The sequence below is a fragment of the Poecile atricapillus genome, chromosome 1 (genome assembly GCF_030490865.1).
Source record: "Poecile atricapillus isolate bPoeAtr1 chromosome 1, bPoeAtr1.hap1, whole genome shotgun sequence".
Classification (NCBI taxonomy): Eukaryota; Metazoa; Chordata; class Aves; order Passeriformes; family Paridae; genus Poecile; species Poecile atricapillus.
Genome location: NC_081249.1, coordinates 66,193,083 through 67,346,515, shown reverse-complemented (window position 1 = coordinate 67,346,515; position 1,153,433 = coordinate 66,193,083). Strand labels below are relative to the sequence as shown.

Below are 1,153,433 nucleotides of genomic sequence, written 5' to 3'. Positions count from 1 at the left end.
AAAAAAAACAAACACAGGAGAGTCATGCACAAAAATTATTAATTTTCTTCTTTGTTGCTATTTAATCTTGCCTTTTTTTCTTTTTTTTTTTTTTTTTTTTTCCCATTGATCTTTCAGATCCTTCACTCATTCTCTGTGAGGACCATTAAACAACCAGGGTATGTTTTAAAATCTTGCATACTCAGCTATGCCAGCTAATTCACAGGCTGCAGAAAAAAAGCTCTTACATCTGTAACTTATCCTATTATCATGGAGAGGCATGCAGCAGGGCTTGTACTCACACTCAAGCTAGTTTATCTCAACCTCTGATTATTTTTGCCTGGTTTATAAAAATGTAATGGATACTCATTTCCATTTAGTTGAGCCAACCCACATCATACAGCACTGCCCGTGTCTGCTTTGCTTTGCATTTCTTAGTGTCACCTCCTTTGGAGGACTTTATTAACCCCATGCCCTGCCTCAACACACTCCATTTTCCTCTTTGAAACCCTGTCTTGAGGACTCATTGCTGTTGTAAAAACTGTGAGAAATGAGATGGTGTAGAACAATCGAAAATATTTTATATTATACAAAGAAAAGCTGTTGTTGCATTCTTCTCCTACCATTTGGGTGGTGCTGCATTTATTTCTCAGAGAAAGCGTTTCTGAGAAGCAGAGAGTTTCTGGGCATGTGTGTGGCACCTGGGCTGGAGGAAGAGTGCTGGAGACCAGCAGGCTCCCACTGCAAATGTGGCTGCCCCTCCCTCCAGCATCACCATCCCTGGGGAGGACAGCCCCTGCTCATCTATAAAATCCAGCAAGGACTTGACAGTGACTACAGCAGTGTGGGTGAGCCAACCTGCTCGGATGTTGCTGAGAAATGCCCACACAGATTTCACATCCACACATAGTAAAATACACATAAAGATGATGGATTTGAGTTCTAACCCTCTAGGAAGACCTGCCAGGATCAAAGAGGACTGCTGGTGGGCTCTATCATGCTGATGAGCTGCAAAAATATCAAAACCATAAGCAGGACTGCCTTTATCTATCCCTTATGCACAGGAAGATCAGTCTCACAAGCTAACTGTAAATAAAGGATGCCAGCAGCACTCATGGGCAGAGGGGGTTGTTGCACCAAGGATGCAGGCACAGGGTGTACTACACATCACTGAAAGATGTAGAATTTGCTGCAGACTGGTGCAAATACTTGTGTGTGCAGGATCCAACAGGTTTTGGAGCCCACTACAGTGCAATATTAAACAGCATATTCTTCTACGTATAAATGTGGTTTCCAGGTAAATTAAGAAGAAGGTTCAAGCCAGAAATTTGTATCAAAATGCCAATTTATACAACAAAGTTCAAGGAGACATGTTTTTTTTTGGTTTTTATTTCTTTTTTTTTTAATTACTAGCTATGGAAGGAGATGCTAGCTGCTAAATGATTACTTAAATTTTCAAGGCACTTTTACTTCATGCTGTGCTTGTATCCAGGGTTTTGTTCCTATTTCTAGCAAAATTTGAGCCTAATAAAGAGTATTCTAACTTCCATTTATTGCAGTGGCCATCAGCTAGCTAGATCGTTTATTTCTATTGTCAGTGGCCATAAGAAATTGGTGACAAAAATTACTATTGTGGCTGTAACTGCAGTGTTATTTATAAACAGCTAGATGCAGTAGAAATGCAATTTAAATTTCATTGTGAGCAATATTCAGTTCTTGAGCTCTCTAATGCACAATTCATAGCTGCCTAAATTGTAGTCATTACTCTCATACTACAATACTCTTTGTCATGACAAAGGGAAATTACTTTTCTGTCAATTACTTCTGCAAGATTAGTTAATTTACACTTGCACAATGTATGGAGCAGCATCTCAGATCCACAAAGATATTTCTAAGAAGCATTTGGCATTAAAGTTTGGGGGAAAAGGTAAATGGAAGTCACCTTCAAAATGCAAAGAAAAGGGACAGTGCGTTCATCGCAAGGTGTCATACACCAGTGAAGAGCAGCAATGAAGAACAGATCTATCACTGACACACTTTCAACCTCAGTGCTGCAGAAACCTGTACTGAGGACCTGCAACAGGAATGCTCCTCTCTGATTCAGTACTGAAGCAGCCACTGAAATCACTGGCAGCATTTGAAATCACTGCCCCCACTACACGTGAGCTGCGCGTACAATTATCTATATAAAACATCCTTCTCTTTGGCATCTCCTTCTGCTGCTATCTGTGTGTTGCTTAATCCATGTCAGAATAGAGATAGCAAGAGCCAAAAACATAAGGAGGAATGTTATTTTTACTTACGTGCTTGGAAATTCTGTGTGAGCTTTAGCATGGCTGGCTTGGATACCTGCCTGAGGCACCACAGCTCCTGACCCCAGCAGCATAATTTAAGGTGTTGAAGTTTTAATGCCTGAATTCCTTGGAGGGGTGATGGAGTAACTGTGTGCAACGCTCCCTGAGAGACAACACAGTGCTCTTCCACCACGCTAGAAAAACTGCTTCAGGAAGGTTCCCCCTTCTTTTTCCTTCGTGTGTCTCTGCACGAGGGTGTGGCACTTAGGGACGTGGTTTAGTGGTGGCTTTGACATTGTTGGGTTAATGGCTGGACTCAATGACCTTAGAGACCTTGTCCAAACTTTTTCACTAGTTCTATGATTCTGTGAATGAGTGCTGGAGCATCACCTGGGACCCCTCTTGCTGAGATCAGGGGTATTGTGGGCAGGAGGTGCAGCTGTGCCTTCTGCAGCCTGTGAGATGCTCTCATGGCTGTGGGTGCTGGCTGTGGGCCTGGCACGATGCGGTACTGTCGCTCCCCAGCCTGCAGGGATTCACATCCACATAGAGAGAGCAAACAGGACTGAACAGAGACAGCACATCTTCTCTTCCCTCCATGAAAATAGTAGAAAGGCCTTTGGAAAATGGGGTGTTCAAGAGAGGCCTCAGATTTAGCATGAAGAGTGGGTGGGGTTTTATACCCTACCTCTGCCCTGCAGCCAGGCAAGGTTGCTTAAATCACCTCAAAGTTGAGGTCACAGGTATTTTTTTGTAAGTGGAGCAGAACAAGTGGAGTGCAGACACACCATGTAGCTGTATTGTCATGCACTGCGTGCAGCTGGCACAGCACAGCTTCACCTCTAGGTATTATTGCAATTAAAATGATGAAATAGCAACAGCACAGGCATCCTCAACAATAATGTTTGTGTTTAGGCATGTCAGACTATGCTGATACTGATATCCCGATCCTATATTGGCATCACAACTCTCACGGAGTTTTGCAATATTTTAAATCTTAACCCCTACCAAATTCCAACAAATACAGTCACAGTCCTCCTTCCTGATACTGCTCTCTTGATACAACAAGGGGCAGAGCATCCTTATCTTTCCTCTCCAGCCTGAGTTGCCTGTGGGTGCTGTTGCTGTGCTTTGGTGCAGAACATTTCAAAGGCAAAAATTACACAGGAGGGAGTTCTCAGCAGAGTTTACAGAATGTTTCAGGGCACCTTAATCATATGTTATTTCTGTTCCCATTAGGTTAATGGATTTTTTGCAGCACTGCTCAGCCCAAAAGTAGACTCTGCTCCAGCCAGCCATAAAAATTTTAGAAAGTGTTTAAAAATAATGAGTGTTTATGTTACCTTTAATTATTTTCCATTTCAGCTGCCTGGATTTTCTTTTGAGACACATGTTCTCGGTTTACATCAAGGCTACGATCCTACCTTGTACAAAAGATAAATCCACACTTGTTTCCAAGAGTTAGAATTAGGTGGGACTAAGTTCTGCAGGTTAACAAAGATAGGTATGAAGGCATGAACACAGGTGTAAGGATATAAGAGTGTAAAGATATACATCAGGGTATAAAGATACAGATTGGAATTTTCAAAGTTTCAGCTTGAGACAATGCCAAATATCCAAAATTATTTTCTTTTTTTTATTTGGTTAAACTCCAAAATATTAGAGTCAGTCCCACTCGTTTTTTCACAACCAGTCTTTAAATGCTCCCTGTTTAAAATATACTTAATTCACCTATGTGTGTCCTTACAATAACATGCCAGGAAAAGAGCTCTTTGCTCTTTATTCACAGAGTGACAGAGAGAAACCACATCAATTTCTGGTTCTTTAAGATACAAAAATTGTTGAAAAAGGTAGGGGTTTTTAGGATGTCTAGATATGCCACTCAGACTGCTGTAATTTCTGGAGATATATATATATATACACATGTATGTGTGTGTGTCTGTGTGTCTGTGTGTGTGTGTGTATGCATAATATATGTATATGTATATATATATGTATGTGTATATATATATATGTATGTATATATATATATATATTTATGTAGCACAGGCACTAAAGCATCTGGGGTTCAAATATTGAAAAAGTCAGTTGTGGTTGTAAAGGTTTTGGGATCAACAGTGTTTGGGATCCCTCTGATTTTTCTGGATAGAGCCAGAGAGCTCGTGGTCTGGGTTGCTCAGTGGTGCACCTCCCTCCAGCCCTGCATGTTCCTCTTACATGTGTGATCCCAAATGCTGCTCCTACCTTTGACATATGAATACAGTTGAGTTTTTTTTTTTCCTGAGAACCCACAACCAGCAATTTAATTACGGTAATTTAATTTGTCTTCAAAACAATGCGTTATACGTTAATTAAAGTAACTTAATTTGTCTTCAAAACAGAGTATTATTCATTTGCCCTAAGGCATGAGACACATAGCACAAAGGGCAAAAAACATCAGAGGTACATGACTCTTACTCATACCCTCATCTTTCCCCTTGACAGCTTTTGTGCTTTCTCATTTTCAGCTTCAAGGAGCATTTGTGTTGTATTAGCCCCAGTCTGTTTTTACAGCGCTTTCCTTTGCCCTTAACTCCCTTCCTCTCACACATTGCTTCTGGACAGCTTCTCTCAGGTGACTCAAAGGCCCCAGTTTTGCAAAGCCTTTGTGAGAGTATAGCGTGATACTTCTCAGTCCTGAAAAAACAGAGATATTAGCAGTGTTGTGACCAATGTGTTATCTTTTAGGTCCACAGACCTCCTTAATTTTGTGGACTTTTCTGTACATGCTCAGCTTCTCTTCACCTGCTTGATCATTTTCATAACCCCTGTTGACTAACTGCACAACAAACATCCTCATCTCACAAATGCACATGTGGAAGCAGAATATTAATTTTAAAAATAAAAATATCAAGCACATTTTCCTAGTTTCCTAGTGGAGCTACTTGCTCCAAAATAACAGCCTGTGATACATACCTATTATCAGTAACAAAATTCTACAGAATACTAAAGGTTATAAAAGGTAAGGTTTTATAAAACTTTAAAGTTTTGGTAATTTAAAAAAAATATAAAAATTTTGTAATTAGGCTGCATACACCATATGAGTATTTTGTAAGGTAAACCTTGTGTGCATACAGACAGAATTTACTAAATTATTTTTGATAAATAGAGTGCTGTTGTTGAGAACATGCCCACATAGCACAAAAATGTCTGATATGTAAGGATAAAAAGTATTTCAAAATAAACTTTTTTAGCTACAGTTCAGCTGAGTCTTAGCTTCATCTAATCCCCACTTCAGTGGTAGATGTGAACATGCTTCATTCTAGGAACTTGGGAAACACCAAAGAAGAGCAGGCCCGTTGGCTTCGCTGGTGTGTTTATTTCTTGGCAATACTGAATGCTTAGAGATGTGTGTGTTCCTGGAAGTCCTCACAGCAGGTAGCATTTGTAATGAACTCCTTAAAATCTGAACATACCATGTTCTTGTTTGCCTTTTGGAGTAACTAGGAAACCAGCCTCAGCCCCAGAGCCTATGCAGAGTCATCTCCTTCAGACCCTTTTGTCGCTCTGGCATTTCCAAGTAGCTGAGAAGAATTGCTGTGGTAAAAATATCACAGAATTCAGTTCTTTAGATGCAGTAAGAGAGGTATGACTGGGTATTTCTGACCAGCAGTATCAGTCAGAGCTGGCTCCCCCATTTGAAACAAGGCCAGCTAATGTCTTTGGGATGAATCTCAGGAGAGAGGACAGAGCCTGCAGAGAGCCACACTAAACCTCTCCTCTCTGTAGTGCAGGAGCTCTGGTCTGTCCAACCGTGCAGAACAGGGAAATCAAAACGGTCGCAAGGAAGCCCCACCTATAATACAAAATAATCCCATTAGTCTCCACACCAAAGACCTGGGAGTTATTTTGCTGGGTAGGTGGCCATGGGAACAGTGTGGTTATCATCACACAACAGAGACGGAAACCAGAACTTTCTCCAGGAATGGGGAAGCAGTTTCCAGGAGTATCACAGGGAGCAGCACTTTCACAGCAAGAAGCCAAGCTTCCTAAAACAACATCACCACTACAGAACACTACATAAAAATTATCAAGGAAAACCTGAAATCTTTCTGAGCAGGACTGAATAAAATAAAGAATAATGTGTACATTTGCTTTCTTGAGACAGATGTCAAAGAGTTAGACAAGGTAGGAAGGCACATAGCTGGATTTAGCTTCAACTTTGTATAGACTAGAGACACAAAGCTGAAGTTCATGGAATATAATTGAGATTGTTCATTTTTAATCTTTGCTTTTGGAAGAAGCTGGAGGTGAGAGCTGGCAGGACCATCCTTCTGCTAGCAACACACACTACTGCAGTAACTCTTAGTTTATCTCCTAGGCCAGCCTGGCACGGATGGCAGCTGCCTGTATTGAACCACATTCCAACTCTGGTCACACTGGAATGAATCCAGGGTCATGTCATTGACTTCAATGAAGTTATTCTCTATTCATGCTTGCTAACTGAGAATCTGGCCCATTCTATCTCAGCAGCAATATCTATATAGAGAAAATACAGCCAAATTAAGGGAACAAGAAGAATCAAGCCATGTGACATGAAGAGGAAACATTTTACATTATAAGGATTATAGAGGCCCTTTAGTTTAAGGACTTTATCAGCATTTAAAGGACAGTTGGCTGAAATGCATTTCTATATATGCCTAGATTTTCTTTCAAGCCTCATTTGCTATTTTAAAAAGTGGAAAGAAAATGTACTGATTTTAACATTATTGAAATAAAAATGCTGCAGTTTGTTCAACACAGAACACTAATTAATTATACATCTATGAGCAAGCCTCTTCTGTTCAGGATTTCCTCCACATCAATTAAGAAGGCCTCTCTGGCCAAAATATGTCCAGTTTCATTGATCTTCTTTGTGGGAGCGCTTTTCTATTGGTGCCAAATTCAGTTTTGGGAAAAACACTGTGTTTTGCTCTGCTGGGTAAACCCAGGTTGTCCCTACTGTAGTGACCAACAAAAGATAGAGAAAAAAGTAAGGAAATCTATCATCACTGTATTATTTCCAACAATTTCAGATTAATTCTCTGTAGGGCTTGATGATACAGTATATCTGACTTTAGAGAAGCCAGTGGTGTAACAAAACCTCTGCAGCCAATGACAGAAAAGTAGCAAAAAGTTATAAGTTTACTCCAGCAGTTTGTTTGTTAAAGAAATACTGACATTTAGTTTTCAGCAGGCGATGGACTGAATTGCCTCACTGCCTGTTGTACTAAGTTGGTATCATCCCATGTTATGTGCTCTGACTAATGCAGCAGAAATGCACTTGTATGCCCACACCTCATCTGGATGCTGTTTGTGTTGCTGTATGATCTGGAGGCACCCAGACAGAGAATGAGTGGTGATGGATCCACCAGGGATGGGCTTTCTGCTATACCCAGTTAGCAGTAATATGCCACTTACCCACAATTTTCACTTAACCTTTGGATTTCACCTGGACTCGCCAGAATATGAATTTATAAACTGTTGCAACACCCTTGCCAAGAAAGAGAAACATGAAGAAGAGTAGAGAAACATGCCTGCTTACTAAGGAAAATGTATGTTAAATTGAGAAAGGTGTTGGATTGTTTTGGGTAGCTAGAAAGAGCTGTGGAACAATCCAGACAGGATTTAAGACAACATTTTTAATTTTGCTTTTTAGAGTATGTATCTCAGCTTGCACTAGCATCAAAGTGAATCAAGAAAAGTTGTAGCAAATACCTCTTTTCACACAAGATTGTATATAAAATAACACCTTAGGTTGACAGGGGTCATTTTATACCATCCTGGACAGTTCCCATAAGGAAGTGAAAATATCACAAGCCTGGAGTGGCAAACTCTCTGCTCAGGTTTGGATTCCTGGTCTGGGTATCAACCCCTAGAGCTTTCCCACAGAAATTAATTTCATTATTCCTATGCAAGAAAGAGCAGGTTATTAATGTTTCAGCTACAGAAATGATCCTCCTGTGCTAGTGCAATGTGTCTGTTAGAATTAGTTCTGTAAATCTGCATAATAATGGACAATATTCTCTTAAACTAATTTACTGCAATCATCATTAATTGGCCAGCTTTCTTACACCTGGTACCAACAGATTTTTCATCCAGCAAGTGCAGTGCCACACAATGGTAACAGCAGGTTTTTACCTAATCCCTCTCCATACACAAGCAAACATCAAATGTGCCTGTAACAAAGACACACAGACCAGCCTGACATTTGCTGATAACTCCCAGGAGATTTTCCCTCAGTACAACTAGTCCTGCTCAAACAGAGTGGAAAAGATGATTTGAAATAATTTCCAACTAGACTAATTGCACTCACTTGAAAAGAACATCCTTCTCTTCCTCAGTGTACACATATATTAGTCCAGATGTAAATGCAGCTAACACTTTGTGAAGTTTTCCAAAACAATAATTATTTCATCTTCGGAGAATTCACAACAGCTTGCTCAGTAATGAAGTTATGCAGATATATATACTTCATGCAAAGTTGCACACACACATACACACACACACAAAATAAAAATTAAAAAAAAGGGAAGCATTTAAAACTGCTTTTAAATTCCACTCACAGTTTTGAAGTTCAAGCATAAAACTTCTTGCCTTGCATCTGTAGCTCCAAGCTGTCTGTAAAGATAACACAGTCCATCAGATATCCTGGTTTTGTTTTCTTGCATAAAAATATCATCTGTCACAGGCACAGGAGCTGACTTCAAGGGCCAGCCCCTTCAGCGGAGCACACCAATCGGGAGACCCCGGGAGCACATGTGGAATGCTGCTTGCCTGCACGCCGGTCACGGCCACGGGCAGCATCTGCTCTGCGGGGCACGGCTGCCAGATGAGCTGGGCTGTCCCCGGGACACGGCGCTGGAGGTGCCCGGGTGTCCCCAGCCCAGCCGCAGGAGGCTTTCGGAGAGCGCCTCGGTGCCGCTGCTCCTGCTGCACCAGCCATAGGGACACCGCAGCCTGGGGCCGGGCGCTGTGCCTTGCCCCTTCTGGCGTTAATGTTTTCATAAAAATAATCTCATTTACCATTATATTTAATGCTTCTCCGCTTTTTCTCTTAGTTGCTATTCTAACCCCATTTAGAGCTTTATATTCCAAACTTTATCCCTGGAAAACCATGCCTGTGGAAAAGTCCTGGGTATTGAAAGCCCCTGATGTCAGGGGGGCTGGCAGTGCTCCTAGCCTTTTGGGTCAACCTCACCTGGGATTTTCTCCCTTTCCTGATGCAGCAGGGCTGTCTGCCCACAGGCTCCCAGCTCCTGCTGCCCCTGCCACATCTGCCCGGCCGTTCTGTGCGAGCTCCCCACAGGCAGCTTTGCCCTGTGCCTGTCAGGCAGAGAGGTCATCTTCTTCTTGCATCTCTTTAACTCGGTGACACTTCAGTGCAAACCGCTTAGGAATGGTATTTAGGGACACCGAGCCCCAGCTCCCCTGCTCCCTGCGCGCTCAGCCCTCGCACAGACCCGGGCTGAGAGGAGCGCTGATGCGGGTTGGGAGCGCAGCAGGAACGCGGTGCTCGAAGCTAAAACTCAGACCCTACATAGGTGAGCTAACATCTGTAGATCTGCTTTCACTCCTGGAAAGGGCAAGTCACAACATGATGGGAAGGGAACCAGTAAGCACAGTGCAAAAGCCGTGCCTTTTCCAGCTGAAGTAAGAGACCTAAAGGCCTTCCCCCCTCGCACCTCTCATAACCCCAGTGCTGGCTTTATTAACTCCGAGCAGCAGCCAGATACCCTGATGTGCATTCAGGGTGCAGGTTAGAATGGACCGGCTGTTATAAATACTGCTGTCTCTAGTCTGTGAATGACTTGCTGGTTTAATTAAATTAATTTTGCTTCTAATTTCTAGTTTAGTAGATTTACTAAAGGGTCATTTTACAACGATTTTTTTTTTTTTTTCCCCGATGGTGGATTAAAAACCTAGACAAAGCTCCATTTTCCACCCTCGGAAGCCAGAGGAAAAATTCCCACAGAATGTCACTGAGACAGGACGGACTTCGGTCAGTGAAATAAGTTCCCGCCGGATTCAGGGTGGAATTTCCCATTTCCAGAGGCTAAGGCCAGCACACCCCAAGCAGGAAATAGCTCCCCGTTAGCAAGAGCCAAGAACCTTGGTGGAAGTGCTTTCTTTCATCGGCCGCCGGTGGGGCGGGGAGGAGCCAGAAGGGACCGTCTTTGGCGTGTGGAAGGTCTTTTGCAAATCTGCAACAAGGAGCAAACTCGTTTCCAGTTCCCAGCCGGGAACATTTTGTTCAGAGGTTTCCGTGCTGGGAGCAGCTGGGGCAAGGCTGGCCGGAGGTTTTCCTGCCTGATCCTGATCCCGGTTCCGCACCCAGGGCTGGGCAGAGGGGTGGAGTTGGGTCAGCCTGCCTGGCTCTACCGGGGCTGGGTAAAACCTTCACCCTCTTTTGCTGCTGAAGAAGATGCGCTGTCTGACAGCAATTTGGAGGGAGAGGCGGAGGAAAAAATGTTGAGCCTTGTAAAACGGGTGTTTCCACTGTGTCTGAGACCTTGCTGGGGTGATGCAGGGGAACCTGAGCAGAAACCCTCTTGTACAGCCAGGGCAGAGACCTGTTCAGAGGCTCACTGGCTTCCCACAGGCTTCCAAAGGGTCTTGCTTCAGTTTTCATTTTTTGGTCCTACACGAGGTCAGACCTCCCAAAGAGACAGTTTTGCCCCATGCAGACCCACACCCACGTGGCGGTGACAAGTGGGACTGTGAATCTGCACTGGCACATGGGAGAGCTGCCCGAGCCCTCTGCCTGTGGGTACTGCTGTGGCTGCAGGGGGCTGGCACGGGTGCCCAAATTTGCATTGGGCCTGGGAAACTCAATCTGATAGATGGTGTTTAACGTGCAGCCAAGCCAGCTAAGCATGTTCACACATAAATGGCTAAGATTTAACAAGTCATTTTACCACAGCAGTGAGAGATGGACAGTCCTGACATCTCTCTCAGCCTATTTACTTATTGGCACTTCCCTGCAGGATAGGTGTGCCATCTATTAATTCCCAGCTGTATTGCATCTTAATGAACTGTCCTTTTCTTTTACTCCCAGCATGTCTTTTTTTTCCTCTCCTTTTAGTCCTGATTATGTCTGACTGTGTCCTGTCAAATTTCTGTCCTCTGTATTTACAGCCTGCAAATATTTGTCGGTTTATCACATTGCCTCTGAGACACCATTTCACCAAGGTCTATTCATATTTTTCCTCATGAATCAGTTCCTCCAGACTCCCTAATTTTTTTGCTGCTCTCTCCTGTAGAGTTTGCAGACTTTGTTTGGTTTTAAAAGACAGTGGAGGGAAATTTAATTCTCTTTTCTCTAAAGAAGGGCACTAGCTGGATGAAATTAAACACACATTAAGGAGAGTTTCAGGCAAACTTCCATTTGAGATGGCCAGTTCTAAACTTCATACTTTTTCCCTCTTATTTGTCACATTTGTTTGGATCACTAGCGTTTCTAGCTGCAAACCTTGGCATCCCCTGTTGTCAAACCCACTAATCCATAATTCACTGTCCTGGGGAAAGTCATTGACTCACATGAAGCCTCCTGGACAGGCAGGTATGTGTGTGAGCAAACAGTTGTGTGATTGCAGTCTCAGGGTGAGACCTTCAGTGGTACCTAGGAATCCAGCTTTCACCATTGCCAGAAAGGTGGGGTCTTCTGGAGCCGAAATGCAGAGCCCAGGAGGAGCTTCAGCCCTACCTTAAATACCAGTCACAGGCAGCTGCTGGGCCAGTGGTCACTGAGAAGGTCACATTGGTACCTGTCTCTGTCTCTATATCTCCCCTGCATTACCCCAAGGCCAAAGTGCAAACAAGCATCTGAGTAAAGAGAATTCTGTTGCAACATCGTGTGAATACAACAAGTCTCTCCAACCTTTGCCACCAGACACTGCGTGGTTGCCTTCGGCACAAATTGTACTTTACTCTGCTAAGGATCCCACTGGAATCTCACTATGCTTACTAAGACTTAGTGGGAGCTGGAGGAGAAAAAAATAATCTCCAGAGAGTTTAAATAAGGTTTGATTATTCATGGGAGCAGCAGGGGAATGGTAAAATTCTCCTGGATTTGTTGTGAGCCTCTGGCATTGCACCAGACTGCTGTTTTCCAACCACTCTCTTTTCTTGGATGCCTTTAAATCCAGGCTGTAACTTTAGATAAGTGAAATTCTGCATAGATGATGAAGAATCAGAGGACAATTCAGTGCTGCCCTCCATCTGGTGTCTTTTGGGTACTTTAAGGAATTTTGACTCCTTACAGATCCTGGGAAAGAAGTTAAATCACGCTCCTTTTGTATAACTCTCTCCACAAGGGGCTATTCCCTGTGGACTCTGTCTGCAATGCAGCAGCCAGAAAGAACAAGGTTTGTCATTTTAGTTCAGGTATATTTGGGTTTATTTTTATTCACACAAGCTACAGCAAGCTATAGCAGGGCTACAGATGCTGCTTCAGCTGTAGTGTTTCTATCACGGCTGATTTACTACTCAAAAGCAAACAAAAGCAACCTAAAAACTGACAAGAGAAAGGCAACTGTATTAAATATTAAAGTATTTAACAATGATATCTACTTGTCTTTGCAATAGTTTTCACAGTCTTGTGGTTTAGGCCTTTTTTATGGTCCTTTTAATTTCATGAAATGTGTGGCATGCTGTCAGTAGTTTTTTCAGCTCTTGAAATAACTGATAAGCAATGTTTTATCAAAAATCTCATAGCAAGGATTTTTAAATAATACCTGAATTGAATTCAATCCTATCATGTTGCTGTAGAATGATTAAGAGTGTGAAAATGGGGAAAAACAAATTCCTATCTAAAATTCTTCATAACTTACACCAGGAAAAGGCAAGAATGCCTTCCAGCTGGTCTGATTAACAGCTAATATGTCATATAATGATTTCAGCATAACGATTGTGTTTCAATTTTCCCTAGATAATTTTAGTTAGTAGCTAGAACTATCACTCAGGTCAGAAATTAATTTAAAAAAAATAAATATAATTAACTGCTGGGCTGCGTTTCCCTCCCAGAAAGTAAGGTCAAAGTTCTGGTTTAAAAGACTTCTTTTCCAGTAAATTTAGCAGTTTTCAGCTGCATAAAAACAGCACTTTGAGGACAAATCCAAATATTCTAGACTGAACTTCTGAGGGAAACTGTTTATATGAGCCAGCTCAACCAGATTCCCTCAACAATAAAGCACTTGTAACTGCGATAGCACCGTCCACTTTTCATTGATATGCAGTTATCAGTGTGGTGAGTCACATTATAAAGCATTTAAAAACTGTTCTCATAAATACCATACACCATCTGGTAACTGAATCAAAAGACCACGTGCCAGTTTTACTTTGGGATAGAAAGGTCTATTTTAAATTTACACCAATAGTCTCAGGGTGCACAGATATTACAAAAAATTAGTATAGAAACATGTTATCCCGCCCAATTCCCCAAAAGTCCAGCTGAGAATGAAAAAAACTTATTCAGTGGGATATTTTGACATTATACTGTTTGTTCTCATTGCAAGTCAGTATAACAGGACTAGATATTTTCATTATTCATATCGAAAAACACAATTTCTTTTTTTTATTTTATATTCTTAGGGAAGATGTCTACATTAGGTTTCCTACTAAATTATTTTGAAATGAAGTGTTCTGACATGCCCAAAATACAAAAAAGTTTTCTTCTGAATTTGCTGGAGTGACATAAAATATTTTGCTTCATAGCAATTCAGTTTGAGATTTCCACTTGGTGATAACAGCACCTCATCTTGCAGGAATGCTGGCTCCTGCCATCATCCCTCCCATCACCCAGGCTGGACACTGATTAGGTCACACAAGAAGGCCTGGAAGTCCCCTGATGCAGCTCACTCGATGACAAAGCATGGGAGACTTAACAAGAGGAAGCTTTGGACATTATCACTGCATTGGCAAACACTGCACAGTTGGAATTCAATTTCTATAAAACTCAGATAAGTCAGACTGCTAAGGTTTATTGTCCTGACATAGAAGTTAAGGGCATTTTGGTTGGAAAGAGTTTGAATGCTTATAAGATGTGTTAATTAGTCTAATGAAGTGTACTTGTCAGAACACACTGCTCCCCTGCTACCCATACATTTTTCAGTTTCCATTTCTCAGAAATAAACCAATTATTATCTAACCCCTTTCACTGAAGCTGCCTCCAGTCAATTATAGAGTGTGAACTTAAACTGGCTGCACTCCAAAGGTTATAGTGGGAGGGAAGGAACTGTGAAGGTGATGGAGGGACTGAACGTGACTCGAATATCCCATGGGGAGCTGGAGGTGAAGATGTATTACAGTGTATGGGCCCAAAGGAGTAGACATGCAAGAGGTAAGTAGGAACAAATCAATATTTAGAGTATAAAAATAAAATACTGCCAAATGATGTGTACCTCCTTTTCTTCAGTGAATGTTAGAAAAAAAACTATTCAGAGGTTTCAAGGGATACAAACTCCCAGAGGAGGGAAACTTATGTGCAATTTACACCTGTCCTGCTCTGTGGTAACTGTGGCCCCCAAAGACCAAGTGTTGTCTTCTAAATGCAAGCAGGAAACTCTACTTTCTAAATGCTCCAGTTTCTCCGCCCCCACCCTGTCAGCTGGCTACAGCAGTGTCCCGTTTCTGAACACCAGCTTCAAAGTACTTCACAGACATATCTAAAAGCCTTCCACATTCCCCATACAGAAATGTTTGCCTTCAGAGGCTGACACCATCAGCTTTGACCAATTTTGCAAGGCACTGGCAAAAGTTTTAAAAAGGCATACTGAAGTAGTGAAAACTGTCAATGAACCCTGCAAAGAAATACAAAATTGAAACAACTTCCCTCCAATTGTGACAAATGCTCCATTTCTGCTGATAAGATCTTTCTTTAATTATAAAACTGCAGGCAGCAACACTCGTGTTTATTTTCTGCACAGTTTTAGATGGTTGTGCTTTTCTGATTCACCAAAGCAGCTGTATACATTCTGGCTTATTTGAGACTGAGGGCTATAGTAGTAAGAATTCATACAATGCCTAAGAGACCATTGTGTACAACTATGAGCAAGAAGGACATCCCTTTCATTCTTATATAATTTGTGCATCGGGTAAAGCTCTCAGAAATGAAGTGGGAGAAGAATCAGAAGAGAAAGATATCCTGTTTCTCCCCAGTCTAATCACAATAGTTATATTGAAAACAGAGGTAGATAAAGTGACTGGCATGAGATCTACCACAACAGGGCCCCAGCCTGTGTGGGATACATACTTCAACACTTCTGGAAGGCTTATTCCATTATTCTTTATATGCTATGATAAACTATTATTCCTTATCCCATTTAATGGAGTGTTCCTGCTTCTTAGAGCACCAGCTTCTTTATCTAGCATAAATACCCTGGAAATGAGTTGTATTTAAAAAAATGACTTGAACCAATTTGGTTTATGAAATTGTGTTTCCATTTATCTCCTCCTTGGTCATCTTGATCATCTCTGTCATAAAGCAAATGAGTCACAGCAAGTGAGACAGTTTCCTGTCATGCCTCCACACACCAGGACAGCTCTGACCCTTCAAACTCCCACCTAAACCTTCCCAGGGATAGACTTTTGTCTTGGTGCTCACTCAGGTTTCATGAACTCACAGGGCAAGAGTAGGGCTCTGATCTGGAGTTTCATCACTGAGTCCTGGGTTGCAGCCTGTGTGCTCCCTGAGAAGTAAAGCCCCCAGACACGTCTTTGTTCTTAGAGCTGAAATTTAAAGCTGTCAGAATCAAACAGAATTCAGAATTCTTGAATCTGTCTGTAACAATGAGATCTCCTTGTTCTAGGAATATATTAAAAACACTGAATGTGCCAGATCAGGCTCAGTCTCACCATTAGTGTGCATATTGTGAGAAACACGTGTCCTTGCCATGCTCTGGGCAGAGCTGAACTACTTCTGCCTTTGATTCAAGCAAAAAAAAGTGGATGCCTTAGGAGCATGCCAGCCATAGGTTCATGCATTATGCTTGCCAAGATTGTATGGCTTTCTGCTTTTGGCACAAAATTGTGGTATGCTTTTCTCTTTTTGGCAAGTGGACACAACTCAGACTTGTGTGTGCTTGCAATATGCATGGCAAATGTACTGTCCCAACACCCCACATGACTCCTGCAGGAATAATAATCCTAATCTTTTTGCCAGAGGAGCATTCTCAAGAATATAGCATAAACTCACAGAAACGTTGGCTGGGAGGGACCTCTGGGGCTCACCCTGCAGCTTTACAGCCAGCACTTGTTCAGATCAGCCATGCTTTTTCTAATTGAGTTTTCAGGACTTATTCCAAGGATAAAGATTCCACTGCCACTCTCATTAGGCTCTCAAACTGTTTCCCGAACTCTGTTCCTGAACCTCTCAGAACACAATCTGTGGCCATTACCTCTTCTGCAACTGGGCATATTCCAATCCCAAGAAATCCTTGATCCTGTAGTCTTTGTAATATCCACTGGCATAGCTGTGGGCTGCTATTTCATCACCTCCTGATGTCCTTTTCACCCTAGACACCTCAGGATCTCCTTCAGGTAATGGGCTTTAGGCCATTCCAGATGGGCCAGTGCCAAGCAGAGGAGATAGTAACAGTCCTTGCTCTGCTGACTTTGGTCCTGGCAATGGAGCTGAGGAAGCAGTCTTCTTCCTCTGTGAGGGAAGCTCAGGCTGGATCAGATTTAACCTAGCACCTGGGTCCTTAGGTTCTTTTAAGTGGGGCCAGCCTGACTCAGGTGACTCCATTCTCATGCAGGGGTTGTTCTGCCACACACACAGGGCTTTGCCTTTTTCCTTGCTGAAAGGAAAGTGGAATGACCCCTTAAGGCTCTCAAGGTTCTCAAGATCATGTTGAACTGAAGCACAGGAGTTGAATACCAGCGTTTTTACTTCACCTCCAGCTAATGTGAAGTTTTCTGTTAGTCAGTTCAGAGACACTGCAGAGTTTTTAATCTGTAGTGCTAACCACAGACCTCCACTAGAATTATGGAGGCTTAATGCCTCTGTAAAAGTGGCAAAATTGAGCTATTTTATCTTAGAAACATAGAATAGTTCAGGTTGGAAGGGACCTTTAAAGGTTATCTAGTCCAACCACCCTGCAATGAGCAGGGACATCTTTAACTAGATTGGGTTGCTCAGAGCTTGATCCAACCTGACCTTGAATGTTTCCAGGAATCTGAAGGATTTGCATTCAAGAAGAGAAACAGAAGAAAGTACATAGAGAAGCAAATGAGGGACCCTGAGGTAGGTTTTTTTGATATTACACATTCAGGGACAGTCAAGGTCATAGAATCATAGAATGGCTTGGGTTACAAAGGACCTTAAAGATCACCTATTTCTGCCATAGGCAGAGTCACTAGACCAAGTTGCTCAAAGTCCCATCCAACATGGCCCTGAACACTGCATCCACAACTTCTCTAGGCAACCTGTTCCAGTTGTCCTGTTCTTCACCACCCTCACAGTGAAGAATTTCTTCCTACCATCTAATCTAAACCTAGTCTCAGTTTGAAGCCATTCTGCATCATCCTGTAAGAAATTTCTCTCCATCTTTCTTGTAAGCTCCCTTCAGATGCTGGAAAGTCACAATTAAGTCACTCTAAAACCTTTTCTTTTCCAGGCTGAACAATCCCAATTCTCTCAACCTTTCCTCGAGGAGAGGTGCTCCACTTCTATAATTATCTTTGTGGCCTCCTCTGGTCTTGCTCCAACAGGTCAATCCTTCCTGTGATGGGGAACCCAGAGCTGGATGCAGCACCGCAAAGTGGAGTAGAGGGGCAGAATCCCCTTCCTCAACCTGCTGGCCAGGCTTCTTTTGGTGCAGCCTGGGACATGACTGGCATTCTGGGATGCAATCACACACTTTGCTGGTTCATGCCCAGCCCCTCATTCCCCAGCACCCCCAAGTCCTTGACAGAGCTGTTCATCCCCATCCTGTGTTGGTACCAGTGGTTGCCCCAACCCAGGTGCAGCACCTTGTAGTTGGTCTTGTTGAGTCTCATGAGGTCCCCATGGGCCGCTTCTCCAGCTTATCCAGATCCCTCTAGATGGCATTCCATCCCTCAGGTGTGTCAACTGCACAACTCAGCTTGGTACCATCTGCAAATTGGCTGAAGATACATTCAGGTCATTTGAGTGTTCTTGTGCATGTTTATATGCTTGAATGCTGTACCCTTTTTTATGAATTATTACCCTAGCCTGAAGTATGGCAGGATGCATTAAAATTCCTGATTTGAACTTAACACCCACATTGAACCACTTCCTTGCCAACATACACTCAAATTTTGTTTCAACTCTATTTTCAATATTATTACTGCAGGCTGCTTTAGTCAATATAGTAGCATATATGGAATCCAATAAACTGTAAAATAGAATTCACCTTGTCATTAACATTGTCTGTCCTAGCAAGTAAGGAACATATTGTTCTGCTCTTTCCAGTGTCCTCACATAATAAAACCACAGAAAATACAAGCAATTTTTCCTTTAGCTAGAGAGAACATTTCAAGAGAAAATGGCAAATTCTGTCACATTGGTGTTAAAATCAGACTGTGGTGGTCATAAGAATAAGACATTTTGTTGGGTGAAAAAGAGAAAAGCTGCTTTGTTCTTAACATATCGCTTTCTATTTTCCACAATGCTGCAGCAAGCTCAAACTCTCTTTGTATTTCTTTGCAGCAAAGTTGTCAGTAATGGCTTCTGCAGAAAATTTTAACTGTAGAAGACCTTGTACCAAACTTGTACAAGTCAGTACTATTTTTATTTTCCATGCATGCGAATTACTGGTGCATGCAGTGGTGACAATAGCATTTCAACATGTGCCTCACCTCAGCAAAGTGACACCGAAATACTCAACAAATATCTAAAAGCTGGGCACACAGAATTTGTTATAAAATACAGAGCACTAAGAGGATCAATCAACATGAAAAAGAGCAAAAAATTTCAAAGAAAACCAGAATTAACAAGCATGGGGTTTCTATATTCCAGTATGTAGTTTGAAACTGAAGATCAGTGGCCTTACTACAGTAGAGTTCAGACCTCTCAGCAAAGTGTTTTCTCTTGTATTCTGAGAATAACACCTTTCAGACACAGCCTATTACTAGTAGTAAGAAGCATGTACAAAGAGGAGGTACTCAGAGAAATATGGAGTGAGAGATGTTCAGTTCTGACTCAGATACAAAATGATCAGAAATCACAGCAGCCTGCTCTGTAATCCAATTGCTTTTGTTAACTACAAGATTGCTGCATCCTCCAGTCTCCTGAAATAGCCTCTTACTAACTCATTATAATATGACCCATCTGCTAGATTTGGAGAAAAATGAGATATGCCATAATCTTTAAACATAGTCCTAGAGCCACTGTCCATATTTAATTCCTCTCTTGTTCTCTGAGATATTACCTTTGTGTGGTTTTTAGAGTCCTGGTACTAGGTCTGTATATACAGTAGCAAAGGACCTTTGAGATACCACAAATTCTTTAATGTGTCATCTTTATAGCCAGGAAGTCCTTGGAGAAAAGACAATGAATAAGTGAGAAACACATGAAGTAAAATACAGAGTCCAGCTTGGGCAAAAAATGTGAATATTCTGTTTTAAATGGGATGTATCACACCAGTATATGACAAGGCCGAAGTATTTAATTTAGGCGAGGAGTGGTGACAGTGGTGAGCTCAGCTTTAAAAGAGGATGGAAAGAGATAGGTCTAATAAGGTCTATAGACCCTTAGTCTATAGAAAATATCTTCTGGGCCTACTTCTTCTCCCACTGGAGAATTACAAACATGAAGGAAGCACTCAGCACAGATTTTATGACATCTGCTTCAGAGAATACCAAGAAGAGATCTCACTGTATCTCAACACATTCCCATCCTGCAAGTGTGCAGCATTTAACCTTTTCTTACACAGGGAAGCACATCCCTGGAGACGCTGTTCTCACCAGAAATCTCTTCTGGTATAAGCAGGTGTGCAACCACAGCAATGCTGCTTAGCTCAGCTTGTCCTTAGCAGAAGGTTGAGAGACAGCCTCAGGCACCTCAAGTGTTGGCTATTAAATAATTTGCCTTAAGTACAAGAGCACCACCTTGTGATCCCTGAATGCCAGCATGCCAGCTGGAGGAGCAGGATGGCAGCAGTGGGCTCCTGCCACCCCCAAAAGACTCCTCTGTCCGTGGGACAGCCATCACCATGCAAACCTGGATGCGCTCCTGCTTCACTGCTTACTGCCTTAGCAATGTGAAAGACCACAGAGAAAAATGTGGAGCAGCTTACCACTGATATTTGATCTGAGAGAAGATGTAGTCCTGCTAACATTCCCTGGTGTGCGTGTCTGGGAGAAGAACAACTTCCAGTGCAAGCAATGTTATGCATTCACCCAAGAGGATATGTCTGTAGCAGTAATAAATCACCTGGCTGCAGCTACAGCCACCAACCAAATGCCCATACAGCACAACCAGGATGCAAGATTTATTAAACTGGACTGCTGTAAACCAGGTAAAATCCTAGGCTATGGCAACAGATTTATTTTTCTGAATTTTGTAGTGCTAATGCTGGTTAGACAGCTCAGTCTTGCTCTGCATAGATCAGCCTTTGTTTTTTGCTCTGTCTTCAGTAGGACCATTAAAATGGCCAGCCACAAGTTACAGTTCCAGCTCTTAATGAAAAGACTTCACTTCAGACAAAAAAGAAAGCTATTTTCCAATTTTTAGAAATCAGCACATTCACTCAGAGATGCCTTTCATGTTATAGCTGAATTTCCATTGCTGTGGGGAATTTTAAAAAAGTTTGTACAAATTGAGGGTGTTTGCCTGGCAAATAAGGTGTAAAGGCCATATATAAAATGCAAAACAGTACCTAGGTGTTTTCTGAAACCATATTCTGGGACAACAAAAACGTGGCCTCAGAATCATGATAGCAAAAAAAAAGTTGGCAAAGCAAATCAAGAAGTCCTGAAATACTCTCCAGAATTTTTTTTTTTTTTTTTAATATAGCTGTGGTCAAATCAGCTGGATTAATTTAAGTCCTACTCTGGTAATTATGTTAGGAAAATTAAGGAATCTAGAAAATCCAAAACATCACCTCCTACTCATTTGCATAGAAAAATTGGAAGCCATTTGAATCCTTGCCATATTATTGAAACAAGGTTTTTTTATAAATTCAAATAGTTAGGAAAGGATTACAAAAGCCTTAAGGTGCCTATGGCATAGCTCAAGCAGAATTTAGATGCCTGCATTCAAGGGAGTGAGTCACAACAATTCTGCCTGTGGCAAGCATACCTGAAAGGCACCTAAGCTGTCATCAGTAAAGTTATTTAGGCACCTAAAGAACTTCAAATGTGTATTCCCAGAGGCCTTCTTATCTTGGATGAGATGAGTGTCTTAGCAGATATTTTGTTTCACGGTGGGTTTAGACATTCTCTAACTATTTGGTGGGCTGCCTAGAATCCTTTGTTTATTAGGGATGGTTGCACAACACCCAGCCTGTGCCAACACCACTGAGCTCAACACAAAGCAGGGAGTTTATGTGCCTGCTGCAATTCCAAAGTCATCCAAATGAACACCCCTGTGGAATGGTGTCCATTATCTGCTCTATGTGTAAGGTGAGGAACAGCACCATTGCTGTAGACATTGTCCTTTAGCACAATTATTCATACACAAGCAGCAACTGAGGTAGCTGCAGGTTTTCAGAGCCATAAGCCCCTCTCTCTCAGCTGTCAAAAGGCATGGGATAGGGAGCTTCAGACGTATCTCTTGTTTCAGCATTTTCTCTGCATCCCTTTGCTTGGCACCCTGACATCCCACAGTCTGGTGCCTCTTTTCCTCATCTGTGTAAGATAACCAAGGTGAATAACTCAGAACTGCAAATTTCTGCCTGAGGTGGCACTGGAAAGTCAGGTTGGATGTCATCATGCTGGGGACCCTGCGTATCTGGGCTTTTGATGACTTTTCATCCTAACATATGTGAGTACAAATCCAGATTCTGGCATCCACTTTTCCAGAAATGCTAAATAAAGACAACACTGTCCTTGCACATTCATTCCCTGAGATAATTCTGGAGGCCTTATAGTGCATCTGTATGCATGGCATTTAGTGATCAAAGGAATAATCTGAAACTTTGAGTTATTACTATTTAAAAAAAAAAAAAAACCCAAACAAAAACTGCTTTTGAAGGATACCCCCCTAAATGGAGCACCCTAGATCACAGCAATCTTACCAAGTATTCCTTCTGCTATACTGAAAAATGCCCTCATGAGTCTGAAATCATTACTGGGATGTTTTTAGGCACCAGACAGCATGGCAATACTCTCTGTAAATGAGAAATGTTCTAATTATAGAGCAGCAATACAGGAACTGTAATGATGAGGACCAAACCTCGTATGTCAGTATCTCAGCACTGTGGCTGGGAAGGACCAGGGGGACTTGTCACTCTGCAGACCCACAGTGAGTGTTATAAGCAGCTGAAGGAGGGAAAGAATGCCCAGTTTGCACCTGTCATCTGATCACCTTAGGACTGATATTTTTTCCCTTTCAGAATTAAAATAACAACCTCTAAAAGAATATGACCAGAAATGTGATTAAAAATAGCACATCCATTACAGACATATTCAGAAATGTGATTAAAAATAGCATATCCATAAAAAGCAGCTCTTAATGTTGTGAATAAATATGTTCACATCAGTTGGCAGAATTTTTTCTTTATATGAAACCTCTTGAAAATTATTGTGCCCCAAAACATAAGCTATGGAAAATGCTCCTTTGTTTAGGGCAAGAAGAGAGACACAGTAAAATGAAGGTCATTATTTCATTAGTTATCTGTTATAATGGTACTGTTCCCTCTTCACAATTTTTCCCATTTGTTTTGGGGTATTTCCCTACAATGGGCCACCTCTGTACTATCAAAACCACCCCAATGGCAGACGTCCAGCAGCCTATTCCACCTTCTCACAGAACCCACAGTCCTGACCACTGGCTGCTTGGGACAATCAGGCACCACCCCATCCTCCTGAGAAGAGACTGTCACAGGCCCAGGGATAGAGGTGGAAATTAAAGTTACAGCTAACAGAGCTTCCACAGGTGCCTGAAATGCTGCCTCATTGTGGCTCTGTGTGTATCTACCTCCCCGTGGCAGCTCTTCGAGCTCTGAAGGTCACAAACAGTGAGCATTTAGTTGTAACAACCCACCAGAAATGTCAAAGCCAGGAAGTGAAATGCTACACCCACAATTCTCTATGCATTGTATTTCACTTTCACTAAAGCATAACAAAGCAAAGCAAATAGCCTCAGAAAAGTTCATTTAGCCAGTTAGAGAAAGATTTATTTTTTTTTAGTATGATTCTGGCTTATGTATGTATCCATTTTCTCTGCCTGACCTTTTCCAGATCAGCTTCTGCTGCTCGGAAAATAGGCTGTCTTTTATTCATGCTGAGTTTCCACCCAACATCAAAGGGGTTTGCATGTGTGGATCAAGAGATCAAAGGTGCTGATAATCTCCCGAAATCTGCTTGGTTGTGCCATTCAAATTAATACACTGGTAAGAGTTAGCTTTGCTAGTTACTGTATTAAAGAGAACGCTGAGTTTGGGAAGTTTTGCTTGCAGGGTTTGTTGCCATTCACAGGTTTGAGACAAAGTCGGCTGCTAAGTATCCCTAATTAGCCTCTCCCGTTGATTTCTCTTTAGCAATTGGTGGTACATTTAATTTCTTTTTTAAAAAGTGAAATTGAGAACTAGGAAAAGTTTGCAGCCTGTAAACAGGCACTCTCAGTCTGTTGAGGCTTGAACAGATGCACAATTCATGAACCGAAACTACATGATATAACAACTCAACCATTTATTGACTTGATGAAGCAAAGCTTGTTACTAACAATAGGCTATTCAGACCATCTCTCTATTCTGATAAACACACTAGGACAAGAAATGATTTGAAATTCTGGTTTTTGAAATACAGATGAATGCAGTTTAACTCTTGTCATAGATGGAAAACATTTTCTGGTTTATTCTTCAGATAATTTTGAACTTAAAGTTATTTTTAAAATACTTCTGCAGCTTTTCCTAGAGAAAGATATTCCAATGATATGGAAAAAACTTTATATTGGTTCATATTCTCCATCAGCTTGCTCATTTCAAGGTTATAACAAAGTTCATCCCAAAATGATCTCAATAATTAATGGCAGTAAACATCTGTGTTCCTAATACATGGAATAGTTCATAATGTACATGACTCATATTTAATTCATTCAATCCAAGTCTTTGAATTATCAAATGGAAAACAAGGAGCTTGGAACAAAATTGCTGCAATGCTTTATGAGAAAATCAGCTTTGAAAAGCCGCAACATTCTGAATAATCTCACAATAATTTAAGATGGTCTGCAGCAACAACAAAAAACCAGTAAATGGAGATCTTGTTGCAAATTGTGTTGCAATCCATGTTAGATTCTCAGTAGTGCTGGAAAAGCATGTATCTTTATATCTGAGAAACATGCATATTGAAAAGCAAACAGCTGGATGAAAACAAGTCCCAGTCAATAGTGATACAAAGTTTAACCTCCTGGTTTCACTAGCAAAACTGGAAAACATGCTGCAATCACTGCATCACAGTAGAACAATGCACTGAATGTACAGCAGTTTAAGACCTGCTATGGATGTAGTTTTTTAATGCAAAGCAGACACTAATTTTTTTTTGCATGATTAAGAGGCGTTTGGGGAAAGACACAGCTGCATAAATGAATAATATTCAGCCAAATGACTCAGGAGGTCACTGCTGCAGAAACATGTTTTTATTTGGGTGGGAAGCCATTATATATGGAAGCCATTATAAAAAAGCATTGAGACTCTTGATTTCCATTTAATTTGACTATATAGACACTTAAAGTATCTCCAACAGGAAGGATTGGCGCATACCCATAGGAACCGTGATGTACTCCAGAGTGGAGAAAATTCTCTTGGGAAATCCCAGCACAAATTTGCTTGAATAAATAAGTTTTTCCGGAGAATTATATCAAAGTTTTAAATTTGTTGGTAGTCCAACTTAATTACAAGCCTCTAGATTATCCTTAAGTGGAAACTGCTTTTGTCCTTCATGTGGTACTTTGTTGATTTTTATGACACATCCAAACAGACATGGAAACATGAGCATGAGTGTCAGGATGCATCTCTAATCCGGTGGGTTGGATATCCTCTTGGAAATCTGCTGCCTTGGGTTCTCAGTAATGTTTCCATGTGAAATCATGTCATCAGGAGAGGAAGACTACTTTCTACTTTCCTCTTGCCACATTCAGTGGCTGAGATACTAGTCCAGGGTATGGAAAGCTTTAACTTGGCCCTCACATCCAACATGAGCTATATGTCAAGATCCTGGAAAACAAGTCCTGAAACCTTTGGGTTAATTCAGCCCAGCTGAGGTGATATGAGCAGTTCCCATCCAATGAGGCTGGTTTCTTAGATTGCCCTGTAAAGGCAGGGCTGTGGGTCCCTAAGGCAACCCCTGGCTGCCAGAGTGGCACTGGAGACCAGTGGCAGCATGTGGATGGCCCGTGGGCTACATTGCCCCTGTCACTGCCTCTGCCAGGCACTGAGGGTGCCTTGGGATCTCTGTTGTGGACAAAGCCTTGGCACTGAGTCCCTAGGAAGGTATGGTTCCAAGGGCACAGGACTACAGTGCCAGGCTTGCTGCACACTTCCAGTGGTATGGCTTTGGTAGAATATTTCCCTGCCTGCCTGGATACTGTGCTTGGGCAAGGGGCATCTGCTGGGAAACAAAAAGCCATGTGCAGCTCAAGGGTTTTGGAAGTAGTCACCAAGAGCAGAAAAGCCATAGGTGCCTTGCTGTGCCTGCTGCTCTCACATCAAGGTCAGGCAGGAAGATTCCACTATCAGTCCTTAGGCAGGAACATGAAGAACGTAGAAGCTCATCTCCTAGCAGAATGCTGGGGTTAGTTCTCTTACTTCCCAAGAGATCAACTCTGGTGATTATCTTCTCTACTGCTCTGGCTTTTTGATGTGGGATTGCAAAGATACCTCACATTAGCACTTGTGATGTACACATTGCTTTAAACACAGCATATTGTTTGTGAGATCTTGTAGTCAGACATATTTTATTAGACAAAGAATGTAGCAATGCCATTATTTGTAACTAGGTATTGCAAAGAGTATGTGTGTACCAAGGAGAACACATTTCTAATGCAGATCCTGTGCCAAATCTTATAAGGTCATAAAATTCCCGAGAAGTATATTTTCAAATCATTATTGTTTTCTGCCTTCAACAGTTCATGAAAGCTCAAAAGAGCCAACTAAATTTCTTTTGAAAGGAATTACAAATTCTGAAAAATCAATAAATACAACTGTATTCCCAGCAGAACATTTTTATACTGTGCTAGACAAGGATGAAGATGCATTTCCTATAAACTTAGCTATGAAAAAGACAGCTCAGAGACTACAATTTAATTACTGTGATATAACAAGACATCTGGGAAAATTGCTAGATTGGCAGATTTTGAAAGTGTGTATAAAGTGATTTTACAGAAAAAAAAAAGAAGGAAAGGATTAATTTTTGTGTAGGGTATTTCTTTTTTACTATGGAAGTTTAGATGTTTATGTGGAATGGAAAGTTTGTTAATATTTTATAACAGGAAACAAAAAATATTTTAACCTAAATGACAGATACAACTCAGTAGAAGTATGCTACTTCAGAAAAGCAGGCATTCTTTCATAGCTAAATATTTGTTCTTCCTTTATTGTATGGATGACATTTATAGCAGATTCTATAGCACAGTGTTTGTTAACATGAAGAACCAGCGGTTGAAATTATCACTCTCTTATCCTTTGAAAATTTACTGAGGAGTGAATTTATCATCAATGACATTTCTGTATAAATAGCATTGCTAATTTTTCTAACCTAATCATATGTTCCATGTTCTCACAGCATTTATTTTATTATCAAAATAAGCAAAGTAATCATTGATCTTGTTTTCTCCTTGATTTCAGAACATCTTTTTTCTTTTCCATTGTGTTTCTAATGCTGGTGAAATTCCATCAAATTTATGGGCAGCTACTCTGCTATAAAACTGATATAGTAAAGTATTAAGCTTTTCTAATCTGCTTTTCTTTTATCACTCAGATAAATAAGACTCTTTATAGAAATACACTGGTTTTTTTTTTAATGAAAACTCCCCCTTGTCCAGTTTGTTTTTCAGAAGCTTTAGTAGATGTTTATCCAAAATTGAACATAATGGTTGTTCTCTGCACTCAGATAAATAAAATGTCACCAATTTCCTTTATCCTCCAAATTCACTTCTATTCCTCAAAATATGCAGATACTTCTTGTCTTTACATCACACCCAAAAGTAACTTTGGAAGATGTGTGTAATTGGTCAGTGTCACCAGCTCACCGTTAAAGGGCTGCCCAGGTCTTTGCAACACCGAAATCACAGACTTTAGTTATGAGAGGCCTCGTTAGAGGCACCAGTATGAAACCAATTTAGATTTATTGCTCTAGGTACCAACAGGTCTTCAGCACTTCAATTCATGAATGAAGTAGCAATAAAATCTGGCATTCAGAAGTACTCCAAGTTTGTTGATTTCCGCATAATGATGCCACGAGCGGAGAGGAGGAGGGCACAGACCTGAGGCCCATCAGTCCATGAGACAGTAAACTCCCATTCTCCATTCTATGCAGCATGATTTCTGGTGTCTGATGATCCAGAGAGATCCACAGCCATCACCTGGACCACATCAACAAGGGAAGCAGGAATGATTTTGCTTCTGCATTAAAGTGAATATTATGTAATCTGGCAAAATCCCTCTATTGGTGTAATCAGTAGCTGTGGAGAAATAAGAAATTGTGACCTTTTGAACACAGTTGCAGCCAACAGACCTCAGTTAAAAATGTGATGCATGAGGGGCAACAGTAGCTTGTCAAAACCCCTGCAGATTCTTGACTCAGGGACAATCAAGATTGTGTGTGACATTGGCACACTAGGACCAAATCATGCTGGATTTCCTGTCCATCAGTGGCTTTTGTCCTCACACAAGCAGCATTCCTAAGCAGCCAGTCATGAAAACCTCCTAGCAGCATTGTGCCACCAAGGCAGCACAAAGTAGCTTGAGTGTCCTGCTGAGTGAGGCAGCCAAGCCCCTTGCCTGCCCAGACACAGTTTTGGAAAGATCTGATACATTCCGTACTCACATGATATTCATTACTGATTCTGAGCACAATATAGCAAGTGTTACTCCGTGCTAGGGTGACTACATGTCCTGTACTGAACATTGTAATAAACAGAGGGTTATAATAGCCCTTTGGCAAGAGCTTGTGTCTCTCTCAGTGACAGTATCACCATTAAAGCTACTCCTGTAGGCCTAATCTCTCTGGCTGCTCTTTTTAAGCCGGCAGTCTTTTCTGAAGTCAATTTCCCTTCCTTGCAATGTTATCATTTATTACTGACAAAGGGTGAAAAGCTCAAACATTTGCAAACAAACGTGGTAAGGCAGTCCCTACCCTGAAGATAGCACCATTTACTTTGGATATAGATAAATTAATCGCTTATTCTGAACTTTTGGCTCCTTTATCAAAACTTTACCCGCCCTGGTGCTCAGTCATCAGTGCCAGACCTGTGCCATGGGAGCAGAACAAACCCCAGGCTGACCTGGGGCAGGGGAGGAGATCAGAGCGGCCCCAGCCCTGGTCAGGGTCTGATACACTGAAACTGCTTCTCACTCATCATCAGCCACAAGGAACTGCTCTATATACAAAATACTTGTTTTCTCAAAATCTGGCCATGCTGAACTGTTGATATGACCTTCTCTAAAGTAAAAGACATCTCTAAATAATTCAGTCTTTGTAAGGAGCTGAGAGGGAAAAACAGGTGAATCCTATTTTTTTAAACTTCCATATTAGTAAAGAAAGGCACTTTCAGAGAAAAATAAAATAAACCTCCTTACAACCTTGTCATTCAAATGCTTCTTTAGACAGCTGGCTTCCCTTTCAAACATGTTTTATAACAAAAGCAAATAAGCTCAAAAAATTTGATGGTAACCCATCCAAAGTGCTTGGAGTTTTTGACATGCTTTCACATGTACTTTTGGCTGCTATAAACAGCAGGTTAGTGTCAACGTGAGTTCCTTCTGTCTGTTGCCCTTCTGAGTCCCCAGGAGGCAAAAGCACTTCATGTTGGTCTTCCTGAAGGTCACATTTGCTCCTGCTCACACGTTCTGCAAACACAGAGCTCGGTTTCATATCGGTCAGGGAGGGGGCACTGGTAAATCATCAGAGGAGCTGTTATTACTCCAGCACTGTATTGAGATTCACTCTCTCTGTGTCCTGGCTAATCAAACTACGCACAAATTCTTTTCTGCTTTCAGCAACTGTGATCCCGTTTGGACTTCCCATATACTTGAAGGAGAATAAAATCAAATGTTATTTACGAGAAAGTTTGAATCCTTCTCCTGGACCCTGTGCGCTTGTGTAAAGGTTTTTTCATGCTTTTTTCCTTCATGCCTTTGCCCTTTAATAATGTTCTGCTTGTGACTACACAAATATGATGCTTTCACTGGGACTACACTGCTTGTCCAGAAGTTCAGAAGTTCAACCTTTCAAATGGTACATACAAAAGCAAGAAGTGGTGCAACCCACAGGTGCAGGTAGGAGCAGCTGAAATTTTAGGCATGCATAAACTGGGGCCAGTGTTGGAGAGAACAGGTCCCACTCCTCACGGTAGCTGTACATTTACATATTCTGACAGGCTTCTGGCACTAGGCAGCTGAAAATGATGAGCTGTCTCAACAGATTAAAATTAAATTCTATTGAAGAAAACAACATACAAAAGTTATGTTTCTGTATAATCTGTGTGATTAAATGTTACTTGTTTCAAAGCTAATGTTTCTGTCACTTTCAATTACAGCTTTTGGAAGCTTTATTCTGCATCATTTAATCTCTTTAAATAACTCTCCTGTTCAGCTTTGTTATAGGGATTGCCACACTTAGTATGAATGTTGCACTGCTACTAACTCCTACAATAACATCTCTGACTCTGATTTAGAATTACGTTAATCATATCTGCTCTCCCTATCATGTCTAGAAGTTGAAAAAAGGAACAAAAATAAAATGGAGTCACATGCTGGATCTTTTTACTGGTCAAATTATATTGAGCAGGCTCATGTCAAATATCTGTGATCCTCAGATGAAAATGTTACAATTTATAAACAGTGACAGACATTTCTTGTTAGGGAATGACTTTCAAAGCTTTTTTTTTTTTTAAAAAAAAAAAGAAATTTGTTATTCTAAGCTGAAGGGTTGAACAATTTTCACTTGGTGTTGCCATTTCCAAATTTTGAGGCAAACACTGAAACTGAGTTCAATTTTAGTGAGGTTAAACAAATGAAAACTTGTTCATCTAGTTTGAAACTCCTGGCGTAAATGAAGTTAGACAAAAATTCCTATATTTGTTGACAGAAGAACTTTTGAATTAAAATCAATACAAAAACTCATCTCCGTGTCTACATTTGGCTGAATATTTTCTTTTATTTGTCTAAGGAAATTACGATTTATGTGCAAAAAGGAAGCTACATTTGCAATTAATGAGCAAATAGAAGAAAGCGGGGGAGGGATCTTTGCTAGCAAAAAAAAAAAAAAAAGTTTTTCACCAAAGGCTGCTCTCCAAGGCGAGCTCTGCCACCTCGTGGGCTGCAGCCCTCTTACAGGGTAGCGCCCAGAGTTGGGGGCAGGAGAGCACAGTCGTATCGGAAGACGCGGGTCTGTAAAAAAAAAACCCAAACCACCGGGTATCTAAAATAAATTGTAGAAAGCATTTAAATAACATCAGGGGTTCGAATCATAGTTATTAAATCAGTCTCTCACTGAAAAGGAAATTACGTCAACAGGATAGCAAGGTATATTGGTGTATCTGATTTTTCCAACCGTAATTACTGTATTGTAGCTTTTAAAGCAGCATTACATCTAGTGCAGATACTCAGTGTCAGTATTACTGGATCTATGCAAATCCCGACTCCCTGCTGCTGTGCTCGAGGCACGGGCCCTGGCACACTGACTCACATGTACATCAATGCATGCAGACCCCAAAGCATCACAGGTTGCACCCTAGACCCAGATATACCTCTTTTGTAGATGTTTGTTATTTTTTTCTAACAGAAAGTCACAGAACCATGCAAATCACTGGGGTTTTTTTTCAGTTTGCTGACCTAAACAGAAACCTGAATCAATCTACAAACAAACAAGGAAAATCGATTTTCTCTTGTGAAATGAGGAGCTGGAAAAATAGTTTGGATCAAACCATGAAACTTCTTTGACTGGAAAGAATAATCACTAAGGAGTTGAAAATATAAGCTGAGAACATTATTTAGCGGATGTTCTGTTTTAGAATGGCTGTGCTGCTCTGACTTTTCTTGCATTTTTCAGGAAGCCATAAAAGCAAGACAAAATAAGCAAATACTTTCAGTGGCCCCCAGTTTTAGCATGTTCCTTAATCAACAGCTGTAGTCAGGGAACACAGACAACTTTGGTCTACAACTTGAGATCCTAATTGTGACCTTCCTAGCTAGCAGCACCAAATGGGAAGGACTGGAGAAGTGTGGGGAGATCCCTTGATTTACAGGGGTTTCATCAGTGTTACCTCAAACAATGATCTCATCTGGTGACATAAATATAGCTGTCACACTCACATATATGCTATTTTATATTATATTTTAGCCACATGGACCCACCAACAGTTTGCAGGTAACCTATCACTAGAGGAACAAACAGATTTTTAACATTTAGTTTAACTATTTAAACTGAAAAGCCATGAGAAATAAGGAAGCGGAGAATGTCCATGAAAATCCCACATTTACAGGGACTAATCTTTTTATTACAGAGTTTGACTATTACTGCCTACACGAACATGCTCAGCTCTCAAAGGAAGTGGTTCCTTTGTCATTTCTCTGTGACAAAACTAAAAAAAGAATGAACTGGAAGAAAATTCTTAGATATATCCATACAGCTTTGATTATTTAGGGGTCATTTCCAAAGTATGTTGAGAACTTCAAACATCAGGTGCTTTTTGGAATTGTAACAACTTCTCATAAGACAAATCTCTGAATTTTGAGCACTTGACAAATGGCTAATGAAAACAAGGAACTAAAGGAGATGCATACATAATGTATTGCTTGATTTTGTTTCTCAAGTGACCAAGCATATAGACAATTGTGCTGGAATTACTGGATGCCACTGAAATAGAGTTAAAAAAATAAGAGGGGAGGGGGGTGGGGAAGTGTATTTCAACAGATGTTAAGCAATATACTTGGAATGACATTTATCTATTATATATTTTAAATGATGAATTAAATATACTGAGGCATCAGAGATTCTAGGTGACTTTGCTATTATAGCTGCTTTAGTATTGAAGGCAGATAAAATAGTTAAAGGGTAGCAGTACATAAGGAAGATGTGATTCTGCTTCATTTATTGATGAATCATAGTTCCTTGATGGGGGCTAGAAATTAACCACACTTCTGTGATGATACAAAAGTAGGAAACTCTATTTCTACTAAATATTTTTCAATGAGCAGTGCATTTTTAAATAAAATAGTTATATAAATTCTTGAGGTAATACAGATTTTCCTGTTAACTGTAGAGAGTTTACATGACAGTTGCATATTTTTTTATTTTTATTTTTATTTTTTATTTTATTTCTATTTTTATTTTTATTTATATTTTTATTTTTATAATGTTAATTTAATGGTGTGATTGATGAGATGGTTTTGAGGGTGAACAAGTCATGTAGGTAGCTTGGATAAGGAATGCAGATAATTGTTTACCATTAACCAGTTGGCAGCAAGAACAAATCTCTAAATGATGGAGCAGAAAGTTAAAGATCTCCTGTAGGAGCTGACAAAACCTCAGAATTTGATTTCAAGTGAAGAAAAAAAAAATCCTGAAGAAAGCCCTTTTCTTTCCTAGCACCACTAGCAGAGCATTTATTACATATAGGGCAGTTATATTTTTAATAGGCACTACACATTGCATCTGTAGTCACAGAGAGTTAAACAAGGGACCTGCTGGCTCCTCAGATAGATGGAAACAGCAGTCAATGGACTCCAGCTCTCCCTCTGTATTCTGTCAGCAGCTGTGTAACTCCTACCTTTCTCACTTCAGAAGTGGCTGCTCTAGGAAATATGAGGTGTCACTGAACCCTTTAAAACATGGCCAGTATTCACCATCATAACATTCATATTGCAATGGGAGTATTTTAATCTTGGAAGCAGAAGCACAGCAAGGCGGATTATTTGCATCTTTTCAGGCTGGCTAGGACTGGGAGCAACCAAGATCAACATTACTCAAATTCAACATCTCTGTGGTGGTTTTAAAAAGAACTTGATGGACTGCTTCCCTTGTTGACAAAAATCGACATCATAGAACTGTTCCTGAATTCATGATCCATGATTCATATAGTGAGTCTGATACCTTAGTCCAGAGAGAGGACAGCAGAGAAATACAGATAAAGGCCTCAGAGAACCCACAACATGCTGCCTTTTCTGACTGTAGAGAGGGTAGATTCTGTTTGGCTTGGGGATGTGAGGCAATGCTTGCAAGAGGTAAAGTTAGGACCAGAGAAACACGCACAGCTGCAGCCAGATTTGTATCACTTTACCTATGGGGAAATGACCTGATCATTTCGGGCAATGCAATAAAATGTCTTGTTCTGTACTATAGACAAGTACTTAAATTTTTGTTAACATTTGAATTCTGCCACAGTAGGAAGCTTCCATGCTGCACATTATTCTTGTGTCAGCCATGATAATAAAACATCCACCTCCTGAAATTTTTTTATGAGCAATAATTTATTTTTACATTAAAAAAGCACTTTAGATTATTTTTAAACAAAAACAAACACGTGAGTATGAGTAACAGCAGCTATAGCAGAAGGATCTAATTTGTTTTTCTCATCCAGAACCCCATGAAGTGTCATTTTTCTTTTTCACATCCCTGTGCTGTTCAAAACACCAGTTTATAGAGCTTACAAATGCACTTTCCTTTGGAGTCTGGTATGTATTCTCCTGAGGGTCTCAGACAATTACAGTAAAAAATAGAAGCATCAATTGCAATATTTTTGCACAGCATGGTATTACTCCTGCTGAGGTTTTAATTTGCCTTGAGACTGCATACATCAGCAGATTTTCAAAATTACATTATGAACTGATATTTCATTCGACCTAAAATTCTGCTAAGTTTCTTGTTGTACCAAGGTTTCCCAGACACCAAAATCGGTGGGATTCCCAAGCTCACAGGCGAAGGAACTTTGGATTTGGGATTCAAGGGTAATTATGGAACCTTGCTAGACTGGGGAAGCAGCAAGGGGCTAAAAATCTTCCTCTTCACACCACACTACCACTACCAGCAGAAAGTGTTAGATACAAGACAATATTATATCCTGGCACAGAGGGGAAGAGAACAGGGATGGAAACTATTTGAAGAAAGGGAAGAAAAAAATCTTCAACCTGTGTTTCTGTACATTGCCTTTGCTATCTCGTATAAGCCAGATTTTTCAAAGCCATCTCCTGTTCTCTGCAAAATCTGTGGGATTTTTACTCTACTTGCAGTGACATGAAGACTGTTTGAAATATCCTCCATTCTAATCAGTGGGAACACTTGAATTTACATAGATTTGAATTAGATTGCATCTTTGCATTTGCTTTTAATATAATAAAGAATCCCCAGCTGAGAGAGCCGGGTTTGTTTAGTCTCGAGAAGAGGAGGCTCAGGAGGGACCTCATTGCTCTCTACAACTCCCTGAAAGGAGATTGTAGTGAGGTGGGGGCTGGTCTCTTGTGCCACATCTGCAGTGAGAGAACCAGAGGAAATGACCTCAAACTGAGACAGGGGAGATTCAGACTAGATATTAGAAAAAAATTTTCCTGTTAAGGTCGTCAGGCATTGGAATAGTTTGCCCAAGGATGTGGTGGAGTCATTATCCCTGGATGGCTTAGAGGGGCATTTGGATCTGGCACTGGGTGATTTGGTTTAGTGGCTTAGGGGTTACAGTCATACTGCTGGCTAGACTGGATGATCTTATAGGTCTTGATGATTCTATGATTCTATAGTTCTATGTTATTAACTAAGACATTAAATAACACTGGTCCCAGAACAGAACCCTGAGGGACAACCCTGACATCCATCAGGACTCTGAGCCATTGATCACTACCCTCTGGATGCGACCTTTCAACCCATTCCTTATCCACTCAATAGCCCACCTACCAAATCCATGTCTTTACAATTTAGAGAGAAGGATGCTGTGGGTGGTGGTGTCATAAGCTTAACAGAAGTTCAGATAGATAATAGCTCTCTCCTTGTGCACTGAGGTAGTCACTCCATTGGAGAAGGCCACTAGGTTGGTTAAGCAGAACTTGCCCTTGGTGAAGGCATGCTGGCTGTCTCAAATAACCTCCCTGTCCTCTGTGTACAGTTTGTGGAAGGATCTGTTCCATGACCTTCCCAGGCACAGAGGGGAGGCTGACATGTTGCTGGTTTACAGGGCCCTCCTTTCTAAACTTTTTAAAGATGGGTAAAATCTTTCCTGTTTTCCTGTCACTGAGAATTTCATCTGACTGCCATGATTTCTCAGTTATGATGGGGAGTGGCTTGGCAATTGCATCAACCAATTCCCTCACGATTCTGGGATGCAACTCAGCAGAACCATCTGTTGACTTATGAACCATCCTCAGGTGGCCATGAACATGATCTTCTCTTGCAGTCAGAAGCACTTTGCTCCCCCAAAACAGTGTTTACACCTTTCATGATAGGCAAACATGATAACCATGACACTACAGAAACTCCTGCTCCAAATGAAATTCTGTCCAAATGAACCACTATGTAACAGAAGTTATTTTAAAATCCAGGATTTCCTCATATGACATATCAACATCATAGATGACATTCAGCCAGATCAAGAATAAAGCAACATTTAAATGGAACACTCTTTGGAAGAGAACAAATACTCAGTCCAAAAAGTAGGTCTACATTAATTTAAAATGAAAAAAAAAAAGAAAAAAAAAATCATCTTATTACTTCCTTAACTCTTATGTCCTGCTCAATATCTTAAAAATATTTCTATAGAAACTTGTAACTTTTACAATGATGACAAAGTTTAAATTTTGCTAATTACATCTGCTCTCCTCCTTGACCTAATCCTAATAAAGATGACTTAATTGCAGAATAACTTATTCTATCATGGCTGTGTATTTCTTACACAATACAAAATATTCTACAATATAATTCCAAGGTTTAAAAAACCCTAAGATTCTAAATTAGAAAGACAGCAGATCAACAGATAAAAATCTTGTTTCAATCTCTGATCACTATCGGATATTGCAAGATGAAGATAAAGCCTTGTTCTTAACCACCCACCTATTTATCAGTTACTGCATGGGAAGAATGATTCTTTCAGATCTTTTTGGGCAATCTGCTTATTTGTTGATGTATTAGATCTAAATAGCTTTATTTTTAGCTTTTTAATAAATTTAATGGGAAATAATTAAGTTTACATAAATAGTTAATCAAAAGTGTTTGACTGTTGGAAACAAAAAACCTTTGGACAATCCCTTTCTTCTGAAGCCAAGATGACTGACAGCAGCATGTACAACAGGGGAACAGAATGCATGATGCTATATTGATGAATGATGTCAAGAACCTGCACCATATGGCATTCAGTGATAAACACAAGTTGCAAAACCAAAAGGGAGAAGAAAGCAATGACTCTTTACCTGAGGGTGCTTCTGTAACATTTAGCAGAACAGCTGGATTGCCCAAGAATGAATATTCCACTATATTAGTAAACATATTGCAAAGTTAGTAAGATTTTAAATCTAGTAAATCAAAGTTCCTTTGTGCATTATAGATAAAATCCTGAACCCATGGAAATCAACAGCAAAATAACTATTCCCTTCACTGGAATAAAAATCTTTCCCATTTCTAGATTGATTTAGTAATTAAAACTTTTAATAGTACCAGAAACTTTAATGGCATCATCTTTTAAATTTGCATATCTGACTTTTCTCAGGGGTTCTCTGACTACAGGTACAGGATGGACTTCACATGATCAGTGAAGCTGATCAGCTGCCTTCTGAAGTCAGTGGAAGGTCTCAGTCAGTGGAAGAATTGTTTTGACAATCACCAATTTGATAAAAATTAGTTTCCTGAAATAATAGTATGCCTCCTAGAAAAATATTAAAAATACATGAAAATCTCGATTAGAAACAGAAGCAGATTTTTTTGTATATTTAGTACAAGATTTAGATAAGGCACAGCATGCAAGATAAGCCCTTGATATGGTCCTGAATGTTTTTCATGTCTACATCTTTGTCTTTTTACACAAAAACATCTAGTGCCTATATAAGCTTGTGAGTTCACACTTGTGTCTATGTGCAAATAAATTTTCCTGTGCTACTGCTATAACTCATTTACTCTTATTATGTTCTCTCCTTGTTGTTTATTAGCACCATTTGTTATGTCGCATTTAAAATTAGATTGGGAGATATTTGGGGGAGGAATCATTAGCAGGTTGCAATCAGAACTCTAATTATGCTGCTACTGGAGGGTGTTGAGGAACCTATAGCTGAGTGAACAGATGTACTCATTTTTAATAGGGGAAGTCATGTCATAGTAAATTACAGCTCCATTTTCTAGAATATGGGCCTATTGAAGGATTTGCAGGTAAAAAGTGGTAGCAGAGCTGAAATTGAAAAGTGGTGACATATCTGACACGCTAAGTGCAGACACTTCATGCTGCTGCTCAGACACTGCACACTGATGCAGAATGCAAATAGGTCCACGACTTCTTCCACCAGCTACCAACAAAGCTTTAGAAAGGCAGACCCTCTGGAAGAGATAAAGCAAGTGCTGACAGGAAAAGTTACAAGAGAAAGGAAGGGTTTATTGCCTGGCAGTGTTAAAGAATTAAAGCAGCTTTTTCTGGGGGCAAGACAATTTACTAGCAGAGGCACTAATGGCCTAAAAAGCCAAATTTCTGCTTCCTAGAAAAATAGTCTGCTCTGGCTGAGTGGAAGAATGACAGAAAAGTTATAGAAGAGCCTACTAAGCTAAGCAGGAAGCTTATGATGACAAAAGGCCCTAGGTCTGCAGGTGCTGAAAAAATACATGACTTGATCCTTTCTGGACTAAATCCCCACAGAAAGCAATGGAAAAATAATGAGCAGTCCGAGCAGCAGACTCTGTATTTCTTGAGCTCACTGGATGCATGCACAGTGACAGAGATGAGACTGAGGATAAATATGGGAGAGCACTGCAGCTGGACCAGACAACTCCAGCTGAGCATCCTATCTCTGACAGCAGCCACAGAAGGTACACAGGACAGAGCATATAAGTGGGGCAAATACAGAGGGATAATTTCCCTGAACATTCTCCTAAACTTCAACAATGCTGCTAAGGGGCTCTCTGGGCCAGGTGTAGCTTCCACAAAGCCAGTAAACACTGCAGCTTTTTCTTCTGTGCGTTTATGTGGCCCTAAACTTCTGTAAACTTTTAGCCTCCCCAGTATCCTGTGTCAAGGACATCTAAAGCATAACTATGACTTGTGTGGACAACCACAGTCCTCTTGTTTTAAACCTTTGAAAGTGCTACTTTGAGTTTGTGCCCCTTAGTTCCCAGAAACAACATAAGCAGCCTGCTTGCTATGCCGATGGTTTTCCAGGAGTCCATCAGCAGGCTGGACAGTGAGTGCTGCTGTCTGCTAGAACCAGCAAGTCATACAAGGCTCATTTTCTTTTATTTTGGTAAATGATAAAGGCCAAAGAAAGTGTGTAATTCACACTCACCAAGACTAAGCATGTTCCTTGGCATCATTTTGTCCCATTCTGATACTTCCTAAGCCAATGCCAAGGCACAGTCTAGAGCACGTGCTGCTTCTAACAGGCAGTATAGAAAGACTGCAGCCAGTTCAACTTCCTTCATGCTATCCCCTCCTCCAGCTCCATCCTAGCAGGCATTTCATGCCCCAAAAAGCCATATGCATTTATGTTATACCCCAGGATATACATATGTTCACCTCATACTATGAAAACTTTGATGGGATGCAAGATGTAAAATATCACTCTGTTCATTCATTCAATTCATCATGGCCCATGGATGGGAACAAACATTTTGGTGTCTTCCTCCATAACCTTTGGTGACAGCTCATCTAATTTCCTGAGAGTGGCCATTCTCTGCTTTCATTTACTACTACAGGTTTTTGTTGTGATTAGCAAGGAAGGGCCACTTGCACAAGTAGAACTGTACAAGTTTATGTAGCCTTCCAGGCATGGTCTGCAGGTGGTATGTCTAGAGCATTCCAGGGGAACCCATTGGCCAGAAATGGATACAAAAAGATGTAGTGGCAGCCAAAAAGGCAAGACACACAGATCTTGCTCTTTACTCTTTCCTATCAAGCTTATTAAATTATTCTAAAGGTACAGAGAATTTATCACAGTTTTGACCTCTGATACAGATGCGTAATTACCCATCACACAAGGATATTACAAATTGGTAAAAGAAATGACACCTAAGTGCAGAGGACATAGAAAAAAAAAAATGGGTTCCAGAAAGGAAAAATTTGTAAGAGGCAGAAAAAGTGACAGTCTGTGCTTTGAATACTACTCACAGCCACAGCAATCCCTATAAACAACTGACTTAAAGAACTGTTTATAAGCTGGAAGGTTCCTCATTAGATAATTTAAAAAATGTATAAATTGTTAGCCTATGCACTTTATTTCTCTGTCACAAACAGTGCAGTCACATATGTGCAGCTAGAAAATAATCCATAAATTTTAACAACTGCATCTCCAAAGGATGGACTTAATGGTTCTTCCAGGCCTGCATCATTGGTTTAAGCTGGTTCTTCCAGATGAGAGACATCTGAGGCAAAACAAAGTAAGAGCACAGCTTTGTCATGAATACAGCAAGTCATTCATATGAACTCAATTCTACTTGCACTAAAGCTTGAAAAGAGGCTCTTCACACAGTTGAAAATGAGTTCACTGAAAGGAAGTGTAAATTCAGACTGATACCTGAAGAAGTGGAAGGACAAAATAGATTAAGAGAATGAAAGTAAAATATTTAATCTACTATGTCTTGTTTTCCTTAAATTCAACAACGTAATAGACTGTTCCTCAAGGTGTGCTTAACATTTACAGCTGGGTTCTGCATTGCCAACTTTAAAAAAAACCCACTAATTTTAAAGTGTCCGTGTGTAAGAAACGTAAGGACCAGAGAAATGATCAGGAGACCTTACGATACTGTCCTTGTTTTTGTTTGACAAAAAGAAAAGCAGTAGTTTTGTCACTTTGTAGTGTTGTAATGCTGAAGAACAGAAAGTCAATCACTTAATCTCCGCTGGTAAAACCTTCCAGCACCAGGAGCTCTGGGACTGTGTTTCATTCCTATTCACATCAATAGCAATACAGCTGTATGAAGACCTATCAATACTAATAGCTTTTCATAGTGGGTATTGTTCTGTGGTACTTTTCCAAGACCTCAGACTGTTATGTGCACAAGTCTCCTGTTACCAAAGGTGGATAAATCTGTGGTAAATGTTTTTCAAACTAAATTTCTACTCCAGATTTCCTCTGTCATTGTGGATTGGACATTTTAATGTATAAAATCAGGAAGTGTAGCATGATGTAGCTTGTTATGTTGTTATAGATGTGTTTATAACAGAAGCACATTTACAGTGAGGATGTGAGAATACACTGCTTTTAAGATTCCACCTACTGACACATGAACAGGGCTGGCCTCAGAAATAGCTAGTAAATCTGAATAAATCTCTGATGACTGACTGACATCAAAACAAAACTTGAAAGATTAGCAAAAATTTATGGAAACTGACATTGAACATAAGATGAAAACTCTTCTGAAAACAGAGAGTCCCTGGAGAAAACTAGGAAATTCAAAAGCTTTGGTATGTCCATTGATTCAATAAAAATGTAATTACTCTACAAGGGAAAAGACAAATTAGGAGACATGAGCAAGACTGCTGTGGCTTGAATAAAAGTTGTTGATTTTATAGGAGATGAAATTATGATGGTCAAGATGTGAAATATTACTGTGTTCATAAAACAGAGGATGTACTATAGAACCTTTGAGTTTCAATAAATGTATGAAAACCGTGATTAGGACAAACAATTTAGTCTGCCAGTGGCAGAGGATAGACACAGGTTTGGATAACATTGTTTTCTAGTAACTTACTTTATAGGAATTGAACAGAAATCTGATTTTTACCTGCCACATTTACTGCCATCTCTGGAAATACACCAAGATGTGTTCAGAGGTGCCTGGATTTAATTTATTAGCATTCTATGAATTCAAAGGAGTGGAGACATTTATCATCAAGAGAAAAACTTAAATTAAAAAACAAGTTGTGAAAAGTTAGAAATCTAGAAGAAACTTATTTCCATGCTGCATTAGTAAGGATATAACAAGCAAAGGTATGTAGGATGCAAATTATTTCCTCTGTACTCATCCAATATTTTGCAAAAGTGCATTATCTGTCATTATTTTTTTCATTGTAAAAGTAACTCAGGTCAATAAAAAAAATTCTAGCTCAAGTCCTGATGAGAATGGAAGCAAAACAAATAATCCTTAAATAATCCTTAGTCCACTGTCAGTGACATTTACCCTTATCTAGAAAAAGACAAAAAAATCGTATGTCAACATTGTCACAAAACTGATTTCTAATTGTAAGACATTTATTTATAGAATTAAATATCTGACAGCATGTCACTCTTTAAAGATCTTATGGACTAGTTTCCATTAGGTACTTCTGTGTCTTATGTAGAATGCACTCAGAAAAGAATGCTGAATATTTCTTAACTTACTGAGTCGGGTTCAGAAAACTTTGATAGGACTTAAGTTCAAATCTGCAATCCTTAGTGGAGAAGAGCTTCCTTTCTGTTCCAGTTCTGTTATTGCAAAATGCAGGCTGGTGGAAATTGAAGAACATAAGCATGTATTTTAGTCAGTGACCTTATAAATCTCTGGGGGAAAGACCCAAAATACATATGAAAATAGACAGTGTTTTTTAACAACACCCTCAGTAGAAATATGGGCATGTATTCAACATAGCTGAAGTTCATCTGAAAAATGGATCTGTAACTCTACATGTCCCCAGACACGTTTGAATTTATGTTCAGACTATTTAAACAATGTCAACAGCCTCCTAATGTTTTTCTATTATGATTAACTATGCTGCTGTAAATCTTGCTTTAAACATGTAGCTGGATAATTACTGCTGTTGGGAAAAAAAACAGTCTTAGGTTTGCACAGCTATGCACAATTGAGGCCACAGAGGGCATAAGAACAGCAAGACATACCTCACCTTTTTTCTTGGCTTCTCTGGGTACATTAGAGACTAGGGGAGCTGAGCAGGGTCTGGTTCTTAGCGGAAGGATTTGGAACACAAAGCAGCACCAATTATATCAGAACAAGTGCCTTGATTTTCTGCTTCATTAATTTTTTGACTTCTTTTTAACTTCATTAATTTTTTAACTTTTTTAACACACTAGGTGTGTTAAAAAAAACACACCTAACTATTTTTTTTAACACACCTAACTATTTTCACCTTTCCACATACTTATGAAAGGGCTTTTTTAAATTTTTTCCAGATGGACAACTGTACTAAAGACTTTATGGCAGGATGTATCCTCTAATTAAATATTAACTCCATAGCCTTTTCCAGAATACAGTTTTAATGGTTGCAAACAAGTATCTTACACCTTTTTTTTTTTTTGCTTCATCCTTGCATGAAAAACTTCTATATGGTTTTTATTACTTTCATTTTCAAGATTAAATAAAGGATTGTAAGATAAACCATCAGATTTCTGAAGAAAAAGGATTTCTTGGTTTTACTTCTCCTATAATGAAGCAGCTCCTTTGGTGCTGCCAATCTATATGACATAGGCTTACTTCAGATTTGTATTTGGCTATCATTAATCAACCATTAGTTGTTTTTTCCACTGTCAAATTCAATCTGCATGACATCAGCATGTCACCAGTAGAACAGATGTCACTTTATTATGGTCTTTTTTTAAATTAGTGATCTAGTCCTCCTTGACAAATTACAATTTACTTGCAGCAATATAGGTGCTCTGATGAGGACGGGGACATAACCTAGAGTGACAGCCAACAGAGTGGCAGTGATCTGTTGAAATATTTGAAACTGAAAAGAAAAATCTATTTCAGTCACATAAGCAGCCAGAAGGATCAAAGGATGCCAAAAAGTCTTCTGTTTGAAAAATACAAGCCATTGTACAGCAAAATGGTTCTTGGACCTTTTAATGGCTTACTTGGATTGCTAGCACAAATTATTCTGTAAATATATTTAGGAGGTCAGTGTAACAACTCCCTAATTTGTTCTAATGCTTAAATAATTGGTTTAAAGCTGGTTTAAATATATATATATATATATATATATACACACACACATACACATATATATATTTAGACACAGGTCTTCTAGTTTTGCTTCAATTTAGGTATAAGATGGAGCTTCTCTTACAGTACCTGACATTGTGTCACTTTCTGATAATATAGCTGCTGGTAGTAAAAGACTCAAAGTGCCATTTGTAGTTAAAATCTTTATTTTCAGATATATTGTCTAGTTTATTCATGCAGAGAAGTCATTTTACCTTTTGACCTTTCTGCTGGACTGAGCAAAATGAATGAAGACATATTCTAAAAGTCTTTGTGTTTGAGTGAATTGTGACTGCAACTGAAATTGCCAGAGTCTCCTGTATTATTCACATTAATTTATTTGTAATACAGTTGGCCAAACTATTCCATTTTCGATAGTTATTTCATTTTGTTTAGATTTATAGTGAAGTTAAAAAATTAATGAAGCAGAAAATCAAAGCATTGTAGAGCATTTTAATCAGATATAAAGTACCAGAACTGCCATGCTTCATGCAGGCACAGGTTTTAAAATGATAAGATTTTTACTTAACAAATTAATTTTGTTCATTTGCCTAATTACTTTCTATAGCACAAAATAACTGAAAGTTTAGGGTATAAGCCCATGCTTAAACACATTGCTGAGGTAGAGCACATTTTTCAAGATTTTCTTTGCAGGATAAGAAGAAATCTTATGGAATTTTAATAATAAATAGAGCTAATAATAAAAAGAGCCTAGGGCTCTTCAGACATGCTATGTCTTCTCTCCTTGATCTCTTCAGGAGCTTAAAGTATCTAAGACTACTGGATTCAATCCTATCTGTTTATGTCTCACCTCATGCAAAAAGGATTTGTTTCCACTGGTACTTTGAAAACGTGAAATACCTGTCAGAGCACTTGCTTGGAGCTGGTATGAGTTAGCAAAAGCTCTCTGGGGGCTGGAAAAACTGTGTAGGTTATTAGGAGTTATCAAGAAGTTGCAATTAAGTGACATTGATAGACACAAGAAGAGCAGCAAATCATTCAGAAATTATTAAAAAGTCAGGCAAATGACCTAAGGATCTGGAAAAGCATAAGAAGGCAAGTGATAAATACAGCTAACCAAAGAGAATACCAAATTAATTAATGGCCAAATTCAGAGATTGCTCTGAAGGTACAGAGCAGAGAGAGCAGACACGGATGAGAAACACTGTAGACCCAAAAACGTAAATGTAGCAAATGGCAGAGGAGAAGAACATCCTGTGGTGCTTGGTAGAAGGTAAGCATTGCGTAGGATATTGCTGCCACAGCTTTCACAAACTCAGTCATGCACCAGGGCAGTGCTGACAAAGAAGTACCAAGAGAATCACAGAATCAACTACATTGGAAAAGACCTCTGACATCATTGAGTCCAACCTATGACTAAACAACCCCTTGTCCACCAGACCATGGCACTGAGTGCTACATCCAGTCTTTCCCTACTACCTCCAGGGCTGGTGACTCCACCACTTATTTGGGTAGGCCATTTCAGTATCTAATCACCCCTTCAGTGAAGAATTTCTTTGTAATGTCCAACCTAAACCTCCCCTGGTGCAGTTTAAAACTGTGTCCTATTGTCCTGCTGCTGGATACCTGGGAGAAGAGGCCGACTCCCACTTGGCTACACTGTCCTGTCAGGTAGTTGTAGAATTTGCTAATTCATGGTAATCTGCAAATAAAACTGATTAAAGCATGTCCATGAGATCAAGTAATGTAACCATTTCAGACAAACAGGTAACATGGTATTGATGAAAAGTGCTCTACTACCTCGTGCCTCCAGCAGGTTTTTGTGATCTTCATGAGTAACTCGAATGTCTATGTTAGAGCAGCCATTGCTTGCATTATGCTTCCTGACTGTGTGAATAAATGAGCACAGAGACCTAATAAAATATGAACAGCTACATGAACATTTCATCTCCTTTTCATCTCCTTTTTTTTTTTTCACAAAAATCATATAAGCAAAAAAAAAAACCTAAAAATTGGCTGACATTTCAGACTATTCATGCGTATAGATATCCATGTCTCATTACTTCAAGGAATTCTACTTTCAAATAATATCACTTGTGCAGATGTTTCATTTATTTGGGCTACAAGACAAAGAGCTAAATGAGATGGTCTATTAGATACATACTTTTTGTGTAATTCTCTGCATAGATATTCTGTATATACACAAAGCCACACACACAGATGGAATTTGAAAATTCAGTGTGCAATACATATATTATTGGTAACTCATTAATTTATAGCGAAGCTGCAGAAAAACCTTTTGAGAAAGGGTAGAAAATAATACAAATCCTTCTGAAAGCTGATTCTTGTAATAAAACAAACTAAAGTGAAAGAACTGGCGTAGGAAATACAGTTTTAAGGATAAGATGGCAAGATGAACATCATCAAATCGCAGTGGACATTATCAATAAAATAACAGTGTTGACTCCACCAAATAACAAGAAATAAAACAAGCCTTTTTAAGTGTTATGGGCTTTTGGAGAATGCACATTCCAAATTACCGTCTGATTGTAAACTCCCTCGACCAAGTCTTTATAGTCTTAAATTGCTCCAGGGGAGGTTTACCTTGGACATTAGCAGGTATTTCTTCACAGAAAGTGTGATTAGACATTGGAATGGGCTGCCCAGGGAGGTGGTGGAGTCACTGTCCCTGCAGGTGTTTAAGGAAAGACTGGATGTGGCATTCGGTGCCACAGTCTGGCTGAGTTGATGGTGCGGGTCATAGGCTGGATCTCAGAGGTTTTTTCCACCCTAACTGATTCTATGTTTCCTTGAAATGAGCCGCAAGAGGAACGATTTCAGATGGGGCTCGGAGGGCTCGCTCTCCCGCCGGGGAGCCGGCCTGTTGGTTTGGGCCGGCGGGCAGCCTTAATCTCCTGCGCAGTGCTTGGCAAGGGGCTCCTTTGTTAAAGCCTTCAGGGAGCCCAGCGGCTGCGGCTGCCAAGGCTCAGGGGGTGTCTCTGTCCCTCCGGCAGGCGAAACCCCGCAGCTCCAGCGCGGCCTGGGCGGGATCCCCGCCTGGGCTTCTCTGAGGGAGCCGCGGGGGCGGGGCCGCCGTCGGAGTTTGTCCCTCGGCGGCCGCCGTACGGAGCGCGCTTCCCGCTGCCGGCCCGCGGGTTTTTGGAGCACCATGAGCCTGTGGGCGGACAAACACCGGCCCGGCGCCCTCGCCCGCCTCGACTTCCACCGCGAGCAGGCGGCACGGCTCCGCAACCTGGTCAGTGAGGCACCGGCTCTGCTGTGCCCGGCGCCGCCGCGCTCCGGCGGCCTCCCCGCCGGACTCTGCCTGGGGCCCCAGCGGCCTCCAGGCCCCTCTCGGTCCCCTCCTCCCCGCAGCGAGAATCCCCCCGCAGTCGGCATTGCGCCTGAATAAGGGTGAAAGCTTTACTGTGCGGGTGACCGAGCACTGGAACAGTTTGCTCAGGGTGGCTGTGAAGTCTCCATCACTGGAGATAGTCGGGAACCGTCTGGATGCAATCCTGTACCCTGTGTTCGGGGAGGTTGGACACTGTGGTCCGTTCCAACCTGTCCCATGCTATAATTGGGATTCCTTCCGGGCCCCTGGCGCTGCTCCTGTCGGGAACTTTCCCTCCGTGCGGGCCCTGGCTTTCCGATGAGCGCGAAGGTGTCCCGGCATCGCGCCCTGCTTGGGAGCGCGGCCTTAATGCCGAGGGAAAGGTTGCGAGGGAATCAGCGGCTCGACTCTTTCAGAAGTGGTGTGCACATTTTCTTCCTGCTGGTTTCAGTGTCCCTGAGAATAGGGCTTGGCTTGGTGGCCTAATGTTAGCAGAAGGTTTTGAGGCGAGCAGCTGGGAATGAAAAGTCAGGACTGCTTCCCCTGCCAGATGTGCCGAGTGGCACATTCACTTCCTCAGGGATGAGTGATACCGCACTAATGTAAGTGCTTTCTCTGGGGTGTGGCCAGATATGCTCCAAGTCATGCTTTTTTAGCTCTTCAGGAAATAAACTGAACATGTATACACACACACACACACACGCTCACACACATATATATATATGTACACACATATACCTATACACACACACATACATACATACATATGTGTATATCTGTCGCCCTGAAAACTCAGCTTCTGAGCTTGCTAACATAGTTTTCTAAAGACCTTCCCAGGACAGTAACTGTAAACATAGATATGTGTACATTCTTTCTGTTACACGTCTTGTGATGGACATCTCTCATGGCCAGTGCTGTGAGAAAGTGTTATCCTGACCATCCAATCTCTGGCCGTGGTCAGAAACCTATAAATCCTGGAGGGAAAAATAAACTCTCTCTTCTCTTCACCACACCTCGACCTGTGTCCATGTGATCTATTCATCTTCAGCGGTAACATATATCATAACTGTATATATAAACATTTGCTTTAAACTTTGTTTCAAGCCTTTTTTCTATATGTTTCTCACAGCTGTCACTCTAGTAACCATGGGAAGCATATAAATGTTGGAGTGGGGTTTTGGGGGTTTGTTTTGTTGTTGGTTCGCTTGGGGTATTTTTTGAGTGCTGAGGTGTTTGAAGTTAAACGAGTTGTGCATGGCCTTCAGACAAATATGATGTTCTCTAGGAAATGTTGCTGCAGGGAAGGATTTCAGCAGTTTTAATACTATGTGCTGTGTTGTGATGGAGCTGTAAAAGTCATTTAATGTAAACTTGAATGAAAATGGAAGGATAAAAGATCTTATAAGGAAAATACTGTGATAGCTAACTGATCTTGTTTCTTTTTGTTCAGGTTCAGTGTGGTGACTTTCCTCATCTGTTGGTGTATGGACCATCAGGAGCTGGAAAAAAAACAAGAATAATGTGTTTGTTAAGGGAATTATATGGTGCAGGAGTGGAGAAACTGAGGATTGAGCATCAGAGTATAACGGTAAAAAAATAACTCTCCCAACTGCTGTGAAGTAAAGTGAAAATACATATTTCTGTTGTGAAGTCTTTCTATTTATTTGAGTTTTAAAAATTAATTTTTTATTTTGCACTCAGTATCTTCAACCTTTTTTATGTAATTAATTATACCAGTTGGGTTATATGAGCAAATTATTTTCCAGATGTTCTTTAGGCCTTCAAGATATGAGATTCTCTCTTGTTTTCTGTGCTTGGTTGGCTGTTCTTGTGGTGTAGGCTTTTTGTTCAGAGTGGGTTTTTTTATGTATTGTTTGCAGTTCAGTTTGGACAGTAACATCTCCCCTGTTGCTATTTTACAGGCTAGATGATTTGTCAGTATTCTTTTTTTTTTTTCTATGGAGGGGGGGCTGGGACCATAGGACATAAACAAGTCTGTGTCTCGGGGGTTCTTTGATCTCTGAGACTCTTGGTATACCTATGACTTAGCCAAGTATGAGCTGTAAGAGATTTTTAGAACACTTTCTGAAACTTAATGTGCTTATTTTCTATATAGGCACCTTCTAAGAAGAAGATTGAAATTAGCACCATTGCAAGTAATTATCACCTTGAAGTTAACCCAAGGTAAGTATGCAGTAAAAATGCCTCACTTTAAAGGTAAGCCACTGGCTGTGTTGTGAGTGCCTTTAGCCTGAGTGTATGAGGGACTGGTTGCCTGATTTGTTGCCTGAGCAAGTTTGGGAATGGTCTGTGGGTTTGGTCTGCAAATGAGAACAGGGAGAGGATTTTTAATTGAACTGCTCTAAATGAACAAAATTTGGATTGCTGCAAATTAAAGACAGAAATGTTCTGTTTAACTGGCTACATAAGCTGGCTACATCGTGCTGATGTTGAAGACTGGGTAACAGAAACAATTCTGAATTGACAAATTTCATCATTTCAGTTGAAATTGAGAACTTCTACTGGACCTAATACCTCCATATTGTTAGTTCTCTCACAAATACAAAAATTAAGAATTTGGAAGAAAGAAAGGTTTACCCTATAACTCTCCAAATAAAATGTTTAGAGCATGGGAAAGACCACCACAAAATAATGTGGACCCTGTCTTGAATGGGGTCATATATTGATTTAAACAACAGAAGCTCTAATGGGAGCTATCTACATCTTCTTTGGCAGTTATGAAATTGCTGGCAATAGTTCCGAGACCCGAAGCAAATATTTGTATTTATCTGTAACCCCGAAATGTTGCTTTGATCACAATGGGTGAATGTCATTGTGTACTGGGAGGTGTTGGTTCCGTAATGCATAGCTCACGCTGCCTTGGGTTTTAAAAGTTATTCTACTGTGCCAGATCTCCTTTAAAAACTCATTCTTCAGCTAATCTGTTTCTTGATTAGTGAGTATCAGCTGGTGTTCTAATACTGGCACAATTAATTATCAGTTGATTACCAATGAAAGCTGAGGCTTTTTGGTAATCACTGTTTTGAATATATCATTTTGGTGATATCAGATGTATGACCATTCAATCCAGCTCTGATAACTTGATACTAGTAACACTTTTCCTGTTACTCTGTATAGAGTACTTAGAGCTTGAAACATGTAATAATTATATTTGAATTTAAATACAAAAGTGCTGAGTTTTGATTAAGCAACAATATCCTGATTCATAGGCTTTCAGTGAATGAGCAATTGTCATGTTCATGTATGACCAGACAGTAAACCTTTGTGCTGTGCAATGGCCTGTGAAGTTTGACTGAATTATAACAATGGTGAAGTCATGTGCATCTTGAGTAAAATGGAATGGGGTGAATGGCTAACAGAGAGAGGAAGTGAATTTCTGGGAAGGACTCTGCAGAATAAAACCCTGCATTTATATCATTCCTTTGAGTCAGGCATCCTATTATGTGGTTAGGTTTAATTGTTCTTCCCATAATGAGTAAAAAGGTTCACATTGTGTGTCCTTGTTCAAACTGTAGGTAAAAAAAGCTTTGATTTCTCATCTGGAGAAGATAAGTTCTATTTTAATGTGTTAATTAACAGTGGTTTTACTACACTGGGATGCAGTGCTAGTAATCCAGTTGTGCCTGCATAAGATTTGAGATGTTTTTATTATAGAGGAGGTAACTTTCAACAAAGTATATGGGTATTGGTTTAATTCTAACTCAGCAGCTTCTGAATTCTTTTGGCTTTCTTGCTCATTTAGTTGACTTTAGAAGGATGTATTTTATATGCTGTATAAGATGGTTTTAAAACAAGATTTATTCAAACTCCTGGTACAGTGATGCGGGAAACAATGACCGTGTGGTAATTCAGGAGCTCTTGAAGACAGTGGCACAGTCCCAACAGCTTGAGACAAGTACTCAGCGAGATTTTAAAGGTGAGTAAAACAGTTAAAACCAGTCAAAATATGTTTTAAACATGGGGAGATTTCAGTTCACTCTTTTGTTTATACATGTATATTGCATGAAGACTGTACAGTCAAAAAGGCACACAAGTAATCTTAATCTTTATTTTCCTTCCTGTGGAGCCATGCTGATTTTTTCTGTGTGATATCACTTACTTTGGTATTATTGCTTGTATGTCAAAACTATTTTTTTCTTAGAAAGATTTGATATTAATACAGAACCCCACTATGTTTAATCCTTTTTTCAGTGGTGCTGTTAACAGAAGTTGACAAACTTACTAAAGATGCTCAGCATGCTTTGCGAAGAACAATGGAGAAGTACATGGCAACCTGCAGGTTGATCCTGTGCTGCAACTCGATGTCAAAAATTATCGGACCCATTCAAAGCAGATGCCTGGCTGTACGAGTGCCTGCTCCCAGCATTGAAGATGTACGTTGAAACAGAAGTGAAAATAAGTTACTTTAAAATTGTGATTAGATAAGTTCTTGCTGTGGACTTAAATTTTATTTTCACATAGTTACCTAATTTTCCTTTGTGTTGGATGGTTTGCCAAGCATGGCTTATGAAAGACTGGTCCACCTCTGGTCCAGAAATCTTTCTCACAGGAGAATCTGTAGGTGCTGAACAGTTTGCTAAGTGTTGCACTCCATGCTTTTTTCTGTCTAGATCTGCCATGTCTTGTCCAGTGTGTGTAAGAAAGAAGGCCTGACTCTGCCTCAGGAATTGGCTCAAAGGATTGCTGAGAAATCTGGCAGGAATCTTCGGAAAGCATTACTTATGTGTGAGTCCTGCAGAGTACAACAGTAAGTCATTGCAAAAATTATTGTAAATGGTACTGTCAGAAATGATCTTGCTTCTAAGGTCTTGTTAAAATTGGCAACAATTTTCTTTGATTGTAATTTCTAAAAATATATTATGTTGTAGGTATCCTTTTACTGCTGATCAAGACATTCCTGAGATGGACTGGGAAGTTTATTTGCGAGAAACTGCAAATGCTATTGTTGGTCAACAGACACCACAAAGGTAGGTGAATGCACTTGTTAAGAGCTGTAAATGATGTTTTCCGTGTGCTGTGGAACCTAAAAAAAAGAGTTGAATTAAAAAATGTGGCATCTCCAGTTATGTGTAATTTTCTATATTTCTACTGGAGGTTTGCAGGCAGAGGAGTTGAGCTTTACAATTGCGAGAGAAGGCTGAATGAGTATCAGGAAATGAAGAGCTGTTGCGTTTCCCTGTCAAAGCTTAATAGTCTAAAGTGACCATAGACTCAGTTGTTTCCTGGTTGGTTTGTTTGTTTGTTTTTTTGAGTGAGTGTGGTGGGTGGGTGTGGTTTTCTGGTTTGTTTGTTTTACTTAAAGCTCCTCTTTGACCATCTTTAGCATAAAGCACCTGTGTAAGAGAGCTGGAAATGAGAAATTGTATCTTTTTTTGAGCACATCAGGAGATGACCCCTGTATCAATCTCATTGTCATATCCAAAACCTGATCCTTTTAGTCTGTTTTATGTATTACTTGCATGAGATGTCGCTTAGTTTAAATGCTTGTAGCATCTGCCCTCCTGTTATCAAAAGCTGAGCATTGGCTAATTGTGTCAGTTCTGCCACCTAATTGTCTTACCCCTTTATATAAACAATGAAGACAGAAGAACAGCATAAAGGAACTCTCTGGCTCTAGTAAATTGTGTCTTCTCACTAGTCTTAAGCATGAATAACTTAGATATGAAGAAGAATTAAAGGGAAACAATCCTGACACAAATTACAATAGCCTTGTAGCTTCTAGATTAACTGAGACCATTGTAACTAGACTATGTGTCATTTATCTTTTGAATAAAAGGTGATATGCAGCCTTTGAATTGAAATTGACTCATGCAGTGCTTATTTTAAAATAACACCCAAAACCAAAAGCAGAAAAGAAGCTTTGCTTGGATTGCCTCTTTTCCTGCATTGTATTTCACTAGTTGTGAAGGACATTAGTATGCTTTGGGATCATAATTCTCATATTCTGTGTTGTCTGTCCAATAGGCTTTTAGAAGTCCGTGGACGGCTTTATGAACTCCTGACACACTGCATCCCTCCTGAGATTATAATGAAGGTAATTCAACTATCTAGCTCTTACTGTGTTATAAGTTTTAATACTGTGACAGTCTCAACTAAAGCCTTTTTAAAAAAATACACCAAAACACCATAAATCATCCAAATATTGATGAAAAGTTGTGTCCTTTCCAAACAGACTAAAACTTGTTCAGTAGTCAAAGAAAAATGGCATCATAGCTGAGTAAAAATAAAGGAGGACATTCTTAGTTGCCTTGACTTCTCAGGCCAGTTGCTATATTAAAGCAAGTTGATCATGGTTGTCTTTCACAGCCTTAATGATTATATGACTATGGGCTAATCTTGATATGATTGGTTTTCTTTTATAAAATTTTGTTGCTGTAAGTTCAATATTTGTTATGTCTTCGTGGAGAGGTGTGCTGAAGGATGCTGGAACAGCAGGACTGTTCAAAGGCAGATGTCACCTTGGAAGGAAAAAAGCAAGTGGGATATGCATGATTTTATCTCAAGCAGGATGAAAGGATGCTGAAGGCAGCTAGAGTAGAGCAAAGATCAAGAATAATGTTTGCAACCTAGTAATGCTTGACATAATTTCTTTTCACATTAACAAATTTCTGCTTTCTGATGGTTTTGGTACTTAGATGTTTCTTTAACTGTCCTTTCTTGCAGTAGGTTAGTGGATCCTACATTGCTGTGTTTGATAGGAAAAAGGTGCACGTTCTCTACCCGCTCCCTCTTCATAAACTTGAAATGGTCTAGAGATACTTCTCAGTTAATCCTGGCTGTTCAAATTGAGATGGATTTGCGATGTTTTTGTTCCTGTGTCTAAAATAATGCATTTTGGGGTTTTGTAGTGACTGAAGTATTGCAGTCAAGTTGTCTTGTGTGTCTGCACATAAATATGTTCATAAATACAGACAGAGACACTTAAATTCTAAATAACCCTTTCCTTTTTTTTTTATTAATGTTGTTTCTCTTTGTGCTTGATGCTGTCAAGATAAAAGTAAGTAGTTTTAATGCGCTTGCTGTCTCAGTAAGAATTCTCCTTTGGCCATGTACCTACATGCAGTAGAGGTTATAGTATTTGGAGATGAGGTTAATTAATTTTCTTTTAGTAAGGCATAAATTATTCCAGTAAAGGAATATCTTTTCCATTGGATTAATGAGTAAACTGTTGGTTAATGCATGGCTATTTTCAGAGAACCAAGGTTATCCTCTTAACAAAAAATATCTAATTTTTCAAATACTGCTCTGTTTTTTTCCATTTTAGGGTCTCCTGACAGAACTTCTAAATAATTGTGATGGACAGCTGAAGGGAGAAGTTGCACAGATGGCGGCCTTCTATGAACACCGCTTGCAACTGGGCAGCAAAGCCATTTATCATCTAGAAGCATTTGTTGCAAAGTTTATGGCAATTTACAAGAAGTTCATGGAGGATGGGCTGGATGACATGATGTTCTAACTGATACCCAAAGTCATATACAGAATGTTGCGCCAAGATACCAATGATGTTGCAAATGTCTACTTGTCAATGCTTGATTACTTGAGCCTAGTTCCAAGTCAAATATTTTTATTTTGCTATTTAATAGAACAATATTTGTTCAGCTTTAGAAACCAGATGGATTGTTTGACAGCCACAAATCCATCTTTAGATCCATACAAAATGCATTGGCCTTTCAGAAAGATGACACATGGCCTTGGAAGATGTGTAAGATCAGAGCTGCTTTGTGATATTTGTAAGCTGACATTAAGAAGAGCGAACGCAGGTGCTGTGCGCTTGGTTTTTGTTTTTTAATCACAGATGGGCAAGGCTGAAGGAAAAAGATGTTTTTTCCATGTTCTGCCAAGTTCCACCTTGGACATGTATGTTCTGCCTGCTGATCTATACATCTTAGTGTTTGGCTTCTTTTTTTAGCCTCAGTGTTTTCTGTAGTGTGCTCACACCAAATGTTTTCTTTCTTTTTCCTTTGTAAGCAGTTGCATTGAAATTGTGGAGGCGCAGTACTTTGGTGTTGTTTGTAAATCACATGGAACACCTTATTTAGAAGGATTATACCTTCATAAAGCAAGTCCACTTGCTGTCTGACACTCTGGGGTTTACCTACATAATGCTGCTCAGGTAAACGTTATTTCTATTTTTTAAATGAAAGGCAAAGATTCAGCTTTCAACAAATATCTTTCACTTCTTACACTGATATGTGACATTTTTAAAATGGCTTAATAAATTGTAGAAAATATGAGCAAAATGCTGAATTGGTGTTTTACACTGTCTGTGACTGTCTAGGTGCATTCATCTGCTTTGATGTAGACATCTTTCAGAAAGGTGTGACATCCCACACACACTGTAAGACTGAAGGGAGCCACTGAAGTGTAAAAAAATCCATATAAATACAAGCAACAAGACAAAGTGAAAAAACAACCTCCCAAAACAATAATAATGATAATAATAGAAAACAAACAATACATGTGCTGCAAGTCTTTCACATGTTATGTCTGTGTACCATGATACTCTAAGAATCACAGAATTCATGTGCTTTATTACTTCACCATGCTAATTTAGGCTATTAATAGACAATATTTAAAGCTTAATTAAATAATGCTGCTTTTCTCAAGGATTTAAGGGTTCCATGTGGGGTGTTAATGCACAGCTTGCATTCAGATTCATTCTCAGTAAGATGGTGCTGACCTGTTTCCTGCTCAACTGGGCTCCTGAAGAAGTAGAAGATAAGTTTTTTCCTTCCATATGCTTGTCACCCAAATCCACAGCACTGGCAACTTGTCATATTGTGAATGTCTTCAATGTCAAATGATCCTGGAGCAACATTAAATTAGTCAGTGATAGTGGAAAGGAATACTTAAATTCATTACAAAGTAGGGCACAACTTTGTGATAGAGGGGGAATAATTACTGAACATAAAAACTGCCCTGCTCTGTCCGTAGCGTTACCTACTGATTTTTAAAAGCTGAACATTTTTTATGATTTCCCTACTACTCAAGTATAATGTGTGATAAAGTAAAAGTGTTAGCTGAAAGGACGATGAAACACTTCACCCTCCCAAAAAAAAACAGCCCCAAAACCTTATGTGGGAGAAGAGGAATGTATGTAGGGGGTTGCAAAATGCACAGGGGCACTGTTTCTGTGGAGGGCAGTGTTTCTGTGGAGGGTAGGGAGGCAGGAGCTGCACTGGAGGTTTGTTGGGGCAGAGGAATAACTCTTTCAAAAGGCCCCAGCAGCTTTGTCTGAGTCAGAAACCCCAATGTGAATCTCTGAGATATTCTTGCTGCTTCTTATTGAAGTTTCACTTTTATCCTTTCCTACCTAGGATGATTCAAGTGTAGTCAAGGATGGAAAAGTTATAATGGCAGGATTCCTGTGAGAGAAAATGGCTATCGCTCTTCATGGGAGCCAGCATTCCCCCCTGCTGCTCCTACTGCTTCTTGTCTTCCACAGTCTAGAACACAAATTTAAACACATGGGCACAGTATCTTGTAAGTCTCTGCCCATGTCTTTCCTTGCTAGTAGTTTTGACTTAGTATCCATAAAAGGCTTCAGGGGAAGTTGTCATGCCACCAAGCCTGTCAAAGTTCAAGTTCTGGATATTGCTCTGTCATGTGGTTTACTTATAGTTCATCCTGTGAGGAGCACAGAGTTGGACTTGATGATCCTTAGGGGTGACTTCTACCCTGAGAGATTCTGTGATGATGACCAGTAAGTGTTGTGCTTTCTGGGAATGTTTTAGATGTTCACTGCCTTAGATATTGCTTCCTTTCCTTTAGGGATAGTTGCAGCTCTTGCTTAAAGGCAGTTTGATGCAGAACTGAAGTGCTGGGCTCTGTTGCAGGGAGCAGGGACCCTTGAGCTCATGCAGGTGGCTGTCAGAAATAAAACGGAGTTTTCTGCCAGTTTTTTCCCCTCATGGGGCTCCCATTCAGATCCTTTCACCAAAAATACATAATGTTAGCCTGGCAAGCGAGTGTCTCCTGGGGTGGGCACAGCTGCCTCTCCAGCCTGGAACAGAATCACAGAATGATTTAGGTTGGAAAAGACCTCTAAGATGGAGTCCAACTGAGCCTGCACACATACGGCCCAGCAACAGTGCTATGCTGGACCTACACTGGGCACGGCACACCTGCCTTGCAGATCAAGGGGAAGAGGAAGTGCAGATAGACTCCTGAACATGGACTAGCACAGGACCAACCTCTAGATGATCCATTTCTTCAGCTGATTTCATCTTTTGAGACCTGCTTAGAATTGCTGCTGAATTGCATGCTGAGAGGATTACCCTTGCTTTCATCCAGCGACACCTCCTGCTAGGTGGAAATGAAAACTCCAAGCTGCTCCCTCCCACGTGGGACTTAAGCACTGAAGGTGTCTGAGGGGTTGCAGAGGAGTCAGCTTCATGCTAGCACAGAAAGTCAGAGGGGAAACTGGTTTAAAAAAAAGGATCAAGAAATTAAAGGAAGCAACTACTTTTTTTGGAACTTTCTCTGCTCTGCAGAGATCAGCTGTGCAAAGGGTGAATGGTACATTCATACTTTATTCCCCATCTCTGAAGTCCAAGTGTTAACTCCTGTGAGGAATGTTATTGAAAGAATTTGACCTCTATTGTTGAATGTACACTGAAGGCTAATCAACAGTCCGTCATGCAAGGTGGATGTCAGGAATAAGTTACATTTCACAAAATGGGTACAATTAAAAATAATTTGCCATTAACTCAAAGACGTTGAGAAAGTGACTCAGAATTTTCTGTCATCAAAACGGAAATTATTCTCTTTCCAAATTAATCAGGATCCCTGGTTCCTACTCTAGGTTTTCGCTTTTATTTCCCCTTTTTAAAGTCATGGATGCTTTGCTTGTTTGCAAATTGACCCCGGTAACAGTTAAACATCCTTATAATAAGTTGTCTTCTACGGTTGCATACAGTGTGTGTGCTGAACTTCTGGAAGAAATTGTATGCTCTGTTTCTGTAATCCTGGTGTTAGTAAATTGTGTCCTAATCATTTGAGCCTTACCTGGTGTTTTGGTGGAGGTGGGTTTGGCACCTCCTAAACAGGAGTGAGGCACCAGCTATTACAAGAATGTGGTTTCACCACAGACACCACTGGTCCATCTGTGTTTCTCCTGGCAGCCACCACCTCTGTCCTGGCACTTTCTTGGAGCTATCTCCAATTCTGTCCCAAGACATGGAGTAAGTGTAGCTCTTTTTTGAAAGTTTTAACCTCTTTGCAAGCCACTGTGTACAGTTATAAAGAATAAAGTTTGGGCATGGGGAAGTTGAAGACTGAGAGCTGGAGACCTACTGTGCTGCTCTCTCTCAGCTGACTTCATGTCCCCAAATATTTTTTCTTGGTTTTCCCTGGGACAATCTACTTTGCTGTATGAAATATGATGCTTTTAGTCGGCAGTCTGTGACAGCTAGTGAATGGCACCATTTCAGTATAGCTAAATGTTGCCAGTGTGGGCTTTCATTGCAAGCAAGCTGGTGTTCTTTTTTTAAAACTTGTGATAGTATGTTCATGTCAAATGATTTTTGTGCCAAAGTATAAAGGCACTACTTAGCTCACTTCTGGTCACAACAAGATATGAAAGGCATGCTAGTAAAGCACTTGTTTTGAGAAATCCATGGAATATTTCCTGTGCTTTTTACCACTCAGAATCCTTCTGCAAAATGTTATTTCAGTCTTGAGTGAGAAGGAAGGAAAGAAAATCTGGAGCCCCATCAAAGAGAAGAAAGAAAGAATCAGAATGACAAAGCAGGCAAGGACAGATCCTGAGGGAAGACAGGTTCACTCATTAATTGTATTTACATTTCAAAGACGAGTCACCTGCAGTGTTCTCAATCATGCCCTACACTTATATTCCTTGCCACACACCATGAATAATAAATGCACTTTTGAAGATAGAGTAAGTGACCAAATAGGCTTCTTCCAGTTTTAATTTTGTGGATGATCTTAATTTGGGAGGTCAGTACAAATGCCTATGGTAAGTGACAATTTTAGGCCAGTAATTGCTAATTAAGACAGGAAGCAAGATGCTGGCTAAGGCACTTTCAGATAGATCACAGATAACCTTGCAGGAGCTGATTAACTCAAACATAAGACCTCCTTAGATGATAGCTACCAAATGATACTTGGAACAATTTTTAAAATTCAAAAGGATGGGGGAAAAGGATTTATGAAACTCTTGACTACATTTTCTCTGGAGAAAGAATTTTGATAATAAGTGGGGTTAGCTGTTTTCCAATTAGCAAACAATTAGAAGAAAGACATTTACCCAGCGGGCAAACATCTTTTATGATAGACTCATACCCATCAAACCTGTTGATGCTGAAGGAGGATAAACATTGCTGTACTCACAGTGTCTCGGTGAAGTGAGCAGCACTTCCTGCTGTTCCTGTGCCACTTTTGTATGGACTGGGTGGGACTCAGTGTGACAGTGCTTAATGTGGCAAGCACAGAACAGAGGACCCCACACTGTGCCTGTGATCCTGGGATAGCTGTGGACAATTTTCCAGAGCTACCCAAAAGAAATTAGGAACAGCACAGCAACCATCTGTGGAAAAAACACAAATCTCCAACGTCAGGGAATTTTTTGGGACCTCCAAATCAGAAAAAGTGAGAAGACATTAGTGTCTGTAAAGGAGATCCTCATTGACAGATCAGAGTTAGTGTCAGACATTGGAAGCTTTTCTGAAAGTGTCCCTTGGACAGGTGAGGCCTCAAATGACCATAAATTCAGAGTGGTAGATGCTGTAAAACAAAGCAGAGATAAGACAAAAAGCAGCAACCTTTCTATTAATTGGGGTTGTGTTGTCAGCACTGCCTGGTGAAAAGGTGGAGGAGATGCTGAATCTGAGTGTTTAAGGCTGAACTCCTCTCCATACCCCTCCCACAAGCAACGGAAAGAGATGAGCAGGTGCTGAACATGAGTTTACTAGTCCAAACAAATCTTCAAGGTGTATTCCATTGTTCATCCTCTAAAGGAACTATTCCTTGCCATTAACTCCACGGGCAATAAAGGAGTACAAAACCCCTTTGGCACAGGGTAGTGCTTACCCTGCAGACTGCGGATGCAGACTGTTGAAGAAATCTAATGCGCTCAGTCCTGATTTTGCCACTGGCATCCTAATTGAAACAAGCATTTAGAGTAGAGCTTATGGCTTTATAGCATTTCTGACATGCATAAATGTGAGGCTTTATTAATGCATGAGCTTTTCAAACAAATACATATTTTTACTTTTTTTCCACTTTGAGGTCTGTGTCTGGGAGCAGTTTCTTTTGCAGGAGTCTGAATGAAGTTTGATCCCAAGAAGCCCAGAGGCAGTCACTGTGAGTGCAAGGCATCCCACGTTGAAGCAGGTCTAACCCATCCCTTAGGCAGAGCTTCCCTACAGAGGAAGTGGCCCTCTTTGCAGTTCATTTTATTCAAAACAAAGACATTAACTCCTTGTTTGAGGTGAAAATCGCTTTTAGAGCCTCTAACGGTTTGGAGAGATTAAAAATCCTTCCAGCTAGGCTAGTATTGTCCCTTGTGATGTGGATCTTGTTTGGAAACAGCTTGCATGGATCAGGTAGACATGGGTATCAGCATTAGGAGAATTGCACCTGAGGGAGGAACTGGAGATGATGAGCACCTTTCACTAAGGGAATGCTGGAAGAAGCTAAAACCTTCCAACAGGACTAGTCAGGGTCAGTTAAAATACCTGTGTTGTTCCAGGAAAAAACTAAGTATCAGGTGTGACTGAGGACAAGGACTGGCAGCCACTATTTTTCTTTTGCACTGTGCTGGTAAACAGCCTGTTGAACCAGGGGAGCAGATGTGATGGAGGGGCTCAGAGCTGCTTTGGGCAACCTGAAGATGCACTGAAAAATATAGAGATGCTGTCAGGGAAGGGTGTTAATAATGCTGAGGTTCAATCCCTCTATGGACCACTAATTTAACAGTTGGACTGGGTTATCCTTGTATGAAATGAAAGGAATGGTGTCATCAGAGCTGAATGACAGCAACATTTTGTGGCTGAAAATTATTTTCTCCATTTGCACAATGATGCTAACATTTAGGGGGAACAAAGGAACACTGCAGAGGCAATCATTACTGATGGAGCACACTGATTAGCCTATCTAGCTCTTGCACCTGAGAATACATGATGTACTATGATTGTACCACCGTGGAAGGAAGTAAAGGAAATGTGATTACAGACATTATATCCAAATTGAATTAGAGCTGCATTAAAAACCAGAGATTACTGAACTTTTTCATGCTAGGTCTGAAAACATGATATACATCTGCTACTGACAGGCACGTAAAGAACATGCAGGGGCTTATTTCTCAGAAAACAAGTTTGATCTCTCACTTGCTGCTTCACAAATAAATGGAAACCAAAGCAGGAAGTAAAATTATGGACAGAGAAGAATAAATAAATGTCAGCAAAGCAGCTGTGTTGTTTGGTATTTTTGTTTGTTTTGCTTCCAAATATTTACTTTACATTGCAACCTTTAACAGTAAATTGTTACAGTTTCTTTATCTATTAAAATCAGGTAATAAATCTGATCTTCTTTGCAAAAGGTGAATCTGCAGATAAAAGCATTATGTTAATAAATATTTTCTCAGTTGACTAGCAGTCGCTGGAACACATTTCTGTGCTGTGCTCATTCACTGTAGAGATTTAAATGAGTACTAAATCCTTCTGACTTCTAATTTTATTGGTGGAGCAAAAGAGAAATCCTTAAAATATGAAGCCACTTTTTAAAACTGTGTTTTTGAAGGGGCATACAGGGAGGCAAATATCGCTTTGCTTCCTTGGCTGTGGCTGCTACGAGGCTGTGAAAATATCTCTGGAATGTGACAGTGTCATGAATTACTGCCTCTGCCACGAGGGCTCTGTACATCCAGTAATTCCCATAAAAGCCAGTCTGTCTCATATGACTGGAAACATCATATGAGGTGACAAAGTGGAACTGCAATAAAATGGTGTATCTTTCAATTACTTCCCACGTTATGTTACATCAAGTGGCAGAGTACAATAAATTTTAAAATAAAAAGTTGACATGAATGATTATATAGTAATAAATGAACAACAAAGACTTTTAATGCACACATAAAAAATAATCCAGCAATCACCTTCCAACTGTATTTTATCTATTTTCAAGCAACAAAACACAGCTGGCAGCTGTTTATGAAAAGGGATCAGTGTGCTAAAGTGTGCTCAGTATAAAATAATAACTCTAGGAAAAATTTCAATAAAGATTTATTTTAAGAACAAAATCAAAGAAAATGAAGTCACGGAACCTGAGAGTTTCAAAGCAGTTTCTTCCTCATACATGCTCTCCTCACCAAAACAAACCTAAGGCTATAAAAATTTCAGGAATGGTTTTCAAAGGCACTGAGCTTTCAAAAGAAAGAAAACCTCTAAGTATTCCCTGTGCATTTCAGTAAGGGAATTTTTCCTAGAACTTCCACACTTTAGTGTTTTCTGTGATCATGCACCAGCTGGTGTGGTCAAAGTACAAATGAGTAATGCATAGGTCAGGAATATGTTGCTCTATCAGCTTGGCCAGTTTCTTGTCTTTGAAAATGTGTCAGTACGTCAGTCAGGCCCCAGCAGGACCTGTTTGCTGTTGGCTATGCATGGTCAGGGCACTCTCAGTGCCCACTCTGCTTTTGCTCTGAGGTTAGCCAGAAAGCCCCTTAGTTTGGGTGATGGTCTATTTTAAGTTGTTGTCTGACAGCTAATTCTTTCTGACATGAAATCAGGTCAGGTAAATACACTCTGCTGCAACCACAATGGCTACCTGCAGCCATTAGGGAGCTGTACAGATGCTTGCCCTAATTCTGAATAGCAGCCTCTGAAAGCCTTTGAGCAGCGTGGTGGCATGGGCAGCACAGGTTTAACAGCCACTTCAAAAGTTGTTGTATTTTAAAAATCAGTTTGCAACATAAAAAAACTGAGAAGCACTTTTCAGAAAGCCATGCTCTCTGTTGTTTTTTTTTTTAAACTTTTTCTCCCCTTTTTAATTCATTCAGCTCAACACTGTAATTGCCACAACTAACGAGCTCTTCTTGGTGCCATTGATTGCCCAAATCTAATACTGAGTCAAGTGATCTTGAGAACAGAGACCATCTCAGAGATTTCTCTGACACTGTGCACAGTGCTTTTTTCTCCCCTCTGCAGGATGAGCTCCTTGCTGTCCTGCCTAGCTCTGAAGTCCCATCCAACTTATGACAGGGCTGTTTCAAAGCCAGCTCTTTGTCCCTGTGAAGAATTGATTTCTGTACTCCACGTGAGCAAGGCTCACCTGAGGAGCAGGAAGGAGGTGAAGGTTTCTAAGGAACAAAGTTGTCTTGCTTTTCAAATCTTCCCCATTTTTGCTCCATTGCCCACACATATATCATTATCTGGCCTCCTACTCTCAAGATGTGAGCCATCTCTTTTATCACTTGCATGCACCTCTCTCCAAGTTGAAAAATGGTGCATCACTAGAACAGAACAGATAAGGTGAATAAGTATCCCTTGAGGTGCTAATGAATACAGAGTGCAGGGACAGGGACTGGCTCTGACACACTGGAAGCCGATGGTTTGTACCACAGGAATACATAATTTATCTTCTGTTGTGCTACCTGTGGTTGTACTACCTTTATCATCTCTGGCATTGTGCTAACTTTAACTCTAAAGATTCCCTGCCACACTGATGTATTTTAAAAATACAGCAGAATTTAGAAATGTCGAAACAATGTCTGTCAGGCTGGCAATAGCAAAATGATCTTTCTTCAATGAATGGCTACCACCTGGTCAGCAGCAAAGCAACCTGGAATGTTGAATCAACATATTGCTGAAAGGCACTTGGTCTACTTTTTCCTAGTAACAAATATATATAATTAGCACAAATAATTAGATAATCTCACTGCTGTGTGATACCCACTTCCAGGCAAACAAACATGCAAGATGTGGAGAATACCTCATCAGTAGGATGGTGAAATTGAAGCAATACAATTCCCCCTAAGCCAGAACCCAGTTTAAATTTCACTTTCATTTCAATATAAGTTTTTGCATCAGAAAGGACAACTGATTTCAGACTTTGTCAGGAACGTGGAGAATGGCAGTGCTGCAGGTTAGCTCCTGCTCTCAGGCTGAGCAGCTTTGGAGCAATTCACAACAAACATCGAGGTTGATTAGGTCTTGGTGCACAGCAGGGACTCCAGCAAAGGTTCTGCTACATCAAGAGAATGTTAAATCCTGTAATAGTGCTGGAAAGGAAAGGGCACACATTAAAGAGACTGAAAACAAAAAGCAATGGCATTAATGATAATTATCCAACTTTCTATTTCTCTCAGTGAAAATGCCCTGTGCTAGATCAAGCAGACATTTCTACACATAGCACTTCAGGTTAAAATGGCAAGCCACCTTTTGGTTAAGCTTTCCAAATGATGGCTTCCACAGAGAAATAATGTGTCTTTCAAGAAAAAATAAATAAAGTGCAGGATTGATTCTTTCTAGAAACATAAGTGCAGAAAATGCTAGCAGAAGTTCTGTATGTGTAGCCTTTAAGTGCCTGTCAGGGTAGCCATTCACCATAGATCCATTTTGCCTCAGAAAAAGACACTTTACAATTAAAAGAATAACAGCATGGTGTCCAGCTGTCATAGGAAAACACTGCAATGAATGATGCATTCAGAGTCTCAGTGGCAATGTGAGGATCAAAAGGCAAGCTTTGAAGAAATAGGATGTTTTAACATTCAGTTATTCCACTGCTCTGCCTGTAGGTTTCCCTTTCCTGAGATCAACAGAAATAAATTCTGAAAGCTTAGATCTTCTAGAAGTAGTTGATATGTTGATACTGAAATATTATGGCCTTTGTAATTAAAAATGCATCAAGTATCTTTAAGGGGATTACAATTTATTAATACAGTCTCACACTGAACACAGTTTTAGTGTTTTCAAGATAAGTTTGTCAGATAACTTTAAAAGGTGTGGATGTTGTATTCCATTTAAAAAATGCACAAAGCTAGGAAACAGAGCATTTGCATAGGGCAACATCACCCTATCCAGAAATCACAGATTATCACGTGAATTACTGCACGTGACTATTTTTAATCAAAGCCAAGCCTATGAGACGCCAAGACCACCATGAAGTCACATCTGCTTAAAGCAAGCAGCTCACAAAAAAAGAAAAAAGCTTTTTCTTTTCCTTGACATCAAAGTCATTGTCTATTGAAATTGTTTAAACTGAATAAGTTGCACTGTGCAGTATAGGTGCTGCTTCAGAGATGGAGCTGAGCTGTCAGTGAGGCACAAACACCGAGGCCTGACTGCAGCCCAGCTTCCCTGAGCCTGAGCCTGCTTCCCTTCCCTCCAGTGAAAACAGTTCCGTCTGCTTCACCTACAACTCCTCTCATACTGATGAGTCAATGGCACTAGTGAGAATATTTCATGGAATCATAGGATAGTTTGGGTTGGAAGGAACCTGAAGATCACCTACTTCCAGTCCCCCCACCAAGAACAGGGACACCCTCCACTAGACCAGGTTGCTCAGAGCCCCACCTGACCTGGCCTTGAGCACTTCCAGGGAGAGGACATACAAAACTTCTCTGGACAGCCTTTTCCTGTGCCTCACCACCCTCATCATAAAACATTTGTTCCTATTATCTACTATAAATAAATTTTAGAAGTCTTTCTCCATCTTTTTAACAAGTCCCCTTTAATTGCTGAAAGACTATAAGGTCTTGCTGATTCTTCAGTCCTACCCCTAACAATCTTTCACCATCAGTTCAGCATATTTCAAGGTGATTTTCCACCATCCAAGCACTATAAAACAAGGGTCCAGATGCTTGAAGGTGCATTTATTATAGTGGATGGTACTTTAAATCAAAAGTAGCTTTGTCCTAGATTGCAATAAACATATAAACTTGCAGGTGGTGAAAACAATATCAGGACAGAGGAAACTTATTCTGGCTCAGAGCAAATATCCCTCCAGCATGGTGCTATGGCAGCAGCCAGCACCAGAGGTACAGGAAAAAAAGAAAGGAAGAAGAGTGATGCTCTGTCGCCTTGCCTCCTGTGGCTGGCAGCCTAAGAGCTGTATCTGATAGCCAGGGATGGATCTGCCCTCCATGGATACTTTCTTGAACTCACTTGTACTTCTGATTACACAAATTCACACGTCAAACTAAGTTGCAATTTAATTACATTTTTTTTTCTGTTTTAAATATCTCCATGTGGTTCTTCTGTTGCAGTAAAGCACAGAAATTTACTCCTTATTCACTAATTTAATATAGTTTGTGGATCCCAGGATGCTATCTCCCCCAGGAGCAGTATGAATGATATACTTCCTTTAAGACTCTTCTGTGATGACATTCTATATAATTAGGTAAAGAGCCATAGCCCATTAATCTGTCCTCACACATAATCAGTTTGCACCTTTGATCATTATAAAGACTTCTGCTGGTTCACATGTATCCTTCTAGAGATGAAGAAAACCTGAATTTCATGAAGTATTCAAGATATGGATGCATCAAGTATTTATCTTCTACCACTCCTCTGCATTTTAATTTTTGTTCTTAATATTTGAATAGCTTTTTGACCAGGTTTGAACACTCATCTAATATTTTCAAGGCAATGAAAATGTGTCTTATGATGATTTCAATAGCTTTCCTGAACAAGAACAGAGAGTACCTGTGTGCCGGTACCCTTAGTTATTTTTTCTATGAGCATAACCTGTCAGTTATCCACAAATACTTTTCTGAGATTTTGCACCCAGTCATTAGCTTCATGTAAGAATTTTTCTTGCAACTCCTTGCAGCCAGTAATCCTGAATAAGTCTGTGTCACCAGCAAGCTTTATCACTGGCCTAGGAATTTCCTTTGTAATTATAAATTGGTATCTTTTGAAGAGCAGCCTTCACAAGGTGCCGTACACATACGCTGAGCATTCAGCATTGAGTCTTCCACCCCTTTCACACTCCTCTACCAGAATTTTGCCCTCTGGGTTTTCCTTCTTCCTTAAGAGTTTCTTCTTTTCTGGTAGTAAACTTTTATGCTGTGAATTTTTTTCAAGCATTTTCTAGCAGGTGGTTTGATTTTAGTCCCATTAAATTTAGTGAGAGCATGTGGTTCTTGCACAATTACTTATTGATGCACTATTTCAGACTAATAAGAGTTTTTCCCCTTTGGGGGGTTCTCAGATTAATCTTTTCAAGAGTCTTTGTGCCCCTGTTGTACCATTTACACAACCTACATATGGAAAATTGTGGTTTCTCAATATTGTGTTTTCTGCCCCCACTGCCCCTGTAGTCTCTTTTAATAATCTGTGGTCATTTTCTCTAAGTTTATCAAAGAGTTGGTGATACATCCTTATTATTACACTGTTTCTACCTACTGTTTTTTCTTCCATAGATTTATCCTCATGCTACTTTTTCCACAGAGCACTATTTAGATCTTCTAGATGTTAGGCCAGCCTCATAACCAAAAGGTAGGAAAGCCCCTTAAGGGCTTTGATGAACATTGTATCATTACCATACTAAGCAAAATCATGGTGATGAGGAGAAGTAGGACCACTTTAAATTTTTCAAACATACAAACTAACCACTGAAAAAAAATTTTTGCTTGGGTTGAGCACAAGTGATGGACCAAAACTACTGACAGCCCTGCAGCAGCACAGCCTTGCTTCATGGATTATTGGTTGTTTTAAATCAAGCATCCTTTTCATTTGGCAATACATTCCTCTACCCTACCAAAAAATCAATCCAAATTAATTTGATGTCATGTACTGCTCATTCCCACCATTTTTTTTTTTTAAATTCAGGACTGAAAATCTTTCCATAGCTGAAAAATACATAATGCAATTTTATATTTTAAATGGAGAAGGTGAGGAGGAAGGAACATTTCAAAGAGTCTTCTCTTCTTCATTTCACAATAATATAATTAATTGCTCCTTCTCTTAATTGAATACTGTGACTAATCCTACTAAAAGGGATTATTTAGAACAAGCAGACAATGCTAGATACATTTTTGAGTCATTCAGCTGTCTTCAGAGAACAAATCTGAAAGCACAAACAACTTTTCTGAATTTTTTACAAGTCACTTTCAAAATTAATATTTTAGGTCAGTGATTCAATTTAAGCCTTGTTAAATGGCAAAAAAGAGATCTGTGTAATCAGAAATTGCTTTTCTCTGTTAAATTTCTTTATTGAAGTTAAATCCCTTAGGAGACATTTGGAAAGTAAAGATCACAGAATTTTTATCTCAGAGACTCTTTTGTATATACTATATATACTCTTCAGATGCCACTTTATCTCTGTCAGCTGTAATAATGGGAACAATTGGAACATATATAAAGACATGGTTCTAAGCTAAACATTATTTTAGTCTCTCCATTATGATGACATCAAAAATAAAAAAGGGGAGGAAAAATACTAATATACCAAAGAATTATTTAAAAACACTATAGAATAAACTTCAAACAGTGTTTCCATAAAAAACCTTTCCTTTTGAAAACAGGACTCAATTACTTAGGGTGGAAATTTTTTTCATTCTTTTATTTTTTGCACATTTATGGTTAATATGAGGAAAGAAGGCTGCTGCTTTTATAAAAACCACCATAATCATGAAATTTAATTAACTAATTAAAGTCTTGATTCAGGAATCATATACTTTATTTTAAGCATTTGAATAGCTATGCTGTTTCAGCTGGATTACTTCTGTGTGTATTAAAGATGATTCTGATATGTTTGTCACAGCAGCATAAAAGTGGGGACACTAAAATCAGCAAAAGAAAATAATAAAATGTGGAGCAGTCTTTATCGAGCCTTCCCTCTCCCCTGCTTTGTGTCGTCCTCGGGGTGCCTACCCTGGATTACTCCTTCCCTCTTCCCCACACGGGGTAGTGTGGCCTTTCCTGGAGCTGCTGGCCCGGTCCCACCAGCTGCAGCACCTGGCTTCACCCGGCTGGGCTCTCAGGGATGGCTCTGTCTGCCTTCAAGCACCATTTAATCTTGCTTATGTACTTTATTTTAGTTGTCATTGTGAAGAGAGAAAATAATGCAGGCAGCTGCTGTCTCTCCTTCCCTCACAGGTGTGCTGGTGTGTGCTGGTCTACAGGGTTAGGCTCTTTTTCCACCTCCTTTGGATTATTTGGCTGCACATTTCAAGGGTTGATGATGGTGGTTTCCCCACCAGTGCAGAGGAGTGTTGAAGGACTGCTGCCCATCCCCGAGGAGTGGAAATGTGGGTTTGAAACCCCTCCAACTGTGGAAGGAGGTGAATCAAACTCTTCTGTTTTCTGGGTCTTCTGCTTCCTGAGGACTTGGCTGTATTAAAAAAGAAAAAAAAAAGCAAAGTCTCTGTAACAGTCTGTTAGACACCAACCCCAAAGATACCTTGGTGCTAAGGATCTTTATTTAGTGAAGAAGGTATGAATGTGCACCCAAGTCAGGTGCCTGAACACTGTTCTGGATCCATTCTGGATCACAATGTCTTCTTCAGTAGGACAACAAGCTTTTGGCAGTACAGTGTGAAAAGCCAGTGCTAGGGAACCCTGCTCTTAGGTGACAGCACAATCCTGACAAAACTGTGATGTGGAAGCTGCTCAGCCATCCCTTCTTCCACAACCACAGCCGTGGTGCTCTGCACCCCAAGAGAGCAGAGGAAAACAGCTTTACACAGGCAGCTTGTGCAGCTGCTGAGAAGTTGTCACCTCTTTTATTGACACCCAGCAGCTGGCCAAGACCTTGCAGCCAGGTAACGCTGTTAAGAACACGTAGGTGAGATTTAACACAGATATACTGTCAACATGGTGACAGTGATAAGGCCACAGATTGTGTTCTAAAATAAATTAGTCCATTTAAAAGTGATAAACAGGCTGCTGGCTGTTACTGTGAAAATTAAACTAAATATAAGGGTGTGTTTGGAGCTTGCACCAGTTCTGCACTCCAGTAACTTGGAGCAACAGACGTGAACCATCAGAAAAAGAGTTCCTTCTCCTGCAATGTTTGTTTTTCTAAGTAAAAAAAGCAAACAAACAAAAAAAACCCCAAAACCAAGAGAGTCTAGTTTTTTGAACTGGACCTGAACACATCCTGAGATAACTGTATCATACACTGGAAATTAACTTAGGATATTTTTTGTAAATCAGTTATAACCAGCATGAAAATATCAATGCAAGAAACACAGAGCTCCTGATTTAGTTGAGATAGAAATCCTTGCTGTGGGTGATAATTGCCTAAACAGGCAACACTGTCAGCTGAATGAGTCCAGAGACAAAAACCTGTGGAAATGACAGAAAAGCCTGCAGCTCCTATGGAGCTTCTTTGCATCTCTAAGAATTTGTGATTACTAGCTTGAAAATACTGCATTATTCACTTTAAATAAAAAACTGACATTGGTGAAGCCAAAGCTGAAATCAGTGCTGGCAGATGTCTCAGAAACAGCAGAGGTACTCTGTGGGTTACCTCATCAAAACCAGAAAATCCCACAATGGGTGGTATTTCTCTTGTGTCTCTGAGACCTCTTGTGATATTCAGATTTTGTTAATATTTTGCACATCTGACTTCCACCAGGGAGGAGAGCTCACTGCTGTGAGAGGAGCTGTATTAACATTAGGCAGCAACTGGTTATAGGAGAGTCAATGGATTTTTCTCAAAAAGCTCAGATGGGCTTTACAATAGATGCAGAAAAATAGAGGTTATTAATTTTCTGTCTCCATGGAAGACTTAAACACTTGGCCCAAATGTGACCCAATTTCCTCCAACCTGCTCTTAAAATCCTCTTAATATCTGAGGTAAATAACCTTTGCTGCAGGGTAAGATGATTATATTTTTTTCTTCCTATTTCAAACAAAGAACAGCTTTCTCTAAAGGTCATTTAAGTATTTGAAGACTATTATGTTTCCTTCAGTCTTTTATTTTTTCTCTTTCTTGACTAACCAAATCCAATTCCTTCAACTTCTTCTAATAATTTAGATTTTTCTAAACATCATTATTTGAAATGTCTTAATACAGATTGCAAACTTTCTAAGGAATGCTCCCCAAAAGCAGATAGGATATTCCACCTAAGATCTCAAACACACCAAACATAAGAGAGTGACTTAGTTTTCTGCCTTCCATGAAGCTGTTCTGTCACCATCCCAATGCAGGTGTTTATGTGACTCTGTAGCAGCATGACAGTATTTGCACATTTTTGGCCTGTGGTCCGCCTTGCCTGGTCATTATTTCTCATTTTGTTCGTTGAATGTTTCCTTGCTGAGCATAGTATGTTTCTTTCAATGGTTTCTGTGTGACTTCTTGATTCCAGAGATCCCTCCATTATTTGCCTTTGTCAAATCCCACCTTGCAAAAGAATCCCAGCTCCTCCTATATAGGAACTGTTCACAAATTGTGCAATATGCTCTCTAGCAGCCATCAAAGTTATTAATTAAAATTTTGCGTAGAAATAGACGTAGGGTGCTCCGAAGAGCATGCCCTTTTTCAAATGCCTACTGTGTGGAGAGTGAACCACTGATTCATTTTGAGAATGATTTTTCCCCCCATATTCTTAGCTCCATTTACTTATTTTACTTGTGTTGACACAAGAGTCAAGATGTATCATGTCTTTTCCTGCTCCCCTGTCTATTGGGATGATTACCCTGTCAAAAACAGAAAACAGATTGACTTGCTCTTGACAAACCCATATTGGCTGTTTCTCCTTACATTAGTATTCTGTATGTTTAAACAATGTAGGCTTAAATAATTTATTCTATTTAAATTAGATTATTTAAATTATTTATTCTACTATCCTTGCATAAATCAGAGTTAACTTGGCTTCCCCTTAATCCTTTCTCTCTCTTTTAGAAACAAGTATTGTATTTCATTTTCTTCCCTTGCTGGAGATCTTAAATATGATCTGCTAGCTCACAGTAGTTTAAGATTAATTTCATGATTTCCTAGCAATTTGCGTAACCAAGTTTATATAAATATTCTTTAAGATGTTCTTTCCCTTTATATAGTCCAAACGCTTGTTCTCTCATTAAAAGTCTCCTAACTTGTTGGTAACTGTTACTAGTTTTTTGTAAAGGCCAAATAAAAATGCAGGTTTCCCTCTCATCTCTTATTTGGTTTTCTTTCTTTTTATGTTTTCCTCTTGCTATGTATACATTCATAAACTCTTCAGATCCCCTCACTTTTTCTGTTAAATTACCATGAGACTAAAAGTTCACAGATTAAAGGAAAATTAGTTTTCATAGTTTGGTATTAACACTGAGGAAAGCCACTTGATGCTCTTCACTCCAGGAACCCTTTTTCCCACTGAGCTAAGAGTCTGATCAGATCTTTCAGTAATATAAAATAACTTTACTGACTTGAGTATCTGGCACTTAATTGGAGGGGAAAATATGATGTCTTCACCTTTGCATTTGCAGGAAAGAAGTTTCATATCTATATTACCAGAAAAAGCTGCTTCTTATCCCTTGCCCATCTCTGACTACAAGAACTCAGTATATACAAGACTTTATTAAGTCAGACCATGATTTTTCCATATAAAGGAAAAAAAAAAACCCACATTAACAGAGGTAATGCCATGATAAAACAAGTCAGTCCTGTATTATGATCCGGAAAAATTCCTTGGCCAAAGGGAAAACAAGAGTGCTAGTCCTCTTTCCATTACTGAAAGTGGCAAAAATCCTACTAATTTCAATAATTCAGCAATGGCTTCATCATGATAACAATAAAAAAAAATCTATCAGTATATGGCAAAGGGGATGATTTCTGTTGTTTGGTGATATTAATTCTCAAATAAAATGAATACTCACTGGGAAAGTGAGTATGGTTTCTCTCTTAAGGCAGTGAAAACATTGTGGAATGAATTGCATATACTCAGAGTGCAAACTGTCTCTTGAAAACAAGTTAAGCATTTCAAAGCAGCATATTTTAAACTTTTTCTGATATATCATGTCTATATTTGTTTCTTGTGAGGTTACTCCATGGAGCTGGCAAAAAACAATTCATTACATATGCATATGCAATAGGTGAAAAGTACAGGTTAAAATCATCAAGTTAGGCCAAATCCTCTGCTTGCCTTTAGACTGTTCAGAAATATTCCTGGGGCACAGACTTTACACCTTTTGAACACTGCTGCATACCCTTATCAACAAATCTGGCTTGTCCTTCACTTGCTTACCCTAGATTTCCAGAAAATGCCAAATCACCTTTGGACACAAGATGATCCCTCTGGGCAAAGGATGTGAAAAACCAGTAATAAGGACTATTAGCTATTGGTCATGTTTCTTAAATCATGACTGAAGAATTTTCAGGTGGTGTAACTGAGCCTGGTTCCCAGCCCCATGACGATGACACAAAGCCAGATTTCCAGATGGATTTGAACTTGAAATATAAAGTCTTTCAGGGCTTAAAGGAAGATCACCTGAGACGTGGAGAATAGGATGTGCCAAGATATTCACTAACTTCGAGAGAAGAGAGACATTAACATTTAGCTTTGATGTAACAGAGCTTGGAGACCTTCACATTCCTTTGGTTAAGAAAAGGAAAATCAAGTTTGCTGAGTGCTGTAATTTGTTTTATTTGCAGTAGTGTCTAACTTTTAATCAATATAAGCTTAATACCAAACTTTTAAAAGGTGGTAGAGTAATTCCAAGACTCCTAAACCAAAAGAACTCTCAAAATCTAAAAGAGAAAAAAGCAGAGGTTAATGCTACCATTCAGTGTTTTCTTTAAATGTGGCCAAAGGCAGGTAGCATCTACACTGTTAAATTTAGATGAAAAGGACAACTTATGAAAAGGAGAAAAATCTGACAAGAAAGGAAATCGGAGGTTACTCAATGAACATTTTGATGTGGCAGTGCTGAAGTGAGAACTTCGGCTTGATTTTTTGTCAGCTCCTTGTTCTTTCTCTACATTATGCCCTGTTTTGCTGAAACAGGTCTCTGCAGAGAAGGAACAGGTAACTGATTTGGCCAAAAACAACCTTTCTTTTTGCTGGGTTACTTTCCAGCCATATCAGTGTCATGATCATCCTTCTTCATAAACACAAAAATGATTGTGCTGGCTGACAAACCATGGAGCATGGGAGTTAAATCCAGTTTTTGGGAAGGTTCAGAAGGATATAATATTGAGCTTTGAATATGTTCGGTGTTCCTAAACAAGCTTCTTTGTTATATCTTCTTCCTGACAGAGACAACATTTCAAATTTCTGCCATGTGATAAGGCACAAACAAATCTTGCCTCTTCTATTTTTCACATTGTAGTTTAGTTGTGCTTGGGCTAGAAAAAAACTTCACAGCTGTGTGACTTATGCATTTTGTAGTTCTTTACTGCGCTTGCAATAATACACATTTCTTCTGCTAATACAGATTTACCTGGTCTACACAACCCAGAATAGTCTGCTGGTCACTGAAAAAATCCCAAACCTAGAAGAGACAGAACTGCCAGCCTATACAGTTTAGACTCTTTACAAATCTGTCCTGTAGCCACCGGCAGCACATAGAACTTGCCAGCAATGGACAGGACAGTGTTGAAGCTCTCAATACCACAAGGCAGACGTGAACTGTGGCAAACCACTGCTTCATGGCCTCCAGTTTGAGCCAATTCCACTGATGGGGAACAGCAGTCACAACCCAGTTTATCAACTTGAGAGCTGATGTGAAGTTATTTTCCATTTCTCCAGCCTGAAGGGGTAATGAGGAGGAGAAAGGAAGGGCATTCGGTGTCTGTACAAAAGAAAATGTATTCCTGACATATGCCATGATGTATGCTCTTGACTGGCCTAGCTTGAAATTCTCCACCCATTTTAAAGGAGAGACAATTGCAAAGTGGAATCCAGGTTATTTTTTACCCTCACAGTACAATGAGCACAGACTGCTGTCTCCCGCCTAGCAGGCTCTCTGCTGTGTGACGGGAGGTGCTCAAGTGAGATCGCTACAGAAGGCCATTTACCTTGGCCTGCCCAGCACGTATGAAATCAAAAATATTTATGGTAATGACACTACTGCAGTTTTTCTTGTAATGGACTCAAAATGCTAAGTGAAGGCATCATGTAGTGGGAGCACAGCACTGAATTATTCCTGTGTATTGAAATGCTGATAGAGAAACTAGGCTGCTAAGTAATTAAGTCACTATTAGACCAAACCATTAAATCCATTGTCTGCTATTCTAACTGCTGCTAATTGCTGTCACCATGACAACAGGGGAGTTTCTTTATCTGGTATCTCCATGTATTTTCCTTTTCATAATGGAGCCTGCCACATGGAAATTGACATCTTCCCAACTTGAAATACTTGTGTTGAAATAAAGGCAGACATCTTTAGATAAGAACAACTTTAATGTCAGCAGTAAAGTGGATGTTATCTAAATTTTTCATAATTTCTTTGCAGAATTATCTGGATCTTTACACAAAGTGCATTTTAGAATAGATTATTAATTTAAAAAGCTTTCCTTCTTACTTGCATGATAAAATTTATGGTTCATCTTAAAATCAGGAAAGTAAATACATCAGGTTAATAGAATACTCCGTACCTTGTGCAGATTGTAGTTCACATCTTGTTTATGGTTACACTTGCACCAATATTAACCTTGGTCAGAGTCCAGATTTTATCTCTAAATTTTTTTTTAAAAGAGGAAAATAGTTATTTAGTAGCCTTTCAAATATTTAAATCCTATATTTAGGTGACAGCAATCCCATAGCACCTGCTGTGAAATCCTGTGTCTTTCCCTCCCAGTCCCATCAATTTGTTATTCCATTTGAATGGGGAAGGAACCACTGCTGAGCTGCAAATAGAAGTCTGCTCTGAGCTGCTTGTAATATTAACTGCTGATGCCACCTCCTAAGAATGAAGGAAGGATATCCAGAGAAAAGCTGGAGCTCTCTCAGTCCTTCCCATGTCTTGCTTCAGCACCAGCTGAGAAGAGGTGCTGTGAAACAGTGCCAACACTTGGCTAAAATTAGACTCTGTTTTCCAAGGAGAAAGGATAGAAAGAGGACTACCTGGGAGCTCTGTCTGGAAAAAGAACTTCAGGACTTTTTCTGTGTTTGACTTTTGAAGGGATAGGCTCTTGTATTAACTGAGCAAGAGCTACGAAAAGGATTCCCTCTAATCTGACGCCAGAGGCTGCTTCCCAGGGCTGGAGGGCAGAGGATCCCTGTCCAGTGCCATGGCACCACTCTTGGCAATTGTGTTTCATCTGAAAACTGTCTCTGTCCATGGACACCACAAAAATTTGGCAACAGCCTGAGCTTAAATTACAGCAATTAAGAAGTTGAAAGCCTGTGACATTGGTAAAAATTCAGTGTGATGGTTCTCTGTGTTTTATTTGTGCATATGGTAAACATTGTGAAATCTGCCAAGATCTAGTACAAATATGCTTCCCAACACTGGGGCTGTGATAAGCTGGGAAAAGTGTATGGTAAAGTTTGAGTGACACCCAAAAAGTGTCCTAGAGAAAGGGAAGGGAGAGAAACATGCACTGTATCTCTTGTTACCAAAGTACATTTCCTTAACTTATGCAGTATGCCATTGTTTATTTAGGAGATAGTATTTCCAAATATTATGCTGCCATTAAAGGGAAATTGCTAAGGCTTTTAAAGGAAGAAGGGCCATCTGTTCTACATTTTTATACAATGTGTTGTTTTCTCATATATATCTGAAAGGAATCTTATGACTTTTAACACAGTATTTATTAACTTATTGTACTTAGAAGCTGTTAGCTTTTGCTTCATGAAGTCTTTCAAAACTTTTAAGTCCACTCTTGAAAAAGATATTTTCTGACAAGTCCATTGTTTACAGACAAGTCTTTAAAAATGGCAGCTGAAAATGATGATAAATACCAAAAGAATCTCACAGTCTGAAACAAAAGCTCCAAGACATGTCATTTGTCCCCTGTTTCATTCATCATCCAGGAATATCCATCTCTACAGACTTTCTACTGCAAATTCATTGACACCGTGTGTTACGAGGGACAAAAATCTTTCCATGTTTCCAAGCATCCATTTTTTTCAGCTGTTCTGGGTTGGCATGGTGCACAGGTATTGGCAATGTCCCCAGGAAAACCCAGTGATACTGAGCATAGCTGATTGCATCCTAAGCCATTTTCAGTTCAGTGTAAAGTTTTGTACAGACAAGCTGTAAAATTGTGATCCTTATTGAACATATACTGGCCATGACAGGATTTAATTAAATTATCAAAGATTTGGGCCACTGAGACAAACTCTCCCCACTCCACTAGCATGATTCTAACAATTCTATGCAGAATAAATACTCTGAGGCAAAAGTATTGATGGCAGAGCCTCACCCAAGATCCCTGCACTGTACACTGGCCATTAATCTGACTCCTGATACAGTCTTTATCTGGTCCTTGTTTTCAAACCCATGCACATTTTTAATCTCATCAACTCAAAAGACTACTGTTCTGCATTTCCCTAGGCAATTACATCACAGAGAAACACTGGAGCAAACTAAGCCCAAATTCAATCTTGCAGCAACAGCAAGAAACTTAAGTCTAGAGGAGGTTTGGTTATGTCATTTATTTATCTGAAAAGCCATGCTAGGATTAAATCTTGTAGCCCTTGGTGTCTTCTGTCACATTAGATATTCAGTCAGCATCACTGGGAAATTGCCTAGATCAAAGTGATGACAAGTATTGGAGTGGGATGAAGAAATTCTTTGGAAGTTCATCACTGTTCTCTTCGTTATATGTGTTCCTAAATAGCAGCCACTCTAGAAACACAGATAATTGAAAAAAAAAAGACAGTGTAGATGAGTTGCCCTGGTTTAGTCTCTCCTGCAGAGTAATGCATATATTTTTAGCTTCTAGTGAGGTTTAAAGCCATCACCTTGCAAGCACTTACACAGGTGCTTAACTCTGTGTGTGCAAACAATACCGCCGACCGACTCCAGTGGGGATATTCCAGGCACAGAGTTCACGACATGCATCAGTGAGTACAAAACTGGCTCTCTGAGGCAGAAGGATTTTTTTTTTATTGTTCTTCATTATAACCCAGCTCTGCTGTAGAAGCAGGTTTTTTAAAAATGCCTTCAGAAAGACCCTGGTTGAAATAGCTGAAGTGCACTACTGGGGATTGTTTCAAGAGGAAGCTGATGTACTATCAAATATACAGGGAAAGGCAGAAGGAGGCTAGAGAAGGAAAAGGAAATTGCTCTTTGGAAAAGCTGCAGCATAATTTCAAAGCTCTGCTATTGCTTCATTTGACAAGGGGAAATAATAACCGGTGAATTGATGTAAGATCACAGGAGTGAAGAGCACAGAGCTGTTTAACTCTAGCACACACTCAGGGTAGCTCACTTGGGCTGAAGGACAGCCTGGGATTTGCTATTACCTTGATACTTAACTACCAGGAAAAGAAAGAAGGTGCAGATCAAAGCACCTAGCAAGAGACACCACACAGCAAGACACCCTTTCAAATTAAGGCACAAAAATGTTTAAATGTAAGAAAACCATCATAAGCTGTGCATAATGCAGTGTCTTCTCTGCAAAGGGAGAGAAACATGTTGTAGCAGCTATGATTCCCACCTAGAATTACAAAAAATACCATCTCATTTGTTTCAAAAGGATAGCTCCAAGAGTGGGGTAAGTGCTCTAGACTCTCTGAAATCTAGAAGTCCAGTTCTGAAAGGCACTATTAAAATAATTTTTCCATAACTTTCTTTTAAGAAAATAACCCTTCTGGGAGAGGCTGGAGGGAAAGAGCCATCAGGTTGATTCCCAGCAGCCACCAGAAGTCCTGCTATGGACATTTCTGTCTGGAGAGTTTCAGTGGATGTCTACCTCCCACGCTTACCACACTATAAACCACAAAATGCTCAACAGCTTTCCAATCAATGCTTTTAATACCACAGGAAACCTATATAAAATATAGTGCACCAGAGGAAGACAGGAGAGAGATGTTTGAGGGCAAAGACACTGAGATTAGTAAGTAAAAAATGTTCTGACAATCTTAGGAAGCCGGTTACGACCCACATCACAGAAGGAAGGAAAAAAAACAAAACCAACATTGAAAAGCAAACAGGGATGTCCACCAATCTCTCCTGGGGGAAAGTAATTTCTAGGGGATTGACTCAGGTTCAAACACATGATTTATACATACCAGTCTGAACCTCAAAGGCTTCCAGTTTCTCTATCATCCCCAACATTCTTTCTCTAGTCACAGGAAAAGCCATAAAATAATCTGTAAATCAAGCTCTGCTTCAGGACAAAGGACGTTTCCTGCCCAACAAAAAATCAGATATTTGCTGCTGCAAATGTCACACAATGGCATTTTACATTGATGTTGTTTGCTTACTTGCATAACCAAGGCTTTGGGGAATGCAGATATTTTTTTTGAGCACACTCACCCCTACCTTTATGTGAATTTAAAAAGAAAAGCAAATCTGTTCATCCAGGGCTGACTGGAAAGCAAAGAGGTACAGAGCAGCAGTTCAGTCTTACTGCCTGTCACCTAATCTTCTGCTAAATTCGACACAACTTGATTGAAATTAAATTAGAGTTTAAAAGCCATTGAAAACTTCTGAGTTCATAAATGATTATTAACCTCCTGAGCACTGTGAAGGCTATGACTGTTCAAGTGGGATGTGAGGCTGTGCCTGATGCTTCTGAGAGCCCTTACATCTCACAGCATTGCTCCCCAGGGGGAACCACAGGCTGGTGTGGAGGGAACTCTGGCTCCCACATCCAGAACAGGAGCTCATCCTATGGCTGTGGCATGGTAGCTTCTGCTGTGTTCTTAATGCCTTAAATTTATCTTTGAATTTTGAAATAAATTATTTGTAACTGTTCTGGTTTTGGCTGGTAGGGTTAATTTTCTTGCTAGTAGCTGATATCTTGTTGTGTTTTGGATTTAGTATGACAGTAACATTGATAACACAGTGATGTGTTACTTGTTCCTGAGCAGTGCTCACTCTGCCTTAAAGAATTCTCAGTTTCCCATGCTCTGCCGGAGAGCAGGTACACAAGAAGCTGGGAGGAAACATGGCCAGGGCAGCTGACCTGAACTGGCCAAAGGGATATTCCATACTGTGGAATGTCATGTCCAGTGTGTAAACTGTGGGGAGCTGATTGCTGCCTGGGGACAGGCTGGCATCAGGTATCAAGTGATGCCTTACTTGTGTTTCTTGGGTTTGAGTCCTTCCTCTACTACCACTACTATTAATACTATTAATATTATTAGTATAAAAATATCCATCATTAAACTGTTCCTTTATCAATCTATGAGTTTTCTTTTTTTTACCCTTCCAGTTCTCTTCCCCCCATCCTGCTGGTGGAGAGGAATGAGGGACTGGCTGTGTGGTATTTAGTTGCTGCCTGGGATTAAACCATAACAGGGAGAAGAATAGGCTTTCTAATTCTAAATAATGTCATTCTTTGGGTAACACCCAATGATGTCAATTTAACTCAGCAGCTTTGTGGTTCAACCTAATAGGAGAGAATAAACTGAATTGGTAATAAGCTTGCTTTTGACATCCATCTTCTAGAAGGATGTGTCATCAGAAAGCTCCCAGCTGGAATGAGTAATTCCTGATTTAAAAGAAAAGCCTATTCTTCCCCTCTGCCCCTGAGCACTTGCAGCTGTGGGGGCAGCCACAGGACCAGACTGCCTGGAGCAGCACAGTGGCTCTTGCCAAACTCTCACCAAATCTGCCAAGGCCCCTCTGACCCCTCCAGAGCTCCATGCACACGGGGTATGCCGTGGAAAAGCTGGCAGGAACACAGGGAAAATGATTCAGAGTTGTGTCCCAGCACCACTGAGTCTTCCCTGATGCCAGCCAGAGAGATGAAACTGGAGCCGCCAAGCTGAGCTGGACTTCTCCAGAGACATGATTAGCTGAAGTCTTACAGCAATTAGTGCCAGCAAATGACATAACAGCTGCCCTATTATAGCAGAGACTCCAAAACAGTGACTCCAGGAGCACACTATTTCCAACGCCTGTGACAGAGATGATGATGTGTTACTCTCCTCAGTTAAATGTGTATTTTTCTGATTATACATTTGGAAAACCTGCTTAATCCTTCTCCCTCTCCGTGCCCCCTGCACCATCAGCATTCCCATCTTATACACAGACATCGCATTACAGCTGCACTGAAATAGCTTGCCTGTGAAGCACTAAACCTTTGTGTGAAACACAGCAAATATTCATCTGGACCTTGTTAGAGTCCCTTCAGAGACCTTCACCAAGTTTGTTCTTCCACCAGCAGCTGCAGCCACCACAGGAATGCTCTGCCAGTCAGACTATCAGCCTTTACCCCTGCCAAGCAGATAAGAGGAGAACAAGAGAGGAAAAAACAGCCTTAAAGCCCTTGAAGGACAGTTCCCCTGAGGTGTCAGAATCTGGGGAAGGACTTAACAGAAAGGGAACTGCAATATGGGGCACAGAATTGCTATGAGAAAAAGAGAAACGATAGTACTAGATCGGAAAAAAGTGATAAAAGGGAATTTTATAAATAATAAAGATGGAAAATGAAGGACAAGGATGTAAATGAAAAAGAGAAGAGCAAAACTGAGAAAAAGAAAAGGGGATAAAAAAGCAATGATAGGTAGAATAACTTCAGGTTAGTATTTCAATTAATTTGCTTTGGTGCATTCTGTGCACAGGCACAGCACCACAATTTGACAGTAAATCAGCTATTTTTGGATTCCTCATAATGCCCTATTAATATTCGTACAGGCTGGTGAAACCTTCCTACAGCCTCCCAGTTTCTGCAGCATGTCACACTGGCGTTATCCTCACCCTTTTAAACAGCTGAGAGGCAGCAGATTTGCATCTTTTCCATATTCCTAAAGCCACCATTTGGTGCATGCCCTTCCAAATCCCCCACATGCTGCAAGTGCAGCTGGGGAGGTGGCTACATGCAGAAGAGAAGCAGGAAAGAGGAACTAGAAGGGGAGGATGGGATCTGTGAAACTGAACCAGTGCTCACTCAGAAAAACTACAACTTTTGGAAGACCTGACACAGGGACATGTTCACTTAATTCAGATAATTAACCCTGAAGGGCAACCTCACTCATTGCCAATATTCATTACAGCTTCCAATACTGCGGGAGTGGGCAAGGAGAGAAGCTGACCTGAACAGCCCCAATGTATTTTGAAAGGAAAATGAGGGCAAAGTTAACTCCAGAGGGAAGATGGTGGTGCTTAATGGGTATTGTCATAGAAAGCTGGACTGTGAAGGCTGATCCATAGTCCTGCATTCTGAAATGCAACCTGGAAGCAAGGTTGGAAGCTATGGGAAAACTTTTTGGCCCTTCAGACTAGAGAAAGTGCTGAATTTTGAAGACCTGAGCTACACACTGATGCCCTTTGTGACTCTCAAAATGTGAAATTTGGTCATGATGTAGAAACTAATTTTACCAATATTTCTGTAATGAAGGTAAAACCTGTTGAGGGAATTTGGGACACTGGATACCTGAGTATTTAGTTAAATATTAACTTATGCTGTTAAAACCAATGCAATCTGGGGGAGTCACCATCCCTGGTGGTATTTAAAAGACATGTAGATGTGGCACTTGGGGACATGGTTTGCTGGTGGACTTAGCAGTGTTGGGTTAATGGTTGAAGTCAATGACCTTAGAGGTATTTTCCAATCTAAAAAGTGAAAGATTCTATAAATTTCAGTGCTAGGTTCTTGGACTTCTGCTTTGTTTCCATGCTGTCTGCTCTATCCTGACCTCAGGCATTGCCAGTCATAAGATTTCCCTCTATGCTCTTGATGCCTTCATGGACAGACAGATGTCTTCCTGCTCACTTGTCCATACCACAGTGGTCCAGTTTGCTGATCTCAGCCCTTTGGAGGTGTAGCAGTACAACAGATCTTTTCTTAGGAACCCCTTGGAAGTATCTAAATAAACACAATGCATGAAAGAACGGCATCCACTTCAGAGTAAAGGAGGAAAGAAGCAAATCCAGACCCTGAAAAATAAAAAAAGCAGGCAGATTTTCTTAGTCCTAATATGGAAAGAAAATTGATTCCACAGTATTTGAACACCTGCTGATGGAGTGGAGGCGTCACCTCCAGAAGCTTGGCTGCTGTGCCAGTCACAGCTTACTCTCCTCAGCTGCATTTGTGACACAAAATTCACATCTTGCCCAATTCATTGGACATCTGAGGAGAATTTTTATAAACACATGTTGGCAACAGCTATGGGTAATAAACTAAGTTTGCATCACCATCACAGCTCCCTCTTCCTTACATGAAGCTGTCACTGGAAGGGGGCCTTAATCAGCAAAACTTCCCTTGGAGATGCATCTGTGCATCCCTTAGAGTGCTGATGCTTCCCAGGCAGCATCACCCAAAAGGGGCTGAAGAAAATTCCCCCAGATAAAATTGACTCTGTGAACTCTGCAGTGTCTAAAATCAGATACATGTGAAAACAAAGGCAATTACAGTTATACAGCTTACTTATGGCGCCAAGTGTATATGTGAATCCATAAAATCATCGCACTTGATGGTTTTCTCCTATCTAAGAGTAAAGCATGCCTGAGAGAGTGAAACAGTAATTGGATTAAACTGGATTGAATGTCTTAGTGCTACTTTATGCCATTACAAAACTGACATGATTATACAAATGGGAAGCATAAAATTGGAAGTATTAACCTGAAGTTCTTGTACATTTAGTACTCGATTCTTCCTGCTCCAGAGACCTTGAAAAAAATACATATTTCTGTAAGTTTCATTATGGCTGAACCTTCCCCAGCAAGCCTGAGATACTAAGAAGGGGCTGTACCTAGGAACAAAGAGGAGGAAAGATTTCTAGCACTCTGCTTAAGGTTTTATGAATTCAAGTTCTATTAATAAAGCTACTATTTACTCTTAGAATTCCAACTTTGAAGAAGTGAATTATGTTCAGGAAAATAACAGTTTATAAAAAAAGTCCATGACCGATGAACTGTGCTTTAATTTTCAATGTTTTATTTAAGGAGATATTTAAGGGGAAGAATATAATAAGAGAAGCCTCTGGCCACTGAAGATCTGAATCATTTTATAGATGTAGATGCAAGTAGTCAGCGGAACAAAACAGTACATGACACCATTTCACAGTTCAGGGACTGCTAGAAACAAAGACATCATGTGAAATAATTTTCAATATATATCTTTCTGTGTAATAACAAAGCAACAAAGAAACAAAGCAACAAAGAAACAAAGCAACAAAAAAACAAACAAAAAAACTAAAGGCAAAAATCAGATAGTCGAGAAATCACACATTGACCACAGCTCAGTGAGCTGGTTGTTGCAATGAGAATTCCTAGAGAAAACTTGATTATCTATGGTATTTTCAGAGAAAAATGTGATTTCAACACTTCTTTTTGAAAAAAACTCAGATAATTTCCTGTATACAAACCAGTACTAGGCTTCCTGAGTGCAAAGACAGCGGCATGCAAAGGAAAGAGATGAAACAACATGAACAGGCAGCTAAACACACAGAAATTAACCAGACACCAGGTATTTTTCCATAGCAGAATATCAGTCATGTAGTCTTGATATAAACAAGTCAGAATAAATTGCTTACATGTTGTAAATCTGAAAGTCTGATAGTCTGTTCAAAGTGGCTAATTATGTGCTTGAAAATACACGTGTTTGTACTACCCAAATTCCAACACTTTCCAGTCTGGGTTAACAGGCAAGGAAAGTTCTTACCCTGTTCTTTTCCATCCTGACAGACCCTTCAGTTACAGTAAGGATCTCAAATAAATATGGATTTTATAGAAGATCTGATGAGGGTATCAATAGACTTGCTTAAATTTTAATGGGATTTATATTCCTTGGCGGCTTTAGGCTAATGGTTGGACTTGATGATCTTGGAGGTCTTTTCCAACCCAAATGATTCTGAATCTGATCTAGAATCCAACATGGATACATATTCCATGGGAAAGTTTTGCCAAGACATTACTGAAGTATCACATCTCCAAACTTTCACCTCTTGCTTTGGAGTAGGAAGATGATGCTGTGGAAGAGTGGGACTGGTAGCCTGTCCAGCTCCTAGAAATCCCTGTGAGACACATGGTCCTTCATACAGATCCTGGTGCACAAGGTTATGGTAGAATATGGGCAGTACAGCTATATCAGTGAGATTCCCTAGTTACACAGCATTATACTCTTTAACTCTTCCTTCTCCTCCCCATCTTGGGATCAAGACAGTGCAAAAGTTGGATTAAAAGGCTAAATCATATGAGAAGAGCTCAAGCATTTTCACTAACATAGTTTACCATGAGCTAGGCAAGAAAATACTGCCAGTTGCCCGTGGGGGTGACTTTTCCAGATCTCCCTGTGACAGGTTTTACTTCCTTCATGTGCAGAATCACAGCCTTCCCTTCTTAATATTACTACATCCTTGCTCTCCAGCTATAAATGAGCACTGCCATCTGTGCCTGGTAATCCCTTCTTGCATGCATCCGGTATCCCCTTACAAATCTGTGTTTTTCACATTGAAGCAATCTATAGTAGCACTGGTCATCTGCACTCCAACACACATGTCATCTGATCCCTGTTTATTTAATGAAGAGCTTGTATTGGAAACCACTGGCAGTAATTCAACAGTGAAGGACTGTGGATTTAAGCATTATGGATTTACGTAAGTGGAGAGAAAACCAATCTAGTTGGTGCTTAAATGATTGTGTTGAGTCCTGCCAATTGAACTGGGGGGAAGCTCCCTCCTTGCAACTCCCCTGCTTAGCTTGTGGGATATTTGCCATGAGGGAAAATGGGAGCTCTTTGTATTGTATTCCCTTCTGAAGACAAAAGAGCAGAGGAAATGAAACAGAAATAAGCTTATCTTCATTAAAACTTTAGTATTGTAAACAAAGCATCTTATAATAAACTGGATGAAGTTGCACAATTTTAGCTGAATTGAATTGTGTACTTAATTTTGTTACTGATAGTTGCAGTTTTGTCACTGTAATAGTTAATTTAACTTTTGATTTACAATCAGTTAACAGGCTTCTCCTTTCCTCACCTCTATTCCTACTTTTTTTTTAATTGCAGAGCCCCCAAAAAAAGAGAAAAAGAAACATCAAAGCAGGTATGGAGGCATCATCAGGTCCTGAAGCAAAAACACAATCACCTGATTTTGCATTAATTTGGACCATCATTAAAACATCATATCCATTTAGAAATGGTACAGCTTCCCAGCTTAGAGGAACCATTCTGAATTTCCTGAAACATCTCTCCCGAACCTTGTATCTTCTGCACTACTTCATGTGCTTGTACAGTGCATGCCAAAAACAGACCTCTGAGAAGGCAGCCAAAAACCCCAAAATGACAGGATGGCTATGAGGTGACAGGTGAGACAGTGAGAGAAAAGAAAATTGCATGCATAAATACAGCAACAACATTCACAGATGACAGATTCACAGATGTTTTGGAAGAGATGGGTAATCTAATCCATGTAGGGTTAAAGAAGCAGTTGTCCAACATATTAGGGCCCCTGTGAAAAAAAAAAAAAAAAAAAAAAAAAAAAAAAAAAGTGGTGTTAAAATTTGGATTCTACAGATATCCTGAAGAAGATACATTTGTGTGAGTGGATGCAGTGTGGCGAGAGCTGTGCATCAACCCAGAACTGTAGTCAGGCAGGTTTTGAATGTCATCTAAAGATGGAGACTCCACAATTTCTCTGGGCAACTTCTAGTATTCATCACTTTTACAGTAAAAAGATGTTTCTTGTGGTCAAGTAGATTTTTAAAGAAGTGTCTGACTCCAATTTTTATTTAAATACACTAATAAAATCTCTCTCTGAACTGAAAGGATACACAGAAGCATCGTGTGTGGCACAGTGTGTGGTCACAGAAGCATCACCCAGGAGTCGGAAAAGTTCTAAAGCCATGGGCATGTGGGCAACCTGCTCCAAGAGAAGCTTAGCCCAAAGTAGCAGGGACACAAGCCAGACTGCCACTGGACCTATGGGTCAGGAACTACTCCCATGACCTCTTTCTTTTGGCATGACAAACATAAACCTCAGGTTTATGTCTGTTTACCCACACTGTGTAGCTGTTTGCTCAGCCCTGTGCCCTGACTGGTTTTCTCTAAGTCTTACTGCTATAAAGAGGAGGCCCATAATGAAGGGAGTAAAGAGTAGTGTTGGCCTAGGGGCTAGGGGTCAGTACCTCACCTTTTAATTAGCAGTATGGATGCAATTGAATTTTCAAAAGGCCTGGTGCTTTCACACAGGATATCCTACTAACCTAATACTAGACACTGTAGAGCAGAGAGGCTGAGTGGAACCGTCATCTCTTTAATGAAGTGTTCTGGGCAGTGCTGTAATTGCTGTGCTGAAGTTGGGAACTGACATATCATATTGTCCTGAGGTCTGCTCGGGAGGAGAGTCTGCAGTGTGGATCCCTGGGTGATGGAGACTCAGATTTCCTTCTGGCTACACTTTCTTTCCACTCAGACAGACAAATATTGGATTTAAGCAGAATGGAGGTGTCCATTACAGAAGTGTATCAAGCTATGCAATATTAATGGAATTAATTAATTAATTAATGGAAGGAATCCACAGACTCTCTACAGTCAGAAAGACAAAGGCACTGAATTTAAATAGGAAAAACCAGTTTTCTCCAGTAACGCTGAACTGTGCAGTTCCTGATCCACTCCCCCTTCCTCCTTGCTCTCTCCAGCTCTGAGCAGTAATGTGGAAGTCTGGTTGGTGTACCAGTGTCCCAGCTAAGCGGGAAGGATTTCATCATAAACAACTGCAGCCCACTGAATTATGTACATCCAACCTCACTGAAGCTGGTGAGGGTTTCCACAATGAATTCCAGCTGCAGTCTCCCTTTGCTGGTTTTACAATGCTCAGTTCATCAAATTTACAGGGGCAATATATACAACCTGTTCTGCTCTCAGAGGTAGCTGTGGGATTGCAGTGAGGCCTCCAATAATGCTAATTTTTTTTCCTGGATTTAATACTTGAGGGAAGAATAAGGAAAGAAAAAAGCAGGAGACAGTGCAAAATAGCTTCCTGCCTCACAGAAGGGATCATGAGAATTTAAACTAAAGTATCCCAAGTAGGATTTACTAAACAGCCCCTGGCTACAGAACTTCCTCTCCTGCAGCTGCTTTCAATAATAAAGCTTCAATGCCTATTGTTTTTTTTCCTTACTTACAAACAATTCCAAATGGTTGATTTAATTATGCTGAATACAAAGCTGCGATGTCTCTGGCCAGAATTGCTTCTGACAGTACAGCAGTTGCAAGGCCCCAGTCTCACAGACCTCCAGAATTTAACCTGCCTGCAAAGAGTAGTTTTCACAGCCCCCAGTTCTTTCTGGGATGAAACCAGACAAAATAATGTTCACCTTTCTTTCCAAAGAAGATAAAGTTTTAAAAACCTTTTGGAAATTGAAAGCACGGGAGCTCTTGTCTGCTACCTCGTGTAACAGAAAGAATGGCAGCTTGTTTGCTATTTCCTTTTAATTTCAGAACAAAAATAAATCCCACTACAACTGACTTAAGACCAAAAAAAGGAAGAGTTGTGCATAAATCCTGAATTATTATCTTAAGCCAAACCAAACCAACATGATATAGAGAGAAGAGGCAAGATGAAAGGGAATCCATAAAATTTTCAAAGCAGTTTGGAGCCACTTGTGAGCTAAGGTTTGATCTGTGTTGTGATAATGTAGTGCCTAAGTAACTCCTCCAATGACATCAACAGAATTACTCTGGCTTTATACCAGCATGGCCGGATTCACAACCTGGCACTGAATGCATTTGTAATTAAACCAATACACTTGCCATAACTCCACAGGTTTATAGATGTTCTAAAATTGTTCATTGAGTGCCAGTTATATCCAGGATATGGATATAGTAAAAGATATTAGCCAAAATGGTCTAGGCTAAATCTTAAACTGGTGGAACACAGACTAATTACTGACTGATGCAACCTGTGCATCCGTGTGTGTTGTTGCATATCAGTCAGGGCAAGATGGATCTGAACAGTGATCTCAGCTTGCCAAAGTATTAAAAAAAACATAGTGAGAGCAGTGAAAATTAAATGTGAGGTCAGCACAGACTCAGACCTGGGACTGTGAATATCCCAGCAAATCCTATCCTCTGGCATGCAATTCAGGCTAAGCCGAACGTAAAGACCATGCTTTTCTCAGTGAGCTTATGGGATTGTTTTCAGCAGAAGCCAGGGCTTGATTCAGGGTGTCCCTTCTCTTCTGGTGAGGGCTCTGTAATTCTCAGCCAAGAAATTGACTGAAATCCAGTCCATGAAAGCCTCAATGTGTGAGAGATTTGGAACTCATGCAATATAAAGGAGCCCTGGCCCTGGCTGCTGTTGCGGAGAAATGGTGGAAGTGAAATGAGATATCAAGGCAAATGAAACACAGGATAAAATGGGGGAGAGGGAACTATGAGAAATCAGAGCTCTGTTTTCTGCATCACAATAGGAAGAAATAAATCCACTATTTGTATTTCTTAAAGGACCTGGCCTATCAATAGTATGTCAGCTTTCCAAAATCTCTAGGCAGCCCAGAAAGAGTCAGACTCTCCAGCTATTGCCTGAAGAGTACTCCATGTCTTTATCTCATTATTTTTCACCCAAAAACATTCCAACAGGTACATTCCATATCATCACCTGGTGACTCTTCACTCTATATCGTCCCATTTGGCTGAGTTCAACCAGACGTGGTCGTTCATTCCATAAGGACTCACTTTGGGAGCAGCTGCATTGTTCTTGTGGTTCCAATGTCACCTAATTACCTCCTCATTTTCTATGGTAGATAATACCATAATTTGGTTTGACATTTTACTTTTCTTCTAAGTTCATAATTTTTTTTCCGATACTGTTTCAATTGACACTTGCAGACTTTGGAAAACTTTTTATCTCTGCTGTCCCAAGCAGCTTCAGCCAAAAGCAAGAAGAACCAGGGATGGATGGCTGATACCTGCCACTAGCAGAGGATAAAGGTTGTCATGGTTTAGAAATGGTACAGGACAATATGCTCCTGTTACAGAGAACAGCCAAAATCTCTCAGCAACATTAGCAGAACATGAAGTAATTTTATACTGGCATAAAACCTAGAGAGTGGTCATTCCTTTCTGCCCAATTCAGTGATGTCGGCACAATTTAGCCTGAAAAACAAACAAACAAAGTCACAAAGAAGCCCTCACAAACAGATGAAAGTGCTGTGATCTGTAAAAAATATATTTGTTGATAAATGAAGGTAAAATGTTACAAGTCATCTTGCACTATAGAATCCTGAACATTAAGTTTAAAGTCAAATGAATTTTCTAAAACAGTTTTGATATACAAATCACTAAACAAAACAAGCTTCACAACAATAAAGAGAAAAAAAAATGATAGGAATTATTAGCAATTCATTTCTCATGAATGAACTTGCTGCCAATTCCCCAGCCCCTTTACATAAAACAATATAAAGAGATGAGAAAAGCACAGTCTGTTGTAGGAAATTAATTCTGAAATAAATATGGTTTTAAAAGTCAAAATAAAGAAGGTCATTCTGAAGCTGAAGGAAAATTTCAATGTCCCCAACAGAACTATAGCTGGTGACAATGAATAGTAATTCTCCTGCTTGTGCAATCTGTCCTAGTCAGTGTCCTTGGCCTAAGGAATGATAAAGGATCTAGGGTGCCAAAAATTCTGCATTATATTCTGAAATTAAAAGAAAAAATAGCAAAAGAAAATATCTCATAAAATTTTATCCACATTTTTGTCTTCATTGGAACAAGAAAAGACAGAAGAATAATGACCAGCTGGTGAGTAAAGTGGCCTATAGCTTCTTGAATGGCAAAATCACCAGAGAAGTTCAATGTCAAAGCATCTGCTCCATGCATCAATCCAAATTTCCAAGGGAAGGGAAAAACCTTTGCTGCTTAGATAGATATTAAACCTGCCCAGAATCTGATATATATTTCCCATATTAGAACAGTCATTCATGCTCTTCAGAAGAATTGTTTCCTACTGCAGCTCTTAGATGAAACCAGGAGAAATGAAAATATTTATAAAAGATGGGTATGTTTGATATCATGACCTGTAAGAGCTTGATAAATCGATAAAACTTTCAGCGTCCACTCAGGAGATGAAATTTCCTGGTGAACTATGGTAAGACATTGAAAAGATATTTTTGTAATAACAGGATGCAGATGTTTCAGATAATTTTAGGGGTTCTCATTTCTCTTTGAAGGACTCCAAAGAAAAGGGAGCTTGGCCTTGTTGCAGAAGAGTTTCCAGTAAGGTGCTTGGTCCCACCTCATGGCTTGGGAAAATGCAACATGCATTGTCTCTTACTGCACAAGTGAACTTCCATGGCAAGAATGACCTTGGCAGGGTCAAGGTTGCACCATTCACAATGCTGAATGAAACAGCTGCAGAAACAACTCATGACAGAGACAGGCAAATTTGAGGGAAGTGAAAGTGAAAAAAAAGGAACAAAGATACCTTTGTCACCCCTCCCTTTTTGCTATATTTTGGAAAAACCTCAAAGATCTCCTACTCTTAGTAGTAAAGATTCTGAGACACATGGATGAATGGATTTGATTTCACTAGCACAGAGCACTACTATGCATGTAAATTGGTGCTAATTATAAGATAGTCTGTCTTGCTGTATAATTCATATTTTGGGAGGCCCAAAAAATTATTTCATAGAAAGTAAAGGTGCCTTTCTTTTAATTACAAGCTATAAGTTATGCATTTGGAAAACCGAGAATTCTTAGAAGTGTAGTTATTCTCTACTGACTACCAAATTTTAAAGCACCATTAACTCGAACAGATAAAATAAGATTAATTTAGATCATATTATGTCAGAATGGCTCATAAACATTTCTGCAGTCCCCAGTTCTATCCTAAAAACAGAGCAAGTGCTGCACTGGCAGAAGGCAAAGGTGCCTCCTGCCCCGAGGTCTGGTTCTGACGGTATCATAAACCCAAAACCTGTGAGGAAACCTGTAGGTGACGCCACGGCGGCCCCACAGGAGAAAGGGGAAGAATGTCACTGGTCTCCTGAGTTTCTGGAAGTGAAAATCCATATAATCACCCTACTTAGAATCAAATTGGGATTGTCCCATGTCCTTTCCCCCAGTTTGAAAGAAATCATGAAAAACTACAAAAGTCAGCCATATATTAATTGCTTATTGATATATATTATAAGCTTATTGATATATATATTAGTATGTATTTATTAGGTTTGCTTTAAAAAATAGAGTTTTATTTGTTTAAAATTAGTATTACTAATTTTATATGAAACTTTTTTTTTCACCCTACATGGTGTTTTTCCTGTTTAAAAAAATATTCACTGCCTTTCTACAAAAATGGGCTACTTCTATTTTATGACATACTTTTTGTTCTTGTTTCTACCTGTTCTATATGACTTTTTACTGTATAGCATCCTCTGTATCTTGCTGTTCTATTCTTCCTAGAAATAGAAATGCCAGCTTTATTAAATCTGCTGTGACACCAACCCTACACAGAAGTATTTGGGGCCCTAGTCACATCTCATTGATGCCTATGAAAAAATAATTGTCCTCCAAATCAATCAATGTTGGCCAGGCAATAGGCTTGTCACGTCAATAAGGAGAAAGCTGTTGCCCCGCTGCTAAATTTAGAATATTTATAAAGAAAGAAATCTAACCATTTTCCAGATGATTTGTTCTTCCCCCACTCCCATCTCCTGCCCTGTGCTCCTGCAGTTTGCTGCTTCCCATCACTTGTGTGATTCTGGAGAGGACTAAAGCAGGTTGTCTGCATGTGGTCAGACCCATACCCTTGCAAAATAAACCAGCCAGACAAATCTTGCTGTTTTGGCAAGTTATAGGAAGACCAGGTACATGCTGACTCTGTCTTAGCAGCCAAAAAACCCACCAGCCCCTTGACTTTTGTGTCCTGAGGGCTTGGCTGATGTACAAGCATGAACTAAAGAGGAAATTCTCCAAACTGCTCAACTATTTAAAATCTAAGTTAAAATTTTAATGGAAATGCTTAGTTTGGCTTGTCATCCAATAACTTATCTGACAGGTTACATTTCAGTCTATAAATGTCACTAGCATATTTTCCTATTAGCTATTTAACCTGTGAATAAATATACACTTTTTTCAGCTCACAGGACAACACGCCATGAGCTCATCTGCAGCATAGGGTGGTCAGTTTATTACTGCACACATTTTTTTTCTATCAGCTAGTCTGTTTTTAGTATATGACAAGACTTCATCACTCTGTGGCTTCTAAGTTTACTCAAACTCTTCTAAAACACTTCTATGAAACCTTTTGAGAAGGGTAGAACTATGTCCCTTTGCTCTTCTTTCCACATTAAAGTGCTTTCAAAGAACACTAAGACAATAGAGAAACACAGTCTTTCACAGCTGGATGTATTCTAGTTTTCATTTTACCACCCCCTACTACTTGGCAAAGTTTTTGTGAACCGTGCCTCCCCCAGAAGCAAATTAGATGCTGTGAATTCCAGGTGGATGGTGGTGCAGGAGGACCTGGGTGCACACATCACAGTGATCACACCTGTTGATCAGAGGAGGTTATTTTTTACTGCCTCCCTAAGCTTAATAGAATCCCTCCACACAGCAAAAGCAAAATGAAAACTCCTGGGCTTCAGCTCAGATATTTTGTTTAAATCATTGAAACAATTTTTTTTTTTTTTTTTTTATTTTTTTTTGAGAAATTTCCCATCTTCCTACTGTAGAACAGAGCCATTGCTATGAAGGAATCCTTTCTGTGCAGATGTAAGCCCATCTTTTTTCACACCCTGCTCCCTTCGAAGCTTGCCTGGGGCTCGTCTGCTTGAGCAGGCTGATGTACAAAGACACTGAATCAAAGGGAGGCAGCAGGGGACTGCAGAGAGTATGAAGTGACTTCCCAGCCTTATCCCTGTTTCCCTGACATGCAATATGCCCAAGGAAGGCTGGGAAATAAGTACAGAATCCATCCTGACACCACAAAATACTAGGCAGTGTTTAGGCCACTGCCTGAGACTGCTGCTGACCCAGAATTTTCTCCCCATTTCCTTTGCTACCCTGCCTGCCAGAAATCCTGTGCTGTTTCTTGAATCACCACCCAGGACACTTTCATGGTAGACATGAGTACACTGTTCTCTGCTGATGTGAGTTATAAAATATTCGTTCTGATGCAGTTACACAAGGGTAATCCAATTGTGCTGGAAATTGAATAACTGAATTAGCTGAGCTAGTACAGTTTTCCTTCTTTGGCCACAGCACTGTGCCAAGGAAAAACACAGTTCCTGGAGCATGGCCATTCACATTGGCTTGCAAAAGACTACAGAGGTGAATTGTAAGCTCTTCTGTTCATAGCTTACCACTGCTCTGCACAATGGGGAGCCGTTCTATGGCCCAGCATCTTAGCACCCCAAAAGTGCTGCTGTAACTATGCAACAATAACTACTAATGCTAGCAGATCAAATAAAATTCATTTTAGCCCCTGATTTTATATAGTGTTCTGATACATCTTTTTTAAAAAGGATTTAAAATGAAAAAAAAAAAAAAAAGATTTACCCAAGATCAGTTAAACAGTGCCCTCTTATCTTTGGACTACACAGGCAGGAGTCTGTGTAGACAGGGACCAATGATCTAAAACTATTCTGCTAGAGGTCACCCCATATCAAGGATGAACACCGCTGATGCTCCAAAAAGCAATGGTACTTCGCCTCTGAAATGCTGCAGAACCACTCACAGTGTGCACGAACACAGTGAGGTTTTATCTCGACAAACTGTATGACAGCCTCTTCACTGAAAACCACATTTCTTCTGAATACTAATGCTGGCATTGTGTTGACTTTACAATGCAGAGTTCTCTCACTCCCACTATCAGCTCAACCACGACACAAATTTCCTTCATTACTGCTGTGACCTCACATTCCAAAATTCTCCCTTGCAAGAAATTACATGCATTTCAATACTGGCAACAAGCAAGGTCTGACAAATATTCTGCTGCAATGGGATTTGAAATCTAGACTTTAAATGCTTTCATCTCCAGATGATATCCTATCATAGGCTTTTTCACTGGAAGCTTTAAAGTCATGTGTCTCACTTTGCAAAGACACAAAAAGAATCACTGAAGGGTGTGAAATTGCAATTAATGTTGGGTCCCTAAAGTTAAGCCAATTGGAGAAAGAAATTCAGTTCATATGCACCTTTGCAATAGGATGAGGATAGAAAAAAAATGTCATAAAAAAAGTTTTTTGAAAGAGAAAAACTTCCTGTCTTGTCAATTATATGAATGAAAACCCAAGAGTGTTAGAGTTCGTACTTAAAATTGTACAGGTAGTATGGAAAAAAAAAATCATACAGAATCAATATGGGTACTGGTCTCGTTATACAATGATAAGAATTTATCCCACACAACCAAATCCAAATTCTAATTTAAGAAATAATCCCTCCTGTTACAGATAATCTTGGTCAGTACTTTAACAATACCAAAAGCCCTTGTAGGGGGAACTGTTATCTACCAAAGTAGGGAAGGATTGTGGATGGAATGTGCTTTGTTTTGCCAATCCCAGGCTGAGAAAAATTCCTTTTAGGGTCAAAGGGCAGGTTTCAGTGGTTTTCAGGCTGTGAAATACTGCAAAACTTCTAGAGCTAGCAGAAATGCAGCTTACTCTGTCGTTGCCCTCTCCTCTGCTGTTCCTGAAATTGAGCACCAATTCTAGACAGCAGAATAAAATTCAGCTTTATGGTATAAGCAGGAATGATTTCCATCCTTTGGACTCTTTCTGCCATGACTGTGCCATTATGCCTATAAAGACCCAAGGTCATTTCAGCAGGCTGTAAGCTGCAACTGAACTGTACCACAGGCACCAGTAGTGCATCACACTTGCCTTACACTCCCCTTTTATGTTTCAGCTATTATCTGTGTGGGTAAAAAGCAGCTTTCCATTTTCTGTTTCATATGAACGTCATAACTTCAGCATTCTATTTGTCTCACTGCACCACACACACCTATAGCCAGGCCATGGCGGGCAGAAAACACATGAAGGTGCCAAATAATAAGAGGCTTAATTACAATGCCAGTCTTGTGGTGGGCCTGGATTTCTTTCCTCTAACTTCACTGAGCTCAACATGCATGTTGGAACATGGTACCTGGGAACCTGGTACCTGTCTGCCCCTTTGGTTAAACTCAGACAGCACTTTAAGAAATTGCTGGGGAAAGGAGTCTGTGCAACACAGTTTCATGAGCCATGTGTCCTTTGGAAATTAGGAAATGAAATAAGTAATTGGATTCTGTAATAATTGACTTTGTGTAAGTGGGTCTGAATTGATCCAAGGGATTAACATTTGTGAAAACTCGGAAGGAAAAATTCATGACCCCATATATTTTTCCCTCACCAACTCTTCTCTCTTTGTTTGCTGCAGTTAATTTGATCTTCAGGCAGATATATATATAGATATATATATATATATAAAAATCTGAGTTGTTCCAGGAAATTCTGTAGATATTTTGGAGCTGCTGTATATTTTCACCAAGGTAACTAAACTCAAAAGATATATAAATACATATTTTGTCTCACAATTTTGCTTGTTTTTCACTTCTGTACCCAGCCCTTCAGTTCTTTACATTGCATTCCTGCATCAAGTCTCCACTTCAGAGGCATATTCCCATAAGTCCCAGTTCCTTGAAACACAGTATTTTTTTAAAAGGCAGAAATGACTTTGTGGTCTGACACTTGAATACCTGAGGGATTTCTACTGAACTTACTGTTTGAATGTTGACAGAATCAGCAGGAGACAAATAGAAGCTTTACTCTTCTAAACAGGGTCATGGAAATGCCACTGTATTTATAACAGAAGGTATAAATCCCCAAACCCCTTTGTTCATTGTTCTGCAAGAACTTGCTTAAGCAAAACTCAACAAAAACCATTTGTGCAGCAGTTCTGTTACATTACACCAACAACAGAGGGAAAAATGACTGTGGAAGACAGAGTCTTTTTCTAGAATTTCCTTGTTTTCCACCATACTGATTTATGCCTACTGAAGAGGAAGAATTATCACGCAGAGGTGTATTGTTAATGTTATGTTAGAGGTAATATATGGCAAGGTCTGCAATAATCAGTCACTGGACTTTTGTTGACCTAATAGGAAAAAATCATTGCCTTTGAATACCTCCTGTGTTTGACTTGTTTGACTGATCTGGCAGAGCTCCCAGCAGTGAGAAAGTCCCTGTACAACCTTTCTCCAGTTTACTAAAATACTCTAGTCTCATCTTCATTTGGAGGGTATATGGACAGAAGAGGTAAAACAGCCACATCCAAATCTATCCAACCCTAAGTAAAGCTCAACACCAAGCAGAAGATGAACAACTCCAAAGAACTATGCAGTAAGCATGGTGAGAGAATAAGAGACAGGAACAGGAGAATAAACAACTATGATTAGATTAGGATAGATTTTTACCTCATTCTGACCCACTTCTCCTTGCAAAACAGCATGAATTACCTCAGACAGATTTTATGTGTGCATTCTCTGTCCCACTGCATGCTTTCTGCCATCTTCATAGGAAGAAAAGAGAAACACAAATTGAAAAGATGCAGTGCAATTCCTCATCAGAAGAAGACTATGGGGCATGATGAGATATGCAAGACCTTTGCCATGTATTCAAAACTGATGACCAAATTTGCATTTGGCATGTATGAGAACAACAAAACCCAGGGTACAGAGAGCAAAAATTCAGCTGCACACACATACACACACAAAAATAAAATAGAGGTAATATGTGGGAGCCTTACAGTTCTGAGGACCATATTAAGGAAGGATACCATGATGTCTCTCCCATCTCTTCTGGGTTGCATGCATAAAAGCATGACTAGCCCACTTCTGCTCCTTTGATGCAGAGAAGCTTGCAGCAGTGAAATTGAGGGTATGTCAACAGAGTATTCACGGGCATAATTTTGGACTGTATGGGTATACCCAACTTATAAAATGTGTAGTTCATATACTCAAAGCACTGTAACTGTGGATAGAGTCCAACACATTTTCTGACAATGTTGGCAGAAAACATAACTACTGAAATTCTGTCCACACTGGGTCTCATTTTGGAATGCATTCAACTTCATTTTCTCTCCAAACCCAGGATAAACTAGCCACAGATTTATTTATTTATTTTTTTTTTTTAATAGGATACAACTCTCTATTTGGGCTATTCTAACCGTAGTACTGTGACACCACATCTAGCAGCATTACTTCTGCAGCCAACAGCAAAAAATTGAATGTCCTTAAGCCCATGCTGGCACTGAAGTCAACAGATAGCCAATACATGATAGCCAACAGAGACAGAGCAGCAATGCAAACCCTCTTACTCCCCTCTAGTAGGTGGCAGGACCCATACTTCCACTGAGACAGCTCCTGGTGCATGCCAGGATTTGTGTACGATCACAAACACGCTCACAATTGTGCCAGCACAGCTCTGATGTGAGCCAGAGACCAAGCTAAAGACTGGACCTCTGCTCACTTCTGTTACTTAACTCTTAGAGCTTGTTTTGGGTGACTCAGGAGTGCTCAGTGACATATAGGGACAGCTAAGAGGAGAGCTCACTCCAGGGTCTGTCTGCAGCAGGCAGCAGAAGTGTAACTACGTGGGGTGACTGACAGCAATCCCAGTTTCAGCTCCTCAAACTGTCCTGACATATCTTGGGATATGTCATGCACCATGTGTCACACTGTGCACACAGGACTGCAGAAAGCTGCAACAGAGATATCACATTATTTCAGGCAATCCAAGCTGAAAAGAAAGAGATTCACAAAATAGCAATTGTGTCTTTGGGCCTCAAAAGCATCACTTGAGAAGTCAATCTACTAGATAAAGAACAAGTAATCTTAATGTGAGCCAGCTTGCCTCAAATTTCTCTGTAGAACCCTCCTAATAAGCACTACAGGAACAGCTTTTGAGGTGTTGCAGAGATTCAGAATAACCAACTGATTCTTCCATTTCCTTTTCTACATCCATTACATCTTGAGCCTTCCCTTCCTCATCCTAAAATGTCATCTCTGAAACTTTCATAGCAGGGACAATATGAGCTTCAGTGTAGCGGTCCTCTGAAATACTTTACAGACACTCTTTTGCGCTGGACATTAACAGAAGGGATGTGAGGGCCTTTGAATTGTTTGGTACTTTGGGTTAAATTTAAAGTGATTCTCACATCTAGGCCAGCAAATCTATCTATACTACAAACATCTATATTTGCCCTAAAATATCCAGTTTAAAACTACCATGCTGCTAACTCACCCTCCTTCATCCTTCAGTTTGTTCTGCTTAGGCTAAGGATTTGAGAATGAGAGGCCAGTAAGTGACTGAACCACAATCTCCCTCATATTCCTCATTTCTGACCTTCAACACATTTTTCTCCTCTCCCTATGAAGAGAGAAGCTGCAAAAAGAGCCAAAAAATTCACACACCACTTGTGAGGAGCCCTCTATTTTGCAGCTAAGGAGCGCAAAATGTGGGCTGCTCTGCTGTGCATTATGAAGAGAGATACAGATGGTGTAAGACAGCTCACGTGGTTCAGAATAATTGAGAGGGAACCTCAGGATAGACCTGACATATCAATGCAGACATATTATAGTTGTCTGCAGATGGTGCGCACCATGGCATATAGATGTACCAGAAGCTCTTCACTACACAAAAGTAAAAGCTACATTCCTTCTAAATAAAAAAACCCAAACACAGCCACACAGCTAAAATGAAGCAATCAGTAATCTTGCCATGAGGTCTATTTCCTGAGCTTGACAAGGTGCCTGACTAAAGTAAAATAAAAAAAAATTGTCTCTTAAGTTATGGACACAAAGTGACTTGTGTTTCCCAGGTACATGCAGAAGGGAGAGGATTCTCTTCTCCCTCCTATTTAAATGGCATGGGGAATATTTTGTTTAATCAATTAGTCTGATGATGTTACACTTCAATTAGAAGTTCTGATTGTATTACGTTTTTCTTCCCTTTTTTAAACTGTTCCTACTTTTTCACTGCAAAATTGTTCAAGCTGCAAATTATTTCTGCATTTCAGATTTATACAGAAATATGTATAAACCAAAAGAAGAAAAATGAAAATATATTCATGCAGCTGTTTCTGCCTATCACCTTTAATCTTTCATGCACTTTAAAATATGTGCTTCCCACAAAGGGAGAGAGAGATCTATTTTTGCTTTATGCGAATATAAAAGTAATTTGTTGCCATAGCAATATTTTTCCATCCAAATGCTCTGAACACCACAGTTGCTTCAGGTTTTGGGCAAACTGTAACTATCCCAAAAAAACATGTAAAGTATTATGCTTCAATAACCTTTTCAGTTCCATTATAATCACATCTTTCTGCTAGACATTATTAACAAAAAAAAATTCAATAAGGATGTTTATGTCTATACAAGCTTAGTCCCAAAGATCACTTTCAATGTCATTTGCTCTCATCTTGTTTAATTCATTTTGCACTAAATTTCTGCAGAATGGACTGAAAAAAATCTCTATCCAGTGGGCCAAATTCTGAAGCCCACAGGAATAGTGAACAGCTTTAGAGCAAGATGTTAATCCCCTACATGGTCTACTTTCTTAAATTCCCAACCTCGCGTAGTGCTCTTGGTAGGGTTCTCAGAGATGTTAGCCCTGTTCATTTCCATAGCAACCCTCTCCACAGAGTGGAACAATTTGTTAAAATTGTTGCAGTTCAGCCTTTGAAAACAGCAATACCACAAAGACTTGTAGGAGAACCCTCTCAAAGCTTCAGCTATGAATCACCACCAGAACACCATTTTTTTGACCTTAATTTTGATCCTTTCCTGGAAACAACAATTTCCATGGCTCTGGGAGGACATTTCCTGCAAGTTGGAACTATGGATTATGTTGTGCAAATAGCAGTGCCTGGTTGAAGCTTACTATGCATTCTTATTGCAGTATTACGTCATTTTTAAACAAAAATAAAACAGAAACTGGATGAAATATGTAATCTTCAAGATCTTAATAAAACCCCCAATCCCAGAACACAGACATGTTGGCAGCTTTCTACTCTCTTCCACCTACGCCTTAAGAGCAATTTCTCAACATGGGGGATTTATATAACTTGAGGTTGACTGCTCCAGCCCACTGATGCTCCCAGGCATGACGACACATTAAACTCCATCAAAACCTCCACATTGGCCACCTGGTGCCCATAGGTCTGGTGAAGTTGTCCTGATGTGAGCACAGGTAAATTCCTGTGCAGTTCATTTGTAAAGAAGCCACTGCTGGGGTGTGTGTGTCCATTTTAAAGTGTTTCTGACTGGATGAGAGTTGTGCCTGCCTGTCTTTGCTACCTTGCACACATACTTCACCAGCCCTTGAATGCCTGCTTGTCTGTTTTGCTGCACATTCTTGAACTTGTAAACCCTTTGGGGTTATTTATGGTTTATCCCACAGGGCCCCAGCCTGGCAAGCTTTTCTATAAAACTACAATATAAACACTAAATAAACATGCTTGTTACAGCCCAGACACACTAACACAGTATCTTATTTCTTAAAAAATCTATCGTGCACTTTCTTAATCTGGATGTAAGTCATGATTTACTGTTGTACTTAAATTATCACCACCTGTTTAAACCAGACATGAAAAGCAAAACGGTCTCTTTTTCCATGGTCTCACAGCCAGCCTGAAATGTGAAATGCATTTTGTACTCCTGAATATGCTGAATCTGCTGTGGATGGCTGTTCTGTGCAGTCATCTGCACTGGTAGTGCTGCATGTATGTTTTATACAGTGGCACAGAGATGGGAAGGAGACAGCAGAAGACAGCCATGTAATAGCAAGGGTGAGAAAAGCGATCAGGAAGTCTTCAACCCACAAGATATTTGCAATACATAAACTGCTGTAACATACTTGCCTCAAAGTGAAGTTCCATGGTTGGCTTAAAACAGACTAAATCCACGCACTACTGCAGAAACCTGAGCACTCTTGCCTTCCCTTCTGTCCCAGTCTGCAAGTTTCTGTATACTCCCTTCTGCCAGCATTAACACAAGACTGGGAAAGTGATGTAGACAAAAGCGTTTTTCTGTTTTTGTGTTTGGCCAGGTTAATTCCGGATTTGATCATGCAGCCAGCCATGTAAGCCCCAGTACAGGAGTGAAATTACCCCTTTCAAGGGCATCCCACCTAGTGCAAGGAAGTGCAAGGGAGGTCAGTGAATCTCTGCTGTGAAAGAACACTCTTAGCTGGCTAAGTTTCATATGGATAGTGTTCTCTGTAAGGGGGAATGCACAAAACAACTACCCATCAGTATGTGTCAGGCAGTTTACTGCCAGAGGAAACAACTTTCCGTAAACAAGGTTTCTGTAAGACAGCAGCATATTTAAATCACTATTTTACAGATAAGGAAAGAAACTGAAGCACGTCAACGTTTATCCCTAAGGTCAAAGAGAAAATACAGAAAGCATGAGAGATCTCCTGCCTTTGTACAAGGCTCCGTTTCTTTGCATATGCACCTTGCTTCATGTGTGAGTGCATACACACACACATAGGGATTTATATTACATAAAGAAATGTGTCTAATACTGTCAAAAATTGATTTCTGTAGTAAAAACCAAAATAACAACTGATTTTAGTAGCAAAATTGTAAACTGGCTTTTACACCTCATATTAAGCAATAAAGACCCATTCCATAATTTACGGCTGACTCCCAAATGTGTTTTGAGGTTTCTTTTTTAATGTGTAATTTAAGTAATTCAGCTTTACCAAGGAACAACAGGTGTCAAAATTATTGCAACAAGTGCTTATTAATATTACTTTCTGGTTAAGTTCAACTAAATACCACTTGATATGCAGTGAACATTAACTATTTTAAACACAATGGCAGATGAGTTCCAGTTGTACTTGCATCCATGTCACAGTTTCAGAAACAACGGCTAACAATGAGCTTTATTGTACTAAATGATGCACCAAACCATTTTCTTTTTGGCTGTCTACTTTCTCTCCACAGTCAGGCAACTGGAAAATCTCCAATTGGCAAAGCTCCAAAAAGCATGGAGATTCATAAATGCAAATATGTATCAAATATGCAAACATTATGGATCTGTGTGCCCTGAAATATGCATGCTCTTAAAACACAGCAACTTAGTTTCCTGATAATACCTAATGACATCTGACAGCTCATATTATAAACAGATTTCCTTCTGGAAGAAGAATTAGTGAGGAATACAAATGGAGTGATGCAAGAAAGTAAAATAAGTATGTTTACAGGAAGGAAAATAATGCAAAGATATGTACAAAACTCCCCAGGGTTGATTGTGCTGCAGAAACTCCTGGCCATATTGCAATGCATGGGGTAGAAGGTCTGTGTCCCCAGATCGCACTGCAGAGGGTTTGGGAAACTCTGGGAAAGGAGAAATGTGAACCTGGGAGCAGAGGTAGGTCAATGAATCTGCAAGCATGCAGGCTTCCCAGCCAGACTCCTCTGGAAAGAAGGATGAAGCCACTGTGAAGGTGCTTGAAGGGAGATACCCAACCCTGACAGACCTCTCCAACCCACTGCTCATTATCATGTGTTAGGTCAGGGCTTTACTCTCCATGGGGTCAGGGATTTGGTCCTCCTTTCACACAGTGAAGCATCCATCAAAGTTGTGCAGTAAGCAGCTTCACCAGCTGGAAGTAATGGGCTAGAGGATGATTTTATTTAAACAGGCAAAATACTGGGAGGGCCGCTCTGAGTTGCCTAAAGGCCCTTCATGCCACCCTGACAGGCCAAGCCAGGCATGCGGAATTGAGATCCCACACAGCAAAGGCAGCTTGGTGTCAGAATGGCATAAAAATCCACAGTTGTCTGTGTCCTTGGGAGGTCCAAGGAAATGGAGCCATGGGCAGGGCAGTGTGGGGCTGGCTGGCTGCTGGCCTGAGGAACCTCTCTCAGGAGGATGAGGAAGGAGCAAACGCTGGTTCTACACCAAGGAAACCCACTCAGCACTCCCTCTTGGGGGCCTGGTTTATGCTGGGATCCAGAAGATTGGCCATGGGCCCTGGGGAGTCACAGCACTGCTTCAGGGGAGAGGCCAGTGGTGTCAGAGCTTCCCTACTCCACAGGAGCCACTGCCCAACCCAGCTCTGGAGCATCCAGTGAGTATAAGAAAGGATTCAGGTTACTGAGGTGGATATGGAAGAGAAAATCTTGGGGCAGGGGGAATACTGCAGTAAAAGATAAAGCCTACAGATCTGATACATCTTATGAGCTAAAAGAAATGGAGGATCACACACGGCTCAATCCAGCTCTAGCTGTAGTCACAGACTCACCACTGACCTGCTGCAAAAATTGCTCAGATTCATTGACTATCCACATAGATTTATCTCTATCTCACTAACAGAGATAACGTGTTTGGCCTTCCTGTGAAGTGCTTCATCTTCAACGGAGAAAAAGCAGAATGAATGAATATATATGAATCTTCTTAATTAATACATGAAATCTGCCAGGCAAATTTCATTATTTTACTTCGCATTTGTACAGCACCTCATGCATTATGGGTTCTTTCTTTGTTTTAACTAGGGCTTGCAGGCACTCACAGGTCAGCAACAGTACACAGAGTTAATTATTCCCTTGCATGGATGCATAAGGAAAAATATTTTTTAGAAATAAAAGTAAAAAAAAAATAATTCTGGAAGACTGTCTCCTGAGGCAGCCTATTTGCACAAACCCCTTCAAAACTAACTGAAAGAAAAAGCAGAGCAAACACAGTATATGAATAAAAAAAACCAACCCCCCACCCCCCCAGCCGTAGCAAATATAATGTCTATATAAAATATTTAAAATCCTGGCCTTCCTTAGAAAACTAAACAAACATACATATTTTAATTTCACCATTTGTTCAATTAATTATTTGATATCATGCAAAAAAAAAAAACCCAAAACAAAAAACCTCAAACCCTTAAAAGGTACCCAGTTAAGATCCAAATACTAGAATTTTTTGCATGTGTAGGTTTTCTGATTTAGTAAAGTCAGGTGATCCATTTGTAGTTGAAGAAATTAGAAATAAAACTTAAGTTCCTGAACATGCTGATTGTGCAAATACTTGCTTAGATGAGTAATACTCAACTAAAATGGGGGTTTAGTCCATGGTTCCCTCCCTCCCTCCCTCCCTCCCTCCCTCCCTCCCTCCCTCCCTCCCTCCCTCCCTCCCTCCCTCCCTCCCTCCCTCCCTCCCTCCCTCCCTCCCTCCCTCCCTCCCTCCCTCCCTCCCTCCCTCCCTCCCTCCCTCCCTCCCTCTTTGTTGTTTTTGCCAGAACTTTCCTCTGATTACAGCTCTTTGAGGTGTCATCAGTATGTACTCTAGGCAGTAGTTTTGTTCAGACAGATAGAGAAGGCTAACCTACATGAAAGGAACAGGCTTTTCATGCCAGATTTCAATAGAACTGGACTTCTGTTCTTGATCTGATGTTTGTAAGCAATTAAAAAAAAAAAATTATATTGACTTGATACTGGTCAATGGGTGAGGTCAGTGGGAACCAGTGTTTGTCACCAGACTACAGTGACTAATGTTTAAGAGAGGCAATTTAGTTCTAGGCATCCCAGTTCTATTTTGAGTCAACTGCACCTTGGAGAACCTCCAAAGTTGTCCCAGTCCAGCTAAGTTAGCAAAGAACAGGAATTATCTCCTGGATCTGTCCTGGTGCTTTTAAAGTTTTAAATCTTTCCTTTAAAGGCCTGTATTTTTTTTTTTTTTTACCCTTACACTGCTGTCCTCCACTGTGCTCTTTTTTCTCTTCCTCACCAATAAATAAACTTCTCTGCCAGTACCACAGTTGCTTACAGATTTTCAAAAGCAGAATTCTTTGTTCAGCCTCCAAAGGTCTTTAAGAAGTGGCTGCTCATTTATATGCCAACCCCACTGAAAGCATGAGGGCAAACCCTCTGGGTACAAGAGCAGAGCTCATTAAATTCAGTGGAATCATGGCTCCAAGTCACCCAGAAGTCTGCTGTACACAGCTGTCAAAGTCAGGAATTCACAAATAAATCAATTTGGTAAGAAAATTATTTGGTAGAAAAATAAAAGTATCTAAGGATGTGTCATCACACATCTTGCTAACACTTTCATATACATTGTTTGAATTCAAAGGTGTCAGGAGGGGAAAGTCCTGCAACATTAGAATATGAAATTAAGTAAAGGATCCTTTTATTTCTCTAAAATGTAGTCTTTTATTTTTCATTATAAACACTGCCTGGTCTGTGATTATGCTGACCCTTTGCTTCCTCCGGCTGTGCACTTCTGCCTTTATTCTACAAGGCAACCAATTTACCTAAATTGGATTTTAATTCAATAAATTTATAATATATTTGTAACCTAAAACACAGTTGAAGTGCAGTTCAATCACACAACTTTCTTGGCTGGTAAAGCTGTTTTCAGTGGTGCATTTTTGTGCTATAGAAGTGACTGAAAAATTGTAAGGGACTTACTAGAACGTTTCTGACATTTTTTTCTTGATCTGGGACTTTTTTCTACTGAAAAAAACAGTGAAGGAAGACATTGGAAATTTCAGAAAGATGGTTGCAAGAATTTTAATTGGTTAAGAACCCAACTCAAAGACCATTTCTGTCAGTCAGGAAACTCATATTACATTCAGATGTATTGCTGAGAATGTCATATAAAACATTATTGTGAATGTGTAGTACTCATAAAGCATAAGCAATAATGTTTCTTAGCATTGTTGATGTTAGAAGCTAAAAGGATTTGAATAGAGATGCTGAGCTTGGGAATCAAATGGCTCAGAAAACATATCTTGACATGTGTTACAAACTGGAGTTATGCACAGATGCAGCATTCTATTTTGGCATGCTAGCATTTAGGTAATTTAAGACAATATTTAACAAATAACAATGGATGTGCCATTGTATTCTGGTGAATTGTGCTTAGGTTTTATCCAAAAGCTTCTGTAATGAGCTAAGAAATTGAAGTTACTTTCCAACTCCTGTTAATTAAACAGCTGAGATTAATTTTGAAACCTTGTCTATAGAATAAATAGGATGATAAGATTTCCTCATGTCGTTTTTGCCATAACAGGAGGAAATCTCATGTTTTTTATACAACAATATTTTGTTTCCAATAAACCCTATGAATCTGGAATACATTAGTGACTTAGTGTTCTGGTGATATTAGCGATTGTTAAGGTTTGGGAAAGTCAGCAGTAGTACCATGCATAAACAGAATACAAGCAAATTCTGAGCCCTAAAATACATAGAGGATTTCCTCTGATTTCAAAGAAGTTGTGGAGCATCAGAAAAGCAGAAATTTTTACCCACTACTATAAATTCTAACAGATATTTTGGCAGTTATCCCCCTAAGCCCATTCATATTATCAGATACCTAATAATGGATACTATAATTACATTTTATGCTAAAGGATTAGTTGGCCATAAAATTTGCTGATAATGTGACTGGTGATCGTAGGATAGATGAAAGGTGAAAGATATGCTAACATTTGCTAAAATGCTATGCTAGAATTATTTTTTAGTCATGTTAAGGATGATAGTTGTTTATCAGATGTTGTTTTTCTAAGTTTTACTTTTTCAGCTGAAGTATAATATACTTATTCTCAAATATGAGATAGTATTTTTAAAGAAAAACTTGTTAACATATTTTCTAGATGGAAAGAAGATGAGAAGGTGAAAAAGTCCTTCTATTCAACCTTCATCTGAACAACACTCACATTGCAATGAAAACTGCTGAAAAATTGAAATTGTCAGAGACATAGCTCTGGAATGCAGATATGCCTTTCATTGGTCTGCTGAATAATCAGATTTAAGATTATGGTGCTTTAATAACATACATTATACACAGATAGTAAATTATATTAAATGGATAAAAGCAAAAATCTTCCATTTTTATGGCACTCTGCTCCTGTGAATATATTAAATAAGTGAATATTGATTAGATGATGTCTCAGGATTCCATTAGCTATGAAGATGCAAGCACAAAAAGGTGGATAGAATTTAGTACTTATTTGAGGATTGGAAATAAGATCTGTGAAAGATTATATGAATGAACTCTAGGTTCCAGAAAATGCATGATACAGAAATGCAGAGAGATTTCTGCCATGATGAGGAATATGTTGCATGTAATGTTGTGCATTGATTCATTATCTAAGAAATTGCAACATGTGACATTTTTTTCTTAGATTTAAATGGGAAAAATCCCACATTCCTCAATAAAGCACTCAGAAATTAGGAGCTTTGAGGCAAACTTTGTCTCTCTGGGCTAAACCTTCCACATTTTGCATCCTACAAGATCCTCACCATGCTCTGGCTTTCATTGTAGAAAGCCCTGTGCGTTGGCATGGAGAAAAGTGGGAGTATTGGGGATGCTGCAGGTGATTCAGGGATTGATACAGTCAGCATGGGAGCCATGGGCTGCAGGGCACACCAGAGGAGACATCATCAAAGGCTTAAGAGAACCCTGTTCCATGGTGTCAGACTGGCTTTTCAAGGAAAAGCTGTGACAGCTGTTTTTGCAGTATGGGTACAGTGTTTCTAGGAGGGTAAATTACTGCACAGAACTCTCTGCACACAGAGCTCTGCACCGAGCTCACCACGGTGACTTCTGAGTCATTGAGAAAAAAAACAAAATGCAAAGACATGGCCCCATATGCACCCAGGTAGAAGGCTGGAGCAATTCCTGATGCAGTTTGGGCATCCAGGGTTTAGCTAACTCCCAAGTTGGAGACGTTGCCCAAGAGGGAGGTTGGGTATGGCTCTGCAGCCTTGCAGTTAAAACAGCCAAATAGTACGGCCCTGGCTAGAACATGGAAATTCATGTCAAAGAACAGACTGGCACAACGTTGCTAGGAGAAAGTTAAAAATTTTGGATTTCAGGGGCCTTTGCTGACTTCTGAGGCTTCTTCTTTCCTAAGACAAGCTCCTTAGGGAGCCCAGTATAAACACAGACATATGCTATGGGCTGTTGTGTCTGGTTTAAAAGCTTGTTTGTCCTTCCTTGTGTAGATATAAAACACCTCTCTTCTGGTATTACCCATAATAGAATAAACCCCCTTCTCCAGAGGCATCTGTAAACACTTTTTCAGGTTATTTGCTTTCCAAGTACACCTCTCAGTTCCATGCAACTTATTGTTTTCTTCTGAGCTTTTGGAGCTTGAACTTAGTTTTCTTAAAATATATGTTTAATGTTCCACCTTATAAATGTCTTACATGACTTCCCTTTGCTTATTACTGTTTTTTCAACATGTAGAATAGTCGGCTATTTCCTAATACTCACATCCGAGAGGTTTCTTTTGAAATGCTCTTATTAGTTTATGTTTTTTTTATTGATCACTGCCTTTTGAAATCTGTCAAGTAGTTTCCAACTCTTGTTGATTAGGATTTTTCAATGTTCATGGTACTCTTAATCTCATGGAAGCAAGGTGCTTATTTTTGCTTTCACCCTCCTGCAATATTTTTTGAGGTTGTTTGTCATTTCCAAGGACATTTGCTGAAAGATAAATATCCTAGTGATAAATATGTTTCATAAAAATGGATATATGTAGGAAAATATTACTAGAGTTCAAATATCACTCTCAATTATTTCTGAATCCATTGGGTAGTTTCTGTAGTTACAGATGACAGAATGTTTGTCATTTTGAAATAGCCTGCAGCAAGAAATAATAGCCCTGTGTTGATATATGCAAAGTAAACAGAAAATCTAAGTGTAATACTGTTGAACAGTCAATTAACCAAGAAAGACACAATTCCCCAGAAAGCCAGGTTTTGTTAGCTCTCAGAACTACTTGTTTAATCAGACTGTCATGTGATTCTACGGCAAATACCTTACAAACGTCTGCCACACATCCTTTATCAAACAAATTTGTAGTACAAAAAAAATGAGATTAGTTTGACCAGACTGTTTTAACATCCTAAAATTATTTTCCTCTCTCTTGCTATAGATTCAATCTTTCACTAGTTTTTCTTCTATTGGGCCCAGGCTGGCTCCATGCTGAAAGCCTTAGCAGCCAAAGCACTATCCTTTCTTGAGCATTGACTTAACATTAGCACTGTTTGGTCTTCCCAAATTTCCTTAGTAATTTGATATTTATTAAAAATTAACCTAACCCATTTGTTCTCTAATGTTCACACCTCAGAGGCACTAAGTTAAACATCCTTCTTTACTAGGGATGGGCTGGGAAGTGCTTCTTTGACTTCTTATGAAATTAGATATTTATTGAGTTCTTCTGCCTTTTCTACATCATTATTTAAACATCTTCTTGATTATATCTCTTATTAATGAGACCTGTGTCAAACTGCTCCCTGAATTATTCATGGTAGTTTGTGGTGATGAAGCCATGGAATATAGCAGAAGATGAATGATTTTGTGGTTATGATATCCTCATACCATTAAGAGATTTAAGTTTTATTCCTACAAGCTTCCAATGTGACCTTTTCAAACTAAAACCTTTTTGTGTCATATGACCACCTCCTTGTGGAGTTGCTAGTGAAGAACTTAAAACATTGCCTGTTTTCCTTGTTCTGTTCCCTCTGCTTCCTTCATAGAAGTCTTAATTCAGTAAGACTTTCTATTCTCAGTTCTCAACCTCCCTCCTTCCTAAAGGTGATCATAATCCACTGTTCTCTCCTATCAAAAGACAATGAAAGATAGTCTCAGACATGCCCCGAGATCTCGTTCACCTCTGACCTTACTTTTTCTCCTTGCTTCTCTGCATGTCTCAGTTAATCAAACACGTGGTGTACAACCCTTAAACTGAACTACCATTTATCAGCTTTCATGCATGCAGGCCTGACCTCCCTGTGCTTTGGCCTCTCTACCCTTTCCTGCGCTGAAACTTTTCTTACATGGTCTTCCGTGATCTCTTTTTGTGCTGTGGACGTTTCCTACATCACCACATTCTATTTCCCTTGGCAACCATGTCTATCTAACATTGGAAACACCCCTTCATTTTTCAAGTTTTTACTTTCAGGTTTTATCTGTAGGTTCTCTTGCTAATTTTTTCTCTTTTTGCAAATAATTTATTAGTTAAAGTTAAGCAAATCAGGAACTTTTAAGAGCTTAACCACTTCAGCTACTATTTTATTCTGTTTTCCCGATAATCTTCATTGTACTCCATTTACCTGTAACTTCAATGTTTGTATCTTTCTTGCATTGCAAATGGTCTTGATGACCATTAAAATTTCAATGACCAGCTTCATGCAAGAAATAAAAAGGTTCACTGATAATCCAGCAGGTCAGATTTGATGGTAATGGGAGCTGGTGAGGATATTTCTGAGCAAGACTGGGCCCATCAGTAGCAGTGTGTGAGCGTTATCTCTGGATGAGTGGCTTTGGATGACAGCAAAAATGGGCTATCCCTGTGTTCAGGTTCATACAGATGCCCTTCCTCTCCTCCTTTCTGGACATGATTGCAAATAGGTACATCCACAATCGGCTACTTTATCCATGTGTTACTACTAAAGATCATCAACAAGTTTTTACTCTTCATGGCCAGCATGCACCTGGCTGTGGTGCAAACAGGTCACCACTGCTGTTTTTGAGACTTCCTGAATTTACATTCTGTTCCTTTTCTGTTCTATCCACCAGTGTTCTCTGATTCTTTGATTTCAGGAGGGTTTCAGAGAGATAACTCCATTCACCATTTGAACCGTGAACTAGAGACAGCTTATCCCTGCTATGACATTTTAAAGATAACTTAGTTACACGTGAAGAATTTATCCAGGAAAGTACACCAGAACTGCAGTTTAGCACTGTGTGTAGTTCAGTCCTGTGGAATACAAATGCTCTTTTGTGGGCATAGAATTCACAGTTTGGGTTTTTGCAGCGTGCCCCACTCAGCACTCACAGCACATAGGCTTTTTCTCCCCACACTCCACTTTTCAAAAGTGTAATTTAACACAGACAAGGAGATGATCTCAAGGAGGAATCCCAGATTCTGAGTAGAGCTATCATGTATCAGCTGCAATCAGTGAGACTCAGACATAATAAAAATGCTGTTATAATAGAGGACTTTAAATAAATGAAAGGCTTACATAGGGACAGATCTGGGAATGACACTAGGGCCCAGGCAAGGGAATGCATGGACTTGAAATACATCCACAATTCATTAAGAACATCTATCCTATTTATTACTACCTTTAAGCCCGTACAATGTAAATACAAATGTATTTGGGAATAATTTTCTGGGTTTTGTCCAATACATTTACTGCTACAAGAAGTGGAATACGTCTGGAGTGTGCTTAGTTTCAGTTAAGAGCAGAGAATATGAAGAGATTTTTCAAAATTAATTTGCTGTATCCCAGCTACATTTTTCTGATCTCATATGTTCAAAATGATGGGCAGAAGGAGAAAAAAAACCCCTCAGCATTCAATCCTGCCTGTTTCCTAAGCAGACTTTTGCAACTTTTACCATGATTACAGAATTATTTTCATAGCTTGAGTAGGATTTTTTATATATCTGATTTCAGAGAGTGGGTACATGAGTCATTGCCGGGGTTTATGCCTTTGTTGTAAAAGCACTGACCAGGTTTTAAGAGCATGTCAGCTAAAATAATGTGCAATGGTGATAAGTGCCAAATTGTTCAGGCAGTAGCTATAGCCAGTCTTCCTCATTTTGACTGCTTCCTGGGAAGGGGTTCCAGAGGTTTCTTGCTTGGCTAATATTAGGCTTAAAAGGTTCTGATTTAAAAATTCTGGGAACAGTCAAGATCTTAAAGAAAAAATGAGGCATAAGTCATTATGCATTCACTAAGAAAAATCTGTGCCAGCAGAAAAACTTAGAAGTCTGGAAAAGGTGGAGAGTGTAAGGGAAATTCTGCCACTATCAGTTCCCCCATTATTCATTTAGGACTAGTCTTCTTTTTTCTGATCACAGAAGGTAATTCCTGAAATAATGCTTCAGTCATCAGCTCTGGACACTCTGTTGAGCTCAGTGCAAACAGATTCATCTGAATATCTTAAAACAAGAAATCCTTTCCCTTCTCCACAATAATTTTCCACAGGCAGTAACAGAGAGGAAAGAGAGTATAATATCTATCACTAGGATATGAATATTTTTCAGATCCTTATGTTTCCTTACTTATAGGGCTCATCCACACTCAATTATGTGTTTTCCTCTCTACAGAAATGATTTTGAAGCTATCATTAAATAAATAAATAAATAAGATAATGAGTATGAGAATGTAAAAACTAAGTGTCAAAACAAAAATCATCAGGACTTTTATATGGGATGCCTTATACAACTCTCAGAGACAGATGTTGACTAAAATTATGATAGTCCTCTCTACATCTAAAGATCAAGACAAAAAGCAAGGCTGAGACCTGAAATTCAGAAAATATACTTTATTCCTGAAATACTAATAGCAGCCCTCCCTACCCATCTTATTATCACAAGATGGGTGTAACATAACAGCTCTTTCACTGTGCTTTCATAGCATTCATGCAGTACAGGTATATTTACAAAATGTTTACAAAACAACTCACCGATACATTATATAACAGAACATATGGAATACCTTTTTTCTCCCATTCCACTTTACCAATAATATATTGCATACTTTTCTGAGTTTCTCTCCCCATTATCAAGCTGTTGGAATATTGGTTTTGGAGGAAGATGTGATCTCCTCTGTGCTAGCTCTGAACCTATCTCAGTATTGAACGCCAGTTTTCTGGGTGTGTGACCAGCTGAAAAACCCTGTGATTCTCCCTAGATACTTTCTTATAAAAGTACTAAAATTTACCCCTGCAGTTCTATTTCAGAGTACCACAGTCTGGATGATATTTGTCACAGTGGTATCCAAATGCTCTTTTAGTTAATGTCTGTTATGTAAATGCATACCCCATTTAACCCACTAAATGTGCTCACCACTGTGTTATGGAAACTGCTTTGTATTTAACATAAACTTCTTTATATGTTTATATGTTAAACTTCTTTTATATGTTCTAAGACATATAAAACCAGTCACTCCTCCAGAATAGCTGCTGACACTAATACCTCGTTGATAACAACAGCATCAAGATGAAAATTAGTTCCTATTTGTCCCATCCTATAAAGGCCAGGCTTCCTCAATATCCTGTCATTGCTTCCCACTCGGGTATCAGTGAAGACCTTGCAGACACAAGGTGAAATATCTTTTGCCTCTGACATTTTTGGCTCCTCCTTCCTCAGGAAAAATCCTAGCCATACTCATGACAATAAAAAAAGTTTAATTTCAGTGACTGTAAGTTATATACCTTATTCCATCCAGCATGATCCCCCATAGTAAGATCTTATTGCAAGCTTCCAGCAGTTCACTGGCCAGTACCAAACTGATTATACCCTTACTTGTGCTCCTGTGGTTTATCCGGTTCCAGCAGCGCACAGACATCAACTTGTGCACCAGAGCAAACATGATTTGCTTGGAACTGGGACAAGGTTTAGATAGTAGTTTCAGGATAGTCTGATTCTTCAGTTGAGATATCTGCTTCCACTCCTGATATCCAAAATGGGATGGCCCTAGTCTCTAACTTACAGCTGGGACAATTCTGTGAATCACAAACTATAGCCAGTCTGGCCTCTTAGGAAGTACACCTTCTCATATGCCATGTGAAATGAAGAGTTTTTCTCTCAAGAACACACTCATTCACTGTCTCCACTATCCTTTAGGCAGTGCTTTCTATATTACAAAATCATTATCAAACAACACAGCGACCTGATCCCAAGACATAGCCTAGCTGCCAATTTTGAAGCACCATGTGCAATAACACAGCACAGTATAATAACTTTTACTGAAGTTTATTTTTAAAAATGTTCTTTGCTTTCCACAGTTCACTCTCTTGTAAAAAAACCCCAAAACAACAAAAGCAAACTTAGAAGTGATCACAATGTCAGTGGGAATGAAAAGCCCAGATTAGTTATTGCTATTGTCAGGGGTAAGCTATTGTTGAACAACAACCACGACTGTACTTTCCAAGCCTCTTGACTCATTCTTGAAATAGTATCCCAAAGGAGTGTAACAGAGAGCAAGTCTGACTGCAGAGTGTGCAAACATGCAGTTGTGGAAACAGAATCCAGAGCTCAGCACAGCCCCTGAAATTGAAGTGGTTGCACCAGAGTAGCTGAGAGCAGAATGTACTATATGCTACACATTGGAAGTCCTGTCATGAGTTAGGCAAAGAAAGATACACAGGGCACACAAAATGTAACACAACTATTTGGAACTGGCCATTTTATGTGAGAAAATCTTCTGTATTCTTGAAAAAAAATAAAGCTTGATTTTAAGATACTGAGATTGTTGTACAAGGCATCTGTGAAACAGTTTGTTAAAAGCTATTTTTACTTTATTGTAATTGGTTTGCTTTTATAATAGCAGGAGCCAGAAGCTGCAGCAAAGACTGAACAAAATGTGGAATTTCCATCCACTTCGGGACAAGAAGTGAAAATATCCACATGCACCATGAAGAAAACGTCCAGAGAAACATAGATTCAGAAAAAATTTAACATTTGATTTTTCATAGCTGAGCACAAAATCTGCAGGTTTCTGCAATGTTAGGCTGCCTGGAGGGTGAATCACCTGTAGTGCCATCCTGTTCTGGGCAGGTAAGACAGAAGGCTCCTTGCAGTGGTGGGGCTGGCGGTGAGAGGAGACCCAGTGCTGTATCCATGCAGGAACAGTCCATCCCAGGAGCTCACCACAGGGACAGATGAGGCTAAGGCTACAAACCCTACTGAAAAACACAGTGTTGTTACGAAACCAAGTTTCTACTGAACTGAGTTACAACACAATATCTTGGCTCAAAGAAAAGTCTCAGAGCCATTTGGCAGATGTGGCAGAATGTTTTACTTTTTGGTGGCTGTTTTACTTTTTTGTCCAGTGGTGCCCTGATGGTATTAGAGGCTGCACAAAGCTAATTGGACAAGACAGCATATTTTTAGATGAATTAGGTATTCCTGTCTCCATTTCATGAACCCAGCACTGATGCATCACTATGAGATATTTGTCCCTCTCTCATGGTGCTCTGTCTATGCTAACAAACAGAAGAGGCTCAGGCTAGGCTACCCCAGCTAGCTTTTGGAAGCATCATCTAACACAAGATGCCAAGGCTCACGAAACTCATCCCAGTAAGCAGTGTGGTTGAGATCTCCCTGTTTTGGGTGAGAAGAAAAGCATGGGGGGTCCATAAACATGCAGACCTCACCACACCCCTCATCCTCTCTGTCCTGTCTGTGACCTGATCCATGCACCTGTATGAGAAGACAAATACATGCCCGTGGGGTGGGTAGGATGGACAGACCGTCTGAGGGGTAGGAATCCTTGTTTTTTGCAACGTCAATTTTAGTCTATAGTTCTCTTCATCAGGCAAATCCTGACTGTTTGTGCAGGGACAGGAGAAGGGGGGGAGTGAGTGCTGATGAGTGCCAGGAGGCAGGGAAGGAGTGGGAACGCAGTATTGGCTTGAAATATTTGTGAATACTAATAGCCACACTTAACTTTTGGTATTTAACCAACATTGCTGGGGTTCCACACTGCCTTTCATGAGCAGAAGGAGATATCTCATGTGAGCACAGAGCACATTGGAGACCTTCAATGTTCTCAGTTTTAGACTTTGCTAAGTGCTCATGGTCAGGCTGGAGGAACAATTTCTAGGTGGCTTGTCTCAAGAACATACAAAAGGCCTGTGAGAGAGCAGGAAAGTGGTCCAAAATGCCTGATGCCAGCACAAAAGATTTAGCTATAAGAATATGTTTCTCTACTCATAGAGGTTTTCTTTATTAATGCAGTCATTTCTGTGAACATTTTATAATTGGACCAGGTACCTGGAAATGAATATGAAGTATTGAAGTTATAGAGCAGATTATGCATGTACTTATGAATTGAAAGGAGAAACTCTAGCTGAAAAATGCTTTACGGAATGTTAAACCTTTCTCCAGTGAAAATTAAAGGGTTGCTTAGGACTGCCTACTTTTGCTATCAAAAGGTACATCAGACGCTGAAGTGCAATTAAAATCCAGTGGGGCCAATTTTGCAGCTAATAAAAATTTGTATGACTCGAGTTCATTGGAGTAATTTTGATTTTCAGCACCTGAGGATCTGCTTCTTAGTTTTAATTATTTTTTCAAGTGTTCCTCTGCTGTGGCAGAAAGGGAGAGGAGGCAGAAAGAAGTCACTATGAAAGAGGAAAGATGTATGTCTTTATTACCTTACAAAAGCAAAGGTAGCTATAGGGAAGATGGAAGCTTTAATCCAGACAAATAATAATAGATGTAGGAATGTGTGTTTTCTGTTTTGTTTTGCTTGGTTGTTATTTTGGTTTGTGTTTTATGTAAAAAAGGATGAAAATACCCTTCAGAACTTAGCCTTGAACAGTCTGCTAAACAGGCACTTTTATCTGCGTAGAAATAGATATTTGTGAGACAGGCTTATTGAGAAAATTTCAAAAGGCTTACTTCTCACTAAATGAAAGGATGGCTCTTCCATCAGTTATCATTATTGTGGTTTGGTGCCTTCCATTTAAAAGGTAAATACAGCTCTCAGTAAATTGACCTGCCCTTTTACATAAAGGTCCTCCTTGGGGTCACATAACACGGTAAACTGTGTAAGAACATGTACCCGGGGGACAGGGAGGGTATATAAAGTACTTATTACATGTGGTCCTTAATTTTTACTCACCCATTTACAATAAATTTCTGTAGAGGGAATGCAGTCTTTAAATCTTTAGTCATCAAGCACTTGCTAAATGATGCTTTTGTGTTGCTTTATCAGTAGCCAAGGATAATATTTGATATGATCAAATGACAGCTGCACTGATTGTATTTTCTCTCCTCTCTAATATGGTTGTGCAAAACAGCTTTGATGCAGAACACACTGATGAACTCTTAGAGAGGGTTTGGCACAGCTTGCACTAATTTAAGACAATGTTTTAATAATTGTTGGCTGCATCTGCCGAGCAAAAACGTGTCCTATATAAAAATCAAAACAGATGATTTGGAGTCATGGGGAAGTAACTCCCATTTTCCCTATTTTCCAAGGCTGACAATGTCAGGAAACGCAGCTGCCCCCTTGCCTGGCTCTGTCCTTGTCCCAGCCAGATGGCAGGCAATCCCTCTGCAGAGCTGCCAGGGCTGGGGATGCTTCTTCCGCCCAAGCCCGGCAAGCGGGGAAAGAAAGGCAAGGCACGCTAAAGGAGAGCACGGGGCTGCTCTGGAGTCCGCAGAACAGCTGCTCGGGCCCCTTACTAGCCATAAAGAAGCAATTACTGAAAACGCTGAGTGTAATTAATAGTACATAGGAAAGTCTTCAGGGGGATTTTGTAGGCAAGTGAGGCTTGTTTCTGACCATAATGGATCTGCACCCCACACTGGATTCAGCAACACTGGATGTGTGGGAAGCAGGGGTTTAGAAAAGGAAGAGAGTGGTTATTTTGAAAACATTTCAAATCTTTAATAGATGCATGATCGTTTGGTCATTCAGAGAAAACAATAAACCTTTTACTAGAACCGGAGTCCTAAAACTAATCTACAGAGAGTAAACAAAGGGGAGTGAGAAAGAAAGGGGAAAAAAATTTAAGAAGCAAGTCTCTACCTATTACTACCATCTAGTGGTAAAAAAAGAAATAAAGGACATTTTTGCAGGAGCACTGTGGGAGGGAGGAGGCTGGTGAATAGAATTAAAAAATCAGAGGATTTTTATCTGTCAGCCACTCGCTTCCCCCAAAAGCAAACACATGAATAATCTGCTGCACCCTCCTCTTGCTCCTGTCATGGAAAGTAAGCACAAAGCCAGAGCCGTGAATAGAAAGGATCAGTCAGGGAAACATATTTATCTTGCCTTCAGAATTCACATCTTTGCTTTCATCGTACAGATATGGTTTAAGATCTTCCACCCACGGCCATCTTTGCGCTCGCATATACGTGCAGTAACTAGCAAAATAGAACCCGGGTTTTCTCAGTTAACTACAGGAAAATCCAAGGCCACGTACATAACCTGAGAGTTGCTCCTCTCCTGGTGGCTGTGCGTGGTGAAGGTGGTGAGTGTAGTGTGATGGCCTCAGCTGTCCTCATGCTCCCTGCTGGCCCCATGGCCCTGTGAGCTGGCACCTGAGGGCATCAGAGCAGCTGCTCTCATGGTGCTCCTAGCTGGGGACCAGGGGCTGCCTCATGGGAGACAGCTGGGACTCCACCAGCTCCTGACCTTCAGCAGCACCTCTGAAGGATCTCCTTTGAAGCTGCCAGTCTGCCAGGCAAACTTCTGCCTCGCAGGAAAGCAAGTTCACCAATGAAACTCGGGGCTAAGAAACAATGTACTCTATTTGGGACAAGAACAGTGAGAGGAAATTACAGCAGACTTTACAGCTGCCTTGCACACCTTTTTGGCCTAGAGCTGTGTTCCCTTCAGCTCACAGACGGGCTGCTTCTCAAGGTGATGCACATCTCTTCACAAGACAGTGGGAAAGTCTTTCAGTTCTTCCAAGCTGCTTCTGTCCCTACCACAACCTGCTATCTCTCTATCATTGATAACCCTAATCCATTTTGGTTTGGTTGGGAATCTCAACAGAAAATTCAGTAGTAGACTTGTGTCTACATACGTGTAATGCAAAGGGATTTTAGAAGTAAGGTATACAAAACAAGAACACTATACCTATTCATTTTTAAGACAATGGTTAGTAGGCTAGAGGATTAATTATTTTTTTTTAAACATGGAAGGAAGACAGAAAAAAATTGTCATTGTCACCCGATGACTTGGACTGATGTCAGCTGTCGCTCTCCCGTATTTCTGTAGGGTTCCTGATGCATATGTATGAACCTTGGCAGCTTCCTGCAACCTTCAGTAGTTATTCCATCAAGGCATCAGCTTCAGTGTCAGGTGTAATTGGAATCATGCATACCATACCTGCAGCTGATGGCATGTTCTGTGACCTCAGATCGCCTCTTCCTTCTGCCTGGACCAGGACAGCTCCCGCACTAGTGTAGCTCACTGCAATAAATACATCTATAAAATGTGCTTTTTCCTTCTAGATATCTCTGAGTGCAATCAAAAGTTTATGTACCTCAGTTCAGAGCACACTGGTACTGTTGGAGCAAAAGTGATTTCAACCTTAAATTCAGTCCCTAAAATTAGAGTAACCAAGCTCTGTAAGTACAGCCTGTACCCTCTCCAAGGGGAAAAAAAAAGACCAAGCAAGAAACAACCAACCCTGAGAGACATATTTATTTTAAACTTTTTGTTTCAAACACTAAGCTGATGCCTAAAATAGATCAAGAAACCACCAAAGTACTTCTCTCCATTGAATGTAGCAGAAAGTGAGAGTGTACAACTCCAGTGCAAGATATAAAACTAAAGCTGCTGAAGTTCAGCATTAGGTGGATGGTGTTGGATGGGTGTCCTGTTGGGAGAACTGGACAGGTAAAAAGTTCCCTATTAACAATTTCCCTATGAAGAAAGCAGCAGTTACTCAAAGATTGATTCTAGAAAAAAACCTTAAGATATAAAATACTGCTCTGAAAACAGCTCCATGGGCAGGTTGGATGTCCTTTTACACCCAGATAGGAGATCGCTGGAAGGTTTGTCAATGGTTTATCACTGAGATAGGTCCTGGTCCTTCTAGACTACTTCTGCCAGTAGTCACATTCCCCCAGATTTGGGGGACAAACTCTGTCCCATGTCCCAGGTGGCACTCAAGAATTATTTTTTTGCACACAAGCTGTAGCAGTGACAATGATAAATAATTCATGATCTGTCTCCTTTACATCTCTCTGGCTGCATGTCCTACAGTCATTTATTTGAATGATGCTGTCTCACATTTATTCAAGTATCTATTGCTGAGAGATCCAAGAAAATAGAAAAATAATTATTCTTCATCAGGATGCAGTTGCATTTATAGAAACATTTGTAATATTTATAGAAGTGTTATTTACCTAAACACTTACTCATGTAAGTGTGTATGCTAAGAGATTCTGTGGTATTTATAGTTATAGGAAATAAGGAACTTGAAATAAAAATTACATGCATATTTGTCTAATAATCATTTAGTTATGGTAGAAGTTGCTTTTGCCATTGCATGTATTTAATTAATCTATTTATACATTTATTAATCTCAAGCCTTAACTTAGATATTCACTTGCTAGATGGGTACATTTTGTATCATCCTTTGTACTGGTAATTGTATATTTTTCTTCTCATGAAACACCTAGAAATATGTTCCTCCTTCATGAGACAGCCACAAAGACCTTTCTGATCAAAATGTGTAGATTTGATTTTCAACCTCAAAATTGAATTAAAGCAAAAATAATGAATACTACTGAGATCCCCTAATCATTCTGATTAGATGTTTGACATCCTGATGACTCAGTTAAAAGACACTTTTTTACTTTATTTACACAAATATTAAGCCTGCATGTCAGGATTTAGTCCTATAATGGTGGCATGTTTTTTTTCTCTGTTTTTCCCTAATGAATGCACTACACATTAAAATTTTTTTTAGTCTGATTTCATGAGAAATAAAATCAATAAAATTGTTTTATCTCACTGTTCTTCTCCACCTCTTCTCCCTCTTCATCCCTTTTTAATCAATTTAGGTGGAGGCCTCAAAGACTATGAAGTCTTAAAAATCTTTTAATAATCAGGGGCTGATTAGAGAACACTGACTCCATTGATTCTGCTTCTAAGTGAAAAGAACAGAGGATTTGCCTCAGTTCTGGTTATCAGCATCTCCCCCAGTGGGCCAGTTGATGTGACTGTGGTCCTGTCTCTTGTTCTTGTCTCTTGCCCAGGCAGTGAGCCCCTTGGAAGGCAGATGGGGAAGGGATGTATTGGCAGGTGAGGGTACTGTGCTGTGGGAATGTGGAGAACAAAGCAGTCCTGGGACCACTGTGGGGCAGCTCTGGGGCCCTGGAGAGGCTGTGTGTAAAATGGTGGGCATTGCAGGCTATGGAGAAGCTCATGTTCTAGAGGTGAGCAGGTGTGAGGTGTCACTTGGCTACTTGCAAGACAAATCCATGTGAAGAAGGATTTCCTTAGCTCTCCTGTTTATGTACTGACTTCCTTTCTTTTATGCTCAACTTCTGCTGTTATTTTGTCCACTGTCCCTGCTCTGGCATAGGTCACACTGCCTGCCCAGCCTGTAATTTTTTCTGCAAAGGATGTGATTTTGTTGCTTTCCATAACTTCCTTTCAGAAGGAAACACCATGTATCCTAGGTTAGTGTTATAGTTTTGTTTCATGATCATCATTTTCTAATGTGCAAAGCTACTGAAAGCAAATCTGTGCTGCAGCTTTGCTATTACATTCTATTTACCAAGAGTATTTTCTCTTGTGCGTAAATGCTTTGTGTTGCCTTTAGTTTTCTTTCTGTTTATTTTAGCTCCCCATTTCTTGTTTGCTGCATAAAAATAATTTATTACCCTCTTCTGTGTAGTTTCTAGATACTCAAGAAGTGCAATGTCATGTGCAAACTGCATAGGTATTTCTAATTTATTCTCTGTAATCTCACTGCAGTACAGCTTTCCAAAAATTTCTACCAGGCATGGCATGTAGAGAAAATGGGGGGTGGATAGAATTGCACTAGAAAATTTCCTTCTCTTCTTTCTCTTGCTCTTAAAAAGGAGTTAACTCATGCTGTATGATAATTGTGACTATGAGGAGATAAGTGCTACTTTAGCCCCAAATTGATGAGCTTCACGTGGAAATTACTTGGTGGAATTTCATTGCCTATGGTATGCAGGTCAGATTAGATTATTCTTCTGGCATTAAAATTTATGAACCTATAAATTTCTGTTTCTCACTTGTTCTCGTAATGCCTCCTAACATTTCCAGTGAGTAACAGCCCTCTCATCTATCAAATACTCAAAGCTTAGGTAAATTATCCTGCATGACCTTCAAAGCTTTTCTGTCATTTTAAGTCTGGTCTTCCAGATGCTGTGCCCCTAAAGCTCTAAGTAGGTTAGGAGTTATGAGTGCCTAGGGATGCTGGATGAGTGTTTGATATACTGCTTTAGTGTGAAAAATCAGCTGGCTCGTCCTAGCCATAGGTTGCTTGCCTTGTAAAATCCTTGTTAACTAGCTAGTTTACAGGAGTAAGACATTTATAACTCAGAGGGAACTTTATTTTTGGTGTGTGTGTGTGTGGATACATTATGATGATAGAAACTCCTTGCAGTCCCAGTTACAAGCTCTCTCCTGCCACCCAGGGTCTCTCTGACCATGTGTTTGGACCCAAGACTAAGGTCTGATGCAGCACAGCTACATAACCTCCACACAGACAAGTCTGAAAGAGATGTGAAAAAGTCTGTATGGAGATAAGAAAGACAAAATTACTGAAGTAGTAGAATCCTACAGAAGTAGGATTGTTGAGATAAGATCAGAAGTAGCTGATGTATTTAAGAGGAAAAATATCAGCGTGGAAAGATATGAAAAGGTAAAGGAAAAAACTTAGGACACTGACTGTGCTAGTTGGGGCTGCTGGTTGGGAATGATCAGCTCCCCAGGTAAGAATGGTCAGGTAAGAATGCCATCAGGAGCAGGTGGACACGAATAACCCAGTGACAAAGAAGATCTGCTTTGTGTAGCTGCAGAGGCCAGCCCTGCCCCTCCCTGCTTGAGCCTGCTGGGCCAGTTAAAGCACTCGGGGAGCTTTGTTAGGGGTGGGGAGCACATCTGTTCTCAGATTTACAGCTGGTTAAATACTGCCTACCTATTTCTCTCTGTTTGCCATGTTTGCTCTGTGCTTTAGGTTGCTTTCTAATTTTTTTTTGCATAATCCCTTTTACCACAGCACCAGGATGCTGGAACAAATGAACTCTGGAGAGGATCACTAATAAGTTCCTTAAACACCAAGTTCAAAACCCCCAAGTATGTTGCAAAATTTACATTTTTCTAAAAGTTAATTAGCATTTTTAAAGTTTTCTTTCTAATTTTCCTTTTTTTTGTCACGGTCTTAATAATGTTTGTGTCCCTGCTTTCTGCTGCTTCTCTCGTGTGTGTTGTATCACTCAGTAATTTGAAACTGCTTGTAATGATTCATCTTTTTTCTTCAGGAAAAGACTTCTCCTGTGGTGAAAGCTTTAAGTTAGAAGCAGGTTTAACATATCGATTTGCAACATCCTGATGCAGCATTAGCTTAATTCTTCAAAGAAAAGCTTTGCATTGTCACTGGGAAAGGTGTTTGGACTACAAGGCTAGATCCTGTCAGATGACTGACGTGTTTCTAAGTTTGTGCCAAGCACAAGTTCAAGTTTCCCTGATTAGGCAGCTGAAGATTCCTCAAAAGGGAAGAAGGAGAGTGTCTGGTGCTGAGAGAAAATTTTCAGAAATCAGATGTGTGCCCTTTGCAGCCTGCCCGACAATTTTAAGTGCTCTTAAAGACCCCTTCATTATGGGCTAGAGGAAATTAAAGCTTCAAAATCACTGAGAAAGCCTGTGTGAGAGGGCTGAAGGAGGAAGTTTTGGGTGCACTTGGAGAGACCAACTTATAGCTGCCATTAGGTGTGACAGTCTGGAACTGGCTGCTTGGCAGGGCAGGCAACCTCAGCATCAGAACTGTCTTATCTAAAGGTATTTTCTAATGAATGATCTGCATAGAAATTTCCAAGAGTGGAAATACACTGAGAGAAACAAAGAAACATAAGAGCAACATCTTGAAATAGGCTTGTAAGTTAGAAAACACTTTTCTTCCAAATTTGTGGGAGAAGAGATTGGAAAATGCCTTTAGAGCATATTTAATACTACTAGGATAAGTCAGCTTTGTTAAATGAAAATTGTATAGTGACTGATGGATGAGGGCTGTTATAATCATTTATAAAGACAGATCCACACAACTGTCAGCATAAAGACATGAAAGCAATGAGAGCTAAGATTTTCTCATGGAAGGAAAATTGAAGCCAGAGAAATAAGATATTTGTGTGGGCACATGGGTTATTAGTTTTCCATTAAATTTCATTGTTGAATCAGTAGCTCTATTGTTTGCTAATGAAGGATCATTTTTAGCAAACATTTTTATTATCATTTATGTTTAGTATTGTAGCATTTTTTATAATAGTGAGCACTAAGAAGTTGTGAGAGGATTTAAAATCTTACTGTTTTAGAAGTATTGGGTTCTCTAAATCTGAGTGTTCAAGTTTTACAAAATTTCTTCCTCTAAGCATAAGAGCTAAGAACATGGCTTCCTTAAACTCTTATTTAATTGCCTGAGACAAAGAGTTTAGGAACTTCAGGAAAATACACAAATTATCTGTAAGCCAAATAAAAATGGGACAGCTGACAACAGTGATTATCTCCTTAAACCTTACACAAGGAAAGATCTCAATGTACATTTGAAGAACAAAATACCCAGAAGGAGCTAGGCTTTAAATAAGTGAAATAATCAAATGGTTGAAGAAAGAAAGATATTTTCCCAGTGTCTCAGCTGTAGATTACTGACAGACTCCTCCAGGGAGACTTTATCAAATAAAATGCAGATCTCAGTTGTTTTGCAGTTTGGAGGAAGAGAGTTTGAAGAACATATCATTTGAGACATAAACCAAATATCTCTCGGATAAACTTTGCTTTCTGGACAAAACTAAATCTGTTTCTGAATGTAGTAAGCAGGAAAACATTTGGCATCTCCTCCAGAGTAAGAATGGAATTCTTAGGTTATTGAAGCTACGAGGAAGATGGTTGCAAGATATTTTTAAAATTAACTAATTTCTGTGGGTATTCTAAAGAAGATTATGTCTTATATTAGCCACAGCTTTTATCAGTGTATTCACTTATTTTTCTAATGTCTTCTTAAACAAGGTAATAAATACTATGTGAGAATCTCATAGTCCAGGTCATAACCCAAACAGAACGTGAGAAGAGAAAAAAAAAAGATTAAAAACATTCATTTCTGGTTTGCTTTTTTTTTTTTAAATAATTATTAATTATTATTAAATAATATTTTAAAATTATTAATTAAATAAATTTAATTTTAATACATAAATCTATACTTCAGCTATGGCATTCTTTTACTTGGAAAGCAAAAGGATCATTAACAGGTTTTGAGGACTGCTTTACTTGAACCAGTCAAATGAAAATACTACCCCTTATGTAAGGCTGACTTGGTATTTACCTGATGAGCTAAAATGTTCCATTTCATTTTGTCCCTCAGGGAACTTCTGTCCCGACAGATTCCTTTTTTTATTTTTTTTTTTGACTTTGTATCTATTCTTTTATCAGTTGGTAAAAATGGAACAGATAAATCAGTGTTGCTGGAAAATAAAAAGAAGGTAATTAGATTTGTATATGTATAAAAACTAATCTGCAGGAGAAATATAACTGTTACTTTAAAACCCAATCATTTTAACATATTTTTCATCTACTTCCTACAAAATTACAGATACAAAGAAAAGCCTTTAGGAGAAGCTTCTAATTGTATTTTCAGAACGTTTTCTTCACACATAATCTTTCTGCTTGTTCTTACAAATCTGTGTTCAGCATTACCTGTCTAACACATGATAATGAATCCCTGCTTCCTTCCTATACCTATGAAGGTAGGACCTTTCCCTGTGCTATACTAAGTCAGTAAGGGACATTGCATAACATTCTTATTTGTTGTCTTTTTCTATATGTGCTTTAAAGCAGAATAAAAACATAGCAATAATAAAATTATTATTTTCCCCAAAGATGATCTGTGGAAATCTTCTTTGTGACTTTGTGATCTAGTAAGTTTTTGTTATCTCCTGAGTTTATAATAATTTCTAGTCCCATCTCTCCTGAGTTTTTTGTTAGTTTGATTTGGATTTCACTTTTATCAATATCCTTATGGCAGAGAACCCTACATGGATCAAATCCCATTTTTAGAGGATATTCAACTGATTAAAATAAGTGCAATTTGAAAGCACTGCTCATTGGTCTTTACCAGAGCTTGATTTTACGTTTTACTTCTTGACCACATTGTTGCTTTGGGGCCTCAAAACAATCTGTGCCAAGAGTTAAAACTATATTTTCCCATCTATTCTTCATTCTGCTAAAAATTACTAGTCTTTCAGTTGTAAACAAAGGGTGATTTATCTTCATGGCTAGAAGGAATGGAATTAGCCCATCGTAAATTCAGGGTAATCTGTTTTTCTATTACTAGCTTTATTTCAACAGCTAATGAAGGCAGAAGCCAGTACATTAGAGAATTATTGTAAGGTGACATTTTAATGAGAACATAACTTTTGGGGAGCTGAAAAAGGATATGCAGCCACAAACCCCACTAAGACATTGAGGGCTGGCCTGACTTTCTTTCATCCGAGGCAAATAACTGCTGGAATGGTTTTACTTAAATGTGCCTCAGACTGGCTGTACTTGCTCTGCATAAAGAGCAGGGCAGCCCAATTCATTAAACAGAAAGAAAAGGATGCTTCTGTTCAGGCCAGGCATGGCTGCCACACAGCATTTCAAGTCTCTAGAAAAACACTCTTCACTTGAGGCTGGACCTCAAGTATGATGTTTCTTATGACCAATTTGCTATAAATGATTCATTAAGAGCATTTCAGAACTATGCCCATGGGTGAAAAAAAAAATTAAACATTTCTCTTATGCATGCATCCAGATTCAAATGCACATGGATACATCTTTCCTACTTATAAGTGTGCTATATACATAAACCTATGTCCTTAATCCACTTGCTGTATCTTATTTATTCTGCAGTTCTATTTCCCTTCAGTTTGTGACATTAAATACTATACTACTCAAGTAGAATGTCTGTGTTTATTTCCAGCCATTGAATTGGCAGTGTCCTTCCTCATTTTGTGTGTTTTTGAAAGTCTTCTATAATTTATACTTTTTCCTTTTATGGTTACCTTTTGCCATCAAAGCTTGCCACATTTCTGTAATTAATCTCTATTATAAAAGCAAACACATATGTTTGTGTGGATAGAAAAATAGTAAATAAGGCTCAAAGAGAGGAGCTTTTGTTCTTCCAGAGCAATGTAAAACAGATTGTGCACCAGTACCCATGGAGAAGGTGTGTCTGTGTCCCTTGGGCACTGGGGAATATCACTGTGAGCCTGAGGGACTGTGCTCTCTGCTCTCCTATTTCTCCAGCCAGCAGTGGCCTTGGTCAGAAATGCCTTGCTGGAGCTGGAAACAATCACCATGTCCATTCTAATTCCAAGGGTAGAAATATACAACCTCAAGGGCTACAAAGCAAATTCTAAACATTGGTCAAAACCTTTACCTTGCGATACTTATATGTATGAAGCTTCCTGGCTGGAGAAATCTGGAAACCCATCACAGGCTGGCCCTGGAGCCTGGTCAGGTCCTTCCTCATGGCCAACTCTGGCACAGCCAGCCTTGGTGCAGATGTGAGGGTGGAGCTGCAAGCAGAAGCCTCAAGGAGAATAGTTATGCTTGCGTGGTGGTGGGCTAGAGACCCAGCTTGGTGACCCTGCATGTAATGGGGAGATTTCTGCTGAGTTTAGTGAAAAAACATGTCCCTTTGAAGGATGTTTTCAATAGCTGTAGTGTTTTAACAGCAGTAATTAGGCCAGGACCTCTGTGATAAATTGGACCTAAATCAGACAGAACATTTTAAAATGTCTGAATGAAAGCTAGAACAAACAAAAAGAACAGCCTTCAGTGAAGAAAATTAAGTTTAGACAAACTTGTTGACTCAAATGTATCTTACTTTGAACAGCAGTGCTAATCTTATAGTTTAAAATTATAAGAAAGAAAGACAAGTACAAATGTCTTTGTAAGCATTATATTCAAATGTAACTGAAGAAAAGAGAACATTTTGTCCCTCTGAGGAACTGCATGAGCTTTATAATATTTGCTCAGATTTAGATAACATAGCAAACTGAATGCAGCTCACATTGCAGTCAGTGAGAAGCATTATTTTCAAAATCAAAAGGGCAATTATGAATGAAGAAAAGAGTAAAATTACACAGTGCCATTTTATTGTACTAGCAAAATAGAATCAATGAAGCAAAGTCAGAATTTAAGATATCTGGATAGCTGTTATTTAGCTGGTTACTTCTAAGGATGGGTGACAGAATGGAATTCCATAAATGCTCTTGAAATGCTGAGGATGAGAAAGCTTGTGCTGCTCTACAGCTGGTGGGGCAAGAGAAAGAAAATCCATTTGAATATTGATTAATAATGTGCCAGTATAACTGGAAAAATCCTCGTGTAGTTTTGAAATTCCTGTTACTTTTTGGAGAATGTTGGGACTCCTTTAAGTGAAATTATATCCTTTAGGTGAAATTTCACACTCTGTAAGAAGCTACAGAACAAAATAAGTTGTGATTGTGAAAGCCAGTCTTTGACATAGATGAAGGAAGGAAAATCAAATCAGGAAAGCCAAACTGACAGATCTGACCTTGTGGAACCCTTCCAACAAGGAGCTTTTTCAAGGAGGCTACTGTCACTAGTTCACCTGAACTGAAAGGGTTTAAAAATGCAGCTAATATTTGGAACAAAGGAAAGAAATGAGAGTGTAGGTTTTTTTAGGTACTGGAGATTTCTCAGCTAAGGTAAAAGAAAGTGGTTGTGAGCATAAAACCTACAGCAGCCTGACTGTTTATAGTCTCTGAGCAGAATAAAGATCAGTCTCCAACAGAAGATTGTAGCTGCACTCAGAAGGGTTTAACAACCTGCTGCCCCTGGGACTGGGAGGTCCAGGAGATATCAAACCTTGGTCCAAAGATCAAATCCATTAAAAGCACATAAAACCCAAAATGCACACATTTCTACATATGCAAATAAGTGAAAATGTGGAAAAAATAGAATCAATATGGATGTGGAAAAATAGAATTAATAGATGACTATTCAAAGTTTAGCTCAAATTCTATTTGTCTGTTAATGAAAAGGAGTGATGTGTTACAAAGACGTAGTGATTTTCAGTGTAAAAAAGTTGAGAAATAGTATCTGAAGCAGCACTTCTCCTTGGTCTGTCTTATCATTCAATTTTCAAGAAAAATTGATGAAGCTTGAAGTTTCTTTGACTTTCCTCTTTGTTGCACTTTCTATGAGCAACATAACTCAGCAGCTATAGGGAATCATGAGAAAAGTTCTTCATGGATTGCTGTGAAGCACTGGCTATAATGAAACTGAGGAACTTCTCGACCAAGGAGCATTCAAGAATGGCCAGAAAAATTAGGCAAGGAAGAACAACCAACTCCATTACTCTTTTCACTTCCATCTGCATGTCTCACACTATTGTGGCTGGTGCAACTGTGCTGGGATGTCCATGCAGACTAGATGTTGCTTCGAGGTGAGGGAAAGAAGCAGCTTTGCACTGCTGCTGCTCTGCCCATGGGAGATACAGGAAGTCGGGGCCCAAGGGATGATTGCCCTGGACAGAAGGGATGCTTTGTGGCTGTGTGACAGTCATTTCAATAAAGGTCACAAATTTCAAAGTTGAAAATTCAAAGCTAAAAAAGAAATGCTGAGAGGAAGGGTTCTTTACCTTTAGCTTTGTCCCATTTCCAGCTGCAAGTACTGTATTTTTACCCCATCTCTGCATGCTTCAGGCATCTGGTATTGGGAGGGGCTCTTTCAAGACCAGCTCCTATATCTTTTTCTCAGGAAGTCTCATGTGCTGATTCAAGCACTTTGCTCTGTTTTCATTATCTAAAGGGTGAGCTAACTGAGCTCAAAGTACATTTGTTCCTCATGAAAAAGGAGAAAATGAAGACTTTAAAAGAGTAAATGTTGTTACTACTTACATCTTGGGCTAAAGCAACTTTGCAAAATTTTCCCAAACAAAATGTAGTGTCATTTCATATCAGTGCTTACATCTCCTTGTGCCTTTAGGGGAGATATAAAAAACCTTGGACTATTTGCTTCATTCTCAGCCTTTCAGCTGATGCATAGCACTGTAAAACTATCTGACAAGACAAGTTATCGTGTCACTCAGTTTATGGCAAGGATGTGATAACTTTATACCTGTGCAGAATTGCATTTCTTACTTGAATACAAGGATGAAAAGGTGGGAGGAGGTAATGAAACCAAAGATATCAATAAAATTCACCTGAAAAATTACTCCATGCAAGAAAGTCTTTTCAAGCAAAGATCTGTAGCAGAACCTGTATATGTATATATATAAGTAAATGGTGCAACCCAAGAGGAATGGATCTGAAAGGACAAGGAGCTGAGGCTGTGGACTGGGTGTTTATCTGCATTTCAAGAGGCCTTCCCTGGCCTAGCTCTAACCTTCCTGCTTGGACTGAGCACCTAAGAGTGGCTGGTGTGCCTTGGATGCTTCCCTGAAAGGCATCTGACAGTTTAGCTCCACTGGCAGGGGTACAGCTTTCACACAGTGACTCCACTCATCTCCATGATGTCACCCAAGGTACTGCAGGTGGGGACAGCTGGGAGACTTTCAAAACTGCACACCTGCTACAGACTACAATTCTGCTATAGATGCAGCCCACACAGAGTGATCTGAAAAAAGTTTTGCAGTTCTATTGTTTTGAGTCACTGGATGAAAGTGAACTTTAAATTGTATTTGCGCTGTTGATGAGTGGTTTGCTGTTGTTTTTTCCTTCCTTCCTTCTGCCCCCTCTTTCTTCCCTTTTTTTCTTCTTTCCTTCAAAATCTTCTAGAATTAATAAGTAAAGCAAGATAATTCACTGAGACCAATTACCATGCTATGAGCAGGGAATTATTCTTCAGGCAAGAGATGTATTACTGTTTGCATACTTCCAATGGAATGAGAAGAGATTTGTTTCACTGCATCTATTGATGATTGAGTGGTTTGGTTCAGAGCATCTCTTCATGCAAAAATGATTTCCAATGAACTACAAGATGAGACTGGCTAAGGACTAAGTGCCTATATTTTCTACTTCATCTTCTTCCTTTATTGTTTAGAAAAAAGAGGACAGGGTACCAGAGTTTACAAGTACATACATATCTTATCTTTATTGGGCCAACCTTCTGACATATTTTTATAAAATCAGAAATGAATCTAAGATAATTTTCAATTTGAAAGTGTTGGTGTTTGTTATGCTGCTGCCCATTCTGATATTTTTGGCCGTCTGAATCGTATAAACATAAATAGGATAGAAGGATCCAGACTGAAATTACCATCATAGAGGCAACAGATGGCTATGGGAACATTGAGTAAAGTCTGATTTGCTGCTGATTACTAAAAGGAAAACTGTCAACAACAGCAGATTCTGATCATCTCTCCAAGTTTGAAGACCAATTGGAGACTACTTTTATCCTGGACAGGTTAATCTGAACAGGTGAAATGCCCCTCAGTATGAGTCTGCACAAAACCGGTAACTCTTCAGGGTGCAGGATCCAAATCATACATATTTTAAAGATTCAGGATGTTAAAATGATGTTACCTAACTGAGGCTGCATAACCCTTATATATTTGTTTTCTAGTCCAGCTCTGCGGGCACTGACCCTGGCTGCCTGTAAGTTGCTTCTAAAGAAAGACTAATCACAAACCAGGCGGCTGTTGCATGCTGCAGATGAATTGTTCCCGATGAACGTTTCTTCTGCAAAGTCTGGACCAGGATTTGGAGGTGAGTGAGTGTATGTTGCTACACTGCAAAGGCTGGGGAGCAGTGGGGTTTTCACCTCCTCCTGCTCCATCTGGGCTGTGTAGCTCTACACAAAGATTTGTATTCTGCATGGTCACTCAGTTACATTAATGTAAAACCTGCCACCTTGAAAATGAAAACACTTAAAAATTTCTAACCACCACCACCACCACATAGATATATAAAGTTAAATACACACTTGCATATAAGCATATGCCTCAGGTCATTTGTAATTGCTGAAAAAACGAATTGGATTTTAAAAAATCATTTGGAATCCACCTCCAAAATGACAGCTACTCTCCCTATCATAACAGCTATTGGCTGAATTGGCTCAATGTAACAGTCTCAACAAATAGGCAGGATATTTTTTGAGCACGGATTGAGCAATACAGTCAGCCTTAAGGTGGTCTTGTCAGGTCATGGATGAGACAGTGTACGTAAATAAGGAGCTGAAAGTTCATAGACTTTTGATCTTGAAGTTAAGAAAGAAATCATGGTATGATGGCAAAATGCAGTTTTGACTCAAGCTTTGCTGTAACAAAATATATGCATATGTTGTTTGAAAATGGAGTTACTATGGTAATTTGTTATTTACCAGAGAGAAGTAATTGAACAATTTTTTTTCCTAACTGGTTTATGAACAAGTCACACCTGTTCCTGAGTGGGTTTAAATTACTCACCCTTCTTTTCTATGCCAAACTTTTCATGTTCAATTGCTTTGCTGTTTCAGATTCTATACACTCCTTCCTCTGATGACTGATGCCACTTCTCATTTGCAGAAGTAATTGTTTTTCTTTCTGACATATTAAAGGATAAAAAAAATATTTTTTTTTTATTTAGAACATCTGTCTATAAATTAACAAAAACCCTGTGCATCGATCATGTGTTCATGTGTATATAAAACATATATATCTAGGTAGATGTATATACACATCTGTATTTCACTAAAACTTGGGTAAGCACTACTCTCTTTAAGACTGCAGAGATTTAATATTCATCAGTTTTACCTCTGTACATGCCAAAAGAATTCCCTGAAGAGATGAAAAATTGGATCAGTGGAAGAGAGTGTATATAAAGAATTTTTTTCCAAAATTAATTGATTTTCAACTTTGCACAGTGTGGTGCGCACTAAGCCAGCTGCAGAAAAACGCAGAGAGGTAAATGTCATACCTACTGCATTATAACAGCTGGAAAGCTTCCTTTGCCCTTTAGTTCATATGGAAATTTCAGGTGGGGTATTGGTTTTTTTTACGGGGTGGGCTATGGGTTCTTAATCTTACACACAAAAATAAGTTATAAAAATCAGCTTACTTTGTAAAACATCAGTAGGTTATAAGTGTACATCAGTATCTGTTGACAAACCCTTGTTAGAAGGGAGAAAGGAGATCAGCAAATCATGGGTATATTATGATTTGATCCTACCACATACTCAATTAGATCAAAGCTTACCAGCTCCAAATTCCTATTTTTAATTTTATAGTAATGCCTTAGGCCAAAGAAATGGATGCTACGGCAGACATGTTCTGTGATGATAACTGAGACATTTAAGACTCAAAATATTCATGATTTTTAGGGCTGTAATGTCAGCTTTAAGGATTTTTAATTAACACCTTCTGCATGCATTAAATATGCTCCTTTCACCAACAAAGTTTTTTTTCCTTTTGAATTATCTGAAAAGAATTTTGCTTCAGGTCTTTTATCACTTTTATCAAGAAATAATAGCAACCACCACATTAAAAAGAAATTACCCGACAAAATGAAGGATTTGCTTGGCTGAGAACATGAGAGAATGCGTAGAGTTGTGGGGTAGCTCTTAATATTAATTATAGAGCTGCATTCTTCAGAGGAGGAAACAAGATGTTTTTGTCAAGATGCTGGGGAATTATAGGGTCTATGGTGAGGTTATGATGAAGGGGTGGACAAAGGCAGAACTGCCTCCAGAGAGAGCGCAAGCAGCTTCAGTCCTATGCATTTAAATGCCAGGTATGTTCAAGGCAGATGTTGTACCTGCACGCACAGAAATCAGCACTCCCGGCTGGCACTCTCCTGGACCTCTCACAAATCCATGGGCAGAGGAGGTGTGGTTCCCTTTCCAACCTGCAGGTCTGTGCCCCAGAGCACCCCACGGACCATTGCTGGGTTACTGTGAGACTCCTCTTCCAGGCAAGGGGTGTAGGGGAGCAGTTTTGTTGCAACCATACTGTTTTTTGTCAATGGATTAGAAAAATGTGTAAACAAGTCCATTGCTTGTTTGTGCACCAAACTGCTGTGGCACACAGAGCATCTCACTGATGAAAAGCTATCAGCCTCCAGAGAATGTACCAGCTTTTCCAAGGGAAGGCAATATTGTCTGTAAACCGTAAGAAGGATTCACTGACTGCCGAGAAAAAAAATACCATTTCCTTCTTGCTTGGCCCCACTTCCACTTCCCCAGCCTCCTCTGTTCTTTCTTTCACAAATGTTACTCTCCTCTTTGGTCTGAATCCTCTTCTTACCTGTTTCTTTGCTTCTTGGCTCCAAAATGCAGAACAGCTCATGATGTCTCCTCATTCATGGTATTTGAACCTCTTTTTCTATAAACCCTTTGGAGTACAGCCCTTCTCAATCACATTACCATGGAAAATGGCTTTCTCAGCCTCTCCTTTTTTTTGTCTCCTCACTCCTGCTTTTCCTTCTCCCTCTACATCATCCCAGAAATGTCAGGTTTTATGTGCTCTTTATGGGACTCCAAAGGGCTCTGACATGAGTAATCAAGTCCAAAATTTCAGGCTGCTCTTTGTACATATCACACTTTTCAGTAATGGCCTTCCCAAACTCCTCCTCTCTGTCCACAGACAGGGAAGCTCCAGTATTTTGCCAGTGTGGCTTGGGGATGATTTGGGAGACCAGTGGTTCATTGTAGCGTGTTCATAGAATCAAAAATCTGACAAAAAAGCTTAACAAATGGGGACAATATATTATTAATCTTGTCAATTACCTCATATTACTCAGAGGAAGGTAAAGACCCTGTTTGGGAGTCATGTTGTGGTTTTGCAGGACTCGTGTAGATTTGGTGTGAATCCCTGGCACACTTCATGGCAAGATTGAGATTCTGCAGGCCTGTCATCCTATTCTTGCGCGATGTGGCAGCAGAGAGACCTGTGATATCTGCCTCTGTGCAGGATCAGCTAGTGTTTATTTCTAGCTCTGGAGAATCTCTCCCTCTTTAAAACAATATGATCTTGGTGACTAGGAAGAAATAAATAAAAAATAATAAAAATAATAATAATAATAAAAAAAATCATTGCTTCCAGCTGGAATTTGCAATTTGAGATGGATAAATTGGCATGGCTCCCTCTGTGTACAGGGAGTGCTCAGCGACAAGGGGAGACCCAAGCAATGTGAAGATTTGTTATGTTTCATGCAATGCTGGAAGTCTGCTTGGGCCCATAGAAGCACTTTCTTCATCAATATCAGCTCTCTCCAAGATTTGAAAGAGAAAGCCTCTTCAGACTTCCTGTCTTTATTCTTTATTTGAAAACAGCTGTTCTCCCCAGATGCCTTTAGCTCCTTATAAAACACTTCTGAACTTTTTACCCCCCTAGGTCGTGTAGGTTTAGAGTGCCTGTCTTGGGGCCAATACCTCTTTCCACCTCAAATGCCCTTAACAGTGGGATTTGGGGAAGGCTTTGTCTAATGGCATCCTCCTGGAATGGCTCAGAATCAGCCTGGGTCTTTTAGGTACCTTTCCCTCTGGGAACTATTTATCTATTTATATCCTGAAAGGCTGGGCTTTGTACCTTTGTTTTTGATGTTACTCTGCAAGCTAACAAATATGAATGCTGAAAAGCCCCAAAATCATGGAATGAAAAGAAATCCAAACCTCTCTGGCAAAGCAGATTCAAATACTCATGACTCTTAATACCTACAAGAGCTGTTGTCATCATATCCTTCAGCTGTATAATGCAGACCCATGGCACAGACTTGTCCTCTGATTGAGCTACAATATGTTTTTCAAAGATTTCCACACTTAATGACTTCAGGTGATGTCAAATCTAGCACACTGCTTCATGGGTTATTCCCATAGTTCTGTATTTGCAATTCTGATCATCATAGGTGCAAACAATGACAGTGTAACATATGCCACTCTCAGAAATATTCTTTCCCCGCTACTCTTTATAAACTGACATAATCATTACAAGGACTGTATTTCCAGATTCAAGCCCTCACTTAATTACTGACTTACTGAAAAAACCCAAACAAAACTGTGTAGGGCTGTTTCTTCAAAAGAGTTTTCTGAGTGTGGAGAAGTGAGTTTCACCCCACCTTTGTAGTGGCACACATTTGTTAACCCAAAGCCTGAATTCAGAAGCAGCCCATCTCAGATATGTGGCTGTTTTGGAAAAGTTTTTTTCCTTTGTTCCTCTTCTATCTTGTTCCATGCCCAAGGGAGCACTGACACAGTTACAGCTTGAAAGTGAAGGCTCACTGCTGTCCCCTCCGTGCTGGACAAGTGGAGCAGGAGGGCCTGAGCCCATGCACAGCTGCCTGTGAGGGGAGCAGGGCTGGCAGCCAGCCCTGGACAAGCCAGTGGTGGGGCACAGAGAGGCCGTGGGCAAGCGCAGAGCTCCAGCTTGGGCTCCTCATCCTGCTGGCTGAGCACACAGTGGAGTCTGGTGAGGAGAGCTGGTGCCTCAGACAGATGATGACCTCTCTGCTCACCACTGTTGGTCCCCCACCTGCTCTGTGGTGCCTTTGTTAGCCAGCATGACTAATGCTGCAATTACATGCCAGGATTTATCCGCATTGTGAACTGACAGCTGACAATGTGAATCTCTCTCTCTAAAATACTTTTGTGCTGGCATTTTGCAGGCAGTATAATGGAATTTGTTTTTTCTGTCTGGGTGCTTACCATGTATGCTTTGGTTAGTCAAAATCAAAATGTTAGACACAAATGAGGACTACAAATTCCTCCTAGTTTTTTACAAATTTGCCAGATGTCAGTGTGAGTCCATCTTGGCCAATAATGCTTTTAACATTTACTTTGGTACCAGATATACCAGGTTCCAGCAGAGACTTAAAACAGCCTTGACCATTCCATTTGGCCTATATAACATTCAACCTGCAGCTTCATTTCCATGCTGCCTTCAGAAGCTTCTTTTTTTTTAAACCACTGCTCAGTGTTAATAGGCATTAATATATTGACCGTGTTAAACTGATGGAAGAAATCAGTATTTTTTAACATTTATTATTAGTAAAAAAGTGTAAGTCCTTATCTGGAGAAAAACATGTGTTTTATAGCAAGTTGTTATATAGAGTCATTTTGTAGCATACCCAGTACTGTTAAAGGGCTTTCATCAGCGCAGAAGTCACTTGCTCCTGATGTGAATGGGAGTTTTACTATTGACTCCAGTGAGCCAGGGTTTCAACCATCGTTTTAAGGCTTTTATAATAGGAAGAGGTTTATTGAGTGATTTTACAGTCTTGAGGGAAGAAAATCTGTCCAGTTTCCTGCCTTATTTTTACACCTGTGTCTCAGAAGAGAGATGCAGACAAAATCTATAAAACCCAAATTTCTTTTATAGACAATGGAAAATGTACTGGGTTGAATTTATCTTGATTGTGTTTGATCAGCTGTTCCTATGACTCTGCATGCACTGTCTGTGCATAGTGGGCACATGGCCAACTTGCTGTAAATGAACTGCACCAGCAGAAAATGCAGAGAGAGACTACTTCTCTTGAAATAGCACTGTGCAATGTGAGATTCATGTTACTTTATAGACAATACACAGTTACAGCAAAGTGGCTGATGTCTTCCAGCTAATTTTTTGGCTAACTTGAACACAGGGGGAACAAGCTTCAAGTCATTCAGTTGATGTGCTGCTTGGATAAAAGAGACCATGAAAGGAACAGGGAGTAAAATATTCAGTGAAGTTGTGATGTGCAAAAGAAGGGAAGAGGGCAGATGGAAAAAAAAACACAGAATGAACATAGCAGAAGAAAGGCATTCAGAAAAAGAACTAATGAAATATTAAATGCCCATAAGTAGTCAGTGAAACCTGTGCTGTGTAGGGCAGCATTATTATTATGCTAACTCTTGAATTAAGACACATCTGCAAAGAATTCACCAAAAGCCTGTGTATAATTCTTATCTGTCATTAGATGGTTTTAGAAATGACCAGTTTATGTCAGTTTTGATGAAGATGCATGAAACACAAAATATGCCTTACATGTGATAGTACCTTGTGTCTAGTATTTTGCTGACTTTTCCTCTGGACACTGGGTTATGAGGTGTGTTCCTGATGACTGAGATGAAAGACTAAATAAATGTGTAAGATCACTAAGTTTTCTCATGGATATGAATTTAGGTGATACAGAATAACTTGCTGAATCCTGCAAGTCCTTCCTAGTAGTTTTTGCTGTAGATGCTGATGCAACATAGCTGTTGTTGGACTGCTGTATTCAATATGCCTGCCTGGATGAAAAATAATTCTCTAGCTTTATATTTTTGACAGATTTGTAATGAATGCTTATATGAATAGCCTTATTTTCCTACACAGTCAATTAATATTTTTTGGGTATAATCTCTATTTCCAGCTGTGCTGTACAGACCCTGCTGGAATGGGGCTCTACCTTAAAGTCTGAAAAATAAAGGGAGAAAAAAGGCTCCAAGTAGGGAAGGATTTTGTTTTTTCCTGTTGAGCTTGCAGGATCTCAATAAACATGAGGCATTTTATTAGATTTCTGGAATGATTTCTGTATTTTCCCTCATGGGGGCAAATTTCCAGTATCATAGACCAGTGCATGCAGGACAACTGATCTTGGCAAGGAAGGAAAGCAGACTTCCATAGCGGTGCCAGGACGCTCACTCCCTGTGCAGGTTGGCAGCAGGTGCCAGTCCCCAGGACGTGCTGGAAGGAGTGTGTGCATGAGAGTCCACAGAAGATATGCCAGAGAACCAAAGGGGTTGGTGGACACAGCTTCCCACACTGCCCACAGAGAACTGTGAGTGCCAGCGTTTTCTTTTTCCTCTTGCTCTGCAGCATTTCAACTGCAGCTCAGGTAACCCCTGCCAGCTGTGCAGGCAGAGCTCATGGACTGCAGCCCAGATGTCATCTCCAAAGGAACAAATGTTTTGGGAAATGCAAGACTCTGTAAGCATGGTATTGTGAGATTTACCCTGCCAGATGATCCCACTGAACACCAGCTGGGACAGCTCCTCTTGAACATAAGACACGAAACAGTGGCTGCCAGAGACTCGTAGTAGGCATTTAATTTTGCATGGCTTCCTTCAGGATGGGAGAAGCCTTCTTTTTTATAAATTACTCAGTAGGCCCATCTGAAATTATTTTCTTCTTGAGAAATTGCTCTGAGGACATTGTTTATAAGCTGCTGACCTTTAAATGGCCTTCTTGTTCCATTACCATGGTTCTTGAGTATTTAAAGCTCCAGGTCACTTTCACTTTTAATTGTGCTTTATTATTCTCCGTTGTTGCAGAATGTTTCAGTCAATTTAACTAGAAGGGAGTCTTATACTCTTCCCTTAATGGATTGAATTTGGGTCATAAAAAATGAACAATTATCCTTGCCTATTTTATTAATCTTAGTCTTGTCTCATTTATTTTTAAGTTTTGGTGGACCTCCTTTGAGGGCAGCTATAAGCAGAGTTTATTGCAGGTTAGCAGGAGAGACTGTTCTCTACTGCTGGGAGTGAAAGTATGAGGAGGAAGAAGTAAGAGAAGGGGAGAGTTTAATGCTAGTAGGATTTTGAAATAATTGCATGGTTCATATATTTTGTTTCAGAGTAAAGTGAAAATTAATAAAGCAGAGGCTTTATCTGACATTTAATCCTGACTGGATATAGAATCTTGTTGTGCAAAGCATCAGCTTGCTTTCCTTTCCCTCCAAGATTTACTAATTAGAATTTAGTGGTAAATTACTAAAGCTTAGTATAGATAAAATCTTGCATTTTCCTGTTTACAAACGTGATTATGAAACACATAAAACACACGATGGTAACTTTAAGAGTTGTTTCTGTAATACCCTGATGTAACTGTAAGATGCCAATCAGCTTACTAGCTGTGAACTTTCTCATGGGAAGTGGCTGGAGTTTATTTATAATTCTTCTGAGTTTCTTCCACTCTATCTTAATTCTGCCTTTCTCTCCTTAAACCTTTTTGCTCAGTTTCTTCTCTCATTCTACCTTTACCTAGGTTCTGTGTCCTTCTAGCACATTGTTCCGCATGTTAATTTTAAATATTATCTTGCTTCATCTGCAAGATAGTTTCTGTTTCAAGTAATATGAAAACTGCACAAAAGGATTTGACCCTAGGGGAAAAATTACATGCCTGCAATTCCCCAGAGTTTCAATCTAAACCCACCTATCTTGATGTCCCTGAACTCCGCGGTACTTGAGCCATCCTTTGAAAGTTTCCCTTTTGTGACAAAATTTCCTCCAGTCTGAACAATTTATGGTTAGTTGATGCCTTAGCCCAATGATGGCCCAGAAAATAAGAATTCTTTTGCCTGCAAACTCTAGAGTCACGAATTCAATCAGCATTCTCCAAAACCATATAGCATATGTGCAAATATTTGATTCCCCATCAAATGCAGTTGTGGTTGCTTCCTTTTAATACACAGTTATAGGCTCAGTTCTTGAGAGCGGTAGGTGATTACCAGGAAGTGCCTATGAAGTAGGAGATCTGACTCCTTCCTCAGCATCACCAGTTCAACTCCTTTATCTCCTGTGTCCTACAGGAGCACCCAAGCTAACAGAGGAAAGGATGAAGAGAAAAAATTAAGCTCCTAAAAGTGTTTGTACATTGTTCCTGAGGACTTGAATAAGGGAACTGGAGCTCCATCTTTTCTCCTTCCTTTTCTCCTTCCTATTCCTTTTCTCTTCCTTTCCTGAAGAGAAACTGCACCAAGTTCCTACTCGTGTTCCCTTTCTGACCTCATTCCTGTGTCTGATGAGGAGATACTCCTGCAGGATGTGGTCCCCACTCCTCTGTCTCTGCCCATCAGCAGGTTTTGCTAAGGGAATTAACTTGGAGAAGAAGAGGGAAGGAAAGAAGTGGCTCCAGGTGTGTTTGAGGCTGTGTGCACCTAGAGCTCACTCTGGTACAGTGTCAGGCCAAGGCTGCCGCAGGTACTGAGCCCTGGGCACTGAGTCCCACAGCTGTGGCAATCTTCAAGACCTGGGATGCAGGCAGAGGAAAGCCCATGTCTCAGCTTAAATGTCTCAGCTGTAATCCAACACTCTCAGCTCATTTATGCCATTGCTTGGCCTTTGTGCTGCTGACTATTCCCCCATGAAGAAGTGCTGATGTAATGAGGGTAGTTCTGGTATCTTGTGGCAGTCTCAAAAAAATGCCAAAGTGAGTTTTGTTTGCAGAAATAATATTTTTGTACCAAGTCAGATAGCAAGGTTGGAAAAATATGATGTGCTTTTGTGTGCACAAGCAGGAACCGTAGCCAACTGAAAAGTTTCTTTTATGGTGAGGACCATGCAGAACTTACCTGCAACACAATCTAGTCCTACTGATGAAGTTACATGAAACATGAAAGTTGCTGTGGAATTCACCTCACTTATTGGTAAACATCCATTGCAGTTGCTAATGTCTGAGATAAGTCTCTGTGGAAGTCCTGTAGAATTGATGGAAAACCAGTTAAAGCCATTAGATTTCAATTAATTGATCTGTAGAGCTTTCTATTCCTTTCATGACTGATTAAGAGAATGTAGACAACTAAGTCACATTAGATCATATTCTCAGATACTTACCTTTGATTCAACAATTCTCTACCATTGTGTTTCAATTGCAGGAGGATCAATGTGCTGGTTGGCAAGATGAGTTTTTGGTATTTAGGCCAGATGATATATTTTGCCAGGAAACAGGCAAGGATTGAGGGGCTCAGTTATAATTCTGAAATGCTTAATGCCTCCTACTCTCACTAAGGGGAGTTAAGAACACTTATTTCATTTGGAAAGCAGTTGTTAACAGCAAATTCATGCACCATAGGAAACTCTTGTGAGCAATTTACATATTCTAATTTGATCACATGGTATCTCATGCTGGAAATAGGTTAATGCTTTACATTCATAAACTTCAAAGACACCAGTAGTAGCAGAAGAATTATTTGACCATCATGTGTTAAGAGGCATGATAGCTGAAGAGAAAAATGACTGAATGCTGATATTAGGATCAGAGAAGTTTTCAGACTCCATCCAGATAGTGGATGTCTAGATTTGTACTAAGGAAGATGGGAAACCATTGTGGGCAATTACCTATTTTGTGTACTTGTGTATGTGGTAGTTTCTGTCTAATTGCAGGAATTTTGCTAACTGCTGCCCTGAAACATGAGGATTTGCATGTTTATTTTGTATTTGATTTAGCTGTGTAGGTCCTCATGGTCTCTTGCAAATACCAGATAATTTTTTGGTCCTCGTAATTAATTGGTCTCATTGATTACATCTACACTGGTAAATAAAACAGATGCATACCCATTGTCTGCCTGAGGGTAAAAGATGTGGCACATCTCACAGTGCTGAAAGGCCAGGAAATGAGCTCCAGGAGTGATGGTACCAACTGGGTTGTACTCACACTGCCACTCTGCAGCAATGTGTGCCTACCATTCTGCATCTTGGCCCAAGTGGTGGTTCAAAGACATAAGAATGATTCCTTCTGTGGTTTCTTTTTCTCTTTTTCTTTTTTTTTTTTTTTTTTTCTTTTTTTTTGTACTCAAAATATCTGAGATAATGTCAGCAAAATGTCAGATCTTTGAGACTGACATTTTCACAACATGAAACTGAGGACTCATCTCTCATGGCCTGGAGTGCATCTGGGAATATGGGATCCTTTGAGGATATCATTGGAAGGCAGAAAGAGAAAAACTGCTGCACTGTTCATGTAAGAACAGCTACCCAAAGGGAACTTCTCCCAAACATGCCTTTGCAAGAAACCAAATTGGAGCTGTTGAGTAAGGTGTAATGTTTAAGCAGAGGCAGTGCCTGAACATCCAGTGTGTGAGCAATCTCCCTGCTCCTCTTTTTGCTCAGCAGCAGAGATTCACAGAGGCACCTTGCAGCAGTGAACTCCAAAGTCCGTTGCTTTTCATGAAAACCCGCATATCATTGTAGCAGCTGGATTTAATTGGATATTCTTTAGCTATTGTGTAATGAGTGGAGATAAAGCAATGCAGGCATCTATGGTCCTTATACTGCTTGAAGGTCTATAGACCTTGCTGTTTTTCCTCCTAATGCAAAACAGCTGTTAGGATTTTAGGCTGGAAAACACTCAGGGAAGGAAATATCTCTCCTTGTTTTATGCACAGATGTGTCCAACAAAAAAGAAGTGTCTGGCTTCTAGGCACTACTCTATTAAAAATCATAAATGGTGGTTTATTTTTATTTAGTGCCTTTCCATATCTAGTGGGTTGACCCTGGCTGGATGCCAGACATCCACCAAAGCCACTCTATCACTGCTCTCCAAAACTGGACAGGGCAGAGAAGGTATAACGAAGAGTTCATGAGCTGAGATAAGGACTGGGAGAGATCCCTCATCAAATACCATCACAGGCAAAACAGGGTCGACTTAAAAGATAAGAAGCAAATGTTTTGCTAACAAAACCAGAGCAGGATAATGAAAAATGAAATAGATCTTACAAGCAACTTTCCTTACCCCCTCCTTCCCAGCTTTACCTTCTCCCCCTCAATGGTGCAAGGAGATGGGTAATGTGGGTTAAGGTCAGTTCATTACACATTGTTCCTGCTTCTGCATGGGGTTCCTCCCGTAGGAGATAGTTCTGCACTAACTTCTCCAGTGTGAGTCCATCCCACAGGCAGCAGCTCTCTGTGAACTGCTGCAACATGTCACTCTTCCATGCGTGCAGTCCTTCAGGCACAGCCTGCTTCAGCATGGGTCCCCCACGGGGTCGCAGGTCCTACCAGGAAACCAGCTCCAGCATGGGCTCCTCTCTCCACATGTCTGCAGGACCCTGTACTCCCCTCTGCTACCAAAACCTGGCCACATAAAGCCAGTACACCATATACAAGTCTGCCCAGCTTCCCGGTTGCTTCCAGTACCTGCAATTATTTTAAGAAATCAGATAAACAGATACGAACTTAGAAAACCTCTTTGGTCATTCAGTGTTTTGCATTAATTTTGTGAACGACCTTGAAGTAAGTAAAAACCTCCCAGATTTTGGCTGCTCCACAGTAGGTGTCTAGCCTCAGGGCAAAGCATGAATTCCAGTTTTCACAGACATGAATACATGCACTCCTGTGTTAATTGGGATGTTTGGTGCCACTGGAAACCAGGCCACTTTTGTTTGTATGCTCCCACACAATCTGGAATATCTACTTTGAGAATTCCAAATTGGAAAATACAGACCCAAAGTGGTTTGGCTTTTGAACCATCTCCAACCTTATATTTTTTGTGAAACAGTAATCTCCCCTATCATTGCTATATGCACCCTTTCCAGTGCCTTTTCAGTAAATCTTCTGAAATATCCACAGAAAATGGGATGATAGCTGTTACAATACAATGCAGTGCTGGACTAAGGCATAGCTGTGATGGACCTGACAAAAACCTCAACACCTTTTCAGGGGCACTTTTTCCTTAGATCTTCTTAAATGACTTTATCTTCTAAAAATTCTGCCTTTTTTTTTTTTTTTTAATTTTGCAAATCCCTTACATATCATCCCATCATTTGGTGTGGTTGCACTTAGAGCTTACATTAAGCAAAGTATTTTTCTTTAGGAAACTGGGAAGAAATACCTGTTAAGGCTCTGTGAGTGATATCACAATGAAAAATACCAGCTATTGTGTGCTCCAGAAAACAGAGTTAATCTGCAGTTCTGAATCATATTTGTTAATAAAGGCAATCTATTCATGTGTTCAGCAAATTGATGGCACCACTGGCACTACATAGTCAGGTGACTGTTGCTTGGGGGAAAAGAAATATGGTTTCCCCTTGCCTCTTACACTGATTTATGGTTCTTATATCTTTAGTCAAGATTGAATTGTAAGTGCCTCAGAACGCAGTCCAAGATCCAAGAACTTGTGAAGTGATAGGATACTTGTGAAGTGATAGGATACTTGTTTCTAAAAAATGAATAAACTCCTAATCTATTTTTGAATAATAAATCTTGATTTGCATTAATTTTTGGTTAAAATTTGCATTTGCAAAGTTGTCTTGAATTGAAAATCCTTTCTAAAAATACTTTAAAGGGGAAAGAAAGTAATAAGTATTGCAAGAATAATGAGAATAATCAAATTAAGAGTATCTTAAATTAAAAGTAAATTAATAATTACTTTAAGAATTATACCGTGATTAGAAAGGAAAAAGAGAGGAAAGTGTGAAAGCAGAAAAGTCCCAAATATTCTGTGGTCTGAGACTTCCCAGTCTACATAATAATCTGTCCCATGGGGATAACAGAAAGCATTCAAAAACTGAAAGGAATGGGAAGAATAGCATAAAAATTTAGTGCAGCTGCTGGCCCCGTGGTACATTCTCCCAAGCAGAGTGGTGGGATTTCAGAAAGAGCTGGGCAAGTCAGTCCAGTTTAAGATAAGAATGCAGTAACACAATGCAGAAAAAAAATCTCCTTTGTCTTACCTTAATTCTGTCATGTTGGTGATCACAAATAAAGCAGGAAAAGTTGACAAGAGCTGGACAGGAGTTTTGTGGAAATACCTTTTCCAGTGAAAAATGCAGTCTGTCAACACAGAAATATTTTATGGTAGAAAAGCCACTGGTTTCATCCATGTTCTCACTTAAGCTCATGTAGCTTTTACAAAAGTAGCCCTATTTAATGTCTCCCATGTGTAAAGCACAGAATCAATTCTGCATTTTAGTGTTCCCTGAAATTACCTTTTCATATTATTTTCCTTTAGGTTTTGTCTGTGATGGGAGATGATATTCTTTGCATAAAGCAGCAGCAGTGCGTCAGAGCAGCCTTTATAAACTGTGAAGACCTGTAGTTGTCTAATCTCAGCTAAAGAGTTTCATCTCCCAGATAATAAAATGTTCACAGAATTAATTGACCAATGTCTGCACCCTTATTGAGCCAATGGTGGCCCAGGGCTTGTAGCTGAGCTTAAGATACAATTATGTGTATTCAAACTATGTCACTTTATAACCCACCTAAGAATTTTATTTCAGATGCAGCCATATGGAATGATGATGCCAGGCTATATAACCTACTTACTGCAATTTTGAGAACTTGGATGGCATAGTAATTGTCCCAAAGCCCTCAAGAACCATGAATTATTTGCATTTCTTTGGGGAGTTGTTTTCCTGCAGGACAAATAGCAGTTGGCAGAGGAGTAAAGCTCCAAGACTAATTTAATTTAAAAACATACATTTGGATACAAATAAATGCTTCAATATGAAACATAGCTGTGCATCTTTAGGTGCAATGGTACTAGGAAAAGCTGTGTTTTCAGAAATTCTTTTGAAGTACATGATTAAACACTAATGAAGGAAATAAAAGAGGATCACCTCATCTCTTTAGTCTCGATGACATGACTGCATTTTTGTCAATACCTCTTACAGATAATGTAATACTAGAAAACGACTATTCCCTACCCTCACGTGGGTCAGAAATAAAAAATACAAAATGTTGTATTTCAATGAAATGCTGATTTCTTTGCCCTTTGATGAATTAAATTATTTTGAAGACATGAGGTGTGCTCTTGCTTATTTCCCAAACACCTGCTACATCTTGTATGCTCTCAGAGGTCTGGTGGTTTCTTTCTTCAAAAATGTGATATATTTTGCATTCATTGAAAATCCAATTTCTTGCTAAGAAACCTTCACAAGAACAGACAGTATTTGGCTCTAGCTGTATTTGCTTGGTCTTTTGAGGTTATCTCAGGCACGTAATAAGCATTATCAGCCCATCCATTAATAAATGACTGTGAGACCAAGACAGCAGAAATGCTTTGCCCATCGGAGCATATTACAGACCTCATACTGTGGTCTGACTACAATGCCTTGTCTTTTTTGAAAGCCACATCAAAATGAAAGACAAATCAGAGCTTGAAGCTTAGAAAGAAAAGTGTTTTGATATGTAAAATACTATAGAAAATAGGTAGGCATCTTGACCAACATATATGTCACTCTGGAATTTCCTCTTTCATTGTAAGTCTTATGTGGATGTTGGTTTGTTTTGCTTGTTTGTTGTTCTTGGTGGTTTTTTGTGTGTGTGTGGTTTTTTGTTTGTTTTAGGTTTTCTTGGGTGGGACTTTTTTGTTGGCTGTTTTGGTTTTTTTTTGGTGGGTAGTGGAGTTGTAGAGGTATTTTTTTGCAACTTGTAAATCTAATTATGACGTCATGCTGCTTCCACAATAACTTTCAGCTTTCTTGAGAATTGAGCATAGTTGCTATAGGGAGGCAATTCTGACTTTTTGCTTTAGTTTTGATTGCAATCAGCTTTGCTGTGGCTTTGCCACTCATGCTGTGGCACAAGCTAAATTCTAGGTTCTGATATAACCTCCTTTTTGCCAGGACAGTTTTTTTGAAATTCACTGTTTATCTTAAAATATAGTGGTATTTGTTATCAGAGATGATGTGCCAGAAAATCCTGAATCCATTGTTCTTTGCTTATTTCTGTACAAATTTATTAAAATGTGATGCTAGTGTATTGGCACTTTTAGATTAATTTTCAAAATTTTGCCGCACAACATTTTGCAGAATGAAGTTCAGAATTTCATCCTTATTCAAGAAGCCATATAAGAGTGACTTAATTACATTGCTGAAATATGTTTATTTTCATGATTTAAAGCATGTGTTAACGTATGCTTGTGTTTAATCAATACTAGAAGCTGAGATGAATACTACTAATTCTGAGATGAAGAGGGTTAGCACCATATTTTGATGTTTTTCAAATGAAAATAAGTCAAACTCTTTAGGTGTATTTTGCCTTAATCCATGAGTGGAAGAAATACCCTTGCATTGCTCCCTTAGTTTAGGTTGCTTCTTATTCTGAAACCTCACCACCACTTCTGCAGCTGTTTCTCCAAAACCTCTAACTGACTCACATCCACTTTTATATCTGCTATCTTCTACTATGGGGTAACTAAATAAATCAATGGATAACAAAGAAAGCAAAATTATGACTCATTTACAAAAAATACCTTTGTCAGAAAAATAAACATTTAAAAACCTACTGCAGATGCTCTTTTGGGGTATAATTAACTAAATCATAGAGAAAGAAATTTGGTACTCATCTTTAATGTTTCATCTTGCATGGTATTTCCTTTATGGAGAAAGGCATTTATATGAGGTGGCCAGCCTAGAGATTGCTGTACATAAATGTTGGTACATCCTCTTATTAAAGTTCATTAGGAAGTAGATAGGAGGATGCTGAGAACAGGAAGTGTCATAAACCATTTTGTTGCTTCTGGACTATGTCCTGGCTTGTTTATGTCTTGGCTGCAATGCTGACTTTTTGTGAATGCTGCCTCATTTAAAAAAATATAAATGTGATTACCTTGAATAGGCTGCTTGGAGTGCACTGTAACAAGATTTCCCCCTGTTGCATTATGAGATGTTTCTGAAATGTGTATAATACTTTCTTCCCCTGGCTCAGGACTCATTCCCAGGCCAAATAAATGGAGTACCTGGTGAAGGAGCCATTGGAGACACAGAGGACAGAACCCAGCTTCTCAGGACTGGCATCCTGCAGAGTGCAGTGCATGGCAGAGAGTCTTCAGTGGTCTCATCCCTGCTGTCTCCAGCGGTCTCATCCCTGCTGTCTCCAGCCTAAAACTTCTGACATCTTCATCACACCCAGGGCTTTTAGTGTGAAACCAAGGCAGAGTGAGTCAGGCTATGTAGTGAGGGAGGAAATCTAAAGCAGTGTAATTCATAATGAAACTGATTTCCGTAAATGCAAGGCTAATTCTGTCTCAGCAGCTTCGCTGATGAAAAAGATAAATAAATTCTCCCCTTCATCTGGTTGTTAATGGTTATGAGAGCCCGATGCATTCTGTGCATATTCAGAGAAGGCAATGGACAATAAACTTTTAACTTGGACACAAACCCTGTGGGACATTAGAGAGCCTTGAACAGCAGAGGAATAAACATGGAGGGTAAACAATAGACAGTAATTTGATTAGGAAATCAATACATAGTACAGTTTCCTTGCACTTCAGCCAATTAAGACAATGATCAACAAAAGTCCCTGGACTGCTTACGCATGTTACATTAGATTTTTATCAGATAAAGGCCAGAGGAAGGAACCAGAACTCCCTTCTCCCACCTAAGTGTCCTAACTTTGAGGCTTTGGGGCCACAGTCCTTTGCTCCAGATATTTCTAGCTTCTTAAGTTTCCTCTTTGGCTGTCCAGAAGAGCGGCTGCCACAAGAAGATTTCTTAAGTATGAATTCTCTCCTCTCTCTCATCCAAATGCCCCAAAAGTCTGGTGCTTTAGTGTACTCCTTTCACATACATTCCATCAAATCCAGCAGGCAACACAGTGTGAGGTCAGGATCTCAGACATGCTCTGCCTGCCAGGGTCACTGTGTGAAGTGCTCATCTCCCTTTGCTCCTTTAAAATAAGTGAGCCCTGTGCATGTGGGTGCCTCTTCCTACCTGGGACATCTGCACTCTGAGAAGAGGTATTTTGTATTGGTCTGCCTGCCCTCCTTAAGCTCCACAATAGGGTGGGAGTTTTTTTTTTATAGTGATCTTCTTATTGAGTGTCTCTAGGACAGGGCTCACACAAAGAGATTCTTTCTGGTTCAGTTTTATGCTCTTTTCTGCCCACAAAGGGATGGGTCAAATCTGGATGCCCTTGCTGAGAGTCAGATTCCAAATTTTCATACTGCAATCCATAGGTTGAGTACTGGAAGAGGATGAGGTGGATCTTGCTCAGTGTTTTACTTTTTTTTCTTTAAACTCCACACTTTTTTCCCTGTCTGAAACATTGGAAAATCTAGTGCCCATCCTGACTGTTTTTTTTTTTCTTTTTTTTTTTTTTTTCCCCAGAATCCAGGTTCATTATGTGAGTTCAGATGCTGTGTGTGACTCCTTTCTTTCTGCATGGAGACTCTCATTCCCTAGCCTGTGAGTAAGCAGAGTCTAGGATTCTTTTCTTGCAAACCGTATTTTAGTCATTCAAGATTTCTATAATCTGAATGCATACTGGGTATATGGATAATGCAATTAGATATTAAATTTCAGTTCATGTTCTCCATTTCCTTAATGTGATTGGATGGTCTTCTTTTCCTGATTTAAAATATTGGTTCAGGATGTCAGGCTCCTAGAAAACCATTTGATTGGTAACTGCAGAATGGTGGATCAAATCAATGATATGAAACTGAGTGTTCATTTTACACATTAGCTGAGAGCTGTACTCATCTGACCTCATTCACGCTCAGTTTTACGCTGCTGCCCTTTTGCTGCAGTAATGGAGTTATTTCAGACTAAGGTGGCTGTGTAGGGAAGTGCACAAAGAGGATGAAAGAATGGCTTTGTGCAGCTCTGGCTGTGGATGTGCGCATGGGGACAGGGTGGATGCTGCTGCACGCCTGTGTGCCTGCTCCCTGGGAGGTGACAGACACCTGAGGCCACACTGAAATCCTGAGACAAGAGCCTCCAGTATATTCCTAAGCAGAGACATCCTCTGGGAGCCTGGGCTAAGGAGAGTGGGAGGAGGAAGAAGAACACCTTCATAGCTCTTTGCCTGGTGTTTTCCTGATTTAGAGGTTTTCTTTGGCCTATTTTACACCATCAAAGTACCATTAAAAGGCCCTTAAAATGAGACTAAAGCACAAACACTTGTGTCTTTTTGGGAGAGACATAATTTACAGGAAGGATATTTTCCTTCCATTTTGTGTGACACTAAGTCTTTGGATTAACAGTGTTCATTTTAGTGACAGTAATTGTACGCCAAGAACATCAACTGTGGAGCAGTTGTTGTTCAAAAATGTAGACATGGCTGAAAATAAATTGATTTGGTCTCAGTCTGAATTTCCTCTACTTGGCCTCAGGCATGGATGGAACTCGGTGAGCTCCTTGCTTTTTGTAGTTCAATACAATTAATTTAGCTCAATGAATTCCATAAAGAATCTTGACATTTCTTGACTGTGAGCTTTATTTTACTCTATACATCTCCTCCACTATTTAGTTTTTTATCACCTTGGAGGTAACACCGGGATTGGGTGTTCAATCGCCCCAACTGATGTTGCAGGGCTCATTCACGTTATCGATGACTAGCTGGTCCTTTTCAGCTGTTTGATGTGTGCACTGAGGGTGATGGTAACACTGCTGAAGCAAATGTGTGTGCATGCTGGAGATGCTGTTAGTGTTTGGTGTCAGTAAGAAATGTGATGGGACTGGGTAATCCCTTAAGGCTAGTCCTTTGAGGGCTGAGAACTGGTTGCTTAATGCGTTGTTTGTCCTCTTTGATGGAAGACATTTGGAGAGCTCTAAATCCACCCTAATGCACCTTTTGTGGAGGAGTTGTGGTTACTTACGTTATCTCAGATAATATTTGTGTAGTGCTCATAGGATCCTGTGTGCCTGCAGGTGTAAAGACAAAGTCTGTGCCTTGAAGAGGTGGCAAAGTAATGTCTCTACAGACCTCAGCATCCTCGTGGATTGTAAATTGCAAGGACAGGCCTTAAAAAAAAAGCAATAAGGTGGTGCAGGGAAATGTATCAAATGGTGTACAGTGAAACTACAGGGTACCAGCCATCAAGCTTGCGATTTTTCAGTTCTGCTGTTTCTCTATCGATTTTTTACATTATTTTCTGCTGCTTTGATTTTAGATATTTAGCATACATATCATCCAAGGATAAAATAATAGGGGTAGATTGTGGAAGGCAGGGCCAGGTAGAAGTTTCTTGCAGGCAAACTAGCATAAAGAGAGGAAAACCCCCCTACCATTGCTATCTCCTTCCTTGGATATAGTCTAAGTTTACTAAGCTTATTTTGAACAGAAATTTGTCAAGAACTTGCGGTTATTTAAAAATTTTTAGACTTATGCTAAATGGTGCCCAGAAAATACCCTCTTGATTTTCAGAACCTTCCATTGCTCAGTGGAAGACTTTTTACCAAGAGTTTTCAGTGGAAACAAAATGCCTCCAACTTCTTTATCTGGGACTTCGGGCAGACCTCCTGTTCTGGATTTCCCTGCAGAACTCAGTCCCCGCAGTCTCTGTGCTGCGTGCCCAGGGCACATGTGTGCCCATGGACATTAGCATTATCCTGCTGCTGCCTGACCAGTTCATAACCACTGGGCAAGACATTCTGGATCTCACTCAGTTTGGCCGCACAGGACATGGGTATCTGATCTGAGAGAGAGATCTCTCTGTAGCCAGTGGAGTAAGATGAAGGAAGGAAGCTGGCACAGGATAGTATGCTACATCTGAAGAGACATGACTGAGACAGATAAAAGAAATATTTGTGGAAGAGTTTCTATCTTTCTACTCTGTTTTGGAACAGCCTCATTTTTACATGGTTAAAGTCACATTAGATCAATTATATCTTTTGTTTATTTCATTTTCCTAGATGGGAAATTTTTCATGAGGGAAGTAGTGCTTTCTAATCACTGGGGTAGTAACTAGTGTAATAACATCTAATTTCAGAAATAACTTATGTCTGTAATAAAAATAACATTACTTTTTTGCTTTCTGTTCTTTCATTACTGATTCTTTAATATTTTCAACAGCTTTTCAATGTGGCTTTTAAAATGTTTTGTTTCCATGGGGCAGCAAATATAAACACTTACAAAATGAACAGTCATTGTTTTGGGGAAGATTTCTAGTATTTGAAACAACTTATATGTTCAGTGTAATGCTCAGATAACTGAATTAGAAATACTTGATGGGCTCCTAAGTCTATAATTTATTCCAGGTGTTTTTGCCGGTTGCAGAGTATTCATATCTACCTGTATGCCTTTTATTGGCAGAAATAAACACATTTACATGTTCTATCACATTTACAAAATTGGACAGCCGAAAACAGTAAATTTACATGGGAGGGTGTCTCTAGGTATTGCTGGAGAAAGAACATCACAGTCCCTCATTATCCCCCTGCCATTCTTCTTTTCCCTTCCCCTGCTAGAGGATTCTGCTGTTAAGTCTTTATTCTCTTTTGCTGATTTATTTTTGTTTACTGAATTTGGAAAAGACTGGAGCCTCTGCTTCTCTCCCAGGTACTGTAGCACTGGTTGGGTCTGAGATTTTTGCTTTGCTACTGCCAGCACTGCAGAATACAACAAATCAGCCCTGGTCAGCCCAGGCTTGAAGTGAACTCCAAGAATCATCTGGTTTTATATTTTGTGGGAAAGGAATCCTAGATTACGCTGTCTAGCACTTTGTCCAAACTCATCTTGAAATCTTCCAGTGGTGGAGACTCTACCACATACCTGGGGAGATTGTTTCAGTGACTGATTGTTCTGACTGTAAAAAAAATTCTTTATTATGTCAACATGAAATCTCTCCCAGTACAACTTATACCTATAGTCTCCTGTTTTCCCCATCTGGCTTCTAGTGAGTAGAGAGCATCTTTCACCTTTGCAGCTGCCCTTTAAGTACTGAGATACTGTGATGAGGTCCCCGCTGAGCCTTCTCTTCTCCAGAAATTAATGATCTAACTCCTTCAGTCTATCCTCATAGAGCAGGATCTTCAGCCCTTCTTAATTATCCTCATGGCACTCCTGTGGACTTTCTTCAGTCAGTCAGCATCTTTCTTGAATTATGGGGACCAGAGCTGGACACATTACACTGGATGCAGCCTGACAAGCACTGAATATTGTAGAATGATCATATCTCCATACTTCTAGTGATGCCCCTGCAAATGCAAAAAGGAACTGATTTGCTTTTAGTGCTTCTGTGGCTCTTTCCTAACTCATGCTCAGCTTGTCGTCTGCCAGGACCCCCAGGTCTCTGGCAGCAAGGTGCTCCCCAGATTCTGCACTGTGCTCTTTGGTTGCTTTCTCCCAGGTGCAGCACTTTGACTCCTGCTTGTTCATACAATTCCTGTCAGCCCCCTCTCCCAGCTGCCTCTGAAAATTACTCTCCCCTCTGACACATTTTCCTTGCCTCTCAGCTGAATGCCCTCAGCAAACTTGCTGAGAGTGCAGCAAACTGGCCAAAGGCTCCTTTCTGCTCTGTCTGAATTTTCAGCTTCTCACTTCTTTTAGATCCCATACGCTTTCTAACACACAGATGTTTCCACAGGGACTTTACCTCCTCTGTTCACCAGTGCAAAAGCTTTCATTAGCAGTGGTTGGCTTGGGCAGAGCACCCTGGCTGTCTTGGGAGCTTCTTGGAGTTACACATGACAGCTGCAGCTTTGTGCTCTGAGTGCAACAAGGTGGGCTGAATGCAGATGCTGATCATTATTGAAACTTTATTTTTATACCCTATGTCATCATTAACTGAATAAAAAATACTAAATTTTCCTCTTTTCAAGTAGAAGAGGGTGCTTACTCTTTACAAAGCTGTTTATCCATTCCAAATGTTCTCCTTTTACATGGCTCTGAGTTTTCCTTCCATCTGATCTTCCCAATCATCAAGAATATGCAACATGAGCAGATACTGCTCTTAATGATTTTTCTCCTTTTTTATCCTTTGACATTTTCCTTTCCAGTGGAGCCCAATATGATGTTTAATATTCTCTTTATTCTTCCTTAACCTTCAATCCTTACTTTTCAGATTCCTGTCTGCCACCCCTGTAGTGGCATTACACAGTGAATAAAAGTTTTCTACGTAAATACAAAGCCACTGAACTATTTAGTTTCAGATGCTATGGTGCAGGCAGTGTACTATTACTGAATGACATGTTCTGCAAATAAACTGAATGTGCTTACTTTTTTACTTCAATATCATTTGAGAATTTCCACAGTCAAGAGGAAACATACATGCAAATAAAACTGAGATGAGATTCTGAACAGAAATAAAGAAGGTATCTTATACAGTAATCAGGTCTGTTAAATACAAACATAATATATAAATGATCAGACTTAATAAACAGGATAGATGTGCATTTTTTTAGTACATAAATTGTATTGGCACTCAGCCATAAGGAATTTAGTTCTTCCACATTATTACCCCTTTATTTATTGCAAAGTGCTGTTTGGGCTGGTATGTGGTTATAGCAGGCAAAGGGCAGAATAACTGCAGAAAACAAGATGCTGGGGAGACAGCTACAGACACTTTCCATCAGTGCACATTCAGGAAGCAGAAACTCCAGGTAGCCCTTAGGAAATGCATGATATAGGTCACTTGAGTACATTCCAAATTAAAAAAAGGGAAGGGAAGGGAAGGGAAGGGAAGGGAAGGGAAGGGAAGGGAAGGGAAGGGAAGGGAAGGGAAGGGAAGGGAAGGGAAGGGAAGGGAAGGGAAGGGAAGGGAAGGGAAGGGAAGGGAAGGGAAGGGAAGGGAAGGGAAGGGAAGGGAAGGGAAGGGAAGGGAAGGGAAGGGAAGGGAAGGGAAGGGAAGGGAAGGGGCTTCTGACCCAAGAGGCTGAAAACAGTGGGAATGAGGGAGCAGACATTTTTCTATGACCTGAAATAACTAAGCTTGAGGAGGTGATGCAATGGCTGTTGAAATTAAAGTCCATATTGACTAGTTGCATCTATAATGCTATTATAGTAGTATTTGTATACCACAAATTCTCTACACAAGGCTGAAGAGCATCCTCACCCTCATCTTTGTGTTTTTTTCATGATAGCAACATTTATAGTACTGTGTCTGTGTTTGCCAGAGGGCTGTGAAAGCTGCTACCCTACCACCTTTTCCTTGAGGTGGTCCATCTCTTGGTGTCTCTTGGTGCCTGTGCAGCAGCTGGGGCCTGTGAGGCAGGCTCAACACTTCTGCTGTTGCCATTTCTCTCAACACTGGCAATCTCTAGGGGGACATACCAATTTGTAAAGCCATCCTTCTACCAGCCTCAGCTGGAAGGTTTGAGACGAGACCTGATGTTCAGCTGATGTGCTAAGCCCCAAGTATATTTTTTCTAGGAGAATACCACTCTCAATGATTATTAAATCCATCTGTTGATCAATTGGTGTTTCTATCCCGCTGCTCCTTGGCAGCTCAGATACATTGTGAATGACTGGTTTAGACAGCCAGGGCAGAACAAATTGTTCTAATTGCATGCAAACATTTTGCTTCTAAATTTCTGCCTGTATAAGAATATCCTAGAGCTAGTCTTAGGAATAACACCTATTTGATTATTTTCCTAATTAAATGCAGCTGACTGCATGTAAGAACAGTGGTTTCAAACAGTATTTTATTTGGGTAATGACTGAGCTCTCACTGCCCCTCACTCACAGGGTGTTTTGGAGGCTGTTCTATGGTGTGTGCTTCAGGCTGCTTCCCCAGCAGCATCTTTGGAGTCAGCCTCATTTAGCATCTCTGCCAGGTGCTCTCAGGCCTGCCCCAGGACAGGGGAGAGAGAGCAGTGAGCTGAGCAAGGCTGTGCACTTCCCCAATTATGTGCTTTTCCCTGGGGAGGGCAGGGAATTGAGAGAGGACAGGCAGCAAGCAGAGGGAGGCATCGGCTCCTGTTTTTCTCAGCTGACTTGCTGAGGGACCTTCTCAGCAAGGACCTTCCCAGCACCTCGCTGCTCCCAGGGGAGCTGTCCTCACCCGGTTACCAAGCCAGGCGACGTGCCTGTCTTACAGCTGGATTTTTAAGCAATGTCATTTCGAGTCTCCTCAAGACCAGTTCCGTGCTCTCTCAGGAATACCTCACACGGCTGTACAGGGAAAAAACCTCTCCATTCAGACGGATAATGATGAGGTGACAGCTGTAAGGAAATGCGTTAAGCCTTTCCAGGAACAGCCCCTCCCACTTTGTTTCCAGTGAATATGTTCCTAGCAGGGAGGTAGAATATGTTTCAAATGAAAAAAATAATAGCTTCCTTAAGGAGCTGTGACATTTTTGAAAAGCCAGAGCTCTGACACCCTTCAGAGCAGCAAGCTCCAGAAAGCCTGAAGCTGCCCCTGTCTCTGCACCTTCATGGCTGAAGAACACTCTAGTGAGAGAGTTGCTTCTTCTGATTTGGGTCTAAATTTAGAATAAAGATAATCATAGAATCATTAAAACTCTTAAAAACTTCTGTCTCCAAGGAATTAGATATCACACAACAACTTTATGAGGACTGTCTCATAAAAGTGATGTTTGGGGCTAGATAGGTGGTCAGCAGAAAGAGCCATCTCCTGGGATGGCTCCTGAGACATGCTAATGCCAGGGGGAAATCCAGGGGAATTTCTTGTCCACCCTTTTTAAGTTTACATGCTGCATAGTCTTGAGTCACTGAGCTTCCTGGGTGCATATTGAGATGTAGAAGTACCACCAAATAAAGCAATACAGCCTTGAAGAATATACAGGAAAACCACTGATAGAGCTTTGACTATAGAGGTGTGAAGAATTGTATGGTAATCATAAACTACAGTCTTAAAAAAATAAGTTGCATACACCAGATGTAGCAATTTATGTAGCTGAGCCATTCTAAAGATACTCTATATTCCTTATTGTAGAGTTCAAACAACACTAAATGTGGAATATTTTATTTTCAAGCAAAGTTTTTTAACCTGTAAAATCCTGCTTATTTAACATATTGCAAAATTTTGATTAGTATAGGACCTCAAAGGTCAAAAAATGCCACATGTCATATTTAAATCTCCTCAAACTATTATAACCCAAAGGTCACAATATTGGTTGTAGATTTTAGTTTCAGTTAAGTTTCTCCCCGTTTCACAAAGAGCTTCTCTTCTATGCAACAGAAGTTATTCCTTTCCTAAATGTTAATTTGTGAGTCTAGGTTTGATTCAGTGCTCTCCATGGATTATCTGCCTTCTAGTTCAGCAGCAATAAGAAAATTGAGCCCTTCTCCACCAGGGATACAGGCACATTTTACTGGAGTGGAGGGGCAGTGCTGGGCTCTATATTCAGTTGTACTCTAAGCTGCAGCTCTTTCATACACTGATGGAGTCATTGGTACTTGCCAGCACATCTGGAATAGATCCTCTGGTTACAGACCTTCAGCAACTGATACCAGAGCACCTGGAATAAATGTGTAGGCTGATCTGCTAAGCAGGGGAGATGGGTAGGCTGCAAAGTGTCTTGGTGTATGGAATGTAGACTGGCTCCCAAATGTCTGTCTTTCACTGAAGAATGACTTTAAATGACTTACTGGGATTAGATTAATCCTGCCTCTTTGTCATTTCAGCCAAAGTTTTCTACAGCTAGACTCCTGCAGGAAGTTTATTGTCTGCCTTCTTAAGAAGTTGAGCATTTCCAATATAGATATCTTTTCCCATGGAAAATGCCAATAATTAAAGTCCAGGAAGAAAAGTGCTTCTCACAGGAGGAAAAATAACACAGAGAAAAAAATTTTTTTGATGTGTTCAGATACCGAGTATAGACAACTTAGGTAACCAGATAATAAATTCAGTGTGGTTTTTCTTAATAAAGTAATCTTCCTAGGAGAAAGGAAGATTCTGCTAATATAAGAATATTTTATAGGAAAATGTTGGGGTTTTTTGCAAATATTTAATGGGAAGAAGTCAGATATTTTCCTTCAAATACTTTTTTTGGCATTTATTTTTGTGTCAATAATACATTTTATATATGCTTATTTCATTACTATTCAAATCTTGATATGAAACAAAATAAATCTGAACAGCACAATTGAAACACAGCACTCCAAGTGTCTCAGAGATATTGGAGCTCCCAAACTAAATTTCTTTTTTTTGAGAAGCCTGAATTTTCTGTGAGATTCTAATGATCCTTTGCTTTTGAGGAAGAGTTTAAAGCAGTTTAGTTGGCAGAATTGTGTGTGAATAACGAGTCCTTGCTGCCCCTCAGCCCTAACACGTTACATTACCTGATCTCCCCCTTCTCAGAGGGTGGTCCTGGCTGGTGCTGCTAGCGAGCTGCCGTCCATGCACCTGCACACCTGTTTCCCCCTAACTACCAGGTTTTATCTGTAAGGATAAAGCATATATGGGTGAATAGAACTATGCAAACACAGGTGCATGCTATAACAGTAAATGCCCTGTTGATTACTTAAGTAAGGACCAATTTCAGAACACAGCTGCTTAGTGCTAATGTGTCTTTGTTAGGTATTGTTTTGAACAAGTTGGGAAACCTGCTCAAGGAGGTTTTTTTTGTCATATCTGCTCCTTAGGTATTGAGCATGTGATAGAGCAGTTATATGTTATATGTAGAATAATGAGACATATGTAGTTATATGTAGAATAATGAGACATTTTGTTGAAATATCCAAATTTCACAATTAATTATTTTATTGGATGAGGGCTTTGAGCTTGAACTAGCAGTGATGCATCAATGTACAGGTTTCTACAAGAAAAAGAACCCCAACTTATTTTGTATTTGGCAGTAGGAATGTTAAGATATATGTCTATTTCCAAGTCATAGCCCAAAAGTAATGATCTAAGGATTATTAATTTCCAGTATACAAAAGAGCTTTATGCAGTAGAGAAGAAAAGAGCAGGTGGTTTGGGGGATTTCCTTTTGTTGCAAGCTGGCATCTGATTACAATTGACTGGATTCATAAAAAACTGGAATGGAGGATCACTAAGTTATACCTAACTTAGCCACTGGGTATCACATTGGGTAAGTATCATCTACTTCAGAATCATTGACATGGCCTTGGCAAGGAGAGGTTTTGCCTTATGAATCTGCTGATATTCCTTTGGGAACACAGTGGGATTTTGGACATGATGGTCTGGGCAACAGATTCCATTTGAATCCTGAACAGATTCTCTCATGAAAAAAACAGCACCCCAAACATAAACAATTAAGAAAACTGAGTCATGGAATAAGAAGAAAGTCCTTTTATTGCTGATTAATTGTTTGAAATGGAAAGTTTGAGTAAATAGTTGGAAGCATGAGGGTGGTAGAAGAAGGTTGCCAGTGGATTCCTATTGAGGTCTGAGTGGGCACATGGGCTGTTCAACATATTCATGAACCACCTGGAGGAAGGTATGAACAATGTCAAAACAAAAGGTGCTGATTTAAAATTGTTCATAGCAGGACTAACAACAAAGGTGAGGGTTGAATGTGAAGACTGACAGAAAGAATTTATGAGACCGATCGACTGGAGAATAAAACGACAGGTGAAATTAAGTGTAGGAGTATGAAAGAAGTGCACAGATGGAAAAATCCTAACTTTGAATACAAATTGATGGCCTTTTATCTGACCATTACCTCTCAAGAGCAAGATCTTGAGGTTGCAATAAATATTTCCATGAAAATATCAGTCTTGGTGCTCAGTAGCAGTCAGAAACAGATGTAAATGTTAAGGATCATTAGAAGAAAATAGAGAACAATAACAGAAAATGTTATAAAGCCATTTTATGAATTTACGGTTTGCTCACATCCTAAGTGTTGTATAAAACACAGATACATTCATTTTCAAAAGGAAATGTTAAAGCTGAAAAACATTCTGTGAAGGGCAACAAAAATTATCACAGTATTGAATAACTTCCAAGTGAGCTCAGAGTAAGTAAACCAGGACTCTTCAGCACTGGGAATCAAGCCCTTACAGGAGGGGATAAAACAGAGGCATGAAATATCACAGGTGGTATAAAGGTGATAGTGGTTGATATATTCACTGTCTTTTCCAATACAAATATAGAGGAATTTAACAGAGACTGTAAAAGAGGTTGAAAGCAAACAAAAAGGGGTATGCTTCGCCCAGCAGACAGTCAGCCTGTATAAACAAAATCCTTGAGGCTATCGTGCTGAAAAAAAAAAAGGTGACAGTGCTGGGGAATACTGCAAGCCTAAATTTGTTTGGCCTAAATATTTTTGGCCTAAATTTGTTCAGTCCTTATCTCTGCTTCTGTGGATTCCCCCACTATATTTACAAAGGTTAAAATCTCTTCCATATCTAGATGGCAACATAAGGACTGGTGGCAGCAAGAATTCCAAGCCTTGGAAAAATATTGTCATCCCTGGTAAAATAAGTATTTATTTATTCTTCTTGACACAGAAGACACCTACAGATTAACAAAACATCTGCTGTTCACTCATTTGCATCATCAAATGTTTGCTCTTCATATTATGGAAAAAAATAAGAAGACACAGGTTTCTCCAAAACACTTTACTGTCTGATAATAATAAAGTGTGAAGTTAAAATGGCAGCAAAACAGTATGTGAGTTTGGAGTTTGTGATCATAGGAAACTGTATGATCACAAAGAGGTGCCACCTTATCAAGGAGGAGCTTCAGGTTACTCCTGATGCTTGATTTGTAACTGTACAAGGAGACACTTTTTTTTCCCTGTGTTAGATCAGGGATTTGCAGTCCAGAGATGGGTACAGCTCTGCTGTTGCTGCTGGAAGCTGATGTATTCCTCCACCTATAGCCTTTAGAGACACTTGAGTATTTCACAGCTTGAAGGACAATGCTTCTTCTCTGGCAGGCACCTTCATCACAGGTTATGAAGGATTTTTGAACTGTCTGGTAGGTTCATATATATTTCACCTTCCTTCTGATTAGGCTGTGTTGAGACCTCCAAAGACTGTGAGCAGGAAGGAAACCAACTAGGTGCTTTATAGGTGCCTTTACAGATCTGACCATTAGCATTGCAAAATATAGAATTTTCTGCAACAAAGTAGGATTGAGAAGAAAGTCTTATAGATCTGTGGGGAAGAGTAAAGAGGGAGCAAAAATAAAATAAAATAAAAATTCTTGAAAAGCTCGGGGATTGTGATATCACCTAAGTTTTGCAAAGTTGAGAAATTTTTTTCTCTTAAATATGATGAAGCATTCTCAAAAGAAAAGCAATGATGTCTGCAGATTTCAAGAATCCCAATGAAGAGACAAAACTGTAGGTGAGAAAGATGCTAGAGGAATGAAAGGAAGCATCATATTTTTATTCCTCCAAAAGACACAACACTTCTTGAGAGTTTATTTTCCCTTTCCCATATATGTATTGGGAAGTTTTGGTACATTTCTAATACTTTGGTAATGCTTCCTGTTTAATGTTAGTAATGGAATATTGGGTTAATTGACTTCTTTTTCTGCTTGCTTATGAATCTCATTCCTTCCGACAAACATCCACAGCTTAGTTTGAGTGACGCTCTCCCTATCTTTGAGCCTCTGAGGATCTCTCAAAATCAGAAATAGCTTAAGGAATTATCTGCATGGAGTACAGTCAGCAATGATATAAGGATGAAGGATTTTAGCTAAGGTACTTAGGCACCTTGCAGTCTTAAAAGATTAATAAGAATTATTGTCCATCTTGAATGGACATATCTGCGTTGTTCTAAATAATTGTGCTTATCAGCATTTCAAAAAACAAATGAGATGGAAGTTAGTAGACACTTGTAAAATATTAGCGCTATTAGGTATGACATCTTAGCAATTAAATTGTAAGTTTTTCTAAACTCAGGTTTTTAACTAATAAGAGGACATATTTTTTTCCTTAATGTGAAATCCCTTGGAGAAAAAGCTTAAGTCTATGTTTACTGTCCAACAGAAAGGATGAGTTGGCTTGTTGAAGGGAAATTGCATTAAGTGTAGAAACCCAACAAAAACATCAATCACAGTGTTAGCCCTTATGCACTCAGCTTGAGGTTGTTCACCAATCATGTGGGAACAATTATCCTTATGGATTATTGATTATATTAAACCTCCAGGCAACTCTGGGACTCAAAAGGCACTTTGTGGTTGCAAGAAGGGTAAATTTTGTTGGCTCTTTCAAGAGCCTTCCTGAATAATTTGAGAATGTATTAATCAACCTCTAGGGGCAGCTACCACTAGTAATCAGGCTAGATGGATAATTTGATTAATTACAGATTATTCAGAACATAAATAGATACAGTAATGAGATTAAGTAAACTAAAAATACAAGATACTGAGACAAAGGTCTAATTAATTTATATATAAGGCAAATAAATTGTAAATATGTTGGGTTGGTTGAAACAGCCAGGGGTTGCCAGAGGGAAGGAAATGATGGCATGTTTTTCTCCTCATGACTGCCTTAGTGGAGCATACGAACTGCAGAGTTTCTTCAGTTGTTTCTGAACAAGAGAGGTCTTATTATTTCCAGTGATGAACTGATGCAAAGTAACAGGATTTGAAGCAAACCACACCAAGGTCAAGGAGACCCTTCTGTTTTGAATGTTACTTGATATAAAGAGTCTTATATCAAAGACTGTTTATTGTGAGAAGTTTGGCTCTTGTTTTACAGGCAATTCTTGGGTTTCCAGTTTGCTGCTCTTAGGTCCTTAAGCATTTTGTCACACTGTTTAAGGTTTATGGGAAATAATATTCTCTGCATGCAGATATACAGCTGTTATTTTTGTAGCACATCCATTATGAATATTTAGCATTGGGTTTCTTCCTGCCTACCATATACACTTTTTTCTTTTAACCTTCTCTTTTTTTTTTTTTTTTTTTTTTTTTTGTGTGTGTGTGTGTGTGGTTTTGTTTATTTTGCTTGTTTGCTTTGTTTTTGTTTTGCTCTCACAGCAATTTATGTTACTCCAGTCTAGTCCAGAGGAGACAGGATTTTGAACCTTTCAGCGAGTCTTTCTAGGAGAGCTCTGTGGAACAAGACTGCCCAGGAATCTGAGGAAAAAATATATCATCTCACATCTTTGGCAGTATATTCTTAATGGAAAATTCCCTCTCATTTTTTAAATTGGTGACTTCCACTTTATCCTCAAAGGAGTGTCAAGATGTGTTGCATGTGCCACTGTTTGGAAATGGGCCTGGTTGGGTTTTACTGGTGATACAGATCTCATTGCAAGTCACCACATGAGTTGGAAATAATGAAGATTGTACTGTGGATTAAGCTGTACCCTTCAGGAAACCCTAAATGCAGGCTGGACACATGAATCTCTCAACTTCTGCTATTTATGATAAAAATCTCTATCTTACCCTGCAAACACAAACAGTATCGGTCATATTTTAACTCAATGCCTTGTACATCTCTGAAGAGAAGCAATACTACAAAAAATTGTGGTTTGAGCTACAGAGCCAGCAAGCCTGGGTAAGCTAGAGGAATCCAGAACTCTTTCTCTGCTATAATTCCTGCAAGTGATGTATTTACACTATTAAAAAGCAAAAGTGCACGGACAAGATTTGCGTGCCATTGTACAGTTGTGTTACCATGTAGAGGCCTAACAATTAGCATAAAACTGGAGGATAATGAATAAAAATAAAGCTGGATTTAGAACTAGAGCCTTAGGTTTTTAACGCAACTAATTTTAGCTGAACATGTTTTTGTTAGAGAAGAGCATACCTTATGTATTAGATTTAATCATTCCTACATCAGAGAAATTAATGTTTGAAACACATACCAGTGGTTCATTATTAATTACAGTTACAGAAGATGTAAGCTGAATCTTTAATGTTGTATCAAATGTATGATAAATAAAAGTGTTTTATGTGTAACCAGAGTAATACTCCTGATATGTTAATACTCCTGATCTTGAATCAGAACCTCACACAATGTGTAGGAGACCTTGTCCATGAGACAAATGTGTCCAGTGTATTTATGTTTCTGTAGTTTCCAAGCATTTGAAATTACATTTACTTTGTATTTTTAAGGAAGGTACAGCAAGTATGGAAAGTTCTTGTATGGTATAGCTCTATACATTTGCTAAATATGTATAGAATCATAGAACCATCATTTGGGAAAAGCTCTCTAAGATCATTAAGTGCCTTACTGCCCCGTCCTTCAATGAGGCATGTCCCTCTGACATGTCTGCATGTCTTCTAAATATTTCCAGGGATGATGATTCCCAGGAGATCACTTCCCTGGGCAGCTTCTTCCAATGCATGACCATCCTTTTGATGAAGAAATTTTTGCTAATATTCAATCTGAATCTTTCCTGGTGCAACTTAAGGCCATTTCTTCTCATCCTTTCCTTGTTACCTTGGAGAGGAGACTAAACCTCACCTCACCACCACCTCCTTTCAGGCAGCTATAGAGAAATGAGGTTTCTCCTGAATGCCATTTTTTCTCATTTTTTCACATTCTCTGGGAAACTTGCCCAAATCTGTGTGAGAGAGGGCGACCCAGGCCTTTTTATCTGTCTGTTTTCCATCTGTCATGGCAGTGAAATTCCTAGAAGGTACTAAATTCCTTGAGGTACACTAAAGTGACAGCAGGCAATTTATGCTTATGTTTGCCATCACTTTTATCTTAATAAAAAGAAGGAGGAAGAGGGCAATAAATAATAATGGAGAAAGTGCTTTTGATCATGCTTTAATGAAAGTCTCAATACAATAGGAAAGGTGCTGCTCTGGGGCCTCTTGGCTGGCACAGACAATGCTGCAAAGTGGAAGGGATTGCAGATCTAGCTGGATCCCATGGCTGAGCCAAAATCTCCTCCCAGGGTCACAGACTGGCGCAGGTGTCAACGTCAGTCATGTGCAAGTGGATGCCACTTGAGGAGCAGATGCTGAACATCTACAAAGAGAATTTTAGAGGACTGCCAATCTGGAGATCAAGTGGCATCATGGAAATCTTATGATTACCCTACATCACAACAAGCTGAAACTCATCCCAAGGTCAGGGCAGCTAGCGAAAGGTTTGTGTAGCTCAGTGTCTCGTGTCCGCAAGTAGCTAATATTGTCTATCCAGAGGGGAGTGTAAAAGCAGGGCACGTGTGCAGGGTGCTTCTTCAGAGATGTGTCACACTGGGGCTTGCTTAAAGCAGGGGTGGATATTCCTCTACACTGCCAGCTGTAAAGCAAAGAAGAAAAGTGTTACTGTGTGGAGGAGGAAAAGAATGAAAAGTGTGCCTGTATTGAGCAAACCATGACTCTGCAGGCAGCCTGAGGTGTTCTTTGGCTGGAGAGATTTTTAGGAGCTGGTTTTTCATGTACCTTCTGTATGCAATTTCCTAAATTAATTGATACTTTTCTCCATAAGGATTGTACTGCCTATGTTTGCTGTCTGAGAAGCTGTGCACCTGTCAGACCTTCTGCTTGCTATCGAGGATGTGTTCCCAGACTCCTTTCTTTTGCAGATCTAGATTTGAACTCATGAGAAGATGAAGCATCCTGCCTTATCTATTTCTTCTTCTCCCTGTACAAGTCAGGCTGTTAGCATGTGTGGGGGCAGTGCATCTCAATTGCATCCTGCCGCAGCCCTGATAAATTCAGCAGCCTGTGGCAGTGAAGTGCTTGGCAGACCTCTAAGATAAGTGAGATAAATGCTGTGCACTTTTCTGGGGAAGATCTTCATACAAATGTGAAGTCACTCAGGCTGTGATTCGGGCCTCCTCCTCAGAGAGCTGCTGTGTTTCCCTGTCTGCTGGGTAAGGGCAAGACTTATTTGTGAATCCTAGTTTGGGAAAGGGAGAGCAGATTACGTAATGCCTAGGGTAAAAGCAATTAGAGTATTACTTAAAGACATTATTGTTCCAAGTGGTGGGAAACCTGGCTTGATCTATCTCTTGTGAGGATGTAAGCTCTTCAGAGAAGTGTTGAGGCAGCTTCAAGCAGCATTAGTCTCATTTTGACTCAAACTCTCTTCAGAAAGACCTGCAAGTGTTGGGCCTGCCCTGCTGTGTCAGAACAAAATAAAAAGATAAATCAGCAGCTAACATACATGTCCCTCTTCACCAAGTATTGATGTTTATACCTGTCAAGTTCCAGGTTTCCCAAATTGTTCAAGAAGGGAACAAAGCATAGAAAGATTTTTTTTTTTCCTTTTTTTTAGTCATATGAGAGGGTGAGCTTGCCCTGGTTGTGGGTTGTTACCCAGACATCAGCCCAGGGAAATGCATTGCTACCAGGGCTGAGACTGACAGGAACCTTAAGCCAAGAGTCAGTGTCTTCAATTTTGACAGCATAACTCAGTACTGAGTTGTGGATGCCTGCAAGCCTGGGCTGGTATCAGCTGCACTAGTGAAAGCAAAGCTGGCATTTATAGATAGGACAAGCCTGTGGTTGCCCCAGTTTACGCAGCATGGCAGGAAAAATGATTGTCATGCCTGCCTGCTGCTTCCTGACCTGTCCCATTCTATGCTATGTATTTATGCTATGCTACCCACTCTGTGCTGCTCTGTGCTATCTATGCTCAGCTATGACATGATGTCTGTGCTTGAGACATTCCTCCCACCCCAAGGTACTGTGAATGAGACTCTGCGATTTCCTGAATTGCAGTCACAGGGCAGCAGAGAGAAGACAAAGATCTGATCTCTTCAATCCATTTTACCACAGCAGGCAGACAATTTAACTCTCTAAGGTGATGGTATTTTCACAGGCACTGAGTTTTACATGAAGAGGTGAAGAAAATTAATTAAACTGAAGCAGAGCATTGAAGGTGGGCAGAAGATAATTTTTTTTGTTTGTTACATCTGTTCAGGCAGTGTTTTAAACAAATCATGCCCTCTTTGCCAGATAGATTTTCAGTAAATACTTTATCTACTGGTCTGTGTAATTTTAACATTTTGTTTTGTAACACACATTGCAACATAACAGAATTATAACAGTGCCTCAGTGAAAAGATGTCAACTTCTTATTGCAGTGGTTTGAGCTCCAGTTCATTTGAATAAAAAAAAAAAATTCAAAATTACAAATCATTGATGTACTTCAACTACAAAATCAGTAGATACTCATGATACTCCTCTTTTACTATTGAACTTATTGAAATGCAAGGTAAAATACAAGTTAATACATTGGTAAACCTATTACATAAAGACCATAAAACTGTTATTTTTCTGGTACTATAGAAATGAACCCCAGAAAATGAACTAAAACCTGCTTTTTCCAGCTGTGCTTTAATTTTGCTGGCATGATATTATGCTATCCTGTGAGCTAGTTCTTGACAAGTTCCAGAAACAATGTAATAGTGCAACAGGGTTTCTTTTTCTTATACTTACTAAGAGAAAGACAACCTCTAGACACTCCCTGAGTTGTACAGGCGTTTCCTAGGCCTGTTTTCCAAATAAGAAGCTGTCAGAAGCACACAAAGCCTGTTGCCAAGTCATTTATTATATTTGAGCTGTGACTCAGTCTGGAGCCCCTAGCTGAGATCAAGACTCCATCAATCTAGGCAATGTATAGACATGTGTAGAAGACAATTTTTACTTAATGATTGGGTGGAGTGGGCAGAAAAGACAGCACTACAAGGCCATGCTGTACCTCCAGTATCAGCTAGCCCTGGGAGGAGTCACTTACAGGCACCTTCCAGACTGATGGTCAGCCCCTCTGCCACCCAGCTCCCAGCATTCTGTCACTGTGAAAACATAGGGAGACTGCATCCCTCTTCCCTGTGCTGGGCTCACTGAGCTGTCACAGAGAAGAAGGACATGGGGTACAGGGTAGAGGCTGCATCTTGAGCTCTACTACTTCACCTGTTGTATTTTGAGCAAGTGGGATTCATAGACAACTCAAAGTTTGTCTTCAGTTTTAATAAAAGATACCCCCCAATGAGACTGGGTGTCATTTAGCACAGCCCTGCACAGCAGGAGATGGCATGAATCTTACCCAGTGGCACTGGGTAAGACCAGTTGCTGCTGTCAGCAGGGGATAAAGCTTCCTCTGTTCTGCAGCAAGGACAGTTTCACATCCCCATGCCATAAGAGCCCTTCTGAGAAGCCTTTGTCCAGCACAGCTGGAGGCATTGCCCATGGTCATGGGACATTGCAGAGAAGACAAAATACACCATCAAATGGTGTTATTTCAGGTATTCAACCTGGAAATGAAACTTGAGATAATTTTAGCAAGAAGGTAATCTTAGGATTAGGAAGGGGATCTTTATTTGAAGGCCTTCAGGAGCAGTCATGGAAAGATGTTCATAAAGACCATCCTCCCCCAGGGCTGAGTGCATTTTATAGGTTTTAAGAAATTAGCACAACTGATAAAAAAGCACCAACTAGGAGGACAATTGGTGATGCAATTTTCCCCCAGGCAAAGCGCCTTCTCTGGAGCCCTGCCTCAGCACTAGCTGTACTTTGTCCATGAGAATGTATCTCGAAGAACTGTTCCCAGCCTTGGTTCCCAGGAGAAGCCAAGATAGCACAGAGCCTTGTACCACACGGGGCTTGGAGCTCTGGGATTTGTTTTGTCTTTATGCTTAAGGAAAGGCCATGGAAAAGTGCTGGGAAAACTAGTCACTAATACAATAGACTACAGAGCTACAAATATATGTGCAAATAATACAGAGAACATATAAAAGAAAATAGGCAATACCTGAATGGCATAATTTGGCACATGCAATGAGGAATAACAAAGGCCAGGAATTTGTGAGGAGCAATGGGCACGTCCCTGGACTTGGTAACTGAGCTGAAAGAGAGGAGAAGGACATTGTCCCATTTGTCTCTTCATACCTCTCCTCTGAGTGGGAATTAGGCTTTTTCAGCTGTATCCCCAAAAGCAATTCATCTTGTATTCCAGTGCAAACCAATAGGTCATGTGCCCAACAGGGCTGTTTGGGTGAATCAGGAATGGTTTGTGGCATTTGTAACAAAGGCAAATAGGGAAAGTACCATCTTTCATTATGTGTTAAGGTTGTGCCTGAGAAATTTTGTCAAGGAAACTGTATTATAATGGAACTGTAAAGGCTTCTTCACTGTATGACAACACATCAGTTTTCCCCCATCATGTTTGCCCTTTGAGGGTGTGTTCCTACATCTGTAATGCAATTTACCATATGAGGGTTGTGAAATAGAAGCCTTTAGTTGAATTTTTGATAGATCTAATTTTTTTTTTTGGAGATGTGTAAGTTGCTAACTTTCATAGCTGGATTTGACCTAAATCTGTGAAGGTCAGAGATATCCCTTTGGAGTTTTCATTTCAAACTATGTATTTCACCAGCTGTGGTATAACTCACTTTACTCTGTAAAATAAAAAAGACAATGAAATATTTCATTGAATGAATGAATGAAATATTTTTAGTAGTGAAGTCTGACCTTGGTAGGAATTCACAATTGTTGAGTGTATTTGCACATCTGCATGCTTAAATATAGTTATTAAGCAAAAAAAAAAATCTCACAAAGAAACCATGCACTAAAACACATGATCAGATATATGCGAAATAATACATTTTAAAATATTTCCCACTAGTAACAGGGAAATTCTTCATGATTGGTGGGCTTTGCCTGTGTCCAAGCTGATAACAAGTCAACAGTCATGCAGTTGTGCTTTACTGCATATCATCTAAAAAGCAATTTTCCTTTCATTTGCAGGAAAGCTTCATATTTGATTGATTATATTGCTTTTTGCTTGCATTTTACCTGTAAAGATTGATGATTACCATATTATGCATGTAGAACCTGAGCAAACAAACTAATTTTGCTATCGTTCTATTTATGGGGCACCTTCAAGGGATATTTACATTCTTCATATAATATTTACATTCTGATGCATTTGCCTATGACAAATGGTTTTCCTTCAGGTTGTTTACTCTGTTGTGTGGCTTGGCAAAGGTGATTTTACTAAACAAGGAGTAATTTTGTTTGTTTGCCCCAGGTTGGTTCATTTGCCAATCAAAAGTATGCCTCACAATAAAGGACAGGTGCTGTCTCATGGAGCATGCCAAATAATTTACCAGTTAGAGGCAGAAAATGATACCAGAATTGACATAATGGATTCTTTGTATTATTTTCCACTCAGTTTGAGTTAATTGTCTTAGTTTAAGTTGTACTGTGTCTGCACTACTGCAAGGAAAGACCCTGACCTATAGGCACCTCTTTTCCTGACGTGCTGTGTGATCTTGTTCATTGGGATGAAGCAGCAGCAGAATACAGATGCCTCCATAGGTAGGAGGTAAGTCAGGAAAGAACATATTTCTGAACACCCTCCCTGGAAATTGTCTGCTCCATCTATCACCTAAGAATTTCTAGGAATCTAAGACTTCATATTTAAATTTCCCAAAGATGAATGAAAGGCATAATTACTCAACTAGGGTTGAAATCTGAAGTCAAGTAAATAGATAAGATGGCTGCAAGTCAGGTAATGCAATAGCTTCAAGTCAAGTAGTGGCTTTAAATTGAGGAAGGGTAGGTTTAGATTAGATGTAAGGAAAAAAATCTGTATTGTGAGGGTCATGAAGTAGTGGAACATGTTGCCCAGAAAAGTTGTGGATGCCCTGTGCCTGGAAGTGTTTAAGGCCAGGTTGGATGTGATTTGAAAAACCTGCTCTAGTGAAAGACATCCCTGCCCATAGCAGGGGGTTGGAACTAATCAATATTTAAGACTCCTTCCAATCCAAACCATTCTATGATTGTGAAAATTTGGGATCTCTCAGGTTTTTCTGGTGTCTGTTGGACATGCTCCGAGGATGCAGAGTGGAGCAAGTAGCTGAGGTTAGGCAGAGGGTACCAAACCAATCTGGGCATGGTGTTTGCAGAAGGGTCACCAGGGAATCTGATTGCCTCTCACTAACAGCTGACTCAAGTCCAAATGTTCTGAATGGAGGAGTTTTCTGGGGATAAAAAGAAATAACTGTGCTACACACATGGTTGGGGGAACCATGGTAATTTTTGATAGGACTAAGTGCATAATGTGGGACTTGGGATTTTGTGTGTTTTTATGTGGTTCACTTATTGTTTTCTGTTTTTCTCTTAATTTACTTTTGCTTTTTTGTTTTAGTTGTTTGTTTTTGAGGCATTTTGTTGTTTTTACTTACATTTTTGTTTGTTTCTTTTAAGGTGGGAAACTCAGAGAATATAAAAAGCAGCTATTGATAGGGGGATTTTACCCTATTGATGATGACCATGCAACAACAATACTTTTTTTTGTTTGCAGATAGTGCATCATCTTCAAGGTAGGACAAAAGAGGCAGAGGTCTTGCTGAGGATCCCCAGCTACTGTAGGGTCAGTCCCCTGAGCCTGACTTACTGTTCCTTGCTCTGAGAAGTGCTTGTATTTTCTCACTGAGTTTGTTCTGAGAGTCAGCATGGTGAAGAAGGAATTACAGTCCTGTGTTTCATGGTCCTGAATTACTCCTTCCCCTGTTTTTGTGACAACCCCACTGGCAGCAAAAGGCTGCATTCTTCCTTGGGAAACTGTACTCAGAGTCCTCTCAAATATTCCTCCAACAAGGGCTTCACCAGTTGAGGTTTCAGAGCAAATGAAGTTTTTATTTTATTTTAAAGAAAACATTTGTAATAAATTTCCTTTTGAATGGAGATCTGTATAAATAAGAACCAGAAGCTGAACAACCTGCCTAGTATATCCCAATTAGCACTGAATTATTAGTCTGCCAGGGTGCCAGCTTAAAAATCACTGGCTGCTTTGTAACACAGCTGGGCAACTCACTAATTGTTTTTATTAATGGAGAAAGCTTCCCTTCCTCAGCTGTTTCTTAATGAAATTGTGGATTCTTCCTTGGTTAGCAAATCAAATCAGACTGCATTTGCACACGTTTGTGTGACCAACAGATTGCAATTTGAATAAGAACAACATCCAGGTTTCAAATACAGCTCATGGATAATTAATGACCATTCATTGGCAAATAATTAAATTTACTGACATATGAAATACTACATCTGACCGAGAGAGGAATATGACTGAGGAATACTGAATCCAATACAGAAAGAGAAATATTAGGAAATAAACTTTGGCATCAACTTAGAATGTATTTATCTTGAAAATATTATATAATTTTATAGTTCAAGTAAGTATTTCAACAGCTCTTTATGGAATTATGTGATGCAGTTTGTAATAAGTGTGTGACACCAAAGTGCTACTAAGAGACTGTTATTTCTTGCCCCAGTCACTTGACGCAGGTGATAGTTTTGTGAGATTAATACTCCTGTCACATAACACTTGCTTCTGCCTAGTGTTCTATCTTCCCCTTTATTGTGCCTGTGAATCAAATGCAAATAAAATTATGGTGTCAGCTAAATTTGACAAGAATAAAATAGCAGCTTTAGTCAATTTTGTAATGCCTCTGAAAGGCCAACAGGGATTTTTTTCCCCAATTTTACTCATCCTGTTTAGTGATGGAATAAACAGGCATTCCCTCACAAGGTCCTGGGCTAGATAGGGCTGGTGCATACAGCAACCTCCTGCTCTGCTCTTTTGTCTGTCATTCCAGTTCTGTTCTGATGCAAGTATACTGCAGCAAACTTGCAGCACCTGAACAAAAAGTGGGTGTCCATTTGTGGTTTCTAAAATTTTCCTGTGGTGTCAGAGGGGACTGTGAGCAGTGCACTAACCTGAGAGCATTGGTGCCCAAAGTGCACACTTTGAAAGTCACACTAATTGGGACACTGGGTTTGTATGAGAGTGCTGAAAATTGGAAAAATCTTTCCAAATGTAAGTAAAAGTATGAAACATAATATGTAGGAACTTACCCTGTGTGTTTATTGTGCTAGTCCTGGAGCAGGAGGAGTTGTGGAAAGTTTTATCCATCACTGGTCTTATGACCTATTGCCCCACTTATGTGTGCCTATAGGATGGGGCTCCACAAGTTGACGCAGAACTCAGATTATAGCATGGACCACCTTGCTACAGTGTTCTGCCAGTCCTGAGTCTTCACAAAGCCCTGTCACTGACTCTCTTTCCCTTTCACCTTTTCTGTCAAAATTGTTAGTATGGTATCTTCTCTGGGGTGCTGGAGCAGCAGCTCTCTATGCATACAGGAGAACAAATAGTGAAAAGGCATTGAGAAGTCAGGGAGAAGAATCCTTGGAAGTTGCTACAAGGCCAGAATGTGGAGTTCTTAATTTTCTGACAAGAAGTTGTATCATGATTTCAGTCCAGGATGACTCTAACAAGAGTAATTGTTAGGTATTTTTTTCAAGGCATATATTCATTGAAAAGTACAGTTATCTTGTGACAATTTATGTGGGATTTTAAGCAAGAAAGAAGATGATGAACAGGAAAAATTCCCAGGAGGGAGTACTGTTACCTTCCCTCCTCTATTTCTTATCCACAAGGATGAGAACACCGTGAGGTGAGAGGAGACCCAGGTTCAAAGCAACCCTTGCATCCTCTTTGGTAACATAAATTCAATTAAAATGGCTGGGAAGCTCACATGGACAGAGCACTTTTAGCAGGCAGAAGTGATAAACCAGGAGTGTCTTGCAGAGTGAGGACCTGAGGAAGGTAAGATGCTGATAGTGCTGTTTTCTTTCTGCTGAGAGGGTAATCTAGTTGTGACTATTCAGTGCACGTCTGCCTACATCCACATCAAACAACTATTCCCCAACTGTTCCCATGAGTTAAAGACCATTTAGCTGTTTGTAAGCCTGCCCCATCACTTCTCAGTTTATTTTTTTTAACCTCCATTCTGGAACAAAACTTCAAGTCTCAGCAAAGAATAGCTGTTAGCAGCCGCTAACTTGTTCTTGGTGATAACTTGGAAAATGAAGTCACCAAATCAGCCAAGAAACTGCTTTTCTATGGGTTGAACTCTAATTAGTGAGGTAGGAGAGAAATAAAAAGGCCAGTCATGTCCAGATGGAGACCTTGAGAACTAGTATATCCTTGGTTCTCATGACAAAGTTCTGGAAGATATTAGAGGGCAAGATAATCAGGAGTTCTCTGTACTGAGAAAGGCATTCAGCACCGATCCCAGGGTAGGCAGGGGGGTCATCCTTTTGGAGAGGTGCTATCCTTTTGGAGAGACCCAGAGATCATCCAAACCCAGGCAGGGCAACCACTCTGACCCAAACTTCATGTGCCCAGGGGATAAAAGAGCAGATGGCATTTCTAAAGCACAGCTCAGTGTGGATGGTAGGTGCAGTAATAAGTGAGGCTATGCAAAAATATTATGCAAGGTTTTAACATTTACAAAACAAAGCATATTTTTCAAGCAGAATCTCTCCCCTCAATTAATGCATGAAGTGAGGCATTTTCGACAGAGCACTTTTTTCCAAACATACAATAAATAAAATGTCGGCAGCTACTAGAAAAGACTGAAAAAAATTCTCTTAAAATAGTTACCTAACCTGCACCTTTTCAGCTGCTATAATTTCTCTGGCACTCAGCAGCCCAGAGAGCAATGCTCAGCATGTTTTACAAGCATTTCATGTAACTTGGAGAGAAGAATAAAAAGGTCATCTTTCTAATGCTGTGTAATCCTGCACACTATTAAGTACCAAAGATACTCCTCTTTTGAACCAATAATACTGAAAAAAACCAAGAGTGGGAGTTGTGAGCATTTAGAAAGGGTTCTGTTGGGCATATATGTGATCAAAGCCAGGAACAGTCCTTTGCTGAGAGGGAGACACATTATGCTTTTTCAAGCTGTAGGACTTGTGTAGTCTTGCCCACATCATAGCATACGTCCTCAGCTGTGTCCAGTGGAGCTATGCAATGGGTGTGCCTCAATTTCTGTATATCTGCTGTGTGTATTGATTATCTAAGCAAATAATGCTAAAGCAGCTAAGTCATGTTTACCCAAATTGAAAAGATAATTGGCCAGATCCATCTCTGATGTAACTGCTCCAATCAGCGCAGTTCTGTCAAGGACAAATTTGTCTCGAGAGAAGGAAAATTCCCCATGACATGCCTGTTAAACCAATGCAGGTGCCAAAAATAAATTAAGAAAAATTAGGCAGCTTTCCAATGAAATACACATCTTATCCAAGTTCATGCTTCCCTGAAAGGATCCAGAAAGACGCTGTTGGAGGACGAGTTCCTGTGGCAGGGCGCTGTGCAGGCCTCTTGTGCCCAGTCCTTGCCCAGCTGATTGTGCTGCTGAGACCACTCTGAGCAGGCACTCAAAGGCTTGTCCTGGGTCTCCTCCCTGACTCTCCTCCACTGCAGGGTGAGCAAAGGTGGGTGCAGAGGAGAAGCTGGTGGAGACCTTGTCTCTTTCCCATCTGTACTTCTAAGTAAAGCAGGAGCACACATCTGGGATGATAGACCCAACAGGCTTCTGCTAACCATGGCTGTGTCTAGTGCCACTTAGAGTAGAAGTGAAAGAGAGACAGCTTGTTAGTGAGGTCGAAACAGAGCCCATTTATTTATCAGCATAAACATCCCCGGGGGGCTGGATTAAATGTTTGCATGCTGGGGAAAACAGATTGTGCCAGCAGAAAGCATGAGTCAGTCTTAAAGAGAGATGCATCTTGCATTCAGCTTCTGCATCTGCCAAACTGCCCTGCACCCTATTACTGGGGAAGCTCGAGCCTGGAGTGTGATTTTCTAGTACTAGTAGATATTTTTAGTCAGGTTCTCTCTGCCATCCTCTCTTAAATGCTAGCTGTTAATGCAATGCACATTCTGTTTGTGTCATTTTGTCCTCAGAGTTTTCTCGATGGATGGATTGTTCTGTAATGCAGGTAACCCTAATGAATAAATAAATGTCAACTCGATATTTCATAAAGTAAAATACTGTAGCTATTCTCAGTGACACACTGAAGTAATTTCACCTTTACAGGAATTGTGATCTCAATTTCAGTGTTTTCAGATCTATCCAATATAAATCTGAATGAACAATTCATTATGAATAATTTATGCAGCAGATTTGACCCACTTTTCCATTTGCAAATTACTGTAATTCATCTGTAATGGTTGTGTTTTCCCCTCCAGTTTTTCCCTACAAACCTAGATTGAAGCCAAGCAAGGCTATCTAAAATAAATGGTAATTTACCTACTGCTTGCTCCCAGGCTATGGATACAACACTTTTATGAGAAAATATGATATGGAAAATACACTTTGATTATTTAAATTTTGTATTATTCCTCTTTGATGAAAAAGCATAGAGGTAATTGGTTGTTTGCTGAGGTTTTTATGCAACTATCACTTGCTCATGTATAAAATTTTTATCTTGCAATCAGTCATCTCTGCATTACTATTGTTGCTAATTAATTCATAAAGTTAATTTTGTAAAGAAGCTCTAAAAAAAAATCAGTAACATGCAGAGAAAGTTCAGTTGAAACTGCAGAATAACGTGTTTGCCTCCTCTTCCCAGCGTTTTGTCTTTGAGCCTGAGCTCTAGAAAAATTCTGGCTTCATTCCTAATTGATGCAATACAGACATGGCAAGCACATTTATCTGTGACTCTTCAGAAGGCTTTACATTCTTCTTTTTCCTGACATAATTTGAACAGTGAAATTATATTTGCACAGTGTTTCTCATGAACTGTGTAGTGATAATTGTCCCTCTTTCTGTTTTTGATTAATTATTGTTGCACCTGAGCGCTGTCCCAAGGAGATGAGGAGCTCTTGAGTATTCTACTCTGTATACAGTTCAGGAAAGGAGTTTCTAACTGTGCATGGGGGAATGAAACCACATGCACCTTTAGTAATCCTGGTGGTTCTGATACAGAGAGTTGTTTTATCTGTCAAACAACTTTTCTGAAATTTTTTGGCTCTTCAATTTGTTCTTTTGTTTGCTTTTTAGAATACAGCGTGGCAGCCTGTATTTCAGCCTCAATAAAGTGCAGAATTAGGCACTCGTCCTTTAAAAGGATTCTTATCCCTTTATAAAGATGGATAGCTCAGTCATGGAAAGCAGAACAGAGCTTCTGAAAGAAATGGGAACTATGTACAAATGAGGCAGTAAAAATAAATGAGACAGTACATTCACTAGCCAAGCAAGATATTACAGTCTACATAAAGGCTTAGATGCTGACTTCACAGGACCTTGTGAGCAGAGCTTCTGTAGGCAGAAGCAATTTACAATTATTGGTACATTAATGACAGTATGTGATAAGTGAATTACTGGGACGTTGGTAAATGCTATTCTCATTAAAAGTCAATCTATTGTTGGCACTAAAGCCACAGTTTTCAGATATGCCTACATATTGAGCCATTAAAAAAAATGTCAGTCTGAGCTATCATCTGGCAAGAAGAGTCTCAACTGAGGAGTGAAACCTTATTTTAGTAGGTGCTGTAGAGTAAATCTTGTTTAAGCCACTGGCAAATCATACATATGTAAGATACTGGAAGACAGCTTTCTATTAATTTCCTGCAGAAAGGAAGAGGAAGTAGGTTAATGGTCTTTGAGTTACAGGTTCAAGCTGTTGAAGTGCAGCTAATTTTGAAAAATGAAGTGCCCTGGCAAGAGGGCTTGGGGCATTTTATATTTCAGGTGTCGGAAAGATATTACTAGAATCTTTCCAAGATCCAACTTGTTCCATCATGGAGTGGATTTGCCTTTTAGGGGTTATCCCCATGGTGCTGATTACTTGTATATCTGAGAAGAATATAGGCTTCCAGTTGTCTTAGGTGACCTGGTGATTGCTGCTGGAGGAAGTATTGATGAATACAGAACCTATGGAAGGTGTCTCCTCTAGAAAATATTGAGCTAGCAAAAATGTGGTGGAAATGGTGGGGAGGGGAATAACTGTGATTAGGAATAGCTGACAGTCAATCTTCACATAAAACTGAAGAACTAGGCATGTACTCCTAAATTTTTTGTAGTTTTAGACAATTGTAAGTGTGGAATGTTACTGTACTTCTCAAGGGGTCTGGTCAAGCAAGTCTGACAGGCAAGAAGACCACTTAGTTTTTGAAGACTGTAGTTGAACAAGGATTTTAACACGGGCTGACCCTTGGAAACCATTCTCTGATCAATGATGGATCGAAGTATATTCTCTTTGACTTCTTGCTTATGCAAGCACCTGCCAGCAAAGATTTGTCTCAACAAATTGACTGGAGTGCTAAGACTGTCTGAAATATGAAGGTTCCCTGGGAGATGTGAATAGGGACAGTAAGATACTCATATCCCAGAAAAGGTATTTCTGACTGGGGAAAAGAACAGAGGGACATGCAGAATAACAAGAAAAAACACATTGGTGAGTCAGCTGAGAAGTTCCATTTATTTTATTATGTCTATTTTCTTCTTAGTCATCAAGGTCCATAGATAAACATAATGAACATCTTTCAGCCTCAGTCTTGTTTACTCTGGCTTTTAAATAGCTATGGGCTGTGATTATAACCATGCTTTCTTACTGATTATTTTATATTTACATGTTTTCATATTAGGTAGCTCTTGGGACACACAATGTTTTAGGGTTAAGACCCTTTCTGATTCCAAAATTGTTCTGAACTGGGATCAGACCTGACTGAAGGAAAGTTGTTAAAGCAGTACTGTGGTACAATAAGACCCTGTTGCCTCAGAAGCCTACTGGGAACACAAATGTTTCTGAGAAGCTCATAGGTGCAGGTGAAAGGAGAGCAGTATTTGTATGACTGTAAGCCTGAGGTAATGTGTAAATGCACTGCATTCTTTAGGGATGGGTGCTGACAGGCTGTAAAAAGGCTCTGGTACTGCTAGAGTCTCAGGGTCTCATAATGAAGCTGATTACACCTAAAGGCTTCCTCCTTCACTGCATTTGGAAAACATACCCTCAGTGAAGAGCATGCTCATTCAGGGTTTCAGCAAGCTCCTCGGGGGGGGCTTTTATTCCTGGAATAATTTCTGTCTTGTATTGTTCTTCAATCACACTTTGTGTGATAGCCTCATGTTTCTCATTGACATGTTGACATAATTGTAGTAAGCTATCATGTAAAGAGGTACTGCACACAAATTAAAAGCATTGGATGTCTTGTGAATCTTCAATAATCACTTAGGAATGTTAATGAATCCCATTCTACTCATTCCATCAATGGCCTTTGTGTTTTGGGTTTTTTTTGGTAAGAAAAAGATGAAGTGCAAAATGTTTTAAGATGTTTATTGTAGAGAGCTGAAAGTAGAGCCTTAAAATAAATCAATACTCTGCTCCACACAAGTTTAAAAGAGAAAACTTTTATGAAATGCAATTTCAATTTTCTTTACTTGAGATTCCTATTCATACTCATGTTGGAATAAACTGAATTTTCCTTCACTATGTCCAAAGGAACTGCTGTATTTTTACTGATATCCCAATTAACATTTGTAGTGCTCATATTGCAGAGGAACCAGATTGTCCACCACATATTTGTAACACAAAAGTGTTGGAAGTATGTGTTACCCCAAATACCAAAGTAGATTAAATTAAAATTTGATTTAGGGTTTTTGAATGGCACTTCATTTAGATCAAGAAAAAAATGTAGTGTTCTGTATTTGGGACATGGTCATATGTGTTCTCAAACAACAATCTGATAACCTTGAACTCAAAATAATGGGAAATTGAATAGGAAGATAAAAAATTCTTCATTCATATAGTATATATGGACACACATAAAATTTCTAAATATTTAGTTTACTCACATATATATATATATACACACATACACACACAAAGGCATAATATGCTTTATATATGATTTGACTTCAAAGACACATTTCAGTTTGACAACTGAATTAAGTTTGCATACTGATGAGTAGTCATTCATATTTTACCTTCTTTGATGAGTTTGTAAGTTCATATGGCCCAAGAAAACTTTTCTCACCCCCCTTCATTGGACAGGAACTTTAATTCTGCCCATCTGGCTTTTAAACAGGAAACTACTTAAAGTTATTTCTGCTTTTTAAAACTTCAGATTTCAAGTACAAATCTCTGAAGGTATATATATGTTGTCCCATTAGAGCACAGCTGGATTTCATACCCAGTCCTCATCTGCTTGCAAGATGTTGTGTGTTTGGAAGTTGTCATCTGGAGCACAGACTGGTCATTAATATGAGCTGATCTGAACTGTGTGCATGGTTCCAACCCAGTATTCCCTGACCACACAGAGGTCTCCAAAGGTACTCTTGTGATTTCTCCAGCCCTGACACCCCCATCATGCCCTCACATAGGCTTTGGGCCCTTAGCTGTGTTAAAGGCTGTTTCTGATGGAAAGCTATCAAGAGCCAGAGCCTGCAGACTTCCCTTGGTTCTGGCCTTTAAAGGAGTGAGTGGCCAGGACAAAGTCCAGAAAGCTCTAGAGAACATGTGATGTACACAGTGGCTTTAGCAGCCCCAACCTCAGCTTCTGGCCTAGGTCCAGGAAGCCACTCTTAGCCAGTGATTCAGATCTAGCATAAGACTGTGTAGGAGTTGTGTGAAGAGAGGAATTAGTAGGGGTTCTGAGTGGCTGTTTTGGATTGGATTGAAAACTCAAACTTCATTTTTGTTTTTATTGCTTTATCTGTTTATTTGGTTTTGTGTTTGTTTTTTTTTCAAGGCCTTCTTCATTATAAACAAAAAGCTTTGTTGAAATAAAATGCATTTCCAAAAACTGTGGAAGCTGTTCATCTTCAGTACTTGCTCTTTTTAAACTTTTTTTCATTGAGGCCAGAACATGTCAACTGTACTTATGGCCCACAGCAGTAGCCCACCATGGTCAACCTGCTGGGCCAGGTTGGTAGAGGTCACTAGTCCAGCTGTGAGCTGTGTGGGGCTGAGGCAAAGCCAGTAGCATAAACAAGGATGCAAGGACACTGGCCATTTGCCTTTTCTCTCTTGTTGTGCCAAAAACATTATCCAGAGGTTGTGGTTAGTGCAGCTATTCTGACAGCACCTGGGATGCCCTCAGTACCAGCACTGAGGGTACCTATATTGATGACACAAGTATGTATGTTCCTTCATTAAATAATTGGTGCTGGAGCCATTAGTCATCCTTTTATGGCCCACATTGTGTGACCTCAGCCAGCAGGAGCTAGGTACTGTCATCTATGGTGGAGCTGGAAAAAAAATGGTTGGTGTTTCTTTCCAGTGATAAGGAGAGAGTGCCAACCTGCACATTCCCAGGTGGTGTAAGCACATTTTCTAGGTTTGGTCACAGTGCCATGGGAGGGTTTCTGGATAGCAATAATCTGCCTAACAACAAGGTGGTAAGGTGCTCCTTGTGGTTTCTGCCCACAGCAAGCTCCGTAGGCAGAGGAAAAAAACTTACAGCTTTGTCAATGAAACAGTATCAAAAAGCCTTGTAATGATGGCCAGGCAGCGGAGCAGAATGTTCTAAGTGACTTCACATACTCGTTTGAATGAAGTATATCCAGCTGATTTCAAAGACAGCTAAAACTTCTCTTCAGTAGCCATCAGCAGATATGCTCCTGGTGTACACACACAGTGGAGGGTTTCATGAAGGACTGTAATTTTTACTCCAGATAATTGTGGTGGCTTCTTCAGTGTTTCACCAACACCGTATTGAATAATGCTTATAGTGGTTAAACTAGCAGCTTTCTGTGATGTCTTTACATGTTTTCCTCATGTTCTACACCTTTCGTACTGTGTCCTCAGATGGAATTTTCTATGCTAACTCATCAAATTAGTCTGTTAATACAGAAAATGAAGAAGTGCTTTTGTAAATATGTGTAATATAAGAAATCATTTGACTTCTTCTAGTGAAAAGAGAAGATGTAGGAGAGAAAAGGCAGAATTAATGTCTCGGTACCAGAATGGAAGTTGAAAGGCCTGTGTAATACACCCCATCCATACCCCCAGTGGTATCTGGGACTCAAAACCTCTCTCTGAACAATGCAGTGTCTAGAGCTAGCCTGCAAAAAAGTAAGAAGGGCGGAGTCAAAACACTTGTCCACCTCCAGATGCCAGAAACTGAAGCAGGTGCTGCCGGCTAGTGCCTTTATTCTCTCCATCTGCAAAACATATTCCTGCATGTGTGAAACTGTCAAGTGTTTATCTGAAGAACCAAACCACATTCAGCTGGATAACAGATGTGCAACCCAATGCCTTTTATACACCACTTTAGATGCTGATAGCCACCCATGGAGCCAGACATCTGGACCCCATTCATTCTTCAAGGAACTTTGTTGTATCCCATCTCACACTGGAGGGTCTTCACCCTGCCTGAAGCTGCAGTTGTCTTGTTCCCCACTGTTATTTTCTTTGTTTCAAAAGTAAAGGTAGAAAGTAGTGTTCTTCCAGGGTTTGGGTTCTTTCCTGCAATGTGAGTTTGAACATGCCCAGGATGCAGAGGACTTAGGCCGTACTCTTGGTGAACAGTCTGTATTTAATTCCATACAAGAAGTGAACAATGCTGCCTTGTCTTATATGCCAAGGCAGTCTTATGGCTCATATGACTCAGCAAGCATATTTTAAAAGAAAGCACAGTTTTCGTAATGATTTTAAGCTGTAAAACCAATTCTCAACTAAGTGAGTAAGCTAAAAATGCAAATATATTCCTCAAAGACAAAAGAAGGACAAGATTTTTGGCACTCTGTTTCTGTATTTTATTCTGGTTGAACTAGGTGTACTTCATAAAATGTGCTGTATTCTGTGACTCCTTTTTTAGACTAATTTTTTTTTTCCTGGATATCATACAGGAACCTGGATTTTCAACTCATATTTGTGATCCGAATTTTCACACTTGGGTGCCTGAGTAGCTATAGCATGGAGTGAAAACAGGGCTGAAGTAAAGGCACATTTCCCATGGGGTAGGTCATCAGTGGCAACAAATGCAACCTCATTATCCTTTTCTTACCACATTTCCCATGGTTGAAACCTAGAGTGAGATTTGCCATAGGGCACTTCAGTATGTCTCTTATTCCCACTGGGACAGCAAGAAAGAAACAGAACAAAACAAAATTCCTCACTATCTCCCTTGATATCATGCTCTGATGTTGTCTTTATTCTACAACTTTCAAGTAGTTTCCACAGGGACTGACCACAGCAAGAGAGAAATGTTTTTTGGTTTTTTTTACAAATGAAAAACATCTGCTTAATGCTGTCAACTGGTCTGCCATGAGAAAGCTTCACTTTTTTGTTTTTCTTCCTCCAGTTTCCACTTCTACAGACTCTGCCTCTCTCACAAAAGTATTCCAGTTCTGGGCATCAAGTGGCAAACATTGTGGGGTAGCCATAGGCTCCCTGACAAGTTAGATCAGATAAAAAATTCAGTGATTCCAGCTTAATACAGTGAAGTAGCTGATATTTTGGATAGACTAAAGCAAAGCTGCCAGTATGACCAGACATCATGGTTTTGCCCCTTCTTGTCTTGGAAAGCAGAATGGCCTCTTGCTGAACAGGAAAGAAAGCTCTGATAGGCTTTGGAACAGGTTTAGGAAATTGCTGCCAACTCTAGAAATTTGAAAGAACCATAGCCAGATTAGTTATTAGAGAAACAAGATCCTTGGGATTCACTGTGACATCCTCTGACCTCTAAATATCTTAAATCATTGAGATAAATGAGTCTATTGAACAGCTGCAGTAACTCTGTGTGGTGGGTTGACCCTGACTGGCTATCAGGTACCCATCAAACTCTGTCACTCCCTTTCTAGCCAGGCAGGGGAGAGAACATAAAAGGCTTCTGGGTCAAGACAAGAGCAGGGGGAGGTCACGCAGCAATAACTGTCATGAGCAAAGCAGGCATGATTTGGGGAAATTGTTTATTTCCAATCAAATCCAATCTGGTTAAGGAAAATTAAACCAAGCTCTGCCAATGAACCTACTCCAGCTTGGACTCCTCTCTCCCCAGAGTCACGGGTCCAGCCAGGAGCCTGCTCCAGAATAGGCTTCCCATGGGGTCACAGCCTCATTCAGGCAACCATCCGCTTCTGGGTGGGCTCCTCCAGGGGTGGAGGATCTCAGCTCCCCTGTAGGGCTCCAGAGGCTGTGGGGGAATCTCAGCTCCTATGCCTGGAGCACCTTTTACTCCTACTCCTTTGTTGTCCTTGGTGTCTCTAGGGCTGTTCCTCTCATATAGTCTCATTCCTTTTTCTGGTACAGCTGCTTTGCAGGTGGGTTTGGTTTTTTTTCCCCTTCTAATATCTGCCACCTCAGAGACACTACTACCAGGGCTGTCAGGCTTGGACTTGGGAAGCAATGGGTCTGTCCTGGAGCCAGCTGGCATTGCCTTTGTTGGACATGGGGGAAGATTCTGGCATCTCCCCACAGAAACCGCCCCTGTAGCAAAACTTTGCCACACAAACCTGATACGTGCAGTTTCAGTGGGTACAAATACTTTACAATTAAATCCAATTGGACAAAATGCCAGGAGATTAATCATATCCAGCTTAACACAACCAGAAAATTTTATCTATTAAACAAATTTTTCAACCAAGATCAACCAGTAAAAGTAAAACAATAAAAGCACTGGCCTGAAAGCAGAATCTAAACAGGTGCAACAGGTGAAACATATTATTTTATGATATTATTAAAATCCTAAATCTAAGTGCATGGAGCCAAGTCTCCCTGCTTTTCCTCCCTTAGTGATTTGCTGCTGAAGGAAAGGAAGAGTTCCAGGACACTGATCAAAGGTAAAGCTTCAAGTACACCATTCACACCAACTACTAAAAGTAGTAATGTGGAGCTGTCATAATAACAGCACACTTCCTTCATTGCTTGTTTTAATTCAAACTGTGAGAGTCATAGAACTTGCTGAACTTTGCATATATCACCAATAGTAATACTCTTTCAAAGGTAATCCCAATATTAATATCCCAGGCAGGGCAAGAAATAATTAAAATGTAGAAAATTCCATATAGAGGTTTCCAATATTAATGTGAAGCACCTCAGTCAATAAAAAAAGAACAGTAGTTTTAGTTCATAGAAATGAATATTTAAAAACAATACTATAGTGCATTTTCTTTTGGTTGCATTTTTTTCCCATGCAATATTCATTTTTCTTGACAATGTTGGCATTGTTTTCGCTAACTAATACCTTTCATTTTTCCCTTATGAGAGCTGAAATGATGACACATCTCACACATCCCTCCCCCATCACTGGGCAGCAATATATAGCTCCATAGATACATCTCAAATGCCTAAATAGCTCTTTCCACAAAAAGAATCCAACTGCAAACCTCTTTATTATGGGCCCAGCTCATCTGCCCCTCTTCATGGTGAAGGGTTTGTGTAAGAAAACTGAGACTCCCCACAGGAGGTGGCAATAGCTGGTACACGTCTGCAGCTGTCAAATAGAGCAGCACTTCAGAGAAATGCTTTCACATCCTCCAGGATTTTGTTTTCTAATTAGCTTTGATATATAGACATCTCTGAGCCTGACCCTATTCATGCACAAGTTACTGTGACATCTCGTTACTGTTTACAGGCATCCACAGTACAAACACAAAAGCAGTCCAGGGTGAGTTCTCCAAATTCCTCACAGATTGAGTTATTTGGATTCAATAACAAGATTAGTGATTTTAGATTACAAAGGAAGTAGCCAATTACCTAGATAATGCTTGACCTGTCTCCTAGTATTAAAAAAGGAATGGAGTTACTTGGCCACTTGGAATTTTCTGTGGCTAAAAAATGGCTATTTTGTAAATAATTGAATTAAGTGCAGAGAGATGATGATGCAAGCTCAATACCTTTACTCTTTTAAAAATAAGTAATGGACTACCCATGCATAAGGCAATGGCACAGCCAAATGCCAGTGTTGGAGAGTTACAGTCAAAGCCAGGCTTTGACATCTGGCCCCTGAGCTTGCCAAGCTTATTCAGTCAGGGATTGCAATGGATGACTATGTGAAAAAAGTGAGAGTGAGCTAAGTAGGGATGCAAAACAACCACCTTTCACTCCCAAATCTTCTCCTCCTCCACCCCCATATGTCACAGTGCTAGTGAAAAGAACGATATCCTGCCAAATTAACAGTTCAATCCCATGTCTGTGACATCATTTTTGGAACACGAAAGCTGTTCTAAAACCTAAGCTTGTATCAAAGTCTAATCTGTGACCTATGAGACAGGATGTGTTTGCAGTGGAGCTCAGAACACTGGCCTTTTCAAGCCCTGCCGAATCGGGTCATCCAAATTCACTGTGATCCATGCTGCTCTAAAAGTTATATTTTTCAGCACTCTTATCACTTGACAGTGTGTGGTGTCAGCAGGTTGCAGGTGAAGCTCAGGGTGCGAGATGATACTGGACACCATTAATGGCTGATGGAGAACTGCTAGACTTCATCTTGTGGTTCTCTGGTAACTGAAGCGGTCTGTTTGATATTTCTTTAAGAATATTCTTAATCCTTTCTGAACAGTTTATGAACTTCAAAAAATAGTTGCCATTTGGAGCTTCCCTACATTTTGATGCTGAGGGAAAATGATCCAAATTAAATATAGTGATTTTGAAATTGATTACTGAAGTTACATTAATCCCCTAAACCAGTGGAAGCTATTATGCGAAATGAAACTTACTTTCAGGCACTATAATTTGCTTTCCTTTGGACTTCAGAAGTGATTTAAATTAAATTGAATTTAGCCTTGTTTCTTTCTGAATAAGAGTGTCCATATAAAAGGTTTAATCTGGTTTTATGGTTATTTAGATTAGCTTTACTGAAGAAGATGAGAGAAATTGCATGGGAAAAGATAAATAGAGACTACAGAAAAGCTCTTAGAGTATGTAAAATGTATCTTGCTACCCAACCCTTATTTTAGCCTTTCTAAGGCAACTGCAGATTCAGTGGTCATTTTCTGTAATTAAACTGTCATGGAAATATTGAAATAATTTCAATGTAGGCCTAATAATTTCAGCTTTCCTCAGGGATTCATGCCTCAATTTTCCTGCTGTGGGTATCAGTGACTAGCTGTGGACATCCGCAGTGGGGACATATTTGTCTCTTTTCTACTGTTTTTTACAACTTTTTGCAACTTGTTTTTTTTGCAGAAGACAGCTGTAATAGTCTTGCTCCTTACTTGTGGAGGACTATGGAAAACACCATGTGTAAGTGTCCTCTGCTGCCCATTTATCATTTATCACTGATGGCCCAGAAATGATGCTTAGGCTCCTGCAGAACATGTGGTAATTCCCACCATGCTTCAAACTGCCTATGTTTTTAAGAGAAGAGAAAGGATAGTGTCATGGTCTGAAGCACCCTCTTTTTTACTCTTCCCTTTCAAAAAGGCTGGAACAAAATGCAAGATGTATTTTTTCTCATAAAATAGTTAGGAATTTGATTAGCTACAAGCAGTGCTTGGAGCTGAAGCCAATGTGTGCTACCAGTTCAAGCCTTGACCCTTCCAATTCTGAAGTTTTCCAAGCTGGTCAATCAGTAACAGAGCTTCAGAAACCCTAAATTATGCCATTCCAGGTGATACCTCTGCCAGATCCAAGTATAGCTCTGAGACCAATAGGGTGAAAAATTTGAGTAACAGTCCATGTGTTGTCTGCATTTAACAAAGATTCAAGATTTCACACATACTTTTTTATGTGCTCAGTACCACGGAACTCCTTTCCCCTGAGCAATTCATTAAGCTTGTCGTTGGGTTGCTCTGTGGTGTGTTATTAAGTGTAACTATTCATTTCCCTCTCTGAAAACTCAGTACTACAGCATTTTGAAGAGCATCCCATTCTCTCTAACAGAGAAAGGGCAAGATTAAGCTTTCCAAGGAGCATTGCTGCCAGAAAGTCTGGCAGTCTAGCCTGACCTCCTGGGAGTAGTTCAACTGTGGCAGTGACAGACAGAAGAGGAACTGGACTCAGAGCCAAAAGCAGAGCCATTTGGAGAGAACAAAAGTGTAGTGAAGGTGGGGCAGAAAGCAAAGAATCACCTATATGACATTACACACAGTTTCACATTTAAAGCACTTTATTGCATTGCCAACATCACTCTTTTATTCTGTCCAAGTAACCAGTCAGCCAGATTTCATGAAGCAGCTGTTGCCCCCATTTCCAGATGTGCTTATGTGTCACTAGATTGGAAACACCAGGACCCTGCTTAAGCTGCATCCATATTTTCCAGGAGACCATGGATGATGATCAAAAGCCTGGGATCAATTTTTTTCTGTCCTTACTGCTGGGGATTTGACTCATCAGAATTTCAGCTGTGTCTTGAACAGGACATCATTGTGTAAAATAGGATCAAGACACAGTTGAGAAGTTCCTGAATGGTGTTTGAAAAAGTCTTATGATGCTTACTCCCTGCCCAGATTAACTTTCAAAGACCTTGGGAACAAAAGAGTATTTAAGAACTTTGAATGCAGGCTACACATAATTTGTCCAAGAGAATACTTCTCCTTTGCCTCCCCACGGTGTCTAGCTTGCTGAAGCAGCTGAAAGCCTGGGTTTCAGTGATAAAATGTTCTCAAGTGCCCAGAGTTGTGCTCCAGTGGAAGACTAAATGTTACAACATAGTTGGAACTGAGCATCCAGCTGTTTATTTTCCCCATAAACCTTAACAGTTTACTTTCAAACATACAGCTGACCAAGGAGGTCCTCCCCTGCACAGTGTCAGCTGACACAGCAGACTCTGAGCTGAGGAGACCTGGGCCACCATTGCTCCCATTCAGCAAGTTTGGCTCTACCTGAACTCCAGCAGAGCACTTTGTGGATCTGCAAGTCGTGGGCAAGGGCATTGTGCCAGGACCTGTAAGGTCCAAAAACGCTAGCTTCGTGAGCCAGGACAGGGAACAGGGATCAGTCTCCCTCCATAATGGTGGTACCTTCTGAAAGGCATGGCATACTTGTTACCCATTACCCAGTTGTTTATTCACCTGGATAAAACCTCAGAATGGATTCTGGATATTAATATCAGAGCCTGAGTTTTCTGTTTTGCAGGGAAGTGCTTTGACTACCATGCTTTCTGAAGTGCACATGCTCTCTGATTTTTCCCAGAGTCTTAAGAGTTTTCCTACATAGTGTTATCACGTTAAGGAAAGGCATGGACCCTGACAACATCTGGATTAACTTTCTTCCTTACAGGCATGAAAGAAAGTACCAAAAGGTGTTCTGTACACATAAACTGAAGAAGGAAGTTGCCTCTGTTTCCTACTTTCTTCATCACTACTTTGGCACTTCCAACCCTGGTTGTGCGAAGAAAGGACTGCCTGTATCTTTGCAAAACTGACTGTGGGCTTCTCTCCAGTGAGCAGGACACCATGTTGTGGATCCAGACTTCATGCATCTCTATGTGTGTATTGATGTGAATATACATATATCAAAGTGTGTATTCCTCCAGTCTTGCCTCAGTTAAACTCTGCTGAGGGTTTGAGGCCTTTCATTGTGCTTAGTGTCTCCTAATGATGAGCCTTAGATGACTTCTACTGAAGTCTATATGCCTGCCTATAATTGCTCTTTTGAGGCCAAATATCAGGTCTGGGTTCCACCCCCAAACCCCAAAAGTCCTGTCAGACGCCTTGCAGAGGAAATTATTTTCAAGTACACATATCTTGTATTGGATCAGACCACAGATATCAAAAAAAGGCTTGTTTGTCTGCTTTTCACATAACCTAGCACTATGAAGAACATGGAGCTAATTCATGTATATTGTGACACAGGGAAAGGTCAAAGGAAAGATATGTTTAAAGTTTTGTACTATGTTGTTATGGGTACCCACATTTTGGGAAGGGGAAGAGAGGATTAAAGGTTTCTTACAGTTGGGCCACATTCCTTTCATGATTACTTAAGTATTACACAAAGCATATTCTAGCTCACACAAATATCTGATTAGTGAAGATAAGACTGGCAAGGAGAAGGCATTCAGTGTGTGAGGTCAATTATGTTTTGCTGGATTAAATGTGCTTATGAACAGTGTTCTGGTTCACCAGGGAAAGGTTTAAGCACCTTGAATCCTTCCTGCATTTTTTTTCTTGGTTCAAAATGGTATAGACTTTATGAAATATCGAAATGTATAGTTCTTGCTAAAGAAGCTATACTAGCTCGGAGTGTGGAAATGCAAACTTATATGCAGTTTACTCTGGTAGAAAATGCCAATAAAGAGGGTGGTGTTTAGAAATATGGTGTAGTGCTGCCTAGAAAATAGTTCCTTATTTTGGGTGTGAGCTGCCTGTTTGTTAGGTAGCTTTGACAATCTAATCTCAGTAGCATAGACTAAGCCACAGAGAGTCAGCTCTTCAGTCATGTAGTTTTGTTTGCCAGCAAGCTCATGAAAACAGTGCCTGGTTAACCTAGATCAGTAATTTAGTGCTGACCAATTGTCCCTGTTACCTTGCTCAGGGTCATGGAGTAGTCTCTGAAAAAGGAGGACTTGCTCTTGTTTGAAGTAAACAAAATTATGTGCTTCATAGTTTAGCGTGTTCCAGCCAGCTGTCGCATTCAGTCCATGGGACAAAACTACCTGAGGCACTGCTCTCAGAAACAGGGATAATGTGTCCTGCAGACCCTTAACACCAGCTGTCCAATTCACTGCTATTACACATCACCTCTTACTAATGCAGCAACCAGGCTTTTCAACCATGACTTTGGAACAGAAGGGAAAACAAGACGTATTAAAGCACTTCTACTCCTCCTCCCCACGTGGCTTCGGTGGATTTTGTCACTGAGCAGCACAGGCATTTTTGCCACTTAAGATCAAGATTTGCAGAGTGATTAGACTGGCATTAGGTATTTCATAGTGCATTTATTATTTCATAAGAGATTTTAGTTCCCTCTGCATGAGTAAGCAGAGCAGCATGACTCCTTGTCTTCCTTCGGGACTCATAGTGTGAGGCAGAGAAAGGTTGTTGCAAATAAATTGATTTATTTTGACTCTACTAAAGAACTCTGTGACTCTACTCTTTGTGTGGGAACACAGATCTGTGACTTATGTTGTTTGCAGCTCCAATACTGGTCTTCTCTTCTTGCTAGCACAGTCTATGCTCCCCCAAAAAATGTAGATTGTAGGATTGCCCAGAGGAGGATGCAGAGCAAATTAGTCTAAAATGCTAGATAATAGATGTTGGTTATGTTCAAGAACACTAGTTGTATCTTGATTGGCACAATAGTCTTGATTTAAGGATGGAACACAATGGCCGGTTGTGACACAAGTACTGCTTCATTTTTTGGAAATAAACTGCCTGGAAAACTGACCTAGGTTGCACAAGGAGGCAGCCCAGTGGGGAGGTACTCCCATGGTCACCTTGGAAGAGGCAGTACTAAAGGGAAGACTTCAGGCTTCAGCTGTCAAAATGTTGTTTGCTCAGGCTGGCTCAGCTCCTGACAGGACCAGCGAGGAGAGACATCTTTGGCAGGCAGCGTGTCCCAGCCATCTATCTTAGTGTGTGATGTACTCTGCTTGGGAAACCTCTCTCCTCTCTCTCAGACCTTATTTTATACTATATTAATATTTGAACTGCTGAGGTGACTCCACCCTAAATTTCTGTTCCCCCTTCTGCCCTCTTCTCCTCAGCATGTCACAATATGAATTATGTCTGTTTGTCTACAAGACAACTCATGCTTATAAAACTGAAACAAAACACATTCTCTACCTCCCAGGACCATTTTGCAGTTAACTTCAATATTTTTTGTAATCAGGCCCCTCAGTATTGGAGACAGAAGATACTAGAAGATCCTAAAAATTGCCATTATGAATTACAAAATAGAAAGTGTTTTCCCATCTCATATGACCTTATACTGAAAACAAGATTTTGATCATTCAGTGACAATAATTTCTCAAGCATGTTCTTACAAATGTCTTTCAGAGAGTGACAGAGATTACACCTAATGGTTTTTCTGTGAGGCCCTGGAAAATCTTTATCTTTGGGCTGATTTTCCAGGGCAGTACATGACTTTGTTAGAGAGAGGCCAGACTACAATGTAACACGGGGCATTGTGATTACTGAAGCCATTACTTGTTATATTGCTTGTTGCAAGCAGTGTGGTGAGAGAATGTGTCAGTGCAAAGAGCAGTGTGGCATCCTCTGCCTGTTCTTTTCTCTCCATCTTCTCTTTCTCTTGTAGAAAAAGAGTTTGCAGAGAATTGCTTTTGAAAAATTGAAGACCTACAGAAAAAAACCGAGGGCAAAATTCATGTTGCATATGGAAAGAGATCTGATAAATCTGGAGCATTTTCCATTTGAAAAACACAGCAAGCTGAAAAACAGGGTTGTTGGGTGCTTTATATCTGTGCTTGATGAGACTGTCTCAGATCTTATAGGTGCTTCTTATGCCATACAAAATAAGTTTTCTCCTGCTAATCACACTTTTTGCTCTATAGCAAAACTAGAGCTAATTACTCACAGACAGAAAATGCAGTGGACATGTGAAATGTCTCTGTTCTGAGCTGCTAGGAACTTGAGATCTCTTCCTTCTTTCCATGGGCTTGTTTCTATCAAAAAGCTAACTCAAATATTTACAAGTATTCATTTGTAGATATACTGCTGTAATATCAAACAGAACAGCATCTGAGGACCTTCACCTTACTTTAGGTGTGTTCTCTTTTGGTGCAAACTGTGTTTATACCACTCTAGATATGTGCTTTAGCAATGCAAAAATGAAACAGACCCTTACATAGTGAAATAAAGCTGTTTGATGGATTTTGGTGTTCTGAAAAAATGTAAGGCACAGAGGATTATTGTCATCAAACCCGTGGTAGGCAAGTGGCACAGCCAACATGCGGCACTGCATAACTATGGCATGGCAAAGTTCAGAAAGATGATGGGCACTGACAGCTCATGTTCCAACCTGTCTCTAGCTGGTGTAATTTTCTGGGAGTCCTATAGACACCTAGGACAAATAATGCTAATTTATTCCAATCTGAGGTAGCAAATGAAGGCTTGAGAAGGTAAATGTGCTCAAATATGATGTACTCAGCTAAAAGAACCAGCCTGCAGTTCCTTGTTCTCTGGGAAACATGAGGAGATTGCATTCAACAATATGATTGTCCAAGGGATCTCAAAGCATGTATAATGTTGAGTCATGCTCGGGAAAAGAAGGCAGTAGACCTCGTTCTGACTGGGACTGATGAATAAATAGGAATTGTATTTCTGGGTAATGCTTTGATTACTGTCTGTAGTGTCCTTTGTCTGATATTATTATATTTGTAGTTTTGTTTTGGACAACGCAAATAAAACTAACAAGTGATGTCTGGAGAAAGAACAAAGACAAATCCTGAGCCTGACACTGATTTCCCTCTTCCTCTGGGACCTTCTGGAGGGGAACAGCCTTGTCATCAAGAGGCCACTGTCAGAGGTACTGTTACTGGATGCTATTCGAAGCTTCCCCTGGTGGCTGCTTATTTCAAGAGCCTTGGCTTCTCCTTGCTCTGGAGCTGGCATTAAGACATGAATAATGACAGCCAGGCATTTGCTTTTCAGGTGAACATCCATATATCTCAGTCAGGGGACAAAAGAGCAGCTGAGGGAAATGGGGTATGTGAATATTTATAGGCACACAGAATGCATGATTTCCTCTTTAATGCTACACAAGCTTGAAAAAACAACCCAGAAAAGGCTGGCAAAGGAAAAGCATTAGTCCAGGTTTGTTACTTGGCTGACAAACAAATAGGTGGTGTATTTCCATTCTAATGTTTTCACTGACATTTTTAGTATCATCTCTTTGGTGTTACCCTATTTTGATCCATAAATACTTGCTGACATATATTTGAGCTGCAAAATACACTCTCTGTGTATTTTTAGAACAAAGTGACCCTTACCCTATTTTTTACACAGGGGAACAGCAAAATGTGGAACAGTATTTGAGCTTTGAGTTTGGTATTTGCAGGGAGCTTTGCATATATTAATGTGTTTGAAATTAATGATCCTTTAATTAGCATGATAAACCAGAAAACTAAAGCACATATAGGATGACCAATTCTTCCTTTAAAATTTTCAGAATCTGTGAACCCACTGATATGAGAAGTATCAGTGTTTAAAATGCATGTTTATTAAGATTACAAAAGCCTGCATATGACAAGAGAAAAAAATCTCATTAAAATAAAAGTAACATTTTGAAAGTTTTTAAGGACTATTTGCATATCAGAGAATGGAATCCAGTTTGGAAATACTCTTCTAGCACAGTTCACTAGCTGGTTTTCCTGAGATTAGACTAATCAGCTAGCACGGAAAGAGCTGGCATTTGGTCTTACTGATGCATTGCAAAAGTACAATGTAGGCTTTGATTAAGGTTTTACACCGCTGTTAGAAAAATGCTTTGTTGCAGCAGTGAGGAAATTTACATTCTCCAGGTCCATGTGGTTGGATATTATGAATGAGAAAGAATTGTGTAAGGAGCATGATATGGATTAAACCAGGGAGACTTCTGCTTGTCAGCTCTAAGAGCAGAGCAGGCTGGAATTTATCTTGTGTTTAGTAAGCAGATAAGGTAAAAACAAATATGATCTAGCAAGAAGGAGGACATGAGAAGAGAGAAGAAACTGCCTAAAGAAACTGTGGAAGTTTTACAGCTGACACCCACAAGTGTGGGTGCAGTCAAGATGCTCGAGGGCAGGGCTGCTCAGAGGGAACTGGGCAGCCTGGAGGAACAGCCAACAGCAACCTCTTGAAATCTAATAAGGAAAAATGAAGTTCTGCCCCTAGGCATGGAGAACTGTGGGGATGGATTTGCTCTGCTGTGGGTAAGCTCTTTGGGTTTGGTAGATGGTGAGCTGGATATGAGCCAGCAGTGGATCTGCCAGCAGTAATATCCTGGGCTTTATGAATAGAAACAGCCAGCAGAGCAAAGGAAGTGATTACTCCCTCAGCTCAGCATTTGTTACTCTACATTTAGGCTACTGGATCCATTTTTGGCTCCCCAGTTCAAGACAAACTGATAAACTGGAGGGAGTTCAGTTGAGGCCACTGGAGTGGGAGGAAGAGAAATTGTGCTGTGAGGAGAAGCTGGGGAGGGATCCGGATTTGCTCAGCCTGGTGAGGACACAGGTACCTACAGAGAGGATGGAGACAGACCCTTCAAAGTGGTCTGTGGTGGGACAATGCTGAGCTGAGAGCTGACCTTGCATGGGGCAGGAGCTTGCATTAGAAATAAGAAGTCACTTGCAAACTGAGCTGTCCTGTGGTCCTACCAATAGCACGAAAGGGGAGTAAATCAGGCAAATAAAAATACTGGAGCAATTTATCTGCCAGAGATTCACATGCAGACACGTCTTTTCCAACCTGTGTCACAAGTGCTATTTTTTATGCACAAAGAGGCAGAGTAGTAGAGCAGCAGATAGATTTCCCGGTGGATAAGCATTAAAAAAGACATCCATTCCACTCAGCGAGCAAAGCAAGGCTTCTGAAGTCTCACAAAGGAAGCAAACCTGGAGAGAAAAAGAGACACTAAGACAGATGGTGAGACTATGAGACGTGCTCAGGTAGGCACAAGTACTCAGCCTGGGGCTGGACTTGGGTCTCTGAGTCCTCAGGAATAATAAGAAATCAAAAAAACAAAAAAAAAAACAACTTAGAATCATGCTTGTTGGTTTTGCTTAGGACTGACTGAGATCTTTGGGGCTAAAAAGTAGAATTGGAAGACAAGATCAAACGCATAATTCAAAGTTATAAGAGAACATGAATCACATGCTGAACTCCACAAAATCAAGTCTCAGGCTCAGAGATACTATTAAAATACAGTAGTTAAAAATCAGCATACTGTTTGTGAAGGAAGTTGCAGCCAATTTGCTGATTAATCCTCCTTCAATCCTGTAGAACAAGTACTCTTTGGCCTACATAAAAAGCATCAGAGGCTAAAACTCCAGGGCCCTTGAATACATCTTTTAATGAAGCTATTTTAATCAATGTTGAAGAATTATATATATTCAGGGGGACTGCACGTTTTGGGTGATTTGTAATGGGCAGATGAGCTTTTGTTTTGTGTCACTGAGTTGAATACTGCCCAGCACTGGAAGTGTTTGGATATCATGAGTACTATTTGCTGGCTTCTGTCCAGTTTCTAGTAGGCAGGTGTCTATACTATGAAAAAACATCATCACCATTGACACTAATTTGTATCTTTATTGAGAATCACTGTAGAGAGGCCAATATTCAAATGTGTATGACTCCTTCCAGCTTTTTCAGGGATAGAAATGGAGTACTACAATAAGATGGAAGCATCACTGGAAAATATTCATGGCTCATATTTTTAAACACACACACATGTATATGTATATGTAGATGTAGATGTAGATGTAGATGTAGATGTAGATGTAGATGTAGATGTAGATGTAGATGTAGATGTAGATGTATTCTTAAAGACAACCAAGAAAAATATTATCATGCATTAAATTTTACTGTTTCCAAAAATTTGCACTGAAAAAAAGACCACATAAAGTTTGTGGGTCAAACTGCTTTTCTGATGTTTACTTCATCACAATGTTTGCTTTATTTAATGTCTTCTCAAGTTATTTTCCTGCACAAGAGTTTTTCCAAATAAAAAATAGCTGAGAATTGCATCCCCAACCCTTAATTCACCTCCTGGCAGTCACAGAAGACAACACTAACAGAGCCCCACTAATGCTCTCAGATTCCCCTGACAGCTGGGTGCTGCTTTGTATAAGGAGAGGGGAGTATTTCAGAAGAAGGTAATTGAGTAGGGACCTGGTTATTGGATTATTTTCAAGCTTTGGTAGGCTTTCTGTTCCTGAAACTGCACAGATATACCTGCCTCCTGGATTAGCAATAGAAAGAGAATACATCTTTGCACAGCCCTGATGAAGTCCCTGCTGCCCTCAGCCTCAGGGGGAGCAGCTGGAGGAGGGGCTTATAAGTGGGACAAGAAAACCTCATGGCAAAGAGAATTGTAAGGCTAGATTTCTTCTTTTGCTTCTAAATAAAGGACTAGAACCATTGCTGGGGCATGAGAATGAAAGATGCAGCCAAACATTTCATAATATGGTCCATGTTAAAAATAGAAATATTTCTTTTGGTCTTTTCAACTCCTTGAATATGATGATGATGCACTCACCTGCACCATCCAGCTCTCATCCTACAGCCTTTGGTTGTGAGCTTTGAAATTGTTTCTATGGTCTAGCGCTGATAAAGATATAGTTGGCAAAGGAAGTAGCATAGAGAGACATGGAACATTATGTAATTTTTTTGAAAGTTCAAAGGTTCCATTAGAATTGCTAGGACTTAATGTTTTTGCATTATTTATTCTAATAAAGGTGTATTCAATTAAGCCAGTAAATATTAACATCTCCAGTCTAAGGGAATTACTTGCCTAACCCTTTTTTTTTTCCTGACAGAATTTCTTCTTGAGATTACTTTCTTAACCTGGCACTTCAGGTTGCCTAAAACTTATGGACCTCAAAGAAATCTATTGTGGAATTCAATTTCTGACTGCTTCTGAATGAAAAAAAAAAGATATTTAGCCTTGCAGGACCAGCCAAATATGTGGGAAATGAAGCTAGTACTCTTTCTGCTTTGTCACCTGCCATAAGCACCTAAACATAAACAGCAATTCATGGAACACTTTTGCCTGGTTTTGTCATTTGGAGTTTAAAACATAGCTTGTAAAACAAATACATTGCTACATTTCCTCCATCATTATATTGGTTTATCCCCAGAAGAATGATGAATATATTCAAGATTGTTTTGAGATGGGTTAACAGCTGTCAAGAAATTTAATTGGACTTTTGTTGAGTAGTTTTGAAGACTGGCTCCCTTGTGTCTCTATAAACACTCTCACAGTCTTTATACCAGTGTCAAAAATCCTGCATGAAATTATTGCACTGCCAAGGGGACAGGGCTTGGAAAGAGTGAGGGAGTTGGAACATCTATTTTTTGCTGATGTTGCTTATTGTCTCTTTTGACTGTTTTGAACTTTTGTATTGCAAAGTCATTGACTTGGGAGAATTCTAGAAAAGTACCCAGGGCAGCTTACACAGCTCATAGCTTACACCAATTGTTAAAATTAGACGCCTCACAGAAACCCCCAGTTTCCAGGACAGCATAGAGTGAGGCTCCTGCCCATTTCACTGGCAGGGCTGAGCCATTTTCAGTCATAAATTGCAAGATTGATTTAAAATTTATTACTACATTTTAGCTCATGGAATTTATAAACACCAAAGTCACATAATTAACAAAAAAACAATAAAGGTTTTAATATGTGTGTCCTGGAAAGTCTTCCCAGTCAACTATAATGCATCAAGAGTTCTGTCTAGAAATCTTGAAGAAACTTGCTTTATGTGGAAAAGGAGGGAGATATGAGATACTATTTCAAGGTTTGCTCATTTTTATTTTGTAATATCTGTAAACAGTGCAGCATTATTTTCCTTGCTCATCTAGTTCAAGTGATGGATGTAGAAACGTCAGGTTGTAAAAATTCCGTCACACCTAATAATTAACGCCCTGTGCTGGATAAGAATAAAGTCTGTCACTATCAGATTTAGATGGATAGATAACCATGGTCTACCAGCCTCTGCTTCAACCTGCTGGAGGACTTAGGTGATGCCTAATCCCAACCAGTCTCTCACAATCTCTGCCTTTTTAGTCCCTTGATTTCTGACCCACACTGAACAGCACTTCCCAATGCTTTCACCAAAGTGAAAAGGATTATGAATCACTCACTTTTATATTCTACAAGTTCAGAAGATTGTTTTAATTGTGACATTGGGGTTAAACCTTTGGTGTTGCTTAAAGCTCCAAAATCTCAGAGCAGAGTCCCTTTTCTAAGCAGGGGAAAAGAGCTCCCTTTACAAAATTAAGACTTTTCCTTATGCAGCTTTCTTATAGATAATAATTTTCTTACTGTTAAAATGACAAACAGAAAGAAAGCAGCATAAAAAAGGAGTGGTAAATAACTTGATTACAGCATCACTTGGTTGACACTTTAATAAAAATTACATTTAAATAATATTGGCTAGTAAAATATAAGATGAAAATAATGGGGGCTTTTGGAACCTAGGATTTCTTTTGATAACAGTGAGTTACTTTGTAATGTTAATATTTTTATCTGGAGATATGATTCAAAGGAAAATCACAGCTTAGCAATGGGAAAAATGTTGTACGGAGAAAGGAAAGCCATAGTGCATGCGAGAAGAAGAGTTGCTCCCCGGTGTAAATACAGTTTTACCCAGACTTCTGTTTGACAGCAAAATACAACCTTGCCAGCACTAGGAGAGCATTAGTGGGCCCAGAGTTGTCAATTAGACTATTTGTTTGCTACTCAGAAACTCTGGCCTTCCCAAAGAGGCTTTTCTTTTTATATTTATGGAAAGGACAGAGATTTTTCAACACTATGGCACTGTACAACACTGTTTCAATTTTCTGGAAAAGAAAATCACAAAAAAAAAAAGTGAAGTGCTATGACAGTGCTCCATCCTGTACCTGAGTATCTTCCCCATGTTCTACTGATAAAAAATTATGAACAGATATCAGCCTTGTAGATCCAATTTAATTCTGGAAAGCTAGGCTCCATTTTACCACTCTATGATAACTTACACCGTTCAAATTATGACTTCATTGAGAACATCATTGTCTGTAAATAAATCTTACCCTGGAATTCGTTCATCTGCTTCCTTTGGTGACTTTGTGGATCTGAGGTTGTAATTAGAAATTCCAAATTAGAATTGGCAATTGGGTCCATGACTAAATGTTGATAAATTGTTTCGGCACAGCTGTGAAGAAATTAAATCTACTCCAATGCTTCAGCTGTATTGGCTTCATAGCATTATCACAGGCAAAATGTAGTAAAAGATTACTTTTGCCATTAAAGTGAACAGATCTGCTTCTGAGCACATTAAAGTGATGAGTTAGTACGTGACATTTTTGGATAGCTACTCTTCAGAATAGAGCTGCACTTCAAAACATGTTGTGCTGAACAGGAACACATTCCACCAAAGGAGAAGATTGGGCCACAATGACAGTGCAAAGGGGATGAGGGGGACAACCAATTTCATTGAGATGGTGGCCTTTGAGAGTGTAAAGCCTTTAATCTCAACAGCTTTTTTCTGCCCACTGAACTTTGTCCTGGCAGCAAAACAGCAAAACAAACCCCAGACTTGAACCAGGTGGGGATTCAGCGCTGCCTAGTGTGAAGGAGATGAGCACCCCAACCTCTGCTAAAGTTGCAGGTCAAGCTGGAAGTCACTGCTTGCCACTCATCTGGTCTCTTTTGGAGATTCATGGCACTGGCTGTCTGCTAGGCAAGCCTCTGGGACAATTTTTTGATTTGGTTTGCCCAGCTCAGTCTTCATTCTCGTTTAACTTAACTCCCCAAATAATTAAAATTCTTCCCTGTTTTGGTGTGAGATCATCAGTAGATCTTGCTAAGAAATCCCAGGAACTGATACATTCTCCTCCTTTTATCAGGGCAGAACCTGCAATACCCAGAAGTAGCAAGGAATAATGACTTGCATGTATTTGATGGCATTTTTCCCCAAGTCAGCAGGGTGCAAGCTTAGTGCTGTGAATTTACAATGAACATGTCTAATTTAGTAAAAAGTGCCCACGTGTGAATGTTTGGGGTTGTCCCACCCATCATCTTGCTTTATCTTTAGACACAGGTATTTTCAAGGAAAAGTTGAAGAGAGATCCCCATTCCTGTGCCATCCCTTGTGATGGCATACAGTACTCTGGACTCCAAATTTTCATGATCACAGAGCCCTAGACTAAGCAGGGTTGTAATGGATCTCTGGAGATCATCTAATCCAACTCCTGACTACATACAGCAGGTTCACATTATGAGCACAGGATGGCATCTGGGCAGGTTTTGAATATCTCCAGAGAAGAATACTCCAACAACCCCTCTGAGCAATCTTTGCAAGTGCTCTGTCACCCTTAGGACTTCCTATGTCTTAACTTTTTTCCACCACAGGAGAATTTTCAAGTTGGATAGAATTAAGAATAAAATAGAGTTTAGCATGTTACGAGCAAACTACGCAGAAAATCAGGAAAAGATGACCACAGTTAATGTTTGGCAGTCATAAAGGTAGCCAAGGGTGTTCAAGACAGAATTACCAATAGATACCCGCAGGGAGAAATCCAGTTTCATGACAATAATGCTATTGCTCAGGACTGTAAATCAGCATATGGCAAGCAATGTGTTTTTTCTTAGTAACTGCTTATTACATACCTGATATATCTACAGGAGAAAGAGGCCTAACATTTTATGCTCTTGGGTGCTGTGGATGCTCATTATCAGATCAGAAATATATTTCATAAACTTTGTCTGAAACGAATCACTTCACCTTAATAGTCTCTCTTGGGGCAAGATCAATTTACACCAGCCAAGGATGTCACAGGCTGCCTGCAATCTTCAGAACTGTTGCCTGATGCTGGAGTGCCAGATTATCATTCTCCCAAATGCCAAATTCATATTTTGAAATAGAAACAATACTAACAAATTACAGAAACCATATGAGAACTAGCAGGCCTGATTTCCCATTATGCTGCTTCAGTCTGCATTAACATGGAGGTGAATGAGACCATCAAGGCACACTACAGTGCAGTGCAGGAGTGTTCATAAGCAGATTTACCAGGCAGGCTTGCTTTTTTTTATGAACAAACTGAAAAATCTATGTAGGGAAAGCCAGTAGATTATGTGGATTTGAGTCATACACGCTTCTTACTGCATATCATTAAACTTTATTCTTTAAAATGTATTCACACTCTAAAGACTCACAATCCATGTAATTGTGCTATCATGTAGCAAAAAAGCTAACTAAATGCTGCTTGAAAAAGGAACGTTAAGTAGCACAGTATCTTGTGGGCTAATTATATGGTGAGGTAAGAGCTGTACTGTAAGGGAAAATAAACAGGACTAATGAAACTACCAGATGATACTTTATAAGGACTTCAGCACACTTATGTGAATGGAAAAATCATTTCTTGAAGAGTTCAGAACAAAAGCACAATGTAGTAACATAGGATCCACTCCAGAAAAATGAGAGAAAATACCTGAGATGGAGATTTCAATCTGAGAGAAAACTGAAAAATAATAATGGCATGATAAGGGGAGGCATTACTTATTGATTTATTATCTTGCCTCCAATAAAGTGCTTGCCATTGTACTAAACCAGTGTATTCATTCAGTCACTGATGGTCTCAAAGAAATGTAAACACATGGCAGCATATTTGTGGACACAGACATGAAGCTGCTTATCTGTTCTAAGACATGCTGTGGCTATTTACTCTAATTTTTGTCTTTTGTGTTTCTGTCACTCTGTTTTCCTTCCATGATCTGAGCATAGAGACCGACCACCTCAGGGAACATTTCCTCTCATCCTTGAATGATTGTTGAAGTGTGATGATCAATGGCAAAGGATCTATTTGAAGGCCAGTAACAAGCGTTGTGCCTCAAGGGTCAATACTGGGCCTGGTTCTCTTAAAATCGTTATTAATGACCTGGTGATGAGGTAGAGTGTAACCTCAGAAATTATGACAGCGTGATGACACAAAACCAGAAGCAGTGGCTGATACTCCAGGTAGCCAGGCTCACATCCAGGGGGACCTTTAACAGGCTGGAGAAATAGGTGGGCAGAAATGACACGAAGTTCAACAAGGTGAAGTGCAAAGTCCTGTACCTGAGGAGAGAAAGTGCCATACACTGGGGGGGTCACCTGGCTGGAAAGCAGCTTTTCAGAAAAGGGCCTGAATGGCTCTGGACTAGATGACCTCCAGAGGTGCTTGCCAAACTCAGCCATTCTGTGATTCAATGGTTCCGGGATTCTGAATCTCCCATTGGTTACTGTGTTACTCCTTAGAAGCATTGGTAGCCAGCTGAGAGGAAGGATGGGACCAATTTGCTTAGGGGTATTTGTGATAGGTCAGAGAATCCCTCCTGGTTTCCTATAGAGAAGGAGCTCATGCAGGGGTTAGATTGTATCTTCATGTGTCAGTGATATATCTCAGGTTCACCACAACACATCAAATAATGGTTTGGTCCATTTTTTCTGTTAGAGGTGAATCAAATCCTAAACTGAAGCAAGGCTAAGTGAATGGCACTCTTCCTCAGGACCTTTGGAAAGATAAGACTAGTAGAATTGTCCAAAGGACAATTGCCATGGATATGAACCTGCTGCCTTGCAACATGACAGAGCACATCCAAGATGCCCCCTTGACAGTGGTCTTATAGACACATGATGCTGGACAGGCAAGTTTCACTGCAATACTGAAAAAACCCTTCATATCTGTGTTCAAATGACTGAATCCCATCCAGCTGAGATCTTCCCCATCTGTTTCTCACACGGAAATGAGGTATTGTCTTGCTGTGCAACATGGCAGCAATTGACTGTGCAGTTTTGGCTTATGAATTCAGAGAGACACTGCACAAAGAATGGTGTTTAGCTCTAGATTCAATGTAATGTAGGTGTCTACTTGTAAGTCCTGCATCTAAACTCCCATTAGAGTGAATGGAAATCTAGCCACTACATTCAATGGTCTTGGCATTATAGAGTAGGAGCTTGCATTAGGGTTGCTGAGTAACTCTCAAGGCTCCACAGACTCTAGAAGGTAGGAAATGATTTGTACAAATATTGCCTTGAGCTTTGGGAACCACAGGCACGCTCAAAGTGGTGCAGTAAAGGCTGCATTAACAGTTAAGGAAGTAATTGGAGGGTAATGAAACTCAGAGATGGTGAAACATCCTGACTCTACTCAGTGTCTCAGATGAAGCATTTGTTTCAAAAGGGTATTTCACTGGAACACGCTATGGTCAGGACTCCAAAGGTCTTTATCCTGAAGGAGTCACAGCGAGAATCAAGTCATAACTCACTCCAGAAGAAACTACCTGTCAGCAACAGAGGTAATGGCTGGAAGACAAAGCAGACAACAGTAATTAACTCTGTCTCTTCACTCTGAGAAAGATGCCATATATTGTACATATTGAAGCAGGGGTGAGAAACTATTAAACTCTCATGAATATTCATGCTAATTTTTAGTTCTTCAGAAACATTCTGGGGAGGTGAAGGACAGTGTGATGAGAGCCTTCAGGCTTATTGGCTTGAAAACAAATAGGAAAATAAAATTAAAATAATGAATTAGAGCAATGGGTCCACTTTAAAAACATGGCAGTCTGGAAGAATGCCTCCTTGTCTAGAATCACAGAGTCATAGAATGGGTTAGGTAGGAAGGGACCTTAAAGATCACATAGTCTCAAACCCCTGCCAAGGGCAGGGACACATTTTACTTGACCAGGTTGCTCAAAGCCTTAACCACCCTGGCCTTTAATACTTCTAGGGATGGGGCATGCCTGACTCCTCTGGGCAACCTGTTCCAGTGCCTCATTACCCCCACCATACAGAATTTCTTCTGAAAAGCTAATCTAAAACCCCCTTCTATACTTAGAGGAAGTCAGGAGGATAAAAGAAAGAGCAGACATTCTAAAGCTTGCACTCTACTCCTGGAGACAACTTTCTCTTTTGCCTCATAAGCATTCTGAGAACAAAACAGCACATTATTGAAAAAGTGACAAAGTTGCTACCCACATCATAATCATGAAGTACAGTAATATTCCCCAAAGTCTTCCTCCTAATGTTAAAATCGATATATGTAAAGTAACAAGAAAATATGTGGCAGCATTTTGCCTGATCATTGTAATATATTGAGTATGGGTGACACAGGGAGATAGTTTCTAACATGGAAATTGTTTCACTGCCATCTACTTTAGATTGAGGGTTGCACTAGTCAAACCCAGTGTTTTATCCTTTGTACTTATTTAGCCCATTCACAATCACTTTCAAACACTCAGTAGCAAAAAAACTTTGTGGATCTGTCTCCTACTGATGCCTGGAGTGGCTACCAGGAACAGAGGCTAGGCTGTTAAAAGAATAAAGTAGGTATTTATTAAAGACCTTCAACAGATACACCTTGGGCAGTGCAAATCCTCGCAGAGGCTACACGGAAGGTGGACAATGATCATGAGTTTTTCCGACTGAAATAAGTTTGTTCTGTTTGCATATCAGAGGTTAATTGTCCAATTAGTTTCAGGTAATGAAGTCACATTCCCCCAGTTTGCTCCCGCCAATTCACTTTTGATTATATTTTTTGGGGCCTAAGACTGTGATGGTCACCTTGGTTCCCAGGCTTGGAAGGATTGTTTTGTCTGACCAAAATGACAAGAGAGCTTACTAACACACTTTATATGGAGTTGAGACTTATACACTAATGCAGTACAGCATCTGAAAAATCCTGTAAAATAAAAAGCTAAAAGCTTAAGGCATCATTCCACATGCATCATCCCACTGCAGGGTAGTAGCTTATCAGAAACAAGAATATTTTAGAATTTTGAGACATTTTTAGCAATTTTTTCAAACCTTCATAGACGATACTCATAGATAGTCAACAAGTGGTTTTTGCTTGTAGACTCAGTGGCTACCTAAGGATATTCTCTGAAGACTGTTTGCTCATGATAGTCTTGTATTGTCTGTTGTACTTTACATGATTACCATGTTCCTTATATTATAGACTGTTTACTTTCAAGGCATGATAGAGTGATAAAAATTTATCATCCTCATCTGTTGTGTGTTCATTTTTCAATAACAGGTAGAATTTCCTGGAATGGGTCTGCCTTTCCACCTATCTTTTATTTTTATTGCTATTATTGCAGTTGTGGTTTTTCCCCCAAAGCTTCATGCTACAATGCAATAGGGCATTTAACCACTAGCAAAAGAAAAAAGAAGAAAAAAATGTTTCTAGCTTGTTTTCTCATCCATTTAATTATCCATTTTCCCATTTTATATGGGATCTTAATGACACAATTATGGGGTATGAAACACTGATAGATAGATTTCTATCACCCCAAGGGGAAAACGTCAATGTTCTTGTTAGAAGTTTATTGATGCATTCCTTCATATTCAGAATTATCCCACATAAACTTTCAGAATGTTTTACTTTGCAAAACAATGCAAATAAATAGTATCTCCTTATGTCATTTGTTCGTCAGAAGATAGAATGTCTAAAGACAGTAGTAAGCATAATGAGATATGAAATTCCATGTAGTTTTTAATTTTTCTGCACTGCCTCTAGGTTAATTTGAATGCTTCAGGGATATGAACCTTGAATACTTGATCTTACACTATTTTATATCTTGTGTAGTATTTAGGCAGTGGACAGAACGGGCTGATATGTCATATTGACTGTTCGTCACAATGACACATCTCCAAACATCAGAGGTACATATTGAAGTTTTTTGGGCATAGGCTGTGAGATGAACAGCCTTCAGGACTCCTAGACTTTAAATTTGTCATTCATATTTAAATCTATATGAAATGAGTGTCACACATGTCACCCCAACTAAGTAAACTATGAATTTTCACTTGGAGATATTTTGTGTCTAATTAATCTACTCTTTTTTTTTTTTTTTTTTTTTTCCCCAGTGACCATCAGAAACATCCAGTTAAGGAGAGTGACAAAATGTAGAAGACTTAAATTGTATTATATGACTTGTTCCATAAGTACCAGAGCTTAAACCTTAATTATGCCCTACCTCCTTGCTCTTTTTTTTTTTTAATTTTTTTCATTAATTTTTTTTTCGTTACTTTTCCTGATTTATTTCTCTTCATTTTATTTAACTGCCTGACCCATAACCTGAACACAAATTGAATGACAAGCCATTTTTCCTTCTCTGTTACATATCAAAAGAGGAAAGAAGTTAGAAGAAACAAGAAAAGTCTTAAGAGGACCCAATTAACTTACCTCTACCCCAAGTTCACATTCCTTTTTGCTTCCCCATGACCTCACAAGACAGGCAGTTGGGCCCAGCCAGACAATTATTCAGAGTGGGATGCAGTCAACCTGATGTGATGCCAAGCACCCATATTAAGGTAATTGCCAGCCATCCTCTGGGCCTCGGGGCTTGATACGGTTGTCCTTACATGGATGTGGTTTCAAATGCCAGAGTCAGACAGGACAGCTAAAGATTACAAGTAGATCTGACACTACTCTTATGCAGTGGTGCATCCAGCCCTGCGCCGGGCTGCACTATGATCTCAGAAGTGCTCATTAGGCCTTGGCCTCGGCAAAAAGCACCTGGGTTAAGCTCCTCTTGAGCTTATTATAAACACTGTCTTCTCCGAGGAACTTCAGCTGTCTAAGGAGCTCCTGAGGGGTTTTTTTCACAGATAGCCTTAGAAATTTGTTTCTTGGCTGAACAACTTCAGTAGAACAACAATTTGGTGTTGAATGTTCACAGGAAGTTACTGATCCAAGTTGTGGCCAGGATGGAAAATTACTGTGACTAAAGCCAACACTTGCAGCCCTATAAGCAGTGGTCCTAAGTGAGGCCCTTCTGGCTTTTCTGGGCCACAGCAGGCTGTGACAGGGAATCTTGATCCAAGTGGGGCCTCAGAGCCAGGGAACTCTCAATTCTGCTATACCTTGATGAATTGCCAAATGATGATGGCAGATCCTAGGCTGATACCCCCAGTCCTTGAGGCTCTGCTCTTTGCCTGTTGAGAAGGTGTGAACGTATCCAGCTTCACTGCATTCAAGGGGAATTTTTCACAGATATATACCTTTTACATACTCCTTAAGGGCTCTGTGTGTGTGTGTGTCTGTGTGTGTGTGTGTGAATATGCTATAGCAAATGTAATATGAATTTTGTTCTCAGATTCTCAAGTGCATTAGATTCCTAAGTAAGTTTGGCTTATAACTGAGCTTGTAAAAGCACTGTCCTGCTTATAGTAAATTCTGTAGAATATTTTGTTAATTTTTAAAAATCTGATTGTTAATTAAGTGTTACGTTGAAGTGCAGTTGAAACTTTTAGGCCTAAACCTTTGATAAAATCTGTGGCTAAAGTTGACAAGGGGATCCATGCTGAAGTTTTTATCCTTATCTGTCCTATCCTTAACCTTTTTCCATCCCTAGCCTCCACGCAGATAATTTTAGGTTAATTTTAGTTCTAGCCTGATTGATTTTAGATTCTAGTCCAGTTTCTCTCTGTGTGCTTTAAACAACTAGCAAGTAGTAGAATGAACCTTACTAACAAGCTTTGTTGTACTTTAATATCAAAAAGTGCTTTTGCCGATACATTGGCTGGTCATTTTCTGAGCACCCTAAACCACTTATTCATGAAAAATTATAGGAGAAATATGCCTTCAGGATAAGCACCTGAAGACATCTCAAATTGTGTTTCTCAGCTTCCATATCTAGAAATAAGCTTATCATGAAAACTTTTTTCCTCTGCTGCACAAGAGGTAGGATTTGGCTGCCTAATGCTTTAAACACTTTTCCTGCTCCAAAGCAACCTGCATAGCCTTTAGTTCCTGTGGGGGAACATGGATGTCCCATAGAGCCTTTGCCAAGCCTGCAGCTCCCAGGAAAATGTCTCATTTTCCACAAGGTATCTGAAAAGACATTAGAAACTTACATTTAGGTATTCTAATGGTGCCTTAGGGAGTCTAGTGAGACCATACTCTTACCACATGAATCTGTGCTGGGAGTAGTAAACTAGCTATTACAAGTCCCTTTAACTCCATTCTGTTGTCCAAAGGTAACTTCTTATCAATGTCATGCACAGGGTTCTTTTGAGATGCCTCTAAGCATCCCCACTAGCCTCTAGCAGCTGCTCCAGGTGATCTCATGTGTCCTATGTTGTGGTGGATGTCTTCCAGAAGCCCTAGGGCATCTAAAATGCTCCAGTGTAAGCAACTGAATCAAATATCTTTCTCCAGTATGACTGTGAGAGGCCACAATGTACCCAGTATCTCAAAGGAGGTCCTATATATGTCAAATTAATGCCATAAGCCATGCTTAAAATGGCAGAATGGTCTTAATTATGGCCATTAATAAAGGACCTGAATTATAGAGGGCAAAACTGAATGACAGCAGGAACATATATGCCTGTGAAATACTGGTGGCTTAACATCTTTTCTTGTTCTGAATTAGAATTTAAAAGTCTTTATGAAATAGACTGTGTAAAAAAGTTTAAAATAACACAGAATTCAAAAACCACTTGCATAAAACTGACCAGAATATTCTTTGAAACATTTTGAGTCTACTGAACTGTGTACTGCTGGGGTCTTCTTGGGTGTTTTTCTTGGGGTTTCTGGTGTAGTTCAGAGTTCAGCTGCTTTCACTGTCATGGCTCCTCCTGGGAGTTGTAGCCATAATGCTTTTTATTCCCATCATGTTAACTTTTCCAGACTACCTGACAGGTATCGTGGTTTATTTCTCATAGCATCTGCTGAACCTAGTGTGAAAAGTTCTCCTTGAAAATGGTAACTTGCTCATGCATATTTTTTCTTCATTAAATCTGTAAGTGAATATGTACAGTAATACTTAAAAAAATCTCCAGTTCATAAATATCCTGACAGGTATGCCAAAAGAAAATGAATGAGGAAGGAAAAGAACCTGGTTACATTTTAAAATGACCTTCAGCAACACACAATTAAATGTACATTTATTTACTGTAAATAAAAGTGAAAGAAAAATGACTAGTTAAATACTCCACTAAGAGTGTTCTGGTAGTCCTGTCACGGATAATATTCATTCCTATATTATCTTCATAGAGAGAAGACAACAAAGTCTTTGATTGCATCCTCACTTTTCCTAAATTCATGCAATGAATGACATTTATGACATCAGCATAATCAGTTGATAATCACAAAATTTGTCAGTCTTCTGGGCTACTAGTTAGATGCCATGCCCTGTGCAATGCTCCAACTCAGGAGAAACTCTGTTTTCCATGGCCTATATCTGTCATGCAGATCTTGGAAGAAGTGGCTGAGTTACGAGGAAAAAGAGGAATATGTGCTTAAAATACTGCATCTAAACATCACTAATATCAAGCCTCTGTTTCCTTTCCCAAAAGCAGTTACAAATCCCTATTCCATTTTTTCCCATTTCTCAGAAGACTTCTTAGGTGGTGTCATTCATCTTGCCCAGCTAAGAACAGCTAGTTTAGGATTTTCTTAGATTAATGTGCTTCTGTGACATCTTAAAGAATAGAGACCATGTGCCCAGAAAACATGGAAAAACTTTAGGTAAACACAGCTCCATAGAAGTCAGAATACAACAGCTGGCATTTTCATCTTGAAGAATTCAAAATCAAATTTCCACTGCAACCCACCCTTTTGACTTGGTGTGACCAAGTAGGAAAAGTCCCATTCCAGATAATATGTAGTTTTTCCAGGCAAAGATTTCTGCCCCCTTGAACTTCAAATCATGCTCTTTCAGTAGTGAAAATCATAATGCAAGGTCTGTGTTACTATGACAAGTGAAGAAAAAAAAATTGATAAAGATTTGTAATAACCTAAAAGAAATTTCATACATCACTGAAGACACAGAAAACTGAAAATAAAAGAGATTGGGGTTATATTTCTCTTTAATAATGTCAGTCAAAAATGTTCCAGTCAATGGTCTGAATACCATGGATGAGGACAGATTTACCACTTCATTTCACTGAATAACAATTTCAAAGCCTAGCAAAATCTTGGTAAGAGGAGATGGTGAAGCCTAAACTTACTGTCAACAAATCACACTAGACAAATAATGCATTTTGATAAAATTGCTGCATGATCCTTGAACTGGAATATCTAAATGAGACAAAAGGTTTTAGAGGAAGGATGAAAGGAATTTGTAAAGAGTCAGTGGCACCAAATAGGCTCATGTGCAGTTTTGCTGTCACAAAAGAAAAGGGGGAAAGCTGCGTGATACAGCCTTGTAAACTCTGTGTAATGGGCATAGTAGTAAATTCTGTTAGAATGGATGTAGGTAGACTTTTGATTTGAAAAATAAAGGACAAGGGTATAACCAACACTGTAACCTCAGTGGATGCCCAAATGGTTGCTCAGAAATTAATTAGACTACTGCTCAGATTGTAACATGGGCCTAGTGTTTTATTTGTATTCAGAGCAAGGTTTTACAAGTAGCTTATGCAAAAGTGTGAAGCTTATGTTACCACTGAAACAGGGCCCTGGTGGATGGTGGTGATGGAAATCACCCCTATACTTAATCATATCTGCCCCATACCATGCAGACAGATGTCAACCAGTTCTGCTCGTTTCTTTGATTGTGTTCACAACTAGTCCTACAAAAATATGACCCTTTGTGTCATGGTCTACCACTGGATCTCATACGCTGAACAGCTTTGTGACTGCTAATGGGAATAAAAGGGAGAATGTGGGAATGTGGAATCCTTACAGTGGTCTCAAACAATGAAATTACACTTTATCTCAGAATTAATTTATCATCAACAATTGTATGCAGCAGCAACACAGAGATATTCCACATTTGGGTTCTTAACATTATGCTGGATTTGATTGCTTTTCTTTCACTCAATACTCTGTCTGTTTACAGACTGAACAAAGAAAACTTACAAAGAGAGAGACAACAAATATACAAATTGACAAAAGCATTTTATATTAGATTTCTGAACTTTTGAGATTTTATAAACATTTCCATAAAAACAGGGAATGCCTAAGTATTTGTGAATTAACAACATTATGCCAGAGCAGAATGAATGCCATTTTATTTCTTTGTGTTCATTTCTCCATTCTTCTTATTTTTCACATTGTCTTTACTGTTTATATTACACAAACATGCCCTGCAGAAATGTGAATTGACTAACAAAAGTAGTTAGTGCCAATAGGGGTGAAGTTTGACATCAGCTGTAGGCTACAAGAAGAAGTGAAAAAGAAGCAAGGGAACACAAATCTTAAAAAAAAAATAAAAAAATAAAAAAAATAAAGAAAGAATATGCTACGGACGTTGTTGTATCCTCAATCGACATATTGTACAGATCTGATAAGGTAGAATATCAAAAGCATGCTTAGTGCTGGGTATCACTGGAATTTACATGGAAATGATACAACAAGAAATAGATACCTGTGGAATTAAAAACAGTATATAAAGATAAATTACTTTGTTATTGACATTTGGAGTCATGGTCTCAAAACTGTTGCAGAGCTTGCACAGTATTTGTTGAGTGATTCTAACCTCAAATGGAATTCAGATAGCCATTTGTACAAAAAAATGTTGTGAGGTTTGGAATGCTACACCCTTCTTAAATGTAAATATAGTGTCAGCACAGTAAATTCTTTCACAGTACCAATGAGAACCAGAGCTTCCATCTGTGAAAAACAAAGGAATTTTTAAAATATCTCCAATGGCACAAGATAGAATCAATTTTTATTACTATTTTAATTCTGTTCTTAATCTGCTTCGAATTCATAGAAATGTAAATTTGAGAGTGTCTGAAACCAGTAGAGCCACTCCATTGTGAGACCAACTTGAGTTTTGTCATAACCCATTTTAACTTTTGTTTTCTCATCTCATTAATTTACTTTCAGTAGTTTTCCTCGGCTTGACAGGACTTAAGTCACCTGTATTTGCTTTGGTACAATAAAGTAATTGACTTTCAGATGTTCAAGGACATCTTGCCCCATTAACACCTTCCCATTTATGGATGTGTATGCACAGACATATGTATATAGACAAGAGAGATGTAGCTGTGAAGTGAAGCTCAGAGATCAATGTGGTTCACTTTAAAATTTCATAGACCTGATTATTCCTAACAGTCATGTAAGTACCTGGTGAGATTAAGTGTGAAGGTTCATCTCAAAGGTTAGGATCCTAAAAATAACCTTTGAAAGACTGAACAGTTGTAACAACAGAGAAAACTGTCCCTGGCAGTGCCAGAGCAGCAACAGTGGTTTTTTGAAAGCTAAAGATAGCCCCATTGACCATGGTAGCCAGCTGCCTCAGGTCCTGGGCTTGGAGAGAGGGCAGCCCCAGAGGTGGCCACAGGCAGCAGCAGTAGTACCACAGGTGCTAAAAAAAAAAATACAAAAATTAGAATGCTTTTTTTTAATGTTCTTGTTTAAAAGTCAGTCTCTTTAAAGGGTCCGTTTAATATGAAAATAGCAAAAAAGCGGTCGTGGTACACCTGGAAAAAGATGGAATATAGCAGGGTTTATTCTTTTAAATGAGAAGGAAATACAGAGAACTGCATTAGACACTCTGTCAGAGAACTTATCTTCAGGATAGCCTCAGGCACTGGCAGTAGAGCAAACAGCAGTGGGTGAGCAGTGCGGGGGTATGTGCTTTGAGGGAGCCATGCCTCAAGCAATGGTGACCCCCAGAGAGACTAATAAGACCAGGTGAAGAGAAGCAAAGGGGGAAAAAAATTAAACCCAGGAATCCATTCTATTGTTGTGACAGAGCAAAGGAGTACAATGCTGCTGGAGGCATATCATGCATTATGCAGGTGACCACAGCTGCCCAGCTCCTCCAGAGCCTAGTGTGGTTAGCACCAGTGCAACTAATGATGACAAATGTATAATGAGTGGGTGAGGGACCAGGAGCAGGGTTAGGCCCTGAGACATCTGAAGAACAAAAGGGTAACCAGAGAAAGACCTTCTTGCACGAGAGATACAGAGCTGCTCCTGGAACTCTCATCCAGAAGCTGCAGGGCACTGTTCCCTGCTGGATCTGAGCTCTGCTGTGAGCTGAGCAGTGCTGGGGGATCCACAGAGGGTCAGGCATGGGTGTGATGTCAGGACAGTGGGGGAATGGGGGAGTGGGCAGATGCCCAAGGCATTGTGACATAAAGGAATGGTATTTCTCAGGGGCAGTCATGGGGTGTGGAGGAGGGCTCAGCCTGGTGCTGAAAATGTGTTTGAAGAGCTTCATTGATCTACATGGCACAGTGGGCTACTCCGGTTCTTAATTTCTTCTCCTGCCCAGGCTCATAAATCCTCACCTGCAGTGGGAGGAAAGGCCCTAACATTAGCATGCTGCTCCTCATCCTAATTCCCAAAAACATGATGGATTTTCTTGTGTTCCTGTGTTCCCCAAATCATTCTGGCAGGACAAGGCATCAGTGTTTAATTCCACAAGTGCTTGAAAGGACTAACTAGTACTACAAAAAGTGATGCTTTTGACAGACAGAAGCCTGCTTTGATATCAGTAAAACCAGAATCTTCCCAAGGTAAACAGTAATTTGTTAGCAGACATTCACCTTATCTGTAACTGGTGATACAGCTTAAGAGTGATGCCTTCTTCTATGTTATCTTCTTTTTCAATATGAATGTTGAAAATGCATTATGACAAACATGTACTCTTTGCAAAAAACCACTTTTTTTTCCAAAAAAAAAGCAACCAGTAAGTAAGTGGGACAATTTGGGGAGGAAAGGTCACAGCAGCAGCAGCAGCTTTGATGTGGTTCAATTTCTTCAATACTCACAGCTTGCTGCTCTAGGGTACTTCTCTGCTTCATTGTCTGTCTTAGCAGCATCTCAAGCTTCCATGATGTAAAAAAAATCTGCAGATGACAACTAGCCATTTCAGACAGAAGGAAAAAAAAACCCAATTTTTTCAACACTTCAAACCAATTGACTTTATAGATCTGATTTCTGTGGTGGTCGAAGTGGACTTGGTGCCTCAGAGCAAAGTAAACACATATGTTTGGGGAGGCTTTTAAACTACTTGGCACCAAACCTCCTTATGCCACGCAGAGAATATTTTTTCAGCCTTACAGACTTCTGATGTGTGTGAAGTGCTGGCTTTCACGTGTCTCCTTGAGATGCAGTTGGGGGTGTGGTGGTACGTGTGACCTCAGACATCTGGACTAGCTGTCAGCCAGAACCATTAGAGTTCGCAGCACCATACTGAGGCACTTTCACATCAGATGGAGAGGAAAATATTCTCAGATATTGTCTCTCTCCCAAAACCATACTTCCCTTGGATCACACCTCATGTAAAGCTCTGTATGAACTGAAGAGAAAGATGGGTTATTGGCATATTTTGCACAGGCAGTCTGTTGGCTTTATTGTAAGTGACGACAGCTCCAGCCTGGAGGAGGCATGACTGCATGTTGCTTTGTGCATATATATATATATATATACTACTTCGCCTGCTGTTTCAATTTGATTTTGTATTTTCTCATTGAAAAATATAAGACAGATAAAAACCATCTGACTTCCATAGCAAAAAGCATATGCCAGTTTCAGGTATTCCTGCAAAAAAGTAGAAGTGTTATTTTACACATACAGTGAAAAAGAAATACGGTTTTCATCTATAGTAGCAAATCAAATTACATTTGAAGGTAAAATCTATTTAATCCCTCTTCCATCTACAGTTGCTGCAAAAATAAGCCACAAATTGGTGCTAAAACTGAACAACATCACTGAGACTGTTCTACAAAGTGTCCTCATTAGAAATTTGCATCCAGATCCTGTAGGATTTTGGAGGAATTGCTGTAGTATCAAGACAGAGCTATCATTTGTCAAGTAATTCTCTAGGATAAAATTCTCAGATACCTGCTGATTTTAATCAAATAGAGACCAATATCCCAAGTTAGGAAGCTTGCTAGTAAGGCATCCAATGGTGCTGCTGAGCAGGAGTGAGGGATTCCCAATGAGGAGGAATAAGAAAGTTAAGTCAGGTGTCAGGTGTTACCCTCATAACTGGATGGAGCAGCCCAGGAAGCTCTTGGTGTCTGGAGCATCTTGGCTCATCATCATCTGCCAGCAGGGACAGAGCAGGCTTTTCCTGCAGTGGGGCTTGGCTGTGGCAGGCTGAGGGCAGTGCCCCACCTCGCTCCCGTGAGGAGTGGAGGTCTGGTGGGAATCTGCGACACCGTGGCTGCCGAGGTAGTAAGTCACAAGTCACTCCTGATCTTAAACGCTGCTGGAAGTTTTAAATCGTTATTATGCACTCTGGTGAAATTTGTAAGCGTTTTCCCTCTTTAAGATGACCAAAAGTCAATGTCCTGAGCAGATACGAGCAGTCCTGTAACTCAACAGATGCAAACTGTCATTGCCAGCAGCACACTAGGAGCTGCACTCTAACTCCAGGAGGCCCCAGACTCTCAGGGTTTGGCAGGCTTTCTCCTGGGCTGCCTACAGCTTTCCTTTAACTTGCTTCAGCTGTTACCAGCAGCTTCCTAATGAACACGTGGCTACTGTCTTAATTTGTTTTACTTTTGCGTAGCTTTCTAGAATCATCTGGTATAACCATAATTTTTACACAGATACTATTTACCAAGCTGCTCTTTTATGAAGAACAAAATATCTTTGACCCTAGCAAAATGATGTAGTTTAAAAGAATCGTGTGGTGTAAAGGTGCAGCAGAAGTCTTTGCCAAGAGGGACAGAGAGTGGAGGATTATAGGTATGGAAGTAACCTGCTGTAAACAAATAATCATTGGTTAGTTGGAGAAATGCAGTCCTGAGGACTGGATAAACTAGTTTTAGGGTTAACAAAGAAAACAAGGAAGAAGTATCCAGCATATATGAAATCTCATGCATACGAAATCTCACATTTCCAATGAAAAAAAAGAAGTAGCCCACTGTGATGGAACATACGTAACAATAGCCCATGGTTATTGAAACCCCCACTCCCACCACCAGCACCATACTCTGCTTGGCATAGGGCCTGGGAAGCTGCTGACCTGTGACACTGAAGCACTGAGCATTTGGGTGCAGGGAGAGAAGTGGGAAGAGGGGCAGCCATGAGGAAGGGAATAGAGCCTTCGTCCTACACCAAGGCTTTCAGGAAATAGCTCTGAAGAACTGTTTTGCATCCTGTAAGGCTTAGTGGCTTTACTTAGTGCAGAACAATTTCTTACTAGAAGGCAATGAAGATTAAATTAAGAAAAAGAGGAACACAGAGCATGAATGCAATGAAATGCTGCTTACTTCCTTCTTAGGAACTATACAGTGATTTGGTCAGACAAATGCATCAGGGCCTACAGAAGCAACCAACACAGTCAAGAGCCCCTAATCAACAATGTAACTGGCTCTAAAATTGCTGTAAGAGATTATACTAGAAAGGGATCTTTCCCACCTCAGGTGAGTGCTGTGACTCCAGACAATTTGCTATTCTTGAAAAACTCTCTTTTACTAATTTTTTTGTACATTGTTTATGGCTTGTATTGGCTCAGGTTCATTCAGCATCAGGAAAAAAAGAAAAAACAGATTTCAAGACTTTAAAAAGTTTTGTTTTCCATTCTTGCTGAAATCCATTGCCAAATTCAATTTTGAGCCACAGGTTGACTAACTCACAGGAAGGAACAGAAGTAGAAATGTGACATACTAGGAGGAGTAAGATATGATGGACAAGTTTTAATTTTTGGGTTCAGGGGATCCATGGTAGAAGTACATTGTGTCTGAGGCCACTATTAGCAGCTTTTCTTTCTAAAATAGTTTTCTCTGGAGGAGGGAGCCCTCCCTCCAGAACCAGAAGCATAGTTTGCTGCCATTTGGACTGATGACATGGCATAATTAGTTGGCACATATGAAAAAGCTTTTGCTCAGGAGGTGAGTTGGTCTGTCAGCCAGCTACATATAGAGAGAGATGGTACCGAAGGTTCCTTGCTATTGACATAAACATACTAGCGTAATTTGGCTGTTGACAGAAGAGATAATGCCAATGACAATGTCAAATCTATTTTGTCATGTATTATAGTATAGGCCTTGTGACTGTTTTTTTGCTGGCAATATCACTTAGCATGAGAAGAATACATGGGAGAATGACAACAGTCATCTCTGGCAAGAAAAGTGGCTTTGAAAACATTCTTAAGGCAGTGTACATTCAGAAGGATTACTCTATAATGCAAACAATTTGCTTGCAAGCACACTGTGATGATGACTCTCATTCTGAAGAATAGCTTTGCTGCGTGCCCTTCTTCGGCAGTGTGAGAAGGATGGATGAGGTCATGGATAATTACCACTAACCCCCCTGGGTGTCCACTACCAGCAATTCCAATTGCACCTGTGTGCACCCATGTGAACAGTCTGTAACATAACACATAGCAGAAAAAAATCTCATTGGCTTTTTATAAGTCATTTACTTTGTGTGACAGATGTCCAAGGTTTTAAATAAGTGCACTGTGAAAACAGAAAATGAAAACAGTTTGGATGACTTCATAAGAGGTTACAGGATGAAACGCTTTATTTTCTTTGATGACAATGTATTTGAGTATATGAAGTATATTTCATAAAGGGCTAAATGTTAGCATATTGTTGTCCAGTAGAGACATCAATTGCCAGTAACAAGTGGCTACAACCAATGTAGAGATAATTATGATTGACTGGACAGCTCCTGCTGTAATGAAGCTAAAAAAATTCAAGTTGTCTTGGAGACAAATAAGCAGATATGTACTAAAAAAAGGTGAAAATAAGGGGAAAGTATCTAAATACTGATAATCCATAGGGTGATAGTAAAAAATCCACTAAGAATCCAATGAGTGGATTTCCTGTGTGCAGAAGCCATTACCTCAGTTTGCCAGTGTTTTGGAATTCCAGATTCAGCACCCACAGTCACATCTGCATGGGGGATCACACAACCCCAGCCCAGTTTATACAGGATAATACTGGCCTGAATGTTCAAAAAGCACGTTTGCATGGTCCCAGGTCCAGCCTACAAAACCATAACTTGCCTTTTCAACAGGATGTGTTAGCTCAGGCAAAGCACAGCACTCCAGGACCAGCTCTGAGCATGGTCAAAGTCAGCTCAAATCTCTCTGCATGTACTCATTTAGACATATCCTCATAGTTCTCAAACACATTTTTGCTGTGCTTGCCAAATTCCCAGTGGCAACAGTTTTGACAGTCACAGTCAAAATGCAACTGTGTAATAATAAGTTTTCTTGTGGCAGTTGCTCATAAAGTCCTTGGTGACTACACATAGATACCAAGAGACATTGTGAAGTGCTGCTTTAAGAATGTGACTTTGGTAAAATCTTCCTGGGTGTAAATCAATAAAATCATATTACAAAGTTCTGGAAGCCTACTACAGAGACAAGAATTATGTTTTCCAGTGTTCGTTTTCTTTCTTGTGAAAGACTGGGAAATTAATTTCCAGGACCCTCCCAGCAGAGACCACATAAGCAAATTTAATGATTTTGTCTTAGAATAATTAAGAGACCTGGTCAAGACAGGTTGGTGTTTCCCCACCATGAAATTCTCTGTTGCCAGAAAAAAAGGTAAAATCAATGGAAGGTAGAATAGCTTTAAGTGTAAGTCATTTTTTGTACTTTTTTTGTTTGGATGGTTGGTTTTTGTTAAGTGGATGGAAAAAATGGTTGCCACAGTAGAAATAAGATGTTGTTACATATGCACAGCTGTGGATTGTAGTGAATGCTTTACATATCATAATTCTCATCCTAACTTGGACCTGAGAGTCTCCCCTTATAAAGACAAAAAGCCATGATCTGTGCAATTAGCTGAAAAGATTGTGTCAACCTGATCTTTTCTTCTGCTTCCTCAGTTGCTGCCCATTCCTTCATCCTCATCAAGAAGTACTTGTTTATCTCATCTACATTTTGAAAAATAAAATGCCTGAAACTTATTTTTGGCTATTTTAATCTCATCAGTTAACTCCCAATCAAGAGCTTTTTGGATGAAGAAACAGTCACTGTGCTCTTTTTTATTTGTGCTAATCTAAGTCTTGCAGAAGATTTCCCAATGAACATGTTAGACTGTTTCTGCCTTCCCCTCTGTCCATGTCATACTGAGATGACAGAGGTGTGCACTACCTCTAGAGGTGCAGCCACTTCGTACAAAAAAGCTACCTGTTCCAATGTTCTGGTAATGAACACATTGTTTCACATTTTTACATCAAAACTAGAAATGGAATAGGAAAAATCCTGATGCCTATCACAGCTTTGTCATACACTTTTGCCTCTTGGGGGGTCTAGATCAATATAATGAGGCACTCCAGTAAAGTTCTACAAAGGTGTTGTGCTGATACAGCTACTCTGATAAATAATGATGAGACCAGGCAAATTCTTCACTCCTGAAAATTGCTCTTTTGCATCTGGGTTTTGTTTTGGACCACCCTGAGCCAGTCTCTAGAAATCAGTGCTCAGGCACAGGTAGGCAAGTACTTCAGTGCAAGGACCAATTCCAAGAGCCCATACTGATGAGCCTGTACGAGATCTGTCTCGTGCCATTCTGAACAGTCCTAAGGACCCCAAGACCTTCATTCTCACAAACTCCCATGTTTTCATCTCAGTGCAGGCAACAAAAGCCTCAGGTTCTTATTGAAAGGACATTTACATTATTTCTGAACCCAGAGCTGAGAAAAAAATACATGCAGTAATACTTATATCCCAGACCCCAGAGCAGTTTCTGTAAAATTCATGACAAAGTTCCATTCTGACTACCGTGATATAACTCTTCTCTGGGCTTCTGTTATTATGCAACATCCACATGGCTGACCTGTTCTAGGTCAGGCAAGCCTGAGATGTTATAGAAGGCCTCTCTACTCCAGCACTTGACCATAGACTGATGAACCATTCACAGGAGTGAATGTGACCCTTGTGGGGTTTGCAAGCAGCGACTCAAGGCTGTCTTTTGATGGCCTCCTCTGTTACTATTGATTTAATAAAGGAGGTGGAGAGCAGCTCTTTACCTAAAGCAAGCAGCTCTAACTCGTTTGGAGCTATAAATCTGCCTTACTGCTGACATGAATGATATGCCCATATCACCTCTAAACCCTGCACTCACAATTAATCTTTCCTATATTACAGCTGGCTTATTCAGTGAACCTCTGTTTTGGTTTTGGGGATGGTGAGATTGTTGTTTTGAACATAATGTACCGATGTGGAAGGAGGAAAATATGTTAGAAAAAACTACAGAAAGAAAGGAATACTGGTAGAGAGGAACATGTACCAAACACTTAAGGACTTAGGACAGTAGATAGATAGCAGCATTTTTGGAGGCTGAAGATGTTTTCTCTTTCATTAAAATTCTGACCCTGTTCAGTGGCATTTTTTTTGTGTTTTGTCATCTAGACTGTGTCAGGTTATTTTTAATTGTGTAATTCTCCAGCAGCTTGCAAATGTAAAACTTTCATTTTTTATTAAGAAGTTCTTTTCAGTTGATCTTCTATAATAGAAAATGAAATTTCTATGTGAGCCAGCCACTAGAGAGTCTGAGGGAAGCAATATCTGGGTTAACAGACTGTTTTAAACCCATTCTCTCAAGACCTTTCTCTTTCCCTTCAGCATTTTCAGTCTGCCTGCCTCTTCTTGCCTGCTTATTTTGTCAGTGTTCAGGCCAATTGTGATCTACTTGAAAAGGCAGGATGGATGCATTAAAGAATGGCTTTTCATACCAAGTGAACATTCAAAATAATCTAACAATAACAGAAATGTGTTGGAGAATAGCACCCAGGGCAGGACTGGAGAAATGGTGGCTGGATCGAGGCACACTGCACAAGACAAATAATGAGCACACTAGCAAACAACTAACTTTTATCTCATTAGTTGCCCTTGAGGTAACTGTATTGCTTTGATCTTAATTTGCAACAGCAATAGCAAAAATGAAGTGAAATATTTAATCTTTGAAGTGCAGTAGCCCCATATTTGCTCACATTTATCGGCCTCAAAGGTACACAAGTAGTGTGTACATGATTTGGACTGTCTCTATGCAATCTGTGTGTGGCATAAAGGTCTAGGGACAATTTGCACAGCTGAAAAATAAAAACAAAAAAGGCCTTTTAGAAGCAAAACTTTGTATGCACGTTATGTAAGAAAATTTTCATATATTATTCTCTGTGCTGAAACCTCCAGACTTCCATTTGCAAGCTTGCAAGCTTATGTTATAAAGCACTCAGGGCCTGAGTCGGTGCTGTGAACTGCCTTTGATATCAGTAGCCTCTAATATTCCTCCCAGCAGGATGCTAAAGTTCACTGCCAATAGCTTGGAGGTAGGCTGACGGTGTCCAAACTAAAGGAGTGCAGAAAGAACATTTTATGCCTGAAAAGTGCTAACATGTCCAGTGAAAAAGAAATCTGCGTTACAACACCCTCAGGACTTTGAAATAGCACTTGTGACAACATTGTATTGTATTCTGATGTACCGTGGTCTAACTCTTATCTGAAGAACAGGCATTTTGGACTCCACAGAGGCAGAATGTGGTGCTTTGTAATACCATAGTGATAGGCTGAAGCCATACAAGACCGTGCAAAGATCATCAGTTTCACTCAGAACTTTAGACTAAATTATGAACCACAGCACAAATAACAGAAAATCTCTTCAGCCCAATTATGTGGCTTAGTATGGGAGATCTATACCTCCAATTCATAGTCCATATTTAACTGTCTTGTGATGGGTGCAACAGTGTCCTTCTCTTGCATATCAAGACAATTTTGGAAAGCACTTGAGGAGCCATGTGGCAGAATTTTGATATTAAATCAATTTAATCAGTAAATGTCAGATATTAGATTTGCTAAAATATTCCTATACTTAAGGCACTGAAAAAATGTAAGTTGTAAGGAAAAAAACATACCTACAAATTTTCAGGAGAGAAAAAGCAAATATTTTGATTTGTGGGTACAAAATTACAGATTATGATACTTAAGTAGGTTGGTTTTTTTTTAGTTATGATTTTTTCCATATTAATAGGCTGATCACATCAAACTACTCTTCTTCCCCACATTAATCGAAACGAACTGGGTTTGTTTTCATTTCAGTATGATTCTGGCATTGAAAAATGTAACTGAGTTTTCAAGACAGTTTACTTGAAAACCAGAAAGAGTAACATGAGAAGGCACAATCTCTTTTTAACCTAGTGGAGGTATCATGTGATAAAAATGCCATATTGAGATCCTAGAAATTGGAAATTCTCTTGCAGAGGCTACATGTGACTTTGAGTAAATCATTTAGTGTGAGAAATAATACCAGCCCAGTCTTACTTAGCATAACAATTTTTATATATATTCCTGATTACACCTGCTTATGTTGAAGAGGAAAACACATCTGTGGTGTTAACCCATCTGAGGGCGGTTTAAACAGAGTTTAATTGAAAGCAAGCTGTAGTCCATTCTTGCTTAAGAAGTACCAGTGCACATCACACATTGAATTCCTAGGGACCCATCAATGCTGTAAAAACAAGAGTCATTGGCACTCTAGGTGAAGACACAAAATCTGGCCAGATAACTCAGATCCTAGTTTCAGTGTCCTAAAATATTTGTGCTACTCTTTCTGCTGCACAAAATAAAATAAAATAAAAAAATAATAACAATAAAAAAAAAGTAAAATTCACTGTGGGAATCCAGGCTAAATTTGCAAGGGTGGAATTTGGGGAAACAAAGCTGATACTCTTATCTATCATATTTGTGTTGATAATAATTGAGAAAATATGGAACTACTTTTATGTGGTTAGAGTTTAGAGTAAGCCAGCATTGCAAGTGTGAGTGAGCTGAGCTGTGTAGGGTCTATTAAATACTTTGATGTCCAGAGAAGCAAAGTGTAGCAAACACTCACAGTTATCTCCGTTGGAGTGTTAAAGTTGCTGAGCTCCAGCTCCTGTTGGGAAGATGTACCGAGCATTACAAAAGCCACAATGGAGCAGCACGGCTGTGTTCGAGAGCAGAGTGGGAATATTTGGCAGTGAAAGCATCTTGTCTGGAAGACAGACACAGTGCAAATTCCAGCAAAGGAGTCCAGGTGGGCAGCTCTTGCTGGACACCTTGGAAGCACGGTGGACCCTCTTCTCCGTTTTAAATAGGGACATACTTTGCCCTGAAGGAATGTGTCACAGAAAAGCTGACAAAATAACCATGACAGATTTTACTGTGATAAAAGATGGCCTGGCCAATTTTGTGTCATGCTCCTTTCATACAGAAAGATAGTTCTTGCATTAATTCCTTGGAGTCATTGGGTAAAGTAAAAAGATCAGGTTCCCGAGGTAAAGGCAAAAAACATGGCTGAGATTGTGAACTTCACAGCTACATTGCCAGACAGCCTTCCACTGTCAGGTGTCCTGTTCTCTGAAAGTCATTTGCTATGGACCAAAACAGGCATAAGTAAATTAAGGTTCACTCATTAAGCCATAGCAATGTAGATAATGTCGTTACACCATGACAAAACCAGTTTCAGAGATTAGTACGAAGCCCTTTGGGTAAAGACACAAGAAGACCCAAACACATTCACTCACTTCCACATTTTCATGCTGAAGACCATGTCAGAAACATGCAGTTTATCTCAGCCCACAGAAATCTATCCATAAGGCATGTGCAGAAACACATCCCAGCACAGTGACTAATCCTGCACCAACAGCACTGTTTTCTTAGTCATTGGCAGCTTGGAAGATACATTTAGAACTGATTTGACAATAGAAAGCGGATATTTTAGTGCCTTAAATCAACGCTTTCCTAACTATTTATTTGCAGACTCATGAAAATTTGCTTCCATACTGCAATTCACAAAGGATTCACATTTTTTCCTTGTACACATGTGTGGAATTATGGATATATTGAGAGGTGTGGAATACAATATTCAATACCTATAAGTGAGAACTGATTATATAAGTAACATGGTTCATTTCCCTCACTCAATGAGTGTAACAGTTGACATTTGCACTGGAAGAAGCTGGTGCATGGCTGAACACCTCAGGGGACAGTGGTGATTTAGGGATAGGTTGTAGCTGAAAGAAATAAGAGCTACTTTGAGCACTTATAAATGCATCCTTTTCAAACTACATAAGACATCACTTAGTCAGGATCCTAAAAAATCCACAACCTCCTACACTCTTTATTGGTATAAGTGCAGAGCTTGAACTTAATTTTGGCTCACACTACTCATGCAAATGAATCATCTGTGGAAATGCTTGGTGCGCTGACAAAAAAACATCAAAACTTGATACTTCTTCTTTGGGTCCAGAAGGTTTGACAGATCTGATACTGGCCCCCATAATGGCGTTTCTAAATTTCTCACTGCTGCTCTTGAGACCACCAGTATGTCCTAGGCAACAGTGAGGGAGCACTTAATCTAGTGTATAGCACAGGATAGGCAGCTGCTATGCCTTTTTTAGTGTTGCCATTTAAGCGGATTATTAGCATCAGCCTTATGTTGGGACATAACTTGAATCCAAAGGATGGGGTTGTGGAAGGAATGACACAAAGCTAACTAAAGCAGGGAGCCAAGGAGTTGACCTAGTTGGCCTCATTACCTCCTCCAGCCAGTCCCTGGCTCTGGCACAGTGCTGTCAAGGGTTAAATTGAAGTTCATATAATTTGACAGAACTTAAATAACATCTCCTCTTCCTCCATTGTCTTTTACAGATAGATTGTTCTAATACACTCCTTATATAATGTAAGTTTATCTCTCTTTATTTTGGCAGGATATTGCAACCTTTGAACTGAAATATCCACAGTCTGCTATCATAACAGAGCTTCTGACATATCAGTATAACCCAGCTTGGCAGGCATCTCTGCAAATACTATTAAAAGTTTTATTGCTGAAAAAATGCAGCTATTTCCTACCTTACACCCTTTTAAGGGATCAGGAGTCCTGAATATCCTGAGGTAAAAGAAACTGCCATGAGCATATGAAGGCTGTTGAGGGTGAATTTTGAGGCTACATCTCCTTGTTATCTCCTAAGGAACAAGAGAAGGGGTGGGGATGTGGAATGGCTCTGTGTGAAATAAATTGATAAAATAATGGAAAGACACCAAACTAATAGCAGAACTGGTCACTGGTGATGTTAAGATAACATAGGATCTGTGCAATTCTTCATTGGAAGAGACACAAACCCATAAGAGGCAAAGACAAGTAAGGAAGAGAGGATATTGCCTGGGAGGATCACCCAAGGAACTGTGAGAGCCACATGTGAAATCAAAGGAAGGATGAGGGATGGTTTCTCTTACAGTATGTTGTTGTTGCTCTGAGGAAAAGCTGATGGTAGCTTAACCAGGCATACATGAGTTAGAAAAATTAATGTGTTCTGAGACCAGTGGGTTTGATCAGCAGCTACAGCAAGGCAGAGTCTAGGTCAAGATTTATAATCTGTGCTGTTATGCCATGTTTCTGCAGAGAAATATGCTCAGTATGCACTCTAGCTAGTCTACACACCTTGGACATCTATAGATCTTTAATATTTAACTTGAGTATTCCAGGTATGTTTCAATTTATGAGGAGCCAGGGTCTTGCTAGGCATCATACCATATCATGGACACTCTTCTGGCAAAGATGCAGACTGAGCCTTGCCTCCTGATTTCCACGTTTACGCCTCAGCTGTGACAGTAAATATCTTAGTACTTTTCAAACGGACACAACATCTGGAAATAGGAGAAGGTGTGCTGCTGAGCAGTAAGACCAAGTGGATTGCAAAGCATGGTGAGTTATAGTGACAGAGAACAGGTTAGGAAAGCACTGAACATGTTGATCAGCCATTTACTGTGACTTGGGAAGGCATGGCTAAAACATGTGTCTGTATGCTCTTTACAACTTTTGAGTGTCTCGAGTACAGGTTGACTTGGGTCACACTGGCTCTGTGGCTCCTCACCAAAACCCCGCAGTTCAGCCGCTCCTGTACTGACTGTTCCAAAGTCTCTTTTACTGGTGCTGCTTTCTGGTTTCTGACTGATTTAAGTGGGCTTGGTCTCAGGAAGCAATTATCCTTCCAAAGCTGCCCTCAGCAGCTGCTAACTGTGATCCCAAAAAACCTTCTAGACCACAGTTCTCTGCTAGTTTAACTAAGTGGGGATCATAATTAAACTAGCGCTGAGGTTTACCCGCAGCCAAGTTTATTTTCTAGGCTTTATTACATTTTGTTTGGTTAGGCTTTTGACGATGTTTTGAATAATCTCTTGCAGTCACTGTCTCACAGTCACCCCATGTTGCCTTCCTCTTGTTTCTTTGTCCCCCTACATGGCTTTCCCCCAGGTCTCTTTGCTTTCCACTTCTCCTCTCTAGAAAGATTTTAAAACAGATAAGTGTCCTCTGATCTCAAGCCATAGAAGTGGGACAATAAGCTTGTTAACCTAAGCCTGAACCAGGCAGGTAGGCACTTTGAGATTAATAGCCTACCCGTTGTTCTCTGAAGGACTCTTGGTATTTGCCCTGGAGATATCTTATCTCTATCACTGAGCAAGCAGGAAATGAAACATAGATTCATAAAGTTTAAGCCCAGAAGGGACCATTAGAAGCACTATTCTCATCTTATATGTATCAGAGGCCCTTTAATTTCACCCATTTATCCTTGTAGTGAGTTCAATAACTTCTATTTGAGCAAAGGAAATGCTCCTCCTAAGAGATGCTCCAGATTTAAATTCATGCACTCAAAGAAAAAAAAAATATCAGGCACACGAATGGAGACAGGTATAACCAATACAGATATCTCCCTCATTCTCTGTATCTGTCTGCCTCTGTTTTGATACAGACCTGACATGTTTTAGTACTGTCTGCATGAGTCACTTTAAAATGCACCCATCCCAAGCATAAGAGATCCTGGAAGTTAACACATGTTTAGCCCACTGATTAGACACCATAACAACCATTTTAGGTAGGCTGGACATTATAGTATATCAGTACAAAAATATTTGAAACTCTAGATTGACAAATGAGGGAGGGCTTCCCTGACAACTCAGTTTGTTACCTCTCTTCCCAGCTCAGTTTTTCCTCACATCTACTCTCTCTGTCAGAGAAATAATGACTGTTGGGGAATCTTAGCATAGATGATGCAAGACAGTTTCCCATTATTACAGTGAGAGCCCTACAAGTTCAAAGTCCTCTTTTATTTAGCTGTGGACACTAGGAGTAAGTCTAGGTAGCATCTAAGGAAAAGCTGAGGCCAGCAAGGAAGTCATTAAAGCAAGTGCAAAAGGGTAATGTACTCTATGATGCTTTGCAGCAGGACAGAGAACTTTCCAAGTCATCTTTAACCAAATTAACCAAAATGACTAGGAAGATTGATCCTACTGTCAAGCATGAAACAATTAAATGCAGTAACATCTTTGGACACTTGTAGTATGTGCTGAGACAGGGAATTTATTTTTTTTTTTATCTCTATGTATTGCAGTTGTACACCCTCCTGAATGCATGATTATACCAGCCCTCCTTTGAGGTGTTTGCAAGCAGTCATTGAAAATAGGGAGGTTTTGAATAATAACATCCTCCCTGGTGGTATATCGTCTCAAAGAAGGAATGTAAATGTGGTTATAACACTCCTTTTTCTACAGACATCTCAACATTTAACCTTGACTTTAGTTCAAGAGGTTGAGAAAGGTTGTATTTACATATCACTATTCAGTTTGTAGATTTTATACAAATGCTGTCCTCTAAAAGTTATGAACTTGGTTCTATTCAGGTCAGATAATTTCAGGACCATGTTACTTAGATTTAATTTTTGGCGGATGCAATCTGCAGTATGTTCAATTACTGAACATTTCATTCTGGGGTGTACTTGACAACAGAAGCCTAAAAGACCAGATCTGAAGAGATTTTGAGCAATCAGTTTCCATCAGCTTCTGAATTAGAAAAAAGTGCCTATATGAAATCACTGAAGTCTGGTTTCTCACCCTCAGCGTATTGTGTATCTCTGCATCTGGAAGTCAAGACAAGTGTGTTATTATTCCTGTGAAATCTCTTATTAATACCCAAATCTCCTTTTTCACTATGCAAAAGAAACTAGAATCCCCACGATTTCATGAAGGAAAGTGCTTAAGACAATCTGTGCATGTGCCCACCCAGGAAGAACCTTTTGATGACACAGATCACAATTTCATGACAATGCTGATATAACCAAAGTTTTACTTTGTCTGTACTAATGCAACTGTTAGAAGAGGATTCTGCAGACTTTGAATCAATTTGTGGGAATGAACTAGGGAAGAACAAGCCTAAAAATATAAGGAAAATGAGGAGACTATAAAAATTAATTTTCTCTGTGATTCCTTGAACTCAAAAAAGTTAAATTGTCTAAGTTCTCATTTAAAAACTGGCCATAATTAAATGTTTAAAAATTAACTATTAAACCCACAACATTTTACTGGAATACATATGGATTGATTTCAGAACTACAGATTAGCACAAGTAAAGAACCTGAAGGACAATGTACGAGGTTGACCCTGAAAAACAGAGATTTCTGGGATATCTCTAATTCAAGCACCCCATCCAGGATTAAATCAGATGATAGTTTACAGTTTCTATTTTGTGATTTTTTTCAAGCAGTTCCTGCTGATAAGAATGTGTGCTAATCTAGCTCAGCAGCCAGTCTATCAGTATTAATAACAATCAACAGACTAATTAATGCATGCCTACTGTGTGTATTTCAACAATATGAATATCTTGCTAAGTAAAGGTGCAAGATGGTAAGGTAATTTTTATAAGTGGGCTCTGTGTTCTGGTTGCCATAGACAGCTGAAATATCTTTTGGTCTTAGTGTTCAGGAAGCATAATTGTATTTTCAGTATTTTATACTAATATAGTAATTAATAATTTTCAAACATGTAACTGAATTTCAAATTTATCTTTTTACATTTATTGTTTTTCTTAATTCTAGTATATATTGGTAATGTGTACTTTTTGAAACCAAGAAGCCTCGCTCTTTTTATTTCTGCTAGTTTTATGCTCCAGTATGGCTCTAATGACACTGTTTTACACCAGCATGGCTGAGAACAGAATGAGGTCCAGTGACAAAAGAAAAAAAATAGAAAACTAAATTTTAGTTCTGTAGCCATCATAATAGACAATCCAGTAATTTAGAGAATCTCATCTTGTCCATGACAGCCCCTTTACTGCACAATAGAGAACCATTGAAGCTTTCACCTCATTGCCAGTGTTTGCATATGAGTGCAAATTCATGTTTTCCTATGAATACGAAAGAATCAGTGGGATAATGCCAGGTCTCAATTTGCTTTCCTACATATACATTTTATTCTTATTGCTTATTTAATATCATCTTGTTTAGAAATAAAGGTCATAACATCTTTGGCAACAATGTCTCTACTAAACAAGTGTGAGAAGCCAGATCAGATTTTGGAAAAAATGCATTTATACAAAAACCAATCAAGTCATTTGAAGTTGCTTCTTATTCCCCTGTGATGTCCCGGTAGTATCCAAAAAATGTTATGGAGTCAGCCTGACTGAAAAGAAAGCAAAGATTTTCTTATCAAGTATATTGGTACTTGGAGCTTTTTCCAGGTTTGGAAAAGTTCCAGTCTCCTTTCCTTCACTAGCTGCAGGATATACATTTACAGAAACTATTTAGGATCCCAGTACTCCTTTGAAAATCCAAACTTTTAATTGATGTCATTTGCTGGGCTTACTAAGAGCTGTAAATGCTGTCTGTAATGATCTTCCCTGGCAAGGAAACTGCCTAAAGGGGGAATATGTGTGCTGTTTGCCACTATCATTGTGTGTACGCCTCCAGAGATACCCCAACAGCCTTCTGACAGCAAGCAGATCAGCCAGCCCTTGAGACAAGGTACTTGTCACAAAACATTTTCTGCAATGGCAGACTCTCAAAGAAAGGGAGCTCTCCCCATCACCTACACCCAGCAGTCGGACTGTAGCAGCGATTTGCTCAACACAGTCATCAGCATGATGGCCTCCATAGTCAAGCTGCAGCTCCTTCCCCAGGGACCTGATGCCTGGCTATGGTGCTGGTGGGCTGCAAAGCTGTAGGGAGCTGCAGGTAGCCCACAGCAGCCACAGAAGTCACAGCAGAAAGACCAGGCAGGATGAGGAGGACCCTTGCTGTGTGTAGTGCAGTGCCCTCAGCAGGTTCCCAAGGACAGACTGCAAACTGTACCTTTAGCTTCTTTGGTGCTGAAGGTGGTAAGACAAGTGTCCTGAGGTATTTCTAATATGTCTGAGGTATGGGGCTGTTGTAGTGAGGATGCTGCTTGTGGGTGAGTGGTAAGGAGCTTTGTACCTGTTGTCACACTTGGCTGCATCTGAGCTGTGGTGGGCCCATAGTCCTGCCTGCCTGCACCTTTTTGGCACCAGTTGCTCCATTATATTTTACCCCTTGGAGCAAAAATGAGACCCTGGGCCACATCACTGCTTCACTGAGGCTACATGGAGCCAGAGTTAGGGAGGGCCTTTGCAGCAGCAGCAGCTCTGGTGGCTGGGAAAGGTGAGCTGCCCCACAGAGTTGGAAAGGTGACCTGGGGTGACTTGTGCAATGGGAATTGTGCTGCCAGCACTGAGCAGCTGCCATCCAGTTCCCTGCTGTGACACTGAGAAGAGTCAGTTCTCTACATGTAATTGATGATTTTGAAAAGTGACAGATATATTGATGCCCTGAGAGCCTACAGCCTCTGAGGATGTTCATAGTTTACCTAATAATATCCTGAGTTGCTAAGACAGATGTAGTTGCTGCTGACAACAGGGAAAGAAATGGAGCCAATGATGAATGTAGCAACACTTCCCCACATTGGACAAAGGCAGCTTCTATCCACTGTGGAATATTTTTTTTGTTCTAAAGGATCTAATACATACTTTCTGTACATTATGTCAGTTGCTGATGTTTTGCTGAGAAACTAGCCTCCTACTGCCATGTTTCTAACAAATTGATACCATTCTTACCATGTATTTTAAGCAGACTTCATGGCAGATTTGCATTGTGATAACTGGGTTGAGTGAAAGATACTTGGATCTCACTGGTCAGCATTTCCTCATACTGTGATCAGTGTAACAGCATGACTGTGGCACCTGTGTGAGCCTGATAATATCTGCTTCACCTTATCTAATGTATATAATGGCCCTGTGGTTATGTGGTGCTTGTTGTGATGTTGTTTCCCTGGAGAACCCTCTAAAAATTTGACTTTTTTTTCAATAAGAGTCATTAATACTGGGAGTGATTAATTAATACAGTGTTCAGTGATGCTGCTTTGACTTCATTGATATGCTCCTTTGTACTTAATTTTGTTCAATATTTGAAAACAGTGTTTGCAGTGTGTTTTTTTCCTGCCAGTCAGTAAACTGTAAGATTCTCTTTGTTTCTGCTGACTTACCTGCACTAGATCTAGAAAGATCTCTTTTGCGTTTTTTTTTTTTTTAATTAAATTAAATGCTGGTGTTAAAAGATTTCTATGACACCAAGTTTTAATGACAAAGAACCAGGAGCACATCTTGACAGCCCTGGCTACCACTGCATTTAAATGCAATTTACCCATCTCTGCCTTGACAGCAGTGCAGCACTGTGTAATGCCTGTCAGCTCAAAATCAATAGGCACCTTGCAGCTAACCTGAAAGCTTCCCAGGCACTGGAGTTACACTCTGTCCATGCTAACTTGGAATGTCACACAAGCTGCTATCCCTGCACAAGTTATGCACAACAGGCTTTCAGCTTGAACAATCATCCAGGGGTGAGGGAGCAGAAACACAGGGCCTGTGATTTGAACAGAAATCTTGTAGTTATGCCCTTTCTGCATTCTTTTTCTTTTAAATATGTGTATCTTGCATGCCAGGCTGAGGCCTGCTAGGCAAATACTCCTATCTTCTTTCCCTCTCACTGCACTCCACAGAAAGGGTCTGTAATGTGTTCTATGGGGCAACCTCTGGGAATATGGGTCTGAGCCCTTGTCGTCTGAAGGAGATTGGAAACTCAGGTTACTCCTTTCTGGAGCACTGCTTTAATGCCATTAAATATCATAAAATAGTCATCATCACAGCTATCAGGCAGCCTTAAAAAGACAGGAATACAGCCCACTCGGTCAGCTGTGTGGAATGGCAAAATATTTTTAGCCAAGAACAGAAACCAAAGTTACAGAGAGGGTGAGAAGACTTCTTTCTGATCTCTCCAGGGTTTTGACCATCCCTGTGTGGTACCCAGGGCCAGTTTTCATGGACAGTATCTCTCTACAAACCTCTAGATTATCTAGGCAGCTAAAGTAGGTTGTGTGGCCCATCCTTTGGAAAGCAGGGGTTGGTGGCTAAACCCTCAAGTTTCGTATCTCTAAAAATCCCATTCAAAGTCATCCGTTGTGCAAAATTTTTTTCCTTACATTTGTCTCTCCATCACATCCAGAGGACTCTCTGCAAGGTGCAGATGTATTGAGAGAGGTTAACACTGTCCTGGATCCCCACCATGTTTTTCTGGGACTTCTGCATGGAAGTCAATGGACAATAATTGTCCTGATGGCAATTCTGACCAAATGAATTCTATTTCAGACCAAATTTTAGTTTTCATTTAATATCTCAGAGGATACTAAATTACCTCTGGCCTTACCAGAGACAGGGTCTCAACATTCTGAATTCCATGGCTTCAGAGACAATTTCACCACGTATTTTAAAGACTCCAAATAAATCAACAGTAATTGAAACTTAATCTTACATTCTATATTGATACTTCCAATTAAAGTTTAAAAAACTTGCAAAAAATCCTTATTAAAAATTTTTATAAGGCTTAATACCATAAATTCTTCACTTAAGCTAACAAGACAACTACTCACTCCATCTCAACGATGGATAAAAACAATATACATTGCCATAAAAAACTTTGATTAAACAGTTTTTGAAGCATGAGGGCAAGTTTTCTATTTTTGGATGAAGTTAGATAAAAGTATGTTACTAACAGAAATTTCATCCGACTTTCTCCATCTCCTGGTGAGTTCTTGGAAGATTTTCAGAACTTTTTAAAACTCCAGTGATTGTCTGCGCAATTTGCACTTTTGATTCATTACTAAAGAAAATGTGGCAATCTTCTTGACACTCTTAGGAGACAGCTTGGTTCTTCCAAGGAGGTCTAGTTGTGATTATGTGATATTGTCCCATAAATTCCCGCCCATTAAGGATGGGATTCAGCTCCAGACTCTTGAACTTAGAGTCTGGTTCAGTGACCATTAGTAGAGTTCTGTGGCTGTTGGGGGGGCTCTCAGATGCAGCAGCTAGTCTCCATCTGCAGTTGCAGTGGGCACAGTTCTCTGCCATAGCCTCCAGCCCTGTGTGAATCTCAAATGCACTAAGCTATTTCTTACTGCAAAAGATATGAGGTGTGTGTCCAGACTCCTGGCACAGCCTAGTTACCAATTGATTTCTCTATAAGGTAGAAATCTTCATTGAGTCAACCAAATATTTTCACTGACCCTTAAACCAAACAATTTGTTTTAAATGTTACTTTAATCTGGAAGATTATTGTCACCACAATGATTATCATCAAGAGAAATAGAATGAAGAAAATTGCAATATACAAGTACCTAAAAAACTTGACTTCTGTCTGCCATGAGCTGATGAGTCTTTTCAATATTAGTGGCTACATATCCTACAGCTTTGTGGTATTCATAGACAACAAAGACATAGATATGGGTGCACATCTGGGATCTGAGAAGAGATGCTGCCAATAATGATTTTTCATTTGGTGTGAAATAAGCTGTACATTTCTTCTGCTTATTTTCAATAAACTATGCTGTTAACAACTTTTCAGTCTCTTATATATGCCTTACCGACTGCCAGTATAAAGGATTAAAGCAGAAATAAGTGGTATTCCTCATTAAGAAAGGTCTGGTGGTTTCTGCACAAACTCTTGATGGAACACATGGATTCTCATTTTTTGCAACCCTTATACTTGAAAATACACTTTTAACTTTCTGATGCTTTCCATAGGGTTTATAATTTTGTATTTAACTGACTATATGGATGTCCTATTTATTTAATTGTTAATCCAGGGCAGCACAGACAAGGTAAAACCAGCAGCAGAATCTAATAGAGAAAAATCTGAAAACTGGGTGATGCAAATCATACAGTCATATGTATTTTCCTCTGCCTTATGGCAACTGATAGAATCAGAATCATAGAATGGTTTCAGTTGGAAGGGTCTTCAAAGATCATCTAGTTCCAGCCCTGCTGCCATGGGCAAGCAAGTTACCACTAGACCAGGTTTCTCAGAGCCCCATCCAGCCTGGCCTTGAGCACCTGCAGAAATAGGCATCTACAACTTCACTGGGAAACCTGTTCCAGTGTCCTGCCATACACAGAGAAAATAGCTTCTTCCTAATGTCTCATCTACACTGACGGTCCTTCAGTTTAAAGGCTATAAATCATATGATTTCAAGATTCATCTCAGGATTCCACAAAAATAAGTAGTTCCTTTATTTCAGGTGTGCAAAAGAGGTCTGAAAATACTGTGGACAAATATACAGGTAGAAGAAATCAGCCTTGAAACAAAGAGTAAAGACTTTCCCTTGATGGCAAACCTTCCACTGATCTCAGTGGGGAAAGGATTTTGCTGCAAGGAGTCGCATGTTCCCAGGCAGACACTATAGTGCCTGAGAGAAGCTGTTGTTAACAAGCTCCTGTTGAAACCAACTCCTTGGAAGGATGAGGAATACGTACTAGGTGAACAAATTAGGAGCCATAGCAACTGCCTAAACACACCAGCACACCCACTACATGACAATAACCATCTCAGTGGTATGCTCCCATCATTCAATCTCTGTTTATTAAGTCTGTGCACAGAGCAGCCAAGGGACATTTGCAGGTTGTTGGAGGGAGAACGTGGGAGAAACCCTGGGCAAGTGCAGTGAATTTCTTGCTACCTATCCATCAAATTCCTCTAATTCCACTGAAATCAAAAGGTAAACTATTGCTATCTTTGACATTTGTCACCCCTGAAAGCAAACCACACAACTCACAGTTGGCTCAATTCTAACACTAAATATAGAGGTGGGAATTGCTGTTTAATACATCTGAACAGAGCCTGAACTCTGCTTTAGTGTGTAATGATGTTTCCCTGTATTTACATAGACGTATGTATTTAGTAATTCATTTTCTCTATATTTATAGGTTTTTACCCTTTCTAAAAAATGTAAAATTGAGATTTCTTTTGTCAAGTCACTTCAAAAGATAGCATTAGAGATGTAATAAAGAACCTTTAGCTCTGGAAGTGAGATTTCCCATTTAGTGAACCAGAAATATTTTATAAAGAAATCCTACAGAATAACTACCCTCACTCAATAAATCAGGGAAGTGAAGCATTAAAAAGGAAAAGGATCTGGCTGTGGCAATTGTGTTTCAGGTCACTGATGGAGCTGGAAACCAAATCTTCCAAGTTTTAATCTGGCATTAGCTCAGCTGGATTTTGCCTCTCTCCAAGTTGGCAGGTGTAAGGACTAACCTGAACAGCTCTACTAACCACCTGTCCTACCTACAAGACCAGTCTCATATCGAGATAAAAAAGATTTCAGTGACTTTCAGTGATCATTTGGTGCTCTCAGAAACCTTTGCTGTGTTTCTATTACTCCTCTATGGTTCCTGCTTTTCTTCTTTAATTTCCTCCCTTCGGTTTTATTCCCACTCCCCACCAAAAAGATGCCAATTTCCAAAGATTAGATTTCATAACCAGCTCTCAGCAGCTATACCAAAAGTGTGAACTCCTCACAACTTTTGCCATTTCATCCCTGAGGATTTCTCAGGGTTTTGGTGGCTGGGATCTGCCTCTTCCCACGTTCCCTCCAGGTGAGGTCATGTGGCCATTCATGTGCCCTTTGAGGCCAGAACTGTGGAGTTGGTTCAGCTCACTACTTAAATCCCTAATGGTAACTCTTGTATGAAATCATCTCACCTAATTTTAGACATCTAAAAGGGAGCTGTTTCATTGCAGGTTTGGTTATCAAGTCTCCTTGTGTAGTCAATGAATACAGACAGGAATTTCCAGAGGACAGTTAATTCCAAAGGTTGGAGTCCAGAAAATGTGTGATAAATAAGGCTCTCTGGAGGTGCCTGTCTCTTTCCATAGGCTAAAGACAGAACCTATCTAACTAGAATAGACAAGATGCCTTATATTTAGATATCTGTCATTAGGTGAGGTAAAAATCTACCTTTAATAGCTTCATACCCTGTTTTACCCATCTGTAAAATGGGACTAATACAGCCATCAGTGGAATGACAGGTGTCCACATTTATTATCTGCAATTATGGGGAGATGGTTGAATGCCTAACTCTGTGGAAGTATGAAGAACTCATTATTCACAACTGTGACAGATGACAGAACTCTTTTGGGCACAGTTTACTGTAAATATTCCATCTATTATGTCTTGCTAGGAGGTATAACTAGGCAATGAGGAGATAGGAGAATTCCTTATTTTGTCCTGAGTACAGGCAGAGGGGTCAGTAGCTGGTATCCCAAGGAAGAGGAGACTGGTCTAGCCTTTCCCATGAGCAGATGGATAGGCTTGGCTAGAAGCAGCTCCCAGAGTGTGGCAGCAGAGGAGCTAGAGATACTCTCAGCAAGGGATGGCTGCAGTGGCACAATACATGAGCTCCCAAGAGGAACAAAGGACTCATTTGTAGAGCAGAATACAGGCCAAAAGCAATTCCTCTGGTTTTCCTGAGGAGTTACAATAGCCCTTTAGAAAGCCAAGTTGGAAGATGCCTCTTGGAAGGGCATGGTAGGGAGCAACATCTATCTTACCTTGTTTTAGGTTGTCACTCTATTAGGAATGGCTGGAAGAATGACACAGACTCTCTCAGGAGTCGATCAGGAGAATTTCTCCCAGTTTATTGCTTCATATCTTTTTTATAGACCGATATGTGAAAAGTACAGAAAAGAAACTCTTATTGGCTAGTAAACTAACACATCACTATCATTGGTCAGTGGGGCACACCACCCCTCGACCTTCTCTTGCACGAAAACAAGGAACAGACAAACAGCACCTGCAAGGCTGTTTTCTGTCTCTGAGGATTGTTTTAATTCCTCCCCATGAATTCCCAGGCCACTTTCTCAGGCAAGATGAGAAAGTTATGCGGCCTGCGATTTTCACAGGCACTATGCTGCCTGCTTCAGAGTTAGCATCCATATTAGTTTTTTGTTTTTTTTTTTTTTTCTCTGATAAAACTGGCTTTTGAACTGATGTAGTCTTTAGAGGTCTTTCACTGTTCATGATCTAAAGAAAAAGAAAGGTAACTTCATACCTGCCTCATATAGGGTAAGGCCATAACCACCTGCTTTGCTCTCATGCTATTCACACTGGCTGGTGTGGATCCCTCCTACAACTGGGTACAGTACCTCATTCAACTTTAGTGGAGACCCACATGAAGTAAGTATTTAGTCCTTTGTGAGGGGCCTGGAGTCTTTATGTGAATTTGCAATTTTTTTGGCAAGTTTGTTTACAATTGGATTTTAAAAATGTAGAGTTACATTTCAAAGTAACCAGAGTGCTGTGGAAATAAGGTGGCCGCAGAGCTGAACAAGCTACAGATGCAGCTGCTTCAGAGTAAAGCATTTGCTGTAGATCAATACTGTCACTAACTCACAATAGTTTCTTCAGGAAGGCATGATGGATGGGCACACAAGTTCCTTGAAGCTGATGAAACTGGAATGCCTTAGGCCAGCAGGGAATTTGGACCATCACCTGCAATTAATATGAGTTACCTTGAAATAAGAGAGTATTTTCATAAACTAAAAGGTTCTTTGATGCCAAAAAAACAGGCAGAAGGCCACTTTTCCTGCTCTGTCATACCTAGCTCAAACCATTTTTGCCTTGGCAAAAATAATAGAAAAATGAATACTTGCGATGTTTTAGCAGCAGAAATAGACATCAGAGCAGTGGAAAATGTAGTCCATGAAAAGGTTCACAGATATGCAGAGGGCCAGGACAGGGCACAAACTTAATAAAAATGTATTTTTCAAATTTACTTGATCCTGGTTTAGGGGGTATGATGTAGTGAAATGAGACAACTCTTTGACAGAGATTTTGGCAGATATTTTTACTCTTTGTGCTGTGCCTTTATTTCCAAAGAGTTTTTCAGCCCGGGGATTGCTTGCACACAGTGTAAAACCATGGAGAATAGGCCTCACCATTGTACCAACCCTACCCTCTAAACTTCTTATAAACTTGATGAATTAAGTCGATTTGCACCATTCTCTCATTTAGATTTTTCTAGGCAATAAATCTCATTCCTTCTTTTCTACCTGTACTGAATTCAGTTCACTTTATCTTGCAGGAATAGCCCACCATTTGCACTAAAATATAGGGAAACTCGCTGCTCACACTTCTGTTGCAAATGTCAGCGTAATGTGCAGCACTTGTTTACAGCTCCCATGAGCAATTGCACTGAGGCACATGCTGGTGTTAAGAATTATTTGGGTGTTCATAACAATTTCTTTTATTGAGCTGATGTCCTGTCACACACACAGCAATCCATGGTACTTTGAAAATTTAAAGAAAAGGGTTACTGTAGAGAAGCTTTGTTGCTATTTTTTTTTTAATTATTACTTTTTACTGCAAGATCGTCAAACAGGGCAATTACCATAAATTTAAATTATTTATCTAAACAAATTTATTATCGGCAGATGTTTACCCCTAGGAATTATTTAAGAGAATTTCCATAAGAAACACTCTTAAGACCATGAGCACCAGGAGCAGAATGCAGCTTGCATCACTAAACATTTGCTTTCTGAAGATAGGTAACAGGACATTAATTTTTTCTTATCTAAAAGCATCTAAAAATTTGGAATCGATTTCTGACAATAATTTTTCACTTAGAGGATCTTAAAACCTCTAAAAGATTATTCTGAAAGCCAAGCTGAATGCATGCACAGATTTAAAACATGTTAATTTATACGGATCTGAACCATTCAATTAAGCTCATGCTCAAAATGGTTTCCTCTGATAGGAGCTGCCTACCATCTGTTAAGTCAACTATTTCTATTGCCAATGATCTTAAGTTCATCATTTATGCTAGAGTGATTGAGATTCTTAATCATAAATATCATCTGTTCTTTTCCCTCCTTATCCTCCCCTTCTCCACTTGGGTCATGATATCTTGGGGGCTTTCTTAATCAGCAGTTCCTGAAAGCAAGACCACAGGAAGAAAGCAAGCACAGCCTGGGAAGGAGGAATGGGGCAGTTGTTATTGCTGCCTGCTGGTTTACAGTGTTCTTTCATTGACCACAGCGTGGTCAGACTGTGTGCATTTTCCTTGCATTTGATACACAGCCACAATTAGAAGGGATGGTGGCTACAGCTTTGGGTCATCTATTCACTGCCTTTCTGCATGTCAGTGTTTCTCACACAGACAAAAACTTTTTAATTTTCATAAAAGGGTCAGGCCCCTGAGGAAGTGTAAAAGAGAGAATCAGCAATATTTGCTTCAGTAACTCCCAGAAGTTTCCTTATAAAGTTCCTTCTGGCCAATCCTAGTATCTGGAGCACTCATATCCTGAGAGTAGCTTATTGTTCCAGACAAAAATCTATGTTTAAATGAAATTAAGAACCATTTCAAACAAATAAGGAAGAATGGATTTTCACAGTGTCTCGCTAGGGCTTTCTGGAGATGTACAACAAATTAGACAAAAATTTGCTGCTATCTTATTTCATTTAACAAATAAATTGCTGTTTATGTATTTCTGGTACTTAAACACACATATATTTTTTTTCCTGGCTGTTGTATTCCATGGCTAATTCCCTCTCCCCTGTCTTTGCAAATATGCAGTTTTTCCAAGACTCTGCCTCCAGGAAGACAGCACAGAGAGGAGAGGTGATGACCATTGCCTCCTAATCCTACTTTCCACATGCATGCTGAACACGTACTTCATGCTCCATAGCAGCATGGGACACCAGAAATTTATCTTTAAATTCTTGCTGCTGATGCTGGAGTTCACTGGGTCTTATGTTCAGCCTGAGAGTGCAGACGTGTTGGCTCTGTGGTGCTCATAAAGTCTAGATGGTGCAGATGCTCCAGGGGCTGCAGAGAAGTCAGTGAGCACCTGAGAGTCACTGTGCCTGCATGAACAGCATGAATGGTAAGAACTTCTCATGGGTCATTCCACACCCATCCTGTCTCACCCTGTAAAGTGTGTTTTGACTAAATGCATCAACTCAGGCTTTGTAAAAGATATTAGGAAATATGAGTTAATTAATTATTGACTTTTTGACTGTATGTTCCAGGGCTGTTGTATTTCTCTTTGCCTTTTTCAGTGACTTTTGATTCTTTGACTTTTTCACTGACTTTTTACTATATGAGGGGTGGAATGAAATTCAGCATAGAAGACAAAATGTTTTTATCAGCTATTACTTTTGCACTACCAGCTGCTTACTACATGAATGATTTATGAAAGTGTGACTGTCTGACTTCATATTAGGTTCTGCTATTTCAGCACTCTTATTAGCAGGGATATTAGCAAAAATTATCATTCTTCTGTGTTTGAACAAGAATTTAGAAGCTTATCTTGTTCTTGCAAAGCGAACAACACAAACCCAAGTAGATTGCATAAAGAACAAGATACAGCAATGAGCTGAATTCCCACAACTCCCACTGAGGCAATGGAGTGAAGGCACTCTGCATTTCTTGGGATGGGGAAATCTAGTTCACTCAGTACTCTGATAAATTATAAATACACAGTTGATTTTACAACTAAGTCTTGATGAAGAGACTATAGTGCTGGAACAATCATAAAGGGATCAGAGTGGACACTTAAATTCATTAATATTCAGTTGAGATGCAAAAACAAACTCACATGATATGATTTTCTAAGGTACTTGAAATCTGTTTTGAAGTGTGTTGCCTTTTCCATGCCACATTACATTTCCAGGAAGAAACAGAGCCTTTTGATTGTACTGTACAGTATTGCACAGTAATTTCTTCAATTTCACATAGCTTATTTATGTAAAATATGTGTTGAAGTTCTAAAGATAGATTCAACTTAACTAGCAATGGGATTCAAACTCTGAAGAATCAAGAGACAAGATGAGATAAAGCTGATGTTTTATCATAAAATGTGAATTCCCTTGGCTAAACTGTAAATGCCTTATTACTTTGCTGTTCTGACACTAAGGAGTTGAAGTGTAATTAAACTTGATTTGTTTTCCATTGTAAACTCTGCTATTTAATTTTATATCTACTTTGTTGTTGAAGTTAACATCATCATACTAATATAACTTAAATTCCATAGATAGCACTTCTTTAACCTAGTCCTCCACAAAAAACCTAAAATAATTTCACAGTATGCCATTACAGCAAGGAAAGTGCATGTTGTGATTTCCATGATATAAATCTTAAAACAAACTGAAAAATTTTATCTTCATGAACAGCCATATGCTACCATTACATGGATATTTTCTTTCCTCTAACTTTGAAAACTGGGCTCTGGTTATTAGAAATGCCTTTATAAAGTCACTGGTAATCCACAGCTCCCCTGGAGCTTGTGAGTGTGTTCATTGCAGTAACAGCCATTCCATGTGACCATTGGGTGAATCTGCAGCAGTATTATTATGAGAAAATCACTGCAATTGAGGATCATCTCCCCATAGCTCTTTAGGTCCCTAAGGCTAATACTGGCATTTCCAAATCTGCAGCCCAATTTCTGCTCTTCCTAAGGGTGACTAGCTTTCCCTCCCTGAGTGCCTCTAAAGCTGACTAAAGCAGCGAAGCTGTTTGGCTGCCGGCTAATAGGTCAGAGAGCAATGTCAAGCTGAGGCTCAGAAGATTCCCAGAAGTAAAGTTATTAGGAAATTGTAAGTTTTCTACAAATGGGAAAATAGCTAGTGCTTTGCAGTCTTCCTCTCTTGGCCCTTTTCACTTCCATTTCCCATGGCATGTGCTAGGAACATGGATTGTACCTGTCCAGGAGCACGAGTGGGCTGGTAAAGCCTTCTCCATGACTGTGGCTGAGAGGGGAAGCCAATGCCATCCATGGGGGATGTGGCAGGAGGCACAGAGCTGAGTATGTCTAAGAGTGTGTATCAGCAAGGCTGAGTCTGTACTCACACCAGTGCCACAGGTGGGTCCAGCCTGCTGCCACTGGGCTCGTCATGTCCTGTTCTCCCCTGGTGACATCCCTGAGGTTTGAGGAAGCGGAAAATATGTTATATTTCTATCTAAATATCTATTCTACCTTTCTGTCTTATCCAAAGCTTCACACTCTAGCTATGTCCACCTGTACTTGTTTGCTTTAACCTCCCTGGATATTTTCAAGAAAGGACTGGACATGTCACCTAGTGCTATGGTTTAATTGACAGGTGGAGGTCAGTCAAAGGACACACTTGATGATCTTGGAGGTCTTTTCCAACTTAAATGATTTTGTGATTGAGTCTTAATTGGCAGAACAGGAAGAGTGCAATACCACAGTGGCCATGGAGAAAGCGTCACGTGTGCTTTGGCTGCCAGGGTTTGAGCTGTCGAAGAAAATGATTTTATGTGTGACCAAAGTTATGGGGTTTTGGTTGAGAACCGTGAGCAGACAACCCCTTTCAATAAGCTGGCTCCACCATTTTCCTCACTTAAGCTGCTACTTTGTCTTCCCCTCTCCTTGGCATTTTGCTCCTGGCCAGGTGGCTCCCTGTAGCACTTTAAAGTGCATGGGCAGCCTGACAGCTTGGCTGGAGGCTCTGAGCACTGAGAGCCTGGGAAGTGCAAGGCATAGCAAAGCCAGAGCTGGGCAGGAGGTAGGAATAAAACAGTTTCCCCATGTCAAAATAAGAGTCCCCTGACTACTAAAGTCTGGTAGCTCTATGAAATACTGAGTGTAGTTAAGCCTCAAAAAACTGTCTCCACACAGCTTTTGCCCTGTAAAGTTACTAAAGTATGGCTTTATATATTGGTTGGTGTGTTTTGTGTGTTCTTTGGTTTGTGTTCTGTTTTTTTGTTTGTTTTGGTTTGGGTTTGTTGTTGTTTTTTTTTTTACATTATTATACCTTATTTTCAGAAAGAAAGCAATCGCTACAAGTCAATAAAAATTATCTTCATTTGTGAGTTGAGTTGTTGGAACCCTCTTAAAACTGTTCTATTTATTGTTAGGAATAAAAATATTTTTCTTCATGTAGAATTTAGATGGAAAAATTGGTCAGCAGAGGTTGATTTACATCTGAAGTAGGGAAGCAGCTTTATAATGGAAATATAGATTGGACGGTTATCACATTGATTTTGGTAAATATTGCAATCCTCTTCTCTATGTGTGTGTGTGCAGGTTAATTAAAAAGTTCAGAGCCTTGCCTGTGAAAATTCATCTTTTTAAAAATGTAGATTTGAATTTAGAAGCTTAATGAGATCTACAGAAAATTTAGTGTTTTCTATTTGAAGTCAGAAGGCAGAAGGTGTAATACTACAGTCTGTTTTCTGACCTTTTCTTGACTAAATTGACTTTCTTGAATATGCAAGGCAATTATTAACTACATAGTAATTACATCCATATGATATTTATTGCACACCACAAAAAAAATAAAAAAAGAAAAAAAAAGAAGAAAATTGAAATTCCACAGTTGACAGCTCAACACAAAAACAAGACCAGCATGAGTACTGATTGTGCTTTGGTAGTAAAGCCCAGAGTAATGTTATATTTGGAGAACCAGCATCCTGCAGGATAAAGCTTTAGCAGTCATTGCAGAGAGCTCCACCACTCCAGCTCAGGGAGCAGCTGATGGCAGTAGCAGGGGATCATTTTTATGGGGATAGGCAGAGTATAGGATGACAGAGTTTCCCACTGAGAAACCATATAGCACTGGAGGAGTGGCCAATGCCACTCCTTGGCCTCCTCTCCCAGCTCTGGAGAGGAATGTGTAGAGCTGTATCTGCCTTTCTCACACCTATGTGATCATTTCTGTTCAGATACACCTCAGTCCTGCCTTCTGCATACCCTCTTCTCAGTCTCAATCTCTGTGTTCATATAATCCAAGTCTACTGGTTTGGGTTTCATGCCCTGAAAGTAGATTTCCTGCATGGCTACCTTCAGGCCTCTAGTTTCTTTCCTCCAATGTACTTATCCATAACCCTATGACCCTTCTCTATCATTTTTGTCAGCCTCTTTTCCCCACTTTGTCTTCTAGTCATCCACTCCACACAGAATCCTTGTCTTAATCTCTGTGTTGTGACTACTGCATAAATTTCTGACATCAGCAGTTCTCCTACAGCTTGTGACAGGTTTTCAAAGGCTGCCTACTACCCTACAAAAATTAAATTCCCTACCAGCTTCTATACCATTTTCTTTTAAAATCTGGCATGAGAAAGAAGCATAAATTTTATGTAATAGGCTGGCTTGTGTACCTCTCCTCTAGGAAGCAAACTCAACTCCATTTTCAGATTGAAGCATACAGATATTTTATTTTATTTATTATTTATTATTTAATATTTAATATATTATTAAAGATATTTTATTTAACATTTTATCACTTCAGGAATGTGATTCAAAATATGATTTCACTGGTTAGGAATATGATACAATACCTGTCATATCTACTGGATGGACCACTGGGCTGAGGCTTGACTCTTGTCTTTGCTGTCAAAAATATATCTACATTTGGCATTAAAAGTCATGAAAATAAAATACAGACAGACTTCTTGAGAGTCAGGGATCCTTGTTTTCCCTCATGTAGAAATGGTTCAAGCCACTGCACTATCAAATAAAACTGTTTTCTCTGTACATGTTGCCCAATGTACCTGGTACTTTTTGTCTGTGGTCACAGAAGTGGTATCAGACTTGCACATGAAGCAGAATTCTCCTATTTTGCAGCAAATCTGTGGGCTAAGACACATGAGTGTCTGACATCCTTTCTTGCTGCTCCTACAAGACAGACACTAAGGTTTCCAACAGGCAACCTTCTATGTCTGTCTGCCCTAGGAACAGTTGCAGTCAGTCTGAAATTCCCTGCTTTTCATTGGATCTTGGATTCCTATGAAATTAAGTAAATATTATACCTGCAGCATATTCCTATGCTGGTGATCTGAATAGGCTGTTGGGATGCTTCTGTAAAAGCAAAAATGAAATTAATATTTTATTCTTCTAAATAAAGGGTTTGAAATAAATTTATCTACTTCAGAACATTAAAAAAATTAACTTTGAAAAAAGGTCTAGAAAAACAAGTATATGCAGGGCATGTATTTTTATAGTATAACATATGAAAACTGCAGATTTTAGTTAGAAGACACCAATCCTTTTATATTCATTCCAGCCAAACAGCCAGTTTTCCTTCTTAATGCAATTTATAGTGAAGTTTGTTGTAATTCTTCATAATTATTTTATTTGTGAAACAATATCATTAATAGCAACCATTTAGTTAGGCAGTGGCTCCAGTTTCCCAGTGGTTAACAAGAGCTTTTGTATATACAAGGTCTCATGCATATCTCAATGGCAGGAATAGCAAATTTTTTTGTTTGGCAGCTCCCAAATGTCATTTTGCTGCAGCACCTATGTTAGGAATGGATACACTTTCTGCTAGTGTCCGGGAGGCTTTCCAGTTAAATGAGTCGAAGCTGACAGGACTTGAATGAGTTATCGTCTGCTTTTATGTCTTTTTAAAATTTGACTGCTTGATTTTTTTAGCACTTCTGCTGGGTTGTTAGCATAACTTAGACTTGTTGCTAACTTACCCAAAGTGACCTATACAGCTCAGGTTTTATATGCAGCCTTCACTTAATCTGATATCAATAGCAGCTTGATTCCTCAACAGCATGGTGTATCTGTTCCTACGTATCTGCTCTAATCCCCTTTGGTCAATCAGATTCTTCTGCTTTAATGCAATGATAATTTTACTTAGGTAAAATCCTAAAACTGAATTAGTCTTTTCACTTCAACAAAAAAACTCCAACTTTATGTTTGAGTAGAAATAAAAATAATCACTTCTAATCATTCATAAATTAAATGCATTCTATTAAATTATTTACAATTGCAAAGGAATAAGTATATTTTGCCAACTATTAATTAAATTTAAAAGAATCTCTGATTTTCCTAAAACGGCATCTGCCTTAGTGATGGATTTTACAGTTTCTTAAGTGTTTGTAATGGGTCCATGCGCTCTTCAGAAAATAACAATTTTATCTGTTTGTAAAGATAATTTCTTTTAAGAACTGATATCAAATGTTTCTCATTTTTCTACCCTACAGAGAAAGTGTCTAAGCTGTTTCCTTTCTTACTCAGTTTATTTCTATCAATTATTTATTTCATGCCATTTTTCTAACCTAATCAATTTTCACACTTTTTTTTCCACAGTCAGGCTTGAAAAGTAGCGAAAATCCAGTTAGCTGAGGTTATGACTCCAGTTATACAGAATAAAGAAATATGATATGCTGTGATTTATTTTATCAACTGCCTACTGAATACTGAGGAAAATTCTTCGCATCTGATTTTTGTGCAATTTAAAAGTCACTCATATTGGGCATTTGATATTATTAATGCTTTTTGAAGCTAGGCCTTTCTTTTTCATCTGTTGTATGCCAGGGACAGGTTTTGTTTTCACTTGCCAAAACAAGAAATCCAGTTTTGTGTTCTGCAGTTTAACACAATGAGAAAAGGCTAAACAACCAGGGTTAGGAACATTTGAGGATACCAGCTGAAGGCAGCAGGTCAACAGCCAGGTTCCAGGAAGGACATTAACATCAATGCCAAAATGCTACAGCTTTTCATTTGATGGGCTGAAATCCATGGTGAAGACCCAGGCTCCTCTGTTTGGGCAGTGCAGCTCCCTTGATGGATGCCAGGCATGTATTGCCACAGTTTCCTCCCAGCAGAGACAATGGCTCCCAACCAGGATCCAGAAAACAGCTGGGCTTGTCTCATTCCATGTCCAGAGGAACCCAAGTGACCACGGTTCGCAGATCACAGCAAGTATCCCTGGACACGACCACGCTCTCTAAAAAACATTCAATTTCTTTGGGAAAAGGTGAAGGAGGACACAATGGTGGGACTCCTTTCATGTAATGCCGCAGTAACTAAAGTATCCTTTGAGAGCTTGGTATATCCATTCTCAGCAGACACACTGCCACAACAACTTTTCCTTTATTTTAGTCTTCAGGCATTTGTGGTTAGCTATTTTCACCTTCAGAGAAGTCTCTAGTTTGACATCTTCTCTGCATGTTAAAGCAAGTTTGGAAAGTAAGGTGGTAATTTAAGTTCTTAGGCTCTCCTTTCTCTGTTTCCCTTTTAGGGTGCTTGTTGTGAAAGACGCTGAGTAGGACCTACAGCTATATATCTATGTAATGGTAACCTCAAATGTCAAGATGAGCCCTCCCAAATCTTGACTCAAATGTTTGTTACAGCTGCAGTAGGTATCCTTTCTACTCTTGGTACCTTCAGATGATATCAGATGATAATTCTTTATATAGACATTGCACAAAAAGCAGTGAGCACACAAGGAGATCATAGAATTATAGAATGGTTTAGGTTGGAAGGGACCTTAAAGATCATCCAATCCCAACCCTCTTGCAGTGGCAAGAACATCTTCCACCAGATGTGCAGCCTTTGTTAGGGAGAACATGTATTTGAGTAATGTCGCAGACAGGTACTGATAGGTGTAAAGACGAATAAAGTGTAAACAAGGTGACAATTTGCATCTCTCAGAATTACCTCCACAACTTCTTTTTTGTTGGGTTGTTTTTTTTCCCTCTAGACCTGTAATAACATTTTGCAGAGGTTTTTCCTGTTTTTACTAAAACGGGGTGTCTTGAAACCCCAAAAGAAGAGGGTTAGCAGCAAGGCAATTGATAGGCAATAAACAACAGCAAAGGACTCAGTTTTCAGATATACAAGATTTTGAACCTTTTTCTTAAACCACTGTCACAGTTGGAATCTGGAGATTATCAATAACTATTATCCCTAATGTAATTTCTTTCCAATTGTCATCCAGAAACACAACTGGAATAATGAATATCTTATTATTAGTGAAATTGAGAAGATGCTGATATTTAAACAAAACAAAACTTCTAGTTCACTCTTGACAGTTCTTTCAATTAATGTTGCTTTCCTGAGTTTGTACACTTACCGTGGCTAACCTTACCCTTACCTTACTAGATACCCTTAACCAGTCCTATCATTTAACCAGAAAAGCCTGATGTACCCTACTTTTTCTATTTACTTTGGGTTTGTTTTAAGTATTTATACTCCTTTTGATTTGGGGAAGTGATTTGGTAGTGTTAATAAAGCACACAAATGCTGGAATCTAGCTATCTCACTGGGAAGCTTGGAAAGAAGTTGTAAAGACTTTAGCCATCAGTTACAGGTAAAATTTAATAGATGTTGTTTTATATTTTTATTGCAGTGATTATGGTGTTTTTATAGTTTTAAAATTTCTGTATTTACATTTAATACATTTCAGAATTAGTTTCATACCCAATCACATATAATTTTGAAATTTGTCTGGTTAAAATAAAAGGCATTCATCTGTATATGACCACCTGTGATAAGAAACAGTCTTCTGCTGAATGTTTATAGCCTTCATATATTGAGCCTGTAGGTTTTCAATTGAATTAAGTCAGTGTTTAAATATTGTGTTGAATTATGCAATGATTACTTGCTTGCTAAAAACAAGTGTTTGTTTTCTGTTCTGATTTAATTCCTTACAGTACAAAGGAGCTGTCTAGATCTGTTAACATGTACTTGCACAGCAAAATAATTTGATCAACTTCCTTACTCAATAAGTCCTTTATGTTTTTCATAGATTGCATAAACTAGGATTTATGCAACTGTGAATACATGCAGGGAAATATAAATCACACACCACATTGTGCATCATTATAGATTTGTCCCCTATCCAATAGGATGTATATCAACTTTGAGCTGGCCCAGCTTGTGTAAGCCAAGCCAGATAAAGATAAATCCTCTTTAAAGTAGGAATTCTGGAACTTTCAACAACCAAGTCATTAACTGAAAGGTATAAGACAATACCAGTGATAACCAGCAGAGAAGATACAAAAAAGTGAGGCAGAACATCTCTGTAACATGCAAGTGTATGTATCTTACCTTTAGTGACATATCAAATGAGAAGCAGAACTACATTTTGGGGGAGCTTAATTCTGATGAAGTGCAGTGCCTAGTAGTGCACTGGGAATGTTACTTATTGACCAAAGTAAATAATGAGATAAAAATATTCAGTAACACTGGTTAGAGGCTAACTCTCCTGATCAGTAAAAGTTCATACATTCCTTGATCTCAGAGATTGTCTAAGGGGTTCTGAGATAAGAGTTTAGAGGCACAGTAGATCTCTCTAAAAGGATGTATTTTTAAGGAAATACGAAAGATTTCAACAGCTTATAAATCTCAGTCTCTGAAAATCATCTTTCAAATATATAAGTACCTTTCATCTATGCTACAGTATATTTGTTAAAATCTCCATAATCAGAAAGACATTTATTCATACCAACAGATTGCACCCTGATTTTTCTGTTCAAAGTTAGCTCTCTTTAATGCCCCATTCCCAAAGGGCATGTCTTCAGTGCTCACTCTGTGTCAGCTTAATGAGAGCATCTTTTACAAATGGGAGCAGAAAATCTTCTTCCATCCTTGATTCACTGCCAAATTTTCCCCCTTCAGGATTTTTCTTTTATTTTTTTCAAAATGAGAGACTTGGAATAGAGTTTTCATTTCTGCCATAGCTGGGTCACTACTTAAGTGAGTAGCTTCAGGAAATACTCTCATAGTCATTACTATTCAAAATACTCAGAAACATGGCTCTGAACTACAGGAAGATTGTCAGGGTTGAATGACAAAGTATTGTTTATTCCTCCATAGTCAGCTAAGTACAAGTTTGCCTCAAAATTGAGTGTTCAGAAGTTCAACATGAGTTCAAATGTTATTGAGTTCATGTTTCACTAGAGAAAGAGAGAATGAGTGATAAATGTTTATACTAGGGCACTGGATTAAAATATATGTGTTATGGCTTCTATATCTACTTACAGTTATATCTGAATAAATTGTACTGCTGTGACTGGGCAAACCACTGAAGGGAGCGACCAGTGAAACATGAACAGATGGGAGCTGGCTTAAATCAGTGAACCAGTGGTCCTTGAAAGGTGCAGGTGACTAAGCATCAGGGACTTGGAATCAGGATGTGTAGCTCAAAATGCTGCAAACTGATCCAAAATAAAACCCAGCCACATTAATGACATGGATCATAGATGCTGGCAAATGGGTGCTGCACACTTCTCCTGGTGGTGTCTGATCTTTTTTAAATTTTTGGTTGACTGGTGAAATGACAGCTGCATATGTGTGTTAAGATAAAGACTAGTGATAGAGGCTTCTGCCTGATTTAAGGTGCAAATGAGACTATCTGCAGAAGTCAATAATTTGGAATTTATTTAACAATGAACATGAGGTAGTGAGACAGAAACAGAAAAGAGAGGAGAGAGAGCAAGCAGAAGTTCGTCACCACCCGTGGATACCACCCATGGATCCAGCATAACTTCATTGAAACAAAATCTAGAAGGATATCTCAGAAGGTCACTGACTGCCTTTCCTAGCTCTGAAATAGGATCCAACATAGTTTCTGAGCTACTCCTGACAAACAGTCCTTTAACTGGACCTGCTCTTCAAAATATCCAGTTCCAGGAAATCCATAACCTCCAGAGATAATTAAATTAAAAAATTGAATTAGATAAAGTGTTCAATTATCTTGACATCAAAAAAGCTATTACAATGTCTAATTTAAATATTATAAACTATTCCAAATTCCTCTTGCTTTTTGATCACACCAGTTGAGAACAGTTGATTACAGTTCAAACAGTCTCAAATCTCTTAACATGATTATACTGTTCTGCCTCAGTCTTCTTTTTTTCTGGACTGAACATATTCTTCAGCTTTTGCTACAAATTTTTTAGGTTTTTTTTTTTGTTGTTGATCACTTGGGCTTTCCTTCCAGATTATCCACAAATGTTTTAATGATGGTTTTCAAAATGGAACACCATGTTGTCTTCAAGTCTCTAGGGTTTGTTCCAAGAAGGGTAATAGCTATGCAGTATATTAATAATCACTTGTGTGTTAATATTTAGCTATCAGTAAGTCTTGTATATAATGACATTTCCAAATGAGACTTGTCTCTCCAGTGACAGCATCTAAAACATTGACTCATGTCATGCAAACCCACCCCCCCAAGCCTTGCTTGCAGTGTTGTTAGCTAAACAGTAAATTATGCTTTTTATCTCATTCTGCATTTGTGATTTTTCTTTTCTACCTGGGGAGCTTTTAATTTGGTCTTATTAAATTTCATTATATTGATTTAAGACTAGTGCTCTAATTTTTAAAATTCATTCAGTTCTACTTCTGACCATTGAAGTGCATGTTCTACTTCTCAACATTGTCATCTGCAGATTTCATGGGACTACATATTTCATCACCACAATATTCAAGGTTTATATTGAATATTAAAGGAAAGGGACTTTGCAGGGCCGCACAATTTGTCAGGACTTTCCATTTTTTGAAAGCAAATCCTTGATTAAGCCACTTCAACAATATTTTCCTTATTTTCATATGAAAATGTAGGGACTGTGCCATAAGCTTTACTAAAGTCAAGGGGTACGTGTCATATCTTCTATTCCTACCCCATCCACTAGGCACTGTCACCCTACTGAGAAATGGAGCTAGGGAGATGTGACTGCCCCTGACAAATCCACATTGATCTGCTTTTATTACTGTATTATCCTTCAAGTACTTATAATCTGAGGTTTAAGAATTTGCTTCAGTAGCTTTCCAGGAAAAGGGTTTAGGCTATCTGGCTCATAGCTATCCTTTGCAAAGGCTGAAACCAGTTAGGTCTACAGCTGAGCAGGTTAAGGAAAATTATATCACAGCTCTGGGTAGAGCTCCAAAAGAGTAGCAACTCTATAATTTGGATTTCTGAACAAAACTTAGATTTTTGGATAGAGGAGCTGTAATATGGTCATGCTATCACTTTCCTGTGCTATCAGTTCCTGCAAAAGGTATCTACTTCTTTTACATTGACATAGAAAAATAAAAGTCATCCGAATAAGGGAAATCCAGAGGATGTGTTTGTATACCAGTTAATATTTCCAGCTGGCTGGAAGAACAGTATAGACAGTTTCTGCAGGAAGAGACTGAAGGAGGAGAAAACAACTTCTTGACCTCAAGGGAAGTGGAGCAAGAGATATATAGCAGGTATGATGAGATCACTCTCTTAGCATAGAAGTAGGTCATGTTCAGAAAACAGATATTCCCAAATTCCTTGTGAGTCACTTTTGATAGTCCCACAAGCTTTCTTTCTATAGCTATCTGGATATTTCCATTCTTTTATCCATTCTCCATATGTAAAGTGAAAGGAATAGAACTCCTGTTCTTACATATTTCATCTCTAAATAATTTTTTATGGAGACCTACCTATATGGAATAGAGACCTATATACTTTTTGGTTATATTTGTGCTCTGTTTTATACGATGGAGCTCTGATACTGAGGGCGCTATCCACCCATAAAATATAAAAATAATGATGTGAATGTCAATACTGAGCAACGGGAAGGAAATTGTTCCTGCTCTCTTCAGACAATTGTGCTTGAAATACAGACTAGGCTACTTGAAGCATCCCGAGCTCCAACTAAATTGTCTGAGGAGTGCCAAGCGTGATTATACTGTTGAAAAGGTTTATATAAAAGGTGATGCATAAGAAAAAAAATCAAAGGGATGTGAGAACAGTGTGAGAAAATGCCATGCTATGGCATGCCATACAGAGGATGGTGGGCAAACGAGCAAGAGACAGAGAACAAACTGTACCTAAGCAGGTAAATCATGCTATTAAGAGGGTTAGTGCTGTGTTCTGGTCTCTGTCTCAGTAATATTGTTTCTTGTCTCCTAGAAAAGGGTTATTTGCTGCTGGATCTATTCTTGAGTGGCAGAGCCAGCAGGTCTGAGGAGCAAATGTGGATGCCTTGTCTTGAGTGTGCCACTGCCAGAGGCCCAGACACAGCTTTGGTGGGATCAGGATTTGCTTTCAGCTGACGTACCAGCCATCATGCTCAAAGGGAGGCTGAATCCCATGGGGTAGAAAAAAAAAGGGTTTCTTATTATTTTCTGTCTAGCTCTCAGAAAAGAAAAAATCTGAACTAATAGCAGACATCCTCATACTTGCAGAATGGCAGCTAGAGGACATTTCAAATGACACTTAGGCAACAAAATAGAGCCCTAAATTTCTCTTGAGGATAATGAGAATGAAATTACATGTTTTAAGCATCCATATTAGTGTGTCAACAATCTGAGTAGAAACTGAAATGCTGTCTGAGAGGTGCTGAACCATGAAGGTCTGGTCTCCAGAGATGGATTCCAAAGGAATCCAAGGATTCCCTTGATCCTGCATATCCCAAGCTGCCCCTCCAAGTGAACTCACCAGGATACCCATTCTCCCTTTACTCATGACAAAAAAAAAAAAGTTAATGCTCTCTTTGAACGAAATATCCAACACAGGTGGTCAAACACTGGGTCTAAATAAAAAGCCAGAGACAGGAAAGATTGTGACTGAATTCCGTTGCTGCAAATCATGATGAGAAAAAAGCAAAGAAAGAAAAAACCACAACTATACATATTCAGCAGAGCTTTCTTCCCCAGATTTCAGGCTGAGTGAAATCTAGACATTATCAGGAGACAGGTATTAGGAATCTTCTTTGGGCTTAATTGTTTATCCCTTGATACAGGACAAATGTTTACTCTCGTTTGTCTCATCTCAGGGCCCCAGGTTGCTCTAAATTTAGCCAACCTATTGGCAATCTGTAGAGTAAATACTACACATGCTTTATGAATATCTGTCTGAACTGCCAGAAAAATCTGTGATCTGATAGTATAATTTAATTTTTTTTTCAATTGCAAATGGCATATTCATTTCTATGAAAAGTTGTAGAAGAGTAAGACAACAATACCTGCTGTGACACAACTGTGTCTGCAGTAATATACAATAAATGACTTTGATAAAAAACCCAAACAGATTATGAGATGTTAGCTGGAGTCTGGATTTTGAAGCATTATCACTACCACATAGTATTGGGGTAAAATAGGGCTGAAAAAATGATGAGACAGAATTTGGTAGAAATTAAGCCTGGTAAAGAAACAAAGGAGAATAGCAAGACATACCTGAATTTAATCAAAATGAAACTGATTTTCCTTTAGACCTCCAGACCCTTCCCCAGCTTCACTGCCCTTCTCCAGCATCTCAGTGTCCTTCTTGTAGTGAGGGGCCCAGAACTGAACACAGGATTTGAGGTGTGACCTCAGTAGTGCTGAGTACAGGGGGACAATCCCTGCCCTGGTCCTGCTAGCCACACTATTGCTGATACAAAAGATAACTATAAATAAATTATATGTTGTATAGTTAGCATATTTCATAGGAAATTTACTTTCATCACATAACCATGTTGTATATTTATCATTATTTAAATTTTTAAAAAAATAGTAGTAAATATAAACTAGAAGAATAATGACAGTTGAAACAAAGCACTCTTGCTTTATATATAGATATAAAAATACATGCCATATATTCGAGAAAGGACAGGAGATACAAAAGATGTTACCAAGTGAAAATTTGACAAACTTTTGGGGAAGCAGACTATTGTATTCTTTGCTAATTTTTAAGATAAAATCCATCAGTGCTAGAGACAAAATAGGAGAAGAAAAGATGATATGATCTGATATTCCATTTCTGTATTCCTGTTAGCACACTAATGTAATCATTCTGGACAATATGCCTCTTGATCTTACTTAAAAATAGATGGTGACTGACTAATAGTCACTTGAATCAACTTTTAGAATGATCTGACTAAAAAACCCTGAGCACTACATCTTTGGGATAAGTGTACATTTAGACATTTATTATATATGCTTGTGTGATGTCTATTTATTAAACATACACACTGCTTACTATCAATTCAAAGTAAGAGATTCAAAAGTGGCAGACTGGTTATAACTGAGGTGTGCTGGAGGCTTTTTTTTTTGTCACAAAGTACTTCACACTCTGGCATTACCACTCTTCTAATATGTTAGATGCAGCTTACTCAAAATGAGATTTCAGTAATGTATTTTTCTGCTAGAAATAAAACAGCTTTGAGATGTTTCTCACAAAATAATGGCTTTCGAGAGAAATGTTTTTTATACAAGTAAGATTTTAGAGTGCTTGCCTAGAATCAGTAGCAATTGTGAAGATTTAATTGGGATTAGTGATGTTTTATCTCACAGAAATCCATTAAGTCTTGTTTGAAGCAAGAAATTCATAAATTCTTAGAGGTAAAATTGCATTATGTATTTTTTTGCTGTAAGTTCTTCCGTAATCAAAAAGTGATATTATTCCCAGAATCCTTAAACTAAGCAATTTCCTTCATATTTTATTACTGTATGTGCTACCATTCTTTCATTTAGCCTCAACATAGCTTGCAAATCATGGAAATAATATTATCTTCATTTTTCATAAGGAGAATTTTCATAAATGGAATTGAATCATAGACAAAGTAAGTGGTTTGTCCAATCTGGCATTGGAAGGTCATGGCAGGATCAAGGATCAGTACTGAACTTTTTGCTGGGTATGATCAGAGTATGCTGCAAATCCAGGAAAATGTGAACATTAGCAATTAAATGAATGATATGAAATTACTAAGGCAATGATGTTACAGATCAGCATGCTTCAGATCTTGTATTTAATGTCATCTTTTCTCAAGTGGGTGCTTCCACTTAGAATCATGGGAATCAGATTCCATAGGGGAGCTGGTTAAGTTATGGGTGCATATTCTCTTTGGACCTACTGTGCTTGAATCTGACTTTTGTTACCATGAAATCTTGGCTTGGCTGTAAGGAATTGTAGCTTCTCCCCTGCCCCTGTATTTACTGCCCTCTGCTTCTGCTTTTAATTCTTTGTTTATTAGCCTGAAAAGTGGAACCGTTCACACCAAAATTTAGATGATCAAGGGAAGCTGAGTAAAACCTTGCTGAGTTGAATGGGGTAGTCTGAATCTCACAGACTTACTCTACTTCCTTTCAACCCGCTTGGGCAGCCATGTGTGGTTCAAATGAGTCATGGGTGAGTTTTTTCAGAATGGTAACAACTGCAGACTAATTTTCATAACTTTCTTTTTTGGTAAAAAACAAATAATTTGGTCATTTGGTCTCACTGATCTGCCTCTTACTGTACACAAGCCATAAAACTCCCCTGCCCCATTACGTGGCTACACCAGTCCTTGTAGATAATTAAGTCTTAAAGTCTAATGTTGGGAACATAACCTTTACCTCAGAAGTGGATATAGGAGATAAAAGATATAGACATTTCAGCTTATGTGATACAGAAACAAATTACAAAATTACAAGGTTTCTTGTCTACTCACAATCATAGACCTACCCAAGAAAAATAAAAGCTACTTTGACCTCGTTCTTTAAAAACAAATTAAAATTAATTAACAAAATGGTCAAATTTATAGCATAGTCTGTTCCACACTACATTTTCAGTGATTCATTTCATTAATTGTTTGTGGAAATTTGTGGAAGCTTCCCCACTCTAGAGTGTAAATTCCTTAGTGTATTACTCCTTTCTTTGCAAAATGTAACCAGAGAAGGCAATATGCCTCAGCTTGGCTTTTACCCTTCGCATCACACACTTCTGGCTAGCACGTTTTCTTAGGAAGTGCAAAATCCAGATACAAGTTTATAATCTGACTCCAACTCTCTTTTTAGATTACTCCAGCTATAGGCAAACTCTGTAGAAGTACCCTTTGTGCTCTTTTTATGGCTGATCATACAGCCAACCCCAGGGTGCTTATGAAGCACAAAAGGACAGGCCAGGCCAGCCATGACTCTAAAACATCTTGTTATGGCACTCATAACATGTAAATTGCCAGTTTAGTTTGATCCCAGGGCTGTTTTTACATTTTGCATCTGATAAAAGGCAGCAATGATACTAAAAGTGAAGCCTGCAAGTTCTGCTGTGTGTTCTGCCCAGAGCATCCACCTGGTTTCTCTCGGGGCATTGCAGCTCCCACCTGGATCCTACTTGGGCTTTGGTCAATGTTGTGTGCCTGTCCACTCATGCACACATGCAAATGCTTATAGGCAGAAGTGGAACAGGAGGTACCCTGGACCTGACAGGACCTTACAGGAACCAATCAATCACTTCATACCCACAGAAGCCAGGTACAAGCTGAGCAGGCACTCAAACACAGCTGTCCAAAGCCTTGCCCTGGTTATATGCAGCATCTACAAGGGTCGGTGCCATTCAAATTTTTATCCCCACAATACCTCAGTGCTCACAAGGGAATATTTACAAAACCCTTCACATAAAAGAAAAACGGCCTCAGAATTAGGCAACTTCTCTGCTGATTGCTCAGCAGCGTTTCAGACTCCCACAAGAGCTAAATGTCTGTGTAGAGATTATCACCTGGCCTTTGCTTCATTGCTTCATTGTGTTACCTAGAGCATTCACTACCGATAGAATGAAAAGAAGCTAGTTCTTCACATTTTTTTCACAAAATCATGCTAATAATAAATGTACCTATCACTGTTACAAATTAATTTTCCAAATTGTCAATACTGCAATAATTTTTAGGGATATTGCCATTTAAAATATGAAACTTTTACTAATTGATTCAGTATCAGTTGTTCTTAACTTCCTCTCTCTTTTAATTTGCTTGGCAAAATTGTACTTAATGGTAAGCTAGGCATTAAGCATAATTTTACACCAAGTCTCAGCTTAGAAATATCCTTCTTTCAATGTGCATTTGCTTGTTCATCCTTTGTAGGAATACCAAAACAATAAAAACACTTTGCAGGTTTATTCCATCAAATTGAAATCATTAAAGTAATTCAGTATGTAATGATTCCAGACTACGTCTCAAACCAGGTTTTCTGGGAATAGAGACTAGGAGAGGTTGTTGGTTGGATTTTCTTTAGTCAGGGAATGTAGCAAACCAGAAAATCAAATCTCTTTAATAGCACTTTCTAAATATTCTTCCCTGTGTGACATAACATGACCCACAAGACTAAATATGCTCCAAGTCACACCCTATAAATTAAAGAGACTCCAGTAATGAGGCTACGTAATGAGGCTAAGTGAATCTAGCTTGCTTGAAACTGAGAAATGTCAGCCACATTTCTACAGAGCAAGAGAGTTATTTGACTTATTCCTTTAGAGGAAAACTTAAGAAAAAAAAAAAACTAACAAAAAATACCTCAAGGGAAGTAAGAGCATTATTAGATGTGCTAGATGTTCTAGCCAGCTTACAAAAAACATGCAACTCATGCCTTATTGCTGTCCAGGCTGCTGCAAGTAGACACAGCTGACAATTCCTGTCTTTTCAAGACACTTTTGTCTAAATATATGCTTTAGATCTAGATCTAAAGCTCATTGAAACTCCAGCCCTTTGCCTTGCATCCTTTGAAGGTAGAACATGGTCAACCTGGAGATTGAAACTCTTCTTTCCTAAGTGTAGTCTTCCCCTAGGTCTCTGGAGGGCACCTGCGTGGGCTTGCTTGTATACAAGCACAGAATGATACAAGAATCATTTATTTTGTCTCTGCTGGCTGAAGAAATTGCCACCACTGCTTTTCCTCTGGGGTCCTTTTCTCACTCAGATCTGTTGAAATGTTGAGCATGTGAGGACCCTCTGACTCATCTCTGTCCGACTGAGGTGGGCAGTTTGAATAGTTTGCATTTGATAAGTGTCCTCATTTTGATAGGAATGATTTCATGAAGGGTTCTGAGGAAACAGTAGCTGACAGCAGGTGCTACTAACAAACAGATGAGACAGTTTCAGACCAAGGGAAAAGGTGATTTCTTTAGATCAGTCAGCCAGAAATGGACACAACCAAGGACTAACAATGCAGAACTAATAAAATCTGAAGTGCCCCATTACTAAGTTGAGAGGTTCTCACCTCTCCAGGATCAGGCAGCTTTCAGGCTCACAGTTCAATGGGCACAACTTTGCCAAGTTAAGACACACGGCCAAAACGCAGCTTATAATTTGTCACTGTCATTCTTGCCATCACAGCAGTGTGTACTCTTGTTAGATGTGGCCTTCTTTCTAATTTATTATCATAGTGTGGAAAAAAAAACAACAAAGTCAAACAGTTTGAAAATGAATAAAGGAAATTTAAGGATTTCATGTTTCATGTAGAAAAGGAAAGAGAATGGTATTAATTTGAATTTAGTGTTCATACAACAAGGTTTGTGGGTAATGATAATTCAAAACATGAGTGGATTGGTCTTAGAAAAGGAATTAGAATGAAATCCTTGTCATCATTCAAAACCGGGCATAGAGGAAGGTTTGAAAATACATTTCATTTTTCAAATTTCCTGCATTATATAGTAAAAATAACATGTAATCCTCTTAAAGACTGTGTTTTAAATTAACAAATTATGTTATATTTGAGGGAGTGATAAATAGATTACAGTTCTACTGACAGAGAAAATTATAACATGCAGCTCTTTGATAGTCCCTTTCAGTGCAGCAGAGGGATGGGGGACCTGCCCATACATGAATGACTTGAGTCCCACAAGAAAAAGCAGCCACAGGATGCAGCTCTTCTCTGACTTGGCCTTTTGTGATTGCCTGGGGCTACTCCAGACTCACAGAATGATGAGCTGGGTTCCCACTCTGAATTGTTCCTGGGAGAAATATTCCTCTGGACTACAGAAGGAGCTTGAAAAGATTAGGTCCTCACAGTTACGTATAGGTTTCATCCACAACCTTCCTAATGTGCTTTTCAATTTTTATTTTTTTTTTTAATGACTACTGCTCATGTCTTTTTGTCCAGTGTGCTCAAAGACATTCACATATCTCCCTGCACTTCCAGAGATGCAGATATCTCAAAAGAGCTGAGATGTATTACACATTTAGAAAAGGAAACACATCTTGGGAGGTCTGTGCTACATAGAGATCTAAATCTGTATATTAAATAAAGAGAAGCCACAATGGCTTACAAAAAGTTATTTTGAGATCCATCTGAACTGTTACTGGCACGACACTTTTCTGCCTTCTATTTCTTTATAGATGAAACTCCAGTTGCAGAGCAGATGGAAACAAAAAGCTCTGTAATTTAACTCCCAATCCCAAATTGCTCATGAAAGAAAATAACCAAACAACACTTACTGACCACCTGCTTTATTTTGTAGTTGAATTTTAGTGGACTAGAAAGAAGTCCAGAAGAAAGAAAAGAGAGGAGTCATGAAAAATAAGGGACATCTACCCCAGTATATATTTTCTGCTTTCTTCTGCTTTTAATTTTGTTATTAAAAGAAAAATATTTCCAGTGGTACAAACGGCACTGAGCTCTTTGAACACAGATTAATCAGAAATATGGAGTGTGACACTTCCTAAAATCAAATAAAGAAAATTGATTCTTTTTCATATGACATCTTTCTTCACCTCCCATTTTTCTTTCTTCCTGTATTCTTCTCCACCTTCAGGACTTTCCTTTAAATGAAAGGGCAGAATGTTTCAGAAGAAGAGCTTGTGGGCTGTCATGTCATTATCTGTGAGTCCAAAAGCTTGACATTCTCTCTTGAGAATGAGTTATAAAACACTTGCAGAGATGGACATGCATCTGAAACCAATTTGAAAGTTCCAGAAGGTTTTGCTTTGATGCTACCATTTACTTCCTGCATTTCATTTGCATTTGTAGCCTTTCGCTTTCATAATTCCCATAGGCATGAGCAAATAAGATTTAAAGTGAAATGTATTTGCCTAAACAGGTATTTTCTATCTAAATTTACTTGTGACAAGCTTAATTAAATCATATGGAAAACATGCACTTGTATACCAATTAGCTTTCAGGAATTTCCTGCTTATGTTCAAAAATTTAGATAGTAGACTTCTTAGGTGTCAAAATATCTGGACAATATATGATTTGTGATATCATTACATATCTGCATATTCAAATTATGGGACTGCTTTCTGCTTCTTTGCTTCTCTGCATTACTGCTCAGACAGCAACACACAGAGAATGTCAGAAAAGCCAGGAAATGGAATTAATGTCGTACTGCCTTGAAGAAACTGTAGAAGATGCACAAGAGTGTGACATGAAGTATTTGTACCATATACTAATGTATGCAAAAAAAATGGCCATGCCCTCTGCCTGCAACAGAATCAAATTATTGTCAATTTAAGAATATCCTTTTGGCATGACCTTTGTGTTTGAAAGTAAAACAAGAAACAGGGTGGAGGGAAGAAATTAAGCTACAGGGAAGGGTATGTCTTCTAGGCAAGCAAATATGGTGTGATGCAAATAATTTCCAGAAACATATAAGGCATTTGAGCATAGGTTATTCTTAATAAATAGGAAACTTCCTGGTATCTTGAAAATATCCCCCTAACAGAGAAAAGGAATTTTTCAGAATAAGACAAGGAGATGGCTATGCCTCTGGTAAATTAGGACATGATCAGTCAGAACAACAGAAAGGTCCAAGGCAAAGTCAGTTTTTAAATACATATGTGGTGCATATCCTGTTTCAGTATTATCTCAGTAAAGTGCCGTAATAGCATGCACTTCTTATCCATCTGACTTTTTCTTGTCAGTGTTGTCAAAATTCTCATCTGAAAAATCTTTTTTTTTTCCCTTACCTATTCTGTTAACTATTCAACTAGCGAACATTTAAAGAGCCAGATTTTTTTTTTTTTTTGGTATTTTTAATAGATTATTTTGTTTGCAAGGCTAATGTCTAGACAGACCCATGAGTTATTAATGAAAAAAAAAATAGAGAAAAGACCTGTAGTATCAAGGGATTTTAAGAATTGTATTTATTCATACAGTGATCCTGAGACTGTGAGTAGGTCAAGCAGAAGAGAAAAAAACTAAAAGTGAAAGGTCAGTATACAAGTTAATTTTGCTACAAGATTTTGCATGATATAATACATATTTAGTGGTCAAGAAGGAAAATGCATGTTATAAATTGTTTACTTACAATATAGACCATTTTTCCAATAACCCAAACAATACCACTTCAAAATACTTTCCCTTTCTCTGCAATCTAGGGTAATTTTTATGAGTTACACAGCAGAATACTTTTTCTTGCTGACTGCAATGGGAGTATCTCTGTGTGATCAGCTGACAACAGTAATCTTTTCATTATTATTCTGTACTCTAATTATTGGTTCATCATATGTCTGGGAAAATAGGAATTAATAGAAAGCTGATGTGGAAATCACACTTTCTGTGAATTGAAACCTCTGCAATAGTTTCTGCTTCCATTTATACTAATTTAAACCAGACTTGACCCTCTCACTTTAGAGTATCACAAATTTGCTGTGGGGGAGCCCAGCATCCAGACCCAGAGTTTGAAAATAAGTGGGTTCCATTTGTGTGATGTAATGGCCAGTATTTTCCGATGTTCAGGGGACTTGAGAGTTAACAGCCTGAAGAAAAATCAGTAAGGCTTAGATCAGAAGGGCAATGTGTTTTGGCCTATGGAAATAATAAAGCACACATGCTGGAAGGGATCCCAGGGACTGCACATACTCTGCCCTTGTTAATTTTTCATGGCATTTTGCATAAAAAGGTACAAATACATCTCACTGCATGAGAACTGTTTGTGCACGTAGAAATGGCACTTCAGCCTGGAAGCCTTTTTAAGCCTTCACTTTTCTTTAATTCAAAAGTACTGTTCACTGGAGTTGAGAACAGCACATGACACAACCTTTGTGCCCAGCCTGCAGATTACTGATGTAGCAATCTCTCCCCAGCCACTCTCTGCCAAAGCAGGTGGGCTGCTGATTTCAGAAGAGTTGTGCTTGCACACTGTGGGATGTTTTCAGACTGTTCAGGCAGTTTCTCCTTTAGGCTATGTGAGAGGTAGAAAAGGGGAATTGTTTCTGATACACAGGCAGCACCATTCACTAGCTGATCAGTCATTCAGGTGCCCAGAAAGTGATTTCTCTGACCACATGTAGACATTTGCTTCATAGATGACTTAGTGTGAAATGGTGAGTTAGATCCTCTCTGGTAAAGGGACACAGCCAGCACTTCTAGGGTGTTAGGAGACACCAAACCCAGAAGTCTGGTAGAGGCAAGGCTGCTGCAGCTTCATGTCCCTGTGTCCAGTCAGAAGAATGTCTGTGCATATGCACACAATGTATGTGCTTAAATTCATGGGAAGCCACATAAATCAGCAGAGACAGACACTACAAAACCCACACAACACAAATGGTACCAGTTCCCTGATCTTTTTCCCTCAGCCACCATCCAGTCCTTAGTGACTCCAGAAGAAAGAACCTCCAATTCTTCCAGTCCACTTTGATTCTCCTATACACTTCTGATTGCCTTGGTATTTGGCTTTCAAGATTCTTCTTGTACTCTCAGGCAAGTCTGTCTTGATGTTCACTAGTGCCTACACACACTGATGCTCACATCCACACAATGTGTACCCTGTCTTCCCCCACTGCAGGCACCAGAGGAATGCAGCCCCCCACATGCAACTTTTTGTCCCCCTTCTAGCTGCTGGCACTCAAACCTCCACACAGACATGCACATGGAGCCACCTTGACCAGAAGAAATAGATAGAAATGGAGTTAAATGAGAAAATAGGACAAATAGTTGTGATCAGACAAAATTCATACACGTGGTGGGGCAAGCATACCAGTCAGCAACCTCTATACACGTTATCTACACATTTATTTCCTTATTCATTCTATTGTATCACTCTGATACCTCCCCAAACCACATTGATCATTTTTTTCCCCCACATTCTCTTCCCTAAGTATCCCTCATACAAAAGTTTGTAAAAATCCAAGATAAGTTTCCCTTGCACCTCACAGTGTCTCCCAGACCCTTGAAGGGAGTAACCACCCACAGTGTATAAAGGTGATGGAGGAAGCATTTCCTATTGACCCACTGATTGGTGTCATGTCTGGAAAATCTGGCTGATGCTTTGAGACTGTCCTGGAATGAGCCAGGTGCTTCATTTTCTCTGTTCAGGTTTCTGGAGCTTCATTTTCTCTGTTCAGGTTTCTGGAGCTTCTCTTCCTGTCACTGTTCCAGCACGTTGTATTGTTTTTGGGGAATGAGCCATTTGACACATAGGTCCAAAACCATTTCAAACTTGATGGTAATATCTAAAAAAGATCAAATGAAAGATGACAAAAGAGTTCCCATTCTCTTTGGACGCTTATCTAAGTTAGATCATCATGTGAACCTCAGGCCGGTGGTTGTGTTAAAAGTCACAAACTGTATTTAGCAGGGAAGAGGACAAATATTTTCCTGTTAACACCAATGTAGATCCTTCTTCTCTAAGATTTCAGTTTTATCACCATAAGTTACCCATGTTTGCTTGAAGGCAGTTTATAGTCATGTGTCCATCCCACATGTCCTTACAGACCCAGCATGGTAAATAATCTTCACTAGATTAGGATTCCTTCCATATCAGAAGGAGTTTCAGCACTCAATGAACATGAAGAGCTCCATTTTACAACAGGCAATTCTAATCAAAATGAACTAGCTGAATAAAGATAAAGGAAAGAATTTTTATTAATTCTGCTCTATTTGTAGAGGCAAGGCTCTATTATTCTGTTCTGCTGATTCAGGTTAATCAGATTAAATACAACCTGAAAAATTGTAGTAAATACATAATTAGGACATCACAAATGTGTAAATCTATCAAAATACCACAGAATTTACCAGAAATATTTCAAAGCCATCCTTTTTTTACAGACAATACTATTTTTTTATCAGAATTTTATAAAGCATTGCTGATGGACATTTTGACAAATAAAATTCCCACAATGACTTTAAAAGAACATTCTGTGTTTAATCTTTCCAGATGTAGATGAATATAGATGATTACAAAGAACATAATTTATAAACATGGGTGAATATTTTTAGGAGAAAAAACACATTCTTCTAATAACTAATTGTCATGCAAGTATGACCAGAAAGCAAGAAAGCTTCCTGCTACACGTCAATCTGTATTTCATGGAACATGGAGCAAGTCAATGCATACATACATCTACCTCATCATATGCCAAAAAAACCAAAAAAACAAACCCACAACCAACCAAACAAAAACAAAACAACCCAACCAAAACCAAACCAAAAAATATAGATGAGATTGGTTGAAGAGAAATCAAGCTCTATTTTGCCAGAACTAATGAATTCTCAGTTATTTTTCATTTCAGCTAACTCTCTAGGAGAACCAAGATCCTCTCAACATGTAAGAATAAAAAATAAAAAAAAAAAAAGAAGTAATTTGATTTGCTGTACTTTTACAATGATGGAAGGAGTTTCACTTATACCAGTTCAGGTGAAAGGGAAGTAAGTCTGACTGTTATGCTGGCACTGGAATTGGTGAGAGCTCATCTGAACAGTCCAGAACAGATCAAGGACCACATTAATAATTAAGTAACATTGATGTTGATGGGTTTCAGCACTCAAGCTCATTTTCCCAGTACAGAGGAAGCTTTCTTGCTTTCTCTCCCTGCTTCAGAATTGCCTAAAACAGAGCTCCAGGCACTGTCTTCCTTACTCTTTTCATCTTTCCTCTCTGAAATAAACCTTTGACATGGCTGTGGTTTGTAAGTTACAGGGTCACCTCCGACCCACTAATTACAGCAGACCCCAACACAGAACTCAAGGAGCACTCTTGTTATGCTCATCTTGAGGACAAACCTGTTGGGAAATGATGAGGAAGCAGTGACAGTACTGAATAAACTAAAAGAACTGAAGCTTAAGAAGACAGGAAGTACCATTTCAACTGTAAATTTTAGCATGACAGTGAAACAGTTATGATTAGATGTGAACCCCTTCTACTATAGATAAAACACCTCTTAGAAGATCTATTCTAAGAAAGTCATCATTTTCTTCCTCACAAATCCTGAAACCCATCCATCCTGAGAGAAGAGCAACAGCAGCAGCTCTCAGACAAGGAGGAAAGAACAAATGATGCCTTCCTAGTATGAAAGAGTTTTCTAGGCAGTTCATTGCTGGACAATGTCCAAATGTCACAGATTAATTAGATGGCAAAATTTCCCTTGACATCCATGGCAACAGGAGTATTGAATGACAAATGGAAGAGCAGGTAAATCTAGAAAGAATACTGTATCATGTCTTGCTGTGATGGAAAGAGCATTGGCACCTGCCACCTGGTCTGTTTTCGGGTTTTAACAGTAGTTTTAAAATGTGGATTTAAATGAAAATGTAACTAAAGTATTACATAGAAAATAAACCAACTTCCTTCCTCTCTCTAAGTCCAAAAGCTATTTACAGTAGTTTTTGTGTTGGTACTGAATAATGTTTTCCAGAGGGAGAACCACACCCACATCAATACCCGGATGATCATATTTTAGTAGCCTAGAGACCTATCCAGTTTTAACGTGGCCCAAGTTTGTGGGTTTAGTAAAGCTGTATGAATGGAAGCAGAACTTAGTGGAGTTGCCAGGATCCAGCTGGTATGGAAAGTTTGATTACCGTGATAATTTCAATATGATCAAGATAGCATTTATCTGAGAAGAGTGCTAGCCCTTTCCTAGGAATTGCCAGTTCTAGTTCACCGATTTGACCTTCTCATACCCTCAGGTCCATCCATCCAGTAGAGACATTAGACTTCCCACAGATGAACACACACTGGATAGTTACTTCAATCAGTCAGCCTAGCAGCTTCCCATTTGGGAATGCTATTTTTGCTTCACCATCTGAAAGTTTTGGTAAGACAGTAGAATAAAATACTTTATGTGAAAGGAAGATAACTAAAAATTGCTCCTGAATCACAATCTCCATGGATTAAAGAAGAAGCACACTGTGTATGAGAGGAGGAAACATAATCTTCTGAAGAGCTTCCTTGAGTTTTTCCCTCTTTTTTGCATATTATATGATTCCTGTATATCACAGGGGACCATCAGAGGAATATTTCTTACATTCAATCTCATGTTCAAAGAGTTATTTCAATTGTATACCAGTAAGGATGGTGATGTAAGGCACAGAAATTTCAGATGTGAAAATAAGGCTGAAAATAACAACAATGAGGGTATAAAGAAATAGAACTTAATTTATCTAAGGAAAAATGATACCAGATAGTTTCATTGGAAGTGCAGCCTCTAGAAAAGAGGTATAAATGGTTTGAACTTTGTGTGTGTAAGAGCAGAATTTGGGGCTAACCAGGACATGAGAAGGTTGTGATTTTTTCATGTTTTTATGCAGTAAATTACCGGCAGAGTCTCAAAAAACTCCCACTGTCACAGCATTTAAGAAAAGCTTGAAAGTTGTTTAAATTTATTAAAGAGGTGATCCTACATGTTTTTTTTTTTTGTCCAGTATGCATGAAGTGATTTTCTTTCAATTATTTTCTTCCCTTTTCTCTTTCTCTGACATTACTTGTTTGTTTGTTTTGGTTTTTGTTCGGGGCTTTTTTTTTTTGTTGTTGTTTTTCTTTTGGTTGTCTTTTTTGCAGATTAATCTGTAAAGGAGTTAGAGTCAGAGGAGATGGTCTGTCCAGCCTAGAGTAAATAAATCCTTTCATTCCCTTCCTACCTTCATGTATAGAGTCCCTTCTCAATTAAATAGAGGGAAAGTGTTGATATATGTACATTACTAATATCTGCAACTACAAAGTCATAGATTTGTTAAACTGTTTAGAAGTCCTAGAGATGATGAGACCTTTATGTGAAGAAAAAAGTGAACAATCCATTTTGTCAGAACTTTCTGTGCAGAAAATGTGCCAGTCTTTCACATAAATAGTTTTGTGACAGACCAGTGAGGTCTTCTTTAAAAAGTCAGCCATCTAGATGTTACTAGGTTAGTTCTTCTCTTTTGAGAGACAGTAAAGCTATCCTTGTATGTATTATATCTGTAAACTTGTAATGGCCAACAGTTGACCTGTGGAGTCCTTACTTCTTTCTAGGACTGTGGGATACTGCATCCTTGATTGCAATTATAAAGTTTTGAGAGAATCAGTCACATGGGTAAGCACATCAGCTGGATTACTACTTTTTTTAAAAAAATAAATCTGTGAGAGATCCAATTCAATCTTTATGGTATCATTTCTTTTCCCCAGGGCACAAAGCTGGCAATGGAGAAATTCCAAAGGTGCGTAAGTGCAACCAAAAATAGGATCTGGTTTAACGCATGTGTCGTGGTTTTAAACCAGTAACTAACAAAAAAAAATTGCTTATTTCTTGCCATGAGATATGGATTAGAACAAGAGCAAAACAAGCACAAAACTTAAAAGGAATAAAGAAAGTTTATTAACAAACTACAATAATAAGAACACCAGAATAAACTTCCAGAAAAACCTTTTCATCTCTTACTACCCACCATTCCTTTGTTCACATGACAACAGAGACAAAAACTTTAGAACTTTGATAGTTTAAACAGTCCCAATTCCTTTTACAGTCTTTTCACCAGTCTTTGTAGAGAAACAGAAGTTTCTTTCTGTTAATTTATGGAGTTTCTCACACGAAAACTATCTTTGTTATAGTTTTCCTTTTCCCTGATATCAGCTGCCCAGAGCTGCTGTTATCAGAGCCCACCCCTCCTATTCCACATCACTCTGAGGTGTGTATGGGTCATGAGTTTAGGGACGGCATTTTTAAGGATGAGTTATTCAAAAGCAAAAGTCTTCTTCATCTGTTTCTGTGAGCTTCGCCAGAAAACAGTTTTTCTCATTGCCCCCCCCAAGGCTTCCAATTTTCACTTTACTGTTTCCAGCACTTCACTATATCACAATTACTCTACCTTTTACTCAAATTTTACACTTTGAACACTCTATTCTTCCCCATACTCCGTCATGAATTAAATGAGTTCTTTTCAGGACTTCATTGTCCATCTCCACAGTTTTAACAGAAAAATATTTCATCTTAATTAAAGCATCTTCTTAATTCTCTACCTTTCCTGAAGCTTCTTTTCTTTCTTGTCACTGGTAGTTCATAAAGTCTCTTTTCATGTTGATCACTCTCTTTCTCTCTCTGGATAACAAGATTAATCTGCAAGTCTCGTCTGGGTAATGAAAGAGTTAAAATCTTGCCCAGGCTTTTGTAGATGGTTCTGTGGCCTCAGCCGGTGCAGGAGCTGGAGCCGTCTGCGATGGAAAGTTCCTCATGGCTGCCCTGGAGAGTAGTCGCCGCCCCAGCCCGCTGCAGGTCCAGAGCCTCTCTCCTTCTTCTCTCGGCAGTTTCTGGTGAATTCCATCACGGCAAAAACTGCAGCCAAGCCAGGAACCGGCCTGGCCCGGCCAGAGCCCGGGAAAAGCCCTGCAGGCCCTCCCCCATCTCTCGGCCGGGAGCCGCTGGGCCCAGCCCAGCCCCCGCCCGGCCGCATGGCTGGGCAGAGAGCGAGAGGCTGGAGCTCTGTCACCTTTCACAGCCAGGAAAACAAAGAGAACTTAAGTGCCCTGACTTTACATCTTAAGGTAGGGTTCACAAGTTGATCTCCCTTTCCAATGGCTAAAATTGCTGTCAATCCCCAGTAATGACCAATAATTGGTCAGGAGAAGATACTCTTTTCAGTCCCCAGCAACTTTAACTTCCTTAAAGGTAAAGTAACCCCATGACAGCATGTAACTGGTATTCACAGACTGGGCAGGTCCTATGTGTTGAGTCATGTAACCTGCTGGGGGGGTGGACATAATACCTCTCACACTATTCACTGGTAAAAGTCTATATGTGAAGAAAATAGTATCTTACATAATTTGTGACAAACATTTTTTATTTAAATCCTTAACATTCCTTGAGCTGACAGAAGGGATGAATGAAATAGGCCAGGACAACCATGTATGCCTTTCCGTCTTCAGATGAATTGATTTTGTGTGACTGCATAAAATTTGCTTGCCTCAAAAAGCAAAAGTAATGGTAGGTTATCTCTGAGTCCTGATTAGGAAATCCAGATCTATACAAAAAGTTTAAATAGATATTGGTTAAAGGGGTTTGATATGGCTAGATACATGTTAGAAGAATGTGATGTATATTGTTTGAATATATCCATCAGTACAGAGGTTCTGGTCCTAAATTAGTTGTCTAATTGTTTAAAAGTTATGCTTAAAAAGGAGTAGGTACTGTGGACTGGATACTAGTTCCCAAATTATTCTCTGCTGGCATTTCTATTTTCCTCTAATTTGCATTTTAAAATTTCTCAAGTTAGAATATACTGAATTTCTATACTTCTAAACTTGCAAATTAGTAAATGCTCAGGAAAACTCTTATTTCAACTATATTACACTGTATCTTCCACTCCTCATGACACTGGAGTTGCTGTATTTACGGTATTTGTATGTTCACTTGAAACATTTTGAGGGTGAGGGAAAATCTACATGGCAACTCAGCCACACTACTACCACGAGAGATGCTTCCCAGTTCCCTCATCTGCATGTGCTCTTCTCCATACCAGAGCTACATGAGACTGATGCACAGTAATGTACTCCCTTTGCCAGATATAAGAAGAGCTGGAGCAAACTTGGAAAATTATTCGGCTTAAGAGCCAGGACTGCAAGTTAGTCCTTGTGAAAAGATAGCACTCAGCAATGGTATTTCATAACTGGTTATATCACACATTATTTATACAGAAACTTTTTCATTTTTGGCACTGGTTGATTCCAAATTGGTCACAATATGAATGAAATTGCTATGAAAAGATGTCATTCAAGCCCTGAGCAAAAGGAAATTGTTACAAAATATGGAATATATAAAATTTTCTTAAGAAAGAATGTTTGATGTTCTATCATTGTTTACTTATCAACAAGAAGGGAGATTTAGCAATGAAACAGAGAGCTGCTAACAAGCTTGAAGTGATGTCCAGGTGTTAGAAAAACAAATTACTTGATGGTAGAATAACCTTGGGAAGGTTTAGAGCTTGACAATTCTCTCAGACCTAGAGGGAGGTTAAAAAAGCTTGGGAAGAAGGATGTTCACTGGTAGTGGGCACAAAAAATACAGAATTTATGGACCATAAGGACATTTGGCTGAACGCCCAAGGTAAGGAAGAAACTAACAAAGTCCTCTCAGCAGTTGTGCTGAAGTCATCTCCCACTAGGTAAAAGATAATTCCACCAAGGCCAATCACTGACCACCCAGGAAACTCACCAACTCAAAAGAAGAGAAATTCTGAGCATGCAGATTAATTAGTATGGGAATCAAAAGAATCATTAAACAATAGAAGATAGAATACTAAGAGAATTAGGTAGCTTGTAGTCAATGAATAATAATTCTTTGTTTGCTGAAGTGAATAAACAGTAAAAAGTTTTGATAGTTGTTGTGCTTGGTTTGTGGAATACCACCGAGCACCCAGGCTGCCCAACTCTGAAGTAAGTAATCAGTGTCTCTCTCAAATGTGTAGTTATTGGGTTCTTTACTCTGGGTAACAAATCGGAATTTTATGAACGAAAATCTATTTAGGGCACTGTAAGACCTAACTTTTAAGCACCTGGTTTCCACTGTGACATCTAAACCCCTGCTTTAGGTATATGGATTCTTATAACCAGAGAAAAGAATTGGTGACTCAGATTTGTGAATCCCCAAATCAATCACACTGAATTGCTGAAGATCATGGGGAGAGGGACAGAGAGAAAAGGCAACCTCAGAACATGTTTTATTCCACGTGTGTTTCACAACCCAGGGGTCTCTCCTGCAAACTCACATCCCTGCTTTTTCTTTCTTCTAAAATGAAATATAGATCACTGTTCAGGCAGAGGAGAAAATGGGCAGGTCTTGCTGGAGGACAGATCACCGTGTATACTCATCTAACAACTTCACTGAAATACCACTTAAAGCAGTCCTCAGAGACAGCTATGATTGATAGACACATTGTCTATTCAAGATTGTGCTAACTCAGTTGGAAGGGTGGAACAATATGCACAGCCCTGAAAAAAAGGTGTATTCCCTGAACAGAGGGTGAATCAAGGTGAAACATGAACAATCAGATTGCGAGGCAGAAGCAGTCAGAAATGTTGCTCTGATCAATGTATCAAGGGGAGTCAGAAGCATCACAGCCTAGGTTTTAGACATGGAGAAATGGGAGAGCTTTGTCATGGACACGGTGTGCTATAACCTTGCTAGAAAAATTATTTTTGTTTGGGCTACACCTTGGTAACAGAAAAAAAGGCTGATTTTGCTACCAAACTAGACATACAGCAATGTTTTACAAAACAAGTTTAAGGGTGGAGTTTTCAGACAGCTGGTAAACTGCCACCAAGATTACAATGCCTGCACTGCACATCTAATAACAGCAGACAACAACAGCCAGACTGAATATTTTTATAAAATAGCTTGACAGTATGTGAGAGACAGAGGTAATTTTGCCTGTTTTGCTTCTGGAAAGATCTATCCCACAAGAGCAGGTGGGAAAGTCTTCCATATAAAATTCCCCTGTGACCAGTCTACTGGCCGGTGGTTATGGTACGCTCTGGAAGACATGAATTCAGACAGCTTTCAGAAGTAGAAGTATCCTGCACTGTATATGAGAGTGCTCTATCCAGCTGTCTCTTCTGCGAGGAAAGCATCACCTCCTCCTCCCCAGGGGTTTCCAGAGAAAGATCCTTACTCTGTCTTGTAAGGATTGCAATCCTGCACGTTCCAACATGTTGCCTGGACTAGGCGTGTACTGATGCATTAAACAGAGGGTTATGTGAAAGGGTGAGCTTGGACACTGACCATCCATGGTGCTCAATTCCTCTTGCTGATTTGAACTGCTTAAGCCATCTCTCTCCGTGGAGAGGCTTGCTGTAACATGGTTCCTCCTCAGCAGCAGGGACATGAGCCAGTCCTCACCATTTCCTTTCCACCTGGACACTTCCTGTTAAGCAGTTCTGCCCAGTGAACCTAAGGGGACAAGAGACAAACAGTGTCTCTGGTGTCCATGGAGGAGGTAATCTGCTTTAGCTCAAGAAACCACAAGTTAAAGTCTGTGTACTTTTCCTGGTATGGCTTTACAGTTGATGGAGGAACAGATAGCTGTGGAGGGGAAGCAAATCATCCCAGGATTGGCATCTGCACTATCAGCTCCCATTTCACTCCCAGATCCTGAAATCCAGATTATCTACATTGGATACCCTTTTTTGAGGGCCAGTGAGGGCCCGAGAATGAGCACTGAGTGTTTTCAGCAGAGGGATCCTGCCTGGACGGGCAGCATGGCATACCATGGCACCCAAGGTCATCCCAGACCCACAAGCTGTCAGGCCTCCAGACCTGATGTTGCTCAGCCACCCTGCACCCCAGTGTTGTCACACAACACATTCACATGGCAAAACAAGCCCCCTGATTACTTCAGCTGCTTTGTGCTGGATCCCACCCCTCAGAGCATTATTTATGGGGCACCGTGAAAGAACTAGAAAAGGCCAAGGCCAAAGCTGGCTGTGGGCAGTTTTAATGAAAAGGCAACAATGATGTGTACATCAGGCAGTCAGCAATACCTGGTTTGGGGTTGTCTCCCTCAGGTGGTGTTGGAGGCAGTGCAAAGCTGCCCTGAAATGTGTGTCCTAAGCATCACCCTCTTGAGTGCCTGCTTCTTTGTACACACGGTACCTAGGGTGACATGTTCAGATTCAGAGATCTAACTTTTACATCATTACAGATGAACCTTGAAGAGATTTTTTCAGGACAAGAACATTAAAAGGGCTCAGGAGAGCCTATAATTTCCAACATAATAAACAAACACATTAATCCTTATCAAATGCCACAACATTTCTACCCATACTGCCCATGCATTACTTACTATATTAAGGAAGGTTCGTCTACTGAAGAGCACAACACAACAAAATTGCTCTGAAAAAGCAGTTAATATTTATTATGCTTGTGACACCATGAGAGTTTGAATGACTGATTTGACAGCTACAGTTGATGGTAATAGACTTAGAAGCCATTAAAGATTTGATAGCACAAAATAGGGCCTTCCATTCATCACCTAGTTCTGCCTAACAAAGAAGATACAATACTTGATGTATCTACACTTTATGGAAAGTGCAAGCACACTCTTGAGCCCTAAATCATCTTACACAGCTGTGTTATAGAATATAGGGGAAACCTGCATTAATGTGGGATGACCATAAATTCATGTGTTTCTTTCCATGGCTGGACACACGTGGTCTGACCCAACTACAAAGAAGCACCTACCCTTGTGGCCTCATCACAGAGCTACTTTCTGCTGGACAAATTAACCTTGGGCCCTTTTTAAAAAAAAAAACAACTGATATTATATGATGTAAGAGCAAATATGAGTTTAAGTCATGGGATTTATTACTGCTTAGGACACGTGTAGTCTATCATTGCCTTGAACCCTGGTTGCGTGGAACTGCAGAAATGTGTCAGGCACATCTAAGCATATATAGATTACAGATTGCATGGGTAACCATATTCCCAGATTTTATCCAGGTTTTGTTTCACTTACTCAAAACAACGGCATTAGAAAATATATAAATTCCATGGGGATTTGTATGCAGACTGAATGCTGCAGTTTGATTTGAACTGTTTGCAAATGAACCAGTCCCTTCAGGCTCATGATAAGATTTGTCTTGTAAGAGCTCACTGCACCATCACCTAACTATTACTCTCATCTCTGGTTGATAAAACAAACATTTTCTGCATCTTCAGAACAGAGTAAGTTAAACAATCTCAAGGATTTTTACAATTCTATGTGAAAAAAGCTAATAATGATTTCTTGTTCCAGAAAAAGAGCAGATCCTATCCACATGCTTAGACGGTGTTTGAATGTTTAGGCTTTGGGGAATGAAAAGCTAGGTTCAGCTGGAAAACTTGAGAGTATTTGATTTGCGATAGGAATGCTTTACAGAACTGTAGTCTAGTTGTGTTCTCTAAACATTCAAGTGAAGACTTTGGTTTGCAAGTCATAAAAAATAGGAAGTGATCAGAGAAAATAGGAAAGTGATCAGAGAAAATTGTTATGGTCCTTTACCCTGCCAATGCTGGATAGGAGAGTGAGCCAGCAGCCACTTGTGCAGAGATCTTTCGTTTTTTAAATATGAAAGGGTTCTCTTAGTAAGAACTTCCTGGCTAACATGGATTTACCTTGTTCTCCTTTCTCCTTTACTGCAGAAATGATTACTTTCTATCTCTGTCACTTAGATCTGATCTTCACTTTCTAATTGATGCAAGGTCACAAGGGATACGTTAGCAGTAAATGGCTGTTAAATCTAAGGAGAAACTCTTTGTTCAGTTTTTTTTCCAACTACATCCCTTTCTCTACCTGGTTCTTGGAACCAATTATAATCAAAAGGTTTCTACCAGACAAGAAGGACAGAATTTGCCAATTCATATATAAACAGCAGTGCTGAAACCAAGCCTTTTCTCATTAGTCCTTAGTTTGCTGTGCAGGGTTCATAGGCAATATTTGAAGGCAACAACAATCCAGATTACAAAATTAATGTGAACTAAAAATCAGATAATTCTGGTAGCATTCAGCATATCATGACCTCTTCAGCACTCCCATCACACCCATTCCACAGAAATGAGATGTAAAAATAGCTATATTCGCCCATTTTCAACAACGCATATCAGGAACCATATGTCCAGTAATCTGTTGAAAGGACAACTCATTGTTTACAGATTAGGAAGAGAATGTGAAGAACATTGTAAAGAAATTATGGTGAACTAATTAATTAATAATTACAGTGAAAAAATGAAAAAGAGCTGCTATCCTTGAAAACTGGCTGATCTTTACAAATAAAAAAAAAAGAGGCAAAATGGAATCAGCTGCTGGAATAATAAGTAGAATAAAGGAAACTAACACTGTTAAATGCAGAAATAATAATGTGCTTGAGATCTGTTGAAATTACCTCAATTTCTCCCTCAAGCCAGCAGTTATTTTTCTCTTAGTGGGAATAGTACAAGGTTGGCAGGTCTGCATCCAACCCACAGTCCCATAGCCAGAAGTAAAAAACATCACTAAAAACCTCAACACAAAAGGAGCAGCTGCCTGAAAAAATAAATCACTGCCAAAATACTCAGACAACCTATTCAAACACAAGTAAAGGAGGTAAATGCTAACAGTTGCTAAACAAACCAAATGAAACAATTGATGCTCAGCTCTTGTGGCGCAAGGTAATAGCAGCCCATGCATATATTCACCCTACTGTTCTCCTTTCTGAGGGGTAGAGATTGACAGGAGGATTACTCTGGTTTCAAAAATCCTTGCAATGATACTTGCACAAAATGAAAAGATGGACAAGGCATTTTCTAGTTTCAGGAATTCAGGATTTACAGCTATCTGGTCAATACCTTTCTTATTTGTGTTACATCCTTGAGGTCAGTTGACCTGCTCCACTGGGCTTTATTCAGTCCCTCAGTCCCCTCAATGTCCCTCAATCACTTTTCTTCTTAATAGCTCTGTAGATGCACTTCAAATTGATAGGATCCTGCACTTCCAGAAGGGATTCTTCTGGGTTGTAACTTACAAAGCTGAACCAGAGAGGGAGATTTGAGCTAAGCCTCAGTTCCTTGAGCCCTCTCCATGACCTGAACAGGCCATATAGATTAGTATCCACGTGTCCATCCCATACCAAGCGAACTTGGGCAAAAATGTTTACAAATCTGGGTTGCCTTTTCAGCACTCCGTGGTGGATTCTATCTAATAAAGCTCCTACAAATTACATTTATCCAATATCAGCCATATGACAGCTGGTGGGACCATAAGAAGGACACTGTTTGACAGGTCCATGTGCACTGGTGATGGATGGTATCATACTGAGCAGTAAAAGAGGCCCAAGTCTTGCTTCTGGGAACGGGTCTTAGTAGAAATGTCTGAGATACAAACAGTATGTCAGTGCAGCTGCAGCCAGAAGGCAAACAGAGTACTGGACTTCATCAAGAGAAAAATTGATAATAAAACAGAAAATAACATCTCACTGTTATGAAAAAACTGGTGCAGACACATCTTGAGAAGTAAAGGGAAGTCCATGTACTTTTCAGGCTCAACTCAAGAAAAATCCAGTAGATGCAATGAAAGGATCAAGAGAATAGATCATCTGCCTTATGAGAAGAGACCAAGAGGGACAGGATTTACAAGAAGAAATTAAAAAGGCCAGGGGAGAAATCTCAATCTCTTAGTCTGTGGAGATGAGAAATCTGGATGGAATATGACTAAGGTTTGTGAAGCCATGAAACCAGTGGACAAGATCATTTAGAACTGTTCACCAAACTGTGTAAACTTTGAAATACAGACAGGTTTTTAAACCAATAGGAGCTTGATATAAAACATCTGACAGGAAGTAACTCTCTCCAAAAGGTAGTGAGCCTTTGCAATTTCATAAGAGTTTATGGATGCAGATGATATCAGCAGGTTCAGAAAAGTGTTACACAGCACAATAGGTCCATAAAGAGATACCAAAAGCAGAAGTAATATACTTTCTAATATTTAGAAAGTCATACTCTTTCTAATATATAATTTCTAACACCAACTGGGTTTGTGAGGAGTTTAAGGAGAAGAGACAGCAGAAAATGGTGGGGCTTGTCTGCCCTGCTGAAGCAGCATGTCCTGTCATCTCTCAGTGGAGAGGGAGAACAGGGAGCTGGATAGACCCATGGTCTGACCCAGACAGGCATTTATTCTGTTCTCATGTTCTTCAGTGTGCCATGAATATGCACACTTTGCTAGGCAATTCATAATCTGTTGACTTCAACAATTTCATTACAAATTATAAAAAAAAGAAGAGTCTGTTCTAACAATGATCACACGGAGTGGGAATTTGAATTCTCTTCCAAGTCATGAATTAGAGTTTGAATAAAAATATAGCTCATCAAAAAGTGAAGAAAGAAAGAAAAGAAAGAAAGAAAAGAAAAGAAAGAAAAGAAAGGAAAGAAAGGAAAGAAAGGAAAGAAAGGAAAGAAAGGAAAGAAAGGAAAGAAAGAAAGAAAGAAAGAAAGAAAGAAAGAAAGAAAGAAAGAAAGAAAGAAAGAAAGAAAGAAAGAAAGAAAGAAAGAAAGAAAGAAAGAAAGAAAGAGAAAGAAAGAAAGAAAGAAAGAAAGAAAGAAAGAAAGAAAGAAAGAAAGAAAGAAAGAAAGAAAGAAAGAAAGAAAGAAAGAAAGAAAGAAAGAAAGAAAGAAAGAAAGAAAGAAAGAAAGAAAGAAAGAAAGAAAGAAAGAAAGAAAGAAAGAAAGAAAGAAAGAAAGAAAGAAAGAAAGAAAGAAAGAAAGAAAGAAAGAAAGAAAGAAAAAGAGAAAACATGAAATTATTCTGCTATATTAACAAGTTTAATTCTTTACGCAAGCTTTTGTTAGTAGAGCCAATGCAACTGCTGCAGTAAAAGTTGTTTATGACATTATATAGAGTCTAGAGGTGGAAAATGACCAGGTAGGAATACGATTATCTAGTATTCAATTTGTGTGTGACATTCAGAAAGCGGCAGGAAGTAAATAAGGATAATTCCATCATTACTGCATAGTGCTCACACTTTAATGCTTTTATAATGTACAGTAGTCTTTCTGGGCCTTTCCACAGTAATTGCTGGGTTGACTCAGAGTGCCATCAATGTTCTGCAACTGCATTATACTGCATAATGCTAATGGTCTTACAGAATGAATGCAGGCAAATGATTACAACATGAACCAAAGGGAAAACAAGGAAGGGACCCAAGGAAGCACTGGGGAGACTGTATGGTGTGACATCTAAGGTGGAAAGGGAGATAGAAGCACGGCATAGTTAATATTGTCATCTGTATGGCTTTAGCTGATAGGTTCAAAAGCTATTCCACCCAATCTGTTGCCACCAGAGACTTGATTCGGTGTGTGTGTAAACCTTTGCCTCTCCTGAGCATGTGAGGAAGACCACTGATGGTCAGGTTACTATCCCCTTCAATAAGAAGTCACTTTCATGGACTTTTAGATCATGGCCTGTGACACTGACAATTCTGGAAGTTGAAAAAGAGTACATGTCTTCAAATTTAAGATACAAAGCCTAAGTTGTCTTGATTTGACAAGAACTACATACCATTACATGGTAGAAACAACTAGTATACATACTTCATTGAGACTTTTCTGCAGGATATTGACTGAAACCTGGACACAGGTGACAAACAGAGAGAAAAATAAAATAGTTTCATAACTGGGCAAAGGAAGAATCAGAAAATGTCTACACTCTTTTATAATATCTTTTCTTTTTAATTAATTACAATTATTGCAGCCAAATCATATCTTAGTGTTGCCGCTGGCGATGAATAGATCACACGGACACAGCTCGAGGTGTGGTGAAAGGAAGAGAAAGTTTATTTTTCCCCCCAGGATTTATAGGTTTCTGACCACGGCCAGGGATTGGATGGTCAGGATAACACTTTCTCACTGCACTGGCCATGAGAGATGTCCATCACAAGATGTGTAACAGAAAGAATGTACACATATCTATGTTTACAGTTACTCTCCTGGGAAAGTCCTTAGAAAACTATGTTAGCAAGCTCAAAAGCTGAGTTTTCAGGGCGACATCTTAGGACCTTCCTCCTTTATGTTCTTTTCTGCAGGCAGAACTATGCCAGAACTTCCAGCCTCTCTTGCTTGTCAGACTCTCCAGTCCCTCAATCATGTTAATGGCCCTTCACTGGGCTCCCTTTTGCAAATCCATCTCTCTCTTGTTCTGTGGAGAACAAGATAAGTCTTTGACAGTGCTGAGTAGAGGTGAGGAAAAACCTGGGCCTGCTGGCAGTGCAGTGTGGGAGGGGGTTGACCTTTCCTGCAATGGAGCATTGAGTTTTTGTGAAGTGAGGCTGGCAAGCCTGGAGTTCCCCAAACTGCCCCCTCTTGCCCTTCTTGAAGAACATAGTGGAGTTTAGTTTCTCACAGTCCTCTGAAAATTTGTGAGAGTCATCACAGCCTCTCAAAAACGATCAGTGGTACACAGTGTTTTTATCTGTCTCAAGGCAGTGTGGTGGGACACGTTTTCGCTTTTCCCATGAGTTTTAATCTAGTTTATTTCTTTCTACAGTACAATAGGGAGTAAAATTTTAAAGAGCCGAGATTCTTTTAAATTTCAGACTCAAAGAAAAATGGTTTGGCCAAAACCCTGCCTATAGTTTTGTTTTCTTTACTGTAATGTCTATTGATCTTATATAAGCTGTTTCCTTTCCATACGATTTTTCTTGCTTTAGTTACATTCTGCCATTGGAGAACACCATCACTGCAAAAGGAGTTCAGCAACTTTTTTCTGCAGGAATTAGTTGTAGGAAATATTAAAGAATTATTCTGAATGTATGGAAAGTAATTAATTTATGACTGTGTCAGAAATACTGATGTGAGGCTGCTTTCCTTTCCTAAAATTCTGCTGAACTTTTTTGTTCCTGAAACTGGTATGCACAACCCTATACACAGCTGGAACTTTATATAGCTAGACCACTAACAAAAGTGATACTGTGCATCAGAAAAGCCATGCAGAAGCACTTGTTAAGAACAAAGAATCTTCTTTTGCACTGAATATTCTTGCTTCGTGTGTTCTATGAATATACTTTAAAACACTATGTTGCTAGGCAATTTTTAACACCTCATTTTACCACTACATAGTGATGGTACTGTGTTTTTTTATTAAATTTCTTCCTCCCTCCAGGATTCTCATGAACTGTAAGCTCCTAAAATTATTTCTAAAATGACTAACTTTATATAAGAGAGGGAACCTGCCACTTTTGTAAAATAATAGGCCTTTCTGTTCCTTAAAAAAAGTAATGTTCTGGGTCTGCCTCTCTGTTAACAGTGGTCTGCAATGGAAGTATGCTTGCTGGCTGTTCTCTGCTTTTAAAAGTTAATGTTAACTGCAGCCAGTCTCACTCTGGAAGAGAAAGAGAGCATCTATGTCATGCTGCTGTTAGAAATTAAGAACAAAGAAACAACAACAACAACAAATGTGATATAATGGCAGAACATTACTTGAATATGAACTGAGAGTTTGGTTCTTAATAGAAAATAATAACCCATAGACTGGAAATTAAAAACCAGCTGAGAGGAACTGTTACAATAATGGTTTTAGTTAAACTGTGTTTAACTGTTTAGTTAAACTTATATTTCTGCAGGGGGATTTCCTAAAAAAATCCTTGGATCTCATAGCATGACCAATTCCTCGCTTGCTCTATTGTGATGGGTTGAACCTGGCTGGATGCCAGGCATCCACTAAAGCTGCTCTCTCACTCTCCACCACAACTGGGCAGGGCAGAGAAAATAAACCAAAGTCTCATGAGTTGAAGGAAGGACCAGGAGAGATCACTGATGCCTTAAGTTTTAGCTTTCGCATTTTCCAGATTCTATACTGCATTGGTATATAACTGAACTTCATATAAAGTGTTAGCAAGCTCTCTTCACAGTGTAGTTAGACAAAACAATCCTTTTCCAGCCCAAGAATCAAGGACACCATTGCAGCTTCAGGTCCAAAAAGTATAAACCACAGCAAATTGAGGAGAGCAGTCTGGGAGGATGGGACTTCACAACCTAAGCTGTAATTAGACAATTAACCCAAATATGTAAATGGACCTAAACTTATAAAAGTGTGAAAACTCATGACCCATTGTCGATCTTGGGTGGAGCCACAGCCAGGCTCTTGTACTGCCCAAGGTGCATCCTTTGAAGGCCTTTACAATAAATACCTACTTTATTCCTTTAACACTGTCTAGTGTCTGTTCTAGGTAGCCTCAGCAAGGCAGCAACCAAATACCATTATGGACAAAACAAGGAACTTAGGGAAATTAATTGAATTTGTTAACAATCAAAATCAGAGCAGAATAATGAGAAGTAAACCATATCTTGAAAACATCTTCCCCAGAGGAGCAGATATCCAACCTGCAGCCCATAGCCCATGCTGGAACAGGTGGATGACGAAAAAACAGGTGGATGACGAAAAGAAGGCATGAGGGAAGCTCATGCTGGAGCAAGCTCCTGGCCAGGACCTGTGCACCCATGGACAGAGAAACCTACCCTAGTGTGGGTTTTCTGGCAGGACTTGTGACCCCTCTGTTACATTATGTTCCTGAGGAACTGCAACCTGTGAAGGGACACACGCTGGAGCAGCTCATGCAGAACTGAAGCCCATGGGATGGATTTACTCTGGAGAGGTTCCTGGAGGACTGTCTCCTGTGGGAGGGACCCCATGCTTAGCAAACAGGGGAGGGAAGGAGGAATCAGCAACTGAAACGTGGTGAACTGACCACAATCCCCATTCCCCATCTCCCTGCAATGCTGCAGGAGAGGATGTACAGATCAAGAAAGAGTGAGGGGTGAGGGGAACATTTTTTTTTAAGGTTTCTTTTACTTCTCATTATCCTAATCTAATTTTGATAAATGTGTGAGAAAGCCTTGAAAAGTTTAGTCCACATAGACCCTGTTTATGCATTTGTTCCCAGGGACAAGCAATAGTGAGCGAGTTTTGGTTTATGTTGGATGTGAACTCTAAACTGAACAGCTTGTGCCAGAGGGGAAAGGTGGTAGATTCTGTCTTCTCTTCCCTGTAGCGGGCCTGTGTTCTTGTCGCTCAAAGATGAATAAAATGAAATGTTGGTTACAACATGACAGCCCTGGCTGATAGCGGAACCTGTTGCAATGCTCCAAATAGTGACATGGCTTGGTATCTGAGGAAGAGAGAAAACATTTATCTGTTTCTTTTACTTTATTCAGAACACTGAGCATTTTGTGCACTTTAAGAGAGGCAGCTGAGGTCTCTAAGAGGATTTTTGTTGGTAACCCTGTATACTTACATGAAATGTGTAAATTCAGCTAATTTTTCCATCATGCCTAGAAACCAATCCAGACAGATACCCTGACATTACTCCAAAAGACCTCTGATGAGGTCTTGTCTGGTATAGACTGTACAGTAATATTTGTCCACAAGAAGAACATGGAGCCACATTTTTGATGAACATGGAAAAAATTCAATTTTAGGTGGAAACAGAAAATGGTAATAATTTTGTGATAAGAATTGAAGTGAATTACTGTTCTCCTAACAGTTTTTTCAGTAAAAATTTCAAATATTTTATGAAATAGGGTTCCATTATTGTGATAGGAGTGTATTCCTACAATGACTACATTTAAATGGAAAATAGGAATTTAAAAATAAAATATTCATAGAATATTGGAAGGAACCTTTAAAGAACTAGTCCAAACCAACTGCCATGAGCAGGGACATTTTTCGCTGGATTAGGTTGCTCAAAGCCCCACCCAACCTGTCCTTGAGCATTTTCAATGCTGGCGCATCCACAACTTTTCTGGACAGCCTGTTCTAGAGTATCTCACCAGCCCCATCATAAATAATTTCCTTCTTCTGTCCAATCTAAATCTACACTCCTTCTGTTTAAAACCATTAGCCACCCCCTGCTCTCTCATACTTTTATCCATTTTGCCATATTTTTATCCACTGGCTCACCTGGATAACTGGAATTGAAGCCCAGACTGAGCTGAGCTAGATCACAGCTCAGCAAACTAAAGAGCTTTCCACCACAGAACACTCTTGTCTATCTGATGGTACCTGAGAGAAGGAGAAGGGAAAATGTGCCAAGTAATAGTGATGACAATACAGAAGAACAAAGCAGTTAGGGAGTTTTCTCTTTTTCATCAAACCCTCTGCAACATCTGAAGCTAAAAAACACGGCTACATTTTTTCTAGAACATTTGGAGAAGGAAGTAGGGGAACACACTCATACATCTGCAGTCTGGCAAAAAAATTGGAGACATGATGATTTCCAGTTCCTGGGGATACCAATCAACCATGTGGGTCAGACCTCCCAAGAAACAAAATGGGAGAAGATCAAATATTTAATTTAGTCTCCGTGTCATCTTGTGTGTGGTGGTTTTTCTTTCTTTCTTAAAGCACACATGGGAAAAGTGCCTTTAGGATCTTCCTGGAAGTAAACATAAACCCATTGTTATTTCAGCCAGTACACTGCTCTGATTTGTTTTAAAGATTTTTTTCCTTATTTTTATTTTTTTTTTAACTATGTTTAATTTAGCATTATGTCTGTCTTCAATTTGTGATAAGGGTTGAATTAAACACAGTGGTTGATAACATGCAAAGGCAGTGATATATACAGAGAACTATTAAAGCAGAACTTCTGCAAGTGTCAGACAGCAAAGTCTCTTCAGATAAACTAGGGGATTTGTCCACCAGTGATAGGTGTCCTAGCTTCTAACTGGTGAAATGTAGATGTCTGCTTTAGTCTCCTACAGTAAGCAGATTCTTTCATGATCTATTGAAAATAAAATGTGTCACAAAATTGTTTGTGGGTTTGTTTGCAGTTTTTTGGGGTTTGCTTTTTTTTTTTTTTTTTTTCTGGTCAATCAAAACAATCCAGATGGCTGGCAAAGGTTTAAAGCTAAATGACACAGTCAGCAAAGTTGTTCACTAATAGGTCATTGCTTCAAAGCTTTCAATCAGTGGTCTGGGATATTAGAGCAAAAGCAACTTTTTTACTCAAACTCTTTCAATGTAAGATTAACACATAGACTTACAGGAAAAAGGCAGCAAAAACTGTGTACATTCAGAGTAAAAGTAGGCATCTTAATCTTACTTTATGTATAAAATATCATAATTTCCCCTTTTGACACTTTGTCTTGGTATATCCATAAATCCCACTATTCCTGTGCTCATTTTTAGGTATTCGACCTTTCACATCCAACAAAAAAATAATTGTAACACCAAATTCAGCACTATGAATTCCATTAATGGAATAAAGCACCTGGAAGTTTCCAATTCCCTTTGTAGAGCTAACCTTTGAAATCCTTTTAGACTGGTTCAAGAACGAGGAATTCAGCCTGAAGCAGATGCAGAGAAGACCTGTTTTGGCAATCAGAGGAGTAGAGAGTATATTTTGTGTGAAATTTAATGCTTAGATAGTTTAACAAAACAAAGGTGATAGAGAGGTGATGCAATTGATTTTTATAAATACATCAGAGTGAAAGTGCAGTTATTTAATCTGAAGGAAATGCTGTTGCAAGCCCCAAAAGACTCAGACTGCCCAAGGAATACATTAAAATTGGATACTGGAAGAAAGGTTTTATTTGCTGACACAGTGAACTCCTGAAAAGGTGTCCAGCAAGGCTAATAAGGAAGAATGGAATGCATATAATTTCAAATGAGCTCCAGCCACCCAAAGGATGTAGTCCATTGGTGCACCTGAATTCCTTATGACAACAAGAGGGCTGGAATTAGTTGCCCAGTTGCTGGAATATGCTCACGGTCTTGCTCTTCTCATATTCTCAGCTGCAGATGTGGAGTTTTAGCTCATATTTTGCTGGTCTACCTGTAGCTTTAGCAGCTTATTCCAGGTAGGGAAGATGACTAGAAGTGCAAGTTTATTGGTACAGATAACATCAGATATCCATGGCTGTCTTTTGCTATTTTCTCTGAATCTCTAGCTACTCTCTGTCTGTGCCACGGCGTGTTCCAGCTGAGGCAACCCAGTTTAAGGCAGAGCAGCAGTTCCAGCTGCATCATTAAAAGACAGAGATCTGAAAGGGATGAAAACTATCCCAGGCATGCCCTACCACACACGTACATTTGATACAGGAAAAACTCGGGTGCTCTCTGAGCAAGAAGCAACTCTGACCCAGGAGCCAGCTTTACAAAACAGAACTGCTGAAGAGCAAATCAAGTGCTAAGAAATGCCCTCTTTGGTTCTGGTTCAGACAGGGATGTGTTGTCTGGTCCAGATGTGTACTGAAGGAGTAGGAACAGAGCATCACCCTCCCTTCTTTTCATCCCAGCTCCCCAGAGTGAGGAAGAAAGGAGATATCCCTACTATAGCTCCAGACTTTTGAACTACTTTTGATAATGAAAAATAACCAAGTGTTCCCTACTCTTCCTTACTTTCTCTGTGGTCCAATTTGTTTTCTACTTATTCTGTGAATTTTAATATCTAATTGGATCTAATATGACCTTAACAATTTTTCCAGTATCAGAGATGCTCTACTGTAACTCAATGAACAGGAAAAAGAGCATTAAGCATCAATGAGTGCTCTTTTCTGTAGTTCCAAGATGTAAATGAAAAAAATAATAACTGCAAGGCACGTATGAAAGCATCTTGTTGTTTTTGCTGGGAGTTTTTGGCATTACTGTTTCCTGACTGCTATGGAAAATGAGATTTGCATGCTAAGAACAGCCTTCAAAGCACTCTTCTTCCATGGAAAGAAGGACAGGACTCCTAGAGAAATGCTTCTTCTAATCTCTGTGAATTATCCCAGGAGCCCAGAGCTGTCTTTTATAATCCAGTTTCTACTCCCAGTTGTGTTATTTCAATAGAGGACCAAATGAAAAGCTCTTCCTACAATTTTGGCCCTACAGACGCCAACCAGTTTTACCAGTGACCTCAAGAAAGTCAAGATTTTATATCTCCATTAGATCTGAATTCCATTCCTGTATCCTGGCCTCTGTTCTAATACATAAACCATAGCTGTTCTCAAAATGATTATCCTGCAGCACATGAAACTGGAGCTTTTCATGGGGTGGTAACCAAGCTCAATACAACAGTGCAAATATACAGGACAAACCAGGACAAACTAGCTAAGCCAAATGAAAAAGTCTCTCTCCCTTAAAGAACGCAAATCAGTTTCAGTAGAACAAAGGCTTTTGGTCAGGCTGCTCTCACAGAAGAGCGTTGGTGGCACATTGTTCATTTTACTGATGATAAATGTGCTTTTTATGTTCAAAGATCATAAGCAACATACATTTAACAGCCTGACGTATTTAGAAGAAAACAAATTTCCTTTCTGCACAGCAGATGGAAATTATAGATGTAAGAGCTGGGCACAAAGCAATAATATCTATAAATCTAGTATTTTTTTCAACCTGTTTCAGGCTGTACAATTAGAAAAGTTATCAGTGACATCACAACTCATGATGCATACCCACTGAAGTGTCCCCTTTGGGAAGATCAATATGGCTAACTCATTGTGAGAGTAAAAAACGTACATCATTTAAACTACATTACACTCCCAGGTGATGAGCTGGGTTATCTGGAAGCAATTATACTGCACATGGAGCTGATGTCAGACCCCAGGGAGTGCTAGGATTTACACAGCCTTCTCTGTATGTGCTAAAAAGGAGATCACTGTGATGATTTTCATGAGGTTGATTATTCTCATGATCCATATCCAGCAGATGAGGACTTTTTTTTTCATGGATACATGAGGATTAGGATGCCTCAAGCAGTCAGCAGGAAATGCCAGGGAAAGTATATATTGATAGCTCTCTCTTCTCCATTTCCTGTGACGCCTATCTCAGGGAAGAACAAATGCCTTTGTGGCACCAGGTTAGATTCATCCCATCATAGCCTATACCTGAGTTTGTCAAGCCAATGATTACAACAATGATTACAACAAGCAGAGAAAACCTGGAAATTTCAGGCAGCAGTAATTTGATTTCCTTTAGACATCTATTTTTAAGAAAGGTCATGCTTTAGTGTCTGTTTCTCTCATCACTTAAAAAAGTAGCTAAATAGAGAAACTAGGTTGTAGACATCTGTGTTTTGCCAGATGAATTACACCCTGTGATTTACAGTTTAAAATTTCCTCCTGACCTTAGGTTTGCGTTGTTTTGTTGTTTTGTTTTGTTCTGTGTGGGTTGTTTTTTGTTGTTGTTGTTGTTTGGGTTTTTTTCCATTAATCAGAGTGGGACTACATTGTGCTCATTTCATGCTTAAACAGGAACTGATTTGGCAGAAGGGGGGCTGGGCTTTTGCTTTCTCACTGTCAACACTGTGAGCATGATCCTGATGCAACATGAGTTACATAAAACCTGCCTCATTCCTACCTTATCCAGATTTCCCCTACATTAGAGCCTATTGATTAGTGAGCATGCTTGAGAAATGAAACATATGACTTCTAGACCCATTTCATTCAGAGGAGGAAACCATAAATTCAGTGTTTTTTTCTCGTGGAAGAAAAACTAAATTAATACATTGGGAACTCTCCTCCTTCCTGTTTAAGTTGGGCATATATTTAGGAGTATGAGAACATGTAGGTTCATGAGAAGAAAAAATAAAGTGGAGAGTTGAGTCCAGTCTTAGTCTTCAAGTAATCAGCTTCAGTACTCATTTATTGTAAAAAGCTGATTATGATAAGACAGTGATTTGCATCAAGTTCATGACTATCTCCAAAATGAGGTGAGGTTTTGTTTTTCTAATTAATTATCTCTATCTGCTTTTTTAAAAAATTAATCCGTATCTATTAACACAGTAAAATTAAGTAAGAAACTCTGTTTCCTGAAAGATAACACCACAAAGAAAGCACTTGCTGCAGGGAATAATGCTTCCAGCATTCCAGCTTGCCAAGGGTTTGGAGCTATAGAAACATGGCATAATCAGTGCTTTCAAGAGCTATAGTTCCAATTATAATGTTAAACGTATGATAGTTCCTTTGCCTTTTAACTAGTGTTGCAGGTAAGAAAATAAAACTGCTGTACTGCCTTGGCCAATGTGTTTTTCCTCTGTTCCTATGTAATTATTGCAGTTTGTTTTTCTACATGTGCTTCAATCATCCATTTTAATTATCCTCTTTAATCTCTAAAAAATGAATTAATGACAGATTTCAATTAAAAAAACCCTAAAAATAAACTTTAACTGTGCTAGGAGGTCAACAAGCTCAGTGTAGGATCTAACCAAGTATTCAGTCTCCAGCAGTGAGGAATGGGAGGTGCTGTTGCATGCATGTTGCATGCTTGCACAGAGCAAGCATGTTGTGACATTGATCAAATGCTCTGAAGCCTGTAGCTGGCAGGTTTTTGAGCCAAAGTTGTTATGTTTGTTTATGACTAGGAAGATAATGGAAGAGTTAGGAAGAACCAGGCCTCTAGTCAATTGTAACGGTGAGTTTGTTTCTGAAATTCTATGTTTTAAAGAAAAAATTGAAGAAAAAAGATCTAACTTGTTATAGTCTTACACTTCTTAAGGACTTTGTAAAAATATATTGCTACTCTTCGCACTCCCTGGTCCTGGCGCTTCTCCAAAATCTGGGTTCCTAAACATATGAATTCCTAAATTTTTGTGTCCAGCAGCCAGCACTCCACACATTTCACTAAAAGTGCACTGATACAACTCTTCATGTGCGGCAGTGTCCCCCTTGCTTGTGAAGTGACAGCTGGTAGTATTAAGTTGATGTCCTCCATACCAATCTGAAATATGCCTGTTGGACCAATATAGAAAGATTCTGAAGAGTGGTGTGGTGTCCCTCTGGTAGCTGGGTTTACCCTTTGGAGCTCAGAGACACTGAGCTGCTCATGGGCAGCTTGATGCCACACTTTTTCTCAGTTCTTATCACTTTGGGTCTCTGTATTTTTCAGGATTTTTCTTTCTCTCTGATTAGTCACCTCACCTAATAACCCTGTTTTCAGTTACACAGATTTTTTTGTCTGTTAACTTGAACAGACAGCCTGAGTTTTCTCAAGCAACTACCAAATGCAGTATGCATACTTGATAGGTATTCTCACTCACAGACCAATAGCCTTCTAACCCTTGGGATGGCAAGAGTCAAGTTTTAATGTGTGCCTCCTCCACAGCTATGAATCCCTTACATCTACAAACCTGATGCTTGACCCCTCTGCATGTGAAAAAGACATTTTCCTTCTCCACGCTTCCCAGTATAGCCACTACAACAGTTATAAACTAGATAAATCTTTTCTTCAGAGTGCCAAGGACATTGCACCTTCTGGGAATGTATTTCAAGTCAAAACCACTGAATTAGTTACGCTGGAAATGACTTCTGAAATCATTGAGTCCAGCCCGTGACTAAACACCACCATGTCAAGTAAACCATGGCACCGAGTGCCACATCCAGCCTTTCCTTAGACACTTCCAGGGATGGTGACTTCACCACCTCCCTGGGCAGTCCATTCTCAGTACCCTGGTCCTGCTGGCCACACCACTCCTGATACGGGCCAGGATGCCACTGGCCTTCTTGGCCACCTGGGCACAGCTGACACATGTTCAGCTGCCACTGACCAGCACCCCCAGGCCCTTCTCCTCTGGGCAGCTTCCCAGCCACTGCCCCCAGCCTTTACCATTGCCTGGGGTTGTTGTGAGCCCCTGCATTTTCCCACAATTTGTCTCTCTGCAGCAACTCTACGTTTTTAAGTTACACGAACTATAGCTGTGTGAGGCCTGGTAGCCACATGTCCCACTGGAACTGATGTTTTAAGTCCTTACCATGGAAAAATTCATGGTTCTTTGCCAGTCAGGTGGCACCAGTGCAAAGGCAGATGGGTTCTGTTCCCAGGGTACCCCGACTGTGAGTGTGCAGGTACATTGCTGTGTCCAACACAAAAGATGTACTGACAGGTTGCTTCCCCAGGCAGACCCTCTGTTTCATAATAAGCTTAGTACAAGTGCTTTTCTCAGTGTAGACTGTGTGTGAATTTGACACAAAACATTCTCTGAAAGTGTGGTTCAGAGCCTAGGAAGAGGTTTTGACACACAGAGAAGATTTAAGGCACAAAAATGTCAAGATGTGAGCTGCCTGTCTCAGCAGCTGAAGGTTTTTAGAGGTGGAAAGGCAAAAGGACTCTTTGCAAAGAGTGTGGGAATCCCCTAAAACAGCTGTGACCAGTTTTCATGCTTTATATAAAAGACCCTGTAATTCCTGAAATTAAGGAATGATAATAATTTGCAGTTCAGCAGGGAACTCTTAGGTGCTGTGGTGTTTTGCCAGAGTGGTTAATGAGAAGATGGACTAGGAAGTTACCACTGTGAGAAATCTCTGTTAATTAGGACAAGGAAACCAACAAACAGAAGAGATGTTTACAAGAGAGACAGGAGGCACAAAGATCTGTTCAGCTGTTTATAGGATGCTATCTCAGATTTAACAGAACACCTAAAGCTGGTTAAATCAAAGTGTTAAATTTCAGCACAGATTTTAGAGTAAAACATTCTCCCAAATGCTGGATCTATGGCCAGTGGCACATTTCATCTCCATCCAACAGCTCTTTGCTGACCCAAGTGATCATTTTTGTGTGATGAGCGGCAGTATCTCACCAAGAAGGAAGCTGGGGGTGTCCACCTACACAACATGAATGATGTTTGAAATCAGGGGCACTCTTATCATGTCTGCCTCCAGCTGAAAACTTTATTTTGCTTCCAAGGCTGACTTTTTCTCCCCTGCTGTCTTCTGACTTCCATCTTGATTAAAATTCTGCACTGAAGGTGGACAGTAGCACAGGGATAACAGCAGAGGAGCCTTAAACGTTAAGAAAATAAGCCAGACAAAAAGAGCGCAACCTTCCTCTGCAGGACAGATTTTCAGTTCTGAGCTCTAAAGAAGCTATAACTAGATCTCAGAATAATGCACTGGAGGCTTTGGTCATGTAGGAGAAGATGGTACATTTATTAGGAATTATCACTGTACTGAAATATGCCTCTATTGCCTAATGAGGGACAGCACACATCTCCCTGAGCTCCTGGAGATGGTTGCAGTAAGTTCACACAGTACATTATTAGCCCAGCTTTGTGCCTGAGACAGTCTTTGATGCTGAGGAAGACAGATAAGCCCAGAAAAATATCACACCCTGACCCTATCTGCCTCACAATTAGAAAATAAGGGTGCTTTATCCCATTCTCAGGGCTTCTGATTCTGGGACTGTCACAGACAAAGTGAGTTCAGGTCTCTGTGTATGTGACAGAGCAGTCACAACTTGGGACTATTTGGAAAGAAGGACTCAGCCTTCCTGCAAAGTTTGATCTTGCAGAAGGAACTGTCAAGCACTGAATGTTGCATCTGCAGAGAGATCAGAATTACACTCCAGAGGTTTGGGCACTATAATATTCAGAAATTGCTCTGAGCAGCACATCAAAAAAAGACTGGATGTGGCACTCAGTGCCATGGTTTAGTTGGTGAGGAGGTGTTAGGTCATAGGCTGAACTTGATGATCTCAAAGGTCTTTTCCAACCTAGTTAATTCTGTGATTCTTTGATCAGTCTTACAGCTGGCAAAGGGTTAACTCTAGCACTGGCAAATCCAAGAAAGTTTTAGTGAACTTCAGTGGAGACAGGAATCACCATGTGATATATAAAGGGTCTCATATTAGAAATAGTCTTCAGATCTTTACCAAAGTCAGTGTGATGGTTTTCAAGTGACCCAGAATGAGACTACACTGCTCTTTCAGCATTGCAAACTGGCTTAGCATGGCACTGAGCAAACCCCACCCCATGTTTTTAGCTCCTTGGTTCATTGAGTGCGGACTCAAAGGCACCTTAAATGTGTACTGACACAGATCACCTCTCAGAGGGATTTTAGCTCAGGTTGTGGCATTGTCCAACTGGAGACCATTTCACAGAGCCCTGTTTAAATTTTAATCCTGAGCCAATTACTGCATTCAGCTGCCTGTAACCTCCATCAAGCCCTTCTGTCTATCTGCAATGGCAATGTCAGGCAGACAAAAGACTCACGTTGAGCCCTGGAAGGGCTCTGGCACAGCTGTCTGGAGAGCAGCAGGGGCTTGTAGGCAGAATTCAAATGGAATTGCATTCAGGCTACTGGAAAAGGCACTGTGGCTATACAGTGTGTCCAACAGTGGCATTCCACTATCTCAGCACATTCATAGTAAAGAATTTTGTCCTAATATCTAACCTATATCTCCACTTTTTCACTTTGTACCCATTATTCCTTGTCCTATCATGAGCTTTTAATGAAGAGTTCCTCACCAGGTTTCCTGTAGGCCCCCTTCAGATACTGGAAAGTTGCTATGAGGTCTCTATACAACCTCCTCTTCTCCTGGTAGAACAGCCTCAAATTCCTCAGTCAGTCTTCATACAAAAGGTGCTCCAGGCCTCTTATCAACTTTGTGACTGTCCTCTGAACTTGCTTCAATAGTTCCGTGTCGCTCTTATGTTGAGGATGCTAGAACTGTACATTTCAGAAACAGATCCTTCTGAGCTGTTGTCATTGCCCATTTCAGATCACCTTGAGCTTCTGGGACCCTAAAAATTGTACACCACACTTTAAAAAACAGAAGCAGAAGCCAGTACAACAATGCTTTTAAAGATAAATTTGAAAAGCATTTGTAGCCTTCTGTTTGAAACAGTTTCTTTATCTAGGATTTAATTTTATTAATTAGTATCCAGCTTTAAAAATCTGAAGCAGAGGCAGAAGGAATCAGTCTCTTTCAGATCATCATCAGTAAAGTACTTTCCTTCAGAGTTTCCAGATATGGAGGAATACTTATATATCATTATTGAGATTGTCTGATGATACTTCACTTTAGAAACCCAAGAGTATTTCAAACCTCATCAGTTCAACCAAAACTCTGGTAGGTTGATTTTAATGAGCTTGAATACTTGAATGGTGCAAAACAGAATAACTGTTGTCATTCCTGATTTTCAATTTAGTGTTCTGTTTCTTTGATGATTTAAATGCATTGAAATAAAGACCCCTGATACAGAGTTTCTGTTCCATTTTAAATGTGTTTTGAATAATTCTTCATTCAAGTATATGCAGTCTCTTGCTCAACTGAGCAGCAGTAACCTTCTTCATTGCGTTTGCTATACCAAAATGAAGTACTGGAGACCTTTAAAAGGTTCAATATTGCTAGGTACTATGTGCAAGGAGGTGGCCAAAGGCCAACATCATTGAGGGGCTGTCCCCATGAAAAGTATGGGCTGACAGCAAGTTATGAAACAGGCCTCTTTGGAAGACTTTCATGTAAGGTTGTCAAATTAATGGAAAGAATAGAATAGAATAGAATAGAATAGAATAGAATAGAATAGAATAGAATAGAATAGAATAGAATAGAATAGAATAGAATAGAATAGAATAGAATAGAATAGAATAGAATAGAATAGAATAGAATAGAATAGAATAGAATAGAATAGAATAGAATAGAATAGAATAGAATAGAATAGAATAGAATAGAATAGAATAGAATAGAATAGAATAGAATAGAATATTTCAGTTGTAAGGGACGTGAGGTGATGATCCAGTCCAACTATCCGACCACTTCAGGGCTGACCACAAGTTAAAACATGTTATTAAGGGCATTGTCCAAATGCCTCTTCATCACTGACAGGCTTGGGGTACCAACCACCTCTCTAGGAAGTCTGTTCCAGTGTCTCACTACCCTCTTGGTCAAATAATGCTTCCAATTTTCTTGTCTACACCTCTTATGACACATCTTTGAACAACTCCCATGTATCCTATTACTAGATACCAGGGAGGAAACTCAGCCCCTCCCTCTCCACAACCCCTCAGGAAGCTGCAGAGAACACTGGGTTTGCTCCTCAACCTCCTTTTTTTCCAGACCAGACAAATCCAGAGTTCTTAGCTGCTCCCTACAGGGCATTCCTTTCAGCTCTTTCACCAGCTTCATTTCTCTCTGGACACATTCAAGGACCTTCACGTCCTTCTCAAACTGCATGACCCAGAACTGCGTTCAATATACTGCATTCAGCACCAACACTCAATACAGTGGGATTCAGCTGGCTGTTTATGTTGTGTTTAAACACCTTTAGAATCATTTAAGGGAGAAAAAGACCTTTAAAATCACCAATTCTAACTGTAAACCCAGCACTGACAAGTCCACCACTAAACCATGTCCCTGTGTACCATGCCTACATGTTTGACACACCTCAGGGTGCAGTTTTTCTTCCTGGATGACAGGGTACTGGTATGACTCATATTGAGCCTGCTTCCAACTTGCAAGCCCAGATTCCTGTCCACAGGGCTATTCTCCAGCCACTTCTCCCTCACTTTCCACTTCTTCCTGGTCTTACTTCATCCTAGGTGAAAAAACCAGTGGTGGTGTCTGTGGAAAATGCACACATGGGTCAATCACTGTAGAAAGGTGGTGATTGTGTTAGACATGTGCTAGACTGGCTTCTAGACAAATAATCCTTAGGTTTATCTTGCCTTTCATTCTGGATGCCTAGAATGTAAATCAATCTATTGATACACCAACATTGATTGCAGGTCATCCTACACTGTCTTTTTAATCAATTACATAAGCCTTTCTGCGACAGGTGATTTATCTCACCTATCTTATAAATGTAAGTAAGAATGAAAAGAAACGTTTCCTGAAAGCTCATTCATCCTATTCATCACCAAAGCATAGATCAAAATTTGGTCTTATAAATACCACCTTTGTTTCAAGGAAAGTTTCAGGTGCCTCATGTGGCTAGGTAGATATCTCTGGATTTATCTTCTGAATTTAAGCACCTTCAGTTAATGTATTTTTCATTTCTGGCACCAAAGGATTTCTTGGATCTTGTCCTCTGACTTTATTTGTTTGTACAGCCACAGGAGAGAGAGATAGTAAGCAAAACATTTGGAGATCGTCTGGCTCCTGGTCTGTTCCACCTGAGTGTATCTAGGTGTTTAGGACAGTGGCCAAGTCACAAGTGACTCCCCATGTAGAAATGTACCTTGAGCTTCTTGCTAACCTTAGCCTCCCTAACAGTTCATTTCCATTCAAAAATCTGTCATCTTTTCCCTGGACCCTGCAGCTGCACATACCATTCACAATCTTTATGGGTCGGGGATGTTCAACATTCATTGTTACTGCCGTACACGCCCGACATAACTTCTACGGGTGATCATCCAGGTTTGGTCATCTTCTTTGCCTTCCATAGCTACTACCATGTGTGAAACGTCTTTGTGAGAATATCTATGACCTCTTTTGTCTTCTGAGTAAATCTAAAAGACCCATTGTGTGAAACAGTTCAAAACACCTCTCTGTTGGACTGATATTATAATTCTCAGTGTACATGTTAAAGTGTCATGGGTTCTGGACTTAAATGAGATGCTTTTCATGATCAGTAGTCTCTGGTGAAAGTGAGACACCTTAAGAGAGAAATTCAGATCTAGCATAGGTAGAACTGCTCTTTCCAGGTATTTCACTCTTTCCATCTGCATTTTTCAGAGCTGACCAAAAAAAAAGTGTCCCATTTCAGCTAGGAAAGAATCTAGGTCTTATCCAATATTAATGGACAGACAGTGATCAGTCTGAAGCCTCTGTGTGTTCTGGGATAAATAAATTCCTATCTCTGGAAGCTGACATCATCAGACTACAAAAAGTGCATTGAACAAGTTCAGAGCTGCCCTAATCTCAGAGATAAATAATTGAACATTGGAATATTTTAGTTTATAAGTATATTTAAATACTAAAATCTAGGTTTAAGCAAAAAACATTCAAATCAATGTTAACCCTATTTCCTTCCTTGCTTTTCCTCCTCGCCTAAGCTCTATCAGCAATTTGAAGCCATTTGGAGAGAGAGAGAGAGGGAGATAAAGAAAGAAAGAAAGAGTGAATCTGATGAAATGTATTTTGTGGGGAAAAATACCAGATGTGAAGAGAAATTACTTTCAATGTGTATACACCAGAGCACTAGCACTAGCATTCAGCTGGCTGAAAAATCTGCTAGTGAAATGCCAACCTTTTGATAGGATTTATTTTTTTCTTTGCTTCAGCAGATTCCTTTTTCATTACTATAAGAAATATTGTAGAGCAAGCAAAGCTCTGGATAGAGTTTATCAACAACTTCAGCTGGGAAAAGAGCATTCATGTGTATCACTCAAAGTATGATGGGAAATGTCTTTTACTACAACAATTGTTACCTTTGACCCTCTCTTGCTTGTCTTCCAGAACATGAGCCCCATACATGGTGGGGTTTACAGCTAAAAATCTATTGACTTTGAAGTGCTGGAATGTTGCCATTGGAGAAAGGAAGGAAACAAAGCAAAGCAAGCTTACTCTTGACATTAAAGCCAAACAGAACTGAAATCACAAAACTCCAGCAGCTGTCTGTTGTTTCAGGATATGTTTCCTGCATTATGCCCATAACGTTTTGCAGGAAATACATTTCAGCTTCCTCAAAGATTAAACTTTAATATCACATCTAGGAATTAAATTGTAAAGGCTTTGAGCTAAAGTGGGAGAATTGAATCTTAAAAGGAAAATATTTGTCAGTGATTACAAGCATACAAACAAGCTCTAAAAGGCAGAAATTGAATTAATTTTCTCCTTGCAAGTTCTATACTATGCCTGTACAATGCATAAAGTTTTACTTTAGCCAGTATGTAATGTGAGATTAAAGGGAAAATACATATTAATGAGGGGTTTTACCTTAATATCCAAGTGCAGCTCAGTAGAGGAATGCAAATAGTAATAAACCATAATATGTCATATAATGTCAATAAGTCATTATACGTCATATGTCATTCGAGACATAATCATCAGTGGCAGCTGCTGAGACACGGGGTACATGAGATCTCACATGTGCTTTTCCATGAGAGCAGGAGGAGCGATCTGGCTCTGAGAAAAAGTGGTGCACAGAAGACAAATACAATAATAAGCTCTTTAGTTTCATAGAAAAGGAACATCAATCACTGATGTTTTTGCAGATGTCTCCAAAAATATCAACTTAGTAATTTTATCACACATGAACAGAAAATCAGCCATGGTATTGATGCAAAACTTAGATATTTGTGCTCTAATGACACACAATAAAGGGAAATCTCTTTCTTCCTATTTTTCATGATGTTAATAATCTGGTGATTTAGAGATCTATTTAAAGACATATAGCCTATCCAGTAGAGGCATGAGCAATAACCTGAGGGAGTTTGTCTCCCTTTCCTCTCTAATTGGGTTTTGTTTGGGTTTTTTGCCCTGGTCCTAAATTAGATTGTTTAGTCTTCAAAGCAGGGACCCTGAACTCAATTATCCTCACATTTTTCTCAGTCAAAGTCACTGGAGCCTCACTAACAGTAAACTTGAAGAAGAATGCTTGCCTTACTATATGTCTCCAAAGACATCTAAATTACACAGGCGTGTGAGGTAGCCGCCTAAGAAAGTTCACCACATACTACATGGGTTGTTCTACCTTCCTCATTGTAATTTCTTTCCTTATTACATGACTACAGCATTGTCACCCTTTGCTATTCTTGCACCAGAAATGAGAAGTTCTTCTGCAGCTCTGGTAAGGTTTTTCCCACTTCCAGAGATAAAATTGCAGAATGATGTAGTGCTTTACTATGGCCAGTTAAAATTTTGGCAAAGGTATTTCTCATTCCAAGAAGGTTGACCTCCCATCTATACTACAATTGCAAACAGACTTAGGTTCTCACATTCAAAATTCAGTTGTTTTTTTTTAAAAAAAGCCATGCTTAAAGTCCCTTTCCCAGGGGAATCAGCCTGATCCATATGCTGAACAAGGCTTCATGGCTATAAATCCCAACCAAAGGGAAGGTCTCTCCAGAGGTGCACAATGAGGTACTTGACCTAACTGTCAAGGGATTAGTCAACAGCTCTCCTTTCTGGATTTCTTTCTTGTTAAATGAAATGAATATCAAAACTGCTTCTGAGAATCTATGGAAAAAGCAACTGTTTCATTAAGCCAAAGGTCATACAGAGTAAGGTAATATTTATCTGGCTTTACTTTTTTCCCCTGTAAAATTTCCTTTAATTATATGTACATGTATAAAAAATATGCAGCTATTGATACAAAATCCTAACTGATCTTCAAATATCACTTGATGATTCTGATGTTCTATTCCTAAATGTCATAGGTTACCATTACAATTATCTTTTGCTGCCTTTGTAATTTATTAGCCATTTTGTACATTGAATCTTTATGTAATATGTGATATAATGCTTGAAAATGACCTCATTTGTTTAAAAGGTGCTGCAATTCTTTAAAAAGAAGTTTTCATATAATTTGTCTTAGTATGAGAACTACTTCTGTCCAAGAATAGTAACCAGGTTCAAGCACTGTCAGACTGAAACACAGTGAATCAAAAATAGTTAAAATGCAATTTTGCCTCTATCTGACAGTCCTCCTGTCATATTTATGGATTTTACTGTTGCAATGAATTTTGATGGGGAGAAAGGGGTTGACTGATTTTTCTTGTTCCACCTATTAACCTTACACTGGGTTTCGAAAGACATATTCACACAGGAAAAATAATAAACCCAAATGTACTCTTATTAACATGAGGAAAATAAGATGAATATAATATCTTAAGTCTTCTTCAGTTACAGCATATCATAGTGATAAAATTGGAACACTTTCAAAGAGGACCATTTCTGCCTTTTTTAGGCTAAAGATATCCCTTTAACATTCTTATCTAAAACTGAATTATGCACATGTCTTGGAAGATCGAGATGAAGTTTAAGGAAGCAGATAATGTCAAACACATATATTCTGCCTTTTTATTCACAAAGTAGTAGGGCTGACAGCATACTTTGGTTTCTTACTTCAATATTTTGTGTGTTTTCAGTTAAAAGCTAGATCTGTAATACTGCTTCATTATAGATTTTTTATTATTATTTATCTGTACTTTGAAGAAAATAATAAAATAAAGAAATACCAATTTGTTCCAAGTGCACAATCACAACTGTATGATACTCCCTGATTGGTTCAGAGAATATTTGGTTATGCTAAAGGTCCTCTATGGAAACCTTCTACCAGAAGGTTTCATGATACTGTTAATTACAGTGTAATGGTTTTGATGTGTGGATTATTCCATTAGATAGTTGAGATCAATAAACTTCAGCTAAGATTTTTAACAGCGCTTCTTTGTTTATTTAGCAAAATACTGGCTCCTTTTACTCTAGACTTCTTTGAAAATGTGTTTTTTTCAAAGTCTGCAATCTCAGGTGCTGACTGGGGGTTGTCTGACTCTAGGTCTGGGAGCAGAAGCCTAGCACTGAATGCACAGACCAGACCTGAGAACTTGTGGTGGATTGTCACTGGCCTACAGACAAGCACCCACACAGCCACTCACTCTCCTCCCTGGCAGGATGAGGAGATAATCACAGAAAGGTGAGGAGGCTCATGCACTGAGATATGTCTCATAGGGAAACAAAAGCTACCCCAAAAGCAAAGCAAAGAAAGAATTTATTCACTATTTCCTATCAGGCAGATGCACAGTCACCTCCACAAAAGCAGGGCTTCATCGCCTCTAATGGTTCCTCAGGAAGATTAATGCCACAACCATGGACTTTCTCCTTCCTTTTCCTTTCCCTGATCTTTCACTACTGAGCAGAACATCATACAGTATGGAGTATCCTTTTCTTCATTACAGCTCAGCTGTCCTGCCTGTGCACCTCTCTCAGTGGGGAGTTTCAGCTTGCAGAGTTATTTTTGCTCTCTGTCTCTTCATGCTTGAACTTGAACTCAGTTTCCTCAGGCTTAATATAGGAGAATTTCCCCTCCAAGACATCAAGAATCACCATTCAGAAAGTGCTTTCAGAGGCATCAACAAAAAGAGCAACAGAAGCATCAAATACCATAATAGTATTTTTAGCATTTTGTACTTCAGATGCATTTTGAAATTTGGCTTAGATTTATGTACACTGAATTTTATGGCTTCATTAAATTTAGTCATTTTTCTCTAATCCTTTTGTATTATGTTTTCTGTGTTCCTCAGCTTTGGTGAAGCCATGAAACAGGCTTTGCAGAAGGGAACACAAATCTAACTCCTCTCAGACCAGGATCTTGTGATCTGTTTTAATCCATGGCAGTGAAACACAAAATGCGCACCGTGTTTCTTGAGTCATGCTGGCCCCTAGGCCTCATATGCCTCACAGCTGACTGCTGTAGAGCCTTCTCCACCAGGGGGTTGGCTCCAGCTTCCCATTCCTTTGGGCTTAGGGCTTTGGCATCAGTGGCTACCTTGTGGCTCCGTGCCGGCTATTGGGCTGTGGTGCAGAGGAGTGGGGTTGTGGCTGAGCCTGCAAGGGATCAGGGTGGTGCAAGAAACAATGAGGAGGATATTCCCATGAGGGGTTGTTCTTATGTACCTCTGGGGCACTGTCCTGAAGGTCAGGCGTTACCTGAGCCTTACACCTTCTAAATGAACCTCATACCTCTCTGCAGATACTTCCTGTAAAAATGGCAGAGCAGTAACTGTCCACAACGTACTCATAAAAGTCACCATAAAAAAAATGGAAGAAGCGTAATAAGAGACTCCCCACTAGATTTTGTATTGTTATTTACTGTTTAAAGGCTATATGTATAATCTTTACACTAGCTAATAACCAGCTGCCACCAAATGTAAATTTGACTTTTCACCTTTTTTGCTTCTATGTGGTGAAGCAATGACTCAGGCTGCACATGAACAGCAGTTTCATAAAACCACTTTTCTGATAATTTCTAGTCCTGAACCTTTCTAAAGAGTAGGAGTTTCAGTACATTGCTATTAACCACTAATTTCATGGTCCATGGTCAAACATAAGGCTGTAATTCAATTGTGGATTTTTTCTGGTACTGCAAACAGCAAGAGAAATCTGATTTATATTCTCAGAGTTCACAAGGACTATGTATCATTATTTAAAATATAGGCAATTTATAATATGTGCTATTTATAATATAGTCATTAAGTTGTTTAAAATCTGTCATGCCAGAAAAGAAATCTTAATCCATGAAATGTGTAAAGGAAGGGATTACAGTGCCAGAGATCTCAAAAGGAAGTGATTACTGAGGAAAAAAATTATCACGGTGTGTTCACTTCCTGAGGAACAATCTCTTGTAGACAAGACAGTGAGCAGCCTGACTGCATGTACAAATCAATTTTTAACCAAAAAATGTGGTTTATCAAACACTAGCAAGCCATTGCATTGTAAGAGATTTATGGTAGAATACACTTTCCACATAATAATACATGGAAATTAATTGACAAAGTAATAAGGATATCCTGTATCTACTTATCCTTGTTCTGGCAATATCTATTTCATGTTATGTTCAGATGAACAAGAAAGTACAGTCATAATTGCAGGAGGAAAAGCTTTTGAAAGATGTGAAATCAATATCTATTCTGAAATTGGTAGCAGAAGAGAAATATTTTGCAGAGCGATTAAACTTACAACTTAGTGGGAGCCACACACTGTCATAACACTTGATCTTACAAGAAGCTGAACATTTCTCTCTGCTCCAGCAGACCACTGATGCGTGGATGACAGATAAAGTCCTATGGACAGCACTGGCACTACTCTTGTGCTTTCATTTAAACTGGCCCTTAAACATTTCTGGTTTTGAACCAGTATACCCAGCAACTTAAAGGAATGAGCCTTTAACAAAAAATTATTAACAGTCCAGAACCAAACTCTGCAGTCCTGAAGGTCAAAGTCAAGATCATTCATAGTCTGTGACTCATGCTGCTTAAGGCACCTGGGCTACATATTTAAATTATGATTATCTCACAGTCTTTATCCAGGCAAAACATCCATTGGTCTATGTATTGAAAGAGATGTATTAATTCTACACATCAAATTCTGGGCTCTTGACAATAACTTAATCCCATTCCTTTACCTGTTATCCAGCCGCTGCACATTACACTTTTAGGCTGGTGCTGTGTATCACTGACAAAGGAGTGCTTTTGCTGCCATCATTGGATGTAGCAGGATCTGTGTGCTTTGGGTGAGTAAAGAAGGACAGGAGGAACCTTAGGTGCTCAGGCATGGGGCTTTCCTCTTTACCTTAGTTCAATAGTTTATATCTCAGAGACTCCAAAAGTGTTGGCTGCTTTAAAGGCAGCAAAGGCAGGAGTAAGTCAAAAAGATTGTGTTGGCTCTGGTAGATTTCCTGTCTGTCCTGGGGTCTGTTGCCTGGATGTTTGTTTGCTCCCACTAGTATGGGGCAGCCTCACTCCACCACTAAGAGGTTAAATTCATTAATGCTTGCCCATTGAAAAAATGAAAATAGATATTGTGCAGCTAAATAAGTATGTCTTTATAGAAGGGAAGCCTGGTCAATAAAAACAACAGACAATAAATCTAACATCAGCAGAGACCTTTTTTGTGTTTCCCTTCAAATGTACGATAATACAAGATGGGACAATTTTGCCCAAACTCCATGGATGGTAAGAATATGGGACCCTGATGACTTCTTATGGCCTTCTAGTCTTTAGTGTATATTTTATAAAATGTTTTAGCTCTACAATCTTTTATTTTAGAACCAGTGTTATGAATTTTTTTCTTCTTCACTCTGATCTAGGAATTTCATTATCCAAGCAAAAGCAAGTTTACTAAATTGAACTAAGTTTCATCCACTGTCCTGGTTAACTTTGCTTCCAAAAGAACAAAGCATGTAAAACCTATTGAATACTTGACACTATCAATTTTTTGTCTTCTGACTACCTTGCTCATTCACCATCCTATAGGTGCAGCAAATCTATAAGGATTAAGGATATAAGAATAATTACATTTTCTATTTTAATGCCAAACCAAAACACGGAAAAAAATCCTCTCACCAAATTAAAAACAAAACCAAAAAAAAACCCCAGGTATTAAATTTAGAGTAAAATGATTCATTCTTGGATGTTTGACAGATTAAAAAGCAAGAGAAGGACTAGAGCAAAATAAGAGGAGTGAGGAGAAGGAGAATGTGTCTGGGTAGTTCATGCCTGATGTGAACAATCTTGCTTACCTCTCACAGATTCCACTGGAGTGTTGTCCAGTGCTTTCTGCTTGAGTGTGCCTGAAATCCATAGCTGTTTTTAGCTAGAAGTGCTCTCATCCAGCCTTGGTAGGAGAGAGTGAGAAATTACATTCCCTGAAGGAGCTGTAAAATGAATAAAGAGGGCATTCAAATGGGTTCAAGCCTTTTGAAGGCAAAAGTCCGCCCTTGTGAGGTGAGTAGGAATGCAGAACAGCCAGAGTAAGTCTGGAAACATGGAGAGGACAAGATATTGGAACACCTCGCTGTCTCTCCTCTGGCAACATCCATACTCAGAAACAAAAGGGGATATGGACCACTGTGTAGCCACAATGCCAAGTGGCACCAGACAGTTCACATGGATATTCACATGGCACTCCCTGCTATAGCAAAATACACTGGTTGAAACACTCCACAACAGAGAAGGGAGTGTGCAGGTGAGCAGAATGCAAGTGCCTGAGCTCATAACTGGGCATAATCCACATATGCCATTCTGCCAATATCTCCATCAGGAGTCTGCATGTTGGCATTGGTTGAGCACACATTCCATTATGCCTGACAGTAACTTGGAATACCTTAGAACATGGCAGCTAGGATACTGTAAATATGAGAGGGAGAAGGAACATTCATTCATCATCATCAGACTGTGTGACTTCTCAGTGAGTAGCAAGGGATCGCTTTTACCTTGATAACATTGCCAAGCCAGCCTGTTGTGTCTTTGCTTCTATTTAGTGTCTGAAATTAAGGGATTTGGGAAATGCATATAAAGATGTTTTAGAAAGTGTACAAATGAACCTCTTTGGCATTCCTAGCATTATTGCTGCTTTCACTGTGACCAAAACTTAGCAAATCCAAGCTGAATTTATCATAACTGCGTGTTTCAATGCTGCTTTATTTGCCGATATTTTTTTCCTTTTTTTTATTCCCGAATATAAGGCTGACTAAAAAGAAAAAAAGAAAAATTGGGTAACTATTATCTAGTCATTTCATCTGCACTGCATCATAGTTTGCCAGTGAGCTGATGCTGATTTTTGAAGAGTCCAGGCATGAAGGAAAGTAGTTGAACCAGGACCAGGTCTTGCCCCAGAGTGGAGTCACTACAGTCATGATGCTCAGTTGCATCCAGGAGTCGAAGATCTTTCCCAGTCCATTTATTTGGTATCCTGCATCACTGCAGCACAAAATGATGGGAGTGTCAAAGGTCTGGAGCACGGTTTCCCCCTCCTAGGCATTTAGATGGTCATGCTCAAGGCCAGGTCACAGATGAATGGTGCTGTGCTACAAGAGCCTCAGAGGAGGTTTGCTCTCCTTCTTTTGGGAGCTGCTTTATAGCTGAAGCTCTTGTTCTTCACCCCCACCTGAGGTGAACTTCAGCTGCATTTCAACCTTAAGTGTGCTCCATCTGGTGCCTCCCTGATATTTACTCTGATTCTGAGCTTCTGCATTGACTTCCTGGCTTCAGCTCGGACTTGTCTCATCGCTGTGGGTTTGCGGGGTGAATGCTGGTCTGTGTCTGACACTGGTTGCTTTTACAGGCCTGCTCTGCACTCCTGGCTCAGGAAAAGTGTCAGTACAGGCTCTGCTTGCCTTGCTGAGAATATCAGCTCTCAGTTCCTCACCTGCAGAGTGATGGACCCTCAGCTCTGCCTGGCAGGCAGTGTATCTGGGAGAGATTTTCAACCTTTCTTTGATTTCCTATTTCATTTCATACTTTTCTATTTCAAATGCAGCAGACTATCTCAAGATGCCTGGAAGTTCCTATGGGAGTTTGATTGCCTTCATAAAATGAGGAATATCGAGTCAGCTTCCTGAAGATGGCTGTCCACATGTCAACTGGCATTTCATCTAATCAGAGTTGTCATCAGGGGTATTCTCAGAACCATAATGCAAGTGTGCCTGATGATATGAAATTAATGGAATTACATGTGCCTACATGGAAACAGACCCTCTGACCTTGAGTACTTAATGTCACAGATCTGACATGAGGCATAAAGGCTCAGCAATGGAAACTCATCTTCTCATTTCATCATGCCTCTTACAGGGGAACAGGGAAGACTCCAGTCTTCCTGCCTCTCAGTCTGTCACCACTTGTCACACAGAGAATTATCTCTTAAAAGAAAACAGAGGAAAGAATGAATTAATGAATAAATAATTCAGTGGAAGTTTTTGACAAAGTTAACAGAGAAATAAAGTTCATGCCATACTAGCAGGACACCTCAGGGTTTCTCAGGAATGGAGGTGCTATTATGGAGATCCCTTCTTTGTGGAGTTCCATTATAGCAAATAAATTGAAATTTAAGAGCAACCGTAAGTAGGAAAATTCATCAGGCCAGAGGGTTGAATTTACTATCCAATGTCCTTGCCTTGGTTTTTATCCATGGTTTAAACTGTTTCAAAACTGTTTATGCTAATGCTCTTCTCTCAGGACACAAAATTAAAGACCTGTACCAGTTTTTGGACACCCTTACTTTAAACAATAAGGTCTTTGAAGCAGAAGACAACACTGTCTTTGTTCTGCCTTTGTCAAGCAGATGGAAATATGAGGTCCTCCACTATTGTTATGTAAATTAAACATAATGTTATATTACAGAACTCACTCCTTACCCATCCAAAATTAAATCTCTGTCCACCTCCACAAAAGGTGGCAGATGCATAATTTTGTTAAAAAGTTTCCCTTTTGATAGAGGGAATCATTTTTCAGTAAAGCTGAGGTTAACTGCAAGATAGAACTATGGGAAAATTGAAATACCTTTAGGGCAAAGTTAGAGAAAGGTAAGCATGTTTTAAAGTTAGCCCAGTACTCACAGTGCAGGTAAAGAGAAAAGTGAATTCTAAATATATTTTTCTTTTTAGAGGTGAGACCTTTTAAATAGAAACCAAAAATATCACCCTATGATAATTTTTCTGAAGTACCAAAATGTAAGTAAAAGAATGTTAGGTTAGCAAATCACACCAATATACCAGGATCAAAATTTTTTTTCTGTTTCCTATGGACTGTCACTTTCCTCAGAAAATCATCCAGAAAATTATCAGTTTTAGAAACTGTGCAGTTTCAGCTTAGCTGTATTGATACAGTACAGCCATATAAAAGTTGAACCTCACATACACAACAAGGAGGCTCAGAGAAAGGTTAAATACAGAGGAATCCTGAAGTTATAAGTTTGCTTAAGCTACTTTTGCCACTGTTGATCTAAATCAGAGACACCACTAGAGTCCTACACTTGGCTCAGATGGACTTGAACAGGAATAAAGACACTTTTTCCACAGCTCAGGTGGTGCAAACTTCTTTAATCAGGGATGTGTTGGCAAGGTCATGGGAATTTTAAAGCTATAACATCATGTCCATATTGGATGTACTCTAATATTTATTATCAACATACATGTATGTACATTTGAAGTGAGATAAAATAAGAGCAAAACTTCTGCCACTAACTGTGACTGAGTCTTTGTTTTGCAGTTTCAGAACAAGGGACAAGGTCCAAACTTTTGCAGGAAAGTACTTGCATGTACATTTAGCCTCCAGTGTTGCTAGCAGCTGTTAAGCAAGTATTTAAACCCTAAGCATGGTCAAGAGCTTTACTGAGTATGTATTGTGAAATAGAGGCTTTAGTAATGGTAAAAATCTTGGGAAGCCCAACAATAAAATGGGATATTTATAGACAAATCTCCAGTGGGGGAAAAATTCTTACCCTCTTTCTCATATCAAATAGCAATTTATTCTACTCACTTCTTGATTACTTCCAGTGAGCGTCAAAAATTGGTCCAAATGACCTAACATGTCAGGATTTTTCAGGAGACATCTTGTAAGACCCAAAAACTTAAGTTTAAAGCAGTCTTTTTAATCTTTTTAATATAAGGAAATATTAAATGCATGTTACAAGGGATATATTTTCTACTTGCCGTTCCTTAGCTGCATGAAAAATACAGCTAGCTTTTAGATTTTTAACAAAAAACTGATTGTTGGAAAAATTCTCTTAATCAAAAAACCTTCTCTTTTTCCCTAATAAAACAAGACTGTTTCCATTGTCTGATTTCAAAGTAAAAGTAAAATAATTTTTTTAAAAAATCCAGCCTGCCATTAAGTAAAGGGTATATTTAATAAATGTGGGTGTTTGGTAATCAGAGTTATAGAGAGTGTAAAAGCTGTGCTTTTTCATCCTAGAGGTGTAAATTTTTCAGCATGTAGGGAAAGAGTGCAGTCAAAAACATATTTCTTGGTCTAAAGCTTGCACTTTAAATAATTGTTTATTTCAATAATTTTTATATTTGTCATAGAGAAAGTAACACATAAGTGAACACAGCAGAAATAGCAACTTGAATAAGTTGTTAATCGCTGCTTTCCTTTTTTTCCTCCAAATCCTCCATTTGTTATGTCATACTAATGATTACTTTCAAGGGCTGTCATTTGACAGTCGCACACAGTGTAGGAGGGGTGTACGAAAGCTGCTTCTTCTGCCTCCAAGCTGAAGCACACAGCACACTTGCACAAGAGGCAAGAGCTGAGAGGATGCTATATATCATTATCTCAGTCATTGCTTCAATTGCTCTCAGTTGTTCTTAAATTTGCTTTTATTTTTCAGAGGGGGATAGTAAAATAAGTCTCAATTACCTTCTAACCCCAGCGAGTCATTTTTTATGCTTTTAAGTATTTGCCGCTTTTTGACCTGCACTTCAGTAAACATGAGGCTTGGAAAATGATTAAGTAGATTAGGCAAAGATAAAAAAAAATCTCTTATTAACCTGGACTTTTCTTCTCCTACAAACAGCCCACACAAATCAATAGACATTATTATATGAGGTAGCATTAAAATCTCAGTTACATTCTTGGGGCCTGACTGCCACTACCACTGCCTTACAGCAATTTACACAGATGACTCTCTGATCCCTTGCTGACAGGCTAATAGAGTCCATGAAATTCTGTGCAGTGGCTCAGTTGTACTGAATTGCACCTGAAAATACAGTATGTGAATAGATTTAAGCATCAATGTCCAGTCTTTCAGCAGCACCTTGTGAGCACATTTAATTTTATGCACATAAGAAAATCCATGGTTTAATTTGAAGCAAAGCTAAGTGCCCTAATTTATTCTCCTACCACTTAAAATGATAGTATTTCTGTTAAGTGAGCCACTCCATTACTTATTTATGCTCTTAAAAACATTATCTGTTACTATTTTTAAAAGCTTCAGTTTACACTTAGAAAAAGCATGGTCTTGATCCAGCTCCCACAGAAGTCCCCATATCTGCATTGCCATTGTTTTGTAGGTCAGTGCTGGATTCACTGTGTGTCAGCACACCCAGCTGTGTTCACACTGCAGCCCAAATATCACCTTTATTCCAGCCCTGGCACACCCCCTGCCCTCCAGTTTGCTCACTGTCTTCCCTGCTCCCTGTGTGAAACATGGTGTTATGAGCAGTGCAGGACTTTGGGAATATTCCTACGGCTCTTTCTCCCAACCATGCCATGCAGTGCTAGCAAAGGTTGGAATGGGGGATGAAGGAGGACGGTAAATAGGTCACCTGATCATGAATTTAGCCCCTCCTTCTTGCAGCTCAGGATTTTACAGATGGTACAGTTCTCAGCCTTTCACCGGAGCAGCAGCCCAGAGCATCCTTATCTTGCACCTGTTGAAGCTCTGTTGCATGAGAGCCGATCCAGCTGGAGCACCATTTCTTTGAATGGCTGCTGGAAGGAGATATCCATTCCTCAACAATCTATGTTAGAAGCACACTGTGATGGGATCATATCAGGCTGGAAACATGATATTAACTCCAATGGAGTAAAAATCCTTTCTGTACACAGGGCTACTGTAACAAGCTGTAAAAAGACGGGGTTTTTTTATTCTCCTTAACTTCTTAACTAGTATGTCCTCTATGCAGAGTGCATCTCTCTACTCTGAGAGGAATCCCAGTCCAGAGGCACACAGTGGATATCAGCCACTTCCACATGAAGTTTAGCTGAGCTTTTTCAGGCCTTCACACACAGCAAAATTCCTATGGTCCTGCTCCATCCCTGTTTGGACCTCTAGACTCACCACATGGGAGTCTGTGGGAGAAAGTTGATGCCTAAGGAGACGTGGCTTCTGTGTTTCTGATTTTCCAGTCCCTGAACCTTAACCTCTGCTTTGGAGAGCCTGAATCGTGCACCCAGACTCACAGCTGCTGTCCTGCCACACTGATGGCATTAGTGCAAAGTAACACAGGGGAAAAGGAGCTTTATTCAGACTTGTTCAGATGAAGAGGTGATAGTAATCATCAGTTACTCTAATGACTTGGAGTCACTGATCACTGCCATTTAAAACAGATATGGATAAATCTACAAGTCTATCTCTATGATAATGTAGGAGAACTAGAAAAATTCCAAGTAAAGGAAACTTGGAGGACCACATGATAGCAATTTGTGAAAAAAAATAGACTAGGAGCATCCAAAGTGTAAAAGAATGAGGCAGGACATAATTTCTTAAAAGAACATAGTGAAACTACCAATATAAAATATTAGTATTAAATATATAATTTTAAAATTATGTAGAAATGGCGAATAAGGACTGATTATTCACTGTTTCTAGCAGTAACAGAACCACCCAGTGCTAAAGGAAACTGTCCAGGTATCAAACAGCTTGAAAACAAGACAGAGAAATTAAGCTCTTCAGTATTACTAGAGTGTTTAATCTGCCTTTGCTTACACTTAAAAATTAAGTGAGAGATCATGTGTAAGAAAATCAGCTTTAACAGTCACATATTCTCACAGGAATGGGCAACTGAAAATTATGTTGAGAAAGAATGTGTGAGACATCTTCTGAAGACAAGGTGTGAAAACCAGGTAAGGTATTTTTCATTATTAGTTAATATAAGCTGTCTTAATTTTCAGAGAATCAGTATTTTCTCTTCTTCGTGTGCTGTGAGCCATTGCATCTAAGCCATTTCTCCTCCCCAAAAGTACTTAAATAATATTGATAATACCTACAAAAGGAGGTGAAACAGTCACTCTCTGGCGTACAAACAAGCTGTGCACTGGCTGTTGTAAAGGCCCATGCAAGAGAGAAGGAAGCCTGTTGGCCTGCTCCCAGTACTCCCAGCAAATTGTGGTCATCCCACTGGGCTTGATGAATGCCCAGCTGACAAGGAAGGGTTGACACCTCTGTCAGAGAGGGCTAAATCTTCACTCATTGACTGAAGTTACTGAAAGCAGAGAACTGGAGATGTTTAAGGCTGAAATGTTACTATGTCTGATAAGCTCTGGAAAATAATGTGGCAACAAAGGCCAGAGATCCTGAATTATTTTTAACTGGGACAGCACAGGGTATTTTTATATACAGAACAACATAATACTGCGAAATGTCATATCCTTATTATTATTAATCTGGTATTTATGTCAGCACAAATTAGTTATACCAAAATCAAGAGAAAATGGCAATATAAAACCACTATTTTCATTCTTATTACTCTTCAGTATGTCATAACAGGAAAGTAATTTGAGGCAGTACATAATAATATTATATGAATGTATACAGTAAAATGATCTCTTTTACACTTTGGGGACTGTAAATAAAGCTCTGAAAATAAAATTGCCAAGCTTGTGGAAGAAAGTAAAAATCTATAAAAATTCGAGGTAAGTGGAATATTCCAATTGCTTTATGCAGCTAGAACTTAGTGTCTTGCTGTCAGAAGTGCTTAATGGAGTAACAGCCTCGTCATCCACCTATCAGACTTGTACTATACCTTATAATAGGCACATACATATATATACCTAACCTTTATGTATGGTGATGGTTGGAGCAGAGTTCAGTCATGGGAAATTATCCCCCTCCCTTCTACTAACTACAGAAATGGGTCTGTGAGGGAGTCATGGGTAGTAAGTGACAATGACAATGGTGATTATTTTAGACATCCTAAAGACAGAAGGAAAGGACATAGGCTGTACTAAAGAATGAAGAAGAAGAAATCAGTTTCAGTATCTGGAATGAAGGCAGAGATAGCATGACAATGGCAGAGTTTATCATATTAAAACCAAGTAGAAAATGAAGGAGTAAATGCTAAAAATATTCATATGTATGTCAATAAATAAGAATAAACTGCTATGGAAGCTGTATTTGGTTAAGACACAGCAGGAGAGGATAAAGCTTCTTCCCTTTGCTTGAATTTGATATACTTTTTTCTTTCAATAAGAGGTAAGGTCAATCTTATTATTACTCAGAGGTGTAGACACTGGAAATAAAAGTGTGCCCTGCTTCACAAGTAACAAATTTACTGGCATCAGTGGAATCAGATTTTACCCAAGGTCTTCTAAATATGTGAGATGGTCTCAAATTAGGGGCTGTTTCTTGCTTCTTTTTTATTCCTTTTCTGTTTTGTTTTGTTTCAAGCCCATGGTGCTGCAGATAAATGAATTTAAAGTTTAGTTGACAAAACACAAGGAAATTTAATTTAAATTAGATTTTAATGTAAAGTATGGGGATATATGTAAATCTCATAACCAAGGCATGTTCTCTCTCTGCCCTAGATGAACACACAGAGTGGACCTTTTGTCCCCTGGATTGCAGAGGCTAAAACTAGCTGAACACCACATCTTGCATCTGCTCTCATGAAATAATTAGCATGTTACTCACAGAAACTTTTTTATGGGAAACAAAATAGATGCCATATGAAATGGATCTTTTTAGATCATTCAGGCTATTTTTCTTTTTTTAACTGTAATGACTTTAACACCCTTTAAAAATCTTGAAAGAGAATTGACTTTGTATGTTTTTGGATTGAATTTTTTAAGAGTTTTTCCTCTAAAATACATATAGGAAGCAAGTCTCCTGATCCTAATATTCTCATGACTACGGTCATGGACAAGTTCAGGAAAAAAGGTTTGTATTGTAAGCAGTAGAGTACATGCTACTTCTAAAAGTTCAGATTGTTCTTCAGTTTTCATGGAGAACCATTGAGCTTTTCCAAGCATAAAATATCAGACAGCAGACATAGCGCTTAAACTTATCATTCATCCCAGTAACCTTTAATTTGACCTTTGGTAATTAGCTACTCTTTTTTCCCAGTTCAGAGAAATTGAGGCTATTATATAACAAAGAAGCCTTAGAAGAAGTTTAAGAGTCTTTGCTTCAGAATGCAGTTTGGAAATTGCTAGCAAGTATGGGCTTTTCATATAGTATCTTTAATGTGCAACTGACAATAAAATATTTGCTTTTATTAGCAACAAATAATAGTTCTTCTATGTGGGATTTAACATTAGTGAATACATCTACATCTTGGGATCGTGGTTCCCTAATATTTCTGTTTTATTTTAAGTTCCATTTTTTAAAAAATGCATATTCATCTGGAAGCTTTCTTGCAGAAAACTCAAATAATATTGTAGTGCTGAAGGTCTCTAGAAAAAGTGCAATTAATTTATCTTTTATTATTACTGCAGCAATTTTTTTCCAATTATTAATTTCAGTTTCTTTCATTTGAGACCTTTATGCTGATCAAGGCCACTGGTAAAACTGTGGAAGACTTGCACTGAAATTCCTGGTGGGATTCAGTAAGAAAAGATGAGCACTAAGGCAGTTCACAGTCCATGGAAGCCGAAGGTTTCTTTCCAGCATTCAAGAGGCCTTTAGAATATGATCCAAAGTTATATAGCATTTCTGTTTCCTTAAAAAACTGCGATATTGCTCTGAGACTGTAGGAATAGACCTAAGCCACAGCAAGCTGATGTGATTTCATTGATGCTGAAGCTGTTTCTATCAAAGATGTAGCTCTGCATTCACACTTTTCATAATGCTTGGTGTCATGGAACTACTTTAAGTATTTTGGCTTTGTTGACAAAGGGTTAGCTCCTTGTTCTTCTTTCACATATTTATATTTACTATTTTCTTTGTAGTAAATGCCTATGCATAAAGTAAGTGAAGAAAAGATCAGGACAGGAAGAAGAGGGGGTTTCCTGTAGGGATCTTTTTTTCCCCAGTACAAAAGAGAGGAATTTAAAATGTGTAAGTAAAAAACACACTGGGGCAGAAAAAAGGCAAAAGACTGTGAAAGAAATTGTTTCACTCATGAAAGGACAGACAGCAGTGAGAAAGCAAGAAATGGTGACACATCACCATCATTGTCACATCTCCCACTAATGTTAAGTTTTATGTATTTTTCTATGGGAAAAAATGAAAAAAGGGAATAAACAAAAGCATTCTTGGACTTTACTAAAAAAATCAGTGTAGAGCAAGTCCATTAAAACTGCCATACCTGAATGGAATTTAAACTGTTCCAAGCCTTTTGCAAACTTTTCACAAAATTTAAATAGACTTACGCAAATTATACTTCAAACCCATAATTGGTCCTCCCTAACAACACTGTTAATTAACTAACATAAATTAAACTCACTGTAAAATCTTAATAAATCAGACTGCTATTAAAGTACAAGAGAAATTTCAGCTAAAACTCTAGAAGAGCATGCCAGTCAATAATACAATTGTTTCATTGAAGTAATTAACACTGCCTAACAAATAACAAACAAATTCACATCATAGAATCATTTAATATGTCATGTTGGAGGGAACCACAAGGATCATCAAGTCTAAATCCAAATATATACATATATATATATATATATATATATATATATATATATATATATATATATAAATCATCTACACATTCAGTAAAATAAATCATGTCCTAATGCTACAATGACTCAATCCATTTCCATTTCAAAGGTACTTCACACATCTGAATTTCACTGATTTATTCTGGTGCGTTTGATTCCCTTTGAGACTGCTTGGATTCAGCCTTCAGGTACAAACACAATTGCTCAAATTGCATCAATATCAACATCCTCCTCCACTGGCATCCTCCCTGCACTGTTCCCACATCAGGGACGAACAGCACACGTCTTTGCGAACTAATGAAGGATCCATCAAAGATGCCACTCCAGGGTTCGATCAGGAGTTCATTTTATTTAGATAATGGAGAAGAGCATCAAAGTCAGTTTGATGCAGTGTAGGATGAATTTGCTTAAAAAGTGCCTAGAGCTACAACAAAAGAACTAATTTCAAGATATCTACAGAAGTGGTAAATGTATTCACTTTGAAAAGAATTGTTATGTTATTTATGTTTAGACTAAAATATTTAACTATTTAAAAACCAACAAGTTCTAAAACTCTAATCCTTTTTTATTCAATAATTTTTAGTTGTGAAAGCATCTTCTTAGTTTTATCCAATCAATATTTTATTCACAAAAAAAATTCTTTGTAGCTCACTTTTTTGGGCTCTCCATCCTATTGTAGCTCTCCCAGGGCTGTGGACAGATCTGTCTTCAGTGGTAGCTTGGGGGAATGGCCAGTAACTCTATCAGGAGTGCTGAAATGTCAGTGAATGGCAGTCAATCCTCAGGATGAGATAAAAGGCTTCCTCCTCATCTTCTGAAACAGACCCAACTTTTGGTCCCATCTCCAGGCTTTTGAGAAAAATATCCCATTTTTTAACATAATTTCCACTTACCTCCTTGGTCTTGGTTCTGTTAATAGCAGATCTGCTTGTTCTAGATCGACTCGCCATCCAAATACAAAAGCCCTGCGTGAGAACAAAATTGCATTTCATTCTGGTTAACCAGAACACACTGTGCAGTGTTCAGCTGGCTCTGTGTCAGCTGTATGAAGACAGACACCTGGTGCACTGTGGGACAAAGTTACCCCTTCAAAAATTTTACAGCAATTTCAGCTGGTAGAGTGAACTTGCACTAAGTCAGTTTTGTACATCATGTGAAGGCAGCATCTCAGACGTGGTATTTTTCACCCTAAAACTGAATTATTTTATTAAAAAATCACAGTGTCGGTGACCCCTGAAACATAGTCTGATTCTGGGAAACAAACATTTTTTTTACACTTGCATGAAACACAGGGTAGCACTGGAATCATCCCAAATAAAGCTCATTGCATAAAATAGAGGGCTGTTTTGTACACAAATACCTTGGGGATCTTTTTGTTGTGCAGTGCACTATGATATTGTGTAGACATCCATGAAACTCCCTGTACCAAAACCACGCATATCTGAGACTTCTCATTTGTGGACAAGGCTAGGTGTGAATTTAAGCACATAAGGACAAGTTAGGAATGGGACATCTACGATTCACTAGCAAGCCACGAGGACATTTTGAAGGGTGATGGAAACAGTCTATGGAAAAGCTGTTATGATTCAATATTTTATATTTAGCAAAAACTATATGTAGGTGGTTTTAAAAGTGTTAATGAGTTATTGTTGGCTAGGATACACATGCATTTATTGTAACAAAAGGAGCTTGGAGAAGAGGAGATAGCTAATCCAAAATGGGGACTTTGTTATTCCCAGCTCCTGTGGCTGGGAATACAGATGCACACAGACTAACAAATTGTGTTAATGGAGGTGCAGGGATGGATACATCTCTTTGTACATCAAATAAAACATTTTTTCTGCTTATTGTTGTCTGGAAATGATTGCAAAATTTATCTGCAAAGCATCCTGATTTGGGGTTCTTGAAAATCTATGCATTTACTTACAATGCTTATAGAGAATTTGCTTTAAAGTTAATTCAGAAAAAAAAATAATTGTTATTCCTAGAGAAAGGAAGTGTAGCCAAAGCTAGGGTTTCATCAGATATTTTCCTTCACATTCAATTTTGTCCTGTTTGGCTATTCATTTAGGATTCCCAGGCTCTTTTATTATTTCTGTAATCCTGTATGGGAGCTGTTATCTACAGGTTTTGAATTTATTATCTTAGGCTTCACAAAAGGACCAGAAGATAACCTCTTCCCCTACTCTTCTGTTGCAGTTGACAGTGATTTTAAACATTCCAATAATGAAAAAGATCAGAGCTAGGAGCCAGATCCTAGCTTTTTTAAAGGGTTTATACTAGTACTGTGACAACCCAGAGCTGGGAATGGAAGAAGAGAATAGCTGGTGGAGAGGGGAGGGTGGAGAGAGCAAGGAAGGAAACAGGCAGGAACATCCTTTTAACATAGTACCGCACTTTGGTATATCAACCAAAGTCTAAAATAAAAAAAAGGAAAATTCAAAGTGACTCTAAGATGTGAAGTTATTTCAATCCAAAGAATGCCTTGGAAGGCAATCCAGCATTTCTCGTGTTGACAGTGACTAAGGCAGGACTAGCTGTAAGCTTCCCTGCAGCTATGTTTGTCCTGTATCATGTGCTTCAGGGTCACCCGTGTCACAAAGAGCACGTGTCTCAGCCAAACAGTGCTCCCTGATCTATAACTTACTGCACACGTTTTTTATTTCTCTCTGCAAATGAGAGACATGGTTATAGAAGAAGAAAATTATTCAGCAGCAGTGAAGGTCAGAAGCTGAACAGATTTGTTTAACAAACCGTCTCAGTACCATCTCTTTAATCCTCTGAGAGAGGAATAGAGCAGAAGTGCTGGTAAAGTTCAGTCTACTTCATTATTAATTTGCCTTTTTTCTTCTCTATTAACTCATGTACTATAACACTTTCCATTTCTAAGCAACAGCCTGGGGCAAAGCCAGGGCCTGGCCTTAAGCAAGAAACAAGTGCTTGTCTTACAGGGGCTCTCCAGCAGGGTGAGGCCATTGAGCCTCCAGCTGGAAACAACTGCACCTTCCCCCTCACCCTCACCCCCTGCTGCCCCAAAAAAACTTACGGGAAATGCAGCACAGCACTATTACCTGCAGCATTAAATCCATTTCCCATTTCACACTTGGGAGCTGCTTACAGTGTTTACACAGACGTGTGTTTGCAGGTGGATGCACTTCAACATCTCCCCAGCTCTGGAGATGAGTAGCACAGCTTTAGCATAATACAGTATAATCTGCAGAATTTTTGCAAGCGCAAGTGGTTGTGCAAGGCACAACACCAGCTGGTACCTACCCTGAGCAAAGTCTGAGTGTAAGTGTTTGGATATAATCAGGACTAAACAAAAAAAGCCAACTTTTGGGCAACAGGATTGCAGGTGTTAAATTTGTTCTTCAATCCACAGGGCAGACCTATGTACATGATAATCCTCTAAGGATTCCACACACAGAGTGTATACATAAATCTAACCTGAGAAATCAGTAAAATGCCTCCATTAAAGCTCAGAGCAAAACTGACAGCAAAGTTGGAGAAGCACTATTATATACAGTTAATAGCAAAATAACACACTAATTGGGACTGTGTAATACAACCACCAGCACATGTCAGCTAAGAATATCTGAAACTGCAGTAGAATGCTTTGTTCTGATGAGTTGGAATGAAGGCCCGGCAGAAAATAAGGCAGCAGAAGTTCCTGGGTGTTCATGGGGTTTTAGGTGGGGTTATTTGGTGAGGGGTTTGGTTTGAGACAATAGGGGCTCCTAATATAGGCCGACCAATCAGCTTCTGGGGATAAAATTTCTGCTCCACTGATTTCTGCTGTGTTTCTGGGGAAGTCTTTCCAAGTGGCCTTTTTTCACTGCAGCTGGCTGGTCTATCCTCCTGCAAGCTCTGCCTCAAGCCTGAGGACACTTCCCCAGGTGATTTTTTTAGCTTCTCCTGTTTCAAGACTTTTACAATAGGTTTTCTCTTGTGAAGAATCCAATGCACCATTGGAAAGAAAAAAACCCCACATTTAATGGCATATTGTTTTGCTAACTTCTGGGGAGCAGAAACCCTTGCTACTACTAGAGTGTATAGTAGACTATAGACTGTGGGAGGTAAAAAGGAAAGCTCTTATCCCCCCAGCATTTCATTTGCAGCTCAGAGTCAGGGAGGCTCATTAAGGTGAGAACCTAGTGTGTCTCTCACTGTGCTGAGCTAGGCACTTAGGTGGTGTGTGATGTGTGGTTCTCACTGTCCAAATCCTTCTCCTCAGCTCATGCACCTTGTGAGAGCTCACTCCTTAAAAAAAACTGCAGAGACAAACACAGCAAACATGAAAAAGAGGGTGCTCTCACTGGAAATACTCTGATGATGGCTGTTCACTCCAGCCATGGATGGATTTCAGACTTAGGAACTCCTGTCCTCTGCTTGCAGGGTAAAAACTTAGCTGCTGTGTTAGCACTGATACACAAAGTATCTTGCAGCACACCTGCATAAAATCTTTCCAAAGTTAATATAAATTATGATTACTCTTCCAGAATAAACTGATTCTACCTTTTCCCCAGGCATATTATGAATTCAACAAACCAAAGACCATCCTACAGGCTAAAATGGATTCATAAGCTGAAATCGCATATTTTTGTTCAAGTAGCCTGAGATAAATTCTTAGAACCACATTCCTTTTTATACTAATGGATTTAATTTAGATTATTATTATTATTATTATTCCATGTTTCTACTTAATTTCTGCTTTTGCTTTTGTTCTCTGATTTCTAACTAGTCATCACTCTTATAGGTGACTTCCAATATTTTAAACAGGTTGAATGTCACCCTATTGTCTTTATTAACTTTATTTCTCATTAGTACATTGGCTGCAGTCACGTAGAACTGATGGAAAAGAAAAACGCATAAATCTTTCTAAAACTAATTTCAGAATAAAAAGTCTTTCCTGGGGACTGTTGGAATCTGGGTTTTATGCCTTGTTAGAAAAGATGCAGTGGCCTTTTGACACAAAAAGCCTCTCATTAAAACTCAGACATTAGTGAACTCTCTTGATCAGGATTGATTTCTATTTCATTGTGGTGTGATTAATGTATGAAAAAGAAGCAGTATTTGAGCAAACGAGCTAAGGGTTACCCATTCATGGGCAATAATATCTGCTCAATCAAGAGACCTCACAGAACAGCTTTTTGTTCTGATTAAGATATATACCCAATTAAAGGTTCCAAAACAGTTCCCACTCAAATCAAAGAGAGCTTTCTCCACCAACATTGCTGGGTGTTAAGCCTGCAGAGGGGATGTTTCTTCATATACAAAAGTTTTCCCAGATCACTGTTTTCCATGAGGTAACTTACTGGCTCAAACAGGAGGACCCTGAGAAAATACATTGCCTGAAAGATTTCTGAGGAAGGAAATTTGCAAAAAGACAGAGGTCAGAAGTTATTTATAATTATTTCTGCAAAAGATCCATTTATTTAAGTCTTAGCTGTGAATCATACATAAGGTGTATATGCACAAGGTGCACACTTAAGCATCCACTGAATAATCAGAAGATTGGCTCTTATTTATGTTTGAGAGTGCATTTAAATAAATAAATAATGTGGGCTGATAAAGATTTCTTTCTTTGTTTGTTTGGGTTTTTGGGTTTGTTTTGGTTTGGGTATTTTTTCCTACAAGTGCTGGTGAAATGAAGTATCACTAGAGAACTATCACACTAAAATACCCCTTGTAAGAATGCTTGAAAAATAATTAATTTTAAGAAATTTTGCAAGAGTTTTGGAAGGGAAGTAAAGCAGTTTATCTGAACAGACTTACATTGATAGAGGCATTAATAGAAAATACAGCTAGTGCCAATAGCTCTTTGGTACTGCAGAGCCTCCATCTGCAACATATTTACAGATGTCACAATGAACTGGGATTGCTTTCACAATTAAATTAATTTTTTTTTACATTAATGTGTCTATAAAATATTTAAGTCAAATGGATGAAGTGAAATTCAAATAATTTCAAGCATTAACAAACAAAATACATACATATTTAAAACTAGTTAGAAAATTAATCATGGTAAGAGTTGTGCACTTAGAATCAAGATCCATCCATACATTGATTGTTACAAGATTGTAAATAGTGTGTAAACAGTGTGAAACTAAGGTCTGGGTCTAACTTTAAAAATTATTTTAACTTATACTGTTTACTGGAGCAGAGTCTTTCTGCTTAGTTGGTTTAATTCTGGTGTACAGACCCATCCTCTTCAAAAATATACAAGTCTTTCAATATTTAAAGGTGCCTTTTTTTTAAAAAAAAAGGAGTGTTTAAATTGAAAAGTGGTTAAAAGACAAACGTTAGCCTCTAAGAAACAAACTAGCTAGGGTACTAGAAAACTCCTAGGAATAAAGGAAATTAGCTTTTCCTAGGTTACAAGTGATAAGAAAAGAGGAAATAAATTCAGGTTGTTCCATGAGAGGGCTAGATTGGATATTAGTAAAAATTTTTTTTCTGAAATTGTTGTCAAGCATTGGTCCAGGTTGTCCAGGGAGGTGATGGAGTTCTTATGTACTTTATATACCTTTAAAGATGTACGGATGTGGTGTTTACGAACATGGTTAAGTGGTGGACTTGGCAGTGCTATGTTAACAGTTGAGAATGATGATCTTAAAGGTCTTTTCCAACCCAAATTATTTTATGATTATTTTATTTTAGTCAGAACACTATACATGCTGCCAGTACATCCACTGCTACACCTACACTATGTGCCTACAACAAGTTTCTGGCTTCCAAGAGGGATTACAATGAATGAAGAATCTAACTGTTAGGACCAGGTACATCTGTACATACATAAAGAAGGGACACCTTAGGCAATTTTCAGATTTGAAGTGAAGAACTACTGGCATATAGAGGTTTTTGGTGTAAAGCAGTTAATGAGTGAGAGAATTTGAGGCTTTGATTTTGGACTTGGGATATAAAACCCACTTAAATACGTTTCTGGACCTAGCCTGTAATTGCTAATGCCACATCTCTCTGTATATGTTTTTCTCAAACTGATCTTTTCTTTATTCAGACCATACCCAGTTTTTGAGTGAGTATTAAATGGCATACTGTTATTGTATCCAACTATTGTGCATGCTCATGCTTTTGAACGGAGAATTAATTTTAACACTGAATATCTTAAAGAATGCCAAGGAAATCTTGCATAATGCCAGCTTCAAAAGAATTAGTGGGCTATGGTGAAATGAAACATTCCTGGCATCTCACAGTTTTGATCCCCTTGGCTAAGCCCTGTTTGCATTTAATAATTTCTTAAAAAAATTAAACCTTTCAGTTATCTAACAGAATACTCAGAAATTACTAGAAACCTTTAGTTAAATATAGCACATTTTCATTCTTATAATATTCATGCTTATTTTACTAATTTTGTCCACCCAACATTCCTATCACAGAGAATCTAATGCTGAAAGCATCATTTCAGCTGCATGTATCGTTAGAGTACCTATGGACATATCAGCACAGCATTTTAGGAGTGCACAGTGCTGCACTAAGAGAAAACCAGAATGCAATCCCCATTTAAAAAAGACTGCTATCTAGGTAGAAAACAGAAGAACAACCAAAATCCTACAATAGTTTAATACAGACTAGTCACTACAAAAACAGTAACCTTTTTTTTCTTGTTTCTGGAGTGCAGAATTGTTCCCTCGTCTTTTGTCTGTCTTTCTGAGTGTATCCTTTAAAATATTTTCTCTCATTATCCTTACCTGCCTGAAGTGACCATTTTCAATCCTCTGTTCTCACCTCAGAAAGAAATAGCCAAACAGTGACCAGGTGTTATTGTCATGCAGTTGGCAAATTGAGATGAATAACATGCTTGAGTTCTATTTTTTCAGTATTTTAAAATTCTGTATGAAAGTAAAAGAACGAACAACATGCTCTTGTGTCTAGGTCTGCCTAGTTTGCTTCATGTTAGGCTAAGCTGGAGATGTCTGAGCTAAAAGAGGAAAATAGATGCAACTGACCTTCTCTAAGCAAGAATAATTTCATCTCTGTTAGCTTCCCAAAATATCTGTCATCTCCTCAATCTCCTCAGGTCTGAGTCAGCACCTCAATCATAGACTAGAATTACAGAATCATTAAAGCTGGAAAACGTTTCCAAGATTATCAAGTCAAACCTGTGACTATCACCATGCCCACTATACCGTATCGCAAAATGTCGCATCTACTCTTTCAGGGAAGAAATTTTTCCTAATATCCAACCTGAACCTCACCTGGCTCAACTTCAGGCCATTTATCCTGTTGTATTGCTTGTTGCCTGGGAGAAAAGGTCAATCCCCATCTTACTACAACCTTCTTTAGCATAACAGTAGAGAGCAATAAGGTCTCCCCTCAGCTTCCTTTTCTCCAGGCTGAAAATTTCCAGCTCCTTCAGCCAATCTTCATAGGATTTATGCTCAAAAATGTCCCATATTAATCTTTTTCTGAATAAAGCATTACCATCAATCAGTCAGAGGTGCACCTGACTTAGGGGCTGTTTATACTGCTTGTTCAGGTCAGAGGTTGGTATAGTGAGACTTCTGATTGTCAGATGGTTTTTATATTCAGACACATTTTAGGTACAAGGCAGTAAGAGCTGGATTCTTGCAGATGAAGCGCTATTTGCTGCCACCTACCCAGGGAAATTGTTACCTGTGCTGTGGAGTCACATTCTATTCCTGTCCAAAAGGGTGAATTGGAACCACCCATGCCAATAAGTAATTAATTTAATCTTAAGCTACTCTGCTTGCCTTTGCTTTAGAAGATCTGAAGATCAGTCTCCTCAAGGTGGAAGTGGTGAACAGCAGAAATGCTTTTCAACTGGTGGAAGTTGTGAGCTGAGCTCTGTTCACTGCTTGTGGCATTTCAGCCTGCAACCAGAGCACCCTAATATGCTGTGGTGTTTTGCCCCAACTTCATCTATCAGGTAATATAGCTTAATAACCAAGTTTTGGTAAAACTTTGGAAACAAGGGTAAATAGTTATTCAAGTTTAGTGAACAAGAATTGTATTTTGGCTTCATAGTCCTCAAACTGTTCTCCCAGTTAGTGTACAAACAGTCCTTTGCTGTATCTCTGGGTTTAGACTGAAACAATGGGTCCCGCTGCTCACAGAAAGTCTCCTTGTCAAGCTAGATGCAATACTGAATGCAGTGAAATACTCTACCTTGCAAGAGATGAAAGAAAAGGAATCAGAGAAAGTGACCATGACAATACCCTCAGGGAAGGAAGAAAAGAGGGAACCCAGCATCGAAGAACCAAAGTGGAACTTGAGCTGATTTTCATTAGATAGTAATTCTTCTTTCCCTAATATTAATTTCTAAGGCTATTCTCTCATGTCAGTCTAAAAGTTCCTGATGTTCAGACTGAAAACCACTCCAGACTCAACTGTTACATGACATTTTGGGTACTCTATTACATATATATCACATGCATCATTCATCCTGATTTTGCCAGCATTTTATTTACTGTTCTTGCCTCCTTCTTATTTGAAGAGGACGTCACTGTTTTATTTGCCATCTGTGAGCTCCATATGGTCATAGCTAATGAAAGCAAGTAGTCTAAAAAAGATGACACCATTAAATAACCTTTGTTTGATTAAATACACAGTCTACTTCTTTTAGACTATACTTGCCGTCTCTAAATGTCAAGATAGTTTTGTATTTTCTTTAGACCACAGTGTTTAGGATAGCTAAAAAAAATATTGGCTGTCATGTTACAGCTGCAGTGAAATTTCCTAAACTCTCCAAAATTAAAGTTCTGATGAATCTTTCTCACACACATAAGACACAGTCATATTAGCAGCTTTTCCTGAATCTCCAGTTCCATCAGAAAGAAAAAGGAAGCTGAAATAGGCCATCACGTGTTTTTTTTGTCTTGTCTTGGACACTTGGGCCCCTCAATCCACATGGCTTCTCTCTGATGCTGTGATCTCATTTATGAACCCACTCACCTTGTTGGGAAGAACATCCTGGGAATCCCCTGGAGTGCTCTCAAGGACCACGAACCACACTGTGTTCACCACTCAGCTGCGTCCCAGCATAATTCTCTGAGGAACATACATTTTCTGAAAACTCATGAGAGAAGAGGCCAGGATTTACACCTGATATTTTACACTTTAGGGATATAATTAATGCTGGCTTACATCTGTGAAACCCCATTAAAGCTCTGGCAGCCAGAGTCAGGACCTTTTAAGCCTGTGGGTTTCCAAGTTTGATTTTTATAAATGAAGTTGAAATGGATGCCAGTTTTATGTGGCTACAGAACTGCTACTGTACACATGAATAAGGATTTTAATGATTAGTTGAAATCCCTATGGTGTTGAATGAGGTTTTAAATATTGTTTTAAAATGCATTAAATGAAAATAATTAAATAATGTCTTGCTTTTACGCTGCAACTAAAAGAGCTATGTAATTAGAATGAGGGGTAATATACAATATTTAATTGTGGCCCTGGTGTTCTTTATAATGAAGTTTGAGTAATTAGTGGCATGATGACTGAGTACTTATTACTTAGTATGAGGTTTGTGTTCCATTACACAAAACATCAATTACTGTTTCCCCATGACAGCTGTTATGGCAATGTCTCTTTTTTTTTCTTTTCCTGTGACTCTTTTTGCAGATTTCTCTAGTTACCCCAAACTCTGTTTAAGCTTTTCACTCTGTCTTTATTATTTTGACATGTAAGGCCATAATCCATTGTCATCTATCTAATATAGCATGAATGGCTACCAAAAAGGAGTTTTATTTTTTCCTTTTGATAAAACCCTATGTAAACGCACGCTGCAGAAATATCTGGTTCAACCATTTTTGTAGCATAACTGTCCATATATGAAGTTTTTATGCCTATTTATTTCAGATTTTAAAGAACCTTTTTCTATAATCTGGGAAGCTCTTGTGCAAATTTGTTTTGATATGCTCTTTCCATGATTTTCTCTGCTCTTCAAGAACTGAGCCCATGGGAAAACACCACCTGAGATAGGCTGATCTTCTTAAAGGTTTTGAAATGCAAAGAGTGGGTATTAGGTGTTTAATTAGGAGCCAATACTGGGGAAATGTTTTTCGCATCATATTTCTATTTTCAAGTATTCTACTATTCCCCTCAGCACTGTCTCAAGCTTCTCCTATATCCATGAATAGTCTGAATTCTACTACAATGAGAGCAGGTTACTCATAAATGTCTGACATCACAGTCCTTCATTTTCTGTCTGGGGACAAGGCTGAGAGTCTTTATTTCTTGTTATATATTTCCCTATTTTAGACATGTAAGGGAACAGGCCAGAGTAGTATTAGTAACAGAAAAGCTGGAATTTTAATGGTAATGGGATGGTATTGCCTCTCTAAAGGCTGAGCACTGCTGGGCATTTCCTGACTACATCTGAGACAGCTGTTCTTTGTTCAAGGCCTGGTACCACCCAGGCCTTGAGGACTGATATAGTATTTAGGGTGAGCATGACAAATGACAGCCTCCTCTCAGCAAAACTGATGTGTAGGGTCATAGCACCTCCTAGCTAGCCAGCCACTCCACAGCATCCCACAGACCCTGCTGTCAGTTTGCTCTCAGGCTGTTCAATGGTCAGATCCACAGGCATTCCTCTACTCCGTGCACTGTAAAGGATGGGCTACAATTCTGTGATTAACAAAAAAAGCCTTTCTCAGCTGCCACAAGCAATGACCTGCCATGGTAGCTCATAAGTTGTAGTGGCACATATTCCACTTCAATGACTGAGGTTCATATTGTGAGTAGAGGGAAAAACAAAGGTAATTGTGGTCTGGACTGAACTGACCAAGGCAGGGAACCCAGTGATGTGCTAAACATAACCAACAGCAAAAAGGCTTTTCTAAGATGAACAGACTTAACTGTCTCACATCATGGCAACCTCTTTCTAACATCCAAAAAGGACAAGGGGGAAAGAGCCTTTTATATAGGTACAAAGAGACTAAATACAGAAAATTGTTCTGCCCTGCATCTTTTTCTTCCCTTCTGCTGAAGAAGCAAACTGATTAACATAAGAGGTGTAGTGGCTGTTAGATTATACACTCAGCCTGAACTCTGCAGCTTTTTTTTTTCTTTTTTTTTAAATATATTTTTAATTTTGTTCTTTTTGTTTGCATGTTTTTATTATACATTCAAGGAGCAGTGAGAGACAACTTTCTTGTACAAGAAGTCATTTTCATGAGAAAATTGAGACATGTAAATATTACAAGTTTGAGGCATAAAATCAATCCTGAAAAGATGCTGATTTGCACTTGCTAGCTTGTTTGAGCTGGGCAAATAAGTATAGAACCTTCTCTGACAAACACTGTTGCTTGTGCTCAGATTGACTCACACAGTCAATTTCATTGACTTCAGGCTAACTTTGCTGAATGCCATCAGTTCTTATCGATTTAAAATAGGTTTAAAATATATGGACTACATTGTATATAAGATGAAGGCAGACCAGACCCAGGGAGAACATTGGATGTGAAATGGAAAAGGGAAGTATTAAAAAGAGGAAAAGGGGATAAGGCATAGGGCAAGCTTAGTTTCACCCCAGTTGGGTTATACAAAAGCTTTATGTGTAGCCCGTGTTAATTGTACAGATTTTCTCCATAGTCACAGAGAGGAAGTGACAACTCCACAGAGATATTAATTTCAGAAATCTTGGAAAATTATTTCAGGAATGAATGAATCACCCTTCGGGGCATCTGTGTCTCTGCATTGAGTTTAAATGGAGGATAGGGAATGGTAGAGAAATTTTATCTGTGAAATAAATGCATTCATTTGAAAGAAAAAATCTACCATGGAGCAGAGGAGAGCATGCCACTATCCTAAAGACAAGACAATTACAAATTGTGAAGATTTCTTGTTTTCTTCTAGATGCTTTATTGAGCTTTAAGGTATAAAATATTTGAAAGGCTTTTTCATAGAGTAAGACTATTGAATTCTGTCTCTAGCTTCACTCATTTTTAATCAAATGGACCTAAGTGTTTTAAAGTACCTGAATGCCCATATACAGAAAATAAACCAGATGTTATGTGTCAGAAGCATCTTACATGCAACCATAAACATTTGCATTATCACCACTTGATCCACAGTACGTGTATCCCATAAGACTGCTAGGTCCTTCAGTGTGGGCTATAATCACAGAAAAGATGAAGCATCTAAATGAGAATTTTGATCCCACATAATCTTACTTTGCAATCTTTAAACTTCCACCCCATTGTGGGCATATTTTCTGTTTGATTTCTAACAGCTTGTTCTGCAGGCATTACCCTGCAGAATTACTCTCCTCTGAAACATCAAGCACATCACTCATTACCCAGAGACACCTATAAATAGATGCCATGAAGCTGTCTGGCCACTTGCTAATTAGGTGCTCCAATGTCTAACTTTTAAGTAGCTGGACACCAGCCTGGTATCAAAGACTCAGAGGTGGAAGCTTAAGAGGCATTCATTCAGTAAGGAGGCATATTAAACCAGTGCCTAGGACATGAGATTGGGAGTAGGAGAGTGTGTGATTGGACAGAATAATGGTCAAGGAAGACAGAGACAGGACGCAGGGGAAAGCAAAATGATCTGTCTGAGACTTGTGATCACAAGATCACACTGGGAAGAAGTGTGATCAGTGGGCTCAGGAGGGGAAGACAACCCTGCATCTGTCTTGGCCCAGCCAGCTGCTCTTCAGCTCTCTGGTCCTCACTAGTGATGGATTCCTAATCAGGACAACCTGCCTTCCCTTGGGACTTCCTCCTTCCTCTACTGACTGTGTAGCTAACATTGCTCACTTATTTAAAGGTACGTTCAAGTGCCACCTGAGCATCTTGGCCCTGTTGCTTCCAACATCTGAGTTCGTGATTGGCAGGAGGTGGGAGCCTGTTTCTGTTCCCTTGTCAGACTGAGGAGTTTAAACCTTGGTCTCTCATCCCCACTGCCCTAGGAAGAAACTTGTAGCATAGAATGAGTGCAGGAATCCTTTTCCCCTCCTGTTCAAGTTTCAACATTGCCCGGGGGAAAATAAATCAATAATTCTATAATCAGAAACAGAGAGAACAAATATAGTCAGCTGAAAAAGGACAGTTATCTGCCTTGGAACTGTGTGCTTTTTTTGACTGAGGACAAAAAAACAACCCGAACACCTATTTGCAATGTCAGTTGCTGACTGCCTCACACAGTTCCTGCCTGGGTGAATGTCCCAATTCCTAGCTGGAGAATCAAGAGTTTTCGTCTCCTTCTTTCTTTCTGAGCCTTGAATTTCTGAAATGAACCATTAACAGTCTAGTAATGTCTACCTAACACTAGTAGAAATGCTAATATATATATTAATATTTTCTCATACTTGGCTTCTTTTGTAACCCAGAAATCTCATCTGTGAGTGGTTTAAGAAACTGATTCTTCCAGATGTCCAGCAGCATGCTGCTCCTGTTCTCCAGGAACGGCACAGCCCTCCAGCAACAGCACTGTGAGTGCTCAGTGGGGAATGCTGGTCTTGTGTAACAGCAGAAAATGTTGGAGTGCACTCTGGGATGGTAACACATCAGATCCAATGGGGTTTGTACAAAATTCTCTCCATGAGGCAAATGTGCACAGACCACAGACGTCTGCCCCACCTTTGCAAAGCATTACACTGTATAATCTCTATGCAACTCAGTCCTCTTCAAGATTTGGTCCCAGCTGTCAGTTCCCGTTTGCTAAATAGGGATATTCTCTACCTTGTGCATGAGTTATGTTTGCTGCATGAATGTAAAATTTTATTCTTATCTAATGATATTTTGCATTAATTTTAGTCTGATATACACGTGACAAAGGCTCAAATCACTGGTTGCTGAGCCCCACTCTGCTTTTAGCTGCCCCTGAATAGTAGCATTTACTTTCCTAGACTAGGTTGTGATTGTCAGGATTAGTTTCCCAGAAAATACAGCTTTCCTGTTTCACATGAATTCTGGGAATAGTACCAAGAAGCTATGCCATCACTAATGACATTAAAAAAAGGAAAAGCAAAATTTCTCAGGTATATGATTGAAAAGCAGTTCATATTATCTCTGGTCACTAAAGGGTATTTTATCAACCTCCAACTTCCCAACTTTGATTTTTTTTGCTTTTGAGAAGTTTGTAACTTCAGAAGAAATCTTACTACATGTCATTTTCCTTCTCAGTGGTTCATCAGCATCAAAGATGCTGACAGTTTCTCTGACTTGACACATTCTCCATCCACCTCTTCTACAAATGCCTGTAAGATGAATTTAGCAATGGTTTTTGTACTTGCACAAAAGACAGCAACGTGATGACAAGAGGGTATGAATGGTAACTCTGCTGTCATGATGTCTGCTGTCTTCCCCAAGCCAAATTTAACCAAGCTGATTCCTCATATCCACCATATTAGGTTGTTCTGTTTGAACAGATCTCCAAACATGCATATCAATTTGGCTTCTAACCTCAGCTGAGACCCTCTTCAAAAGTCCCTGAAGTATGAAAATATACTTTTTAAAGAAAGGAACTTGAAAAGGTCAATATTTGACTATTTGTTATGCCGTAACAGTCATATCCACATGGACACCTTGTTTATTCTACAGAATCTAAAATGTCATGAGATATATACATTCAGTTGCCATGACTGCTCACCACGTGTCCAGGTTGGTTGTCTGAGATAATTACCCTTAATAGCAAGTAGAGGCAGACAGAAAACCCCAGCAGGCCAATCAGTCAATCTGCTTCAGGAATTCTTTACTGGCCAATGAGCCTCTCTTAGTGGGCCTCTGCTGCTTTCCACTGACTGGAAAGAGAACATAAAGTAGACAGGTCAGACCTTCCTGATGCCTGTCTTAGGAAAAATGAACCCCATTTCAAATCTTAGGTCGGGCCCATACCTATTTGAGTAAAAACCTTGTTTGTGTGTAATGCAACAGAATTAATAACATCTGGGTTACCTGATTGTTAGAACTTCACTATGTATCTTATCCTGAAAGTTCTATGTAGATTCTGCTCCTACATGCACTGGGCTAAATAGAAATACAACTAGTGAGAACAGTGTAAGTCTCCAAAAATATTTAAGTTCCTAGCTAATGCAACCTGCACAATGCAATGCAGAGGTTTATTTGCTGATCAGTCTGCTACATGGCTTCTTACTAAATGGGAGTGAAATTAAACAGTTTGCAATAATTTACTAAAGAATAAAATTGTTCCAAAAATCCCTTTGGGGACTGGAAACAGAAAACTTTTATTTGTTTAATATGTGGATTGCATTAACATTTTAGTAGACACCTCACCGAGCTAATCAGGAGAAAATCCAGGCCCAGTTTATGCCCTCAGCCAGAGAAGGGACTTTCCATCCCAAGACCACCACAGATCAGGCAAAACACATTTGAGACACTGCTGATATCTCTGGCTTACTTCTCCTAGAGGTTTAAAACTCATCCACTCTAGTGTAATCAATTAGTTCCACTTCATTCATGGTATTATAGGCAGAGAGAAAGTATTAATAGGATGGTGTAGTCAAGATCAGGTTGTTTTTATGTAAAATGCAAGTTGCTTTTCACAGTAGGTTTATACCTTTATAAAGGGTTTGTGTCCCTGAAGCAGATACAAAAAATGAATGGTATACTTTTGAGATTAAGAATAATTAAACTAACCAAAAATCTACCCGGAATAGAAGATGTTGATGATTTGAATCAAAGTATCAGGATTCAGCTCTATCAAGGAAATCCTGATGCTATAGAACTACTCAGGTAGGGGTTTGGGTTGGCGCTTTTGCATCGAACTAGGAACATTGGCTATAAAGATCTATGCAAAGATCATTTGAGAAGTTAATGAGCTGATGGGCAGTTTGTAGGATGCTCAGCTATACATCAACTAGAAAGGAAGGTCAATAGGTTTTGACCTGCTCTGTGCTTCCTTGAACATATTTTCCTTTATTATAAGAGAAAGTATATAATATTTTCCCAGCCTTTTGAATTGGTGTGATCTAAAGTGTAATAAATAAATTTACAACACTCATACTCATTTAAATTGTTTACAGTCATTCTTTACCAGGCTTTTCTGAGGCATCCTTCCCTAAGTCTTGCTGTCAAATATTCAGAAATTTTACTTCACACCAATCAATTCACTTTTAGAAATGGAACCACTCTTTTTTTTAACTTGCAAAAAATGCAGACATATGAAAATCCAGCTCAGCTCATTCTGAGATGTGAGGTAGATACAGACGAATGCAAAGATCAATGTTACAGAAGTGTAACAAGCAACCACTCATGAGCTCTGCTGTGGTGTCTGTCAGGATGTATAGTCCTAGGCAATTTAAATGGTAAAATAAAACGTTTTACCTTAAACTTTCCTGTGAGAATGTAAAGAGATCTCCCTGCATCTCAAGACCTGACAGGTAGGGTGCTAGGGATGTGTTAGATTCAGTTCAGAAGAGTACATCCGCTTATCCCCCTGAGTACAACAAGTTCATGACCACAGCTGGAAATCTGGGCCAGGCACTTTCACTGCCACTTCTTTTATTTCTTTGGTTCATTAGTTGGTATAAAACTACCAAGCAATACTAATTAGGCTGCTATAAAAAAAAAAAAAAAATAGAGCGAGAGAAAGAGTAAGGAAAGATTAGGAGGGTACACTGCATCTTGTAACATCATGATCAGTTAACTGTGAAATTACTGCTTATCACCACTATACATTTTCTATTACCCTATAGACCTTTTCAAACTCAGTAGGTTGCTGGTAGAAAAATAAAATTTTTAAAACTGCAGGTTGAATTCAATGTTAAGCAAATATGCATGTATGTATTTCAAAGCAGAAAACAGAAAAACCCCACCAGAATTTAGTTATATTTTTATATTTTAGGATAAAATACTTATTTCAGGTAATTATTGGTAAAGATGGACATTTGAATAATCAGAAATTTGCATTAAGATATCCAGGCATTCTAAACTCTGTACACATATTCAGGTCTAAGAAGAGTGTCTTATCAACATTAGTAAACAATTCCTTCTGCACCATGTGTAGCTTCAGCAGACTTCAAATCCTGTCCCAAAGAGTGTATTTTGCACTGAATATAAAAGGATTGTGTTTCTCCTTTAAGAGATACGTTCTGCCATGATTAATTGCCATGGGGATATGATATTGATCTAGTCAGAAAATTATTTTAGAACCAAGATTAGGAATTTAATTCACAGAAATTCCAGTAATTAATTAAAACTAAGATCCAGAGGTTCATGCATTTTTTGCAATCATATCTATCATGATAAAATTGTGATAATAGATAACAACACAGATGACAGGTACACATACACAGCTTGACTCGTACAGCACAACTAAGCCAATATTTCAGCACAGCACAATATCTTAAGTACAAGAAGCAAAGTAGTTTTCTACAGTAAACATTCCAGAGAAATGAGGTAGCTAAATTTGAAAAACACATAACTATTCACTTTTTAAAAGCCATCTTATTTTAATAGCAGAGAATGTAATGGCACATTTAGTTTATATAGCTGTATTCTTAATTTCTGAAATACTTTAAGAGTTGTGCTAGTTATATGAACTATAAAGATGTCTTGATGTTTCATTATAGGGATTAGCATATCAATACTGAAAAATAAAAGATCAAACAGCATCTCAAATTTTTCCATAAAATATCTTCCAATTCCCTCAAACAACTAATTTATTAAACTATATCTCAGGGCCCAGATCTTATAACAAAAGGTAGCAGTCTACAGGCAAGAAGAAAGATGTACAGAAATAGCATTTCTAACTAAAGAATATCAATTTAGGAATGAAATGTTGTCCTTGTCTATTACTGGTCTTCATTTTTGATCTGATTTAACTCCTACTGAACTTGTTGAAAAGATTTCCAATTACTTAAGTGAAAACTGAATCAGTAACGGTGTTCCTTAGTAGATGTGCGAACTAAAACAGTTATTGGCATAAAACAAAAGAATATTGAACAGTGATCTGTCTCAGGTGAGATGAAATGCTCAGAATCTCTCAGTAATATCTGTGACAGTTAATATGTTTATTAGGCTATCCAGAGCATTAAAGTTTAAAATTTAAAGTTCCCTTGCAAGTGAACTGCACAATGACATCCAAGTTCAGCAGTGCTGGACAGTTCTGGGATGGGGGATCCTAAACTGTAGAAAACCTTCAGCCACACATCGGGGATTGGAGGAATGTGTCAAGGGCCATGTGCTCTTTAAATGCAAATATTAAATGGGAAAAAAAGTCTTCTGAGAAAGGTAAACAATGAGCACTTAAAGCACTAAAGTACTAAAGGTACTTTAAGCAATGTAAAGAGTATAAAAGAACATCAGCACTGTTAAAAATGACCCCATTTTTATTTCTTTTGACATTTGTACCTGGTCACTTGTCCGAAATGGCAGACAGGACAAAAGCACTGCAAGCCGGTGTCTAGTGACTGTTACAGAGCTAGAACTCCACTGAAGACTTGCCAGCATGTATGAAAGACTTAGGTGCTTGAATGGGATTGTGTGATTTTATTTACTATAGCCTAGGGAGGTCAGCAGTGGAATGACTTTGGATCAACAACTGGAAGATGAATTTAGCTACTATTGTCTTACTGCAAATCAGTGTCCTCTTGCATGGGTGTCAAGAAAAGAAAAGCAGGCAGCACTTTAATGCTTAGGCTAAGTACAAACCTAAGAGCTTAGTTAATGCATCCATTATCAAATGGTTTTCTCAACTCTGAAGCATGATATTAGTATAGAACATTACTTTGGCCATAAAAAAGAAGTTTACATAAATGTAGGCGACCGTGGGGAAAATAGCATTGATAAATTTCTCTAAAAAATTAATATAAATGTACTATTCATGTACTCACAAGATGACCTTTTTTTTTTTTTTTTTTTTTTGGTAGAAATTTTATAGATTCTAGAATAGTAGAATAACTTCTGAGGTGAGATATAAATTCTGCACTTCTGGAAAATATTTCACATTATGTGTTTGCACTTTTAGTTGTGGAGTGTGTGATATTGCTCTTATCTTGTTTCAGTTATTTTGTTCTATATAGAAAACAATATTTAAAGTAGTGTACATATTAAAAATAGTTCCAAAATGGCTTCAGGAACATCTCTGATGCAAATTTCTTCTCTATTGCTTTGTGCAAGCAGTCATTGTGATTCTATTTTCTGCATATGAGCTCAATTATTGCAAGTTTACAACTAAACCCATATAAAAACTTATAAATACCAGAGTAGTAACTGACTGAGTTTTATTTTCAAAAATACTAAAGATCTTTTATTACATTAAACATAATGTCAATTTCACACATACTACAAAAAATAGATGACCCTTCATGCATTTTGAGTTACTTCCAAATTTTAAAGGACTATCTGTAAAAGGTGCAATATAAAATGTGAAATCATACTAAATTTAGACAATAGCTCCAGAAAAATACTTTTTATCCTGCCCACCTCTAAGAAAGAGGCTAGGCTAGAGTTACTCCTAAAATTTTAAAGCAAAAAGCAAAGAGACTAATTGGGACAGGATAATTGGTGTCAGATAGAAAATGTGACAGAGGACTAGTGAAAACCTGAGAAAATTAATATTTTGAGCATATATCTTGAAGACTTAAAGACAGTGGATAAACACATATTGACTTATGATTTTAATCATATCCAAGAGTTATAGGTAAATCCTGAGTTTCTTGCAAGGACTGGAACTTTTCCACGACAAGGACATGCTCACAGCTGAACTGATTTCTTCTTCTTTTGTGGGACAGTAATGCCTCTATATGAAGGAATTAATTTTCATAGAGCTCTTTCCCAATTTTCCACAGAAATCCTAGGATGTCTTTCCCCTCTGTCCTCTCTCCTCTACCATCTTTTTCTGCTAAAAACCACCAGGAAAATACCAGGATAATGTAAATGTAAAGCAGTATTTTTATGATGTCTCCAAAATGAAAATTCAATTTAAAAAAGGGTTCTTCAGCGTCTTATCTCGTAAGCTTTTGGTAGTACCAAGACTATATTGTACAAGTTAGGGTCAAACAGCCCAGTATGTTCCAGATCAAATCTAGGCCACATTTGTAGTAGTAAACATAACTAGCCCTGGCCTCTTTCCTAGGTCTGACATCAAGTGATGTGATGTGACGTAAGCTGTAAAATCAAGAGAGTATTTTCATATCCAGTTCTCAGAGACGGAGGAAATTGAGCAACTGATGAATAGAAATTCATTAGGTTGACTCACTGCTTTTCTTTCTTAATATAGCTAGCTACTCAGCATGTATCACAGAGTCACAGAATTATGGAACTGTTTGGATTCCAAGATACTTTTAAGGATGATCAAATTCAACTTCGTATGCCATGGGCAGGGACACCTTCCACTAGACTAGTTTGCTCAAAGCCCCAGCCTTGAACACTTCCAGGGACAAAGTATCCACACTTTCTTTGGGAAACCTGTTTCAGTGCCTCACTGCCCTCACAGTAAAGAATTTCTTCTGCTCTCACTCACTGCCCAGCCTATATCCATATTTGGGATTGTCCCAACCCAAGTGTAGGACATTGCACTTGGCCCTGTTGAACTTTTTCCCTCTGAATGGCATCCCAAGCTCCAGAGTACCTGCCAGCAACACCACTCAGCTTGGTGGCAGTACTTTCTGAGAGTACATTCAATCTTACCATCCAGGGCCCTAACAAAGATGTTAAATAATACTGGTCACAATACAGACCCCAATGGACACAGATTGTAACTGATGCATTTTCCAATTTTACCAAATCACATCAGAGCTGAGTAGAATTACAAGTGGCATGGAAAATAATGAATGCAATAAGCCTACACAGCAGGATTGCTATGTTTTTATTTTCTACTTTCCCCCCAGTATTTTTCTAATAACATTCCATTTCTTTTTCAGTGCTACTTAGCATTGAGATAGGAGTATTATTTTCTGCTTCTTTTTATTGGATTTTATTCAGCATTTTATTACACTGTGATTCACTATCTTTCACCTTTTCTACAACCTTTGTTAGTCAATTCTCCTCTTGACATGTGTTTTTAAAACTTACTAATATCAGCAAACTGTCACCTAATTATTTTTTCTTGTTTACAGATAATCTGTGAATATACTGAGCAGTTGCAGTGAGGATCTCTGTTTCCAATGGGGAATGATAGCTCAGTTTTTCCCTGTACTGTGAAAAGCATTTATTACTGCTCTGGCTTCCTGTATTTAATCATGTTAGAATGTTCCTTTTAATTCATGTGAGTTATTTCTGTAAGAGTACTTGGTGAGTTCTTGACAAAGGAAATTATCTAGTCTGTTACCTTTTGTTATCAGAACTTTTTTAGGATGTCATTTCTGTCTTGAGCATTTTCTGGGTCTCTCTAACATCTTAAGTAATATGAATTTTCTGTGAATATCCTATATGTTGTCTATTTAATGCACTTTGCACCTCATGTAAACACATTTTACCCTGTGGGTCTCCCCTATATCTTCTTTCTAAACAAGAAACAACATCCTGTCATGATTATGTGGTCTTCTTTTGGACATTAAATTGTAGGGTGGAAGACTGGGTGACAGGGAGCTCACCAGGGCTACAAAAATCCTGAATCTCGGTACTGTATAAAGAGCTTTTTTAGTAAAAAGAAATTTGTGTGCCGTGTGAAGTTAAGCCACAAGCTGCATCCCCTCCTACATGTCCTTACTTGTTGCTCTACAGATCATTCAGTCACATCTAAAATGTTAGTCTCAGCATCTACCTCCATTGTGGCATGTACCCTTTCAACAAGAACATGGGCAAACCTCTTCTGCTTCTCTTCTGTTTTTTGGCCTTTTGGTCTGATGATTGCTCTGAGCAGGTCACATAAAATCATTGTCATCCTAGTTGTATAGTACTAGAGGTACCATATTTAACATGAAAATTGCAAACATCCAGCAGGGTATCAACATTTCCTGAAACACTGAAATTTTTTATTTGATTAGACTATTTCCATATTACCAAATACCCTACATTCTGTGTGGTATTTCCCATATAGTTTCTGCTTATTTGTTAGTGTGTCTCTAATTAGTCTTCCTCCCATTACTTTTTTTTTTTTTTTTACATATTTATATCAGAATATGCTAGTTAAAAGCACACAATTTACCTCTTCTTATTTCTGGGCTTTTTATAATTCCCCCACAAAATTTTATTTTTCAGTGCCCTATCTAAGCGGGTACTCATTTACTGAGAATTTTCCCTCATCATTACTGTCCTCTCCTTTACATGAGGACACACAATTCATCAACCCAAACAGTACTGTCCATCTGCCTCTGCTGGATTCCTGTGCTCCCACCAAGACCATTTGCTCAAAATTTCTGTGGTTTTTTTAACTTTTCACCTTTTTTACGGCAGGCAGGCAGGCAGGCAGGCAGGCAGGCAGGCAGGCAGGCAGGGAGGGAGGCAGGGAGGGAGGGAGGGAGGGAGGGAGGGAGGGAGGGAGGGAGGGAGGGAGGGAGGGAGGGAGGGAGGGAGGGAGGGAGGGAGGGAGGAAGGAAGGAAGGAAGGAAGGAAGGAAGGAAGGAAGGAAGGAAGGAAGGAAGGAAGGAAGGAAGGAAGGAAGGAAGGAAGGAAGGAAGGAAGGAAGGAAGGAAGGAAGGAAGGAAGGAAGGAAGGAAGGAAGGAAGGAAGGAAGGAAGGAAGGAAGGAAGGAAGGAAGGAAGGAAGGAAGGAAGGAAGGAAGGAAGGAAGGAAGGAAGGAAGGAAGGAAGGAAGGAAGGAAGGAAGGAAGGAAGGAAGGAAGGAAGGAAGGAAGGAAGGAAGGAAGGAAGGAAGGAAGGAAGGAAGGAAGGAAGGAAGGAAGGAAGGAAGGAAATACTACTTCTGTTCCACAAGTTTTCACAATTTCCAAGAACCTAAAAGCCTTCTCCAATGTTTTTCCTGATGTCTCAGCAGGAAGGCTCTGCATTTCCCTTCCTTTATTTTCAACAGTGTGAGTGTTGCTAGCCTGGAGTTGGGATTTCTCAGCAGTGTCTTTAGAGGCACTGTGGAATAAACTTTCCTTCTCCCTGGAGGACCTAGCTCTGGATCCCAGAACCTGCCCAGAAGATTTTCTCTGCAGGAATTACTGTAATGTGACAGGAGAAAACTGAATAAAGCTAATACAGCCTTAGACTATGAAAGCTTGATGATACAGAATCATCCTGGGGATCACAGCAAGTTTCTCATCCTTAAGTAAGCTCATGCCAAGGGTGCAGAGGGACTTGTCCGTGACACATGAAGAGAGTTGAATGCTCTACCAAGACTCATGGCTTCTGCAAAGTGAGTCTCCCCAGAGTGCATACAATAAGAAGGTGGAATAAACCCAGAGTAATTCTTTAATGTAAGCTGGAAAAATGAAAGGTTGAATACTGCAAGGTACACAGTGAAATAAGGTGTTTTCAATCGGTATGTCTGAGTGTAATTTTAACTACAAATATTTTCGCAGCTCTGAAGAGGAAATACTTTCCAGTTCAGCAAAGGATCTGAATTAAGGGAACAAATGTGGCAAAACAGTGTGTGAACACAGTAGATTCTGCCAAAAGAGAAATCCTTGAGGGTAAAGGAGGATGAAGGTGAACTCTCAGAGTTTTTATTGGATTAGTTCCAGTATAGTGCTGCATGTTGAAATAAACAGCAGTGAGGCTTGAAACAATTTTTGGTCAGGCATCTGGATTTTTTTCCACAGGTCCACAATGCTACAGAGTATGGATTGCTTTTATGTCATGCTCTTTAGCTGCACCTTGGGTTTATAATAATTGCAAACTTAAGTAGCGTTATTGTATTTAAACTCTTTTAAACTTAACTGTCTTTGACAAAATACATAAAAACTCCATTATTTTATTCCGTCATTGGAGCCTGGAACCATCAACAAAGTAACAAGAATTGATTGATGACATTGAGACAACCGAGTCAGAACAAAATGTCAGAGAATGTAAAGGAAAGAGACAAGCGAAGACTGCTGTGGAGAGATGTGGAGAAACGTGGAGGCTCTGAGAGCTCATGATGAACTAGGAAACCCAGGTTCTTTGGAATTGCCATCATCTTCTCATTCCTGTTACAATGCCAGATATCTGCAAACCACTGCAGAACTGACTTAACCTCCGTGTGAGCCAGAACTAGAAATCCAATTCAGTGTTTTAAATCAATGAGGAAGCCTTGCCAGAAGTCTTTGGCTCCAAACAACATTTCATTGTCAAGAGGAAATCCACGTCCAAAGAATTGCATGAGTAAAATAAAAAATAGTGCTGACCAGTGTGACAGCAGATGTATATTTCTGTTAATAAAGCAAACTTAAAATTTGTAGCAGCTCACATAAATATAAAATAGCATTTGTGAAAGAAAAATATAATGAGGAACATTTTAATTGAATAACCATATTAAGAAAGGAAAACTGTGAGTCGACCTAAAGCTTTTCCATTCATCAACTTCACAATTTCCTCTGTCTCTGAGAACAGGATATGAAAATATTCTCTTGTTTTTGCAGCTTACATCACATAACAAATTGGAATATTTGGAAAATATGTTCTAACAGAAATCTCGGTTTCTTTATCAAATTTCTAACTCAGCTATGGTATGTCTTTTTATCACTAAAAAAAAGACTAAGACTTTATGAGTCTTTGTCTATCAAAGAGCTACCATAAAGGGTAAAAAATGAAGAAGCTTTGTAGGATATGAATTTTCCAAGAAGGCTACAGCTTCATCACTATTTTTCAAATAACCACCCCATCTTAAGCTCATAGCTCAATCCTTGACCCTCATGAAGCCTCTCCTGAGCAAGAAAATTTAAACTGCAGCACAATGTCTTAATGCAAGCCTGAAAAAAACAATGTCCAGCTCAGCACACAGAACTCAAAACAGAGCTCTTCAGCACTGAGTGCTGTGAACCCAGTCTACTGTTACCTAAAGAAGCATCATGCACAGGAAAGCATGGATTATGGGGTTCAGTGCATTTAAACTGCTCCAAGACAGTGTGTGGTAATCTCCAAGGAAATCTGTTGAGGAAACATGCTGGGAATGTGCTACTTCTGCTCCTCTATTACAGGTACACAAAGCCTGTAATATTTCTTTATATAAAAAATACAAAGGATGGTGTTTGTAGACGGGTAATTATACTTGGACAAATGTTTAGCTGTATTATGAAAAGCAGCTTAGCATGCTATTTGGGATCTCCTCAAAACTAGGACAATTTCCAGGCAGAACTTCATCTTTATTTCAACCTAGTTAGTGTATTCCAGGAAAGGGAGCTGTCTCCTGACACCCCTGATAGGGAACAAACATCTCACACAGCAGGAAAATAGTGAATTGATTAGGTTGAAAAAGGATATGCTAATACAAGTGTATGCTCATGATTTGTGTAAGTGCACTGATCAATCACCTGAAGAATAATACTGCAGTTGTAGAACATGTAAGACTGGAAACCTTTGTTGCTGCTGTGTAAGTTTCTATCCACATTGTCTAATCTCAGTCATTAACAACTTTCAGGAGTTATTATCCATCAGGCTTTTCAAGCAGCTTTACTGTTCCACAGTAATTTAAAGTTTGAAGCTAAATAATCCAATTACTTTTGAAAACGTGAAAAGTCGAGTAATACAATCCCCATGGCAAATAACGAAAACCATTCCTAATTTTGTAAAAGCTCTAACTTCAACACCGTTATCAGACCATGAATGAAATTTCACATTTGTATCTGGAGAAACACAGTTCCCTTTCCTGTAGAGCAGGGGAGGAATCAAAATGTACTCAGTCAAAGACTTATATTTTGTGCACCTTTACCCATAGTGCACAAAAGGGTTACCTTTTGCCCCTCTTAAAATAAAAAGGAATATGTATTTTTTACCAAATTGCCATGTATTTTTTTAATTATTAGGGACTTCAAATTAGACTGTTTTTCAAATAGACCTAAAAATATATTGCAATTTCTTTAGATAAACTTCTTTTAGATATATACTTCCATACCAATGGCTACTCTGGTAGAGAAGCCACCAATGCCATGGTTAACACTTGAACTTTGAGGATGCTTGATGGAGCATCTTCTTGGCTAAGGTTCAGTTCTGTGCATCAGGGTGAGAGGCAGGGCAGCTGCCTGCAGCCAGGGCCTCTCAGGGCTTTCACTCCAAAGGATGGCAGGTCCTTGCAATTAATTATAAAAAAAATACCTTAAAAGTAAAGCAATTTGCAATCTTGGGGAGGATTTATGTTTGGTTTTAACATGTTGAAGTTTCTACTAGTTTGAAAGATTCTTTGAGTGAGCATCTGACTATCACAACGCTCCTGTGATCTGTACTGATTTTTTGCTTTTTTCCTAGGAACATGAGGCTGGGAAGGAACTCTTCAGTCGCCAAGGACAACAGCTTGCTATTGCAGACAATTGCTTTATGTAGTGGGTCTTTGAAAACTTACCTTTCTCTGACTTAAATCAATCTTTTTCCTTCTTTTTAATAAATGGCCATGCAGAACATCATTACATTTATATTTACAAGGCTCTCTTGACTTTTCTGACTGAATATACTGACTGGAAATCTACAATTTTCTTTTTTTAATGTCCAAACTGTTATATTCTCATATTTAACTAGTAGACTTCTATGTTTTCTGCCTGCATCATTAATAAACTGACAGAAAAAAAACCCCTGAAACTATCGTTCAGGAACATTGGTGGGGATAATTCCCTAGATTCATGATTACTCTTTTGACAAGATCAGTCTCCTCATCCTTGTGTTCTTTAAATTTTCCTCTCTCTTCTCTGATATTACTGTCTCCAATGCCACCATAGCACTGTAGTCAATGTCAGATACATTAGTTCCTTGTCTAAAAAAATACTTTTCTTTTCTAAGAGAGTGTTATTCTAGCATGCATAATGTGTTATGGTCTTATAGCATTTATTTATGGGTTATTAATATATCTTCAAATTTATTGTAAAGCTTTGCTGACAGCTGAAATCAGCTGATGTTGTTCCATATCTTCCTGTTTTGAAATAGGTAATTTTCCAGTCATAAAGCACCACTCAACAGGGACAGTAAATTTTAAAACTTTATATCAAGATTTGTGATCTTGCACCAATGATTTTCCAGATTTTGTGATGATTATTTTCTGGTAGAAGCATAGTGTGTTTCATAAATGGGATTTCTACACTGCTTGAGGTAATTTTTTAAAAAAAATATTTTATGCATAGGTCCATTATTTCCATTATTACTGTCTTCACTTGCTTAATCTATACTATGGTTCTCATTTAACTGAAACAGCTAAGGAAGATGGCAGGAAGAAACAATTAAATCTTTTTGAACCTTAATACCATGGTTATTGTTTAGGATATCCCCTCTCATTTTCTTTCTTAGAAACACAGCAAAAAATATACCAGGCCAAACAGGAAGTCCCTGTGCCTCAATATAATCTTTACAAGAATACACTAAGCGTTTGCCATGATAAAGGTAATAACACAAAATTATAGGTGCCACTATCAAGCTTTCAGGAACTGTCACTGTGCTCTTCATTTAAACAACTTGAAAAAAATTAACTCTGCTTATTCTAACTTTGAATATAAAAACTAAACTTGTTTGACCTGGGGCAAATCTGAACTACCTTCTTCCTGATCTGTAAGATGTTTGCTGTCTTGTTTTGTCTCATTTCCTACTTCTGATTATTCCTCATGCTTTTTCAGAGGAGCACTTGAGACTGTTAGAACTAGAACCCTCACCTTTTTTCTTTACTTGATATTCAAACTCTGAAGACTTTTTGCAACTTTGCTTTAAGGAAAGTCCAAACAACAGCACATTAGAGAGCCTATTCTGTACCATTTAGGTCTTCAAAGATTGTTCCTTTGAGAATGAAAATCTTAGACGAGAAGCTAATTTTATGCCTACATAAATTTACAGTAGAGTGAAGCCAACAAATATTATTCCATCCAAGATTGTACTCTAAAGTCAGTCTTTATATTCTCATGTGCTTTAGAAACCTTGCTTTAACCAACAGCATTTCTTACTCATGTAATATTTATCTGACTAAATCTTTGAGCCAACATTTCTAGAAATACCTTGACCATGTAATTCACTTTTATTGTTTCTGCTCACCAGTTTGTATGTGGGAAGTTAAAATCTTTCATTGCACAATTCCAAAGAGTATTTCTTTTTAGCAGTATTTCAGAGATGTTTGTTCCAGTTCCCATCCAGTCTTTGAATGCCACAAATTACCTCTAATCCTCAGAATACATTTTACAGTTTTCTTCAAAGCAATTTTTTACTCAAGAAGATTCTCTTCTGTCTGTATTTTATAACCATCATATTTCTCTCTCATCTGTTCAATATTTTGAATTCTACCTTTTTTCTTGGTTTTTTTTTTCTTTTTCCCCAAAACTTGCACAACCCACAGTGGTGAAAATCTTGACCTGGCACATATTTCTAGCTGACAGAAGTACAGTCTAAAAACCTTTGATACTAATGTTAACTTACACAGCTCTTAAAACTTAAAAATCTAATAGTCTTAAGTGCTTTTTGGATACATCTTTTAAGAAATCTGAAATTACATGAATTATTCAATATATTATTTTGAAATTTAATGTCAGGTTATAGTTTATTCAACTTTAAAACTTTTTTCTTGCATCATGTATAGTGTCACAGACATTTTTGCACACATTTCAGCGGGTGGTGTTTTCCCTTTGAATAGATGCTGACATAATAAAATTTTTTAAAAAAATTAAAATATATATGTGTTCATATGATGAGAATGATAAACAACTATATGTCAAAAAAATATTCATATGATAATCTAGCACCATTGGAAGGCATCTGGAAATTCTGACACTATAAGGCACTCATACCTGAGAGATCTAAACAGGGGCTTGGTGCATTTCAGATGATGAGAACCTGTGAACTGTTTCACACACAGACAAATTCTCAGTGTATTTCTAAATTAGTTCTCTTTCAGGGTTCTCTTCCTTTAAGGTGCCTACAACAATGTCTGACAAGATTTCACCACTCTGTGGTGCAAAGTTGACGCTATTCAATGCATTCCTAGATATGCAGAAATTCTTTGCATCTCCTATACCACGCCAGTACCTCATACTGATCGGCAAAATTCAATCAGAACAAAGAACCTGTTTCAAATTGGAAGAAGTCATTCAGTTACCACCTAGAGCTTCCTACTATTAAGATTTTAGTCCTGTGGTTGCACTGCCTGAGCCTGTATGTGTTGTGTTTTTACCAACTTCCCCTTCCACCAGTGTGTGCCTCCCATAACCCACACCAAATAAAGCTGCCGCTTCATCAGTTCAGTGAATCAGCCATGTCTAGAAATCATGCAGAAAAGGAGAGTCCTGTGGTTAAGTGATTGGAATGACATCTTGGAACAACCACAAAATACATACAAGACCATAAAACTGTATATATATTATGCACACCTGCAAGGATTTTTCACAGACGTGTAGCATCTCTTATCATTTTCTACTGAGCAATGAAAAGACTCCCCAGCAGTAACTTCAGTCTGGTGCCTGAAGTTAGATGGTCTGGACCTGAGAGACAGATTCCAGTTCAGGGTAAAGTCATAATGGGCATAAATACAAGTTCTTGAGGAATACTGTTGAAGTCAATGGGTTTTAAGAACATACTTAGGCCTAAATGTGTTAATGGTTGGCAGATTTTCCTTCTGAATACTTTGGTTTCTTATTTAGAAAGAAAAGCTACTCTTCTACCTTCTTTTGCTTCCTTTTAATCACTTTGTGACATCTCTAGGGCAGATAGTGTCTCTGGGAGTGGAATTGAAGACTGACTTCTCTGTGCCTCTGTATTTACAATGTTTTTCTTACAGTCAAGACTTCTGAAATCTCCTGGATACTCTGTAATCCAGGCTTTCATTTAAAAAAATTGAAAGCTTCTGTGCGTCATAGATACAGAGAAAGTTTTGAAGATGTGTTCAAATTTATCTTGACAGTTTAGCAATCAGGCAAAAAGAAAAAAATAAAAGAATGAAAATCTTTAAAGCATAATTACTTTTAAATTGATCTGATGATAATTGGAGTTTCATTTAGAAGTTTTGAAATGTTGAAAGAGGCAATTCTGATCTCCATAGTGCAATGGGACAAAATTTTCACTGGAATCAAACACTGCAAAAAAAGACTTATTAACAAATGCATCCTTTAATTGCAAGAACTTATGTACAGACATTTCTGCCCTGACTTTAGCTGGAAATATGATTTGGCCCAGGCAGGAAGCTACACTATTCCATCTCTCCCTGTCATCCTCCTTAGCTGAGGCAATTGTCAAAGAATAGCTAATGAATAAGAAGAATCCTGAGGTAGAGGGGTTCTGGCATTCAAAGTGAGCTAGAAGAGTTATCTTAAAGTGGAAGCAAAGTTTTTCAAATATTCAGAGTTGTGGGCAACTTAAACAGAAAAGTCAGACAGTTCAGGTACAAGATGCTTGTTCCCTTATTTTTCCTTTTCATGTTTTCTTATGCTAGCCTATTCCAAAAGAATATAAATTTCTATAATTGCTTGTCTATTCTCCTCTTTTATGAGGAGCACAATTAATAAAAGTACTGAGCAATCAGAAGAATCTTTTTTCAAAATTCACCAAGTTTACACAAAATGTGGACACACTTTCAGTGGTTGCTATTTGCTGTACATAAAAATCCCCCATCAGTCTTTCTCACCTGCTGAAAGTTTGAATAGAATCTTATTTTTTTATGGATGCATTTGCCCACTGCCAATTGTTTGTATTCTGTAGGGATGTCTGGTCCCTAAGGCAGCTTCAGGTCTTAAATAGACTATGTCTCAGCAGGTTAGCTGCTTATAACTGCAGCCACTTGAAAACAGTAGCAGTAGGAGAGCCAAGTGAGATTATCATACACGTTTGACGTTGAACAAGAAGTCAAGGAAAACAAAAGTCTCTCACAGAAATAAATACTAGAAAAAGAGTCCAACTACTGAACATGTACATTTTAAGTTCTTTTTCTTCCTCCAAACAATAACAACAATGCTGCAGAAATGAAAACTTTAAGTACTTTTCAATTACACCAAATTGAAGCTTGATCAAGATAAGGATTTTCCTCTTATTGCATGTACTTCATATTAATATTAGTGAGGGTGAAGAAGGAAATTTTACAAAACACATGGTAAGTAAGATATGTACTAATATCCCCAGTGTAAGAGATTTCACCCAAGTCGTTCATTTGGCAGAGTAATTCCTGATGCTTTATTTGCTTAGCTCATGTCTAGATAGTTATTCAAAATTTAAATCACTAACACCCAGGTAGGCTATCCATAAACCAACCAAATTAGGGGGAAAAAAAGAAATAAGGGAAGGTTTGTGAGCAGAAATGCTCTCCAGAGATGCTGAGTTCACTCCAGAAAACCAACAAGGGAAATATAGCAACTTTTTTATAGTAGCTACTAAAGTCTCCAAATAGATAAGTTAGGTGAGCAAAGATAATAGCAACAGTATAGCATGGTCAAAATACATTTCTTATTGGAAAGCATACTCCATGTATTTGATTTAATAAATTATTTATCAATAGGAATATCAATTGAAAATTTATTGATATTTCTGTTTGATAGGAATCATCTAAAGGGTCTTTCATTAAGAGATCTTACTGTATTTTTTATAAAAATGGTAATTTTTTAATAAGAGTCCTCACCAAGAAATTCTGTCTTCCTGGTAAGGAAAATATTTAAAGACAGGACCAGTGTTTAAAAAAAAAAAAAAGGGTTTTTTTTTGTAATTCTAAACCTAAATTTAAGCAGAGTTTCTCTGCAGTGAAGCAGAGAAAGTTGGATCATCAAACGTTCTTTGACTCGAAGGAGTTACATTTCTTTCAATACAGTGCATGGAAAATGTTATCAGTAATGCATGCAGATACCAAAGCAGGAAGCATAAATTTGCTGCCTGTGTTGACCCCCGCCTTTACCCAAAATTCAGGGTCCTGCAGCTTATTTCTGTTAGAAGGAGGAATAAGTGGAGCCAGGTAGCTTTCTTGCTGTCCTGTTTTTTTACAAACAGTAAAGACTAAGGTCTTTTACTCTCTGTCCTGGGGTGACTTTATGATACTGGTATCCCCAATCATCTGGTTTATGTTATATATTAAGTTCTGCACCGTTAAGACTGGCCCTGAGAGCAAGAGAGGAGGGAGAAGAAGCCGCAGTTTGTGTTAAAGAAAACATCACTCCCACACATCTCGCTCCTGGACTGTGGTGTCTGCAGCACAGACAGCGGGACAGAGCTTCTCTCTGGCTTTTAGTTAGTTTTAGCTAGCTGAGGCAGAGGAGTTCCCTGGACCTTTGGTTTTTGTTTTTTTTTTTTTTTCCAATTTTCTTGGATCTGTGCAAGCCTGCTCTGGACTGAACACCCAGCCAAACCCCGGGAGCTCACGCCTGTGGCCCACCGGGGCCTGGGCCTCGGCACTTTCCAGCGCCGGAGGGACTGATAAGAACCTGAGCGAGCCGAGCTACACCACATGAAAAGGACTTTTTTTCCTAGATTTGCCATTCCATCGAACAGCAAGAGGTTTTATTATTTAATATTATTCAATTTTCTGTTAAATAAACAGCTTTTTCCACTTCTCTCCAAGGAATTTTTTTTTTTTTTTCCCGGACCAGTTGGTGGGGAGGGAGCATTTCCCTGGGGAAATCCCCATTTGGAGTTTTCCTCCCTGATTTGCCCTAAACTAGGACACTCTCAAAACAGCAGGAATGAAAAGGCCAGGGTTTCCTTGTTTGCAGTTCCAACCCTCTTCTAGACTCAACACCCTTTAATAAATAGCTTGATTTCAAAGCGGACAGCTGAGGAAAGGTATGAGTGTTTCTCTCTTTTTATCTTGGCTTCCTGTTTGTTTTATTTGTGGTGAACTTTTAGTAATTACCTTCAATTTATCACATCAGTCTGCCTTCCTGTCCTTTGCTGTTATCTGACACTTGAGAAAATCCTGGAGCCACAACACCTAAGTTAACATTAGGGTGCTCACATTATTACAAACCTAATAAATGTCTCAAAAAGTTAAGGGAAATAATTAAACATCAAACTTTGCTGGTAGCTAAATTGAAAACATTTCATTTATTTTTTCTTTGAGCCTCTCAGAAAGAAGAATATCTGGTCAGGAACCAATTCATCCACTTAGCCTTAGTGACAGACGGCAATCATATTCAACTAATTTCCATGAATGAAATAGCTGTACCATTGATTTATGTACCATATGGGGGCACTTTTTTCTGGTTGACAGTATTATTTCCCCTATGATAGTCAATATATACAGTGATTTTGAATGTCAGGTGTCTGAGCACATTGTCCCACTGCTGGGGATTTGTCTGCTTAGGCTTAAGGCCAACTGAGATAATGTGCGGGTGCCTGGCCTTGGAGAGAGTTGGCAGAATCTCTGCTAAAAAAGCCTCAGTGGAGGCTCCTCCTGAATGTGTCTGCTGAGATACCCCAGCGAGGAATCCCCCTCCTAGTCCAGGAGCTGGTTTAAGATGAGGCTTGCCCCCAAGGTATGTAAAGAACCACTCCCCAGTCACAGCCATGCTTGTACCTGGCACATACCTGCTGGACCAAATTTGGACTCTGGACCTGACCCCAGACGTGCCTGCTGCTATGGCTGCCTGGCACTGGCTGGACAGCTGGCTGATGTGGCAGTGCCCTGCTGCCCCCCGGGGTCCCCTGGGAGTGTCCGCACTCTCCTGACCCCAAGGAGCAGGCAGCCCACACTAAAGGTTCAGTAAAAGGCAAGAAATCCATCGTTAAAGGAAATAAACAGCTTTCAGGCACCAGCACTGGACGGGAGAGCACAAGTTCAAACAGCAGCCAGAACAAATGATTGCTCTGATGGCAAATTCGGGTAAATTAATACAGGAACACATGTCCTGAAAATTGTGTTCCTGTATTAGGAACCATCTTTCTTTTCAAGCTTACCCAAAAACATTACATGCTTACAACATACACTACTGCATGCTCTACAAACTTTGCCGATCCCTAAAACACATAATAAGGTGATGTATATGAGGATTTGACCCTGAAAAAAAGAATGTAAATAGAATCTTATATTGTATCTCCGTATAATGGATGGCATATTCAATTTAATGCCATTTTTTTAAGATGCCTGACTTAGTTCATTTAGCAAGCCACAGATTTTAATGAAGAAAGTATTTTACTGTCTCCAATAAGAATAATAATTGAAATTATTTCAACCACATTATTGTTAGAGGCCTTGGGTTTAATGAATTCACATCAGCTTCTAACACATTTACACACATCATAAATCCTCTGTCTTTTTTTTGTGCCTTGTTCAATAATACTTCTTGAAATATTCAGCTAAAGGGGAAACACAGTCTCAGAGACTTTTTTTTCTATATATATTTATAGAGAAGAATCAACTCTTTCTGATCAAAGAGTGATTTATTAACAGAAGTGCATAACAAAAGGAATAATCCTCCAGGTACTTGATAACTGCTTACTTAGCCTGTAAACTAGATGTACATTGTATTTTTTACATTTTAAGTACAAGGCAGATCCTGTCCCTGTTAGTGATACTTTACTCCGCAATTTTTTTATTAAATCAGTAAGAGTGCTTGCATGGCAAAATGACACGTGTTGTAAAAAAAAAGTAACATTGAATTTGATCAACATTGATAAAAAATATGTTAAGGTTGAAAAACACTATTAGCTTTGAGGAACACTTTCAAGACAATAAAGACTTTTAATTTCAAAAATTAAAGTAATGATGAAAAACCCCACAGTATATAAAACTCTGCTGATGGGCTACATCAGAAATGAGTTATATCAAACAAGATCAGAATAAAATGCAGCCAAACTGAATGACCACAAAGACTGATTCAGTGAATGGTAGATTTATGCACAAGATGCAGTGCCATGTTGGCAGAGATAGCTCTGAGAAATTATTTGTAAATTTGGAATTTGTAAACTTGGTGTTTATACTTGGAAAGTGCAGGTGGATTTAAGGGAAGAGTATGACACACAAGAAATATGTCCAACAATATGAGGAGATTGAAAAATGAAACTTTAAATCTAGAGTGTATCCCTTCCTACAAAGAGAGAGATAGAGACAGAGAGAGAGAAAGGAACAATATACTTCTCTGGAGGTCCTATCAACTAAATCATAGACTTTTGGTTACCTGTTAACTCAGGTAAGCTAAACTCAGGGAAGATTGACCAAATTGTTCTAGACAATGCAAAACACATTTTATTAGCTGAGATAGAGATGTGTGGCTTGCTTAGACAAGCAGGAGGAAAACTGAGTGGGGGTGTCATAGCTGTCTATAAATATCTAAATCTGAGAAGAACAAGAGAGATTCAGATCTATTTATGCTAAAGAGACACTTTGGCATAGGTATGAATGAACCATGGCTACATTAACTGTAGATTGTATTATTTTCAAGATTAGGTTATTTTCAAGCAGCGCAGTGAAGTGCTGAAGAGGTTTCAAGTTTAAGAGAGAACACCTTCCAGGTGTTTTTCAGCTTCTCAGTTCTATAAAAAGGTTAATTGATACATACATAATAGGAGATGATCCTGTGGAATCTGGTCACCCAAGAATTCCCTTGTTCTCTTGAGGTACCTGGAGTAGCTTGGAGAGATAACAAAGAGTTGCAAAAAATGGAAATCTACTAGGATGAGGTTGTTAGACACCAAACTACAATTATTTTACTAATTTATTTTTTTGCTATATTGCTCTGAAATATGAGATCATTTACTGTCGGTGGAATTATTACCATTTTTGTACAGAAAATTATATACTACTTCTATTGTAAAAACCCCCTGAACAATTGTAACAGTATAAAAATCTATTGCAGGAACAATTATTGTAATGTCACCCTTCATAGAGTCATGCCTGATCTGAGTCATATTCTGTATTTACCATTTTAAGTGGACACTGAATGGATTAGTGCAGAAGGGCAAAGGAGTTGTGCAGATTTTCCAAGCCCTGTAGACAACACTGGAGGGAAGTGAAGGCTCTAATACACTGCTTCTCAAATTGGCAGAGCTTACTGGAAACAAGACCTTTTAACTGATGACATATAAGTGAAAAGCTAATTCAGTTCCTTAATGACTTTCCAGCTCCTTCATTGGCCCACTGAAACTCAGATGGTTCTTGCCACTGCAGTTGGTGAACATTTCCCTATGTACTGCTTTGTCAGGCATCTTCTCTGCTACATTGCTAGTTCCGGAAATTACACTGAGCTGCAGACAATCAGAGATTTATAATGCTCTTGTTACGTTCACTTCAATGACTGATGTGACATTTTGGATGTTCTCATGCACAGCATTTACAATGAGGAAACTCTGAAACCAAAGTGCTGTCAGAAAGCTGGAGCTCAATCAAGGCTTGTGGAGCTGCAAGTGACCAGGTTCTGTGGCAGCTGCAGTTATGAATTTTCTAAGGATGTTTTTTCAGAGAGGGAGGCTTCCTATTCAGGTCCATCACAAGGGGTGGGAGAACTTCTTTAAAATAACCCTAGATTCTTGGTGCCTTGCTCTGCATCCTGCACTGCTGAGGCTCTGTCTAAAACCACAGCTCACAAAATCCATTAACCATGTCATATATCTCGAGCAGTATGCCAGTGATTCTCCATACATTTCTCTGAGCTACTGCTGTCTTGCACATGGCTACAACACTTCACACACATCTAAAGGACAGAAGCTATAATGTTTTGTTGCTGTTGAGTCTGAGGAGAGCTGTGTCCCCAAGTATAGACAATGGACAGCAAACTGTAGAGTCTGATGGGAAAGTGCTTTCCAACCCTTTATCTGTGCTACCTTCTGCTAGATTGTTCCCAAGGGACATGCCAATAAAGAAGGCTAAGCCTGACCTTCCTCACTCATTTCAGGCTCATATAGTGCCTTCTGGCCTTAACAGCTATCTCTATGTTGCATATCATATGGGGAGTCTTTAGGAATACCTGTTATCCTGCAGGACTTGGGTTATGTTTGGCAAGGCCATTTCAGGTCTTAGGTCATAGGTCATACCCCAGGACCCTTAGTTCATATGCTCTTTTAATCCTGCTTTCCTTCCTCTGTAAGGGAGCTGCCTCCTATTTTGCCTCAGCATCCACATCTATCCTGCTCTGAAGCACACTGGTCCCCTGGTTGCACAGATGTTGGTTTATTCCTGGGACTAGATTTCTCTAAAGCAGAATTTGGGCATCGTTCTGATAAATGATATCTGATATCAAAATGCAGCAATGGCAAGAATGGACCAGATTTGCTCCCTATCATTCTGTGTGTACCTCTCAAAAAGTTTCTTTCTTGTGCACTTCTAAAAGCCTCCACACACCTGTATTCCTGTTCTCATGCCACACTCCAGGCATATAGTCTGTGTCTAAGAGCACTGTGCCATTTGGAAACAAAAATGAGTATACAAAGCAGGTACATATAAAGAACAGCTGCCTTCTGGAGCCAGCATTCCAAAGAAAAATACTCAGATGTAAAGGATAAGAATAGGATTTCATTTGTATTGAGAACATTGTGCACTACTGGGAATCAATTGCTCAAAACATTTTATTCCTAGGTCTGTTTCTTTTACTTGAGCCAGCTTCAATTAGGCCAAGCACTGTCACAGAGCACTGACATTTCAAATATCTTTATTTACTTGAGTCCCCAGGAATCCCTCAGTGTCCCTTCAGAAAAAAACACACAGGTTAAATACCAGCTGTGGCAGGTTATTTAAAGAAAGGCAAGGAACTGGAACACACTGCTTTCTGAAAAGCAAGAGTTACATGGCAGCACTGGTATCATATCAACCAGGTGCACAGAGGAAGTGTGGCTTAGATGGTGCAGTGAGGACCAAGGAACAATGGTAGCCCTATTCCAGGTGTTCCACAAGAGCTCTTCAGCTCTTCAACTACCTGCCAGGTTTGCATCCCAACAGATGAGGTTTAGCATCATGCCCAGGATGATCATTAGTCTGATCCCTGTTGTTGTCCATTGCTGGCTCAGGAATCAGCCTCAAGTAAATAGTAGTTCTTTGGATGTCTGTGGTTAGTGGAGGCAGTCTCATATATTCCTTTAGTTTTAATAACTCCTTTAGGGTATCCTTAGTTTGAAAGCTTTCCTCTTTCTTCCCCACATTCTCACTGGTAATTATAATTTTTGCTGTCAAGACTGGGCTGAGCATTCCCAAGGGCCATATAGCAGCTTTCAGAGAACCATAGGATTGATAAGGTTGGAAAATGTCTTTGAGATCACTGCATCCAACTTTGCTGCTGAAGACTTTCTTTAAAATCTTTTAACTGCAACAGCCAGGACAGCCAGGGCACAGTATTATAAGCACTCAGTCTGCTTGTGGAAAATTTTAAAAATTCAACTCAAAGGTCATTCTTAAATGTTTTTCTTTTCTTTTTATACATCAAAATTCATAGTAAGATTATTTGGATATTTAAAAAATATATTTGTTTTATTATTCTGCCTCTATAGTATTTCCCAGTGTTACATTAATGTACAATGGATACTTTTCTTATGACTATGACAAAAGTAAAGATGCCACAGTGTGAATTGTAACCAGCCCTACAGATTTGCTTGATTTTTTTCCTTTGGAAAATTCCTTTCTTCTCTTCTCTTCTCTTCTCTTCTCTTCTCTTCTCTTCTCTTCTCTTCTCTTCTCTTCTCTTCTCTTCTCTTCTCTTCTCTTCTCTTCTCTTCTCTTCTCTTCTCTTCTCTTCTCTTCTCTTCTCTTCTCTTCTCTTCTCTTCTCTTCTCTTCTCTTCTCTTCTCTTCTCTTCTCTTCTCTTCTCTTCCCTTCCCTTCCCTTCCCTTCCCTTCCCTTCCCTTCCCTTCCCTTCCCTTCCCTTCCCTTCCCTTCCCTTCCCTTCCCTTCCCTTCCCTTCCCTTCCCTTCCCTTCCCTTCCCTTCCCTTCCCTTCCCTTCCCTTCCCTTCCCTTCCCTTCCCTTCCCTTCCCTTCCCTTCCCTTCCCTTCCCTTCCCTTCCCTTCCCTTCCCTTCCCTTCCCTTCCCTTCCCTTCCCTTCCCTTCCCTTCCCTTCCCTTCCCTTCCCTTCCCTTCCCTTCCCTTCCCTTCCCTTCATTTTTTATCTTTAATTTTCATCATTTTTACTCTAGAATGTTTTGAAAGGCTTGGATAAAGTTATTTCTTTTAGTTTGTTTCCCTGGGTAAAGGAGTTAAACTAATTGTCTAAAGGACTGCACTTGACTAGCACCACATATGATTGTTGGAAGCCTATCATTTAGGTTTTTATGGAAAGAATGAGGAGCATAATGACTATTCCTGCTACAGCAAGGCAAAATATCACTATGTCTGAAAGTTAAGAAAAGCATCAAGGGGAAGAGAGTCATAATTTTCTACCTTGATATACCATTTGCTGTTTCCAAAATGATCTACATTTAATAGGAAAAACCTGTAACCCTTCAAAAAGAAAAACAGCCAAAGGAAAACAGTGTCTTTCAATATACAGCAGACAAAGTCACTAAAGGTATAGCAGAATACTTTAACAAATACAAGGTCATATGAGTTAATTAGGCTTTTTTCCTCTTCTATTTAATAAGAAACAAAGTTACCATGGAGACTCACTGGATAATGCATTCTATTTTGGTATAAAAACACCTTTTAAAAAGAACATATTAGTGAGGAATTTTCAAAGTGAATGCTCTGGAAAAAAACCTCACATGAACCCTTTACTTATTCATTTTCTTTCTCATTTTTGTCTGCTGTAGTTGTTCTGTCCCTGTTGTCTGGTGGTTGTCTGGGAAGAGTTCTCTCTTCTGTCCATAGAACAAATAAATGGAAACTGGTGAGGCAACAGCCCTGCTTGGTTAAATTGCAACACAGCAGGACAAGTTATCTGTGAATCTGGTACCCCTGGGACCCCTGGACTCTGTGAACCTCTGCTGAATTACTTTCTAATGTCATGGACCCTAAATTCCCTGTGTCTAAATTGCTCTATCTTGTACTATTGTCCCTAATCTAGCAGCCAGGTTCACAGGACAGAGAAGAGACTCCTCCCGGAGTTCTCTGTGTTGGCAGAACCAGGCTAGAAGAAAAGGTGTGAAGAAGAGTAGTTTCCCTCCTGACTTTTTTTGTATGGCATAGATGCCTAAAACCTGCCTCTGACAGAGCTCTTAATGAGACAATTTTTTCAATACTATGTTTATCTTGATAGATGTTGTGAAGTGTGGTTCTTGGGCATCAATGTCCTCTTCTACAGATCACGCTTTGAAAAAGTGGCTGACTCCAGGCTCACTACATTAGTTGAAAGGTTCAACAAGTTTCTATAAACCAAAGGGATCGCCATTATCATTTATAGTTATTTTGATATGAGAAGAAGCTTCTCTCATGGAATATTTGGAGACTGTGACTATAATTCTAAGACTTTGAGTTTTAATATTGTAGGTTTATATTTCTGTAGTTTTTTGTTTGAGTTATTGAATGATATATCTTTTTCACCTGAAGAAACAATCCCCAAAAAAATTCTGATTTGTAATTAAGTTTACCTTGACAATAGATTTTTATATTATGAAATATATATTATGTGAACTTTCATATTAACACAGAAAAATTTCCTTCTCCAGTCACAGAAAAACAATGTGAACAGATAATAATAACAAATTATATCATATTTAGAAGTGCTGAAATGCTACTGATTTTTTTTTCATTATTCATTGTTTCAGAATACTAGTGTTTAGCAAAAATAGATTAATCTTTCTCAAAACCATGCCTATAAATGAATTATAAAATTCATATGGCAAGAATATTTTGAAGGACAATCAGTACCTCTAAACTAGGTTAAGTACATGTTGAAATGTAAATAGCATATGTATCCTAATAGATGTGAAACACTCCATAATGCTAAAGACACTTTTTCTCATTCATTATCAATTCCTTGTTTTTCTTTGCACCTAAAGCAATTTAAAGAAATATACACTCATACTTCTATTTAAATGTTTTGTTAAAATAGTGTACCGCGCTCAGCTTTTCAACACAAACATAAGACCTTGAATGTAAATTGGTTATTTTGAAATTTATCACAAAGGGTCCTTATCAAGCAGGCAAGGAGGCCAAAACCTCTGGACAAGCCTGATTGCTATCTCCGAACAGAGCAGGTAGAGGCTCCATGGAACCAAGCATAATCTATCACAGTAAAGGCTTCCTTGGGGAACTTCGCAGAAGTGAGACCATTAAGAGGGGAAGTATTTTTTCTTAAATTTATTCCCTGAAAGACAAAAAGGAAATATTAAATACTTAATGATGGCACAGAAAAACAAAATTGCCCACTTTAACTCAATTTTCAAGCCTGATTAATGCTGTATTATTTCTAAAGCTGCATAGAAGTCTGAGAACGAGATATATGCCCATAGTTTCTTAGAAAAATGCAAAATAGCAAGTAAAATAGACTAGAAGAATTTCTCTAACACACAAACCAGATAGAAACGTTCAAGATAACACACTCAAGTTATTAATAGTTGTAATGGAAAATTTTAAGAAAGTGTTAAGAACTTAAAGTGTCTATAAAATAAAATTAAAATAAAATTCAGGGAGGAAAAACATCAAAAAGAGTAAAATCAGCTGCATATACAAGAGATGATTAGAAACTCTACAGGAAACTAAAGAGTGTTCATTTGTGCAAGAAAGGTTATCCAAAGACTTGAATTCATTTCATATGTGCCTTAGGATCAAGTGACAACTAGTGCCCCTCACATTTTTCCTAAAGCATTACTGATTAACACTTCTAAAGGATAACAGTGCCACTGTAGCAGTCTTGTACAAGGTACTTCTTATAGAAGATTCTAGGCAAAGATGTCCTCTTTTGCAATCAGATCCATGTCTATGAGAACCACTTTCAAGAAATATTCCGACTGATAGTGATCCAGACAGGAAACAAAACAGAACAAAAAAGCATCAAAATTGCTTCAGATGCAGCGTAAAAATATTGGCATTTTCAGCATCAGCCAACTGAACTTTAGCCTTCATTTAAATCAAGCTCTTTAGCTCTATTACGAGGCTGAACACACTTCTGTCAGGGTTGACTTCTCACAATTGATTTAACAATACAACCTTGGAAATCTGTAACAAAATCATTTAGTGTTGTTCATTTCACCAGAGACATAAGAATTCCTCAGCCACACTGCTGATAATAAAACATGCACCAGATATGGTGCAAGTCATCCAGTGAGAATGTCTTCAGTTATTTAATTTTCTTATTCTTTTAATCCCCAAAGAACTGGCAGACATGGCTCTCTGAGGTACCCAGTACTTTCATGTTACAGACATTTTTTTATTTTGCTTATTTTGTTTTAATCTCTGTCTTCTTTTACAGTGTCACTGCAATCCCTCTTATGAAGATTTGCTAAAGAAAGTTTGTTGATAGACTTTCCATACTTGCACTACTTGTCTTCCTAGATATAATGTTTTTCTCTTCCTCTTCACAGTAAACAACTTCATTACATTGTAGATAAGCAAGGAGGGACGTGACAAGATACCTAGCTCAAACTGCTATTTTTTGGGGATGTGGTTTTTCTATCATGATCAGCAGCCTGAGAACACAGGATTTGATTTTCAGTATTTTAATAGTTTTTCTAATTTCAGTAATTTTTAGTCATTTACAGAATTTACAAGTGCTGTTGTAAATACTGTTACTGAATAACTTTAGTGTGAGTTAAAATATTAAGTAAGAAGATATTTTGTAGGGAATCAGCATTTGATGAACCATTTCAGTCTGTTAGGGTAGGAGAGTGCTTTTCTTTAGTAAAAAAAATTGAGAATTTTACTGGAATTAGCTGGGAGTCTTTGACAAAAACAACAGTAATTTTATAGATGGGCATGTATCTATACATCCAACAGAGAATCACTTTGTGGCATTTTAAGGATTTGCATTATATATTTATATATCCATATTATATATATTTTTCTTTTTCCAAGGGTTTGTCCTGCAGACTCACACTGCAGTTCACAAGTGAACTAAAGCAACAATTTCAAAACAGCAAGTTATTCTGACAGAAATAGCAATTTAAAAGAATCATGAACACAAAAAGCCATGACACAGCTCAAAATTCCCCACCATTTAATATTAGTAGTGGATTGTGACATAGAACCCAAATCCTCTGAAAGCTTGACTGCACTGTTCTGCTGTATGCTGGAGATGGGGGTAGGAATTCTACTTCAGCAACGACCACATTGTATTTCTCCTCTATTTTCTTCAAAACCCATGATCAAGTGTCCAAACTGTTCTTGTAAATAGCTTAGATTAAGTTCGAGTTCTGATTGCCTTCAACTCCACCTGCCTTGTGTGTACATCGAAGTGCTCCTAGGAAAGGTCATGGTTTCTTTTCAAAAGGAACCAAAGCAGCATTTGTTATACCTGACATCCTCACTGCTAGGTTTCCTAAAAGATTGCCAGATATGTGTGCATGAGTTTATGTATATATATATATATGCGCCTCCTCTTCCTATTATAATTGTTACCATTAATAATAACTACAATATAGGCAATACTATGATTAATAACTACTTAATTAATATGAATTAATTGGGGTTGGGTGTTCCCTGTGGCAGTGAAGGCACAGTTATCCTTTCTTGTAGAGTAGCAGCAGGATTTTTCCAGTCTGCATACCCACAGGTGCAAAGCAGAACCCCAGGCCAATGAAAGATAGGATACATATTTAACCAAAATCACAAACAATTTCCTCACACTTCCTTTTAGTGATTAAAGTAATTTACAGTATTCCTTTTCACTTGAGCTTCTTTCTACTTCATCTAGAACGCAATCACTTTTCAGTGCTGTGATTTAGAAATTTGAATTTTGTTTTTCCATTTTGAGTTTATTTTGCTTTAAAACAAATTCTTTGAGCACTGATTGGAGTAATTGTAGGCATTAAATGTGTTTTTTATAAAGTATGTCCTCATTGGAAGCACTTTATAAAAACAAAGCAAATACAAAACAAATACATATTGAATAAAAAAAAATAATATCAAAAAGAAATACAAGTCAGAAGTGAATGATTGCACCCTAAGTGGAAATAAACCATTCAAGATTTGTTGATACGAAAGGAAAAACCCTAAATTCCACAATGCCTACCCAAATTCAAAATTGAGCAGTCAGAAGGTTTATTTCCGAATGAATTATAGTCTGTTTTGTGGCTTACTTTTGAACTTTTAGTTAAATAGAATATATTCTCTAAGCACAAATAAAATAGTAAAAACATATGTCAATTCCCCATGAAGGGAAAGCCACCATTAGAAATTTGGCAAATATAGTGCATTTCATTTAGTGTTCAGAATGACAGCATAAAAAGTCAGTACAGCATGTTGAGGCGAAGAGATAAAACACTCAGCAGCTTCATCCATTTAGAGAAAAATAAATGGAATATTGGCAGACTGGGAATGAAATCCATTGAATAGGAAAAGAAGAAGCTGCTCTGCCCTTCAAAATGTGTCTTGTTCTGTGTCACTAAGGCAGGAGGATACACACTGTAGTTAAGATGCAAACATATCATAAATCTTTTGTATGTTGCTTAAGTAATGCTCTTTCTGTATTGCGAAATATGTTTGAATTCTCATTAGAATAATTCAGCTACGTGTAAGAATCCAACCTGACAGTATTTGTTGTCAACTGTTTTCTATGAGTAAATCACAAGAATTTAAAAGTTGATGAAGTAATTTCTCAGAAAAAGAAATTTCAATAAAATTGAAGGTAGTCCATTAAAGATCATCAAGTCCAGACAGTAGTGCAGAGTTTTGCAATTTTAGACTTATGTAACTATTTTGAAAAATGTTACACGTTTCATTTTTCTTATCTAATTGCCACTTCCACACACTAATGTGATGAAAAGAATTCACCATTTTTTTGTTTCAAAGTAAGTGTCTTGCTATTAGAACTTGACCACCTGTGTGTGTCTGTGCCGAAGTATAAGAATAAGCCACTGTGTTCTTGGGTTGACCCGTTTCCTTCACTCCTTCATGGGTCTATCCAAAATCATTCACAGTACAAGGAGAGAGGCCACTGCTCCAAGGGAAACTACGGACAAGTTGCAACCTAACGGTAAATTACAATTGTTTGCAGCCCTCAGAAGAAATATCTGCAAGAATTCCTGGAAAACAGTGGTTGCTGATTCTGTAATGAGGAGAATGGTTTTCTATGAGAATTGAAATACATGTTTACATGGTTCTCTTTTTTTCATTATTTTCCTCTTGTGCTGAAGGACACATCTAGATTTTTTTTCCATAGCAGTCAGTATTAAATGTTTGAAAATCTGGTTCTGTATTTGCACAGTATGCAGAGAATGTCAGCTACATTATAACCCAAGCTTTCTACATTATCTCCTTTCTACATTATCTCTGAAAGCAACCACATACTGTTTCAGATCTTTTGCAAGTAAGCTAGAAATTGCTGTTTTCATTTGCCAAATGTAGCAGTTTGAATTGCCATTCATATCCTAGCCCATGCAAGTAAATGGTCATGGGCAGTGGGCCATGCCCAGGGCATGCAGGAGGGACAGGACACAAGCTTCTGGAAACAGAAATGGATCAATTGCACAACATCGCCCAGCCCATCCCCATCTGCACACCCTGCCTGGCACCACTATAGAATTTAGCTGGTAGAGGTGGGCATTGTAAGAGGCTGATCTTATTCTGTGCACATCATGGTGATTCAGAGACAACAAGAAAAGAATGAGTACCCTGTGGAGATACAATTCTACCCCCTAAGTTCATGCCTGAATTCATTCAAATTAATGGCTCTTCCCTGTTTATAAGGTTTATGCAGCTATTAAGCCCTGGAGGCCTGCAGGGGCCTCAGCGTTTCCTCAGGGTTTCCAGCGAACTGAGGAAATCTGTGTGCTACTGCAAAGTTCTATCATTGTATTGTTATGTTTTACTACAAAGTTTTATCATTGTATTGTTATGTTTTACTTGTAGGCATTTCAAATCTGCTGATGATTTACATCCTTACAACAGAAAATTCTGTTACATAGCTCACCTCAGGACTGGCATGATGGCAGAGTTTTATTGTTATGTTGGTCAGAGAAGTCCATATTTGAGCACAGCTTGGAAAAGTTTGCTCTCAGACAATGGAAGACCACCATACAAGAGATACAATCAAATCTGTATGTGGTTAGATTAAACATGATTGGAGCAACCAATTGGTTTTTGCCTTTGTCATGGGGTTACTTTACCTTTAAGAAGGTTAAAGTTGCTGGGGGCTGCCGGGAGTCTTCTCTCCTGACCAATTATCGGTCACTGCTGAGAATTGACAGCAGTTTTAGCCACTGAAAAGTAGAATCAACTTGTGAACCCCACCTTAAAGTGTACAACCAGAACTCTGTGGTTCTCTTTGTTTTCTAGCTGTGAAAGGTAGTAGAGCTTTGGCTTCTCGCTCTGCCCGGCCACGTGGCCGGGCGGGGGCCGGGCCGGGCTCGCCGCGTCTCCCATCTCCCGGCCGGGAGATGGGGCCTGCGGGAGCTTGCTCCGAACTAAGCTGGGCCAGGCCGGTTCCTGGCTTGGCTGCAGGTTTTACCGTGATGGAATTTACCAGAAAACTGTCGAGTAAAGAAGGAGAAGAGCTCTAAGCCTGCTGCAAGCAGAGACGGTGACCATGCTCTATAGAGCAGCTATGAGGAACATTTCATTACAGACAGCTCCAGCTCCTGTTCAGCAGAGATCACCGAACCATCTACAAAAGCTTGGGCAAGATTTTAACTCTTTCTTATCCAGATAAGACTTGCGGATTAATCTTTTTATCCAGAGAGGGAAAAGGAGAGTGATCAACATGAAAAGAGACTTTATAAACTACTAGTGGCAAGAAAGAAAAGAAACTTCAAGAAAGGTAGAGAATTAAGAAGATGCTTTAATTAAGCTGAAATATCTTTCTGTTAAAACTATGGGGATGGACAATGAAGTCCTGAAAAGAACTCCTTTAATTCATGATGGAGTATGGGGAGGAATAGAGTGTTCAAAGTGTAAATTTGAGTAAAAAGTAGAGTAATTGTGGTATAGTGAAGTGCTGAGAGATTTGAAGCCTTGAGAGGCAATGAGAAAACTGTTTTCTAATGAAGCTCACAAAAACAGATGAAAAATACTTTTTGCCTTTGACTAACTTATCCTTAAAAATACTATCCCTAAACATCATGACCCATAACACATTTCAGAGTGATGTGGAATGGGAGGAGTAAGCTTTGATAACAGCAGCTCTGGGCAGCTGATATCAAGGAAACAGAAAACTGTAACAAAAATAGTTTTCTTGTGAGAAACTCCATAAATTAACAGAAAGGAACTTCTGTTTCTCTACAGAAACTGAGGAAAAGACTATAAAAAGAATTAGAACTGTTTAAACCATCAAAATTCTAAAGTTTTTGTCTCTGTTGTCATGTGAACAAAAGAATGATGGGCAGTGAGAAATGAAAAGGTTTTTCTAAAAGTTTATTCTGGTGTTCTTATTCTTGTAGTTTGTCAATAAACTTTCTTTATTCCTTTTAAGTTTTGTGCCTGGTTTGCTCTTATTTTAATCCATATCTCACAGCAAGAAATAAATAATTCTTTTTTCCCCTTTTTGTTAATTACTGGTTCAAAACCACGACAGCCTTGAATGAAGCCATATAATAACTTCCATGATTTTATTGCCTGATGCAAGAAGGTAACTAAAGAATTTAATCATGTTTAACTAGATGTTGACAACTATCCTATAAGAATGGAACCATAGTTCATAGACAAGATTGAAGATTGGTTCTAGTTTTTCTATTTTTGTCATGCTGTCACAATGTTCTGATAATGGATTTTGTAGGTTACTTGTCTTGAGCTGAACTTCAATTGTCATAAAGCCAAAGAGTTTTCCCTTTGGGGCTTGGGTCAGACTGTATCTGAAGTTGATAATCCCAAAGTCACATAGAAAATACCTTGATAATGTGGAACATGTTTTATATAACAGTTAAGACCACATAGTAGAGAGGTAATCTTTTCTTATCTTGACAAGTTGTCCAGAGGAAGAAGGGCTGAAAGGTACAGTAGTTTGCTATATTTAGTCCATCACTACATGGAAGACTGATTGTAATAAATAATCATATTTGTAATATACATTCACATAAAGCAGAGAAACAAGGAAAATCAAGTAGTCGCCTGCTTTATTTTGGGAGAGATGTTATTTTGTTCTCTTTATATGTGGACAGGCCTTTTGCATGCTAGTGCAAATGTATGGACAGAAAAGAATATTTATACAACACTAAAAGATCAAGTTGTGAAATCTGTCATTCCTGTCTGTCTTCTCAAAAGAAGAAACCAAGCGGCAGTATTCCAAAGCATCCAATGAATTTTAAGTTTCTTAAATTTTCTATTTTTATGTACGGAGCAAATTGAGCAGAAGAAATAAAATGACTTCTTTAGCAGCTGTGAGTACTAACAAGTAGTGGTGAGTAGTAAAAGAGTCACTTTAGTCTCTATACTTCTGTAAAACTGGTAAAACCTAGTTCAATGCCTGTCTTGCTAAATTTTCCATCATAAAATTTTATTAATGCTCATTATAAAGATGGAGCAGTAGCTAGTACTCACGTGATAGAAAACAACTTTTCCTTCAGCTACTAAGGCAGAAGTAAAGGGAAAAAAAAAAAAACAACAAAACCCTTTCTGCTGCTGCTATCTGACCTGATAATTTGATACAATTTATTTATTGATTCAATTTCAATTATTACCTTGATTGTCTTTACATTAGTCCATTACTAATTAATCTTTGACAGTAATAGTAGCTTCAGTAGCTACTTTAGTAGCTTTAATCACTGTTGTATATATTTCATTCTAGATTAGCTTATCTTTTTAATAAAATTAATAAAAAAATCTGTTTTCATACATCATTTTTGCTTCCATCATGGATCAGTTCCTCTGAAACAAAGTTGTTCAGATGAGGTATTTGAAGTTTTATTTCTAAATTCATACCTTTGTCTCTGAGAGGAATGGCATGCTAGTCACTGATAGAACTGTGATTTGTTCAATGAATTGCTGTTTACGTCACTCCCAAAAAGTGGTTGCCTTAGGTATGGTATTGCTACCAACAGCAGACACAGAATAAGCAACTGGACACCTGATTTAAAAGAAACTAAACTGGAACAATATTATAACCTGAGTGCCTTTTGTCTCAAAATAAAACACTCAGTGCTTCACCCCTGGCAGGGTAAACATCATTTTATCATCCATTTCCTCTGTAAACAAAATAAAGTATTTTTATTGAAAATGAAACAATGAAATATATCGGCAATTATGTAAAAAGAAATAAGACTTGTAGTAGTTTATTCAATTCTAAAGCAAGAATGATGCAAAGAGACAATCAACATTGGATTTTAATATCTAGTCCACAGGCTGGGCAGATCTGTCCCCCCAGCACCTGCCCTTGGAGCTGGTCAGGGAAAGCATGGGAACAATGCAGAGAGGCAGCAAGTGCGCCTGTCCTGCCACGTGCAGGCTGGAGCCAGGGGTGTTTCAAGGCAGACAATACTGTGCCAGAACAGTACCCATCTAGGGATTACCTTATGTTTTCACCTGCACCAGTTGCTACCTACAATGTGTGGTACATACATACCAATACTCGTGTGCATGAACTGACCCAGTCACTCAACAGCACCCTTCAGACACACCAGTCCTTTCTTCTGTGTGCTTTCTAGGAGTGACAGTCTGTTGATGACATCAGAGCTGGTAAGGCATCTCAGCTTTTTCCATGACGGCCACATCCAACCCTGAAGCTGTGCATTGGGATATTGCCTCTACACAAAGGATGATCTTACATTGAAGTGTTTCCCGGCCCATCTGCAACAATGTGGATGGTCAGTCTGCATAAGGCCCTCTAAGTTTTTGTTCAAATATTGGGCCAACCATTCTGCTACATAATCATCACCAGTTCTGCCAGAATTTCATGTAGGTGGTGTGCTCCATCAGAAAACTAGGAAGATGTTACTCACCCCAGACTGAGAGCGCAGCGCAGTCCTATAAGTCTTGCCATTTCGTTTACCAGGGAGACATTCAGCCAGTCTCTCATGTTGTACTTGTGAGATATCCTCCCCTCCATTACCCTTCATTGAGTCAGGGCATCGCAGAGTAATCCATATTCCCTAGTGCTGCAGCTGCTTTTGACAAGTTTTGATATAATTACCTAATAGCCAGAAAAATCTGGTTTAAATATTACACTGAAGAATCCGTACGAACTAACATCAGAAATTATAAATCTATAATAAATCAGTGGTCTCTGTTGTTAAAGGGGAATTCATGCTCAATAATCCTTCTACCCTTTAGGAGGTCCTAGAGGACTTAGAGGATTTAGTACCTAAAGGAATTTATAAGAATCTGATTTCTTCCCCGATAATGCTATGAGAAGCCCACAGGGCTCCCAGAAAAAAATTGTCATCATCTACAAGGCATAAATTTGGATTAATGCTGGAAATGTGTGCCTAGGAAATAGCTGTTTTAAAGCAGTTAATCACTCATATAAATGTAGACTGCAAATATAAGCAAATAATATATATGAATCTTTGTTACTGCTCAAAGACACAATGTATAATTAAGAATACTGTCAACAGATGTACCAAATTCACCAAACTCTATTCTCCACTGCAAAAATCTTTCTTCAGTGGCACAAATTGGGGAAATAAGATTTAAGAAAAATTGAAGTGAAACCAATGGAACCAATGAACAGCTTTGAAAAAAAATCCTCTTCATTTTACAGATAAAAAATATGGGGGTTTTGAGATGTTATTTTCTTATATTGCAAATATCTGTGTACTCTGAGTGTTTGATAGCTTAACACAGAGTCTTTTTCTCAGGCATTAAATACCTTATGAATAAATGGGATGAGTAAAACATGGAAAAAGTTCACCTCCTGCCTCACAGCAAAGGAAGACAAACAAAATATATTGTTCTTGTTTTAAACATTGAATGAGCTAGGTTATTTTAAACCTAGCACTCAGCTGGTGCTAGGCCAAACTAATGTGACTGGTGTCTTTCATATGTTAACAACAGGGAAATGTAAGTTTACATGCTGGCTGCAGAGCTGCCTTGAACTCAAGTTACAATATGTAGAGCCCAAGTCAAAAATTTAGCCTGGGTGATAACTTGATGCGATTTATTTAAGATTCGAGATTCACCTATCTGACAAATTTTCTCCTTCCCCTGAAATCAAATTTTCCATCAATATTTGAGGGACAGGACTTGAAAAAAAAAATTAAAAAAATAAAGAAAATTTGTATTTAGAAGATTGGGGAATGCCAAAGTAATAGGGGAATGCTGTCTTAGAGAGTTGTAAATATTTAAAGGATTTGTGCAGAGCATAGAAACTGATGTGAAAAGTATGTGAGCAGTATGAGGTCCATAGCTTTGCATCCCCTGGGTTCAGACATTACAAATGCAGCACAATATACCGGGGAATGCAGCCATCAAGTCTCAAATAGAGGTGGCTGCTGGTGTGCAGCACAGAAAACTGTCTCCTAAAATAGGCTGACAGGAGCAAACCTGTGTATCTGATCCAGGACACACAAACAAGGTCAAACACATAGTCTTGATGTTATCCCAACTGTGAGATTTTTTTCCCCCAATATTATCCTCATGGGAAAAAAGAGCTACTCTTTGTACGAATGCATGTTCTGGTTGTGCCTTGCCAATGACAAAATCCCACCATTGCGATCACCATGCAAGGATGAGCTGGCCACCTTCAGGGCAAAACATAAGATGCATTTTTGTTATACTTCATGCCACATGTATATTCTTTCACATCTCAGAGACCCTCTTGAAACAGAAAGGAAAACCGTGGAACTATCAAATAGGTCAAACATGGGAAAGAATTAGTTTTGGGAGAAGCACAGTTTACCTATCTAGACTGCACGAGTTGTGAAGGCACCAGCAGCTAGTTTTGAAGATGGCTTAAAGGCATTAGTAATAAACGTATATCCAGCTCAGATTCTAGCACAGTCACTAGTTTTTATTGTGCTGAAAACAGTATTTTACCTGATATTCTTACATGGGAAAGATTACAATATTGATGTAACTATTTCTTGGAAATGGACATTCTGTAAGGTAGAAAATTCATTAAAATATATAAGCTATCAGTTTGAGAGATCATATTTACAAATACAATTTGTTCCTAAAATTTTATGGATTCATAATTCTTGACATACTGCAGCTGATGCTATTTATGGTTAGTGTTACTTAAATCTTGGAAAGCCTATCCATGTTTCCCAAGAAAAATCTTTATGGGTCTTTCATAGACCAGGTTTCCAATTGACTAACAGAGGTGACTATGTATAGAAGGCTCATTGACATTCTACCAGTTCAAAGAGTTGTCAGTGCCAAAAAAGTTATTGACATTAGCAATTCTCCTTTCTGTAGTCAAAATAACTCAGAGTAGAGGAACAAGTTTTATACAAACACGTACAAGGGGTGTGCAAATACCTGTATACATTGACATTGGTGATACATCTTTCTGTGGGTGGACATGCAATGCACAATTGATGTCATAAAAAATTATTTCATGTTTCCCATTTCCACATCATCTCAAGCTGTTTTGAAGCTGCTTTACTAATCCATACTGTTTTAGCCATTTCAGTGGTAAGAAGTTGACTGAAGGAAGCAAGTAGGATCCATGTACTACTTTTATTTAAATTCTCATTGTGTAGAGGCACATTTTGCCAAGAAACAGTACAGTCAATATTATATAGTAAGAAATCAGTATTTTTTGTGTTAATCCATTATGATGAATACAATTACGAAAGTAATCGAGAATGTAGATAAATTTGAATGTAGGTAAGTTTAATTTCATATATTTTGGTTTCATTACAAACCTGGACATTAATTCTTAGAGAAAAAACTAAACAAATGTTTAGAATTGTTACTCTGTAAGTTGTGAGTCTAAGAAATTTTTATAACTTGTCATTTAGTATAGCTGGAACATGCCTGAAAGAGACTCCTGAAATCTGTCAAACTTTGTTTTCATGATTTTGCAATCTGTGCTCCTCTTTAACAGGCATAAAGTAAGGAGTAATTTTAATGTCACATAAAGTTTTAGAATTTTTTTGTAAATAATTAAAATAATTTTAATTCATAAATTAAGAATATTGTGTGAAAGTTAATATACAGTTTCACCATATTGCTTCCACTTCAGAAATAGAATTGTATGTAGTGCCTACTGTGATTTTATAGGCTCCCCACCAGGACTCAAAAGGAATAAAAGGGCCACCCACTGAGAAGAGGCACTACAGCTGTGAAGCCTAGCTGGTTTAAGGAGCAATTATGAAAGCTGACTGGAAAGAGAATAAAACACTTGAAACTGACTCCTGCTATAAGGAGTGTGGCATTTTTCTTTCCCTTCCTCGAAAAAGGTGGGAATTAGGAGCCTTGTTTGACTTGAGAAAGGAGTTACTTGAATGCACAGATCTGAAAATGCTTAAAATGGACTTTCCCTATGCGAATAGCAGACTTTCTCCACTTTATGGTCAATATGATTTTAATATCTGGAGCCTTCAGAAGAAAACTCTGATATGCACCTGTAACACCTATTTTTTAGAACCCCTTTTGGATATACCAATGGATATTTGTACACATAGCTCTTGTTGTTATCTTACATGCAAAAAGGGTCATCAATTTGATTACTGAAAATTAAACACTGTGGATGTGAAAGTGAAACTACCACTCCACTCTTTCTATGTTTTTTTCTTGAAACAAAATAGTTTGAAATCTTTCAAGGCTCATCTGCCTTACCTGGGATATTTTTAAAACAGGATGAGCTACTGAATGATGAACAACTTTTCCAGCATTTCAGATTATGAAAAAATTTTTGTACCACCCTCTGTTAGAATGTTTTTCTACCCATTGAATGACTCATCTCTAAGTTGTCACAATCCATGGACTGTGAATGGTGTGAAGATCCATACTACTATAAAGTTCTTTCCAAGTACTTTAACGCATTAGATTGCCTGCAAAACTTGAAACAGACTTTTGAGTGTGGTTTGTCAAATATGTTGCTCCAAGACTTTGTACATAAAGTACATAGAGAATAAATCTTTTCAAGTTTTTCCTTATTTCTCTTCAAGCAATCACTAGGAAAAGTTTAATCCCAAGTATATCAAGCTTACCCTTAGGAGATGATGATTCATAGTCAATCAAAAACATTTAATTAATGCATGCTGTTCAGTACTTTACAGAACTACTAACACACTCAAGAGATATGCACTATATCCAGTCACATTCTCACATAAGAGATTTCTTAAAGAAGAAGAAAAGTTTTGGCACCAGAACAAATTGAAAAATAGAAGCAATATATGGGCAGGCTATTGAAGCCTTTCACCGTTGTCATGGTTTAACCCCAGCCAGCAGCCAAGCGCCACACAGCTGCTTGCTCAGTACTCCACCAGTGGCATGGAGGAGAGAATCAAGAGGGTAAAAGATGGAGAAATCATGGGTTGAGATACAGATAGTTTAACTGGGAAAGCAAAAACTCTGAATGCAAGCAAAGCAAAACAAGGAAACAATTCACTGCTCCCCGTGGGCAGGCAGGTGTTCAGCCATCACCAGGAGAAGACCAGGGCCCCATCATGCATAACAGTGATTTTGAAGACAAAAGCCATTTCCCCAAACATCCCCACTTCCTCCTTTTCCCACCAAGGTCTGGAATCTCCCTTTGATCAGTTTAGGTCACCTGTCCTGGCTGTGTTTCCTCCCAGCCTCCCAAGCACTCCCAGCATCCTCACCAGTGTGGCAGTACAAAAAGCAAAAATGGCTCTGTGCAAGCTCAGCTCAGTATTAACAAAAATACATATTATCAACCCTGTTCTCAGCACAAATCAAAACACAGCTCCATACTATCCACTGTGAAGAAAATTAACCCTATTCCAGCCGAAACCACCAAAACTGTCTTCTCATTTATTACTGGTAAAAGCTCTCTGGCCCTGTAAGTGTGATTTGCCTTTAAAAGAATGGAGGTAGAATGGTGTGGAAACAAATATCTATTAACCTTAACTAAAAAATTCTGAATAAAAAACAATATCCATCAATTATAACTTATGGTGCTTCAGTTTTCAAAGCCCTGTGCAGATACCCGTTCAGTGTTGTAATATGAATTAATTTGCTATATACTACAATTTGATTAAGTTCTAATCCTCATTCTTGTTCAGTCTGTAGAAAACATACTAGAAAATATCATTTTTTCGAACACCACAGAATGCCTCTTTTCTGTATCACTCCTCTTTTAAATAGTATTCACATAAATAGACTGCTCAGTGTCTTGAAGATTTCCTCCAGAATTATTACACGCTTCAAATGAAATTAATATTTTTCCTAACTTTGTGTATGACTTCTGATTTGTTTCCACTTCTTAGCCTCACTCTGCCTCCCTTGAACTGCACTGGTTTTAATTCAATTGTCATCCCCCATCCTCTGATATTTAGGCTAAGCCATTTATTTTTGCATGAATAACTTTCTTAAAAGCAAAGAAGAGAAATGCATAAAATAATAAAAGCAAAATTCTTTTAGAATTTATAGTATGTGTTGGGGTTTTTTTCTGTACCATGCTGCAGCACTTTGAGCAACAAATTACTTTCATAATTAAATAAAGTCCCACCCAATGACACTAAATTCTAATAAAATCATGAGCTAATTCCCCTTCAAAAAAAAAATTCTTTGGTAATATCTCCCTTAAACTTCATACACTGGTAAAAGCTCTGTCTAATGACTTGCACTGTCTGTCAGCTCAGAAACTTTTTAGTTTCACTATGAAAATAAACCCTTGTTAAGTCGCACCATGAACTTGAATATTTCCAAAGAGCAAATTTCTCTGATCCATCAGGAAGGATATGTGCTTCACACATACAGAGCTTACTTCATCGGAGGTCAAAACTCTTGTGCAAATAACCATAAACAGACTATTCTCTCCTTTTTTTAGCCCATTAAACTAGTCACCTTAGCTGCCCTTGTGTTACTGGAAAAAGGCATTTAACTCCTACATGCATTGACATTTTTCTTAGGATGAGCTGAATTGTTTCTCTTTTTCACATCTCCTTCCCATAAGTGTTTGTGGTGTGTTTTATTATCTTCAATAAAGGAGGGCTTTCAGCAAGGTTAAATTCAATTAAATTAATGTCCACCTTTTTGTGTTTATTCTGTTGCCATCTCTGTAAGACTCATGCTATTCTCTTCCCTGTGTTATTCAAAGGAGAAGATTCCTTGACAAGTGCTCCAGTCTAGCCTTGTCCTACACATTCTAAATTGTGATTCAACAGTCTTCTAGAAATGTACAGATGTTGTGTACAAATTGGAACTGCTTGCTCACTTTTCTAAAATCCCTAGAACCACCATGACCTTTTGATACATTTGATGCTTGAGACCATTCTTGGCCTACTCTTGTATACATGCTGATTTGGAGATTCAAAACAAAATGGAAGACAACATGAAAGCATTCATTCTTCTGAAATCTTAGAATTAAAATTATGTATACACAAGAAAATGGAATACGTCAAAACAGTCCACCACAGGACTATACCACTGAAAAACAAATAGAGAATTTTTGAGGTAGAGAACTCAGTCTATGTGAGTATAAACAGCAGACTGTGCTACATATATAAACAAAAGCACTGCATTTAATCAGAAAAAAACATATACAAAACCTCTGCATTAGAGTAATCAAAGTATTTTTGTCACAGTCAGCTCACTGTGACTCTGAGTCCGGTCTGGCTGGGTGAGCGTGGCAGAATAGAGGGACTGGAACGATGGCGCTGCCAAAAAAATGTCAGTGATGGTAAAATAACAAACTGCAGAAACTGCACATTCTGGGGGAAAGCTTCAAAGACCAAGGGATGTGGCAAACGTAACAATAGATAAGGGTACCTGAGGGTACAATTGCAAACACAGACCAGGGACATGACCTACTATGGAATGATCTCAGTAGCATCCTAATTTCCATCCTTTCAAGTATCCTGTCTCCCAGGTCTCAGGTTTATGCCTCCTGTACAAGTCACCTGAGCTAAGCTACTACCCATCTCAGCCAGTTCATATGTAAAAATCTTACCTTTATGAACAACAAGAAAGCAAATAAGCACAGAGCAAAATTCATTTGGTTTCATCAACTGAATGAAACTCCTCCACAGATAATTACATTCCCTTCAGTCTCATATTTCTCTGAAAACTTGGTATGTTAAAAAGTATAGATGAGGGTTTTTTTCTATTTACACAAGGTTTATCATGGTAATACAGTCTGCCATTCTCTAGACGGTCACATAGCCAGATAGGAAACAGTTGGCTAAAAAAAGCCTGATTCCAAGCTTTCCTTATATGGCACATCATTGGCAAATGCCTCTCATGGATATCACAAAAATGTAATTATAATGTCATGGGGTTTTATCATTCAGATACAGTCAGTATTAGTCTGTTTGAGTCTACTGCATGGGACTTTGAGTCTAGACAAAGCATGAAAGCAAAGCATTGGCTGACAATGCTTTTTGTTGTTTCAGTTATCCTCATCAGTCATATGTTAGTGCGTCTGTATCATCTCCCTGATCCTCTATTTTATCGTGAACAAAAATGTATTTTCAAACTGACTAGTCTTTGATATAGTGCCAATGCTGAGAATTTCTGGGACTTCCAAATAACCAGTTTCCAAATAACAAGTTTCTAACCTGTCGTTACAGATATATTGGTAATATAAACGAATATGCCACAATATCTTTGTAAGCAGTAGCAGAAGAAATAAATTAGAAGTATATTCAAGGGAGTAAAGAACAAAACATACTGCCTGGAATTTTGGGAATTTCCTTTAGTGTGACCACTGTGTCAAAGATGTGCACAATATAGACACTAAAACATTAATGATAAGGATAATTTAATGATCTGTGATGTTATGACTAGAAGCCTGTGTAAATAGCAGGACATACTAGGGAGAATTTGGAGTATAAAGAAATTATTGTGCTTGGTTTACTATGGACCCAAAGTCAATATTGATGAAAATGCAGATACATTTTATAGTAAACTGTGTTCAGGGAATGAGACCATAGCTTACAAAACCTTTAGTCAGTGGGAAGAAAGGACAGTAGTCACTAAACTCCAGAAGCAGAATTATCCTTGTGCCCTTGTTTCACTTCTGGAAATCTTTGTTTCTCAGATTTAAGTACTATGATGCTATGAAACATAAAATGTAAATATTAACCCAATTCTGCCAGAGGAAACAGAGCAGAATTTCTACTCTCAAAAAAGGCTAGCTTTACCAAAGTCATATATATAAAAGCCCATCATGAGATTTTGTTTCTTGCAAGCCCCTAGTTTGCCTTCAAATGAAAGAAAACTTACATGTTGCATTTGATACGTTCTAAGTCAGTTAAAACACCTTAAACTTTATATAATACCTTATGTGTATTATAATTTCTATATGCATATAATATCTAAAAATAACTTCCACCAAAAATTTTATGATAGTCTTAGGAAGAGAGGCTACTTCATACCATTTACTGAGGCTATCTGTTGCAGTTTAACTTCACAGATCATTTCAATATATCATATTTAAGATGGAAATATAATAAAAGACAGCACTAAGTTATGTGTAATACTTAGCAATCAAGTGCAGACAAATGAAGTAGGCATTCATGGTCTCAATTTTCTAAGAAGCTGAATAGTTGCTAATTACAGAAGACAACATTCTACCCCATTTCAAATATCTTTATCTTTATTTCTAGGAAACAATTAGTGCATTATAGGGAATATGAAATACTAAAGTAATGCATATTTTGTTATTTAGCCTTCCTTTTTACGTATTAACCCTTTAAATATGTATTCTCCTGTGCTTAGTGAAGAGAGGAAATATTTTCTAGCACCCATGAAAGATACTATGTTTAAGATAAAAATCCTTTCCATATTCACATGGTTGAAAATGCATTGGCAGTCCAATCTACACAAGCTAATTTGTTATTATGTCTCACAACATAGAATGAACCTTTTAGGCATTCAGGATTTCTTTGAAACTATAAGATAAGGATTGATATTAGCTATCCACAGGTGCATTTTATGTGGTGGTACCACATTTGCTGGAAAATAATTTAAATATGCATAACATGTTAGGTTTCTGAGGTTTATTTAAGCATGTGTAGTGGTTTAAGTTCGCCAGTTTGAGTTTCCCAGCCAATGCAGCAAATAATGTTTTGGGTTTAGCGCTAGCTAAAATCACCAGTGTGCCTACTAAAATTATTTACTCATTTCCCGCTGTGAAATATGAGTTAGGAGGAAGGCAAAGCAGACTCAAAACTTCCAAGGTATAAGGAAAACTTTATTAACAGAACTAAAAGAATAATAAGAATCAGAATAAAACCTTCAGAACACTTCTTCTCACCTCCCCACAACCTCTTTTCTTTCACGCTGACAATGTAGAGACAAAACCTGGAATTCCAATCAGTAACTACCTCTACAACAGTCTTTCATCAGTTCTTGTAGGGAGAGGAGTTGCTTTCACCATGCCATGGAGACTTCTCCACAAGAAACTGTTCTCTTGTTCTCTCTCTCGGCTTTTAATTTCCACAAATAGCAGCCACCTAGAAAATCTGCAATCGTGAAGTTCCCCCCATTTTCACAGCCTTCCTACAGCCAAGTCCATGGGCCATGTCAAGTTATGGGGCACTATTTTAAGGATGAGCTGTTCAAAGTCACCTATCTCTGAGATTTTCCTCACCTCTGCAAACAGAGGTCTTCTTCTCTCCCCTGGGTAAAAGGGCCTTTATCACTCTCATCTCTCTCTGTTAGTTTCTCATGGGATCACAGCTACTTTAATATCTCTTTGCTTCATTATGGATGCCTCTGCTCATGTTGACAGTTTGAACACTCTATCTCCCCATACGTCTTAATGAATTTAAGGGGATATTCTAGTGCATCACATCCATGACCTTATCAGAAGAATTCCAGCCCAATACTAAGGCATCTCCTCATTCTCCTTCCATCTGGGACTTGACTCCCTCTTTACTGACCTTGACGACTTCATGTTGTCTTCTACGTGTCATCTGTTCTTTTCTCAAGAGAGAGGATCAAGGTCTGCAGGCCTCATCTGTGCACTGAACGAGTTAATACTTCACCTGGGGCCTGTGGATGGTCGTGATGATTTCTACCGGGCAGTGGCCAAAGCAGTCACGGTGATGGATTTCAGGCTGCACTGGGAGCTCTGCCAAGATCTGCGGGGGCCCAGCCAGAACGGTGGGCTCTGGCCACATGGCTGGACTCCAGCCCCTGCTTCCTTCAGTTTCAGCTGTCGGCCAATGGTTTCCCCTCCCTCTACCCAGCAGCTGCTCCTCCGCCCTCTGTCCTCTGCCCTGGACTCCTGGGGCCCAGAAGACCCTGGCTCGGCTCAGGCCAGCAGCACGGACAGGGCTTGATGTCAGCAAGATGCTTCAGCCATGGCCCAGCCCAGCTTCAGCCGGGGCCCTGTGGCCTCCCATCCCCTGCTCAGCCACCATTGGGGTCCAGCCCAGCCCCACCAGGCCAAGCAGGCCATGGTGGAGTGGGGCTGGCCCCAATGGGGAGCTCAGTTACCGCTTGAAGGCTGGAAGCAAGAGAGAGGTTTCCTGGGCCTGCCTGTCTTTAAAATGTGAATCTCACAGAGGTGGACCCAGTTTTTAAATGGTTTAATAGGTTGTCAGTTCTCAGAGCTAGCCAGCTATTGGTTTTTGCCAGGCATAGAGGAAGCTCTTAGCAGCTTCTCTCAGAAAAATTCATTTCCGTGGGTGGCTTCTTCCCTTCTCACCAAATGTCAATTAATGCAAAACCAGCATAGTATGAAATAACAATAATTCATTTGTTAAAGGAACTGGTGATTCCACAATAAAAAAAGCTTTGGCAGGAAGGTCAACTTAAGAAGTTCTTGCTGCCTTCTTTAGTCATGTTCCTGTGTTCAAAAAATGGGTTGAGTAATCTTAAGCCCATATTAATTCACTGATAAAATGGATACAATGAAAAGAGCAGCATGTTCCTGCACAGGGTTGGAAAATACAGGTCTACAGGACATAAAAACGTCTTAAACCAACATTGTTGATTAACACCTTAAACTATCAAACTGAGGCCCCACCACGCAGAACTGCCTTCAGCCTCTACAGACGTTAGTAAATGTAAGGTGCAATTCTGTGCTTTCAGAAATGAATGTGAACATTTCATATAATATCATAGATAGAATTTTCAAATTATTATTTACAATTAAGATTGGTAAATAGTGGTGGAATGACATTCCCATGTTATTTAACAAAGAATATGCTTCTAAGGAAAAACATTTTTGACAAAGCTGTAGAATGAGGACTATATACTAGAAAGCAACAGCTCAGAAAGGGGAGTCTGTCAGTGGACCAGCAGCTCAGAATATTACAGCATCCCTTGTAAATGTAAATGCAGAGGATTATTTGAGAAGAGTTCAGTGATTACATTTTCCCTCATTATACAACATGAACAAAGCAGAATATTACACATAGTTCTTGTATTTACACTGAAGAAAGCCATAGAAAAATTACACTAGAAACAAGAAATATAACTCAAATTATTCAGAGATAGGAAAATCCTCTTTATTTGCACACTGAAGGTGTTCAGCTTATCAAAAAGAAGTGTAAATTATTTGTGCACATATAAACTGATATTTCTATGAGATAAAATATTAGATGTGAAAGTGATCTGTTTGGAAAAAGTCTTAAAAATCCAGTTCCACAAGTTGATTACACACTTCAGCTTCTAAAGGCACTACTTCTTGCAAATAATATCAGTCTTACCCAATAAGAATTATTTGTATAAAAATATCTAAAGTAGTCTCAGAAGCATAAGAAACAAGAATCTAGGTCTCTTGGATTTTGAATTATTTCTTCTCATTTCTAAATAAAAAAGAAATAAAAAGGTGTGACTTTATGAGTGTACTTGGAGAAGAGGGGGTGTTAAATATCTATAACCTCATGAAGAAAAAATAATGAAAAATTACTTAGTATTCAGAAAAGGATGATCATATAAAGTTCTATGACTTTCTTTAAAATAACACATTCTTTCTCCCTCTATATGTCCAGGTTTTTAAATTGCTATCAAAAAAAAAAAAAAAGAAAAAGCAGAGAAATATTTTCCAGTATTTCATTAATCAAAGCTGTCTGAAGTTCAGACTGATTTTAGCAGCAAAATATATCATCAATTTTTTAGGAAGTACATTATTATCATAAACAATAAAGTGTTATTCTAACACTAAAAAAACCAAAAAACAGCACACATCTAAGAGGTGCTTATTCTTAGGCAAGGGCTGTTTTCTCAGATTTGCAGGCATGAATAGTGTCAATGAAGATTCACTTTGGTAAAAAACAGGAAAATGTGTACAAACATGCAGTGCTCAGTTTCTCAGTGTTGTCCATTTGAATCTGAATTATGAATGAATATTTCCTGATGATTCATTATTTATTTATGTTTGTTTAAGTAAAAAAATCCTCAACCTAAGAGTACAGGTGCAGAACAACACCACCATATTATTCATCCTGAACTTCCTTTAGAAAAATTATTTAAGCAGCATGTCATATTTATGACTTTCAGGAGAAAGGACCAGTGTAATAAAGCTGCAACACAGAGCTGTGGCAGGAGACTGATTGTTTCTTTTTTTTCTGGCACCACTCACACAATCTGGATAATGGCCACCATATTGACTTTCACAGTATAGGCTGTGAGAGGACAGGATGCTAATCTTATAATGCTTGTACAGTGACTCATCCTCCACATAAGTAATAGAGGCAGAGGACACTACTGTCTTTGTAGTATGACTTTTCACAGGAGGCATTACCAGAATCTGTAGGGTGAAATATAGGTGTCATTGGGGAAGGAAAGAAAATTAGAAAATATGAGTAAAGAGGGAGGTTGTGTAGAATTGCTGAGTTTTGCAGTTTCATCTCTGTACTTCCTCAAAAATGATTATTAATTACCTGTTCTATTAGCCTGGTAAATTATTAGAGTGGAGATTTAAGGACACTAAATCTGCACATTCCAGAAAAATAAATGCTGCTATGGCCTTCACAGTTTCAACTTTTATTTTAAAAAATGGGGAGGAATATAGGAAGATGAGCCTGGATCATGCAGGAGATTGAGAGGATAATTGGGGAAGGAAGGGTGAGAGAAGCTGATTTAGTTGCAGTAGACAGTTGTATAGGACAGAAGAACTGTGTCTGGTTTATGGAATGCCTCAGTGCATTAGGCAGGCTTGAGCAATTTCAGTGGCAAGAATTGCAATAGGACACCTGCAGCTGCTGTAGGGGTTTCGCATGAGTACTTGTATGATATTGGGTAGTGCATTTGTTTTTAAGACCTGGGTTGCCTATATAATAGGATTAAAAGGCAAAGCCTGCTACCAGAGGCGGTCATGTTCTTTGCCTTTCTCTATCACTGCTGTTCATCTGTGTGTCATTTCCCCATGGTTGCTCACTGTAAGATCAGTGAAAGAGAAAGCAGGAAAAAACACAAGACTGGATGAAAAGAGGATGTTAAAGGAAAGGAAGGACTATTGAGTAATGTCAGCAGCCCTGATGAATGTCTAACATTCCAGAAAGGCTGCTAGAGACGTGAAATGCATGTGATTTGGAAGATTAGAAAATAAATCTAAGCTTGAAAAATGCTGTTGCCTGTTGCAGTCTTTCTCCTTTTCCATAGAAGTCTTTTAAGATTAGCTGTTGATGCAAGAAACGAGTATGGGCAAAACAAAAAGAGCTGCATGTCTTTAGAAGGAGGAGCCCAAATGAAATATATTTAGCTTCAGTCCTGAATACAGTGATTAAGAGAAGTAGTAAAGATCCAGTGTCCAAAAGAATGAGAGTAAAAGTGAAAAAGACTGCTCATTGGATATTTTGGACAGAAAAGCAGGCTTGCTATTGATAATACCAAAACCGAACTTTACATGACCTTTAAAGCACATACCCATTTACTCTTTAGAAGGCACTTGGGAGACATAGGGAAAGCACAAACCAATGAGGGGACATTACATTACTAAGAGGGTTCTGTGAAATGACAATGAATGGGAGTAAATATCTGCTGGGATGGCCAGCACACAAGAAAGAAGGGAGCAGCATAGTGCTACGGAGAAGCACTTCACTTCAAAGGGCAGGAATGGTTTGGAGGCGGCCTGCATAATTGCATGCTGTCATCAGAGTGAGAACTTTGGAGAATATTTCAGAGATAGGGAGAGATATGCAAAGAATCATTTCTAGGAAAATGGAATTAATCAGTTTCCATGCACCTTAGTCTCTGGAAAAGGCTAGACAACAGCAGGAGACACTGAAGAACAGCAAAATACACCAGAAGAATGTGAACAGAAGGAGAACTAGAGTAGGAAATAACCTTGAGATCAGCAGAAAAGCTATTTAACAAAATGCAAGAAGAAATCAGGAAGAAGGACAGGAAAAAATTGCCAAAAATTGCTCAAATTAAAATGAATAAAATAAGCAAGGGACACATGGACTATGTTTTTGTCTAAAACATTTAGTAAAAGATTTATGGGGGAAATATTTGGGGCTTTGTGCTTACCTGAATGCATATGATTTTTAAGGAATAGGAATTGGATGTTGATTTGTTTTTCAAAGAGTATCTGCTACTCTGAGTTCCTCATCTTGACTGAGGCTTCTGAAGGTTACAGTACTATGCCTACTGTACTATACCAAAATTATATGACATTAATTTTATTACTTATCTAAAACAACTAGCATGGATACAATGTAGCTTTGGGACATTCTTTGTATTTGTGCTTGAAAAATCATTTAAGACAGACATACGCAAACTTAATTCATTTGGATCTGGAAAATACACCTAGGGTGCTTTGGGCACCCTGCCACCAGGGCTGTACGCAAGCCAGAGCAAATCTGCTGACAGTTATCTTTCCGGTTGCTATAACAGAGGCACAGAAGGGCTTTGCCTCCCTCATAGCCATGACACAACATTTAGTAAACTGTCAGAATGATCTGAATAGTGGGTCTTTTATCTTCAGTATTTCTAGCTTCATTTTGTCTCCTGAATGTCTCTTAAAAAGTGAAGAGGTTCATAAAGGACAAGTTACTAAGAGTATTCGGGATTAAAGCAGATTTGATTTGCTGAACTTTTGGACTAAAATTGTTTTGCTTTTGTCTTTTTAACTTGACTCTTGATTTCTGTATGTACAAAATCAAGAAAAACTAAACCTTATTATTCCTGACCATGATATTAATGCTAAACAAATAATTATTAACAAAAATTTCATTAGGCAAAGGATATAAAAATAAGAGGATTACTTTTGTATGCAGAGGGGGAAAAAAAACAACTAGAGCAAAAGAGTCTAATTAAAAAATGAAGAGGAAGAAAATTAGCGATGATGATATTGCTGAGATGCTGACTACTCAGTTTTTAATGAGGAAAAAAAAAATGGGGGAAGTAAGTATAATTAAGAAATAATGAAGCTTCTCTAAATACACCTGTTTATAAAACAGAGGTAAGAAGGTGCTAGAATGTACAATGGCTGTATTTACCATCATATTGCTTTGTACAGAAAGTACTGACTGAGGTCAGATTTTCTTCTGCTTAGGCTGCTCAGACTAGCTATTCAAGGAATACAAGCGTTATATGGGGATTTCTAGAGAAGTTATAAAATTTAACCTAAAATAATCTAAACCAAATTGTCTAATTCACTATGTTCATAAAGAAATGAGAGAACAACACAGACATTTTTCTGGTGTTAGACATTCATAAATTTTTTTTCCTGGTAACTAATGTTTTCTTGCCTCGATATTTGTCTTCTAAAAGAGCAAATGGGTAGATATTCAAAATTCAGAAACAATGATTGCTGGGGTGTGTCAAACACAGCATCACCAGCCAGAAAAAAAGAAGTGATAATCATGATGCGCTTAGCAGTGGTACAGCCTCACCTTAAGCACTAAGTATAATTCTTGGCCCCAAAAATTAAAATGGGTGTGAAGGTCCTTGAATATGTCCAGGGGAGAGCATCAAATCTGGTGAAAGGGCTGGAAGGAATGTCTTATGGGAAGCAGAAAAGTACTCTGGGCTTGTCTAGTTAGAAAAAAAGGAGTCTGAACCTTGCTGGTCTCTACAGCTTTCTGAGGAAAGGAAGCAGAGAGGGCATTTATGAGCTCTTCTTTCTGGTACTTAGTGCCAGGACACATGGGAAAGGTTCAAGGCTGTTTTGGGCAGGGTCAGATTTGAAATTAGAAACCGTTAGTTTACTGAAGGGTAGTCAGACACTAGAACAGACTTCCTAGTGAGGCAGATAATGCCCCAAGGCTGTCAGAGATGAGGAGGTGTTCAGACAATGCCTTAACAACCAGCCCTGGAGTAATCAGGCGGTTGGACTGGATGATCACTGCAGATCCCTTCCAACTGGAGTATTCTATTCTTTCTATTCTATTCTATTCTATTCTATTCTATTCTATTCTATTCTATTCTATTCTATTCTATTCTATTCTATTCTATTCTATTCTATTCTATTCTATTCTATTCTATTCTATTCTATTCTATTCTATTCTATTCTATTCTATTCTATTCTATTCTATTCTATTCTATTCTCACCTAAACAGGCCAATCTCTGATTTCAGACTCTAAGACTGTGAATTAACTCTACAAAGAAATTTTGCATTTCTACATATAAAGCATGAGAATTCATGAGGGATATAAACAAAAATAATCTTGTACATAATAAAGTGCAAGGATCAAATTAAGGTGGGATATTGCCTTCAGTACTTTAAAATTTCACTGGGAAAATGAGCAGTCATATAAATGGATGGTGGTATCAACTTTTACAGGATATTTAGGAATTAAAGGTAACTTGGTATAAATTGAAATCTACTTGACTGTATTGTCTTGATAGCCAGTAAACAAGTCAAACATCAAGTTTTATATGGAAGAAAATCTAAAGGGAGTGGGTAAGACCTCTGTACCTGTTCATCTACAAAAAAAATTAGATTCATGTTCTATAGTAAAAAAGGTGATTTACATTTCAGAACCTTTTTTTGTTTGTTTTTGGTTATTTGTTGGGTTGTTTTTCGGTTTTGTTCTTTTTTCTTCAAATGAAGCATAGATAGATCCAGGTTTATTTTACATTTCCAGGTCTCAAAACCCAAATTCAGTTCTCATGTCATACAAAACTCCCAATGTGCCTAAGATCTGCTCTTTATGTTCAAGACTACAACTATAAAGAATACTAGAATTTTCTCTTGCAAATAAAAGCCATTTATTCTAAGAAGTAATGTTTGCACAGTGCCTATTATGACAGGATGTATCTCTAATTGGTGTCACTGGTAACATTTAAAACACAAACGCATTAAGTGTACCAAATGAAAACAGTATTGAGTCTTTCTAATTCAGTATCAAACAAACAAAAAAAGGAGCAGTAGCACCATTTATTCTCTTTTTTTATAATTAATCAAACTAATCAATGAAACTTAAAACATTTTATATCAACTATAGAATAACAGTGAATGAAGATCAAGGATATGAATTGAGCTGAACCTAAATAAGTTAAACTGAAATCCAGCTCTAAATACCTTGACCTCGCATTGCACCCAGATCCAAGCATTGCCAGGTACTGTCTTCCCTGCGTATACATTTTGCAACATGATATGTTAAAGAATGAAAGCTGGTATGGTTTGTGAGTTCTGCTGTAATTGAAAACCTCTTACTTAAATGTTTTTCATGGTTTAACCCCACCCAGCCATTAAGGACCACATAGCTACTGACTCCGTTCCTCACAGTGGGGTGGGGGAGAGAATTAGAAGGGTTAAAGTGAGAAATCTCATTGGAGGAGATAAAAACAGTTTAATAGGAAAAGGAAAAGATTCACAAACTAAGCAAAACAAGGAATTCAGTCCCATGGGCAGACAGGTTTTCAGCCATCTCCAGGAGAGCAGGGGCCCAACACACTTAACTGTAACTTAAGTAGATCAACATTGTAAGTTTACATGTCCTCCTTCCTGCTTCTTCTCCCAGTTTTGATGTGAAAGATTGGATTGTCCCATTGGTCACCTAGGGTCAGCTGTCCCAGCTGTGTCCCCTCCCACCTCCTCTTGCACCCCCAACCTTCTCGTTGGCAGAGTGGGGTGAGAAACTGTGAACCCTTCTCAGGAGTAACTAAAATATCCTTCCATTATCAATGCTGGTTTAAGCCCAGATGAAATCTCATGGAATAATAAATACTGTGTGCCTATTTTTTTTTTTTAAATTTTGAATTGTGTTTTTAACTACTCCTGGTTTTTGTGCTGATACCTCTGCTGCCACACTCCTAAACAAGAAGACCCTGCTGTCAGCCTTCTTCAGGCCTCACAGCTCGTGGAGATGACACTTTAGACAGCGCTTCTCTGGCCAGACAAACACCATTTCTGAGGTCTTCCAAGGACCACCTTGCCACATACTGATGATGCCTACTCTGTAGTGCACATTATGGACATTTTTTGCCATCCCTTCTCAGCATTTCTGGCCCTTCAGTGGACAATGGTAGATAAAGAAGATCCGTCCTTCTGAAGTCCTCAGGGAATGCTAGGTTGTTCAAGGATATTTCTTGCTGGTGACTCACCAGCAAAGGCAACCCCATTAATGGCATGCTTCAGTTCATCAGGTTTGAATGTTTGACAGAATTTGTGATATGTGTATGGTAAGAAAAATAAGACTTTTCTTCTTACAATTGGTTTTCAGCTTAAGCATTCTGCTTTCACAGTAACAAGTTTTTCTTGATTATCAGGAACAAGCAAGCAAAGACTATCCCAACTAATCTGTCATTCTAGGCAGCTACATCCTCTTTGGCAGTAGCATAGTGCAAATAAAGAGTGGGCAAGCTTACCTTTTTTTGATGTATTACTGTAAACTGTAATTCCCAAATGACAGGTGAATAAATTTTACATACTTGAGTTTATCTTCATTTATCTCAACTATGATTCATAAAAGTGAAAAATAAAATGTTCTTAAAAGATTGTTTCACTAGAGTAACTCTTTCGGTCTTACAAGAAAAATATTTATTAAAGGTGGAGCGTCACAGGCATGGCAAGGTAAATAAGACGCAGACAACTATTTATCACAGGAACTGTCCAGCAATTATCCTGGAATCAACAGTCACCTTTAATATTTTACATGTTACTGGGGGTGTGAAGCAAGAGGTGCAACTATTGTTCTTCACATTGCTCTTTTTTGCTGAACTTATGGCGTGCATCTCCTTCCTGTAACTCTTTCTTTCTCACTTTTCCTTTCAACGCTCAGCAGTGTCCAGCCTTTACTTCCTCAGGGTGCTCTTCATGAATGTGTAATCCCCTCCCAAGCATTCTACCTAACCCACTCCATTTCTTCATAAAACCAAGTAGTAGACTAGCCAAGATAATCGGTGATAAGAACACACACGATGTATCATGGGTGAACATGTTGCAACTTGATGCCAATTAGGTTCACCTTGCTCTTCTGTATGACAACTGAAGCTGGTAGAAGGGATGGTGACTAGAAGATCATCTGTCATGCATTTAAAGTTAGTTTAACCAGCGTAACATTCAAATTAACATTTTGAGAATTAGGATCAGTGATTTCTGTCTGTAACCTCTCAGTAAGTCCACCCTCCATATAATTTATACCTTGATGTGTATTTCCATTCCATTCTAAGGAACCATGGGAAGATTGTATAGGTGGAGCCTAAAAAGTATGTTACAGAGTGTTTAACTATCCACAATAGTAGAAAAAAAAATGTATATAATATGTACAACAACTTTAATCAATCTTATTTCTTACAAAAGAATAAAATTAAGCTCTCTCTTTTCCTCCTGGGAAACTAATGCCAAAAGTGCTAACATGGTTTTCCACACTGCAGTTCTATGACCCAGTCTATCTCTTTTCAGAAGTAAGACTTTATTCATCTCACCTATATTTGGACTTTTAACTGAAATTCTAAGTGCATGGTGGTGTACATACACTAAAATGATTCTGTATTTAACAAAGAGAGGTATTTGCAAAGGGTGACCCAGAACTTCAGTGGTACCTCTGTGTGGATCTGATTTCACTCTGTGTGGATTAGAAATGGATGTGCAAACACTTGGCTTCTGGCCTAGATAATTGAGTTAAGTCTAACATTAGCTGGAAAGAATCCTTGATGGAATCTGAAACTTGTGGAGGCACATGGCTGTTTTCTGGCTCAAAAAGTATTAGTGAGAACAGTTAGCAAAGCATGCAATGGAGAAGTGAAATCAGGGTATTAGAGCTCCTCTTTTAACTATTCTCTCAATTCTCTATATTACCTGCAAAAACGAAAAAAAATTAAACAATGTAGGGTTTGTTTTTGGTTTTGGGTGGTTTTCTTTTTTTGTTTTCTTTTTTTTTTTTTTTTTTTTTCATTCATCAGAAGAAAAACTTAAATTTGCATTTGCTTGTTTCTCGGCTGCATTCCTCTGGTTACTTACAGTTTTGAATTTGCTACCCTCTGGAAAGGTGTAACACCAGGAAACCTTAACTTGCCATTTGCAGTAATTCTTGCCACTGAATACAGATATCACACACACAAAAAAGGATAAGACAGTTTTGTTGATTTTTTGTGATTTTTTCCTCTGGAAGTAGTGAAGAAGCAAAAATGTAACCACACTCAGAAAATACAGAAATGTGTAAATACAGGATATAGCTGAAGTAGCTGAAGTTGTTCCACAAGCTTCTGGCTTTGTGAAACAGGAAAGCTGTATAAAATGAACATGACTGAACAGTGAGAACAAACAAATCAAATAGTGAGAGCAAATACATGATGAATAGATCATTAAAAAGGGTAGTGCAGGTTTCATTGTGAGTAATTTCAAATGGCACTAAGAAGCATGTGATGGTGTTACAGGAAACAATGTCATTATATCAGACATAGTCCTCTTAACCTGAGTATTCAGAGCTGTTGAACGTGTCCAGCCATGGAGAGGTCAGAATGCTTTACTTCTATAAAATCTACGGTGTCTGCTTTAGGTCGCAGTAATCTGTTCCAGTTTTAGCAACCATGCTAACTAATTTAAATGCCTAAGTCAGAGTTAGTAAGAGCAGATGTTCTCCATAGCTAATTAACGGAAATAGGCATCTTCAGTGAACAGATCAACTCATCCTGGGGCATCTAAGCATCCTTGACAATTCATGACCTGGATGATGTGACACAGCGTACCCTCAGTGAGACTGCATGACACAGAAGAAGAAGTTGCTGATGCACCCGAGGCTTGTGCTGCCATCCAGAGACACACCAAAAGGCTAGAGGAATGGGCTGACAGCAACCTCATGTTGCTCATCAATGAGAAGTACAAAGCCCTGCAGGAATCCCAGAAGGAGCAATCCTAGGCACCCCTACAAGCTGGCGACCACCTTGCAGAAAAGTACCATTGCATTAAAGGTCCCAGGGATCCAGATGGACACCAAGCTGGACATGAGCTAGCAACGTGCCCTTGTGGCAAATGGGAATGGTATCCTGGGTTGAACTGGAAGTCCTTCTGCCATCAGGCTGAGGGAAATGATCCTTTCCTGCTGAGGTGAGGCCACACCTGGAGTGCTGTGCCTACTTCTGGGCTGGTCATTATGGCAGAGAGATGAACATAATGGAGAGACTCCAGCAAAGGACCACAAGGAAAACTAAGGGACCAAATCAACTGAAAAGAGGAAAGGCTGACATAGCTAGGACTATTCAGCCAGGAGAATAAAAGGCTCAGGAGGGAATTTTTTAATGTGTATAAATGCAAGAAATGATGAAGCAAAAAAAAAAAAAATGGAACCAGAGCCTATTTGGTGCTGCCCAGTGACAAGATCAGAGGAAATGGCCAAAAACAAACACAGGACATTTCCTCTGAATATAAGGAAACACTTTTTTCTCAGTGAGAGTGATGGAGCACAGGCTGTCCAAGGATGTTGTGGAGTCTCCCTCTTTGGAGATATTCAAAAGCCATTCGGACATCATTCTGGGAAACCAGTTCTGTGCTTGGGCAGGCCTGGCTTGGGCAGACGGGTTGGACTATGTTATTTCCACTGGTCCCTGTCAAACTCAGACTTTCTTTGATTCTGTGAGGTAAGTTTGCATATTCCACACTCAACAAAAGCTTATTTCTCTCACTTGATTATGAACAGAAAAGATGGTGAATAGCCAGGTCTCAGAAGTTCCATTTCCAGACATATGAAATTAAGTTAGATAGCTTTAATGATTTTCACTCACAGTTACCCAAATACAGTTTTAATTGCTTTACTAGACATCATTAAGACATATCGGCATAGGCAAGCCCTTAAGATGACTTCTGCTTTTCTTAAAATTTAACTTTCACCATTTCAGTAAACTGTGAACAAGGTCAAAACTAGAATGTGGAATTATACAACTTCTTATTGCATAAATAGCTGTTCAGATATATTTACTGATCTGACTTATTATTTTTCTTATGAAAATGAATTCACAGGGGAAGTAAAATAAAATTGCATGGTGTAAGCACAGCAACTACAGCATAATTGTCATCAACAAATGCTACCACACTGTTGTAACATTAGTTTTCAAAACTTTTGACTTTGAATTACTCTTAGTAAATGTTATTCTGTAGGTAATTTCGTTTCTAAGCGGAAATTTTGCAAACTTCCTTGAAGTAACTTTAAAACAATCAAACAACACAGAAGTTAGTCAACATGAAGTGTAATTCTGCACTGGATTCTCTTCCTAAGGTATGAATGTACCAAAGTATTTATTTGAAACCATTCAGTAAACTGATATTACTTCAAGCTTTCAATATCAAACTAATGAAAAATTACTGTATATGTAAGTCTCCTGAATTTTTAAAATACTTCCTCATTTTGTTCATCAGATAGGATCAAACAGTGTAAAGAATTGTAATTCCTCAGCTGAAAGTTACTATTCCCATTTATCACCCTCCAGAACTGAAATCCAGTCCTTGTCATTGAGACAAAGAATCATTCAGGTTGGCAGTGATCCTGGGAGGTCTTAAGTTCAACCTTCTGTTCAAAGCAGAGTCAACAGTGAATTCAGAGCAAGCTGTTCAGGGATTTGCCCACAGCAAATCCATGCTGACTGTTATGAATTACTTCATTTTTCTCTGTGCACCCAGAAGTGGCTTTCAAGCAGACTTGTTTAATGATTTTCTTAGGGAATAGACTGAAGTTCACTGTGTTGTGCCTCTTTCTACTTTTGAGTACAGTACATTCTTTCCTTCAGTCATCAGGCGTCTCCCTACTCCAATATCTGTGGCCATTCAAAAATGATAAAGCTTCCACCCTCTGCATCCTTGAAGGTGTCCTGTTATTTCCCACAGATTTTGATGGGTGAAGATGTCTAAGGATCAATTATTTTCCACTACTGTTATTTCCTCTCCTTCTTTGACTCTAGGCACAAAGACACAAGCACAAACTAAGGCCCCAGCAATTAATATTTCCCAACTGTGCACACAGTAACTGGAAATTGAAGGGTGGCAACTTCTTGTATCACTTATACGCCATCATAAGAAGACATCTAAGTAGGTAATAGAAATGAGGTCCTTAGGCAGCTGTTCTCAGAAACTTATACTGAGAGTGATCTAATTTCATTCAGGCATCTAAAGTTTAACAGTATGCAAACATACTCATGACAATTTGAACAACCTTATCACAGGATCAGAAACTTAGAATAAAAAGGAAGGGAAGACCAGCTAAAAACAGTCAGAAATATTCACCTCTCACTTGGACTAAGATGAGAGGCCTACTCAGCTGAACACCAGCACCCTTGGACAGTTTCACAACCCCAGGTACAAACACCTGCAATAAACAAGCCGTAACTCTAACCCAGAACCAACAAATAGTCTTCCGGGTGTTCTTGATGACTATAGAAACAGCATGATGGTAACTGCCTTTGAGGCAATTTGTCTTTTGATGAATGTTGATTTCAAAAGCAGTTTCAGCTTAAAAACAGTCATAAGTGGCCCACAGTGTGGAAGATAAAGCATGCAGTAAAGCTAGGACCTATTTCAGACAGCATTGCCAGCCAAATAAATGAGTGCCAGATTTAGTAAGATTTAGATACCCAACATCTGATCACAGACCTCATCTCCTTTGTGTACACAAGGTAACCCTGGAAGTTTTTAAGTGTATAATATTTGAAGCTCTATTAATAAAAAAATGACACATCACTAATATTTTCTGGGTTTTTTTACCTCTTATGTAGAGATACTAAACTTGTGAGAAGCTTATTATAGCTAGTGGTGATTTTCAAATACAGATATAGAAAATTAGAACCAAAGATACAAGCATTCCCAGGTATGCTCCAAATACATAGTTATGGGATAATACTGGAAGACTCATATCTTTTGGATGAGAATTTTGGCTTAACTAATTTTTTTGTCTTTCTATTTTCACTTTGTGGGAAATTCATCATTCATTTCTCTAATTTTTTTTCTAAACCTAATATTATGGAGAATTTGGATGAAATTAATATTAATCCTTGGTGGAATAAACAAGTACTATTTTAAAAAGTCTTAGTTCATGAATAAATATTTCAAGTATGTTGAGTTTTCTTTATACGCAATTCTTAGCTTGCTGGTTTTGTCACAGAAACATTTGCACTCCACTAGATGTGCTGAAGTAACTTAATGATTCACTAAATAAATGCATTCATTACTTATTTAGCATAGTACCAGATGAAAAGAAATCAGCCAGTGTTACCCACAGATTTTCCACTTTGTTAAAAGTTATCACAATAGTATCAACACAGAAAAGGAAGCAAGATATATTTCTGGAGTTTGCAAAGTGAAGGGGTGAAATTTTGTATTGCTCCTTGTGCTGAAGCTGGTGATGGAATTTTCTTCCTGTCATAAATGATCTGGCCTAAGAATTTCCACTCTAGTGTCACCCACAGAAACATTAATGACTTTTCAGTCCTACTTTTCTTTTTTGTGTCAGTGTGCTGCCTAAGTTCAAGGCACCGTCTTGGAATATATGTATGCTCATAAATCAAATCAGCAGGTGATCCATGTTTAATATTTACACTGCAAACAAGTCGAGATACTTTAACATCAAATTACATTCATATTATCAGATTACTCTAGAAAACCTCTTGGACCAGTTTCTTATCTATAGCAATACATGTTATGACTTTGATTTCAGTGGTGACCCACTGAAATGAAAACTTTACTGAATTAAGAATCTAGCTTTTAATGGAAGAGAGGTAAAGGTTGGGGAGGGATAAGAGCAGAAGGATGCTCTTTTGACAATTTATCAGACTTTATTTACTTTTTAAAGATGGATTACAGAAGAAGAAAACCTTCCAAGGTTTGTATTAATCTATCACATGTGTAGTCTTTTATATTACAAGGAGTTGCAGCATCACTACAAGCAATAAATAAGAATATTTAGGTGACTAGTTGCACAGCACAACCACTCAGTTTCCATTAGGAAGAAGCTGTTTGGATTCTTTATTGCACAGTTTCCAACATAAAATCTAAAAAATATGGGTTCATATATTTTAATTTTCCTCTATACCTTCCATTTTTATTTTAATATAAGAGAAGAACTGTGATAATATAGCAGAAATTCTCAGTCACATAAGCAAGCTTTCCTCTTCTGTTTTCTTTGGGATTCATTAAGGGTGGAATTCACATAGTAGGCATAAGAAATATGATGAGAAATCGTCTTCTCCCATAGGACAACTTGTCTCATTGTATTAGTGCATCATTTGTTTTACAGCTTGACTAAAAATAAGTGTTGAAAATCTTGTATTAGTTATTTTGAAGTACTAAGAAACTGTAGTTTAAATTTGGTTTCTATTGCATCTAATTTATTCAAATAAGCAAAAATAATCATATTTTTGTGGCTATCCTAAAATCTGGTCAAAGAACAAAAACTATAATCAGACACTATGAACACTGAAAACATGAAGAAGAAAGGGTGAATAGTGAAATATAATGTAGCCACATGCAGAGTTTGAGTGGTTCAGAATCATATTTATAAAATAATTATTTTTATAAATACAACAGAGATTAGTAAAGTATGTGAAATTTCTTTGTTGCAATGTGTATAAAAGCCACAAAATAAGACATATTTGTTGAAGTCACATTAACATTCAGATTATATGATAAACAAGAGTCATAAATCTGAAAAAAAATTCACAGGAATAAATATGTACAAGCCAAACAGAAGTTGAAAACGAATACAGTTATTTTTATTCCAGGAAGAATTTTTAGTACTTTTATGGCAGTGAAGACTTCTTCATGTTCTGATGAAAATCATTACATATGATGTATTTTTATGTGTTTTTTAAAGTTCTTTCCTCAGTTGTGTTGTGCCTAGACAAGTAAATCACATAAAGCACTATCACAAATAATTGTCTCAAACATAGGCAATACCTGAAAATCTCTCCTTAAATGTGTTTCTGATCGCTGTGTAGAGAATACTATCTATTTAGATATGCCTAGTAATGCTTGGAAAGGCAAGTAATTGCTCACCTTGCAGTAACCAGCTCTGTAGGATGCAGGATTTACAAAGATTCCATTTTCTTGGGTATCTGTATTCCAGGTATGAGAAATGTAATTCTTTCCTAATAAACTAGTAAAACGCATGACAACTTTATGAGCTTCCCATTTTGCTCGGTAATAAAGACACCTCATTGTCAGGAATCCAAATTTGTCAAAACAGAAAACATGCTTGAGAAGCTTAGCTACAATAATATGGACAGCATTCTTCCTTTTTTCACGTGGTAGAAACTTGGTGAGTTGCACAGAAGTACCTTATTTGTTGAGATGAATAGGAAGCATACTGCAATATCAACAGAATGAGCTATCTATCAAATCTTTTGTATCTAAGTACACAATAGCACAGTTTGGTATCAAAATATGGATTGAACCCCACAGCAGACATTTGCAAGTTCAGTCCATAGAAATTGGCACGCGTTCTAGATCTTCTTCATTATTAAAATGAGCGCCATTTGAAACCCAGTCAGACTCTTTGAAGGTACCCACTTTTCTGAAGATGTTAAAAACATTTCAGTGGAAATGTAATTATTGGCCTATTCCAGACCTCTCGAGGAATTAAAAAAATCAGTATAAACATATCCATGGCATTGACTTGAGAAGGAGCATCTAAGAAGAGAAATGTAGAAGGAGAAATGTAGATTTAATTTCAGAGTAAATAAGTTTAGTGTAGAACCTAAGCTGAACACTTTCAAAGAAACCTGTCTATGAGGAGCTCAGGAATTATTTTATTTTCTATTAAATAACCCTTAAACAAAGAAATCTCCAAGAAAAAGTGAAAATCAGAATAGATACTGAGAATCTACTAAACCGGGAGCTCAGTATGTAGCATGAGAAGCACAGATATAAATTTTGTCCCATAAGTAACCTTGATAAATAAACCTTGACCTCTTACAGAGTGAAAGGTAGTGCTCTACCTCTTGTTATAGAGCATCCACACCGATGCCAGTAAAAATTGTTTTTATTCTACAGTGTAAGGATGGGACAGTTAGAAAGTAGAGGACCAGTTCAAAGGATTTAAAGAAAAGACAGAAATACTTATTTCATGTTGTAAAGTCACATCATGAAAATTATTTCCAAAGGGAATTTTTTTAAAAGCTGCAATATTTGGATTATCTGGAATAATAAGTTACTGGGACTTCTAAATTTGTCAAGTTCCTATATTGTGAGACTAAGTAATATTTTCAGCTATGATTCTTTCTTCTTAAGGAACAAAGGTTATTTGTACTCCCTGCAGGATACTATACAACAGTTGTATCTATTTTATTTTTAAATTTTATATATTTTAATAAAAGAAGCAGGGATCATTCCCAGATTCTGAGGTCAACATTTCAGCTTCAGCTGCTGCACATCTAAACTTCACATTGAAGGTTATAGAACTCTACAATGCACGATATACCATCATCTAAACACCTAATTGAGTTGAATTTATGAGGTGGTACACTGATGACTGCATCCATCACCAACAGGTAAGACTGAGCTCATTTTACATCAGACACCAAAGAGGATACAGTAGAAACTGTTTTTTATATCCTATGCAGACAGTTGTGTTAGCACTACTCGGTTCAGTCCTAGTAATCTACTTAACAGTGTGTGTAATCTCTTAATCTGAGTGGTTTTGAACCCTTGGTTTCCAGTTGCAAGGATACTGTCCCAGCCAGGCTGGAATGATAATATATTGAGACAGTTGGACCTTTAAGAAGTGCAAAATTGATGGAAAGTCATACAACAAAAGAAATTGACTTTCCAGTTGAAAGATAAGAATACTCCCACAAGGAAGGCAGATCCCCAAAGATGCTGATAGAGCTTCATGGCAAATTTCATGAAGATGCTTACTATGCAGTCCTGATTTAAGCTCTTATTCAATCACACCCTCTTATTCACTGTTTCATCAGTCAGCTCAAGGCTGTTCTTGACCCAGGAGATGAGGATATTTGCCAGTGCTGGAGGAAAAGATATACAGGGATAGTTGCCTCAATGAAAACCAGAGAAAAAGGAGTACCTTGTTTATATCTTCCAAGGCAGACTTTGTTAGGAATCATCTTTTCTCTACAGAGAGACAAAGCCCACAGATAAGACAAACCACACTGATGCAATCACTAGGTTTAACAGCAGACAGAGAATAACACAAAGTCTGGCCAGTCAACCAGACCATTCCTATGAAAACACAGGGGGGGAAAAAAAAATAGATAGATGTATGTCTCCCTCCACACAGTATTTGTGCTGAGAATGCAAATGGATGCTGGAACAAAATTATATTGTGGGAGGGCAGCTATCTGAGAGAAGAAGGCAGAGCAAACAGAAATATTTATCAGAGTGTCTTTGATCACCCAAAAGTCCAAACAGGATTTTATCAATTTTTCTAAAGACACATTTAGCCAGAAATTTATAAGGTAATGTCTCTCTTTTTATTGTTAAATAAAAGAATGAAAGTCCAATCAATAACACAAACAATTCACAAACTGAACCAACTATTCCTGAAAAGAAAGCCTTAGGCTGAGTTTAAGCAGAGCTTAACTTAAGCGTAACTTCAAATGAACTTACCCAGAAAATGAGCAAGCAGAATACTCTGTTGTAAGTAGGGAACAGACAGTATCTAACCTTTTAAAGTGTCTTAAAAAAAAAAAAAAAAAAAAAAGAAAGAAAAAGTCAGCATTTTGAGAAAAAGAAGGTATGAGGAAGATATCTTACTTATAATTTTGCTTGCCTCCACATAAAATAAAAAGGTACAGGTTAGCCAGCCCAGCCCACTTATCGTGATAACAGCTCTCACAGATAGTGGTGGGTGCAAAGAAAGCTGTCAGGAATAGGGAAAATATGAAGAATCCTTACAGATTAAAAAAGAAATTAAAGCAAAAATATGGTACTGTGGTAGGATCTGTTTGGCTCTTCTGTTAAACAGTGGAGAAAAGCTCCATGAAAGAAGAAATTATATATGTGAACTTTATCTATACCCAACACAAGTTAAAGTCAAGACTGTCCTTCTTCCCTCACATCTACATCAAAACCAAACAACTTGCAAGCTATCTATAAAGAAATTAAATATAGCATTGATGTGTCTGCCTGAAGTTGGACACTGTGAGTAATTGAACTGTGCAGAGGTTAATAAAAACACAATGGGTATCCAAGGAAATAAGTCAGAGCTGTGAGTCTTGATGAGCCTTTTTTTTTAAACATGCAAACCTTTGGGATGCAATGTGTACATGGCACAGTGAGACTGACAGCTCTGATCAAATACAACGTAAGCACTGCTCAAACATTGTAATTTAGTTATTACTCACCAGGTCTGTATAACCTGTAGAGAAAATAGTCTGATGCTATACTACATCATATTACTATAAACAGGAAGAGATATAAGTTATTTCAATGTAAGAAAAAAGAAGAAAAGAAATGGAAGTCTATGAACCTCTATGCAAAATATATTGTATTAATGCATTCTTTAAAAATAACTTCTATTTACTCAGTGAAAATAAAAAAGGTGTAGAATGGACAAACTTGGATCCCATAAATGCCAGAGTTTTCATATGCAATTACAGCTGCTCCCTTGTGTCTACATGTTATGACAATGTAATTGCATGATCACCTACTAATTTTCAAATGATACATTAGAAAATCTTGCAATAACTTTTAAAGCTCTTATGAGGCATATTTTATAAAGAATGTTTTTTCTGGGGAACTTTCCCTATTTACCAGGTATCTTGTAAATAAAGGTTATTCATGGTCTTTCCCATACAAAAAACTTGTGCATTGATAAAAAGATTTCTGAAAAAATGTATTATATACTTTCATCACAAAAATTACATGTAAATGTGAAATTGAAGACAAATTTGTCACCCTACAAAAGTCTGTAAATCACTTCAGTGAAGCTCACTATTCATTAACAACTTCCCACCCTCTTTCTCTCTCTAACTGTTGTCTTTATTGTTGTCCAAGGAAGATTGACTACAGATTGATAATACCAATGAAACCCATAACTTCAGCTGGGGATATATCTGCTGAAGAAGTTTTCAGAATTTCTTCGTATAAAACACTATTTTATTTGTCTTGTTCTATGGAACAAATGCAAAATGCTCTTAAGTAGTGCGGCTTTTTCCCTTCACCTGTATGTAGGAGTAACATCCAAAGAATGACTTATCTATCATACAGTAAAGATATCATGACCAGCAGCCAAAAATATATTAGAAGTTGCCTGCTAGGCAGGTAATCTAGAATGTGTGGGAGGGAAACAGGGTTGTGCTAAGCTCCTTATTTAACCAGCTCCTAGGGACTGCCACTGACCAGGAATGCCACAAATTACATGGAAACAGGAACTCTGCAGTCAGTGAAGCAGCTCATCTTAGAGAAAAAAAAACAAAGGAGCTTGCAATCCTTTTCCCAGCACAGGTCAGCAAGAGTCAGCACAATGATGTTGGCTTTCCACAACACATGGTCCCCAGCAGGAGTCAGATTGACTCCTCCTGGTGCAGAAGCCTTGACAGAGATTAAGCTCCTGGAAGGGATCTTAATCATCCAGGTCTCAGAGAGTGTCTGCTGCTTCTCTCCAAGACTGCACTGGAAGAGATGGTGTCCTCAGCTGTATCACGTGTGCTCTACTCAAATCATTGAGCTACCAGGTGAAGCTGCTAAGACTGTGTAATGTTGGAGAGAGGGAATGGGAAGAAGTCTACAAGTTCTTAAAGAATATTTTTCAAAGGTCATCCAGAAGCTACATTTGAGTGGGTGGTGGCTGGAAACATGTGACTTCCATCAACAGAAAGTTCTTTCTGTTTCTGTGCATGTGGAACTGAAGGACACTTGCCACAGTGAACAATAAACATCTATTATTTGCTGCCTCACCAAGAATAGGACTTGAGAAAGAAGCCTCATGATGGCAGGGACAGGTTTTTAGTGAGAAGGTGGGGGGAGGGCAGGCTTTAATCACCCCAAGATCTACTGCAGGGGTAGCACAGTGGTGTGTAAGTCCAGGAGTTTTCTGGAATCCAAGAGGACAGTCTTTCAACACAGGAATACATGAAATTTGCTGCAAAGGTGATCTGGTAAGTCTTCTACAAACAAGTAAGGAAAAATTGATCATTGACATAAATATCAATGGTAACTTGAGCTGCAGTGAGCACGTGGTGATGGGAATTCAAGATCCTGAAAGAATCAATGAAGGCAAGAATTACCATAAAGACCTTTGATCTCAGAGAAGATTTTGACCTGTTCAGGGATTTGCTTGGCAGGATTTCATCAGAGGCTGCCCTGAAGAACAAAAAAAGACCAGGAAAGCTGACTAATCTTCAAAGACATCTTCCTTAAAATGCAAGAATGGCTCCATTATGGTGTTCTAGAACTTAAGCAGATACAATAGAATGTCATTCTGAATTAATGGGGAATTCCTGATTGATCTCAAATACAAAATAGCAAGTGGAAGTAAAGACAAGGTATTTAGAGTGAGGACAAGCTATACCAGAGGATTACTGCTACAGGGAAGAAACAGAGAAAGCAAAAGCTCAGTTGGGATTCAAATTGACAAGGGACCTGAAGGACAAGAGCTTTTAAAGATAAAACAAAAGCAAGAGTAAGTAATATGTGAACTCATTGCTGGATAACTTGAGAGGAAAGTGACAAAGAATATAGAAAATGCTCAAGTACTCAGTGCTTTCTTTGTCCCAGACATACTGGCAATGCTCCCAGTCCTTGGTCCCTCCCAGGACCCTGGGCCCAGTTGCAGATTTTGCGGCAGTCAAGTGCTACTCACGCTAGAAGAAGAGTGAGATGATGATAATTTAAACAAGCATGGCATCCACATGCATTCAGTACTGATGAGGGAGCTGGCTACTCTTACTACAGGGTTGTTCTATACAATCTTTGATCTTGATGATCAGGGAAAATTCCTGATGACTGGAAAAATGCAAATATCACAATAATCTTCAGGAAGGTAGAGAAAGAAGATTGTAGGAACAATAGGCTAGTCAGCCTCACACCAGTTTCCAGGAAAACTGCAGAACAAGTCCTCCCAGAAATAATTTCTGGCACATGAAGGAGATCAACATGTTAAGGAACAGTCAGTGTGGTTTTTCAAGGTAAAACATGTCTGACTAATCTGATTGCCTTCTGGGGACAAGGGGAGAATGCTGAATGCTGTTTAACTTTGTTTTAGGAAAACTTTTGACATAATCTCCCATACTAGCTTCATAGAGAGGAAACAGAGGTACTGCATGGGTGGACTACAAAGTGCATGCAGAGCTGGCTGTAGTCAGCACCTCAAACTCCACCTGGCAGTTGTGGCAATCCCGAAGGATGGGCAGATACCTGGGATTATTGTAAGGAAGCAGCCAAAGTCCACTGTTCCACAAATAAGGGGGAACCAGGAGCAGAGTACTACAACACAGGCAGCAGGGCAGGAGCCTGGACAAAAAGAACTCAGTCCACCAGCACCAAAATGAGGCTAGTTGGGTCTGGCTGTGGTATCCAGTCTCAGACACTGTGCAGTGATCAAAGTCTGTAGTGAAGAGGAACAGGTCAAGCCAGGAATACAGTGCACAGATCAGGGGCCAAATTTGGACCGTCAGGGCTTATGATCAGGCACAGGTATGGCTGCAATGCAGTGGGAGGCGTAGCTCAGTTGGGAGCCAAACAGTTGATCTGCAGCTCTGAGTAGCTCTCAATAGAAGGGAGTCAGCCTTTTCTGAGGCCTTTTTTCAGAGTTGTCTGGGACCACTCTGCTCAAGGACACCAAAGGAAGGGGAACAGCCCTCCCGCCCTGCGCTATCCCTAAGTTGACCCTGAGCCCAGTGACCCACACCTCCAGGAGGGAGGATTTTCTCAGGGCCTTCACATTGATACTACTGCTGTGTCCTGGGGTGACTTTATGATACTGGTATCCCCAGTCATCTGGTTTATGTTATATATTAAGTTCTGCACCGTTAAGACTGGCTCTGAGAGCAAGAGAGGAGGAAGAAGAAGCACGCAGTTTGTGTTAAAGAAAAACATCACTCCCACACATCTCACTGCTGGACTGTGGTGTCTGCAGCACAGACAGACAGCGGGACAGAGCTTCTCTCTGGCTTTTAGTTAGTTTTAGCTAGCTGAGGCAGAGGAGTTCCCTGGACCTTTGGTTTTGGGTTTTTTTTTTTTTCCTTTTTCTTGGATCTGTGCAAGCCTGCTCTGGACTGAACACCCAGCCAAACCCCAGGAGCTCACGCCTGTGGCCCACCGGGGCCTGGGCCTCGGCACTTTCCAGTGCCGGAGGGACTGATAAGAACCTGAGCGAGCCGAGCTACACCACATGAAAAGGACTTTTCTTCCTAAACTTGCCACTCCATCGAACAGCAAGAGGTTTTATTATTTAATATTATTCAATTTTCTGTTAAATAAACAGCTTTTTCCACTTCTCTCCAAGGAATTTTTTTCCCTTTCCCGGACCAATTGGTGGGGAGGGGGCATTTCCCTGGGGAAATCCCCATTTGGAGTTTTCCTCCCTAATTTGCCCTAAACTAGGACATGCTGTCTTTATTAAAGACTAGAATGACAAGATGGATCTCACTTTCAGTTTTGTGACTGATGTCACCAAGAGGAACAGTTGATAAGGTGGAAGGCTGGGCTTCCATTTGGAGTGACTCAAGAGGCAGGGATGCTTGCTGACAGGTAGAGCAGGAAGCAGCAGAAGCTGGCTGCCCAGCAAGGGAAAACTAACTGGTAGCAAGGCAGGCAGGGGCAGACCTCACTAACAAAGATCCAGAAGGCTGTCATTAAATCTGGATCAGGATCAGGACTGGATAGAGCAAACAGGTGTAGCTCAAAAGTCTGCTCTCACAAGGCAGGCCCAATGCCATGTTAGATAGGCCCAAAGTCAAACCGGAGATTCTGGGCTGGGGTCAGGATTAAAAAGGTACAAGATCAGGCACAGATGTAAATGCTACACAATAGCAGTGTAGCACAGGCAAGGCACAGCAATACACCCTCTGCTGAAAAGCAGTTCCCGAGGGAATGCAGGGCTGTGCTCTCATTTCTCTCTTGCTTTGCAACAGCCCTTTCAATGAGGGAGCTGACCTCAGACTGAGCCAGTTGGATTCCTCAGCTCAGCCAACTAAGTTGCTAGAAGGGGGAAAATGTGCTCAGGAACCTGGCAGCATCTCATGAAATTCAGCAAAGGAAAATGCAAAATCCTGCATCTGGGTTATGATATTGCAATGGCACAGGCTGACTAGAATGCAGATCCGTAGAAAGGAACCTAGATTCAGGATGATGAGTGTGAATAAGCAGTGCAGTTCTGCAGCAATGCAGGCTTAAACACAAATAGGTTGCATTAGTAAGAACCTAAGCAGTGGGTTAGCTGAAGTGTTTATTCTCTTCTCCCTGGCAATTGCAAGACTACGTTTGGAGAGTCATGTCAAGTTTGGGTGTCTGCACTATAGCAAACACATTGACAAACTGGCAGAGTCCATCAGAGGCTATCAAGATAGTTAGGAAACGAGAGCACATGCCATACAAATAGAGCTTGAGAGTGCTGGACTCATTCATTTGTAATAGAAGAAGGCTGGGTGACAGCTAATTGCTGTCTTCAACTATGCAGTAGGTGAAGACAGAGTAGATGGAGCCAGATGGCTTGGATATACAGAGTGAAAATAGGAGAGGCAATGAACAAAAATTGCAGGAGAGAAAATTACTGTTAAGTACAAGGAGAGAAAAAGTCACCATGAGTATGGCCTAACACTGGAAGAAGATTGCCAGAGAAACTTCAACTCTGAAGATATACAAAAGTTGGCTGGATAAAAGTTCTTCAGCAACCTAAGCTACTCATAGTGTTGAGGATTGGAGAGGTCAGAGAAGGGAGATTTAGAACAGGTCAATTTCCAAGGACCCTGACAGCCTAAATCTATGTCATGCACCTCATTGTTAGCTCAGATTCTAGGAATGCCTTAGAATATATTTTGAAAACAAGACTTGGAATGGTCAGACTCATGGTCTGTATGTAATTTTTATGATAATGTTATAATAAGCCTGTAACTACTGTTCACTGTAATGAAGAATAGATATTGATGTCTCACTGTCCACATAGAAAATGGTGCCATGTGGGCTTCTGCAGGGTTGGCCAAGGTTTGATACTATATAATAATGTCATTAATGATCTGGATGATGGAATGCAGTGTGTGCTTATTAAATCTGCAAACAATACTAGGCTGGAAGCAACTGTGTACCTTGGAGGACAAGATTAGAATTCAAAATGATCTTGACAAACTGTAGGAAGGGTCTGAGAAAAACAGGATGTTATTGAACAGACACAAGTGTGGGGCATTACTTTTAGTAGACATACTAAATTGCACAAATACAGGATGTGCCTCATCCAGCTTGTTTGTACTTTTGCTGAACATGATCTGGGTGTAACAGAGGATCACAAGCTGAATAAGAGTCAACAATGTCATGTTGCAGCAATAAAAGCAAACAGCACTGGCATTTTTTTCTTTAAATGTTGTAATCTGCAAGACATGAGAAATAATCTTTCCCCTCTTCGCAGTACTGCAGGGTCTCAGCTGTAGTAGCCAGCCCAGCTTTAAGCACTACCTCAGTAAAGATGCTCAACAACTAATGCAAGATCATGACTTTAAGCCCTATTGGGACTCTTGTGACAGTAATATTTTTGACTTACTTTCCTGGTGAAACTGTAAACATCCAGAAATGCATGCTTTTCCCAAGAATCACATCCCTTCTTTTACAGTCATAGATGGAAATCATTAAGTCATTATCAATAAAATATCCAGAAAGGTAGTGAATTCAACAGCATTCTACAGAATGACTAAGTTGGAACAGACCTCCAAGATCATTGAGTCCAACCCATGCCCTAACACCAAGAAAGGTAAAATAAATAATGCTGTGAAATTGAGGAAGAAGTGTTTCATAGCTCTTTCTTTTCTAGGTGATAGATGGCTTTTGTTTCTGATGGTGGTGGTTTTTGGGTTTTTTTGGCAGTAATGTCAGAAAACAAAACAACTATCCTAAATAACACCTTCTTTTCATTTTAATGAAAGAAAGCAAAAAATGAAACTATTTCCTTTGGATAAATCCTGCATGCATTTTCACACAGAAAACTTCTTAAAAATCAGTTGCTTTGCAGGAATGTAAGAAATATGTTTACTAGGTGTTTTTTGTTTGTTTTTTTTTTGTTTGTTCGGTTTTTTTTTTGTAAACTATTTCCAGAGTTACAGATATAACAGCTAAATACATAAACTGGGAAGATAATCATAGAATCCTTAATTCAAAGAATAGCCCAGGTAGGATGGGACAGGGTGCGTTCTTTAGCTTGTGACCATCTTTGCAGCCCTGGTTTGGACCGTCTTCAGTCTATCTGTACCTTTCATGAGTTGTGTTGCCTATACTGGGACTCTGGCTGCATCCTGACAAGCGCTGCATAGAGTATGAAATAATGTCAAATAATACTCATAGTTACTGTAGGTTACTCCAGATAATATCAATGATCTATCAATAAATTGTTCGGTGCTTCCTGCTAATGAAATTTGGCCATCATTCACATATACATTGTTGAGATAAACTAGCCTATCTATTTTAACCCTTCCATCCATCTCCTCCTTGGTGGATTATAAATGTTAAGTCCTTAAAGTTATAATTTAATGGTATGAGGTTGAAAATGTGTTTCTAATAAGATAAAAGAGCTTGGGATCCTTTTTGTCTCCTATTGTTGTTCATAATGCAGCATATAGACAAAGGGTTTGAACAACATTTTTTCTGTCTAAGCATTTATTTGGTTTCAAGTAGCTAAAGTGAAAGCATGCAGAGCACATAAAATAAACATAATTTGTTGATGAATTAGGTCTCTTTTCTTCAACAAATATATGCTTCATAGCAACAATTAGTTCATTGCATTATGGCAGTGTTTCCACCAAAAGTTCATTTCCATCATCCGTTATTGTCTAGAAACATGCTAAAAGAAGCATGTCAGAAGTAACAAAAATTTACATGTTTCAACCCAAATTAGAGTTCAGCCCATCATGCTGCATGGAAAAAAAAAAAAAAAAAGAGTGCTTGAAAAAGAGTAGAGAACGTAAGGGGAAGGGAGAAGATCAGCACAGCTTTTTTTAAGACCCTAGCTGTTGTCCTGAAAAGAGATTTTTATGGGCCCTCATGTTACCACAGTCCCATTATGCAAGAGCCAACAACATACACTGAGGTATCTACAGATCAAGGAGTTGAGCTATCAGTATCAATGGAACAAAAAACAGTTATGGAGAACCAACAAAGAGGTCAATATTAAAAATTGACCTTTATAATAACTATTCTAATAATAATGTCAGTACTAAAAATTATTGTATTAACTTCACTTTTAAAAAGGCTGTCATGGTCATGCTTGCAAAGTATAAGAAAGATAAGACGAAGATGTCCGAATGGAATATGCAGCTCAAACTCGTAGTTTTAAAGCATGACTTGTGAAACAATCACAGAATAAACTCTTTCAAAGCCAAGAACCTAAGCTATGCATGCAATAAATTGTGCTGTATGTTTCCTGTAATAAAACATACAAATCCTGCTATTTACATCTATGCAACTTTTACTGTGATTATACACTAATAAAAACAATTAAAAAAAGAACACTTGAATACATATGAACATATATAATATGTCATATATATACATATATCTTCACTTCTGTTTTATGTAGATCTGGTTACTGTTCAACTAATTCTCGGACTATTACCTCTTTTTACTCTAAAAGCTTATATTTAATGAATTCTTCTCAATAGAATTTATAACCAACAGAACAAACATAATGTCTATTCTATTTTTAGTACTCTGAGTGTAAAAATCAGAGAGATTAATATAGATTAATGTGTATTTTTTATAGGTAATAACTATATTTTTCAAAATTTCTACTGAATTATTTGGATAACCTATTGCAATAAAACCAAAATAACTCCTTGAAGTCATACCATCTTAATCTGCTTCACTATGATTGAAATGTAGGGAATCTCACTTGGAAGGTCTGTTAGAGCGTTTCTCAAATTGCACAGGGTATAACGAAACTTGCCTCAAGAAAAAACATACAAGGTATTTTTTTAATATTACTCTCTTTCAAGACTAAAGTAAGAAATTGAATAAAAAGCATGTAGAAATTATTTACAGTTAAGTAGCAAAAAATTCTTGCTAATTATTTTTACCCGCGCTTTCATGCACCCTGTCACATGTAACTTAAAAACAGTGAATGAAACACCTCTGAGCCGTGTGGTGTGAGTGACGTGCTGGAGGGACAGGAAGCGATCCAGAGGGACCTTGACAGGCTTGAGAGTTGGGCCTGTACCAAGTGAATTTCAACAAGGCTCAGTGCAAGGTCCTGCACCTGACTCAGGGCAATACCAAGCACAAATACAGGCTCAGCAGAGAATGGATTGAGGACAGCACTGAGGAGAGGGGCTTGGGGATGTTAGTGGATGAGAAGTTGCACATGAGCCAGCAATGTACACTTGCAGCTGAGAAAGCCAAATATATCCTGGGCTGTACCCAAAGCACTGTGATCAGCAGGTCAAGGGAGAGGATTCTCTGCCTCCACTTTGCTCCATGAGATAACATCTGCAGTACTGCATCCACCTCTGGTGCCCCAAACACAAGAAGGACATGGACCTGTTGGAGCAAGACCAGAGGAGGGTCATGATGGTGATGAAGTGACTGGAGCACCTTTCCTACAACAGGCTGAGAGAGTTGGGGTCATTCAACCTGGAGGAAAGAAAGCTCCAAGGAGACCTTATAGCACCTTCCAGAACCTTAAGGGGGTCTGCAGGAAAGCCAGAGAGGGACAATACAAGAGGGCATCTAATCATGGGACAAGGGGGAATGGCTTTAACCTGAAAGAGGGTAGGTTTAGGTTAGATGTTAGGAAGGAAGTCCACTCTGAGGGTGGTGAGATACTGAAACGGGTTGCCAAGAGAAATTGTGGATGCCCCATCCCTGGAAATGTTCAAGGCCAGGCTGGGTGGGGTTCTGGGCAATCTGGTGTAGTGGGTGGTAATCCTGTCCATGGACGGGGCTTGGAAGTATACGATCTTTAAGGTCCCTTCCAACTCAAACCTTTCCACGATTCTATTTGGTGCAGACCGTTCCTACAGTTTGTCAAGATCATATGCATAGCAGAGAAAATTTAGATGCTGTGATGGTCTTTCTGTTTACATTTGCCAGGGGTTTTTTTGCACTTACAAGAAATCCTGGTTTTCAAGAGAAAGGGGCTAATAGCACTTCCTGATCCTGGCACAGGAACAAATCACATTATCCTTACTCATGAGAATAATCTAATTAAACACAACAGGAGTCCTCATGTGGACACAGTAAAGCAAGCATTATTTTGATGCCACAGTGGCAGACAAATGAAAATTCTCTTCTTCTTTCAAACATGGTTCAGTTCTGATCTATATAATTTCATTATTAAAAAACCCACTTATTTTCTAAGAGACAGTGTAAATATATGCCTGTACAGAACAGCCCCTATTTACTGAAACAGTTACATGTTTTGTAGCCAAGAGTCTGTCTTCTAAAGCATGTTCTTTCAAGCTTTCACAGTTGAATGATTACATAATCTTTTTACCCCAAAAATGAAGTAGTATTGCTAGAATTTATTTTAGAACTGAAATATGAAATGAGCTAAAACTTTAAACTTTATTTGTCAGTTTTATCTTCTTCTCCATGTGCTTGTGGCAAACATTGGAACATGGATAAAGGTCTTTTTCTTTGTTTTTTGATATTATATTTGAGACCACCTTCTGGCATTTATGGAGAATGGACTCAGAGAAAACTTGAAGAATATCACAGGAAAAAAAAAAATCCTTCCTGTCGACTATTACAGCTGAGAGCAAATTATGCTCTGGAAACAAAGGGATTGCTTTCTCTCATTTCAGTGGGGAGCAAGTGTTGTAAGAGGTACAGAAAGAGAAAGGATCGGATCCTGTCATCATCCTGTTTTTGTGAAGGATGAAGGAATGCATAGCATCCTTTTACTCCTGCTACACCTAGTCTGGGCCTGTGTCAATGACTGACCTTGCATGCTGACCTAAAAATGGCTACAATTATGCAAATTCTACAATTTGCTAAAGCAGAACACCTTGCTGGACTGAGATCCAACTAAACATCTCATGAATGAAATTGCTACTGAGAAATTCACAGTCTTTGGAATGAAAATGTCAATATCAAGAAGATGAGACAAACAATATTTTTAAAGGAAAGATATGCATCATGTTCTATAGCTGTATGTATTCTTTAATTTTCAGTTTGATGAGGTGCTAGAATGGAAGCAAATGAACACCAGACCTGCAATTACTAAAGGGCTGAGATTAATGTTTCAAATTTGTTTTTCTCTCAGAACGCAAGTGCTACAATAATGTTCACATGAGCTGATGAATGGCTTACCTCAGTGAAAGTTTTCTTATCAAAAACAAACACTGTTGATTAGAGAAGACAGCTACTTCCCAACAATGGTCCAGCTTATAAAAATAAAGGGAACACAATTTTGAAAAATTTATTTGTAAAATCAAATATGAGTTTACGAACTAAAGGAAGTCTCTCCTATTAAACATAATGTTGGGAATTAGCCTTCTTTTAATGTTTTTTTCCCCTAATACTATATTATATTATGTGATTTCACCAGTGAAAATGTTCACCAGTTCAAACAGAATATTATATAATAAAGGATTTGACTAATACAACTTTTAAAGAAATTCATGACTGCAGCTTTATCAGAAATTCAATGTGGAGGAAAAACACTGATAGTTGTATATGGAACAAGCTGTAGTCAGAAATTACTGCAGCAGTTGTACATAGGCAAATGATGGAGTCTTCCATGAAGAATAGCATGAAGTGTGGAATGGAAAATAAAATGTATCAAACCATATTTTGTTATCCTTCTTTTCTTGTGAAAAAAGTTTATGTGGTTATGTGGTTAGTTCATCTGTTTCACCACAAAGATGAAGAAGTCATTGACAAATTTTAAGCAAATTTAACAATGGATTGCAAAGCTTCAAAGTTATTTTGGGATTTGTCAAAGTCAGTAAGTCAATAGAGATCCGATTTAATATACCTACCAGTAGAAAAGCAATTATAACTTAGCCTCCTACCCGTTTGGCAAGGACAGGCAGTAACCACGAGATGAATCAAAACAAGAAAAATGGTCAACCCATCATCCAACATGAAGTTTCACCCAACAGTGGTATTTGTAGCAACATGTCTCACCATACAGATGTAGATGTGAGAGTAATCAAGACAACTGACTGTCATGGGTTAGCTCCTAAAGGTATTATCATTTTTAGTGATGGTTACAGAGTTCCAGGCTGACGTTTCAGTTTTGCAAAAGCAGTCATGTATTCCTGAAAGCAATATAGTGAGTGTGTATTCAGCTTTGCTAGTTCTGCTGTGGGGCTGGTGAGAATGGAACCTTTGGCACCTCCATGAATATAAAAAATGAAAGTACACCTTTATTATGGATCAGACAGGACTGCTTGTGGCTGGTGGAAATTGTAAAGGAATTTCTTCCAAGAAAGTTTTGTGCTTTCTTATCTCTCATAAATGACCTTTTGGATGTTCTTCTCATCTTTTGCAGCTTCCTGAAATAATTTCTGAAATGTTCTGTGTTTCACAGCCAACCACTGTTTTAGTCATGTCTGTATATCTGAAACACATACTGACAAGCACCTATGAACTTTGGCAAAAAGTAAATGTATCTCTAAGTACACAGAGCATATGCATCTTAGTACAGAGCTGAAGTATCCTCCTTCCTTTGGTGGAACTTACAGCAGCTGCAGTAAGTAAGGATGTACTGATCCAGATTTGCTGATTCATCGTGTTTTTGCAGTTTATTACCTAGAGCTGGCTGTAAGGAGGACCAGCAATCCAGCCAAAACCCCAAGTTTGGGGCTACAGAAGAGTCAGGATAAAAGGTATTCTACGACCAGGGGCAAGCTTTGTTCTAAAATCAAACTTTGTGATGAGAGTCACTATGAAACCATGACCATATTTTTTTTAATAGTATGAATTAACCCCAACACACACAGAGCAAATATATACAACTTTATTCAACACATACAACAACTATTAAAATAATTTGAGTATCCTCAAGGCGCCGGGGGTACTTCTGTTTCTCTAGTACTGGAGAGTCCTGACAAAAATGCTCATTGCCATGAGCATCACTGCAACCAAAGGGCTTGGGAAAACCGATGTTGATTGGACATCACCGCATGGACCACCACCACCACTAAGGAAGAACAGTGTCCGAGGGGCGCGGCACGGCCGTGCCCGTGGGGCCGGGGGCAGCGCACCCGAGGAGGCGGCACGGGCCGTCACCCGCAGCCGCGGCCGCCCGGCGCCGCCACCCGCCCCGCCCGCAGGGGGCGCCCTGGGGCGGCGGGGCGCGGCCGGCCGGGCGCACGGGGGGCTCCACCCCGTCCCTGCCTTGCGAGCTCTCCCCGAGCGGGAGGGCGGCGGCCCCGCGGCGCACGGGCGGGAGGCGGCGGCCCCGCTCACCTGCTCACCTGTGCCCCGGCCGGCTGGGGGGGCCCGGCCCGGCCACTCCCCCGACGGGCTCGGCGCAGGCGCCCTGGCGGCTACCGCAGGCAGGGGGCGGCAACATGGCGGCGTGAGCGGCGGCGGGTTCGGCTCCACAACAACAGCGGCAGCGGCATCGCTCCCGCCGCCGTCCGCCCCGCGCGCCGCTCGCCCCCGCCGGGCCGCACCGCGCTCGGCGCCGCCCGCGCCCCCGGCCCCGCGGCGGGGAGGCGGCCCCGGCCGGGCAGCCCTCGGCTAACGGGGCATCGGCGCCCATAATAATCCCTCATTATAGCGGAGCGGGGGAGCGGCTCCTGGGACGGTGCCGGCGCCTCGGGCCGGCTCCCTGCGGCCCCGCCGGGTGCGACTGCGGTGGATGCGCGGCTCGGCCCGGCCGGGCGGGGAGGCGGCGGCGGCAGGTGCCGGTAACGGCGGGGGGTAAATGGCGAGCGAGAAGCCGGTGTCGGGGCCGGACCCGCAGCCCGCGGGACTCATCTCCGTCGGGGCCGGCGGTGGAGGCGGCGGCGGAGGCGGCGGCAGCGGCAGCAGCGGCGTCGCGGTGATGGGGGAGCTGAGGGCGTCGGGCTCCGGGTCCGTGGTGCTCCCCGCGGGGATGATTAACCCGTCGGTGCCGATCCGCAATATCCGGATGAAATTCGCCGTCCTCATCGGACTCATCCAGGTTGGGGAGGTCAGCAACCGGGACATCGTGGAGACGGTGCTGAACCTGGTAAGCGGCCGGGCACCCCGCCCCGGTGACGCCCCGGCGGGCACCGGCCCGCGCAGCCCACCTCCTGCCGGGGCTGCCCCCGCGCCCCACCCGACAGGGACCTGCATCCTCCCAGCCCCGTGTCCCTCCTACACGTACGGCCCTTCTCCAACCATCCTTCCTTCCCAAACTCCTCGCTAATCCCGCGACCTGCTCATCTCCTCGTCCGTCGTGCGTGTGACAAAAGCCCCCTCAGCGCTCCCTAAACTCCAGGCAGGACCCTACCTAGAACAGACAGGCCACTCTTCCCCTTCCCAGTGCCTCGTCCCGGCCGCCTCCTTCAGAAGTGTAGTGTGTGCAATTTACAGTGTGGAAAAATTAGGAGATTAAGTAATTTACAATTTCGTGTTATGGACGCTGCCCTTTAACCTGGTAGCTTCGTCTTGGGAAGAAGAGTGGCGTGAATGTAGTGTCTGTTTTTAATTGAGAAGCGTTTAAGAAACCCAGCCTGAGCTGGTGTCTTTTCTTGGCGGCTGAAACATGTGAAGGGTTTAACCCTGTTAGATCAGAGCTAGTTGAGCATTTTATGTAGAGGGAGGGGGAGGAGGGAGATTTTTGCAAGGATTTAATACGCTTTAATATCTGTAATAAAGAGTTAGTTGTATTGCAGTATTGTATTGGGTTGCCCGTGTCTTAATAACCTGCCCTGCTTTCCCAGACACATTCTTGTCTGCAAAGTAAGTGTTGTTGCTACTTTGGTCCAAGGTCTGTGCACTGTGCATTGCAAAATACTATTGTACAGACGTAAATAGCTGAAACAAGGAGAAGACGCTAAAATGTAGCTCCTTAGTCAGCTGCTCACTTCATGGAGTGAAAGAGTTACTGCAGGACTGTATGACTTAATGTTTTTGCGCTACCTACACCAAAGCCTGAGGAACCTACAGAAGCCAAGCGAGTGCATCTAAAAATGAATCACTTTCAATTATGTGCAATTTGGTGCTGTTCCTGAATGCAAGATTTGCTGCAGCAAAGCTTTTGAAGCAGTTCAGTCAATGAAATACCCTCAAATTTTGCACATAGAGTAGGATTAGAAAAATGATTGCTCAAAACTGAATGTCAAATAATTGAAACTGCCTTTGTTTCAAATGAGTTTAATGCTTCTAACCTCTAATCATTTTATACAAAGTCCTGTAAATAATATATTTTGTTTCAAACACTTTAAAAAGATGTATTCTTCTGTATCACAGTTATTTGCATTTGACCTAGCACAGACTGAATGGAAAAGCTGCAGCATGCAGGGAAGGATGTAATTTGTTCAGATCATTTTAATATTTATGGCTTATCTGAACACACAGGGTTAAAACTGATAGTTCTGTGAATATGCCAAAACAGTTATCCGGTATATTTCCCATTCCTTTCTACAAGCTGTTTGACAGCTTGAAATGTGACTTGTAAATTTTATTTTTGTTTGTACAAGTATGGTACAAGTCATCATAACTTCATTGGTTTATTACCCGTTTCTTTAAAGGTAGCACTCAAAATAAGTTAATGACGTGCACTTATTTTATTAACTGCCTTAGTATAGATCATGACAGATACGAAGATGTTTAATCATTTTCTGGTTTTCTTTCTTCTTTCATTCTTACTGATATTTAAGCTCATTTCAATTCTGGATGTTAGTGCACCAACAACTGGATTAACATTGACTTCTTTGCTGGAGAGGTTAAGAGTATATTGTGGTGTCTGTGTGGAGGACATCCATTGCTCTATATAAGATAGACCTACTAATCAGTTCCACTTGCTGAAAACATTGTTTATCTTTTAGAATAAACACAAGAGTGTTTAACACTTCTCTCAGCACTGGGAGACATATAAGAATGTGAAACTGCTTGTGAGTCTGCTGCAGCAGCATTGCATCCTGGATCAGTCATTACTTAACAGATGGACTCTAATATACAACAGTCAGTACTCCCAAAGCAGAGAGAGGCTGTATTGTATCTGTAATTGTTTTCTTCTCAGAGCAGTAGATGTTTCAAAATTATCTTTTTATATTTTAAACTTAATTTCCTCACATGTTAAAGAAGCAGTGAATATGGCAGATACAAAGTAAAGCTGATGGCATTTACCTAAGCTACTAAACATTGTCTCCATTAGTATTAAGTATTATTTTAGTAGCAACTTGAAATAAAGTTCAGTTGTCTATTTTAGAAGCATTATTTGGGGGGTAGCTGGGGGCAGAGAGAACTATTTGGTTTGGTAATTTTGTTATTTTGTTTTTCTTCAGTCTTTACTTGTACTACTCTGGAATGACTTTTGATGCAAGTGGGATAATGAGTGGACAGTGATCTTGTTTTGCTTCATCAGGTGATACGTTAAGTCTCTGAGAGAAATATAGCCTATACTGTGCCATATTGGGTTGCTATAAGCCATTTGGTAATAGCTTTTTTAGTATAAGGATTCTGCATAGCTGAGATGTTTTATTATCAGAGAGGATCAGAAGTTAAAGATGGAGATGCTTTTTAAATTTTCTTATCTGAGATTATTGCTGTCTTTTGTGTAAAGCTTAAATAAGTCTATTTATTCTTCCTGCATCTGCATGGAAGCAGCAGTAAATGTCCAAGACAGAACTTTTTTCTGGTGTGCCCTTGTTACGGAGGTCATCACTCTTCTTTCTTGTTAAGTTGTGCTTTTAGGGTTTCTCTTGAAGAGTTTTTACCTTTAAATTTTTGTTTTGGTGGCCACACACTCTGATCCCTGATGTTGCATTTTGGACTTAACTCGTGTTAGTGCCTTCTGATACTGATGGCCATAGTGATTTATTGCACATATGAGGTGAGGAAGTATATTTTTTACAGTGTTGAAAATCATTCTGGTCTAATATCTTGTTGGATTTTCAGCTTTGCCAAATTTTAACAGTGAACTTCCAGTTCAGACAGTGTTTTGTTCTTGGGCATGCCTCCGTTATTTGAGATTAGTTGTTTCTCTTGATGCTTTTCTTAGTGTTTTCTCAGAGCTTGCTATGTTTAAAGTTCTGTTAAACTGGTGAACTTCTTTAATGGAATATCACTTTGTACTGTGTTATTTTTCATTGATTAACATTATAGTAAAATATGTAATGGAGAGAGGGTTCAGCCTTTTATATGCCAATGCCTAGGGAGGACTCAGTTATCCTTAGAAAGACCTGCCGGTGTTAGTACTGTGAAGGTCAGAAGATCTTACAAATCTATGAGCTGAAGGCTTTTTTAGAATGATTTTTTAGAATTTTGTATTCTTTTTACATTTATGGAAATAAGAGGGAATACCTCGTTGTATCATGTGCATTCTTCTGTGATGGTACTTATTTTGGTTTTGGTCCATGGGTTTAATATGAATTCCCAGCTCAGCATGCTCCCTCTGAGCTGTGTGTTCACTGACCCTTGTGTACTGCAAAGCACCAAACTAGAAAGGGCTTTCCTTAAAAACAGTGTAATCCTCTAATTGCTCTAAGGGATTTCTCTTTGGGGATATTTTGATACCAGTTCTGTGCTTCTATTGATGAGGAGGTCTTTCCCCTTTGAACAGCTCTATTAGTTTTCTTAAGGTGCTGACAAGGATGTTGTTATTGCATGGTAGATGTGCTTGTTGCTGTTAGATTGATGTTTATGATAAAATTCTACACCATGTACTCCAGATAATGTGATATTAAAGTGGAAGTGGGTCAGTCTGTGTACCTGTAATTCTTCTAATTTGTCTACTTTTGTTTTTCTTATTTCCTAGTGCAAAGTTTCCACATATGGCTTTAATTAATTTTCTTTAATTTACCTTGACTGGTCTTTCCTACCATTATTTTACTGACCTGCTTTCTTAGTTCTCTGCTTTTCCAGTATTTTAGTGGTCTTGGAAGTTTTTTCTTCAGTGTATATTTTGAACTGATGCTTGATTGGCTGTCTTTGATCAAGCACAACTATTTGAGTTGCATTGTTTCTTAGCTTTTAGGAACCTTTCTCTGTTCCAGTTTGAATTTCCTAGTATTTGTGATTTTGGGTTTTATAGTGCTGATTCTATGGCAGTGCACAATAAGCAAGGTGAACAGGAAGCTGAATGATACTAAAAAGTTGTGACTGGTGCTGAAACATGCTGCTCCTTTTGCCTGTGCATCTTGAACAGATGATGTGATGCAGATTTGAGCAGATTTCAATCTGATACAGGTGTAGCTGACCAGGGTTCTCCTTGTGCAATCTGGAAAGCTTTTATATATGTTTTGTCAGGCTACAGAGTGCTTGTAAGAAGTAGGTCAAACACCAGGCTTAGTTCAAAAAGTCTTTTTCTGTTCTTGTTGACTGCAGCCCACGCTTCTGCCTAGCTCTTCTCGTTTTCTTGGCTGTTCCATCCTACTTCAGTGTTAGTCACCCATCACAAGAGGTAAGCCGTTTCTTAGTGCTCTGTCACATTGTGTACTCGTAGGAGTGGCATTTGCAGCTTCAGAGCAAATGGGTTGAATTATGTGAAAGATCCTTCTCTCCCTGTGGGCTTTCTGTAGTAGTGGTCATAAGGAAAAATGTAAATGGAGGCCTGTGTAAGAAAAGTGGTTTTTGGTTTTTTTTCCTTTGGTACTTCTTTTCTTCAGAGGTTGGTTTACAGTTTTCTTAAGTTGTAGTTGGCTTTGGTGTTTGAGTTCTTTGAATCAATTTACAGTTTTGGTTGTGTCCCATGGCAGAGTTCTACTTTTATGTAGGGAGAAAGAAATACTTTTGTTCATTGGACACTGTTGTAATCTGAGAAAGTATGGGCCTCCTGAGCTGTAGCCTCTGCCATGCGACTTTCATTTTTCTTGTGGAACCAGCTTTGCAGGCTGGAGAACCTTATTCCATATTCTTGGTGAAAGCTTTCTCATTTTGAGTATAATTCTCTGCTGATAGATAGTACTAATCCAAAAAGTGAAGTTTGAATTTTGAAGTTGGGATTTTTGAGGGGATTTTGTTTACTTTATGTGTGAGTTTTGGTTTAGATAATATTTAACTGAAGGTGGCAGTCCTAGTTCAAGTTACTGTCTGTTCCACTGGCCTCTTGGTATCCTGCTCATCTGTCCAACAAATCTGTGTTTGGACATTGCTGTACAAGCTACCAGAGCCATATGAAAGGAGAATATCTAATGTGAGAGTTTGTCATAACATTCCATGGGCAGCTATTTTAGAGTACTGTAACTCTTGTCATTCTTTAATACTTCTGTGGAAAACTTAGTTTTGGTTACAGAAAATCTTGGAATGACTGAATGTTCTTTTAATTATTTTATTAGAACTGATTTTTTTGGGGCTTTTTAAATTTAATCTTTGACAGTAGCTTTTTATGGCTGAAAAGTTTTTTCAGTCCTTTATCAGTCATAAAGCACTAATGGTATCTCAGCAGGCTTGGAATCTGCTGTGGTTCTTGTATGATGGGTTGATACATTTCTATAGGTGATAACTTTTAAAAATCTGTCATGTTGGCATGTAACTGAGTGTTCCTTAATGCTTAACTCTACATAGCTGTTTTCTTCTTAGCTTTACATCTTTATTTTACTTCTCACTTGTCTTTACCGGACTCAGTTCATGGATTATAAGAGAGATGAATACCTAGAGGCTGTTTTTTTTTATCACACTGAAATAATAGTTGTGAGACTGGTATTGAAAAAATACCTGCAATCCTTGGTCTTTCCTCCTTCTTCCCGAGACCCTACCTGTGTTTTATCCCTTTGCATCAAGCAAAGGGTTAGCACCTTTCTCTGTCAAGATGCTATTTTTATGAAATTGTGACCTGATTCCCCATTTAAGCCATGTGTTTTACAAGACTAAGCATTTAGCTGTGTATTCAGGTATACACTAACCTTTTCTTTCTGGCCTCCATATTTTCCCCTGTCCCTGCTTTCAGATGAGCACTCAGAGGGGTAGAAGTTGGGGGCATGGCACATAACACTGGTCTAGGAAGCTGTGGTGCAGTTTTTTCTTTCATGTTAATGCTTTTCAGTGTGTTCACTCATACATCTCAAATATATTAAACACTTTATATAGTTCATCTTTAAAAAAAGACCCGATCAAAAACTAACACCCAAAACCTGCATAATCATCTCTGAATTCCTACCAAAGAATTTGTTCCCCTTTTGCATTGTATTGAATTTAGTCAAAGTGGAATGAAATCTGTGATTGGGTTAGTACCAAAACAGAATCTTTCCTGATAAATGCTGTGCACAGCATTAACAGAATGTTAACTTAAGCTATCTAAGCTATTTTAAATCAACCTCTTAGTCTTACCTGTTCATTATTTGGTTCTGCACCTTTTTAATTTAGCATTTTTTCCTGTCTCAGTACATCTACTTCAGGTTAATTTGTGTTGCTCTTCCATTAGTGTACCCTGTTTTATTGTACTTTACACAGAAGAATATCAGCTGCCTTATTATATATGCAATGTGCCTGGTGGCCAGAGGGTCACTGTAGTAGTGTGTGCTTATGATGATGAAGTTCCATTTATTTTTTAGTGAAATTTGATCATTTGTTACTGTTTACTTTCATGGAAACACCCCATTGTGGAGCTTTATTAATTCTTGCATAGACAGAATCTTTAAGCTTTCCTTAAGTCTGAATCAAATTTAGAACCTGCTTTTATACTTTACTTGTTCAGAGACAGCAGGTCTCTTGAAACATCAGTTTTGAATTTGATGACCTAGCTCCCACATCTGTCTTGTGAGAGTTTGGCGTAGATGTACTACAATGTAGTCCAGTGATACAGTATGATTATACACGATCATCAGCATAGAGATAATGAAAAATTTTAAAATATTTTATTTGTGGAGAGTCACATATTGATTCCTTAATGATAGAAACATCCACTTCAACTATAGGATTAATATGGATTTCATCTATTTGAACTATAACTTCATAACTTCCAGTTTAAGAAGGTTGTTAATGACATTAATATCTAAGAGAAGGATTATCTGGTCCAGTAGAGAAGCACCTTGACTTCTGATCAACTAGTGATTGCTAAAATTACATTCCAGTAATTTTCACATTTTAGCATTTTTTTGTACTTTTGACATAGATGGAAAATAATAACCTTTGGTAATTAAGTAAGTCTAAGTAGTTTTGGTGTTAGTGAAGTTTACACTAGCAATGTCAATTCATTTCTTTTAATGCAACCCTATAATATGACTACCCTGCTTTGCTTTAAAATTGGGTTGCATCACTGAAATTGTTCCAACATGACAATTCAGTGAAATCTTGTATAAATGTGAGTACTGCTAATGCTGCTCAACAGCTTACAAATGCTTGGCATCTGTCTTTGCAAAATGATGTTTCTTTCACTGCCCTTTTGTTTCACAGTTGAAAGCCTTAACTATGCAGAATAAGTATTAAGTTTTGAAATTAGCTGGAAGTGAGATACAGCAAAATACTCACAAGTGAAGTTGTTATTCATATCATGCTTTTTGTTACCTCATGGCTTTTGTAGTACTGGGACAGTGTAGACAGAAGGATGAAAATAATCATTCTTTCAGCAGATTCTTCTAAACCAATGAGGCATTGTAATCAGTTTTATGTGATCTCACTTCTCTTTTTGCTTTATAAGCCTTCATATTCTGTGACAAATACTAAATTACATAAAGTTTTCCAACTGTTATTGAATTTTGATTGGCTGCTTTAAGAGCCACTATAGCAGGTTTGGTTTTTTTAATTTTGTTTCATAAAAAGAAAATAGTTTGAATATAAACACAAATATGAATTTGAAAACCTGTGCTTTGACCAAGAAAGGATCCTATACAAACCTGTGGCAACAGACTCCTACTACAGAGCTGTAGAGAACAATAAAATGTGCTTTCATTAAATACAGAATAGTAGCCATGAAATACGCGTTCAAGCTAGTAATGAACCAGCTGAAGCCAAGCTGTTTCATATTGCTCATGTCTGACTAGTCAGAATTTACCCTTAATTTTCAACACTATTTAGTGTAGCTCACTGCATAGAAAAAACAAACAAACAAAAAATAAATTCTTGGTTTAATTGGGAGCAAAAAATCTCCCTATGTCACTGTTATGTTAAAAAAAGGTAATTAAAAAAAAAGAAAAAATAAAAAAAGATGACTTTGAAATCAGGGTTGCATTCCTGCTTAAAGTCAAATGTATGTTTTTTATACCGGAAGAACAGAAAAGCTGTCTGTCCCTTCCAATAGGACACACACATCAGAATCGAGCCACACAGCTATGTCAGCTCCAGTTGCATAGCATCCTCGTAATGAGACCAAACGTCAACTAGTAGTTGTGAAAATGCAGGGAGAATGAGCTTCCTGTGAGTCTGGAGAATGGACTTGGGGATTCAGCATCTTTGCAAAAGGACATTAACTGCATTTGTTTAATTGCAGGAATTGGAATGTTGAGAGGATGGGTAAAGAGTTTGTGCCTGTAAAGAGAAGAAAGCCTATTTTATGGGGAAAAAATAAGCTTCATCACTCTTCAAATCATAATTTTTATGTCAATAATGAAACTTAATGAGGGGCCTCTGAAAGCTGCATCTTTGGCTATGTTAAGTTATGGAATAAGGAAGAAGGTGAAGAACCTTACTAAGTGCTGTGGTGCACTTTCAATCTGGTGGCTTTTGCTGTTTTCTTGTGAGTTTGAGAGCTCAAATAAAAGCTCAGCACCCTCTCTTTCCCTTCTGTTGTTCCAGTGAAATAAATTACCTGTTTTTGTAAATGGCAAGGTGTGTGCAGTATTTGAGTCATATCTGTGACTGATGGCTTCTTGGCTGTTAATACTCATCTACTGAATAGCTGAAACTTAGGGAAACGTTGGTGTAAGGCTGCATCGGATTGAATAAGGTGTTCCAAGCAGTATGCTCAGGAGATGGGAGCTATTTCATTCCTATGTTTCCCCTCAAGACATTTGTGGAGCCCTTGGCCCATATTTTAGTCTTTGGGGATCTGAAAATCTTCTTTGCTGCTGTTTCTGTATCTTCAGCTATGGCATACATACCTTCAAAGAGCCTGCAGAAGTCTGTCTTTTGTTTGTTTTGTTTTGTTTTGTTTTACATAGCTTATTAAGTGATTTGAAAGACTTCCTCACTCTATTTCTCATGGAAATGTTGTGGTCTCCATTGCATCTTTTGATACCTTAGAGAGCACTTTGTGAATGCAGAAGTAAACTTACAAGACCTTGTTAAGAGTTCAGTCTGCTATCCAGGGGTGAAGTGAATTGAGTCCATCTGAAAAGAAACTTTATCATGCTATCCTGGGCTCATAGACACCACTGAGATGGGTCTGGCACCCTTATGTGCCCACCCTACCCCCCCTACAAATACACATTTATAAGATCTCTTCAAACCTTCTCTTCTTAAGGCTAAATAATCCCTCTTCAGGGATATAAGAGATAAGGCTCTCTTCAGCCTTTCTTTGTATGTCAGATGTTCCAATCCCTTAATCATTCACACATTTAGATCTTTATTCTCCTTGTGTAGATAAGAAAAAGTGGGAGGTGGAGTCTGAGAAGCCTTTTAATTATAGCAATCCTCTTCCTCATCTCCCAGTATGAGCTGCAGTATCTACCACAAATAATCCAATGTAGCAATGCCTAGCTCAGCAAAGGACAATTTGCACCACATGCAGCCAAGGAAGAAAACAGACCTTGGTGAGCCACAGCAGTGTGCATTTGCTTTTCATCTGTTGTGCCTGCTTGTTAATAGATAGTCTTGGATGAAACACAAACCCAAGTCTGTCTGTTAGTTCTGCAAATCACCGTTATGGTTGTATGTAAGCTTATTTCTTGGATTTCAGAAATATAAAATGTATCTACATTTAATATTTTGCTGAGAAAGTACAAAGTTAATGGCATAATACTGAGTTAATGAAACTTTGTGGCTCTTTACGTATACTATAAATACTACCTTATTCAACAAATTAGCATGAAATGAAATTCAACTAGAAGAGCTGTTAGCATAGTTTTCAAAGCTATAGATGCTTGATGTTAGAAGGAAAAATAGAAATACAAAATTCAGTATAGGGCCAAGGCTGTTGAAATTCTACAATGGGTTTGTTGAAAATAATAGATTCATGACTATATATAGTCTAAGATTTATATATTAAATATTCAATAGCACTTCATGTGCATATAACTGTAGGCAACTTAGAAACTGTAATATATGAAACAAAGATGATTATGTAACAAAATTTTTATAGTTCATGTTTCATTTCAAGCATTTATTCAAAGTAACTTATAATGTACAGTAATAAACACATTGTAACTAGAACAATGTGTAGGCTTAGTCACTGAGAGGTAGTCAGTCTTTCATACTTGATACAGTACAGTATTTGACATTTTAAACATAGTGCTCACTGAATAGGAGCTGATGCCGTCTTTAAAATGGGTAGTTGTTCAGTGAAGTTGATAATTGCAGGTATTTTCTAAAACCCAGAAACAGGTAATTCCCAGTGCTCACAATTACGATTATTTCCCATATTATTAGTGTAAGGTTTTTTTATGCTTTCATGGCCAGATTGGATGGGGCTTGAACAACCTACTGGAAGATGTGCTTTCCCATGGTAGGGGGATTGGAATTAGATGATCCTCAAGGTCTCTTCAAACCCAAACTGTTCTGTAGTTCTGTGATGCTTCTGTAACAGGGGAAAATGAACTATAGTAAAATGGTTTGTTTGCAATTTTTTTCCTTAATAAAATGTGATTGAATTCCATTCAGTTCTCTATTAATTCTGTTTGTTCTCTATTGAGAACAGATTTGCATCTACCCACTCAGTTGCCTGTCCTGTCTTAATTAAAAAAGTAGTTTTCAAGTCTGTAATCCGTTTTGTCACTTGAAGTTGTAGTTTAAACTTTCCTTTTTTCAGAAACCCAATAGTTCAAACTAATACAAATACGTTTATAATGTATTAAGAGCCTTTAGTGTACCTAAGCACCAAATCAAGAAGGATGGGAAAGGGGGAAGCAGAGATTTCAGCTGAGTGAGGCTGATTTTAGGCTGTTGAAGGTGATATTTTTTCCAGCTGAGTCATAAAAAAAAAAACAAACCAGAAATGTATCAAACTTACCAAAATTGTTAGTTGTTTAGATGGCACCGTTAAAGGGAAGATTTACATTAAAAAATAAAAACCTAACAACATGATGGGAAAATCCTGAGTACAACAGGTTATCTTCTTTCAGTGATGCAGTGTCTGCCTGGATTTACAGAGACCTTGAAATGACTTGTTACATGATGTTTTATTAATTTTTGAGGTGTCTGAGGGAATTATCACCATCTGTTAATACAAGAGTCTAAACTGGCATGTGGATTTCAAAGTGCTTTGTGTTGAAATTTTTTAAGTGAGAAATAGTCTCTTAAAACTAAATACAGTTAAGAGGTTTCAGACTGTAGATAGAGAATACCTTCTATAGCCTAGATTTAAGCTGTCACAGCTTTGGTTTGTGGTCCTAGCCTGAAGTTAGGATGGCTGCAAGTACTTGTATTGCAGTTTTTCTCATGGAGGATTTAGGGCATAACTGTCTTTTCAACTTGCTTTAAGTTAGCAGAGCTATGTTTTATCCAGAAGTTACTCCACTCTGAAAAGAAAGCAGCACATATATTGTATTTTATTCTGTCTGAGATCATTGCTACATTGTGTCTTGTACCAAAAATCTGGTATTATCCAGAAGTGCAGAAGAAACAGTAAAAGTCTTGAAGTGTCATTACAATCTAAATCCTTTCTGGAGGTCAGAGAAATCTTGGAAACACCTTGTTTAAATTATTACTTCAAAATTCCTTTCTTATATGATCCTTGTGGAGTTGTAGTAGATTTTACGCTTCCCTTAATAAGAAGCTGATGAAGCAACCTAAACATGTTTGAGGATAAGCACTGGGTTGTTTTTGCTTAGGCAGCCCATCTGAAATGTCCATGTATGTTTGTTGCATTAGTTTTTGAAAAGCCACGGATTTAAAAATTTTCTTATGTTTGTGTTCTGTAGAGCATGAATGGTTGAGGAGACCACATACTTCATACTACAAGCAGGATGTGGCCCAGCTGCAGCTGTCAGTACGGTCAATGTGAATTTTGATTTAAAATTCCTTTAAGAAATCCTGAAGATTGCCTGAGAGATAGGGAGATTTGTGGTCTAAAAGAAATCCTAACTTAAGAAAAACTCTTTGGCATTTCTATTTATTTAGAAAATGGAAATCCAACTAAATAGTCTATACTTAGTGTAGCAAAATGAGGTCTTTAAAACACCATAATGAAAGGCTACTCAAGCATTATTAAAAATTAATACAGCCAAGAGAGTTATTGAGAAAAGTGGCATTTAGCAGTACTTGTTAATACATTTTGGTACTGCTATATGGTAAGAAGCTTCCATCTTCATAGTTTGTGTTCTGTTTCCCTTGTAATATTTTTCATAGTTTTTCAATGAATAACCATTCTAGGTCAATAGGTTTGTAAAAACAAAAACCTGCCCGAAGTCTTTTACTGTATAAGCATCAAAATAAGCTGTAGAACAAAAATACTTTAAGTAATAAAACTGATCTTTGGGGAGTAGAATTTCATATTAAAAATCTGTATTATGATGCTTCATGGGGATAATGTCTGGGATAATGCTCAGTTTTTGAGGGTGTGGGTTTTGGGGATTGGAATGGATAATCCTGGTCTCAGAGGATGTAGTGGGTTTGTGTGTCCAGGCTTTGGTACTGAAGGGGCTACAGGGGTGGTTTCTGTGAGAACCTGCCAGAAGCTTCTCCTGTGTCTGATAGAGCCAGTGCCTGCCAGCTCCAAGACAAACCCATCAGCAATGGTGGCAGTGACTGGGTAACAGATTTAAAAAGAAGTTACTTCAGAGGAGCGATTGCAGCTGGAGAGAGGAGTGAGAATATGTGAGGAGAACAGCCAAGTACACAGCAAGGTTTGAGCAAAGAGAGGGAGGAGGTGGTCCAATTGCTGGAGCAGACATTCCCCTGCAGCCTGTTGTGTGGCAGCTGTTCCTCTGCAGCCCATGGAAGTCTGTGAGGAGTCAGAGATCCACCTGAAGCCTGTGGTGACCAGGAAGCAGAAGGATGCCCAAAGAAGGAGTGGCCCCATGGAGAGCCTGTGGTGGAGCAGGTTTTTTGGCAGAACTTGTGACCTCATGGAGGACCCATTCTGGAGCAGTCTATTCCTGAAGGACTGCACCCTGTGGAAGGGACCCATGCTGGAGCAGTTTGTGTAAGAACTGTAGCTTGTGGAAGGGACCCATGTTGGAGAAGATCACAGAGGAATGTGTCCCGTGGGAGAGACACTATGCTGGAGCCTGGGAAGAGAACAAGGAGAAAGAAATGATGGAGAGAATATGAAATGGACAAATGACAGCCCCTATTTCTTGACCCTCTTTTTCATTTGGGGGAAGGAGGGAGAGCATTTGGGACTGAAGCTGAGCTTGGGAAAAAGGGAGAGGGATGGAGGAAGTGTTTTAAGGTTTGATTTTATTTATAATTGTCTTACTCTTGATTTTTAATACATTTGTTTCCTCAAGTCATGTGTGTTTTTCCCATTATATGAATTGCTGAGTGATCTCTCTCCTTGCTCTTGTCTTGACCCGTGAGCCTTTTGTTGTATTTTTCTTCCCCTGTGCAGCCAAAGGGGGCAGTGATGGAGTGGCTTGGTATAAGCCACCAGGTATAAGGAGACTGTAAACCTGTAGCTTAAATACTTTCATTTGTAGTTGTAAACAGAATTAAGGTTCTACACAGGGATTGATCGTTATACACTACTATTAAATTGTCTGTATTTCGACAAACAGCTGCTTTTCAGCTTTTGAAATGTGGACATTCCTAATTGCATTGACATTTGCAGTGGTGAGGTATAATTAAAAAAGGTGATTGATACTTTTGAGTGATGAATAAGGCTTATGCCTAGTGGTTGTCCTAGGTGCATAGGTGATACCTCCAATAGAATCTGATTAGTTATGTGAACCACCAGTGGCATGTGGCTCTTTAGTAAATCCACTGCTACCTCTGACAACCCCTCTTGTTTGACAGAGATGAATCAGCCTGTTCTCTTATGCAGATTGCTGAATGTCTCTCTTCATACATGTGAAGCTATTAAAAGACTTCTTGGAGGACAGTGATACTAGTAAACAGTTTGTATTAAATTAAGTTTTGTCACTAATTCCACATTCCACTCCATGTGATATGGATGGAGGTGCTTACATTTACTCTATAGATTTTATTTACACATCTTGGGATTATTTCTTACTAACTAGCACCCCTTGTATGACACACCTGCTGGAAACACTACCCCAGCTTTCACACAGAAGTCTCAGAATGTGCATCTTGTAGGATTTGTATCCTGTAGCTACAGTGTGCTTTTAAAGCCCCCAGGTGAACAGAAAGAAAACTATATCTGTTCTCATTATGACAAGTTCATAGTGGGTGACATGTTTTACCCTGACTTGTAATATTACAATTAAGTGTGTTAAAGAGGAAATTAAATGTTTTCTTTTTCAAGCCTTACCAGACAGCTACTGCTATTTAAAACTGTCTTGTATAGCAGAAAACTGTCATTTATTTGTTATGGTGGTAGACTAGTAAGTTACAATTTAAATTAAAGAAATGGATGGGAATTTTTTAAGTTTTTTGGTTCTGGATATATTCAAAATGCACCCAACTAATTTAAAGTTAAGCATTACACTGCCATGGCATAGTTATTGGGGGATTTCTATTTTAAATAGGAAGCCTGAAAGATTTTTCTTTTTTCATGGAAGAAAAGATCAGGGTCATGTTTGAATGCCTTCCTTCTTATCACTGTCAAATAATATTTTCTGTTTTGCTTAACTGCCAAGAGTATAGTATATATGTGTGTGTGTGTTCTACCCAGAAACGTTTGATTGTCTTCATCTGTATTTGGTAGTTATACCATGGATGCTTACATAATATTTTCTTTGTGTAGGTGAGATTAACATTGTTTAATTTTGTGTGCTTTTAATTTTTAATTGTGTGCTTTTAAAATTGCAGAGCCATTCCTTTTCCTTTGTACAGGACCAGTTAAGTCACAGATGTCTGGCACATTTAATTGCAAACTACCATTGAACTGCACACACACAGTTTAGTTGGATCATATTTTCTATTTTAAAAATTCATGTGAAAAATGAAAGAAAATGGAGTGTCTAGTGAGCATCAGTAAATTATAAATGTAAATATGAGTATTTGGAGGCACTTCTATGGTATGAATAAAGTATTCATGTAGATATTATTACCCAGTTTTGCATCACAGGATTCTGAAGTCTTAAGAGATAAACTATAAGCATTGGTTAAAATGATTTATAAAATAGCTTTGGATCAATTACAGAATGGCAAATCATGGCTCACAGAACAATTTGAAATGGAAGGCCTCTTATTGGTGGTCAAAACTGAGGAAGCATGTATTCAGCTGTAGGCTCTGGGGGAGGGCATGATGGAACACATGCAGATCTAATTTAATGCCTTCCAAGTACAGTTTCCTTTTGTGTTTTTGTTCACATACTTTAAAAGATTTGGATTTACTTTCAAGAATGTGAGGAGGTTGCTTGTTATTAAAAACGTGTCATTATTGGATCTCTTGTTTTCAACAAGTGGTTCTTCGTGGTTGGCTGTGTTGGTGACATTACTTACAGGTGAAGAAAATTTGCTCCTTTGAGAGGAAGGAGCTCTACAGAACTGTTTACAGTCAAAGTATCTAAAAAAGCTACAAATCTGTCCTAAATAAGATAAAACTGGATAAAAAAGTGGACATATCTGTTTAGTGAAGCACTTTTAGTTGTTCTAGACATTTACTGGCCAGTGATTCCTTTATCATTGTTCACCTAGTTGGACTTTACTTTCTTTAGAATGGAAATTTGAAATAATTCACTTTTTAAGTCCCATCCCATCTTCACTGTTTAAATAAGATATAATTTTTAAATCTCCTTTTGATCTTCAGTAGTAATAGTCAGTATAATCCTTATAAATATATCAAATAGTGGTTTATGACTTTGCTTGCAAATTAAGTAAAAACTGAATTGTCATGAAAAACAAGTATTGAAGATGCATTGCAATAACTCTGTGTGGACTATGGGATAGGCACTAGCAGGGGAAACAGAAACTAAGTATCTGATACAAGCTTTCAGTCCTATTTTGTTTTTGTCTTTATAGGTCCATTCAATTCAGTTTCCATAGCTTCACTGTTACAGTTTATCAGTAGTTAAAATTATTTTTTCTCAAAATTCTGATTTTAAATCATTCTTGAAAGTTATCATTGCTTATTGAATGAAAGTAAGGTTACTGTAGTCTTTTATCCTGAGTAAATATTACATTTTTCTGAACTTAAATTCTCATGAGCGTCAAAGCTGTATCTGTTCTTACAGGATTTTGTGCTAATTGTTTGGTTGGATTTTTTTCTTAATGGATTTAAAATGATAAATATGCAACCATTTCTAACTGTGCATCCCTTAAAATAAAAACCATACTTTTCAAATAATCTCAGCAATATCAGAAACATTAAATATTTCTTCTGGCTGGAGTATTTCAGCAGAATATTCTTTCATGAAAATCACTGATGTGCTTACATTGATTTTACTGAACTACTTGTCATATAGAACAGTGAAAAATCAGTTTCAGGATTGTGGGCTGATTTTGTTCTTTGTTTGATTTTTGTTTTAATTTCCTTAAAATACATATTCTTATGAAAGTGGTAATGACAAACTAAAAAGAGTCCAACATTGCAAATGCTAACAGGTAACGAAATAATCTCACTTGACCGGAAATCAAGTAATTATTTTTAAACTACTTTTAAATTAACTTTCTTTGAACTAAAATTTAAAGCCAGTTGTTGGTACAGTGGGTTAATAACGGGGTATCAGGAAGTCTCAGCTCTGTTTATGGTCTATTGAAGTTTTCTTTTCATATGGCTTTGTGATCGGCCTTTAAAGGAGGAAGGGGATTTGGTGTTGGAGGTGTTGGACAATAAGCTTGCTATGTCCCAGCAAAATGCTCTTACAGTCCAGAGCAGCCATATCCTGGGCTACGTTACAAGGAGTGTGGCTAGCAGGTCAATTCCTCTCTACTCTACTCTCATGAGACCCCTCCAGAAATACTGGGGCCTCCAGTGTATGGAAGACGGAAACCTGTTGGAGCAAGACCACAGGAGGGACATGAAGATGATTGGGGGCTGGAGCATCTCTCCTGTGAGGGCAGGCTGAGAGAGCTGGATTTTTTCAGCCAGGAGAAGAGAAGGCTCCAGGGTGATCTTAGCAGCCTTCCTGACATTAAACGGAGCTTACAGGAGAGCTGGAGAGAGACTTCTTACAAGGGGCAATGATTTAATTAGATGTTATGCAGGAAGTCTGTACTATGATGCTAATGAGATACTGAAACAGGTTGCCCAGAGAAGCTGTGGCTGTCACATCACTGGAAGAGTTCCGGGCCAGGTTGGGTGGGCCTTTGAGCAGGCTGGTCTACTGGAAGATGTCCCTGTTTATGGCACACAGGGGTTGAACTTGATAATCTTTCAAGGTATCTTCCAATCCAAACCATTCCATATTTATATGAGCACTCTCCGGCAGATGAGAAATGGATATTTAATTTGCTGAGAGGCTATAAATAGAAGCTGCAGTCTGTCCTTCATGTCCCTCTTGAGAATCTGTTTCTCTGGGATCAGTTTTTTGTTGAGAGCTCAAGTGGAGTATGCAGTCAGTCTACTTGAGGTCCTTAGTTAGTGATCTCTTTTGCATTTCTTCCAATTCCTTGGTGAGTGAGATTTAAATGTAGTTGAAGTAGGTAGTGGAGGAGAGGAGTGCCTGTGACCCTGTGCAGGACTGTGTAGGGAAGTAAGTTATTGTTGTTTCAGTCAGTTAAGCCTATTAGCTAGGATTTGTAAATACTAGATTTACAAATATAGAATCCTGAATTTCGGGTGTTTCTGAAATACCTGCTCAGTCATAAGATGAAGGGGTATCTTTAATCTGAGCCTCATATTTCTTGTGAAATGGAGTTTATGTGCTAGTTACCTTCCTTTCCTGAACTTGCTCAAAATCTGGGAAGGGTTGCATGAGTTCCATATTCAAGCATGAGTTGTGTTTGTGGGTGATGGTTGTCATCAGATTGAGATTCTTCTTCAGCTGTGAACTGCATTAAGGTTGGCTGTGTTGAAGCTTTTCAACATGAGCTCTGTCTTGATCTGCTGTGTTCTCTCTTTCTCTACACTCCTTCCATGCCAGCATAGTAAGTTGCTTGCGTTTTCAAGTAGGTTGTACCTCCATGGGATCTGAACTTCACAGTAGATTGTTTAATTGTTTATTGTTTTTAGTAGTTTAATTCATTTCTGTTTTGTTCACTGCCTGTCAGAGGCGTTCATCTGTATTCTGAATCTGAGGAAAATACCTTCTTGTTAGGACAAACTAACGTGTTGAAATTATCATGTGTTTTTAAAGATGCAGCTGTATTTGTTTAGAATATACCAAAATTGTGTTCTGTTGTGTCAAGACTTCATACAAAGCCATGAATATGGATTATATTCAAAGTTGTAAAATTTTCCTTATTGGACATCAAAAGGTTGCCTGGAGGTTTTTTATCTTTTCTATCAGGCTGTGTGTAGTCAAAAAATACCCGATAACAATGCTTTTTTGAGAAAGCAGTTTTACGATAACTTTTTGCATGCATTCTGAAAGATACTTCCCGTGAAATCATGTGATACTGCACAAGGATTGCTATTTCACTTGGTGCAAACCATTGTTTGTGATTTATAGATTTAAAAATAAATAATTAAGACTTACAAAAAGTTGCTCTTTTGAATATCTTAGTATATGACTGTCAAGTTGGAAAATTCAGATTTCCTTCTTTGAAACTTCCAGCATGACGAGACCCAAGATATATTGCAGAATTAATTTTAATTTTTAATTTTTTTTTCATTTTACTGAATTAATTTAGTGCATTGGCTAATGCAGATGAGCTGTTGGAAACCCAGTGATGTGAAACTATTAGTGGAAGAGTGCTGGACATGACAGGATCCTACAAGTCTTTGTTGGTACTTAGCTATGGCTAGGCTTTGATTGCTTCTTTGAAATGGAGTTGTCTTGTTTTTCAGATAACCTGTATCAGAAAGAGAAAAGATCCCACATCAGCTATTAGTGCTGGTACCAGGGACTCAGAAGACCACCACAAGTGTCCACATGGTTTGAATTTTAGAGGAAGTTAGTTCAGATTAATTTTAGCCTAGTCCTGTTAGCAACTAAAACATATTTTATTGTTGGATGTCTGGAGTTCTTCAACTTGATTTTTGTGACTACTCCTAGAGAGCATCTTTTATTTTAGTCATCTAAAATATAATTTGGACACTCCAAGTTCACACTGTGATATGAAGATGAAGGCAGCTTAATAAAGCAAAGGCTGCATGTGGAAAGAAAGGAAAATAGAAAATTTATTCTCTCCTTCCCATCAGCAGGCAATGTCCTGCCACTTCTTGGGAGCAGCACATGTAGCAGTGGCTCTGGAAGGCCAACATCATTATAACAAAAACCCCCCTCTTCCTTTCTTGTAGCTTTTATTGCTGAACTGTTCTCATATGGCATGGAATATCTCTTTGGACAGTTTGGGTCATGCTGTCCTGTCTGTCCTGTCCCAAGATCTTGCCTATCCTCAGCCCACTGGCTGTTGGGGTGATGAGAGGGGACAATGTTGGAGAGACAGCCTTGATGCTGTGCCAGCTCTGCCCAGAAGTTGCAAAAACACTTATTGTCAGCACCTTTGTAGCTACAAATATGGAGTACAGCACTCTGAGGACTGCTAAGAGAAAAAATAACTTGCTCTCAGCCAGCCCAAAACCATCATTTTATATCACAGAACAGTTAATATTGGAAGAGACCACTGGAGGTCATCTCATCCAGCCCCCCACCTCTGGCAGGGTCCCCTTGAGCATGTTACTCAGGATTGTGTCCACATGGCTTTTGAATACCTCCAGGGAAGGAGACTCCACAGCCTCTCTGTGCACCCTGTTCCAGTGCTCTGCCACCCTCACAGGAATTTCATCCTCATGTTCAGGTAGAACTCTGTGTGTTTCAGTTTTTTTGTCTGTTGCGTCTCATCACACACATGTAACTTCACATGCATGGCCTTCTGCAGTCTTCCTCAGGAAGTGCCGACTGAGACTCCTGTCTGAAGTAAGGTTCTGTTCGTGTGAATGTGCTTTGCTATGCATTTAAACCCATGCATTAGAGTCTGCTACAAGAAAATAAATGGTAGGAAATCGGTGCTGCCATTACCAAATGAAGTTTGTATGTGCTCTGCAAAACTAAGTAGCCCGAGTCTGTCAGTACAGCTGTTAATTCCTCAACAGAGTGCCTCTTTTCACTGCAGATCTTACTTTGTTATTTCGAGACTGTAAGCATTACCTTTCACCTGACAATCCTAATTTTTTTCATCAAAAAATACTAGCTTAGTTTGGCACTGTTTATGCCAAAATGCACTAAAGATTCATCTAACCCACTGCACTATTTTTCAAGAGTGGGTGCATTGATAAGAGTTAAAGAGCAGGGAGAGCTTGTAATAAAGACCTTTTCAATTGCTGCTCTAGCCACTAGCAAAATATGGCTCTGAGACTTTTTATTGGTCACCTTTGCACAGGAATTGGTTGATCCATTTCTTCTTTCTTCCTTAATTTTTTTTCTGCTTTGGAACATACATAAAATATGTGTTAGCCTGTATAAAATATATTTAACATGTTTTTAGTGGGAAGGAATTACAAATGTGCTTGTGTTGCGTTTATTTTAAAACCTACCTTCTCCACTTTAATGTGATATGCCTTAGCTCTTAAGTTTCAAGAGCTATTGATTTTTTGATTGTACTACCCATTATTTAAGACTCTTTCATTTTCTTTTCCTCAGATGCCGCCTTCTAGCCAAGGAGTCCTGATTTAGTTAGATCTTCTAGTAGACTACTCTGTATTTAAGCAGAAAAACAATAAAAATGGTGAATTGAAAAATGTTTTACATCCAGCATTTCGGTTCTTAACTGGAGTGAAAAGTGTTTTTTAGAATTACACCTTTCAGTCTTAGCTACTGTTGAGATTTTGGGTTTCTTATTCATGAGCTTTCTGGAACAGACTGAAGTCATAATCCCTGAGTTTTAAATCCCCTAGTTTTGAAAGCATACTGTTTGGTCCTGTGAGTTGTGATTCCCTCCCCCTGCTTCCTTCTTAAGTGTGTGATACGTGGAACAAAACCTTATGTGTCTGGTTTACTTTTTCCTTCTGCCTTACTGGGCCTTGCAGCCCTGCTGACACTGGATAGATCTCTTTGTCACAAATGATTGCAATAATGATGTAGGGATGCAAGAGAGAGTATTTTACTAGAACTAAATTTTATGACTGATCATTTTTTTCAGTAGAAAGAGAATCCAAAGAGAAAGAGAATGCAAAGGCCATTACTAAAATTAAATTGGAAGATTGCACAGGCCTGATGTAGATGACATTGGTTGCTTACAGGTAGCTGAGATTGTAGCTACAGTGACATCCCTGGAATCTAGTAGTGGTACTACATTAATTCTTTTGGCCGGATTTAGCTACCTGTAACTTTGTTACCATGACATTGTTGATCAGATGTTGCTGAACTTCAGTGATTTATCAGAAGTTTTTTATTTAAGTGGAATTCTTTTCCTGATGTTTGTGTAGCGGGCACTATTAGAAAGTAAGATAGATAGAACTCCTTTCTTGGCCTTGTACAGGGCATGAGAATCTCTATACTCAATTAGCACTTCACAATAGGCTTATTTTTTTTATTCTGAAAGTTAAAATACTTTAAATGTTAGATTGCCTATTGTTTTCTATGACTGTGTCGTAAGGACATTTGGAAACACAAAGCTACTAGTGTGTTGCTTCTGGTCTTTTTGAACAACATCTCAAGATGCTGCTATTTTTTCATATTCCTTTGGTTCGTGGCAGGAGGAGAAATACGGCTTTTTTTGCCTAGGTATGTCAAATTCCCAGGTTTTAATGGTTCAACCTTGAGTGTAGTCAAAATGTGGCCGTTTTTCAGTGTGTTCAGTTTGCATGTAGATCTGGTCAGATGATTGTATAAGTCTTCACTGGTTTAGCTTCTCCTAATTTGGGGCACTTTTTTCAATCTTTTTGGTTCAATTGTTTGCAATAGCCTAACCTGCATTTATGAATCACTTCGAAAATTTACTGGTTTTTTCACACTTTTAGACTAATCCTGCTACTAAGCAGTGTGTTAACATAGGTCTTAACTGATCAGTGCTCACAATGATGTCACCAATTAAGATGGATTTAGATTGCACCATGTGACAGAATGGGGAAATACCATAGTTTTCTGTGTTTCAGCAAAACCTAAAGGAAGCAAAGTAAAAAACAAAACTACCATCCTGTGAAAGAGAAGATGGCATCTCTTGTCCTATGATAAAAGCACTCTGCTGAAGGGCTGTGGAAAGATTAATTAAAGATACTTTGGAGTAGCTCATCTTTTCCTAAAGCTGAGTCATACACCTGTTACCAGATTGTGAGATTGTGTAGTTTGAAGCATATCAAGCCACATCATGGATTCTCTAACAGCACTTATACTGAGACTGATAACTTGAAATGTGTCATCAGGGGATGATAAAATGAAGTTGGAGAGTTGGTGACGATTAGAGTATGTAATAGGTACCGCATCTGAGGCTGTCATCTCTATAGATGTATTTTATAGCTTTTCAAAGAAGGGAAGAGATGGAGGAGGACTCTCATATAGACGGGAAAATGCATGAGTTAGAATCTTTCAGTTGACCTTAGAAAAGCTTTTTTTTCCATTTCCCTTGTCGCAAGAGATTAGTCATTTATTTAGGAACCAAATTAGATCTCTTCAATTTGGTGATGCACATATTTTCCTAATCAACTAGTGATTAATTTTCAGTTAATCTGAGATCCATTGTTGCGTAGTCAACATTGCCTCTCTTCTTGTAGTATCGTTAGTGGTACTGACATATTCAGATCAAATCTGAGATTTGAACTTTGTTGTTTTCTTCTTAGAGCTTTACAACAGTTTTGGATTTTTTTCACCCAGACTTTTCTATTACAGTCTATTTTTGATTGGCTATGCAAATTATACTGGTTTAGCTGAGCAATTTCGCTATGCTTGATTTAAAACATATATTTAATTTTCTAATAGAAAAACTATGAATAGATACAATTTCAGACTCTGTTTAGAATAAAATCAGTGAAACGTCAAGTTTGTTATTTTTCCTCTTTAGGCATTGTGCATATTTTTGCATTGTGCAACTGTCTTCTGGGTACTGTTTCTTGTTCCGGGACAGTTGCCTAGTTAAAATCAGTGGGTTTATTCTTGGTTGATTTTCTGACCCACATTGACGTGGTTAAATAGGGAAAGCCGATTGGAAGATCTCACGATGTACGTGCAGACAGGGCCCCTCTTTCTCCAATGTTCCATAACCCATAATATCACGGTGATGATGTCATCATATCTCGGTGATATAAAACCTTGCACACCGGAAATAAACGCTCTTCACCGTCCACCACATTGGTGTTAGCGCGTGATTTGCCTGACAGGCCTGTAAGTTTAGCTGTCGTGTCACCCACGAACCGGGTCGCTACGCCTCATGTGAGGCAACACTCACATGCAATAATTTTTGAGTGGGTGGGTTTTTTCTTGGTCGATTGTCTTTTTTTCTAGCTTTGCTTAAATAATAAAGCTTTTATTGAAAAATAATTCTGTTTAGGCAAAAAGTAAGCTTGTTCTCTCATTTACATAAGATATCAAGCCTAGAGTTACTAACAGTGATATCCTTCCTTGGAGACTGAAGACTGAATCAACTGGAAGTCCATTTCATTTATTACATTATCCTTAGAGGTCATAATGCTTTTAAAAAGATAAAAGTAATAATCTGGTCTTGCATCTTTTAAAAAACTGCCATTTGCTATGTGTGAATCTGAGTAATGGCTTTTAAGCATGAGTAATGGATTTGTACAGTTAAGTGTTGTCAAAGCTGTAACTTGAAAAGCTTTATAAAATAACTTTTGGGTACCAAAAGCCAAGTAGGATATGCTATGTGTTCTTATGGTAGTTTTATGGGAAAAAAACCACTCTTTAAACAACAATAAAAAGTTTTAAATCCTTGTCTTTAATTGTTTGTCTGTTCTGCACTGAAATACCTAGCCTGAGGCTTATATTTTGTTCTCTGCTTCAGTGATGTTATAATTGAGCATGTCTAAGGAGACTGATGGAGATATTAATTAGGAGTGATTCCTAAAAGAAAGTGTTGAACACTGGAGGGCAACATTACTGTTTGCTGGAAGCAGTCAACCTCTGCATGTAGGATAAGCTATGCTCACACTCAGTGCTCTATGATGGCTACCTTTTCTGTTTCTTGCCCTGTTTTAGAGTTTGTCACATGTAAGTTAGAATTAATGTGACTTTTAGAGTTGATTGCTAATGTGGCCTTTGCTTTGCTGTTTCCTGCAGTGTAGTGATTTAATGAAATGGAGTACTCAATTTTAGTCAAACTTTAAATTACATCCAGAAGTGTAATCTTTTAATTTATCATTTATGTCTGCTTAATAATTGAAAAGTTATTTTCCATTCCATAGTAGCTATGGGGTTTTATCATTGATTCACTGAGTATTTTCAGAATGCATATCAGAAGTGTAAATTCCTTGACAGCTGAGATGTGTGTCAGACTGGATTTGGATGGCAATTGAGTTTTGTTCAAATATATGAAACAGCATTTTAACAACTTTTAAAAATAATATTGCTTGTTTTATGAAATTTTAAAAATAGGAGTCATGTTCTCAATAGTTTAGTATTTTTCAACATATTGATTGGAAATTTGAAAAATCAATGAGGTCAGCATTTCAAAGCAACTTACGCATACCTATAGTATCAATTAGATACCTGTGTGCCTCTGAAACAGTGACTCCACATCTCCTAAAGATTTTATTTTTTTTTATGTGTATGTCACTTTAAAACTTACTATCTTATGAACTGTTTTTTGGTGTGCAGACTTTGTGTTATTTGCAGCTTGTTCAGATAAAAATTTCTGCTTTCCGTTAAATAGGATAAGCCATTATCCTTTTGCGTTCTTTAAAAATATGATGCTTAGCTTGTGTCGTAGCTTCTGTCTCTGCTTGCTTTGACATGATACTTGTCTTTTAATTCGTAAATTCTAGTTCCTGATGGAAACATTTTTTTTGCAAAGATGCTGCCAAATAGCATTTTCTTACTGATGTCTCTTTAAAGTTAGCTGTTTGTTCATGGAGCTGCTTCAGCATATCCAAAATTATCTTTTGCAGATAGAGAATTGTTTGTTTCTTTACCTGAAGTCACGTGGGATGTCTTCTTGTTTATGTGTAGATTTGGTCTAAAAGAAGTTTACATACACCAGATTTTTACAGCATATCAATATATGTGTAGTTGTTGAAATCAGTGAGGGGTTTGCATTCAAATTTTTTGACCAGGTATGCATGCATGTGCAGGAGTTACAGCTGTGAAATTCCTTTGTAAAAGTTAGATGTCGAGGTCTTCAGCTGACTGTTGGAACAGTTGTCTGACCTAAAGCTTCAGTCTGTGATTAAAGGAGAATGCCACGAGTAATTCAGTTCTGAGACGGATTCATTCTCTGACATAAAACTCTATTGGCAGTACAAGGTGCGTGCTTTTTAGATGCTGGCCACTGAAAGTGCCTGTTGGTGTATCAGCGGGGTGAGATTTGCCTTAGCCACATTTAAGAATTGTCAGGAATAATGTGCCCAATTCTTCTGCTACAATAAATATTTAAAAGACCCTGATGTTCCCATCGCTTCATAAATATATTCTAATAGCATTGCTATTGAAGGTTTGGGAAAAAGGCATTGTGTGAAATATGAATGAGCAGCTGATGGGTAAAAAAAATAATCTATTTTGGTAGAAATGGGTAGAGAGGAAGAGAGCAAAGAGAAATAAGGTGACATTTGAGTGACAGTGCAAAGAAAGGATTTGGAATACAGGAGATTCAAGAGGCATGATTTCATCAAAAGGAAAGATTAATATGCTTGGAGATATGGAATATGTGCAAGAAATTATATAAACCACAAAAAACAGCAAATAAAAATAAGTGTAGTTCTAAAATTTGAGGAGTGGGAGGAGGAAAGAGGAGAAATGCAGATTTCTAAGGAAGGGGCAGTTAAACACTAAGCTTTGTTTTTGACTGAAAAAATACTATCTTGAGCAGTTTTTTTTTTATTTAGTATGAGTATATGATCTTGACACTGTTTCAATATCCTTGATTTACAGTTTAATTTTATGCATGCAATTCTGAAAAATAACAGAGGAATCTGGGTAGAGTATGGGTAAGAGCAGAGTATTTGTGAAAGGTATTCCAGGCTACTTGCATTTCCTTTCTTTAGATCAGTGAACCACTTAAACTGGAATCATGCTGTGAGTTCTTCCATTGTTGTCCAGTGTGCAACTGGAGCTAAGGAAGCTCTTATGTTTTCTACAGATCTAATCAGGTTTGACTCTGCGTACTTCACTCTGTCAAATTCTTAGTGCACTTCTGGAGTCACTTTTTCCTTTCTTTCTGCATGGGCTACCAATTGCAACTCCTCTGAGAACATTTGCCTGTTTGGCTCCACTTTGCACACACATCAAGACCCACTGCCATAATATCATGATGAAAAGTGAAATTTCCCAAATCCAGGAAATGACAGCAGTTTAACAAGAGGTAGCTTGTTGTATTAGAAAGCTGATATGTCTTAATCTTTTGCTTGGTAAAATTACACATCTAAAAACGGGTTGAATGAAAACACAGTTTTTGTGGTTTGGCTGATTTGCGTAGATTTGAAAAATAATGCTTATACTTTTAATGGTTATCTTCTTTTTTTTTTTTTTTAAATAAGCTTCCCTGATTTAACATCTGCAAATAATGGCTTTTTTAGAGATTTGCTAGAGTTTACCTCTCCATGTCCTGCAAGAATAAAATAGGGTTAGGACAAGTGTTTGTTTTACAGATGTCATTTAAATGACACACACTTCATTTATAGAGTGTGATTGTATGCATTCAAAAACCTCAGTAACATAATTAAAAGACTGATAAATCTGTAAAAGTTACAAACTTAGCTTTAATTATTCTTATACAGTGGTTTTTTTAACAAGTAAGCTTTATTCTCCAGGGATTTGATTCCCTAAAAGTAAGTGTATGAAATCCTAACGGTGTTTTTACTTCAAATGATAGTGTAAATGCTTGAATTTTAGCAAGGTATGCTCAACATAGATGCTGAAAGCTATGTTTGTACAGGTTCAGTTAGTTGCCAATTAAGAAATTTGTGTTGTTGACCTGGTATTTTATTTTAAATGTCTTACTTGTCCATTTTCTTTTGGAACATTTCAGAAATGTTCCACAAGGCTGTTCTCAAGGAAGACTATTGCTTTTGACTGGAGTCTAAGAACCACTTTAAAGAACAATGAAACTAGGATGTTAGTTCTTCATGGGTTTCTTTACAGTCCCACATGTATAGGATAAAGAAGCTTGTGGCATTAACTTCAGAAATTTGTTCCTGAACTGTATCCGCTGATCGAGTCAATGCTTAATCCTCACACAGAGCTTAGAAGCAAAGAAGACTGTCTTTTTTTATTCTTTCTAACTCCTAGAGTTGTAAACTTACATTACCTTCAGAGTTTGAATTACTTTCTTTTGCTATTTCTGTAATACTTTCATATAGGGGAAGAAAAAGGTTATGTGCCACCTGCAGGGTACATACCTTATCTCTGTCAGCAAAGATGGAAGCATTGCCTTTGGCTGTTCTTAAGGAGCAGTCAGCCAGGATCAAAATCCAGCCACAGTTACAGCGGTGGAGCTTTAAGAGCTTGTAACACTGGATGATCACATTGTATTTCTGTTACAGAATCACCCTTCTGTCCTATTTTGTCCATCACCTTTTTTGAATCTTTCTTCATCAGTGTATCAGTTGTTGTACAGCACATAGCCACCTTCTGCCTGGTGAGCTGCAGGGCTTTATTTACCTAGTGGTAACTGAAGAAACTTCTTTCAGCTTAAAAAAAGTTGAAAAAAAAATCGCTATACTGCTAGATTTTAGAAAATGTACTTTACTGTGTAAATTTAAAAATTATTAAAAAGAGGAAGAACTAGATCTGGCCACTGATGAACAGGTCTTTGGACTGAACAAATTGGTATCTTAGATAAAGTGTTGAACACTTCAAAAGTAGAAAGATTTTTTATTGGGGGGTTGTGGGGGGGGCGGGGAGGGAAGGTTTGTCGTTTAATCTTACTCTGCGTCACTTTTTACTCTAAGGATTGCCTAATTTCTAAAGTTACACTGTAAAGATACAGTAGCCACAAAAAAGTTCTTGCTTCTTCCCTGGACATGAATGACTGTAAATTAAACATGAAATTACATTTGCTTGGGAATAAGGTGTTTAAAGAAGGATTTTAATTTACTGGTAAGATTATTAAAGATTTTCTGTTAGAAATGAGATTGAGCTATAATTGGAGACTGTGGGGATTATTTACATATATTGAGCATGCGGAGAAAGAGCACTGTTTTGTCCATACTAATTTCTTTCAGATTTTATTTATTTTCTTCTCATCAGATAGCTAATAAGTAACAAAATTGACAGTGAAAATCTAGATACGGAATGAAGGTTTTTTTGGCTAGAAGACGGAACAGATATGGGTGGTGTAAAATTAGAAAGGTAAATGAAAATAATCCTGAGGAACTGTACCAAAGCAGTTTTGCATCAGTGTAATAGATTTGTTGTGATGAACATAAAAGTTGGAACATCCAGAGTCTTCTAAATTTTAAAAGATTATGATGCTTCAGAATGTCACAATTGCATCTAAAAATTTCTGTGAGAGAGCATACTTATTGTTATTGTAATGGTATGAAGCTGAAAGAATCAGACATGTCTCAATAATGCTGCAGTTGAAAAGTCTGGTTGAGACTTAATTTTACCTACTTGAGGTGATATGGTTTGGCCAAGGTCACTCTGGGTATTGGCATTTATGAGGAAGGCATGATCTTATTTGACTAGCAGTGAAGAACAGGTACTTATAAGGATTTATGTTAGGAAAGCATATAAATTATATATTTATGAGTGTTGCAATTTACAGTTCATGAAGTTGTATTAAAATTTATATGTAAAGTTATAAATAGTAAACCGTGTTCAAGTACTCAATATAATGACTGTTAAAAGATGCCTAAAACCAAAATGTTTGTTTTCATGTACATATTCTGAAGGCTGTTGTCTGAGGAGATTGATGTTCAGTCTTTAAGTGTCCGATTCTATTTCATTCCTTTTTCTTCACTTTTATGATAGAATATGTAAAGTGATTTTGAAATAATTATTTAAAAAAATACAGCTCCTGTACATGACATTCTAGTTCTTGTTCTAAACAGGTTCAATGCTGGCTTTTTTTTGAGTCAAAGGTTGATTAAATAAAAACTTTGTAAAGCTTTATGAATCTAATACAGGCTCCAACTAATGTGGTACTAGGACTTGTTAGTTCTTCAGCAGTCTGGTGTTTCAGTGTTGCCTGCAGTCTGCTCAGTGCAGTATGATGTCACAAAATCAGATTGGAAATAGTCCAAACAGTGCCTGTAATGTCCTCCTCTGCGGTAACTAGTGACAGATAAAATCATCAGTCTGTTGTTTCCACTTGCTGATAAATGAGAGCAACATCTGTTACTTAATGAGTATCTTAGGGAGCTGAGAAAAAGAGGGAATGTTAAAGACTTTCTTCTTCCTCAGCCCACATTGACCTGTATATTAACCTAGTATGCTTCATTTAATTTTTATCAAGGGAATGTGTAGTTTCATTTGGGGAGATTGGTGTCTGTTCTTGGGCTTTTTTCTGAATAAAGTAGGACATGTCCTACAACATGAAGAAGTTTAATTGTTGGGAAGCAAATGTGCGAGCAAAACTGTGGACCTGATTCCATAGCAGTTGCCTGACTTTTGAGGGAGCTATTACTTGCATCACCCTCCTCTCTTGTGGAGAGCTGCTTGGCGTGTAGCATGGATTGACCTTCCAGTAGTCCTTCAGCAGTGTGACAGGTGTGTGATGTGTTCATTTTCTCCCAGGGATAAATAACTTAATCAGAACAGACTCCCTCATTTGAACTATTATCTTAAAAATAAACAAATAAAGAAATTCCTTGACCTAAACTATTATCTTGAGGTCTTTGTAGCTCCCAAGTTCAAGATTTGCAGCATTATTCCAATTTCAGGGTGATTCCATTAAAGGTGAGTGTGTGTTACTGAGCACCCACTGGCTGCATGAGTCAGCCGGGATTTGCAGTGCGGTGTTCCTTGCTGCGTGAGTGAGTCAGCAGCATGCTCAGCAGCACGAGACCATTCTTTATTCAGCATTTACCTGTTGTGCTGCTTGCTTGATCCCAGTCTGCTGGCCCTGGCAGGAACTGTACACATTGTGCCATTAGCAGCAGCTAGGAAGTACAAGTCATCTTCACCAGCCTTCCTGAAGAGTTTAAATGTGAAGACATGCATTTATAGTATATAATAATGAATATGGTTCTGAGGACCCCAGTGGAGTTTCAGGTCAGTATATCTGATAAGTATACTGGCAAGCAGCTAGAAATCATTGTTCAAAATAAGAAAGCATGTGGGTGAACACTGAAAACATTTCAACGTGTTCTAAGGAGCAGCATTTTCTGAAGGAAACTGTGTACATGAACACTTAATATCATACGGTGTTTTCAGCTTGATTTTTTGCCAGAGACTCTTAAAAGAATTTGAGCTACCATGATATAATGAGAAATTCTTACATGTGTAAAGACTGCTTAAGATGTACAATGAAAAGAACAAAAATAAGTGCCCTGATTTCGTGCTGAAGGGAGGTCATCAATGAAATTCCATAAGGATCTGAACTGAGGCCTGTGCTCTTAATGTATTGATAAATTATTTAGAAGAATGAATAATGAGGTGTCAAAGTTTGCAGATGCTACAGAATAATTCAGGATAAGTAAAAAAGTTCAACTCATATAATGCAGTTCAATGTAAATAAGTATGTATATGGAGAGGGAATAATCTTAATGCTACATATTGATCTAATCTTCTTCAGTTGATCATTACTATACAGAGAAGGAAACCTTGTAATTGAGAGAAATTAATGAAAATGTTAGTTCAATCCTCAGTCACTGAAAGGGAAGTTTAAGGAATCGTTACAAATGTAGTTGAAAGGAAAAGATCAGAACAGCATGCCGGTAGGGTAGAGTTCTGCTGAAATAATGATACAGAATTGAACAGATTTGCTCTTGCTTCTAACTAGGAGTTACATTAATCTAACAAGTAAAAAGCATTCAAAATTCAAGATGCTTTTCAACATCTTGTGTAGTTAAGTTCTGAGACAATTTGCTATAGGCTTTTGCAGCAGAAGCCATCACATGCAAATATATATACCCACTAGCTCAGGAAGTTTCAATAAAATACTGGAGGTTCTGGAGAGGAAATTAGGCCAAGTGATGTATATACTTACCCTATGCTTTTAGTTTTTCCATGGTATCTTTTGATAGCTTGTTAATAAACAGGTATTTTACTAGATAGATTTTTATTTTTTTTTTGTCTGACCTTGCATGGCAGTTTTTATGAACTCTTTCAGTATGAAAACCTTTATTCTGGCCTCAGGCTTTAATTAAACCTGTAATTAAATTCCTCCGTGAGGGAGAGGTGAGAGGGAAGACAGAAGTAATATCTTCGATACGTCTTCTCCTATGTGCAATTCTCTACTACTCCTGCTGACACTGGTGATCTGACATTAGCTCTGATATTCTTTTTGTCATACAGCTCTATGTAGGTGGGAAGTGTTCTGTTTGCTTTCCTGTTAGCATGCTAATCCTGTTCTCCCACTATAGCACTACAGTTCCAGCATGCATAGTACTTCTTTAATTCTTCAGCTCCTTTTATCAGATTTAAGAAGCTGAAGGGGAGCTGTAATGGCCTGCTAGAAACAGAAGTTTGCTTCCAACTTTGCTGTGGAGCAGGACAAAAAGCTTGAAGCTTTACTTATTTTAAGGTCTATCTAATATATAAATTAGCCTATTTATAAGTATTATTCCCCCTCCTCTAAACTAATTTATATTGGAGCAGGATAACCAAACTGGTTAATGAAACATTATTATCCTAAATGGGAACTTCAGCTAGGAGAACTTAACTGTAGCTGTCCCTGTACCAAGGAAGGAAGCTGTTCTGTGTCATGGCTCATTAGCTTTGGAGACAGTATCTGTGAAGTTGGGATTGTTTGGGGCTTGCTAAGAAACAGTTTGGTATTAAATAAGATTAAGTCAGAGACATGCCTTGTGTGAAAACTGCAGAGATTTTGATGATCTTTGGTTTTGATGACATTTATTCATCTTGACCTGACTCTTCTAAAAATCTGTCTGCAATACAGTAAGGGAAAGGCTTCATTGTTATGCTTCAAAAATTGTTGGCTGCAACTTTAAGCACAAAATTGTAGGTGATCTTTTTAAAATAAAAAAAAAAGAAAAAGAAACCCTAAAACATCACTAATACAAATAATCAGTCTTTAATTTTGAGTGTAGTATTGTGAGAAAGCTGCAATGGAAGGGCAAGGTCAGACATTATATGCTTATAGCATTTGTTTTCTAGGCCCTGAAGAATGTGCCCTGGCATGTTCTGCTTTTGTGTAGCTAGACAAGGGCAAGTTATCATGTGCTTAGATACATCTACTTCATTATCTGAATTTGAGGTATTGTAGGTATTGTAGATAGTTAGACTGAAGTATAGGCTGAATTTTCCTTTTTTCAGCCATTTAGATTTTCAGCATAGAGTGAAGACCCCTTACGATCCTTTCCTACTTCTGTGAGACAAACTCCTATGTTAGCAGAAGATGACTTCTTGTAGTTCCTGATCAGTTTTGGAAAATTCGATTTAATTACCATGATGTATTCATAAATACATTAATAACAAAAGAAAATCTTGGGATGATCTCCATGCTTTCTTGGATAGTGGCGAAGGATGAGGAAGAGGTTGAGGTACTTAATGCCATCTTTGACTCAGCCTTTAATAGTAAGACTGGTTGTTCTCAGGGTACTCAGACCCCTGAGCTGGATGACAGGGAGCAGAATGAATGATCAAAAAGGAAATAGTCAGCAACCTGCTGCAACAGTTAACACATGTGTTGGTCTATGGAACTGGATAGGATCCATCCCAAAGCTGCTGAGGGAGCTGGCAGAAGTGCTCACTGAGCTCCTTTACATCATTCACCAGCAGCTCTGGCTAGACGGGCAGGCCCCAGTCAGCTGGAGTTTAGCAAATGGGATACCCATTTAACAGGATGGTCAGAAGGAGGATCTGGGGAACTGCAGGCCTGTCGACCTGACCATGGTGCCAGGGAAGAGCATGCCCGGAACAGGTCATGTTGAGTGCCATCACAGGGCATGTACAGGGCAACCAGGACATCAGGCTTAGCCAACAGGGGTTTGTGTAAGACATGTCCTGCTTGACCAACCTAATCTTCTGTGGCAAGGTGACCCACTTACTGGATGAGGGAAAAGCTGTGGATGCTGTCTACCTAGACTTCAATAAAGCTTTACAGACTCTCTCACAGCATTATCCTGGAGACACTGGCTGATCATGGCTTGGACAAGTGCACTCTTTGCTGGGCAAAAAACTGACTGAATGGGCAAAGTCCTTGAGAATGGAGTTACATCCAGCTGGTGGCCAGACACCAATGGTGTGCCCTAGGGAACAGTGCTGGCACCAGCCCTGTTTAATGTCCTTTCAAGGACGTGAACAAGGGGATTGAGTGCACCCTCAGTCAGTTTACAAGTGAGGCCAAACTGGGTGGGAATGTTGATCTGCTGGAGGGCAGGAAGGCTCTGCAGAGAGATCTGGACAGAATGGATCAAAGGGCTGAGGCCAATTGTATGAAGTTCAGCAAGGAGAAGCGCAGTGTCCTGCACTTGGGTCTCAACAACCCCATGCAGCACTACTGGCTGGGGGCAGAGTGGCTGGGAAGCAGAAAAGGACCTGGGGGTGCTGGTCAACAGTCCAAGTTCTTAGCCAGCAGGACCAGGGCAGTGATTGTCCCCCTGTACTCGGCACTGGTGAGGCCACACCTTGAATCTTGTATCCAGTTCTTGGCCCCTCACTGCAAGAAGGATGTTGAGGAGCTGAAGCATGTCCAGAGAAGGGCAGTAGAGCTGGGGAAGGGTCTGGAGTGCAAGGCCTATGAGGAGTGGCTGAGGGAGCTGGGGTTGCTTAGCCTGGAGAAAAGGAGGCTCAGGGAAGACATCGTTCTCTACAACCACTTGAAAGGAGGGATTAGTCTCTTCTCCCAGGTAGCAAGTGATAGGAAGCATCCTTAAGTTGCAGCAATGGAAGTTTAGACAGGATAGTAGAAATAATTTCCTTACAGGAAAGGCTGTCAAGCATTGGAACATGCTGCTGAGGGAAATGGTTGAATATCTGTCCTTGGAGGTATTTAAAAGATAGGTAGATGTGGCACTGAGGGATATGGTTTAGAGGTGGACTTGACAGTACTGGGTTAACAGGTGAACTTGGTGATCTCAAAGGTCTTTTACAACCTAAATGATTCTACATTACGTATTTGTTTGTAGAAATTACTTAATTTAAGAAGCTTATTACTCATTCTTAAGACTGAATGTCTTGGTTCTAGAAGACAGGTGTCTGCTAGGGAGAGCAGGAGCCTCCCTTGGGATGAAAGAATGTAGACCCCCTCCCTCCGATTTATTATAATTTTGAAATCAAGGGGTTTTCAGGCAGAGATCTGGGGATAGGAATAACAGTTCTTTACTAGTATAACCAGGTAAACAAACAAACAATAACTACAGCAATAACAAGAAAACAGAAACAGGGACCCCGGGACAGCTTTCTCGGCTGAGACGGGATGGAGGAGAGGCTTTGTTTTCACAAACCCCTCGGGCAGTCAGTCCCGGTGCTCCTGCAGGGCTCCGAGGAAACAGTCAGCTGGGACAGCAGGGACGAGATGAGATCCTGGGCTGGTGGATGAGGTGGATCAGCAGCTCCACGGCGATGCCTGGCAGGACAGCGGGTGCGAGGCCACCAACCAAGAGGGGAGAAGGAGAAGAAGCAGCTCCGCGACCCAGCGCACGAACGTCCTTCTTCCCCGAAGCCGAGGAAAAAGCCAGCTAAAAACTGTCCCCACCCTCCTTTTTCTGCCCCCTTCCCCGCCACCCTGGGCCCGGCTACTCTTTGTCCTTTGTGAGCACCCTTAAGTACCGGTAGTTAGGTTTCCCAGCACATAATGGGTAAAAATTCCCACCTAACCCTCAACACTGAAGCATTTAGAATTGCACTATATTACTGAGTAAAGGAAATGACTGATTATTTTATCTGCACTTTTTTCTGAATTTTGAAGAGTGCAGATAATACAGTGCACATGAGTATGCAAATTGAAAACATCCTTGAAATCGTGTGAAACCATATCTAGGTCTAAAGTGGATTTTATGTATTTTGAGGTGTGTATTTCTCAAGCATTCCAGTGTTGCTAAATACGACAAAGGTAAATTTTGCCTTTAGTATAACTGTTTCTACTCAAGTATGTGTACACCTGAGGCAATTAGGGCCTGTCTGAAGAAGTGACACTTCTGAGTGGCTGAAGTCCATGGACAATTTATACCAGAGCAGGGACAGCCCTAAGTTTTTATTACCTAATGAGCCATTTATTGATTGACATAAAATATATAATATAAATAATATTTTTCCTAGATTTTTAAAAACCTGCTTGAGAGATCTAAGTAAAACAAACGAACAAACAAAACAGCAGCAACAGCAAATATTAGACATGTCTTGCATGCAGCCCAAATTAGGCAGTTTAACCCCTCATGTCTAGACGAGCAATATGTTGTTCTAAAATGAACTTAATCTGCTGAACAGACCAGAAATTTATTCTAGTTAATGTTTCATTTCAATTCGGTACCTTTTTACAATATTAAATTGTGGATGGTGTGGCACTTGTGCATATGGCTTAGAGATGTTTGTGAGGTGCTGTGTTGATGTTTGGCCTAGATGAAAGGTCACTTCCAACCTCGATGATTTTGTGTTTTGTTGTGTTTTGTTGTTTGCTGTTGAGTAACTTCTTCATCTGGTATGTCATTGACTTAAAGACAAGGCCATATTAGATGTATTAGGAGCATATGTTAAAATATTATCCAGTCACCCAACGTAGTCCAAAGTTTAGTGTTTAGTTCTAAAAGATCATTTATTTTTGGAATGATAAAGTTGGCTGTTTTCTTGGGCTATCTTGGCTTATGTTGGCTTAAATGTATCAGTGTTGCAAAATACTTGAAGGGTTTTTTGTAGGGTTATGCAAACACACGACGTGTGTTTCCTAATTTCTGTAGATGTTTTTACAGGAGACTCATTATCCTGATTTAAGAAAAGGCAGATTATATACTTGATTTATAATGTTTACATAAGAATGCCATTGATGAAAAATTTTCATTAAGTTTTAATATTTGTACTAAGTCACCCCATCCTGCTCTGGGGTTCACATTTTATATTACAGATACCTGAGCAGTCAAGGAATTGCTATATGAGTGATTTAGCAAGCAGTGGTGTAGTATCAATAAATCATCTAGAATTTAAAACTTACTAGCCATGATTTTCATCATGTACCACAGTGTACTATGGTGCAAATTTTATCAGCGTTAAGTGGTTGTATATTTATGACACATCATTAAGTAGCATGTGACTAATTGTCCATGAAAGTATGTATATATGCACTTTCAAATATATTGTTCACTATCTTCGTTGTGAAGATCTATCGTCTATCTTTGTTGTTCAGTGTGTATATGTGCTATTTTTATACCTATTTTGACTCTTTTGTTTGAATTAGAAGCATGTGTGTAATACAAATCACTAGTGTAGCTGTTTTTGCTAGCAATCAACAGTTTTCATGTTAATTGTTCTAGAATATGGTTTTTCCAGTCTTTTAAACTTCACCTTTACTTTGCTTCAAAATGAATCAGTATTTAATCAGGACTATTTTTAATTTTCTAAGGGCAGATTTAGTATTGTTATTTTATACTAGGCAGGCTGCAGAGCCTACAGTGTGAAGTATAGGAGTGGCATTCAGAATTGAGAAGGGGATACCAAATAAAGGGGTACTATGCATGCTTATGCAGTATTGTTGCATAGAAGTGTAGCAATGCAGTGAAATCAGTGATAAAGAAGTTCTGTATCATCAAACTGGTTCCAGTTTGCACAGAAGAACCACCTCCTCAGGTTTTTTCATAGATGTTTTTACTCAGCTAGATCTCTCATTTCTTCCATACTTCTCTTTTTTGGGTTCCCCACTGGAAATATGGGAAAACAATTATAGAATGTGCTGAGTTGGAAGGAGCCCATCAGCATCATTGAGTCCAGCTCCTGGCCCTGCACAGGCCACCCCGAGTCACACCATGTGCCTGAGAGCACTGTCCAAACACATCTTGAACTCTATCAGGCTTGTTGTTGTGACCTCTTCCCTGGGGAGCCTGTTCCAGTGCCCAAACACCCTCTGAGTAAAAAACTTTCCTCATATCCGACCTAAACCTCCCCGATTCAGCTTTGTGCTGTTTCCTTGAGTCCTGTCACCAGTTACAAGAGGGAAGAGATCAGTGCCTGCCCCTCCAGTTCTCATGAGGATGCTGAAGATCACAATGAGGTCTCCCCTCAGTCTCCTCCAGGCTGAACAGACCAAGTGACCTCAGCTACTCCTCATACAGCTTCCCCTCCAGATCCTTCACCATCCTCAAGGGCCTCCTTCAGATACTAATAGCTCAGTGTCTTTTTAATATTTTGGTGCCCAAAACTGTACACAGGACTCAAGATGAGGCTACCCCACAATAGAGCAGGGTGGGACACTCCCCTCCCTTGCCCGGCTGGCAATGATGTGCCTCACAGGACACGCCTGGACCACCTGGCTACCAGGGCACTGCTGACTTACATTCAGCTTGTCACTGAGCAGGACCCTTAGGTCCCTTTAGACAGTGCTGCTTTCCAGCTACTCATTCTCTAGTCTATACACACAGCCAAAGTTTTGCCATTCCAGGTGTAGAATCTGGCAATTTTCCTTGCTAAACCTTGTATGGTTTGTCATTGCCCATTTCTCTAATTTCTTAAGGTCTCTGTAGGGCCTCTGCCTGCTAGGGATTCGACAGCTCTACCCAATGTGGTGTTGTTGGCAAACTTAGTATTCCTCTAGGTCCTGTGTCCAAGCCATTAAAAAAGGTGTTGAAGAGAACAGGGCTGAGGATGGAGCCCTACAAAACCACACGAGTGACCAGTCATTAGCCTGATGTCACCCCATCCACTAAAACTCTTTGTGCCTGACTTGTGAGCCATGTAACATAGCTATCTAGGTGAATGTGGACACTTTGTCCAGAGGGTTACTGTGAGAAAAACAGTATCAAAAGCTTTTCTGTAGTCCAAAAAGATAACATCTACTAGCCTTCCAAGATCAAGTAGGTGGGTTACACGGTTGTAAAAGGAAATCGGGTTTGACAAGCAGAACAAGCAGGTCAGCTGGGAATTCTCCAGATTCCCAAGACCATCACAAGTCATCAAGAGAGGCTTTGCAGGGGCACCAGTGAGCTGTTTGAGGACTCTTTGATGAATCCCACCAGGCCCCATAGATGTGTAGGGATCCAGCTGGAGTAGCAGATCCTGCACAAGGTCAGGGTCAACTGAGAGTTGACCATTCTCTCAGTCTTGGTCTTACAGCAAGAGATCTGATTTTCATGATTTCATTCTAGTCATCCATTAATTTGCCAGCACTATTTTCAGACTACTCCCAGGCAACATTGATAAATGCTATTAATAAAGTTGTTACCATGTGAGTTTTTTTCCTAGATGAATATGATTTTTCCCTTTATGGGAGAAAGAGGGGATAAGCACTGTTTAACACACTTCACTGTATCATTTGATGGATGAACTGTTTGCCTCTGCATCTTTTGTCTGAAGACATTTCCTCTGAGCACAGGATACTTCTGTCAAGGAAGTTTGCCTTTTCTGTCTTGTATCTTCAATTCTTGCTTGTCATCAGAGAATGCTCAAAAGAGGTGCAGGATAAGTTGCATTCAATCAAGCTTTTTTTTCCTGTTTAGACCTTTCGATTACTCTTTTGCACATATGTTCATGTCTTGCTGGCTGCAGTTTCTTGTATGTAGCTGCAGGGCTATTTACATATCTTTCATAGAGACTGCATGCCTCACTTACTATAACTGGTCATTTATCAGTGCCACGTGGATGTGGATGTAGAGGCATCTTACTAAACGGTTTCATCATTTCTAACTTGTTACACCACCTCACTTAATGAGGATATGAAGATGAAGCATAATTTTGTTTAATGGATACTGCTCAGGAGACTCCTCTAGGATCTGCCTATGCTGTAACGCGGGCAATAAGCACAACAACAATCTGATAAACACAACAGCTTAGAACAGTTTTATTCTAGTCAAAAGCCATAACTGGTAGCAGCTCCATGCTTCATAAACTTGCCAACTGTAGCAGGCATTTTGTCTGTTAAGAGATTATTTTCATGCAATTACTTGTAAGATTGTGCAAGATATTTATCACCTGTATAACATATGGAAAGTTCAAGTCTCCTTCTGAAAGAGTATCTTTGGTCATAGTATGGTCAGCATAGAGAGACTTCACTTTTCTGAAGCAGTTGCATTTTTGCTTTTCTTGTATAAAATGGACAGTAAATAAAGCCTTAGACCTGCTGAGAAAATTCTTTAATTCCAGATTCAACACAAAAGATGTCATAATGGCTCACATAGTCTTTTAGTGGACCTCAAAGATTTTAGCACAGATAGATGCAATGTCTTTTATGGATATCAGCTCTTCATTGACAGCAAAGCTCATCCATGATAACTATTCATTTTGAAAGAGAAGCAATTTAGTGGTTGGTGTATCTTATGTGGAGGCGAGGTGAAAAAGAAATACTAAGTATCAAACAGTTTCAAAAGAACAGCTATTTTTTTTTGTGGCAGTGCTTGTTCTAAAATAGAGTACTGCTTTTAGATTCCCTGCTGGCATTTACAGATCAACATAAATTATTCTATGAAACTAGCAGAAGTCTTTGGTGATTATTTTTAAAGATGTAAGAGTTCATACTCTCTTAAAATGCGCATTTTGATTTGGGCCATTTAGCTTATGAAGTTTCACATTAGCTAAAATGTGAACATGTTTTAAAAGAATCTGTAAGCTAGCATAGGCCATTTTTTGATTCTTTCATCTCTGTATTTGTTTCTGCAATAAAAACAATGCATTTTGTAAGGTTTTTACTGTTGTAACGCTTACATTGTGAGCAAAGCAGGGCATTCAAGTCAGTATCTGGGAACATGAAACATGCAGGAGTAGCTCTGAGTTTTAATGCAATGGGATATGAATATGCATATCTAATGCAGATCTTAGCACAATATGATTAAGTGTCTAAATTTTGTAGCAGGTGAAAAGAGATTTTTTTCATTTGCCTAGCATCCAGATGGTACATGGGGGAAAATAGGTTAATCCCTATTTTGTATACAGAACTAGTACATACTGATTAGCAGATTTCTTTTCCATGGAAATTTCAGTCTGGTTACAGTAGAGCTCTGTTCTATTGTTGCTCCAGCATTTCTGTTTTTATAAGGATATTGCATAACATCTAGATCTCTGTGATCCCAAAAGTCTTGAATGCTATGATACAGCTTTTCTTAATTAAATCCTTCATAAGAAGCACAGTATTAAAGGATGTTTTGAATGTAGTTCACTCTGTCATGGATGTTCTGCTGTGGACTATCAAAAAAAATACTCTGCTTCACTGAAAATGGTATTTGCAAAAATAAGATCCTTCACTCATGGTAGAAAAGAAACAAGGCAAGTTTGAAGGTAATCATGCTTGAAAGCACTGTCCTGATCCCTTATCTTAAATATTTATATCTACTTTGCTTTGATTTAATAGCAGTTGTTGAATTTGCTTTGGAAATTTGTATGTGCATCTATCCAAAGTTTTTTTTCCCACAGGCTATGTGTGCTTGAGAGAAACCAGTCCACATAAAGAGATCTGCAGTGACTTACAGAGAGTTACGTTGGGCAAAGTAGATACTTTTCAGTTTGTGAATTGGGAATCACTCTCTAATACTGAGATGATGTTGCCAGAAAGGCTACTAAAGCAGAAGAGGCTTCAACCAGCCTTTTCCCAGAGCAGTGGTTGGATAATTGGTGGACCCCAGACGTGGAATAATTTTGTTGTGAGGCAGCTGGAATAATTCCAGAAGAGTCAGTAATGTCTGTCTTAGTTGAAAGCAGTCACAATCCTTTTCCAAAAAGATAGTCAGACTTTCCATGATACAGTCAGTTTAATCTAAAAAGTAAGTTTTAGAAGTCTGGAGGGTTTTTTTCTTGGTTAGGTTTGTTTGGTTTTTTTATTGTTCTGTTTTTTATTTTTTTTTAAAGTAAGTCTTACCACATTAAATTGATGGGCCTAAGCTCTTGGTTTGTAAGAGTTTTCAAGTCTTTACAAACTGTCATACTTACTGCAAGTATCAAGAGTGGCCTCTTTTTCCCCCCCATATTGTTAGAATGCACTCTTGAGATTTGTTAATCTTTTTTTGTCAACAGCCTGACTATTTAAACTAATACTGTGAAATTACTATGCATTCCATATACAGATAATACAGTGGTAATTCTAAATGTTTAAAATGGCTTTCAGTAAGAGGAATTAACTTTTTCACTTAAAATATACAGACAGGAAATATTTCTAGGTCAAATGAATTGATAGTTTCAACAACCATAATGGCAGGTTTCCAAAACAGAAAACTTACCTTTAAAAAAAGAATACTTTTTTGCATTAAATATTTTAACATTAAATTTCACTTCTTAAATGACTTAAATTCTAATTCTAGAATATTAAATGCCGGCCTAAGAAGAGGCTGATAGCGTCTATGGAGGAAAAAAATCACTGTTTCTTTTGTTTAGAAGTCAGAAATGTAACAAACTTCACTGTTCTCCAGTAATCCTACTGGTAAAGCCTGTTTCTTGGATTTACATCAAAATCCATGGTTGTTTTCAGGGCCTACTTTTTAGAACCTTACTTGCTTTTCTTGTCTTTTCTCACAGGAGATTTGGAAAAGGCCATAGAGAAGTTTTTCTTGCCTATAAAATCACATCAGTGCTTACAATTAGTTGTCAGTACTGAGGCAAGCTGCAACCCTAGACAGAAACCACAGGGATTTCTAATGTTCCTGCCCCTTTTTTTTTCTTTTTTGGTTTGTTTTTCCTGAATGTTGATGGTTTTCAAATAAAAAAACCCATAGATTCTTCTTTGATAATGTGACTTCAGAAATCAGAGCTAATTTGAATATAATCATTTAGTGGTATACTTTCCTGAAATTTCTAATTGAGTAAGACTTTTTTTTTTGGGGGGGGGTGGGGGGGGTGGGACGGGATGTGGTAAGAGGGGTATGTACATATCCAAGCCTTTGGGAGTTTGATAAAGAATTTTCTAAAATTAAGTCATAATCCTAATTCAAAGTAATTTCTTAAAGTGATACATGTGTATTTTCAGAGTATCAGAACTGTATTAATTTTACGGTGTTTCAGCTATCACTCTATCTTCTACTTCTGTGCTTTTTCAGCTACATTTCATAAAGTAAAGCTGAGTGCTTTTTGCCATTAAGATGTTGTAATATACTCCTAAATAAAGCCTCATTCTGACCTTGAAGCTGCCTTTCTGTCAGCAAGCATCAAAGCTAGAATTTTAGAACTGCTTTTGTTGGTAAATACGTATAATTTTAGGTGTTCTAATTACAGTTCCTCAAAATCTTTTCATTTAAAAGAGCTACTGAAATAGTGCAGGCAGTTTGAGACTCAGTTAACTGAGTTCCTGGTTCTTCATGACATTAGAACATGTATGTCTGCCTTTTCACTTATATTCATTGATTAAAAAGGGATGTGGGGTTTGGGTTTTTTGTGTCCTAGGCTTTTTCAGCAATTTGAATGAGCTGATAATGATGAAAATACTACTAAACTTTAATAACAAATAGACTAAAAATCTAGTTGAGACTTCTTTGTTGAGTAATGGTTTAGTCCTTCAGCAAACAGATTTTGATACTTAAGCAATGACTTTATTCTGTTTAGCTGAATTTATTTCTTAGAAGCCTTAATTAGACGATGCATTACTACAGCGGGTTTACAGTTTATATGATAATTTCAAATGTAATTTAAAATTTAGTTTAATTAATCTTTATTATTAAAGAATAAATTTCTCAATTATTTAAGCAGTTTTAGACATGAGGCATTGAACTGACTTAGAGACATGTTATTTTCTTGGTTTAGTCTTGAATGACTTACAGATATGGAACATTATCTCTTTTTGCCTGCTTGCTTAAATTCAGGCCAGGCTCTCTAAAGGCAGTGACAATTTTTTTAGTGTATTCACAATGCTGCTGGTTTGAGTTCCTTCTCTAACTGTTCTGATAGAAGAAAAATATTTGTTAAGCATCTAAATACAAGCAGTTATTTTATAGTAATAGGAAGGGGACATTTGTTGCAACAAGTAATAAGAAAAAACAAAAAAAAATTGTTGGTGTTTGCTGTTTGGTTTTTGTCTGTCTCTTGAGCAATTACTATGCTGCTTTATATACAGAGAATCGTACTCTGCTGGAAATCTTGATAATGATCCTTCAGGGCACAGCATCTGTAGATCTTCTCAGAAATGTTGCTGCATTTTTGCAAGCAAGTATAAGCTGCTGCTTTGTCTACCGTCCTCTTTCTTCCTGCAAGGACAAATACTAGGCGTCTGGGGAGAGAGGAAAAAGGAGGAAGACCCAGCAAGCTACTGGGGCTCTACAAGACATGCAGGATGGAAACTGTAGGGTAGTCCAACCATGTTTTTCTTTTTAGCAGAAAGAAAAGGAGGTCTTAATATATATAAAGGACACTCACTTTAATCAAGCAAAATCTGCATCTTGTGGAGGAGAAGGTAAATTGTGCTAATTATCTCCATACATAGCACATTAGAGGCAGCATTTTTGTAGTGTTTTCTTTAGAGAAATGACTCAACAATTAGGTTTGCTTTGATATTTCAGAGTTATGTTTTTGTTTCTGGTGTTTTGTTTTTTTTTAAATCTGACTTGCTAATAAAGGGAAATTCACTGGCTGCAATCTTTGTTAATTAGGAGTTTGCTGTGTGTGATTGTGCCTTCTTGTGCTTACTGAAGGAAACTTGAGAAGTACTTCTCTAGTGACTTTGCATTGGAAAGTCCTAGCACTGGTCATTGCCATTGGGTAGGAGTAAACCATCCCTGTCCTCTCCTAAACTGTATCTGCATTGGCAAATACTGTTTTCTTAGAGAGCAAACAATGCAGTGTTTAAGATTGTAACATCCTGAGAAAAAGTGTGGTCTATACCCATAAAACTTCCCTTACTGTAACAGTAAGAATAGGAGGATGGGAAGTTTCTTTTAGAAAAATAAAATACTCTTTTCTGTATTACAACATTGGAAATAGAGTTTAAAAAGACAAGATAGAATATGAATCATGCTTTGTCTTTCAGATTACTAATTGAATCATTGATTCATTATTTGACCTACGAACTGAAAAGAACCATTGATGAAATTAGTTGGTTTGAGCTTCTTTTGTTTGTTTGTTTTGTTTGGTTTTTTTTGTTCTTTTGGATTGTCATGCCATAAATTCCATGTTTGGTGCAAAACCAGCGTTTCACTTTCAGATTTATATCATGTCTGGCTATGAAAACCTATTTTTTATTTTTAATTTCATGACAAAATGAAAAAAAAAATGAAAAAGAATTTAAAAAGCAGATGTAATACACAGAACATTTCCATCCTTTTATCTTGAGATGACACTTTTCCCCTTCTTTCAGAGAATTTTTTTGAAAAATAGCATTTAAAATGTATTTAATTAGCTAGAAAATATAGTTTCTATCCAGTCATGAAATCTTCACGAGCATGGACAATTAAAAACATATAAATATTTAATGGCAAAATATTTACTCTAGATACATCTTACTTAACCTGAAAATTATGGTGTCTTCCCACACTGACCACAACAGGCAGTTAAACTTGTTTGACTACTTTTTTCCTAGACCATACTGTCCTGCTGTAACCTCATTTGGAAGTCCAGCTATCACAGTTGTTTAAAGACTTAAATTGAAGGGTTAGATTAGTTAGATGAAGAAAAGCAAGTGGCTATGAAATTTACTAATAAGTCCAAGAAGAGTAACTGCTGAAGACATTAAGTGAAAAATGCTAATTTATCATTATTATTTTATTTTGCTCCTGAAAGTCATTAAACTCTCATATATTGTGATAGCTCAATTTTAATATCTGTGTTTTGTTTCAAATTAAAAAACAAAAAGATGAGTCTAGTTCAAATAATTGGTACAGACTTTGTTTTTACTGGGGTTCTCAGGAATTTGGAACTAAAAGTAGTAATTTTGGCCAAAAGAGATTGTCATTAGTTTATTCCAACTTGAATAAATACTTAAATATTTATACAATCTTGAATCCTTTGAATGGGTCCCTGCAGTGATGCTGCAAGTTCCTTCTCAGTGATTGTAGCAGGAATGAAAGCTAGAAAGGATAGCAAAAGTGGAACAGCACAGTCAGCCCAGAGAAGTAGGTTGCTCCAAATATCCCAGCATTTTGCTGTGGTCTCCACTGATCAGCAATCACCCCTCGTTCTGGTGTTTTTCTAGACATTACCATGTGCTTCAACATCAGTATTATCCTGTAATCTGTGTGCCTCTCTACTAAAGCATTGTCATTCCAATAACCCCAGACCTCTGACTGTTTCCAGAATTGAGGCAGGTTCTGAAGAGGTAACTTAATCCTTCTTGCCACTCTGAATTCCCTTTGAGTATTGGTGTCACTAAGATGAAGGGGAGAAATGATTGCTCCAGCTAACATCATGGGAATTGCCGAATACTGAATAAGCATGAAGCTATTTGAAGGAGAGGAGGTCTGTGTGAGCAAGGATGGGGGGAGAATTCTAGTCTGGTAAAATTTTCATACTCTATGGAAACAACTTCTCTGTGGCTCTGTTGCAGGAAAATGTACTACATTAAAAGCAAGAAAACACATCAATTTATCTCTGTTTATGTAGTATTAAATTAGTTTACACCATTAATAGCTTTTGCTTAAATAGAAATGATGTCTTTCTCTATGCTTTCTCTAGATTGCATGAATTTTACAGTAAACTAGTAGGATGAAAACCTGAATTCATTCAGAATAGTTGAATAGGTAGAAATTTCAGGGCCAGAATGAATGTAGTAAACAAGGATGAAATATATAGCTAAAGAAGAAATGCTGTCTGTTCAGTTTGAATGACATATATAGGTAAGGTTTTAGCTGAGTAAGCTTCTAGAAAATGATGCATGTGCAAAAGGCAGTTTGAATGCTTGACATGTTGCTTTTTTAAAAAATGAAACTTTCATGATGCGTATTTTCTTTGTTCTTTAAGATTAGAAATCTTTCCCAGGGCGAGTTTTTTTTTTTTTTTTTTTTAATATTACTTTCTTCAGTTTAATCTAAGGAAAAAGATTAAATAATCCCAGTCTAAGCAATGATATTATAAATACTCTTTTAATTTATAGAAAGGAAGGGGTGGGTTGCATGACTGCACGAGAATGTAGGCATTATTTATCTTTCGTTTTGTTCTCTAGTACATATGTCAGAGTCTGCTAGACATTCTACTTTATAGAGGAAAGGGAAGTCTAGTTGTGGACTAGTGTGTTTATGCAACTTTGTTTCATTGTGGTAATAATTACTGTGGCTTTCATGTCCGTTTGTTATTAGACAGAAAAAATGGTTTGAGTTTAGCTGTATGTCAGCCATACTTTGTGTTTAACAGATTGTGACCTTGAAATAGAAGTAATTATTAGATGTTACATAGGCAGATTTTTTTTATAAGCTGCAGCCTGAACACCGTGCGTACAATGCTAGAGTTGTTCTACTGAAACTGATGTTTTGTGTGCATGCTTGCACATGCACCAATCAAAACAGCAAAGATTTCTGTTCAAGAAAGATTTACAATAAAAAGCATAGTATTGAAAAATGTGTAATAGTGCCATCTGCTGACCCCTGTCATAGAATAACTAAGTTGTATGAGTGGGCACTGGAAATGTCGCTGTTAAGGGTTGACCTAAACTGAGAAATGAGCCAAATCTGGTGAGAGAAGTTGATAAATTTTGAGCTTATGCTAATGAATGAAAATCAAAGCCGAATAAAACTGGAAGTGAACATTGAACACAATGAGAATTTACTTAGGAATTTTTGTGTGTGTTGACAAATGATGAAATTTCGCAATAATTAAGATCAACCTGATGCTTTCTTGCTGTTCACAAATTTTTGATTTTGTTGTGACTGTCAGCAAAGAGTTTTGCTGTCATTGATGAAACAGATGCATCTAGAAAATTCATCCAGCATGAGGGCATATAGAAATTTATGGCTAGAAGAGAAGAAGCTGGTAAGACTTTGTTTCAATGGCAGTGCATTCTTCGACTGTCTTAAGTTGGTCACATGGCTGCCTTTATTAAAGACTCATTTGAATTTACTGAATAAGAAAGATGTTGCAGTGTGTCCAGAAAAGGGTCATAATGATGATCAGAGGGCTGGAGAGCCTCTTGTCTGAAGATAGGCTAAGAGAGTTGGGGTTGTTCAGCCTGGATGAGAAAAGTCTCAGGGACACCTGGAGCAGCCTTCCCATATGTAAAGGGGCCTGAAAGAGAGCTGAAGAGGGACTTTTTACAAAGGCATGCAGTGATAGGACAATTCTGTTTAAAGAGGGCAGGTTTTAGATTAAATATTAGAAAGAAAATCTTTACTGTGAGGATGATGAGACACTGGTACAGGTTACCCAGAGAATTGCCCCATCCTTGCAAGTGTTCAAGGCCAGGTTAGATAGGGCTTTGAGCAACCTGGTCTTCTGGAAGGGGTCCCTGCCCATGGTAGGGTATTAGAGCACTTAAAGACTAGCTGGTCTTTAAGGTGCCCTCCAACCCAAACCATTCTATGATTCTGTGATTGTCAACATCTTGTGGCCATATTCCCTCTGTCCTGCTTCTATCCTGAGCACTTTTCCTGAGGTTTTCATTGTAGTATGCCTGCTCTTAGAGGAACTTCATGTAAAGATTGCTTTCACAGTTATAAAGAAATGTATTTACCACTTTGGTTGAGTTGAGGAATAAAATGGAGGGTGATTCTTAAAAGTATTTGGGTGCAATATCTGAAAGAGCAAGGGTCTTGGAAGTGAAGTTGATCACAGAAGATTGTTTTGAAGTCCTGAAAACTGACTAGAAGCCTGGACTGTGAAGATTATTGCAGGTCTTTTTGTACATGTTTGGAAAGAGAGGCAATATTCAGTATTAGGTTAAGCATTTGTGTGGTCATTGTTTTTATTCAACATGTAGCAATAAACGGTTATAGTTGCAATCTTTCATGTAATTAGAAAAATGTTTGAGAGAGAATTATACTAGCCTGAGTTGATCTTCCTTAATATTGCACCATAGTAAAACCAGTAGAGCGCTGTAGTACTCTAAAAAATGAGCAGTGAAAAAAATGACAACCTTATTGATTTTTAAAATTACTTCCAAAAATTCATTGTTTAGGATAATTCTACTTCAACATATGACAAGAATTTCCTCAAAATAATTTTGGATAAGAAAACATGAACCTGTAATATACCAGTAACTTGTGCCTTTCAGCAGTATCCATTTTATTTTGTTACTGGTTTCATGACTGTTCTTTTTATTCCAAATATGAGAGGTTTTATGTTTGATTTTTACTTTGCATGCTTTAGACATTGGCTCTTGTACTTAGGTTCTAAGACAAAGAGTTGTCATGTATTTTCCTCCAATATTCAAGAATGGCAAGAAGGATCCATGGGTCTACATCTTCACCTCAGTCCCTGTGAGGGTGGTGGAGGAGCTAACCCTGAAAACCATTTCCAGGCACATGAAGGTTGAGAAGGTCATCAGGAGCAGTCAGCATGGTTTAACCAAGGCGAAGTCGTGTTCAAGCTACCCAATAACATTCTAGGACTAAATCAGTAGATGAGGGAAGAGCAGTGAATATTATCTGTATCTGAACTTCAGTGAGGCTTTTAACACTGTCTCCTGCAAGATCCTCATAGGAAAGTTGTTGATACGCAAACTGGGTGAGCAGTGAGGTAGCTTGAAACCCCACTGAATGGCTGTCCCAGAGAGTGGAGATCAGTGGCTTGCAGGTTATCATAAAGCCAGTTACCAGCAGTGTACCCCAAGGGTCAATATTGGGTCCAGTCCAGTTCAACATTTTCATGAATGATCTTGATGACGGGACAGAATGTACCCGTAGCAAGTTTGCAGATGACAGACACCCAGCTGGAAGGAGTGGCTGATACCCCAGTAGGTCATCGATAAGCTGAAATGGCTGACAGGAGCCTCATGGTGTTCAACAAGGGGAACTGCAAAATAATGTACCTGTGGAAGAACAACCCCATGCACCAATACCTTGCAGGGGGAAATCAAATGGAAATCACCTTTTGAAAAAAGGCCCTGAGGCTTCTGGTGAGCACCAAGTTGAACATGAGCCAGCAATGTGACCTTGCAGCAAAGAAGGTAAATGCTGCCCTGAGCTGCATTAAGTAAATTACTGCCAGCAGGTCAAGGCTGTTGATCCTTCTCCATTATTCAGCACTGGTGAGGTCACACCTCGAGTTCTGTGTCTGGTGATGGACACCCCAGTATAGAAGAGAATTGGAGATGCTGGAGAGAGTCTAATAAGTCAATAAGATAATGAAGGAACTATAATCTCTTTCCTGTGAGTAAAATCTGAGACAGCTGGTATCTTTCAGCCTGGAGAAGGCTGAGGAGGGGTCTTATTAATGTATATAAATACCTGATTAAAGAGTGCATAGAGGATGCAGCAAGTCTTTTTTCAGTTGTGCTCAGTGACAGGTCCAGAGGCAATGGGCACAACTGGAACACAGGAGGTTCCTCCTGAACATCAAGAAATGTTTTAATTTTGAGGCTGACAGGCCACTGGCACAGATGTTCCAGAGAGGTGGTGGAGTCTCTCACTTCATGGATAGTCAGAAACTGAACATGATCCTGGCCAACCTGTTCTAGGTGGCCTTGCTTGATCAGGGGACCTGGCTGTCCAACTGCCAGCTTTAATAATTTTGTGATTCTGTGATATACCATTGAATTTTTAATAATGAACTAACAAAATAGGTATAACTTGAAACCATGCTGCTTATAGCAGCTCAGAAGTTAAACTTCTATTGGATTACCTTGCTTCTTGCTTAATTGTTTTTTAATCAAGTCATTGAGGTATTATTTTGTTTCAATTTTTTTGGCTTTTGGTGGTATTAATCTGGGATATAGCTGTAAAAAAAATATAAAAACAACTCACTCCCCTAAACACCCCCTAATCCAGCAGTCCTAACAAACCTTGAAAAGATGCTTTGCGAAAGAACACTTTACATTCTCACTGAAGTCCTTAAGTCATAACCTTGTGGCTGTGAAAAATTGTAAAAGATCGGTGAAGACCAGTTGTCTGGGTGACACTGTCTCTTACTGTCCCTGTGATCACTGAACACTTCTGAGTATCTTCATAACATACAAATCTATATGTGATGGACTGAATAGTTCTTTGGATTTCACTGACTGAGTTGCCAAGATTTTTACTGTCAGGAAGGAGTACTTACATAGACAGCTGACATGTAGATATTTAAATTAAGAGCGTGTTTAAGCTGTGCTGAAGTTCCAGCTGGCATACCTATAAGTCCTCAAAGTTCTTCCATATTGCTTCTCTTCTGGAAGATGTGCCCATCCAGGTTTCTGAGCTATCTCCAGTTGACTTTGCTTAACAGGCCCATTTTTAAAGAACTTCTTTTTTTGGTATGCCTGGATACTGTTCAGGGTTTTTTTCTGTTTATCTTTTCCAAGTTCTTCTTTTACATTTCTGGAAAATCACAGACTTCCTTTTCACTTCAACTGCACGTAACTATTTTTTTTTCTTTTAGTACATATTTTTTATAGTAAAATTTGTGTCACTGTTCTTTTTCTTCCATCTTGTTTAACAATTTATGCTCATGTATTTTTTCTCCTTTTTTCTCTTTTAAATTCTTTTTATCTTTTGCTCTCTAATGTTGTTAAAATTATTTTAATTAACCGTCTTTCTATTTTCTTTCTTAACCAAAGTGCCAAGACACCTTTGTAAACTCATCTCTGAGGTGTTAAAGTACATTCTTCAAACTTCACTGTTTTGTCCAAATTTGTTTCACTTATTCTGGCCATATTTTACACTATTTTATGTCCATTTAGTGGCCTTATTTTGATTTTTCTCTTTGAATGTAAACTCAGTTTAATAAGAAATCAGTTGATGATGTACCCCCTTGTTCATTGACTGTCTCTCTGGCATGCTGCTATTAATACAACTGGGCTTTTATTCTTATTAGCCCCTTCTGTTTTTTTAGAGTATTGTGTTATTTTCTTCCCAGTATTGTAAAAGCAGAACTGACTTCTTTTATACTATTGATATCTGGCTTGCAGAACAATTCTTAGGGAAGCTTGAGGTCTGTCCTTTAGTCTAAACTATATTTTAAGCTTTAAATATAGTTTTATGTTCTCATTCAATTAAAAACAAAAACACAAACAACAACAAAACAACTAAACAACAAAATCTCAGCATATATTTGATTGTCTTAGAGGTTTTATGGTAAAGGCCTCAGCTATCAGATAAAGGCTAGTTAAATTCATTATAGGTGACAATAAAGAAATTTGTCTATCTTTACCAATACCTACCTGAAAGGGCAGTTTGATGTGAGTTATAAAAATGTGATTTCCTCTTCCCGGCCACCTGCCACTTTTTCTCTTATTTTTGACAGCAGTAAGCTTAGTTTCCTGGAGGCAAGGATATGCTGACTTGGGGCCCCAATGCATTTGTTGGAGAGAAGACTTTAAAGGCTGATGTGCTTGTTTTGGGGGGTAGATGGGTGGTATTTGAGCGGCTTCTTTTTGTAATGCTTTCAGTAATGGTAATTGTTTGGATACTTGCTTTGTAATTTGTGTTTAGCTTTGGCTTGTGGCTCTGGTATGGCTGCTTTTTTGCTTTCAGGTTTGCCTTTCTCTGCACTTAATTTTCAGTTATAATTCTTTGTTGTTGCTAGGGGAATCTGGGACTGTAGTAGCTCTTGCTATTTTACAATCTTTCAATAGGTCTAAGTGCTCGCAACACAGTAGGTTTTCTAAGTTATTTACTTTTGCTCTCCAGTGAATTTTTAGGTGTTACAACTTAATTTTCCTGTCTTCTAAAATCCAATAGCTAGCTAGAACTCTAAAATTTTCATGTATTATTACATTTTATTACTCATTTTTAAAGCTATTTCTTTTTGGAACATGGCCTTAAAGATTATGACTGTATATTATTTATAAAGATGGAAGTTATGTTTTTTCAAGGAATTTTAGCATGTGGTAGCTGCTCTGTGTGAGTTTTTTTAATGTTAACTGAGGTCAGACGCCTGAGGGGAATTGCATCAGAACATGAAGGGATTTCACACTATAGCTTAAAGAATAGTGTAAACTTTGTTGCTCCCAAATTTTTCAAGTTTTTTGTGTTTCTTATTTCACTAGGTATTGCTGAATACTTCTAAACTGTTTTGTATTGCTAGAGAGAGAGAAAAGCAACATAAAATTTAAAAAAAAATAGGATTGGACCTCTTTTGGTTTGTTACAGATTTCTTTTTCCTTGTCTCTTACATATTTTCCAGGCACTTCACTAAATCTAGTCAAAGAGCTTTAGTCCTAAATAGTTTTGCCACTGCCTGGTGTGCCAGAAATATGAGAAGAGGGCTGGTCATGCATGGTAGAATGTGAGAACTAATAGGGTTAACTACCAGTGTCTAACTATTGCCTAATGCCTTCACCATTGTCATGCTCTGGTTGGATGGTCTTGCCTACTCATGGAGGTGCCTTTTCCAATTCTCTGTCTCTCTGGGTTTTTTTGGGGTTTTTTTTGGTAATATTAAAAATGAAAGATAATCTCTATATGTTTTTTTCAATGCCCTTGTATATGACAAGTGTTTATGAGCTGCTTAGAGCTTCCAAAAGACTCAGAATTTCGAGTTCTGATTTATGAAATTTGCGCTCCTATTTATTGGTGTAGGGACTTCTTAAGGAACCACTGTAAGAATATAGATTCAAAACTTTTCATGTGTACAGTTGCCAGATGGATAATTTTTACAGAAGAAAAGGACAAAATCTTGAATACCTTATGAAGTGTGTTCTTCTTTGAGGGAATCTTCTTCTCTTTCTTTAGGCAATTTCTTTGAATAAAAGCCTGGTTCCTCAGTAGTGTTGTAGCCTAAGCGAAAGTTTTTTTTAATATAGTTGGAATCTTGAAGAAGACAGTATTAATTTTACTTTTTCAATACAGAAAATGTTCTGAAGTTAAATGAAATTCAAAGTTGACTCAAAAATCTGTTTAATGGAAATATTTTGAAAATAGTATTTCTAATATAAAGCTACACTAATAAATTTTAATTGTGCAATCAAAATGATTGATGGTTTGACATTAAAAAAATCTTTCATCCTTGAATTGTTTCTCTTTCCAGATCTGTTAAAAGTTATTGCAAAGGAAATATTTGTAATAATTTTGTTTAGTGATGTGTGACAGTCTCTATGTAAATATTTTTCTTACCTATGAAAATTTGTTGAGTGCATAAAAATTTTAATTTTTTCAGAATTGCGTGTGCACAGAGAAGGGAGTCAAAAGGAAGCCAGCTGGGCCTCGGGAAAAGGCACATTGTGTATCTCTGGTTGCATTACAGCAAGGTCATTTGGAATAGGCACAGAGCAATGAGACACAAAAGCCTGTGGGATACTGGAGGGTCTTTTGTTAATGCTTAATAAGCGTAATGTAAGGGCAACTGACAGTAGAAGCAGGTGGAAATGCTGAATGTAATTACAAACACTGATCTAAGAACTGCCATTGGTAAAAGTGAGTGAATAAGCTGAGAACATGAATATTTTACTTTATATTTTTTTATATAAAATGTTTTACCATGAGATTTTTAAAGTCTATTTTGGAGAAAATAGAGGGAATGCTAAAACAACAAATCTTTATGCCCTTCAGCTAAAATCACTTAGTATCTAGGATATGTGTATGCAATGTTGAGTGTGCTCTGTAGTTATATATGGTACACAAACAGCTTTACTATAATTTACAAATTCCTAGCAAATACATGACAAATAAGTCACACATTATTATTATAGCACAGACTGGTTTTGTGTCTAAAAAATCTACCATTAGTTCCTTAAATAAACCCAAGAAACCAGTCTCAATAGTTAAATCTTTATGCCAGCAGTTTCTGCCATCAGCAATTTAAAATGTCTTTCAATGAAAAAATGCTTTACTTTGATATGACATTTCTCTAAATAAAATAGAATCTCTATGTGATCATAACTGAAAATAGTTTTAGACAAGATTGTGTGATTCTCTCTAATTTTTGAGGATAAAAATTAACCATCTCAGTTCTGGTCCTCTGGATGTGTCTCTACAAATAGTCATAGTACTTTTTCTACCTTTTTTCCTTTACTTGTTTATTAGCTTCAGATAGCGTTCTCACTTGGTGCCTTCACATGATTTCCTTTTTCCTCCAAGTATTATATCTCTAATGCAGAAAAGTATTTGAGGTGAGGTGAGCCAGCTTGCATAGAGGGATTGGCTCAAGTCCTTGTCCCATTAATCAACCACACCTTCAAATCTGTTACTGCATACTGATTTACAGTTAGTATGAAAATGGGTTATGCACTGCTGAGATTTAAAGGTGCCTATTTTCTCCATTGCTAATCCAATTTTACTTGTAGTTAAAAAGTCAAAGCCTTAGGTGCCCTTGTATGTTGCACCTTCTGATCTGGTGGGTTTTTTTCCTTACAGAAGCCTGGGTAAATGGCATTGATCTCCTAATAAGTGAGCAAAACAGTCTTTATTTGTTTTTTTTTTTACTTAATTCATTGCCAGTTAGCACAACCTTTGGTAGCTGATTTGAGTACTGGGGAGAACTAAATAATCAAACACTTAGCCAAGCACTTTCGTCCATCTGCCCCAGGCTGGAGACCAGCAGAATGTCCCTCCAGCCCCAGCTTGCCTTATTGTCCCTGTATGTGGCTGTGGGTTCACCCCAGCTCCTCCAGCAGGCAGCACAGTTGGGGTCACTTGCACTGCAGTACCCATCTGACATTTCTTGCTTCTCAGCTACCTCCTCCACTGTGCTTAACTTGCTCATTTTTTCCTGCAGCTCGTTGGTTATTAGTAGTTTTCCCCTGCTATACAGGGCTTCTTCCGGCTTTTCCTCAGTGGCAGTTGCTTGGGGTGCTGCTGCTGTGGAGGGACTCACCTGCAGCTGCTGTCCCTGGGGGAGGCACACGCTTGCTGGGGTGGTCTGCTCCTCACCCCAAGAGCACATTGGTGTCCTCTGCCCCTGTGGCTGCTGCCTCAGACAGCAGAGCAGAGGATCAGCATCCTGCTCAGGAGTGTCTCTCTGGGGTGCTACAGGTTAGTCACAGCAGTTTGGGGCTGGCTGGAAATGGCAGCGACCAGGGTAGCTCACATCCACTCCCACCTTTCAATACCAAAACTTGGAGAACCTGTAGTGGATGTATAGGAAAAATAGCTTCCTGTAAAGTAGCAACACTTCCTTTAGGTCCTAAATTTCTGAACTAGGTAACTTTAGGTGGTAGACTGAAGGACGTGTATTGTGTTTTCATTCAAAATTCTAATAATTATTTTGTGGTAAATCTTGAGAATTATATATTGATATAGGCATTGTAGACCAGAAGCAAAATTTTGACTAATCAAATTGTATTTATTTATAAAAAGGTGAAAATAAGAATAAAAGGAAAAAAGCAGAAAAAAAACTATGTGCTGAAAGAGTAGCCTAGAGATAACTATTTTTCAGATAAGAGCCTGAGGATTTCTTTTGTATTGGGAATAAAAAATAAGTTCATGAACAAGGTATAGCTAATGAAGGAGCACTTAGAAAGCAATGTATGGATAAAACCCAGCATTAATATAGGACAGTCCACATAAACCTCCCTATTTCTTACTTGTATTTCCATGCATATTTTTATACACTGCTTTTACATTCATGTTCAATAATTAGAGTAATTTCAGTGATTCTTCTTCTGGTGCATCTTTAGAAAAACTCTTCCCAGTTAAACAAGTGAATACAAAAAGAAACCTATTTTAGCATTCATTCAGAAAATAATAGAAGTTAAAGCATTATATTTGGGTTTATAAACAAATTTTGAATACTATCATTTAGCTGTAGTCCCAGAACAAAAAGAATTTGCATAATTAAAGAGAAATGGAAGAATAATGTGAAGAAGAACAGTGAATTAGGAAGGAAGAAGATAAGGACATTTTTAAGTATGAGCAAGGGGAGGAGAGACTAAAAAAAGGATCTCCTTTATATGTTTGTTGAGATTACATGAAAGAAAAATACTTGAGTCGCTTAACAATTTGTCAGAATTAAATGGGATTAAGCCTTTGTATTTGCTGGGCTCAGATGAGTGAGGAACTCTGGAATGCAATTGTTTTGCTAAAGACTTCAAAAAGTGTGATTGAGGGGTTTTTTTCATATTTATTTTCTTGGAAGCTATCTTGAGTGCTGTTTAGGAGAAAAAGTTTTTTCAATACACATTTGTTTAGGTTTATTTGTGGTTAAAAGAATGATAAAGTTCTAAAAGTAAGTGGTTGTTCAGTTTCTCCCAACTCTTCCTTTCTTTTTCACCTCCTGTTTTCTAATATTTTTAAATAAATTCTTTTAAAATGTATGCTCATGTAAGTTTCTCTGTAACAATACATATATTGCACATTTTTAACTTTAATTTTAGTTTTATTCCCTGGTATGCATAAAACTTTTTATTTTTTTCTCGTGTCTACTTGCCTTCAAAAGTAATTTGTTTTATATCTGTGAGAGAACATCTTGCAGAAAATGACATAAAGCTCAGTCAAATGAATTTATCAAAAGAGATGAGGTGTGACTTGATCTGAAGTGTGTAAGGACTTCTTTGTGGTAAGATTTTCTGCAATAGAAGTCTTGTTAATTTAGTGACAAGAAACATCAGAAGAACAAATGGTCAAAAGCTGCATGGGCAAATTAAAAATGAGATGTACATTTTAAATAGAATGAAAATCACTTCAAGAATTTACTCAGGAGTTAGTAAAGTATCCGTTGTCTTCTTGTTACATATTTTTAAACAAAGATTTTGGATCTGTTTATATGGTCTTTACCTGATCTAAGCACAAGCAATCTCATGTTTCTTTTGGAAGAACTTTAAAATTTGCTTAAATTTGAATGTAACATCAAAAATGTATTCTGACAACTACTGCATTATGGAGCACCATTCAGAGAAGAGCAGGCTAGCATTTTGCAAGGAAGCGGCTTAGGGGAAGCAAACACTTCTTTTTCCATTGTTTTTTTCGGTATCACAGGTATTTTGTCCAGAGCAGATGCTTGGTGAAAAAACCTGTATTTAATATCAACATCACGTTCCTTAACCCAGGGTCCCGAATCCTATCTGAACAGGAGTTTTCTGAGCATTATAGTATAACCATCATGTAAGTCGATGTCTGTTTGTAATCAAGCTCTCATGTGGAAGTAAACATCACGTTACAATAATTACTTTTGTTAGGTGTGTGCATCTGACTGTGTAAACTTTTGCTCACTGTCTCTGGTTTTGTTCTTAATGTCTTTTTTGTAGAATAGTAGAACATAAGTCTTGTTGGTCCTTCAATTGTAGATATATATGAGCCATATTTTGACATAAGGTATTTTTATTTTGTGTTCTCCCATCTGATAAAGCCATGACCTCAGTGAGCAATTTTGTATGATAAGTGCCATGGTATTCCCTCTTCTGTATGCAGGAATTAGAGGAAATAATTTTTTACAGTGGGTAGTCTTTTTAATCACTTAAGATTAATACCCTTGTAGTCAGAAAACTCTTTCTTGTCAAAAGGGCATAAATCAAAATAAAGGGATAAAAGAATGTTATCTTAATCTCTCAAGGTGGAAGATACATAACAAAAAGTGCTTGTATGGGTGCCCTTGATATGGAGGGGTGTTAGTTATATTTAGATAAAGTTTCATCACTAAGAAAGCTTTAATATATTTTTCTTACAAACATTACATAAAATACCTAATTATTAATAATTTCTACTAATTTTGTAAAACCCTTTTATAGTTTAAGAATTTAATTATCAAATTTGTGATCAAATTTGATCAAAAGTGCATCAAATGTATTTAGATATGTTTCTATTTGAGTGTTTCTTCAGTGTGATGATTGACACAGGAAATAGCCTAAAAATATAAAAGATAACTGGACATAACTGGACTTCTTAATTGCACCAAGTTTGCTAAGCTTCATCAGAATTGATTTTTTTACTGTAGTGGTGGCATTGGTTGAATCTGTACACAAGTCTCTGAAGCTTGCATTTAAGTAGAGAAAGTAACCTAGTTTCTCATCTCCCTCTCATAATGAAAACACAAAGTAAAGGCCTTTTTATAAGCGTATTTTGTAATGGAAATTTTAGCAGCCTTTTGAATGAACAATTATGTCTTTGTTTCCATGGAGCTAGCACTAAAATAGCTCAAAATCAGTGTGGTGGTATTAAGAATCTTATGTTAGGCTTCTTTGGGGAACTTTCCACTTGTCTTGGTCACGGCAATTTCAATTAGAGAAATGGTTAGAAAAATTTTAACTGATCAAAAGTAAAATTCTGGAGTGTATTTGTTTTATTGAAGCTTTATTTTCTAAATATTTTTTGTGCTCCTCCTTTCCTTGAAGCCTTCCCATCAGCAATAGGAAAAGGAAATGTTTCACTTTTATGTATAAATATTGCAGTGGTAACTTCACTCAGTCTCTCACCCACAAGAGTTATGTGATGAAACCCAGGACTTTGGGGAAGTATATTTCTCTGTTTATTAAGAATTTGACTTGAACTCTTTAAAAAATTTTGTTTTCACCTTGTGAAGTTGGAGTGGGAGTGGGATGGTGGTGTGGTGAGTTTGTTTAAAGTTTGGGGTGATTAAACTGGGGGTTTTTTAGCTCTCTATATCACTGTTTAGGATGTCTCCAAGTGTAGAATCACAGAATAATTTCGACTGGGAAAGACCTCTAAGATTATCGAGTCCAAACATTAACCCAGCACTGCCAAGTTCACCACTAAACCATGTCCTTCAGTTCCACACCTACAAGTCCTGTAAATACCTCTAAGGGTGGGGACTCACCCACATCCCCTGAGCAGCCTGTTCCAATGCTCAATAACCTTTCTGAGAACTTTTTCTAAAGAGTTTAGTGCTTCAAATATCCTAGTTTTTCAGGTGTAGAGCCTGAAACTGAAATCCCAAACCTAAAATAATCCTGATGATTATTTTAGGATAGGTTTGTAGCTGTTGTTTTTCAGCATAAGGGGAGTAATTCCAAGTGACTAGTAGATACAGAAAGTGTTATGTATTTTCATGTGTGGGAGTCAGTTCAGGGGTTTGAAATATCATCTGTTGTTTTGTGGTCACTAATGATTGAGAAAGTATGTATTTCTCTCATGGTACCTCTTGTTTGTTAAGGAAGAAGTTTCTTTCTCTCTTCCCACCCTGTTAAATTTTTTTTCCCAGCACCAGCCTAGGCATTGCTGAATCTTTTCTGTAATGGAAAGAGAGCCCTTAACACAGATGTCACTCTTTATTACCAGATTCTGATCTGTTTTTAGGAAAGTGTGAAGTTTGTATCACAGCAGGGGATTTCAGAAGAAAACAAAACGGAATTTGTATTCTTTTGTCCTCTTCCATTTTAACCACAGACTGGTAGCACTAATGCATCATGTTAGAATATGTAATCAGATTATTAAACACAGTAGCAAGTAAAAAAAAAAAAAAAACCCATCCAAACAAAAAGCAAAACAAAACTTCAGGAAATCTGAGGAAATAACAGATGGATCCCAGACATACCCTTTATGGCTTGCAGAATAAAAGCAATGTATGTTTAGCGTCAGATGTTTAACTAGTTATTTCAAAGGACTTTAAAAAATGTTACAGAGTAGGTATCCTAAACACTATAAAATGGCTGATTTTTTCTAGCTGAGTCACTGTAGACTTCTTAATCTGGCCAATCTGTAGTTTCTTTGTTTTCAGCCAATCTGGTACGTATGTATTTGGGAGATACCTGGGGCTTCAGCATCTGTGGCTCTTGAAAAACCTTTTTAAGATTCTTGTTCTGTATATGAGTAAGACTATTACACAAGTAATAACACTTGTGTGCTGTGAATACTTGATAAAAGCACCTGGTTCTCTGCTGACCTTCATCCGGACATCTTTTTTTTTTTTTTTCTTTTTTTTTTCCCCACTTGTTTGGTGCAGCCAAACTTTTCTCACTACCCAACATTCAGCTCAAACCTTGACCATGTTCCACCTTTGTTTAGCAAATAGTGAAAAGAGGATAGTTACAACTATCACGTATTTATCAACTATATTTTTATACCAAGTCGAAATCCTTAAGAATCAGATGGGTAAGCAGCTATGAGTCAAACCATTTTGCCTACCCATTAAACATCTTGAGGAGGCTGTGTGTACTTCCATAACTTTCCTAGCATCTTCCCTGTGCCTGAACTTGGCAATACACATCCCTTATGTATACCATCTTCAGTTACTGAGTGTTGACTGTATTCCCATTTTCACTGTGATGAATTCTAGACATTTTCAGGAAATAAATATTTGTGGAAAGAAAATATTTGTTGGAAGAAATTGAGAGGTGTGCTTAGTATCTGCAGTTAAGGTCATATCTGCATATTCTAAATCACTATTTAATGAAGAGTTGAGAGGTTCATGTAGCTTATACTTCCAGTAGATCAGAACAAAAATTTGACAGCAGGTTCGATTTTCGGTATGTACTTTCAGAATTTTCTCAGATTGGATCATGTCTTTCACAACCATTAGGAAGACTGCTAATATATGGGCAGTACTTTTGTAAAGGCATCTTAATAGCTTTACTTCGTAACTATGTAGAATATTCTACTTTCTGTAATTTGAAGCTGCCTAATTGTTGTTAATTTTTGCCCTTTGAGAGGATGGGATTACTTTACTCTTTAGTTTTTTTTCTGGATTTGGCAATTTCAAAATAAAAAGAAGGAAAAATACCCTGTCATACTCCAGTGGCCTAAAGTTTTTGTGTGAAACTGTAAGCATCTGAGTGTAGTGACTTTTGTTATAATATGTGATTGATAAGGCATTTCCTCATTCATGTCTTTTGTCACATGATTTCTTCATGTTTTCACATATTGTGAATGCTAAGTCTAGTTTGGTTGTGAGCATATACATCTTAAAATGCTTTTTCTAAAGACTATCATATTTTCATTATTTTCACAGCAACTTTTAATCCTGGACATTTTATTATTTATTAAACATGATTACAAATTGATATTTATCGTCTTGTGATTGTGGTTGCTGTTGATGTAACAGTAAATGATTTTGTGCTGCATGAAAGAATAAATAGCATTTAAAATATGAAGTACAATTTAAGTGCTCAGACTGTGAAAAGATTTCATCGGCTTTTGCTAATGGCCAGTCTGAGCTTCTCCTGATGCAGCTTCATTCTGTTTCCTCATGGGCTATCACTGGTCATCACAGAAAAAGATCAGTTCTCCCCACTCTGCTGCCTGCTTTCAGGAAGGTGTATAATGCCATGAGGTCACCTCTTGTTGATCAGGTCACCCCTCAGCCTTCTGTCCTTCAAGCTGAACAAGCCAAATGACCTCAGCCACTCCTCATAAGTCTTGCCCTCGAGACCTTTCACTGTCTTGGTTGCCCTTCACTGGACACACTCTAAGAGTGTGATGTGCTTATGTTGTGGTGCCCAAAGCTGCATTCTCAAGTTGAGGCTGCCCCAGTGCAGAGCAGTGCACAATCCCCACCCTTGCCCGGCTGGCCGTGCTGTGCCTCGTGCACCTGAGGATATAGCTGGTCCTTTTGGCCAGCAGGGCATTCTGTTGAGCTCAGTTTGCATCAACCAGGACCCCTGAATTCCTTTCTGCAGGGCAGTTCTTCAGTCTCTCATCCCCTACTTTGTACATGTGACCAGGATGACACCCATCTCACAGGTGAACTTGCTCTTGTGAAATTTCAAGCTGTTGTTCATTGCCCAACTCTTTAGTCTATCCATATCTCTCTGTAAGGCCTCTCTACCTGTAAAGGAGTCGATAACTCCTCCTAATTTAATATCACTACCAAAGTTACTTACTGTACATTCAATGCTGCATCAATATCATTTATAAAAGCATTGCAGAGCACTGACCCTAAAATTGAGCCCCAGAGAACCCCACTAATGGCTGGCCACTAGCCTGATGTGACCTGACTAACTACAAATCTTTGAGCCTTAACTGTCAGCCAATTGCTCATCCAGCATATTATGGACTTGTCTAGCCATGCCATGGACATTTAGTCCAGAAGGGGATGGTAAGAGATGATACCAAAATCTTTGCTAAAATTAAAAACAAAAGCCACAATGACTGACTTCCCTTGGTCAACTAGTTGGATGACCTTGTCATGAAAGGAAATTAAGTTTGTAAAGCATGAACACATAATTAATGAACCACCATGTAATGCAGTATTAGAAAATGTACTAAGCATGAAACACCTGTACTGCACCTGGTGGCACACCTTTTGAAATAGAAAATACTCATTCAGCTAATTCACACTAACAGTCAGTCTTCATGTGTCTGTGCTCCTGGCTTTTATGGTTTCAGATAAAATTTGGGTTATTTATTTCAGGGAAAATATGTTTTCTGTCATTGATTAAATAACTTTGTTAGTGGGTTTAATAGTTATTAATTGAAAAAGACAGATTATTAAATATGTATGCTTAAAGGGAGCGGTGGTGTCTCAAATATTAAGACAATTGTTTAAAAAAGCTGGGCATTATAAAATAATAAAAGAAAAATTGAGAAAAAAAATCAACTTTCTTGTAACATTTTGTAGGATTTGTAAAAATTCTATTCTACCAGTGATCTGAGATAAGCTTCAAATATTACTTAGGATATTTAATTATGCATTAAACGCATGCAGTCAAAAATGTAAATATTTATATTACATTATTTTTATGCTGCTAGTAAGACTATCACTATTAAGGCTGAGCATGATAAATCCTCTTTATAAAACACATTTTGATGCATTTTTAAGAGTTCTGTAAGTTCATTTTTTGGAAGAAATTTATGCAATTTGAAAATAATTGACAAAAAAGTAATATTAAAAAGGAGCTTTATAATGTCTTTTGAAAATAATATTGTAAATGTGATTTGGTCAGGAATCTGGAATACCAAGAAATTATTAGATGAGAGAACTTTGTTGAAATTGCTGTTTAGTCTTATTAGATATTTTAAATGTCTTGAGCTGAGAGTGCAAGGGTTATGGGAATTTTGATATAGGGTATTCTACAACAACTTGGTTTCCTTCTGCATGCTTGCTGTGTTGTTGTATATTGTTAAAATAGTTTGGATAACTGTTTTGTTTTGGTTTTATCACCTATGAGCATTAATGAATAGAGTGGTTGACATGGCCCTTCAATTAGAGTGAAACTGGACAAGGAAGTATTTATCCCTCTCTCCCACCTCATGAGTTCTCCCTGTGCTGTCTGTGTTTGGACTGAGGGCTGGCACAGCCTCCTTCAGCATGGGCACTGCTACCAAAACCTTGGGGTGGAAATTGTGCACGTGTCAAGATGCTCTTGCGTTGTAGTAATTGTTTAGCTTGCACCAACAATCAGGTTAGGAGGGAGGCTGGTAAAAAAACATCTTTATTGATGAGGGAAAAAACAAATTTAAATTTCTTGATATCAATCAAACCTGCAGTTAGCAAAATGTGGATCTGAGTCATCAGCAAGAGGAGGAAGTGTCTAGGCTAGAATCAAATTTGCATCAGTATTGAAAATACACTACCAGTGATTACTTTTCAACACAGGAGAGGAATTTGGGAATTGTGTGACTTTACCTCAATGGATGATTCTTTCCACATAGAGCTCCGTAGGAGAAGCATTCAGAAGTGAACCCTCGTCTTTGCAGGACTGAGGAGGAAGTGACATATACTGCTTAAGGTTAAAGTCAAATTTGACACCAGAAGTTTCACTGGGACTTCTTAGAGGACAAATTGAAACAGATTCAGGTGCTTTAAAGTGATAAATTTTTTTGACACTGCCATACTTCATTTGCAAACATTTTGGTTCTGAGTAGGTGTAATTACCTTGTTACAAAAAAGTTAGAGAATGCTCTGTTTTTCTTTGGGAGCCATGCCCACTTTATGATTGAGCTTTCAGTTGTGTTCTGGTTGTTAAGAGCAGTCACAATTTTGCAACTTTTCACAAGTTTTAATTCTATTCAGCTAGTTATGATACATTAGATACATTTTATTTTGTAGGTTTTCCTGCTGCCTAGACAAACAAAAAATGTACAGGAAATACAGAAATTAAGAGTAATTGATAAATTGCGTAGACCTTCAGAATCAGATCAAAGCTGTATTTTGTTTAAATGATACAAAAAGTAGAACTTAATCTGGCTACTGGCATTCAAAGTCTTGGTAGTTCTATGGTTGGAAAAAAGGTGGATTTTTTTTCCTCCCTCATGTATTTAACTTCTGTCACTTCTGCTATAGAGAGGATTTAAAATGTGGCATTTTTTGAGGAGGTAAACCCCAAGTATATCTTAAATGGAAGTTTCCCAAGAAGAACTAATGGAATAATTAGTTGTTTTGTTAGCTGAAACAACTGAAAGAGAAGTAGTTTATTTGGAGGACACAATTATGGTTATTGCCTATATTCAGTAAGTTAAGAATATCATCAAATTTTCCATGTAAGAAAACCTGGGAGGAGTACTCGAAGGAGACATGCTTGAACTTTTGATCAAGATTTTACAGTCATTGTACTATGTTCTTGCCAAGTTGTTCTTATCTGTTTACACACAGGATGAATTGGCATTCTGCTTCTGATTATTATATATTTGATGAAAGAGCACAGGAATAAATTTTCTATTTTGCCAGTCGATAATTGTTTCTGAAGACCTCACTTATGAAAGAGCTTTTATGGATTATGATTATTTAAATAGCTGTGCTTTTCCCATTTATATAACTGTTCCATTTCCTCTGAAGTAATATTTTCACCTGAGTTAAGCACTGATTCTGTTTTACACCAGACAAAAGGAGAAAAACACCCCTTGTTTTGCTCTCCTTGTTAATCATTATGAAGTAAGACATAGGCCTCTGGATTTATTTGTAAAAATTTTAATGTAAATTACGATTTCTATATTTCATTAATTAGTTATAAATAATATAATGCTAAATATTCATTGAAATAAAATAATTCATTTTGTAAGGTAAAAATACAGAATAGAAAAATAATCCTTTCATATTGCTTTTCTCAAAGTATCTTTGTTGCTCTTTAAAATTCACATGCATATTTCAATGTGAGTGTTTTACATGAGGTCTGAAAAGTCTTTTTGATAGATTCTGCTGGACTTATGGCAGTAGGTATTTTTAAAGGGTGAACTGTAACCATAGATCCTTATGTTTTATTCCCCTTTCTAAATTGTGTAAGAAGTTGAAAATTGAATCCAGCCATTTGAGAAGACATTGTTTAGAAGTTCTTTCCTTTTATTTACTGCTTAATATTTTATTTAACTTTTGCCTAAAACAAAAAAGTTCTTTTGAAATTATGCAAAACCAGTTAAATATCAAGTTTGACTGGTGTCTCATTTGAATAACTTCTAATTTGATTTGGTTTTTTTTTCTTTCTCATTTAAGTGTGACTGGAATGCTGGTTTTTGGAGGGGTTTTTTTTTTTTTGCATTTTTGAATAAGTTAGGTATATTAAGTAATTTGTGTTCTAATTTCTTCTTATCAACATGATTGAAGAATATTTTAGGCATCACCAAACATATTTACTTCAAATGACAACTGATTATTTTAGAACTTTGTTAATAAAACATGGCTACATAGAAGGACTGTGATTGGAAATGTGTTCTAATGTGATTAAAACCCTCTTTTTGTAAGACTCCTCCTTCTATTTTTTTTTTTTCAATTCTTATTAATAAGTTAATATTTGATGAATAGAGGTAAATCTTATTTATGTACTGATAAAATAAAATTATCATAACATTTTTTGTACTTTGGCAATTTTTGAGGATTTTTAACTATACAGAGTACAAATTTCTCTTTTAATGCAATTAAGAACTCTTGAATTTCCTTCACTATATAAGACCTAACCCTGTAATTATTGACACTGCATCTGTAGTTGTCTTGTAATCCAATCAAATGATATGTGATTTCGGTTCTACTCAGTTGCATGATGCCATGAAAGGAATTCTTAGTACAGATGGGGCTCTGTAATTAGATTTGCAGACGGAGGTTTTGAAACTCAGTCCACAGTGATATTGCTTTCAAAATCTGGGTCTGAGTCTTAGATAATAAAAGTGTATCCTGAAGTGTTCCCAAGCTTCATTAGTTGAGTGAATGATGGACAGGACTAGTATCAAAACATGAACAAAATGTTAAGGTGTGATGGAGTATTTTTCTGAAAAAATATTGTTGCCTGTTCACCATATTTTTTGTAAGCACTTCTTGTGGTTGATTTTTTTTTTTTTTCAAGTGGAGCAGCCAAGAGATAATGTGCTGATGAAAGGATACCTTTTCCTTTTTGAGTGAGCAGAGTTTATTATCCTAATTCTTTTTAGTAGAACTATTCTTTAATTTGAAATTTTGTTTACCAATTATGTTAAAATGTAGCTTATGATGTGAATCATGAATGGGAAGGGTTTGGTGTTGTTTATAGAGAACTATGGTGCTTATGTTACTGCATTTATTTTGTGTAGATATTTTTAAGAAGGTTTTTCAGTAGTCGATTTTCCCCTTATCTCATATGGCAGTAATAGAAATTCTAATTTCATTTCATATCTGCTACCCTATATTAACTATGCACTCTCACAGACATTATTGTAAATGGCCTCACAGTGATGTTAGCTTTGTGGAAAATGTTTTGTTTCTTAGTAGCAATCAGAAAAGAAAATTAAATATAAGAAAGCATTAATAAGGAAAAATGAGCAATACAAGAGTCATTTTTTTGAAACTCTATAAATTAATGATATGTCTGTATTTTGAATGTTGAGTATGAAGTTCTGGTGATTTCCAGTCTCAATGTATTAGGAATAGCAAAAAATATGAAGGGTAAGAAGTGTGATTAATTATGGATTTCATAAGAGGAGTGACTTGACAAAATAGGATTGTTTTGCTTGGAAAAGAGCTGACCAAGTGTATTTGAAATATAAGTAAATAAAGGAAAGAATGTGATAGAAAACACCTGATTTCTGCTTTTCAAAATACAAATAACAGAGGGCTGAAATTAAATAATCCTATGGCAGATGGAAAACAAGATATTTTTACACAAATCATGGGGAAAATGTGGGATTTCTTCCTATGGGTTGTGAAGGTTCCAACAAGTTGAGGGCTCAGAAACGAATTAATTTCTAGAAGAAAATCTCTTAGCCTGTTGAAACAATGACATTATTGCTGGAACAAGAGATTCCTGTGTCAGAAATAATGGGAGGTTGAGAGAAAATTCAGTATACACAGCCTATACTGCTACACATTTTGTAGATACTTGGACTCTTGTCACTGAGTTTCAAGTGCTGAGATACTTCCCGTAATGAAGATCCAACAAGCTTCTTACATAAGGGAAACTCTGACTACTAATGAATTGTTTCTTACACTTATTTATCTGCCTTTCTGTTTCCTCCTCTGAATAATTCTTTGTGATTAGAGTTGCACCTCCTATATAATTCTGGCCTTTGATAACTGTGTTATCATCTGTAAGTTAAAGAAAAGATTTCATTGGGTGAAAAGCTGCATAATAAATTAAGAAGAAGCTTGGGGGAAGGCAATTAGGATGCACTTAAAGGCTTGTAAAACAATTCATTATGGTCTGTGTGGTGCCTCCTTTAGCAATTGAGGTTTTGGGTTTTATCATTGCACAAAAAAGATCTTAAATCATTAATGACAGCTAAAACCCTGTGGGAGTCCAGTCACAAACGAGAACAATTTTCTTACACTATTTGAAAGTTATTTAGAGAAGCAAAGGGGACAAATATTGACAAACCTGGTTAAAAAATCCTAGGCTTACAAATCTTATTATCAGAAATTGCCCTTATAATCAAAGAGAGCTACTTCTTGTAAAGATTTGAAAAAAATAAATTGGATTAGAAAAATTTTAAGAGTTTTTAAAGGACAATTCCTGTCTTTCATCTTGTGCACTTCTGAGGACAAGAAAAATGTAACAAATAGTATAACTTGTATTGATTTTCTTATAGAAACACAGAACCTTAAAGAATGTATGGACTGCTTGAAAATTTAACAAACTTCAGGCTACCAAAACTGAAAAGCATCAGTAATTATATGGCCATTTTTAAGGAGTCTGGCGGTAGATTTTTCCAAATCTGGCATCTTAAATTTATGTATATGTATTCTGCATTTTTTTCACATACTAGACAGCATTGTGCTGTTGAAAATTATGGTATTTCCTGAAATGTTACTATTTTTTCAAGAATTGGTTACATTTGGAAGGGTTTTGCTAGTTATAAATTAAAATTTATATGGGGACATGGGAACAAAGTAAGGTTTGATGTAAAATGACGGTTGTTTATACATTTGACTGTGCTTATTTATAAAATATAGTCAATGGTTATTTGAGTCTTGACAAGAATTAGGTAGATTCTACAGGAAGCATTTGCTCAAGCTCCATAAATAAATCTAACTATAAAAGATTTTGTTTTGTTATTATTTCCTGAAATCTACATATCTTTTTAAAAGGAAAAATTCTGCTTGGCACTTCCACATTTACTTTTGGCTTTAATCTAGTTATGTTACATGCAGAGAATTAAATGGAACCATAGCACATGTCCAGTATTAGTTCTATAGTCATTAAAGAGCCACTAAAGAGTCACAGTTCAGGAATGAATGAGGGCTTTCTACTGTGCCAAACACCGGGTTGTTTTCTCCCATGTTAACTTTTTGGAGCAGAGGACTGCATGATAAGTAGTTAATTAAAAATGAAAGATTGATGAAAATTAGCATATTGAAATTGAATGTAGAGCTTCTCTGGTTGGTGATTAACATTGCCACTGGAAAGTTTCAGAATGCTGACACCAACCAAAATGTTTCTACATATCCCAAAATTATTGATGTAAGCAGGCAGCAGGATGCTGAGAATTAAGGACACAGTTCTTCCCACTGAGCTCCTGCTTTTCAGCCAAATAAAGTGAAGATCAGTGCTGTGCACATCTCACTTAAGTGTTGTGAGATCATTTATACCTGGCATTGTCATTTACCTGGGCTGTCAATCTGCTGTTGATCTTTAATGTACGTCTGTAGGTATCAGCTGGGAAATGGCACTGTCATAACTAAGTTCATTGGAATTGTTTTGGTTTTAAATATTACATAGCCATGATTTATAGTTTCTGGGCTTTTAAGAGTTGTAGAGTGTTTTGTGACAAGAGGGAAATGAAAGCAGTGAAAGACCCTAATGAAAACCAAAATTTATGAGAGGTGGACGTGAGAATAGGACACTTTAAAAATTCATTATTTAATTTTTAGAACTTAAATTAGGTAATCAATAGTTTAATCTAATGGAGAAATGTAAGTATTTCCTTTTCTTACCAAACAACAGTGGTATAAAAAAAGCAAGCTGGGTTTATGTCAACTGGTATTTAACAAGATAAGTGGCACAATAACAGAGCTCTTGAATAGTGAGGAAAATCAGGTAATGCTCTCAGAGACAACCACTTTGCCTTCCTGATTGTGCCTCATAGGAAAGGAGGCGACAATGAGAGAGCCTGCTGACTATTTGTTTTGGGTTTACAGACTAAGGGGGAATATACGGTGGCTGCTTAGAAGAAGATGGTGGGCTAGTACTGGGGGCTAGTGGGCTTAGTCCTGATGGTTGGTGGCTATTTTTTGATCTTTTGATAATCCTCACAATCAGTGTTCTTTGTCATGTTTTTCTTCTTGAATTGTTATATGTCCTTTACGTATCTGGGAACAATCCCACAGACTATTCTGAAGTAAACCTTATCATTTTCAAAGACTAAAATTCCATTAACTGTATTGTTGCAATTTACTCTAGTCACAGGATGCATCTGTGAGTTAACATGCAAAAGAAAAAATTGCTTGGACAAGTATGTTTGAATAATAAAAACTTATAAAATTAACAAACAAATTTAAAAAAACAATTTTTCTGAGTTACTGGTAACTTCTGTTGACTAAAATTTTCTATTAGTGTTTACTGCAAATACATTCTCTTTGCTCCTGAATGTGAAGTTTGGGAAACAGGTGTGTGTGCATTGAGGGATTTTCTAGTTGTTTTCTTTTACAAACAAACATTGCTGTTTGCACAAATATGTTGTGTGATAGTGTTTGCTGTGCAATACAAATCAGATTTAAATCAATGTGTAATTGTTGAAAGCTTAATGTTTCTTAGAGTTTCAATTTTTTTGGTAATGTTCTCTGATAATCATGTTAAACCTCAGCAAGAGATAACGTATCATTCAAATTACCTAAGAAAATCCCAAAAAGCTACATATAGTTTATGACTGTTGAAAAATAAATAAGGAATGCTGCTGACCTATTAGATTTGGCTGTGCAAGTTCAGCAGTGAAGTTGTAGTCTTATTAGTAGAAAAGGCTACAAAAGTAGTTGCAAATCACACTTTTTTCAGAGTACATTTCGTTTATGACTTTGGTAACTTCCAGTTATTTCACTTTCTTTTGTTTCTCTTCTGGCTTGGAAACAAAGAAGATACCTTAAAGAAAAAAACAAAAACCAAAACACAAAAAAAACCCCCGCCAAAACACAACACAAAAACAAACAAACAAACAAACCCTTAACAGATAAACCCCAAAACCCCAACAAAACCCTAAAAATCATACCTAAGAAAAACTCCAAAAAAAGCACAATTCCAAGCCACCACCAAATGACTTGCTTTAAAATATATCTGTTTTTTGAAACCAAGCAATTAGAGGCATTGGCTTATACTGTACTAGCATCTGTACCTTGATCTTAAAGTTATTCTTGAAAGTGAGAGAAGACAGGCAAGAATGGGCTATGAAGTATTACAAGCAAAATGAACCAGAAATATCTGCTTAGTGATGCTATTTTTCATACCCTTTAAGCTGTGCCCATTTATCAACTTCTTTATAGTCCTTGAAAATCAATTTTGGATTTTTGCTTTCAGACATGTGGCAAGCCTGAGCTATTTGGTTTTATTTATTAAAATAAATGTCAGTAATCATTCCCTTTCTTGAGGTAAGAAAGTCCCTTATCTAACTGGCTGATCTCTTTGTGATTAAGTCAAGATCAGAAGTAATTTGTAAGAGAAACTGAGCTAGATAAACTGAAAACAGATTAGGTACAAGTGTGAGAATGGTTTTAATTTTACTTCATTGAAAATAAACCTGCCACTTTTGTTTCTTTAATTACTTTAATTACTCAGGTTCTTTAATTACTGAGGTTCAACATCTTGAAGTCAAAGTTCATATTCTGCTTTGGCAAAAAATGGTTTTGTGGAGATCAAAATAAAAAATAGGAACAGCGTCTCCTTCTAGTGACACATGAAGAATAGTCCACAAGAACTTTTGGGTTTGTGTTTTGGATTAGGTACTTCTACATAAAATACTTTTATCAGTCTTCATTTCTGTCAGAAGTGGTTGGATTGTGTTATAAATTTTTCTAAGTAGATAAGATTTGTTCTGTGTCACACTTTAAAACTTTTTTTTGCATTCCTTCAAAGGTAGGACTTTTTATTTCAAAGAATCTGACACTTTAAAAGCTAAAGAAGCTTTTATGAAGGCAGGCATTTGAACTTTATCAAACTAATTCCTGTCCTACCCCAAAATAGTGATTTTTTTGCAATAGGTAAAGAACAGCTTTAGAAATTTGTGCCAAATAGCCCATTTTTTGTTTTGTGGCATGTTTTTTTTTTCTTCTCTTTAAGTCTCCACAATACATAGAAAAGGTCTGACATTTTCAAGTATGTTATACAGCCTTTTGATCTATCTGAGTGTAATTGATAGTTGTCTCACTAAATCATATGTATAGTGGCAGTTGGTCTGCCACTGGAGTTATCTGCCTACAGAAGTATCCTCCTCCCTCAAAGGAAAATGTAAGAAAATAAAGGTAAATCTGTGGGATATTTTTAAGCTTATGTAATAACAAGCATATTCTTGTAAGTACTAAAAGCTGACCATGTTAATTCATTCATATTGTCTCAGGAAGTATAAAAACCATTTAAATTAATTTCTCAGATTTCTTTAAAATTCTCAATAAACTTACTAGGTAGCATTCCCTTAGTGACAAACTGTCAAGTATGTGCAGTATATTATTCAGAGTAAAAATGGCTTTGAAGTTAAAATGAGAAAGGCTCATTTAAGAGGGGTATGTTAATATGCAATTTTACATTGCAACATCCTGTTGCAATGATTCACATGAAAATCAGTCTTTTTAGTGCTGTCATATGGTTATAAATGATATTGTAAGGACATTGGTTAAGATTTATCTGAGATAACTTTAGATGTGCCTGTCTGAACTAGTTGTCCTTTCATAGTCAGTAAAAAGTACTACATTCCCTGAGAAAGATTTATTTCATTTTGATGTTGCATCTAAAACCACTGAGATAATCACTTCCCTGAAGCATCTTTTTACTTTCAGTGATGGTGAAGAGAATTGTGAAAATTAGCCCAGATACACATAGCTGTAATTCAAATCTCTAAGGACTACCATTCACCAATTTTAATTTACCATTTAAGAATAAATAATGTGTACCAGTTATGAAACGTACTTTCTTAAGTTTTTTTTAGCTGTGATTTTCTCTGTAGTTGTATTGATATATTTAGGTTAACAAGTGCATATGATCAGCACACATTTCTGTCACTGAACAATTTAATTTATTCCATTTAGCATTCTAAATGCTTTTGCCTAAAGAAATCTTTCATGCAGTTGAAGAAGAATCTTCCTAAAAATCTGAATTTGTCGTTTAGAAATTTAATGTTTTAGTGAACGACCATAAAATAGTAACCTGTTTTCTTCCTGCCTGGTTCCCCTACTGCTTTTTTCAGACAATTGTGTTTTAATGTTCATAATGCCTGTCAAAAAACAGTAGCAGTCTGATTCCACATATTTTGAATTCTCACTTGTGATTATGAAATCAGTTCAGTGTTTTTTTCTAGAAAAGATGTTACGGTTTTGAAAAACTTCAGTGCTATATGATGGCTTTAGTTATCAAGAGTTAAATGTTTACTAATTTTCCCTTCAAAACAACTGATTGATTTGGGATTTTAAGAGTTTTTCGATCTCATTTGAGTAGGTTATTCTCAGCATTTTTTCCTGTGGAAAGTTGTGCCATATGCCAAATCAGCAGTTTTGTAATACCTAAAATGAGAGGTGAGTGTCAGGGAGAGGAAGAGAATTAATAATTTTGTTTCCAAAGGGTTTACCTCCTGGTTTACCTCCTGTATAGCTACAAGGAAAGTTGTTAGGGTTTTTTTATTCTGGTTGTATTTGTATATACTTGAACCTAAAATGCTTCAGTTCAAAACAAATGAGGGTTGTTGTCATGTTGACTGTGTTATGCCTTCATTTATTTTTGCCTTTAGAAAAAGCAGAGCAAATGTGATAGTAGTTAAAAAAGAGAGAATGTAGGAGTGACTTGGTGCAGATTAGGCCCGGATGTGGTTAGGGCTTTGGTAATTATACTATTGTGATACTTGAATTTTTCAGTGGCGATGTCTGTCTAGTATTGGAATTCATATTCTTGATTTTTGTTTAAATAAATGCAGATAGACTCCAACTTGAAGGAAGTTAGAAGATGCTTCTTTGACAGCAATGAACTGCAAACATAGAGATTTAAATGCATGAAGACTTTGGTTTATATAGTTCTAATATGCTGTCTTTCATGATTGCTGTCTAGAGTTTCCTGAGGAAAGGAAGCGGAGAGGGAAGTTTTGAGCTCTTCTCCCCGGTATCCAATGCCAGCTTGCATAGCAATGGTTCAAAGCTGCATCAGGGGAGCTTTAAATTGAATGTTAGGAAGCATTTATTTGTGAAGAAGGTGGTCAAACACTGGGACAGACTTTCTAAAAATGTGTTTGGTGCCCCAAGCCTGTCAGTGTTTAAGAAGCGTTCAGATAATGCTTTTATCAACATGTTTCAACATTCAGACAGTCCCAGAGTGGTCAGACACTTGGACTAAGTGATTCTTCTAGGTCCCTTCCCACTGAAATACTCTGTTCACTTTTAGTTTCAATCCATTCTTCCAAACTTTGTTTGATACTAAAAAATTCCAATTTTCAAAAGTCAGCAATTTAATTCCAGATGTTCAGTAGCACGTGTTTTATTGCATGTCAATAACTGGTATGAATATATTATCTGAGATATGTAGGCAACTTGTATTTGGGGGAGTATTTCTTCTCTGTTCTAGATCAAAAGGGTGCAAAAGACCAGCCTAAGTTCTGCAGAGATGTGGCAATTTAGGAAGAAATCCATTAATTGCATAGCATGATGAATGGCAGAAACATACTGAGGAATGGCCACAATATTCAGAAAAATGGAGATTCCAAGTAAAGCTGCTGCATTTGAGAATGGTGGTGTAGGTTAAGGTAGGAAAAATTTGCAAGGAGTGTCAACCTGTTGTTATAAGCAATCTCAGCGTGGGGAATACAGTCTAACTTGCTTATTGCTGGCAGTTCAGTACCACTTCGGGAGGAAGTTGTTTGTTCACCACAGTCACCATACCTGTAACCATTTTCTGAACATTAGATTGATGCTTCATTTCTTACAGCTGCATTGTGAAAGATGCAGAATATGACAAAGTACAAACAATATTTCAGGATACTTAATCACAGTGAAAGCGCAGTCTTTACTAAATATTAAATATTCCCTTGAAGAATGCAAAGACTTAGTGTTTGACATAAAAAAAGATTGTATTTGAGATGTATGATAGTGAAAGAGCACTGATTTATGGTATGGTGTACTGGCTTCTGTAAGGATTTCTATTGAAATGTTCATGTTGTACTCTAGTGGAAATTTGTCTTATTACAGAAGTCTATTGAGGGAGCTATATTAAAAATAAGTTACCTTTTGGAAGTATGATTTAACTTTTTGGTATATGGTGTTTCATCCGCAGTTTTACCCAGCTTAGAAAGCTACAAATTAATTATGAATATTTAGTTGTAATTTGGAAGTTTTTAATATGGCATAGTTTTTTGAAGCAGCACCCTCAGGGGCTCCAAGATCTCTTTTCTGGATGATAATATCAGACTTTGGAGCCTGTTGTCTTGTACACATGAGGAAAACTACAATAATGTTGAATTGCTTTGCATTTACCAATTTTTAATTTTTAAGCATTGTTTCCTGGACAGTTGATATCAGAAGAAACCTTGCAGCTCTCAGCAGTTGGTGGTTTTTAACTGCATTTAATGATTTCTGGCTCCTCAGAAAAGTTTGTCCTTTCATTAGTGTCAGCACATTGCCAGCTCATTGTCACTGTGCTTCTGGTTATTCCTCTTTACCTACTGTCTTCCTTGGGAAATCCAGGTGCAAAAATATTATTAGAGGATACTTCGTTTGTAGTGAATGTTCTCTTATTGTCTGAATTCCATTTGATTGTGCACATTTTAAAGTGGAGGTGCCTGCTTTATTTCTTGAACACAAATTAAGCATGTTCATTTATTTCTGTATACTTGCTTCACTTTTGTTTAGCTTTTCCTTGTCATCTGGGACTTCTTTTTTATCAAGACTATTAATATTTTTAATTTATGATGAATTTAAGATAACTACTTTAAAGAAGTCATCTCCCCCTGCCTTCCTAAATTTTTGCTATCATCGCCAATTAGTTCATTAATTTATTTCCTTTATTAAGGAAGTTGATTTAAATGATAATTATGATAATTTTTACTGACTGAAATATGCTTAAACTGAAGTTAAGGGCAAGCAGGAACATTTTAATGTTTTCTTTGGTGAAATACGCAGTCACTTGGATGGGGTGTAAATTTCTTGTTGCCAATTGTACAAGTGAAATAATTGTAATGCCTGCTGGATAGCCTGTAGCCCAGGAGAAGATTCTCCATAGAACCAATTCTATTAGCATTCAGGGTATTCTTTGATGCGGAAATGTCTTGGTTTTAATAGTACTGAAATATCCTGTCACTGCAGACTGATACATTTCAGTCTCTTAAATGTTACATATTAGTATATTGATTTACATTAGAAGGCAAATACAGTCTGAATTATTTTAGTCTGTAGTGAATTATTTCCATCGGTTTTACTGATTCTTTATTAGTTTATTAATTTAAATTAACTAGAATTTTACAATGAATATTGTTTGAGGAAAGGGGATCAGTCTGTATTGCACATCTTCATTCCAACGGAGGCAGTAGTGGATTTTTTACTTGTTTTTAAGTCCAACTTATCAAAACCAAATTGTGGGTAGTATATCTAGTCTAGTCTGTCTAAATAGTATCACAGAATTTTTGGGGTAGAAGCAAAAGTCTGGAAGTTCTCTGATCCTCTTGCAAAAGCCAGGCCAGCTGAGGCTGGTTGTCCAGATCTGTGACCACATGGCTTTTGGATGTATCCAGTGATGAAGACTCAGCAGATACAATTTTTCATCCTAGATTTCCTCCATGGAAAGAAATGGAGGAAAGTAGACACTTCCAGGAGGTGTTTAATTTCATCTTGGGATAGTCATCTAAGAGAGTTCAATTGAATGTCTTCTAGAGGTGGCTGTTTTACTTCTGGCTGTTTTCACCATAATCTCAGAGAGGGTCATCCTGGTGAAAACACAACAACCCAGATTGCTGATGAAGTATGCACAACTTGCTGCTGTTTTCAGAAAGAAAAACTCTGCCTAGATTTTTTTAAAAGAGAGTAAAAACTCTGTGAAACTATTTCATGATTCTAAAGAATAACCATAGAAATACTGTGCTTCTAATCATGAAAATTTTTTTGCCTTCCTTTGGTACACATTGTGTGTTTACCAAATATGCAAATATATGATATGCAGTCACAGGTTTTAAATTAAAGTACTAATTATAATTAGGATAATAGTTTTTATTTGAATGTAATTAAATGTCTCAGGAGAACTAAGGAGGTAGTCTCTATATATATTTAGCATATTAGAAGCTTTTATGTTACAAAATTATAAATTGGTTATTAGCAATTAATTGATAGAGGAAAAAGTAATTTGAGAGTGAATGAAAAGTATGAATTAGGCTGGAAGCCAAAGCTAGTCCTTGCTTACTTGTATTAATTGTCTGAAAATGGGGTATGAAAGAAGTCTTTGAATGATTGGATAGGTTTAGCCACAAAAAAAGTTTGCATAGTATTTCAACTTGCTTATTTTTTAGAGTTTAATTTGAAGTCAATACCAACTGCTTTTAAATAGGCCACAGAATTGCCTTCTATTAAATTTGAGTGTTGAAATTATGCACTTATAGGAGATAATTCTTTGAATATCTTTAATTTAAACCATGTTATTCAAATTTTAATTATATAACTCCATTAAACAAATAGAACAAAAAAATCTTAGAATTATTTTAATATTAATTTATTTCATCATTTTGTGTAATATATTTACAGTTACTGAAATTAGTGTTAACTGCCAGGCTGAGAGAATTGGGTTTGATCAGCCTGAAGAGGAGAAGGCTCCAGGGAGACCTTATAGCACTTAAAGGAAGCCTAAAAGAGAGCTGGACAGGGAGTTTTTACAAGGGTATGTAGATAGGTTGAGGGGGGGAAGGCCATAAACTGAAGGAGGGAAGGACTAGATTAGATATTAGGAAGGAATTCTTTGCTGTGAGAGTGGAGAAGCACCTGTAACAGGTTGCCCAGAGAGACTGACCAAGGCTGGATGAGACTGAGTAACCTGGAAGGTTTCTGCCCGTGGCAGTTGGAACTAGATGGTCTAGGTGATGAACGAGATGATTTTTAAGGTCCCTTCCAACCCAAGCCATTCTGTGATTCCATGATTCTATGAAATTTCACACTGGTACGTTCAAAGTTCTTCAAAGTTACTAGGGTAAAGTAGGATGCATGAGAGGCTGTTTCTTTCAGAATTGAAAGATGTTTATGCCAATTAAAACGGGATTTTTTTTTAAACTAAATTTCATATTCGGCTTAGTAGATTGTCTTGAGGTCAGCTTTTTTAAGTTACACAAATGACTGATCAAAATTGTTGAATTCCATACCTGAAGATACATTTGGTCTTGACTATATCTTTTTTTTACTGTTTTTTTTTTCCCTCCCTCCTAATACATGCCTGGTAATTGTGGTACTTACTTGTTTAGGGCTAGTTTAGGACTTTGGATAGTGTTTTGCCAGTATCTGGATAGACAGGAGTCAGACTGTCAGTACTGCTGTTAACTCACTTCTTATTTGAGTGTTTGCTCCTTTCCTGGTGCAGTCTCTTCCTTGCACCAGCCAGTAGGTTTCCTTGACCACACAATGAGCTGATGTGTGGTATAATAATGTAAATTTTCTATGTCTCTCTTACTCCAGAGCAGATGAGTGGTTCTTTTTCCAGGCATGACTGCATGACTGTTTGGCTGGGACAATGGACAAGGCAGTAAGGTCTTCCAAACTCATAACTCAGGGCAAATGTTGTCTTATATCAGGAGAAAAAGCTAAGTTAGTTCTAGTGTCTTTTTATTTTTGAGTAGGCAAGTTTCAGAGAATGGTGGAAAAGCATCAGTTGCTTCTTGAGCTTTCCAGGTTCTGCTGTACATCTGTCAGAGCTAGGCTACCATTTCAATGACTTCATTGGAAGAAATAGTTCTAATACATTTTGATTTTATATTATTGAGATGCTGTATTCAGTGACAAAATGGAAGGTAGTGTTTTATATTACTGTGTAGATTTTTTACAAGCTTTGTTTTACGTAACATGATTGCTAATTCTCTCTTGTAAAGTGCAACTGTGAGTTTCTCTTATCAAAATTACTTCTCTAACCATGTAAAACATATTCTGTATTGGTCACAAAGAAGGTATGAGACCGTAAACTATGTATTCCACATTGTAATGCTGCTCTTGTTTTCTTTTTTAGCTGGTTGGTGGCGAATTTGATCTAGAGATGAACTTTATAATCCAGGATGCAGAGAGCATTACGTGCATGTCAGAGCTTTTGGAGCACTGTGATGTAACGTGCCAAGCAGAAATCTGGAGTATGTTCACTGCAATTCTTCGTAAAAGTGTCCGTAATTTACAGACTAGCACGGAAGTTGGCTTGATTGAACAGGTACTGCTGAAGATGAGTACTGTGGACGACATGATTGCAGGTATAAAGTGCCAGCTGATAAAATAATTATTGCATTCTTGACCTGCCAATGTTTTGTGATTATGGAAGGGTGTGGGATGTTTTGGTTTTTAGTTAAAGTGATGTTTTCATTAGTACTGCTATCAAGTCAGAAATATTTTTTTATTAATTTCAGGAAAATGACAAAAATACATTCTTAGTTTGAAATCTCTGTAGATAAATTATGTAAAGTAACTGATTGTTAATTCATTTGAGAAAATATTGTTATCTTAGTGCTAAAAAAACCTAAAATAATTAAGAACAGTATGTTAGACTTTTTAACTACAAGGCAATAATTTTGGTTTTATATACATTGGTCATTTTCAATCATGATGTCGGAATTGTTAGATCCATTTTAAACATAACCTCATCTGACAGCATAACAGATATTATTTGCAGGTTTGACTGCTGGACATATGGATTATATTAAACAATCATTCCATAATGTATTCCTGTGATCCCTAGCACATATTTTCATTTTTTACATTTGTGGAGTTTAGCATCCTATAGCATTTTACAGCATAAAAAAATAGCATGCTTTGTTGTTTACTGAAAGTAAGTGATGAAGCTGTTTCCCAGTTAAGGTTTTCATAGTATGTTTGAAGGAGTTTATGATATTCCACACTACATCCTCTCTGTTTATTATATCCTCACACTACATCAGTATAATCCTGATTACTTGGATAAAAACCAGGTTTGCTCATCACATTTAAATATAGCATCTGAAGATATATATATATATATATATATACATATATATATATATATATATACATATATATATATGATTACTATCTCTTTTCCCTGAGGTAGCTTAGGCAGTTTCTTTCAACACAGTGTGAAAGTAGTCCTTTAATTCTCTTATAGTTTCTGACTGATGGTAGGATACTTCTAGATTATGCTATATGCTATACTGTACTGAAGTATAACAGACCAATAGATTCATAAATGATGGTTTTCAGCAAATATGTTTTGTTTTACAGTATTTGTAAATAAGGTATGTCAAAATAGTGTAAGGGTAAAGATACTCTTTATTCCATGTTAAATATAACACATTATATGAAGAGAATAAAAAATTCTGTCCTTAAATTTTTCAGGGTTTTACTCATGGAAATAATGTTCTTAGATGAGTAGTCACACCAATAGAATTTGTCCAAGTTAAGCTTCCGTAAGTGGTACTTGTGTATGTGGTGTACAAAACTGTAATGGTGCCTCCATTAGAGAACTCTTTTTTGTTTTTAAGATGCCTAGCTAATTGTAGAAGTCAGAAATCAAGAGCATGGGATCTGACTTTTAGGAGCATTTGGAAATTGTAAAATCATTCAGAATTTACAGATATTAGTATAAGCCAGTGGTAGTAAATTAAAAGAAAAAAACCAGCATAATGGATCTTCTACCTCAGTAATCTTTTTTTCTCAGAGTGGTCACACAGTGCTTCAGAAAGAGACCTGCAGAAAAATCTTCAGTAAGCTTGTTCTTTGCTGTGCTTACATGGATGAAGGGAGAACATATTTAATTTAAAATAAATACTGAAAATTAGAATTCTGATGACATTTTAGCTTGGTGGTGTGTTTCAAATTTTCTGAGTATTCATCTATGTTTCATGAGCAGGGGTTGAACAGAATTTTACTTACTAGGGTTTTTCTCTGATAACTATAAATAGATTATATTTTTGAGAGGTTTTTTTTCTTTTTAACAAGACATGGAAGCAACCAAATTGATCATTTTGCTTTTATAACTTGATTTCTGTAAGCACCTTAGTCTCCTTTTATAAGTGGTAATAATACTGGTAATAAGTCAGAAATAGCAAAAAAGGTCATGTAATAACTATTTTGATATTAGGCAAAATCAGTGACAACTAGTGCAGTATCTGAGTTCCCTAACATCCTATGCAGCTGGTGAGGTCCTAACTGTAGAATATTTTTGCCTCAAATATTTCTATGAACTTCCCAAAGCCAGGGAATAAAGTAACAAACTTTGTGTTAAAATTGTTTTTAGCATTAAAGAGAATGTTTTGAACAAGAGCTGTGTTAGTTTTTACTCCTAGGAAGTTAGTACCACTTTTTTCCCAAAACTAATGCTAATACTCTGTCAGCCCAATGTTTTGAAATTGGCTTTTATCATCTGTACAGGGTAGAGGTTTTCTGGTTTGTTGTTTTGTTTTGTTTTTTTTTTTGTAATTTGCTTCTCTGGGAGTTGCTTGTTTGTTTTTAGGTCATCACAGTTATTCCTTTTGGAAGCATTTTGATTGGACCTAGATAAGGTTTAAATGGACAAGACAGGCAATAATATCTGTCTTATGTTCTGACAGCACACTTTCAGGGCCAGTCTAAGTCTGAAGCCACTCTTCTCCAATTTTATGGTAGTAAGAAAGAGCAAATAAACATGTACCCAAACTTTTGCAATGAGAACTTTTCTCTCTGTTTAGAGGAAGACTCTCAGATTCATGAGGTTCTGAGTACTTTAAAACTTCATGTGATTTTACAGATTCTGTGGTGAAGAATAGAAGCTTAATCACTTTGAAAGTCTCAGTGCAATCTAAATGGACTTAATTTGCTTTTCAGAAGCAAATTTTTTTCCAAAAAAAACCAACTTTGTATTGAGACTATCTATTATGTTATACTAATATAGGGAATGGTCAGCCATTTTATCAATAGTTAAGGAGAAAATACTTTCATAGATGATTGGTGCTTTTTAATTTTTTTTTTAACAACTGCACTAGGTCTTCCTTGAAGGACTCACTTTTTACAGTTCTCTATTTCCAGGTGATGAGTAGTGAAGCAGATCATTGCTCTGAGGGACTCTTTGGGATAATGTGTCTGTAGTCCCATCTGAGAAGTCTGAACAATGGATGAAAAAGTAGCCAGAACTCATGGAGAATAGATATGTCTCACCTAAGTCCCATTTTTTCCCCTGTTCTGCTGTGATGATATAGGTAATTGTTCTAAAATGACTGGGACTGAATTCTTAAGCACTGAAACAATTCCTAGTTTTCAAGCAACAACGTTGGGTTTTGACTGCTCTGTCTTTAATAGGCTCTTGACAAGCTCTCCTCTTTCAACTCATTTCATAAGAAAAACTGCAGAATTATCACATTCTCTCTTTACAACCTGTAGAAATTAATTTACATCACCAACAAGGGTTAAAATTCACAATTTCATGGCCATGTAATATTAAGAGGTTAAGAAGGAAGGCATGAGGGTAGTTGCTTGAAGTTTTCTTTCAAATGCTATTTCAGTCCAAAGTTAATGCCAGACCTTTCATTTTATGTGTGTGTTGTTACTTGAAAGACAGGCAGGCATTTCTCTATTGTATTTTCATATTAAGTGACTGAATTAAGCATTCCTTCAAGGTTGCTGGTTAATTTATAGATGATATGAAAACTGCTTAGTATGAAAGTATTCAGAAGGTGCCATTAATAGAAATTAGAAATGCATTAAAAATGAGAAGCTGCCTGTTTTCTCCTGGACTTAATATTATTATGTACAATCTTGTTTCTGAAATGAGATCATGAAATCCAGTTATATATGTAATCTTATTTAATACTAAAAAAAAAGAAGTAGACATTAAAAAAATCTACTTGCAATATGCTTTCTGACCTTTGTCCATTTATAGATGAGTGGATTATTCGGATTAATAAACCAGATGGGACTGATTCTTTCATGAGATTTCTAATAAGTATGAATAAAGTTATGTAATAGTTATTTTTAAGTCTTTATATTGAAACAAGACACAAACCTTCTTATGAGGAGTTTACAGAAATACCTTTAAATAGCCTTAAGTGCTTCAACTTCCACAGATGTTGTTTGCTTTATCTTTGCTTGTTATCTACTGGGCTTCAATCTTCCAGGTCATTATTTTACCCAGAGTTACATAATTAGGGAGCTTGTGTTTGCTTCTCTCCATCAATGTTTAATTCATTACTTATAAATATGTATTTCTAATGCCTGTAGGTTATCCACATCTTCAGTAGAAATAAGAATTTTTCTGTGCCATAAGGTAGTACAGGGCTATTAACAATGTTAGAAAAGCAGCACATGTTCAGTGATTTTTAAAACTTGCCAATCATTTCTGTGTTTGACTGTATTAATTTGCACTTTTTTCCTCTATGTAACAAGATTTTTTATTTTTAATGGTGTTCTGATTTTCACCAGACAACTTTGCTTCTACACGATGTTTTTTCTTATGTAAAGGAAGCAAAATTTGCAGTCCCTTCATCTTGAAAGGAAGCTGAAACTACAAAATAGCAATTTGAAAATTCTCAGCCAAAGATTAGTATTCACTTGTGCTTATCTCCTTTTCTGAGTGTTCAGTGTGACTGCTCCCAGTTTCTGATCATGTATAAGACATGCTGGCTTCACACTGCAGGCTGGGGGCTACAGTGAAGGGGGCAGGTACTAGGGGAGCTGAGTCATAGGATTCACCACCATCAATTCTTAGTTTTCTTAGGTGTATTTTGTTTTCCCTAATTCTCTCACAAATGTATGTGGCACTCTTTTTAAAGGGAGATTAAAGAAATGAGCTAGGGGGGAAAAGATCTATTTTGGTGATTAGGACTATATTCAGAATTTATGGTGAAGATGTCTGCTTAAGTAGCAATGCTTTTCTTTTGCCTTTCAAGATACGCAATTTCATTCACCAGTTTACTATGTCTTCTGTAAATTAAATGATATTTCATTCTTCACCCATGCTAAGGATCAGAGGCTAGTTTCATTGTAGAAAAAGCTAAATAAATAGTAATTCTTTTTGCTCAAAATCACATATGTATGGATTTGCGAAGAGTAAATTTGTTTTAAAACATAATATGAATGTGAAATGTGTTTGGAAAGAATTGTTTCTCTTGAAAACTACTCTTTGTCAGCACCTTTAACAGTCATCCTTTCACTAATGAAAAAGGATAACATGCAGTCCTACAAATAAAATGTGACTTATATGTAGAAAGTTATGTCTTCTACAAGTTTAGCTGGGAGGCGGGAGGGGGGTGGGGGAATTCTGTGATTGTTGAACAGACTGGGAAAGTGTGTCAGTGTTGATTCTGTTGTTTCATAGCTCTTTTGTTTTGAAAGCTCTGGACTTCACTGCTTGATCTTTGAATTAAATTCTTATGCCTCATCTCTGAATATGAGCTAGTTGGTTTACCACCTGCTAAAGGAAGCTGTAATTCTTATTAGTCCATTTTGTTCCAGAAAAAAAATCTGGAGTATAAGGAAAGGTTCAACATCCAACATGCTAAATAATTCTTAAATTGAAATTCTGGGGTTTTAAATAAAAATTCAAGCACTATCAGTTATTTTAAACTTTTAAAGTAAAAATTTACTTTAAAAAGTAAATTTTAATAGTCTTTGAAAGGAAGACTCTGTTTAATGTTCTTACTGTAAAAGAAGTTTATGGGTTTTGAGATGTTGTAATGAAAGCTGTATTCCGTAAACCTGTTAGCAATTTTGATATCTTCTTTTTATTGTGCTCTGTAATTGTTTTCTTGCTATGATTTTTGTTTGGTTTTTTGTTTTCCTTATGATTGTTTTATTTTGCTGTTATTTGGTTTGATTGATGGGTTTTTGTTTGGCTGGTTTTGTGGGGATTTTGTTGGTTTGGGTTTTATTGCAGGGGCCAGAGGGAGGTGTTTTATTTTCCCCTGGCTTTCATTACAGTAAAGGTCAGAAGCATTATCACTGTAACAAAAATGGGGGAATGATTTTATAATATAAAATGCTGGGTTTAGGTTAATGTAAAGCAACTTTTAGGTCAACATTTTTTGAAAAATGCTAACTTCAGAGGAAAGAAGGAACTCTTATCCCAAAAATATACAGCAGGAAGAACAAGTTTATAATATGTGATGCATGTTGTGAAATGGGGAGAATTAATGCTCCATAAATGTAATACTTTTTTCAAAGTGTGATGCAAAGTTTAACAAGAAATTCTTTGTAAAATATTCAATACAAGTAAGTTGGGTTTTTAGAATATGTGAATATACTTACTTTTAATGGTATTAGTTTTTTCAGCTTTTTTTTTTGTGTGTGTGTGTCAAAGCAATGAAATTCAGAGTTCAGAATAACTTTATTTTCCTTTGAAGATCTCCTAGTTGATATGTTGGGGGTTCTTGCCAGCTACAGCATCACTGTCAAGGAGTTGAAGCTTTTGTTCAGCATGCTTCGAGGCGAAAATGGAATCTGGGTAAGCTGTGATCAGATAAAGCATTAAGTGTCATTCCATTAGAGCCTGAAGTTAACATAAACTGTCTCCTGGGACATATAAACTTGAATTTGTTTTCTCATGTTGACTGAACATATGTTCAAGAAGTATTTTTGCTAACTATTTTAAAGTTAATTTGCTCTGGTGTTTGAAAACTGTCCACTTTCCATGGTAGCCTAGAGATTACTAAAATGGTTGTATTGATTTTTGTGCAATTTTCTTCTTTTCACAGCCGAGACATGCAGTTAAATTATTATCAGTCCTTAATCAGATGCCACAGAGACATGGGCCTGATACCTTTTTCAACTTCCCAGGCTGTAGTGCTGCAGTAAGTTTTCAAGCAAAATTCTACAATTTCATGAACAAATAAATAGTGCCTCATTTGCATTTCCCTTCATTTGGTTTCAGAAATTCTTGAAAAGGAAATGAGAGGGGAAATACGTGTTTGAGTAGTGTAGGCTTTGCCTTCCAAGATAGCTGTGTTGTTGAGAAGTTGCACTTGTGAGGATGGAATAACAAGCAACAAGTTTTGTTCTGGGGAATTTACTGTGGAATTTGGGAAACTTGAAAATTCCAAAAAACAGTGTTGTTTTATTAGAATAATGTAATCAATATTATATAAAGGAGAGAATTGAGGAAAATCAAGCAATTAACTTGTCCATATCATCACAGTTTACAGTGACTGCTTAGTCAAAAATTTTATTATGAAGTTTTCATTTTGTCTAAGTTCCATCTGCTGCTTCCTTTCCATCAGGGCAGTGGAGATAACTTATAATGCTGAAATTGTATTCCTTTCCAAACCTTCCCAAGTAGATATTCTCTTCCATTCGCTGCATGTACTTTCAAAAAACACCCCTACAAATAAATTAAAGCATTGTATACAGATTAATAGATTATTGAGAGAGTAAATATAAATGGTTAGTGCTGGGAAATAGAAATCTGAGCTACAGTTCCCTTCGGGTATGGAATTGTATATGCTCAGGTAGAACGTGGAATCTTCTAACAGAAAATAATCCTGGGATTCCTGTTTTCTCATGCCAGTATGTGAAGGCTATTCTAACTGCATTTCATCCATCAATGGCACTGATAATTTTCTTTAAGCCCAAACCACTACATCCATTCCTTGTGAACAGACTTGTCAGGGCGGCAGATTGCATCAGGGAAGTAAACTGGCTGATAATCACTGTTTTACACCTGGGTTATTTTTTGCTAGATTACTTCTTTGATCTTGTTTGATATGCAGCCTTATAAACAAATATGTCAGCAAAATGCATAGGGTGGATTGTGTAAAGAATTAATTACTAAGTTTTGAGAGGGAAAGTTCCATTATCTCCTGCTAAATTGAAACCACAGGTAACCTCTTCTACAAGTACATGCACCGGCAAGACAGCTATTGCTGGATATGAATGTCAACACTGACACATACTGCTTTGACACTTCTGGGCTTCAGAGACAAACCCTGATGAAATTTCTCTCTTAAATTTAATTTTTTTAATCAGAGGTTCAAAAAAGGTTTTGCAGAATAATTTCAAATTTCCCTTCCTGTCCAAAGATGTGCATCAATAACAGGAGTTCTTGACTTAAATGCAGAGTCTCTTTTCTTTGTTTGGATCCTTCCAGGATCTTGTTTCAAATACTAGTCATGACGGACTGAACACCTGTAAATAAAGAAATATGAGTTTCAAACTTACACTTCTTTATTAGTGCATGTTGGATTACCCTATGAAGTTCTGGAGAGGATACATCCTCTGAAGTGGACCATGGGCAGGAATTTATAAAATGACGCAAAAAACAAAGCACTTCACTAGAATAAAGAGACTGGACAGGACCTAGTTCACTAGCACTGAGTATGTTTTCAGATGTGATGCACAATGTTGACATCAGACAGAGAAACAGCATAACCTTTAATCAGCATGATAAATATCAGGTTGGCCCTCTTTAGAGTTAAGTGCATGCTCCTTGTACATCTGGGACTTCAGTGGCAGTATGAAGGAGCCAAGAGTCTACTGAACCTATCTACGGATATGCTGCTGAGAATTGCTTTATTTTCCCAGCTGCAGGGCCCTTCCCAGTACTGGACTTCCCAGTGCATCTCTAGCAGTCTGTGCAGGTGGCATGTTGGTCACTGCAGCTGGAGGACACCTTGTGCTGGTGGTAGTACTACTCCCAGCTGTTGTTGCCATTTGTCATCAAGCAGCTCTTCTGCTTTAGGCAGGAAACTGGCTCTCAGGAGGCAGGAGCCATACCCCAAAGGTGTTCCTTGAAATGTTCAGTTTTAATTTTAATACTTAATCTCTATTTTATGATATGTTGATTAATTAGATTTTATAATTAATTTTATTGATGAGATTAATAATTATTAAAAGCTGAATTTATACTTTAATTTCTGCAGAAGTAATTTTTCTATTTTTGTTCTCTTAATATTGCCCATTCACTAATTTAATTTTATGTCTTCTATTGATAAAATTTATGTAGCTTAAAGTTTAAGTATATTAAAATAGATAGAAAAGTAATGCATTAATTCAAAAATACTATTTAAAAGGGTTTTTTCTATATTTCATATTTGAAAGTTAAAGCAAATCTACAGATCTAGAATGACACAGGATTTTAGAAAGGCATTACTTTTAACAGTAGTTCTCAAAAAGCTAATTATTTGGGTTTTTTTTCCTTCCTTCCTTCCAGGCAATTGCATTGCCTCCTATTGCTAAGTGGCCTTATCAAAATGGGTTTACTCTTAACACCTGGTTTCGTATGGATCCACTAAACAATATCAATGTAGATAAGGATAAACCCTATCTCTATTGGTAAGTAACTTATAATGCTGCAATTATGGTTTGTTCTGGCCTCCTAACAACAGTTAATATTTCTCATTTTTTTTAGTCCCTGACATACTTTCCCCCCACCCCTTGCCAAATATCTCCAGATTTTAATGGCTGCTCAATGTATACAAACTCTTAGAAAACCATCTGTCCTTTTCACTTTGCAATTCATAAATCCATGGATTCGAGACATGTGCCTTGTAGATAAACCATAAAATCTAGCGTTGTGGTTTCTTTAGGAATTCTAAAATGTATTATTTCTTAGAGCTTTAAATGGAGAATGTTGTATTTTCTCTTTGGTGATTAAGATTCTCAGCTGATGTCAGTACTACAAAATAAATCTGTTAAACTCAGAGTGCACAGTTTGCACATTAACTAAAGGTAATAGCAAGTAGATCTATGAATATAAAAATGGCTTCCTGATCACTGCTTCCCCAAACATGTTAAAATTTAATGTGAATGTAATGTGCAAAAAAGCAGCTGAATATACTGATCTCAGAAAGAAATCACAGAATCAGAGAATACGTTGAGTTGGAAGGGATCCATGAGGATCACTGAGTCCAACTCAGCCCTGTACAGGACCATCCCCATCCCAAGAGTCACACCATGTGCCTGACAGAATTGTCCAAACATTTCTTGAACTTTACCGGCTTGGTGCTGTGACCACTTCCCTGGGGAGCTGTTTCAGTGCCCAACCACCCTCTGGGTGATGAACCTTTTCCTAATATCCAACCTAAACCTTCCCCAACACAACTTCAAGCCATTCCCTTGTGTCCTGTCACTGGTCACCAGAGAATTTAGATCAGTGCCTGCCTCTCCGCTTCCCCTCCTGAGGAAGTTGTAACTCCAGTGAGGTCTCCCCTCAGTTTCCTCCAGGCTGAACAGACCAAGTGACCTCAGCTGCTCCTTGTACACCTTCCCCTCCAGGCCCTTCATCATTCTCATGTCCCTCCTTCAGGCACTCTCCAATAGTTTAATGTCTTTTTTATACTGTGGCACCCAGAACTGCCCCCAGCACTGGGGGTGAGGCTGCCCCAGCTCAGAGCAGAGCAGGACAATCCCCTCCCTTGCCCGGCTGTGATGCTGTGCCTGTTGCCCCCCAGGACAGGGTTGACTCTCCTGGCTGCCAGGGCACTGCTGACTCATGTTCAACTTGCTCCCAATCAGGACCCCCAGGTCCCTTTCCAGGGCACTGCTTTCCATCATCTCATTCCCCAGTCTGTTTTTCCAACCAGGGTTTCCCCATCCATGCAGAATCCAGCACTTGTACTTCTTCAACTTCATATGGTTGGTGATTGCCCAGTTCTCTTATTTGTCAACAAAAAAAAAGTCAACAGCTCCTCCCAGTTTTCTACCATCTGCAAACGTGCTCTTATCCCTTCCAGTACTGCATCCAGGTCATTCATGAAAATGTTGAAAAACACAGGGCCTAAGATGTAGCCCTGGAGACTTTGCCATGACAGGAACAATTTAAACTATTATTTTTATATAGTGGATTAAACCAAGCTCAAATTAGTAAGTCAAAACAGGAAAAATATCCATCTAAACTTTATGGAAGTTTCAGACTTTGCCACATGAAATCTTGTTTCACACACAACCATCATCAAGAGAAAGACACCAAAGCAAACGTTTATTTTCCTTCCACATGGTTTTTGGTCACATAATATCTTTTTCAGTTTAACTAGGTGAAAAATGTGTCATAAATAACTCAAGGCTTTAAGTGAGTGCAGTGCCTTTGTGGTGTGAGACAGCAGTTGCATCAGCTCAACCATGATGTGAAAACTGATTCTTAAAACCGGAGAAGGGAAGCAAAGAAATGCTTTCACATCTACCAGATGTGAGGGAAATTTTCCACTGTTCTGTTATTAGGGACGTGCTATTAGGAACCCTGCTTCAAGAACTGTAAGCCAGTTTGTTTTTTTCTAAAAAAGATAATTTTAATTATCTCTGAGGATGATGTTGGGCAGCTGCTGACAGTCTATTAACACTTGTATATTGGAACAGTATTGTAGCTATCTTACCAATTATAAACTGAGTGTGACAACTGGTATGGAAGAAAATTAGAAGTCTGGCATTTGCACAAGCAATAAATAACAACAAGGTAGAGCAGTCAAATTCAAAGGGTAAGGTTCAGAATTCTGTAGCAGAAATTTTAGTATAAGCCAGCCAACATCACATACCTAGGTGCCATGCTTATGGAATGAGTAGTCATATGTTAAAAAGCAGGAATTACAACAGGATGTTGAGGATTGTTGTAGGTTACCAACTGACCATAAAATCCGTTTTATTTGCTCTAGCTGAAAGAGCTAATGTGATCCTTTTAAGGATAGTCTGAACAAACAGAGTTGATAATAAAGTTGATGTGATCCTTCCTGAAATCATGGCAAAAGCATTACTGGAATGTCATTCACAGTTAAGAATTGCTACTTCTTTTAAGAGACCATGGGAAAAACTGGAACCATTTGGGAAACACTTGGGAGTGAACTGACCCTTGGAAAACACATTTTATAACGAATGATTTTTTTATTCTTTTTTTTATCTGAGATCCAGTGGGTAGACTGCAAAAGAGGAAAATTCAAACTTTTAGATACACAGTACTATGGGCACTATCACATTTATAAGACGTATTAAAATAATAATAATAATACTTATCATATTTTAATAGATTTTTGGAAATATTTATTTAAAAATAAAGTGTAGATTCTTTGTCATAAGGACACTGCAAATTTGGATATTTAGGGCTAACCTTAAGTGCACTTAACTGGGAAGTCTTCATCCTCTAAATCACTTTACTTGTTCCTGCTAAAAAAAGGGGTGGGTGACATAATTATTAAGTAAGGTTTGGAATTAGATATGATCAATCCAGATGCTAAGATTAATTTCTAGAGGGTTTTTTTTGGTGTTGTTTTACTTTTTTTTATTTTTTAAGAGGTGCTTTCTTTCAGGTAATATATCAGGTTCTGTAAAAGAATTATAAGGTAAACTGAGGCTGAATTGTCATAATGATTTTTGTCCATAGAACATCCCCAGTGCTTCCACAGGCATTAAATGGAAGAATGGCTAAAACGTCTGAAAGTGCATTCTACATTTTAGCTTTACAGATGTAGAGACAGGGAGGAAAGGAAAAAGAAAACCCAACCAAAAATGAAGCTGTCTAGTATTTTCAGACTTTCTCTGGGACTTTTGGTAATAGAGATAATGCAGAACAGTTGCAAAAGCATATAGTGAAATTCCACAGTTAGTAGAAAGCAGATTTCATCCATACCTTTCAGGCAAGGATGAATTATTATCTTCTTAATATCAATACTATGATCATATGTTAAATTGCTCATAAAATTCTAAGCTAAAGAAGCAGAAATCCCAAAACAGTTCCACTGGTGGATGGAAGAGTGCTCTCTTGCTATACAAGTGTAATAACATTCAGTACCTGCTTTGAGAAACTGGCTAAAATGAAACATAATTGTAAAGATTATATGAACAAACTGTAGTGAAATTGTGTTCCAGCTGTTACAGGAAGTAATTTAAGGCTCATAAAACCGTATGGCTGTTGATGGTATGGCTCTTGTTGTCTCTTTGCATTTTATCTTTGGATGTGGCAAGTTCTGCACATGTAGGTAATTGGTAAGAGAATTTCTTTGCAATCTTCTAGAGACCAGTCCTAGCCTACCTTACCTTTGGCAAGAAAAAAAATGGAACACATTAGAGTATTCAGTTTACCTACTTTTGTATTAGAATTCTAATTAGTTTGGAGGAAAAAAAAAAAAAAAAGAATCTTGGCTAAGTTTCGTGTTTATAAAATCATTTATTCTATTCTAAGTCAAAGAGCCCTGATAAGAAAAGAGAAGTTTTTTCATAATTTCATTGCTTTCTCATGTTTGTGTGCTGAACTCAAAGACAACTCAGTGTTTAAAATTTCAGGAAAAGTTTGATTTGACCATAATAGGGATAAAATCAGCCCAGGAATCAGGAAGGAAAGGAATGAGGAAAAAAATTAAAGATGTAGACATTTCTTCAAGAGAGATTCTTTATTTCAAAATGCTTTCTAGCTCTTGTTCAAAGTAGTAGGATGCATTTTACACAGTGATAATAATGTTTTATCAGGTAAAAACATTATGATATTTACAATGGTTGGCTGTTGGTAATTTAAAAGAAATTATTATATTTGACATCTCTAATCAAATAATACTATGTCATATGTCAGAACATAGTGAATCTCTGTATTATTTTAATATCCTTCAGAATGGGATTCTGTTAAATGAAAACATTTTAAACTGTAAAGATGACTTACATTGCTGAGAAACAGATTTGGCATTGTGAGAATTGCTGTTACCTGCTGAAAAGTTCTTTGAATGGCATAAGGCCTTAAGGAGATAAATCAAAGTCTTAAACTATCTCACAACACATTCAATTGCTCTTATTGTAAGGGCTGTATTTTAAGGTTTTTGACATTCATTTTATTGCACAAAATTCAGCAGTGTGGTGGTGCAGGTTGTGTATATGGGTAATGCAGATTTATGTGTGTATGAGTGATGCTCTTCCATGAGACTTCTCACTGCTCCTTTCATTGAGGGGTTTAGCTGCCTGTGGGGTCATTGTGGGATCCAGATCATTGGCATGATCCAGGTTAAAAATAGTCTTCAAAAGGTGAAAGCGAATAGCAGTGTTATAAAGAGCTTTCACTACTGGGGTCAGCGGTAATGGGCAGCATGTCATCTTTCTCTTCATTCTTAGGTGACATCTTAAGTTTATTTAGACAGAACATTTTATGTTTATTAAAGAAATGCTTTTTTTTTTTCTTTTTTTGCAAAGAGAGCTTTATGAAAGCCCTTATTAAAGGCAGTGGCAGGGAATAATGTTCCTTTTCAGCACAGCAGCTTACCTTGGAGAAGGGAGAGAGAAATGTGTACAATGTAGAGAAGCAGATCAATGAATGAGGAAGACACAGCCTGAATTTCGATAAAAGATATGTATATACTATATATACTTCAAGATTGGAAGTAGGAACTTCTGTGCAAGGATTCGTTAGGGTGCAGAAAAATTATTGATGGATGTTATTACACCTGTTCTATTTACTGTTTTTAAAATTCATTACAACAAAAGTGGCTTTCTAGAATTTGAGAATTTGAATGTCTCTTTCTTCCTCCTTTTGAAATACCTTCACAGGAGATGACTGTCTAAGCCCTTTTTCTTTTACCAGTTACCTTTGCAAAGTGTTCGTTTTTTTTAAGAAGTCCAGAATTGCTCTTTAAAATGCTTTTGATTTCAAATATAAGTGAAGAAATGAGCTTTCTGCATTATCTGTCTTTATATTTGTCACAAGAAGGTTTGGAAATCCTTAATTCTTAAAATTGCAGTCCTTTATCCATTTGGCAAATGAAAAGAAATCCACAACTCAGATGATTAACACTTCATATATCATTAGCAAAATTTATTCATATCTTGAAAAATAATTCTTGTGCATGATAACTATCTTAAATCTAAATTTGTATGTCATACCAGCTGCACTGTTCTCTGAATACCCCCCCAAAATTGCAAGGCATCTCACAATTGTTTTGTCCTGGATATTTCTTCAAAACTTTAATCAGATGTGTTATTTTAAATGATGATTAATTAAGAAACTGAGGGTTAAACGTGATAGATATAATACTTACTATCTTGGATTTTATGAAGAAAACAAAAGTACTGATTTTTAAAATGTAGCCTGGATTCAATTAAGTGCTGAAGGTGAGTAGCTCCCCAAATAGAATGGTGGAAGAAAATTAGATTCACCATTCTGGGTACAAAGTTATTTTCTTTTTCATGGCAGTTTAAAGTGGTATTTGAACCTTTTTATTATAAAATAATTCTCCTTTTCTCAATTTCATTCATAATTCTTTCTTTTCAGTTTCCGCACTAGCAAAGGTGTTGGGTATTCTGCTCATTTTGTTGGCAACTGCTTAATAGTTACATCGTTGAAGTCAAAAGGCAAAGGTTTCCAGCACTGTGTGAAGTACGACTTTCAGCCACGGAAGGTAAGCAAAGTTATATTTACAGTAAAGAATAACACTGATAATGTGACAATGTGCTTCTGGGAGGAGGGCTAAAATCCCTTCAGTGTTAAATATAATTCCTTATTTATAGGTAACTGCTCTAGTGTTCATGCAAAGTTACAGTTCAGAATCAATTCAAGAAAAATGTAATAATTTATAACAAGTGTAACACTTCTCTAAAGTCAGCTTGTTTTTCAAAACTACTGCTAAATTGGCTTCAGATAGAGAAGGATTTTGAGTACTTGTAAAATGGCTACATTTAATTACTTAAAAAATAAAATAATAATTCTGTTTCTGAAAATTTTGTACTTGGTAACTTTGTTGCCAAGGTCTTGAAAAATTTTGTTGGCAATGCTAGTTTCATTAACTGGTGCTGTTTGATATAAGACTCTCAACTTCCTTCCGTTTCAGTGCTGTTTTAGGATTTCTCATTTTTCATAGTAAATCTTGATTACATCTCTAGATCATTTTAGTGTTTATTTCTACTCTATGCCTAGTAGTCCTAGGGGAACGATGATTTTGTGGCCTTCAGTGTTGCAGTTGGTTGACTGAAGCATTGACTTTTTGGTTGTATAAAGCCTTATAAACACGTATCTGCTGAGTCTGCTGGAGTGAATCAATTCTGTTTTTCACGTTTTTCCAATTTTATGGCCAGAAAAGTATTTTGATGACAGTTCAGTTTTCATTTAAAGTAGCATGTCTGAATCTAGGAAAAAATGTAATTGCTAATTTTTTTTGTTATGTTATTTTTAATCAGCTTTTGGGATCTAGCTGATCTTTACTTGTTGATGAGGAAGTAGTCTTTCATATTTTACCAAGATATGTTTTTGGTAATTTTTAATACAAATGACTAGTTTTCTTAATGCCAACTCTGTAAAATTTTAGCTTTTGCTGTTGCTACTCAAAATAATTAATTCTGAAATACTAGTACCTCTATATCTCATTATATGAATACCAGTTTCAAATCAAAATCAGCTGATCTGATAACATAAAAATATAACTCCCATGTTAGTTTTACATATCTCAGAGTTGATGCTTCATACACCTTTGATCACGTCAGATTTAGAAATTATTTTAAATAAATATTTTAGAATGTATTTTTGACTTATTTAATATATTTTTCCATTGTTAACTTATGTTCACATGCATATGTTAAAGCACATAATGCATAGTGGAGGAAATATATTTCTGTGAAATATAATTCCTGGCCCTAACAAGTCAAAATTTGTCCTGTTTAACATGCAAATTGATTTTCTTCATATTGTTTAGATATGACATTGGTTTCACTTTGGTACAAGATTTGAATGTGTAGATACAGATTCAAAAAAATGTGTACTCAGTTATAAACAGCTAATTGTCCTAATGCTAACTTGAGAAGTGTGATTTTTGCCATCAGATGCACCATTCCCTAGACATTTGCTTACAGACACAGGCGTGTCAGATTTTGTCAGAAGCATCATTGTCAATAATTCTGAATAATGTGGTTTGAGGGTTTTTAATATTTTTTGGTGAATCACAGTACAGTAATAAATTCAAGTCATCTGGTCAAAGGCTTTATGTAGTCAGATCAGAGTTGCTCTGTTCACGTGAAGATCTTCCTGCTATGGCATATGATGCCTTTCACAGTATAATATATAGTCTTAATTTGTAACTTTATCATGTGCCGAGTGGTTACTTTAGGTCTCAATTGGTGTATTTTATAATATTGTAAAAGCAAGCATTTATAAAAAATATATGGAGAAATTTGGTTATCATACCCCCAAATAGGAAATGTGGGTGTAGTATAATAGCCTGACATGTCAACAGGGCTAAACTAGCTTTGACAATGTTATGTTTAATATGTCTGTACTGGTTTTTTGGGACTCCAAATTGATACTTTTGGTAAGTAATCCTCAGCGTTTTTGCTCCCTTGAGTTTCAGCCTCAACATCAATCCTTGTAAAACTGTAACAGGAAAGCAGTGTAGTCAAGAGCAAACAGCTTTTGTGTGTGTGTGTGTGTGTGTATGTTTCTAATCCTGAACACCTTTACTAGCTGTAGGAGAGACAGAAATAAGTTCCACATCCTGGAAATCCTTAGTGTGTGATGCCTCATTTCTCTGATTGTACTGTCCTATGGAGTAGGAATATGACTCAGCAGTTGGTGACTAAGCTTGACAGGTTTCAGCAGTAAACAAAAAATTCATAGTGAAGGGTCTTTTAGTACTACTCTCTGCTCTTGTTACAGCAGAGAGGCATGGCCTTTGTGCATTTTTGAGAAAATTATATGGGGAAGGAAACTGCAGGATGAATGTGAAACAAAATTGTATTGTTGACTTTGAATATTAAGGAAAGAAAAGGATTTTTTCAACTAAAAGTTGAAGAAAAATTGTGTGTGAGATCATACAACTTGGTTTGGTTCATTGGGTAGTAGTAAAGTGCTGCCTTTCCCTCTTAAAAAAAATGTTTGCTAGTGCTAGAGAAATGGCCTAAATGCAGAAATACAAAAGACTGTGAGCAAATATACTATTAATCACAAAATCCAATAGACCGTTTAAAAGCTCCTTACAACGTACCTAAGCATAGATAAATAGCAATGTAGAAACCACTGTTAGTAAAATGAAGTTCTTCAGGAAGCTGACGTTGAAAGCAAATGAGTAATACTTAGAAAAGTACAACTTATAGCAAATTCTATGCAAAATTATTAGACAAATATTTTTTTTTTCCTGTTCAGAGGGCAAATTAGATGACTGAGGCTTAATAAGAACCCTTGAAGAATATATGAACATGGCAAAAAAGCTAAATTGTTTAATTTCATCATTGTTTATGAGTAAATGGGTATGAGTCAGAGAAAGTGTCTCAAGTTTAACCTTAGAGTAGGCATCCCTTAGTTCCAAAGGAAGTTGAATTCTAAATTTGCCAAACTTTCATTTGGGGTATATAGTATTTTTTTTCCAAATAAATTTTAGATGAAAAATAATATGGATTTTAAAATATGGATTTTCTCATATTTAGAATTAAATATTACCACGCTTGACTTCTTTGCTATCAAATTGTGATAGAAGCTAGGAAAATTCAAAGGAAGGATTAGAAAACACATGGGTAAACGTATCTGGAACAAAGTAATGCTCTGCTGCAGTGGAATTTTTTCCCCTGTTTCCATTGAATTATTTTAAAGATTCTCACTTTGCATAAGAACAGATTTGTGAGCCAGTTGATACACACTATGTGGATTTCTGAAGACCTTTAGGCATAATAATCATCTGAGAACATTAAAAAAATTACTATAAGAGAATTATATTCATTAAAATACAGTGATGGGAGAATATGAATCAAGTGGCAAGCAGTAATTTCAGAAGAACTTTTATTTTCTTGTTGCTAAGAATGCATCATGGACTTGGTGGAGTTTGTCATCCTCTATTTAGGAATTAGCTTTGAAAGCTTGTATTACTCATTTTTTCTAGATTGATAGGGAAAAATGCGAGACAAAAAGTAAACCATTTTTTTAATACTTGAATGGTTTCCTGGCTAAAGAGAAATTGCCATTTAAGATGTAAATTTAGTTAATTCAAGGGTAGAAGGACAAAAAAAAAGCAGTATTTTACTGGTTTAGCTGTGGTGGTGAGCTGGGATAGACTTTGTGTGCATGTGTGTGTATTCAAGAAGATCAGAGCTGAGGAGTTGTTTTAGAACTTGCCTTGTGGTTCAGAGTAACAGACAGAGGCAGTGGTTTAACACAGCAGCAATGCTAAAGATTCAGGAAAATTGCATGAAAGTTGGCATGACCTAAAAGAAGCTGCATGTGCATGTATGGGGGTTAGCATGGAGGAAAAAAGGATTATAAAAAGTAGTTTATATAATAATTTCCCTAAAGTTTAATGTGAGCACCAAAGCTCTCCCAAGGTAGCATTGCTCATTTTAGCTCCTTGTAGGCGCTGTGGACAGTGTTTTAACAAAAGTAATGGTTTATTTGTTTTCAAATGAATGAGTCATCTATTAAGCTTTAGCTACACACAGAGACAGTCTTATAAATTGGTGTTTTCACAAATGGTTTTAACAGTGCCTTTTTAAAGAAAAATCACAGAAGATAAATAGATAAAACCTGGGGCTTAGGGGTTGTCAGCTGATTTCTGCTACAAATTGCCATACCTGGAAATATGAATAAATACACAAAAGGCACAACTTTGAACAGTACCAGCACAAAGAATGCCTGCTTTTGGGATGGAAATTTTTAAAATCATTATCACTTGGTGGAGATTATTGGTTGATTAACCACTGAAGGAATGAGAAAATAAGGATATTTTTCTGAGATTTATGTTTGGTTGCGTGGGGCTTTGGAAAAGAAGTAATGATGGAAGGAAAACTCTAGTTGTGTGGTTTGTAGATATTTTCTGATTAGCAGTTACATGCATAGATATTGAGTAATTAATATTTTTTTGAATTATTGTGGGTCCTCCCTTAAATAGAATCTGATTACAAAATGGGAAATAAAATTTGCAAAGTGAGTTTTGAGTTAGGTTTTTAGGGTTTCTTTTCTGAGGTTGATAGTAACTCACAAAAATTACTTTGTTCGTGGTTCCTTGATGTTTCCATACATGACTTCAGAAGCCAAAGCTGGAGCAGTACTTCTTTATTCCAGTATTGCCCAATAAATCTGTTTGCTTGGAAATGCAAGAAATTAGATACTCTAAAGTATCATTGTATGATCAGCAGCATTTTTCTACCTTCTGTTTGTTGTATGTTCGAAGGAGAGCAAAATGAAAAAAAAAAATTTTAGGAAACAGATGTGTAAAAATATATGTTCTTGTATCTATAGCTATTATAGACTTGTAACAGAATACAGCTCAATTTGATGACTACTGTAATGCTTATTGTCAAAATGTATTTTGCTGCATGCTGTTTTGTTCATAACTCTGTGCTTTTTCTAATTTCAAAATCAACATGTGGATACATCTATTTTTGTTTTCTCTGACAGAGAGACAGAATTTTGTATTAGTAGGCTCTGTATCTACTCATCCCAGCTCAGGAAGAGAGTCAACAAGCCCCAAGGGCTGCAGAAGTTCTCTGCTTTGGAAAAAAGGGACTTACCTGAACATGGAAATCAAAATACAGTAATTGAAAAAGATACCAAGAAAGGGATAATGATGAAAATGTCAATTATTGTTACAAATTATTAGAATACAAAAGGCTATTTTTAAGACAAGCTGACATTTTCACAGAGTCAATTAGACTGGAAGGGGATGTGTTGAGACCCTGTTTCAAAAAGGGACACCTAGATCAAGTTGTTCCTAGACAAAAACTAGATTTTGTCCAGTTGTGTTTTGAATGTCTCCAAGAAAAAAGACTCCAGAATTCTTGAGTTTATTTGTCATGGACATAATGATTCCTGTTAAACAATTTGTGGGAAAGATCATACCATAGTAGTATGTGGAAGCACTAAATTGTGGTGTCTTCTCTGGTTATTTAATGTATTTTTAATGATATGACAGTTGTCCAAAAATTGGTGAAATTATAAATAGAGGAAAAATATCACAGCAAGCAATCAGGATCTTAGCCTGGGCTTTAAAATTTGCTATTGTGATTTTTTTCTGTTTATTTAATAATTTCTAGACAGCTGTGATACAAAGACAGATGTTGTGTGGTACAAATTTGTTAAGGTAAGAGCACAGAGCTCTGGATTTCCTGTCAAAACTGAGCTGTGTTTTTTTTTACAGAATAGTGTTGAAATTAAATTGAACTATTAAAATTAAATTGTATGTATGCATTTTTGCCTCTAATCCCCTAAAGGAATGTAGGTAGGTACATCATTACATTTAGGCACAGTTCTATTGACTGGAGTTGAAGTCCCACTGACTTGAATTTTAATTTTACCTGTTTGCAAGGATTCATGTTTTTGTGTTAAGTTTATGATATTGGTCACTCTTTTTTTATGCCATTCATTAATTTTATTTTTTATAGCATGAAATCTGCCCCTGTGTACTGATTTTTCATGTCTTTCCAGTGGTACATGATAAGCATTGTACACATCTACAACCGGTGGAGAAACAGTGAAATCCGTTGTTACGTGAATGGTCAGCTGGTATCCTATGGTGACATGGCCTGGCATGTTAACACAAATGATGTAAGATTTTATTGGTTTTCCTTTCTCTTCTCTTTCCATTTTAAGGTTAATTCAAAAAGAAAAAAATAAAAAGTGTTACATTTATTTCTAAAGATCTTTGCAAGTTTTCTTTTTTAAATGTCTCTTTTCTTCTTACTTATTCACCTACTTAATAAAATGTAATATTATTGACTTTTTGGTTTTTTGTATACATGTGCTCGTTTTCTGTACCTTAAACTTCGGAAAGTTTGAGAGCCTAGACTTAATGAAGCAGCAAATATTGCTGTTTCTGGCACAAAGTTCTGTCTGTGGAAGGCAGACAAAATTATTTTTTTGTGCTTTGCCTTCAGTTAAATCTGTGACAGAATTTCAGAGGTTCTTGATTCATCAACTTGCTGCGCTCTTGTTATTTTTTATTTAAAATATGGTTCTCATTTCTTTCTGATTGCTATAAGGATAAAGAAGCCTTAGGGAAGTGACCTGTCTTTTGCTAAATTCTAGAGGCAAAATAGGATTTGAAAGGGAGAGTTTAAATATTACATGTTAATTAAAGTAGGAGAGCTCTGCCTTCCAAAGGTTCTGATTTCCATTTTTATTTGGTAGCATTTGTACTTGCAAGAAAAGGCCAGCCTTTCAGTTTTTGCAGAGCCTGGTTTCTCCTTGGTAATATAAATATTTTCATGAGAAGTGAAATGCAATGACTGAAAAACCAGCTGAGGTCTCAGAAGATCTGGTCTGGGTTATTGGTTATATGGTGTGGGAACTGCAATCCTTAGTGACAAATGCTTAGCAGGAGGAGCTGCTTCTTCTGTTTGTGTTTTCTTCACTGAATTCTTTTCTACTTTCTCATGCAACAAAAGTACAGTTTTTTCTTAAGGTGAAATTGGTTTGCCAAGCTTTAGATATTTTGATATGTCTTAAATATGTACTAAGATTTTATTTTGTCCACTGGTTAATAGTATAAGCTATGAAAGACACTAGTTATCGTTAACTCTCCATTTTTTAACAACAAAAGTCTGGTCTGTCAATAGTAGGAAGTAGAATAGAAAGAGCAAGAATTCAGAAAAGCTGTATGAGTGGAAATGTATAAAAAAATACAAGGGAAAATAGGGGAGTGTGTACATATGTTTCTTACTATTTTGCATTACCTAGGAAGAGAAGCTCGTTTTAACTATATTAGAACTTTCTTGTTTCATATAAAGTCTGAGTTAGAAGTATTCCCTCGAAAATTCTTGAGTAATTATCCAGCTTGTTTGTTGACATCTACCTTCATACCCTTACACTTGGATATAACTTTAGTCTCCTGCAAGATGTCAATAAAATAATTTACTTTAACAGTTTTGGGGGAAAACACTACATAAGTCAGCCGATTATTCTTCTTTCTTTACATCTATGTTGAGCATAAGTATTTGTGTAGTTTACACTGATAGATTTAACAGTACAAGTTGTGAAAACAGAAAGGGTTAGGAGCTACCTATCGTTGACTAAATGATCTGACTTTTCTGTCTTTTCTATGGACGAGCATTGTAAGATAATCAAGATGTAGTGTTAAAAGCACTAAATGTACTGCTGACAAGATTTTTCATTTGTTCACTGTGTCAAATCTACCACTGAACAATATACATTGAGATTAAACATATTTTTAGACTAGTAAAACATTCATTACATTTACATTATTTGGTTTAACATTGAGGAACTGAGCTGAATATAATTTTTTAAGCATAGGATTTGTCTTGGTAGAGATTGTGAATTTATTTTCTTTTTTTCCCGGACTCATTTTGCATTACCATTCTTTAGTATTTTTATGAGGTTTTTTTTGATATCTGATGTTTTCTTCTTGTATCCAAGCAAGAACTGTTGAAAATCTTAGTCTACCATTTTCATATTTAGCCTGTGGGACATGGAAGTAAAGACAGAGGGGGCAAAAACAGTGAAATCCTAAAAAAATGCTTATTAATTTATTTACTTATTTATTTTTCTTGTATTTCTTAGAATTCATTCTTATTTATAAAAGGCCAAGAATTTACTGGGTTCTTAACTATTTCTGTATTGTGGCCAGGCATATATAGGATATACATGATGTGCTCATTATGGGTTCAGATCTGCATTCTTCACAAATATATGTTGAACTAAGAGAAATGTTTTCATTTTATTGAGCCTCCATATATTGAATATTTGCAGTATGTTTCACCCAAATGTTAGACATAAAATATAAATTTGGATGAAAAAGGGGAAGACATTATAAACTTCTTTGTATTAGCTGTTTCTGTTTTAAATGCTGCTAATACTCTGTTTTCAATTAGCCATTTTTGGCTCCAAAATCATTACTATTTAATGAAATATAAAAACCATAGCAGTGCCAATATTTATTGTGTTCATGTCCTATACAACATACCATGGACAGTGATAAAGGACTCACTGAGTTTATATTCCAAGGGAATATAGCTGGGGATTATGGCAAAAAGGTGAAGTGACATGCATGGCAAGGTGTAACATAATCAAATGTGTGCAGATACAAGCTCCTCGGTAGTCATGATCAGATCCATAGGCCTTATAGGGTTTATTATTTATAAGATATCAAATGCAATTTAAGATGGAAGTTAAAGTGAAGAGTTTGAGTATTACAGCTGTATGATTAGGAATTTCTCCAGGTGTGGGAAGTGACAAAAGAAACATAGAACTTCTCTTCAAGGTGTGGGGATGTGGAGGTTTGGTGGAAGATTTTTATTCAGATGGTTGGATGAAGATGAATTGATGATGCCTTTATATCTTTCACAGAACTTTGCATTTCCAGTGTAGAATAAGGAATTTGTAGAAGGATCTAAAAGCTTTACTTAAGTGATGAAAAGCCAACACACTGATAACATCATAGCACTTGTACTGCATTTGAGAAAAGGCTTATAATTATCAAGATTTTTAAGGATTAAGTTCAGTCCTTAAATAACAAAGTCCATAAGTCCCAAGAATTTATTTTTTTTATTTAAATAAAACAGGAGGTTTTGGGCCAAGGGACTGAGTGAAGTAGATCTGTCAATCACTTTGTCTAGGAGTTATTAATGACGTACTACCAAGGATGTACAGAAATAGGCAAGTAAACTAGGTGTCTGTCAGGTTTAAAACTGTGGAAATGTGCAATAGTTGGAGGGAGACCAAATGAGCTATCAGTATTGGGTGCTGATTTCTAAATCAATCAATTAATTAATAACTCAGGTTTACAGATTGCTTGGCATCTGGAACAGAAGTGGATAAAATTACCAGGAAATCAGGAGTTAGCCCACCTCTCCAATTAAAAATAATGGAAATGCGAATGATGTAAGAATGAAGTGAAGAATGAAGGGTCAGAAATGGGAAAGTATAAACTGGGAAGAATGAAAAAAGACAGAAAAGGAAATTACTAGAGGATAACAAACCTAGAACTTTATTATAATTAGAACTCAGAATCTATTGAGAGCTACAATAGCTGTACAATAGTTGTACAATTAATGCTTACTTGAGGAATCCAGGAAAATACCCTTATAATAGGCAGGAATGTAGTCACAGAATATTTAAGTATCAACTAGGAAAAAAGTGGCATCAGTATCTCAGACAAGTTCCTCGAATAACCATTGAAAATGGTAATTGCTCAACATTGATTGATGTAACACTTTCTGACAGTAGTGGCACAGTGTCAGGAAAGCCTTCAAGGCTAAGCAAGACTTGAATAAAATAATTGAAAATTTTTATAAAATTTTACCATTAGGTTTACCAGGAGTTTAAGGGGTGTGATTAACTCATCTTTTGCACTGTTCATCCTGGATACGACTTTATGAATTTATTTTAGTGTAGGGCTTTTACCAGAAGTTTTTTAATTTTGTCAAAAATGCTTAAAATAGAAATTCCAAGGGAAAAAAAAAAAAAAAAAGAAGAGGTGAATCAAGGGAGGATAAATGAAGACAATCCTGGATACTTCTTCCCTCACCTGTTCTTAAAGCTGAGCTCCAGATCTTTGTCTGTCCTTACACCTGAGTCTCCTTTTCCTTGTTAACAGCCTGTCCATCTAGCCTATCTAGACCAGTTGATGTAACAGTTCACCATATTTGATTTCATTCCCTAGACTGACAAGTTTTCCTTCAGGTAAAACTCAACAATTAAGCAGATGAAAAAGCAGGTTTCCTAATGCAGATTCTACTGGTTTGCTGATTCAGCTCAAAAAGTGACGCCAGATCCTTGTTTCCATTTAATTAAGTACATATGACTCAAGGAAGCTCAGAGAATAACCTTCAGAGATCCTTGAGCTTCATCCTGTTGTCCTTTTGTGCTTCATCATGTTTTCTGGTTTTTCAGGTTCTAGAAAGGTTTTCTGCAAACACCTGAAAAACTTAACCAAATCCTTGCAAAATAGCCACAAAAAATCACTTCTAATCTGAAATAATATGATGTGGACAGGTGGAGAACAGCAGAAGGGAGAGATAGTTTTTGGAAGAAGGCATAGAAAATAACTCCTGCCAGTATAGAAGAAGGCAGAAGAAGATTTAAGGTCAAACCAAATCATTATAGGCTTCAGTCAGAGAGGGACACTGTGCAACAACTGCAAATTAGAAAAATATGTATTTGTTTCTCTTTTTCCTTCCAGAGGTGTTTAGCTCTATTTGCACAACAGTGAAAGAAGGTATTTCAGTGTGTGTTCTTGTGTATTAGCAGTAGGAGTTCTGAGTACAATTACAAGGAAGTTCAAGTGTGTCATATTCCTAGAAGGCAGTAGGGGGGATTATTTTGTACTTGAATGTACTATTCTAATTTTCTTTGTTGAATGTTGACCAATTAATAGAAAACAAATCCTAGCAGCCAGTCATATGGACCTCTAAAACAACTAATGATACAATATTCAAAATTAAGTTGCTCATCACAGGGTAGTAATAAAAGATTGATGATATCTGGTTTATTTTTTTAATTCCAGCCTCCCTTTATTTGTGTCTTTAGTAGCTGTGCATTAATATTATTTCATTATTAACTGCCTTTTTCTGATACAGAGCTATGATAAATGTTTTCTTGGATCTTCGGAGACTGCTGATGCAAATAGAGTGTTCTGTGGCCAGCTTGGAGCAGTATATGTATTCACTGAAGCACTCAACCCGGCACAGATTTTTGCAATACATCAGTTAGGACCTGGATATAAGGTAATACCAGATCTGAAGAAGCATAAAACTAGAAAAAGAAAATGATTGACAGATACAGTTGGAAGATATGTAAAGCATGTGAATATTCCTCCTAGAATCATCTAGATTTTTTCATGTGATTAGTTTTCAGCAACATAAGACTATTTTTATATTTTTGAAAGATGAAAGTTTAGTTTTAGGCATAGCCAAAATATGTTTGTATGTGAAATTAATTACTTTGGGTCATAATCAGATTAGAGAAATTTTGTATTTGGTGCACTAAATACCAGAGGAATAACTTTCTTCTCTACTGTTTGTGTTTAAAAACCTGAGTTAAGGCAGATTAACATTCAACAAGGCATAATAAACCAATTCTTCAAATGCATGGTTTCAGACAGTCCTGTTAAAGTAAAAGGTGAGCTTCTTACTCATGCTTTTGTCACTGAAATTGAGGGGACAGATTGGACAAATTAATGGTGCATGCATAAACTTGAATCTCTATTCAGACATGTGTCTTGGAATAGCTGTGTATTGTACTATTGCATCAAGAAAAACAATATAGATACTTCACAGAAATCTGCAGAAACTACTTAGTGGATAAAAACTAATCTAACCCTAAGTAAACAATAATGAATTTCAGTTTATACTATCAGTTATTCCCAAGTTTTCTTTTTTTCTAATTTTTGAAATTTGTGATTTCTTCCAAAGTAGACTTTCAGTTTTTCAATACATATCATATACTCTGAAAATAAAAACTTTTAAAAGCTATAAGTAAAAATCTACATTTAGATTATAATAGTATTAATTTTGTGTGCTGAAAATGCATACTCTTAGTTATTTGATTATATCTAGCACCTGAATGACAGAGGCAGTTGGAAATATCTTTTATGGTATGTATCTATGTAGTGTAAATAACCACGTATATATATCAGGATTACTTGGAGAAGAAGTGGTCTATTGCATATATAGTTGATGGTTAAAATCTGCCTTGAAACTAAAAATATTTAGTCAGTTAAGAAAAGTCCATCACCTGTGCAAAAGAGGAGTATTTTATTCTAAACCTTATACAGTGTTTTCTGTGGACAAATATTTCTGCAAGTATTTCTTGGTCATACAAGAGAAATTAATGTAGCCTTATGCTTCTTAATAATAAATGTTGTAAACCTTTATGAATTTATTAAATTATTGGATTCCAGTATGCAGAAGCATACTGAGGTGATATCAAACATGAATAAGGCTTTAGTGTGTTTCAAGAAGTGCAAATTATTATGTAATATTTTTGACTGTTGAAGGGGTCGATAAGGATATGAGCTTTCATGCTAAATGACATTTTCAATAGTTACTGCACTAACCTTATTACAGTTGTCAAGTTGCCCTGCTTGATTCATAGGCTTCCCTTAAACTACATTTCTGCACAACTGTAGCTTCTTAGTGATTTTTTAAAAATGTCAGCTATATTTAATATTTTGGGGAAATTCTTCTTTCATGTGTCATGGTTTTAGATTTGGGTGATGTACACAGAACAGTTAATGCCCCCTTGCTCTCTGAAGGAGTTTTCTTCCTTGTCTAAAAATCTGGAAGTATATTTTACTATTTAATACCAGTTAAAAAGAGCAGGCTCCCAGAGCAGTATCTTAGAAATAACAGCATTTATTTCTTTGACTTTCTTATTCCCCTCAAAAATAAGACAAAACAGAAGAGGTTTTTTTGCCCTTTTTTCAATGCAAGATCTACTCACAACAAAAGAGGAACCATGTCTTATAGTTTAGAGGTTTCAGGGTAGCAACAGTAGCTCTCACTAAAGCCTGCCTGTTTCATATATAATTTAATGTTATTTCTGTATATCCTTTCAGATTCTGTGCTGGTGCAAAGGCACACCAGTTCAGAATACTTCTGTATGGAATTTAATAATCTAAGGGAGCCTCAATTGACACGTAGCTTGTATTCCTGAACATTAGAGGTCATGTTCTTGCTCTTACCCAACTTGCTGAAGCAAACTGGCCTTTCAGAAACTTTTCTTAAGTAGTTCACTACATTTTCTGTTCATTCTAATTGTTGGTACTGTTAGCCAATGGGGAAAATCAACTGATCAACTTTTCCTAAAAAGACCCTAGATGAATTGTGCACTCTAGCTGTGCCAAACATTTTCTGCCAAAGTAGGATTATTCAAAATAGTTTTTTTTTTAAAAACGTTTTTATGCAGATCTTTTTTCCTTCTTATGACAGTATGTGGTGGCTCCTTTGATTTTAAATTCCTACTTTGGTCCATTGTGTCTGAGGATCTGATTCTTTAGAGGAAGCAACCATTCCTCTACCTTCTTTGCTCATGAGAAGAGACTATGATTTTGCCTCTCATTCAGCTGCCCTCACAATCATTCATAATGCACCTAGGCTATCATGACTGCCATTAAGACCTCTGGAAAACAGAGAAATCTGCATAATCTACCAGCACACAGGACAGTCTGTTCACACACACAGTAAATAATGTTGCAAATGACACCAAAGCCACAAAGTTCAGGAAAAGTGAGAGCTTGATCTACAAATAAAAATGAATCTGTTGCACCTTGTCCCCTCCTGTTCTGTAGTATGGGTAGAAGCAAAAGGCTTTAGGATTGACTAGAGAAGTCATTGAAATAAGTATTACTTATAATGTATATCAAATAATTATTCATATATAATTTTTTATATTATTTATTGCACATTACATGCTTGTACAGGGTGCAGTAACATAGAAACAATTTGTCGTCCTTCCATGCTGATCTTGCTCAGCATGTTCTATAAAATATAAAAAATTATTTGTTAAGCAAATAAATGGTTTTGTTTGAAATACTATGTTTTCACTTGTAGCAAAAGGTTTTTTTAAAAAAGAAAGTTACATTGTGCGAGTAGAAACATTGAGAAACTGGCACTCTTTGTAGCTATTGCAAAGTAGTTACTCATAATCAAATTTTTAAGGGGAAGAGAGACAAACATACTGGCAATAGAACCATGTGATTTGTCTCTTCCCCATTAAGTCTTCCCAAAGTAATCTGTACCATACCTTGAAATTTGAAGCTATATTTAGTGGAAACATTACGATTCAGTATTTAAATTCCCAGGTTTTATCTGTAATAAGGCATACTCATTTTGAGTCTTGCCATTGCTGAGCAGGACTTTTACCTACTCTGTGGACCTTTTCAGTTGTTGGAGATTGAAGAAAGAAAAAGGAAATTATGGCAGCATCCTTGTTTTCCCTGTGCTTTCCCTGCTTCCCATCCTTGTTCCCAAGCAGCAAAGAGAGGAAAGCCTGTCTGCGCTGGGATCCCGAGGGGCTGATAAACACAATGGAGGGGCAGGGGTGGTAATGTGAGAGGAAGAGATGCATCTGATACCACTGTTTATAAAAGGATGTTCCTCAAAGCCCTGTCAAATCTGTGCCACTCCTCCTAATGCTCCCATAGGCATTTTAAAGCAATTTATCAGGTTATTCCATATGTTGCTGCTGAGTTTATTTTTGATCAGTGCTGCAATACCAGTCTTTTTGTCATGTGGGGTTGGAATGAGACTACACTCATTCATGCAGACACAGAACAGAATAGCACCAAAAATTCAAATTTGCCTAAACCAATTATATAGTACAAGAAAATATTTTATGTATGATTGCTGAACCTACAGGGGCAAAATGCAGTGAACAGTAAATCAAAATCTGCAGTCTTTCTGCTAAATGAAAGGGAGGAACTGCTGGTATTCAAGCTGTTCCTGATCAAGCACAGATTCTTTAACTGGAGAATACAGTGCTGGAGTAATTCTCATGTCTCTCTGTTACTTCCTATTCCTGTAGGAGCAACAGACATACTTTATATGGATCCTGTATATGTATTTTACCTTATATAGAATATGTTAAATCCATGGCTCGCTCTTTCTGTCTTGATACCCTCATGCTGCTTGTGCCAGATCAGAGTTGCATATGCATAATAGCCTCTACTACTCTCCTGTGGATGTATTTTCCCATGTCCCCAGTACAGCATGAACATACTGAATTTCTTTTCTCTTTCTATGGATCAATGCTAGTAATAAAGGAGTATCATATATCAGATTTTTTAGCTTCCCTTTACATTCTGTTATAATAATCTTTTAGGTTAGGAGACAGGAATTTCCAATTTATGATCACTTTTGTTAGGTTTTGATGGCAGAATATTCCTTTAAGTCTTGTTTTTTCTTCAAAAACTTTGAAGCAGTATTCTGTTGATTCATAACTTATTTATATCTGAATTTCAAATAGTGATCTCTTTTAAATTATTTTGGCGTATTAAATACTGACAACGACAAGGTAAAATAATGTCAGAATTTGTGTATAAAATTGATTTAACTTAAACAGTTTAGAACATTGGTAATGAATTTATAGGATTTTGTGTTGAAACACTGACTTATTTAAACAGAAAAGTTATGAAAAACTGTATAGTGGAAAAACCTTATGAATTTTGGAATCTGAAAAAGCTGAGAGGTATGAAAGATTTTCAGGGTAATAGGTCTTCTAATGTGGTAAAACATTAAACTACAGTACAAGCATCACGGAGATATCTTTGGAAATCAATTAAATCACTAAATTATTTTTCCTCTGCAGAAACTGCACAGAGATTTCTATGTATAGTTAAAATGCCCTCTGGGGTGAAATTCATGTCACCTTCCTCAGGACAAATCTGTAATTTGTAGCAGTCATTTCCTGATAAGTGAGATGTAGGCAGCCATATCAACAGAGAGCCAGCTCTCAAGTTCTAAGCATAATATTTCTTCTTTGGGAATTTCTACTTCAGTAAGTAGTGTAACACAATATGAACACATTTCTAGATTAAAACATTTAGTGCTGAGGACTAAATACTCACAGTGTGTTATATTGGTGTTTTTACTTTGGATTGGTGGGCTGAATGCATATCACCAATTGAGGATATCTGAGTTTCAGCCTGAAAGAAATCTCTGGTTCTGAACAGCTTTGCAGTATGAGGAGCGTAATAAGTGAGGCCACTGGGAGTTTCCCTGCAAAAAGGACTCCTAACCCAAATGCAAATCACAGAATCACAGAGAAGTTGAAGATGTAGGAAGCAACTGGAAGCTGCAGGTCCTCTGGTCCAACCTCCCTGCTCAAAAAGGGTCACCTAGATACAGTTGCCCAGGACTATCTCCTGACAGTATTTTAATAAGTCCCAAGATAGAGACCCTGTCACCTTGCTGAGCAGCTTCACAGTGAAAAAATGTTTTCTGATGTTCAGAGGGAGCCTTCTTTGTTTCTGTTTTGCTGATAACTTGTGTCCTTCCACTGATCACCACTGAGAAGAGTCTGACTCCATCATCTTTTCAACCTCCCTTCTGTTTTTTATATATGAGATCCCCTCTGCCACTTTTCTGCAGGTTGAAGAGACACAACTCTCTCACCCTTTCCTCATGTGAGAGATGCTTCTATCCCTTCGTGTTTAGTGGCCATTCATTGCACTCTCTCCAATAAGTGCATGGCTCCCAGTGGAAGCCCAGCACTCCAGGTGTGGCCTCACCAAGGCTAGGTAGAAGGGAAGCAGCACCTTCCTCCACCTTCTAGCAACACCCCTCCCAGTGCAGCTGAAGGTATTGTCCTCCATTGTCAAATGCAGACTGAACCATAGACTTGCTATTTACATGCATTTGCCCTTCCTGCTTGTGTTTTCTGTTATGGTACCTGTGTCTGGTACCTTTTCATCATTGCAGCCTCCCTTCTGCTGGGCGTCACTAAGGTTGGGACAGTGCTGACTGACAGATGTGCTCCGAGGGTTCTCCAGCAGCTCCAGTCTGTTCAGTTTATGGCCCACATGCAAAGGGGTGCTGGTCAGCAGACCTTCTATTGCTATGTGTCAGTCACTTGAGCAGATGTGCTTTCCCATTGTTTGGCTGTAATCAAAAGAATATTGGAAAATTGAAAATTTCTGGTAATCAGAAGATTTTTTTTTAGGGTTTCCAGCAGCTCTGAGAGCTCTGAAAAGGATAGATGAGGTTTATGGGGTTACATAAATGGTAGGAACCTCTAATTTGTTTGGAAAGAGCAGCTGATAGCCTGTAAGTTGACTGTTTTAATTCTAAGATGGATAACCCCAGTGCTGGTGCTTTCAGTAGTTTCATTGATAGAGAATTTCATTCTGGGGGGGAAAGGGGAGATTTGGTAGAACCAAAGGGATAAAGAGAATTATGATCACTAGTGATCATAACATCACAGTGAAAGCAAGGGAAATGACTCGTATAATCTGAGAAATAAATTATTTTAAACTCAGTAAATATTTTAGCAATAATTATATATTTATATATATATATAGATTCACATATTTATATTTATATCTTAATTTATAATAAAATGGTGGTCATTGCTAACAAATTTGCTTTCCTTGTATCAGTACATCACGTTACTGTTACTACTAGTTGTCTTTTTGCCACTGTAAAATGATTGTTATATGCAATTATTATATGCCAAGTAAATCTGACAATGCTTTGCAGAAAGACAGAAATCTATCTTGTGCTGTATTGATTTGTCAGTGTTGCCAAAAAATTTAATTTTAAATCAGATATGAATCATGATATGTTTAAAATAATAAAACTCTTCAGTCTTCATTGGAAAATTTCTGAATTTGTGAATAATTAATTTGAAATGTGGAATTTATGATTTATTTTGGATTTTATTTTGTTATAAGTGGTTTGTTTATATACACTCCTGACTGTTAATGAAGCATAGTTTTTAATGTTGTTCAAAAATAACTATTCCTTTAATCTACATGATATAGCATTTTATATTCTAATTTGAGTGAGTTCATATAAACTAAAATGCAGCACATTTAATTTGTGCTCTATTTTTAATGTGTTTTATGCTTAAATTTTATTTTAACTTATTTATGGCTGGTTAATGTGACTTTTTTAAGATCAGTGTAAACACTGATGCTGAAAGGAGAGATAATACATAAAATACCAAATAATGTATTGACACATTGATGTGGTGTAGAGTAAATAAAAATTAAAAAAAAATCTTTCTGATCATTCAGTAGCACTAGGCTACTGGTAAATGCAAGCCAAGTTTAGTAGTTTATTTATTCCCTTTCTAATCCAATGCAGTTTTTTGCAAATTTTGTGGTGAGGAATTTGTCTAAGTTAATTACTTGGTAAAACTTTTGTTTTTTTTCAGAGCACGTTCAAGTTTAAATCCGAGAGTGACATTCATCTGGCTGAGCACCATAAACAAGTGCTGTATGATGGGAAACTCGCAAGTAGCATCGCTTTTACCTATAATGCGAAGGCCACTGACGCTCAGCTATGCCTTGAATCCTCACCAAAGGAGAATCCTTCCATTTTTGTACACTCCCCCCATGCTCTCATGCTTCAGGTTGGTGCTGTCAAGTTGATGTTCTGTGACTACTGTTGGCTGAACACCACTCAGAGGTTTTGTCTGCTAGTGTACAGAGATTGTTCTTTTGTGCTTCGTCAGCTCTTAATATAACTTTCACTTGAACTGTTATTTCTTTGCTCCCATTCTGTAGCAAGGAAAAGAATGTTCCATAATGAATACAGACTTCATACTATAAGGCAGAGTTTGCCATGATACTGAAAATTTTCTGTTTAAAGTTTCACTTTAAATATAGTGATTATAATTGAAGTATAAGTATCAAAACAAAATTTTTAAAAGTCTGCACTCAAATTGGTGTTGAAGTGCTCCAAAATTATATTTTTAACCGTCCTTTAAAACTGAAATTAATTGTGGTTTTTCCTTTATTTTATATATTTAGGATGTGAAAGCTATTGTAACCCACTCCATTCACAGCGCAATTCATTCCATTGGAGGGATCCAGGTTCTTTTTCCTCTCTTTGCCCAGTTAGACAATCGACAGCTGCATGACAGTCAGGTGGAAACAACAGTTTGGTAAGCCTCTTTTAACCAAGATAGAAACTAAATTAAGCTAATTTTTTTTCCTTTTTTTTTTTTTGTGGGAATGTTCTCTACTTTTTTCTACATTTTATCCTTTTTTCTTTTAATAAAATATTTTTAAAAAAAGTAGTTTACTGTACAAAACTGATATGATTTAATGATGAATTCAAATCACTCTAGAGTCTTTAAGTGTAGTTTTATGACAGTTCATCCAACTTCTGAAAGAAATCAATATGCTTTTACTTGAGAGTGCAGTATTGTTTACCTTCTTGAAGTCTGTGTCATTTGAATTCATATTTTATAACATTTAAAAATTAATTAATACGTGGTAAGAAAGGCATAGAGCTATGATCAGGCATTTTGTGACCATATTACAATTGCAATAGTGACTGGGGACATGCCAAGAGAATTTTTAGCTGAAAGTTATACTAGGGAAGACATCTCTAAATTGAAAAGCCTTCATAAGTGCTAATGATTCTACTGGAAGCCTAAAAAGGACTACCTAGGAGTCTGTTAATTCCCATGGTGACTTGGAATCATAGAATCCTTTAGGAAAGGACCTCTAAGATCATGGAGTCCAACCATTAACCTAGGACTGCAAAGTCCCCCACTAAACCACATCCCTAAATGCCAAATCTGCATGTCTTTTAAGTATTCCCAGGCATGGTGACTCCTTTCTCAACACCAGCTCAGCTATGGCTACTTCTGAAAAGATCTCTTGCCACGTCCTTGTCACTGTGCAGGCTCCTGTCCTAGAGGAAACACAGGATAGCTAAACTTCTCCAGAATAATGTGTGGCCTAACTCTTTGGGGTAACAGATCTGAAAAGGTAATGCTGAATGACTGGTATGGTGTTTCCCTGGAGGATTATTTGTAACCAAAGCCTGCTAGAAAGCCGTGTTTAGGGGCAAGATAAGCTGGCTTTTCTATTTGAATTAGGTGACAAAATAGGTGTGTAATGCAGAGCATGTGGCTTATTTTCTTGCCTATAATATTATTCTATTAATTATTCTGGATATTCCTTATTACATTGGATAGTTCAGTTATAATAATAGTTAACTGAGAAAACAATTATCTAATACTAAAAGTGACAACAAATTTGGAAGACAGAAAAGCTGGTTGTGTATTGGCTAATGTGGAATATTTATTTTTTTAAGTCTCTTTTACAGGATGTACTTTCCCTTGAAGCATTGTAAAGTAAGGGAAATAGAAAAAGAAATGCTTGGTTTGAAATAAGCTTGAGAAAAAAAACCAAAAAACCCTGTATGTTTTTATTTACTGTCAAAGCAGAAGACAAAAATGCTTTATTCTAGTTTAAGGAAGGTTATGTGTGTATGTATCTCCACAGGAATAAAATCTATGTTAAATTCATTAACGAGCTGAACCTGTAATAGATGGCAAAGCAATAACTAGATCTGTTTAAAAATGAAAAACTAATGTAATGGAAGCTTTAGAAGTTGAGATAAAGACTGATTTTTCCCAAGTGTGTGGTCTACCCAGCAAGTGAGAACATTCATAATGTTTAATTGAAAATGTACAGAACATTTCTGGAGTTAGTTGAACTGTAAGTCGAAAAAAGTTCTTGAATAAGTCAATGCATTTCTCCTATAATTAGATTATATTCTAAAAAGAGATCTTTAATTCATTGTGCTATATGATTGTAAAGTGCATAATACAAGAAGATGTGATCCTAACTCAAGAACACATTGAAAAAAAATTTAAGCAAATGTCTGCTTGATGAGGTGTAATTCATATGTGGAATTAACATGGTTTTGGTTTATGTGCATTATTTTCTCATATTTTATTTAATGGGATATAGGTTTCAAGAAAAATAATGCCGAAAATGAACAAGGAAGTAGGCAAATAAGAGAATAAAATATTTTTGGGATCAAAGAAAGAAGTTAGTGGGGAAAGAATGCTAAACATGAAAAGGTTCATTTGAGAAATGGAATAAGGGAAGTGGCGGACTTAATGAGTTCTTTCCTTGTTCCCCCTTATTTATTAGATTATTGTCTCTCTGTGTATCTGATGCTCAGTTCTACCTGTCTTACCTATAAAAGTGTATCTACAGCAACAGAGGGCTGTCCCAGTTCTACTGCTTTTCTGAATCCTTCTCAGCTCTTTCTCTCCTGTAAATATCAAAATCTATTTAATAAGCTCAGAGTTCTCAATTATTTGATTTGCTGATTGGATTTTTTTAATATTAGAGGGGCTTTATTAACAGAAAAGAAAAAAAAAACAAACCTCACCATCTGAACATAAAAAAAATATTAAATTATCTGTATTTCCTAAGTAAGACAGGTATAACTGCGCATCTAATTTTTAAGATTTATAGTTTGATAAGAAATAGGCAGGCTTCCTATCATTTTCTACAGATATGAAGCAGCCCAGCTTGACAGGAATTAGTTTGATGTATTGACTTTATTTATTAGCTTGATATGAAAAATCTGCAAGTTTCCAGTAATTTTTATTCATTATCTTCAGTTTAATTGAGCATGTAGTATCCTATCTTCCAAACCTCTTGTCTCATCTTTCAATAATTTTCTTGTCATAGATGGCACAGGTATTTAAACTCGAGAGTAGATCTGGAAGTAGTCCTTCCTGAGGTTGTTTCATTTGCCTTTATGCCTCTCATGGAGGCATAAAGGCAAATACAAAGGTCCCGGTCCATTGCTGCCTCCAGTGTAAAATTCAGAATTTGCATTGTTGAGTGCTGGTAGCCCTCTCCCTCTCCATTTTGTAGGGCAGAATGCTGGATATTGCTCCTAAAATTTCACATCACTAGTGTGAGCTAGCTGTGGTCAGATAAAATCATGTGTACTTGAATTTTTCCAAGCTGTAACAGCTGGAATGTGACTTGCCAAATTGGTCTGCCTGGACAAGAGTTTATAATGAAAATACAGCCACTGCATTGTGTAGCAGAGATCTGTTGTAAACTCCCGAACTGCTGTACCTCTGCATACGCCAGAAAATCCAGGGGCTATTAAGGGTGGCTAATTTATTACTGGAGTCTGTGTCCCAAAATGTTTTTCCTGTAAGCAGAGGTGTCTTGCATCTCTAGTTCTCTCACACAGCACCTATTCAGGTGACTCATGTTTGTGAATGAAACCTCATTAGCAGTCTTATGAGAAAAGAATTGAAAAGGCATAAGAAAGAAATCACTTCCCCTTTCTCTTCAACAGTCTTACAGAAGGAAAAAAATATATTTAAACTGGCAGCTAAGGAAGCACTTTAGAGAGCTGCCATAGCTGTAGCCCATGGAAACATTAATTGTTGGTGTATGATTTTCCTTAATACCACTTTATGCTAAGATTAATTTTCAATAGTTGTCATACTAACCACCTGTGATGGAGTTATTCATACAATCTTTTTGTATTACTTTTGAGTAGCTGAAAATAAATGATATTTATCTTTATAAAGGATTCTTTCCCAAAGAGAATCAGACAAAACAAATACTGGCATCATTTTCTTTTTTATATATTCTTCAAGTTAAATGGTGTGTAATTAATAATCATACTTAGGTCTCCAAAGCAACATGCCTGCCTTAACTAAAGGTGTCTTTTGTAAAACCTAATCCAGATAACTTTGTAATATACAATCTAAGATAAAACTTAGATTAAGGCAAATTTGACAGGGAAAATTATCACGGGAATGAGGAGTCTAGAGAACCTGATATGTGTAGTGGTTAAAAATAAAGTAGAATAAAATAACTGCAACAGGAACAAAACAAACAAAAAACCTAAACAAATTTCACTTTAATCCTAGGAGTGCAAATTCCCGACTTCTAAGGTACTTCTAAACAGTATCATAACCATTGGAGGTACTGCATCATCATGCTTTGCTCTATCACCTTTTTTTTTCTCCTGTTTTTTAATAATGGAAAACTACTAATTTTTTTTTGTTTTTTTGGAAATTAGTTATGTTTTCAGTAATTGTCATAGTTCTCTGATTTAGTGTTGGTTGACACATATAGTTTCATTTTTGATCTGTATCTTGGCTCCACTGCAGACAAACTGATCTCTTCTAGGAAAGGCATAATATAAAAGAGATGTAGGAATGGGCTGAAGTATCTTTTATATCTAGGAGTGTTGAAAGTGGAAAGAATGGAGAGAAGTTTTGTGTGGCAGCGCACAGAATTTTGCAAGTTTAATGTGTAATGTCAATTACTGTGCAGCAATCTGATTCATGTTAATTGCTGGCAAGTTTGTTAAATTCTGTTTGTAAAATTGTTCAACTTAGATGACAGTCTTCTTATCAATATTATTTTCCCTCTGTCAACAACAACATTTTTAAAAGAATGATTTTGGCAACCTGTTTCTAATGATAAATATTTTCATATTTCATATCTTCAGGTTTAATTTGTGTTCAGCTGCCAAGGTGAATAAAGTGAGCATCCCTAGAAATTGTTAAAACTTCTGGATACAGTCCTCCAAATTAGGCAGATTAAGTTCTTAGAATGCAATATTGAGGGGGAAAATGCATTACTTCAGTATGGATTTTTATATCTAGATACACATTTCTTTGAGGTCAGTCTGACAGTGTGGGGAAAGAGAAGTTTTGAAGAGGCTGGGAAAATTTATCTGAGAATTCAAGCAGATCAGATGCTCTCTCTCATAAAGTATGTAAGGTGAAGAATGTTACATGTGAAACCTGTGTTGTATGCAATACCTGCTACTTAGTGTGGTTTCATTCCTCCCTCCTTCTTCAAAAATGAAAGTTTCATCTAAAAGAAGTCTAAGCAACTCTCTGAGGAAAAAGTCCACAAAACAAAGCACAAGCCATAAATACTGTACAGTTTCCCCCCACCCTCCAAAAAAAAATTATCCCCCCCAACCCCACAGACAGCACGTAGTCTGTTTTCTGCCTATCTCTGATCATTTTCAGGTAGTAATATCCTTCAGTACTGTACATGCAATGAGAATTTTAAAAACTTCCATTTTGATTTTATAGTTCTTCTATGAGTTAAAATATTACTGATCTTTTACTTCATTTGTTGCATAATAATATGATCAAACTGCTATTTAAATTCAATTATTATGTTAATTTTTATCAATACTGTGGTCCTATACAGTATTCATCTCAAACTTCATTGTGCCTCTATGCACCTGCCAGATGGTTCTCCTTAACTGCTGCATTTTCTGGTACTTGGATTTTTTTAATGTGCTTGAAGGTGTAATGATGCATTCATGTGTGCTATCCCAAGATTTGAATTACTGTATACTGCAGTCAACTCTATTATTTATGATGGCAATCTTGGATAATGCAGAAGGATTAGAAGTTAGAGTTACTGCCTGCAGACCTGAGCTGACTCTGTAGAGCTGGATTGAGGTATTATTATGTGTCTGGATCAATAGATGTTAAAAGCCCTTTTGGAATTGAGTAAAATCATAGCTCATTCACAAAGGCATTGGCCAAATTAATACATTTCCCTGAAACTGGAAACACTGGCATCACTCTGCAGCTAAGATACCTCTGTGCAGAGGTAATGTGGGCAGGCAGGATTAATCAGTTCAGCTATAGTCAGCATAAAGATAGTTAATATCTAAAAAGTGATACTTGGGCACGGGCTGCATCTGAATCACTACACTTCTTTTGAGTCCATCTTTCTTACATAGAACCAGCTTGTCTGTTTCTGTGTCTGTGGCATGGTTAGGTATAAACTGGTCACTTACGGTTTCTGAGTTGACTTGTGATTTATGTGTACTTAAATAGAGGGAAAGAGGAAAAAATATCTTTATCGTTATGGTGTCAATGTGTCTTAAAACTTGCATTCAGAGTCTGTCATAATTTCTAGAAGTTGTATAGAGATTGTACTGATATCAGATAAATAACTCTAGCCCATGAGTTTGCATCTAAATTCATAGAATGAACAAGTAAACTGTGATACAAATTTAAAGGCTTTTGACAAAGTACTTCTGAGAATAGAAAATAAACTTGTCTGCTCATGGTACAAAAATCTTTACAATCCATTTTAAGGATATTTTTTGATATTTCAATGTGATAGTAATGGTATTTGCTATTGTAATTTGAATTCTAATTCTGCAAAGATGTATGCTGTTTTTTGACTTCATGCATAATGGCTTGTTGTCCTAAGTCATAAGGTTACTCATAGAGGATGGTAGTAAGCACCATCTATCTAAACGGAATTTTCTTTCACCTATTCAATTTTTTAAAAAAATCTAAATTCATATCTTCAACACTATGTGAGCTGCTTATGGATTTTCATGTAATAAAAATGATTAGATTCTTATTTTAGATGACAAATACAGTAGACACTTTTGGTTGGGGTAAGAAAAAATTGATGCATATAATCTGAAGTTGAAGTTGATGTGACAGCTTGACAGGCTGTTTTGATAAAAGCTTTGGAGTACTGTAAATACATATTATCTGTGTACTTTTATTCCTGACACTCTGTGGAGCATTTTGTATGTGCTTTTAGATGGATTATTATGACCATTCAACAATGAACAGAGACAAGGCACTATTTCATGTTCCCAGCATGTACTTTGGCTACTCCGTCCTTTTGCGCTGGCAGCTTTACTCATCAAATAGAATAAATCTTGTTTTCCGCAGCACTTTGATTATTTTTTGGTGCTGTTGTGGATTAACCAACTCAACTTTTATTTCAAAGTAAGAGATTCAATTTGAAGAGCAAGTGAACCTTTAGATGTCTAGATACTCTAAGAAAAGTTGCAATGTGTCAAATGCAGATTGGACATTTTCTTTAAGTCCCTTTTTCATACCTGCAAAATCCACAGTTTTCAGTCTTGCCTGTGCCCACTACCTTTGAACTTTTGTGGTTGCAGACACTTGTCTGTACAGCTAGGAACTGTTGCATCTATTTAATTTTTAGAAAATGAATAATGATTTTTTATATGAATTGTATATGCACTACATTATATTCTGTCATTTACCTTTTTGAGATATTTGAAAAGTAATTTTAAATACTTTCTGTCACAATTTTTTTTTTCTTTCCCCCTTTCCTCTGGGTTTTTCAGCAACAGATGAGTGTATTTTTGTTCTATTCTCATCATCTGAGAGTCAATTATGATTTATTTTCCCTGCGGTGGGTTGATCTGTCGTATGTTTTCACTGCTGGTTTTCATAACGTAGTTTCACTTTCTTGCCAATTCCATCTCATGAAGTCTTTCTTATCTCTTATGTTTCTATACTGTAACCTTTTCTGAACACTTTCCCTCCCTGTACTTTCTAAACACTTCACTTGAAGATACTGCTGCGATGGGCTGTTGGGTGATTTCCTTGTAGCCTCTGGAGTCTCTCCTCCTTTCTAGTCAGAAGTTAGACTTTCCTCACTGGATGAAAAACAGTCCTTAAACTTTATTTGGTCAGGCAAATATTATTCTCATGTTTGGTCTTTAGAAAGTTCAAAGGAAGCTCTCCTCCCTGCTGTTCCACTATGGTTTGTGGGCATCATTGCCTGTATTTATGTTCAAACATTTTATGCCTCTTTTGTGTGTTAATAGTGACTCTAGGGACTGAAAGTGTGGAATGAGGACATACCTAGTGGCTGCAAACTTTGCTGTTTAGCATAGTTAGTCTGAATAGTGAAATGTTTGACACAGCCCCTGCCTGTGTCGTTCTAACACTGTCAACAGGACTCCACTCAGCATCTTCTGCCTCTTTCAGCTGCCAAAACTTTGGCTTGAACTGAAAGCTCCAGGACTATTTAAACATGGGATAGTCATGGTCAAACCAGGAGTACTGACGGTGCTTGTTTGAGTATGAATTCCCACTCCCGTCATTGTAATATGTGAAAAATCACTGGAGAAATTTCTAGAGAGGAAAAATAAGATTTGTGTTCTTTTAAGGAATTGTTCACCACCTTAAGCCTATTTCTATTTACTTAATAGCTGGTTATTATTGAGAAAGCAATATTTTTAATCTGAAAAAATCTTGTTCTTTACATGCAGTGCTACCCTATTGGCTTTCTTGGTTGAGCTTCTTAAGAGTTCAGTAGCCATGCAAGAACAAATGCTTGGTGGAAAAGGCTTTCTAGTCATTGGCTATCTCCTTGAAAAGGTATGTTTGGAGGATTTTTATCTTAGTTCTTAGTATTTTCACTGTCATTGTGGTACTTTCAATCACTTGGCTTAAATGTCTGGTGGAATAAAATATATTTGTGATATACGTATTGCAAATTAAAAATGTTTTATAAATTGTCTACAAGAGTCTGTTCATCTTCCTTGTCCTCTTACATACCGGTATTGACCAGAATCAGTTTTCTCAAGGTGATTCTGTTCTCTTATTTATGTTCTTACATGAAATCTGTTTGTGAATCACTTTAAAGAATTTTTCATTTCTGCACTTTCTGTCCCTCCAAACTCACGTAGGAAAGTTCTCTTGGTTCTAGTTTGTACAAACATAGCAGAAATGTCATAACTTAGATTTATTTTTTCATGTGTGAGTAGGTTAATAAAAGTTAAATTATTCTTCTGTGACTCAGTTCTGAAATTCTTTAAATAGTTGCCCTGTGTTTTGAAGAAGAAAAACTGTAACAAAACCTAATTTCCGAAAGGAATAGTTGCAGGGGGCATTCCCTGTACTTGCTTGTTTTTAGGCGTGGTGAGCATTTATCACAAAACTGAGGTTCAGTTGTCTGGGGAACATTACCTGCCTCCCTGCTTCATGACACCTTGTTACTGGGGTTTAATAATCTCAATAATCTGAGAGCAAACTACTGCCAGCTCCACTAATATACTGGTGGTCCTGTGACTGAAGCTCATGGCTCTGGCATTCTTGGATGTCTACTACTGGGCTTTTATTACCATGAGGTCAGCATAGCAATCTTTTAAGCAGAAGATAAAAATCATAGTATCACCTTTCAAAAATGCTCTGAATTTTGAAGAAGAATGAGAAGCAGTTTCTCTCATTCTGTTCACTTTGTTCTTTGTGGCTAGGGAAATACCTTCGCTTAATACATTAAAGCAGATTTTCTGTGCTTCTGTTTTCACTACTAGGCAAGTGTGATTTAGAATTTCAAAGAATTAGCCTAAGGTGGTGTTTTTTTCCAAGGGTAGGTTTTCTTTATTATGGCACATAGGTTTATGTGCCATAACCAGAATGAATTTGCAAAGTTGTTAGCTTTTGTTTGGTAAGTTACAGGCAGATCTGTGATCCCTCATGGATGGCTTTCTCCTGAATAGAGCACTGTGGTTTACACACATGGAATACATCCATTAAGAATGCTGCACACATTTTTTTTTTTAAAGTTTGCATGCTCTTTTAATTAACACCTGCTATGTTCATTAGACTTGGGCATGTGAATATTTAAAGGATTTCCTTTGATCACAGCATAATTCTTAAAACATATGTTGTTTTCTGGATGTTTTTTACATTACATTCACTTAGATGCAGTTTTTTGAAAGGATGTATTCTATTTTTTTCAATAGATGCTTATATTCTGTTGGCACACATGGTGGGAAAAAATAATTTTGTTTCCTAGTCTCAATTTTATTATTTGTAAATTATCTGTTGTATCTGTTGTTCATTTGCATGTCATCAGATACTTCAGAGAAGACAAAGAGCTTTTTTTTTTTAAATCTCCATATTCCCAGACCATACTTACAGCATTAAAAATAATTGAAAAATATAATCACAGAATCATTTAGGTTAGAGAAGACCTTTAAAATCGAGTCCAATTGCTAATGCAGCACTACGAAGTCCACCACTAAACCTTGTCCCTCAGTGCCACATCTATACAGCTTTTAAATACCTCAGGATAGTGACTCCACCACTTCCCTGAGCAGCCTGGTCCAGTGCTTGACATTTTGTGGAGAAGGCAAGGAGAAGGATATTTAGAGTTTTTTACTATTTATTAATCTGTTAATTTAGTATAGAAAGAAGTAAAAGTCCTCATGCCATGCTACTACAAAGGAGCAGGTCTCAACAGTGATTTTACAGCATATGCTATGAAACTGAAAGAGTCCTGAAATTTGAGGAAACCATGAACCCAGCTCCTTTGAACACCTACTCAAATTCAAGAAACAAATGCAAGTCTCTCAATAATGTGTGTTTGCACACTGAGACACCCAATTTCAATAAGACACTTCTTTAATTTAAGAAGAAATAAGGATGTCAGATGAAGTAGAAATGTAGGATCCTGACTGGATTCTAATCAAATGAAAACAAACCCAACTAAGCAAAATACCAAAAAACAAACAAACAAAAAAATAAAATTATTCATGAATATTTTAATGTGCTAAATATATCCATTAGAAAGACCATTAATAGAGTTAGAAAGTATAAAGCACAAACTGCCTTTATATTAAATGACATCAAAACATGCAAGGCTGCATGTAATTACTAATGATGAGCCGGGTGAAAATACTGCTTCATAGTTCTGCTATAATTATATTAATGAAGAGTTTTTCTTTATCTTTTTTCTTTCTGATTATTTTCTCCCAGTCATCTAGAGTTCATATAACCAGAGCAGTTCTGGAACAATTTTTGTCATTTGCAAAATATTTGGATGGATTATCTCATGGAGCACCTCTACTGAAGCAATTATGTGATCACATCCTTTTTAATCCTGCTATCTGGATACATACCCCTGCAAAGGTAATGGTACGCTTGAATAATGTTATGACTCGCCTACAACAAAATTAAATGCCTGTATTCTTTTATAACATTCTACTTAGGTTTTTGGTTTTGCTCTTTTGGGTTTTCTTTTTATAAACATGTAATGGAAATGATTTTTAGATCATGAAGTCTGTACACTGCTTAACTATATACTCCAGTGTCTTTTATAATTTTTTAAAAGCAGTTAAATTATTGCCTAAGGTTCTGTCTGATTCTGTGAAAAGACTGCTTCAAGAAACCCAGTTCCTTTTTCAGTGATTGCATTACATTGTTTTCCTGCATATTAAGCATAAAATTTTGTATTTTTAATTGCAGGCAAAATGTGTTTTGTTACAAATTAATGTAAGCTCTCATTTTAATTCAAACTATGTATTCTAGTTTGATAAAATCTCTAAAATGTTATTGCTCATCTCTGGTAATAATGAATTACTTGTTTTCCTAAGTAATCATAGTTGAGATATGCAAACCAAAGTGAAAAGTGGCATTGTCCTAAAAACTGAAAATATATACTTCTCGTATAAAAAGTCAGAATAGAAAACAAGCCAATATGTTTATCGTTACTTAAGTCATTCCTAGGTACCAGTGCAGGCCTTGTCCTAACCAACATTGTAATTAGTCTTTCAGTTTTTTATATCATATCCAGAGTCTATTCTAAAAAGACCTCTACAGTTTACGGTTACTGATACAGAGATTTATGTGGACGACTCTTTCATTCCTCAGGTGCAGCTGTCTTTGTACACCTACCTGTCAGCTGAATTCATTGGGACTGCTACGATCTATAACACCATCCGCAGAGTGGGCACGGTGCTGCAGTTAATGCACACGCTGAAATACTACTACTGGGTGGTCAATCCTGCTGATAGCAGCGGCATTACTCCGAAAGGATTGGGTAAGTGCCACACGTAAGGAGGAAAATAAAAGCATTTCTCCCATAGGAGGGTTTATGATGTAAATGTCTGACAGCTCCTTGGATCTGTAGGCAAGAAGGTAAATAAATGGCAATAGTTGATACCAGAGGTCATCAGTAGGAGGACTATGGAAGTACTTTTTGGTGTATCATAAACCCATGCTGATAATTTATGTTTCTATGTATTCCCAAAAGATTCCAACTCTGGTCTCCACTCATGTAGTATATACTTATGTGGGCATACTTTAGGAAATGTATTAAAAAGATTGATTTTTCTTCTTCTGTAATGAAGAGGAAATGTTACATGTATTTCATATGCCAAAGAAAGCTTTGTGAGGTTTGAGTCATTAGTAGTGTTAAGTGACCTTGAAAACAGAGTGGAAACTTCCAGTTCTCACTGCAGAGGTCTCTGAAGCTGTATTTCCAGTTCAACAATATTTTTTCTCTGTCATTATAAAATAGAGATTTATTCAACTTTGCTTAAATTGATTCACTTAGCTTAGCAGAGGAGGTACTGAATGACAGCACCAACAAAATGCAATAATGGATACTGGTTGAGCACTGCATGTTACAGATGTGTATTAACCAGAACAAATCATTCTAATCCTATACATTCTGGCTGTAATGCCATTACATTTAGCTAACTACTTGTGTAAAGCAGAAAGGATTTGGTTGAAAGTCCCTTAAGCTAATAATAATTCACCTTCACCTGATAAAGGTGAATTTATTAGTTATTATTATTGTGTAAATATTATTGTCATGCTGAGAAATTGAATAACTGGGGAATGTTTCTAATACTGCCACATATCCAAATATTCAAGAGTATTACATATCTAACACATTAGTTACTGGAGAATTCTTATTTGTAAGTGAGCTGCGTAGGGGTTTTCCTCAATATTGTTTTTTTTAATAAATAAAACCAGAAGTAACAATTCTTTTCCTAGATTAGGTATCCTAATAGGCAATGAAGGTGCTGAAGGTCACAGAAAGAGTTGCTCTAGGATGTTGGAACACATTCATAGTTCTCTCAAAGTATTAATATTAGATGAAGAGTAGTCTTCAAAAATTATTAAAATTTATTTTAAAATACTTAACAAAAGCCTACTGTTCTCTGTTCATTTAAACAAAATGTTTTAAATCCTAGATAATGAAAATTACCTGTGGTAGGTAGTTAGTTAACTTGAAGTCTATCAGTGATAAATTATATTATCCACTTACGCCCATTCTGGATTCCTGCTGCCAAAATAGAATTAACTTCTTTTTTTGGTGCCTGCAGTGAGGATGTCTCCTTCTGAGCTAGATATCTGCTTATTATGCACAGTGGAGTGCAGGAGTCAGTTGCCTTAATACAGTTTTCTAGCATCATTTTAGTCTTGGTGGGGCATCTCACCTGCCTCTCAGAAGGATGCAGGTTTCCTGTGTATCCAACACCAAATCTGCTTGTTTTGGTAGATATTTTGTGTACTTTATGGCATGACAACTTAAAATGGTAAGTATGTTTCAGAGGCTGTGTCTTACCTCTAATTGACAGGCACTTGAGAAATGCTTTGTTTGAAATGTAGTTGCTTCCTAGACTGCGTTGCCTCTATTGATTAGATCTCCACTAACCTTGGTGGAAGGTTAGAAGCTGGTCTTGTGTGGGAACTGCACTGTTGATGTCTGAAATTAGGGTGAGCTGAATCCTACCCTGGAAGTGGCTTTATCCAGATTCATACTTTCAGAGATCTGCTCTGTTGAGGTTTACACTGCTGCACTCCATCGGTACAGTTTTTACCATCAGACAAATTAACTCTCTCTGAGATCAGTGAGGAATTGGGATGTTTAAAACTCAGATGATCAGCTTATGTACATGGTGTTTGTGACTGCTGAATACCCACCTGTTTTGAGGTGAAGTTTTCAGGTGTCAACCACATCTACAGATAGATAGAGACTTGGAAAATTCCTCAACTAGCTTGAGAGTGGAAGTTTGAGAACATAGTCTACTTGTTACAGCTGAGGGTTTTTTTTATTTTTTTTTCTAGTGTATTTATTTAAATTTTAAAAAAATCCCGTACTTCTGTGTTGTAATGGTACTACCTAACAACACTTTGAAAATGTATTGCATATTACAGATTGCTTCCTTCTGGCTAGGTTTGCTCTTTGTGGAGTCAGTGACATTTCTTTCTGTAGGAAGCATGGATGGTTTTTATCTTGCCCAGATCTACCTCTTTGCAGTTAGCTGTATTTTTTGAGTATTTTTATGCGTAATGCAGTTGGATCTCTATTTATCAATAATGGAGGGGGCTGCAGGTAGGCACTCCTTGAGCTTTATTTCCAGCATCAGCCTCAGGACAAGGTGAGACACCAAAGATGTTGAAAGCTCATGCCATTACAACAGCAGCCAAAATTCTCTTGGTTACAATGCCTTTTAAAAAACTTGCTAGCCAATAGGGTAACGTTAAAAGCTTACAAGTGTTTGCTTAAGTCAATCATTAAAACTGCGCATACACTTTGCTTCTAACAATGTTTGCTTGTTGTAGCTTAAAAACAATGGATAAAGCTTCATTATTAAACTTACATTTTTCTATTATCTTGCTTATCATATGTTCTAAGGCCTATCTTTACACAGCTCAAAAACACAGCCTTATTGTTTCCTGTCCTTGCAGGTCTGTATTCTTGCACTCTTCTATTCTGAAATCTGTTTTCACACAGCTTCTGAGAGTTTTCTACCTTTTCTATTTCCCACATAATGCCAATTGAATAGCTTCAAAAAATATATAAGGTATTCATCAAAATCTTAACAGAAGGCATGAGGTACACAAGGATACAAAACTAGGAATGAGAAATGAATCAGTTAACTCTAAATTAAGCACAGATATGGCTGGTTTACATCCCTACCTTTTCTTTCATTCAAAGTGTAGTACATTCTCCTCTCATTTGTGTCAGTTCCAGACACAATTCTTTTTTTTTTTCATCTGGAAGGCAACCAGGTCGGTTCCTGAAGAGTAATCAGGCAGTGTAAATTAGTGACTGCTTGGTATAGCAGTTTGAAAACAAAAATCAAAATTTCTAAGGCCTTCATGCAGTAGTTGGGAAGTTGTTTTATAAAGTGAGGCCATGCATATTTTTAAAAAACATGTGATCCACTATATCTGAATTTTCTTATTTTGTCTTTAGTTAGATTTATAGATAAATTTGACTTTTTGAAAGTTTAATGGATTCTTTCTTCCTTGTCCTCTATCCTCTTCTTCTTCCCTGCAGAAAGCTCTGTGTAATTGATAAAGCTACAAAGTAGTAGTACTTATTTTTCTGTTTTTAAGAGTGGCTTTTCTTGTGTTGCATTGAAGAATGTCAGCCTATCAGAGAGGTGGATCGGTGACTTAGCAACAGATGTCCAAACCCAGCACAGCTATGGAGTTTTTTCCATGCAAATCAGCACTGGGGATTTTTTTGTTATTACATCACAGATAGCTTCTGCTTCTGACTAACAGACCTGTAATAACTGTGGTGATTTGCAAGCAAATGACTGTGAAGATGTAATAATTGCTGAAGTGATGGGTTGCTAAATTTAATTTCATATTAACTTCATTTCATAAAAAGTTTTTTTATGAAATCCACATTAGTTGCTAACAATTGATAACATTCCTGAAAATATTTAAAAATGTTTGATCACCTGGATATTGCATCACTTTTCATTACCACATGGGTGTCTTAGTTTAGGGCAAATTAGGGAGGAAAACTCTGGATGGGGATTTCCCCAGGGAAATGCCCCTCCCCACCAACCGGTCCGGGAAAGGGAAAAAATTTTTTTGGAGAGAAGTGGAAAAAGCTGTTTATTTAACAGAAAATTGAATAATATTAAATAATAAAACCTCTTGCTGTTCGATGGGATGGCAAATCTAGGAAGAAAAGTCCTTTTCATGTGGTGTAGCTCGGCTCGCTCAGTTTCTTATCAGTCCCTCCAGCGCTGGAAAAGTGCCGAGGCCCAGGCCCCGGTGGGCCACAGGCGTGAGCTCCCGGGGTTTGGCTGGGTGTTCAGTCCAGAGCAGGCTTGCACAGATCCAAGAAAAAGGAAAAAAAAACCAAAGGTCCGGGGAATTCCTCTGCCTCAGCTAGCTAAAACTAACTAAAAGCCAGGGAGAAGCTCTGTCCCGCTGTCTGTCTGTGCTGCAGACAACACAGTCCAGGAGCGAGATGTGTGGGAGTTATATTTTCTTTAACACAAACTGCGGCTTCTTTTTTCCCCCTCTTTTGCTCTCAGAGCCAGTCTTAAAGGTACAGAACTTAATATATAACATAAACCAGACGATTGGGGATACCAGTATCATAAAGTCACCCCAGGACAATGGGTTTTTAATATTAAGTGCAGGTCTGGTTGATTCAGACAGCTTATAGTCCTAGAAGTGGCTGTAGTTATTACTCTTAAGGCTTTTTTATTTTCACCTCTGTTTTCAGCACATCATAACTTCACCAATCCCAATAGTTCAAAAAAGGTGACTCTGCCAGGATTTTGGCTTTGTGGTAATTTTTATTAGCCTACCTGCAGCCCCTATTGCCAGAAAGTTTATAATTTGTTGAAATGTAGAATAATGTATAATTTTATTTTTTTTTAAATAAGAAAGTTGCAGTGTAAGAATATAATTATGTGAAATTTAAAGTTGCTGTGTTATAAGTAGTATTTGATATCTCAAAATGGAATAATAGGACTCATTTTCTATAAACATTAATTTTAATGTATGAAACAGAAAAATGTCATCATGTGAGTAAATTACAGCTGAAATTCTAGACTGACTTGACGTGAGACTTTTCAGATCTGGAGAAGACTTTACTCATGCCATTATCTGAAATTTGACTGCATGTGCTAAAGTGCTTTCAAATAATTTGCTGTCATATTAGGAAGTAAGCTTATTCATGCAGACATTTTAGTAGTGTGATGTTTTCTTGTCTTCTAGGCATGTCATCTTTTATGTGGTGATACTGAAACACTTTTTTATATTAGTAGTTTGATTTACTATTACATGCTGACAATTACTCTTCTTCAGGGTTTTATTGCCTTCCCCTGTCTTAATAAAGCACAAAGTGGGTGAGTTTTCTGCAGTGACAGTTTAGTAGCCTTATTTTAAAGCCAATGGAGCTCAATATTGAAGTCTTCCATTTGGCAAATGCTGTTTTCTTTTAAAAGTGGAAGCTTTTCTTTTGCTTCTCCTAGTATGGGAAGTATGAAGGCTTTTTTAAAAATTGATTTTAATAAAAGTTTTAAGAGGCTCACATACTTATTTTAAATTTGGTTTTGTATCTTCTCTTTCATTATTGGTTTTCTGTTTCATGCTGGTATTCCTTCTTAGATTCAAAATCCTGAATTCATATTTGTGTTTTCATTTCCTTCTGAGGTACTGGAAGCACTGTTTCAGAGTGTAAAAGTATCAACTTTTCCCATAATTATTCTTTCTAGGTTTTGCATTTTAGATGTAGATCCACACAGGGGAAAAAAGTTGCCTGTTTAAAATTATGAGTTACACTTTTCTTCTGGTGTTGTTTGTTTCAATTTTTTTAAAAAACAGCTTAAAAAGTCAAACTAATTTCCAAAGGAAAAAAAATCTAAATTTTATTATTTATTTTTCCATTTGGACTATGGTTATGGCGGTTATCTTGATTTGCCACATGCACGCTTTTAATATTTTGTTAAATCATACAGAATAAGGATAATAGGATCACCCAGCCATTGCAGTATCAAACACAAAACAAAGCAGACAATGGAGTGAAAATTATTTAAAATTTATACCTATTTTCTGTAATAATTTTATTTTATGTTGAGTTGGAAGGGACCCATCAGGGTTATCCAGTCCAATTATTGGCCCTGTATAGGATACCCCAAGAGTAGCATCTTGTGCCTGAGAGCATTGTCCCAGCTCTTGAAGTCAGGCAGGCTTGGTGCTGTGACCAGTTCTCTGGGGTGCCTGTGTTGTATGAGGGAAATGTGCATTTAAGTTCCCAACTACTCTGTGGTTTAGTTCATTCCTGAACTGAGCGGCCAAGCATTTCTTTCTACTGCTGTTTCCTTCAGGGCTCTTCACACTCCAACTCTCCTTGAGTACTACCTTTATGAGTAGCATCATGTATCCTTACTGAGAATCCATGGTGGTTAAAGTACAAGTTACGTAATGCTAAATAGTTTTTAAGAATGTTTTTCTTGTCCAAATTTTTGAACATAATCTGTGGAAGTGGGAATTACAGAAATTATTGTGAGGAGAAAGTGGCTATAGTTTTTCTTTTTGTAGATAGAAATAGTTCCATATAGTTATTTCAAGAGCTGGATTAGAGTGGAACTCAGTTCTTGTTAGATTTGCAGCAGAGAGAAAATCAGGTGCTCTGTGATCCACATATCATGTGATGTTATTTATGTGTGCATGGAGATGAGATTCTGCTATCTGTATCATGTTTTATTAATTTAAGGAGTAGAAAAATCATGCTTTTTACATACTAAAAAAAAAAAAATCAAAACAGATGAAAAATGTTACATTTGGCTGTTGGTAGAACTGATAACACAATTTTATTCCCAAAGACAGAATTGGAAATCCTTGTTTTTTTTATTCAAAGCTCCCAATCGGTTGTGTGTTTTTGTTGTTGGTTTTTCAGGGTTTTTTTGAGGGTGGATTTTGTTTTGTTTTGTTTTCTTGGTCTTTTTTTTGTTTTGTTTTGTTTTTCACAGCAGTACTAATTGTACTTAACTCTGTGAATATGTTTACTTATTTCCTCATTTATTTCTGGTTTATGGGCCTATAATTTCTCTATGTTTCAAGGATGAGCTGGATACAATTATAATTTTTTTTTCATTTATTTTTGTCTGAGTAAAGCTGGCTAACTTATTATGAGTGCATATTTTAAAAAATCTGACGCAAATGATAGGCTCTGTGAAAAATACATACATAAAGAAATCTAAAAGCAGGAAATGCTTTAATGACTCATCCCTTGTGTGGGATAAGGGAAGCATCCTTTCTCTTTGCCAATTAAAAAGAATGTTACTATTTTGTATTAGGGATTTATGGTTGCTGTACCAGATCTTGAAAGGATTATCTTCATAATTGATCTAATTTGAGATTGGTTTTAGTCTTTAGCAGCGCTCACTATCAGTGTCTGAGTGATGGTGACACTGAATTGTCTATATGCAGTGATGGGCACAAAGATTAATAGACAGTAAAAAAAACTACTTTGCAATGTTTGAGTTGAAAAACAAGATCTACTTGTCTTTCTCTGCCTCAGTATATGTGTAGATAATGTATACTTTTAATTGTGTGATAAATGACATCATTGTTTGGTCAGTAATACATTTTTCAAAAATAAATCTTCAACTAGGAATGAAGTAATTTAATTAGCAATGAAGTAAAAAAAAAACTATAGTGGAAAATCTGATTTAGGTATCTTTAGAACTTCCTATTTAATTCTATTCAGTCTGTGTCAGATGATCATTGCATCATATTGCTGCAGTCGTTTCTTCCATTCTTTGTAGCTGTCTGGTGATTACATAGCCTCCAGTTTCTCCAGCCTGTCTTATTTCTCCTTGCTAGTCCTCTTTTAATTTTTGAAACCAGTGGAGTCTTTTGGGTAGCAGCTAGTCCCCTGTTTCTGATTCTAGAGCAGTGAAGCTTCCTGACCCAACTAAAAGGCAAGGAATAAATAGTACTAGCGGACTGAAGGGAAAATTGCACTTTACCTGCTTGGCATAGCCTGCAAGCAGCAGCTCCTTTGATAGCCTTTGCATGTTGAAGAACCCTTTTCAAGGTTGTCACACCTCACCAGGGAAATGAGTGGGTGGGTACATGAAGAAGGAGTAAAAAACTCATGTGTTTTTGAAGAGGTTCCCAGTTAAATTGGGATATCTTCTTTTTGACATGTCCTTACATTTTCTGTTATAGAAAAATTTTGCAGACCTCCCCATTGCCTGTATTCTCTTTCCATAATTACAGTCTTCCAGAGAAGACAAAATGCCAATTTATTTTTTTAGTCTTGGTTTTCAGATATTGTCTGATATTGAATCTCAAAATTAGGTGTAGGAGGGAAGAGGGTGTAGAAAGAAAGAAAATTCTGTGATGCTGTTAGGGAAATTGAATCTGCTTTTAAATTAATGGGAAAAATAGCTAAATTATATAAAATATAATATTTATATATTTATTAGATAAAAAGAACTTGTTGATAACAAGCACCCCCTTGCTAAAAGTTCATGTAGCATTTAATATAACTGCATCTAGTACAAAAAAAAAAAACAAAACAAAAACTCCAACTGACTTCTGTGTTTACAGTGGAAAACAGATGTTCCATGGTGCTACCATGAATTAATTAATATAAATTATTCTTATATCTTTGAAATGAATCTGTTAGAACGTTTTACTACAATACCCTCAGTGTTCTTACAAACAGTGGGTGGAGAGCTTGAGACTTATTCGCTTTTTTCTGAGGACTACACAGTTCTCCTCTTTCCACTCCTAAACAGGGAAGAAAACTTGAATGTATTAGCCATTCTTTTTGTTCCTCTTAGTGAAACAAATATACATTCCCTTAAGGTTTTCCCTTGTTGCAAAGTTGAGTTACTGTGTGTAAACCAGTGGCTTCACTTCAAAAAGCATCACCAAAGACAATTAGAAAAAATCTGGATTGGAAATAATAATGAGACGTAGACTGTTTTTAAACTTTCATCTGTGTTTATCAGTATAAGATGAAATGGCTGATGGAAAAATAATTTAAGTTGCCTTTATTTTTACTGGTCAAAATTTAAGACTGTCTATGCCATGCATTATCTGAAAAGCTGGAACTTAAGAGAATTTCCAGTTCAAATTCAATATTTATGAAAAAGGAGAATGGGAAATACAACAGAAATAGTTTCAAATTACTATAGTTGTTCAAGTTCTGGCTTTTTTAGAAGTTTCTGTTTTCATAATATACTTCATCAAGCACAGTTGTTTAATGTATTATGGATTACATTTTTTTTCCTGGTTTAAATTTAATATTTTCTTTAGATAGTAGTTCCTCTTTGGTTAAATATCTTTAGTTTCTGCTACAGGTAATGGTTACCACTATTATTTTATAAATCCTTTCTCTGTTGGTTTTTATTCAGATGGTATTTAATGTAGTTAAATGTTTAACAACTAACAAGTTGCTTATCACATATTGCTGCCTATCTACTACTATCACATTATTACTATCCTTCATCTTCCTCTTTCTTTTTAAAAGCTGTGTAAAATATAATATGGATTTATTTTTTTCCAAATGGAACATCACTTATACTTAAATATATTGTGTTGAAAATGTGATTCTGAAAGGTTATAAATGATATAATTTGCAAATATGAACTTTTATATAAGAGTAGAGTACTAAATCTGTTGTAGGAACTGTGATTTCCTTAAGAAGCTGCAGTGATTAAAGGAATTAGTTTATATTTAAAAGTGCTATATTTTGTTTCTTCCAGATGGTCCTCGGCCCTCCCAGAAAGAAATCATATCATTAAGGGCATTTATGCTTCTGTTCTTGAAACAACTTATATTGAAGGTAAAATGGTCTATTCCAGAATGAAACATTGACATCTGTTGTAATGGTATCTTTCATAGTAGAAAATCAGTAATACCTGTCCAGTATTGTGTCTTTTCCTGGTTAATTGAATGTTCATGCACATCCTTCTAATCAACAGAGAAGTAGTAAATCCACACAAAATTTTTTATTAACCTCACCAGACTCTGCCATGTATATTTTATTAAATGCTTAATATATTTATATTCAGTAAAATATTTTATATGTCATATTTATTATATTTTAATTAAAATATGATTGCAGTTATCAAGCTAATTATTGCTTTAGCCTTCTCATACATTCTACCACTGGTAGAAATGGTGTAGGACTCTTTCTCTCTGTTACAGCTGAATGCTACTCTTTGATAGCTAATCTGCCACTTGAGACTAGACTGAAAACCAGTATTTTCTGTCCTGTCTCACAAACTGGAGGGGTAACAGTAATAGTTTGTAGTATCTGAGGGCCAACACCAGAAGAATCTGACCTCATTCTGTTTTAAACTGTCAATGCAATAAAGAAAAGCAGTAGAATGATAGAATTTAGTCTTTTAGGTTCAGATAAAAAAGCTGTAGGATTATTTGACTAGGTCCAAGGTTTGCTTATCCAAACCTGAGGAATGTATTTACTCTGAATAATAAATTAATAATTTTTTTTTTTCCTTAGGATCGAGGAGTGAAAGAAGATGAACTGCAGAGCATATTAAATTACTTATTAACAATGCATGAGGTACATTTCTGTAATTACCTACCTTTTATTGTAACTATTTATACCAGCTCTGTGGGAAGCTTGTTGTTGAGGTTAGTTTGTAGAATAACGTTGGTGCTTGTCATACAGGATGAAAATATTCATGATGTGCTGCAGCTGCTAGTGGCACTAATGTCCGAACATCCAGCATCCATGATTCCTGCCTTTGATCAGAGAAATGGGATACGGTAAGACAGTGAAGTGAGAAAATACATTAAAAGTAGTTCCAGTATCATCACTCTCCAGTTTGCTTCTTTTTTCACATAAATATCACACTTGCTGATCTTTTAAACTTCAATTTCATTAACTTAGGCTTTATTTTTTGACAAAGTGAGTGATTTCAATATGTTGGAGTAAAAAAAGAATTTCCACTTAAGATTGCCATTATGATATTTCAAAGAAACTGCACTGTTTTACTTGCTTCTCAATCTCAAATATAATGTATAATTAAAAAGATGCTTGAAATAGCCATGTATCTATCTCACAATAATTTTAATTATTCTTTCTTTGTATTTTTAACGTTCTCTGGGGAGAAGAGGAGGAAAACAAGAAATCATGCCCTAGCCTCTCAAATTCTGTCTGAAAAAAGTAGAATTAATGTATTTATCTGTTTGGCTGTAAAATAAATAACTGATAATTCCCAAAGAAGTGTTATTTTTGCAGGGGTTTATGTCTAATTTGGAAATAAAATTTTTTTTCAGGGACTAATAATTTTCATGTTAATAATTTAATATTTGCTGACATTTTATTTTGCACTGTTTTGAAAATATTTTTAAAAATGCCAGGGGTTTGTAAAACCCCGTAACAATCTACTACTTGATAGATTCAAGCTCCGTTTTGCCTAAGTGCTAAGATCTTTGTACAAAGATATGTACTTAAAACTGTCTGAATGATAATGCTTGCTGTAGGGGAGACTCATGGTTAGGACTTTGCTTTCTGCCTATAGTTTGTGTTCAGAGTTCTCTCCTTGTCATTTTTCGAAGAAAGGTAAGTCTAATCTGGAAGACTGGAGACATCTTTATGTAACTGATATTGAAAGTGTTTGATGGTGCAGTCTTTATGGTTGAAAGTCTATGTTCTAGAAGTGGGGAGAATGCACAGAATTGCAACTTTTAATTGTTTAAAAAACAAAACAATACATTCCCAAATCCATACAAAAAGTTAGGTTTGCCTAAGATGTCAGAGAACAGAAGCCCCAGAGGCCATTTGATAATAGCAGAAGTCATTTCAAAAGATGATCTTGTCTGAAAAAGCACTCATTAGTAGAGAAAGACTAGAAAGTAGGGCTAAAAGCTGAAGCCAAGCTAATTCTAATGGAAAACTAAAATATAAATTAAAAAACTTGTTACAGAACAGTGCAGGGCAGGGGTAATGTTTTCTGTCCCTTGGTGACTTCAGATCAAGGCTGGCTTCCTTTCTGAAAGACTGCATAATTTGTGTTTAAACCTATAATATTAATTTTATTAATTAAATATTAATTAAATAATAATTAGATCAGTTAATATTTGAGGCAAAGGGGTTTCTTTTATACAGTATTTAAAAGCAGAGGTTGTAATGAAAGGAGATTTTTACTAACATCCAGGTACTCCAGGATATGAGCTTGTGTTCCAATTTGCTTCTCTTGTCCTAAGCTCAGACTGCCTTTTATTTGCTTGTTCCAAGAGAGAAGTACAGGATAAGATGTTACTTTCTGTTATAAAATATTGAACTGAACCAAACTGCACCATGTCTCTAACCTGAAGAATTCATGATTGAACTCTTACGCTGCACTTGATCCTTTCAGTATATCCTATTTTGTGTAAATTGTTGTTTGTATTTATTTATTTATTTATAAATATCCTTGTTCAGTGAAATACAAACTATATATGTGATGTTTATTAATGTAATCTATATATATGATGTTTGAGCTTGAATGTGTTTTTCTTTTTTAGAGTAATTTATAAGTTATTGGCTTCCAAAAGTGAAAGTATATGGGTGCAAGCTCTGAAGGTCCTTGGATATTTTCTTAAACATTTGGGTCATAAGTAAGTGTTGTTTTAAAATTTTTGTAGTGGTGTATTTAAATTCATAGTTTTTCATGTCTTTTTGTCATGATTACTGTATATTTTTTGTCGGTTTTTAGAAATTACTTCAAATTATTAGTTTTTCTGAACAATAATTTGTACACTCTTAGCTTTATAAATCAAAAAATATTTATATTTCCAGTTAACTTGCCATAACTATGATGTTTGAAACAACACATTGGTTGTCTTTTAGATATACGATATGCTGAAACTTAAGTCTTAAAACAAGGGAAAAACAGTTTCCAGAAATACATCTTATAACTAGATATTGCATGTTCAGCTAAAGTTAACAGGAAACATATGAGTGCAATCTAAAATTTGCTTATGGAATTATCAGTGTCATTGCAATTATATTTTCGGGGCAGCACTTCTAAAAATAGTTTTAGAAGGATGGGAAAAATGAAATAGAATATTTCATTGACATGGGAATGTTTCAGAAGGAAAAGCAGATACATCAAGCAAGTGGTGTTTAAAAAAGGTGGTAAGAACATATCTCTGTGCAAGAGATACTCACACAGAAAATGTGGCAAGTTAAAACGACCTGTTACAAAATGGTCTTACTTAGTCTGATCTTCCATATTCTAGTGTCAAGAAAGCGCTAACAATCATGCAGTGCTGCATAGCCTGCTGTTGCCCATTTTTCCCCTTCTACATGTGGTGTGAATATCCCTGCTGGGATTACCCCAAAATGGCATTTTAGTGGGAAGCTGTGTATTATAAAAATTAAACATGTGCTTCACAAGAGACTTCATCATGTAAGCCTCATTTGAAAGGGAAGGAGGTAAGAGTCCAGCCGGAGTGTGGTATTGCTAGAAATGCTTTTCTCAGTAAGATCAATAAAGTATGCCTGTATAATTGAGAGACAGTTAGCTGAGAATATGCTTCTAAATGGGATTTTTCCTTTGGGACCCAGCAAGTCAAATACTGTTCTGGGAATTAATAAAGCAAATTGATAGTCCACTCAAGAATCTCCAAGGACTTTTCAAACATTACTTAGTAAAAGTCATTCACATTGATAGGAGTTGAATTAAGTATGATACACCAGATGAAGGTTTGACTTGTCAGAAGCCTGGTTGTATCCAGATATTTACCTGGTTGTATCCAGATAAATACATTTGTTTAAAATATTTATCACTTATGCAGAAAATCATGTAGCAGCCTATGTCCTGGGTGCATCAGGCACAGCATGGCCCACCAGGCAAGGGAGGGGATGGTCCTGCTCTGCTTCGCTCTGGGGCGACCTCACCTTGAGTGCCAAGGACAGTTCTGGGTGCCACAGTATAAGGACATTAAACTATTATAGAGTGTTCAAAAGAGGACCACAAGGATGGTGAGGGGCCTTGAGGGGAAGCCGTATGAGGAGTGGCTGAGGTCACTCCGTCTGTTCAGTCTGGAGGAGACTGAGGGGAGACCTCACTGCAGTTACAACTTCCTCAGGAGGGGAAGGGGAGGGCAAGCACTGATCTCTGTGGTGACCTGTGACAGGGCCCAAGGAAATGGCCTGAAGCTGATTCAGAGGAGGTTTTGGTTGGATATCAGGAATAAGCTTTTCACCCAGGGGGTAGCTGGGCACTGGAACAGGATCCCCAGGGAAGTGATCACAGCACCAAGCCTGACAGAGTTCAAGAAATGCTCGGACTTTGCTCTCGGGCACAGGGTGTGACTCTTGGGGATGGTGCTGTGCAGGGCCAGGAGCTGGACTCAGTGATCTTTGTGAGTCCCTCCTAACTCAGCATACTCTATGGTTACAAAAAAAAGAAAAGAAATTTTCCAGAAGGTGAAATTTTAATTTAACATCTACTTGCAGTTATATAGATATCAGTGTAGTTTACATTGTTGAATGAACATATATACTTAGCAAAAAATTAACTTTATTTTTCATGTAATTGGAGTGATTGAAATCCCCTTGAATACTCTGTGTAACTTTCAAATTTTTTTTTAATTTTTAGACCTCTGAACATCTGCAAATGTGCATATTTTATGTAGATTTTAGCAAGTAAAAACGCCCTTCTATTTCATGTTTTACAGCTAGTGCTTTTGCCTTTTTTTTCACATACATATGTGAGCATACACATGACTTTATGAAATGAAAGTCAACCACAAAAATTATAAAGTACTTATATTCCTGTTTCACAGTACAGGGAACTGTAATTACAGTAAGTTACTGTAAGTACAGGCATTGCACTGTAATAGACTGAAGCAGAATTGTATAAAGAGATGTTACATGATTTATGAAATCTAAACCAATACAGTATTACTACCAAATGTGTAGGTACTCAGCCAGTCACTGTTGCTGTAGTTCTTATACTCCTCTATGCATCACAGATCAAGCTATAGAGTAGAAGTAATTTATTCTCACAAATGACCAGTAATGTGTTAGATGAGAGCCTGAATGACTTGATTGATTTTTCCTTATGATCTGTGATGATAGACTACTTTGTCTAACCTTAGCATTTGACAAAATCTTTTTTTTTTCCTTCTGTGCCATATTTAATTCTTTCTATGCCACCACATGAAATAATAGTCCATTGTCTACTTTTGGGTTTTACTCACACATTTAAACCTCCCAATGGATTTCTACTTCTATCTGCTAAATCATACCTTAAAAAGTTGAATACCTGTAGGTTTTCTCATAACTAACTCATGAACTCCCTTCTGCGCATAGAAAAGTAAACACAGTTGTAAGTTGTTGCTACTCTCTTTTGTGGTACTTTGAAAATTATAAAATAATCTATTAATTTCAAAATTTCTAGAAAGAACCCATTTAATTTATGTGTTATTTCACTGGTAATCATGAAAACACAGTTTCTTAGCTTTTGAATGCATACAATTTTTAGAAATGTAACTGTATCCTATTTAATTTTTTTCTGCTGGTTTAATATAGATTATTAATTATTTTGAAGGATGATTTTTATTTCATATCCATTATAGTAGAAGGTAAATTTAGATAGTACTAGGTGAGTTTAGTGATACAAAGTATGAGAAGTGCTCTATTTATGATGTTATATTCCATTTTTAAAATAGGATATTTTTATATATTATTGTTATATAAAATAATTAATCATTATAGATTGTTATTTAATTACAATTAATTATATGTTAAGTAATGTAATTATGTTAATTAATATAATAATAATTATTAAATTATTAGTTAAATGTTGATGTTTATATTAATTAGTAATAGATCATATAATTAATATTATATATTTTTATTATATACTTAAAAGAGTGAGGTTTCGGGAACTGATTCCTTCTCCGCTTTTCAAAGATTTGAGTATTTTTGGACCCCAGATATGAAATACACTTCAATCGTGTAGAATTTTGTAACTTTTCAGGATTCCTTTTTCTTTTTCGTTGCAACATGTGTTATACTGGGATTGAATTATTTAGGCTTCATGAGACAATGATATAGAAAGAACAAAGGTGGTACTGAAAAATCCCTATATACATATATATATATACACACACACATATATATATAGACATGTACATATATATATATGTATATGTATGCATTAGTGTTAACACATACATATTGCTTGAGCAGTCTGAGGGAGGCTGGCCCAGATCACCCACTGTGGTTCCTCCAACCTAACTAATTCTGTGGTTAATGCTGGAAAATATGAAGCTGGATTGTCCTGAGTTCTTGTGGCATAACAAAAGGTGTGTTCTTCAGTGATAACATTTTCATCACCCTGTGCACCTCTTGAACTTTCTTACCCTGAGTAAGATAGAATGAGTTAACTTTGAGAATGGTGTGTGATTTTATGCAAAAGCCCATCCTAAATACAGCATTGTTTTCTGAGAACCTTTGTATATTTGTAAAATTGCTTTCATTGTGGAAAATATCTTAAATATATATAAAATAACATGTTGAGAGCTTTTTACTACTGTGTCAAAATATTTGGCTTTTGGGTTTTATCTTGCATTTACTTAAAATGCTCATCATGCTTGGCATGGGCCTGATATTTTTGTTTTCTCTTACAGGAGAAAGGTTGAAATCATGCATACTCACAGTCTTTTCACACTTCTTGGAGAAAGGTTGATGCTGCACACAAATACAGTAACCGTTACAACATATAACACACTTTATGAGGTACAAATTACTGAATGTAAATATTGTTGTTTCTGCTGTAAGAAGTATGACTTAAAAATATCCGTGCTCTATAATATCCTGATTCTTAAGACTTTTGAGAAAAATTTTAGAAATTTTGAGAAACTATTACTTGGTTCATAATGTATTTTGCCACATTTTAGATGTTTTTATTAACATTGTCATAATTTTTACATAGGCTCTATAAAACTTCCCACTTCTGATAGAAGGGATCCTGTTACTTAGAATGTTCATTAGTTTTTACAAAAAAAAGCTAAAAACCACAACAGATACTGGAGACCTTCAATTGTTCATACTTTCCCATTGTTTGGAGTTTCTTTCCATTGAAATGGAAAGTGCTGAAGTCAGAAATGCCTCTTCTTTTTTCTTTTTCATGTCATTCATTTTAAGTTTACAAGATTTTGAAGAGTGCTGTTTTTCCTTTTTTAACCATGCCAAATGATAACTAACACAACCACTTTTATGTAGCAGATACTGCTTGAGGTGAATAAGTATGGTTCTTGTTGAAGCTTCAGTTTCAATGATGAACAATTTTGTAAAAGCAAAATATTGAGAAGATCAAGTTGGTTGAAACCCATGTCTTCATGCCTGCACACTTAAAGCTCATATCCAATCTTCAATTATTGCTAAAATGGTGACTTAGAGTAGAATCTCTTGCAATTTCTGCAAATCTTACCCACTAAAAAGATTTTTAATATATTTTTTAGTCACAAATAGATTTAATGACTAGATGCTCAGGGTAGGTTCCAGAAAAGAAAAAAGAGACTAGAGGAGTGCTTGGTTTTCAGGGTTCTAGGTCTGAGTAATGTAGAAAAATTTTCTCCTATGATAGTAAAAATCTAGACATCATCTATTTGCCAGTAATTTAGATCCAAATTCTTTGTTATTGCACATTACCTTTTATGGTTTGGCCACTTGAGCATCAGAGTCTAGTTCCTGCATTCAGTCTTCTGAGAGCTTCTGTGATTGGTATTCTCAGAAAATGCATAACTTGCTGACAAAATCAAAGTCCTCATGGAGTTCAGCATCCACAGGCTTGTCCACATTTGAAAAAATAGCCAGAGGAAAGGAGAAAAAAGAGGTTGAGTGCTGTAAGTACAGAAGATTTGCTGAGAAACTGATGCTAAGGAACAGGTATTTTCCATAGTCTCTCATAAAAAGCAAGGCCATAATTGCCCTTTATTCTATTTTAAATATCAGTATGTAAAGACCTATTCTAAGATACTGTTATGACTGATGTTAGTTTGATTATTTTTTAATGAGAGAGCAAAAGTTCTTCCATAAAATAAATATTACTACTGAAATTACTCTGTTTTTAAGAACAAACTAAAAATTCAGTGATATCAACACAGAATTCTCAGTAAATGCATTCAAGAAAATGCATTTCAAAATAAAGTTGCATACACACAACCAGTGACAGGTATCCCAATGTGAAAGATTTGCAGTGTTGCCTCAATACAGATTAATTAGGTTGTCAGGTACAATTCAAGTGACAGGAGAATGCTCTGTCTTCATCATTATGTGAAGCCCCAGGATTATTCCTATGGAGTGCTATCTCTGACTCTTATTCTTTACTATCTGGAGGAAACCAAAGCCAGTTTTAAGGATTATTTGGTTTCGTTTTGATGAAATGTATGAGAATAATTGTTGATGTATGTAGCTTTTGAAAGGTATTTTGATCTGTGAATGTATAACAGAATGAGAATATGAATGGAATATCTTTAAAATACCTATTTAGTTTAGCTAATCAGCTACAGTACAACCATTAAGGTCTTTATTCCTGCATAGAGGAATTGCTTTATTCGATTCTTCAAGATTTAAAATATTTTACCTAAATTTTTTATATGACGTTGCATGTGACCATGGTAAATGTTCTTAACAAATTTTAATATTAACAAAGAAATACTGTAGTGTTCGATTAAAAATGGTAAAAGGAAGTTAATATTATTTTTTAGATTTTGACAGAACAAGTATGCACCCAAGTTGTTCATAAACCTCATCCAGAGCCAGATTCGACAGTGAAAATTCAGAATCCAAGTAAGGACAATATATTATGTATGTTTGATAAATGTGTCACCCAGAGGCTGTGGGGTTTTTGAAATGATGGGTCAGAAAGTGAACAATTCATTCATGGATTTTAGACACAAATGGGTTTCAGTTGCCTCTTGCAGTAATTGCTGTCAGCAACAATTTCTTTTTTTAAACATTGGTAAAGTGCTTTACATAACTAATTTATTCTTTCAAAGTGATTCTTAAGGTGGTGGCAACGCTGTTAAAAAACTCCACACCAAGTGCAGAGCTGATGGAAGTTCGACGTTTGTTCCTATCTGATATGATAAAACTCTTTAGTAATAGCCGTGAAAACAGAAGGTATGTCAATACAAATAGTATTTTCTCCTCGTTGATTTCTGGGTAATAACAATTTGTTGTACTCTGTGTAGAGTTTTATAGTCTGTAATAAATTAAATTTATTTAAAATAATTTTAATACATTTGTGGTAACATTTCTTAGTTCAGTAACTAATACTGGATTCTGCTCTGTAGTATACTTTTTTTTTTTTTCATACTGAAGTATTTTTCTGGTTATTCCTAACATTGGATTGATGTTAAGCGATGATGTTCCTCCCATCTTAGCCATTGTAATGTTAAAATAAAGAAGCTTTGTTTGGATATATTTTGAACTAATTATTTCACTTTAGATGTTTACTTCAGTGTTCAGTGTGGCAGGACTGGATGTTTTCTCTGGGATACATTAACCCTAAGAACTCAGAAGAGCAGAAGATCACAGAGATGGTTTACAACATTTTCCGTATTCTCTTGTACCATGCAATAAAATATGAATGGGGAGGCTGGAGAGTGTGGGTGGATACTCTTTCTATAGCCCATTCCAAGGTAAGGAACAGCTCATAGATGTTTTTGTAAATGCTGATAACCCTGAAAGGCAGTAGCAATATAAGATGTAAAGTGATTTAGTGCCATCTGGTGGCTCTCGGTATTCATGCCAAGGTGGCTTTTTTTCTTGTCACTTTGTAAGCTGTACTTAGTATGTTCATAAAAATGTTGCTACATTCTGCCCAGTTCATCTAGTGTGTAGTCCTCCACGTACTGTCTTCTTTTCTTTTCAAGGTCACATATGAAGCTCACAAGGAATATCTAGCAAAAATGTATGAAGAGTATCAAAGGCAAGAGGAAGAAAACATAAAAAAGGGGAAGAAAGGCAATGTGAGCACAATCTCAGGTCTTTCCTCTCAGACAACGGGAGCAAAAGGTGGAATGGAAATTCGAGAGATAGAAGATCTTTCACAAAGTCAAAGCCCAGAAAGTGAAACAGATTACCCTGTCAATACAGATACGAGGGACTTGCTCATGGCTACGAAAGTGTCAGATGATGTGCTTGGAACTGCTGAGAGACCTGGAGGAGGAGGAGTGCATGTGGAAGTTCATGACCTTTTAGTTGATATAAAAGCTGAAAAAGTAGAAGCTACTGAAGTAAAACTTGATGATATGGATTTGTCACCAGAGACACTGGGAACTGGAGAAAATGGTGCACTGGTAGAAGTGGAATCTCTTCTAGATAATGTATATAGTGCAGCTGTTGAGAAGCTCCAAAACAATGTTCATGGAAGTGTGGGTATTATTAAGAAGAATGAGGAAAAAGATAATGGTCCATTAATAACTCTGGCTGATGAGAAAGATGAACCTTCTACTAATAATACCTCATTTCTCTTTGATAAAATACCTAGTCAGGAGGAAAAACTTCTTCCTGAACTTTCAAGTAATCACATTGCCATTCCAAATGTTCAAGAGACACAGATGCATCTTGGTGTAAATGATGATTTGGGATTGCTTGCACATATGACAGGAAGTGTAGATATAACTTGTGCTTCAAGTATAATAGAGGACAAAGAGTTCAAGATTCACACCACTTCAGATGGAATGAATAGCATTTCTGAGAGGGAGTTGTCCTCATCATCTAAAGGATTAGAATATGCTGAGATGACTGCCACAACTCTTGAAACAGAGTCTTCTGGTAACAAAACTGTACCTAATGTTGATGCAGGCAGTATAATATCAGATACAGAAAGATCTGATGATGGTAAGGAGGCAGGGAAGGAGATACGGAAAATCCAGACAACTACCACGACCCAGGTAAATTTCAAGTAGCCATGTCTGATGTAATCACTGCTCATTTCTGAGGGGGAGATTAATAGTATGAGATCTGAGAGATATTTTAAGTATATTTCTTTAATTATATGAAAAAAGTACATCTTCCAGGCTCATTTTCTTTGAAAATGCCATAACATGAAATCTTTCATGACTATATAGAAAATATACACTGCATATACTACTTAAATAGCTGTTATTTCCCACCAAATCAAAGATAAACTACATTGACTTGGTTAAAATGTGTGGACATTAATCTCTTTATTAAATTCTCAAAAAGAATTATCAACTGAGCAACCAGCAGAAATTCATCTTCTAATCTCTTCTTTGGGTGCTATGAAGTCTAAACCATCCATGGTTAAATACTTTTTCTTAAATGAAGTTAACTGTAATAAAAAAATAAAGTAGTTATTAATTAAAATATAAATGGAAAATTATTGCTTTGTTGAATAATGAGAAATTTTATTTTGGCATGTTTACAGTGGAGCTGGCATTTGGAGTTTTGATTGCTGCAGGTGTAGTAACTACCTCGTTAGATTTATGTCCTTGAGACCACTGAAAAAACAGGCTTACATAACGACCAGCCACCTGAGTAGAGATACTTACATGTTTCATGCTTGTTTATGCAGCAGCAATGCAGATCAAAACCTGTTCTTGCAGACGCAGTATTAATGGCTAGATAAAAGCTCCCCACTTATATCACAGTTATGGTACCACTCTTGCTGCTGACATGAGGGTTACCTGCAGTTGTACCTGTAGGAGAATGGAGTTGCTAACCTCAAATTCTGTAAAAACATGTCTACAATCATCTCCCTGCCTTATCAGTAACTGTCTTTTATTCAAATGGACTGAAAGATAGCAAGCAAATTTTGCAACAGAGGTAGGAACTACTGCTTGCTTCTAAAAGCAGTTAATACTTGTATTTATAATAGATGAAATATTGTAGAGTATCAAATTCACTCTTTCCTATGTTTCTAACTAAAAACAAACTAATAATTTAAAGATAACTCTAAGAAAAACATAGGAAATGCAAGTAACTGTAATAATTTTATTCCCAGGAGGTCAGATTATATAAAGGAAACTTTTTCTGCTCTCATAATTCTGGCTACAGCAGATCAATATCAGACTAAATAAACAAGAAACTCCAGCTCAAGTGCTATGTCTGTTTTTACATTGCTAAAATAATTGTTTTGCAGAGTTCTCTTTTGTTTTAAAATCGACAAAATGGGATTTGGGAGACTAGACGTAATTCTCTAATGATTCTGCTAAAAAGACCAGATAAATTAATCAGTTTTGAAAAATGAGGAGCTGTCCAAAAATACACATTCCTTGAAGCCACACTATGTAGTTTGTCCATGTTTTCAGTCAAATCTTCAAAGAAAATTGTGTCTTTAGCCCAAAATATAATTGTTACATATAAACACGATCTTATCACTGACCTTGAATGGACTACATTTGGTCTTTTCTGTAAGACTTCAAGTGAAGAAACTGAGATTAAAAGCTTGGTGTGTAGCTGAAAAGGGGGCCAGCCACAGCCCCTCAGCACTGATTGGTTTGACTTGGAGAGGCTCATTTACTGCCTGCCTTGGAACATCAATATCTCCTCTGATTTGCGGCCACATGGTTTTATCCTTCATTTCTCAGGTTCTGTATTGCGTTCAAAAACACACTGCATAAAGTTAACATTATTTTTTAACCTCTTATTGATGTAGGCAATACAGGGTCGATCTGTCACCCAGCAAGACCGGGATTTACGTGTTGACTTGGGATTTCGAGGAATGCCAATGACGGAAGAGCAGCGACGACAGTTTAGTCCGGGCCCACGCACAACTATGTTTCGTATTCCGGAGTTTAAATGGTCTCCCATGCACCAGCGGCTCCTGACAGACTTGCTTTTTGCACTAGAAACAGATGTACATGTTTGGAGAAGGTGGGTTGTTTCTTCTTTAACTCCTGATCTGTGTTCCCATCAATAAGGAAAAATTAGGCGTGTTGGAGAGGAGATGGTGGAGAGGAAAAGAGTTGGTGTTAGCTGCAATGCCTCTCTGTATCGTCTACCTTCTCTTTTTACCCTTTTCCCGGTCTGGAACAGCTCTGTTTCACAGGTAGTAATTCCTGTTTTCTTGAGGAATTGTATAAATCCTGAAAACCTAAACAAGCTGAGCCATTCTTCCAGCTTATATTTAGCATTAGAATCTACCGCCCCTGTTCCAGACAGGATGACTTCTGCTAATGGCCATTTTCCTAACTGATCAATTAAAAGAGAGCTGCTCTGCCTGCAAGGTGTATAAATAAAACCTCTTTCCTGTAGCATTTTCTAAGAAAACACTCTATTGAAAAATTTTCTTTTGTATGCCACCTCCTGGTTTGGTTTAGTCTTGGTGATCATATAATATTTTATGTGATTTCCTAGTGTTTTTGTACATTTTGTACATGTTAATAGAGGTACTATGTAACTATAATATAAGAGAGACAATTTACTCTAATTTTCACTACAGAATAGTTCATTTTCACAAACCTTGAGCATAGTTTTATCAAAGGAGCAATTTATATTACATTTAATTTCCAGTTAGGTGAACTGCTCTGTGATACTCATTTGGAAATAGACAATTTTTGATGTTTTGCTTTGGACAAGTTTGTGGGAGGAGGTTGTATTTTGTGTTCAGCTAATGCTTGAAGGTTAAAGTTCAGATTGTATATTTTCAGTTGAAGCCTTTAATTTTTGTTTGCTGGCTAACAACAAATGTTGCTTTGGGGAAGGACCATACTTACAGACAGAGCATTCCTCAATATTTTTACACAGGGGTTTTATATTTTTGGGGAGCGACTGTTTCATAGGACAATTTCTCACCAATTAGGATTTGCTGAGATTTCACCTACTTTTACATGCATCCATGGCTTCCAGAGCTATTATTAATGCTTGATTTATTATCAGTTAACAAAGTGAATATGAAATCAAGTTACAGCCATGTTATCAAGTTTCTCCTTTAAAGCTGTAGTCAGTGTTACCCTTAGCTGTTATCAAGGGTTCTTCAAATGGCACTGGTGCAGCATGGTGAACTCAATATGAAATAGTTGCTTTCATGCTGCAGAAACAACTCCACTGCTTTCAGCAGAACTGCCTATGAAGTACTGGATGATGGGAATAAAAGGTTAGAAGATGTTCTCAGCTGAGTATTTGAATATAATCCTGTGAAAAAAGAGATAGCAATCAATTTGTTCATTAAACTAGCCTTGTTGATATTTTTAGGCAATTTACATGCAAAATTTTTTAGACCAGATTTTTTCTTTTTATCAAAGAAACATTCACAATATGGTTGCAAAGAACATATTTATCTAAAATTTATTTTAATTGTTTGTTTTTAATCCATCTTTTCTTCCATCCCTACAGTCATTCCACAAAGTCTGTGATGGACTTTGTCAATAGCAATGAAAATATTATTTTTGTACACAACACAATACACCTCATTTCCCAGATGGTAGACAATATTATTATTGCTTGTGGAGGAATTTTACCATTGCTGTCAGCAGCCACATCCCCAACTGTAAGTACAATATTTCCACCTAGTGGTCGTATTAGAAATTGTTGTTAATAATGCAAACCGCTATTTTCAGCTGACCCTTCTTTAGGGACTCCTGTCCCCTTTCTGCTAATTCTTTCAAAAATTTTAATTTGTAATCAAACTGTTACACTTTGATATACAGAGTGTTTATAACCTTTTGCATTTGAAGTGCTAATTTTATCAGAGAAGTAGTACATAGTGAGTATAATATCTCGTAGTTATTTAATATTTCATTTAAAGGGATGACCATTAGGATAATGATTCCTGTAATAAAACAGCATGTTTTATGATGTCTACTCATTGATATTCATAAACCTTTTTTGCATGGCCACTATTAGTTTGCATGCCAAATGAGTCATCCCCTCTCTGCTGTGTTTACTTCTTCCTTCAGTAGGTCCTTCCCCCTTTTTTTTTTTTTAATCTTATATTGAAAATAACTGATACTTTTATCCCCTGAAAGGTGTAACTTCTTAGCAGATTAAAGCTCAGGCAGGCAGAGTATCATCACTAAAAAGGGAGGAATATTTCATAAATACTGCATTATTGACAAGAGTAATTATGTTATTCGAATGGGATGCCTTGTCTGTGCATTTAATATCTGTGACTATTTCTTTCATACTAAATGTCATCTTGAGCATCCTGTAAAAATTATCTTTGGTTAATATTGGTATTTGAAAGGGGAGACAATGAGACCCAGGAAAGACAAAGACACTCTTCTGAAAAAAATGTAGGTAATAGGCACTGGAGACTGAAAATGGGATTTGCAATAAAATCTCAAATCATTTTTCTAGACATTCAGCTATTGAGATTACTTTTTTCTTTACTGTTACTTCTAGTTAAACATTTTTTTGCAGATTTTGAGTGGTATGAATGTATACGCTGTCAATTTGCTAAGCATTAATGTGATTTTCAGACAGGCAATTAATTATAAAATGCTGTCTCTTTACTATTTTCAGTGTTAACTGGAAAAATATTTGCTATAAGCAAATATATATAAGTGAAAGACTACAATTAATATCTGTAGTCAGAAGAATAATATTAAGGTCCTCATTTTGCAGGTGCTTCATTGTAAATATTGACAAGTATGATCAAGTTCATACTGAGCCATCTTGAAACACAGCATGCACTATCATTCTTTAGAGGAAAGGACATTGGGGGATGTTTTTTTAAAGCAAACATTTTAGGCATCATTTGAAAATGATGGTGTTTTGACATTTTTATATAAAAATATAAAACAGGCACAACAGCTATTAGGCTTCAGTTCCACTGAATGCTATTTGTGGGTTTTAATTCTTGTCCTGGTTTATGATACTGCAGAACCACTTTATGGAATAATAATTTTGAGGTTCACCATTCCCCTCTATTTACTTTGGATAACATATATGTGTGTGTGTGTATAGACAGTTACCTGACACAGCTTCAATAATTACACATCCATTTGTTAAAATACTATGTGTCAACACTGCCTTGCTCAGTAGCAGTGATTTTTATGCACTGATATGAAAGACTACATTTTCAAATTTGGGTATTATGCCCACATTTCTCCACTATATGGGGACTGTGTGTATTATGAACACTTGAATGCTTAATTTTACTATCTGTCTAGGTCAATAAAATAAATTGTGAAACAGAGTAATTCACTTAAAGTTTGGTTTCTGGCTTCAAATTGAATGAATCCTACTGTGTCAAACTAAAAAAAAAAAGGATTCTTCCTGTCCATTCAACTCCATTCCTGTTCCTCATTGCCCATCCATGAAGATTAAAAAGAAGGTGGATTTATTCATCACTGTGACAGATATGAACAGTGCAGCTCATCTTCCCTTCTCAGAGCAGGTGCTCTCCCTCAGTCTTGTTCTGAATCACAGTTTCGAAGGGAGCAGATGTCCTGCTGGGTATCAGACCACTTGTGAATATCCATCATATGATGGATGAAAAGAAGTTTCACACTGATTCTCAGATGCTTGTGCATCCTTGAACTGCTATGCAGAAGTGGATGGATTGCTGGTTCAGAATGTATTTCTTCTCAGTCCTAAAAGGGCAAAGTAGGCCACTGAAAGCAATCAGTTACAAAAGGCTGTCTCACCCTCCTCCTTCCAGAAGCTGCTAATGGGAAGAGAGAAGAGGTTTGAAATTGGAAGATTGATATGACATTTCCACTGCATAAAAACACTTACAGCAGGACTGCTACTAGACACTTTCTGCCAGATTAACTCTTAAAAGGGGAAAGGACCTGTAAGCATTCTCCCTCACTGATCCAAAGACACACAGAATCACAGAATGGCTGAGGCTAGAAAGGGGATGCAGGAAGTCACCTGCTCCAACACCCATGCTCAAGCAGGGCCATCTACATCCAGTTGTCCAGGACTGTGTTGAGACACCTTGTCACTGTCTTTGAGGATGGAGACTCCATCACCTCCCTGACAATTTGTGTCAGTGCTCAGTCAGCCTCTCCATGGAAAAGTGTTTCTTGATTTCCATGTGGAGCCTACTGTGTTGTAATTAATTACATTAATGAATAACTTTCTATCCACAAGGTACAGAGTTCATATCCCTTCCAACCCCAACCATTCTGTTAGTCTGTGTAGTTCTGTAATTGAAGCCAGGTGTTAGAAGTCCACTCAAGCCATATTGCACTGCTCTTCCGAAAAGAAGCTGTTCACAGGCTACATAAGCTGCCTCCCTGGGTCAGCCCATGGGCCCATCTGCTTTAGCATTCTGCCACCAACAGTGGCTGTTTGCAGCTTACATCAAAATTCAGAACTCTGAGCAAGCACATTGATTGCTCTAATAACACTGTTTCAGCATTTAGGACTTTAACAACTAGGGAGGGTGTTTGAGCTGTCATATTTAATAACCGCTGAGGAATTCATCCTTCTAGACTTTATCTAATCTTTTTTGAAGCTACTTACGCTTTTAGCTTCCATAATATCCTGTGGCATTGAGCCTGACAAAGCAATTATATAACCTTCGAAGCACTTCTTGTCTTTGTTTTACTTAAGCCTGCTTAAATGCATAAAGTCACTATGTGCTTTACTGTTTATACTATGAAAAGAGTGGTTAATCATGTCTTTATTCAGTTCCATATCCTGTATGACTTTGAAGGATTCAGTCATACCTCCTGGTGTGCCTGTTTGAATCCACACCATCTTCCTGTTGTTTAGTTTCTGATCCTCCATATCTCTGTTCTGAGGAGCTTTTCTGGGTTGTCAAAACCCTGACATTTTGTAGATCCTGTAGAATACATATATTCAATTTATCAACAAGTGTAAGCTCATTTTTACTGAATTTTACCCTTCTTCACTTTCATGAATGGTGGCACTGATATTCCCACTGAAGATCTTTTGGGGCCCATATTGAAATTTTAAAGTAGTAGTTCTTACTTATTTCACCTTACTATCTTTTATTTGTGGTATAGGTCATGTATTTACATCTTCTTATAAAAAATTAATTTACTTTTTAGTCTGCAATAATGAAACATGAAAGCAAAAAAACTATAGAACAGACAGGGTCATTCCACCTTTTAACTTTGGAATGGCTGAAACAGGGATAGAATTCATGAAGAGATTAGGGTGAATCTCAGTATTCACTTGAAGTACTTACATGTGGCCTAGATTTCTAGCCAATGGAGATCTACTCAACAGAAGCAAATGATTCAGATATCTCAGATGCAGACATCTACCAGATCCCTGTGGGGTCGGGCTGGAATGACTGTTAGCTTGGAGCTCAATCCAGTCTCTTTTCATGAGATAGCTTGTTTTCTAATGGAGAAAGACAGAAGCACACAGTTCCATTTTCAACTGTCTCACAGTCCTGCCTGTGCACAGCTCCTTGATTTCAGTGAATCAGTGGGAGTTCAAGCAAATCTGAGTTCATTCTGGGCCACTCCATCTTAAGTAGTCCTAAATTCTGCTGCAAGACTCTCTTCTCAACAATCTGCTATAGATTTAGCTGCTATTACATGTATCCCATTGCCTCTGATTTTTATAAAGCACTTCACCTATTTCTTATTAGTACAACAGATGCTGAATATTAGATGCTTGAATTAATTAAGTCTATTTGAAGAACAGAGCCAAGCATAAATTTAGCAAAATGACTTTCAGAATGCTGGAGCAATTGCAATTTTGGTTGTTTTTTTTTTTCCTTTTGTACAGCAGATTCTATATTGTGTTCTCTCCCTTGCTAGAAAAAAGTAGTAGTCACCGTTTCCTTAAAGAGATGAGTATTTGAAAAACTTCCCGTTTCAAAAAGACTTTTTCCATTGCATAGTTCAGATTTGGAGAGAAATGGCAATTCCTCTGGGCTGGGTGGAAGATTACGGCATGATTCTTTGCCTGCTGTAGAATGGGCAGTCTTAACTATAGAATTCCCTCACTATGGAACTCTTGTAATAGAAATCTGCCTTTTATCCTGTGGGGTTTCTTTTTGTTTTCTTTTTGGTGTGGTTTGGGGTTTTTATTTGTTAGGTTGGTTTTTGTTGCTTTGGAGTTTTTTTGGGTTTTTTTTTTATTTTTTTGTTTTTTTGGTTTTTTGGTTTTTTGTTTGTTTGTTTGTTTGTTTTTTAATCCAGATTAGGATGATCTGAATAAAAAACTTTAAATGTAAATTAAAAAAAAAAAAAAAGATGAAAGAAAAGAAAAAAAAATTCATCTTTCCTGTAAACAAACCACTCACAAATCTGTGGGTAACTCAAGAGTGCAGAGAAGGTGATATGTTTGTATGGCATGCAGGGCAAAGTTTATGAAAAAAAGTAATTAACAATAATCTATTCCCACAATTTTTAATATTTCACTCAATTTCAGTTCTATACTACTCCTGTCCCAGGGTCTGTATGTGGACTTGCTTCAAATTCTGGTGTTTTTAAAGTGTTGCCAATTGAATATATGAAACAATTTGAAATTGAATCAAATATTAACAAAAAATATCAGCAGATTTTTTGGTTTCCAATATGATCTGGAGTGTCTTGTAATTTTAATTCTGATGTTTAGTATATTAAATTGGGAATATTAGATAATCCTGCTACAATTATCAGGTCATAAAAAAAAAAAATACTGATTTCCTTTTATTTTCTCCTTTCTGATGGGGATGTCTTTGAGGCTTTCTAAAATTAGGTACAATTATAAGGAAGATATTATTAAGATGCTGTGGAAGTGTGAAAACCAGGACCTGTAAGGGAAAAGGTTTGCAGACGATGATTTTTGTTAATAGAAGCAGGTTTACAGATAAAACATTTTGTGTACAAGCTAGCAATTGGAAGTAATCACTGCTTGATACAAGGATAGCAGCTGTGACAAGGATGTGAGGACATTAAGCAAAGCAAAAGTAATTTGAGGAGTTTGAGCATATGTGACAATTCAGAACAAACTTCCACAATTCAAAATATCAGCGTTCAAATTGTGATCTGAGAGCTGCTGGTGTTGCATGAACTGTCCACAGAACTCCATTAAACATTTAATGATGGCCTCATTAGGTTTGTGGATTAGAAGCTGAGATGTATGACCTATGTATAGCATTAGTATTACCATGTTCGGGACTTTTTATTGTTCCACGGGTACTGTGTGGTCTACTGTGATTCTGAGAATCAAAGGTGGTAAAACTGATATGAAAATTGTCAGCTACTAATTGAGAGATAATAGCCACAGGTTAATTCCTCAGCTGCATCCAACTACGAAAAGATGAAGACACATTTAAAAACTGGTTGAGTGTGGTATTTACTGGCCCAAGGAGGAAGAAAACAGTTCATTTCAGCTTGTTTTTCTTTTTGTTAGATTAGGTTCTTCCAGTGTCTAAATTATAGCAATGATAACTGACATACTCTGAAGTGTCCTTCTATTTTTAAAACAGAAGCAGTGAAAACTTAAGATTTAGTTCCTAGCCCACTGTGATAATAGAGAAAGTGGTTCTACCTAAAACCAAGCCATAAAAATTTAACACACTATCTAATTGTGAACAATGAAATTTGAAGGTCAACTAAGTCTGAGTGTCTAAGTAAATCCTGATTTTTTTTTTCTTGTGGCTCAAAACCATTGTCATATCTAGTTTGATACTGGTTTAGGTTTAAGAAGACACTCCCAAATGTAATGTTATGATGATCTATCTTGTAATGTATCCAAGGGAAGAGCATTATGCATGAGGAACCAGGTTGCCTGTTGTAATTCATATTTGTTTTTTCAAAGCAATTTAAACATAATTGCCTCCTCAAAAAAGGATTAACTACTTTATTACATTTCAGTTGAATGGCTTGTTGTAAAATGCTCATGTCTGTGTAATTAGTTTAAGATTACTTTATTTTGCATTGCTTAAAAAAATTATCTACTACATAGAAGATGTACATTGCTTTGGAAGGATCAGTGTTTACATGAACTCTATAATAGTACAAGATTTAAAGTTTTCCTTGTGCATAGCTATCTTTGACAAGTCTTTATTTTCAAATGTTCATGCTGAGCTTAAATGTTTTGCTGTTTTTAAATAGAAAATAAACAAATGTATAATTCCAAGATATTAATTTGTTTCAATTTACCTTGTATTTTTAGTTAACTTAAATAATTTTCTTTTTCTTTTATTGTTGTGATCTGTTGTCTGTTTTGTCTGTTGCATGTCCAGGGTTCTAAGGTTAGTATTGCTGCTGTAAGTTTCAGTTTCTTGCATTTTCAAAAATACCTTATTTTTGATCATTTGATATTTTGGCTTTTTTTTACTATTATTATTCTTATTATTATTATTTTCCTATATCATACAGTGAGATGTGAATAGGAGTATATTAGGTGTAGCAATTAACTTTTCCTACCATATCTCCCTTAATAACCTAATGTGTTGTAAATTATGGTGCGTGCTGTTAGCTCCTGGTCTGCATGTAGCCAGGTCTGTGAGCTAATTTAAGTTATAAATGCAGTTGTCAGTACAGAAACTCTTTATGTCCTGCGTACAATCACTGTATGGGAGACTTTGTACTGCTCTTAAATTACACTGAGTACTTATGGAATGGTGATCAGTTCACTTTTAAATGAGTTTAAGAGACACCACTATCTAAAATATTGGTGATACTAGAAGGCAGCTTGATCAATAATGGAGTATATTTTAGACACTATTACAATGCCAATGTGCTGTATTTAACAAGTAGAAGTGATGGTAAGTTTAATGTAAAAAATCTTAGTCATTTATTTTCCTCCATGTAGCAGAATTTTAGGGAGATTTGTAAAAAAAAATTTAAAAAAAGATTCTTTTAAATTCAAAGTTTCCGAAAATATTGCTAAAATGCACTAAACTCTTACAGTAAGTGAATTGAGTACATAACCTGCAAAAATAAAAAAGCAGTAGATATTCTGAGATGTTTAACACTATGATTGGCACAGTACAGTTGAAACTTGATAAAAATCAACATCAGGCAGTCAATGGGCTGCAAGCGAGCCTGATATTATTTCAAGCATAAGTTCAAAGTTCAAGTTTCCACAACCACATATGAGTTTTTCTAGCAGACTGTTATGGCTATAGATTTTTGCAAATATATTTTCCTTGGATGAGTGCTTTTGAAAAATCTTCTTCCAGTCTGTTATAAAAAACCCAGCAACCTATTTTTCAAAAGAGTAGGAAAAAATTACAAACTAAACAGTGGAGCCCTGGCCAAAGAAGGAAGGAGATAGGCTGAAAATCTTTATTTTGAGAGTTGTCATTTTACTATTTTTCTAATATTATTGGGCAGTTCAGATAGATGACATCCCTTCCCAAATCACTCATGTGACCAACATGCTATATCCTTAGGAGAAGTTAAATGAAGAGCTATCTGTCATTATGGTGACACATGCCACTTTGTATCTTTCATCTTTCAAAACAATTGTTTCCTTAATACTGTTTGGCACAGTTTTGTTTGGCACAGCACTTTTATAATTTTGGATGTAAAAATATTCTTAAAAGTAAGCCATTCCTAATGATGTTTTAGGAGTATGGAAATAAAGGAATTTTTTTTTGTTTTCTGTATTTTTTTATTTCCTTTGCAAGGAAATTATCTTGAGAGCACAAAATATATATCTATATATTTTATAAATACTTCTAAGCAAATTAATAAAAGTAGAGAAGCAGAATGAAAGTATTTTTCAAAAGGACTAAACTGTGTGCTCAGAAAGTCTTGCAACTGGAAAGCTTATTGACAGTCAGTAAGAATATTCCACCATTAAACAAATTTAAATAGTATTTAGACATACAATTCTGGATGAAGACAAGTATCACGCATGCCTGTTTGCAATTTGCTTAGCTCCAGAGGTAAAAGTGTTAAAATAGATACTTATTTTCTGGATTAAGCTGGCTGTTTCTTCACTTATCCTTGCTGTTAATTACTTGAAGGCATTTGAAAACATGACTCTGGACATCTGAGTGTCTTTTCAGGGAAAAATATTTTAGCTTTCAGAAATATTGAGCTCATTCAGAAATTTTCTGCTGATTCCCACTAAGGAGCATCCAACAATACTATAGGAAATAGGAATAGGAAAGAAACAGCAACTCTTTGGGACATGTGAGCTGCATGCCATCCCACTTCTCCCTTTTAACTTTCCCTCTCTTGTTGTTGTGAGGTAGCAAACATAATTGGAGAATTGGACTCTGTCAGGATTCTATATGCTATAAACATTCCAGGGAAAATTGATTCATGGAGACAGAGTGCAAAACTGTATGTTTTTTCCCACTCCACTCTCCACATTTGCTTGTTTAACTAAACAAGCATAAAAAGTAAAAGCTATACACAAAGTAATTCCTTTAATCTGTTACCTGTTTGCGTAGCCTATGGAAGAACGTAAGAATATGTTGCACCCTCTTTATACCATGCATTGTTTTATTATCTGCCCTTACTTTGTCTTTATGTAATTGCTAATAACTTTCTCATTCATATTAGACTTTTTCTCATCTATTACAGCATGTAAACGTAAATAATTTTCCCACTTTTCATGCAGCCTTACTTTGAATTTCACTCACAGCTTATGTTAGTGGTGTCAGTAGGAGATTTTAAAATAACTTTTCAGTCTTTCTGCCATTAAGCATAACAATTTAGATTTCTATGTGTATGTGCTGTCCTTATATTTCAGTTGTGTTCAAACTGTTTAATTCAATTATCTCCTTTTAAAGACTGAATTGGAAAATATTGAAGTGACACAAGGAATGTCAGCAGAGACAGCAGTAACGTTTCTCAGCCGTCTGATGGCAATGGTTGATGTACTAGTATTTGCCAGCTCTCTAAATTTTAGTGAGATTGAAGCTGAAAAAAACATGTCTTCTGGAGGTCTAATGCGACAGTGCCTAAGGCTTGGTAAGTCAGCAGACAGGATGTATTAAATAGTTACTTACAGATCAATGAGTTGTGATGGATTAAATAGTGACATGTGTAGGAAAGGACCTTGTAGGTAGTGTTTGATGTGATAAAGTAAAAATCCCATTTATTATTGATTTGATACATTTTTAAGGCCGATTCAATTTATTCATAAGAAAGACGTCTGAAAATATTCTTCCTTATGTATTTCAAGTTGTAAAAATACTAAATTTAAATCAGTAAACAGCCAATTTTTTTTCTTAAAGCTGTTTTGCTACCTCCATGTTGCAGTTTTTCTTATCCAAGTCTCCATGGATTTGTAGGACTTTGTTGGCTATGTAAAATAAAAAGAGTGGGATACTTGTGCAGACACTGTAGACTTCAATATATTTTGCAACAGTATGGCCTTTATCATCACTATTTACTGTTATTCATACCACTTATTATGTTACTGATAATTTTACTGCTCCTGGTATAAAATTTGTGAGCTATTCTCAATTCTCAATTTTTAATCAAATTTTCAATTACTGCCTACTAGTAATCAGTACTAATTGATGTTCTAAATATAATTTTGAAAAAATATTCTAATTTGTCTCATTTTCATTTCTTCTTTTAGTTTGTTGTGTGGCTGTGAGGAACTGCTTGGAATGCCGGCAAAGGCAAAGAGAGAGAGTAAACAAGACATCATTAATAGGAGGTAAAACTCAAGATGCTCTTCAGGGTGTAACAGCATCAGCAGCAACCAAGGTAACTGAGCCTTAAGTAACCAACAGCAATGATGAAAAGTCTGAAACACCATTTTTTTTAGATCATAAAATAATTGCAACTGCCTTCTCAAATATCTGGCAAAAGCTTAGGTTTTTCCTTTTAACTGGTTTATGGTAAAAGTATGTGAGGAGGCTTATTTGAAAGATGAAAACCTTGATGCAGGAGTATGACTGGAGCAATTCCAACCAGCTTTTGCACTCTTGCTTGGCCTTCTTGAAAAAACAATCCCTTTACTCACCTCTGTCATTTATACCTGCATAGATTTTTTTATTCCGTCAGGGTACTCTCCAATTCGGATGAAATCCTGCAATTGCATCTCTGTTGGTGGAATATCTGAGTTCCAATGGCTTCAACAGACCTTTGAGTACATATTAGGCATCAGTATTTACTATCTGCTTTTAGAAGTGAATTTTATTGGTAATTCAGTTACCACTGAGTTTTTAGTGTTATTAATTCATTCTTCTATTTTTTATCTTTTTTTAACTTTTTCACAGCTGTAAGACTTTACAGATACAGAAATTAAAATCTGAAATAATTCAGCGGGGCCCATGACTAAAATACAATACATTGCATGCTGTAACGGATCCCTTCTTTTTCTGCTATTATATTTTCATTACTAAATCAGTATTTTTTCATCTCTAAAGACTTTTTCAAACAGTTTTTACAAAATTAGCTCCTTTCACAATATTATTTCATTAAATCTCACAAAGACATTATATTTTTCGATATTGTCGCATTCAATGCAAGGAAAATCACTATAAGACTTTTAGGTGTTCAGGCCTCACATGTAATACATTTTATTTTTTAAAGGAAGCATGCCATTCTGCGTTTTTTAAATAGTAAGTTATTTTATAAGTAGTCTGCAGTAAGTCTCAGCAAAATTAACATTTATTTTTATATTTCTGTTTAGCATTTTCAAACATAATATGCATTTTAGAAATAATTTATTGTTCTGCTATGAAGCAACTGTAATCTGAAACAGACTAGTGAAAATTACTATCTTAACTCTGTCTAGAGATACAGTCATTCCAAACTACTGGAAAGATGTAACAATTTATATCTAAGTAGTATTAAGACAGTAATTCAAAGCATCACTTTATTTCTGTTTTTATCTGAGTATTATGTGGAATACCATCTAAGACTGATGTACTAGCTAAAACATGTCAAATTAAGGTTCTAACAGAAATGCTTTGATATTTTGAGACAACAAAAATTTCACTACTTTTTATTTTTAGACTCCCCTTGAAAATGTCCCTGGAAATCTTTCTCCCATAAAAGACCCTGATAGGCTTCTTCAGGATGTTGATATTAATCGTCTACGAGCAGTTGTTTTTCGTGATGTGGTGAGTAATATGTGCTGTAATTCTTTCTCTTGTAAAATCATCACTTCTATTTTGAAGGAGATTTTGGTTGTACCTAAATTAAAAATATCCTTAATGTGTGGCACTTCATAAATAATCTGCAAGCTATCTGCTTGGAACTTGGTAACTACCAGCCACCTTCTGTACTTAAAAATTATATTGATTAAGCTATTTGAGATTAGTAGTTAACTGTAATAGTTAAGTAGTAGCCTTAATCTTATACTAGCCAATCACAGCCAAGATAAACAATTTATGACTTATGTTGATAAAAATTTGATTACTAAAGGTGTCAACTATTTGTCTAACCGGGGTAGAAAGAAGAATTAGTATGTATGTTACAGAAATGCAGAAAATCGGTTTGTAAACACAATTCTTACTTCTGCTGAACATACTTATGTATGTAAACATACATTAAAATGTTTTTCAGATTTTTCTGCCATGGTTTTTAGCACAAAACTGTACCACAATGTACTTGTTTTTGAATGTAGTATATTAGGAATTATTACTGTATACCTGCAAGTACATATCTTAATTAAATTTAATTAATTTAAATTCTCCAACCTGATTTCAAAGTGGCAATATTCTGTCACCTTTTCTTAACTAATGGAAAAAAGAATAAAAGAAAGCATGTTTCTGGAAGTTCTATGAAATAAATTAATAGGATAATTTCTAGTTATTTTAAGACTTGTACAAACATGTAGCCAGGTTAAATAACACCTAGAAAACATGGAAAACAAGCACTGGATTTGTAATAGAAAGTACATACTTATGGAATAAAGAAAAGATGAAACCACTATAGGAGTAGATAGAAACTAGTTTTCATTTTATCATGTTAAGTTTTGCACTATAATAATAATAAAAGGCGTTTCAGTTGAATTAGAGCAATTTAATCTCAATCAGGATAATATCTAAGCCATAGATGGCAGTTCTCCTTGAACAGTAGATTACATGGGATGAGAAGAAAGGATTATAGCAAAGTTATAGTGGTCCTGGCTTTCACTTAGCTCAGTCTCAGAAACCTAGGATTGCTGCTGACAACTCCTGTGAAAGGGAAATCAGAATATACAAGCCGGAGTTTATTTCTGGAAGAAAAACAGTGGTACATTCTCATTGCTTTTATGTATTACCAGAAGCTGTTATGCCCACTTATGCATCCAGTGTCAGCTAGAGAAACATAACTGCTCTTAGATTTCTCTCTCAGTAATCATACCCTTTACCCCCTTCTGTCAGGGCCTTCACAATCTCCTCCTTGGGGCAGCAGAAGACAGTTGCCCCTGCTGCCAGAAAGCCTTTAAAGCACTCTCAGAGTAGAGTCAGGCCTCTGTTTTGAAAAAAAAGTCCAAGACTCGCGAGATTTGTGTGGTTGCCAAATTACCTCCAAAATTCAGGACTTATAAAGTGCTCTGTGTGTGTACTACTCCACTGAAAATCCACTCAGCCTTCAGCGTTATCCAATTGCTGCTATGCTGGCAGAAGCAGCATTTCAGAAAGGTTTTATCTATTAAGCCTTGTGATGATCTTGTACGAAAATTCTATGAAAATATTCAATATCCTAGATGTGTTCTTTTTCCCTGGCACAGGATGACAGCAAACAAGCTCAATTCCTAGCTTTGGCAGTAGTTTACTTCATCTCTGTCCTGATGGTCTCCAAGTACCGCGACATCCTGGAGCCACAGCGAGAAACGGCGAGGTCTGGGAGCCAGGCAGGTAGAAATATCAGACAAGAAATAAATTCACCAACAAGTACAGGTAAATTTGTTTTCTTCAAATGTTATGTAATTTATTTAATTATTTTTTTTTAGTACCATAATTATTTTACTACGAAGTATTTTTAGTGAGTGGCTTAAGATCCTAATAAGAAATTATATATTACTTTATTTCAGTATAATAATTTGGCATTTTGAAATGCATATTTCAGGTACTCTCTATATTTGCTTATATGGTATTACTAATTTTAATTTGTATAGTTTTTAATGGTTTTATTTTTCTTTAATTTGAAAACAATTTTAAAGAAACAGGGTTCTCGCTGGAGTCAAAGTTGTAAAGTACAAGGTAGTTCACCAAAAATCTTCCTGAATCTGTTACATGTTAGGAAGAACAGATATCTTTATACTAGGAAATTAATAAACAGAGAATACAGCTGCTTGTCTGTGTGAGCTCCTTTTGTTTGAGGGAGGAGGTTTGTAAAAGACGTAGTAGTGGAGGACTGAGTACTTTCTTGGGGTCCTGCTGTATTGGTGCCTGCATTTAAAAGCCTATAGTAACAATAGAATAAAAAAAAAAACATTGCTATTGCCCTCTTTGACTGAACTGGTTGTGATTTGTTTTAGTAGTAGTGGTTTTACTGGCATGTGTTCTTCAGCCCGAAAGGAGGGAGTCTGTAAGGTGTCAGAACCTGTTAGAAATGAGGGATGCAAAACTCATACCACTTTGTTTCAAAAAGTTTGCACTCAGTCCAGTATTTTATTTTTTCAAGACTGATTGGATTGATAATAACTGTACCTTCTGTGTTATGAGAGTTGAAAACAGGAGCTTCATTTGTCCACAGATTTTTTTGGTGTGTGTTTTTGTTCTTGTATTGATCTTTAATTGCTTTCTTCTTTTATGGAGTTGCTAATTTTCATTCTTCATAGAATTTTTCTTCCAATTTGTGTCATATTCACATTTAGTCATTATGATTCATCATGATGCTTTAATTTGCTAAGTTTACGTAATTTTCTGAGGTCAATGTGCTTGTAGGCTTCCCATTTTAAAACCACATGAACATAGTCAGTTAAGAGAAATCATAATTCTTTTTGCCTTCCTGATTTAATGTTATGGTTCTGAACTAAGAAACTGCTGCTTTCATCCATGATTGTCTTGCCTATTTGCTTGTATATATCTATCTATCTATCTATCTGTGTCTTTTTTTCCCTATAAATGTTGCTCTTGAAGTGCCCAAATAATAGGTATGCTGCTTCCTATCTCTTGATACAGAATTTATTTTTTTTCTTTTAGAAATGCCTTTTTTTGTGTTGTTGGTAATACCATATTTGCATGTTTCAATGAGATAGGATATCTGTCATGGATCCACAGTGGACCAGGCCACACATGAATACTAGCTGGCTCACATTTGATTCCATGATTTTCTCCACAGTTGTGGTCATACCATCTATCCCTCACCCAAGTTTGAACCATGGATTCCTTGCCAAGTTAATTCCTGAGCAGAGCTTTGCCCACTCATTTTACAAAGGTAATATTAACATCATCTCCTAACCTGTTTGGGTGTTCTTATTTAATGTAATGCACTTCAAGAACTAAATGTGATGTTACTGTTGATAAATAAGTATACGCCTCAGGTTACATGGAGATCAGACCTGATGATACCTTTAAGACTTCAACTTCCTGCCTGCATTTTTCTAGAAAATCTCTTCCCATTTTTACAACAACTTATTATATTTAATTATTATAAAATAAAAGGAAACAAACAAACAAAAAAAAAGCAACAAACAGTCAGGAGAAAGGAAAGGATATAGGAAAATTTAAATGCTTTTGGTTTGTGGTTATTCTGCTACAATTAGGTCCATAAAAATAAAAAAAATAAAAATAAAATCAGTCCTGTTTTGAAAATATTGCATACCACATAAAGTATAAAACAGTTTTGTAGCATTCCCTTTCCCTGTATCTTTTCCTGTTCTTTTGCCTTCTTTTCTCGCTTTTTTCCTCGCCTTCCTGATGGTATGTAAACCTCTGATATTGTATGTGAATTATTTTATGCTTGTTAGTTAATGTTCTGTGCTGTGTTTCTCTTGAAAGAAACCAATTTTTCTACCAAAGCAACTATTATATGTTTTGGGCCTGATTTGTTTTGTTTTGTTTGTTTGTCTGTTTTAATAGATTCTCTCTCAGGTAGGAACATGGAGGTTTTTTGTCATTTCTTGAAAAAGAGAGGGTTACCTGAAAGTAAAATTAGACAAGCTTGCATGTACATTTCCACAATTTGCATGCACTTTGCTGTAAACACAGAATGTAAAAGAATTTTCAAAATATAATCTGATGAAAATGTCCTTGGTATCATTTTGTAAAATCTCACTGGGTAGAAAGACCAATTTATAAAAAGCATAAGTGATTTAGAATGCATCCAATTTGTAAAGAAAAGAATAGCTAATATCCAACTTCAGTAATCAGGTGACTTAGGCTTGTCATATGCTGTTCTGGGAGTATTATGTTAAGATACTTTTTACATCAACTTAAACTATCACTATGTTAATCTGGCATTTCTTTAGCTTTGATGTGTGCATGTCTATATATTATAAATTGCTTTGGTTTCTAACAGTGTGTAAGCTTGGGTTTGTGGCTTTGATTCATAAGATTATTGTCTGCCATATAAAGAAGAAGATATTTTTTATTACTCAATATTATATTAATATATGATTTTATTAGCTATTGTGCTTGTTTTACCTTGAGTTCAAGTAAAATAGTTTTGGTTTTGAAATAGTTCAATAGAGCTACATTAAAAGTTTGAGCAGGTTAGGAAAAAAAAGTGTTTTGGCTTAAAATATAAATTATTCTGTAAAGGAAATTTTATCTGCGGTTAGTTATTTTATTTGTTGATATCATCAGATCCTTAAGGGTTTTTATTCTGTAGGTCTCACTGTCATACTCTTTACAGCTTCACCCATTGGAGGAAAAATAATTCCACTTTTTATATTGTGAACACAGTTCTTCAGTGCTGAACATAAGCAAAAAATTAAATGAAAAAATTTGCAAATGCTGTCGGGAAAGTCAAAACATATTTTGTCATTTCAAGAGAATCTTTCATTCTAGTGGATAAGCCAATTGGTTTCTTTTTAGTGACGTGACTTGCTTTCAGATGTTGGCAGAAAATGTAATTTTTGAATATTATTTTACATTTTAAGGTATTTTTACTTAATACAGAGCAGTTTAGTGTATTGTTAAAATTAACAAAACATTTTTAAAGCAAAATCCTACTTATTAAAAAATTGACAGAAATTAATTGTTAACTGGTCCATATGGCACTAGTTGGATATAAAAAATTCTTTGCTTTTTTATCAAGCAAATTATATCACAATTGTTAGAACTGTACAGGAAAAGATCTCTATGAATTCAGGAAGAGGGATTGACTCCTTAAAAGGAAACCATTTCTCCATTTTTAGTAGAATCTAAGTATCTGACCAGGAAGAAACTTACCAGGGAAATGGTAAGATAGAATTAGGTATATTACCAGTATTTAAGATAATGATTTTGTTCTTAGTGACGCTTTTTTTCTTTTTTTTTTCTTCCCTTTCTTTTACATGGGGCAATATCTTTAGTTAAAATCTATTTAGTGTGAGGCCCTACTTGTCTCAGTTGCATTGCAGTATGTGATCAGCAAATGCTTCCCAAAAGTAACGGCAGCTGGTGTCAAGTGTGGATTATAAGAATTTTAACATAATTTTATTTTATTTGAAACTTTTCCATTATCATCATAAAAAATATTAAACTTTGCCTTCTTTATTGGTATTACTGTATATGAATAAAAGTATTGAAATAAAAGACCTTAAAATATATTTTGCAGAGAAATATATTCTACCCTTACATACATATGTTTGTAGATGGCAAAATTATGTTTCTTTTATTATTATTCAGATGTTGCTCATAAACTAGGTGTTATGGTGCTTGAAGAAAAAACTTCACACCCAGGAAGGAAAAACTATTATGGTAGTGTCCATGACTACCATTTAACAATAAAAATATTTATTTCTTTATAATATTCTATACCTCTGCATTTATTTTTCCTTCTAACCTGATCCATGAGGAGACAAAAATATATCTGTATCTGTAGATTTATTCTTATCATAAGTTTGTTGAAATTGCTTGTGTTTCTCCTGTTTGTTTCCAGTAACTTTAAAGGAACTCCAGTACTTCTAAATTAGTCAGGGTGTACTCAGACAAAGCAGATCTTGCAAAATTAAGAGAAAGTTCTCTGTCTTCAATTTAGGTCATATATAGCATTACCCTTTAAGTAATTCATTATCAGACTCTCAAGGGAAATGGCAGATCACAACTTTTCTCTGTCATCTGAAGGTTGTCTGAGAAACATAGTCCTACAAAAGTAAATGCTGCAGACTCGCTTCTTCCTGTTCATAATACTAAAGAATTGCTTAAATTAAAAATTAATTAATCAAATAAGCAAAATAGGGAGATTTAGTAAAGATGAGAATAGCATTAAAAATTATTGACCAAAATCTCTGTATGGGATTTTCAGGGTTTTGTCTCAAAATCTTCAGTCATTCATGCAAGAATTCTACTTCCTGGAAAATATTAGTAGTGAATCACTATTTGAGCTAGTCATCTTCATCTCCCTTAAAAGTAGGTGAAGAGAGGTTAGGGCATGTTTAGGGTACAGTTCATCTGACCTGCTTTGAGATTTACTGGTCACTAGAAATGCCTATCTTTCTTCGTTCACTGTAGCTGTCATTGTAGACCTCTGCCTTGGTCAGATCAATCCTGACTCCTGCGACATGGCTTAACCCAACTCCAGACACAAACACTGGATTATGACAAAAGCTGTAATCAAATTCTTTGATGACAGGTACTTAATCCAATCATGATATTATGTGTCTTAGTAATATCCCTGTCCATATCAATAATTGTTTACATATATGTTCATAGATAAAACTGTGTTAGTCAAGACATCATTACTGGTTAGCAAGACCTACCCTTGTGAACTTAGCATAAAGAGCCAAAATTTTCATTTCTAAAATGGGAGCAATTGGAAAAGCTTAGAAAATACTGGCTTGTTCTCTGATGATTTCTCTGCTTAGATAAGGATATTTTCCCAAAATTGGTATGAAAAAATCTGTGTTATGTCTGGAACATGTGAACTAGAGACAGAAAAACTGAGAGCAGCCCTTTCTTTTATGAGGCAGGGGATAATCAGTACATACTTTGAGAGAGAAATACCTTTTCATCAGAATAAGAGGAGAGATAGAGGAACATGGTATCTTCTATTAATAAAAGCTAATCAGCCTTACCATGTAAAACCAAGTAATTTCTTCAAATTACAGCTACCAATTTCAAGTAGATTTAGCTATAGTGGTCAGGATCACTTGAAATGAGTTTTTTCGCTTCTGGTTGTTATTGAAGCCGTCCTTGCTTACCTTGAAGGTTTAGTGGGCTATCCCTTTCAACAGCGTTTCCACATCTCCAACAGTAGAAAAGTGTGAATCTTTTTTTTTCCTTTTTACACTTCAGCTGACATCCTGTTAATAACTGAGAACACAATGTTAACCAAGTAATGAATAGATATTTTCAGTTGAAAATTGATGTTTCTATTTGCATTATTCAGGAGTTTTTCAGAAATGAAAGTGTGGCAATGGTGCAGTTCAGCTTATAACGTATTGTGTGAAGCAAATCAATATGTAGGGTATCAGAAACTTCTACCAAAAATTGATTGGCTTTTCCACTCTCTTGTTATCATTGCCTGTTTTTTTCCCAAAGCACTGTAAAACAAAAGATTTCTTAAAGGTATGTGGTGCGGATAGACTGGAAGATATTGATTTATTTTTCTTGACAGAATGAACTATATTAAAATGTTGCGGAAACAGCTTTCTCTTTGAAGACAAAAAAAATATCCAGTTTTTCCAGTCTCCTAGGTATATAGTACTCTGGGAATTACATTTCTACACTGTTGTTTGTATTTCTAATGTAGTAGCATGGAGATTTCCAGGCTATTTTTAAACTATTTTGCATAAGGGTAACAGCCTCTGTATGCAAAGTGGACTAAAGGACTAATTTCCATTGTCTATGAAAATATTCTTTGCCTCAGGAAGTCCTGACAAAACTCATGTCTCCATCCTCCTCAAAATCCAGTTGTATACATATTTCCAAGAAAGGACCATGCTATGAGGAACCTGGGTGATAATCATGATTATCATAAAATTCCAATTCTACTGAGTTTCTGCCTCCTGCTCAAAATAATCATACTGCTCTTCTGATGAAACATATGTTTCTCATTCCAACTACATCCGAAAAGACAGGCATTTGAAGATCATGAGTTAGTAATGAATACATCTTAATCTATTATTTATTGCCCTTTACCCACTATTTAAGGCATCATAGTAGATGTTTGCACATATATTTCATTATTAATGGATCAGTCATTATTTATGCATGAAGCAGTTGTAATAGGGATTTTTGTAAGTTACATCAGTATTTATTTTCATTTATTTGTACAAATTACAAATGTTTTAAAAGTGTTTCAAAAACTTTTATTTTTTAAAAAGTAGTGCTTAAACCAAAATGTTTTAATATGAGTTTCATTGTCTATATGGAACTATACTCTGTGCTCCACTGCTAACTTTTGTTGCTGGATGCTGTAACCTATGTGGGAGATTTAAATTTCTTTTCTAAGAAATGTTTAATTACAAAACCACCATCTTTCTCCGCATGCATCAGAAATACAGATATTATCATAAGTACCTCTAAAGTAATTTATTTTTAAAATTTTGTAGGTTTGAGTTTACACAGTACAAAATAAATGAATAAAAATATAAACTGAAAAAAATAGGGAAATTCACCTAGGAAAAAAAAACATATTATGATATTTTTCCTAATTTCTCTTTACGTTTTGTTTCAAAATGTAAGTACCTGGTTTACTCTAAGGCTAATATTTCTTTAATATGACTTCTCATTTTCTTATTTTTATTGTATCTTTTTGGTATCTTTTAGTTAATATCTTGGTAATGCTTTGGTTTAAGACTGCTGACATTTTGTTTGGCAGCCAGGTAATCAATCAGACTGATGTCTTATCCATCCAACATTGAGTGAAAGACCTTTGATTGGTGACGAGGAATTAAGACATTGATTAAAGACATTGCCAAAACAGATCAAGAGGTTGTGTCTGTCATATACAGCTCTTTCACTGTCCTTTATATGGTCAAGGTAGAAAGAACTGTCCTGTGTGCCCACCTTAGTGACTGCAGGGAAAGAAACAAATTATAAGACTTTCGAGGAATTTGAGCACATAGAAAATATTTCCAGTGAACAAAAAGAGATGTGCACTGACACATGTCCAGCTGTGAACAGGGGCTGATGATAACTGTCCTCTTCAATCACTTCCCAATCTTGATTTTCCCACCCTAAGTCTCTCCTGCTCTATTCCTCTCCCATTTCATTGCCTCTCTGCTTTTCTTGGTTGACCGCTATATCCCTTCTCCTCAAAAATCCACTGCGGCTAACAGGAAAATTCCCAACCTTCTGTCTTAAATCTCCTGTACCAAGATCTGTGCCCTTCCAATTGCCAACCCACCCTAGAGTACTTCCTATCTGACCTTCTTCGGTCCCCTCATTTTCAGCTGTGTTCCTTTGCCCTCAGCCACACATACCAGAGCCCTGAGGTATCGTACCTGTGGTTTTCCTCTTCCCAGCCAGAGGCTGCCATGGCACGTGCTCTAGTTCCGCCTCTTTGTGTGCACATGTAACAGCAAGTTGGCATGCTGTTAGACAGCTGAATCTGCACTGTTGAATCGCTGTCCTTATGAAAGGAAAGGGACAGTGTTTGGTCTTGCAAGCATTTCAGAAACCTGGATAAAGATGTTGGCTAAATAACAGATGCAGGCTAAATGCGGGCTGCATTTATCAAATGTTTTTGTAGAGAAAAGACTGATAGTGAAAGAATGGAAAATTGTAATGCTAAGCAAGGCTCTTTTCCCTCACATTTTCATAATACAATTTACAAAGAACTTGTTTAAAAGTATTTTAGAACAGCAAATTAGTTCTGCTGTCAGCGTTGTTCATGTTGCGTTGCCTCAGAAATAACAGAACCCCATGAAGTCTGTTAGTGGGACATGACCAAATTTGCCTACTAATGCATAGTTACATGAAGATTAATACCAGCCAAGCTGCCAAAATTAGTAGATTCTACAGGGTTGGGCCATGATCAGAATCACTATAAGGGGAAATTTTACTCTGGTCTGCTTATAACTTTCACAGAGAAATAAAAATGCCACCAGAAAAGAAGGTCCTGAGTAGCAGATAGAGAGCAGATTGGAATTCTAATGCTTCTTTTAGGGGGATTCTCCTCACTGTTGTGCCTCAACCTCCAGGGGCATTTCTACTGCAAGTCAGTTCTTGCTTACTTCTCTCAATGTACTTTTAAATCAGGCCCTTATTTCTCTTTGTTCTGTTCCCGTATTTAGTTTCTCATCTCAATTCAATTGTGCTGCTTCTTACACATGAAAATTAGTAGACTGATGTTGCAGGGAAGAATTTTTCCACTGTCTTTATGGCCTACAGTTTAGGAATTGATTAGTTGACTCTTCCACCTATGGAGGAAGCTGTAAGATCACTGCCTACTTGGAATGAAAGCAAATTCAGCTTTTAGGCACTGTTTCTAGAAGTTTGTAGAAGACTAAAAAGGGTTTATAAAAGGCAACTATTAAGGTTATCACCAGTGCTTTAAGACAGCTATGCAGAAAATAACTCATAAATTTTTCAGAGCAAATGCAGACAAAGGTGGCAGCAAGTCTTGTATGAAGATTGCCTGAACCCTTCCACTGCCAAATGTTTCTCTATTGTTTACAGCAGAAATCTGACCATTATTTGGGATAGTACTACTTCCCAATATTTTTTTCAGCCATATTGTAAGCAATTAAAAGAAATTACTTTCATTCATCTTACTTTTGAATATTTCAGCAGATTTTTATCTAGTAGGTAGGTTTAACAATACTAAAAAGACAAGAAGATCACAGGAATATACACTTAATTTTTCCATCTTTTAAAAGTAAATAAATATTAAAATTGTGATTTGTGTAATCATTTTTTATAATGGCAAAATTGTGTGTATTTACCTTACATATGGAACGGCTCATTATTAGGTCAATAAACAGGGGGAGTGCGGGTTGTATATTTTAGCCATATGGAAGCAGTGCAAGACCTTTTTAGGTAACTCAGTAGGTTAAAACAATTACAATGCACTTCATAAATCACAAGCAAACAAGATATTTTAGGGAAGGAGCGTGACGGATGAGGTCACCAGATATACAATATGTCATTTAGTTAACTTGAGCCCATATTTTTCCCATAATGTAGTAGATGAACTCATTAGTTAGAATGAAAAACAGTAAGAAGGAGGCATCTGGCTTCCAACTGCCTGTTTCTGACAGGGTTAAGATCACTAGATCTAGTAATGATTCTGCTTTGTCTATTGACATGGCCTTGTGCTGTAGAAAACTGATGAGGTTTGCTGCAAATTTAGTGTCTTACTGTCACAGTGTTAGAACGTGGACAGATGCAATCAGTTGTGGCTTTGTTTCTGTTCAAGTTTACCATTTTACTAAGTTTATTTAAGTATTTAGGATTTTTATAAAAGAATAGACGCTTCTGGTTTAATATTTTTCTGAATCACTTCATGAAGTAGTATTTATTTCTGTATTTGCAAGGCAACAGAAATTCTAGGATGTGGTGTAAAAGAATACAGAACAGAACTTATGGATATGTAGTTTTATAAATAAAACTGGTCAGGTTTTGTGCCCTATGCTAATAACAATAATAGTAATAATAATGTTGATCCAGAAGGTCTTATAATACATCTTTACGGCCATATTTATGTGGATTTCACATATCCTAATTTGCTAGGATTCTTATCTGAAAGGCATTTAAGAAGTCTTATCAGTTTTGAATTTATTTTTTCTGAAGACACAAAAATAAATTAAACGTTTTAAACCGTTACTCATTTAGCTTGTTTGATGTTTTAAAAATGAGAGTTAATGCACTAGTACACTTAGTAGTTTTTAGGTATTGTTATTCTTTGTGATGAATCAGACTGAGCTGAATTGGCTTTGTGCAGCATATTTGTATTAAGTATTGGAGATGCAGTAAGAAAAGTAAAGATACAAATCTGATTTTTGTGGAAATGAAGTATCCATACAATTTCCTGAATATAGAACAACTCCCTTTGGTATTTTTGCCCTAAATCCTTTCAATTAGCGTTATGTATGTAGCTTTATAGTATGTCATATTGAAATGTTATGTCCACAAATATATAATTTTACTTCCATTTTTAGGGTCAAATGATGTAGGCCTCCCAGCATCCAGCATTTTATTTTCGTTTGGGAACAAAGGTTTGCAAGTCACCTGCTGAGTAAATAAGTATAGTTCTATTTATAGCATCTCAAAATTAGTTCTATTTTTTTTAACTTGGTATGCTGATTGGAAAACTTCTCCATAATCTCAGTTATGTATCAATGACTGTCACTTTACAAACTAAAAATTATTTGTGGTGATTTTGCAGTGTTTTTCTCATGCCAACCCTGCCTTTCTTTTTTTTTTTTTTTTAGTTTTCATCTACAGCTTGTTATGGGTGTTGTATAACTTCTCGGTATTAGTTTGGCCAGACTATGTCAGCCAAGCTCATTTCTGCAACAGTAGATCGCTGTGAATCTCCATAGTGGCACTTGGAGATTTCTCAAATATAAATGTGTACACAGTATTCCATAATGAATCCTTCCAGAGTGTTCTCTAATGCTGTTAATGCTTAGCTGTCACAGGAACTATTTATTCCAAAAAGTTTGGAGCCACATTTGCCTTTTCTGTGAGAGTATTGTATTGGTAGCTAAATAGTTACCAAGTAATTGATGTATCCAAGTTCTCCTCTTCAGACATTTACAGAAGATTAATTCCATTTATAATGGGAAGCTCTGTGATCTTCTCTAGATACAAAGCTTTCCATTATTAAATGTAATTTTCAATTCTGCCATAATACCTTCTTATCACTGTGCTTCTGTGACCATCAGTTGTACTTCATAATTTTGTCATCAGCAAATTTCACCACAATGTTTTTTATCTGAAACCTATTAAAAATTTGAACAAAATAGCTCCCATGGTAGTTTCTCTCAGTCTGATGAGTTTTTTTTCTTTTTTCTTGAAACTAACTGACGGCTCCTTCTTATCCAGTTTCTTTTCCCACATTCTAATAATTTCCAGGGTCTCATGACTAAATTACAATATGTTGTGACAACCCCAGCTTTACTGAATTTACTATATTGACCCTTACTTTCTCTGAAGTATAGGCATTTAAAAAGCTCTTTTAAGAAAATAATTTTTTAATCTCATTGCATTCCATTACTATTCTTTACTCCAAAAAAATCCTGAAATCTTGCTTTCTGTTGAAGGTTTGCAGTTGTCCAGCTGATTTTTTTCCTATCTCTTAAAAAGAGAAACCTTGTATGGTTTTCTCTAGTGATGTGTTACTATCTCCAGTCATCTGTTTGGAAAAAGTGCCAAAAGTTTGGCTACTAGACCAGTAATATCATGCATAGTAATATCATGGATGTTTCTTTCAAAATTGGCTTGGAGTCAGTTCATTACAACAGATTTTAAAATCTTTCTTCTGGTTTACTCAAGGTAGTTGACTTTCCACAACTGTATTTCTATCAGGTTTTCTGTCTTTAGTTTTCTGTTCAGCACTGTTTGCCTTAATGAAAATTGAGGTTGGGTGTGACCTAGTTTCACCATGTAGTGGACCATCGTCTTTTTTCAGTGCCCCCTTTTCATTTGCATAATAATGGAGCCTTATGCCATTTTATTCACCATACATTTCATGGGCAACAACCTGCTTTACTGGCTGTCCCAGTATAATCTTCCTTCAGTTGAGAGGTGTTGTCTTTGTATGGATGGAGTTTAAAGAGACAAGCAGAAAATTCATTAGGATCATTCTGTGGATCAGATGTCTTTCTGTGCCAAATATAGGCAGTACTAAGTAGATACGGATCTTTTTGCTTCCTGACCTGGCGGATGCTAAATGCATTTGATGCAGTTCATAAATTCAGTTTCTACTTCCTGCTTCACAAAGAAGACCTCATATCTATTTGATAAGATGTGTTTAAGGCACTTAAGAGAAAAAGGAGGAGGAAGTGGCTTCAGCGTTTATGGCTGTTAAAAGAAGAAAACAATGCTCCTTTATAATGATTCTCCTTCAACTTTTTAAAAGCCTCTTCTGTTCTTTCTTAATACTTGTAAATATGCAGAGGTTTACATGACCATTAGTTCAAACACATAAATAATCTCTTACAGATTTTTTTTTATGTGCAGATGCATGTACCCCCACTTATGCCCACATGCTAAATATGTATTTTTTACCTGACTGTACCAAAAATCAATAGTGAGTTATGAGATTGTTATTAAAGTTACATTTCTGAAGTACATTTTTTTGGTAACAGAGCTTCATTCAAATACATTATAAAATATTTCCTATAATATCTAAACCACTATATCAGAGCAAATAAAAAAAGTGTTCTTATTTCATACACAGGACAGCTAAATTTTATAATCAAGACAAGTAATTAATGAAAATAATGTAGTTTTAAAATAAACTTTAAAAGCATTTTGTCAAAAAAAATACCCAGTTTGTTTTTCTCTAACCAAAATTATGAATGTATAAATTACTCACAACTCTCGACTTTTGTCTAAGCATAGCGAATTATTCTTATTTAATAAAGATTTTCAATCTGTTTCACTGAAGTAATTAATAGAAGTATGGTCTTCTCGGTTACAAGATGTTGTAGAATCCTCTTCAATCTGGAAATGTTCCAAACTCAGCAGATTTCACTTGCCTATCTCTATGAAGCTATAGTTATTTTGTTCATTAATTTGTTCCTGAATTACAGAATTTTACCTTTTGTGGGAAAAGAAGAGGTATCTAAAAAATCAATAATAACACTTTTTTTTTCATGTATAAATTAATCTGTATTCAGTGCAATGATATGTGTGTAGAAATGTGTGTAATACACATTTTAAACAAAACACGAAGCAAACAAATGGTCTAGCAGTTTTCTTTTGAATTGAAGCTTAATATTTGATGACACCAATACAAAAGAATAAATTTTACAGTAAACTGAAAGCATAAATGATTGCAATTTTGCCTTCTAGTAGGCTTAAGGGTCAAACAATTCTTCAGTTGATAGGTTATAATTTTTAATGTTTTTTTTTTTTTTCTGGCAGTATTTTGCTGTTTGATTACTATGTGAGTAGTGGGCTGTAGTTTCTAAATGTCACTGAGTTTGTATAATGTGATTTTGGGCTCCCTCTTCCAAGCCTGTCTACATGCCAAACAGCTGTTGAAGGGAAAATGTTTTCTATGTAGAACGGGTTTTTAGGGTACATGGTAAAATACCATGATATGTGGTCTTTCTAACACATTTCTGTCATATAAAACCTTCTGATCATATTTTTAGTGGAAAATACCAAACTAAATTTTGTTCATAATCTCTATTTTGCTGCAGAGACACCAACTGTATTTCCAGAAAATATCAAAGATAAAGAAACACCAACACCGGTTGAAGATATTCAGCTGGAAAGTTCTATTCCTCATACAGATTCTGGAATTGGAGATGAACAGATGCCCAGTATTTTGAATGGGACAGACTTAGAGACCAGCACAGGTCCTGATGCTATGAGTGAGCTGTTGTCTACTTTGTCTTCAGAAGTGAAGAAATCTCAGGAGAGCTTAACAGAAAGCCCCAGTGAAATTCTGAAACCTGCATCTTCAATATCCAGTATCAGCCAAAGTAAAGGAATCAATGTCAAGGAAATACTGAAAAGTCTTGTGGCAGCCCCTGTTGAAATTGCAGAGTGTGGCCCGGATCCAATCCCTTACCCAGATCCTGCACTGAAGAGAGAAGCTCAGGCTATTCTTCCCATGCAGTTTCACTCATTTGACAGGTATATAGTTGGACTCCTTATTTTATATTGATGTAATTCAGAAGTTTGAAGGGCTTTTATTTCTTCAGGAAGGTTATTCTGCTTTTGGTTTGTATTAAAGAATGTTAAAAACAACTACACTGTGTCTCCCTTTGTGCATTACCAACAGATCATGTAGTATAGACAAAAGTAATTCACCTTGTCTTTCTCTGTTAGGGAATAAAACTCTATGAAGTACTTGGAAAACAAGCCTGTTGCAAAGAAATATATGTGCAATAAAATCTTTTTATTCTTTAAAACAGCATTTTAGTGAGAAGGAGGAGGGGTAATATCTGCTGATATAGAACAGATTGTGCAGAAATTCAGTTGAGTATTCTTTCAAAGGCTTAAATCTAAATTGGATCCATCACTGAACTGTTTTCTGGTACTGAAATGCTTTGACCATGGCAAATTGTTTTCTTGGTCATGGTAGAAACCAGTTTCCTTTTAGGTCTTTAAAAAACAGAAGTTGTTAAAGCTCAGAAGTTAGAGCTTAAAACTAAACTCATGAACATTTCTATGAAGAGTCTTTTGTTTTGTTTCTTGGGCTGTATCTTCCTAGTTTCTAATTAATATACTTGCCTTTAAAAGTCCAGTCCCTCTCAGTTATCCTGAGCATAGAAATTGTGATGTTGTGCAATTCTCAGCATCCTTCCAGAAGGTTAGTCCCATCCACTGAGAGTTTAGACCTAAGTCTTGTGAGTGTATTTTCCATCCTTTCAGTTTCTTCATAAAAATGTTTTTAAAATGTTAAAAATAGAATCAAGACTTGAAGATAATTTAAGACATGTCTTGAAAACCTAATATATTAGTTTATCAGGCAGTTACAGGAGATAAAATACAGAAGGAAATAAATAAGGCAGAAAAGAGTTATATTGTGATTTATTTGGAAAAAAAATCTGTATTTACAGCACAGCCTAATGTCTTGTATGTAAGTACTAAGGCTGCTTTTCTGAAATAATTCAATTAACAATCAGATAGTATCTGTTGTAAGAAAGATTATTTTATCAAGATAGGAAAAGTGAAATATACTTTAGAAGCTGTTAATATATCCCTTTTTAATAGTATTTTTAGGTCTTTTCTAGAGAAAGCTTATTTAAAGAGCTTTTTTACTAAGATGATTTTTTTTTTTAGTTCATCAATCTGCATATTTTCATTTTAGATTGATTTCAATAAGAAGTGAAAAATATTTTTTTTCTATCTATACAGTTAGGAACTTTTCCTTATCCTCTATGACAAACCACCATATTCCAAAACGCATTCTTGTACATTAAGCAGTATAAAACATCATGCTACATGTAGAAATAATCAATTTAACTGTGATCACCAAAAAAAGGTTACTTTATCTTAAATTTCTACCTGGGTTAATAAGAAAAATATTTCACTAGAGAGCTCTGGTTGATTCACAAAATGCCAGTCACCTAAATTAAAAGGAGCACATCACCTCATGAGATGTCTTTGTCACTGTTAGAGGGAACTTGACATCAAGGTGATTGAAGACATGGATTTTACTCTGCACTTCTAAATTATAGCTCCATAAGAAAGCATTAAGAACTCTAAGGGCCTGCACTTGGTTGGCCATAACCTTTATTTAATATGAGCACCTCCATTTAGTTGTTCTTGCAACAATGTGACTGCTTGTACCTTTTGAACATCATTTGTAGTAGTAGTAGTAGATAATATAGAATTATGAAATTATTTAAGAGGTGCCTCATGTCTAGGGCTTATAAGTTTTGATAGATATTTCATACTTAATAAGTTTAGCAGCTAATGAGTTTAGTGGTTTGCTTTTTCCCTGACCTGTTACTCTGCTGATCAATTTTCATTATTTCCTGTACAAATTGCACCACTCTGTTTGTATCTTGGTAGCCTACATTGTATATGTCAGCCTTTGAAATTGTTCACTTCTTCAGGAAAAAAAAAAAAAGCGTTAATGGGTGTTAATTGTCTAATTTTTAGACAAAATAATTCACATAATTAAAATTTACATAATTTTTGGTGGGTTTTTTTTTTTTTCCTCTTAAATAAATGATCCTGCTGTCTGATTTTGGTTAATGAGGTAGATGATGATTTTTAGTATAACCAACAGCTATGAAGGGAAAAATGGCAGGTTCAGGCAAGTCCAGCAGATTGGGAAATGTTGCATTCTTTTATCCAGCTAAACAAATGTTTTTGAACTGTGGGTATCTTGATAAAAATACAGATGTAGCCCACAGGACCTCAACTGACTGTTTACACTCCATGGCTGCATTATTGAATGATACCCTCTATTCAAGCAAGTATTCCTCTGTGCAGATTTTTCATATTTCCAGAGTACTTACTTGACCACTGTAACAATCCTTGGATGGTCATGGTGTTACTTTTCCAAATTACAAAGGTGGAGCAGATTCAGATCCTGATCCTATAACTTTTCAAGGGGAATGAAACAAGGGTTAGGGGGAAAAAAACTTGACTAGTATATTGAAAGAGTAACTGAAGAAATTTAAGTATTAATTGAGAAAGCAACATGAATTTTACCTAGTGATGATTTCTGAACATTTTATTTCCTGTAGTATCCCAATAACTTGGAAAAGTGAAAAAAACCCAAAAAAACAGAAAGATTGTCTTTCTGTACTTGCTCACATAAATGAAATCATGTTTATTAATATAAAATAACAAGTAAATAAGATAAACTGGGGTTTTTTTGGGTTTTTTGGTTTTTTTTTTAAGCTAGAACTATGCCTGTAAAACATATTTCTGTAGGCTCTTGTGTTGCTGTAGTTTATGCAGCTTTTGGTACTTCACTGAGCAATGTGGCTGTTGGTCATCTTTATTGTCCCTGAGGAGAACCATGAGCAACGGAGTGTATTGTTTTGTCAGGTTCTATTTCTTTCAGGTTTTATAAAATAAGCACAGTGATTCCATATTTATAAGCAAATCTAGGTTAGAGAAATGTATTTTTCACATTAATCTGAAGATATCCCTTAGTCCTTATGAGGCTAGTTTTTTGGGTTTTGTGGTTTTTTTTTCACTTGGATGTCTGAGTGCCTAGCAAAAGAGCACAGTTGAAGTAATTTTCTTTAATTATGATCACAGACGAAGGTAAACACCATATACAGTAAACTCCTGTAAAGAGAATTGAAATTAAGAACTGTATTTTAGTATTTACTACGGCATGTTTTGCTCTGCATGTTCTTCTAATTACACATTGCTAATGTGTTGGTAAGAGTTATTTTGTAACAGGCTACCGCCTATTCTCCCGTGGAATTTGCGCAGTTGTAAATGAAACATAAAAGCAGAAAAAGTGCCCAGCATGTTTTATCAAATGGGAGCTGTGTGTAGCTAATGTATGCAGCAGTTCGAGTGCTATCAAATGTAAATGATGAGGTGATATTGATGAAAGGAGGGGATTGAGGTCTCGGGGGGCGCTGATGACGGATTGAACAGAAGCGGCCTTGCGCCGCACGTAACTCAAGTCTGTCGTCTTCACCACTCAAAGCCGTAATGGGAGGTGGCAGTCTGAAATGAGTTGCCACGGCAAAGAGTATTATTTTTGAAATGCTTTCACACAAATCACTAGGCCCTGCATACAACTTAGTTTCATGCTTTAATGTCATCAGGAGGCACAAATTGGTGTGTCTAATTGTTTGCCACCTGCCAGCAAAATGAGCTGCCAGGCAGCCAGACGGGTTTGATTGTCTGTCAGCTCTTCAATAGATTGAGAGTGACAACATCAAAAATTTCACTTCAAACTCTGAAGCTTTGAGCAGCTTTTCAGAGACCTCTTCCCCACAAGTGCTTCTGGACAACTGCATTTTTCAATTAGTTTTCAATATATTGCTGCCTTCTGCCTCATCTGTCTTAAGGTAGCTGTAATTACATTATGAGCTATATAAACAGATTTCTGGGACACAGGAGCCTGGATCCTCAAAGTTATGACATGTCTTTTAACGTCAGACCGAATTTTTTGAAAATGGCATCCAGGTTGACATTTTTAGAAGCAAACACAAAGGGTTATTTCACCTAGATTTGCGACTAATGGAGCATAACTCACCAATAATACCTTTTTGCCTTCTCATCTTTTGTCTGACAAAATTCAGTCGCTTTTACTGATTTTTAAGGTTTGGGGATTTCTTGTTTCTTTTTTGTTGATCAATTTGCATTGGTCTCACTAGATGCAACCTAGATCATTATGATTTTTGAATTTGTTTGTGATTCTACTCAATTTTGCATTTTGAAGCTTACACTTGTTCATCTCTATTTTTTTCTAGTAGAGATTTCTTAGATAGGTGCTATTACTGAAATTGAGAATGCTTGTGGCTTTGTGTCTCATTATTTTTTCAAACTGAAGTAATTTACATGCATATTTTCTCTTCTTAGAATTATTTCAATGGGAAAAATGCTTGTATAAGCAGAAAATCTTGAGTTCTTAGAAATTAAAAGATCAGTTATTTTTACTGCTATTAAAGATGTGTGTCCATTTTAATCCATTATCATTTCCTAAATGGGAAGAGTATAGGCTTGCTTAGTTTACTTCTTGGTGAAGTCTTTAGAACAGATTTGAGAATACTTTGGAGAACACATCTTTGAAGTATTTTAGTTTTGATTTTTGCAGGTTTTTGGTTTTTTTTTCACCCTGACAGAAGGACCTTGCAACCAGTTTTAAACGTGCTAGAAGAGGTGGACAACTTGTGAGATCCAGTCAGGTCTCATACATGTCCTTCCCATTAATACAGAGACAGGTGGTCTTCAAAAATATGTTTAATTTTATGTAGGTATGCTATATTTAGATGGATAACTTAAGAGAATCGATGTGTTTTGCTAGAATATGGCAGTGGGATGTTCTTTTTTTCTTTTTTTTCTTTTTTTTTATAGTCAATAATAGAATGGGAAAAGACAAGAATTGTGAGAGAAGATGCACTGAAGGATCGAATAGGGAGGTTCAATGTCTATCTGTTGTATGATTTCCTGCCTTTGGGAGGTCATTGGCATGCAGTAGTCTGCTAATTCATTTAAATAGGAGGCCATATTCATGTTAGAGTCATTAGATTCTCCAAATTATGGCTTGCTGAAAAATAGATTTGATTTTCCTGAAATCTTTTTAAAAATTAGTCAGGTATAAATACATTTTAGTCTTCTCCCAATAAAAATGGTTACTTTTTAAAGTGAATTACAAATAATTGAAGAAAAGTAGACCTTTCCCATGAATCAAGAAGGGACAGGTACAGGCATTGTCTGTTAGGCACTGCATTCCCCATTACTTTAGGTGTCACAGTAGTGTGTGATTGTATGAATGAAAAACCTAATCAGTAGTGTGGGAATTAAAGGACTCATCTGGTTCCAGTTCACTCAAGGTAATTTTCATTATCTTTGTGCAGTGGAGACTGGTCCAAAGAAAATACTTGACAGCTTCTCTAGAATATATTTTTCTAAGATAGCAGTAAAAATACACTCCAGAGAATGAGGTATGGTTTCAGATCCTGTTAGAGAAGAGGGCTGAAGTTGCATTGTCTGTATTCCTAGAGTCACTCATTTAGTAAATATAATAAAAGACAAAGGGAAAGCTTATTGCCACCTCAGCTGTTTGTCTAGAAGAAACAATTTATCCTAAATTTATGAATAGGTTCAAGTTCAACCAAAATTGAATTTTATTTTTTTATAAATAAATTTATTTATTTTCATCAAGCTGTACTTATATTCCCCATGTCTATCATTTAGCAATCTGTACACAGGTAGCTCTTTCAAAACTCCTCTTATCACCTGTGTAATGTGAGTCTTTTCATATTCATGGAACTGTAGGTGTATGTGGCCTGAAGTTGCTGAGGAGAAACCAGCATCTCCCTACTCTCTAATATAATTCACTGACTATATAGATGAGAATTATACTGCATTTTTGTCTTGCTCTTTATCCCTATTGCCTTCTTTCACAGGACTGATTGCAGGTTTTTAGCTTTTATATATATATATATATATATATATATATATATATATATATATATATATATATATATAGGATTAAGTTCTTCAGCCATACTTATTTATACCTCATATTGATTGTTTCTTTGGGGTTTTTTTCTATATTTGATGATGTTCCTGACACTTAATACATTGCATGTTCGCTTAGATTCTATTCACTTTCTTCAAACTTATTAAACTTCCAGTATTTCCCATTTCTCTGTTTAACCAAGACCATTAATCTTTCTTGATAATTAGCTTTTTTATCTTTTAAAGTTTCCTTTGTTTCTTGTCAGTATTTTAGAACATTTTAGATGCTTCAGGTAATTTATCCTGGATGCAAAGGATGAAATTTCTTTTTGAATAAGTACTTACTCCTCTGCTTGATCCAAGAGTGATGATCAATGACCTGCAAGTCCTTGTCCTAAAACCGCACCTGAGATGATTTGCTTTCTTCTCATTAGAAATGAGAAATTTTTGTTTAGTAGATTAGGATCGTTTCATGTACTTTAATATTTCGAGGTTTTGGTGAATGTGTGGTATCAAATGATTGAAAGAATCTATAATAAATGGATATTCAGTGCTAATATTTCATTTGCATAAGTCCCAACAATTATATCTTTCTGTGAGCCCTCCACATCTCTTCTACAACTCATGTGTACAACTCATACCTCACAATTTTTTAATCTCCTTTTTTTTCTCCATGGCTGTTTACTCTGAGTTAAACCTTTCCTCCTTGGTATCACATGTCTTATCTTAATCTTATCTTAATGCAGTCAGCCTAATAAAAGGTTGTTTATAGCAAGATTCAGAATGTGTTGTTAGTGTACATAGTGACATTGCAGGCTCAGGTCAGAGTCTGGGGGTGAAATTGGAAAGAGCAGGTGGTAAACAACAGTATAAATGTTTCATAGAGGACTAGATATGTACAGAGATATGGCCAATATAAATAACTTTCAGAGAATAAATATTAAGCTTTCTTTTCAGAGATTAAGTTAATCTAGCTGTACGAACAAGGTAGCGTGTAATATAGCAGACAAATTGCCCCCCACTTTCTAGTGTGATTTCTCCTGAAACCTCTCAAGTTGCTGTTTGACACAGGGCAATTCTGTGAAAAACTTGCCTGAAGTCTGTGCTGCTTTTTAAAGAATGCTTGAAAAATCCTCATGCGTTCTGCTGCTGTGGGGGAGGAGAGGAGGAGCAAGAATATTAATTCAGCCTTAAGAGGTTTCACATATCCCACAAGAGAGTAAAGTGATTCTAATTTAATTGCTGCTGCTCAGATAGGTAGCTCAAGACATCCAGTATTGAAGGCTTATCTCTGACCTTTATATTGACCACAGTGATTAAGTTGGAAAGCCTTTAAATTTTAAAATGGAAAAGAGATACAGAATGTGAATTGCAAAGAGAAAATATAGAGCTGCATAACCTGATTTGTTCATCACCAGCACTGTGTAGCTAAATATTTAAATAAAGTAAATTTGAGAAAGTGGTGGGTTTTTTTAATTTCCACTTTCTCTTTTTGCCTTTCAATACATTAATGGCATTATTTTCTATCTAGTTATTTCATGCAAATTTCAAAACCCCAGAAGAACCCTGGATCTATTTGCTGAGGTTATTTAATGAACCAGCAATGCATAAGTAGTATGTGGGTTGAATCAACAACACTCATCGTAAGCATGATATGAATTATGATGACTTCGGGCTCAGGTTTAGAACTGGTAAAGGAACAGTGATTAGAAGCCACAGGTATATTTAGAATTGTAAGCCATCCAGTGAACACAGAAGTAAAATCAGTTGCTACAGACAATTACTACTAATTTTTTACTGACTAAATCATTGGAAATCATTTGAGACCATAATGATGGGATTCAGGCAAATGTGGGCCAGTTTAAGATATTTAGGGAGTCTCAAACATGTTTTACAAAATGAGGCCTAAAATGAAAATACAGAAATGTATATAACCTTTTCTTCTAGTGTGTAGGTTTCTGTTCCTTCATGAAAGCAAAACCTGAATGCCTGACAGATACATGTAAGACATCTATCACAGTAAATTCATTCTTCGTATCACATTATGCTAAAGTATAATACCTCTTTCATAAGTCTGATTTGTTTTATTTGCCTGTTTGCTCTGTATGTGCTGTTGGAGTAGTTAGATTGGTTAACAGAAGACTCTCTGTACTTGAAGGGCCGTCATTCTCTTTCACCTTTCTTGTTCCGCTGTCCCTCTTATTGTTTTGCACATTTTTGACCACTCTATTTTATTTTTCATACAGCTTTTCTGTCTGCTTCATCTAGATGTCATTGTGTATTCACTCACTGTATTTTGTTTTATCAGTAGGAATGAGACATTTTGACAAGGTCACCGTGTATGACATGTCAGAAAGCTGCATTTTCTTTCAGTCTGGGATGATGTCATCTCACTGATTTTCCCTATTCTAATGGTAGAGAGGTTTCTCTTGATATCTCTTTATAATTTGTTATTTAATAACACCTGATCTATCCTAATGCAGTGATTTAGACATACAAAACAATGTCAACCATGTGTAGAGCATTATATCTGTGGGATTTGTGAAGGGTTGTCCTTCTTACTATAAAAGCTGTATTTCAGTCCTAATCTATGCTCATTAGGAGTCCCTTCCAAATCAAACTGATCCTATTACATCTGGGAAATAAAGATGATACATATGGTCTTGGACACTCTGAAAAACCACTGAACTGTTTAAATATGAGCAGGAAGACCTCAAATTTAGCTTCATCTTTTAGAAAATTCGCAGGAGAACAGGAAATACCTCCACAGTGATTGTATTGCCAGTTTAGCAGATACTAATACCAGACTTTATATGAGGGGAAAATTGTTTTTCTTAAAATAAAATGCATGTCTTTCACTCACACTGTCTCACATTTGGGAACACTGGAATGAGTGTGTGTCTAAGGAGACTGTTCAGCAGCCAGGCATCTTTTTAGCTTGTATCCAGATATAAGGTCCAGAATATGTTCCAATGACATGGAGAGCATGGGATGACAGCTGTCAAGTCTTCCTCACATCTCCCATGTTCTTCATATTTTGGCCACTCTTTCCAGGTTTTGGATGTGCCATTTTTATCTTTATGGACTTGCCAACAGCCTCTCTGTCCTTCCCAAGCTCTTGGAGTCATCACTCTTTACAGTTTTTGTCAGCAAGGTCACCTTGTGAAGTTACACATTTGCCTGTTGTCTTGGTGACCTGATAATCCATGTGCCAATAGAACAGTTCTAAAATGCCTTTTCCTCCTGTGTGTTTCCTTCTTATGCTCCAACGTAAAAATACTCCCATTCATTCTTCATTCACTCTTTCTATTGCAATTCTCTACAAAGGTAGTGGGTAATGACAGTGGTTTCCTTTTGAAATTAATATAACTGGGAAACACTCCCACTTGAGAAACAAGTTCTAATTTCTTCTCGTGTTTTTATGACACTACAAGGACTTTGCTTTTGAGTTCTTATTCAGTATTATAACCCAAATTCAAATATTTGATTGAGTTATTAATTGAAATAGAGATCTTTGTATGTAGATTGGGGCTAACTCTAGGAAATTCCATGGCGTTTTGCAGCAGATTAATCTAACCCCTGTAGACCCAGCTTTGTTCAGCTGTAGCTGCTGCTATGTAAACACTTCATATGAGCAGTGATTGTAAGATTATTAACTACAGACAAAAGCAATTATTTTAGGGTCACTTATCTAAATCAATAGCTATTGCATTGTTCAAACTCATCTATTCCTAATGTAAATGGACTGAGACAAAAACCCATCAACATGCCTAGGCTTACCTCTCTAACAGTAGATGCTTCAGGGTGGAGGCAAACTAGTGTTCAAAATGCAGAATTCAACTGCCAGCACTCTAAAGAGAGTGAGGAGAAAAATGCTTATGGATTGTTCTATACACTGTCATCACCAGTCTTTAAAATCCAGGTTCACATATAGGAACAAAGAACATCACCGGAAAACATGGTGCCACACCCTATGATTCATTATATACCATCATATTTACACAAAAATTTAACAAAACAGTTACTGAAATAAGTTCTTGAGCAAAATGTGGCCTCATCACCCTAAATGATTGCCTTCACTTGCTCTTTTTTTATCACGATTAATTTTAAAGAGTGTATCTGCTTAAACAGAAAATATACCCAATTATGAAAATATATTGCTCAATATTATACAAATATACTTTCTTTCAGGTTTGTTTTTCTCTCAGGTTTGCCACTGAAACAGACTTTTAAGGACAAGGGGGTTTTAGAGATAAATGGAAATATTTAAAAGAAAAAATGTAAATGTAATTGCTTCCACTATGAGAGCTGCCCAGTGTTGAAAAAATACTGTCTCCAAGGAGCAAGTCTTTTGGTCTTCACACTTAAAAAACCTCAAAGTGTGATTTTAAATTAGGTTAAAAAAGGTTATTTGTCTGAGTGCAATGTTGTCTGCTTATATTTGATATTATGTTGGATTTTTTGTATGAAAGCCATTTTCTCTTCTTAAAAGCTTCAGATTCTCAAGACTGCCTTTTAAACCTCAGCAATGTCAAAACTGTGAAAGCAAGTATTTATTGTGTTGCCTTTTTGCTGTTTAATGTACATCATGTGCTATTGATTAAGATGAAAGAAGGCTGAAACTAAAATTGTTTCTTAGTCATCTTTGTGAAAGACTGGTACATTCATGGTGCTGGGGAATAACCTACTGTATTCAAATGTGCAGATGAAAGGCAAAAAATTGTTATCTTAGGTAACTTCATGAGGATCAACAAATTCACAGTCTTTATGACTGCATGCATATAGACTTCTAGTCTGCTGGCATAATTTCTGTCAGCTAACATCTTTGCAAATCTAGAACACATTGCAGTGTTCTACTGCTAGCAGTATACAGCAGTTGATAACAGTGTTCTCAGGATATTGAGATGGTGGTCTTTCCATTTTGTGGGTGTTGGAAGACAAATTTAGGGTCACATGAAGCTGCAGAATAAGGATAGGAGTATGGTTTTAGGGCCTGTTAACAGAGTTTTACACCATTTCAGGAAGATTAAGAAAATTTGCAATATTATGTTATTTCTCAGCAGCGGCATCATACAGCAGCCTAAACCCATCACAACCAAAACCTCTTCCTGGCTCGGTTGTGCAATTTTAGTAATCTGTTGTTTCTTTTTCCACAGGAGTGTGGTTGTACCAGTGAAGAAGCCCCCTCCAGGTAGTCTGGCTGTTACCACCGTTGGAGCTGCCACAGCCGGGAGTGGACTGCCACCGGGTAGTACACCTAATATATTTGCTGCAACAGGAGCTACACCAAAAAGTATGATTAATACAACAGGTATTGTCCTTAAATATTCTTGTGACCCTCATTTTGTCTTTGTTTTTTGTTTTGTTACCTTCCGTGGTGGTTTGTTTTTTAATCATCTTTGTGTTGCTGTTTTTGTAGTTCCAAAATAAAACCTGGAAGGATCAAACCTTGGCCTATATTAGATACAGTGTTTTCTCTTGGTCTATATTTGTAATCTTTGATAGTGCACATTGGACTTTCACAGCCTTAAATAAGTTAATAATTAGCCTCAATATTATTTTGTAACTGTAGTTTAGAATTGAAATGAGCTAACTTTTCTAGTGCTCTGCAGTAGAGGATGTTTATGTGATAAATACCAATTAATCCCTCTTTATGTATAAAAGAAAGTAGAGACAAGCAGCTACTCAATAAACATACTATAGATCGTAGAGGTTGAATATTTTGGATGACTATTTGTCAGTAAAAATTTTGCTCATTTTGGAAGGTTTTTTTAATAAGAAACTACTTAATTTAACTGAATTCATGCCTTTTCTTATGGCCTATAGAAGGAAGACTAGACTTTCTTTTTAAATAATTTTAAATAGTAGTAGTGGGATTCTCTATCATGAAGGAGCCTGTTGACAATGGAGACTGGTTTCCATTGAGAAATGAATCCTTACTGAGAGCTACTGATATTTAAATTAAGCTCCTTTGAAATATCTGGCTATAGTCTTTTTTCTTTCTAAAAGAAACAAAAACACTTGAGAGAAGAGCTCTCTTCAAGGATATCACAACTTCAGTCAAGGGTTGAGAATGTGAAAATCTCTCTGGGGTTGCAGCAAATAGAAGGGGATGCTTTTGGCATCCTTCTGCTTTATAGAGTAATATGAACTCATTTTTTTTTCTCTTTCCTTTTGCAGATTACTTTTAATACCTGATAATAGAACTTTGATTTTTCTAAGTTCTATTTTTCTAGTTTTTTTTTCTATTTAAAAAAAAAAATAAATATGATCTTAAAACCTAATTTTCCTGAGGCAGATGGGAGGAATGAATACACTGAATAATATTATTGCTTCTCTGAGCAGTTCCATTTGTGTAGACACTTCTGTTAATCTTGAATGGATTTCCTTTTAGGTATTCCTATGTTGTGCAAAAAATATCATGCACTGGAAACCTTGTTTCCAGATGATACTGAATCGTATCATTAAGCTTTTCAGTTGTCTTACTAATTAAATATCTGAACTATTTTGGCTGGAATGTAGTAGCTCTTGTTCGTAAGTAATTGTATTTTAAAATCAGTCATTTCCCCACTACTGTTCTTAGTAGAGGGCAGTATTGCAAAAGCCATGGTACTATGGCACTGTGGATTAAAGGCTCCCTTTTTTGGCAGATCTTACAGTTTCTTTTTTCTTTTATGATTTTTTTTTGATCCCAATCTATGGATTAGCTTGATTAGATGAGAAGAACTGATTGAATGGAATTTCAGCAAATATGAGGCTTAATTAGAACTATATATGTACTGAATTCTATAATAAAGCATTATATGAAGATTTAAATTTTTTAAGATTTAAGTTTTATATCAATGTTTTAGAAATGCTAAACATATTAATGACAGTTAAAAAAGTAGTATCCCATTGAAAATATTTAAATAAAATATTAAAATTCTCATTTTGCCATTTTTAATTAAGCTATGCCTATGATAGTCAAAACAGTGACTCATGTAAGTCAGTTTTTGAGACATACAGACTACCTAAAAACTTTCTGGTTTATATACTTCTAATCTATGAAATATCTATGTTATTAATTATTTAAAGATAGTGTATAGAATTTAATTGAACAGTACCTTGTTTGTTTGGGTTTTTTTTACTATGAGAAATAGAAAACAGAATGCAATTTTTTAGAAACACTAGATGTCCCCCCAAACCTATTTACAGTTGTTTTTACAGTATGTCACAGATACTCTAGAAACACAGTCATATCTATGTGATGGGTAGCACAATTTATAAGGTATATTCTGTGCTGGACTTAGGTGAAAGGTGTTTTTTTTCAGTTATTCATGGGTTATAGTCAGTGTTTACATTCCATCTGCCATTGCTGTCACAGTCAATGTCATGTCATGACTTAATGAGATGTATGTTACTCAAGTCCTTTAGTGCTGTGAATGCATCTATGGGGAGATAGGTTTTCTTCCTTCATCTTTTTATGTAAGAAGCTGGCTTTATAGTTTCTTAGACTGGATTTCTGTAATTCATATCCTGATTCTTACTTCTATGTTAATCTAATAGTTCTAGGTCTGTTCAATCTTCTGGAAGCCTAGCTGGCTGAGCTTAGCAACTGCATTTTTAAACAACCTTAATGAAGGAAATTTCATTTCGGAAGGGAAAGGGAATAAACAATAAAAATCGGTATTCCCTATATATATATGAATTTTAAAATTAATAAATACACAAATGCACACACAGAAACATATATATGTGAAGGTTTAATCTTTCTTAAGATAACCTATTCTCAGTTAAGTTGCTGTGATTTCTAGGTTGGCACAGATAGCCTACCTTATAGTTTTGTGTTTCTCAGTGTGTTTGGGTACATTTCAAATTTGTATTTAATCCAAGATAGAACACACAGTGTAAGCCACAATCCATCTCCCAGTCCCACTATTAAAAAACTGCCTAAATCAGTTCCTAATGTAAATCCTGAACCTCACCAGCTACACTTTAGTGTCAGCAAGCCCACTAAATCCTGCTTACATTTTGGTAGTGTTTTGAACTTAAATGTTCTTAAATGATCTAGTCAAAAATCCAATCTTTGCCTTCTTTTATCAGTAAAAAGTATCTAAAGACAAATTCAATCAATCAATCAATTAATCATTCCTGCTGCCTGAGTATTTTTTACATTTACCAGCATTTGCCCTCTGCTTCACTGCTGGCTGGCTGCTTAAGCAGTTAAGAAACCATAAATGCCTTGTGGATCTCTGTAGGAACTGAAAAAATATGAAAAATTGAAAAATAATATACACCTGTGTAATGCAAAGGACAATGATGTAACTGCTAAAACTGACCATTAACAGGGCGTTAATAAATATCAGTTTTGAAAATGGCCAGAATAATGTCACTGATCTCTAAACTGGGCTTCCTCACTCTTCATTGCTAACTTGGATAAATCTTGTTGCCTGTCAGCCTCATCTCTGGTAGCATTGCAGTCCCTCAGGCTTTGAACTCCAAGTACAAGACTGTTTGTAGCTACCTTTCTTGCAGTGATATGTTGCAGAAGGACTGTGCAGAACAGGGACAGCATTTATCACAGCACTCTCACTGTTCATGGCCTCTCTGAGCCTTTGCTGGTTTGCTTCAGAGAGGCTGAACTCACAGCACTATTTCAGCAAACATGATAGATTGGCATCCAGAGTCTAAGTTTAGCCCTTAGCTCTGACCCAGATCACTTAAAAGTATAAATGTATGCTCTGTGTGCATCTTTTTTTTCTGGGCAGCTGTTCACAACCCATTGAAATGATGTCCCCATTGCTCTCCTTACTTTTAATATCTTACAATTCTCCTTGACTCAAGGAAGGAAACAGAAAAATTGTAATTAGAATCTTCATACTCCTCAGACACCAATTTCCCCCATTACTTCCTGAAGTGATGTACATTTTCTATCTTCCCTGTATTTTTTTTAGTTTCTATTTTAGTTTCTGCCTGTAGTTGCAACTGGGCAGCCAAGTGTGCATGTATAAATATATTTTAAGAAATATTTAAAGTTTTATTCTCAAGCTCATCTTAAGTACACCTTTATTTTGGAAAGATCTTGCTTTACAGTATGATGTAAAATTATTTTCAACTTTGGAATATAGTTTGGGAATAGTGGAAATGTGATAAGAATTTATTTTGCCTGATTTTCAATAGATTTCAAGTTTATTATTTTTATACTAGCAAAGTTAAGGTATTAATTTTTTGATAACCATATAGAAAAGTTTTCACTATGTTAGAAAAAAATAACATTATTTCCATGCTTAGGAGTAGATTAATAATATAAGGACTATTTTAAAAGTTTTGTTTCTTAAGACTGAATTAAGGTTTGTGTTTTTTCGGGGACAGGTGCAGTAGACTCAGGATCTTCTTCTTCCTCTTCATCATCCAGCTTTGTGAATGGTGCTACCAGCAAAAATCTGCCAGCTGTCCAAACTGTTGCTCCAATGCCAGAGGATTCAGCTGAAAACATGAGGTACACAAGTTCTATCTTTTAATATTAGTAATAATTTCTCTTCCCAAATTACTGTAAAAAAAATAACTCATTTAATGTTCATTACTGTAGCTATACATGTGCTACCATGTATGTACTTTTTGGGTACCAAGGATGTGTATACTAAAATAACACTTCACCAAAAAGTCTGAACTTTTCAACTGAAGGGTCTAGCTTGTTCAAACTATGCCAGGCACTAATACTTCATTAAAGTAATTTTTCATCTGGCTGGTTTATTTTCTTTATTCAATAATGCTAGTACATATTGGAAAGTAAGCAGTTTGGTAATGGAGCACTAGGAAGTGGAGGGAGACACGCAACCTCTCCTGAGCAAACAAAGTCCTGCGTTAAACTGGAGAGGACAGAACCAGACCTGTATTTGAAAAGGATAAAAAAATTTTACTTGTTCTGGAGTACTCTGCAAATACTGTGGAATTTATGAGGCTGACACACTGCTGACTCTGACATGACATTTCCATTTACTTGAAGCCATTTAAAAACTGTGAAGTTTAATCAAATTATGATCATCCTCTTTCCTAAAGAAGCTTACAGAAACTTTTAAAAACAGGTGTGATTTGACATAATTTAAGTTCTATTGTGAAGTGTTCTTACAATCATGGTCTCTATTTTTCCCACAGTATCACTGCAAAGCTTGAAAGAGCTTTAGAAAAGGTGGCCCCTCTTCTGCGAGAAATTTTTGTTGATTTTGCCCCTTTCCTCTCTCGAACATTATTGGGTAGCCATGGACAAGAGCTGTTGATTGAAGGTACTGTTCTGTGTATGAGATTGTGTTATTATAGGTATTATTAATTTAATATGAACAATTTTTTATTTTCACTAGACTTTATATAACTATTTTTGATAAATGAATTACTCAGTTGTTAATGCATTGTGATTTCACTTCTTTGCATTTAATTTCATTTAAAGAAGTTAAAAGTGATAGCTTTTGTACCCTTTTGTTCCCCTGAGATGCTGTGTAATGGTACATCCTCTCACAAAATACTCACTGTAGTTTGCCTTTCTCTCCTGAGAATAATTCAGTGCTTCAGCCTGACTTTGAGAAGCTAGTGAAAATACAATTAAAAAGTGTAAACTATTCCCACAGAAGAAAGTAAGAAGAAGACCATGCTCCAACATTATTGATGCCCATATCTGTATTTGGTAGGGCTGTTTTTATCTCAGGCAGGTCAGTTGGATTCACAAAGGCACATAAAGAGCTGTCCCTAGAGGAGGAATAAATACTGATAAATTTTAAAGAAAAGTATCCTTGACCACTTTCAAGGATTTTTATGGGGTTTATGTGCTGTCTGCACTATTTCATAGTTAGAAAATTTGCCTTATAAAAGAGGCAGGAAGTAATGTAGAAGTTACACAGACCATGCAAATATGGCAAGCTCATGAAGAAAGTAATAGTACTAATGCAGCTAAAATAGAGAAGGGGGAATTTTCATGAGCATGCACTGCTCCCAGGTCATTTATTCAGAGGAGTATACTCAGCCAAGTAAACTTTTTCCTTGCAGGATTTTTCTGAAATGCAGTATTGCTGTTCATTGAGAGGAAAAGGTCTCCTGACAATGCTTATAGTATGTAAAGATCTACACAGAAAAAACACAGCTTTGTGTTCAAATTCCAAACCCCCTTCTATTGTGTTTTATCTTCTATGTGTTTTATCTAAATATTGGTGTACAGTTTTTCTATGGTATTTCCATGATTACATCTCATAGTGTTGGCTCTTGTTGCTAGAAATATTTGCATCTTATAACTGAAATTTTCTAGACCCTTTTCTTCTTTCATCTTATTGTTTAATAATACCAAGGGATGGTATAGTAGCTTAGTAATACTCAGAAGCTTCAGGTATTTTTTATTGTTAATTGAATAGTTTGTGAATAAGTTGCAATTCTCACTTAATGACACCTAAATTAATGGTCTGAGACTCACATTGAGATAACTGTAAGATAATTTATGTGTTACTTTCTTAACTCTCTTATTTCAGTGAAGCTGGTTGCAAAATTTGTAGCATTCCATTTTCCATTTGGCAATTGATTAATCACACTATATGTTTTAAAAAATATGACTAAGATTGTCTTTGCTTTACCTGAGTTCTTTCACTGATTAAAAAAATTCTTCATTGAATCATTCATGCAATCATTCATTGAGTCATTCTGATTTTGTCTTTTTGTCAGATCCATAGCATGAACAAGGCTATAACTGTTCCAGGATATGACAAAGACTGAAATGCTAGAGGTCACAGGAATCTCACAATTATACAGCAGTATTTAATCTCACTGCTTATCCAGAGGACATGTTTTCTTGGATTGTTTCTGGCTTGTAGCATGTTTCTGATAACAGCTTGCTGTGTCATTCCATATTTTGCCCCATCTATGGCTTAGCCACACAATTCAGAATCAGAAAACGTTCTCAAACCAAACACTGAGTTCCAAAACAAGTAATGTCCTTTCCATCATTTTTCTTTAATGTTATATCTAACGTTCTCTTCAATCACTCTCTCATTCCTGATTTCTAAAAATGAGTCCTTTGTTCCCAAGATATTGAAATAGCAATCTGGCAAGTAAAAAAATCCAAACACACCATAGATCTTTACCTTGCAGGACTTGAATTTTTCTTTGCCACCTCTAAAATTCTTGGGCTTTTTTTCTTCTCAACAGAGGATTCAGAGTTGCTTTTATAGTCACTGTGTACTTCTGATCTTTTCTTTCTTCATTGCCACTATGAGATTCTTTTTCTCAACTAAACTGAATTATTGCCTAGTTAAGTTGCCTTTGAAAGAGAATTTCAAATTCTCTCTTATTCTGGTACCTGATTTACTTTGAGAAATTTCCTGTTATTCCTTACTGAAAGCCAGTGGCAGTATTCAAGTATTTGAAAGTGCTCTCCAGGTAATCACTCAAAAAAGAGGGATTTAGTGATGTTTTTCAGGATATGAGTGTATAGAATTCCTGTGGGGCTTTGATAATTGAAATTTGATTTCTTTTTTACTGGAAGTGGTAATTAACTTGACACTTTTATATGCAATGGTTTAATTTGTTACTTTATATGTTAAGGTTTTAGTTATAAGAATCAAAAGGAGCAAATAAACTTTAATTAAGTCTTAAGGCACTTGTCATTCAAATTGATCACCATAAAAATATCTGTTGCATTCTATGAAGCAACTTTCAAGCTTGACATAATAATACCTTTCCTTCTTTGCTGTTTTTCAAAACCTCCTTATGGTATGAACTTTTTTCCCCTATCACATTTTGTTAAAATCAGAATACTGTCAGACACCCTTGATGATGCTTTGTGCTTTTTCCTGAGGGTCTTCCTAGAGCTCTTGTGCATATGTGTGTAAGAAGTGCTAAATCATTTTCAGATTTGGTAAGAATTTACACAGTCTTGTAGCTGACTACATGCTGAGGAGCACAAAATAAAAGGAAGCGGAAAGCAAAATTCATTTTACAACTTCTAAAACTGGTTAATCATGCAGATTTTTTCAGAATATCTGATGGTTTATGATAGGTGTTGTCAATATATTTTTGGAAATGTGCATACAACGTAGTTATGATTTCACCTTTTTGTTCAGCTGCCTCAAACTTTTGGTGAAAAATCTTGAAGTCGTATCCTTTTACATCATGCTTTAACATCATTCTGTCCCATGGAAGACTGGCTGACCTATTGTTTGAGTAAATTATACTTACTGTCTTAATGCCTTCTTAACTTTTGACTGGAGTTGAAATGGACAAGCTGCAATGATCTTGTCAGTCAAGACCAAAAACTTAGGCCACTAATACTAGAAATTGTTAATTTTTCTTGTTCTGGTAAATTCCCAAATGTGACTGGTAACAGAGGAACCCTATCAGGTAGTAATCTGACATTGCAGAATATATTTACTGGTAAAATTCCTCATCTCTTTACTAAAATTACTAAATTACTAATTACTGAAATAGTTACTTGCTCCTTTTTCTAAAACCAATTATTTCTTCAAAGGTATCTCACACTCAACTGAATTTCAAATGTTTCATCAACTTCTCAGAGCTGAGAATCAGAATTTTATAAGTAGAAAATATTGTCAGTGATGGGTTAAAAGGAACCTTTTTGCATTTGAATGCAAATAGCTTCAAACAGAGTATACCAGAACCAGCCCAACACTGCTGTGGTTTGTCAACTGAGGCTCTTCCAATGCCTCAGAGAACAGAAGTTACAAAGGTTAAAATTGTCCGTACAGAATCTAATTGGAAACAAACACGCAATATGTGTAGGTCACATATTTGAGCTTAGCAGAGCTCATGGTGGAGTTCCATTTAACACTTGCACAGATATGTTTTCGCTAACTAGTTTCCATATGGTCTGCAAATTCCCTCCATGTAAAGTGCATGACAACATTCTAGCTTTTAGGTGAAAATGTTACAGGCATGTGTAATCTGATCTGTAGCTGAAAGAAAAGCTATATCCTCTTTTTGTCAAGCACAGATGGGTAGAAGTATTTGCACTACAGCTATTCTTGGAGTGTCTGGAACTGTAAGAGTATGTCCATGATTGAAACACAGTCACATAGAATGCTTTCCCTTCTCTTGAGTGAGGTACCAAAGAAACTTCACTGGTGCTTTTACTTTAATGTATCATGAGCTGGGTAGAAGGTCAGCCAGGTAGCCCTTCTCCAAGGGATCTTTGATGAATTCCTTTCTGTACATTTGATATGTGTCTGATACAGGCACAATTAAAGTCAGATGACAGAGAGAATGTTTTTGCGCTGATAGTAGCAGGATCTGTTCCTCCTCATTAACTCACCACATGGCCCTATGAAAATACCCAGTAGAGGTGGTGATGGACTAGCTTTGTATCATGTTTGACATAAGGCTTCTTGAAACAATTGAAAAATTGCCCAAAACATTCCTTTGGAAACCACAGATAGAACTTGGGTGCTAAATGACACTACTCGAAAAGCTCCCCAAGACCTCAAGTGTGACATTACTGTGGCATCAACCAATTCTGGCAGAATTCATTTCTGATTTTCTTGAAGAATACTGAATTTTATATTAGGAAAAGCAGGACAACCATTTTCCTTTAGATACTATGGTAATCCAGAGATCCCTTATACTTTCTGGCGAAAATTTACTTTTTTTGGAGCTTAACATGACCTTTGTGTTTCTCTTAGAAACTTTTCAGAACCTTTGTATTACTGTGTTCAGGAGCACAGATGCTGTAAAGTAGGAAAATTAATGTTCTTGCAGAACTTTTTTCCCCTGTACATATTATTCTGTCATTGTTTTATCTCATTCTGGCACATCTAAAACATTTTAGTTTGTGTGTCCAGGCACACTTTCTTCCAACTAACTAAAAGTATGGTAATTGCCCTACTAGTCTGTAGCACAGCATGTAGCCAATATTTTGAACTAAATAAATTATCAAGTAAGAGGGAAATGGAATAAATAAATCATTTTGTGATTTTGAAATTTGTATTAAATTAACAGCATGTAAATAAAACCTTAAGTTATTCATGGTGCTAAAATTTCTATAATCCAGTTTTTCATCCCATTTTACTATTTTTATTGACAGTCTTTTTTATAGTGTTGAACCTGGCAAAACTAAGTGCTTAGGTGAAGATATGAGAAACAAAGGCATTGCATTGGAGAGATATGTTGAATCATTTTCTGGACTAACCAAATCTCAAGAAAAGGCCAGATTTCAACATAACCAGATGCTGAGTCCAACTTCTAGGAGCAAAAAACAGAGACTTAGATTCATCCTAAGGATTCTAGGAGATGAGAGACAAAACGGAACAGAGAATGGAGGAACTGCCAAAATAATTGGGATGCTTGGCTCCCTTAGCTCATTGCTGAGGCAATGTCCAGTGCCTTGGAAGAATAGATGAGGAGGTGTTTTCATTTCTGTGCACAAATTTGGTTAAACTCCCACTATCTTGTTCTATAGTCAGCACTTCAAGAATGATACATACACTGAAGATGTATGAAGTACAATATAAGGAGCTTGATATGTTCAGTGTATCAAAAAGAAGTTAAATACTACAGGATGCCTTAGCTTTTCCATCAACAAAATGCCTAATGAGGGTAAATATGATTGGAAAACTTTAGTAGGGCTTACCCTCATTTATTGTGATTGATGTTAGTCGTAGTCATTATGACTCCTTTTAAAAATAGTCTTCAATCCAGCTTCTCAAGAGGAAAAATGTATTTGCTAGATGATTTTGAAGCTTCTTGGTGACTTTTGAGCATGTGAATCACCATTTCCTCTGTGCCACATCGTGGAAGGAATGATAGTCTGCACTAACCTTAATTTGCTTTAACATTGTCAGGATTGCATTTGTTCACCTGGTGATAGACAGGTGTACTTCAATGTCAGCTAGCCACCTGCAGAAATCAGTAAAAAACAGTTTTTCCTTGTTCTGCAGCTGAAAGCATCTTAACTGTAGATGCAGTCAAGAATATATCATTTTCCCTTGAGGTATCAAAGACGGTCGGTGCTTTTGTCACTCTATGAAATAAGTCTTCTGATTTTTATATGTGTGATCATGTGTGTGTATATATCAATTTATTTCCCTTTTTTTTATATAAGAAGTTCTTTCATCATTACCTTGAAGCTCATTTTGGTATGAGACATTTTCTCTGCATAATGAATTTGTCTTTTCAGGGAAGCCTCATGTAAGGTTCGTGCCAGCTATAGTTTGGTCTCGGATTTCAGAGAGCTCTTGCAATTATATGACTGCATAGCTGTATATATACTTCAATCTGATTTTTTTGAGAACATGAAACTTAGGTGATTCTACTGAGTGAGGAGGATCAGCCTTTTAGTCCCTTGATAACTTTTCAATGTGTTGGCTGGTTTCAGCCAGCTTAACAGAGGTTGCTTAAGTTATTTTTACACAGTGTTCCCAAATATAAACATCTGTTTAGAAAAAATATACCTTATCTTAGGTTAGGGTTAGGGTGTATTTCTGACTCATCTTCAATATTTTCAATGCACTATTATTTGAGGTATGCCATCACTGTTTAATAAAGGAACGGAAAACTGAATTGTAACTCAAACTAATTGCACCTGATTCATTTGTAACATGTAACGTGTAAAATACTGTGTTGGTACAATACTGTGGGTATTGCAGCATAAGGAGCAGGAAAGCAATTGATAAAGCAGGACTGTGGGAGCAGTAGGAACTCAGCCTTATTAGACATCAGGGCATCCCTGTTAGAAATCAAGGTGATTGTTAAAACTTTCTGCCAAGAGGTCAGGCCAGTGTCATTTGCAATAGGTGTCTCACTGGACGTGATCACTCTCTTCAGTAAGGATGAGGAATTTTATGGATTATTTGGTTTGTACTGGGTCAAGAGCTCTGAATTGATTTTCCAAGGCTAAGTTCATAAGGTACTTCTTTGCTGTGCCACATGCCACTCCTTCTTTTCCATGTGCCCTAAGTGTCTAAGTGTACCTTTTTCTCTGTCTAGGAACAGGTGATGCTGCACAGTGCACTTAAATCCAGTTAATTTCCTTACAGTCCTCTGTAAGAAAGTTTTCTTGAATTTGTGATAGTAGGATTTCTATTCATAGATTCCTTTTTATCTTCACCATAAAGACTTGCAAAAAGTTCCCAGAAAAATTGCACTACTGTCTGAAATTAAACCATTTTTATTAATGATTTATAAATAGTGCTTTTCTTCGATAAGTTGGTTTTCCTTTTTTACTTGAAGAATTTCTGCAAGCAATTTGCAAGATTAGGTTTTTGCCATGAAGAAAACCATAGGTTATTTTGAAACAGGGCATGAAATTCCCCAATAGATATAATTTAAAATACTGCTGCTGGTTGAAAACTTGCCTGCACACATTGTAATCCATTCATAAGCAGGAAAAAGAGAAAGTTCAGGAATTTCAAACTGACATGCTATTTATAGACATGTCAGAAATTTGTTTTAAGAAATTCTCTGTCTGTGGTTGGTATGATTAGCTCCTAGTATCTGACTGAAAGGCTCCACAGTGTGCTCATGCTTCTGCACACACTTTGGGACTGTTCATGGATTTTAGTAAAAACATCAGTCAGTCAGGCACACATGCAGACAGAAAACACCACCAGTTTTCCAGAAGACTGTATGATAGGAACAAAGAAATGCTGAAGGGCTAAATGCACAATCAAATCTGCCTATTTATTTACACCTACTCCAGAGAGTCAAGGTTCAAACCTTTGATACTTCCAAAGTTTTTTTAGAGTAGGCTACTAGTGACAAGACAGATGCCAATTCAGACAACTGAAGAGCAGGTGCCACAAAAGAAGTCTCTATTATTTATCCACATTGAAATCTTCAAACTATAATGACCCAAATGCAATTTACAGAACATTTTTCTTTCACATAATATTCCTTTATGACATCTTTAAAAGGATATCATTACAAACACAAGAAAGAGGATACACATTCATTCAATTTTGATTTAACTCTTGATTTACTGAAGTTCCTATGTGCAGAAGTATGTTCTGAACAGATGTTTAACATGGCAGGAAACATTATAGATCAGAGATACAGACAGCAACTAGGAAATGCATAGCATCTGGCACCTTTTTGAAAGTAAACCTGCCAATAATTAATTACACATATGAGCCACTCTATCCCTGTCTAATGAGTTGGACACTTACTAAGATGTATTAGACTATGGAACAGAGGTTAACTGCTCATGCCCTCTCCTCTGTCTCTGACTTGTGTGGTCCCAGTGTAACTTAAAGGGTAGAAATTGTTTTTGGCACTCAGATTTTATGTCATTGATTATATTATCATTATTGCATTGATTAATAGTCAAGATGTCTTTACAATCCAAAATGTAAAGAGTTCCCATTAGACAGAAATCGGGGTTCTTCTGTTGCTTTGACAATGGAGGAAAAAGAAGACTGAAATTGTGAGACTAATTGTAAAGTTTAGTTAGGAGAATGCAGATGTAAAAAATTAATAAAAAATGCATGCCTTCAGGAAACTAAAAGCTAGTAACAGTGTAAAGTAGTCAGGTTTGCTGGAAAGAAGCTCTGAAAGTTATCCTTGAAAATATAGAAGCCACTAGATGTTTGAAGTTAGTAAATTATTGTTGAAAGTGCTATTATAACACTTTTATTATTAAGAACCAAAGAGTACTAATCACCGGTCTTTTAAAGCACATAAGGAAATGAACAAAATACTGGAGCCTTTGAAGAGTAAGAAAATGATTTAGTTGTTTGTGATCCCTGGGTCCCACTTACTTCAGCAGTATTAGCCACTTTCTCATAAATTTCTTTTTCAAGCTACTGGCCTGTATTCCAGTTGCAAGGCAAACGGCCTAGAAAGAACAGGTCTTTTTGCCTTAGAATTCTAGTAAAATGCCCTCCCTGATGTCCATCTCGGTGTTACCCTCCTTGATAGTCCATCTTGTTTGTAATCCAGTTTCTGTCTTCTTGCTTTAACTTTCAGCTTTACTGGAAAATGTTTTTTCAGTGAGTTTTCCTACTAACCTTCTACCAAAAAAAAAAAAAAAAAAAAGCCCTAACATGTAGCAAGAGAGCTATTTAAAGTTATTTCAAGGTAATAATTTTTAAAATATTCTGGAGAAAGTTTTTAACATGTGCAGGCACTGCTGTAACACAGCCTGTAGGTGGACTCATCATATCAGGTATACAGCAGTGCTGAATGGTAACATTGGACTAAGTTGTACAATTTTTTTTTTTTATTTTTTTTAAAGCCACCTTTTCCCCCCTTATTATTTTCTCCTCTACTGTCCAGGTCCAAAGAAAAACGAGGTGGTATGCCAAAATGGTATTCAGTATCTACAGGATGTTCATGCTGTGACTGAAGCTCTCCACAGGCAGAGGTTCTCTGGTTCTTATTCCACTTAATTCATCATTCAGAACTCAGCAGGGGACTCTGCCTGATTTTGGACTTGAAACAGTTAGGCTGGTATTTGCCCCAGCCCTTGTCCTCTGAAGGCTTAAAAATGGAATCAATCTACTTTATTACACCGGCAGTGTTTTCCAGAGAACTACCTAACTCTGGTAATCTATAGAGTGCAAATAACATCTCTGTATCAGATATTTCCCTGAAAGATGTATTTCTCATGAGACATAGTAAAATAATCCTTTTCCATGTAGTCTGAGTTCTATGACCAGGTTCTTTACAAAATTAATTGATTTTTGATTACAAAATCTCATTTAAGGCTGGTCACAGTTTTTCCGTATATATTCCTTAATCTTCTGTCTATATATTATCTGTTCTTATGACCCAAGCTGGAACATTTTAATTAGTGGTCAAATTTACCAAGTTTTCTTACTGATCATGATGATTTAAAGCCACTTCTTCAGTTCATCCTGTTGAATATGGATTTGCTTGTTTCCATGCCTTCAAGGCTTAAAAAAAGAATATTGCACAAAAGGTATAGACTCAATTAACTTGAGAAACTGCTGCATTTGAATTTTAAAAATATAACAGTTTATAGAGCCTTTCTTGATGGGAAAAAATGTTAATTATAGTATAAACATGAACGAACCATCTATCTTGATTTGCCTAGATATTAACAACTCCCTACATACCTGGGATTATTTTTGCAAGAACTAAGTTAGTATATCTTTACTGTGTTCAGTGCAACTTTATGTTAAATTTTACCTCTTTCAAAAAAGGGTCCTCAGATCTGCTAAATATCTATTCTCTTATATCATATTTTTGTTTGATGGTGTGTAGAATTTTATGATTCAGTCTTTTTATACTTCTTGTCTGTGGAGATTTTCTTGCAATGAGAAAACCTCATGCTGAAAGAACTTGTCAGACAACAGAGACAGTTGTGATATGTCAAATTAAGATGGCAAAGTGATGTCAAAGCAGGTCTAGGGAGAGCCCATAACAGTGTTACTGTCAAGTAAATAAAGAAAACTGAAACACAAGAAATACAAGTTATTTCAAGAGATCTATGACTGTGGAAGGTTTTTTGTGTTTTGAGAGGCACTGTTTCAGAATGATTACCATTTGTCAGTAGGGCTTCCTTATAGAAGTGAGATCTGATGGCTGCCAACTAAGGTCAGCAAAGTTCAGCTTGGAGATTTTTATTTTCCTTTTCTTGTTATCAAATTCTCAGGAAACATTTATACAAAAATTAGTTTTGCTACTCAGGAGATCACATCTACTTAAAATAAGGGTTATCTTGGCCTTAGAAATTTAGGAAGCTGCATGAACCCTGAGGTTTTGTTATTCTCCCTGTTTGTAGCTGTGCTGGTTCACTCAGTGTGGCCCCAATGTTGCTAAAGAGAAGAAATATAAGGAAGTAAGGAGGATCAGTAAGTGGTCTTATTGCAGTGCAGCTTAACCTTTTCTCACCATTCTTTTTTGTCATTCACCAGGCACATATTTCAGTTTTGTCATGCCATGATGGTAATTCTCCACCTAATAACAGGAAAGAATGTAACAAAGAACTAGAAGGAAATAAGAGAAAGAAAAAACCAAAAAGTAATTGCTATGTTTACCATAAGACGAAAGAAAAAAAAAATAATAAGCTCATAAAAGAGGGCATCAAATAGGAGTAAGTAATAGACTAAAGCTAAGAAGAAGTTGATAAACTTCAGGAGTAAAAATAAAACTTCATACCTAAGGAAAATATAACATTGAGTAATGCCTTTTCAGGGAAATTCTGATACTCGAGAGGCTGTTATTTGGGGTCATACCTATGATATATCTTTTCCTGAATGTCCCTTTTGACAACCATAGAAAGACTTGGAAAAGGTTCTTGAGATGAGCAGGAAACACCATTGTTGTAGTGAAAGTATAAAGTATAAACATTTACTTATGTTAGTGAGTGAAATTAATGTCTCTATTTCTCCTTGTATAGTTCTTTGAAAATAATTCACTAATTTCAAAATGTACTTCCTCTAACACAGATTTGAGAGGAGGTGAAAGACTGAGAAAAAAAAGAGGAAGGAGAGGTAGATGTTTCTTCATTTAAATAAGAAAGTCTCTTTGTTCCATGTATGAAATATGTGGCAATTTCTTTGGTATCACTTGTTTTCATTTAGTAATTTTTTTAAAAATTTAATCACAAAATTGGCAACTTTTTTCAGGAAAAAGACCACATGGCAAAACTTCAAAAATATTTTAAATTGTCCCATTTTAAATTAATTTTTAAATTTCTTTATCAATGAATATTTTTCTTACTCCTTCCATTGAAAAAAAAATGTTCCTGGCAGATATGGTGGAAATTTATTGACAATTCTGAGCCACTTATTTGAATAATATCATACTATAAAGTGGGAAATCAGAAGACTGTCTGCATAATATATTAATTCTCACAATGGACTGTTTGGTTTTGGAAGAAAAAAGTGGAATGCTTTATATCTAGATTTCTATCTAGATTCTTTATAGATAAATAAGAGTTTGGGATTTTCTAGAACCTGTAATTGTAGGCGTTTTCCAGGCTTCTCTTGAAAAAAAATGTTTATAACTTACTCAAGTCAACATGAAAATTAAGTACTTTTTGACATAAAAGAAATAATTCCATTTTACAGAGCTTTTCAAGATTAGAGATATTTTAGTCTGATCAAACTAAAGTTTGATCAGTGAAGTGTGATCATTGACTTGGGTCTTTTTACCTGTAGTCTGGAAGAGGACTTTAGAAGATGAGAAAATACATTTAATTCACAAATAAATTCTAGTAAATATGTGTCATACCATTAAAAAAACTGTTTCACTTAAATTTAACAGGGAATTGTTTTCTTATAATTAATATTTGTGTTGAATTCTTTTATTTAAAAAGATTTTTGTGTTATTGGTGTTGTGTTGTTAATGTTGATTAGAACAATTTCTCAATCAATACTTGATAGATTGATGTAAATTAAGATAAATTAAGATAGATCTGTTCTTTTATAGAAGTTGGATAAGCAAATTATTTCACTATGTCACAATATTTCGAAAGATTTGGAAGATATTTGGAAAGAGTTCTGTCTGAAAACATACTGTTTTAAGAGAATGACAGTGGAACACAAATGCATATATTGAGTACATCCCAATGGAGCATTGGCCAAATGAAAAATTACCACAGACATTAAATGAAAAACTGAATCAGTTTTGGAATTCTTCTGTGGCATATTAGCTGAACAGTGGTAGTGGATTTTATTTTATAGATGAAGTGGTCTCCTTTTCATTTGATGAATGAGAATTTGTGCACCCCATGACTCGAAAGGAAAATCCACAGGTTAGCATAAGGCTGGACTCTTCAGAGTAGTGTGGCACTAGCATCAGTTTTGTCAATATCATTCCAGCTCATGGGATTACTGTACGAAAATCTGTAATTTTAAAAACTAAATCATGTATGCGTTGTAATAAATCCCCTCTCTGTGGGTATGCTCTCAAGGGTTTTTGGCATTCTGTGATTCCATCTGGATGCTTTCCACTTCATATTTAGATTCCTTTTTAACTGCAGTGGTGAAGAAGTTTAGGTTTTCTCACTTTAATAACATAATTCAAGAAACTATTACATACCATTCTTACTCTTTTCAGTATTGTCCCAATATTATAGTCTGTTTTAATTTACAAATCTGACTAAAAGGTCAGACCCATTTGAGCTGGATTTGAACAGATTAAAATCTGGGGGGGTTTTGTTGACCTATCACTGTTTATTTGAGGTGTTTATCCTAAGATGTCTGTTCTAAAGATTTACGATATAATTTAAAAGGCATTCCATTTGATACCCTGGATGACACCTTTCCTAGATTTCCAGGTATCAGATGGAAAAGAATATTGCTTGTATTGAGCAGTGTCTTTGACCATTAAAAAAAACCCACATGTTTAAGAATTATAACTATTTTTATCAACTAAAAAACTTTGAGTCGAACTGTATTTTTCTGTGTCAGTCTTCTGTTCTGTAAAGGAGATTTGCCCATACAAAGAATGGTCTGGAGTACTAATACAGCCATCCTTCATGGTCCCTAGAGTTGGTGGTAATGTCAGTCAAGGCTGCTGAAGGGATTGTTAAATCCATAACCCTGACTGATATTTTAGTGAGTTATTTTCTTTGGAATAGTGTTTTCTTTCATCTAGTAAAAGCAAAGTTATAATTATTTTGCAACATGGCTGTTACTTCCATCTGCAGACTTTCTGCAAAGTCTGAGTATTTCCCAGCCTTTGCTTTTCATAAATTAAGACCATTAATGTAATTTAAATGCCTACAAAATATGTGACATATGTATGGTTCTGAAACCAATTTTGAGTGTATTCTTGCAAAACTTTGCATTCTGTTTAATACGTATCTTTCCCCCTTTCCCCCCAGCCCCTCCAATAATTGCTTGGTTTGGAATAAGAACATCTGTTGTTTCAGTTTAAGTTTTGCATACTTAGCATTTACTTTCAAATTTTTCACCAATCATCTATTTTCTCTCCATATTCTCTCAGATCTATAGGGAACTCCCCAGCAACTTGACAATTCATGAAAAACATTAATTTGAATCTAATTTTCTCTGTGTGACAGCCTATGGAAGAGAGGGAATAATTTAGATTTAAATTATCCAAATAACCTTTTTTTGGTCAAATAAAGAGTCCTAAGGTTATTTCTTGGATAATACATTTGATTTAGAAATATATTTCAAGAAATAATGTGCCAGATTTTGCTGGCAGAAGAAAGAGGGTTAGAAGGAGCAAATAAATTTTAAGGAAAACTCACATTTCCAACCAAAATATCACCATCAATTGTTTTCCTAGTAGTTTCACAGCCAAAACATACTTTAGTTTCTGTGTCCAGTGAAAAGTGTCCTTGGAAGTTTGTTGTGCCAATCCTAGCAAATGCTGACCAAAGTATAAGGGAATAGTCTATCAAAAATGAGTCTATCAATTTATGAGTGATAATTACCAGTAGAAAATTCCTACTCTGTCTCATGGCACAGAAATCACTGAGGATTATGGGAAGATATATCACAGTATGAATTACCCATAATTATTATTAACAATTTCAAACAATTTGAAACAATACAGTTTAAGGGGAGTTTAAGGTGCATGGAAGACTATATCACAAGGAAATTGAAAAAAAAAAAAAAGCTTACCTTACAAAAAAAAGAAAAAGTTACAAAGAAGAATTAGTGTTTTCTGATTTTCTTTTTTGTCTAGCTTTAGGTCTTTTTACTCATTCCTAGGTACAATTTACAAACTTTTCACATGATACTAAAATAATAGATATAATAGCATGTGTGTAATAATAGATATAATAGCGTGGGTGTATTTTTTCCTAAGCATCTTGTACTATACAAAGCTCCTATAGTTTTGATGATATGATGCAGAGAAGTAATAAAGACCAATTTTTCTCTGTGAACTGAGTTAAATGGATTAAACTTTCTCAAACATTTTACCTAGCCATATCTAAGATTTTTTCAGATAAGCAGAAGCTATAATTGAGTGAAAGATTTCTGCAGGCTCTAAAGTTTTGTTAATTGCATCTTTTTTTTTTCTAAGCTGAACATGAGCTATAAAAACATTTAGGTTTTGTTGTTGCTAGTATTACAATTGATTCCAGTTCCAATAAGGTTTTAAGTTGACACAAAGTAAAATCATTGAAAGAAAATGTAGGCAAACCTTGATAAATACCAGATGAAATTGTGGTGGTATTCAGTTAGACTCATACACACATTGTATTAATAATAATAAAAAGAAGTTCAAAACCATGATCTTATTTCATAAGGATTTTTTTTAAATTGATTTTATCAGCCTACATTATATTTCTTCAAAATGGAAATTCACACTGACTAGGTCAGCATGGTGACTTGGAAGTTTTGAACCCATGACTTCATTAATGCCACAAGCATGACTAAAACAGTATAGTTGAAATTAATCTTTTTTTAGGCATTAGTAAGTCATAGTGAAAAGAAATAATTAGCATATCTTGGGACCAGCAGAAGAACACTGGAAAAGAAGTCAAGTAAACCAGAGCATTTCAAGATAATTGCCAGGCATACATCATTTATTCCAGATTAACCAAGGTCATGCACTTGATGCTCCCAGTTTTTGCATCCATATATGTAGTCATTGTTGCCATCAAATTGCTGAATTTTGATGGCTATATTTAATGGACTGAGAATAGACCATGAAGAAAAGTACTAAGAATAGCAAATGTAAAAAGTGCATACTCCATTCAGTTCGACAGTGACCTTTTTAACCTTGCTGTATGCAGGAAATATCCACTTGTATTTTAGTAATTACATTAGCTTACTTAATGGCATTTGATACAGATGGTATAGGAAGAACTTATCTGCAGCTGAAGAATGCAGGCAACAGTTTTAGTTTGAGTGGCAAATAGTTTTTCTCATTAGAGTTAAGGAGGGGGAAGAGAACTGAAAATAGATTTGTATGCTCTCTTCAATCAGAGAAGCCATTATTTTTCCAAGCTTGTTATCTTTCTTTTCCTCATTATGTTAAAACTAATAAAATTTTGCACACACTAAAAACTCTGTTGAACCCTGCAAAATGGTAAAGAGGAAATAAAAATACAGTTGTTAGCACATTTGGAACTTAGAAAATCAATTGGAAAATTGATATTTATTCTGATTCATACTTCAAATTCTATTTTTAATTTTATGAAGAGACCTCAAGCAGTTTATGCCTTCTGTACTGTCTGAAAAATGGGAGAACTTTTCTACCTCTCTTAATTTTTGTCTGTCAGGATATAGACTGTGCAGTGAGGGAAATATTTTTGATTCCTGTATGATGCCAAAAGAAATTAGTCAATTCACAAAGTTTTGACTCCTAGAAGAGAGAAGGGTGCAAATTTAGAAACTGAAAGAGTAATAAAATTATCTTTTCTTTTCTGGTCTATGAAAGAAAAGTTTAATAGGACAGGGATTGTGGTTGTTCCTAAACTTGCTCCTGCAGCTTTTGATGATGTGGGATCTTCATAACACAAACAGAGATTGCATTCTGTCAGTTTTTCCTAATAGGCAGAAATGGAGCTGTCCTCCATTAGGCCTGATCTGTTTTTATCATTCTCTACTATTGACTGCACAACAACTCTGACAGTAGATTTTGAAGATTAATTGTGTTTTGCGTAACAGGAAAAAAAATCGTTATTTACTTCAAATCTTAACTGCTCAATCAGGAAGAAGCAAAAATGCGAAGAAGCACAATAGAGCCCTTGGCAGCTAGGATGGAGGAAATGGGGCATATAATGGAGGGCACACACTTTCCCTTGTGGTTTGAGTCAAAGGAGTCCCTTAAGTAGGATTAGGGGGCTGATAAGTAAGAAATTTATAAAGCGAAATGGTGGCCCTGCTATGAATGTTTCACATTTCTGTATTCTGTTTTACTTCAAAGAATGTATGAGATGAATATTTAAAGGAGAACAGAAAGTATTTCTGTTTCTATTTCCTTCTTACTGACCATCAGGGGGCACAGGATACCCCATTTTCTTTCTGGGCCACTCCCAATTCTGCTTATTTGTAAGTAGAGAGCTGCACGCTTAATTTCTTCAGTAGACTGAGACAAACATCATTGACACCATGACCTTCTTTAATGAGGCCTTCCTATCTCACTCTGTATTTTCTTAAGAGAAAAGTGCTACAGTCTCTAAGATAATTATTTGTTCCTTTTGGACATGGAAACCAGCCTCTTTTAATACTGGTGGTTATGAGAGGTGTTAATGGCTGTTACCAATGGGTTGTTTCATCAGCAGGCAATTAAAGAGCTGGTTATAACTAATGGGCCTGCTGATGTGCTAACCAGATGTCAGTTCTGTATCCTTCTCTTTCTTTCTCTGAATTTCATCAAAATCAGTTTGATTCCCCTTTCCAGTGCTGGCATGCTACATCCAAGCAGTTGATTAGATGTGATATATAAAAATTATCAAGTAATGTACAGAGGAGTAGTGAAAAGACATCAGTTTGAGGTCAGAGACTACTTAGACGCATGTCATTATTGAGTTATTAAAAAGTTAAGCAGAGTGTATAAAAATTCTTCTTGTAAATAGATAATCTTGATCTAAGCAATTATGACTCCTTTAAACAGTCATGCTCTGTCATATCTGCAGCTTTGTGTTATTAGGACTAGAAAATCATTGTTATCTGAAGCTAATCATGAGTATTTGTCCTAGCTTTGTGCCATTTTAGGTGTGTTTGTTTCAGTCCACACTCCAAAATTCTTTCATTTTGTTTGAAGATGAACAGGTAGCATAAGAATCCCTGCCTTTGAAAGTTAAGAACTTCTAATTAAATTAATTAAGCCAGAAAATAATCACTATGTGTTTCTCTTCAAAGCATATATTTTATATCAAGTTTTCTTTTTGAAAAAGTGAAATGGTGAAGATACAAAGACATTACTGCTGATATGTAATCACTTTTATGTAATTTAGTTGGTTTCTTTTGCATAAGTGTGTATGGTGCTCATTCTGTACACATTTGTTCTTTTGATGTAAAATCAGAAGTAAGAATATGTACACATTTAGAAGATTGTGGCATGAGGTTTCCAAGAGCATTACTTTGCCTTAGTCATGTTTTAGTACACCTGAGATCTGATTTTGAAGGATGATAAGTGAGTGTGTGACAGAAAGGGTTTTTTTTGGGCGTTTGTTTGTTTTTTCTGGGTTTTTTTGGTTTTGTGTTTTGTGTGTTGTTTTTTTGGGGGGTTTGTTTTTTTTTTTTTTGTTTCTTTGGTTTTTTGTTTTTTTTTTTTAGTCTTACAGAATAAGGGGTGAATTCATAACAAACCAGACAACATTCTATGATGAAATATTTGATGTGTCTGTCCTACCTGCACTGGCTTGACTGTAGGGTTCGGTCTTATGTTTGGATTTTCTTTGTCAGCTTCCAAACAGTGGAGGTAGCCTGCAGGTGATAAGTATCTCATTAATCTTTCTGATCCTCTAGCACTTGAGCATGAGAATAGCTGATCAATTACAGCAATTGTCTCCCTAAATGAGCTTTGCACATCTGCCTCTTATTTCATTAACTGTCTGCCCCTATATCTGATAGAATGGAAGCCTAGTGGCTTCTTACAGCTTGTTCTGTGTTACTGTACAATAAGGATGGAGTTGTTAGCAAAATGGGCACAAAAGGCTATTTATCCACTACCCTAAATAAATATACATGCTATCGTGTAGGAGTGCTTCTGTCTTTAATCACTGTAGAAACCTTCTTAAAGCACATCAGTTTGTTTTCCAGCCACCTATTTAGTCCTTACTTGTAAGCTTATTTGTAAATTTATCAGTTTTATAAGAGCCAAAGCGTTTCCATGCCCTTAAGCATCATATCAATGTCTATTGTTTTAGATAACAGAAGCTAGCACAAGTAAAGTTAACAGTAGAAATGAAATTTCCTGCAAGTGTCCTTACAATGCATCTTTAAATACTCAGATATGGCATCTTTCTCTCAGAGAGTAAATTTACATTTCCAAAGCTGCAAGCAAGTATTTGCAATAGTGACAATATTATTATATTATTTAAATTATTATATTATTTAAATTAAGCACAAAACAATGAGTAACAGTTAGACTATATAATTCAAGGGGTTTTTTTAAGAAACATGCCCTAAAAATTATGGGGTTTGATTCTAATAAAAGTAGGATTTCACATGAATGCCTATTTCATTAATATTCAAGCTTTCAATTACAGGATAATCAATTACCAGATGAAAATTAAAATAATGTCTAAGCAGAGGCTTTATAATGTGCCTGTTATTAACTGATCACTTTATTCTTATGAATTTACATAATTAAATATTCAAAAGTGGTTAACTTTTGTTTATCATACATTAAATTGCTTTGGATTATAGTTGTTTGTTTGTTTGTTTGTTTGTTTGTTTTAATAACTAAGCTAAATGCTAAAAAGAGTTAGAAGACATTCTGTCCTGAACTGGTCTAGATTATTCCAGGTGATTCTTATGAACATTTAAATATTTGTGAAGCTGAAATTCTCAGTTAATTGTGCTTGAAACTTGTTTTAGTCTGTTTGAATTATAAAAACATATACATTTTATATATTTTATGTATTTCTGGAACCATGGAGCTATTATATCAAAATACCATCATTTTTTAAACTAATTTTTGACTTTATTGCAGGTCTTGTTTGTATGAAGTCGAGTACTTCAGTGGTTGAACTGGTTATGCTGCTTTGTTCACAGGTAAGACATTCTCTGGTTTTGATTGTATTAATTTCCTTGTGTAATCACTGCCAGTCAAAGAATTGTATCTGGCAGTTTGTGTCATTCTTCCGTTTCATTACAAAAAAAAAATACAAATTAGTTTCTTCTGGTAATATATAAATTGTAGATTTTTTATTTTTTTAGATATATATTCTATAGTTTTTTATATTCACAGGGTATACAATGTATATTTGTATTTATTTATTATGTATTTTGATATACATGACATAACACTGAATATTTTACATAGCTGGCAGTATATAAAAAGCAGAGGAACATGGATTAGGTAGTCATCAAGAACTGCAGATGCAGAACATTTCTATATAAAAATTCTGTGGTTAATTACTGTGGTTTTAACACAGCAGTAATGGGTTTCTCAAATCCAAATTAATTAATGTTTTGAAATGCTTTAAAAAATATTGAAATATTGAAAGCTAAACTAGTTTCTCATACTGTTTGGATTATTTATATCTTAATTTTTATATTATTTATTTTAATAGAAGTGTTATTGGCTAGTATTGTGTATATACCCTTTTACTTTAAACTGCCAGTAAGAAGTTATCAGGCAACATTTTAGAACTTCATTCACTTTGTAGAATGTAAGAAAGATATGATTTCCCAGCCGATCCAAATAACTTTACAAGTTTTTATACTTCTCTAAAAACTTACAACAACATTTCATTAACCAGGTTCCCCATAGAACTAGTTTAACTCAAAACAAGTTTGTGTATAAAATGCCCAGGTTAACTTACTATATAATTGTCAAAGGAAATCATTCCTTTGTAGCTTTTCTTAAGCATTCACTACTGCGCTCTGACAGCATACACCAAAAATATACTGTAAACAAAGGCGTGTCTTGGGACAATTGAAATGAAGATCTACTTTTGAGAAATTGGTTTGAAAATAATAAACATTTACAACTGGTTTTGGGGGAGAGTGTTCCAACTTACCTTGTCTGTCTGTAGGTTGCATTTCTTCAAGCTTGTGTCATAAGGAAATCATTAAATCTTGTTTTCCTTTTTTTTTTTTTTTTTCTCTTCCTTTTTTTTCTTCCTCTTTTAGAGGGGTAGCAGTTAGGGAAAAGTAAAAGAAAAATACATCCCTGTCAGGAATCCTCAGTGGGATTTCGACTTCAAACCTTCTCTAGCAGGGCACTTGAAAAATTTGTTACCTAATGGTGATGTCCTGGGCTCCAAGAAAATTCCGGAAGATCCATTAAGGCTTTTGAGCTCAATGTTCATGTCATACAACTTTTTTCTTTTATTTTTAGCAGCTCTTGAAACATTTTTTCGAGGGAAGGAATAACTTACAATCCTTTCTTCTCTAGCCTTTGGTTTTACTGCAGTTCTCAGGAATAAAGTGGAATGTAGCATTAGGGTCTAGTGTCTTTGATGGCCTCATCATCTAATCATAGGTTTAACATTACTCATTTGCTGGCTCCAGGAATTCCTGCCATTAAGGGCCCTAGAGATGAAACTTTGCCTCAAATATTGATTGAAAGGAAGAGAGAGAAATTTAAGCTCTTTCTCTGATGCTCTTTCTTTAGACATCTCAGTAGAGCTGTGTAACAAATGCAGCAAAAATCAATTTGTTATTTTTATGACTACTATACATGTTGGATTTTATTTCAAAGTGTTTTAAAAATAAGATTCACTTTATACCTGGAATAATGGGAAGGGGCTAATAATTTTGAAGCTTCAAGCATTTATTTATTTTCTTTCATGTTTGCTTGGAAGAACTCTTTCCCATCTACTTAATTACTTGGGGAAATTGCAAGCTTTTAGTTTTTATACCCCATCTGATACTTCAGGGTTGTTTCCTTGTCTTCTAAGCAAGGAGGATTTTGTCTCCAGACATCCATTTATTAGTAAGTACTTCAAGAGCTAGTGCTGTAGTGTTTGTCAGGGCAGTCATGGTAATTGTTTCTGCAGGAACTGGTCAACAGGGGTCCATAGTGGTGCAAATTGCAGTCTCCTCCCCTCACCTTCCTGACCTCTGGAATATTCTTCTGAATAGTAGCATGTCCACAGAGTATAGTAGTTTATCCTATAGGTGTAAAGGAACCAGTCTGTACTTCTATTCATCTGCAGGGAAGATTTGTTTGTTTGTTTGTTTTTGGCTTTGGGGGTATTTTTTTATATTTTTTTTGCTGATTACATTTTAAAACTATCTGTCAAAAGAAAACATGAGATAAATGCTATGAAAATACTAATACATAAAATGACTGGAAGAAAATGACAGACAGCCAAATATTATCAGCCAGCCTAAAGTTATCAGAATTTGGAATTAGGATCATAGATGTTGGCCACAGCAAATGAGGATAACTCATCTCTATATAAAGAAGAGATAGTGGTACCTGAGTTTTTCCTTATGACAAATTAAGCAATATGAACTGGAAAGACGGCATAATGTACATAGTTTGTGGGTTTTTAATAATCCCAGTGTAAACAGAGCTTTTCTTCCTAACACTGGTAAATCCTTCATATTCGAATTGAATGACATTTTACAGATTATGTGGGGAAGTTTGAAATGTGTCACTCAAAAGATAGATGACGATAGTAAAAACCTTTGAAAAGTACAATTCTGTTTGCACAGAACAGAGTAACTTTAGACATTGAAAAGGAAAGGGAAACGCAACGTTTGTTTTCCTTTCATTTGCTACAGCAAATTAGATGCTTTTATGCTTTTTATGTTGGAAATTCCATGTTAACGACTACAGATTAGCAAGGATGTCAGAATTTTTTTTCTTATCTGAGCTCCTGAATAAAATCAACATTGCCAGCGGCTCACATCCAAGGTATGGTCTAAATTTACATGAAATATCACATTACAAATGTCTGAAGGTACATGTCATGGATAATTCAGTTCATATGGGCAGCCTTTTAGGCACTGAGGGATATGCAATCAAGCCTTTTCCCCAAAGGAATTTGGAGTTTCTGTGAAAAAGACGTTTTAAGTTTTAAAGGAACTCCTGTATGGATGGTACATCTTTTGTAGGATTGGGGAAGGACAAAATGCATTAGTCTGTGTTTTCAGAAAAGAAAGAAAAAGAAATCTTTCTTGTACTGCAACTTGTATTATATTTTTTTCTAGTAACACCTATTGCACTAGATTAAAATTTAGGTTAATTTGAAAGCTTTCTTTTCTGTATTTCTTATATAAACCATAATCACACATCCAGGTACTTGAAAAAAATATTCTAGATAATTGATAATAAACATATAATGATTTCAAATACTACTAAAATAGGTGTTTTTATTTGGATTTAGTCTACTTTAACATAAAATGGATGAAGATGTGTTTGGTTTGACAAGATCTGTGGTTGATTAGCTGGTCTTTGTTCCCTCAGCCTAGGTGAGCATGTCACAGCTGTGTTGCTGTTGGAGTGGCAGATTTCTTTAATAAGCCATGCTGTTTAAGAAAATTGCATCAATTTTTTCAGTGTAGTTCCTTCTTACGTCAGATTTAGATTCCAATTACTTTTTTTCCATATTCTTTTTCTTTTTTTTTTTTTTTCCTCTCTAACCAACACTACAGTAATTTCTAATTACTTCCAGATCTTTTGTAGATTCTTCTCTTTGGGGAAACAGCTTCTGAAGAAACTGAGTCATTTTGTTACAAAGGAGTTTTATCTCATGCCACTTGTATTATTCTATATCTTATCTATTAACATGGGAAATTTATTTTCTTAAAAAGAAAATACTGTCTTATAATTAAAGACATCTTGTTACTCAAACCGTTTAAATATATAATTATTATAAGGATAAATGCCTCATTGCCTAAGTGGCAGAAGAAATTCAGTACAATACCAAGAAATGAATCCCACTCCAAGGATAGGAATAAAAACAAATGAAATAACAAAAAAATACCCCAAAGATGTGCCTGGCTGATGTAAATTCAAAGGGAATCCTCAGAGAGGAAATTTTGCGGATGTTCTGTCTCTGAGACTAGGGAAAGACCCATCAACCAGGCACTGCAGGGATTTCATTAGTCACCAGCACATCTAAATGTACATTCTTCCTCAAGGTATAGGATAGCTCTTCAGAAAGTGGGAGTTGCTCAACACAGAAACCAAGAAAAAAAATAATTAAAAACAAACCCCTAACTTTTACTGTTCCTGCAGCTGACCAGAAGAAGCCTGAAATGTGCAATACATATAGTAGAAGGACAGTGCACAATTCTTGATACTAAACATACTGTATTCAAGGCTTTCTATAAGAGTTTAAGGAGGAATTGTCCAGCTTTGCTGTGCAGAAACCTTTCACTTTTCATTATAGATTTCCCTTTTTTGTAATATTTCTTGTCTGTTTACTCTTGTTACCAACATTATATTCAGCTTCAGTTATACTTCTTGGTCTCTCTCCAGAGGTATTCCTAGAATTCTCATAGTCTATGATTTTTGCTAAATAAGTGATAGCCCTTTCAGAGTAACTGTGATAGCAGAACAGTTACAGAAGTGTTTGCTATTTGTCTTTTTGACACCACAGGAAAAGGTTGAAGATAATTTAAATAATAATGCTTGCCTTAAATCTAAGAGGAAAAAGAAAAAACAACCTGCAATTTAATCTAAGTAGGAAATTAAGTTGGATATAATTTCAGTGACGAAATTAGGGTTGGTTATGCAAATTCCTGTGAGGATATAATTTTTTAATTTCTCTTTTCCTTATCACAAAACAAGTTGGGTATTTTACCTTTGCTTGTGCTTCCCCATTTTCTCTGTTGCATTATCCACTCTCTCTGTTTCTGTACTAGTGCAAATAAGAGACAACACTGCATATAATATCACTGCAAAAGTCTGAATTAAAATTTGATTTTATAGAGGGGAATGATGAATAGATACACACATGCAAACATACAGAAACTCATTGTTTCAATAATCCTTTTTTTACAGCATATCTTTAAAACATTTATCTTAACAAAGTTCTGTGTCTGCTACACTAATTCCATCCTTCAGCTTCTTCCCTGCTAACCCCACTTTTGTACCAGTGCTGATATTTACAAGACTAACTCACAAACACATGTGAAAACTGCTCAGACATTTGTCCCCTGGTTTAGTGGGTTAAGCTAAGAGCATTGTTCACAAGCCACTGGAGCTACTCAGAGAAAAAGATTCAGGATTGAAAAATTGGGAGCACAGAGGAGAAAAGAGAAAACACAACTCATGTTTTCACAGCAAGCTGTAAATTCAGATCTCTGCATCTAGTGCAATCATACTCTTAGACTACAGTTTTAGTGGTCAGTTTAGGCTTCTCTCTGGCCACAGTCACACTTGCAGATGTATCTTCTTCATGCCTAGCTCCATATTGCTGCTGATCCTTTTCCTCAGTATATGTAATGGTGGAAACTGTCACATCAAACCAAACATTTACTCTGAGTAAAAAAAGTGATTTTTAATTGATTATGCTTCTAAGGTAGCCATGAAACCAATAGCCTATAACAGGTGGCAGATTGATGGCTGGGGGTCTTGGAAAGACAGACTGCCTCTGTGACAGTCAAGATACAAAAGAAAGGAATTTTGGCATTTGATGGGAGAAGTTAGAGCAAGAGCAAGAAATTAAAATGAACAGAAAAACCCCCATGGATTTTCATGTGCTGGATAAGGCACTAGAAATGTGTATGAAATTGTCAGCAATGCCACTCCAGAATGAGGCTTTGTATCTTCACATTTTACTGCAGGCTCAAATTTAATCTCAGTAACCAAAATCTTTGTAGATGAAGCGAGTACTTTCTATTACATTCTCATCCTATTTGGACTACATAAAGGTCCATCAAGAGGGAAGCAATATTCCTACTGTGTCCTTACACAGTATCAAATATGGTACAGCTTAAACTTAATTCTAATGTCAGTTTTGGTTCTTCTTAATCCACCACATGACCTATACACAAACAGGTTGTTATACACACTTAGTGTAATTTCTAAGAAGAACTCTAGTTCTTCTACAAGCTACAGGAGAAGCCAAAAGATTTTCCCTTTATATTGGTTTGGTTTTTTTTTTTCTCTAAAATTAATTGCTTTGCTGGGGAGAGAGTTTTTTATGCTTTTTTTTTAGATTTTTCTTTTTTCCTCCTGATAATTTCTCATTTGCTTTAAGGAATTCTGGTAAATGATTTGGAAAACCATTTTCCAAAAGATGATAGTTTTTCATTTCCTTTTTTTTTTTTTTTTTTTTTAAACACTAAAAGGGTATGCTAGAGTTTTCTTGTATTGTCCATGTGTGGAATGTCTTCCAGCCCAATCTGTCTTCATCTCTTGGTCATCTGCTTCTGATAATCTAACTTGCAAATGGAAACCATTAGTATATTCTTTCCTACTTGTTGAGCGATTTTACTTTCTTCATCATTCTGTGAGGTGTCCTTACGTATCCCCATACATTCAGAAAACTATTTCTGTGTTTTGCTTTTAGTAATTTTTTAGTAATAAACAGGATGTTTTCTTTTTTTATCTTGCACCAGAGTTATCAAGGAACTTCTGGTCCTTTCTCTTGCCTGTCCTTGTCAGAGTACTTTTGTCAAAAAATATTAAAGAATATGCACCAGTGAGATGCTGATCTGAACAACTTCTGGATTCATGGCAAAACAGGCAGAATCTGAAAACTGTAAGAATCAGCTTCTCTGTATTTAATGTGCCAAGGTGTCTTCCCCTGACTTCTCTATAAAGCTGCCTACACAATTGAGAAGGATGTTAGATCAAGAGGAAATACCTAGAGAGAGTGAGTTGGTATTTCTTAAAGGGCTGAGAAAGGATACAAAGCTCATTACTGGAACCCACCATTAATAATAAATATACCATAGTTTTCAGGGGGTTCACTATAATGGAGACAATATGAGGAGTACTTTTCTGTACTTTCCAAAGATTGATTGATTCATTCATTCATTCATTTATTTTGGGAAGACTTCAAATTAGTTATCTATCTCTAACATCAAAGAGTGATTGTGTAAAAAGTAGAATGGTGTTTAGGATTAATTGCCATACATAGCATACATGTTGTTAATAGTAGTTTTAGCATCTCTTAATTGAAAACATATTTTTCCAGTCAGGAAGTAAGCTCTAGAAGTTGTGGAGATATGTGTGTCTTGTAGCACATATCTTTGGTCTGTATTAGAAGATATGCAGAATTTCTTCAAGATGATGAAGGTTAATTTTCTAAATAAATTTGGCCATTTCCCTTGTGTTGTTTGAATAATATAAATGTTTTTGCAATTGTAGTTGTTTTTTTTTCCTTTTTTCTTCCAAGACACCAATGAAATGTTCCTCTGGGAATGTTTGACTTAATTTTCAAGATAAATTGGGCAATTATCACTGGTGGTCAGAAGGGCAATGGGTCTGTGTGTTTCCAAGAAAGAGGAAAAATTCACATATTACTTCAAGTCAAGAAAATAGAGGAAAAATGAGGCTGTAGTCTTGTGAAACTGCAATCTAAAACCTTCTATTACCTTTGTTTTATTAAATTCATATTCACCTAAATAGTGTTATGAAAGTTTCACATTCTTTTCCTTTCTGGGATTTGGCCAGAGGCCAGGAGTATTCCACTACTTGCAGATTTCCTTCCAGGAGGATGTCGTCAGTCATTCTGCAACTTGCTTATTGTGGGAAATAGCTGCTTTTAAAATGGACAACCAATCACAAAAGCCTAAAATTGATCCCAAATTTATTGAAATAGTAGACCAAAAGTACATTTTATTTATTCTCTATCAGCAGTGTATATGTGAGTGTGAGAGAAGTGTACAGGCAATGTTACTGTAATTCTTAGATGTGATTCTCATTCCAAACAATAATGCAAGGTTTTCAGACTCCAATATCTTTACGTAAATTCTTCTAGGACTGGTAGGAACTATTCTATGATCTTAAAAACAGTAGAATCACCTCAAAATTGTGTGAGATTGTGTCTTGAAATCGGTTTTCCTGTTTTTACCTGCTTTTACCTGCTTTTAATGGACATGGTTTTCTGCCATAAAAAAAAACACATGGAACATTTCATACATCGTGTAACATTTCTTTTGAATATTTCCTCCTAAACAAAGTAAAGCAAGTTATTGGTGATTTTTGGATAAGAATTTGTTGGTGATTTTAGGAGGTAACTCCACCACATGGAGTTCAAACCCAAGCTAAATTACATGTGTGCTCTGAATTGCAAACATATTTTTATAGTTTCCATTTCCTTCTCCAGATGAAAGCTAGCACCTGTTCAGCTCCATACAAGATTTTCCACCAAATATATTCAAGGGTCTAGAAAGAAGAAAGTTGGTATCATAGAATTTCATCTGTCTCAATAAGTTTTAATTACAATGCAGTGATCAAAGAATTGAGGTGTTGACTGAGTTATCAACATCTTAGACAAGAAAATTCACTAGATGTTCAGTATGACAAAAAAAATTAACCTCAGATCACTTTTAGACATGGAGAAGAGAGAAGTCCAATGGAGATACAATTGATTGACACAGTACCACCTGTAGTTCAAGGAGAATTGTAGGATGATTACTACACCACATAGGTCTCCATTCAGTAACTGCACTTCTTTGAGAAACTTGAAATTTATGACACAAATTTAAACTTCCTTGCAGAAGGTGGAAAGGGTGAGAGAATTCTCAGAATTGCCATTCCTTTTTTTAATAACTATACTACATTATCACAAGATTTTTTTAGGACATGTTCTAGACATCATGAATAAAAATTTAAAAATTGTTAGCAAAAGAAATACAATATGAACTAAAATAAGTTCTCAATATGCCAAGTCTAGTTGTTCCTTTTTCACCCCTCCACTACATTTTTCCAGTGGAAATTTTCCATTTGCAATTTAAGATGCCTGGACTCCCTTCCTTCCTTCCTTCCTTCCTTCCTTCCTTCCTTCCTTCCTTCCTTCCTTCCTTCCTTCCTTCCTTCCTTCCTTCCTTCCTTCCTTCCTTCCTTCCTTCCTTCCTTCCTTCCTTCCTTCCTTCCTTCCTTCCTTCCTTCCTTCCTTCCTTCCTTCCTTCCTTCCTTCCTTCCTTCCTTCCTTCCTTCCTTCCTTCCTTCCTTCCTTCCTTCCTTCCTTCCTTCCGCCCTTCCGCCACTTCCGCCACTTCCGCCACTTCCGCCACTTCCGCCACTTCCGCCACTTCCGCCACTTCCGCCACTTCCGCCACTTCCGCCACTTCCGCCACTTCCGCCACTTCCTTCCTTCCGCCACTTCCTTCCTTCCGCCACTTCCTTCCTTCCGCCACTTCCTTCCTTCCGCCACTTCCTTCCGCCACTTCCTTCCGCCACTTCCTTCCGCCACTTCCTTCCGCCACTTCCTTCCGCCACTTCCTTCCGCCACTTCCTTCCTTCCGCCACTTCCGCCACTTCCTTCCGCCACTTCCTTCCGCCACTTCCTTCCGCCACTTCCTTCCGCCACTTCCTTCCGCCACTTCCTTCCGCCACTTCCTTCCGCCACTTCCTTCCTTCCTTCCGCCACTTCCTTCCGCCACTTCCTTCCGCCACTTCCTTCCGCCACTTCCTTCCGCCACTTCCTTCCGCCACTTCCTTCCTTCCTTCCTTCCTTCCTTCCTTCCTTCCTTCCTTCCTTCCTTCCTTCCTTCCTTCCTTCCTTCCTTCCTTCCTTCCTTCCTTCCTTCCTTCCTTCCTTCCTTCCTTCCTTCCTTCCGCCACTTCCGCCACTTCCGCCACTTCCGCCACTTCCTTCCGCCACTTCCTTCCGCCACTTCCTTCCTTCCTTCCTTCCTTCCGCCCCTTCCTTCCTTCCTTCCTTCCTTCCTTCCTTCCTTCCTTCCTTCCTTCCTTCCTTCCTTCCTTCCTTCCTTCCTTCCTTCCTTCCTTCCTTCCTTCCTTCCTTCCTTCCTTCCTTCCTTCCTTCCTTCCTTCCTTCCTTCCTTCCTTCCTTCCTTCCTTCCTTCCTTCCTTCCTTCCTCCCTCCCTCCCTCCCTCCCTCCCTCCCTCCCTCCCTCCCTCCCTCCCTCCCTCCCTCCCTCCCTCCCTCCCTTCCTTCCCCCCCTCCCTTCCTTCCTTCCTCCCCTCCCTTCCTTCCTTCCTTCCTTCCTTCCTTCCTTCCTTCCTTCCTTCCTTCCTTCCTTCCTTCCTTCCTTCCTTCCTTCCTTCCTTCCTTCCTTCCTTCCTTCCTTCCTTCCTTCCTTCCTTCCTTCCTTCCTTCCTTCCTTCCTTCCTTCCTTCCTTCCTTCCTCCCTTCCTCCCTTCCTCCCTTCCTCCCTTCCTCCCTTCCTCCCTTCCTCCCTCCCTCCCTCCCTCCCTCCCTCCCTCCCTCCCTCCCTCCCTCCCTCCCTCCCTCCCTCCCTTCCTTCCCCCCCCCTTCCTTCCCTCCCTTCCTCCCCTCCCTTCCTTCCTTCCTCCCCTCCCTTCCTTCCTTCCTCCCCTCCCTCCCTTCCTTCCTTCCTTCCTCCCTCCCTCCCTTCCTTCCCTCCCTCCCTTCCTTCCCTCCTTCCCTCCCTCCCTCTGGAGACTGGAGAATTTTAAAGAAATATGACTTGGAAAATACACTCAAAAGTAAAAATTTTACTGATATCAGAGAGTAAATGAATGTACATCACAACTGTACAATGATGTGAGTAAATGAATGTTTTATAAGAAAACCAACGGAATTTCAAGTAATATCACTGTGTTATTCATCTCCTGTCCTCTACATGAAGAGTTTCAGAACAGGTTTTAGTCTGAATCTTCTTTTAAGGAGATGGTACTGATGCATTCTTTATGCAGTGACACTTTTCAAGCAATGACAGAATAGATTAGGAGGAGAAGTTAAATGTGTACAGGAAGGTTGCAATCTCCATTATCCTAATAATTTAGTACATTTTTAATGACTGCAATTAATATAATTTTAAATAATGTAAATTATTTACAACAAAGCCATACTGGAAGTAATTGGACTGAATGTCTGAAGTCATAATGTTTAGTGATTATGTGTGAAGACGATTTTTAAATTTATTTATCAATGAAGTTTAAAACTAAATTTTAGTTATATTTATAGTACAAAGAAGAGATGTTATAATTCTTGAACACTGTCATTGTTAGACAGCCTCTGAGTCTCCTACACCCCACCTTGTTCTGAGTCATCCCCACTGCCCTACCAAACAAGAGGCCCAAGGAAAGAAAGATCCATGCATTCTTGTATAGAAATACTTGTCTTGTACATGATTTAGTTGAAGGCTTCTGTTACTTCAGCATGTAATTGCCAGCTGCATTTTTGAGGCATGGAAAAGGCTTCAAGCTCTTGCTCTAAGTCTCAGAAGATTTGTGATATGAGCTACAACAAAACTACATGAGATATAGTCTAGTCATTCAAGCACTTAGCTGATAATAACCCAATGACTATGCTGTGATTCCACTTGGCTACAGCATGAATCTTCCAACTATTGTCCCTGCATTCATTTCATTTAGTGTTTTTCAGCTTCTTGCATTTTGGGATTGAGAAAAATTCCTTTACAATCCAAGAAAATATAAACAAAATTGCTCCACATCTTAATCCAGTTCTTAAAGTACATGTGATGACATGAAGGGCCATTGCAAAGGCAACTGTAATGCTGGCATTGAAAAATGTTCTTTTCAGTCTATCATTTGCATCTTTTAAAAACAAAATAGAAAAAAGAAAACCAGGTGCCTCTTCACATATATAGGACATCTCTGGATCATGAATCTGTTTCGTTAATTATGCCTAAAAGTGGCAGGACATTGTGGCAGTAATAATTATTCCCTTGTTTGTGGATTAATGGAAGGTTGAGATTCTTTAATCAATCTTGTAGTAGGTATTTCGTATTGAAACAATGCATGAACCATGAATTCTAGTTTATTTCTGGTTCTGTATCATGTTTCTCACTAGTTTTGGGTAGATGGGCAAGTTTCAAACATTTTCATTGTGAATAATTACTTTGGATAAATAGTGAGTTTTTCCACCTATGGAGATATAAGAAGAGATTTGTTTGCTTTAATATAGGTATCTTCTTAGTGGTTTTTTAGGCAATTTTAAATATCACACGTAAAATACAGTTAGCTATTTTTGGATGTCCTGCAGAATCTGAGACATTTGCACTGAGGAGGGAGATCTGACAAAATACTTGCAAGCCCAGTACTCTTGGGCTTTTGCAGACACAGGTAGACCCTCTGGTTTTTTTTCAAAATTTAATTACCATGCTTTCTTTGACTTGTCTTAGGAAGCCTTTATTCCTTTCTCCTCTCTCTTTTCAACTTCTTTCCTGATTTGTAGTCATACCAGTTCTGCTTTCCTGACTGCAAAGTCACAGCAGCTGTGGTGCAGAAAAGCATCTCAAAAGAAAATGCTAATAGTGGTTTTTATAGTGTACATTAAAAGCCTCTGATAAAAAATAAAAAAATGCTACACTTTGAACAGTATCTCTAGCCCAGAGATTTGTTTCTTAAGATGTCTCAAGGTGCCTGTTTTAGGTAATTGAATTCTTTCATTCTGTTTCTCAGAGTGATTTTCTACTCTACAGAGATAATTTAACTGCTTCCAAAAGTGATATTATTAGCTTCAGTTACTGGATTTGAAAAATAACAAAATCAGCAGCACTGAAAAAAGGACCTGTTACAATGGTTTTCCAGCTCATAAGCTGGAGGCTTGAGTGCTGATACTCTGTCTTCCCTAACCAGGAGTTACCTGCTCAGCCTTGGGTCAAGAGTATGTTCATTTTAGTAGCTTGCCTTTTATAAAACCAATCATGAGTATTAGATTTTTATTGTTGGGTTTTTTTTAAGATGCATGACTTGGTCAAATTTGTGAATTTTCATATAATCAGTAAGAAGCACTTTGCTGATTAATGACTAGATTTCACAGCTATTCTTTGAGAAAATTTCCTTATCTATGCATAACCATCTTTTTTCACCCATATTAGGAAACAAGAATTGTGAATTTCTGCCTGATTTTTTACTGTTGGAAAAAATTTAATGTAGATTGAATAGTTCTGTAACTGTAACACTCTACCCATTGACAACATGAAGTCTTAGTCTAGGAAATCTCTCTGTGAACTGTAATCCAGCTAATATACTTTGTTTTGTTTTTCATTATGATTCAGAGGAAATGCTTATTGCTTTTAAAGAAAAAAAATTAAGGAATTATTGCAAAAGAAAATAATCTCTTCTTAGAGAGAGAGTTCAACCCTTTTCCATCTCAAGTATCAGAATTCTTGATGTGATAGAGGCAGTGGGTTGTATGACAAAAATATTTGTGATGCATTGTGTAGCTTCTCTTTAACTTAGTGGTATATAAAGTAAAATCCTGTTAAATTTAATATCAGTTAGGTGGTTTAAATTGGTTTGAAGTTTCATCTTGGGAATCCATGGTAGCAGTAAAACAATTAAAAAATTAGGTTGTGATTATAGGCTGGTTTTGTTTTCACTTATAATTGCAAAGAAGCAAAAATTGAACACTGAGAGGATGGATTTTACCCAGATTATTGCCTATCCTTTATAATAAAATGTGCAAGGTGATGCAACATGAAGAAGGTACTTTGTTGCACTAATCATTGGGCAACTGCATGAACTGGAGAAACAATATGTGTTTTCATATTCTGTAGACAAGGAAACTAAAGCTTGCTTAAGGGTGAAACAGAAGACATGACCACCTAACATTTATTTGAAAATCTGAATGAACTACAGTTTTTAAATTATCAGATCATTCTTTTGGGGGAGGTGGGGGGGGGGGGGGGGTGGTGCATTTAAAAAGTTCTGCCTAAATTCAATTTCCTTAGGAAGTCACCAGGGTCAGCTTCAAAAAAATGTGGTTTAAAATCCTTGGGTTTTGATTATGTTATGTTTTACCTTCTTAGGAATGGCAAAATTCTATTCAGAAGAATGCAGGACTTGCATTTATTGAGCTCATCAATGAAGGAAGGTAACGAATTTCAAAGCTTTTGAACAAGTAGTCATTTTGCATTTATTCCATTGGGTGATAATACTTCCTCACCATCTGCTCCAAAAAGATTGTGAAAAGGCTGTGTTAATTAAGATATTTATTGTATAGATACTTTATGTAGTAAATATTTAATTTGTAAGTGTGTAAATTCTGAAAATTTTGTTTATTGACAGAAGGAAATAGAATTTCCTTGAACTGTATATAAGTTTAGGGTTATTTTAGAATTGAACCACCATTCTCCAGAGCAGCAAGGTTGTTTTACCCAGAGAGTCCAGGGAGCCCAATCTGTAAAACCATCTGCTGCTCCATCTGTTTTAGGAGCAGAGAATTCATTTACAGACGTACTTCTCTACACTATCATTTCATGATTATTTTATCTAGAATTTTCAGTCCAATTTGAGTCCTGTAAACCACACATGACATTATGTTTATATAAGTTTCCTTGATTTTATAATTTTTTATGAATCTTTTTACCAGTCCTCAAGTAATTTTAATTCTATGTGTTCTACTCTGTGCATTGTTTCTCAGTACTTCCCAACAGCAAGCTGGGAAGCAAAGGGAGACCTTTTGGCCTTTCTGGTAGAAGAGTACCTAAGACAAGATAAACCACTTATGGAGTGTTTCTAATTTGTATTGGCCAATACACTAAATCCACTTGAATCTACACATTTTGTTATGTGCAGCTAAAAAAGAAAAAAATAAATAGCAATACACCTGTTGAAGAGATGTCATTTTATGTGTGATTTCTTTTTTCACTAATGATATCTCATTACCAAAGTGAAGTATCAAGTCTTCTCTTTATTGTAGAAAAATTTTTGTCTATCTGATATTTCGTTGGTTAAGTCATGCATTTATTTGAAATGAAATTTAGAAAACATCAGAGTATAGAAATATGGGAGTATGAGTATTTAAAAAAAAAACAGTAAAAAAAAAAACAGTTATTACCCAGTATTTGCCTGCTGTAAATTCTCCTGGATTCCCTGTGCACACTGAAGTTATGGTGCTATATGGCAGTAGAAAATGTAAGTCCCTACATTGGAAATTCTTCTTGCTGTGAAGTGCAAATATGAGTTTTTACGCCATAATAGGGCTCACCTGAGTGGGTCATTTACTGCACATTGTACAAGAAATATTACCTGGCAACAGACTAAATAATTGTAGTAAGCTTATTATTTAAGAGCCACTCCTTAAATCCAGTCACAGGAATGCCTAATCAAACTGCCCTTGGACACATGTTCCTCCTTATACTTTTCTCAGAAAGGTGTTTTGGAATAAGTGTGTAGATGTTACTGGAATACTCTTCTTTGCAATCAGCCCGTCTGTTTTTAATTTACCCTTTTGGGAACAAAGATAACAATCCTTTAACTGAAAATTGTTATAAATATTTATTCTACTTAATAGCTAAACTTGTGAATGCAATTCATCAATCATAGCTAGAGAATGCAATTGTGCGGTTGTCAACAATTAACAGGACATAAAGAGTTGATGAATGTGCAGCTGAATTAAAGTGCTCCCTAGGATAACCTGAAATTATAAACTGGATCATTTAAAGGAATCTAACAAAGGATCTTTATAATTAAAACAAAGCAGGGTTAATGGGATGTAAAATTGCATATAATCAGTGTGCAATAATGATTGAATTTTAAATTATTAAAAGCAAAATGAAGACTAAGAATCTTTTGAAGGACTTTCTGGGTAAGCTTTTGAGAGACCTGGGAAATAGATTTGAAAGAAGTTTTGGAAAAGACTTTTCTTTTGAATGTGGATGAAAATATTTAGATGTAATGTGGAAGTCCACAGTTTTAATATCTCCAGTTAGACATCTATATTTTAATGGATGCTGTAGTTTGATTCTTTGAGTACCTAGCTCTTGTTATTTCTTCTTGAAATAATTTAAGTGCCTTTTGGATCTTTGACTGCATTAGGAATGTTCTGAAATAAAATATTTCAGTTTAGGTGTAGTTTAAACAATTACAGATATATTCCTGTTAGTTTAACAAACTGCATTTTCATTTTAAATTGGATGATTTACTGTTTCGTGGGCTTTTCGGTATAGATATTGTTTTTTAGGAAGATCTGAATAACACATAGTTTCGGAATTCAATACAGAAACACTGATATAGCTTTCTAAAAAGAGTGTTGTAACAGCTTTTAATGTAACAAGAGATCTGACTACAGATTTAAATTAATTCTTTCAAGGTATGTAATACACCTGAAAGATTTAGTGACGTCCTGGTTATGATCTTGAACTTTATGATTCTATTTAATCAGTCTCCTGCTATGAATGTGTGATGTTGAGGGTATCACACATGTCAAGAGCTTCACTGACAGCAGCTTAATTAGGATTTCAGATTTACATTGGTGTGTACATATAAGCAGGCTTCATAATTTTAGAGCTGGATGCATCTGCAATGTTGGCTGTGAAAGGAGACATTCCTTAGGAATGATACGTGAGGGAGACTGCAGCCCACATGTAAGTGGAGTAGTGATGGATGAGGTCAAAAGAAAATGTCTGCTCACTGACAAAAACAGGAGATAAGAGCACCCACCTTGAGTAAATATGTATACAAATGCATACATCTTGGGCAACTGGGAGTAGAAATTACTCCACATGCAATCACAAAACTGGAAGGAATAAATAAGATTTGGTGGGGCAGCCTGCACTGTGTGACAAAAGTGCTGTGATAGACAGTTTCCCTGGAAAAGGTAGTCAGAGAAAGCGAGGGAGTGTTGCCTTCTCCTTGAAGAAGCAGATTAAATTTTTGAAGTTCTTTAGTGGGATGGAAAATAGGCTGGTGAATAGCATGGAGGACAAGATGAGAGTCCAGAGGAGAGTCATGATGGTGTTACAGACCATTCATTCAGAGTGAGGGAAAGGAAGAAGCATTCTCTAAACACCTTGAAGTGTCTGGATCACAAACCCTAGTTCCTCATGAGGGTCTTTAACCTTTCTGACAACCTCTGGAAGTGCAACAAGGTGGGATGCATGTAGGGAAGACAATTACTGAAGAGTGCTGGGGGTGACTTCTTGATACAGGATGAGGCAGCGCAGAGTGACACATAGCAGGATCTGCTATATACCGGTAAGCAAGAATTATTTTTGGATGTGATTAATTAGAGGCACCTTTGTCTGTGCTTGCCATGAAACAGTGGTATTCAAGGCCCTGAGGGAAGTGAGGATTGAGGGCAGCAGAATACGAATTCAATGAGTGCAAATTTTAGCCTGTTCAGGAAACTGGTCAGTGGAATCCCATGGGAGGCAAATGTGTGCCTCAAGGTAGCTCTCTACAAGGTGTCAGACTTTTAACTACAGCATTATCGAAGTGCAGGAACAGGAAAAAATGTAGATATAGCAAGAGAGTGGTTCAGCCAACAAAAATAAATTATCATAGATCTCTGATGCAAAAAGAGAGTATGCAGGAGGTGTAACTAGAAGATGGCTAGAAAGGAGGAATTTAGAAGCATGAGCACATAACATACTTGTCAGGAAGGCCAGTAGTCAGCTGGAAATTAAACTTGGAAGAGATATCAAGGACAACAAGAGCTTCATTAGTAGACTGACAAAGGGAAATATCTTGTTGAATGGGGTGGATGATTTAGTCACAGATATGACTGAGATGCTCAATGCCTTATTTGCCTCAGTCTTCATTAAATTTTATCAAGGCTCTGTCTTTAGTGAAAGGGTTCAAGGAGGACCTCTACCAACAGTGAATAAGGTTTGAGTCAAGAATTCCTTGAGACAACTTGTTCCATACAAGCCCATGATACCTAATGGGGTGCATCTGAAGGTTGTGGAAGTCTTTGCAAGGCTGATCACCGATCCAAGAAGTCAAGGAAACTGGGGCAGCTTACGGGTGCCTGGAGAAAGGCACATGTTACACCCATCTTTAAAACAGTCCTCCAAATCCAGAGCAAAGCTTGTCATTTTTTCTTCTGGCCTTTGGAAGACCATGTAGCAAGTCCCTTTGAAACACATTCTGGCTGCTTGAAAGAGAAGGTAATTGAGACCAATCAACATGGATTTACAAAAGCCAAACCATCCATGGCTGGTTAGCTTTTGGAAAGCTAAAACCAACCTGTTTGCTTTATATCATAAAAAAGATAAAACAATCAAATTTGTGGTCACAGGAATAACAATGAGCACCATTTATCTTGACACTAGAAAGGTCCCACAAAACTCATGCATCAGTTAGAACTCTACATTCGGAATGGATGGACAGCTAAATAGATAAAAGACTGCTTAAACAGGGTCTGAGCTTTGTGGTTGATTTGCTGTACCTTAGCTTGATGTTTTTGACAGAGTATCTCAGAGATCTATCCTGCCTAAGAGATGGATTTTATAGGTCATGATCTGTTCATCTTTCAGAGCTGAATTACTATCCTCATCATCCATTTCCTTCCCCTGTTATGCTTTCAAAATATTCACCTCTTTAAAGAGATTATCTTGTTCCTTTCATTTAAATATTTTCCTTTACTTTTTACATAGTTTCTTCAATTTAGATAGAAGTAGTCTAATTCTAATATATATATAATAATATATAAATTTAAGGCAACATGAGCCTATATTTAATCTCAGATTTAAAATTGTAAACTTTGCTCCTGTAATTCCGTCTCTGTACCTAAGTGTGCTTTCTGTCTTTAGCCATGAAAATGTATATTTTAGCGCCTATGTGGACCTCTGAGCATATTTAAAATTCACAGGAAGCCATTTTCTTTTAAACCTTGTTTTGTTGGAATATTTTTTAAAAATAATAGAATGTTTAAATAGTCTGGAAATCAGTGTTTTTTTAAATTTTGCTGATTCGGTCCTGGAAGGAGGCTCATAAAGAATTAAATTTTTTCCTTGTTACTTCACCTGGGATTGTAGGGTAACTGCATCAGATTTTCTTTTGAACATCTCTGTTGCAGTTTGGCAGTTCTGATATTTTTGGTTTGTGGTAAATTAGTTCTCAGCCATTATTCACTGTCTGCAATACTTAATTGTTCAGGCATGTGTTAAAAGGTATATCTATAGTGCTACTTGCCATATTTGATTTAGGATGTGCATCGGCAGCTGGGTCTCTTAATAGCTCTCAAAGAGCTGATCTAGTAGTAGGGTCCAAAGTGGATGGTGCTCCTTGTTTCTGTTTTGATAATGGTCTTGATTACAGGACAGAATGGGGACCTGACCTGAAATATCCAAGAAGGCGAGATATTGGGTCATCAGATCATATGGAGCTCAGGACTACCACTTGCAAAAGATTCTGATCTGATGTACAAAATCCAGTATATGCAACTGCAGTCAGAAAATAACACTGGGGAAGCAGTAGCACTTAGAAAACATAAATAAGAGCAAAGGAGTTTGATTGTTCTGTCTTTGACAGATATAACCAAATTCTGCTGCTTTATTGTTGTCTTCACTAAGTGTAACTTTTGATTGGAGGAATTTTTTGTTAATTCTGGATGGCCGTTTTATGGAAATCTATCCTAGATGTCCTCTTCCTTTAGTAGAGGAGTCCTGTCGTAGATACTTCTGTAAAAGTGGGTACTGAATGTCTGTATTTCTACTCCAGCTAACGTGTGAGCTTGTGTCCCTTGTTTAGATGTGCTTCTTCATGATCTCATGTTCCTTAATATAGTCCTTGTCCTACCTCCAGACAAGTAGTTTGTGTTGGACAAAGTGTACATTGTTATGGTAACCATCTGTGTACTTGTGGGGTCAAGTACAAGCTACAGTTCTTAGATCTGTTAGAAGTTTCCTTGCCCCTTCTTGCATTGCCTGATCAGGTCATATCTCAAAGCAGAGGCTGATCCTGAGGTAAAGGCCATCTCAGTTGTAACTGCTGGTCATGGATATTTACTAGGCAGTCACTATTACAAGGAGACAGATTCCTCTTGATTTAGAAAATTCTTCTGGAAAATGGCAAGTCCTTATGGGGAGTGGAACAGATTTTTTGTCACCTCTGAGTTTCACTGAGTCTGTTACAGTTTCTGTGACATTTCTGAAACAATTATAGTTACCCTCTATGAAATTTTTCTTGTCAGTGTGCTTATGTTGTAGTTGAATAGCCAGTGTTTGTATGCTATAATTTCAAACTTTTCTCTAGGCAATTCTTCATCATTGCTGTCTTGCCAGAAATGAGACCTCTGTCTTAGACATGGCTTTGCAAAATTTATAGGAAATTACTTTCAAAGTATTCAAAGCAGTACTGCATCTTGTGGAACTTCAAACTCTTCAAATTATTATTTATTTATTATTTATTATTATTATGAACTATCCTATTGCAGAAACCAAGTGCAATGATAGGTTGCATTTCTTATGAATGCCATTAAGAGTAATAATTGTCAAAACAACTGTTTGATGAAAATACGGCACATTTCCAGGCTGTGTTTTTTGTTTTTTGTTTTTTTTTTTTTAAATAAAGCTATGGGCATATGATGAAAGTAAGTCAGAGGAACATCTGTTTCCCTGGACATGTGAGTTGGCAGAACTTCAGGAATGAGTAGAGGAAAAAAGACCTTAGCTAAATTATAACAAATGTTCATTTGGTAATCTTTTTTGAAAATTGCTGTTTGGGAATGATCTGGGATTTTAGTTTGTTTCAAATAAAGGAAAGACTGGGTAACACAAGATCAATCCTTTTGTCTAGCAGCATGAAAGCTATAAGTGCTCTCTCTCTCTGTGTGAGATTATTACTAGGAACAAATGACTGCAGGATAGCAAAGTCAGGTTAGGATATTTAGGGAAATAAGAATTTTTCCAGTTCTCTTCAGTTCTGGTAAGTGTACAGATAGCCTCCCAATCCACATTTAGATGTTTTGCAAGCTTTTTATGGTTTTTAGAGGTTTCTATTACAGTTTGTATATAGTCTTCTCTCAATCTCTATTTCCAAAACTCTAAAAGTTCTCCCAGGCACTGGCTATTTATCTGAATTACTTCATGGAATGTGGTACTCCGCAATCCAGCCTTTTTAAACTCCATTATCTGTAAAATAGGCTTCTGATTGGTTGCACAGACTTTTTCACATCTTCCTTTAACTGGTAAACACTCTGGAATTCTAAAGTTACTTTGCTGAGGACAGAATTCTGGAAAGCTAGATGCATGGATTTATAATAACTTCCTACCTACTCCAAAACAATATTTACAAATAACTCATATTTATGAATATTCATGTCCTGAAACTTGCTCTCAGTCTGGTCTTGCTCGTAAGTCTGAGATTCTTCCATTTTTAGATTAAGGAGACCCTACTATTTATTCCTACAGATATTTAATCCTTGTCATGCTTTTTATGAAGTACTAGGTTATTTTAATTAGAGATTTTTCCATATCTTCAGCTGAAAATTCCACAGTTATCTGAACAGAAAGCCCATTTCTCTTTGAAAGGATTTGAGACACAAGTGATTTCAGACTCCTTTGCTGGTGGATTCCCTACTGGAAGTCTTTTGATTCGGTCTAATACAAAGTCAAACCTGTTTCCTAGTAATGGAACTTTAACTGTGGTTTGAAGATTTGAAGGCATTAATATAAATCAAGCTTGTCTGGGTGAAGAGAAATCATAAGTTTCATAGGTCATGTTTAATCTCTACCTTATGCAGTAAGGATTGCCACACAAAGAGGGGGTGAGTTTTCTTGCTGGCCATCAGTTCTTGGTTGAGATCTGATCATCTGTCAAGCACGGTTGTCTTCAATACTGGTAGGAGTGGTGCAGCTGAAGAAATGGTCACACAGGATAAAGCCAAACATTTTTCAAGGTCAATTTTTAACTTTTTTTATTCAAGGCTTTTTTTTTTTTTTTTTTTTTTGGGGGGGGGGGTTTGTTGTTTTTTTTTTTTTTGTAAATCATAAATTACTGGAAGTGAGAATAAAAAGTACAGCAAGGCTGTGGTGAAACTTCTCATGACACTCCTTAGTCTTTTGGCAGTATTGCTTAGGTAGGTCATACTTTTATAAATATGATTTAAAAATATGATATAAATATGATTCCTCACTGTCTCAACATTAGTGTAGCTACTAGGTCTGCTGAGGGTGGTGCTTGCTGAAACAGGATGAGGATTTACAAGGGTGAATGAGAGCAATGGCTATAACTCAGTCACTCAGGGATAAGGAGATCTCACTAAAAACCACGTTTTTTTTTTTCCTAAAGGAGAGTAAAAATTGGAAAGCTCTCAAATTTTAGATCACCCCTTTGTATAGCAAGTGTACATGAATTCTTGTGCCTCAAGGTCCTTCTCAGTGGGATTGGTCACTCCAGTAGAGGATGATGGTTAGGGAAAGATCCAGAGGACAGACTTTTACCCAAAAAGAGAATGCTCTGTAAAAAACTGTGGATGGGAAACCTAGTTGGGCAGATGACAGAAGTATCAATCAGGATATACTGGGTGGGCTTTAACCTGCATTAATATAAATGTTATACAGTGTAATGTACTATATAAATATTTTATAATGTAACAGTACATGGAGTTCATATTCTTGAAAATACATGCTAGAAAATATATGCATCTTTTGGAAGTATCTGAGGACTGAAATATCACTGAAATTTTCTTGTGCAAAATCACAGAATATAGGGCTAAGAAAAAGGGAAAAAAATTCTAGAATTGTATCAGAAAGGGTATTTCCATTGAAATAAAGCAGAATTCATGTTACTATGTAAATAGTGTCTAGAATACTGCTGACAGTTTTGGATATGCACTTGCAGAAAAGGTAAAATCAAACTGTGATATTAGTAAAACCCCTCTTACCAACTGTTTTGCTATACAAGAAAAAAATCAGAGATTTGGTTTACTTAGCATAATAAATAGGAATACATAGAATATCAGAAGATCATCAGAAGGAAGGATTGTGTAAACCTAAGGACAAGGTTTATGGAAAACGAGACAGTAAAGACTGCTAAAGAATTCATTTGGATTGGAGAGGAAAAGGGTTTTAAGCATCACAGAGTCTTCCAAGATCTGTGTAGGAGGAAAATAACTCAATTACATTTTCATAGACTGAAAACACATTTCATGAAGTAGATTTAATGAAAATAGGTGTCATAAACTAAAAACAGTTTATGAAAGATTTTGAATGATTTAGCTGCCTGTTGCAATAATGAGTGAATTTGCTTACCTAGAGATCCTTGTTCTTTTCTCTTAGTTGTAGTGTGTGAAGGGAGATTTTTAATTTTTTTAATGTACTGGAAGCCTTTGGTACTACTGAGGGTAAACTTTCTCCTGATTTTGGATTCTTTCTGAATAATTTCTTTTTTTTTTCCTTTGAGAATCCCAAATAAGTTGTAGGCACTTTTTCTCAAGCCAGAATGTTGGAAGTTTCTTTTTTTTTTTCAGTAATGTTATGCCATGCATGTAGTTGAATTACTCAGAATTTAGATAAATTATTTAGTATTCAAAGGATGACAACATTATCATGCTTTTTCATCAGGTATAAAACAGTTAAGACAGTGCATTGAGTAGTGAGTGCTATGTCTATATAGATCTGAGATTCAGAGTTAGTTGGCTCTGATTTAACCCAGTAAATCTTTTACTTAGTAAGAATGTAGTTTGAGAATACATGGTAACTTTCAATTAAAACTTAAAACCAATACCAAAAATTATTTTTTAATAGTGCTTTTAAAGTTCAAAAGGCACAGAAGCAAGTACCTCAGCAAAAACCTTTGTAAGACATTGCTTCTGCAACCTTCTAGTCACTGCCTCTCAGTGATGACACATTTAACTGCTTTAATTTATTATGCTTCTGTTTTCAGCCCTGCATACTTGCAAATCAAAACATCCAGGTCAAGGCTTCTTTTGTAGCCACACAAGATTTTTAAATGATGGCCTGGATTTTCACCCTTCCCTTTTTCAAAGTCTGTCTTTCTGTCAAGTGATTTTAGGACTAGCATGATTATTAATGGCCTGCTAGATAGAAAAACATAGTTTACCCAGTCTTTGAAGTTCTACCTTAGGTGCATACAAGCACCTAAGGTAAGTGAATCATAGTACGTCCCTTATTACCAGACATTGATACCATATTATTTAGTTGATGATACACTTTGAAGAGGCTGTGGCCTCACTTTTGTGATAATACTAATTTGTTAAATCTTTTTCTTGAAGAAGTCTCAGTCAGTGATAGATATGTGAGAGTTCTTGAGGCAACTGGCAAGACACTGTTGAAATAACACTAAGATATCCCAGGTTGCACATCTGTGTCCAGATGGCTTTTGAATTTCTCCAGGATAGGAGACTCCACAACCTCTCTGGGCAGCCTGCTGCAGTGCTCTGTCACCCACTAAGTAAAGACATTTTTCCTCATATTCAGCTGGAGCTTTCTGTGATCCACGTTGTGTCCACTGCCCATTGTTTTATTGCTAGGCACCACGGAAGGATCTGTCATCATCTTCTTTTCATCCACTAATGTTCACTCCTAATCCATATCTGAGGGCAGTCCTATACTAACATCTTGACAATAAAAATCTGAATGCTTAACAGTAATAAAGTACTGAAACATATCTTCCAGCAGGGTAGATTAAAAAATAAGGCTAAATTTTGAAGACTGCAGTGTAGGCAACTTTAGTCTTTCAGCTTATAATTAGAAAAAAACTTTGCTTTAGAAATAGCAAAGGGTTACATATAATTAAAAAGGTTATTAAAAGCATGAATATCCACTCTGAAATCTTGATCCAAGTTTTTTTGTCTTCATCTCTAAAACAGAGGCCCCAGCATTGTGGTTTCCCTTGCCATGCACACTTATTAAATATTAGCTCAGGGTTAGTAATTTCCTTAATTCACAGATGGTAGAACACACCAAAGGAGACAAAAATAGAGTTCAGATCTTTCCATCTTACAGTTGTAAGGTTTAGTAATTGTGACTTTAATTTCTAATAACAGTGAATTTTACTTGTGGTGCTTCTAACACCAAACACCAACTTAGGGTTGAATTTGCTAGCAATTTCACAGCCTTAATACAAGAAACTCTGTAATTCTTTCCCTGTTGCTGCAAGAAGGAAAATCCCAGACCATGTTCCACTTTCACAGAAAAAGAAATACTTCTTCCTGATCCTAAACAGACCTGTCAGGTCATTGCACCCTGAAAGAGACTTTCTCCCTGCTGATAAGAAGAGCAGAGTAATTTTTAATATAATGGCCAAACCTCGATATGGGCGATAGGGACAAAAAAGCAGTTGGTTCCATTCTTGCTGCCCAAAAACATGTGAGCATTTTTAACAACACAGTGTTTATGCTGAAATTTTGTTATGCACCTCTTGTTGTTTTGTGGTCCTTACAAATGTCTTAAGTTAATGTGGCTGCCTGACATCCTCAGTCTCAATCCACTCTTAATCTGATTTTTGGTCATTTTTGAGTAAGATTTGACTATTTCTGATACCTTGAAAAAATAGTAAAGTGATGCACTTTTCACACTAGTGTTTGAAGAAATATGTGAGAGATGTTTATATTATTTTGCAATTCTAATAGAATTTTAAATCTTCAGTAATGAATTTTAAAGACTGATATTGGATTAGCTCCATTTGATGTTTCCAAAGGTATAAGTAAGAGTTTAAGCAATTTTCTAGATCTTTTCAAATGACAGTGCAGTATTCATGTTGAGACTGCTGTTAAAAGCATACTCAAAATGTATTCTTCCATAAAGAACTTTTACCTTCAGTAATGAATGGAAAACTTTTCTCCCATTTAATGTGATTTCTTTGTGTCTTCACAATGCAGAAAAATTTGGATAAAATTATTTTTTTATTTTGACTAATTTGAAAATATAATTGCAGAAGTTTCATTGATTTTCCATTTCAAGTAAATCTACCGAAATAGTTTATTTTAAGTACATCAAATAAAAAGGCTGATTCTGATTTTTTCTCATTTTAGATTATTGTGTCATGCAATGAAAGACCATATAGTGCGTGTTGCAAATGAAGCAGAATTTATTTTAAACCGACAAAGAGCTGAAGATGTCCACAAGCACGCTGAGTTTGAGGTAAGCCTGAGAGCTGGTGCATTTCTGGTTCTCTGTTTTCACTCAGTTGACACCTAGACTATAACTCCATGCAATAAAGATTTTATTTTTTTTCTTCCAGGGAAGAAATTTACATTGAAAACATTTCAAAACTGGTTTTTAAAAGCTTTGGTAAATGTCAAGCACCAGGAATGGGTTTAATTTCTCATCTTGTCACTGAAATTCATAAAAGCATTTACAGCTTGAAGAAATGCCTTAATCAGAAAGTCTAATCTGATATGTTAGACCCTTTGGTTTACAAACAACTTTTCTGATTTATTGAAAATAGTAATGCAAAACATCTTATTAATATATTTGTTGATTATTTACAAAAGTTTGTATGAGTTCAGTAAAAAAGCAAAGCAATTGTACACTTAAGATACATCACAAAAAATAAGAGATAGAAATGTTTTGTTGAACAGATTTAATATTTTAAGGTAGTTTTCTTCAAACAGTTTGAATTTTGGAGCACTTTAGAACACTTACTTTTTATATAGTGAAATACGATACTGCGTATCTTTCTTGGTAGTTAGGAGTCATTAACTATCGACAGTAAGATTCAGTATTGGAATATGTAACAGAGAAGTTGACTTATAGAACTCTTCAATATCTATATTTCTTATTCTGAAAAGGACTCAACACTCAATTTCTTTTTCATCAATGAGTGGTCAGGATATAATTTAAATTACATTGCTTGAAAGTGATCCAAACGTTAAATGCCGTGTTTTTTAAATGTCTTCAATTCAATAGGTTTTCTATTGTTTATACAGGATTAATTTTGTTCCTATTAAAAAAGAAAAGCATGCAAAAGTAATGGAGTAAATTTAAAACTTCATTTTTTATATGACTTTATCAAATATGGGTTTACATTTTTATGATGTTTTATACATTTCATCATTTTTATTGTTTCCTAACCTGTCTTGTGTTTGCATACATTTGTGTAGAAGTAGGTATATATGTATATAGTCATGTATTTCACATCTTTTACTGCTCAAGGGACCTAGCATTAGGATTGAGATAGACAGCCTTAGTATTGATGATAATAAATAACTATATCAATTTATTAATCTGTCAGAAAATGTCAACGAGCACCTGGTGGCTAGAAATAAGACCCAGTAATCTTAGTTTTGATGAGGTTTTTATCTCCTTGGAACAGCTCTTTTAAATGTGTGCTTTGATGTACCAGTTTTTGTGCTCCTTGACCTAGCTGAGAACTGTGAGACACAGAGATATCTGTTGTCATTTTGAATACACATAACCTTTACTTCATTTTGTCAGAGCAGACAGCAGACACTTGTCATACGGGATTCCAACAACTTTATTACCAAGCTTATACTGGATATTTTGAACGTAGATAAAATTGCATTTACAATTAAGTGTATGTCAGACTGAAGTTTTATATTGCCTCAACAATAAATAACATTTGATATCTATCAGAGCATCATGCAGTAACCTAAGATGACAGTGGAAGATTGAGTTATCTGTTCCTTGAAGAATACATTGAGGTATAAGATCTGTCGGAACTCTAGACAAAATGAGAATATTCAATTAACTTCCAGCTTCTGTTAGCAAATAGGATTTAGAATATTAACTAAATTCCCTAAAGGAGTAGCCTCAAGTCTGTCTTATTGTCTGGTAAAGAAACCAACACATTTTTCATATATGAAAATTCTCATTACATTTGTTGTAGAAAAATGTTGTAGGAAAGAACACATTTTAGGCGACTAAGTTAAAATCTGGAAATCATAAAAGGAAAATGTAAAATGTAGACTTTTAATGTGAAATTCACAATTACCTAAATGAGGTGATGGTTAAAGTCTGAAAGAATGCTTTATATATTGTCTTTAATAATGGTGGGAATATAACTGAATATTTTATTTTTCATCCTACTTGAAAGCAGTAGGGACAAAGAGATTTCTGGTAGTTTTCTGCTACATGATTGTATATCTGTCATTTTGTTTTAATAAACTGTAGAGGTATATGTTCTGGGGTGTAGTACATGTTAATCATTACTCTCATCTAGAGAAGTGCATGACTATTTTATTTTATTTCTGCCCTTTAAACTTTAATTGAATCATTATGGGTGAAATTATTTGTTCTAAGCTGCACCAAGTTACTGTGTCTCCCACATAGACCAGCATCTAAATTTTATTCTGTGACTCCAGTTGTAGTCACAGCCAGGAGAATTCCTCACAGAATGGGTACTTCACAGTTAACTTTCATTTTGTTAACCTTTGTAATTGTTCAGGAAGAAAAATGAAAATTTAATTTTACTGTCCAATGAGCTGGTGAAATATTAACCTCATTACTAAGGCAGATCATTGTACTAATTGGTGCCTCCCTGTACAAGAAGATAAATTGGAAAATGAATTAACCCTTTATGAATTAGTGTAACCATTGTTCCTTCCCGGATAGATTACTTGAAATAATGTCTGTAAACACAATAGAAAGATGACTGTTAAAATCTTACTGAATGCTAATGTGATCTGTACTAAAAAGGTAGCATGCAGAAATATTAAGAATAAAATATAAAGTATGAGGTTAACTTAATTTTAATTGCTCTTTTGAATACTAGAAAATTGGTTTCTATTCAGCACTATTACAGCACTGAGTGTTGGCTAAGTGTTCTAAAATGGTGCGCAAAAACTATAAGTGCAAAAAATGTGTCATAAAAGATACTTTTTAAATTAGCTATTCTGAGAATATTCTAGCCTTTGTGATTTATACCTAGATAATTATACTTCTACTGGATTTTATTTGATTACTCTGGCTGCATTCCCTTTCTTTAGATATTTTGAAAGAATTTTTACAAGGAGGAGAAATAGAGTTTGAACTTAGCATGATTTTGAATAAAGAAATGGAAAATTCATAAAGAAAGGATTTATGAAAACAAAAATACACTATAGAATTCTAGCAGTTTAGAAAAAAATTCACGTGAAGCTCAAGAACCACAGCATTTATTTTTGAGGTAGTTTTCTCTCAAAGGACACATGATGGAAATATTAGATCTTTTTCAGCTTAAAAGATGAGTGATTTTTTTATCCAGTAGGGTGTCTAGAATTGGTAGTATGTTATCAAAATTTTGCATGTTGTGCTATGAAATAGAAAATATACTCCTTAATTTTTTAGTTTAGCATTTGTAGTAATAAAATAATGAATTTTTAATTTTATGTGTTAATATAATTTAAAACTCAAAAATAGTGTACATAATTTTTTCTAGTATTTTGTCCTATGTATGTTAGAGGTGTATTTTATACACCTGAGAACACATGAAACATTTACAAAAGAAAGGCTAACTTTTAAGCCATCTCCATGGCCATGAATATACACATACCCAGATGTATGACTTAATGTTTTTAATTGCAATTCTGTTGTCTTTGGCCTTGGTGTTTCAGTTTTCACATGTTCTAAATGAGTGCTTTTTCATGGATATTATATAGTAGTAGAATATTTCAATTGAATGGTGCCATGATTTAGTACTACAGAAAGATTCGGTGTCCTCACCTAGACTCTCCTAAAGCAGACACTGTTTAATCACTTCCCCACCCCTTCCATGGTTGTGTTGAGAACTGGAGGCACAGGAGGTGAAAATCAAGATTTGAGATAAGAACAATTTATTGGAAACAGCAATGAGATAAGAGAACAGTAACAGCAACAATATTAATAACAAAAGGTATAAGACAAAGAAATTGTTCACCCAGTAAGTAAAAGAACACTGGACCTTTTCACCTACTACACCTTTTTCCCAGACCAGAGAGAGAATTTCCCTGACTCCTGCCCCTGGCAAGTGACATGAGATGATATCAAATAGCACTAGGGTTTGGACATGCTTCCCTCCTAGCTACTGTAAAAAATTAACCCTGTCCTGGAAGAAACTAGGAAAAATGGCATGTCCTGTTCTTCTGAAAAGTATTTTAATGAGTTCTTTTCATTTTCAGAGTTTAATAAATAATAATTTTAGGGCACTCATAAGTAGCCTGTCTTTAATGAAGCGGGTGTTCTTTCATTCCCAGTCGCAGTGCGCTCAGTACGCTGCTGACCGGAGAGAGGAGGAGAAGATGTGTGATCACCTCATCAGTGCTGCAAAGCATCGAGATCATGTCACGGCCAACCAGCTGAAACAGAAGATACTCAACATACTGACGAATAAACATGGGGCCTGGGGAGCTGTTTCTCACAGGTAAGCTGCAAATGTAGAAAGTGTAGGGCTTTAAAGGTTACTTGCAAAGTTTGAGAGAAGCAGGCATTGCATAACTGAAATACGATTTCATTGCGGGGGTTAAATGTACGTAAATGTAGTATATGCAAAGCTGAACAAAGTGCAGCTCAATTAAGTGGGTATTTCTGTTAAAAAAATTAATTAAAAAAAATCTAAAATATATAATTTCTTCTGTATGTAACTGATACAGTATTTGAGGTTTTATTCAGAGCTGTATTGAGTGCTGGTTTGAAAAATGTTCATTCTATTCAACATAGCAGTGAAATTAAATGTTTTCATACATCATGCCAAAAAGAAGAGCCTTTCTCTTCTGAATCACAAAAATAGCCAGTGGCTAAAGTGCTGACCCTCATGTGGAAGGCTCGAGCTGAAATTGCTCCTTTCCTTCATCCAGAGCAAGGTCTTGAACCTGAGTGCCCTGTCTGAAAGTAGAGTCTGCCAAGTCTCTCTCTTGTTTGTGCATTCTAGCCACAAATACTTGATTATTTACTCAGAGTGAAACGACTCAAGCAAAAGAAATCAAGGAAGTCCTCCTTCCAGATAAGCAAAATTTTACAGCTTGATTTTCTATTTAAATTCCTATTTGTCTGCTCTGAATCACGCAGAGAAGAACAGAAAGCTCCATTTTACTTCTGATAAAGCTTTTCAGGAAAAACACAGTTTAAATGGATAATACAAAAACTTTTTCCTAGATGAATATTCTTTAAGAAAGTATATTTTCATTTATATTGACTATATAGTTAGGGTTTAAGCCAATTAGAAAAGCTGCCAAGTAATAAATCTGACATGTCAGCAATAAGGTTTAATATAAATAGCACATATTCTGTTCATTCTTTTTGTAATTTTATCTAGTTGGTTCTTGCCGTTATAACATGTTTAAAACAAAAATGAATTTTTTCACGTTCATTATCCCTGTTTCTTCCAAAGAAATTACTTTCTCCTGGATAATTATGGAGATGTATTTATTTTATAAGATGGTAAAAAATTGTGGGTATTGAGTCTTACAGAAACTCTGTTGCTTGACACCAGAGATGTTCTGGTGGAAATGACAAAAATTACAAGTCGAAAATTGTCATATGGTTAATTCAAGACAGGCTTAGTCCATTAGGGATGCTCATGTTATCTCTAGCTGAGGCTTAAAACTGTGTATCTGGACACTTAAACATACTGAAAATAAAGGCAATTTTCACTCCTCTTAATGTCTTTGAACAATGAATAACAATTTTGAATAATGTTTTTTCTCAGCTTTGTCAATAGCTGCACTTTGCAGACTTAAATCAGTTCCTGGTGACTACCTTTTCCAGGAGGCTGTGTCTTCTTAGGGCCAAATAACCTATATCTCCTGGATTGTTGATGGCATCCTAAATGGGAACAGTCCATTGCTGCAGCCTTTTTTCTCTTGGGTCCATGATAGTTTCTGGTGAGCCATAAAGTAGTACATAAACTGTCTGTGACAAACCTATGGAATTTCTTACTCTAAATGAAGGAAATTCTTATTTCATCCCTGTAATACAGCTTGTCCAGTGTTGTCTACTTCTCAATTGCCGGCAGAGCTGCTTACCGCTTTTGGCACTTGCTGTGCTTGGTGCAGTGTTTGACTTGGCTGTGTTTTAGCCACAGGCAGTGGCTTAAACTGGAGAAGAGGGACATGGTGACAATACAAGATCTCCAAGTAGGGTCCCCCATTTGCAGGAGCAAAATGGAAAAAAAAGGTTGGAAAATGGCCTTGCACTGTAAGTTTGGCTGTGTGTGCTGTGGTAGCTTTGTGATCCAGCACACCAAGTGCACCTTCTGTCATGGGACTAGTGGACTGTGAATGGAAAGGACTGGAATGGCATCAGGGAGATGGAGATGCTCAGTGGAAGAGCCTCTGAGACTTGTTAGGGACCAGTGTCACTCAGTGGGCAGGTCTAGAAGGCTTTAATGACAGAAACTGCAGAGGTGTCTCATTAAACTCCTCAGCCGCAGAATGCAAAAACTGTTGTTAATTAAATATTCCAATACTTTTTATATGATGGAAATGAGATGGCTTCCAAAACCATGCACAGCTCTAGTCTTGGCTGGCACAAAACACAACAGGACTCAAGCCTCTGTTTTTAGTTCCTGACAGGGAGTTACAGCATTAGCAGTCTCTTCATAAACTCATGCTTCTCTGCGCCATAAGACATTCCTCACTGGAATACATAGTTACTTTAAAAACACACAAAAACCACATCATCACTCTAGACTTCTACATTTCCATAGTGATTTTAAAATTTCCATTGGGAAAAGTGTTCCCAGTTCTGAAGACACACTGCTGATCTCCTGTTCAGCTTGAGAGCTGGAGACCCTTCACTGAAGTGGTGAATTTAGGGAGATTCTTCTCTGGGTCAGATGGAGCAAGGTAAGAAATAGGCTATCACTTCTGCACAATAAATTCTTGTGTAATAGCAATGCCTTTTGACATCCAAAATGGATAAGATAGGTGGGAAAATATTTGGGCAGACATAAGTGTGCTATCTGCCCAGTGGCAGCTACCAATTTACTGCTAATTGCAGCAGCATAAAGTACAAATATAGATCACAGGATCATTTCAATTGAAAATAACCTCTAAGATCATTGGATCCAATCATTAATATAACTCTGCCAAATCCACCAATAAATGATGTCCCTAAATGCCATATCCACATGTCTTTTAAACAACCCCAGTGATGGCAACACAACCACCTCCCTGGGTAATTTGTTCCAATGTTTCACAGCCCTTTTGGTGTTTAAATTTTTCCCAATATTGAAACTAAACCTCTCCTGGCCTAACTTGAGGCCATGTCCTACTGCCCTATCTTGTCCTGTATGTTTTTGTTTATCTCTTCTCAAGATAAACAAACAATTTTCAAGTTCTTTAACACAGATGCTCACATTACAAAATATTATGGTTTAATTTCATCAAATATGGCCAGCCCAACTGTAGAGAAAATTATTCCTTGTGTTTGCAGCTCAACACAATGAGCTTCTAAGCCTCCCAGCTTTTGTGTCTTTGCAGAAAGCAGCAACCAGAATTTACTATTTAATCTGTAGGTGCCACAAAGCTTACCCTATGTTCATTAAGAAACAAAGAGACTATTAAGAACCACAGAAGGTTAGTACTGAGAGGAAAAGCAATAGGTCTGATGTGTTGATGTATTCTACATTCCATACTGTTTTTAAATTATGAATTTTAAATATATTATCATAAAATCTTCCCAAAATGTCTGAAGAAACAAGAATGAAGTTGAATGGTATGAGCCAACAAAACACCATATGAGACTTTGAATTATAAGTTAGGTTCTAGTTATATATGAACAGCTTAACTAAAAATATCAAATTAATTGGTGACTTGCATTTCAATTGCTTCCTAATTAGCTATTAATTTATGAAAGTGAAATTAATGATAGGCTAGTACTCCACAACTTGAATAAATGCCTACAAACACAGTAACTCTGTACAACAAATTCTTGTCTGTATGTTAATTAATCAGTAGTTTGAATGGTCTGAGAATCTCTTTACTTTTTCATCTCCTTCTGATTAAAACTGGTAAATAATAATATGAGAAAAATCTTTAATTTTTGTTGCTTGTCAGTGTTAGCTTCTTTCCTTCTTCACAAATATTTTCCCTTAACTTCTTAAAGTGAAACCCAAAGTTCTTTTTCTGTTTTTTCCAAGTGTGAGCATCAAGTCCTCTATAACAAATGGAAATTTACTGAATCTTATTTCCATCTACATATATCAGATAAAGCATAATAGATTTCAAAATAAATCCCATTAGTTTGTTATAAATCCTGTGTGTGCCCTCCAACAAAACTAATTCTGCTTCCTGCATTTGGACAATTTGATAGTTTTAGGTGTCTTTGTAATAGCTTACCCTAAACATACTTTTTTTTTTTCCCTTTTTTAATTTCAGCATTATACCAAAACTAAAATTCTGCAGATTTTTCCCATTGAGATGAGAAATTGATGAGCTGGTTATTTCCTTGATGCATTGTCACTTGTTCAGAGGGAATCTGCAACATCAGGAAGAATCAAACAGGGTGTTTCATAGCTTAGTGTTCCAAGCTTCTTCAAGCCAGCACTTACCCTCAGCTTTTTTCAGGGTTATAGTTTTTGTGTCACAACATATGCTTCCTTCTGCCTTCTCTGTCAGCTTCATATGGTGCTTCTCTTCCTCCCCATCTGTGTCTCTCCCCATACACATCTCTTTAAAAATAAAAAAAAAAGTTTTGTAAAACTTGTCTGTACACACAGTTCAGATTCCTTATCAACCATATGCATGCCTGTGTTTTGGCCCATAAGCTGTTACTGTCATACTTCAGCTCCTTGGTTTTATCAGATACCTCAACTTTTCAAAATCTTTTATTCAAGAATACTGAATATATATATATATATATATGCACCTTACAGTTTGTATAGTTTTAAGGCAATTTAGAGAAATAAAAGGAGTTCAGAGTTCCAATTAGCCCTCAGAATCCAAATATGAAATACTTGTCATAGATATTTTCATATGATCAGTTTTGATATTCACAGAAGGACTACTACAATGAGAAAAATGACATTTAAAAATGAGACTTGGTTCTCTTGCTTTCTGTGATTTAATGAAGGAGGTTCCACCTACATTAATGCAGCTGTACGAAATAGAAAGTATACAAGGGCTTTTTCTGTTCAAATCCATCTTTGGTTAAACTAGACACCCATAACAAATTAATCATTCATGGTGGAGGGCAGAGCTGTCAAACTCATTCTGTGGTGAAGACCAAATTCGTCTGGGGAGACAGGCTGGAAATGAAAAGTTTCTTGCCAGACAGCTAGTTTTGTCTCTCCCTGCAGTGTGTGCTTCTGAAGAGATTGGGTTCTGCTGGGGGCCAGAGGGATGAGAACCGAATGAGAACTCCCTTTCCCAAGCCTATGGGGGTTGGCAGTTAAATAAGTTGATTCTGGAAAAACGCTGTTTCTAAAACAAATGTTTCCAGTTTACAGCAAGGGGCACCAAATCACGGGAATTTAGTAAGAAGTTGTTTCCCTTACAGCCATCCTTTGGCATTCTCTGACTCCATCTCTGTAGTAGCTGCTGGCTTAAGAAATTCAGAGATGCATAGAACCTCTTCTAACCCCCACTGCAAATCAGATTAATCTGGTTTAGCTATTCATTCATTTCTGGCTCATTTTAACTGCTAGGCATAAATTACAAAGGGAGCTTTAGAACAGTGGAAAAGATGTATGACCAGATCCTGTCTACTGGATCCAGAAGCATGTTTGACATGCCCTTTCTTAGAGTGCCTCTTAAGGTTCTGCATTTTTTCCACATACTCTGTAAAAACTATGAAGTTTCTTTTTCTGGAATTGGTGGAATTTTAATTTTTTTTTTGGTCGAATATATTCTTCAAGGTTGGTCTGATTGAACTGCACACTTTTTAGCTTGTTTATTAGCTATCCTGTTACAAGTTCCAGATATTTAGTTCTGAGATTGCTTCATCACAACAAAACATTAAGAAATTTTTTTTCTGTTTTCTGTTGTTTTTAATTTACTACAGTATTTGAGAGACCTTGAATCAGAAAATGTGTCAACAACATATCTTCAGTCCATTATTAGTTATCCATTTATAGCAGGATTTAATAGTGAGTGAGATGATTTTGTTAATCTGATCACTCTGTTGTAGTATTTTACATTTCAGTCCACTTTTTAAATTTCTTTTTTAACTTTTTTATGTTTTCAACTGTGTGGCTGCTCCACCCATTGCATACACTCTTTCTTCCTCCCTCCCTGACTGCTTACCACTGTGGTGGAAGGCAGAGAATATTTGAAGGAGCTCTTGCTAATGGAGCTGAGGATTTTGACAAGCATGATGGAAAAAGGGGGATGGAAGTATTTGGTATCCTTTTCTAGTAATAGGTGTAGAGTGATATTTACCATATAGAGATACTTGCCAAGAAAGGAGCATTTTATAACCAGAGATGGGCTGTACAAGTTACTGCACAATTTGCTTATATGGGATTTATTCAGTTCTGTATTTGTGCAAGGTTGCTTTGAACTGTGGTGCTGTTCTGTGGATTTTTTTCCCACAGCTGGAAGAAACCACATAAGAAAATATTTTTTTTGGAAAGAGGTAATATTTTCAAATGTTGAAAAACAAGTGGTGCTCAGGAAAGACTTGCTCAACTCTATAGAGTGACTTGTTTTTCTCTAGGAAATACAGTACATTTAATTTCATTATAAAGGAGGATGTTTCTCCTCTTTCTTCTGTTCTCTTTTTTTTTTTTTTTTTTTTCTGCTTAGATTTGGGGTTCCTCTAAGAAAAAAAAAAAAGGAAAGCTTTGTAAATTTTGTTTTTCTTTAAGACTTAGGAACAACAGATCTTTAGATGTCAATAGTTTCTTTAACTGGAACAGTAATCAAAATACATAACCAGGTTTCATGCAGTCAATTTGCCACACACACACATATATATATATATATATTTTTTTTTTTTTATTTTTTTTTTTTATATATATATGCCACCCTTAGCAAACTGAGGGGGACTTCTGCTCCTCCTAAAGTCTGGCCATGGATTTAGCATGTGCATGCACACGCAGCCGTTCAGCTTCCAGGGTACCAGTCACAAGAACAGCCATAAAGGTTCAGACCTGTGGTCCATCCAGCCCTATAACCTTCAGCTGTAACTGAATGATTAAGAAACAAAAAGATAAGACAAGTAGATATGATAGATCCACCTAATACTCAGACTTCTTGAATTTTCAGCTCAGGATTTCCTGAGGAATCTCGTATTCAGTCAGTCTTGATTTTGAATTTTCAATATGTCAGTAGGGCTTCAAAGTACCTTCTGCCTTCATGTTTTCCACTTAGTTCCTGCCACAGAAACAAACTCTGCAGGGGTTATCAGAGGACTGGACTAACATTTGCTGATATTAGGCAATTTTTCTAGCACCTGTTATCTTTTTTTTCCTGCTTCCAATTTAGAAAGAAGTAGAAACTCATTAGAAACCATGAGGGAAGAGTTTCTCGTTGCTAGATACCACTTTGCTTGCTTTTCCTCATGTCTACCTAGTAATACCTGTGCAGTATAGCAGTGGATTTCCCATCTTCCCCATATAAAAGAATAGAAAGAAAAGAATAAAAATGGAACAAAAGCCATAGATCTGAAGATTCTGAATCAGAAAATTTTATGCTTCTAGGAAGGCCATATTTTCTCAGAAATGAAAATTCTTTGACATATTCTTTATTTTCTGACATAAAATGGGTAAGAGCCTATTCTTAAGTCTTTTTTAAATAGCATTACAATCCAGGGTTCTTTCCCATGTGATGGGTCAAATATATTACAGAAGATGAATGCCAATCTGTATTTTTTTTTTTTCCCTAAGAGAAAAATCTGTAGTGTTCTGTTAGACTTCTCTGACATTTCTTGAGACAATAGAAATACAAACTTTAACCAGAAGTGAAAACCCAGTGGAACAATTTTGATTCCCTTTGTCTCAAATCTTAATGTGTTGTACTTTTTTTTTATTTGAAAGGTATTTATGTCTAACAATACTATTGTCAAATAAATTCAGAAATTGAGAAGTTTGAAAAGGAACTGAAGTTTAAATCATCTTCAGGCACCGAGGAAGGTGTAGTGTGGTACATCCCAATCACATCCTTTGCATTGCCCTCTCTTTGTGGGGTATAAAGAAAATCTCAGCAAACCTGTTCCTTGTCTTTGAAAGGTTTATAGTTGAATTTACATGTGCATTTTTGGATCATTTTCTTTGCTAAAATTTGAATTAATTATATGTTTTATTAAACCTAGCTCTTGTCTTCTTAGTTCCTTTTTCCTCATGGCAATGTGTAATCAGCTAATTTATGTAATATACTGATCTGTTTTTTCTTGTCTGCTCTGTTGTTGGGCTTATTTTTCTCCTCTCTTTTCACAGTGGGGAAAAAAATCAACCCTTTTGAGGACTTTCCCTCCCCCCCCCTCACCCCCCTATTTTTACTTCTCCCTGGTACAACACCTTCCTCATTCAAAATATTTTAGAGCTTTCCTAAGCCAGTGCTTGGAGCTCTGTCTTGCAGTATTGCTGCAGGGGAGTGACAGGCAAGTGCTCATGGAACTGCTGTTCCCAAATGCCACCTAAGAAGGAAGACTTGTCTTCAGGTGTACAGGAGGAGCATGGTTACTCAGACGCAGAAGCCAGAACCAGAGTTTTGTCCCTTCCCTCTTACCTTAATGTAGTTTAGCAGGAGGTTTCCTTGGGTTTGGTGTTTCTCTATGCATTTTGTTAGCACAGTCTGTATATTCATGGATACTAAACTATGAAGATCATCCTTAGGCAATTCACATTTCTGATTTCTGAAAAATATTCCCAGCATAAGTATCTCTCTCTCTCTCAATTGATCAATTTTGGTTGGTTTTGTTTTTTGGGTGTTTTTTTTTTTTTTTTTTTTTTGGTAGATTTTTATGGTTGGTTGGTTGGTTTGGTTGCTTTGGGGTTTTTTTATTGATTAATTTTAACTTTTTGAAACAGTAGAAAAATAAGTTTACACAGATTTACTTTGATTCAGAAACACAATATCTGTCATAATTGTTACATGGTTTGAAGGAGATTGCTGTACTTGATTATTACCACATTCCTTGTTGATAAAATAGATATGGTAATGCACTGTATAATTCTAAAGACTAATTACATCATTCAGGTTGATATTGAAAGTACTGTATAGGCTTGGTTTTATTATCTGATTTTACATAACTTATGTAGATTTGGTACATTTGTTATTAAAGCAATTACTTTATGACTGTATTTTTCCATAACCTGTAAATTCTGGTTTTATTGAGTGGTGATATCTGTTCACTCAGAGTTTTGATATCTATTGTAGATCTATTTCTAGTACACTTAGAGACACAATATATCTGAAGATGACAGATTGCAAGCTTCTCCCAGCATTTGGGCTCTCCAGTATATTGGTATCTGTTGTCAATAATATGGACTGTTGGATAGGCTGTAAAGCTCCATTGCTCAGGAGTGTTATATTTTGAAGTCATCTGTCATGGATGTGTTGTAGAGATAGGAGACTATTTATGTTTATGGCATTTTAAGTAACTCAGTAAGACCCTTTAAAATATACAGAAAAGGCTTGTTTACTGTCATCACTGCTCACTTAATCCTGTGACCTTGACATGATCGTATGGCCATAAAGCTCCCTGCAGGTAGTTCAATAAAACAGATGAAGATGAACAAAACAGAGTCCAGTGATTGTTTCAGCTTCAGTAATATACTGTCTTATGCCATAAGTATTTCTTGAACATTCAGTAGTGCTGAACCATTTTAAAACCCAATAATGTAGCAAATTATCCAATTGTTTAGATTATTAGAAAATCCACCAAAAATTCATAAACCACATATATTCTGGTTTTAACTTAAGAGCACTAACCATTGTTTTGAAAAATAGTCTTTATACACAATGCCAAAACACTGCTACTTAAATTATTTCTTAAAATTAAAGTGTCCTAATTTTTCAGAGTCCCCTTGTTTGTTTTGGTTTTTCTCACTTTTCTCCTGATATCAAATTGAGTCATATTTACAAATCATATTTATTGAGTGGGGATGCTTTTGGTTTTGTTACAGTCACAATCTGAATATAGGAAATATTCATGTGAAAGAGATTTCTTTAGATGATTTACTAGAGGCTATGTTTGCACTTATGTTAGGAAGCAATAAAAATGTACATAAAGAGGAAGTTAAATTTGATGTCTCTTAGGCTCAATTTATAAAAACTACTGGAACCTTTGGGATACTTTGACATAAGAGTGCAATAATTTTTATGCATAATAGATCTTGTGCTATGTGAAAACATGGAAGCAAGTAAAGTGTGATATATTTGCCTCATGGTGAGTGAATGTGTTGTTACAGTATTAAAAAATGTTCACTTTCAATTTTTTTAATATCTAGACATTAAAGTTTCCAATTTCTGTTAGGTAACAATGCATTTGTTTTAAACACATAGTAGTCTTTTGCACTGAATATTGCCCTAACCTCTTCTGTATTTGTGAATAAAATGTGAAGTTTTCAAAGTTGATGACAGCTGAATAGTAGAGGAAATTTATTTAGTAAACTTCAGGTGTCATTTTCAGTGGTGGAGTTTCATACTGAACTGTAGAGCTAAAAGTTATGAAAATTAAGTAAGTGAAACCTGTCAGAAAAGAAGAGCAGCCAGAAGTAAGTTTTATTTCCCAAACCAAAACAGACTCTAATATCCTTTATTATTTAATCTAAATTAAGAAGCACTGGGAAGAATGAGGGAAAGTGAAAAGCTACCACACATTTTTTTGGCCAAATGCCAGACAAGGTTGAATAAGAATTAGTTTCTTTCATAATAATCTTTTCATGTGAGATCATGATGAATTAGTAAAAAGCTCAGTTAGTATACTTTTAGAGCACCCAGGTAAACAAACTGCTTAATTGTTTCCCAGGTAGTGTATATCTGGGAACATTTTGAACAGTCTTGGAATTAAAATTTTTTAAAAAAAAACAGATTGGAAATTTGTGAAATGGCCAATTTCTCTGGGAATGTTATCAGTGAAAACTCTATGGTCTGTTACATTTTAACAAAGCAGGTGTTAAAAAGTTTTGAAGCCTGATTAAATAAAAACAAAATATTAAAATTAGCATAAAAGATAGGTTGGAATTTATGAACAGTTCAGTAGTGTTAGAGAAATATTACCAATTTTCTTTTAAAAAAATGATTTTTTTTTTACATTAAAATTGCATTTTCATTTGAGGTAAATCATCTTTTAGCTTATCAGTATGCTGAGCCTTAGTTTTTGACTGGGTTTTTTGATATATGATACTGTTTATGTTGTTCTTGTTTGGCAAGGAATATATTATCTTCCCTTGAAAGAAACAGACATGTTTTTCTGAAACATATACAATAAAAAAATTGATGTGCCTGGCTTCCACTGCGGATTCATTCATGTTCCTTTCTGGATGGAGACCCAGTGTAAGCCATATACATTAATTTTCAGTATGTTTGTTGCAGAAGCTAAATCTACAGGTCAGTGTTGGGTTTTGTCTATGGTACTCCCTGTATAACTGTATCATTTGATAACCTTTTGCTAAGCCATGAAAGTGTGTGGCTGCCAGCTCAAGTGGGGACTTTCAAAAGGTTCTGCTGGACACCACTAAATTTTAAACAGAGACCTTTTCTTAGGAACACCTTATTTTGAAAGTACTAGAATATCTCCTTTGTTTCAGTCACACTGAATTTCTAAGGATGGCACTCTCAATGCAATATTTATTTAGTGGATTCCCCTTCTTTAAAAGTAATTCACAAATTATCAGTTTGTGTACACTAAAATTAAAAAACTGTACTTCTATAAACTTCTTTTTCTATTAGGATTAAGAAAATATATTTAGTTTTACTCTTCTTTTTTTTTCTTAAATTTAACATTTCAGAATCCTCACAGTAAAGTTGTAATGCTACTGTTTTCTAAAAGGCATCAAATCTGTAGGCAAAATCTCAGCTATAAAAATTAAAAGGTCACAATGGGCATTCCATAACAAGTAAACATCTATAGACCTCTGTGTCATTCATGGTTTCAGTAACATTTATGAGATGTTAAATCACAGGCAAATTTTGGGGTATCTCTTAGCAAATATTTGAGATTCCTGGCCATTGACATCTTAGGCTCTCCATTGGCTGCAATAGTCTGGATTTTTTCTTGGTTTATCCCCATATTCATCCGCATTAGCAGTGGTAAAGGCAGGATACATACCTGCTACTGGCACTCTTCACACCCTGTTAGAAATTCATAGTTAAATATCATCACCAACATTAGAGAAGCATAAAGGTAGGTCAGGGAATGATATAATTGGTGTGCATATAACTCAGTGATTATATCTGCTCCAGAAATTGCAGGCACTTGGACAAGAGATGAAGTAGGGCAGGGAAAGGAAGATTTTCATTCTACCTAATAAATACTGTCTGACTGAGAAACAGTTTTAGGTGTGACTGAAGAGTCACTTTGTAGATCCTCTGGATTTTGATCTAACAGAAAATAGGAAAGCTCTAAAAGCAATGGTCCTTTTCCTCCCCAACTTTTTATAATCGTGTCTACAATGGATAGTGAAACTATGAAGTATCAGCCAAGCATTTGGATTACCTTTTGAGCTGAATTTCAATATATTAGCACATTTTTCACTATTTTGAGAACAAAAAAGAAAGGGGTGAATCTTCTCACTTTCTGTATCTGTGTTCACCACTGTTCACTTTGTTCTTCCTCTGATGGGTAAAAAAAGGCAATCAGCAACAAAATTTAAAAAAAATTACTAATCAAACATTAGTGGAGAAACAATATAGTTTGAAGTCCTTTATGAGCTGTAAGAATTTTTAGGAATTCCAGGAAGGATTAGTTGTTGTAATAGAAATTCTAAGTTGTCATATGTCTTCATATTTTACATTTGAATCAAGATGAAAAGAGCCTTTGGGGTCTTTGTCTGAAGGAGGAAAAGATTAATGGTATATTCTAAGATTTACTCTATGCTTACACAACAACTTTTTAAACCATCCAGAAATAATGAAGGGACTTATTGTCGTGAGGGCTGTGGACTCTTCCTCAGTTTTCTGCCTAAACATAGTTGTCTGTGCAACTCAATTTAGAGCCCATTATGTGCCTCTATTTAGAGTATCGAAGTGTTTCTTACCTTCCAAAAATTTTCCTGGAAATTTGGATCACTGAAGTTTGCAAATGATGCTTTGTTGGGTGCATTCATAGCTTGTGCTCTCTGGTACAGGATAAAAAAAGGGGGATGTAAAATGACTATTTTATCTGGATATTTCATGTATTGAAATCAAGAATTAAGAGGTAGAAATACTGCAACATTCTGTTTCATTTGTGTACTGCATGAAGTGACTGTGCTCATGCATGCATTTGTCCCATAGTATGAATTAAGTTACAGGGTCTTTGAGATTTTATTCAGCACTGCTGCTTAATTATTTTTAGTTTCGTGGTGTAATTATTTATTTGCATTTTCAGTCTTAGAAATTCATATGCTTGGGCATATTTCTTAAGCATTCCTGGGTAATGCAGGAATATTTTGCATGTGATTTTGAGGGCGGGTGAGAGCTGTTTATCTGCAAGTCAGGAAAGCAATAGGAGTGAAAAAAATGATGTGTTATTTCCATGATCTAAGTGTTCTGCAGCAGTAGCAGCAGCTGAGCAGCTCGCTGTTTTTCAATGCTACATTAACTTTTCCATTAATTCTGGTGCGGTAAAATATTAAGCCCTTAAGCATTGCAAAGTTGCTGCCTGATTTTTGTTCTTTACATGGCCACTGTATATTTGCATGCTACAGCCATTATATGGATAATCACCATCATTACTTTTCAGAAGGTCTTTTTCTTATTGTACTGAATACTGTTAGATACAGAAAAGCCTTAATAAAAGGAAGGTTCTTTAACCACATTCGCTACAAATGCTGTATTTTTTACTTATTTGTTGTTATTATTAGATGCCAGGAGCCCAACTGTCAAGGAGATATTTTACCTCTGTGTTTTTCCTCTGCTTATTCTCTAAATAAAAAAACAAACATCAAAATAAACCCCCTCAAAAAAAAAGCAAACAAAAAAATCCACCCAGAGACCAAGAAAGCCTTACTTTTTCTCTAGAAACAAAATTTGAAAACTGTTTAATTTCATTTCCTTCCCTGTTAGGAGAGAAATTATTAAATACTATTTTGAATGAAGATAAATTTTTTGTTATGTTGCAAAAATAATTCTATTTTGAAAATGCTGGATTTTTTTAAAAAGTGAATAACATATGGAGATTGGAATTACAATTCTTCAAAATTCTTGTATTATTTTAAATATTTGTTGAAAATATACAAATTTATGGGAATAGTGGATTTACTAAATGTCAGTAATGAACCAGACCAGCAATTCATGGTACTTCCAACCAAGACATACCAAACATTACACCTATTCTCCCCGCCTGAATTCACAGAACAGTTCATATGGGAGAACGAGACTCTTACTTTAGCTGTGCAAGCAGTCACTTTATGCCCTAAATAATGAAGTTATAATCTTTGTGGTGCCAATGAGGTGACATCTCAACACTGAATAAATCATATGAGTCTTTATCTATTAGCCTTGTTTTCCCCATCTGTAACACGTGCATCATGGTACACTGCTAACACTGTGATTTGAAATCTGTTGAGGAAAAGCACTAAAAGTGGAGCTTAATAAATATCCTTTCTTTTAAGAGAATGGTCCTAAGTATTTAGTACTGTTTTGGTTTATTGTTAAACATGCTTTAGTTGTGTAGTTCTTCAGGTTTTTCTGTGCCTCAGGTTCACTGTGTTCACTGCTTTGATGGTTAAGTCATCATTATCTGAACCAGCATCAGCGTAACAAGATTTGTGTGATGGCTCATATAGAATCCATTCTAGCTGCATAAGCTATTACCATTGCTCTTAATATCTGTTTCTGGCATTTTTGGAACAGGATGAAAAGGCACACCTGATTTGACTAGTGAGTTTCTTACTCCTGTATTCAGTTGAATGACTCTGATTCTTTTCTGTGGTTTTCTCTCCCACCTCTGTGGCTTACAGAATTTTTGTGGTACTAATTTTCAGGTACATATGGGAAGACGGGTTTAATATCAAAATGCTAAAGATAATAATATCATGTATTACATAAATGTAGACACAATCCATATTGAGCCTCAAGTCTACAAAGAAATTCAACACTGGTTTCATGACAGTAAATTTACAAAGAAAGTTTAGAATTTATTGTTCATTGTCTACATGATGAAAATATTGCTCTTAGTTTGTAACTTAATGATTTAGGAATTTTTCATAGTTTTGTTTAGTAAGCAGCAATCTAAATGGCATTGTGTTATCAGCAAGTTCTGAATATGCACTTACTAATCTAAACCCTCAATTAGTTATTTCCTAAATCTTGTCCCTGGACAGTATCCTTCCAACACAGGATCATGGCTTTTCTATTTATTTCTCATATACTGCTGAGAAAATTACCTTACCCTTTTATCCATGGTGTATTTCCCCCTAAAACCTGTTCAGTGTCTTCTCTGTATTGCTGCCCTGGCTGGATAGTGTATCTGTATTTACCAGAGCGAACAATGTGGCACTCAGAAATGTCTTAAACAGCTCATAAGAGGGCTTTTCAGGATTAGGAAAAATGGGAATAAAGAAAGTAAGTAATTGGTTCAAACTTTAAATTTCTTTTTTTTAATTGAATAGTTACTTGTGCTTGATGAAATAATTTGGAACAAGAAAAGCTATATAATTAGAATTGTCTTACAAAGTTAAACATTTATTTTTAAATTAATTCAGTATTTGTATCAGTTTGAATGTGCTGGCATAAAAATCAATACCTATAGATGAGCAAATAACATATAAAAATAGTAAGTTTTGAACGCTGAGGAATAGCAGCTCTTAGCACAATATGCAGATTAGAACGGCCTGTGAAAATAGTATTGTGTAAATATAGGATAAATTTGTTTCATTAAATAGCTGTTTATACTTATAGAATTTATTTTTTCTTTGGTATCTTTAAAAAAGAAATCATTATCCTCCTGAAGCATTAAGCGTTTCTAGATTTGGGAAGCAAAATAGTGACTATTTCAACTTGAAGTTTTTTTGTGTTCTGGCAGCTAAAATTGCTAGGAATCTCAAGATACTTGATGAGAAAACAAAGGGAACTTTTATGATCTTCTCTGGTATGAATCCAGTTAAAGGATTAGCAGTGTTATGTTAGTCAGACTCTGAAATGGAAAGGCAAAAGGTTATTACTCAAAATACATTTTAGCAGTGATTAGCTGTTATCTGGAAAAAATATAATCTACTTCACTCAATAGAATGCTATTTTTTGCTGAGAATCAAAGTTTACAAAATAAATTTCAATATTTTTTAGTATGGCAGGTGATGAATGTCCTCCTGCAGAAGTTATATCAGAAAATCAATATTTGTAAAATTGAAACAGTATAGGTTTGTATTGATCCATGTGGCTAAATCAAAATGAAAGGCTTTGTAACAGCTTTCTTAGACAGCCTGCTATCCAGTAATGGCAAACTATCAATTTTAGCTTTCCACTGATAAATCAGCTTGAAAATTGGATGTCAAATTTTTTTTTTTACTGAAGTAGTGATTTTTTTCTTCCCTCTAACCTTTCTTGATGGGTTAGATTGGTTTATAAGACTAGGCTCTGCCTTTTTGAAAGCAGTTGTCAAAACTGACATTTAGATATATTTTGAAACAAAATCTAAACTCTGTAAGCCTAATTTTGTGTACTAGCTGGCTTGATGGTAATGCTGTGTGCACATCTCTGTGTAAACAAATATGAATATGTGTTTCTGTGTGTAATACTGAAAATGACATTGATTTAATACTTCAGGTATATATGTTTCTCCCTTTTCTGATCTCTTGAGTTCACAAAGGTCAGGTCTTCAACTGCAGCTTTTAGAAACTAATGCCTCAGAAACTATTTCAGCTTTCAGTGGTTAGGATGATTGATTTTTCTTTAATTGACTGATTTTCTTTTTTATTTTGTGTTGTGAGACTTTATGAAATGTTAACACAGACATCTGTTTCAGCTGCAGGTCCTTAAAACCTTCATGGATGTTCTTTGTTTTTAATGACAGATAAAACAGGATACACATTTTCTTAGAAAATAACAAAAATCCTTTGTGATGGTGGGGGGAAACCCTTTAATTTGGGTCACATGCAGTAGTGCTCAGTGGAAGTTAACATTGCCATACCTTCATGTCCATACAGCAGAATATAAGTTAGTTCGAGCAGGTATTGATTGTGAAGTTTGCTGTTGTATAATTACTTTTGGCTGTAGAAAAATGTGGTGTATATTGATCTAGATGGAAGCATTTGACTAGCAGTTTCCCTTGGCTAGCAGTGAGTGTCATCTTTCAGCCATGATAAATGGTAACACTCTGGGTCAGCATAATTACTTGGTGGTGAAATGAACCTCCTGTACCCTTCTCCTCTCACACCGAGGAATCACCGTAATCATCTTTATCTTAAAGCCATGATTTACTGAACTAACCAGCCCCTTAATACAGTCCTCTCCTCCCCATCCCACGGTATGCACCCACATTAAATGGGGCTCTATACTATTATTTTAAAAGCTAAGCTATTCTGTTCTGAATCCACAAGTATGGCTTTTTTTTTTTTTACCTAATCCCTGTCAGTTGACCTGGACCTGCAGGAAGCCATCTCCTGCAACAGTCTTTTAATCTTAATGCTTAGTATTCATGAAAAAAAAAAAAAAAGAAAAAAAAGGAAAAATATTAAGGTGTTCATCGTTTTGACACAGTACTTTTTAAGTCTTGGAACGAAATGTTATTAATGCACTGTTAAATTATTAGTGTACTGCAATGAAAACTGCCATATGAATTTATTTTCAGTAGCCCTTTAATTTTTTACAGTAATGTACACTCTGGATGCACTGTCTTTGGAGAACAGATGATAATATTTTTTCACTATATGCTGCTAGAGCAGTTTCATTTAAAAATAATTTTGACACCTCATTTAATAATAGTTTTAAATGTAAGATTTTTTTAAGCAGTAGCCATATTTCTTTTTATATGTATCTGTAATAGGTGATAAATATGTTATCAGAAATAGGGAAATAGTATTTACTGCTGGAACAGAAAGCTAAGATGATTTGTATTGTTTGGCACCTTTTTAATGGGGAGTTTTCAATTTGTTATCAATATTTCATTAAAACTTCGTATCATGTAGTTTAAAATGGATTTGTGTTTACTTGCCAGTAGTGTAATATGGCCCTGGGGTAATGACTTTTTGTTAAGTAATGTTAGTTAAAGAAAATCTGGCAATAGTTTTAGATCATTTTAAGACAGCTGTGAAGGGTTTGGATAAAGGTCATTTTCAATGATTGTGCTTAGTTAAATAAATGTGAAGGGTTTCACAATGGGAATCTTGCTTTTCAGTCTCCTGTCATAAATTTCCCCCTTAACACATCTGGGAATAGGAAGTAAAATGTAGTTGTTTCTGCCTTGAAGGCGATGTATTTTATATTTTCCTTGCTTTGTTTGTTTTCCCCTTATAATGCTGTTTATTCACATAACTAGAGTTCAAAGGTTTTACTTTGTCATAAATTAAATCTCCTATTCTCTGACAGTTTGTGGGACCCGCTGGATATAATTTTCAAGTGGTTGTAACTCGAAGATTTTTTTGCTGAGATTTAGTCGTTAAAAGTGTTAAATTTTCTGACAACTCAGCCTCTATTGTGACCCTGGTTCATTGCTTGCTCTCTCCCTTGGCCACAGCTGGCCTCTTGCTGTTCACAGCTGAAAAGTGAAATCAATGCTGGGTCTAACAAAATGCAGATGAAAGCCATTCTGATCATATATAGTCATTTCCCGTAATTTTATCAGCCTTTGGTTTCCTAAATGATCTCTGGAAAACATTGTTTGTTCATGTGAATACAATATCGAGTTTTGTGATAAAATGTCCCTTCTTTCTGAAAAGTAATACTTTCTTAAGCATTACTTGTGATATACAGCTCACAGTGCCGTAGCATGATCTTTTAAAATACTGCTCTGGTTCTTTCCCCTTTCCCTCCTGAAGGGAAGCCCGTGAAAGAGCTGCTGCCTGCATCCTGCCAGCTTTGAGCCTTTGGAATCTTGCGAATTGAGGTTTTTATGTTCTACAAGTCTCAGAGCTGGAAAGTAAGAACGCTTACCATGTGTCAATCCACATTTCCATTGATCTTGCGTCCTTTTTATTTTTATTTGAGCAAGATTGGTAGGAAAGCTATGCTGCAGTTAGAGGTGGCAGCGTATGATGTAGCTCAATGCTCCAAAGGTCACAGAACTACAATGAGTTTGATGGAAAACAGCCTTTCTCTTTATTTTAAGTGGTTCCTGCTTTGATTACAGGCATTTATTATAATTATCAAGAGATTAGTCTGTTGTTATAGAATCCTTGTAATGGAACCATTTAAAAGGAATATAATGGCAGTTTATTGGATTTTGCAAAGGAAAAGAGAACAGATCAAGTGGTGGTTTTTAAATGGATCAACTGCTGCCTTAAGCATACTAATTTTTTCCTTTTGTTTAACTTCACATTTCTTTTTGGTTCACAATTTTCAGTTACATACTAAATTCTGAAGGTATTTTACTTGTAACATTTTCATTGCTGTCTAATCCCATGGAGTTTAGCTGTTAAAGACATTCCTTCCAAAATGTTCTTAGACTATACATATCGTAGAAAGTTTACTGTCGGACTCAGCTGCTTTGTAATTCTATTCATACCTCTCTTTAAAGAATGGCAACAAAAAAAGGGGTAATTTTTATCCAAAAATATGTAAAAGAAATTTTGTATTCTATATTATATTATTTGAAGTGGATCTAGGTTGATTTGTCTTTTATACTAGCAAACTACCATAATATTGATGAAACCTGGTGAATTTCTTTCATGGGTTTATCAATTTCCCCTGCTTAACAGCATACAGTTGTATCCACTGCACTTAGTCAAAAAGAATAAAGGGTAAGATTATAAAACAGTCAACTTATCCAAATGTTACAGAATAATACTTGCAACATGGCTGTGAATGTAAGAACTAGATGACATTGGAGAAAATTAAAAGCTCATAAGCTTAGGGAGTTTTATATTAGAAGCTAGTTTATATTTCAAGACCTATGAATTTTTTAGTATGTGTAAGTATGTCTTATCCTTTGTGTGAAACCTTCTGCTAAAGAATAATTACAGAGCCTAAATCCTTCTGCTGAAAACGTTCTGTCCTATGCTCGTTAGCTGAGCAATGTCACGAGTTACTTAGTACTGCTGTTAACCTGGGAAAGAAAATTTATTCACACCTAGTTGATGTGGGGCTGTTTAATGGCAGTGGGCAATCAGCCCCAAAATAACAGTAAAAAGCCATATAGCAGCAAACTGCAAGAATAGGATTACATGCCTGCTAGCTACTCCAGTATTTGTCAGCTGCCAGCAGAGGAGGCCTGGGGAGGAGTTTAGTATTTCCCCAGGTGACTTTACCATGATACTCCCCCAGCATATCCTCCCAGCTTTCAGCAAATTGTAGCTCAGGGACTTCCTGAACCAGAGGTGATATCCTTGAGTTTAATAACTTTTGGTGGATTTTTTCCCATCTGTGAAAGGAAATGTCTTATCCTCTTAAGAACTCATTTAAACTTCGTCTGACCACAAGATCACATAGCATGGAGTACCCTACACCCCATACCCTTGAGTATGTCGTGTGAGAAATTCACACTGAGTGCACCATCATTTGTTTTGAACTTGTTGCTTGATAACTCTATGTTCTCTCTAGGCCTTTTCTTATGAGAAATAGTGAGTCCTTGTTGTCAACTCACCATCTTGGTGCCATTTATAATATTAAACATCACTATCATATCCTTCTCAGTTATGTCTCTGTTCTTTAACTGCGAGGCTCCAAAATGTCCTTTTTTTCCTTCCTTGACGCTCCCCTAGCAGGTTGTAGCTTATTCTGGGACAGGTCTCTGTTAATCCTTTCTGCTGGAGCTATTTTACTTTGTGTAATAGTCAGAGAGAAGAGAATGATACACATATGTAGCTGTTTCTGTCTCATTGCCACCCACCCTCTTTACTGCAACTGTAATGTGCCAGCCAGGTTGTGGCTTTGTTGGCAAAAGGAAGCCAGCTGGGAATGACTAAACCTTCCTCACTGATTCACTATTTTCAAAAGGGGAAAATCATAAAGAATTGGAGCAGTGTTTTAAGAGATGAGCCTGTGTCTGAGCCAGATCGTAATTCTATGGTCGTAGCCCTTTCATTCCCCATTCCAATTAATGTTTTACTAGTTTAAAATGAGCTAGCATTATCAGAAAAGGCTGACAGTGTTCCATTCCACAAAACTTTGGTGATTCATGGGGGAAGCATGCTCAGTCCACCATAGCTTTTCTTGTATGATCGTATTTTCTCTCAAACAGAATCAGCTGTAATGGTTTAGGCACAAATATTATTTGTGCATATGTTTGAGAGAGAAACACTTTTTGGCAAAGCCTGTAAAAAATCATTTTGATCTGTTGTCACAGGCTTTGAGAGTATCACCATATCATTGCAGTCGTAATGTTATATTGTGAATGGCATTCTCATGCCTTTGGATTTTGGCATTTAGCGTGTACGTGTAATTCACAGTGATGAATGGTGGTTCCTTTATTGTTTCGATACACAATGTGAAAATTAAAAAGAACTTTTCTTCAAGTATTACTTGAAAATAAGGGAAAGTGGACATGATTCTCCCCTTGTGCATATACCTTGAATACTCTTAGGCAAAAAATTAATCTAACAAGTAAAACTTCTTAAAGCAAGGAGAGACTCATCTTCGTCTTTCTACAGATTTCCATATAGTCCTAATGCCTGCTGGTACTTTAGAAGTATTAAGACTATATTACACTAATTTTTAATTATTATTTTTTTTCATTTTGGTGTGCTGTCAATATTCTCATATGGAGCAAAGGTAGAACACAGATTTTATTTCTGAAAAAAATTTTGATCTCACACCAGAAAAGTATTTAATATCAGAAAGAGCAATGATCTGACCTGACTGCTTTCTTCCTGTTTAATTTCATAAGCCTGTTGCAAGCAAGAGATGTTCACTGAACAGTTTTTATAAATATTTATAAACATTTATAGTGAAATCAAAAGTATTATAAATAAAAGAACTATTAGAAAGATGTATTATTGAGAGTCAGTACTGGACATCATGTTTCCTGGAATGTGAGATTTTTAATTTGCCTCTTGTCTACTGTACCAGCCATGCTGAAGCCTGTGTAGATATTTATGTTATCAGCAAAGAGGGTTTTGTTGTGCAAGGACCAATGCTCCTGCTGCTGGTTGAAGGCTGGTCAGAAAGCACCAACACTCTATCGTAAATAAATTTTGGCAACCATGATTACTGATAGGGTATAAATTCCAAATCATACTTTCTTCTAAATCACTACGGTCAGAGACTCACTGGAGTTGTTAATAGTGTTTTCTGTAATTATTTATCTGTTGAGCTATATAGCTTGTTTGGGTTCCTCTCTGGGATTAATTCATAACACAGTTTTAAGTGTGGTGGAGGGTAAAGCTAGAGTATTTACATAGCATTTTACATAGATGTCATGGTAGAGAGTCATTTTCCAAAGGTCTTCCTGAAGCTAAATAAAGGAAGTATTACGTATATTTTCATGGTTTGAGATACATTGACGCAGAATCCTTATTTGCTTATTTCCTTATTTGGGAACACATTTTTGTGTGTGCCTTTTTGTTTCTCTGCAAAACCACACAAGAAACTAGACAGACTAAATGCTAACCTAGAAAGAGATGTTGGTCCATAATTCAGCTTTATTGCTCCAGGGGAGGATATTGCTGTTAGAATGATAGTAGATCTGATACATTTTGTACCTTAGTTTGTATGTGCAATTTGGACCCACATCACTAACTGCAGAGCATCTGCAGAAGGAAAAGGGTGCTTCAAGTCAATGACAGTAGGAGTATGACTAAATCAATTTAATTGAGATGGTTAGGAAAAAGAAAGACTCATGGAAGGTCGTGTTCTATAAGTATCCATCAACAGAACAAAATAAAGAACTGAACTATTTTGTCTTCTGCTGATTAGACTTTGATCACTGACTAGTTCACTTATACATTAGAAAAAAAATAACATAGCTATTGAGCAATGCAGAGTACAGGCCTGCCATGTGTATTAACCAACCTGCTCACAGGTTGCTTTGGTTTCTTAAATAAAGTCTGATATACTAGGCAAAAGCTATTCTAGAACTGTACAAGACTTATGAATTTAATTAAAAGTCCTTTAAGGCAGGAGATGAGAGTAAACTCTACATTTATTTTCTGTAAAAAAGTTTAGTAATCTTTCAGAGTGATTTAGCAGCTCTTCACACTGGTGTCAATTCAATCAATTTTTTACTAGGCATCTTGGAAGCTTGTTACTGTTTGTCTTTTGTGTTTGGTAGTTTGCTTGTTAAAAAAAGAGAAGGAAAAAATTTAACAAAATAACCTCAACTAAAGTCCTATTTTAATGTAATAAACAGAAATTTCTATATATCTTTGCTAATCACTTTTCAATCTGTCATATAGAAAAATGCATTGATAGTCTACTATCAGCATAAAATATTTTTTCAGATTTTGGTGGAATTAAGCCCCTAGAATAGTTCCCGAAACATATCTAATTTTAAATATCTTGTTGATTTTAATGGGATTTTGTATAAGCTTATACTTAACAGACTCCCTTTTATAATTGAGCCTAAAAAATTATATTTCTTCCATTAAAATAATTATATACTACCCCGGAGATTCAGTCTCTCCAGAATAATAGTCGATATTTTGAATTATATATAATAAAGAGTGCTCTGGTTTTAAGTGTTTAACTGTAAGACTTTTTCAATTGCTTTAATGATATAGTCTGGTTTTTTGATTGTGTCAGTCCTTTGTTTATTGGTTGAATTTATATAGCTTTTGTTTCCTGAATTTCTATTATTTATGTTCATTATTTGGTATCAGTTCAATTAAGGCATTTGCAGTCTGAATCTGGGGGTTTTGAATGCTAACCCTCTGATTCTCCGTTTCCATTTTATAGCAATAAAATGATAAACCCATTCTTCAAAAGTGGAACTTTGAATAATTTTTTATCAATTTACACAAAGATTATTATTTCTGTAGCTTTTTCCTGGTTTATCTTTCAGGACTCCCTTTATCGGGTTAATCAGATGATGAAAAGATACCTCCATATTACTTTTACTCCCAGTAAAATAAGACTGGGACAAGTCAGCCGACCACATTCTCCATTTCTCTCATTTAACAGGACCCAAACAGCCTATAATTCTACATTTTCTGAATCCTGCCTCTTGGATTTCACTCAGTCATGTGTGTTCTCTGACATGATCCTTCCCTCAACAATTCACACAAGTCTTAGCAGATTTTTTTCATGAGAAACCCAGGCTTTTTACTTTCTGTAGTGTTGAGACCTTGGTTAATTGATACGAGAGCACTAGGATTCCTATCCTATCGCCCAGCCTTTCCCAAGGTGAAACTAGTTCTCTCCATTGCCTGCGGAATGGGCCTGGGTTGATTAGTTGAATGTCAATAATGTTGACGTCTTAAGTTAGATAAAAGAAACTCAACTCAGCTATCATTTGGCATAATTTGACGACCTTAATCTTCCAGTAAATTACAACTGTTAATTGCTGGTATTAACTTCCCAGTAATTGAACTGTGTCTCCCAGATTGCAAGAAAGGAAAACAAATTCTGAGGTCACAGGCACTTTGGTCCTTGTAGAAAAAGCAGTTCTCAAAGATAAGGTGATCGTCAGCTTCTCAGCATCTTCAAACAAGATGTCTATTGAGCTACTCAGGGGAGATCTGGAGCAGCTAAATGAATTGAGAGGTTACAAAAGAATGAAACTGGTGAAGAACAAAGAGAGTAAACTATATTTTTGCCCACTTTGGACATTAGAATTTGGAGAATCTCTGAGGGTGAAATGACTTATGCCATGGTTCTTAAGCCATATGTGACTTTTCAACAGCTCTTCAAAATCCACTCATTCAAGTGCATGTGTCACTGGACTTTTGCCACAAAATATTCCTAATTATCGAGATTTACAGCTTAGAGAAAGTAAACCAAAAAATGCTATCACCAAATTACCTTCAAAGCCAGGTATTGACAGCATCCAGCTCCGTTTTGTCCCCCTTTGTCCCACTTTTGAACTATTCTTAGAATTTTGTCTTTTCTCAACTCATAGTTTGCATTTCACACTTGTGTGATGTTTTCAGTTGTTGCTTTCTTGGATCAGGAAATTTAGCTACCCATGCTATGGAGGGAGAGCAGCACATCCCTCTGTTCCCAGGTGTATGATTCCTCCCCCCATCAACTGTCCAATTCAGTGCTGAATCAGTAAGCTTTCCTTTCTGGTGTCCTAATAGATGGCTTTGAACCCCTTTCTCATTTCCCATCTTCCATACAAACTGTGGTAATAAAGTCTCGAAAAAACCTTCAAACCAACAACCTCCAATGAACATGTAAAGTATAAAATCTGCTTAATTAGCAAGGTTGAGGATTGTAATTCCTTATGGTGATTCTACACAGAAAAGTGGAGGAGGGTTGTATAAATTTATTAAACTCCTGCTGCTGATTTTTCTTTAACTGTGGTATTCAAGAACACACACCCAAAATACAGCCAAATACACATTCTGTAATATATTTGTAAAGAATATCCATATAGGGAGTCATACTTACTATACAACAGCAACTGAACTGTAAATCTGCATGAAAAATGCAGAAGATACACATGGTCATGTCCCAGATTTGTGCTACAGACAAGAGAAAAGCATCTGTATCTCATGACCGTCGCACAGAATCATGTAACAGATTAAGTAGGCAAAAGGAAGGAAAACATTAAACAGTATATCCAGAGTAACAGACTGCCAAATACTTTGTATGCAAAATTTTTTTAGAGTATATCCTACTTGTTTGTCAGAACCCTCAAAAATAGCAGTTTATTTCAAGACGGAAAACAAAGAAGTTATAATTTGGTGTCATCTTTTTTTCTTTTTTTTTTTTTTCCCTCCAATGTCACGTCTGCTTCTTCTCATATAATATTTTCAGAGCCCAAAATAAATCACTAGGTCATGCTGATGTATTTTGGGATGTTTTATAGAAGACTGTTTCTATACTTCTGAAGAACCTCTTGACTGTCAAAAATAAAGTATAAATAGAAAAGTTTTGATTTACTTGCCAAGCTGGCTTTTTAGCTTTAACAAAAATCCCCAGGAACAAAAAAGATCAAAGTTAAGATTACTTCAGTATTTATTTGATAGTATTATAAACATGGTCTCTATTAAAAATTCTAGAGCATTCATTGCCATGCCCCTTGGCAAATGTTTATTTCATCAATACAAGCTGTACTTGGGGATAGGAATAATTGTTTATACACCAGACAAGGCATATCAACTGATTGGCCTGTCATGTCTTTCAGGTCTTAAGAACAACATTAAGGTAAAGCTAGATATATGCTTTTTCTTAACTTATGCTGTACTTCTGGATGATAGGTGGAAAAATAAATCTGTACCAAAAAACTTGCAGGAGATGTAAAACTTCAGGCTTCTATAAATTTTGAATTCAAATACTTCCAATTAACAAGCTCGAATTGGCATTTTTGCAAAAATAATTATTCTTTTAAAATACTGTATTATTAGACTTGCATTTTAATAAACAGCTCTGCATGATGGAAATTAAAACAATTGCCTAGATAAAACTTTATTATTTATTTAGTAGATTTTGATTACTGTTGCTGTTTGTTGTTAGGCCTCAAGGAAGCTAATTATTTCGTCTCAATGCCAGGTTAATAAGTTAGCTGTCTTTAAACAGTTGCAGCTTGAATAATTTATAAAGATCTGAAACAGTAATTCATTATGGGTGTTTAAGAAACAGTATATGTATATTAAAAAAAATAAAGCATTGTCGTTTAGTTTTTGAATAATGCTTTTAAAATATTTAGAGAGAACATTTTCTATTTTTTCTGATTAAAGACTTTGAGAGACTAAATTTTTATTCCTGTATTCCATAACCTTCATGCTGTGACTTACAAACAGGAGTAACTAATGAGATAACAAGTCCTAGCTGTCTATCTCAACCATGCTGTTTCTGTTAAAAGCACAGCTCTAGATTTTTTGACAAGTCATTGCTGGTTTGTCTTGAAATTGGGCTGTAATTTGTATGCTCAGTAGGTTCTTCAGTAGTTCCTTCACAAGAGATTCAGACACCTTAATCTGTGCATCTGGAATGGAGCAGACAGCTGGGACAGCATCCTCATCAGCAGTCACATATGTTATCCCTACTTACAAGTCTGAGCCTTTAGTGTTTGACCTTTAAGTAAGCCAGTGAGGCACCAAAGTTTTCCAGAGCTGCAACAAGCTGTTTTACTTTGGATGCCCACTTGGAAATCTGGGGACTGTTTTTCATTTGTCCCAGCACACTAATCCTAACTGTACAAAATTTTAGCTACTATATAACTCTCTAGACCTGCAGACAAGTCATAAAGGCTCAGAATTTTTTTGAGAAGTTAGGACCCTGCTGTCCCTAGATACATGTTTAATATCATACATAAAAACTTGAAATACAGAGTGACTTATTTTTCTTGTAAAAAGTCACTGCTTTATTAGAACATTTGCAAAATTTCAGGACTTCTGCACTGTACTGATGTAGGCTATATGGGGGTGACATTAAAAACAACCTCCAGCTTTGTTTACTGGAGTTTCTTAATTCAGTGGTATTATTGTTATTCAGAATTCAATGGAAAAAGAGATCATTGTGTTTTAGGGTTTTTCTCAATTTCTCTCCAGAAAAAAAATACAAAAAACAACCGAAATAATCTGGCTGTATTCATTACACTCAGAACTAAGCATGCTATTATCTACATAAATAGCAAAGTTAATGCCCATGCAGAAGGCAAAGGAGTAGGGTGCCTCTGTGAGATTTGAATATATTCTTCTCTCAGTCTTCCCTTTTCAGTGCTACAGGTGAACCAAGCAAATAATACTTAAAGACCCCAGATAGGGAAGGGTTGTTTTGGGGGGGAGTTGAGAGTTGGGCTTTTTAAATTAATTTCTGTGGAAAAAAAAGGAGTCCAACAATAAGAGGCAAAATATAACTACAAGAAAGATTTCTCTTACTTTCCAGTGGTCATAACGCCAGTTTATCTGTTTCGTGCAACCATTGTTCATCTTCCCTAGGCAGAATTGATTCACCATTCTTCCTACTCACATACACTTTGATGTTCTTGGCTGAAAAGGTGAACAGAAGTAGGTAATTGTATCATCAGATGAATCCATTCTACAGAATTGTTACTGGAAGAATATTTAATGTTTGAAGCTCAGAGCATAAACTACAATTGAAAAAAAAATCCCAAACTTAATTCTGTAAATATCTTAGATAGCATAAGAAATAAGAAATATCTTAAATATCATAAGAGCTGTATCTATTAAAGTTAACATTGTTCGAAAAACAGCATCATTATAGCAAAATAATAGTTGTCCTAAAAGTTTTTCTTTTGATTTAATTTATTAAATCAGCATTTTACTTTGTTAAATTAAGAAAAAAATTATTTTTTAGGATGTTTATCTGATTTCTTATGGATTACAGCAGTAAAATCACACAATACTTTCCAGACAAAAATAATACTTTTTTTGACAAAAAGTTGTATTATTTCATGAAGTCTCCTGTTTTTGTAGTCAGAGGGTATCCACTTTAATTTTTCTTTTAGTCTGATATTGTGTTGCACAGATGATGTGCTTAACAAACAAAATAATTTTGCTAACAGTAGATAATGTGCTTGTAAAAACTGTAGAAAAATTAAATGGAAATTTCATTTTTAAACCCATTTAAATTAGAAAACATTATTTTGATCAAATCTTCTGGAAAAAAGTTATGACAGCATAAATTCCAATGAAAATACACAAATTTTTTTCTTTCTCATTTTTCTAAATTAATAAAAGTCTTCAAATGTTTTTATTTTCATACTGTATTTTCTAAAAGCAGGAGTGTATGTTAACGGCACGCAGCCTATTCCAGATGTGGTGTTATAGCAAACATACTAGTCAAAACATGAAACAATTTTTTTTTTGGCTTGAAATTCAATGATCCTTTCCTAGATCATGTTTTGTGTCAATTAAATTTTGAGATATTTCTACGTTTTGAATAAGAAAATTATCATGCACACTTATCATGGAATACATTTTACTTAATTTTAGCCAACTATAATTATGCTCCTAGTCTAAGCCATTCCATCTGTCTCTTTTTTGCAGCCAGTTAAGAAAGACAGAGATGATCCCCAATTCATTCAGTCTTGGAGTTTGTTATACTGAGGCAGCATGGCAGTACTTGTGAAATCTTACTAAGTACCCATTGCAATGAGATAGCATGACATTAAAAAATATACATTAAAAATAAAAATGCCCTAAACCACTCTAAGTTCTTTCAAGGTATTTTCCAAATGGGAATTTTACACAAATTTTCATTTATCTAAAACTATAAAATGGCTTTTTTGTGCTTTGGGTGTTTTGTTTCCTCTTTCTTTGGAGTGGCAGCAAACCACATTCTGAAACAGAATTAAGGTTCCAAACCAGAAATCTGAGTTAAACCAGAGTATTGTTCTAACCACTTTCTTTTCCTTTTTCTTTTTTCGAAAATAATCTTTTGTGTCTTAATTCTAACCCTAAATTTTGTTTCATTTTAGCGTTTCTAAGTTTACAATTTATTATCTCTAGAATCTGGTGCAATTGCATTCAGTTGTTACTCATATTTTGTTAAAAAAAAGCCCTTTGTGATTCTGGTGAGTCAAACACCGACAATTTATGTATCTGCTTTGTAAGTTGCTTCAGTTCTTCATTCAATGCCATTGGATTCACTAAAAGGAGCCGAGTATATAAGTTTAGGAAATTGTATTGTTTCATTTCATTTAGCTGTACTACATGTAGTGTCCTACTATTGCCCATCAGTACTTGGATAGATTTGCCAAACTTGTCTCTCATTATTTTAAATTTATATTTTATGCTAAATCAATTCAATAATTTAAAAAATTCTACTTATCTTTAGTTTTATTTTGTAGACATTTGAGTTTTTGCCACTTCCATTGCTATTTTTAAGAGGTACGTGGCTTTTTTCTCTCAACTTTTTCCCTATATTTAGCTTTATGCATGGTTAGCTTTATTTCCCTACACCTGCTGCTTCTTGGTAGAAGTTTACTACTATTTAATAATACTGCAGCCATTCCAGAGTGAACAACTCATTCTGAAGACATAAGCTTTATAAAAAATCTAGGCAATCTGTAAACTGTCATTGTTTGTTTGTGTATTCATTATCGGTTTTTTTCCTTCAGACTCTATGCAATACACTAAAATCCATAATCCTGAGATTTTACTGCCTTAGAAGTTTATGGTTTAAGTAGGCCATTGCTAAAATTAACATCTCCATTGTCACAGCCTCCCTTTCACATCTATTGACATTACTCTCCTTTGTAACATCTCATCTCTCTGAAGATTAATTCAAATTGAGAGATTTCTGTTTTCAGCTTTTGAGGTGTTCTCAGTTTTTTCACCAAAATTAAGATACAGAAGTTTCAGGAGCTGGAAATCCTCATTAAGTGTGTGTATTAAATACTCCTTTTTCCAGTCCCTTAAGAAAGTAAAAGCTGTATAAATCAAACCCTCCTTTCTGGAAAGGGTGTTGCCCTTTAAAACAGTTCTTAGAAAGTTCTTCTCCATAAATTTGGTGGATCTTTAATCATTAGTCATCTTCTGATAGTTTTTTCCTCTCTTTCATTTGTAGCAAATTCTCCATTGTCTCAGCTTTGTCCTTCATTATTAATGCAAGACCATTAGTAACATGATCATAGCAGAGAAACTGTTGGCAGTTCTCTTTCTGCTTTTCAAAGGTGACTCCTCTGCTCCTATTCTGATGATCAGTAGTACTGTTTGCTGTTACTTTGAGTTTCTCTGTGCTCTATTTCATCCTTATTTCAAAGTCCGAGTGGAAAGCCTTCCCCCTTTTTACGATCTTTTCCAATTTTCAAGACATTAGGTGTTTCTCAGATTCACTACATCTTTATTCCCTGTGTTAATATTTCCAGGTTTTAATATTATTTCCAGTCACTGTATCTATTTGCAACGCCACTTGTGAACCTTCTTTGCTCCTTTTTTGTTACAGAAGACTTCTGCTGCATGGATCTTCTGGCAAATAGGTTTATATTCTGACTTTAAATATTACAAAATATTGCAGAAGTACTTATGTATTTTTTTGTATTTCAAATTTTCCTTTACTTACTTTTTTTTAATGTCATTCATTTTCTGTTCTATATATTACATAAGGGGAATACTTTATGCTTTCCAAATATACCTTTTTTTCCTCATTTCTCAAAACAGTCATAATTCCACGTTGTGAAAAGAATATTTTTTCTTTTTTAAAATATGTCACATAAAAGCAACCAGGACTAATTCTTGAAATTATAGATCATCAGTTCCTTGCCTTTTCTAGTATTTTCTGTATTTCTAGTATTACAAAGACTGGATTCTCTGAGATCCTTCCAGTTGTGACCCACCTCTTTTTCAAAACAACTTTTCCCCCTTCCCCCATGTCTGCAGGCCTGTGTCTCTTCATTAATATATTCAAACTTAATCTCTTCCATCTGGCAGCCCATCCTTTGGGCTGCAGTCTGAGGATCTTTTGTGGATGTGTGTACTGCTGCTCTCCACTGTTCATTTTTGCCACTAGTTGCTGTAGGTGAGCAAACTGCACCTTGTTCACGAACAAGGGACTGGGTTTCACAGCCATGCAGCTGTTGTCACAGATGCTGAATGCGTGGAGGATGGACAAAGACTTACGGTTTAGGACAGCTAGTATTCATAAGTCCAAGAAAAAACCCTTCCTATGCTCTTCATTGCTGCTATGGCCATAGGAGTTAACAGAAAATCTTTTCAAAAGTTCTCTTTTAAATGTTCAAGCCATGGAGATGTGAAAAGGCAGGGAGAGCTTTGCTCTGCAGGCTGACTTGACATTCCTCTTAATTGTTTTGCTGGCATAGCACTCGACGGTTTCTCCTCTGAGAGGATAATTGAGCTACCTGAAACACTTTAGTCTGTCTCAATAATCTCTCTCCCCATACACATGGAAGGTGTGTGTGAATGCAGAATTCTGGGCAGATCTGAGTTTTAGAGCGCCCTGCATTTGAGAGACTTCAAAGCTGTTTGCTCCCAGTTTATCGAAGTCCATCTTGGCTACCCAAGGCAGCATAACACCAGTTTGCCTTTCCCTCTCATGCTGGCCAAGAAAAATGTATTTGAAGTAGAACATACACCTCAAGCTGTCAGGTGGGTACCAGTGATGACAGTGAAACAAAATTTGTAATCCTGCAGTATGTAGTACAATAGGGCTTGTTCCATTAAAACATGTATTTTCTTTGTATTAACTATATGAAATACTGCACATCTGAAATTTGGGATTAAGTTACAACACCATACCATTCTAAATAAATTTTTTCATTGTTAGTAGCCTTGTAGTATTACTATTTTCATGCCAGTTCTCATTATGGTGAGAAAGGTTTATATTGGATTATACTGTAGTTTGAAAGGAAATCATCTTTGACAGTTAAACTCATCATGCGGAGTTCTTTGAGTCGTGTGTTTTAGGGTACATTTTAAATAGCTGTTCAGTTAAAGGGATATAGATATATTTCTGGTTTTTTAAAAGTCTTTGGAAGTAGCTCATAAATGATGCTATAAACTTTTAGTTCTTAAAAAAAATTCATTACATTGTGCTTAATATGCACTTCCTCATTCAAACAAGCCTGATTCAAAATGTCACTTGACTGGTATAAGATATGGAGGAATGAGAAATTACATGTAATCTAGTTGGCTGTGGAAATAAGGATTATTAATGGTATGAATTATAAGGAAAAGTAAAGCTTATTGAAATATTGTACTTGTCACAGAAATGAATTACTAAAATTACTTGATTTAGTCAAGTCACTTTGGGGAAAAATGCATTGTAGCAGAAAGAGTTATGGGCGATTTGCAGACATGCTCTCTTCTAGGACTGACTTGTGCCTAGTACAGAATTAGAAAATACACTTCTGCTTAATTTACAACCATCATTTAGAACTACCTAACAGCTACCTAAAGTCCTCAAAAATCTTAAAGCCTGAGTAATATCCACAGGATTAGAATATAAGTATTTCTAAAGTACTGTAATCTATCGGCTAGACAATTTAACACTGATTCAGTCCATAACACTGGACTTCTAAAGCAGGTTAAATTCTTAATTTTAGGCTAGAAATGCTGCCACAGTCTGCTCTTTACTAGTATTTTTAATCTAACCTAGAGATGTAATAATACAACATCTAAGGAAAATCACACCATTTTTTCTGCCTGTTATTCAAGTGATGCAACTCATTCAAAACTAAGTAGGGATCCATCGTCTTTTGAAGTGTCTGGTTTCTTTCTAACAAGAGTAGGAAAAGTATCTTGTCTTTTTGTTAATGATGTTGCTCGAAGAGTCAAAAATAAATCTTTGATCACTTGTTAAAGTCCAGAAACCTTTTCTTTAGGGTTGAGATACCAACTTCCAGTAGCTAGAAGCAAGCAGTAACATTGTGGGATAGACTTCAGTAGAAAGCTGTAAGAAGCTTCAGTTCTATTTTTAAAAGTTATATAATCTGTGATTAGAAATTATTCTTCTTTTTTCTCAAAAATTTTAATTCTGCACCATTATTAAGTATTTCAAGCTTCAATCCCTGGTGAGTTTGTAATGTTTTTTGGATCTGCAAAATAGACTTAATCCTATGACAATTTCATCACTTTCTTACTTAACACGTCATTAAAATGGTGGCTTTAAAATCTGGTTTACTTTAAATTGAGAATATACAGTAATCTTCAGACTGATTAATCAAAGTAATGAATTGCTGGATTAAACACAGAACAAATTAAAAATGTAGTTTTTTAGTCTTTGAATATTTTTTAATTTCATTATGTTTTTTATTCTTACATAGATCATTCTTATCAACATAAGTGTGTTTTTTTAATTGCTGCCAGTACACATAATTTCAGAGATCTCCCTTTTTTTAAGAGTTTCATTAATATTTTTACTTCTGTCTTATCATGACTTACTCTGAAATGGAATTAAAGTGGGAACGTTTCTTGCCTTTCAAAAAACCACTGAAGTTGCCTCTGCACTGTTTGTAAATAAGTAAAAATGCCTGTTCTGCATGGCAGAAATAAATGTAGGACCTTCACACAGAACTCAAGAAGCATACAGTGAAAATTCCATTCAGATTGCAAAAAACACCACCATTGACTAAAAATTACTGTGTGCTGCTTCTAAAGTTTGTTAGTGGCTAGAAGGTAGGATGCTAGATCCACTCCCTGTGGTGCCCTGCCCTCCAGAACTGATCCAGGTCTCATGACAGCAGTTAGTAAAGTTAGACAATAACTAATGAAAGCACTGAAAAATGTTTTTTTCTGTGTAGAGAAATATAAAGAAATTTTCACTGTAAAGAATGAAAATGTCTGTCCTACATTAGAATATTTCTACTTTTCCTCTGGAAATGTCTACCAGAACATAGCTTGTCAAAATGAAGGAAATACAGAAAACAGTGGCTGAAATAACAACTAGAAAAATCCAACAAAGACATGGACTATACTCATGAGTTGTAAACTCTCTTGTCTTTTTTTTTTTTGTCTTTTGATCACACACATCCAGGGCATTACAGATAGATTGAAAATGACTGGTTTAAAGCAGTGGCTCCCTAGTTAGGGTCTGCAAGGTCTTGTCCTACAGAATAATTTTAAGTGTATGGTGTGTTCAATTATGACTTTGAAGATAAGGATGCATCCACAAACATTTTGCATTCTTCCTAGTGATCCAAAAAGCTTTTTAAATGTTGGCTTAGAATGCAGCTGTGCCCAAATAACTTATAAAAAAACATGTGGGAGGTTTGTGTTGAAAAGGTCAAGTTGTCTGGGAGTAGAGCTGGTCAGTTCTTTAGAACAAAAGTTGAATACCAGGTGGTTATATATGTGTACATTTTGGCTTTAATATAGATTAACAATGGCTTATATAATTCTACAGGAGTTTAATATTCTTTTGAACGTAAAAAGGCAATGTAACACTAAGATGGCCATGGTTGTTAATGGCTTGTATTAGCTGGGAGCTATAAAATCATCCTAGTACTCTGTTAGTGCTGGAATAATAATTTACCAAGACAATTACCACATGGTGGAACTTTTTTGCTGCTCTAATTCAGTGTTATTAATAATGAATAAAATTGCAATTTTCTCAGGTTGCTAGGGGCAGTGGGGAATTATTTCAATGAATATTTCAGCACATTAGTTTAATCATAGTTCCACAAAATTCAAGTGGGCAATATTTTATACTTTTAAGTTCAGTCTGCTAAGGGACCATAGTCATTAAATTGCAAACTATTTGCACTGAGGTCCATTCTATGATTTACAAGCCTTGTTAAAAACACTGTAAAAGAAAGCAAGCTGTGCCATTAATACTTGTAATTTGATGCTGCATTTGTTAATGGGTTCAGTGTGATTAATGTTTTTAGCAGCGGGCAGAACACTTTGAGGCAGGCAGTGCTGCGGTTTATAATACATAAATGCATGTAAAGAAACGCTAGAATATTGTAAGTTTTAGTAAAACATGTTTTTACAAGATTGTATTCCACAAATGGGAAAGCAGCAGTGAAATTATACTATAATGTATGTAAATACAGTTCAAGCTGTGGTAGGTGCTGATGTGTGTGTTCTTTATTTTCCAGCCAACTGCATGACTTCTGGCGCTTGGATTACTGGGAAGATGATTTGCGCCGACGGAGGAGATTTGTTCGCAATGCTTTTGGGTCTACTCATGCTGATGCTCTCCTAAAAGCTGCTGTGGAATATGGTCAGTATTAATTCAGCTTAAAAATATAGCTCATGATGCTTTCTTGATGTCCATGAATGCCTGAGAATCATGTTCCTTCTTTCTCAAGGACAGTGCTGAGAATTCCTAGGACAACATATTCTTAGCAAATGAATTCTTTCAATTCTTACACTTTAATGAACCAGAAGACCTGAGCTTGTGAGCTGTTAAATTCCCTCATCCCCAAGGGATTCACATTGTACTTCTCTAGCATTCCCAGACGCTAATTTTGAGACACTGGTAAAGCAACTAAACTTGTCTCTCTTGAGTGACTGAATTAAATAGATCATCCAACAAATGTGTCATAATAGTTCCATGGGAGACATTTTGTGAATGAGGAATTAAAAAATATCAGAAATTCTATTCTAGCTTGCAAAGTTCAGCCAAAAGTATTTTTTTTTGTAAATCATGAACTGCATTAAAACTTGTTAACAATAGTAATTTTTAAGAACAACTTGTGATTTCAGTAGTGAACTGAATACAGAGAAGCTTTAGGTTTAGATACTGAAGAATTAGATAATATTTGGTTCTCATGGAGATGTAGCTGGAGTATAAAAGAGGAATAAGGTCATGCTTACAAATTCTTCTACAACATGTTAAAGTGTTAAAGTTTCATATGTTTGTGAGTTCTGTACAGCAGACGGAATCTGAATATTCAAAAATCTAAAGCAAATTTATTTCTCTGGTCTAAGCTGGGATACCTCTCTAGCGTAGCAATGACAGAAGTTTTTTAAAGAATATTATGATAGTTTTCTGGTTTTGTTTTGGGTTTTTTGGGTATTTTGTTGTTTGGGTTTTTTTTGTTTTTGTGCTGAAAAGAAAATACTATGATTCTTTAGCATTTAGGAGTAAAAAAATTTAAGTAATCATTCACAAAGCAAGTTGAACCTTTCATCTGATGTTTAGCCAAAGGCTAAGGTTGCCAAAAGTTCTGAATATGACAGATATAAAGCTAACTCTGTATGACCTACACTTTTCACCAACTTTGTGGTTGTTGAGGCAAATAGCTAGGATCCAAACAAGGTTAGACACATGAATTAATCTCTGTGTGTGCAGTTATACTACCAGGTGTAACTTAATCCTTACTTAAAGGTGAAGGCTATCATGTGCAGGACTTCAAGTCATAAACTTTCCTTAAGCTGGGTTAAAGAGGACATTTCCCCCATTTGTATATGGTATTTCATATTCGACAAAGGGTTATTTTCTCCATGATCTTCCAAAACATCAGGATAGAGATTTTATGAGAGTCGGGTACAAAACTGTGCTAATTGCTGTATTGCTTTTGAAAGGCAAATAATCACTAAAACCGTGGACTTTGTATGTATATAACACCTGTTAGTGCATTCACCATACAGGAAAATTAGAACTCAGATTTGTACACAGATGGTGCTCATCAAACTTAGTGGTTACATAAAAATTAACTATAGACTGAATTTTTCAGAATTTAAAAAATAATTGCAGCTTTTCATATACATATTAAAATCAACATGAAATGTTAAACTAGTATGCATTTAAGTATTCATGATTTCTATCTAAATGTATTTACTTTTCAGAGGATTAAGCCTTTAGATTTTAATACTGAAACTTCTAGCTGACCTTTCTCTGTAAGAAAACATCCTTAACACTGATGTTATTTTTATGCCTCTTGGTGTTCCTAATGAGTTGAATAATTTATGAGGTTGTCATGTGAAAAGGATTTGGTGCAGTTTGATGTACTTCTAGCCTCTGGTGTTGGAATGTGATTAATAAAGAGCTAGAGGCAGATTTTTTTTTTTTTTTCCATAGGGCTTAACTTCCATTGTAGTTGGTTTTTTTTATTGGCTTTGTTTTGATAATTTTGTTTGGAACAGTTTGATGATAAAATGCCCCTAGCTTCCAAAACTGAACATGACATCACACTACAGAAAGAATTTAAAGCATTGAAAACAAAATCAGACTGCATAGTTTTCCAATAAAAGATTTTATTTCCTGACCTCAGATACTTCATTTGGGAGAAATAAAGTATTCATCAAAGCAAAATTTGTTGGGCTTTTGTTTCAATTGTTCATTTTGACTGATGCCTCTAGTACAAGTAAAGCTGCTTTGAGCATCAGTAAAATAGTGGAAACATCTTACAAGTTTTAGTTATCTACACGGACTGTCCGTTGTCATTTAGGATTCTGTGCATAAATATTGCAATGGAGGAATGTTTAGTCAAAGCCTAAGTCAGCAAGCTCCTCAGTGTCTGCGATCAAAGGCATCAACTTAAATAGGTCTGATCAGGCATTGCAGAAGAGGGCAGCCAGTTTCAGCCTTGCAAGATTCACAGAGTAAAGATGACAAAATTAATCAGTCATTTCTTTGGCAGTAAATAATAAGATATGCTGAGGATTGCAGATGAGAGAATTATCAGATTCCTTGGAGATGTGCCTGCTTAACACCTGATTTATCTGAACTTGGGCAGCCATCAAGATATGACCTTGATAGATAAAAAAGTGCTTTACAGCTACTCTAGTATTAAATCATGTTTGATGTTGGATGTATGGATACTGTAATTATATTATATTTGCAGTCATTAAGGAAGGAGTCTTGGAAATGTAAACTATGTCTATGATCTATATGTTTGTTTTAGAGCAGTAAAACAAATGTTAAATTCTACCTTGAAGGCCTAAAAAGAGAAGTGTTAATTTTAGATGATAGTGACTTCTTCCTGTAGGAAATATTCAGTGTTGTTCTACTGGGAAATAATATTTTCTCAAAAAAGTTCTGTCACAATTAAGTTTCTATTTAACTATAATCTGTTAATTAACTCTTCTAGTTGTGTTTGGATTTCCATTTTTTCATAAAATATCATATGCAAACATATGTGTATCAGTGTGTGCATATGTATACATATGAATATATGTTCAAAATACCTGACAAGTAAAAAGCATTGCAATGAGAAATTCTAACATATTTCTGTGCCTATATAAAACTGTGTGAAAAATTATAGCATATTACTATGACTATATACTTAGCTGTCCTTTGAGACTGTTCACATCTCAGTCATAGCAATATTTGCAGGAGATTGACCAGAGAATTTTTCCTTTTGGATTAGTCTCCTCCATTTCTGAGATTTTAATATTAGGCATTTGATTTGTTTGTAATCTGTTAAAATTACTTTCATACCCAGATTTAAAATGCAAGCATAATTATTCCAGTGTTGTGTCTGCTGTGCCCTTGTGTTTTAGTGAAATTCTTATCTGAATCAAAATATAGATTCATTTCTCTCTTTTGTGTAGCTGAAAGGATGCTACTTACTGCAGTATCAAAGTGCAAGCTATAATGGAATTTTAATTATCTGGAACTTTTAGTAGAGTTTTAATTTTATAATGTCAATAACTTAAACAATTCTTATTCTAAGTTTATATGGAATTTCAATGTAAATAAAAAAATTGTAACTGAAAAGAAAGAAAAAAGAAAAGATTGTATAAATTATTATATACCCTGCTTTTCTTCCCCAAATTTTACTATGATGGATATGTGAAATATGCAGATATGACCCAATTCACAGGGATTCTGTACATGTGGTGAAGGAACTGTCTCATCTAGTTAATCACCTTAACAGTTTACAGTCATTGGAGATTAGCATAGAGGAGACACTACTGTACCACCCTGCCAATGAGACAGAATACTGGTCCACAAAGGTCAGCATATGAGTAGAACAGTTCCCTTATTAAGATTTGGTTCTTCAGCCTTTAAAGGTAGTGGTCCACAAATAATTTGTACATAGAGGGAGTACAAGAAAGGCTACATTTTCTAGTATACACTGAAGTAAATGAGCATGAACTCAGAGTCTAAACATACATGTATAAGCTGGTCAAATATATCTAGGGTATGTGCTCAAGAATATTTAGCCTGTTAAGCTGATTAGCATGATAGATACTAAATGCTTAGAATGAAAAACAAAACAAAACAGAAAAAAAAAGCCTTCATATTGTAATATGTTCAAGTTTTGAAACAAAGCCACAGATCTGTGTAATACAGCCACACATGGCTTTTGAACTTCCATATGTGTTAGGATATCTAATTAGCAACCTTATTTCAAGGGCAGTTGTAGCTGAAGGAGAGTGTAGCTCCTTCTGAGGTTTGTCGTTAGTGCTCTAAGTTTCACCAAATACTATGTTTGCTCATCGCTAGAAATACATTTTTATTACACAAACACAATTAAAAAGCATCAGGTTTTGGAAATCTGGAATTTTGAAATCTGTTTTCATGACAGCAGATGAATTTTGATGGACCTTCAAAGAATGGCAGGAAGGATTCCTTCAGACTGCTGAAGGACCAGATTATTTAGCAAGCAAAAGGTACCTTAGAAGAAAGGCTGTGTACATTCCTGCTATGAAACTGAGGGTCTGAAGCCCGTGTGAAATCAAACAAGGGACTGTCTTCAGAATGGGGCATCTGGGTGTCCCAGAGACCCTAAAGGAAAATTCAATTCTTTCAGGGTCCTCAAGGTTAGACACAATACCCCAAGAGGAAATTTCAGAAACTCTTAGCTCTAGAGTAACCCCACAGTGCTGAGAAGTCCAAAGCAGTTTGTGTCCACAGCTCCTGATTTCCATCTCAAGGGCTGCTGGGCTCCCAGCCTTCTGCAGGCAGTGTTAGAACAAGGTAGAGGGAGGAGTGTCTGGAGAAACTGGCAAGAAGCTATGCTCCAAATGTTGTTCTAGAAAGCTAAGACAGTGTTTTAGAAACTTACCTGACATTTTCAAGTAATAAGACATATGAAGAAATCAGAATGTCCCATGAACTCAAGATGCTCAATTTCATTATCTCTGTTCAGAAGCTTTGTTGTAAGATGAAGTGCCCTCTAGGAAGTCTGAATGTGCACCTAAAAGCTAGCCTTCATTTCCATCCTTCATTTCAAGTTCTACACTTCAATATATTAGATTGTTGATACTAATGGCATTGCTAAAAAGGTGTCTTTTGTTGGTGAAAATACTACCATTTTTGCAGCAAATACAAGACTGTCTGTCAAAGTTACTGCATAAATCATATATATCTAAAAGAGTTAATTTACTTTTTCTCAACTTCATAAGGTTCTCAGATTTCATTATACTTTATCTTATATTTTTTTTGTGCATATTGAAAGTCTTGTGTATTTCCAGAGCAGTTTCAACAACACGGGTTTCAGAACCAACCATAATAAAACCTGTATTTTTTCAGCAACTTGTTCAAAACTGAAAGCAAGTTGAAGTCAACTGATAGTGAATTATTACTTATCAGAGTTTTGCTAGCTGGCCAAATGGATGCATAAAACCCAATTAGTTTCTTAGGTGTATCAGTAATGAGAGAATTACATATGTACCATGTAAGAGATTAAAGATCAAATTACGCTTTCAGTTTTGTCTATGAAATATTGCTTTCTTATAGTGTATCTGTATGAACAGCTTTGTAGTCAGGGTTGAGTTTTATAGGTCCTTTTGTTGAGTTTTTTTAACATTTTCTTTTACTTATAAACTGGTCTAGACATCTGTTGGCTGCCAGTAACAGGATAAAAGGCAATTGGAACAAACTATTTTTTTACTGTCATGGTGCTCCAACAATGGACACGTTGTCCAGAGGAGTTGTGGTCCCCAGCCTCAGAAATATTGAAAACCAAAAAATATTTATAAACGACTCTGTGGCTCCCTTGAGTCTTCCCTCCTCAAGAAAAACAAGTATCTACAGAATACCTGGATCAATTTAGTAGTAAAAGTAAGTATAAAAGAGTATCTTTGTCTCTCTTGTATTGAGGAGACCAGAACTAGATGCAGAAATTCAGGTGTGACATCACCAAGGCTAAGCAGAGAAGAAGGATTCCCTTCCCCAACCTACTGGCAATATTTTGCCTATTGCAGCCTAGGATAACACTTCCCACTGCTGCCAGGGCACATTGCCAGCTCATGTTCGACCTGGTGTCCCCCAGTACCCCCAGCTCCATTTTTGCACAGCTGCCTTCCAGCTGTGTGACTCCCAGCAGGTACCGAAGCCTGGGCTTGTTCCCCCTTGATGCAGGAGTTAGCGCTTCTTGTTGAACTTGATGAGGTTCCTGCCATCCCGCTTCACCAGCCTCCTGAGGCCCCTCTAGCACACCAGTCACTCCTCCCAGTTTCTTGTCATGTGCGAACTTGCTGAGGGAACTCTCTGCCTCATCATTGATGAAGATGTGAACAGGTATAAAATGCTTCTAATATCACTTTCCTCATGGTCAGTATAATATTTATTATGACTGAAATTGAGTTTGTTGTGACTGTATAAGCCAAGACAGTATTTTTAATTGTCTTTTTTTTTCCCCCCCTCAGCTAATACACTATCCTAAAAATTGGTCACACATGCCCTAGAATTTCATAAAATATGTTGTTCTGGGGAAATACAGGGTGACCTTTATCTAAGATAATTTCCCAAACTGATATTCATTTAAGTAATGCCTCAAATAAGAATACATAAGAGCAACTGAAAGAAACCTTGTTTCCTCACCCCATTCATGTACACAATTTTAGTCTGTAAGGAAAGACAAGATGACCATTAATTGTGAGCAATTTTAAGAAATAGAATCGATTTTGTGGGCAGTAAAACACACATACTTGACATTCAGTGGTAAGCATTTTAATAATATGCATACAGTCATTAAATTAATCCATAACAATTCTTCCATGTGCCAAGTCCTGTACTCTTTAGCCTAAACGAGATCATGCTGCCATGTGAACCAAGCATGTAAAATTTCTCCTTCAGTAGAAGCATCTAAAATAATACTTCTCCTGTTACAAAACTTCCTTTCAGTACATGAACTAACTTCCACATTGATTGTAAAATCTCCGGTGTACTCTGAATGAGTTTATATCTAAATTGTGTGCCTGAAGGAGTCACAAAAATCTTGTTTTTAAGCACAGCAATTTAAGATTTTCATCTATAGCCTTATAATTGTAGCCCAACAGTGCCATCCACTGCTTCACCAAATAAACTTCCAAATATATCATCCTCACAGGATTTTAGGGAAAATATTACATGGTAGTTTTGTTCTCTTAATATTTTATATGGTCATTGCAAGATACATTTTTGTCTAAAGAAAGTCTAGGAAAAAGATTACATTAGATATTAATTGAAGGATCTGCAAAGCAAAATCTTAATAATGAGAATAATTAAATATAAAATACTAGATGTAACTTGGTCTTACTTATAACATTTCCCATCTCACTCCCCCCAATCATAAATATGTTCTCATTAAATATATGCCATACATGTATCTACCATTATGGTGATCCTTTTTCTTAAAACCCACTGTAATGTAATGAGAGGCACCTTCAAGATGTAAATGGTAATGGAATTTGCTTAGGTAGAGTGCTGAACACTGCTGTGTTGAATTGTACTGAGCACTCTGCTCAGTACAAAGTTCCTGAGCTTCTGCTCTCTGACTAGGTCATGGAAATGAGTTGCAATTGCATGCTATCAGTACTTTGCAGTCTCTAAATGTCTTCTGCCTGTCGTATGTTATTTCTAGCACAGGAATTTTTATGGCAGCTTTATAATAAGTTTTAAGTACAGATTCATTAAACAGTCATTTTTTTATAATTATTTGCTTAACTTCTGAATTTAGAAGCTGTCTCTTGACCTTAATTCAAGTTTTTCAAAAACCTAAATAGGGAATGAAAACTTCTCCCTCTAAACCTCTGTGCTGGGTTTCAAATGCCTTTCCTCTGAGATTTTTAGGTTATCTGTCATGACCTGGGTTTTAGCTGCTGTTAGAGGTCTGAGCTAATAGATTTTACTGCAGAACTTGCTGGCTTTTTACCAGCAGTTAACATAACTAGGTAGTTATGTTATATTTCTTCATCTGAAAATATGTGGCCCCAGAATGTTCTTGAAGTAATGAAATTGGCCTGCAAAACCATTCCTAAGATCTAAAAATTGCAACCATTGTCATTCTTAGAATTCTAGCTCCAGTTTTCTCCCTTCCACAGTTAAATTTTAATGTACAAAGAATACACAATATCTCTCTGTTCTGCCAAATGAAAGTAAATTATTTACCAAACCTAGTAAATTGCTATGATGAGAAATGTTTTCAAACTCATGTGAACATTGTATTTGTTCTATTTATTCATTTCTATATTTATTTGACAAAGAAAGTTCTTGACCCATGAATATTCAGTGAATCTCACAGAAACATTTCAGAAGAACACTCTGTCACTGAAAGTCTAATAATAGTCCTTCAGAGACCTTCAAAGCTGGGTGAATGTAGGTTTGGGGACTCAGGTTTTAACACGTGTTTTTCTAATTTCCTATGTTCTATGCTTTAGAACTCTGTATTGAGGAGTAATAGCACTTCAAAAATCTCTTTTGGCAATAATTAAATGCACAAAATACTCCTTTTCTAAATTTCCTCCATTCTTCTTAATGTGTTCACTGCAGGATTCCATTCCCCACTTTGTAAGTGGGAATGTAAATCATTTGTATTTTCTGCATTGTTTCAGCAGTGCTACAACCTTTGCATAAGGATAATTGGATCTCTAGATCTGTAAAGACTGTAGATCTAAAAAGACTTTATTGTCCCACTCTTTTTGATGGTCAGTTAGAGATGTGACATGCTTGTAGGCAATGGGCTCAGGGTTTTGTGAGCCTCTGGGCTACTTGCAAGGGTTAAATCAACAGAAGAGTGTAGGAATCTGTTCAGTATAGGTGATTCCTTGTCTTTCCCAAAGAAAAGTAAACTGATATGTTTATATTTTGAAAATAAAAGAATTTATTTTCAGAGACAGTATATATTTTAAGATGCCTAACTATTTTATCATTTTTTACATTGCACTACTTAACATTTATCACATAAAATCTATTTCTATTATATTACATGAAAATTCTTGTAGACATTTTATGTATAGAGGAAGATTTGTACACAAGAATTGAGGATTTAGGTATATATGAAATGTCTATTCCATATCCTTAGACAGAAGTAGTAGAGTGTATTCTTCAATACCAATTACTTTGTGTGTTTCATTATTTTATATAATACACACAAAAAGTGTGAATGCTTATGTATAATACACACAAAAAAAAAATACACACAAAAAGTACCAGTGTAATGAAATAAACTGGATTTTCTTGTGAGTTTCCATATGGTACAAGTTACAGGCAGGGATGAGGATGTACTTTGTGAAAGAAAACCAAATACATTTTATGGAAAAGTTCTTAAATACACTACTAACCAGCATGATAAGGAAAATCCCTTGTTAAGAATTCTGTCAGCCAGCATATTATGCATATTTCCAGTTGTTTAAATTTCTTTTTCATATCATATGCATTACATAAGGAAATCACATTTTTCTTATCCTTATGCCTATAGATGTGCTCATAGAGTACCTCTCCTGGTGTGTTTGCATAACAGCCTGAACACCATCTACAACAGATATACTCTCACAGCTGAAAGAACTATGCATAATACTCAAAAAGTCTTTTATTGGTATTCGGCTTTTGTCGAATAGCACAAATCATTCAATCCTGTGCCCTTAAAAAGCTGATCACATTGTCTAAATAGCATCTCAGCTCTCATCTAAGTGGAATATAATGTTGCTAGTGCTTGCAAATTTAACATAAGCATAGAAATTTTGTAAGTATCCCAGCAAGGTTTGTGCTCCCTTGTAATATTTGTGAAGCAGAATGAAAGATGTCCCAGTCCCCACATGGCAGCTTAATAGAAAGTGAAATAAAGTACTGCTCTCCTTTTTCCTTTACTGCTGACTGCTGCTAAGATTTCTGTGGGTTAGCCCTTCTTAATACTCACTCAGGCCTTCTACCTGGGACAGTGATTACTGTTCACCCATTTCAGTTATCTCATTGAGCTGTTTTAATGATAGACCCCCAGAATCTGCTTTATCTCTCCTATCTTGTGTGCCACTGCTCTTTCACTCTTCATCCCCTGGTCTGCATGAAACAGAGGTTCTATAACTTCAGCTATTTTTGTTTTAAAAAAATTAGAAAAAAAGTAATAGTTAAAAAAATAATCAATTAAAAAAAAACAACAAACACAAAAAGTATAGATTAAAATTCTGTTCCTAAGCAAGAAAATATCAAAGCTTTGATTTAAATTTGATAAATAATTGCTATCTGGATAGATAACTTGGGTAGATAACTGCAACTGCTATACAATTTCTAGCTTGAAGGAGCTTATGTATTTACAGCAGCCTGGCCCAAACAGAAGGTCTGTCTGCTGCTACTAGAGTGTAGTCCCTTAGCAGCTCTAAGAATTAAACACAAATATCCCAGTGTTAGAGCCACAATGAAGCCTCACAAATGTGCATATCCTGTGGGTGCTGTCCTTTGTCTGGTGTTGCTGTAGGCATTGATCTATGCTGAAATAGAAGCAATTCTTCCCACCAGTTGCTTTAGCTGCTGAGTGAAAATATGTAAACCAGTTCTGAAGATGAGGGGGTCTACATAAGGAAAAAATTGCATTTGGACAGATAAAAACCATAGTGCAGCACACTGAAGCAGTGGGAATCTAGAAAGTAAATCTAGATGTTCTAATGACATTTTTATATTGACAAATTTATTATTTGTATATAACATTGACAGTCCTTTAAAGAAACATTATGTTATGTGACATCATGTCATGTTTAGGAGATTTTTGTCTGTGTAAAGACTGCATAAGATTGTTTTTTCTGTATGCCTCAGAAGAGAAGAGTTTCACTTGAAAAGATTACCATTCCAGAAAGATAAAGTAATTTCAGATATGTTGGCAAATGGGTCTCTCAAAGCACTGATCATGAGCTGTTGAAGCTTTCTTCTGTAAATAAGTAGTCTTGATAGAAATTGAAATGGTTGCATAACTCCTGGAATTATGATAGCTACTATAAAAAATTTTAAACTTACTTCCTACACATTTATTACCTACATTAGAGAATAAATTTTTTTTTAGCTGTCCTATTACGTCTCTGTACAGTGGCTGTTTCCAAAGAACCAATCTTTTTTGGATCTGAGAGCAAAAGCTTTAGTGATGAGGGGAAAATTGACTTCTAGCAAAGACATAATCATGTCCACAGAAAGGAGGAATTAAAAACTTGCAGATGTGTAGTATGCACTTTTAAAAAAAAATATTTATCTTTTGACCAGTTTGGAGACTCTAACTTTTAAATATTAAGTAAGAGTTAGAAATGTTGGGATAGAATACCCTGGTTTGGGTCGTAAAATCACATTTCATAGAATAATAGAGTGGTTTGAGTAGAAAGGGATCTTAAAGATAATTCCAAACCCCTGTCATAGAGAGGGTTGCCACTTTCTTTTCATGGAATTACATGAAATGCCATGCCATTTCTTCCGTGTCTCTGCATTATCAAGTGTTTGTATTTCCAAAGAGCATTTCATTTATTTCCAAGGCTTTATCATTGTTAGCCTTTTCAATCAGATTTTTCTTTTTTTTTTTTCTTTTTTTTTCTTTTTTTTTGTGAACAGGAAGCAAAATTAAGGCCAGCATATGTGGGTGCAGTTCCTTAGTATGGATTGTGCCAGTTTAGAGGTCTGACAACATTGATCCTGGCTTTTGGGTCTGCAAGCAGATAGTCAGAACATGTTTTTTCCTGGGGAATGTGCGCTTAGGAACTAATCTAAAACTTTCCAGACATAATCCAGGCCTCATGATTAAGACGAGACATAGGCACATTTTTCACTTTTATGTCATCTTAAAAAGATTTTATCAGATGCTATGTCAAAAGCATAGAATGCCTCAGTTAGGGAATGTATTTCATTGTTTCATTATCATGTCATACATATTGAAATTCAATCACCTTTTGTTTCTTGCCTTATTAATTAAATCTTTCTATTGGAATAGTTTGGTTACCCTCTTCAGTGGCCTGTCTTAAAGAACCTTTGCTTACATGTGAATACCTTGAATTAAGAATAAATGAAATTCCTTTTTGCTGTCAAAACCGAATTGTGAAAACACATTGCATGGCTTTGAAAATCAGTACACTCTATTAGCAGACCTGTCAATATAAAAAGTGCATTCCATTTCCACCTCTTGCTCTAATAACCTTTTCTATGTTACTCAGAGGCAGTTCACATAATCAGAGTATATTGTCAGCTTACTGGAGTTGGGGAAGCATGAAATGAAAATCGCGTTAATATTGATCCAATTCTCTTACTTGCAAGTGTCCTTGATGTCCTTTCCACTGAGCAATAACTGTTGGTGTGATGCAGATATTTTCCTCTCAGCTATTACTGTACTTTTTTAAAATGGCTAGAAACACACCTAGGAAAATTTTATTGCTCTTAATTATTTTTCTTGTATATCAACTTTGCTTGTTGAAATTATCCAGAGAAGAATTTGGTTTCTTTCTGCCATTTATCAAACTACAGTATATGCCAAAATGCTGCCCTTCAAACTATCAGGGATTTGTAAAGGTTGTCAGTCATGAAATATGAATCCATTCCTCTGTGTACAAGTTACAGTGGCAAACGACATCTTAATCCAAATATAAACATTTGACTGTTAGTCCCCATTAGAGGCACTTCCTCTGGTTCCAGTCAGAATGGGGACTGCCTTTCAGGATCCTGAAATGCATTGGAACATTTGCTGGACTGGGAATATCTGACTCTGTCACCCACTGGCTGCTTACGGTCAGTGCTGAATCAGTGCAGGATTCCCTCTCATATGCTCAGAAATCCTGAAATCTCAAATACATACATGACAGTCTTGACAGCTTCTAAAAATAAATTTCATGGCTGCTCTGAATCTCAGATTTCCTATCTGGGAACCAAAGGAAAAAAGAGTACCCAACATGGTACTTTAACCTTTATTTTTATGAGGGACCCTTTTTATTAATATAAAACATTTTGACTACAAGTATTTATTTTTTTTTAAAGCACTCAGCCTCATCTGAGAAACATGTTTATTTTGGCCTTGCCTGTATTCTCAATCTTCATTGCATAGTCTGTCAGTCTCGTTTTACAGTGCAAAACATCTGAGAATATGAAAAGTGAAAAAATATAAAGCAGTTATTTATTTATAAATATGAAGATGATTATTAGATCAGACATTACATATAAAAATTAGAGAAAAGTTGATTGAATGTCTATGATTATATTTTCATGTATTTATCCATTATAGAAAACAGAAATGTTATTTGGTTTTACTTTTAGTGGAAGAAATTTCCAATACAAATATATGCAATTTTTAATTTCTATGCATTTTTCATAGTTTTTTTTCCTCATTTCTTCAAAGATCCCTAATAATGAAAATGTGATTTAGATTTCTCTGGTTTTTATTAAATCTATTAAAACCAGCCTTTCTTTATCAGCAGTCACTTCTCTGATTCTCTGGGGAAACTAAATTATATGCCAGTCAAAGCTGCTCGTTCCAGAAAAACATTGCAATTTAAATAACAACCTCAGCAGGCACAGGTGGGGACAGCTTATTGCAGTTGGCTGTGACGTGGCAGTGTTGGGCTGCTAGGCAAAGCCAAAAATTCAGTCACTTGTGCAGAGCCAGGGATAGCTGGTACATGTTTCCCATGGAGCGAGGGCAGCCCGAGGAAGGCTGGCTCCGTAGTCCTGCAGGAAGATACTAGGCTGAGATAGAGTGGTCACCATGTCGATGATTTAATCTTAGTGGTTTTTGTAGAGGTCGGTTTCCAGACTCCCAGGCAGCTGCTCTCCATAACTGTGACCGCTGCGAGGGTACCGGGGCCTAATCAAGTTACTGAAGATTAGCAATGAAAGCTTTATGTATGCTAGCATACATAAAGCAGGAAGACAGATTATCTAGCAAATCTTCTTTTCTAAGTATTTTCAAGTATTATTAGTGTTGAATGAACAAAAAATGTAGATAGTGGTGGTACATTTTAATTTTGCCTATAAATAAGATTGGTTCTTCCTGTAAAACTTAGTTTGTGCAATAAAGAAAAAAATCTCTCTCAAGAAAATGCTTTGTTCTTCCAAACTCTGCTGATAAATTATATTTCACCTGTGATACAATTTCATGGTTCACATCAAGAACTGTCAGGTAACCTCCTGTGAGGAGCTAATTCTGAATTTCTTTAATAAAGTAGTGGAAACTACCTTATGTGATGAAAATTCAGCAAGAAAATCAGTGTTCTCCAGAGCAGTACATACTGTAACATATGTAAGGAGTAAGAAGCAAGTTTACCCTTAAAACTTTCTGAGGAGAGCTAAGCTTCACAAAAACTCCACTTTAGCCACTATAAAAGAGAGCTTTTAATTAAATGCAGCATTTTACTGTAAAGAGAACAGACTTTACGTATGTCAAATGCTCCTTTAGAAGCCACATAAAACTGTAAAAGACAGTATATGAAAAAGGTTTCTTATAGAAAAGAAGAACACCATCCCATGAAGCAGATTTCCAGATGTTTGGAAACATTAGAATTTCCTGTCAGAATATTTAGGTAACATTAAAATGAGGTTAACTTTCCATTCTGCCATCTCTCTTCAAAGATCAAAGAGCACTCACTACATAAATTGCCTTATCGGTAATTCGTTGAAGTAAACTATGGAAACAACTTTATAAGAAGCAGTAGTCTCCTTTTGTTGGCTACAGTATTACCAAGCAAACTTTTCTTAAAAATAACCATATTTTTAACCTCATTTTTTACTAAATACAGAAAGAAAAAAATATAAAACACTATATTTGGATCTGTAGTAAATAAACAGAAGAGAGACCTAGAAACTCCTTTGCTGTGTTCACATTACTAAATAATAGTAATCAGTTTAATTTTTACTGAAATAAGTACATAAACATTAATTAAATCAATCATATTTATCATATTATTTTATCAATAATTAAATCAATAATATGTGTTTGTGCTGATAATTTTAAAATTTTATCTATGGACAGTTTTTGTGGATCTGGACGCTTACAGTATCTTTGAAATGTAGAGTGCATCCCTAGAATCTGTTGTGACCTATAGAACCCAGTAGGGAATTCATTGATTTAGTTGAAAATAGAGACTCAAAAATTCAGATAACATAATAAAAACATCCACCCCACCCACCCTTGCTTCATGAAGTATATTAAATACTTCTATTGGCTGTATCTGAAAATTGACATGAGATTCTCCTGCTCTAATTAGGGAAATTATTAGGTTTTGAGGGGTTGTGGTAATGGTTTTTGTGGCTCTTTTGGGGTTTTGTTTGTTTGTTTGGGATTTTGTTTTGGGTTTTTTGTTTGTTTTTTTGTTTGTCTGTTTGGGGTTTTTTTGACTGCATAATAGTTTTTGTTTAAGGAAAATTAATGCTACCAGAAGAGAGATTAGTACATTATTGGCAGTACTGAACAAGTTTACTGTGCAGTTCATACAATCTTTCAGACATATAAAATACACACCTTCCCATGGATATTGAGGTTTTGTAGAGGACTGTTGGTGGGTTTCTTTGATTTCTTTTAAAGGAGTTTCAGTTTAAAGGGCTTTCAGTTTTCGTGAAATTACTGTAGAAAGACAGTTTGTAACATGCACATCTACCAAAATAATCTAACAGATGTAATGAAAGAAGGGTTTTTTTTTAACAGCTTATCTAGTCCTGTGCCTTTTGAAATATGTTTAAGACAGAGCCTTTAAGTTTCAAGAAAGCAAGTCACCAAATTCAGCTGGACTTTAGTGCAATCTGAGTGATTTACTGCCTTCAAAATCTGCAAAAGCTTGTTTTAAGAAATACTTAGCTGCTTGCTTCAAGGCTCCTTTCCAAATCCCAGTCTATCTCTTAAGTCTATTCCTTAAAATATCCCTTAAGAAGGAACTTGATAAGGACAAGAACTGATAGCATCTGCCAGTTCTAGTTCTGTGCCCTCCGGTGTCACAACATTGCTTTCTTGAAATGACATCTAGTTTTGTTGGTTTTTTTTTCTTGTTTTAATGGATTTGAAACCTATTCTAATTAGACTTAATACAATTTCATTTTGTGTCTTTAAAACAGAGGCTCTTTGTGTGCTAAAAATTTTAAAATGAAGTGTCTGGCCATAGATTTAATTTAATAGTAATTTTGTTGAAGCTTTGAAAACAAAATTGAGTTTTGATTTTTTTCCAACACCCTGAGATATCAAATATTCATTTATTCATTTCTCCTTTTTATATCACTGTTAACAATAATAGACATAGGTTTATGTCATATAATTTCTTATTCAGTTTGTTGTCTGGTTTTAAAGTTGTTTTTCTTCTTTCTCTTATTTAGAGAGTTTCTCTTGTTTTAAAACCTTTTTGAAGTCGTCTTGAAATATAAAAATAGAACATCTGTGACAGATCTGTTTTGAACATATTTCACATTTCAGGATCCAAGGAGATCTGGTGGTCTGTGGTATTAGCTTGTTAATTTCTTGATGAATGGGTAGAAAGGCCACGAAGTGCACTCAGTACAGCACGTCTTCCGAAGATAGATGATCTCAAATAAATTCTATTCCCAATCAGTTTTTGATTTGTTAGGTGTTAAACCATTTCTTTGTAAGGACAGTGTTTACAAGCCTTGTAATGAGACAGCCCTGTGAGACCTTACTCTTCTTGCTGTAATTTTGATAAATGGAACTCTAATTCATAAAGGATATAGTGATTGAAGGGCAACTCCAGGTCCTGTACACTTTCATTTAGATAGATGTTTGGTACAGTACAGCAAAACTAAGGTGCACTCAACAGAGTGATAAATTTTAACAACAGCCAAACCAGAGGGGGTTTTTTTTTCCATCAGGACAAAGAAGGACTATTTATTATATTTCATAGACATAAATGTATTTTTAATATTATAAACTGGAATGGATTTTATATATATTTGTCTCGTTGCTAAGCTCCAAATTTGCCAAACTAATTTAATGCCTTCTACTCTGCCATGTTTCTTACACCTGTGTCTGGCAATATTTCTGTAATCTGGTACACTCATCACAAGGGATTTCAAATACCCTAAATTTCAAGTTCTTTGGATGTCGTTTAAATGTTAGTAATAATTTGGAGTTTGGGACTTTCTTTCTGGTAAGTTTAAGAATATATTTTCATGCATAAATAATTGTATAGAATTGTCATTAATTAGTTGCTGCAGAAATTATTGACTCTTACTCCAGATTAGTACTTTTTAATTAGTTAATTTGAAGATTATCACATTTTATAAAGCTCAGAAATTTACATAAACCTGATTAGAGCTACCAAAAAGGAAGAGAACGGTGTTTTGAAGCTTTCTTCCTTCACCATGTTAGTTCATCTCAGGCCTGCTCTCCTCTGGTGTCACATGTTTCACAAGAGGAGTTATTATTTGTGTCAAATGATGCTCAGCTCCCCTCCTGTAAACAGAAGTGTATCAAGATCCTGACCTACTGATTTAATATGCAAAACAATTCTGATGTAATGCAACTGGAAATCTGTTACAGCACGTTACAGTTTGAGGTTTCTTCCTCACTCCTACCATTCTTGTTTCTTTTTGTGAATAGGAAAGAAAAAAAAATACAACCAACCAACCAACAAAAAAAAAAAAAATCCAACACTTGTGCTAATACTGAAAACTTTTCCAACAATCAGTTAAATGAACCAATCTTAAATTGGGCAAATAATTTTAGTTAGTTGAATTAAGTAAAAACCTATGCAAGTGAAGTAATGATCACAGCCTAGTAACTAAACACAGCAAAACACAGCATATTAAAATACAGCAGCACTGTCTTAATCACTATCAGAATGGTCCTAATAGAGAAAACGGCAAACAACTCCCTATTTTTGAGCTTGGTAAAAAAAATGGGGTTTTGCTTACTTATTTCTCTTCACCTTTTTAGAGTTTCAGAACATAGTTTCAGAAGTAGCAATTGAGATAATAGCAGTAGTATCCAAAAGGTTAATGTTAGGCCGTGTAAAACATGAGTTATCTCAGCCTGTGATGAAGTGGCATGTTAGCAGTGATCTTCAGAGTAAACACACCCACAGAAAGATATGCCTCCAGCATTTTTATTTATGTGTTGTGACTCTCCTGTGCACAAACTAATTAAAAGACTCTAACTAATTATAAGAGTAGGAGGTAAAATCATAACATCTTCCCAACTGCTTGTAATAACAAAACTGCCTGATACATCAATTCCATTTCATGTATCTATCTTCACTAACCTGTCTGCTTACCATATTCCTCTTAGTTGTCCTGTATTAACAGGGGGCCATGAGCCTTATTGGATTTTACCACAGTATTTTACATCTGCCATAATAGTTTTTATCCTGTTTAAGTTCAGGCATTGTGGAAGACAAACAAAATCCACATGTGTATAGTTTTGCCTATTTTCACACTCATTCTGTAGCTTAGTAGGAAGCAAATTTCCAAATTATCGTACAAAAAAGAGAGATAGTTTAGGGGGTTTATTTCTTGACAGAAGTGGAGATGCCCAGGTCTTGTATGGTCCAAGGTGAAGATGCAAGGTTTTCTGTTTAAGAAAAAAAATAGGAATCTTTCTTGCCTGAGGCTACATTCAGTCCATAGTACTGAAAATAAAACTTATTACCTCTTCCCAGCTAAAAAAGAAATACTATTAGATGGTCACAACAGTAACATGAAAGGTACTTATAAAACCTAATTATGATTCTGTCATTTGACCACACTTGGATTTATTTTTTACATCATAAGAATAAAATCAGGCAAGTTTCAGTAAGATATTCCCAAAATGCATTAAGTTAAATTTCCTGCCGTAATGAACTATCAGATTGAATAGAAAAATCCAACTCTAGTCAAGAAAAATGAGAATTATCCATGAAAACCTTTGGGTAACTGGCGCATATCCGTGTACTGCCATTTTTATTGAGTTGCTTAAAAACACACACACAGATGTGCACTGAAATTCCCTCACCATGCTTGTCTTTTTTTTTCAGTCTTTTCTGAATCTCTGCATAGCCTACCTGGTTGTTACCAGGTATCAGAGTTAAGCCACCTCCTACTTCATCATCCTATCCCTCCTATCTGAAAAGATAAAAATCCTGAGAGATTTTGATTCCTGAAAGCAGCTTCTTTATTTAGAGTAGGTGGCTTGTGCTCTCAGGTCAGTCAGAGTCAGGGCACCAGGAACCCAAAAGAAATTCCTGCTGAATTTGTTGCAGGTGGAAAACTAATGGAACAACATTGAACACAAAGTAAATAGCAATTATTAAAACCAGGAGAGTCTTTGTGGAAAAGTTTGCATTTTGTTCAGGACGGGACAGAGAACAGAATAGTGCTGCATATTTTGTAAACCTTGGTAAAATTTTAGAAAATGGTCCTTTTTCTTGATAAAAATTATTTATACTGTAATGTTTTTACTACTTGACTGTCATTGTTTTAACTTTAAAATGTTATTCAGGTAAATTCACAACATTTGTAACTTTTTTTTAGGCACTGACGAGGATGTAGTGAAGTCAAAGAAAACTTTCCGAAGTCAAGCTGTGGTGAATCAGAATGCAGAAACAGAGCTTATGCTGGAGGGAGATGATGATGCTGTTAGCCTGCTCCAAGAAAAAGAGATTGATAACCTTGCAGGTAATTATACTTTTCATTAGAACTGAGATAAGAGTCAAAAGGCTCTTTTAAGCTTGTTAGTTCTTAACCTTTGTAGTTAATATCTTGATATTGACAGCTCAGCATACAATCGCAGAATGAACAGATTCTTTGTATTTCAGATTTTATTGCTTCCTCTCTACTTCCGTGAGGTATGGGCAGTGATTACAAAGCATTTGCCTATTGCACAGAGATGTGACTATTGCCTATTGAGCAGAGATGTGAGAAATAGAAACACCTCAAATTCTTTTATTAGTGAGGGTGACTTGTTGAAAAATATGAATGCGAAAATTCTCTTTTCTTTTTCATCTTTTTTTCTGTGTTAAAATGTAAATGCGGACTCATTCCACAAGTCAGGGTTTTGTGAGTCAGAGTGTGCTTGTGCCTGATCCCAAGTGCCACACAGCTTGTGCAGAGACACCTGCCCTCCTGCTGGCACCTAGTTCTCTCAGTGATGGAGTTAAGGGGGATCTGCAGTATCTCAACCCATCTGTGACAGTGAGAGAAAAAGTTGCCTGTTTCGAGCAAGGACTAAGAGAGAGAATGAAGCTGTAACCAAGCTATGAACTTGGGGAGTTAGCATACGAATTGGGAGTGAACCCTCCGTAAATATGCACGAGAGAGCCCTTCTGGTCCTTTCCTGGGTGAAGGAATGCAGGGAGATCTGTTTCATCTGTCTTCTAGCAGGTTCTGTTACAGCTCTGTCCTAGAGGTGATACTACCTTTCCTGGGAAGTAGTCTAGGAAAAAGGGCATGTTGAAAGTTGAAAATGCACTCTCCTCTCAGATGGAATAAAACTGAGAAGTATGAAATGCAGTATGAATTTTTTTAGATTGATTTACTTAGGCGTATCTTCATTAAACTACTTCACAAAAGGAGAGTTTTGTGATGTCATGGTTTTTTCTGCATAACTGAATTTCTAATACATCTATCTTTGTTCCTGCACTTTCTTCTGATACCGTAGTGAAAATTGATAGCAAGGATGAGGTCATAAGTAGATGTTTAAAAAAATAAAAAGCAAAAAAATCAAACAAAAAACATTAAAAAATGAAGAGGCAAAAACCCCTCCAGCAACTGTTTACATGGAAGTTAGCCTCATGCTTTAGAACTAGAGCAGAGCAGAGAGGGGGAAATAGATGCTTTTATTTGGGAGCAAGCATCAGTATATGATTATCTTAGTTAATATGTCACTCTGCTTGCTTTCTCAATCAGCAGCTAACTGCTGCTGAGACACTGTTGTATAAAGACAACACAGTAGTGCATCAAGCAGGACCATGAGTGGGATAATTTGATCAATGTCCCTTTCTCTTTTAGAAGGAAAACTCTGTACTGCTTTGGCTAAGTTCTTATAGCTAAGAACAGTGCTTCCAACTAAATATGCGTACAGGAGATTAAAAGGCTGTTTAAAGCCTGAAATATGCATTTGAATTGAAATGTTGATTACAACTGCAAAGTGGACAGGATAAATTCTTACCCAGTCTGGAAATTCTCAGTCAGATATGAAGTTCTTCTCTATGCCACAACACTGACATTTCGTTCGAACACAGTGATGCAATACTATTCCTATAGCTATATCCCTCTGCAGAAACCTAGTATTTCAATGTGTCCTTAAGAATTAATGTGCAATTTATCTTTTTACTCAAGATTGCAGCTTGATGGCATCCCTTGATCCCTCAGGACATGGCACAGTCATTCTAGTCCTTTGCTTTTACCATTTGTAAAACTGTGAGATATTGTCAATATTGCAAAAGCAGAAATAATAGAAAGTAAAAAAAAAAAACCCTCAAAAACTTTTGAAATATTGACAGGATGCCCTTGTGTTCCCTATCAATGCTAACAGAGCAAGCAAACTTCTTCCAAGTGTGGTGAGGTGATGTGATAATGATGCCATATGGTACCAAAACCTGTGAGCTTCTCAAAAAGAACCCACGCTCCACGATATCAGTTTTACTATTAGATTAAGTGCAGCCTTTGCTACTCTACTTTCACTCATCTTTGGTGCTGATGTTGAGAGTTAATGATCACATACAGTATCATACATGTCTTCTGTAAATTTTGCATTGGTAAAAACCCCCTGAATCCCACGATACCCTCTCTTTAGCTGCTGATTTTGTATGATTTCACATACAATGATATCACTGTTTTTCCCAGTTTGCAGTATACAGAATGTGGCTCTGAAACTTGAGTCCAGTAACTAAAATCAGGAGAAGCAGTAGGCAAAGAAGGTGGGGTTTTTGCCTAAGGAGGTTTGAACAATCTCTGATGGCTCTGAAGAGCAGGTCCAAATAAAGCCACACTGTCTGTTCTTGTCTAATTCTAAAGAGTTATGTACATTTAGTAGACGTGATCTGGAAATCTTTGAGATCTGTCTGGTTATGGTATAGCACAGCATCATTTATATCTAGTTACTGCTCACATTGAAATGACACATAGGAATTTCTATATTCAGATATGCCTCCAATTTAACTTTAAAGCTTAAATCAATTCAAACCTGATTTACAATGCTTTGGATTGTCTCAGTAAGAGATAGGAATTAAATGAAATCTTTATAAACCAGGTTTCAATTGATTTAAGATTGTCCACATTTAACTAAAACAACTTAGCCTTGTTTATTCCGTGAAACTAAGGCACATTTTAAACAGATGAGGACTTGGGTTTTAGAAAATTTTTAACTAAGAGGATATAAATAATACAGTATTGTGATTTGTGAACTTAAAACTGAAAAAAAATGAAAGTTTGAAACAGATTGAGATTGTTCATACTAAGTTATCTGTACATACCTTTTGTTCCAGAGACTTTATAGTTTTTCATCAACCATGTGGCACAAATCAATGTAAAGTTCACTTTGATAAATTGCATATGGGATGGAGAATTTATAAATAATTATAGCCTGAATATTTTTATTATATAATCTTAGTATTCCATATGGTGCAATTGCAGTTGGTTGGATTTCATTATATTAAATAACATTTTAATAAAATATGAAAATCTGATTCCATGTTATTATGGTCTTAGGATTATGACTTAAAAGTTTGCATCACAATTTTTAACAAAAGCAGTATTGAAACTGTCTTACAGTATGAGTTAGCAAAAGACCTTGTTCTCGTTTTAGCATTTATGCATTAAAATATTTTACATGTTTCTGTTTCAGTTTTAGCTCCTTTTCTTCCAAGACTGTTCACTTCAAGAGGCAAGTCATATCTCTGTTAGAACTAATGATTGAGATAGCCCAGTCAATTTTAACAGTTTCCTAATATATTGTGAATTTCTGGATAATACAATCAAATCCACTGTAGTGACTTGATATTACTAACTCTTGTCCTTATCCATTTTTATTTCCTAATGCTCCAGTAGGGCTCTTAAATACTTACCTTTTCTCTTAAGATCCTGAGAATATAAATTTGCTAACAGTTTGCCTCCTGCTTAGAAGGTGATTGTTTCAAAATGAAAAATATATGGGTTTGTTCTAATATTATAAGCTTACATTTTTACAGGGAGATATTGTCAAGTAGATATGTGGTTTTCTTTTAACAAAGTTTGTTGTTTGGGTTGGTTTTTGGTATTTTTTTAGAGCACTGATCTTGCATTAAAATAGGTCATTAAAAAAATAAAATAAATGTTGATCTACCCGGGTTTTATGAATTCTATATTTTAGGAAGATGTTCTTTTCTCTTTGTTGTGAAGATGCATTTCACTTGCTGAGACTCGTTTGTGTGTGTTTGAGAGCAGAATTTAGCCTTAATGACATTTTTGAAAGATACACGTTCTTAACTGGAGCACATTTCATCTATTTTGTCATAGAGCTGGTGACAGCTGCAAATATACCCCAGCTAAGCAAGGGATCCTTGATGGAATCTTTTGCTACTCTCTAAAAGAGTATTTTCTAGAAAAAAAAGAAAGGAAATAAAAATAGGAGGATATGATGCTTTGAGCTATTTTAGGAAGACAAAGGGCTTTGGCAGGCATCTGGCTACTTGCGTGGGCTCAATCAACTCAGAACCTGACTTCCTCATCAGCCATAGTGAATTACAGCCTCACAACACTCTTGCAAGAATAAATGCATGTTATTTGCTCTGTTATATGAGCAAATTGAGCAAATAAACACATCCAAATAAACACAAGGAAAGCCACTAACTGCCTTTAATGAATTTTAGTCTTGTTGTATCATAACCTTCACTACAGAATCTTCCCTTCTTCTTGGACATCTGCCTCGAGGTTGGAGGAGCCAGGAATTTTGAGACAGATGCAGCATCCCAGCACTGCCATAACTTTTAGCAATTTGAACTTCAGAGTAGAAATATTTCTAGAAAGCAGTACTATTACTGATAAACAAGAGCTGATCTTCCATTTGAGCCAGCATGAGTAGCGAGTCCACACTGGCCTGAGGACTAAATGTGAAAAGCCTTCTCTCCAGACTTCTTGGGATTGTGCTGAGTGTATTGACTCACTGCCCTGTGCTAAGGAACACACTAGGTCAGGGGGATTTGACAGCTTGTATTATTATTAATGAGATATAAGACCTTTAACTTCCAGGTCATCTGTTTGATGTCCAGACAAAACTGGAGGCAACCAAACATTTTCAACGTCTGTTTTGTGGCCTATGCAATATAAGCCTTTTGTCTCATTTCAGACAAACTAACAGAAATCATCATAATTTTGACTGATTTCCAAGTGAAAAAATATTTGACGCTGTCACTAGAGGAAATTGGAGTAGTGCCAAAAGTTGTACTACATAGAGTTACAATTAAAGTTGTACATCAGTACAGAAAAAAAAAAAAAGTTAAAAAAAGATAAATAATTTAGCCCATGGGGAAATTTTCTATTCTAGATTTTAACAAACAGCTCATTTACATTTCTGAAATGATTTTGAAGTCCTGCAGAGGACCAGATGCAGCATTTAAAACACTAATACATCAAGGAGCTGCATTTAAAGCCACAAAAAAATTTGCAAAATAAGTATTTTTTATGGAAAACTTATATATTTTTGACTCATCTTAAGACATGTAATATGCATTTCATATTTGTACACATACATTTTGAGTTATGGTAACATTTCTTTTGGCCAAAGTCTGACATGGAATTTTCTTTACGAGAGTTGACCAGTATAGACAATCTCCAGTAAGCAAAGCTGTTTGAAGCTTTTTCTTACCTACTCCTAAGGAGTAAAGGAGGATCATATTTTTTGAGTTTACTTCTGTTGCCATTCTCAAAATGTTAATAATATATATAGCATTATTTCTATTGTTTTTGTTAACAGACAAAACAGACAAACAATAGATTTTCTTAATTAAAAAAATAAATAAATAAAAGAACACAAACTTAAGCCTCTATTGAGAAGGCAGATTTTTTAATTATTAGATTTTTCAGGCATATAAAAATAATTTGTTTGAGGCCAAACAGAGAAATTTTTGTTGCATTATCTGCTGTTAGAGTAATGGATTGAAAGAAAGAACCAAATATCATCGTTATTGTCTCCAGCAGTGACCACAGCCTGCTCAGGAGGTTTAGGGGTACATGAAAGGAATCATCTTCATCCTTCTCCCTTCGGGAGAACAAAGCCCAACAGTGGTTCCAAGGGTGATCTCATCTTCCCTCTCCAACCCTTCTCTTCTTGCCCGGGTGTGTCCTCTCCCGTGGGGCTGGGAGAGCCCTGTTGTCCATCACATTCTCTCCTTCTCCTGCAGCAGTTGCCATCCACACACCAGTGGCTCTGATGGTCTGGAGTGGCCCAGAGGGCAGAAAGCAGCAACCATAAGAGAAACCCAGCAAGGACTGTAGCAAGTGCACAGTGGTGCTCCCCAATAACTCTCTCAGCGCCTCTAACAGCTTGTACCTCTGATACTTCCAGAGCCAGAGGTGATTGTTATTAGCTTCCTTGCTTGCTTCCATCCTTCTTTCTTTCCTTCCCAGTTTATCTCTCTCTTCTCTCTCTTACACTTTCTGTTACTTTCTTTTTCTCTCTGTCTGGAGGTGGCTAAGGTACCTTAAGCTTTGACATACTTTATGCTTTTTTTCTTTAAGAAAGTGTCTATGTGTATGTGCATACAAATAAATCAGTTAAGTAACAAATATAAAAGTTTCAATAGAAAATACAAAAAAGTCTTAATATCTCTCCTAGTTTTTCAGGCTTCAGAACAGAAACTCTTCACTGAATTCAGAATGCACTACTAAATAGGTTTTTTTCCTTTCAAACTTCATTATTATTGCAAATTAGCATTCAAGATAGGAATTTCATTGGGGCAGTTGCTTGTCTGGGAAAGCGACAGGAATGTGGAAGAAGAGTGATTCCATTTCCCATTTTGTGATAGATACGTAACCACATAAGCCTTTTACTTCCAAACATGGAAATTTAATGCCAGATTTCTGTAGTTTCTGTTTTTCATGTGTTCCGATTTTGATCCTCAAGTCTAAGTATAAAAAAGAAAAACATATTTGTATGAGTTTAATTTGGAGTATAGATTCAGGCATAAACTGAAAACAATTATACTTTTTATACGTAGTTGGCTTTCACACTGAAAAATGTACACAGTTTCTATAACATACTATTTTTAGACAGCTCAGTGTTTATTCTAATAATTTTTTCCATATTACTATCCAAAATAGCTTAATATTTTATAAGGTGGTTGTCAGTCACATATGATAGTGCTCCTAAGCACAGCTTTGAGAAGCTCTTCTCTTTGTACCTTGGTACACCCACTCTAAGTCTGAGCATCTTCAGCTTTTAAAATGGCAGCCAAATTTCCTGCTTTCCAAGCTTTAAAATTAAATCTGTTCAAACTCTGTTGGATTGTATTTGAGTGGCTCTGAGAGTGCTTCATGCGTTGTTACTGCCCACTGATACCAGTCTATTTAATTTTTTTCCATAACCTGCAAAACTCTTTTTATTTGAAATTTCTAAGGCTGCAAAATTAGACTACAGTGGAGGCTATGACTTCACAGGTCTGTAACTTCTCCCTTTTCCTGAGGTGCCACAGCCTGGATGGAACTGGTTAATTCGTCAAAGGTCAAGCTGATGAGCTACCTGATATATAGGAGACTGCAGAAAAACAGGCCTAGACATAAGGAAACCATCATTTTGCAACTTACTTCATCCTCACTATGCAGTTGGTTGCCATGCAAAAATCCATTTATTCTTCATAGGAATGTATTGGGACTGACCCACCATGGATTACTTGGTGGGTCATATGTTTAAGCTAAGCACTTTCATTGACCTTTGGACTGGACCTTTTTTTGCCTCTCTTTTCTTCCTCTGGTGTTACAGAAGCAAATTGAAAGATCAGTCAAGAAGACATTTGGGTTAGTGTTGGTTTAATTAACCACAAATTGTACTAGAGGTAGCCTCATCCCATGATTTTAGCTTGGCTTTCTGAAGAAACAAGATTTATGTAAGCATCCTCTGTCAGTCTCTATCTTTGTGACTTCTCAACCTGGAAGCCATTTTGAACAAACTTTTAAACAGAAGTAAAGACTTGAGAAGCAATAAAATTCCAGCAATGGAATCAGGTTGTTAAGGAAAAAAACCTGAATGACAGAGCCTGCCACATCACTTCTCCTTTCAGTAGGTACCAGAGAATCTTTGTGGAAGAGTCTTCTGAATTACCCTAACTGTGGGACTACAATACATGCAGTCAACTAGTAGACCCTGTTGCACTAGAGTTGGTTCTGGTGTTGTTTAGAGATACTCATATTTTCAGAAAATTTTGAAGTTAACAACTGTTGCATCTCAGGTGATTTTTCCAAACATACCTGTCAAGTTATATGCTGATCCAACAACTTTCGTCTTTATTCCCACACAGATACAGGAGTTACAATCCATATAAGTGAACTTTAAAATATCGTGAGCTATCTGAACATAATATTTCTGTTCACTATGGTCTCAAGAAATACAAGACTTACAGTTTATCTGAAGAGCTTTTCCATAATGGAGACAGGAAGGAATGAAAGCTGAAGGGCTTATTTCCTTAAATTTCTAATCAATTGAGCCCTATGGGCATGACAAGGTACACAAACTGGACTGTGTAAGATACCTGTCAAGTCTGGTTTTCTCAGACTGGCATCTGGGATTTGATCCCTTGTGTTCCTGAGTCGTTAGCTCAAGTTCCTGTTTCAGTGGTATACCGTTATAGCAGGCTTCTCTCTGTGCTTGCTCCTTTCTTCTTTAAATGAAAATCAAATACATTCTTCTTTTGGACATTAAATATGCTTTTCTAAGGTGTATATTTTTTTATGTTACTTTTTTATTAAATAGCTAGCTATAGTGACTCTCTCAGAGAGAAAAATTGTTACTTATGTGGGCATGTTCTGCATCACTTAATTTTTTCTAGGTTGAAAAAGTGTCTTTAAGGTTTACCTGAGAACGAGGAGGGAGCTAGTGCAGATCTTACTGCATCAGTGAATACTCACATCTGGGTGCACTGCTTAACAATCAAGTTCTTAAGTTTCTAAACCATCTTAATTTACTCAGTCCTTCCAAGGTATAGCTTCAGGCACACTGTATGAATCTAATTTTGAAGTGGCAAATGTGTGCACTGCAGTAGTGAGGTCCCTATCCCAAATATTTACATGTCTGGCCAGGTGTAAATCATTAAGGGGAGTCTTGACTATTATTAATACCTGATCATCTGGCAGGTTGGTGCTTGGACATGTTCTGGAAAAATTCTAACGCCATGTAAGCCATTTGGAACGTCAGCGCAGTTCAAAAGTTTTCATGCATGCCACAGAGTAAATCTGACTTTAGCTGCAAAAGGGGGAAAATGTTGATTTTCTGAGTTACTTTAGGCTGTTAGACACACAGCTAATCGTTCCATGGGACCTTCAGTGATTTAGTAACACTGACTTTGGTTTCATGTTGAGTTTGTCTTTGCACATTCTCTAACTGTTCTATTAAGCTGTTGCTTTCTGTGACACTAGGAACAATATAAAGAAATAGCAATTCCTAAGAATGCTGGGAGGCATGTTTTCCCTCAGGAAGAAGTACTATTTTATATTTTTCTTTTAATGAGACCAGGAAGGTATAGAATCAAAATAATAATGATTTACCTGTGAAAGTGTCACTTAATTCAAATATATAGGTGAGTATATATGTTTGAGAAAAATTTTTTTTTTTCTTCTCAAGGAGCACTATTTTCACAATCTCATCAAAACTATGTAATCCTTTCTTATTATTTTATTCACAGTTATAATATGTAGGACTGGTTTTATTTACATTTTCTTTTTAATCAAACACATTTGATTGCTGTTATGTCAACCACTTAAGAGAATTGAGTTGCTGTAATTGTTTAGTCATTGTTGAAAAAGACCACTTAAGTTGATCTTTGATGTTAGTAGTAATAGTGCTACATGCTTTATGGAGGAAAGGGGGAAAGTGGAGAAAATCTTGAATATCAGGGCCTATCCACTGGCTATGACATTTAAACAAACAAAAAAAAAATCAATCCTTCTCTCACAATATGAAACATATGATTGTGCAGGAGTAAAAAGCCAACAAAATAAGCTTGGATATCTCTGAAAACAGGGGAATTGAATGTGGGATATTATTCAGTGATGGAAGAGAAAACCAAGATTATAGTCATATTTAGACTTAGATTCTGTTTTTTTCATTTTAAAAGTTGTGCAAATTAACTTTAATGAAACTGTTGAAAGTGATGTGTAAAGGGAGCTGTATATGTACGTTCTTATAAGGGCCTTGGCTTGAGTGAAGTTACTGCCTTTGGGTATTTGCTAAAGCGGAGAACAAATTGGAGGCAGCCATCCTCATGTAAGTTCAATATATTTACTGCAGAAATACTTTCAAAGGGTAGTTTGAATCAGATTTATGATGACAATGGGAACAAAGACTAAATTCTGTAAATTGTTTAGGAATCTTACCTTGTTTACTTGTTATTTACTTGGCACTGCATGTGTTATATTAGATGTTAATTGGTCGAAATATTTTTCAGACTAAAGAGCTTTTCCCAAACAACTCTGGTACCTATACTTCTTTCTTTCTACTTCCATGCTCTGTTACTTTCATTTCAAGAAACTGAAGTTTTTGTGTGCTTGTGCATGTGTTACATCTAAGTTGTTTTTTTAAGTAGAAGGATTTTTATACATTTCAAATATAACTCCATGCCAGATACACCTGGCTTTACAGTGTAAGTGCTGAGGAAATTTCAGTTGTCTTATTTCAGGTACCTTGTGAGTGATTTTTAGTTGTTATTCTTATTATCTAAAATTCTTGTTTAAATGTCATATCAAATTACAAAATGTAATTTATATGAACTATTTTACATAGTAAAATTATTGGTTTCAGTTAATCTGTGTTGAATATATGTATGTGAATAAGTATCTTTTTTTTTTCTTTTAAACCAGCATCAGTTAAAAATTAAATACACCAACATCAGCCATCTTTTTTTCAGAGTGATTACCAATAGACTGTAAAATTAAATTGGTTGAGCTGATTGGATATGTTTTCCAAGTACTTATCCCAGCTAATACTTTTTTCTTTATGTGTAATCACAAAAATTTTACTTTAAAAGTTAGACTTTTAGGCCTGCTGCAGGTAAATTTCTTAGTTTCGTAATTCAGCATATAAAAGCATTTACCTTATCCTCCTTAGGAATAATTGTGCCCAATCTTCTTAGCAGATGTACCTCCAATGTCATTTTCAGGGTCATTAATGTAACACATGTTTAGCTCTTACAGCTAAAAATGATAGTTTATGAAAATGAAAATGTTTGAAATAATAAGTTCAAAACATCACTCTTTAGCAGCTTTCCTTAAGATGCGTAATTTTACTGATATTGCATTAGTGGATAGCAAACTTTTAAACCTAATGGAACTTTTCATTTGGCTTGATTTGTTTTACTTGAATTTGAAAAATACAAGAGCTAAGTTACAAGAACAGGGAATGAAGTCTCTGTTTAACAAAAATTACACAGAGGAGAAGGGAAGTTAGACTCTGCTTTTATTCACTTTTATTCACTGAGACCTTCTAATTTCACAATCATTTACTTTTGAAAAGAAAATATTATTTTAAAAGGTAGATGTGTGGTACAGTTTATTTTAGAAATGTAAATCACGTGCTGACCACAGGGACCAGGCAAAAGGGAAAATACACCATTTGAACAGTGAGTCTGAAATTATTTCTGGGCTCGTTTTGAGGCCAGAATTTCTCTGGTAGGTGGCTGCCTTTCTTCTTTCGGGCGCCCCGATCGCTTCGGAGAGGTGTGGAAGAGGCAACGAAACGATCCTTAAAGAGTGATGCTTTTGCTTAGAGTCCCAGGAGCTGACAAGCACCCTGGACACGTGTCCCCTGCACAAACATGAGCTTGTTGGGCGAAGCGAGGCAGCCACAGGTTGGCTTTTCCCCCGGAGCGGGAAGGGAAGCGCCCTCGGTGCCGCCTGCGGTGCCGGCGCTGCGCGGGGAGCGCCCGGCAGCATCCCCGGGTGCCGCTGCTCCGGGTGCCTCTCCCCCGGGCAGCACAGCCCCGGGCCCGGCCTTCTCCCGGGCCGCAGCAGCGCTGGAAATGAATATTTACATCCCCTGGAAAAGCGCAGCTCGCCACCGCCGAGGGGCCGGGCGGAGGCTGGAGCCGAAGCTCGTTATCCTTCCCGAATGCGAATGAGCCCATCCCGTCCCGCGGCTCTTGGCTCAGGTGTGCTCAGCTTTTTTTTCATTAGATTCTCAATTGGGTTTGAGAAGGAGACCCGGAGCTTCTCGATAGCTCGGTGCCATATGGAAAATCTGCGCTATTTTGATTATGCTCTATGTAAACATTTTAATATCGGATACTTAAAATCCAGAGACTGTCCCAAAGGGGATTAAAACATAATCCTCTCTCTCTATAGCTGTAGTGGATTAATTTCGTATTCTCTCAGTGGCTGGCTTGCTCCCTGAAGGCTACAACAAAAAGATTCAGTGCTCCTTAAACATGCTATGGAATTGCAAGTTGTAATTGGAGATTTCCAAAGGACAAGTGTAAAAATGAAACACTGCTAATACCGTTTTTTTTTTTTCTTTTTGTGCTTTAAGTAGAGAAAAATTCTTTAAAGATTTTTTTTTTTTAAACTTAGTTTGAACACCCCCTTTCCTGAAATCCCATAATGTGACTGCTATTTGCTTTCTGAGTTTTTTTGTTTGGGTTTTTTTCTTTTCTTTGTTCGTTTGGGGCTTTTTTGGTTTTAGGTTTTTGTTGGTTTTGTTGGTTTTTTGTTGGGGTTTTTTTGGGTTGTTTTTTGGCTTTTTGTTTTTTTAGGGTTTTTTTTTTCCCGGAAACAACACAAGAAAACCTTTTCTCATCTGAAAAGTACGACAGTGTTTTTTCCTTGTCGCATTGCGATACCTCTGACATGTTTACCTTGCAACAAATCTAGGGTGTCATTTGAGTAGAGTGCAGGGCAGATGCCAAGTTACCAGTCGGGGAGGGAGCTCGGAGCCTTTTCTCGGGAGTAGTAGAAAGCCAGAAACCCCCAATTTCCCCTGCTTTCAATAAGGGGGTAAGAAGTGGCTGTTGTCTTTCCCTCCACGTTCACCCCTGCTTTTGCAGCTCTGCCCCCGCTCCAGTCCATGAGGGCACATCACCCGCTAACCGAGGTGCACCATTGTCTTCGCCTGAATGGCAGATTATAGGGTTTGGCCTTTTGGCCATTAAATAGCGGTGGCTTTATTTTTATTTTAGCCACACAACACCAGGGAAAAGAGGTAATTGGATTAAACTGATGTTCTTCCTTCTGGGATTCAGCAAAGCCCACAAACGCCTCCTTAAAGTGATAGAATATCAGGTCGTTTCCAGGACGCGTCTTTCGAAGGCACTTTTCTCCCCGCACAAAGGCCCGGGAGCCCATCACCCTGCGCCGGGCCGAGTGTGCCCGAGAAGGGCCACAGGAGGGGTAGGGCGCTGTGCTTGAGAGGGCAAGTGCTTCTGCAGGGCAGGGAACCGCCGGCTGCCCAGACCCCCCTTCTGTAAACACAAAGAAAGAGGGCCTGGGGAATAGAAACCCAAATCCACTTGTAATCGTACAAGAGAATCGGGCGTAATTACTTGAGCAACCTAGATGAAGATTGATGAGGCTTTAAAGCGGCGTTTCGGATCGATCACCCTGCCCTTTGGAGCCTGCAGCCGGGCTTCCCCGGCTCGGATCGGCTCCTTTCCCACCGCCAAGGGAGGGAGAGAAGATGGAGGCGAGACTGGGAGAGCAGCAAGGCAAGCCCAGCGCATGTGATTCCGATCAGCTGACTGGGGTCAAGAGGCTACCTCGGTTTATTAGGAGATGGAAAACAATAAAATGAAAGAAAATAGAGTTTGTATCAATATTATCCCGTCCGCCACGCTGGGCTGCTGAAAGCTGTCACTGAAACTGCGCATTTTAGCTTCCCCCTGTACGCACAGCAATCCCTGCCTTCCTCTTTATTTATTTTGCAACGTAAATGACAAAATATTGTGCAATAAGGGCTCAAATTGGGTGTTACAGCGAAGTAAAGCATTAACAACATGACAGTTAGGTGAGCCGAGACAGGAGTAATTTGGGCTAAGTGAGTAAAAATTTGAAGTGCTGCTTACAAGAGCTGGTAGGGAAGTGTGCGGGCAGTGCTGGGGGAGGAGGAGAGGGCTCATCCGAGGCTTCGGCCCCGCTGCGAGCCGCAGCCCCGGGCTCGGCTCGGCCGCGCCAGTGCCCGCACGGCGCTGCTGGAGGGGCGAGCAGCCGGGGAAGGCAGCGGAAGGCTCACGTCTCTCTGCCCTCTGAACAAGAATCCCCTTAGTGCAAGGGAGATATTTTAGCTGCGTAAATCCAAATCCTGTTTAGTACCTCCTGAGATGGTCCTAAAAGGTGCATCAGTCAGGTGTTGTACCCAGCTTCTCAATACTTCTCAATACTTCTCAATACTGGAGCTTTATTATTTATGTGTCAGACGCGTGTTTGTACATGCATGTGTGTCTGTCTATGTATGTGTATATAAATTATCCCACAGGCTTTCGTGGTTAAATCTAGAAGAGTATTTTATATATATTTTCTTCGAAGCAAGTAAGCTGCCTAAACACGGCCGCTGTCAGCTTTAACAGAAGATTGCATTGATATTGAAGATAAGATAGTGAAAAAGCGATCCTCTTGTCTTTTGTATTAAAGAAGGGTTGTTTTTGTTTTCCTGAATTAAAATCTAACAATTTGGGTGGAGAAGGCTGCCTTTTTCAATAGGTATTCCCCATCCCATCTTTTCAATGCCCGTGAAAGCGTCTCGTCAGGGAATATATTTGAGCGAAGTATTACAGTAATTTCAAAACGATGAGCGGCAGCGAGTTGAAACAAAAAATATCTTGCCGTAAATGTATTTAACTGTAACGATGCCTTTGTGTGTGGGGTGTATTGAAATAGGTGGAAAAAAAAAAAAAAAAAAAAAAAAGAAAGAAACCGAACAACTAAACAAACACCCCCGACATTTAGCGTTACTTGTCCGAGCTGAGGTTGAATCCAGAGTTTAAAATAATGCCCCCAGGCCTCGCAGGGTCATTGTGGCGGGCAAGGGCTCTGGGCTGCCCTGCCCTGCGCCCCCGGCCCGGCCCGGCCGCCGCGGGGACCCTGGGCTGCCAGATCGAAGCGGTGTGGAATGAGCTGCCGCTATCGCACATAAACAGTGATAGTGTTAACGAGGAGCAAAAGGGCATGAAAAGAGAGGGGACCTTCTTCTGAGAGGCACCTATTTTTCACCCTAACCCCTCTGAATTTCGCTGCTGTGATTTATCTCGCAACCCCAGAGCTCACAAACTCGCTTGTGCCCCGGCCGCGGAGTTCAAAGCGCTGGCCGCGGGCAGGACGGGAATGAACACGGCGTTTACAAACTGGGTTTACGAGGGGGCTCGCCGGGCGCTGGCTCGGCGGAGGGAAGGGCCACCGGGGATGGGCCGGCCGGGCGCCTCCAACCTGACGCCGCTGCCCTTTCCTTGCAGGCCCCGTGGTCCTCAGCACGCCGGCACAGCTCATCGCCCCCGTGGTGGTGGCCAAGGGGACGCTCTCCATCACCACCACAGAGATCTACTTCGAAGTGGATGAGGATGACTCGGCCTTCAAGAAGATCGACCCCAAGGTGAGTGCGGCGGGCGCGGTCCCGGTCCGCGGTCCCGACACACGTGAGCCGGGGCCGCACCCTCATTCCAAACTGCGCTCCTGTCTGCCGCCTTTTGCTGCATTAAAAAAAAAAAAAAAAAAAAAAAAAAAAAAAGCAGCGCAATGTATTAATGATGTTAAATCCTCTATTACGGCAGCTTGCGCGTTTTCCAGCAGCCTTTCGCGCGGTGCCTTTGTATGAACGTGGTCAGATTTAGTAGTTAAGCCAATTGCGCTGAAATCCCCGCAGGGAGCAGCCGTCCTAGCCCGCAGCCTTCCCGAGACACAGCGGAGGGTTTTACGCCTTCCGAGGTTATCGGAGAATCCCGTTATTTCAAAAACGTTACTTTCTACGTAAGAAAATACGGCGCATTTTGTAAACACTTTGTAACTGCTGAAATGAAACTTAATGTTTGTTTTCTGGGGTGAAAAACAAGATGGGGGAGGGGGGGTGGAATAGACATGTACCGAAGACTTGGCTCCTGGGAAAGCTCTGTTTTTTTTTTTTTTCTGAAGTCATTTACTACTACCAATTCCCCAGCGCCGCCCCCCTTCCCCCTCCCTTCGGTGAAAACCTCTAGCCCAGCCGCAGCAGAGCAGGGGTGCGTGACTTGAGCGGAAACCTTTGCGTGGCTTTCTCCCCGCGGGGACCGCGCGGGGGATGCCACGCGGGGGAGGAGGGGGCAGACGCAAGGGATGTGTCTAACAGGGCGCTCCTCTCGTCTGCGTCTCTTTTTATTCTTATCTCCCTTGCTTTATTTCTTTGCTATTGCTCTGGAAAACGTTGGAGGAGAGGAAATAGGGGAGGTACTTTTACAAAGACCTTGAGGTTTGGGGTTTTTTTTATGCAAAAATATTATAAATAATTTCCAAGAAAACTCCTTGTCTGAATACGTTTGCAATGAAGTGATTTCTCTCTGGCGAAAAATTTGTCAAACTCGGAACTCTTTTCGCAGTGCTGGGGTAAAAAGTTTCTCTTCGAATCTCTTGGTATAAATAACAGTTTCTCTAAAGTGCACCCGCTGGAAATAGTTGCTAGTGGGTGTCACACAGACGAGCGGCCTCTTTCAGCACTTGTTGACTATTAGGACCGTAATCAAAATCCGAGTTGTTAATTTGCGTTTTGATTTAAAAGCCATTTTAAAGAAATGCATCCTGACAGGGACCAGGCAGTGCGGTACACACAGGCGGCTTTGGATTGCGTGCAGTTTTGTAAGCACGCACATTATCCCCTATGAATCTCTGGGAGCTCAGGGGCTTGATTTCTGGGAGTGCAACTGGCAGCCTTATCACATTCGGAACGGATTTGTAGGTCAGAAGTAATATTGTTGTTCACTTTATTGGTGTTGGCTCTCACCTATAAATTTTATTTTCTGCTTTATTAGTACCTGCACCAAATTGCTGGTTTTATCAGGATCACTGCTTACTCAAAACACTGCTTCACAGATACGTTGTGTTTCCTCAGCTTTGTTCAAAAGCAGAAACACAACAGCACCGTATAATAAACCCCTCAAAACAGACTTCTTTCCTGACGGCTGAAAAAGTGTAACTGTATTAATAAGTACGCTGGTGTCTGACAGTTGCTGATGGTGATCTGGAGCTAAATTCCAATATGCTTGTACAACCACTATTTCCCTATTCTACAAAACTATTCAAAATGCAAAGTCAGGAGTCTGCCCTTAAGTTTTCTGCTGTACAGGATTTAAGCAATTATCCACAGAAAGGCAAAATCCACAAAACATAGCTGTCCCTGTTTTTTCAAGTGGAAAACTTGATCCAATATTGAAACGCTTACCCATATGCATTTTACTTCATTTATTAGCTTGTAATTAAATAAATCAGCAACAGAAATTAAAATCTAAATCACAAAAAGTAATTATCCAGTGTATTTCAAGTGCATTTTCAAATATATAATTCCAATATTCAAGCGTTATTATATAAGCAGAATCCAAATTTCTTTTGAATATATTTAAATAACATTTCAAGTATATTTATGGAATGTTAGAAATAGAACAAGCAATATATATGAAACGAAAAATGTAAACTTGTTAAGTTCAGACACTTCAAAAGACAATTAACAAAAGTACCGTGATAAAATCTACCTTTTTAAATGGTATCTTCTTTTTAGCAGAAAATGTCCTTGAAGTATCCAAAATGGCAATTTAACTTCTGTTCACCAAATCACAAAACACCAACATCCACAATTTCAAAGACAATGTGATATCACAATATTTGATACAAATTAAAAGGTACATTAGGGTTTGTTCAGGTGGCATATCCAAATAGCTTTTACTCACAGAAGGTTTACATAAAAATACCGGGTTTTGTTATAATCCATTGGTACCGTTTTTAGGCAGAATGGTCACAATCAAATTACGGCCAATTTTCCTTTCCAGGTAGCACACTTTCCTTTCTTTATTTGTTTTGTTTTGTTTTGTTTTGTTTTTTTCCTTTTTGTTTTTTCCCCACGGGGAACTGCAAAACTGTGACGAAGAGGAACGATGCTTGCTGTTCTCATTTGATTTTCTTTGTGAAGAGCCTAAGCTATATTCCTTTTTAAAAGAGAATATTACTTGCATTGTCAAGTGGAAATATATGACTTTTCAAACAGGCATCTTAAACTTCATCGGGAAATTAGCAGATTTATCGGTCAGGCCGGTTTTATAGTTACCCTCTAAAGTTTCTCCAAACTTTTCGGGTTGGTAAGTATTTCCCTAGCCAGTCGCCACGTTTGTTTGGCCGCGTTTTCCAGGGCCGAGTGAGGTTTGCCCTGAAAGAGGTCTAAGTTGGGCAAGAAGTAGTGCGGGCACCTCCTGCACTGGAGGCACGAGATGAGCTGCAGTAAAATCCCGTTGAGCCGGTCCCCCAGGCACGACTCGTCCCAGTCCGATTCGCGGGGATGCTTTTCGCATTCGTAGGAAACCAGAGTCTTCATGTGATAATTATTCAGGGGCTGGCCCGGCAGCTCCAGGTGACGGTCCCGTAAGGTTTTGAGGATGGAGAGGCATTTCTTCCTGCAGCCGCCCATCTGCAGTCTGTTCTCAGCTTCCGCGAACTGCAGCACCCAGGCATCGCTCTCGGCCGAGCTCTGCTTGCCGGCCAGAGAGTGGCACTCCTTGGACAAGAGGTTGAAGCCTTCCGCCTTGACCTCCGCCACCCGGTTGGGTCCCGGCCAGGGGATGTGGGGAAGCGGCCAGTGTGCAGCACTCCGCGGCCAGATCCCCGTGCACTTGAACGCGGGAGTGATCTGCACGACGTACCGATCCCTGATCCTCAGCTTCACTTCGCTGGTGTCCGCCACCATCTTTACCACGTCTCTGTAACTGCACTTATCCACGGCTTGAGCCACCAGAGTCTGGAATCTGGACCGGATTTTGCGAGCGGAGAGGTAGCCAGACGCCGTGATGAACTCCACCCAGAGGGACATGCTCCTCTTGCGCCCGTCGCTTAACTTTAACACAGCGCAGCCCGGCAAGGAGCCGTCGTCCACGAAGTTGAAAACCCCCATTTGGTTAAGATACAGCACGACTTCAAACTCCGTGGGGGAGATGACTTCCAACCCCTCGTAGCGATTGTCCATCTCGTTCAAGGAACTGATGAAGCGAGGCTCCTGCACCTCCACCTCCTTCAGCACGTCCGACACCACTTTGCAGACTTCTCGGATCGTTTTGGCGATTGCAGCTTTCCTGGCTTGGCATTTCTCATTGTAGTATTTATTCAAATGATACACCAGCTTGGCCTGGGCCGCGATCATGTTGGGGCAGAGATCCGGATTGTATACCGGAGTCTCGCAATAGGCTGTGGGATCCAATGCGGCTGCTAAGGCTGGAGCCAACTTCAGAGGAGAAACAGGCTGCCGCACTCTGAAATGTAACAAATGTTTTTCAAAATGCGCCGGGTCTGCTGCTCCTCAGATGCTCTCTTCCTGCTTTTTTAGATCAGCCGTCTTGAAGTGTGTGTGGCGGGGGGGTGGGGGGGAGGGGGGGGAAGGGAGGGGGGAGCAGGCGGGGGACTGGAGGGGGCGATATTTTTCCTTCCCCTTTTTTTAAAGGGTCCGTGAGTGAGAGGAAAGCATCGAGAGCAGCACCTTTCCCAGCAGCAAGAAAAAACAAAAGTTGCACTGAGACACAGCGAGGGTTCCAGTAGTCAAAATAATAAAACCTCTTCGTATTTATTTATGTTTTCCCGTAGTAATCACCGTGTGTATGCAGGGCGGTTAATCAGATGGTGGAAAAAAGTGCCGTGTGTGTATGTCAGAAGAAGCTGGCTGTTGGTTTGTATAAGAGCCCAGATGCACTCGTGTGGAAATTATAAAGGCAGGGCCAGGCAGGCGGGCGGCCAATCGCCACTGGGCTCGTCACTGCAGCCTCTTTCAGCTCAAACCCGGCTAATTAATCCCTCTCTAGGAGATAGATACGTATACACAGCCACACGCACACACACGCACACGCAGGCACATGCAGAAAGGTAGAAGGATACTGGCTGAAAAGCCGCCCCGGTCCTCTCTACACTCGGAAATCAAGAGAAATCACTCTCCTTTGGGTGTAACTTGAAGGGTATTGACGTTACGAGAGGACTTGGCAAAACTGTGCCGCTCAGTACTGAATCCCTGCGTGCCTCCTCATGGCCGGGACGTGAATGCAGGTGTATTAATGGGCATCCATCAACTAGGAAGTACAGACCGGGCTCGCTCGGGCAGGAGCACTGGCGTAAATTCATTAACCCCCACTCGGCGTCACATCACGCTGTCCTTTCCCTCCTGATAGTTGTCTGTAACTGCAAGCGAGAAGTAGGTTTGGATTTTTTTTTTTTTTTCCCTCTCTTGAACCGGCCACTGAACAAGGCAGCGGATTCACGGCAAATTTAGTGTTCTTTGGAATAAAATATCGCTCAGAAGTCCACGATTTGTATTGTTTTAAAGGATCTTCTGATGGGTTCTAATCGATTTTGAGGTTTAATGCATTTTGGCATTGTCTCTGCCTTGCTTTTTGTATTTGTACCTTATGAAGGGGGAATCAATCGCTAAATGTATCTGTCAGGTCTTTTTCACATTCCTTCCAAAAATCAAGTAGCAGATACAGACGGTAAATCTCCTTTGCCAATTCTTACCGTCGTTTTTATATTCTGTATTGCGTTCTGATCTGTTGTAAGGAGTGGATATTCGGCTGCTTTTCGAGACGCACTATAAGTACCTATTAGTTTCAGACCTGGAGGATTTATCGTACAGCGAGCTGTGCTAGCAAGCTGCGCTTAGTAAATGTGCACACGGGAGGCACGCTAGCGACTGCAAACATGCTGGCTTGCTTGTCTGACAGTTTGGGGTTTCGCCTGTGTGATGTGTAATTAGCAAATTCCGCCTTCGGTACTTTAAGTGTTGGTAATCGAGACCTTTATTTGCAAATAAGCTGGAGCGGTAAGCTCTTCGGCTTCACAGCATTTACTGAGCTTCACTTGAAGAGAGCCCTAAATTTTATATATATATGAAAAAAAAAATGAAAAAAATAAACCATCAAAGCTTTTTATCGGTTGGACTCTTTAGACTACTGACCGATTACCTTTTCCTAAAGTAACTGTCACAGGCATATCAGTCGCTGAGGAGAAGTCATACCACAAAGAACATTTCACAGCATTTATTCAGCGTACGAGTGCGACCAACTTTATTGCACATAGCGGAGAATTTGTGACTGTGCTCTTGGCTCCCTCGGTCTAGCGGTTTATATGGGTGTTCCCGTGCCGCTCCCGAGGAGGAAGCCTACCGGAATCCTTTCCTGCTCTTGAGCTGAGCAGGGCTGGGGCTGTCGCTGAAAAACTGCAGGTGACAGGTCGTCCCGAAGCAGCCTACCTCTTCTCGGCCGCAGCCCTTGGCCGCCGGGAGAAGGGCGACCGCTGTTTGGGGCGGAGGGGAGGCAGTTTTCTCCCGGGCTCTCTCTCTCCTCCGCTCAGTTTCCCGGCCGGGCGCCGGGCGGGACACGCGTGCCTCCCCCCGGCCGCGGTGGCTCCGGCGGCGGCAGCCGCACAGAGCGCCCGGTCCCGGTGCCGCCCGAGCCGCCGCCGAGGAGCTCTGCCGCCGTCCCCGGGGCTGCCGCCTCCCTGCCTCTCTCCTGCCCCGAGGGGCGGTGGCGTGAGCGGCCGCGGCGCTGCGGGCTCCGGGGGCCGGCTGCCCCAGCCTTGCCGGAGCAGGCGCCTCCAGGAGTTCGGGCTGGCTCCGAGGGGACAGGCGGGCGCCTCCCCGCCGCTCCTACCGGCGGCTGCGCGGGCAACCTGCTCGGCGACGGGGGCGAAGGTCGGCCCTCTTCCCCCTTCCCCGGGGGTCGGAGCACTCACAGCCCGCTCGGCGGCACGGCCGCCGGCCCCGGCGGCGGGCGGGGAGGGGGAGGCACCTCTCCGGCCCGGCACATCCCGCCTCACTGCCCCAGGATGGGGCTCGGCACATCCCGCCTCACTGCCCCAGGATGGGGCCCGGCACATCCCGCCTTACTGCCCCAGGATGGGGCTCGGCACGACGCAGCCAGCCCCTCGGGGCCGGGGGCGATGGCAGTCGCGCCGTGCCCTCAGACCCGGGGCGGCGTTGGCCGCAGCAGGGCTCGGCTGGGCTGTGCACAGGAAGGAAAAGCGGTCAAGTCGGGACCAGCTCCGGCGGGCGGGTCCCGGGGACCGACTGGTGCGGGGGAAGGCCCGCGGCAGCCCCAGCCCGGCCCCGGTTCCCGCCCCGGGCGGCGGCCGCTGGTCCCGGAGCCGTCCGGCTCCAAAGGACCGGTGCTGCTGTGTCGGGGGCGGCTTCTTTGGGATGGAAATGCTAAAGAGCCCCTTTCTCGCAGGGTCACAGACCAGCGCCGGGTAAAACCGAAAGTTACAGCGGGCGGACAAAAGGTTGTCCCTTCCTCCCTTTCCGCCGAGGGAACAGCCCTTTCCTGCGGTGGGGGCGCCCCTCAACTTCCCAGAGATGCAGGAGCCTCAGAGCTGCACGTTAGCGATGGGGATGTTCCGGGTTTTGCTTATTTTTGCCCCCTGGGTTTTAGCTTGGCAATTCCAGCTGCCAAAGGCAAAATGGAAAGGTCGTACCTTTAAGCTGTCAGAAGTCGTAACATTCATATCGTGGCAAAATTAATTTAAACAAAAATTAAGTCTTAGATACTAAATCAGCGTTTTCAATGTGTAGTGCTAAGATTAAGCTATGATATTAAGTAATGCAGGTTATATGTATTTATTGTATCTCAGTGGGTATGAAAAATATTAGATTTAGGCTTGACTGGGTGGTGTTTAACACTGAAGGTCGCTATTAACTCTGCTCCATCATTTCGTTTCACACACCAAACATTTAATAGTTTAAAAATTTGTATATTTAGGCATTATGGACATCACTGAAATGTGGCTGTTGAAGTGACCCAATCGTTTAACATGACAAGAAGTCAGTTTGGTTTAGATGTCGAAAATTATTATCTATATGACTATATATGATATGAAAGTATAGATATTTTTCAAAGCTTCTGACCACTTACTGCAGTTAATTTTTCTGTCTAGTTATTAATGCATCCTTGGTAAACTGCAAAAGGACCACTTTTTCAGCAATGAATTTTATTTCTACTGGGTTTATTGAGTATTAAGTTGTTTTGGAAAATCAGAATTAAAGTCACCTCATTAAAATGATGATTGATCATTTGTCATGATAATGGTACCATATGATATTGGTGACTTTTACTAAATTGCTGTTTTCCAGATATTTCCCCTAATTAGGGGGTACTATAACAGTATTTGTTGAGCTCTGCTTGTTATTTCAAATCTTTCAAACATTGTCTTGTCATGTAGTGCTCATGTTAGCCAAAAAGCCAAATGGTGTTGAAAATCTTTATATTCGCCCACATCCCCAAATTGCAATTTGGAAAAAAAAAAAAAAAAAAAAAAGTTACCATACATATAAATTTAACCAATAATTTTTTTTTTTTCATATGGTGAAAAGTGTGAGTTAAAATGCACATGAAGATGCATATCTACACAAGGGGCTTGCATGGATATCACTTTATATTTCTTATTATATAGCGGTACTCCACACACAACTGCTCATGAATTTTAAAGTTTTATTTTTTAATATCTGCCAATTGCACTAGGGAGGTAGGAAGAAAAAAGAAATGAAGCTGAGTTGATTAAATTATTTATCCCTACTGCTGAAGTGAGTTTGAAGGCTCATTGAATGTATCTGATTTCTTGGCTCCTCTTTCTCCCCTTCCCCCCTCAATTCTTCCTGGTTATTTCATCCATATCATCCTGCCAGCAACAATAAATTCACTTTTTTTTTTCAAGTAAGAAAACTAAAGACAGATATTTGTGCTGGGTTTGCTATATGTGTCACATTTTATAAAATAGGCAGCATCTTTTTTTTTTTTTTGTGATAAAAGTTGACAGTACCTTCAATTTTCTGTATTCTTATTTTATAGTTTACTTTTTGCCTCTACTTTCAAATTTAGTAACAAATGAAAAGTTTAAATGTAAGTTGTTATAATGTTTGCAAAATTGCAACTTTAATAAATTTATACACTTCATTACGAAGACTTGTAGGTATCAAGCTCTGCATATTTTGGTACACAAGCATTTTTCCTCTGTCGTGAACAGTTTTCTGCAAATTTAAATTTTTTTTTAAAGAAATTATGACATAGTTCCTTTTACACTACACAATTAACATTCATTATTGTTAAACTTGTGTGTATTTGCTTCCTATTAAAAATTAAAGAAAAACATGAAGAGAGTTTGCATTACTGTTGGACTTGGTCATCCTAGGTCTTACAGATGAACTGTTAATGCTTTAAATTCCTCTAATCTGAAATTTGTTAAAGGGAAAAAACAGAAATTCATTTGTTTTCTCTAAAATGTTATGTCTCAAAAGTAAACACAGAGCTTGCACAACTGTGATTTTGGCTAGAATTGCAGAAACATGTAAGTAGGAAAAAATACATTGAATTATTCGTTTGGTTCACTTATCCATCATCTTCTCCAAATCCAGACATAGTACAGCATTTTATTTAATTAGTCCAACATTGAGTTGTTGGGGTTTTTTTTAAAGATCTCTATCTAGGAGAATGTTCTTTTTTTGCTGAACTGCTAGAGGAGTGTGGAATCAGTGGGGATTAGCGCCTTTTAATCTACTACATTTGTAGTGGGTCATCCAACACTGCAGAACTCTCATTACTCTCTATTGCTGTATATGATTAAGTGACTGAAAATATTGAACGTTGACCTTGAAAATAAAGCTGTATGAGTTGGATGAGCAGCTTCTGAAGACTTCATGTCTAAACTAATCTTTCCCCTCGGTAACTTTAGCCTTGAAATACAAGAGAGGACTAGAGTGTTAGAAAATTGAAGTATGGAAGCATTTAAAATGCTCCATTATATAAATTATGGTATCACACAATATGCTGTGTCTTAGGAGTAACTCAGCATCTTATTAGCCCAGTCAAAATGGGAGGATGGTATGTCTTGAACATACTTATTTTTGTGGCTGGTACTTTTCTGTAAGCTGGTTTCATACTGACTAGCAAACTAAACTACATCGCCTCATCGATAGCTGCTGAAGATACTGAAATTAGCAGAAGACATTGCTTAACACCTTTGAACACTGGCCAATAGGAAGTTACAATTAAGCACCAGTTTCTGTATACATTTGGTCATATTATGTGCTTATTGCTAATTTTCATGCTGTCAATACTTTGAGCATCTTATGTCCCTCCAACTCAAAATGAAACCTTTTTCTCTCTCTTTACAATTACATGCGTATGGTAAATTACCGTGTAACTGATTTCATCTTGATTTAGCTATGAAAGGACATACCTAACATATTTCAATGCAGACTTATTTAAGTCTTAATGTAGTGTATAGCCCTCCAATATTTTCTTTCCAAATAACAGTGAAGGGAGGAGTTGAGTGAGTTGGTCGTAAGTGATTAATACATTTCGCTGAACCTTATGAAGGCCCTGATCCTGCAAATAACTGTCTGCACTTCAGTGTGAGCCTAAAAGCACACATGATATCATGGGCAGGATCAGGGCCAAAACACTTGGAGGTTAACATTTGAAGAGGATGAGATACAGTGAGCCTCTAAAATATCTAATGTATCAAATGCACGCATTGGTGAGGAAATATATTTTTGGCTCAAATATCTACACTTCTGTCGAGCAGAGCTTCCCTGTTAATTTCATTGTGCTTTAGCCATAGTGTTAAAATAGCTTCTTGAGAAGGGACACTGCTGTTTTGTCCACATTTTCACAACATGCTGTCACAAAAATGCCCCCCCAATATACTCTAAAACCCTTCTGAGGAGGGTGAGGTTATTCAGAGAAACAAATGAAAGATAATGCTTTCATAATCTCCATTAAAACTGTATTTTTTTCATCTACTTTCACATATTCAGGACTATTTCTCAATTCCCTAAAGCTACAGAGTCTTTCAGTAGTCTTAAATATAAGCAACCTACTTGCTAAGAATACTTATTCTTCCTAAAAATAACCTAACTGTAACTGTAATAGAAACATATCAACGAACTTATTATTTAAGGAAGAAGAGGTGATATCTTCTCAGGAAAAACATGATACTTAGATCTTTTGGCCTTTAAAGTATTTTCCCACCACCACTCTGAACTTTTATTTTTTTTTTTTCTGGTGGTACATTGTCATTATAGAACACAATATTTTGTCTAGGGGAAATTTGAGCCCTCTATTAAGAGCACCACACCACTCCAGTTGCCCTCTTACTTGAATTCAGAAATTTAATCTACATCACCTACTGTCCTTCCTACTTTTCCCTGCCGGTTTTTAGGGCAGCTCTAGGACAGAATATAAAGAAGCGGATCCTTTGTGGCATAGTGCTGGTGTGCCTGAAATGAGAAAGGCTATAGAAATAGCATATAGTCTTGTAATTTCATAAATATCCAATCAAATTGTTGAAAGGGAAATATTAGCTTGTGGAAATGCATTTATTTTTTATTATTTTATTTTATTTATTTTAAAGGAATATTGCTATCAATTTTTTTTAATAGTTGAAATAGATTTTGCCTTTTAGACAGTTATCATTTATAATATATTAGTGCTATTGAAAAGAAGATAAAAATTTACAATGTATCTGTTAGGGTAGTGACAGTATTGTCTCTTTAGATTCAGTAGTTTTAGATGAGGCAAAGGAGATATCTTTATGACTTCACAGCTATGAATCTTACTTATTTACTGTTTTAGTTGATGCAAAATAATTATTTTATAAAATGAAAGAAAACTTTCAGGGCAAAAATGATGAGGTTTTACCTTTTTTTTAAGGTCAATACCGATTTTAGTGGAGTTACGCAGTGTGTACAGGCCTACAAAGATAGAAGTTATTGTGATCAACATGGTTCTATCTTATTTTCAGTAAATATTTTACCATTTCTATTTCTTGTTTTCTTCTGCAAATTATTTCCAGGAATTAACTGGCTCAAATTTTCACTTCATTTTTTTTTAAAGAACCCTATGAAAAGGAACAATTAATAAGTGTAGAATTCTTACTAGCCCTCTGAAGCACAGGCAAGTACATGGCATATGCTAGACTGTGCCATAATGCTTGCCATTTTCACCTATGCTTCAAAACATTGCTCCTTTAAATAGGTAAAAAATGACAGCAAGTATGTTGGACAACAGTTTTCTCATTATATTCTGTTCATTACGTATTATTAGTCCTTAATTGTAAAGATGAAATAATATAACCATTTATCTTGGCAAGCCCATTATTTATAATCTGTACATTAGAAAACTGCATGGATCTACATGGATGTTTTCTTCTGTATGTATATTCAGATTTTTGACATAGGGGATGAGTAGGAAACTTCTTAGGCTAAACCTATGGCTATCCTAATCAACCCTTTGTAGGCAAACTGTATCTCAGCATGGTAAAAAAGTCCTCTCTATCCCCACCCCCCAAAATGCAGTTCTTCATTTGTTTTGTTCACCACGCTGCATTAACACAGTTTTCCCTTGTGTGCATCTGCCAGTGTACAATTTAGCCACGGGCATCTGTAGACCTTGTGGTGATCAGTATTGCAGGCAAAAGCCATATGTGTTTAAATAAAAAAAAAAATCTCTTTATTTCATTTGCTGTTTTAACTGGATGGATAACTTCTGTGCCTCAAGACAGAGGAAGAGAAAATACAGAAATAATTAATTGCCTCTATTCTTGAGGCAGTTTCATTTTCCCTCTCCAATATGGAATGCTTGTCAGCTTCCCTGATAAATGACTGCATGTATTTGCATAGATTTTACATTAACACAAAAATTAGTTTTATTTGTGAAAAACTATTTTACATAATAATGCAAAATCTAGCAGTATGGGTTATGTTTCCAAACTTGAGAGACTGTGGAGAAATGAGGGGCTTTTCATGTTTGCTTTTTTAATTTTTTTTGGTTTGTGTTAGTTGGTTGTTTTCGTGGGGTTTTCTTGTTTGTTTGTTTGTTTAATGTCAAGGTATATTATTTTTAGTTTTGCGTTTTGTTTTTGTAAAAGCAACCAAGTCAGGATCTCTTAATGTTTGTAAACTATTTATTCAGTCTTTCATAGATTGAATTATTGATGGTGGTATGAAAAAAACTTTTTTCATAGACTTCTAACCCATTCCATTTATTAAATACACACTTAAATATGAAACACATTTGCAAAATTTCATGGAACTGTTTTGAAAAACAAATATTGCATCAAATTTAGGTATTAAATGCACTATGCGAATATACTTTAAATTTCTAAAGCTGCTATTAAAATAGTGCTCTATCAGGTATTTTTTCAGAACATTAATGTACTGCATTAGCTTGTATGCCAGTGTAGGACTATTTTTTTTCCCTATATCTAATAACCTGTCTGGTTTAAGCAATTAGGCACTCCTAGCTTGGAGTGGCAGTACTATACCTCTAGTTAAAAACTGTTTTATTCACTATTTGTCATGTCCATAAATAAAATCTACAAATCAATCAGTCTGAAATATCTCTGAAGGAAAATATACTGCCCTAATTTTAAGCCAATTGTATTTATTTTCAAGTGACATGAATTGGATATTTGCTCACAGAATAAACCTGGTGTCTTGTTGTCTAAAGGCAGCTGCTAATTGTATATCAGCCAATTCTCCATGCTGAAAAAAACACAGAGGCATTCACTGCTGTTATTTCATTCTCATAAGAAGAAGAAGAAGAAAATATTGCTTCTTGTGAAACATGCTGTACTTGATGGCAACTTAAGGCAAAAGAGTGCCTTTGCCACTTCTTAAATCTGGGACACCCTAGGTGCCAGCTGTCACTGCTCAGCTAATGATGACAAATGCCCCTCTCTATGCAGATTGCAGAGCTTGCAGGCTGCTATGAAAGGCAGTCAGATTACCTTTCTTCAGATAGTAACTTAACCTTTTAAACTCAAGTGTCAGAATGAAATTATTAGCTGGGATAGTTTCAATATCTGTTTCTTTAAAAAGGGGAGAAAAATGGAAAGAAAAGAAGGCAATGACTTCAAATAATACTGAAGCACTTGTATTCGCAAATCGTTTTTGCTTCTCTGATCTTCTAAAAATAGGAAATTGCTGCCACTGTGCCTGTGAGCACTCTATGGAGTTTGCTGTCGTTGAATGCATGAATGCTGAAGCTGACCTCTCGGTTGCACTACACAGAAATGGGGCCAAGTGGGACAAATTCTGTCCTTGCTTGCATCCACACAGTGCTACTGATGCACAAATCTGACAGATCACAGGTTAATGGATGCTATTTGTAATAGACCTTAATTGATCTTAGGTATTCTGGATATACTCAGCTCTCTCTGTGGCAGTTCATGTTACCACTCTAAGTCTATGAACTTCAGCTGGATTCCACTCTGTCAAAATAACCAAGTATCTATTCTTTGGGTAACAGTGGTTTCACAAAACTCAGTGTCATGTGATTAATATTGCTAATTTAAATCTATTCTACAGTCAGAGGTTTGGAGTTCCTTCCTGGGTTGTCTTAAAAGTAGCTAACAGATGTGGAGATGTTACATAGCTCTTTAACAGCACTTCAGAAACACAGTACAAGCACTAAGTACTGTGCCACCTCAAGGTGCAGGGTAATTTTTGGATGCACACACATACACCTGTCTGCATTTTTCTGCAAGGCTATTTCCATGTGTTTATACTTGAATACTTAAAAGTTATTAGGCATAGGCACATTCATGTCAGTATGTGCACACATGCACTACCCTGCATGAGTAATATCCAAACAATATATACTTCTGTATTTATATTAAAATGCTGACATGTATGAACATGTTTAACTAGAACATTATATTTACCATTAAATCAGTCTGTTCAGTGAATATCATATGAAGTGCATATGAATATCAGTTTCCCTTTGTGCTAGAGCTTATTTTTATTACAGTAAACAAGTATTTTCACCAGTATTCTTCAAGAACACATCTCCTCAGCATTGGGCAATAATAGAGAACTACAGAAAAGGTGGGGAAAGGCTTTTAATGAGATGACCAGGAATATTATGCTATATGGATGGAAATAAGTAAATAGTGAGGACAGGAGGAATGTCCCAGATACGAAAAGTTATTATGATTTACAGAAAGTATGGGAGGAAGAAAAAAATGTACAAATTTACCGAGAAAATCGAGATAAATGTTGCAATAATTGCAATGTGGTTTATTCTGTAGTAGTCATTAAAGGAAAGGTAATCTGATTCATGAACATAATGCTAATTAATATTATTTCTTCTAGAAAATAATAGATCTCATTGCTGATATGGGTGTTCTCAAAGAGCTTCAGTCAGCACTTATTTCTTTTGATAATATGATGTGTGAAAGGGAGATGGTGATTAATATTATATTAGAAATGTTTCTTGTTGAAGTTTGGGGACGAGTGTTTGTTTTTGCCTAAGTATGTTAAATTTAACATCCTGTCTTGTTTTGTTACACTGTGTTTCTTTTCTGTAAGTCATTATGTTCAAAGTATTTAAAACTATACATTTTATTATTTTTAGCAAGTGTAGCGCAGTCTGGGAAATGAAAAAGACAAAGATCTAGTGTTTCATACTCGGCTTTCTCAGCTTGTTGGTTGAATAGGCATCAAATGAAGTCCAATGCCTATACAAAAGAAATGTTCCTTGTTTGGATTTGCCCCATCTGTGTCATCTGGTGGCTTATGCAATAGGAGGTGTTATCACATGAATCCAAATGCACAAGCCAGTTGTTTTATGGACTCTTTCTGTGCTTGGAGGAGTTTATAAGTTGCCCACTCTATTGTGTGTCACTCCCAGATGACACGTGTGCATTCTGCTGAGCATATTTTGGGGGTAATTATAACTAATGAAGCCTGGTACACAGCTTGTTCACAGAGTGATTTATTCTGCTCCTGTCTGATTCCTGAGAGTTCTGTAAAATGGTTATATTGTGCCCTCCACTTTGGACATGTATGGGAGCATGTGGTATTGAGTCCATCAGAGAAAATTTGCTATTCAGTGTACCACAGACTAATTACAAAGATATTGGCTGGCTACATCTGTTGAAAAATATAGAGTCAGATTGAAATTATAAATGGGATCTGTAACTTCAGGGATATTGACTTTTTTATAGCTCTTGTTTAGTCATTTACTCTTTCCAGACTTGCAGTAACCCGCTTAGATGTACTGCTGTTAAATGGCTCAGAGTTTCTCTGAACCCCTTAAGTTAAGGTTAGGTTCCCTTCATACCTTTTAACAAAGCAGATTTTATTATACAATCTGAGTTTTGATAGGTGGTGATATTTGTGGAATATGTGGAAAGATGGATTTAAAAGTTGGAAGAAAATGCCTTTGTAGCTTTGCAGGTTTCATCAAGCAACAACAAAAATTCATTACTGAAGCCTGAGTGTCAACCTTTATTTAACCTTAGATCTATCATTCTCACGCTAATTTATCTTGACTTACCAGTCTCTCAGGCAAGTAAATCCACTGATATTAGTGGGATTCATCTACTATACAAGAAAGATACATAAATTTTTTTTTTGCCAGGATTATTCTAAAAATCTTTTTTCCAAGATGCTAACATACCTCTGAAATCATAGAGTAATGGTGTGCACAGAAACTTCAGGGTTTGTCAATTCATCTACCAGATTCTCAGCTATCCAAGGATGCTGGATGTCTTTATAAGTATCTTGGCATCAGTGTTCAGAAATTATAGTCTTCAATTACAGTTATATCAGTTTCTTCTATCTTCACTCCTTTGTATCCAAATTTGAAAGAATTTTAGAATTTTGCTTTTTTTTTCAGTGCTTCAACAAAATTTTCTTTCTTCTTTCAAAAAAAAAAAAGGAGATGTTAAACATTATAATACTGCTTGTAGGAATGGGAGAAGGGATAAATACTTATTTTGGTATACATTTAATAAAAAAGCATTTTGTAAGGTGGGAAAACTACTGACTAGAAAATACAGTTCACATCCTTCTTACTGGCTGCATGATAGAAAAAATAGTGTTACCGAGTATGAATTATTGTTTTAATCTGTTTTTGTGGAAGCAACCTGGGATGTCTCAAGACAACATTAGCAGCATTGGGAGTGAGAAGTTCTTCTCTAGTTCTGAGGAGTGAATAGTGTGAGATGACATTCCTTAGCTATCATGTTAGGCAAGAGGATGCAGTCAATGGCTGAAGTTTACCTGTGCCCTAACCTGTCCCAGTAGTGAAGTTTATAGTATTGATAGCAGTTTTCAAAATCAGTAGGATTTTGGATCACTGGGAAAGGAAACAAAATAGAATTTCCACCTAATTTTAATCTTGATAACCATGAAGGTAAAAGTGACAGAAGGCCTGATGATGGTTTCATTTTTTTCTAAATTTGTGGGTTGCAGTGTTATATACCTGAGATAATAGCCATCAGAAAGTAAAAGTGCCGTTTGTATATGATGAGTGTGAGTATATCTGTATATAATATGTGTGTTGGAGCAGCAATTTGGAAACTGGCTGGTTTGCTGAGAACAATTGTATCATAAAGTATCAGTTTTGCTCCACTTGTTTTAACTAAGCAGAATTTGGTTTTGGTCTTTATGCTTTGTTCTGAACTTTGTCCATATACAAAAGTTCTGAGGAAAATTTTTACATGATGATTTATAGTAATAAAAAGTCTGGCCTGGATTTGGCTTCTCTGATGATACAATTGTGATAGGTTTTGACTTTTGGGATGAAGCACATAATACCTGGTTACCATATTACAAGAGGCCTTCTGAATTGTCATCACATACTTATAATTGAAATTCTCAGATAGGTCACATGTCACAGATGAAAACAAGGATTTTGCATGGTTTGTAAGGCTTTTTAAGTTTTCTCTGTTAAAGGACTGTGACAAAGTACAATGACTGGTATATCAGAAAAGCCATGCCCAAAAATGAGCAGTTGTTTTCCTTGGAGAAGGATTGGCACAAATTTAAAGACTAGTTAACTGGAATTATGGTTTTGTGCTATTCAAATTTTGCAGTTTTTAGGTGTGATGTTGGCTGCTAAGGAATCTACTCATGTTTAGTCAGAGTACACCTGTTTTATATAATTTTAAACATTTAATAAAATATTTAAGACTAATGGTCCAAATCAAGTACTAGCTGAAAGGATGACACTAATTGCATCAGATGTAGTTGGGTCACTGAAGCTTACATGTCATTCTTTTGCACTGACCAAACTTTCAGTGCAGGAACTCATGTCTTGGGCTCTGGAAGAGTTTGTTTCAGAGCAGAGTGTGGCCTTCCAAAATCTGGTCATTGCAGCTGTAGTCTCATTCTTTGTACTGTTTTGCTTTCTTCTGTAAGCAGCATTAATTTTATTTCAATTTTTCTGCTACTTAATATGAATTTTGTGACAGAAATTATTACTTAAGTCACCTTGATTCTAGAAACTTCTTTATGCTGTGCCATGCTATGCTTATCAGGTATGGGTAGATTAAAATAGTTTTTCATATGAGTATTTAGGAAACAGTAGTGAAGTAGTACTCATTTGTAGCTGCAGTGATAACTGGCAAAAAAGTTGAGGTGCTTTTTTGGTGCTTTAAATTCTTACCTTGTTAACCTCACCATTGTTAGCAGCAGACTTTTGTTTTTCCTTGTAAGCCATTACCTTCCACTTTTCCTGGTAGTCCCCCAGATTTGTGGGACTGGGCTGCCTAGTTGGACTGTCTGTTTTCTAGAAATTCTGAAAAAGTGCTGAGAAAAGAATGTTTGCCATATTCCATATGTGCTGATCAGTCACACAGTGGACATATTGGACTGCTTGTAATGCAAATTCTGGCCTGTTTGAGTTTACTAAATGCATAAGGAATTTGAACTCCAACCTCACACTGACCCTGTGGTACTGTATATGTTGTTCAGACAAAATTACAGTGATTCCATTAAACCCTCAATTTTTATATCACTTCAGTGAAGCTTATACGACTCTGTGGAATGGAAGAAATAAATCACAAACAAGAAGACAAGCAAAAAAAGATAAAAAAGCTGTGCTTTGGTTAGAAAAAAATTGACTGAATGAGCTGAAGATCAGGGCAAAGAGATAAATGAGAATGAATTTGAGATGGAAAATATGAAAACTTTTCAGGCAAAATTAATTTAAAAATGACTAGTAAAATTTTTTGCATTGAAAGGATTGGACTAAAAAAACAATATAAAACTCCAAAGAGGGGAGTCAGAACAGAAGACAAATTAGGAAGGAAGAAGTAGTTCTTTACTTAAAGAAGTTTGAAATAAAGTAGAAACTGTAGGGCTTTCTTCATATAAATACCATGCTAAGCAGAAATACTAACTTTAGAGAGTAACTACCTGTACACTTAATCACAGCTGGCCCATGTGATAACTCTGGTGTGAATATGCTGTAAAATGTCAACATTCTCCAGAATTACTTGGCTGTGCTTCAACTGAGCCAGCCTCAATGTAGTTGCAGCTTTTATGGGCAGAAGTCATTGCTTTGTGAAAGCAAATGAGGTAGTTTTCCAAGGGCTGCTCTCCAGAGCCCCAGACAGCGACAGCAGTCTCTTCATCATCCTTCACTGACCTAAAGGTTAACCTGTCCAGAAGCTTGTGAAGCCTATACAGTAAAGGAAAGATTTTTTCATGTGGGAAACAATATATCTGAGAAGAAGGGGACAGAGAATCCAGAAGTTTTGAGGGAACACACATAATGAAGTTCATGGCAAACCTTAAGAAGTGTAGATAGTTATATTGACACCTTGGCTGGTATTTCTTTACCTTCTAAATCAAGTCCTAATGAGAAGGATTGAAGAAGACCTTTGTATATGTGCAAACTGCTGAACTTGCTTCTTTTGCATGGTGCTGTATGTTCTTAAATAAATGTTACTAAACATGAAACTTGTGAGAGCTGCACTCACAGGACTATGTTATTTGTTACTGGTCTAGTTTAATATTTATAGAGTGGCACATGTTTCTATGTTGCCTTAAAGATATAAAAATTATGTTATTCTTGCCTCCTTTTACTGTCTAGTTTTGGCAAATGCAAGAAGTTGTTAAAGTAAATAGAAAGGAGACACATTGGAAAAGGTAAAAAGATCCTAATAAATAGAGATGGCTACTTCATTATGTAGGAGGCTGGTATATCTGCTTTTTTTTAAGTTAGTATAAAATGGCATTTCTAAATGGACAGTGATGTAGCGAAGAAGTTCTGTTCAAGGGTTAGGACTGGGAAAAGTACCAGTTGAAAGACAAAGTTAAAAGGTGTAAGAAGTAGATTTACATTTGATGTTTTTTCTGAGGCTGCTGAGAATTCAATCAGAGCTGTTTGAACAAAATGGAGTGGCTAGTACAGGAGGGAATATTTCACTTTCCCTGTCCCCAGGTGGATGAGTTGAGGAGCAAAGGGTAGGCAAACTGCAGAGTAACTGAATCAAACATGAATGGTGTCAAGGTTTCCCAGAAATGCACAGTCCAGTGCATGGACACAATATATTCAGGTTCAAAATTTACATGTATTGTTGCAGTCTGCAACCTCAGGATCTTGTTCAGGGAAGCTGCAGGATTCTGTGGACCAGCATGAAACACCAACCGAGACAGGCTCGCGGTTCATGAAACCATTTATTCAGCATGGGAACAAACTCAGGTCCAGAACAGAGAGCCCCGAACAGAGGCACAGCAGGGGTTTTTGAGGGACAGAACTCTTGAGGGTTTCCACCTTTGAGGGTGGAGTTCAGGGTCAGGGACCAGTAGAAGCACACGAAGGGAGAACCCCCCAGGGACTTAAACCCAATCAGAACTCCTGGGCCGCCATTCACAGGGGGTTTGGGGTGGGACAATGTAACTCTCTGTCTCCCCTGAGGCCGCTGCCGCAATGTATATAAGAACATAAGCTAAATTTCCAGCCCAAGAAAACCCAATAAAAAAATCTTGGCAATCAAGGGCAGGAAGATGATGGCATTGGTGTAACACGATAATGTGGTACTTTTTTAGACATGGCAGCAGTAATGCATCATGTCACCTTGTTGCAGTATCAAGCCTGTACTTTCTCACTCCTTTTGATGCACACAGTGCTACTGTGGGTCTTCAGCTTTGAGAGGAGGAGCACTAATGTACCTGAGTCTTCCTTTTGTCATTTTCATTTGTAAAAATTGCCATTTCAGCCAATACCACCCTTCTACTGTGGTGTTTCATTGATACTTGGTGGTATAGCAGAAGGTTTGCTCATATTTTTTCAAGTGTTCAGTGGAAGATTGATTCATCTTTTTAATCCTACAGACTGCAAAACTGTCAGAGCTCTTCATAAATGCTAGCCTGATAGTCTACCTAGAATACCTTAACACAGAAGCACAGAATCAATTATTTATAGTCCTTGTTTAAAGGAAGTGTTCTTAAGTATGAATTTTCTCCCTTCAACAGCAAGAGGTATAAGCTTTGAGTAGAAGGTCGAAATATCTAATTACAGTAATCAGACATAAGTCCCCACAAAGACTAAAGTATAATATTTCTGCGTGAAATACAACTGGAATTTAAAGGGGATGAAATTGTGGCATAAAAGCTGACTGATTTTATGATTTTTGTGTAACCTTAATAATAAAAGCTGACTAGTTTTATAGTTTTTGTGTGACCTTAAGCAAAATAATACTTTGCATTCAGGAAGTGGTCAGTTCTGCACAAGTACAATTTGTTGTTTCGGGTTTTCTGCTTAGCTGGCTCATGATAAAAGTATGCAGACTGGTGGGGGTTTTTTGTTGTTTGTTTTGGTTTTTTGTTTTGTTTTTTTTTTTAAACTATATGAATGAAACAAATAAGATGCAGTGGCTGTAATTCCAGTTATTAAATCTTTTCCTTTATTAATGGTAACCATTAGGTGGTTGTTAGTCTGGCTAAAAGGTTATACACACACAAAAATGGTTTTGTGAAAGAAAGCAGCTTTGTCTTGAATAAGGGGCACTGGATGTAGTGCTCTGCATAGTACATCTCCCAGAAGCTCATAGGATCTGTTTACCTGGTTGAAATTCAAATTGTTTTATTATGGTGTCAATTCTTTGGTTTTGGCAGCACTTCTAAAGTGTCTATACACAAAAGGACTACCACAGTGAATGAATGCTAGTGTTGACACCACCTAACAAGCAGGGATTATGTGTTTACAGAAGAAGTAATATGATAGGTCAAGTATAAGAGGCACTTCTCAAGAGCACTTCACCACATAATGAGTGACTGACTAGAAAGTGCAGAGCTGCCACTCTTTGGCTTCGTTTCGGTGTTGATGCCTGCCTCTCTCCTCCAAAGCCCTCTTGATCATGTTCAGCTGCTCTGTTCTCATGTGGTGAATAATAGTAGAGTAAAGCAGCTTTTCTGTCTCATTTTTCTTGCTAATTTACACATTCAAGCCATTTTTTGTTTGCTATCCTTATTTGCTATTCCCTTTTGTCAAGGCACTGTTCTCTTTTTTGCCTCAGGCCTAGGAACTAATTTGAGCTTCTATAATTACTTCATGTTTTACACCTGTCTGCATATCATGCACCCCTTGTCTCCGTGCTTAAGCTGTATATTTCCTTGGAAGGAGCAAAAAAAAAAGGAAGAAAGGCTAGTTTTCATACACAAGGAATCCCCAAGTTTCTCCTCTCAGTCTTCCTACAGGAGAAACACAATTAAACTGTTGAGATGTTCTCAGCAATGCAGCTGACCTTTTGGGTTCATGAAGGACAAATGAATGCTGTCTGTTCAGACAGTTTGTGTTAAGACATTGTTGAGCAAAGAGCCCTGAGCTTTGTTCCTCTTGAATGAAGCAATGGTTGTAGTCATTTTAAAATCATTAAGAGCCTGAATGCACGGTATCATTCTACAGTGTTTGCTCTACAGCTGCTCTTCTGCTTTAATAGCAGCTTATTAAATTTGGGTCAAGCACACTCTGAAGAGTATCACAATGAAGAAACTGTTCAAAAAGTTACCTGTTTAAAAAAAAAGGCAATTGATTAGATTTTTAACTTAAGTGACAGCTGCAATTCATTGCCTGTTCTTTGTGGTGTCCTGCAGCCAGAGTGGAAGCCTTTTGTAATTTGGTCTTCATTTTGTAAAAGCTTTCTTGAATAATCCAGGGTTGCTTTCCACTCTGAGACCGCCTCAATCCAATTAGGAGTTTAACAAGGGTCAAATTAAGGAGACTTTACACTTCATGTTTGCATCATTAGCCATAAGACTGTTTTGTGTGTGCGCGACTGTGTGTCGAGGGAGGAGGGGAGGCTGCAAGATGGGGCAGACACAAAGCTGTCATCCACCATGTGGTGCATCCCACCGCTGAATGAAGGCACAGCAGGCTAGGAACAACATTTCCAGTTGTCTTTTGGGGCTGTCGTCATGTGGATTTCAGCTGGTACATAGCTGTTTGGGGTTACAGGTGCTAGCTAGAGCCGAGGAAGAAGAGCGCATTCTGTGTCTAGTCTTTTCTCTCCTGGTAGTCTATTGTTATCGGACAAATGACTGGGAAGAGATGAAGTTAGAAATCTCTTGAGCATTCATTATTTTTGATGAGATGACAACTACCCCGGTTCCTTGTTCTCACTACTCATGCTGTTTCCTCTTATTTTTCGAAAACATTTTTTTTTTTTTTTTTTGCGTGTTAAGCGTATGATACAGTGTGAACTTCTTTTTTATATCAGTAGTTAGCAGGCTTTCAATAATCAGATATGTGTGTACAGGACTACAAACATTCTATTGCATTTTCCACAATAAGTAATCTAAAAATGGTGCCATTTTGCTTATGCAATTTTAAACTACGATTACATTTTCCTAATGAATTATTTATAAAAATTCTCAAAAATTAAACAGAAAGCCATAAGACACTCTTTTCTATACAAGATTGTTCTTAATGACAAGAAAAATTCTCCTGCTAATCAGTGTTTAGACGTGCAGGATATTGCTGGAGAACTGTTGCAGTGTCTCTTTGGCAAATGCTTTGTGCTGCTACATACAAAGTAACGATTTATCTAAAAATAACACTTTCATTGTTCCTCCCCCCCTAAACCCATTAATAGGTACTTTAGTATCATGCGAGTTTTCATAGTTTAATCCCTTTTCAAAAGCTTTTCAGAATAAAAGCTCTAAATGGTCCTCAGTATTAATTTGATGTGACTTCTGTACAATATGGTTTGAAACTCTCAGAAGCACATTTTTACAGCTTACCCCTTTTCACTAGATCAGTGTGTGGAAAATACCAGCTAAATGTTTCATGGAGTCTGTGCTGTAAGCCTTTTTTGTTGTCTTGCTATAGCCTTCTAGTGATTTTTATTTAGCACCATCGTTATTAGCTAATTCTTAAGCCAGATCAAAAACTCTACATAGATTATTGCTCATTGAATTTAAATTTTAGGAAATGCCCCTTGAAAGATAATTTTTAAAAATATTTTGACCTGTTTCTTGAATCTCATTTGTTGAGAATTTACCTTCAACTGTAATCTGTGCATAATAAATGGTGATTACATTTCATGTAGTCTGAATCAGATCTTTGCTTACATTTAGATTGGAATAGCTGGCTATAGGGTTTAGGACATCCATAAATAATTACATTTTTAAATGCTCAGCTCTCAGTGAAATATTAATATGATGTGTCTGATGAAGGTAACAAGAAATAATTTAAAACATGTTCTGTCAACCTCTATCAAAATGGGAAAGTATTTTTAGTTTGGATTGCAGTGGGCACAGTGACTGATGAAAAAATTCTTGACTTTACAATTTTTTTCCTAATGTATTCCTCCTGTGGTGATTTTGTTTCCTCAAAACCACTGCCTAATTTTGGAACGAGAGGGTTCAAATAGTAACAAACAGTGTGGGCATGTAATTTGTTTAGCTTTGTTTTTTTTTCCTTTGTCACCCCGTCTTTAAAGTCTTTTGCATAAATTAGTATCATGAATTAAGTCAGTGTGAATTATACAATAAAAGCTTGTAAGGAGATATTTTGGCTGTTCTGACCTCTAGATAGCCAAGAGGATCAGGATAATATGATATTCCAAATGCCACAGATTTTGGTTCCTTATTACTTGGTTTCTTTAGTTCAAGGAGAACCCAGTCACTTGAATATAGAAACATTTATTCCAAGTACTGTATGCCTTGCCTGGGTAAAATGGGGTGCCAAAAGATAGTTTAATATTAAAGAAAGCTTCCATCACTGATTTATAATATGTTTCTTCCTGACTGACCATTATGTGTATCTGTTCAGCACATACCAGGTTTTCTTAACCTGGTTATCTTCAGAATGGTACTTAATTTTATAATTTCAGCATCCTGCCTGAAAAGATGCTCTTTACAGAATTTTAACAAACTCAAATGAAGAATCATAGTGGTTATGAAATAATTACATTAAAATGAAACCTATCTTATAGTATAGTCTGATACTTTGTGTTTCACAGGCTGAAAAGTGCTTTATTTGTTCTTCAAAATTAAACTAGTGAACACCTTCATCCCTGCTGAGTAAAAGTCCTGTTTGGCTTCCCGGTAGATCCTTTTATTATAGTTTTTCTTATCTGCTTTGGAGCATAAGTGGTCTGCAGGGAAAAGGAAAAGATTTCAAAGCTGCAATGACAGAATTCGCAGGTTGAAGGAAAACTGTGTTTATGATTAGTGAACATTACAGTCATTAGTTCCTATTTATCTTCCAGAGAACACAGTGATAGAAAAAAGAATAAATTAATTTCATTACTTCAGTAGAGTGTTTTACAAATGTATGTATGTACTTTTGTAAAAATGTACAACTTTTGAGAAGTTAGCAGAGAAGGCCTTAATATCACAAATCTTCAGCCCTCTCCACTAGGATTTATATAGCTGTAGGAGAAAAGACAACAGCATGATTTATGCATCCATGTAAGTTTCTAGGAGATCACCCAGTCACCATTTCATGCCAGTGTCACAGAGATCTGAAGATGTGAATGGTAATCAGGCTGTTCAAGCAAAGCCTAAAAATATCTGTCAGGTTTGAATTTTAGATAAACAGGCTTAGAACTTACTTAAAGTCAAGAATTAAATATTTCTTCCTTTACAGTAAGTCTTTATTCAATAAATTCAAAAAAGCAATGAAGCTTTGAGGGCTGCTAATCTAAACTTTGAGATTTCCTGTATTGGTGTATATATTTAAACTGCTATTTAGTGTTATACAAATGTTTTCCTCATTTTAAAAATTATATTGTTTCTGTGTTGGTGCAAAACATAGTGTTTTGCAAAACATAGTCTATCATATAGTCTATCTATATTGAAATATGAAGTTATTTTTCTTGTAACAAACTCACAAAATACCTTGTTTGTTTTGTTTTTCCTTCTTACTTCTAATGTACAAAACCGGTTACTAAACCTAATTTTACTGTAAAAGTAACTTCATTATAAAACTGATTAGATAGTTATCGAGAGCAGTGTCAGAAGCCAGCTTTATTCCTTTTAGGAGGGCTATACACTTCTTGTGTATAATGAATTTAGTTCTATTGAAAGATGCTGGATTGACAGCCCTGAAGACCGAAGTCCTTTATTTATGCATGAGCAGCAACAGTTCTGCCTTTCCCACACTGCCGTCCTGATATGCTTCACCCATGACCTGAAGGATCCCCCTTAAGGGTGACAGCTTCGTAGCCTTCATGCCCATTCACTCTCCAGTCCTCTTCTGAGAGTGCCAACAAAAATGCCAGGGTGGGGTGCCTTTTTGCTGTGAGCATTTGATAATTGCTTTTCAGGTTGCAGTGGACATCTCATTTTCCATAGATTATTGAAGAGCAGTCTGAGGGGTACAATTCTCAGGCTCCTTGGGGTGATGGCAAAGTAGACGTCTTTCTTGAGGTAATTAAAGGCAAGAGCAGGATTTGGTTCAACTATTGTATGTAGTCCAGTAAATTAGAGTTAAGGCCTCTAGTCCTTTACCAATTTCCTGATTGAGCTAGTCCTCTAGAACTTTTACAGCACTAATGTTTTTCAGACCCTCTTTTTACTCACTGAGAAGAAAGAATGCTTTCTGCAAGCACAGGTCACAAATAGCTCAATTTTCTTCTGGCTTACAAATGCAAAGCATAACTAATTTGATAGTGGACTGTACAAAGTTTAATTTGACTCAAAGGTCTTGTGGTTTAAATGAGTATGTTTCTGATCTCATTTATGGTAAACTAATTTTAAATTCCATTTGAGTTACGCTAGATACACATGTGGGCCTAAGCACAGGATTTGATTCCATGTGTATCTTATGTATTGGATGTAGGTCATTAGTCCTTTCTGAGGCATAGGATACAAATGTGAATGTAGAACTATAATGATAAGATGGTCTAGTGCTAGCAGAAACTCTAAAATTTTTTCCTTGTAATAAACGTATTTTTGATGTTTTGCATCAGCAATACATTTATGGACAAAATATGTGCATCTGAGCTGCAATTCGGTTGTCCACTTTTGCATGTATTTTTAGAGAAAAGTACCTGGAGTTTAATTTTATATTGCTAGTTATTCCAGAAAGTAACACACACACGTGTTTACATAAAAAAACAACAAAAACATTAGAAAAAGAAGGAAAAGAGTAACTGTTGACTTCTGCTAAGTGTGCATATTTTCAGTATTCAGTGGAGTATTGAAATATTCCAAAATCTAAATAAGACTACAAGAGGCTTGCACATGAAGAGCTCCACAAATGAATTTATTTTAGAATCCTTAATAGACAATTTAAATGTTTGCATAAGATAATTCAGTTATATACATATATGTATATATATATGTAAAAGTCATTAAATGAAAGCTGTGTTTCTGTATTTTGGAGTACGAGAACTTACATTATATACACACTGATACATGCAAAGCCCTCATCATATTGCTAAAGATTATCAATGGCTCTTGGGGGGGAAAAAGCTTCAATTTCACCCTGATTAATTCATATTGTCAAAATTACTGTGTTCTTGACAATCTCTTTTTAAAACAAGCCAAAGTTTAAAATAAAATTGTTTTAAAATAGTTTGAGTTTGGAAAATATTTTTCATTCATTTTAAGTAATTTAAAACAGCAGCCAATCTATTTATGAAAAAGTTATTCATCTAGAAAAGAGTAGATGAAAAAAACCAATCTCAAAGCAATTATCTCAAGGGATGTAAGCTCCTGAAAAACACATTTCGTTTGAGGGCATCACTTCATAAAGTTGTTTATAATACCGAATTATTTGTTAAAAATATATAATGGTAAAACAGTAATGAAATCACATATCAGTGTTATAGTGATCATAAGTTATTTTTCTACCCCTGTGCTCATTGATAAAAAACTGGGGAGATGTCTAGGAAAAAAATATATATAAAAAAATATTCTCCTCAGTTTCTAGACCCTGCATTGCAGGAAGGCAATAAATTAGAAAAAAAAGTAGATTTTAATTTTATATCAAAGAAACCCTTGAGGTGGAAAGTTAGGGAAAGCTGCATTGGTTTGTAGCACACAAAATGTCGCTTGAATTTTGCTGCTCAGTAGTTTGATATACTCATTTGCTGATGCGAAATGACGAGGGCTTAGAAAGCAGGGTTTTGTTTTTTAGCTGTCTGCAGACCTAGTGGGGCCTTACAGAACCCAGTCAGCAGGTCATTAACTCTGGAGAAAACAGCTTGCATTAATATGCTCTAATCCGGTATAATTAGTCAAATTACTGCACGCCGACCGGCTTGTCATGTGTTGTCAGATTTGGCATGCAGGCAGGATCGCCAGGGTCCCTCTGGAATGCCACCCTGGATCAGGGAGAAGGGCTCGTTTGTAGTAGTGGATTTCTTGATGAGGAAAGCAAATGAAATCAGCAGCCATGTCCTTACAGAAAAGAAAAGAAAGGGGAAAAAAATCCCCTCAACAATCAAAAAACCCGATCTGTCATAATTTTGTTGAGAAATAAGGAATTCATGTCATGGGAGCCATTCGCGGTTGATATCCACTGTTAGAAACAGGAGCTGCTCTGTTGCCTCTCAGAACTTCTATGTATCTAACAAAACTGGAGCTCCGCTGCACTATATAAGATTAGCATTCATAAAAAGATTTAAAATAAATGATTACAAGAGGATCAGCTACAAATTACCTACCACACTGTGACACAGATTATTGAACTACCAGCGTGTGTGGGTGCTAGTGTGTGTATGCGTGTGCTCGTGCGTGTGCTTGTGCCCCTTTTTCCAGTAGGGGAGGAGGTTATTAAACTATAAAAGGGCCATATTAGCATAAATTTACAAGAGCTCTTGTTCTGGCGGCATGATAAAAACCTGTGTTACCTTTGCATTAACACTGAATTGCTTGTTGTGCTTTTGGCAATGACAGATAAGTCAGTGTAATTCCCCATCGCAACGGAAATGATGCTCCAGATTCCAAACGCATCCTGAAGATGTCACTGACAATAATCTTCAAAGAACGGCCAGTGAAAGTGGGCTGTATGTTTGCAGGATGATATACTGCAAATGACAGGAAGAATTATGTGAGTGAAGACGAATCTGTAACATATTATTAAGCAATTTCACGAGAATAACAGGGATAAAAGGATAATGGATGAGGGTGTCATTATTACCTTCATGTAGAGGGAAAGCAAAAGCAAAGGTAGAGAGACAAGATTAATTGAGGAAGGGTGAAGCATTCATTGCTCATCAGCTCTTTTGTACTCTCTGCTCCTGAAATTCCAGACAAAAAAAAAAAAAAAAAAAAAATGCTCAGGGCTGCATTTTAATGCAGCTGGCAAGCCAGAGCTGAAAACTGACAGGGCACTTTTTAGTCACCTCCCTGCTTCCATAAACACACAACGGCTATTACTCCTGGAGTCTTCCTGTGATCAGAGCAGTAAACTGGTGGGATGTTCTTTTTTTTTATCACAGCTACTGTTTTTAATTGTGCTTCTGAGCTCAGCAGTTTTATCTGTCGATAGTGTGGAACTGAACAGGTCGTTCCCTACACATTGTTTGCATTGCACAGTTGCAAATGGAAGCAGACCATACATAATAAATGTTAGCAGAGGGGCTTCTTCTGAGCACAAAGGCAAGCTGGGGTGTCCTGTAACATCAGTGACAACATAAAATTATGTCAAGTCATCAAGGTTTTACAGGTTTTAATATACATGGTGAAGAAACAGGAAGTCATTTGGCAATTGTGCAGTCCAACCCTGCAGCGTTAACTCAAGTATAATTCCTGTTGAAGTCAAGATTTGCTTACTCAGAGAGTTATCACTGGGTCAATAATTTCAATTACCATCCTTATTTTCTATACATTCTCCATGTAGCAGCTGATTTTAGCAGCAGAATATAGCTGATTCTGTAGCAGCAGAATATAGTTTTTAAAACATGCCATTTGCTTTTCAAAATCTTGATATAAACTACAGTTTTAAAAGTCATTATAATATTGTATAGATATAGAATATTTTCACCTGTTCATGCCGTTATCTCTGGGTATATTTTAATTTAAAAAAGGAATGTCAGAGACCTGAATAATTAAGAGCATATAGCTATTTATAGTCAGATTATGGATTCTGCGGTTTAAGCCTTCAAAGATCAAAGTATTGAGCCTACTTGATTTTTTTTTTCCTGTGTTTATTTAATAATAGTGGTTTATTGAAGTAAACAGTTGTTATTAGTTTGTTGGTTTTTTTTTTCTTAACTGATTAAAATTATTTCAAAGTTTTGACACCAGAAGAAAAGGAAATAAATTATTTTCTCATCCTGTCTGTTAGGGACCTTTTTGGTATAAGGGAGACAGAGGAAAACCTCCAGTTTGATAAGAAAGAAAAAAGGGGGGGGGGGGGGCATTATGCCTCAATTCATTGCTGTTTCTATAAATAAAAATTTGGTTTGATTTCAAAAAGTTGTGTGTTTCTTAGACTGAACTATCCCCATACAGTAAAGGGCATATACAGGATTTCAAATAGAATAGCTAAGGTCAACAGCACAGCCCTACTCACTGTCAGAGTCTGGAACTGAGACACTGTGGGAGAAGGATTTTTTCTGCTACCTCTTGTGTAATGAGTTAGCTTGGGAGGGGACTTCACTGTAGTAGATTTATCTATCATTGATAAATATGTGTGTGAAAAGTGTAGATAGCAGTTTTGTTCAGTGTTATGCTTTGATATATTAGCACAAAAACATGAGAAGGTTGTTTCAGGGTGTGAATGTTGTGCTGCCCAGGAATTAAATGATGCTGTGAGGAGATTGCACAGGACCATAGGACTATTCTGGTTCATTACAAAGATTTTTCGGTAATGTACAGGATCTCAAGCATAGACCTAGCACAATATCTATTGCAATAACCTGCTTGAACAATGTGACTTGGAAACTGGGTCATCCCACATGCAGAAGACATTTCTGTGCTTGTTAGGTCAGACCATATTCCTTTTTGTGGATTTTACTTTTTTTAGTGTATAATACAGTTGCTATATAGAAAAGTCTAAAATCACTGCCATTATCAATAAATAATTATCAATAATTATCTGATCAGCGATCAGATAACCCTTGTGAATTTTCCTATTTATTTTCAATAGACTTGTTGCTAATGCAAATTCAGACTGCATAATATATCTGACTGGAGATATCAATTTCAGCCTTTTATCTTATATTTTAAATTTCAATTAAAAAGGTATTGTAATTAGAACACAGTGGTAGTGTCTAGACAGCTCAACGTCAGTTAAGTCTTTTTCTAAAGCACATAGTAAATTTGTGGCTCTATAAGAGGATGCAAAGATTCTGCTCCTAACACTCACCTCTCTCGTCCTGAGGAAGATAATTCAGTTGGTCCATGCCCTACTTTTCACTTAGTTTGGCCTATTCAGTTCCAGTGTTCAGCAGTGTAATAAACTGGAAAACTGACCAAGAATCGTGGAGAAAGTGGGAATCTAATTGTGCTCCTCTTGCTCCATCACTGCTTGGTGTAATGTTTGTTTGACTTTACTGAGCCTATGTGTTATAAAGGAGAAGGAGGTAGAGAGTGAAGGCATTAGGCCTCCAGAGATTTTAATTTGCTGTGACTAGCAATGCTCAAAAGAGCACAACAGAATGCTTCACGACTCTGTATTTAAACTAAGCCATGAAGAAACGTATTTAGCTTTGCAGGCAAAATGCAAACAAAAACAAATTTACATTTTTTTCCCCTCTACTGTTTCGCCTACCAGTCTTTTGAAAATCTTGTACACCTCAATTTTACCATGTGAACATGTGGCATACGCCTCAGGTGGCTTACAGTCACTGGGGACTTTATGCAACCAGGAAAGAATCCAGTTTGACAATGAGATTCTTAGGTGAGTTTGCTTGACTCATCATTATAAAAGAAATCTCATTCTTTTATGCACAAATCATTCATACATGGACTGAACTAAGCAGGGTGGAACCCACTGACTGTAGAACTGTCTTTATAGAAAGTTTTGGACAAGTATCTGAACTGATGTGTTCATACCAAACTGAAGATTAATTTCCCAGGGAATTCCCTTGTGTAGGGAACCAGAGGGATGTTCTGACAAGACATAGTGATGCCTTCATTGTAAAGCATCAACCCTTTTCAGAAATACACCTTTCTGTGTATTTACAGAATGCAGCAATACTGTAGATCAGGATATTATGGTTATCTTTAGTCTATTGAATGGCCCATCTCTTTATTTTATTGCTTAATCATTTGAAGAGAGGGATTTTTTCACTTTCTCTCTCCTTGTTTTGTTGTGTTTAGTGCTGCTCCCCCCACTTTTTAATTATGTTTCTCCAATCAGAGTCTCATTTAATCCAAAGCTGCTGAAATCAGTGGAAGGAATGTGGATCAGCTTTTGTGGGTTTTGGGTAAGACACAGTCCTTGTAAAATCAAGTAGCTCTACAACTGTTATCAAACCTTTTGCAGTTCAATGTCCATGAAAACCCTTGGATGTTAGTGGTTCTGGACGCATGAGTGTACTACCATCCTTATCAAACAGGGTCATTTATCACTGAAGAAAATTCAGACAGTTAAAGAATACAAGTTCCATTTAACTTGAATTGTGTTGCTATTATGTTATTGCTTATACTACCAGGAGTTTTATTTGAAGTGTTTGTCGAGATATATAATGTTTTGGTTCAATATTTTAATTTGCCACTCCTTGCCCTCTAGTGGACAAAGGAGCTCATTATTGTCAGATCCCGACACATCTGGGACAGTAATTGCCCATAAGCAGGTTTTTCTTCTTTAAAAAGAGCAATGTTTTCAAATAAAATATATTTTGGGTTGTTTTACTCTCTAGTTGGGATCTATTTAGTTTGTCTATACTGAGGTGGAAAAATATTACTTCCTGGTATTATTCCCTGTATGCTTCTACAAAATTGGAATGTTTTTAGGAGTATTTTGCTCAGTCTCATAAATAAAGATCTCAGCAGGATCAAACAGATTCTTCCCATATTCTAAATTTTTAACAATAAGTTTGAAGAGTCATTTTTGTGGATTCATTCCACTATAAAATGGCAAAAAGTATTTCAAGTGTTTGGGGTTTTATAGAACTAGTTGACATTGTCCATTGTGAAAAATTTATAGTTTTTCATAAATATTAAAAATACCCGAAGTTTTCCTGCTGGCAGTGAAAGCTGTTCCAATAGCAACCAATTGATTTTTAAAAAGCTCTTCCAAGAATAATGCTCTCACTAGATTTTTTTTTAAAAAAAATAGAGCTTGACTCCCTGATTATCCATGGTAAATATGCTACAATGTAATGATGCAGGGGACTCATGTCAATGTTTTACAATTGTGTTGGAAGGTTGAAATGGCCAAAGGGAAGGTAACTGTTTTCATTCACTGAGGCATTTCACAAATTATTGTGGCCTTGTTTTTTTATGTTTCACAGCCTTTTAAATGAATCATACATGGGCACTTAAGGATAATTGGTTAAAACCTAGCAGGAAAAATGCATGCATTATTTCTCCTCCTGAAGCAAAAAGGTGTTTCTTCTCAGCAGTTCCTTACACATGGGGGAAATTTTCTTTCATGGGACAAGCAATTAAGGTCACTCTATAGGTTCCTGATAGTGGGCACTTGAGTGTCAAAACAAGTTTAGACTTTCTGAAGTGGTTCCAGGTTCTGCTTCAAACTTCCAAAGGTAACAGCTGTTAAGAGCACCCAGCATTTTTGAAAACAAATCAAAAAGCAGCATTAATATCTAGAATATCTAATGCGTATTACTTAGATACTGCTTCTAGAATGAGAATATAAAGAATTCTCGTGTATTTTCTGTAGTGTTAAATTGTAAAATTATTTCTAGTAATTTGTGTGAAATGGACTGCTCTGTCAGCAATGCTGACACAGCTCATTTAAATAATTTGGTGAGATGGCATAAGAATAATGCAGGAAAAAATTTCTTCCTGTGCAGGCTTCCTCTCCCTCATTCTGCTATATCTTCATTTTTCCTAATGATTTTTGGCAGAAGAGGAAGGCAAGTGATTGTGGTAATTTTGCATTGCTCTACATTTTGGAAGTGTGTCCTCAACCTTGTCTTAGCTTCCTGCCCTACCTTCAAAGGAGAAACACATCTTTTAGCTAACATTTGAGAGTACAAAATGGAAAAATTGCAAATACACAGAGGAAATACTGCTTTTTCAGGGGGATTGTATTGCTTTAGCATGTACAAAAATGCTCTACTACATTCAAAGAGGATATATAGATTTAAATTACTTTTGTGTGCTTAACAGAGATAGCCAAAAGTGAATATAACATTATCATAAGATGTGGTGATTAACATTAAATTTGGATAGAAGAATGTTGGATTCTTATAATGATAGAAAAAAGGTTAATATTTTAAAGTGAGGCTAAAGGTTGACAGGAGAAAAATTGAGTTAGTTTGCAAAAAAGAAATTTGTTTCTTTAAGTGAAAATTGGGGTCAGGAGGCCAGCACTCTCTGCTTCAACATGAATGAAATAAATTAAATAATACCACCATAAAGCAGCAGTGTATAAGCTAATGATTAAATGGTACATGGTGGTTTTGAGAAAGATGCTGTCTATAAGAAAAATATCTGTAGGAATGCTCTTTCAAATCAGTGGGCTTGTTTTGTTTGTTTCCATTGTTTTAAAATAGAACATATATTTTTTTTTCAGTTGGATGGTTTAAAATTTATGTAATACCTTCAATTATTAACAAAGGTGGTACACTGATTTTCAGAAAAAAAATTACATTTTAAGCATTTAATTCTGTCTAGCAGAAATTTCTGGCATTTCATATGGATGTGCTTTTCTGTAGCACTTCATGACCCAACTGGTGTGAGAGATTAGATGATATTTCACCATCTTAAATCAACAGGAGTTGACTGTGTTTCTTTTTTCCCTGTATAGGTGAATAAAGGTAAGGTATAACATCAATCTGTAACTAGTCATATACCAAAATATACCAAATAAAGAAGATAGGAAATCAATCAGTCTCATTTCCCTTCATGTTAATCTATGCCTTTGACAGGCAGATCTGTGCTGCTAGTTTACTATCATCATGTCCAGAATGGCTTACCATTCTTTCTCTAATAATAGGGATAGTTTTCTTCAGTCTCTTTAACAAATTAATGAAAATAAAATTAAACAAACAAATAAAAAAAAAAAAAACCCACAGAAAAACCAACCAAACAAAAAAAACCACAAAAAACCCCCTGAACATGTTTCTTGTTTCCTGCTCTCTGAAGGATTTTTGCAGTCTAGGTAGCTATGTATCAAAATAATAACAGTTTTCCTGGCATTACTTGGCTTTTACTGTCACACTTTTCAGTCACACTTTTAAGATGGATAGGGGATTGTAGGTTCAATTTTATTTGCATTTATACCTATGTTCCTTGCAGAAGTGCATTAATATCTAGACTGGTCACAGGAGATACTTCCATTTGTGTGTATACAGCAACCTTCTTCTACTTGACTCTTTTCTCTTAAGTCTGCCAACTGATTATGAATAATGGTCAGCTCTGCTATGTATCCTCCTGCAAGAGTTTGCAGATTGATTCCCTGATGGGGTGCTTTAGGCTTTGCTGGAAGGCTGAGAGTCACCACTTCTCCCTGGCATTGTCAGTGGCATCTGAATCTGGCATCAACTTTTTTTTTTGTTTGTTTTTATCAGCTTTAGCTGTAGCCTTTAAATTGTGAAAGAGACGATTCCTTTTTTTTTTTTTCCAAGAAAGATGATGCATAGCTGAACACCTAGTACCTCAAAATGGAAAAAGAAGTCATATTAGTGCTCAGGTTAAAAAAAAATTAATGAATCCTACTGGTTTGGCCATCTCATTCATAGAGAGACATGAGGGTGTCTGTGCCTTTAGTCAGCATATATTTGGCAGCTGAATCTAGATATTACCCTTCTGTCTGGGGTCATAGTTTGTCTTAAAAGAGTTATGTATGAATTTTCTCTAAATTGTAGCAGAGGGTCATGAATTAGTGTCTAAATGTAGGCTTGACAAGATTATTATAGTCTGTATTTCATGCCAGAAACAAAGATGAATAGAGATAGCAAGCTTTTAAACAGACTTTCTGACATCTATAATGTCAGCAGAGAGTGAATGAATGGCAGGATGTAATAACAAATCTTCATTTTTTATTATTTTATAGGGATTAAATGGACCTTTGCTCATTCATAATTTCTTCTTAAAATAATTACTAAGTACTACATGAATCATTCATTTTCCATCCCAGTTCACTTTCAAATAACGCAAATTGTTTGCTAAGATATACATACACTAAGATACATACACCAAAATGTAAACATACTATGATTTTCATTTAGGACTCAATAAGATACATGCAGTTAATGCTTTGCATTTTCATTTTAGCTGGGTATTTGTTTTTGAAGTAGATTTGTGTCTAGGTCTAATAATTTGTTTTAATGCCTTTTGGAGGAACTACTTTTTCAAGTTATTTAAATAATAATTTTCATCCTCTCTTTCTATGGATTTACTGATCATTAGATTTCTATAGCAGAGATCTATGTTAGCAATTTTTGATTATTAAATTTGTGGAGCGGAAATCTGTGTTGGCAATTTTTGAATGAGAAAGACAGGATGCCTACCAGTACATTACTGCCTGTTCATTATAGCCCTTTTGAAGATACATCTTCAAGGTTTTTCTTTTTGTTTATTCGCAGACTGTGTGCAAGGGATGAACTAACTATGTTGAGGCCAAGGGCTCTATTATTTTTGTTTAAATTGTTATTCTTAATTATGAATATTCATCCCCATTTCAGGATCATAAACAGTCTTACCATTTGTACTTTGTCAGTTTTTGCCCAAATGAGAATAGAAACTGTAGAGTGGTGGCTATGAAGAGATACAATGCTCCATGAGCCCAGTTGATTTGATATAATAAAAACAAAAACCATAATTCACAAATTTTCATAAATATAGCTCCACCAATGGTTGCAGATAGATATAGATTTATGTCTGTATGCATGTTGGAAAATAGTGTGTATCCTTAGCAATAAATGTAGCAAAAACATATCCAGGTGCTGCAAAAACCATCTTGTTTTTACTTTTTTTTTGTAACTGCTGGCATTAATGTCTGTATTGATCTTATTTGTGTTAGAAGAAAGACAGGAACAGCTCCACTAAAGGAAACAAGCGAGCAGTGCTAGCAGCTTTAAAAAATGTTCCCTGTGTCTACTCCCCTTCCCCGTGCCAAAAAAGGTTTGTAATTGAAACAAAAAGCATTGTTTCGATCCTTTTTTTTTTTATTTTTCTTTTTTTTTAAAGAAAAAAATTCCCCCTTTTTTCTTTTTCCTGAAGCCCTTCCTGTCAGGCTGCAAGCGTGAAAGTTATTTTCTGGTGGCGTGATTAGATTGGGGCTGAACTCTCCAGCTGGCAGGCCTGTCTGTGACTGGCGGCGGCCTGTCCCCAGTGCTTGTCATCTCCTGACATGCCTGACAGGATGGGGACAGCAGCCCCAGACAGGTTCATTAGATGGTGTTTTCTACAGCTGGGCTAAAAATATTAAAAAAAAAAATAAATAAATAAACTGGGGGAAAAAAAAATAAAAAGGCCATGCTTTGTCAAGGCCCAAGCTGTGGGGGCCTTTCTTGTTGGTTTAAACCAAGGCCTTGTTTTGACAAATTCTGATCTGTGCGGTTTTTAGATTTTCTGACACATTTTTGTTTTCTTCCCCTTTGGCCTGCGCTCTTTGCACTCTGCCTTGTTGCTGCTTCAAAATCCTAACGCTGCCTTCCCGGGAGAGCAGGGAGAATGCTTGTGGAGGGCTTGGAAGAAAAATAGAGCACTACAGCGAAACAGCAATAAGTGTTCATTTCCATGGTGATCAGCCCAATGGCACAAAAAACAACCTTGGGACTCTCAATAAGCCAATTACAAGAAAGGTTAAGGGGTTTATAGTGCCAGAAACATGCCATCTACATGAGAAAATAGTATCATTACCAGCAATCTATGCTGTTAAATACATTGCTGTCTGGTGCTGCCAGAAACATAAGCTGTTTATGTTATTTTGGGAGTTTTGGAAGCTGCTACAGTTTTCCAAAGGTATTGTCAGGCTTTGGTGCAGTACATCAAAAATCTGCATGGTTAGATTATAAAACAGTTAAAGCCAGTAATAAAATGATTTGAAAGCGTTACACATATTGGATACCACAGTGTTACACCAGATGGGTTCAGACTATGAATTTCCTACAGATTTCTATCAGATTTTCACTTTAGATTTTTATCATAAAGACAAAGGATTTGTACATCATGTATAATTAAAGAGTCTTCTATGAAATTTTTGAATTTAAAAAGATAATGCCTTATTTTTTTTCTGCTGCAATTACAAAATGCAATTTGATGCCTTTAATTTATGGACTGGTGACTGTAGATTGACTCCAGGGTTATCTGCTGTTTTTCTTAGGGTGTGTCATTTAATTCTGGATATTTTAGGTAGCTACAACATGCTGGAATGTAAAACACTACTAGCTACTGGGGGGAAAAAAAGAAAAATATTTACTATTTGCTTACTTTGCCCTTCTCCTTAGGAGTGAGGAGAGTATTACAGCCTTTTATGTTTTCTGCATTTAGCTGCTTGCAGTGTGAGCAGTGTGGCTGCAAACCAAGCCCTTCATTCACAGAAATCCTACCACTTACCTTTCCTTTGTATTGTTACTTACTGCTGCTTTAGTTCATGGTCTCTATGACAACTGTTTAAATTGGGATGGGCAACTGTCATCTGGAGTATTACTGAAAGAAAAGTGTTAGTGAGCACACAGTTCCATAGATAGAGAATTTCAATATAATCCAATTTTAATTGAGCTCCAGAGACTTTGATGTGCTGCCGAAGGTTGGGAGAGAGCTATTCCAGGGAGAAATTAAAGCAGCCCGGCAAGGCTTCACTACTTCAGACTGTCACCATTTTAAATAAGCATTAGCATCAGACTTAACCTTCCCCTATGAAAGATCTCACTTTTTTCCCCCTAGGTTTTTTTTTTTTTTTTTTTTTTCTTCAGTATGTATAAAGGCAAAGACACTTTCATCTTTTTATATACATTTCTATATTCCCTTGATTAAGTTTGAAAAGCATGTACTGGACCTGAGATGCATCTGAGGCTGTCTATTGGACCTTGTATTACAGTTCAGAGAAAGAAGTCAAAGCAGAGTGGGGATTATTTTGCAACAGTCAAATGGCATGTGTTGGATTTTCTAAGACTTCTCTCTAAGCGTACTCTCTAAGAGTAACCCATCATTATATTACAAAGTTGAGTGGGGACTTATTTTAGCTTGGTTTCATCATTAATTCCCTTTAATGTAAATAAATAAAATATTTCACTGTAGATTCTCTAAGAAAATGAGGGTCCTTTTATATCTAGCTATGTGTCCACCGTCTGGGTTTTCTTTTTTTTTGTTGTGGTTGTACAATTTGTTTCATGCATAACAGTCAAAAATAGTCGTATAACAGTTAGAATAACAATTTTCAAATTTGTTTTTGCACAGTGTTGGGATTAGAAGGTGACTGTAAACTTCTGTTGGATTAAAATGATTGCTTCGTTTAGTGAAACTGTTGCAATCCTTCTGTACCATTTTCTTTTTCTCTTACGTGTATACAGAAAAAACTCTTAAAAGAAGGAACTTCATAATAATATGGTAAAACTGAGGATCATTGTGTATTTCCCAATATATTAATTTACATTGGACAGCATTAAATGTTCAAGAGATAAGACACTTTTTTACATGACTAATTTTCCTGGCTTTGAATTCACCCTCCCCCACACTCTTTATATCTGACTTCCATAGCTTTCAGCGAAAGTGAAGCAAATCTGTGAGATGCTGAGCTCACTTTCTGGACAACCTCAGTACTCTCAGCTTCTACTTCAAGCAGTGGCATTTGGAATACTCAGTTGCAAGGAAAAGATGCATCTTGGGAAATTGAGTCTATTAAAAATAGATTGTTACATAGGGTGCTTGTATCCTTTAAAAGAAATGTGATATACATCAAATCCAGACTTAATGGCAGTAGAAGTAGAACCAATCACAGTGCAGGCAGTGATCTGTTTATGCAAGTTGATAGGGTTTATTTTCTTCTAAAGCAATTAGCCTGTTCCCCATAAACAAACAAAAAAACAAACAAACAAACGAACAAACACAAAAGGTAAGAATGTAATTTAATAGGAGAATTTGAATAGTTAGCTATTGTAATCAATTAAAAAAAATGGAAATATCTAATCTCTTTCTAAAGCTTGAGTTGAATCCCATTTTATTATTTTTTAATTAAATAAAAGTTAAGAAGCAATTAATTGAGGCTACATGAGAGAACCCTTTTTGACTGGGATTGGCACACTTTTTCATAATTGCATAGTACCCAGAAGTCCATAAAATTTAAATACCTTCTGTGTTGGAGCAGCTTGTAGTGGATAAAAACTGAGACACATTCCCACAAAGTACCTCTACATGCTGACAGGTGTTGCAGTAATTTCATACTGGGAACCTGGAGTTAACCACAGGAAAGCCTGTGAGTATGCCCAAATTTATGACATGCAGGTTTGCATTCCAGTTGGCTAGAAATCCAAAGAGGAGGGAACTGTATTTCAAATGTGCTTTGTGCAGACATTGGAAGACTAAATGTGTTCCCCAGAATCCATTTTTAGTAGCCAGCTGAGTATATATTCTTAATATTCTTCGTAGTTTTCATTAGGATTTTTTTTGAGTAGGATTAGAGCCTCTAAAATATTTTAATTATCTATAAATTTGACATTTAAATTGTTGAAATTAAAGAAGTTGATGGCTAAATATGGGAAAGGAGACCTAAAATATACAGAATGCACATGGGAAGTAAAAGTGTAAATCTGGCTCCATTCATTGAAAGAAATATGAGAATCATTTATGGAGTTCATATACACAGCTTACATTTGATACATGTCAATATTTGTAGTTCTTATATTTTGTGCGGAGTTATTTACCAGAGCTTAGTTTTGTTATCTGATAAAAATATATTCTCTAAAACAACCATAGAATACATAAATACTTTTCCTGTAATATTAAAGAAAAAGTATAAAGTGTAAACAAATTAAATTATTATTGAGTATAACAGCAGGCAGTTTGCAAACACTCTGAGTTAAAATTCTCAGAAGAAACTTTGCTATTCTTTCCTTACACAGACTTAGTAATATTAGATAACATTCCATATGTAATACTGAAAAGTACAGCAGAATTTTGGTTGCTATTGGAGCTGTGGACTAGGTTTCTCCCAGTGCTATACTTTCTTAACTTCTCCAGCAGTGCAAAACAAACTCATCTTAAGCACTCTTTAAGGGGATAAATAAAGTTTGCAATATATTATGGTATTGCAATATATCATGAAGACAAAGATATGATGTATGGTATATGCTGTATGATACTCCTGCATGTTCACAATTATTCACAGGCTGTGTAATTGTATTTTGAGGGCCTTACAAGTTGACATAACATAGAGTAGCCCTGAGTAGCCCTACTCTAAATTCAGATTCCAAGGAAACTGATTTCCAGGAGTCACTGGTGCTCCATACCCAACACTTCATGGCACAGCTGAGTGTCTGGATGCAATCCTGTGCCATGTGCTCTGGGTTGACCCTGCTGGAGCAGGGAGGTTGGACCAGGCAACCTACTATGGTCCCTTCCAATATGACTGATACTGTGATTCTTTGAGCTGTGGAATTTTGAATTTCTTGAGGATTTTGCTTGACCGTTACAAACTGTATTGAAGAAATTTTGGGGGTGGTGAGAACATTGTAGATATACAATGCATTTCACTGAATAAATGAATAGATTTCTTTTTGCGTATAAAATTAATTTTAAATCTATTGCTAAAATTTCAGGAGTAGAATGTCCTCTGATTATATTCCTAAATATTGGAATTAATGAAACAGCTTTTGTATATGAAGTAGAAAACAAAATATTACTGGCTTTTGATCAATCTTATGTAGGAAAAGATATTAGGAACATAAAAAAAAATAAGCCTGGTAATGGAAAAAATTGTATTCTATTGACTTTTATGGATCTTAAATCATGTGCATTCTGCACTGAATAAATCAGATGCAAAACTGTTAAAATACAAGATGCTTTCATGAATCTCCTGTATGACATTAAGTTCAGATGTATAAAAAGAGGGACATAAAATGTCTTTCTACCTTCATTTGGTAGGAAATGGGTAATGTTTAACAAAACCCAAAATCTACACTTTTCCTAAGACCAGTTCTAATGCCTTCAGTTATTACAATGTTAAGATTTTGAGATTTTATGGTACATTTGAGTATTTATGATTTTTTTTTTTTTTAATTGCATTTCACTTTTGAATAGATATATTCAAGTTCTGGAAAAAAAACAACAAAACAAAACAAAGAATTTTACGATGGCCTTATTCTTGGGAAAGAACATATCACATGTTTAGGGATATCATACATTCTTTACTCCTCAAACTATTCCTATGGCTTTTTTTCTTCTGCTTCAACTTTTCTCATATAAAACTCTAACAAGTTTAATAAAGCTCCATTTTTTGTCAAAGAACTATTTATTGAATAAGTATTCTACTTTGGTTTCAACTTACTAGCATTTCTTAACACTGTGTTCTTCCTGAGTTTGTAAATATTAAAAGTCCATTCTTTCTGTACTTTTGCTGAGGAGAATGGACCATTTTAGAGAAAAAGAAGCACTCAATTTTTATTCCTTAAAATAAAAGTCTGGTTTTGCTCAGATCGTATCAATTTTATGTCTTTTTTGGCATGCCCACTAAACTGTAATTTGTGCGGTTCTAATTTAATTAATTTGATTTCATTTCACTGTTAGGGCAGAACTGCTCAGAGCAATTTGAGTCTGAGATCACCACTCCCCAGTTTGGATTGATCTTTGACCACAAAATGCAGAGTGAGAATGGAAACATAGTTCTGTTAACATTTCTCACTAGATTTGAGTCTGACATCCCATTGTTGCCAAAGTCAACAAAAAATTATTTTAAACCTTGTGAGGTAACTGACACAATCTGCTTCAATCCTGTGGCTACCAGAACTAATTGTGTGATTTTGCCCCATTATTTGTTTCTTCAATTTGTTTTGAGTTGGGCTCTAATATGGCACTAGAATATATTTGCCTTCTGCTTCTCCACATGTGCTGTTGCCCCAGCCATCCCTATCAGCTTTATATGTGGTTTTAAAATTCTTTAATCAGTGGAGCCTCTGCTTAAAAATATAATTTCTGAATATGCATGAAAGTAGAGTCTAAAAAAAGCCTCTGCCTACCTTTCCTAAGGTGATAATGTCTAAATCTTCGACCTCTTCCTGATGCTGTTCTTCCCAAGAATGTCAGTCTATTGCTGACATTTCAGGAGTTGCCTAATTTGACAATCTGTTTTTCATGTTGCATAGAAAGGAAACTACAAAGGCATAGAGATCAAAATTAATGATAAAATAATTATTATTCAGAATTTTGTTTACACTTCTCCTTCTATTTAAAACTATGCACTGGTGTTTCACAAATGCAGTGTTAGAAATGGTCAATTTAGAATATATAAGATATTGGACTAGGGTTTGGTTTTTTACTCTAATTACTTTGCTGCAACTACTTCTCAAAAAATCCCAATATCCTTTCCATTCCTTGCCTAAAACAAAAAATCATAACATGCAAAACCGTTTTGCTTATGAAAAGAGGAAAATGGCCTTCAAGTGGACCAACTTCAAATAATTTTTCAAATGACTGCAAATGAATGTGGGAATAAGAGCATCTGTTGCTTTAAGCTGAGTGGGCATTGTTTTAATGGATAACGAAGCGGGTATGCTGACCAGAGAAATCAAATTTAGAAAAGGTTTGGATGAACAGAACCTCATGTTTCAAGACAAGGGGCCTCTTGAAAGCTTAAAAAAACATTGGAAGTAGAAGTACAAGCTGAGAATATTTGGCAAGGAAATAAAGTCCAAAACCACAAAAATAATATCTGCATTTTTTAGATCCCTGAAGAGGAGGAGAAAAATGAAACAGGAGCGCCAATATTTATTTTAAAAAAAAAAAAAAGTTCTAAAAAAGATTTTTAAAACTGATGTGAATTGAGAAATTATAATGGCACATAATACTCAGCACATCCTGCACAGCATTACAAAACAAAACATTACAAAAGCTACTTGGAGGAAAGCTTTTAAGGCTTATAAATAAACTTTTTACACAGAAACATGTTATAAAGAAGGGGAAAACAGACCTTAATGTAGAGAGAAAGTGAGAACATTTTACTGGACCAAAACGTGCAAAGAAAAGATGATTACAATATTTTTGTGAGATTTTAGAAGTATTTAATATGATTATGGGAACTGAAGCCAAGAAGATGTTCTTAAAGTTGCCTAAATGTATAAAAAAGTAGTAAGTCAGTGGAACACTAGGACTTGAATTGTCCTTTCTGTCTATTTACATTCTCCGTTTCCCATTTTAGAAAAAGCAAAAAGACATTTCATTATTTGAACTTACCCGATTTTGAATTTTCTTAATAAAGTTATTTTTACTCTTGTCTATCATGATATATATGTTGTAGTGTATACTTATTTTTCCTGCTAAATCTAAAAGTTGATAATACTCTGTACTTCATCAAACAGTTTGGAATTATAAAATGCTTACTCAATATGGTATTTCATAAACCCTGGGAGTGGGATTCCATGCCATTAAGGTCTGTCATCTCAGTCTTAGAGTACATGAAGCAATTCTGCAGTCTGCCATGCACCTATAGTGAGCTCTGTGCTGTCAGATTCTTCTGAAGAAAGTTTGCTCTATGTTCATAGGAGCCATTTGTCTTAACCCATGAGGGCCTTCATTAAGAATTTCACTTGCAGCAGATTGCAGTGCTAGACAGCTCTTGAAAAAGGGGAAATCAAAATCCCTGACAGGACAGACTGATTTTCAATAATCAATTTCCTGCATTTCTAACCTCTAAAAGCATATAGTGATCCCAAACTAATTTCTAAATGCCTATTTTGTACCTGGGCCAGGTGCATAACCACACTTCTGTGGCTGGCTGTAGATGGCACTCTGATGAAATAACCAAAGACTGTGATTTGTTTTTGTGAAGTCCTCCATGTTTTGTACACCATGGAGCGTGTTCAGTAAAGGGCAGCAGGGCTTGTGAAAGCACTAGAGAACATTCCTTGTGTGAAATATCTGAGGGAGCTGGGGGTGTTTAGCCTGGAGAAAAGGATGCTCAGGGGGGACCTCACCACTCTCTACAACTCCCTGAAAGGAGGGCCAGTCTTTTCTACCACGCCTACAGCGAGAGTACCAGCCTTAAGCTTAGACAAGGGAAATTCCTAATATCAGGTTAGATATTAGGAAAGCTTTTTTCATGTTTTTTTTCACCATTCATCAAACAAACCCACAAAAAGACCTACAAATATATTATACGTTAATGGTACATGAATTTTGCGCTAGCTGTAAACAAGGCTCAAGAAATGTTGCAAGTATCAATCGACACTTTCATTGAGAAATCAAGTTAGAATTAAAATATCCTGAAATAGAAATATGGTTTCAAAAGACAAATTATGAACTTCCACTGGAAACAGTAGATTCAATTCATATACATAGTCATTAATGAATCACCCCAAAGAGCTATTTTAAAAAAAGGAAATATGTAAAATTCTTTGCAACAGACAGCAAAAGTGATCATTCTTACGGAAAAGTTAGTGACTGGGAATAGGCTGCTTTCCTTGATTTCTTCACAGCATCTGATTTTCTGACTACTTCAATTCCAGAAAAAATAATAAAAAAAAAAGGGCCAGAATATCCTTTTGCATGCTGTGTCTGGTGCTATGAGATACCAAAAAAATGTATAAAGCAGCAAAAATATGCCACAATACTTAAGTGTTCCTTCTGCGGAGATAATCTGCCAGGGATTCAAGTAAAATGGACACTAGTATTCCTGGTCTTCTGGTTAGTGCAAAATTCCAGCAGTTAATTAACAATTCATTATCAATAATTGAGCACTGAAGAATGTTTATGATTAAAAATGCATTGATTCTTAATTAAAAAGAAAAAAAAAAAGATCTTGATTAAATAAATTTAAAATAATGGATCCTTCATATCTGATCCAAGTAGGAAAGCACATTGGTAATGGCTCTGCTTCGCTTCTCTAGATCTTTCCATCTTCATCCCATGCTGCTTTACTAACCTAATCTAAATAAGTGTCACCAAGAGATGTTTTTCCATGTTACAGAATCCTGAGTTTTAGAGTCTTCTCATTCCCTTGTTAGGTGAGAGCTTCATCTCGCAGCAATGAATTCTAGCAAATTGGTATCTTTAAAACATACACATATTCCTAAGTGAAAATGTTTTACAAGGAGAAATGAATTTTAAACCAAACAGCTGCAGCTGATATTAAAAATGAAAAGTGTGCTTAGTTCAAATGTAGATATTGGCTGGTTGTTTTTATTTTAATAAAAACAGATTATCTGAGATGCATCTAGAATTCTGGGCTTAGTCAAGATTTTTCAACTATTAAAACATGCCTAGGCAGGAAACCTTCATGAATGTTTTTAAGACAAAAACTCATAAAACTATCAAAATAAGGAGTATTGACTTTAAGTATAAACAATAAAGTGTTGGAACACATGGAAATTTTGCCTTCAGATAACATAGTCACATAATTTCAGTGTATTAGCATAGTGAAGTTGTTATTTCCATGCTTCTATGAATAATGAAATGTACAATACATACAATCTGTAAAATATGTAAAATAGCCAGGACTTCATTCATTTCCTGTGAGAAAGTGAAATGCTAAAAACCATTCTGGAAGAAAAAAAATCCAAAACAGTGCATGAGCCTTTTAAAGGGCTCAAATTCAGAAAAATAAAATTGCTTTGATTTGGCTGTTATAATAGCAGTAAGAAAGAATCATGCTACAATGTCAGTAATATCTGCTGTAAATTGTAGATATCTAATAATGAGAGGTTTGATGCATCACATGAAAATGGTGTAAGATGAATGTTATGGAGGATGGCAAAAATAGGTAGTATATCTTGGACAGGAAAATGTTACAGCAGAAATACTGAAATAATTCAGATGATTTGATAATGGCATGATAATCTGATATTTGTAGGACTAATAGACAGTTAAGAAGAGTGCAATTGAGTACATTAATTGAATTATAGACTCCTTTCTTTCCTCTGATTTCCTATTCCATTCTACTGTTTTACTGGACCGCTATCATATGTCATTCATTTCATAGTGTGTTGAATGTACCTCTGTGTAGTTGCAATTGCTTTATACTTCATTAATAAAGAGGAGGAAGTAAAAGGCAATTAGTGTATGATTAGTATGCAATGTGCTTTTAGTGTTGATCTATAATAGCCAAGTTGTGGTATATATCACATCATAAATGTATTATTGTGAATCCTCTAATATGTTAATATATAGAATATAGTTAATAGTAAGCATTTCTCTTTACAAAAAATTAACCAGAAGCATTTTTGATACAAAAAGTGGTTTTCTGAAGCATGATCCTTTTTCAAGGAGCTAATTCTTTGGCAAATTTGCTGGCTGCTGTAGATCTGGTTACAGCTATATACATTTCAAACTCCTCCCTCTGAGAGACTGTTCTCATATTTTTGCTTTTTAAATGTGAGTGCTTTCCTCAGAATTTCTTCTCTTTAATTTAAAAACCTGTGTATTTGTAAAAATTCTGTATCAGATAGCAGGATAATACATTTAAAGAAGGAGAGTGCTTAAATCTTCACAGTCTTATCCACCTGAATTTCACATACATGATACCAGCGGTATCCTAGCATCTGATCTCAGTGAAAGAAAATCAAGGAAAATTTGGTTTATTTAGCTTATCAAAGAGAAGGCTAAACAGTAAGTGGACCCAGTCTGCAATTACCAACACAAGGAGAAGTTACCTGATACTAGAAAGCTCAGCAACAAAAAGTGTCACAAGATCTATCAGAGTTCAAAGTGAAAATAAGGTGCAGATTTTTAACCGTTGCAAGAATTTAGCCTTTGAGGTAGCATTCCACAGCTGACCTGCGACTGAATGGAGGGAGCACATGGTCTCTTGCATGTGTCTGGGTGACCTCCAGAGAATCAAGCTCCTTCCCTTCTTCCAATCTGTGTTTAACTGGTGTGGAAAGCTGAGGTGAATGAAACAGTGTCATCAGCCACGATATTGGTCTGAGAGCTCTGTCTCATCTAAATAGTACAGGGGGAACACTGTGTTCCTCTGACCGGTTTTATCAAGGATAGAACGAACGTTTGAATGCTTTTTTGTGCGCTGAAGCACTTTTGTGTTGTTGCTGTTATTACCATCCTCTCTGAAATAGACTCATCGTGGTTATGAGAAAAAGGTTGTACACCAAGTGCAGACTTAAATTAGCTTTTTCATATATGGATACGTGTTACTAACTTGAAGCCGCTTCAGTGAAAGGATTGAAGAAATACAATTTCCATTTCCTCATGCATGAAGGATAACTGACAGCAGCAGCATATGGTCTCCTTAACATTTTCCTGTTCAGAAGCTGGGGGAGGTCATGATTATGGAAAGTAAAGACCTCAGACTAGTGAGTAAAGCACTGCAAACTGGTGTACAACAGTACCTGTGTACCTTATGGAGAACAGAGAAATTCAGTCTCTTCAGTCTGAAATGTTCTTCTTGCATTCCCTTTAGGGAAGGTATTCATTGTATTCCTTCCACGGAGGCTGCAGTTCTCTCAGTGGCTGCGGCTTAGGTAAAGGCACAGTCTACAGAGCCTGGGAAATGTAGATGGGTGTGGTGAGGATCCCCATCCCAAACAACTGACTCCTCTTAGGAATGCCATGGCAGAGCTCACCTGAGCAGAGGTGCAGGGCTGAAAGGAGCCCTGAAAGGCTGAAAAGGACTGGAAAACAATTGTTCTACAGTGCATGATACAGATGAGACAAGTTAATAAAAATGTCGTCTAATTAAATTGTGTATTTTTTGTCTATTTTTTGAACATCTGGAACACCAAAAGAAAAGTGGCAAAGATTATTTGATATTAATATCTAGTCTTATATTAATACACTCAATTTAGAAAATTTAAAACAGTGAAAGCAAAGTAACAGGAAAAGCAGTGCTAATTTTTAACTATTTTATTTTAAAATATTTTCACATTAATTTAAAATGCAAAATTAAAATTGTTAAATTTTGTCCATGGTTTGGGATATTTGATATATCTAACTTCAGAAAAATTATTGTGGTGATATACTGGCTTTGCTAATTTTTTCTACTTACTAATGGAATGGGAGGACTTGTAATTTATGACCCTGAAGTGGATGTGAATACAAATTTATATTATTTTGGCTGTACTTTGCACAAGGCAGCCTCAGAAGTAATCTGGTGTCGATAGATATCAGATAGATAACTGACAGCTGTATCATGCACACTGTTGGATGAAGATACAGCTAAGCATAATTGCAAGTGTGTCTGTTTCCCTGTGCTTGTTTGTAGAGCTTGGGGTTTTGGTGTTTTTAAGGAAATTAATTTGATGTGACACATGAGAAATAGATTTTAGGAGTATCAGGTCACAGTAATTACTGATATTCTTCTAACACCAGATACACCTTTTCTTATATTTCTTAAAAACATTCAAGTACATTTTAAGTTGCTGGTTTTAAGTGTTAAAGAGACATGATTAACCTAATTGATGGGTAAAATTTCCTCTGTTCTTATACAATATTTTATTGAAAAAGTCCTGATAATGTCTGTCACCTTGACTTTCTTTATAGGTTCTTGCCTACACCGAAGGCCTTCATGGAAAATGGATGTTCAGTGAGATTCGAGCTGTTTTTTCAAGACGTTATCTTCTCCAGAACACAGCTTTGGAAGTGTTTATGGCAAACAGAAGTAGGTCATAGTTTATATTTGTTGCATAAAATTGTGCCAGTGGTTATTTTGTATTTTATTTTTTCATCTTAAAATTAAAACTCTGGTCTTCCTTTGATAAAGTGCTTAACAAATGTCTGTTCGATCATGCTTACTCTTGTATGTATTCAGTGCAAATTTTATTAAAATTAATCACATAAATCAATCTCACTGCTTTCTATGCAGCAGTGAAATTTATTTACTGAAACAGATCATTGCAATTGGTAAATTCTTCAAATGTTGTACAGGAATTTGCTTTTTCTATTGTCTCACCCTTCTCCTCAATTGTCTGTAAATATTTTAGTGAAACACATGATCCTAAAGTCACCCCAGGACACATATCAAAGGATATCTTATTTTCTAATTATAAAATGAGTTACAATTAAAAAGTACCAGAGCAATAAATGAATCCACTTACTTTTCTGTATGTGCTACTCTGAATCACAGTTCACTGGCTGGTGAGGTGTATGAGTGGTCTTTTACCCTCAGGAGCTCTGATGTAAGTTTTGATTTCAGCTGGAGAGGAAATTAAACAATTCCTTCTTCCTGGGTGTTTTCAGGGGCTAGTTAGAAGAGCAAATGCCATGCCAACTACTGAGCAGCTTCTCAGCCTGATAAGAGAGTTTGTGGGTTAATAGTAAGGCATTGTTCCTCTGAAGTAAACAACAGTCAGGTCTTCTGCAAAATGGAAGATTTAATGCTAAAATGTTAACCAGCTTATTATACATGGGTGTGAAGAATGTCAGGAATTTCTGTTGTACCTTGTATCCCCAGGAGGATAAAAGTGGAACTGACTTCTCTCCCCAGATAAAAACCTGAGCATTTAAAAAATATATGCAGGTGAAGAAACAGATTTCTGCAAATGTTTTACTGGTATATATTTTCCTTTCTTCATTTAGCTTCTGTTATGTTTAATTTTCCTGACCAAGCAACAGTGAAAAAAGTTGTGTACAGCTTACCACGTGTTGGAGTAGGAACCAGCTATGGTTTGCCACAAGCCAGGTAATTTAATTTACATAGTTTTTATATTTTGTGTTTATTATATTATACAGTTGATAAATTTTTAAATGTCAGTGCTAAAACATTATTCATGTCAAGAAACTAGGTTTTCTATTTTTTAAGGTTAGTATGAGAAACATTACCCTTTACTTACTGTGTGGCCTGTTAGTATATGGAATAGAAGTAAAAGTATTGTAAATTAGACAGATTTTTTTCCTTTTCAGTTAAAGGAAATAGACATCTTCTGGTGCAAATACACCGTATCTCTTCAAAATCTGGTTTCCAGTCAGGTTTTATAAATGTATAATCAAATGTTCATCCTTGCTGTGATTGTTATGCAGGATGTGAAACTGAACTCAACTAGATCTGTGTTTGATGAATGTAAATTATTTTATCTATATGAATGTGTGGTATTTTACTTCATTTCTTATCAGCGTAGTGGCTATTTTGCAATTTTCAATTTTTTTCCATTTGTTAGTATAATACATTCTTCTTCTTTCCTTTCCAAAATTAAGGAGCGTATATATTTTTGAAAGAACAACTAGGTTGATTTTTAGAGATTTTCATATACTATGGACAACTGCACTTTTTTATTTCCTCATCAACACCAACATCAAATCAGCCTATGGCCAGTAATAAGGCTGGAAATTGTCAGATCCTATATTATAAAAGCATTCCTATTAGATAGGATATTATAGGAATAGGTGAGCTGATCTTCATATGTACTTCATTGTCTGGAGTGGGGGGGGGATATTTTTTGTTTGTTTTTTTTGGTTCAGGATTAACTTCTGATGAAAATGAGACGAAAATAAAGAAATATAAGGGAGTGAGGAAACAGCATGATATTAAAAAAAGATGGTGCTTTGGGCTCAGGCCCCATGTGGCTTGATTTGGCCAAAATGCCAGTGTCTTAATCATCAATGTAGTGTCTGGGAGGTGTCTTTCTTTAAGTCATTTCCTACAAACTAAAACTTCAAATTGTCCTTATTTTAGCCCAGCACAAAATGTGGAAATACTCTGAAGTGTCAAAGCATTTATAGAATTGGAGAACTTTTTCATTCCCAGATGAACATCATTCCCTGTCATGAGCCCAAGAGTCTCATGATACCTACGGCTTGATCTCCTGAATGTGCTGAAGTTTTTAGGCAAACTGCCAAATTTCTCAAGTTTTCATTGAGATCAAGGCGAAGTTGGGGCATTTATTTGGAAGGTGCATCTTGTTAATATTTGCATTCTTCCATATACTAAAGTTAAATGAAATGCTGTCTCTAAATGGGAAGAAATAGTATTCTTTTCTGAAATAGAAATGGCCACATGTTTTAGCACAAACAAAATGCAAATTTCTCAATCAGAATTTCATATTTACAGTGACATTTTTTACTTTTGAAATTCATATCCTTTGTGCATTATTCAGTGAATAATTGTCTGAAAAAGTTTGTTGATATATAATTATTTAGAAAAGTTTCAGCTTCAATATAATATGCAGTTATTTCCATACCTTTTTGATTAAAGTTCAATTTGAATCAAAAATGGGCTTGCTAGCCTTCAGACTATATCTGGCATATGGTACTGAAGTTATTTTTCTTTCTTTTTTTTCGTGTAATCATGGCATGATTTATGCAAATAAAGACTCTGTAATCATGTTTTTTTTATTTTTTCCCCTGTCTACATACCCTTATTGTCTTCAGTAGGATTGCAGTGGAGTAACTCAGGGGAAATCTGGCTCTATGACTGCTCTGTAGTCTATCTTTTGTTGATATCAGTATAGTTTTCCTTCCTATGAATATGTTGGCTCTGGAATGCTAATTTTTAAAATTATGCTTATTTGTATAACTAAAATAAGGAGAAATTATGCTGAGTAAACAAAAGGAGCTGCTATACTGAGTGAAACATTATGCTTTTCTTTATCATCATAGTTTTCTAGATTAACTTGTACCTTAAAATATCTTAACTTAACAGACCTTTCTGGTTGTTTTGCTTAAGTTATTTAGTTTAATTTATGCAAATAATATTTCCTCTCTGATACTACTTTGATAAACATCACCTAGAGTTAATTACAGAATCATAAAGGCCTGCATGCATGCTGGGAACATTCCAAAGGAGTAAATTTTGCTATACATAAATGCAGTACATGGCTTTTAAGTGTATTTCTGATTTCATGGTGAAATTCTGCAATTAACAAAGGTGCAAGGAAGTAGAAGTAAATAGAAATATTTATGATCTGATGACTCAAAGGATTAGAAGCAGGTGAACCATTATGGCTTCCTAAGACTTTGCAGACCTGCTGTTCAGAGCAAGTCTTCAGTTTGCCTCTTTGCTTCCTTTCCAAACCGCCTGTTTAATGCTTTGATTAAACAAAAGAGTTCAAGCCTGTACTTATTATTACAAAGGAGTAATTGCATCCTTAAAATCAGTCACATGTTGAAGAGTTCAGTCTGATTTGGTAATCAAATTAGTCTGTCTTTGATAAATGCATTTTCACTCTTCCTGAAACATGTTGCATTGATTGTAGTTTCCTTATGACCTTGCCAAACGATACAACTGGGCAGACAATGCTGTGTCTTTTAACTTCTGCAGCTCCGTATGAGTCTACATAGGTAGAGTAATACTCACTTTTTTGGCACGGTATTATCAGACTGCTTTTTATGGTTCTAACACCTCAGGTGTAATTTACTGATGTCTTTTTATTGAGGGCAACATCATAGCTCAGAAAATAACTGTGAGCCGCCTGATGGTTTCACAGCGTATAGAGATTAAAGAATTGGTAAAAGACACGCTATCTTCATCACTAACTGATGCCTTCCAGTGAAATTCTGTGGGCTATTAATGAATTAGAGAAAACAATGGCTTCAGTGAACAAAATTAAGAAATTCAAATTACTTCTTTTTTTCTGAAAAAAATGTATTTTGGCTGTTACAGTAACCTAATTCAACATCAGGTCAGCTCTGCCATGTCAGCAGCTTGGTGATGGATTTCCAGATCTCAATACAGCTGGTTGCAGAGGTTGACTTTTGTGAAGGGAGAGAGGTAGAAAAACTAAGATTTGATGCCATCAAAGCATAAAACCCTTTCTAGAATTTTGATTAAAAGTGAATGTTGATGAGTCCCTTCCTTTCCTTGGGAAATTACTTTCCCAACTATATATATATATTTTTTTCTCTGAACAAGAGCAACACAACACATAACATCATGTAGGTGCAAGATACTTAAATAGTCTTTGTATGAGATTGTATTGTAGCTGACTAAACGAAAAGTGACTGTGAAAGAGGGTGTGTCACATTCCACATATGGGATATATAACACCCCTTCCTTCACCAAAACTGCATGAATTGTTTTCTAAAAACATTTAAATGTATAAAAATTGAAAACTTGGAGCATTTTGTTGTAATCAGAATCTTCTGCAGTTCCCATTTTGAGCAGATACTTCATTGTTCTCTAGCAGCAAAGGAAGCACATTCATTTGTGCATCTTCATATTGGTGATGGCATATTGAAGAAAGAAATGGTTTGATCAAAGTTGGGTGGTTTTAGCAAAACAGAAAACAGTGGGTCTTCCTGTATTAGCTGAAACAAGAAGGTGTGGAACCAATTTATTGTGCATAATTTCTTCCAGTCTCTGCTGAAAAAAAATATAAATTTTTCAAACACCGTAGATACGGAGTAAATAAGGACGTTTTTAGTATATTTTGATTTTCTGTAGAGTTCACTCAAATCAGGCATCCAAATGCAAGTCCAGCACTTGACAGTTTATAGATTTTTGAGGCACCCTAGGAGACTGTGAATAAAGACTAAAAGCAGCTACTAAGCTGTACTGATACATAAATGTTGTTTTGTCATGGGAGGAACAGAAAGTTTGTGACAGAAATGCTTTGTAAATTTAATGATCTCTTTTCTATTTTTATTTTCTGTGTTTATTAATTTGTATGTAGCATTAGTCGAAATTTACCAGAAACCATATGTCTTTGAGAGTTCTATGTAAAAACAGTTGTTATTCTATAAAATGCAATATTAAGTATGATTACATTTGGATATTTCTTTAGATAAATTGTTTCATAAAGATTATAGAAACAACTTTAAAATATTTTGCGTTTTCTCCTGTGTACTGTAAAGTGTATTTATCTTTGGTATCCTATAGTCTACTGTAAAATAAGGCTAGCCAAACTGGCAAGACCTAATGTACTATTATTTGGGTAAATACACTTGCGTGGTCATTTTTGTATGCCCAGTTTGTAAGCTGAAATACGGCAGATGTTCATAAGTTACACACTGGCAATTTAGACAAATAATTGTAATAACTGTACACTCCAGTCACGTACCAATGTTCACTCACCCTTTCTCTGGAAAAAGAGTTCAGTGCATCTCTAGGAGTATGTACATGCATCTTTAGGAGTAGATGGTTCACATATTTGTAAACACTGCGCAGTTTGACACCTTGTATATGACTAAGTTTTAAGAAGATACTCAGCTTCCAAAGTCTAGAAATAACACACAGTGTACCCAAGGTGCAACTGAAAGCTGAAGCATTGGGTGTCCCTATTTAGTCTTGGTAAACTATATAAATACTACTACATGCATTCTTTAAATTCACTGAACTCAGACTACACATTAGGAATTGTATATTTTGTTGCTGTTGTTTTTAACAGATACAAATATTTCTCTATTTTTACACATAAGATCTAAATTTCTTTTTAAAAAGGTATTTAAGGAGATGAATTTATTTTCCTTTTAAAAATTTCCTTGTCTTTTTTTTTTAGGCAAGAACTATTTTCTCTAGAAATGAGTTTTTAACAACGAGGCTGCTTCTGCCTGTTGCAGATTTTTTTCTTTAATGCATCAGTCTAGACTGACTCTAGTCCCCTACATTTTACCAAACAGGGACAGTATATGCAATGGTTAATTTAAGACTTGGTGCGTGGTATTTGATTATTGTGATGTCAAATTGAATATAGAAGAGTTGAGGGTTTCTGCTTTTCTCTTCCTTGGCATGTAGTTTGATTCTTTCTCCCTTATCCAGACATGTAAGTTTCAAAAAATGTGTGGAAATTGAGTATCATAGGAGCTTCTGCTCCTCTTCCAAATTTGAATGAAATGCAATTTAGAAGTCATTATGAAGAGACAGGCAGATGAACATGTGAGCAGATAACTGAGTAAAATTTGTTTCTTTCAGAAACCAGGCTATAAATAGAAATCTTCAAGCTTACTGGGATATAGGAAAGAATCACGGGTAGTTGACCATAGAGGAGGTGCACAAATTGTGTAATAAATACAGTCAACCTGTGTGAGGAAAGTGTATGTCACTTTAATGTATCACTCTCTCACATTATTGAACTTATCTCAATATATCCATTTGAAACAGGGAAATGGTATTCCTCTTTTATTCCTTCTGGACAAGCCTGACACCAGGAGCTCTGCAGTTTCTTTTAATCACAGTCTTTTAACCAGGTTCAGAATAAAACAAACCACAAAATATACTATTATTTATAATAATATTTATATTTATTGCAATAATAATATTTATATTTATTGCAATGCTGTAGTAGTGATAAAATAAAATATAGTTCCTAATTTTAGCCATTTCTCAAATAAGGGTAATAGTGTCTTCTTGACTTCATTAAATGAAATAAAAAAGCTTCTGAGAGAATCTGAAATTAATCACAGTTAAAATCTTGCCCTACATCGTAACATTTAATGAGACTCTTAAAAAAATCGTTCTTTAAATATATCTCCTAGGAGAATCTCTCTGGCCACACCCCGACAACTTTATAAATCCTCCAACATGACTCAGCGCTGGCAGAGACGGGAGATATCCAACTTTGAATACTTGATGTTCCTCAATACTATAGCAGGTAAGGTTTCTGGCTCTTTAATACCTTGTAATATGTTTATGTTTGTCAAAGTCTTAAGCAACGTGACTTGATAGAATACATTTATCCCTCTAGAATTCAGCTGCAGCTTTGTGATATATTCTGAAGCACACACACACATTAAATTTTATCACAAAATGCACAACCTATCACAAAGACTTCAGATTCATGTATTGCTGTGAAGGCTGTTCCTTGCTCCCCTTCTGCCATTTCCTCTGCTGACAGCTTTGTCTGAAGCTTTATTAGAGTCAACAAACCATTGCCAGAGAGTGTCTGGAAATAATAATGGGAAAATGTAATTTCGCTACTTCATCATTCTCAGCAACAGCAACTAGACAGCAGAATAACAACAGTATTCTGCCTAGTACAGATGTCACCTGGATTGTGGTATGATTAGATTACAGCATCTTTTCTCATTTAGTTCTTTGAGATGAAATATAATATCAGATTAGGTATTTAAAATGAGAAATAACTGCCATAGACATCCATTTGTTATTGGCAAAAGAAGAGCTTTTCTGGCAATTGTCATTAATTAAACATTTGTGAAGATATTATTCCTTTCACCTTTTCCTTTTCTATGTGTTAACTCCAACGTTAATTTTAAATGTAAAAAGCAGCAGTTTTCTACACGATATACAGAGATTTCCAGGAGGTTGTCTACTCTTATGATTCCTGCCTGTAGCACACATGCTGCTTATCAACCTGCCTGTGGAGAGCCTCATACAGACATTTCACTTCAGTGAGCTTTAATTTGAAAGCCAAATTAAATTCCACCAGGCATCACTTTGTACTCCAGTATTACAACTCCCATCTTTACTTGGTCCTGACTTTAATGCTCGAGGTTACCCTCAGGCCAGACACAAGACACATGTAAGTGTGAAACCCAAAGGTAGCGCTGGTTATGCTGACCAGTCTGGGGACAGTCACTGCTTTCTTCCCAGTAGGGCAGTGGCAGAATTCAGGGGCTGTCAAACTCACTTGCTTTGAACCCTCAGGCTTTGGCCTCTGTGCTTAGATGGTCGTCATCTTCCATGCATCTAGTCTTACGGATGTTAATAAATGTGTCATCAACTTATCCCAGTGTGATACAGAAGTGTTAGCACTGAACAGTTGGAAATCTGAGGGCATGTTTACCTTGTGCAGTGGAGCAAAAAGCAGAATCCCTGGAACTCCTGGAGATCTGGGCTGGAAAGTCCATATGGTGAAGTCCAGTGCAGGCTCACCAGCTTGGTTCCCAAGCATTTTAGCTGCGGTCCCGCAGATCTCTGCTGGAGGAAGGAGCCCTGCTGAGCGTTTATTGCCTCTGGTGCAGTGCCAGAATGCTGCTATCCGCTTCTGGACACTGGCCTGTCTCCAGCTGCTTCTTGCCTCTCACACATCCGCTGCCCTTCTAGTGGTGAGGAAATGCAGGCGAACCCTTGCTGGCTCCCTGGCTGCCTCACCTAACTTGGAGGATTTACTGGAGAAGTGGGAAGTTAGCCTGGAACCCCTCAGTCCTTGTCCAATACATTATAGACAGAACTGTCTTTCACTTGTAATTTCCTTTTTATGTATTCATTTCTTCTGTAAACAGTGAATTTAAGGCCTTTAAATGAGAGTACACAAGAGATAAGCCGTTTTTTTAGTAAATTATTTTTTTTTATTTTTAATCAGTTTAAAACTCCAAAGTCACTTTGTTTTAGGTACCTCACCAAAGCATCCAAACCTGGAAGACAGCATTATGTCTGAAGTAATTTAGAAATTGCAGTAACACTTACACTAACATATCTATCAGTTAACAAGCTTCAGCCTGAACAAATTCCCTCAGAGTATCTCAGACGTCTCAAAAAAATATTTTTGGACGACTTGTTTGATACTAGTACTGCTGGGCAGGCTTTATAGCCAAACACTTGGGGTGATAGCATGAGACAGGATTCTCTTAAGGTCATTTAGTGTCACTCATCTGTCTGATAATAAGATGGCTTGATATTAGCATTCCAGGTTCCACCTGCTATGGCCAGTGTCTGAAGGATTACTGACTATTTGTTTGGCTTTTTTTTTGGTGTGTGTCCATGAATTTCTGTCCTATTTGAAAAAAAATGTTTAGTCACTATCCCTAGGAGTGTCTCTCTGACTCAAGACATTTAATTTCTAGCAGATTTATTGGTAAATAATCTTACAGGTAAATATCATTTGTTTGTGTAATCTCATCGGTTAATTGCATAGGATGCCTTGCTCATTCCACTGCATTTTCTACCATCTCATAAAATCTTTCATCAGTATGTGATTTTTTTAAAAACTTGAATAAAATTTATCCTTGGTAGCTGAACTTGCCAATGACACACACAAAACCTTTTCTGAAAATAACATCAGAGAATCAAAGCTGACTGAAACCCAACAGGCAATTCTACACATGACAATAAACTGTTTATTCCAGTTTGGAACAAAACCCAAAGTTTTCCAACTTTTTGACAGAAGGTTTTTTTTGGAAGTTATTTTTTGGAAGATCAACCAGGTTTTGTAGTTTCAATGAAGTCTGCAGTTCATCTAGAAAGCTCAGTTCCAAAAACTCCTGAAGTACTTGGGGGTATTTGCAAAGAACCACCTCATAAAGTTCCTGGCAAGCCAGAAACCCACCCACAACAGAGTGCACATGAGCTCGAAGTCCAGTCATGGGGAAGAAAGCTTTGAAAAAGAAATATGTTAGAAAGTCTAGAATCTCTCCCATCCCCAAACTGATCCTAGCTCCACTGTTGCATGGCCTTGTACCACCAGGGCATGAGATCTGGGAAACTGCAGCATCGAGAGCTGTGAGGCAGCCTGAGTGACACTACTTTTACAGCTGTGCCTGTATTTCTGTAAGTCTTTTTGAAAGGTGTTCTTCAGAAATATTTCCCTTGCAACAAATACGTGTTTTCTGATGGAGCACTAACAAGATTAATAAGTATACCAGAAATACAGTACTGGAAGCAAAGAACCTCTACTAACTTGTTTAGTTAGTTTTGATAACTGCCCAAGTACACCTGTATTAAACAGACACAAAATCTTATATGCACTGCAGACAGGACCCTCAGCAGTCAGAAGAAAATACAGGATTTTTTATTTTGTACACACAAATAGAGTACTGAATATACTTGTGACCTCCTTTCCGAAGTAAAGATGTATGTTATTTTCTTCCTTCTTGGAAATCCAATTTCCAATTACAGTCCTAATTATACTCTTTTGTAATGAGATTCCATAAGAAATATTTCCTTATAAGTTACAACTTCTTTGCCAGCAATTGTTAGTTTAGCAGCAATGACCTAGTTTTAGAATATAACTGTTTATTTAAGCAGCATCTTATTCTCTAACAGTATTACTGTTTTCAGCTATTGGGAAATATATCCATCTTTTTTTTTTTTTTTTTTTTTTTTTTTAATTCACATTGCAATTAAGCTCCTACTGGTTTATTCAGCAAATCTAAGTTGTAGTTTAGTCAGAAACATGGAAGTTTGACATTTAAGAATTGTGGATTATTTTTTGGTAAGTAGGTGATAAGTAAGGTTTCTTCACTGTGTTGTCTTCTCATCCAAATAGAGGTCCACTAACAAATGTGGTTTAGTACATTTTTTGCCTATTCTTTGTAGCTTTCTTTTTTTTTTTTCTTACAATGGTGCTTAATTAGTCTCTAGCCCTCTACAAAAGAGTAAGAAAGCACTCATGTATTCTTGTGATCCTCCTCTGAGATTACACAAGAAGCAATAGTCTTGGAAATGTGGTGTTCAGAAGTGTGGGTTCTGACACCAGCTTATTTGTCTTGTTGTGACATCATGCAGCTGGGTCCTTCCCCACAAGAAGTCCTCTGCCTGTTTATTAATACTGTTAATTACACAGACTGGTTGGTCTTTGTACAATGGAACTGCTGAAATAAATATATTAATCTCTTCTTAAATCTCTCCCTGGTTTGCTGGTATGTCTGTCCTGAGAAGCATGGCCCCTGGCTGTTCTATATGTCCTTAATATTTGAAGTATCCTCTTGGAAAAAATCCATCTTTTTATGATGTTGTCTTTAATTCTTACATTGTCCTGTTACCCCTTAGAAGCATTGCCATGCTTCATGTCTAGATTAATTGTTCCTACTGTGATCTGTGCTCATGACTTAATAACTTTCTTCTTCAGCTCTCAATGGTCTCTCTTTCTAGATCATTTCCTATCCAATCTTATGTGTGATTGCTGGCACTGACGTTGGCTTGATGTCTTATTGCAATATCAATTCAAAATCTCTCTCCATCTTCAAAACTCTCTAAAGCCTGGTTTCAACCTGTTTCTCTGGCCCTCTAGTTGGCTATTTTTTCACCTCCCTCTTCTGTCTCCAAGCTCTTCACCTCTTTCTTGCCCTTCTTTCTGGCTCGAGCATATTTCATCATGTTTACATCTCTGGGCTTTCCTCCCTAAGGTAAACACTGCACTCTGCTACTTATCAATCAGTCTCAGTGTTATACTCTCCATGCCCCTGGTTTTTGTCCTGGCTGTGTAGACATAAGCCTTCCTGGTTGCCTCCCCCCTCCTCCCTCTACCTGCTTCATTCTTGGGGGTCCTTTTGTTTTAGCTATGATTATACTAATTGTCCTCTCTGCATGGGATCTGCATATATGTCAACTGAACCCTCTGGGTGATATAGGAAGCAGGTAATTTTTACTATTCTCACTTAAAACATTATTAAAAAGAGTGCTTAAAAGGAGTCCCACTACAGCAAAAGTATCAAGAGGATTTGGAACAAGAAGTTGTTTTTAATATCATTGCAGTGCTCACTGTTTTAGCTAAAAGTCTAGATTTCAAATCTATTTCTCAGTATTCAAATAATTCCTGCTGTTTGATTTCAAACTGCAGTATATTAAATGTGTGCTTGCATTTGTATTTATTGGAATTTTAATTCTTTTAAATCCTACATGCCACTGCTTTTAAAAGAAATTAAGAATAATTGCATCTATAATTTTTGTGAGTAATTTCTTCTAGTGGAAAGGGATTATTTTTAAAGGTTTATGGAAAAAAATGACATCCTCAATTAGGTAATAAATTCAGATGAACTTCTTCCCCCTCACCGATTTTTTTTTTTTTGCCTGTTTAGCATTTTCCACTTTTTTACTCTGTGATGTACAAGCCCTCACTGGTTAATTATGTATATATTTAGCTACTGCATGTGTTGGGCTTATTATTGTCATCTAATTAGATGTAACTCGAACTACTTACTTCTAGAAAAATCATTAAAAATTCTTTCCTAATGACCTAGAGATGACAAAATGTCTGTAAAGTGTGAAGAAGCAGACAAGCACAGGAACATCGCTCTTAAAGAGTGTTAATCCAGATGCTGCAATCATCTAATTAAACAATATTTTGCTGTCATTAACATTTTCACCAAGGAATTGCAGTTATAATTTCTTTGTCAGCTGTCTCTAGCTCACTTTACCTTAGAAACTAAAGTGCCATATAAAAACATTAAATTGGATGGTTTAATTAAAAAGTTTTGGTGGTTTTTTTTTTAATGAAGAAACATATCCTATATTTCTGAGATCTCATTTACTATGCCTCATTTTTATTGTTCAAGTAGATTAGTGTCACAGGGCTTGCAATATTTAATATTCAGCCTTTAATATTAATCTCTGTAAGCCTACTTGAGGGGAAATCTGAAGGTTCTGAAAAGGTATAGGGACTACCAACAGTCATGCAGGTTTATGTTCTATATTTATTTAGCTAAAGAAAGGACCAAATAATTCTTGCTGGAAGCACCAGACAATTGATGAGATGGCTAAGTATATTCATCTGCTGACTTTACTCTGAAAATAATCAATTGTGAAGCCAGAACAGATCAAGACAGCATTTCTAATAAAGTGAAACCACTAATATTTATGCATGTTTAGAATTAGGGATTTGTAATCCCATTATAGGCCTAGATCACTGTCCTCTGCTCAGTTAAGTACAGATGTGTGGTCTTACCTCGTAGGTTTGGTCTGCTTTCACAATTTAAATTAGGTTCGTCTTTCTGAGTCAGTTTTATTTGTTGATATTAAGGAGAAAATTGTTGAATTGAGAAAAATAAATCACTAACTTTTTAAAAAACAAATTAAGAGCTATTCTTAGTAGTTTTTATTTTCATAAATAAAATATATTTTATAAAAATAAAAGTAGGAGAGAAGAGAATATTTTAATTTTTCTCACAAGACTTATATTTACCAAATACATAATCTTGAAGGCTTCATTATTTTCAGCTTATCCTACCTAAGCTGAGAGAGAAGCTGCTTCAAATTATTTGTCATGTGAGTTAAAAAACTGCACAGAGGAGTTACTGCGGTGTTCTGAAATGGAGCTAATGTCATATGATAATTTCTTCATTTGTCTCTACTATAAGTAATTCCTCAGCAAAAAAGAACTCATATGCCAGTGAGACTCAGGATTGCTTTTTCTTATACTCTATTCACACAATTGATTTTCCCATATGGAATGGGAACAGTCAAAGTCTTGTTGACTGAATATTGAAATTAAATCTATATGAAAATAATGAAATAAATATAAAAATTAAATGAAATCACAGCATGAAAAAGATCTCAATTTCAAAATTGAACGTAATTTTGTATGACCCTACATTTCCTTTCAAAATTTTGAAAAAGGATGTTCTCAGTTTTTAAATACTTCTCTAAAAGGTTACAGTTGAAGATTTTTATTACTATGAGCTCTTCTCCATACAAGTTTTGATTCTGCAGCATCTTCATTTTTGCTTAGGCTTTGCAATGGACTACAGTCAAGTCTCAGTCATTCTCTTCCTAGACCTCAGAGTTCTTTTAGTCTTCTCTTTGCATAAACTAATGTCTCTCTATTGTGGAAGGTTTTGCATGCGCTTCTGTTAACTTAATTAAAGATTCTGATGGAAAAACATTTATTGAATGAAGCTGTAGTTTTATAGAGCCCTTATTTTAAAGCACCCTTAATTTGATAATCTCAAGAAACTTTACAAGTCATATGCAATTAAACACATGCCAAAGAGGAAAATAATATTCTGATTTGATGGATGTAGAAAAAGAGGCAGAATTGTCTTCCTTCAAAACATATAGAGCCCCCTCCCAAAAGTCTAAAAGAATTAATATTCTAGGAGAGGATACCTTTCCTTTTCCTCCCTTACAAGGATAAATTCTGGTATACTGCTTGATTTAGTTGTTTGATACATTCTTGTTCTGTCCAAGATTCATTTTGTATTCATTCATTCATTCATTCATTCATTCTTGATATTAAAGAAGTGGTTTTGTTTCTATACATGTTTATTTGTGTATATAGCACACAGTGCTGGAATTGGTTGTTTGACAAAGTTATATTTGCACCTTAAATATTTTTTTTGTGTTCTTGTGAACATCTATGTTTTCAGAGAGCGAAAGTGAGGATGCACAACTCTTAAGAATATCCACTTCTGTATACAGTGAAACTTTGTGCAAAATAAAAACATGCTTTTTGTTCATCAACTTCTGTTGAAAAAATGAGGTGTTTGTAGAGCAGTGAAAGTTTCACATTTCATTAAAGCAGAACTGATTTTTGTGGAGAATTGCAACTGCTACTCAGAACAAGGAAGGCTGTGTTTTCCTGTGCCGGGTTTTGTACCCCAGGAATCTGTCCAGAATCTGGAAGGAAACAGTTAGTGAGACAGGGCTGTAAATCTGCCTCAGGACTGGGAATTGTTAACCTGGATTATTTCAGTCTGCTAATTATATTATATAAATACACACACACATATATTTATGACCTGATTTTGTTTTTTAAGACTCATGTTGCATATTGAGTGGTTCTCACTACAGCAATAGGATGGACAGTTCTGGACTATGCAATTTAATTTGTTTTATCACTGAAATGTTAGATTCTACTAAATACTAGAGAATAAAAAATAGCAACCTTTCCCAAACACACTTCTCTTCGTGATGAATTCATAATTTTTAGTTCACTGAAGTTGCAGATTGTTCTTATGAAATGGTCTGTCCATTTCAAAGATTGTCTAACCATCTAAAGATGGTTTTTGCACATTTGAGCTGCTGGGATGACAGCAGTGCTTCTTTTATGATTGAAGAAAGTGGCCTGGGATAGTCATCTCTGTCTTTTATACAGGAGAACTGTTTTTTCATTATCAATGTGATTAAAAATAGTGTTACAGCAAACATGACTTTCATAATTTTGATTCCATAGTTGCTGTGGAACCTCACCATTTCTTCTATGAGGAAGTACCATAGGGAATGATGGATTAGACTGGACTATCTAGGACAGACCTAGATTTGCAAACCTCAAATTTATCCCCTTGCTGTTTGAACTCTCATTTTATCTTTGCCAGCTATGATAAGTTCCTAGGAAAGTAGTAGTCTAGTTCTTTTGAATTTCTACATTCATGATATAAAAATATCTTGATGGAAATAAAAAAAGAAAGTGTTTATGGGGCATTTTAGTTGATCTTAAAAGATACCATATCAGTTCGTGTGCTGACTTCTGATTCAAGATAAGTGCATCTAAATGACTGGTTTTTTTCTGTTCATACCTGATTCTGTCAAAGTGGTGGGAACTGGGAACATGTGATGCAACAAATGTAACCACTAGATTTTTTTCTAGCTGGACAAGCGGACACTATTTCCTAATTCTTAAAACTTTCCTTTTCAATAGGACGAACATACAATGACCTGAACCAATACCCTGTATTTCCGTGGGTTTTAACAAACTATGAGTCTGAAGAGTTAGATCTGACCCTTCCAGGCAACTTCAGAGATCTTTCAAAGGTATGGTTCATTTTTGTTAAAGAACAGTCAGCCCTTTTAGAAAGACATTTTGCTTTATGTTTATAGTCTGGTTAAGTAAGGTCTTTATTTTAAACTCATGAAAGTCTGAAATAGACTTCTCTATTTTAGAATTATTTTATACTGAATCTCTACATTATGCTATTTCCATGTCCCTGACTTATCTGGTTCTAAATCTGCAACTCCTGCATACCTTCTGACTAATGGAACAGGAGTGCATCAGACCACTTGATCTCACTAATTATGCCTCTTAGTTAAAAGCTGATCCTCTGGAAATAAAATGCTTGGACTAATATTTCACTTTATTTTGTAGTGACTAGAATAGTAATATAGTATCAGCATCTTCTTTTGATTTAATAGTTAGTAAGGGGTATTTTTTATTTTAGATCCTGGAGTATCCAGTCCTGAATATTATTTGTTGAGATTTTTTCCATCCAACATGACTTGGGCACTTAGTGCTTTATAATAATAATAAAAAAATCCTAGTAGGTTTTTTTGTTGGTTTTTTTTGGTTTTTTTGTTTGTTTTTTTTTTGGTGCAATATTGTCATCAATACCCAGCTCTGGTATTCTGGTTGTGCTAACAGACTGCAGGGAAGTCTGTCCTGGCCAAGCATAGCAGAAACATATGGAGGGGCTCTACTTTTGGCCAGCTGAAATAAGGACAAAAAAGAGGTCTCACAACTGTATTGTGAGAAGTATCTTTCCTGGTTGCTATCAGCTAAGGAAGTGCATGCACTTGCCAGTGAAGGTGGCAAGATAGTGGACAGTCCTGCAACATCCCCAGTGTGAGGTTTCTGTTGTCTGGTGTGTCAGCTTTCTTGCATCCTTACCACAGCTCCTCAGCTGAGAGGGGGAAGTTGCTTGTACAAATTGAGTGAGGCTCAAAACCACAGGAAGCTGTCACTCACTGCCTTTAGGAGTGAGGCTGGAGAGGAGAAAATGACCCCCAAGGCCTGTTCTGCAGTCCTGTGCTGCAGACCCTGCATTCCCTTCTGCTGCTGGGCAGACGTGAGTGTTTCTGGGGTTTATGGTTTAAGTCTGGATTTTTTTCCTCCTCTCCCTGCAAGCACACATCCTGGGGAGCAATGGAGACATCCTGCCCTGGATATTTGACAGTTTCATCTCTGCTGGAAAGAGTGTGCTTGCAGTACCTCCAGATGTGTTATAACCATTCCTAGAAGGCTGCTTTTGTAAGACGTCCAAACTAATTTGAGTAGGACTTGAATTTATAATAGCGGACAGAGACACCTGAGTTTGCACTCATTTTTTTTCTTAGACAAATAAAAAAAATAAATAAGCAAATAAACCCAGAATTTACAGTACATTCACAGTATGCCTCAAAAGGAAATAAATTGCTTGATACTTCCGTTAGGTTATGTAAAACTTCTGACCTTTCACAGTATTATAGGTATGTTTCACAAATGTGTTTTTCAGTTCTGTAACACCATTGTAACCTGTGCCAAGAACAATAAAAGAACCACAGACATGACTTAAAAAAAGACCTGTGATCATTTTACACTGGCTTGTTCCCTAGCATGTATGAAAGTATTGCTGGTTTAGAGTTGTTCAGAAAGATAAACCTTTCATTAAGGTGCTTACACTTTTCAAAATCTCTCAAAGTCACTTTCTGTAAGTATTAATAGCACTTTATGTGGTGAAATGCAACAAGATTAGACAGTGTCTCATGAGTCCTTTGCTAGGTATTTAGTTTGGTTCAATCCACATTTTTATAGCAATCTACTAAAATCTGTAATTGCTACAGGAAGCAGTGTGATAGCTGAATAGATAGGTATTCCTCAGGAGTTAGTAAAGACTCATTATGGAATTAGTGCATGTATAGCTTATTAAGTATCACTGTACTGTTGTTAGTGCTCTCCTCAAAAGGAAATGTAAAATCAAGTCCATGGCTATTTATTTTACATCAAGAACTCATGCAATGTGCACCTTTTCTAGCCAATTTGAAAACTTACCAAAAGCTATTGCTGGTTTCCTCTGGAACAGCTAGGGTTTTGACCACTGAAAAGCCTACACAGAGCTAGTCAAGGAAAAATGACCTTTCCTTTCTGCCAATATCTGGGCTCCATTTATCCCACAGATGTATGAGAAAACGCACGTGAAATCTCTAAAGTGTTGTGAAATACCTCAGAATAAAAGGGTTGTAATTGTCAATTTTTTGCAGGGTTCATTATAATAATATCGGATAGATTTCATTTCACCATGGTTTTAAAAGGAAAAATAGGTTAATGATTTTATTTTACAATGCAGTGGCCAGTTAGGATGGAATGCCTGACTTGGGCTATTAAGTGTTGTGTCCTGTTTCAATTTTTGCATTATCAGTAAAAATCTTAAAAATTTGAATGTCTCTGAGATATTTCCTTGTCAATTCTGTTTTAATTTTTGATACTGTCCTGTATCTACGAGCCCCTTCTTTTCTATTCATGGAGGTAGCTTGGTGCTTAAGAGCAGGAGTTAGTGATTTATTGTTAGCAATATTGAAGGAGGTTGTGCTAGCAAGCCTCAGCCAGACCTCTGGAGCAGGCCCACACAGTATCCTGTCCTGAGGAGCAACTTCCTTCTGTCAGATCTTGCCCTGCAATGGAGACATGTTCCTGCAGATTTGATGGCAGATCAGGACCTCCAGATAAACTGTTGATGGATAAAACCTCCTTTGTCAGCTCCTGACCTTCTGTCTCCCTGTAAATTTTGTCCTTAGTTTCACAAAGCTTCTGTCCTTGATATTTAGCAATTAATAGTCCTCAAACAATCTTTTGAAATTATTTAGAATTTTAACACTATTGCATATATGGTAAAAGCCGAAAAAAGCAATGAAAGTAAAAGAGAGGTCACCTACCATGCTTTGTTTTCTTGGTTTAAAATAGTTTTTGTAGTTAAATGTAGGTGCTAAATCTAGCTTTTTAAAATATTTTGTTAATTCTTGCTCAAAGTTCATACAATACTCCAGTGTCAATTCTGATAATTGACTACACAATTTTTAAAATTTTTTAATCTTTGGCTTCTAGGCTTTCTGTATAAAAGCTTTTATCTTTGTGATATCACAACTCCTAAGTGAACATACCATACACATCAAATGCAATTCATGTGGGTTTTGGAGATGAAATTAGAGGTGTTTGTCTTGCTTACAATGTCAGTGATGGAGTAAAACATGCACCTTTGGAATCTAGCCCAAACTTAAATATATACATTCATGCAAAGCCATCTTGAACATGTAACTTGTCCTTTCCTTCCATTCCATTTCATTCTGGTTTTATGTGGCACTCCTTATTGGGATATTTTTAAATCCAGATTTTACTTGTTTTCTCATTACAATTACATTTAAATATTAGTTTGAAAATTCCTCTGTCCTTTTCCTTTTAGGTGTTTGGAAATTCTGTTCTCAAAGCTTTTTGTTTTTTTTTCCTTTTACATATAGTTTTAGATTTAAAACCAGTGTCTGTGGGCATGGAATGTGCCATAGCAGTGGGATATATCGTACCTTTCATGTGATTAGACAGTGTAGATTCGAGTTTTATTCATTACATATACAAGGTTAAAGGTTATATTTATTGTTTGACAGGATCAAAAGCTAATGAAAGAGGCTGTCATAGATACATAGATTATCTTTTCAGTATCAAACCATCAGGTGATCTGCTTATTTTCTTCTTTGTTGAAATTTCCTTTAGAGGAATACTTAGGATATTAAACATTAGTCCAGGAAACATGTACACAGCCCTCACTATATAGGGATTTTTTGTGAGGTTCAAGACACTTAAGATGTAGCATGGTTTGTTTGTATAAAATTGTATGACTTTTACTCCTAAATTATAGTGAATGCATGGTTTTGACATGCTGCATTGTCCCTGCTCATTAAAGTGTAAAAGGGAATTTCTCCTCATTTACTTCCAGTCATACATCCTGTTAAATAAAATGATTTCTTCACCAGGCGAAGTAATACTAATATTGACATGTGTATGAAACATCACACACCCATTCATTGAGTGGAAAAAATTATGTTTTGTTAATATAGAAGGTGTTTGACTGATGGGTGGTGATAAGCATAACCACTTTTCCTTATTACTGTGCCATTTCAAGAAAAGGAAGTGATAAAGCCCCAAGGCTTCTAAATGTAATAATGCAAATGAACACATCCAAGTGTGAATATTTCAAGGCAACCACACTTAATACTTCCAAAAATGTATATGCTGTGGAATGGAGTTTATGGGCTTATTAAGAGCCCTTCACTGGAAAAATGAAATAATTTTTCTGAAAAATTAAAATTCCCTCTTTATCATATGCAACTCTTCCATCAGAAGAAGAACTACACAAAATTAAAGCCACACAATTAAATGTGTTTTTCTTAGATAAAATGTTCATTTACTGAGGGAAACTCTGGTACTATGAATCTGTGAGTGCTCTTTTATTTGATATTGTTGATATCTGGATTTCATATTAGGATGCTGAAGAAAAATTGGTTTACAAATTTGGATGAAATTGAAATTTAATTTTAAGTTTAAAGTCTCATCCAAAGACAACCTATTTATAGGTTTTTGTTCAGTGGGTGTTTTTTAATAAAAAAACAAACAGTCAGGAAAAGCTCAGTCAGTTTTCAGCTGGAGACAAATAAAGCCAGATTCAAGATTCCTTTGTACCCAGATACAATTCTGTGCAGTGTATCACAAAAAACAACAACAACAACAAAAACAACCAACCCCCCCCCCCAAGAAAAACAAACAAAAAAACCAACCAAAAAAACAAAAGCAAAACAAAACACCCCAAAACAACAAAAAAACACCAGATAAGGTAGCTGCCTCATGAATTAGGGTCAAGTTAAGCAGAATATTTCAGTAGGTAGATAAATAGAATGCTATATTCTGTTCTGCTGTCATGAGAGAATATAGTTCTAGGAAGATATTTGGCCAAGAAGTAGGTATTACATGAACTAACATAATATGTCTGGTAGATGTAAACACTAGATGTAAGGTGTATTGACAATATGTATTGACTCATTCAAAGGCCAGATATATAAAGAGATTAGCCAGGTAAAAAAAAATAAAATAAAAATGTAGCAATGTGTTTTTAATGTTAAAGTAAATGCTTGTCTTGTTTTTAAATGGAAAAGAAACAAAATAAACTGAAGCAGCAGGTTTTAGAACATCAGAAGTGTAGTGGCTGAATAGGCATTGTCATACAGTGACCTGTTCTGTTTGTTTGGAGTAAAGAATATCTTATGAAAGCATTGTATTTATGTTTTCAAGTACAAACCATTATTGCAACCATTTTGCAATAAAAAGACAAATGGTGTGTTTGGAAAAAGCATTTTATAAAACATTATGAAAAGAACTTTTTAAATAATGTTCAGAACAATTTATTTGACTCAAATTCAGTTTCTGCATTTGTTTTACGGTTAAGATATGGACTGAGATTTAGTATATAGATTGAGCTTTGCCTTTGCATTGTTTGGGGAAGTAATTTTAATCTGTGCAAACACCAACAGAATCTTAGTCAAATGGAAATAATATTATTTTCTTCCATTATGTGAAGTTATAGGGATCGATAAATAAAATTTATCTGCATTTTATAGGCATGATATTAGATTAAAACCGACGTAGTTGACCTTCTGGGCTGAGAATGGCAGCTATGAAAAGCTATGAAAAGCTATGGAAAGTGACCAAAACTCCATATATCCTACAGATTTCACAAGAACCATGAGAAACTACTGTAGAACTTGTCATCTAATAGGACCTGTGCCTCATTGGAGTAAAACTAGGCTAGCTGCTAGTTTGTAGCACTGAGATTTAAGGTCTTTACAAAAATATCTTTGTCTCCACTGAAGGATGAACTCATACCATTACCTTGGGTAACAGCGTTTTCCCACATGGATGTTAAAATAACACTAAAGAAGCCGGGGCAAACCTCGCAGAACTTACTCCCTGCTATTTTATTTATGGAGGTTTTTTTTTCTTTCAGAAAGTGCCTGGTCTTTTGGTATATAAAAAGCTGTTCTATGTATGGTTTCCTGAACCTGGAGACAAGTCCTTTAGATTAATATGCAGACAGGTGGTTCACATCCCTGTCTCCATGACTGCACAGAGAAAGGTGATCAGATGTTTCTTGTATTTCTTCACCACAGGCCAGAGATACCTTATGTAAGGCTGAAGTAGAGGCTGCAGACTTGTGTAATCTCCCAGCTCTCCTTCCCACGTGGTGCTGCATTGAGACAGTTGCACCATTTCTGGGATCCCAGTTGTCATCTCCACATAAAAAAGGTCATGTTTGCACACTGTTCCCTCTAGAGTAGCTCAGCAACTTCCAGCTCACCTTCCTATTGCAAGCTATAGACATACCTAAGCAATCTCCTTATGGACACTATAAAGGCTTGTGGAATGAGAGAAATTAATCCATGTCTCCCAAATCCCAGGCTGTCAGCCTGATCACTAGTTCATCCAATCCAGGGTCTGTCCTGAGAAGTTGAGATGAGACTTTCTAGCTGAAGACAAGCTCTATTTGCCTTACCTTCCTTCCTTCCTTCCTTCCTTCCTTCCTTCCTTCCTTCCTTCCTTCCTTCCTTCCTTCCTTCCTTCCTTCCTTCCTTCCTTCCTTCCTTCCTTCCTTCCTTCCTTCCTTCCTTCCTTCCTTCCTTCCTTCCTTCCTTCCTTCCTTCCTTCCTTCCTTCCTTCCTTCCTTCCTTCCTTCCTTCCTTCCTTCCTTCCTTCCTTCCTTCCTTCCTTCCTTCCTTCCTTCCTTCCTTCCTTCCTTCCTTCCTTCCTTCCTTCCTTCCTTCCTTCCTTCCTTCCTTCCTTCCTTCCTTCCTTCCTTCCTTCCTTCCTTCCTTCCTTCCTTCCTTCCTTCCTTCCTTCCTTCCTTCCTTCCTTCCTTCCTTCCTTCCTTCCTTCCTTCCTTCCTTCCTTCCTTCCTTCCTTCCTTCCTTCCTTCCTTCCTTCCTTCCTTCCTTCCTTCCTTCCTTCCTTCCTTCCTTCCTTCCTTCCTTCCTTCCTTCCTTCCTTCCTTCCTTCCTTCCTTCCTTCCTTCCTTCCTTCCTTCCTTCCTTCCTTCCTTCCTTCCTTCCTTCCTTCCTTCCTTCCTTCCTTCCTTCCCTCCCTCCCTCCCTCCCTCCCTCCCTCCCTCCCTCCCTCCTTCCGTCCTTCCTTCCTTTCCTCCCTCCCTCCCCCCCTTCCCCTTCTTCCTTCCCTTCTTCCTTCCTCCTTCCCTCTCCTAATAGTCTTTCCAGAGATGTTCTCATGAAAGTTGCAGTATCATGCAAGAACAGAAATTATTCTCATTAATATTTTACCTAAAGACTCCATTTTATTCAGACAATGTTTTGTGCATTTCAGGAATTTTCTTCAAATTAATCCTAAAGTAATTGAAAGAAAAAAAAAAAGTAGATAATAACTCTTAAAAGAATATTGATGAGGATGAAGGTAATCCAGAATACAGCTTTTCAGGTTTATCATTTAATAGAATTAATCATAAATGTTCTGAAGGTAGATTATTTTAGCTATTTGTACAGTCATTTTTATATGAAAATGGGAGTGCGCAATCTTACATCATTATTCCTTTTATCTTTTAAATTGAAGTAACACCTCTCATTGAACAACCTAGAAAACGTGATGACATATTTGCATTAGTATTTTATGTGACTTTAAAAATTATTGTCAAATTCTTGAGCGAAACAACCTTTTTATTAAATACAACTATATATATTATATTAAAAATTGTATTTAAAGGTACTGATTAAATAATAATTAAAATTTTGCTAGTCTATAAAATATGTCGTAATTATTCTGAGCATCAGTTATACCTCACAGGCCTTGTTACTGTAGTCAATTTACAATGAATAATGAAAACACATTGCTTATCTGATGAAAGACTTCTAATCAGCATCAACTGTGTTTTGAAAGGCCAGGAGTTTTCCATATTTTCAATCTTGCATTAATCACCATATGCATTCTCCACTGTGCCTTCAAACCTATATGTACAATAGTATGGTGACAGATGACATCTCTGTCTTCTATAGCCTCAGAGCTCACAGCAGCATAGGATAACATGCGCTTTCGTAGTGGAGGGAAGAGATATTCTCAGGTTGTTTCTTCATTACAAATACAATCTCACCAATTTGTCTGTTATTTTGTGTTCCCTTCTCAGAGGGGGTGAACATTTCATTTTAACACACTACGGTGTGAATTACTGCTTTAGCTCTTCAAATGTTCAGTTGGGACTGGAATTTTTTCTGCCAGAGAAGTGGATGCACAGTACCTTAATGAGGGTGGTGTCAGCAGGTTCCATCCGGTCCCCAAAGCAACCCGGAGCCTGATACAATTTAGCAAAGAGCACATATATCGGCATAGTTTGTCAGTCCAATGGGAAAAGAACTTCTCTTTCAAGGAAGCTGTTGAACAACCGTTTCTATATAATGATAACTTAAAGGCTATAATACTGCCAGTGTGTTTCCTGACACTGGCAGGATGTGTAACAAAACCAAGTATAACAAAAATGCAAATATTTATTTTTTCCTATTGCCAGTATTTGGGAAACGAACCTGGAAAGTGTTAGGGAATGGCTCATACTTCTCTTTCAAGAATGTTTTGTGAGGTCTTTCAGTGCAGTCTGCACCAGATAACACCGATCCTTTGGGATTACTCAATCATTTTACACATATGAGAAAACTATTAACATCTTCATGACACAGCAAAGTATTAAGCATCCAGAGTGCTTAATGTGAAAAATATTGAAATCATAATGTTTTAAAATGTAAGTGTTCACCAAAGACTGGTATTTAAAAACAAGCTCTAAATCAGAAAATATCATGTTCTTTGTCAGCCTTTTAAGCAGCCATCTCAAAAAGCATAGGAGTGCTGAAAGAATAAATAACTTGCAGCTTTAAAATTTTTTAGTTACATTTAATTACATATTTAGTTACAGTTACTAGTGCAGTGAAACACAGAGATTTGACCTTGGACTGGTATTTCCTTCCTGAATTACTTTGGACTTTAATTCAGTAGAAAAATTGTGCAGTGAAATAAAGTGTAAAAATACTGTTACCATTTTGAAAAGGGTCAAAGTTCTTGGCTATACCTTTTTTTTTCCTCATATCCTTAATAATATAAATTCTAATTAAAATTTGATTAATGCAACTCAAGTAATAATTTCAAACTACATTAAGTTTATACAATTATTTGGTGTGGAATGGTGCTCTCCTCTAACTATTAAACTCCATATGTTTGGTTAATTTTATAATAAAAGCTAAAATCTGTATTTTCTTTGTCCATGTAACTTTTACATCACACAGTAACAAACACGTTTTGCAAAATCTTCTGAGATAAAGTGGGTTGAAAAAATCATAAAAAAGCTTGTATTCCTCAAGTAGCCACATCAAAACCAATCATTCCTACTACTGCCTTACATCTCTTTTGTTTTTCACCTAATTTGTCCTTTAAGTTTGCTTAGAAGGGACTTAAAATTTTTGAGTAATTTCCACATTCTATTGTTTTCAAGTACAAAGCTTGTTTGCTTTGTTCAGTAAAACGTGGCTTTGTTCAGTCAGAAAGTACACCCAGTCCTGAGAACTATGCATGTTTTTTAAGTATTTCTGCTTAGGATCACCAGACACCATCAGCAGTTCCGCGTGAAATCTTTTCATCATGAACTGCGCATTACAAAGTATCCTGTGTGAGCAAAAGTCAGTTTTCATTAACTGTGTGATTATGGTGAATGACAGCAACAGAAATATTAGTTTGGCCTCAATGCATTTTAAATGCAGTTTTAGAAGTCTATTTCCAGAAGAATGTTACTGAACTAATTGGGAAACAACTTCTACTTCAAGAAGATCTTGAAAGTTTGCAGATGTGGATCACTTATATTTGTCAGTTAAAATAAGGAAACTCGTAAGACTTTTAGTACATGAAGCCTTTGAAAATAGACTCTAAGCTTACACCTATCTCAGGGGTTTCTACAGTGTGGGATGTGTTTGGTTGCAGAGTCTCCTGTGCAGTGAATCTTAGTGCAGAATTAACTTATGCCATATCAGACATGATGCCCTTCGGCTGATAATATTTTTGACCTCTTACCACTTTACAGCCTATTGGTGCTTTGAACCCAAAGAGAGCTGTCTTCTATGCAGAACGATATGAGACATGGGAAGATGATCAGACTCCACCTTATCATTACAACACCCACTACTCTACATCTACTTCTACCTTGGCTTGGCTTGTTCGTATTGTAAGTATTTCTGGTTTTCATGAATATCTTTATTTACAACACCTCTTCTGTCACTTCCCACTCTTCTGTTTTGTTTTGTTTCCATGAAAGCACCTTTGTATTAAAATCTCACTGTTCTTCCCTACCTTAAAATCTCAGAAATTCCCCAGTATATACTTTATGTACTCTTTTGTAGTTATCAGGGGGTCCTTCCTAGCCAAACAATCCGAAATAAAATTAAATATAAAATTGTGGTGGTATCAGGATGTACACAATGAGAAAAATACATCTAAAACTATTTCCACCCCCCAAAAAATATTTCTAGTTAATACAGAAATCTGATACTGCTCATATTAATTTCTTTTCAGCTAGGGACAGATCCATGCAACATTAAAAAAAAAACAAAGCTTTTTGTAAGAACATTAGACTGTCACATCGAGCGGGGAATTATATGACCAGTTTTATATTAAAGCAGCATAGAGTAATGTTTTATGCCAATAAACTATGCTTGTAAATTAATGAATATCTCTGCAGTTTTTAGAAATGTGAAATGTGGATTCTAACTTCAAACTGTTATGTCAGTTCTGGAAACCTCATGTTCCTATGACCAAAACCAGATCTAGGGAAGGGGACCAAACTTCAAAGATAGAATGAATTTGAATTCAATGTATGTGTTATCACAATTACTTACAGAATAAAGAGTGTTGATGAGACACTGAAGGTTTCACAGAGAAATCTTAATTAATGGAAAATTGAGTGACCGTGTAATTACTTAAATTAAAGTATACCCTGCCAATAAAAATCTGTTGTATAAGGTGTACTCTAAGAACATTTTACATACAACAAAGCAAAACAGAGCCACACAAAACTTCATAATCTAGTTTTTGCTTATCTCAGCTTCCCGTAGACATGTTAATTTTTTTTCTGCTCATAAGAAACTTACGTGTCTGCGAGTCCAGGGTATACTTCTTAAACCATGGGAAACTGTGTTGATTACACTCCTGTATTGGGTGACCACTGTATTTCTTTTAAGTATTGCTAATTTATTCATCTACTGAATACGTTTTATGGTACACATGTGCTTCTTTGTTGCCCTAAAGTAGATTAAAAACAGTAGTTTTATTTGCATGTTTATCTATTAACTTTGGCTTCTGTACAGCAAAAGATCCCATCTTGCTAGTCAGCAAATTCTCAGAGCTGGAAGTCTGGTTACAGGATGAATGTACAACACACCAAGGAGTATTCATTTCCTGTATTAGGCTTAAGCAGTGTCATTTTTGCTACTGTTGTTTATGTATTACTATAGGTGTTCTTGCTGTCTTTGTGTTCTCACCTAAAAGAGCAAGAGAACAAGGCCTTTGTCTTGATGGCCTTGCCATATAGACCTTAGAAATTACTTTTGTTAGAGGAAACAGTGTATCTGAGAATAGAAAGCAGAAGTGGAAACCACTGATATCCAAAGAAGAGGTTGCTAATGAAAAGGTGAAAACAACAGATAACTTAAATACAGGGGCACTCCTACGTAGGTATTTTAAAAACTATTTAAATATGATTGACCAGCAAAGAAAAACAATCTCTAATGGGAGTAGACAACAGAAGTGAAAGAAGACAAATCCAGGGAAAGTTTAAACCTCAGAAAAGGAGAAAAAGATAATAATATGGTAAGACTGGATAAGGCAGCAAATGGAAACCTTAAATAGATATTTGAAAATAAGTGTGTATAGAGGAAAAGATAATGTCAATGAAGATTATGAAGTCATAGTGATCTACAAAGAGATACTCTTATTGCAAAACAAAGGATGAAATATCTTAAGGGAGAAGATTGTGCCAGTGAAATTGGTAAGACTAGGTCAGATTTCTGTAAGTTCAAGTAGTATTTCTTGCTCGTGAATTCCTTGAGCTAGAGCTTTGATATGAGTTTGTGAGGAAGACTCTGTAAGAAAAGGTAAATTACAGTCTAGTCCAGAAAAAGCAAGGTGACATTAAGAGATGCAGAGATTCAGACAGAAAAATACTTTCAGTATTTTGAAAGACTGGAGAACAGTGATGGGAAAAGATGTGTTACTGCAGAGCTTTTGATAGAAAGTGACACAGAGAGTGAAGGACAGTAGTACAAATTAAAACCATGTGTAAACCAAAGAAAAAGAGAAAAGGAAAAGCAAAAGAAAAAGCAAAAAGCAAGGAAACAAATGAAAAATCTATGACAAAAAGTAAGTTGAAAATGAGAGTTTAGATAGAATCAGAACAAAACAGTATTTAGTAATAGGGATCCAAGGGGAGAAGCTGCCTGCCTAGACCTTAGTATTGGAGGACACAGTATTTGCTGTAGCTAAGGAAGTTTCAGCCACTCTGAAGTATAGATATGTAGAGAGAATTGCGTAATTGCCACAAAACCTTAAAAATTATTTTAAGTCTTCCTTTTCAGCTTTGACAGATGCAATCTGGTTTCTGTCAGTGGTCTTCAAAACATTGCTTTTAATATCATATTTTTCAGTCAATTCTGTGATAATCTGTTCCCTACTGCCTTATATTTCCCTCAGTTGCTTTCCCTTATCTGATGTATTGTGGTGGGTTGGCTCTGCCTAGATGTCAGGTACCCACCAAAACTGCTCTACTACTCCCTGCTTCAGCTGGGAAGGAGAGAGAAAGAATAAGGAAAGACTCATGTATTGAGATAAGGGCAGGGAAAGATCCCTTACCAATTACTGACAAAGGCAGAACAGATTCAGCTTGGGGAAATTAGTTTTAATTATTACCAGTCAAATTAGTAGGATACCGAGAAAATAAAGTAAAATCTTAAAACCACTTTCCTCCCAACCCCTCCCTTCTTCTCTGGACTTAAGTCCTAAATTCTCTCTCCTCTTCCCACCAACATGGGGGAATGGGAAATGGGGACTGTGCTCAGTTTATCACATGTTGTCTCTGCCACTCCTTTCTCCTCTGAGGACTCCACACTCTTCCCCTGCTCCAGTGTGGGGTCTGTTCCATGGGAGACAGTCCTCCATGAACTTCCCTAAAATGAATCTTTCCCACTCATGGAAGGACTCCAGTGTGGGTCCCTCCCATAGGGTGCAGTCCCTCAGGAGCAGACTGCAACAGTGGGTCCCCTGTGGGCTTACAAGTCCTGCCAACAAATCTGTTCCCACACAGGCTCCACTCTCCATGGAAGCACTGGTCCCTGTCAGGAGCTTACTCCAGCACAGGCTTCCCTGTGGGGCTCATAGCCTTCCTCAGGCACCCATCTGCTGTGGCATGGATTCCTCCAGGGGCTGCAGGTAGAGATTTACTCCTGTCTGGACCTTCATGGTCTGTAGGGGCGCAGCTGCCTCACCATGGTCTGCACCATGGGCTGGAGGGGAATCTCCACTCCAGAGCCTGGAGCACCTCCTGGCCCTCCTCCTGCACCGACTTTGTTATCTGCAGAGCTGTTCCTCTTGCATATTCTCATTCCTCTCTCTCTCTTTAGTGTTCTGCAGTTTTTCCCTGGCCCTTCTTAAGCCTGTTATCTTAAAGGCACTTTGTTATAACTGACAGGCTTAGCCTTGGTCAGGATCAGGTCAAGCTCGTGTTGGCATTATTGGATATGGCAAAAGCTTCTCACAGAAGCCACCCTTGTAGCCTCCTCCACTACCAAAATATTGCCACACAAACCCAATACATGTATCAGGCTGTTTTTTTTTAAAACACAGTGAATGTCTTAGCCCCAGTTCTTTCCCGTGTTTTAATATTGAATATTGAATTTTGATATCTCTCCCTTTGTTTAACTATTAATACATATTATGCTGTATGTATTTCTGTGCAAATGAAATTGGATATTCATAGTTTGTCGCTAGGTGACTTGACCTCCAGAAGACTCATTTTCTTATGTGCATTTCATCTGGAGCTGTGAATATTTAAGTTGCAGAAGACAGAATAGATAGAACCAAGAATGCCACTTCAGAGTACCAGAGTCCAGTAACTTGACCTGAAAAGTAATCAGAAGGAAAAAGAAGAATGAATTCTGGCTTGAATCAAGTAGAATGTGAATATCATCATTGGTTTTGGATTTTTAGAAGAAATAGGATAGAGTTATGGTACAACTAAATGTTCGCAATAATTGCTACTGAAGAAGTTGTATTTGTGTAAATCAATTGCATCTTCCTGGAGACAGAGACAGAGACTGCTTGTGGTATTCAAGATGTTCGTAGAAAATAATTGTCTTCCAGTTGCTGTTGCAATGACTGTATATTTGTACAAGGTAGAAGAAGTTCTGGCTTTATTATGAGCTAGATTGGATTGAGTTAAAACCAGTTTTTAGCAAGATTCAAAGGTGAGGAGGACTGGATTTCATCCAGTAAACAGAAGTGAATTTGGTTCTTCGTTTTGTTAGATTTGAGAAAGACAGGCACAGATGTATCAGGCAAAAGGTGTGTCTCACTCTGACAAACCCTTACATACTCTCTCTCTCTCCTCTTACAAATGGCTGGAAAGACATTTTTGTTTGACATAGGATGTCTTAGAATGACCACATCCCTTCCTTCTTCCTCTTCTACCCCCACCGTAAATGATTCAAATGAGTCTGGGTACTGCTAAAAGGGAAGTGGGGGGAGAAAAGTACTACTGAATGGAAAAAATTTGTTGTTCTCACAGCTCAAGCTTGTGTTCAGTGTAATCAAGTCCCCCACGAATTTCTCTCCTTGTTGGCAGTGAACAAGGCGTGAATTTTATTCAGAATATTAGGAGCAAGTGAGATGGAGTTATAATGAAAACATTGTGCTGCTTTATAGCTTTCACAGCAACAAAACCTTTACATGAAATGACAGTAATCGGTATCATAGAATAACAGCATTTAAATGAGTATATTGAATACAGATATGAATTATATTTATATAATATAAGCACTTGACTTCCCGGAGAATAAAAATTACCTTAAAATTATGTTAGAGGTCTGAGATAAAGCAAGTGAAAGCTCTGAATTTCTGCTAAGGATTAGGAATCCAAAAAGATAGGCACAACAGGCCTATGCAGGATAGCATAATAAGGCACCCTGTAGTGCTCAGCTACTAAAAGTTTAATCCTTGATTATGAATTTTATTGCTTTTGTGTATTTGTCTCAGATACCTAAAATAATGTTGTCATGGAAGTCTGGATTAATATTTTTACATAATTTATTTTAATTACATCATTCTTCTGATTTCTGCTTCTTTTAAATCCATCCACTGCTTCTGATTCCAGAACCTCTGCAATGATCCACAGTCTGCTCCACAATAATATTCACAAAAATGACACGTATCTAATAAAGAAAAAAGGGATGGGTAGCAGTTGTTTGCAGACAATTATTTCTGCTCAGATCAAGAACACATGATGTTTTTGAGTCAGGGCACGCTAGAATACAGCATCATTACTATTGAAAATACATACAAATAATTGGGAGAAGAAATAAATTTAAAAGCAAAATAATTCTAATAGTTTAAAAATGTAAATTTAATAAAATTATAATATTAACAGAATTTTAGGACAAATTAATATAATCCTATTTCTGTATATGCTATTTTCCATTTTCTAGTTTTGTGTCTGAATCTTACACATTTTCACTGATATTTTACATTAAACTCACTATAAGAAGCACTGGAAAATCTGAATAAATAAAAGCTTATTTTCTTTCAATATTTCAGTTAATTGTGATAGTTCATATTACTCATCCAGTTGAGCTACTGTTAAATTTTAATATTCTATTTAAATTATAAATCTCTTCCTCACCACACAGCCTTTCAATATTCATAAATGCAAATAAAGCCATTGTGCAATGAAATTTAGGGTCCTCCAACAAAAATTATATTGTCATGATTTTGTATTTAATTTGATTATTTTAATTAATTATTTAAAAGATATTAGGATTCTCTGATTGGAATAAATGCATGGATGGAAGTATATTTTTGAGATACTATTCTTTTGAATGTGTCTATTAAAAACAAATTCCCCATGTTTTAAGAGGAGAAAATTTGGTTAGAGTTTTTTCTTCTTTAAAAGGAAACTAGCCTGTGTTGACTGCTGTGCATGATAGAAAAAAATAATTAGGAAGATGTGGAATAATGGTAGAGAAACAATGGTGTCTGGAAGTCAGAATTCCATCTTTTATCTTCCTCTTTTTTTTGGATATTTCCACTGTTGTTGCATCTGTGCTTTCCTTATGTGTATTGTAATTTCTCTTAAGGACTATGTAAACATGAATTTTTTCATATGTTTTTCATCTGGGGCAACTTACAAACAATATGTATAATGTGGCGTAATTCCTTCAAAAATTCTTTATTAATGGAGAAGTTCCCTGACTTGTTCAAAAATTTCATAGAAGGAAACAGAGAATGTTTAGAATAAAATTCAAGTAACAGATGAATAATAGTGTATTAACAATTGTGATCTGGTGATCATGAACCGCTTTGATTAACAACATTTCCAAATGATCGGGATATGCAATGAAATAAGTTTGGGTATGAATTTAATGAAAGGGACTTCCTTAAAAATATTCCCTATGAGACTGGCAAAGAGGAAGGAACAGCTTCCATCCCTGTAGGCACACTGCCAACTCTTAGTTAAATAAGAGAGCTAATGGGGTAGTGGTGGAAATCCAGGTTTCTGCCAGTGATCTCAGTATTCAGGTTCTACTGTCAAATTAAGGATTTGGTCCACTATTAACCCCTTCTCTGCAATTGAATGTAGTGATATCAAAATGGGTTATTCAGACTGTCTAATACCTTAGCTCATCCTCCCCAAAAGCTGGTAGCTGTTTCCATTTAGTAAGAACTGGGATATGGTTTCAGATAGAAGTAGCAGAAGTAAAGACTCTAAATATTTCATCTCTGTACCTCTGCCTCAAAATAATGATAAAACTGGAAGCATAGTCTATAACAAGCATAGAGCCATTCTTCTCACCTTGAGGCAACATGGAACCTACTGAGCTCCTTCCAATTAAATGAAAACACAAGAAAGATTTAGAGATAGGATTTTTGAAAGATTTTGACATACCAACGTGCAAGGAGTAAGCAAAGCCCAGTTATATAAATAACACAGAGTGTGTTTATGGTGTTTGCAGTGAAAGAGGCAGTCATTGTGAACTGGAACTAAGCTACATATGTCTGCCACTGATGGGTAATTAGTCTTATGGTATAGAACTCAGGATCTGTTTGTGCAAAATGTGTTAGTGCCAATAAATATACTCAGATATTCAGTGCGGAAACCAGTGCATAGTCAATGCACATTCATGCAGTGCATGAATACATATAACTATGAGGTGACATGTTTTTTTCAATAATGTTGCCTTTATGACATATTTTGACCTGCAAAAGGCTTTTGGATTTTGACAGAAACCTGCTGCACGAGTCCTTGTACTGTTTTCTTAATCTGTCATAATTTCATTAACTACAGGAGCCCTTTACAACATTCTTTCTAAATGCAAATGATGGCAAGTTTGACCACCCAGATCGAACCTTCTCCTCAGTGGCCAGGTCCTGGAGGAACAGCCAAAGAGATACCTCAGATGTGAAGGTAATATATATATATACTAAATAAATGGATAAATATGCAATTCCATTGTGGTATTTTGTTTATGTAAACATAAAGAAGGTGCTGTATTATATTTTATATTTATATGTATCTCATTTATATTCAGTACACTAGATATAGTGTAAATAAATGGATGTTAATAAAGTTTATTGTTCTAACAAAAACAATCAAAGATTCTTTGAAGTTGAGTGGACAAAAGGTGGGGGTTTTTTTTAGAGAAAAACAACCTAACTGATCTAATTTAGATCAGATAATCAGGAGATGGAGAAAAGCTCAATAAATTGTTCTTTCCTGCTGTTAACTCAATATTTGGCCCACTCCATAAAACACAGCAGGAATTGGATTTGACCTTAAAGTGTCATATTGTTATAGCTTGCCTAGCTCTGGGTTTGCATTGCCTGGGGCAATTAATAAAGCATTAATGACAAGACCCATTTAAAATGTTGGCTTTTCTGTACAGCTTTAGCTTTTACTTGAATGTGCCTGGGGATATTATGCAACAATACACATTAGATTAAAACAACTTCTACACTATATACAGAAACAGCCAGAGAGCAGGGTAATTTTACTGCTGTTATTCTTTACCTTTGTATTTACCTTGTTAAATACAAAGGGTTATTGTTCATAGACATGGGACCTTATCAGAAGGAAACAAAAATCTAGAAATATTTTGAATAATATGGTCTCTTATTGATTCTTATTTTCTAGTAATAAAGTAGGTAAAGGCTTCACTATAAAAATTTCTCTTTTTTAAAAAAAACTCTTTTTTTATAGTGAATATGTTTCTCTTCTATTTATATACTACCCATTATACTAGGAAATGATAAATTGAAGGTCATATTGCCATTATATTTTTTTACTTGTCTTGGCAAAGAAAAAAATAAAAAAAATATGTAGATTTGTTGATTTGTTTTTATTCCAGAACTCCTGTTTACATAAGTATTCCAACAGTCTCAGAAGAGACAAATCATGTTGTTATTCAGTTACCAATTAGAATAGCTAACTGCAAATTGTATGGTCATCCTAACGTGTGGAAGAAAATGGTTTTTAAAGAAATCAACCTGAACCTCCTACAAACTATTTTATGTTTACTCATGCTCCTCTGGAAGTCAATGGTTTTTTAAGTAGCATCACTCTTACCCTTGTAAGAAAAACAAAGGAAATTTCCAAATTAGGAAATAATTTGAGGTAATATCTACTATATTTGATATATCTTGAAAGTGCTGACATTTTTGATTTTTTTTTACTTTTCAATGAAATCTAGTTTTTCTGGAATTCTACTAGAATATCCGGGAAAGTGACTTCCAAGGAGTGGGGCTCAAACAAAGGATAAGAGCCTTAAACTGAGAAATAAGGGAAGACAGTTGGAAGTGACTGTAATCTTCTTGTCTGGCTTTAGTACACAGGAGGAGGGCAGTTAAATACATCAAGGCATTGCAAAAGATAAAGGAATATCTGTGGACAGACGGAGAGATGGTATTCAAGTGGGGTATATAATTTGTGAAAGGATTGTGACCAAATGAGTTATCAGTAAAACAATTAACTGAAATGTTTGTCTGAAAATACCAGGAGTCTTGTGAACCAAGTGGGATAATTTAAACTGCTGCTGCCAGCCGTTGCAAGGATGAAGGAATTAAGGATGGATAACAGCTGAAAAATGTATTTGTATTAAAAAGCCCCAACTTATCGAAATAAAACAAATATTAAAAAGAGGCTCAGAACCAGATACCTTCAGAGAAGGAAGGCAAAAGGTGAAGAAAAGAAGTAGCTATATTTAATGCTACTGAATGTAAAAAAGGGAATTGGGGATAGCAGGTAAAATAGTAAAAATTAAGGGTCTAAATTGCTTTAGGGGAAAGACTGTAAAACAATGTGTTCCAGAATACATTTGGCAGTATACTATAGAACCCCCAAATCAGATTTGTACATATTATACATATGTACAAATTTCTGTTATGCCATTAGAAAGAGAAAAACTATGTAAGAGATAAGTCATTACAGAAAATCTAATATGGGAGTAACAGATGAGGTATGCTAGCCAATAAATGTTTTCTCCAGATAATCCCTGACCTGTCTGTTCAGGGATACATTAGGGATTAAAGATGCTGCTTAAAATAGGGATTTGTTAATTAATGAAGATACAGGGAAGGTGAGTTTATAAAATAACATTGACTTGATTTATTTTGAATTGATTCAGCTTAAGATGAAAATAGATAAATAAAAGCAGATTCAAAAATGAGCTGAATTTTTAAGAGATGCTAAAACAAATAGAAAGCATTCATAAATTATCTAAAAAAAAATCTATAGAAATTATGGAAGATTTAATACCAGCTTTTGATGTATTGCACCACCAAAATAATTTATTGTATATTAATACAAAGACAGCACTGGAATAAATCTACTGAGGTACACTTCAATAGCCTAAGCAAAATATGTCAATGCATGTCTATTTTGTCTTCAGTTTAAGTAGGAAGCTGTAAGATCAACAGGACGGTACAAAGCTTATCATAAAACCAAAGGTGTATCCTTAAGTTATAATGACTAGACTATCTCATGGAATCTAATTTCCACCTGAAACAGTCAGATTTGTCATTCATTCTGAGCTATTATGTTCTCAGAGAACATATGGTTGGTTTGTTTTTTTTTTTTCTTTTTCTTTGTCCAGTTTTTAGTATGAATTTTTGCTGGATAAAGCAAATGCTTAGCTCTCTTTGCTGGAAACCATCTATGACTATTAAGTGTAAGATCTACCTAAACTGGAGTTAGCCATAAGAACAAAAGTGTGTTTTAGGAGTTGGATATGGGTAGAAAAATGTGTGTATGTATGGGGTAATTAATGTCTGAAGTGGAGACACATAAATGCTATGAATTATGCAAACATGTGAAAGGAAGAATTATGTGTCAAGGAACAAAGAGGTAAGCCTCAGAGGAAAGGGATCAGAGTGGAAAAATGCTTAAGAAAGAGAGGATGAAAAGTTAGGGTGAAGTTGAGTATTCTTTGAGTTTGAACATTCCCACAAAGGGAAGTAGTAAACTCCTTATTTGTAAAACTTTTCTTTTTCAAAGTAGACTGGCAAAGTACTGGCAAAGCCCTTTGATTTACAGAGTCTGTTTCTTAGTGATCAATCAAGAATGAGTATAGCAGCTAATTGTTGCTGTTGCTTGTTGCTTAAGATCTTAATGAACTTCATTTCTCAATGACATTACATCAGGGCCAACTTTTCCCTGAGGCTTTGAAGTTCATTCTGCAAAATGATAGAGAAATGAACTATTATTAATACTACAAATATCTAGTTTTTTCAGATAAGTTTTGCTACTGCTTAGAATGCCTTGCAGGCTTTTCAAACACTTTAATCAAGTTTTCAGGAACTTGAAAAGCAGTGAGGTTTGGGGAACTACTAAGAAGCCCCCTCAAAATTTCTGCCCATTTTTGTCACTCTTGTAAGAGCAGCATCCACTGTCTAGCAGAACAGAAAAGCTTCAGCTCTAAGAGTGTGTGTGAATCATTCAAAAACTGGTGGTCAGCTAATGGCAACTTCTAGTATTTATCCAGCAGTCCCGTTAGAAAGCAGAGATTGTGCAATGGAGAAGATAGGTTGTGCGTGAGTACCAAATCTGAAGGCATGCTCTCAAAGTTTTCTGTATACTTGTGTAGCTTCTTCTGACTCCACGTGTAGCTATACATGAGGGGAAGGGCTTGGCAGTGTGGATTTGCTTGTGATATAAATGCTGTAAATTCTTTTCCCGTCCTAAATATTTTTTGAGTCTTTATAGTAAATATTTTGTGCATGGAATACAGGCCATCCATCAAAGTAGCAGACTTTGAAACTGTTAAGACTAGCAAGTGTTCATTATTCATGTATTCCTTATCATACATTTGAAATTAATCTGAGCTGCTTTAAGTACATTTATCTCTGATTTTACTAATCTCATTAATTATTGTGGCACAGGTTATGAAATGATTTTAAAACAGCGTGTGCAATGAATTAATCTAACATTCTTCATTGCTGTGTGTTGTAAGATGGCCACAATTTTTTCTCTCAAGTACTGTACTAAATAATGATATGAATTATCTTTATTCTTTATTAACAAGGTCTAATTTTAAAAATATATATTTTTTTAGGAAAGTGAAATCTAGAAGGTTTTTACATCATTTACTCTTTAAGAAAGAGGACTTTTAGGTACATTATTTTCAAGTGCTTCTGTAAGTGCTGAAGTAGGTCAATTTTAACTAATGAACTGAGATTTTTAAGTGCGGCGGACACTTTCCACAGCTACTCTTTTACAGCCTCAATGTTGTCTAAAAAAATACATCCAAACCACTTTCACAGAATTCTGCATTAAAATTTAGAAACCAAATACCTGAAATTTTCAAAAGAATGTGTATCTCTTTAGGAAGCTACATTTCTGCAGGTCCAGCTCCTTTCCTGCCATGCTTGTGTCCTCCCTGGCATTCCCTCTCTGTTTCTCACTTTCTTTTCCCTCTTTCCCTCTCCCCTTTGAATATGTTCTTTTCTGGAACTGAATTATTTTACACTGAACTAATGAAGATAGAGCTGTGGCAGTAGTTTGATCAGCCTGAAAACTAGCTGTAATTCTGGCATCTCAAATTGTGGCAAAAAGTAGACCACCTTTGAAAAATGTAGTGTACAATAGATTATTGCTCAACAAAGGATAAAAGATTTAGTTAGACCATTTTGTGTCCCTTACTCTCAGCTTGTTTTGGTTCATTTTCAAGAAACTCATTCACCTACAGTGGAAGAAACAGAATTAATCCAGTATGTGCTGTGTTAGAGTGGTAACACACAAGGGAGAACCTGGATAACACAGTTTATTTTATTGTGTCTCCCTTTATCAACATCGACCTTCTCTTGAGATAATCAGTACAAGCTGGAGGAAGAATGAACGTTCGCGGGCTGACCTTTGAGGAAGCAAGTCACCCGGAAATGACCATAACTTGGCCAGTCAGCTTGCACATTTTTTCCTTTCTAAACCAACCACCCCCTCCTCCAGTTTTTGGTAACATTGACTTCCCCAGAACCTCCTGTTCAGACACTAATCTTTCCTAATACCTCTCAAACTTGTTATATTACTTTCTGAATAGTCTGTTTAGAATTTGGAAAGGTAGCTCTGACAAAATGTCAGTAAAGTGCCTTAGTGTGAAATGGAGGAACTCATGACTGACTCATTGACCCAGTACTGGACTCTTGTGGAATTAATGGATGCCAGGGGATCAACCTTTTGGGAGGAAAAGAAAGAAAGAAAGAAAGAAAAAGAAATTGAAGCTTTAAAACCTTGAAGTGAATTATACTAGAAAAGTGAAAACGTCTGGGTTGAATTTGATTTCATTGGGAGGCCATAAAATGGTATACCCTTAACAAAACATATTAAACAGAAATGTCAGATTTGATGCAAGTGATGTATAATTATAATAGTGTTAATAGCAATGCTCTATCACCTGAAGACATATTTTTAAAGTTTAATTTCTCAGCAGTTTGGATTTGTCACAGGCTTGTAAATTAGAAAATGCATTTGGGGGATGTTTTCTTATATGAAGGCACAAGACATATAGTACTGTTAACTATACCATGGGGTTTTAGTATAACTGTTAAAATAAACAAGAGATCACATTTACAGACAAGAAATGTCTGTTATAATATTCGTTTTGCTTTTTTATATACACCCTTCAGAAGCTTTACTGCATTGTTCTTCAGGTGAGAAGAGCCAAGCTTCTTGGGTAGTTTGAAAGGCAGCTGACTATTAAATGATAGAAAGCTAACCTGTCTTATTAGAAGTGTGAATGAAAGGGGAGCAGAGGAGGTTACCAGCTGGTGAAATGTCAAGGACAGCTAGACAGAAATTACTGCAAATAGATTTAGATCACTAAAATCCCTATTTTTATTAACTCTTTGAACTCCAGATATTTCTTGTGGTAAGAAATTACCTATGACAGGGAATGTATTCAGAAAGCTTTATTTAGAACATTTAATAGATTTTGGCAAGAGCAATGAAACCAATAACATTTACTGAATAGTGTCAGTTAATGCAAAATTATAGGTCAGCTGAGTTCCATACAATAACACATGCATTTAAAATCTTAATTGGTATGTGAATATTTTAAAAATTCCAGACTTTCAAAAGAACATTGACTTTCTGTGTCTTCTTTCTTTGCATTCCCTCATTTTATGCCTGCTATAACTTCTAGGGGAGCTGCTTTATGGGTTTGTTTGTTTTGATATTTTCTTTCATGTCTTGATTTGCAGTGGCTGACACAATGTATGTATTGTAGGAAAAAAATATTTTGAGATTTGTTTCATGAACGTTCGTAGCTTGAAACCTAAATTTCTCAAAGTCACGGTAGCTTCAAACCAGCACTTCTTTGCACAGACCTGGCTTTACATTTGCACTTTACCACTAGTGCCACTGAAGGTGCAATAGGAGTTGTTAGAAACCTCTTATCAACTATTTTGTCTGTCAAGCAGAAAGCAGACTGAGAGACAGAAGGTCCTCTGTGTCCTATCCCTTGACGTAAATACTATTTCTGAGATACATTTTTCCCCTGCTAATTTTTGAGTCTCCTTGTTCCTATCTACAGGGGGAATTTAACAATGACACTTCTAAAGTATGAAACTGGTGGTTTGTAAAAAGCTGTGTTGCATGACAAATTACACTTTCCTCTGAAATGAATGAAAAATAGCAGATGCTGTCAGAAAAGTATGCAATCTCCATCTCCAGTGTAAAGACTACAAAAGCTGACAAAAACATTTACTTTGGCTTCTGTGTGATGAACATATGACAAAATATGATATGGCCAAAGTATATAAAGAAGTAATTAAGTTATAGACTGTTTAGCAATAATTATGCTAGCTGATTTGGGAAAGTTAGAGGGATATTTTGCATTCCAAAAACAATGGAACAATGTATCGTTGTCCTTAATTTAGACTTTTAGGAGCTTGAAGGCTGTAAATCTGGTAAATAATGCTTTTCAAACATGTAAAAAACAATGCAAAGATAAAACAGTGGGTTTTTTCTCTCTATCTGGGATGGATTGATAGCTAGGATAAGGGAAAATGGACTCAGATTGTATAATGAAGGATTCAGACCAATTGTTTGGTAAAACTTCACCAGATGAAGAACACTGAGACCAGCTGATAGAAGAATTATGGAATTACTCTCAGATTCTGAGTCAAGAGGGTAGGATATCTGTCATAGCTGAACCTCATCTGGAATGGAGGAATGGACACAGTCACCTCTCTAAATATCACCCTGAAACACCTATTTATTTGAGGTATCGGCTTCCTGTCCGTAACAGAAAAAGCATCAAAAGAGTGGCTGCCTCTAGTCATAATCTTTATTAGAATATGAACTGGCACATAACCTGTTTGTAAAACAAAGAAAATCCAAACTCTGGCTGAGAAAAATGTGAATAGGTTTTGAAAATAACTCTAGCCCTTGCTCGTGTTATCTCTTCCTGCATTCTTTTGTGCATTTTTGTAGCTTTCAGTGGCTTCTTAGTTAGCATGATTCTCCCTGGGCCCCAGTTGTCATCTTGTTGTTTCCTCTGAGGTTCACTCCTGTCTACTCCTTCCTTTTCCCAGAAACCTCCTGGGCTCCATCCTTGCTGCCTCACTGTCCTTGCTTAATCCTTCCTCTCTCTGCCTCTCCCAGTTTATACTTCTCTTAGTGAAACATGCTCATGGACCCTGGGGAAGAGAATATTTGCCCTTCTATCCCCAGCCACTGCCTGCCATTGGCATGAGATAGAGGAGACAGCTTCTTCAATTTCTCACAGCAGAATAAACAGTGTACACATAAAAACAAAATTTCTATCATGCATCTCTTTCTTGGCTGTATTTCTATGCTTCTAAGTAGCTAAATACATGAATTTTTAAGTTCATGCATACAGGGTGCCACAGGCTTTCATACTGGGCCTGTGTTTTAGTATATATTAATTCATCCTCTAGAAATGAGAAGGGGATATATTTATCTAAGCTATTTTTAAGTGCTGTGGTTTCTTAGTCTAGTAAATAGTAGAAACAGCAAAATTAAAAGAGGAATATCAAAAGCTATGAAAGAAAATTGAATGGTTAATACAGAGTATGGGAAATATGTAAGTATCTGGGAAAGGTCACATGAGACATGGCTCACATTTCAAGAAAAGGTTCAATTCATGCTAAATTGCACTCAAATAAGCAACATAATTGTAGGCTACAGTAAAAAAAAAATTGAAGATAATTCTGAGACTATAATACAGTGGGTTAGTTAATTTTTTTAAAATACTATGTTTAGTGTTTTTACTTCGAGTGAAAAAATCCTGAAACAACCTACCAGGAGAGGCGTAACTGAAATGATTAGGATTCTAGGGAGAGTGTTATTTGAAGAGGATTTGGAAGTCTGGCACTGGTTAATTTCCAGAGCACAGGAATAAGACAGTTCAAACTAAACATACACAACACAATAAATCTTATAAAGAAAGTTAATCACATACTTTTGTTTATTCTATTTCTATTTATGTTTTCTGCTGTACCAGACAAGGGAACATTAAATTACCCTGAAAGCAAAGAGCAACAAAGATAAACTTACTAAATAGAAATACCATTAAAAATACTCAGTGACTTAAATCCCTTTTTTTCAAGATACCCCAACAGCCAAAAGGTTAGTAGAATTCAGTTAAACATTAGATGTGTCTCTGGGTAGCACAAATCTTTCAGGTATGTTAGATGTAAAAGTCCACAGTTACATGCTATGACATTTAAAACTGAAAAAGGGAATTTAACAAATAACATTTCTTTAATGGAATCATATGACACTGTTGCTGTGACATTGCAGGTTAGTATGCCACTGCATTGAGTAAAAATTGATAGTAATCAAAACTAGTGGTATGTGCTTCAAGGCTTTTATACAAAGTAGAAACAAACTTTGCTAACTTTTTCCTTAATGAATTCTGTTTCACTTGAATATTTGCTTTAAGATTAACTTTGACTATTTGATATTTCTGAGGTTCTTATGAATCTTCCCTTTCTTTAAGGCAATGCTCTTAGTTTGTCAGTGATTTGTGTGGTAACATATGTTGGGTTATGAGTTCTGAGTTAATGATTTGTTGAAGTCCTGAAAGATTTCTGTATAGTTTTCTCCAGCTGTGAGAATCATTCATTGTTCTTTGGGCTCCATTAGAGAAAACCAAAAGGCTTTCTCTGGAACCTGAGATTTAGTGAATCATGTTTTGCGGGAAGGGGATAAGTTTGCTTTTAAAAATACTCTGAATAAATTAGAGGTGTGTATAATAAAATTTAAGTATTAAATTAATATTTTTTCTTTCAACATTATAGGATATTCAGGATTTCTCTTTCATTGGCTTTTTTTTTTTCTCTAGCTGCTATTTTATTATGTACTACATGTAATAATTTAATTATTTTTTTCTGCTTGGAATTGTAGCTTGTTTCATAATGAGTTATTCAGGTTCAGGCATGTCTCACTTGGTTAATGTTTTATACCAGTTAGATACTGATTGGATTAGCATTATAGTCTAACCTATATTAGTATACTATGATGTAAAGAAGTAATTAAATTGCCTTCCTAAACATACTTAAAATTGTAGAAAATACACTTTTTTTTTCTACTTAATAAATTTGAAAGGATGCTTTAACTGCTCTATTCTCTATGGAGTTGGAGATCAGATTTAATTAGATAAGTTTGTGTCTGCTGTGGGATATGTTTTTGCTTTGCACATCTGCAGCCTTTGAAAGGACCACAAAGAGACTCAGATTTCAGGTGCTGTGTCATCAGTTTTGATTGAGTTACACAACTGAATGCCATAATGCTTTTAACAATGTTATTTGGTGAATTTAATCCATATCTGGATATTAGAGAAGAGAAAGCAGGCCTTAAAGCTTTTTTGTTTCTATTGAAGTTCAATACTTAATGCTAAAATAACAGAAACAAAAAGCAATATTCATTATATCAAAATGAATTCCTGTTTAGCTGTCCTGGGAAATAGGAAAAACTTCACACCCTAAGTTACCTATAATTATTATATGTTGCAGTTATTGATCTTTCACATTTTAAGTATGATGTATATCTGTTTGAAAGGCATTTGTTGTACTGATATTTTTCACTCTGTGTATTCTTGAATTTTTCTTACAGTAGAAAAAGATAATTCACCATGTATTATTTTTCATTATATTGGTAATCAACTTAGCACCTTTGCTTATGCAATTAAAGAATGAAAGAAAGATCACAACACTGTTATATCTGCAAATTTTCCCCTTTTACATATTTTTGTTAAATAGTAATTAAGAAATCAAATATATTTTCATATTGAAGGCTCAGCACAAATTTTCTTGTACCTCTTATTCTGAAGTGGTCTCCTTTACTCATATGCACTGCCTTGTCTAAATTTGTGCTTTTCATAAAAACAGATATGGGAAAAACAAAGTTTTTCATTATGCAGAATACGTTTGATTTTAAATCAAAAAAAATGGGTCATAAAATTTCTTTAAAAAAGTGCACAGAAACATAAACAAGACCAGGGATGCTTTAATATGTAGTACAAGAGAGCCTGATCCTGGGAGCACCATTTAGCATCTCTGTTAAATGTGAAGTCTTATTGTGTGTTTTCTCCCTTCTAGGAGTTAATTCCAGAATTTTACTACCTACCCGAGATGTTTGTCAACAGTAATGGATACAATCTAGGAATCAGGGAAGATGAAATTGTTGTGAATGACGTTGATCTCCCTCCATGGGCCAAGAAGCCTGAAGACTTCGTCCGTATCAACAGGATGGTAAGGTGTACTTAAATTTAGTCTAAGGAGTTCCACATTTTAGCAAGCTAACCTAATTCTGTTTTTCATCTCTTTAGAAATAGATTTAGAGAAATAAAATAAAAAAAATGAAGGAGAATTTGCATTCTGTTTGCTTGACAGAACCCTTTATTTTATAGTAGATTTTCCTTCCATGTGCCCAAATTATGGAAAGTTAAATTCAGTTATTTACTCTCTCATGAAAAAGCATCAGACGTGCATGAGCCTGGCAGTACAAGACAGCCTGAAAAATTTATATCTGTTCTTCCACACCATCTTCTACATCAAAAAATAAAAGAATACTATAAATGCTGATATCTTGCAAGCCATCTTGTAGTTGTTATTCACTTGAAGGTATGCACTTCCTGTTCATCAGAGATGAACTGGAAGTGTAGAAATGTGAACATAAGCAAACAACTGCAGTCTTTGAAGAAATTCTGAAAAAGAACTTCTCTGATGTAAATCATCATGGGACCTTCAGAATTTAAGCAGAAAGAACATTTCTGATGTAAGATTTTTTTAAAAAATTTTGATAGACAATTATTTTATAATAGAAAAAAATAATACATGTGTATGCTTTTAGTAATGTTTAGGAACAGCAAGGTATATTTAGATGTTTTGGCCAGCAATACTTCAATTTGTGGTTTTGTTGTGGAAATAGTTCTTCCTTAAAATGCATATTGCTTGTCTTTCAGGACTATGGTTGCAGTAAGATGTGGGTTTCCATGCAGTTGCTGAACTGTTCAGTTTATACATTACTCCCAATAGTGCTTTTGTGGTAGCATTGCAAATCGAGCTGTGTTGATTTGTTGGGGGGTTTTTTCTGATCAGTTTGGTAATTTAATTTTAAGAACTGTCTATTTAAAGAAAATTGTTCTTCAGTAGTTGATAGAAAAAAAAATAGTTCTATGAAGTTCAAGAGAATAGAATATTGTAAAAACAAACCTATTCCTAAATGTAGATGATTTAGAAGTGTCCTCCATTTAGAATAAGTGGTTTGGCATATGTACAACAGTCTCTTAAGGAAGTGATGGCAACCTCATCACTTGAGACATATGAAATGTACTACACAAACCAGAAGAAATGTATTCTGTCATTGATAGATTAGTCTGTCATTGACAGGAAGAGGCTGAACAACGTTTCTTGACTGTTTTCTCTTATACCGCATATATTGGAAAATTCTTTTTAAAAACAAGTAATTGTCACAGCTGATGAAAAGAAGTTCAAGTGCAATTTTGCAAGAAAAGAAGGAGGTGTACTGAAAGGATCACTGGAGTACATTAGAATTCTCAAGTGTGGGATGTGCAGTCACAGGTCGGTGTCTCTGAAGTGCCCCTGTTGCTGCACAGAGCCCTTTTTTGAGTTGTGGTTGTGGCTAAACCCAAACTGAGCCCAGGTGTAAGCACACTAAAGTCAACCTAGAGGTTTAGTTTTGACATCTGAAAGAACAAAAGTGTGAAAATGGAGAAGGAAGCTGCCACCTATTAGGGGATATAATGAGTGATGCTTATTAAGGACTTCCATTCTTAAATTTTGTAAAGAATCTTCCTTTTATCTTAAACTGCATTTTATTAATCTTATCTTCCACAATGTTGGAATTATTACTAGGAGGATAAAAGGCACTATAAGAGTGCATAAGAGATAAGATAGAGTGCATAGAGAGAAGAGATCATTTGAAAAAATCTTAAGCTTATTTTGTTTCCCTCGTGCAATTCCTGCTTTTAGAAAGTAGCGTAGCAGCTCTCCACTGAAAAGTTTTGTGCTGTTGAAGAAAACAGCTGCTTACAAGAATTTAGAATGTAGCATTTAGGCTTCCTTAGGGCTGCAGGACTTGATAGTGAGGTAATGACTAATTCCACATGTGTGTAAGTATGCTCAAACTGCCAGGAGACAGACAAACTGATGTTAAGACTGGAGAGATATCATAATTAAAGTACATAATTGAGTATTTCGCAGATTCTAAAATCACAAATTGTCACCCATTTGTATCAGACCCTCCCTCTACTGTTTTCCAGCTCTTTCCTCACAGATGTGAGGATGCCATTTTTGTACAGTTTTGCCAAGAGGCAGTTTCTGCATGGCCTTTATTCACCCCATCATCTACTTTAAGCAAGAGCATGAGCTGTAGCTAAAATTCGTCCCTACATAGATACATGCTATCTTCAAATGAGCAGTCAGGAAGCTTGCAAATGATAATAAAGTTAGGAACTGCCTACAAAACAGAAGAAAGAGGCATAGATTTATTTTTTAAATGCAGAAAATAGACTGAAAATCACCTTGAGTGGAAAGAATTGAAGATAATAAGAGGCAGAAGTCTGGGGAAAAAAAAACAGTACCAAAAATAGAGCAGTAGTAAGGTAGGGGTGACAATGAACAGCAATTAGATTAGATAAAACTCTGTAATTCTATATCCACCAGAAGTAAATGTATTTTGATGCCATCTATAGAGAATAATTACATTACAGAGGATGTAAAAAGTTGTACCTATCTATAGTCCTTTCGAGACTGCACCTGGAATATTGTATTCATTTCTGGGTGACTGGAAAACAGAAGCATTCACATTTGGATGGAGTTCAGAGGATAAATGTAAAGTGAATAACTTTGGGAGTTTAAAGAGCATGATATATGCATAGTATTTTACAAAGCTCATTATGAAGAGCAAGTAGCTAAAGAAGGATAATCCTTTTCATGAAAATGCAGATAGTATGTGTAATAAGAAGTAATGGAATTACATTTTGAAAATATAATAATTTGAATGTGTAATAATTTTTCTGAAAAACTTCCTCACGTAAGGTTTTATTAACACATACAACAAACTGCCAGTACCCTGTCTTTTTGGTCACTAAAATGAAACTGGTCTAAGGAACAAATACAAAGGGATTGGAAACTTTGACATTCCCTACCTAATGTCTGATTCCATTATTTGAACCGGCCAGCAGATGTATTATTCACTTAGGTCATCCTCAGGCCAGGCTTTGGCTGTTATACAAGAATCTATCTTGTGGAAAAAAAATAGCCTGGGTGTGATGCTAACGTGTAAAACACAGCCAGCTTGTGCAAGCCTGGAATTTCTACAGCAACTTAGCAAAGCAAATAGAGAATATGTTTACAGAAAACAAAGGAATATTTCAAGGAATAGTTATCCTGATCCCTTATCTAATAAAATCAGCAGTAGTAATTTCATTTCAGTGGGAAGAATCTTATTTGCTAGTGCATAAAATGCAATGGGATCTTTTTTCCCTAGCTGATGCTGTTTTCTTATGTTAATTTTTTTTTTTTTTTGGTACTTTCTGCAGGCATATATTATGTGCAATTTTATGTGGGCGTAAATACAAATCCTTATATGCTACTTGCACATTTATGAATGTATGCATTTTCTTTAATTAACAGCAAGAATATCATCATTTCATCCTGATACTTAGAAAGAAAACACAGAACAGCCTAGGAAACATCACAGAGGCACAGTGTCATAAATCAGCACAATTTAACCAAACTGGTTAACAAGCTTTACTAAAATTCTGTGCAAATGAATAAATAGCAGGCAGGGGTTTTATATTTTTATATTGTATAATTTGATTGTATAGTATAATTTGGTTGTTTTACACTTCAAACTAAACAGAAGTGAAAGTAGAAATGTTTTTTCATCAAAAGAGATTCCTTTAAACTTGTGAAAATTAGACTTATTGTAAAGACTGGAAAAGACAGTCAAGTTACTTTTAAGACCTATCTTCAACATTTGATATATACATCAGGGATTGTTGTAGCAGTTTTATTTATCCATACAAAGCTAGACTGATTACTATGGAGTTACTCATGAAACATTAATAAAGCACTATGTTCAATGCTAACATGATTATGGTCTGACCTCAGCAACGGTACAAAGGACAGAGGCAGAAAGTGTCCCTGATAACATTACCCTAATGCTGGGCTCATCAATCATAATCTCCCAGCTTACCAAGGAAAAAAAAAAAAAAAATCCACGCATAAAACCTTCCACAGATGTGCATCTGTAGTCCTACTCAGCCTCTCAGTCCCCACAGACTCAGAGCAGTCCAGGAGCCAGAAATAGAACAGACTCAGTCAGTAAGTCAAGCATGTTAAATCAAGGCAGGGAACACCACTGTGAAACACTGAAGCACAGCTTTTATTATAAGCATTCTTTAGTTTTGAAACAAAAGATACAAGATTGTGTAATTCAAAGTTAATTATAATGATATTTTAATTATGGCTTATGCACATATTAAATTACAAATTGCAGTGCTGAGTAAAATGTATTCACTATAAATTATATTTTTGAGAGACTAAACAATGTCTTGTTTTTGTTACACATATTTTGTTCCTATTACATAACTGTTACTGAGATTGAATTTTCTTTCTGTCTCTGAAATGATTTATTTGCACTCCTCTGCTGCCAACTGCATTTTTGTACCATTCCCTGTCTATTCAGAAGCATGCATAAAACTTCATAATTAAAAAGCTTCTTGAATAGTCATTAGAAATATCTAGTATGAAATCTCTGTGCTATGAGAATCTGGAAGATCTTTTCCTCCTAGATCTTTTCCTCCTCACCAATCAGCAGCAGCAGACATTTCTTTTCCACCAGATAAGCAGTAGATAAGACTTGATATAACTTCCTCAAAAGTAGCTTTGATTGTATTTTTTGTATTGCCAAGGTTATGCAATTAAAACTTACACTGCCAAAAGGGGTTTCAATGTACTTCAGATTTTTCAATTACTTTAATCAGTGATTTTTTTTAACTTCCTATACTGCTGAAGAATCTTATTTATATAATGAAGATGCTTACATAAAGGATCAGTTTCTCTGCAGACATCCTGAATAACCCAAATCTATATAACATACTTCTGTGTCTCTTCTATTAAAATATTATTTTTCTTAAAAGAACATAACCAAGGTGAGATAGCAGTATTTCCTGAAATATTTCATAAGGAGAGTCAAAGATTTCACTTGGATAGTCAGTGCAAGGAATAGTAACTGAGGAAGAGAAATATTTGGTGGAGAAAATCTGCAATGGCTGCAGAGGAGCATGGAAATGAGGGGAGAGGAGAGAAGCCCAGCTCACAGGCTGAAATAGCTGATGATCTGTTTTTGAGCAGATCTGTAAAATGAAACTGTCAGAATAATTATAAGAAAATATCTTTAAATATGTTACATATCATTTAATAGCAACATGGAAAACTTTTTGGAGTGAGTGACAGCATATGGATATGGAGGGCAAGTCAGCAAGGCAGGAACTACAGAAAGAGAAGGTGCAACCATGGTCCAGACAAGAGGCAGCATCAGAGATTTCCACTTCTCCAGTGACAAAAAATGCCTGGATAGCATATTTTATAAATCCGGAACTTCTGATATTTTACACAGCACACGGTCTGTATTATGATAAAAACCGCTGCTTCCTACTGATGTGCTGTGAAAAATACTTCTAATATCAAACTGGAATGAGTATAAAGGAAAGCGTGCAGTGTTCATAAAGGTCATAAAGAGCTATAGTGAGAAGTAATTTGGTTTATAATAACTTTATTTAGTTTTAAAATCAACTTACTAATACCTCTTTCTATTTTAAAACAGCTATAGGTCAGATTTTCAGCCCATGGAATATGTACACGTACACTTGCCTGCAAATACGCAAAACCCACAAAATATGTATACACTAGATAATAGTGTATATATAATTAGTGTATGTATATATATATATATATAATAATAATGCTTGCAATTTACCTATTAGCAATAAAAGTCACTCCAATAGAAACAGTACTGGAACCTTCCTTAAAACAAAACCCATGAAAAAAACTTGACTGGAATGTTGCTGCTTGAAAATGACTAATAACTGTTCAAACAAGTTCATTTTGGGAGTGCTTGAATAAAACTTTGTTTTGTGTACATTTTAATTGTGATAGATAACAAGATGGATGTTGGCTGGTGTTTAACTTTAAGAATCTTTAAAAAAATACTATATAATTATAAAAATACATAATTATATAAGTAATAATTATTATTATTTTAGAAAAGTTTTCTATAGCTCGTATTTAAAAATGCTCATAAAATTAAAGTCCTCAATTTAATTTAAATCCAAAGTGCTGATTTTTATGGCCATCATTTTATGGCCTATTTTAAGGATATTATTGTTATCTTTTTCTGTATGTTTTTCCTACTGTATCTACAAATTATCTTTTATACAGAAAATTCCCTCACCCTATTCCCTACTGAGCATTGCATATTCTTGAGAAACCAAACGATGTACCATTGACAGTGAGCAGCTCATAAATTTTCAGGAGGCACTTACTTGGACGGGCAGTAGCCTGTGCATTAGAGCAAATTAGGGAGAGGATTCTGCAAGACTAGCTTTGCAAAAGTACTTGGAAGAAACACCCGCAAACCAGGTCAGACCTAATACAAGCAGCTTTCCCGCGCCTAAAATAAATCCAGATTATAAAGCCTTGACCCACTGAGGGTGAGGTGGGACTTTATAGCATTTTGGTAGCCCTTTCTTGAGGGCATCTTTCCTGTTTTTTATGGCTGGTGTCATGCCCCACAGGATGCCCTGACTGGGAGGCCATGAACATCACACAGTACCCATTTCATCCTGCAACTGGAGGCTGCATCATCCTGGAGCTGTGAGGTGCTAAGGCCATGAAGAGCCATTCTTCTTCACAGCTCTGGCTCCTCTCTCCACCTTCTACTCTGGTCCTTTACCTAAATCCTGCACCTCACCAGTGTTACACCACTCTTCTGAAATATATAGTTCAAAATAATTACATTCCCTTGCTATAAATGTCCTCAGTTTCTTCAAGAAACTAAGGTTATTCCCCAAGGAATTAAGGACCATTATACCTGTAAGCACAGTACAATAAATCTGTTTAAATAATTGGAGACAAAGACATGGCATGCAGCTGTTAAAAAGCAGCTCATTTATTAAGTTATTAAATAACCATATTAAATAACCATGTGAAATAGAAGTTCTCCAAACCTGCCAGGGTCAATAAAACCTTCTCTAGAATGAAAATCTGATGAGTAAGGGCTGGTCATGTAAGTGGAAACTGCCTTAGGGAAATATAACATATATGTTCAACTCTCTTAACTCTTCTAACTTGAAAGGCTGAAAAAAGTGCAATCCCCCTCATGAACAAGAGTGACAAACTGGCAACAATGGACAAGGTACTTTTTACCTTAGCCTTCAATGGCAACCTCTCTTCTCACACCTCCCGAGTGATTGGACTGTAAACTGGGGAATGAGGGAGAAAAGTCCCTCCCACTTTAAGAGAAGATCATTTGTGGCCACCTGAGGAACCTGAACATGCATCTATGGCACCTGATGAGTTGCATCCCAGAGAGGTCAGCTGAGGGAATCAGCTGATCTAGTTGTCAAGCCACTCTCCATGAAATGTCATGGCAATCAGGAGATTGCCCTGGTGATTGGAAAGGGGACAATATTGCTCCCATTTTTAAAAAGGGTAGAAAAGGGGACCCTGGAAACTATTGACCACCTCTGTGCCTGGGAAGGCCATGGAACAGATCCTTCTAGAAGCTGTGGTAAGGCACATGGAGGGCAGGGAGGTGATTCAGGACAGCCAACAAAACTTCCCCAAGGGAAAGTCCTTTCTGACCAAGCAAGTGGTCTTCCATGATGGAGTGACTGCATCAGTGGACAAGGGAACAATTTCAGGTATCATCTGTCTGGATTTGTTTAAGGGTTTTGATATGGTCCTTTGCAACATCCTTCTCTCTAAACTGGTGAGAGATGGATTTGATGGTTGGACTGTTCAGTGGATAAGGAATTGATTGGACAGTTGCGTCGGTCAGTGTCTGCATAGACATCAGTGGTGGTCTGCACTGGCACCAGTACCATTTAATATCTTCAACAAGGACATAGAAGGATCGAGTGCACCCTCATCAGAATTGCAGCTGGTCCCAAGCAGAGTGGTCTGATTGACACACCTGAGGGCTGGGATATCAACCAGAGGGACCAGAAGAAGTATGAGAAGTGGCACATGGGAATCTCATGAGGCTCAACAAGACCAAGTACAAGGTGCTGTGCCTGGATCAGGGCAACCCCCAGTATCCACACAGGCTGGGGGATGAACAGATGGAGAGCAGCCCTGCCAAGCAGGGCATGGGGATGCTGGTGGCTGAGAGACTGGACATGAGCCAATAAAGTCTGCCTGCAGGTTGGAAGGCCAACTTCACCCTGGGCTACATTAACAGCCCAGGTCGAGCAGCAGGTCAAGGGAGATGTTCCTGCCCTTCTGCTCTGCTCTACAGAGACCCCACCTGGAGTGACGCATCCAGCTCTGGGGCCCTCGGGAAGGACATGGACCTGTTAGAGTGAGTCCTCAGGAGGGTCACAAAGATGACAGGGGTCTGGATTTTCTCTCTTATGAAGACAAGGCTGAGAGAGCTGGGCTTGTCCAGCCTTAAGAAGACTCTGGGGAGACCTTACTGTGACCTTTCAGTACTTAAAGGGGCCTATGAGAAAGATGGGGATAAACTTTTTAGAAGAACTTGTTGAGATATGGAAGTGGGCAATGGCTTTAAATGAAAAGAAGACAGATCAGACAAGATATACTTAAGAAATGTTTTTATTGTCAGGGTGGTGAAACACTGGACAAAGTTTCCCAGAGATGGGATGAATATTTCATCTCTGGCAGCATTCAAGGTCAGGCAGGACAAGGCTCTGAGCAGCCTGAAGTATTTGAAGATGTCCCTGTTCATTGCAGTGGGGTTGGACTAAATGACCTTTTCAGGTCCCTTCCAACTCAAACTGTGCACCGGTTCCATGTTTTTGTGATTCTAACACCAGTGAGAGGATGTTAGATGAGAAAAGTGTGAAATATGCTCATTTAAACCAAGCATCGGCTTTTTTCAAAGGTATTGTCTGACCTTTGAGTAATCAAAAGTTCTGTTGTTTTCCTGAAATGCTCTTTATATTCCAGAAATAAAAATGCTAATTTTATTAATGAAATGCCTAATAATTATTTTTGTTTATTACATTTTAATAAATAAACAGTATATACAGATCAAAAGAAACTTGAAACATGCAGAGTTCCCTGGCTCAAGAGAACTCTGATTTACATTGCTGTAAATTGATTTGAGGTGGATGCTAGAAAGATAGCTGGCTTTAAATTCTAAATTCTTAAAAAACCTTATTACATACAAAAGGAACATTAAAAATGGAGCATTTAAAAGTAAGGAAGTGCTTTGCTTTATTGGTTGTTGCTGTGGCATACTTAATTTTATCTTTGCATGCTAGCATCCTGCACGCTAATTGAGGTAAAAGTCCTATGGAAAAGATTATATGGAATGATGTAGTTGCTGACTGTATCATGTCGCATGCACACAGTACAATATCATTGAGGATATGACATTTTAAAATGATTTGTTGAGAGGCATGCTCTGAAACTAAATAGTATTTGTTTAATTGTATTTAGTATTAAGCCATGTTAATACTATTTTAATAATGATGCATTATGCATATGATGGCTTCTGATTTTGAAAAGGAAACAGCGAAATTTTGTCTGGTTGTCTGCAACATTTCTTTATAGCTTTTTATGGTATGCTCAACTTAAGCCCTTGAAAACTGAGCTACATGTCAGCTCTTAAGCCTGAGTCTTCCCATCCATTCTCATCAGAGATAATAGTCACTAGTTTTGACAGAAAAGGGTCCAGTTTTCCACCAAAGCACAGAAAGTTCCTTTTCCATGAGGAGCATTACAGGGGAAATCTCTGAGGAATGACTGCATGGTGACCCAGGCATGGTTTGCCTTGTCTGTGGCTATTCCTGTTTGGGGGGTGGTGAGGAGGAGGCTGCTGCCTGTAAACAGATATCAGGTACTTCAGTGCCTGATGATTAGTTCTGAAGCACCCTTCATTTGATATAAATAAACAAAATAAATAATCTTTTCCCAAAGTTTATCAGCTTGTAAAATCTGAAATTTTCTCAGGAAAACATGAAACTCTGTTATAGCTGGGAAGTGTTTTGCTGAGTAGTGGCACTGTGATAAAAACAATGGAGGAATTTCCAATTTAGATTTAAGACTAATTATAACTAGCTTGAAAATTATTTGGAAGACTGGTTTTTAGAATTCTCTTTCCCATTTCCATATTTATTTTTTTTTTGACAATTTACCTAACCTACTTGAAAAGCCCAGAAATCATTAAAATACTTGCAGCTAGGAGAAACCCAGTAGCTGAGACAAAAATTAGCATGATATAAAGGTGGAGGAAAAAGAGAATATCCTTTTACTGCTTGTCTCAGTAGAATAAGTTAAACTTTTTAATGTTTGAAAAATTTCAAATTTATCAAATAAGCCTGAAGAGAACATGTAATGATGCCTGCTATGTTTTCTCAGTTGATTCCTAATCCTGAATTTCACTTGCAGGCCCTGGAAAGCGAGTTTGTATCATGTCAGCTTCATCAGTGGATTGACCTTATATTTGGCTACAAGCAACGAGGACCAGAAGCTGTGCGTGCACTCAACGTTTTCCACTACCTAACATATGAAGGCTCTGTGAACCTGGACAGTATCACTGATCCTGTCCTCAGGGAGGTAGGTGTTTACTGTCATTTCATGCTAAAAACTGCTGTCATCTCACAAGAAATGGTACTTTTTCCATCTTTCACTGCTGGAGAAAATGGATGTGTTTGACTTGATTCAGAATTTAGGCCCCAGGTGATTTCAGAAGCAAGTATGAATGAACTATCAATAAAACAAATGAACCTAATAGATTTAATATTCAGTTATGGTGTAGGAAATGATAATGGAATGTATAATCTTTAATATAGCGTCTGCTATGTTTTATAATTTACTTGTATTAAGTTCAGTTGGAACCAAAAAATTGGAAAAGAACCCTGGATCATAGTCACAGAGGAAAAAAATCTAACATTTACAGTCAGATGATGTTAGTGAGACTGTGGCTGAAAAAGATATATTTTCTAGAGTGACTGCAGCAAATATATAAACTACTTTTGATCACATAAAGTATAATCAAACTGTTACCAAAATAGAAAATGTTTGCTATTTGTTTTGCATTTAAGTAATTATGTTATATATATGTATGGATTATATATATATATATGTATAGATTATATATATATATATATATATATATACAATTTCAAATATATACAAGTGAGTGTTTTAAATTAATCAGTAATTTTTTAAAAAAAAATGTTCTAGATACCCTGGTATGTTTCCTTCCAATGACTGTATTTGTTTTCACTAAGACTAATAATTTTAATGACGGTTTTCTAGTACCTATTCATTTGCATGATGATTTTCTACTACCATTCATTTGTTGGCTAAAACAATTGAAATTTGATGAAAAGTGTGAGGAAGCAACAGCTGCTAGATGAGTACTGCTGTGATGAAGCTCTACACACAATCTTCCATTCCCCCAGATAGCTGCCATCTGCTGTATGCAAAACAGTAATAATGTACATTGCCAGCCAATGGGGTTTTGTTTGTTTGTTTGTTTCCAATCTTGGACACAGAAATTTGCAGATTTCAGAACGAAGTAGATTCTAGAAAGCATTCATTCAGCTAACTACTGAGTTTTGTCATTTTTGGTTTTTTGTTTTTTTTTTTTGTTTTTTAGCAGTGCATTGATGTATTCTGTTACATTTTGTGATTTTTTGGGAGCAGAACTAAAAAAACATTCAGACCTCAGGCTTCCTAGAACTGGATTTTCACTGCATGCACTGCAAAGCTTAGATTTTCTAAACAATTAATATTTCCTTAGTTTTAAGATTGGCTAGAATTGCCTCAAATATTTAATATTGACATCTACGTAATAATTTTCTGGATTTAAAATTTTGAGCATGAGAAGAGCCATGCTCTTCTAGAGATAAGAAGAAACAATGTTTTTTAAAGTATAGAACAGGTGTCAAGCACCATGACTACAAGGGATTTGCATGGCTTAGGGTCCAGATCTGCATGGGCAGACTTCTATGTCTTGACTTTTAGGGTCTACTCCCACAGGGCAGCTTGTAGGATTGAGGTCTATCTGTCTGTCTGTCTGTGCACCTTATCTAACATTTTGTGACATGATGAGACTTCAGCTCTCCTGGGGCTCTACTTGCATGCATAACTTGTCATCAGAAATTTAAGAAAATTCATGGAGACGTTTTTGTTCACTCACTTGTAAATCTAACCCACTCCCTTTAAGTGAATGACACATAAACCTCTTCTTAGGCAATTTTCACCATGTAAATCTAGAAGCACAAATTAATCTTGATTGCAACAAGTAAGATTTGTACATAAAATTCATTGTTAGCAATGAGAAGGCAAAATGACCAGAAAAAAAAAATCTTCCTTATTTTTGTTACATATGGATAATAAAATTGTATGCAACCATTTGAAAATCATATGCTATTTCCTCCCAGAGATCTCAGGAGTCTTGATTTTTGGTTTGATTTTTGGTCATAAGAAAGTTTAAAAATACTTTTAATTAATTTTTAATCAGAATTTATAGTACATGTTTAAATATAGATAGACTTAGACCTGCTTTCTGTCTTCCTGGGCTCTGTTTATGAAACTAGCAGACATTCTCTGACCAACAATAAAGCATTTGACATCTTGATGATATAGAAGATCATGTATTTGATGGTATTTTCTGTTATGAATATATATGATGGGGTTTTTGCTTTTTTGTTGTTCGATTTGTGCTTGTTTGAGTTTGTTTGACTTTATTCTGGCTTTTGGTAAATATTCCAGAAAATAAATTTAAAGCAAAAATATATTTAAAAGCCTCTGAAGACCCCTTGTAAATACAGAAATTAAGGATAGAAACACTAGTATCTTTAAAATAGTGAAAAGAGTTGTTTGTCGTATTTTACAGTGGCAAGTGGTGGTATCTGGCATTTTATTTTAGAAACATTCCAGTTTAGAATTAATTGCACCCTGCAGTTATCTGGGAAAACGCATCTCTCAATATCCAAATGCTCTTGATATTTATTTTGTAAATAAACTAAAATATTGTGGTCCTGTGTCAGAGAAGATGGTGAATGTTCTCAGTAGATGGCTGTAAAATAAGCCAATCAATAATACAACCTTATTGACAGCAGCCATTATCAGACCAGTGGGCTCAAGTATGGCAGTAACAGCGGCCATAACTAACTCCATATTGAACTGAGTCCCAGCTGAATCTCTCCAGTGAAATAAGTCTCCAAATAAAAAATACCCTCCCATTCTGAGCTGATTGAAAGACATAATTTTAAAAGGTGGAGCCCTGTGGCCTGTTTATGCTGTACCTTGGCCCTTCCACGTTCACCCTTTGCTTGAGCACCTCACTTAACCACTAAAAAATATGATCTTAGCTTTCTGTGAAGAACATTAAAGTTACTTCTGTAGTCATCTATCTAGAAAAAATATTCAGCAGTGGAATAACTGATCCCTGCCATTTCTTACATCTCTCATATGCTTTGGGAGCTGTCTAAGAAATCTCTACTGTTTAACATTGGAGAAATGGCCATCCTGTGTATTTGTTCTTTGCAGATCTATTTAATTGCAGATTTTCCATCTGACTTCCTTTCTTCATTTTCTATAAAGAAAATTCCTAATGATAGAAACCATAATACTGGGATAGCATTAAGCTTTACATTACTTCAGTTTATGAAATCACATACAGCTGCCTCTGTAATACCTCTTTGGCAACTTAAGGTCTGCACTGGATGGGTTAAATAAACTGGTTTCATTTCAACATACTGAATTTGATTTTTTCAAACAACTTCAGAATTGCTGATACCACAAAAAATGATTGGTCATGATGACTTACCTCAAGTTCTTACGAAGGCAACAGGAAAATCCTGATTTACATGCTCCATGGAATAAAAATATAAAATTGAATTTCATGGTTTCAATCTTTTATGATTAGAAATTGGTAAATTCTCCAGTTCTATCAGGTGTAATGCTCTCTAAGTCACATATTGCAAAATGATTCTCATATTGTAATGAGGAGGAAAAAACAAAATAAAAGAAACATTTTCCAGGCCCTAATCCTTTTTTTTTTTTTTTTTTTACTTCAACCTTTTTTAAAGTAAAAGTAAAAGCAGTGAGGTGGAGAGGTGGAAGCTGAAACTTGAACAGCTTAAGGATATTGATTCATTCTCACTTGACAGGTGGAATAATGGTTGCAGCACTAACCACAGCAATTACAGCATTAAAATGTCAAGAAATTAGAGGTCAGAATAACAGATAATTTTCTTCCTTTTGTCAGATTAAAAATTGACATTCTTTGACAGCACAGGATTTCTGGCTGAGAAAATTATGACAGTTTAACTCATCTTGTACTTGTAAGGCAGTAATTGATAATGAACTTTACCATGACAGTCTTCTCCTGTGGAGAAACATGACAGAACATCCCTGGTACAAAGCCTGTATCTCTTTTTAATATGTAAACAGTAGTTATATTGGACATTAGATGTTATTTGGAATTGTCTTTACTGTTAGTTTACATCATAATCCAAATCCATTTCCACTAGATAGACTCGGCTGACTTCAGGGAATTGATGCTGAGAATGCTAATACAGAAAGAGCAATATAGGAAATATGGTTTATTTATAGTGCTTTGGTGCCACGGGTCCACTTCTTTGGTAGAATATAATTCCTCCCCTGGTTTCTTCCAGAATATCTGTAAATTTTAGGAGCCCCTTTCTTCCCCAGACACCTGGAAATGGGGGCACTCAAAAACCCATTGAGTTGTGCTTTTTTGAGTTAGGAACCTGTATAACACAAAGTGCTGTGGCTGAAAGGAAACAAAACAGCCATACTGGCCACTAGAAAATGCAATAGATGAGACAAAATTATTTTTATTTATTACTGTCTTAATTTAATGCCCTGTAGATGAAAATAATTAAGTGGACAATTTAGTGTATAAAAGGCTAATCACATGTAGTACTGAAAACACATCTATTTGCAGAAAAGTAATATTTGGGGGTTTTTGATTTTTGGGTTTGTTTGGCTTTTGGGGTTTTTTTTAATCATAGGCAGATCTCTGCTTATTTATTTTTTTTCACTTTCACCTAGTTTGTGGTTAGAAATATTTTGAAAAAGAACATTTCATCTTTCAGTTTGCTTTGGACTTAAAGCTAACTTTGTATCAGCCGTGTGTTGAGCTGCAAATCCAGCTTAGCCATTCAGTACAATGACTTCCCTGTGACTGTTGCATCTTCACCATTTGCTTGCATCTCCCCAGTCCATCAGGAATTATTGCAAGAGTGTAGTAAAGCAAGGCAGTGTGAACCTAGTAGGCTCAGATATTTCTCCCGAGCACCTGTCAAGATACCTGAGCATACTTGCAACTCACACAGCAAATTGAAAAATTATTAAAATTGCTAGTGTTTGACAGGCAGTTGCTGTGCCCATAAACTAATCCTGGTAGGACAGTTTTTCTGGCAGCTAACAGAGCATATGGCCTATGCAATATTTATTTCTTTGGTGATGACTTGATATTTAGCATATTTAAATAATTTGAAAAGTCATAATGATGTGGTGTTCTTGCAGTGCTTTTCAGCTACCCTCATTTCTGGGTCATATTTTTTCTCTTCTATTTTCTTCTGTTATCTCTTTCTTTGATCTGACAGGAATAACAAAGCATCCCTCTGGATCTGCTATAGTGAAATATGCCCACAGGAAGCAGAGTAGATCACATCAGTTTTCACTTCTTTTTTTTTCTCTTTTTTTTTTTTCCCCTCCTTGCTGAAACACTTTTTGCTACTACAGAGGGCTGACATGATAGGGCTGTCAAGACTCAGCAAGATAGATATATCTTTAACAAAGGGAGCTGGAGTGCTAGCCCTTCCCCAGTGACTGAACCTGGCAAATTTATGAGGAAAAAATTAACACACTGTTCTAATAGCACTATATAACACTTGCAAGGTAGTGCCAGCCCTTGCCACCAAGCGCTTGCTCTTCCTTTCTCTCAGAGTTATTCCTATTTATTCTGATTTCATTTTTAACTTGTAAAGATATTTTTTCTTCTGGGAGCTGTTTCTTTGATGTGACAAGAATATCAAAACCACCCCTATGGATCTGCTTGATTGAATTGTACCCACAGCACTGGCCACTTATATGTTCACTTGTATTTAATTGCCTCCATACAAGGGATGGTCTTTGCTTCCTTTCTAGGAGCAGTCCTGCTTAAGCGTGAATATGGATAGTGGTGAAATTAGTTGGAAGCTGCATGTAGTATCAATATCTGCTTTTTTCATAGTTGGGTTAAGGAATTCAAGTAAAAGCTGTCATCAAAGTAGAAATAATTTTCCTGTATGCTAAGGGGCCTATTCTTCTCTAAGAAATGTGTATTGAATTCTGCTGACTTTTGTCAAGAAATCTACTTCTTATTCCCAAATAATGTTTTTCCTAGACATAGAGAACAAGGAATTTTTTTTCCAAATTTAAACTAGTTTTGGGGGAAAAAAAATCTTTATTATTTTGAACTATTTTTGGCCTGTGTGTTTCATTGCATTATGAGATTATCTACAGAATATTAATGGATTTTTTTAATGTTGCACTCTGGGAACATGTATAGATATAATATAATAATTTGTATGTCCTTCTTGTGAGTTTCAGAGCTCTGTATCATTCTCTAAGTAGAAAAGGAAGAGTTTTTATTTGCTGTTACTTTGTTATGATAACCCTCTGTCGATCAAGAAGCAAAACACAGGGACTTTTTGAGGATAAGATATTTACTTCTGTAGGTAAAGATTCCTGTAGAAGACACAAAATATAGGAAAATACATATTAAATAAGAATATTCAATGAAGAATTAATATAAATTGCATGAGGTCAGTTACCACACAATAATTGCCCAATGTATAGACTTCTACTTGGATAATAATGTGTACACTTCCATATGTTGTTCAGAGGAAAGGGCTTTCAGAAGGTACTTGCTTCAGAACAACCAAAACATTTTAATTATGCATCCAATTTAACTATGAAATTACTTTTTGGGAGGACCTACCTACCCTAAGTAACACAAGCCACCTATGACAAGGAGTCAAGAATCATATTCTGATCCATAGGACTCCATGTTTAAAAACATCCTTCTACCATTGTTCAAAACAATTATCCATGGTTAGATTAATGATTGGTTGTGATGTCTTCAGTTAATGAATATATTAGAGATGAGAAAAAGTCAGTATTTCAAAGAATCTGTGATGATCTGAATTCATGAGCATTCCTGGATCATGCTGTTACATGTTTGTGGGAATTCAGAACCTTTTCAGAATCAAGAAAAGACACAGTCAAAATAAAACAAATGGCACTTGTTTGTGGCATACCAGTGGGGTTTTTGTTCAAAATCGCCTATTAGAAGGTTTGGGATTTGTTTATTATTTATTATACATGTGATTAAAATGTTCTTTATCCAGGCAGAGCTAAGCACTGCCTCTAAACGAACACCACCAGCTTTACACTGAGCATTCAAATGGAAGAGCTGATGGTAACTTATTGAGCTGATGAGACTTGAATCAGCCCATTTATTACATATTTCAGATCATTCATACATCAAAGGAATACTGCAGTGAGTTTGTAAATAACCCATATTCCAGAAAATACCTTCTAATACTTCTGCCTACATGAAGTATTATTTGGAATAAATTGTTTTTCCCATTCTCATCTACATTAGAAATTCCATGTGCATTTCAAACCCTGGAGTCTTACCCAAACTGAGTTTAATGTTTTGCCAATATGAAAAGAACATTAACCACAATTGCTCTCTTTTATTGCAGAAATATATAAAATATAGATCTCATGCATGAAAATTTCTTCTTTATTGTCTGGGTTTGGTTTTTTTTTCTCCATATGGATGACAGGTAACAATTATTGATTTTTAAAATTAGCAACAAGCATTTTCACATACACTTAAAGTAATATTTTATGCAAGAGAGAAAGATGTGGTAAAAATTACTGCAGCCAATTGTAACAGAAATTGCTGGAAGGGGCTTCTTTTTTCCTATTAGCACAGATTTCAGTTGTATTATGCTGTCATTACCTCAGCATAAATTAACCATTATTCAAAACATTTCCCACAGAGTAGTTTATTGGAACAGATATTACTCAGTCTAAGTATCTAGTCATTCACTTAGAAGGATGCAAAGCTGAGCTTTCTAAACGTTTTAAACATATTGATAATGTGCCTCTTTAATGCCATTCTGAAGCCTGTATACAGTATATCTATATTATTGTTTTCAATTTATGTCAAGAACAAAGTGAAGTTTTGAAGAATGTGTTCTGGGAAATAATCCAAACAGAATTATTTCTTTATAAACTAAACCCTGCAAATAACTGAGAACATTTATTTTAAATGTAACAGTATAACCTTGTTCCAAAACTGAAATTCTAATATACACTGAAACCTGATGAATACTATATGTGACACCTTTCAGTATGTAAGATTTACCTAATTCTCCATCAGTCCTTTTTCACATGTGAATTTTGAAGGTTTGCCTGTTCTCTGAAATAGATCTTATGTCCTGCAGTGGATAAATTGAAGGTTGGAAGATGGCTGGAGCCTCATCATAAGCACAATTTGTAGTAAAGATATAGGCTTTCAGAATCTCAATACACGTTTTTAGGGTGAGAACAAGACAGATTTGTGATAGAAGGACGAAGCTGAGAGCAAAGAGATAAGCCAGCATTTACTTTCTGTTCAGATGAAAAATGAAACTACTAATGTTATATTGCCACATTCTTTACTTAATTTTATTTCATTAACAAGAAAAGATTTTATTCAAGGGGGTTTTATATTTCTTTTTTCTCAAAGCAGAAGTAGATCATGAAGTCACATTTTTCATTTTGTATAGTTGTATGTTTATAAAAAAAGAACAAAAGACACATACTAAATTTGTGCTAGATACTTTGGTTTACTGAGCCTGTTCTACTTTCCAAGCATTAAAAATGTCTTCAGTCATCATGTTTTATTCCAATAATAAACCAAAGAAAAAAAATCACAGCTAAAATGCATTCTTTGATGATTAAGCACCCTTTCCTCTTTTATTACTGCCCAGCTTTCAGAAGGCCTGTTCTTCTGTTTGCTTCCCTGTTTTCCTCATTTTCTTTTGTATTTTCCTGAAGGGGAAGTTCTTAGTTGTAAAAATAAGCAAAAATAAATATGATGTATATGTTCTCCGTCATGGCTTTCTGAAACATGTGTAAGTCATTCTTCTGGCAGCAAAGATTACTAATTTTTTGCGGTATTAATAACATTTATTTTCCACATATTCTCTAGACTTAATCTCATGCCTTTTTTATTTACTTCTACATAAAAGATGGGAGTGTCCCAGCAGTTCAAAAGATGACCTGCTTATGATTATCTGAATTCTTGTCAGCTACTGGCCAAATTGCTGCAGGGTCTGAACAGTCGCTAATAGAGCCCCTTTCTTTCAAGGTTCGGTTAAACTTTCTCATGGTGTGTTATTTCCTATGTGGGTGTACCAAAAAGATCTCAGAGAGGTCAGGGAAGAGCATCCCAGTGATGAGAATACAGAGAAGACTGACTTAGGGACAGGATTTCAAGAGCTTGACAGAAAATAAGAGTCAAAGCAGATGTGTGGCAGAAAGGCAGGAATATGGAGAGATGCTTGTGCCAACATGTGCAGAGATATTGTTAGGTCTGGTGCCAGATTAACTAGCACTTACAAGGTCCAATTCAGATGTGAAAGTTTACACATAATGGCAGAAATTTCCAAAGGTCTGTAGGCTATAATTTGACTCTCATAAGAGGTATTTGGCTTTTTTAATTGATACATTAAGGATGAAATTTTTTCCAGACAGCCAGGTCTTTGGAGTTCTTAATGTTTAAGACCATGTCTGAGTCATTCATCCTTTGGTGATTTAAGTAGACCAAAGTTGATGGCATTAAAATTTGTGTTCAGTAGGTGTCCTGACCATCTACCATGTATAGATTGCTATCCAGCAAGCATAGTTTACTACAGTTCCTACAACCAAATCCAGTTGCATGTAATTGACCTCAAGTCACAAAAATCAAATATTGTCCTAAATACTCACAGTCTTTTTTTTATTTCCTATATTGCCAAATTTGTCAGGAGGTGACACAAAATGTATAGTAGTTTTACAGAATAGAATGCAAAAAATATGTGTATTTCCTAAGACAAAAGGAGAGTGTAGAGGAGGGGAACGTAACTGAAGTGGAAGAGTAAGGAAAAAACTTGAGACTTTTTCTTATAAAAAGGATGAATTCAGTTGATGGACAGAAAAATCATGGAAGAGGTAGAAGTATTGATTCATTTATGTTCTTTAAAAAATCATTCCCTCCCAAACTAAGCTTGTCATTGCAGAAACTTTACTTCCATTTATTTTTATTTTTCAAATGTTCAATTGTTAATTTTTAGAGGCTCATGATTTAGCTGTTAAAATGAAAAGCATAGTTAAAATCATCTGTAAGTATGCACTGTAAACGCTCTTAGTTACAAACCAAAATTAATTAGATAAAAGTAGATGAAGTTTCAAAGTTTCAGTAATAACTCCTACTGGTATTACTGTCGGCTTTTTATGAATAGGATGCCTATGCTTAAAGGACTCTGTCCTCCTAAAAATGACAATTAAAAACATACAGTGTTTTAAACAAAACAAAAGACGAGAAGTGTTAATAAATAGAATTAAACCTGATGAGGTCACAAAAAAAATTTCTATCTCCACGGAGTAAAATTTTGCAATGTGTAAGAAGCAGTACACTATTTGGATGACATAAGAATCTTTCAAAACCATGGGAAATAGGCCAGTATTACTTCCTTGGCTTCAATCCCAATTACTCCCTAAGGACTTAACAAGTCTAGGGTGCTTGTATTTTATTCTCATCCTGGTTAGTTTTTCCTTTTTCTTCTGGCAGCTGTGTGGGAAGCAGCAAGCCAGGCTCTTTCTGCTTCTGTGACCTTTCATGGCTCATGAAATAGGCATCCATCTTAAAAGTCAGGGACCCTTCAAAATTATTCAATCCCAGGGTTTCCTCAAAAATACCACAGTTTTTATCACTTGCTGCATTGGCCTGTTGAGAGCTGTGAGGTTAGGCTGACTGCTTTTTCTTTCCAGAACAGGCTGTGGAATATGCACAATTATGCTCGGTTTTGCTGTTTTGTCCAGGCTGCACTTTGCTTCATGTATTTTTCCCCAGGAGACCTTCATGAAGAGTAGAAGTTTGTTTCTTCTGCCTCAATGGAAAGTAACAAGAAATTTTTCACAAGTGCCTTTTCTCTTCATCTTTACTCCTGTACAGGATCTGGAGCATTATTATTGTAGGACTATGAATGTGTAATACCACTGGCTTCATCTCCACAGAATAACTAGTTTCTGTTTTCAGGTCAGCATTCTGGTTAGTGTAAATGATCATGGATCAGTGATGTGTGAATTTAAGATCTTTTCAAAATTATTTTTAAATAATAGAACCAAAAACAATATCAAGTTTTGTCCAGAATAAAGCCTTGCATGTGCCGTAGAGTTTAACTGGACAGGTCAGGGTGAGCAGCCTCTCTCTCTGAAAAGAAATAATAATGAGGGATGGAGAGGGAATGGAATTGCATGGGAAGGTTGGCATTTACACAGCTCCTGTCTTCTCGAGGGAAGGAGCGGGATAAGACAAACAACAAAGAGATGAAAAGGACAGAATAGACATTTGGAGCTTTTGTGGAGGAGGAGGAGGAAGAGAGAGGTTGGATAGGCAGTCACTGGGAACCTTATGGAGATGAATGAATTACCATAGGAACAGACAACTCTTGGTATGGTTAATGGAGAGAAATTATATTTGTGGCCTTCCCAAAACTTTATGGGATGTTTTAGTCTTGACCTTTGGGACTTATTTTTTAACTAGTGAATTCATTGAGATATTGCATAGTATAATCTAGTTAGGCATTTCTAAACAAAAGCTGAGACCATTTTACGTTCTTTTGACTTGTAAAATTTAGCAGACTTCTAAATGCAGTTGATGGTGTATTGAAAAGTACTACTGGCAATTTTTAGCCTGGCACAGCTGGAACTTCAGTCCTTCTTGCTGTCACACACTGAATTTCACATGTGGAAACAATTGTATCATCCCAGACAGAAGCAGCAGTTTTCTATTTCTTTAAAATGCCTGTAAATTTTAGTGACTGCCAACTAAAGGATGATAATGACAGTTTTATTTTTTTTATTTTTTTTTAATTCTCTTACTTTATCTTTTGTAGACTTTGAAAATCTGTAGTGGCTCCAGTGAGAACCTGTATTTAAAAATTCAGAAGACTTTTATTTCTTAATCAAGAAAATGTAACAAATTTATCTGTGCTTTAGAAAAGCCTGTAAATAACTATTCATTATTGGATGCAGTGCACTTAGAATCCTAGCAGCCCTTTTAAAAAGCAGTGCATTTTTCATAAGTTTCCTCTGTTTAAAAAAAAACAACAGACAACCATCCCTAAGATCTAAAAATATGAATTAAGATTTCATCATCCTGGCTTGTATTTCATATGCAAAAGTGAGAAATAAATTAGTTAAAGGATGACATAATGGAAACACTTGGCTTAAAAGCAAAGACTCCTGAGTAAGAATGACAAGAAATATGTAAAAGCTAAGACTGTAATGGTAGATTTTTTTAAAAAAAGAAGACAGAAAGATGCAGGCAAGAATAGCTTCTAAAGGACTGTAAGTAACAAGAGGAGCTTGAATTTCATAAAACTTTAAACTGGCACTACAAACTCAAGAAGAAGGCAAGAGTTTGGGCAGACTAGAACATGATGTTCAGAGTCAGATCTTGCTGAGGCCTAAAAGTGAGGACTTAGTAACAGGAGTTATCCCATGGGAGTCACATTGAGGAAATTCATCTGGTTTGGTTTGGTTTGGAAAAACAAACTAGAACACATCTGCAGTTTTGTATGTTGTAATGCTTTGATTACCATCCTATAAATGAGTAACACAAAGGAGTAGTATCAAAAGGGAAATTCCGTGTTGCAGGTGTACATTTTAGTAATTTGCATTCCAGAATAAAGATGTCAAACAGAAGTTTGTTCCATATACCCAAACACCAGATGGGGAAGATCATCTAGACTGGCCTCTCAGCCAACAATTCACGTGGAGCTTTTTCCCATTTAGCCTTTTGAATCTTTTGACAATTAGGGTTGGTGTCTGAATAATGAAGAGGATATGGAAGTGTTTCCTTATATAGGTAGAGTTTAGGTGATAAGAAATTCTTTCAGATAGTCACCTTAAATATTTCTAATCCAAAAAAAGCAACAATTTTTTGTTTGTTTGTTTGTTTTAAAAGAAATTAATGAATGTCTTTGGAAAAGATGAAATTGTTTTGTCAAATTGAGAGGAATCCTTGTTTCTGAGGTTGCTCATTAGGTGCTCATTGGAAAATGATTTATGGGAAATTTTCAGTATCTAAAAATAAAAATTCCTGGTTGCCTAGCTTTCAAAACCTTAACTATTTATGTCATTAAGTTACATATTTGATGAATTATTGAATCATGCTAATATATCTCTTACAAATTAATTTAACAGTAAAATATTTTTTAATCTTTGTACTGAATAATTAAAGATCAAAGGAAGCAACATTTTGTTTTACAAACTTAATACAGATTTGGAAGAATGATGACAGAGTAATGATGTCATTTGGCATGACATCAATGAACACAAGAGTTTCAATAAACATTACCGATCTATATGGGACAGAAACAACTACAACATGAACATAAGAAGTACAGTGGTTCAACTGAAGACAATAATGGCATGAAATGAGAATAATGCAATGGTTTTTATGTGGTGGATGACCTCATTACTCTCTAAAGCTACCTGAGGAGGGGGAGAGGAGAGGAGAGGGAGAAGCTGAGCTCATCCCTCTGATTTTCAGGGACACATGAAAATGGTTCAAAGCTGTGCTAAGGGAAGTCTATACACAACATTAGGAAGCTCTTCTTTGCTGACTGTGTGTTTGGAACAGACTTCCTAGAGAGGTGCCCAATGCCTGAAGTCTCTCAGTGTTTAAGAGGCATTTATACAATGCCCTTAACAATGTTTTTATCTTTTGGTCAGCCCTGAAGTGGTCAGGCAGTTGGACTAAATGATTGTTGTAGGTACAATCTGGCTGAAATACTCAAGTCTAGGCTAGACTATAAAAAAGAGAAAAAACAAAATTATCCTGAATGAGTTTGTAAACAAAATTATGAATAAATATATTACTTTCTTCAGTTCTGGGATATATTTTGGGGTTTGCAGTGCATGAACTCTACTTTTATACAGGCAAACATAATGGAAGAAAATTGTTTGTCATGGACTGGGAGCAAGACCCACATTTAAAAAAAAATATCAGAGCTGTAAAAAGAATATGATGAAATGAACAATGTGGCCTGAGAAGCCCAAACAACAACACAGACCTTGTTAGAAGAATTTTGAGTCAAATCTTTTTACTTAAGAATAGAACAGATTTTTTTTAATGTTTTAGTGTAATTTTGTTATATATATATATTTGATATAACTTTGCTATATTAGTGCTAAATTCCTTTGCCCCAGGCAGCATTGGAAGGGACAAGAATGAGAAAAATTATAGTATTTTTCTTTTCCTTCTGGTATACTTAGGAAGGGAGGGGAGTACTTAATTCCTTGATATCAGCGCTTTTCAGCCGAAGGAAGTTCTCCACGATTTTCAGGGGAATGAAAGCATTTCTGCTCAGGCATGTGGGAGCTTTACTAGTGAGAGAATGCATGAAAGAGTAAGGAACAGTTTTAGCTAAACCTGTCCTGCCTGCAGGATATTTGTCTTTATGGTATTTTTGCTTCATCTGCTCTGTTTTTGTTTGTGAGATGTATTGAATTTATTTCCCACTTGCAGTCTATTAACCAAATGCTTGCTTAAGCTGGCAGGGTGTTTAAAATGTGTTTTTTTTTCTCATGAGAGTCATATTGCAGTAGCAGGGGCAAGGATGAGGGAGATATAAAGATGAGAGAGAGGAAACTAGGTATTGCAATTAGTACCCTCATGAGGTAAATGTGAGAGGTAATAGGCAGCACCCCCTGAGACAAACAAGATCACCGATGTGATTCGTACCTGTAAAGAGGAAGGGGGATCTTACCTTTCTCATTCTCATTCCTTACACAGCACTGTCTCTTTTCACAGGGGAATGAGGAAGAAGTTCAGGGATGGACAGCTCTGGGGGGAAGCTGAAGGTCAGCTTTGAGCTGTTGGTGTTCTGCTAGGGAGCCATTTAATTGCACACAAAATCCAGTGAGATACCTCCTGTGAGGGGAACGAGCTTAAGGATGCCCCTTCTCCATCGTTAAATTAATAAAGTAGTGACCTGTGGAGAAAATCCATTTCAGTGCCCATCTTTCAGTCCCTTGAGTATCCTGATTAAATAACTGACTGTATTGAAGCCTCCAGAGCAGTTGAGTCATTGTTTGTGTTTAAACTACAGCACTTCTTTCTTGCAAGCATACAGTAATAAAATGGAATTCAATGGTCTTAATCAACTTACCAAAAATCCTGAAGATATTGGTGCTGCTTAACATCTGTAGATGCAAAGAAAAAAGCAATATCTCTCACCACTCGTACAAAACAAAAACACTTCAAGCTGTTTATGCTACCCACCAAAGTGCTGTCAATCTCATTTGCTGTGAAGAGGACAGTGCTTGGGGGCTGTTGAGTGTGCTGGCTGTGCAGGAGGAAGAGTACGTAAAGAATTCCTGTGTCTATTTGGATGCAAAAATGAATTAAACTTTCAGGAACGGCAGTGTTGTATGACTATTGTTGTGGTGCATATTTCTCAAATGCCTACAGATTTTCACTCTTCATTGGACTCAGTCCCCATGCACAGGGGAAAATGGATTAGAGAAAAATTTCAATATGGTAATGAAGGATAAAACACACTAGGATTGTGGGAATGAGTAGTAAGAAGCCTGAACATGTTAAAAAAAAAGTAATAAAACACATAGAGAATAATAAAAAATTTAGAAAGTTTACTGATCATTGTGGTAATCAGTGTCAATTAATAAAACAAGAGTACTTCACACAAGAATAAAATATTTTCTATCTGCAGCATGGTTTGATTTTTAGGAATTTCTTTCTTCCCTTCATGATTTATAGTAAAAGTGCTCATGCTTTTATGTTTCTTGTGTTAAATAAATCACCAGGCATCTCAGCAAAGGGGATTTAAAAAATGAAATGGACTGTTAATATCTGCATTTCTAAAGAACCTTTTTAGAGAAAAAGCATGTTACAAATAAACTGTTTCATGGCTTACCCTTTTTGCAGATGTGTGTCAGCAAGCAAAAAACACCTTGATTTCTGTGATGTTTCAGACAAGTCACTTCTAGCATTTGCATTTAGATTAGGACTGTGCTTCTGAAATGAATATGCCAACCACCCCTATTTGCCATGCTTTCATTCAAGCTGCAGAGCAGCTTTGGAGTGTGTGAATTGGCTCCCAAGCCACAGAAGCTGAATGTTCCAGGGGTGCAGCTGGCAGAGCTCAGTCACTTTTGGGGTCTGCAGCCCCCGGTGGAGCCAGCCTGGTGGGAAAACCCTGCTGTGGACTTGTGCAGGGCTTCCTCAAGAGGAACATGGCTTCTTCTCCTTGGTGTACAGTGATAGGACATGTGAATAGTTCAAAGCTGCATGTGGACAGATATGGATTGGACAGTAGGAAGTATTTCTTTACTGAGAGATTGATCAGCCAGTGGAAGAGGTTTCCTCGAGACACGGTTAGTGCCCTGAGCCTGTGAGTGCTGAAGAGGCTTTTGGACAGTGCCCTTAACAACATGCTTTAGCTTTTGATGAGCAGTCAACCATTGATCATGGTGATCACTGTGGGTCCCTTTTAACTGAAAATAATCTTCTCTTCTCTTCTCTTCTCTTCTCTTCTCTTCTCTTCTCTTCTCTTCTCTTCTCTTCTCTTCTCTTCTCTTCTCTTCTCTTCTCTTCTCTTCTCTTCTCTTCTCTTCTCTTCTCTTCTCTTCTCTTCTCTTCTCTTCTCTTCTCTTCTCTTCTCTTCTCTCCTCTCCTCTCCTCTCCTCTCCTCTCCTCTCCTCTCCTCTCCTCTCCTCTCCTCTCCTCTCCTCTCCTCTCCTCTCCTCTCCTCTCCTCTCCTCTCCTCTCCTCTCCTCTCCTCTCCTCTCCTCTCCTCTCCTCTCCTCTCCTCTCCTCTCCTCTCCTCTCCTCTCCTCTCCTCTCCTCTCCTCTCCTCTCCTTTCTCTTCTCTTCTTCTCTTCTCTTCACTATGCATCTCTGTTTCTGTTTTTTCACTTCTTCCTGGTGGAGACATTGTCTTTGACCACTAAAAGTAATTCTTACACCTAAAGAAACAGAGTGCATTATTTAGAATGGACATAAATAATATAATATATATAAATAATAGGATTATTTAGAAACATACTTGTATTTATTTAAATTAGAATTAAGAAATAAACCCAGATACTTCAGTAGACTGAATAGCGAGCAAAGCAGATGTATTGAACTCTTAATTCCATGGGAAACTGACACTAAGACCTCATCCTCCAGGGTGCATCCCAATGTCCTTGTGAATGTGCAATCTACCCTTAAGCATAAAAATTGAAACAAATAAATTATTGTCTTTTAGCAAAATACATTGAGGATATTGATCACTGTATTATTCATAAGATTTGATTTTCTGATATATTATTTCTTGACCAAAATGTATGCAAATATATAATAGATATTTTTATATTAGTTTTAAATGACCATTATTAAGTTCTATGAAGCTGTGTTTTGTTTGAGTGTATAAATTAGCTTACAGTGTGAAATTTGACTAATTTTAGACTTGGAATTACCAGCAAGTTTGCAGATTTTTTTTTTCCTCATTCTGGCCAATTATTATCAAATAATACGCTAAGAGCCATTTTATTTTTCTGAATATGTGATCATATCCTAACAAATACTCCCTGAAGTGTCTGGAGTACAAATCTCATTTTATGTGTATTAAAAACAGTAGGGAATCTCAAATCAGCTCGCTAAATAGCTTTTCTGCAACACCTTATTGAGGAAGAGAAAACTAATATAATTGCCATTTTGCTGTTCTGAAAGCTTTAAATCTGGCAGACACTGAATTCCAAGCTTATATTGTTTCTGCATGAAGGCCATTTGAAGGTGAAATGAGAATAAACTTGATTTTATTAAAATTTGTATTAAATTGACTAGAATGTTTGTCTCGCGGAGTGGTGTTGCACTTTGCAAACAATACTCAAGATCTGATGGGAGAAAATAAATTGATTAATTAGAATGAAATGTTTAATACCATTAAATAAATCTAAAGTTTGATGATTTACAGCTCAAGGAAAACGATGGTGTACACTTACCAGTTTTCAGATTAGATTTAGATACAGCCAGACTTCTCTTGTAAACAAATCAATGTATTACATTATTATTCACAGATCTGTTTTGTACCTGCTTTTCATTTTGTGTCAAGTTATCTGATAGGAGGCAGCATTAGTTATACCCTTGGGCCAGACACTTTATCTCTTTGCACTTATGTTTATCTTCTGTGTTAAGTTTTGATGAGGTTTTTCTGTCCTTTGTGAGAATTGTGAGCTCCAGAGAGCAATACCAGTGGTAGCTGTGCACAGAAGTGGTGCTGTGCAGACTATAGTCTCAGTGCAGTAGCTGAAAGTTACAGGTATTATTTAATAAACATTGTTCAGTCTCTTTAGTGCCTCTAAGAGGTGACAGTTTTACAAATGGAATTTTGACTGAAAAGGATAATATTACTATCCATGGGGTGTGGGACAGGTGGTTGTCTTGTAAATGGAATCCAGAAAAAATATTCAATATTCCCTGAATATCAAGCTCTTGTTTCTGCATTGGTTCTTGTTACAAAAGGACTTGAAATTAACTTAATTTTTTTTTTAAATTATGGGAGTGTAGAGTATGTGAGTGTTTACCGGCACATCTTCAGCTGTAAAATAACAGCTGCTTTTGATCGTTACATTTTGAGTGTCCATTCCTCATAATCTGAAAAATTCATCTGAGTTTGTTATTGTATTCTGTTTCTCTTTCTGCTCCTCTATTGCCTCCATTAATCTACTTGAACTGAGAGGGAAAGCCAGCAAAATTTATTTGTGCAGAATTTACAAACAATCAGAATTTGCCAAGACAGGACAACATGAAAGTAAATGTGTAAATTACAACTGGATTGCATTGAAAAAAAAAATTAATAATTCATTTCAGTGCTCCTGTGAGAGAACATAAGTATCATTTAAGGGATCGCTATATGGGGTAGGAGAGGAAGATCAGGGTTTTTTTCATTATTGCTGCCAAATACAATTCACACTCTTATTTCAACACAGAATTCTTTCAGAAATTAGAATTAAATTAACCTTGATAATTATTTGAAAAAAAACCCGAAAAATGGAAATTACTTTTCTGAAAATATCAACAGACATGTGTGGGAATATATATTACACTGATATATACTGATATTGTTAGCATTTGTAATTTTGAAAATGAAATTCACAAACAGGTATAATTCCTTTCCCTTCTTCTCACCTGGCAAATCAGTTGTGAAGTACTGAATGCAATAGAAAATACCATCTTCATGTGACTTGAAGTGAATTTTGTATTCCTATATAAAAAATGTTAGCATGGGTGAAGGTGTTTACACATTGTGTAGAGATACTGCTCGTATGGTACATATAGATAGCTGCTGTATGGATATATACACATATATACACATATGCCCACACACATGTGTTGGTTTTGTATAAAAGTCATCTGTGATTTTAAATTAATTCATCATTAAATGATGTTAATAAAACCTGAGCTGCTCACAAGTTCCCAAGAAACAGTCTGTGCCTTGGAGGCTGAAGTTCACTCTGAATTAGTCAACAAACAAGAAATCACCTGTACCAGTATAATTACAGCATCAAATGTGCTGGGGCTACAATCCACTGAACGTCCTTCAGCTGCTTGACTGGACTTTGCATTAAGTTTCTTTTTCAGCAAATGCTTGTTTGTGGTATTCCATTATATGCCTGTCAGTCTAGGGCATTAAGAGTGGTGGACATCAGTGACCTGTTAGGAAATCTCTCTCTGACATCTGTTCTTACATCTATGCTGCGAAGTGGAGGAAAGCACAGATTGGCTTGTAGGAATGACAAAACATGTACATTAAAAGGATTCTTCTGTATCCTGAAGTATTTATGGTGCTTCTTACTGTTCTATGTCTGAAAGAAATAACAAAATTTACCAATTTAGTAATGTTTCTAGTGAGTTTTCGTGTTACTTCTGTGTAGCCAATGAAAAATTCATAAAGCTCACAAGAAAAATATTAAGGGTCAGTAGTTCAGGCTACAGTATATATATAGGTACATAATGCACTGTGCATTTCAAAATCTGACAGTTTAGTTTTCTATGAACGCTTTATTCTCAATTTTACAAGGTCAAATAAAATAATACCTGTCTGAAAAATAAGGAGTATTCTCTAACAGTATTGTTTCTACAAGCAGCAGTCTTTTCCCAAAGTTTTTAAGAATATGTTTTAGATATATTTTTGTTTGAATTAACTGCTTGAGTAGCAGAAGCATTTCAGTATATGTGTTGTATTCTATTACCTAGAGAATTAGTCAAGATTTATTCTGAAATTAGACTTGTCTGAAAAAAAGCATTTAAATTGCAAAGTTTTCACTTCTAACTCATGAAGCCTGAAAGCCCATGAAAAAATACAATAAAATTAAGGATGAAATAAATATTCAGTGAATGTATGCAAATTGGAAAGATTTCTACATTAGTCTTAATGTGCCTGACAAGATTTGTTTCTGGTATTTTTTTTTTGTTTTCACCTAGTAATGTTGTTGAAATAGTACTTATTTATTTTTATTATATTTCACATGTAAATTTTATTTCTCAGTTTTCTTTCCTTTCCCCCCATTTAAGATTCCAGAGGCTTATTTTATTAGAGATCCTCATACTTTCCTCCTTACAAAGGACTTTATTAAGGTATATATGTTCTTTACTGTGCAAAAAAAAAACCAATCCAAAAGCTCTCTCAAGACCTGAACTGCATGTCCTCACAGGTTAACATTTTCACATACAACTCCAGTTACTGGAGATGAGAATGGTTAGTTGGTTAACTGAAGCATGCTTGAAAGGAGAAGCAAAGCTTGTCTACAAAATACTAACACTTGGATGAGTCTGCAGCCTGGGAGGAGAGCACCGGGTGAATTTTCTGGACTTTTTTCATGGCTGACTTGGGATATGCCTGCATTGTCACACAGTGTGTTGACCTCTCTCCTTGACGCATATTGCTCCTGACAGTCCCTCTCCTTTGCCCGCAGGCCATGGAGGCGCAGATACAGAACTTTGGACAGACGCCATCGCAGTTGCTCATTGAGCCCCATCCACCTCGGAGCTCTGCCATGCACCTGGTGAGACATGACTGCTGGCTGGGAATGCATTCCCTTTGAACCTTAGGATCCCTTGTAGGTCATAAAGTACTCGCTAAAGCAACATTTTTAATGGCCCCCATTGCCCGTGCAGCCATACTTGCTTCGTGTAGCAACAAATCATAGGGCTCTAGCAGAGCAAGGTGGAGGTGTGGCTGGCTTTATCTTCACATAGTCCTGGATTTTCCTTACCAATGTGGATAAAGAAAGCCTCATCTTAAGACATCTAAACTTGATAAATACACATTTGCATTCTTGTTTCTGCAAGTGGAGGGAATGACTGCAGGCTTTCCTTAGAGTGAGAATGTTTTGTTTTAAACGATGCATTGTTAGGGGCTGATTTATGAGCAATGTCTGCTTGACAAAAATGAAGTATTGGAGTTCAAATCGTGCTGGAATCCTCCTGTCTATTCCCCCAGGAGAATGAAATGTATAGTTTGAGTTTCAATTCAAACTCCAAAATTCATTTCCATCACATTATTCTCTATGCTGCTTGCAAAGAATTGTATGAAATAGCCAGACTGAACAAGACAGATTTCCGTGCCCCTGAATGCCTTTTGATAAAATGCTTAGAGCTAGATTTTTTTTAAGCTTTGTAAATCAACAGTAATACATGGAGTAGTTTCAATCATTTTATCTATATATAAAGGAAATCTCTCTATCCAGCTGTACATTGTGAAAGTGAAAATTGATTGGAAGTGGTTGTTGTATATTTTTAAGTGTGTACAAGTCAAACTTAGGTAATATTTATTTTGCATTCTTAAGAGATGGATAATATATTTTTAATAATTCAAGGTGATAAGCAGAAAGGAATATTTGACCTTTTAGAAATAGTTCACTTTGTTCTAACAGTGGCTGAAAAAAACCCAAACCTTAAAACCAGTACTCAATAATAATTCTTGTCCATGTACAAACAATTGTGTCATTTGTAGAATCATGAAACAGGTTTGGGTTATTATAAACTTATTAGGTTATAGTCTCCCTAATAAGAATACGCTTTACATAGAATTAAATTGTCTATGTTTGGAAGTGCTGTATTTCATATAAGGAATTCATTAAGAAAAATGTCTATGTTTTTGAGTCACTCTTAAAATTTCTTTTTTCAACTGTTGTAGTTTAGAAAATTAATATTTACTATGTATTAATTGATTAACTCATTAAGACATATCTATTTTATGAATATTAACTACTGAATAATTTTACATTTTACTGTATGCTAATTAATGCTAATGATAATTTTGTACCCTATAATGATAACCCTTACCATACCTATTCTCTATTTATCCTCGTGTAATGTTCCAATCATAGCTTGTGATCTTGCTCTCCTCCATCACTAGAGTAGATGCACAGGTAGTGTTGTTTTCCCTGTATGTGCACATGCTTGCCTGCTCTTTTTTAACCTTGTTTTCCCTCAGACCTCCTCACTAATTGTGTTATCCCTTCTGTTTTCTTCTGCTCTCTTCTCCTTTCTACTCAACAGTGTTTCCTTCCACAGAGCCCCCTCATGTTTAAAGATCAGATGCAGCAGGATGTCATCATGGTGCTGAAGTTCCCATCAAACTCCCCTGTCACACACGTGGCAGCCAACACGCTGCCCCACCTGACCATCCCTGCCGTGGTGACCGTCACTTGCAGCAGGCTGTTTGCAGTCAATCGGTGGCACAACACAGTAGGTAGGTCCTCGCAGGCACATTTCATGCAAATTTGAAGACCTTAACAATGCAGCTTTAATTCTGAGTGCAATTTAGCTCACTCGCCTGCCTGCACACCAAAATTTACTGTTTTGTCTGGTTCTTGTGAAATAATCACAGCTTCTGTTTTCTCTGGTGTCATTCCTAGAAACATTCTCCTTAACAGCAGCACATCACCATGGCAGCCAATCGATTTGTGGTTACTTCAGGATCAGTCTTTGACATAATGCTTTTCAGGAGACTGGTGCTGCATCTCGACACAGCAAATATTAGTATGTCCCAGGTTTCAGGAATACATACTGGCATGCTGGAGAGGATACATCCCTATCTGCTGCTTGAGAGAGATTTCAGGATCTTGTCATAAACCTTCCCCTGGGTCTCTCTTGGATTATCCAGTTTAGCAAGCCTAAACAGCTGGACATTCTCTCACAAAAGCCCATCCAACAGGGCCATCCCAAAATGCTCTTCCAGCCCCTTGGCTGACCTCTCCATATTGCCATTAAGACTGACATGTCCATATCATCTGGGCATGCAGGTGCTAAAGCTGTTCCAGGCATCACTAAATAGGTGGTGGGGCCATGAGGTACATCAGGGAACAAACAGGCTTAATTTTCTCAGGTGGTTTCCTGCAGTGATAGCCCTTATGCTGCAATACCTGGAAACATTTCTAATACTCCATCAGGTGCAACTTCATTACATCTAAAAAACATTTTTTTCCTATTTTTTTTTAAAAAGGTTAAAATCTAGAGGGGAAAAAACCCTACAACATTTTTAAAGTATTTTGTGACAATGTCCTCAATGGAAGGTTCCAATGTCAGGAATGATTCAGAGGTGCAGAAACTGTCCTGTGTTGTTCTAATACACTTTTGACTAACATCAATTGGCTAATTCCTAATTATTTTCCCTCAATTTTCAGGGATTCTGTCCAAATACTCTATATCCATCATCATTCATGTCTCTTCCATTTGAGGAAGCTTATTTAGTTCTGGAGTAGCCCTTTCTCATCCAAATTGTCAAAGTTAATTGACAAATTGAACCCAAAATTCCAACCATACTTTACTGTGAAGGAATTAATCTCATTAATATTACAGTATGCAGGAGTTCAAGGATTTCCTTAAAAACTGTCATTTGAAGTCCTCTAGTTTAGCTGAAGCATTATTGGTCCTCATGATGCCTATGAGAGTAAGGTCTTAAATTTTCCTCTATACCCTTGTAAAACATAAGTGAGGTTGCAAACATTCAGAATTCAAGGCATAAATTAAATTTTACACCATCTGTAAACCTCTGGTCTAAATTGCAAAAAAAAAAAAAAAAAGTAAGGGAGACTTTCTAAATATATTATAATAGAAAGAGAGAAAAATGAAACTGTTTTGAGTATCAAACCTCATAGTAATGATTTTCTTAACTTTTACATCCTGCTTGGCAATCTTGCTTATTTTGCAGGACGCTAATCCAGGACAGGGCATCGATTTCCTACTGTTGCCATAATATTATTTTAACAAAGCGTAAGTCTAGTATAAAGGATAGGTTTATATACAGAAATGTATGCACAGACTGCTTGTTGTCAAATGTATGTAGAGCTTTGGAATTAATAAACAGCAGGAGGCATTTACATAGACACCTCATAATAGAAGTGAATGAATGTAAGTTAATACCAGTAAAGATCTGTCCCAGACTGCTTGGGTTTTGAAAGAAGAGACAGAAAGAAGGGAAGGAGAAGTTCTCAGAGCAGTGCCTTTCTGAAAATGGCAGAGCTAGCTTTACTTTTGCCTCTTCCAGCTGTCTATTGCAGTAGTAGAAAATGGACTTTCTTCTTCAGAAATCTGTATGTCCTATTATTGACGGTATTCTTGTGTAATGTGGCAGTTTGTGGCAAAAACTGTGTTTTCAGGAGTGACTATTTGATTTATATAGCAGGGAAGGTGCTCAGAAGAGCCAAAGCAATGCTATCTCTGCATGAGAGCAGATAACACTAAATTTTCAGCCCCTGATGCACATTTGAACATCTTAAGGACTGCTCAGAATAGAATTAACAGCAATAATTGTGGCATATATACTGTAGCTTACAGTTTTACATCTAAAAATGTTAGATAAATCCATGAAAAGGTCCAAGTTTCTGTCATATACAAGTTTCCATATGTAAGAAACTCATAACAATGTTTAATCTAATTAACTTTGTTTTCTGTGCTAAGATCTCTGATCAAAAGTAAAAAAAAAAGTCTCATGCTATTTTAAATGAGTTATTTAATGAATGTGTGTGGCTGCAAAAGTTGTGATGAAGTTGATGCTTCTACATTTATAATTACTTTTACATAAAGGAAGAATTAACAAATGCATATTTGTGTAGCACAGAGGAAGAAATCTTAAAATATTAATAAAGCAAATAGTAAAAAGTTACTTTCTAAAAATATATAATAATCCAATAATAAATTTTTAAACCTTTAAAGAAAAGTCATGTCAAAAGGTTTCTATGTGCTTTAACCTTCCTCTCCTGTGTAGGCCTTCGGGGAGCCCCAGGATATTCTTTGGATCAAGCCCATCATCTTCCAATTGAAATGGATCCATTGATTGGTATGTCAAGATGAAAATGTAGCAATATATTTGAAATTGGCAATTTCAGGAATTATTGATTAAGCTGTATTTGTATATTATGGTTCGTTTAACACAGAAAATAGGAAAATTTTTATTCTTGTCAGTCCTGGAGAACTAAAAGCATTAGCTATTGATGCTGAATGAATTACATGAGTGCTATTTGTTATTAACATCACCAGCAACTGGTATTTAAGAAACCAATTAAGTCAGTTACATTGTCAGCCCATATCTATAATTCTGTTCTCTTATCAAGTCACATTAGTAAAATAAAGCATAAGGGTCCTGTGGAGTTAGCTGCTTTTTTTTTTCTCCAGCCAGCACTATGTTTATCAGTGCAGATGCAAATCCATTTATTTTCATTCACTTCATGATTTGGATTTAGTTGACAATACTAATTTAATAATGAAAACACTTCTCTATAAATTGATAGTATTTTTTAAAATCCAGAATTTTTGAGAAAGTGAATTATTTGAGAAATAGCATCTGCTAAAATTGTTTGATTGCAGGACTTCCTAATGATCATAAATTTTCATTAATTGCACTTATTTGTGCTGGGGGACGGAGTTCAGTAATTTGAAACAGAAATTTGGGATAGGGAAAGTTCTTAGGGGCAAGTATGCAGCATTGTTGAGAAAAAAGTACATTTTTAAACATAGCCAAATATAAAGTTCCTTTTTTCTCTATGTCAATATTCATGTTCAAAAGATTAACAAAGAAGTACATCAGGAGAGTTAGCTTTCACGTTCTATGTGCTTCATTTGCTCTCATATAATGACAGTGGTTTTCTCTTTAGTTTTTTCTCTCACTAGCTAAAGCACAACTATTGCACCCATCTGTTTTGGAAATTTGAGTAATTTGCTATTCATTACCTTTCAGCTGGTGAACATAGAGGGTCTGGTAATTTAAATATGTGTTCTTAGAATGTATGTAAACATGATATTAACTTCCACAAGCAATTTTTAAATAGAATGGAGTGTGTGGGGGTGGTGGGTTGGCTGAATCTCTTATTTCATAAAGTTGTGAGCAGTTTAAGTAGAATAGCAAAAACTAGGGAAAAATCAGATTATTATCTGCATTAAGTTGTGTTCTTATGTTAGGAGAAACATATTTCTCATAGTGATTTTTACCTCCCTAACTCTGGCTAAAGTTCGTTGTCAAGATTCCCTCCATAACTACTGTAGAAAGACAAACTCTCCTCTGGAGTTGTCTAGCACTTAAACAGCTATTACAGTGTGAGATGACTTGTCATGTGAAAAAATGTCTTCTTTCTCCAGTGAGACTGGAAGGAGTGGATGAAATTAACTTAAATTACAATACTCAACTTTCAGAAAGTTAATATTGAGATGGGACACACTTTTATGGTGGTGCCATGTCTTGTCAGTTATGTCACTGGTAGGACAAATCACATTTTCTGGGGACTCCCAGTCGTTAATATACTTCTAAACAACTCCGTTTGGAAGCTGGGTTGGTGGGATTTTGCATGAACTAAAACTTGAATGAAACTCCTCTTTTCCCTCTGTCCGAGGGAGTTTCTATGTGTCATTGGCTCTTTTTAAAGTACCATCCATGGCCTGGGTCCCTGCTTGAGGAACAGATGATAAGACTTAGTTTCCCTGGACTGGAAAATCACATTAGGTTTGAATAAATTTGTGGAATCATAAAATATGCTGAGTTGGAAGAGACCCATCAGGAGCATCAAGTCCAACTCCTGGTCCTGTGCAGGACCTTCCCTAAGAGTCACACCATGTGCCTGAGGGCAATTAGCTATTGTGTGTATATTAACTTGGACTCTGTCAGGCTGATGCTGTGACCACTTCCCCGAGCAGCCTGTTCCAGTGCCCAACCTCTGGGTAAACAACCATTTTCCTGATATCCAATCCAAACATCCCCTAACTCAGCTTCATGCCTTTTCCTTGAGTCCTGTCCCTGGTCACAAGAGTAAAGAGATCAGTACCTGCTCCTCTGCTTCCCGTCATGAGGATGCTGAAGACCACAATGAGGTCTCCCCTTCTTCTTTGGTTGAGTCCTTATGTCTTTAATCTGGTTAAGTATCTGGAGGTGTGGGGTTGTCAAGGCCACAGAATACAAGCTGTTTTCTGTAGAAGAGATCCAAGCCAGCAAGAATTGGCTCTCTGCAGTATAGTTAATATTGATTTCATATTTTATATTAAATTCTGCCACTTTTCCTGGTTCAGATTGGTTTGGAGGACTACTTCTGCAGAACACTAAAATTATTACTACATATTATGCAGTACATCAGGCAGCTTATAAGAAATTGTCATCTCCTGTAAAATCTTATCTCTTATTCAAATAATTTTGTATTTCTGACACCCATATAGACAGCTCTAAATGTTCATATTCAAAATGCTTACTCAACAACAAATTCACAGTTCATTGAAAGTTAAATGTATTCATTTTCTCCTGTAAATGGATGACAGGAGGGTGTTGGAATGGCTTACATGTAAAATGTGTTTTGCATTTCGTTACAGCCAATAACTCTGGTGTGAACAAACGTCAGATCACAGACCTTGTGGATCAGAGCATCCAGATCAATGCGCATTGCTTCGTGGTCACGGCAGATAATCGCTACATTCTTATCTGTGGTTTCTGGGACAAGAGCTTTCGAGTTTATTCCACAGAAACAGGTGACCTCATATACAGCTCTCTGGCTCTTCCTGGGTCACAAAGTGAACAAAGACTTGTCTCAATAGTACCGTTTCTATTACTTGTGCTTACATGTCAATAAATGATAAATGTCAGTTTGTAAAATCCTTCATTATTGTTTCAGCATGATAAATTTAAGATTTTTTTTTTAATGGGAGATAAAGGATGCAAAAGGAAATGGAATGCAGATTTATTAATAATAACTTTTGAACACCATAGTTATTTTCAGGAAATTTATCATATCAAAAGGATCAACCAAGATTTTTGTTGCAATATTTCATGGATCTATTATTTCTAGCTCTATTTATTTCAAGTAGTAAGGAATTAAGTTGAATATCTTGCTACAGGAACCAGTATTTTGTTGCTTTGTCTGATTACTTAGCCTAATATTACTCAGTATATTGCTAAAAACTAATTGTAATAATAGAAAGGAGGAAGTGATAATCATAGTAAACTTTAGTTTGACACTAACATAGAACAAATACACATTTTTAACATAATTATAGCACAATTATGGAAAAGTTCATGTGCAGTCTTATGCATATCACTCATGAAATTCATAAATACTGTTCTAATGCCATGGCTTAAATGCTGATGGAGCCGTAACTCCACTTAATATTCAGTGACTGCAGCACTGCCTTGATCTTTAGAGATAAGGGTTAGACTATGGATTAACACAGAGAACAGCCTTCAATAAGAATGGAAAAAAAGGTGGTAAAAAAAGTTTAATCTTTGTGATTTTTTTAATCTTGTAGCATTTAGTGAACCTTAATTACGGGACATGAGACCAAAGTTACATTTGAACTGAATATTAATTATGTAGTTAATGATTTCTAAATGCTGCAAGTACCTTAGAAAACTGAATTTGTATGACTTTGCATTCCCACCAGGAAAATTAACTCAGATTGTGTTTGGCCACTGGGACGTCGTGACTTGCCTGGCCAGGTCGGAGTCCTACATCGGGGGTGATTGCTACATCGTGTCCGGGTCTCGTGATGCTACATTGCTGCTTTGGTACTGGAGTGGCCGACATCATATTATAGGTGACAATCCAAACAGCAGTAAGTATCCTTTAAATAACACCTCTCAGAGATTTTCTGTCGCTCCTGTTTGTTTTAACATTCCTTCTTTCAGCATCAGAAGTAATCACCAAATGCATCGGTAGCTTTGCTTACAAGTGGAAAGTTGGTATAAGAAGAGAGCCACATGCTAAACAATGCATGGATTTCTAGCTAAAAAAATATTTAAACACTCTCTGTGTGTTAAGAGATAATGGGATGGGAGTATAGTTCTTAAGTTTGTAATTGCCTTTATCAGAACTAGAACAAGATGGTTGTGGCCTTTAAGTGACAGGATATATATCACTATATTTTGACTTCCCTTTCCCTGGAAATATTTTTTGGCATTTTAACTTACTCCTTTTGTGCTACAACATGCTCTGTCAGCTGTTTTCCTCTTCAAAAAAGGAATGTCTCACATGCCATGGAATTACATGAGACTCTCTTGTGAAAGGTCTTTCTATAGTTTGGGGAGGCAATCTGACTGAATAAAAATAGAAAAAGATAAAATGTCAGGAAAAGTTTACATTTCATTAGCATGGGACTAACTATCAGTGCTTTGCAGAGTGAGGGGGACACAATAATAGTATTAATTTATATAAAAGGGCACTTAAAGTGCACCACTAATTTAAAGATCCCATCACCCAAGCCAGAGATATGGATGCAGCTAAAGAGCAGGTTTGATCCATATACTAGAAGTACTGAAGTGTTTTATGCAACACTTAATCTGTTTCACTTAAAGAATTTTCTGATTTCTAATGATAATTTTCAACAGAAGGGTTTTGTCTTTGGATAAAAATGGAAGAATCTGTTGCTATCAGTTTTGATCTCTGATTCAAATAGTGACTGGAGGCAGTACTGTCAGTTACAGACATCCAAGTGAATGGCTGGTAGAAAAGTGGTTTATTTATTTCAAAGCAAATATTTTGTCAATTTTGCAGCAGGAAACTTTTTATTGAATTTTGATTTCTTTTTTGCCGTTTGTCTGTAAGCAGAGTAAAAGAGAGACAAATAAAAGCCTTGCTTTCACACCAGATTTTATTTGCTTTTATAACAGAAGAAATAGATGGGAAAAATAAAATGGTGTTCAAATAACAAATTTCTCTAATTTTTGCCTGTATTCCATTACTTTTATAGTACTTAATTCTCCAATATAGATAACTTCAGTCTGACAAGGATTTCCATGTTTTAACAGTCTGTTTAGGTTGATGTAATTTTTCTTCCTGAAAGAAAAAAAATGTAAGATTTTTTCCTTACCTCCTTTGATTACAGAGTGCTTGGACAGCCTTGTAATTAGCATCTCCTTTCTGGCTCATACAAACTGCTTCAATTCTTTTCCAGATAGAATTATTTTAGTTCTGGTATTATTCTGTCATCACTTACATATCTGAATGCACAAAAGTGGTACTTTTTGATATCTCAAATTTAATGTCTTAGCTGTATAACTTTGGAATTGTCTGCCTTGGAGGTCTTTAATTTTATGAAAGGAAGGATATGACCTGGCTGACAGAAATAAATGAAAACAAAAATTACTTGTATTACTTTCTCTCTGTCTCTACTTCTAAATGGATAATGAATTGTTTTGCCAAAGAAATGGCTTTATGGTCAGATTAATAAGAGACTGTGATGCAGATAGTCCTGTCCAGTGAAATGAAATCTTACAGGCACAGGCAACAGAACTCAGGAAGACTAAGTACCAAAGACCGCTTTGAAATACATTGGTATAAGTGGTAGCTTTAAAATATATTGATAAGATTTTTTAATATTCATGTTGAAGACATGTTGAAGATTCATGCTGAGGAAGAGTGATGGCATTTCTATTATTTCTACCTCTATTCATTGGATTGAAACTACGGTGGAGATGCTAATTATATACTAGTACTGTACTATAACCAGAACTACATGTGTTGGAAACATACCATTATTAACAGCTGCTTTGACTTTTCATGAATATACATTAATAGGGATAGATTACAAAAACAAAGGGCCTTTAAAAGAAAGGCCTTTAAAAACTTTGACAATTGCTAATGTTTCTGCTGAAGTAATGATAGTAGTTTCTACTTGCTATCATGAGCAGACATGATAGCTGTCATATGACTAAGATTCCCTTTAAACTAATTTGCAAGAGTGAAGTATTCTCAACAATCCTTATGAAAACATGTTTGGAGTTTTACAGAGGTAAAGCCACCAAAGTAATAAAGAAATATTTCCTACTGTACTCTTCTATAGCTGCTGTTAGAAGGTTGGATTTACCTTGAAGGGAAAATGAAAGCGATATGATCAATGTTGATCCAATGAAATTACTTAACATCTTTAGAATGGATTTCTAGGAAGATGTAGATGATCTTTTCAGAGGAGGAAAAAAGGGGTATTATTTTTTATATTACTTTAAAAAATTATTATATTTTTTTAAAAATCTGTCATCTGGAGATACAGATAAGATGTTTTATACCACAGTATATAAGAAGGTGAAGAACTCAAAGGAAGATGTCAGGTATAGTAATTATCTGGGTTAGATGTTTGACTTTATAATTATTTTTTAAGCTGAAAGATGGTTAATTATCAATTTCTGCTTCAATACATCCAGTTACCTAAACGAACTTTAGTTGTTTCAGAAAATCTTAGAGGGGAGAAAAAGCAAATCACCAGTCCTTAACGGTTTGTGTGGTTTAACATTTGTATAGAAAAATGTAGATATTATTTCATTCAAAAACATCAATTTATTGTGAAAACAGCAAACATCACAAACAATCATTTATGTGAAATACTCTCAGGTAAAAGATTGTCAGATCAAATTTCTTACAGATTCCGCTAAAATTCGTATTCCAGAATATATAAGGTAAATGAAATCTTTACTAAAAAACATGCATGTCAACAACCTAACCTGTCAGACTTCTGTAGAACCTTCTGCTGAAATACCTGTACGGGCTCAGTGGGTCACCTCAGTTTGGTCTGTGGAAATACAGAACCAGATCTTGTTGAAAGACGAGAATTGAGAAAATATGCAAGTGATTGTTCTAGCCCAGTAGTTAAAAGCTTGCCTATGAGAGCATGGTAAGCTTCATTTTATAATTTTAAAATAATTTTTCCAATCAATACATTTATTAAGTTACAATTTTTTGTCCTACGTTAAGTGTCAAAAATTAGTATCTGATTTAGTTTGAACTTGGCACAATTTCTTGGCACCTCTCACAATCACTGTGAGAAGAATGAAGGTTTACCAGATTTTAAATGCATTTTTTTCTATACAGTAGCTTTCTGAAAAAGCTTGTAGGAAAGATTCTGGTTAGTGCAGGAAGTAGGAGACTATGTTCCTGACCTCTAGAGACTGGGGGAATTAAAGCCCTCATTCCCATGTTCACAAGCATGTGCTGACTATCAGCTATAAGCTGACATAGGACGGGCCCCTGAGAATCTCCAGATTTGGTAGGAAGCAAAATTATTTTCTATGCTCATACTTATGCATGTCACATGTCATGATGATTGGATATAGATATAAATCAAGAAATCAGGAGCAACATGTTGCATTCCTTCAATGGCAGCATGTAGGGCAAATGTTGTCCCTGTTTGTACTTCCTCTGCTTCAACATTGTTTTCATGGCCATGCCATTGCTAAGCTCCAATAGGAGTGATGTTGGAGGTCCTGTTAAGACTAGACTAGAGGCTGGTGTTTGGCAAGGCTTCTGGAAAGAAAGAGATGTGGCATGATTTCCTGAAGGGAAGTTCAATGTAGGTTTCATGTACATTTGACATTCCCTTTGTTTCTTTATCCTTCCTTACTTAAGTACCACCTTTTGGAAAAACACGGAACCTAATGAAGCTTAGTCCTCTTGCCAGGGTCTGATATATACTTTCTAAGCCAAAATTGCCCATCTGAAATAGCTAATCTGAATCTGCACCTTATTAAGTTGATGACCATGTTGTATAAATCTGCTGCATCTGCGAGAACAGTGAAAGGTGTCTGTTTTCTCTCAGTAAGATACATGCAAAGGACATAGTTTGTTTATTTTATTTGTTTGAAGTGATATGGGAAATGTAAATCTTTGCAGTTCTCAGAGACTGAATAGAAAAATTATTGTGATGGAGTTTGACAATATTTGTTTTGATTTTTCTTCTCGTATGATATATTGAGATTTGTTTTAGCTGAGTGCTAATTTGTATACAAATTTCTTCTCACATGGCAACTGTATTAGTCATCACAAAAATGAGCAAAGAAAGTACATGATATGCCCTGGAGTTCAACATGTATCATTATAGCTGTTTCATTTTTATATTTTAGGATTACTTTATTGAATGTCTCTTTCAAACAAGTGACTTTGAAAATGAGAATTATCTCAGTCTTTGAACAGATATACCAAAGTAGATGATAGAATTGCAGAAAAGTGAGGGACAGATGCTTTCATCTGAAACAGACACAAATTCAGAAACTAATTTGGAAGTGATAAAAATTAATTTGCACACTTTAATTGGAATCAGACTCCTGCATGAAAGAAAGGGAGGGTAGGCAGCTTGTGCTAAATGCTGATTGAATTTTTTGTCAGGTAAGTATGTTGGACCTGGCCGCTTATCCTCTTGAGCCTCTCCATGCAATATATTACATTCACCCTCTGACTGGTGTTCTTTAAAAGGATCAATGCTATTCCTGTTTTTTTCTCTAGAGCCTGAAATTTCATTGATCTTGGGACTTGACATTTCTCATTACCTATTGTAGCTTCCAAGAGGATGGTCACAAGAGGTGTGGGAGTTAACCCCACTTTTTCTAACAGCAACTGTACTGACCATTGAAAAAATGCTGTGTCTATCAGCCGTAAGATGGGTTTGTTTAGCATTATGACACTATCTTCACAGGTGCTAAAAATACATCCTGTTCCAGTGAGTATATTCAGTATATAACTGAAAGGGAGGGTAAATTTTACCGTAAAATATCTTTATCAAATCAATATACTTTTTTTTTTGTGTCATGAAGTATATCTTTATGTGTTCCTTTTACATAACATAATTTTGAAACAATTTGAAGTTGTGAGCATCAAGGGTTCTGCAGGACTGTGTCTTGAAAGAGCAGTTATTCTGAACTCAGAACTTTTATTTGTTATTTTACATCCCTCTACATTTTTATATGGTTCAGCCTTGAAATGGCAGCAGTTTAGAAATAGTCACCAGTGTGCTCTGCATCAAGAGGACTGGGTGGCTGTTTGAAGGCTCTGCACTGGCACATGGGCAACTGTGGTATCTGCTTTGTCTAAGGAGTTATTATAGTACTTGTAAGTTTGTACAATTTAGGTATTAATTTTTGAAATACAGTATCTTAGCACTGCTCTGCTGGAGCAGAAGCTCTTTGAAAACTAGTTTGTAATTTTTACTGGCACCATCTCTGGTTGCCAAAAACATCTCACTTCTAAGGCTGCTGTGTAAAAGAGCCAATAATCCACCTGAGTTATCTCTAGTACTTTATCAACTGATGTCATGCTATGCTGAACACTCCATGGGAATTGTACAGTGCAGGGTGGTTCAGTAACTTGCCCAAGATCCCAAAGCAATTTAGTGAAAGAGACAGGAAGAGGTGCTACAAATTCATAATCTCCTGTCCTCCTCTATATTTTACCTTCTGGATTAGTGCAAGGTACCTGAAAGCCCACTCACCTGGGTGAATTGTATGTAGCTATATACAACATTCCTCAGCCAAATAAACCAGCTCTGCTTCCCAGAGCTGGGAATATTTTGAATATACTAATATTTTCCTGACAGCAGTCTTTCTTTTACACTCATTGCTCCCTCATGTTGTGGGCATTGTTATTGACTGTATTCTTATTTGAGATATTCATGTTTATTGGTTGTAGCACTATCTTTTAATTAAACTCTAAGATGTTTTTTTCTGACAGCGAAATTTGAAAAGGCTCTTGCATTTTTACTTCCATGAAAGCCATTGTATTTTCTAAAATTCTGTTTTCTGATGAGCATCCCTGAAAAGTTCTAGCAGTAAAACAAATAGCAAAGTAAATAATTTTCAGCAAGTCATTCAGGTGTAGCCTTGTACTTGCTTTCATCAAAGTGAGAGATTAAATGAAAGCTAAAATTTGCGATGTGCTTTCATGTTTCTTTATACAGAAGACTCCTAGATGTGTCCCCATAGAAATCTGTACATAATTCCTGGAAAAGGACAATATGAAAGAAATAGTAACACTGTATTTTGTCTTTCTTTCGCTCTTCTTTTTTTCATTGTAATGCAGGAGCACCATCTGCTCCCAAAGAACCTTACAATAATGTTAAGCATTATATTATTTAGCAAGAAGGCAAGATGTGTTTTATTTCAGACTTTCTAGAAGAAACTTTCTTGTTTGGAAATACAGCCCATATTTGTTTTTTTTTCCTTCTGCCCTCTAGTAATTCAGTTCAAAGGTTCTCCTTTGGGGAAATTACAGGGAGTTTACAGTGATGGTATCTCAGTTCTTAGGTAGGATATTTTCACCTGCAATTCCCTTAGAGCCTTTGACCTCTGGCTGCATCTATCAGTGGTGATGTGACAGTGACAGAATATTTTACTAGATTTTGAATGATTCCTGGAGTTCACAGCTTCTTTCCTTTGCAATAAAATGTAATATGACTGAGGTTCATGCCACAGCTTTTTCTATAGAAAGTCTCACTGAATAATTTTTCCTTTGAGCCCTAAGGGTGAAACATCCCATTTTCAATTACTGCTGGACTGTTGTTCTTAATATTGATGTTCCATTGTTAATTTGTATTTACTGAAAAACAGGACAAAATAAGACTCATAGATCTATGTTTCAGGAAAGCTGTTTCTTATAAGTATTTTCCTTTATAAATCAAGAAGTCAAGAAAATATGCTTATTTGGTGTATTCTGGAATTTTACAGTTCCTTGATATTATAGAACTTTCCTAGGAAATACCGAGGAAAATGTCCTTTTTAGAATTGCAGTATTTCTTTCTTTTCCTTCAAGAATTTTAGTCATTTAATAATTTCAGTCATCCAGTTTGATGCAGTCTGGTGACACCTCTATAATCATGGCTTGAGCCAAGATGGCTGTTGAGCATAATCCTCTCTTTTCCAGGAGGACATACAGAAGAAAAAAAAATGTGGAAAAATTTTAATTTAATTAATTGCTCTTTTTTTATTTTTTGGCTTTTATTTTATGTACTTAGAGAAAAGAAAACCTTGAAAGGAGATGGGGTTCTCAAAGCAAATGTGATGGTGAAATTATAAAAAGCAAAATATGGCTTTGATGAGCTGCACAAAGCACCTTTCTATTTCTTCTGACATCCATCCTTCCCTAGCAGTAAAGCTCAGTTTTCAGTTCACATCTTTAGTTTCCAGACTAAAAAGATCCTTTTCTTGCAGTATAAATTAAAGCTTGGGAAACTAGGATTTATTGAGGTAGCTGTTTGCATTAGAGGTAAGAAATTTTTAATGTGTCTGTACATTGGCATAACAAGACCTGTTAATTGACCCACTCTGTTATGTCCAAAACTGAAGTCTGTAAATCCATGGTTGGTATCTCTCATCTTGTTCAGAAAGATATTAAAATTCATGGAATTGTTATTAAATTTTGATGACAGAAGATGTTAGGGTTTGACAAGAAAAACAGCAGATTCATGCTAAATTTTTGAGAACTATGTACATTTCTGTACATTTCTGGAAACCCAATTTTTAAAGCTAGATAGGCCAAGAAATGGATTGCTACAGTGGCTAAAAAATGGCAAGCCCATCCCTTCAAAGGAGTTTATAAGGGTTTGGTTTGGCTTTGTTAATAGGCTCAAAAGGAATGACCAAAAAGGGCGGTTTATTCTTTAAGTACGTAAGAGGGGAATATGCCAGAAAGAAGACCTGAAGCTAAAGGAAAATGCTAATACAAGAACAAAGAGGTCCTAGGTAGACAAGAAGAAGTTCAAACTGTAATTCAGAATATTTCTCTCCTTTAGAGTAGGAGTCAGGAACATCCTTCCAAGTCACATACCAAGATAACCATTTCATTAACTGTTTACATCATGTGTCTGCAATAAAAACTAAATTCATTGACCCACAAAAGTCTATCCAAGCCTCCATTCCTAATGCATATCTTTCAAAAACCCATGCAATATTTTTTAGCTACCAAAAAGTTCCCTTTTGATTTAGTGTTTAACTGCATTTCCACTTGGGAAACTGCATTTTATTGCAGAGTTGGAATGTGTGCAGCCATTCACCCATTGGGCCTCTCTGTGCCATTAGCTGCAAGATAAGTTTCTGGGCTATTGGACATATTTTGTGCCTGTTACTCCCAATTAGTAGAATCAAGTTATCTCTTTGCTGCTTATGCAATGAAGAGAGAAAACACTTAACACTGTGCAGCTTCCTGTCTTACTCTCCTGTGTCAGTCGGGTGACCCTCCTTTGAGTTCATTTCTGTAAACATGGATACAAGACTTTCATCCTTCTGGTCTTCAAGTAGTTCTTGCCTCTTATTTGCTGGTCTTAGGTATTGCACTGAAAGTTCACACGGAGGGAATTTTCCATAAATCCTACTCTATATCATTTTTCCTGGAACAGAATCTTCCCTCCAGTGAACAGAGCTTGTGCTTGTCTAGGAACATCAACTTCCACCTGGCTGCATTGAAAATAAAGAAAAACACTTTTTGCTACTTTTTTATTTAACTAGACAATGATATAATCATGATATACAATAATGTCTTTCTCTTGTCATTATACAGTTGCCCATGAAACTTTGCATCAATTATTTTACTACAAACCTATCTTAACAGCCAAGCTTTATATTATCCCATAGATAATATTATTGGTTAGTATTTGATTAAGAATAATTTTCTAGCTCCTAACTGAAAGCTGATTTCCAAACCCTGATTTCCAAAATCTTTATATGTGGCTCATAGTACATACCTCTCTACAGAAAAACAATTTAAGATTTGTCATTGGCCCAGCTTCTGTGCCATCCATGCCTATGTCATCCACAGTCAATTGCATATAAAACTGGTTTAATTCAAAACAGTAAGACAAATATGTTAAAAAAAATAAATGGAGCCTGTTTTTATAGGTGTCTTTACCAACTGTACCCCTCTACCTACCAAAACCAGGTAAGACTTCAGTCCAACACTGGTATTAATGGTGACTGCTATTAATGAGATTGATGTTTTCAATTCTTGTTGAGAAAAATTGTGGATTAACCATTTTGTTATTTTATACACAATTAATGTTACAGTAATTTATCTGTAGTTCCCTAGGTAATTTCATTTAGTATGTGAACTACAGTGACAGAGCTCCAGTGCTTTTGAATATCCCAATTTTCTGTATTTCATTTGTACAGTCTGGAGACATATATGTTGAATAGCAGAATTTTACATCACAGCTGCTTTCAATAGCACCACACTTTGTGTTCTTTCAATTAATTCATTAATCCATTGGGAAGTTGTGGTTGTGAAGCTTTATGATATCTGAATATATTTTGCTCGGTATCCTAATTATGAGATATTTAATCACACTGCACCTCTCATGCTTAATGATTTCAGGCAAATCAAAGTTCTTTTGTTGATAAACCACATCTGATTTGGCATTCCCTTGTTTTCTTTCTCACTTTTTTTTATATTTTTTTTTTATTTTTTTAAACAGGTGATTATCCAGCTCCTCGCGCCGTTCTAACTGGTCATGATCATGAAGTTGTCTGTGTGTCGGTCTGTGCAGAGCTGGGACTTGTTATCAGTGGTGCTAAAGGTCAGAAACATTTTTATTATTTAAGTCTTAATATTTTTAGAGTCTTTTTTAGTGGTATTTCAGACTTCTGTCAAGCTACATATACTTTAATTATCCCTAAGACATGTTGCAATTCTAGGAGAATCTGAAGCACTTTTCTCTGAAAATTGTTGTTTACTATCTTCACTTACAAGTTTAGACACAAATTAAGTGGATCATTCCTTCCAGCCCTCAGTTTATGCAGCTATTTCTCAGATCTGGAAGAATATTTTATAGAAATGCATACAATAATTCTAATGACATCTATTGATTTTGAAGAAACCTGTTGATAGAGACAGGCATGTCAGGAAGGGCCAGCTCAAAATTCTCCACCTTGATCTTAGTTGAGAGGTACTTTGTAGGCCTGACCTCACTCTCCAGAGAAGCAGGAGCAGTTTGCTTTGGAACTGTGTGCAGCATTCTGTCCAGTAGGATTTGTTGCAAGGTTTTTCTAAATAATGAGCAGTTGCAGGTTTTCCTGTTATTTATCTATGGAATCCAGAGCACCCAACAATTGCTAACACACATGTTCAAAATACTTTCCCAAGCCTGCAGCAATATCCTGCATTACTGGTAATCAATGTAAATAAAGCACCAGTCTCAATGAGTGTTTGCTTCATCCTTCCTTACTCTGTTTCTCCTTCCATTTCACTACTTATGCCCATCTTTTCCTACTTCTCCTTAATTCCATGTCCACTTTTCTTCCCTCATTGTCCTCTCTCATTCAGCTTCTTAACTTGTCAAACTGCATGTCTTTTTCTCTTTTCCTTTCCTGTTTGGCTCTACTCTACTCCTATATTTCCACTCTACTCCTACATTCCCATCCAGTGACTTCCTATCTCCATCCATAGTGATGCCTGTTTTAGTCATCCCCTTGGATATCTTTGTAATCATTTTTAAGTTTGCTGCTTCTGAGGGTGAGAAGGATGTGATGCTTGCTCTGCCAGCTTTTGCTCACAGCTGAGCTCCTGGGTTATTGTGTTTTATACTGTCTTGGAGCATAACATTTATTTTTAAAGCTGAGTGTGAAACTTTTGAGTGAAGCCATTTTTAACAGGAAATCCTAATGGGTCATTAACTCTTGTAATGGCATACTACATAACAGTCATAGGCAAAGTCAAGACATTTTCAAAAGAATGTACAGTGATGCTGGAGCTAAGTCTTTTTATTGCTATTTCTTACGCTTTTAGGCAGCTTCATATTTTCATTGCAGTGGTATCCCTTGGATGCAGCCAAACTCAGGGTCCCTCTGCATTAGTCTTTAAGCAAACACAGATAAAAGCCTGTATCAGAGGGTTCACAGATAAATGAGCTGATGATGATTTATTCTACCCAGGCAAACCCAGCTGCTGCAGAATTTTAAAGAACTTAGAGGGACTTAACATGAGGTGGCTGAGTATGCCAATATGAATTTACTTTCAGGGTCGTGAATCAGTTGTATAAGGAAGAAATTACTGTGCCGTCCAGGATTATCCTGTGATTCATAAAAGAAAACATTTAGAATTTCCTGTGACTCATTACATTTATCAGAGAAGAGACCCTTTTTCTTAGTAGGGATACAGATCTCACTTTCAAAAAAAACTTTTCTCATTGTTCTTGAAATGTAAATAAGCTTAGTTTTCTGTCTTAAAATGTACATTGTAGATTCCATAGCTGTTTGTTTCTTTCATGAGTGCAATAAAAAGACATTAAAATCTCATATTAAAATCTCTCTGGAGCAAATGGACTTATAGTGTGATCTTCTAAAATCTCTTATAGTCCAAGTATCACTGTGACTCTGTTGGCTTTCACATGACTCCCATTGCTGAAACAAATCAGGACTGAAATCTATGCATATCACATGTTCATTGAGGGAGAGGATCTGCAGGAACTGCCATTGTCTATAGAAGAAATATGCAGTAATATGATTACATGCCCTATGGGAGTTGCTCCCACTAGTCACTGATGGGGCCACATCTGCTTAATGTGAATGGGCAGGCTAAAGACAGTTCATGTTGTTGGAGAAAATCACTAAGAGTTAAGCTTCTGAATGCTTGGGAAGAGGAAAGAGTGTTTTAGAAGACAGATCAAGGAAAATTCCTACCAGTCTAAGTAAATAATACACTTCTGGGCATATTGTATTTGTTTTCTTAACATGCTAGCTCTTGCATTTCCTTTCTATTGAGTGTTTTAAAGTCTTTAAGTAAACATTGCAGCTTGTTATATCTATGCAACACTAATGTGGTATAAATGTGTTTTATGCATCATTTTTGTGCACAGCCTATATTGTTTGTGTAAACAGCAAATAAATTATATATTATGTTTTCATATACAGAAGGTCCTTGCCTAGTACACACAATTACTGGAGACTTGCTGAGAGCCCTGGAAGGAACAGAAAACTGCCTGTACCCTCGCTTAATTTCAGTGTCTAGTGAAGGTCACTGCATCATCTACTATGAACGAGGACGGTTCAGCAATTTCAGCATTAATGGCAAACTCTTAGCTCAGATGGAGATCAATGATTCAACCAGGGTAAATCTAAATGCAACCAAGCATTTGTTGTGTGTTGCCTTTATTTATTAAAATAAATTGGATTTATTTGCCATATGGTTTAGAGGAAATCATATATGTAAAACTGCTGCCTCATGGTTAAGCCATTCAAACACATATCGTTTCATCACCATCTCCAAATATGAAAATGCACTTCAGCTTTTCCAGAATAAATAAGAACAAATAGTTTATGAGCCCACAATATTCCCAGAATTTTTGTTTGGAATTAAATTTCAGTGGGAAATATGTCTTTGAAACAAAATGCTCTGAAAAGTCCTCATTCTTCATTTATTAGCCAAGACATGAATTCATGCCTTCAGGGCTCTGCTCTGTCACTAGCACTTGAAGCAGCATTAAGAATGCAGATCGCTGCTCTGCTTTAGGTGGTAGTGATAGCACAGAGTATTGTAGAACAAATTATGGTATGCAGAAATGTGCTGAACTAAAGCATTGGCAGATTCAGTCAAGGAGCTTTTTTTTTATCTATCATGTTTAATACCACAAAATTGTTTTTAAAATTTGATGATGCAAAATTTGTTGGTTTGTTTTTGGAGTAGGGAGAAAGAGGAGAGAAAGCATTTTGCTTCAAATTTAAGGTGGGCAGGCAGAACATAAGAAATGCTTTTAAGTCAATTCAATTTTTAAAATATTGATCCATTTCCGTAAAAGCTAACTGTGTGCTTAGGATTGTTCTTTTTCTCCTGAAGGCCATCCTCCTGAGCAGTGATGGGCAGAACCTGGTGACAGGAGGAGACAATGGTGTAGTGGAAGTATGGCAAGCCTGTGACTTCAAGCAGCTCTATATTTACCCTGGCTGTGATGCTGGCATAAGAGCTATGGATCTGTCTCATGATCAGAGGTGAATTTGTCATTCATATTTGTATGTAAATACTAATATTCCAGAAAGAATACATCTCCATGAACTTTTGAGTATACAGTATGGAGTTGTTAACAGGATGTGTAAGAAACAATTACTCCAGTTGTTTTCCTGTTAATTTATCTGATTCAACACTTATTCTGATACTTGAGTCTTACAAGGCAAGCACTTAACATTAAGGTGAGGTCTTATTTTATTGAAGTTAGTAAGCCAGACACACAGCTAGAAAAATATGGCTAAAATTGCATTAAGAACAAAGGAATAGTCAGGTTGGGTCAGAGTGCAGTAGCACCTATTAAATGCCTTAAAACCAATTGCAAAAGTTTGAGACACATTTCTGATTTTCAGCCAAGCTTAAGAACTTCAGACTGTGTAGCAAAAAGTGCCTTGTTCTTTCTAGCTTTTTTCTGTCTATGAAAAGCAATAGCTCAAGAAAGAAAAAGGGAATTAACATCAACATCTTTGATATCTTTTTCAGAACTCTGATTACTGGCATGGCTTCTGGCAGCATTGTAGCTTTTAATATAGATTTTAACCGGTGGCATTATGAACATCAGAACAGATACTGAAGCATGGTGAAGAACTGAAAGCCCAGGTAAAGCTGAGAGCACAAGTGCTGCAAAGAAAGGTGTAGTCTCTGGTGGAAGACCACGTCTGCATTGACCTCTGTTGTACATTCCATTACACCCAGCAATAGCTGTACATTGTAGTCAGCAACCATTTTACTTTGTGTGTTTTTTCACAACTGAACACCAGCTGCTGAAAAGCAAGCTTGTATCATGTAAATTATATGAATTAGGAAATGTTTTGGTAATTATTTCATATATCTTTGTTTATTGAGAAAAGGTAGTAGGATGCGCCACAAGAGACTTTTGAAAATTCTGGGGAACCTTGTGTCCAGTTATTTCAATGTTTAGGCTTTGAACCTAACATGCATCCCATCTCCAGCCTCTTTTCAAGCTGAGATTAAAAAAAAATATGTTTGATACTTTGTACATCAGATGCACATCTTAACTTTAAAGGGATACTTTTGTAAAAGTAAAACCTTGTATAAAGAACAAAACTGTTTCTTAATTTTATTGTGGAGTTACAACTTGCATGTACTTTAAACCTGATGTCTTGAAGGAACAGGTGCATTCACACAAATCAGACTGAAGATCTGCCTAAGGGTACAGCTTGTGTTAAAGGGTTGAATTTGGGAGCAAACAGTAATTCTGACATTTTCACCAACACATTTTTCACTTTTTGAATCTAAAGTTTACCCCTCTTAAGTGGAGTTCTGCTCACGAAGCATTTGGATAAAAAGCCATCATTTGCCATATTTATACTTTATAAAATAGAAATTAATTTCCTCCCTTTTGAATTTAAAGACTAGACAGAAGGGGAGCAAAGAAGGAAGTTCAGTTTAATGCTTTGTAATGCTTAATGATTCCCAATACAGACAAAGTGCTATACTTCTGGATTATTAACATTTGGCACATAAATCATGGCCAAGAGAGCCCCCACTGATTTTTTTTTCCCTAATTTATAATCTGAGTAGCTTGGTTTATTTGACAGCCTTAGCCTCATCTCAAAGGTGACTGAGGTTGTTCTTTTCAGTTCTTCTGAATATCTCACCTGAAGCCACTCAGACTAAGGAACTTCATCTTTTACAATACTGTAATGATAACTATCAGAATAATTTTCTGCACATTGTACTGATCAAATTACACGCCCAGGGGTATATACACTTTAATTCATGTTTCTTCTTTGTATATTTGGTGACTGTATTGTCATAGATGTACATATTGTGTCGGTAGGGCTATGAGGCATGTAACAGGAATGTAATTTTCTCAGAATTTACACTCACTTGCAGTCATTTATTTAAAAAGATAATGGATTCTTTGTATTGGCACTTTGCACCAGGAACATATCATTATTTATTGATGTGATTACTTATTTGTTATCCACCTTGTATTAGTAAGTTTAGCCCTGAATTTCCTTCTTCATTGTTGTTTGTATTTATAAGGTTTGGAAATCATGGGGATCAGCGTAATGATTAAGTTATTCATCACCTGTCTGTAAGCAATATCTTGAGTTTGTAGCTTAGAATTGGGAGACTATTGAACATCTGGAAGACAAGTTCATTTCATCTTGAGATCATGGTGAAATATTTTGGATATATAAATTCCTTAAGCTATTGTAACCATGTTTTATTGCAAAGATGTAAAATATGCCAGATGTGTGTGAGTTGGAAATCAAAAAGAAAAATAAAATATGCAAAGAATTCAGTGATTGTTTTTCATTCCGATGAAACTTTTTTAAAAAGCATTCCCATTATCATTATGAACAAACAATTATTTTTTATAAATTCTTACTTATGTGCTGATTATATGCCAAAAAGTATGCACTTCTGGGTGGTTCTTTTTTCCTGGGGTCTCAGGAAAAAAACCCCACAGGTTACAGAGTGACCACTGCAACTCTTTTGATTGTCATGAGAGAACCTTCTAAAGTTAGTTTGTTCAGCAGAAGTAAAAAGTAGTAGAAAAAAATCCCTTTAAGGGATATTTAGGATCCTTGTGAGCAGGAAATAATCTCATGTAATAGATCCCACAGAAAGCAAAGATTTGATGAGAGAAGTTTTGGATGTCTCTCAGTATCTGATAACATGGAATAAATTTAATCTTATTTTGGGCACTGAAAGTTACATATCTAGACTACCTGCACAGCATAAGAGAACAGGTGGTATAAGTTACCTTTTGGAAATGCTGAGTACCCTGCAAAGATTACAGCAAGTAAGTGGAGACGTGGATATCTATATGTCAGATATGTAATTTAAGGTAGCAAAGTTACGCAAAATACTTTCCTAATAATTAGAAAACTCACAGAAGTTTTCTAATTCTCGGCAGCAGAATAGCAATCAACATTTTAATTTGTTGCCCCACTTATTTCCTTTAAATTTAGAAGGATTGTTCTTTAAATAATTATCAAAATGAACTAAAGGAAATATTTGAGAACCTTATTAGAATACTATACATTTTAGCAGATATCTATTTATATCAATCAGCTTTTGAAAGTATTAGAACCTAACTTGATTGTTTTGAAACTGTAGGAGATATGGGGGGAGGAGAGGATTGGTATGTTAATAGTGTCCTGTGAAACAGTTTATTGATATGTCACAACCTCCATTCCATCATTATACAAGTGTTACCTCTAATTATGTATTTTATTCAACAAATTGATTTAAAAATACACCATTTCAATTAAACAAAAAATGGATATTGCTATTATTTTAATTAATACTGTTTTTTTCATTAAGTCTCTCAGCATTAAATACAATCTAGTCACAAATTAGGAGCTTTTGTGGCCACGCAAAGCTGTACATAAGAAATTTGCCATGGGGTACAAGAATAAAAAACCACTCTCACTCTAAAGCATTAATAGGTAGGGACCCAAATAAGTCAGACTCATAAAAAAGCCAATAATAATAATAGTAGTAATAGTAATAGTAATAATAATAATAATAATAATAATAATAATAATAATAATAATAATAATAATAAATTTAATGTTACTACTACTACTACTACTACTAATTGTGCCAAAGTATTGAAATTCCTTTGTTTTATTTATTGATTTGTGTTAATTACATTAGTGTACACCCATCTATTTCAGGGCCTTTTATACTAAACCAGCAATAGACGCATATCTCCAATTTATGTCACAAGTCTTTTCCAATGCTTCAGCTGCCCATTTCTGTAACACAGTAAATCTTGCCTTTTTTTTCTCTAGAAATTAGCGCTACTGATCCCAGGGAGTCTCTGAGAGCTGCTTGTGGAACACGAAGCAGCTTTGGCCAAACCAGTAAAATGCAACGAATCTCTCAGCTAAGGGAGATGCGGCTTTCAGGATACAACTGTGCAGCTAAAATACGCCTACGATGTAAATAACGCACAGTTATTGGCTGCCTTTCTGCCAGTTCATCCTCGGTTAAGCACCATACTACAAGTCATTGCCTTCCAGGAGAAATGATGCAACAGCTGTGAGGCGTATTCCTCGTCCAGATCCTACCACTGTTGAGGAGAATGCTGCTTTCTCTACATGAGCAATAATAAAATAGAGGCTTCTGCATATTCACCCCAAGGAAAGACTAGTTAGGCTCAATTTACTGGCAAAGCTTTGGATAAATAATGATTATGTTGATAGAGAATCTTGCGGGTTGTGTGTGTAGAGCTAAAAGTGCTGCCTGTGAGCAGCAGTTGTGGAGAATGCTTTTTATAATGCAGTGCATCAACCCTGCTGACAAGCAAGCAGGATGAAGCAAGCCTCATGCTCCCAGGGATAAAAGCATTTGAAGCAGACACAAGGAGCGAAGGGCTGACTTATGACAACAGCAAGAGAACCACCTCCTGATACAAGATGTTTAGTGCATATGAATATTTAATTTGGATCCTTAAAGCTGGAGTTTATGCTTACAATTTTCAAGGGCTTCACTGTGGATTGGTTTTATTTAGGCTTTGGGGTGTGTGTGTGTGTGTGTTTCTTGCAAACTCTAAAAATGCACAGACTAAAGCTGGTATTTAAAAGAAGAAAAAAGTACTGGACATTTATATGTCTATGTAATATGGTACAGTTTATAGACTCCCTAGCCTAGTGATTAATTTTGCAAAATCTACAGTTAGGTTTCAATATCCAAAACCGATAAGAAAAACAAGTCTGGTGATTGCTTTCTTATAAAGTTTATAAGCTGTGGCCATATAATTTGTTAAAATAAGGATTTACATAGACGAAAATCTGCCAAACAGCTGACTTGGTTTATGGGTCTTTCCATGGTGAACAACCACATTTTGGACACCGGATACAACTACATTTTGAGATACTGACATGAAAGTGACTCTTAATCCTTCATCAAAAGAGTTATTAATTGGATGACTTGCATGTAATCATTGTTATTCCTTTTACACATTTGAAAACTCATCAAAACTATCAAGTCTGTCTATCTTTCACAAATTATTGTGATAGTAAATAATCTCATTATTTTAATTAATCCACAAATTACTTGTAAAGTACTATTTTCCATAGAATAATGTCACAATGAAGACTCCCCTAATTTGATTCATTTTTCCTATTACTATATTGGCCAGGATTTTTAATTTTAATCAGGTTTCTTTTTTAAAAAAAGGCAAAAACTGATAACTCAGAAGATACCCCATCCATACCCTTTAAACTCTTTGGGGTAAATTACAGAAGGCTCTGCTATGAGACATTTTACATTAGCTGAACATTTAACCTCAAGCACACAGAAGTTAAGTAGTCCCTATTATTTAATTTATATTTTTCATGGAGGGATAGGTGACACATATAGTATTTTCATCAGGAACTTCTAGAATAATATAGTTCCACCTTTATAGTCCCTCAGGTAGTTTATTTGCCTTGTGTAACATCCCCAGCTAGAGGAATTTCTACAAAGTCCTCAGCTCATTTCAGAGGACCAAAGTGCCACCAAGCAGTGGGCAGAGTGGGCTCAGTTTATTCTGGACTTGAACCACTTCTCTGGTGTGGGTAATTTGCCAATGGATGTGAGTTAGTTTGACTGATTAATGAAACTGGTTTTTATATCAGATGGGCTGGAATTCCTGAAAACAATGGCAAATATGTTACACAGACTGATTTCATATTTTCATCCCAGACATGCTGAGTTTCCAAGTCAAAATGAGGAGGATTCCCTCTGCTGTCTCAGCCTCCACGCCCCAAGTTTCAGGTGGAACCACAGCGCACATCCCCAGCAGCAGCAGTGCTGCTGGGCCAGGCGAGGTGCTGGCCTACACCTGTGCTGGGGTAACCCTCAGGGGAGGCTGGGGGCCACGGAGGTGTAATTCTGGCTGGGCTGGGCGGGTGTTGCTGTCTGAAGCCATCACACCATCCTGTTGCTGATGTGTGAGAGGCTGCCTAGGTGTGGAACCAATGGCCCTCCTGAGCGGGGGCTGAGGGAAGAGGGTCCTGAGTTCAATCCTGTTACTGCTGACACCCTCTCTGCTCCTTCAGTTTTATCTGGTTATTAATCCCATACACGTCAAGCCAATAGCATGAGAAAGTAGGGGAAGAGGAGCCTGGGCTTCAAACCCCTCCTCTGAGGAAGCCATGTTCTCACTCAAGGCAGGAAGAAAACAGCATTTTTGAACATATGATGGGGATTTAATACAATTTCATATTAAAAAGTGTGTTCCTTGTGCACTGGACACTTCCTGAAACTGCCAGGGGCAGGAGAGGGACAGCACTTACAGCTGACCTAAACCCTCATTTGCAACTGGACCTTGTTGGACTAAGGTAGTTGTGTGTGTTCTGGTACAGGCTGGCATTTCAACTGTGCATTGGAGTAAATGATACAAAACAGCTTTCATGGATTTACAGGCAGGTAGCTAGCCTAAATCTCTAATAAGACTCACGGGAAGGTACTGTCCAGTAGTGGTTGACTGGAAAACATATTATTGGAGAAAAAACCATGAGGATATAAAGGGCAGTCATATAAATGTCACAACAGATGAATATACAGCAACATTTTAGGCAGAAGAAATTTTATTCCAAAAACCAGAATATATCTTCCAGTTTAATGAGTATCCTAAGTTCCAGTGATGATGTATACTGACTGCAGATCTTTTGCATATGTTCTGGGCTTGTCCAGAGTGACACACAGTTGGCAACAGATGATAATTAGCAAATGCATACAATCCTTTTGCAGCCTAGAATAACTCATTTGCAAGACTGGTTTAGGAGGCACTATGGTTGGTCTTGTCAAATATTCTCTTCTCAGTGAACTTTAGAATACTTCACCTTAAATTTTTCAGTCAAATATTGATCTCAATGGCTTTTGACATTTGGACAGAGGAGATTTTATGAAAAACTTGGATTTTGAAATGCATCTCATACAGTCTTAAATAATGAGTTCAACATAATGTGGTAATACATGTAGCAAGTATTTTCTGTGATAAAGTAGATCTTCTCTAAGCATGGAAAAACATTGTAAAAGAAAAAGTGATTTTTATATGTAAAGCCATTTCTGAGAAGACTCTGGAACTTACAGGGGATTTTATACAAATACCTTCTCTTTATGTACAGAGAACAGCTAAATGAGATTTAGAACAACAGAAAAAAACCAGGTTTCATAAGCAATTATTTTTTACCATCTACCACTTATCCATTTGTGTACTATTGAGGATTCTTCAGTCATTTAGGTATAAGTTGCTATGTGCAAACTACATCTAAATGTGCAAAGTATACCAAACACAGGATCCTCACTGTTCTGTATTCTCTAACAGTATTCAACCAATGACAACAGCCAATTTTAGCTCAAAACCACGTTTATGGTGAAACAACTTTCAACCTCAAGCTCATCTGAAATTTTTCCTTTCTTTCTTTACATATTTTGTGCAAGCTTAGTTTCAAAATATTTATTATATTTATATATTTATATATAAAATGCATTATATAATATATAAATAGTATATATTTATAATATTTATTATATAATTCAGAAAAACAGAAGCAAATAAACTCTGCTACATCCTAAGGTTATTATTGTTCAAAATAGCTGTTACTAGAGAGGCTATTGGACCTAATAGGTCCTAATTGGACCTAATAGGTGTAACCCAAACTTTAGAAACAAAAATAAAACCACATAAAATTATTTTTCTATTTGCGTAAGTTGTCTAGATTTGGCAAGCCACGTGTACTATTAAAAATACTTCAGCTGATGGCCTCTATTTTTGTTAGTCATACACTCAGAGCTGCAAATACAAAGCTGTACTTCATATAAAAATTTTTCTAAGTAGGAAAGTTTACATGCCACAAATATAGGCCACTTTTTTTAGCCAAGTTCACTCAAAAGTTGTAAGATCAGTAAATCTGAAAAACCTTGTGCAGTCTTACTGATTTTATTGCAGAAGTGCAGGAGTTATCAAATACTGCAAATTTTTCAATAAGCTTTTTTTTCAGGATTTTTTAAAAATTTTTTCAAGGTGATGGATAATTAAGAGGAGCAAACTCTTAAGTCAGCAAACTAGGATTTTCAGGCAGCAGGTGGATAGTTTATATAGATCTGATTTTCAAAAGGCTTTCCTGGTAATGCTAGATGTGCCAACAGGGCTGGCCAGCAACTGGCTCATATGAGGCAGAAAACAAATGTGGAGAAGTGCAAGCACACAGCAAGGTGCTTCAACAATCCTATTTTCTCATGGGATAATAAGAATGGACAACTCATTCCTTGGCATGGCTTTCCAAGGCTTTGATAAAAGCACCATATTGTCCTCTTCTCAAAGGAAAGACATCAAGTTGGCCTGAAGAAATCATATAAATCACTGCTGTTCAACATTCTGTTCCCTGAAGTAGGAATATCCAGATGAAAGGAACTGGGAGCAGCACCACCATCATCTGAGTAACTCAAGTGCTCCCAGTTTCCTAACAAGTAAAGCCATGTTGCTGACAAGCACCCTATTAGCTCTGTCTTTCAAAGCCTTATCTAGGGAGACTGCTGTGAAATCAGGGAAGAAAATAAGAATTCAGCTGTCATAACAGCCTGGGTGAATCACCTGACTGAACTCTCTATCTTCAGAAACCAGTCACTGTAACCAAGAAGTGGATCTGGAGAGCCCACCTTCATGCCGGTTCCAGCTGATAAGTAGAAAGTGACACTTGGTAGTTAGGCTAAATGCTTCTCAGAAAGCCCATATCTGAATTAAGGAAAGACCAGATGCATTCCTTGATTTCACAAACAAGTTCACTTTTCCTTATCTATCCACTACACTAAAAATCAATGTGTAACTGAGAATGCAATGGCTAAAAGGACTCAAGACACTTATTACACAAGACACTTAAGCTCAGTGCTATTTATGGTAGAAAATTACACTTGCTTACAAGATAGTTGTAATAAAAGGTTTCTTGAAAATTCAAGCTTGTTTTATATGTTTCAAAAAGTTATCATCACATGAATCTTATGCAAAAGAAGACTGACAGGTATTTAGATACAAAAGAGAGACATTTTGAATTGACTTTACCACTACTAAATCTAGTTTATAGTGCTACACTGGCTTATAAGCTTGGTTAAATTCCAGAGGAGCACACTTCATGGCAACATTTACTTGTACATCACACTTGACACTTAATTTATCATAGTTTTCTCTGTGTCTTCCAGCAGAGAGGACAACTAGGCTGAAGTCTGAATTTCTACCAAAGTCTGGTGTGACCCCTCTGAATTAAATCATATAATCATTAGCATTTGAAGTGTACCATGTTGTAAAAACACCTCCTGACGACTGAAACTCAAAGCTTGCTGATTCCTGTCTGGTGTGTCCCCAAATGAACTGATTCTCATTGCAGTGAGTTCATGTCTTTGAGCTGCTTGCCAACACACAAGGATGAGACCGGCTCTGCATGGAAAGGCACCCACTAAATCCAGGATATTTTTCACCCAATGCTTCAGTTGTCCAAGATCAGATATCCAAATCTGTACAGGCCACCAAAGGGTGTCTTTATTGCAAATGGAAATGTGTAAACAGACACCTGTGGAGAGGGAGCCATTTGAGCTATTGAGATACCTGAGTTATATGTCTAAAATGGCTAATGAGAGAAATCTTTCTGTCGTAATCCATACTTATTTCTCTCCACCTGTAGCAAATACAGCCTGGGGTGACTGGCTCAGAAGGAAATACCTCATATCTATAGAATTTAATGCATTACAAACCAATATTGTTCATCCAGTTCCTCCTTTCCATTTGATCCTGACAAATTTGGACTCTCCCTGCCCTGCAGGTATGGCTTCGTCTCCCATCTGTCAGGTAAAGTGAATCAGGAAGTAGAAAGAGATACCTTCTCCCCCTTTTTTTGTACCCCTCTGTCTTCATTCTTGATTAGATCTGTTCCTTGGATGTATTAAAGTTTAGTCACTCTGTCCAACCATTGCCTCTGAGAGCTGTGTTACAGCTATCACCCAGAATAATGTTGAAGGGGATAATGTGTAGAAAGTGAAACAGAGGAGGAATACAAAGGACCTCAGGAGTGGGAGGGGCTACAAAACCTGGCATGTTCTGCTGAGAATGGGTTGTCCCTGGGGAAGGCAACCTGAGGCACTGGTTGTGTACAAAGTAATACATCCAGCGAGCATCTACTTCAAGTCAGGTAAATACAGGGAGAGGGGGTTTTTGGGCTGGATCTTGGCAATGGTAGTTTCAGCATGATTTTCTGTCTCCTGTGGTCCTAAGTGCCTGTTAACTGTGATTACTGTTTGTATGTTGATGAATATTTGGATTTGCATTTTACTGTATCCTGATTTGAATCAAAGGTGATTTCCTACAACCTGCCTGCAACAAAGAATCCCTTACTGGAATACAGCAAATTCAAACTGCAAGATGAGGGCTACAGAATAAGTGCTAAATTCGCCAAAATCCTACGGAAGGTACACAGAGAGCTCAGCAGCCCTCTGTAAAAGGTGAGCAAGTGAGAATAAGGTCTGGAGATCAGGTGAAGAAGTGACTCCTAGATACAGGTAATAGTCAGAAAAATTCCCTTGTGTTTGAGGACCATGCTTGGACCCAGAGATGTGTCCTTAGCTTGAGCAATTTCTGATAATAAAAAACTAAGTGAAGGTCACATTGAGGAGTGAACATATTGAGGAGTTCAGTGGCCACAGCAGAGGTTTGCAGCCAGACCTATGACCTGGGCAAAGGGAGGGAAAAGTGGAAAGGAGAGAAGCCTCAGCATGTTCCAACAGGTCCATGATCTAAAGACAGCATGCTTATCAAAGGAAAAAAAAAAAAAAAGAAAATACAGCACCATGCCCTTTTGAGAAGTCTGAAAATACCATATATTTTCTGTACTTTGTAAATGCCTTTTAAGCTCAATTGGCTAGTGAATCAAACAGCTCTTAGAATATCCCAGTTTCTGTCCCTTAGCTGTGGAGCACAGATGCAGCAAAGAGTTAGAGAGAAAGCAGAATTAATTTGCTAAATAATTTAACTAAGCAGGGTAAGTTAAGTAGGCTCCCACAAAATGAAATTCATTATAGCAAGTGGGCCTTACAGGTAGCACAAACACCTGCCTGAAATACCTGAGAATCTCCACAGAGAAAATTTCAGAATGTCCCATGAAACTGTAAAAATTGTTTTGTGTAAACTGTTGTACATTTTATTTGTTAGATTGTGTTTATTTTATTGTTGGGGGACAGAAAACTGGTTATTAAAAACATTTGATTTCAGTCCAATGTTTTTTATAATTTTACTTTGTCAACAGATGGGGGGATATATTCCAAACACATAATGGGTTTATTACTTTTCAAATGCAACTGCTGCCAAAACTCTAACATTAGAGTCTTCTCTCAGCTGTATCATTGTGAACAACAGGATAATTATATTGAGATTCACAAATGTTTATGACATTTTAAATGAGAAAAAAATTATTTATAATTAGTATATTTGCATTAGGGTGTAGGTGTTGTAATAATTCCACAAGTATTGTCATCAAAGTAGAATGGTTTGGTGATAATATTAGTCACAATGAGCTTCAAAAATGGCTGTCGACATTTGTTCTTAGTCAACTCTGATACAGAACTGTATAAAAGACCAAATGCAATATATCACAATTTCTAAGGTTGGTTTGAATTATACCACTGACATTTTATTATATATATTGTGTTGACCAGCTTTAAAAAAATTTATGTAGTGTTTGTTTTGGAATGGAGGTAATTTCTGTGGTTATGGATTAGTAGTGCAGCTTGGCTTTTCCCACTCTGTGTTACCCCAGGCTATAGCCAGGGAATAATTTTTGTTTGATATTGCCAACTTGGAATTTATAGGTGCACAGCTCAAACCACCAGTTGCCAGAGGCACTCATAAACCCTTCTTCCTAGCACAAACTATCAATATATAACCTGATCAGGACCATGCACTGAAAATAATGGCTCTTTGTTTCCTTCCAGCTGCAAAGCGCCATTGCCGGCCATGCAGGATTTGGTTAAGAGGAAAGCAGTGATAGTTACTGTTCTCTGACAGATGCCTCAGCAATTTCAACCTGCTGATATTCAATGCAATGAAATAGCCCTACTTGGAGCCATTCTACAGAGAAAATCTGGCCAAAAGTCGCATTTGGTCTGAATGAGAACAGACTCAGTAGCCCGTTGTCTAACATGGAACTCTGAAGTGGAGGAGAGGTGAATGTGAAGGTCCTCCTCCTCTCCTTCCTCCTCTGTTCAGTCCAGACATTTCTGGCAAAGTGGAATTTCTTCTACAAATCACAAATTTTCAGGAATCTGACAAGTCTGGAAGAAACATCTTTTCATGTAGCAATTTTATCAGAGAAAGGAAGCTCAGAGTTGTGTCTGTGAGGTGCAGATATGAGACATGAAGGAGTCCTTAATCCAGAGCATTTTTTAAATGTCAAGAGCAGTTTGAGGAAGACTGAGCAGGATCTGATGCCTGGGCAGGTACTACACAGACTCAGGCATGGAAAGAGTTCACCCTTCATCAAAAATATTCAAAAGAGGATTTTATTACATTCCAGTGGTAGCAATAAGCCTCTCCTAAACCACAGGAGTTATTATAAAAAAAAAAATATTCAAGTATCCATTCTTTGTTCATATCTGCCATGGGAAAACCTTTGCAACATCAATGAAAGCTCAAGTAGGCTACAAAATTTATGCTGTATGGAGAGGAGGTTTTTAATAAAGGCATAAAAGGAGAATGGATGCTAAGCATGACAAACATCTGCACAAGAACAAAGCAGGTGAAAACCATCTTCATCTGCCCAGGCCTACAAATACTGTGTGTGCCCTTCCTGCCACAGAAACAGGACACTATAGGCTCAGCTTTCACCATCTCCAAAGATTTAGCCAAAAATCTGGAAGAGTTGAAAAATATGTCAAATTGTTTAATTTAGGAGATCATAAAACCAGTAGGAGAGTTTGAAAATTATTTAGATTTATGAGCTGATGGAAATTACTTAGACATCCACATGGTCAGAATCTCTTCCATGAAGTCAAACTGCTTAAAGATCAAAGTATTTGTATCAACATTATCAGCAGGCATAAAAAAAAATAAAATAAAATAAAATAAAAAAAAAAAGCCACGACATACAACAGATGCTCCTGTGTCTGCCCTCAAACTGTCAAGAGTTAGCAACTTTCAGTGCTACTGGGCAGGGCACACACAACATATACATGCAATAAGGACATGTAATATGGTCCTGGGGAAAGGACAAACAAGCCTTTGTGTGGAACACCAAAAATGGGAAGAATTGCACACACCTTTGCTGACTTTTGTTCTTCATATTTATAATTTGCATGCTACACATACCATTGTATGTAGAAGCTCTGAACATTGGGAAGTTTGCGCATTTCCAGAAACAGTGGTGCTTGATAAGCATGACTAAACTAATGCAGAAAATGAAATTAACTACTGATGTGCCTACATATGATATTATACATCAGGAAATGAGGCTCCCACAAATTAGAGAGTTGGGAATGACTCTCTGGAACTTCAGGGCTGTCACTTCAAGGTGTAATCTCCATTGTGGCTGTTCATTCTTTCATGTTTTGACCTGATGGTTAATGAAATAAGGATAAATCTGAGGGATATTAACAATCCATACTCAATCCTGTACCAATCTATATTTAATATGAACCCAATTCACTCTTTCATTCATTTTTTTTTTTAATTTAGAAGTAATGGGATTTCTGAAAGTTGTTATTTCATATACAAGGTTTACCTTATAACAAAACCCAAAAACTGTTATACAGAAATCTTGTGTAGAGAACTAAGCTTGCTCACAAGCAGGTAAACATTGCTGTTACGGTCCACAGGCGATGGGGCTCCAGTGATTCCAATGGAAAGACAAATGCTCTTATCCTGAGAAAACCTCTCTCAAACAGTTCTGCCCCAGAAAGACTTTAACCCTTCACAAGGCTGCAGCCTTCTACTTGTAAGCCTCCCTCATTAAATTCTTTCCCTTAAATATTTCTCAGCTCACTCTCAACACTCCCCACTCTTTTATTTTACAGGGCAATCTAATGTGAGCAAGATGTTCAGCATGTCTGAGCTGCTGCAGGACCAAAGTGAAAGCCACAGTGAGCTCAGTTGAAAGTAGGGAAAGAGGATATTTAAAGAAGTGTTCAGCAAACAAAATCTCCTCCAGGAGATTCATCACCTGTAACAGATCTCCAGATGGAGAGGAATACCCCTTCTCCTCTTATGGAAAGACTGGCTACCAGAGGATCCAGCTTTACTACAGTAAAAAACTGCAAATCCTTCCCTCTGACCATGGACATTACCTGGTTACACAAGACTCTGATTACAGGGTCAAGAACCACACATTTTCCTTCTGAATTATGATGTACATTGCAATGTGTCTTTCAGGATTTTTTCTGAAGTCCCTTCCCAGATAATGATGGGAATGGGCCTGCCTCCCATGCACCCACTGAGGTCATGGCCAGTTTCATTGTTCCCAGAGAAAGCAGCTGCTGAGGGAGAAGGATAATGGGGACTGCTCCCAAAGCCCAAAGACAGCTCTGAACACAGAAGAAACGTTTTGAAGTACAATCTGAAGTAGTACCTTATAATATAGATTTAATGGAAGAAATACTCTCTAGATCTGAACAGTTTTACCTCAGCTTCCCTGGGGATGAACTTTAACTTGCTTTTTTTTTTTTTTTTTGCAGAGCTGTCCTTTCAAACAGCAGAGAGGGAAAAGCCATTGCCATTTGCCTTTGTGCTCACTCATTTTTTTGTCTGGGGCAGACATGGAACAGCCTTACCCAAAACAGCCTATTTTCAGCTGGTTCAGGTATGGTTATATGGGCTGCAGCTACATTTACAATTTCCAGTCACACACACCCTCCAAGAATCATTCTTCATATTACTGTGTCACTTCTCCACAATGACAGTACTTTGCAGTACAGAGCCACCTTCAACATAAAAACTGTAAAGTACTCTACAATACCAGGCTGCTTATGAATTAAGTCTTGCTTGCACTGGCAAGCAATTCCTGTAGTGAATTAAATCCCTCTTCCAAGCCCCTAAATAAATTCATGAGACTACAGAAATCATCTCGAAAGATATGTGGGACCCCTTGTACCCCTAGTCCTCTGTCTCCCCTCACAGATGTATGCAGTGTTGATTATTGCCTGTATTAAGACAAATTATATTTAGTACACCCAAAGATGTACAAATTTTTTAAGCAGCCTGGCTCTGTGTCACTGTGTGAAGAAACTGTTCTACACAGGCAGTAGTTCACAGTTATTGCTTGGTTCTTTGCTTTCTGTTTTTATATTTAAAAAAAAAAAAAAAAAAAGCTTCCCTGTAAAACTTGGGATGCAATAAAAATGAAGATGAAGGAAACAAAGGATTTTTCAAATGGTGAAACCAGCCAGACCCCTGATTAATGGGAAAAATCCCAGCAGAATTGAATTCTTTGATTCTCACATTTCTCTATTAAGAGAGACTTCCCAGGAAGCTCATTCTCACATCAGCAGTGTACCCGATATCCAGGGAGTAAATGAGCAGGAACTCACTGCAGTGCCAGACTTCTATCAGCCATTAGAGCAGCAAAAATTTACAGCATGAGGCTGTGTAATAAACCATACTTATGGCGATAAATCAATTCTCAGAAGAGAGAGAAGAATGTGCTCCTAGGGGCTGATGTTGTTAAAGCACAGAAGAGGACACCAAAGAAAAGAGCCTTGTGCAAAATGTAAATATACCATGATGGAGCTGCTGTGTGAGCTCTGCCAACTCACAAAGCATTTTTCTGCATTGTCTATCTTTTGAGTATGATATTTCCTTTTCTCTCAAGTATTAATGCATGGGAAGGGTTCTGGCATTCTTAGGTAGGAGGTGCTGCAGAAGTAGAGGTTTGCAATAATTTTCTGAATAGGCAAAAATGCTTAAAAGACATTTCAGTGTTTTACAGGACCTGAGCATGGCTGGTGAGAAATACACATTTCTAGGGGGAAGCATAATAATTATGTTTTAATGCAGAATGGTCTAAAGGTGGAAAGAGCACAATGTGACTCCTTTCAAGTTATGTGATAAGCTGGAACCACACATCTGCAAGAGACTTAACAGGAATAAAGTAAGCATCCTGGTAACAGATCTTAATCAACTATCATGTCCTCACCAGCACATTCTACCCTCCTTAAAAAGGGAGGGGAAGAAATAATCTTAATTAGGACCAACATTTCAGGCACATATTAGAGAAGCTTTACAGCAAGCAACAAAACCAGTTTTTGTCACTGGTGAAAATGCAGATCTCATTTACCAGATATGGAAGACACAAATCTAAATAGTGGGAAATATCTGTTTAATATCTTCAAACATCTGTTTTTAGCAACAGATCAATCAAGAAACAGAAGGTGAACGGAAAGAATATGCTGTGACCTATTTATCCTTGGGAATAGACAATGGGGAAAGAAGCAGAAGGTGCTCAGGTGTGACTCAGTTTGCACAACTCAGATGCCACATTCACTGCAAAGATAATTGTCCTCGGTTCCTATTACTGACAAAGGACATAAACAAGAGTTTCAAGACCACAATTCCTCTTGTTCTAAGGCAAACACTTAAAATAGATATCTGCTGGTTTAAAATGCTTGTTTCTCTCTTTTGTCCATAGAGTTCAGAATTATTAACTTGGCAAGTAGAGACAGTTTAAGGTGGTATGAGGAATCTCCTCCTGAAATTCATACCAATATGAATTTTTGCTTCCAGATGTCCTGCCACAATAGGACCTGTCTCAATGCCATGGTAATTCTTTACAGAAAAGAAGAGGTTAGGAATAACCTCATCTATCTAAAGAAGGGACATTTGAGAATGATGCTTTGACCTCAGAATAATTTTACACATTTCCATGTATTATTATTTCCATGCTCCTTTTCCAAGCATAAGCCAAAATTTATTGTGAAAATGGTCTTTTGTATTTTGCACCCAGCTGTTCACACACCTGCATGAAAGCCTCTGCTTTGCATCTGAATTCTAAGTGCATCTGAAACCCTAAGGGATCTGAAATTTGGAAATGGCTGTTGTAAAAAAAAACATCCCTGAGAAAACTGCAAACCTCCTTGCAATGCTAGTTATGAAACAGTGCCTGCTTAACAATGGAATTAACAAAACTTGCTGGTATTTTGGCAATCTCTAAAATTTTCAGATTCAAAAATGGGACTGAGTATATAATAACAAGCAAGTCATTGGCCAGGACTGGAAAACATATTGCTTCCTGTTGTTGATAAAATGCAGCACCACCTTAGGAGAAGGATTGCATGAACTAAATATTTTTACAAGAGATAGCAAGACAGGACCATGAAGCTTAGTGACATTAAATGCTAACATAATATAAATATTTAACAACCTCAGCTTCCAAGAAAATTCAGTCCACGTGAAACATAAATTAGGATAGTGTATCATGAGCCTATTCCAGTATTAGCATTAATGAGATCTAAACTGGCCAGCCAAAGCCAAAATAACAAAATAGTTGCTAGAAAACAGCAGCTAATCTATCTGCCATGCTGTCTTCAGCTGTCTTATGAAGGTCTGAGTCCAAGCTGCAGTCAGTGATACTTACCCTAAAGTCAGAGAAGATTAGTAAGTCAGGTGTCCTAGTCCACTGTACTGGGCTGAAAGATAAAGTGGAATTCATTTAATCTGTTAATCAGGATTCTAACATTCAAATGCCCTATCCTGAAGCTTTTTCTAGCTGACATTGAGTTGAATGATAAAGTTAATATCAGTTGACAGTTTGCCAGAAGCCATTAATATAAACTCTCAGTTTTGTTTCAGGGCTTGTTAATTTTGTTGTGGCCTTAAAAGACAAAGAATCTAAGTAAAAACCCACCATGTTCCCTATTCTTTCTTTTTTTCTTCTACTAAAATTTTATCTTCACACTTTTTTTTTTTTTTATGGAGCAAAAATGAAACTAGATCTTTATTTATTCAATACTTTGCACTGTTCCTGGATTTATCTTTGAAAATTGGTTAACTCCTTCCAATTTAAATTGATTAAATAGATACAGCTGAGTAAATGGGCAGAGTTAGGCTGTTAGTTGTATGTTTTCACTTTTAAATTACGTGTAGAAGAGCAGAGAGAAAAAAAGCAAAGAAAAAGTATGCAAAGAAGAGTTCACTATTTTCAGGTTTAAGAAAGTATAATTTCATGCAAGATTTGTTTGCTGCCACATTTTTCTCTCACATAGCAGATGCTGTGGTCAGCCATGGCTGACTTACACCAGTGGCCTGGGATGCAGAGCATGCATCTCACTAAGCAGCACCTCTATGTCCTTTGGAAGTATTCTTCATCTCCTGTTACATCAGTTAGATGGATTTTCACCATTTGTTGGACATAACAGGGAGCAGATACACAAAAAACCCTACCAAAATGGAGCTGGAATCCTTCCATAAATAAGTGCCCCTTTTCTCTTAAAAATAAAGAACATCTCCAGTCCTATGCAGCAATCAACACCTGTAAGTCTAAAAAGAAGGAATGTGGTAATTCTAGTTAAGTCTAATATTTCCCTACCAAAACTACATATTAGATTGTAAGCCAGTTCCTTTGTGAACATGAAATAGTTAAGGCACTGTAATGAACTTAATGTTTTAAAAAAAAAACCCTAAAACAACCCAATTAAGCCACAAAAAATCCCAAAAAACCCACAACAACAACAACAACAATGCACCTTGACGAATTTTTTGTACTCAAAAGGGATTTTATGCAGTTTTCATTAAACTATGAATAATAAAACAGGCATTATTTTCCTAATAGTGGCTTTCCCCATAGATATTTGGAAATATTAAGTGTATAGAAATGTTTACACATATGCAATGGAAAATGAAATTTTTTTAAATATTAAAAAAACAGTATATTGGCTTTGTGGAACCTGGAAACAAACAGATGTCTGCCTATTCTTGAAAATAATGTATTGTTGAAAAAGATGTGTTTTTCTGCTTGAAAGAACCTGCGTAGCCTAATTTGAAAGGAATTTTTGCCACCCCTGAAAGAAGACTGGAAATAGCTTCTGTATCTTCTCTAAAAGCTGTTGAAGGTACTTATGGTACAAAGTACAGACATACTTCTTTCCTTAATGTATACTCAATGTTGTTAAGCCAAACTATTTTATTGCTTCTCTTTATTTCATGTCTTAGTGTTGCAGAACTTAGAATCTTTCTGTAATAGGAATATAATCCACTTTCACCAGAGATTTTCTACAGTATTTACAGTAACCCTTGTTGAATTACTTTCATCCACATTCCACCTGAATGCTTTCCCTTTCCTGCTTGTTTGCTCTAGGTAAACACAGAACACAGACTTACACAGTGAGATCCAGTTCTCAATTTTATTTAATGGCTCAAACATATTTTCCACATTAGGTTGTTCATTATATCTCAGTATTTGTTCATAGATTCAGCCACAGATCCAATCGCTATGTGACAGAAGTGATATAATATGTGTGAACCCCTTCCAACACATGCTGATAAAATGCTGCTAAAAATATTTTTTCTGCACAGGAAAATTTTTGAGTAAGCGAATGGGTAGGATCCTTCCCACTACAAGTAGCAGAAGTGCAGGATGCTGTCAGGCTTACTATTTTATCATGTACAGTTTCACACCCTCAAACCTCTGAAATCCCAGTTAGAAGACTGGCAGCACAGTTCTCAAAGCAAATATTGTGCTGTTTCTGACTTGCAAAAGTGAAGTCTCTGCCGTGCTAGGAGTAAGAGGTGGTAATTCCACACTTTGTAACGGGGATGCCAAGGAAACCGCTTACTGGATTCACAGGGGAGCTGCTCTGTGATCCTGTGAGCTCCCAAAACAGAAGGGGTGCCAGACAACAGTAATATTCATGGAACAACAAAGCTGGTGGAGGGTCTAGAGCTCCTATGAGGAGCAGCTGAGGGAGCTGAGGTTGTTTAGCCTGGAAGAAAGGAAGCTCAGGGGGGACCCTGAAACTGGAAACATGTAGAGGTTACCTCAGTATAAGATATCCTGTGAAAACCAGATTAAATGCCTAAAATGGAACCAGCTTATTTGGGGGTCATGGGAAAATTAAATACATTTTAGAGACAAAAATTTATAAATTTTAGTAGCAGAACTGGAGAGACAAAATAAACATTCTTTAGAAAAACTGTGCCCAAGACACCCAGTGAGAAGCTTAGAGGATGTGACAAAGGGAATTAAGGGAAGTGATGGGACAACTACATCTTATGTACATGACCTTCACATGATGTTTAGACCACAGAAACCAACATGCCATTTCAATGTCTGTACATTTCCTTGCTAGGGTCTCAGGGTGGCTCGAACCTCAAACTGCTCCTGAAGAGGTTCTCAACTTCTACCTACAGCACTGAGAGGTGCTTCAGGGGGTCCCTCCTGCAGACATTTCCTTTGAGATCAGTCCACTGGTCCTGACCATATGGACAAGGATGGTGCTAAAAGAGCTGTCATGGTGCATTTCTCAGTGCTGCTCTCTGTGCAGTGGAGACCTGAGGTCAGGCTGGAGCTTGCTCAGCCATTGCAGCAGTCATGTCAGCCTTGAGCTTCAGGTCACCTCTGGCTCCAGAGCTTGCAGGCAGCCCACAGAGCTATGGCTGTGAATTACTCCTCTGTATGGCTTCTGCAAGCTGGATTTTACTTTCTTCTGCTACACCAAAACAAAATCTGATGTTTGTATATTGCCCATCACACCCTTTTTTATCCCATGACTCAGGCTGTAACAATGGTCAACTATCATTTTATCCTTTCACATCACATTATCAATTAACTTGAGATTGTTAATCACAGCAAAAAGTGACACAGGATGGAGCATTGCTAGTCTAAAAAGTAGGTGGAAAATACTGAAAATCCCACCAAGGTACAGCTGATGAAACTTTCCAACTCTGTCATTTTCTGCATGGGAAATATCCCTGTGCTGAACTAACATTTTGCTAAAATCAAATCAGTGTTCAGCTAATGAAAACTGGTTTTCATTTATAGCACCTAAAGACTTTTTAAAAGGTCCAACCAGCAAGAATTTCTGTTTAGCAGCAGTCTGGGGAAATTTTTCACTAGCTCTCCTTAGGAGAAAGCTGTCAAGATCCTCAAAACTCAGAGTCCTGAGCTAGAGTGTGCATCCACACTCACTCAGTACTGAACAGCATGGTGAACAACTGAATGAATACACAGTAAGCAGAATTAATTTTTAGCCACTTTTACAGGAAAGCACTTTGAAGTTTCAAACATTGGTCTTCCCAATTTTAAACTTGACTCCAAGATTAGTTTTGTGAATTGAGAAATTAAACAGGCTGGTTTTATAAATATCAATAAAATCTCAAATTTTCTGTCTCCGTTTTACACTAAGAAAACATTGCAACTGAAAAAGATTGCAAAAATCAACTCCTTATTCCAAATTCCACCTCTCCATTCCATTTATCCATGTTTTACCCTGCATTAATTAAGACACTGACAATCATATATTTTTCCTTGTCATATACTTCAGCCATTTTTCAATCTGGTTGAACACAGGTATCAAGAGCTTGAAAAGGGTGAGTTACAGGGAAAGTATAATCACACCACTTTATCTAAGCTATAGAAACTATTTGAAGAGCAGCAGTGAACCATGGAATATAGTTGTTATCTCTTTTCACAGCTCAAGATTTCTTCACACAAGAGATTGTTATAGTGCAATAGACAGAGATGAGCAGATCAGGCGGGGAGAGGATGCATTGGGATCAAGCAATTGCCTGTTCTTATACCAAAGGTAAAAGAGATTGCAAGATCTCTCTGACGCTTCAGATAGTCCAACTCTTTTCTACTTTTGTCGATATGTTTAAATACAAGATTTATGGTGATCCATTCTGAAATGGAGCTTATCTTGGCAGGGTAGGCAGGGGAAGATTAAACCAGAATAGTGACCTGGGGATAGATGGTTTCTCAAGAAGAAAAAACGAAAATCATAACAGAAAAGAAAAAGGTCTTACAGCCATTGAGAAAACGCTCAAAAGAAAAATGCTCATTGTTTCAGGAGGTACAAGGAACAGGACTGAAAATATTTAGTTGTCCATCTCAGCATACACAAAACTGAGTGTTTGGGTCCTGTGTATTTGAGCAACCAAACACACAAGCTGGCAGCTAAGATGGTGCTGCTGTGCTGAGCACAGAGGCCTTGCAGAGAGCAGCACGATGACAGAAGGTACAAGCCCCTTTCCCACCCTCAGTATTACAAACAGGTGACCTTCCCCAGTGCCACTAACCCTCTCTTCCTCATGATAATGCACCATTAGAGATGAGATTTGTATTTGTAGCTGTGTGCATTTGCACAGATATGTGTGTTTGGCTCATTCCTGGTTATGTCTGTTGGTTCATGATCATTAAAAATAGATTCCTCTAGGGAAATTACACTCATGTGCTTTAGCACTGGCAGCTGAGGATGCTGGAACCACTCTTCAGTGATGCATTTTTTGTTTCCTACCTTGCTTTTTCTCCAGGGCACCTAGACAAGAAAACAATTGTAGTTTGACAACTGTTTAGTCCATGGTAGCACAGCAGCCAAGACCAGTCTGAAAACTGGCTAACCAAATTGGGCAGCCAGAAGGCCCAACCTGTGTGCATCAAGCACAGCAATTGCAGCTCCTTGAGGGAGGTGATTTTTCAGCTCTGCTCCTCGCTGCTGTGGCCTCACCTTGAGAACTGTGTGTCATTTTGCTTGCCACAGTATAAGAAGGGTGTCAAACTATCAGAGTGTGTGCAGGGGAGGTGACCAAGTTGGGGAAAGGCCTTGAGGGTAAGACTTAGAGAGAGCAGCTGACATCATTTGGTTGGTTCAGCTGGGATGAGAGAAGGCTGAGGGGTAACCACATTGCTGAGCAGTGACCTGACCACAGTCTACAGCTTTCTCACAGGGGGCAGAGGAGGGGCAGGTGCTGATCTCCTCTCCGTGGTGACCAGTGATAGGACATGAGGAAAGAGGAAGTTCAGGCTGGACATTAGGAAAAGGCTCTTCACTGAGAGGGTGGTCAGTCAGCCACTAAGAGCAGACTCCCCAAGGAAGTGGTCACAGCAACAGTGACAATAAAAGGAGCACCCGGATGATGCTTTTAATTATATGGCTTAGTCTTCCTGATAGACATCAGGAATTGGACTCCATGATCCTTATGGGTCCCTTCCAATTCAAGATATTCTGTGATCCTATGGCCCCACTAAGCCTGCTGTTCTCTGTGTAGAAGTATCTCCACTTATGGCTACTTGGGCTGCTCAGCACAAAAGACTCCTTCTGCCTCTCTTGAAACCTCACAGCCTGTGGATTCCCATTTAGGCCCTCAGCAGAGATGTGAAGCTGTGAAACTTCACTGAAAACACCATATGAGAAGAGATTTGTTACCATTAGCAAGGGCAGTATTCACTTACATGAAAATGTATGCAACTGTTTTCATTTCTTTCCACACATATTTAGTATTATTTAGATTAAACTCATGTTATTGATTTCTTCCAGAGGAGCTAATGGAGCAAACATTATTTGGACCATACTAAATGGAAACATGGCATGCACTTTGTTAATGGACTGTGCAGATTTTTGTGAGGCAGAACTGAGGAAATCAGTGCACTGCTATTTCTGACTTTGCTGGACAGATGTTCTTAGCATAATGTTTGCACACCAAAAAAGCCAAGTCAGACAACTGCAAAGCCTGGCATTCAGAAAGGACAGTGAGAGGTTTGGCTGGGGAATACTGTAATAAACTGTGAACAGTGGATGTGTACAACACAGTTTATTGACATCAGTTAACACATGAGGTACAATGGGCTTGCCCTACACTTTTTTTTCCTATTCAGCTATGTTGGAGGTAACGGCCAGATAATCTCACTGGAATTTCTTTCTAATGAACTAAAATCTTCAGTTGTGAAAAAAATTATAATAATAACAATCACAAGATTAATGCAGAGAGGGGTTGATCTGGCAAAAGAGAAATTTTCTGCTCATTGTAGCATAACTCATAGACTAAGCTGAGACAGAGTCGGAATTGAAACATCAAACGCTTGAGATAAAGCTCTTGCACATCTGCATGTGAAGATGCAAAGCTAAAATAAAAAGATGCAAAGATCAAAAGCAAAGCAGAAATTTGTAGTGGAAAAATGATTTTAAACAGGTCAGTCTACTCCCAGTGAAGTCAATGGCTAAGTATGAGACTATGATGGCAAGTGAAGATGCAACATGAATTTAAGTAGGAAAAATGATTCCATTCTGGGTGAAAAACACAGGTTTTAATACCTGAAAAGATGATAAAGCCATCTTACCTTGCATTCCTTTCTATGAGTAAGAACTTTAAAGCTGTGTCCTGCCCTTTAACCAGCTTTATAACAGGCAAGTGTTGGATGTCAAGACCTCTGACAGTGACTATCATATCAACTAGTCACTTGCTGAATTTTCTCCTGGCAATCACATTGCAGATAACTCTCTATTTTGCCATCTAAACACTGGCTACTATGCTGAATTTCTCTCTTCATTAATCTTAGCATTCTCAGAAAAAAGTTTTCTAACTATCTTACAGACCAGATCTGCCTTTACTCTAGAATTCACTGCTTTGGGCAAAACTGGACTCTGAAATTCAATAATCAGTGTATGAGCTGGTGATATTAGTTTAGAAGGTTTCCCTGTTACATCAGTCCAGCACCTGGGCAGAGAGTTCAGAGGGTTGGGTGGCAAGACACAGGCTGAGTATGAAAATCAAAGAGCCTAGGTTCAGGCCTAGCTCCACTGAAAGCCACAAAAAAAAATGCATCTGGTTCATTTATTTTGCTTTCCATATTAATAAAGCTGCAACTCATTATGTAAACCATATGCCGTCTCCTCAGTTGGATGTATTATGAAATCTTCTGAAGAGGGAAGCTTGATTTTTTTCTATTAAAATGGGAACTATTTTCTTTTGCTAAAATCCCTTTCTCCCTCCTTTGCCAATTTGCATTTAGTCACAGTCTCCTCAAATCCACCCCTTACAACTGAGTCAAAAATGTGACTGAGGATTTCCAAAAGAGCAAGGGCAGAGGGAGGGGAGAATTGGCAGGAACAAGAAATTATTTTCTCCAGAATTTCATGATCATTTTTTAAGTGTTTCTTTTGATTTCTCTTCCTTACACCCATGTAAAGTCCCTGTGCAAGCAAGAACAGATGTTGCAACAAGCAGAGTTCACCCTTTGACCCCGAGATCTCATTGCTTCTTTTCTCTGGTGCATGTTTAAATTTAGAGTGAAAACCTACAAAAACGCACGGGGGTGGGGTGAGCTGTGAGGCAGGGGAAGGATCTAATTTTGGAAAGTCTTCCCTAGCAAACCCTCTCCAACTTCCACTTGTCTCACTTTATTTGTGAATGTGTCAGTCCCAGAAGCTGAAGACAGCTGAAATGCACTCAGATACCACACTGAGTGGCATTGCATCACAGTACCCAAGTGCATAAATTAGCTCTCCTTCTCCAAAATTATTTTCAGAAGTTGTAACCAATTGCAATTCCTACTGTGCATAACACGTTCCAGCAGATGACATCCCCTTGTCCACATTAGCCCCACGTACAAACCCCTCTGTAGAGAGCTGTGTCTTGGAGATCTCCAGCTCTTTCCTCCACAAACACAAAAAGTTTTTACTCACCAGCAACGGCAAAAATAAATGGAGACAAGCCCATATTTCAATACTCTCATTCTTGCTCTATTTTTTCATTCTGTTCTTGTCATTCTTTTTGCACAGACTCAGCTCAAGACCCCCTGCTGCCTCCTGACCATCCTCTATTTCTGCCCATTGTGGGACATGGCCACTGCTTTGCTCCCAGCCAGCCTCTCCCAGCTCCCTGTCCTCGGCAGGGCCAGCTGGCCGGAGGCAGGGCGGGCAGGGCAGGCACAAAGCCAGCTGCCAGATCAGTGACAAACAGCTGGCAAGGGCTGAGGAACTTGCTGGGAGCTGCTCCAGGCTGTGCTGTGCAGGGTTGCTGGCAGGGGCTGCAGCTGCCTCTATGCTCTTGGTTTGAAAATCAGGCCCTGCTCCAAGGAAAGCAGCGCTCCTGAGCAGCCTGCCTTTCCCATCACTGCTTGCTCACACTTCCAGGACACCCCAAGTGCTCCTACAGGAGCAGGATAGAGGCTTCCCAAATGCTGTGTCACCAACGCACTGAAGAAAACTGGCCGGGAATCTCAGATGAGCTGCCTAAGGGCTCCGAGGACATCTCTGCAGCTGGTGCAGGGGCCTGTCAATATCGCCACTCTCATAGCTCCTTTCTTAATGCTGGCTTTTCTCTCTGTCTGCATTGCTTGTAGTCAAAACCATGGAGCCCTGTCCAGCTCAGAGAAAGAAGTGTTGCCATCCTCCCACATGTCTCCTATCCCCATGCCCCCTTTTCTGCTGCAGAGTAGCGCTGCCAGGGACATGCAATGTTGGGCCCTTGCCCCATAGAATTGGCTAATGCTCCCTAGAAAAACCCACTATAAGAGCTGCAAGAAAATAAACAAGAGTCCCAACTATTGGCATTACATCTCAGAACAAAATTTTGAATTTATCTGCCCCTGTTTTATTTGTTCAGAGGATGTTTTTCTGGGGAGATTATTTCTTAGCTAAATGCTCTGTCAAAATTTCTCTCAGCAGCCATAGTTTGTCACTCTGTTCCTTTCCTCTTTATGTTTCTTTCCTTATGTCTAAAGTGCTGTTCCTTCTAATAGATATAGTCTTTGTAGATGTAAGACATGTATCCATCTTAACCTTTCAAATACCTTGTTTTCCAGCACCTAATGTATGAGTTTCAGCTTTTTACATCTGTACAAAATAGTTTTCTGAGGCATTTAAACTCCTTAGAATATGAATTCTGTTTTTCTGTACATCCTTTGTAATAAAGGAAAAAATAGTCAACATCTAAAAGATGCAGAAAGGTACCCTGGAAACTGATATGCTATAAAATGATAGAGCACTTTTCAAGAATGGAGAAAAGACCAGAGATTCAAGCTGGCAGCTCTCCATTGTGTGGCCGCTTACTGTTACAGAATCCAGCAAGAGACAGCTTCTGCCATTTCCTTTCAATTTCTCTGTATAAATCTGCTCTCACATAAAGCTTGACCACAGGATAGTATATATTTACATTAAACGGATTTTTTTTTTTTTTTTTTTTTTTAAGAAGAGACAGTTTTAACTTCCAAATAAGAAATGTCCCTTCTGGAAATATCCCCACTCACTTCAGAAGGAGCTGCCTGCTGCCTTTCACATCCCTAACAGATCCCTGTGTCATGTTAACTTCATGATGATAACCAGGCAAAAGAAAGTCCAGCCTAACATCTGCATTTGAACTTAATTAAAATGTCCAGATAAGGTAACCAGACACACTGAGATTAACCTAAAAATCTACAGGTTTCTGATACTATAGATCAAGTTAAAATTTTACAATTTCTGAGAAATATCGACCACTTGCCACAGAACTTGTTCCCAAATTTACTTCACTAACCTTGAAATAGTTTACAGTTAACCAATCTTCATTGCCATACAGGGAGCTAAGAGGCAGTTCATGACCTGTTGAGCTGCTGCTCCCCTAAAAGGTAGAGAGCAAGCACAGAAAGCACGAGCAGCCAGGTTTCTGCAGGGAAATAAAAATCCCAACTGAAAAGATTTCTCCTAGCAATATTTAAGGCCTCCCTCTTCCTGCAGATACAGCATGTGTCTGGAGAGAAGTTGTGCATCTTTCTGAGGAGACCACAATCACCTTTCTCAAACACTTTCAATATGACAGAAGGACTTTGATCTGAGATAAGCTCAGAATGGGCTAACTGCAGGCCTGGTGAAGTGTGGTTAGTACATCCTGGGTAATGCATCCAGACAAAACTTCCCAGCATGGCAGACTGTGAAAAGGTCACCCCAAGTTATGGGACAGATGGCATCTGCAGCCACTGAAAGAGTCTGCCCACTGGGGCAAACTGGGTGAAGAGGCAACTGCTCCTCTGTGACCACCCAAACCACCCCTTGAATATGCCTCTGAATTCCTCTGGATTCCTGAAATGTGGACTGTAAATTAAACCACCTGATGGGAATCTGAGATAAGATAAAGGTGGTACTATTGTCCAAGTGTTCTCTCAGGTATAAGAAGAAGGAAATAAGCTGGGCTGATAATGGGTTAGAAGAATTCACAAGGAAAGCCAGTTCAGCTAAACTGAAAGCCAGCTTGCTGAAATTAGCCCCAACTAGGCAAAAGTTAATTCCAATGGGGAGAGATTGCTCACAATCCACCAACTCAAGAAACCTACAATCTCAAAAGAAGAGAAAGATTGAGCATGCAGACTACTTAGCACTGCAAGCAAGGAGATAATTTAATCAGTAGAATGGGAGAACTGTGTAGCCAGTGAGCATTAATTCCTTTGTTTGTAAGATGTATAAATAGTGAAAAGCTTGAGCAGCCCTGGGATCCCCACCACTGAGAAGACCAGACTGAAGAAGGACCAGTGGGACCCCACGGGATCCATGGATGGTGAATATCTTCTGCCTAATCTCTCCTTTCCTCTCTCTCCCCCTTTCCCATTTCTTTCTCTCTTGCTCACATTTACTGTCAAGATCTATAGTACTGACTTTGGCATATGGTCTCGTTTGTACCTTAATTCAGGTGGAGGCATCACTCAGTAAATCAGATCATAAGAACTGTAAGCAAGTTGGACTAGTTAAAGTACTGAGCATCCTGCTGGTTGACTCAGCAAGCTGTCTCTACAGTCCCACTGGAGCAAGAGAAGTATGGCTCTATTTCCTCCTTTCCCTAACTTCACAGCTGTTGGGTCAAAAGATGCTTTAAATCCACTAATAAAGCAAAACTGCATAACAAAATCCAATCAGATGCATTTTATTAATCTCTTGCAAAAGATGCTGACATCACAAAAATGCAGCTTTATAGGGGTTTTTCCTTTGAAAATTATGCTAAAATAGAACAAAATAGATAAATCAGTCAGACCAACAACTGTAGAACTTCAAGAAGGACAGCAGGAAAACTATGTATGGATATGACCCAAAATGATTTAGAAAGTCTCATTAAAAGGAACAGGATGCAGCATTTCAAATATTTCACCATCTCTAGCTTTGTGATAAAGGTTTCAGGAACTCACAAAATTAAGCTGTTCACATCGTTGGTTGCACATCATCTCTGAAGCCACAAGGAAGTACCTATCATCACATTATTTCTTTCCTCTCAGTTTTGTGGTATGCTATTGGACTGCACACAGGAATGGAGACCAGAAACTCCCAATTCAGGATTTTCTGTAGGAGCATACACAGGTTACAAGCATTTCTGAGCAAAGAGATCCCTACACCTAAAAGCCATAGGCAGCGTCCTGCTGTGCCAGGTGGCAAACAAACAAGGACAGCTTTGAAAAGCTCACAAGCTGAGGAACGTAAGAAACAGACCTTGCAAGCAGACGGCCGAGGGATTCTATCAAAGATTCAGGCTGCTATGGCCAACAGGATACCAAATGGTCTCAAAGGAGTAACCAGTGAGAAATTTCTCAGTAAAGCAACTGATGAAGTGCTCTAGGAAAGAAATGGGAATGGGCTGACAAGACAAGTGAAATAGAAAGGACTTGTGCCCTTTTTGTCAGCTTTCATCAAAAGCAGTGAAGACTGTGGGACCACTTAGAGGATGCCTAATAGAGCTCTAACGGAACCCAAAAAATACCCCTTTTTAACTTACATAAACCTGAATCAATCTTTGTCCATACTGAAATTTTTACATTTTCATTTTCTGCCCTATCATCCATTATATTCTATCCAATTTCACTTTTTCTTCCATTTTTTCGACCTATATACTCTCCATAAACTGACTTAGGCAAGAAAGCTTTTGTGACAGGTTTCTCTTACTCTGAAATTTGCTTGCACCTGTAAAGCCAGGGGTTCTTTATATTTTTCCCCCACTTGCTGGACTTTCTTATTTGCATATATTAAATCCAAAAATGAAGATTATAGAAGTGTTTGCTGAGTTTGCATTTCTCTTTCTGAGCACATCTGTTGTGCCTCTTGCCTATGGCACGTAAATTAGGAACCCACCTCAGAAGAATGCAGACCTCATGGATTCTACTTTTTTCAATTTACCCCCCATTCATTCTGTTATTGTCCCAGTAGCCACACCCTTTTATCCTCTTAATTTATGCTCTTAAAATAGAAAAGAAACTCCCACAAATCATTAAAAGTCATGCACAGCAGAAGTCCAGTTGTACGAGGAGCAATCCTTTTAGTGTCAGAGCTGAATATTTCGAGAAAACATCCACACTGACATAACAGAGAAACACAATGTTTATCAATATTTTGCCACTGTTATGATTCAGTGAAAATTATTTCTGAGTCTTTTCACTCTTATGGCTTTCCTGCTTAAAGAGAATTTCCATGTGAACAGCTGCCAGAATCACCCATTGCCTTTCCAATTCTCATTTGCTGCATAGCACCACGTATTTCTCACCTAATGAGTTCCTCAAAAGAAGTTGCTAAAAGTTTCCTCTTCACAGATGGATTTTTCAGCCTTTCCTGACATTTTGCATTTTTCCTGCATGGAGCCTGTTATGAATTCACCAGTTACTGCTCTGTAAAGAGATATGTTATTTATATTTGATCTACTCCTCAACCATTACTTATTTGATTTTTACCTTCCCTGACACTTTGTTTCTCAGCCCACATATATGTATGCAAATATGCCTAGAGTATTTTCCATTTCTGTACAACTTTTAGTTCCCACAATTGCATATCTTCTACAGATTCATTCAACTCCCTATTCACTACCGACATCTTGACACTAGAAAACAACCGTTCACTGAAAATTTTTTCCCATGACTTAATTTGGGAATCAGTTTTTCCCCATTTCCTTTGTCTGCCCTTAAGTTTAAGATCTGAAGGTTTCCCTCTGAAACAGCCACACTAGTCTAAGCTAACTGAATCAGCCTCCCTTACATCCTGCACCCTTGTGAACCTCCCAGTCCAGAAACCATAAGGAACCCCATCCAAGCAGTAGATTCTGGAACAGAGCCTCCTCTGATGAGGCAAAAAAATCAAATTAATTGTATATAATGACTTTGAAGCCCCCAGTAACAATCACAGTACATGGAAAGACCTCATCATTATCTCTTCTATTTCACAGTTTATTTCTTTGAGGCTCCTCAGATTAATACCATCTGCTTCTGGTAATTCACTGCATTTGTCTTTCTCAAGTTGCTTCATAACTTCCTCCTGAGAGACTGCAGTTTCTCTTAAGGCCAATGTCATTTCCCATAGGAAATGGCCTCTGAATTGCACCTTCCACGGAAAACACAGATGCAGGAAATTTGTTTGACTCCACTCTTAGCTCAGCCTCCTCTCCAGCTGACTCCCTGTGGCCTATCATGCACAGTCACTTGTGCAATTTTCTAAATATTTTCCTAATTTTAACCATTTTTCTTTATGTCCCCAAACAATCGTCTCCCTGAAAGAATTTCTCTTGATTAAGAGCTGAGTAAGCTGAGCCTTCTACATTCCTCACCTCAATTAACTCCTGCAATTACATGATGAATCTTTTCCACAATCTCCAAAATGAATTATCAAATAATCAGTTTCTTATGCTCTCAGTAAACTAGTCCAACCTGCTGTTCTGCAAAGGCCAATGAGGTGGTGCACTAATTATGCAGTGCTCAAGCTGCCAGTTTAGTAAGTATCTTACAAGAAATTACTCTGGCTAAAACAACAGTTTGGGTTTGTATGGGTGCTGCTTGTTCAAACAGAACCAATAGCATGAAATCTCACTGATTCAGGAAATTATGGAGAGGCATGCAAATTTTGCTGTCAAGCCAACAAAGTAAACAAACTAAGACACGATGGGATTAAAAGACAGGATAAAAGTCTGAGATCAAAGAATGCTCATCAGAAACTCTCATGCACCAACAGTCACTTCTCATGCAAAATGAGTTGTAACTATACTGAAATCAGACAGGTAGAAAAAGCAATCCCCAGAACAACCAGAATTGTTGGTTTCCAAGGGGTTTACAGCATCAAATACAATTCCTTATAATACTGTTATAAACAATTTGGAAAATAGTAAATGCTACAGAGAACAGGTGTAGAGGACTTCCTGCAAGGATTTCCAATTAATAGGCAGCTGTATTCTGCACTTCTGCTTTACAGCACAGCAGATCCGACAGCAGTGAAACCTGTTCTCTAATTGTAATGTGCCAAGTGGCTTAATCAGTTTGCAAACTTTCCTTTTTAGGTAAATTAAAACATGATTGAGTAAACAGTGTACAAAAGGTAAGAGAGTATCATCTGAACAAAACAATTCAGGCCTAGGTAATGCTTAACTATCATCACAATCTTATGACAGTGTGGAAAGAATCAATCACAGAGCACTTTTTTAAGTTTGAAAAAAGAAACTGTGCAAAGATAATATGTAAGGAATACACTCTTAAAGACACCACCTAATAGCTATAAGAGGCCTTTGTACAGTTTCAGATATGATATACAGTACTTTCTACTACAGTAATTATAGAATTTAAACTCTTGATAGTCAGTTCTTGCAGAATCCTAGAAAATTCTCTAACAATGTAGTCAGTTGTGTGACTATGATCTTACCAAATATTCCTCGACTCATTGAGTTCCCACTAGTTTGCTCAAGTCAGGTGGGGCTCAGAAAGATTATAAGGAAGTTAAACTGCAGATTGTGTCAATGGTATGGCCATAAAAGCCACAAAAGGCAGAAGAAATTTTCTGAGAACCAGTCATGTCATGACTTACTGGTGACTTTTATTTTTACCTACCACCCTTTGAAAATTGGATCATGCTTTGAAGCATACATATATGTCTTCAAACTTTTACTAAAATTATTCTTTGCAGAATTTTGTATTTTACCTGAAAAGCTTTTTACTATTTTTTAAAAGATTTCAAAATTCTATTTTTGCAGGTTTTCCAGGCATTTATCATCTTGCTGATTGTACAAATATAAGAAATAGTTTTTCATGTCTGTTGGAGTGTGCTGTCTTTCAATTTCATTGAAAACACTCTTATATCTGTATTCTAATCATGGGTGTAAAAATAGCACAGGTTCACCTATGTTTATGTTATTTCTTAGCACAGTTTTATCATTATTTTTTTCTCTCTTCTGCTTACAGAGAGCAAGTCAGGGTGCAGATTAACCATTTGAATTTTCTAAATGCTTGACATGAATACATCCCTTCCTCCTGATAACCTGAACAAAACTCATTAGGAAGTACTATTTCTGTTGTTAACTACTGGTATATGTAGATGACTTTATCATAACCCCTGAACCCTCACCGGTGCTTGTCTAAAATATTGCTGAAACTGTTTTTTTTTAACTGGTTTTGCATATTGGTTAGAAGTCATAATTATTTTTCCATAATAGTTCCCAGCTGTCTTCGCTGAGTTAATTTAGGATACAGCAAGGTGTATGGCTAATTAAAACTTCATTTAGAACCAGGTACTCTTGAGAGCTGTGCATAAATGACTTTATGACATTTTTAAACATACAGAAAAATGATCTGTGGGATAGGCTCCATGTCTCTACTGCCTTATAGGCAATTAAATTTTTAAAATATAAATCCTCCTCTATCTTAGACTTTTGACTGTATAGAATGAGGAACAGAAAATAGAAACTTTTTCATGTTAAAAAAAATAGTAAATGCCATGTTAAAAAAAAATTTTCATGTTAAAAAAAATAGTAAATAGCCATGACCCTCCATCTAATATTAATTGTTTTAAGTGTTGAGGCAAATTTTACAAGAGAAGGCCAGGGAAGAGATTATGCAATGGGGTTATCAAAAATCAGACTTGTCTTGGATACAGTTGCTTGGTTCTTGCTTATAGACTCAGCTTACAAACCCTGCAGGTAATAAAACATGGCTCTGGAAGAGAGAAGGAGTATAAAGTTATAAATAGAAATTCACTGTCAAATATTTCTTCAGCATCAGTGGAGACAAGGCACAGAAGGAGAGGAGATTAAATCTACAGGAGGCCTGGGGTATATTAATTAAGTGTCTGATATTGCAGAACACGTCTGGGGTGAACATAACCAATCTTGTCTTGGTGAATTGATTTTCTGATAGAGTCTTGAAGACTAGTGGCCAGTATCCTCAATAAAAAACTTTACATCTATATTACTTAGTGAAATCAGGAAATAAGAATCACATTCTGGGCATTTATTAGATTTAGTTAAAATGCTAAATTCTTGCATGGCAAACAGCCACTTTCTCTAGAGTTACTGAACTTACTCCCTATCAGATTTAAAGCAACTGTGAAAAACCTTTACATAAGCCTGCTGGGACTCCATCAAAGCCAACTGTTTGAGCAAGAGAGAATTTTTCATCTGATCTCCAAGTTTCCTAAAACATCACTGTCTTCACTGATAGAAGCTAGAAGAGACAAAACTTTTTTATAACTTATAGCCATGGAAAACAGAAATGTGCTGGGCCCTGCAATACTGTGGTTTTCTCATGCCTTTAAAAAAATTCAAACATTGATAGAACTAAGCACAAGCTGTATTAAAATAATCTGAATAAGCTTGCGAAGTCAAGTAGTGAAAATAAGGAAAATTGAGGCAGCCTTCACTCAATCCCGCTTACTTTTCTCTCACTCTACACTACCACCCTAACACAATAAATCATGTGTTATAATGAAAGGACAGTCTTCTGAAAATTTGGGAACAGTTTGGGAACAAACTCAAGTTTGCATGTTCACATGCACACACTGATCATCTCTCCTTTTGCAAATTATTTCCCAGTGCTTACCTAAAAACTATCCACTTACCTACCTACTTTTTTTTTTTCCTAGCAGCCTAGTGATTTCCTTCTCCTTTGCATGCAGGTAGGAACAAATACAATTTTTGACTTGGAGTGAAGTTTTCTTCTCGCGCTTCCAATATCTCTTTGTCTCTAAGCATATATATTAAATTAATGAGTAATGTAAAAATAACAGGTTTTATTGCCCCTAAAGAACACTGCATCAGCAAAGCGAGATAAAAAAAAACAACTAGTAAGAGATACAAGTTCAGATCTACTAAATATAAAACCTTTTCTTGACAAATATAACAGGGGGATGGGGCAGGAAAAGACAAGTAAAAATTGTATGTGAGAAAAAGAAATAATGAGAAAATTGTTACATTTTAAGGTGAAACCTCATCTCCTTCTGCTAAGACTTCTACTTACATACAGGATAGAATTTTCACTACTGTTACCTCTGACTTTTTAAGACCTCAGTGATGAGGGTTTTTATTGTCTTGTGTAGCATCTACCGTGACAGTGCCCTGCTTTGTTGGTGGTGCTCCTGTGCACGACTTTATGGCAATAGCAAAACCTTCCCATGTCAGATTTATTCCTGAGAATTTTTTAGCCAACATATATCATACTATATGATATACGGATATCATGGATATATGAATAAATTAATTCTCCCCCTCAGCTCAATTTTACCTTCAAGTAGGTTTCACAGTCTTACTGGTGTATATATGTGTATCATCAGCAGAACAAACCATAAACTATATAATTTTTTATATACTTTAATACATGCTGGGTAGAACTGCACATAGTGGTATATATCCACAGAAAGCCTCCTCTGAGAAGAAATTCCATTAGAACAAAGACAGCTGGCTTTCATAAAAATCCAGCTTTAAGCCAGAGTCCTAGCAAAACAATGTATAGTTGAGAGGAAGCCACCAGAAAACTTGAGAAGCTGGAGCATGTGTTTCAGCACTGTTTTTCCTCTGTGTCTATGTCCTTAAGTAGCCCAAGTGGTGGCTGGAAAAGATAAGGAGGTGACTGCTCAGTTGTTCAAAATATGAATTCATTTAAAATGTCATGGCACTTTAAAAGTATTAATCACACAAACTGTTCTCTTTTCCAATCCCTAAACCTGTGCTATAGGCACAGCTCCCGGCTATTTGCTCAGTGTAGGCCAGATCATCAGTAGCCAGGATGCATTTCTAAAGCCAGTTTTCAAGCTTTAACCAAAGAGTTTTTCCAATATATTTGATTAAGGATATGTACATGATATGTACATGTATAAAATATACATTCTATAATATATGTGTTTACATGGGCATGTACATGTGTGTATGAACATACACACATGGTGTATAAATATATTACTTGCAAAGGAGCAGCAAGGGCAATGAATAGAAGAATTATACTTATTTACTTTTTAATTAATATGGACTTGAAAAGTTGAGGGAGTTTTTAAATCAGCACTGAAGTCAGCAGTATTTTATAGCTGTTAGTGCAAAACTTTGTTGTGTTTTCCTTTCTACATGGGTTGTGCCCCTTGTAGTGTTTTGTTTTCACATTTTAGAACTGAACAAACCCGAGAGTAAATTAAACTCAGCTAAAATCATTGTGGTTAATCTAGGTGTGAAGCATGACATGAAAAACAGAATTTTTCCCAGTTTCCACATGAAAAAATAATCAGCCATGGCTGAGTCACTAGAGCCAGCCCATGTCTACCAGAAACTGATGAAACTTTATTTTCTTTATGAAACTTGTCTAGGATTTTGGGGATCCTTTAGTTAGTTAGTTAGTTAGTTAGTTAGTTAGTTAGTTAGTTAGTTAGTTAGTTAGTTAGTCAGTTAGTTAGTCAGTTAGTTAGATAGTTAGTAAGCTTGTAAGGAATGAAGATTTTAAAAAAATCCCTAAAATACTTACCTACATTTTTCTAAATCTCTTAGAATCTGGGAAGGACTATAAATCACAGACTTCTTTGTATTTGGAGATACAAGAGGAACCTGATCTGAAAAATTTCTTTAACAAAGAGACAAAGAGAAAAAAAGAAAAAGAAAGAGAAAAAAAAATAGACAAAGAAAGTTCTCATGAAGCAAATGTCTTTGGAAACCTAAGTTTTATACTACAGTAGATGTATCTCAGTTATGAGGAGGTGCACACATGAAAATCTTAGAACTACATTTCAGTAACTGAAACAAGCAGCTTCATAACTCAGCTTTATCATTCAGATCAGCATGTGAGACAACTCTTCTCACCAAAACAATACATCAACTGAAATGAAAGGTCCCTTGCTAATCTTACAGGTTTATGTGCAGAGGTCTTCCCTTTCCCTGAAACTATTTGCAATCCTCTTAAATTTAGATAATTTATAGCTTCTGTCCTCAATATGCAGTAAATATTATCAAAAATAAACATGAAAAAGATGACTATAAATTATGGTTTCTTTACTTTTCTGTAAATGATTTACAGTTATACTCTAAAAGTGCTGTTAACTTGTGTGACAACAGTACTTGGGGTTTTTCCCTCTGTCAAGAAATCTTTTTTATTTCTGTAAGGACACTGAACTAGATGGGAAGTCTGGGAAAACAGAAATTGCCACTGCATCAGGTCAGCACCCTGAAGCTTCATCTGGCACAAGAGGAACCAGTTCCAGAAGGTGAGACTCCTTGTCTTCAAGCGTGGAATCTGTTTTGCATACAGCAAGCGTCAGACAGAGTGAGACTTCCAAGATGACAGGGGGAGGTTTCCAAGAGACCAGTAGTCACTGGGCAGAGGTAGAGGTGGCAGCAATAGAGAAAGTCCCTGGGATGACTGAAAATGAGCCATGAGGAAAGGATCCCAGGGCAAAAGGAAGAGTTACATACACATCATTGTTATTTCTGTTCGTCTGACTCTATCACTAGGAGTTTTATTACTTGGGAAGGCAGTTAATTACCATGGTCCAGATGTGAACAAAACCTGTCTCTTCAGCATTCATGAGCTTTTCAATCTCTCAGAAGCATTCACTAATAAAAATTCTTACAAAGCATCTTTGGCTAACTGATCACTGGCCACTTGCCATTGCCATCAACTTGTGAGGCAAATAAAGCACTTTGAGATACTCACCCATCTGGCTGCTTCTGCAAAATGCCTGTACATGCACTAATGGCATGGTGAATATACAAAGATATGAAGGATGTGTTCCTCCCCCCCACACCTAAAATAACCTTTACACATGTTAATTAATTACTGCTTCTTGATGCCTTAGATCTTTACAATAGCAGTTTAGTATAAAATGCAGCAGAGGATTAAGGAAAGACAAAGATATATAAGGCAGTGCCTTTAAGTAGTTTCCTTCAGTTATCCCTAAAATTTGCTATAGGGCCGTATACAAGCAAGAGTTTTGTCCTGGGAAGCTAAACAATATGTATCTGAAAAAGAATTTTCCATCAAGCAGCTAAATAAACAGCCATCTCCACAAAAAGGCACTTTACCTAGAATGAGAGTCAAAATCTTCACTGTCCAAAGAGCTGTAGGTTTTGGGCCTCTGGAAATCCTAACCATAACCATAACCATCGAAATTTGGGCTTGAGGCTGAGGTACCTAGAAACATGGGAGGCTGAGGTTAGAAAGGTCTGGAGAGAGCAGTACTGGAATAGTGCATTGCTCAACTCAGCATCCCTTACCAGTCACAGGACACAAGCCTTTCAAAATGGGCCACCCATGGAGCTGGGAAGCTCAGCCACAGCTGCCAAGAGGGTTAGGGTTCAGAGAGCCACAAAACCCACAGCACCAAGAGCCCTGGGGATGGGAAAGGCATGCCAAGAGGTGCACAGTTATGCATTAGCACTGTTAACCCCTTTGTAATCTGGGACACCCATGCTGCTGGGGACCTCAACCCTGAGCTAGCATTAGGGTTAGGGTTAGAGCTCACAAAGCTACAGAAGCTGCAGCTCCGAGAACATTTGGGCTGGAAAAGGCATGACATAGGGTGCATCACCGCTGCACTAACATCATTGCCTCCACACTTCACCAAACCGGAAAACCAGAGTAGCTGGAGACCTCATCCTCAGCTGCCATTAGGGTTAGGCTTCAGGAAGCCACAAAGACTATAGCTCCAGGGACACTGGGACTGGAAAAGGCACACCAAGAGGGGCATGTCACTGCACCTATAGCATTCATCCTAACCATTTTTACATTTGGCTCAGCCTTGTGCTGAGTTTCCAGCTGCCCTCAGTGTTAGCATTAGGTTTCAGAGGTCCACAAAGGCTAGAGCTCTGGGGACACAAGGGATGCCAACAGTGTGCCTTGGGGATCACCAACACTGCTGTTGCAATTTTGCACTTCTGGATGCAGTAAGAAAGACACAGGAGAGACAGACAGTCTGTCTAGGGTGGGGGCTGACCCTGCCATAGGCCAAGGAGAGGGATGTCTGCACTTCCTTCAGCTCAGGCTAAGCAAAAACACAAACATGCATTTATTCATAATATTCAAAGCAGACAACACAGCCACAAATGTTTATGAAAGATGTAGGCAGAAAAAATAAAAGCAAAAATATGCTTGATCTGCTTATACTAAGGTAACATGAGAAAGTTTCCTCATTCCATTATTCAGTGGATTTGCTGTTTACTTCCTGAGGAGATGACAGTTTCTGCCTTCACCCATGCTTCCTTTTTGAACTGATAGCACAGCTTTTGTAGCCTTTAGGGTCCTTTGAAACCTCCAAAAGGATAAAGACCAGCTTCATCTTTCACTCCTGAATACTTTTATTTTTCTGTCTGAACTAGGAGATAGGCTGTTCACCCTCATGTGCAGAATAAGCCATAGAATCATAGAATGGTTTGTATTGGAAGGACCTAGAAGATTATCTAGTTTTGAACACCCTGGGAAGGGAACCTTCCACTAGACCAGGTTGCTCAGGGCCCTATCCAACCTGACCCTGACACTGCCAGGGATGGAGCATCCACCATTTATCTGGGCAACCTCTTCCAATGTCTCGCTATTCTCCCAGTAAATAATTTCTTTCTAGTATCTAATCTAAACCTTCCCACTCTAAAGCCATTTCCCCTTGTCCTGTCACTACATGACTACATGTCAAATGTCCCTCCTTGTCTTACCCAGAAGGCTGATATAAAGCTGCTTCCCAGCTGTAGTAGTGTTATGGCAACCGCCATCTACTGTGCTTATTAGTAATTTCTTGGTTCAGTTCTATTCCATTAGTAACGATAGTACTAATTTTAATACAATTAATAATATTAAAATATTAATTGAATAGTCATTGCTAATATAAAAATTTAATTACATTTATCTATGAATAATTTCCTAAAGAGTGCTCCACTAGGAGTCACCTGCTGCTCATGAGCATAGGACTATGGCTAAATGGGGTCTAAATCCTGTGTCCTCTCCCTTTGGCAGCTTTGTGCTGGGACTCGCTGAGGAATGCATCTTTTATTGAACCCTGCATTCTCCACCATTTTGTTCTCAGGAACCTGAGAACAGGTGGTTATGTGTGGTTGTAGCACACTGGCTGCAGGTAATTCCTTACTAATATTTGTCTAGAGGAGACAGCAATCAATCAGTGAGACAGCAAAAACACATTTTGGGTGGCTGGTCCTGAACCTCTGCAGAGAAAGATGAGGCACATACTCATAGACCTTCTCATGGATCTGCAAAAAGAAGATGAGAATGGCAAAATTAATCTCCATATTCTCTGTTTTGTAGGTCCTCATGGATATAGAAGAAGCAAAAAATTGGTTTCATTGGTTGTCTGCTGCTTTTATGCAAAAAGCTTTAACTATTACTATTACTATTACTATTACTATTACTATTACTATTACTATTACTATTATTCCCTTTGTAACAAAGGCATATTTTGTTGACACACTCATTTAGTTACAAGACTGAAGTCAGTGCTCTGACCTGTTGCACACCAGGAGATTACAAGACAGGGATTGGCGGTCCTTTTCTGTTAAAGAGCATTAGTGAAGGACAGCAACTCTTTGCCCAAACTGGGTTAAGGTCCAAAATAACTTATGTTTAATGGTTCAGATTATGTTTGTAGACCACCTTCCACCTTACAAAAGGTAGGAAAAAAGGGGCACAAAGATACAAGACATACTAACTAATGCAGCTCTGAACAGGGTCAAATGCTCCCATGTCTGTGTTATGTACCCATTGGATCGCGCTTCCAAAATGGAGTGTTTCCTGGCAGCCAGAAGAATTCTTGTCTAATCAACCCATCAGCTGATCAAAAGGGTTATCAAAAACAAAAGAAAGAGGGAGAGAGAGGGGAAAAGATGTATTAAGCAAACAAACAAACAAACAAGAAAACATTTAAACTAAAAGTCATTGAATTAGCATGACTAATGGCAAGCTGAAGTGCTGACAACCTATTGGCAGGAAGGATTTCAAAGACTTGGATATTGTCAGTCAGGGAGATAAAAAAGTAGATATTTTTTATTAAAAAAAGTAGATATTTTATTAAAAAAGTGGATCTTTTTTATCAGGGAGATAAAAAAGTAGAGTCATTAATATTCAAGAATTTGCTTTTAAAGCTCTGGATCATTCACATCCCCCTACACAGTTTTTCCATATAAACCAGCTGAAACCAGTGGAAAAGGATTGAATTACATAGCAGGTTATATAGATGATGAAGTGGGAAAAGGAATGGTGAGGATAACAAGAGTTTCTTAAACTTTTAGTTCTTGTACACGAATGGACGAGAAACATACTGCTTAAATTAGCAGAACAAACAAAGCAAAGAATGGATAGAAACCTCAAGTAGGAATGATTCAGCCTGTAAACCTGAGGGCTCAGCAGGAAAAATGGACAACAGAGAGAGAAACCAACCAACAAATTTAAGAAGGAAGAGCTTTAAACTTGATTACAGAGAGAAAAATGTGACTCAAAAGGTTTTTGGGCTAAAGACCGGCTGTCAAGAGAAAAAGATACAATTATCAAAGAATTTAACACGGTAAGCAAAGAGCATTGACAGGCTTGTAACATTTCTGTATGGCATGAATTCACCCTGATAAAGTCAGTGGCCCAGACTAGAAAGAGCTGTGATTCTTTACAGTCAAAATTCTCTTTAAAAAAACGGAATGGAATTCCTTTTACTCACTTCCAGTAAATTAAAGCACATCAAACAATCTTTTTTATACCTAAATGCTGCAATGTGTTTGCCCTCAGAGTGTTGGTGCCAGGCCCAGGTTTGCAAGGTTACTGCAGGTTACAGCATTGTCATCTGACACATGCACATCATTAATGGTCAGCACAATGAAGCACTGCATCTGTAAACAGCAAAAGAGCTTCCAGGTCCAGGTGCCAAAGAGCAATGCGAGCTTCTGCTGCCACATGGCATGGAGACAAGCAGCAGGGTCAGCATTTCACAGTGTGTTGCCTGGTTTCCTTCCTCCGACTGATGAGCATTAGCCAAGGAGCTGTTCATATAGGCTTGCAAGAGAGTATCACTTGTGTAGTCAGCCAGTGCAGAATTTTTATAAAAATTAAATTAATCTAAATGTGTCAGTACTCAGGGGTTCAGTTTTCTGGGTTTCCCCTCCCTGATCTTTTTCTTTTCTTTGTTAGGGCTGCATGGTAGCTTCTAAGGAAAGCTAGATGGAAAAGCAATGTTTCTTTCGAGAAGAAAACTAAAATTATGAAACAAGGGAGTGCTTCTATCATAAAAATACTCACAGAGCATATTGAAATATATGAGGAAATATTGAAGAAGTCTTTCAACAAGAGCTGCATTCATGGTCAAAAAAATTCAGAACCACATATTCCGTGTTGGAGAGATCAAAAAATTACACAATTCAACCTAAGATGGGAAGTCTAGCAGCAGCAATTTTCACCTTTAATTTCAGTGCATCAAGATAGAAGAAAGGAAAGCATAAGGGCACTTCTCTCTTGCAGAAAAAGAGGAAGGATAATAGCAGTGCTTCACACTCAGGGGTGAAGCAGCAGTAGGAGAAAGATGAGGAAAATATGAGGGAGTTGTTGCTTTCTCTCAGGGCTTTATTCAGTTATGTTGCAGAACAGTGAGGTCAAGTCCTCCAGGTGCAAGTGGGAAAAGGCTCCTGAAGGTCCATTGTACCAGCATTGTACTGCCTGCTGCTCCATCCAGCCAGCTCTCCACTCATCCCTTCAGCCACCACAGCCCTGAAAGAAAAGCCCTTGCAGAAAGGCACCCAGGTACAACCACCAAGCTGCCCTTTTGGGCAGGAGCACTGCAGGCTCCCACCCACCTCTCTTTGGAACAAGGGCCAACAAATAATTTAGGCTCCTCTCAGCTACTGAGTTGCTGATTTTCACCAGATTTCTATGTCCCTAACTATTTTTGAGAATTCTGCCTCTTCTCTCCAGATTGGTTGAAATCAGCCAACAGACTCAGAACTTGTGAAGGGAGGAGTGGGCGAGGATGACAGCAGGACATGAAGGGAGAAAAAGAGGTAAGAGTTAAACTAACAGTATTCTGGCACTCAAAGTAGTGATTTATTTTCCACAGATACAGGCAGGTAGCGGTACGTTGACAGCTCTGGGACAGGAGCCTCACTGGAGTGTAATTTAAGACACATGAAAGACAGCACACACGAGACTGAATGAAAGTCCTATGGGAGATTTTTCTTCCACATTTGGACTACAAGTAAGTAGCAAAGAGTTTAATACTTGATTTCTAGCTATCCTGTTAAATTTTCTGACAAGCCTAAATCTCCATTACCTTCATACTCATTGGAGGGGTAAGTACACAGCCCTGCTGTCCCAGGAAACAGCTGCATGAGAGAACTTGCTGCCTTTTGTGGGTTCACATTGAAATGTATGGCCATTTTGCTGCAAATTCACATGGTTTTGTATCAGTTCTCTCCTGCTTACCTTTTTCCTATAATAGTTTCTGGAGAAATATTTTGAATTTGTCTGGTCTCTAGGAATTTCAGTGCTACGTGGTTATTTGTGGTTTGGCTTTATAAATATATAATTTATATTATTTATTTTTATTTTTATTTTTATTTTTATTTTTATTTTTATTTTTATTTTTATTTTTATTTTTATTTTTATTTTTATTTTTATTTTTATTTTTATTTTTATTTTTATTTTTATTTATACATCCATCTCCATCTCACTCAAGCTCCAATGACTGACTGAGTTCCTCTCTCAGGATTTTATCACTGGCCTCAGGGCAGAACAAGGCACTTTTTGTCAGTCTGTGCTCACAGCCTGGTCACTAAATCTTTCCAAAGGCCTCAGAAAATTTCCACCTATGGCAATTATGATACCTTCTACCTTGAGGCCAAGGAGGAACGTACAAGTCCTCCTTCCAAGTATAGCTGCTACAGGGAGTACAGGTGGACACTTTAATGGCAACCAGTGCATATTTTACACAAATTAGGCTACTGAACACATTAATACACTCAGTCAGTGAGTTAGCTACTTAACAGAGCCTTTTGGGTTAAATGGGAAAGACTGCAGGGAATGAAGACCAAATTCTCCTGAAAGAGGAAAAGGAAGAATATGATACTTTCTCATTTGCTACAGACAAATTGAAAGAAAATACTGTAATTAATTACTAAAGGTGTTTTCTTAGCGACAATAAAAACATCATTCACACTTCTTCTGTGAAAATGAATGCAGAAAATCACCAAAGTTTTATGTCACATAGAAGTGAGGAAGGATTGTCTTTTTGTCACTGATGCATAGAAAATTATGGAATTTTTGGAAAAAGAAAAAAAAATAATCTGGGTTTTCTCATTCTGTCAGTGGAAGGGATCACTACTGCAGGAATGCAATGGGACACCCCTAGTGCCAATTCAACCCATCATTTCAGTAAAGAATCCAATTGCTGTGCCACAGCAGTGGGCCTGTGGTCTGTAGCACACTTCCTCTGTCTGTGTTGAGGCTCTCAGAGCAGGGGGACAGCTTGCTGAGCTGCTGTGCTCTGCTCCCAGCTCTGTGGCTGCAAGGTCTGCAGGCACAGAGGGCCTGTGGGGCTCCGCAGCCCTCAGTATTTACCTGTGCATTAAGAAAAGAGTTTGAAAGAATTTTTAGCAAAAGGGATCTAGGCCAAAATAGCTACCTCAAGTGCAGTTTAGTTTAGCATTGCCTGGTCAAAAATGAGATATTTCATATTCTAAAGGAAAAACTAGAAATTACTAATTCATTTCTTAATCAGAATTATGCAGTAAATTAAGAGGTAATTCTGAAGAAATAATGAAAACTCTCTAGTGGCATATTAATTATGACTTTCATCTATTATGAAAGGAGGATTATGGATGTGGGCAAGAATAAAAAGAGATGTATTTTCAGGGTCAGTGAATTTATCTTCTCAGGCATCTAACAGAAAAGAATGAATTGATGCAAGTAATGCAAGTAATTTGAGAAGTCATAGACCAGATATGTTGTTCTTTTACTATATGGCAAAATTAAACTTGCTATATTTCAAACTTCACTATCTGCTCAAATATATGCAAATTCATGCTTTTGATCAAAAATATGCAACCTCTGATAACAGACAACCGTCCCAGTGCCAGAAGTTTAACTTTGTAACTCTAATGTCACTTAATAATTTCTTACCATGGATTTTATTTCTCCTAGAGCTGACATAAAAGGGTCACTATCTGGGCAGTGTCCTGAAACATTATGGTATGTACAGAGTAATTGCACGTACAATTGCAATACCAAGCTCCATGTTACATGAAGGGAAATAAAGAATGAATTACTGATTTCCATTCAGATGATTTCAATGCCATCTGTCTGCAGTTCAGAATGAGCAGCTGGACATAATCGAGAGCCTATCTTCCTTATCTACCTGTTGCCCAAAAAGGAGAACCATGATAAGACTTGGATAGCTCTTTGATGTAATGCTACTAATCTCCTCCCCTCCTTACCCTGATTTCCAAAGTCCCATTTCCCTGAACGTAACTGAAACAAGTAACAGGAGGCAAGTTGGAGTTTTGAACATGTCTCCTGTTCAGAAAAATGAAAGCACAAGCCCAACCCCAAATCCAACTGCCTTCCAGGGAAGACTTGGTTATGACTATGAACTGCTGATTTGCAAGCCGCCCACAGGGTTTCCATTTGCTTCCTGATGTCTGCTGCCCCATTTGCTGCCTGGCAGCTGCTCACAGCCAGTACACAGGCAACAAACCAGCACCAATAGCAGCACTCCTTAGTGCTCCCTCTGCAGAAACATGTCTTTTAAGATCATCTTGGATTCAAGTATCTTTCAAAACCAGGATTTCACTGGCCTTCATTTAGCAAATGGTAAATGATATTTCAGGCAGAAGCTGCTGCTGACTGTGCAGGGCAGAGGAGCCTCATGACTGCTGTTGTTTTCTGGCAGAGACCAGCAGTGCAAATGCTGGTACACAGCAGGCCAGAGTTTAGATTTCTACCTACACCATAAGTGGAAAACAAAGCCCAGCCAGTGCAGCTTTGGGGCAGAGCAAGAAGCTACAGTCAGGGCAGCATTAAGGCTTAGGATTTTCAGCAACTGCATTTTCCCATCTTGAAGGTTAGGTGGCAACAAATAAAAAAGCTGTAGGTCATCTACCACATGAGGACAAGTGACTGCAGGATAGAGTCTCTGCATGTCTTCCATTATTGTCCTGTAGAAAGCATTGCAAAAACCTAAAGAAACCTAAATTTAAATCTAAAAACCTGTAATTTGAAGATAATACATAATGCCTCCTTTCCACATATTCCCCCTTTCACTGAGTGTATGCAATACTTAAACATGCTGTGCTCCAACTTCCTCCAAGTCTTTCTTCTTTTGTAATTGTAATATTTCTTCACAGCACCCCACTCTTTCAGTTTATTCAAAACAAAAAGTATTTGAAAGTCCAAATATAAAGAACAACAGTGTAGAACTTAATCCCAAAAGACACAACACACACTTTTCAGCCCTTACCCCTTACTGTCATTTACCATTTAAGCCACCACTGCTCTCGAAAGCAGTCCCATCTTCCCACTGCAGCAGTCAGTTTCTTTATACCCCATTTCCTTGCATGCTGGTGCATGGAAACAATGAACAGAACCAGGTAATTAATGCAGGGCAAAGCTTTTTTATTCCCCTGGAGCAGTTTCCCTGCTCTGTTTTACACACAGATGTACAATATTTGGACCACACAAGAGAAGTGGAGTGTAGGAGAGGAGAAAGAAACAAGTGGCCTGGAGAGGCTGAAGGTGTGTGGAAGGGAGCAGAGGAGAAAAGGGTTGACAGTGAAGGTTCACGAAAGATTATGGTGTTCACAAATCATTAGCCTTCATTTTGGCATGCCAAAATCTTGTGTTGACAGTAAGATGGAGGACAAACTCCTTGGGATGACAAAATCCAAAAGGGAAAGTACCACATATCTATAACCCTGTTGCCAATTAATAACCCTTGTGGAAAAAAATAAAATATTCTAGGCAGACATACATCCAACAGACTCTCTAGTTCTGCAGCTATGTCCTGCATCAAGAATCATTCCATGAACCAGTGGTTAAATTGCAACTATTACCTTGTAAATGAAAGTAGGGTTAAATATATGCTTTTATCAACATAGATAAAATAGCACTTTTCCTGCCTTTCATCAAAAATAATCAGAGAGCCCTGGTGGGATCTCATATTACTTGTAATTTTTATACTCTACCACACTTTCTGATAATGAAATACAAAATTAAAATTAAATCAGAACAAATGAAAGAGTGCACTATGCAATGCATTATCCTCTGGTCCTTTATTGTATTTCTTAATTCACCTTCCAATTCCTAAAATCTGGCCATTTACAATCAAACTTCCAATCATTAGTGGGATTTAGCAGGCTTCCACTGTAAAATAGCATTCACATTTCTCATGAGAGTTGGTATGTATAGTGTTGAAGGGCACTAGATATAAAGCCTGTCTGTCCACAGCTGGACTGTACTTGATTTCCACACCTCTATCCAAACTCATCTCCTGTGCTGGGACACTAACTCATGAAGTGAGAATTTTCTGAATAGTTACATACTTTTTTTATAATCATGTTCATCAAGGCTCACTGTGGTACAGAGGTTTATGTGGGAAAGCTAGGATGTGGCTAATTCTTAAAACTTGTGCACAGATTCTCAGGAATGCAGTTGAATCTAACACCTTGGTGCTTGCTTGTGATGACTGAGTTTAAATATATTTTAATGATTCTCTGCCCAAGAAACATGAACTCAGAAGCTGAGGGCAGAGCTGAAGTATTAAGTATTTTTTTCATTTCTATTCTTTTATCACCTAATTAGAGCAAATATTTTACAAGAGTATGCAGCAACTTAAAAATTTAGCACATAAATTAAGGTGATAATTTCAGATGTAATTTCTGTTCACTCACATTTTAAAAATTTGTCTTTCCTCCTTATTTTTGCAGGAATGTGTAACATATAGAAGTTATTTAATTAGTACTTTGAAAATTAAAGATTCCTTTATGCCAATCAAATACATAGCAATTTCTGAGGTTTCAAAAACAATTAAATTTTTTCTAAATTTAAAAACTTCAAAACTTGTTTGAAGGCCACCACTTCCTTAGATGGCTTTTTAGCAGGCATGAGAGAAGTGCTATTTAATTTCACACTCCAGTAATCCTTTAACAATTTCCTTTCAGGCAGAATATAAAATCTTATTATTAATTCCTTAATAAAATAAAAAATATGTTATAGTGGATATGTCTTTAACCTTGGACCAATTCAAGCAATTGTTTTTTTCCCCTCAGATAAGACACCAAAGATCAGCACACATGGCAAGTGATAAACTGGCCTCTGGGATATACTCAAGAGTCCTCCTCCTCCCTCTTTTTTTCACACCGACTCTCTGGAAATGCCTCTTTTGCTTGTTTTAGTATCATGCAGTCAATTTGATTCCTCCCACCCCTTAACTGCAATGGCAAAAGTTGCCAAGATCTAACGTCACACACCTTAAATTCTATCTCCCTTTTATCGTGAAGCAATGTCACAAAGATTACACCTTGTTAAGATTAATGATAAACACCAAATTATCCGAAGTTCATATCTCAAGGGCTTATTTGCATTTTCCTACATGCTTAAATTTTCTGAAGAAAACAAAAAATATCTATCACTTCATTTTGCAAGATACAGCACCAGGAATTCCCTTGGACATTTTACACTTTACAAATAATCCTGTAATTCAACTTACCAATACCTCTCTTTCCAACTCTCAAACTCTCACCATATGATGGAACCCAGCTTCAATAGCTGTGGGCATTCTGTTTGAAAAGAAAACAAATTTATGGATGTTCTTATTCGTATAAGACCTTGCTGGTCTTACTGGCAGGCTTGAAACATTGCAGGCATCTAATGAAAATGGTCAAATAAAGCCATTACCTCTGAATGGCAATGGTGGTAGTAGTGGAATAGTAACAGTAATAGCAGCAGTAACAGTTGTGGTAGTAATGTCAGCTCTTCCTGAGAGTAACTCTCGACAAGTAAGGTAAGCTTCTTTTTCATCACTGCTTTTTTTTTTTTTTCAAGACACCTAAAATTATATGTGTATGAATAACTCATCACTAGCATTAAAATCTCTTAGACACATAGAAATAAAGCTGTCTTCTGGCTTTTTGAGTCCAGAGTCTTCCTATATCGGAAACATATAAGAGGACATATCAGAAACATCTCAAGAAGAAAGTTTTTCATGAACAGCTCAAGTAGCACCTAACAATCATTTGGAGTTTCTCGGTTCCAATGGTTCTACTGGAAAAATTTTCAAAAATCTGACTGATCAGTTGGTCGGGATCCATCTTCCAAATGTCAGTCTACCCTTGTCATGGCTAATCACTACCTATGTGTTTCCCTGGCTCTATCATTTGGTGCAAACAGTTAGTTTCTCAACCTGATATTTACACATGGCTTGACAAGATGTGCAGCACTGTAGGCAGGTGCCAAGAAAACGAGTGGCAAGCTCTACCCAGTGTCCCCTCCCCACCCACTTAGGTAGGAAGAATACTTCTGGACATGACTGAGCACTGTGGTTTATCACCCAAGTTGATCACTAAGAGATCAAAGATTAGGAAGACATCTCCATTACAGGTGGATCAATCCACAAATTCTTTGTTTCATGGACACTTTGCCCCTTCCTCTGGCCCCTGTTGCAGAAAACTTCAGGCAACATGAAGCCTCAGTATAGCAACTCAATTCTTACTGAAGCAGTTTGGCATGGACTATCCAAATATATATGCACATAAATATAAAATGCATAGACATTGCTTTTTAAAAGCTGTCATTTCCCAAAAGGACCCAGTGAGGTAGAATTGCTATTAAAAACAATTAATTTGCAGCCACTTTTTAAACACCTAATTTCCCCACTAGCCTGTGTGCAACACTACTTCAAACAGCTACACACGGTCTCATTTAGTGAATATACGAGGGAAAGGTCTGCATTATGTTTGCTAAAAGGGCTAGGATTTCAATTCCATCTGCCGCTGGGTGTGTTTGATTTGTGTATTAATTATGCCTGTTTGTAGCTGTAAATTTGCTCCAGATTAGTAGGTGATTGGTTCCACGCATGGATTCACTACACTGCATGGCTCCCTTGCACTTTTATAGTTTTCAAATGGTTCCATACTTATGCTTTTTAAATTGCTTTTGATACCTATCTTATTCAGTGTGAGCTTTCAACTCTGTCTTATTCAGACAATTTTTTTTCCCCTTAAGAGAAAACATGTCCTTTTCATCCTTCTCTTCCTGGACCCCTTTCGCTGGTGCATTGCCAGCTTTGTCCATGGTGCTACTATAAAACACAAGACAAAACTGCTTCTTTTCCCTGTCTTACAGGGAAATTCAGCACATTCACATTTAGCATTTTCTACATGAAATGACTTAAACTAATGGGTTTAGGAATTACATGAGCACTCAGCAGGGCGTATACATACCCGTTACTGTGCAAACTTTAAATGCTTGTCACGTCAAAATAAAACTCTCCCACATGTGGAACATTTTTGCTCTTGATCATTGAGTTCTCTTCCCGGTTTTCAAAATGCCCAAAAGTTCTTAGCTGTCGCCTTTGTAGTTAAGACCTGTGAGATATGCTTGAAAACATGACACATCTGAAATGAGCTGCATAAAAACTGCCTTTGTGTCCACAAATGTTTGTGTACACTTAGAAAATAAATGTTGAAGAGGTAAAGCTGATTTCTCTCATATTTTAGGAAAAGAACCGCTCTGAGCTGAAAAATTGTATGCCAAGTTTCTGCCTGAAGCAAATTTTTACAATCAAACTAAAAACCTTTGAGACTAAGAGTTTATAATGGAAATACTAACACAGCCTTAACCATGGCAGCACTAGCAGGCACTGCAATAATATGAGGAAAGCTCTCCCTGCCCACAATCTAAACTAAATAAAAAAGATGCCATTTTCCAACATATACCCCAGGCTAGCAAATAACAATGATTTAATGTACTTGCCCTGTGGTAATATAGTACCACTGCAAACCTCTGAGCCAATTTTTTTCTTTTCTTTATTTTTTCTTTTCAAACATATATGCCCCATAGGGAAAGGATTGCAATTTAGCTCTTATTTGTGGATATATCGCTTTCATTTCAGCAATTCTTGAAAGCCTTCCTGCTGTCACATGCTACTGTATGCGAGCACCCAACTGAATAAAGACCCACCAGGCTTTTTCAGGAGTTTATTCATAGGTTTGGCTTTGCTTATTGTAGTATGCACCACATTTAAATTAGATGAGGGCTACTGTAAAGCAATAACATTGTCAATGACTGGAATCTCACTTTCCCCTCTAACAGTCTGAAGCAAATTAATGTATTGGTTGTTCATTAACAAGTAAACAGTTTCTGCTACAATGTCAAGGAAAAAAGAATGTGTTCATTAATATGAACAATCTTCATCTACAAAGATGATTTACACAATGCATGTAATGAGATAGCTTTCCCCTAACTAGTACACTACCAAACTGAAAAGCTGATTCTTAGGACTTCCTTGAAATTACAATATTGTTTGTTTACCAATAAGAAAGACAGTCTCAGTCACCTATGCCACCATTGTAAGCTCTATAATAAGTACTTAAAAAAAGAGAGATTTCTGGAATCACTTGTGGAATTAATAAAATTGGTAACTACAGACTTACACTGCATCAATGATACATATTATTCCTGTGATAACTTGAGCTAAAAATAAGATTAATTTGGTTATAGAAATTCCTTAAACAACAACACTTAAATTATCTCAAACTTGATTTTTTTCAAGAATTTTCTGAAAAAATCAGCAAACACTGGCTAAAAAAGCAAAGCAGTTTGGGTACACCAATGTAATCAGCATGCCTAGTGCTTTTCTGTTAACCCTCTGAGTAGAACCATAGTATTCTGGATTTTTTGTACATTAATGCTATGAAAATTTTAACTTACAGAAAAACTAATTTATATGTCATGACTTAATAAATCATGTTTAAAATAGATTTGGGCTCCTCATCTCATGAGTGATTAATCCATCCTAGAATTTTAATTATCTGTTAGAGAAGCCAGTCTGTAGCACCTGTATGGGAAGCTTAGATTATTGCCCTACATTAGATGCTTAACTCTTAGACAGATACATCTAGATGAGACAATTCCCAGCTCACTACCTTACAGCTAATCCTGTGCTATCCAGTACTACATTTTCACATCAAAGTTTGCTTACTGCATGTAAGCTCACTAGAATATCGCACTTAGGTTAGGGTCCACATTATCCCTGCTTATATTTAATTGAGAGGAATTAAGCTGGAAGTGACCCTTTTCTACTTTCCTGCTAATACAAAGATCAGGCTGTCAGACATCTCCAGAGACCAAACATTAATGACCTGAGTCACCCTTCGGAAGTGCTTGTCTCCATCTCCTTGGTGATAGATGGTACCTACCACAACTGCCATCCATCTCTGCTAACTAAAGCAATTGTTGTTCACATTTAGCAGCAATACCAGCCAATGATTCAAAAGGGAAATGAAGAAAGAAGTCAGAAGAACTGGTCTGTATTACAGTAAAATGACCACGGTGTGCTATGTGCTCTTCCAGATCATCACATTAGAAATAGTCTATTATGTTTGATTTCTTTCTTTTGTTGGTGTTTCAATACTTATAGGGCCACAGATTCTGTCTTCACTTACCCCCAAGAACTCAGAGGTTAGGTTAAAAAAAATTGGCAGTCACTGCCAAACAAGCCTAAACCATTGTAACTTCCATGAAACCATAAATATATATACATATATATGGATATATTAAAATATATATCTATGGATATATGGATATATTTTAAATCATCACCACAAACTCTTTTGAAACAGTCCAAATATTCAGATACCTTTCCTTGAAACCTAAAATAGGATATCAGCAATTTGAAACCCAGTCTCTCACAAACCTAAAAATAACTTAAAGAAATATTTTTATAGTTATGTTCATAAAACATGAACCAAAGATCAGAAACATAAGATGCTGGGGATGAGTAGGATTTTCAGGATCTAGGATTATTTTTACATACATTTTAAGTAATACAAGATGGTCTAAGATGAAGGAGCCAAACATCTTATTTTAATGATAACCCTGTATTCCAAAGCAAAGAAAAGGTGATAGGAAAATCCCAGATGGGTTTTTGAATAATATGTCTCATGCATAAGGGTGAAACATATTTTTTTCCTCCTGACTCCCTCTCTAATTAAGAAGAATGAACATTGGCCTTTGCTTTAAGACTGCCAAATTTTCACAAGAGTCAAGGAGCATGTGGTATCAATGGACACTTTTTTATTACCATATGTATGTCTTGTATTTACATGACTGAGCTGTATCTCTTCTAAAAGGAAGGCTGTGATAAAATGTGGGAAGGTCAGTGCTGGTCAAACTTGTGCCAGATTCTGACCTACTGTAAATTAGGGTAGTTAAGTGGCAAGGAAGGCTTTATCTTGAGTGAGGTTTTGATCCTATGGAAAAATAATCCTTGTCCCATCCAAAAGTTACGGATGTACAACCATTAAGATGGCAGTGGTTGCTCCCTACCTACTGAGCATCTTCTCTCCACAACAAGTTGAGGGTTGGATGGTTATAGTCAAGGATCTGACACACAGATACAACCCTTTCCCAAAGCCTAAAATCTGAGAACTTTTACATGGCAGTTCCTTTGTCCCTTCACCTCCTTCCCCTATGGAGTTCTTTTATTTGCTTCACTTGCTTTAAAATGTTACTCAGGTTCCAGACAGAGTAACTGAGGCCATAAACAGGCCTTCTGCTCACAAACATACATTCAGAGATCAGTCTCCCGATGGCTTCGATGACTTTCTAGTAAACTCATAATCTGAAGTTGGTATCTGATGTAAGTTTCCACCAGCAGCTCCTTCTACAGTCAATGGAGTGAGACCAATAGGTTAATCAAAACATCAGTCCTGGCTAAAATGTGTGCCCATGTCAGGTAAGATGAATCAAACCTCGAATGCTTGTCTCTCTGTATTACCCAGGAAGCCTGGAGAACCAGTTTCTACTACATATCTCACTTCTAGATAATCAATATTGGACGAATTTAAGAAAATTTATGTAAGAAATACTTATACCACTTGTGTGAAGATCCACAAGATTAAATTCCTGTGCTTAAATTCTTCAGAGCTTTCAATATATAAATTTTCATGTTGAGGCAATGAAAGATGTACTGTGTAGGATGAAGAAACAGAATTCCAATGTTTCTTGAACTATAGTTCAACTGATGCTTCCACCTAGAAGTGCAAAAGAGCTTTACACTAGCCCCCACCAGCTGAAGGTATACATTGGCTGCCACAACTGCTCATACGGATAGTTCAATGAACAAACACCACTCAGAATGGGAACGATTCTGTGGGCAACTTGCCCTGTTCCTGAAAAATTTATTTATATTTCCCAGAAAGCTGAGAAAATCTGCATGTCATTTTGGGTAGTATATTGATACTTCTGACTGTGTAATAGGAAAGGAAAAGGAAGGAAGAAAGAAAGAAATAAAGGGCAAGGTTGTAGGAAGATAAAGAGTGAAAGAAAGAGAGAGAGAGAGAGAGAGAGAGAGAGAGGAAACCACATGTGACTTTTAAAAAACACTGTGAGAAAACTTTAGCTTTGGAGGAGAAAATTCCATTTTTATATGAGCAATAAAAGAAACTATAAATTTCACAATGTTTTTTATTTTAGAACATGATTTTGAAAGTTGCTTCTTTCATTCAAGTGAAATTCTGAGCCTTTTTTTTTTTTAATTATCACATCTGAAGCAAAAGTCTACAGACTATATTATTTCTGTGGAAGCCAACTTTATGATAATGGTCAAATAAAAAGCTATAATGTTGTCTTGAGGTTTTAACAAACCAGTAATATATATATACTCTGTGTAAATGCCCATTTTATTAAATATTACAAATAAAACTGGTGAATCATTTTTAGTTTCTCCATTCTAAAGACAAAACTTTTGCTAATTCAATTTAGGCTTTACATATATATTAAATGACTTGTATTTTCCCCAATTTAGAAGTACTGTAGCTATTTAAAGGGTAATGCTCATTAGTGTTAATCTTTTTAAATGGCTCTGCTGGAATAACCAGGTCATGCCAAGAGGATGCCTGTACATTCCTGAATGTGATGCAAAGGAACCAGGAATTTCTCAACTAGATCATTACATACTATTACATGACAGAACGTGTCCTCAAGCAATTTCCCAAAACACGACATTATCATTAGCAGCAAACTATATGGAAGCAATCTTTTGTAGCCATCATCATGTTATCTTCTGTAAACCATGAGAATGCCCTAAATGAATTTCCCATTTAACCCTGCATCATATCCTCCAATACCAGTCACCCTGTGTGGAAGTACGATGCAGGTTTGGAAAGAGCTGCTGCAGAAGATACTATTTGTTTAATTTTATTTTCAGTTTTAAGCCTATAATTCCTAAGCAGTAGTACATTTGATATATTTTTGGCCAGAAATAGGCAAGGAACTTCAGGATACTATAAAAGATATGTGCGTATAAAAGCAAAAAAGCCAGAATAAGACCCTAATATGGGTTGTCAAGATTTAAGGTGATCATTTACTCAGAGGGTTAACATGTGCTAAAATTACATACTGCAGTTCCTAGCTCCACTGATGAAAACATTCACTGCTTCTATCTTTAAATAAAAAAGCAAAATAGCCTTAACCCTTTGAGGATCTTATTAGCAGCAAGTCACAATCTAAACAGAGAACAAGTATTTCAATCAATTAGGAAATTATTCTTACAAAGATTCTGTGAGCACCCTTTTGTGTTCCACGATCCCAGCGTTTACTGCTGGATAGATCAGCTGTATTCACTCCACACAGGCCTGAAGTAGTTTCAGGGTCTCAAAGGGTTAAAGCCAAGACTTTTGAGAAAAAGTGTTTTATTAAAAGGGTGAGTTAGGTGAGCGAACAGTCTCGGATGAACTTGGTGAATAGTCTTCCGATTCGGAGTTGAGTTCGGGTGGAGCTTGCTGAGCCTTATAACGTCCCCTCACATCCTGGTTGCGTCTTCGTCGGAAAACCTGCCTCTCCTTATCAAGAGCGGTGGTCTGGCAGGGGCATAAAATGAGAATAAATGAAATTAGGCTGTGTGTGAAATGCAAAGATAATGAAAACCATGAGGTTTTATGTGGCCTGCAAATACCAGGGATAATAAATGTACAGACCAAATTAAGCCTGCTCTGTCTCAGTCAGGTCTGAAAGGTTGAGCCCACAACATAGCTAAATGCTTTAAAAAGTGCATTTCCCAAACCTTAAGAGGTAGCGTGACATCATCAAGCAGATACAGTGCCATATATATGGATGCCATATGTTCTACTTCTGGATGTTATTAATTTCATCCTTTAACAGGATCAAATTTCAAACCAAATACCAAGTGACCTTCCCCCCACCCTTCTCAAAGTATAAATCTGTTTCTACAGGCAAGGCAGAGATGTACACTTGTCTTTGATTTGACCTAATGAAGGCTGATACACACTCACCCGTGTTCAAGTCAGTGCAATCAGCTAACAAAGATGGATTGTGATGAAGTTGTCAGACAAGAGAGAAAAACAAACACCGAAGGGAGCTAGCCCAGCTCCTTGACACATCATGCCGCTCAATGGATGTTCTTAGGGAGAACGCTGAAGAGCTCTGACGGAAAGACCTGTTTAGCCTGACCACACTGTCTCTTCCTGTTAACCAAGGTCTAGTGAATTCAGTACTCTGCTAATTTTATCCATGTCTAGATAAGGTGTCCAGGAATGTGAAAAAGCAATATTTACCTGATGGGCATTATTTTTTGATCATTCTGCCATTTATTGAGAATGTGATTCCTATTAAGATGGCTGTAACTTCTAGCCACCTTCTTTCTTCTGCTTTTCTGGCACATTTATGAGGTGAAACTTCAACCCAAGTAAGGGTAGTCCTAGTTTGACTATCAGTTTCAAGCACAGCACTGAGTTTTGCTGTCTCCTTGATTATGGGATCTTAGACTGCAGTCCCTGAAATCACTGTAAAATTATAAATTCACAGGATGGCCTTGATTCAGCAAGAGCACTTTGAGACATGGTTAGCTGCTTCTGAAGCAGGGCTGTCCCCTTAAATCCTATCCCACAGCTGTTTTGAAAAAAGCAAAACGGGAAAAGGCAGGTGACCAGTAAGATGACATACAAAATGCAACCAAGTATCTAATCATGGCACTGGAAGCAAAGATAACTTTGAGAACTGAATAGGTTTCGCTCAAAAGGCTTGTAAAATTTGTCCCTATAATGAAAAGGCCTATTTAAAGGAATACAGCCAAAAGGTTATTCTGCTTCAAAGGCTTTACTGTGTTCTCTTAAGATATGCATGACTGATTTCTCTAGAAAATTTACCACTTACAGTGTGAACCTCATAGGAGAGCAGAGATGTATTTATAGGCAACATAGTTTTGAGACTAAAATGAAAACTAAATCCATCATACTGGTGCAGAATAGCATAACAGCAATCCATGCTTTCAAATAATGCAACCAGCATTCAATAATGATGTAATAGAGACAGAAAGATGGACAGGAGTCCAGAACTACTATAGCAAATGGATTTAGTTTGGCTATATTGCTGAACTATTATTTTTGTGTCCAGAAATATTTTTTCTGTCTCCTATATAGTGCTACTTTAAAAGGGTAAAATGATCCACTTTGATAAGTTCATCCCTATATTTTAAATGATAATTGCTACAAAATCCAACACTTTTCATCTGCCAATTTTTTTTTTTGTTTGTTTACTGCTATCTTTTGGTTAAGAAAGCTAATTAGTATTTTCAATGCCTTCTATGTTTCTTAGCCTTGAACCAATTCGGTTTTTGATTATTTTTAATGTGAAACAGAAGAATACCAAGATCTTTTACACACAGTGAATATACTGCTTACAGTATGTAATTTTGTGTGAAAATTGAAAAGAATGGCATATATTACCCCTCTATAAAATACAGATTTCCATTTAAAGGATTTTTTTTATGCTTACAGGAAATAAGCATTTATTTAAAGTTTAAACCGCATCACATCATCCTGTCGTAATAGATACTCTCCCCTGAGAAACTTAAACATTTCTTGTTGAATAAATAAAAATCCTTGTATTAAATTCCGAATTTATTTTTAAAACCTACTACATGAGAATGGCAAATGTATATGTAAAATCTGAAGGTATTTAAATTTAGATAACTTACACATAAGGGAATGTATAAGAAAATAGTTTTTCTAGGATATTGCTTTTTATAAACAACAAAGATAACTAGGTACCAGGACATCTTTTAAAAGATGTCTTTAAAAATAAACCCAAGATATTATCTTTCTATGATTGTTGGAAAAGCTTTAGAGACTCTTCTTTAAATCTGCTTAAATATACATAAAGTCACTCCCTCCCCCAATAATAAAAGATATTAAGCTAAAACTCCCTGACTGTCTCATCTAATCTAGCACCCTATGCTGCGCTAGTTTGTCAGGCCAAAACCATATATTGTTTTGTTTTTCTTTCCTAACCCTTCAGAAACTTGCTGAGATATTTTGTGACTGTTTTTCTTTGCATTTTTATCCAGTGTTTGGCCTGGATTGATCTAATTGGTCTTAGTAAAGACATACTTGTAGAGTCTGGGGCATTATTGTGGTTTCTCTCCTGGGTTGAGAGACATCCAGCACATTTTTCACCTAAAAAGCTTATTGAATAAAAAGTTACAAAGTCACAGAGAGTCAAAGAGGTCAGTATTTATCTAGTGAAAGCGAAAATACACAGGTCATATTCTAATGTTTAGTGTTTACCATGTCAGAACTACAAAATGGGGCACTTCTGGCCACAGTGTGTTCAGTCCCTACAGAATTTGCAAGAACAGGGTTATTTTCTCCAATGTTCTGATGACATTTGACACTTCCAGTGTGTAATACACTGCGGATGGTATTGTGGCTCTGCATTCTGCAAAAATGCTATTTTTCACTTAATGATGTCATGGTTACTTTTTACCTCAAAAGAATTTCAAAATATGATAGTTCTATCCTTTGCAAAGCAGAGAAGATGGTAAGATAGACACAAATGAGTATTGACTGCACGTGTTTTGTAAGTGTGATTTTCACCTCCTGTATTTTCTTGTGGACATGGACATATTCCAAAAATCAGCTTTTTCATTATTATTGATGTTTTTGTAACAAAGGCCTCTTATACACATTGCTTTGGTTTAACAGATGCACTCTTTCACCTGCTGTTCATCTGGGTGGTTCACCGGTGCATGAACCAGTCCATTATGGATTTCCAGGACATTTCTACTTCAAGCTACCCTTTCAGTGAATAATAGGAGGATCTGAAGTGCACTTATGCTTCACAGGGCTGCAAATCCCATATTTTCATTATCACATTTTGACATTTTATTTTTCCCGGCTCTAGGTTAGAGACTGAAAACTTTGAGCACTATATGAGAGTAATGGCAACTAAAATGCAGACAGCATTCTTATTTAAGACATGCAGCTGCCCTCCTGCAATCCATATGAGAAAATGTAGAGCTTCTTATCCAGCAGAAGATAAGTGGATTGCTTCTAATAATTTGGTGGTGATAGGTCTGAAGTACTTCATTAAGCACTAATGTATTTTGCATCAACATTTAGTAATCCTGACATCCAGTACCAAATGGTTACCAAGCCATTTTTGGAAATGCATTTAATTTGTAGTACCAGAGCATTATTTTAAAATATCATTTTTTTCTGTTATTGACATATTTTTCCAGGATTTTTCCTTAAAGAGTGTCTTCATTCTGATTTCTACCACTTGAAATTACAGGAATCCTGAGCCATGCAATTTTATTTTTTATCTTGGAAAACACTGCACTATGTATTTATGAACAGATTTTCAAAAACTACAACTGCTTTGATATATGTGGTGGATTTGCAATGGGAAAAGCCTTATTTTAGCTGTGGGCTGATATTTTCTCTCAGGCCAGTAATTACTGGATTAAAGAAACTGAAATTTATGAAAGTTAGCAGTGACTGTTACTCTTTTCACTTGTCTTAATTTACTGCTGGCCACCAAGTATAGATATATATTAGTTTCGTTAATAAAAGAACATTAATGTGCATTTTGCCTCTTAGTCCATACATTATTCATACCAGCTAGGAGACTAAACTGGGGATGCAGCTGTTCACGCATTAATCTAAGAAACCCTTCCCTTCCCTCGCTTTTATTCTGCAGGAGCATACTTGCAATTTGTTAGCAATTTTTGTGAAGCTTTGTTTAGCGTGTGGAATTAGATGAATATACGTATTGAAAAACTAGTATTTTTCTCCCAGTACATTCTTTTATATCCACAGTTTTATACACACAGTCAAATGCTCTCACCCAGATAAGTTTATCTTATTTCTTTAAACTTCTGGCTAGTGACCTTTATACATTAAAAGATTCCCTTGCTCTAAAAATTACCATTAAACATTGCTTGTGGTACAAGCCAGGCAGCCCTTCAGTCTCATATTTTATTTAATTTATTTTCCATGGGTTTCTCAGGTTATATATATATATATATGTTTATATATACACAATATATATTCATATATATTTATATATATGTAAGTGTGATTGATTCATGAATCAAGACACTTTTTTGAGAGTACTTCATACTTAGCAATGCACCTCAGTCCAGGAGCAAGACACTCATGGTATTTTTAGTCCCTCAGGCACAAGGTATAACTAAGTCAAGTTACACGGTGATTTGGAGACGTGCAAATGACCACATCGAGGGGACAAATTAATCGAGTGGATTTGAACCCAGACCTCCAAATACAAAAGCACAATGCTTTAGCACACCATGTAACTTCTGGCATGAAATTTAGCTAAAATGAAAGTAAAAAAGAAAGAAAACCAAATCAATGCTTTGTACTGTATTGGTAAGTGAACACAAAGACAAGTATTCTATATACATAACTGTTGAATTCATATTGCTGTATTTAAGTTTGTGTTTACTCTTTGACATCCCCCTTTTTAGAGACACGATTCCTCAGCTGGTTTCAATTACATGTGGAAGAGAGTTAGTGCCAAGTTGTTTGCATGAGTGAATTTTATTTATAGTTTGTAAATCAGTTGTGGTTTTTTTACCCAAAGATCGGGAGAAGAGATTTTAAATTATTTTAGGTATCTGCCTGTATTTACCAATATTCAGTTTACAGAAGGTTTTATGTTATTCAAAATGGCACTTTACAGATAGCAAGACTGAATCCCAGCTTCCTTGTCCCATCATCAAGATGTCTGGCTGTAACTTTTGACTTGAAAGTGTGTTGTATACACTTGGGACAGGTGTAAGTAACTCGACAGATGCAAAGTAATGTGAACTAGGAACCAAACACATAGGATGGAATTATGGGTTTTCAAATGAGCTATTTAGATATATTTTTAACTGTGACAGTGAGAACTGTATTTTAAAAATCTAGTATTTATGAATTTAATATTGAGCAGATTGATAATTTTGTTAAGCATCCAGTATAACTCATCTCCTTTCTATTGTTGTTATATAGATAGATCATTAATGACTTTTCCATACACTTCCTGGATTATATTTTATCCATTTTGCTTTTCTAGGTGTCTTGGATATATAGAAAATAACATACCCTAATATTCTCTACTAATATAATATATATACTAATACACAGACTGACATTTTCTACTAATACTCTATTGGATGCAACCACTCTGTGCTCCTTTGATACTCTGAATCAGCCCAGTCTTCAGGGTTTTAACTGGGACCTACAAGACTTGTCCCCTACTGATGCTGCTTTGGCCTTTACTGCACCTCTGATTGCATGGCTGATATTCCAACAATATTTCATGGGTTGGCTTTAAAGCATGTATTAGTCTGGGGTCCAAATGATTTCACTGATTTCGTCCCTATGTTTTCCCTGATCCTCATATTCAAGGAACTGTGAAAGATTTTTCAGACATTATAGCTCATGCCAGCTACAACTCCTGCTGTAGCTAAAAAAACATGTCACTTCTGCATGTATTATCTCACTGGAAGGGAATAAAAGAGGATGCAGAATACATTCAGAAAAAAACAGGATTTTGAAGGACTTTGAAAACAGAAGTCTTTTAGGCAGAGAAAGCACAAGGTTTTCTGGCTGTTGAAGGAGGAAATTGTGCAATTTTAAAAGTATTTTAGAAGACTTCTAGAAACTACAGATAGAAACAAAAATAGGGGCGCAAAAGAAACGAGTAGTTTAACACTAACAAAGAGAGCATTACATTTTCCTTGAGACATGGTTTCATTTTTCGCTGTACTTGTGAATTCAGAATAATTTTAATGTGCCTGTGATAAATTATTTTTTTTATAGACATGAATTGATGAACCTTTTCATATGTTTTGCATCTGCACTACTAAAAACTAAACACTTTCTACATCAAAATGGTTTTATTTAGACTAAAACTTTGGTCACCACAGCAGCTGCATGTTTCTGGGAGATGAGAGAGGCCCAAACACAGGGCAGTGCTTGGTCCACTATCCCCCTTCGAAGAGGATTTCCTAATTAAGCATCCACACATAGGAGCCCTGATCTCCCAATTTGCCTTTCCACACTAGGTGCACAGTTTAGAAAGCCCTAATTATAAACACTGTTGTTACTGCCCCCAGCTGGAAAACAGAGCAGTTTATGTGTGAATAAGAGAGATTATCGCCCATCTGCTCCAGCCCATTATTCAGGGTTGTGTCATTTTGTATGCTGATGGCAGCCATTACTAGTGCTTTAGTCAAATGACCTTTTTTTTTTTTTCATAGCTTTATTTATTTACCAAGTTGCAGACTTAGAGGCTTCCCCCCTACCTCTTCAAAATGCATATGGCTCGTTTCAAAACATGGGCAATGCAGTTAAACTGAGTCAAGGCCAATCTGAGATGTCCACTTGTCTCACAGGCTCCTGCTTCTGGTGATCTGCTCCCCCAGAAGCAGAGGTTTTAAAAGAGCCAGATATCGTGTATAGCAAATGGAAGGACTTTCTTTGCTTGCTATTTTTTAAAAATGTAAAATAAAAAATGTAAAACAGAGAAAGTGTGTAAACTTTTCATGGACAGCAATTAAACTCCAGGAAGATAAATAAAGCTCATGTGATCTTCTCCACCATTTTACAGAACAGGCATTAAATTTGCAACTCTTCGTCAAAGTTCTGCTTGACAGAAAATGCTGTCTTTCCTACTTCAGCAGAAAATTCCTGTAATACTATCAAACCCACAGTCATCTAAAGCTGGGCACTCAGGTCCCATTCCCCCTTCTCCAAAACCAAGGAGCACGAAGAAGGATGCCAAGTGAAAGGACAGATCAGCAGGTTTTGCTCTGCCCTTGCAGGTCACAGTGGATTTGTAGGCACCACCACAAGTGCGATAGGGTGGAACTAGATGAATTACAGGTACTGCTGCACACTCCAGCACCTGGAGTGAGAGTCTTTCTCAATTTTTGCTAGCCAGCGTTCTGCTCATGAATTGGATTGACTTTTCTACTTTTTGCCTCAAAAATAGGCTTAGTTTTGGGTTTGAGTTTGTTTTGTTTTCTTTCCCCAGAACATCCATGTCAGAAACTACTTAGCCCTCAGTGTGTGCGCAGGGAACTGTTAGGTTTTATGGAAAGCGTGCTGTAGCCCGAACCATGCACTTGGTGAAATGATCCAGGGTGGGAGTGTTACTTTACTGGAAACACTCACAGTGACCATCTCTGCTGTTTTGCTAAGGTGGTTACTTTGCTGAGGTTTTACAAATCCCTCACAGACAAGTTTTTAAAGGCAGTGTTAGAAAGCATAGATTTCACAGTAAGCTTACAAAAATTTCTCCAGCTATCAAAATGTAGGTCTTGTGAGTAATAAGGAAAAGGACAGCAAGTAACCACTTGATAGAAATTCCAGAGCCCTGGCTTTATTGAGGAAGTGTGTGGGCCTCTTGTGGGCTATCAGACCTGGAACCCTCCTTGCCCCCACTCCAGAATAAGCCCCTCCCGCCCAGAGCCCCATTTTATCATACAGGTTAAGGCAGCTAACGCAACCCTGGCACAGTTACACAATGAAGGAAAATATATCCAAGAGACTCATGCAATATTTAAAAAAAAAAAATCAAATCAAAATAAATAGGTATCAGAAGGGTTTTAAAAAGAAAAGAGAAGGAATGCATTGTTAGAAACACAAGCTTACCAGCACATACAATGCATTGTATTTCAGTGAACTTGGGAGAGTTTCTATGCCCGCATTATGCAAATGCATTGTTCAATCTAAGGTAAGGATTGTGTTTAGTGGGTTTAAAATGACAGTATATAGCTCCACATCTTGCATGGAAAAAGAGGAAAATATATGCTGAGAGCCTGTTGCTGCTCCGTGTGTTTTGAAACAGGAGCACAGGGGAAGCAGATGCCTTAACAAGCAGAAGGGAGGGGGAGGGTGCGTACTTCAGCATATCTGTAGATTTTCTATATACACTGTCCTTTTAACTATAGGGGAGATTGATACTGAGCATGTGCGATGAAGAGAAAGCTGGCAATGTGGGTGTGAGGGATGGGTGAAGAAAGGGAATGAGGGGGTGTGGCATCTCAATCAAGATTAAAACGAAACTGATAAAGCAGCATATGGACCGGATAACAAATCAAAAAGCATGTTTATCCACTGAAGGAACTGGTTAATGGAGACTGCCAGCACGTTGCCATGGAAACACTGACTGTTGGCGCTGCACCATCTCATACCTTATCCAATACATTCCTGGTTGTTGGTAGTAGTCCAAAGACCCTGATCTCTTGATGGTAAACCCGTGGTCCAGCTGAGCAGAGAGAAATGGGGCAACTCAGTGGATCGACATTAGGCTAGAGAATTCAGACTCCAGAGCAAGCTGTTCCTTATTTAGTGCATATTTACTGTTTTCACTTTCACTCTTATCTAACATCCTAAAGCTACGTACCGCAGAAGAAAAAGGAAAAAAAAAAAAAGGTAAAGAAATAAAAGAAAAAGATGCTAATTCTAGATTTGGTCTTGCCAAATTAGAAGCCAATTTATTTGAACTAAAATGGAGTTTGCGAATAGGTTAGTTAATGCATAATGCATTCATTTAAAAGTCTGAAATATCTCGTTACCTCCAAAGACAGCAGTGCCCTTTTAAGTTGCACATACCAGTAATAGAATGTTATCTTTTGCAATTAAACTGAGAAGTTTAATAATAATAATTAAAAATAAATTAAATGCAGTGCAACCATCACAAGGAGCAGGCTAGACAGACTACACAAGGCTTAAATTAGACTGCTTCATAATCATGGAATGTGTAAAGATGAAAAGAATCAGGTTTTGATACCCCATCAATCATGGTAATTCATTTCTAAAAATGAGTTAACCTTGGAGAGTAGGACTACTCAGAGCCATGAATAACATTGTTTATCATTTCAGCTTACACCTCATGCTCAAAAAGATAACAGTACAAAACTATTTGGTTTAAAATTGCACCAATTAAAGTCAAAATGGAAATGAACTTAACATTGTGTCCAGGAAATTGTGCTGATATTACTTAAGGAATACAGATCTTTCAAGTTTGGTTTATCATTAGCAAAATCATGTGCATAGGAACAAAGAAAATATGTTCTTTTCCCTAGCCCTTCTGTGCTGCACTAACAGACGGTGGAAACATAATTTAGCCAAATTACATGAAATGTTGGGGGGAAAAAAGTCTTGATGAAGAAACTCTGGCTGCTCTAAAACTATTGCAATGATTTTCAGATTTTTGCTCTGTGAAGGAAAAAGGCCATTTTGTCCTTCAGTAAGAGTGCGGCATCTATTTCCAATACTGATAGTTTCTAATTCTAAATTCAGAAAAGCAGTTCAATGCATTTCCAGGTACTAACCACTTCAAGGGGAGTTAGAAACTAACTGCAAATTTAACTTTCTCTTGATGACTCCCCTGAAAGTGTAGAATTTAATAATTTATTCTATTTTGTTTAAAGAATGCCTCTTTCATCTTATTTAGAATTATTTAAAGGATGTTTCCTGTTTAAAACCATGGGAACCTTGTAGCTAGAGTTAAATTTGTGTTGGCTTAACTACACTGGTCTGCTATTGCCATCTACTGGCTTCCTTGTATGCTGCACATAAAACACACAAAAGGGATGTTTTCTTAAAAATCAGATCAAAAATACTGCCCTAAAATCGAATAGCCAAAAAATAATGCAGAGAAAATGGGGAGAATCGCTCCCTAACAAGAGTTGAAACAATTTCGGTGGTGTGGAAATCCTGTCATGAGCAACCCAACTGTGGACAAGGACCCCAGGACAACACAGACAACAGATGTGAAGGGATAGCCGAGACACAGGTTCAGCTCTAAGACTTTAAGCAAAACTTACAGGCTAGGCTTGGCTTCTCCTCCACACCACCCAAGAAATCCATGGATAAAAATTCCACTTGGTGTTGGTGATTTTATTTTAAAACCAGCAGAATGCAGGACAATGACCCACACACTGCCTGCCCATTGCCAGGGTCCTCAGCCCAGGACCCTGTAAGCAGAAGAGGGCTGCACCAACTTTCTAAGCAGCTTTTCTTCTTTTCTGTTCTACTTGTTGTTTACTCTCATCTCCAGCTGGAGTTTGTTCCCATTGCCAAGACAGAGACCTCATACAACCTTAACAGCAGATTAGCATTAGTCCTTTTCTCTGTCTTAACAATGGCAAAAGTGCAAGCACCAAAGTGATGACATACAGGCTAAGATTTAACACTTCAGACAAGGACATATATTAAACGATGCTAGGTTCATACAAGGAATTACAGCACACCTTTGGATTGCAGAAGCATTCTCAAAAAGAGATTTGTGTTCATAACTGAAATAGCCACTGTTACTGAAGCCCAGAGGGTAAAGCCACAAGGGTGCTTTTTTTTTTTTTTTTTTTTTTTTTTTTTTTTTTTTTTTTTTGTGGCCAAACCAAAATAAACGGAATTGACATCCTTGAAGAACTGAAGAATAAAATCTACCCCTAAATTTTAAAAATTCTATTTAATATATCTGGTTTTATGTTTTTACTGCAGTACCTTTTATAAACACCACCACAGAACTAAAAAATACTGCTCCTATTGAAAAGCTGTATGAGAAACATGATCCAGCAAATATTTTGGCACATGTTTAACAGCAGTGTGGCCATTCTGACACAGACGGAGGGGCACTAGCCCAAACCATCTCCCACAGAGACCGGTAGTCAACGCCTGTGACAAGAGTTTAAGAACAGGGCAAGTAAAGCGATATTTGTCCTACGCACTCTCTCATCAGCAAGCAGCGTTTTTTAGGAACTTGCTAATTCTCTTGCTGTTTTAAAAGCTAGCTCTCCAATTAAAATTTTGCTGGCAAAGCTATGTTGGTTCAGGGGAATTTTTTCCCAGCTGACATAGTTACTCTGGCAGAACTTCTAATGATGTATTATTGCATCAACAGAAAAGTCTCCTTGCTTGTATAGTTAATTTTGTTTGAGAAATAGTTCTACTACATCAGCAAATGAACTGTTTTGCTAAGCATGCACATGTTCATTAGGGTAGTTTGTCCAAACTGACAAATCTTTTCAAATGTGGACAAACTTGAAGTCTGGACACATGCACGAGAAGTAGGATGTCTCTGCCTTGGACAGACGGAGACAACTTTTACAGAGATTACCACACCAATAAAGCAGACATAAATCTGAACCAAAGGAATCAATGCAATTTGGACATTGCTGAAGGAAGCAGTAGCCACAGAAGTTGTATGCAAAACAACATGGCTTCAAACTTCCTTTCAGTCAAGCTGACCAGAGACACATCTTTAGGAGCTTAATTTTCATATTATAGTTTTAATTGGTGCATATGGTAAATACTCCTTGAGATCTTTGAGGTGTGTTTCTTTTTACCACCAGAGAAAAAAGGCATATAATATCATATCATACCAATGTGAGGACAAACTAAGAACTAAATACCACATATTAGCAAGCTCTGTACATAAACAGAGTTAAAATACTCAAAATAATGATCATATTTATCTTTCATACTATTAAGTAAGCTACAGAAATATAAGCACATATTAACACATTTTCACAAACACAGACACAGATGTGTTATATAATATATAGAAGGTGACTCTATATATTATATACACAAGCACTCTCTCAAAAAGTATGTAAACATACAGGCAGCCACAAACCCCCAGTATTTTTATAGCAAGTATAGTTAGTGCATGTCTTTAGTGCCAAATAGTATGTTACAGCATCTATACATATTTTGAATATTCTAAATCTAGAGCAGTCTTTGTTATTAGGATTTAATTTTAGCTTATTAGAGATTCCACAGTTAAACGGAGATTCCCAAACGTAGAACCTTGGTGACGTGCATGTCAAATGTAAATTAAATAGACTTCCAAATGCAAAAACAACATTTAAAGATGTTGCTTTGCTTTTGGCTTTCTTTTACATATTAAATTATTTTTGTAGAAAACAAAACTAATTTTTTCATAAAACGGAAATTATCTAGCATTCTGAAACATTACTAAAACACTAAAGAGGTCTATACTTCCCCATTTCTTCCCATAATCAAACCACTTTCTGAATTATGTAAAAGTATTCTAAACATTTCTACTTTATGGGCCAAGTTGCAGGATCAATTTTGTCAGGATATGAAGTTTGCCGACAGAGATGATCACTAAAAATAATCTGTTAAATTTCCAAACACTAAAAAATAAAGAGAAGCAATTAAGAATATAATTAATCATACACATTTTTTCCTGATGTTTTGCAGTGGACAGATTCACTACAGTGCCTTTTTGATTACTCAGGTGTTAAATTGCTGCAAACCCTTGGCAAAGCAACTGGGGAAAATAAAAAAAAAGAGGAGGGCAGGGATATTAAAAACGTAAAGGAGGCAAGGGATGGATGAGGACAGAGGCATCATTTCTTGCTTTTAAGCTTTGAAGTCATTAGCATGGAGGATTTGAGCAGTAATTCCCATGGACAAGCGTGCTGGCAGTCCATTCAGTAGGAACACAATTTCAGCTAGTCTATTAAGAACATACCTGCAGTTCAGATGAGCAATGGGTATGTGATGTTTTAGTTGTGGGAGAGTTGCTGCAGTATTATTGCTTAAAAATGAAAATAAATAAATGCTGACTATGTTAGCTGATGACTGAGAAAATCTAGGAAAAGCATGAGGAACAACTTGCTTCCATGTTGAGGACATTCAGGGTAGGAAAGAGTAAAGAAAAAAATATGAGAGAGGCACAGCTTGAAATTTTAAGTACTTATACCAAGTAACTTTGAGACAGTATCCATTTTGCTGCACAAGCACTTCACACCTGTGAGCCAGATTGCATGTGCTGAGCTGAATTTATTTCATGCTGATTTAACTCAACACTGGAGGGGCTGAGCTGAGAAACATGAAAGTGGAAACAGTACAAGAAAGTGTACATGTGCAGTCACACCACCTGCAATTTATGGAAGCTGGGAATGAACACTGAGTAATCTGATATGGGAATGGTTACGTTTAACATGTCACATTTTTAGTGACTCTTTGGAGTGTTCACATTACTATGAGTAATAAAGGAAAGCTTACAAACACAAGCAGATGTATCAAAAATGTGAAGGATGTGCATGTTACTATTCAATGGCATTAGTATGAATAATCTCGTCATATGCTGACTATATCCTGTGTCCATCTATATGTCATACACATGTTCATCTGTGAGGAAAAAATACAATAGTATGTGATGTATGCTCCACTGAGGATGCCATTGAAACCACAGTAAAGCTTGGTCAAAATTTTGGCCAAGCTTTGCTTCAGACACTCCAACACATTCAAACCTAGAATGGCTCCACTGGAATTAAAACATGACAGAAGGCAGCAAGAAGTTCCATTTAGTCTTTACCCCAATAAATACTTCTGCTGACAGGGAAGCAGGCTGTGTGTGGCACTACAATAAAATGCTGCTGCCCAGCTAAATCTGGAGTGGCTAGACTCATGTTAACCATGAAGGCAGCAGCAAGGCAGCATTGCTTTCTTTCATGTCTTCAAAGAGGAGAGGCTCAGGCTGCCGTACAGATTTGCAGTTAAATTTTTAAGCAATTTCCACTTAAAAGTGGTGCTGTCCTGCTACAGTCACTGTGTGGCCTAAATCCATACAATGAGTCTGCTGCCAAGTAAAATGTCATGATCCCACCGTTCAAATTGTAGAATTCACTTTGGAGTTAGGTCCACTGATCTTCTGGTGAAATGTGGAACTATGTGCTGTGTGCAGAGTTATATCTCCTAGGGCTGTTAAATAACAATGTGACTCACAAGGAGAATCAAAGGAGAAGCTGTGCAGGATACCAGGCTAACTAGGCTTATATTAATTCTGTGCTACAATTATTTAAAGATTAACCCTCTCTGGTTTCCTTTGGTGTCCTAAACACATAACTGTCTGGTGGGCACATAAATCTGTTTCATCTGTGTATTTCAGATGCTTACTGCTATGACAGAAACTCCAGCTGCTGTGCTGTTCGGCTTAGGGCCTGTGTTGAAATGCTTCTTTATCTTCCCGGCTACTGAGAGCTGATGCTCATTCTCTGGAAGGCCATCATCCTGCAGATAAATAAAGCAAAGTGAAACTTCAGAGAAGAAAGATGAAAAAAGGATTTGTGAGGTGATTTTGATAGGTCACATCAATATAGAAAAGTTTTCAAAATGCTTGCATTAAAATATGGGTCAATCATTGTCTCCATCAATAGATTTAAGGTACTTACAAGATGAACATAATATGGCACCAAGCAGTATCTCTCTTCTTTACCCAATATTTTCTTCTCAAACTTTAGGCAATGTTCATTAATAATTGTTAAACATTTCATTTTTCTTTCTACCATATCTTAATTACCACTACCCGGTTATTTTTCTGCCCATTAATATTTCAAAGCCTGAGGATTTCAGATGTGCTTAAGATTCTGTTTACTCATCACATAAATTTAATGATAATGACCTCGAAAGTAAAAAGTATCCAAGATATTACAAAAACAATAGGCTGGGCTGGGACATTTCTCCTTTCAGCTGAGACATCCCACTTTTCAGAGCAAACCTGGATCCGTGCACCAAAGCAAGCTAGCATCCTCCATGCTGAGGAGAAACCCCAGCAGAACAAATGGAGTTTGTGGTTTTGCGAAAGTCCACAGGCTGAATTCAAGCCCAATAAGAGAGGAGGCTTTTTTAGAAATTGTAGAAAATAGCTTTATGCCTGAAAAATGTGCAAAAACCCATTTCTCAGTGAGACTTCCCCACTAGCAGAATAGGAAGGATTTCAGGCAACAAATATGCAGAATAGGTGGAATAGAAAACGAAATGTAGAAGAGGCAAAAATATACAGGGTATCAGGTCACTGGCCCTATGCCATAGTCATCACTAACTGGTGCTGCATGGTGTGTAAATAAATAAACAGCTGAAATAATTCTTAAACTCCACTTAGACAAAATCCTAGCAGAATAAAGGCAAATGAGACAAGATCAGAATAGTGAGAGATGACAGACACTTTCTTATTTTTATTTTTCACACATTACGAGTGCCCTTAAAGAGTTTCAGAGCTGCTGCAGTAAATCATGAGTTCAGTGAGCATATGGGAATTTTAGGGAGGTTGGTAGGGTTTGTTATTTATTTAGCTTGGGGAGTTTGTGTTTAGAGATCCCTTACTCACCCCTTAACAAAATGTCTCAGCTGGCAAAATATGGTCAAGTGCACACAGCTGCAAAACACAAAACAAAACAATACAACCCAGTAGTTGATTATTGTCTAGCACTGGGGAGTCCTGGCACAGTGGTACATGACCCCTAAAAATGACCTGCTTCCCGTTGACCTTGCCTTTCCCAGCAGAAAGCTAGTCTGTAAAGTGAACTCCTCTTCACAAGAGGAGGGAAGAAAAATAAAATCATTCTCTTGGCTTTCTTGACATAAAAGTCTGCCAAGCATTCATGTCATCTTGTCAAAAGACTAAATTACAGAGAAGACAATAGTTACCAAGACTCTGGTCATATTTTATTGGTGAAGCACCACCCACAGTTCCAGTGGCAACACACCACAGACGCATAGTTTGGACTCCAGCTTTTAGATGAAATACCTTCCAGCTCAATTCAAGATGCAGCATAGGGATATATCAGAATTCCTCTATTGTTACTAAGTTTTTATAACTACTCTTGGTTCCACCTGATGTTTAGTAGTTCTCTTTTATTCAAACATGCTTTGTAAACGAATCAATATATATTAAGCTGGCTCCTGGAATTCAGTGAATAAAACATAGCTATTGAGGGTGAGAGATGACAGCTGTTTAACTAAATACAAAACAAGCTGCTCTGCAGTTTTAAAAAGCAAGAAGTGAAAAAAAACACCTATCAAATATCAAATTGATCAGAATCAGCAAGTTAAGCTACAGAATTGGAGAACAGTATAAACATTGCTGACAAGAATTTCATTGGGTTGCTGAAATTGGACGGATGTCAAACCCTGAAGAGGTTAACTGTTCCTTTCCCCTATTTTAAGTCTTTGCTTTTGCAAGTGGGTTAGGATCACAGAATTCCATCTTAATGTTAGCATTAATCACAATATTTTTTTAAAAGGTGACCAGTGATTTTTGCTGCTCCATCTGGGAACTTTAAAGAGTTATGAGCTTCAGAAGATCTTGACTGCTAATAGTCTGAAAGAAGAGCTCTCCTGTGCACACCTCAGAAGCTGAGCAGCCAAAACAGTTTGAAAACTGTCCCAGAATTTGAGTTTTCACATGGACAATATAAACAGCTTGGAATGTTAACAAATTTTTGTTTTTTGTTTTGGGTGTTTTGGTCTTTTTTTTTGTAGTTTTGGTTTGTTTCGGGTTTTTTTTTTTTTGAATCATCTAAAAAATCCTTTTCATGGTCTATTTGCAAGAATTCAAGATAAAAAACAATAAAAAAGAGGCACAAGGTCTCGGAGTAATTCCAGTAATTGATAAAAACTGGTTTCATATTTGCATTGTTCTCTGTGGCAGGAGACATTGCCACTCAAAGGAAAAGGAAGTGTTATAAAGATGTAAAGAAGTTCAGGATTCCCAGACTCCTACTGCCCTGAAGCACTTAGATCCATTTCACAAGATGGTCACAAGAGCTTTACTTTCCAGGTCTAAAAGCCTCAGATGAATAGATCATTATACAAGTAACAGCAGGAAATTAGAGTAAATAGACGTGCTGGAAAAGCTTTTGGACACTGTTTCCTTTAAGGATTCTAAGGAAATTCTTCGGTGCAGTGTCCTAGGGTGTAACCAAAAGTAGTGCAGCTGCAAAATAAGGAATGTCTTTTTTAATTAATTTTCTTACAGATGTTTAGCTTTTTGATACTTATTGCTTGGTTATTCATTTCTTTTGCACACAAATTTCCAAGGCAGACATAGTGAGGGAAAAATATAAAAGCTCCAGGTTCTCTAACTCTTTTTAGATGCCATCTTCCTCCTCCAGCAACAGCACACTTTTTATATTGATTATTTTACCAGAGAAGGATTTACAGAATGTGAGCCTTTCAGCATTCACTGCTCTGTGATGTATTAGGAAACACTTACTACTTATACAAAAAAGAATGATTTTGTTCTGTAACTTGTTTCAGGTTATCAATAACATTAAAGTTTAAAATGCCAGGCCTCTTTTTTAATTCTTTGACTTTTCAGAAATCTTTTAACAGGTAAAGACTTGGGGTCCTTGCTGTAGGGGAAGTATAAACTAATGGATTTGTTTCCAGGTCTAAGTGTATTGCGTAGGAGAGATGACTCCAAATAAACGAAATGAAGGGGGCAAAGAAGTGCTGCTGAATTGCATTTAGAATTCAAGATCTCCATCTGTGGCAGTGGCATGTAGCCAACATCTTTTCAGGTTTTGTTTTTTTGAATTGAAAACAGCTGGGATGTTATTCACATTGAAACTGCTTTACTGGTCTGACTCTGACCATAACAAGTTTTGCAGTTTTCAAGAGGATTCCAGATATTTTTATAGCAAAAATTTAAACTGAAATGAGGGCTTGCTCCTACTGAAACTGTCAAAGCACATTCCAGGAACCTCAGCAATTTACCAAGTAATCACATAGTAAGCAGCTATAAAGTAGAATGGTTATTTACAATCTACAAAATGGTTTTATACAGTGTAAGCAGTGACAACACTTCTATCAAAGGTTTGATCAAAGAGAGAAAATGTTTCTTAAGATTGTCAAAGAAAACACATGCCTGCTTTTCAAGCCAGCTGTTTCTATCTAGTGTTTTAGCTTCAGATTTAACACTCTGTGAATAGGTTCAAAACTGAAATAAGGGAAGTGTTGTGGTGAGCTCTATCCCAGCTGAAACTTGTAGAGAAAGTAAACTCCAGCATTTGACACCATGGAAAAGTATTTAACCAGGTTACCTGTGATAATGGAGTGTAGGTGAAAATTCCATGTGCCATTTCTTCTCAGAAAGACAGTATTCACATAATTGTTCAGGTAATTACAACACACAGATTGCAGAGCCTTTTGTGAACAGGGATGAGTGCATTAATTCCCTGTCCTGAAGCTGGGAAAATGAGGTCCAGGGAGGCTGTAGGACAGACTTGAAGCTGATCCAGCGGGTGACTGCAGAGGGATGTGTAGCTGGATCTGACACTGTACATTCTGCCTCTGTGCATCAACAAGCTGCTCCTCCTAGCTTCTCTACTGCTACTGCCCAGACACACTTCAGGGAAATGCCCCTTCTCATGGAACCATTTAAGCACCTGTTTCAACTCAGCCATGTTCTTATTTCTTCCAATGTGAGCTAGGATTGTGGTGCCATCTAGTTAATTTGATACTCCGTATTAAGTGCTTCCATGTGCGATGCTTTGAAATGGGAGCAATGTTTGGAATGTGTGAAAGCACTTTCCTGAACTGGTCCTGATGGCTTAAGTTTTAGCCTTCATATTTTTCAGATTCTGTGCTGCCTAGGTGTGTAGCTCTGAGCCTCATATTAAGTGTTAGTGAGTTCTCTTCACAGGATAGGTAGAAGAAACAATCCTTTTCCAGTTTGAGACCAAGGACAGTCGTTACAAGCTTCAGGCCCAAAAAAGCATAAATGGAGAGAACAACAAGGAGGATGGAACTTCATAACCTGAAGCTATAATTGGACAATTAGCCCAAATATGCAAATAGACCAAAACTTACAAAACTGTGAAACCTCATCACCAGTCATCCATTTTTTTTGTGACCATTTTGGGTCCATCTTGCTTGTAGCCCTGGCCAGGCTCTTGTACTGCCCAAGGTATATCCTTTAAGGCCTTTTAATAAATACCTACTTTATTCCTTTAACTCTGTCTAGCCTTTATTCTAGGTCAGCCTTCTCAAGGCATCAGTCCCAGTGCTTGCCTTTTCCTCCCAGAAAAAAATATATGGAGGACATAAGAGAATTCAGAAGCAGTTTTGATCTGCATTATGAACTATCCTTAGTGTAATGAAGAAGATAAAATACTGATTTGTTTCAGTTGTTAAAATCAGCAGAAAAAAAGGAATTACAGAATTGTCATAGCATATTTGTTTCTCTTACTTATAGATAGAACTGCTACAGGTTTTGACTGCATAGAATTATTACCAGCATAAAACTACAAGTGCAGCAGAGCTAGACCAAAGATGAATTGATCACCACATGTTGTTTCTAACAGTGCATCACAGTCACTCTTTAAGAAATATAACTAGAAGTATACTTGATAGAAGCAAGTAGATCTTGAACTTTCCCTGGTATACCCTCTAGTTCATGCAAACCAAGTACTTAAGAATTTTGTGAGCCAAGAGTTCTATCCAGACCACTATATTTAAAAAGCACCAATGGGATCATCCTCCAAAAATGTATTAAATTCTCATTTGTGTTCATTTATACCAGTTCTCGAGACACCTTCTGGCAAAGGGTTCTGCGAGTTAACTTATTGCACAGAAATTCAGGAATTTGCCAAGGCATTTCAGGAACCAGAGCTCAGGTTTTCTAGCAGAGCTCTGGAGTGTTAAAAGTCTATAGCCCTCAGCCCCTCTCCCCCACTATCCTCACCAGCAGGTACTGCTGAGGGCAGGGAAGCAGATCCTCGTGTCACTTGCACACCACCACCACCAGGTTACTGCCAAAGAGCTGCACCTCTTTTTTTTGTACATCACACTAAAATAGCTTTCTAAAGCACACCATGGTGTAACAATTAAAAAAAAAAAAAGTATTTGGGGGAAGCATTAACATTTCAAATATATTTTCAGAAAAAATGGAAGATTAGTGACCACTTCCTTAAGTGGTGTAAGCAAGAGACATTTCAGTAATCTCAGCAGCAGTGTGCAGGCTGACACTGCGGTAGACTTGGCCTCTCTGTGGCTTCTCATCAGTCACTTCCATCTCTTCCTCTTCAGCGCTCCAGAAATCTCCACACATCCTCCTCCCACGGAGACTGAGAGACCCCTTGATCACCATAAGGCATTATAAACTGTGACAGAACACTATGTCCAAGGACAGCCCCTGGCACCAAGGAAAATTAATATTTCAGCTGCTTGAATGTCATCTTCAAAATGAAAAGATTTTCATCAGATGTTGGCCTGGATCCTTGCACTCATCATACACCACAGAAGGGCTCTGCATATTAATAGCATTCACAATCAAAAAAAAAAAAAAAAAAAAGTGGTTCGGGTAATAAGGGAGCCCTCCAAGTTTAAAGCATGTACTTGGTAAATACTTAACTGATCACTACTAGTCTGACTATATGGAGGACACTTTCATTAAAAAAAATATTTGAGGTGACTGAACATTTGAATTTTTAGAGCAGTTTTTTAGTGAGAAAGGGATTTTGGATACAGCAGCTTAGGGACTGAAGAGTATTCCAGGGAGGACTGCACACTCAAACTTGCAACAAACAAAATGAAGCATCATTTCCTCTTCCTTTATTTTTTCCTCTGTTCATCCCAATTGTGTTTCTTTTCTCAGTTGTTCCTTCTGAATTGGAACATAGATTGTCCCAAATTTTTATTTTTTGTCTTCCATATATTTTAAAACATGTTAAATAATCTGGAATAACTGACAAATCTTAAATACCATCAGAAGCTAAATATGATTCTAAATGTTTCCCTGTTCCATCCTGGATCAAGTAGGTTTAACAGTAGAGACTATATTTCAGTAACTCTTAATCATGACTGTGAGATTTTTGAGTCCACCTGATCTCAGGAGAACAAAATGTGTCACTGAACATGCAAGCTGAGTGTTAGAGATATACATTTATCTAATGGGGTTTATATTTGTTGAAAGTCCATTTCAGAGAAAATGTAGCTGAGCACACACAAAATAATGAAAACTCCAAGGTACACAATACACTGAATCAACCTGTAAACCAGCTTATTTCCACTTAAATCTGTGGCATCTTTAGAATGTGCTGGCTCCCAAAAGGGCATAGCAAGGGCTTGAGAGAAAAAAGCCCAAAGGTGCCAAATTGCCAGAAGCATCTGCAAATCTGAAAATACTTACATTAACCCATGGATGCTCAAGAACTTGCAAGGCTGAGAATCGCAGATCTACATCTACTTGAAGCATCATTGTGATAAGTTCCTGATAAATCAAATACAAGGTCAAATTTGAAGAACACTTTTAAAGAACAAATCGATATTTCATTCACTTAAGAACCCTTTAACTGATTTTGTAAGAGTTCTCAAAGAGAGAGTGAACTACCAACTGCAGAAATATACTAAGATTATTCAAAAAATAGAGAAACTATGAACTGAGAAACTCTCAGCTGAACTTTTAAGTCAATATCTGACAGTACCTTGAAAAGCTAGAAGACAGTTCTGAGTTACAGTTCTGAAGCCACTGTTTAAGAGAAAAGCACTTAATACATAATGTGAAAAACAGATAGTCCCATGAAATTAGGTTAGCTTCCCATTAAGAAAAAGCCAATTCCTCTGTAGGAAAAGAAAAGCCAGCAAATATGGTTTTACTTTAAACTCTTGTGTAAATGACATAGAATATATTTTTTAAAACCCTCAACATTTAAAACCATTATTTTTCATCCTCTAATTTTCTCTGCAGTTACCTAGATTATTTTATTCACAGAGTGGAGTTCATGGAAACAGAATGGCAACACAACAGCAAATAAAGGTACATCACCAAAGACCAAAGCTAGTAATTCTTAGTTACAAGAATAACTTAAATGGATAGGCTAAGGCTTCAAACCAGAAATGGTAGATAGAACTATTTGGCAGAAGAAGTTTCATAGGAAAACCCACTGGCAGAGGACTTGCAGTGTTCCCACTAATGATGCTATGAAATAATGCCTTCTACAACACAATAATTTGGTTTAGAGGACTTCCAGCTCTATGACTGTATCTCATTCATTAACCTCATTAGTTAGTGGGCTGAAATGCTAGTCCTGACCACCCTCCACATACCTGTAGAAGCAGGATGCAATTCTCCAAAGAATGAAGATTCAGACCTACTCTCATTACCTGCATCCACCTCAAAATTTCACTTTTTTTTTCCTTGTGATTAATCAAACACTGTCACACTGAAGGAAACAGGAAGACAGTTTTTCATAGATTTGTCTTACAGACTAGAGAAATAAACTGATTGGAAGTAAGCACTTATCTATCTACAGAATGACCATATGATTATTTTTTTTTACATACGCATATGTATTATGTCTCTGTCCACACATATTTATACATATGACTATAGTGAATGGCAGATCCCTAGAAAATCTTTGAGTTAAACTGTTGCTCTAGTGCATTGGTGACAGTTTAAAAACCTGATGTGCTCTGCAAGTATAATGAACTCTGTCAAGGTCTGTATCTGTAAATAATTATATCTGCCTTAACACACCAAAGACTGCAGGTCAAGAGCTGTGACCAGAACAGGTCTGTATTTCATACCACTCTGCAACAATAAGGCAACAGGAAGCCCAGTTCTTTGACAGAAAGAAACAACAGACATTACTTCTAAAGTGATTAATAAGGGAAATCAGCCTCCCCATAATCTTATTAGATAATATTCAAAGGCTCCAGGTTGGTACCAGGTCTCCCTCATAAGTACATATAAGGCACAGTCCAAGGGAGCTATTGAGCTAAGAAGTGAATTACTTTAATTTTTCTTGATCAGTAAGGGCTGCTGGTGTCTGTTGTGTGAGAAAACATATAGAGATATCATGTCCATTTCAGAATGGGGTCCACTTCAGAACCACCTCTAGTCTATGAGATGGAAACCAAACAAAACATAATTGGTGACCCAGAGGAATTTATAGGTGTAGCAGGAGATGTATGAGACATGTCAAATACAGCACTGTGAAAGGACAATATATATTAGGCGCTCCCACTGGAAGTAATATTGTAGAAGAAAATACCATCAACTGTAAACTCACCTTTGCAGAGTCAGAAACGTTGTCCCAATATGGAGATGGAAAATCCATCTGTCCCATCAAAATCTGATCAAAAAGCACTTCTTGGTCATCTCCACTTCTGTAGAGTAAAACCCAAAGAAAACCAACAACAAAACCCAAAGAGAAATTATTTTCAGATGTGGTTGCAATAGACTTCTTAAAATGCTTTTAACTGCTCATGCCTTACATCCTTTTAGAAGCTGTTGATTGCCCCAAACATGCAGCCATGGGTGTTAATGGCGAGATCATAAAACACAGTGCATTTGGTACCCTCTTTCTTTCTGCTTGTCTTTAGGATTGCCCACAACTTTGCAATTGCTTTGAGGGGATAAAATATCTGGCATGTCCTTATTATCTCGCTTACATTTTAATTACCTTTTACCAACCACAAAATATGTTGCATTTTGTCCATAAAAGAAGATGGTTATTTCACAGTGTATTTAAAACTTCAGGCAAAGGCACGCAGAACCTGTAATGAAGGCTTTTGTTTTGCAATGCAATGAAGTTCAAACTATAGCAAACACGAGACAGAGATTTTACTATAAAATCACAGACATTTATGGGGCTGGTGTAGAACACTATGCAGAGGACAGAAAAAAAAACATCAAACCCTATAAGCAGAGAATTCTAGCAGTGGGAATCTCTGTGCTTAACATGAAAGGAGCACAGGGAGCAATTCACATAACAAGGATGGTTGAATAGGTCAGTCCATACCCACGGAATGGAGGAAAACCACAGAGCAGGATGTAAGTAATCACACCCGCTGCCCAGATGTCCACCTTCAAGCCATATCTAGAAGTGTGAGAGACATGGTTAGAGACATCTGATTCTTACAGACTACAGTGCAAGAACAGAGGAAACATGTTCAGAATCATTAATAATTTCTTATAATTTCCCATCTGAACTTTGTCTACCTATCAATCCTCATTCTGCCATCAAATATTTTTTACATTTACATCTTAAAATCACTAGATCAGAATGTGTCAGTGCATAGAAGACATTGGGCTATATTCTTCGTTTAGTTAACTAATTCAAGTTGAGTTAACTTGAGTTAGTGATGCCTGTCAACATGAAGTCTGAAAAGGTGACAGGCTGCTCAAGGTACAGCAGGCATTTACTCTGTGGAACAAATCAGAATAGGACAGTGTGTGATAATGAAATAGAATTAAGTGAATGGTAGTAAGCAGTCTCTAGAGAACAGAATTATTTCCACTGTATCTGCAAATGGCTAGTTAATAACTCAGTATTAAACTGAAAAGTTTGAGGCCAACAACTGGCAGAGGTTGACCAATATAACTCCAGTATAACTCCAATATAACTCCAATACAACTCAAATATAACAACTCCAATGTAACTCTAATATATTTCAAAGCTGGCCTGCTCTGAAGCGCTTTGGGTAAGACAGTCTCCAGAGGTCCCTCCCACATGAATTGTTCTATGAGCCATGATTCTGCATCATAGCCAACCAAAGGCAGCATAAAAATCTTAATTGCAAGAACTCCAGTCTGACACAATGGCAGGAATGTGCTCCACTGAGTGCACATCAATGTATCCCCACTACAAGTGACTTACCCAGTTTCAGCGATGATTTCTGGAGCTACATATGTTGGGGTCCCACAAACAGTATATAGAGGTCCATCTACAATTGTTGCTAGGCCAAAGTCTCCCAGCTTCAGGGACTTGCTTCCATCTTGGTGCTCATAAACCTAAATCAAGGGGGAAAATTGAAGGCTTTACCACAAAACCATCAAGTCTACTATAATCACATGCTAACTGCCTGAAATGTTCCTTCTTATTTACAGGTTTCTTTCTACTCCTTACCTTTAACATATTTCTCTGCATGCTTTGAAAATTCATAGACAATTTGGACAACTTCCCTCAAAGAGAGTCAGGATGTTTGAGAAAGACTTATCTTGCTACCTCTCCGACAAAAGACATACCACTTGCTAGGTGTTAAATCCCAGAAGCAAAAGCATGGCCTTCCAACAGTGGCCTTCCTACATCAAATCCCTACTGAATTCTCAGTGTAGGGGGGTTGAGTTTATTCATTTTACTTAAAGAGCTTAAAGGTTTGCAGAGGAACTTCAACTGCTTAGATAACACAAAAGTGACGGTACTGATAGCAGTTCCAGGCTCTTCTCTGTGTGCTGAAGCCACAAGGCACAAACGTGGCTGCAGCATTTCACCTAGACATACTGTCCACTCCTTGGATGACTCTTACACAGCAATAAATAGACACTCAGTACCACTGGTAGTGCCTCGATCAACAGGACGTAAGCAGTTAGGGCTGCAAATAGGTATACATGAAAATCCTGTCTTAAAACCTGATTTTCACAGCAGCAGTGTGACCTTTCGCGGGGTTTTATGGGTGCAAAGGGAGATTAAGATGTAGTCACATGAAAAAAACAAAAAGCTAGAAACATCAGTGAAAAGTACATAATTTTAAAAGCTGGCTCAGGGCAAAAGAATGGCCCCAAACTTGCCAACACTGAAAACTAATGTCCTAGGGTGACTTTATGATGCTGTATTTTACCCCCCACCACCTGCTTGTGCCAGGTATTGAGTTCTGTGCTTTTGAGATTAAATCAAATAAAAATGTTTAAATAAAAAATACAAAAATGTATTAAAATTAAACATTAGACTGTAGTGTATGTATCTAAATTAGACATTATCTAAATTAGACATGTATCTAAATTAACAGTCTAGTGACTGTTAGTCTATCTTTAATCAAGGTGCTGGTTTGAGTTCTTGATTCACATTTTGGAACGTTTTCTACAACAGCACCTTAAGGAATGGAAACAGTCTACAGGATGCCTTCTTTTAATATATATGCATCTCTTTATTATTTTGCAAGCCAAACCAAAGCTCTATGCAGTCTGAATCACCACTAGTGATATTGTGTAAACAATTTGCAGCAAAACTGTGCAAAAATAGCAGGTATCATAATTCCTAGTCAAAACCTAAATAATCCTTTGCATATATATCTTGACCAGCTACTCCTACATCCAAAATCACATTTATCTACAACTGTTTTAAGAAGAAAATCCTAGATTTTTTTCTCATAAAATTACAAGTAATTCTACATGGTAACCTTAGAGAAAAATAAATTCTTGAAGTCTTTCACCACAGTTTCATACAGATAGTTATAGCTATATGTAGATATGCTATAGCTCATAACTATTAGTTATATTATACAGCCCCCATCCCCCAGTTTGTTGTTTGTTAATGTTACTCATATCTAGAGAGAAAACCCCTCTCTGTTCTGAATCCTTTCTTACCAGGTGATACAGCCACAAGCAGACATTCAGAATACACAAAATTCTCCTCTCCTTATGTTACTTTTAAGAATTCAACTGGATCTTTAAGAAGACCAGTAATTTATTATGGATTCATATTTCTCTTCTACTAAGCCAGAAAAAAAGTTATGTTTATAGAAAAGCACTGGGAAAAAAAAAAAGCAATTATGGTTTTATTCAAAACACAGATTGTTAAATACATCTGGTTCCTGAAACTAAAGAAAGTGCTCTCTGAAATGGCAGTAATAAATCTAATTTCAACAACAGTTTTAATTAAAGTCTAGAGACTAGGGCTTTAAATATTCACTTGCTGAAATATGTAAAGTGTGCACTCAGACATCAAGAGCTGAATCTGGCCTAATTTGTATTTCATATTCTGTTTCATGCAGTTATCTTTTAAATAGCCTTCTCTGAGCTGTGCTAACCTAGCAAACATTCGTAACTTCCTTCCTTCAATAGACCACACCTTGTGTGACTCATTCATACTGAAAATTAATTACAGAAGAGATTTGTTTGGCAACATTTACCAATGCAGAAGGTTTGGAACTGTGTATTTTCTAGTGTTCTGCCTCATCTGTTTTGAGGAATTACTTTGCTTGGAAAACTACTTCAGTTGACTTGTAAAAATGAAGAAAGTAACTTTTCCTCACCCTGTTATAACTCCATATAAAAAAGAGCCCATTGTGAAGCTGTGGTATGTTACTTGCAAGTCAAGGAATGGGGAAGATAATTTAACGCTCATGTTATTCAAAATAAATGCTATATATGTTCCTGCATTTAAATACTGAAGGGCAATTAAAGAAATGGGGATTAGTGCAAATTGCCCACTACGTAGTGCTTTCACTGTTTTAACTAAGCTATAAAACTGTGTAATTGTACTACACTAATTGAATGCAGCCACACATAATTGTATGCCACCATATGTATCCTATTAGTATAAAGACTGTCAGGATTTTCTAAGCTGCTCTTGTGATCAGTGCAGATGGCAACAGTCAGAGAAGTTGTTCTCTAGGGTTTATTATATGGCTATAAAGACATCCCATGACTTGACAAAATAAACGTTCTAAATAGCAACAATTATGAAAAATGTTCCAATGAAAACATGGAAGACTCCCTAGAGAATAAAAGTAACCAAACAAAAGTGCTAAAATATCACAGGTATTCAGCACACCCTAAACTCTTAAACAGTTGACCATTAGGTGGACTTTACATACCTTGAGGATAATATGGAATATTTAAGCAGTTAAAGAATAATGGGTGCTGCACAAAAGTTCACACACACAAAGATTTATTAGCAGGCTCTAGCTCAAAGCCTGAAAATTACTTTTGGGAAGAAGGAAAAATTAAAAGAGACAAAAGAGGAGGTGAAAGGAAGGGCTCTACCAGGGGCCACTAAGAGATGAAATAAAGCAGCTCAAGGTGAACATCCTCTTTTCATCTCCCTTCTCCAGAGCAGCATGTTCCCCTTCACTCCCCATGTTTTCCTGTAGCAACTCTACAGCCTTGTGCATCCTCCCTGTTGTCTTTTTCCTGCTAATGAGGTTGTTTAGCCTCAGGACATGCTCCTCTAAACCTAAAGTGACAATCCATGAGTAGGAAAAGGGTGGGGGAGAAAGGGCTGATTCTCACACTAGTGGCCAGCAGAGCCAGCTATAACACAAAAAGGGTTTGCACGTGCAACACCATGACAGTAGTGGAGGGAAACCCACAGCACAAGAACAAGGGAAAAATACCACCATGACCACTTAAGTGAACAGTGAAAGAGCTGCAAGGAAAAGGGCAGGCTACCAAAAACAAGTAGAAGGTGTTTAGCAAAAGAAATGCTGAGACATATGTGGCATTTTTCAAGCGCTTTGTAAATAAAATGTAAAGAATTAATGCAATTTGTGAATCATATGCTGGTTTTTGAGAATTAGGATGCTGCAAGAGGTTAAATGCTGCATCCTTACAGCTCAGTCTCAAAATCAATGCACAACTGTGGAAAAGTCACTCAGAAATAATTCAGCTACAATGTAAACAATCTGATCATTCCCAGTAGTAGGTAATTACCAGAAATGCTGAGCAGGCAAATCTAATCCCTGCCCTGCTGCCCACCTCTTTTCCCTCAGAATTTTAACTCTGACAATAATAGAGTTTAGGCATTTACAGACAAATCAAGACAGCAGCAGAGCAAGGCTTGTCCCAGACCAAGACCCTCCTGCACACTCCAGGAACAGCATTAATGAATACTGGCATGGAATTGCTACAGCATCTGCATTCAGCCACTTATCAACACCAGCACCAGAAATTAAAATGGAGCAAAAGGGCCAAGAAGGTGCATCTGTCATTAGTGTCTAGTGAAACTTCCACCCAGTGTGTTTTTAACAGTTTCTGGAAAAGGAGGGCAGGTTACCTCCTCACCCAGAACCTGCCACTAGAGAACTTCAACAGTAAAAATTCCACTGCCTGGAAGTTTAGTAATATCTGCAGGAGTCAACTTTCTCATAAAACCTCTTCATTGTCAAGCAGGACTAAAGGCATTAAGTCATGAGTGAGAGCACACAGCTGAGAGAATTGATATTCTATGATTCTATGGACATTGCTTAACAGTTGCAGAATATATGGAGGATTGGGACATCATGATATTGAAACATGTCAGCAAATTTGTGAAAACTCAGAACAGTAAAATAATCAGGAGAAGCCAATTTCTCAGGAGAAATAAAACTATGTGGAGGGTGCAGCTGCTGCATTCATTCTCAGAAGAAATACTAATTGCCAGGGTATGTTTTTCACTGTCTTCAGTGGTTAAGGCTCATACAGATTTAGTCAGAAAAACAAAGATTTAGATGGTCTGTTTGTGAAATTAATAATAGTAAATAAATTATATAATAAAAATTGCAATAGGATTATTTGGGAGATGCAGCAGGGGGAGGACAATGAAGTCTCTTTCTGGCTCTGCTCTGACGTGCGACATGATTACGACACAGCATTTATACATAACCTACTGGTAAAACTAAAGGTTTGCTCATTATTTAGGCAGTGACAGAAGTACAGAGTAATCTGCTGAGGACAGAACACTTATTTTTATGAGACACTTGAAATTATCCTGCAGTTTCCTAGAAGTTTACTTCTAATGATCCCAGGAGTAACTCAGCTGCTGTATCCCATGGAACAGACAAGACATACCACCTTACATTACCGTACTTCCTGTGACAGCTGTTATTCCTGGGAGAGGTTTACAATGCAAAGGTTAAAATTAAAAGATCAGTGACTTAAAAGACTGAAATAAACTTGGCAGACATGTGGAAGGAGGAAGTGCAGACCTTTTCTCACACACTCCCAAGTTATCAGCAATACTGAAAGATGAATCTCCACTTACCAGTAGATTCTCCGGCTTGATATCCCTGTGGACAATGTTCAGGCTGTGAAGATATTTGATGGCACTGGCCAGATTGTAAAGCATCCCACTGGCATCCCGCTCTGTGTATTTGTTGGTGGAAGTAATAGCATCAAAAAGATCTCCTCCCTGGAGCAAAATTACCGTGGGATATGAGCAACACTGCTTGTAAAATGACTGGAAAATTTAGGGAATATCAAGGACCATTTTTAGAGAAGGAGGAGGAGGAGGGGAAGGGAGCAGCAGTTTCCTTGGAGCTATAAACTATGGGTACAGTAATGACATCCCCCATAATGGCAGGTAAGCAGATCAATAACTCAGAATCATTTTTCATGGTTGAGTTGGTCAGCCAAGAGGCTGGGGCTTCTCCTGCAAACCATTCCCACCTACTGCTGTTTTTATCACATGCCCAGCACTTGCCAACCTGTGTGTTCAGAGCCTGCTACAAATTTCTGGCAAGACTACACACTTGCCTGTCACGATGCCATTTACCAACTTTTGCAACTCTTTATAATAATCACAAAGCGATTGACATCAAACTTTTTCCCAGTGCCTACCTGAACCCCAGAAAGATGAAGGAACTCTGAGTAAAACTCAGAACTCAAAGTTACTTGTCCTCACTGCTATCATATTTTAAAAGTCTGTTTCCATCTCATAAAACACGGATTTTTAAAACCACTTTCTCTACACAAGATGTGAAGTTTTTGGTAGTGTGACGCCTCTTGCAGTTAATACAGAAGAACTTTAGAGCATGTATGCCAGGCAATCATACTGGGAGACACAGGTGGCTGCTTGTGCCATTTCCAGCTCATCATGCCGCCTAATTCAGCTAAAAGCTGCTCTCAGTGAAAGAAAAACAAGAAAACAAGAGAAAGAAGGAAAGAAGAAAAGAAGGAATGTTGCCGCTGGCGATGAATAGATCACAGGGACACAGCTCGAGGTGTAGTGAAAGAAAGAGAAAGTTTATTTTTCCTCCCAGGATTTATAGGTTTCTGACCATGGCCAGGGATTGGATGGTCAGGATAACACTTTTTCACTGCACTGGCCATGAGAGATGCCCATCGCAAGACGTGTAACAGAAAAGATGTATACCTATCTTTATGTTTACAGTTACTGTCCTGGGAAAGTCTTAGAAAACCTTGTCAGCAAGCTCAAAAGCTGAGTTTTCAGGGTGATAAAGGAAAACTAAGTGGAAGTCCTCGAAGTTGAAATGATCTTCACCAGCATCTAAGGCAGCCACAACTGTATTCCCAGACGTGAGCTGGCAAATGGGGAGAAGGAACATGGAAGTGCTTGGACAAAGATGGAAAAGTAGTTTTAAAGATGAGATTATGAAGGGAACTTGACAGATTGGAGGAAAAAACAGTGATCTTTTGAGAGATTCTACTCAGAGGTATTGAGCCTTTGGCCAAAATCAAAGCAGCATCTCAAAGAAAACACAATCCAACAAGAAAAAAAAGAAAGAAAAAGAAAAAAAAGAAGCATCAAAGAATAACTGGGATAACTGCAAAAACAATGGAAAAATTCAATGCAAAAAAAATCCCTGCTGCAGTCAGTCAGAAAAAATCACAGAGGACTATATTTAAAAGAAAAAGCAGATATTTTCTGAAGGCAACAGAGGAGCCCAGCTTTGCCAGCTCTCACAGTTTTATCAACAGCTTCAGGATATTTTCTGGGTTTTTTTAAGGCTCAACTCCAGTGTAAATGCTTTTTCCACTTTCCAGAGAAAGGAGGAGGGGGGAAATGAAAAAAAAAAATATAAATTTCCAGGAATCATGACTACAGAGAAAAGGGTAGGAAAAGAGAACCACCAAAGACTCAAACCTGGTAACTTTACTTGTCATAAAAAGCCAAACAAACTATTAAGATTTTTGCATTGTTGAGGTGCAGCTGAAGTATGCCAGGGCAGGTTTATTCCCATTGTAGATGCAAAATCCCAGCCAGCTCTTTGGAAATTGCTTACAGCTAACCATTGTCAAATCTGGACCACATCAAACTTCTTGCCCTGGCTGGTGACTGTTCAAGACACATCAAGATACATAGTGTCAAGGAAAAGGAAGAACAAAAGGCCAAGCTAAACCAGATAGAGGATTAGAGAGAAAGAGGCCAAATATTTGGCAAAAGTACAATACCATGTACTTCATGGCATTATCTGATCCCTAAGTATTAGATATCAGCATGTGGCAAAGTATGTGAGATAAATAATCTATCTTCCCTAAGCTCCTTCCTGTGAAACCCCTGTACCAGCTGCTTTTTAACATGAGGCTGTGGATAAGACAGATCTTTGGACTTATCTAATATGTTCCAGATGCTCAGAAGAAGTGTCAATAACGTCAGCAAAGCATCTGCCTCCAAACAAGGAAAATAGCCCGAGCTGAGATATGAGGAGCAAGAATGAAAGAAGATGAGCCTTAAAAACAGAAGGAAAAATTTTGGCTTGAAGTCAGACGAAAAAGAGCAAATGTTCATGCACAGGAGAAACATAAACTCAGAAAAAGATAGAGGCAGCAGAGCAATTTAACAGACAGTCAACCCAATCTGAAGCAGAATAATTTTCTCCATTTAAGCACCTACTGTAGTTGGTAAAGTTTCTTACCAGGTATCCTGCTAAGAAAAAAGAGTATGTATTTAGTCTGTGGATTCTCTGCGGTTAAAAGAGAGGTGATATCCTGGAAAGAGTTAACAGAGCTGACAGCTATATCAGGCAGAATTGTTTTCAGACTTTCCTCTCCCCAAAGAGCACTTTAACCTGCAAGGTTCTGCTAAGCCGATTCACACAGCAGGTCACTATCATTTATTCAGGCACCAGGGGTGAGTTCAGGATGACATTTCAGTCTGAAATCCCCTGTTCTGGAGTGAAACAGGACCAGCAACATCTGAATGTAGTTTTTATCATCTGTGCACATGAGGAAGTGTACTTGGAACTACAGTAACCAATTATTTATATATTACCTTGTTATGTAAATGATATGATCTCTCTTTTTCTTCTGCAAAAGTGAAATCATATCCTGGAGCAGTAAAGGAAACTCAGCAATAAATCTTGCTTCTTAAATTGGCCAAACCCCTGTTAGGTTTGAATAACAATTTTGTTTCGCTGTGTAAAAAGGCAATGTGCCAGAAACCAGGTTGTTTCTTTCTTTTACAAGCACCACTTGCAATGTGTTTATATTTGTATTTATGAAGTGCTTTTTCTTACACTTTACAAAGCAATGAATGGCCTATCTGCCATGAGGTGAGGGTGGGATTTGCAGCAGTCACTTATGTCAAACATGTTGCTGCCAATTAATGCACGGTGGTATTAACTGAAACCGGGCTCTGCACTATCAAGCCTTTTCTCCCTGCCTCTTTTTCCTGTCTGTGAGTTTGATTTAAAGTCAGGTCTTCAAAAGTCAGTCAATAACAGATGGTTAATCAATTCTAACAGGGCATGTTATGAAATGGTATCAGTCAGCAATTGCTGAATTAACAATTAATGTCTTTCCAGAAATCCTTCCCTAGTACTCAGAGAGTGCAACAAGGCTTTTCTTCCAGCTATATATTAAGGAATAAATGTTTGCTTCAGAGAAACAAAGTTGACTTTCCCAAATCAGGATATTTCTTCTACATTTCTTCTATTATTCAGAGAAACAAAGTTTACTTTCCCAAATCAGGATATTTCTTCTACATTTCTTCTATTATTCTACATAAAGACTATTAAAACAGTGTTCTCTAGGATATGAGAAGTACAGAGTTTCCTATAGAGCCCTCCCATAATATAGTTAAAATAGTATGTGCATAATAATATGATAAAGAGTAAAGAAAAAAGAGCACAAGAAAGTAGATTTCTCCAGAAAGTGAATACAATGTGTGTTTGGTGGTTTTTTATATACATCTTTTAGGCTAGTTATTTTCTGAGAGCTTTCACTCCCCTCCTCTCTCATTTAGCTGAGTGGGACTTCAATTAAAAATCCATTGGACACTACAGTTTACACATTTTTCAATCATGAATAGCACAGCAGGTTTCGCCCATAAAACCAGCTCTGTGCTTACATCTTGGCAGGTTAGACAAGGCACAGCTTTTAGTTCTTAGCACACCTCATGGGGCCAAGATGAAGGATTTGTCAATACAGGCTATAGCTGTGGCTACATGTGATTACAGAGCTGTGCAAAGGGATTGAGGTACCTTTGAACAAGCTCTCGCAGACACTGAGGAAAACTGACAGTAGCAAGGATCCCATAGTGGGCTCACTTAGAATAGAATGGAGCAGTAATTATGATTAAAATAGTGTTAGATGGCTAATGGTATCTGATCTCAAGCTGTGCTATTTCACATTGCATGTCTAAGAGTGAGAGAGGGCTGTAATTGTCAAGGGAATGGGGAAATTATTCTGGGACTGGTAACACAAAAGGATTCATGGCATGAAAGAGTGCCAGTATTTTCCTTTTGTCTTAGGATTTAACTTTTTCATCAGAGAAAATATGCCAGCTTCGTGCGAGCAGCATCTCCCAGTGTGCTTCCCCAGAGCTTGGATTTGGTGGACAGTGGGGTTAGGGGGACCATAAGCTCCACAGCACTACTCAAGCCAAGTAGGGCATCTGTCAGGCACAAAACAACAAGGACAATGTTGGCATCTCCTAAGACGTGGGGCATGGCCTGAGCTTCTCATCCATAACAAGACTTTCCCAGACTGCCATGAGGACAGGGAAAATCTGTGGGCATCCACCTGTGAGCCACACAGAGCCTTCCAGCTTTGGGATGGGAACACGGCTTGTGTCACTGGTGCTGCCACAGAGCATGGGGGATAATGGAACAAACCAAAAAACCTTCTCATACTAATTGCTCTTGTATTCCACACCAGAGATTGAAAGGGAATTTGAGAAACACTTGGACCTGGGATTGCCCTATTTAACATCTCAGCGAGGTACCTACATTAAAAACACCCTCTGACCTCCACCTAAAACCAGAGAAAAGCAGATTAACAAACCTGTTTGCCAAAAAGCTCTTTCTCTCAGTCACTGTGAAGAAATAAATAGCGTCCAAAATATAAATTACTGCATTCGCAAATTTACTTCTTAGAATAGAACCAAGCTTTAAATAGCAGACTTTTCTCTTTCACTTCCCCCTTCCTTCAGCTTAAATTTAGATTGCTATCAAGGAGGCAAGTTTGACACTGTGTTACTATAAATCAATAGAGAAAGAACACATCTAATATTGTTTAGATTTAACATAAATTAATACAAACTAATGAAACCCTTTCACCTTTTTGTATTTTGGTATTTATGGCTATTTGGACTGGGTATATTTCCAATTCACCTCAAGGCAAATTGTAACTTTTTAATGAGTCTTCTTTTGAGGAAGCAAACAAAACTGATGGTTTACAATGTACTGTCAACAGAACACCTCCAAGTGTGGCTTACAGGAAGTTAGATAAATATGTGAAATATTTGAAAGCTAATAAAAAAAAAAATCTGACAGTGGGTTAAACATCTTTCAATAGGATGCTAGACCACTTTCAGAGACCCCTTCCATTCCACATTATTCTGTGATCCCATGTTTTTTTAGTAAGCCTAAATAGGAATGGAATTTTTCAGTATGGTTGATACAATAAGCATCTCGACTGCAAAACACGCACCTTTACAAGTTCCATGACAAGGTACAACTCAGTTGGCATGTCCATCTCCTCGATCAGAAGTACAATATTGGGATGCTTGACTCGTCTTAAAATAGATACCTCATTCTGGATCATGTGTTCCTGACACACAAAAAATCTTCAATGAATATGGGTTAGTGGGAAAAAAAGCCACAGTGGAAAAAGCAGAGAGAATTAGGAGCTGCATGGATTCTCTGGGGTTTTTGAAAAAAACAGATGTTGCCTCTAGCAATAAAGGAACATATCTAGAAACATCAATGTGGTAACTGAAAGAAGAGACAGTGGAACACAGAAAAAGAAGCGGACGAAAAGATGTGTTTCTGATGCAGAGAAAAATGAAAGCTTTTTAAATTTTCTCTGATGCAGAACCTTTAGATTTAACACATGATAGCATCCTGTCACAGAAGCTTTTTTTACCAGTTTTAAAAGCTGACGGTCACTTGGTGTAAAATTGACATAAATTTAATTAACCTATGTCTTACACACAGAGACCACGGTTATAATTATTTGTATTACTTTCTGCTTTCTATAACACCTGGAATTATGAAAATTAGAGAACATAATTACATGGGCAAAGAGAAAGGAGTCATGCACAACCAGCCAACCAACTGGAGAATCATCACACAGCACATGGCAGCCTTTTCTCCTGAATCTCCAAGAGCCTCCAAAGGGTAGGCAAAGATTCCAACCAAAAAGATTCTAACGCTTGTCAAGAAGGACACAAATACCAACAGCTTCCCAAAATGACCTCTCACAAAACAATTCTCAAAAAAAAAAATGTTTTGGTCTCTTTTTTTTTTTTTTTTTTTTTTTTTTTACTTACTTTTCCTCTACATTTACTTTTCTTGATTATTTTCAGAGCATATTCTCTACCAGTTGATCTGAGGAAAGAGAAAAAAAAAAAGTATGTTCAAGCACATTGAATATTTTTCTCAGTTGAGTTTATATTTGTTATGAGTGCAGTAAGTGTAGCAAAGAGTTCTAGTAAAATATTTGCTTTTTTCCAAGAAACAAAGCTTAGATTTGACTGGTATTGTGAATCTGAGCCAAAGTTATTAAATATACATGCCTGAGAAAAAGACATAAAACTTTTTTGTTTTAAAATTAAAGCATTTCATTGTTTTCAAAACAAAAACAATTGCTTGACTTTTTCTTTAATTTTGTAATGAGAATTGTTATTACTTTTCCAGTTGTATGTAAAAATATCATACAGTGTTCACAGGTTCAAATATTTTCAAAACAAAGGAATTTTGTTTTCTATTCTAAAAAAAATACAACCCACGAAAAATACTTACTTTTTACTTAAAATGAAAAGTCATTTGTTTGTGTATCTGCAGTCACAGCTGCTGTGATAAAAAGGTCAGGCCTTGGAATAATTTTTTATGTATTTAGTAATTATAGGATATTTAGCAGAGTTAAATATGTTGGCTTTTAGGCAGAATGTGGAAGGTTCTGGAGACATTCAGAGAAATTAGTTCAGGATGAGAACACATTTCCTTTTAACTACTGTGTTGTTTTGAATCCTTATATTTCTCACTACTACATATATGTAGTTATCTATTATCTAGAATGCTAACATAGAAATATTAGCTTGTAGACAAGCTAACAGTATCAACTTCCATTTCTTGACTGAGTTACAAAACCAAAAGATGACTGTGAGGATGAAAACAAGAAGCTCTGCTTACAAGCCCCTGTTTCACTATAAGATTAAATGGAAAACGGATAATTTAAGAAAAAGGTCTTATTGAAATATTTACATTTTGTAATACAAACCTAAACGTGTGACAAATCTTTATTACATTGACTTTAGGCATGTTTGGTTAAAAATTAAGGGAAAAAAATAACCTTTCAAGAATACAGGGTCATTTTTCCATTCTTCATTTCACAAAACACAGTAGTTAAACTGACCCATTAAACTGATAGAAAGTATGTTCCACAGAGACATTAATGTGTCTAGAAGTGTGCTCGGCCTGTCAAACAGGACATGTAACATGAGTAATACACTCAAAGCACTGTACCTGGAAAACAACTGGGAATTTTCATTGCCATATAAAAACATGGAGAACTCCTCTGGCAATGATGTACCACTAATTTTTAATTTAAGGCAAAATGGGTAATTCGGTAAAAAGAAAAAATACCACCAAAATATTCATTCTGTTTATATTCCCAGGCAAAGAGCTCAAACTGTCTCTATCAGGACATCAATTAAAAGAAATCACACAGGATAAGAAGGTTTATGAATTGGGAGGAAAATTACAGCATATCTGTTCAAGATTTATGCAAATAAAAATTAAAAACTTCTCCTATCTGTACTCCCCCACACAGGGGTTTAATGCTACAGCCCCCCAAAATGGGCTGCACTCCATATGGGGTGACAGACCAAGCTCAGTGAGGGGACAGGAAAAGATTTGGACACTATTTTTGGGACTGGAAGGAGGAAGTTGAAAAAGAAATAGTAGAAATTAAGATATCTGGGGTTCAAACTCAGACAAAATATAGCCTCTTTCAATAGCAGTCTCTCTCAAGCTGCTTTGTTGCCCTAGGAATGCTTCCTTTCTGTCATGAGAAAGGAAATTGATGTTTTTTGTTGGCCATGGGAGACTCCATGTGCTCCAAGACACTGGGAAATCTGAGCTAGTGAGGAAATGTCAGAATTTGGAAGTATCTGAAAGCTAAAAATGAACACATACAAAAACACCGCAGGACAAATTGTGCATACGATGGAGCATATATGTAACAAGCAGATGACAACTCTGACTGTTCTTTGTTTTGGTAAAAAGAAAATTAAAGCTAAGATAATGTAAATCCTTTCCCCTGAAAAGCTGCAGAACCGCGGGCTGTCAGCAACTCTGCAACTTACACACCACCAAAAAATATGCATGGCCAGAAAGTCACCGTGAATCTCACCTCTCACCTATTGCTCACTCCAAACAATAAAAAGGCACCACAAAAAGAAGGTGTCCAGCTATCTTATGGCTGGACAGGAGTCTGGGCCCGCTGCACTACCACAGAGTTAGATCTCTAGCTCATAGCAGAGCTTGGTGCCATGTTCCCTGCCTCGTTTAAACTTTTGCAAACTTCACAGAGATTTAGACTGCACTGGAGACAAAAATCTATTTTTGTTGTATTTGTGCATGCATGTATTAAATGTATTAAAGAGTGTGTGCCTGTGCATTCATGACTGCTCAAAACAGGATTTAGTAAGTCCTCACGAAAATTTTGGAGATGTATTTTCTATTCAGACTGTTCATTGTCAGAGGAAAACACCTGTGAATGTATTGAAGTGCTCACAGACCTCTATTAACCAGCGCTCACAGACTGATCTCACAGCTGTGGAGAAGGAGTATCCATGTGACCAGTGAATTTGTGTAGCAAGACCCATTCCTACTTGTTTAACACCTTATGGTGTTATTCCTTTGAAGTCTAATACACACAGGAATTGTACTTCACAAGAAAATGGAAAAGTTCTCTGTCCCAAGTATCACCCCATTAATTCTGGCTCTACAAATGATGGGCATATCAGACTTTGAAGCGAGGTGGTTAAAGAGGCTTAAAAGACTGAAAATAATATTTTTGAAAGAGTTTCACACGTACTGGTTTCATTTATTCTCAGAGTCTTTAATTCCTCCTTCCACACTTCTGATGGCAAGAGTATACTGTTTTAGAAGCAGAAACTAACAGAAATAATTCCATTTTAATCTTCAAGATTTTCCAAAGTAGTAATTCTCTGATAGAAATGGGATCTGTGGAATGGTATAGTTCAGAGACGACAAGCCTATGTATCTGGGAATACCTGGGTAATCATGCTATTTGAATATATTAGACACACCATGTTACTGGATACTTCTGGAAGTGGTGGGACAGACAAGAGGACAGGAAACAGTTTCATTCAAGCTCTCATGCGTATTGTAATCAGCATTATTTTTAGGTGTGATGGGACCTGTATTTAATTTTGTTCATGCATTTTCTCTCAGTTTGGGAAAGAATTGTGACATGCACACTAGCACATTTGTACTGTCAGCACAAATTGCATTTTCAGCTGAGTTTATTAAAACCACAACTTTTCTTTATTTTAGCTTCTAATCCGAATTCTAATTAGAATCTAGAATTCTAATTAAATCTGATCTTCCCACTCACTATTCACTTTACTTTAAGCTGCCTTTTCCTCTTTTCTTAGTTACGTGTTTTCACCCATTTCTTTCATCAGTCATGTCCCTCCATACAGTTTTACAGTGCTTTCTTTCTTTCATACTGTTTTGCTTTGCCTCCTTTAGGTTTCCATACAGTTTAGTGTTCAGGTGCTGAGGCTTGATCTGAACAGCGATCACCCTCTGGATGACCAGCTCCACCAAGAACTCGCTCTGGCAGAACACTAAAGGCCTCACCAGAGCTTTGGCCAAGTCCCATAAACACTGTCAGCTGATACAAAATCCACTCTTACCCTTTTCCCCAACAGCTGTCTTCATGATCTCCAAGTTGTACTTTTGGATGCAGAGGTGGACCTGTACTTTTCCAAGGAGACTAGTTTAAAACCAGCCAAGCTAATTTATCATTGCCTGTCAGGAGATTTAATCTCACTCTCCAGGGTTTATATCATATTCTTACAGGCTAAAGAGCAGTTTTTTCTGAGCCCAAAGGTGAGGTTATAGTCTTCTGCAAGAGTCTCCTCTCCAGGATATGGTAATAGGGGATAGAAACCTCAACAGATGAAATTTCATTCTCAAGCCTTGACATCTCTATTGTTCTCTCTTTTTGACATCTCCAGCTCTGGCAGCTTTTTGCTTTGCCTGCACTGCTACGATCTAACTTGAGCAATCCCACAGTCGTTTCACATACAGGTGAAATACATTCTGTCTTTTATATCCCATAGTCTCCTCTTTTTAACAATACCACCAAAAGACAAACACTTGTTCTGGTTAGAGCATTTCTGCTTGCTTCCCTATTTTTTACACTCTTAAGGCTGGGTAGATCCAGTTCAAGCCTGAACAGATTTAGAAACAGACACATGAACTAGTCAACCTGGACATTTGCAGCAACACTGACACTTGAGGTGACTTGTGACTTCTCTAATCTGGAGTAAATGTCTAAAATCAATGACTGTTTTTATCTCTTAACAGTAAAGGTCACTGAAGAAGTTCAATTTTGGCATCTGCACTGGGGCTCATAAAGTTGGAAGGCGCAAATCTAATGGCACAAATCAGGTAAGGAGGAGTTAGACGTGCATTAAATTAAAAATAAATATGGAGGAGACTACACCTCAGTGTCAGATATAGATGTGGCAGAAAAGATGGATCCAAAATTCCCTCTTTGTGCTGATCATTGACACTACACCCCAAACAGAGAACTTCCTGACATGCTTAGAGAGTGCTCCTACATGTGTAATGCTCCACTGGTCTAATGTAAAAGGAGAATTGCAGGAACATACTGCAAGAAAATATGTTATTTCAGTGCAACAAGAAAGATTTAACACAAAGAACTGGTAAAATCATGTGGAGTGCAGTAGAAAAAAACATATAAACCCCACAAAGACTTAAATTCATAGATTGCCCCTTGAACTCACTCTTTTTTGTAATTTGGGAGGACGTTAGTTTTTCCATTTGGCACTGAGACACTACCTTATTACATTTCTGTATTCTACAAATAAAGATATGATCTGGAAAAAGCATGACATTAATGATTATTTTGTACAGTAATAAGCATATTATCCTCCTCACCTTTCTATACACTCCTTCACAATAGCAAAATTTCCGTCTCCTATAGTCCTTCCAACTTTATATCGCTCTGCTATCGATGCTGGAACCTGGAAACCTTCCTCCAACACTTCTGAAAGAATCATTAGTACATTTTTATTGTTAGTGAAGGAAACACAGATGTTGCACATAACATGCATTTTAAGTCCACGGTTTAGGAGCCTGGAAACCATTCCGTCAGTCTCTCACTTACTGTACAGTGAAACCATGCTGCTGACATTGTATATACTCAACAGGTTTCATGCAGATACAATAATGAAAAATAAGACTTCTGGGGGCTCAAACATACCACCATTTGAGTGTTATATAGTTGCCATTGCAATATGCCCCCAAGACAAAACCAAAATTGTATTTTTTTAATTACAAAAAGGCCTCTGTGATCTGCACAAGCGCAGACCAGCCTCCAAAAAGGGCTGGAACTCCTTGACACAGCATGATTAAATATATGTACCAAAGAAGTCCAACACTCAAGCACTTATTTTATTACATCCTGTAAACTGAGACATCCATAAAACTCCTCATGTGCTAAGTGCTAGTTCACCCCATCCCCCAGTATTGAATATTTAGTTTTTAAACAAATGTTCTCAATAATACTACCTCGCATGCAACCTGGGTACCAGATGTTTAGGTAAAATTGTATTACACAGTGTCTAAGCATACGAGAAGCTTGTAGTTTAATGTGTTTTAGTGCTCATTCCTGTACTATTATTTTTAAATGCATTTGAAATAGCGTTACAAATACCTAACATGCCTCTAGAAGCTGACTGTCAACTGCAGCTGATACAAACTACTATATAAATATTGTAGTGTAAAAACAAAAAAAGCCTCTCAGAAACATGATTTGTGTTTACACTCTTTGAGACAGTGTATTTAACTGTGTATTTCTCTGTCCTTTGTTCCAGTTTAGTATTAAAAGTGAATGCTAGGAATGCTAGGACACAAGGAGGCTGGGGTTAGTCTGAGCTCACAGACAGCATGAAGAGTTATTCTCTGAGCACAGATACACACACACACGTATGTGGATGTGCATGTGGGCCCGTGGTGTCCGAGCAGACCCTGTCCCTTAGCCAACATGCTCAAAGCCTTAGTGTGGAGTATGACTATCCTGACTGTTTCTGAGGAAAGACCCAGGACTGCAGTGTGTTCCTTAGTACTGTGGCAGATGAGACAAAAAATACTGAAACAAGCCAGTCAGCACTGTGCTTGCAGAAATAAAACCTCAAGTATTCCACAGTAAAAATACCTCTGAAGAGTGATGTCCACATCTACTCTCATCCAGAGTGAACCGAACTGGTTTGCTAAGGCTGAGGAGCTTCCTCACGGAAAATTATCCAGCCTGCAACGCTCCCACCTTCTCTGGCAGGAAGAATGACTCATTTCCTACACAGCTGCTGTTATCACTACACTGACTGCTTTGAAATGTCAGCCTCCAAATGTTACCTTCTGCAGGGCCATCATTTTCATCCATAGAGCTGCAAACTTTGGTGGATGCTAATGAGGTAGAGGAGCCACTGTGTTGGGAGCTCTGGAAATGGAGACACAAATGAAAACAGATGATTTTTAAGAAGCACGAGTACCCACAGCATGTTCCTGCTGGACACATGTCCTGGAGAGGCTTCAGTGTTCCCTGTGTAAATTATCTATTTACTTCAGTGGATGGATACGCGGATGCTTGGGAAGAGTCCAAATTCTTCCAATGAAATTACACTTTTGGTAACCTCACGTTACTGGAGAGATCCTTGATCCATCAAGTGCAGCAATGTGCATGCAAGAATACTTTGATGTATGCTCCAACAGTTCCTCCCTACTCCACACACTTTTTGGCAGGGAAAACCGAGGAGCCGTATGCCCTCTGCAGGACAGAGTCCCTATTAACCCAGCAGGCACTAGGGGAACCTAAGTCTGTAGCTGGCTGTCTTATGGGCAGAATTCCTCAATTTTGCAAACCTCCCTCTGCTGAATTCCTCCCTAGTTTTGTTCTAAAAGGGAGAAATCATTATGGTAATGTATGGACAAATAAAATATCAGGGTGAATAATGGCTGCTGTTTCATAAGGGCATTTGACTGGGGGTTGCTCACTTGAGGCAGTGACTCTCTGTGCTCCATTTCAAGTACTTGCCCTGCACTTGTCTGAGCTTGTCTGTACAGCCAGCGGGGGAGGGAGGTGTCTCTGTGGTCTCCCAAAGGAAATCTATAGCCAACCACCTTGGATGCCAGAAATATAGGAGGCAGGATCTCACCAGGGAAGCCTTCATAAACAGTCATCAATGCTTATCAGTTACCTAAAGACTTTAGGCACGGACTTTAGGAAAACTGCTTCATCATGTATCTAGGTGGATGAAGCCACACAGACATTTGAGATGGACTGGATTTCACCCAAAACTTCTATCCTGTGGTGCGTAACAATTACACAAACTCATCTTCAGGGTTCTCCTATCTTCAGAGGAAGCCAGAAGAAGCTACAAATTTAATGGTGGCCCTTCAAACTTAAAGCAGAACTGACCATTTCCTCAGGTCCTGCTATTACAACTTAAGTGAAAAATATTCAGAGGATTTGCAAAACAAAAGGTTTCTTGGGTTCACATCATTCACAGGCTGAAAGTGCATGTCTCACTTTCATGGATACATGAAAGTATTTAATTATCTTCTTCAGTCTATATATTACATAGACTGCAGGCCGTACTTCATGTAACTAACACTATCGCTTCCTTATCGGTGTTTGCAAGGTTTTTAGATGCCCACAATCATGGTGCCAACTCACTTTACAAATTAAATACAACTACTTTGGAATTATTTCTTTCACCTGACACTGCAGAGCACAGCTGATTACTGGAGCAAGAGTAACTAAAGTTGCAGCAGTTTGGATATTTGCTGAGTACCAAGCCATGGAAAAGACAGTCAGCAGACTTAAAATCTGGCCAGTATTCTGAGTTCATTTGAACAGAATAACTTTTAATTTTTCCCACAACAGACTAAGGTCAGGTGACTTACACAAAGTCTGAATTTGGCCTCTTTTACACTAAATAATCCTGATAGCTTGCACATCCCATCTATCATGAGATTATTTTCTCTTGTTTCCTTTAATCAACCCCAGCTCCCTGTTTTCATCCAGGCAAGTATTTCTTCTGAGCTTTGACCAGAATTGAAGAATGCATTAATCAGTTTTTGGACTGTTTTTCTTGCCTCTTGACAATAGAAGTCAGCACTGAGTGATTTTATGCAGTTTGCTAAGATATTGCTGCCCTTGTTTCATGGTCAGGACGTGTTTATTTATGTGCTATTCCTGTGCTAAACTCTGCGTGACATCCCAGTAAAAACTTACCTCTGGTGCATTTTTGAACAAATGAGCAGATGTGGATCAAGGTAATGGGGAAAGGCTAGGAGTTCTCATGCCTGGAGAAGTCAGTCTCAAAGCCTATTTTTATACACATATAATGAGAGAATTGTTTCCTTTACAGTCCTGCTTGTAAACTAAGCAGAAAAACATGTTCTCTCTACTCATTCTGCTGTGTTTGTTTGTTTTCCTAGAACAGACATCCAATTTCTTACTTATTTTCCCACTCCATAGCATTTTCTGAAAGGAATCACAATTTAAATACGTTTAACATTTGTTACTTCTATGATCAGGAATGAATCATTACAACATTTAAGGAGTAAATCACAAAGAGGTTAGTGCTAAATTTTCAACAGATTATTAAACAGCTACTTTTTTTTCATTCTTTGAACTTTAAATAGTGAGATTACACTCTTAAGTAGATGTTAGGTCAAGGCTGCTGACTGCACAGCACTGCAGCTTCTTTAGCAGCCTGATGGTTTCTTTACAGTCCTGCAGTCACTGCTCTCATTTGTGAGAATGGGAGATGTGAAAATCGAGACTCAATGGCCACATATTTTCAGAATGGGTGCCTAGAGACACTCAGATTTCTATTTGAGGACTTAATTTTTCAAGGACCTTAAAACAAGGCTTATCTGAAAAATGCAATTGCTCAGTCCTTCCAAAATTAGGTATCTTCAAAGGGCCATTTAAACAAAGCGTTTTAGCAAGTGCTTCAATTTAAACACAAATAATCTTAATGGTCTACACATGACTGAAATTAAATTGACTCCTAAATATGTTTTAGGCAAAACCTTTAAACATGTATTTAACCTAGGTTTAGTCTAATAGACTGAAAAAAAAAGTGGTCCATAGAAAATTTAAAAGAAAAAATTGACCTCATACTGATGCTTTAAGTGTTTCTACTTCTCTTCTTATTGGCACTATTAAAGATGGGAAGGTTCAAATGATATTTCTTAACAGAAGAACTGAAATAATACATTAGCAACATATACCATACCACTGGTGTGCAAACAACACACACAGCCCCTTTGGTGACATCAGCCTGTGAAGCACTGGCACGGAGGCAGAGGCAGAACTTGCCAGTGACAAGGAAGCAGTAGCTAGGAAGATGTGCTAAAAATACACACCAAGACTTTTAAAACTTTAAATAATTATTGAAATATATATAAAAACATACTCTTCATTACCTTTGCTGCACCCCTCCTATTGAAACAACAGATTGAAAATAAATCAAGAACTGGACATTTGCTGTCTGCTGCCGGCCCCCCTTTCACAATTAAAGAGATGTTACTGGATAAACATGACACAAATATTTTCATCTTTATTCAGTCCTCTCCAACAACAGGCAGGCATTTCTTTATTTTTCTTTACTTCAGCTAGAAAGAGATTTCATTTATTTAGACTTTAATTAGCTTGCTGTTCTCACAAGCTGAGAGCCCTGCGGGTCCAGCAATCCTTGTGGGTCTCAGCGTTCCTTCCAGTTGGCTTGCCAATCGTGAGGCAGTCTGTCGTGCACGCTGTTGCTCTCACAGATGTGTATCCCATCAGGGATCTTGCAGATTGGGAGGGGGAAAACAAACCCAAAGCAAGAGTATAATCTCTTCAACACACAGACTTTAATGCAATTAGCTGTTTTAATTTTAAGAGATGCTGATGTGCTTGGAATGTCATCGCTTTCACACAGATTTAAAGGGGTCCAGTTGAACAGGTTGCCAGCACATGGCCAGTTTTATGGCACACTTTCATAAAAGCAATGGCATAAAAATATCAGGTCTTTGGTGTAAAGATTTCAGATCCTATTCAGGTTTATGTAACAGATGGCCAGCACACCACACACCTCACTAATGTGAATGGAAACATTAGTGCTATAGAGTTTCAGCCATGTCTCACCTGGAGATTTATTTAGAAACTGTTTCGTAAATAGTTTATATCTCAGTGGAAACTGTGCTAAATCCATGGAAAAAAAAAAAAAAGGCAGCAAAATAAAAATTACTGTAATGTCTCTCTCCTGATACTCACCTTTGTCCTAAATTAATCTTAAAATCCCACTCCAACTAAACAGCAGGAATTATTCTTGTGGATTATAATTATCAGCAGTTATGAAAAGAGACTTAAGTATGACTAGGAAGCTTGTGAGTTCAATTCAGATTCCTGAATCTTAAATCCCAAACACTGCATTCAATTTTCTAAACCTCTCAAAAACCTTTCTTAGCAAAAGTGTGGAGTCTACAATGTCTCTCAACAATAGATTCCTTTGTATTTTTCCAGTATGAAGGAAGCATCTGGATGAAATGTGAGTAAAAGGACACAGGTGTAACGCTAAATTTGGATCTCATGCAGAATTCTAGTCTTTTAGGAACTGGCTTAATGAAGTGAGGATTAAAAATAGTAAACAAAATGTAAGTTCAGGAAGGAGGTGCAGGAGAAGGGAATTATTAATGTCTTTAAATTACGCCTTCTCAGATGTCCCTATTCCAAAGAACTCTACAGAATTAAAAACAAACAAACAAACAAACAAAAAGATAAGCATGTCAGTAATATGTGTAAGATGAAGTTCAACTCAGTAAGGAAAAATAGCTTTAAAACCAAAACTAAGCATTTAAGCCCCCATGCTCACCTCTTTTGGAGCCCATACTAGTGTTCGGCCTGGTCATAAAACAACCTTTGCAAGGTAGCTGTCAGACTTCCCAACAGGCTCAGTTCCTTTGCCTAAAGATGATCATGAATAACGGTAAAATAAAGACAACCATCTAGTTCAGGTATTAGCTTTGAAAGACTTGGAAGGAGATCAAAAAATTCCCCTAATATGTAACAGTGTTGAGCAAGAAATAAGTGAGTCATTGAATAGCAAAATGGTACAGAGAACAAAAGCAGAGGACAGCTGATTTAAAACAATAAGGTAATACATTTTGATGTAACTTTTAAGGAGATAAACTGATTTTTTTTTATTATTCAACTTAGAGAGAAGCAAAGGGTTACACTGAAATTCCCTCTCCCAACTATATCCAGTGAAAAATGGTTCTTATTTTCTTTTGTTTAGCCTTACATTATTTTTCCCAGCCAGCTGAGACAGGGAATAAAGCTTTCATGTAAACAGTACAGAGTTGGCAAAAAAATTGCTTCATGAAGAAACATGAAATCCACAATCTTCATGCTGAAAGAATGGAAACTAATGGAGTTCAATGTATAGAAAGAGAAATGGTGCAATTGTTTTCTTTTCCAGTTTGGATACTGCACTAAATGAGCACATCAGATTCAAATTTATTTATAAACTGTTTCATCTGGAAAGGAACAGTAAAAAATGTATGTGAACCTGCTTATAAACTTATTCACAATTCTATATCCTGCTCTGTTTTGTTAGACGCTTGACTTAAGAGAGGCCCTACACAGGGAAGTGGTTTTGTTGTTGTTGTTCATTTATGCAATTCAGGATTTACACAGCTTGGAGAAGAGGTAAGTTCAAATGACACAAGAAAACTTCTCGTGTATTATCAGGGCCTTGTGTTGGTTTTCTTCTTTGAGGGATAGAGAGACAAATGGGAGAGATTGCAAGGAAATGGAGCTGACAGATTGAAGTTAAATTTGCAAGCTTGAAGCACTTTGTTTTATTAAGATCCCCTGACTAAGCTGCAGCATTGGATGCTTATACACTCATTTGATTTGTGTAACAAGACAATTCAGAAAGACCAATGTAGTTTCCTACATGGTATTTAACAATAAATTCAAATCTAACTTCCACTAGCTCCTAACAGCTGCTTCCAAAGTTGAGCCATAATTCACTCAAGGCTCACTCAGCCTATGGCATCACCCATTAAAGACTGATGATAGAAAAAGTAAAGTATTAGATTCATGATATCGGAAATTATTGCTGTCATTTCTGTATCCTTATTGTGGTTAACATAAAAAGTTACATGTGCAGTGATACAATGTGAAGGTTTCTTTTTACCTCTTCTAAAGTTATACACAGGTAAAATTTTCTACCCAACTACAGAATAAAAATGGAAAAGCTACCAACTAAAAGAAGGTTCTTATTTCTTTTACCTAAGGGCACTGCAAAATAATGGCTTGACTTTAAAATGTTTAGTTTTATTTTAAAAGCTCTCCCAGTATTTTCAACTGTTTCTTGGTAGAGAAAGAAACCTCAGTTATTTTGTTTATACTCTTCCCCATTTCTGTCATATTGTTTTCTTTCCATGTGTGTATACCATTTTTAGGCAGACCTATTTACCAGCAACCAAAAGCATTTCAAAACTAGAACTTTCATGAGGCCCACAGTTCCTTCCAGGAAAGTATGAACATCAGCTGAAGCATCAGGCTGGCAGATGACATGTCAGAATGTGTAACATCTCTCCTCCCCCACCCCTGCTAAACAAGAAATAAAACTAGGCTATGGATATGCGGATATGCATTTTTAAAGAGTGGAAAGATGTATCAGAAAATTAGGCACTTATTTTAAGACATACCTGGTATGTTTCACAAGCATATTTTCCTAATACTTGTCTTAGGAGAAGTGCTGCTGGAGCTCAGATGTTGGTAGGGAGCTGGTACCTTGCTAATTCCTCACTTCATATTTCAAATCTATCCCGTTATGTGCACACAAAATTACCCATGAGCAATTCAAGGCAGTTATATTTACTGTCTCCACAACACCCACTACAAACCAAATTTCTCCTTGAAGCATTTTTTTTGTATCTACACACTAAATCCCTGAGTTGATTACTGAAAAAAGACACTGAATGCATCTACTGCTTAAAGGAACCCATCAGGATGCATGAATCCCATATGCCTACACTAAGGTTAGATGGACGATGTCGATCCAAAATGAACAAGCAATACCAACTGCAAGCATTTTGTTAAAGCCTGTTAATCATGTTTCCAAAATAAATTCTCTGAGCAGTGTGTATTTTTAATATATATTTATTACATCACTTGCAATAATCTACATTAATGTTAAAACTAGCAAAATAACATATTGCAACCAGGATGACATGGTCAAATATGAAACACAAGTACAATACAGTATGATGAAACAATGGCACAAAAATGAAGGTGATTTTCTTCAGCTGATTATAAGAAATAAAACATTCATCGGTGTTTATTTTGCAAGTTTTACATGTTTTGTTGATAAATCAACAGCTTTCTTTTTGGTTTCCTGCATCACATTAATACAAAAATGGTATACTTTTAAAAGCAAATACCCAAGCACTTTTAATTAAAAAAAATAATTGTATGCATAACTTTGTAAAGTCTTAAACTTATGTTGTAAATGTGCCAATATTTACAATATCATAGTGCAACTAAGAAAATGAAGAGGCCTTAGCACAAACATTGTTAGCTCCTCTTTCGCTAGAGTCCAAATTCCAAAACACTGTATTGCAGGGCAAACCACAACCTAATTACCCCATGTAACATCAGACAACAAGTACACGCTGAATATAGCACAGCTTTCTTCACACTTCACTGCTGAGGGTTAACTGAAGCCAACTGGAGGAAAATCACCATGCACAATCACGGACACCAAACCGCGCAGGAGGCGTGTGCACACCGCGTGTGCGCGCTCAGCCCCGCGCCGGCGTGCGCGGACACAACACAGGTGTCACCTACAGACCCACTGCCTGCCACGGGGAATCGGGGACAGCCTGGGGACAGCCGCCAGCTGGAGAGAGGCCAACTGAGCCGGCCAAAACTGTCATGGCAGCAAGCACAGCTCAGAGTAGCCCCTGCTCTGCTCAGCAGACCCTGGTTTCTGGACGGAAGGGCTTTCCTGGGGGAAGCTCACCCATTTCCAAAGAGGGTGACAACCACTTGCTTGTTTTGCTCTGCACATAAAAGTATTGCTGTCTGTGCTTCGTAAAGTTACTTTTCATCACTCACAGTTACAAGCTCTTGTCACTAGCAGATGGAACTGAAAGTGAAGATTAAATAAAAACCGATCTTGTATCTGGTTGCACACCATTAATTGGATACAAGAAAAAGCACAGACAACATTAATCTATGCATTCATCAAGTGACGAGGTAATTTAGCACCATAAAGATTTTCTGTCAGTTCATTTCTCTGTATTTTTGACAGAAACAGTAAACTTGATCAGACATTCTTTTCTATATTACCGTTAATTCATTTTACATTCAGAGTGCAGTTTTTGTAACATAAGAACTATATAAAGTTCACACTGCAGTGTGAATTATGAAACTTCAGAAGAAAACACTATTATTTATCTCAATTTTTACTCCACACAATCTCAATCCAGTTGTTTTTTTAGGGTGTTGAACATTATATATCCTTTCCTGTAATATACATTTATAGCCATGATATTAATACCTCATAATTTTCATCTTTCAGCCAAATATGCCCTATGCAAATGAAGAGAAAAATAACTAAATATAATGTGCTGTCTCTGAATTATTTTATGAACTGGAAAGCAATTTTCACATTGCATAATGAATGTTAAAGATCTTACTGATTTCAGCAAAAGAACTTCTAATTTTGCATGATTTCATGTTCTGTAGAACAGTACCATTTTCAAGAGGAGGCATAGGACTGAACATGTCAAAAGAATACCATTTCAAATATTCAAATTTCAATTTAGGATTAATGTTTTCTCTGTGTGTGTGTATTTGTGCGTAAGGTTCTATCCTTCCGACCTTGGAGTCAATGGTGGATTTGCCACTAACTTCCGGTCAGTTTGAACTTAGCCCTTGCTTGTAGGTGTGATCTCTTAAAACTGTACAGAATTCCTTGGGGTAGCTGCTCAGCAAGTAATGGTTGGTGCAGCTCTACTGACTTTAACAGAGCTGTAGTGAATCCCACCAGATGAGCATCCTCCTGTTAAAACATTTTCCCCACTTATTTGTTTAAAGTCACAGATGTGACCTAACAGCGCATGGGTTCCAAAGCCATTAATCTATGTACGTGTGCATGTGCGTGTAAATATAACCATACACGTTCTGTGCTTCACATGTGAACAGCTTGTTACACAAACGAAGAAAAGAGATTTAAATTCAAAACAAAACAAAGTTGCAGAAAGCATTAGGGAAATAATCACAAGTATTCATAAAGCTCAAAGGGAAGCAAAGCTTTCACAATCTATACAAGACTCTTTAGCTACATCATAATCACCTTGGAGTAGGCACAAATAATGCAGCATACAGAGAACTATCAGAGGTTCAAACACTATAAAGTTGCTTAAGCTATTCTATTATTTAACGCAGTTGATGAAATCTAGGAACAAACTAAAAACTGTGCTGTTCCAAGCAGAACTACAGCATCAAGGAACACAATTTCAGTTTCACCCATAAACTGAAACCTTCTGGTCTTGCTGAAAAGAAACATTTCATTTCTGCTCATGTATAATGGGAATTACATTCCACACAAAAAAGGATCTCAAAGTCTATAAACAGTGTACCTTTTCAATCTCTAAGGGACTTTCCTTCCTAAAATGAAATATTAATGATACGTCTTGCCCCTGAATAGCCCCTTAATACAAGTCATGTGTTGAAATGATTAAATGTTATGGACTAGCATATTCCTCTTTTAAACCGTCTTGATGGAGAACTCACTATGATAACATTTACTGATATAAGGTCCATTTTTCTTTTCCACAGCTAAGCAAAGCTGTGGGATTCAGGTTTGCTGGCAATCTGTGCTCCCTGTGCAGAACATTCTTAATAAACTGCCTAAAGAAGCAGTAGCCTATATGGGAGAAGGGAGGAAAAATAAAACTTCTGGAATTTATTTTCTTTACAGGAAAAAACAATTTTCAAAATGTCAGTAAGTATTTCACTCAATCTGGTCAAGTTGCCTGAATTTTTGGAAACTGATCCCAATGAACCTTTATAGGCATTTCTCAGGATCAAGTAATACATTTTGCAAAGACATTCCCTCATAACAGCCGAAAATGCAAGTAACTTCACAGCTGTGAACTTTTCCAGCAGAACAGGGCAGCCTAAGCATTATGGTATGGGGTGAGGGATGGACTCTTCTTATGGTGGGGAACAGTTTTAGATTGAATTCTGAAGCAGGAATGGCAAAACACGCATTTCAAAAGTGAAAGACCTGACTGCTTCAGCAAACCTGCCAGTTCAGTGACTTTCTCTCCAGGTGATACTGGAACCAGGTATTGGAAACAGAGAAGGTAAGTTTTGTATTCTGCTGCCCTTTTATTTCTTTTTTTGCAAATATCCTCTGTAAAGAAAATTATGTTGATACAGTAAAGCCATAACATCACATGCCAACATTTTCCATCTGCTGAGTTTTATTACGGACAAATCAGTCTAAAGGAATTATTTCACTACATTTAGAAGTTGGCATTTAGAAGTTACTTTTCTTCAATTAAGTAAATTTTCCTGATTTCAAAATATATTAAATCATCACTAAATAGCTCAAAAATATAACCTCTATAGATTTTTGCTGAGAATCAGAAACATGCTGATTTCTAATTCTTAAATTATTAGTATTTGAGAAAATGAAAGAAAAGGTATAAGACTGCAAAAGTGTGTGATCACTACACTATGGGTTTAAATACAACATACAATGGGAAATATTGCTATTATGTAAATTAAGTAGACTAAGATTCTCACAACAAAGCAGCAGAAAACAAATGAAAATTAGTAGATATTTGTTAAGCAACTGGTTATAATGCACGACCTACTTTAACACTAAAGGAGTTTTGCATATTCATGCTGCACAAAAAGAGCACCTCTAGATACTGCAAAAACAGAAAAATTAGGTCAATAGGAGGATGATTTACAGTATCACCATTTCTGTAGGCTTTCTTTTTAAAATGCACAAAATGTCTTCTTATAGGGAATAAAAAATGATTTTCCCATTCTTAACATAAGTGAAAATAATCAACTACTTTCTCAGGCAAAATATATTTTTCCAAAAGATGTCATCATATGTATGTCAGATGACGCTGCTAGCTAGCAGGCCCTCATATTTCCTCGGTCTGTCCCTATTTGCTTGCAACACATGGATGAGCAGCATTAACAGCTCTTGCCAGGTAAAACATTCATAATGCCTGTGAACACCCTTCTGTTTACAGTCCTCAGATGGCAGCCCAGTGAAGAGAATTTGACCACTGCTTTGAAAGAATTACCTTTGTCCTGTGATCACACAGGATTTCTTCACTTTCTTTTCATTTGGATAAAACGACTAAACTTTAGAGTGTTCCAAATGTGCGTGTTGGGATCAGACAGCATGGTGCAAGCGTATTTTAATATGGCAGGATTTTTCTTCTCTGCATTTTACCTATTCGTTGGTAAAAGCAAAGTACTCATTAACTGTTCATATCAAAATGAATAAAGATACATATGGTAAAAACAGAACATATAATCAGTACCTTAGATGATAAAAATAGCGCTATTCATAAATGTGCCCACTATGGATTTGTGCGTTACATTCACCTTATCCAATCTTTGTGCCTTTAAGTATGCACAATGCCGTTCTGGATTTGATGGACATATTCAATGGCTCATTCATTACAAATTCTTGCATTAGAATGCAGTGATAAAGCCAAAAAATACCCCCACACACTAGAATTAATTTGGCCCCATGTTGTTAATATTAAATATGCAAAACTCTTTTGTGCGATTCACTAGTACTGTAAATTAGCAGCTATTTTCTTTAAAAATGTTAAACCTTCATCAAATCACAAACCATAAACATTGTTCCATTTTCTCTTTTACACTGAGTCTCCTACTGAATCCATATCATCCGAAGAGAGTGGGCGATACAGGTCCTGTAAGATGAAGTGCAGTATAGATTCGTTTATTCTGTTTGATTTGTTGCACTGAAACTGTTTTATATTCTTTTTGTTACTGTGGACCAGAAGACATTGTTTAACACAAAATATACATGTTCTACATACTCATATTTTTGTCTTAATGTCGTATTGTTATTTTTTAATCAAAAAAAATAGATGGTTAGTAAATAAAGCTGAAGTTTCAACGCACAACATATTCTCAGAGGCAATTATTTTTTTCTTTGAGTCTTTCCTATTAAACACTATTCAAACAATATTTGTCTGTTCTGGAGAGTCTCCTTACGGTTTGGAAACCTGGAAACATTAATTTCATCTCAAAGAGAATGTATTTCCCTTTTGGCTGTTCTGCAGTGGCAGAGTGGCAAAGTGCTTACCTTCTGTTAGGTAATAAAAACTTGCCACTCGCTGGTGATACAGCACTGATCTAGCAACACCTGACCCCTGGACTGCTGACACTGAATACTGCTGTTGCCTTTGTCGTGCTGACAATGGTATTCCTTTTCCACAGCTCCTCTGTGCCCGTGTGTATGTATAAAAAGACAGCGTGTTTTACACTTGTCCCCCCCATCACCGCCTCTTTCTGTCGGTAGCCAAGCAACCAGCTCATGACAGCAGAGGGAGAGTCTGAGTGAATCTGTACACTTCATTCTTTCAACACACTCTGATCCTCTGACTGATCAGACAACCCTCAAGTGCCAGAGGTGTTATGGGATGATACATTGCCCGATCCCACCTGCACAGCACAACCCTCATCGAGACACACAATCGCACGGCATGAAAGTTCAAAAAAGAGAAGTGGTAGAGGACAGGGCGCTTTTCACTTTTTACAGTGAATTAAGCATAACTGCTGGTTCAGAGGGGTTCTGACTGGGCAGGTGCACAGCAAATCTCATAGCCATTCTCTGAAATCTTTAAGGTGTTTTGGGGGGATCCTATCCATATAGAACGTATGAACAAATTGCAACAAAAATCCCTGTAAGACAAAGTACAAGAAAACATGAGAATGGGACAGCTGATGTAGCCAGCTTTTGGGTTGACCTTGAATGGATTTGTTTTGCTATTTCTAATCACAGTAAGATAACTGAGACAAGAAATGAACAAATCTGAAAGCTATACTACAAAAAAGGACCAGTAAAAATGAATGCTTCACGAATTTCAAATTGTGATCTCAATAAAAAATGCAGATTCATGTTTTACTTGTAGGCATCATGCAAAAGAGGCTTAAGTACCTTAAAGGTTATCATAATAAATGCTTATTCTGTATATATTCTGCCAATGGGCATGTATACACACAGTAGAAGACATTAGACTGGCAGAGTGAAAATCAGATCTTAAATACATTTCTATTATGTTGCAATCTAGACAAGAGAACAATCTTAAACAGACAAGACCATATTATTCTGAATACTAACTAGTTAGTTAATTATTAAAATGTCTTTCGAGAATATACAATTTGGGAATTTCTAATACATACTACAGGAAAAAAGAATCTTTTGATTTGCTAGAGAGGGTAACACCCCAAGATTTTGAATAGTATCTCCCCAATGACTGCTCTTGCTTCTGAATATTAAAAAAAAAATGCATTTGGAGCTGACAAGTAAGATATTTCTGAATTTTAATATTTAGGGAAGATTTTTGTGCTTATTTTCATAACTCTATGATTGCTTTAAAGCAAAATAATTCATCAGATTTCAGTGTCGTTTTCAGTTTTTTCACCTGCTTTTAAATACTTTAAAGTCTTAAAAAGTTTTCCTTTCTGACAGAATTTTCTTTGCCTATTTTTCTTTGCCAGAGAGCTGTGTTTCTTGGAATTATGAGGAGAATCTATTTATTATTTTGCATAGATTTCTAAGAAGACAAAAATTGCTGAATGAATCAGACTTCTTGGCTACATGCAACTCAAAAAAATCCTTATATACATAGAATTCAGCCCGTCTAATCAGTCAAGAGGTACCTTAAACCTAACTTTTTTTTCCTGTAGGTTGCAACCTCTAGGAACATAGGAAAAGTATTTAATTTTTTTTCTAAATGCCATGTCACCTTTTCTGAGTCTGCAGCTAACTGCACTCTGTTGCAGTAGGAACTACGTTTGTGGGCAACAACTCTACTTCAGTCTGCTGTTTCAAACCTGAATTTCAAATGCATTAATCCTCTGGGGGAAAAAAAAACCAACACTTAATGACCTTCATAACAATTTAAAAACTAGAATCTTAATTTCCTATTTAAGAATAAAGAAAAAATTAAACTGCAAGGAAGAATAACTATAGCGCACAGCCTCCTAGTTAAAATATTCAGAAGCTGAAAATTGGTTGACAGTTAGCTAAGATAGCTGATAAATTGTTCCTAGTTCATTTTCAACTTCGTGAATTACACCCATGAAATTAATCTTTCAAATCTTTCTTCAAATATAGACTGAGTTTCGCACAAGATTATAAAAATATAACTTTCACTGACTTCTGAATTTCTGGAAACAACTCAGCCACATACATATGCAAATGAGAAAAGATAAATTTTATCTTTTTATATTCTGGCTTTTGAGGGAACAAAATTTTATCTACAGGTTTACAAGAGTACTGTTTTCCTGAGTATGTACCACAGTAGCATTTTTTGCCTTATTTACATCAATGGAAAGCCCTCCTTCAAAGGTCAGAATTTATTTTTTAAAAAGATAAGTGATGGAATGTCAGTAAGATTAAGCCCTGTTCTAAGCTGCCTAATGTAATCCTTTACTACTCTGAGGAAGAAATCCCTTCCTTTGTGAAAGTACGTTGCTTTGGTGCCTCTCGATTCAAAAGCATGTCCTCCTCTCAGCTGTACTTCCCAGGAAAAACACTGGCAGCCTGCCTAGACCCCTCGGCACTGGGATGTCCCAAGCCTACAACTCCCTCATAGCACTGGATGCAATGCTGAAGACATGATCGAGTAGTTAAGCCAAGGTGAACCAGGCTAGGCTAGCAGAAATGTTCCTATCGCCTTCCAGAGCCAGTACCTACCCCTGGCATTCCATGTACCTGATGGCATGAGGGAACAGGAACTCCTGTAACTCTAACTGCACAGAGAGAGGCACAAAACACCACAAATTACAGAGCTGGTGCTCCCAGGACCCAACACCTTATTTCAGTTCTAAAGCAGTAGCTCTCCAGAACTGCAGGTAAAGAGAGAAAGACAGAGCAGTCAGAAAACCAGCCACCACCTTCAATCCCAGACCATGGCTACAGCAGCCAACACTCTTCCTTCAGGGCAGGAACACCTCACATCTCAGCACTGGGGACAAGATGGGAACTTAAATCCTTCTCTTCTCCCTTGTATGTCTATCACATGATACCAGCACTTCAGCAACCTCCTAGGGAATAAATCTCATCTTGCAGCTGGCTTGTCAGCACTGTAGCTGAAGCCATTGAAGACAAAACAAAACGCTTTGGGTTTAAATTTGGTTCATGACAATATGGTACATAAAACAACCTCTCTAAGTAAAATTTAAATTAAAAGACACAAGAAACTGTACTAAAACTAAACAGAACACCATTTATACTGCTAACAAGGAAATGATGATTTTCAAGCACTGCTTAATGTTTTTTTTACTCACTGGAATCCACATTACAACCCTTAATGACACAATGATATGTTTTTAAACTAAACTTCCAGCTCATCCACTTCACAAGCTAAACATGAAAGCAGATGAAATAAATTCTCAAACTGAGTGTTAAGTTTCCATCCCTGAACTTCAGAGTTGATCCAGTAACCTAAATAATATTATTGCAATGCATTTTACATGATTGCAATCTATTTTTACATGAATATATTCCATGTTTTATCAGGTAAAAAAAATAAATCTGTCTAAAATAAAGCCAGACAAGCATGAAAAGTCCCCTACTGAGGTCAAGGAGACTGAATACAAATACTGGAGAAGAGAATTTAACTCCCTAACAATATTTTACCTCTCCTCGAGTACACTTCAATATTTATTTTCTCTACAGTTAGTAGTCTGATTTTGTTACCGCTACATAGCACTTTGCATCCATAATACTGCCACTCGGTGATCCTATCATACATAAAAAGAAGCCCATCTGCTCTCCTCTTCACATTTGAAAGTCAGAAATCTTGTGCCTAGAAACCCCTTGTGTCTAATGGTGCTGATCACATGGTTCCCACTCACCCATCCACAAACGTTAGCAGAAAAACATTTCTTCACTGTGGAGAGCGAAGCATCAGTGGTGAGAAAGAAAGTTTAGGAAAGTTACCGATGAAAAGAGACAGCCTTACAGCAAATGCAAATCCAATGTAAACTGGTATCATCCATCTAAACAGACGCCCTCACATCACCAATGTATAATTCATTTAGAAGACTCTTTGTTCCCTCTCCAGTGACTTATTAATGATTCATTAATAAGCCTTGAGAGCAAGAACAAAGAGGTGGGGAAGACATTGCATTCAAGAAGATTTTAGCACCAGCTTACCCACTGGAACTTACATCTCTACTCTCTGTGTATTGGATGATGAAAACCATGACACTACCCTGAGGCTCCAAGCTGCTGCTCACTGCCTGTCCCTACACTGCAAGATCACAGCCGGCTCACACATCTGCTGTGTGCAGAAATCCACAGCTCTACCCCAGACTTGGACATGTAAGACTTGGACATGCACAATTCCTCAGCTCCCTGACATACATCAGCTGTGAAGAAGGGTCTGCAGGCTAGAAGGGAGTTGTGTCATGCTACAGCTATTCCTGATCTGGGTATCTGGGGAATCAGGTCTGCACCAGCTCCTGAAGTCAAGCACTGCCAGTTTTGTACATAATCCCCTTACTTTGAGAGACACAAATTATGTCTTTGTTTAAAAACTGAAAAGGCAGAAAAAGCATACGTTCAAACTCTGTTTATAAACAAGTCTGAGATACAGAGTATTGCTTTAGGGATGCTTTCAGTAAGAGCTGACCACAGTTTAGAAAATAGCAGAAAATACATGGACATGTCTTATTTCTTTTAAACAGATAAAATTAATTAAATCAGCATGTGGAGCTTTTGGATTGAACAAGTAATATTTTATCAGAGGGTTACAGCAGTAACATAGGCATTAGCTTAGTTCTGGATGCTTAGGAATATTGTAGATTCCTCCATACAGGATAACTAGAGGGAACCTACAGCTGCTATCAACTCTCATCCAGGAAAGTGACTGACAGGTCTCACTTTGCCTTGGTGCTGATAGTATCTTCACAGCACAAGGCTGTGATATCACAGCTAAATTCTACAGTGCATTCTTTCACCTTGCTTCAAAATCAAAGCAGTCTGTAGGTTGTGCATAATGCCCACAGTGAGTTAGGAACAAAAGAGATTTCTTTGACATTTTCTTTCAGTTGTGAAACATTTGAAAAAAGAAAGTAAACAAATAAAAAGTTTTGTGAAAAAGGAGAGAAACCCCTGGTTTTTTTTCTCCCAAGGATAAACCAGCTCTAAGTATACTTAGCATTTTGACAGACACAGAACAGTTGAATTCCACTTCAGGGTGTTTTACAAACAGAAGGATTGTAGCCAGGCTCTTCCACCCTATGGCTACACACACACAAGGGATCAGAAGGGAGAAGGCTATTGGATAATGGCTATGCTGGATTCTCCCAGCCATGCTCAGAAATCAGTTTCCTTATTTCCTTACCCTCTGTTTCCGTAGGCTTCCTGGGCTGGTGGGAGATGGGCTTGGAGACTTCCCAGAGCGGGGAGTGGAAAGTTGGCTACCAGGGGTTCCATTCACTAAAAGGACAAGATATTGAGAAAAATAAATACAAGACATTATTAAAGGAAAAAAATAGTTAAATCAACATTTTTTTTCAGTGTTTGTTGAACAGATTAATTTGCTTTTGTTTAATGTCTTTAACATTAAATAAGGTAATTCAAAAAATAATTATTTCCTTAGATTTTCAGCTCATCAAGACAATTTTTTATATAGAGTAAAAGCAAATAATGAAAAAGCCTGAAAAGACTTTAGTCTATGGCAGAGGACATGATCATGTTTTCTTAAACTGTATTATTCCTTGTACTTGAAAGTAATGGGGAACAAGGTGCTTTGATAACCTTAAAACACACAATATATAAACCTTTTAATTCCATTTAACTGTGACTTGAAGTGCTGGCCACTAAAAATAAAACACAGTATTGCTTGCAAGAAAAAAATCAGCTGCCTGCTTTTTCTCACTCAACCATTTGAAGAGATTTTTGCAATACTATCTGACCCAAACGTAACCTCAGACTTAACCCAGAAGGGCTTTCTGGAGACAAATGAATTGGATATAACTCCTCCAGTCTGACTTACAGGAAAGCATCACTTTCTCAAATAAGCAAGTTTCTTAACATATGTCAGTGCCTATCTTTATAGGAGCATCTTCCCATGCACAGGACATTATCCAATAAATTAACAAAACAATGCCAGCAGAGGACAGAATTCTACTACAAAGTAATCACATGAGATGCTATCAATAATATTCACATTGAAGCACTGACAGAAACACTACAAAGCATGTATCACAAATACATGTAAATATTCTTAAACAAGCAACTGCTCTATCAGTCTACATTTGTAAGTGCTAGGATAAAAAGAACAGACAATCAGATTCCCAGATTCTGAATTTTAGGAGAATATTTACATACTAAGGATATCAACAATTTGACTTACCTTCTATGAGTTCTAACATGGACAAAATCTGACTGTTTAACCTGATAAGAGCAAGCAGCAAAATTCCTGCTCTGTACTAAGCCAAGCTGTAGCCAAACTGAGAAGCAATGGGATTAGTTAAGGATAGCTGGGGCTGCTCACAGAGTGAGCTGAATGCGATGCAGGATTCATAAGCAGAAGCCTTTTCTGCGTAAGGCTGACGTCTTCAGAGCAGCAGTGGGAGGTGCAGGTGCTGTCTTAGGGCTACATCAAAGGTGTCAATTAAGCATAATGCTGCTGCTTCACAACGCTGAGCCACCGCAACCCCCACTCGCTTTCCATGGAGCCCCGAAAGCCTGAGCAACTTTATATGCTGTGCACTGAATCATAATGAGGTGCCTTTGGGGGCAATGTACCAAATGACTCATCCAAAAATCAAAATGACAATAACTCTTGTAAAACCTTGGCTGACTGGCAATCTAGCAAATGCTAATTCCTTTGGATAATAGAGTAGGCATTTTTAAAAGATTCTTCTTACTTTTTACATAATATATTGTTCTTACTGGCTAATACCGAGCCCACACGTTATAATGAAGAAATATGTATACCTACCACATCACACACATCAATAAAACACATTATATTGCCTAATAAAGGATCACTTAATAGTGCTTAGGTGCTATGAGAGATCCAATCTCAATATCACTTTGTGCAAGGCATTGTTTAGAGTAAAGGTGCAATATATTTGCATAACTATAGAAACAACAAGATGGTCTAATTGGATTTAAATAGAATAGACCTTTTATAGAAAAATGTTCCCCTCCTCCAGGCTTCAAAATATCTTTATACAGAGGACAATGATTTGCACAAATCAGCACTCACTCAAATATTGTACTAAGTGTAGGGGAGTGCACACGCATACGTATGTTCATACAGTATTCAGCAGAACAGCCGCATATCTGTGCAACAGTGACTAAAATCAAATTTATTACCGATATCATTGAAATAATTTATGAAAAGAGCAAGATGAGGACATTAAAAATGAGCTTTCTTGACTCTCAAACTTGTAAATTTTTATCTTCTAAACAACTATGGCATAATTTAGAAACTAACATTAAACTCCTACTATTCACACAGAGCTAGTCCTTAAGACTGCTGAGCAGCACTAAGGACTAGTGCTCTGCCTTCTCTTTAAAACAAGCAGATACTCTTAGGTCTGTTTATCATAAGCAGATTTAAGACAACAGATACATTTCAATACACCTTGTAGGACTAGGCACTGGTTCCTGGTCTGTATAGATTGACTCTTTCCCCATAACTTTCAACAATAGTGTTTTTTTAAGAATTACTATTGCAATCACTCTGTCCTGAAAAACTTGAGGCTACCAAGTGGAACCAGACAAATAGATGCAATGATGTATTTAACTACTGACGTATTTCCATACTGATGGAAATGTTGAGTATCTATTTAGGATGAGAAAACAAAGTATTATTATAAATCCTAAAAATTACTTACTTGTCACCACCAGAGTATCCAGAGTGTTTAAGCTAAGTTTGAGTGCTCTCGTCAACTGCACTTTTAAAAAGGAAAATTATGACAGTTGTGCTTATGTTGGCCACCTGTAACAGGTGAAATCGAGAGCACAATTAATGAATTGAGGCCCTCAGCAGATTTAAGTGAAGTTTTCTCACCACCATATCCAAAATATAAAGGTGCCAGTACATAAAACATGTACCAGGATTTTTGAGAGCTTACCAGGACTCCCTCAAGAGAGTTGATTAGGAAACTAGAGACAGCAATTAGCTCTGGAGATGAGATTCCTTTTACCAATCTTTACATACCTGCTGTATTGTCTTCTACATCTGAAGTAGCTTTCTGGACTTTATTTTAACCAAGTTGCTGTCATAACACAAGTTGTATCATCCTGAAGCAATCATCTAAACCTGACCTAATGAACAATCTACTAGGAGCATCCATTGCAGTGTAAACTTCCAAAGCTACACAAGATGAATCCTTCTGGATGCTCTCCATACCTGGAGATATATATTCCTATTGTTGTTATTACATTATTATTACTACTGATATTATTAATATAATCCTTAAGACAGACATCAAAACAGGACAGAAATGGTAATTTCTCATATTTTCCTCAAACATTCCAGGGGCCCTCCTTTTTTACCTTTTTGTTTACAGATTCCTGTGCTTGTGAGTCATTATACTGAATTTGCAAATAAGAGGTGATATTAGGTGCTGTGTAGCAGGAAGAGACTGCAGTGATTCTGGCGCCCTTCCTGAACTCCATTTACAATCATTACACCACTCTTACATAAGCTGCTCATGACCAGAAAACATACCAACAAATATGAGAATAAAAACTATAAGACTTAATAGCAATACTACATTCCTGATCACTAAATTGCCCTAAAATCCATTTCTAGGTGGAATGCATTTTTGTTGGAAACTGCATTTCTGTCCAGTATCTGCACTGCATTTCTCACTGACTGATACAGCACATGTTCCTAGAGGGAACCTTGATGTAGATAAAGACATATGAAATTGGTAAATCACTGTTGTGACTGATCTTTTTATTGAGTGAGGCAAGAGGTTTCTTGTCACTTTTATTCATAAAATGGCAGGGGTCACAGACTTCAGCTTAACACACAGAGCCCTCCCATCATCTTATGAAAAAGATTTATCAGTTCAAAATTCCACCAGTGAAATATGTGTTAAAGAGCTGCAACAATAACAAAATTATTGTGGCTGCTCAGAACAGATGTATGGAACCCCTTAGCTGTGAACTCCTTTCCTTACTGTCCCCTCTTGTTGAGGATGTGCAACAGGGCAAGGACCTGTCTTTGTACTTGCTTTCCCAGCACCTGGCACACACATGATGATGGAAGAACCCATAAAATAAAACACTAAAGCTGGATACCACATCTACTGATATAAATGCAAAATAGGTTTTCATACAATAATATGAATAATAAATAATGTTAATATTTATTAATAGTATTATTACAATAAACTAGTGAAAATGCTTCAAGTAAAAAGTACTTTGATGGCATCCCAATAAATAAATTTTGATAGGGCATATTTTCATTAAGTAATAGAAACAAAAAGCAAGAAAAAAATGAATTAAAGCATCAAGTGCCAGTCTGAGAAGCCATCAATACCACTGTAGTGTGTTAAAACCATAGTTTTCTATAGAGTTGCCTCTTGATGTGCAAGCATAATGTACATAATAATAACAATGTACATAATGTACATAAAACACACAGAGATGACTTGGTGTGTTTAAAAAATGGTTCACCAAATGCAAAAGAGTGTGTGAAGAAGAAAGAGAAGATTAAGGGAAAGGCACAGTGCAGGCTTCTTTTTTTTTTTTTTCAGCCACAACTTATGAATAGGAAAGTTAAGCTAAAAAATTATTTACGCAAGTCACAACATGTGTAGATCATATTCAGCAACTCTTAGCAGAAAATGTGAGATTACTATTTGACCTTGCCTAAATTACTTCTGTAATTTTTCACTGTCCTTTCCAAAACAACTTTTGTCTCAGTAAGATTATATAATTAGGATTATAATTATATATTTATTTTATTATATTATTATATAATTATATAATCTTGCCTTTTTGTTTGTTCTGCTTTCATATTTTACTTTTGTACATCTTGTCACTTTTGTCTTAACACCTAAAGACAGAATGTGTACAGAGCACCACATTAGGTAAGTGCCCTCAGTATGACTCCTCAGTGAAGACAAGGCTTTAGAGGTTCTACCTTAGCATGCAACTGGTTGAGAAAAAAACCTCAGATACCAATACTGCATTCATTTTAGCTGGTGCTAAACTGTCCTTTTCATATTCAATCTTTTGTAGACTTTATGTCAAGAAGTTAAGCAGATTAAGGTAAAACATCTCCTTGCCACTGCAGACAAGGCCTGACAGACCCACACAGAACTTTCACCTGATGAACAGATCAGTGGATTAGAAATGTCTGCAGAAAGGATCACCTACAGGTCAGGTTTACATTCCCTATCCCAGAAGCCACCCATACACGAATCCTTGTAAGTCACTGGCACCTGTGGTAGCCACACAGTCTAACCCAAGCTGTGCAGAGCTCAGCAGGGACTGTAAACCCCACACAGGCTCTTCCACCTCAACTCAAAGTCACCGACATCTGCACTATCTAGCAGAGAAGTGCTGCAGACACACAGATATTGCAGACATATCTCATATCTCAGAAGAAAGGAGACTGCCTGGAAAATGCATTTCCCTGGAATCCACCAGTGTTTGTTTTTTCCTGTAGTCTCAGAAGGGAAGTGCCTCTTGGGGCTTTTTTTAAAACTCTGCACTTAAGTTGATATCTATGAAACTGTCTGCTAATTTCATGTAGTACGTAATCAAGAGAACATGTACACATACGTAACATTTAATGAAAATCTGTCTTTTGGATTGTTTTGCCTAACTAGAAAGACCAGGATTCTCAAATCAGTCTGAACAGAGTACAATTTCTGAGCACGTTTCTTCATTCAGCATTTAACTTTTCATCTTTTAAGAGGGTTAAACCACTCAACATAACCAAAACTACATCTCTTACCAACTCTTGTTTTTTTTACAGGGTATGAAATTATGAAAATCGATTTTTCACTGATTAGTATCAGAGACAAACACCATAAATAAAAAATTAAAAAGAAGCCAAGATCAAATCAAAAATCATCTGGAAATCCCTGGGTCCACAGGATGACTCCATCACTCCCATGGGTGTGTGCTCTTGGCTTTAGGAAAATTTTGCTTCAGCATATTTATTACAAAATCTGTCAAGAGTACCTGTGACAGCGTGAATAAAGATGCATGACCTCACCCAAGACAGTATGATAGTTGTGCTTTTTTCCTTTGGGATACAAAAGACCTTCTTGAATCAGGTGGTTGAAGGAGAGCTGTTTCTGGGTAACAGACTAAGGATGAACTATCAGACTAAATGAAAACATATCCTATTGCTGAGGTGCTGAGGAACATTACTACTTTTTTTTTTTATTTTATTTTTTAAACTAGCAGAGAAAAGCACAAGCATTGGACTTAAGGAAGACTTCCATAAGATATTATTTCCACATCCACTTTTTTCTTTAGGAAACATTTACAGTTTTGATCAGTATTTAGTTTAACATGCAGTTTCACAATTTCTTTGCCCAGGCACAATTTAAAAAAGAATGCTCACATAGTCTTTTGTAATGTGACCTACCCTATCCATTCCTTATAATTTGTTCCCTTTGTCATTTGAAACAGGTACATATCAACCTAGGTATTCTTGAAGTAGTCACTTGTCACACTGAATAACCCAAACTCCTAAATAACTCTTTTTAAACCCTAATTCTAATAACTGCATTGATATTTATAAATAATATTTCAATCATCTGACATATTCCGAGCGATAACTTGAGGGAAATAGGAGATTGCTCACAGGGGAGAAAAAGTGAGAAGGAAACAATTTTGAAGAAGGTGCTCAAACTGAGAAAAAAAGAGAGTAGCTACTTTTGTTGAGTGCAAGTCCTGCAAGTTAGAGTTGGAATTTCAGAAGGTAAACCAGAGTTCACCCAAATGCAGCATCCAATTTAATGGACCAAGGGTACAACAATTACAATCATCTCATGCTGTTCTTAATGTGATTAAAAATAACAATAATGAAGACATAAGTGTTGTTGCTTTCTTTGAATCTATTACCTCCTCACCCACACTGAAGCTGCCACCCATGGAGTTAAATAGCAGCTGGACAGCAGTCACCAGCTACTGAATAGCCATCAGACATTCATCATTTTCAGCCACCAGCAATGGGTTGATACACAGTCTCACCAAAATTAAATGTCTCTTTTATTATGCCCTTTCCCAAATATGATTTGATGCCAACAAAAAAATCAAAGTGGTTTACAGGCTTTAGGAAGACAGAAAAATTAAAGAGGTAGGATTGTTCATTGCACTTGGAATCAGACTTCAGCCTTCTCCCTACTCAGAAGGTCACACTATCTTTTCTTTGCTTCTCTTCTTTGCCTTGTTCCATGCTTCTCTATTTACACTCAAAGCCTTTTGAAGCAGACAATACCTCAAATGGATTTGTAAAAAGCCAGAAAGCAATCCTCCTGCAGCGGGATTTCTGTCTGGTGGTACTGTTTTGAAACACTGTCAGATGTAAATAACAAACTGAAGAAAACATAATAATGGAGAAGTCAGCCCTTACACAGATCTTCCAAGCTTACTTGTACTCTTGGAAGAAAAAAATTATTCTGTGCTTTTATTTAAAAATAGGATGCATCTGTTCTCAGAAGCCAGGGAGGCTATCAGGAAAATATAAGTACATTAAACATATGCTCTGTTATGAAAAAAAATGAAGTGAAAAAACAAAAATGGAAAAAAGGTGAACATCACCTATGTAAAGGCATACATGCCTTTGAAATGTGCCAAGAAATGGTGTAAAGGCAGATGCAGTCCTTTTGCTCACTGTAGATTGTATAGCTCAAGAAACAGCAGGGAGTGTGTATTTCTCAAAGACTCATGCATTTTACTTTGCCCTCAGCTAACCAGAGCACAGATGTGAACCTTTGTGGCCCTGAGCACTTTTGTAGCCTCTGGTTTCATTAAGGGTCTTTCCTTGCAGCCTGATTTCCTCTCACAGATTGCCCAGTTAGCCCTGTGCTAGCAGTGTGTCCTAGAGCCTGTGGGAAGGTGTTTTTCATCCTGTTGTTTCCATGGCCATGTATCTGCAAAGCCTGACAGTGCTGTTATGATACGTTCTGTATGGAACTTTCAGGCTTGCCAAGGATGCTGCCTTTAGTGGCAACAGAGGGCAAAAGGCACCTGCAAAGCATAAAAGTCATCAAAGAGCATTGGAATTGTTGTTAAGAGTCTCCTTTTCCCCCATTAGCAGATGAGACAATGAGGGAAATGGTTCTCCAGTTCAGTGGCTGGTAGCTCCCCAGGGAAAGGGGACAGAGTCCTTTGCCTGCCCCTCACAGAGTCAGAGGTCACAACAAGGTGAGACTGAAATGGAAAGCAAGGGCCTTCAAGCACTCAGAATTTCCTCCAAAATAATTTAACATTACTGAGCTTATCTTCAAAGCACTGGTTTTGGTAAAATATTATTGCTCCAGACTTAGAGATGTGAAAACAAGACAAAGATAAACAACAAATGACCAACCCCTCAAAATAACCCCTTTGATAATTGCAAGCAACTTCAGAAGCTATTGGGATGAATTTGGGAAAGTTTACCACCCCAAACCACCATTTGCTCAGAAAAAGGAACTCATGAGCTTCATTCAATCTATAAACATTTAGTACAAGCCAAAGTTTGGCTTAGTTCATTGACCACTTGAAATTCTGTGTCAAAGAAGGGAAACAGTTGTTGAGGATGGCATTTAAGTACTTTAACCAGAACAGATTGCCTACATGTTTTAGCCTCATTTGTACATCTATTTCTTAACAATGGGAAAATGGTCCATAACTTTGTCATTACCTCTAAAAATGATGAATCCAAATCAGCTATCCTGTTGAATACTTGCATTAAAGACTACACCATAGTAGAGATGCAGACACAAGAGAATAGAAGTTAACTCAAGGATACATCTTCATTCTACAGTTTTATCAGTTTTAATACCCAATTTTGAGATCTGAACATTTTTTAACATAGTCTTTGTCTATGGAACTTTCCTTTTTTGGCCCATGTAATTATCTGCGTGTATTTTTTTGACATGAACATTAATTCAAGTCTGAAGCAGAAATATGATCCTTTTGTGCACTTAGAATGTGCAGACTTCCCAAAGTGCAGCAAGAATCAAAAAGAAACAAAAGGAATCAGATTATTTCTTATTAGCAAAAAAACTTTTCCATTCACCTCCCTCAGCTTTTTGTCAAGGGTAGACTATCAAGAATGCTTTCTGCTTCCCTTTATCCCTACTTCTTTTGACTTTGTTCTATGACAAAACACTTCAGAAAATGACACACTTTTAACTTTTTGTAATATGTATGTATTGTCTTTGATCAGAGAATTTACTCTTTTTCTTACTTTCAATGTTTTTTGCTAATGAAAGAAAGATCCCTAAAAGTAGTTTAAAGGTTAACCGAAAGCAGTTTAAAAACATACCAGAAAAATACATGTACATACAATTAGCAGTAACAGCATGACAACAAAAGCATAACTTCTAGCAATGCACAAGTCATTGAGGAGATTCTCTAGTACTGAAATGTTTAATGTAGACATCATGGAAAAAATTATCTGCTCATATGTGTGCTAGATGGCAATTTCTCTAGTCTGCTTCTGTCACAGGTACATAATTCCAAGAAACAAGCAGCATTTTTATGCTTGCTGTGTGGCAGAAAAATGACACCTGTATATATTGTTTGCATTTCATCGGAGAACTTTGGGTTTTGTCTAAAAACAAAGTAATACTGATCTAAGTACTCACATTTGTAAGGTTAGAAATAGGTTTACTGTAACATTCACACAATTTGACCTATTTGCAAAAAGCAAACACCAGAGATACAGACAGCCAAATCAGAGCCATTCCCCTCACTAAAAAAATAAATTCTATAAAAACATTTTCAATTGTTTATCCTTTTTAAGCTTAAAGAACTTTGAATAGAAGGGAACAGAACAGAATAGAATAGTTCAGTTGGAAGGGTCCTACAACAACCTTCTAATCCAGCTGTCTGACCAACTCAGAGCTGACCAAAACTTCAGTATGCTCAGCTGAGAAGTGGAGCAACAGAGTGGCTTTGGTGGGCACCTGGTATCCAACCAACCACATGGTATTTCTCGGTAAAGAAATTCTTCCTAGCTATAGAATCATTGAGTTGTTTAGACCAGAGGAGACCTTTAGGATCATCAAATCCCAACTGTTAATCCAGCACTGCCAAGTCTACCACTATCCCATGTCCCTCTGTGCCATGTCTACACATCTTTTAAATATCTCCATGGATGCCAACTCACCCACTTCCCTGGGCAGCCTGTTCCAATTCTTGATAAACCTCTCAGAAAGAAATGCTTCCCAATGTCCAGTCTAAATCTTCCCCAGTGTGGCTTTGAGCCATCCCAACATGTCTTGTCACTGCATACCAGAGAGAAGAGCTCAGCACCTTCATCTCCACATCCCATCCTCAGGAAGCCATAGAGAGCAATCAGGTCGTTCCTCAGCCCTTCCTTTCTCACAACAAGACAAGCCCAAAGTGTTTAGCTGCTCCCTATAGGACACACCTTCCAGCCCTTTCATCAGTTTTGTTGTCCACCTCTGGACACATTTGAGTACCTTCCCACCCTTCATAAACTGTGGTGCCCAGAACTGTACACAGTGCTCAAGGTGAGGCCACACCAACACTGAATACATCACATTCATCACCCCTTTCACCTGGCTGGTATTTGACACAACCTAGGATGCAATTTGCTCTCCTGGTTACCAGGGCACACAACTAACTCATACTGAGCCTCCTGCCAACCAGCACTTCCAGATCCCTGTCTGCAGGGCTGCTCTCCAGCCACTCCTCTCCCAGTTTATGCTTGTGCCTGCCACTACTACATCCCATGTGCAGCATTTGACATATGTTCTTCTTAAACTCCATCTCATTAATCATTGCCCAATGCTCCAATCTATCTAGATCCCTTTGCAAAGCATCTTGTCCCTTCAGAGAGTCTTCAGCACCTCCCAGTTTGTTATTATCCTCAAAATTGTTATTGGTGCTTTCACCTTCTCTATCCAAATCATCAATAAAAACATTGAACAAAATTGGCTCTAGACTTGAAGAAAATCTGCTGGTGACAAACTAACATGTGCCTATTTCCTATAAATGTATTTTCACATAAGAAATGTTTAAGATGGTTACATCTGTCATCAGCACAGCACCATCCAAAATGGCTTGCATTTTTAATATTTTCACTACACTGTTTCATCGCTTGCTATAAACTTAATGTTATGTTAATTATTATTGTTGTGCAGTAAAAACATTCCCTTTTTTCCATTGGCTGTAAAATAATCTCCTGATCTTTTGAAGTATGTAATATATTCTGCTCAGACCTTTACAGAAGTGAGCTTCAAGAAGCAAAGATTTAGTCACCTGCACTTCCCCAACACCTTTAAGTAAAAACAGCACTATTTCTTTCAGGGCCAAAACTAACATGGTATTGAATATTCAACACAGAAAAACGTGTTGCTAGTCCCATAGAAATCCCATAGATTCTTCATTTGTCACAGCTTTTTGCTGTGTCTTCTCCAGCCTGTATAACTGGTTTGTTAGTCAATTCTGACATTTCTTCCTCAGCTATCTTTGCACCTCACATTCACATCTGTAATTCCATTCTTTCTCTGACCTGCCCTCCTTTTCTCAATATCCTCATGATCTTGAATCAATCCTTTCCTCACTATTGCCTCTTCATTCCCTCAGAAACAAAATATAAAAAAGATTGTGAAATCAACCTTTCAGCAACACAAATCTTATGCTGCATAATTTGGGCTACTTTCTGGATTGTTTTCATTCAGTTCCTAGTACAAAGACTACCATACATTTTTACCTCAATTTTTAGGTATTGGAAGCAAAAAGAAGCATGAAAAGATAAAGTGAATTGAACCACTGTAATACCAAAGCATGATTTATAAGATGTCGAAGCTTTAATTTGTATTGCATTTTGTGTTTATATTTGTATTTGGAAGACACTTGATCTCAGATGTCACTGAGAAAACACATGAATTTTTAGTATCAACTATTTTAAGCATACAATGTTTTTCCACAGAAATGTGGAATTTTTTGTGCATTGCCCACTCTGTTGGAACAGAATGGTTATTGTTAAGAAATATTGTTTGCTTGCTTTACCTGAGCTAGTAGAAGCAGGAGACTTGCTGCGTCGGGATGGGCCAGGGCTCTTGGTGGTGCTCCTACGTGAACTCGAAGCTATTTTGGTATAGGAAGTAGATTTCACCACCCGACATTCTAGAAGACAAAGAAACTGCATAAGTTAGCAATTAAGAAAGCCAGCAAGATTCTGTAACAGAAAGAGCACTGAGAAGTGAAAACATTTAGCCCACGCTTGTTTTCATTCACCTTGAGGAGTTTTATGAGAAAGTATAAAATCTGTATAAATGGCTCCATTAAAATCCAAGTACAGTATGTACCATATCCCAGACAAAGAACTGCTGCAGTAATCCAGACTTTTAAATACCATGGTTACTGCAGGTAGTTAGGACAGCTTAATTTAACAGTGCTGAGACTACTCATAAAATTTCTTTCCCTTTGAAGATTTCAGTACAAGTAATGTAGCAAATTTTTGTAAACAATCCAGATGCAATGTAAGCATTTTTGTCAACCTAGGCAGTCTCCTCTAGAAAAACCGGAAGTCTTCTTTTCTCTATCAAAATGTTACAATTGTACAAGATGACGCAAGTGTCTTCCACTGATGAAAGGTTTGAAGAAAATAAAGCAGGTTTGTTGCTCCTGCTTAATCCTCTGGTGAGCAATAGCCCACATTGTATAGCACACACAATTCATCATAGGTGAGGGAAACAGCACTACTCGCTCATAAGAGACATCAGTAAAATCAATGAAGAGGCGAAATTACCCTCCCACTCGAGAACACTACAAGATGTTCAGGTTAGAGTTTATGTACACCCACACAGATCTGTAGGCATCCTTGCATTATGCCTGCAGAATGGTTCTTGGCCTGGGGATGAAAGAACTTATTGTGCACAGCACTGATGTCTTGCACTCCTAATGGATACTAGATTAATCACCAGACATATTACACAGTTGGGGAAACAAAAGATCCACTTCTTAGTCAATATATAATTAAAACTCTGCAGCAATGTTTACACTGTCTTCACCTGACACTGTCAGTTCACTTCACTTGTTTAAAAATACATCAGTAAACATTTAGTTCCGTACTAGACCTGTTTCCTATTTTATTCCCATAGTTAAGGTTCCTCAGCAGGGGTTAAGAGAAATAAAAAGAGCTTTTTCTTCCTAGTCAGAAAATACCATGTACAAGCCTGCACATTATTTAGTCTTCACAGATCAGTGGAGCCTGTAACACAGTTTAGACAGATTAGAGAACAAAGAAATAAAATTGAGCATAACTAATTAACTTAAACATATACACCCGAGAATGATGTAATGAAATTTATTTCTCTTGGCTGCCCTAACTGTTTGTCTTTCATCAAGCTGTTCAAGTAAATAGAAGAATTGATGCATTATTGAGTGAAACATCCAGGACAGCTGAGAGCTGGGAGGACCAGAGAAATGCCTTGGTCTTCCCAAAGAAGCTTTTCTTCCCAAACTCTCCACATTCCTAATACCCAATAGTAGCTAATTTCCTTCTGTTGACATTTTTTTGTGATTCATTGATGACTTCTCTTTTTTTATACTGAACAACCAGTGGAAATGGAGAAAAACATTTACTCTGTGAGGAAATTATCTACCAAAAACAGGAGGAATCAGATGAAAGCTTTCAATTGGATGCCATTGGGTAACTACAGAAGGAATTGGCATAAACAGCTGCTCCAGAAACTATATACAATGCAATTGTAAACAGGTTCTTTATCTTCCTGTAAACAAAGATGTAAATTTTTGACACACCTAGCAGCCTGTTAAAATCGTGATGTAATCCTAGTGTGGGCCTCATTCATGGGAAACAGTAAGGAAGGGGAACTGCACATTTCAATGGTCAACAAACAGCAAGACTAAAGCAGAATGATCCGACCAAGCTAAACCCATTAGAATATACAATTTGCTTAGTTGAAGAACTTAAGAGTCCATGAAGAAAGCAGCTACTTTATGCAATATGTAAAAAACTTCCCTATTTCCAGCATGCAAAGAAAACAACTATCTACACCCCTCTCCTTCATACTAAAGCTTAACTCTTATTTTATTCCAAGTATTAATATTCATTCAGATTCTCTCAATACCTTAAAAACACTCAGAGTCTTAAATATGTTATCACAGAGGCATTACCACCATATCTAATTGGGTCAGCCTTGGCCAGTGGTGGGTCTGTCCTGGCAATGCCAGCTGACATTGGCTCTGCCGGACACGGTGGAAGCTGCTGGCAACTTCTCACAGAAGCCACCCCTGTAGCCCCTCCCACCTCCAAAACATGGCCATGAAAATGCAGTTCTTCTGCAAGACATCCTGAGGAGTTACATACAGACCCTGACCTGTGAGTAACCCCACACTCATGGCATATTGCCTGAGGAGGAAGTCATTCCTAGTCCAGTTTCCTGCTCAAAGCTTGAAGTAGCTTTACATTCATAGTCCTGGGTGACTTGGGGGACACTTCAGCCCATTTGGGGCATACACTCTGCAGGAGGATCTTGGAGAACATCAGTGACAATTTCCTATTCCAGGTGACAGAAAAAGAGAGTAAGGAGAGATGCTCTGCTCACACACACAAAAAAAGGAAGACTCTGGGACTGTGAAGGCAGCCTTGGCTGCAGTGATCATGATAGGAGAGTTCAGTATTATGAAGGGATTGGAGGAGGGCACAATGCAAGATCACAGTTCTGGACTTCAGATAAGCAGACTTGGGACTCTTCATATATCTGCTTGGAAGATTCCCATTGGGTAAGGCTCTGGAGAGAAGGAGGACCCAAAAAAGCTGAGTAATATTAAAGGAGCACCTCTAAGTTCCACAATAGTCCATCTCAACAAGCAGGAAGATATTCAAAAAGGCCAGGAGGTCTGGCCAGGATGAACATGTTGCTGCTGACCAAATTAAAACATAAAAAGGAAGCATAAAAAATATGGAAGCAGGGACAGGTAACCTGGGAGGTATATAGTCTAAGTCCAAGCATGCAGACATAGTTAGAAAAGCCAAAGTCCAGTTAGAATTGAATCTGATGAGAGATGTCAAAAGCAATAAAAAGTGCTTCTTTACATACAGAGAGAACAAAAGGAAGACTACAGAAAATGCACACCCGTGAAATGAGGGTCCCAATGACATAGAAAAGGCTAAAGTATTGAATGGCTTCTTTGCCTCAGTCTTTACCATCAACCCAAACCTTCAGGAATCCCAGGTCCCAGAAGCAGATACATAAAAGCCTGGAGAAAGGAAAACCTATCCTGGGTGGAAGAAGATCAGATTAGAGAACACTTAAGCAAAACTGGCACATGTAGATCCATGGGACCTGACAGGATGCACCCCGCAGGTGCCAATGGAGTTGGCTATTCAGGATGTCATTGTGAAGTCACTCAATAGTCTTTGAATGATAGTGATGACTGGGATGATCGGGATAGCCATTAGAAGACCCAGCAAATCTCACTCCTATCTTCAAGAATACGCAGGGAACTACAGACAAGTCAGCCTCCTCACATCAATCTCTGGGAAAAAGATAGATAAATGAATCATGAAAATAATTTCAAGGCACATTAGGGACAAGAAAATCATCAAAAGTAATCATCATGGGTTCACCGACAGGAAGACAAGAAGCTTGACCAATTTGATACCTCTGAAATGAAATGGCCAGCTTGGCAGATGCAGGGATAGCAGTGGATATTGTCTACCATGACTTCAGTGAGGCTGCCATGTCAGAGGTTTTTGTTATATCCAGTCTAAAACTTTTGCTTCAATTTTTTATCTATCACCACTCATCCTCTTACCAAGCATCACTGTGAGAAGCCTGACTCCAACACGTTGATGGAGAGAAGAGATGCTGCCCCATTGATATTGGAGGCCAGTGGCAAGTAATTTCCTTCTTCAGGCTGAAAAAGCCCAGCTCCATCAGCTTCTCCTCACACAGCAAGTGCTCCAGCTACCCTCCATCATGATGGTCCTCCTCTAATTGCCTCCAATTTAATGATATCTCCCTTGAACTGGGGAGCTTTAAACTAGGCACAGTATTCCAGATGTGGCCCCACATACGCTAAGCAGGGTTGGTTCCCTGTCTCTACTGAGTCCTGTTTAGTCTATGTCACAGAAATATTCTGTTTTTTCCTATTTTTCTATTTGTATAAACCCTTTTGAGCTCAATTAATAACTTCTTATGCACAGTTTTCTTGTTCCTCTCAAAAATAATTCACAGATTGTGAAATTTTAAAAGGTCACAGTTCAAACAAGCATATATTCTCTTTAAGGTGAACTTGTCAAGTGTCATGTTTTCTACGGGTTTAAAAGTTTATTCTTGAGTTACAGGGGTTATGGTATGGCCTATGGAGAGCCATGTAGGAAAGCCTTCAGTGCTGCACACACCAGGCTCGAGCAACTCATGCTTTCAAAGACTAGGACAAGACTAGTCCCAGAGTCTAAAAGGATTTCTAGTCATGGGCAGAATGTAACCAGGCTGCTTGTTGTAAATAGGTCTCAGCTCCCAGGAACAGTTTATGCATGCAATTCTGTTGTCACATTTAGTTTGTAAAGTAAAATTTTACTGCAGGCAAAGATCCCACTCAGTAACCACACAACCACTGCTTGTTCCTCTAAGACATTACCATAATTTGCCTGTTGTTGTAGGAGAGCTCCGTGTACATAGAGAACACAAACCAAAAATGCATGTTTCATTGAAACCGTGTTTTCTACGCAGAACTTCAACTGGTGAGCAAATAAATACATACCTTCTCCTCATTAACACTATTTGGATTACTATAGAACAGGTCCTTTGCAAGCCATGAAACAGAAGAGCACTTTTCCCCCAATTTTATTTTGATGCCAAAACTGGATCAGAAATAGATCTGAACTCCTGACATAAAAGAGCTATACTGCCTTTTCACTCATGTGGGCATGGCATTTCCAGCCAAGAAGAAACACCAAGTGTTTCTATATTATGGACAGTAAGGAAAGAAATGTTTCATGAAACCCCAGTCCTTCCTCTCACCATTGACTGACTGAGATTAAAGGAACAAAATGATGACACCCATGGTAATGCAAGACAAAAGAAAGTCAACTCTACAGTTTGAACTTTACAGACTTTATTGTTTTCCAACTCAAAATATTATATAAATAAAAATGCTTTTCCAGTGAAAACATCTTGCAATAAGATGTTCTATTGTACATTCTACATAAAAAGATATAATGTATGAGAAAAAAGTACAGACTAACAGCAGCATGGCTAAAAATTAAACACTGTGAAGTATGGAATATTAGCACAGAGTTTTGAGGCCTTTATTGGACGTTAACAATAGGGCTCAGAAAAAAAAAAAGAAAAAATACCCCAAGGCTACAAATTGACATAATTAAGACTGTAGAGACATTTTAAGGAAAACAGAGTTACTGAGACCGTACAGTGGAGTCAATGAGTAGTAGGAACTGTCAGAACCAGGAGGGAAGCCCAACATACATACTTCTGAGCTCTTGACTCTTCCTGTTGCCAAATGGAAAAAATGAGGTAAGCATGAGGTAAATAAAGGATGTTACCAATGCCTGCAGTCTCCATGTCATCAATGATGTTTCATTTCCAAAATGTTACATTAGCTTCTACGCTCATTAGATTTTACAATGGCAAAAAAGCAGCAGAGAGTAACTAATCTGCAATAAATGTGTCATAGAATGAAAAAGTTTAATGTGTTCTAGAGAAGATTGTGAAAAGTTATTTAAATTACCAGGAGATCAAAAAGGTTTACTTGTCAGCAACTCAGAAGTTGACTGTATGGCCTTCATGCGTTCTTTCTGGGCAAAAATATCACTCTCTGCTGTGTTTTGCTTTTCTTTGAGGTCTGTGCGTAGGGAATAGATTTTATATTTTCTGTATCCCTGCCAATCTGTTTCTCTAAGACGAGAACATTTAACTTGGTTTCAGCAACAGCTGTATCCTGCAGATAAGCAAGGGGGGAGGATCAAGGATGTCTGTGGTTGTTGGTAAGCCACTTTACGGTAAGCCTCAGGCTGGTGCCTTTTACCACTGCTTAAAGACATTAGCCTCACTAGCAGTGTCCTCAGGCCAATCAGTGGCTCATTACCCCAAATGCAGTACCAGTTTTAGTTTTTAATGTTAAGGGTAATTTGTTCCATGCTGCTAATTCTTAATGCAGCTAATAAGATTTTACTTTTCAGCTGTATTCATGCCTTCAATTAATGCCAGTAATCTTCTGTTTGCAGAACTAAGTTTCACTCTCTTCAGCAAGAGAAATGGTAGCCTCCTGTCTAGCGTCACTGATAAACACTGCAATTCACCCTACCCAACTGATCAATCACTGGCAGCTATGACTTGCAATTACAACATGTCCAAAAGGTAACTATCATGCAGCTTCCAAAAATGAAAGGGATATAGAGTGTTTCACAGAGGTTTAAGTAATTTCAAAGCTTCTATCGTCATGGTTGTGCCTACTTCAATTTTTTTCTGCATGTCTTCCTGTTCAGTGTGCTCCTGAGCACATTGCAGATGTGGATGGACAGTGATGTATGCATAGAAAGCAAAATCCTAAAGTTTTATCCCATGCACTAAGCTCTATGTCACTGTAAATGCATGGGGTTTTGAGACATTGTATCTTCTGATTTGATTTCTTACCAGTAATTGGTCTTCCACACATGATAAAGATTAGGAGTTCTATTTTACTGTGTGCCAAATACTTGTGGAAGCAATTACCTAAATCTCTTTTTTTTTTTTTCTTGCAAAGAAATATACTTTGATTGGGGTATAAAATACAGAAACAGTTGGATTTTCTTTCATGTGAAAAATCATTCTCCAATTCTGAAACTGGGGTAAGTGTATACAATAAAATACTATTAAAGTCATCTATGCCTTATTACACACTAATAAAATAGAGAATATTGAAAGGCCATAGGAAAACAAATCACCCAAGCTAAGAATGCTTTCAGATGTATGTACTACTCCAAAAACACCTTGTTAAGATAGAAATTAGGAATGCATTTGTGAATTCACATATTATCACTAATATCTCATTCTGCACTAATGTATAATCTTCAAATTCTGAATTCAAATGTTTCTAAATTCACCAAAGTCTAAATATTTACCAGAAGAGGTAAACAAATTTTACATATAAATCAAAATATTGCTTCAAGTATTTATTACCTTTTCTTCAAACGTGTTCCTGTCTTAAGGACACTGTTGGGAGGATAGAACTCATCTAATGCTAGAGAGCTAAAAATATTATGAACTATGAACTATTCACCCCACAGTCCTTCTACAGTCAATGGAACATGTTCATTTCTGTGACCTATCTTAGGAATCTGTAAGTTAGAAAAGATGAATCTTACTCATGAATTATCAGATACAAATTACAGATTTTGAGTTTTGTTGAAAGTACCCGAATTAGAAGCAGTGTCTTTGGACTGGCTACAGACTTTTTTACTTCATACAAACTTTAACAGAAGATTCTGCTTTATTTTGTAACTTTACTGTGTATGAGTAGACTTTATCTCCCCACCTTCCTCAAGTCCTAACTTTTTTGTCATTTTCATCTTACACAAACCTCCACATTAATATTTTGTCTACAAAAACAACATTATGCTAAATCTTGCTTTACATCAGAAAATAAATCTGCTATCATGAAAGATTCCAGCCCACAGCAGTGGAAAAAGGATCAAAAAACCATTTTTCATTGCTGTAACAGCTTTTCTGACAAGGCACAATATCTAATTATTTTCAAACTCTGCATTTTTAGTCAGACAAAACTAGAAGACTTCTTCAAAAACTGCTTGTCTAAGTGAATCTGCAATATTTCTGACTGAATTAATGTGAATGACTTTGCATGGGTAAAATATTAATTTCTGAAATTAAAACTGGACTATCAGAAACTATTTTTAAGATACCTGAAGACCAAGTTGAAATAAGAATTTTGTCATTAGCTAAAACATACTCCAGCACGTTTTATTGACATTTCTTGCATATCTTGCCACATTCTCTGTTCTACTTCCAGAGATTTTACTTATCACTGTTTGCTCAATATTCTTTAGCCAAGATGTTCCAATGCTGATACAAATGTTCATTAGTTTGCCCTTCAGCACCCTTTCCCTACACCTCTGCAGATGTACCATGACAGCTGCAGTGACCAAAATATCACAAAGCTACTTTTAATTAGAAATGTTTAAGATGGCACAACTGATTACAACTTCAACTATCTGTACTATTTTTATTTATGGCCTCAGCATTATTCTTCATGAAACAAAGAAATGTGGCAAGCCTTTGCTTATGGCTTTCCTTTTCTTTTTGTGACAAAAGCTTGTTTAATGGGCATATAGTATATCTACAGGTATCTCAAAAAATCACTGGTGAAGCCACAGGAAAAATTCAGCACTGAAGTGCCTTACTTTATCTGCACAGTTTGGGTGGCAATTTTCTTGGCATTGTTTTATTCATTCCACTGGAGATTAAATGAGAGAATGGTACAAATTAATTGGTTCTTAACTATTCTGTTCATCAAAATCAGTGGCTTGCTTTCCTGTTCAGCACAAAGAGGTAACATTTGTCCTATTACCTATTAAAAATAATTTTGTTCTTTACTTTGAGGATAAGCAGACCTCCTATCCAATCCATACAATAAATATAAACATCATCCTAAGCACCAAGTACACAGGCATTCCATCATATATTTTTTCAATTACAGTCTAAGAGAAGTGTCAGTGTTGCAGACCAATAAATTCTGGAGTTCTGGTATTACTACTTGCAGACTGAAGAGCATAACTGTTTTTCAATTGTTTACTATTTCAAATTATTCTTTTGGATGTTTACAAGCTCAAGCTATTTCCACAGTTACAAATATAAACCCTCATTTGTGGAACATCGTCTTCACGTGGGAAGTATCAGCTAAAGGCAGTACTGAGAAACATCCATTCAGAACAGCTAACTTTTAATGCATTTTAGCAAGGTCTCCTGAAGTTACAGATTTTTCTGTGTAACTGATTTGTGGTGAGCAACAAAATACATATTTAAATTGCCCTACTTATTTCTGCTTTGATTTTTTTCAATTAAATCTGCCTACTTATAATGCTCTTATTAGTCTAACAACTTCATCGGGAAGTATTAAGTTTTAAAAGCCTTTTTTTTCTTCAAATAAATGAATTAGACTGTATTGGGATAAAGATTATAGTCATAACAGTTAAACACAAATCGAATTCCCATGGCTTACACAGCTAATTAGTTAGATTAGCAAGGAGTCTTGCACAAAACAAGGGATATACAAATATAAAATATCTATTAAAAAAACATATGAATATGAGAAGCCAATTGTTGTGGAGAATTTTGTTATTTAAATGATCATTAAAAGGACTAACTATCAGACAGACAACATAACTTTAACAACAGTGAGATTAGAAGAAAATATATACTAAGAAGAGAATAAATCAGTTTTTAGATAACATTTTCAAATTAGCAAGATGTGAAGAATATTTAGAGATATATCTAAGATGAACTCTGAGCTACCAGACACTATTTTATAAGAATTGTGAAGGACAAGTAAAGATCCAAGAGAAAAAGTCAAAGCAAATGCCTATCCTTAAAAAAGGGACACAACAGAAAACTGGGAGCTGCAGAAAAGATGCCCTTATTTGAGATTATAGAGAAAAGCTATCCAAAGGGAGAGTATAAAGAAGACAGTCAAGCTCTTTTCCTTTTGGTTGTGGCCAGACAAATGGGCACAAACCGAAACACATGAACAACATATTCAAATTCCGTCTGAACAGCAGAAAACATCTTTTCACTTTGAAGGGACCAAGCACTGGCATGAGTTTACCAGAGAGATGGTGGAGTCTCCAACCTTGGGGCTATTCAAAAGCCATCTAAACATGATCCTCAACACCCAGCACCAGATGAGCTTTAGAGGTCCCTTTCAAGCTCAGCCTTTCTTTGTTTCCATGACAATACAAAACAATAAAGGAAATAAAATTTTTGAAGCTTAAAAGGTATTTTAATTTATGTACGATAGTCAAAATAGTTTTGTCAAGAATAAACTGTATCAACACAGTCTTCCTATAAAGGATAACAGGAGAGACATTGTAGTAGAGATTATAAGGCTTTCTGCTCAGAACTTTGAAACTCAAGCTGCAATTCAAAAAAATAACATCAACAGAAACTGATTTTAAGAAGGGCATTGGAAAAGCTAGCCAGGGTAGTTTACTGTCAAACTAGGACAAGGAGCAGAGAAAGTCACCAGAGTTTTGTTTCTGATCCTGGTCTAGTCAATATTTATTTGTCTTAATATGAAATGAATGCAATTATTTAAATATATTTTAAATCTGTAGATGACACTACCATAGGTAAAGCTATAGGCATTGTGGAACAGTATAAATCTGAAAACTGCAAAGTCATCAGAAAAAAACAGATAAAATTCAACAAGTACAAGGTACTAGAACCATGAAAGAATAAACAACAGAATAAAGGTTAGAGCCACCAGTACAACAGTCAGGTGCTTAAGTGCAAAACAGCAGCTCTGCAAAGAGGGACATAAGTTTTGCAGTGGGTCACATGCTGAATTTGAAGTAAACTATTACAGCAAATGGAATCATCCCCCTGCTGAGGGTATCACCTCTGTGGATGCCATCTGACTTAATCCCCAGGGCTACTGCAGTGTTAGCTGAACAACAAATCCATTTTTGTGTTTCCCATTTATAAACACGAGGATTTCACATTCAGAGACTACTAATGAATATTAAAACATGAGGAAATATGACCAGTGAAGGAGAGCTAATATAAATGGGATCTTCCTTTTCAGAAAAGAAGTGATGAGAAAGCAGTAGCCTTCAAACTTAATAGACTGCCAAAATGAGAAAAACTAAATTCCTACTATTAGTTGTATTACAAATACAACAAAGCAGATTAATCTTAAGTTTCCAAAAGGTAGATTAATTCAGACATGAGAAAACCTGTTTTCAACTGCAAGGATAAGGAAGTACTGGAACAGATCATGTGGAGGACTTGTTGAATTTCCCTAACTACAACTGCTTGCACATAGATTAGCCAGAAACCTATAAAGTCAATTTAGGTAGGGCAAATCCTCCTCTGGGACCTCTCAGATCCCTTCCATGCTTCTTTTGATAAAGTCTTCCTAGTATGACTCATAAAAGGTATTCCGAAGTTTTTTTTTACTGTCAGCACTTCTGCCTGAATTTAGCTGAAGAGTAAGGTAAAAGGAGGAGATGCACTCTAATGCAAAACTGAGTGAAAGTTAAAGAACATTTTAGCGAAGAAGAAGTGATTGCTTAATGGGTGAATTAAAATCATTATAATTTCCTGAGTGGGGAGACTACTGAGATACAAATCTTTTATTTGTCTTCAAAAGCCAGAATGATTAACTTTTAGAATTTTTCTCGGTAGGACATTAGCAGAACTGGTATCTCCAAAAAACAGACCTGCTCCTTCACGGATGATTCAGAGCCTGGTTGGCTAATATTGTCTCATACCATTAAGATATATGTACATTTCTTCCATACCAACTAGATGACAAAACTTCGTACTGAAAGAAGACATTTCTTACTAGCTTCATGGATTAGATGCTTTCGTACTTTCATTGGACAGATCTAAACTGATTTTGTAATGCAAAGGCTGATGAAAAGGCATGATGTCTCTATCTACATTTTCCACAACTCAATCTGCTCTCAAAATACATCCTTCATTGTTAAGCTCATACACAAGCATGTCTAGATGGAAAAACCTAGATGAAAACAGAAAAGCTCACACATTCCATGTAGTTCAAGAAAAGCTGTCGGAAAAAAAATAAAAATAAAAAAAAAAATAAAGGAGAATAAAACCCAACCGATCAAAACCACATTAGCCTACATCATCTTCTGAAGCACTTTGGACTGTAACCATGTGAAGCAAGGATCAGAAGTTAATATGCAGCCAAGTGATAATCAACAAGCAGTGTGTAGGCAGGGGGCACAGGAGGAGTGCTAACTATGCCTTGAAAGATTGTATTTATATGCATTCCTAAGGTTATGGTTGAAAGAAATGCTTTACACTCTATCTAAAAAGTTTCTGGTTTTATGGCATCATTTATGATAGTGTCTAGCATTTCAGTGGGTCGTTGTTTTTAGAACTAGTTTTTGTAACCTTATTTCACTACCTAGTTGCACCAACATAGCTGATATTAGACAAATCCAGTTTGAGTTCATCTTCTTCCATGAAATGAAAGCCACTACTGTGATTGATAAATTTTGCTAAAAAGCTGTATTCATTTTGTAGGGGTGCTTCATTTTTTAAATTCTTTGACCCATGTAATATTCTGGTCTGCAAGGTGGTGACCAAGAAATATCTCTATATCCACCATTAATTTGAAAGACATTCAAATGTGGAACCCTATCAATTTCCAATTTTTTAAACAAAGTTGACATCCTACTAAGTGCTTGAAGAGGGCTGTCATGTGAATTGATAAAATATTGGGCTGCTTTTGAAGCTGTGTAGCAAGCAGGGAAGATTAACAAATAATTAATTGAACAAGTTCCGCCACATTATTCTTTGTGAATCCCTCACAATTTTCTCAGATACTTTTTTTTATTTAAAGTCTTACTTCTTTAAAACATTAATTTAAAATTTTGAGACTATTCCATATTTAAGAGTATTCCTAGTCTTGGAAAGGGCACAACATTTTGAAGCTGTTTCTGAACAGATAAGGAACAACTGTCACTAAAGACCTTATGCTAACTTATCTATAAATATTCTCAAAAACCTTAATTTCCTTTAAAAAGTCATTAAAATATACTTTTTTTACAGGAATATATAAAAAAAAAAACCCAAAAACCAACAACCCAAATACTGAAAACACAGTTGCACCCAACAGTTAACTTAAAAAACAGGTTTATTCACAGGACCTACTCACACCTTCCTCTAGATATTCTAAGAGAGAAGGTGACTTCTTATCCCCTGCTTAAGCATACAGATAACAGTGTTGATCAAAGCCACAAAATATTGATATAGACAACAATGCCAATGATAAAATACAGTCCCTAGAATTCCTAACTTCCATTTTTCCAGTATCTGAAACACAAGAATCTCTTCAAGAACATCATAAATCCACTTCATACCCAAAATGTAGAAATACTGAAGACAACATATCCTTGCCTTAACTTTCCAATTCTAACCTCCCCATGGTTTTGTGTGTCAGTCCCAGCCTCCCATATGTCTGTTCCTCCCACAAAAAAGCCTCTACACTTTCTCTGACACTAATGTCTATGAATAGAAAGCTCTCTCTGAGGCAACCTGAACAAGGCAGCTTCCCTCTCTTGTATGATCCCCCGATGATTTTATAATTTAACTATTGCAGTCGAGATGATGTAACACAATGCAGAACAAACAGATGGGCAAGAGATATAAAGCGTGGCAAGGCCAAAACTGGAAAACATCACTGCCAGAAATGTTGTTGGGCTCACAGCTGCTGACATTGCTCCTGGGACGTGTGCACACTGAGGATTTGCTGGCAGCTGCCTTGCTGGCTGAGATCTGAGGCATGTGGTTCTACTTAGGTGCCACAAGCTGGGCTTTGTTTGCTTACTCCACATTAACATGTGCCTGCAAGCAAACCTGTGGAGACAAAAGGTAATTCTGGATGCCAAAACTCTGTTGTGTAGATTGGGCATGTTTTCCTGTGCTGAAAGAATGTGATGAACAAATGTTTTTTGGTTTTTTTTGATGAGGCACATTGACTGCAGCATGAAGACGTGGAGGTATAAGCCTAGAATTAACTTGAGTAATAGCTTCAACCTAGCTTTGTGACAATGGAGCTCTGAAGGGTAAATTAGCATACCCTAACTTCTAGGCTCCTGCAACAGGCTGCTCAACTATGTGAGAGGGTTTATTTAAATCTCACTTGGGCATCTCTAGTATTAACAAGAATTCTGCAAAGGTATGGAAAAAAAAATTAATCAGCCCCTGGAAAATGTCTCTCCTAATTATTATTATTCCATGATATCTTCACGTGACAGAAGGCGCAGTTCATCAAACATGTAAAAGCAGAGGGATAGAGACATTGCTTTGAGGGAAAGAAAATTAAAAATGAAGAAATATTGGGAAAAGGATACAAGTATTATAAGCCAGTGCAAATTCACTGATAAAACACCAGAGAACACAGTAAATCAAACCCTCAAGTACTCTGACTGTTCAGTCTCAACTCATCACTCTGTAGACCATGACTAGGCAATGGCATTTCCACTGCAGTTATGGACTAAAGCCAGGAGTAAGAAACACTTGATGGACTGAGCTATGCAAATTAATAATCAACGGGAACAGCTGAAGAAGGGCAATAGGATTCCAGTTGCCGGAACTGTTTTGAATAAGCAGCATCTTTTAAAGTCACCAGACTCATAAGAAAATTGCCTTACTCTTCAAGGAGGAGCTCCTTCCCCTAATACTCACATCTGATGAAACCATGTATCTGCTTTCTCAAAACATATAAACTAAACTGTGTAGCTCTCACAGGTGAGAGGAATACAGTGCAAACAGTACTCTGAAATTAAGTACTGTAAATCTGAGATATTTACAGATACAAACGCAATATGTATGGATGAAGAAGTAATTTTTCAGATGGGTCAAAAGCCATTATGGGGACAGAAGGCATTTTTCAGAAGAGAATGAATACTGATTTCATACCTTATTTCCAGCAGAGTAGGATCTGTAGAATCTAGAACAGCTGGATTAACATCTGGTCTGCTTTGAAGCACAAACAAATATTTTTATTTTCTTCATTATTTCTTCCATTCCTTCACCAAAATGAGTATTTTTATAGGGTAGATATGACTTTAAAAGCAGAAACAGGTAATAGAGGTACTCAGCATCTATTCCTAAAAACCTAACTCTTTATTCTAATGAGCTTGCAGATTGCATACTGATACATAACAAGATAACATAGTTGAACTACACAATAGTTATGTGCAAAACTGGCCCACTTTCAGTTACTATTTAGATGTCAGAAGGCATGAAAGGAGTGGATTGATGAGGCAGGAGTATATCATGATCCATATATTTTTTATTGAGGCAAAAGATTTTTTTTCTGGCCATTGATGCAAGGACGATGGAAAAATTTACACAAATGCTCCCAAAACCAATCAGAGACTTTGAGGCAGAAGACATCATCAGCCACAGTTCCTACTCACAGGCACCTCATCAATGATTTAATATGACAGAGGGGAGTGCAGCTTCATTATCTGGTGATATTTTATTTATTCATATTTAATTAATGCACATCATAACAATTCAGAATTTAACTGCATTGCAGAAGATGAGGGAAGGAATGAAGCTTTCTACTGCCTGTACTAACACATCTGCTTCACAGACCTACAGGGATTCACTCAGCCACGATATATAACACAAGTGAAAAAACACTTATATTCTACAAATGACTTACAAATTCTCCATATTAAAACTGGGTGAAATAAACAAAGATATCTTCAAAATTCATGTAGTGGACATGAAGAAATCTATTTATCTTCATTATAGGCTGAAAGTGTTTGGGTGAAAGTCCCCAGTTTAGGTGAACCATGAGGAGAAAAAGAAATGATGGCAGAAGAAGAAGAAAAAAAGTAACATGACAAATTAGCAGAACCAAACCTCTCCCCCAGTGGGAGGGAGAGGTGAAGGCCAAAGGGTAGATTAATCTTGCTATATCATATGGTCTTGATCTTAAAAATTTCTCTGCGTGTTTCGCAGAAATCACACACACAATAGGGAGACTTTGAAAAGATCAGGAGCCAGAGCAGATTAAGATGAAATGAGGCCAGATCCAAAAAGCTGTCAACCTCCCACCCTTTCCTGCAGACTCCCATGTGGGCAGGAGATTGTTTCATGGCTCCACGGCGCTGCTCTGTGCTGAGCTCGCTGATGAGTGCTCCTTCTCCCCGTGCCTCTAACAGAGAAGGACTTTTGACTTCTCTTTTCGCAGCAGTATGAGCCACAGCTGCGGACACAGGTCTCAGTAACCCCTCTTACTTTGTGGCCCCCAAGTTAATGTGCAGAACCTGGCTGATCCAACCTCACCAAAAAAACTGCATCCATGTCTAGCCAAAATAGAAATAGTATTTTTGAAAAGCAAAATATGTGAGAAAATTCATTATTCCTGTTTTAAAACAGAAATTTAGAGAGAAAAGGGGCTCAAGCAGATGACCAAGTTATTGTAGCTTACCCAGTTGCTGAGTGTCAGCTGAGCCAGAGCCATTATCTGCATATATGCATAGCAAAAGTGACTTAATGCAACATGGCTTAGCTGAGCCTACAATAAAAGATTTAATTATGTGTACATGCACAATTTATACATCTAGCTGATGTGTGATTACTTTTCAAGCTACTGAAATTGCTTGTATATGCAAACCTTAAAGTCAACCAAACAAACAATTTAAACTTTTAAAAAAGGAATTTAAAGGGTTATGTTTAATCTACTTGTTTAATCACATGATGAAAAAAAAATAAGAAGAACCCCTAAAAAGTATAAACACTCTTTTAACTATTTTAACTATTTTTCCGAAAACTCAAATGCATCAGTATGGAAAGCTGTTTTACTAATTTGCTTTCAGAACAGCTAGGTGAAAAAGCATATGTTCATTCACATAAATCTAACAGCAGCGTTTTCACTCTTTTTTAAGATAAAAGATAATTTGTTTCATGATTTACAATCTCACTGACCTCCCATATTGAATCAGGCAGCTGAAACATTCCCTATCATCCTGCAAATTATTATTAATGTGGTAGCATATATACATACACTGCCTGACATGTTTTATTTGAATCCATGGCGGGTGAGGATAACAAAGCAATTTTATAGGAAGGGTTCATTCATCCACTAATGACAAACTTCTACAAACATCCACTCAGAATTTCCACAGAAAGCCTGCCAGACACACAGATACATATTGCCCAGTTTCACACTGGCACAACTATTCTCAATCTGCAATTTGAGAGAAACCTTGTGTGAATCAGATGCTGTGCTCCCCAGTCTTCATTATGAAGAGCAACTCAACAGATGCTTTTATAGCTGTTGTTGTACATGTCTACTTCAGTTTCTCCTTTCTTATTCTTGTTATTTTTTTCTTGATTTCCTAATTAAATGACTTACATTTGTTTGCTCTTTGAATATTACCCTATAAATGTCCACCAATCAAATTATTACTCACTGAAGTAGGCAGAACTCTTTCTTCTCACCCGTAAATTTCCCCTGCAACCATAACTTCATGCTGGTTTCCCCCTAATATTTAGATGTGCTCGAATGAAATGCATTTGCTTCTACCTAATGCAATGCACATGTTTATGGAACACAGTGGGCACTACTCCATTTTCAAAAGACATACAAAAAGAACAGCCATTTATGAAAGTTTTACTGTTTCTGACTTCCTCTTCACCCCCCACCCCTTCTCAGAGTCCAACTAGAACATCTGGGTGCACTGGATTAAATAATGGGCTCTTTGTTTGAAGAAAATTCACAGGAAACATTAAACTTCTCTTAAGACAGGAGAGGTGACAGGAGGAAGTCAAGGAATCAAATGGAGAACCGTGCTTCTTCAGGACAGAAATGTACATGTATCACTCAGATGTGCAAAGTTCCACCACAGACACCAAAGTCCTGGTCAAGTACAGAGCAGCCAATTGTCACAGCAACATGGGGATCCTCGGCCTTTCCTCTCCTTGAGTGAAAAGGCAAGGCCTTTGTTGATGGACTGCAGTTCAAAGGCGGCCGTAAAGAATTTTGTCTGGTCTCTTAATTTTGTCTATCTCTGCACAATTCTTGATACGTTTATGTATCTCAAGAGGGTGTGTGCTACATTTTCCTTTGCTAATTTACACCATGAAGAGAATAAAGTAGCTAACACCTGCAGAAGTTATGCAAGAGATGTGCATTGTTTCTCCAGTTCAGCTTGGTGAGAAAGCTTTTTATATCAATAGAACTCTATATCCACCCTAGGCTTAATACAATACACTGCCTTTCATTACTATGGCAAATGAGCAATTAGTTTCATTGTAATCTGAAAGTTAGTTTAAACAATATGGAAAGTTCTACAGCATTAATTTTAGATATTATCATCAGTTTACAGTTTTGATTTTAACTTATTTTTTTTAATTTTGCATAGATCCAGACCCCAAAGTTAACTGCAGATCTTCTATATCTGGACTCAATTGTGTTCAACAAAAGACTTCTACAGATGTAGCTATCTAAATATTTTATGGCTCTCCTAGCAATTTGAAATGGAAAATGAATCTCTATGGAAGCAATAGAATTTGAGGAAAGCAACGTGCTGCTGATCTCCACAAGATTAATTTTACATCTCAGGCGTAAGCTATTTTTTCTCTATGTACGTGGGGGGTGGGAAAATATGTGGTGATTTTACTGTATTGGTACTATAGAAGTGCAGAACACCTACATAAATCAAAAGACTTATATTTCACTTCTCTGGATTTATTCTACAATCTACTAAGCAGCAAAAATGACAAGGGACACTGATCTGTTTTCCCCTTTTTCAGCTTACAGGGAAAAAATACTAAACCAATTGGTTTATACTGTTACCAGATACAGGACCTGGATTCACACTAAGAGTCACCTCAAAACTGTCCAGCTGTATGACCTGAAGGTGAGCTGTGCTGCACACAGTAATGAGAACCCCTGCACCCATTCTAGGGAAGCTTGAACTTCTCTAAGCTGGGTAATTTTTTCTGCAAATTTACCCAATCAAAAAGCTAGTAATTTGGCACCTTTGTTCATGTAAACCAGTATGGAAAACAGAGCTATGTCCTTCATCCTCAAATTTTGAAAAGCAATGCAGAGAGACTGCAGCAAAAGATTCTTTTAGCATATGCATCAGTAAAGAAAATTTATTCTCAAAGCATGCTATAAAAAAACCCAAGAAGCAACCCAGTTCTGCTCATTTTTTTCCATCTTTTTACAAAACTGTTACCCTAATTTCTTTCAAATTTCTGTAACTTTCTACCCGTGCATCATGTTGGGTACCCAAAAGGAACTGACTGGATTGGTTTAGAAAATAGCCTTCTTTTAATACCATATCTTATATCCTAGGTTTGATGATTTCCATAATTAAATGGCCTTGGTATATCAGGAATTTTGCATATACAGTCTAAAGGGCTAAATGTCTTAAAAGATAATACAACAGAAAGCAGAATTTTCACAGTTTATTTCCCTCTCCAAATATTTTTAGACTTTTTTTAAACAGCAGATGTTAATATACACACTTCAGTGCACATTTTCAGCTTGAACATCTTGATTTAAATTGAGTTACCATGAAGGACTTATGACAACATACAGTAAGCTGATGATGTTCCTCCTGGATTATATTTGACCATTCACAAACCTTCTAATAAGACTTCCTGGTTTTTTCCATTTTTTCTTAGATAAATTTTGCATAAGACTGCAATGGTATTTTAGGGTTCTGTTTAATTACGTTGATTTGTTTTCTTACTTTTTTTTTACTCTGAAGAGGAGATAAAAATAAAATTTTGAAATAAGTCTTATTTAAGGGATAAGAATGCCAAAATACCACCCTCTTCAAATATTGCAAATTTGTAATTAATCTTTTTTTTTTTGACAGTGAGTTTGCTGTTACCACAAGCAGTACAAAAATCATAAGTAGAAAATCCTAGTGGTCACTCCTAACATGTAAGGCCATAGAAGTCAAAGCATAAAAAAGGAAAAAAGAAAGACCCTATCTGATTTGAGTCACCAGAAATAAAAAAGAAAACATTGAAAGACCTTGCTATAATAGTTTCTCCCATTAACATAAATACATACCCCTATAATTCCATTTTCACCTTTGCAACACAAGAGATTTTGTCTGTAAAAAGGAGGAACACAGGACATTTTTTTTCAAATATCAGTAAAATCTCAAAATTAAGTGGTCTACGAAACAGCATTCATGAGAAAATCCCAGGACACAGAAGCTTTGACTCAGTAACAATTTTGAAGAACATGTTTAACTCAGCCAGAAACAAAAATAATGTCTACCAGCATCTTATCACATTTTGAGGCTTATTCTGTCTCTCCCCTTTCTCCCCTAGGAATAGGTGGGGGTTTTGTTTGATTTTGTGATGATATGCAGAAGCAATGCAGGAGTAGGAAGAGAAACTGGGAGGGGAAAATACAGGAGCTAACCGTGATGAAGTTACTGTGGAAAGTGTGATCAACTGTGCAGAATCTGAAAAGGGTGAAAGAGAAGGATGAAAAGGACACTTTGTGATCCAGCCAGGAATGGACAATCAAGAACCCCTGACAAATCACACTTGAGGGGCTGGATATAATACAAGCAACAGTAGGACTGCAGCTGGAGAACAAACAGATGACAACAAATAGAGAATTTGAGAAGATTACATGAGGGGAAGCCCACCAGTGCCAGCTGTAAGAACAGTGGTGTCCTGGCAAAGGAAGAGTCGCAGTATAAGACTAGTCTTCCTATTTCCAAGTCAAGAAAGCTGCAAGCATCCCATTTTATACTGTTCTTTGTCACTTTATTCTTGTTATTACAGCATTTTTGGCTACTTTTTGTGCTGTTCTAAATCATCTGGATTGCCACAGATATTTGCTGAAGTTACCATTACCACATGGCGCTAGAAAATTGTCTCCTTTCACCATGGAGCTAATTTCTGATTTTCATTGTTCCAAACTTGTTATATTGCAACATGCACATTGGCATTATGAGAAGAAAGGGTACTAAAGACACAGTTTCAGCAGAAGGACAGATGTAACTTACTTTTTCAGTCCAAAGATGTCTGTTGGCTGAAAACCAAATGCCAAGGTAGCATTCTATTTCAGGCCTCAGATTTAGTAACGTAAGTTGCACGTCTCTAACTTATCTTCTCATTTCTACATCTCTCAAAGGCTTTTAGCTCAATGTAACTTACTTTTAAAATTACCTTTTCTTGAACAGCTCAAATATCAAGCTAAAATTTTTTCCTCACTCTAAAAAGTCATAAAAGATAAAATATTTTAATAATACAAATATTTGTTTTCTTTGTTTTTACCAAAGCGAAATCATAATCCAAGGTTTTGGTAACGTATTAAAATTTTTTGAACATTTTCACATAATTCTTTGGCATAAAATATGCCCAGTAAATTCTATTGTGTTGTTTTGGGGGTTTTTTGCTTTGATGATTTATGCAGTCAGACACCTCCAAGCACCTGGCTGTTATGAAGACTTTGGACCTCAGGCTAATGATTGCAGGAGAAGTCCTAGATGGTATCTTTGCATCATTCTCCAGACACCATACTTCACTGATACCTCAATGTAAAATACACAATGATTTTGTTGCTCTGGTAATTAGCAGCACTATTTAAAATAATGTTTTTAAATAAAATAGCAATTTTAAAGTTTTGTACTTCTGATGAAGTGCATGTCAAGAGATGTACAAAGAAACACCAAATTATTCTGTTCCCTGACTCATATTTATTACATTGCCACATTTAAAAGGTAAGATATTTGGTGCCGGCAACTTTTGTTTCTTCACAACTCACGTGTACAATGTTGCCTACACCACATCATGAGCCCTCCTTTCTACTGCAAAACACATTATTGAGATTACATTAAGTGGAACATAACAGTTCACTTCAGCTGAACATTCAGCTCAATGTTACAGCTGAAGCTGCTTGATGCCTCCCATTATGAAATGTTGTTTATCAGTTCCTTATAAATCTTCATGAACATTTCAAATGTGGATGGAAATCTTCCATGTTTACTGTCTGTCCTCAGACTGACTTACCCAACTTAAAAGTCCTCAACTGATTCTCAAAAGATTGTGATGGTGAGGGGGAAAGTGCATTTTTTGTCAGGATAAAGAAACCAGAAGGAAGCAGAACCAGAACTTTCCCCAAACTGATTCCCTAAAATGTCTCACTGATAAAGTTCAGTTTTCCTTTGATTTATACAGATATGCAGAAAAGCAGAGGTATGGTCAAAATACAACCATTAGAAGTGTTTTCATGTGATTAAAAGCCTTCAAACGTTACAGAGATATTTTCTGAAGATGCTGCCTGCATCACGGAGGATCCATCTCCTTCTGATGAGCTCCTCAATGAGCTTCTGCTCATTGGCTGCATGGTTGGGTGTGCCATGTTGTACTACCAACATTGAGCATCCCTCATTTGAACTATGAGGTGAGAGGCAGAACCTTCTTTCTAATTTCCCTTTCCTGATAGTCTGGGGCTATGGTTGTTCCAATGTGGAAAGGAGACCTGGAGTTCACTGTTTTGTACTTTTGGTGCTCTCCTGCAAGGGACAGCAGAGGAAGGAGGAAACAGCCACACTGAAGCACTGGGGGAGCCGAATAATTATGAAGTAAAACATAGTTTGAATTACCTGACATTTGTGAGTCTGGTTTAGTTCATATTCGTACAGTACCATTGCATAGTATTTTGGATTTGGAGAGATTTCTCCTTTTTTTTAGTTGAAATATTTATTTTCATTTTTTTCATAGTCTTCATTAAAAAGGATGTTTAGAAATAGTAAAATTTTACCAAATACTAAACAGTGAAGAAAGAAATTACTTTTGATCTTTAAAAAGCAAAACAAAACCAAACTGCAAGAAACCTTCTGAAAAGGGAAATGAAAATCGATAGATCATTAAAGGAATAAAGTCCCCCAGCAATGGAATCTGTATACTGATGATTAAAGTTTTGTTCCCATTTGTGTATGCACACATGTGTGCGTCTATCCAGAGAGTATTTTTAGCTCTTTCCTTATAGTGTATCTAGTCCCATAATAGGCCAATTCTAGCTGTTTCCACACATAATTTCTATTTCTGCCCTTCTCTATCACAGACCACACATTACCACTCAGTTGCTTACAACATGAGGGTAAAGGAAAACATGTGAACTAACTGATTCCCTTGGAGAAACTTGGAAGGTAAGGAGGACAGGGTAAAAGTATTATCACAAAATTCTTCAGCATCAAGCTCCAATGGCTTCTCACCAGCATTTCTAAACAATTCGAATTATCCCTGTCCTGTGATGAGATGAGCCACCAAAAATGGAGCACTTTCCTTGGGTGAGGAGTTGCATTCTAAGAAGGCACAGCTTCAACACCATGCATAAAGAACACCAGTAACTGCAGCACCACATTTGGTAACCTTTTGGCATCTTACAGCTTAAGTAATGGCACAGATAATATATTAAGATGTATAAACCAACATCTATTCAAATAGAATCCTTCTAACACCCAATTTAACTGGCCTCAGACAATTATATTTTCATTTTGTCCTTGTTTATCTGTGAAGTTACAGTTTCTGGCTAACCTATGCACTGTTTCATACCCTAAGGATCAGATATTTAAGTCTGAGATTTTAATTAGTACTCTCTGGCTTTGAAATACCCAGGAGATACATATTACTGTTCCATTTCATTAGATTTTTCCTTTTTCATTACTGGGTTTGCAGATCACAGGCAACTTTAAAGAAAATGAGGCCAGCTTCAACTAGACTAGCAAGGATGGCAATCATATTCTGCCTAGTTAGGCACTTCTAATACACATAAAATGTGGCATCTAAGCTTTCCAAGCAGGAAGCACAACAGCAATGCTGCTTCTAATGATAAACACACATCAAGTGTATGTTGCTGTAGGAAGAATGCATTGAACTGCTAAAAATCATGTTTTGGACTGAGAATCCCTTTTCCTCTCATTCTTCCTGTTCTCCTGGAAAGAAGGGCTTACTAGTGAAGTAAACTACTATTTACTGAAGTTGTTCCCATTTATGAGGTGCTAACCACTCCCACAAAAACTGTATAATCTTTGTTATGAAGAAACTGACAAAAATGAAGTATTAAGATGTCTAAACAGAGCCATACAGAAATATGGGCAGGATGTAAGGACTTTAAACTAAAAGAAGGTAAATTTAGACTAGATATAAGGAAGACATTTTTTACAGTGAGGCTGGTGAAACTCTGGAACAGGTTGCCCAGAGGGGTGGTAGATGCTCTGCTCCATCCCTGGAAACCATCAGGTTGGATGGGACTCTGAGCAACCTGATCTAGTTGAAGATGTCCCTGGTCATTGGCGGGAGGGGGTTGGACTGGATGACCTTTGAAGGTTCTTTCCAACCCAAACTATTCTATGTTACTAAGATTCCAAAGTTTCATGTCAGCCACATATGAAAAAAACAGATATCAAAAAGACAGTGTCTAATTTAAATACTCCTGTTTGCCTGAATTTGTACAGGGTGTGAGAAAAGGCATTTTAAAGTATCATTGTCATTAAAAAGGACATTGTGAAGTCAGTGTAGTATCATGAACTATTTCCCAAAGGGAAAAAAGCCATCAAAGCAGCTTTAAATAGTTTTGAGAAATATTTATGCAGATTATTTTAAAAGGAGGAGAAGGATACTTTCCCCTCATGTTAACTGATTATTTTCTGTTGCCCATCACCCTAACTGCACCATCAGTATTACCAGGAGGAAGTTAAGCAATATCCATGAAGAAAGATGTGAGATCTAAGTTTTATGGGTGAGTCCAGGAAGTCTATTTCATATGTGTGTGGGAAAACAGGAAAAGTTCTGGAAAATGTAGTGAAAATCAGCCACCAAAGTTTGGAATATTTGTGGAAGAACAGGCAACAGTAGGAACTGTTCAGATGAAAGGTAGTTTCTCTTAAGGAACTTCTGGGCCATTTAAAGGAGAATTATGTTCTAATCTCATTCAGCAAGCATCCATTATGATATCCATTAAGCTTATAAGGTAAGTATGCTAAGAAATTTTCTCTGTTATCTGTTAAGAGAGAAACTGCTCATCTGAAATCTCTGCCATAGCCAACATACTACCGTGATCTAATTAATCATGGACATTCTTTCTCAAATGATGTCTACAGGTGACTTTTTTCCCCCAAAAATTACCATATAAGCAGAAAGCATTTTTCAGAGCCTTGGTCTCTTAGGAAAGCAGGAAAGTTCACAGCCTTCCTACTGAAATATTCTCTTCTATTATTTCTTGAACAACTTCACCACAAAGTCATATTCATTGCTCCATTCAAATGTATAAAGAGTATATGAAGAGCTAACATGAAAGCACAGATATGGATATTGCTGTACATCACAGAAAACTGTTGCCATTCATTTGAGAGTTTCGAGAAGGTGTGCCCTGCTTATAACTTTCAATGATATGGCAAAAACACACCACAGGTATGTCATTATCCTGGGACAACAACAACATCCCTGTTAAATGGAGACTGCTTACTTTAAAAAGGAAACTTCACTTACATCCAACCACAGCAATATCATTTGATAAAGTAACATAAACAGAGTTGCTGGTAAGCACCCCCTGAAGAGTTTCCATCACTGACAATATAAATGCCTCTCTTTTCTTGATAACAATCACAGAACTTTCTTATTCAGGTTTCCTGTTGCAACATGACCTATCTATTTCCAGCATTCTGAAGGAACTCAGGATTCATTCTTAAGGAATGGTATGAAAGGGACTGCAACAAAAACAGTCAATATGAGTTTCTCTGTAGTCATTCAGATCCTATGATTTTGTGTATTAGATCTTAAGAGAAGTAGCTGGTACAGTCTCAGGCTAGAAGCATTTGCCCTTATCTTTAAAAAGAAGAGCCACAGAAAATATTTATGAAGATCCTACTTGACCTTACAAAGATTCCTATTTTGCACTGTACACATAAGCTCCAGTTACTTTTAAACCATTCAAAGAAGGCCATTGTACCTCTGTACTACAATTCCTGATATATACAATTGTATCTCCATCAGTAAATGTCTGCCACCTATAGCAAGTTCCAAATACCCAATAAGCACTTAGATCAAATTCAGAGTCAGAAATAATGACAACTTAAAAGTTACAAGAGGAAATACTCAACATCCTATCTCGCTGAAGATGCACAATCCAAGTTGTATTAGATTCAACACAATAAAAATCCAAGGAATGCACAATCTCAAAAAAAAAAAAAAAATCTATGCATTAGGTTTACTTTTAAAGTAACACAGAAATACTCAGTACCAAGAAAACTCTTATGTTAGCTAGAAAATTTCATCAGCACTTCTGCAATGGGAGTTAACCCCTTTGATCTCAGCTAGAACCAAACCTTAGGGCTGAGATGGCTATGCTTAAGAGAGGACACAGGAAAAAGATTGAGGTGAAAAAAAAACCATGTTCTCCACCAACCCTTGGGTAACTTGATGACTTGAAAACCTTTTAGCACATTCCTGGAGCCCAGACACAAAGTACTTGATAAGATTTTCAGCACCAGAGCTCATGAATAACATGGTCCACATATAGACTGCTGATTTATCAACTCATGAATCACTTTATGAAACTCTCAGCCCTGACATTAACTGACAAAGGCTTGGCTCCTTCCAAAGCTACTTCACTCTTCAGACCAGTTATCAGACACAAGCACAATACAGTAAGAATTTTATATTTTAACAACGCCACATGCTACTTCAGTGCCCAAAATGTTCTGAAAATTTACATGTACACTGCATTTTCCAACCTGATCCAGATTATGGAAACTCTAGGCATAAATGGGGAGATGAAGAGTAAAGTAGATATTTAAATGCCACAAGGCAGAAAAGGAAGAACAGCACACTATTTGTACTGGGTTTGGACTCTTTTAATTTATTTTTTCTTTCAGTGCTTGGGCACAAATTTCTTCAAATTACCTACAACAGGTTGTTGGACTATATGTACAATACCAACTTGTAAGGAAGTCCTTCTTTGCAATGTTAATGTCTCAGTGAATTTAAGAACAGTTAAATAGCTGCTGCAGTGACAATTCTTCACTCTAATCACAAGATGTGATTATAAGATGTGAAACATGGTCATTCTTAAGTAATTTACAAGTTATGCTTTTCTACACTTTGATTCTATTTTTTTTTCAATAAAAATTACTTTCAATTTGGTATAGGTTCACAAACATATTTTTGTTTAAATATTTTTGATAACAAAAATATTTTTGATAACAAAACTGTCTGACTCACAGAGAAATGAGAAATATATGGGTAGACCATAAAACTCCAGAAAAAATTTAGGAACTTAGGAGAAAAACATTTATTTCACATGGTTTTAAAAGTAAAAGTAACCATAAATTCTCTTCTCACTCACATGCTCTCAATAAAAACAAGCAGGCAATGTACTAACTGAAGATCACCATTTACTTAATGTATGTGAAATGTCTAAGTTCATTGACAGTAAGAACAAAGATATCTCTAGACACAACACTGAAAGTCATGGTGTGATTCAGGAGCTATGCCTATGGCATTTTGGTTTATGGATGCAACTTAAGAAAGGGTGAAGTTTCCTGGCTCCAGATTGTCATTTCCAAAGTTGAAGGTTCCTTCACTTTCAAAGTGGTTTCATGGATGCAAATCAGATTCCCAAGACTGTGGTCCACCTCAGTGACAAAGTGACACATGATATGGCCCTGCCAGTCAATAAGGGGGCCAGCACGAGCAACAAGAAGACCCACAAAGGTGCTTCATTCCACTACCTGGCTATTAGGACACTTACTTAAACAGATGACAATTAATGTTTAATTAATGTTTGATTTAATTTTTACTTGTATGGAATGGTGGATACAGACGCTGCAAACTATCCTACGAAGCAAAGAGCTGAATGGAATTGCTTTTTCTCCCCGATGCTTGCCCTTACCAAACTGTAGACACATGAACCTTCTTGCTTCCTACCTCTTCAGTTTCATGTCTCTTGCATTCCTGCATGCAAAGTATCAGGACACCTGTTTTGGAGGTGGCAAATGTGGACCAGTGCCAGAAAGAATCAGATTATTTTCATCTAAATAGTCAGGAAGTCATTGGATCTGGTACCTCATATAGCTCTATCCATGTGTAGGGCTTTAAGCTATAATTACAGATTTGTCCATGACAAGAATATCAGGTGTTTTGGAACCCTGTCAAAAATGTTGGCTGTTCTGTGCTACCTTGCTGTGAACCTACAGTAATTATTATGAAACTACTGTAATGTTTCCTTTGCAATTCCTGCAGGTTTTCCTCTCATCTTGTCCTCTATCAAACATCATCCATCCATGGAAAAGAGAGTATTATATCCCAGGGCAGTGGGGAAGGTGCGGGTGTTGTGGAGGTGGCAGTAGGCTCTTTTTACACCATGCCTCTGACTCCCCTACAAAAGGCTGTATCCAAATCTAGACCAATTCACCAACCACCAATCACACACTTCTCCAAAGAATGCAATTATTCCAAATTCTAATATGTGTAACTGGTATGAATTTGGTTTGGGTTGGTAGGAACATGTAAGTAGGTGTAGATTGCTTTTAAGAGGTAGAAAAAGGAGACAAAACTTTTAAAAAATTGATTAAAAAAATAGAGAAGGAGTTACAAAAGCTGTATTTTTGTTCCATTTAAACACAAGCTGTTATGTAAGTGTCTGCTGCAGTAGGTCTGGTTTTAAAGAAAGTTAGAGGCACACGCTGGCTCTCTTGCAGCACATAAAATTATTTAGCATGCCTCAAGGAATTGAAAATTTTACAGACTGATTTTTTTCTAGTTAGCATCTCAAATCTGCCTGTAATAAGAGTATTAAAAGTTAGCAGGCAGAAATTTTTAAAGAACAAAATCATAAAATTATGTATGAAGAAATTAAACCACCTGGTATTGTAATGGCTTTTTAAAATAACAACAATACTTGGGAGGCCCTCCAAAAACAAAAAACAAAACCAAACCAAACCAAACAAAAAAAAAAAAAAACCACCACCCAAAAAAACCCTCCAAAATCTTTATAGTGTAAAATATTAGCAGGTTTGAATGTTTTTATCAAATTTTCATACACATAAGAAAAAAATATAGAGTACCATTATCAGAGAAATATCAAAGCAACCAGAGCCTAAGGAGTCTACAAATGGATACAGGAAAAAAGGCAAAACTGGAGATTCAAACCTGGAGATTCAAACTTACTACAGAATAGATCTTCTCAACAGTTACTTTTTACAGACAAATCCCCATACACCAAACAATTAAAGACAGCACTCTTACTAAAGCAAAGCACTTTTTTATGCTGATGTTAAACCAATATTCACACCTGGACTCTCATGCCTCACATCTCAGCCATGAGATGTGCTGCAAGGTGGGCAACAAAACCCACCTGCCATCTACAGGCACACACAATTTTCAGACCACCCACAATTTTGCTTCTTCAACCTCCATGACAGTACCAAGCAGATTAATCACAACATTGCTTTATCTATCAACAGAAAACTCAGAAATTAAGTCTTCCAAGTTAAAAAATGTCAAGGACTCCAGAGCTGTCTCGAATTTTAAAATCCCTAGGCAGCTTTTGCCTCTAATATTAATGGGTTCTCCTTGAACGCTATCTGGTTCTAGCAATTACATTTTACTATAATTATTTAGACAAAACTAAAGTAAACAGGCTGAGTCATCCTGGCACTAGGCTAACAGTGGGATATCTGGAAAATGTGGCTTTACTAAGAACATCTGCTAACGCCACAACACTTACTGAGGTGTGTAAAGTCCCAGTGATGGGTTTTTTTCTTCTGAGAAAGTTTAAATAATTGCAGATTGAAATTGCATGTTGGGTGGGAAATAGCCCATGAAACCATCTTTCATTCTGTGTACCACAGCATGTACTTCAGAGATTGGTCAGAGGAGTGTTTTGAAATTTACACATGGGTTTATTTATAGGCTGCTGTCCTCTCTGAAAACCCAAAGAGACTATTTTTATTCAATATGGAAAGTCAGATCAACAAAAAATGACAGACAAGCTTTACTAATATCAGGGCTTTTGCTTCACAGGAAGGTGCAGAGCACTAAATGCTGTTACTGTCTTAATAGCCTATACAAACTGGGGTTTTCCTGAACAGTGACAGGTCTTGTACATGATACACTTTGCAACTGACTCAACTTCTGCATTCTTCTCTGGGACAGTTATTTGCATTTCTCCAAAGATTCTGATTAGAAAGGGGGCTTTTCTCCCATGATGTGCTTCATTTTTTGCTGAATATAGAGGCCAAAAACTTGATATAGTAGATCTGTCATTACTACATTGTATCATGACCTCAGTTTGTGATGGTTTGTTGTGTTTTTGTGGTTTTTTTTTAATCTTCACATCTGGCTAAAATCTTTACTCAGTATAACTTTTGCAAATGTGACTACATGACTATTTCCATTGCTAGGCTTTGGTACAGATATCTTTACTAAGCAATTCTTTTTAGGCTTTCCATTTTCTGCCAGTTGAACTTTGGACCCTTACCAATATATTTTGGACAGATGCAAATCTAAGACAGCTTTTGGCTTGCTTTTTGTTGAAATTCCAAACCTCCTCCAGCGATCAAGCCCCCAAATTCTTAAGTCTAAAGAACTTCACTGACTAATTCTTTTGAATTTTCAAATATCTCCCTCTTAATGTAATAAAACCTTTAATTATTGGACTGGTTTAGTTTTCTAGTCGACAGAAATTAAATCAATATATGATTACAACACCTAATGCTATTTTTTTTTTTTTATTAAGACAGCTTTTTTTATAATACCACTATTATTAACAGCACTCAATCTAAATAGATAAGCATTCCCAGTTAGCACTGGTAGCCCTTTGTCTGTAATATACATCTAAGAAGTCTAGTGCACCTCATAATATGCTAGAACTTCTCCTGCTGCTAAGAAATCTCACAGCTGTCTGCATGTAGTCTGAGCTATGATCCCAGAAGACTCCCACCAGAATCTCAGGAGAGAGGCCCTCCCCAAAGTGATTTTTAAAAAGTATCCTGTTTTATTTATGCAAGTTTGCCCTTATTATTAAATGCTTAAATGTTAATTTAAAAACACAATTTTTAAAGTCAATTTCAAGCATTTAATTGCTTGAGTCAAAGTTAGGCTCCCTGTTGTTTCCCAATTTATATTTTCCCATGGTTTCCCAATTTATATTTTTAAGCAGGAAAGAATATCGCCTATCTTGCAGCCCTGCAGTATACAGCAAATGCTGTGCAAAAATAAATCTATTCCATTTTCTGAAGTCACTTATTCTGCAGACATCAGTAAGTGCTTGCAAAACAGAAAGAGCATGCACAGTTTACGACAGAAATAGTTTATATAAAGCTTCATCAAACTTGTTCTCTTCCAGGAGTTTTTTCTTCCTGAACATGGTGTCCTCATCAGAAACTGCCTTACTCTAAGTTGTCTTCTTTTTTTTTCTGGACAATCTTAACAGTTCTAAGTAGCTGAGAAAAAAATCTCTTTTCTGTCCCAGAATAAGAGAAAAGACTTAGCAACTTAAATGTCTTTGTCTTTTAACTACTCTCCACTCCATTAGGAAAAATTAGCAATCTTCTGCACACTTTCCTTGGACCAGATCCTTCATTTGAAAGAACAAAATCTCATGTTAAGCCCCTTCTTGCTTTAATAAATGTTAAGTCCCTAGAAGATTTTCTTTCAAAAGGAGAAAAAAAAACAAAACCAGGAATACAATTCCTCAAGAACAAAATTTTAAAAAGCTCTGACTGAAGAATAAAAGAAGCCAAATCAGAGCTCCATGACCTACCACCTACGGGTGTTCAATTCCATGGCAACATGAGACTTCCTAAAGATTACTCAGCCTTATATTACTTTATGCATATTATTAGCATCCAGTTCTCCTGCAGAGAGCTGTGCTCTGAAAAAAAGTTTATTCAAAGGTGAGTGTTCACAGAAGCAACCTGAGCTGTGAGGTAAGACTTCTGAGGCTTTCAATGGGAAATTTCTGTAGGTTGCATTTTGAAATAACAGCACTGAACCAGTCTTGCAGGACACATTGTGAGCCACCAGCTTTGCAGTGCAGACCAACACAGCCATTATTCAGAAGTCTTCTACTGGCCTTTATACCTGATATATTTGTGTCTGTATACAACCATCTCAATGAATATGTATGACTATACAAATATGAGTATCTGTCACTGGGGTACTCCACTTTCTGACTTTATCACTTCGAAATATTTTCCAGAATGTGTTTGATTCTTTCTCAGCTGCTGTGATGAAGCTTATGTTTGATAAGACTTTAAAAGAAGGCTTTTAATGAGAATTAAGGATTAATACATTTTCCTCATATGCCTTCAGAATGTTTTTGTTTTCTACAAGCTAAATAATTCTGGATTTTGAATAATTATGCTTTTTCAAAATATATTGCCAGTGTAAAAGTATCTGGACAGCTCTGGCACTAAAAAAAGTATTCACATACTTACTCAAGACATGACAAAACTCCAGGTATAGGGCCTGTATCTATAATGAAAAGTAGAAAATTGCAGTGGTCAATTTAGCAAGTCAGTCCAATTTTACTGACGGTGAGTCTAATCTCCAGACAAAATCTCTCGTGTAACCATGCCACCCGAAAAACAGCCAGGTGTTCAGGGCACATCCTAATACGCAGTTGGCACAGTTTTCTCAGGCTCCCAGACTGAATGATGAAGCACTCATGCCACAAGAATTATTTATCTCAAAGCTGTGTCATACAAACTTGTAATGGGACTGTCGCTGCCCGAATCGGCCCCTTTTGCCTCGGCTAGCTGTGGCCGATGTCAGCGGCAGGAGTGGGGAACCAGGCTAGCACTGCGAGGCTCAACCTGGAACCTCCAGAGCTCCTCTGCGCTCTGGCGTTGAGGCTTACAGGGCGACACGGGTTGTGACGAAGGGAGAAAGAGTGCTCAAACTCCTCCGATTTCCCAGGAACAAGTTTATTCCAACAGGTGCGGGGCTGGGATCACAGGGGAGAGGTCTGAGCCGAGACCCTGGGCACCCCCATGCGCCAGGTTTTAAGGACCGTGGGCGGCTCGTATGGTGACCAATGGGACAACAGCAACGGAGGGGTTAAGGGTGGGGATTACAATATGCAGGACCAATGGTAGGGACCCGGGGGGGGGGAAAGCAACTGTACAATCAATAGGGCGTCGAGGAAGGGATGATAGGCAGGGAAAGAACTGGAACAAAAGGTGGGGGTTCACATAGATTGACAGGGCTTAGGGGCAGGATTAGGGTGATGGATGGGGAACAATCTGGAAAAATGGGAAGGGTTTACCATGATGGGCACCTGGGGACAAACCATTCTTTATGACCGGGGAGCAACTGGGGTAAACTACCTCTGAACTTAATAAAACCAAGCAATATGGGCGGCAACATGGGACTATGTTGCTCACCCAAAGGATCTCCAGCAACAGAACACCATTTCAGAAATTGACCAGATTCTAATAGTTTCCAGAATTATAAAGTATCTGCAAACTGTGACAAGTACAAATGTACTCACCAATAACAATGTACAGTCCATTTTTACCTGACTAATTAACAAAACAAGAAAAGCACAAAAACAAACATATGGAAAAGGTAATTTCTAAACGTCTCTGATATGAAACTTCTCTATGCTCTTCACCAGTCTACTCAACAAGCTTGGTGGAAGGGGTTACTATCTTCTGCTTCCATCATTGCTAGAACAGGAAAAGTAAAACAAAGAATCTGTCCTAAAAAGAACTGAAAGTAAGCTGCTATTTTGGAAGCTACCATCTTCTGAGGATCAGATTGAACACACAAGCTCAAAACTGCACCTGTGATCTCGAATGGAATATTATACAAACTGGAATAGTATCAAAGGCTGCAAAATCAATGGCAAAAGAATAGATCTGAGACAGTCAGAGTAAAAGCTTGAGTTCTGGGATTTGCCCTGTTGTGTGTATCAAATTTCTGTGTTTATTCCCCAGAACTGAAAATTTGTTTAGAAAAGTGGTCATAAACTTTGGAATCGCACTTTCTGCATCTGGATATACAACTGAGATGTTCACAGTTTGGGAAAATAGCTCAAAACGTTCTGTAAGAAAAATGTTCTCGTGGACAACTTGGTTAATCTAAATACTCGAGAAGGTACAAGAAAAAAATCAAAATGAAAGAGCAAAAATATCAAGTTATAGAAAACCAATAGATATTCAGTCCACTCTCTTATTTACTATTTAATAACACTAACAGTTATGATTAAATTCCCTTGCACATTAGATAACGGTATTGATATTTAATAACAATTTCTCTTTTCTATAAAATAAGCTGAAGTATTCCAATATAAATACAATCTATTACTATGTAAATATTATTGAGGAAATCCTTGATATTTTCAGGCATAAAGTTTTTAGCACTTTTATACCCAAAATCAGCTTTACTGCTGAAAAAGGTTGAAGGAATATGCACACCCAAAACTCATTATGCAAATGAAATGGGTATTTCTACCAGTTCTAGTTTATTGGATAGCATTTCATTCATGCTATTTTTAACAGACATCAGGGGAAGCAAATACTGCAGAAAACATATTGAAGAACATTTGGTTCAATGAGCAGAATGAATTAGCATTAAAAACTGCAGTTTACTGTTTGGCCAGTTTCAATGGCTGTTTTGCAAGCTGTGACCACAATTTTTCCTGGCTATACATACAGGAAACTTCTGCATTGTAACATGGATGAAAAGTGGTAACTATAATATAAATATAAATATACATGGATGCATGGTGAGGAGTTGGGGAAAGGGACATGCATTTCAGTGTAAATCTGGACTGAAAAGCACATATGTCATCTTCTTGAAAGCTCTAACATCCCTTATTCATGTCAATAAATCTGCCAGCTAGGGGGAGAAGCAAAGATTTTATGATTTAAGTGGCCAAGCTTTCTCTGCTAGAGATGTTTAGGCAGAAAGGTGAGAAGCAATGTCTTAAATAAATACACCTGAGAGACACCACAGAACACTGAAAGCAAATTTGCAGACAACAGATAAAGAAGTGGTATTTGTAATCAAGAACACACCAGAACAAAGGCATAAATTAAAAGAGAAATGCTGCATAGAATAAAACTGAACTTCTGTGAATGCATTTTTCATGTGAGCAGCTCATTTGACTCAGGCGTTACTACAGATTTTATTTAATGAACGCCACATGATATTATATTAACAGCCACCTGACAATCACGCCAACAGCCTGTTCCGAGTACTTAACTGAAGATCAGCATCCTCCTTTTAAGAGTTTAACACAACAGAAACAAGTGAGTCACTCACACGCTGCCACATGGCCAAGTAATTCCAGGCAGCCAGAGCTGAGCTGGGTGCACAGGCCTGGGGAGGGAGGCACAGCTGGACACAGGGGGTCTCAGTGAGGGGTGAGAGTTTTAGGGAAAGTTGCAGAATGTCCCACTACTGGATAAAAGAGAGACCCTCTTGTTAATGTACTTAGTGTGGGGAAGGGAATGAGGACAAGTACTGATGTGCCAAAACACATCAGTGATTGGGAGGGAGCTGAAGGTACTGTGCAACTGCCTACAGCACTAAGAGAGGGTGGAGATGAAAATGGAGGTCCTGGAGTGGGAAGATAAAGGGGGCATTGGATGCAAAGCCATTGGAAAAAACATCTTTCCTTCTTTCCTTTCTGAACCATTAGTCCAAGTGGTACATTCAGTCAGAGCCTGGCCTCTCCTGCCCTAGTTTGTTTCTTCCTCGTACACAGAATATCTGTTTCCAAGGCCCAGCAGTTGCTGACATTTGAAAATATCACACTGCAGTGGAACACTTTATATTTATGCCTCTGTTGAAAGCAAAGTTGTATCTCAAAGTCCCCAGAACCCACCATTACTTTCCAATTGCCAAAGCATGAGTTTTTGATGAGGGCAGAGTAAGTCAGCCAGCATGCTCTCCACTCCTAAGTCCAGCCAAAAGCTGCTTAACACATCAGTCTCTGTCCTATAAATCAGGGTAGATGAGGACTATAACCGATTTCCCCTTCCTGCCTCTTTTAGGAAGGGCAGATTAATGAAGGTTACAGAAACATGACAGCTATTACCAGGGATAAACACGATACCCCTGACCTTAACCGCAGTTACTGGATCAGATGCATGTGCATGCCTCTGTGCACACACGCACGTGTGTGCAGACACCACAGCACTCAGATTTTCCTGGCAAGCTGTCTGCTGCTGGCAAGATGAAGCAGTAACACTGCTGGCACAGAGATGCTGAGCCGAGCACTACCACAAGCCAGCAAAGTCAAAGTGAAATTAGGTTTCAAAGTTCCAATCTTAATTTTCCCCTAGAACAGAATCATTCTCCTCATTGTTTCCATAACAGTAATATGTGCTTTTGACAAGCAATCTGCAGTTGTTTTCACATCCAGACATTCTATATTGGTTACACTCTGCTTGGAGGCAGACACTGGCTTTGGCCAGCTGAGATTGCAGCTTTTGTACATGATGCGCCTCAGTATGTGATGAAGTCTTCCATATTCCCCTTGGGAAACTCTCAAGGTTCCAAAGCACTCAGAAAACATTAACAGAACATAAAAAATAATATCATTTTTAAAAAATTAAGTCCGATGATACTGCCAGCCTCAAAACTCTCTTATTTTACAGCGCTGAGAAATAAGTATCCGTATAAGCAAAGGAGATGTTCTGAATTAGGGCAAATCTCATGAGTTACTCGCATTGCAAAATCCTATGTAGGTGCCTAAATAATAGCTGATTTGCAAATATTTTTGTGAGACTGGCCCTTAAACCTTAATCTATGCCAACACAGAGCTAAGGGCTATTGAAAGGCATCATCTGACCTCTTCTTTGAAAACTCAACAACCATCAGTTAAAGAAAACCTGGGATTTCTGGGAGAGTTTCCAAAATTGCAAGCTAACAATGCCTGAAGCAGTCACTGCCATACTCTACACTGAGGAATTTTTCTTCTTACAAGCTGCTGTAATGTGTGCTTCATTAATGTAATTCTTTTGTGCTTACATATCCCATAAAAACTTTCTATGAAAATAGCAGCCCCGCTGATGCTTGACAAACAAGGAGTATTTACTTATTAATTTTATCGTCACTCACATGCATCCTTATGTCCCATCTACAGCCCTCATGATGAAACTGTGTGTGGCTATCGTATCTATTGATCATGTCAGATATGGAGATGATTCCTAGGAATTATGATGGGGATGGTGCCTATTGTTTCTGCATTTCATGCAATAAACAGTGTGTTTAGCATAAAAACCATCTGCACATCCAGGCAGGGAAGAAACTGAAATGTATAGTGAGGACTGCTTGTTTTATTTCTCTTTGATGGATCCCTAATTAAGTGACTTTTCTTAGCTGATTGCCAAGGGGATATGCAATGCCTCTTCCCAAAAAATATAAAGCAGAGAAGGGAGAGGATATAAAGAACACAAACCCTCATTCAAGGGCAGTTTTGAGCCTGAAGTCAAAGCAAAGCTGACCTAATTGATCAGCCTAAAGAAAAAAAAATTGATGAGCCCACAGATTTTTTCAAACCAAAAAGAATCATCTGTTTCCCATGGTCAAAGTAGATAAGAAATGTAGTAATGGATTTCATTTATAGCAAGGTAATCTGGGGAAGATAGCAGAAAAACAGTAAAAGGAGTTTACCACTGGCACAGAATGTCTTGGGAGGATACAGATTCTTCCTCATTACAGGCTTTAAAGGGGCTTATTAGACAAGTATACCAGAAATTAAATGTAGAATGTTAATCCCACACTTAGATGGGGTGATTGATTCACTGATTTCTAGACTGGTTTTTCTAAATTTCTGATTCTATGGCTTTTAGAATGTGCTATCCAAAGGCAAGAGCAAGCCATGGGAGCAGGAGAAACAAAGACAACTAGAAATAATGCAAACTGATGAGATTTTAGACTTTTCTTTTCTGATAGGGTGGAATTAATCTCATCCTAAAAGCTTTTTAAGCAACTTTAAAAAATATGAAGTGTAGACAGGAACAGCTACATCAGGCATATAGATGCCTTTAGATAAGCAAACCAGACATTTCTGGAGCATAATTCATAGGAGCTGTTCAAAACATCCACTTTCAACTGAGCCAACCAAACATCTACCAGCTGCTTTGTCAATAAATCTGAGTTTTACTTCCTGGGAAAGATACCTACCAGGAACGGTTCAGTCCCAGGGAGCTACCTACATGCAGGACCTAGAGTTAGCTACAATGAGTCCCAGGACAGGTGACTGGCTTCCCAACCCCCAGCTTTGCCTCTTGCTCACCTCTACTATCAGGAGTTCTGAACCCAGACCACAAATCAATGGCATTCTTCTTCCTCCCTGAGAAGTAATTCCCAAGAGCCCAGAACCCTGATTTTTTACATATTTCTTCTCTCTATTCTTTCCCACCTTCAAATTTTGCTTTTCTTTATTTCTCCTGCTGCAACACCTTAACTGCTATTCTCATCATCTGGCTGAACCTGGAGGATACTGGAGGGATATAGTAACAAACCAGCAGTGTTGCTTCAAGATGCTCTTCAGGGAAGCAGAGACAGGCTTTACAAGCCCTGCACACTTGGACAGCACTTCCTAATAATTGTAATGTTCTGTAATTATGAGGAATGCACAGACACACACTGTGATCACACAAACTTCATTTGCCAAGCAAAACAAGTTAAAAGCTCCTTTTTTAAAACTTATTTTCTCTCCAACTCTTGCTCATGCTCAGAGAAGGCTGACTAGATGCATATCAGTTGGTACATCAGCTATTATTGGCAAGCAACTTAAACAAGTTCTCTGATACCAAATCTCCTGAAAAAGAGAGAGCAAAGTGGACGTGCACTTCTCAAAGGAATTAGAGACATAGTCTGAAATCTGATTTTTTCCCCTTTATTCACTCCTGCAGTAAAAAACAGTCAATGTTCACCTGATAGAAAAGCAAACACTACAACAAATAGCTAAAGTTGAGTTTTCAGCATAGATTTTAAGGATTTCTCTTTTAAGATCAGTAAGAAATGGTTTTAAGCACCAAAGCTTCAGAGAAAGATATTGCTTACTCAAAGAGATGTTGATATGTCAGACAAACAAAGACTAAGCAGTCAGGTTATGTCTGTACTTTGGCACTAAGTAAAAAAGCAGCTACATACTTCCAAAAGGGACTTAGATAAATCTTCTGTCAGCATTTCTTGCATCTTTGCTGGAAAAACTGCTGCAAGGTTCACTGTGAGGAGACACTGGGCTGCCACCAATGTAATCTTTCAGATGAGAGAAACAAATTAATCCAAGCTACACAGTCAGCTATCCAGGCCTCCTCTCCTTAAAGGCAAGGACCACCATTCTGAGCACAGATCCATCTGGGAAACTCCTTTGCTGATCAAATGTCCCCCTCACCAATTCCCATCCTAAACACGGCTAAATCTACTTTTTCACCATTAATACATTTTGCCTTAGAGTCAACTACAGCAATTTTGTTATTGCAAAGAGCAGATGTGGTGTTCTATTTTGATTTTTATTTCCACATTATAAGGAAACGCTCTAGAGGAACGCAGAAGGTGTTCTTGCTTCTGTCTGTGCCTGACACAAAAGGTCATTCCTGTGCCTAGAAGACACCTCTTTTTTCAGAGTCATCCTTCAACTCACAGAGCCAGGTCTGCACAAGTTGCTGCCTTCTGCTCTTACACAAGCTAATGAAGCATTTGTCTGGATCTGGGTAAGCCAAGAAGCCCTCCAGCTTCACAGGTTAGTCAGAAAAATATAATTTCACCATCTTGAACAGCGAGAGTGTAATTACATCAAAAACCATGATGAAGTGGTGAAGTTACACAGATACACACATAATGACTGTGAAGTGGTTGCTGCTCTAACAAAGTCTTCTCTGCCTGACTCTTCAGTCAAGACCTTTTTTCAGACCTTTGATAGTTTGAAAAAGCATGAGAGATTTTGATTCCAATGGACTACAAAGATACCATAAGAAAGAGTGTAGGAGCAATAAAACTTTTGCTGTGTCTTGTTCTACACAGTAATAAATTCATTGTTGTTAGCAGTTTTGTTTGTTTGTTTAAATGCACAAACTCTATAGTTAGGTTTTTCTTCTTTTTCCTTGCAGAAAGTCAGGAATATTCTTTATAACAATAAAGGTATCCAAAAACAAAACGTGTATTTTCATTAGAGGATTACATACATTGATTTCATTATTGTACTTATCCGTCTCTGAAAAACAGAGAACTCCCTGAATTTTCTCAGATGACTTTGTCTGCATTTCCTGATTACATTTATCTTCTATATAGAATTGTACCTATCTTTCTTTATCACATTACCTGTGAATCATTAACTAAATCTCAATAGTAGGTACTGGGAGCCTGAGAAATTGTGATAAAGAAACAGAATAAATTTAAAGCCACAACACAAAAGACTTTACAAAAAAAGGAATTCCACCAAACACGACTTTTCATACGACATGTGAAATTCAGGCTGAAATCAAGTTTTAAGCTGCAATAGGCAGAGAGCTCTATTGCTGCTTTCAATTCTCTTATTTTGAATTAAAATATTTCTTCTATTTCTGAAATCAATCCAGGTGATACTGCTTTGATTTAGTTAGCATGATATGGAAATCTGCCCTTTACTCTTATTCTAAACATTTAAAAAATACATCTTACCGCTTTCATCCAGCAAGAAATCATCCTGGTAACGGAACTTTTCTGGTCCACATGCAATAAAAATGTCATCATCGCCAAAAAAATCCTGAAGGCACATCACCTGCAAGCAAAAAGGAAAGGAAGGCATTGTATGAAATACCTCATCATCAGAATTGTAATAATAAATCTCTCTTTGTCTCCATCTGCATGAAAATTCTTCACTTTTAATGGAATCAACAGGGCTTCATCTCCAGATAAATTTCAAAGCTGTGCTCTGACCATCTGTTGTAAGTCAGAAACACTTCTATGGACACTGCAGGGAAAGATAAGTCAAAAAACCATAACTGTCAGATTTATTACATGATGCATCAATGGTATGAGGTAAACACCTTCTGCTTGTGCACAAGGTACCATTCAGTAGTTAGCAGGTAATTAATTTGCTCTTCAGTCACACCTCCATCATTTGGCTGCAATGAAACAAGGTTACATCTTTGTATACAGAATGAAATGCAGTTATTTAAACAAAATCTGTCTGACAGGGAACCAAACTCACATGGGTGAACTAAGCCTCCTTCACAAAGTCTTCCTCCATGTCAGAGTCAATGTGAAGTTCTCTTTAAAGGCACCAAGATGAACAGTCAAGTCAGATGAGCTGGGAATAATAACTCTGGTACTGAGTAAACAGATAATCTCTTTCTACTCCCATATCTGAACAGTCAGGATTACATTGGTGTGCTTTTATGTCCCTACAGGAGATTTCAGAGACATTGTTGCAGCTTTTCAGTATCTAAAGGGGGCTTGGAAGAAAGTTGGGGACAGACATTTTAGTAGAGCTTGTTGCAATAGGACAAGGGGTAATGGTTTTAAATCAAAAGAGGGCAGATATAAGGAAGAAGTTTTTTACAATAAGGATAGTGAAACACTGGAACACGTTGCCCAGAGAGGTGGTAGATGCTCCATCCTCGGAAACATTCGAAGTCAAGTCGGATGCAACTCTGAGCAATCTGATTTATTTGGAGATGTCCCTGCTCATGGCAGGGATGTTGGAACTAGGTGAGTTTTAAGTCCCTTCCAACCTAAATCATTCTTTTCTATGATTTCCTTACAACAGCTTTTAGATATTTTACAAGGCACTGCTTAACAATTCAATTTTTCCAATCATATGGAATCATATTAAACAAAGAATCCGTGACTTTTACCAAAAATTGACTTTGGACTTACTGATACAGCTTTGAAAAATCTTATAAACAAATTAGATGTCTATCTATCTATCTTTAAAAAAACAAAGACACTTAATAAAGTCTGTTCTCATTTCACATTTACAAGAAGATTTTAAAGGAGTAGGCTTGCTTGAATATTTTTATATCAAGTTTTGTAATTAAACAGTGCACTGATATTCGAACAGGCTAATTTCACAAATAGAGCTTTAAGTCTAGAGTCAGCAAAGCAACATATAAACAGCCTCTACAAATTAACGAAACAGTTGAGAACAGTCCAGCTCATCTAAACAAGCCTCCTCAGAAAAAGCATTTAAAGTCTACAAAAACACAAGTGAAAGAATTACCTAATGAGATTTTGCCAGATTTTGGCATTAAAAGTACCCCCATCAATCTGAAGTAACTGATGTCTAGGGGTTATAAAATTCGTATCATCGTTCCCAGAAACATGCCTGAAGGCTTTGACATCCACGACAGCTATGAGCCTCTATAGCAGAAATATCTTAAGGAAGAAAAACAGCAGTACATGTTGTAACTTGCTTGTAGACTATGATTTATAATTAAAACAACTTTAAAAGTAGAACATTAGCAAATTAAAAAAACAAACAAACCAGGAAACTGAAAGAACAACAACTAGAAAAAAATTAATACCAAAAAAAGGACAAAGGGTCTTCCTAAATTATCCTTTCCTTAAGCAATGCATGTACTTTTAAATTCAGATCCACCACAACCCGATTTCTATGACCATTGTCATCTTAACACTACACACTACCTGAACATCAACATCAAAAGTGTAAATATTTGATAGAGCTTTTTAACCATATTCCTACTCAGTTTATGTTCTATTAGTGTATCAGCCTCAGCAACCTTTAAATAAACTCATTTACTTCCCATCTTTCTTTTTTGTCCACAAGACATATCCTGCCTATCTTCCCACCCCATACTCCCACCAAACTTCAAACATCTCTTCCTTTCAGTCAAGTTCCTCTGAAATTGCCACCTCTCCCACTGCATGTACAAAACTACTAATTTGCGGAATAACATTAAAAATCCTGTGATTTCCTTTTTGCTTCCCAAGTTTGACACACTTCTGGGGAGTGGTAACTTTTACATTTGTCTTTATACCAAGCAGAGTATTAGAATCAAACCAGTAATAAGCAACTCTAGGTACAAAGTTGAGCTATTTCGACAACAAACATGAATACAAATTAAATTCATGTTTGAGACCAAAAAAATTATGGATTTAATAAAACTCAAAAATGCTTGTCTCTGCCCAGTTAAGAGGGTTTCTTTCAAGCCTAAACAAGACATCAAAATTCAGATAGCAACACCTACCCAGGCCCAACTACGCCAATTTTTAAAGCATCTCACATTCAATCAGTGCAATTTAAATGCAAATAAGAAAGAGAATAGGATTAACACAAAAAAAATAATTTGTGCTTAGATATCTTTGGATTTTTTTAAACTTTACACTTATAATTTAAAGTGTTCTTATGCTTGCTCCTTTTCTCCTTGCCCTCAGTTTCGTACTCTGTATATAAAATTACTGCTTTTCTTGCCTCCTGAAATTTTAATAATTTTGGAATTATAATTCCAGCTCTTAGAAAGGTTATAGCGAGATCACACTTTCCTTTCAAATCCTTCTTCTTCCAGAGTAACTTCTCTTAAGGTTTCCAGTACCCTTTTATATTACTCTTGGAAGCCCTGAGATGTCCTTCACTGTCTGCATTTTCCATCCTTTCTGTCTCAGCATCCCTGGCTCTCTCTGCAAGTTCACACTCCTCAGCAGTTAAATTAAAAGGCATCTGACAAATACACAGCACCCCCTTCCAGGCTTTTCTGGAGAGAAATCTGCAAACACTTTCTATTCACACCCAGTCATCAGCTAAGCAACAGGACCTGCTTTTTTATTACCCATTTTCACTTTTGGAGAACATGGCTCCTAAAAAGTTACAGTTTAGGAGATCAAGAATTTTTATCACCTAAGCTGGACCATACAAGTGCTTTAGAGATCAGTGTGCTCTGTTGCATGTGATCAGCTTTAAAATTAGTCAGTTTTTAAATCAGCAAATTACAAAAGCCTCCCTTGGAATTTTCTGTTGTTTCATGGCACAGAATCCATCTTCTTTTTCACAAATAAGGTTTTATTTCCCACAGGGGGAAAAACAATGCCAATGGAGGAGCAGTCAAATGAACACCTTAAATAAAAAGAAAACAAAAAGTATTGTCTGCCACGCACATGGTACTAAATACTCTGTGACTCTTTTTAACAAAAATCTTTCTGGTAAAGAGATGTTATGGTGTCACTTTTATACTTTGTTAGGCAATGAATAAATAACATCAGCATTAGTAGAAGCATGGCGTTCTTGCATTGGTGGTGAGAAAGACAACAAGCAGCAGAAAAGAAAATCACTCACTAGTACAGGCTTTGGTTATAGGCAAGGCACATCAGTAAAACTGGCTGACCTGGCCATAACCACAAAAAACGGAGGAGCCAGAAGAATTTGTTATGCCTAAAGTCCCCTGGGCAAGTTGTACACAGTGAAGCCTGGATTCCACACAAGTCATCATTACTCTAGTAAACAACTCAAGACACCCACATGCCCTTCCAGTGGGAAACACAGGTGTCTACCTAGAAAGACCCCCAAATTACCCAAATGACCCTCTAGTCAAGCACCACAGCAGCTGTCCAGAACAGACCAGGGGGGACCTGGATGGGCCAGGCACCCACTGCTGCCAGGGAAGCACAAAGCAGATCAGAGAAGCTGTCCCAGAAGGAGATCAGGGAGCAAGAACAGCAAACTTGTCTTCCAGCCCAACCTCAGGACTGGCAGTGCACCATATACACTATATACTATTTGAAAAATTATCTTCGCTTTTCCTTCTCTGTTTAAACAGGCAAGCATTTGGAACCAATGAGAAATCTAACTACTAAGGGGACTTTTCTTTTGATTGGCCTGAAACATTTAAGTTCACCTCTTTGGAGCTGGTGCCCTTGTTATGGAGATCCTCCCTCTCATGTAAGACATCATAAAAAGATATCAGAAACTGTGCTTCACATTGTGGAGTGCAGATGGCCCAAGAAGTGCAGCTTTCAGAGCCAATACCTGGTTATAGTCTCTCACCACAAATAAGAAAGGGCAGTCAGAAATGGTTTGGAGAAGGTGCAGAGGGAGGGAGGGAAAGGAGAACATAGAGGAAAAAGAGGGAAAGGCAAGAGTAAGAGAGGGAGAGGAAGGAAAGGGAGGGAATCAAGGAGAGAGAGAGAGAGAGAGAGGGAGTGATTGGATCAGTCCTTTCACTAAAGGCATGAAATGAATGTTAGACATGCAGTCCTCTTTTATAACTGCTGTATTCTGGCTGTATTCAGGGACCTTCTAAACTCACATTTTAAAACACATCCACAAAAAGAACCCAGAATTAAATTCTTTGTCAGTCACATCTAATTGAATACTTTTCTATTCTTTTAAAGTTGACCATGCATCAAGTTAATACTGAAACACTGATATTTTTAATTAAAATATTTTAATATTTTTAAAAAATAAAAAAATATTCAGAAAACAAAATTTTCCACTGCATTCAGGAAAAGTTCATAGCACCAGCACATTACACCACCACCATTACTATCTCACTTCTTTATTACAATTTTCATAGTGCTGAGTTCTTGGACAGAAAAGAAGGAGAGGGTGTTCTGTGTGTTTGTCTTCTTTTAGTAACAACTTAATTTGACTTAAAACTGAAAGCTGTTTTGGATGAGCAATGAGAGAACCTCAAGCTGGCATATCCTCAGGCATCCCTCAGCTGTTGGAGAGCTGGAAAGAAAAGTGAGGACAAAGAAATGAGGTGGTTAAACTGAAAAAGATGCAGAAGGCTCTAAGGAAAACTCAAGTGGTAAGTGGGTATAGGGGTTTCATGAAAAGCAAAAGAGAAGTTAAGCACAGCAAAAGGAAAATAAGAGGCACTAAAGAAGAAGGAGACATGACCTGCCAGCCAGGAGCACACACAGAGGGTGGTAGAGAGCTCATTGAGACTGGTGGGGAAGGAACAGTCTAAAGGAGGGGGCAGACAGAGTCAGTGGCCATTGCCTTCCAGACTTCACCCCACGATCAGCCAGATGGGAAGTTTAAAATCTGTTTTAAAGTAGCCTTTTTGAACCTTAAACAATCTCATGTTGAGTTTGATTACCATTTCCCTGATGGCAAAAAAGACACTAAAAAATGTTTCATCCTTGGAAAAACCTCAGTGTTTAAATGACTCATGATTTTAGGACTCTGACTCATTAATTTTGTGTCAAGTTTTATGAGTTTTATTACAGAGCTTGTTTTCATTTTCCTGCCACTTTTGGCTCACTCAGACTCAATGTTTAATTCTTAGGCAGGTCTCTTCAGTTATTCATGTCAAAGGAGCTGACTATACCTCTCTACTACTATTTTTCTTTTTTCATTTTGCCTCTGGCTGATTTTTCAAATTAAAAAAAAAATTAAAATCCCCCTCTTAAGATTCAATTTGATCTTTACTGGTATTTTCCCTTCATTTTTCTCCTCAGCCAAACTACATTTTCCACTAACCCCTACCTTTGCAGTACTTATTTTTATCCCTTTCCCCACTCTTTATCTATTGCTTCACGGAAGAATATCACGGATACTGAATTTATCTCACTGCCATCTACCCTGGCAGTCAGTAACAAGTCTCATGACAGCTATGAATATTCCTGAGAGCTTATAAATAATAGAATCACAAAATGGTTTGAGTTCCAAAGGACCTTGAAGTTCCTCTAGCCCAGCCTCTGAGCTGGGACATCTTCCACTAGACCAGGTTGCTTAGAGCCCTGCCACTGGTCTTTAACATCTCCAGGGGTGGGGTATCCACAACTTCTCTGGGCAACCTATGCCAGTGCCTCAACACCCTCACAGTAAAGAAATTTATCCTAATTTCTAATCTAAACCTCTTTAGCTAGAATCTAATCTAAATCTCTTTTAGTTTAAAAAATATTTTAAACCATTTAAAGCCCTTTGTCCTATTGCAATAGACCCTGCTACAAAGTTTGTCCCCAGACTTCTTGCAGGCCCCCTTTATGCTCTCAAAGGCTGCGAAAAGGTTTCCCCAGGGATTTCCCTTCTCCATGCTCAACAGCCCCCACTCTCTGGGCCTTTCTTCGTACGATAAGTGCTCCAGCCCTCTGATCATTTTTGTGCCACTCCCCTGCAGTCTCAGGAGAGAGGAGTAGAGGGGGGAAAATAACTTCCTAATCCTAGCAGAAATGCTGTAGTATCAGAAGAGATCTCCTGTATTACTCCATTTATCTCCCAGATTCCCATATTAGCTTTCCCAATGCTCAGTTCAGGTTTGTACCATACTGCTTATTGTGTAGAGCTTCCCTTAGAAGACAGATCTGTAAAACAATCAACTGTTACTCGCACAGAAGGATTCCATGGCTTCAGGAAAATCAGAAATTAATCATTCCATACTGTTTTTTAGCTAATTTCTGTGAAATGAGAAATCCAAACATATTGATAAGGCCTTTAGGGAAGGGGAAGGAAAAGTACTTGTTCTTTCTAAATGCATTTGATAGCAAGTCTTTTTTTTTTTTTTCTTCCCTTTCCTCAAGGAACCTCAGGCCTTCCCTTCTTTCTGAAGGAAAGGAATTATACCTCAGCTGGAATTCACAGACCATCACATTTGAATATTTCCTTCAAGGTTAAGGCAAGTCTGTTTCCCTTCCTTTTGGCTCAGGCTCTAAGGCTTTTATTCACACCCTTTCACATTTATCTGTCGTTACACACATGCCATTTCTTGAGATTCGGTCACCTACAAAAAATATAATTTATCATCAGTGTATTTGTACTTCCTCTCTCAGCTTCTGATCCAAGTTCTCTCCTCAGGTGGTGGCTTAACTGAAGCCATTGGGAAGTATCTGCTACACATTTCCAAACTTAAACAGCACCAAATTCATTCTTTGCTGTTGGAGTAAAATCTCCATGGTGACAACCGCATTGTCAAGCTGTGAGCGCTTTTCAGTGAAGAACATTTTATCATGAGATTCTCATTACAAGAGTGCCCTCTGTAAATGGAGAGGAGATGGTACCGTGGAGGTTTCTGTAAATGAAGAGATGTTACCGCAGGGGTTTGAGCTGCCTGGAACTGTTCTTTGCCAATTGGACTGTGTGGCCGCATTGCAGATTAAAGCCTCTAATCGTGTGTGTGTCCCCCCAAATCAGATGAACAGAACACACCATCACAGTTAAAAGCATCTGAATTCTCATCCTCAAAAGCAGCAGAAATAGCTTGTTCTCCTGCTGCCTGACAGGAGCAGAGGGAAAGCAAGTCAGCATCCTCGTGCCCTGTGGAGTCCTGCTTCACCTGCCTCACGCACATTCTCCCCTCAGCTGCATGCTGGTTGCTGCTGGCTCCGGACTCACTGCTCTTCATTTTGCTTTCTCTGCCACCAATACAGAGGTTTCTCTCCCTTTTTGACTGCTGAAGATGTGGTATCAGTCTGCTTCTACAATGTGTGCATTCATCAACATCCATACTGTGATGTATGCAGCTCTGCCTGTATGATCTTTATCAGACTTGGCATAAAAAAAAACAAAACAAACTGATGGAAAAATCACCTACTTTCTTCAGTTAAAATATGTACTCAGTAAAACATGTCTTTCTTGGTCATTAAATTATTTCATAAGGACAAGGAAATCTTTCCACACTATGCTTTATACGCTTATCCTAATATACTGTTTTACTTTTCTGGGTTGCACTAAATGATGGCACACCTAAAAAAAACAGTCAACTTAAATTAGGATTTTCAAATGTCCCATCACATTCCTGTAGTAGAAAGTTTGCAGCTCTAATGCACAATAGCTACTATATTTTGGCTCAAAACATTATGTGAAACCTAAATAATTTCTCTGTTAGACTCAAACTAATTTAGTAAAAAATCGTCTTTGTTAGAGGAATTGAGTAAAGCAATAGACATCTCATAGGCTTATGGCAAGCATAAGAAGCACCAAGAAGCACTAGTATTCAGATTCATGAAAGGCTTCTCTACAGGAACCACCAGCATGGCCACTTGAGACTCCTCCTGTTAAAAACTGCTTCATGGCAGACAGGACAAGACCCAGGAGAACGTGATTCTTGCACTGAATCCTGCTAGTCACCATAAAATCCCACAGCAATTGCACAACAGATCAGCATGCTTGTGATGGACAATTCAAACACCAAATTTTCAGAACAAAGTTTGTACAGGAACAGAGAAGAAAAAAAAATCTCACACATTTAAAATAAATTCATGTTAAACAGAGGATGTTTTTTCAGGACAATCAAACATTGATAGGACAGCTGATTTAATAGCAGCAGATGTAATTAATAGGCCAATGGAAAACTAGTTGTCTTGATAGCAGAATTAAATTAGATCTGGATTATTTTTTTTCTTCTGCCACATTCATGTATTTTCCTTTACCAGTTGCAATACAACAGTACCGTTTAGTGGTCAGACATGCCAAGTGCAGACTCCAGCAGCCCACCTGGCTTTTTGTCCAAACAGGTGGCAACTATTTGCAAACACTGCATTCACATAACCCTAAGAAACAGGAAATTAATATTACTCTAATTTCTGATCACTAAGCAAAAAAAAACCTCCTTGGCTTCAGGTGCTTGAATAAGACCTCGTTAGAGGTATTAAAATAGTTTTGGAGACTGAATTCAGCATGTGTATGTACAAAGGAAACAACTTACCCAGCTTCAAAAGCTGGGTTTTGCTGAAAAAGCTACCATGCCCTTGTGAGGTTTGTTTTGATTTTTTGTATGACTGAATTCTAATCTTAAACATTCAGAAGCAGAAAAACTAAGCACAGAATATGTTGCCCATGATTTAAGGAGCAAGGAATCCTAGCATGGCTAACATCCTCTTTGTCAAGATGGTGTTTACTTTTACTTCTTCATCATTCAAATAATTGTACTCCTGCAACTGGACTAGCACAAAAGCTGCTGGTTTCAGAGCAGTCTCTTTAACTATCTTAATCACTGGCCAGTGTGCTCTTCAAAAAGCAGTGACACTTGCAAGATCATTGGCTGAAGGATGCCTTTGTGTGAATTTCTTTCTTATAAAAGAAAACCCCACAATTTGAAGACCATGTAGTAGAAAACCCAAACTGCTCTTCAATCACCAGCCATGTTACAGGTGAAAATATTTTTACCTCAGTTGGAATAACACTACTTTCTAGAATACCACTGCAGATATATTAAAAAATTAAAAACCACAGCTTTGTTCTGTTTGCTGTGAACAGCAGAGCACTGGACTGCTTTCTCATGTCTGTGTTCAAAGTTTTTCAAATATGCAAGAACAACCAATTATGAATTTTCATTGTTCACATTTCACGACAAATTTTCACTGATGATCCTTCTAATTGCTTAGAGCAACTAAACGAGGAGGCAGAGACCAGCTAGGTGAAATAAATTAATTCAAAAGAAAAATGCAGTCGAGTGCCAATTTCTCAAAATTATAATTACAGGTTTGGAGATAAGAAGAAAATATCTTTCTAAAGTACTGACAAAAATATTTTTCATGGCAAGCTTCTAGTGCTAGGTGAAATGAATAATTTTGTTTAGTCATGTTGACAGTAAATGCATTATATTGGCCCATTACCCGAGACAGGAATTAGGGGATCTGCTACTTCTGAAGTAGTTTTATTGCATTTTATCCATAAACCTCAAAAATAAGGTGCACACAATCAATGTTTCTCAAAAACAGCTTTTTCAAAATACCTGCACATCAGTAAAGCCTTCTGATTGCAACTTCTCCCTGAAATCAGTACCATTTTCCAACAAAAGGCACTCTCACCATTGTGCCTGAAAGTGTGCAACACTGTTATTCCCATTTTCAAGTGAAAGATCTATCAAACTCATGCTATAAGGCAAGTATGAATCCTTGAATTAACTGTTAGAACAGAAACATTTGATTAATTTTTAACCTCCATCCACTATGTATTTTTCTAGGGGTCTGCTTATTTTTGTGAAGTTCTACTCAGCAGGAGATTGTAAACTGGGTCCTGCTCTGCTTGGCAGCCAGATGCTGCTCTCTACCTTCCCGCCTGGGAATTGTGGGAGCAAGCTACAGTCATTTTTTGAGACACTGGGAGATCACACAGCCTTCCCTTGGAGACTGCAGAAAACACAGCCTCTCTGGGAATTGGTCCAAATAAAATTTACTGACTGTCTGGATCCAAATCCAGATGGAAAGCTTTGATTATAATTTTGCTTTAAGGCACTGTAATCCCTCTATAAGTGAGATTATATAATTTTTATATATATATATATATATATATATACACACATATCACTGAATGATGAATGAAAAGCTCAAAGTTATAGTTCACACGCCATTACGAAAGCATCCAATTTAGAGACTACCATGACATTAGGTGGCACTCCAGAAGCAGTTCCTTGAAAGACCTCTATAAACAAGATTTCCTTTTGTCTTTCGATTCAGAGCAACCTGCCTCAGTGCAGCTTTGTCAAATGTGGGAACATTTCTGGCTTTCTTGCTCTTGTGAGAGAGTGTGCGTTACCAGAACCGTGTTGAAGCATGAAATTTGTAAGAGTCAATATCTGAACCAAGTCCATCACACTTTCTGCCTACAGCAGAACCAGATTTCAACCACCAATTACAAGTAGCAGATGGACTGTGCAAAAAATACATAGCTACCTAAAATACATTTAGAGATGGGAGTGTTATTTCCCCTTCCTTGAGAGCATTTTAATTCCAAAATCCCAGTGCATCACCTTAATATCCATGAAACAATGTTCTCATGTTAGCTTACTGGCTAATGGTGGACTCTGGTGATAATGCTATAAACTCCATTTCTTTCAGGCACAATCATTAATAAAATGCATGCAGGACTCCATTATAAACTGTCTGGAACATAACTGAGATGTGTAATGGCTTTTGGCTGCACACACATGCTAACTTAAGGCTCAGCATGCAACACTGAAAAAAAAGCGACATGGTTGAATTCTGAAAAAAAAAGGAGGAAAAGGGAAAACAGATGTCAAGGTTTCAACAAGTCACTGCACACTGCAGCTGGAATGAGTACAAAAACAACACAAGTATGCTGATAATGTAGCATTTCATGTAATGATAAGGGCAATAAAATAACACAAAATGCAAAAGTTAAAACAGTTAAACACCTTCCTCAAATTCCAGAGGGTTGGTTGAGCTGAACAATAATAGTAATCCTTTCAATAACCAGATTAAATGATTCAACCATTAAAGCCCTTTATGCTCAAGAAAAGTGAAAATTGAGAAATTCCCTTTCTTCTAAGTGCAGAATATGGACAATAAATCTAAAATCCAATCCAAACAGACATTCACACACACTATCTCATTACCATCACTCTTGAAACTATTTGGCAATAGTTTCCATTATTACAACAGATGTTAACAAGATGGATAGAGAGCATGTTAAATAAACATCAATATTAATATATAAGTGTCTATGCAGCAAAGCCACTGTTCAAATTATTTATTTCCCCAAGAGCATTTCTTGGGAAATTAATCAGGGAGTTTTTCTTGCTAGTAACTATTAAAAATTCAAGGTATTTCCATTGACAAAGACTGTATCATTCAGAAAAAAAAAAACCTCTAAGCAATGTAAAGAATGGTCTACATGTGTAATCTTGACTCTGGTGGAGTGGTTCTTGCAATTGCCATTGTCCCTGGGCTTTGGCTTCTTAGGACAAAGCAGCAAAGGTAGGAAATGTGCAGAGATAGAATCCAACCTACAGAAATTTACAACGTGAAAGAGTTCAAAAGCTTAAGGATGAAGAAAGAGTAGATACAGGCAATAATCACAAAAACCTGGAATTGTAAGTCCAGCTCTGTGAAGAGACACCTTGGTCAGAAGTGTCTCCACATCACAGGCAGACTGGTTACAACTGTTGAGATTTCTCAGGCATACTGAACATGGAGACTGCTTTCTCATGTAAGAGTTTCTTACTGGAACACAGCCTGTTGCTTGTCAGTCTTTCAGTGCAGCAAGTCCTGGGACATTACTAAATCTAGCAAGAAAAAATAAGCAGAGTTTATAAATCCATGAATATGACATGAACCATTGGGATCAGAGCTGACGAAAAAGAAAGCAAGCAAAAACTTCAGGCCAACACTTGGAAAAAGGATTTTTAAAGTGCTGATACACACAGAGTCACAACTGACTTCTGAAAGATCTGAGAATTAAAAAGAAATCTGCTAAGAGGTACCTACACAAAGAGATGTAATCAGTGTAAGTTTCAGATAAATCCCTGCCAGCAAAACATATAACAAGTTAGTGCTACAATGAGAGCTGAAGAGGAGCTTTCTCAAGCACATCTGAAAGTTTCAGCATGTTGGCATAGAAAAGAATTCCTTCAAAATCCTATCTATTTTGCTAGAAAAAAAAATAAATATTTAAGCTATGAACTGTGAAAGGAAGTACTTTTATGAAGAATCAATATCCAAAGCTGTTAATTTTAAGATTAAAATTATTACAATATACTGGTACTATATCTTTGAAACTACTTGTTGCCCAAGAAAACATAAATGAAATTTTTTTGCTGCCATATAACCCTTCCACATTCATCACTAACCTGACTGCTGTGTATTTACAGATTGCACAAGCCAAATGTGTTGCATTCATGCTTAATTTCATCTGTGCACCCTTAGGTTGACTTATTTTAAGCTGTAACAAAGCTTAGAGGAAACACGTGGAGATGCAGTAAGTACCCCAAAGGAATTTGTTTTGATTATTTTTGACACAATAAGATATCTCAAACTGACACCCTGATGCAGATGCACATCTCTGCTGGCAGTGCAGCATCACTCACATGCAAAAGCCATACCAAAAATACCTGCCAGATGTGTTTGGAAATGTTATGCTGTTTAACAAACATGTGAAGAGTTGACTCAAACCCTGAATGAAATCAAAAAGATGAAGCAATCAATGCTCAGGCAGTGCAGCCCCAAATAACTTCTTGACCTGGAGGTCCAGAAGCCCAGCAAGTTATTAATCTGTTAGGCTGTCTCTTAAAAAAAATCGTAATATTTTGAATTGTATCCCTTGTGTTCTGATTCTACTACCTATTATGAACTCAAAGTTAACAGCCTTCAGCTACAAATCCTTTACTTCTGAGATCCTACATCTCATAGGGAATGATGTGATAAAGCAACATGAAAGAAGCCACATTACAAAATGTAAGAGAATTTAGCATATTTGCAATTCAGAAGGCTGCTAGGCACAGATAAGTTCAAAATAAAAGTACAATAATAGAAAATAGCACCATGTTGGATAGGGAAATTTGCACCAAAAGCAATTTCACCTGTGATAACACCTTGCTGTGTCTCTGAATTTCCTTTTCACTTACTGATGCTTTTCTGTAGTACAAAGGGCCAGATCCCCAGGACAGCCAATCTCCAGACAGCACTCAACTTCATTTTTTGCATGCAGAACAACCCAGAAAATGAAGTTCTGTCCATATACTTGTCTCTACACGTCCCATGTGTATCAATACAAACAGATCTAAAGATCAATTTGATCTAACAGGATCAATTTGTAGCTGCCAATGTAATGAACCAGAAAATGTCTGGCTATAAGGGAAGAAAAAAAAATAAAAAATGAAGGTTTGTACAAACAGGTTCTCTCTTCTAATTTCAGGTATATCTGTGAAATGTCATAGCCTGAATCTCTCTCCTGTGCTTGCATATGAGTTTGGTGGTAGTGGTTTGGGGAGGTTTTCGGGTTTTTGTTAACTGAGGAATTGAAAGAAGTAGGTTGCCAGCTCAGAAGCAAAGCAGAGGAAAAGGTAAGTATATTAACCACCTGAGAGCAAAGATAGAGCTGTGGATATGCTAATTGTTAAAGCTGTGTCATTTGTGCAACACTAAAAAAAATAATTACCAAGTGAAGCAAAAGCAGAAAGAAGGAACTGGATACGCAGCCCACACAGTCACAGATGGTGACACACTCTGATGGGGATGGAAGCAATTATGAGCCAGTCTTAGTCCTGGGACTATTCAAGGAGTCCTTGAATGATATTCACAGACATTAGGCACGTGACAGGGGATAAGCACTCTCATATTAATGGCAAGGCTCCAATTACTCCAACTGGTTTCATTAGTTTGGAAGTGTTGTTAACTCCTTTCAGCAAGTGCAGGTAGTGCTTAAAAATAAAAAAAATACGAAAGGATTTTCTTTCTTAAAAGGTAGTGCAGTAACAACTTGATATTGGAATCCAAATTTTAAGTCTTTGTATTGTTTAAAGGAAAACCTGAAAAGGGGGAATGTGAACACAATAAAATCACTTTCTCAACCATGCCTGCGGAGTGCTGCCACGAGCAAAACTTCAAGGGCTCTCAGCGTAGTTACCCTTCCCAATGCAAGTTAGGCAACCACATATATGAAAAAACATTTGGTTTATGTTAGCTACATAAGTACAATTTTCTAGCAAATTTATAACAGGCAGCAGAATCACTTAGCCAAAAATATCTCAGACATACACTCTTACTTGAGTTTTCCCAACCATTTACAACAAAGGCAGCTCTACAATCCCCCAAGATACTTCCTTCCACCCCTTTGCATTTTTTCTAGAGGTACTTCCTTCACCTTTTGTTGAAGCCTTTAGTATCATCCTTCTTTGCTGAAGCCAAAAGGCCCTGGTCATGCTTTCCATTCTTATAAGAAAAATGAAGCTGAAAGCTCACAAAATGCCTACTGCCTACTTCAGAGCAGTAACCTCGTACAGAAATAACCCCCATGGACCCAGAATAAGCTCTCAGTAGGAGATTTTAGCACCACCAGTGATGGATCTGTATACAGCCAGAGTTAGGATCCAGAAAGATGCATTACAGGTCTTTTTACTTGGCAATGATTTGTGCATATTCCTTTTAAATGAAGACATAATAAATAGTATCTCTTTTTACCCGCCATTACACACAAAGGGACTGTGTCCACAAAACTTAAATTCATGAATATTCTCTTTCTGAATGGAAAGAGACTTCAGGAAAGGCAGTTCAGAGGAAGAGCACACCTTTAAGTGTTTTGAACAATTTTAAAGAGGTGTCTTGAAAACACTCACCGCTGACAGACGTAATAGCTTACAGTGTCAATAAAAGCCTCTAGCTAACCTTTGCAAATACATTTACTCAGCATCCCTAATTGTCTTACGACATCCTAAACCCGTGAATCAGCTTGGAAGAGTGACAAAACAGAGACACAACACCGGAAAAGGGCACTAATAGAGACTCATAAAACACAGCCAAAGATCCTCCAGCGTACATTACAACTTGTTCCTGCAAACAGAAACTTGATCAAGTAATGTATTAATTCCTTTAAAGTGACCCAGAAGTGAATGGAAGAATATTCATGCGGGGAAAAGCCACCCACACTTGAATGGCACAATGACTCAGCCAACTTAACGGCCCAGGAGAGCAGTGAGATTCAAGTTACTATCTGGGGCAGCTTCTTAAATATTTCCTGTGCAAAGATTACTGTCTACCTTGCTGAATTCATCAGTGGCCAGCCACTTCAAGATGAATTCATCACACTAATGGCAGGCAGCAGCCGTGCCCTGACTCTGAACCAGCCACGAATAGTCAGAGAAATTGATACTGCCTCCAAGTGAGGCTAAACGCTTCCTGGTCCGTCTGCAGCGGCTCCAGAGGTCTTACTTCAATTTTAACTACCCAGAACTCTGGGCAAGGTGTGCCGAACTTGCCGGGATCGCCCCGTCTTTGCGTTAGCTTAGGCGGCGCCAGAAGCCGGAGTTGTGCCCTTGGAGCGCTGATTTGAAGGCAGAGCCGCTGCCGGCAGACGGAGGGAGAGCAGCTCGGTGCCGCTCGGAGGCAGGAGCGGAGCTCGCACACACGGGGGAGCTGCGGCCCCGCGCCTGCCCCGGCTCCGCTCCCGCCGCGCCGGCGCCGCGCTGCGCCGGGCTCCGGGCTCCGAGCTCCGAGCTCCGGGCTCCTGGTTCCGAGCTCCGGGCTCCGGGCTCCGAGCTCCGGGATCTGAGCTCCGGGATCTGAGCTCCGGGCTCCGGGCTCCTGGTTCCGAGCTCCGGGATCTGAGCTCCGGGCTCCGGGCTCCTGGTTCCGAGCTCCGAGCTCCGCGCTCCGGCAGGGACTGGCGGCGTCACGCTCGGCATCCTCACATCCATACAGCCTTACGGGGCAAGGCAGCGAATAAACGGAGAGATAAAGGGGAAATAAGGATCATAATCTCCCACATCCACTGTGAAGCTGTCATTGCTGAACTTCAAAACTGGTGACTGGTGACTTCTAGTTTTTTAAGAGTGAGAAATCCAAGAGAAGGCTTTTCTCCCTTTCTGACGCTTCAGGTGCACGAACTTAGCTTTTCTTAAAGCTACACTTGCCTATGGGCAATCACCCAAGCTTTTTTCTTTTTTTTCTTTTTTTTCTTTTTTTTTTTCCACTCATAGCATGAATTTATTCTTCACACTTTCTCACATTTTTTCTGAACATCAGGAGAAAGATTTTAATGTGAGAGTGGCTGAGCACTAGCACAGGGAGGTGTTAGAGTATCCAGCCTCTGACACTAAAAAGCCATCTGGACACTAAAAAGCCCAGGGTAGCCTGCTCTGAGTGACCCTGCCTGAGCAGGGGAGTTGGTCCTGATGGCCTCCAGCAGTCTTTTCCAGCCTCAACAATTCTGTGATTCCGTGATTTTTATTTTTCCCCTTTAGTTCACTTTCTCCTGTCATCACCCTCCCACTCTTACTCTTTCCCCATTAATATCCGCTGCCTCAATTGCCTTACTCCCACCTTGTTGTCTCACTTCTTACTCTTAATCTATTTTTTTGCTCTCAGATAGTGGAAGAATATTCCGCCCTTGTGAAGTAACTGGGGAGGGTACATGTTTGACAATTGGAGCTAACAACCAGGTCCTACTGAACCACCTTTCTTCTCCATAGTGACATGGGACAAGAGGCACTACAGGAGAACATCATCACCATGGCCAGAGGACATCAGTTCAAGTGTACACAAGATCAGACATACTTTGTGTAACGAGTAAATTGCACCATTTTTGTCAAAGTAAGCATGCTTCCCTCTGCCACAAGGGCTGCTTACATGCTGGAATTAAATCTATGCCTCATTTTTGGGACAGCCAACAGTACATATACATATATGTATACATATACACATATATATTACATATACATTGTAACTATATTGGAAAATCAAGTTGAATTTTTTTTCCTTAAAATCCTGATTTTTAAAACTAATTTTAAAGGGTGATAAAGAGATCTTACACAGGTTTAGAAGCCAAAACCTTAACAGAAATCTAAGAACATGCTTCAAAATAGCTCATTCCTTTAAAAAGAAAACAAAACCAAAACAACCTCAGTGTAAGTCCCTTTCATAAACAAAACTGGAACAGAAGTAAATAACAGATTATGTGTCTACCAGAAATAATTCTCAGTCCCACCAATCCCTCTTAGTTTTGTCCTGTGAACAAATTAATCAGCAACTTCACTTGGGAATCAAATTACAATGTCTTCGCTACCTGTCCCACAGGCCAAGCTCTTCCTGACCATGCTCCTGAGGAAAAGGGGCAGCTACTTCGTCTAGCTGTGGAAACTTCAGCCAAACTCTGGAGGGAAGAAAAGGCTGGTTTTCTTTCTGCATCACCTGCCCTCACGAGGGCATGTAGCACTCTAGGGGAGAGCACCATCAGCTCAGGAAAACTCTTCCCTGATTCAAAAGCATACCATTAACAAAACAGACTATAAACAAAAGTTAGAAAAAAAGCTTTTCATGCTCCTTCTGTTGCCTCACAAGCTCTGAGCTTACCTCCTGGCACACAATGAAAGCTGTTTTAGGAGTACCAAAAAAAAAAAAATACTGAGTCCACTGCTTGCATCCATAAAACTAAAACTTCAAACCTGTTATGAAATGAAGTGTTAAACAGTGTTTCAGGATTGCACTATTGTGACTACTTAAATGAGAAAAGAGTAATCTGACTGAGAGAAGAAAGATTTGAGGAATGATACCTACTGTACCTTTGGGCTTTTTCTGCAAGTCCCCTACTTCTCACTAAGAGATTTAACCCAGGCTCTGTTTTAAGGAATTTTGATGTGCCTCACAGAAAATTCTCCTGCCAAGCAGCTCTAGCTGTTAAATTCAGTTAAGTTTATAGCTGTCATGCTACATGCAGGGGCCATATGTGCAGTATTTTGAATACAGGGAGACATGTATTCAACTCTAGCTCTGGAATATCCCAAGAGCACAGGGAGCACAACAGGTGACAATAGGAGTGATTTCCCAGGATATTTCTGCTTTTTGTTCCTCATTCTACTGATATTTTTCAGCATTTAAAAACACAGCAAAATCCATATCCTTCAAAGATTTATGTATTCTTTAAAAAGAATCCTATTTCAAGAATAATGCCACAGTCTTGCATAATCATATCTTTTGTTTGCTAAGTCTGCTTCCTAGTAAAAGCCCTGCATTCCAACAATTGCTTACTTTCTTGTTACAGTCTTAGCTGCAGTGTCTTGATAAATACATGTTTCCATGGAGATGACAAATGAATATCATCCATGTTGCAATGAGATTCTGATTTCATCTTGAACCATTAGCTTTCAAACCACAGCTTATTCATTATTCATTTGCAGTAAGGAAATGGCTGAAACCTAGTGCATTACAGCAGATTAAAATCTGTGCATGCAGTCTAGAAGAAAGTGCATTTGTCACCATATAAAATGAACACAGCTCCCTGGGATACCAGAAGCTGTCCTGAAAGTCTAGAAAGATTTTCCCCTCAATTAATAGGATGCCTACATAAACTATGGAAATCGAGACACATTTTAACTATTAATGCAGGCAGGCGACTTTCAGGAGGAAAAAAACCCAGCAGATGATATTCACCTGTTCTTCAAACTGTTAGAATTACACTAAATGCTTTTCAGAAACAGGCTCAACAACATAAATCATCAAAACTCATTAGCTTAGTAGGACATGTAAATGTGTGCACTTTTTGACTGTTCTTGTGTATTAAACCAGCATCTGCATTCCGTTCAGAAAATGCCTTTCTTTTATGACTGCCTGACATATGACTGGAGTCTTTGGCAGCTCTGAGGAAGGAGCTTAAGATGGAGAAGAAGAAAACATTTTCAGTTTTTTCATAACTAAAAACTTGCACAGTGGCTACAGTTATTTTTAAAAAGGACCTTAAAGCTCATGAAAGCTTTCCACTCAGCAGGAATATATCTACTTTTGTCTGCTCAATTTAAGAAAAATATTTGTTCTTCTTTATTTAATAAATTAAAGGCAGCACAGTTATAAGATGGCCAATTAAAATAATATACAATATCAATGCAGTCCACTGAAACATTTTTTCAGTCCTACGTCCTGGGCTAGAAGGAAGAAAAAAGTCAGCGCGCTGTTATTGCTACAAGTGGCACACAGTGAAAGAAATTCTGTCTTCTGCGCTTCTGCATATAAGGGCTTCAAATTTATGGTAATTTGAAGAATAAATTAAATTAAATACTCTTTCTTAAATGCTGGCCTAAGCCTGGCCTACTTGGAAGGAAGGAATCTGATCGATGCTTGAAAGACACAGCAGACACATGAGCTGCAGTGTCACCTAATATTTACTGGCTGCTGTTGTCATTTCTTGTAACAGCATTCAAATTAGCTGCATTTGAGGTGGGCAGGAAATTTTTTGTCTGATTTTGAGGTGGGACCTGTCTATATGCATATGACCTGAAAGATATTTTACCTGGAGGAAAGTTATCGTGCATCTGATCCGGGAGAAAAAACAGGACATACAAAAGTGGGACGTCCTTCACACTTGCCCTGGTTAACAACATCCATGCTCCTGCTGTCGGAGCACTGGAGTTGTCCTGGGAAAAGCATGTCAATTAGAGTAAGTTATAACCAATTATGTGTCTCTTCATTTGAATTATTGTCCATTAAGGACTGACCTGAGTTTACAGAACACATTTCATTCCCATAATAGGCTGAATACCAGTGTGACAAGAGGTCAAAGGGTCAAAAATAAGAAATGATGAACCAAGATTAATTTGACACGTAGGAAGAGGACAGTGAGCAGCAGCTCATTTTTTCCCCACTAACATGACATGCCACTTTCATACCCCTGCTATCTCACCTAGTTCCTCAGATTAGTGTGAAGCTGGAGCATCACATGCTCCACTGCACAAGCAGCCATCTCCAGAATGTCTCTTCATATCTCACAGATGAGGCTTTATCCAAGCATAGCATAGGGATGAGATGAAGCAAGCAATAAAGGCCAAACCTTATTCACATCAAGAAATATGTGGACAGTCTAGACAAAGCACTGAGCTCTTCCTGTGCAGGTTGTCTCATGTGGAACAGGATGCCCACTAAATGGCCTTTTCTGCAGAAATGAACTTGCCAGGTCATTTTTGTTGCTGCAGAGTGGGGAAAGAGTTAACCACTACCCAGCCTTTGCAAACCTTTGAGGTTTTTGAGGATTTGATCCATCACATTTAATTTAGACAGTTTTTCTACTCTGAACTCAAAGTAGAAGTTGCAGTTGAATTTGTCCATTATTGTAATTCACAGTAGTTTATGCCTGGAGCTGCCTAAGGTTTGAAGTGAGACGTTTGGGACACAGGTTGTCAGAAAATGGATTTGTTTCTCAGAGCTAACTCTTCTTATTTGGCAGGAAATGCCCTCTCTTCATCATGCTCTTCATTTGCTTCTGAGCACAGATTCATAATAACCATGACAGCATGTTTTCACTCACAAGCACAAATTGTAACTCACGAAGGAAATAAAAGCAACAGGCAGATAGACAAAGCCATGGAAACCTTTCAGCACAGCACAGTGAGGATCCCAGCACCAAGCTGGATGACCAACAGAGCAAAACACACGCTCTTTTCCTTTGAGAAGGAAAACAAGAAACCCCAGGATGAAACAAGGTGCTTCAGATACAACATCTTGCATTATTTTTTTATTTTTTTTTAACTTCCTAAGATAAAACACACAAAAGACCTAAACTTTTAGTGATATTTACTGGAGCCAAAATGACCACTGTGAACTCACTGTAGAGTACACTGGATCTTCTGAAGGACAGTTTGATGTTAAGTGTAATGCTAGCTAACACTTGTTTAACCTACAACTTCTCTCTGCTTGCTCTCTCACACATTTCTATAAACTTGTCACTGTGTGTATATCACCTGCTACAGCCTTAACCTTCTCCAGCTGGATATGGAGACATAACTCTGCATACAGACAGCACAAGACACTCTGAATCCATTAAGAATTGAGCATACATGGCCCTTCAGCACAAAAGTCACTGCAGCCACCTACTTCATTCACCTGCTGCAGAAGGAACCTTTGCTGTCCAACAGCTTCCTCTCCTGTTATTTTCAACTAGGTGCTCAATACACTTGACCTTTTGAAATCTGAAGCTTTCAATTCATTTAACAAACATAATCCTGTATTTACTACTGTTTAAAATACCATAGAGCATGAAAAAATCTGGAAATTTAGCCAGTGTCCATGGGAAAACAAGAACACGCATTTATATAACTGATCATTTCTAAGGTGACAGTGAAGTTTGAAAATGACATCCCTAAAAGTCCAGAATGGGAAACTGAGATGCAGGAAGGGCTAATTAGCAGCCATAACAGACTAATTAATGTACTAAGTCCCAGGAGGGAACAAAGGTTCATTCCCTTGTAGCATTTGGGCTATATAGGAATAAACTCCTGTAGGTTCAGCTCCAAGCTCAGTTTCAGCTGGACATTCCGGAAGCCACTACATTATTTGTTCTGGTTTAATCGATGTATTATAATACAGATACATTTTTTGTACATTTACAAAGTGTTCTGAGTTTGGACAGTGATGAGTAAAAACCATAATACAGACAAGGAAGTTAATTTTCCTTGAGCACTGAAGGAGAACCTAAATCTTTTACTTTAAATCTAGAAAAATATATGAAATGCTTATCAATGAAAATTATTTGGCCTTGTTCAATGGCATGATATTAAAGCAAGAACACATACTCTTCAGAAGAAGTTGGCACTAACATTATCCCTTTTCCTACTGGGAAATAACTGAAGTCAACAGAACAGAGCTTTTACTGTGAAGTTGTATAATACTGTGATCCCAGGGCAAAAAAAATCAGCATTTCAAGCACAGAAACATTGATTTGAGTTGAAGTCACATTACATGGGGAGAAATTAGTTTATTCCTCTACTTCAGCCAAGCACAGTTAACTGAAAGCAGAAAATCTACACAACATGGCCCCACAGGGATGGTAGGACACCCCAGAGCATCTGTGTGACACCATAGGAAAGTCATCCTCCCACTACCTGAAGCTAAACCCAGTGTGTAGCACCATCAAAACTATGGGCCATTGCTACCAGTGTCTACTTGGCGGAAAAAGACTCAACTATGTCTTCTCCCCCACTTACAAAAACAAAGGAAACATTGCAAAAATAGGAACTGCTCATCTGCAAACTGTAGAATATCTTCCCCAGTATTCTATCTAGCGTACCTTATCTACTTTTCTTCTTTCCTTTTCCACATTCCTTTTACCTTTTTTCCACACACCTTTTGCTTGGTGAATGTGGATGCAATCACCAGTTAAAAGCAGGGCCAAGCATGCAGCTTTTGACCATTGCGTTTTGTCAGCTTTGAAATCAGCCTTCATGGCTAAAAGGCTTGCTGGGAATTTTCAGAATGTACATATAATCTTCACAGTTTCCAACCTGCTGGATGGTGAACTGTAACCAGAATGGACAAAACACCACTACAGTACCACTGCAAGGCAGAATCACTTAGATTTTTAATTACTACTCTCTCCTGAAAGAGATCTTATTTTGGTCTCATTAAACCTGATTTTCCTAGTTTCTTCTCTGCTGAAAGGAGAATTTATGCAATGTGTACAGCGGGCTGCACTAGGTATATATAGCATTTTGGATCATCCTCTTTAATGATCACATTGAATTCTTAAACCATTTGCCATCATTTTGCATCAATGTCAGTCCAGAAAACAGCAGGGAAATCTTCAGCAGCAGCTAGTCAGCCATTTCTCTGTTACCAGGCAAGATATAACCCAAACAACTCAAGTACTTTATAAGGAAGATTTAGCCCTTCACTATTTTGGAGCAGGGACTACACCAAGGTCAAAGAAAAGCCTTATTTCACTCCCTAGGAAAACTCCAATTTGCTCAGATTTTACAGGGTATGTGCATCCTGTAGAAGCGTATTTGAATATAATAATATTTTTTTTCTAATGTTCTGCTTGCATATGGCAATTTCCAGCCCCAGAAAGTGCAAAGCAATATTGGGGAAGATGTACCCCTCCCAGCTCTATGACTCAAGGGATGGAAAATCCGTTTCTCCATGTGCAATTGCTGCTTCAGCCACCAGATGCTACTGTGGCATTAGAATGGGAGCCGGGGCTTGCGGCTCCTCAGAGTCCACTGCTGCAGAATGGACACCACACAGCCTTTAATTACACAGTCATACACTACCTCATTCCCTGGGCTGCTGTCCTTTTGAAGAGGATAATGAAGAAAGCTCAGTTATCTGCAGAACCCTTCTTCATTTGCTGAGACAGCTGGCAGGTATGTAGTGGCCAAAAGGAGACAGCGGGGGAAGAGGAGGCTGTCGTGACTGAACACAACAAAGCTGAGCTGTTAAAGAGACTGGTGAAAAGGGCTGCATAGTTGGGAGCCTGGGTATGGACACACCATTCTGGCTACCCAGAATCAGAGGATGTTTGAGACACTGCATTTCATCTCTCCATGCCTCTGTACCATCTGTAAAATGGAGATAATGCCTGCTAACATCTCTGAAATGACTTTATAAGTATTAAAGAGTGGTTCTAACACATTAGTGCATTTACACATGAACTATTAATAGCATGTACAAAACTCAAAAAAGAAACTGTATCCAACATGTTTTAAGGATCTTTGACAGCAATATATATTTAAAATGCAGCAGCACAACTTCAGCTCCAATCTCCCTTTAGCTTCATTGAATGAAAAATTCAGAAGCCAAGGTTAAGGAGAGGTGTTCCTGTAGGATGCCTGTAAGAAAGCCAGCACACCACGGTCACTGCTCTGGCTGTCTGGAATAAAGAGAAAGATGGCCATGGTATCTTATGGATGGCCAGATCACAAGAATGAAGACCAAGAACAAGAATGGGTGAGGAAACTTAGGGTGAAGAGTTCAAACAAGTATTAAAACCAAACAGAAACCCTAGATTTAACATTTAACCCTTCAGCCACTTGCAGTCATTTCCCCCTTCATATTGCAGCCCCAGTGAATGCCCGATAATCTTTGCATTATCTCCCTCCCCATTTCAACCAATCAAAACATGACTATGTCAACCAGAGGGCTGGAATCATGCAGAGATGTGGGAATTAAAAGCTCCACATCCTTCCTCCCTCTGCAGCCAGATCTGTGTTTTGTACAGCAGCACAGCAGGAGCACAGCAACTGTCTGCGAGGCTGATCTCTGCCACCACAGGGTGAAAGGAAGGAGAGGCACAGAAGTACAATTAGTACCTTAACTTATTCAAAGCAAAGTCATCTTATCACCAAATTGAAGGTAATCACACCACAAGAGAGAGCAATTATGGGTTTTTTTTCCTGTTTTTTTTTTTAAATCTTTGGATTGCAATGTCCTGACAAGCAATCAGGCTCAAACTTTTAAACTCAACATGAAGAATCTACAGCCCCTCTCTGTGATCTCATTTCCTTTAGACAGCACTTGTCCTTCATCAAAAAAAAAAGTCTTTATCCTTCCCTGCTGATTCTCAGCTCCCTTCTAGAATCACAGTCAATCCAACAAGATCAAAGCAGAGCTTCTGTCCTACTGCCCACTGCCTTCTAGCAACTGTCCTGCCCTGTCAGAGTTTCAGCCTTGCCTGAGTCATTTCAATGTGTGGCACACAGATGCCTTTCCTCTCACCTCTCCTTTTTTACCTTATGTCAGAGAAAACAGGAACCTGTGAAACAGGCCAGTTTTCCTCCTGAATCAGAGCATTCAGACACATCCATAAAGGGAAGTGGCTAAAATGGCATCACTAAGCTAAGCAAGCATCAGGGATTGCCTCTGTCTTTACAACTGCCTGGAGCACAGTGCTAGGGTGCAGAACTGGAATGGGGTAAAAGACAGGTGCAAGAAGGTCAGAGTGAGGTAGAAAGTGATCAAGGGAGAAAGATCACTTTTCAACAGCACAGAGGATGCAAAGGCCAAAATCTTTCTGCATGAGGAATCCAAGGTTTGGTAGCTTTTTCCAGTGACTACTCACCTGGATCTTATTGCCAGGAGTGCTTGTGGGCTTGTGGTTGACTAAAGAAGGAAAGGGTTTATAATTTCATTTTGAATGTTACTAAAGTTTCATGAGATTTTTTTTCATGCAATGCAAGAGGTCTACTCCACTTTCTTAAGTGCAGACTGTTTTTCTGATATAAGCCACAGTGACTTTAGACAAAGAGACAAAGGCAAGAGAAAGGTGAAGGTGTGTTCACCTGTGTTTGGAAGACAACAGCAACTACATCTTAAGGTTTCCTATATAATTACCACAACTACATACATCATACATGTTGAGTTTTGATTATTGATTAATCTACTAATTGATTATTCTACTCATGAAAGGTTACTAGAATTTATTAATGATAATAGAATAATAATAGAATTTATTTTTCTACAACTCACAATTTACTGAAAACTTACAGGTAGCATGTAAAGAGTTCCTTGTTTTGCCCAAGTAAAGCTCTGAACCACCCTAGGAATCTTCAGTGGCTTCAAAACTTGAACACTTTGCTCTATGGAAAAAGTCTATTACACAGTTCCGGTCTTGGCTGTTCCAGCATATCAGAAACCAGACAGAGTAATTTCCAAGCATCTTCTGTCGACCCAGCTCTCTAAGTGAAAGCCACTTATCCCTCTCTGGGGTCTTGATCTTGTGTCAGTGTCTCCATTTTCCTTGTATTGCTGGATTACAAAGCAATCCTCCTGACCTACCCTTCCGGATGTGGTTACCGCTGGGCTGAGTGGGGCAGCTGGAGGCTTCAGGAGGGAAGTACAAATGCTGCAGTTTCTCTGCCTTGTGAGAACAAGCTGCTGTTCTCAGACTGTGCAATTGCCTCAGAAGATCTTCAGACCTGGAGGAATCTAGAGTGCTGCTCATCTCCTACAGAAGGGGTACATATTCAGAAAATAGTGCCTCTAGCTTCATTACCAAATTCTGAGAGCTTCTTGAATAGAGTGATTTGAGAACTATTATAAAATTCCAACACTTTGCAATGAGAAGGATATGAGAAGCGACAGTTCTGTTCCTTGTAAAGACTTTGTTACTCTCAAAAGGTAGCAAAAGTGGTGAGAAAAGAGATCATTTCACAATGTTAAACTTGGACAGAATTTAAGCACCTGACACAAAATCTTGCAATTCCCAGCAGAGTTTAGCAGGAGTATTTTAAGTCTGTTTCAAGCAATGCCAGAAGAAATTTCACTTCTTTCTTTGAGCCTCTACCATCACATTCATAGCAATCACATTTTAACCATGGAAAACCTTTGAGAAGTAGTACTCAGCAGGCCTAAAAACAGCATTGCTGATTGCGATGGAACTTGACTGCCATTTTCTATTCACAGACCCTTTCAGTTCGTGCAGTGCATGGTGTTATGCAAGGCAATTTTACAGTTATAATGAGGTCTAAAATAACTGAGAGACAATCTAGAAAAAAAGAGCATATGCACTAGGTATTTCTTAAGCATTTCCTCATCAATATACGTAAGGCCTCCCAGCTACATCTTGATACATTGGTGGAGAAGCGTGACTTTTTTTTGTACAATTTAGCACAAGATTTGGATCCTAACTGATTCACTCTGAACTTGGAGCCATTGAAATTCCTGAATGATATCTATTTTGCTTCAAAAGCATTTTCTTACTTCTTTAACTTTGCCAAGTATGATAGCACAATAAAGTGAGGAGGGATTGCTAGGACCCCGCAGCACACAGCATCACTGCTGTCTGACATGGAAAGCAGGGACATGCCCCTCCCTTGGAAGCGAGTGACTGCCTGGGAAGGCAAAGTAGCCCCTAACAAGTCTCTGTGCTGCTGCAGAGACACTGCTTCCAATGGTACCTTGTGAATTAAAACTACTGTGGAAATCTCTACTGTGTGCTCTTGTGACAAGCACAGAGCAATACTGAGGCTTTCACATGCATGTCAAAATAATATTTTGCAAAAAATACTCTTTATAAGAAACAAGAGCAAAATGGAATAATTTTGTCAACTTTAATTTTTGTGCAACAATAAAACTGTGGATGACGATAGAGGCAGTTGGATTTGGATAGGATTTGCTGATCATGCACGGGTTTTTTTCCCCTCTATGACCACAAAACTGCTAATAAGGGAGGATATGGAAGACAAAGCCAGAGGAGTTCTCCTACATATCAGCATGTACATGGGAAATTATAAATTCAAAACATTTAAACTTTCTGACTTTAGTTTACCAAACAATTTAAGAAAGATTTATGTATCTGAAATACTTAGGGAATACCTGCAGATTTTCAGCAGCTGCCAGTGAGCCACCATTCCAGCAGAATACACATTGCTTTGCTGTAGGAGGGCATGCTTAAATGACTTAAATGTTGGTAATTCTCTGCCCTTCCAAAGTTCCTAAAAGGTGCTGAGTTGGTGCCTGTGAAGGACAAACATGTCGTGTTACAGTTCACCTGGAAAGAGCCACAGAGCAGCACTGAGGATTGTCCCATGGCACAGGTGCTGGGCAGCAGAAGAACATCTTGTGCCCTCCCAGCTCCCAAAGGACTCCTCTTTCCTTCTTCACCTTCACAGGTCTGTGGAGCTCATCTAATAGTTCTCAAATAGTTGACTTGTGAAACAGTGACACAGAATTCCCACTTTCCACGGCAACAATCTCATCCAAGCATTTCAAGGAAAAGTCATGCAGGTATTACAGGCCTGACTGCTTTCATATATGAGCTTCCTGTTTTATACTCTGGCAAAAGGAGATTTCTATGTATCTGTGAAACTTTAGGAAGTCTGCTTGTGAGGGCTTCAATATTCTATACCTTAGGAGAAGTTTAGTCAATTTTCTTTGCACGCTTCTTTGTCTATGCTCTTTTCCAATACAACATACCTTTCCAAGCAGAGGAAAACTCCAATTTCAGTTTTATTAAGTAATCTAAATGCATCCCTAATTCTAGTTTCTGATCAACCCTACTGAAAATATCTATTTAAATGCTACTTCCAGAAAGAAAGACAAAAAATATTAGTATCAAGAAACATAATTGCAGGCAACAAAGCATTATTGAAAAGCATTTTCATTCTGCTTTTCTTTTTTCCCATCTTTCTTCTGCAAGAGCAGTTAAAATGCCAAAAAGTGCCATTCTAATTCAGGGCCTCTCCAGGTACATTTGACATTTTAGAGCAGCTCAACCTCATTTGCCCCTTTGCCTGTCTGCCTCACCAGCCACCCAAACATTTATACTCCAGAGAGCAGAACAGAATCAGACTTTTTCTCAATGGTGATTTTCTCCTTCTTCCCTTCCACTAGAATGAACAATACCCTTTGCCATCACAGCACAGTGACTGAGCTTTTATTTTTCCACACTTCAAGACAGGAAATGTATGCCTGACTTTTTGTTGAAACCAACAACTGCATTTCACTGGTTCTGTTTTTAAAACCTTCTTTGCAATCATGTTAAAAAAAAATAAAAAACTAAGCAAAATTACTTATGGAATGCTCAATTTGTCTTCTGGATAAAGAATAGGACAGTGGCTACATATTCCTTCCATAACTACGGGCATAACTGATTGGAAAAAAAACCAGGGGGTTTTGTTGTCCAGAACCTGTGACTTGGATGATTGACATGGGCTAAAAGCCATCCTTAGTTACATGGTTAAACAAAAGCAATTTAAAGCATTCTTTATCAAATCACACAAATGGAAAGAAGATGACTAAATAGTAACTGTAAAAGGAAAAAAAAAATCAAACAGCAAAGAAATAAGATGAAGGAAAATTTCCACTTCCAATAACTCAGGATACTGAATATTCAGCAAATTAAGAGCAAAAGAAGTAGTATGGATTCTCTATGAATAAGGATGGCAAATTTGTTAATAGAGAGGCAGAAAAGGTTTGTCTATCCTCCATTTCAGAAGTGGCAGAGAAGCTACTGCATTAAGTCATGACACAGTGTGTTCCAGTCCCTGGAAAACTGAAGAGAGTATCAGGAAGTAGCTACTACCAAAAAAAAAAAAAAAAATCACCAAAACCAAAGCAAAATCAACAAACAAACAAACAAACCACCTTAAAAATGCCCTACACTTTTTAAATCAGAAGAGCTGGATAAGTATCATCCAAAAATCTATATGAAACTGAGAAACAGTCTATCTTGTTGAAATATTTATCTCTGGCTGCTATAGAATCTTATAAAACCTGGAAGGGCACCCATCAAAAATGTCATCTCAGATAAGACTGACAGATAAATTCAGTTAGCTTGACACTTCTCCTGATAAGTGTAATACACTGAATTAGAAGATTGGTATGAGTGTTGGTCGATGCAATTCTGCATAAACAAAAAATCTATTTTGTCAAATAAACCTGGTTTTACTTTCTGACGAAATAATAATTTTGTTGATTAAGGTAACTACATAGCTGCACCTAACAAACTTAGATTAATACCTGAGTTGTTACAGCATAGTGTTCTGATTAAAAAAATCAGCAGCATTCAGCATCACTAAGGCACATAATAACTGGATTAAGATGGCAGATAACAGCTCCCAAACAGGAGCTGCAAATGAGAAATCACCTTGAAAACACAGCATTTCCAGCAGGGATCCAAAGGGACTGGCAGCTGGGTTCAATGTTTAATAGCAATGTTTCTGTAGTCAGTGACCCCAAAATAAAGTCATTGCTCTTCAAATTTTTTGATAGACAAGGATAGGCATAGTAAGAAGCACCTTACAAATAATGTTCTATAGATTTCTAATGATCCTGGACCCTCAGATGACATCTAAACAAGTAAATCAAATGTTTCCCTAAAGCAGGAATGTGCTAGATAGCTCAGACTAAAGGGAGACTTCAAACAATTTAATGCTATGAACAACAGAGTTCCAGGAACAGGAGGTGCTGTAGAGTTCAAGAAAGAAAAAGAACAAAGAAAAATGTATAAAACATGACATATGGGGTAAAATTAGGCAAACAAGTGCTGTTTAGTCTGGATGGGAAAAGAATGACTTGGTCATAAACATTTGTATATAAAAAGGACTACTGCATGGGAAAAAGATGCTGCTAGGACAGGAAAAACCTTAATGATAAGCAAGAAAGATTTAGGTTATACTTTAGGAAAAACTTTTTGGCTGCAAGAACAGTAAAATACTGGAAAATGTTCCCCAGAGAAGTTGCAGAATCTCTAGGAGGTTGAAGTTTTGGGCAAACCTCTGCCAAGGTCTGGCCCTGGAAAAGGGAGTCTGTCTCAATAGGCCACTGACCCCTTTGAAGCCTTTTCAAGCATTTTTCTCCCACAATGCTATAGCATGCACATGAAAAATGAATACAATTCCTCACTTCTGGAAGAACAAATATCCTTCTCCCTCTAATCCTGCCAGAACTTAATGTATTTATAACAGATCTTTAAACCGGCACAGATAAGAAAGTTTGCAGTCGAGGAACCCAAAAGCCTAAATAGAAACTTTGAGTTCTGCTCAAGTATCCTCTTGTCTTGATTAAATGTAAAGACGTAAGCAGTTTTATGAGTCATTAGATCTCTAGACACTCCAAATTTATTATACAGAGAAATGCCTACCTCCAAACCAGTCTATTGTGAAGCTTTTGATAAAGATTGCACTCTCTGTAGCAAAGATAATCTTGTTTTCCCCGGTGTCAAAAAATAATATCTTCTTGCCAACACAAACTTTTTGGATATAAAGAGCATGAGATGCAGCAAGTTCTATCTTTTTTAAGCAAGATATTTTTTTCTAGTAAAACACAGATTTAGAATAACAATATTTAAAAAATATTTATTACACCTCTTAAAAGAACTGTTATAAACTCAATATAATTGGCATACTCTGCAAAGTCAGAGTCTGTTTCCACATTTGGTGTCCCTTCTCTCAGTACATCAAATATCCCTGCATGGTTCCTTTTTACAGTTTATCTTTAAAAGAAAAGGAAAGAGCAGAGCCAAGGGTTTGATCATTCTGTCATAGAGTGCATAAACAACAGCAGCATCCTCTCAGCCAGCATGCAGGAATTAGTCTTTTTCCCTCGCAATACCCAACCTCAATTAAAAAAATGTATTTCCACTGTGACATGATACTATTGAGAGAAATAATCTCTCTGAGATACTGATTATCATCACTGAAGAATAACTCCTAACCTATTTGATGCTGCTAACTCTGAAACTGATAACTAGTCCAGATGCTGAGAGAAAGTAGCTTTATATTCAAATGAAATTCCTGATCTTGTCTTTAAATAGAAAATGGACTTTTAACACACACACACACACATACACTTTCTTATACATACAGTGATAACTTTTAGGGCTTTTCAAGTTTCTTCAGCTTAAGCAACAGTCATCACATATGACCTTTATATGGTCATAACATTTTAGTTTAAAGCTGAGATGGAAACTAAGAAGGAACTGAAAAACATGATAAATTGTGCAGGCTCAGAGTGAAAGTTATCTGTCTGCTTGTCACATAGGTTTAACTCACGCATTAGCAGTGCACAGAGTTTACAATCTAGCAACATTTTTACGGGTTTACATTTTTTAATGAGAAGTGACATAACATTTGGCAATTAAGTGTAAAAACTTGTTTCTGTTTGAGATCTATCACCTCTTGCTCATGTGATGAAAAACAGCAAACTGTAATCCCCTATTTAACATTCCCACATTATTTATGGCTGTAAGGACCTCAACTCCATTTCCTTTTTGCTGGCTTTCCTTTCCATGTTAAAAAGGCTTAGTCTCAAAGTAAATTTCATGGGTTTTATCCATGTTCTCTTTTCTTCTCTGTACATCAGACAGGAACAGGGCTGGGCAGGATGCTCACCCAACCTCAGGAGTGTGCATGGCACTCCAGTGCCGTGGGCGTCAGCAGCATCTGCTCTTTTGGCTCCTAACCACTTTCACCATCCCATTAGTGTGCTTGACCACTGCTGAGTATTGAAGCTGAGGCTTTCAAAATACAATCCATTTCAGTTTCAAGAGTTTTTTACTATAACAGAAGCAGTGGATTTAGAAATGATCACATGCCTTGCTAGGAGTCTGCAGACTAGAAGTTATATTTGTGTTTCTTTCTGGCCAGTTGTTTAATATCATGAAATACATGTGTGCATCTTTGCAGATCTAAGATAGCCTTTCCTGACAGAAAGCACAATGACAACCCAGAACAGACCCCTCTTCCCAGACATTTACAAGCATAATGAAGTCCTAGCACAGAACCCTCTGAGACTTCATTATGAATCTGATCTTACTCCTGCCATCTGTTTCTCAGTTTCTCATTCATTACAGGCCAAGCAGACATTTTCTTTCCATGATGCTCCCTTACTTATCCAACTAATTATTACCCCAACCTTCTGAATCTCAGATTCAGAATTTCTTGACTTGCATATAGCGCTTCACAAAAATTAACCTTGAAAGAAATTTGAACTTGGAAAGGGTAAGAAAACTTATGGGCAATTCATCCTGCATATTTCATTGACAAGAAATGGCACAGTAATAAACAAAATAAAATAACCTAAGCCTGTTTGTTTCTGAGCTGTAATTTCCAAATAACTTCAGGTTTTTTAAATATACAATATGGAACCAAACTTCTCAAAACTCAATAACTGCAGTTCTGTTTGTTTGTTTGTTTTAAATTCATGCTTACCTCTATTTATGGATCAACGTGTTATTCACTTGTGCTAACATGGGGCTTCTGCCAAGGATAAATATGGTCTTTCTTTGTATTCAAGTCTGCTAAACTTTAACATATTTTTATTCTCCAGACTTATCTGCAGTCCTCTTGGGTATCTTTAATCACATGCCTGTGATTAAATTTGAGCCAAGTAAAAGCAAAAAGGTCAAAAAAAGACCACAAAAAAGTGCAGAGGATTGCAGGGAAGTGTGAGATAGGAGTCAGTTCTGCAAGCCTTACTTGTATTGTAGAAGACCCCACAGCCCTGTTTATACTTCACTTCTTTATCTCATCAGCCTGTGTTCCAGTTCAGTCTATAAATGGTTTGTGAAAAGAATAAACTGCATATTGTCCAAAATCTAGCATAGTAAAGTTAATACTGCTTGACCCACATACAGCACAGTTCAGCTGAAAATTTTATAAACAGATCATTCCTTCAAAATGCTTTCCTTAGGCCTCTCTGCTTCCTCTTGACATCTGCAGAAGCTATATCCATGTACCTTAACATCCTCCCACACATGCCGACAGAAAGGAGGCAATTGATCCATATGCCATTACCCTGAGTAACAGGTATTGCAATTTAAAGCACCTCAGTTCAAGTTGATCTGTGTTCAAAAGTCAGAGGCTGGCTACCAAAATAGTTTATTTTCAGCTTTAAGCAGCATAATTCACAATGCTAAAATCATATATGTGGACAACAAAAAGATACACTCTTTTCTGTTTACCAAAAATTCCCTGTTGTCACTGCCACCAAAGTATTCCAACAGCCCCACAAATTTCTCCTGAGGGCTAAAGAATTTGGATTGAGTGGGAAGGAGATTTCAAATCTTTCTTTCTGCAGGAGAAACCTTAGGAACTTCCTTAAGGAACGGATGCTAAAAGGCTATCGTGACTTCACTTCATATGAAACCCAGACTGGATCCTGACTTAAGCAGGAGTTAATAAGTTGAACAGTCTGACATGTTCACTTGATAGGGAGTGATGAAAGGCCAGCTGTCAGATTTAATTTGTTTGAAGATAAGCTGATTTATTGCTTACAAGTAATATGCTTGGCACAGGGCACGCATCTCAGTAATGGTATATTTCAAACACTAGCAAAACAGAAACAGAAACTTCAATTCTGGTGGAGTACATTCACTGTTCAGAAAAATAAATGCAATTCTCAAAATGACATTTCATGTTGTCATTTTTCTGTATTTCCCATGTGAAAAAAAAAAAAAAGGAAAACTTTTTTCCTAATAACTGAATAGCCAAAAGCAGGCCTGCTAAAGAACTTGGAGTGTTGCATTACTTTTTAACTAATACTGAACAAGGAGCTTTAAATGGGAAAAAGATTAAACAAATTGTCCTTACAGGATAACCAATGGAAAATCAAAAGCAGCGTAGTCAACAGTTGAAGGATGTCAAGGTACAAAGCAGCTGAGTGACATGATAAGAGGCAGAAGATTGATGTGGGATACCAAGGTGAATCCAGACAATCAGAAAGGATGGATATAGTTACAATGAAATTGGACAAAGTCAAATGTACTGCACTCTTTCTGAGGAAAAATAGTAACCAAGGTAGAGGTTAAACAGAGGAAGTTTGCAAGCTGTTTAATAGAAAAGAAAGAGAGAGGAGGCAGGGGCAGGGCTGGTGAAATGGAGAAGGCAGGAGCAGTAAAATGGAGGTGAGCAGCTATCACTGCTTTCCTGCTCCTAGGCCAGGTGGTTTTGAGATGGAGACACCTCCATAAGGAGCACGGCCAAAGGCAGGAGCTGAGACACAGCACAAGACAAACACTAACCTCATGTGAACAGAAGGCTTTGGTGTTAGTATCTAAAGTGGGCATCCCAGAAAGACCAAAAGAAGAAAAAGCAGATAAAATCAGACCTCCTGGCTTCTCTTGCATTTGCAGCTACTGGTCTATTTTCTGTCCTTCTCCACATTCAAAGGCAGGAAACAAGCCTATATTCAGTCTTGGAATTCCCATCTCCATCTCCATGCCTACTCAAATTTTGACCATGCCTCTTGATGTCCACTGGAATTACTCCAGCCAAATTCTCTCTTCCTTGTCCTCACCAGTCACATCACTGTGTAAAGTGTAGTAGTAGTGTGCAAAGGGCTGTAGAAGAGATAAAATGAATTTGTATTTTACCAATACCATTTCTTTTAACAGACAGAAAAGCTTAAAAGTAGATCAGTTATTCATTAAAAGGACTCAGTATAGTAGTATTTATTTTGTAAGAGTTATTTAAACAGTTCCAGGTATACAGATCAGGAAACAATGCAATGGCATTTTATCTTACTCTTGGGTATATATACAAATGAAAATGAAGGCAGCAAGTGTTCTTATAAGATATGGCTGTAAAGAAACTGAACAAGCCCCAGCAAGAGAAAAAGCATCTGCAGCCAACAGGAAGCTTATGTTTCACATTTATCCAAACTTTTGTAGAGATTTTTCAGGGAACAGGACTTAAATTGTTCTCATTTTGCTTGGAAAGAAAAGGCTACAGTCTTGATACGAAGAGGAAGTTCATGAGCCAGTCAGAATAGTGGCAGCACGAAAGAAACATACATTGTTTTTTTAAACAGGAAAAGTGGAAAAGAGAGTTTTATTGGGGGTCCTAAACATCACCATCAGCACAAGGCAGTAATTTTTTTTTCAGTCTTGAGGCAGGGTAATGTAGTGCCAGCTGATCTCACTGCAGCAGTGTCCTCTATTGGCCACACCTTGCTGAAAAAACTGTCCTGCTAAAAAACCTGTTCAGTGTTTGCCCCTCAGGCTGAACTGTGTCTCTCAGGGGAAACCATCACCCTCACTATACAGTCCCTTTGCAGAGAGGCTCAGGAAAAAACTCTGATGAACCTTAAAACAGCTACAGTTCAGAAAGCTGCACATTGCCTAAAGAAATACAGTTTTTTATCATCTCCTTTTTCTCTAATTACAAGAGCTGTTGCAAAAGTGGAAAATTAAAAGTTGGTACTGATCCTGAAGTTCTGCCAAGTATATTCTAAAGAATTATTAATTATCTCTGTGACAGAGCCTGCACATCCAGGAGGACCACTCCTTCTCATCTGAAGTAACAACAACCTACTGGAATGCCTTCAACCACCTCTAAAATATACCATGGAAATCTTATAGGGGAAAAAAAAATAAAAAGAAAACTCTAAAAGGAGAGTACTTTAATGCAGGCAAATGTTTCTTCTGTATATCCTAAAATTCTGTGTTTTTCTTTACTTAAGTAGTATCAAATGACTACATTTTCCTATCAATGCTCATACAGGGGAAACACTCCAAGGATATAAACTCACTGGTACAGCTTTTCCTGCCTTAAGCAATAGGGTTTTTCCTTCATCCTGTACTAGGATTCCTGTGTTAACCAGGTAATACTCCATATGATACTGTTGGGTTTGTCTCTATTTCCTGCCAATTTCTGTCTCCCTTGTTCAGGATCCATGTCCTCCATGCCCTACCCCCAATTATTTCCTTACATAACTCAGTCTTTAAAAGCACTAGACATCCCCAAGGCAAAAAAACCCTATGAACATGTGTTTTCATAAATACAGGCATTCCTAAACAGAGAGAGAAGATTCTATAGATTCTCCTGATTTTTTTACTCCTATGGCCATTTTAAGTGTCTCTAATTTAATATCCTTTATGTGTGCAACAGATCTGTAACATCTTTCAAGATGGAACATTTTGAGTATGTCAGCAAAACAGCTTTGTCTTTTGAATCTTGTTAATGGGAACTTTTTTTCCTACATTCTTTTACTACAGTTGTAATTCCAGTTGGAATTGCTGCCATTACACAAATTATTCCAATGCACTAACAGGCCATCTTTTCTTATTTAACTTTTAAATTGCTATTTACTATTTTTTGGTTTATCATTCTTTCAAATTGCCAGTTTATTCCAATTAAGTTTTTCAAAATGCAGCACATTTTCAGTAAATAAAAAAACTCCAACACATTACTTTCATTTATCTCCAATGTTTTTAAGTTCTGTATATAAGAATAAAATTCAAATGAACCCAGTAAGATTAATTTTTTTAAAAAACTGAAAATATAAAGACCTTTCTCCTACCAGTAACATTACTCTTTGAGCCACCACAAGCAATGTGACACCCTGCAAGATGCCACAGAGTACACGGTATGCCAAAATCAGATCAACCCTTCTGAAGTGCACAGATGGAGCAAGCAGCCACCACACTTTGCACAGGCAACACACAGTGAAATACCTCTTTGCTTGGAAGGTAGTTTATTCTCTCCCAAATGCACACAATGTATTTGACACTTGTGTTCCAGCTAACAGACCTAGGAAGGTATAAAATGGAATATTTATGAGTAAAGGGGTGGCTCACACACATTTTGCAACCTATGCGAACTTAAGAGAAGAACAGTCGCAATGCTGAACTCTGATCTTAAATTTCTGTATGGTTACCAAAAAGTCCCTCGGCTGAAATATGGTGTATGATCCCAAGGAAATACATGTGAAAAAGTAGATTTAGTTTGGTTTTTAAAATTTTCAGAAATAAATTTATATTTTTCATCATCCCACTGACTTCCACAAGTTACTAAAATCTTTGTGCTAGAATTGAATGGAAAAATTGTTCCATGCAATTAGAGTATTGACCTTGTATTTCAAAAGCATTCAGCTGCTGTCGCTTGGAATACAAGACAATTGGCATATCAGCATGATCCTGGATAATAAAAAGGACTAGCTGAAATTAAGCCAAGCTCCATGTGGTGGGTTGACCCTGGCTGGATATCAGGTGCCCACCAAACTGTTCCATCACCCTCCTCCTCAGCAGAGCAGAGAAACAAAATATAAGGAGATAAGTGGACAGAGATATCACTCATCAGTTATTGTCACAGGCAAAACAGGCTTGAATTGGAGAAAACAGTTTCATTTATAACCAAGTAAATCAGAGTAGGATAATGAGAAAAAAAAACAACATTAAACACCACTCCTTTCTTCCCAGGCTTCCCCTTTCCCTACCTCCTCGTCCCCTGGCAGCGCAGCGGGATGGGGAATGGGTGCTCTGGTCAGTTCATCACACGTTGTCTGCCACACCTTCCTCCTCAGAGGGAAGACTCCTTACACTCTTCCTCTGCTCCAGCATGGGGTCCCTCCCGGAGGAGACAGTCCTCCATGAACTTCTCCAGTGTGGGTCCTTCTCTCAGGCTGCAATTCTTCACAAACTGCTCCAGTGTGGGTCCCTTCCATGGGCTGCGCTCCCTCAGGCTCACACTGCCCCCATGGGGTCAGCAGTCCTTGCAGGACCCTGCTCCAGTGCAAGCTTCCCACGGACCTCCTTCAGGCATCCATCTGCTCTGGCACGGGGTCTTCCACTGCTGTGGGAGGATGTCTGCTCTGGACCTCTATGGGCTGCAGGGGAATCTCAATTCTGGCACCTTGAGCACCTCCTTCCCCTCCTTCTTCTTACTTTGATGCTTCTCTCACTGGATGGTGTTCTCACTCCTCTCTCTGGATGAAGTTGTTGTGTACCCTTTCCTCCGGCTCCCCAGCTCCATTTTCTTTACTCTGTAATCCAGAGGCACAACTTTGCTGATGGGCTTTGGCCAGGGCCAGGTCCATCTTGGACCCCACTGGCATTGGCTTTGTAGGACATGGAGGAAGCTTCTGGCACCATTTTACAAAATCCACTCCTGTATCCCCCTACTACCAAATACACAGAAACCCAATACACCTCAGCATCATATAATTAACCCACTGCTGTGCATCAAGTAATTGTGCATTTGCCACAACATGCACAGCAAAGCATTTAAATTGGGTTGGCACACATTTCAGGACCTTTCCCCAATAATGCAGGCAAGCAATTATTCTAGTTGCTTTCCCACTTCTTAGATGTTAAACCACAATTAACTACCTTACAGATAAAAAGTGGAGGTCACAAATAGTTCTACCTGTAGGCAGAAAGGGAGACTGAAGAGATGAGTACAAAGTTGCAAAGAGAAGTAAAATTAACCAGATGAAGAACAGTGTTTATACAACTGAAACACACTATCATGCAGCAGCATTCAGTTTTCTTGCAGAGGAAGGCATCTTTATTAAGCAAAACAAGTCCTGGTAACTCAGACGAACCCAGTAAAATCAGATGAAGAAAACAACACTTTGACTAACATTTAGATTTATATATTCCATGTATTTGACTGTGACAGGTGAGTTTATCTCGGCTTTGGACAAGAGAAAAGCCTATGGACACTGGCCTAAATGACAGCACTAGTGACCTGAGACTACACTAGGTGTCAGCTGTCATGGTGACACCCCAGTGTCTGTTTTATTCTGGATTTTTGCATACCAGGGAAAGTTGAAGAGAATTTTTTCATTTCAGTTATTTTGACAGCTGATAGCAACTATCAGCTAACCGCTTTTAATTGTGATTTTATTTGGTTTCAGATAGAAGAAAAAATTTTCAAAAGTTTAGTTTGTAGACCTCATTAAAGTGATGGAAAACAGCCAATTTAATACACAGCAGGAACAAAATCCTGTAAAACTGATACTCTGAACAATGACCATGACATTTGCACAACCTTAAATATAAATTGCATGTGTTTTATTTTAGCAGAAACAGTACAATCAACTTTCTGCAATTCAAACTATGAAGAAAATCCCTGTGATACCAAACACATTCCAAAGCCACATGCCAGAGCAGAACCTATTCGACTAACTGAAGAAAAACAAAACAAAACAAAACAAAACAAAAAAAGCAGGAGTTTTTGACAAGAATTACAATTCACAGTAGGTTTTTATTTTATTATAACTTTGATTCAGCCAGTGGCTTTTGCTATGGAAAATTTTCCATGGACAACATTGCAGTTCCTGACGCAGTCATGAACTAATTTGTTCTGTCTCACTCTGGACAGCCCTGGAAAAAGCACTTGGGGTTGTGCATTTCAGTGAAGAGTAAAGGTGAGCAGTATAAAAAGCAGTCCTAAATAATCTACCTCCATCATGCTTTATAAAAAAGGGAATCTGGTCAGAGAACAGAATTCCTAAATATGACTTGAGAACAATTTACATCCATTTCACATTATAAGTTCATGGCAAAAGAAAAAACAACAAAAAAACAAAAAACCAAAAAGAACAAATCACAACTACAAGAAAAGGCAAAAACCCCCTAAACTTTGCACTGCACTGAACCAGAAATATCCATGCAACCACTATTTTTATATTATGACAGTATTTTAAATTCTGATAGAAATATATTGGACAGTCCCAGTCTGTAAAGATTAGCTTTTATATACACAATATTTCACCTAGGAAACAGAAAGACAGATGAACTTATTTATTGAGGAAGTATGCGCCATGAAGTTTCCCATATTTTGCCCAGTTCAATGCTTTACCTAAAGCACTACTTTCTGAAAGCAGAAACTTTTTATTGGAAATGTCTCTTATCTTGTAAAGCATGAGAAAAACTGAAAACAAAACAAGGCCAGGACTCATAGTGCTGTTTTTCATTTAAGGCAAGAAGCTCTTTTAACCTTGCCATGGACTGACTTCTCATCAATGCTCCAAAGAACGTGCACAAACACTGCTTGAGGCAGTAAAGTGAAGTCATCAATAGCTTAGTGAAAGTACGTTCTGTGTTCCTAGAATGAACATCAAGATGTGTCAAAGAACAACAGGTGAAACCACCTAAGAATCACCATTTCACCATCTCAGAATCAACTCAAGCCCTTCCACAGACTGAGGAACATTAATAATAACCCTTGTCTATAAAGAAGGCAGCTAATGCAAACATGCTGCTTTGATACATAACTTTTTGAGTGCGTAAAAAAATTGTTGTAAACAATTTTTATTTGGCTAACAGCATGAAGAAGGTTTGGCTAATCCCTTCCTGAAAACTTATTCTACATTCAAAAATACTGCAAAAGCACTAGAACCTGGAAAAAGATGTTGAGGATGACATTTCTGCCGAAAAAAAAAAAAAAAGCTAAAATAGGGGAAGGTAAAGAAAACAAAGGCAGATGGGAATCTTGACTTGAATGGTTAAATTTTTTTTTTAATCAATGCAGAGGGCAATAATTTTTTTTTGCAAGGCTTTCTTTTTTACTGCCTGTTACAGCTTCAAAGGTGATGGTAGTGAAATACTGCTGTAGTGAAAATAATCTCTTTTCTCAACATAGCTATTGGTACAGAATCTTCTCCTAGTGACCTCAATTCATATAATCTAAGAATCTTTAAAATCTTGGAACCAATCATACTCCAGGCTTAGCTTAAAGTTAATCTTGGCCCGGTCTGAACTTCTGACTTTGAAATCCAAACTAAACTGTTTTAGACTTCATTAGTCCAATGTCCAATTCCTTAAGAACTTGCCACCTCGGAGACAAATCCTCTGCACAGAGAAAGATCACAGAGGTGAAGGTCTTTGGCTTGGATTACTGTGCTATCTCAAAGAGAAATCCACATTAAAGGCCTTCTTCCAAGTCCCTTATTCCCCTGTTACCTGCTCACTTCCACTTAAAGCTTGCCAGCAGCTCTGCACAGAATCCTGCCTGTTCTGCATCTCCCTCAAGTTTTCTTCTTTCTTTGATCTTTCATTACATGCATCTCATCCTGCAAATGTTACTCAAATAACCCCCTCAGACAATGGTTTCCAGCAATTTGGAGAAGTTTTAAGGCAAGATTCTTTTTAGAATGAACTATCCTGAGTTCCACACCCTATTTGTATTTCTCTCTAATTAATGCTGCAGCACTGAAATTTGTGTTTAAAGTATCATTGTATACAGCCCATGTTTCTTTCAAATGCTACAAAACTTGCTGTATGCAACTCTCTAAAACGTTTGATATATCTTTATAGTGTTCCAAAAATACTAATTACCAATACAACATTCCCTCCTCCACATCTCTGCCTCCTGCAATAAGCCTGAATAGCTGAAACATCCATTTTAAATGGAACTTCCACTAGTAATTACTCTCTAATAGCACCTTTCAAAATCAATTAATAATGCTTAGTTCCCAAAAAGAAGTCTTAAAAAAAAATCCTAAAAACTCTACTGGTCAGCTACAGCTTATGGATTCTTGAAAGATAGTGTCATTTCTGTTGGCCTCAAATAATTTTTTTTCCTAGGGCAGTCAACATTTACTAATAGTACAACAGGGTAACACAAGTGACAAGGTCAAAATAAAAAGGTATATTAGCAGACCCCACATCTTTCATACATTTGAACAACTAATAGTCTACCAGGACTTTTCTACTTCCACTGTACACAGAGACTTTGGATTAATTTGGAGACATCAAAGCCCTAAAACACATTATTGTCTTAACATGGATACACAGGAACATCCTATGCAGCAATTACTGCAACTCACTGAGTAACTTGGGGTGCAGCCACACACATCACTTTTACAGCTGCAACTGCAGCAGTTCTAAAGTATAAAAGACAATCTTATATGCCAGAAATAATACCTAGAAAAAAGCTAATCCAAAACAAAGACAAAAATGTGACAGGTTCTTGGTATTTTTTTAAAACAGAAAACAAAACACGGTGAATTTAGATACAAAAGATACTGAAGTAATGACTACTGTGTAACTTAGGTAACATCACTAATCCAACATCCTCACCCTTGGGGCTGAGCTATGTTTGGTGGCTGTTTTTTAAACTAGTCCATGAAATATGAGGTATGTAAGACTTCCACAAAAATGTGACCCTCCTTAGCATCTTTGCTAAGCACTATATAAATAAATGACTTACCTTTTTTTTGCCAAGGTAAGACTCTGAATATCAGCTGGAAAAGCAGGCAGAAAGTTGCAGAAGAGATAATCTCAAGTCCTGCTTACTGTAGTTTACAAGAATATTAAGAAGCACAAATAATTAACAGAGTCCTGCTTCAAAGCATTTTTAATTCTAATTATTCTGTAGGAATATTGCCTTTATTTCTACTCAATCCAAAATACTGCCACTTGTGTTGTTGAAAAACAGCTATATGTTCAACTTTGGTGCCGTTCCCAGCCCCACACATCTCCAAAAGTTCTGTCAAGGAAACTTTTTGTGTTTGGTGTAAACCCAGAACACCAGTCCCTTCAAACCCTACAGGTCTTCAAAGAAGACTAGCAACTTGTTCTGGCTATGAAAGTTTGGGGGAAAACTGCCTCATACTCTGAAAAGCTAAACTATGCAGATATCTAGATGCCCCCCCCCCCCAAAGCCACCGTTTGGTTTTCAAAAAAACAGCACTGAACCCCCGCAACACATTAATAAATCAAAGGTAGCAGGTACTTGGCATATAAATCTGGAGGAATACTCACTTTGAACCTTCGTCCCATACGGCTTCCTTTAAAAAACTGCCCAACAATCATCTTTCCAAGACTGCAAAAATCTAAACCTTGCAATTTGACACAGTTTCTAAGATTTAGGAGCAGACTTACCCAGAAGGAAATACCACTATTATGTGTATATGGAAAATATTTTCAGCAAAATCTTGAACTATCAAAGACCTTACCAGCCTATCAACAGTGGGAGGCTCATCAAAACAATACAAAGGTGATGTAGGAATAGCCCAACCTCTGATACATGCGGGTGGAAGAGCTGGATCATATTATTACACTGCAATATCAACATGCAAATAAGTTAACAAAAAGTTAATAAATTAATAAATTAATAAACTTAATATTTTAAGAATAATAAACTTAATAAGTTAATAAATAAGTATAATGGGGAAATAAAGCCAAAAAACCCCCAAAACTAGAATAATAAACCAGGAAATCCTTACTTTGTAATCAAAAGTTATAATTTTGTTTCTGAGTGGATCTGTTGAACTGATTCTAACTAAAATTCATCCACTGGGTGGTTCAGACTTCTTTTTTTAAGCTTTTACAACAAAAGCTTTAAGATGTATCCTGAAAGATAAATAATCAATTATTCATAACTGCAGTGGAAACAAGTCACCATATGGCTCCCTTACTTCACAGGCAAGGGTAGTTTAAAAAGTGTCAGAAGTCCTCAATAGCAGCTTGCAATTACAATAAAGTCCCTTGATCTACATTTCATGACCAACCATTCTTGGAGATTGTCCCTAAACATCAACAATTTTCAGCTTCAGTACTATAATTTTGTTCCTTTGATCTAGAGAAGAGCACAGGAGAAGCTGTTGTAATGTTTGGTGATATCTGGGTTTCCTAGTAGATGTGGTAAAATGAGCAAGCAAAAAATGTGTACAATACACTAGGAAAAAGAAAAGTTTTTGTTTTCAAAGAAGGCTTCAGCAAAGAGAAGCAGAGGCTCTATAACTTGAATAACTCTTCAAACAGGAGAAAAAGCATAATCCTGCCACTGAAACTGTTCTGGGGCAGAAGTTATTGAAGAAGCTGGTATGGATGTTGATATACTGCACAGTATGACCAGACAGGGTTAGCTACAACGTTTACATTCCAAAACAGAACGGTAGCATGGTTTGAATTCAGTTTATAAAATCCTAGTTGTTAATTTTGACTTGTATTGGATTAGTTAAAGCTCAAGCCTAAAGCTGCTTTAAATTTCCTGAACAGCTCCCCTTCACCTGACAGAAAACTGCTGCTGACTGTTGCCCTGTAACCATAACTATGACCAAACTTCAGGGCACAGCACAGCTGCAGGTGCTCACTGTGCCCAGATCACAGGAGGTCTGGGTTAAGCCCTGAGCTTTAACAGCCAAAAGAATACAAAGAATGCATTTTCAGTCAGCAGACGTGGCAGGCACAATTCTGAGTACATCTGCTGTGGATGACTGCTGAAACGGTGCCTTCAGCAAGAGCACACTCCAGGAGAAGCATCAAGTGATTGCATTTCTCTCTCCATACCTCTGCCACACAAGTCTAATGGTGAGGGTCCTATTCCTCTGCCTTCCCAACAGCTCCAAATCAGGCTTTGCTGAGCCACTTCCTTAGCACCACTTACTTAAGTCTTCACAGAACACATTCTGCTGTGTATTTTACTTTCAGGAAAACTCGTTGTATCAGTGTGCAATCCCTAAACAAAGGGGCCCAGTCATCTTAATCGATTCAGTAAAGCACTAAAAATAGGGATGCAAAACAGATAATAAAATGCTCACCTGGTCATATTAGTTTTGCAAGCCAACAACTTTACAAAAGAATGATTCTTTTTTCATCATCAAGGGATTCTCATTAAGTAACCAAAATCCAATTCTGTCATGCATGCAAAAATTAATTCCTACTGTAAAAAGTGGATTTTAACTCAGTGTTTTGTGTCGTTGTGTAAAACATGCTGAAAAAAACCTCAAATTTTTCTCATTGGGAAATAAGGATTTGGTTTAATTAAAACATTTTGTGAGAACATAGGCATTTCATCAATATTTTAAACAAAAACAGTGGCAATGTTTTTGAAGCACTTCATCCACAAGTGAGATTGGTATTTTGTCCCAGTTAAGCACAAAGCTCAGACATATCAGAATCTCCCACAGAATGAAAATTCCCTGTGAACATTTAGAGGCTTGAAGCTTGAATCTGCAAGCAGATGTCATGATTCATTTCAAAGTCTACTTTTATTTATACCAGAAAAATTCTCCACAAATATGAACTGAAAAAATCTTGGAAAAAATCACCACAAAGATAATAATTTATTGTAAACTCTCCACTTCTTCAACAGTAACTTTATATACCTTGAAATTAAAAATGTCCACAATCCATTTGCAGCAAAACTAAAATTTCTTTAAAGAAAATCCACAAAAGCACATATTTTTTTCAAAGTATTGACTCTTCAATTTCATGTATATGTAAACAGGATTATTCAGTGAAACTATGGAACCACTCTGAACCACCAGATTACAGAAGCTGAAGGGATGAACAGGGGTAAGAACTTACACAGCCAAGCAATCTTCACAACAAAGCATGTGAAGAATTTCATGATAATGAAATGCTCTTGAAGTTTGTAATTTTCTAAACATTTCAAGTATCAGTGTCTAACTTTAGGAAGTCTTTTGTCTACCTTCCTATACAAGTTTTTACTTGAATCTATCAGAGAATTCGGCACCAGTAGCATTAGAACAGAGGTGAGGCATGAAGTTCTTTTACCCTTCTCCATTTTTGAGACTTCACGTGCTCTTAATATTCTGAGCACTACTTCTCCAGTTATGCAGCTTCTTGGGATTTATTTTAAGACTTAATCATAATCTATTGTACAATTCTTCCAAGATTAAGAATTAGGTTTTAATTTACCCTTCATCCAGCAAGGAACACATTTATATTTCCCAACATTCCCTTGTGAAATACACTGTGTATTCCACTAGCAAGCATTTGTGTAACAAACCGATACATGTGTGTACCTTTCCATGTACTCACATGACAGAAGAAAAGATAACAAAGTCTAATCATTGCTGATCACCAGTTTTGTTTATCCTTATCTCCACTTAATTGGGAAATGTTTTACTTGAGGACTTTTAAGTAAAAGTTTAAGTAAGTTATTACTTTTTCCTTTCTCAAATACATATTTGGTACAATGCAACACACATATCAGAAACATCCCTGAGATTCTGTTCTCCTGACTACTGCTCACAATGCTCAGGAATTGAATAGTCTCCAGCTGTTCATCCCTTTTGGCTTGAGCAGAGGGATGGATAAGAGCAGCAAACTTTGTCAACCAATATCCAGAGCTGGGGAGCAGCAAATAGCTTAGTGGGAGAAAGATCTGGAGGCTTTCCCTCCTCTCCTGTGCTCAGTGTGCTGCTGACCAGTATGAATTCCTATCTAGCTGACAAAGACCTAATCAAGCCAAATTACTGCAAGCTGGAGCTGGATAAATTCAGATTGAAATGTGCACCATATTTCTCAACAAAAGAAAATATTCATCTCCTTGTAGCAACTACCATGGGTTATGGTGGGTTCTTCTATCACTGGAAACTTTCTAAATATCAGTTTCTGTGCTACAGTGGATGCTATTCAAATATAGCTGCAACACTGGGAGCAAAATGAGAACATTAAACCCCTTTGTTCTGCTTTACATAGCAGACTGGGGATAGGTGACCACAACAGATCGTTCAGGTCTTTTCATCTCTGCACCCATGGAAAACTTCCCCTCATTTTTAACAGATAATCATTGTGCTCTGTTACAGAGAAAGTCCTCCTATTGGTTCAAAAGGCACTGCAAACAGTACTTATTTTGTACTTCACTGCAGTTTTGTATAAAGCCATTACAGTAACTGCTCAACAGCTCTACTAACAGCTTTAGGATGCTTATTTGCTTTATTCTATTCCCTCAAGAAAGCAGCCCTAGTTAGTTCAGAACACGACCTACTTGACAGAAATATAGGTCCAGCAAAAGCACCATCAGCAAGTATTGCAGCTTTCACAGTGCTATGTGCTGTGCTCACAATGTGCTGCTCTATTATCCAATCTTCTCTTTCCAACAGAAAAACAATACCAGGACAAAAAACCCTTCCACAACAGCACCTTAACAACAGTGGCTATGGTCTCTTCATTATTCATTTTCCAGCCTCTGAGTGAACAGATCTAATCAGAAGGACATTGTTTCCATCAGTAAATACCTTGTCTCATTTTGATACTCATCCTGATCATTACCCTTTGGTCAATCTCTGCATTAACCTGACACACTGCCAGCTCACAGCAAATCTTGGATTCTCTGCAGGTCTTGGAAAGGAAAGAAGTTAGTGCTTTATGTTTTACCACTACATTAAGGATATTGTTGGGAAATATCTTCCCGTAGCTTTAAGCACATCTGTATGCTGACACGAGCAGTTGCCTTGGAAACTACTGCTCAAAATGTAATAAGGACAGAAGATGTGTCAGCCAACAGCTTCAAAATTGTTCTCATCATCAAACTACACCACTCGTCAATCTCTGCAATATTACAGGAACTGCTGCTAAGTAATTCTCTCAATTTGTCTTTGCAAAACAAGGAAGTTCCTTCAAGTAAGGTAGCTTGTGTATCTATAGGGTTTCAGGGTGTGGTTTTTTGGGTAGAGGGGGTTAGATGTAGAAGAGAAATAGCTCACTGCTGGTTACAGCTAATCATTCAGCACTCTGATATCCAAGAGGAAGAAAAGGAAGAGAGGAAAAACCATGCAGTAATGGCTTTTACTCTCCTCATTCAGGCAAGATTAAGCCACAATCTTCACTTAAGCATTTCAGTGTTGCTGACTGCAGTTCAAGATGTACACACTTAAGTAACCGAATGACAGCTGCTGAAGGAAGCAACTGCTGGATTTGTGCATACAGAATGAAATAAAATTAAAAGGACTACTTTTCACAATCATTGTTTTGCTCCTTCAGCTATAGAAACTAAAATATTCACTAATAAAAAAATTAGAGTTCAGATGATTGTTCAAAACATACCATAATGGCAAACAAGTGATATTTATAATACCATTGTGGTTTATTTCAGCATGGGGACAATGTCAGGCATACAGGAACTGAGCACAAAATTAACTAATGAAAAGTCATTCCTCTGACTGATGTAAAATCCTTGTAATATTATATATTTTTAATTATCTGCAATACATCGAACAAGTCCTAAGTTTTGAATAAGGGATGCAGAATCCCATGTTAGCATGCAAGGGAAGCATTTTCAAAAGCTTTCAAGGTCATCTTTGCTAAAAGACATCTTTTTCATGAAAATAAAAGACGTTGCCTACTTAAAAATGTCTGTGTAAGGAGATTTTGCATTAAATTCAGGAGCATAGTCACGTGTGCCCTTCTTTCAAACGTATCCCATGGACCCACAGGCAGGGCAAGGAGAGTAACAGAGACGCAAATTTGACCTTAGGAAAAATTAACCCATACACCATGATAACAGCCATAGCAGGTAGATGCCATGAGTGCTCACAGGAAGATGTATCCATGTTCTTTTGCTTACTGCTGCTGGGGATTTTTTGTATAAATGTATAGTTTAGATGTCATGCTTCTAATAAAAACTGTCTTACCAATGTGCTTCTCAAACACAATTTCTTCTGCCTTCATGTCTAAGTACCACGTTGCACCCCCACAGTTTTGGGGGAATCTAGGACAAGCCTAACTGTAAGGCTTGTTTAGTTTTTATCAGTCACTGATTAACAGTTTGAAACAGCAACTTCCTTCCAAATCAACATTGTTTATTCTCACCCAAATCACTCAAGCAGCAGAGGAAAAAAGGTTAAGCACATAATGCTTGGAGCTTGCTTCCAGCTCATCGCCTTTCTTAGGACTTAGATGACCCTGGATATCCCAGACAACCAGCAGAGCCTTGCTCTAATCCACAGCACTGCTCTTTGAAAGCATTTCTCATTCCTCTGTTTTTACTACATGCTCTATCTTAGAAATGTTCTCTTGAAATTATTTATATCAGTTAATTCACTAATTATTTCCTACTATGTTCCAAACAATCCTCTTAACTCCCTATTATCAGTCAAAATAATATGTGTAATTGTCACAATTATTAATTCTCCAGCACATTTTTTCTCTTTTGTTTTTAATACTTTCAGATGCCTAAAGCCAATCTTTGACAAGAATCTGATCTGTGATGAAGATCCAGAATGATGAGCTAAGTGTGTGCCTATGAAATGGTTGGATCATGATAACTGATTCAGTATGAGCTTCCTTCTATCTTTCCTGGCCTCCAGCATAGCTGCAAACTTTACCTCAAGGGATGCATCAGCATCAGCACAAATTTACCTCCAGACCTTTCAGCTCAGAGCTCTCCATGCAATTATTCATACTGAGCTGACAAGCTGTAAGAAGTGATTTCCTTGTACCCTTATATTAGCCTCCAAATGGTCTTTTGTCACAACCAAGGCAGCAGCAAGAGATATCTTTTGGGGAAGCCACAATCTTCCATCTTGACTGCATGTACAGGATGGGTGAAACCTTTTCAGAAAGATGCCAGTGTCAGGGAGGTTGCTGTAAGATGGCCTCCTAGCAGGTAACTGCATTGCTACATGCAGGTAATACAGATTAATTATTCAAGCAGTTTGATAAAGAAGCTGTACAATCTCCAAGATTGCCTTCTACAAACAAAAGGAGACACTAAAACCAGGTGGAAGTCTGCAGGCTCTGTGAGCTCTGGAAGCACTTGCTGATTGATGTCAAATACTAATGCATGAGCTTGGTTTTATCATAATTAGGAAATTTCTCTCTGTAGCACAAAGAAGGCCAAGAAAGCACTGGCAAACTGCACAGAGTCTTTGAGCCTTTGCACCAGTTTTGCAGCTCGTTGTAATGTTTAGAGAAAACTCATCTCTCTGTCTCAGAAACAATAGCAAGACTAAGGTTTCTGGATGAAGCCGAAGTATGTGACTTAAAAAGTGACTTAGGAATATACAGTGAGCATTGCATTTGCACCTCTGCCTACAGAGATGGCTTGTTCTTGCCCTCCCCAACTCTCCTACCACCCCTAAACTAAACAAAAAGCCTGCCACTAAAAAAGATGGAAATAACACTCACACTACTCACTGTTAGAGGACCAATATTCCATTTTAAGCATTCAGTTCCTATAGAGCTCCCACAAAAACACATGCACAGATTTTAAGGTTTGCTTAATATTTTCTCTACTTACATGGCCCTAGATGATAGGGTGGGGCAGAGTATTTTGGGGGTTGACAGGGAGGGGGTCAGGTTATTCCTGAAGAATGAAAAAATTGGAACTTAAAAAACTACCCTGTGATTTTAAAAACAAATACATTACACAAGTCAAGAAAGGTTTCAGCTTGTTGTCTGAAGACAGACCATAGTTAAGGGAGGACAGCAGACTTGAAAGGATAATCCATTGCATCAGTGGTACCAGATTATTTTAAAGGAACAGAATTGCCCTGTGGAAATATCTGCTTATATCTAAACAATTAGCTTAGACACTGAATTTCAGACAATTAGTGCTAGATGAAATTAATCACCCCTTCCTTTATTCTTTTCTACCTGCCTTTGCCTGCTGGAAATAAAGGAAATAAGTCCCTGACTGTAATTCATGTAGAGCTGATACTATTGTACACTATCCAGCATCTCAAGTTTCTTATTTATTAACCCGTGCGAGTCTCTATCCTATAGGGAAACAGTAGGATACTGATATAGTTGGTTTTCATGAAGCAATAATCCAAAAGCATTAAAATCCCAGAAACTCAGTTTTTTCATGTGTTCGTTGAATATTAACTTACAGGTGTTCTCCCACAATGCCAAACATCACAAAGAAAGGGGAAAAAATCTGATACCAGACTTCAAATGGAGGTGCCTCTTCAAAGACTGTCAATCAGTGAAGCAGACCTTTTCAAATGAGGCACAGTAGGTAGCTGAAACAAACAAAACTTCAATCTATCTTGCTCTTTTCCATACAAAAACATGTGATTTCAGTAAACACACAGAAAAATGATATACCTACATCCAAACCTGGCTATCTAATAAATTCTTTGCTGAATTTTTTACTATTCAATCAGTATACAAATATGTATCTACCAGTAAATAGAGATTAAAAGTCATACATCAATTTTGAAATTCTGTGGCCCTAGCTTCAAAATCCTTCTAGATTTTGATCAAAGTATCTTAAAATGTCTTGCCACTCTCCCTATAGCCATATCTAAATTTTACATATTAAAAAAAATCACATATAGAAGGTGACAGCACTTCAGTTTAGGAGGAAACAATGCCATTGAGCAAGTATCTATAGGTTCTACTTCTTTCTTTTACCCACAACGAAACCTTTTCTTACTTTTGCACTAAATGTCACAGTGAATTTGCATTCTTGTCTAAGCACAGGCCCACTAAAGCACAGTACTGAAAATGTCCAATTTCTCAGTGAAAAGCCAATGATGTTTTAAAATAATAATGGCTCTTCACAGCCTGCGTGGCAAACTGACTAATGGATCTGAGCTTTGGAAAAAGAAATGCTTCCAATGACACAGAAAGGAAGGTTACAGGACTGGGGATGCCTTTTAAAATACAGTCACTTGGTGAGAAATTCAAGACAGGGAAAATAGCTTGTCAGACTACTTTAGTTTAGAAGTAGAAATACAGGGGGAATCTCATAAACCTCACATATATTTGCACAGGCAAGAGCAAGGGAGTTTATCTGGGGAGATGGCAGATAATGCAACTTACATTTAAGCATGCATACAATGTACTGATTATAACAAATAGTATGCAAGTTGCGATATGGTTGGTCCTCTAGTTAGAATAACAACTGTGTGGCGAATATTTCAGCTTTGCAACACTCCTGACAGCAGAATAAAAAGATTCTAAGCTGGCACTAGACACTCTGTATGCAAAATTACCAGCCTCAAAAATTACAATAACAGTACCTAAGTTTTATCAAGTATTTCATAGAATCATACACTCTTTAAAATTGGAAAAGACATCTAAGATCAAGTCCAACCATCAAGCTAGCAGCACCAACACCACTATTTACTTTAGTGCTCAAAGTTATGGGCAGGTACAAAGCAGAAAGATCCAGAAGAAAAGCTATAATAAAATTTGACATAACACCAAAAGTCTTATTTGATGCCACCCCAGAGCAGGGTCAGCCTGAGCATGCAGCAGGATTACACCTGGAAATGTTGCTTGCTCAAGGCTCAGCCAGCTGACAATCAGCAGTGAGCCCCATCCTGGTTTTGTTAAGCTTTTTAAATGACCTGTTATTTCAAGAATTGCTGTTTCCACAGCACGGTCTTGGATGGAAGTGTATCTTTTTACAGTATGACTGCAGAATATCCCAGCACTAGATTTCCAGGAAACATCTTCAGCATTCACGCAAATGCTCAGCAACAAGCAGTGTCATGGTCTCTTATGGCTGCTGCCACTTCAGGTGAATCTAGTCCCTCAGTGATGCAAGAAGCTCCAGATCAAATACACAATTCAACTTCTTGCCAGTGAAAGCCTCCGAACAACTGATCAACCACCTTCACCACTTCTGACTCTATGGCAGAAAATCAAAGTTGAGAAGTAGGCATAGCTCTTTCCTCCTCCAGAGGGAAGTGTAGCTTCTGGCTTATAGAAGGTGGGAAAGGAAAATATTTAGCAGAAGTACTGAGCAGCAGTGAGCTGAGACTGTAAGCTGAACCATGGCTAGAAAGATGCCCAATGGAGATGGATCTGGCCAACAGCCACTGAACGTGAGCCAGCTGTGCCCAGGTGGCCAAGGAGGCCAATGGCTTCCTGGCCTGTGTCAGCACTAGTGTGGCCAGCAGGAGCAGGGCAGGGATCGCCATAAAGTGCATAAGCATTTCAAGGAAAACTTGCAGAAATACCATCTTTACAGTTTTCTCAAGACCTGTGCTGGGCTTCCAGTATCTCAGAACCAGCCAAGCTTGACTTCACTGCATTTTTAGAACGCTCTTAGCAGGCAGAAAAAAATTATGAATAGAGAAGTAACCTCAGGTGTACTCAAGAAAAGCAAAACCTTGGACTAGCCTAATGAGGCATTTATATTCTAGAGTGGAAAGACTGTATGTTGTCTGTACAGTATTACAACAGATCTCTCAGTAACAGGGTCTGAAATTACTAAATGCACTCAATGGAACACCTGAGCAATTAACAGAAAACATGAAGAACTGGGTGAAGGGAAGGCTGTAGCTTAAGTACCACCTCTGGCAATCTTAAATGCTTCACCCCAAGCATTTATCCACAAGTCAAAGCCTTTCCATAAGGGCAAAGAAATGTTTTGCTTTACTCCGGAACATGCTCTAACCATCAGGTCAAACTGTCCTGAACTGCAGCCCTTAACTCCATAATTAAGCTGTTTCACTTTGCAAAGTACACCACAGATCATTATTAGTTTAGAAAGCCAACTAACATGAAGTACCACAATTTTCTAGTCCAGATATTAGCATACTCAAGAGCACAGAAAACCTATACATCAGTTCCTATAACCATACCATTCTTTTATTGTTAGCTTATAGCTTGGTAAGATTGGGGCATCCTGGTCTTACAGAGAAAGGCAAATCACCTATTCTGGGTGACAACTAGGTTGAAGAACTGAAGATCAAGTGCTCTTTTTTTTTAAGTTGCCCCTTGATCTTAGCAAATGTCTGATTTTCACACTTGCAACTGATGATTCATCTATAAAACCACAAAGAGAAAAGCAGCAGCATCACAGTTTGCATTATGTAATTATAAAGTATGTGTACCCCAGAAGTCCCCCTGTCCTTGGAGTTCTCTGCCTCTGATTCACCACACAGATCATGCCTGCCACAGCTTGCTCGTATGGACCCCGTGGGACAACTTCATCTCTTCCTTTTCCTGTAACTCTATTGAACAATCCTTGAAATTAACTTTCAGTTAAAAACTCTTATGTTCTAATAAAGGGTTGGTAACAAATCACTGGAAAGTGCTCAGCCCTCTCTATCAAGTCTGCAACATTAGACATCCATGAATCACACAGTAAATTCAGTTTTGCTTTATGCTAGGCAAGGTAAGGTGCTGATAAAAGACAGATACAAGATCATTGACTCATACCAGAGTACTACTTAAAATTCTGACTTAAAAAAAAAAAAAGGGGGGAAGATCTAAGACATCTCAAAGACTGGTACCTTTTAAATACAAATAAGGATGGAAAAGGCAGCTATTTTAAAAACTGCTGGCAAAGAGGAAATCCTGTTACTAGCTCACTTCCTGGCAGAAACCTGAAAAAGATGAATGAAGAGAATGCAAATAATTCTCTCTGGTCTTACTAATGGCAAGGTAATACAAATTACTACAAGAATAGTACATTTTTCTGAAGTATGACAGTAACTTTTTACCCCAAAGTTTAATGCAAGCTAATCACTGATACTTCAGGTACAGACACATATGTGATTCAGGAATGTAACAGTACTCCCCCATACACATCTCTTCCTATTCCTCCCCCTCTCCTATTTTGCATTACAGTCTCCAGCAGAAACTAGCTCTTCACTGTGGTAAGAGCCATAGTGAAGAACAAGACTTCTCAGCATAAACTACCTTACTTAATTCAACAGGTAGATTAAATACTCACAGTTGCTGATACCGTATGTATTTCTTATGAACAGAATTATTCTGCATGCATTTCCTTTCTTTCAGTTGCAGCTTCCAGATCCCACAAATAGAGCAGCCTTAGTGAGAGCACACAGTAATGGATAATGACCTTTGACCAGAGATATCAACTGTAAGAGAGCCACGACTGTAAAAATGCTCACCTGTATCTAAATGTGAAATTAATGGCAAACACAAGTGATAGTCTAGAATGTCCTATCAAAAAGGCCAACCTGACATGACAGTACTCAATGTTAAACTGAGATGGGAAGTTCACACTAACTGTCATCAATGGACAGGAGCTTACAACTCTCCTGCCTTGGGCAGAGAGATCTTTCACTAGGTCAGGTTGCTCAAATCCCCATCCAACCTGGCCTTGAACACCTTCTGTGTGACTCCAAAGACAGCTGTGAGCAGTCTGAAACACAGTGCCTCAAATCTGATTGGTGAAGGATCTTGCACCTTCAAACAACACACATAGGAACAAAACAAACATCACATAATATGCTTGGAAGGTCAGAATAAAGAGAATCAGAATTGTAAGCTGAAAAAAGACTGTTGTTCTCTCCCTTCCTAAAACTAGCAGGCACTGGGAAGCAAAAGCACAACAATATGTTGTTATTCATTTTCAGGGTTTTTTTTTCTGTAATGAGGTAAAAGAGGACAGAATATGGAGCAAACACTCCTCAAAAACATGTAGCTCTTATGTCCAATTTTTATCTAATTCCTAAATTAGTATATATACCTCATTCTGGGACTTAAAATCATATGAAAGCTTTTGTATTAAAAAAAAAAGGGCATCTGATTAGACCTAACAAATCCTTTGCTTCTAAGTGTTTTCTGCTCAAAATAAAAATCTATTCTTTCAAACACTGTATATTTTTGTTTTGGCTCATTAACCTGAGCTGGGCAAGCTGTAAATAGAAAGCTCTGCTTTCATTGATTTGTATTTTAAATTAAAACAATGGATTCAGCAAAAGAGGCAGAATGTTTATCATTAGAAATTAATCACTCCAGCAACTACCTAAAAGACAAATGTTGCTGAAAAATAGTCTTACGATAACACATTGTGAATAGTCTAAATTTTATTCACAGGCTTACTTTTAATCCTAAAGGCCAGATGCTGCCTGTTAGAAAAATGTACTTCAGCCAAAACTGTCATCATCTCATATATGCTATAATGACAGCAGAATTTCTACCAGATTATGCCCTTTTATTTTCACATCTCTGTGTGAGCAGATCTGGGCGTGGGAAGGACTTGCAGATTCACAGTTTGGAAAAACCAAACATGGTTAAAACCTATTTAACTTGAGATTAGGTGAAGCTTCTGCTTGCCTATACAAAAGCTACTGATTTACAAGGCAAAACTGAAAACTCTTAGTGAAGTTGTTTCAGAGAAAAGAGAATAAACATATTTGTATGTTATTGTTAATCAACTGTACGTCAAGATAATCAGGTTTTCCTAGGAAGCCAGTATCTGAAAGCTACCCTCAATACTGTTATATTGTTGCCCTGAGAATTAAACCTTCTGATCTTGTTTTCATAGTTTCTAGCCACTTTCCCAGTAAAGTAACTATAAACATAGATGTTTATACATTCCATTAAAGAAATGTCTTTTGATGGACATTTCTCACGACCAATGTGTTTGGGAAGGTGGTAACCTGACTATCCAATCCCTGGTCGTTGTAGATTTATAGAATCTATAAATACTGGAACCACAAAATAAATCACTCTCCTTTTCCTATCACTCATTGAGCTGTGTCTGTGTGAATCATTTCGTGTCCAACAGCGACATTATATTATCAGGGCAGAGCTCACCCTTCCTGCCTAAAATGCTCAAGACAAATTTATTAAATGGGTGCAGCAACGCAAGATTTATGAATCCTGCAAAGGATGTATCATCCACAAGTGGGTTTCCTCTGAGTCAGTAGATAAAAGTTTGTCAAAAAATTACATAAATGTAGCAAGTAAAAACTTTTACATATCACAAAGTAGTTGTACTACAATATAATGTGAACTTTTTATTGATAGAATGACACCTCTACCACCATGTTTATTTTTCAGGATTGTACTCCTCATTGCAGTTTACAGCTTCCTTGTGAAGGGAAGAGGAGGGGCAAACACTGATCTCTTCTCTGTGGTGACCTGTGGGAATGGCCTGAAGTTATGTCAGGGGAGTTTTAGGATATTAGGAGAGGATTCTTCACTAAAGGATAGCTGGGCACTGGAACAGGATCCCCAGGGAAGTGGGTGGTCAAGGCACCATCTGACAAGAGTTCAAGAAGTGTTTGTGCTCTCAGGTGTGACCCTTGGGGATGATCCTGTGATGGGTCAGGAGCTGGACTCGATGATCCTTGGGGATCTCTTCCAACTCAGTTTATTCTATGATTCTGTGATTCTATGTATAGCACTGCACTTAACACATATAAAGGCCAGAGAAAATATATTACAGTCTCCTAATGCACATTTTCAGAACTGACATAGGTACTGAAGAAACCAAAGACTGAACAGTGTTTGACCATTTTTTACTTTGAATATGAAGCCAAAGAGTCTTCAAGTCAAACCCTCTCAATATTAAATCTTTTCTGATGGGTAATAAGCAATGAGTGGCAACTTTATTGACCACTTTAGAATCAGAAAATCATTTAGGCTGGAAAAGACATTTGAGATCATCAAGGCCAACTGCTAACTCAGTACTGACACATCCACCACTAAACTCTGTCCTCTGTACATCTACATTACTTTTAAATACTTGCAAGGTTGGTTATTGAAACACTATCCTGGACAGCCTGTTTTTCCATGAAAAAACCTCTCCCAATGTCTAATCAAAAGTTTCCCTGATACAACCTGAAGCCAGTTCCTCCTGTTCTGTCACTTAGGAAAAGAGACCAACCCCCACCCAGCTACACCCTCCTTTCAGGTAGCTGCAGTGAGTGATAAGGCCCTACCAGAGCCTCTTCTTCCCCAGGCTAAACACCCACAGCTCCCTCAGCTGCTCCTCATCAGACTTGTGCTCCAGACCCTTCCCCAGCTCTGTTGCCTTCTCTGTAAGAACTCCAACATCTCCTGTAGTGATGGGCCCAAAATTGAACACAGGATTTGAGATGTGGCCTCACCAGTGCTACTCACCAGAGTACAGGGGGACAATCCCTGCCCTGGTTCTGCTGGCCACACTATTGCTGACACAGGCCAGGATGCCATTGGCCTTCTTAGCCACCTGGGCACAGTCTGGATTATGTTCAGCTGCTGTCAACCAGCACTTTTTCCACTGGGCAGCTTTCCAAGCACTCTTCCTTCCTCCAGCCTGTAGCGCTGCTTGGGGTTGTTGTGGTCCAGCTGCAGTATCTGGCACCCTGGCTTTTGTTAAACCTCTTCCAACTGACCTCAGCCCATCCAGCCTATCCAGATGCCCCTGCCACCTCTCCCTGCCCTTCAACAGATCAATGCTTTTGCCCACTTTGCTGTCATTTGCAAATGTCCTGGGGGTCAGGACTAGTACTGAGCCCCAGGGACACCACTAGTGACCAGCCACCAGCTGGCTGTAACTCCGTTCTCCACCACCCTCTAGGCCCAGCCATCCAGCCAGTTTTTTACCTAGTAAAGAATGTCTTAAGCCATGTCTAAGCCTGTCTAAGCCATGGCTACCAGTTTCTACAGGAAACTGTTGTGGGAAAAGTGTCAAAGGCTTTACTAAAGTCTAGGTAGACAATATTCACTAAGTAAGGTCATTTTGTCACAGATCATGTTGGTCAAGCAAGACTTGCTTTTCATAAACCCATGGAGGTTAGGCCTGATCCCCTGGTTGTAACAATCAAACATCTCAGTGTTCGTGGGACTGATGCTTAAAATGTAGGGCTTAGCAAGAAACACTGAGAACATGAGACAGAAAAAACCCTGAATTTATCATAATCAAGTCATGCAGAACAACTCCTCAGAAGCCGGCAAGTTTGGAATGCCAACACACATGGAAATGAGACAGAATGGAACCCTTTCTGTTCATGGTATTTAAGGGGAAAATTAGGTGGGTTTAATAGATTAACGTCTTTTCTTTGAGACACACTGAGGAAGACGGATAGGATTTATAGACAACCAGACATGAAAACTCATTTCACCCCTGTGACAGACTATTTAAAACTAAATGTTTTGGCCAAAAGGCAGATGTGCAGACAAGCAGCTAAAACGCTTCATCCTTGTCTCTGAAGTCAGGGCAGTCACTCTCACATCCAAAACATTCACTCCATTACAGAAAACATATCATGTTAATATATCCTGAAGGTATCAAAAGCAGGACAAAAAATGTCTATATAGTAAATGTTTTCATAGTTTCTTCCTTCTGAGTTACTTTGAATATAAAGAAGGCAGTATCTATATAAATTTATTTTTAATAATATTTGCAGCAAAATAGTATCTCCAGCAGAAAAAATACAGTTTTCAAAATATCCTGATTCATGATGAATACAACAGGTTGTAGATCCTAAATCCTTAGTCTTTTGAAGGCTGGCTTTGGCCTTTGGACTCTCACTTTTAATGAAGGCACATTCAGGCAACTGGACCTTCCTAATAGTACCTGAACTCAGAGGACCAACATAACTGGAGGCAAACGTAAGTTTAATGTCAGTGTTGGTTGCAATAAGATAACTTCCACCAGAAATGTCCATCTTCTATTGTTTCATCCAATCACATTTGCTTTGCTTTTGTGCAATTTTACTTCAGAAATATTAGAATAATTCTGCCTAACCACTAAAGCAAACACATTCAAAGCAATCAGGAAATCTGAATATGTAACACACTGCTCTAGAGAATCAACTCAGATTGTCCTGAAAAAGAGTTCATTACCAGCCATAGGAGTAAACACAAAGAACAAGTACTCAGTGCAATGTTACCTAATGAAAACAGAAAGCTCCCCTCAACAATTGCAAAACTGTAGTGTGCTTTTACTGGAGTTTAGATGATAAGCACAGAAAGCATGAATTAGGTCAGAAGTCTTGCAGAGCAAATGAAGATATTCTGGGTGGCTTAGGTTTTGTTTCTGTAAAGGCACAAGCAATCAAAGTAGGTCTTTCTTCAGAAGGAAGAATAAATCATGATCAACTGCTGGGAGGATGTATTACTGTGCTTGGTAAGAAAGCCTGACACTCATACTCCTATCACTCAAACAGGAGTAACTGATGCAAAATGTCCTACTTTGACATTCAGTGGGCCTGGCTCCTCCCAGAACCACCTTTCAGCCTATTTTATAAGGGAACAGGAGACTCTGGCAGAACCTTGGTCACCACTTAGCCTTGAAGAGTTGTGAAACAAACAACATTCAGAAGGTGGTTTTGGTCTGAGATGCTTCACAGAGTAAGCACTTGCAAACTCCTCAGAACTGCCAGAGTAGTCAGAAGGTTCCCAAGCAAAACAAACAGCACCTCTGCAGCCCCAGGAGACAATCACCAGGGCTTTTTTCCACAGAGAAAGGTGAACTTGCATAAACCCCTCCCCAAGAACCACCAATGCTCCCCAGCCTGCATGAATTCTCCTAAGAGAGGATTACATATCAAATCCTGCAAGTTATTTTATCTTACTTAACCTCTTTTTCACCTCCAGACCACAGAAATCTTGCCGCAGGTATCTGTCCTGTTGTTTCCAAAGCAATACAGAGAATTTATTCTGATGAGGTTCTCCATTCTCTAAAAACCGTAAGTAATGGCATATGCCAAATAATCAGGGCCAGGAGGAATAGTAATCACAGGCTGGGTACACTGTGCTCTCCTCAGCACAACTAGAAAGTCCATTTGAAAAATTTAACTGAAACACTTCAGTTGAAAGGAGGAGAAAGCACCTATGACTTACAGGCTGTTCCCAAGAGAAATGTATCCATGTCTGAGCTATTGAAAATAAACTCCAACATAGAAACAAACTCAGTTTGTAAATGTTTTTATATCAGCCAAAGAAAGAACTTTGAAATAAGATCAAACAAACACTTAAGTAACTTGGCTTGTTTGATCAGTTTGGTAGATATTTTGCAATGTCACCACTCTATGACAAACGCCAGCCCTTTAGAGAGCGACATGGTACCCTGGGAACTGCAACTGCATTACACTGTCAAGAGTGCTGTCCCAGTTAAAGTCCACAAATGCTCAACATAAAGCACTTGTACAATTGCACTACTGAACTACTAATAATTTGAGTGTGCTACCAAGTACAGTGAACAGTATGCCCATTGATTTGGATAACCTGGATGTGTGTCAGGGTAACTAACACCTTTTCGCTGATTTTCAGGAAACAAACATGTTTTCCTTTGAAAATTATTTCTCCAGAATAACAAACAAAAGAAATGGGACATTAGATATTTGGATGCTTTCATCTGATATGCAGATTTACAAATGTAAATGGATGGTGTTTGACTCCTAGGCTGACCTTAGTCAATGCAAATTTAATTTCTTCATTGTAATCCCACTACAGGAATATATGCTATTCCTTCTACAAGCAAGTCACCTTTTGTCAATACAGGTCTCCTTTTAATTGTGATTATCAGAAATTTTTATGTCTTGAGAGTCTAATGGAAGTTTCAGCAATAGTATTTCCATTTCTTGCCAATACGTTTTCCAGAAGAAAAATACACAAACACAGAAAGAACCAGAAAATGTTATGAAACAAGTTTATCACCACATTTATAAAGGACTAAAACCAACATATTAGAGGTGATCTAGTTCACAGTTCCTCATGCCAACTTGTTTTGAAGGTAGATTCTTTGCCAACCTCCCTCTCCCAACCCCAGTACTTTAACTACAATCAAACACCTGGAAGTGAGGGGTTACATTCATGGACCATTTCTGTATCTACCTAGAAATCACAGGAATGCAGGGGAAAAGTACCCACTTTGATCCTGTTTAGGTTCCCTACAGTAACAGACTGTGCACTAACAAACACTGAACTCAGAAAGGAGCCCTGATGACCCTTGATTTTTCCTGTTCATTTGAAATGAAAGTTTCCTTTAGCAGATACCAGATTAGACTGCAAACTCATCTGCCAAGAATCTCAATGTATTTTTGCAGTTTCAATATTTGGGGTTTTTTTATCTCTGCACACTGTGCTTCCTTTATGACTGAGCTTGTAGCAACCTAGTAGAGATTATTAACTCAGGTTGCCCACTGGGCTTGGGCATGATGGATCTGCACCTCCTGGTGGAAGGCTTGCTTGTCTGCTGAACATGCTCCTTGCAAAGGCAAGGCATACAGAGCTGGGATCTGAGCAACTGAGCAGGAGAGGTTCAACAGAAAAAACGGGTATTTGGTGGTGAGTCTCTAACAGTGATGCAGCACAGCCATTACTGGTGTCAGTCAGCCATGGCACAAACTACACTCCACACAAAATTTGCACCTCTTGCAAATGTCTCAACCATTGTGTTACTGGATTTTCCTCCCTCCCCTCCAGAACTGTAAAAGTATAGTCTTCATCCACATGGCAAGCAGAGTATTTTCTGGGGTTTGGGAACTAAATTTGTGGGAAAAGTTATTTCCTACATGTTTCTTTCCCATCTTCCTTTTTCACACTGAGTTCAGCACTGGAAAAGCCCCTAACTGGAATGCGTAAGTATGGAAACCATTTTCTTTGGAGAGAGAATCAAGTTTCTAAGTATCTGATAAGAAACAGAGCTGCAATCAACATCAACTGCACTTTACAGATCTCACTCTTTAATGCAAATAAAAACTAGTTTGCAATTAAGTGGACATTAAAGGAATACAATTTTGTGTCAGTCCAAACTACAGGATCACAAGAAGAGATGCAGTCATAACTTCTTGGTTCTAACACATAGAAGCACAATACAAACTTTCAAAAGAGGCAATTGCTTCCTGGATTACCTTTGGAACAAGCCAGAAGAACTGCAGGGAACAAATGCCATAATATTTTAGCCTGAGCACATAACTGATACACAGCTCCAGTGTTGAAGGGCATCAACCAAGGCCAATCATGAAAAAAATTCTCATGGATCTACAAAAGTAGTCAGAATTTATCAGGCACACAGAAAATACACAGACATTTTACATTAAAATCAACATTACTATGAGCTTTCTCTAACTTCTATATACTGTCATGCAACTAGTATTTGCAAACCTTTCTGATCACAGCACTATAAGCTTGTCTGGAAAAGGTTGACACTGTCCAGGAACTCATGAGACCAGACCATTCATTGTAGAGTTTGTACAGGTAAACTTTTGTTATGTTTCTCATCTCTGAGCTGGAGACAATGATGGACTCCACCTAAATATCTACCACATATAAGAAAAATACAGAACACAGAGCTGTTATAAATTTTTAACTGGGAAAACACAAATAAGAAGAAAAAGTCTGAAGCAAGTTCTAAATTGCAAATACTCTGTTTTGCATGTCTGTCTGAAAATTTTTCTGGGACCAAAACTGAACTTAGCCATCACTTTCTTTATAAACACTGCAGGAAAGTCAAATATTACAGTTTTGCATCTGACACAACAGTGAGCATCACTAAGTTGTTCTACAGCAGTTGGTAAGGAGATATTTGCTACTGCTTCACAGTGAAGCTACAGTAAATACTAGGTAACACATACGACACCTTTTATTGCCTCTTCATAAATGCCAGGCAATTGGAACATTCAAATCTCACCTTCAGTACTCTAATCCCACAAAGCTGGTTTCATAAATTCCTCATTAAAGGATGCGCTGATGCAGTTCTGGTGCATGTCGTAATAAATATGCTGCCTTGTTTAATTCTGGTATCTTACAGGAAAAGCCAGATCATTGAATAATCAGATTTAGCTATCAGCACAGCAGGAGATCTATGTTTTAAACCCATTTAAGGACTGCAGATACCATATGCCAGCTGACAAAATCAAGCAACATAATTGACTCAAACACTATCCTCTTCTGTTGGGCTGTTGTTTATTTCAAGACAATCTATGAAGCTGCCCTACAAGAACAGCCACAGCTCCTTTTGTCAGAGTCCACTCAGCTGACAGGCTCGTTAAAATGCCTTTGTACACAATCTGTATGAATAAGTGATGTTTAGTATTTAACCATTAGACAGTTTAAACATGTTTGTGGAGAGATAAGTTATGGGAGAGCGTGAATGAGAGGAAACTGTTTAATATACAACAATTTCTAGTTCTTTTTGCCAGGAGAGGCTTTGTGTGAATTTCTCCATTGCATGCTCATTCCACACCCATTGCTAAAATAGGGGTTACAGTCTTCTGATTGCTGCCTCTTGTTCCCTGCACCAAAAGCAGTTTACTGGGAAGAAAGAAATGCAGAGGCTGCTGCAAGAAGTGATTAGAATCTGTGCTGCTACAGCTAGAGAAAACAGCCTCGACCTGGCATAAAGCTAGCTCAGTATGCCCAGGGAACTGCAGCCACACTCCTGACTGCATTGCAGACATACCGAGAGCTTTCATCCATACAAGCCCCCTGGAAGCTTATAGAGAAACACTGCAGAGGATGCATGCACAGCTGTGATTGCCACCACTACTGAGCTTTCCCATCTGTGGATTTCAGTTTGACAAGCAGAAATCTTCAAGTTACTCAACAAAGGTTTCACAGGAAAGGTATTCCCTAATCTACTCCAACCCTCCTGACAAGCAATTACAGCCTCTCACTGCACAGCTCCTGGTTGGTAGGGGTTTTTTTTCAAATATGGCCATCCAGCATTGCTGTGTACTACAGAGATGCTGTTTTCAATCTTTGCACAGACTAATGTGCTTTCATGGTAATCTAAAAATCCAATACTCTTTGCATTTCTATAGGTACTTTAATATTTCTGGGGGACTGAATGCCACAGTTCAAGTACAAATAATTCACTTTTACAAGATAGCAGAAAATTCTCTCTTCTGTAGCAAGTCAGACTGAAACAGAGTTCAAAATACGTAGTTCAAGAAAGCCACATTCCAAAAATGTATGGCCCCCACCCTTCCACAAACACTGTGCCTCTGACAAATGCTATCCATTTCTATATATAAAATACAGACCAGGACTTCTTTCCAGTTACACTGGAGTTACACCAGCTGAATAAGACCTTGCTCATCTGTGAGTTCATATATACCACCCTAATCATCTTTTTATTAGCATTGCATATAAATAAATCAATTTCCTTATACCATAGTAATGAAACATTATTTATGTCATGAATGGAAAGAAGAAAAAGCTGCCATTCTAAATTCACCTTCTGCAAGTGGTGAACATTCTGTTTTTAATATGGCTACTGAGATGGTTTAACCAATACATATCACCAGCTATCATGGAAAACTATGAAAAGCAATAAATTACAAGTAATTCCATCTCCTTGACTTTATTAAGGCAATAGTTCTTTAAGTATCTTCTCATATCAAAGTATACTGGGAATGTGAGCAATTGAATATTAAACCACTCAAACTCATTTCACTGCCTTGCAGTAAGCTGACAGAAGTGATCCACAGTGCAGCCTATACAAGTACAACCATGACTTAAAAAAAGCCCCAAACCTTAAAAACACTGGACTGCACTAAACTGAACACTGGCTTTCAGTCTGCACTGAATTACAGACATGTTTAGGATGAACACACTCTTTTTGCTGGGTGTATGAGAAAAAAAACCCACTCAAATGCATAATTAAAATGTCTGCCTGTGTTCACACATGGAGGCTGAATACACTTATGGCCTTTCTCAATTTCTAAGTACTGGATTTTACAATCTCAGTAGGGGCATTTTCTGAAAAAGGACTTCCCTCAGCCCCTCCTCCCCCACCTTTTTAATGCAGTTTCTGAATATTACATTAAAAGGACAAATAAAACCCATGATTATATTCAAGATTTACTAAAACTGACAGCAAACAGTAGCCTAGACAGTACAGTGTATGAACAAGAAGTGCAGACACAGACTGTCACAGCCATGGGCCATGTCATGGGAGTTTTCTAGAACTTTGCTCATTCTTGGTGCTCTTGCATTTAGCTTATCTCCAGCCTGTCAAACATCTTTTCTGGAGCCTGAAGCCACATGCAGGGCACATTTCATTTCATTCCACACTTGGTATTTTCTGAGACCAAGCAGTACTGCAAATACCGCACTTTGCTTATAAAGCCAGTAGCAATGTTTTCCAACAAGATGTCATTCCCAGTTAGTGTTCAGCTGAAATCAACTACAACCTCAAAATTCTTGTATTCAAACCTGCTTAGCCAGCAACCAATTCCCATGTGATATTATTTTTCTCAACTTCACCCTTAGCTTTTACAGTATTAAAAGAAAAAAAAAAAATCAATTTTAAATCTCTTCTCTAACATAGCTTTTCTATTTGATTAAACTTGCAGGACAGATCTTAATTAAAACTTCTTCCGGTTTCACAGCATTAACATGAATTTGTAGCAAAACCAGAAAATTCTCTGCAGCTGGAAACAAACTAGCCTAACCATACACTGAACTTGATTCTGTATCTACTTTGTACCAAGCTTCAACTAGTTAGTATTTTTACACCCTGTTCATAGGAGTGCTACGAAAGTGTCAAAATCTCTCCTACAGTCAAGATATATCAAATCTATTTCTCCCATAGCCAGGAGGCATGTTGCTCTGTCACAGAAGGAAGACAAACTGATTCAAAGTGACTTGTCTTTGCCAAGTCTATATTGATTGTTGGTTACCCACCCTCACTTTCTTCCAAATACTTGTCAATTGTTTTTTTCAGTATTTTTCTAGGAATTAATCCTCCTGGCCTGTGGTTCTATATTTTCAACCCCTGATCCCTTTAGAAATAGGCACTAAATCAGTCTTTCTTTGGTTTTTCAGGATTTCAGTTATCTTCTGTTCACTCTCAAATAAGGTCCCTAATAGCATCAAACCATTTTAGTCATTTGCCTAAACTTTCTATCCGCTGTAAGAGTATTTAGGCAAGGACCCCAAGCTTTAGCCTCTGTGGATGTATGCTAGGCTGTGCTCTGCATCTTAGCCCTTGTGCCTTGTCTGCTCACAGCTAATCCTGCTCAGTAAAATAAAAATGGTGCTTACAACCTCTATAGCAACATCTGTTGTTAACTTTCTCGTCTTTCTGCCTACCAGACAAGGTCTCTCTTTAGTGATTTCCCTTGCTACTAATATATTTACAGAATGTTTTCTTGCTGCAGCTTTGCCAGCTCTTTCTTGTTTTGTACCAAGTCCTTCTGATAATGTTGCTACACACGAGCACCACTCTTTTCTAAGCCATGTTCAAAAGCTGACCTAGTACCCCTTTTTTGCATGGCCCCTTCAGTTTCTGACTAATGAATAGCTTGTAATTAGGCAGTAGCAATTATGGCTATCTATTCTTCCCAAAGAAACAGCTTGTACTTGTGGCCTTACAGCATGTCTTTAAGAAACCACTACATCTTCTGTCCTCAGACATTGACAAATTCTTTGATTTTGTTAAGTATGTTTTCGAGGCCACTGCTAAATAGCTACTTTCATCCAATTCACCACCCTCCTCCATCCCTTCCTTTCTTTTAGTCAGAAGCAAATACAGGAGACATTCAATGTGAGTTGCTTTCAGCATTGCCCATCGAAGTGCTGTAATTTTGCTAGTCTTTGCATGTTAAAATACTATTTTCTGGAAGGTGCCAGAGCAGCTGAAGTCCCCCTGAATACTTGGGAACACACATAAATAAGAAACAGTCTACTTGAAGAATCTAAAGAGAACTAGAATCACTTCTTTTTTCTTCATTGTACCTTTAAAGGCTTTTCAACATTGCCCAGTGGATTAAGTAAAGACATCTTCAATACAGAAAGAATTAATCCTCTCAGTTGTCCTTGTTTTTCCTTTAGTAAAGTATTTATTCAACAATTGTTTCATAAAAGTTTCTGCACTTACTTGACTTGAGTGGCTGACCGGTGATTCTCCTCCTCTGCTCTCATGAGATCCCACCTGGATCGCTCTATTGGGAACGGCAAGAAGAATGATACAGACTCTCTTGTGAGTTAAACAGGAGAGCTCCTAAGGTTTATTACCTCAGATCTTCTTTTATAGACTGATATGTGAAAGTCCAGAAAGGTAAAACTCTTATTGGTTAGTAAACTAACACATCACCATCATTGGTCAGTGGGGTACACCACCCCTCAACCTACTCTTGCAAGAAAACAAGAAACTGACAAACAGCACCTGCAAGGCTGTTCTCTATCTCTGAGGATTGTTTTAATTCCTCTTTATGATTTCCCAGGCCACTTTCTCAGGCTAGTCTGAGAAAATTATGCGGCCTGCTTTTCCACAGGCACTGTGCTCCCTGCTTCTGCTCATATTTAGCATCCATAGTACTGCATCCAGATGTGGGGTTCCCAGAACAGGAAAGACTTTGACCCCTTTGAGCAGGTCTAGAGAAGGGCCATTAAGATTATGAGAGGGAAGGGACACCTCTCCTGTGAAAAGAGGCTAAGAGAGCTGAAGCTGTTCAGCCTGGAGAAGAGAAGGCTCCAGAGAAACCTCGTTGTGGCTTTTCTTTACTTAAAGGGGGGAAATAATAAAGAGGGAGAGAGACTTTTTATCAGGGGCTGCGATGATCAGAAAGCAGCAAACAGCTTTAAAATGAAAGCAGGTAAAGTTTAGCTTGGTCACAAGGAGGACAGTTTCTTACAATGAGGGTGGTGAGGCACAGGAACAGGTTGCCCAGAGAAGATAAGGATGCCCTACCCCTGCAAGTGTTCAAGGTCAGGTTGGATGAGGCCCTGAGCAATCCGGTCTAGTACATGTCCTGCCCATGGAAGGGAAGTTGGACTAAATGATCTTTAAAGGTCCCTTTCAAACCCAAAAGAAATCTATGATTATGCTAAATAAAGCACAGCTTTGATTTACAAGTATAATAATTTCCTCTTATTTCAAATATATCAACAAAGCAACATACTCATGTGTCCTGGGGTGACATGTTCTTGATTCCAGGCTAAAACAGGAAGGCATTTGGTCCTTACTACCACCTAATAAGAATAGCAACACTTAATGTAATATGATGAAAGCAGAGTATCACATTGGGAGACTTCAGCTCACTTCCTTTCAATATAGATCACAAACACTCTATCATATCAGGATGTGACTTTTTTTTGCATTAAATCAGTGGCTGTTTCATGGAGCAGTTGATTAGGAAGCCTACAAAAGAAAATGCGATCCTTGATTTAGTCCTAAATATAGAGTGGCTCTTCAGCTACAAGATTTTGAAAACTCTTCCATGCAATAGCTTCCCAGTTGGAGCAATGGAGATGAAAAATAAACCTATAGTTGCATCCAGCTTCAGAGACTACAAACATGAGAAGTAAGGAAGCTTGTTAAGAGAATATGAAAGGGCCAGATAAAGAATTTAAATCTTTGCAATCACTGTGGAGATTATAGAGATGACCAGAAAAAACAGGCAGGTATGTATTTCCTATTAAGTAAAACCTAAGAAAGGAAGAAAGGAAACCAGACTGGTTAGAACAGCAGTGTAGGAGTGAGATTACCTTCAAAAAAGCTGAAGTCAAATCCAAATAGAAAAACTCAGCTCGACAGATCATAAAATATGGCAAATTAATGTAAAAGCACACCAAGGCAGGCAAAACAAACATAAGATATGATGAACAACTGGCAGGCACTAATGACAAATCTTTTTTCAAGCATATCAGGAACAGGAAACCTGCCAGAAACTCCAGGAGGCAAGTCATCATCAGAGTAGTAAGGGAAGACTCAGAAAATAAAGGCATTACAGAAAATACATCAGGCAGATCCACTGCAGTGATGATGACAGTACAAGACACTGGGGAGCCTCTGTAAAGAACCTTAATAGAAGTATGAACATTGGTATGAATCGAGGATAAATGCTAATGTTTGAGCATGAAACACCAGGGAAAAAAAACAACAGAAGTGGGAATATAATAATATATTAATGGCATTTGTGGATGGTATCTAGATGAGCAAGTAAACAAACTCCAGTGCATTTACATGTAGTGCTTGAGGATACTGAAATCTGGAAAAGGAATTCTAAAACAAGAGACTGAAACTAATTTTACATGATGCAGGGGTGAGAACAGATGAAGGGATTACCCATACACATGCCAAACTAAGGATCCACAAGTTGTGAAGTGAACTCAGTGGCTCAATTCCGTTGTCCTCCACATCACTGCTAGGAATCCTGGACTGACAACTTGGATACACACCTCTTGGTGCCTGAATGCTGAACTGTATATTGAAGTATCTTGGTGATTGTAAGTACACAGGTGTGAGAATGTGGAATGAAACCCATTTTGTATTAAAATAAAACCACTTTTTCCACCTATAAAATCTTACTGACTTTTGTCACATGCTCTGATATTGCAACAATATTTCTCAGGATTCCCCTACCAGGACCCCTCTTTCTAGGGGTCTCCATGGATGTGTTTGAAATTGCAATGACTATGAGCAAAACCAGCAGGAACCAACAAAACAAACGCCAACAGCTCACCAGGACCAGATGGCACTCAACCCAGGCATCCTAGAGACACTCAAGCATGAAATCGGTGAATTACTAACACAACGGTGTGTCACCTCTCAATTAAAACTTGGTACTAGAGGACTCTGCAGTGGAAAAGGTGACAGACTTTTAAGAGACTGTGGGCAAGACATTATGCCTGAGATTTGTGCTGTATGTACTAATAAAAACCTGCAAGGAGGAATGGGATTAAGAGCTATCTGGAAAAGTATAATTTTGACGGGGCAAGTCAGCATGATTTTTGAAATGGAACATCCTAACTTACATGGCTAAGTTGGAGTTCTAGATACAAGCCGGTGCAGAAGCCTAATCTAGTTCTTCTACTTCAGCAGACTTTCAAGAAAGAATTTCAAGATCTCAAGGTAATAAATATAAAACAAAAACTACAGAAATTTTCTGGGTTTGGCTGGGATAGGATTCATTTTCTCCACAGCATCTAGTATGGGGCTATGTTTTGGATTTGTGCTGGGAACAGTGTTGATAATGCAGGAATGTTTCAACTACTGCTGAGCAGTGCTTATAGAGAGGCAAGGCCTTTATTGCCTCTCACCCCTCCAGCGAGCAGGCTGAGGGTGCATAGAAAGTTGGAAGGGGACACAGCCAGGACAGGTGACCCCAAGTGGCTATAGGGACATCCCCTGCCATATGGTGTCATGCTCAGCAAAAAAAGCTGGGGGAAGGTTGGCAGCAGGCTGCTGCCCAGGGACTGGCTGGGCATCAGTTTGGTGGTGAAAAACTGATTTTGTTTGCATAATTTGTCTTTCTTGTGTTTTTTTTTTTTTTTATTACAATTTATTGCCATTACTACATTTTAATTATTAAACTGTTCCTGTCTCAACCCACAAGACTTTTACCCTTCCAGTTCTCTTCCCCTGTCCTACTGGGAGCCGAGAGGAAGGAGAGTGAGAGAGTTGCTCTGTGGTGCTTAGCTGCCAATTGGGCTTAAACTGGGACAAGGAAACAGAGATTTTATGAAAAATGAGTGAATGGACTATAAAATGGCAGGTAACATTCAGGGCAGTTAAATCAGGCATACAGGAAAAACAGTACTAACTTCACAAAGACGACTGTGAGCTTGAGTAAACAATTACTAGTTAGAAGTTAGGAGCAAGATCTTGATAGACAGATGCATGGAAATATCAGTCCCCTGCTCAGCAGGCAGTTAAAACAGGAAGTAAAGTGTCAGGAGTCATTAAGAAAGAAAATTCAACAAACACCTAATAGAATTTCAGAAGGACGAAGAAGGACACTTTACTCTCCAGAATAAATGAGCCCCGGTGGATGCTCAGGACTGCTTGAAGGAAAGCTTTTAGAAATTTCCTCCAGAAAGGCTGGGTTAACAGAGCACCTTCTCTTACACCCATCATGCCAAAATGGGGCATAATGTAGCTTTTACCAGATTTCCATTTCTTACCTTTCTCTCTTTCACTACCACTGAAACTTCTGAAACTATCAGCAAGACAGCTTCAGAGAAGCATCTGCATTAGCATCATTCCCCCAGTCTTCCTCAGAACAGACACATTTCATAAGGATTGCTGTATTGATCTGTCTGGATGCATTTTCCTATCACAAGATAAACAGTGAAAATAATTGCATCAACATGTCCTGTGCTCTGACAATTATTTTTTACTGCAGGTTAACAAATGTAATTAGATGTTCATAGGCTAGAAAAACTACCAGAAAATCTAATTCTTTTGTTGTCAATTAATCTTTTGAGACCCACAGTCAGAATGAATAAAAACTGAAATCCTCCTGCTAGCTTTGATCTTTCCATTGAAAAATAATTTTTTTACAGCTCTTTCAATCATAAAAAAAAGCAGAAGACATCCCTTATCTGTACTCTCTTCTGTTATACTCAGTTTTGAGTGGTGTAATCAAAAGTATGTCAAAAAAGGTTCTCTATACATAACAAAAAGAATAAATCAGATTACTTCTAAGTACCTTCATCAAATCAAAAAGTTCCCATGAACTTCCTGTTTGACTGTCAAATCAATGTTTTCAAGATTCAAATAGCTACAATAGCCACAAACTTCCTAAGGGGGAAAAAAAAAAAAAGAAAAACAAATAAGATCTTCATTGGTCAATTAAAACGATTCTCATATAAGGCTGCAAGAGTTCTGAAGACACATTTTCAAGACAGACAAGACTACAACAAAATTAAGGACAGAAAAATTGTCCTTATTTGAGTTTCTATTACTGCAACTAAACCTCTCTGAACATCCCATTTTTTTTTTTTTAATTCCTGGGCAAGCAGCATCCTTGGTTTGCTCTTCTTACCCTGTAACTGTATCACCTCTGCTGGTGTGGGCGTGCTGACACGGTTGTTATATAACTTCCTCATTCCAAAGTGGAATTAAAAAAAAAACCAAACCACAAAACAAAACCCACAAAACAGGAAACCAGCAGTTCTCAGATAGGCTGTGCTCCTCTTAAGAGCTCTATTACGACATTGTTCCTGGCATGGATCCCCAAGCAGCAGATTCCCAGCCCCTTTCTCTTCCCTTTCCTTCTAGCAGTGTCCAGTGCCAGACATGTCCCCCAGCAGTGCAGTGATGTTCTGCCCTGGCTGTGGTCCCCTGTGACACAAATATTTGCATGGACTCTGGTAATCTTAAACTCCACTCCAGAAAGGAACAATCCTCTCCTGCAGGTCCAGCAAATCTCACCTTATAAAAGATCACAAGTCATGCTTTAAAAATGCCTATGTTTTTTCACTATTACAGTTAGACAGTCTTAAAATGAGGAGGATACAAACATCTGAAGTGAGGCAATCAATCTCACCTGAAGGCACAAACATGGCCATGCAAGGCTCCTTCCCTTCCTATTCAGGGCCAGGCCACCTTAGCTCCTGGTTACATTCCCCTTAGGTCTCCAGCATATGTAAGTTCTCACCCTACAGATCCTGAGACCTGAATTTAAATTCTTAATGAACTCTTTGATTAATATGTAAATACATAACTTCATAAAAATTCCAGGTCATTAGCCACCACAAATAATCAAGTCCCAAAGAGAAGCATAAATGCAGAACCATACCTGGGGTTTTGCTATTTTTGAGTCAATGGTATCTAGCCATCATCCCATTCTTTGGAGTACTTTAAAAATTATCAAATCAAAGTACAAATTTGACACTACAAAGGACTTTGTCAGGGAGTTAAAAAAGAAGAGGGATTCAAACAGAATGGGAATTTTTCTTTTTTGCAATAGAAAAGTCTAATTCTAGTAAAAAGTGGGGAAAACTACCTCCAAACAAAATAGAAATACTCCTTTCATGGGTGAATGTGGGTGCGTCCAACCAGCTGGATCCTTTCAAGCATCAGGAGGAAAGTAATACTATTCTAAAGAAAGGGGCAAAGTTGTATCATCTCCTCCTTATAAAGATTTAGTAACCCAGCAGGTTTTCTAGAACTGTTCTCATAATTGAGTAAAATCAGAACTATCCAATTCCCACCTTTTGCTCTTTCTCACTTCTTTCTTGTCTCAGTCAAACATCATACAGAGCTGTAACTTCTCAACTCCCTCTCATTCACTGGTATCAGTCTTTGAGAAACTGAAACAATGGAGGAGTTGAGAGAAACTACTCCTGAACTTCATTTTTTCACCATTAACTGATCCTGTCCTCTCATTTGCCAAAACCATAAACATCATTTTCCACTGCAGCACTTGCTTTGTAGATAAGCATTTTCTGCTCTAATTCAGAGGATCCTTTTTCTCCACCCTCTGATACAATAATCAATACCACCCATTACCACTTTAGTTTTCCCCTTTCTGATCTAAAACACATCTACATTCAAAACATAATTGTGAATTCTATTCCAAAGGTCAGAAAGAACAGCAGCACTTTTGTTAATTCCTGGTCTGAACAGTCCTTTCCCTCCTGCCTGGGACTGCAGGAGCTAGCCTCCTACAGCTAGGTGTGAGGCTGTACCAAAAGCATGTCAACTAAATGCCAAAGTTAGTCAGTACTGCACCCTCAATGCCTTCGTTTTTACAGCTGTAAAAAGAACTCTTCTTTCAACCTCAACATAGATACATTTTTTACATTTTTGCAGATACCATAGGTACTGCTGAGGTTTAATCGTACAAACAGGTGATATTACAGAACAGACACAATATTATATCCTGAACAATTTGCTAAGGGCTATGCCTCAGTGCTCCAGAAATACAGTAAGTGTAAAATCACTCTGCATTAGTAGGAATGGTTTGTCTTATTTAAGAATTAGCAGATTAGCATGGAATCAAGTTTCAACACTTCCCCCCACCCTTTATGTTTCAATATCACATATACAGACAGCAAGAAGCAGAAATCCCTATGGCTTGCTAGCTCAGGTAACTCTCCACAAAGGCAGCAGTCACTGGAGCTCTGTATTAAAAACACTCTTGACCCAGAAGGGCAGCTGCTAATGGGACAAGCAGATGCTCCAGCCTTCTGGTATAGAGGGAGAGAAGAAACCCTAAGAGCTGCTCTGCCACAGCTGTGCCAATGCCCTTTACTCCATGAGTTCCTGCTCCAAAGGAAAAGAGGGCTTTCCTCATCAGCAGAACAGCACATAGCATTCACAAAGTAGTAGTTCACAAAAACTGCCTGAAAATTTACTCTACTCTGATATACACCTAAGTAACTGAGTCTCATTAATTAATTTCTCTACCTAAACAATATTATTACCTGAAGTCAAATGGGAATCATCTTTGTCTAGGAAACATCATAGCCTAGCACCACTTTTTGGGCCCTAATACAGTATCTTTTCTGACGTCCTTAAAAAAAACTCTGTTGAAAAGTGAGTTTACTGGAAAACGGAGGGAAGAGTTTCTATCTTACAGGAACTTTTTCTGACCATCATATATGGCACTTGCAGACCTATGCAGTCATCTGTATTGTAACTTTTCCTTGGCTGATGAGACCCCTAGATGTGCTCTAGCCACTCCATCCTCTGGTTCTGTGTTTACTGGTCCTGCTAACTTGAATTTCAATTACATCAAGATATGCACAATGCATTTTTCAGTCTCCTATGTTAACAACGGAGAGATGATTTTTATCCAGCCTTAAAACCCCACTGTGCTGCAGGAACAGAGGTGGTCAAGTGGGATAAAAAGTAAATAATGAGAGTAAACATTCATATGAAGCCCTGACACTGTATGCCTTTAGTTACTTGTGACTTGAAGCACATCCCTGATCCTGCCATTGGTCAGCTTTGCCACCCAAGGCAGGCACTTGTTTTCCTGTCTAAGCAGAAAGAACTATTCCAATGCGTTGCAAATTCCCAGAACTTCAAGCAGCACTAAATGCACTCAAAGCTAAGGACTTCCCTCAAGGAATTTCTGTGAAGTCATAGAAGACATATGCTCCTTGCTTCTCTCTTAAACACAGCTTTATCTAGAGACAAGGTCACAACTATGCCCATCTTCATGTTACTTGCCTGCCACTAGAACACCATCCAAGGTTATTTGCTACTCCAGAACAATGTTTTACTTAGTACATCATCTTCATTTCAGAAGCTGAAAAGGTCACTCAGCAAAGAGAGGTTGCTGAATAGCCTTTATTTGGCTTGGTCCTATAAGCAGTATCTCTAAATTTAAGTCTTTCCCCCAGAGGCACACAGTGGCAAAGAGATAAATAAGCTGAGAATTTTTTGAAGTCTGATGAAAGGAAACCAAGAAGCTTCTATATAAAAGGCAAACCTCACATGACTTCACCATACACTGAGCATTACCAGTCACACGGAAACTCCCTCTTCAGAAGCTGCAGTTGAAGGGAATGGAGCTGGAGGCACATCTCCTTCCCAGCAGGCAGAGTCTGCTTATTCCCCATACAGAGGTGAGCTGTTACATACCACCGTGATTGCATAGTGGTATTTAGTGTATGTAATGCTCCATCAGGACTAAGAGATCAATTAACATCCTATTCTGACCAGAACCCTATTCTCCCCCCTGCCTTTTCCACCCTTTGTTTCCCCTTTTTATATAGAACAACAGTATTAGCTCTCTTCTATAAATGGAAATGTTGTTCTCCAAAACTTGGCAGGGAATGATATATCTGGAATAAAACTCCCCATGCCATGTAGCAGTCTCACACTACCTTGATGTGGGGAGCCTCATTAACTGCAGCTCTGACACGAAGAGATTTCTTCATAGGAAAAAACTTCAGTGCTCATTTCCATAAGAAGTTCTTCTAATTCCACAATCTGGAGCACAGACTCACCATTTGGTTAGGAATCTACAGCCAAGTTCATGACTTTAGAAATTCTTGTGAAAAGACTCCAAAATCTGAGCAAACGAAGATGACTCAAATATATCCAGCAGATATCTGCTAGGATGTGGTTTCACAAACGGCAGCCAGCACACATTAGTGCTGCTCTCATGTGGCTAGTCACATACTAGCCTTCCACCTCTGGCTAGCTGTAGCACTTGCTCCCCATCCCCCATTTTGTACTGGGATTACTGGTGTTAGGATTCCACTCAGCTATCTCCAAGTCCTGGTGCTGTCACAGAAGAGGCAAAGGGAAACACAACTGCATCTTTTGGCAGCACTGCTAACAGAACCCCAAGCCAAACAGGAAACTGCTTTCTAGGATGGTGCTCTGTGTTGACAGCAGAGCTCTGGAGATTTGATCTGGATGAAACATGTTAATTATACCACATGAATATGAGCTGGTAATAAAAAAATTCCCATCTCTCTGTGACACTAAGCATTATCGTCTTAAAAATTAGTCTGAGTTTCAAAACCAGGAAAATCTCTACTATATTTGTAATGACCACCACACCTGCTCAGAGATGGATAAAAATAGGAAAATACCTAATTAAAGATAAACACGAAAATAAGAATATCCTGAAGGGCCACAAGAATAGCATGAAGGGAGAGATGCAACAACCATTTTATGCTCTAGATTTAAAAATCTAAGTAACAAATAACTAGTCCAAGAGACATCCTTTAAACAGTTTGGACTGTGCTATGGCAGGAGGTAATATTAAAATATAAAGGTCTGTTTTACATATATTTGATTTTAATAACAAATACCAGAAACTCATTTATATGCAAGTCAAATCTGCACTGAATATGAGCCTTGCAGGCTCATCAGTTTTAGTATATCCAGCTCTTTAGAGAAGTTATCCTTACATTCTTCTTCCTCAACTGCTGGATGCTCCTCTCTCTCCCAAACCACTTTGGCAGGAAAGCTTTGTCTACAAAGACTGATGGGAGAGTGAAAGAGGACTTCAACCTTTAATGTGTCTCCTGTTATTGGGCTGCCTTCCTCCATCTGTGAACAACACCCCATTTTCCATGAACTTTCTTTCACAACCACACTTGCAAGATCCTTTCTTATTATCCTTGATTTCCCATATTAAAAAATTTTCTCCAGCAAAACTTTCTAAAAATGGTCCAATGATATGTTGATTTGTTAAGTGATCACAGGGATGGACTATCAATCTTAATGTACATTGAAAACATTACAAAATTATTCATTTCCTATGACAACATAAAACTTCCAAGTTATATGCTAAGGTAAGGCTGTTTATGTAGTACAGAGTATGCAGTGCCCATTCATGTTTGACTTGAGGCTCTGGAGAATGGCTGGGAAAGTACACAGCAGAGCAGAGAAGCTGAAATGTAGGACAGAAGACTTCAGATTATTCCAGGAATTGCTTAATTCCTGGAATAGAAACCAATGGAAGCCACCATGAAGTCAAGCAACTACCAAAGGTCCATTCATATTTAGCAGCTTCTGCTGCTCAGCCCTATGGGTTGTTTTTCTCTAAATCTCTTACTTCTATTTTACTACATTGCTGCTAAGATTAGCAATCATTTGTTTTGGTGACAATGTTAAGCAGAAGGTTAGAGAGTCCCTGGCCCTATTACAAAAACAGTGTGATGCACACTCATTCAGAATGTTTGAACCAGAGCTAGGAACTGAACTGAAACTCCAAGGACAGTCCACTTCCACTACTGGCTTTCCTTACTTCTTTCTCAGAAGGGAAGTCATTATATGGCTCACTGGAACAACTATTTGACAATCTCTTTTGAGACTTGCAGGTCCTGTACCTTTCCCAGTTTTCCTGTGAAGTTTTCACCCTGAAAAAACCCTATCATATGTCTCTCAAACTGTGTCTGGTTCTACTTTTATGTGCTTCCTACCTAACATGACCTGTCCTAGCATGGGCTGAGAAACCTGAGCATTAGAGCTGAGTTTGAAAGAACAATCCAGCAAAATTTGTGATCCTTTTGGCAAAGACAAACAGTTTAAAAGGTATTTAGGCAGCTAATGATGCTGTTAAGCACCTAATAAGGCTTTCTGATTAATACCAGCTGCAGGCAGCTAAGTACACATAAACATCTTTTAAAATCTTGCCAGGAGTGCAGAGGTATTTCTGAAAAGTAGATACAGGAGTCCCACAGTTTCCACACTGCCTCGCAGCAGAGAAGCCTAACCATTAGTTTACAGGCCACTAACTAGAAGATGTGATGTCTCGTGCATTAGCCACCAAATCTGTTCCCAAACACTACGTCGCCTGATAAGCATTTACTTCTGGTACATCCTAAAGTTATCATTTAAAAGAACCTCTGTAATCTCCAACATTTTTTTCTGACTGGACACTAAATCTCTTGCTCTAGAGCAAAATTTTAGACAACCCCCAGGAACAGGGGATAAACTTTAGAATGAAGTCAAAAGCTCATAATTTTTGGAGATGAGGGACAAAGAAGCCTCTTAAAATTGCAAATTGCTGTATGAAGTGAAATTGCATCAAGGAAAGAATGTACCAGCAGAAGCAGAGAGAACACACCATGCTTATTACACATGTTTTAAACTCTACTGCAGGCTTGCATATTCTCACTTACAATTGCTTCAAGGCACTGTAGTATTACATATGGTTTTCATTTTTATACTGCACATGCACAATATGCTTTGTTTTTTCATACCAAAACCCTAGCTTGCACTTGGGGAAATCTAACTCCTTCCCAATGCAAAATTTTAATCAGGAGTCATGCAGTATTTTGTAATTTCCCCAAACCTCCTGTTTCTGGTCTCAGGCAATTATGTAATACTTGTTCAATTTAGATTTCAGCATACAGTGTGCAGTACCAGGGAACTATTAGCTATTCCCAGCTGAAAGTCTGGAAGAACATCTGGTGGGGTAAAAAAAGGCAGGAGGTGAAGTGGATGACAGGGAAAGGAAGTGAAAGTTCCAAATTTTATTTTATTTTTTTTAAATAAGCATAGCATTTTGTAAGTTGATTGTGATAATTTGGTCATTTATTTTCAAGTGCCTGAGATAAAAGAGATTGATATCACTGCTAGTCTGAATGCTGAGAAAGCAGCCATGCTAAAATAAACAACTTTTTGTCCTGGAGTTGTACATGAGGACCAATGCAACAAAAGACATGTATACATTAATATATAGCACAGACACTTCAATATTCAAATATTCAATATAAATACCTTTTTTCTGACAATAAGCCCAAAACCAAGCCTAAAAGCTTGTCTAAAATATCACACAAGACTCAGAAGACCTAAGTACAGGAGACCACCACTGTTCTACAGTGTGGCAAAGATCAGCATGATGTGGAAAGTTGTCAGTTTTCAGCTAGATCCTGTAGTTCTCCATGTACCTGGAGAAATAATGATTCACAGCAGAAGAATTCTCAAAATGTTGTACAGCAATCACAGGAAAGCAACCAAGAGAAGCATTATGATTTGATGCACAGATCAAAGGCAAATCATGGCCAAGTTATTGTAAACAACTGATTGATTTAATGTAGAAACATTATGACTAACATTCAGTACACAAAGTAACAGATTAAAATGTTTCCCCCTTTCTAGTATCAGCAACCAAGAACTAATTAGGAGAAATCCAACTCAAATTCTGAAGGTATACACATAACCCATGTAATTCAACTCACAAAACAAGGATCCCTCTCAGGATGACTACGCCAAACACCAGCAGCAATTGCAGACACCTTGTCCAGCTGGCTGTAAACATCCTGCTATTCACAATCCTTCAACACTGGGCCTCTTGGCCTGAGCCAACATTGGGCTTCCAAAGCTGTAATTTACTGATGGTGAACAGAATCTGAAACTCATCCTTCCCAAAAACTGCCTGCAGCTGGCTGCAGCTCTTTCAGCTGTGCTCTTTAAGATGCAGAAGCAGACACACCTAAGAAGGCTGCCCAGCATAGCCACTGGGAGTACCTTGCTGCTTGAACTCCAGCAAAATGAGCCAGTACACCAATCTAACTTCCTCTTCAAATTTAAAAGCTCAATTTAAAAAATCCATCAACTTCAATAACAAAGGGCAATGAGAAAAGGGAGCATTTTGTCTGAAAAACTCATTTCTTGAAAGACCTCCCCTTGAAAACAACTGTGGATAACAAATACAGCTTCACTTTCAAATCACAGGATGGACTCCTGCCACTGCTGTGAAAAATTAGCCAAGCCTGTGCATGTTCAAAAGAAAACAAGTTTCTCTGAAGTCTGGTCATTACTGAAACCCTTCTCTGTTCCATTTCAAAGAGGACACAAAAACTGTCAATATCATCTGTTGATCCCTCAACCAAAGCAGCAGGTTTGTGCGCAATCTAGAAGCTCCAGATTGAGTGATTAAAGAGTGGTATGATCCCTACCCTGGAGCTTTTCCCTATATATACAGTTTAACAAACCCTAGAAGCTGAACCAAACCAGACTTAACAACTCTAAGCCAGCTTCAAATCCTAGGAAGCATATTCTCCTTCTGTATGTTTTAATACTCAATACTATTAGATGTAGCTTTTGTGATTAAGGTCTCAAAATGTATATTAAAAAAAAGGGAAGTTACAAAGGCAAAAGTTGCACAAGTTTATATTACAGACATAAATGTCTGTCCTCCTGCTCCTTAGATTATATGGCATCCCAATTTGCTATGAATTGTCTCTATTAATCAGAATAAGAGGTCCAGCTTAATGCAACCAAATAGTAGCTACTATTTAAAATGGTAGGAAAATGAGCAGTAGGTAAAAAGGTACATCAACATCACTACACAATAGTTAAAAATGGCAAGACCAGCACTTACCTATATGCATTCATTGAAAACACTTGGTTTAAGGAGTTAATAAAAGGTCCTTTTTTGGTACAATACTAAAGAAGTTCACCATACCTTTGCAGAGCCTTAAACAACAAAGTAGCACACAGAACAGAGCAGACAAAGAACAAATATTCTAAAATATAAATCTAAGGATGACTCATGAGATTTTCATCAACTCATGCAGAAATGCAAGCAAAAGAGTTTTCCCAAAATCTAAACATCTGAGGAGCCAGGCTGTGACTAAAGAAAGGATAAAGCTCTTTTCAGGCTAAAACAGGTAGTTTTTGGAATGATTTATTTTGCATTATATTGTAAATATATGTAAATATATATTTGCATTATATTGTAAACACAATATCATATCCCTAATTTCTTCTAGCACAAGTTTTGATTGGACTAATCATTCAAGGCTAAAAAGGGTCAGCAATCTGTTAAGTGTATAGACTCTGCCATATCACACACCTGATGTCCATGTCATTAAATCAACAGCAACATTGTATGAGAGTAACTTTCTTTTAATGAGACATTATTTCAATCTCTAGACAGCAAGTACTGACAAAGTACTAAATGAAATTCCAGTCACCTGCTGTTTTTTATCGGTATTTCAGAAGAACCTCAAATCTGTGATAACATTCTTCTGAATTACCCTCACAGGGAAATCTAACCAAAGAGATTTCTAAGAAGTTATTTACTGGATCAGACGAACGCCTTTCTTAAGGCAGTATTAGTATGCCTACAGAATTTCCTCACAGCTCAGCTCCAACACATGGCACAGACTGTAGCTAAGCTTTAGTTTTCTGAATTTTAAAATGTGCTGTGAAATAGTCATGGTTAAATTCAGCATCTCTTTTTCTCTCCAGATACTTTGGAGGCAGTGTAAAAAGAAACTGGTTCTTACCTCAGACTGGAACAACCGTAAGCTCCATTAGGTAGCACAAACACCTTAAAACCATCATTCAGTTCCTTCCTATGAGACTGAATTGTTAGAAAACTGGACTATTGAACAGAGGCATTCTCCAGCTCTAGATCAAAACAAGAATACATTGATGGTACCAAAAGCTGGGAGGAGCTGCCAGGATAGGGCTGGCTGATGCACCTTTGGTGCCAAGAGCTGCAGAGCCACGGCCAGGCCAGGAAGCACAACGAGAGCACACTGAACAGCAGCAAGTTACAAAGCAACCCCACCTCACGTAAACAGCACCAACCTTTTTCCCCATTCAAGCCCTCTTCTGGAATACGTTATTTCTGGCCATTACAGAGCTAGCAAAAATAAGGGCTTCTTTAGAAATTAGAAATTGATATTCATGTGTGTATTCAGCAGTTTGTTCAATTTTCGCAGGGTAGGCAATAAGGAGAGATGGAATATAGGACATGCGTGTGGATTTGTTGTATCAAATCAGGATTTTAAAGACTGTTATGTAAGAGAAATAAAAAAAATTGACAGTTCATCCAGGTTCTGTGCAATCTGCATGACTGATCTTGTTTACATAAAGACCTAATAATAATTCAAAAAGTAGCACTGAATTGTATTGCAATGTCATTTGCTCTCTTGTAAATGGTATTTATAACAAGCATCCTTATTTAATAAATATTTAAACAGTGATCACTGACTCTTCAATCAACCTGTCTGGCTGGAGATTACAACATCAGAGCATCTCCTTAAGCCTACAGCTCAAGTGCTGCCCTGCATCTGGTTCAAAAGGACAAGTTTAGGTCAAATACTTAATCCTGTTGCCTGAATTTGATCAGTCCATGCTATACCTTTTACATTAAGTATGTTTTAGCATCTAATTGATTTATATAAATTTTAGGTAAATCATGCCTCAAGTGACTTGTAAAGCTATTTGGGCAACTGCAAATTATTTTAAGTATATTATGCAGAAAAAGAATTTAATGTTCCCCACTTAATAATACCCAAATGGTTTTTAAAGAACATTGAAGGGCTTGTATCGTGAAATTAAGTATCTGAAAGAGAGAGCAAGCACAAAGAACATGCTGCTATTTATGGCATTCATTAAAAGATAGGCAACTTCCTCCTGTATATTCCAGTGCATTCTTCTTCATTCAAAGACTTCAGATTACAGCAAACTAGGAGCATGAGGTGACTGAGGACTCTCTTTTGCCCTATGAAATACCACCATCACACCCACTGCTTTATTCCTAACTAGCAAAATTTGGTTGGTTGGTTTGCTTAAGGTGCAATACATACCTGAAATCTGATACCTAGCTTTTCAAACAGATTATTAATTTAAATCAAGTTATTGCTCACTCTGATTTCCAGTAGTTTTATCTGTCCTCACTGCTTTGTAACTTACCTGACAAACATCCTCACTATGAAACAACAGATTTTTATTTTTTTTATTACAACAGCGCAGAACTTCTTTTTGGAGAACTTCTACACTTACATTAGAAACAAAAAAAAAAAAAAAATTAAATCAGTAATAATGGTGATAACAGAAGTCAGAGATAAAAATGTGCTCCATTTAGTAATCCATCAAGCTGAGAGGACCATGTAGAGGCACCAACTTGGCTTCAAAGACTTAACTACAGTTTTTCAAAGCCAAAGCATTTCTAAACTAAGCTAAATCAAGTCCAGAAGAACTCTTGACAGTCAGCCTGCAGGCATGCCAATTCACAAAAGGAGGGCTAGTATTGTGTGGTAAAAGGACTTTTTAAAGTGTCCAAAAAATAGAAAGTAATGATGGTGCTTTTTGGCAGCACTTACCCTGGGAGGCTGTATTTTGCTCAGTACTTGGGAAAGCAAAGTGGCTACAGGTAATGTTTCTTTTAGCCTAAGCCATAGAACCAGAGATGCTATCAAATTTATAACTGCTCAGCTTTTCCTTGTACTTTGTCAGCTGCCTTGAAATTCCAGATTCCCCCTGACATTTTAGCTAAAAAGGAAAACAACTGTTCTTGGCCTCTTTTCTTAAACACTTGTGGACAGACAATGCTATGCAACAGCTTTTCTCCTTCACCAGAATATCTACATTTCTACATATAACAAACTACTTTGTATTGTACTGCTCAACTCCCTCTCCTTGCAGCTATTCCAAGAACTGATTGACTCAAACCCCAGTGAAGAGTAGCACTCATGTAACACTGTACAGTAATGGCCCTTCTTTAGGGAAACAATGAGAGAAGGCAGACTAAATCTGAGCTGTAGATTCTATACTAAAATCAAAAGGCCCTAGTGCTGTATTTACACCAGTTTCCAAGGAAGTGTTCAATTGTCTCACTCTTTCACAGAACAGGTTTCATTAGTATGTGTGATATACAATATTTTATCCTGATTACCACTTACAAAACTAAAAGGCAAATGAATATTCTCTTTTGAAAGTGTTTGTATTATTTTTTCACAAATTCCAAATGAATTCTTTAGTTACTTTGAGACCATGCACTCAGAAATTCACAGCCACAGAACCGAGGGCTGGAAGGCAGTCTCAAAAATAAAATTTTACAGTAATGCAGAATCATGACTCACAATATGATCCCTCTGCCTGCATTCCTTTTAGAGAACTGATGACAGGTGTCAGTTTGTGCTTCTTAAAAGAAAGATCAGATGGGAATCCAGATTGTAGTCCTACCACAGGTCAAATAAGGAAAAAACTTTTAGAGCTCCAGAGGGCCCAGGGAGCTATGTGTCCAAGAGTTATTCTAATACTTCTCACTTTTAGTCCTGTCTTTGATGGGATATGTGGAAGGAGAACATTTAATTGCTGACTACAAGCCACAGAATTGGGACTTATTGTAAAAACAATTTTTTTAAGCAGAGAATCACACAATTTCCCATATGGCCAGTTAAACTGTTCTCAAAACACACATTTTCCATTGCTTTCTGTCTATGTAACTATCACATCTCTCCACAGGAATTCCGTAGCTGTAACAGGAGGTTTGTGATGGCTTAGTTACAATAAAGAAGCCAACACCTCAATTACACTTTTAAAAAAATAACATTCTAACAGTCAATATGGAGGCCACAGTCCATGGAACATCAAGCTTTCGCTTCCACTGCCTATTAGTGCCAAGAATGAAATCACTCCATAGCAGTGTCCCTGCCCTTTGTGCAGCAGAAGCTGTTTCTTGGCAACCAATGCAGACAACTGAGTTGCCACGGAAACTGGAGAGACTAATTTATAAAAACTCTGAAACAAAGCAACTGTAAAGGCAACCCTAAATAGGGTGGGTATATTCTGTATTGCTTCCTACAGCATTCTCACCATTAAAAGGATCTGAAATGAAAATACTAAATTATTAGCTGTAATTTTCATTATTTCTGTAAAACTGGACTTACAAAGAGCTAACATTTCATTTCATCAGCATCAGTAGCCCATTTCTCCCTTTGGTTCAAGCTGGCAAATACACCTGAAGATTTCTACTGCAGTTGAAGAGGAATGCTTTCCCTGCCAACCAGTGTCTTCTCTTTTAGGGAAGAGGAAGGCTGATGGAAAATGGCACAGAACAACTGTTGAGGTGTACACCCAGAATATCTGCAAGCTGGATAAAACAAGTGTTAACAGAGTGAAAAGGCAGAACAACAGTGTACATCATAGCTCACTGGAGCTAAGAAATACATGTTCAAGTTTCTTATTAATTTATAAATATTTATTAGTAGAAAATATTTTCTCTTCTTTAGCAATTAGAGACATGCCAGAGATCACAGTCACATTTTGAGTATGTGCACATGTGGAGAGCACACTTAAGGCATACATTTTCAGTAGTGAACAAGGTGGAGAAAACCCGACCACAAGCTGCACTTCCCAGGAAAGGAAACCAATATGACAGCAAGCTCTCTCTTCAAAGAGCAAACTAGCTCATTCAGCTGCCTAGCCAGGCAACTTAACTCCCCAGAATGATATATTTCAGAGAAAGAGATGAAGAGAGACTGCATACATTTGCTCAGAGACAGTGATTCACTGATGGCAGGTGCCCATCAATGGGCACAGGATGGATTCTCCTCCTGCCACATTAACCTCAGCTCTCTCCAACTCACCCTGACATCTCCACAGAGCTCAGGTTAGATAGCAACTATTCACTGATCATCTGACTACTGCAAAACACTGTACCAGTGACAGGAGTCCTGGCTGTCTCACCTCCTCAAGGGGAAAGTCCAATTGCAGCATCGAGGGCATCAACCCAAGTCTATTTTTACTCAGCCATGAAATTCCTCAAAGTGATTGGAACTGCTGGAAAATCTCTATTGCTCTTTCAAGTTTGACTTAAGCAGACTCACAGGTACAAAACTTAATAAGTGAGGACTGAAATAAATAGTCCATAGACTCTTTCCATGGGAAACTAGACCAGAACCTCAGCAGTTTAAAAGAAAATGCATCCTCCTAATGCTTTCTGCAAATCAAAAGTCAGTCACACAACTGCAGTCATGCTCAGCCATTCAATGAACTGTGAAAGCCAGTGTTATCAGTGGTGATTAGCACCAAGACAGTCAGGTGTGTAAAACCCAGTGGAGCTAAAAGAAAGCAGCTGCTCTGGAGGAATGCTGCACATCAATCAGTCATCGTAAATTATAAATTAAAAAAAAAAAAATCCATCCCAGTGGCATAAGTCCCTGAGTTGCCTTAGTTTAATACCTTACCTATTATGTCAACAAAGAAATTCTGCACAGATTCCATTTATTTTCACAGAACAGTGAAGTAATTTTTGAGCTATAAAGTCTTGGAAGACGTTTCTCTAGCATATGATATTACACATCAACAGCCTATTTCCCAACACAGATAGGCTTACCCTAAGAACCTGAAAAACACTACTACATACAGCTCCTCCAGAGGGTTAGAAGTAAGTAGAGGATAAAATTTAATTTTTACAGCTTGAAGGGTTAGTATACCAAACATTGCCTATGAAGTTCTCTCTACTACGGTGGTCTAACAGAGCTACCATAATTTTTGAGTTATCCTTAGAGAAATCCAGAAATATCAAACAAGACACAAAGAATTTGAGCTCTTTTAACCAGACACTGAACAGACCACATTCTCTTGACAGAAGTTTAAGACAGCTGGATGAGTTTATCACATGTCTCAGAAGTGACTTTATACTTCAACTGCTTGTTTATTCTGATGCCTTAGAAGAATCAGAGGCACTGTCAGCTCAGCAAAGAGCCAAAGAAGGTGGGTAGCACACGTTCTTTGCTCTTTATAATCTGTGTCCTAAAGTGTAAGCATTGTACATTCTCTGCTCCTTGAAGATGTATGTAAAGATACACTCTCTATTACAGTCCTAATTTTCTTCTACTGAAGACATAGCCTGGTAAGTCATCTTAAATTTCCCATCATTTCATGAAGCCAGTCAATAAAATTGCTCCTAGATATCTGACATTATACTTAGAAGACATTTTCCAAAGAGTGAGTGAAAAATCCATTCTTTACCACCTACATAAATTCAGTTTATCTAGCGAAGAGGTTGCATCTCAAATTTTTCATCAAGTTATTAACTTGTTGGAAGAAGGCAGCTGTTGCGACAAATGCAGTTTACTGCTTATTTTGACAACTTCTCCATTCTCAATTCAAAGACTTCCAGTGGATTAAGGATCCTTTCTTATGCTAAAACATTTTGGCCAACATCCAGGTGAGCGTTATCCCAGGTGGCATCCTGGTCTGTATCAGCAATAGTGCAGCCAGCAGGACCAGAGCAGTGGTGAGGCAACATTCCAAATCCTGTCTCCAGTTTTGGGCCCCTCACTACATGAAGCACACTGAGGTGCTGGAGCAGGTCTGGAGGGCAGTGGAGCTGGGGAAGGGTCTGGAGCATAAGCCTTAAGAGGAGCAGCTGAGGTAGTTGAGAATGTTTAGCTTAGAGAAAAGGAGGCTCAAGGGAGACCTTATTGCTCTCTACTACTGCCAGAAAAAATGTTGTAGCCACACAGTGGTCCGTCTCTTTCTCCCAGGTAACAAGGGATAGGATTAGAGGAAATTGCTTCAAGTTGCATCAGGGGAGGTTTTAATTGGATATTATGAAAAATTTCTCCACAGAAAAGGTTGTCAAGCAATGGAATAAGCTGACCAGGGAAGTGGTGGAACCACCACCCCTAAATTATCATCAATTTAAGAAAGAGTCAGGGACGTTGGTTAAGTGGTGGACCTGGAAGTGTTGTGTAATTGTTGAATTCAGTGATCTTAAAAGGCTTTTCCAACCCAAATGATTCTATAAGTAGTAACAAACATTAGCCCAGTCTCTCTGAAAATGAGGACTTTCAGATTTTCATATGAGAGCAACACACTGCTATATCTCTAAAGATCAGCAGCAATGATAAAATAGTGTGTTGGTGACATTTTTTTCCACAGCCCGAAAAGATTTTAACAAATATTTTAAGTAAGTGGCAGATTGTTTGCTTTTCTAAGTGACAGAGCAAGATCAGAGAAGAACCAACCCAAATTTCCCAATAACTTTTTTCTCTCCATAGACAGATGCACATGCTATGCCATATATGAAACTATTCCCCTATAAAGCCATCTGTCACAGTTAAAGGACTAGTCCAGATGGGCTTTGCTCAGTACTAGTTCCCAGATGAACCAAAGTTCACAAATCTGAGGGAAATCTGAGCCATCATAACAAGTTGTAGGGAGGGAGAGGGAGGGTGAAAATCCACATAAAACAAGTAACTGGGATAGCACAGGGATTTTTTTCACAGACAACACTGACTGGAAGAAACAAACAAAAAAAAGAGTTCTGTCTCCCTATTTGTTCTCAAGAGAATGGATGTGCATGTTGGACTGTGGGTGTATGTGTACACAAGCACACAAGAGAGTTCCAACCTGCCCTTCCCACATGGGCACATTACTGAGTAGCAGAGGCTGATGCAGGCATCTCTAAAAAACTAAAACCTGAACTATGCAAGGGTTGTAATTTTATTTTTTTTTTTTTTAATATCCTTTTGGTGTAGATCAATTGTATCCTTGTTCTGGAAATAACTTCATATTTACTGGGGAAAGGAAAGAAAAACCCCAAGCTAACCTTATCTTTGCTTTCCTGCCCCTCCCCTATAGAATAACATCTTCCCTATAGGAAGGGAGAAAACTAGGAAGAGAACAGTTTGCTCCGCTGTTTTGCAGTGTTGGCAAGTAGCTGAAGGTCTTGCTTCTCTATATGACAATTTAGAAGCAAGTGAGTGATGTCAGAAAGAAGTTTCACAAAAAATTTTATGAATGACAGTAATACCAAAAAAGCCTGGTTAATTTAGTTGAGTATTCTGTTCTGGGATGTGTCACAACACCTGACACTTGTTAGCATTAGCCAGTTGACTCAGAATGGAATTATTCACAGCACTTACATCTTTCTTGAGAAAGGCTGATAACATGAAGCCTACAGAATATTTTACAGTCATGCAGAACATAGCTGCCTAAAGGGAAAAAGAACTCAAATTATGGCTCCACTAACAAGACAAAACAAAACTGGTCTACCAAGCCTTTTGTCTGCTAAATTTTTTATTCGGAAAACTCTTACTTAGCTACAGCTTCACCAAAGTCACTTGTGATGTGTCATAGACACTTGGATATATCACAGCTTATGTTGATGGCAGATGACTCTCTAAATTACTTATAATGTTTTTGGAAATAAAGGAGCATCTAACCTTCTAGGGTCTAGAGTCCTTCCCCTCTTCCTTCTATGGGAAGCACTACTTGGGATTTGCCAGAGACAGCTGCTTCACCCCTTGCAGGGACTACCAATAACTTTTCTACTCCCGGGGCTCCTGTGAGTTTCATAGAATTGTAAATTCGTTTCTTTTACTGACCTAAATTTAACAGAAATTCCTGTGTAAAAGGCAAGTCATCTTTTCATGTCTCTTCAAGAGCCCTGTACTGCTTTCTAGAATCTTTCCTCTCCTTACTGTTCCTCTGTGCTGCATTTTAGCTTCACTCTTGCAGTCTCCTAGCATCATCCAGGACAACTTCATGGTGTCCTCTCAATTTGTCTATTATCTCCCCCCACAGAGGGCAATTATCTAGTCTCATTCTCAACTTCATATCCACATTATTCAACAATAATCAGCATACCTTTCTCTACATCTCTTTTTCTAGGTGATTGGTATATCAATAATAAATACTAATCTAGAAATGAATTATGTACACCTTGATAAAGGCAAAATGTCTTGGTCTTATTTTTCATAAACGTCCCATTTATCTGTTATCCATCATTTTCTGCCTAACACTGATTAGGACTGCAAAGGTGGAGAAGTGGAATCTTTGTTCTTTCTAATGCAGCACACACCCACTGTACCTTGAGAAATTGTTCCAGTTCTACTTGACAAGCTGAAAATTACTTGATACCTTTCCTTGGAGGTTTCTTTGGTACTAAGTTAAAAGGCTTATTTCCAGGTAGTATTCTAAAATAATACAGAATAAATCTAAGGAAAGTCACTACACATTTTTAGTGAGGCTTTGTTCCCAAAGAACAGAAACACTTACTGTACAGACAGACTACCATTGATTTGGGATATAAAACCTTCCCACACACTCTACCTAGGTTAATCTAGGGGGAAAATCTGGAGCTGTAAAGCTGCCTGTCACTTCAGAATTTCAGAAGTCATGACAGACTGCTTTAAAAAAAAAAAAAAAAATTTTTTTAAAAAGGGTAAGCATGAGAACTACATAATAATCATAATGTTTGCACTTTGATGCTGCAGCAGAAGATGCCACAGTTTGAAACTGAAGTCAAGGGAGAGCCTCTCCTGGCCAGGGGAGGAACTGTGAGCAGTGGTGAAGAGCCTCAAGTATCAGTCATTTCTTTTAGAGCACCTAAAAGAATTTTAGTGCCTCTAATTTCAGTGATCCTTCTGATTATTTGCCTGTAAGTGAAGCAGGCAAAGTTAAAGCTTTCCTCTTCCTACAAAGGTACAAAGTGACATTCAGTTGTTCCTCTCCTCCTCCTCCTGTAACATTTAAGAGAACAGTTCCTACTGAATGCTGTGAAAAATGACTGGCATTCAGTTGGACTTGGCACAAGAGAAACCAGAGCTTGATTTTCTTTTCTAGGACAGCCCTCCTCCATCTGCAGATGGAAAGGTTAGTTTTTTTACAGGGATGCCGCATTTAAAAGCTACTCCTCCTACAGTGTCATTGAAGACTTGCCAGAGAAAGGAAAGTCTCATCCTTTCACTCTCATCACCTCCCCCAACAAACAACCAAAGGATGAAGCACAGCAGGCTCTATACCGGGCCACCTCATTTAAATAATGCTGCTTAAATGGGATTTAAATCAAGCTGCAATATAATTTTGGTTTTTTTGAAAGCATTTTTTAGCAAGATGGCATTCCAATGACGACCATTCATCTGTAATGATGCCTATAAATCCTAACCAATTTGCTCTTTTGGTCCCGTATTGAAAATTCAGTAAATGTTTTAAAACTGCTTTTAGCTTCATAGCATTATTTCTTGCTACTGTCTTCATGAAATTGTCTGATTAGTAAGAAATTCAACTTAATCACTTTTTATGAAGAACAAAAGTTCTTGAGTAAATGTATTCATTCTGACAAATACTTTACCTCAAAATATCACACACTGACTACTGGAATACCTATACATGATTATAAAAGATTTTATTTCATTTCAGTCTTCTGTTATAGAAATAGAGCCCCAGAGATACTTTACTTAGTTACTTGGCATGTCCAGAATACAGATATCAAATGTTCATCTCAAGTTTATTTGCTGCCAAGTTCAACCAAAAAATAAAAAAATAAAAAAAAAAAATAAAAAAATTAAAAAAAAAATAAATCAGGAGTTAATTTTCCTGGTCCTTAGACAATTAGAATAGCCCTGTTCTTCCTAGTTCATCCTTAAGATATTATGTCTCTCTCAACCTTTGCTCATGGTACTGATGGCCAATCAATGTTAATACTATCAACACTTATGTACTACTTACATAAGGCACAGAATTTTTAGTTTGTCTATCCCTGATGAAAAAAAACAGATGTCAACAACTGCATTCACAAGGATACTAATCAACTGCAAAAGCACTAAACACTTCTTCATGCATGTTCTCCCACCATCTCATGGCAATGCAATGTTCAACACTACTTGCGTTTAAAATCTTCTCGTCGTGCTTACTGCTCTCTCATCTGGTTTCTCTTCCTCTAGTTCCAACAGGCTACTTGATTATTCTTTCCTACATTAACTGCTTCATACTAGCTTTATTAAATTTTACACTGATTGCAGTTCATGTTCCTAATTCATCAAGATCACACTCTATTTAAACAGATTACTCCAGAGTATTCATAGTGCTCCTCAATCTGCCCCAGAACAGATGTGTTCTGGTTTAGAAACTGAAGCATCCAAATACCATTTCTTTTTCTCTAAGACCTACAGGCAGCCTTCTTTTTTCACAAATGTACAGAACAGCGAAGGTTCTGGAGCTCAGGAAGTATTTTTATGTAGCAAGAATAAAAGCAGTACAAAAGCATATGGGCTACTCAGATGACAGGCGGCAATAAACCCTGCTAGCACCATCAAACCCACACAGGAGCACTGACCCTATACATGCTTATGTAGCTATAGTAAAAAGTGGATGGGAAAAAAAAACAACCTACTCTGTACCAGAGTCAACAAGGCCATATATGGACTTTTCTCATGATTGTGAATTTCTATATTTTTACCTTTTTTATTCTTAATTAGTGAGACAGAATTATAGCACGCGTAAGTTAATTCTTGTGTGAACACAGGGTTTCTCATTATCAGTGCACAGTGTGCCAGGGCCATTCCCACAACACACTCACCTCCCTCTCAAAGTTATTTCCTCACCAAGGAGCACGCAAGCATGCCACTTAAACACTCCATAAACTGCATTAGCTTTAACTCAGATTTTGTGTGGGCGTAAAGGCAAACACAGATTTCATACATGGGAAACAGCAGAAGGTTAAAGAAATCTTAGTTATAAGCATACAAGTTATACTAACAGAACAAAAGAGCTAGACTATAGAACTGAGATGTTCTCAGGAAACCATTTCACACACAGAAACTCCACAGAAAGCACCATTTTCCAGAATTTGCTAGATTTTAAAGAAACAGGAGATGTGACTAGAAACCAAAGAAGGACATAATATGGAAAGACACAAGAAGTTAAAAAAATCAAAGAAAATTGAGGAGACTCCCAGAAAACCTTCAGAAACAGACAAATGATTCAGAGGTGAATAAGAAATCAAGAAAGGGAACATGAGACAGCAGGATTATTTCAAGGACAACTAGAATAAAGGAAGAGCTAAGGTTTAGTTTCTGGATGCGTGGTGTATAGCAACAGCTGCAGTTTGCAATTCAAATTAATGTAAAACAGACATAAAACCTGTCTGTAAGGGAAGGCAGGTGAAGGTATTTTAAACAGCAAACACAATTCTATTTAAAAAGTCAGCATATCCATTTTAGGCAATGTCTGTCTTCCTTTTAATCAAAGCCATTCCACCCTGGCTATTCCACAAGATGCCCCCAGTTGTCCCCTATTGCCTGGCAGCTTTGAAAAAAACATTGCTTATACCAAACCAAAAAGATAATTAAAAGCAGTTGAAACTAAGATTTCATTCTCTAGTCAATGGATGAGTAAATGTCTCTTACAATTTTAAGCTATTAAAGCTCAGAGGAGTTTTATTTAAAAGAAGTTTCTGAGATTCAACATTTAATAGAAAACCAAATCCACTAGAACAACTGGTTTGGGAGATGCAATCAGCCTTAACTACTTAACATGAGTTTTATTTTCAGTATCATCCAGCTGAATTCAAAACCCTATATAAAGCTGTGTTGCTTCCAATGGGAGCATACTACAGTCTTCTGCTGTGCTTCCTCTAGTTACACTCACTTATCTCTGATAATTTCAGATCCATTTGTGCTCGTTTTTATCTATGTGTAAAGTACTATATCCTGTCCTCAAGTCCCCAAAGACTTCTTTGCTCTTCAGTCTATGACTTCAAGGATTCAGTCCTATGGAAGAAGCTTCATTCCCTCCCCAGCAGCTTAGCCAAGCAAAATCACCTGCTTGTAGCAGGTTCTCTGACCTACTTCAGAAGCTTCTTGGAGTAAAACATAAGAGAAAGTACTTATTAAAATTTAAGAAAAATGTGATACACACCTTGTATACCATTAACCAGAGACATCAGGAAAACAGTCTCAAAAGAGTTTGATTCATATATAAAAATCTAAGCCATTCTCAGAGCACTATTGCCTCCATCCAGTACAATGGAAATATTTTCACCTACTGGTAATTGTATTAGTTTCTAAATCTGATTGAGTCTGAACAGTCTGGCCCCATGTACTGGCACACAGTACTGGGACATAGATTCAGAAGAGATTAAGTCAATACTTCCTCCAGGATTGAACAAATTAGTTTCAAGCTTAAAGAGAAATGGAGGGGGAAAGAGGCAGAACAGGTGGTACATCACTGATTTAATATTACATAACACTGTTGACCCTCTCAGTTTTAGTTCCAAAATTCACATCTAAGAAACTGAACTGCATCTCTAACACAGGAAAGAATCTTTCTAGAGGTAGAGACCTGAATTCATCTTGAATAACTCAATGAGCACCTGAAAAGTATGTCATTGCCCTAGACTTGCTTTCTACAGAAGAAGAATCACAAGAGACAATTCCAGAATAACTAGGTTGAATATTCAAAAATGTTTGCGTTTCTTGCCACTCATTACAAGCAACAGCAAAGCGTATGATTGAACACAAAATGTTTCACAATTTAATGAGGTCTCAGAAAAGACTCTGGTTTCATAAAAAGTTAATTAGAAAAACAAAGTACAAAATTGGGCTGTCACTAGCATTTCCTGCACTGTCAGTAACTTTTTAGTTATTTTGCCAGTATCAATTGCCTTTTGGAGGGTATGAAAGACTTTGGCTCCTATAAATGCAAGGCTTATTTTTCAGAGAAGAACACAGCTAATGACAGAATATTTATGTAGTTTGTCCTCTCAGTATTCATCATTCACATAAGCATTTTCTTCTACACAACAGCTTGGCAAAGGTGTTGAATAGGAAACTAAGTGGAAAGAAACAAGTAATCAGGGGCATACTTGCACTAAATCTCAGGTAGCTGCTCAACCTTGAGTTTGGTTAAGTTATTATCCTTTAGTTACCTAACTCAACTTTTTTCAAAAGAGGCACTGCCAAGATTTTCCTAGTGGTGGTGTAAGAATTCAAGGCCCAACACCCAAAGACATAATTATACAAAAATACTTACATTAAAAAGGAAATATTTAATTTTCCATAAGCTACAAGGCAGAATTAGGAATTTTTCCTATGAATAGTATAATTTAATTTCCCAGGAAGGAAACATTACAAAAAATTGTGAGAAGAAAATGTTGGGTTTTTTCCTTAGATAATGCTTAATATTCTCCTAAATGGCTAGAAATTCTTAGTCCTCTTGTAACAACTAATTTTAAAAGGAACAGAAACAACCAAGCAAATACAACATCCATTATGCTTTTTAAAGGATTACTACATCATACCACTTAAGAGAAAGGAAGCACACACTTTGCCAACAAATAAAAGCATTACTAGCAGTAAGAGCTTCAGAGAGTGCAAATAAAAGCATCCCAGTGAACACAACAGTTTGACAATACACCACAAAAATCTTCAAACCATCAATCTCATTTGCTTCAGACAAAGTCAAAAGACAGGGGGAGCAGAACAGAGAAAGTTTAGGACGGCTACTGTTTGAAAGCATCACAAAAAAGTTAAGGGTTTCAGATGTCCACAAATAACTTATATGGTCCCAAGGATTGTGTTTTAACTGAGCAGTGGAAACTCTTCTCCATGACCACTAGTAATCTCATGCCTGTCTCCACAAAACAGTTGTACAGCATCATCAGAGAAACCTGAAAGCACTTTTCCAAACTCTCTTCCATGAAACAATTAAGCAAAAAACCCCCACAAACTCTCCACAAGAAGGATCATACAGTTGAGGATATTTCCATTTGCTTTTCTTTTCCTTCCCCAATAGTCAGTAGAACACAAATCAGAACAAATTTTACTGGATAATAAGCTGTTCTTGGTTACATTGCATATTTAAACAACAAAGTCGAGACGCAGAGGAAAAGGAACCTTATTCTAGAAATGGATAGCTCTGAATGAACACACCATTTCCTCTCCACTGAGAAACACTTCCTCACTCAATACAAAACTCCACCTTGAAGAGTTAGAAATTACTTTTCCTTAAGAAAGGCTTCTGACAGTACATAAGCTCTCTAATGAGTATCTGGATATCTTTAAAGACACTAAGATCAACTTATGTGATATTTAACACATTCTGAAGCAGGTGTGCAAGTTTTCAGTCTCATTTAAGTAACAACAGCTCTTGCTTTGCACAGCACACAAGCCTCTCCAAAGGATGCAGAAGATGGCGTCTTCTCGATTTTCAAAGTCAGTCTACAGCTCCTGTGGGATGCCAGTTGGCAACCATGGAAACTCCTATTGTGAGAAGCTTTTGGAGACAGAGCAACACAGTTGTCAGTCCCAGCTTAATAAGAACCGACCCTAGACAAATGAATGAACACACTCCTTTCAGTCAGGAATGGGCTTCTGTTCACTCCTTCACAGAGAATTTTATCTGAGTAACAATTAAAATTGTTAGTCAATGTCATAGCGCGACAATGAAGCAGCCTATCCAGAAGCACAAGAGTTCAAGGACCTCACCTCTAACACCAGGATAATACCAATTATCAGCAAATTTTCTACCCTAGCACAAATTATTTTAAACCAGTTGTTTATGCTTTTCTCAAAGTACAGTCTCATTTGTAGAGGAAATCCACTATTCTCAACAGCAATCATAAGAATTTCCCAAGACCCCCAGAGCCACAACTTGCTGAAATGCACAATTTTCATTCATTGATATTTTTGTATGTTTTTCAGACTATCAAGAAGAAGTCTTTTCCTCAGTATTGAGGAAAAAAAAAAAACAACTCATATTTTTAATCCTTCCCCAAAATCAGTTTCAAAACATCAAAGCCAGAAATTATACATCTTCCAGAGGGGGGAAAAAAAATATTATGATTTAACATACTGCAGACAAGAAGGAGAAAAAGTGAGGTGCATTACAGGCTGGAGAGGTGCTCTTTGGGGTTTTTTAATGTCTCTCACAGCTACATAACATAACAACATAACATAACAATAAGAATATTACATAACATAACAATAATGCTGTCTGTCAGCATTGCCCAGAGAGGGACTAAAATTCATCTCTAAAATAAGCAGCACAGGTATTTTCTGATAGGTATGGTCTTCTGGCCTTCACCTTAGAAGCCCTTTAGGAAAGATCAGCTCATGCAATGTAGGTACAATGGATTTCAGGACCCCAGATGATACTCTAGTATTAAAGTACCACCTCAAGCGCCATTGCTTCCCTGCTAAAATGCTTATGTGAGCTGCACAAGTCATTTTACTTAACATTTTCTCACAGTTAGTCAAGATCTGCACAGCTACACCTTACAGAGAATTCACCATGGTTCCCTGGTCAATCAACATCATTCGTGCGCCTGAGGCTGGCAGGGAGCTCCAAAGCCTTCAGCAAACAGGAGAAGGCAAAGTTAATGTGCTGAGATACAGAAGATGCACTCAACATTTTTCCTGTTTTTCAAAAATGTGGACAGTAGGTGCTATTTTGGGTGGATTGTAGCTACAACTTCATAAATAAAAAGAGCATGCACAACCTTAAAATTAATGCAACCCTTAAAATCAATTGCACCTTCTATATTAAGAGTGGAATTGATTACAAATGCTGATGTGAATCAAAATTGCAGGCACACAAAAAACGAGTCATTTGCTGCACATAAATTTTATTTTGGTTAACATTCATTTGGTCTAGATTGTTGCACAATATACCCTACCCAAACGCTGAGGTGAGAATGTTATTCTGTGAATGATACCTACCTTAATTTACGTAGGTGTTTCTGTACCAAGGACAATCCAAGGTCTAGAGAAAGACACTTGAGAGATTTAATATATCCTACAAAACAGTACCTTCGACCAAGAATTTACTGTACAATACACATGTTATTAGCAAATGTTTTTCACTTGTTAAGAACAAAACCATAAAAAATACGTTTGTTTTAGGTGTAGGTGCAAACAGTTGCTTTTGCTACCTGAAGAGAATGTTTTTTTAGAACAGTAGTATTCCTTTCTAAAAACTACAGTATCACATGTCTTCAGAAAGACAAGTCCACATGAGAGGGAGTTTTTTTGCATCATAACATAGCCAGTTTATAGTGGGTTTCCACTAAAAAAACAAAAGCATATTACATTCAATGAAGAAGCCTCAAGCTTTCCAGCACTGTGATGTTCTCTTTCCTCGTCAGCCACCATTCTTTAATAGCTATCTTAATGGCTTAAACAAGGTTCTTGAGGGACATTCTACACCTCACACTGTACCTTCTGTAAGGTATATGTCTTTAAGTAACTGTGGCTGCATTTCATACCAGTAAAGGTAATTTGATTTGTGAAAAAATCTGTATCAGGAAAGAAAGAAAAAACAATAGATAGTGACTTTTATTCTGGTATCTCTAGCACTGACCATTTATCTGTCTGGAGTCAAATCAACAGCCTAGTGCATAAACTGAAAAAAAATTTGTATGACTGCATCTTGTTAAGCTAAGCAAACTACCTGTTCAAATAAGTAGGTCCTATTATAAACCAGATGTTTGTTCTGCCAAAAGCAAACAACACTGTTGTCCAACCTTTAGTCTTTGTCAAAACAAGCACCCTGTAAATACCATGCACAAATATACACAACATAATAGCTAAAATAGCCATAAAAACCAGCACTGTTTCACAGAATTGCTCTTAAATGTGACCTTAATTTCATTTTTTCCCATTTAAGTCATTGGTGTTATTCTAGAAGTGCACCAAGCAAACAGAAACCAGAAAATAGCCTGCAACAAAACAACTGGGCTCTATCTCCACATGCAGCTTGTGTTCTCAATGTCTGCATTGTGTCCACACACTGCCTTTCAGAAGGCCATTTTTTAATGCACATCAAACTAAAAATGCCACCTTCTGTTAAGGAAAGGTAAGAAATCAAACTGGAATAGTGCAGCTACAGTAAAGCAAGACACATTTCAGTCAAGAGAAAGTGTTTCTTCTCTGCACATGTGATAATATTAAGGGTCAATGCTGACAATATCTCTTCCTGAACTTAAACATCAGGTTAGCCTAAAAAATGGAGTAGTGCTCATAGTAAGAGTATGCCCTCATTATTCGTATTCCTAAGGCAGCCATTATACCTACTCATTCTATTTTTACTTTCCTTACATAGCAAAGCTGGCAAGGAAAATGCCTCAAGATCTCCCCCTGGAAAGTTTTTGAGTTTGGCCTGTGCTCATAAAACTGTTAAACACTTCTGAGAGTCCCACCATCTTCAAATGCATCGCTGTAGTACAGGGGAGTAATTCTATCTCTTTCTCTAGAGTACAAAGACCTTTTCTACCCCAGTAGAAATTAAGTATATCTATAGTAGTATGCACAAACTATTTCGGACATGGTGTGAAACCTATCCAGCTCTGAGGAGTCATTAATAATTAAACTGCAAAAGTATGTTAAATGCAGGCCATTGATGTACCTTATGACCAGACTGTAGCTGTAAATTGTGCCCTTTTCTAACAAATGAAATGATATACTAAGGCTCCTGAGACCTAGAAGTCAAAATACAGATTCTGACAGGCTACAAGGAAATGCAAATAAGCCGCTAGTTATCCTGTTTGTAGTAAGGAGAAACACTGGGGTTTTGTTCAATAAAACTAAAGTAATGCATGAAATCCTAAGTCAAAACCCACCCAATACTGAAAAAAATCAAGTTTTAGTCCCTGAACTGCCAATGACCCAATGAGACAGACTGGTTAAATTTGCTGGGATTTGCTTTATTGGAGTATTGTTTTCTCGTGGTTTTTTGTGAGTTTAGTATGCTTTCTTTCTGTTGTTTTGGTTTCCCTCCAACCCCTTCCTTCTGCTATTCCAGCATTAAAAAGTTGAAATGGCTAATACAACACACCTACTTAATTAAGTCCTGGAGTTTTAAGAAACATTCACAAAGCATCATGCACAACAAAATTACTAAATTTTCCAAAACCAGGAAGGAATTTTTGGGATGGGGAATCAAAGAAGATGGATGATGGATGTCAAAGGAGAGCTTTCCTCCTAGCAATTAAACTTTCCTCAGGTTCTGATTGTCTAGGTACTACCTCTTTCATCAAGAAATGCTCTTGACATTGTCATCAAATTTTACTGGCCATCATTTAGATTCCTCTTAACTGGACCAAACATTTATTAAGATCTTTTAAAGATACAGGTCAAAACATCCCAAATATCAAGGCTAGTGGAGGACCAGTATTTAAGAGTATTATTTTTCTATGTGTAGTGTCAGTATGGGACAACCTCCTAATTAGGATGCCCAACTAAGTCTCTGACTCCTGCTACTTTCTTTTTATTAGCCTGAGACATCTAATGATAATATAGACAATATCCAACAACAATATACATACCACACTGTCCACCTGCACTAACAATACAGGGGACTCATTATTGCTATGGAAGAGCAATTCCAGTGTTCGCCTCATAAAATAACTTGGAAGAGAGGACAGTACAGAATGGCCTGTCTCCAGATTATATTCCCAAAGAATGATCCCAGGACAGCCTAATTCTCTTAGCCTTACAGAAAATTACTTTTCTTGACTCAGAGCTTTAAGATTTTATTGCTTTTTAAGTTAGCGATGAAAGATTTAATCACGGATTTGTTAGATTTAGCCCCTCAACACAGGCTTTTCCAGAACCTTCAGAGCTCCAGAAGGAGTCACAGTAGAAGCTCCCAACTACAAATAGTACTGGAAAAATTTTGGATTTACCATGGATTTCCTTCCAGTAATAATTCACAGCTTGAATTTAGGAATAAAAAAAAAAATCTATCACTGTGTCCCCAGCACCATCTGGGAGATCAGGCTTTTGGCAAAGAAAAATGGAGCAGCAATTGCTTAGCAGCACAGGAAATCAATGACTTCCCCACTCAGGGCTGAGCAACAGGCTGCTCCTGCTGAGCACGGAGTCATTCACTTCCCTTCCTGCCAGGAAAGCTGCTCTGTACATGGAGACAGCCAAGTCCCTGGTACACCTGCAGGGCACACACCCCCCTTCCTCTAAACCCTGACCTTACCAGGAGGGTTAGACAGAGTTACACAATTCCATGCGTATATCCAAAAGGGGAAGGAATGTGGTGATGGCAGTCTCTTGGGAGAGCTTCTGGACACCACGGCTTCAGGCTACAAGGTAGTTAACAAAACCACTTATTAAAGCTCAAGTCGAAGCTCATGAGTTGACAAAGGATTCAACTGAACTTTGCCAAGTAAGGGCCAAAAAAATCTGGACATCCCTTTTGCCCCAGTGGTAGAATAATACCAGGTAATTGCAGGAATTAGAGTTCCAAAACAGGTGTAAAGGGTTTTTTTTGTTTGTCCTAAGCACAATTGCTAAAGGGGAGTTTTAAATAAAAAAAGATAAAAGCAAGTACTTTATCCAGGAGACAACATTGGCATCCTTCCAGGCTGCACTTCTTCAGAGCTAAACCACAAGTTTATTTACATATAAAATACAAAGCATATGCGTTCCATTTTTACTGAGAGGGTTTGCAGGAATCTGCATAATCATTCAAGATCTTCTGTCAATGTGACAACAGAGACTGCCACTGACCTCTGCAGCTTTAAAATCTCAACTCCTTCCTCAAATGTAGTAGTCTTAGTGCTCCTTGGAGCATGAGACAGGGTAAGGAAGAACAGGAGACGAGAGGTTCCCCCGACAGACGCTTCACCTTTGCCACAGACAAAAAGAATTTCACATCCACATTTTCCTCCAGGTCAAAGCTCCCAATAAAGTCACAGTAAGGAAATCATTGTAGGCATGTACACAGCCACCAAGAACGGTACTACTGTGTGTAACTGGTGTCAGAGGTTACTGACACAAAACAGCAGATGGAAGGGACTTCTGGTCAAGCCAGACTTGGCCCTGATTTGAACCAGTGTTTTGAATAAGCAGCTTGTCCTTTACTCAGCCCTCTCTGAGATCAGAGTACTGCTGTAGCTGTTTCTGGGGCTACGCCTACACATCAGCCCCAGTAACTGCAGGTATGTTAGGACATCACCAGATCTTGCTGTGCCTTTATTTACCTGTATCAGGCAGGATTTGGCAGCATCTCACAATATCAACGCTGTTTGCTGCATATCTGTGAATCATTGAAACTAGAATCTGTAAAAACACAGCTATATTACAGCAGAAATATCATGGTCTCTAGCAGCTTCTAGCTTCTCAGGGACAATTCTTCAGTTTAATAAGTTACATCTGTAAATGCAAATATCTGCCTTATTTCTCTAGAGTCACCATTGCTCTAAATCAATTCAGGTCACGCTGAAATTAGCCTTGCCCTTCAGCAGGTTAAGAGCTTCTCTCGTTTTGCTATAATTAATACATGTCCATAGAAAAATTACAAATAAAGTGAAAGACAAAAAAAAAGTGAGATTATTCTGTCGGTTTTTTTCGTGTCCCTCTATCCCCAAGTTCAATAAGAAGCCTCTCAAAAATCTCACTCTGCTGCAATTTAATAAGTCAGCAAAAAAGAGACACTGCTTGAAGGTATTTCACAGAAGAAATAACATGTAACCTACAAGAGACTTCTCACTAAATGTGAGCACCACATTTCATCCTACCTGTATTCCTGCAATAGGGAAAAAAGATCATTCATTTTCTAAGCCTGCACCTTCTTCACTGTCCATTTTAGGTGCAGTAAGATTCATCATTCAGTCACTCTGGAGAGCAGTAGGTCTGCATTTATCATGGTGAAATGCGTCCTCACTGTTTGTTCTTACAGTTTATGGAAAGCCAAGTACAATGACTCATAAAACTGCTGCAAGAAAAAGCTGAAACAAGTTAACAGAATGAGCTTCTCTTAAGTGACATCCTTCATCCTACGTTTCCGGGATGCAGAGCCAAAACCACATCACACTTTCAACCGAACAGATTTAGAGCTATTATTTATCATAAGTGGCTAGACCATCACCAAGGCCAAGTAATGCTTCGTGGTGTTCCTAAGCTGCTCACAGATCTTAAGTACACTACAAGCAGTAGAAAGTCTACATTCTAGGGCAAATGGGACTCTCTTTTACTCATGAACTACTCTTTTCCTTTTGGAAAATTGTATTTTCTTCATGCTGAGAATGGTCATTGTGAAAATTCTTACCTGCTTTCCATCTAGTGTGTACAAGCGTTTCACCACCCCTGAATCCAGCTTGATGGCATCGGTTATATCAGTAAGAACCTGTTCAAATGAATGTGCTGTCTTCTTGTTGAGCAGAATCCGGACTGCTTTCCGTGGCTTCACTCCGCTCCTGATGATAGTGACCAGTTTAGGCCGAATGAAATCCTTATTCTCTTTTGTATCGGGAGTACCTCCTTTAGCAGTGGCAAGAGATGGCACCGAACGAGAAGTAGAAGTTGTCTTAACATTCACTGACCAGTTTGGGTTTACATTCTTTGTGTACTCCAGTTTCTTGAAGGGTTCTATGGAACCACATACATAACTTTCCCCTGTGGAAACAAAAGCAGAAGTCCAGCAAGTCAGATTGGAGAGGGAAGGAAAAAGAGAAATGCAGGAGAATACAAAATCAAATCCTTCTCAAATTATTAAATATTATTCTTATCATTCTTGATCTACAGTGTATAAATATTGATCTCTTCCCTTCTCAGATGCTACTGACTAAACAATGAGTGACCTTTTAAAGATCACTCTTCAGCTAACTGTTCAAGAAATGCTGTTACAAAAATCCTTGAAAGCAGCAGTTTTCTTATCAGAAAACACTCTTTGCAGTGGGGATCACTGCTGTCAGTAAACACAGTATAAATAGTGTTTGTATTTCACCAGCTGCCCAGCCCCAGCACATTATCACAGTATTCTCCCAGCCTTCATGCTTAAGTGGCCCACTCCTAAAAAAACAACCGGCCACAAATACTTCAGAGGAGATACTGTGAAACATTAGGAAAAAAATATAGGCTAAAAATAAGTTTTTTATAAAAAAGTGGATGAAAGTGTCATGGAAATGTGTTAAACATTTGATTTTTTCAAAGCTGCAGGCATCATAAGCCCAGGATAGGTATAGACAATAAACCTCCCTGTATTATTTACTGACTAAATACATAATATGTGGGGAAAGGAAGACAAAGAGTAGCAATTACAGACTTCTCATCACAACAGATTTACCATACTTAAAAGAAAAATAGTGGTTATTAGTTCCTTTTTCTGTCAGAGAATTATCTAAGTAAAATATTTTTGCAAATACCACACCCACACAACTTCTGGGGAACAGGAAATCAGCCAGAAAACCCAGTACCCTGTAGATTAGCACCTGAAACCAGTCCAGCTGAAGGCTGCTGTGTAAGGGGCACCTGCTTGGGTGCTCCCAAACTCTCCCTTGGGCTTGACTCTGTGGCTGTGCTGGATGGGTTGAATCAGCTCAGTGATCTGACTGAACATACCAAAACCACTATTTTGCAATATCAAGCTGATCCAATTCATCCTCTGCCGGAGGAAAAAAAACAAACAAGCCAAACAAAAACTGAGAAAACTCAAAGAACCCCATACTAGATCTAGCAAGACCACACTTTCTGGCAGCCTGCAGTTAAATCACAAATAATGCAAGATCCAATACCACAGAGACATCTGAGATGTTTTAGTTCTTCTGGGTTCAAGAGTTCACTGTATGCTAACAGCACAGAGTCCTTCATGTCAGAAATTTAGCCCAGGGTAACAAAACCAGAACAAAACTCAGTGATGCACCTCCTATGTCTAAAAAAACATGTAAGAACCAAAGATACTCCTAATGATACCTACCCCTAAGGAAAGGGGACTCACAGTTCATCATTAAAAGTATTAAAAATTTACTTCTGGACAGGTTTCAAGGCACCAAAACCAATTTCACTGATATTACAGCACACAAGGAATGCAGGCAAGATACACAGAGTGACCACATTTAGAAAAGGAGGCAGGGAACCCTGGGACTTGAGGCTTGGATAAAGGTAGGCTCTTCCTTTTAGCCACTTCTAGCCACTTTTAGCCACAAGATAGACAGATATGCATATGGAAACATCTGAATAGAAAGGCTCAGCTACAGTAATGAGTGGTCAAACAGTGCAGGCTCTCCTTTATCCATGTCCCTGTCTAATTGTTCTAGTGTTAGCTACTCAATTACTGCCAGGTCAGAATGCACCCACAGAACCACATCCACAAAATTAGAAAGTTTTAAGGGAAAAAAAGAAATCCTACTATGAGTAAGACTACTCTCAATAAAATAAATACCTGCTCTATAAAATAATTTGCAGAAGTCTGTTTTCTAAATTTTTAAGCAAAATTTATTCTTGTCTACACTTGTGTTTGCAGTAAGATGTAAAATCCACCAGCAACCTCTTATTTTTATTTTTTTTTTGAGGGGGTATAAATCTGGATTTTCAAGTTCAGTCCTATTAGGGAAATTGTTCACCTCAGTTGCACAAAATATCATTTATTTAAAATCAAATCCTCAAATTAAAACTCACTTCTCAAAGGGTAGGCTCATAAATAAATGTCGATACACAGTGTACTCAGAAGATTTACATTTCATTTATTAAGAACTCTTCTGGTTCCCCTTCTTGAAAGGACAGCATTCCACACGATTTTTAATATCAGCTACATTTAAAGGTCAGATGGATTCCTCGTAGCATTTAACTGCACATCAGCTCTTCATTACAAAACTAAGTTTGTAAGAACGATCATTAAAAAAGGACCAATAGAACCACTGAAGCTTTGGGATTGTTTGAACACAAGAATTTTTTCCCTTTCCTCATTTCCAGTGGTACCATATTACATCAATAAAATATTTACACCAAGATAACTTCTTCCCTTCAAGAGGCTCAAATTTAGCTACAGAACACCTTGGAGGTAGAGCATCCAAGGCCTTTTACGGTAAAATATCTTTAGTAAGAACTATTTTATATAGGTTAATAGAAATACAGATACTTCTCCCATAATGTTGTTGTTTAAAACTATTTTAAACATTAGCCAGAGACGCAATTTTCATGCATGCTGGTCCTAAGGGTCAGGCGTGTAAGAATAAAGAATCTTTAGAGCCTCTGGTGATTGTATGCAGAGTAAATCTCAAAGAAAGGGACAAAAGGTCTTCACCTAGATTTTCATTCTCTTCTTTTCCACCAGTACTCTCAGGAGAGAAGACTGTAAAGAAGTTTCACAAGGGGCATAGTTCAAAAGTCCAATAAATCCATCACCTGCTTTAGCTATTGCTTCCTCATGATCAGATTTGAGTAATTGGCAGCTGGAAGAAGAAAGTAACAATCTCCAGACACTAGATTCCTAACAGAACAAGTATTGAGAAGGATTCTTTGAAGAAACTGGATTAAGCAAAGGGCACAGACAACATAGCCCATTTAAAAGTGTCAATTTGATTGCAGCTCCCCAGGAGAGGGGAGCAAGTGTTTCACAGTGCAGTCAGCTGTCACTAATGGAATTTTGACTCTTGATTACAGTATCAATAGCCATTAGGAAAAGAAAAGAGGAACACCCAGCTGCTTTGGGAGATCTGGCATTGAGGAAAAAAAGTGATTAGTACACCTTAGAAAGTATCCCTTTCCTGGGACCCTCTTTACAGCACCAGTGCAAATGAAACACCACTGGAACCTTTCAAAAAATATGCGTAGCACTTGTTGTTCAGTTTCCAACCACTAACCCTATAATTTAATTTTTATAAATGCTCAACACTTCAGGAAATACCGTGTGGAACAATAAAATTAATCTTAGCATTGAGAAATTAATCAGAAAGCTAATCATGTAGAAGGGCGGATCTCAAAACAATTTTATGTTTTATGTTTATGTTAAAAAAAACCAAAAAAACAACTACCTGCAGTTACACATCTGTCAAAATTCAATGCAGCTAAGCTATCAGAGACGTGGAACACTGGAGGATAGCCCTTATAGGTCATGACACAATTTCAAGACATGCATCACTTACTAAGTATTTTTTAAAATGGTATCTGTGTATACAAAGTGGTTGCTAAGGACACATTGAATCAATGCACATAAGTACTAGAGCTTTCCTGATGCAAGTGTCTCCCTGTTTTCCACATTGGTACTAGCAGTTAGTTTGCTTTCTTCAGCTTCCTGATATTCTTCCTCTAAGAGTGACCAAGGCATCATCTCTTAAAAGCCATTTTTTGTGTTGCTTTTCTGTGCTTAAGGTGACTTGGCCTAAAGCAGCTTCATGAGGAAGCCAGTTGATCTTAAGTGGAAACCCTGGAGAAGGAAGAGAGAACCTGTTTGAATCACACAAGCAGAGAGGGAACATCAACCCCTCTTTGCAGAGGTCAGGACTTGCCAATTTGTTGAAAATAGTGTTGATTCCCTGGAGTACAGTATGCAGTAGGAACATAAAGATTAATTAGCAGTGATTTAATTTCCCCAACAGATAGGGCAAGAAATATGTTTAGAGGATGGGGAAGGGACTAGCACCCCCAGCACTCCATACCCAGGCATACCTGCCTTCTCTAACTTCTGCCCTTTGGTTTTATACATACAAAAGTCAGAATCTCAATCTCTCAGGAGAAAGGACAAAGAATTCTGACTGTGCCTTACCACACAGAGCAGATTGCAAAAGGAAGATGACCTGAATGAAATAAATTACTGATACCTGATAGTTCCCAAATGCGTTAGTTAATAGAACAGTAACCTACTTTAACTACATTGCTCCTGCCTTGTCTTTCTGCAGGCTCTGAAAAAATGCAGTGGTGCAAAAGAGATGGAGCATCTACAGGAAATAAATCTGACCTACACATGTTCACCTAGCAATCAGATGCACCAGAAACTTTAAATCACATCTCCCCTGACCTTTGAAAGGACTTCTTTCACAAATTTTCCTCCTTCTCAGTTCAGACCAAAAAGTTCTTTTTTTTCCCTCATCAAAAGCCAAATAAAAATACTTCCTCTTCCTCTGCCCCCTCAAATTTCTGCAATCTTGTTACAAGTAAGATGTACACCCTTAAAAAAAACACCACCAAAAATAATGTAAAGCACCTAGAATAAGAAACCACATGGACTTCCAAGAAGCTGTTAAGCAAAACACAAAAATGATCAAGCAGCTAACGGATGAACAAAATAATCAAATAAACAGTGCCAGTACAACCCTCTACTATTTTATGCAACAGGATCATTCAGCTGTTTGTTTATTAAACAATATAAGGACTGCAGCCATCTCTGCCACAGGATTCAGTCCAAGTTTCCCTAAATTTGATAGCCCTGGATCAAGTCCATGATAAATATCCAGTGTAAATTTAATCCTACAAACAAATGTCCACATAGATTCAGCTCTACAAACATTTAAACAGATACTTTACCATTATTATTTTGATAACACATTACACATGCATATGAATCTTTCCAGCCCATCAATTCCCAGCTGCTGAGGTAGGCATGACCCAGAAGAAAGAATCCATTAGCTCTAGAGAGCATCAGAGACCATGCCAATCAATTCCTAAAGTCTGACCTGGCTGGGCTTCTCACCAACAACACCCAAGTGGTTGGCAGAGTCAAGAAGGCAGCAGGAATACTGGGAAGGAGAGAGAGAAGCTGAGGTATGAGAAATGAGGTGATAATAGGAGTAGCAAGACCCACATATACAAGAAGTTAGGAACACTTGCAGCCCATCACTTCAGCAAGGAGACATTGCCTTTTGAACCCTCCTCTGGCAGGCAGCTTCTCTGAGCACAAACTGCCTGCCTCCATCACGAGAGCCTCCCCACAGTCCTCATGTGACCCAGCATCTCCTCTGCCCTGCAGCAAGGTTCACATCTCCCAAGAGTTATTAGCTGGTTACAGCTATTACTGGATTTTAGAGCTGGTTTATCTGCATCCTTTCAAACTGCTCCTTCAACAAGGTTTGCAGTTCTGAGGTAATTTTCTTTTTCAGATTATTCCTTAAAACTGTTTTTGCCGTTATGCCTACACAAAACATGCACACACAGATAGAAGTCTTTAGAATCGTTTGGCAGTGCACCCAATATTGACATGTGACAAAATTGTTTCCCAGTATGCTCTCAGACTTGTGGTCTGGGGTTTTTGGTTTGTCTTTGACTGCCAGCTCTCGGCTGCAGGTTTCAGCTTTGTGGTAGGTGTTGCAGAAACCTAAAACAATCAATTCTGATTCACACCCAAGACTCTGAGGTAATATTACGATAAAAAATAATGAGAAAAGGATGCAGTTCTGGCTATGGATTGATTCTGTGGTCTTTGTTCCATGTAGCAGGGTCCCAGACATAAAACCTGTAAATATTCTTTGTTTCAGAGTTATCTTGCAATGTTCATTGGTTATTTTGCAGGTAAGACCTCTCCATCTTCATATTTAAGGATGATACAGTTTTGAAGAAGCAAAGTCCTTTCCTTAAACTTCCTTTATAGCTAAAAAATTTAGCCTTCAAGAGCAACTTCATCTTTATTGTTTCTACATGCTTGGCATGTCATGCCTAGGGAATAAAGTCATGTCACATTCAGAATCCATTCTTTAAACATAAGAGGGTCCTAACATCAGGGCTGACAAGAAGAAGGAACCTGAATCCATTTAATTATTTCCTTCATGTAGGGTGACAGAAGTTACAGACTATGTGAAACTTTTTACAAGAGTACGTACCCCCTGTTCCCAAATTCCAACAAATCTCACATGCGTAAGTCTTAAGAAAAACAAAAAACAACCAAACAAAAATACAAGGGGGGGGAAAAAATGAAAACAAAAAACCAAAATCAATCAAACCACAGAACCCAGAAAACCCCCATGCCCAAGGAAGTCATTACTTTCAAATAAAGGGAAAACACGACCATGCATCTCAAAATAATCTACAGCACCAGCATACAGCCATGCCAGCTCTGAAGAGTATGCATAATGAAACTAAATATAACTGAAGCAAAACAGCTCTTTTACAATCTCTTTCCTTTGGGACTATCTTTCATGCAGTTTTGTGTATTTAGCTCTGGGATGACAGTGGCTGCTGTCTCATTTCCCCCAAGAGCCTCTCTGTCTTTATGTATCTCATGAGAAGGTAAGAGTACAGGAACTTCCTCACAGGCATAAAGGCAAAAAAACAACTCTAAAAATCAAGGGTTTATACATTTGCTTTCCATTGCAATCACCAAATCAATGCCCCCCCAATCATATAAATTCATAACACTCTCGATAAATTAATTAGTGAATTCACACAGGAAGGGAGTAGCCTCACCATGAAGAAAGCAATGCTTCCTATTTCAGTAGTTGGAGCACAAATGTCATTTGGCAAGAGGCAAAAATCAAGTGATTTTCCAGCTATTTAAACACAAAGCACAGCTTCAAGCTAATTAATGCTGTACCAGGCAAACCAAACTCTAATAAATTTGTATAGTAAAGAGTGCAAGGGGCTTATGCAAAAACCATCACTGAGCTAATAATATACGAACCCGTGCTCCACTGTGAAGTTCTGCAAGTGAAACAACCTATCCTGCCGTTTTATACAAATAAACAGAAGCCCCTTTTCAGATAGAATGAGGATGTAGCTCTCTTCTTCCACACAAAGACTGACTTCTGTAAATCCCACAGACTTAATGGGACAAGAAAACAAGACTGCCCTCCTTGAACTATACCAGTAAGGGAAGATGTATTCACTGAAAGGGTAAGGAATAAAGTCCCATAGGACAAAAAGAAACCCCAATTGCCTTCTTTAAAATAACCCTAGGCTCTTGCACTGTCATTCATTTTGACTGACTGATTAATAACTGGCATTATTCTTCACTAGGGTGCCAAAATAAACCAACCTTACAGGTTGCTGAATTTATTTCTGAATTCAGTTCTTTTTCAAAACTGGTTCTGACTGGCTGCAAAAGGACTGTGCAAATCAACCTTAACATCAATGAAGCTTGCTTCTTGTTGAGCAAACCAATCAAATAAGCAAATGCACAAAGATTGCTTTTTAAACAGACGTTGATTAATATTGGTCTGTCCCCCCAGAAATTGATTTTCTCTAGCAATTAAATACTGTCCTGACAAATGTAGTTTTAACTGTGCCCTGAAATTGATAACATTGCTCCTAAGACCAGTTTCCTTTCCACTTCACTACACCTCTGGTCCTAACCTCCAAACCTGTTACTTAGACAGACAGTCCCGCCCCTTCAATTTTCTTCCAGGAGCATCTTCATGTTGTCCCCTAGTTTCCTTTTAACACAAGGAAGATTATCAAGAATATCAGGCTCTCACTACTGAAAAAGCTTTCCTCTGCTATGACAAAAAGGAGACAATCCAATGGTGGCTGAACACCTGCTATGCAAAGCTGTGGTCCTCCTTCAGGAGCCACATTTGGCATTACCCTTTTATTCTTCTCTCTCCATATTAGCCTTCTTCTGATCCTCGCATTTCCTCCTGATACTGCAAGTTCTCTCACCTGGTGCTAAGAATGAAAATCACATATAAATTACAATCTCTGTTACAACTCTAAATTTTCTGTCTGGTGGCTATCTATCCATTCTTTATTGGTTTGTCCATGGCACACTGGGACCAGAGGTAAGATGGAAACAAAAATGAATTAATTGTTCCACCTTTATTTTCTTGGAACACAATCAAGCACCTGCATTTAAACCTCACAGGTAAGAAATTCTCATTTATGGCCATGTGATAGTCAATGTCTTCATACTCTGCACATTCTGATGTTTTACACTAAAAATCCACCGCAGTCCAGAAGCACTTCATGTTGGAAAAGCTACTTTACCTATTCGTAAAACTTGTGAAATGTATTATTAATTTTTAAGTTTAATATTCAAATTGATTAATGCTGACAGCTTCTTTTGGCGGTAGAACGACCACCGAAGGAGTGATAAATTTGTTCTCAATGGGCAAATTAATGACTGGCGTGTCTGACATTTAAAAGTTACCATGAATTGTCAGTTCTGACCAAATCACTGGTGATGGCTTATACTGCAGGTACATGAGTCTCTTTTACAGACAACGTAAGATCTCTACAACTACATGAAGGAGGTTGTAGCAAGGTGGGTGTTGGTCCTCTCTCACAAGTAACAAGCAATAAGGAAAGAGGAATAGCCTCAAGTAGTGCCAGAGCAGGATTAGATTGGGTGTTAGGAAAAATTTCTTCATGGAGGGGGCTGTCAAGCATTGGAACAGGCCATCCCTGTAGGTTTTTAAGATGTGCAGATGTGACACTTTGGGATATGATTTAGTGGCGGCCTTGGCAGTTGTGGGTTAATGGTTGTACTCAATGATGTAAGAGATCTTTTTCAACCTTACCAATTCTATGACTGGGGAAAAGGGATATGCTACAGGGGAAAAAATGTTTACAATCTACCCCAGCTGAATCACAGCTGCACCCAATGAGAAGTTAGTATTTTACTTAAGGCATATTTACCTGTAAAGAAAAGATAGAGCTCTTCATTAGGCTTCACAGACTTAAAAAACCAAAAACATCTGAACTGAATTTCACACAGGTTTCATTAGCACCACAGACCTTCTGAAGTTTAACAGACTAAACTCTCATTGGTACTTTACCCTGCATCTTTACGAAAAGAAGGATAGACGCAATCTTCAGAATCTAGGAGTTCAACACTATGTTGAAAGGAAAAGGTTAGACATGTTCAACAAGAAGGAAATAAGTAGCAAGGCAAAAATATTTCAAGATTATTATATTAAGATATTCACAATTCTATTCAGACCATTGAAAATCCTTCCTTTATCAATAAGAATACCATTACCTCTTTTTGAAAGACTTAACAGATTAGACAAAGGCTGACTCAAACTTAGCCTTACACCTCCAGATCTTACTGCTCACCTTCTACTAGCTGGTCCAAGGAGGAAATCTTCTTGGAGCCATCAATTGTATAGATTGTTCTCACTCCCTGGGGCAGGTTCACATTGTCGGACAGAGTTCGGGTCAGGTCAGCCAGGAGAGCTTCAAAGGATCTAAACCGGTCAGGGGAGATGGCATATACAATCCCTTTGAAATACCGGTCTCCATTACGGTAGAAACGAACTTTCTTGGCTTTCTTCTCAGAACTCAGGGTCTGTAGAGTACGGGTTCGGTAAAAGCTGCAGTGGGCACTGTGAGTAGGGCTGGGTAAACCATTCACCCGGGACCCTCTACCATATCGCTGCGCTTTATCACGCTCATCAAAATGCTCCAGCTCCATATCTCTCCCAAGGGACATCTTGAAGTTCAACCTAAGGAATGCACAAAGGAGAGAAAAAGCTTAAGAAACTAAGAAGTTTTAAGGGAGGACAGTTTAAAACTTCCTGTTCTATATGTTGTTCTTACAGAGGACTACTTTCTAGGTTGAGAAAAATGTTTGAATAAAACCACACTCCATTCGCATGGTCATTTTACACATAAGCCTCTTGCCATGCCGTAAGAGCTACAGTAAGTTAGACGTCGTAACAACATCACTCACGAGACCAAATGCTAACAATATGCAAACACTGAGAAGTGTTTGTTCCAATTTAGTGTGCTGGAAAATGAGGTGACGAAGCTGACCTACTGGAAAAAAGGAACAAATGCATCAGCTTTCCACTTTTTCTCATGTTATATTCAGGTGCTATTTGAGTCTCATCTACCTTCTAAACTGTTTGCCGCCGCCAAACTCTTGGTTCCAATCGTGATCTCAAGAGGTGCTGTTTCAGAAGGACAGCCAGTTGCCAACAACTAAGCAATTAAGAAATTTTCAGAGGAACAGATTTGGCATGTTGGCAATGAGAATCAGGACTATCACTCATAGTGGGTCAATCCCAATGTTAGAATCTACCTGCATATTCCAACCATTGGTTTCCTCACAGCCTAAGCTTTGTAATAAATTACTTCAGTTGTCCTCGTGCAAATGCTTTACACAGTCTGAACCAAGAGAAGGGCTCAAAGGACATGAAATTTTAAAGAAATATGTTAGAGGAAGACAGTGTTTTTCAATGAGCAAGCTACTTCAGTGCTCTATATCTTGCAAGATGTATTACTAATATCCTAACCCTAATACTCAAATTCATTAAGACAAACAGCTTCTTTTGCCATCACCAAAGGACTGATAAAATCAGTGTAATTGAGCAAACCAGCAATTGGTGTCTCCCATGTTAGAAACAGCCATCAGCCCTGACCAAAACAATACCAGTTGTTCAATACAGTTTACATAAATTGAAGTTCACATGTCCTGAAATAAAATCAAGGAGGCAAATACTTCTGTTCCATTTTGACAACCAACTCAAGACTAAATAGTACAAAGTGCACATTACTCTTCACAAATAGAAGACACAAAAATACCAAAAAATAAAATTATCAAAATATCATTAGCTTCAAAACATATTCATTTTCATTTAGGAGCCACCTAGATTTGCAGTTGTCTGCAGAATAGTAAAGCACTGTAAGTTTATTTATAGCACAGATACATAGACCTAATTTAGAAGTGGCCTCTCTCATTGATTTCCAATAAAAAGACAAAAACCAGCAAGCACTAGCTTTGTTTCAACCACTCATATTGATGTGACCATTAAGAAAAAAAGATGTGTTCAAACCAGCTGTAGAACAGTGGGAGGAAATAGAGAAAAACTTACAGATGCTCTTTGGCTTGCAGAAGTTTGTATTAAACCAGTGATTATATAGCTGGACCCTGATGCTGCAAAGCTGTAGGTGATGTGCACAGCAACTTCTCAGGGCAGTCCATGTGCTGGACTAGAACAAGCACCAAAGGCAAATGTGGGGCCCCAGTGGAAATTATTTACCCTACTTTGGTTACAGCTCACAACTGACATTGTTACATTGACATAGGATCACATGCTTATGTATAAATGCAGGATTTATACTTGTAAATCCTTTAAAAGTACCTACACGTAGTACAGTGTATGTGTGTGTGTTTTCTTATATATATTTAAGAAAAAGACTAATCTCTGTTTTTCCCATGCACACTACATCCCACTTCAGTGAAATGAACAAGAACATTTGCTGTGGCATTTCACTGATGCTTCTTTATAGGTTAAATGCAAAATATAGCTTAGTGGCCATATTTTAGGATTGAGAACACACCACCACTGCTTCCATGTTTAAAAAAATTTGTAATTTATTTTAACTCACATCCAGCCCCAGTGGGAACCTGTTATTGAGATTTAACAAACCCAGAATGCACAATTCAGAAACCGTATCTCTGTAGAAATTCCCATGCCAAGAAAAATGGATTTTTCTTAGGTCTGCTGATTCCTTTACTCAAACCATCTCAAATATACACCAAAATCCCACCCCCCCCCCAAAAAAATATAAAAATAAAAAGTTTAGAAGAAGATATACTCTTTCAGCTTTATTAATTTTAGACGAGGGGAGGAAGGAGTGCGAGTCACTGTCCTTTCTTTCACACGTTTATGCTTTTATCAATAATGCCTGTAATTCCCAACTACATCCTTAAAACCGAAATAGAGCTCCCCTTTAGCTCCACAGTTCTGGTATGTATAGAAAAGCGTGTTTAAACCACAAGGTCAGAGCAGACAAAGAAATCCTAAACAATTTGATCTGATATTTCCGTCTGTATGCATAAATACATAGTCTTATACAGGCAGATACGGAAAACCGAACAGACACGCCCCTGAAAAACCACCATGCCAACACTTCACACCCTAACATCTGTTAAAGAATCATTTATAACCCAGGTGTGGGTGATCATTTCCATGGAAAAAAAACCACACATGCTGATAAAAAACCCGCACCACGCCGCGATGTGTCTGGGACCCAGGGCAGATCATACGGCGACGAAGCAGCAGGATGACCACGAGTCACCTGCGGAGGGCGGCGGGTTTGGTGGGGGAACAAGGATACATGCGGCAGCGGGTTCACGAAAAGATGGGGTTCATTCTGCTGGGATGGGGGAACCGCGTGTGAGACATCCCCATTCCTCTGGAGGCGGCACCAGGCTCCTCAGCCCCCCGCGACCCGCAGGGTGCCCGAGCCGGGGCCGCCCGGGGCAGCGCCGCGCCCGCTCCCCGGGGCCGCCCGGGGCTCCCGCAGCCCGGCCCTCGCTCCGCACCCGCGGAGCCGCCGCCCCACACAATGGGCACAGGTGCATCGCTCCGCTCCGCCGACCGCGCCCCGGCGGCCCCGCACGCCGCAGCCCCCGGCAGGACAGGGCAGGGCAGGCACGGCCCCGGCCCCGGCGCTTACCTGCTCTCCGCAGCCTGGCGGGCACCTCCTCACTCAGATTGCCGGCCGGGCGCGGAGGGAAGGCGGCGGCTCGGAATGGGAAGCGGCCAAAGAGCGGCGGCTCCCGCCCTCCCCCCGCGACCACCCGGCTGCAGGCGCAGTAGTTGCCGCAGAAAGCGGCTCCGCTGCCTTTGTTACGCCTCCCCTGGCTGTAGCGCGCTGCTGGGGAGCCCGGGCTGCAGCTGCTTCGCCTTTCTTCTGCTGCTGCCGGTTGCAGTGATTTGCATTAGCCCGGCCCTCATTGAAATGCGGCTCTTCACACCAGCCTCTCCCAGGCGTTCTCCAGAGGGCGGCGCCGCCGCCGCTGTCTCCCCCTCTCTCCCCTCCCGTTGCGGGCTCGCTCTCCCATCGGCGCTGCGGGAATGCCGGGGCCGCTCCGGGCACGGCGCCCTGCCCGCGCCGGGTGCCAGCCCGGCCCCGCCGGGACCATCGGGCACCATCCCCGCGGGATCGCCCCGGGGAGCGTCCCAGCCGCACCGCGGGTCGCTGCCCGCCCGGCGCCTCCCTCCGCCCGGACAGCCCCGGGCCCTGAGAC

At 37.6% G+C, this 1,153,433-nt stretch overlaps 5 protein-coding genes and 3 long non-coding RNA genes across 12 annotated transcripts in view; 3 read left to right on the top strand and 5 right to left on the bottom strand.

Annotated features, from left to right (window-relative positions):
* The window catches only part of STARD13 (StAR related lipid transfer domain containing 13), a 287,017-nt gene extending 278,021 nt beyond the window's left edge, over positions 1-8,996 (bottom strand). The window contains exon 1 of one of the 2 annotated variants that reach the window (XM_058862448.1): positions 8,858-8,996. The gene's annotated coding sequence lies outside the window, so the exon portion shown is untranslated. The remainder of the gene's footprint in view (positions 1-8,857) is intronic. The other variant, XM_058862457.1, reaches the window with a different exon arrangement.
* A 37,793-nt stretch (positions 8,997-46,789) lies between these two features.
* On the top strand, positions 46,790-55,271 carry RFC3 (replication factor C subunit 3). The gene is made up of 9 exons (XM_058844735.1): positions 46,790-46,938; positions 48,467-48,604; positions 49,133-49,200; positions 50,856-50,953; positions 51,229-51,410; positions 51,648-51,784; positions 51,906-52,004; positions 53,002-53,071; positions 54,302-55,271. Exons 1-9 carry the CDS (start codon positions 46,852-46,854, stop codon positions 54,491-54,493), a joined length of 1,071 nt encoding a protein of 356 aa, XP_058700718.1. The 5' UTR covers positions 46,790-46,851; the 3' UTR covers positions 54,494-55,271.
* A 131,643-nt stretch (positions 55,272-186,914) lies between these two features.
* On the top strand, positions 186,915-198,033 carry LOC131574964 (uncharacterized). The gene is made up of 4 exons (XR_009276638.1): positions 186,915-187,010; positions 187,696-187,752; positions 193,791-193,935; positions 197,927-198,033. It is a non-coding gene; the product is annotated as an uncharacterized LOC131574964 (long non-coding RNA).
* Positions 198,034-408,858: 210,825 nt separating this feature from the next.
* Positions 408,859-870,035, top strand: NBEA (neurobeachin). 2 transcript variants are annotated; one of them, XM_058860312.1, is made up of 58 exons: positions 408,859-409,283; positions 488,387-488,618; positions 494,709-494,809; positions 495,060-495,155; positions 497,510-497,631; positions 503,531-503,657; positions 509,654-509,773; positions 514,762-514,908; positions 522,059-522,256; positions 522,657-522,790; positions 530,728-530,836; positions 533,222-533,374; positions 534,116-534,284; positions 543,742-543,821; positions 544,503-544,565; positions 544,674-544,771; positions 546,515-546,607; positions 550,634-550,742; positions 552,716-552,797; positions 553,007-553,130; positions 553,459-553,651; positions 553,886-554,908; positions 556,636-556,853; positions 558,315-558,468; positions 565,087-565,095; positions 567,595-567,775; positions 568,392-568,522; positions 569,779-569,886; positions 571,485-571,653; positions 573,041-573,136; positions 585,168-585,606; positions 596,745-596,899; positions 600,940-601,066; positions 601,723-601,850; positions 621,106-621,167; positions 634,959-635,023; positions 646,874-646,982; positions 651,014-651,180; positions 686,565-686,689; positions 706,022-706,165; positions 721,108-721,244; positions 770,823-770,940; positions 771,858-771,960; positions 777,687-777,802; positions 786,464-786,576; positions 796,671-796,811; positions 804,192-804,311; positions 814,958-815,110; positions 825,527-825,694; positions 846,413-846,502; positions 848,016-848,193; positions 850,711-850,782; positions 853,293-853,448; positions 854,358-854,528; positions 864,135-864,236; positions 866,569-866,765; positions 867,491-867,642; positions 868,139-870,035. In XM_058860312.1, exons 1-58 carry the CDS (start codon positions 408,996-408,998, stop codon positions 868,227-868,229), a joined length of 8,826 nt encoding a protein of 2,941 aa, XP_058716295.1. In that variant the 5' UTR covers positions 408,859-408,995; the 3' UTR covers positions 868,230-870,035. The 2 variants fall into 2 exon arrangements, with proteins under 2 accessions (XP_058716295.1, XP_058716286.1); XM_058860303.1 differs by having other exon boundaries at positions 848,001-848,193.
* Positions 723,065-725,544, bottom strand: MAB21L1 (mab-21 like 1). The gene has a single exon (XM_058860320.1). The coding sequence runs from the start codon at positions 725,016-725,018 to the stop codon at positions 723,939-723,941; it is 1,080 nt and encodes a 359-aa protein (XP_058716303.1). The 5' UTR covers positions 725,019-725,544; the 3' UTR covers positions 723,065-723,938.
* On the bottom strand, positions 840,252-841,493 carry LOC131590345 (uncharacterized). The gene is made up of 3 exons (XR_009280074.1): positions 841,369-841,493; positions 840,604-840,637; positions 840,252-840,426 (listed from the first exon to the last, which is right to left on the bottom strand). It is a non-coding gene; the product is annotated as an uncharacterized LOC131590345 (long non-coding RNA).
* LOC131590342 (uncharacterized) lies at positions 855,614-893,448 on the bottom strand. The gene is made up of 3 exons (XR_009280072.1): positions 893,273-893,448; positions 885,232-885,283; positions 855,614-855,748 (listed from the first exon to the last, which is right to left on the bottom strand). It is a non-coding gene; the product is annotated as an uncharacterized LOC131590342 (long non-coding RNA).
* Positions 893,449-922,542: 29,094 nt separating this feature from the next.
* DCLK1 (doublecortin like kinase 1) lies at positions 922,543-1,153,106 on the bottom strand. Of its 3 annotated transcripts, XM_058829307.1 has the most exons (18): positions 1,152,860-1,153,106; positions 1,149,509-1,149,897; positions 1,139,859-1,140,205; positions 1,036,165-1,036,264; positions 995,804-995,920; positions 983,964-984,058; positions 966,657-966,741; positions 965,181-965,289; positions 960,290-960,347; positions 959,449-959,568; positions 953,819-953,965; positions 948,737-948,870; positions 947,879-947,956; positions 947,147-947,243; positions 945,265-945,345; positions 938,250-938,363; positions 932,507-932,580; positions 922,543-923,864 (listed from the first exon to the last, which is right to left on the bottom strand). In XM_058829307.1, exons 2-18 carry the CDS (start codon positions 1,149,882-1,149,884, stop codon positions 923,807-923,809), a joined length of 2,190 nt encoding a protein of 729 aa, XP_058685290.1. In that variant the 5' UTR covers positions 1,149,885-1,149,897; positions 1,152,860-1,153,106; the 3' UTR covers positions 922,543-923,806. The 3 variants fall into 3 exon arrangements, with proteins under 3 accessions (XP_058685290.1, XP_058685289.1, XP_058685291.1); XM_058829306.1 differs by lacking the exon at positions 932,507-932,580; XM_058829308.1 differs by lacking the exons at positions 922,543-923,864; positions 932,507-932,580; positions 938,250-938,363; ... (7 more) ...; positions 965,181-965,289; positions 966,657-966,741 and adding an exon at positions 977,932-978,290.
* Between the last annotated feature and the right edge of the window lie 327 nt (positions 1,153,107-1,153,433).

Excerpts from the sequence above, each read along its gene's own strand:
- NBEA (XM_058860303.1), top strand. The coding sequence starts at position 408,996 with ATGGCGAGCGAGAAGCCGGTGTCGGGGCCGGACCCGCAGCCCGCGGGA. Across the intron at positions 544,566-544,673 it reads ACTTATTAACAATGCATGAG|GATGAAAATATTCATGATGT; the intron begins GTACATTTCTGT and ends CTTGTCATACAG. Across the intron at positions 864,237-866,568 it reads TGTTATCAGTGGTGCTAAAG|AAGGTCCTTGCCTAGTACAC; the intron begins GTCAGAAACATT and ends TTTCATATACAG.
- DCLK1 (XM_058829306.1), bottom strand. The coding sequence starts at position 1,149,884 with ATGTCCCTTGGGAGAGATATGGAGCTGGAGCATTTTGATGAGCGTGAT. Across the intron at positions 995,921-1,036,164 it reads TTTCTTGCTGGATGAAAGCG|AATGTCGGGTGGTGAAATCT; the intron begins GTAAGATGTATT and ends TTTGTCTTCTAG. Across the intron at positions 984,059-995,803 it reads TCCTGCTTCTACTAGCTCAG|TGAATGGAACCCCTGGTAGC; the intron begins GTAAAGCAAGCA and ends TTGTCCTTTTAG.
- RFC3 (XM_058844735.1), top strand. The coding sequence starts at position 46,852 with ATGAGCCTGTGGGCGGACAAACACCGGCCCGGCGCCCTCGCCCGCCTC. Across the intron at positions 49,201-50,855 it reads CACCTTGAAGTTAACCCAAG|TGATGCGGGAAACAATGACC; the intron begins GTAAGTATGCAG and ends CTCCTGGTACAG. Across the intron at positions 50,954-51,228 it reads TACTCAGCGAGATTTTAAAG|TGGTGCTGTTAACAGAAGTT; the intron begins GTGAGTAAAACA and ends TCCTTTTTTCAG.
- MAB21L1 (XM_058860320.1), bottom strand. The coding sequence starts at position 725,018 with ATGATCGCGGCCCAGGCCAAGCTGGTGTATCATTTGAATAAATACTAC.